The sequence below is a fragment of the Camelus bactrianus genome, chromosome 2 (assembly GCF_048773025.1).
Source record: "Camelus bactrianus isolate YW-2024 breed Bactrian camel chromosome 2, ASM4877302v1, whole genome shotgun sequence".
Taxonomy (NCBI): domain Eukaryota; kingdom Metazoa; phylum Chordata; class Mammalia; order Artiodactyla; family Camelidae; genus Camelus; species Camelus bactrianus.
Genome location: NC_133540.1, coordinates 87,048,992 through 88,202,424, shown reverse-complemented (window position 1 = coordinate 88,202,424; position 1,153,433 = coordinate 87,048,992). Strand labels below are relative to the sequence as shown.

Sequence of the window (1,153,433 nt, the reverse complement as noted above, 5' to 3'; positions counted from 1 at the left end):
CAAACTTTACCTCAGAGCAAGTAAACCCTGGGCTATATGTGAATAGAAAATATTGCGTGCCATTCCAGTAAACAAAGGGTGTTGTGGCCATCAAGTCATCAGCTGCTACAGCCACCCCTGACAGAAAGCAGAGGGAGCTCAGGATGGAGATGAGCAGGCAGCCCGGCTTCTGCTGTCACCCCCAGTGGCGCCCCCTGAGGGAACTCAGGATGGGAAAGAACAGGATACTGGTCCTAGACAGCTAGGTGCTTTTCAAAGGAATGATTTCAGTGAGCCCAGACCCTTGCATACATAGAAAAGTACTGAATTCTTTAAACTGAGATGTCTGGTTTTCTTTAATTAACAGTAATCTTTTGATAATCCAACTACCTGGTCTTTGGGGCAAAACTCCTGTGTATTCTGGCTCCTCCCCCTCCTCTTTGGAACAATATCTTAGCGCTATCTGAGGGGCTGCCTCCTGGGTTTGAGTTCTCAGAAAGTCTGGCAAATAAAACGTAACTCTCAACTTATAAGTTATACACTTTATTTCAGCCAACATATGTATATATCTCAACCCTTACCTAGAGCTGGGAGTAGTAAAATGGCACATCTCAGTGAGAGGGGAGAATGGTAGAAAGGAAGGTGATGGGAAATGGATAAGACTAGGACAGAACTCATGCAGCTGGGTAAGCCATTTCCTGCTAAGGTGGGGCTGAGCTCCTTCAGTTGGGAGAAGGGAGAATTCTGCTTCCCTTGGAAAAGCAGAATCTTTTCCTTCTTGGGTCTCTATTGGTCAGATGAGTGTGAGCAGAGCAACAGAGGCTCAGCTCACTTTGTGAGAGGTTCCATGTGTGGACTGAGAAAAATGCACAGCCTAAAAGTTGAGAGTTATGTGTTATTCGGCAGACATTTCTGAGGACTCGAACCCCTTCAAGCCCGGGATGACAGCCTCCCAGATCACGGGGAGGGACTGCTATGAAGAAGTAGGGGAGGAGCCAGGATATATAGGAGTTTTACAATAAAGACGAGGGAGTCAGAACATTAAAGATTACTGTTAAAGAAAACCAGGCATCTCAAGTTAAAGAATTTAGTGCTTTTCTATGTAAAGGAAGGAGCAAACATTTGGGCTCATTGAAACCATTCCTTTGACAAGCACCTAGCTATCCAGGGCCAACTTCCTGTCCTTTCACATTCTGAGTCCCCTCAGGGTGCACCATTGTGGATGGCTACAGACACCCAGCTGCAGGATTGTCTTCACTGGGGTGGGGGGGGCGGGGAGGATGGCGGCAGCTGCTGATGATTTGATGGCTTCAGCATTCTTTACTTACTGATGTGGCTTGCAGTATGTTTCATTCACATTGCTCCCCCTTGGTCCTAAAGTCGACCAGTATTTTGAGAGACATTTCATGACCAATTTTGTCCCACGGTGCTAGGCTCATTCCTAGATCAGGTGAAGATTCTGTCGACATGCCACTCAAAGTGCCAATTTTTGGATCAGGCCCTGTTGATAACCAAAAATTCTCTGGATCGCCTGCCTTACTAGTCTGTTATGATCCGGGAAATGTTTTTCCCTCATTGCTCATTCCCATACCTAGAATCACACTATTACAATTATTCTTTGCAGGGTTGTAATGTGATCTATTGTTTAGCCATCTTGTCAGAGGCCTAGTTACACACTGGGAAATGTAAGAGACAACAATCTTATAAAATAGAGTAAGTAATACAGTTAGGAACATTAATAAAGCCATACAAAGCATAACAATTTAGAAACAAAGAACAAATTAAAACAATGATTAGTATAACTAGTTGTAATGTAGTTGCAATAACCATCAAGTCCACAGGGGAGCCTGCTGGAGAAGTCAAATTCTGGAAAGATCAGGTAGAGAGAAAAAGATAAATGTTTCCTTCTTGTTTACAAAGGCACACTTTATCAATTTGTTGTATGTCATAGAATAAGAGGAAAGGTTTTATGGAAAATAAAGAATAAAGGCCAGTATGTTCCTCGAAAATCTCCAAAATCATAAGGTTATCAATCATATTTATCAGCTCGTTCAGTTCCATGTAATTAATTTCTGTTTATCTGGATGAAGTCATCAGGTTTCCATTAGAGTTTCATAATTTACCCAGTTTAGAGGTATGATCTAAAAGTTATCAGGAACACATTTGTTTAAAAGTCCCTTTTTTTGTAAATCTTCCTGAAGATCTCCATTTTATAAAAACATCAGACTGAAACAGTGACTGTTTATATAAGTGCCAAGACTTAAAATGGCATGGTTAAAGATTTGATTATGATGCAATTGACAAGCAACTTAGATGTTTCTGACATACAATATTTTAAGATAATAATTAGAATTATGACTGATAATAGTACATATTAGATTTTTAGGAGTTTTATACAAATTTTGGAATAACTATATTAGTGGCTTTTATCTCTACAATATAACCTAAGCTTTATCCCACATAACTTGACAATGTTTTTTTAAATAATTTAACATACCAGATAAATCTAGTTAGTTTAATATGTCTCTTTTGGATGTTTCAGAGGCCCTCTGATGCATCCCAAAAGTAGCTGGAGGTCAAAAGAACTTTAATCAAAGTTTGATATTTGGGAAGCTTGTAAAAAATGTTTCAAAACACTTGGTCAGATAAAAATCATAGGTCACTGTGAAACAATATTTATTTACTCAACCAAAGTGACAATGGTTTTAGAAAGAGATAAAAATCACTTAAAGCACAGACACACAATCTGTTATCAAAAGTAGCACTCTAAGAAACTTTGTTTTCTTAACATAGAGAATTAAAATCCAGTCTTATATCAGCTTGCTTTTAACAAAAACTCATTTACTTAGTCAATCCTGACCATACAAAAACTCTTTTTCTCAGGATTCCTTCTCCATAACCTTCTATCACTTTCTGTATCCATATTATTTTATCACTTAATTCTCCCGACTAGAAACTACCAACTCTATGTAGCAAAATGCAATTTTATCTCTTATACCTTCTTTTGCTGAAAACACACATTTTATTTTTCTACTGTATACCAAAATGTTTTCTTCATTATTTGTAGTAGATATATTTAAATAACAAGTAGTCGACATATTTAAATTAGAACACTGAACTCTTAAAATCCTTACTTTCCAGGCAAAACTAGAAAATAAGCAATTATGAACTGTCTTATATATTAGCATTCTGTAGATTGACAAACATAAACACCAATAATAATTTCTAAACCCATGGGCTCCTTATAGAAAATCTCTCAGGGTGTCACCAAACATATTTATCAATAGTCCCAAATACCTTTAGCTTCTCTGTAACGGGAAGCCAATGTTTAGTAATTAATGTTTTAATTGGGAATGACCTAGTTATTTAATAAACTCCCATCATTTAACTTAATTTAGCACAAGTCTGGAATTTTAAGATACCAAATATTTGTAGCGATTATTTCAAGAAAACATTTCTAAAATATAATTATTTTTAAAGCGTTTTTACAGCAAAAGCTCTTATCTCATTTGTGTTTAATTTACTTATAAGAATTTTATCACACCTCATTACTTTTTTTTTTTTTTTACAAATCTGCAACAGATATAGCAAGGTTTTATTTGACTTTCATTAAACCCAGGTACAGTAAAAGATTATACTTAATATTGATGACTCTAAAGATGTGTCTGTATTAATTAGATCAACAAACTTAAACTAAACTTAATACCAGGTATTAACTTAATATTGCATATTTCCTAGTTCTCATGAACCTGAAAGTCAATTTGGCCAGTTTTTATTTTGGAAAATTTAAGTTGTAAGCACTTACTTCTAAGTCAATTAATTACAGCTATTTTATAAATTTAATTTTGACATTTTTTAGCAGTAGAGACATCTCATATCTATAATGTATACACAGACATATAAACAGATAAAACTAGAGATTTTATAGCTTCACTTCAAAACTTAGTTATGAATTAGGTATTAAAATATAAACTTACTGCTTATAAATAACAGTTGGAATAAATTGAATTTGCTTGCTCAAATCACTAAGGCTTACTATTTATGGAAAAGACTTCTAAGATTTGTATTTGTCCTTGATAAAGTCTGAAGGACTTGTCAGAGTTTTGAGTTTTAAAATGCCAAAAAATTTTTTTTTGGTTTTATAATTAGGCTCAGTCTCAGGTCATTCTTTGTTGTATTTACATTTCTGATCGGTAAGACAAAGATAGTGGCTATTAGTTTCCCAAAGAACTTGTCTGTCACCTGGGTCCAAATGCATCTTTTTAAATTTGATTTTTTTTTTCTGTGAGAAGATTCCTAAATAAACAGTTTTATGTTATAAAATTTTAGGGTTTAAAATATTGTATGTCAGAAACATCTAAGTTGCTTGTCAATTGCATCATAATCAAATCTTTAACCATGCCATTTTAAGTCTTGGCACTTATATAAACAGTCACTGTTTCAGTCTGATGTTTTTATAAAATGGAGATCTTCAGGAAGATTTACAAAAAAAGGGACTTTTAAACAAATGTGTTCCTGATAACTTTTAGATCATACCTCTAAACTGGGTAAATTATGAAACTCTAATGGAAACCTGATGACTTCATCCAGATAAACAGAAATTAATTACATGGAACTGAACGAGCTGATAAATATGATTGATAACCTTATGATTTTGGAGATTTTCGAGGAACATACTGGCCTTTATTCTTTATTTTCCATAAAACCTTTCCTCTTATTCTATGACATACAACAAATTGATAAAGTGTGCCTTTGTAAACAAGAAGGAAACATTTATCTTTTTCTCTCTACCTGATCTTTCCAGAATTTGACTTCTCCAGCAGGCTCCCCTGTGGACTTGATGGTTATTGCAACTACATTACAACTAGTTATACTAATCATTGTTTTAATTTGTTCTTTGTTTCTAAATTGTTATGCTTTGTATGGCTTTATTAATGTTCCTAACTGTATTACTTACTCTATTTTATAAGATTGTTGTCTCTTACATTTCCCAGTGTGTAACTAGGCCTCTGACAAGATGGCTAAACAATAGATCACATTACAACCCTGCAAAGAATAATTGTAATAGTGTGATTCTAGGTATGGGAATGAGCAATGAGGGAAAAACATTTCCCGGATCATAACAGACTAGTAAGGCAGGTGATCCAGAGAATTTTTGGTTATCAACAGGGCCTGATCCAAAAATTGGCACTTTGAGTGGCATGTCGACAGAATCTTCACCTGATCTAGGAATGAGCCTAGCACCGTGGGACAAAATTGGTCATGAAATGTCTCTCAAAATACTGGTCGACTTTAGGACCAAGGGGGAGCAATGTGAATGAAACATACTGCAAGCCACATCAGTAAGTAAAGAATGCTGAAGCCATCAAATCATCAGCAGCTGCCGCCATCCTCCCCGCCCCCCCCACCCCAGTGAAGACAATCCTGCAGCTGGGTGTCTGTAGCCATCCACAATGGTGCACCCTGAGGGGACTCAGAATGTGAAAGGACAGGAAGTTGGCCCTGGATAGCTAGGTGCTTGTCAAAGGAATGGTTTCAATGAGCCCAAATGTTTGCTCCTTCCTTTACATAGAAAAGCACTAAATTTTTAACTTGTGATGTCTGGTTTTCTTTCTTTTATATGTGTTTATATATATATATATTTTTTTTTTTAATTGAAGTATATTCAGTTTATAATGTTGTATAAATTTCTGATGTACAGCATGTTTCAGTCATACATGAACATACATATATTCATTTTCATATTCTGTTTTCACCATAAGTTACTACAAGATATTGAATATAGTTCCCTGTGTTATACAGTATAAACTTATTGCTTATCTATTTTATATGTATTAGTTAGTATCCGAAAATCTAAAACTCCCAATTTATTCCAACCTACCTCCTTCCCCCACCCATAACCATAAGTTTGTTCTCTATTTCTGTGAGTCTGTTTTCTGTTTTACATATGTTTGGTTGTCTTTTTTTTTAGATTCCACATAAAGTGATATCATATGATATTTTTCTTTCTCTTTCTGGCTTATTTCACTTAGAATGACAACCTCCAGTTCTATCCATGTTGCTGTAAATGACATTATTTTATTCTTTTTTATGACTGAGTAGTATTCCACTGTATAAATATACTGAATTTCTTTATCCAGTCATCTGTCCATGGACATTTAGGTCATTTCCTTGTCTTGGCTATTGTATATAGTGCTGCTATAAACATTTGAGTGCATGTGTCTTTTTGAATTAAGTTTCCCTCTGAATATATGCCCAGGAGTGGATTACTGGATCATATAATAAAGTCTATTTTTAGTCTTTTGAAGAATCTCCATACTGTTTTCCATAACAGCTGCACCAAACTCCATTCCCACCAACAGGGTAGGAGGGTTCCCTTTTCTCCACACAGTTTATCCACAGCATTTATCATTCATGGGCTTTTGAATGATGGCCATTCTGACTGGTGTGAGGTGATACCTCATTGAAGTTTTGATCTGCATTTCTCTGATATTAGTGCTACTGAGCATTTTTTCATGGGCCTATTGGCCACTTGTATGTCTTCATTGGAGAATTGCTTCTTTAGGTCTTGTGCCCATTTTTGGATTGGATTGTTTGTTTTTTTTCTTATTAAATTGTATTAGCTGTTTATATATTCTGGAAATAAAGCCCTTCAGTCTAATTTTTTGCAAGTATTTTTCTCCCATTCCATAGGTTGTCTTTTTGTTTTCCTTATGGTTTCCTTTGCTGTGCAAACGCTTATAAGTTTAATAGGTCCTGTTTGTTTATTTTTGCTTTTATTTCTGTTTCCTGGGTAGACTGCCCTAGGAGAACATTGCTGAGATTTATGTCAGATAATGTTTTGCCTATGTTTTCTTCTAAGAGGTTTTTGTATCTTGTCTTATGTTTAAGTCTGACCCATTTTGAGTTTATTTTTGTGTATGGTGTAAGAGAGTGTTCTAGCTTCATTGTTTTACATGCTGCTGTCCAGTTTTCCCAACACCATTTGCTGAAGAGACTGCCTTAATCCATTGTAAGGCCTCCTTTCTTGCCTCCTTTGTCAAAGGTAATTGACCAAAAGTCTGTGGGTTTATTTCTGGGCTTTCTGTTCTGTTCCATTGATATATATGTCTGTTTTTGTACCAGTACCATGCTGTTTTGATTATTTTAGCTCTATAGTATTGTCTGAAGTCTGGGAGGGTTATTCCTCCAGCTTCATTATTTTTCTTCAGTATTGCTTTGGCAATTCTGGGTCTTTTGTGATTTCATATGAATTTTAGTATTATTTGTTCCAATTCTGTGAAAAATGTCCTGGGTAATTTGATAGAAATTGTATTAAATCTATAGATTGCTTTGGGTAGTATGGCCATTTTAACAATACGAGTTCTTCCAGACCAAGAGCATGGGATATCTTTCCTTTTCTTTAAGTCATCTTTAATTTGCTTAGTCAGTGTCTTGTAGTTCTCTGTGTATGTCTTTCACTTCCTTGGTCAGATTTATTCCTAAGTGTTTTGTTTTTTTGGATGCAATTTTAAAAGGAATTGTTTCTTTACATTTCTTTTCAGATATTTCGTTGTTATTGTAAAGAAATGCCACTGATTTTTGTATGTTAATTTTGTATCCTGCTGCTTTGCCAAATTCTTTTATCAGCTCTAGTAGTTTTTTTGTGGAGTCTTAAGGGTTTTCTATATACAGTATCATATCTTCCGCATATAATGACAATTTTACCTCTTCTCTTCCAATTTGGATCCTTTTTATTTCTTTTTCTTATTTAATTGCTATGGCTAGGACTTCCAATACTACATTGAATAGAAGTGGTGAGAGTGGGCATCTTTGACTTCTCCCAGATTTCAGTGAGAAAGCTTTCAGCTTTTCACTATTGAGTATTACATTGGCTATAGGTTTGTCATAAATACCTTTTATTATGTTGAGATATGTTCTCTCTATACCCACTTTGGTTAGAATTTTTATCATAAATGGGTGCTGAATTTCATGAAAAATTTTTTGCATCTATTGAAATGATTATGTGACTTTAGTCCTTTCTCTTGATGTGTGGTGAGTCACATTGATTGATTTGTGTATGTTGAACCATCCTTATGTCCCTGGGATGACCCCAACTTGATCATGGTGTGTAATCTTTTTTATGTTTGTTGGATTCTGTTTGCTAATATTTTTTGAGGATTTTTGCATCTATGTTCATCAACAATATTGGCCTATAGTTCTCTTCTTTGGTAGTGTCTTTGTCTGGCTTTTGTATCAGTGTGATGGTGGCTTCATAGAATTAGTTTGGAAGTATTCCCTCCTCTTCAGTCTTTAGGAAGAGTTGGAGATGGATTGATATGAGCTCTTCTTTGTATGTTTGATAGAATTCCCTGGTGAAGCCATCTGGTCCTGGACTTTTGTTTGCAGGGAAGCTTTTTATTGCTGATTCTATTTCACTTCTAGTGCTTGGTCTGTTCAAATGATCTATTTCTTGTTGATTCAGTTTTGGTGGACTGTATGTTTCTGGAAACATATCCATTTCTTCTAAGTTGTCCAATTTATTGCCATATAGTTCTTTATAGTATTCTCTTCTGATATTTTGTATTTCTGTGGTGTTGGTTGTAATTTCTCTATTTTCCTTTCTTATTTGTTTATTTGTGTCTTCTCTCTTTTCTTCTTGGAGAGCCTGGCAGAGGCTTGTCCATTTTATTTGTTCTTTCAAAAAACCAGCTCTTGGTGTGATAGATTTTTTTTCTATTGTCTTTTTTTTCTAATCTGCATTTTATTTATTTCCTCCCTGATCTTTATTATTTCTTTTCTCCTGATGACTTTAAGCTTTGTTTGCTCTTCTTTTTCTAATTCTTTTAGGTGGTAGATTAGATGGTTTATTTGAGATTATTCTTGTTTTTTGATGGAGGCCTGTATCACTATGAACTTTTCTTTTAGGACTGCTTTTGCTGCATCCCATAGATTTTGTGTGGTTGTGTTTTCATTGTCATTTGTCTGAAGGTATTTTTTAATTTCTTCTATGATTTCATCATTGACCCATTGGCTTTTTAGTAACATGTTTTTTATTCTCCATGTCATTTTTTTTTCTCCTTTGTTTTTCTGTGGTTGATTTCTAGTTTCATGGCATTGTGATCAGAGAAGATGCTTGAAATAACTTCTATCCTCTTAAATTTGTTGGGGCTTCTTTTGTGCCTGAATATGTGGTCTATCCTAGAGAATGTTCTATGAGCACTTGAAAAGAATGTATATTCTGTGTTTTGGAGACATAATATCCTAAAAATATCAACCAAGTCCAACTGTTCTATTGTGTCATTTAGTATCTCCATTGCCTTATTGATTTTCAGTCTGAAAGACCTGTCCAATGATGTTAGTGGGGTGTTAAAGTCTCCTACTATTATTGTATTCACATTAATTTCTCCCTTTGTGTCTGTTAGTATTTGTTTTATATATGTAGATGCTCCTATATTGGGTGCACATATGTTAGTGAGTGTAATATCCTCATCTTGTATTGATCCTTTGATCATTACATAGTGTCCTCTATCTTTCTATATGGCCTTTGTTTTAAAGTCGATTTTGTCTGATATAATTATTGCTACTCCTCCTGCTTTCTTGCCGTTTCTATTTGCATGAAATATATTTTTCCATCCTCTCACTTTCAATGTATGTGTGTCCTTTACTCTAAAGTGGGTCTCTTTTAGGCAGCATATTGTAGGTTTTTATTTTATTATCCAATCTGCCACTCTATGTCTTTTGATTGGAACATTTAGTCCATTGACATTTATAGTAGTTATTGATAGATGTGTGTTTATTCCCATTTTGACCATTGTTTTCCAGTTGATTTGGTATTTCTTCTTTGTTTCTTTCTTTTCCTTTTTTTTTTTTTTTTTTTTTTTTGTGAGTGGTTTGATAATTTTCTTTTGTATTAGCCTGGTTTCTTTTTGTTTTTTGTGACTCTATTGTATGCCTTTGATTTGTGGTTACCCTGTTACGTCAAGTATGTTAACCCCTTACTGTATCTGTTTGCTTTAGACTGGCAGTCATGTAGGCTCAAACACACCCTAAAAAGAACAAGGAAAAAAAAAAAAGAAAGAAAAAGAAAAAAGGAAACAATGAAGAGAGAGAGGAAAAAATCTGTATTTTCTTGCTCCATCTCCCACCCTTTATGATTTTAATGTCTTTTTTTTTTTTTTTTTTTTGAGATATCTGGTTTTCTTTAACAGTAATCTTTAATGTTCTGACTACCTGGTCTTTGTTGTAAAACTCCTATATATTTTGGCTCCTCCCCTATCTCTTCAGAGCAGTCCCTCAGAGCTATCTGAGAGGCTGTCATCCTGGGCTTGAAGGGATTCAAATCCTCAGAAATGTCTTTTGAATAAAACATAACTCAACTTTTAGGCTATGCATTTATTTCAGTTTACAGAATCAATATAATGAGATAGTGAAAATGGGTTTTTGTTAGAGTTTGGGCATTTCTGGAAGAAATCATGATTAGTGTATCAAGGAGAAGAGGCTCTTGGAGGCAAGCATTTCCCTCTGTGTTAATATCAGGAATAACTTCACTTGCCCTTTGCCATGTAATTTAGGTCACAAATTAAAATGTAAGCAGCATGTAAAGAAAAATTAACATGATGAAATCCTACTTTTCATTATGAAGAGTCAGAGAATGACTAAATTTGAGTAAACCCTCTGTTAAGAATGAATTGCTCATAATTAAGTAAAATATTTGTGCACGTTTATTGGATAGCATTAGATTAATATGAAGCATTAAAGAATTGGACACCAGAGACCAAAAAAAAAAAAAAAAAAAGTCTGTGCAAAAGATGTGATTTTTAAAAAAGTTTGTCAAAGCAAATATATAAAAGACTACATCTAAAGATCACCATTTAAATGCTTTTCCTGAATATTCTATGAATTTAAATCTGGGGATCTTTAAATATTATCAGTTTTTATTTGTGACAATAAATCTTATAAAGGAACACTTTAAAAGTAGGACACTGTTCTTCTCAATAGTGAGCTTTTAAATGAAGGATATCTATGATGTGGACCCTCTGTCTCTTGTCAGACTGAAATATCATGGGTATTCAGCTTTTCAAATCTCTTATGGAAGCTTGCTTTTCTTGGGGTGTAAGATGATTGAAACGCATTCCATCATTTCCTCTTTAACTCAAGCCATATGTTCAGATTTGAGTTTTAAAAATTCTCATTCCTTTATTTTCTAGGAAAATTAAGCATTTAACAACAGGTATATTATTGAAAGAAACCTATATGATTTATAACTAAGTATCCTCAAAGGAACTTTCCTGCCTCATGAGTAAGAATGCAAACTCCAAGATGTAAGGTACTATATTCAAAAGAAGCTCAAGATCACCCCGTCAGATTTTTTTTATTTTTACATATATTCTCATGCTTACTTAAATGGGAAAGATTTTTTCCTGGAAAAGATACAACCAAACACAAATCTAAAACCCAGAGCAGGAATGAAGGGGTAGTGCAGGTGTCCTTGGTGGGGATATTGGCATCAGGTAGCCCTTTTCTTAACCACTGGAACTGGTGAAGTTGAGGAAGCATTTCTTCTGTGAAATTAAAACGAGAGAGTCATGGTTAGAGAAAGATGTACCAGAAACTAAGAGATATAGAATAAGGGATACTGTGCAAATTCATTCCAGTTTAGTTTACTGAGCAGCTGCTGGTATGAGTCACCCCAACTCCATCTGATAAGTAATAGTAGTGGAGAATAGGCATTTGTCTCAGGAATATTTCACAAATTTAAAATGGTCCCCATTTTGACTGCCCCTTCAGTACAACTGGAATCTGCAAACTCTTGGTATGCCTGGCTCACCTCTGTAACATTCTCCATATTAGTGTCTGTATCCATTTGGCTTTAGGATCCAAGCAGACAATTGACTTAGACTTTGTCCAGGCTCTGGGGGAGAATAAATCAAAATAAAGTGGTGTTATATTTTGGTCAGTCCTGCACTTAAGGAAAGATTTGAGTAAAAAAAAATAATGATTTCCACATGAAGTGAAATTGGAGGTAGGCAGCTTTGGATCTGGAGTAGGTGATTTATAGCATGAGGTCTGATGAATAAGAGAAACACCATTTTGTGACTGATATGTGTGAGCTAGTGGAACTGAATACGAGTTGACAGAATCTCACAGGTCAGAGGTTAGTATCTAGTTGACAACCTTTATATGAATTGGAAATGGACCAAATAGCTGACTCCAAGGTTGGCTCACTTCTAAAGCTATATCACAATATCTTTAAAATGTGTTTGTCCATTGAGCTTGGGAGAACAAAATAGACTATAGGAAACATTCTCTTAAGGACCTTTTATTTGGGGAAAAAAAAACCAATGAAATTTATCGTGGGAGAGGTTGCAGAGCTGATTACTCTGAGTGACATCTGCATTTGGCTGAACCATCAGTGAATGAGATTTCCGATGCTCTATGTAATTAAGCAACAATAGAAGCAGTACCTATAATTGACAGCTGATATTGATCAAGCACTTACAATGTGCCAGCCACTGTGCTCAGCAGGGAACATGAATTATCTCGATGAATCTCACAAAAATCCAGTGCTAGAGGAACTATTATTTCCACACCTTCAGATGAGGAACTTGAGGCTTAGGGAGTTTAAAAAAGATCGCATAATATTGCACAACAAACGCATGGTAGAGCAGGATTCAAATAATGGTTATGTGTTTCTGGAACCCACACTTTCAGCCACTGCTCTACATGGGCATGATCTGAATGGTCATCAAGTACCAGATATGGTGTGGAATGTTTTACCTGCAGTGGAAGAAGTGAGGTCTCACAGGTGACAGCAAACTGGGAGACTTTACTCACTGTTGGGGTGACCTCGAACAAAACAATTTCTTGATGTGTCATTTATTTTAGCTATAAAATCACAAACAACAAGGACCCATCCATCTAACTTTGAAATTCCACCCTGGGAAGTTGAATCTCAGAGAGGTCAGAGATCATAGAACTGGGGTTCTTCAATAGAGCCTTCCAACTTGGTTTCTGAGTTCATGATAGAAAAAACAGATTTCTGACCATCTGGACTCACAGCACTTTCACTCCTGACTGCCATGAGTTTCTCATAATAATTTGCAGCTTTTGTTTCTATATCTGGTTAAATTCCGAAATGCAGAATTTGATCAGAAGACATGAAATCAAATTTTTGTCACTTCAAGACGATTGAAGTCAAAGTAGAGAAAATTAGGATGCACCGCTTCCCCTGGTTGAGAGATGAGAGACTTAACTCAAGAGAGAGAAAGTGTAATGAAAAGAAAGGAGCCTCGTTTTTCTAGACAGTCACAGAAACTGCTCCCAAATAGGTCATGGCTAGATTTCACATTTCTGAGTTTGAAGGCAATAGTCACGGTTTAGTCAAAACGTTCATTGTCAAAGGCAGTAGTGAAAGTACAATGCCTTTTGAATGAAGAATTTCCATGCTTATTTTTGATACCCCGTATTTCCTGGTTATAAGTGGACCCAAAGCACAGACATCAAAATAAGACAAACAAAAAGTGGCTGTTTCCAAACGCCTCAAAATTCTGAAGCAGCCCAAGGGGAGATCTGCTGATGAACGCCGAGCCCTGTGGGGGTGCCCTGAAAAGGATGCCCTGCCTGTACTCTGAAGTGCTGTGGGGGTGTGGTTCATTCAGGGTGGATCCAGGAAGAAGAAATCACAGTTCTAAGCAGGGACGGGCAAAAGATCTACAGGCCTCATTTCAAATACTCAACGCAACAATTCAACATTTGGTGAGCCTCTTCTCTAGGCCAGGTACAGGATGAAGCACTGGCAATAATGAATATTTACCAATTATTTAACAATTAACTGAATATTTACCACCGTGCCTGGCATGGTACTAGGGGCTTTCCCTGCAATGTGTAAAGTCTCATGTGATGTTCCGTGGAGGCTGCTCTGATAAAGCCATCCACATAGCTCTCTGGGAGTACAGAAAAGGGAGGATCACGGAAGGAAGGGGTCATGCCATTTCAACAAAAGAAAATATCTAAGATCTTGCAGTCACTACTATCCCCTCAGCCTAACTTATAATCAGAGTTATGGGATCAAAGCTGATAGAACCTAAAGCTAAAAGACAGTTCCACAAAATGGACATTCCAATCAAGGGCTGTTGTGGGTACTTATCTGCTTGCTCTTTAACTTCTGGGGAACAAAGTGTCTGCTTCTGCTAGCAACTGGAATTTGGCAGGTAAGAGTCTTGGCTCTGTCCCTTTCTAATGGTGTGCCTCAGGGCAGTTAGTTAACCTCCCTAAGCTTCCGATTCTGCATCTTTAAAGGATTGATAACAGTAGACATACCTTAATAAGGCTGTTGAAGGAATAAAATGTGTGAATGGGCATAAAGCATGTGCATTAGCTCCAGACCCCTGCAAATAAGTACTTAACAAGTATTACTGATTCTCATTATTAGCTTGAGAATGAATTGCTAGCACCACTCAAAATAAATCACTTTGAGGAATCATATATATTTATTATGACTTACATTATTTCTTTTTTTGGACATCCGTTCCCAGGGGGTGAGATTTGAAGCTTTTGGATGAAGCGGATAGGGTAGGATTTAATGGTCTCTCGCATGCATCTACACTTTAAGTCTGTGTTAAGGGTCTCCAAAACACCTATAAACACAGAATTGGTTATTTTAATCTCTTTGGAATATAATTCACAACTAGAACTTAATCAGCAGTCTTTCATACTGTGTATTTAAAGATTTCTAACTACCACATATAAAATAGATAAGCAACAAGGTCCTACTGTGTAGCACAGGGAACTATATTCAATATCTTGTAATAGCCTATAATGGAAAAGAATATGAAAAGGAATATATATTTGTATAACTGAATCACTATGCTGTACACCAGAAATTAACACAACATTGAAAAACAGCTCTACTTCAGTTTTTTTAAAAAATTAAAAATTTCAAGTCGATGCTTCCACCCTATGCCTTTAGTTTCTGTATTTCTGCTTGTCTTGGCTTATTTTCAAATATTTTCTACCAAAACCTTAAAGATAGAACTAGCTTTTTAAAAACACAACACTTACTGAAATTTGTGATAGCGTTATGTTGGTACTCAGGTGGTGGTCCTTATGATAATATTTGAAAATTGCCACTGTGAGTTCTTACAACTGTTATTCTTAATGCAGTTATAAAATTGACTGATCTTCATTCCCCACACATAAAACAGAGGACAGGAACTCATTACTGAGTCCCCGGAGCATGAACCAGCGGTAGCAGAGTTGTCTCTCTCATCACACCCTAGCCCCACCAACCCTCCCTGTCTCTCCAAGGAAATGCCACGAAAGATATTTATTGTTTTTGTTTAATATGTTGGTCCTCCATTTCAGTTGCAAATCAATACCAAACAAAAGCTAATAATAAAAATTCAACTCTTTGTATTCAGCAATAAAAGCTAATAGCACTGGATATTTTTACAGGTAACCCACCTCATGCATATTAACCAATTCTACCTTCTTTAACCCCAGTGCCTACCACTGTGTGTGACGTGTATTTGCAAATAAAAAGGATCCCACTCTTAGGGCATTTACAATTTAGTGGGGGAAACAAATGAACAAAACCTAAAATACCACACAATGCTGTATTTCACCTGCAGTTCAGGCTGCCGGAATGAGAACAGGGGACTTTGACAAGAGCAATGGAAAAGCTTCAGGGAGGAAGAGAGAGATGAGGGTCTTGAAGAATGAAAGTAACATATGAAGCAAAATACAAATTGGAAAAAATCCTGCATTTTAAGAACCAAAATTAGTCATCTATACCTGAACAGAGTGTATCATCCCACACATACATCAGATTCCTTCAGCTGTATAAACATTTACCACACCAACTGGATATTTACCTCTTTACGCAAAGAAGACCTCCCCATTTTGACTTGGAAATTTGCTTCTCTGCAGAAAATGTGTACTTAATATCCCTATTACAATGGTTCACATCAGAGCTAACTGTATAAAATTGCATCAAACGTTCCCTTTGGGAGACCAACAGGTTGAGGACAATAGTTTTTAAACCCTATAAAGGGTTTGGTCAGAACGGGTATCAGTAAAAGACACAATGAAGAAGAGAAACCTGGAAAGAATGAGTTATAGGCAGACCTGAATCTGAAAAAGGCCAGAAATAGGCAAACCAAGGGTAAGTCACATGGACGTTGGACCTCCAGTATCTCTTCCTTCTCTGGGCCACAATCTCAACAATATAAATGTTTCCAGCCCCTAAGGTTAAATCCCTAAGCACCTTACTTTTAGAAATCTAGGAGCAATTGAACAGCTTTTCCTCCTTCATTCTTACTTCCCCACATTTTCTAATTAAAAAAAAAAAAATGAAATGGCTGAAGACCATTCCCATTTAAGCACAGTGACAGCAGAAGTGAAAGTTCTCACCATGGACTGGAGAGAGGCTGCAGACCAGCAGCAGGAGAAGCAGAAATCCCAGGGTGAACCTCATTCTGCCTCAAGGTGGAGTTCAGACTTCAGCTCTGAGTCTCAACTGTGGGTTCTCAGCACGGACACTCCTATTTATTTGTACCAGTAAGGCCCTCCCCCTGCCTTTGTCTCCAGTAGGTCAGCTGCATCATCAGTTTTAAAAGCCCTCAAAATTGCTGAGCTTGCTTTTTTTGAACTCTTCTTGCAAATTTTATGAATTGGCTTCGGAGCACTATTAGTGTAATAAAGTATTTCTTGAAAACGTAGGCGATACATGGCAGGAGTGCTGTAGGAATTTGGGGGTGCTCTGGGATCGAATCAGTGGTTGTGGCTTTGATTGCTTCTCTAAGTGAAGGGTCAGTGGACTCTCTTAGTGGTATTTGAATATATCCTCCAGGAAATCAGGGACTCTGTCAGGCACATCGTTGTGTTCCTAGCACCTGCAAGAGAGTCCAGCCTTTGATAGGTGCTCAGTAAGTAGATTTGTAGATCTAATGAAGGTCCCTATGCTGACTAGGTTACTGTTTCTTTACCAGACTTTCCCACCTCTTATTTGACTGTCTGAAAGATATGATTACATATGTAGTCTCACCATCATGGGAATCCTGGAAGGGGGCAAAGGTGTGTCCCTCCACTGGTGTGGCTGTGTCTTGATGAAACGAGGGAGGCAACAGCTTCATGGAAGAGAATCTTTCTGGCTCCAGTAGGCAAGGTTTTGAGCTTGAGAACCAGGTGTCAGTGGATGGTGTCGTTAGAATTTCATCAGATTCTGAACCCCATACTGCAGATTGTTTAATAAAGCATATGTGCATTTTGATTTTGATCTGGCTAAGTAGCCCATGGGCACAATCAGCCCACAGCCTTAACTCACTTTCTAGGGGCTCTTTGATTAAAAAAAAAAACAAGAAAAATATGTGGATAATGGCTGGCCTGACCTAGAGCACCACTGGGCTCCCCTGGGACATGTGTTCCAAGTGCAGATGTGTGAAACCAGACCCGTGGAGCCGCTGAAAAATCAAAGATTTGGTCTTCCTGGTGTGGCTTCCTAAACAATTTGATTTTTGCTACTCAGTCAGCATTGTGGATGTTGAGCATCTTGGATGCTCCAGTGTGTGTGGGGTGGGGGTTGCAGTAATGTCATACGCCCTTCATGGACCAAGCAGTCCTCCAATTGGCCTGAATGACTGTAGTGCCTGGGAACTTAGTCTTGAGGCAGCCCATTCCACTGCTGGGCAGTTCTGGATGTTAGAAAGTTCTCCCTTCTGTACAGGTGAAAGCCACTTTCCTACTGGTTCAGTCACTTTGTACTAATTCAGCCCTTATCACCATAAGAAAACACTTGCTCTTTCGTGTGGCGGTATTCCAAATATTTAAAGACAGGGTGTGTGAGCTGGGTCCCCCAGGATGCATATGCTGGGGTGCATGTTGTAGTAAAAGAAGTTTCTCTCTCTCTCTTTCTTCCTTCCTTCCTTCCTTCCTTCCTTTCTTTCTTTCTTTCTTTCTTTCTTTCTTTCTTTCTTTCTTTCTTCCTTCCTTCCTTCCTTCCTTCCTTCCTTCCTTCCTTTCTTTCTTTCTTTCTTTCTTTCTTTCTTTCTTTCTTTCTTTCTTTCTTTCTTTCTTTTTCTTTCTTTCTTTCTTTCTTTCTTTCTTTCTTTCTTTCTTTCTTTCTTTCTTTCTTTCTTTCTTTCTTTCTCTTTCTCTCTCTCTTTCTCTTCTTTTCTTCCTTTCCTTTCCTTTCTTTTCCTTTCCTTTCCTCTCTTTCTTCTCTTTCTTCTTTCTCTCTTGTGATAGATCAGTGTAGGGAGGCAACAGTAGTGGGCCTGCCGACTGATGGCAGCACTGCTCTGACAGTCCATGACAACTCAGCAGGATCTCCCAAGAAAAGGCTATGTATCAGAGGAGCTCCATGACCAGCAGTGAAGTCCAGCCCCACCACCCTGCCATGCTCAGTCCTTGGCCGGGGCCCCTCAGAAGCAGCCTGGTCTCTGTAGAAAGTTGAAGCCCAGCCTGATGGTGTCAGCACCTGGAGGCTGTCAGCCAGCTGCACTTCTCCCCACTGGCCAGCCCTGTTTCCTTGAGGGAGATCTGTGCAGTGAACCCCCATGACTATCACACAGAGGCTAAGGGCACAAACTGTGCAGTCTCCTGGTCAATGGCTTTGGACAGGTCACTTACTTTTTCTAGGCCTCAGATTTACCAGTTTTTGTGTAGGGATAATGCTAATTTTAAAGGATTGTTTGGAGAATAAAGGCATCTAGTATATGCAGAGTTCTCATGTGTGCATGGCAGATAGAATGCGTTCAAAAGCTTTATACCTGCCTGCCCCAAGATAAGACTGGAAGATGGGCAGCTCTGTAACAGCCAGATGATTCTAGAAGTTTCAAGTCAGATTCTCTGTGATCTCATTTACAATAGGGATACACATTTCAAAAACTTTGAAGCCAAGAAGAAAAATGTTTTAAATCAATAGATTTAGGGCACAAATGGAAACATTTTATTTTTTAAATAGTTTTTATAGACATCTTTGTTCGGAAACATAAAAACATATCACTTGGTTTATATCAAACCTGATTTTTATGATCAGATATGTAAAAACCTAGAGAAAATGAGAAAATTATGGGGAGGATTTTTTTCCATGACTTTGAAATCAAACCAAATTTTCTCTCAGACCCAAGAAAACCTGGGTAGTTTTGAGTAATTCAGTACTCAAATTGTGGTCCATGGACTAGATCATCTTTATCTGAGAGCTTGTTAAAAATGCAGAATCTTAGGCTCTGCATTCTCATGAGATTCCTAGGTGATTTGAATGTACCTTAAAATGTGAGAAACACTGGTCTAGTATAGCACGAGCCATACACATATTTGAACTGTCTTCAGAGAAGTGTTTGTACCAATCGTCTCATCGGGGTATGATGCACAAATTTGTTAGCGAAAGTGGACAGGACAAACATACTCACTGACTGCTCAGTGCGCAGCAGTGACAGTAACAAGAAGAGAACTCTCTCTCGAGATATCAAAGTGAGGTGTCACTAAACTAGAGAGACAGCCTAATTGACCAAAGCATCTACCCATGCAGCTAGTCAACAGGCATTGAACAGAAGGCCTATGACAGTCTAAAATGATTAAAAGAATCAGAACTTTAATAATTTTACCTTCTTGTAATATAATAGGAGACAAGACAAATGCTGTTGTGACCAAGCTGAGAATATTTTCTTTCTTGCCACTTAAAAAGCAACTCAACTAGAAAAGAAAAACTTGCTCTATTCTGTTAACAAATGTTTTAACCCACTGACCATCTGACATCTACTTCAAACTTTCAGCACAACAGGAAAATATTACAACCTAGCAGGTAAGAGCTCAGGTTCTGAAATCAGACCGTCTGGGTTTGCATCCTCGCTCCAGCACTAACCTGCCTTGCTACCACCCACAAGGCTCCGTTCCTCCATGTCATTGGCACCAATAACAATCATACCTCCTTTGAAAGTCCTGCAGGGAACGTAACGGTGACGGCAGAGGGCTGTGCTCAGTGTTTGAGCAAATAGAAAACACTCAGCCAGTTAGATTTTTTAACCTATGTGAAAACACAAAAACTTATTGCTTATTATTTTTAAAATTTAATTTTATTTTCTTTTATTGTGGTAAGAACACTTAACATGAGATCTACCCTCTTAACCATTTTTAAGTATACAAAACGTCCCTGTTGTTGGCTCTAGTCCAGTGTGGTACAGCAGGTCTCTAGAGCTTAGTCAGCTTTCTTAGGAAGCAACTTTGGCTTAGTTTGTGAGTCAGGCTCCTGACATGGATTAAAATGTCACGCAGGTTTCTACTGGGCATATATGATGCCTTATTTCTAGGTCCTCTGGCCAAGAAGCTGTTCCTCTTTGAGACTGATCACTCACACTCGGTTTTTACCCATTTGGAACAAAAATATTGATCTCCTTTCCCCAAGAATCTACCTGTGGAGTTTTATATTAGTTACAAATGTACTGAAGTTTTACAAAGGGAGTATTTTGCCTTTTGCCATCATTTTCATCTTGACCGAATTGTTTATGACAGCCTGTTGTTTGCTAGACGATGGTTTCAAGACCCGTAGCTGTGGAAAAGGTACTTTTCAAAGTAATGAAGTTCATATTTCAAACGTTACTCAAGTTCATCTCAAATACAGTGAATCCCAGACAAACCTAAAATGTGTTTTATCTAAAACTTCTTTCCTGTGTTAGGGTGGTGATTTTCCTGAAGACTGCTAGGTGGCGGTATTACGTACAAAAACAGCCTGCAGAAAGGAAAAGGCAGGGCCACAGGTAAAGACCCTGCTGACAAGAGGGCTGGGTTGCAAATTATTTCATCGGTCAAATCATTTTTTTAATTTCATTTATTGCTTTTTTAAAAAAAATTAAATATTGTGAGTCTTGAGATTTTTTTCATGAGGCTGAAGTGTTCATCAAAGAGGAAAGAAAAACCCCTAAAAATCTGAAGTAATCCAACAAATTCTGGGCCCAGTCCAACTTCTTGGCCCTGAGGTTACAAAATCAGATTGTGCATCAATTCTTTGGCCTGCAATTACATTAAGCCTCAGCAACAGATGAGTGTGAAGTTTCCATGATTAGAAAGTTTTCTAGCAGTGAGTCTACCGAATACCAATAACAAGGTGATGGTCAAGTTTTCCAGCACAGCACAGTGAGCAGTAACAAAATAGTCACCTTGTTTCTCCTGCTTGGATTCTATAACGTACATATTGTCTCATCATCTGCTTTATTCTCTTTCACATCTTTTCCCATCTTTATGTTATAACCACGTATGGAGTGCTGGATGTTATAAATAAAAGCCAGTGGTTTCATTTTCTGCCAAGAGTACCCTGATTTAATTTTGAAAGTTTTGAGCATATCACTCTGCGCTTTTAATGGCTGCTGATCCTCAAACCTCAGGCGCTCCCGGGTAATCCTCTTGGCCTCGTACTCCTTTGCCAGCGTCTCCACTTTGTCTATCCGGACATTAAGACCCTCTTCTCACTGTGTACTCTCTCCCAAGGCAAGCATGTCTCTTCCCTACTTCAACTTTAGATGTAAGTCCACTCAGTTGGTATCTATCCAGTACCCTAGTGGTCGTTGCTTCATAGAGGTATCTTAAATCCCTTCAACCAGTCATATTCAAAACTGAACTTAGTTTCTCTAAAATCTGCTTTACCTCCAGTATTCCTGGTCTTAGGAAGTGGTCTCATTCACTCAGTTGCTCAGAAACCAGTAAGTCATCTTTAATTCCTTCACTCCCTTAATCCCCATATTTATTTGGTCTCCAAGAGCTGCTACTTGTATCTATTAAAGTGTCTTGGTTTTGTCCACTTTTCTCGCTTTCATCCCCACCTCTGATTCCAAGGCACCTTTGCCTTTTGTTAAAACTCCTGCAATGGCCCATTAACTGCTTTCTTTGTATTCCCTCTCCCATCCATTTCCCACCCCCATCCATTTCCCACCCTGCAGCCAGAGTACTGTTTCCAAAACACAAAGTTGCTCATGTCGTTGCTCTGTTTCAAAGGTTTCTCACCGTCCTTATGTGGATCAGCCCTCTGTGGAGCCTGCTGTTGTTTCCAGTTTCATCTCTTGCCCCACTCCCTTGCTCTCCACCTAACTTTTCAGACAGACTGGAGGACCCTTTGCAATCACTCTGCCTTCCACTAGGGGGCTGAAGTTTACAGGTTGAACACCTCGTATAAGGACTTCAATTTTGTATTCCAAGTGAGGGCTTCCTTCCTCGTTGGCAGCAGCTGGATTTTTAAAAAATGCTTTCCCCGCATAGCTTTATTTCTATGGCTTCATTTATGTTTATTGTCAACAATAGGGGTTGTATCAGGACTAGAAATGGAACGTGGATATTTTTGAAGTTTAGAGTTGGGTAACCCCCTCCCCGCTCCTAAGTAAACCATATTTACCTTGGAGTCTCAACTTGTTCGTGTATAATGAAGAAAAAATTTCTCCCCAAACCCCCAACTCTACCGAATTGATGTTCTCTCCTGCTGTGTGAGGCATCTTGCCCTGATTTGATAACATCTTTTGGCCATTTTTTGTTATTCAAATAATCATTTCTTTGTTTACTGGAAAAAAAAAATCAATACTGCATGATTCAAAGCACTTCTCTTCCCTTCCAGCCAATGCAGATGAAAACTTTGACTAGAGGGTTTGGAGTGTGTGACAGAAGCATATTCTGGATGTCCTATACCTCCCCTTTCTCTTCCAGGCTTGTGTGACTGTCAGAGAAGAGGGAGGGGGGCGGGAATGCTTATCTTCCATGGCAAGCTGGCAGCCCCCACCCAGCCCATTACTCATTACTGCTGCCCTGTTGTGGATGCTTCTATCATTGCGGATGCCTGCTGTGTGGCATGGCTGGCTCTCTCAGGGAATCCTTGAGTAGCCCCCCTAATGTACAGCTCCCTAACGTGGGGGAGCAGACTCTGAACTAACTCCTTCCATAACTCTCCAGCCTCTGCCACAGGGACGTAGTCCACAGCTACTTGTTGCTTGGCTCCCCTCACCCCATGCCAGCCCTTTTGGAGGTGGAATACTGGCGAGATGGCCAAGGCTGGTTGTCTGCTGTGGTATCCACTCAGCCCACAGAAGATTAAAGGTTGTGCTGTGCTAGCCAGGGGAGAAGCAGGCTGCCTCACTGGTACCTCCTCTCTTAGCATCATTGGTCTCTGTTTCCCCTCTCTCCAAGCTCCAACAGCATCAAGTCCTCTGTCCTTTAGTGGCTGGCCACTGTTCAGAAGAGAGAGAAGGAAGAGCTTCTTTTACACACCTGGCAGTCTCCCAAAGACCTCTTATCTCTCCTGGTCTCCCCTTATATTGAGAGGGTGGGATGGTTCTTTGACTGAGTGCCTCTTGGTAGACCTATGAGCAGGTGGTTGGTGCTGGTACCTGTAGTGCCCTGGATGTAGAATGTGGCTACACAGCAGATCCTGCAGCTTGTCCACCCCACATCCACTCCTGTACTTCCACTTTATGAACAGAATTCTATTTACTTTGAATATTCAGCCTCTTCCACACAGCCATGTGCATCCGATGAGCTATTCCAAGACCCTGAGGGGAAATCCTCATTATCTTAAGCCAGTTATGATGATTCCACTTTTCTATACCTGGGATCTGAGAAAGCCATTTTGGTTTAACTCTTTAAATCAAGGTAGTGTAAGAGGTGATTTCTTCCTGCCTGTGGATGCTGTCCTCAGGCTGGGTTCTCTCATTGCTGCGGCAGCTCCGGGGGTCACAGCCAGCTCTCACAAAGGCAACACACGGAGTTCCTTGTCAAAAGAATGGAGATACTCCTACTATTTGAGATAAAGTATTTGTTTACTATTTAAGCCATTTTAGATGCATTTTGGTTACTTAAAAAAATTATCCTAATGGACACATGTTCTTAGAGATTTTGCTCATTGGCTTTAGATCTTAGCACCCATCCAGGACACCAGGAAAATACCCCTATATTTCCTGTTACACTGTCTTCTATCTGTCTCAGTGATATGCTAAGGGTTTTTGATCTATTCATAAAAGGTAGGCAACAATTTTTGGAGTGTGAAAAGGTCAATAGAGGGGTAGCATGTGGTGGTCAATTCCTCATCCCAATCGAGGCTGAGAGACTGGGACCACTAAGAGAGGACTGGAATGCCAAGTTGGGGAGGCTCTGTGTGATAACGATTCTGGACACAAGCATGCTTGTTTGGAGCCCAGGGAACATGGTCTTAGGAAGTGGAACAGAGAACTGGGGAGGGGGCCAGTTCCCCTAAATGCTCTGCAGACATTCATAGAACTCCAGACTCTGAAGGCTCAGGGTGATGGAACAGCATCCTCACAGAGGGCCCTGGTTGGATAGCAGTGATGGATCTTGACACAGAGGCAAGAGAAAAAATCTCAACAGTCCTGTTGCACGTCTCCCAGAAGCCAGTGGGGTGCTCTGTGGGCGTGGGGGGCAGCAGTCCTGCAGACATGCTGGCAGAACTATGGGACAGGGTATCGACACACACATGGTTGTGTTTATAGTCAAAGGTGCTGGTGTTCACACTTTTATGCCGTGCTCTTCTATGGGTGGTGAACAAGAGATGCTTATTCAATCTCCCCCATGACTCAGTTCAATTTAGGGCCCACAAATGAACTCAGTATCATTGCTCTGTTCTTGCCCTCAAATGAGCAAACCGACTCAAGTGTCAGCTCAATGCCAGGCACTGTGCAGTGCGCACAAAAGGAAAGTGGTCCACACCCTGTGAAAACCAGCCTCAAGTTTAGCACCTTTACTGCATGTACTCAGCTCAGTACATCCTGACCCAGTTTAAAAGCACAAACTTGGATTACTTTCACTCAGGCTGTCTCAGCGGGTTGAAAGGTTCTAAAACATGTTTTCTTAATTACAAAGCATAAGCAGTCTTGGTAGAGAACTCAAAAGCAGCCGCTGCCTGTACTGAATTACATGAGCTGAAATTAGGGAGTCACGTCTGTAGACCTTCTATCTGCCTCAGCGATATGCAAAAACAGCTTTGTTTTCTTGGCAGAAAACAACAACAACAACAACAACAACAACAACAAAGAAATGTTCCGGTAAAGGTTTTAAAACAAACATTCTGGAAAATAGTAAGTTCTGATTTGTGGCATTTGCTTGTTTCCATGATGTAAATACTCCCACCATGGTCAATTTCAAGCTACCCAAGTGAGGTCATGGAAGAGGAGTGAGGACAGATGAGCACTGTTAGAGCACCTGCCCAAGTGCCTGTCCACGGAGCCTGGCGCTGTCTTTGGCTCTGTGACATTAAAGGTTTATTCTGTGCCTTGATATTCATCATAGCAGAGGCCTGGGCAGGCAGTGCCACTTTCTACACATGGATGGCCAGAGGGAAGTTTTCTATTTTTTCCCCAGCTTTATTAAGATCTAATTGACATATAACATTGTGTAAGTTTAAGGTATATAAATGTGATGATTTGATACATATTATACATTGCTTTTTTAATTGAAGTATAGTCAGATGACAATGTGCCAATTTCTGGTGTATAGCATCATGTTAAAGATACAAATGAACTTATTTACAAAACAGAAACAGACTCAAGATATAGAAAACAAACTTATGGTTACTAGGGGGGAAAGAGGATGGGAAGAGATAAATTGGGAGTTCGAGATTTGCAGATACTAACTACTATAAATAAGATAGGTAATTAAGTTTCTTCTGTATAATACAGGGAAGTACATTCAACATCTTGTAGTAACCTATAATGAAAAAGAATATGAAAAGGAATATATGTATGTATATGAATGACAGATGGAAGTTTTTGAGCTATGCTACTGCCCATAGCACTAATGATGAAGTTGACAAAATGGATCAGTTGATTCAAGTATCAGTGGAATCCCTGACCAGCTCCCCATCTCAACATTTTTATTGTTGTCCCTGTTTGTGGCAGAGACAAATTGCCCCCCATCATCTTGTTCTCCAGAGAAGTGGTGCTTACCAGGGTCTCTGCCTGGGGCCCGAGACACACAAGGAAGCTCTGTGGACCCAGGTTCCAGGTCAGAGGGAGAAGCTGGATCTCTGCGGACCTGAAGCCAGTTGTCTGGGAGCTCACCCCCTCCTCCTCTTTATGACTCACTCTGGTGAGCTCCTGAGATACTAGAATCTAGCCTTTCTAAATCAAAATCCAATGCTCTTACCGTTAACGCTGAGCTTCACTTGCACTGCAAGCAAGTATTGCCAGGAGGCCACTTAAGGAAAAGCAGACTGGCCTGCTATGATGTGGCTTTTAGTATGAATTCCATTTCACACAGTGGCAATGCTGCCCTTTTGCTGGTACGCAGAGAGTGGCACTGCCCCTCTTTATCCCCTCACCCAGCCCAGTCTCTGGGTTTGGTCCCTGACAAATGTTGGAAGGACCCCTGTCCTCCTCCTTCCAAGCAGCTGTCTGTCTGCTCCCCCCCGTGGGGTAGCACTGGTCCTCCCCTTCCTCTCTGCTGTCTGGGGACAGAGGTGCTTGCCCAGCTGGTAGTCCACTGTGGCATGCATTTGTTTGTCCAAGAACACCTTTTGTCTTCAAACACTGCAAGGTTTTCACTGGAATCAGACTTCGATTTGGGAACTCATTGTTCTTCAACTGACTAGTTAAACTCTGAGCTCCAAATTTTCACAGCTACAAAAAGGGAGAAATACCTATCTACAGAGGGGTGATATAAGAAGTTAATGTATGTGAAAGTACTTCACAAAACATAAAATGATTTGAAATGTAAGGTATTTCACTACCTCTCCATTGCTCTACATATACATTTCCATTAACTTTAATTCCCAAGGTCAGCTTCCACAAAGCCACATGAGTTTATCAGTCTTGCTTTGAAAAGTTAGGTCTCAAGGGACTATCCACTCATTCATCGTGACAGCACGGGTGACAGACCTCTGACTTTGGAGTGACTCCCAGCAGAGGGCACATCTGGGAGATGATATGATGCAACAGTGATTGCTCTTCCTTACTGTAAATTGGAGGTGATTCTCTCTGCTCTTTCAAGCTGAGTTGGCTCTTAAAATGTTTTATTTGTGCTTAGAAACAGTTTTGTTTTATTACCAAATGATTCACAACAGCCACAGTCAGGGAAATGGTGCAACCTTTCAATTTCTCCCGATCTCCTCCAGTCAAGACTTTCTTGCCTTGCTAATTTCAGAGAATGGATGAGGGCAAAGAGTTGCCTGAGACCACCAAAATCCAAGAGAATGATGAAAGACAAGCTCCCAAAGAGAGTGGTCTAGAGAGAAGAAAGGAAGATCTGAGTTAAAATCACGACTCTGCCCACTTGTTGGCACGTTATTAACCTCTCTGGATTCTCCATCTTTAAAGTGGAGCTGACAATACTGTACTGTACATTTAGCTGCTCAGCATCCAAAATTTCTTGTTTTGGAGAAATCTCCTATTGTGTGAGTCTTGGGGACAGTAAGGTCTCATTTCAGCTACGGAGTCTGAAAAGGCCCCTGGTACTCAGGGCACAAGATGCAGGATGGCAACTAGAGTGTTCCCACTCCAAACTTGGAATACTGAGTGATTCAAAGTCAGTGACTTAACTGGAGTGCCCTGTGTGATCTTGGCATAGGTCCTGCTGCCCAGCTCCCCATGGCTTCCCCCTGGTTCTGCAGCCTTTCTTTGGATCCCATGACCTGTACAATGTCCTTTCAAGTATTTCTTTTTGGCTCAAGACAGCCAGAATTGTTTTTGTTGCTGTTGTTCGTCACTGACAACCTAGACCCCTATGTAGACAGACACTATTCTCTTTTTATAGATACGAAAATTTGGAACTCAGAGTTTAACCGATCAGTTAAAGAAGAACAAATCCTCAAATCTAGGTGTTCTGATTCCAAAGTCCATCATAGAGCAGATGTTTTTTGCACCCTGACTCTGTGCCAGGCTTTTGCTGGCATGAGGGACCTGATGGCGATGACATGGATGGAAATCCAGTGCAGGGCTATAGAGTGTGGCCTGCACCCTGCAGGCATCAGGACCATCAGGGCATTTAACATACATGTGACTCCAGGGTCCAACCGATGGGTCAGAATGTCTGGAGGTCAGACTAGGGAAGTGGTATATTTAATAAGCTCCCCAAATAATCCTGGTGCTTGCTGAAATTTGAGACTCTTTCCTCATATGTTGGTACCAGCCATAGATAGTATGAGTGTATATACACAGTAAATAGCATAAGGCAGGTAGCGTTCTTATGGATACACTTTGCAGGGGGGCAAATAGCTCTTAAGATGGACTTTCTAGTCACAAAACAAAAATCCTGGCCCTGTCCTGGAGAGCAGGACTACACATAGGCTAAGCCCCCTGCGTTTACTTGCTATCTTCACCCCACCTCATGGAATTAGCGTATGGCATCTCTAGAGGGGAGGGGATAATTCATGGGCTACTGTCTTGCCAACAGACCTTATCTTGGCCCTTTGGTTTGAAACCCAGGAGTGGGCAGAAAAGAAAGGAACTGCAGTGTAACTTGTGTCCATGGAAAACACATTCTTTAGGCCTTTCGGAGGTAAGTTTATGATCAGTATTTTGATGTTGTGTTGCTTTCTTAAATTATTTTGTCATGTGCAATTCTATTTAGAACCATTTATTTGGGGGGAAAAAAGGAATAACGCTTGTATTGGCTGAAATGAGTGAAGAGTTCAAACTTCCCATAAATTGCCTCTGTGAATCCCCCACGCCATCAGCTTCTTTGAAGTGGGATGGTAACTTGAATGAGCACTTTTGCCCTTGGCCCACACATTGCTCTGCTGGAAGAAAAAGATTATGTTTTACCTTAGACTGCTTCTCCCTCCTATGGAAACTGGTTTCTAAAGATGAAGAAGAGATATTCTCTAAAAGGACATTTCTGACACGTGTGGTAAGTGGTTAGCAACTTATATGTAAACTTGGGAAATTAGTCTCTTCTGATTTAAAATTATATCTTACCATCTCCTGGAGTCACTCAATACAAAGTTCTCTGACTTGGAACTCCCCTGCAAATCCCGACAGACTGTGATCACACTTTAATAAAAACTGTCTTTCTACATACTTCAAACACCAATAAATTTCATTGAGCATTTTCCTACGTCTAATTGATAGAACAGGTTGAACCAGTTGAAAACATGAACAATTTCCAATCTCTATGTTTCCAGAAAAGCAAACAGTCTCTCGCAAACATTTGTCAAATGCCAACTCTAGGCCCAGCACTTGGTGTTCAACCCTGGGGTCAGGAAGTAGAACTTTGATATAACTTTCAACAATTTCCTCTACCCTGCCTATGAGCAAAGTGAGGCCCCTGCAAGTACTTCTGTAAATTACAAAATAGGTATGGTCTATAATCATCCGCAGCCCTTCAAGCCATGAGTCTGAAATAGAAACTTAGACAGACTGAAAATAGAAGTGGCTCAGAGGAAATTGCTTCAACCCGGAGGGGTAATTTTCATTTCTGTTAGTTGTAAAAGGAAACCTTCTAACCTAGTCCTGCTGGTTTGGTTTACCTGTATACACTCCTTTAGTAGTTTTAACAGTAGTGAATAGCGACTGTGATGGGAGTTTTCAGTTTTGTTCTTGTTTATCTATGTCGGAGATGGGAGGGTTGAGGGTGATCAGAGCCTCTGAAGTCAACCCAGGCAAAGAAATAGAGAAAGAGGATCCATGAGAACAGGTGAAGAGAATGAGGATGGAGCCAGATTCACATTCCAGGCTACAGAAAACCCAGAGTTTAGAGGACAGAACTGCCAGGTAGGTAGTTTTGGGGAGAAGCTCCATGGATGACATATGCATGTTCCAAGGACAAAGAAGCAAAGAGTACAGGTTTAAAAATAATTCTGATTTGTTCTGTCAGCTGGCACCAGTATTGTCTGTAATGCATGGGGCTGAACAGCCACAAGGCTGACCTAAGCTGATGGGGGTACGAAGGTACTAATGACACTTAGCGCTAGCAGAACAGAGGTGGGCAGCAAGGATGGTACTAGAATTCCGGGGAATTGGGACCCATCTACTTTCCCACCTACCCCCAATTGTGGTGACCCACTCTTCCAAACTGTAGTTTGTCTTATACCTCCGGGGTGGGGATGGGAGTAAGAAACAGAATAAAGTATGTACCCAAATTCACAGTAACATTTGATTGTTCACTGCGATTGTTTCTATGAAGACTACATGGCGGGAATAGAGGGAGCAGCCTTCTTGAACAATTAATGTAGGAATCATACTATTTAATTACAGAGACATTTTCATTTCTTTCCTGAATCTAACAAGGGTAGAAAGACGAAATGGAGATCATGCAAAGGGAATCAGAGAAAACCCGCTTGGCTATCAATCCTGGTGCCCTACATTATTTTAAAGGCCTTTCAGGAGTGGAGATAAGGCTGCAAAGTTAGACATAGGCATCCTTGAAAGCAGTAGAAAAGGATGGGGAGGTGAAGAAAGCTGGTCAGAGTTTATGCCAGTCCTAATTGAGGGTTGCATCCTCCATCCAGCTCCTCTGCAACCAGGAGCAGTCGTCCTTGGCTCAAGCCCGTCCACACACAGGTTTCATGCTCTCTAGGCCAATGGACTGGGCAGTCCATGCTCATGGTCCGTGCAATCAATCACTTGCTGAGGAGTATCAGAGACCTGAAAAGACAGTCCTAGACTTGAATCCTGGCTCTGCCTCTTACTAGTTTCATGGCCATGGGTGTGTTACCTGCTTTCTTGACACTTTGGTTTTCTAATTTTTAAAATGATAGTCATTGGAGAATGAAGTGAGCTAAAGGAGGTGAAGTATTTGATGCAGTGCCTGGCACAGAGATATCAGCTTTTGTGAAGATTTCAATTAAGCAGATTCCTTGTCTCCCTCCTTTGAGCCCCTGTTCCACCAATTACCCACCCTCATTATTGCATCCAGCCCTGAGGAATGCAGCTATTTATTTTTATACATTCTCCTTAGCTGGACTGTGAGTTCCTACAGGAAGAGATCAAGACCTCATGGCTCTATATTCTTCACACTGTAACTAGCACTGTCACTAGTGCGGGCTCAATGAAAGTTTCTTGGATCCCCACAGTTCCTCTGCTGACTGAATGAGTAAGGGCATGAATAAAAGCGGAATGGTGGTGGGGAGAAATGAAACTAGAGGTCTTCATTAATCAAGGGGAATGTTCCAACATAGCATCCTCTTCTTGTTTTTACTGGTTCAGCAAGTAAGACACCAGACTTACCGGATTTTATTCTGAATCTTGTTGACTAGCTTGTGAGCAACAGAAGTCTAGGCTGTGTTTACTTTTAAAGAAGCATGCAAGGAAGGCTCATTGGAGTTTCCACGCTAGGCTGTTGAATTAGGAATGGCGAAGAAGAAGCAGCCCCACGCTGCCAAGACACAGTGTGGTTTCACACTACCTGTCATCTGCTAGAGCGGATGGAGTCTTCTCGCATTTCACCCGCACCTCCTGCAGCTGGGTCTGTAGTCAGTCTGTATATGGGAGCCGTGGTGTCAAACTTGCCTTCATTTTCACACAATTTTCAATTGCTATCTGGATCTTTTTCTTCCAAGGACTTTAACCCCTGCCATAAAATTTCCCTTAAGCCACAAAACATTCCCTCAAAGCATCTCTGACCAACAACAAGCTTACATGAAGCTAATGTCTCAGCCCTCTATCTACAAATGAAGCCAGGAAAATATGGCTGCTAAGCAATCCAACAAAAAGCCATTCTTTTCTCACTGTCAGAGACCCTGTCCTGAATAGGCACGTCTGGTGAGCCAGTTTATACAGGGAATTATCCACATCTCTTGCCCAGGGCACATTCTGTTTTCCCTTGTGGACACAGGGGAGTTATATTTTATTTTATTTCATTTCATCATTTTTTATTGAAGAATAATTGACTTACAATATTATATTATATTAGTTGGATAATTTCTTCTATCGTGAAAATGCTTTTTATTTTGATATAGTCCCTTTTTTTCATTGTTGCTTTTGTTTCCCTTGCCTGAGGAGATAGATCCAAAAAAAAATATTGTTAAGTGTGATGTCAAAGAGGATACTACCTATGTTTTCTTCAAGAAGATTTATGGTTTCAGGTCTTACATTTAAGTCTTTAATCCATTTTGAGTGTATTTTTGTACATGATGTGGGAAAGTAGTCCAATTTCATTCTTTTGCAAATAGCTGTCAAGTTTTCCCAACATCATTTATTGAAGAGACTGTCTTTTCACTGTTGTATATTCTTGCCTTCTTTGTTGTAGATTAATTGACCATATAAGTGCAGGTTTATTTCTGGGCTCTCTATTCTGTTCCATTGATCTATGTGTTTGCTTTTGTGCTGGCACTATACTCTTTTGATCACTGTAGCTTGGTAATATAGTTGAAATCAGGGAGCATGATACCTTAAGTTTTGTTCTTGTCTTTCAGATTTCTCTGGTTATTCATGGTCTTTTGTATTTCCATACAAATTTTAGAACTATTTGTCCTACTTACGTGAAAAGTGCCACTGGAATTTGGATAGGGATTGCACTGAATATGTAGATTGCTTTGGGTAGTATAGATATTTTAACAATATCGATTATTCTAATCTATGAGCATAGTGTATCCTTCCATTTGTTTGTGTTATCTTTAATTGCACTTTTCAATCTCTTATAGTTTTTAGAGTTCAGGTCTTTCATCTCCTTGGTTAATTTTACTCCTAAGTATTTTTTACTCAACTGTACATAGGGTTTTAAAAATTAATTTCTCTTTCTGATTGTTCATTGAAAGTGTATAGAAATGCAACAGATTTCTGTATGTTACTTTTGTATCCTGCCACTTTACCAAATTCATTGATGAGCTCTAGTAGATTTTTGGTGGCATCTTTAGGATTTTCCTTGTATAGCATCATGCCATCTGCAAACAGTGACAGTTTTGCTTTTTCCTTTCCAGCTTAGATTGGTTTTATTTCTTTTTCTTGTCTGATTGCTGTGGCTAGGACTTCCAATACCATGTTGAATAAAAGTGGCAAGAGTGGGCATGTTTGTCTTGTTTGTGATCTTAGAGGAAATGCTTTCAACATTTTACCATTGAGTATGATGTTGGCTGTAGGTTTGTCATATATGGTCTTTATTATGTTGAAGTATGTTCCCTCTATACCCATTAGCTGAGAGTTTAATCATAAAGGGATGTTGAATTTTGTCAAAAGCTTTTTATGTATCTATTGAGATAATCATGATTTTTATTCCTCAGTTTGTTAACACAGTGTATCACATTGGCTGATTTTCAGATATTGATATCCTTGCATCCCTGGGATAAATCCCATTTAATCACAGTGTATGATCCTTTTAATTTATTGTTACATATGACTTGCTAGTATTTTGTTGAGGATTTTTGTATCTATGTTCATCAGCTATACTGGCCTATAATATTCTTTTTTTTGTGATATCTTTGTCCAGTTTTTGTATCAGGGTGATGCTAACCTTGTAGAAGAAGTTTGGAGGCATCCCTCTCTCTTCAATTTTTTGGAGTAGTTTGAGATGAATAGATGTTAACTCTTCTTTAAATGTTTGGTAGAATTCACCTGTGAAGCCATCTGGTCCTGGACCTTTGTTTCTTAGGAGCTTTTTTAAATTACTGACACAATTTCATTACAGGTAATTGATCAGTCCTATTTTCTTTTTCTTCCTGAACTAGAATCTCTAATCTTGGAAGACTGTATATTTCGATGAATTTATCCATTTTTATAGGTTGTCCAATTTATTGGCTATAATTGTTTGTAGTAATATATTTTGATCCTTTGTGTTTCTATGATGTCAGTTGTAATCTCTCCTTTTTCATTTCTGTTTTATTGATTTGAATCCTCTCTCCTTTTTTCTTGATGAGTCTGGATAAAGGTTTATCTATTTTGCTTATGTTTTTAAAAAATTCTTAGTTTCATTGACATTTTTCATTTTTTAAGTCTCTAGTTCATTTATCTTCATGCTGATCTTCATTATTTTCTTCCTGTAGTAACTTTGGGTATTTTGCTCTTCTTTTTCTGGTTCCTTTAGGTGTAAGGTTAGATTGTATATTGGGATTTTTCTTGTTTCCTGAGGTAGATTTGTATCTGTATAAACTTCTCTCTTAGGATTGCTTTGGTTGAGTCTCATAGATTTGGGGTCATGTTTCTATTTTTATTTGTCTCCAGGTATTTTTTTAAATTTCTTCTTTGATTTCTGCAGTGATCCACTGTTGTTTAGTAGCATATTGTTTAGCTTCTACATGTCTGCATTTTTTCAGTTTTTTCTTGTATTTGATTTCTAGTCTCATACCATTGTGGTTGGAAAAGATGCCTGATATGATTTCAATCTTTTTAAATTTATTGAGAATTGTTTTGTGGCCTAGCATGTGATCTACCCTGGAGAATGTTCCATCTGCACTTGAAAAGAATGAATATTCTGTTGTTTTTGGATGGAATGTTTTATGTATGTGTATATATATATATATACACACACACACACACACACACACACACACGTGTGTGTGTGTGTGTGTGTGTGTGTGTATGTGTGTGTGTATCTCCATCCATTGGTCTAAGGTGTCACTTAAGGCCAATGTTTCCTTATTCATTTTCTGTCTGGATGATCTACCCACTGGTGTAAGTAGGGTGTTAAAGTCCCTTACTATTATTGTGTTAGCATCAACTTCTCTGTTTGTTAATATTTGCTTTATGTATTTAAGTGCTCCTATGTTGAGTGAATATATATTTACAATTGTTACATCTTCTTGTCAGATTGATCCCTTTATTATGTATTTTTTTGTCTCTTGTTACAGTCTTTTTTAATGTCTATTTTTTGATATAACTATTGCTACCCCAAGATTTTTAAAAATTTCTATTTACATGGAATATATTTTTCCATCCTCTCACTTCAGTCTGTTTGTGTCATTAGATCTGAAGTAAGCCTCTTATAGGCAGCATATATATGAGTCTTATTTTCCTAAATTTACTGATCCACTGTACGCTTTTTGACTGGAGCATTTAGTTCATTTACATTTAAAGTAATTGTTGATTGGTATGTATTTATTGGCATTTTGTTAATTGTTTTCAGGTTGTTTTTGTAGTTCTTTTTTGTTTCTTTCTTCTTTTACTCTCTTCCCTTGTGATTTGGTGTTTAACTTTAGTGTTATGTTTGGATTTATTTCTTTTTGTTTGTTTGTTTGTGTATCTATTACAGGTTTTTCATTTGTGGTTATCATGAGATTTATATGTAACAACATATATATATATATATATATATATATATATATATATATATATATATATATATATATATATATATAATCATATATATATGACTTACAAATCACTATTATTACCTGTTTGTTAAATTCCCTTAAGCTCATATTCAGCTGACTTGGCATGAGATAAGCAATAAACCATGAATAAAAACCAGACCATGATATACCATGGTATTGCATGACCAGAGATATTGAAAAGCTTAGCAAAGATGAAAAACCAACATTTTGCTTTTAAGAACAGTACTCTCTCACCAAATTTAATAATCTTGTTCTTTTAAAATAGTTTTGAAATATGATTCCATTGTGTCCCTTTGAGAGGAAGAAGGGTAAAGCCTAGCCCAGGATAACTCATCTAGGAGGCCATTAGAGCTGGCCTAGGCCTCATGTTACAAAATGTGTGTTTTAGACTTCCACCTTAACTTCAAATGAGGTTATACCTATTGTCAGAGAGATCCAGGACAGAAGTAAAAGACTTTTTTTTTCATGCAACTATACAGTTATCTCATCATGATATTACAGAGCCTGAATTAATACTTATAAACTACTTTGTGAACAGTACAATTATATTGTATTAAGTTTATATGTTTTACACATGTTGATTCATTAAATGTAAACACTTAAAATACACTCTGTTTTTGTAACCTTGTTTTGACAGTTCCTGTTAAATATACTAGGGCTCAGCCTCTGGGAAGTGCTTGATGATTAGCATCTAAGTTCTCAAAAGAACCACTAGGTGTTGATTTTGCCTTACATGGCAAAACTCGCTGCATGCCCCGTGGAAGTGAAAAGGTTATCAGCCAACTGTTTGAGGGCTAATTGCAGCTTCTCAAATGATTTAAAGCATTCGAAGCATACATGGCCTGTTATTTTACCACAAATGTCCAGTTCTAGGAAAATATTCTTCAAGTGACTATGGTTACCTAATTATTAGTAAACATTAATCATGGATTAGGTTTGAAAGGCCACAGATTTGGTGTTCACTGAATGGTCCAGCTTCTCTTTCCATGACCCTTTGCACTTGAATGCAAAGGAGATGGAGCTAATGAAAAGTTTCCCTTTTCATTAGGCTATGTTAACTAGACTTCCCAATTATCATTTTTGTGTGTATTGTTGGAAAAGCTTATTATAAAATGTTCCTAAGGATATTTAGGAATAAGTACTACAGCTTCTGGGAAAGTAAATAGCAGCCAATGGCATCAACACTAAACTGCTCTGCAGACCTTGAGATTCATCATGGTTTAAGTAAACATTTTTTTGAAAATTAATTTTTCCTTAAATTCAATATTACTGACTCACATCAACTGAGTCCCCCAGCCCCTGAACATCCACACTTGGAGAGAGATTTTAAATAACCAGAATTCTAAGACTGAGCCTTTTATTAAATAAGAAAGCCAACAGCTTTGGTAAAGCCTCTGCTTTTAGTGGCCCAACAGGGAATTCTGGGATATAGCAGTGCTGCGGGATGGTGCCCCAATGAGTGTGATTCAGGGCACTCTTTTAGAAAAGCTAGTAAGAAGACATGGGATCAATCAGCTGTATGTCTTTTCATTTTGAAGTCTCTGGAGAGGAAGAATTTTTTAGAGCATATACTAGGTTTTGGACAGATGTTAAGTAATAGCTGTCATTAAAGCAGCTTTAGGATTCACGGTGCTTGATTTTGAGATGCTTGGATTATGATGCCTAATATATCTCCTTACTTTTGCTATTAAGTAAAACCTAAACAAAAGAAGGCAGATCAGAGTATCCTATTTGTCCCCTCCCAAAGGTAGAATTCCTTGACTAGATTTTCCATCTCCTTTCAGGCAATTCTTTCCTGTTCACAACTTTCTGAGATAATCAGTACGCTGAATATTCTGGGCCAATAACAATGCTTCTCCTCCTCTCTTTCAGTTGATTCCTTAGCATTCCTGTGCCCCAGAAAGTCAAATTCAGCCATGGCTTCTGTCCAGTAAATTTCTCCATACTGTTAAAAATGTATCTTCTAAAGATAATTCAGATTTTTAGAAGGCTTTGAAATGATCTGGAGTAACTTTGTTTTCTCTCAAATTGTGAGGTTATTTTGATTTCAGATAGCAACTAGGGAAAGAGTATTAATTTCTCTATTTTCTGTAAATTGGAAAAATGTCAGCATAAAATGATAGGCAGCCTGGAATGGCCTTCTTCACTATTTTGAACCCACATCGGTTTCCTCAACTAGCTAATGTAGATGGTATGTTGGTGGATTTAAACAGAGGATGTCGGTGGAATGATTACTAGACCAAAGTGATATCGACAGAACTGTATAGTTAGTGGCGCTGGGAAGGTAATTGTTAATCAGTGGTTGGAGTACAAATCCTGAGTAGCCATCTAATGGCCACACCATCTAGTGGCCACACCATGGTTTTTGAGGAATAATATTTAAAGACTTTTCTAGATCATGGAACAATGCTATTGGTCTGTATGTTGGCCGTAAACTCAAATATGGTATTCTAAATCAATGACATGGGATCACCATCAGGTCACCTCATGCCCCTCCTTTTCAGGACCTACACTAGATCAATCTCAGTAGTATCCTTGGCCCATTTTCCCTGGGTTCTACCGTGGCTACCACTTACTTAAACTTAAAGGCAGAAAGTAAGAATTGAGGAAGGATGTATGTCATGTTTTTTAAGTGAGCTCACTGAAACCCAAAACAATGCAAGAAAAACCAAAACAAAGTTACAAACAAGACAAAACAAATAAACAAAAACAATAAATACCAAACAAACCACCTCACCTTTGAAGAGTACACTTCAGATGGCTGTCCTCAGTGCCTCGCCTTCACTTCTACCAGGTGCTTTTCCATAATGGCCTAAGGAGAGCCTTGATGGGGATGAGCACCTAGTGCTTTCTCCGCCAGTCAGAGGGCCCATCAATGTTTCACCATAATTTGTATGCTTTTTAATCTGGTGAAGTAACAACAAAGCCGTTTGAGTCCTTATTACAACTGCCTCTAGGATCTAAGGAAAGGACAACTCAGTACCATCAGGTGCACAAGAAGTGCTGTACGAAAGGGCCCGAGCTGAAGCACAAAAGGAAGTGCAGGGGAAGAAGTAGTTCACTCTGAAAAGGTTGAGTGGCACATTTAGGAAAATAATTATTTTATCACTTGCTCTCCTATCTTTTCTTCGCTACCTGGGGCTATGGCTTGAATAGTGCAATTTTGAATATTTGTGAAATCATAAGGGTGGCAGGAATAAAGGATGGAAAGGCATCTCTGAGGGATTTTGTATTCCTATCAAGCTGCATTGATCTCTGTTCAATTCCCAAAGGCTGAGGTTTGGGTCTAAACCTAGTCAGGTGGTCCATGTGGACCAAAAGTCAGCCACAATTCAGTTGTCTTTAGTAAATTCACAGACATGTGCAGCAATCACCACAGACAATCCTAAAACACATTCATCATCTCAAAAAGAAACCTTGAACCTTTTAGCTATCGCTTCCCTATCTGTCACTACCCCAGCCCTTAGCAACTACTAGTCTATTTCCTGTCTCTATAGATTTGCCTATTCTGGACATTTCACTTAAGTGGAGCCATATATTTGGTCTTTTGTGACTGGCTTCTTTCACTTAGGGGAGGGTATTTTTTTAAGTGAAAGGAAAAACCAAGTAGTCCCAACACTAAGGCAAGTAGAGGAGAGAAGAATAAGTCAAGGTTGGAAAACTATCCTTCAGAAATGAGGGAAAGGCAAAGGCAGAAATAACTCCTGAAGGCATTCTGCAACCATGGGTACAAGACACTTCAAGCATCAATCTGCATGAAGACTTTCATTTTGACAGTCAGTCTGCACCAGGGCTGAGAGTCTGCTGGTGTGTACAAGTTTGGTTGTATTAGTTGTTTAGACAGCCAAGCTCTGATCTATTTGTGCCTTTGCCCTGTCTGTTACTAAAAATTAAAAATTTCACCCTGGGTTGCAGAGCCATTTTCAGGATGTTATTCTTGAGTAAGTCCTTGCTTCTAGTCACCAACATTGCTCAGAACAGGCAAAAAAAAAAAAAAAGAAAGAAAGAAAAGAAAACGGAGAATAATGTTAGGATCCTGGGCACCTAGCCCCAACTCATTCAAGGTATTTTGCTTGTAATGAAGACAACCATCCAGAAAACATCCTCTGCAAAGAAGCAGAGGACTTCCAGGCAGCTGAGCACACCATTCCTAAGAGGCTGGCAGGTCTCATTTCAAGGGCTTGGCATTCTTCAGAATTTTTTTTAAAAGTTCTTCAGCAGCATCCCAGGGCACAAAACTCTGGAATTTTCAGGAAAACCATAAGAACAGAGGAACATCTTTAAAATATGGAGATGAGTCAGACAGTCGGACACAGAGCTATTACGGACTGCTAGACCACAGGGGGCTCCATTAGCACAATACGTTGGGAAAACATCAACAACTTTCTAGCTGGAGTATAATTACATCTGATGATAATTACTGCATCACAGTGCTGAGGCTGTGGTTGGACTGAGGGGCAGTGTTTGCCAGCCCCACATCCTTGATGGGGTGAACAGCAGCATCCAAACACACCTCCTCAGAAAAAGGGTCCCAGCTCCAGCTTTTCAAAATTCCACCTGGAGGGTGACTCCTTAGGAGCCTTCTGAAAAACTGTTTGGGTAAAACGATATCAGTTACGATTAAATGAGTATAAGTTTCCCCTGCTATCCGAAAATAGAGTGTTCCCAGGAAACCTTTCGTAAGCTGAAATTGTGTAAAGCAAAGAAGCCATTACCTTAGGACACATCTTGCTAACAGATGCTCATAATAAATTGGGATAAAGCACAGATGTTCACAGACACAGTACAAAACTCTGGTGGCTTGCATGCTGAGATGTATATTCCCATGCTTCACGAGTACTCATGGACTTCCAGATGTGGAAGACTTCTCTACTCTGTACCTAAGAGATTTCTCACACCCTAGGTGGCAGGTTCAATAGGATGGCCAGGAGACGCACAAAAAAAGGGGAAAAATTCCTATTTATTATTAGTGTGTCCCTTGGCAGTGCTGGTCTTCTAAGCCAAGTCCTCAAAACCCATAAATTCCCAACACTCCTCTACCTCTGGGCAGCATTCCCAGCAGGTGATCTTGCCTTTGCTTAAATCTCCTCAGTGACAGGGGAGCTACTTTGAGACAGCCCACTCTGATTCATGCTGCTTTAGTTGTTATTAGTTCCTTTAGATGTTATGATATGGAAGAGAAAATATCTCCCCTCCATTTTGTGAAAAGTCCCTGAATGGATTATAAACCTTGCCAAGAAGTGTTTGTGAGGAGAATGGCTACTATTTTTAACTTAATATCAAGATTTGGGACATACCCTGGAATCCTCAAATGTCCTTTAAAATCATAATTTGTTTTTAGTGTTTTTTTATTAAAAATAAACTTACCTTATGATATAGCAGTCCCACTCCTGGGCATATATCTGGAGAAAAATATAATTTGAAAAGACACATGCACCCCAATATTCACAGAAGCACTATTTACAACTGCCAACACATGGAAACAACCTAAATGTTCACTGATAGACAACTGGATAAAGAAGTTATGGTATACATATACAGTGGAATACTACTTGGCCATAAAAAAGAATATAATTATCTCATTTGCAGCAACATGGATGGACATGGATATTGTCATTCTAAGGAAAGTAAGCCAGAAAGAGAAAGAAAAATACCATATGATATCGCTTACATGCGGAATCTAAAACACAGGACACAAATGAACTTATCTACAAAACAGGAAAAAAAACTCAGAGACACACACTTATGGTTACCCAGGGGTAAAGTGAGTGGGAAGGGATAAACTGGGTGTTTGAAATTTGCACCTCTTGGGGAGTGATGGAAGTGTTAGCTATCTTGATTGTGGTGGTGGTTTCATAGGTATATACATCTAACAAAACTGATCAAATTGTACGTCTGAAATATGTGTAGTTTACTGTACAGGAATTATATCACAATAAAAGTGTTTTAAAAAACATAATTTGTAACCTAACTCAAAAGGTACAACTAGTTGGATACCTAAAACCATTCTTACTGATGTGTTGGTAAGTTCACAGGTGACTGATAGGTTTTACTCATTGCTGTTTACGACATTAATTTAGGATAAAAGGGGGGAAAGGAAGCATGCTCTAAAACTGGGAGATGGAGGAATATAAGGTTCCAAAGTATTTTGGTGTTTTATGTACTAGTGGGAAAAACAAAAGCTACAAATTAAAAAAGAACTTTCAAAGATCTTGACTTTCACATTTCACATTCTAAGAACTTATAATTTAAAACAAGGTTATGTGATGGTAAATTTTATGTTATTTTTATTTTATCACAATAATTTTTAAATTGGGGGAAGAGGTATGGTCCAAGAAATAAAAACAGTAATAGTTTCAGAGCTGACATGTCTTAAGTTATACTTGGTCTCTTCTCCAATCCGTATTATTTGAAGGAACATTGCCAATTAGTGAGCCAAAGCTTTGTGTCATGGTTTGCTTTTATAAGAGGTGCACTTTTTAATCCCCTGAATGGACTGGTAAACAAGAGGTAGGAATACACACCAGTAGCCTTGGATGTTTTAGAAAATTTTAAATATATATTTTCTAGTAAATAATTAGATTGTCCCAGATGGCCACACACATTTGACTCTCCATAAACACTGCTTGCTGACACATATTTTAATAGAATTATATTAATAAGGAAGATGTGCTTTCATCATCAAACTTGAGCTGAGCTATACAGAGGTCCATCTGAACCATAAACAAAGGTCTATAAATTTGATGCATAGGCCCAGATGTTGAAGAGCATGTGGAATAAGGGAAAATATGAAAAAACCAAGTTCCCACCCACAAAGGAGGCTTTTCAGGGTTTGTGGGTTTTGTTCACGTTACTGGAACCTCTACATAGCAGTTGTTTCACCTTCCTCTTGGGAAACATACATATCCACCTAGTGGACTGTAATTTCTCTGAGGCCAAACCTGGGTACCGTTCTTTCATCAATTTCCCCACGTCTTACAGCCATCAGCACTCTCTCCTTCTGCAACACGAGTCCGAAAGTGACCGTTGCCATGACTTAGCTCCTTTTACCTACTAGAGTGTGTGTCCCTTGAAGACAGGCTGCGTTGTGTTTTACACATAACAGATGATCAAATAATTGTTGGATGCTGTAGGAAAACGGTGGAAAGGACAATTAATTCCAGCTCCTGCATGAAAGAAGGTCTAGGCCACTTTCTTGTAAAGTCTTCTGAGTTGGCCCTGTAAGGTTTTTTTTTTGTTTTTTTGTTTTTTTGTTTTTTTGCTTTTCCTGGAGAGACCTGGTGCAAACACTTAACTGTTTCTTAAGCTAGGAACAAACAGTTAATGAGCAAGCATTTGGCATAGGAAAGTTTCAAATTTGTTCTGCCCAGGGTTCCAAAATCACCAAATACTCACATTATCTTTTGTCTAATGACCCAGGCTGGGATCCACCTACAGTCAGTTCATTTTCACTCCAATTTGCTTTTAAGTGACAACCCAGCCAGAGCAATGCTTTTTAAACATTTGTTTCTAGCTGCAGAACCTCATCTTTTTGCAAAAGAATTCTTACGCATAATCCTTATATTTAGATTAAAGCAGGTAAAAGTGCAGCGGGGCAGGTGGAAGCAGCAAGAGCCAGAGCTCCTCCACTGAGCCCCTTCTCCCCCTCCAAGAATTTTGCGCCACATCAGCTGAAACGCAGACTTAGTGGGCCAGATTGAAGACCACTGACAACCTGATGCAATTTGGTGACAATCCATGGAAAATGTGCTTGTGAAGCAAAATGGGCGCAGGAAAACCCCACACGGGCTCCGCAAAGTCTGAGGCTGTTTATTTTCTGCTGCCCGCCCCTCCCCCACGCGTCGGGGAATGGGGAACTGCCGCGCTCAAGATTGCTTCACTGCCACACGGCCTCTCTCCTTCCACTTCTCCACTGGGGTCCTTTCTGCGCAGTATCTGCTCATCGCGCCTCTTGGAGTCAAAGCTGTTTCGCTGGGGAGGGGAGCTACATGTTGTAATTAAGAATTTGGGCTCTGAGGCTGACTCCAGGCTCCACGACTTGCTGGGTGCAGGAGTCTGGACATCTCTCATTCTCGTTTTGTCTTAGGTTGTCTCACTGGCGCTATCGGGACAGACTAGCACCTGCCGCATAGGGTTGCTATAAGGATTAAATCAGGTAATGACTGCAAGAACCTTAGAACAGTGCCAGGCACAGAGTAAATGTTTGGTAGACGCTATATGTCATTGGGAATACAGATGGTTTCTGGCCTGATGCAGAAAATGGTGGGTCGCTCCTTTTGCTCCCAGCTTTCTGGGTCTCCTGAACTCCTTGCAGATGTCAAGCCAAACACGCGGTCTCCGCAGTCACACCTCTGCTATTCCTATGCCTATGTCAGTCTGAGGACTGCAGCGCATCCGGGTGCCACAGCTTTCCTCCTGCTCCCTCTGCCGCAAACCTTTAATGACAACTCCCAGGAGACACTAGAAACTCAAGCTTTTGTTGGTTCTAGTTTCCCTAAAGATACTTTGTTATTCAACCCTTAATAGTTCTTTGAGCTGGACTTCTGTTTCCTGTATCATGAAAACCCATATATTAAACAATTTTTAATTGGTACAAGCAGGACTGGCTGTGTAATTTTCAGGACCCAGTGCAAAATGAAAGTGTGGGGTACCTTGTTCACTATTATTAAGAATGTCAAGGCAGTGGCAGTAGAGCATTAAACCAAGTGCAGGGCTGTGAAGCTGGCCCTGAGTACAGACATTAGCATCATTAAGCCTTCATTTATGCCAGTCAGGATGGGATATTCAATTTACACGAGATTTCCCTGATGTTCATGCACAAAGGCTTGAAGGACAGAAAGTATATATAAAAGACACTTGTTTATTCCTCCCACAGAAAATAATTGTAAACAAGAGACAAGAGATTCTGTCTGAAGACCTATATGACAGATTCCTATAGAAGTAAGAACGTGGTATCTTCTCTCTCTCTCTGCTGGGGAGTTACGTCAGTTTTTTTTCTTGGATTCTCCTGACACTTCATTTTGATAAACATCCCAGAATCTCATATTTCAGCTGTTACCAGTCTCATGAAAAGACCTCACTCTTCATAAAGGTGTTGTGCTCATTATTGGCGAAGGAGGTTAACTGTTCATTTTTTAGTACTTCTTTTGTTGCGCTGTGAGGAATCTTCACAGAAACCAAGCTGACTGTTCTGCTAGCTTAATGGTGATTCTCCCCAGAAGCAGAGCCTGAGATAAGGATTTAGTTATCAGTAGGTTATTGGGAGATGCAGGACAGGAGGGAAGGAAAAGCAGCTGAGAGAAGGTGAATTATTAAGCCAGCATTCCCACTGATTGATTGGAAATTAATCATATTGAGAAACTCTGAGATACTGTGTAAAACCTACACCACAGAATTATCTCCCCTACGGGCTCAAGGGACATTTAGTTACCCACTCCCATCAGTCACTGATTGAGAACTGCTGACGGGGGGGGCCGGGCTCCATCCTGCCAGTGCATCCTGGGACAGTAAGGCCTCAGGGACGGGCAGATGCTGGGAGCGTCTGCTACATCTATAATGTTGAACTGGAAAGAGTCTATGCTGCAGAGAAAATTGGAAAGCAGATAGCGCTGGGTTCCAAGATCAGCGCTACTGATTAGAGGCAGAATGATTCGGGTAAGTTAACATGTGAGCGTCAACTTTTCATCTATAAAATAGAAATACCACAACTTACCTACTGTCAGGGCTGTTGGGATGATTAGAACCGTATGAAACATAAGATGTTGCCATTTATATATAGAGCTGCCACAGTTGTTTTTAAACCAGTATGTCTCAAACTTATATATTCATAGCATTCACTTAAAAACCTTGTTAGAATGTAGAATTTTGATTAAGTATACCAGGTTGGGGGCGGGGGGGGTAATGTTCTGCTTTTCTAACAAGCTTTCAGCTTGATAGGATGCTGTTGGTCCATGGACCATACTTACTGCAGCAAGATTTTAAACCATTCTAAGATTTCTTTTAAATCACTATATGCAGTAAATCACAAAATATTTTCCCTGGATCTGTAGAGCTTCATCATAGCCAAAAAAACAAACAAACAAAAAAAAGAGGTTTGATTATATCCATGACAGCTGTTAGCCTTATAGGGAATAGGACAACCAGCTGGGTTAATCACCACTAATAAACTTAACCGACTGGGATTCCCAGAGCAGAGTTACACAAGAGAGGAAGTGCAAAATGAAAAATATATAGGATAGATAAGGATTTCAGCATTATGGGAAGCCTAAGAAAAGAAAAAAATTGCATCATTATTAGGGAATGAGGAAAAGGAAGAGAACCCAAAGGCATATTTCTAAGCAATTCATGACATTAATCCAAAATAAATAGGATGTGCTTTGAGATGTCTCCTATGTGCCATACATTATGTAGGGGCAGTGATGTAAAAGAGTACGTGATGTTTACATTGTGTTGAGGGGAACAGACACATACATGCAGATACCAAGCAGTAAAAATGTGAATATATAGTTCTCCTTAGTGGGAGAGTTTTGGTAGAGGGAGATTATTTTGGTCTGGAATATCTAGGAAAAGTACAGTTTGGAAGGAAGATTTCAACTAAGCCTTCAGAGGACAGATGAGTCTTGGGTTTGAATACAGTGGGAATGTATAGGGAAATGGTCATAACTATAATAAAGTGATTCTATAAAATGTGGTTCAAAAAGGGCATTGTTTTGGAATATGTGTTAGTAACAGGGCTTGGTTATGAACCCCGGACCACAGTGCACTTATAACCTGCTGAGAGAGGTGGAGGTCAAGAGGCAGGTGGCCAGTAGAAGCATCAGCACTAAGAATATGGAATTTGGAGTCAGATCTGGGTTCACACACCGATTTCAATAAGAAATAGCTGTGTGACTTGGAAACACTATTCCCTCTGAATTTCCTTTCTAGTTCATAAAATGATGATTTCATGTTTTCTAAATAGGATTGAAGGGCTGAGTAAATGAGATAATCCATGGAAGTTAATTCGTGTATATTCCTTAGCACGGGGCCTAGTTAATAGATAAGTGTTTGACAAACAGTACCTATTAACATAATCAAAACAGAAAGGAGAAAGGCCAGCAAAATTTCTTTGAAAGAAGAAACCTCATTGTAGTCACAGCAGTGCTTCTGACCAGGGAGTTCTAGGAGGTGAAGGGGGTCACGAAGACTGGAGCCCCAAGATACCTGGGAGCATGTAGCTTCAGGTTATACTGTCAGTAATACACATGCATGTGCTCTTTCATAGAAGAAAAATGTGGGTGGGTGGTTGCTAGATGTGCTGCCCAAATCCCCCCTCAGAATAAAGGAGCTGTAACCCACCACACTGGGAGTTCCTTCTAGCTGAAGAGAGCAACCTGCTCAAAGTCATACCCCTTCTCTGGGTAGTCCATAGCCAGTGACTGTTGACACAGGGATGTCAGTTGAGCCTTCTCACTGCAATTATGAACAGCTCTGAAGGATCAGTCCATCTTCAGAAATCTCCAGAGGTCTACTGAATCATCAGGGTCTATTAAAGCTTCATTTAGACAGCATCCCATCTCAGTTTCTCCTTTTGCTCAATCCTGTTTCTTTCCTTTTCTTCCACAAGTGTTGAACCTAAGGGCACTCCCTAATAAACTTCCTGCATAGTAATTTCTGTCTTAGAGTCTTCTTACTGGAGAATCAACCTGTGACAGGTGCTATTGCAGACAGTAGGCGGAGGACATGTGGCTCTTGGCACAAGGTGGTAGGGTAGGAACTAAAATGATCACAGGTAATGAAGTTGGAGGGTATGCTGGTAGAAGAAAGTATGTTAGCTAGTGCTGGAATATGAGGGAAATACTTTAAAGACAATAGAATTGGGTGAGTTTTTTTTTTTTTAACTCAATTGAGGCTTTGGAAAACAGATAATCTAGAGGGGTGGAAGGCAGAGGTTCTCCTTAGTAGCATATAAACCTCTTATGTCCCTCAGCAGAAGAGCTGAGGAAGTTGAGGACCAGGCCCAGGAACTAGCATAAGAGTAGCAAATTTCAGTGGAGGTTAGACTCTCGGCCTAGGCAGATCTGCTATGCCAAGGGCAGGGCCCTGGTTGAGTAAAAATAAGACCCTGACATGTGGGATGGGGACACCTGGGTTGCTACCCCACACCCCCAAATCTTGAATCTCCAGATTCCCAGGAGCCCTACAGATATACAGAGATAGTATACCCATCTCTATTCAGGGTTAGCAATCCTCTCTTTTTCAGAGACAATTCAGAAGCCTTTTCCTTACAGGACAGCGTGTGTCCATCTCAGGATCTGGCCCTACCTACCCAGTTGGCCACAAGGTCTATAACTGTAAGTTGCATTAAACACAGCCAGAGGAATGCTGGGCATGATAAGGCAGAAAAGGGACCATACCCCAAAGGTATTACCAGACTGAGTCATCTTTTATAAACATGACCAGAAGACTATGGATGGAGTTGGTTTCTGAGCATGCTGGAATATTGCTTGTAAACAGAGTTTATCAATTTGAGAGGCTCTTCTAAGATACGTGATTTAAAAATCAAGGACACCAAGAGATGATGCAAACACACTCCTAGGGTGGCTCTTTAGAGCATGGAAAAAGCAATAGCTCACTCTAAACGGGAAAAGAAGTACCAGGGTTGCCATGGCAGTTGGTAGACAAAAAAAATAAAAGACTGGGAGAAGTACACATGCTAGAGTGGGTACTCCACATAAGACTGGAAAACCCACCAAACATCTGTGTTCCAGAAGATACACTATTTTGTGAAGCAATGGTAAAAGGGTCACTAGCAGCAGTTAGAAGTTCAGTGTTGGCAATCCTTAGCAGACCAGGGTTGACAGTAGCAAATGCCAGTACAAAACTGGGCTCACTAATATTAGGACATCCCTCCAGCTCCACTCCCACCCCCACATGCACACTATAGAGGACAATCATCTGAAGCCAAGTAGGAGCAATTTTAGTAATGTATGGCAGGAACAAAAGGGTAATGGATGGTCTGACCCAGGCTCCTTTCAAACTACTGCCCTGTTCTGTGACTTGGAGTGTATGAGATTTTGCATGCACTCTTTAAGAGTGGTAGCTCTGTTTCCTACAGTTCTCTGGCTCTTCCAAATGTAGGTCCCGATGGTTTTCAGTGCCAGACCTTCTGGGTGTTCATCTGCCCAGTGTAGGACACCTGATCTGGGGAGCCATATCTGGGGCTCAACCCACTCATTTCTTGGAGAGAACCTCTGTAGTTGTGATATTCCTCTTGTTTTGGGGTAACCAACCCTGGGGTGCAGGTCCTGACTATATCACATCTCCGCCCCTCCTATCTATTTTGTTATGTATCCTTCTTTAGATCATTAGTTATGGAAAATCTTATCTGCTAGTCTTCAAATCATTCTCATAGTTGCTCTGTAAATGGCTGTAATTTTGGTGTGCCCATGGAAGGAGGTGGGTACAGGTCTTCTGACTCTGTCATCTTGGGGAAGCTCCATTTCCCATTTTCTTGGATGGTAGACCTAATCTTCTGGATTTATCTTTATATTTTATGTCTTTAAATGGAAGATTTCCTTATATTTTAGTACTTTTATAAGCCTATTTTTGCAAAGATTTAAAAATCAACTTTAATATACATATGATAAAATGCATCCACTTTAAGTTTACAGTTTGATAGGTATTCATCTGTGTACCTACCACCCTAATCAAGTTATTTAGTTATTACAATCAAGTCATTTAGTTATTACAATCAAGGTATGGTATATTTCCATTACCCCCAAAAGTTCCTTCATGCCTCTTTATCATCAATATCCATCCCCACCCCACCAGACACAAATAACTGCTGATCTCTTTTCTGTCACTATAGATTAATTTTCCTCTTCTAAAATTTCACATCAAAGGAATCATACAGTATATATTTTTTGGTGTCTGGCTTCTTTCATTTAGTGTGTTTTTGAAATCCACAGTGTGTGCATTAATAGTCTGTTGATTTTTGTTATCAAGCAGGCTTCTATTATATGGATATGCCATTTGTTTAACCATTCACCTATTAATTGACATTTGGGTTGTCCCCAGTTTTAGGCTGTTATGAGCAAAGCTGCTATGAATACTTATGTACAGTTGTCTTTGTGAGGATATATGTTTTCATTTCTTGTTGTTATATACTTAGGAGTAGATATGGCAAATGTAAATGGCAAATGTAAATTTAACTTTATAAGGAGCTGCCAAACTCTATTGCAAAGTGGTTGTGCCATTTTATATTTGCCCCATCTCTATATGAGAGTTCTAACTGCTCTATATTCTCACCATTTGGTAGTCTCAGATTTTGTTTCTGCTTTTCTTTTTAGCCATTCTATGGATTTATAATAATATGTCGTGATTTAACTTGTATTTCTCTGGTGGCTAAGAATGTTGAGCATCTTTTTGTCTATCTATTGGCCAATCTCATATCTTCTTTATTTTAAGGATCAAATTATCAGCCCAATTTAAAAACTGGGTTATTGTCATCTGATTATCAAGCTGTAAATAAATGTTCTTTATATATTCTGGATGCAAGTCCTTCATCAGATATATGTAAAGAATATATTTTCTACCAGTCTGTTTTGGGTTGTTTTCTCATTTTCTTAAAGTTGATATTTGCCAAAAGTATTTAATTATGATAGAGTCCTTTTATTAATCTTTTTCTTTCATATTTTGTGCTTTCATCTCATATCCAAGAAGTCTTTGTCTTCCCCAAGTTTGTGAAGATATTTTCTTATGTTTTGTTGTAGCAATTATATAATTTTTGTTTTTACATTTCAGTTTATATTCAATTTCGTTACCTTTTACATTTGGTGTGAAGTTGTTGAAGTTCATATTTTTTCATATGGTTATCCAGTTGTTCAAGTGCTATTTGTTGAAAAAACGCTCTTTCTGCAATTGAATTACTTGGACACAATCATTTTCTTTAATAAATACAGAGCTATTAAAATGTTTCTTTTAATGTTAGTTTTGTAGCTGTGTCATACAAGGAATTTGTCTGTTTCATCTAACTTGTCCAATTTATTGCATAAATTTGTTCATAATAGTCCCCTTGTATCCTTTTAATATCTTAGAGTGAAGTTATTTCTTTTATTCCTGATTTTAATCTTTTGTATCTTCTTTTTTCTTGACTAGTCTGATTAGAGGCTTAATAATTTTTCAAAGAACCAGCTTTTGGTTTCATTGATTTTTTTCCCCTGTAACTTGTGTTTTCTGTTTCATGATTCCATTTGTATTTTTATTGTTTCTCACATTCTACTTACTCTCGGCTCAATTTGTTCTTTTTCCTTGCTTTTTCATGTGGAATCTTGCGTTATTGATTTTAAAGTTTTGTTCTTTTCTAATATAAGCACTTGAAGCTCTAAATTTCCCTCTAATCAATGCTTTACATCCTACAAATTATGATGTATTGCATTTTCATTATTTTTCAGATAAAATACATCCTAATATTCCTTGTGATAGACTGTATGATATATGGATTATTTAGAAATGTGTTGTTTAAGTTACAAATATCTGTGCATTTTTCAGTGTCCCTTTGTTACTGATTTCTAATTTACCCTGTTCTCAGAGAACACATTCTATATGACTTCAGTGCTTTAAATTTCTTCAGACTCTATGCAGTCCAGTATATGGTCTGATTTGGTGAATGATCCATGTGCATCTGAAAATAGTATATACATACTCTGTTGTTTTGGGGTGAAGTGTTCTATAAATGTTCTATAAACATCTAGCTCAAGTCAGCTGATATTGCTATTTCATTCTTCTGTTTTCTTAAGGAATTTTCTTTCTATTCTACCAATTACTGAGAAAAGAGAGTTGAACTTTTCCAGGTATTACTGTATTTATCTGTTTCTAGTTTCAGTTCTGTCAGGTTTTGCTTCATGTATTTTTGAAGTAACTAGTTATAAACACATTTATGATTATATTTTCTTGATGAAATGACTCAGTTTCACTATGAGAAGTTTCTCTTTATCTCTAGTCATATTTCTTGTCCTGAGGTGTCACTCTAGTTTTCTGAAAATAAATCTTTGCAAGGTATATTTTTTATCCTTCTACTTTAATTTAATAGGGTTTAAAAAATTATTTATGAAAGGTTTCTTGCAAACAGAAAATAGTTGGATTTTGCTTTACCCTCAGTCATTCTATTGAGTGCTTTGTATCTTGTTATTAAATACATTAAAATTTGCCACATAAATGACACAAAGCTGAGGGAGATAACAATTGCTCTGTAACGTGGAATGCAAGAAATATTATGTGTCTATTTTCTAAAAAGAGTTCTATCAAGCTAGTTTCTTCTCTCATCAGGGTTGATAGAAATGCCAATATGTCTCTGTTTTTATGACCCTTCTGAGCTAATGATCATGGAAAATAGTGGAGACTGTTGGTTCTTAATCACTTTTCGATGTCATTGCCATTGGTCTTTGCCCAGGCCCACATGGCTCAGTGGAAAGCTGCCAGGTTTGGTGAGACTTGGTTGTTCCCTCCCCTACTGCTGAGCTCAGACGTGGGCCCTCCATGGGAGACTGCAAGGCTGAGATGGTTAGAGCTTCCCGTGCGTATCCAGGCAACTGTCTCTGCCAGTGGCTCTGCCCGTCACTAGTGAGCCTCATCAGAGTGAACCAGAATTTCCTCATCTACTCGTAAAGCACAGAGCCCTTACCATCTTTCTCTTCAAATTAACCAACCTAGTCAACTTTGGCTTCTACAGTGCAAGGGAGGAAGTTGGGGATGAGTGCCAAGAAAAGGAAATATTTTCTGATTTCTTTTTCCCAGGAAGAGTCTATACCTACCCACCCCCCACCAAAAAGAAAAAAAAAAAAAGAAAGAAAGAATGAAAGAAAGAAAAAATGTGCAGTACACCAAATAAACCTCTCAGCAATTTACTGTTACACCTTCAAGATAAACAATCATGAGTCATTCTTCACTGAGTGTTAAGAAAATGTTTAATAAGACTGAGAAGGGAAGAGAACTCTATGAAAGCTTCCAGGGCAGCCTAAGTTGGCTATGAACTGAGCCACAGGTGTCCTGCCCAAGAATTGCAAGAGTGACTGTGTGGCTGACCAGGAGGTGGGTGGAATAGTGCTGAGATCTAGAGAAACTCGACCCTTTTTCACACAAGAAAAGTCTGCATGAGTAACTCTCCTGCTCTGCCTGCTTTCCTCTCTAGTGAATAAACTGTGTGTTCAGTGTGTTATTCAAAATTTTTGAGCCCCTGTGCTTAAGACTTTAAATATAGAAGAAAAATAAAGAACATCTCAGCGTTTGTAGAGGATGGAGAGAAACAGCTGCAAAACAAAATGTGCCCTAGTCAGCTGTCTGTCTCCGAGAGGAGATAAAACGAACCAGGGAAGATGACCGTTGATGCTTAGCAATTTTCATTCAAGCAATGCTGAACTTCTGTGTGCGAAAGACTGCACTACAAACCTGCATGTGTGAAGTGCTCAGAGCAGTGTCCAGCTCAGTAAGTGCTAGCTCTATCATTACCATTAGTATTAACAGCAGATTTCTTTTACTCTCTCTCCTATAACCTTTTTGAAAGAAATTGTAGCAAAGGCAAAAATCTTATTTGTGCAAACTTCCTGTCCTCCCTCCTTAGGCTATAAGTTCTGTAGACTAGGAATTATCCTGGGAAGGAGACTGATGTAAAAAAAAAAGAGAGAGAGAGAGAGAGAAAACAGCTTTCCTTTTATAGGTGCTAATTTATTCTCCTTTTTGAAACTGGAGTCAGAATCAGAAAGCTAAACATCATTAGAACTATGCTCACTCCCTAAGAATGAACATGCTGTAAGAGCTTGTTTGAATACTGTGTTTTAACATTGGGTTATTTTAGTATACTGTTCCTGGCAAAAAAAAAAAAAACAACTATATTAAAGACATGAATCAAGAACTGTTTCACAGTTGAAACTGAAAAATACCCATCATTCTGTTTGAATAAAAAAAAAATTTGAATGCTGCTACAAACCACATCCTGGAAGTGAAGAAATATTTTGCATAGCTAGCATCCTCCTTAGGACTGTGTTATATGATGCAGAATGAGGAAATAAAATACCTAATTATAGCTTAAGACCTTTCTTGCCTCCAGTTAGAGGGCTGGTTTTCCCTAAGATATCTGGTAGGCAGTACAGCTAGATGCCATTCTAGGACTCCTCTCACCCTGTGACCCCTGTAGCCCTGGGTAGCTTCTTATCTACTGCAGTCACTGTTTAACTTTTCAAAGGAAAAGTTAAAAAGGAAAAGGAAAAAAATGTTGCTACTTTTTCATCTCCTGTTTCCCCATCACAGTTTGACCCTGTAATCTACCCCTCCTCTGTTACAATACTGTCTAACACTTATAGAGCATTTATTCTCACCCAGCACCATGCTAAGTGCTTTACCCTGACTAGCACATTTAACCTTCACAAGAAACTCATAAAGTGAGCAATATTTTCACTCCCATTTACAGGTGAAGAAACTGAAGCACAGAGAGGCTAAGGGAGTTATCCAAACTTCCACAGCTAATTAACAACAAGCCAGGACTTGAATCCAAGCAGACAGGCTTTTGAGTTTATGCTCTTCCACTCCCCCCAGCTTAATTGAGATATGATTGACCTATAATATTGTGTGAATTTAATCTGTACAATGTGATGATTTGATGTGTTCGTATATTGCATAATGATTACCACCATAGTGTTAGCTTGCACCTCAATCATGTGATATAAATTGCCACTTTTTTGTGGTAACAATATTTAAGATCTACTCTCTCAGCAACTTTCAAGTATATAATACAGTATTGTTAACTATAATCACCATGCTGTACCTTAGACCCCCAGAATTTATTAATCTTATAACTGGAAATTTGTATTCTTTGACCAGCATCTCCCCACTTCTACCACCCTCCCAGTCCATTCTACTTTCTATGAGTTTGGCTTCTTTTAGATTCCACATATAAGTGATATCATACAGTATTTGTCTTTCTGTGGCTGACTTATTTCATCTAGCATAATACCCTCAAGTTTCATCCAAGTTACTGCAAAAGCAAAATTTCCCTTTTTCTCATGGCTGAATGATATTCCGTTGTGTGTGTGTGTTTGTATTTATATATATTTATATATTTACATATACACATATGTATATGTCTTCTTTATCCATTCATACATTGATGGACACTTACGTTTTTTCCACATCTTGGCTATTTTGTATAATCCTGCGATGAATATGGGAGTGCAGATATCTCTTCAAAATCCTGTTTTCATTTCCTTTAGATATATACCCCTAAGGAGAATTGCTAGATTGTATGGTAGTTCTATTTTTAATTTTTTGAGGAACTGCCGTACTATTTTCCATGGTGGCTGTACCAGGTTATGTTCCTACCAACAGTGCACAAGGGTTCCCTTTTCTCAACAACCTCTACAACACTTGTTATCCCTTGATATTTTATGACAGCCATTTAACAGTATGAAGTAATGTCTCACTGTGGTTTTGATTTGCATTTCCCTGGTTAGTGATGTTGAGCACCTTTTCATGTACCTGTTGACATTTGTATATATTCTTAAAAAAAAAAAAGTCTATTCAGGTCCTTTGCCCATTTAAAAATCAGATTATTTGGATTTTGGCCTTAAGCTGTGTGAGTTTTTTATATGCTTTGGATCTTAACCCCTTATCATGATTTGCAGATATTTTTCTCCCATTCCATATGTTGCCTTTTCATTTAGCTGATTGTTTCTTTTGATGTACTTCCATTGATTAATTTCTGCTTCTGTGTGCTTTTGAAGTTACATCCAAAAAATTATTGCCAAGATCAATGTCAAGGAACTTTTTTCCCCATGCTTTCTTCTAGGAATTTTATGGTTTCTGTTCTTATGTTTAAATTTTTAATCCAGTTCAAGTTAATTTTTGTGAATGGTATAAGATAGGGATTGAATTGTATTCTTCTGCGTATGGTTATCCAGTTTCCCAACACCATTTATCCTTTCCTCACTGAGTATTATTGGCAACTTTGTCAAATATTAGTTAACCATGTATGTGAGGGTTTATTTCTAGTCTCTAAATTGTGTTCCATTGGTCTATGTCTCCATTTTTTATGCCAGTATCATATTACTTTGATTATTATAGATTTGTAGTATAGTTTGAAACCAGGAAATGTGATTCCTCCAGTTTTATATGCTTTCTCATAATGGCTTTGACTTCATGGTCTTTTGTGGTCCCATATGAAATTTAGGATTATTGGGGGTTTTTTTATTTCTATGAAAAATCACCTTGGAATTTTGATAGGAATTGTACTGAATCTATAGATGGCTTTGGGTGGTATGGAACCATAGTCCATGCTCTTAATGACTGAGTTCTGGTAGTTTTTCATGATAAATGCCAGAGCTGAAAGGGAGCTTGAAAATTAATTACTTCAAACCCGTCATTTTACAGATTCAACTAAAGGATGGTTAAAGTATTGCTGTTTACTATTTATCCTATTGTAGACCAAATCTAGGCATCCCAACTTTCATCTTGTTTACCTTACATCATCACGGAAATAAGGCAGAATATAAATGAGACTCCCAACCATGCTGGTTATCTGCCGGTCTCTCCAGATGTGCACTCTACTCTGCTTACTGCCCAGGAAGCTGACTTACACAGGCTGCATCAGTGGGCTCCCTTTCTCCCTGGATTCCAGTGGATTTTGACCAGTGGAGGGGCCCCAGCAGAAGATTCAGGGAGGAGAGGGAAACTAGGGTATTTATTCTAATGTGCTGTATAGTTATTTATTGCTGCTTAACAAATTATCTCAAATTTAGTGGTATAAAATTACCATTTTATTGGGCTCACAAATTTTTTGGGTCAGGAATTCAGACAGAGCATAGTGGGGATGGCTTCTCTCTGCTCCACTGTGTTTAGGATCTTATCTGGAACTCAAGGCTAAAGGTGGCTTCACAGCTGGGAGCTTATTATCTTAAGACATGTTCACTCACATGTCTAGCAGCTGATGTTAGTTATTGGCTGGGACTTTAGATGAATATTTGGCCAAAATATCTCCATATGGACTCACTGTTGGCCTCCCCACCTATGCGAGTTTGGGCTTCTTCACAGATAGCATCTGGGTTCCAACAGTGAGTGTCCCCAAGAAAGCAGATTGACATGCTTGACATTTTTATGTTCTAGCCTTGGGGGTTGCACAGTGCCACTTCCATCGAGCTCTTTTGGTCAAAATAGTCACAAAGCTCTGCCCAGATTAAAGGAGAGAGAATATAAATGACAACACTTTATGGCAGAAATGTCAAGGTCACATTGTAAGAAAAGCATGTGGGATGGGAGAGATTTTGCAGTCATCTTTGGAAAGTACACAATGAGTATGGCTCAACCGGAGAGGCATGCCTAGCAGGGAAAGAAGTGTATTAAAAAATTTATGAAAATGTAAAAGAAGCAGCATGTTATACAACTGTTATTCAAGGTACCCTCTAGGCTTAAAAAAAAATGGATTCAGAACCAAGTTCCTAAAATACCCCCAATTCTTCCTGTGAAAATGAATGTTCTTGACCATGCCTTGTATGTCCCCTGAAAGAACTTCTTTCCTCCCTGCTCCTCTCTCTCTCTTTCTTTTTCTTTCTCTCTCGGAAAGAGGATATTGTGAGGACAGTATGGGTGGGAAAGAGCTTTTTATTCAGGAAAGAAATTGCTCAGCGTTTCCCTTTTATAACTTCAGAAATCTTGCCATAGTATGCAAAGCAGTCTTCAGGAGGGTTGGAAGGCCGGCTCTACTTCTGAGGTAATGCTGAAAATACAGTTAGTGCTGGTTTCAAAAAGATTTTCAGAAGGTCTTCGATAAATATGATAACATTGAAAGCAAGGTTCCACAAATGTATATATACTTCACTCTAGTCATGGAATTAAAGAAGCAAAAAGAGACCTTAGTACCTCTTTATGGCCCAACCCCATTATTTTGCAAGCATGGAAACTGGAAATGAGACGTTAAGAGGCACACCTAAGATCTACACTGCTTGGACTTCTGTTATTTATGAAAAATTTGAAATAGATCCTAACTCAAACTCCCCACTTCTCTTAGAGGTATATCTTTTAAATTGAACTTTTTATTTTGAGATAATTGTATATTCACACACAGCTATAAGAATAATAGAGATCTCATGTTTTCCATTTTCCCCAATGATAAGATCTTATAAAACAACATTGTAACCAGCATAATGATGCTGATGCAGTGAAGATACAGAATGTTCTTCTTAACACAAGGATCCCTTATGTTGTCCTGAAATAACCACACATACTTCTTCCTGCCCCACCCCCTTCTTAACCACTGGTAACTACTAATTTGTCCACCATTTCTGTAATTTGTCATTTAAGGAATGTTACCTACGTGGAATCATAACAGTATATAAGCTTCTGGGATCAGCTTTTTCCACTCAGCATAGTTCTCTGGAGATTCAACCAGGTGGTTGAGTGTGTCAATAATTTGTTCTTTTTATTACTAAGTGGTATTCCATGCTGTGGATGTACCACAGTTTCACCGTTTACTTGTTGAAGGACATCTTGTTTGTTTCCAGTTTTGTGCTGTTAGAAATAAAGCTCTTATAAACATCATATTCCAGTTTTTGTGTGTAAACATAATCTTCATTTGTCTGGGATAAATTCCCAGGAGTGCAATTGCTGGGTCATATGGTAGCTGCTTATTAAGTTTTTAAAGAAACTGCCAAACTGTTGTCTCGAGTGGCTGTATCACTTTATGTTCCCACCAGCAATGTATGAGTTATCCACCCAGTCTCTGCTTCTCCCCACCAGCCTTTGGCATCACAGCTGGTTTTCATTTTAGCTGTTCTCACGGGTGTGTCGTGCTCTCTATCAGTGGTTTTGTGTTTCCCTGTAACTAATGATGTTAGGCATCTTTTCACATGCTTATTGACCATCTGTATGTCTTCTTTGGTGAAATGTGTCACAGGCATATTTAAAAATGTTTAATACAAGCAAAGTCTACCTGCCAGCTTGCTCACTCATTCTTAGGGTCTTGTTTGCCAAAGTTCCAGTCCCTGATATTCACAAAAGGAAACCAACTTGCCCACCATTTTCCAGCCCCACTGGCCTCTGTCAGCATCTTCAGCACGTCAAACTCTTCTCGTTTGGCCAGCAAACACAATGGCTCTGTGACCAGTCTGCCTGGATCCCCATGTGGCTGGCTCTTTTCAACTTTGAGTCTCAGCTTAAAGGCCACTGCTTCAGAAAGGTCTCCCTTGACTTCCTTAAGTTGGTCCTCTGTTAGTCTCTCTTGTGGCTCTGGTCTCCCTCTGTTACGTTTACCCAAGTCTGCAGTTTTACTTATCTGTTTCTTGTCACCATCTTCACTTACATCATGTTGTGCAGACTCCATCAGGCCAGGGACCTTGTGTCTTTTCTCACTTGAAGCCTCGGCACCCGGGCTAAGCGCCAAGTATTTAATAAACCAGCAGATTTGGTGAATGAATGGGTCCCTTTCAGTGTCACTTTATCCAGATTTCAAGTTACCCCAGGCTTCTCCCTCTTGAATGTATTTTCTATCATTTTCCTTTTCTATTTACCTACTGTCATCACCATCACCATCCTTAGGATTAAGCTAAGACATACATCATATTTTACCACGTGAAACACTTGATAATATGAAGATCTATTTTAGGTTGAGTTGGCATTTAGTCACTAAACCTATTTCATGAATATTTAACATAGAAAAAATTTTTATTTAGTGTATTAATATATATTATCTAATGCATTATCCAATTTCACAAAGTAAAAATGTTTATGATTCAGATACATAGGAATATATACTAAAGTAGCGTTATAGGCTGCATTGTGTTCCCTCAAAGTTTATATGTTGAAGTCCTAATCCCCAGTACATCAGAATGTGACTGTATTTGGAGAAGGGTCTTTAGAGAGGTACTTAAGGTTAAGTGATATCATTAGGGTGGGCTCTAAACCAATAGGACTGGTGTCTTTATAAGAAGAGGAAATTTACATACAGATACACACAGAGGGAAGACCACATGAAGACCCAGGGATAAGACACCCATTTACAGACCAAGGAGAGAGGCTCTAGAAGAAACCAACCTTGCCAATACCTTGTCTTGGACTTCTAGCCTCCAGGACTGTGAGAAAATCAACTTCTGTTATTCAAGTCACTCAGTCTGTGGTAATTTTTATGACAGCCCTAGCAAACTAATACAAGTTGTTAATAGTAGCAAGATGAGATGGTAGAATTGTGGAAATTCACTGTTTGATCCTCTGCATTTTTAAATTTCTATAAAATTATCTACAAATCTTGTTACTAAAATTATTTTAATGCTACCCCACCCTAAGCTGGTAGATGGAGATAATTTGAGATGAAATTAATGAGAAAATGATAAATGAAGAAGGAACAAGCTGGCTAATTAATCCCCCCTCTTGTCATTGAATACATTGAAAATGAATTTGTAGCTGAAGTTGAATGAGCTTTTAAAGTCTTGACTGAAGGAAAGTGTGCTGAGTGGTCGGTCCTCTGAACAGACCATGATCACCCAGGCAAGATGGCCTGTATTCTTCACCTGGAATCAGATCTTCAGTGTGGTCCACGGCCCAGTGCTCCAGGGACTATGCGTGCAGCTTCTAAAGCCTTGATCTGAGACTCACAGAACAAACTAACCGCATACATTCCTTTTTAGTTACTTGGAAATAAATTCCGGACTGGGCTGCCCATACCAAGACGAATGATGGACATTGGCTCTGGAAGTCAATCAGGCAGTAGAGTGTGTGGTGCTGGTACACTCAACCTCTCACCTCATTAGCAGGGTCAGTTTGTTCATACGTCATCTTCTTTCACTCCCTTGAAAAAATGTAATTGGCCAAGAGTAGCCAAAGATGATCAGATAAAATCTATTGGACCCAAGGACCTCTATCGACTGGGCCAATCCTCGTTTCGCAGGGGAGAAAACTGGGACCCCAAAATACTCAGAGTATTCACAGTGCTCACATTTGTGCATAGAGAATATTTATAGCAGTCTACCTCAGTCTGAAGTTAGAGATAAAGGCTCCTTGGAGACGTACGAAGCCTAAAATTTCTCATGCTATGAACAGCACTTTGGATTCCCTTGTTAGGCCTTGTCTTATATCTCAGAGGGAAATACATTTAAGGGATGTTCCAAAATTAATTTCTTATCTTACAACATTGGGCTAGAAGTTAAAATCCCATCAGTACTACATCTGGAAAATATAAAGAGATTGATTAACTGTTGGAGAAAGCTGTACTATCGCTGAAGAGTAATTCCGTCTCACCAGTGAATATTGTTCAATAATTACTCTTTTGATAAATTATGTCCTCTCTTCAGCATGCCCAGGTACAGGTATTTGTTTTATAGCACTTTGGAACTGATTAAGTAGGGAGCAGATTCATCTGAGAACCAGAACCAAAGGATTAAATATGTACTAAATTATTATATATTTCTACCATATATACTTTAACTCTCAGAAGTTAATTGAACTCCTGTACAGTTAAAAACTTTTTAAGAAATAGAATTCAATGGGACAGTCTGTCTTCAAGGAGAGCTCAGTCTAGTAGAAGAATCACACACATGAGACATTGAGTTGAACAAGCATAACAGAAAATGTCATTCTGCTCTCCCCACTACCTGTTCTGAAGAACAAATACTTCCTTGTGCCTTAAAAGAAACCTAGGACAGGTCTCAGGACTTTTCTGGTAAATCCCAAGAAACAAAGTCCCTGGTTACTTCTCGAGGTAAAAAAAAAAAAGGCTTGTTTCAGTAATTCATACCCTGTAAAAACTCCAGATTTCATTTTAAGGTAAAGTTTCCCCCTCCCGGTGGCTTCTCCATCACCCTCCCAGGGCCCAGCTACTCCTCTGCCACTTGCTAGGCTGCCTCTGGCTCCTGGAAGGCCGGAGCCTAGGATAGGGGCCAGAGGTGTGCTCAGAGGCAGGGACAGGCTTGGCTGGCCCCCCAGTGATCTCGGGCCAAGACAGGTGTTTGGTTGACAGCATCTCCTCTGGGTTGGTCAGAGGGACCCGCTGGGAACAGCAAAGGAACTTCCTCTGACATGGGTGATGCACTTTCTCCCGGGTGGCTGTTTGTATCTCCTCCCTCACTCCCTGAGAATTGGAGGGTCCATCTCTCTGTTGGGGTAACCACACTGCAGGGGAGTCCTTTTCAGCAGAGTTTGAACTAGCTGTCAGCTGGCTCTCTCTGCCATGGACCCACAGGACCCCTGAGCTGGAAAGGGATGTGCCACTGGCTTTCGGGGCAACCTGGTTGAGCTCTCTGCTCTCCTGCCCTGACTCGTCACCACGGCTTCTTGCCTTTAGATCCTTCAGCAGTGTTTTACTCTGTTCCTCAAACTTCAGGGGCTATAGGTCAAACGCTCTTAGTTCATCAAAGCCCTGACAACTAAGCCTGAGGAAGAGGAAAGCACCCTTCATGCCTCTTCCATGAGGTGGGGAGGCCCACAGCACTAGTGACCCCCTCCAAAGTAATCTTTTTTTCTCTCTCTGTTCCAATTTCTTGACGGAATTCTTTTTTTATTATATATTTATCTTTAAAAAAATTGAAGTATAGTTGATTTACAATGTTTCAGGTGTGCAGCAAAGTGATTCAGTTATCTATACATACTCATATTCTTTTTCAGATTCTTTCCCATTATATTTTATTACAAGATATTGAATATTGTTCCCTGTGCTATACAGTACTCTTTGTTATCTATTTTATATATAGTTCCCTGTGCTATACTATATTCTTTATTGTTTATTTTATATATAGTAGTGTATATCTGTTAAGCCCAAACTCCTAATTTATCCTACCCTCACTTCACTTTCCCCTTTGGCAACCATAGTCTGTTTTCTATGTCTGTGTTTGACTGAATTCTTTACTCTCGCTTATGTGGACTGGATAGAGCTGGGGGATAAAACTTGTTTCTAACCAGCTCTGTTGGAAGTTCTGCGTAGGCAATACAGCTCCTCACTGTGGATTGCGGAGTGGGTTGCTTTTTGGCTCTCAGCAAAAAATAAGACAGAGTCCCATCTTGTCATATTAGCAATTATGTCATTAATGTGAGATAAGTGAATGCAAGGATAGAAACACACAAAAGCTTTTGGAGCAAATGATATTAGTGCAGACTAAGAAAGGGGAGGTGTTAACAAGTTTCTCACGAAGCTCAGGAACTCTCCTGAGCTGAGTTCCTAGAGATAGGAATCCAGGAAAGAGGAAAGAGGAGACATTCCAAGTTAGTTTGTTTTCAGCTGCATGGTTCATTTGGATTACTTAGGACTGTTTGCTACAATAGCTAATATCACTCTAATACTCTGCATTTTTATCAAACAAAACAACATTTAACATTACAAAGTATTCTTTCTGGGAAAAGTTGAACCTGAGTCTAGAGGATCTAGTCCGATCATTTATTCATAGAAAGTATGAAGACAGAGGAATAAGTGACACCAACACAAGGAAACAGATGAATCCAGAATGGGGAACATTGAGGAACTGACACATTTTCTGCAATGAGACAATGAAAGGGGGAAAAGTTGGGAAAAGAGACAACTGAGTATGCAAGAGACAGAACAATGAAATGTGACATGTGGACTTTGTAGATGATGTCAAAGAATTATTAATAATCGTATTAGGTACCATCTGGTATTGTGGTCAAGTTTTTAAGCACTGCATACTTAAGTATGCAAGGGAGAAATGACACAATGTACTGTACCCTGTACTTTGAACTACTTTAGAAAAAAAAGACAAAAGGGATAGTTAAGCTAAGATGGAAAATCTTGATCACTGTGCACTTTGGGTGATGGGTAAATGTGATTCATTATTCTTTTCAATTTTGTTAATGTTTAAAATTTTTATAATGACCTTTGTTCGAAGTTCATTTCTTGTGTTTTTCTAGTATCCCTAGTGGGGTACTTTCCTTCTGATGATGTTGCTTTCATCTTGGGGTTCTCTTTTGCTGAAAAAGATTTCTCTGAGTTTTCTGCATCCAAATGGGCTGTGGAAAGAGAGAAGAGTGAAATTCACACACTGGCTTCCGCTGACATCCCCTTAGCAAAAACGTGTCCTCTGGCTTCACCTAGACACAAAGTCGCTCCTGAATGCACAGCCACTTCTAGCCTCTACTGCACACTGGGAAGGCAGAGCAAAGCTCTTCAGTGATGGCTCATTGTCTCTGCTGCATGCAGATTTCTGGGCTCTGACAGCAGGGATTCTGGTTTAGCAGGCACAGGCGGCCTCAGCAATCTGCTTCCTTAACAAGTCCCACAGGTGACTCTATGACACAGGGCACACTAAATATCTTCCATTTACTCTCCCAGGCAACACTCCACCCTTCACCACCACGTGTCCTGTACGGCTGACCACCATGGACTATGTCAAGGAGTTCCTTTGCCCTGTGGCTTCCAGTGGGGTTCAGCCAAAGCTGAGCACTGAGACTAGAGGGAAGGAGGGGATGGAAAGGAGGAGACTGAGGAGAGGAGACTTTGTTCCCAACCCCTACTCACCACAGAATGGCCACCCTGAGGTTTTTCTTCCCCCTCCAACAGTCACAGTTCATTCAGCTGGCTCTCTCCATAGCCCTTTCTGTCTCCAGGTTCTGATAAGTGTTCCCTCCCCTCACCCCTTCCAGCCTAGGGCCAGTACCAATGTCCCACCAGAATATTACTTTATCCACATGGCTTCTCTATACCTGCCCACACCCTAATAAACAGTGCTTTTATTCAATTTGCCTCAAATTCCCATCTGTTTCTGCTGGAACCCTGGCTGATACACAGGGGCTCCATGAACAACATCGAGAAATACTAGGTCAAAGCAGGATATGCCACAGCCCCGAGGGAACCTGAATAACACATCTGAACCTCAAGATATCCAATGCAACTGGAGCATATGTGAAGAGTGAGAGTTGGCAATGAGGAAGCGGAAGACATCCGCACCATTGAAGGGTCTTTCTCCCATGCTGGATCACTCTGACAGTTGCAGGAAGAGTCTTCAAGGGGGCTTTGCAGTAACTGAGGTGAGAAATGAGAGTTTCAGCTAAAAGACGGTAGATAAATAATGAGACCAGAGAAGGAGAAAATCGAGGTCCTGTTGTTGGAATCTACCTGCAGTGTTACCAGAGCTGCACTTGTGGACCAATGAATTCACAAGCACAGAAAAACATTGCCCCTCGAGACAAAAACAGAGGCAGTAGGTAAAGGAAGATCCTGGTTTTAGGGAAAGTACAAGTAGAAAAGCACTACCAGGATCGTAATGTCCCTTATGCCACAAATCAAGCCTCGACATTAACCTCTACATCTATCACCAAAAAGTTATACTCCAACTTGGCAGGTTCTTTTCCTCCCTCACGGGAAGATTTCCCATCGTAGGATCATTTGTTATAGCAAAGAAAATGGATATTTTTTGTACAATCAGCTTTGCTAGGCTACATTTATTATGTGAAGAGAGAAATATCTCAGACTGGAAAGACTAAAAACTGTGAAGAGAAATATTATTTGAAAAACAGCATTGGTGACTTAAGAGACTATAGAGAGCTCTTCTAATGTATTCCTAAAGACACATAATTTATATATACTAAGTTGGAAGGACTTCAAGACAGAGATTTTATTTCTTCACTTTCTCTCATTCTCTGCCTAGGAACTGACATTATTATCTCAAGGTAAAAGAACTTTGTATTGTTACACATTTGCATAATTATTTTCAACCAGTTGCTTTAGGATATGTTTTGCTCTTTCCAACTTCTTTCTTACGATTTTTTAAAACAGAAGTCAAGCAGCTGATATGTGAATTTTAAGTAATATTTTACCATCAGTTTTGACCCTGATCATAGAGCATTAGAGAATATTCTGGCTTCCCTCATTAGTGCAGTGTGGATTGTTTTGCGATAAGGGAAGTAAAAGCCTGTTTGCCTACTTCCCTTTGTGCGGTGGATATCATGAGTTCAATGAGATCTTCTAAGTTTCTATGGCTCCAAACACTAAAGAAGGTCTTGCCCACTTCTCCCTTCTAAATTATTTTGGCACTAAACTGGGGAGAGAGATGAGTCAGGGTACCAGCCTCATCTTTCACTGGAATAATGCTTGGTATATTTTTAAACATGCTACATTTCTCATTTGAAGGTGTCTTTAAAATCTTCAATTTGGCCATTGTATGTAGCTAAATGATTGGATGCTTTTAAAATTCAGGCAGTGTTCCAAGTTGGAACTTAATTAGGATTAGAGTGAAAATTGAAACCAGGTACCGGATTCACCCACTGGAAATGTCAATCAGTACCTGTCCTACTTACAGTCCACAGTGAACGGGCGGCTTTAGGTGATCACACTTAATATCACCTGACCAGCTGATGAGACAAAGATGGACACCCAAAGAAAGGGCTGCCGAAAACTGAACATACTAATAATCCTTATAGTCTTCCGTTTGAAGCCTAGACCATGGACCACTGTGCAATTTGGGTTCCTTGAGAAGCAAATACAGAGATGGAGCTTAACATCAAGGATATTTATTAAGATGTGCCCTTGGCTGCAAAAGTATGAAAGGGAGGGAGAGGAAGCAAGATTGAGAGGAGGGAAAGGTCTGGCTGTGATACAGTTATTAGGAACAGCCTCAGCTGGCCCCACAGGGAAGCTCTGGAGCTGGAATGTTCTTCAGACATGTCCTGAGTTGGGGCCAGATGGCCAGGACTACATATTCCCTCACATTTCAGTCATAGGATGTAAGCCATGCTGGGAAGGGACATCCTTATGCTAGATGGCTCCCTCCCTGAGACAATTGCTGAAGGTCCTGACAGCTAAAGACTGTCTCATAAGATGACCAACTCCCCCAGATTTCCCAGGACTATCCTTATTTCTAGCACTGCAAAATCCCAGGCAAACCAGAATAGCTGGTCACCCTACTGTCTGACAACAGCACTTTGGCAGCTGAGATAATAAATCTTTCATTATACGCACGTGTGTCCATCACAACAGCTTTACTATTCCCTAGGAATTCAGGGACCTCATGTTGGAGTCCAGTACCTGCCAAAGTTCTTAAAAGCTACAAGTGTTAAAGGTAATTGCTGTGTTTCAATGATCATAGCAACTAGACTTGCTTAGAAGCAAGGAATGACCATGAAATCTCCTTTCCTATCTCCCAAACATTAGTGGTCACATAAATTCAGATCACTTTGGAAAGGTCTCACTGGACCAAAGAGACAGTACAATATGGAAGTCTAGCACTCTTATCAAGTTACTCTGCAGGTACCTTTCCCTATGGCAAAGTCCCCTTGCAGTGTATTTCCTGTTCTCTGCTGGGCATGGCCTATCCCTCTAAGACCAGGCAGCCTGATAAATAGCAAATATGCCTGGAAACAATTATTCTATGTCAAAATCTAGAAGAAAACAGCCTGTTTCAATGTCAATAGAGGACAGAATTTCTAAAATTTGTCATATACCATAGAATTGGTGATAATTCAGTAAGTAGTAATGTTCCTCACCGAGTTCACACTATCGACGTTGAGGTTATAAGAATGACCAGATATACAGGATGATAAAAAGAACATAAAACAAAAACTAAAGGAATAGTTGGTTGGTTGAAATGGAAAGAAAACAGCTTTGGCCATAGAGGTGGGAATGCAGAACAGAGCTTGACTCCCTTTCCTACCAAACCATCTTGGCATGACCCCTTCCCCTGTGGTCTCCACCTAGCCTCTCATACCTCAACCCAAGAAACCACTTTTTTATTCAATGTATCTTCCTGGCCGACTGTCTACAAGAGCAGATCTGGGAAACTTAAGGAAGCAACACTCATTTACTAGTGAATAGCTAAGTGGCATCCAAGGTAGATTTTTTAAAAATTTTTTATTGATTTATAATCATTTTACAATGTTGTGTCAAATTCCAGCGTAGAGCACAATTTTTCAGTCATACATGAACATATATATATATTCATTGTCACATTTCAAGGTAGAATTTAAAACAATGTGCCTCCAAGTAAACTAACAAACACAGATGCTCAAAGATGTTCAAAAACATTTCGTTGATGGTTCCTTAGATTCAAGCTTAATTGGCTACCAATACGTGAAACACTTTTATAGCTGTGAGAAGACATTTTCAACATATTCCTCTAAATAGGATTTTTGGAAATGAAAGTTTACAGGAACGCTGTTATCAGTTTTGGGAACTGTGTGCAAAAAAGTAAACATATTTGCCCTATTTGTCTTCTCAATCTTAAGATGATAGACACCCAAATAATCTCCTGCTGACATACTGTATGAGTGCAACTCAAAACCATAAGTATACCTGCAAGGATGAATCTACAACTTTCATTCGGTTAATGGGTTTTTGTTGTTATTTTAGCCATAGCTTCTCTTTTTCAGACCTGTGGCTCAAATATCAAAATTAATTCTAGGGCATAAATCCTTTTAAACAAATGTTACCCTACTGGTCATTCTAACTATATAAGTAATTCATCATAATCCCTTCTGTGAAAATTGAGCCTTCCCATAACTTGGATCATTTTCAGAGATGGAAAATGAGTTGTAATTCAATGAATTTAGGAAGCAATCATTGCTTTTAAAAAGAAAACTAAGTTCTGATATTACAATTATAGACAGAGGAAAAAAATACAGAATTGAAACATTACAAATTTGTATTTTTGGGGTCAGATTATGAGAAATTTAGGAGAATATTAAAAACATAATTTCTAACAAGAAAAGTAGAGAATAATCTTGTCTGATGTCAGTACTTTTATTCATTGATATTTTAAAAATTTAAGTATAATTCATTTCTTAGGTGTTAAAACTGATAAAAATTGAATTTTCTAAAAAGTTGATTTTATTGATTGGTGTCAATTACATGTTGGGAAGTTTTTCTTTTTTAATGTGGTAAAATACACGTAACAAAATTTGCCACCTTAACCATTTCAATGGCTTGGTGGTATTAAATACATTCACATATATATATATATAGCCATCACTACCATCCAACCCATAATTCTTTTGATTTTGTGAAACTGAAACTATACCTCTTAAATCATAACTCCCCATACTGCACCCACCAGTCCCTGCAAACCACCATTATACTTTGTCTTTATGAATTTGACTATTCCAGATACTTCATATAAGTAGATATAAGTAGAATCATAATGTAATTTTTTGTGTGTAACTGGCTTATTTCCCTTAGCATGAAGTCCTCAAGTTCATGTTATAGTATGTTTCAGAATTTCCTTCCTTTTTAAGACTGAATAATATTCCATACAATGTATATACTACATTTTATTTATCTATTCACTCGTCAGTGAACACTGGGTTTGTTTCCATGTTTTAGCCATAGTGAATAATGCTGCTATGAACATGGGTGTACAAATATCTCGTTGAGACATTGCTTTCAATTCATTTGAATATATGCCCAGAAGTGAAATTGCTAAATCATATGATGATTCTATTTTAATTTTTTGAAATACTATCATTTTACTTTCTATAGTACCATTTTACATTTCCACCAATGGTGCACAAGTGTTCTAGTTTCCTCATATTCTCACCAACACTTGATATTTTCTGGTTTTTTTTTTCATAATAGCCATCTTAAGGGATGGATATAATTCTCAGATGTAGGGATTCATTTAAAAGAAAACAGAGAAGAAAAACAATGAAAAAAATCAGTACCACATTTGGACAGTATAGGGGAGAAAATGTAACTATAAAATGATGCAATTAAAATTCCTCAGCTCATTTTAGTTTTACAGTTGTCAAAGTAATGTGTGATGTCAATGAAGAAATATTTGTAGCATGCAGACAATTCTGTTTCTTGAAAAAGCTATTGTCATGGGGCTTGTAAAAAAAAACTCGTATTTTTTTGAATGGGAGAAAATTTTTGCAAATGAAACCGACAAAGACTTGATCTCCAGAATATATAAGCAGCTAATACGACTCAGAAAGAAAAAAATAAACAACCCAATCCAAAAATGGGCAGAAGACCTAAACAAGCAATTCTCCAAGGAAGACATACAAATGATCAAAAGGCACAAGAAAAGATGCTCAATATCACTAATTATCAGAGAAATGCAAATCAAAACTACAATGAGGTATCACCTCACACCAGTCAGAATGGCCATCATTCAAAAATCCACAAATAACAAATGTTGGAGAGGCTGTGGAGTAAGGGGAACCCTCCTACACTGCTGGTGGGAATGCAGTTTGGTGCAGCCACTATGGAAAACAGTGTGGAGATTCCTCAAAAGACTAGGAATAGACTTACCATATGACCCAGGAATCCCACTCCTGGGCTTGTATCCAGAAGGAAATCTACTTCGGGATGACACCTGCACCCCAATGTTCATAGCAGCACTATTTACAATAGCCAAGACATGGAAACAGCCTAAATGTCCATCAACAGGTGACTGGATAAAGAAGAAGTGGTATATTTATACAATGGAATACTACTCAGCCATAAAAACCAACAACATAATGCCATTTGCAGCAACATGGATGCTCCTGGAGAATGTCATTCTAAGTGAAGTAAGCCAGAAAGAGAAAGAAAAATACCATATGAGATCGCTCATATGTGGAATCTAAAAAACAAAAACAAAAACAAACAAACAAAAACAAAGCGTAAATACAGGACAGAAATAGACTCATAGACAGAGAATACAGACTTGTGGTTGCCAGGGGGGCAGAGGGTGGGAAGGGATAGACTGGGATTTCAAAATTGTAGTTTAGATAAACAAGATTATACTGTATAGCACAGGGAAATATACACAAAATGTTATGGTAGCTCACAGAGAAAAAAATGTGACAATGACTGTGTATATGTCCATGTATGACTGAAAAATTGTGCTGAACACTGGAATTTGACACAACATTGTAAAATGATTATAAATCAATAAAAAATGTTAAAAAAAAAACTCATATTTTTTTAATTCAAAAAAATACTGGTATCTCATTGTAGTTTTGATTTGCATTTCCATAGTTCCTTGTGATGTAGGGCATCTTCTCATGAGCTTATTGCCATTTGTATGTCTTCTTTGGAGAAATGTCTATTCAAGTCCTTTGCCCACTTTAGATTGGGTGGGGTTTTTTTTTTGTAGTTGAGTTTTACTGGATATGAATCATTTATAAGATATGGGATTTGCAAATATTTTCTCCTATTCTGTGGATTGCTTTTTTATTCTGTTGATAGTGTTCTCTTATGCACAAAAGCTTTTTAATTTGATAAAGTCCAATTTATCTAGTCTATGCTTTTGGTGTCATAGCCAAGAAATCATTAACCAATCCAATGTCATGAAACTTTTACTGCATGTTTTTTCCTAAGAGTTTTATAGTTTTAGGTCTTACATTGATGTGTTTGATCCATTTTGAGTTAGTTTTTGTATATGGTTTAAGTAAAGATCAAAACTCATTCTTTGTATGTGGATATCCTGTGATCCCGGCACTATTTGTTGAAAAGACTATTCTTTCTCCATTGAATGGTCTTGGCACTCTTGTCAAAAATAATTTGCTCATATATGCATTTCTTATTTCTAGGATCTCTGTTCTATTCCATTGGGCTATATGTGTGTCTTTATACCAGCATCACAGTATTTTGATTACTGTAGCTTTGTAATAAATTTTGAAATCAGAAAGTATGGGTCCTCCAGTTTTGTTCTTTTCAAGATTATTTTGGCTATTCAGGGTCCCTTGAGATTCCTTATGAATTTTAAGATGGGTTTCCTATTTCTTCAAAAAGCATCATTGGGATATTGATAGGGATTGGATTGAATCTGTAGATTGCTTTGGGTATTATTGAAATTTTATAATTTAAGACTTCTAATCCATGAACATGGGATGTATTTTCATTTATTTACATCTTTATTTTTTCCAGCAATGTTTTATAATTTTCATTGTACAAGCCTTTCACTCCTTGATTAACTTAATTTTTAGGCATTTTATTCTTTTTGATGCTATTATTATAACTGGAATTGTTTTTGTAATTCCCTTTCAGATTTTTCATTGTTCATGTATAGAAACGCAGTTGATTTTTGATGTTGGTTTTGTATCCTGCTACTTTGATTAATTGATCTACCAGCCCTAAGAGCATTTTGTGGAATCTTTAGGATTTTCTACATATAAGATTGTATCATCTGCAAACAGATAGATTCACTTCTTCCTTTCCAAAATTTGGACGTCTTTTTATTTATTTTTCTTGCCTAATTTCTCTGACTAGAACTTCCAGTACTATGATGAACAGAAGTGGTGAAAGTAGGCATCCTTGCCTTGTTCCTGATTTTAAAGAAAAAGCTTTCAGTCTGTCCCCTTTGAGTATGTTTTCTGTGGATCTTTCACACATGGCTTTTGTTACATGGAGGTAATTTCCTTCTTTTCCTATTTTATTGAGTGTTTTGATCATGAAAGTGTATGAATTTTCTCAAATGGTTTTTCTGCATCAATTGAGATGATCATGTTGTTTTTTCCCTTTCATTGCATTGATGCAGTCTATTATATTGATCAATTTTCGTATGTTAAACCATCTCTGCATTTCAGGAATATATCCCACTTGGTCATGTTATATAATCTTTTAAATATGCTGCTGAATTCTGTTTGCTAGTATTTTGTTGAGTATTTTTGCATCAAAGTTCATAAGGAATATTAATCTGTAGTCTTCTTGTCGTGTCCTTCTCTGGCTTTGGTATCAGCTTATGCTGGCCTTATAAAATACGCTAGGATGTGTTCCCTCCTCTTCAGTTTTTTGGAAAAGTTAGTGAAGGATTAGTTCAGTTCTTTAAATGTTCGGCAGAGTTCACCAGTGAGGCCATCAAGTCCAGGGCTTTTCTTTGTCAGGAGAGTTTTGATTACTGATTCAGTCTCCTTACTAACTATAGGTCTATTTCGATTTCTAGTGTTGTTAGGTTTTGTATTTCTATTAACTTGTCCATTTTATCTAGGTGATCTTTTTTTTTTTTATGTAGAATTGTTCTTAGTACTCTTACAATCCTTTTTATTTTTGTAGAGTTGATAGTAGTGTCCCCACTTTCATTTCTGACTTTAGTGTTTTTGTCTTCCCTCTTTTTTTCTTAGTTGATGTAGCTAAAGATTTGTCAATCTTGTTTATCTTTTAAAAGAACCAACTTTTGGCGGCTTCATTAATTTTCTTCATTACTTTTCTACTCTCTCTATTTTTTTTATCTCTGCTATAGTCTTTTTATTTGCTTCCTTTTTGCTAGCTTTGAGTTTAGTTTGTTCTTCTTTATCTAGTTCCTTAAGTTTAAACTTAGTTTGTTGACTTGAGATCTTTTTAACTTATTTAATGCCTTTTTAATGACTCACCTACTGGAGTATTGGAGAATTTAATTAAAAACATACATGAATGCAAAAAAAAATTTATAGCTATAAATTTCCCTCTAAACACCACTTTTGTTGTGTCCCATAAGTTTTGGTATGTTGTGTTTTCATTTTTCATTTGTCTCTAAGTATTTTCTAATTTCCCTTATGATTTCTTCTTTGATCCGTTGGTTGTATAAAATGTGTTTTTTAATTTGCACAATTTTGTGTATTTTCCAGTTTTCTTTATGGTATTGATGTCTAACTTCATTCCATTGTGGTAGGAGGAGATATTTTGTATGATATCTATCTTTTTAAATCTACTGAGACTTAATTTATGGCCTAACTTATGATTTATCCTGAAAAATGTCCCATGTGCATTTAAGAAGAATGTGTATGCTGTTGTTTTGGGGTTGAATGTTCTATTCTATACATATCTGTTACATCTAGTTGGTTTATTGTGTCAAGTCCTCTTTTCCTTACTTACTTTCTATCTCTCATTATTGTGAGAGGGATATTGAAGTCTCCAACTACTATTGTAGAACTCTCTCTCTCCTTTAAATTCTGTCAGTTTTTGCTTCATATATTTTGTTGGTCTGTCATTAGACATGTATATGTTTATAATTGTTGTATCTACTTGCTGTATTAAAACTTTTATTAATATATAATGTCCTTCTTCGTCTCTTGTAAACATTTTTTATTTGAAGTCTGTTTTGTCTGATTTTAGTATAGCCATTCCTTCTCTCTTTTGGTTATGTTTCCATCCTTCTATTTTCAACCTGTTTGTATCTTTCAATCTCAAGTGAGTCTCTTGTAGATGGCATATAGTTGAGTCATGTATTTTTACCCATTCTGTCCATCTCTGTCTTTTGATTGGAGAGTTTAATCCATTCACATTTAAAGTAATTACTTATAAGGAGAGATGTTGTCTGAACTTCCGTGATCTGAAGCAGCAATCATCAGTCAAAGCACAAATTTTCAATATTTAGAGGACAATGGTCTTTTTGCTCATCCTGGCTCCTGCAAGCTATGTGAAAGCTACTCCAGGAACATATGCACAGCTGTCTGTACTGTGGCTGTTGGTAGAAGGTGGACAGCTGCTACTGTGTTAAAGAGCTAAAATTGACCAAAACTAATCACAATTTACTGTCTAAGTCTTCCCGTGGAAGTGTAAGCCTTTTACAGACCCCAGAGTTCTAAGATAGTTACATCAGACAAATTCTGCCAGTGCAGTTGTGGTCTAAGTAGAAGACAGATTCCTAGTGCCCCCTACTCTGCTATGTTTCCAGAATTCTTTCTCCTGGATAAAGTTATTTTTAACTAAAATATTTTTCCTCTCCATTCAGACAGAAATACTCTTCACTTGGCACCAAGAGAAAAAAAAATGTAAAATTTATTTGTCATGCAAAAGTCCAAGCAAATTGAGAAGACTTATGTATACACACACAGTTAACATGACTCACTGTAATCATACCAAATTACAGTTCACTTCTTATTATCAATGAGGTTGGTATTCAGTTACGAAGCATAGAGAAAGCCAAGTGGAACCTCTGATTTGAAACAGCATGGATGTCCAAAGAACTCACTGGACTGGAATCAATTACTGCAATTTGCATTCTAGGAAAAGATGATGGAGAAAATAAAAGTGGAAATAGTCCAACCAATTATTTGCACTCTGCCATTTAAAATTTGTTGCTTAATAGGTATTTGATGATGGAAGCTAAACAACTTATATAAACAAATGTTTAGGCAATAAGAGTTGTTTATATCTCCTTAACCAACAAATAAGAACATCCACTATGTGGTAGACACTGGAGATACAGAGAAAAGAAGAGTTTCTGACCTCAGAGAACTAATTGGAGAGGTAAACCCATGAGAAGAACCCAAAAGAAGGGACCTCTACAAGTGAAAATGGGTTATAAGGGAGAACTAGTCAGGAAAGTTTTACTTTTTGAAAATAATAACACTCAATCAGAGTATAATTAAGTGAAATACTCCAAAATTAAGGCACTGGAAGAAGGGCAGCATTTTAGGCTAAGGAAATGCATATTTGGGAAAATAGTAAGCCTTTTGGTATGGCAGGAGCAAATGGTACAAATGGAGGTATGACAAGAAGTGATGCTGAAGAGGCCAATGAGCTCAGACCCCAAAGGCCTTGTAGGGCATGCTGTGGAGTTTGGGCATGATGCCACAGACATAGGTCAGATAGGCTGTGGTTTATGTGCAACTCAAGGCAAGCTAGCTATTATTCACCCTCTCTCTTCTAGCCAAGAATTTGTCTGAAACAGGGAAGAATGTGATTCTGTTCAAAGTTCTTGTTAACGTTATTAACCAGGCAAGAGTAATTGGCTAAAGATTTTAATTAAACTAGTAGATTTGAGTAGTTTGATATTATTCCCCATCCTCAGTCTCCTAAATCATGGTTCCCAGATGAAGCTGAGCAAAGTGGCGAAGGTGGAACTGGTCATGGGTCTTTTATTCTGACACTCAACAGGGTGACTGAGGAATTTCACTCCACTTCCCACCCCAGGGCTGTCTTTCCATGCTCTCAATTTTCTCCTTCCCTTTCTCACCCAGCATCACTTAGATTTTTCATCTACTTGCGCTCTGACAATGCACAGTGCATTGAATGAATAAAAGAGTCCAATCCCAATAGATCCACCGAGCAATAGCAGTAACCTCTACCCTGCAGAAGCCCTCCACCTTGAAAAGGACAATTCTTGAATTCAAAGAAGGCATCTCTGATATTATGATATCAGTTACCAAGGCTGCCTAGTCAAGCAATACTGTGTTGTAGGAGTTGGGTTGGTGTAGCTGGGAGGAAGGGGTGCTCTTTCTTTGCAGCCTCAGCATTACTAACATAGTAATCATCACTAGCATGAGCCTCCGGTCTGGGAGCTGTTAAGTGTTCATGTATTCAAGCAGTTTCTCTTCCTTCTGCAGCCTCTGGGCCTGTTGGCCATCCTCTGTGCATGAGTAGTAGGCTTTGAGCCAGTGGAGTGCTGAAGAGTGCTATTTAGGCATTCACATATGTCTGATGATGTGCTTTTATGCTTTGTGAACAATCAATCTGATAAACTGTCCTCCAAAAGCATCCAGAAAGGGCCAGGATTGGACCAAGCAGTGGGCAGACAGGAAATGTGGAGGCAGTAGCTGTATAGAATGAGATAAATGATAAACACTAAAAGCGCTGATAAAAATATCCCCGTGGGAATGGGCATTTGATCATCTACTTCTATTCTTTGCTATTTAAGATGTGGGTTGGCAGATGGTGAGGGTAAACTATATTTAGAATCTTGATCATCAAAGATGGTATGAACTAAAGAGAAATAGAATGGTGGTTGATCGGCATTCTTGAAGGAGTCCTAACTTCTATGTCACTGTATTTTAAGGAGCCAATCATTTTTTAAAAGTTTTATCTGCTTAAGGTAAGACAATACATAGCTACCTGGAATCCTAGATCCATTAAAAGCTTATTGCCTTATGTAGGTGCCACATTCTGAACTCTAGATGAAAAAAAGCCTTGAAATTCTGATGTATTGTGACATTTGGGGATTTTTGAACTCTGTTTCTAAGTTACACAATATAGCACTATTAAGAACCATCCATCAAAGATGCCCCAGGGACCACCAAGTAAACAGTGAGCTGTCTCTTGACTGTTAATCGTGACTGCTAGTATTTGTTCTGTTGGGCTTTTTTTAACCACTTTTAAAATCCAATAATGTTCTAAGTAGTACCAGTCATCATAGGACTCAAAAAATAAGAAACTAAAGGAAAATGATAACAGTTTTTCTGTTTTTTTGGCAACAAATAAGCTTCAAACTATTTATAAGCAAGGTTATCTTCTAATGCATTAAGTAAAGTAGGGTGGCTTTTGAACAGGGGATGCAAAGATGGCTGTATTGGTTAGGCTATTGGTTCATCTTAGGCTGCTTGGCTCTGTGTTTTTTCAATAACTGGAAAATGCCTAGATATAAAATGTTGTACAAATTGTAGTCACTGTATTCTCAAATTCCAGATACATGCACAAACTGACTTTTTAGTCAAGTGGTATTTATGCCAGGCTTAGTTTATGCATCTTCTTGGATTTGCTCAGCTCCACTCCCAACCTTGTTCAGTGGTCACTGCTGCTATAGCCTCAACTCAGATACCACGGGTGGTCTCATCTTCTCCCAGGGTACAGCTTCCATGGTGCTCCACTGCCAAGGTTTAACTTAACCAGACTGTGAAGGCTCTGGCTCACCTGGCAGGTGCTTGGAGTGGCCGAGTAACATACTCTGGGTAAGCTGTTGTTCTGTGAGAAAATCTTGACCAATGGAGAACAGAAGGGAGCTAACAAATCCTTCATCTTTTCTCGTGATCCCCCACCAGGGGTCTCCAAGACCCGGTGGTACCTTTCATATGGCCTTTTCAGAGATGTCTCCTGTGTCCCAGCAACCCCTCTATGAGTTTTTGTGATGCTGTAGCTTGCTTGATGATGTATCACTTGGTCATTTCTTTCCTATTTCCCTTCACTTTCTTTCACTCTTGTTGCCCTGGGATCTCTTACCTTAAGTTTGCATGTCAGCTTTGCCTCAGCCTCTGTTTTGTAGGGCTAAGGCATTTATGCTTTCTGTGTCCACCTTAAGTTTAAATACGATTTTTGTATGTATGTATGTTGGTTATCAACTTTTTATCCCTGGATTTTTCCAGGATGGGAATGGAGAGGGAACCCAGTCCATGGACATGCCTAGCTAGATATAAAATGTTGTACAAATTGTGGCCACTGCATTCTCATTTTTTTTCTAACTTTCATACAAGGGTAACTTTATTAAAGCAAGGAACCGAACACAATTTTAAAGGACATTTTTCAAAGGACTCCAGCTCCATCATCTCTTCTCCTAACTTTTATCTTCATTGAGATATTGTGCAAGGTTAAGTTTACTTTTCCTAGTGCTGCTGTTTTGGCTTATCTTGGTAATCTCATCTTCATGTCTGATTCTGGCTCTGGAACTGCATGATCACTTTCAGAGTCAGCCTCAGCCTCAGTTGATGGTTTTGGGAAGAGATAATTTAAGTCCATTGGGTATTTAGACCTTTGCTTAAGCTATTGCACCACCAAAGGCACCGCTTTTCAAATCTTGGAACTGATGTGGTAGCTCGAGGAAAAACACACATGGTGATCCCTTCCAGCATGCAATAGAATCCTTCCTTCTGAGATACAGTCGGTGTTGGTTTCCTCCCCCTATATGCCTTTGTTTGTTTTTTTTTTCATTGAAGTATAGTCGGTTACAACTCATCAATTTCTAGTGTACAGCATAATGTCCCAGTCATGCATACACATACATATATCTGTTTTCATATTCTTTTTCATTAAAGGTTAATGTAAGATACTGAATATAGTTCCCTGTGATATACAGAAGAAATTTGTTTTTTATCTAATCCCTTTATATACCAAGAGCAGAAGTCCCAAGGTAGGGATACCCTGCAGGAGGCTGATGAATTTAGATGGAAGAAAGTATAACCTTGTCTGCCCATCTTTCTTAAGTGCATGTGCTTTATCCAGAAATAGTTTCAACACCAGTAAAGGAAATACTAATAGATCAACCCACATAAGAAGAAGTTCTTTGGAGCCCTCAGTAATTTTCACAAGCGTAAAGGAATCCTGAGACCAGCAAGTTAATAGATATCCCAGGACCGAGTGTAATACGTGGAGCAAAGAAAAGTCTTGTAGCAGAGACTCCTGGTGCCCATGTCACAGCCCCCTGGCCTGCCCCAGTTACCACTGTTTTATGGTGCTTTGCAATTTGCGAATAGCTAGTAAGGAGGCAGAAATGCTAAGTTACCGTGCATTGCTATGCTTCTGTGTCTTCTTGCTAATAAAATTAGGGAAACTATTACTTTGAGATCATAGTACTTCAACATTTGTGTTTCTAACCTTCTCTACTGTAGGACTTCAGTGTTTTTGATGCTATTTTTCTTCTTCCTAAAGTGCTGGCAACATCAGTGTGCCACAGTTGTGCTTCGTGGCACACTGAGCTCAAAGAGCATATGTCTTACATCTAGAGTGAAAATTTGGCATTTGGGGAGCAATGAAGGAAGCTGTTAATCAGACTGGAATGTGAGACTCCAGTTCCATTTATGGATGTGATACAATTTTTAAAACTTAGATATCTTCCCTATAATAATTTTTTCCCCTTAAGATTGGGTGAAAAGAGTGGTGCTTCAGTGTTTGGTGTGAATAATACCAAATTCTTACTTCTCCTTTTTAAAAGTTTGATTCAACACATTAGTATAAGTGAAGTCAAACAGCACTGAAAGTACCAAATGATAATAAATCTAGCTAAGTTGTGGGATTCTAAGAATATTTGGTATTAATTTGATTTAACTTGATATTTTTTAGAAGTTGTCAGTAAAATGTGGTACTTTTATTTAATTCAAAGTTTATGCTGGAAATGCTAGTGTTTGTAACACATAATCTTGTAAGATGAGTTGATGACATGGCCTGATTTCCAACTGGAAAATTGAATCACATCTAGAAAACCAGAGTTTCATTCAGTGAAAATTGGTCACTGGGTCTCTGTCTCTCTCTTACTCATACACACATACATAGACACACACACACCCATCTTCCTTACAGTAACCAAAAAACCAGAGGTCTAGTCTAGAAGACTGATTCCTCCTAATTGTATACGCCCCCCCATTTAAAATGAGTCAGAAAGTCAACAATCCTTCTTAAGTTTTTGCAACCTTAGAAACACACAGGAATTGAGATTTCACTTCCTGTCACCGTTTCTTCAGTTCTTTTGAGCATTCACCATATTTTTGGTGCCAGAGTAGGCTTTAGGGATACAACAAACAAAGCAGACACCAACTCTGTCATGTCAAAAATTAATGGTCCACACCTGGAGCTAACACATACCAACTATGCTACAATTACAAAAGGTCATTTTTTTAAGTATATACATTTAAAAAGAGGAAAGGGTAGAGGGCACATAGGTTTGTGATATACTATTTTTCCCCTTCCTCCCAATTTTTAAATTTAAAAGTTTATTGTCTGAGAATCTGTAGAATTAGGCCCTGTCTTTTATTTAGTAATGTTGTTGAACTAAAAAAAAAAAAAAAAAAAAGCATAACCAGTTAAAAAAAAAAAAAACTTAACGGTCTAGTTTACCACTAGTCTAGCAAATATAATGCACTTCTACTTTGCATGACTACCTCCTCACTAAAGTATATTCTTTAAGGGCAAGGACTCATCCTGTGCCTTATTTCCTAATAAGCTTCTTGGTGTCCTAGTAGTGTACCTAATTTGCTTTCAGCTACAAGTATCAGAGGTACTGATCTAAAGGTGACAAACGTTTGGAGTGTACTTTTCTCAAGTAACAGGAAATCCAGAAGTAGGTGGTTGCAGTGTTGGATTGGAAGCTCCACCGTGTCACTGAGAACTACAGAGTTTTCTGTCTTTTCTACAACCTCAGGTGTTGGTCAGAACTATCAGTCAGAGCTATAAGATGACTGCAGTAGCTCCAAACATCATAACCTCACATGACAAAGTCCAGAAGTAGAAAAGGAGATTTGGAGTCTCTTCCAAGCTTCCCTCCTTTTATCAATTAAGGAAACATTTCAAAAGTTTTCCTTAATGTTTCCTTGATCATAATGGGTCACTTAGCCACCAACAGCTAGTTGCCAAGGAGGCTGAGTGGTAACCAAGAATCAGCTGCCGTTGAGTAAAGAAACTGAGTGCGCACAAGGCAGGCAATCCACAGTATTTGCCACAAAGCCATATTCATATTTGTTAAATGAAGGTCAGGGGAATAGACGACCAAAAAGCAGACTAGAATAAAGGATGAGACGATGACATAGATGATGACTAGTCTTAGGATGACAAGAGTTAAATCAAGGAGTATTATCATTTCCAGGTTCCCAAATCCTCAATGAATCTGTGTGCATTTGGGAATTGGGGATGGGGAGGTTTCATAAGATGATAGCAGTAATGACAGGCATAACCAGTACCTGAGGAAGGTTGTCAGAATAACTGAAGATCCACGACCTATCTGTGGACAGGGTAGAACCAGGACACTGATACTGAGTTCCATGCCAGATTTTAAGGTCGTCTGGAGAATGCGCAGATTCTTTTCTAGTGAGTGACCAAGAAATCAGCATGTCCAGGTTTCAATTAGAGGCAAAAAAGTGTAGAGGTAGTCTATTTTGCTGTGATGTATATAGGAAAGTTTATTTATAGGACAAATGGGAGTTGCAGTCAGCAGTGGACGTGTTTGAAAGAACAATATCAAAAAGAAGTTGTGGTTTGGAGGGTGGGGAGAGAAGCAGGCAGGAAGGAAACTGGGATAAATACATGGGCACAAATAAATTTCCTGCAAGGTTTCTACTCCAGATCCTGGCAGGAATTCAAGAGGATGAGAAGTCAAGATAAAGAGGAAGCTTATGGATAAATTTAACCAGCTCTATAAGTTATGACTCTCTAGTGTCAAGTAAACCAACTTTATTTAAAAAAAAGAGAGAGAGAGAGAGAGGATTTTGAACAGACTCTAAAGTTAAGAAGTCAGCTGGGCCTCAGAAAGTGACAAGAAGCTAAGTCTGATAAACTGCCAGAACTCTCCCATCTCTGTTTCTACATATTCAGATAATTTTTCTCTGCTCTCCTAGGCTATTGATAGAATACAGCAACCCCACACTTCTTAAGTTTACATGTTTTATTTCCAGCCACCCATTAACATGCTGACTTAATTCCACATCCTTGGACAAGATCTGATTGTGTCTCTTTTGATTAGATGGGATCTATCCAGCCTCTGCTAATGCCAGGGACACAATTATGTAATAGATTCTATGAGCCTACTCCTAAAATGAGAAGAAGGGACAGTTTAAGAGAAGAGGATTATTATGTGTTGTGCAGACATGCCAGCTATCTGTTATGGTGCTGAAACCAGAGATATTTGGTGTGGTATGACTTGGTACAGCTCTGGTCTTCAGGAGTCTCTGGTGGTTACTGAGGTTAGCAGTAGGATCTGAGTCTATCCTATCCTCACATTGGATTTCACGTTTCATTCAGTGGGTGATCTAGAAGGAGAAGTAGAACATGGAAAAGTAAGACCAAGTCCCAAAGGTGTGACACCTATGTCACGTAGAAGAGGTGTTTGGGTAAGAGAGGTGAGGCGGGGGTTGGAAGGAAGGGAAGAACCACACAAACATTAAGAACAGAGCTGATACTGATTCCTTCACCAACAGAGATCTCTAACTGGGCAGTCTTGCTACCACAGAAAAAGAATGTATGAATCTCACCTTAAGGTGAGGGATCACAAAATATGCTAAAGGCAGAAAATGCTACTTTGAAAGTAGTCAATAGCTGACTCCATAATTTTGAAGACATCTTTTAGTAAATACCATAGAGGAAACATCTTTTAGCTTTAATTTAAAAAAATATATATTTAAACACCTAGGAAGAAGTCATCTAGTAAGATGGCATGAAGTGGTGGGAAGAACCCTGGACTTGAAATGAATAAGCCAGACTTGAAATTCTGGCTGCACACCCTGAGTTACCTTGAGCAAATACTTATTCTTCTTTTTAATAAGTAAGGAAGCTAATAGCAGAGAGATTAAGACCTTTTTGACTTAGGACTTGACATGGCTGTGAGGATCAACTGAACTGGCTTAACAGCAGGTGGGAAACAGCTGAACTCTATGCAAATATTAGTAATGACCCAGAAATCAGAGGAGAGATGTTCATCTATGGATGACAGGGGACGACTCTCAGTTTAGCTAATAGTCACTCCTATAGCAATTGAATGCCTTGGGGGCTGAGGGAAAGGATGGTGAGTCCTGAGAGTGCAGGGCCAGTCTTACTCAGGGCAGGTATCAACTCTAAAACTTTCCTTTATAAGAAGTGTATTCCTTAATCACCAAGCAAGCCTCCTTGTAGGATTTTTGGAGGCACATATCCAGGTGGAAACACTTGCAAACTTGAGTGGCACAGATGGGACCCACTTGGTCAATAGTACAGTTGACCCTTGAACAGCTGTGGATTAAGAATCCTGACCCTCCTTGCAACTGAAAATCCACACTTAGCTGTATAGTCAGCCTTCTGTATCTGTGGTTCTGCACTCTGGATTCAACCAATGGCAGATTGTATGGTACTGTAGTACTATTTAATGAAAAAGAAAAGAAATCTGTAGATTAGTGGACCCACACAGTTCAAACCTGTGTTGTCCAAGGGTCAACTCTCTAAGGACCTCACAGAGCAGCCTGTTGGTTTGGATATAAAGAATTCTGTCCCAAAGACTGGACTTTTGGGCGTAGAGGAAAGTGGAAGGGGGGGATGGAAAAGACCTTACTCAGTGTCCCTGGACCCGTTGTGCTCGGAAGCCTGTGGGTGGGATGATGTCCTAGAAATAAGTGCATGGGGATTTTTGTTTGGGCATACATCTGTTTGATCTGGAGGTCAGCTGGGCCACAACAGGAACATACAAACATGAACAAGCTTGCAGTCCACAAGAAAGAACATTGCATAGGGAGGGAAATCTGCTGGCTGGTTTCAGCTCTGCCAGGAGCTGGCTGGGTTTCTTCAGGCAAACCCCTTGAGCCCTCTCAGGATCAAGCCACCCACATTTATTAACTTTTTATAGTATGTTTATAGTTAAGAATCTTAGGATCCTTGCTTAAAAGATAAGACAGTTGGAGCAGATAGAGCTTGAAATGTCCAGGCCCACAGAGTATTCTGTGATTTTCTGAATAGTCTACTGGCCAGAAATATGGTCCTCTCTGACAGTATTGATTTCAAGAGATGCTATAGGACCACAGACGTCTTCTAGGAAAACTCCTCAGGATTCTCTGACCCCCCACCCGATCTTAGCTCCCTTCTGACACCCCAAGCAATGGGGACATTAGTGGTAGATATTGTACATACCAAGATGGTTGGTGGATGATCTAATCACCGGACAGGGATGGGCCCATAAGTGCCTTGTTTATTTTAAAAGAGGGAAAAGACAGGAAGGATTGAAACAGGAGGAGAGCTGGGGAAGAAAGAATATTATGTTTAGAATAAAGGCTTAAAAATCCACTGTGAGCCAAAAGGGGAATCCCACTCTTTTTGCATGAGCCTGGTTCCTCTTTTACATATTTGGGAGGACAGTATAATTAGCTGAGGACACTGAGCAACCTCAAGGCATTTGGAAGTCCCCTCTGGCCCCCATTTCAAAAGGAGGCTCTTAATTTTATTCAAAATCCTGACCACAAATGTGCTGAATCAGACCCTGGATGCCTTCTGTCTGCCAGCAGGAATGGGGACTCTTGGAGGTACCCATTAGCTGGAAGCCTTATGTACTTTCTGGTAAGGAAAATAAAGGGAATGACCCTAAATTTTGGATTATACAACCATGCTCTGATGATAGTCTGTCAACTGTTGGTTGTACAGTTGAACTTCTGCTTCAATCATTGCCAACTCTCTGCCAATCAAGGGGCTATATCCTCATTTAAAAAATGTTGATGCAATGAGAGATGCAATGAGAGTCAGACCTAATGCTCTTAAAGGTAGCCTTGCTCAAATCACTAAACATTCGAAATTACATTAACATAACATAACCTTTGTTTCTACACAATATCATACTCTGAATATTGTCTATATGCCCAAAGACTTATATAGAGTAGCAAAGAAGTAAATGTGCTTCCAATCCATTATGAAATTATAATTCATTTTACAGAGTAGGAAAGTCTGTGAGGGGAAATTGATTGGTAGCTCCAAGGCAGCCTGGAAAGGACCCCAGTGGACCATATAAACATGGCAGTAGGCACATGGACTCATCCAAACAAGAAAGGGTTCAGCTAACTGAATAAAGAAGTTATAGTGTATATGTATGTATGTGTGTACACACACACACACACACACACACACACACACACACACACACACAGTGGAATACTACTCAGCCATGAAAAGGGATAAAAATGCCACTTGTGGCAACATAGATGAACCTAAAGGTTGTCATACTTAGTGAAGTAAGCCAGAAAGAGAAAGAAAAATACCATATGATATCACTTATATGAGGAATCTAAAAAAGAAAAAAAAGACACAAATGAACTTATTTATAAAACAGAGACAGACTCAGAGACATAGAAAACAAACTTATGTTTACTGGGGGACAAGGAGGTGGGAAGGGATAAACTGGGAGACTGAGATTTGGAGATACAAACTACTGTATGTAAAATAAGTAAAACAGCAAGGTCCTACTGTATAGTACAGGGAAATATATTCAATACCTTGTAATGGCCTATAATGAAAAAGAATATGAAAAGGAATATATATATATATGAATCACTATGCTGTGCACTAGAAATTAACATAATATTGTAAATCAATTATACTTGAATAAAAACAAACAAGCAAAAAACAACAAAAAGAAAGCAAGTGTATATCCCTAGATGTAAAAGCAGAAACCCAACATATTCTTGGAAGTCCTAGTCACAGCAATCAGGCAAGAGAGAGAAATAAAAGGGATCCAAATTGGAAAAGAAGAGGTAAAAGTGTCACTATATGCAGATGGCATGATATTGTATATAGAAAACCCTAAAAGTTCCACACAAAAACTACTAGAACTAAGCAAAGAATTCAGCAAGGTAGCAGGTTACAAGATTAGCATACAAAAATCAGTTGCATTTCTTTACACTAATGATGAATCAACAGGAAAAGAAAGTAAAGAAACAATCCCCTTTAAAATGGCACCCAAAGTAATAAAGTACCTAGGAATAAATCTAACCAAAGAGGTGAAAGACTTATACATGGAGAACTATAAAACACTGATTAAGGAAATTAAAGAAGACTTTAAAAAATGGAAAGATATCCCATGCTCCTGGATTGGAAGAATCAATATTGTTAAAGTGGTCACACTGCCCAAAGCAATCTACAGATTTAATGCAATCCCTATCAAATTACCCAGGACATATTTCACAGAACTAGAACAAATCATAATAAAATTTATATGGAACCATCAAAGACCTAGAATTGCCAAGACATTACTGAAGAAAAAGAAAGAGGCTGGAGGAATAACTCTTCCAGACTTCAGACAAAACTATACAGCTACAGTAATCAAGACAGCATGGTATTGGTACAAAAACAGACATATGGACCAACAGAACAGAATAGAGAGCCCAGAAATGAACCCACAAACTTTTGGTCAACTAATCTTCGACAAAGGAGGCAAGAATATACAATGGAACAAAGACAGTCCCTTCAGCAAATGGTGTTGGGAAAACTGGACAGCAGCATGTAAAACAATGAAGCCAGAACACTCCCTACACCATACACAAAAATCAACTCAAAATGGATCAAAGACTTAAACATAAGACAAAATACAATAAACCTCCTAGAAGAAAATATAGGCAAAACATTATCTGACATACATCTCAAAAATGTTCTCCTAGGGCAGTCTACCCAAGCAATAGAAATAAAGCAAGAATAAACAAATGGGACCTAGTTAAACTTACAAGCTTCTGCACAGCAAAGGAAACCATAAGTAAAACAAAACAACAACCTACGGAATGGGAGAAAGTTTTTGCAAAAGATGAAACTGACAAAGGTTTGATCTGCAGAATATATAAGCAGCTCATACAAATTAATAAGAAACAAACAACCCAATCCAAAAATGGGCAGAAGACCTAAACAAGCAATTCTCCAAGGCACATGAAAAAGTGCTCAATATCACTAATTATCAGGGAAATGCAAATCAAACCTATGATGAGGTATCACCTCACACCAGCCAAAATGGCCATCATTCAGAAGTCCACAAATGACAAATGCTGGAGAGGCTGTGGAGAAAAGGGAACCCTTCTACGCTGCTGGTGGGAATGCAGTTTGGTGCAGCCACTGTGGAAAACAGTATGGAGATTCTTCAAAAGACTAGGAATAGACTTACCATATGACCCAGGAATCCTGCTCCTGGGCATATATCCAGAAGGAACCCTACTTCAAAAAGACAGCTGCACCCCAATGTTCATAGCAGCAGTATTTAAAATAGCCAAGACATGGAAACAGCCTAAATGTCCATCTACAGATGACTGGATAAAGAAGAAGTGGTATATTTATACAATGGAATACTATTCAGCCATAAAAATGACAACATAATGCCATTTGCAGCAACATGGATGTCCCTGGAGAATGTCATTCTAAGTGAAGTAAGCCAGAAAGAGAAAGAAAAATACCATATGAGATTGCTCATACGTGGAGTTAAAAAAAATGAACATAAATACAAAACAGAAACAGACTCATAGTCATAGAATCCAAACTTGTGATTGTCAGGGGGGTGGGGGGTGGGAAGGGACAGACTGGGATTTCAAAATTTGTAGATACTGACAGGCATATATAAAATAGATAAACAAGATTATAGTGTATAGCACAGGGAAATATATACAAGATCTTGTGGTAGCTCATAGCAAAAAAAAATGTGACAATGAATATACGTATGTTCACATATAACTGAAAAATTGTGCTCTACACTGGAAATTGACACAACATTGTAAACTGACTATAACTCAATAAAAATATGTTAAAAAACAAACAAACAAAAAGCAGAAACCACTGTCCTATCTGGAAGAAAAATATAGTATCACTTAGGGTAACAAATGCAATTCCTAAGTTAACTAGGGCTCCAGAATATTAAATCGTGAAAAGGATAGCAAGAGATTATGATTTCCTGCTGGGACAACTGACATCACACTTTTGCTCATGTGTTCTTGATTGCCCTTTATATAAAGACTAATCTTGTGGGCTGTTCTAGGAATGCCGTTCTATACAAATCATCTCCATAGATGACTGTGGGTCAGGCCTCCCTGAGGGTCATTCCAGCCTTTTTGTTCATTGTGGTCATTCTTTCCATCTTGTTCAGAGGGTTAAGTGTGGTCATTTGATCTCTGCTCTTCCGAGGTTCTATCATCCCCATTGCTTCCAGGAGCCCAGGTCCATAACAGCTTCTCTTATTGTCAGTTTCAGCTCATAGAGGATAGCTTTTCATCAAGGTTGGTGCAGCATTTAAAGTGGTCAGTATCTGCAGCTTGAGGACAGCCTGTGATGAAATTCAGGCCCAATACCTGACTACAGAATAGCAGAATTATAAATAAGGCTGAACTCATAGTCCCAGAACATCTTCTATGCTAAAGTCTGGCCCTATAAGAAAGGAGTGAGTAAAACCTATGATAGGGATGCACTTAAGAACTCTAAATGCCCACATTCCCCTAAACACTCTGGGGACAATAGAATTGCCCCATGGCCCCTTACTAGAGCATACGGGCCCCCACTACCTGGTAACATGCAAGGTCTCACCTGAGGCATATGTCTTGCAAGATGATGTTGTCCTAAATTTTGACTCCATCTCTCCTCATGACCTCTAGGCCAATAGTGAGGATCAAGAGCCAGCATGGCCCAATTAAGGAAGTGCCATCTATGCTTTAGGAGCCAGAGCAAGAGAAGACTCTGCAGCAAATTCAGGCTATGGCTCTTCATCCTGTTTCCATGGGAACAAGATTGGCTGTAATATGGGGATGCGTAAAACTACCAGGGAGTCAACATTCCCAGTTGTGATCCTCAATCAATGAGGAACGGGAGTGGATGGGTGAATACCTGTTTCCTTGCCCATCAATAGACAATGCAAAGTGTATTTCACATTGTTCTTTAAGAGTCCCAGTGGGAACAAGCCCCAGTTGCCCACAGGAGTAACCCACTTCTTAAAGTACCGTTTTTGGGGTTTTTTTGGATTTACTGTCTTCCCTGTCTCATCTCTCCTCTCTACTGCTCCCCTCCAAAATAAACTAGCACATACAAATCCTTGTCTCAGGCTCTGCTTTCAGGAGCACCCAATCCAAGACAAAGCTTGAAGTGTCTGGAATTCAATGAGGAAGTGGAGATGAATTGAGGTGAAGTGAAGAAGCATGTAGAGGCCAGATCATGTGGAGTTTTATAGCACCTCAAAGGCTTGAATTTAATTCTAAGAGCAATGGGAAGTCAAGACATGTTTTAAATAGAAGGATAATGAATAAGTCTAAGTTTCTATGAAAAAATTATGCTGATTTCTTTGGAGAGGATTATTTTAATGGTATAATGGATGCAGGTAGGCCAGCTATAGGGAGATGAGGGTACTTTGTTGAGAAAGGTGGCAGTGGAGAGGAAAGAACAAGCTGATTCCAAATGTTTTAGAGTTAAATTCTACAGAACTTGCTGATGGATTGATTGGTTATGAGGGCCAAGGGAAAATGATTGTGCCATTCACTGAAATGGAGAGGACGGGTTAGGGCATGCTTCAAATTTCAGATTAAATATTTCTTCTCCCTTATTCTTTAATCTTTCTGCCTATGAGGTCCAGGATCCAGATACTTCTGGACAGATTGAGTTGGATGGGGTGTCAGAGCTCAGTGGATGATGACAGATTTCCCTTCACAAGTTGGGGAGGTACATGGGCTGGGGATACATGTGTTAGTATTTTTGTTTCTGTCATACTCACTTTTTAGGTATAATGAAAAGACACTATTTCATTCCCCAAGCTCTTTGTATTATATAATTACAATTTTGTAAGGACAAGTTGCAACTGCAAATAGTTGCAAATTTTAACTTGACTCTTAGCCAAGTTACGCCACCCAGACTGCTGGAAGTGCATCTACTAAAAAGTGAAAAGTAATTACAAATTGAGCCATGTTCCCTTCATGAAGGAGGAGGAATAGTCAGCTTCCTGGACAGCACAGGCTATGGGAAGGAGATAGCTTCCTAGGCAGCACAGATGGCTTGTGCATTATTATCCCCACAGGGCAGAGGGACACTGAAAAATGGTCTAGAAGCCATTGCTCTCTAGAGAAAACACAGAAGTGCTTTAAGCAGTCTGCCTCTCAGACAGCTCTTTAAGCCTCCCTCTCCACTGGATCCATGGTGTCCTGATTTCACCCAAGAAAGGAATAACTCCCTTTTAAACACTAGGGAAGACAACAGTCCCGTTGGCATCAGCTGTAGACCAACGATCACTAAAGACTTGAATTCCAATCAGTAGAGACTTGATTAAATAGGGGTAGAAATTCTAGAGGTTTAGACTTAGAAGTTGTGGGTCATACAAGAAGCTCAGCTTCTAGAAATCTGTCTGCAGGCATTCACACATGTACCTTTCATTTTGGCAGATCACACCACATATGGAGAGGCTGGGGAGGGGTGGGCTTCCACAGGACAACCCCCAAGAAAGTAGGGCACTTCAGGTCCAGTCCTTTTCAAGGCTTCTTCTCTATGCGTGGTGCAGAATGGTTAATACTGAACTACCAGATGACTAGGAAGAGACTCAAACACTTCCCACACCAAACCTTTGTTTCCACATAGTAGACTCTACATCCCTACTGAAAGCCAAAGACTGTTCTAAATAAAATCTGAATTGCACTGGCTCCTGCCCTCAATGGGATCGATGCCTCACATCACCCATAGCCCTATCAGTCATCATTCACACTCTTCATTCTCTGCGACTAGGATGAAAGTCAGAACTCACATATTCTGGAACTGGATCAATCACAGAATCAGATACTCACTGGTTAAAACCCCAATGCAGCAGAAACTCAGAATTGCCCCTTATCTTTACCATAAAACAGATGACATTGTTAGATATATTCAAGTATGGCAGATGCTGTTTGTCGACCTCATTCTACATGACCCTGGTCACTTTCAAGCTGGTCTGCAACTGCCACTGGACAGCCTCCCACCTCAAGCATCTATCTGAGCTGCTCTGCCTGAGGGTTTTCTCTGGTGCTAAAGGTGCTTGTCTGGAAGTGCCAAGGACTAGAATGCCCTTTGGGGTATCTCTCAACCAATGACAGGTGGAAGTCACTGGAAAAATACTCTAGCCTCCTCATCCCATAGTAGGACAATCCTGAGGTATATTCTCAGCAGATACCCAGAGAGTCCCCAGGGAAATTGAACCACAGTTGCCTACAGCAGTATCCTGCTCAACCATATTGGTTTTCTTCCTGTGACAGACAAAGAGATGCACTGCGTGATCCAGAGAGTGTGGCCAGCAGCCGCAGATGTCAGGTCCTGTGGTGTCTGCCTTAATCACAGAGTTGTCTCACGTGAGGCCATGCCCTTCTTGGGAAACTCACATCTGATGTGAGATGAGGGTACAAAGGTGTGGGCATTTTGGCCCCATGCAGGAATGATGCTATGGGCAATATTTGCTCCAGAGCTCCCTGCCCCAATGACAAAGTCTTGTCAGGCCTGCAACACAATGTAACTGCCCAATCCTGCTTCTTCATCCCTCCTTTCACAGACACCGATTCTTAAGAAGTATCTTGCACCCCAAACTCTGCCTAGAACCTGCATCTAGGAAAAATAATCTATGACATTTTCCCCATCTCTCTCCCCACTCCTCACTTTTGCTCCAGATACTACAGATAAACCTCCTGCACTCAAGTCTTTGGCTGTCTGGAGGGAACTCAAACTAGAATCAGACAGAAAGAGGAGAACAGTCTTTCCTGGTTTCTGAACTTTCCTTGCACGTAGAGGCTCCTGCAGCTAAAACACTCTTGGATTTTCTCTCACTACTCCTGTCCTCCTCCACTCCTCCTTGAAAGGCTAGACTGGGTATGTGTAGTCCAGCTAGTTCCTCTTTCCTTCTGGAGTGAGGCTTCCCACAGGAAACATGTGTTCTCTCCCATTCCTGCCTGTCTGTTTTCTAGAGGCAACTCGTGACTTAGAGTCCTGTAGTGGTCAGTGTTGCTGGAATGGCGAAGTGTCTAACTCTGGGCTTAGTTTTGAGAAGCCCACTGCCCTGCAGATATAAGCCATTTTATCCAACATCTGGCTACTCAGTAGAAAAGACGGTATTTTGGCTACCATCTGCTGGCTTTTGTGCTGGGTCTATATTTAAGAATTCAAGCAGGAAAGAAAAAGATAATCTATTAGTTTCCACCAGGCCCCTTCACTCATCTAGAGAGCAAACTGCAGCTCTGTTTTGAGTCACCTGGGTTGTATCCAGGCAAGGAGAGTGTTGTGGCCATGGAGGTGCCCTATGCTGATGTTCCATCAAGAAACCAGCTGCAGAAAACCTAGCTGACTGGCAACCTCAGATGCTGCTTTCTGGACCCGCCCTTGTGTTCACTAAGATGCCAAGGGGACTGAGGTTCTCAAAACCAATGACGGAGCACATTAGGAGTTCTGAAGCCGGCCAGCCCTTCTGGATGTGCGTTTCATCTCACAGGCAATTTTGGCTCCAGAACTGCCTGGTCGCCCCTTTCTCAGAACCACACTGCAGACTGAGGCTCTTCGTAACCAACCCTTGCTTCCCTCTCTCCTGTTACAGGCGTCAGTCCTGCAAGATGGTCTGAAATTTCTCCCCGCGTATTTCTGCTTCTTTCTCCTTTACACTTCACAGGTATTGCCCTGTATCTTGCATGTCTAATCCATCCTGGTTTTGACTCTTGGAGGATCTGAACCAACTCTGGGAGTAATTCTCAAAATGAAGGATCACTGGGGGTGGTGCTTGCTTCTTTCATGTTAGAATCCCACTTTGGGTGACCCATTTGTAAAGCAGTACCAGAATCTGGGCATTCCCTGTCTTAACTTCAGAACTTTTCCATTCAATTGTTGCACATGTGATGAAAAAAAAATTAAATACTGTTTCAAAGGCTTAAATCGCCCACTTGCTGAGGACCGCCAGAGACATCTGGATCAGGCCTTGAAAAAGGTAATTGCCATGTTGAGCCATTTTTATAGGGCTAGTTAATTGAGAGTCTAAACTTTCTTCTCCTAGAGATTCTTCTCCAAAAGGCATCCCCCAAAAGAGAAGCCCTAAAGATTTTCTTCTATAGGACCTCTTGCAACCATTTCTAACTGGAGTAGTACTGAAGTCGGTCCCTTTGGAAAGCAATGCTAAACTTTCAGCATATTATCCTTGGCTCACTAGAAGGGAAGAGGGCACTGTGTGATTGAAAGTACAGGACTCATTTGGAAAGAAAGATGGGCTTCAGTGCAAGCTGTTTCATCCACATCTGAGTGATGATGAGGGGACCACTGCTAAAAGCCTTAACGTCCTCATCTGGAAAACGGAAAGACTTTTGCTTCTTGTGAAAGTTAGAGAAGAATGTGAATATACTGTATAAACTGTAGAAAAGAGGTTGTACAGTTATGGTCAGTGGGACAGATCTGGTCTACAGATGTGCTGGGGTTTTCCCACACAATTTTTTTTTTTATCATAAAATTGTATAGAAAATCTGGCTTTCTGGCTTCTTTTGAAAAATCCCACATGGCAACAATCCAATGGCAGGGAATAACAGCTGGCCCCTCGTACTGGGTGTGTTTTCTCCAGTTCACTCCTGTCTCCAGAGCTGCCCACAGGCTTACTGAGAAATCGCTCATTTATACCGCTTGCCTGGCCCCTGTAGGCATCTGAGTTTGGGACCTGAGGTAGAGCATAACGAAAGTATTCACATCTGTGAGGGGACAGTCAGGTACTAACGAAGGAGGCCCAAGAGAGAAGACAGTCTGTCAGCACTCAAGAGAGGCAGTTTTCTTTTGATGGGCTTTTCCTTGCCTTAACAATGAGATAGTAAACTCATGATTCACTTTTCAAACCTTAAATAGTGCCTTTTAAATGGAGAAGGCCAAGCATAGGCAATAGCTCATCTAATCCTCACAACACCCCCACAGAGATAGACAGTATGATTATCTCCACTTCCAGGCAAGTAAAATGCTGAGAAATTAAGTAATTTGCATAAGGTCACACAGTAGGAAAGACTGATGCAGGGTTTTGAGCTCTTGCAACCTGAATCAGGAGCTCCTGCTTTTGCCCACTGTTATGCAATACTGCCTCTCAAGACACTTGAGTGTGTGCTTAAGGAAAAAGAAAGCTGCTTAGGTCGAGCTGAGGCAAAAATAATTCTGACTGGTCCAGACCATCTTGGGTGTGGAGAATGCTGATTTGCCTTGATCCACAAGTAGAAGAGATGGTGGGCAGTCCCTTCTGGGAGTTGTGTGCAAATCATGAAGTCCTGCCACAACGTTCTTTACCAGCTGCTCTTATATGATCCTGCAAAGCATGCTCCTGGAAGCTTAAGTCCCCTAGGCCAGTTTCACAGTGGATGCCAGAAGGTAACTTTTTTTAAATTGAGATAACATTGGTTTGTAACATTATATGTTTCACGTGTACAATAGTATATTTCAATTTCGATGTACACTACAGCATGCTCACCGCCAAAAGTTTCATATCCATCCTTCACCATACAGTTGATCCCCTTTACCCATTTCTCTCTCCCCTGGTCACCAGAGACTAGGTTCTTGTCTCATGCAGGGAAGAATTAGAGTGAGCCATAGTAAAGTGAAAGCAAGTTTATTTACAGAGATACGCATTCCATAGACAGAATGTGGTCTGTCTCAGAGGGAGAGCAGCCCCGAGGTGTGGGGTTGTTGGTGTTTATGGGCTGGGAAATTTCGTACTCTAACAAGTGGGAGGATTATTCCAACTGTTTTGGGGGAGGGGCAGGGATTTCCAGGAATTGGCCCAGGGCCCACTTTTTGGCCTTTTATGGTGAGCCTGGGAACTGTCACGGCACCTGTGGGTGTGTCATGTATTATGCTAATGGATTAGAGTGTGCGTATCACGAGGCTCAAGGTCTACAGAGAAATTGAACCTTCCATCATCTTGGGCCTAGTTGGTTCTAACCAGTTTATGTCGTAGCCTCAAAGGCTATGTCATTCTTTTACTGGTTGTGCCCTGGCCCTTTCCCTCCTGTCTCACCCCACCCAACTTCCCCTCTAGTAACCACTACTCTATTCTCTCTATCTATGTGTTTGTTTTTGTTTGGTTTGGTTTGTTCATCTGTTTTGTTTTGGTTTGGTTTGGTTTTTTTCATGAGGTCTCTTTATATACACCCACATCCTGCTTGGAAAAACAGCAACTTTGGTCTGTTGTGGGGCTTCTGCCAATTTCTCCAATGGACAAGGAACCAGGGAGAGTGAAGTAGGAGAAGGCAGTGTTGCACAGTGGAGCACTGAGCATCAGCTGCCCTTAGCAGATTCTCCTTCTCCAAGTACCCGAGTAGGCAGAGGTCTGTACCTGTGGGCAAGAGATGCCTTTAGGACAGTGAGCTTCTGTGGCCTCTGCCTATGGGACAGTGGCAAAAGATCATTTCAGGCAAAGGTGCTCATCTCTGAAGACATGGTTCAAATGCTGCTTTTGCTGTTTCTCAATCTCCTTCAGGAAGAGTGTCCCTTCTGTCATATGAGAGTAGATTCAAGGGGGACTGGCAGGGTAGAATGCTGGCTCTTTCACTGAAATGGGAAACCTGAGTAGAGCAGTCCATGTAATAATTAATTAGCCTATTCTAATAATGAACTTGGTTGAGGCAGCATCCTGTGAGCATTAACCCTGTTCCCATATGACTGGTGTCCTGTAGCTTTAATCTTTTCACAGTATTCCCCTTAATTTCTCTGGCTTTATTAAAATTTTACACCATTCAGTCTCTGCTTATGAGGGTTGCAATTGAGATGGTCTCTCTCTCCCTTGCCCATGCCATGCACAAAAATTGAAAGAGAATAAACATTCTTCTTGCTCCAAGAAGGTGCTACCTTCCCCATCTAAAGTCTTGGCCACATGTCTCTTGGTCCCTGATCATGACCTGTGTAAAATTCAAATGCCTTGAGTTTGAATCTTCTCTGTTCCTTGTATACCATTTATGTTCTTGGATCAATGGAATAATTTATGGAGAGGCAGGATCGTCAGGCACTTGAATGTCATCTTAGTGTGACGACTGCACATTAGTGTTCCAAAGGAGAACAACTATAAATAGAATATCTAGGGAGTCTTATTTCAGAGTTCCTGGAGTATAGATTTACTAGATTTGTTTAGATTTTGAATGCTTTTAGTCAAACAGAACACTACTTCTAAAAAGGAACAAGAATTATTGCAGTATCTCTCAGATTCCTTAGGCCTGTGCCTTAGTTTGGGGTTCCCCAAAAGCAGACTATGAGGCTAGAATGCAAGGCGTTTATTTGAGAGGTCGAGGGAACACTAGTAGGAGAGTGGGGAAGGGAAACAGGGAAGCAAAGTAGAGCCAATAAATTGTATGTTATCAAGCCAGCTACCACTGTGAGCAACTGGAGAGTAACTCCAAGGATAAGTTCTGTGCCCTGGTGGCCATCATAGTTTACAGTTCCCTGGGACCCTTTCTGTATTACCAGGCAAGAGTGCTCCTACTTTGGAGACCAGAACTTCTAACACAGAAGAGCCCAGATTTGTGGGGATGAGAAGCATGAGGTTCCCTAGTGAGATATTGAGCATAATGATGAGTAAAGACATTCCTGCTTCCAACTCTTGGCTCCTTGTCCATATGTGCTCCCTGTTGGCATTCCTGTGCCATCTAGAAATCTCTTGATAATGCACGTAATGTATTCTGGAGAAAGGTACATCTTCTGAGCTGGAACCTCAGTTCTGCTATCACCAGGCCTTTCCAGAGCTCTCTGAGCTGATTCCGGATGATGCAGGATCTATGACTAGGGAACCCCATGGTCATGGCTCACTCTCATCATACCTCCTTCACTGTAGTAGGAGACCTTGGTCAGACACTGTGTTGTGTGGATCGGGGACTCTCTAATAATCTGGACAGTGATGCTGAATGAGGTGCTGAAAGCAAGAAATGCAAACCCATATCAGGAGTGTCTATTCCTGTGAGAATGATTCAATAGCTTTTCTGGGATGGAAGAGTTGAAAGGTAATTAATTTCCCTCCTAATGGCTAGTTGGTCTCCTTGAAAAGAGCTCAATATCAGGGGCTCAGCATTGGTCTATGTGGCTGGCAGGCTGAACATTCAGAAGCAGCAGTAGCTAGATTGACCTCAGTGATTGAAAGTCCACATGGCTGGGTCCACTCATAACCTCCATCTCTGCGACTGTGGACCCTCTGTATGTCTGCATGTCCATCATGCCATTTCTGGGGTGGCAGATGACAAAGGCTGACAAATACCAACTGGCAGTCATTCTGGCTCAATCTGGGCACAAGGCAAGAGAATATAGCTATTTATTGGGGTAAACATTCTCAGCCTTCTCATTCGTTTGTTTGTTCTTCTCATTATAGGTTTTAATCGGTGCCTTCATTGACTTCTCATGTATATTGTTTCTATGAATGTTGTGTTCTGTTACACATCTCAGAACTCTCTGGAGATCATTTCCACTTGGCTGCCATTCCAATCTTTCCTGGCTTTGTAATTATTATTATAATCATCTCACCCTCGCCTTTGCTGGTTGAGGGCTGCCACCTGGCCTCTTTTGCTTCAGGAGCCCCACCATTCCATTATTAGAAATGAGCCAAGACCTTTAAAGGCACATCCTACTGCTGGTAACTGGCCTTCAGAAGGGAGCTGAACTATTGAACTTTTTACTACTATTAGTGCCCCTCTTGTCAGTGCATTCCTAATGGCCTTGGTGAACGGGTGTCTTTTGTGCTGTCCCATGGAACATAATTCTGTGGTAGGTCTTTTATCATCACAAAATATATTTAACCCAGTATGCATATGTCCTTGGGCTTTTTAGTTCCATCCTCTACTGTCTTATTGCAATTAATGTGTTTCAGTTTGGCTCAGCATGGACACTTGCAATTTCCAAGCTCCTAGAAGCCAACATAGCAGTAAGCTCGCTACATCCCTTGAAGCCCTTAACAGGATGTTAAATCCACTACCAGAGGTCAACAAACTCTCCCTTATCTAGTCTGATGTCCTGGTTCCCTATGTCAAGCACACTCAAATTTAAACCCAAATCCAAATCCCTGGGTGTTCTCCAGACCCCTGCCAGTTTATGTTGGCCAGTTCTTGCAGATTCCTTTCTCTCCTTGTCAGGCACATTATCTACCTAGCTGTGCTATGCTTAACCCCAGGTATCAGCTGGATGCCAGAGAAAATGGGGCCGATCGTATGGTGGAGCCTCTGTTGCCTTGCAAAGTGTCAGGTGGGGGCTGAGGTAGGAGGTAACTCTCTTTATAGGAAAGGACAGGATGGACCAGCCACATCTGCAGTCTTTAAGGTCTCAGAGGAGCATGAGGGGTAACATAGTTCCATCCCATACCTTGGTCCCAGGTTGTCCAATCAGACCCCAGCCTTGTCATAAGAGACCTGCCTCAGTTGAGCATCAGTCAACTTTGCTTCTCAGCAACTTTAACCATTAAATCCAGAGTTTGGCCTTCCACTTCTTTTGCTGTTTCACTTCAGGCAATACGGGCTTTTTGGAAGCTTCTAAAGAAGTTCTGTGGCCTTTACACTTGATTTTAATGGTTTGTTAATTGCCTCAGCTTTTCGCTCTCTCTCTGGTGGATCAATATGATTTAGTACCAGCCTGCCAACTCTGTTGTCTTTGTTTTTCATTTTCTTCCGTACCTACCCATGCCTGCTTTTCAAATGACTGAATGATTACTCTGGCCAAGCTGTTATCTTCTACTAGAACATTCCACTAAGTCAACAAGGAGAGAATTTTAACAATTGGGCTGCCACCTTGTGCCATAGAACAGGGGTCAGCAAACTCCCTGTAAAGGGTTAGACAGTAAGTCCTTTTGGCTTTGAGGACAAAACAGTCTCTGTGGCAACTACTCAGCTCCCTTGTTGTAGTGCAAAAGAAGCAAACACAGAAAATATTGTGCCTATTATTATTAGTATTGAGTTATTGTAGCAACTACTCAACTCTCTTGCTGTAGTGCAAAAGTAGACAATAAGTAAATGAATGCACATGGCTGAGATCCAATAAAACTTAAAAAAAAAAAAAAGGTAGTTGTATCATTCCAACTATACGACTCTGATACAGGCAAAACTATGGAGACTAAAAAGCTCAGTTCTTGCCAGGGATTTGGGGATGAATAGATGAAGCACAGGGAATTCTTAGAGCAGTGGAACTATTCTGTATGATACTATAATGGTGGCTATGTGTCATTATACATTAGTCAAAAGCCATAGAATGCACAAAAAAAGTAAATCATAATGTGAACTATGGCCTTTAGTTAGTAATATTGTACCAATATTGACTCATCAGTTGTAACAACTGTGCTATATTAATGCAAGATGTTAACAATAGGGCTAACTTGGGGGTAGGTGAGGGGATTTCTGCTCAATTTTTCTGTATATCTAAAACTGCACACACACAAGAAAATCTATTGATTTAAAAAAAACTGAAGGTAAAATAAAGACTTTCCTATACAAACTAAAACAAAAACAAAATAGGTGGCAGGCAGAATTTGGCTCTTGGGCTGTGGTTTGTCCATCCCCCTGCCCCTACCTCTGACATATCCATAGATTATCCATCTATCCCATAACAGCCAGGATGGAGTCTGCATTGCCAGCTGGGAAATGAGTGACCCAGTCCCCAAAACCTATCTTGCTTTCTCAGACCATACTTGGTACCAATTGTGTCAGTTCAGATCCTCTAGGAAAGAGATGCTGAGATGGAATTAGGAGTGTAAGAGGCTTATGGTGGGGTATGAAAATAAAGGAGGAGGAAGCAGTATTGGACAGGGGAGATTTTTGTACCACATTATATATCCAATGATATCTTGGGCAACTCAAGGGGGCCCTGGAGCAAAGATTACCCCCAAAGGAGTTGGTCAGAAACGGCCAGGCAGGCCTTTGTATTTTCATTGTACTAACTCTTTGGCTGGGAACTGCTCCAATATTGGGTTAGATCCCAAAGGCACTGCAGAGAGGCTGTCAGCAACTGCTCTCCTCAGAGCTCTGGGGTAAGTTATTTCTTGAAAGGAAATCTAAGGGGGCATCCCCAGGGCTGCACATTGTGCCAATTTCCTTTTTTTTTTTTTTTTTCCAATTTCATTGAGATATAATTGACATATAACATTGTACCAGTTTAAGGTATACAACATAATGATTTGATATATGTATATATTGCAAAATGATTACCACAATCAGTTCACATAACATCCACCATCTCACAGTTATAAATTTTTTTCTTGTTATGAGAACTTTTAAGATCTACTCTCTCAGCAACTTCCAAACATATAGTACAGCAATGTTAACTATAGTCACCATTGCTGTACATTACATCACCAGGAATTATGTATCTTATAACTGAAAGTTTATGCCTTTTGACAAATTTCACACATTTTTCCCATGTCCCACCCCCACCTTTGGCAACTGCCAATCTGTTCTTTGTTTCTATTAGGGTTTTTTTGTTTTTGTTTTTGTTTTACATTCCACGTATAAATGAGATCATACAGTTTTGTCTTTCTGTCTGACTTTTTCACTTAGTATAATGCCCTCAGGTCCATGCATGTTGTCACAAAAAGCAAGATTTCCTTATGGCTGAATAATAGTTGACCCTTGAACAATACAATTTGAACCGTGCTGGTTCACTTTTATGTGAATTTTTTTCAATAAATGTGTACTATAGTACTATATGATCCATAAGTTGGTTGAATTCATGAGTGCAAAACCGTGGATACAGAAGGCTGACCATAAAGTTATACACAGATTTTTGACTGCAGGGGATTGGCTCCCTAACCCGCGTGTTGTTCAAGGGTCAACTGTATTCCATACGTATACACCACATCCTCTTTATTCATTCATCTGTTGATGAACACTTAGGTTATTTCCATGTCTTGGCTGTTATAAATAGTGCTACAGTGAACACGGGAGTGCAGATGTCTCTTTGACATAGCGATATCATTTTCTTCACATTTATACCCAGAAGTCAAATTGCTGGATCATATGGTAGGTCTATTTTTAATTTTTGAGTAGTCTTCATAGAGTTGTCCATAGTGACTGCACCAATGTACATTCCCACCAACAGTGCACAAGGGTTCCCTTTTCTCCACATCCCCACCAACACTTTTTTTCTCTTGTCCTTTTGATGATAGCCCTTCTAACAAGTGTAAGGTTATATCTCATTATAGTTTTGATTTGCTTTTCCTTGAATATTAGTGACGTTGAACACCTTTTCACAAACCCATTGGCCATTTGGATGTGTTCTTTGGAAAAATGCCTATTCAGTTCCTCTGCTCATTTTTCAATCAAATTAGTTATTTTTTGCCATTTAGTTTTATGAGTTCTTTATATATTTTTGGATATTAACCTCTTCTCAGATATAATTGCCAGTATTTTCTCCCATTCCCTAGGTTGTCTTTTCATTTTTTGATTGTTTCCTTTGCTGTGCAGAGGTTCTCAGTTTGATGTAGTCCCACTTGTTTATTTTTGCTTTTGTTGCCTTTGCTTTTGGTGTCAAGTCCAAAAAATCATTGCCAAGACCAATGTCAAGGAGTTTACTGCCTATGTTTTCTCTAGGAGTTTTATGGTTAGGTCTTACATTCAAGTCATTAATCCATTTTCAGTTAATTTTTGTGTCTGGTGTAAAACAGTGATCTGGCTTCATTCTTCTGCATGTAACTGTTTGTTGAAGAGACTGTCCTTTCTCCATTGTGTATACTTGGCTCCTTTGTCATAAACTCTTAATGACCATACATGAGTGGGTTTATTTCTAGGTGCTCTATTCTGTCTAATGATCTATGTGTCTGTTTTTAGGACAATATCATACTGTTTTTATTACTGTAGCTTTGTAGTATGGTTTGAAATCAGAGAGCATAATGCCTCCAGCTTTGTTCTTTCTCAATATTGCTTTGGCTATTATGGGTCTTCAGTGGTTCCATACAAATTTTAAGGATTTTTTGTTCTATTTCTGTGGGGAAAAAAACACCATTGAAGTTTTGATAGACATTGCATTGGATTTGTGGATGGCTTTGTATAGTATGGACATTTTAACAATGTTACTTCTTCCAATCCATGAGCATGAAATATCTTTCCATATATTTGTGTCTTCTTCAGGTTCTTTCATCAGTGTCATACAGTTTTCAGCGTACAGATCTTTCACCTCCTTGGTTAAATTTCTTCCCATGTATTTCATTCTTTTTGATGCAATTATAAATGAGGTTATTTTCTTTTTGTTTGTTTTGGCTTTTTAATTTTATTTTTTATTGACGTATAGTTGCAGTACAATATTATGTAAGTTAAGATGTATAATACAGTGATTCATAATTTTTAAATGTTATACTCCACTTATAGTTATTATAAAAGATTAGCCTTATTCTCCATATTGTATACTATCTTTGTAGCTTATTTCATACCTAATAGTGCTTTCTTAATTTCTCATTCTGATAGTTTGTTGTCAATATATGAAACACAAGTGGTTTTTACATATTGAATTTGTACCCTGCAACTTTACTATATTTGCTTATTAGTCTTAACATTTTTTTGTGAATTCTTTAGGGTTTTTATATAAAATATCATGTCATCTGCAAATAGAGACAATTTTACCTCTTCCATTCTTATTTGGATGCTTTTTATTTCTTTTTTTGCCTGATTGCTCTGGCTAGGAGCTCTGGATTAATATTGCAAGAGTTCAAATTCCACCATCACCCTTTCCTACTGTGTGACTTCCAGTGTTGAATGAAAGTGGTAAGAATGATTTTTCCTGATTTTAGAGGAAACTCTTTTAGCTTTTCACCATTAGGTACAATGTTAGGCATAGGTTGTCATATATGACCTTTATTATGTTGAGGTACATTCCTGCTATATGTAGTTTGTTGAGAATTTTTAGTCATAAGTGGATGTTGAATTCTTCAAATGCTTTTTTGCATCTACTGAGATGATCGTATGATTTTTATCCTTCATTTTGTTAACATGTGTTGCATTAACTGATTTACAAATGTTGAGCCATCTTTGAAGTTCTGGAATGAATTCAGCTTGATCATGGTGTATAATCCTTTTAATGTGCTGTTGAATTAGGTTTGCTGACATTTTGTTGAGGATTTTTGCTTCTGTGTTCATGAAGGATACTGGCCTGTAGTTTTCTTTTCTTGTAGTGCTCTTGTCTGGTTTTGGTATTGGAGTAGGGTAATGTTGATCTCATAAAATGAATTTGGAAGCACTCCCTTCTCTTCTGTTTTTTTGAACAGTTTGATAAGATTTGGTATTAATTACATTAATACCTTTAAAATAATAATTTATTATATTATTTATTATATATTATATAATATATATAATATAATAAATTATATGTAGTTATATGTTATATTACATAAGATGTAATAAAGAATATATATATTATATAATATATAATAAATAACATGTAATAAAAGTAAAAAATTTATTAATTAAATCTTCCTTGTGTCTTAATGTAGGCTTTTATTGCTATGAACTTCCCTTTTAGGACTGCCTTTGCTGAATTCTGGAAGTATTTCTATTTTCATTTATCTCAAGGTTTTTAAAAATTTCTCTTTTGTTTCTTCTTTGATCCACTGGTTGTTCAGCAGCATGTGTTTAATCTCCACATATTTGCAAACTTTCACTAGCATATCAGCTTATTATGCTTGATATGACTTCAGTCTTCTTAAATTAATTAAGACTTGTTTTGTGGCCTAACATATGATCTTTGCTAGAGAATATTCCATGTGTACTTAAGAAGAATGTGTATTCTGCTGCTTTTGGATGGAATCTTCTGTTAATGTCTATTAAGTCCATCAAGTTAAGTGTTGTTTAAATCTAATGTTTCCTTATTGATTTTCTGTCTCAATGATTTAGTCATCTTTGCAAGTAAGAAATTGAAGTCTCCTAATATTACAGTTTGCTGTTTTTCCCTTTTGATCTATTAATATTTGCACTATATATTTAGATACTCTAATGTTTGGTGCATAAATATTTATAAATATTATACCCTCTTGTTGGATCGACCCTTTTATCATCATAAAAGGACTTTGTCTTTTAATTCAGTCTTTGTCATAAAGTCTATTTCATCTGAAAAAAGTAGAGCTACCTCTACTTTCTTTTGGTCTCCATTTACATGGAGTAGCTTTTTCCATCTTTTCACTGTAAGTCTTTGTGTGTCCTTACATCTGAAGTGAGTCTCCTGTAGGCAGCATAGTTGAGTCTTTTTAAAAAAACTGATGTAGCCACTCTATGTCATTTGATTGGAGAATTTACTTCATTTAAATTTAAAGTAATTATCAATAAGTATGAACTTACTATTGCCATTTTTGTTAATTATTCTGATTATTTGTAATGCTTTTGTTCCTACCTCTTTGTCTCCTTCTAATTTGATGATTTTTCTGTAGTAGTATGCTTATACTCCTTTATCTTTTGTGTATTTACTATAAATTTTTGTTTGTGGTTACCATATATATATATATATGCTTATATATTTATAAGTCTATTTAAAGCTGATAACAACTTAAGGCCATAAAGTATTAGTGTTTTTAATAAGTAAAAGTATATTTAATATGTGTTTAAAATCACTATTTCATAATTATAAGCCATGATTCTAGTAAGTAATTTTCTTATATAGTTTAGTTTCTAGGCAAATCACTAAAATTCACTAGGTTTATATTTTAGAATCAGAGTTGCTATGGTATAGTAAGTTATTTTCTTCCTGTGACACCCAGTATCTCTTATCTTGTAAAAGCCCCCCCCCCACCACTATCATTTCCATTTTAGTAGACCCCAAAACAAATCATATAAGCCAGGCCCCATCACGCTTTGGCAAGATAGCAGCATCCAAACAGGAGGGACCCATCCAGGTGGGACTGCTGAACCACTGTAAGGAACACCCCTCCCAAGGCAGGTAAAAGAGGTCAGATGCCTTAACCAGAAAACAGATCCAAGAGAGACGAGATCATCTGTGTCTTGCCCACCTGTTGCCAGCTATGCTAGCTCAGTATATGTTTGGGGCATAATCTACTTTGTGAGAGAGGAGAGGTCAACAGAGCCATGAGCACTGGTGCTTTGAAATGCATTCCCATAACTTCCCCACTGACAGAACCAGTCTTTTCTCTGGCCTCCCTGGGACTGGCTCTCTCCTGAGACCTACACCTGTTGGTCAGACTCTTGCTTCTTCTCTGGTTTGTCTTTGCTCTACTTTAGCCTTTCAGCATCTCCTTTCCTTCTTGGGGTCCTCTTTCTGCTAATCAGCCTCTGATTAGGTCAATTAGCTTAACCTGGACATTCTACTCCCAAGAACTACATATCTTTACCCATAGTTGTAGAACCCTAGGTGTTCTAAGACTGCTTGAGTCAGCCATCACTGGTCGTTTCTTCCCAGGAAGCCCTCTTAGAAGCGACCCAGTTGTGGCTCCATCCAGCCAAGCGGCCACAGGGCTGCTGTGTGATTAGACACTGTCATCTGCTGGTCAGAGCACCAAACTTGAGCCCAGCTGTTGTGCCCCCTACAGTTCACCCTTGGGCTTAGCTGTGTACACTCCCCATCTGATCTGCCAGCAAGGATTGGAGAGACACTCCTTACTCCCACTCCCCGCCCACACACACACCTTATAAGGCCTAGAACTTTGAGAAATAACTGCTAGTACTGCCCTGTGGACCCATCTAAAGACTACACCTCCCTTAGAGTCCAAATACATCTTCCCTATAGAGGATCAATTTTGGATCCTAGACCTCGTTATTTTGTCTTCAACTTAGCTGATCAAATAAGTCATCTGAAAGGGATCTTGAAAAATACTGTCTTAATTTGGATGCATACTTGTATTCATGTGGACTTCCAAGCAGTCTCTCCTAGTAACCAGGGTTAGGCTGGGTTTTTATACTGTAGCTTTTGGACTTAGATTTCACATGTATGGCTCCATGCATATACAAAACAGTCTCTTGTTGAGTTGTTAATCTGTTCAGTAGATAAACTCTAGCAGGCATAGAAAGGCTACTTTCCCAAAAGAGAAACTGGCTGAATGACATAGTCAACATCTCTATCAAAGCTAAGGAGCTGAGACCAAACATGCTAAATACCCATTCTAGTCTAAACTCTAAGCCAGCTGAAACTATAGATATTATTCTCTCTCATTCTTCATTCCAAAACCCTAGTGGCTCAGGGGACCCCTCTTGGGTGGAGCTGGCTCTTGCCTGCAACATTTGCCAAAATCCACGGAATCATCGGCACTGCTTGAGGAATTCCCTCTGTGTCACAAAGGGAAAAGTTTTCTGTTCCTCTGGCCAGAAACACCCAGATACCAAAGGGCAGGTATAGTCCCTGAAACCAAGGAGGCATTCCGGAGTTGAAAGAAACTGCCAGACATAGGTTTATAGTTGTGGAAAGAGCCTATAGCCTAAAAGTCTAAATATGTAGGAAACTGGGTCCATCTTATAATTGAATATTCATTAGACCTGGAATTTTAAAAACTTCTGGCTTTGCCTATGTAGACTTCCAAGGCTATCTCAAACAAGAGATGGAGATTCATCTGGATCAGAGGCCTTAATTAAGCTGTTTAATTACTATAATGTTGGATAGTAACTTTACTCCAGGGTTGTTTGATTTTTTTAAAGCTTTGGATAAATTTTGAACAAGCAAAACACTTCTTATCTACACCCTTAGTAGAGGTTAATTTCAAATCATCTGCTGCCTCTTTCCAAAAGACTAATTGAGAAAAGTGATGTTTGTGAAGAATTGATTGGAGGTCAGGCAGAACATCCAATTCTTGTTATTCTACATTCCATTCTCAGATTGAACCAGACCCTCATGTACTTGGACAATATTTTCTTGGCCTCATACACAATCACGTTTGCTGTGTTATATTTTGGTGTTACGCCTTCAGCTTTCATCAAGGGATGCTATGAAAAAAAGAAAGAAAGAAAGAAAGAAAGAAAAAACAGGCTAATGAAATCCATTATTCTCTTTGTTCCAGGAACATGGAAGTCATTGCTCACTACATCCCTTAGCTCTTGCTCTAGAAAGCCCTTATGAAAATTGTCTGACAAAGTTGCCTGCTAGGAGAGGCTTTGCATCCCTTGAGTAACAGGCATAATTTTTCCTCAGTTGATAAGAGTATAGTAACTGTCTCTTCTGGTACTTTGCCTATCAGAAACGTAGGGCCTAATTCAAAGTTCAGGGATTCAAGCTCCAGTGGGAGGACACGGCTCATCTAGCACTGATGGAGTTATTTCCTATATGGGGTTGGAGACCCCAGATTCAGAAGGCTGAAATATCTTGCTCTGGGCTGCCCAGAATGGGATCTCAGTCCATGGAGCTTCTGAACTAAGTTACCAGCAGAAATGGTTTTAGATGAAGCTTTCCCTGCTAGCCTATGAAGTTACTAAACTTGGGGCTTATACAGGGTAATCCGTCAAGGTCCCCTGCTCATAGCTATAATGATACTTCTTTAAAGGCCAGCTTATTGGCCTAGTCCCCACAGGCTGGGTTGTTTTGTTTTATTTTCAAATAGGGTAGGGAAGGGGACACTGACTTCTAGCTATTTGTGAATGTACTATCGCCTGTATACCCCAGAATAACCATCACAGATTTTCCCCCTCCAACCTCCTCTCCTGGCCATTGCAATCTGCTTCTTTCTGTTATTGATCATGATGAGCTCATCACTTGTTACTCTGCTGGACACAGCTCTCCCTAGTGGTGACCCCCACTGATGTCCCCTCTCAAATTCAGGAGGGCAAAACAATAATTGTATGTCCAAAATGTCAGCCTTGCCACTCAGGAGCAGGACCAGAACTCAGACCTGTCCCCTTGAGTCTGGAGGCGCATCGTAGAGGCTGCTGCCCTGGATCCCAGCTGCTCAAGAAGGAGTGTTTCCACAAGGAAGTTGTTGACATCAAGGGGAGATGGGTGTTCCCTCTCATTTTTTGTCTGTCTCCACATGGAACTCAGCCCCACCAGCAGAACTACTCCAAGCCTCCTCACTCTTCCTTGTCTGAAAACACATCTCATTTCTTACCCCAGAGTTCAGGTGGAAATGTCTTTCTGCATTCTCCAGGACTCATGGTGTGGCCTCATAACATGACTGTGGTGTGGTGTGTTCTCGTGGTGTTAGTGGTACTTTGGTATATTTCCCCAAACCTGGGTCATTCCACATTGGCTATGGTCAGGGTGTTATACTAGAAAGGGTCTCCTAGGAATGGGTAAGGGTTTTAACAAAACAGAACCTGTAGTATGTACATATGTTCTTATGTAAATCCAATATTTCCTACGTTAAGTATATCATAGTATCAAAATACTATGTGATTTTTAAAGTGATAATCGTACCAACTATAATTTATAGCTTTGATTTTTATTGTAATTTTTAAATTCGTACATTGATTTAGGAAACAAATTCTAACACAAGAACGAACATTATTGATCTCCTTCATAATCTTGACTGCCATGACCCCTCAACAGAGGGTATCCTTCCAAAGATATTCAATGTCTATACAATTTGATTAATGAGTTTTTATTAAAATCCTATAAATTTGTGATGAAATTAATAGATTTTCTGTAGTAAAGTCTAACTTTAATATCATGGAATGAGATATTTCCTTAGCAGGAGTAACTGACATAATTATTGGCAACCAGCCTATAAAAATCATACAAGTATTATTTATGAACTGACCAATTGTGGTAGCCCCATTATTTTAGGTATCCTTTGCCTTTTATAGCAGTCTTCTTGATTTAATACTTTGGCATACATTTCCCAGAAAATTAAAATCTTCAACTTACCCTCAGGACTTGATGATCAAATAAACAATAATTATAAAATACACTTGATTAATAGAGTTCATCCAAAAGAAGAATGCTGCTTAACTTTAATTTATCTGGCATCACTCTAACGTCTCAAGTTATGTAATATAAAACAATGACCTGGGCTGTGATTTTTATTAACATTTTGTTTTTGCCTGATTAAATCCCAAGCAATCTGCTAGATTTAAAGAGATGCCAGATGATGATTAAAAGCAACCCCACTGCCTGATGACTTCCACAACCAGGTTAATTTGCCCTTGAAATATAAGGGCATGGAATTGAAATTCCCCAAAAGCCAAGTCAATAGTGGAGCTGCCATCTTGCCCCCACTACCTGGGACAAATAACCCTTGGTCTTCCTCACTTGGGCACTCTGGCAGGACAAGCAGGGAAGTAAAGTGGCTCAAGGACTCTGCAATGGCCTTGCCAAACTTTCCTTAGAGCTACACTCAGTCTCAGAAGCTTCCGTGCAACCTTACTTTTTTCTAGAGCAGATTAGAATGCATTGCAGCCTAATGGCTCTCTCAGCCTCACCTGGCTCCCTCCCCATTTTTTTTCTAATAAATTTCTTTCCTATTACTGTCTATGTAGTAGACCTCTGTTTCATTCTGCAGGGTGTCTTCATGGTTCAGATCTCTTTGAACCAGACTGCAACCCTCTTACTGCCAATCTGACCATGCTGCTGATTATAATGATTGTGTCCACTAGGTTTTTGATGGTTATACACTATTTCAGAATCTGATCATCCCCTTTGCTCTCAGTAGTGCAAGTCTTATAATGGCATCTCCTACTGTCAGCTCTGGGGCAGCCACCACTGAACTTCCTAGTGATACTGATGCCCTTCTCATTAGCACATACTCACTGCTTGGTAGACAGTGTCTCCACAATGCCATCCTGTGAAGCAGTTTAGGCCAGCTGAAACTCTTCAAAGAAGTGACATCTTTTTTCTCCCACTTCCATATCTGGTCCAAAGGGACCCTGATGCTGCCTTGGGTGTGACCTTAGGGAAAGACACAAGTGCAATGACCTGGAGGTCTGGGCTGTTTGCTTTGCTGCTTTGTCTTCCAGTCCTGCTCATGGTTGATCCTGAATGTACCATTGCATCCACCCAGTGTAAAGATTTGTGGGTTCTAATTTAACCCAATTTATGAAAGGCAATGTTGGTTGCATAGTTGTTTGGCAATCAGATGCTCCATCTACACCAAGGCCCAGTAGCAAGCCAAGAGCTGTTTTTCAAACAGTATATAATTCTCTGCTGCAAAAGACCTTGTCCAGAACCCTAGCATTCTGCATGTGATCCTCCCATTAAGACTTAATATGAATTCCACCTGGCATCCTTCTCCCCCCAAAAACCTCCTTTGGAGTAGAGTCCCTTTTCTCCCTAATCAGCCTTGCACATCTCCAGCTAGGTTATGTTGTAATTGAAATCTAGTTTTGGACTGACTATAGATATGGAGGAGAGCTTGGGGTTCTGTACCATCATGAACTCCATTAATCTTTCATAGGGAAGACTGGATAAGTTCAGTAGGTTCATAGGTCCCAGGAATTTGGGGATTTGAAAGTGACCCCATTCTGTCCCAACTAGGACCCTGACCTTGGCATTGCCTACTTGCCTAACTAAGAATTGAACCTTCTTTGGAGCTCTGCTACATTTATGGTTAAGTCCAAGTCCTGGTCCTCCATTCTCTCTGCCTTCTGGTGAAGGAGACAAGAGCCTCTGTAAATGTTATCAAGAAGGCCCCTGGCTTTCACACTTAGCTTTTATTTTATTATTTATTTATTTTTTAAATTGTAGTACGGTCAGTTTACAATGTTGTATCAATTCTGGTGTACAGCAAAATGTTGCAGTCAGATACATATATATACATATATTTGTTTCATATTCTTTTTCATCATAGGTTACTACAAGATATTGAATATAGTTCCCTGTGTTATACAGAAGAAACTGGTTATCTACTGTATATATAGTAGTTAGTATCTGCAAATCTCAAACTCACACTTAGTTTTTAGTTTCCTGATTAAACGCTCAACTTTTTGTTATTTTTTCCAGAGTACAACTGCATTTAGCAAGAGCCCCCTAATTCCACCATACTTATGATTAGTACTTCCCGCATACTTCTCAAATGCCTGACACAGCACACTTGCTTGTTCATTTCCTTCCACATCAACCTTTTAACAATTCAACTTTGAGAAGCCAAGAGTTATCAGTACTCTACCTGTCATCAGTGATGGGGTCTGTACTAGATTCCCAGGGCTGCTGTAACAATTACCACAAACTGGTGGCTTAAAAAACACAAATTTATTGTTTCATTATTATGGAGTCTAGAAGTCCAAAATCAAGGTGTCAGCAGGGCTAAATTCCCTCTGAAGTCTTCAGGAAAGAATGCTTCCTTGCCTTTTTAAGCTTCGAGTGGCTCCAGATGTCCCTTGGCTTGTGGCCACATCACTCCAATCTCTGATCTCATCTTCATGTGGCCTTCTTTGTGTCTTCTCTTCTTATGAAGACACCAGTCATTGGATTTAGGGCCCACCCTAATCCGCTATGATTTCAGCTCAATCCTTAACTAGTTACATCTGCTAAGACCCTATTTCCAATTAAGATCACATCCTGAGGTTCTGAATGAACATGAATTTTTTGGTAGGGGGGAAGAGGGGGGAGGTGACACTATTTAACTCACTACAGGGTCCTCACTGCCAGCCAGCTAGTGACAATCCAGCTTCAGGATCCTTTCTTAGCGCTGACTCTCTTGGATCATTACTGGCACTAACTGTTGCAGGTTGGGTCCCCAGGAAGCCACCTTTGAAACAGATACAGGAAGTTCATTAAAGGTTGCTCTTAAATTGAACACATGGGGAAGGGACAGATAGAATGGAAGATTCAGCAAAAGGGGAATTTGGACAACCACATGGTAATACAGAGAACTTGCCAGATTCCACAGGAGTCTCTGAAGCTAAGATGACCCCTTACTGTTGTTTTACGTGAGATCAAGGGGGCAGAGGTGCCAATGAGTAGGATAATCAGACATTGAATGTGGATTGTCTTGGGAAGGGGCTGTGCCCTTAGGCACAGTGTCTCTCTTTAGGCAAACCGTGAAGACTGATAGCTAAGTACTCTCAGGAATGGAAGAAAAGTACTTCCCTCCTGAAGAAATGTCTAGGTGACACAGGACACCATCCACTATAGCTATCACTGATTAAAACAGAAAATTAACTTATTTTTATAAAACTGAAATATTTTAGGCTACTATTTTCATTCCTAGAAATAGAAATCAGAGTAGGGGAAAGAAGCAGAAAAATCTTGAAAAGAAAGAAATCTTAGTTGGATGAGATGACTGAATCGGTTTTGAGACACACTTTGAAAGATGGACATACACTCACGCAAGTGGATGCTCTGCCACTGAAAGCGAAATTGCACTCTGGTGATTGATGAGTTTAGGGGAGGGATGTGGGAGGTGCTTCAGCTTCTCTCTCTCTCTCATCTCTCTTCTCTCTCTCTCTCTCTCCCCCCCTCCCCCTCTCCCCTCTCACATCCCAACTGCTCATCTGTAAGGAAAGTATATGTTCTCATCTGTTCTGCACCTGTATACCATAAACTTTTCAGGGCTGGACCTTGTTAGGGAGATTTGCCAGTGTCCAGCTCAGCCTGTGCTGAGGGGATACCTTTAATTTGGGTGCAGTATTTACCAGTCTTTTTGACCAGAAACCTAAATTGCATTTCCCACAACAGCTTTATCAGCTGAAAAAGGAAATATTTTGATCTCCACATCAACTACTCCATGTCCCAATCTGTTCTGAACTCAAGTGAAGAAGAGTGGTTACTACTCATAGAGCCCTCTTTTCAAACTCCAGCATGGTCATCAGTATTAGTGAAGTTAAACACTTTTCACTATAGCAATATTTTTGAGCTTTGGAAGTGAAAAGGAAAAGGAAGTCGCATCTCAGTCCAATAATAACCATGTATATACATTCAGAGTGCAGACACAGACAATTGAGACTACTGCTCAGAAAGCAGAAAGGGACTTAAAAGGGTGTCAAATGATTTATAGAATTGAGAGAAACTGACTCTAGAGTAAGCTTCTAGATATGACTCCAAAAGCCACACCCCAGAATTTTTTGAGATATAATTGACATAACATTATAATTAGTTTCAGGTGTACAATGTAATGATTCAATGTTTGTATATGTTGCAAAATGATCACCACAGTAGTCCAGGTAACATCCTTTGCTATACATAGTTACAAAAAATTTTTTTCTTGTGATGAGAACCTTCAAGATCCACTTTCCTACTTACTTTCAAATATGCAATACAGTATTATTAACTCTAATAACCATTGCTGTACATTAGATCTCCATGACTTATTCACTTTATAACTGGAAATTTGTACTTTTTAACCCCCTTCACCCATCTTACCCACCCACCTCTGGAAACCAGCAATCTGTTTTCTATTTCCATGAGCTCAGGTTTTTTGTTTGTTCGGATGGCTTTTTTACATATCATATATAAGTGATAACATACAGTATTAGTCTTTCTCTGTCTGACTTATTTCACTGGACATAGTACCCTCCAGATCCACCCATATTGTTGCAAATGGCAAAATTTCATTCTTTGTTTAAGGCTGAGTAGTATTCTGTTGTGTTCACGCACACATACCCACACACCCCACATCTTCTTTATCCATTCATCTGTTGATGGACACTTAGTTTGCTCTCATATCTTGGCAGTTGTACATGATGCTATGAACACTGTGGCACATGAATCTTTTCAAATTAATGTTTTCCTTTTGGTGGCTATATGCCCAGGGGTAGAATTGCTGGATCATATGGTAGTTCTGTTTTTAGTTTTTCAAGGAAACTCCATACCATTTTCCACAGTGTCTACACCAATTTACATTCCCACCAACAGTGTACAAGGGTTCCCATTTCTCCACATCCTTGCCAACATTTGTTATTTGCAGTCTTTTTCATGATAGCCATTCTGACACATGTCAGATGATATCTCATTGTGGCTTTGGTTTGTATTTCTCTGATGATTACCAGTGTTGAGCAATTTTCATGTATTTTTTGGTCATCTGTATGTCTATATAGGTCTTCTGCCCATTTTTAAATTGGGTTGTTTGATTTTTTGATATTGAGTTGTATGAGCTGTTTATATATTTTGGATATCAACCCTTTAACAGTAATATCATTGGCAAAGATTTTTCTCCCATTCCATAGGTTGTCTTTTCATTTTGTCAATGGTTTTCTTTGCTGTGTAAAAGCTTTTAAGTTTAATTAGATCCAATTTGCTTATTTCTATTTTTGTTTCATTTGCCTTGGGAGAAAGAATCTTCCAAAAATTTATTGCTATGATTTATGTCGAAGAGTGTTCCATCTACATTTTCTTCTAGGACTTCTGTGGTTTCCCATCTTACATTTAGGTCTTTAATCCATTGTGAGGTTTTTTTTTTTTTTTTTTTTTTTAATGTAGTGCGAGAAAATGTTCTAATTTCATTCTTTTACATGTAGCTGCCTAGTTTTTCCAGCACTACTTATTGAAGAGGCTGTCTTTCCCTCATTGTATATTCTTGAATTCTTTTGTAGATAAATTGACCATAAGTGTGTGAGTTTTTATTTCTGAGCTCTCTATTCTGTTCCATTGATTTATGTGTCTGTTTTTGTGCCAGTACCATACTGTTTTGATGACTGTAGCTTTATAATATAGTCTGGGGCCAGGGAGTGTGATATATCCTGCTGTGTTCTTCTTTCTCATGATTGTTTTGGCTATTTGGGGTCTTCTGTATTTCCATACAAATCTGAAAATTATTTGTCCCAGTTCTGTGAAAAACGACCTTTTGATGGGGATTGCATTGAATCTACAGATTGCCTTGGGTAGTATGTTCATTTAAAAAATATTCTTCCAATCAATGAACACAGTATATTTTCCATCTGTTTTGTGTTGATTTCAATTTCTTTCATCTGTGTCATATAGCTTTCTGAACCCAGGTCTTTTAGCTCCTTAGATTTATTCCTAGGTAATTTATTCCTTTGGATGCACTTGTAAATGGGATTGTTTCCTTAATTTCTCTCTCTTGTTAGTGATAGAAATGCAACGGATTTCTTTATATTAATTTTGTATCCTAAACTTTATTGAATCCCTTGATGAGCTCTAATAGTTTTTTGGTGGCATTTTTAGGATTTTCTATGTATAGTATCATGTCATCTACAAACAATGACAACTTTATTCTTCCTTTGCAACTTGGATTCCTTTTACTTTTTTTTTTTTTTTTTGTCTGATTGCTGTGGCTAGGGTTAACCACAATTAACCCTAAAACTATGTTGAGTAAAAGTGGTGAGAGTTGATATCATCATCTTATTCCTGACCTTAGGGGAAATGTTTTCTGCTTTTTACATTTGAGTATGTTGCTAGCTGTGGGCTGGTCATATATGGCTTTTATCATATGGAGGTACATTCCCTCTATACCCACTTTTTGGAGAGTTTTTATCATGAATCCATGTTGAATTTTGTCAAAAGCTTATTCTGTATCTGTTTATGACCATATAATTTTTATTCTTCAATTAGTTAATGTGATGTGTCATATTAATTGATCTGCAGATATTGAAAAATCCTTGCATCTCTGGATAAATCCCATTTGATCATGGTGTATGACTCTTATAAGGTATTGTTGGATTCATCTTGCTAATATTTTAAACATTTTTGCATTTATGTTCATCAGTGATATTAGCCTGTAATTTTCTGTTTTGTGTGTCTAGTCTTGGTGTCAGGGTGATGTGGCCTTGTAGAATGAGTTCAGAAGCATTCCTTCCTCTTCAATTTTTTGGAATATTCTGAGAAGGATAGGTGTTACCTCTTCTCTAAATATTTAATAGAATTCACATGGGAAGCCATCTGGTCCTGGACTTTTTGGGAGATTGTACAGTTCTAGGAATTTGTCCATTTCTTCTAGATTGTCCTGTTTGGGGGGTTTTGGTATATAGTTGTTCACAGTAATGTCTTATGATCCTTTGTATTTCAGTAGGTTTTGTTGTAACTTCTTTTTTAATTCTGATTTTTTAAACTTGGTCTCCCTCTCTTTTTTAACCTGCAAAATAAAAGCAAAGGACTACAACATTTTTTAAAAAAAAAGTGTAGGCAAGCTCTCTTTTTTTCTTTGAATCTGGCTCAATTTTATCTTTTCAAAGAACCAGCCCTTAGTTTCATTAATTTTTTCTATTTTTTTAGTCTCTTTTATTTCTGCTCTTATCTTTATGATTTCTTTTCTTCTATTAACTTTAGGGTTTGTTCCTTCTTATTTTTCTAGTTTCTCTAGGTATAAGGTTGAGTTGTTTGAGATTTTTTTGTTTCCTGAGGTAGGCTTGTACTACCATAAACTTTCCTCTTAAAACTGCTTTTGTAGTTTCCCATAGATTTTAGGATCATTGTGTTTTCATGTTCATTTGTCTCTAGATTTTATTTCTTCTTTGATTTATTCAATGATCCATTTGTTGTTTAGTAGCATATTGTTTAGCCTCCACTCTGCTCATTTTTAAGTTAGATTTTTTTTGCTGTTTAGTCATATCAGTTCTGTTTGTTTTAGATATTAAACACTTTTCAGATACATGATTTGCAAATAGTTTTCACACTCAGTATGTTGCCTTTGATTTTGTTGGTTTCCTTTGCTGTGTAAAACCTTTTTAGTTTGATGTAGTCCCACTTGTTTTTCTTTTAATGTCAAATCCAAAATATCATTGCCAAGACCACTGTCAAGGAGCTTACTGTCTATGTTTTCTTCTAGGAGTTTTATGATCAGGTCTTACATTCAAGTTATTAATCCATTTTTAGTTAACTATTGTGTATGGTGTAAAATAGTGATCTGGTTTCATTCTTCTGCGTGTTGCTGGTTTGTTTTCCCAATGCCATTTATTGAAGAGATTGTCCTTCCCCCAATGTATATTCTTGGCTCTTTAGTCATAAATTAATGACCATATATGAGTGGGTTTATTTCTAGGCACTCTGTTCTGTTCCATTTAGCTATGTGTCTAAATACCATACTATTTCCTTTACTATAACTTGGTAGTACAGTTTGAAATCAGAGAATGTGATGCCCCTAGCTTTATTCTTCTTTCTTAGTATTACTTTGACTATTATGGGTCCTCTGTGGTTCCATACAAATTTTAGGATTGTTCTGGTTCTGTGAAACATGCCATTGGAATTTTAATAGGGATTGCATTGAATCTGTAGATTTGCTTTGGGTAGTATGGACTTTTTGATTTGACATATAGGTTACATACAATATTATGTAACTTTCAGGTGTACTACATAGTGATTTGACAATTACATTCATTATGAAATGATCACTAAGATAAGTCTAACAACCATCAGTTCCCATACAAAATTGTTACAGTATTATACAGCATAAAGAATATGGTCAATATTATATTCCTGAGATTGATTTATTTTGTAAATGGAAGTTTATACCTTTTAATCACGTTTACCTATTTTGCTTAATCATCCAACCCATACCCCTTTGGCAACCCTCATTTGTTGTCTGTATCTATGAGTCTCTTTTCATTTTGTTTTGTTTTTTAGATTCCACACATAAGTGAGATCATATGGTATTTATCTTCATCTGTCTGACTTATTTCACTTAGCATTATACCCTCTAGATCCATCCATGGGGTGTCAAATTACAAGATTTCATTCTTATGACTATGTGCTATATATATATGGATATGAATATTTTGTATTCATTCATCTATCAGTGAACACTTAGGTTACTTCCATACCTTGGCTATCATAAAATAATGCCACAATGAACACTGGGTCACATATCTTTCTGAATTAGTGTTTTTGTTTTTTGGAGGTAAATACCCAGAAGTAAAATTTCTGTGTCATATGGTAGTTCTGTTTTTAATTTTGAGGAATCTTTATACTGTTTTCCACAGTCATTGTACCAACATATAAATCCCACCAACAGTGAATAAGGGTTCCCTTTTCTCCACATCCTTGCCAATACTTTTTATTTCTTGTTATTTTGATGATAGCCATTCTGAGAGGTGTGAAGTTGTATCTCTTTTTGGTTTTGACTCGCATTTCCCTGATGATTAGTGATGCTGAGTGTCTTTTCATATGTCTGGTGGTCACTGGTATGTCTTCTTTGGGGAAAAAATGTCTATCCAGTTTAGTTTGGTGTAGTCCCCGTTTGTTCACATTTGCTTGTTTTCCTTGCCTGAGGAGATGGAAAAATATTACTAAGCCAGTGTCAAAGTGTTCTGCCTGTGTTCTCTTCTAGGAGTTACATGGTTTCAGGTCTTACATTTAAGTCTTGAGTTCATTATGAGTATATTCTCTCTCATATCATACGCAGTCTTTCAATTTGATTCTTTTGCATATAGCTATCCAATGTTCCCAACACCATTATTGAAGAGGCTGTCTTTTCCTCATTATATAGTCTTGCCTACTTTGTTGTAGGTTAATTGAGCATATAAGTGTGGGTTTATTTCTGGGCTCTCTATTCTGTTCCATTGATCTATGTGTCTGTTTTTGTGCCAGTACAATACTCTTTATTACTATAGCTTTATAGTATAGTTAGAAATCAGAAGTGTGATACTTCCAGCTGCATTCTTTTTTCTCAAGATTGCTTTGGCAATTCAGGGTATTTCTTGGTTCCATACAAGTTTTAGAATTATTTATTCTTTTCCTGTGAAAAATGCCATGGGTACTTGGGTAGAAATTGCATTCAAGCTGTAGATTGCCTTGGGAAGCAGTCATTTTAATATTAATTCCTCCAGTCTATTTGTATGTGTTATCTTTAATTTCCATCACTGGCGTGTTATCGCTTTTAGTATACAGGTCTTTCACCTCATTGCTTAAATGTATTCCTGTATATGTTGTTCTTCCTGATGAAATTATAAATGAGATGGTTTTCTTAATCTTTCTGGTACTTGTTATCAGCATACAGAATTCATCAGATATTTGTATGTTGATTTTGTACCCTGCAACTTGACTGAATTTTAGTTCAAACAGTTTTTGGTGGAGCCTTTAGGATTTTCTCTATATAAATATCATATCATCTGCAAAAAGAGTGACAATTTTACTTTCTCCTTTCCAATTTGCTTAAAGAAAAAGAAATAAAACATTCAAAGTATATGAACTGGCAGCAAGAGAAAAACAAAGAGTGAGTTACAAGGGAAGCCCCATAATGCTCTCAGCTGATTTCTCTACACAAATACTACAGGCCAGAAGGGAGTGGCAAGATATATTCAAAGTCCTGAATGAAAAAAAAGATGCAGCCTAGGATACTCTATTCAGCAAGGCTATCCTTTAGAATAGAAGGAGAGATAAAGAACTTCACAGACAAGCAAAAACTAAGAATTTAGCAACACTAAACCCATGCTAAAAGAAATATTGGCAGGTCTATTCTAAACAGAAAAGAAGCAAGATGCTACAAAAATGAGAAACTCATAACTGGAAAGGAGATAACTGCCATGAATTACAAAAAGAATAAACACAAAATTGTAAAAGAAGACATCTAAATCATTAAGAGTGGGAGAGGGAAGCAAGGAAAGCCACTGTGGAAAACAGTATGGAGATTCCTCAAAAGACTAGGTATAGACTTACCATATGACCCAGGAATCCCGCTCCTGGGCTTGTATCCAGAAGGAACCCTACTTCAGGATGACACCTGCACCCCAATGTTCATAGCAGCACTATTTACAATAGCCAAGACATGGAAACAGCCTAAATGTCCATCAACAGATGACTGAATAAAGAAGCTGTGGTGTATTTATACGATGGAATACTATTCAGCCATAAAAACCGACAACATAACACCATTTGCAGCAACATGGATGCTACTGGAGAATGTAACTGAGTGAAGTAAGCCAGAAAGAGAAAGAAAAATACCATATGAGATCACTCATATGTGGAATCCAAAAAAAAAAAACAAACAAACAAAATACAAAACAGAAACAGACTCATAGACATAGAATACAAACTTGTGGTTGCCAAGAGGGCAGGAGGTGGGAATGGACAGACTGGGATTTTAAAATGCAGAATAGATAAACAAGATTATACTGTATAGCACAGGGAAATATATACAAGATCTTGTGGTAGCTCATAGTGAAAAAAAATGTGACAATGAATATATGTTCATGTATAACTGAAAAATTGTGCTCTACGCTAGAATTTGACACATTGTAAAATGACTATTACTCAATTTAAAAAATGTGAAATAAAAAAAGGTATATGAACTGACAGTAATCCAGTACAAAAACTGGGCAATGTATATGAACATATAATTCACAAAAAGCAATGGCTCCTAACCACATGAGAAGATGATCACCCTCACTTAAAATATAAGTGCAGATTAAAATTACACTGAGCTTATTCCCTGGAGTTGGAAAATATGGGAATGAGGAAGTAATGGGAACAAGGAGGTATGGCTGGAAAGCCAGCATGGAGCCAAGAAGGTGCCCATCATGGTCAGGAGATTGGCTGACTGTTGGCTATTCTAGAATGGTCTTGGCTGAGGTTACTGGCTCTATTCTATGTATATATTGCTCAGTCTCTCTGTATGTAACCAATTACCAGTGGGAGCACAGCCAGGACCAAATGAATTGTCCAACTAAACCCAGCAGAACCACCCAGTAGACCTATACTGTTGTGAGCATAATGAACGGCTGTTTTAAGCCACTAAGTCTTGGGTGATTTTTAATGCAGCATTAGTAATGCAGCAATAGATAATATATACTCAGCATGAACCCCTTCTTATTAGGTCCTATGTGAGTCTTGGTGTCTAACAGAGCTTACCTCTTGCAACAAACCTAGAAGTCCAAAAGTATATTCAACTTTTCCTTGTCATCTTGGCAACTGGGCATGTGTACATGACCTGGGCTCTGTTAATCAAATGCTTGCATATGAAACTTTAATTAGTGGACACAGCAGCATTCAAAGTGTCACAATTCTCCAGTGTCCTCTTGGTGTTCCTTGTTGCAGATTTATTGATGGTGAAATCAGTCAGCTGCATGAGGTCCTAGCACAGATGCCTGTATCTTCAGTTGATTCTTGTGGAGAATTTTCAGTTTCCTATTTACACATCTTCTAAACTGGATTCCCCTGCTCCTGAAAACAAGAAGGTATTGGGCAGCTCATGGAACTGAGTTTATTTCCCATTTACAGGGGCAAGTGGGCCATTTTGTTTTTAAGTGGAACATTATTCATTTAGACTTTTGAAATTGGGCAGTCCACACCAATACGTTCTTCATTAATCAAACTGTAACCCTGGTGAAGTTACAGGGAAAGAAGGCAGGGGAGAATTTTAGGAGTGGGAATGATATTAATAATGTGCCTCTACACTATTCTTCTTTGAAACATAAGCAAAAAGATTAGCTCAGTATATCTCAATTATTGTGATATAGTACAATCAAAATAGAGATTGTGTGCCTTTGCACTGGAAATAAATTGCACCAAGACTCAAGTCCTAGCAACCTTTTACATTAGGAATAACCAGGATTCAAGCTTTGAACTCTATTCCAACTCGTTACTAGCTCAGGTTTGCGGTTTGTGTAAGTTTTGACTGCTCTCACACTGTCCTGAAAAAAATGTAGAATCACAAGTATTAATAGTGTACTTAACTGCCTTTGATCGTCCCTGAAAAAAATGTGCCTTAGATATGGATATCAAGTAACTCAGAAAGTCTTGGATCAGACAAGAAATTGGATAACTACCAATTTTCCCATCTCTTGGCTGTCCATTGTCTCCCAATTAGTTTGAGGTTCAACAGAACTAGGACCCTGGCTAAGTTTCAGCTGGCATCAATTTAATCTTTAAATCTCTCAAATCTATCATGTCTCATTCCATAGTTAGGCCCTCATCTCTCATCCATATGATTACTGCAACTTGAGACAAGATTGGAGGCAGAGAGACCGAGCTTTTAACAAGGGGACAGGCCTTCTGTGATTTGGTTTTTGTTCACTTCCCACTGAAACTCCTGGCAGTCTCAGGATAGAAAAATAGACATTTGCCTGATCAATTATTTTCAGAACACCAAGCACTTATACATGCTGTTCCCTGTTATTAGAATGTCCTCCCTACTTGAATTAAAGTGAAGGTGATGCTCATCCTTCAGTTCTTACCACTTTATCAAGCATCACCCACTATGTCAGCCTCTAAGCAATGCCGACTGTTCACTTTCTCTTGCAGTCATGTTATCTATTTAACCCTATCTCAACTATGGAGCATTGATTTCCTTGTTGTCTTTCCTGTTGTTCAGAGTTCTTTTATATCCCCCCATGTCACAGGCTGTTATACCAGAGTACCCAAATTTTGTCTATGGAGAAGGAAGGAAGGACGGAGGGAGGGAAGGAAAAGTCCCAAGGGCTCAATTTTCTATTCTAAAAAAAAAAAAAGCAAATCTTCATCCTGCCAACAAAAATGTCCCTGACATTTAAGAACCATACTTAGAAAATGAGTGACAAGATGAAAATGCCTTGGATTTTTTAAATTATTCTCAAGAAGTCTGTCAATCACATTAATAAGAGTCCTTTCTTCCTTATTAACTATATAAGCTGAAAGGCTGGCAGGGTTTCATGGAAATTTTATAATCACTGGCGTCAGTTTGGTTTAAATGGTTTAAATCTGGCCTTAGATAAAGTTCTTGCCCTCTGAATCTCAGTTCCTTGAATTGAAAGGATTGCACTGCACTGCAAGGAATCTTATACAAACATTTAAATATATATCCTTACACAGTTTTGTAATTTTTCGAATGAACAGAGCCCAAAACTGGGCACAACCAAGATTACATGGAAAAAGTTTTTTAACAAATCACATGATGTCCATACTACCCATTTTTATACAGCATTTTTAAAATGCTGAAGCATAACTGTATGTACTGACTTAGAAGCCTGTCCATGTCCTGTTCAATGGGAAAAATGTTGGACATGTCCAATTATGACCCTATTGATCATTTTGGGAAAATGTCTGTATACAAAGAGATACATATATGTGCATAAAAATATTTAGCGAAACAATCACCAAAGCCAAAGTGTGTAAGGTATGAAGTAGGTGAGGGGAGACATTACAAGAGAAAAAGTGTTTCAACAAACAATTCTATTTTGATTGAAATACTCTTTTGAGGACACTTAGTCCATTCAGTCTGCTATAACAAAACACCACAAACTGGGGAGCTAATAGAAGTTATTTCTTATAGTTCTAGAAGCTGGAAGGTCCAAGATCAAGGCATCAGCATGATCACGTAGAAACTGCTGACCAAGAATAGTTTACCCAGCAAAGTTGTCTTTCAGAAATGAAGGTGAGATAAAGCTTTTCACAAAAACTGAAAGCTGAGGGAGTTCATCACCACTATAACTGCCTTATAAGAAAGGCTGAAAGGAGTTCAAGTTAGTATATAAAAGGATGCTAACTACTGATATGTAAGCTTATGAATATATACAACGCACTTTTAAAGGTAAGTATATATACAGTCAGATTAAGAATACTCTAATTCTGTAACATGATGATGTGTACCCACATAACTCTAAAGGTTAAAGGACAGATTCTGCCTGCCAGGCAGTTGGTGCCTGTCACCACATGCTCTGGCCATGGCTAGGGCCCTTGGGTTGTAAATTGGCAACCAAAATTCCTGAGGTGGCCCTGGCGGCAGCTAACCCACCTCCATCTCGAGATGCCGCAGGCAGCAGGAGTCTGAGGGCCCACCGCAGGCAGAGACTTCTCCTGGCTGTGCTCCTTCCTGGACAGAGGTATTGCTGGATTCTGTGCCAAAACAGTTGCTCTTTTGGATTGAGCAAAGGTTTTATTATAAGCTCACAATCACCATTACAAACATTTGGGAATATTTCCTGCATTATGTGCTGTTCCCCTAAGGAGGAATACCTTGGGTTGTAGAAAAAGAATGATGCAATGATGATCCAAATCTTTCCCTATGGTGCAATCCAGTTTATAGCATTTGAGCATTGTAGAACATTAATTACTATGAAGCTGGGAATTTCTGGTCTGTGCACAGATTAATGGCTGGATCCATGGTACATTTAAACAGCAGTTTTCTGTACTTACCATTTTCACATGGTTATAGTGTGCCTAATGTTCCAGGTGAAAGGGGGACATACTTAAACAGGAATCATTCATGCATTCAGAAAAATTTATGCACAGGAAGGTGGTCTCTCTGCATTTTACAGAGGCCTGATGCTGCTCTAGTGGGAATGGTTCTCTATCGAGTTGTCTCGTTTTATACTGTTGGGCTTTCCCATGTTCCCACCCTTCTTGGCAGACCTTCAGGCAACACTAATGTCTTTGTTTTGAAAACTTACATAAACTTACTTTGTGGTGGTATTGCTGGAGCAATAACACAGACAATATCCTACCCATTTAATGTAACTCACTCGTGAATGTAATTAGGAACAGTTCTTCCAGAATCTGAAAAGTGCCTCACCATGGAGGTGACTATGAAGTATGTCTTTGGACACCATTCAGTTCAAAAAGGATTATATCATGGTGTATCTCTTAATTACACTTACTGTGTTCTTTCCCAAGTGGTGGCTTTTACACTATGAAGTTTTGAAGCAGTTTTTTCACCTTGACTAAAAAAGTTTTGTGATTTCTTTTCCTTAATAAACTCTGAGGGAGAAATAAAATGTTAATTTTGAGGGAGAACATTACTTGAAGGGGCATCTTTACCCCATCACAGGAACCATTGGTATTTTAGTGCTTGACTTTTTTATTCATCACAAGGCAAAAGTGCTTATTATACTTTTTGATGCCAAAAGTTACACCTTAGAACACTGCAAAAATATTCATAAGCTGATGCTGGCTAATCAGTAAGGTTAACTGAAACCATTTTAAAGTGTTATTTGGGAGTAGAACTGACTTAAAATGGGATTTAAGAAGTTGCCATTAAGGGTCCTTAAAAAAAATAATTCAGCATCCATCTATGATAAAAACTCTCAAGAAAGTGGACATAGAGGGAACATATCTCAACATAACAAAGGCCATATATGACAAACCCAACAGATAACATCATACTCAGTGGTGAAATGCTGGGAATGCCCACTCTTGCCACTTTTACTCAATATCGTTTTGGAAGTCCTCACCATAGCAGCCAGAGAAGAAAAAGAAAAGGAATCCAAATTAGAAAAGAAGTAAAACTGTCACTGTTTGCAGATGACGTGATACTATACATAGAAAATCCTAAGGAGGCTGCCAGAAAACTACTAGAGTTCATTGATGAATTCAGTAAGGTTGCAGGGTACAAAAGTCATATACAGGAATCAGCTGCATTTCTATAAACTAACAAAATATCAGAAATAAATTAAGGACACAATCTGATTTACCATTGCATCAAAAAGAATAAAATACCTAGGAGTAAACCTGCCTAAGGAGGCAAAAACCTATACTCTGAAAACTATAAGACACTGATGAAACAAATTGAAGACACAAACAGACAGAAAAATATATTCTTGGATTGGAAGAATCAACATTATTAAAATGGCCCTGCTACCCAAGGCAATATACAGATTCAATGCAATCCTTATCAAATTGCCAATGACATTTTTAACAAAACTGGAACAAAAAAAAATTTTTTTTAATTTGTATGGAAACACAAAAGACCCTGAATAGCCAAAACAATCTTGCGGAAGAAGAACAGAGCTGGAGGAATTACACATCCTGACCTCAGACTATACTACAAAACTACAGGAATCAAAACAGTATGGTACTGGCACAAAAACAGACACATAGATCAATGGAACAGGAAAGAAAGCTCAGAAATAAACACATGAACTTTTGGTCAGTTAGACTATGACCAAGGAGGCAAGAATATACAATTTAAAAAAAGACAATATCTTCAGTAAGTGGTGCTGGGAAAACTGGACAGTTATATGTAAAAGAGTGAAATTAGAACATTTTCTAACACCATATACAAAAATAAACTCAAAATGGATTAAAGACCTAAATGTAAGACCATATACTCTAAGACTCCCAGAGGAAAACATGGGCAGAAAATTTGACATACTTTGCAGGAATATTTTTTATGATCCATCTCCCAGAGTAATGGAAGTAGAAGAAAAATAAGCAAATGGGTCCTAGTTAAACTTAAAAGCTTTTGCACAGCAAAGGAAACCATAAATAAAATGAAAAGACAACCTAAGAAATGGAAGAAAATATTAGCAAATGATGTGATTGACAAGGGATTAATTTCCAAAATATACATACATCTTAATATCAAAAAACAAACAACTCAAATGGGCAGAAGACCTAACTAGACATTTTTCTGAAGAAGACATACAGATGCCCAACAGGCACATGAGAAGATTCTCAGTATTGCTAATTATTAGAGAAATGAAAATCAAAATTGCAATGAAATATCACCTCACACTAGTCAGAATGGCCATCATTAAAAAGTCTACAAATAATAAATGCTGGAGATGGTAGGGAGAAAAAGGAACCGTCCTACACTGCTGGTGGGAATGTAAATTGGTGCAGCCACTGTGGAAAACAGTATGGAAGTTCCTCACAAAGCTAAAAATAGAACCACTATATGATCCAGCAATTTCATTTCTAGATGTGTATCCAAATAAAATGAAAATACTTACTCCAAAAGACACATGAACCCCAATGTTCATAGCAGCACTATTTACAATAGCAAAGAAATGGAAGCAACCTAAATGTCCAACAGATGAATGGATAAAAATGTAGTATATATACACAATGGCATTTTTAAAAATGAAATAATGCCATTTTCAGCAGTGCAGATGGACCTAGAGATTATTATAGTAAGTAAAGTAAGTCAGATAAAGACAAATGTCATATGATATCATTTATATGTGGAATCTTAAAAAAATGATAAATGAACTTAATAACAAACCACAAATAGACTCAGATGGAGAAAACAAACTATGGTTACCAAAGGGGAAAGGGGTATTGGCCAGCAGGGGTGAGGGCAGGATAAATTAGGAGTTTGGGATTAACAGATACACATTACTATATATAAAATAGATAAACAACAAGGACCTACTGTATAGCACAGGGAACTATATTCAATATCTTGTAATAGCCTAAAATGGAAAAGAATCTGCAAAAGAATATATATGTCTATGTATAATTGAATCACTTTGCTGTACAACTAAAACTAACACAACATTGTAAATCAACTATACTTCACTTTTTAAAAAGTTCCTTCAACTGAAAATAGAGCTACCATACAATCCAGCAATCACACACCTGGGTATGTATCCAGAAAAGATGAAAACTCTAATAAGATACATGCACCCTAATGTTCAGTGGCACTATTTACAATAGCCAAGACATGGAAACACCCCAAGTACCACTAATAAATGGCTTAGGAAAACGTGGTATATATACATTGAATATTATGCAGCCATAAAAAAGAATGAAATATTTGAAGCAACATTGATGGGCCAAGAGAATATTATACTTAATGAAGTAAGTCAGACATAGAAAGACAAATACTGTATGATATCACTTATATGTGGAATCTAAAAAATAATACAAATGAGTCTATATACAAAACAGAAGCAGACTCACTCACAGACATAGAAAACTTATGGTTATCAAAGGGGAAAGGGAGGAGGGAAAGAGATAAATTAGGAATATGGAACCAACAGATACAAACTACTGTACATAACATAGATAAGCAACAAGGATTTACTGTATAACATGGGGAACTATGTATGTAATACATACTATGTAGTATGTAAATGAAGTAATAACCTATAATGGAAAAGAATCTGAAAAATGTATATATGCACAACTGAATCACTTTGCTGTATATACACCTGAAACTAACAATATTGTAAATCAACTATACTTCAATAAAAAAAAGAGGTTGTCATTACCTTTATAGTGCTATTCTAAACTTTTCATTGTAATTATGATTTTCAAAGACTCTGACCTCAGTTATTATTATAAACAGGCTCGGTTATATTGCAGCAGAATGATGAGAAATGAAAATTTAAGTTATATAAAACATAGTTTAGAAGCCAGCATTGAAGTATTATTCTTATTATCATTCTTCTCATAATTCTGCTCTACTGGATAAAAGGACACTTTCTTAATTTTTTAATAAAAGTATTTAAAAAGTAGCCATGTAGAGATTCAACAAAAGAATTTTTAGGTATTGCTCAAATATTATTTCCAGTTTTTATGTGTGATTTAAATGTTTTTAAAAGTCAGTGTATTTTCCAAATGCAGTAACAATACTGAGTATCTTTGCTCCCAAAACAGATTAGCATTATAGATATGTTTTTGTTAGATGACTTGGTATATAGTAGAAATTTTAAGTAGACTGAAATATCCATTAATATAGATGTGAACAAAAAATGTTTCTAAGTTATTATGTCATGATACATTAACTAGTTCTTCCCTATAAAATAATTTTAGTGCAATATAAACTTAAGTAGAAATGTAAAAATTGCTTTAATATAATAAATAGCGATTCAAGCTATTTAAAAATGTAAGAATTCCATTTATTGTGTTTAGAGTACTTTTTTATGTTTTATAAGCAAGACAAATGTGAAGGAACAGTTATGGTTCTGTCCTCATAAATAGCAATTTGGCGAGCATAGTTTTCTAATGTCTTAGAAATAAGACTTCTGATTTTTGCTTCAATATTTTTTGCATAAAAAATTTGTCATACTTTGGTTTAAAAAATTATGTAAGCTGGTTTCATTTTCCAAAGTCTTTATTTTAAAATAAATATGTGTATTTATATGATTTATAAGTATACTCACAGGTAAAAATACATGTGTTCCTAGAACTAGTTTGTATATTTTCATTTCTGGGTTACACTGTATCTAAATACTGTTATCAAATCTCAAGGTAATTGAGATTCGATAAATGTATAAAATAAGTACCTCAGTTATGCTACCAATAAGAGAGGACTGCAAATTGTTTTTAAAAATTTTGCATTCTATATCTGTTACAGAATACATAGGATATTAAAAAAATTTTTATTCAAAAAAGATTAAAGGACAAAAGTATTAAAATAGCTATAGATACATAATTTTAATAAACATACAATATAAAAAGATGGAAATTGTGACATTTAAAAAAATGTATTTGGGGGAAATAAAAGGGTATAGTTGTAGAATGCAATCAAAGTTGTTATCAGCCTAAAATAGACATTTCTATAAAATGTTTCAAGGGAGTCACAGGGTAGCCACAAAACAAAAACCTACAGTAGATATACACAAGAGAAGAGAATCCAAGTATGCCACTATGGCAAATTATCATTCAAAAGGAAGACAGCAAGAGAGGAAGAAAGGAACTACTTAAAGCACAGAAAATAGTTAACAAGATGGCAATAGTAAGTCCCTACCTGCCAATAATTACATTAGATGTAATGGATTATTCTCCAATCACAAGGCACAAAGTGACCAGATGGATTAAAAAAAAGACCCAAATATATACTGCCTACAAGAGTCACTTCAGCTTCAAGGACATAGGCTCAAAGTGAAGAGATGGATAAAAAGCATTCCATGAAAGTGGAAACCAAAAGAGCAGGGGTAGCTAAACTTACATCAGACAAAACAGACTAAGTCCAAACTGTAACAGGAGACAAAGGAGGTCGTTGTATAATGATAAAAGGTTCAACCCATCAAGAGGCTATAATAATCATAAATACATATACATCCAACATCAGAGAACCTACAATGCAATAAGCAAACACTAACAGATAGGAAGGAAAAAATAAATATAATAATAGTAAGGGACATCAATACCCTACTGTCAACAATGCATAGATCATCCCAACAGAAAGTCAGTTAAAAAAAAAACAAAAAAACACACATTGGAATTGAAGTATACTTTAGACCAATGGTCCTAACAGACATTTACAGAACATTTCATCCAATGGCAGCAGAATATGCCAAAAAACTGGGTAACCTAGAAAAACTGGATAAATTCTTAGAAACTTACAAACTACCAAGACTAAATAAGGAAGAAACAAAATATAAACAAGCCAATAGCAAGGAGAGCGAATCAGCAATCAAAAACCTGCCGACAGAGAAAAGCCCAGGACCAGATGGCTTCACAAGTGATTTCTACCAAACATTTTAAGAATGAACACCAATCCTTCTCAAGCTGTTTGGGAAAAATGAAGGAAAGGGAATACTCTCAAACTCATTTTAAGAGGTTAAAATTACCCTGATACCATAGCCAGATAAGGACACTACAATAAGAGAAAATCACAGATCAGTATCTCTGATGAATATAGATGCAAAAATTCTCAACAAAATATTCGCAAGCCAAATTCAACAGCACATTAATAAAAAGGACCATTTGCCATGACCAAGTGGGATTTATCTCTGGGATGCAAGGATGGTTTAACCTATGTAAATCAGTAAATGTGATACAGCATATTAATAAGTGAGAGATAAAAATCATATTCTCATCTAAATAAATTCAGAAAAGGCATTTATCAAAATACAACATCCTTTCAAGATAAAAACACCCCACAAATTGGGTATAGAGGAACATATCTCAATACAATAAAGGCCACATATGACAAATCCATAGCTAACCTCATACCCAACTTCATAGCCAACAATGAAAGGCATTTTAATGCCCAGGTAAGGAAGATCTGCTATGCTCAAGTCAGGGCCCTGTTTGGGAAACCTCTGGATGGGGACATCTGGATAAAGTCCCCTGAGAGTGGTGGCTCTGCAGACCCCTGAACCCTTGGAGTTTACAGAGGTGACCCACTCTTCCCTAGCAAGAACTGAGACTTGACACTAACATACTGTGTCACCAAGGCCATCAGGAATATGTGGATGCATGGGACACCACTGATAAGTTCCTTTTCCTGCAATATGTGATTTTGTTTGAGAGTCTGTAGTGGCTCGTTTCAGGCCAGAGCTGATGGTAGAAGCAGTGACAGGGCTAGGATCATATATATCCATAGGGGCAGTTGCCCCTTCTGGTAATCAGAGACTCAGGCCTCTCCTGGATAAAGGTCTGGGCCATCAGCAAAAATACTAGCCAACAGGGCAGGTTATCTAGAATGGTTAGTAAAGGAAGAAAAATGATGAAAGTTATTTATGGTCTCAGGACCCAGTGCAAAAATGGGGGCCATAGCTAATCTACTCGACCTGTTTTATAGGTTTCCCCCAGAAATCGTGACCACCTCATACACTTCTCACATTTTTTAAGTCTCACTTTAAGTTTATTCTTACCTGTCACAGCTTCAAGGTGGTGGTTGGAGTACAGCAGACACTACTGGTTCTCCATGCAGATTCAGTTGGATCCTTTTTACCATTTCAGTTGGTCTCTCCCAACTTTAGTATACATTGGCTTCCAACAGCCTACACTTGTCTCTTCTTCAGAGGCCTGTCACTGGACTCTGGAACTACCTGGGTGTTTGTGTTCCCTGTGTTTGCCCTGTTCATCATGGTCCCACAGAAAGAGGGCCAACTCTATGTGTGTGTGTGTATATATATACACACACACATATATGCATACACATATACATACATATACACACACACATATATACATACACACACATATACATACACACACACATACATACACACTGTATAAAATGAGAACTATGGCCTGGGACACAGCATTTCACACAGCTCTGAGGAACTGCTCTGGAGAGGTGGGGGGAAATGTCAGTATTCTACATGATTTTCATGGAAGCAGGTACATGCAGTCAAGCACACATTTAGGCAGAACCTTGCTAAGTCAGGAGGAGCAGATGTCACTGTTAATGATTTTAGTGCTTTTCTAGATATGAGGAGATGTAAGAATTTGGGCTCATAAAATCTCCCAAAAATGTCTATCTGAAGTCCTGTACTGCCAGTTTTCCCCAAAGCACAGAGTACCTCATTCCTGATCTCCACCCTGAACTCCTTTCAGGGAGTGTTAATGGTCAGTGGCTGCAGCAGCTCATGATTTAACCCAATGTAGATGGCAACTGCCAATGTGATTTAATTTTTATACAGACAGACGGCAAGTGACAATTTTTAGTTGGAAATACGGTGGAAAAAAATTTTGACTTTGCTACAGATATTCACATTCTAAAGTATGTTGTTTTCAGCTAGGATGGTAGCATATTGTGTTTAGGTACTCAACACCCATTATTGGCAAAATAGAGAAATGTAATTCACCTGATTGTAATCTTGGCATCATTCTCTATTTTCTTATGAGATGGTGACTTAAGCATTCTCAGGAGCATTTCTTGAGCAGTCATCACTGTAAACTTTCAGGTATCACCACAAGATGGCAGAAGAGGATTAATCATGGAACAGCTGACATCGAAGGCTCATCTTGTAAGATTTTATTAAGTCATTTTCACTCTCCTCCTATGTGGTTAGAATTACTGTTGGTAATTTTTTTAATCTTAAAACTTATATACTTAACAAGACGATATGTGTTAATCAGGGTTCAACCAGAGAAACAGAACAAGTAGGAGATATATATTAAGATCTTGATTCCAAGGAATTGAGTTATACAGTTGTGGTAAGGCAAATCCAAAATCTGCAGGACAGGCTGTCAGGAAGAGTAGGCTGGAACTGTTAGGTAGGGCTGAAACTTGTCCACAGAGTTTCATCTTCAGAGAAGCCTTAACTCTGCTCTCAACTCCTTTAAACTAGTTGAATCCAGCCCATATGATTATCTAAAATAATCTCCCTTACTTAACAACAATTGATCATGGAATTTAATTACACTTACCAAACAGCTCCACAGAAACACTAGACTAATATTTGACTGTAAAACTGGGGACTGTATCCTGGCCAAGTTGACACTTCAAAAGACCACCACAGTCCACCCCTTGTCAGTTTGGCACACATATAGTTGACCTTTGAACAACGTGGGGGTTAGGAACATCAATACTCCCCACAGTCAAAAATTCACACATAACTTTACAATTGGCCCTCTGTACTGCAGCTCTGCATCTGCAGATTCAACCAATGCAGATTGTGTAGTACTGTAGTATGTATTTAGTGAAAGAAATCTGCACATAAGTGTACCTGTGCAGTTCAAACCTCTGTTGTTCAAGGGTCAACTCTACATCACTTTAAACTATACTTAATCCTGAGTGACACCACCAAAATGGAAACATAGGAAACTCCTCTCTGTCCCCAAAAAGATCAACAATTATATAGTTATCCATGAACAGAAACACTCCAGGAGAGTTCTGGAGTCCACTTAATAAACTTTAGTAATACAGTAGAACAAAAAATCTGAGAACCACCATACAAGACAAGGATGCCTCTATCATCCCACCCCCAAAACAGGCATTGCTCAGCACTAAGAGGGAATTCCTCAGCTAGAAAGAGTTCCCCATGCTGGGAAAGGAAAGCAGGGTAAGCAATCAGCTTCTTCAGCCTTTGGGGCACTGCATGAAGGTCCTGCTTCAGTTCTACTCCACTCAGAGACTAGCAAAACTGAGATGTAGAGATAAACAAAAGATGTAGAGAATCAAAGTACACCACTATGGAAAGCCATCAGTTTATAAAAGAAGGCAGAAAGAAAGGAAGAAAAGAAAAATGAAACTATAATACAGCCAGAAAACAGTAAGATGAAATTAATACATCCTTACCTATCAATGACTACTCTAAATGGGCTGAAATCTCCAATCAAAACACAAAGAGTGGCTAGATGGATTTTTAAAAAAAAAAAAGACCCATCTATATGCTGCCTACAAGAGACTTCAACTTTAAGGACACACATAGGCTCAAAGTGAAGGGATGACAAAATATATTCCATGCAAGTAAAACATAAAAAAGAGCAGGAGTATCTATACTTACCAGAAAAAGCTATACTTTAAGCCAAAAAATGGGAACCACAGACAAAGACAGTCATTATGTAGAGATCAGGGGGTCATTTCATCAAGACATCATAAATATATATGCAACCAACATTGGAGCATGTAATGTATGGAGCAAATACTAACAGATCAGAAGGAAGATACAGCAAAGGACTGCAATACCTCCACTTTCAACAACAGACATCCAGAAGAATATCAACAAGGAAATATTGGACTTGAACCATACTTTAGAACAAAAGAACTAATGCATTCACATAGACAGAAACTTCCATCCAAGAGCAACAGCATATTCTCAAGTGCACATGGAACGTTCTCCAGGATAGAGCACATCATAGGCCATAAAACGAGTCAACAAATTTAAGAAGATTTCAACTATATCAAGCAGCACAAGGATCTCTATTCAATGTCTTGTAATAACCTATAATGAAAAAGAATCTGAAAATTTATATATATAGATATATGAAACTAAATCATCTTGCTGTACACCTGAAACATTATAAATCAACTATGCTTCAATAAAAAATTAAAAAGCATACACAAAAAAACTATTATCACACATCCTTAGAGACCACAACAGTATGAAACTAGAAAGCAATTACAAAAGGAAAACTGGATAAAAGACAAACACGTGGAGACTAAACATGTTACTAAACCACCAGTGAGTCAATGAAGAAATCAGAGAGGAAGTCAAAAATATCTTGAGACAAATGAAAATGGAAATGCAGCCTTCCAAAATCTATGGGATGCAGCAAAAGCAGTTCTAAGAAAGAAGTTCATAATGATACAAAACTACCTCAAGAAATAAGAAAAATCTCAATCTAAACTTACACATAAAGGAACTAGAAAAAGAACAAAGCAAGCCCAAAATTAGAAGGAAGGAAATAATCAGAGTGGATATAAAATGAAAGAGACTTAAATAGAAAAAATAAAACCAATGAAACTTAGAGATGATTCTTTGAAAAGAGAAAGAAAGTTGATAAACCTTTAGCCAGACTCATCGAGAAAAACTGAGAAAGCCCAAATAAGTAAAACAGAAATGAAAGAGAAGTTACAACTAATACCAGAAAATACAAAGAATAGTAAGAGACTACTACACCAACAAACTGGACAATCTAAAAGAAATGGATAAATTCTTAAAAACATATGATCTTCCAAGACTGTACAAGGAGGAAATAAAAATCTGAACAGATTGATTACTAGTAATGAAATTGAATCAATACTCAAAAACCTTTCAACAAACCTAAGTCCCATTCCAGATGGCTTCACAGGTGAATTCTACCACTTAAAAAAGTTAATGCTTATCATTCTCAAATTTCCAAAAAAATTGAAGAGGAAGGAACACTTTCATACTCATGAGTCCAGCATTACCTTGATACCAAAACCAGACAAAGGCAATACCTAAAAAAAAAAAAGTAATAGGTAAAATTCCCTAATGAACATAGATAGGAAAATCCTCAACAAAATATTAGCAAACAAAAGCCAACAATACATTTGAAGGATCATACACCATGATAAAGTAGGATTTGTTCCAGGGATGCAAAGATGGTTCAATATCTGCAACCTCAATGTGATGAAATGAACAAATGAGAGATAAAAATCACACAACTATCTCAATAGATGCAGAAAAAAAAAAAAACTTGACAAAATGCAACATCCATTTATGATAAAAATTCTCAGCAAAGTGGGTATAGAGGGAACATACCTCAACATAATAAAAACCCTATATAATCAACCCACAGCTAACATCATATTCAATGGTGAAAAGCTGAAAGCTTTTCCTCTAAAATCAGGAACAGGACAAAGATGCCCACTCTCACCACTCTTATTCAACATAAGAAGTTTTGCTTCTGCGCCATCTTGGATGCCTTTTATTTATTTTCTGACTGCTGTGGCTAGGATTGCCCATACAGTCACTATTTTCAAATCACATGATACTATACATAGAGACTCCACCAAAAAAAGAAAAACTGTCAGGACTAAATGAAATCAGTAAAGTTTCAGGATACAAAGTCAATAAATAGAAATCTACATTTCTATACATTAATAATGAACTATTAGAAAGAAATTAAGACAATAATCCCATTTACAACTGCATAAAAAATACCTACAAATAAATTTAACCAAGGAAGTAAATGACTTGTATACTGAAAATTATAAGACACTGATGAGAGAAATTGAAGACAAGACAAATAAGTGGAAGTATATACCAGGCTGATGGATTTAACGTTAAATTTAATAATGTTAAATTTATTAATGTTAAAATGTCCATACTACCCAAAGCAATCTACAGTTTCCATGTAATCTCTATCATAATACCAATGGCATTTTTCACAGAACTGGAACAAATTATCTTAAAAGTTGTATGGAAACACAAAACACCTGAAATAGCCAAAACAATCTTGAGAAAGAACAGAGCTGGAGGTTTCACACTCCCCAACTTCAGACTACAAGCCTACAGTAATCAGAAAACTCTGGTACTGGCACAAAAACAGACACATAGCTCGATGCAACAGAATAGAAATCCCAGAAATAAACCCACACTTATAGGGTCAATTAATCTATGACAAAGGAGTCAAGAATATACAATGGGGGAAAGACAGCCTCTTCAATAAATAGTTTTGGGAAAATAGGACAGCTAAATACAAGAGAATAAAACTAGACCACTTTATTACACCATGTACAAAAATAAACTCAAACAATTTAGATAAATGGATTAAAAACTTGAATGTAAGATCTGAAACCATCAAACTCTTAGAAAACATAAGAAATAAGCTCCTTGACATGATTTGGTGTCATATCAAAATATCATTGCCAAAAAAAGTACAAGCAACAAAAGCAGAAAAACAAGTGGGACTGTATCAAACTCAAAAGCTTCTGCACAGAAAAAGAAACAAAATGAAAAAGCAACCTACCAAATAGGAAAACATATTTGCAAACCATGTGTCTGATAAGGGATTAGTACCCAAAATATATTTTGAAATTCATACTACTCAATAGCCAAAAGCAAACAATCCAAATAATGGTCGGAGGAAATGAGTAGACATTTTTCCATAGAAGACATCTAAATGGACAACAGTTATATGAAAAGATGCTCAACCTCACCAATTAGAGAAATGCAAATCAAAACCATGAGATTATCACCTCACACCTGTTGGAATGGCTGTCATCAAGACAAGACATAACATCTGTTGGTAAAGATGAGAGGAAAGAGAACCCTCATACACTGTTGGCGGGAATGTAAATCAGTATATCACTATGGAAAACATGGAGATTCCTCAAAAAGTTAAAAATAGAACTACAATATGATCCAGTAATCCCACTTCTGGATATATATTCAAGGAAATGAAAGCAGGATCTTGAAGAGGTCTCTACACTCCCATATTCATTATTCATTGCAGCATTATTTACACTAGCCAAATGTGGAAACAACCTGTGTGCCCATCAACAGATGAGTGGATAAGAATATGTGATACACACACACACACACAGTATAAGGTATTATTCAGTCATGAAAAAGAAGGAAATCTTGCCTTTTTCAACGTGAATAAAACTTGAGGCCATCATGCTGAGTGAAATAAGTCAGAGAAACACAAATACCATCCATATGATATCACTCCAGTGTAGAATCTAAAAAAGCTGAACTCGTGAGAAACAGAGTATAGTAGTGGTAATCAGAGGCTTGGAGGCAGGGGAAATGAGATGTTTGTCAAAGGATACAGACGGCCAGTTATAAGAAGAATATATTTTGGGATATAATGTACATGATGATTAGAGGTAATACTGTATTATATACTAGAAAGTTAAGAAAGTTATCACCACACACACAAAAATGCCTATTAGGTAACACAGTGGAGGGGTTAGCTAAATATGAAAGTGATCCTTTTGCAATACATATGTGTAACAAATCAGCATGTTGCACACATTAAACTTACACAATGTTACATGTGAATGATCTCTCAATAAATCCAGAAAAATAATGTAGAGATTCAAAGAAATAATGAACACAGCTTCTGGTAAGCAGTTGCCTTCCATACCCTCTCTTGTCTGACTCTGGTTACACCATTCCTTAACTCTGCACATGCAGCTCTGCTGTGGCAATGGCTCCACCTCCACTAGCCCCTCAATGCATTAACATCCTTAAAGTAACCCTACTCCCATCTCTGCAAATATTCCCTTCAAACTCTAAGCTTTGCAGAGTGTGCTTGTTTCCTTCTGAGACCCTGATCATCCTCATGAAGTCCTTATGAACAGGATTTGTGAACTTTCAGTTGCTGTATATGATTATATTCAAAGTAATCATCAATACATACATTGACTTATAAGCATCTTACCTGAACAGCTAGAAGATAAAGATAAGACACTATTAACATCTCAGCAGATACATGAAATGTGTCAAAATGTCTTTTGGGGGAGAAATAATTTACAACTCTCTTTCCTCCTTCATATTTTCTGCCCTGGGACTTTCGTTCAATAGTGAACAATCACTACCAATCACATAACATTCACTGAAATTTGACCCAACTGAAGATGTAGATTAATTCCTGCAGCCAGTTTTAAATGTCACAGTATATCAAGGAAATTCTTTGGGAAAAAAATAATGATTTTCCAAAGAACATTTCTTTATACATTTCTTCCTTAAAGAGCCAGTATTTGTTTCCAGAAGTCATCATTCATATGCTGCTTTATTTTTCTCACTGCTTATTCTAATTAACTCATGAGACTTCACTGCAATCAATATGTCTTTGATTGTGGTGACATTTTTAGTGATGGGAAAATAAACAGTGATTTGCCTTGATGTAGTTGTGGTTATTTTTTAATGTTAAGCTAATATCATAATTATACCTACATATGATATTTAATATGAAAGAATGTTTTAATATGCTAATATTGAAAAGACTGAGTAAGTTTGTTTTTGTTTTGTTTAAGAGAAGTGGCCTACAATAACATCAGTTGTAGCCATTAGTGTATATACTACCTAAACATTGGCTTTCAAATCTGTCTTGGGAAGGGCTTGCTTCTAAGCTGGGGAATTATTATTAGCAGACAGCCCTCAAGTGACAGCTGCAGAGAACTCATCTTCCCAAGGTCATACCCTCCCAGGGCAGCCTGCATCTCCTGTCTGACCAGCATAGCCTGATGTAGGACACTGATGAGCTAGCTCCCTGCCTGAATTGATCAAGGCTTTGTCCAGCCTGCACATTTCAACTTCTGTCTAGTCCTGCCTCTTTCCCCCTCCTTTCACAAGTGGACATCCCTTATAGACACCTTGTACCCCAAACTCCAACTGAGCAATGACTTCAAGAGAGCCCAAGTTGTGAGAGAGGTCCTACATGGTCAACAAGAACATGACCAGTTTGGTAACATAGGACAATTTTACATTTTCTGAAACTCAGGGAAAGCAGAGTTAAAGCAGAAAGGCAGAAAAGAAAGCACCAGATTAGATGGTACATGGACTCATGATTTCTAAGATTTCTAGTTACAAAACAAGATTATCAGTCCTGGATTTTTTAAATGCCTGCATGTGATAGTTAAACATCTGATCCCTTGTTTTAAGTATGTCATTTTTACAGTAAAAAGATGGAAAAATAGATACTAGGAATGTATCAACAAAATAGCTAGTGTAGTTAAAAATGAAGACATTATGATTACGTGAAATTAGGTCATTACCTAATGTTAACAAGTCTTCACCAAAAATAAAATTTAAGATTCATAGAAACTTAAAGTTTACAACTTAACTTGAGAAGCTGAGCATTCCATCACTACAATCAGAAATTTTAAATACTCCCACACACAAAATGTTTCAATACAGTGTTTTTATTTGGCCTGCATGAAAATGTAAGCAGCAATGTACAGTCTCAAAGCTGTGATCAGCTCAAATCGCCTAACACTTCATACTGGCATTCCTTCTTTTTATCCCCTCACTCTTGCTGCCCTAGGGTTGCACACATCTCCTCCCCAATAAAGTAACATATTTAAGTTTTGTTTCAGTATGTCTTTTCTAGGGAACCTAGGTAAAGAACTTCAGAAGCACAAGAGATTCTAAGATTCTAGGCAATGACAAAAAAGCTGTAATAGTCCAAGTAATAGTCTATATCTTCCTGCTGCATCCAAAAAGCTATGTTTCAAGCATCTACTGTGTGTCAGGCAAGTATGATGCTAGGCACGTAGGGGTGCAGCAGCAAACAGTAAGTCCCTGCCCCGTGGAGCTTGCATTCCAGTCAGGGAGACCAACGGTCAGGTAGGGTTTAGTACTATGAAGAAAGCAAAGCAGGATATGGAGTGGGCAGTGTGATGGAGAAGGAAGCAGTATTATTTTAAATAATGTTGCCTAATAAAGGAGATTTTTGGTTCACTCTAGTATAGAGTGAGATTATTAACTGAGATTATTGAATGACCGCATTTTGCAACATTTATTGTCATTTTCCTTTTCTCCTTATTTTACTTGGCACACTCAAATAGCTTTTGTGCACATGTCCGGTATTTGTATGACTTCTGTGTCTGGATTTATCTTTAAACGAAAAGAAAAAGGTAGTGGCTTTTCACTACTATTTCAGTACAGAAGGCCAGTGATAAAACACATACTGTAGTATGAGAATGTGGGTGGTTTGACACTAGTAGCTGTTTAAGGTTTTCCAGCATGTACTAGGGACCTGCCTCACTTTGAGATTTTGTTCAGCCATAGGGTTAGGAGAATCCCAAGTTCACTGAAGGAATTTAGGAAGTTTTGGTCTATAAAAAGTTATAATTTTTCTTCCATTCTTCCTTTAAAATTATATCCACTTTTGAAAAGTGAATACAGTTCATTGTATTTGAAGTGCTTTCTTATACATTCCATGGCTCTTTGTGACTATCTCGTAGATTAGGTATAATACCTGATAGATTAGGAAAGTTTAAGAAAACTCCCTCAAAGAAACTCCCTCAAAGTCATATGACTTTATGGTAAAGGTAGGACCCATTTATATCCAAATAGTCACTGTATTACATGGGTCCAAACTAAAGTTACTGTTACAGAAGACTTCTGAATTGCTTCAGTTTATAGAAAGAGTGATAAATTTCTTATTCGACATAAGTTTTCAAACTCTAAACCAGTTGCCTTTATTATGTAACCTTATTTGGATAATTGGTTTAAACAGGGAATATAATTACTTCATTTATACCATAGAATTATGAGACTTAGGGGTTCAAGATTTTTGGACCCTTAACTTCAGATGTGTGATTGAACTTGGTTTAATAGTAAAGGCACATAATTAACTCTGAAGTCACATCTGGACAGATGCAAGGAAGATTTACACCTGTAGAAGTAGATGACCAAGTAAACTAAACTCTTATTAACAGTGTTAAACAAAGGAAAGTCTCCAGTTATACTAGAAGACAGGGGGGCTACAGCCAACAGGCTAGATGTTTGTGTTGTCAAATGATCCACCAAGGACCCAACTATTCCTTTATCACATATTAATTAACATCAACTATAAAGAACCCACCATGGATAAGGTACTAAACCCCTGATTTCAGGTTCTGCTTTTAGAGAATCCAAGGTGAGACTGGTAGCTTTGTATGTACTGATGAGGGGGGTCCTACAAGATATAAGAGAATTGTAAACTATTTTTAAATGCTAAGGTGTAAAACAGTGTACTATGATTCTACTTTGTGGAAAATTAAGTAGATAGATAGATAGATATAGAGAAACTCTGAAAGAAACGTTTCTTTTACAAAAAAAAATCATAATTGCTAGGGGAAGAACAGGAAGGAGACAATTTTTTTTAAGTGAGCAAATGAACATGTAAAAAAAAACAAAATTCAAGAGAAAATACAGTGAGTATTAAGAGTTCAAGGAAAGCTGATGAAGAAAAAAATGGTAACAGACTGATGTCTTATATCGCCAATATTCAGAAATCTTAAATCTCAAATAAAGTCTCAAAATGCTTTAAGTTAAGGATTATAGGACAGGCATAAGTAATTCATGGGGAAACAAGTAGCCATTAAGCATATGAACTGTCCTCAAATTAATAAACAACCAAAGAAAATATGCTCTCATTTTTCAACTTTCAGCTGAACAAGGATTAGAGAATGCCACCTGGAATTGAGAGGATGCAGGACGATGCCAATTCCTGTTGCTAATGCAGTTATAGGGGCCATTAGATCAAGGTTTGGAAAGTAAACCTAGACTTTGACCCTGCTACTCTAATTCCTTAGGATAATCTCCATAAATAGACAAATACAAGGCATTCAGAGTTTGCACAATATACCAGTGACCACTCTGCTAGATGATAAAAAAGGTCCTAAACTCCAGAGACCGCTCCAAGAAAATGAGGAGCCAACCCCATTAAAGAGTTGAGGAAGGCTTCCCTGAGGAACTGAATGAAATACTTGCAAATTAATCAATAGTTCAGTTAGGTTTGTGACTTTAGATAAAGGAATACACAGCTAATCTCTCACCCTAGACAGTCTCCATTCTCAGGTGACTTCACTTTTGAGAATAGCTGTCTTTAGACAAAGACCACATCACTTACATCATGCCCTGTCCTGGTATCCCCACTCAGAACCCCAGGAGTTCTAGGAACTAACTTTTCCCACATCCAGCCAACGATTCCTCTTGATTACACCTCATAAATATTCTTCTAGCTAGTTTGTTTTCTCCATTTCCAATCCTGCCATGCTGGTCCAAGCTACCACCTGTTCATACCAGGCAGGACTCAGTTAAAAAAGGCATCCCTTGCCCACACTTACTCCATTTTTATTTTCTATGGAAAAAAAAAGTAATTTATAAAATGAAGTTTGATCACCAACATACCTCCCATCACCCAATTATACTTAACATCCTTGCTGGTCCTGGTAAGGATTTTGAACATTATCATATATGTAACTAGGAAGCTATTAAAAAGTTATCTAATGCCCAGCTTCCTCTCTGCTAGTTCAGCAAGTGAATGCTTCAGACATGGAGCTACACATCACAAAATTTGAGCATCCTTCAGAATTGTTATCTGTCCTCACGATGATCAGTCTGGTGGGGGAAAGTTATAAATGAATATGTGGTCATAAATAGACCAAGTAAATGAGGGCTAGCACATAGGGTTGTGAGCAAGGAATGAAGTAGAGGCACTTAAGCTGAGACAACAACATTTCAGCTGAAATCTAAAGGGTAACTAATAGCCTCAACCTTGGGGCAAGGAAGGGTGGATGCACAGGAACCAAATCTGTAAATGTCCATTGGCCTCATTTCTTTGCTCTTGACCCAATATGAATGAAGTAACTTGAGGAAGACTGGCAAAGCCAAAGGGCAAATGTGGCAAGTCTAGAGGAGTCCCTGGGAAGGACAGAAAAGGTTGGAGGAGGTAAAGAGGTAACTAAGCCATAATAGTATTTTCTGAATTGTTAATTATCTGGTATAGATAATCTGCCAAGACTCAGAGTAAGTTGGTGGTAAACACTGCACTAGCACCCAATTGTCCTAAAACCTCCCAGTATCCAAGAGATGTCTTGGCTCTAGGACATATTACTAAAGGCGAAAATGCAAGGCTCCAGATTCACGTGTGCCCTCCATCCAGTAAGGAGACTTGTCTCTCCATCACACATGGCCCCTGGGGCCCAGGAGGACATGTATCTCAGGTGGTCTCATGCCTCTCGAGGCAGAGAATATAAGGGACTGGTCAAGGGCCTAGTCCTTGGAGTGCTTCTGCTCCCACTCGACTAGGACTACTCCACTCTGACCTGTTGCTACTAGGTCTAGCAGTGTTTAAACAAAAAATGCAAAAACCTGAGTCTGGTTTTAGCTCTACTCCAGCAAAGGCATAAGTACTTCTAGCAGTAAAATGGAAGTTGAGAGCAGCAAAAGAATCTTAACATCTAGAACTCTCACTGTAGGCACACAGGTGTCTAGCCTTCATACCTGCAGCTCACAGCTGACATGAGAGTCTAGGTGTTGTGGGGTGGGCCTATTTTAAGACAGTTCACCATGAGCTTTCAACTCAATGTCTCATTCAAAAATCTCCCAACCAACGTGAGGCAGATAATAACCAGCTTGGGTCATCCAGCAATTAACCATTCGTCAAATGTATCTCCATTCTACTCCAAAGCCATGTAAGTCCTAAAACTCCAGAACAGTAGGATTTCCCTGAGTCCACTCTGCACAGACCCCACACCTGGTGAGACCAGCACTTTATGACCACCATATCCACCCTCATCCTCTGAGGGTTTGCTTTTTTCACTCTTTCTCCTTGGAGGTGGGATAGTGAAGAACACGCCTTTCCAGGGTACTTTCCTACAGGGTGGGGAACTAAGTGGTCCTCACATCTGTGAATACTGACAATATTTTGGCTGTAGTCACAATTTGGACACTGGTTGCCACCATAACTGAACCAGCCCCTACTGTCACCTCTAAAACACATTCTTTCAAGAGTCATTATTTTTCCTCCACTAGTGGCATAAGAATACACAGTTGTCAACTCTCAGCCAATTTGAAATGAATGCTACCTCTTCTGGCCCAAAAAACTAAGCCACTGAAAATGGGCACACTTTAAGTTCACAGTGTGCTTTAGAACATTTACTAAATTCCCTAAAAGCTGGAAAATTGTAGGAGGCATAGTAGATTATCAGCTGATCCGCAGAAAGCCTACAGGTCAGTTCCCTTATAAGTATACAGGAATTGCTACCCAGGAGAAGCTTCTGAATGAATTTCACAGTTACAACTAGCAAGGGGGAGTGGCCGAGACTTGAATGCAAATAGAAACACAACCAAAATTTTAAACTTCATTCAATTTTTTAAAATTGTGGCTACTAGACTACTTAAAATGGTGACATGTGGCACCCAGTATCTCTCTGTTGGACAGTGCTGCCCTCTAGGCAATTAGGAGGTGGATCCTTGTGCTGAGAGAAGAACAGTTCAGAAGTATCAGAAGGACAATCCCTATCTGGGGTTGTGGATGCTCTAGCAAGGCCATGGGATGCCTGCAACCTTGTCATTCTGGTCTGCTCCCTGGAAGGCTCAGCATATTATACCCCTTCTCCCCATTCCATTTCCAAGAGACAGTGCCTAGATTTCTCAGCTGATTAGACCCAGATAGAATGGTTGTCTTCAACAGGCTTTATTCTGCTGGACTAAAATGAGAGTTAAGTAATTGAAAGTAAAAGACAGTGTAGATAAAGATGTGGGCTGGTTCTACTCAGGATATAAGCCATCAGTTAGTTTTTCTACATCACATTAACACAGCCTCCCAGAATTCCACTTTAATATGTCACCAATTTTCATATCCACAAGGCTGCTACCATAGACAATCAATGGCTTAGGTGATCCTCCATTAAGAGATCACTGGTACCTACACACAGCTCACATGGCCTCATGGTTACACTACGGCTGTCATCCTGTGCAATAGGAGCCCTTGCAGGCTTATCCTCCTACTCTTACACTGAGCTCAGGTTCGAGTGACTCATCTCAAGGCAAGCAAAGAGTTAAAGTCTTGGTTCCCCTCATAGTTAGAGCCTCCCTGACCTAGGACTACACTGGCCTGTGAATAACCCAACCTGACGACCTACAAGTGGCCTAAAAAGCCTGTCTCCAGACACAAATTCGGCTTTGTTTTGCTTCATTTGACAGGCTTTTCAAAGAGGCTAACCATTTCAGAGGGTAACCATTGCATATTGTTTTCTGTCAAAGGCCTTAGGACTTTGAACTACTTGACCAGGGCAGAGAAAACAAGTCTTTCACAGGGTCTAGACCATCCAGGACTTGGAAATATCATGCTGAGCTATTTTGTACAAGTTATAGAAGTCACATGTAGAGACAGACTATCCCTAATATGTGTGCTTTAAAATGGTCCTCAGAGTTAGACTCCTGGGAGCTAGGTTCTCCTGCCTTAGTTTCTAGGTAGCATGAGAGTTGGAAGAGCAGCTGTTCCTCTGCACAGCTTCACACCCTGCTTAGAACAGAGCCCTAGTTCCCCATGGCTTCTCTCTCACCTGCCAACCACCTAGTAATTAAGCTCAGATCCATCTTGGGAACAGAGTCTGTAGGAAAAGTGGTCACCCTCAAGAGGAAACCTGTGCTGAGCAGATCCATGTGTAAGAGCAGGAAAGACACTAGAAAAGATAGTCAAGTTCAAGAATTCACTGGATATGGAGGACTTAAAGGCATCAATGTCCCCACAAGAAAGGGTTTGTTGCTCCAGATGCTGAGAGGGCTGTCAGCAGCCTCCAGCCACCCTTCCTGCTGTCTCTGCTGTGGGGACATGACCTCCTCCTGACAGTAACATTCAATTATTGACTGCAGAAGGCATATGACAGCCAGCCATTTCAAACCACTGTAGACGCCACCCTAGATGGCCATACATATGCAGATGCTCCCGTGGGCCTAGGCAAGGCACTGCTGTGCCTACACTGCACTGTTGTGCAACTGTTCCCCAATCCCACTTCCTTTCCCATCCCTTTCACAGGATTTCAGCTCTAATAAGGGCCTTCATGCCAAAGTCCACCTCAATCTCTAATTCCCAACAACCCAACCTACAACATCAAACAAAAGGGACACAGAAACATTCTATGCCTTTTTGCCCAGTTGTCTGGTCATCATCATGACAAAGTCCTTCGCAATCTACACCCTCCCAAATGAGGGGACTTACCCAGTTCTGGTACCTCTAGAACACGCCGTGGTTTCCAGGCTCCTCTAGTTTCTAGTTACATGCCAACTCTTACAACTTTTAATGGCCCTGGAGTCTGGTTTTATCCTCTGACATGTTAGCCTGCCTAGTGTTAGATGAGAGAAGGCCTCGGTGAGGAGCTATCATCTGTGTCTAAACATAGATGTCTAAAAAGCTAAGTTGTTCTTTCTCCTAGAGTTAGAGGATGGTACCATAAAAGGTGATCAAATTGTCTGGATAGTTTAAGAACTGGCTGTATATATTCTTTAACTCCAGAGAGGGTCCCAACACAGAGTAACCACTAGTAGAGGGAGGCAAGTTATCAAATATCCATGTTCCCACCACTGGAACACTCAGAGAAATTGAAACTCTGTACTGCTACCTCTTCTGTGAGACCCGAAAACAATGTAGATGCATCCTCTGCTCATGTAAACCCAATGGTGTCTATAAAATATGCTAGACTGAGTCAGAACTGGTTTTTAAACCCAGTTAAAAACCCAAGCTGAATTACCTTAAGATGTCGACATGTAACTTCCCAATGTGATAACAGACTATAGCCCCAAGGTGGTTAAAAATTTAAAAAAAAAAAGGATTCTATAAGAACTGTCTTGACTAAGAGCACTTTACAGTGTTCTATCTGAAAATTTTCAGCTTCTCTGGAAAACCAGAGTTCAAAGAATTTTGAACCCAAGTTAAATAGCTGTAAATCCAGATTGCAAGGGATATAATCTGTAATTTGATCTAATGATTGGCAAATTGTTGATACCCTTCAGTCAGTGTACCAATACACATTACGCCACAATGAACCTGTGGGTGACACCAGCAAGTTCAGCTGCACACAAGTGCAGGGGTGTACACAGTGATGAGCTGTGGTCTTCTCTGCTGTTTCCCTACCAAATCCATATCCTTTCATTTACTGTGCTTCATCCTTATCTTCCCCACCTAAGAAAAATTACATGAACCCTAGAGGCCAAGAAAAGTTCCTATGTTCAGTCCCTACCATCAATATCCCAAAAATGAACCCAGAATATACACTTAGTCATATTTACCCCTAATCATGCATTCTCTCCATCCACAGGAGGAAATGCAAAAGTTTACTTGTAGAAAAGGAAGCAGGCTGCTCAACTACAGGTCCTCTGGCTACTTTTGAAAACATGATATCCTTCACTCCTGTGACACCATCCCATCACCTAGGTGTGTGCCATTGATACATAACAAGAGCTACCTCTTGCTTCACTGGGACATCTGGCTCTGCTTTAGCCTTCTGAGTCCATTTCCCCACTGAGGGTCTCTGTCTACGTTCTGCCGAACAGTTTTTGTTTCACATCACATGCTTGAGAAATATTTTCCTGTTACTTAACCTATTCTCTTTCCCCCAAACCACCTCCGTCCAAGGCTATATACGTAGGATATCCCTTTGGACCATCTAGTCAGTCACAGCTGGTTTCTTCCCCCAAGAAAGCCTTCTCAAAACATTCCTGGTGAGCCTCCAACTCACCTGAGGCTTCCAAGCAACACAGAGCTCTGCTGCACGATCATGGGCTACCATCTCCTGGCTGCAACACTGACCTAGTCCCAGCATGTCTGCCCCACAGGTCAGCCTTGGACTTGTCTGATTCCCCTACCTGCACTTCCACCAGGAAGGGAGAGGAACACTCACATCTTATAAGGCATAGATATGAGGGAATTATCCAATAGCAATGTCCTAGGGAGTTAGATGCCTCACTGAGTCTCGACTCTACAAGATCTCTACTCACAGACAGCCGGCTCATACACCCTTGTCTGTTTTTTTGACCCATCTATTCAAAAAAGCCAGATGAGAATATCTGCTTAGCTCTCTGTAGACCCCAAGTGCAGATTTGCCTTAACAGAGAATTCTAGGCTTGATTGTTGCTGCTGGTTGGGGTAAGGTTGGTCCCTGAGTGACAGCATATGGAAGGCAGACCTCAATATGAAAGATTTCATACGAAAAGAGAGCAGGCCCTTACTGATTGAACGGGTACATCAATTATTCCTTTTCCATGCGTCCCCCAAAGAAACTGGCAAAGTTTCTATCAAGAATCCAAGGATTTCCTCCCAAGGATTTGTAACCAAGGCTATGTCTTCAGCCTGGCTCACAGTACAACAATTGATCAGTTTGAAATGTAGATGAAAAACACAGTGCTACCACAATAATGATATCAATGGTACAGGTTACGGAGTATCGGAACACCAACACTGGCTCAACAGAAGCTCCCCTTGGATGTCCGCGTGCCCACTACAGTGAGTGGCCCCAGGCCCCGTCACAGCTCAGAATCACAGGCCTGCCTGTGATCTAGAATTCCTCCACACATGTAGCATTCCCAGCTCTGGAAACAGTTTAACACATTGACCCACGAGGCTAGTAAAGGATGTTATATGTCCACTAATCCCTGACATGTCTGTATGTATCTGAGATATTCTTACCTACCTGTTAGAAAATATGGAAGCTAAGCCTTAATACTGAATATAGTTTCCTAAAACAAGGAATTAAACATTTGACATTTCTCACGTCCGAGTTCCATCCCACTCTGCAGACCAAGAACAATGGCAGGTGACTCATCACACTTGTTCACAAAAGGGACAGGGCTTGGTGTCAGTGTGTACCACCTGGACAAGAAACCCATCTCCACCACCACCACCCTCTGCCCCAAACTGACTAATGTCACTCAGTTCTCATGGCCAAACCTTTAAGTACATGAGATCCTCTATCAGGCCTAGCTAGTACTGACCTACAGTACCTCAGGGCCAGATCATGGTTTACAACTGGCAAAAGCTGAAAGATAAGAAGTTTTTTAAAGGAAAAAGAAAAACTTCTGTCAGTATCACTATAGTGGTTTGGCATTAGGGAAGAGAGTTACATTGCACTTAGTAGCTGAATACTAATTCTAATATCAAAGCACCTCAGCTATGCACTGATTTTGTCAGCCTTGAAAAAATATGCCTCTGGGACTGCCTGCTTAACGGAGAGTGGTTGATCAATAGCTCCATGATGCATGACAAACCACCTTCAAGTGGAAAGATGTGGAAAACATACACTGACTCCTGGGCAGTGGCCGGTGGCCCTGCCATCTCATCAGGGTCTGGATGGAGAAGGTCTGGAGATTAGACAAGATCTAGAAGAGGGCATATGGATATCCAAGATGTGCAGATTTTCATATCTCGTGTAAACACTCACTACAAAGCACCCACCACCGAAGAGGCATAGTACAACCAGACAGACAAAATGGCTCTACCAGTTGACATCAGCCAGCCTTCACCAGCTAATGGGCAAGAGAACACAGTGGTCACGATTGTAGACGTGGAGGCTACGTAAGTGCCCAACTAAGTAGCCAGACTTTTCTTTGGAAAGTGGCACTCTGCTGCTCATTCTGAAAGCCAAACCTGTCAGTTAACAGTCGAGTCCCCAGTAGGATGGTATCCATGGAGACCACCACTTGCAACTTGGTAGCAAGCGAGCGAACTACCTCAACTCCATGGAGCCCCTTCCCTTACAGAAAAGCCATATATTAAGCCTCCCATGAATGGATACATTATCTTACTATGGGCTTTTATTTCCTGCTCATAGAGCCTCAAAAGAGTACCACTTCCTGGGGGGTCTGCAATGCACCAGCCACAGGCATGTAATTCGAAAGAGCAACGCACCTAACGAGTGGATCACCTTACAAAAAAGGTGCAGGGTGAGCCCCTGATCAGGGCGTGCAAGATTGCATCACAAGACATTAATACCACTCAGAAGCAGCTAGACTTTCAGCAGAAAGTTGAAAGAAGCTTCAGAAAGCATAGCAGATGCACTAACTCAGTTAACTTGCTGTAAATTAGGATACCTTTTATCATGATGGAGTGTTTACACCAAAGAGCCATCAGTATGCTGCTATATCCCTAGTGGGAAGACTTTTTGGGTCCAGGTATCAGGAGATAAAAGCTTGATCTGTTCTACTTACCATCACTCCAAATGACACACTGGGTCGTTTCACGAGTCATCATCATTGCAGGCATAACTGAATGATCAGCAAAAGGTTGGGCTACTTTTACATGATGAGAGCGGGGAAGGATGTGTACTGAACACAAGTCATCTGCTTGACTATCTCCTCACACTTACTTTCCTTGCCTCCCTGTAACTCAGGGACAGTCAGCAGCCCAGGCTTGAAAATGATTAGTGAGGGTTCAGGCCCCTTGGATGATGGTTAGTTTCACACCACCAAACTTCAAATGAGGCAATAGCCAAGACTGAAGAGAATGTAGAGTGGAGAAGGGAGAAGGTAGGTATCAGTTGTGACCCAAGATCAGCTCTGGTAAGGGGAGCTGTATTTTATCCCACTTCTATCCTCTGAAAGAGAGGGCTATGGGAGCCATGATGTTGCTGCTCTTTGGACCTAGGTAGAGAAGCAGATATGTGAGCACAAGGGGCAGACTGTGATGCCCATTAGAATGCCACACCTCCCACCATTGTTTTCAAACAATGACTGAGTGCAGCAGGGACTCTGGGGAAAGCCCATTCCTGCAAGAGCTGGGCTTCCTCTGAGGGGTGATTTCTGGTCTGTTAGTTGCCACTGACCATGCCAAACACTATTGCACCACAGTATAATTCATTCCCTATCTGACATTTATTTCTTCTTTCCTTCAGAAGGTTAGGCCAGAATTGTGATTGATGGCTTCTCCAAATACTCCAGTGCCTTCTAAACTCCTTTTGCAGGTCTGTTTCCCACTACAAAAGAAATTCTCAACATTTATACCTTTTTGTCATATGCATCTCAGACAATGCAAACAACAGTATAAATTTTTAGATCCCACTTAAAATCTTAAGCACCATAATATATTCAGATATAAAAGTATCTTATATATGCCTAGAGATACCTCCAGAGCTACTCCATTCAGAGGGTGACAACCATCCAAAACAGAGGGGGCAGCAGGTTCAGCTCCTAAGTTGCCTCAACACTGTGGATATTCATTTTATTCCATATTGATGGGATGCCTAAGTAGAAACTTTCAGATCCTTTCTAAAATCTTAAGCACCATATATAAGAAATCTCTATACCTGAATATATTATGCCTGAAGATACACACAAAGCTACTCCATTCAGAGGGTGACAACCCTCCAAGGCAGAGGAGGTAGCAGGTGCAGCTCCTGAATTACCTCATCACTATGGATTTTCATTCTTCCAATACTGATCGGATGCCTGAGATAAGGATACTCCTTGCCCTAAGTTACTCAAGGATAAGGATTAGGAGACATGGGAACTATTTGCCAAGTTTCCACCTGCGTCCAAGTATTTGGATTCCTCTGTTCTTGTCTTATGTTCCACCATATGCCATTCCATTTTCCTACTGACTCATGAACTCAACAACCATCCCAGATATAGCTATGGACTTGTGACAGCCATCAATATCTTCATCCTGCCTCAAAAAGAGGAAGATCACCGAGCATCTGAAGTTTAAATGGCTAGAGGGACCCAACATGACCAGGGACACCAGGGCTCAGATCTATTTCTTTGGATGGGATACTCACTGAATCCAGGATAACTGATACCTAGGCAACTTTATCCTACCAATGCTCACACAAGGGCTGGTGTTAATAACCAGGACATCACTCAGCTGATCATCTGTCATTTCTTGTTTCTATGATTTCCCCTTCCTTGTTTTAAATTTAGTCACTTATAGACAGAAGTCCCAGAAGTGGTGGTAGCGTCCTAAGTTTTCTAGACCTGTATTATTCATCACAGGCTGTTTTCAAAGCACTACTTTGTGCCTTTATAAAAATGGCATCTAAGAGGTAAACTAAATTATAAGCAGGATAGCCATATATATATATAGGATTTTTTACATTGACCATGGAATAGACTTTCCAGCCCCCTTTTGGGGCCTTTTCTTTCTTGCCCCATTAGTCTGAAGGCTTTCAACATATTTCTACTACAAAATCCCTAAGTTTCTTAAGTTGCAAGTTGGTTTTATTATTGCAAGTGATGGATGAAACCAGTTTACTCGAATACCCACGTCTCCATGGTGTTCTATTGAGCTGTATCACTTAGGATTGTTTTAATTCCAAGTGACAAAAAAAAAAAACAAAAAAAAACCCCAGCTGTAACTTCTTTGAGACAGGAACACACTGGCTTACAAAATGAAGAGTCAAGGTGTTTTGTGCCCAGGTGTGTGTGTGTGCTTGGCTCAAGAGGTGGGTTTTACCAAGAACCAGACAGATTTATTTCCTCGTATCTTTTCTACTCTCAAAGATATTTCACATTCATTGCTCAGGATCCACACATGTCCCACAAAGACCCCAGCTCCCACCATCTAGGAATGCTGTCCCTTCATGACAGCAAATCCTCTAGCTTTCATTATCACTCAAGTATTTCTTCCACAAGATCTTCTCTTTAAAAGGCACTTTTCCAGCAGCATCTCCTGGAGTGGTAATGGCTGATGATATAGCATGTCCATACCTGAATTAGTCACTGTAGACACCAGTAACTGGGTAGGGAAATGGGCTACTCTAATAAGCTAAAGTCAGACAGATCTATGACCGAGATTGACTGAGACTAGTGGGAAGCTAGGCAACAGATGATTTCCTCAAAGTCAAGGGTATGTGTGACTGATGATACGGGAATAAATTTTGAGGAAGGATCTGACATGTTTCTCCTCTGAAACAAGCTCAGAGCAGGATGGCTAGCTAGGCTTTGGGGCTCACGACTCTCGTCTCACTGAGAAATTCCACTCTGAAAATCCCAGGTCTCGCTTTGACAGTAACTTTTTTTCCATTTGAGATCTTTCAGTTAGCCTCCATGATTAAGGGCAAGGAGACAAAAATCCTAAATCCCATTTAGTATTGGTTTGCCTACTCAAAGACACAAAGTTCAGTTGTATGATTTTTTTTCTAACTATAACATCCCCATCCAAAGTCATCTTAAGCCAACAGCTCCTGAGACAACTAAGGAAGCTGAGTATACTACAATAGTTACTGTAGGTGTTCTCATTCACATGGCCCCAGAGATGACCCATTAATAAAATCTATAATACATCTAAGGCAAAACAGTGGTTGCATTGCATTTCCAATAGATTTCCCAAATAGACATCCAGCCAGTTGACCGATTTTACAGAAGACTTTGAGTTGAAACCTATGACACAGGGAACCCAGGCATATGGGTAATAAGTAAAAATTTTCAATTCTGAGGACAGCTGGAATCACAAATCATTAAGCCAACAGGTAACTCTTGATCCCATAGGGTGAAGGTAACTTGAAGATTCAAACCCTCCCTCAGAGGTAAGTAGGTTTTCAGCTCTTTGGGGGACTCAGTGGTTGACAATACAACCTAGACTTCTTATATTTCATGCCCAATTCCAATGTCTGTAGACCCATGTCCAACCCAAGAGAGCCCAAGTAAAAGACATAAGGGCCAAGACAAGCCTGGCAAGTAGTATAGCTCAGGCAGAAGTAAAGAGAACTGCTAAACAGATACAGCTCATAGCCAAGGCCTCTTCACTCTCATATCTGTAATGGTACCAAGGAATCTCCTCTAAACCCTCTGAGGACAGAGCCTAGTGTTGCATCTCCAGTCCACTAGGAATAGGGACAGAAAACTTCTCCTAGACCGTGAGGCAGAATCACATCCCATATGTACCCATCACATGGTGGTGATGTCTGAGATTCTCTAACCTTCAGAGAAAGAGCTGCCTCATTTCATATGATGTCATCGTATTTTGCACACAACGTGAATATGCCTTCAAAGCAGAGCTCCTGACTTGTCCCACAAAATCTAGCCTTCCTCTCAGTCCCTGACCAGAGTGAACAAGGGCATTTAGTCATATCATAACTGACAGTGCTCTTCCCATAATAGCTTCTGATATGTAAAATCAAATATTTTAAAAGACAACTGAATATTGCCTCTCTAATTCCTCTCATTTCTTCTATGTGAAGGCTTAATTCTTCCTGAGGAACACAGATCAGACTTTTGGCTATGGAGAGTAAGCAAGTAGTATTCAAAATGGTGAAAGGGTAGACTCCCACTTTGTAGTGCCACATGCATGGAGATTGGAGGTGGCCACTCAGTCCTAACAACCCTTAAGATGCTGAGGCTAAAAAAATAATTCTTCCTCCGTGAACTCAAGAGGCCAAGTACAGGGCAAACTCTCACCCCTAAACTGGAGAGAGAAATGGGTAAACACAGAGAGTCCCTGCTTACAAGTGCAGGGACTCAATGGGAAACCACAGGGGGAACCAGCAGGAGGGGAGGAAAACCTGAACTATACTTAACTAGTTTCTGGAAAGTCAGTGCAGATATACTTGGGATTTAAAAACTCCAGGGGAACACAGCCACAGGGAGCCCTCACAATATCATGAGATTTCCCTATAGGAGCTCAACTGGGATCCCACAGCAGTAGTTAGAAAAATCTGCTCTTGTGTCTGACAGTGAAAGGGAAAGAGGTACCATTTAAGAGACTAGAGGACTCTGTTCTGACAAGGTCTTCCCTCAGGGGAAATAGTACCCAGAGCCTAATTTTCTGGCATATCAGAACCTAACTGATCCAGAAGGGAAATACACAATTCCAACTCAAATTATTTACTCTACCTACAGGGGGAGAAGAACAACTGATCAACCCTTGTGACGTTCATAGTTTCAAGGCACAGAGACTCACTGAAAGCCATAAACCTAATCATGTGATCAAGGAATGCTTTTCGCTTTTCCTGTTCATCACCACATTACCAAAGTCCTATTTGCAACACTTTTACCTAGTCCATCGTGTCTAGCTGTCACAGAAAAAAATTACAAGGCATACCAAAAGGCAAAATAGAAGAAAAAAACACATTACCTCTTCTATTATGTCTACCACACTCCCCTTTTCTATCGATTCCCTGCACAGCATGGTTTCTATCACATGGGCAGAACCCAAGATGACAATGATTCCTCAGTTGGAACAAAATTTTTAGAGAAAAATCTACTCATAATGGGCAAGACAGGGCACTTCAGTGACAAAACCAAGTAACTTGTAATTTCAACAGCAACACTAAGCCAGAAGACAGTGTAGAAACCTTAAATATGATCAAGAAAATGTTAGGTGAATCTTGATTGTGGTAGTGGTTTCATTGGTGTATACATCTATCAAAAAAATAAATAAATAAAAGAAAATACAACCCAAAGTGATTAAAAGAAAAACAGAACTGACTCTCAAGAATAATACTACAGTTATTAACATAGACTCAGAATGCTGCTCCAACAAGCCCTTCCTTTGGAATCTACTACAGAAGAAGCTTCAGAGCAACCAACATGACTGGTGATGTGCAAATATTTAGTTATAATGATTGCATTTAAACAGTTTTGACTTTATAATGGTAACAAAACAATATGCATTCAGTAGAAACCATCCCCTTAGAGGGTCTGAACAACTTTCTGTGAGACCTAGCAGAAGTGATGAAGACACTCAGCATACCCTGAAGTTGCTGAGTCACTCCACTAGCTGCACCCTCTTCCTAGAGGGTGAGGTCACACCCTAGTTACATGGACAAACATCTGAACCTGCCCTGCCAGATCTATATACCCTTGGCACTACAAACCATGAATATGCCCATCCCTGTAATGACCTGCAGAACCACTTCCTGAAGGGGAAAAGCCTTAAGAGGAGTGGCTTCCTGACCACTTGTGCGGATAAGAAGAGCCCTAGACTAGTTGGAAGGGATCTTTCTGAGGTGTTCAAACTCAAGCATGACGGGGACCTCCTGAGCTCAGCACACTTCAATACTGTCAGTCTTTGGATGACTGTTATTCAAGATCATAGGGGTTCTGACTCATATCCATCGGGGATATGATTCAGCTGGTTTCATAACAATCTTTCAATATCCCCAATGTCATCATAGCCTTCAAGTTATATTCTAAGTTAAAGAATAGCCATTATTTGATATTTTAACCCTGAAAATTACAATACTGTATTCCTATCCAAGAGGTAGACATAGGATGGCTCCTGTCACCATTATACCCTGTGATCCTCTAGGAGATGAGGTGCTTCCTGTCTCCAAAATGTCAGATCCTACAGGATTAGTGGATCTGATCCCCAGAGAGGAAGACTTCCACTAGGAGGTATAGAATAGATTCCAGAGACCTAAAGCAACAATTGGTCATGCTAGGCATCTTATACCAGTAGGCCAGTAGACAAAGGGAGCATGTAATGATACTTCAGAGATTGCTGACCCTGAAAATCATGAATAGACTTCTGCTGCAGTAGGGAAATGATTTATAGACTTGTTGGGTTGACTAGAAGCCTCTTAGTGACACTGAGTGGTGATAAGCGCACTTATTGCCGCAACCTAGATTCAGGTAGCTCAGATGCTTTATGGATGTGTAGCATCTGTATCCCCATATGAATAAGCATCTGGAGCAGCAGAGGAACTGGCAGAGGATGAAGAGGAATGAAGAATAGTAGGCAAATAGGCAGATGAGTACCTACTGCAGTCTAGGGACTTGTTGCAGCTGTGGGGATAGTACCTTGTAACACTAGTCACCTTATTGTAAGTTTCTTTGTAAAGGCTGATTCTTCAGGATGGGGAACGCTCAAGACAAGAAATGTGAACTCAATATGGGACACAAGTGGTTCCAATTGTGTACCAAGCAGGCTGAGCAGACACTAGCTCCTCTTGCTCAATTACTCAGGCCACCCAGAGGAAACCTACAGATATTTCCACATGCCAATATTTGCATCTGTTCTCCTGCCACAGGTCCATGCTGCACAAGGCAGGCCAAGAGTCCTGGAGTAAGTGGCCTTCCCTGAGGCTGCCTAGATCATCCCTCAGAATTATCCCACCAGAGGGTCCTCAGACAAGCTGGCCCAAGTGGCCATTACCCACTAACATATTTTGAGTGGTTTACCTGCCTTCTCACTTCCCTCTCACTGCTTCCTGGCATCATCTTACCATTGCACCGAATTCTTTCTCTTCTGGTTTTTTAAGAAACCCAAACTAAAGTGGGGAGGGTATAGCTCAAATGGCAGAGCACATGCTTAGCACGTACAAGGTTCTGAGTTCAATTCCCAGTACCCCTTTTAAGAAAAACTAATAAATAGACCTACTGACCTCCCCCACAAAAATTTTTTTAAAAAACCCAAACTAAGCAGGAATGAATCTGAGTAGACTCATTTTAACTAAAAATAAGTCTTAACTCCAAAGTGACTCAAGTAATTGATACATTTATCTGGGGCTCATAGGTAGTGTGATTTTAGGTAGAAATCAAGGACGTTATTTATGCTTTTTCTATCCTAGTATGAGATGTATAGGCATGCCACGTCTGACCTGCCTGTTTCTTGCCTCTCACATCCAAGATCAGTCTTGCAGCTTCATTAAACATAGAAAAGCAACTTGAACACTGAAGCTCAAGATGACCAAACTGACATAAGGAGAAATACCATTCAATTTATAAGTCATGAGTCCTAAAGTATAGAAAACTAAGGAGAGAGACATGGTCAGCCCACAGGGGAAGAATTTAAGCATCTATCCTTAAGTCTTAATGTTCCATATCTAGACTCAAGAGGTGGAAAGCAACCTAAAATTCTAATAGCACCTCAAGCTGCAACCAGACATTAGAAGGGGAGGGAAACATATACAAACCCCAGGAAAAGCTCACAGGTCAAAGTAAAGGAAGATCAGAGGAAAATCATGTCCTTCTTCCAAGAGTAACCACAGACTCTCTGGTACACAGACCTGTCCCTTTCAGTCTCTACAGGAAACAAGCACACAGTCCTTCTGGAGTCAATCTGTACTATAGTGGGAGTCCCAGGATAATTGTGTGGGCAGAGTCAACACAGTGGACCTCAGTGACTTCTTTCACAAGCACCCGTCATTCACCAGGTAGAAACTGCTTCCCACTCCCTTCTGTGGTAGGCAGAATGGCCCCTAAAGAGGTCTGCATCCTAATTCCCAGAAGCTGTTAACAGATTAGGTAACATGGCAAGGGAGAACTAAGATGCCTGATGGAATTAAGGTTGTTATTCAGCAGACCACAGAATAAGGAGATGATCCTAGCTGATCCCAGTTGGATGGTATAGTTGGAGACTTGACACTGGAAGAGAGAGGCAGAAGACTCAGAGTGCTGGGATTAAAAGACACTCAACTAGCCATCACTGGTGTGAAGATGGAAGGAGGCAATGAACCAAGAAACTTAAAAAGCCATGTAGCTGGAGAAGTCAAGAGAATGGATTCAATATCCCATCTAGAGCCTCTGGAAAAGAATGCAGGCCTGCCTACACCTCCACTTTAGCAAAGTGAGATCATTTCAGACTGTTAAAGGGGGTTATGCACAAAATACTGTTTGTAGTTTGGTTCTGTTTTGTGGAAATTGAAGTATATGCATAGATCCTTTAGAAGGAAAGAAAGTTTCTTCTAGGTAGGAGAATTGGCTTGCTTGCAGAAAGGATGAGGAGAGACTAAATTGTTTCGGTGATTAATTTATATACATGATAAACACAAAATTTTAAAAAGTACAAGAAAGTATCCAGCAAAATTAAGAGATCAAAGCAAATGAGTTGAGGTATTAGACACACATGTCTAATATTCCTAATATTCAAAAGTCATACAAATAAAATACACAAGGTAAGAAGTCAAAGGCCTAGCATAGGTAATTTTTAAGTACCTATTACGCACAAAAAGTTCTCAATTACCTAATAGGCAGAATTCTCTCATTTCAAATTGAAGGACGGCAAAAACTAGAGAACGCTTAGTTCTAGCTGGATTGCAGAATATTTAACTTCATTAGCAATAGGAGTACATGAGCAGTTGCTAGAAGGAAATGCAAGCTGTACCTACATTTTGAACATTCAGCTCTAATTTCTTAAAATAGGCACCTAGATATAAAGGCAGATCAGATACAGTCTCTCAGAGACAAACACGAGGACATTCATTCACAGGTTACACAAACATACAAGCAGTAATGTAGGAAAAGCTCTCTCAACTCCAGAGAACTATTCCAGGAAAGAAGAGGACCTAGTGACATTAAGGAGTTGGGGAATGAGAATCCAGTATTGGCAAATACCCAATAGCCATTCAGTTTACACCTCATTCAATCAAGGACTGTACAATGAAATCATTCTCCCTATAGGAGTCTCCATCTTCAACTGGTTTTACTTTTGAAAATAGATGTCTTTGCACAGAGAACAGAACCCCTCCTGGTATATAACACCATCGTTCACCAAGATTCCCTGCTCAGAGACCCAGGAATTGGGTCAGTGAGTTATCCCACACTTGGCACACCCACCACCAAATACTGCTGATTACACCACCTACTCAGCAGGAACTAATGGCTACAACCTCCGTGGATGCTGCTGGCATTCTGCTGCGGTCCCTATTTGGGCACTTAATGCTGCAACAGCTCAAACCATCCCTGCTGTCACCTCTAAAACATTCTCCAAAGAGCCACTATTTTTCTTCAACCAAGATACATAACCAACAGTTGTCAACTTTCTGCCAATCTAAAATAAATGCTATTATCTTGGCAAAACAACAACAACAACAACAACAAACCTCTATGCCTCTAGAATGAGTGCACTTAGAATGCACTCTGCCTTTTAGAACACTTGCCAAGTTCCCTAAGACTTACAAAGTTGTAGGAAGGCATGGATCCTTTATGAGCCGCTTGTCAACAAGCCTATAAGGTGGTTCTATCAGTAAGCAGGGAAACAGTACCCAGGCCACAGGATTCTCAGTGAATCTCAGCTATAACTAGCAAGTGGAAGTAGCTAAGACTTGATTCTAAGTCTAAACCAAGAATTTGTAAATTTGATTCCATTATTTCTTGCAGCCACTGGAGTATTTAATACATGTCTCCCATAATCTATTGGACAACGTTGCCATCAGGGCTAATAGGAAGTAGCTCCCTGTGCTAAGAACAGTTCCCAGGTTTTAGGAGGATGACCTCTATGGAAGTACAGAGCATGGCCATCTCAGGCCGCGAATGTTCTAGCAAGGCCCTGGCCTGCCTGCAGCTTTGTCATAGTGCTCTGCTCTCTGGAAGGCTCTCTACATTACCTGCCCTTTCCCCATCCCATTTTCAAAAGACAATGTCAAGATTTCTCAGCTGATTAAGGCAACCATTCTATCTGGGTCCAAACAGGCTTTATCCTGTGTTGATAGAACACAAGGAAGTTAATTCAAGTCAGGAACACTGGAAGATGTGGGCTGGCACAATTGAGGACATGGGTCAGGACTTGTTTCTCCAGCTTGCATTAACATGCAGCTTCTCAGAATGTCACGTACCTTTACAATGTCATTATAAATGAAAAGCAGATTTGTGTCCATGGGGGTGCTACCACTAAGGATCATCAGCTTTGTGTAGGTTATCCACCCTTAAGAGATAACTGGTACCTATGCACAACTCACTTGGGCCCCGTGCTTACTCTAGAACTGTTGTTCCAGGCAGTCAGAGCCCTTATAAACCTCCCAATACTCTGTTAAACAGTTCAGACTATCACTTGAAGACTTGTTATCACAAGGCAAGCAATTCTTAAAGTCCTGGCCCCTCATGGCTAGACCCACTTTGGATTCTCGCCCCTTGTGCCTATGAGAACATTGACTGAGGACAGCAAGCCTTCCAACCTGAGGACCTGGACAAGGGGCCTAAAAAGTTCAACTCCAGGCACTGGGACAAATCCTGCCTGGCTTTTCTTCATTGGAAAGTCTCTTCAAGTGACCAATACAGAGAGTAACCATCCCACACTGCCTTCTACCAAAGGCCCTAGGACTTGGATGCATTTGGCCTGGGCAGGAAAACAAACCTATGTGGTATGAACAACAAACAAACCTATGAGTCCATATAGGACTCAGAAAATAGCAGGTTTAACTCTTATTTTGGACAAGTTACACACGTATCGCTTGAGGCACACAGACTAGTCCAAATTACCTGCTCTGAAACAGTGCTGAGAGTTACACCCCCATGAACTAGATCCTCCTATCTTAGTTTCTAGGAAAGAAAGAAGTTCAAAGACTAGTTGTCCCTCAGTTCTATTCCAAATAGGATGTGAAACTGCACAAAGTCCAGTCCCCAATGTCTTCTGCCTCACTTGCCAAGAACCCACTGCCTAAATCTCAGATTCCATTTAGGAGGCTCTGAGAGATATGTGGTCACCGTCAGGAGGAATCTGTGCTGAGCACGTCCATGGGCATTAGCAAGCCAGACACAGGAAATAGTCAAGTTCAAAGTCACTGGATATGAATGACCTGGTGTGGCTCTTCCAACACTCACTTCTAGGGAGGTCATTTTACTCCAGCTCTTGGGAATGCTGTCAGCTGTCTCCTCCTTCAGGATCTGTCTATGCTTCAAGGACATGGCCTTCCATGGCAGGTCACACCCACTGACTGACTGCAGAAGGCACACAACAGCCAGCCATTCCAGGCCACTGTGGAGGATGGCCATAAACCAACTGATGCCCCCTGGTCTGGACAAGGCACTGCTGTGCCTACACTGCACTTAACTGCAAACTGCTTTCCCATCCCACTTCCTTTCCCATCCCTTTCACAGGATTTCATCTCTAATAAAGGCCTTCATGCCAAACTCCACCTCAATATCTAATTCCAAACAACCCAATCTACACCACCAGACAGAAGGGACACAAACATGATTCTCCTCTTCCTTGCCTGGTTGTCTGGTTGTCATCATGACAGTTCTTCTCAATCTACACCCTCTCAAATGAGGGGACCGCCCAGTTCTGGCACCTCTAGAACATGCCATGGTTTCCAGACTCCTCTAGTTCCTAGATACATGAGAAATCTTAATACTTTTAATGGCCCTAGAGTCCAGTTTTATCTTCTGACATGTTAGTGCCTCACCTAGATTTCTTAAATTTGTATAGTGTCTATTCTGTGTGTCTAAACATATGTCTAAAAAATTAGTCTTCCTCCTGGAGTTAGAGGGTAGTACTGCAAAGCTACATCAAATCGTCTGGACAGAGCTCAAGAACTGGCTGTATAAGTTCTTTATTTCCAGGGAGGATCTCAACAGAGTCAACTAGTAGAGGGAAGTGTGTTACCAAGTATTCATGTTCCCATCGCTGGAATACTCATGGAAACTCCATACTGCTACCTCTTCCAGGAGATCTGAAAACAATGTAGACGCATTCTCTGCTTATGTAAACATAATGGTGTCTATAAAACATACTAGACTGTGTCAGAACAGGGTTTTAAACCCAGTCCAAAACCCAAGCTGAATTGTCTACCTGTAACTTCCAGATATGATAAGACTAGCCCCAAGATGGTCAGAAACAGGATTCTCTAAGAACTGTCTTGACTAAAATAGAGCACCTTAACTAGTATTCTATCAAAAAATTTTCAGCTTATCCTGAAGACCCCAAAATTCAAAGAATTTTGAACCTAAGTTAAATAATACCCTTGCAATCTGAACTTATTGTTTGAAATTCGTGATAATGATTGGCAACATGTTGCTATCCAAGGGTCAGTGTGAAAATTGAAATCTCACTGCAAAAACCTGCTGGTGACACCAGCAAGTTCAGCTGCACACGTGTGCAGGGGAGGATGGCGATGAGCTGCATCTGCTCTGCTGTTTCCCCATCAGGTCTAATCCTTTCACTGACTGTGCTTCATCCCTTGTCTTTCCCACCTGAGAAAAATTACACGAACCCTAGAGGCCGAGAAAAGCTCCTGTGTTCAGGGAGTTGTCTGCCCTCAACATCCCAAAACATGAAGCCACAGAACATACACTTAGTCACATATTTATCCCAGTGATGCATTCTCTCTACACACAGGAGGGAAATAAGTTTGTTCTTAGAAAAGTAAATACCTGTGCTCGAGCAGCCTGACTACTTTTGGAAACATGGTATCCTTCACTCCTGTGACACCATCCACTCCCCTAGGTACGTGCCGCTTACATGTGGCAAAAGCTACCTCTTGCTTCTCTGGGATATTTATTTGGATTTGCCTTGGCCTTCAGAGTCCATACCCCCACTAGGGTCCCTGTCTTCTTTCAGCTGAACAACTTTTGTATCACATCATCTGCTTGAGATCCATTTTCCTGTTTGCTTAACACATTCTCTATCCCAAAAGCCACCTCCATCCAGTACTGTATACTCAGGATATCCCTTAGGATCATCTAGTCCATTATGTCTGGTTTCTTTCCCCAAGAAAACCTTCTCAAAACAGCCCCAGTGAGCCTCCAACTCACCTGAGGGTTCTCAAGGAACACAGAGCTCTGCTGCACGATCATGGGTTGCCATCTCCTGGCCACAATACTGACCTCAGTCCCAGCATGTCTGCCCACAGGTCAGCCTTGGACTTGTCTGATTCCCTGACCTGCACTTCCACCAGGAATGGAGAAGAACTCAGGAGCACCCACGTCCTATAAGGCACAGATCAAAGGGAATTATCCAATAGCAATGTCCTAAGGAGTAGAATCCTCATCAAGTCAAGACTCCCCAAGACCTCTACTCAAAGATGACTGGCTCATATACCTTAACCTGTTTTTTTTTGAGCCATCTATTCAAATAAGCCGGGTGAGGGGTGTCTACAGAAGAGCTAAGCAGACCCCAAGTGCAGACTTGCCTTCACATGGAATTCCAGGCTTAATTGTTGCTGCTGGTTGGGGTAAGGTTGGTCCCTGAGTGATGGCTCCTGAAAGGCAGACCTCCATATGGAAGATTTCATATGAATACAGAGCAGACCCTCTGACTGGATGGGTACATCAGTTCTCCTTCTCCACGTGTTCCCCAAGGACCCACTGACAAAGGCAAGGCAACACTTCTACCAAGAATCCAAGGACCTGTAGCCAAGGCTTTGTCATCAGCTTGGTTCACAATAAAATTATTGAGCAGTTTGAAATGTAGATGAAAAATGTGGAGTTACCACAAAAGTAATGCCAATGATACAATACTCTGTAAACTGTAACACCAACACTGGACAGATAGAAGCTCCACACGCCAGTGTTTCCTGTGTGTCTCATTTCTCCAGCCACAGGTCCATGCTGTGCAGGGCAGGCCAAGAATCCTGGAGCAAGTGCCCAAGCAACAACCCTCAGCCAGTGAGGGGCAGTAGTAGGCGGCCTTCCCTTTCAGAGTCTGCCTAGGTCATTCCTCAGAATCGTCTCACCAGAGGGTCCTTAGCAGAGCTGGCCCAAGCAGCCCCCAGTGGTCACTACCCACGAGTATATTTTAGTGACTTACCTGCCTTCCCTGTCTCGTCACTAATTCTCACTGTTTCCTGACATCACCTTCCCAGTAATTTACTTGCACCCAAATCCTTGTCTCATGATTTCTTTTTAGGGAATCCAAACTAAGCAGGAGTTAATCTGAATTGACTTATTTAAAAGCTTTAAGCCAGATATGATGCAGGTAATTGGCATTTAGCTGTGGTTCAAGGGTGTAGGTCCATTTGAGATATCAGGGGATGTCTTCTTCCTACCCTTTTACGAAAAACATTTAGGCAGGCTACGTCTGCTTCTTGCCTCTCATATCAAAGTGATCTTTCAACTTCATTAAATAGAGAAAGGCTTTTGAACACTGAAGTTCAAGTATAGAAAGCTAAGGAGAGAGACATGGTCAGGCCACAGGGACGACCTGAGTACTTGTCCTGAAGTCCTGTTAGTCTGTATCCAGACAGAAGTGGTAGGAAGCAACAAGTCCAGTGGCACCTCAAGCTGCACCCTGACATAATAGGTAGGCGGCTTATGTAAACTCCAGGGGAAGCTCATAGGTCAGAGAAAGGAAAGATCAGTGGAAAAACACTACCTTTCCCCAAAAGTAACCATCAGCTCACTGGTTCTCAGATCTGCCCCTTTCAGTCTCTATCTAGTGAGCACTCGGTTCCTTTAGGCTTTGCATCTATTGAGGTGTGAGTGTCCAGTGTATATCCCATGGGCAGTGTCAACGTAGTGGACCACGCTCAAGGACTCCTTTCATGAGCACCTGCCCTTTTCCAGGTGAACATTGCTTTCCATTCCTTTCTGTGGTACCCAGAATAACAGCTCCCAAGATGCCTACATCTTGCTTTGTGGAAGCTGTGACTACGTTAGGTTACACGTGAAGGGGTTAAGATTGCTGATACAGTTAAGGTTGCTAGTCATCTGACCATAGAATAGAGAGATTATCCTAGATGTTCCCGGTCAGAATGTGTCATTAGAAATCCAAACATGAAAGAGGGAGGCAGAAGAGTCAATGTCAGAGCGAGGAGATGTAAGAAAGGCTCGACTAGCTATCACTGGTTTTAAAGATGGAAAGGGGCCATGAGCCAAGGAGGTCAGGAGGCCATCATAGCTGGAGAAATCAAGAAAAACAGATTCAATCTCCCATCGAGATGCTCCAGAAAACAATGCAGCCCTGCCTTCACCTCTATTTTAGTAAAGTGAGACTCATTTCAGGTTTTCTAAAGGGTAACACACAAAATAGTGCCTGTGATATGATTCTGCTTCGCTGAAAGCAGATGCATAGGATCTCTGCAAAGAAAAGACAGTTTCTTCCACGGAGAAGCATCAGGTCGCTTAGGGAAAAAAGACTAAGTTTCACTGAGTAATCGTTCATGATGAATATAAAATTCAAAAAGATTCATGATGGCACAGAGCAAGAATTGAGAGATCAAAGCAATGTTGTTTAGAATAAAGTATGTTATAAACTGAGGTCCAATATCCCTAATACTGAAAAATCTTATGAACAAAATACTAAAAAAGGTAAGAAGTCAAAGACCTGGCATGGGTTACTTAATAAGCACCCACTAAGCATTTAAATACTCAATTTATGAGTAAGCAGTAATATGCTCTCATTTCTAATTAAAGTGTGCCAAGGATTGGCGAACACTTCTCAGCTCTGGCTAGGTTGCAGGAAGATATACACGCCTTTGCTATTTCAATTATATGGAAAGTTACGAAGAAGCATTAGAAAGTGTACCTACCATTTTACCATTACACTCCAATTCCTTCAAATAGTCTCCCAGATACCAGAGAGATCAGATACAGTCTCTCAGAGACCAACACAAGGACATCCAAAGGTTGCACAATCATGTGACAGTCACTGTGCAATTATAGTGGTAAAGTGAAGTCCAACTCCAGAGAACTAGTCCAGCAAAGAGGACCTAGTAACATTAAGGAGTCAGAGGGGTTTCCCTCAGGAAGAGAATCCAGTATTGGCCGATTAACTGATGGTTCAGTCAGGTTTACGTCTCATTCAATCAAGGACTGCAGGCGAATCTCTCACCTTATAGAAATGTCCATCATCAAGTGGTTGGGGATAGTTTTTTTGTTTTGTTTTGTTTTTTTTTGCAGAGACTAGATCCCCTCCATTATGCCTTCTCCTGGTGTATAACACCATCATTCACCAAGATTTCCTGCTCAGAAACCCAGAAGTTCCATCAATGGCTTTTCCCACACCTGCCACATCTACCCTCAAATTCTGTTGACTGTCAACCAAACTTAGACATTCCTGTAATTAGTGTAGCCTCCATTTCCTATCCTGTCACCCTGATCCAAGCCACTCCTTATTCCTGCCAGCACTGAGTAGTCAGTTTCCCTGGCCCACAACCCCAACTATTTTCAATTGCTACAAAATGAAGAATAGTTTAGAGGAAGTCTGATTATGTCACATACCTTCACGTCACCCCACCACACTTAAAGTCCTTGGTGTCCAAGTTTGTTAGCAAGACCAATATCTTACATGTAACAGGGAAGCTGTTAAAGAATTTTATCTAGTGTTCAACTTCCTATTAGTTCAGCAAGTTAATATCTGTTTCAAACCTGGAGCTACATGTTAAAAAGTTGACTATCTTAAGAGATCTGGTCTGTCTCATGTTGTCAACTGAACTTATCAATGAACATATGGTCACAAATTATGACAGCTAGTAAGTGGGTATACATACAGAGATAAAGCAAGGAATGAAGTCAAGCCACTTAAGCTGGAGGAGCAACATTTCAGCTGAAATCTTGATGGTAAGTAGCCTCAACCTTCAGACAAATAGGATGAAGATATAGATCAAAGTTGTCTACAAATATCCAGGGTAGGGGAGGTAAAGAGGTAACTGGACCACAGCTGTTTCCAGTCTGTGGATTAGTATGCAAACATCCTACCAGAGACTCAGATTAGTTGATATGGATTGTACTAGAACCAACTACCTAAAATCTTAGCACCAAGTTATACCTTATAGAAGCCTAAGAGCATTTATCTTAAATAGGAAAAAGCAAAATTAATCTATGCCCTTCATCCAGTAAGGAGATTCCCTCACAGATGGTCCCTGGGGACCAGGAACACCTATGGCTCAGATGATCCTAAGCCTCCTGGGGCAGAGAAAATCGGGGAATGGTCGAGGACTGCAAGTAGTAGCCCCTTCTGTGCCTCTGAGACAACTCCTCTGCAACCACGCCAACCTGATCTGGTGCTACAGGCTCTTTTAATCAGAAGGGGTAAAAGACTGCCCAGCTGGGATGAGCTCTACCCCAGCAAGGTCTTCAGCAGTACAACACAAGTTGAGGGTAGTATAAGGATCTCGGCTTCTAGAACTGTCACGTGGTAGGCACACAAACGTATAAACTTCCTGTCTGTCTGTAGCTCACACCTGACAGGTGTGGGCAGAGGACGAGGGTTATGGGGCAGGTCCACCTGAGCTCAGCTCATCGTGAGCTCTGAACTCTAGATCAGATCTATTTCTCATCTCTTCACCATGAGGCTGAGAATCAGGTTCCTTCTGTTCAGAATCCAGCAATTAACCACTAGTTAACATACCTCTCTTCTACTTCAAATCCATGTAATTCCCAAGAACTCTAGATCTGGAATAAAAGGGTAAGGTTTCCCTGAATATATTCTACATAGACCCCCCCCCATGTTGGGACCTGTACTTCATGGCTAGTATGTCCAGCATCCTCCTCTGCAGGCTGGCTTTTGTCATTCTTCCCCTCATAGAGACATTTACAGTCAAGAAACTGCCCTTCCAGGTCCTTCCTACCTCAGTGAACACTAAGGGGCCCTCACATCTGGAAATGCTGCCGGCATTCTGTCTCTTCTCCCTGTTTGTATGCTGGCTGCCTACATAGCTGAATCAGCCCCTGCTGTCACCTCTCAAACATGTTCCCAGGATAAGCTGCTATTTTTCTTCAGCCAAGTGACATAAGTAACAATTGTCAACACCCAGCCAGTCAACGCTACCCCTTCAGGGCCAAAAAGCCTCTAAGCCAAAGGGATTGAAAAGTACAAGCCTCCAGTTGTTAATCAGACCACAGGGATATGACAGACAGCTTAAGGAACATGGTCGATATTAAATTAATTCTGAATGGGAACAGGCGGTTTCTAGACTTATTGTGATCATTTCACAATGTCTGCAAAAGTCAAATCACTATGTAATACACCTGTAGCTAGTATTTTACAGCAAGTATCTCAATTTTCAAAAGCCTCTAAGCCACTTAACAAGCGCCTTTGGAGTTCGTTGTGCCTTGTAGAACATTAACCAAGTTCCCGAAGAGCTGGAAAATTTTCAGAAGGCAAGGGTCATTCATGATCGGATCCTCAGCAAGCCTACAGGGCAGTTCCCTTGTCGGTAGACAGGAACTGGGTCCCAGGCCACAAGATTCTAAATGAACATTAGAATTCCAACCAGCAAGTGAGAGTAGCTGGAACTTGAATACAAGTCTAATGAAATCCAAGAGCTTCTGAATTTCATCCAGTTCTTTATTGTGGCTGCTAGACAATTTTAAATAGAGAACATGAGCCATGTGTGTTATTTGCCAGCACTGCCCTCATGCCTAATAGGAGGTAGCTCCCATGCTGAGAGAAGGAAAAATCACAAATCACAAATATCAGGAGGGCTGTCTATTGCGGTACAGGAAGGTGAACATCTCAGGCTGTTGATGCCCTGGCAAGGCCCTGGCATGCCTGCTACCTTTGACATCCTGGTCTGTTTTCTGGAAGGTTCTATTATACCAACTTCCTACCTCCCAACCCATTTTCAGAAGGCAGTGCCAAGACTTCTTTGCTGACTCAGGCCACCATTCTATTTTGGTCCAAGTAGACTTTACCTTCTTCATAGACTAGGAGTGAGGTAATTGAAAATAAAAAGACCATAGTCAAAAATACGTGGGCTGGTATTCCAGCAGTCTCATTCTGAGCAAGTTGTGGGTCTTAATGTTGTCACCTGACCTCCCACAGTAGGTAGAAGCCTAAGAACATAGAACTGGTTTGTTAAAGATGCTAAATGGGTCAAACAAATCACGTCTGAAGACTACACCTGGCCTACTAACACGTGACCCCTACGATTTAAAGTTTCACACAAAACCCCACAATTCCAGCTTTTGGTTAGAGCTATTATGGGCCAACAGGATGGCTGTCATTCCCACATGGCAAGGACCCCCCGTGCTGGGTAGCAGCAGCCGACCTTCAAATGCAGTCCTTTTCTATTGCTGTTTACCAAACAAGCCCAAACTTAGCAGCATAGAAACTGAGGTAATACTTGTTGGCTGTCAAAAGGGTTAGGACGGGAGGCCAGCTTAGCCACATGGCTTTGAGGGCTTCTCGTGAGGTCACCATCAAGGTAGTCAGGGATGCATTTTCACTTGATGTCTCAACAGGTGAGGAGGGATCTGCTTTCAAGTTTGCTCATGTGGATGCTGGCAACCTCAAGATGCCTGCTTCCAAACTTGCATGGTTGGTAGTAAGCTTTAGTTCCTCACAGCTCAAGAGAAGATTTTGAAAAAGAGCAGGGGATGACTCCGGGGCTTGGCTCCCAGGAGCGAGGATCATTTGGGCCATCTCACCGGCTGTCTGTGCCACTTAGGCAATGCTTTCTCACTCGCCAGGTCCCATCACTTGTCTTGCACATTGTCTCTTGGCTTATTTACTCAGTGCCATACCTTAGAGACCCAAGTTTGGACATCGTTGAATGGTGTCAAAGTATTCATCTGTGAGGAGGGACAAAGCCTCAAGGAGGTGATGCTTGGGATAGAGGGGTTTTACACGATTCAGGATGTGCGGTCTAGAAGCTGGTTTTCCTACATTATATGAACACGGAGCTTCCCAGAACCCCATGGCCTACTACAACATTAAACTCAGGAGCCGATTTCACTGTCTGGGAGGTTGCTACTATTGAAAAATCAGACTTCATTTGGGAGAGTCTTTCCCTTAGGAGACGCCCAGCCCACACCGCCCCTGGCCGGCCTCCATGCTTCCCCGAGCCCCGGTTCCAGGCAGCAGGAGCAATAGCAGCTCTTGTAGGCTCTTCCCTGCTGAAGGCTCAGGCTCACACATGATGACTTGTAACAAGGTAAGCACAGGTTAAAATCCCACCCCACGGCAGGCAGAGCCACTTTGAGTCCTCTCCGCCCTGTGCCTGAGAGAGTGCTGCACAGAACTGCTCGTGCCTGGACAGCGTCCCACCAAACTGAGGAGCCTCAGACCAGGGGCCAGGAAAAGCTCAGCTCCAGGATCGGGGGGAAATCCTGGTTTGGCTGTACTTCCTTAGAGAGGCTTTTCATCCAGGTGGAAAAATATACAGAGTGTAAATTTGAGTGGCCAAAGGCATACAGTCCTAGAGTCTGGACCTATCTTTGGCCAAAGACAGAGGGAAAAAAACATCTTCCATGTAGTCCAAACCACCTGCCAATAAGAATAGCATGTCGATCTTAGCTTGTACAAGCTGCAGAAGTGACATTTGAGAGGAATACAGACCATTCCGGGTGTGTGTGTGTTCTAAAATGGTCCCAAAAATTGGAACCCTACGGATTCGTTTCTCCTGCCATAGTTTCTTGATTCCCTAACATTAAGTAGGTCACAAGAATGGAAATTTACAACATCCTGCTCTTCTGTGAGTCTCCATATTCCAACTTGGATTAGAACTAACACTAGTTCCCCTGTGGCTTCTTTCTCACTCACCAGCATCTAGTAACTAATGCTCAGATTCCATCGCGGGGGCTCTGTAGGCAGGGCAGTGGCCCTCGGGAGGAAGGCTGTGCTGAGCACATGCATGTGTCGAGCAGGACCGAGACTAAGGAGAACAGGCGCGTTCACCAAGTCACCGGACATGGAGGGCTTGGAAATGCACCGCCAGATCCCACTTCAAGGAAGGGCTTTTTGGTCCCACTGCTGAGAGCGCTGCCAGCAGCCTCCAGCTGTGACCTCCTTCAGGATTTGCTTCAGCTGCAAGGACATGCTCTTCCCCTGACAGCCCCCACCCCATTACTGACTGTAGAGTCATGCAAAAGCCAGCCATTTCAGGTCACCATGGGGCAACTCTGACAGGTCACTTACATGCCAGTGCCCCTGTGGGCCCAATGCCACGGAGGACCCAACACAGAGCCACCATGAGGAGAGAGAGTGGAGTTTCTAGATAACCACATTCCTACCACTAGAACACTCAGAAACTGACATTCTAAACCTCTGTATCTTCCGTAAGACCTGAAAAAATGTAGATCCACTTTCTGCTCATATAAATGGTGCTATAAAATACACTAGACAAGTTAGAACTGGGGTTTACACCTAGTCCAACACCCAAGCTGAATTACCTTAAGATGGTTACCCATAACTTCCAGATTTAGTAACATTTAGACCATAATTCCCAAGCAGTAAAAAAAAAAAATCATAGGATTCTGTAAGAACTTCTCTAACTTATATAGAGCACTTAAACTAGCATTCTTAAGTTTCCACCTTCTCAAGAAGAGCTAAAGATTTTCTTTTGAATCAAAGGTCAATGGAGATAGTCCTTATAATATGTACTCACTATTTGCGGTCTGTTTTAATGATTGGCAGTACATTTTACCCAAGAGTCACTATGCAAACTAAAAATGCACTAGAAGGAGCCTGTGGGAGACACCAGTAAGTTCAGCTGCACACAGTTGCAGAGGTGGATGGCGCTGAGCTGTTGTCTCTGTTTCCCCACAAGGTTGACTCTCATGTTCGCATTGCTTAATTTGCTGTGCTTTATCCAAAATGCTCCCCATGTGAGGAAATTGGAGGAGCCCTAGAAGTCAAGAAAAACTCCCATGTTTGAAGAGTTGTATGCAACAAACATGCTGAAAAGTAGACCATGAAAGACATGTAGCCACATATTAATTCCTTCTGGTGTCACATTTTTTTCTGCATTTAAGAGGAAACCGTCCAAGTGTCAGTTTTTGGAAGAATCAGGCTGCTCAAGCACATACTTTGGAAAATGTGATATCCTCCACTACCATGAACTCCATCCACTCATCACAGGTGCCCCACTGCTGCATGGTAAGTGCTAGCTCCTGCTTCTCTCGAGTGCCCTGCTCTGGCCTTCAGAGTCTATTCCCTCAGAGAGGTATTCGTCCTGCTAAAGACCTTCAGCTTTGCATTATCTGCTTGAGATCCATTTTCCTTTTAGCTTAATCCATTCTTTTCCTCCAAAACTGCCCCCATCCAGGGTTGTATAGACAGAATATCCTTTAGCATTTTCATGGTCTATCAATGCTGGATCTTTCTCCCAAGCCCTCTGTGAAGCTGCCCGGCTGAACTAACCCAAAACATCTCAGGGACCAGAGCTCCGCTGTGTGATCAAGTGCTGCCATCTCCTGGCCAATCCAGAGAACTGAATCCCAGTAAGTTTATGCCACACGACCCTTGGGCTTTATCGGACTCCCCTGCCTGCACTGACCACCAGGATGTGAAAGGAACTCAGGACCACCCTCGTCTCATAAAGCATAAAACATCTTACAGTAAATTAATAGCAACATCCTATGAACTCAGAAACCTCATTGTTTCTTAATTCCTAAAACCTTTTCTGAGAAAAATCAGCACAAGTTTTAACATGCTTTTTTAATTCTCTGGTCAAATGAGGCAGGTGACGGCATCTACAGAAGTGCTGTCCAGCTTTTAGGTGCAGGCTTGCTTTCATATGGAGTATAAGCTCGATTCTTTGTCAGCTGGGGTAAAGATGGTTCCTGAGTGACTGCACATGGAAAGTAGACATTCTGATACAAGACTTGTTATAAATACAGAGCATCTTATTGATCTGAATGGGTAGATGAACTCTGCTCCCTCCAGACATGCCTCACAGACCTCCTACTTAGGGGAGGGTAGTTGACAGTCCCAGCTGCCATGCTACACGTCAACGTAAGTGGAAATAAGTGGCCCAAGGTGAGTCTATACTGAGCCCCAGGCAGCGGCCCATGCCTGGCCATCTAGTCCAGGTCCAGATGAAAAGGGACTGAGGAATCAAAGGAGGAGGTCTAGGAAGAGGCATATGGACGTGTAAGATATGCAGATTTTTCAAGTCACATGTTAACACCCACAGGCCCTGAGCACAGGCTTGGCACTGAGCAACAGAACAAAGTAGCTCTGCCAGTTAGCAGCCGGCCTTCATCAGCCCATGGGCAAGTAAACGCAGTGGCCGTGGCTGCAGGGATGGAGGCTGCATACATGTCCAACTACACTGAATGCCAGTTTTGAAAGAATCTAGCCACTGCTGCCTCTGAATGGCCAACCTTCAGAGATGACTGTTGAATCCCATATGTGGCACTGTTTGTTAAGGAGACCAACTTGCTACTTGCTACCAAGTTGACCATTTTGACCACATTAAGCCCCTTCCATTCTAGAAAAGCCAGAAATTCAACCTCGTAGGAATAGATACCTAATGTTATTATGGGTTTGTCTTTCCCGCTTGCAGAGCCTCAAACATTACCACTCTGGTGACTTCTGCCATATTCCATCTATAGGCCTGGGAACCATGGAACAAAGCACTTGGCCAGTGGACTCACATCACAGAAAGGAGGTGTGGAATGGGCCCTCTGATCCTGGGGTCCCACTCTTCACATCACATCTCATACAGCCTTTCAGAAGCATCTAGCTTCTCAGAAAGCTGGAATAACATTCAGAAAGCATGGCAGAAGCACTAAATCAATTAGGCTATGAAGTTTAGGTTGTCTTCTTTCAGGACATAGCCTTTACACTGAAAAGATATCAGTATACTCTACCCCTAAGAGGAGGACTCCTTGGGTCCAAGAATCAGGAGGTGGAGGCTAGAATTGTCCCATTCTCGATCACTCCAGTTGGCCTACTGAATCACATTTAGTCATAGTTGCAGGGAAAACTGATTCTGATCAGCAGGTGATCAGGCTACTTTTACATGAAGGGAGCAGGTAAGCAAGAGTGTGGAACATAGGTCATCCACTTGGCCATATCCTTACACTTCTTTCCTTGCCCCATCATACTTGATACATTCACAGCAGCCCAGGCTTGAAAGGGTATGAATAGTAAAGATTCAGACCTTTTAGGATGATGGTTCTGGTCACACCAGATAAGCCACCAACCTTCAGATAAGGTGAAACCAAGAGTGAAGAGAACTTACAGTGCAGAGGGGAGGAGGGAGAAGATGGGCATCAGCTGTGACCCAAGATCAGCTCCAGCAACGGGAGCTTTATTTCCTCCCAGGCACATCCTCTGAAACAGAGGCCTGTGGGAACCATGATGTTGCTGCTCTGTGGACCGGGGTAGAGAAGCAGGATCTGTGAGCACAAGGGGCAGACTGCAGTGGCCATCAGAATGCCACACCTCCCATGGGCTGTTTCCAACCAGCAGCCGAGTGCAGCAGGGACACTGGAGAAGGCCCGTCCCTGGGAGACTTAAGGCTCCTCGGAGGAGTGATTTCTCAGCTGTTACTTGTTCTTGACCTTGCCAAGGCACTTAGTATCGAGCCATTGTCTAAGCCACTTCCTACCCAACATTTCTTCCTTCTTTCCTTCAGTGTCGAGCTTACATTTTTCTAGTGGCTCTCCTAGAATCCTCCAGCTCCTTCTCAGTTTCCTTTTTTTCCGAAAAATTTTCTTATCGAATCTCACTTTGACACATGCATTTTATACGATGAAAACACTATAGAATTTCAGGGTCCCAAGGAAAGACTAAAGCAGTACAATACACTCAGCTGTGAAAATAAGCTTGTACGTGCCTACAGTTGTTACCAGGCTATTCCATTCAGAGTGAAGGTGACCATTCATCTAAGGCAGAAGAGGGGAGGGGGCACAGCTCCTAAGTTACCTTAACACTATGGATATTGACTTTACTCCATACTGATGTCACATCTGAGGTGTGTGGCTCCTCCTTTTCAAAAGTTAGTGCAATATTAGGATTGGAAGACGTAGAGACTATTGGCCATGTTACCACCTCATATTTGCTCATGACCAATTATTTTGGATTCTTTGGTTCCAGTCTACTCATTCTACCATATGCCATTTCTCTCTGCCATTGACCCAGATCAACTTGTGACTTTCCTGGGTGTAATTATCTACTTGTGGCCCCCAATGGGATCCTCATTCTGCCTCAAGAAGCTAATCAATAAGTATCAAAAAAGTGGCTAGAGGAACTCAGACTGACCAGAGAGGCCAGGATTCAGATCTGTTCCCTTTAGCTGGAGGCTCACTGGGTCCAGGCTACAGGACCCTGGGCTACTCTGTGCCCCCAATGCTAGCACAAGGGCTGGTGTTACTAACGATGACATCACTCAGCTAATCCTCCATTTCTGGCTGTGTTTCCACTTCATTTTAAACTTCTTTCTTCCTTGCAAACTTTAATCATTTTTGGATAGAAATCCCAGAAGTGGTGGTCACTTCCTAACTTTTCTTGACTTGTGTTACTCATGACAAACTCTTTGAGAGCACCACCTTGCCTTTAGAAAAGTGGCGTATATGCTGGTCAAGTCAGTTACAAGCAGGACCTCCATTTGGATAAGGGATCATTTCCATTTTATATTGACCTTGGCAGAGCCTTTCTGTTAGGCAGTTAGAAATGAGCACTGGGCAGGGGGACAGGAAGTGGAAAGGAACAACTCAGAAAATAACAGTATGTCTGCATTCAGGATAAGGGACTCCAGAAACTCACTTTCTCTAAATGAGGGCCAGCAAAAGCAGCCAGCTAAAATCAAAACGCTGCAGCTGCACATAAGAGAAGGACCTGGCATAACTTGATCCAGTGAACCTGCCCAAAAGGGGATGAGTGTGCCAGAGCACGAGGAACCTGAGCTGTCAGTCAGCCCGATCAAAGAAACTGAGCCATTAATCAATCGCAAAAACGCCCCTAAGCCAGGATAGAAGACAGAAAAACAAAGGAGCAGCGCCATTTTTCCTCTTGGATTGGCCCGCTCCCAGGTCTCAGGAGTGGACTATGTTTTACCACCTTTTTACTTTACTAATAAAAATCTTGCTTATATCATGCTTTCTGTCTCTCATTAAAAATTCTGAACCTAGATAATTATTTCCCTTTTCCCCATAACATTAAATTTTGGTGCCATGACTTGGATCGCGTGCTTAAACCTAATCTTTCCCCCTTCATTTTCCTCTCCCTCCCCGAGGCCAGTGGAGGCTGGAGTGAGGATACAGGGCATAAGTGAGCGATGGCTGGGTGCACACGTGGCTGCTCCAAGCGCCAGTGGGGCAGTTTGTGGCCTATCTGGGACCCCATGCCAGCCGGTTGGCACAGCACAATCCCACCTCCCTCCTGCCCCACTCCAGGAGCCCCAGGTGGTGCTGGGCTGGTCAAGCAGCGAGTGGCCCATCTGGGCCGCTGCGCCAGGCTGGTTGCTGCATGAGGGTACTGAGGCCAGAGGCCGCCTCCCCCATGCTCAGCCAAATGCATGCCTGCCCTAGCGCGCTCTGCCCCCACCAGCCCCACCCACCATGGAGCTCCAAGTGGAGATAACCAGGCTTACTCCAGAACCACAGTAAACTAATCTCTTCTGGCCCTTACACTGGACTGGCCTATATAGAAGACTACTGACCACCTTAAAACAATGCTCAAACGAAGGCAACGCTACCAAACCAGGAAGAGAAGATGGCGTTTGAGGTAGACAGCTGACCCAAGACACCAGATGAGGCCTGTATACCAATTACTTTAGCACTCACACCTTTATATACTGTTATTTAAGCCATTCTCTCTGGTAGAGCTGAGACAAATTAAGAACAACTTGGTAAGCTACTCAAATAACCCAGATAAATACATACGGGCATTCCATCACCTCACTCTGGCATATGATTTCACCTGAAAGGATGTTATTATCCTTGGCCAGACCCTATCTGACACAGAAAAGGAAAAGGGTCCTCAGAGAAGCCAGAAAATATACAGAAAGCCTACAGGTCAAATGACAAGGGCCCATAGGGAAAATATCCATTCCCCCAATGGGCCCCGGATGGGACTATAATGACCCTAAGCAAAAGTGGGAAAGAGATCATTTTTCAGTCTGTGTTAAGACAGGACTCTGGGCAGCCTAACAGAAGGTTATCAGCTATTCTAAGGTGTCAGCTGTTAGTCAGGAGCCCAGAGAAAACCCCACTGCCTTTTTAGAGTGGCTCCACGAGGCACTTACTAAGTACACTAACTCAGACCTCAGCTCATATGAGGGACAAATTATCCTAAAGGATAAATTTCTCACTCAGTCTGCCCCTTATATTAGACGAAAACTCCAAAAGGGGATCCGGGAACCTGGACTAACTCTTGAAATGCTAACCATTGCTGCCACAGTTTTTTATAATCGAGATCAGGAGCAAGAGGCCAAGGCTCAGGAGCAGGAAAGAAGGAAGGAGGCCAGGCCTGCCCAGATGATTGCAGCCCTTCAAGGGCAGCCACCCTCCTGACGCACCCGGCCCCCAACAGCCCGAGCAAGTCCAACAAGTGCAGCATCTGCCACTGACCTGGTCCCTGGGCCAAAGAATATCCCTACAGGGACAAACCTCCAAGGTCTGCCTGCTTTCGGTGTAGCCAACAGGGTCATTGGGTGGCCCTCTGTCCTTCAAGCCAAATGGCTTGTTGGGAAAAACCGGCCCAAGACCTGCAGATGGTTGTCTGGAACTAAAGGAGCCCCCTTCAGTCAGCCCCAGTGCAAGAGATCCCATCACTGGGCGGGAGCCGTGGGTACAGATGGATGTGGCAGGTAGGACAGTAACTTTTCTTTTGGATACTGGAGCCACCTACTGTCCTAACTTCCTTCTCCAGACCCTTCTCCTCTAGATTCTGTACTGTCATGGGAGTCACAGGTAAACCGACCTTAAGATTCTTTACTCACCCCCTTTGTTGTTTATGGGATGAATGCTCCTTTGCACATTCTTCCTTATGCATGCCAGAATGTCTTAGCCCCCTTTAAGGCCAAGGTCTTCTTTACAAGTTTGTAACCCGAGTTATCCTGGGAGAAAATCCCCAAACTTTCACCTCTTTACAACTCTTACTGCTCTCTCAGGAAGGAGAAAAACCTCTGCACCCAGAGGCCTGGGAGAATAAAATTAATCCTGCTGCCTGGGATCAAGGCATCGCGGTGCGAGCAAAGACGGCTGCTCCCGTTGTCATCTCCCTCAAAGATCCCACCTGGTTCCCTAATCGACAATAATATCCTTTAAAACCTGAGGCAATGAAGGGCCTTCAGCCAATAATTTCTAATTTCTTACAGTGTGGACTCTTATTTCCTGTTAACTCCCCCTGCAACACACCTATCCTTCTGGTCATTAAAAAAGATGGGACCTACAGACTGATCTGGGATTCACGAATCATAAATGAGGCAGTGGTACCTCTTCATCTAGTTATTCCAAACCCCTGTGTGTTACTGGGAAACGTACCTCCAGGATCCCAGGGGTACACGACCTTAGACCTAAAAGATGCTTTTTTCTTTTTTTTTGGACCCCTTAGTCCCCAGTCCCAGTATTTATTTGCCTCTCAGTGGGACTCACCCAATGGGTATCAACGCCAGCTAACCTGGACAGCGCTACTACCACAGGGGTTTAGAGACCGTCCTCACCTCTTTGGGCAAGCTTTGGCCCAAGATTTACAGGACTTACAGCCTGAAAAAGGAACTATTCCCCAATATGTAGATGACCTACTTATCTGCTCCCTTACTGGAGAACAGGCCATCCAGCATGCAATCCAGTTTCCAGGTCCAAGGCCAAATGGTCAAACAAGAGGTAACTTATCTAGGAGTCGTTCTGATTCCTGGAAACTGTAGCCTTTCCCCTGAATGAATTCAGGGAATCTTACAACTCCCTAGCCCCACTTCTCAAAAACAGCTCAGCACATTTCTCAGACTAACAGGTTACTGTAGGCTTTGGATCCCTAACTATGGGTCTGCAGCCCAACCTCTGTATGACAGTTTAAAGGGTAAGGACGACTCAAGTACCTCGCCAGTGGGGTCCTTTCCAATAGGAAGCAATGGAAGAATTTTAAAACTCTCCTAGTAAGATCCCCAGCCTTGGGGCCAGATCCCTTCCAGTTCTCTGTTCATGAGAGAGGAGGAATAGCCTTGGGGGTCCTCACCCAAAGGCTGGGTCCTACACAACAGCCTATGGGATACCTCTCTAAGCAGCTAGATCCCACTGCTCGAGGCTGGCCTTCCTGTCTAATAGTGCTGGGAGCCCTCTCCACTCTCCTGGAGGAAGCTTTCAAGCTAACTCTGGGGGTCCCTATATAAGCATACGCTAACCATCAACTTTCTGATCTTTTAAAAGGCAAGGGACATTTCTGCCTCTCAGATGCTCAGCTTCTTAAATGTCAGGCATTATTATTGGAAAACCCAGATGTCACTGTCTCCGTTTGTGGGACACTCAATCCTGTTACACTATTACCATCACCAGATGAGTCTCTTCTCTTTCACATAAGTCATGAGACCCTATCTGTTTCTCTAGGAGCTAGAACAGATCTCACGGACCAAACCCTGGAAAACCCTGATGAGATCTGTTTCACCGATGGGAGCAGCTTTATCACAGAGGGAAAACAGAGCTGGATATTCATTTGTGTCCCTCCATGAGGTTACAGACACTAAGCCACTGCCTACAGGTACCTCAGCACAATTGGCTGAACTAATTGCCTTAAAACGAGCCTTAGAGCTCGTACAAGGGGAAAGGATCACCATTTATACAGACTCAAAATATGCCTTCCTGGCTTTACATGCTCATGCAGCCATTTGGAAGGAAAAGGGACTTTTAACTGCCAAAGATAGTCCCATAAAATATGGATTCCAAATCCTTGGCCTTCTTGCGGCCCTCCAGCTTCCCCGACAAGTGGCTGTGGTTCACTGTAAGGGCCATCGAAAAGGGGATTCAGAAACAGCAAAAGGAAACAGCACAGCTGATGCTGCAGCCAGGAGTGCTGCCACTCAGGAGCCTCCCCTGCAAGGGGCGCTGGTTCCTACCCTGCCTTTACCAAGTACCAAGCAATCTCCTCTGAACCCCTTCAGGGCAGAGCCTAGAGTTGCACTGAGGCCTCAGACCTCAACGTCCACTGTGAGCAGGGAAGAATTCATCCCTGACCACTAGGCAGTCATGTCCCACACCTGCACCATCATGTTGTAATATGAAATTCTCTAACATGCCTCAGGGAAAGAGGCCTGATCTAATGTAACACTGTCACAAATTTTGTACAAATTGTGGATATACCTTCAAAGCAGAGCTCCTTGACTTTTTCCCCTAAGACGACCAACTTTTTAGGTCGACAGAACAGGAACATTTAGTCCTGTGTCACAGCAGACACTGCCCTGCCCAGATTAACTTCTTTTTCTATAAATATTTTATTGGCATATAGTCAGTTTAGTGTTGTGTCAATTTCTGGTGTACAGATTAGCTTCTGATATGCAAAAATTAAATGTTTTAAAGAGAACTACCACCTTCTTCATTCTTACATTCGTTCTATGCCAAGGTTTAATTTCTTCAGAGGACCCAGATCTCAGACTGTTTTTGTTGTAGAGGACAAGCAGGTGGTATTCAAAATGGCAGAAGAGGCTTCCGGTTTCCAGTTCCATTTGTATTGCTTGGAAATCACAACTCTACCCTAACAAGGGGAAATCTAAACAGACAAGAAAAAACCCAGTTCTTCTAGGATTCACACAAGAGGGAAGACAAGGCAAACCACTGCCCTCTAGACTGAGTGACAAGAACAGGCAAATACAGGGAGTCCTGGATTTTAAAAGTAGAGACTCAAGGGGAAACTGTAGTGGGGAGAAAAATCTAAACTGTTCCTGATCAATTTCTGGAAGTTGAGTACACATAAGGCTGAGTAAAACAACAGAGGAGACCCAGCCGTAGGAAGCCCCCACAGTATCATGAGGTTTACTACCAGCAACTGGACTAGGTTCCCACAGGTAGTATATGAAATAAATCCCCTCTTGTTTCTGGGAGGGGGAGAGGAAAAAGGACCATCTAAAATATGCCACAGCACCCTGTCTTAACAAGGGCCTCAGGGGAAACTAGTATATCAGAGTCCATTGAAACAATGGACTCATGACCTTAATATTCACTGGTCCTTATATATAAGTTACATGTTGTATCAAGCTGCTGATCTTACAGACAGGTTGTAGGAATGCCTTCCTGAAGATTCAAGTTGCCAGCTTTTACATGTGTTAAGCCTGTGGATCTGTAACACTGTCCTCCATAGTACCCTCCACAGGTTGAGCCAGTGACTACTATATGGTGCTTTGTTCCTCAGACCCGTGTGTTCTATGTATTGGTGACAAAGTGGTAGAAATTGTTTATAGCTCCTCTCACCATTACTCCCAATGATACACTTGAAGTTCTGACTGATTTTATGACGTCTTTTTGAGGGATTGGGAAGAGCTTACAGGAGACACAGAGCTCCAATAAACCTAGAGTTAGTCTACTTTTTGGTTATTTGGGGCTCAAGCCGGTAGCCTAGCAGGGAAGGTATGGGTTTGCTTTACTGACAAGGGTCATCATGATGGTCATCACAACTTTAGGTAACTGCTACTGAGTGGTGATTGAGATTACTATGCCTAGGACTCAAGGGAATCACAGGGGAGTGTCTTGGAGGTCACTGAGAGTAGATGAATTGCAGCAACCATGGCCAAGGTAACCAGGGGCTCAGGTCTCCAATGCATGAAGGTCTGAGTTATTCCACTGAGCTAGAAATCTAGTCCAGCAGAAATGCTGGCCAAGGATAAGAATTGCTCATGATTGCTAGGAGAAAAACAGTTACAACCCTGGGCCCAACTGCAGAAGCACAGAATATAACTGGCAACCAATCCTGACTTTTACAGGAATTGTGGCCAGCATCTACCTTGACAGAACAGTGACTATACTCAAAGGCCAGGCCAGGAAGGGCGTGGGTGATTGGCTTTGATACTTCATCCCATGTATCCTTGACCTTGAGTTCACCTGCAGCTGATATACAGTTCCACCACTAGTCATCAGCTTCCTAACTCAGGCACCCACATCTGATGATTCTCTACCCAAGGGTTTTCTGCTGCAGCACATGAGCTTTCTCAGCCTGCTGACTGGATTGTCTGCTTGCAGAGAACCAACCTATGATCAATAGGAAGCTGTAACTGGGTGATCAATACTTTAGCTTCCCTATCCCTCTGAGAGCAGTTCTGAACCATGTATTTCATGGTTTCTTAGTCCCCACGGAAATTGCACCCCAGTTGTCTATAGCAGTTATTCTTTCATTAGGATGCCCTGAGGGGCTTTACTCGATTCACTGTCTCACTTTCTAGACTCCATTTCCTGTGACCATCTCCCAAGTAAGCCGCTTAAACCCTCATCTCAGTCTGCTTTTAGAGAAAGCCAGACTAAGATATTAAAAATTGCAATACAGAAGTCCAGTTGTTCTTAAGTTACTGTAGAATCTTATAGTTACCTTCAAAATTTGGGGGGGACAGGAAAAAATTCAAAACATTACTAAGGGTACAAACTGAAGGATGGGCAAAGTGGGAGAAAAAGCACTGTGAAATCTCCAAGCTGGATTTTTTCAGTCCTATTCATAACTCTTGCCTTGAACAAGTCACTCACTTTGGAAGCTTTTCATTTAGAGAGACATTTTATTCTATTATTCCCTCTTCCATTATCTGCAACAAGCTTGAGAACTTTAAGTCTCTTATTTAATATTTTGGGAAGACTAAACATTCAAATTTATTAACGAGGGAGTTACATATATGATTGCTTCCATCGCTAGTAATAATGGTTTAGATTAGCATGTGTAGACTCATAGTTCTGTGCCGGTACCTCATGACCTTGCTACGCAGGCCAAGCTTGAACTACAGCTAATATGAGTCTCTGCAGAACACCCCTTGTGAACTGCATGGAGCAGGAGACCAGTAAGGGGCTTATGAGGAGCTACTGGAGGCTCTCACTCACTTCCTTATTAAGGGAGGCTGTCGTGAGACAGTTTTCCATTGCCTGCAGGAATTTAATGAAGTATAAACAGTGTCCATGGAGATTAGTAGACATCACATCAACTAGCTCTGAGAACAGCTGGCCTCAAATTGTCAGGTTCACCTCTATCTCACAGGCTGGAGTCAAGCTTACACCAAGAACCAAGAAGCAGGATCAAGATTACAAAGAGCCATCAACACCGGCCTAGGCTTCTCATGGGAGCTATGGCTGCTAAGAGTAGGAAGACAAGTGGGTTAAGCCTTGAATCCCATGCTGAAAGTAGGTGGAGCCACTGTGGAGGTGAGTCTTCGTATTGGAGCCACTGCAGGTGTATATCTTGGTAACGCTTAACAGAGAAATGGTGGTTAAAGTTGAGTTCCTTGTTCCCTAGCCACTGAACATAACCCACTAAAGGTAGAACCATGTTATGTTGTCCTTTTCTGATTGAGGTTGGGCGGACAGCATACACAATTGGATGTGCTACATCAATTTGCCAAGCAACTTGAAAGCTTTGAGTCCAAGAGAAAGCTTCGCAGCAGGTCCAGCTTAGTCTAGCCCACCTGCATGTTCTGAAGAATAGCTCCTGAACGATTTTAGTCTCCAATTCAGAAAGTCACCTTCCCTGATAAGGGCAGGTTCACATGTCAGCTACCTCACAACAAAGTTGAGGATTCTTCAATTCTCCCTGTAGATAATAGAAACAGTATGACTAGTAGGCCATCTTTTTTCTTCTAGGGTCTTGCCGAGAAAAAAACAATGACTAGCTGGTGGTTTCAGCACTATATCCAAATTATGTTCATATCTAGTTGAAGAGTGAAGAACAGCAAAGACAAAAGCTCCTGCAGTAGAGATGAGCACAGGATGTATATGGCAAGGCAACAGCATAAGCGGCTTTAAGTAGAATTTCCCAATGCTGTGCTTGGAATGGAAGAGTGTCCTGGCATAGTCTCCTTTGGTTTTACCAATATTTCTATGCCTATGTCAGCCAAAATAATAGTGGTCATCCATGGCTTTATGGAGATGTTTGTTTGTGACTAGAGCTCACCTGAACTTTCACTGGTTTTTAGATGTGCCCCTGTTTATATTTAATAAGGTTGTCAAGGCCATTTAGTTTCAGGATAGTGCTCACGTGACATCTCAGGTATTGGGAAGGAAGCCTCAGGCATTCCTTTGTGCCTGTAAAGTCTCTAGGTGGCCTTACTGACCCGTTTTTTCTTTCAGCTTTTGACACCTTTGAAATTGCTAACTATTGACAAGTTCCTTCTGCTGAACTCCGTAGAATGGTATCCATTTTGCTCACTGGATTCTGTCTGATAGTCATGAAAGCCACTCATGGACCATCATAGCCCAGAATGCTGGTGGGAAGGAGCCTCTCCTCAAAGTGGTGTCTCTGAAGTTGCAAGGAACTTAAACCACTTACTGATCATGAAGGATCACTCCCCCCCTTGGCTCTGGCCATAGCCAAGGCACTTAGGAAATGGACCATTGTCATTCTTGCTTTCATCCTAACCTACTCTACCCTGGCATTCCCCCTTCTGGGACAGCTGGGTACTCCTAAGACCATGAAGGTAGCCATACCTTCAGTAGTTCCCTAAACTATGCCCTGATGCCTTGAACTTAGTGAACCCAACTCTTCAACATGATAGAAAGGGCTAAGAGTGATGACTAGCTTCATCCTGGAGTAGCCCGTGCCTAGAACCATCTCACCAGCCTACTGGAGCTTTAAGGAGGAGAGCACAATGAGTTCACAGCAAACACTGCAGGCCTTGTTCCCTATATATCCTGGCCAGACAGGTTCAATATGCAAAAATCAGCACATCAGGTGTCCCCCACCATAGCCTGGGAGATATTCTTCCAGCAAACACAGGGGAAGAGACGACTTATTTGTGACTATTTAGCAGAACCAGAAGTTTACAATCTTGATAGTGCCTGGTTAGGTTCTAGGGCAGCCTGACAGTGCCTTTTGAAAAACAGCTTGGAAGAGTTTCCCCTACACTATGTAGGGGAAAGGTCTGTCTCAGCAGTCTTACTGGGACAGGTCCAGTCTATAGCATGTTTCTACAGTGCTAGCTGTAAACATTGACAAGTCAGGATGCGGTCTGCTGGGTCTGTTTGCTTAGAGCAGAGTCCCTGGTGTAGGCTCTGTATCAGTGTAGAGCAAGGAGACCCTAGGCAGGACACAGCTCAGAGAGGCAGGAGTATAAAGATACTCTGTACTGGTTTCACTGTCACAACCAGTTTTTAAATACTGATCTGCTACTTTATCAGGATAATCCAGGATGAGTTGCCAGCAGGTAGTTCATAGGGAAAAGTAAGTAGGGCCAGCATAAAGGGATTGGAGGGAGGGAAGGCCTAAGGTCTAGAGATCAGAGGCCTAAACACATGAGTTTTTGGTAATAAGGACACTATCTGAAAGGTCCATCGATGTGTGGATTTAAGGTGATATCAGGTCTTTCAAGATAAGATTTGCAATGGGGCTACGAGTATGGAAGGCAAAAAGATGCAGCTCAGCCAGGCAAACAGTCAACACTAGAAATCTAAGGCAGTTTTATAACAAGGGCAGTTTTGCTCGCTGGGGTACATCAGGCAATGCCTACATATATTCTTGCTTTTCAGTGGAGAGAGGGGGATTCTGCTGGCATCCAATGGGTAGACACCATGGATGCTGCTAAAACATTCTATAATGCACAGGACAGCTCCCCACCCTAACAGTTATGTAGCCCAAATTATCCAATATTCAACCTCAAATTTCAGTTTGAGAAACTGATGTGAATTGTTGGTTGCATCTCCCGATGGGTGTTAAAAGTAGTCCAAGAAGTGATGAGACCTTGGGGAAGAGAGGATTCATTTAGTGGCTCAAGTTGTCACCTTGTCCCCCGGCCTCTCTAGCATGTTGGCTGTTAACGACGACAAGTTGTAAGTGAAGGCAAGAGTTTCATTAAAGCTTACGATGTTGGAAAACACTAGGCTCAAGTTCGAACTTCTGAGGCGCTGTTGGTGAGCCTAAGAGACTACTAAGCTCCTGTCCCCAGCTCTGAGGCGTAAAGATCACGTGAACAAGCAGCCCCCTCCGTGAGTTTCACGGGTGGTATGTTTAGGTGTGCAAGTGACCGGAAGAATCTTAGCAGTTCAGGGTAGCTGGTTGGGGTTCCTGAAGGCATCCTGAAGGAAATATGAGGAAGGGAAACAAATTGCAGTGGAAGTACAAGACAGACGACTGGAGGCATTTCCATACTTGTTATTGGCTTAGCTAATACAGGTGAAACCTCTAGTCAGTTAACTGTCTCAAAGTTCTGGGGAACTCTGGAGTCATGTTACAACATACTTAGGTATGTTGTAGTGTTCCAGAGAACCTCTGGGATAGCCATTAAGCCTCAAATTCCTTAGTGAAGTTAGCAAAGTTCATTTTAGAAGTTTCTCTTAACACAGCTTATGTGTAGCTGCTCAGAATTTCAGCCTCTCAGGCACACAGAAACACATTGCTGAAACACATTAGAGCTAGATTCTTCCTAAAGGCCTAGACGGTTTCAACATCTGAAATCTCCCAACCCTGTGTGCAGTCTCTAGTTTCTTCCACCACTCCAGGAGAAAGCACCCTGCCACTGGGCATGGGGTCAGGTATCTTCAACTGCTGAAGTGTTCCATGTGATTAGCAACTGGACATGAACTTATCACCCATGAGAACTTGCCAGAGCATACCAACCCAAAAGCAGGTCTCCATGGCCTTAAGCCCATCAAAATGAATCACATTCATGTCTCTGAATCTGGTATAGGGAGAACCATACTTTGAGATGTCCAATGTTGGAAAGGCACAACAAGAAACTAAAATGAAGTTCTTATGTGTTCATTAAAGGCAAGGCACCCTACAATGGGTTCATCCTGAGACAACTGTCAATGCCTAGAGAAGTACCATGGTTCTAGAAGCATTTAGTGAGCTTACTGTCCCAAGGAAAAAGGGTATCTTTTGGACCTATGATCTGAGTTGACACTAATACCTGGAGACCCAAAACATCATGACCGAAAACATCATTACAGATATATGGGGGTAATAATAAACAGAGTCCTGACCAATGTTTGGCTGACAACTGACCTGGGGACCCATCCAGAACTCATTACTCTTGTCTAAATAGAATTGAGATTAACACACTTGATTGGCATTTGGAATAACCCCTACATAGGATCCTTGGCATATGAAATAAGAGCTATCCCTGTGGGTAAAGCAAGTGACTCATTTTCTGAAACTGGTGTAATATCTCAACTGGGTTTAGGGGCAAACATATTGCCTGAGGTATGGCCAAGATTAGTGTTTTCCTTAGGAATCAAGCAAAAGGGTTGGTGGTCCTTGTATCTCAGTTTAATTCTATACTCCTAGCCCAGGATTAAACTAAATAGGTACTGGAGAGTGACTGGACTACTTCAAGTTCGGCCAACTATTAGCCTTGACTCCCAGAAGATGAGGTTTCAAGCAGTACATCTGACCATCTGTATGAAGGGGCCTGAGGTGAGAACGTGCAGGAACACATGGGCAACAGCCTAGCTATCCAGTTAGCAGCCTGCAAGGAAGACAACTGAAGATCAAAGACAAGGAGATACTGGGTAGAGGAATGTGGATGGACATATGGGAGTGGGCATGAAGCATGATTTTTTTCTCATGTTAACACTCACCAGAAAAGATCCACAGGGAAGGCACTAAATAACCAAGTAGATACAGAGACTGCCCCTGACATCAGCCAAACTTTCAGTTGAACTGTATGAATGAATCAAGTGGCCACAGTGACAGAGATAGAACCTACAGATGGGCCCAAGTTTACACATTTGCTCTTACCATAGCAACCTAGCTACTGCCTATGGATGTCCAATCTGCCAGCAACAGAGATCAGCACTGAAGCCTAAGATGCTAAGATGGACAGTATTCATTTACTCTTCAATTCCAAAATGCTTTGTGGCAAGCCAACTACACTGAGCACCTTGCATCCTAGGGCCTGAAGTTGCTTCCCACAGTAATAACCATCTGTTCTGGGCATGGGTTTGCCTTCTCAGCCTCTAAGACTCAATCAGCACCACTATTTGTGTGTACATGGGATCTACAAAAAATTGCACTTCATAGCTTGTAACCAGGGGACCCAACTCAAAGCAAAGAGTTTGGGATGGACCATGAGATCCACTGGTCACTTCACATATTGTACCACCCAGAAGCTTCTGGCCTCAGTGTTTGTATCCTGCTGAAAGAAAACATAATTATCAGCTGCTAGACAATACATTGCATAATGTGATGCCATCCTCCAGGAAACAATTCATATACAAGTCAGACGTCTATATACTTTGTCCCCAGTAAGACAACTACATGGGTCCTAGAACCAGGGAGTACCCGACCTACCATCACTCCTAGTGACCCACTGGGGAACTCTGATTCTCATCCCTGCAACTCCTGGCTTGACAGAGTTAAAGATGATTGTCCACAAAAGGTATGCAGTCTTAGCAAAGGACCCACAATGGGTTTCACTGAACCACAAGCTATAACCTGCTACCATGGTATTTGATTCTGTGCCCAAGAACCAGTCAAGAAAAAGTCACCGTTACAGAAAGATTAATTAACCTTGATCAAGAGGAGGTGATGTTGCTGTTACAATAATGGCGAAATAATGTCTATGCAACTAGGGTGATCTAACTGGGTACTTCTCTGCATACCCTTGGCCCAATTATAACTGAGTAGATAAACGTGGAAACCCTGGCCTGTGAAGAGAATGGCCTCTATCACAGTAGGTCCTTCAGGCATGAGAGATTCAGTCTCTACAATCATGACATGCAAGGGTGATAACTGAGGGTGAGAATATTTAGAATGGTTAGTGGAGGGGGGAGGTAAGTACCCGTCCAGCCTAGAGAGTAGTTACAGCAGTGGGAGCTGTAATTCCCACTCATCTCCCTCTTATGAGACTTCTCAGGAAGAGGAGCCCACAAACCATAAAGGAGTTTCCCAGAAGAGCATGGAGAAGTGTGTCTGTACAGCACAGGGGATGAACTGCTGTAGCCAGGGGACCATGCCCCTCAAATCTCCCCTCAGGGCAGAACCTGCTAGAAACATTGGAGTCAGCTGACAGCTTTCTGCCATAGTGCTTCAGGATCTGCTATACTAATCAAGCCTAGAATATCTTCTTCCCAGGAAGCGATTAGTCAAACACTGAGCACAGGGCAGTACTCATCATTTCTACCCAATCTGAGAGTCCTCTACTGGCCATCTTAGTACTAGAACTCCCTCTCAGGATGGCCAAGACTAGACTGCAGAGCTGGACTGCAGTCCCAGGCTCTTCCTAGTCTTCCCCTTCTTTCTCAGGTGCTGCAATGAAGTGTCAAGGTTTTCTCAGCCTGCTCCTGTTCCATCTCTCCTTCCCAACCCCAGCTTCATCCTCCTGCTAGGACTGCCTGCCTGTGAATGCATGCCCTCTAGACCTGCACTCAGTTACAACCAAATATGTTAAAATGCAAAATCAAATCCAAAGGACACTTTTGTCCTCATAACTCAAGTCAAGAAACTGGCCATAATCCATAACTGAAAGTTCACATGCTTGTTTGTGAATGAGTTTTAGGAAATGCAAAATGCCATTAAAAGGACACTGTATCTGTAGAACCTGGGACTTTTTTCCTGTGACTGGAGACTAAAATATCTCAACACTATGGGCTTGAAGACAAACATGCTCTGTAGCAGATAACTATTTGTGCCTTACTGAAACAGCCTCACAGGATAATTAAAAACTTCCTTCCCCTGCCACCACCACCTCAAGAGGTGCTAGAGCTCTTGCCAAAAGCTTCTCAAAGCTTGTCCTAGGAAGTCCCTCTTGACTCTCAACCCTTACCACAATGGGAGAGTCCTCCAACAGTATGTCAGGTATCTTACCACTGTAATCCCTCCTGCCTAGACTTGACCACAGCAGAGGTATTCTTCGAAGTGTTTCATTTTTACCCTCAGTTTAACCCACCCAATCTGACATTCCCTCTTAGGCAAAAACCCCAGCCTCTAAGACCTTAGTGATGTCTTTCATCTAGACAACGCCTGATGTAGACACTTGTGAATTTACTTCTGACAAAAGTTAAGAACTAAGTATAGCATGGGAAGTGGAGTGTGAACACCATCTTCAATCCTCACTGTGGCACTGGAAGCTTTTCAATAACCCCAAGACCTTCTGAATAGACCAGACCCAACAGATAAGTCTGTTATCCCAGGAGGTTAGAGTTAGACCCTTTCCTGGGAAGCCAAGCTCATTGTGTGCCCAAACCAGCTTATCTGGGAAGAAATGCTTACCTAGAATTTCTCTGATAGAGAACCATGGAAGTTCTGATATACTCCATTGCCCAAGAACCCTACACTCATTTCCATGTGCAGTAGGACCTGGCTGAGTTTCAGGTCTGACTGCACCTTTAGAGTAACTGCCTAGGAGAGTGGTATTCCCTCACCAGGAAGGAGAGCCTCACCCTGCTACTCTGCTGGTGTCACACATCATTGGAAGCAACTGGGAGACTTGAAAACCCTTAGCCCGGCCTCAACTCTTTTGTATCCTGACATGGAGCCATGGATGTAGGACCAGCAGCAGAGTGTAGCTGTTGCCTCTCTAGGCTATCTTGTCATGGCACTGCAGCAATTCAGATTCCAGGTCAGGATTTGAGGTGCCATTTATCTCACTTTCCCCACGTGATTCTGAAACAATTGAAAACTAGATCACAAGTCATAGGTTCAGACTACCTCGGTTACACTGGATCAGAACCAAGCTTGGAAGAAATAGTCCCCCTAAGCCAGGTTGAGTGAACTTTCCATCCTAAGGTGGAGAAACCCCACTTATAGAGCAGTTTCCCACACAAACTGGAGAGCGCTCTACTCTGAAAAAAGTAAAGAAAAGGGTTCAGCTAGGTATGCCCCATGAACTGTTCCTCATCTCATTAACCCAGTTCCTCTTCTTCCCTTGGATAAGACTGAAGGGATAGGGAGGAAAGTAGCTACAAAAGAACTTCCTAGTATTTTATAAAGAACAGGAATTCTGTATCACAAGGACAGCAGAATCACACTGTGGGCCAGTTTAAGCAGTTTTCCAACTCACTTGCCCAACCCCACTTCCCATTCCAAAGGACCTCTAACTACTTTAGGTGCACATCCCAGTGCATACTGGGGAAGCAAATCTGACATTACCCACCCACAGAAGACACAATTTGAACTTAGAGCAGCCAGCCGTGTCTAGCCCTAATCTCCAGAACAGACAAAGCCCCAAGCCTTTTTTTTTTTTTTTGTAACTCACCAATTCCCTAGCAAAGGTTTTAAAGCTATCAACAACTACAGGTAAGAACCCTGTAGATTTGTTATATGGGCCAAGACTGATTTCCTATTTTTTTTAGCTTTATGTATTTTATAATATCATATTTCTTAAATTGAAGTATAGTTCATATACAATATTATATGTATACAATATAGTGATTCACAATTTCTAAAGGTTATAGTCCATTTATAGTTAGTATAAAATGTTAGCTATATTCCCCATGTTGTACAATACATCCTTGTAGCTTATTTTATACCCGATAGTTTGTACCTCTTAATCCTCCACCTCCATCTTGCCCCTCCTCCTTCCCTCCCCCCGCTGGTAACCACTACTTCCTTCTCTACATCTGTGAGTCTGTTTCTTTTTTGTTATATTCACTCATTTGTTGTAATTGTTTTAGGTTCCACATGTAAGTGATATCTTACAGTATGTCTTTCTGTCTGACTTACTTCACTTAACATAATGCCCTCCAAGTCCATCCATGCTGTACACCAAAAACTCGTACATTTTAAATCAAATGTATTTCAATTAAAAAGCAGATAAACAACCCATTTTAAATATGGGCAGAAGAACTGAACATTTTTCCAAAAGAGGAAGTGCAGATGGCCAACAGGAGCATGAAAAGTTGCTCAACATCAAATATCAGGGTAATGCAAATCAAAATCACAATAAGACACCATCTCACACCTGTCAGAATGGCCATCATCAAAAAGAACACAAATAACAAATGTTTATCTGTGTTTAGCCTTTGATTTCTCCGTCAAATCTAAAGGAGAGCTTTGCTGGATAGAGTATTCTTGGTTGTAAATTTTTCCCTTTCACCACTTTAAATATATGGTGCCACTCCCTTCTGGCCTATAGAGTTTCTGCTGAAAAATCAGCTGATAACCTTATGGGACTCCCCTTGTATGTTACTTGTTGTTTTTCTCTTGCTGATTTTAATATCTTGTCCTTATCCTTGATTTTTGTCAGTTTGATTACTATGTGCCTTGTTGTGTTCCTCTTTGGGTTGATCCTGTGTGGAACTCTCCATGCTTCCTGGACTTGGGTAATTTCCTTTCCCAAGCTGGGGAAGTTTTCAGTTATCTCTCCAAAATCTCTCAGGTCCTTTCTCTCTTCTCTTTCGGGGATCCTTATAATGTGAATATTAGTGCACTTCATGTTGTCCCAGAGTTCTCTTAAACTATCCTCGTTTTTCATTCTTTTCCTGTTCTGCAGTAGTGATTTCCACTAATCTGTCTTCTAGCTCATTGATCCACCTTCTGCCTCATTTAGTCTATTCTTGGTTCCTTGTAGTGTGTTATTTATTTCAGTAATTTTATTCAACTCTGGGTATTCTTTGTATTTTCCAACTTTCTGCTAAAAACTTCATTCTGTGCATCTACACTCCTCTTGGTTCTCTAAACATCTTCACCATCATTACTCTAAACTCCTTTTTCTCAGATAAATTGCCTATCTCCTCACTTATTTCTTCTTCTGGGATTTTATCTTGTGCCTTGGCCTGGGAAATATCCCTCTGCTGTGTCATATTGTCTTTCTATTTGTATTTTTAGGTAGGTTAGTTTTGACCTTGGAGAAGTGGCCTGCTGTGGGAGGTGACCTATGTGTCCTAGCAGTACACTCATCTCTTGTCACCTAGGGGCCAGTGGCCTGCTGGTCCCAGTGTAGAGTCTGGTCTGTGTTTGTGGATTTCTTCCACAGGCTTTGGGATTGTTGTTTTCTTATTTCTGGTATCTGCCCACTGGTGAATGAGGCTGGACTAGAGGCTTATGCAAGTTTCCTAGAAGGAGGAGCCAGTGCCTGCCCACTGCTGAGTGAATCTTGGTCCTGGATCTCTCGTGGGTAGGGCCATGTCTAAAGGCATTTATGGCTCAGGAAGTCAGCAGGTGGGTGTGGCTGTGTTCCCACTCAGTATGTTGTTTGGCCTGAGGCTTCCCTACAGGCTGTTGGGCAGGGCTGGGTCTTGGTGCTGATGATCCAATCAAGATGTCAGCCTCTAGGAAAGCTCATGTAGATGAACACTCCTGGAATGTCCACCAACAGCTTTTATGTCCCCTGGGTGAGCCACAGCTGTCCCCTATGTCCCCAAGAGAACTTCCAAAACCAGCAGGCAGGTCTGGCCCAGATTCCTATGAGGTCTGCCGTTGGACCTGGCACACGCAAGATTCTGTGTATCCTTCCTAAGAGAATAAAGTCTGTTTCCCCTAGTCCTGTAGGGATCCTAGAGTTAAGCTGCACTGGCCTTCAAAACCAGATGTCCTGGCATCTCCTCCTCTCAATGCCAGAACCCTGGGCTGAGGAGCCTGACGTGGGGCTCAGAACTCTCTCCTGTGGGAGGCCCTCTGTGACTTAGTTAGTCTTCAGCTTGTGGGTCGCCCACCCAGGGGGTAAGGGGTCTGATTATATCGTGAGCAAGCCCATCCTACCATCCTGCTGTGGTTCCCCCTTTATGTTTCCAGTTGAAGGATCTTTTTTGCTAGGTTCCAGTCCTTTTTTTTCTGATGGTTGTTTAGCAGTCAGTTGTGGTTTTGCTGTAGTCACAAGGAGAGGCGAGCCCATGGTCCTACTAATCTGCCATCTTGACCACAAATCCTCTCCTTTCTATTTTTGATAGATTAATTGTAAACTTGGTAACTTACTGGTTTTCTCCTTGAATCTGTCATTTATTCAAGGAAACAGCTGACTCTTTACAAAATATAGCAAGGAAACAAGACTTAAGTCTTCAGAGTGCTTAAATGCTAGAAATTCTTCTATATGATATACCCCCCAACTCTATTTCCTTTCCCTTAGTATAAACCTTGATAATGTCAATGGGAATTTTGTACCTATAGTACAATTTGGTCATCTCATGGCTTCTAGGGATATGACAAGACTATTCAGTCAGCACTGCAGGAATGCATGGCCAAGTAGGTGTGCAGTAGGCTTCTCCCTGCCATCCACTGCACAGTCAATTCTATGTGGCCTCTGGACCACCTAAACCAGTGATCATGGCCTCAGTCCTCTCCAGCTCCTATATATCCAATGTTTCACTGTTCCCCTTCCCAGTTAGAGTAGGACTCCCAGCCTTTCTTTCTCCATAAAAGCAAAGGAAGAATTTATTCAGGGAGTCCTCAAATCCTTGCCCTTTGGAAGCCAGCCAGAGTGAGACAGACCCTTTGAGGACAACTGTAATTCCATGTCCTTCTCTAGCCCCAGACTTGATTACAAGACAACCCTTTACCAGAAGGACCAAGGGAACTCTTGTCAGCTTAGTCTCAGGTTCCCAATTCTGATATTGGACTGTGTGCAGGACTTTCCTCCCCAACTTCAACATTTCAATTGTCATTTGAAGTCAGGTTTCAAGAAAATTCAGAAGTCCAGTCACAGCAGTTCCTGTACAGACAGGCGTGGGGAAGGTCCCAGGGCCATGTCTGGGTATGCCTTCATTACAACTCGTAACTACTATTTGATCAAAGACCTCTGAGCAAGGTAGGATTACTAAGACATGACTCATCAAAAGGGTACATTACAATGTCAAGACTTTGTGGTGGGGGTGGGGGAATGGAAAAGGAGTTTATTAGGGGCACACTGCCATAGACAATGGCAAGCCAGACAGATGAGAGGAGGCTACATGAGCACCAAGGGCCAGTTGGAGTCTTTTTATAAGGTAGAGTCACAAGGTGCCTGATCAGCTTGTGCACAAGTCTGATTGGCTGTGGTTGAGGTAAGAGGTTTAGGGTCTGAAGGGCTGTGAGGCTTATGACTGATAAGATGGCCTAAAATGAGCCAGCCTGAGCTATTGGGAGATTAGGCATTACCTAGGGCTTTTAGCTTGTTAGGGCAAACATTCCCAGTAAAGAATGTACTTTATCTGTTGAGGGATTGCAGGCAGATATCTGAGAGCCCAGGAGTGAGGTCTCTGGACCTTGAAGGATATCAGTTGGCCCAACATTCCCCACTGACAGATTGGCAGTGACAAATCTTTCAAACAGGGGCAAAGGTCTCATCTTCGGTATCTACTTCCTGCTGAACTGTGGGCATCAACCGTCCCTGCCTCTCCTGCCAATCTGTACAGGATTATGGGGCCCCGACATCCCTGCAGCCTTAAAGGTGGAAGCGGAAGGAGACCCCAGTGGCACCAAGGGCTGCATCACCAGGTTGTTGGCTTGGTTCATGGTGGCAATCTTGGTAGGAAGGGTGTATTTGTTCCAAAGTTCAAGGATCTTGGACCCACCAGCGACTTCTACGGCACAGTGATTGAAGGCAGAAGGCATGGCCAATCTGGAGGTGTGATCTGCAAAAAGTGGAGAGAAGGTGTAGAGGTACACCACGTGGTAGGACATGAGAACCAAGGAGTGTCTCAAGGGCCAGAGTCAGAGGAAGGGAGAGATGGAGGGAAGGGTATTTAGAAAAGACAGCTTTTCCATGTGCATTCACCACTAAGGGCCAGGAGTCATTTCCGTCTGTCAGACCGAGTTTCAGAGCCTGCTGAGAGTAGCCCAGCCTGGGTTCCTCAGTCCTCAGGAACACTTCGGGGAATTCCCGAATGCTAGGGAAGAGCAGAAAAGTATGACAGCAAAGGAAAGCAGAAAAGAGAAGGCTGCCCTAGCGATTCTCAGACCACTTATCTGTTTCTATTTAACTTCTTTCCCTAATTTTTTTTTTAATTGAGGCATAGTCATTTACAAAGTTGTGTTAGTTTCTAGTACAGCATAGTGATTCAGTTATATACATATATAAATATTCCTTTTCATATTCTTTTTCATTATAGGCTATTACAAGATATTGAATATGGTTCCCTGTGCTATATGTAGTAGGATCTAGTTGCTTATTTTGGATATAGCAATTTGAATCTGCTAATCCCAAACTCCTAATTTATCCCTGCCCCTATTCCTTTCCCCTTTGGTAACCATAAATTTTCTATGTCTGTGAGTCTTTTGTAAATAAGTTCATTTGTGTCATGTTTTAGATTCCACATAAGTGAACCATATGGTATTTTTCTCTCATTCTGGCTTAGTGTAACAATCTCCAGGTCCATCCATGTTGCTGCAAATGGCATCATTTCATTCTTTTTTATGGCTGAGAAATATTCCATTGCATATATATATGTATACACACACACACACACCACTTTTATCCAGTTATCTGTTGATAGACATTTAGGTTGCTTCCATGTCTTGGCTATTATATGTAGTGCTACTATGAACATTGGGGTGCATGTATCTTTTTGAATTAAGTTTCCTCTGACTATATGCCCAGGAGTGGGATTGCTGGATCATATGGTAAATCTATTTTTAGCTTATGGAATCTCTATACTGTTTTCCATAGTGGCTGCACCAAACTACATTCCCACCAACACTGTAGGAGGGTTCCCTTTTCTCCACAACCTCTCCAGCATTTATAGCTTGTGGACTTTTTAATAATGGCCATTCTGACTGGTGTGAGGTAATACCTCATTGTAGTTTTGATCTTCATTTCTCCCATAACTAGCAATATTGAGCATTTTTTCATGTGCTTATTGGCCATTTGTATGTCTTCATTGGAGAATTGCTTGTTTAGGTCTTCTGCCCGTTTTTGGATTGGGTTGTTTGTTTTTATTATTAAGTTGCATGAGCTGTTTATATATTCCCTTAACAGTCCCAACATTTGCATGTATCTTCTCCCAGGCTGGAGGTTGTCTTTGTTTTGTTTATAGTTTCCTTTGCTCTTCAAAAGCTTGTAAGTTTAATCAGGTCCCATTTAATTTTTGCTTCTATTTCTGTTGCCTAGGTAGGCTGCCTAAGAGAACATTGCTGGATTTGTCAGATAATGTTTTGCCTATGTTTTCTTCTAGGGGATTTATAGTGTCTTATGTTTAAGTATTTAAGCCATTTTGAGTTTATTTTTGTGTATGGTGTAAGGGAGTGTTTTAAATTTGTTAATTTATATGTGGCTGTCCAGTTTTCAACACCACTTGCCAAAAAGACTTGTTTTTCCTCCATTGTATATTCTTGCCTTTCAAATATTGACCATAGGTGTGTGGGTTTACTTCTGGGCTCTATTCTGTTCCATTGATCCATGTCTGTTTTTATGCCAATACCATGCCATTTTGATTACTATAGCTCTGTAGTATTGTCTGAAGTCTGAGGGTTATTCCTCCAGCTTTGTTCTTTTTCCTCAGTATTGGTTTGGCAATTCTTGGTCTCTCATGATTCCATGTACGTTTTAGGATTATTTGTTCTAGTTCTGTGAAAAAGTGTCCTGGGTAATGTGATAGGGATTGTATTAAATCTGTAGATTGCTTTGGGTAGTATGGCCATCTTTCCATTTCTTTAAATCTCCATCTTTGATTTCCTTAATGTTTTATGGTTCTCCACATATGTCTCTCACTTCCTTGGTCAGGTTTATGCCTATAGTGGGTTTTTTTTGTTTTTTGTGGGTTTTTTTTTTTTTTTTTTTTTGATGCAATTTTAAAAGGGTTTTTTTTTTTTTTGTTTGGTTTTTTTTTTTTTTTAACTTTCATTTTCTGGTATTTCATTGTTAGTGTAAAGAATTGCAACAGATTTCTGTATGTTAATTTTGTATCCTGCCACCTCACTGAGTTCATTTATCAGCTCTAGTAGGTTGTGTGGGGTCTTTAGGGTTTTCTACATATAGTATCATGTCATCTGCATGTAGTGACAATTTTACCACTTCTCTTCTAATGTGGATCCCTTTTATTTCTTTTTCTTATCTGATTTCAATGGCTACTTTCCCTGATTTTCAATCCCATCAAGAGAAATTAAGATCAGCGCAATATGAGTAGTTGAGAATATATTTAATCCCACCTTTATTCTTCTTTTTGTAGACAACTGAAATGAACCTCAGAAGTAGCCACCTACCCAGATCATAACTGATTCATGGTAGAGTTCAGTGGCAGAACAAACTACATACACCAGGGTTGGTCAGGACACAATGAAGCCATGCCTCAGGAACAGCCACTGTTCCTGAGTAGATTGCATAGGCCACTGGCACAATCCTGGAAGACTTGGGAATCTAAGCAGGCATTTAGTTCTTGGGACTGCTGTTTAACATGGGAGCTTAGAAATTGGGAAGAACAAAGGATCAGTCACTGAAATTTGGTAGCATCAGCATAGGACCAAAAACAGATCTGACTTAATGCAAGTGACTATTGCTGGCCTATTACACCATAAGAACTAGCCCTAACTCAGGATCTAGAGCCAATTCTAAGATTTACCTGTGAAGATGGGACGCTCTGGACAAAGCCAAGCATGTCACCTTTCCTGCCGACCCCACCCCTACCTATACACTATCAATTATTCATGTTTAAGAATGACTGACCTCCGAATTTCCTCAGGAGGCAGAATGTAACTTGAAAAGTATTTTCTAGCATAAGTTCTCTCCTTCAGGGACATTTTCTCCAAGCAGGCCAGTACCCTTGAGCAGAGCTTCTTACCTAATGAGTCACAGGATAGTGGGTTATGTTGATAGATGTATGATATGGATCTCATTCCTCAGGAGGGCTGGGGCTTTCAGCCACAAGCACCGTCATCTAGCTTCCCAGTACCCTCCAGTATGTGTTATACAAGTGAAACTTGTTATTAAATCCATTCCATCTGTAACCTGCCTTCACTGATCAAGTTTGTTTTAACTATTGCTAAAAAGACTTACATGTCCTCCAAGTGGCATGTAGCCTAAATAAGATGTTTGTCCCAATTTTTTCCCCAGCAACTTAGAGTCAGCTGTGTCCAGTTCAAGCTGAGCCAGCTAAGACTGGATGGGACCACTGACACTCCAACTGGGCATGCACAGGTGTCCGTCCACTTAGTGATTTTTTGATGTCAGAGGGCCGAAAACTACCCTCAGATCATGATAAGCACCTCTTTTTTTTTTTTTTTTTAACATGCAGAAAGCCTGTAGTTTAGTTACTCCTGCTCAGAATTATCGTTACTGTACCTTTCCCCACATTCCTCATGCTCTCCCCAGGCCTCAGACCTTCCTGCTTCTTTATTCTTTATCCCATAAATATGCTAATCCCCTTGCCTTCAGGGAGGGGATCTGAGATTTGCTCTCTTATCTCCAACTCAGCTGCCTTGGTACCAAAGCCTCTTTTGCTGCAAATCCAGGCATCTCAGCATTTTTGGCTTGCTGCATGCACGTCTGGCAGGATAAACCTGGTTCAGTAATACCAGTATTTTGCATTTGGGCCATAATGGGAAATTATTTGAAAGTGTTGTGCTAGAATACTCTGCTCCACAGTTGTGTGAACAGCATGCTTTAAACATCTCCTGTGCAGGCTCTGGACTTTAGCCATTGTTTCTGACCTCCATCCCCTTTGCTATCAGAAGAACCTCATCTTAGACACCTAGAGCTGCAAAATAAAAGTCTTGTCTCAGGCCAAAAATAACTGTACCAGCTTCTGAAGTCAACTGTTTTGTCCTCTTATGCAAAATATCGTCTATATTTAATCCCAACAACCCTAGTATTTATTTCTAACCAGACAACTGGGGCTTGATGAAGGTAACTGATTTGCCAAGGAGTTACACAGAAGATAGAAGATCTGGAACTCCAGGTCAGGCCAGGGTGCCAAGTCTGTTCTAATCAATCGATTACATCACCTCCCTGCAAAGCTCAGACTATTCCTATGGAAAAACAACACCTCAAGAATTACTATGTAGGAAGGTTTTAGGGACTGATAGCCAGGTTTGCAGGGAAATGCACTTATGACTTGAAACCAAGTTTACAGAAAGCCATCTTAAGTAAGGACCAGTTACCAAACAAGTGAGGTATCACGGGAGAAAGAGGCTAAGACTCAAGCCACCTCTTGGCATAGTCACTTAGAGGAACAGAGACATGGCATCCCAAGTGTAGCTATTTCTAGGATTTAGCTGCTTCTGAAACGTTTCCATAGCAAAATCTTGGCAACTTCAGGTCTCTGATTTTAAAGTCCACCTCAAATTTAAGTCCTTCCTCAGCTACATGAGACTCCTAAAGCTATAGCTCCAATAGTCATCATTTATTCATAACCTACCTTCTTCCAATGGTGTTTTGAGAAAACCTAGTTGACAAAATGATCTCAGTCTGTGAACAGATAAGGGGTTGTCTACACTCTCCCTGGTCTCCAAACCATACTAACAATCTCTGAAAGCTCCCAGGTAACAAAATGGTTATGCAGTTACAGGTAAGAGGAGCAAAAACAAAAGTTAACTTTAGTCTTTCAAGAGTCTATTACATGTTACATAATTTGATCAGTGAAGTAGGGGTTCTTGATGTTGCCCATCTGCAAAATCGCCAGATACCTTTTGAATGAGGACATACTGAATTTAGCTGTTTATCAAGAGATCCACACAGGAAAATTCAGAGCTGGGTTCTATCTTGAAGATAACCATCGCTTTACAGGATAAGCTTTTAAATGGTTAGTGGTGAAGGATTGAAAGTGAGTTGTTTTTTTTTTAAAATAATTCAGCACTACTTTCATTTTATGTTGCTTTATTTTATAAGCATTACACATATTATACATACATACTTGTTATACAGAAGTCTACACAAAAATCCAGGTAATTGAATATCTAAAAAGGGAAGGGGGAGATACTGCATTTAATTTCTGCTACTATTGTTTTAAAATTCAGATTTTAAGGAGACACAAATCAAAAGCAGTTTTTCAGAAAGCTTTGTGTTCACACAAATTCATCATTCAAGTATATTTTTATTGAAACAAACCATCTGACTGGTTGCAAAGTCAAACTGAATAAGCTAGGATGTTGAGCAAAAGGAGGGCTTTCTCTATCATCAGCCTAGAATCAGCTTCTAACATATGAATTGCAGAGAACAGTGACTTGAAACCATACACTATTAAATGACATATTATAGGGCTGACAAGGCACAGCACACCCCAACACTGTCCAGATTCTCATTAAAAATGTAATACTAAAAATTAGAAATTTTACATTTCCTAATTTCTTTATTCAATTTGAAAAATAGTACATCTTTTTCATTGTGCTTGGCAACTTGACATCACAGCTGAAGAAATAATTTAAACATCCAATGGACAAAATACAAACTTCTAAAAGATCCTGGTATCATTTGAGTTATAATTTTGGTTCTAGAGTTATCAATTGCAGCAAATATAAATAACAATATTCCTCAACGTATTAACATGTTTTTAAAAAGTGAATTGCTTAGACAAAAACCATTGTGATTTGCCCAAGGTCATGAAAGGAATGAGGGGTAGATGAGAGCATTTTTTCCTAACTTAAGCTTCTGTACTAAACTCTAGGTTATGCCATCTTGCAAAACTCGCTCAGTGCTAGAGATACAGAAATTAGATGCATTGTTTAGGAATGTTTGTTTAACCTAAATTGCTGTTAATAAACTTAAAGAATCTGTTTCATACATTATTAGGAAATTATAAAGAGAAACATGATTATTTTCTGAGTGATTAGATATTTAGTGAGTTATTGTTTCAATCTGACAGAGTTGATTGCAGAAATGAAATTGAGAACTTTTTTTTTTTAACAAGTTCAGCAAAAGATGCTTGTAAACATGATGTATTAAAGTCTTCTAGTTGATCTTTCGTTTTCAATGAAAACGTTCTAGGAAAGCATTCGCGTTTCCCAGTATTCTTTGGTGCTCATTGATCAAATCTTGAACAGCATCCTTCGTCTTTTTGGCTAATTCTTCTGTTATCTTTGGATCATATGGAATGGGGTCACCTAAATAGGTGCTTAACTTCATAGGAAGACCCCCATACATTGGAGCAAATGGATAGCTGAACTTTTCATAAAGCCACCTAAATAACCTTGCTCCTCCAAGTGATCTAAATCTTTCTCGAATATTTTGTGTAAACATAGGAATAATGGGCACTTTCGCATCAATTGCAACCTTAGCAAAGCTTTTCCAATTACCCCAAACGATGCTGTGGTTTTCATGGCTAATTAGGGCTTCTCAAACTCCACCTGGTAAGATAGCAAACAAGTGACCACTCCTCGGGATTTTAACACATATTTCTCTTGGACCATGTAGAGCACAAGATACATCAAGTAATAAACTAAACCCTGGAATTTCAAAGACAAAGTGATCAGCTACTACTCAGCAAGTTCTACCTTTATGGATAAAAGTTTTAGCCATGAAGTAGTAAAAATCTATGGGAACATCTCCATTATAAAAAAAATCAGTGCTAGTCCTTCTGGTATTTTTTCCATCCCATGAACTTCATAACCATGCCAAACTGCTGCATTGTCCATCCCAGAGTTCCCACTGTCTTCCTCGCACCATCCCATAAATTACGAGGATAAGCTTTTAATACAGTCTTCCTCTTATAAATGTGTAAGAAAATAGTAAGGTAGAAGACAGGAAAGTACGGAAGTATTAAAAGTATTAGTGGTGTAAAAACCCACAGGAGGTAGTTTGCAAAATTCAAATAGTCCTCCAATCGCTCCACATCAAGCCATTCAAGTATGTGAATCAGACAGGTCAGAGTCCTGTCCCATACCACACGTTTGATTTTTGTCTATCATTTTTCTCTAGATAAAGATGACAAATTCAGTCTTTCTTCATCGTCATGGCAGGTCTTTAATTTTGCCACAGAAATCAGATAAATATTTTGTCCCTCGCTGCAGTGTATTATTCTCGGGAGGGAGCAGGCAGAGCTCGCCCTCACCCTGAAGCAGCGGCGAGAGCTCCTCTGTGGCTCACAGATGGAAGTGGAGGAGAAGGTGAGTTTTAATACAGCATTTGTTGACAATTTTGGCTAAGTTAACTATCTCCTGAGCCTGCTGTGATGGGTTTAAAGTCCTCCATTCTGATCAACGTGCCTCTATGAGACTAGCCTCCCTACTAGGGGAGTTATTAAAACTTGGTTTAGTGGGGAAGGTATATCTCAAGTGGTAGAGTGCATGCTTAGCATGCATGAGGTCCCCAGGTTCAATCCCCAGTACCTCCTCAAAAAATAATAAACCTAATTACCTCCCCCCACAAAAACTAAAAATAAAATAAAAACTTGGTTTAGTAGTTTAGTTATGTTATCCCTTGTGAGTAGTGTTGCTGTCAATCCAGCCTCAACTGAAGCAAACTCATTTGTCATATTAGAAACTGAGCCCTTGACGTACTGACGCTCAGCATTCCTTCTGCATAACGCTTAGTGCAGTAGGTCATACTTCACTCTCTCGGTAACACCTGTCATTCTGGTTGTAATTTTTGAGTCACTGATTTTAAAATACATTTTAAAAATATAATTGTTATTTCTTCCCTTTTTGATTATGTCTGTCAGAATATAATTTTATGTCCAAGCCTAATAAGATCTGGCTTATTTCCCTGATAACTTTTACTGTATTTTATGAAGTTTGGCCCATAATAGATTAGAAGCAAACTAGTCCTGTGCAGCTGGCCTGAGAGGCACTTGTCTGGGCCGCCCCAGCCTTGTAACTCATGATAACGTTACTGCCTAGAAGGTTAATCATCACACTCCTGTCATCCCATTAGGTCCAGGTTTTAAAACTTCCACTTAAAAATAAGAAAGTTTATTGAGAGAGAGGGGTTTTTCAAGACCAATCAGAAACCAGTGTACAGGGCCCCAAGCCAGCCCCAAATTTCCAGCTCTACCGTCCTCAGATATCTTAAGCAAATGAGAACAGAGCAACTAGCCTTGGGTGGGAGGCAGAGATGGATGGTGTTGATAAATATCAATGCCAACGCTGAGCATCAACCTGGGATAAGAGACCAGACACAGAAAGGCCCAAACCATGAAGACTGTGGCAAATTTGTCTCAAAGTAAGGCCACAGGGAGATGACCTAACAAAGTCTAACCTCAGCCTCACGTTTGTGGAAACTTGGCCTCTGTTCCAGGGTTAAACACAGGGTCTTGCTAGTTAAGATAGGGCACAACCGCCAACTAGAGCTTTAAATACATGCTCCAACAGGGGGCACTTGGCAACCACAGAAAAAGGAAAGCCTGACTAAGTTGTAAAACCCTGACTGCTTTTGCTAATTTGCCTGAAAATTTGGGGCTGAAAGTGTGAATACTCCCACTTTAAAGAGGGAACGCTTTCCAGTAGTGGCATAGATGCAGGGAGACATTTTTAACTGAAGCCAGCCAGAAGATCCTTGTCTTCTGGAAGATTGTATAAAACTGAGGATAAGTAAGCCATGGCTTTCTGCTGAGCTGGTTAGAAACAGTTACCCAAGCCCTCTTAGGACACGAGGTTCATAGCTATGGAACTTTGTAATGTCCAGAGGCCTGATGTCTCTTGACCCACTTCGGAGAGTTTCTCACATTGTTAGTCTCCTCATCCTGAGGGCTCTCTCCTAGTGTCCCTCGTCCTGGGACTGCACCTCTAGCAGTCAGATACCAAAGATTCAGGAAGAAGCAAGTCAGGAGTTCATCTTAGAATACGGCAGCTACTTCAGGTGGTGAGTTTAGTGTGGAAGAATTGGTGAGAACAAGTGACACCGAAACACGAATCTCAACTCATGCTACTTGATGTGTAGTTAATAACGTGTGTCTTAATATCTTGTCTATAATCTTTGAATGCAAGGGAACCACGTTACAAGAGCAAAGCAAGAGTTTTCTGGGTTTTAAGTTTGTTTAAGAGAAATCTAAGCTTAAAATTACCCAACAACCTTGCTTTTCTGGCTTCTCTTCCCCTGATACTTCGCAGTTGGGAGAATCCAAAGTCAGTGATGAGTTGAGAGACACGAATCTCCCTTAGTTTTTTCTTTTTTTATTGAAGTATAGTCAGTGTACAATGTTGTGTCAATTTCTGGTGCACAGCACAATACTTCAGTTACATAGGAACATACATACATTCGTTCTCACATTCTTCACCATAGGTTACTACAAGATACTGAATATGGGTCCCTGTGCTATACAGTATGAACTTGTTCATCTATTATATTAGTATCTTCAAATTTCAAACTCCCAATGTATCCCTTCCCCTACTTCCAGCCCAGTAACCATAAGTTTTTATGTCTGAGTGTTTTGTAAGTAAGTTCATTTTTTTTTAGATTCCACATAAGTGATTATCATGTTGTATTTTTCTCTCTTTCTGGCTTACTTCACTTAGAATGACATTTTCCAGGTTCATCCATGTTGCTGCAAATGGCATTATTTTATTATTTTTTTATGGCTGAGTAGTTTCCATTGTATAAGTATACCACAACTTCTTTATGCAGTCATCTCTCAGTGGGCATTTAGGTTGTTTCCATGTCTTGGCTATTGTAAATAGTGCTGCTATGAACACTGGGGTGTCCCTTAGTCTTTATAAACTTATCCATGCTCTGCCTTTCCAGTATTAGAACAAAGTAGACACTTGATTTATGAAGGGTTGAGATTTATCAGAAAGGCATAGAAATAGAGCTACAAGATTGTTGCCTAGGAGAAAAAAAAGACATCCTGAAAAGGAAATAAAGGAAACAGCTAGAATATTGAAATAAAGGGGTCAAAAGACTAGATAGAGGCCCCTGTGGAGACCCAGAACTATTTTACTAGGACTGAAGTCAGAGGAGTTAAGCAAGCTGGAGAGGAAGACAAGGTCATTAAGTGAAACAACTGAGTTAGTTACTTGGTAAAACAAAGTGCAGGGTATTAACCACCCACTCATAAAGAAGTAGAGTAGAAGGTATTCACAATAAGGTGAGTCAGGGGATGAGGAAGGCATTTCCACAACCATCCCATCACTTCTTCATGCAGTAAAGGTAAGTATCTAGCTTTGGAACAAGACTTGGGGTTCAAGCCCCAGTACTTCTTATATGTGAGGCTTTGGGCAGTTAGCCTCTAAGCGTCCTCTATAGAAATTTTAAACTGCCTAGGGCTGAGTAGTTGAGATTCATTTTATCTGGCAGTGAGCCAGTACTTAAATGCTTTCTCAAATAAGTTGGTGGAAGTAGAAACTGACTGTTGTAATATCTCCAGTAAGATTTCTACATCAGTTCTAGTTTATCAAGTGACAGGTACTACTTGCTTCACTGAATCAGTGGTGTTAAGTGAACCTAAATTTTCCTATTGAGAATTAAATACATGTATGGGTTAATCATGTGTGACAAACAGCAGCCCTTAACTGGTTTATTGAAACAGCCCGGAGATCTTAGACAGAGTTAAGCCCCCCCCCCAAAATAGAGGGAAAGACAGCAAGGTATGTTCCAAGTTATGACAGATTTATTCCACCTTTTGCGTCTATTTGGTTTTTTAGTCTGATGCAGACGTGGACATGACTAAGCTCATGACATTTAACCAGTCATCTGGCCACACCAAGAGCTTCCACTCACATAATGGTAGGAGTGCCACATTACCCACAGTTGACACTTGAGTCAGTGTACACTGGAGCTGGGTAAGCAGATTGAACTTTGGTACAGGAAGTGGCTGTTGTTCCCCTAAGATGTCTAGCTTCCTGCTGAGTGAGACAGGAATGACATCCACCTGACTATGTGTAGTTTTGGTTTGAGATTCAGATCATATTTGTGATGCCTAACCCCTTACTAGGATATTCAGTATTAGATGAAGGGGTTGCTCTATAGGCGGGTTATAGCAAGTCATTCTAAGGGCAGTTTAATTGTATATGTAAAGACACTTAACCTAAGATGAACAGTTTCCTAGGTTGAGATACTGAGGAAGTGACAACTTCTAGGTTGTCTTTTTTCCTTATGAAAATAGCTATCCCATAAGAGTTACTGCTAAGGAATCAACCCGTGCACGTGAAGCGTTCAGAACAATGGTATAAAGGCTTAGCTACTGTTGTTGTTGACACTAGTATTGTTTGCCCACCCATATTCAGTTTATAGTTAGTCAGGACCCTGATCTGCTGTTCAAGTAACCACCATGGCCCCATATATTTGAACAATGAACAGGTATATAAGACTAAAAAAGTTTATGCCTGGAAAACGGGGAACCAGAACCGTCAATACCTACTAGAATTTAAAGCAAAATGGTCAAGATGGGTTAAGGATAGGGATTATAACATGAACATGAGGTCAAGAGACGTGTGGGGAAAGTGGTAAGATTAGGCAAGATCGTAAGTATAAGGACAAGAATGGAGTGGGGGAGGGTATAGCTCAGTGGTAGAGTGCATGCTTAGCATGCACAAGGTCCTGGGTTCAATCCCCAGTACTTCTGTTAAAATAAAACTGGTTACCTTCCTGCCCCCAAAAAGAGTTAAAAGTAAAGAGTTTTTAAAAATAAGCATGAGATTGGAACCAAGAGAACCCTAGAAAGAACCCCAGCAAGAGAGGCCCTATACCACAGATGCAGGCTGTTTCTAAGGAAGATCTCTGCTTTGAACTGACCCCTAAAAAGCAGGATAACTTCGTGTTACATGAAACCTAGTAGAAATGTGAGCAGACCCTGCATTCTGCAAGGAATTCATCAAGTACTGAAGATAAACATGGCCTCCTCAACCTGAAGAGCCTCCCACGTGTTACTGAGAACATTAACATTGCATAGATTTGGGTGATGCACATGGCATTGTGTCAATAGTCCTACTTAAGTTCATCTGGGAATTTGTGTCATCTATCAATCTGATTAATCTAACCCACCCCCTGTGAGAAGTACGGGAACCTTTAAGTAACATTCTAAAATATACCCAATTCCAACAGCGGGGATGGAGAACAAGGCACACAACAGCTATCCCTTCAGGAAGCTTCCAAACTCCGCTTCTGAACAGGTGGATCTGTGAGTTATTAGTAAGTCCCTGTAGAACTGCTGGTTGGACATCCCGGCTATCAACCAAGTTATGAAATTCAGGCGATTCATTTAGTACCTGGTTATAAACAAGACTTTCAGATTTGTAAACATCTAAGAAAAAGCTCTGAATCCTGTATGACTTTCATCATCTGAGGAAACTTATTACCAGACAGGGTCATTACCGATTTACACAGATCTTGTAAATTCTTGGACAAAACAAAATAGCCATTGGACTTCATCTGTTAGCATTACCTGACTGATAACAAACTGGCCACCTGACAGCCATGACTGCAGCAGGTTGTTTCTCGCAGCCTGCTAAGTGCTGAATCAAGTCAGATACCAGGCAGTTTCCCCAAGCCTACAGCCTTGGCCTATTGCTGGGTTTAGGTATTTACATCAACCGGTGGTTTCAAGAGGCAAGGGAAACTACGTAAGGTTACACGTGTAAGAACTGGCTTCAACTGAGTCACATGGCTCCGGCCACTCTTGGATTTCATGTTTGAGAATCACATTATACGGGCTCAAGACCACAACTGGCACTTGCAGACTCATTTTAGACAATTGAGTATTGATGGACTGGTGGCCAAAGTTTAGCTTAAGACAGACTTCCAATGTTTTTCCTAAGACTGGATTGAGGGGACCCACTGTTATTCTATGAAATTTGAACTTTTCCAAATAATTTTTGGAAGGACACATGAAGTGCTGCCTATAAGAACAGTAAGTTCTCAGAGGCTAAGGCAACTTGACAGATTACAGGAACTCTTCAGTTACCACGAACTGTTAGTTGCCTCTCTAAGAGCGTAACTGCTGGTGACCCACAAAGTGAAGGAAACAGCGTTGGCATGCATCACGATCGGCTCCTAGTCACAAGTCGGCCCGGTTGTGGGCCACGCTCACTGGTTAGGAGCTCACTTGGAAAGTGCTTTAAGTATTGTACACAGTTTAAAACTAAGCCAGACAAAGCCACAGGCTGTACTTGAGATTCTTCATTACCTTCACTTCCAGTCACACAAGAAAATCTAGCATCATGGAGAGGCAGTGAGGAGAAAGCACCTTAGCTTCCAGATCAAAAGGAGTTATCAACCCAGCTTCCTCATATGTAGTGGGGTTACAAACACCTCTTATAAGCTTAACATGTAATGTAGGGGGGCTTTTTTTTCTTTTTCAGTTTTATTAGGTAGAATTGTTAGTTTGACTGCACATAAACATTATATTGCATGTAAATACATATATACAATACACTGCAGTTTTTTTAGTTTCCATATGTGTACTGATCATTTCTAAGAACAGATTAGAGCATTAGCTTTTTAAACTATAAGCTTAAGGCATAATTCTTAACTAGGGATATACTCAAGATACTTAGCAACCAAATCAGTGATGTTGTAGTAGTAATAGTGCCACCACATGATGAGTATAGTTATTCCGAAGTGTTTTTGTAACTCCAAGTCATTCGATGAGTTTTATAGTATAGTTACTTGTCACTGAGTCATTCTCTCACCTAGCTATGATTTAAGGACGCTATTACCTCCAGATGAATTCTCCATTGGCCTAATGATCCTTAGATCTCTGAAGATTTATTGCACCTAGAGGGTGGCAGGGCATTCCACACACAAGATGTGACAGTCCCTGTCTGCATGCCAGCAGTCAACATGAGGTCTAGACTTAAGTCTGTACCACCACCCTACCTGAAAATCCCACTAGTCTCTTGTGCCCTTCAGCCTCACCACAGCTCTTTGACCTAGGTCCGAGGAACCAATACCCTTCTCTCCTCCACCTTCTTGCTCCAAAGACAAAAGCTTCCCCTTGGCAAAATGAGATACCACCAGTGAATATAAACATCTTGTGGAAAGCCAGGCCAACTGTACTCAATTCTAATCCAGGTTGGATCAGTTTAACTAGAAAGTGTTGAGTAAATTGTGTTGCCAACAGAAGGATTTCCCCTACTCTCTAAAGGAAACTTAGTTCAGTTTGGTTTTACATTGGTCCTTATACAGACATCATCTCAGGTCTTAAGTCACCTGAGAAGTTCTACATTCCTGTTGGCTTATAAGGAGCCTCAACATAACCCATCACTGAAAAGCACACTGAGCGTAATGTGTCACTCAATAGTAAGAGGTGTAGTTCCTCCACCAAAAGGAGCCTCTAGCATGTTTTGAAGAGGGGAGGAGTGGAGAGGGAGGCCCTGGCAAGGTAGATATTAAGTGCTTAAGTACTTGATCTCTAAGTTACCAATTCAAGCTGGAAAACAGTCAGTTATCAAAGCACTACTTGTGGTATTCTTCCAGTGTCCTGTTCATAGAATAGCCGGGAGTTAGCAAGGTAAGCTGTAGAATGTGCACTTTGGGTACACATGGCATAGAAGATTCCAGGACAAAGTTTGCCAGCCATAATCAAAGTGACAGCTAGGGGTGTGGAAGACATTGCTGATGTAGGATGGTGTTAAACACAAAGGCAGTCATTCTAACAAAGTTCAAGTAAACAATCTAAGTGGTTCCAATGTTCTGGTTCCTGGGAACTTCCCTCTTGAAAGGCTGGCACTCAGTTGACAGCAATACTGAAACTACATTCTACATAAGTCATTTTAGACTAGTGTCTCTAAAACAGATGGCAAATGAAGTTGAACGGTATGCCCCAAAGTTACCTTTTCTTTCATCTAATTCAACATAACTCACCACTAGCCACTGAACATTTGAGAGGGTGCTACACTTATGTGCTCTCAGTTTAAAATGCATACCAAACCTCAAAAAAGTATATAAGCTCATTATTTTACACGTTGAAATGTATTTTATCTACTGGGTTAACGTTAAATTTCACTTTTTTTTTTAAATGGGGCTACAACACTTATTTATGTATGTGGCTTGTACTTGTGTTTTTCATGTCTCTTGAATAGCACCATTCTAAAGTTCCCTATTAATTCTCTATGAAGAATGTGCAGAGAACTTTGATCTAGAACTTTTCCACATACACTAGTTCAGTAGAAGTTGAGGGTTCTTTGAGATGAGAGCACTGTTTCAGAGAAGTAGAGATCACAGTATTGTTCTGTTTCCACATCCCATCTCCTACCTGGAAGCTCCTAACCCCCAAAGATCAAAGAATCTTCAGGTGATTATTGCTTGTCCTTTAACCATGGCTAAACATCCCTCCAAATTCACCAAACTGCTTCAAGACACCTCACAAGCAGTAGTACCTACCAAAAGCCATCCTAGGCTTTTCTACGCTTTCCTCTCTATCACAAAACTTATTTTGCTGAAGTATATTTACAATTTATGATGTGTTAAGTTTCTGGTACATAGCATGGTGAGTCAGTTACATTTTTTCATTATAGGTTAAGTTATTGAATATAGTTCCCTGCGCTATATATACACATATAAATGATATCATGATACTTGTCTGACTTACTTCACTTAGTATGATAATCTCTAGGTACAACCACATTGCTGCAAATGACATTTTATGGCTGAGTAGTATTCCATTGTATATACTACATCTTTATCCAGTCATCTGTCAATGGATATTTGGGTTGTTTCCATGTCTTGCATATTATAAATAGTGCTGCTATGAACACTGGGGTGAAGGTGTCTTTTCAAATTTGGAGTTTTCTCCAGATATATGCCCAGGAATGGGATTGCTGGATCATATGGTAACTATTTTTAGTTTAAGGAACCTAGATTCCACATATGAGTGATATCATATGGTATTTTTCTTTCTCTCTGGCTTACATCACTTAGAATGACATTCCCCAGGGACATCCATGTTGCTGAGAATGGCATTATGTTCTCATTTTTATGACTGAGTAGTATTCCATTGTATAAATATACCACATCTTTATCCAGTCATCTGTCAATGGATATTTAGGTTGTTTCCATGTCTTGGATATTGTAAATAGTGCAGCTATGAACATTGGGGTGCAGGTGTCTTTTTGAATTAGGGTCCCCTGTGTATGCATGCCCAGGATGGGATTGCTGGATCAAATGGTAAGTCTACTTTTAGTCTCGAGGAATCTCCATACTGTTTTTTCCACAATGGCTGCACCAAACTGCATTCCCACCAGCAGTGTAGGATGGATCCCTTTCCTCCACAACCTCTTTTAGCATTTATCATTGAACTTTCAAATGATGGCCATTCTGACTGGTGTGAGGTGATACCTCATTGCAGTTGTGATTTGCATTTCTCTGATAATCAGCAATATTGAGCATCTTTTCATGTGCCTACTGGCCATCTAATGTCTGTATAGGAGAAACGTCTGTTTCATTGGAGAAATATCTATTTGGGTCTTCTGCCCATTTTCTGATTGGGGTTTTTTTTGTTTGTTTTTTGTTTTGTTTTGTTTTTTTGCTATTGAGTTTGTTATATTGAGTTGTATGAGCTGTTTGTATATTCTGCAAGTTAATCCCTTGTCAGTTGTCTCATTTGAAAATATTTTTTCTCAGTCTGTAAGTTGTCTTTTCATTTTGTTTACGGTTTCCTTTGCAAAAGTTTGTAAGTTTAGTTAGGTCTTTTTCATTTATTTTTGCTTTTATTTCTACTGTCTTGATAGACTGGCCTAGGAAAACATTGCTACGACTTATGTCAGAATGTCAAAACTTACTCGTTTCCATGAGGGCATCACATGAGGGAAGTGAGACCACATTTTTGGTCATCTATGGGGCTTTCCTGCTACTGAAAAGCCTCATTCCCCTCCATTCCACTTTCTAGTAGGTTCTGCAAGCCCCTCTATCATCTAAATGAAAAAAGTCACACCCAGATTAGGCACTAAAGTTTAGACACAAGGGCATTGTAATGAAAAGTTAAGGCCAAAGCTGACGGTCTACTCCAGCATGGTTCTCAAAGCTGCTTCAAAGAAAGTAAGCCAGACTTGCAAGTCAATTCTAATTCCCAGCCCGCATGCCCCTACCCTTTTCTGTGGGGAGATGTGCAGCACTGTGACCAGGAGTCACAGCTGGGTCTTTGTTCCTCCTTCAAGCTATGCTGTAAGGCTTCTAGAGGGCAAAGCCACCTCCTTCCCGAGTGCACTCAGCACAGGGGTGTTGACTACAGTCGTCCTCAGACCAATCTCTCCACACAGGCTTTAGCAGAGAATTGCTTGCTGCCAGCCAGACACTCACTCTAGAGCCATGGTCATGAGACCCGGGGGCTAGTGTGCAAGGTGGGGGAAGGGCAACCCACTTGCCTTGGGAAGCCTTTGGCCAACACATCTCTCACCCACAGGCTTCTAAAGGATTCCGGGCAGGAAAAGACCCCAGCCATTCCAAATAAACAATTAGATCCCTGAAAGGGCTGTTGGTAGCAAGTTGCTTTATGGATCAAAGGGTTCAGAACTCTATCAAGACTTAAGTTCCTTCATGAGAGTATTTTCTCCAACTCCACTCCCATCCCATTTAAGACCTCAGATTTCTGATGTCCTGAAACAGACAGCATGGAAGCCATAAGGCCCAGAGTGTGACCAGTTCTTAAGCTTAAGTTGATCATAAGAAACAAGATTAGGCCTAGATAAGGAGTTTCCCTAGGGGCAGCCAGTGAGAAGTTAACACTGACCACAGCTGCAAGCTTGAGGTGTCTCCCTTAATAGGACTTTTTTTTTTTTTTTTTTTTGGTGGGGGGTTGGGTAATTAGGTTTATCTTTAGAGGAAGTAGGGGGATTGAACTCAACACCTCATGCATGCTAAGCACGCGCTCTACCACTTGAGCTATACACCTCCCCCACAGGACTGACGTTTTCTGAGAATGCTAATGGGTGAGCATCTTCCAACAAGCAGAAGTATAGCTAGGCACTTTCAGAAGCTGTTGCCCGGCATCTTGGGGATTCTCTGGGCCAGCTGTGGCAGTAGTCTCGTCAAAAGATTTTGCATACATTTCTCCCCTGCTGCTTCTACAGCAGGCTTGTACTTTGCTATGTATCAGGATTCCACAAAAGGTCAAAACCATTGGCTTTAGTTACAACATCTAATATTGACTCGCCTACATGTAGGTTTATGGGGAACGGGATCTTGATCATAACAGATCTTTAACAAATCCCTCCAAAGAAACTAACTGCTTCTAGAAGCACAGGTTTAAGTTCACCTCTTCCAATTTCTATCATTAAATTCTCTCACTTTTGACCATTTTACTACCCTCTTTTCATTGCTTAGTACTTGTTTGAGTGGCTTATTACAAGATAAAGGTAATTTTCTTCAACTAGAGACAGATTTGGTGATAAGAAATGATACATGGCTACAGCCAACCTCCTGCGACAGTAGCCGTTGCACCCGTGCTGACCAGCTCCAGGTCAACATCGGATGCTAAGCAGAAACCCAGAGAATGAGCTGAACCCAAGATGGTCTTGGCAGAACTGAGAAATTTCGATTAAAGCTAAGGGCTAGTCAGGATTTGAACTTTATAAAAGCTGAATCCCAGATAGGTTAAGAGAAGACATAAGCAGAAGTTCAGGCTGAAGTGAGCACAGTGACCAGAAAGCAGGCAGAATGTGCTTCAGGCCAAAGCTCACGGAGGTGACCACACAGGAGCAACCTGAGTCATGGCCTAGTTTCCATGGGCAGAGGGAAATCCTGCACTATTCCATGTCTTGTTCTGAAAGTTTAGAATTGAGAAACTTGATGTTATTCAACCCCCTTTCTCCCTACTCTAGTTATGGTTAAAATTATGAAGTTGTCTCCTCCTAACCCAACATACGCTAGCTTGGGATCTAGAGCCAGAGGCGTATGCAGTAACACCACCTAGCTGCACAGGACTCATCTGCCATTGAGTCCCTTAAATTGGTTAACTGAGTAAACAAGTAAATTGGCAATTGTTTTGCCCTGCATTTCTAAGGTGGGAAAGGCAAACTTCTCTGAGTCTTGTATTGAGAGGTCGGATTTTTCCTTTGCCTGTAATCCACTGAGGTATTTTATAGATCTGAAGTATATTTGCATATTCATATTGGCTTTTCGTTTTTAGTTTTCCTCGGTTTTTATAGTGGTTAAGGATTACAGAAATGGAGGAGGCTAACAGACAAGGTATCCACACCGTGCACTTCATAACTTAGAATTCACACTGAAATTTCACCCAATTCTTGGTTGACAGAATTAAGTCACTGGTATAGATGCTTTTTCAATTCTTGGAAGCAGAGACATTTCCTAAACATAAATTGACAGTTACAGGTGAGGACACCACAGGCTGAGCAGTCACAAAATTGATTTCAGTGTTAGGCAGCCATAGAGAAACAGCCACCCACCCTTATCCCTGGGCTTCTGCTTACAGGAGGCCCCACATGCCTCAAACCCCTCAGTCCTAGTTGTAACTGTAGTAGCATTGCTTGGAAAGGCTGTGACTCTCAACATCCCTGATCTCATCTGTCAAGAAGTTTGATACCAAGCAGACTGCCGGTGGACTACACAACTCTTGAGCAGTCAGTACCAAAGTCAGTATCTTTGTGCTCCTTGAACTTGGCGTCCTTCATGAGTATAATGGAAGCAAAATAACACACACCCACCACGGACAAGGCTAAGACAAAGGTGTATGTCCTTTACTCTTGTACTTTTTCTGCACTTTTCCAGGTTTTCTTAAAGTAGACCCAGGTGTTTTGGCTATAGCATGGGTTTGAAGAGAAAGACTTACGTAGTTGACATACAGGAATTTCAATACAATTTGCTATGTAGCACCTGTGAAATCACTCAGGATAGTGAGTGAACATAGAATGCTCTCAAGTCCGTCACAAAGACGCCCTCCATTATCCCCTTTCCCTTTGCCAGGGATTCACCCTAAGCTCAAGGAAGCCTCTCAATCCTTAGTGCTCCAGGTAACCGCTATCTTAACCAGGTGAAATTCCCTCACTTTTCCCAACCACAAAAGCTTCCCCAGACCAGTTACCTAGCAGAAAAATGTTCTCAAGTGAGCAGATCTGACACTGAACAGCCCAATGTGAAGTAATACATTGCCCAGCCCCCTCACTCCAACATCCAGGTAGAAGGTAAGGGTCAGCCCACGGGTTTTATATTCAGATCAGACAATGGCTTTCAAAGGCAACGTGGTTAAGATTAACTCCCTGGTAAAAATGCTCAAGAGCCTCATGATGCTTGCTTGAAGTTCACTTGAGTTCTACTCTGCACTAATACATCATGAAGGATATTTCCTTCTCTCAAAGAGGTCTAATTCAATAGTCTACATCTCCCTCCCAGGGCTCTCACCGAAGCTGATCCCACTGTTAGTTTTTAAAGTAGGTAAGAGAGGAGCAAGTTTTTCTTCATTTTCTGCCATTATTCTAAACAGAAGTTTCTCTCCAATAGAGATTTTAGGATTTTAACTAAAGGCTGGTTGAAAGGAATTTAGAAGTTTCATGAAGAAAGCAAGGTTACTGAATTTGCTTTAGAGATAGAAGCTCTAAACCTGTGTATTTCTTTCTAAGGGGGCTTATACACGTGCAATGCGTTAGCTGAAAAAGTAGTTTTGCTGAAGTATTTTTTATGCTAGAGGTTAAGCAGAAATAGACAGAAAAAGCAGATGACTTCTCAAAAAGATTTGAGCAGAAGAAACTTCAGAACTCAAGGTCCTATCTTCAGCTACTCTGAGAACTTTGGAGATCCCAGTAACTAAGTTTCTCAAGTTGCAGATAGAGCAGAAAGAAGATATGCCTGAAAAAGTGAGCTCAGGAGGTTGCCCTCAGCTCCTAAAAGGTATTTTTCTTTGCACACAACAGACTTCCCTTCTTTGCAGTTTCTCTATCTGTTTGCTTAGATTCTCTCACTTTTTTCTTTGTTTTCCTTTACCCTTCACTTCTAAAGTAAGGTAAACCCAAACTTCCCCTGAGCTCTCCGAAGTTTGGCTCTTTCTACCCTCCCCAACCCTTGCTATCAGCGAACTCCTTAGGACACAGCACGCCCGTAAAACTTGAGACTACATTCCCCCATTGACCTCCACCCACACCCAGCAGCAGCAGGAGAACAATCAAGAGCCTCTGTCAGCCTTCCTCATTTTTATACTCAAAGCCCCGCCTACTTCTTGGGTGCAGACCAATAAGAACACGTAGGAGCTACTTTCAGTTCTACAATTGGTCCCTGACCTCCAGCAGGTGAAAACAAGCCTCCGGATGCCCGGATGCTCTTTAGGCTTCCTATTTTAGAGGTACTTCTCCCCTTCCTTGCTTTTTTATTGCGTTGTAAAGGCTACAGAGTTGTTAAAGACGTATTTTGAGGAAATAACTTAGAGTCTTATTCGAAAGGTGGCTGAATCAACTTACCCTCTAGCACTAAATCTTAATATGGAAGATTTTGGGTATGCTGTAAGGAATTTCAAAAGAAGGAGGAATATAAATAGCTCATTGGTCAGACACACGTGTTAAGAGTCAAATATCCTTACCTGCAGACAACGCTTGATTTTCATAGCTCACCTGTATCATCCGTCTATTCTTCCATTCGCAAGTATTATTAAGGCTTATGATTCAAAGGAAGTGAGGAAGTGACCTAGTGGGGCTTGGGTTTGCATGTGCTTCTCAAACTGCATGCTAGGAAGTATGAGAATCCTCAGGATATGCATGTTTCTGGAAAGTCAATTTTATTTGTAGCTTTGGGGGTAAAAAGCATTGTTTTATGTTAAGATAATAGCAACCCAAACCAACATAAGTAAACAATTTAATTAACAAACAAGGGAGGAGAGGCAAATCTTCCTAACAAAAGAATTTCAAGTAACATATGTTCATACTCCCTCACATAGAAGTTGGAGTTTAATTCCCCTCCCTTTGAGTGTGGGCTGAACTTAGTGACTCAATTCCAAAGAACAGAGTAGGGAAAGGGGAAATGATAATTTTACAGTGACGAAACCTGGCAAGCACTACCTCACCCAAGTGACCCAGGTTAGCATCACCAGCGATCAAGTATGTTGCTACTACAGACCCCGTGGTGTGGTGTGACGAGAATGCTTCACCCCTGTGGGAGTCTTCCCCAAAACCCATAACCCTATCTAATCATGGGGAAACAACAAGGGGAACAAAACTGAGAGGCAATCTACAAAACCCTGACCAGTACTTTTTAATCAAGTTAATGAAAAATAAGGAAAGACTGAGAAATGGTCACAGGCTGGAAGAGAGTAAGGAGATACCCTAACTTAATGCAATGTAGTACCCTGGATAGGATCCTGGAACAGAAAAGAAAGAAAAAAAAAAAAGATACTAGTGGAAAAATTGGTGAAATCCAAGTAAAGTTGGAGTTTAGTTCGTTGCAGTATATAAATGTTAATCTCACAATTTTTTACATGTGCCATGGTTGTATAAGATGTTAACATTAGGGGAAACTGGGTGAGGGGTATTTGGAACTCTCTTTACTGTTCCTGAAGCATTTCTGTAAAACCTATGATTATTCCTAAATAAAACATTTATTTAAAAGAAAAATAACAATAAGAAAAGGGAATGCATTGCAAAACTTGTGTGAATTTTTAAAGTTAAAACATAAGTCTTCAAAGAAATCTTACAGTAAGAGCAGAACTACTTTATGCCTCCCCCAAATTTCCCTGAGGGCACTTTTCCATCTTTAGGGTTAATTTAGAGCAAAAATTTGAGAAGTAGCATGTATACCTAGATTAAATCACATAGCTGCACAGAGGATAAATGCAGGGAGGTTAAGCCTGGAGGTGAGAGGTCAGTTGGAATCAAGCTGGGGTACAACCAAGTCTAAGGCAATAGGTCAGTAGACAACTAGTTACAATTGATTTATTTGTTCCTGTGATGGCTACCAGTGCTTTCTGGAAATTTACTAATTCCAACCATTCACTTTTATCTTGAGTTTTCACATGTCTGTAGTCAGCAGAAAGGAGATCCTCTTTCAAGGTAGCCAGATAGCATCAGTCAAATTGCCAAACACGCTTAAGAAGAATGTGTTTTAAAGACAAAATAACAACAACACGAAAGAAAGAAAGAAAGAAAGAAAACCTCCTGTGAGAGAAGGGTAAGCAGTTGTTAAGAACATGGACTTTGGATGTACCAGACAAACCTGGGTTTATTAGCTTTGTGACCTCATGCTAACCTCCCCAAGTTTCAGTTCCTCATATGTGAAATGGCGATAAAATAGCACTTACTGTAAGATTGTTGTGAGGGCTGATTAGTGATAGGAATGACAAGCAACTAGAATAGATCATGGCACAAACACATACAGCACCTTCTATCGCCCAGGTCTGATCTACATGCAATACATAGTGGCTCATTTAATCCCCACAACAATCCTAGTATTAGTATTTATGTTGCACATGAGAAATCTGAGCCACAAGAGGATGACTAATTGGCCCAAAGTAACAACCTCAATTCAAAACCAAGCAGTCTGGCTCTAGAATATTTGCTTTTAGCCAGCACCCTGCATTCCCTCTTCTGTAATCAGAAAGGAAGGGAGATAAGCACACCTGAAACTAATATAATATTGTAAGCTGACTATAGTTCAATAAAACACATTCCTAATAAAAAAATTTTTTAAAAAACAAAGGAAGAAGAAAGGGGACATAACATGCTGAGAGGTCCAAAGAAAAGAGGTTCCTTTATAAAAGGGAAATGGTCAGCCCTATATCACAAATGTATAAATAACGCAGGGATCAACTGGGAATGATACCAAGTTCACATCCAAGAGGCAAGTGGATGAAAGAATCGACTTGCTTCTGCAGGCTCCAAAGTCAGTGAGAACATTCACCTAAAAGTCATGTAATAACATTGCAAAAGTGAAGCTAATCCAGCTGGAGAAGCTACCTCCCCACATGCCTCTCCCAGTGTTTTCTCAGTTGATTTCTTGCACAGAAAGCTCAAACACCAAACAGTCCAGTTCAAAACTAGACACATGACAGTCCTCACTGCAGAAGAGCCAGCCAACATTCCACAGTTAATCATCAGTCTTCTAGGCAAAAGCCAACCCAAGCCTGAGGCAACCTTCTGGAAGGCTCCCACAGCTCCCCAGCCTGAGTGGATGGCAACCACAAAAATGGAGGTACAGCTTCAGCTCCTAATTTGACCACCCGTCTCTAATTTACTATTCAAATAGTAAAAGTTCCTACCCTTTGAGTCACTCCTCTGAGCCAGGCAATCTGCATACTTTGGTTCACTCAGCCCCCTGAACCTCCATGAGATACTCCAGTTTATGAATGAGAAAACTCAGGTTCAGAGGGATCAAGCAACTTTCCCCAAGTTACACAGCTAGTAAGAGGCAGAGGCAGGATTTAAACTCAGGTTGTTCAAATTCCAAGGCCCTGCTCTTAAGCGTTAAGTGTGCCAATTGTGGTTGTCAAGAAAGTGAGTTTGAAGGGCTGTATGCAGTTGGCAGAGCCACTGACTTGTGACCCTATGTGTATTTTTTCCAGTGAGATACCCCTGACCCACAAGAGAAGACAGACAAAATATTCTTCCTGCCCCAGGAGCTCCCCTTAGGGATGCAGGTGCAGAGGGCAAAGGTGCAGGGAAAGGACCCCAATTTTTATTTCAACAGCTTTATTTCAGATCTGTTACTTTTGAACCAAGGCAAACTGCTTCAGAATCCTAGTGCTACCAATCCTTCTGCTTTCCTAGCTCACGCTCCCCTCCCCTGACCAAAAGGTGAACTAGGGCTTGTGCCAAGAGCGATTCTGGTGTCAGTTTTCTTAACTCATATTCTGAACTGGACTAATTCCAATAGGTTATTCATCAGAACTAATTGCCATCTCCCTGCCTTCTGATGCCTGCCTGGATCCTGGGCCTGCTCTTGGAAGAACAAGGCAGCTGGGGGAGCAGGTGGTGGAAGGCAGCCCTCATGCCACACAGCACAGCGGGAAGAACTCTGTGTTGCTGGGCTGCCCTTTGGAAGCTTGGATTTGTTGCTCTCTAACTTGTTACAGGCACACCTCGTTTTATAGCACTTGGCAGATACTGCATTTTCACAAATTGAAGGTTTGTGCCAACCCTGCGTTAAGCAAGTCTATCAGCCCCATTTTTCCAACAGCATTTGCTCATTTCATGTCTCTGTGTCACATTTTGTTAATTCTCACAATATTTCAACTTTTTTCATTATTATTATATTTGTTATGGAGATCTGTGATCAGTGATCTTTGATGTTACTGTTACAAAAAGATTACAACTCCCTGTAGGCTCAGATGATGCTTAGCAATTTTTAGCAATAAAGTATTTTTAAATTAAGGTATGCATATTATTTTTTAGACATAATGAAATTGCACACTTAATAGACTACAGTGTAGTGTAAACATAACTTTTATATGCACTGGGAAACCAACAGATTCTGTGTGATTCACTTTATTGAGCTACTCTATTACAGTGGTCTGGAACCAAACCCACATTATCTCCAAGATGTGCCTATACTTGGATGCAGCTGGTGATGTTACATATACAGATATATCGTAGTATTTATTTGACCTTTTACAACACTAATATGATATTGAACTTCAAAATGTCCAAAGAAGCCTAATTTAGAATATAAACAGATCTAGAACTTCCCAATGCCTTTCCATGCCTGTATTTCTCTATCCCCTGTTTAAAGTGAGAAAGCAGCTGCAAGTGATGTAGTCAAAAGCCCACTCACAGAGACTTTCTCTTGACTCCTCCCACCTCTGCCACCACCCTCAGTAAGCCCTTACTTCTCACTACTTTGCTCTGCCCTCCCAACTGTCTTCACTGTCTTCAGGGTCCCACTCTCCATGTTGCATCCACAGAGATTTTTCTAAAACACAGAAGTCCTTCTCTGGCTCCCCACAATGTTTGAGATAAAGACAAAACTTCTGCCTCAGCAAAAAAGAGAGAGAGAGAGAGAGGTGACTTTATTGACTGACCCAGTCTTCCATTATTCATTCAAGTGCCGTCTGTACGCTGGTCCCCCTCAGTCGGTCCTCCTCCTAGCATTTTTCCAGGGCTGTTTCCTCTAGTACATCTCCTCTCTTTTTCACCCTTTCCATCCACCTGGCTAATTTCCTTGCTTTCTTCGAGGATCAATACATTTTATCTTCTCCAGAAAGCATTTCTCTGCTAGACTCCCCAGAGTGACTTAGGAACCTCCTCGTGTCCTCTCAGAACAAAAATGCTAATAATATCTCTCATCACAACTCCACCTCCACCACTGTTCGCTTCACTGTTCCCTTCACCAGAACTGAGCTTGTGGAAAACAGAATGTCTGATTCTCCTTTGTGTCCCATTCCCTGGAATAGTTCCTGGCCAGAAATGGTTACTCACTCATGATTTGTGAGGCAATGAAAGGGTGAATAAATGGCAGGCTTGCTGTATCTAGAAACAAATGGTGCACTCAAATGCTGTCATTGAGTAGAATTTAACACAGGGGCCATTTATAAAAGTGTAGACAAGGGAAAGGAAACCCATAGGTAAAAAGCATCCCTGGGTTCAGCTTCAACAGGAACTGGGACTATCTCTAGGCCCAAAGGTCCAAGGAAAGAGAGAGTAGTTCCCAGAACCCAGAGAGAATCACTGCAGGGGAGGACCAGCTGATGGGAGGTGTGGCCTTCAGTAGAGGATGTATCCAACATACAGTATGGAATGACCTGACATGATGGAAGCTGAGGGAATATTACCTGAACTCACTCTCCTTCCATCCACCCAGCTCCTGCTGCTGCCTCTCACCGGCCAAACCAACCAGAAGCTAGAGGGCAAGGCATCCAGTGAAGCAATCAAATGGGTCAACTTTTCAGGGCACAGAGCAATGGGTAGGGGTGGGGGAAGAGACCCGAAAGTGCAAATGGGAAATATCCAACACAACTTCTCTCCAAGGAAAGAATTGTTGACTGCATTCTAAAGGTTAAGGGGTTAAGGGCTTCAAGAATAATGATCAGAGAAGAACGTATCTTCTTTACAGCTGATAAGAGTTGGTTCTAAGGAGAAATACTTTGATAAGCCAGTTGTGATAAAGAAGAGCGCAATATAGTATTGCTAATTATCAGAGAAAGGCAAATCAAAACTGCAAGGAGGTATCACCTCACGCAGGTCAGAATGGCCACCATTATAAAGTCCACAAATGATAAATGCTGGAGAGGTCATGGAGAAAAGGGAACCCTCCTACACTGCTGGTGGAAATGTAATTTGGTGCAGCCACTATGGAAAACAGTATGTTGATTCCTTAAAAACCTAAAAATAGAGTTACTATATGATCCAGCAATCCACTCCTGGGCACACATCTGGGGAAAAAAAACTCCAATTTGAAAAGACACCTGCACCCCAATGTTCATAGCAGCACTATTTTCAATAGCTAAGACATGGAAGCAACCTCAATGTCCACTGACAGATGACTGGATAAAGAAGCTTTGGTATATTTATACAATGGAATACTATTCAGCCATAAAAAGAATAAAGTAATGCCATTTGCAGCAACATGGATGGACCTGGAGATTGTCATACTAAGTGAACTAAGTCAGAAGGAGAAAGAAAAATATCGTATGATATCACTTATATGTGGAATCTAGAAAAAAGCAGGGGAGGGCACAAATGAACTTAGTTACAAAACAGAGACAGACTTACAGACATAGAAAACAAATGTATGGTTACCAGATGGGAAATGGGTTGGGGGGGTGCGGTAAGTTGGATTAGCAGATACTAATTACTATATATAAAATAGATAAACAACAAGGTCCTAGTATATAGCACAGGGAACTGTATTCAATACCTTGTAATGACCTGTAATGAAAAATAATATGAAAAAGAATATATATATATATATATATATATATATATATATATATATATATATATATATATATATATAAAACTGAATCACTATACTGTATACCAGAAATTAACACATCGTTGTAAATCAACTATACTTCAATTCAAAAAAGAAGAAGAGCGCAATAGGCTGGCATCCAGTTTTCTTTTCTTCTTTTTTTTTTTTTAACATTTTTTATTGGTTTATAATCATTTTACAATGTTGTAGCATCCAGTTTTCTTGCAGAAGATGCATCTTTCTCTGGAAAACAAAGGAGGAAAAGGGAAGGAGAATGGGGTTGAATGCATTCTGAGGCACACCTAAGAGGAAGAGGAAGACAATGGCTGAGGGCCAGGAAGAAAGATTTGGGAGAAGAGATAAGTTGAATGGAGTTTTCCAAATGAAACTGTGGACACTCTCTGATGAGATATCTTCCTGTAACCACTATGAATCTGCAGTAAGAATGGAAAAAAAAAATTATACAGTGTGAGTGGATTCCTTTTGAAAATTAATGAAGGAACTGAGTTTATTTACTCAATATCGACATTGGTATTGAGCTGCTGAAGACAAGGATCCGAGAAGACACATTTCTTACTTTAACAGACAAGAAACTGGGGTTCACAGAAGTAAAGTGGGTGAATGAAAGAAAGACCCAGTGTTAGAGGAGACAGAACAGGACTCAAAACCTGGTCTGTCTGACTCCAGTTTTTGGGTGTTTGCCTCTTCCATCCATCTCCTTCCATTGTGTGTCTGATGTGGGAGAGGAGAGGCTGGCATTGGAGAAGACAGAGCTTCCTGAATATAGAAACTATGGCCACATAATTATTATAGTTTAAAGACACATCCTAATACAAGGGCTAGAATCTATGAAGAACATACTGTGTGCCAAGGGCTTTCTGTGGGTTATCTTGTCTAATCAAAGTAACCCAAGGAAGCTTGTAATACTGTCCGACTTTACAGATGAGGAAATAGATCAGAAAGAGGAAGTGCATAGTTCGAATTCTGAATGTAAACTCAGACCATCCGTATTTCTAGAGCCTCTCAACAGCTACCCTGAGTACGCTTACTCATTTTAAGCATTTAAAAAGGAAGCATTTATACCTTTTCAAATGACAACTTGCAAATCGAGGTGGTTTTGGACTCTGGGTTGCTACCAGCTCCAAAATATTGAGGATCTGTTATCACAAGTCTCCCTTGATTTTAGCCCCAGCTTCTCTTGTCTTGTGTACCACAGTAGCTGTGGCAGTTGCCTTTTTCACGTTTTCTCTCTGAAATGAGACTAATGGTGGCAGCTTTGGAACCCCACAGAGCTTCCTCAGGGCCCATATGTTAGAAGAGGTCTCCTGCAAGGATCTCAGCAACAGCTCATGTCGGGACCTGAGCCACGCTGCAGGCACCCTTCACATCCGGGACTCGGAAAAGGCAGGCAGGTTCTTTGAAAATAGAATAGGGGAAGCATTATTATTCAGAGATTCATATTCCTAACAGTAGTTTCTCTGAGTATGTAGATTTTGATGGTATTTAATCCCACTGTTACTTCCTCCAGTAGGAGTGGAATCCTGCCTTTATCTGAATGTTCTTGATAAGAACTGTGGTCAAAAATGCTGGTTTGACATGTCTCAGGCTTTTTCTTAAGGCACTTTATTCACAGATATTGAAGCATTTGTTAACATTGTCATCATATTTGACATCATCTGTGAGTTTGGAGAAGGTATTATTATTTCCATTTTAGAGATAATAAAAAAGTGTCCCGTGGAAAAGTAGGTGATTTTTCTGAGTCATAAGTTGGTGGCAAAACTAGGACCAATATCCAGTCTTTCTGACTCTAGATGAGATTAATCTGTCTTCTAAAAATATCCTGTTTTTCCTTCTCCATATGTCCAAAGCCATGATTACCTACAGAATAAACACAAGTCTTTTAATAAGTACCAGTATCTAATAAGTAAGTGCCAGTTCTTTAATGCTGTATGTTAAGGTAAGAAGCCAGCACTAACCCTCCATTACAGCTCTGTAGCGCAGTGGATAAAAGCATTTGCTTTGGAGTCAAAAAGAGCAGAATTTGAATCCCAGCTCCATCACTTAGCTGTGAACTTGGGCGTAAGTTCCTTCACATCTGTGAGTCTTAGTTTTCTGTCAGATGGTAGACACTGCCAGTTGCCTGCCCAGTATCTACTCCCCTTTCTGTCTTGTAGCAGAAACCTGACTTGGATCAGAGAATCAGTGTGCCCAGGTAGAAACACTTGCTTGCCCAGACTCCCTCACAGGTGGGGGTGCCCGTCTCCATGTGACAAATTTCTGGGCAATGAGTCATCAGCTGAGGGTTTCTGGAAAGCTTTACTTCCCTCAATAAATGCCCACCCCCACCTCTTCTTCCTACTCTGTCCCATTTTCCTTTTTCTTCAACACTTGAATATTCATTTCCATATCTTTTTCCATTATGTTATTTCTTGTTAAAGTTAACTAGTCAAAATGAGAATTCTTCTTCCTTTAATACCAGCAAAAGATACATTTCCAAACCCCTCCTCAGCACCTCCCCGCAGAGCCTGCTGAATCCAAGTCTTTGCTGAATCCAAATCTGAAGTTTTTACTGATGTGTTTCAGAATCTCTTGATTTTTGAGGAACATTACACCATCGGCAGATGATCCAGACCCGGTTTCTTTGTCTCTCTCTTCCTTGTCTTAGTCCTAGAGATGTTCGGTGCCACCTCTGCAAGGGGGTAAACAGAGGAAGGGACAGCTGCCTTCTCTTTGGCCTTCAGACCCACGCTCAGCTCTTTACCCTTGTGCTTTCTACCCAGGAAACAGGATTGACAGACTATACCCACAGGGCTCTCGTACTTACCCTCTGGCTTCTGGTTGGGGCAATGGGGAGCCCTTACAGAGACCGGAAGGAGGGAGGAGTGTGAGGCGGGAATATTTATCCCCCTGGCTTCCAGGGGGATATCCCCCAGGTGTGCTGTGTTCCCCTCATCCAAAGCCACAGGTCCTCTCTCAAGCCATCTTTTCTACACAACTCTCTCCTTTGGGTTCCAGAAACCATCTCCTCATTTTATCTCTTCAGGCGCCATGTGGTTACAGCGTTGCTCTTTCCAGCTCTGGCTCACCACCCTGTCCCTTGTGCTTTCCCTGCATCCCACCTTTTACCTTGGACATAGTCATTCGAGTAAACCCTCTTTGAATTAGCCTCATTGGAATGTGTCACCTGTCTCCCCGAGAACACTGACTGATACGGATGAGAAAATCAAAACAGTCTACTTTTGCTTCTAAATAGTGCTCCTCAGATGTCTCAGATGTCCAGGGTCCCCGTGCGGAGGCACAGACACCCAGAATGCCTCTACCACAGCCCAGCAACACAGCAGTCTCCACACTCCATTCTCACCCCATACTTTGTTCAACCATGTTTAAAGCTTAACTACTCTGTATCATTTTCCCATGACTCCATCTTCCAGTATGACAGTTAATGAATTTGCTCATGAATGGTGATACATTAATGAAAGAAGGCTGACACAATGTTTGTCTTTCATTAAAAAAATTACATCCACTACTCATCTTCCTAGACAATGCCCACTGGCCTTCATAGTGTTCATATGCCATTGTCGTCCCACACTCTGTAATTAATCAAACCTGGAGAGTCACCAGAAAAGGGCAGGCTCTGCCTCATTTCTTCACTGTACAAGAGCCAAATAGGTTACAGAAAATGTTTTAGAAAGTGTTGCTGAAACATGGATGGACCTGGAGATCATCATTCTAAGTGAAGTAAGCCAGAAAGGGAAAGAAAAATACCATATGATATCACTCATATGTGGAATCTTAAAAAAAAAAAAAAAAAAGGAGGGGGCATAAATGATCTGATTTACAAAAAAGAAACAGACTCACAGACATAGAAAACAAACTTATGGTTGGTTACCGGTGGAGAGAAAGGTGAGAAGGGATAAATTGGGAGTTCGAGATTTGCAGATACTAACTACTATATAAAATGGATAAACAAGTTCATACTGTATAGCACAGGGAACAATATTCAATATCTTGCAGTAGCCTATAATGAAAAAGCATATGAAAACAAATATATGTATGTATATGTATGACTGAAACACTATGCTGCACATCAGAAATTGACACAACGTTGTAAACTGACTATACTTCAATAAAAGAAAGAACGAAAGAACGAAAGGAAGGAAGGAAGGAAGGAAGAAAGAAAGTGTTGCTGACTGGGACACAATGTTTGTTTATCCTGGGGCTTGAATGAGTGCAAAACCACTTGCTAAGACTGGAAAACACAAGCTCAGGAAGGACACTGAGTGAATACACACTGTAACTCTTTCCCAGGCGTAGTCTTTAGCTTTTCAGACCTCAAAACCATTTTTTCAGTGCACTCAGTGAATACTAACTTCATAAGCACTGTCTCATTCTAACCAAGGGAATAAGAAATTGGTAAGTAAAGCATCCTGCCAACTTACTAATTTAAGTGGGAACCAGGTGATGATTGTGTCAGTCAGCTGCAAGTAACAGGGGAAAAAGTAGATTAAACCATAAGAACATTATTGTTTATTCAACAAGAAGGAGAGGAGGGTATATCTCAGTAGTAGAGTGTGTACTTAGCATGCATGAGGTCCTGGGTTCAATGCCCAGTGCCTCCATTAAAAAAACCAAACAAATAAATAAATAAACCTAATTACCTCCCCCTCCAAATAATGAAGACAGCAATCTTATCAGTGTCATCAAAGAACTATATATTTTAGCATGTTGGTTTATGGCCTCATGGTTACAAGATTGCTGCCACCTCAGACATCAATACTGCACTCTAAATCTGAAAACAAATAGCTGGTTGAGGGAGAGGGAGAAATGGTTTCTTTTCATAAGGCTTTGTCTTTTTGCTCAGTTAGCTTCCCAGAAGCCCCACCAGCCAGAACAGAGTTGCATGGTCATCCCAATTGTCAAGGAAGCTGGCAAAGTCAGCATCTAACCCTCCAGTCACTGTTCTGTAGTAAGAGTCAGCATGAAATAAGAGACTTGGAAATGGCTTTGAAGAGTGTGGCAGCTGTGGTTGTATCACACCGATCTCCCTTCAAGAAAGCTCACTATTATTATTTACGATAGCCAAGACATGGAAGCAACCTTAAAGTCCATCAATAGATGATTGAATAAAGAAGTTGTAGTGTGTGTGTGTGTGTGTGTATATATATACACATACATGCATATATAATATACATATATACAGATATATATATGTGTATATGTACACACATACACACACAATGGAATACTACTCAGCCATAAAAAGAATGAAATAATGCCATTTGCATGGAAGGATCTAGAGATTATCATACTAAGTGAATTAAGTCAGCAAGAGAAAGACAAATATCATATGATATCACTTATATGTGGTATCTTAAAAAATGACACAAATGAACTTATTTACAAAGCAGAAACAGACTCACAGACATAGAAAACAAACTTATGGTTACCAAAGGGGAAAGGGAGAGGGGGGATAAATTAGGAGTTTCAGATTAGCAGATACAAACTATTATATATAAAATAGATAGACAGCAAGGTCCTACTGTACAGCACAGGGAACTATATTCAATATCTTATAATAACCTATAATGAAAAAGAATATGAAAAAGAAGTATAAATGTATAACTGAATCACTATGCTGTATACCAGAAACTAACACAACATTGTAAATCAACTATACTTCAATTAAAAAAAAAATCTCACTCTTCAGCTTAAGGAAGGCAGGTGGCTGACAGCCTCTAGCTGCAGTGCCTTCTGGACCTGTCACAAGTTTGAGCCAAGGCCACGTTCTTCCTGGGTAGCCCCCAGCCAGTACTGTCCAAGTTGGGAGTACCAGGGTCTAGCTGGGTATGGCCAGTACAGGGCTCCTCTAATCTTTGTTCCAGAGCCCCCTGTTGAGTTGGTAGAGGCTTGTTTAGATCAACATCACAATATGAAACTCTCTCTGCCCAGTCTTGCATCCCCCGCCCACCCAGCTCCATTTTTCACGGCCATTCCCACTCGGTAAACCTCCTATACTCCTAACTCCATCTCAGCACCTGCTTCCTAGAGGAGATGAACTGACAGCAAAGGGCAACACCAGCGTATTTGTTCCCTACAAGGAAATCTCCATGGAAATCAAATATTTGTGCTAAGAGAATACAAGATCAGAGCAAGGAGGCTACTCTGACTAATCCATTTTCACTGTGAAGACATTCCGAATGTGAGTAGTTTTCTCTCTTATTTCAGAAAGGACACTCCTGTCCCCGGCCTACACTGATGAACACTGGCAAACTTGGTCTCTGATTCTCCGACTCCCGTTTTTCTGTTTCCATTCAAACCATCCCCATTCTGTTGGCTTTTGCTTTCTTAGCCATGTTGATTCCAGCATGGAATGCTGTAGCCCTGCCCTGTTTCCTCCACTGTAGGGCCCAGAAGACATCCTGTTTTCTTTTTTGATTATTTGTTTGCTGATTTTTTTTTGCTTTAAGGAGAATTCTCCAAGTATCTACTCTCTTCCGTTATACATTGACATCACAGTTTCAATTCTCAGAGTTTTGAAGAAGCATCACTGAAACTCCCTTTTACTTCATAGGTAGCCCTGCTGTAGGCCTTTAAAACAGCATGAATTCTAGAGTACAACTTCCTCTGAGAAACCATCAAGTAGCTTCATTTGTTGATTTGTTCATTTAACCTTCATTTCTTAAACAGCTTCCAAGTAACAGGCACTCTGGTAGGTGCTGGCCAGACCACAATGAGGCCAGACCACAATGAAGAATACACAGGAATTCCTCCAAGAAGCTCCTGGAAGCTGTTTCTAAGTGAAACAAAGCTAGAAAACAAATCAGAAGATGTGAGGTTTAAGCCAAGGGAAGAGTGAATTGCTTATCAGAACTTTCTACAACCTAAATATTTTTAGTTTTCCAGCCTCCATGAGACACAACCTCAGAGACTTTCAGACCAGCACAGCCTCTGTACAACGCACTGAATATTAAATATGGAGGTGGCTTATTTTCTGGCGACCTATGCTGCTTGTCACCGTCTGGCACCAGCCTCAGGTCCCCTCTGTTCAGAGCTGCCCACCTGAGATGGCTTCTCTCTTACCAGGGCCTGGGAAATAATGGTGCTGCCCAAAGGGTGACTACTTTTGTGCTGGGCACATCTGCAGCACATCCCCAGGATGTCTGTGTGAAGGTCTCTATCCTGGTTTTGGTTTCAGATGGTATCTGTGCTGAATGTATTAGCCCCAATTATTACTGCTTATCCTTCCATTTCCCACCATGGTTGTTTATATCATCATTTATCAGTTCTATCCTTCTAAGTGAAAATTAACAGAGATCAAGATAGACTTTGACTGGATGTCATCCAGAGCTTGAAACAGACTTGACTGAATCACAGACTGGGGTGTACACTTAAAAAAAATTACAACCAGAAATCATGATCATCCTCCGGTCTAGAATTTAAGAAGCCCTTTCCCAGAAGACAAAAGCCTTGAGTTGCTTTAGCAGTTCCTTCTCCATTTTGAATGAGAATGACAAAGCTACAGGCAACCACAGGAAGTCACCAAGCCCCATTCCCTCATTTTATAAAGAACGTCAGGTCCAGAGCAACAGAGTAACTAGCTTAGATCAGACAGCTATTGACACTCTGGGACTACAACCCAGGATTCCTTACTCCCAGTCCAGGCTCTTTTTCAACAGCTGTCCCTCACTGAATCTGCCTGGTCTCACTGTCTTCCATAGCAAATCCCTCTCCTTCCACATTTTAATCCCCAAGCATGCCCTTTCTTTCATCTTTCATCATTTGCAGCTTTCTTTTCTTCCCTCTTGCTTCTCCCTGCAAGGATTTTTTAAATTCTTCTTAGTCCTGTGTTGTTCCCTCTTCCTGACTCCTTTGTCTTTTCTGCCTCTGCTATCAGTAAAGAAAGCCAACATGCATATCTATCTTTGTATCTTCTACATTTAGTACTTAAAAAAAAAAAAGCTGGATGTATATGGAAATTCTGAACTATCTTTAAAATTACAATTCTATGAATATACTAGAAAGTCTACTGGAAAAAAATAATACTACCAAATTCCCAAGACAGTACTAAGCACTTCTGGGGTGCAGAGTAGGTTTTGAAATGATTGCATAGGGACCCTCAAGACTTCAAGAAAAGATATCAAGTTTCTACAGGGGAGTTACAGTCTTCTATAATATAATCAGATCAAAATGTCATGCACAATATCAACTCTCTGCAGTAGCCATGGAAATGAATGACTCAGTAGAGCAAAAAAACAAACAACAGCGCTGTCCCATTAGGTTAACTGGAGAAGGCTGCGTGGGGCCAAGCCGATGCATCATATTTCACCAGCTCTGGTTGGGATGATGCTCAAAACCAAACCCACTCTTTGCTCTCCAATCACACTCTCCAAGTATGGACTTTCTGATTACAATTCGTTTCCCACATTCTCTGCTAGCAGGAAGGGCATGTTTTTGATGGCACGCATTAACATTCTAGATCCAGCAAAGGGAAACCCTCTCATGTAAATTAATTCATGGGTATCCCCACTTCCTTTCACTAAAGGCTCTTCTACTCCATGTGTTAGATTCTAGCTCTGGGTCTGCAGAGCTGAGGTCCTGACCTTGGACCTCATGAAACCCCATGAAAGCGTTGTCACCATGAGCTCTGCTTTAATGTCTAGCCAGCTTCCCTTTCTAGCAATCTGGGATCCTCTCTGGCTTCTGGAAGTTGATAAAATAGCAAGTATCTATTGAGCGTAATTGCATGGCTTTGACTATGGTTGGTTAGTTGCCCTTCAAGAGTGGACAATCTTTGTTGATTTAAACAAACCAGGAGGAGTGGGATCTAATGATTTGAGGAAACGGGAAATTAGGTCTGCTTCCCTCTGTGCTGTCTTTTTTCATGTTCTTCTAATAGCATGGAGAAAGGAAGGGGAAGCAGTCTGAGAACCTGCTGCGGTTGGCCCTGGGTGAGCAAACGAAGGAGGAGCACTTCCCGTAGGAACATTTACTTCTCGCTTGAGCAGCCCTGTCTGTTCCTGGAACTCAGAGTCCTGGGAGCTGCATGAAAGAGCTATGTCACTGAGCCTCACACAGGGCCCCAGCCCCAAGTCCCGGCGACAGCTGTTCAGCAGCTGCACCATTGTGCCCTAAAGCTGCTTAGTGTAAGATGGGAAGGGAAAAGGGACTCGCCCTCTGAAGCTCCGTGAAAAACACAACCCCCCATGACAACAGCTGGCAGGTAACGTAGATCATGAAGATATTTGTGGCATTAAAAAGGACACATGATGGATGACCTTTAACTTTGTATTTTAAGTTTTTTTCCCCATAAAATTATGCACTCAAATCCTTTCAGTTTAAGAAAAATGAATAAGAAGGGAAGAAAGGAAAAAGGAAGAACCCTGGCAATGGTTACAACATGGGCACAGAAGCAGGTAAACTGGAACTCCTGTCATCCCTCATCTCCTTCCCCGCCCAGATGCCCCGCCCAAAAATAACTAGCATGAAAGGCTTCCCCCGAGCAACCAAGATAAACGCCTGCTCCCGGAGCCGGGCCCAGTTCAGGCACAGCACCACTTCTGAGAGCTGGCAGCTTATCTAGCCTTTGATCCCCTTTCATTTGTGAGACACGTCAACCTTGCTCCTCTTTAATATACAAGATCGGACAAGAGCTCGGGCCAGGCAGCCATAGCTGCAGGCAGGGCTTTCTCAAACACTGCGCAGGGAGGCTTTTGCCTGCCCAGGCCCAGGGGGAATCTATGCAGGTGCTTGCCTGCCGCATCCTATAAAAAGAAGTCTAGCGCTCTGGTGGCTTAGCATGTGTGATGCCCAACAGCGGGCTAGCTGGGACCCAGGACCCAGTGAAAGGCAGGCAGCAGGTTACTTTCTGAGCCCAGATTTTGGTGTCTTTGCCTCCTCCCCATCCCTTTTAATGATACCTTCCTCTGAGCCCTTTAGAAATCAAATGATCCTATTCACTTTTTCTAAGCTCTCCCCGCCCCCATCCCCCAGCAAAATCCCCTGGGGCAGAAGTAAAGAAACTGTCACTGATGTGCATTATTGCTGGGAGTGTAAACCCATATACCTTTTCAGGAGAGCAGGTCAACAGGATATAAATTTTAAATATGTATTCCCTTAGAACAGACCCAGGAATTTCACTTCTAGAAAGGTATCCTAAAGAAATCACTGTGTGGGTAAGCAGAAATGTATGTACAAGGACGTTTATTGCTGTTTTGATGAAAAACACAGAACAGTTGGAAACAATGTAAATATCCAGTAGAAGAGGATCTTAAACAAATTATCACATATGCATAAAATGAAACACTCTGCAGTCATTAAAAATAAGAAAGTAGATCGATGGTAACTGACGCTGGCATATGCCCTAACATACCGTTAAAGCAGAAAAGTGAGTTCTAGAAGAGTATATAGAGTAGTACCCCACTTATGTTAAAAAAAAAGTTTGCATGTTTATGCTTGCATAAAAAGAATGGAATGATAAATATCATTCTGTTGATAGTGGCATCTCTGAGGGCCAGCATTATAGGCAATATCCACTTCCTCTCTCTATATATATATTTTTAATAGGGGTACTGGGAGTTGACCCAGGATCTCGTGCATGCTAAGCATGCACTCTACCACTGAGCTCCACCCTCCCCTCTATACTATGTACATTCTTAGAAAGGAGATGTGCTAACAGAAAAAAATGTGTGGATGTAATTTTCAAAACCTCTCAGGAAAATATATGCCATGCCCTGACACTGACAACAACTTGTATCTGTAAAGAGCTTTGTGGTTCACAAAATACTTTTACTTTCTCCATTAATTTGTCTGGTCCTCGGAGCACTGGGAGTTAGGAAAGGCAGGTCTTAGCACTGCCAATGATAAGCAAAGCTGGACATTAGTGAAAGCAGTGAAAACAGACTCCAGGAGGAGAAAGAGCTCAATACCATCCATTTTGGGCAGAGGTCATGGGACATTTTAAAGGGAAAAGAGGATGAAGGGAGGGGAAGCGAGTTACATAGAGTTGGTGAGTGTCAGTGTGGTTAGGGCAGCTATGTGGGCTACCTGGCAACTGTGGAAGTTAGGATCCTGCCCTCTCACAGAGACTGGGAGGCAGCGGCCCAATCCTTCCTAAAGATTACACGTCAAAGGAATGGCTTTCAGATCCTTTAGAAAAACTCCCCTGAGTTGCAGGAGATACATACACCTCTCAAAGGGAAAGGAAAAGGATCCACAGTTGTAAGCCCTTTTTAGTAACTGCTCTAGGGAAGGGAGGTCAAGTGTTGGCTAGAACAAACAGTAGATTCTTTTGACACCCCTGAGCTTTTCCAGAGAGGAACTCAAAAGGGGGTGGGGTTAGGATGTGAGGGCAATCTGGCCATGACACCTGTCACCCATTGATCACTGGGCTTGATTTGGCTGATGTGACTGGCGAGGCTGGTGGCCTCTTCCCCCATCACCGCTCCACCTGCATCCCTCCCGAAACAGCACACTCCCGCTCGGTGGAAGAGGATGACCTTCCCCAGGTCATCCCCAGAGGAGAAGCGTTCTTGGGTCAATGGTATAGAGTAGCTGTGCTCCCTGCTAGAATCACCTAACCAGCTCTCAAGATCCATTTGTAGGAGAACATAGGATAGTCAAGCTTCCAAGACTCCAGACACATCCAAATGAGGCTCTGCACGTGGCAGTCTGCCTTTCTTTAAAAAAAAAAAAAAAAAAAAAAAAACTTGGAGGGGTTGCCCCAGGGACACGGTCTTAGGCTGCTAGAAGCCAGTTAAAGTCTGGTCAAGCCTCTCAGCGCAGGGATTTGAATGGAGTGTTCTTGACAAGAGTTTTTGCAGTTTTAGGTGTCTCTTCTCCCCAGATTAAAAACCCAGTTCTCAAAGAAGTTATGTGGTTGCCCCTTGGAGATTTGCCTTCCAGAAGAACTTGCCGTTCTGCTGCAAGAACAGCCTCCAGCTGCTGCCCCTTCAGGAGCCACCTCAGCGTTCCAGCTGAAGCGACACTCTTCTGGAAGAGTCCTCAGCCAGCGACTGAGCACTGGGGGTGCCAGGCCTGGCCATTTCCAGCCAACATGGGGCCCTTCTAATGGGCCCTTCGTCTTGTGTCCCAGGTACCAGGTTGTCTGAATCTTGTCTGATCTGCATCACAGTCTGTTTCTCCCCGCCTAACCCTTCTTCCTCCCTCTTCTCATTCACATCCCCCAACAAACCTACTGCACTTCTGACTTCATCTCAGTATCTACTTCCTAGGATCCCAAAATAACACACATGGCTTGTCTAAAACCACACAAATAGGTGCTCAACCCCCAACTCAGCCCGTAATTTGTGAATCCCATTAAGGTGAAAACTCTGTTGGAGATAGCTGCATTTTAACCAGACTCAAAATCTTTAGCTAAAGGAAAGACTTTCTAAAATTGGAAATAAGAGGATGAGCTAGAGGTAAACAGGAATGTGAAGGGCACTGGAAGAGGATGGACCATCAGAGCCTCCCTGGAATGACAGAAATCACACCAAATGGTCTTTTCTTTCCATCCAGAAGACTAGAGAACCCATGCAGAGGCAGTGCCAGGATGCTAACGCTGTGCCTGGTACATATTTCAAATACCGTATTTCTCACATTGCATGATACTTCGTATGTCTACCTCTCTACCTCTCCCTTTAGAGGGTGAGCTTCTCAATGGTAAGACCTGCACTTTTTTTTTTTAATTATTGAAATATAGTCAGTTTACAATGTTGTGTCAATTTCTAGTGTACAGCTTAATGTTTCAGTCATATATATTCCTTTTCATATTCTTTTTCATTATAGGTTACTACATGATATTGAATATAGTTCCCTGTGCTTTACAGTACAGACTTATTTTATATATCATAGTTAGTATCTGCAAACCTTGAACTCCCAATTTATCCCTTCCCACCCCCTTTCCCTCCTTCAATAGTAAGACCTGTGCTTTGATTCTATTTTGTATCCTCCATGCCTAGAACAAAACTCAATATATCATTGTAGCTCAATAATGGTTAAATAAATATTGAGTCTTATCTCAGCAGGGAAATAAGAGGGTAGGGACAAAAGTAGGAGTAATAATTATTAAAACCAATATTTACTTAAGCGCATACTAGGCCCTGTTTTACATTTTTTATTATGTATCATCATGTCATTCAATCCACACAGTAACCCCACGAGGCAGTGTTGCAAGTGGTGGTGTCCAGGGAGCAGACTCTGAGATGAAGTTTAGGGTGCAGGATGTTCATTAGGAAGAACCACTGAGATCACTGCCCATGGCAGGAGCAGAAGCAACCATGTTTGGGTGGAGGGAACTGAGCCACAATGCCCCACCAGAAGCAGCCTCAGTTAACCCTGTGGGGAGCCCTGGGACCAAAACGATCCATCTGGGTTGTCCTGTGTTGGACCAAAGTGACCAATCCTTCATCCATTCTCTCACCCCATCAGTCATTAGATGTGTTGCCAGAGATTAGATTCTTATCTCGTCACAGAAAGAATTCAGAGACATGGAGGTGAAGAAAGTAAAGTGAGGATTTATTAAGGAATAGTACGCACTCAAGGGGAGAGTGGGCAGGCTTAGGTGAGCAGCTGCCCTGAGTTTCTTTGGCAAGGTGGTTACATAGAGTGTAAAATGAATAGGTGGAATATTCATTGGGGTCGTATTTCCTGATTTTGATCCCAGCTCCACCTTCCAGAGGGGAGGAGGGATTTCTGTCTTTATTTAGTCTTGATTGGAAGTGTCATGGCGTTTGTGCACTACGGGAACTTCTAATCTGCAAGGTTAGTTTTATTGTAATGAGGGTATAATGAGCAAAAGCTTACATTCAGAAACTGGAGATTCCTGCTTTTTCCCCTCTTTTTTTGTCAGCCTCCAGGACACTTGTCACCTAAATGTGTGATTTCTTATCAGCCTGCTTCTCTTTCTCTGCCCAAGGAACCCCGTTGTTCACAAGATGTATGGTTTCCTGCCATTTAGCCCATGCCTCTTTTTCTGCCCAGTTTTTGCCATTTGGCCTGCGTTCTCCTTTCTCTGCTCATATCTAGCTCTCTGCCTGCTCTAACAGATGCAAGCCCTCCTGGGCAGGGCATGACCTTGGATGAGGCTGCTCTCTGGGTGAGTTATCCCAAAGGGGCCATCAGCTGAATGCTGTGTGCCAAAAGACTTCCCAACAGCTGGGGCATCTAGGCAGCACATTTCTGTGTCCATCACAGGTTGATTCATTATTGACCCCTCTATCTAGATGAAGAAACTGAGGCACACTTTAGTTAACAGCTAATCAGTTCAGATAGTGAGTGGTCAAACTAGGATCAAACCCTGATAGTTCAGCGGGAGACTGTGTTCCTGATAACTACATCTTACTCTCGAATAAGGTGCATGTAATTGTAGCAGTGGGCTATGGCCCTCGGCACGTCCCAGTAATGATTTGAAATCCTAAATCCTTGCCTGCATGGAAGTTCACCTTTAGGAACTATGAACTGCTGCAGTCAGGAATGGGAATGGCACCATCAGGAGTGATACACTTAGAAAAATGTTGACACATGTTTTTATCCAGCACCTTGAAGGCTATAAAGGAAGCAAAATACACAGTCTCTTCTCACAAGAAGCTTAGAGTTTAGGCAAGAGGATAGACCACAGACACGTGAAACAATTATTGGAAAAAATCCCAGAAGAGTAAATGAGTAAGTGGGAGATGATTGCTATGTTGGTTAATAGTAAAACAGGCAAAGGGCAAGCAAGCCTTTAACAAAACAGTCCTCTTTTGTTACAAAGTCCCACCCCCATGAACATGGAGTGACTATGGGCCTTGGAACCCTAGTGAGTAAAATATCAGCTATAACCTACGTGTAAAAGGAACTAGACTTTGGGCTTTGGGAAGGGCCCACCAGCCTGAGCACAAAGACGTTTCCAGCTTTTGGTGAGGCCTCATCTTCTCTGCCACGATCCTGCCTTGGGTTTCACATTACCCTCTGTGGTTCCTGGGTAATTAAAGACATTTTAACTCTGAATCTTAGCCACGTTCCTTTACATGGGTGAGAGCACTTAAAACCTGAACAACAGGAGGATGCTGTGGTTTATTTTACCGGTATTATGAGGGGGATTGTCTTTATAAGACCTTTTCTTTTTTTATTATTTCATTCATTCAACCACTGTTTAATGAGTACCATCCACATTAGGGCAGTGGTTTAGCATTGTGGTTAAAGGCCCAGGGTTTGACAGACAAACTTGGTTTGAGTTATACCCCTGCCACTTACCAGATTTGTGTTGAAGTCCGTCTCTAATCCTCAGTTTCTTCATATGAAAAATGGGACTAATAGCAGTGCTTGTCTAATAGCATTGTGGGAAGGACAAAATAATTCATGTAAGGTGCCTGGGACATACTACGAGAAGAGTGAGGTTATTTTTTACCAGTAACAGCCAGAGTAGGAAGAGTTTGGCCCAGATACTATGCTGGTTGCTGGAGATTCAACAATGAGCCAGAAAGACAGCCTCTGCCTTCCCAGATCAGAAGGTTAGGTGAGCAGACAAGCAAGGAAGGTATTAACTGCTAGGATAAGAAACATATAGAGAATTATGGAAATATGCAGCACTGACGACAAGAACAAAGTGAGGGAGTTCCACAAAGATTTCCTGGAAGAAAATACATTCCGACCTTTAAAAGTTGTATCATTTGCTGTAAATTGTTTGGTTCTGGATTAGACTGTAAGTTGCATGAGGGTAGTAGGGACACTGCATGCTATGTTTGGTTTTATTTATCAAGCACTTAGTGTAGTCCCTGACACACAGAGGCACTCAAAACTAGTGGGCGAATGAGTGAATGAAGCAACTCTTAAGGTGATAGGTAGGAGTTTTCCAGATGAGGATGACAGGAAAGGTGTTCCAAGCAGATGAAAGTGTATATGAAGTCACTAGAGGGAAAGAAAGCATGATGAGTGGGAGGAGCTGAGATGCAGTCAAGCTGGAAAGCATGTGGATGTGGATGCCCTGAGAGACAAAGCAAAGAAGACCAAATCAAGTAGGGTCTTGTAAGCTGTGCTGAGTTTGAACTTGATGCTAAGGAGCCATGGGAAACCATTAAGGAGTTTAATCAAAGAAAGGATATAATTAGTGTGTGTGTTTTTAGAGTCCACTCCTTATCCTGTCAATACACGAATAACTCAAATACATTTAAAAAAAAAAAAGAAAAGTACAGATAAGCATAATTAGAAAAAAAAGTTGTCTGTAATCTCACCATTCAGAGATAACCACCATTTGATAAGAAATAACAAGCAACCTGTCTTGGTTATCTACTGCTGTATAATAAACCACCCAAAACCTAGTGGCCTAAAACAATGATTTATTATTTTTCAAGAGTCTATGGGTTAATTGGGATCAGCTGGGTGGTTCCTCTGCCCAGTGTGGTTTAGCTGAAGATGCTCATGCAAGCTGCATTTAGCGGGGTGCTTAGCTGAGGCTGGAACATCCAAGATGGCTCCTCCTCCTCAAGAACGTCTCTCTGCACAGGCTCTTCTCTTTCGGTAATCCAACCTGCTGCCTTGCAGCATGGTGGCTGGCTTCCAAGAGGGATGAAAGGGAAACTGCCAGTCCTCTTGAAGCTTAGGCTTGGACACGCACTGAACTTTTCCACTGCACATTAGCAGGCAAAACCAGGCACAAGGTCAGCTGAAGTTCAAGGGGGAGAGACTCCACTTCTAGATGGGAAGAGAAGCACGTGTGTACAGGGATGGGAGGACGTGTGGCTATTGGGAAACTACCACACAATCTGATTTGCTAATCACAAAGTCAGTAGTTGTTGACCATTTCTGGTACAAATAATCAGACAAACTCAGCTGAAAAGGGACAAATGCAAAGTACAGAGGTTTTGGCCATATAAGAATCTGCTAAGTGGATGGCTTAAGTAAGCCGACCCATGGCACACTTGCAGGGGAAAGTGGGAAGCAGGCAGGGAACATCAGTAAAACCTAGTGTGAAATGAAAGGAATTGAAGGAAAAACGCAGACCCTAGACAAAGAAAATGGTTAAAATTGTCATGAGAAGTGTTCTACAACCAATGCCTCTATACTTAACCTAAGTATTAACTGGTGATCAAGACACGTTGTTTGTCCAGTCTCACTTCCTGAGGGTCGGATGGGCAGGGACCACGGGATCAGGGAGAGCCACACTTCAGCATGCACATGGCACATGGCAGAAGCAGCAAAGCATGCACACCACATCCTAGGAAATGACAGAATCAAAGCCTGAAGAGCCAAATCAAGGAGCAAGTATGAGACCAAAATGTAGCCTTCTCCTCACCGCTGCTGTGAATGGGGCAGGAGGCTTGATTCTCAATTTTATTTATCACAGTTATGGGAAAGCCATGTGGTTGAATGGCCCAAGGGCAAAATCAGGCTCTTGGACTTGTCTGTGAGTTTACTAATAATGCCTAAAGAGAAAGGACAGTGCCTCTCAATTCCCACCTGTCTTCCTCATCCCCACTGCCATTGCCTTGGTTCAGTCCTTCATTATCTCTTGGATTTTTGCAGGACTCCTGACTGGTCTCCCCATTCCGTTATTCATCTCCACCTGCTCCATTCCACCTTCCACAGAGCTGCCAGTTACTTTCTTAACACACGTTTTCCAGCTCTGGGAAAAGGTAAGGAAAAAAAAAAAAAAAAGAAGACCAGAGAAAGGTGCAGTGTTCTGATTAGGAAGAGATTTCTAGGTCCTGATATACTCTCTTGAGAGGTACTTAATGAACAATTTTTCAGGAGGGATATAATCAAATTTGCATATTTTAACGGATTTGCATATTTTAGAAGGATACCCAAGAGGATCGGGGTAAGCCTGGAGACTGAGAGATTATTAGGACATTGCAGTGACCCTGCTGATAAGAGTACAGGTCCGACCGAAGCCAGTGGCACAGAGTAGACATACAGTGTGAATGATAATTGGTGACCTCCAGACAGGAGACAGCAGGCAAGAGGCAATGAGGGTATCACCTAAGCTTCCACCTTGAGTAGACGGAATGCCTATTCACCAAAATAACAAACGAAGAGCAGGTTTGGGAATATTCAGAACTTTGAGAATAATCAGTGAGATGGCTAGCTGTGAATACACAGGTTGGGAGCTCAGTAAAGAGCTCTAAATATATGGAAAACCAGAAAGGGGAACAGATCAAGTCACGTGTGGACAGATTCACACAAAAAATCATCTAGTAAGAAAAGCAATAAAATCCTAGAACTGAAGAGGGTTCAAGACTTGGAAAGCCACAAATAGCTTGTGCATCTCAACAAATCAAAATCTGAAAGCAGAATATATTGTCTACCGTTTGCCAATATTACTCAGTAAGAGAGGGAGGACCGTTTGGATTCTCCACTAGGAGGGTAGGAAAACACCCTTATCTCCGGGGAGAAGAGGAGTTACATGAAAACCATATTCAGTGTATCTTATTTTCTACCTAACTAGAGAAAATAAAGGTCTCCAAAAACCAAACTAGATGGAGAAACCATGCCAAAAAAAAAAAAAAAAGTCACTACTTGCAAAACAAGCCTGAGGCTGGCAAGGTCCAGAGCTCACTGCCCGAGTGCCTGGTCAGTAAGCAACCTTCTGAGAATTTGGCTTGTCTGCAGAGACTGTGCTAACCTACCAGCCTGACTATTCTGGTCTACTTGACACCTGCTGGCTTTCACCATAAACTAACAGGCATTTGGGTTAATATGACACTCTTCTGTTTCATTTGAGTCCAGAGAGAGGTCAACTCTCAAGTGACAGATTCACTTTCAGTATCTTCAAGGCTAAGGGCCAAACTGGTGAGGAAATATTACCTAGGGGACTTCTGCAACCAAAGAGAGGGCTTATCCTGGAGACACTCCAGCCTCACTTCAAGCCTTCTCACTGAAATATATATAACAAGCACTTTTTCTTTTTCACCAAAAAAATTAAAAATTAAGAAGTAATTGCAAACAAGGAGTACAATTCATTAGTATTTTTATTTTGAGCTGTATCTATTATTATCTCAAAAAGATCCACTTCAGAAAACATCCAATGGCTGTTGACTTACCAGAGAAAAAGTAAGTCATCACTACGATTTATAATACAGAATACACAATAAGTTATATTTACATGCAATGACTAGACTATCACACATAGTAAAAAAATAACAGTATTTTTATGTACATTTTTAAAGATTTACATTTTCATATACAGTTTATAAAGTTAAAAAAAATTCTCTGTACAAAATCTCATGTGCACAGAGTTTATAAATCCCTATTCCTATGGCTGTACCACCACACAGATATGCTTAAAACTATAACACTACAAACACTTAAGTTTTTTTTTTTACACTTCATATTCAGTCTTGGCACCCATATACTAATACCATTATTTCTGAAATGTGAATTACAAAGGAAATAAACTGTAATCATGCAGACCTTTTTAATATAAGAAAATGAGATAAAATGTGCTACCAGACCAACATTTATCAATTTCATAGTTACCTAATTCTGTTCAGCCTCCTGCACTGCTCTCATACAGGTACATGCAAAACCAGCAGATCATGGACTGTTTTTAAAACATTAAAATAATACTATAGTCTGACAACACTTAGGCATTAGGAATGCAACTGTCTAACAACCTTATTAGCCTGTTGCTTATTTCCGCTTTGGCAGAAACCTCAAAGTTAAGACATTACATACTAAAAGTCACAGAAATGTCAATATTGTAATTCCTAAGTTTATAAAGTCTGCGTCAGAGAGTACATTGATCACTTAAAAAACAAAAAAATCACCAAAAAGGTGTTTGACATTTTAAGAGTATATTCTCTGTTCTGAGAGTGGGGGGAGGGGGAGATCTAAGATAAACCAGTAAAGGATTACCCATTGTCCCTGCTAAGGAAGCACCTGCACACTCCCCGTCTGTTTAAAGACACCTGAAGGCTTTATAAAAAGTTTAACTACATTATTCATCTTTAAAAATCTTCTCAAAAAGTAGTAAGTTGAAGGTATCAGCACCTTCCCTCCTCCCCCAAGTAGCTAAAGATCAATGAGAAAAATAAAGTGCCAATGTCTAAAGTACTGTTAACTGTTTAAGAGGCACTAACCCATTTGATGGCTTAGGATTAAATATGAAAATAGGCCAGATCCAATCTGAGTAATAAATAGAAGGTAGGTATTCCAGGCTATGCAATTCCTGCCTAGATGGGAGCTGGACCAGGAAACCACCGACTACCCCATTTATTGCTTTGAAACTGGTACACACACTTTAAATTCGGACCCAGAATGGTTAGATCTCTAAGACGGAAAGCCCAGAGTCTGAGCCACTTTGAGGCTGAAGAAGAAAGCGCACTCCTGCTCCCGTTGAGGGGAGCTGCCGAGGCTCTCCTCCCCACAACTCATATCTTCACAGGAGTCCTCACTAAAGGGAAAAAGAAAAAGAAGAGGACCCCGTTATCTAAAATACACTTACATGTTGTACAGGCAGAATAAAACTGCTCAACAAGTATCTCCAGTCTCAGGATTTTTACATTCAAAATTTAAGCTTTACAGAGATAATATTTAACTTACAAAGACTTCCTAAAGTGAAGTCTATTGTCATCTCCTTAGAAAATAGACTTAAGAGGTTTAAACAAATTACCATTTACCAAACTATTATTCTTGTACCAATTAATGACTATCAGCAGCTAACTGTAGAAGTCTAAGTATTTTAAATTCAATAAATGCAGACTAATGACAAAGATCTCCTACCATATGGTTTTGATGTCTTTCTTGCATCAGTTCAATAACTATATCACTGATATTCTCAAATAACAGACCAAGAAACCAACAAGCTATGAAAATGGAACTTCTACTCCCTTATCCCTATAGCATAGAACAAATTTAATAAAAATAAATAATTAATTTTACTCAACAAAATAAACTCTGAATAAGACAATGGCATTTGGCAAACCTAAACATATCTATAAAAGTCTACCAAGATGGTGGTAGTAGTTCCCTTTATTTTCCAGTCATTTAACCTGCAGCCTCTTGCCACAGTAACATAATAGGAATTCATACTGTTTAAAAGCCCAGAATGCTGTTTCAGTTGATGTTGTTTTTAACTAAACTGTATTTCAAAGACCAAAGGAGATGGCAAATAACCAGTTTTTAAAGGGGGGAGGAGTGAAGTGAGTCAGAGAAAGACAAACACTGTATCTCATACTGTATGTGGAATCAAAAACCAAAAAAACAGAACCCATAGATGCACAGAACAGACGGGTGGTTGCAGGGGGCAAGGGTGCAGGGGGAGGTGGCCAAAAGGACAAACTTCCAGTTATAAGCCCTGGGGAGGAAATGATGTACAGGATGCTGGGCTTTGTTTGTTTGTTTTTAATAAAGAAAAACAGTGGGGAAGTACACTTCCAAATTATTAAGTATTTTAATAAAACTACTTCTGGTTAATTCTGTCACCTGAAGAAATAATGCTGTTAGAGGTAGGGGCTCTGATATACAAAAATCAGTAACATTTAGTCTGGCTGAGTCTAAGTAGTCAAGGAGCCTTCTTACCTTTCACTTTCATCAAAACAACCCCCCTCCGGGATGGTCGGCAGCTCAGGAACACTGTAGTAGCTATTGTGGAGGTTCTGGGCTGTGCGCCTTGAGACTATCCAAACCAACTTCTTAAGATCTGGTTTGCAACATTCAGGAGAAGAATATTCGGCTAGGCATTTAGAAACTAACTCCCTCCAGTAAATGAACTCAGAGTCATTAACCTGAAAAAAACATTTAAATGAACAGGTTATGACAGTGGTTCCTAAAACTTGCTGTACCTTTCAATCACCCTGTGAGCATTAAAAATAGTGATGCTTGGCTCCCACCCCGAGATAGTCTTACTTAATTGATATGGGGTGTGATCTGGGCATCAAGAATTTTTAAAGCTCCCCAGGTAAGTCTGATGTGCAGTCAAAATTTGGTAACCACTACCTTAGGGGAGGAGCAACATAGGTAATAAAAAATGTACGTAGGATTCAATACATAGAATGCTCTGCCTATTTTAAGAAAACACACGGACCTAAAAACACTAGGTCTGTTAATGAATCAGTTATCAAGTATATTCTCTGATAGTCTCAATGCAAAGGAATTCAACACAATTTAGGTTTCTGTAACAGTATTATTCAGATGGCTACGTATTTACATTAAGACACCAGATATCTGCAAATGGAGAAGTTAGCAACATGAGAGAAGAGGAATTTCCCCAGAAGGGCACAGTTCCTCCACCACTGGGGAGTACCCAAATTTATTTCAAGGAATCGTCACTGAAGATGTTTCCAAGTAACGTTATTATAAAGGTTTATATTCAAATTAATAAACTCATGGTTAAACAAAAGTTGGAAGTTACCTGTTAAAACCAAATGCTTCACAATGCATGTACCTGCACCACAAACAGATGATTTTATATCATTTGGCCTCCATTTCCACCTAATCCAGCTACGTATTAATTCCCGTGCGATCTGGCTTCTACCACTCCTTATTCTCCGGACATCACCTACCAGTTCTCATTATACCGGGCCTTTCATCAAAATTCAATACTCCTGACCACCTCCTTCTAGAAAACTTCTTTCCAACCTGACAGTGCTTGTATATCTGTCTAGTGTACCTTCCTTTAGTTGGGTCCTCATGGGGAAACTGCCAATGCTGAAAACACAGAGATTTAACTGACCCCTAAGCAAAGGACTCTCACAAATCTCTTATGGCTTCAACTATTATTTCCTCATCAGAAATTTCTAATCTCAATCTCCAACTATGATTTGCCTTCTGAGTTTTTATTCCAGATTGCCAAATATCTGCTAGACATCTCCCTATCTGAAAGGTACACAAGGACCTAACATCATACTTTTTTGATCACAAATTAATTTCTCTCAAATCTCCCTCCATCATTAGGTCCAAATCTGGTCATTCGTAACTCCTTGCCTCATTTTCACGCTTGGCTTCCAAACCCACTGAGCTGGATATCCTTAACCCTGCCTGCGATTTCACCTAGACATTCTATCTTCAAACCTACTCTCAATGACTCTCCCAACTTCCTGCTCGTAAGCCTTTGCTGCCCAAACTTTCACTTTTGGTACAACCAGGCTCCCAGTCATCGTGCCTCTCGCGTTCTATCCTACTTTTCTGCTAGCAAAACCCTGAAGTACTCCCTATGTTCAGAGACAAAGACCATACAGCACTGCCACACAGAATTAATAAATGACAGAACTCCCTGCCTCATATTAAGTTCCATACTTCTCCAACTGGACTATTAGCTTAAGAAAAAGAACTATGCTTTCGTTTGTTTTACACCTCGTTACAACTGAAAAAAAAATTTATTGGGCTGGCCTGATGAAGGAGTTTAAAAAGAAAAACATAACTGATGTTATTTTGGTAACACTACTAATGGGACGATGACTCAGTCCTACAGATGCAATAGGGTGCCATTAGTGTTATTTACTAAGTCTACCTCTTAGTACGCATTTTAGAACAATGTGCACGGGGCAATGTAGACCGCTGTCATTATCAACTAGCAAGAATACTACACAAGGGACACCTGAATGTAAAAAGAAGCCAGGCTGTGACTAATTCCCTTCCAGCTTAATACTGTCTGGATCAAAGCTGCATTTTGAGAACATCAACACTTAAGAACCTCACAAAGTGTTACTTAATGTTTAAGGGACCACAGAAAAAAATAAAACAACACTAGGAAGAAATTTGCTTTAAAGATTAAGAACTGAAGATACTTACCTTGGAATGTTTTTTAACAAGCAAGAGAATTTCCAATAATTCAATGGATTTCAAAGATTCTACTTCCAAATTGAGAAGGCACAAAGCTAATATAGATGGCTACAAAAAAAAGTTAAGAAAAGTAAGTATTTTTTTTAATTCAAAACAGAAACTGAGTGAGATAAGCAAGGAACTGACTTACTTTTGCTTTTGAAAAGGTAAGTCGGCAGCTGCAAGCTTTCAGCTGAGCTTCCAGTTTGTCAAGACTCAGTATTTCTTTCCTATATGATGAAAAGAAAGGATGAATATTTATTTATTAAACTTCTAAAGATTTAAACAATTTTAAATACTTGTCAAAGAAAAAAAAATTTGTCACCAAAAGTCCAAGTTTAAGGTCGGGAGGGTATAAAAATGTAAATTTCATCAGCATTCTAAGTCTTTGTTACTTATGGCAATGCAAAAATACATAATTTTAATTTATAACCCCACTGACCTTTCTGAAGTATGACAAAGTACTATAGTATGGTATAAGTGCAAAAAGTGTAAGGCAGTAGTAGCTTCCATTTCATAGTGCAATTTTTCCGAAATTATTTTTTCCATCCGTTTTATGTCAGAAGCAGTACATTTACACTGACTAATCCGGATTACATCATGAGTGGATGGGACATTGCATTCTTCTTCAACTATTCTAGCAGCCAGCAGAAAACAACAGACTCCAATGCAAGACAAATGTTTAGGTTTCACCTGGAAAACAAAGAACAAAAGGCTTCTTCCAACAATTGTCCCTTTGATTTGGCAAAGCAGATACTTGAAAGAATATTGTAATGAGCCCCTACTCCTAAAACAGAATACAATCAAGCTGCTTCCCTGCTTTTACCTTTACACACAATACTTAATTGCTTTTACATTTTAAACTGTCTTAACCTACCTTTAGAAAAACAAAAGACATTTTGAGCATTTACATTATTTAATTTTAAATGCAGGTAAAAAATTTAAATGCAAGTTCAAAAGCTAGGTTTCTAATACTGCATTATATACTCTGTATTTCAAACTTATGAAATACAAAATAGTACAACCCCCCCCCCCAGAATAAATCAAGCCTTTGAACACCAAGAAAATATACTTCTTTGGATATAAAAATAATACATTCTACTTATCTTTTTATCTTATCTATTTAAGAATCATCCCCTACTTCAATGCAAATTTCCCCAAAGAGATATTGCATCAGATGTGCAGAGTGGAGCATATGTAAAAGCTACCATGGACAGATGGCTGCCCTTTTCTTTTCAGTGCCCTGAAAACTGACCCAGCAGCTGACAGCAATCCTACTGGCAGAAGAATCACCACATTTTTCTAACAGTTGCTGATAACTGTGGTCCCCTGCTTTGAAAAGGCTCCTCATAGGGAAGGCAATAGGTCACCTTGAATACAGTGCTATACTTCCATTTGTCATATAAAACAAAAACACCTAGGTTTAAAAACACCTAGGTTCAACAGAAACATAATGGGAGATGAAAATGGAAAACCTTATTTTGAGAACTGCATATATAGAGAATACCTAAAAAACAGGAATCTTTTTTGCTGCAGCTTCAACAAGAAGGGATATAAAGAGGTTCAGCAAAACCTAATTTAAGATACAACAATACACTTAACTTTTGTGGTCTCTTAATCTGGACTAAAGCTCACAATTCCAATTATTAAAAATGTTCATGTATGGTGACATTGTTACATTCATTTGCCAAATATTTTTTGAAGCTTTGTATGCTAGGCATTGTGCTAGGCACTGGATATAAAAAAAAATCATTTTATATAAAAATGATCAAATACCTTCATAAGAGCCAAGAATCTGTCCAAAATATTGACAGCCAGGACAAAAGTTTCAGTGCAAGATCCAAAAAAGTTGGTTAAACTCCTTAAATCTTCTACTTTGGCATTTCTCAATCTTGGACACAAAGTGTTACCATTCTGCAATAAAAACCAAGAGCCAATGATTATGACTGTCTTAGAACTAGATGAATAATACACACAGATTCAAGTAAGGTAGTATTTTTCCTTTAATCTTCAAGAAAACGGGAGAAAAGGGGGAGAGGATAGAGTATGTGCTGAGCTCAGTGGTAGAGTGTGTCCTGAGCATGCATGAGGTCCTGGGTTCAATCCCTGGTACCTCCATTAAAAAACAATAATGATAAATAAACCTAATTATCTCCCCCTCCAAAAAACCAAAAAATTTTAAAGTAAATTTTAAAAAAGAAAATGGAAAAAATGTGTTACCATTTCAACCAAAGCACTACACTTTATCAGATACAAAATGTGTATATATCATTGCTTTTTGAAAAACATACATTGTAAAAGACATTCAGCAATTCAATATAAAGTTAACTGTTGCCACACTTCCATAGGGTTATAGCAAATATAATTCAATTCCCCTGTAATGGATATACAGAAGGTTCCTTGCTTGTTTTCTTTTTTTAAAAATAGCATTTAAGAGCTGACTATACAGAAGTATTGCATAGGCAGAGGGTATTTCCACAAATGAACTGCTCAATTCCCAGGGAATGTCCCACAGAGAAGCTGCAGGCTGGGGGTGCCACACATGAAAAACACTTCCCTAGAGTTAGTACCATTCTCATTCTTGCTAAGAAACAAAAGAATGACCCTGACTTAAGATTTATCTTAGTACTCTAGGAAGACCAATTTTGGTTTTAAGAAACTTTGCAACCTTTAGTCTTGATTAAAAAAAAAACAAACTGTTTTTAAAGTTATCTCCCCAAGCCCTATCAGCTGCTGGAGCAAGTTATCCTTCCTGGGAACTCACCTCTGGGGTGGCCTCGATCAAGCTCAGTCCTTTTTCTCGAGGTTGGAATCTCTGTTCCTGTTCTAAGTAGAGGTTCAACAATCCAAAGAGCTGGACCCCTTCACGACCGGCCAAGTACTCTGCCCCCAAATCCTTCATCTGCAGCAAATACATCACACAGTTAGAGTGTATCCCGGGGGTGGCTGGGGGAAGGGGGAGGGGACAAAGAGATGGTGCCAGTACCTCCAGCGAGGGGCACCCCAGCACACCCAGGCGCGGAGCGGGTGAGGGGACCAGTCACGTCCAGCCAAACCCCAATGCAATCCTCCCCCACCGCCAGGGAGGTGTGGCAGGGGGAGGGCCTGTGGTCACGTCCGCCGGCCAGCGCTGGGTCAGACCGGCCAGCTCCGGCCTCCCCGCCGTTTCACAAACAGGAAACTGTCCCCGAGTGGCGGTGTCCGGACGGTCTGCCCCAGCTGAAGTCGTGGGGGGGGGGAAGGCTTCTGCCCAGTGGAATGCACTGGGGACACCGATCGCAGTGGATCCGGTGGGCTGGGGCTTTGCACAATGGGGTGGGGGGGAAGGGAGAGAAAGTCTCGCGACTGAACAAAGAACCGGAGGGAGGAGACTCCCGAGCCCCGCCCCTCCCGCGGAGCCCAGCTCCAGAAACCCCACTCGCTGGAGTCCAGCCCGCAAGCCTTCCCCAGCCGCTTCGGCAGCGCCTACTCGGTACACAACCCGAGAGGCAGACCCCGATCCCAGAAAGAGCTAAGGTGGCGCGGCCCACCGGGTCGGCGTCTGGGAACAATTCCAGCCCTCCCCGTTCCCAGAGGTCGCCCGTCCATCCACTGATGCCCGGGATTCCGCAACTATGCGGAGACCCAAGGCTGTGTCAATCCAAGAAGAACCACCCCAGCGAGGCCCCGTGGTTAAATGAAGGGGAGGAGGGGGTACACCAAAGAACTGTCTTCAGCCTCCTCGACCCCTCCATCCATCCCACCAGCATATCTCCGCCTCCAGGCGCCCACTGCCCAGGGCTGAGGGCAGGACGGGAATCGCTTCCCAGGCTGAGGGATGGGCACTCTGACTCGACCCCTGTGGTCCAGTTCGCGAACAAAGAAACTCCGCGATCCCGGGTGGGCCCACTCACCGTGCTGGAGATGCGCCTCCACCGGGCCGCGGCGCCGCGGTCGGAGCCGACTGGGCGCAGCGGGGGCGTCCGGACCTGTCTCCGAGGTCAAGGACCCGCCGCTTCAGCAGTGCCCCTGGACCAGCATCCGACCCTTCTTCCCTGCCACCGCCCCCTCGGCCTCACAGCCCCGGCTTCATCCCGCTCCCCGCGCGCCCACTCTCCGGCTGGGGCGCAGCGCTAGCCCCTCTAGCCCTGCCCCTCAACGGGCTCTACCGCCGCCGCCGCCACCACCGCGGAGACCCAGGCAAACCCCTTGTTTTTGTTTTGAGTCTCCGACGCCCCCAAGGGGGCGGGCCACGTGACTCCCCGCGGAGGGATCCGCCGCTTCCTCAACAGTCTTTGAAAAAGAGTCCCGCCCCTAAGTCTCTGTCTCCAGCCAGCTTTGTGGCGTCCCCAGCCAGCTTTGTGGCCTCCTCAGCTCGCCTTTGCTTTAGTGAGCCACTCCTCCCTCTCGGTTCCTGGGCGAAGGGTGGAATCTGGGCGTCGGCTTTATTCTGGGGTTGATCCATAAGGGGAAGAAAAGGGGAGTGATAGGAGTGAGAGGCGGAAGGAGATAGTTTCTGGTCTCATTGCACCTTTTAAAGGTCCCTGATTTGTTTTGTTTTCGCTGTTTTGAAAAGTCCGCCCAAAGTAGCTGGCTCCCCGATTGGATGTTGGTGGGGCGAGCAGACTGCTGAGGCTGATTCACTCTCGAATCCGGATTGGCTAATTGATTAGCCTTGGAGTCCTGTGATTGGTTGTCACTGTATCCGGAGCCTCTGTCTTCCATGGGGCCTTAGCAACTCTGGGGTCTGGATTGCGCATGCCTGGGTGGCCAGCTCCTGAGGAACGCATTCAGTTGTCCCTAGGGTCAGTCCCTTCCCTCTGCCACCTCCGCCCCTCCCAGAGGAATACCACGCTCGGCTCTCACCTCCAAAGAACCAGAACAGCTAGATAACGTTTGTGACAAGTCTTTCCACCACGGGAGGGTTTTCAATGTTCCTTTTGTATTTTTTTGTGCAGGTCCATTTTGCAATAATCAATCAAGTTACTGTAAAATTTTGGGGATGCTTACTGACATATTTACGAATAAAATGCTGTCATCTTTAATATTTGCTTTAAAGTTTTCCGACCAAGAGGGGAAAATGGAAAGGACAGCTGAAACAGGATTGGCAAAAAGTCGAGTTGTTGAAACTGGGTGATGGATACAGAGGGTTCGTTATACTATTCTTTCTACTTTTGTGTACCTTGAAATTTTTCTGTAATAAAAATGAATATTCAATGATGGGGCTTAAAAAAAAACTTACCTGTGCACATTGACGATGGTACATAAACATCTAATAATAGCATACCTCCTGAGGTTGTAATTGTGCTGTTGTTTTAATGAAGGTTCTGAGAGGGTTCTTGATCCTTGGTCACCCACAAATTATCATTTATTGTCTATTATATATTAGCGTTGTCATTAAGAGGTGACACCTCTCCTGGGGCGGGGCAAAAAATTCAAAGCAAAGGGTGCATTTGGCGGGAGAAAGTTTCACAAGGAGTATTTTGGGGGGTGTAAGAGGCTCCCCTCCAGTATTTTTAGTTACTGTCTTTACTTTCCTTGCAGTTCCTCGCTGGCCGTCTGCTAAACACACAAATCGGTAAATAGCACATTCTTGAGTTCTACTCTTAATAATCAATTAGCCCCTGGGAAATCATTTCTCTTTTCTACCCTTCTGTATGTTTTCTATGAATTGTTCTGTTACTTGTATATGGGAAGGCACATAACATAGCTTTCCAAACAGCTTTCTCTTTTTTCCAGAGCACCTAAGGAATTTTAGAAATAGATCCCTTAGCATATTAGCTGGGACTGGACATAAGCGTCTGGAGCACAGAGCAGCTATGGGGAGGGGAGCTCAAAGAGCTAATCCTCCTATTTCAGAGAGGTGTGGCCCTGTTTGGGATTTTGGAAAATTAATAAAACTACATTAACAGACTACTTTTAAGTGATTTACAGTTTCCATAATTTTATTCAGTGTTTGATCTTTGAGACATTGTTAAAAGTATTACTTTTATTTGACATAAACATCATGCTGGAAATCTATGCTGAAAAACATAAAAGAAGGCATTAACTAACATGGAAAATCTAGCTGAGATTAGAATCTCCTACATACATGACAGCTCATTGTACAGTGTATAAGAGGCCCAGTGGACAAAGTCCAGAGAGAGAGACAGAAAACAGCTAGATGGAAAATACGTACAATGAGAGAAAGGAGAGCTGTGACCAAAATGTCAAAGAGGTTGGGGCCTTTTTTTCAAGGAGGAGAGCAGAGATAGAAAAGGAACATAAGATACAGAATAAGTGGTGTGACAGGAAATGTGGAATTATGTGGTAGAAGATTTTGTAAATAATAGAGAAGACAGAAGACAAAAAGGAAGAGATGGAGAAATTGGTCTTTGCCTAGATCACTAACTGTTATAAAGTTCTACAAAGTGTAAACTCTACACTGCATAATTGTCATTGTATGTCTCTTCTAAGAGGCAGCTTCTTGAATGATGAGCAGTTCTCATGAGACAGCTTTGTAAATGGTGTTGGATTTCCTGCTCTTTACAGGCCCTGTTCAGTATAGAAAAAACTGATCAAGTTGTCCAATATGAAGCCCTCTGTACATTTTAGTCCACCTATCTTTCTAAGACAAAGGAAAGCAATCATTAAAAAAGTAATTGCTCCAGTAATTACATCATACTTTAAAAAAAAAAAAAACACCTCCTCTTAACAATGATTATCTTCTGGGGCAGAAAATGATGCAAGGTTTTTCTTTGTACTCTCCTGAGTTTTTTGGTTGCTTGTTAATTTTTTTTTTAATTTTTTTTTTTCCTTAAAGACAGCCTTTCTCCTGTTTTTTGTCCTTATCACTGTGGCTTACTTTGCTGCAGCTGTAGGTGTTAGGTATTAAAAAGACATCCTCCCTGGGCTAATCAGCCCTCACCTGTTAGCTGCCTTTCAGTCTTCCTTAAGCTTCCTTAAGGGCGAATTTCCTGCATCATGTGCACAGACAGAACAGGGAATCAGAAATCTGGCAGTCCCTAAGAAGGGCTTTGAGGGGATCTATCTCATTATAAGATGTTTGGTCTTCCACGAATGAACTTATCTACAGAAACTTAAAACAGAAACAGACTCATAAACATAGTAAACAAACTTATGGTTACGGGGAGGAAAGAGGGTGAGAAGGGATAAATTGGGAGTTTGAGATTTGCAAATATTAACTGCTATGTATAAGATAAATAAACAACCAGTTTCTTCTGTATAGCACAGGGAACTATATTCAATATCTTGTAGTAATCTAAAATGAAAAAAGAATATGAAAACAAATACATGATGTATATGTATGACTGAAACATTATGCTGTACACCAGAAATTGACAGCATAACTGACTATACTTCAATAGAAAATTAAAAAATAAAGTCCCTTCCACAGTGGAAAAAAAAAGATATTTGATCTATAGTACAGTGATGGGGTGCAGTGGGGTTGGGTGATACCCTACCACCCATCACCCCATGAAGGCCTGACAGGAAACCAGCTGTCCTCAGTGACATCTGAGACTGAAAATAGAAGGTGGGCACAGAGCAGGAGATAAGCTGTGGCCCATGCACACAGAAACGTGACTCCATTCAGCGGGTCCTTGACTCGTGAGGCGTGTCCTACCCACACTGAAGTGTCTACCTTGAAAAGAAAACAGAATATTCCCACATGGCTGCTGTGGCACTTTCCCCAAGGGCTTTAAACTCCATTTCCCTGAACTCTGCAAGGCATAAAAATTCCCAAACAGCTTTCCAGATAGCATCTTCCTCCTCACAAATGATAGTTTTAGACAATAAATCCCAGTTTTGTATTCAACAGACATTTAATGAATACACACTAGATGCCAGACATGGTACTAGGCAGGGATACAAAAACAGATAAATAAAACACAGTCCCAGAATATGCCCTGGTACCTCTGAGGGGTAGGGCAGAAGCTCTAGCAAGGGCTCAAAACGCCTGACTTTGAATCCCAGCTTTCCTACTCACCAGAGATAGTACCTTGATTATCTTGAATAATTAGATTTGTCCAGAGCCTCAGCTTTCTAATCTGAAAAAGCAAACATGTGAGCAAACAAATGGGGCAGGGGTGGGGGGGTGGGGGTGGGCGGTGAAGACCCCAGGGAGTAGTTGTTCTACTTCCTGTGTAAACACAAACATTTATAAAAGCACTTTTGCTATATACACCTAGGCTGTTAGGACTTTCACAGTGCTGTGCCTTCAAGAAGGGAAGAGAAAGATCATCCCTAAACTCATCAAAGGAGCCTGGTGGAAAGCAGTCCTGAAAGGAGAGAACCCCAGAATCAGGATGGAGAAAGCTGACCAGAGGTCACACTCCCTCTTCCGCTCTGCTCACTATTTCTAGCTCCCTACCCAGGCTGTTTTCTGTTATTAAGGGTGGTTTGCAGCCCCAGACTTCCAGTGCTTGGATTAACCCTGTAAAGGAGGCAGGAATGCTTGTCACAGGGAAAGGAACAGGAAAGTCATAACCTAACCCGGAGTGCCTTCTTGAAGCAATTCAGATTTTTCAACCAAGAACTCATATTTGAATCTGAACTTAAAAGAATGAGACAATTTATAGGCAGACCATTAATCTCTTTTTTCAAGCCACCAGAGAATAAATCAGTGAACATCTCATATATTCTGCTTTCTGACTATCTCATGGACAAGACTTCAAATCTGAAAGTAGCAAATCCAACATTTAAATCTGTTTACTGCGCAGATATTTTGTTGCTGTTGTTGGTAGTGATAGAAGCATGCGGCATCTTTCCGAGGGAATGTTTATTTATCTATACAAGGGTTAGGGATAGTCACTCCCACGTGTTGATGTGCTCAGCTTTGGAACTGGGAGAATTACCTACGCTGTAGAGGCCCTCTGAATGACCCCAGCAGGGCTTTTCCCAGCCGGCCCAGTTAGCCCTTCACAGTCCCACTAGCCTGTGGGTGAGTGAGCCTCCCGCAGACTCTCTGAAACCAGAGAACTCAATGCTCATTTGCCTCTGGGGCAGACACTTTAGTATCCAGAGCTCTTTCTGTTGTGCTAAAAGTCAGCTGGAATAAATGGAGTAGCCCTGACATGGTGTTGAAAGACTGACAAAGGTAGGTGCAACTGAGAATATGGCGATTCCTGAAATCAGAGCTGATTATCTCGAAATGGTGGGGTGGTCTCAAAGCAAGCATATTTTAATTGGCCCAGGCTGCACTCTGGAACATTGTATATCATTTACATAACACATTCCTCTTTTACAACATGTCCCAAGAAACATAACCTAAATCAGATACTTCCTGCCTTGCCTTGACATCATAGTGCTATGGGAAGTTGACATTGTCGGCAGAGTCATTTTGGAGACATCTGTTGAATGTGTCATTTTATTCCTAAAGGAAGTTTTTATTTTCTGTGAAAGTAATTATCCCTTATGTTGATCTCAGATGAATAGGCAATTGACATTTAATGTGATATGAACGAATACATAACCTTAAATTTTGCTTTTGTGAACATTTCTAAGTGTCTTCAAAATGAGAGCTTTTTTCTTTAAACTTCTAGAAGGAAAGATTGCTTTATTTCAAGATTCTCAGATCTGTTTAATTATATGTATTATTATATTTTTCAACCACGCTCTGAAAAAGAAATTATAGCTACATGCAGGAGCAGAACTAAGTTTTTTTGTTGTTTTTGTTTGTTTTTAATTGGTGGAGAATGGGGAGGGGGTTGAATTTTTATCACCTGGAGGGGTTCTCTCTAGGAAAAGGAGAATTAGAAATACAAATTAGATATGGAAGTTAATATTTATTTTAAATGAGATATTTTATTTTAAATGAGATATTTAAATTTTAAATATTTTAAATGAGATAAATCTAGAAAAATTGTAAATTTTTAGAAGTTGACATCTACTCACTGTTCCAGTTATCTATTGTATAATGAATTACCCAAAACTTACTGGCTTAACCAACAACAATACATTTATTATCATCTCTCACAGTTCTGAGGTTGGCTGAGCGCAGCTTGCAGTCCTTGCTCGGGGTTTTCCTTGAAGTTGCATTCAGATGATGGCTGGAGCTGGAGTCACCTTGTGGCTAACTTCTCATGTATCTGCAGGGGATGTTGACTGTGGGCTGGGATCTCAGCTGAGGCTGGTGGCTGGAACACCCACATATGTGGCCTCTCCACATGATCTGTCCACCTCCTCATAGCATGGGGACAAAGCTCAGAAAAAACCACGTGAACACTATTTCCTTTTATGAACCAGCCTTGGCAGTCACATAGCTTCCATACGAGTTCCATATTGCTACTATGACAAGCTACTGTAGACTTAGTGGCTTAAAACAACACATTTACTGTCATAGCTCTGGAGGTCAGAAATTTGAAATGGGTCTAACTGAGCTAAAACCAAAGTGTTGGCAGGGCTGCATTCTTTCTGGAGGCTTTATGGAAAATATATTCCCTTGCCTTTTCCAGCTTCTAGAGACCACTGCATGCCTTGGCTCAAAGCCAACATTGTAGCATCTTCAAATCTTTCTCAATTCTGACTCTTCTGCCTTCCTTTTACACTTGTAAAGGTCCTTGTAATTACACTGGATTCACCTGGAAAACCTAGGATAATGTCTCCAACTCAAGGTCAGTTGATTAGCAACCCTTCTTCCATCTGCACCCTTAATTCCCCACATTTGTCATGTAAAGTGACATGTTCTCAGGTTCTGGGGATTAGGACATGGACATCTTTGGTGGGGGCCATTATTCTGCCTTAACCAGCATTTCTTCAGCCACAGTCACAAGTCTGCTCTTGTTCAAAGTTCAAGAGGAGGGAACAAACTCCACCTCTTGAGAGGTGTGTTGATTACATTGTAAGAAGAGCATATGGGATGGGAGATATTGTGGGGACCATCTCTAGAAAGCAAAATCTTTCTCATTCATAAACATCAAAAATCGAAGAAATGCTGTAATAATTTTTATTAATAAATTACCTGACACACAACTAAAAAGCTTTTTGTCAACATTTTTGGCTGCCAATCTCTGATCACATCTTTATAAGATAGCAATATTGTAATATCATTTTCTATGGCAAAAAAAAATTTTTTTAGTCCTTAGCGTGGTGGACCAATTTTTTATATTGAAATTTTAAAATATTTTTCAGTTTTATAACTCATTATTAATAGCTTATATTTTAGAATTGACATCTGATTTGAGAAAAACTTTATCACAGTTTTTTCATGTATGAGCTGTAAAAGGTCAGGGCATCAGTGAAGACTGGCCATACTCATTAATTATCTTGTTGTCTGTTTCCTTATTGCAGAAAACGTATTTTGAGTTTTATGTTATCTTTGTCAGCATCAGTATGTTGTAGCAAATCAGCAAGAAGTTTCAGTATTTTTCAAAATGACATTATGATTCCTTCCTCTTCATTAATGAATCAAACAATCCAAGAGCTTATCTATTACTTCTACTAGAAAATTCTCTCTTCCTTTTAGGGAAGTACTGCTTTTGGAACGATCTGGGGAAAAAAAAATCTGTTCAAATTATTGTCTTAGTCTTCAAGTACATTCCATTGATTTTTATCATGCATTTTTATCACTTTTATGTCCTACCTCATTAATTTTTATCAGAATTTTATCTTAGTTCTTTAATAAGAACACTTACAGATAATCAAAGAAGGCATCTTTCTTTTATGTCCAAATTAGAGGTTTGTAATTTCTCAATTGTTTTATTGACTCATTCCAAAATGTGTTTCCAAATTTCAGTTAAAATGATATGTCTCCAACTCAACTTCCCCTTAGCTAGATCCCCAAAATACTGGTGGACCCTAAGCACCTCCAAACACAAAGGAAAATCATACGCTGGAATTTGCCATGGAGAGAGACAGCAGTCTTAACTCTCCACAATTAAAATGTCTTACTTTTGGAAAACTCCAGAGAAAAAAGAGGCTCTTTTCTGCCGTCCGTTAGACATCGCAGGGAGATGTCTAAAGCCTTCTGAACATCATGTGCGTGTGTCATATCAGTAGTTTGCAAATGTTTAGAAGCCAGAGGGGAATTGCTGCTGTGTTCCTATTGGTTCCAATAGGCGCTCTGTTGCAGATGTTTGAGCCATTTTCTGTCTTAGGGCATGGAAGCATTGTGGGTTTGTTTGGTGTTGTTTTGTTTTGTTTTTTATCTTTATAACCCAAGATTGTAATCAGCAAATACTTTGCCTTACCATGGCTGGTTCTGCTCTTATTTTCTCACCTGCACACCTCATCCTCAGTGGAAGTCAAGGCCCTCTGATCACTCATTGCTAAAAATAGCAGATTTGAGCTTTACAGCCTGTGCTGGACAGAAGGAGGGTGGAGATGGGGAGGGGTGGCACAGACACAATGTGTGGACCCAGAAGTCACCCATTTATTATTTATTTATTATGTTTACAGTGTTGTGCAGTGTTTGTAAGTTTTTAATGATGGACATAATAATATTATCTCTAGAGCTTGTATTTAAACCTTATAGAAACTTACTGGCTCCTTCTGCATGAAGATTAGCTTCCTAGAATATTCAGGTTTCCGTGGTCATGTGTTTTATAAGTGCAGCCTATACTGAGTTTTAGAATTTTTGCTGCTGCTTTTGTTTGGTTTAACAAACATGTTCCGGGCAGCTACTCTATGGAGGCAGAGTGGTGGAAATTGGAGATACAAAGTGACTGTGCTTAGACCCTGCCCACAGGGAGCTGAGAGCCTAGTGTGGGAGAACCTGGTTGGCAAATAATAATATTACTTTGTGGTCTGTGCAACCATAGGGGTGTGTACGAAGTATAGCAGCAAGATAGGGAGAGAATAGTTATCTCAGGAAGGGGGAAGGATTAGGTAAGTCCTAATCTTTGGAGGTTCTTGGCTGCTTCTCAAAAAAATTGCCTCTCCTATGTGACTATGTCTTCCCCCTTCAACTCAGGATGTGATATTCACTTTTAAAATTAAGCAGTACTGTCTTGAGTAGCTCAGATGCTGCTAATCTGTTCTCAGAGCTTCCACCTTCAGAATGTTCTTTTAAGGCTGGTGTTTCTCAGATATTTGTGAAATTCATTACCCTAACTAAAACTACATCAAGTTACATTTTGTGACTTATTTTGGCTAAGTCAGCATATTGCCATTTCCCTATAAGTGGATTATTTAATGTATTTTGTTTATGAAAATAATTAAAACATACTACAGAAAATGGGGTGGGGGGGAATTACCTGTAGCCAAGGTAATACCACTAATATTATTGTGGTGATGGAAAATCTTCTGGTCTCTTTTCTGATACCTATCTATGTACATATAAGAGAGCATATGTGGTATATGCACGATTTAAGGACCATTGATGAAACAAGTGATGGTATCTCCACCATCCAAGCTAATAAACAGAAGGTAATCTGTACCTTGAAACCTCTGGATTCCTTACTCAGATCACATCCCTGACTCTCTCTCCCTAAAAGTAGCCCTAGTAACATTTTCAGTTAATAATTCCCTTCCTTCTAAAAATAGATTTGTTTATATGTATCACCCAATAATATATTGGTTAGTGTGTCAACTTGGTATAAGTGGAATCACATTGAATATATTTTCCTGTGAGTTTTTTTTTCCTTCAACATTAATGTTTTTGTTGTTTGTTTGCTTGGGAGAGGACCTGAGTGGGAGTCCACCTGAGACTTCCAGGCACTCACCTTTTGCCACCCTCCTCCGCTCAACATTATGTTTTTGACCTTCATCTATGTTTGCCTATAGCCATAGAAATGTTTATTGTTATAAAATGTTCCATTGTACGAGGATACCACACTCTATCCATTCCTACTGTGTATGGACTTTGGAAATCTTTCCAGTTTATCACTATTACAAAAACTGCTGTAATTCATGTTTCCCTTGCATCTCCTTGGGCACACATCCAAGAGTTTTTCCATAAAAGATACCTAGAAATGAAATTTCTGAGTCCCAGGACAGGTGCATCTTCAGCTGGGCTGAGCTGAGAAGCATCAATTGTTTCTAGTGGTTCTCTGTGAGTTTCTGCTGTGGCACATTCTCACCAAAATGTGTTACCTGTTTTCATAATACTTAAAAACAAGGGCCAGAGTGACTTATACCTCTGTATATAAAAAGCTAAGTACAGAGTAGATGCTCATTAAAAATTCTCTGGTTGTTTAATTTTGGAAAATATATTCTATAAAGTTAAAGACAACTGTATTTAAACATACAATTATTATTTTCATATATAGAAGAAAGCTTGCTTTTATTGTTAAATTAATATACACATACATAAACATATATTCAGACACATGCACACACAGAAACACAAAAATACATAATGCTTGTTTATTAACACAAAACATGGTAGCAAAAGAAATAGTAACTCTTCAGCTAAAAAGAGATATTCTGAAAATTTTCTACCTTACATACGCACATGTATGTGCATTGTGTGTGGGCACGTGTGTGCATGTATCTGTGAGTGTGTGTACTGCCTTAGACATGTGCATCTGTGAATAAAATGGGTTTTAAAACACTGTCACTTGAACATAGTAATCCACTTCATAAGCTCATCATTTGGAACCAGTGATTAGAAGTTCTCAATTGTCAATTTGTGTAGAACTCCAATTAAAAATACATGGTTTGAAGTGAGCTTAACTCTGCACCTATCCAAGCAGAAACAGGGCTTTGGTGAATTACTTTAAGCTCTCAATTTACTTCTTCCCTGGCTTTAACAGATTTTCCTCCCTCTACCATTCCCAGCCATTTAAACCAGTTTTGCCTTAAAGTAGAAACCTTTTATTCATTTGCCAAGGGAATCAATTACAAAAAAGCACTTCAGATTTTAAAGCTAAAAATGGTGTTTGTACCACTTCAACATATTTCAAAATCAACAAAATATAAACACTTAAGTTATAGTTCTAAAGAAGGAATGAAAGAAGTTATTTCTTACTAGTCAAATATGATTTTTATCTAAACTGTAAATGATTGCTAAATAATGCATTAAAATAAGACAAATACATTTATTATCTAAAAATTTTGAGAATTATTAGGAAAACAATTCTTTTCAGATAATCCAACTACAGAGAAGTTGTGTTCCACCAGTCAGGACGCGTAATGAAATACGTAGTGGAGAATGTAAGCTTTCTAGTATTGCACCGATACTCTGTTGGATTGAATATAATATTACATCTGCTTATAACACTTCATTCATTAATTTCATTAAGCAAAGATGAAGTGGCTGGGCCCTGTAGGCTCTGAATAATCTGGATAATTATGAAATCTACATTGCATTTTATACTATACAGACCTTAACTTCACAATAAATGCACATATGCCTGATCTCAGCTGTCTAAGAGTTGAAAGATTCTGAAACCTGAAAGCCGCAGACTCAGCTTTGAATAGTGACCCTGACACTGACTAGCTTAGTGACTTCTCAAAGCCTCCAGTCCCGTATTTGTAAAAATAGGATAATAACACCTGGCTATTTCACAAGACTGTCTGGGAAGATTAAGTGAATGCATATTTGTAAATTTCCATTAGTAAGTCATAAAATGCTTGACAAACATAAATTATTATTTTGGGGGAAGGGTTCAAATTCCGGCTTAATTGTTTAATATCTGAATGATTTACATTGCAAGCTACTTAACTTTTTAGTCTATTTTCTTACATGAGAATAGCAGTTTGATGAGGGTTAAATGATACATATAAAGAGTTTAAGTATAGTGCATTTGGTAAGGGCTCAGTAAGGTTAACTATTATTTCTTTTTTATTTATTTTTTTAATGGAGGCACTGGGGATTGAACCCAGGACCTTGTGGGTGCTAAGTACACACCCTACCACTCAGCTACACCCCCACTCCCTATTATTTCTTATTGTTATTTATCTTATTATACATACCAGGGGGAAAACTGCTTTGAGTTGTTCTTTCAAAAGTTGTAACAGATTATACTGAACTAGCCACATGCTCAATGACCTGTACTTTGGAGAGACTTGCATGTGATAGCACACAAGCTATAGCAAGAAACAGATCTTTTCTCTCTATAGAGTTAACTGGCCAGCTAACCCTTGTCCTTATTAGGTAACTGGGTGAACCAACCTGGACACAAACTATGCAAACAAATTTCACATGCCAAGACTATCGTTGCAACACCTGAGAATCAACATCAGTATAATTTGATGAATATTATACTCATAAAATGTTTAAATGAGAATTACCATTGCTTATTTATTTCATACAAGAGCACTTCCATTAACGTCCTATTTCTTTCTCTTTGCTTTTCTTTTTATATCGCTGTTCTTGCAAATCTGTACTCTGTCTTTCCTTATCGCCCATTTCTACAACCAAATGGCTTTGGCTGTCTCCACCCAGCTGTCTTTTTTCCATGTTTTTCTGAGAAGGGAACAAAGTGGGTCACCCAGGAAAAGAGCTATGTGCTGCTTCTCGCAGGCTTAATTCACTTTCCCCTACAGGTCTAGAGGTCAGACATTTCCGAGATATTTATGACCCAAATGCAGATCAGCAACATGCCAGGGAAACCAGACAGCTGTATGGGACAATTCTGGCTCCGAATTATGCTAATCCTTTACATGATGCCATTAGGAAAACAAAAAACAAAAACCCTAAAGTGACGCACAACTGAAAAGTATAAAATTGTTGGTGTATTGTAGCATGTGACATATAGAACAAGAGTAATACTATTGTCTTATTTCTCCATAGGTATACAATAGCACTGTGTGTTCCCAGAAGCCACTGGATCATGGTAACTTTTGAGCTTATCCCAACCAGTCGCACAAGTACTAGGAATCAAACACCTGTTGATTTGTTAATGCAACTGAGGGAACTCGACCGTTGGGTTCCAATGACTCTAAAATATACAAGGACGTTCTATTTCAGACCAAATGCACTTCCTTTCATACGTGGGTTTTGAGCGGGTGATAATTTCCTATTTGCAAAAATCAATGTGATTCATATACTACTGATAATTCTTTTTTTGTTACTGTTCTCAGGAGACAAAGTTCTATATGAATATTATCAGCCAGTTTTTAAATTTTAGGAAATGTATATGGTTTCAATAAATGACAGCATTCCTTTGGGGTGCAAGAAGGTCAATTAAATGCATTTATATCACATAATATCCTAATAGAGGAAATATAATATTAGCACGCACACTCTAAATTAATTGTAGACTCTGACCTCTCCAATTTTCCCTTGGGAGAAGGTTTTCCCCACTGCCCACACAGAGCTTGACTGGGATACGCGAGGCATGGTGCCAGCCTCCAAGATGCAGCTGACACTCTCTTGGTTATCTGTCAGCTCTCCCTGCACCAGTTCTGGAAGAGTTGTCTAAAACAGCACAAAAACATTGATGAGTAGAACACTCACTTTGGCTCAATGAACATTTAATGAACAGTTACCGTGTGCCAGGCACCACAATGAACAATGAAAAAAAAAAAGATGCAGCCCTTTACAGTTTGGTCAAAAGGAAGCACATAAATATAGGTCATTAAAATCAAACAGGAAATGCTGTGATAGAGGTGAGAGCAGGGCCATGGGGGTATAGAGGAGGAGCTAGATCTTCTTTCCTGAAGTTCAGACTCACTAATTCAACAGTCCACCAGATATCAGTAGCTTCTCAATGTGTTCAAAGCAGAACTCAGAAACTCCTGTTCAAATAACTTTGTAGCAAATGCCCTGTTCATTTTCTCTGGCCTCCAGTTCAACTCTGCCTGTATGTGAGAACTGCTCTCAACCAATGACTGCGTGGGTGGATACATAACCCAGCTCTCGCCTAACTCGGTTGGGATGATTCTGTTACATTCTCTGCAGTCCCATTGAGTCTCCACCCACTGAGGACCGTGATGGTAAAAATAGGTCAAGTGAAAGGCCCCAGAAGTTCCTGTCCTTACTTGGATCATAAACCAAAAGCAATATCTCCTCCTTGATGGGACCTAGAGATTAGCACCACCATCAAAGACTTGACAAAAAGCAGGGGTAGTGACACCTGCTGCAGCTGCATTTCATTTGCCTGTTTGGCCTGCAGGCGAGTTGGACGGACCCTGGGAAAGACTGGGCAGTATAGGTGCTTCCAACTGCAGCTGCTGTTTAGATGGAGCCTCTTTTCTGGAATAAATCAAGAGTCTCCAGCACTTGGTGTGCAGGTGTTGATCCAAAGATGCCTCTTTCTGTGCCAATTCGCAAGGGCTAGCAGAGCCATTTGCTTTTGCCTGATGTGGCCTCATTACTACATCACTCTCCTGCTCTCTGCCATCGTATAGTCTGCAGAGTTGATGATCATCTTGTCAGTCCACATCAAGTCACACACCCGCCCACCACATTGATGACATTATATGGATTGGAACTGATCAGGACCTGAACAGGAAGTAGCAAGTATTTCCTATGACTTAGTAAGACATATGTGAACCAGAGAATAGTAGATAAAACCTTACAAAAATTCAGGGACTTATTACCTATGTGAGAATCCTGGAAGTCAAATGGTATGGAACATCTCAAGATCTCTCCTCCAAAGTGGAAGGTACATCACTGCGCCTCACACGGTCTACCACTAAAGAAGAGGCACTAGGTGGGCCTTCTGGGATTTTTAAGGTAATATATACCACACGTGAGTGTGCTGCTTAGATCCCACTTACGAGTAATCGGTAAAGCCGTCTGTTTTGAAAGAGACCAGAGCAAGTGTAGGCTGAGTGCAGCTTGCTCTTTGTGACCCAATGATAAGACACTTGGAGCATCTGCAGGAAGTCTCCGGCAAGCAGCAATCAGAGAATCAAGTGTGGAACTCAGGGTTTTGAAGCAAATCTGTGCCTCCTCTGCAGATAACAATTCTCCCTTTTCAGAAACAGCTCCTAGCTTGATACTGATACTGAATACCTTACATGTAAACTGTGTTTCCCACCCATGCACTGGGGGACCTTCCTCACCTCCTGAGGTTGGGTGTGCACAGAAACAATCTATCATCAAGGAAAATGGTCCATATAAGATTGAGCTCAAGCTCAAGCAGGTCCAGAAGGTGCAATTAAGTGGCCTAAGCAGGTGACTTATGCTCCTCCCCTTCTTCTGTATCTGTAGCCTCACAGGGGAGTTCCTTATTACCAGTAGAATGAGGAGGGAGAAGCTCAGTCTTGATTTACAGATAGTAAAACAATGTGCTGCCAAACTGGAGTGGACACTACTTGCAGCATTGTAGTCCTACTTGGGAGTGTCTCTGGACAGCAGTAAAGGAAAATACACCCCAGGTGGGAACTTCCAGTAATACATTTTGCTGTCCACTTTTTCTGAGCTGGGAGATGGCCAGAAGTATGGATTTTTACCCTGATTCATGGGTGGTGGCTAACAGTTTTGCTGGAGGTTCAGGGACTTGGTAAAGACAGGATTGAAATATTGGTGAGAAGGAGTCTGGGGAAAATGTGAGTGGCTGGATCACTCATAGTGGGCACAGAGTGTGAAGATATTCGTGAATATTCTTCAAAGAGTATCCATTGCAGTGGAGGCTTTCAATGACCAGGTAGGTAGAAAAAAATGACATATTTTGTATATGTCAGCTTCTCTCACCAGCTACTTGCTCAATGGGCCTATGTATAAAGTGGTCACAGTGGCAAGAAAGGAGGTTACTCCATTCTTTTTTTTTATAATTCTTATTTTTTATTGAAGTGTAGTCAATTTACAATGTTAGTTTCAGGTGTACAACATAGCAATTCACCTATACATATACATACACATATATTTTTTTTCTCATATTCTTTTCCATTACAGCTCATTACAAGAAATTGAATATAATTCCCTGTGCTTATTGTTTACCTATTTTACATATAGTAATGTGTGTCTGTTAATCTCAAACTCCCAATCTATCCCTCCCCCTCCCAAGGTTATTCCATTCTTAACAGCATGGACTGACCTAGCTACTGTTGAGACAAGCGGGAAAAGGCAGGGCACAACCACTAAAAGAAAGACACAGCAATTGAGTGTAGTACATAAACTGGCTAGAGCCAAGATGGTAGAATATTCAACTTCCAGTAGACCTTGAGCCTCATTATCTGCTCATTTCCTCATTGTACTACATTAGTCTGCTAAATGACACACCCCCAGGTGTCATGACAGTTCTGAGGCTGGCCATAAAAGGCCAAAAAGTGGGCTGTGGCCCAATTCCTGGAAATCCCCACCCCTTCCCCAAAAAAGTTGGAATAATCCTCCTACTTGTAGCATATGACATTACCCAGCCCATAAAAACTCACCACTCCTACACCTCATGGCCAATCTCACTTTCCTAGATGACCCCATGCTCTGGGGCTGCCTCTCTTGTCTCTGAGATGGCCCACACTCTGTCTGTGGAGTGTGTATCTCCCTGAATAAATCTACTTTCACTTCACTATGGCTGGCTCTTGATTTCTTTCCTGGGTTAGACAAGAACCGATTCTCCAGCAACCTTGTTACTGATGAGTGCCTACCTGGCCAACAGCAGAGACCAACACTTAGTCTTCAATAAAGCTCTCTTCCCCAGGGGACCAGTCAGCTACCAGGTGCAGACTGATCACAGTGAGTCCTTACATCATGGAGAAGGCAGAGATTTGTCCCCACTGAAACTGATGTGTATTTTGGATATGGATTTGTCGTCCCTGTTTGTAAATGTTTTTGCAAGTAGCACCATTTTTAGACTTTCAGAATGCTTTATTGACCATCGTTGGCATTCCCCACACAATGTTGCTCTGGGTCAGAGAACTCATTTCACAGCTGAAGAAGTGCAGTGTAGAAATCACTGCTCTTTTCACACAGACCATCACCCAGAAGCAGTTGGCTAAATAGAATGATGGACTAGCCTCCAGAACTCGCTTACAATGACCGTTGAGGGATGGGGTTCTAGCATACAAGAAATACTCTGAATCAGCAACCAGTATATGGTGCTATCTCCTCTGTAACCAAAATAATGGTTCAGGAATCAAAGGGGAAGTGAATGGATCCTTTCAGTGTTACACTTACAATGTTACAACTCACAGAAATTTTGCTTCCATACTTGCAATTTTCAGTTCTGTTGATGTGGAGATTTTGGTTCTGAAGGGCAGAATATTTTTGCCAGGAGTTACAGCAATGGCTCCATTGAATTAGAAGTTGAAACTGACACCTGACCCTTTGGGGCTTTTTTGTACCTCTGGCTGTATACTTTACACGACTGGAATGATGGATCCAGGTTCCTGAGAGAAAATTGAGTCGCTTCTACACAGTGGGGGCAGGGAAGGCTACATCCAGGAACCAGAGGGTTCTCTGAGGAGGCTCTCAGTATGCCAATGTACAATAATGAAGCATAATGGAAAACTACAGCCATAAAGTAAAGTCTGGACAACTGAACATTCAGATGCTTTAGTATGAAAAGTTTAGATTATGCTACCAAAGAACCCCTTCGGCTAAGGTTCTATCTGACGACAAATGAAAAATAGAAAGGAAGAGAGAAGTTATAAATACCACCTATGGTCTTATGACCAGGTACAGAAATAAATACTGTAGCAGCTTTATTATATATGTGCGCTTGTGTACGTACAAGTAGGCAGAGAGAGAGAGAAATAATTTTATTCTTTCATTTCCCCTTATTATTTTACTGGAGTTTAGCGTTACAGTTTAGTCTTTAGTAGAAGAATATTCAGGCAAGACTATGACTGAATTTGCTGAGTAACTGACATGGGCCAGAGACAGGTGGCATGACTGACTCCCAGTAATTGATTCAATGATCATTAGCGTGAAGGTAAAAATGTCTTCATTTATGTAAAGGTGAGTTGAATCTTGGGTGGAGTTCTTATTGTTGGTGACTAGAACATCGGATATGTGTAGTAGGGTGAGTATGGCTGCTGGGTAGCCAGGGATACACTGTATCAGTTTCTAAGCTATTATCTCGCAGCTGCAAATGCACCTTTCTGTACTCTGCTTAATGATGCTGGTACAGAATCTCCCCAAATCATAGTTATGCTTTGCCAGCTGGCTTCCTTTGGGCACTGCTAATAGGGTGCTCTACAAGGGTACTGCAAAGCTGGAGGATGATAAACGGACTTGCTGCGTGTTTCTGCCTGCTTTCTGAGCCCGTAAACTTTACCCTAGCACCATTTCTTTACCTTGGTAGCACCATTTTTCCCCCTCCATCACTGCAAACTCAGTTTGCAGTTTTTCCTATACCTGTAAAACCATCCTCATTTTGTTCCAGTTTAGAAACAATGGCACCAGCTGGTAGGCACCCGCTTCTCAGAGATCAGGCTCCAGGCCCAAAAGTCTCCTCTTCCAAACTCAGAGACACCAGCACCAACTGAGCAGTACCTCAAGCTCTGATGGCTCAGTTTCAGGTCCATGGGTCCCTACCCAGGTTTCCAAGTTTTAAACTAATTCCAGCCTCTTCTTATTTCACCAGCCTCAGAGTGGTAGCTGCTTCCTACAATTGCTGCTTCCCTAATAATTCAGCATTTTCCTTTTGTTTTTTTTCTGTTACCTAGTTAACAACCTTGTACCTGATTAACAATTCCTTGTGTTAAGTGCTGGTGCAGTTTCTATCTCCTGACAGTTTTCTGGCTGGTACACACACCTTCCTAGGATTCCCGCACCTGTTCCCATCCCTCAGTCTAGGTTGGAAATTTTTCTCCCATTTTACTGTCATTAACAACTTCCTAACACAACAAGCATTACAGAATTCTGTGATTGTCTGCTTTCTAATATCCCTGCTAAATGGAGACCTTTCCATTTCTAAACTGTTTAACTGGGCCTTTTCCAGCATAATGCTAGGAAAATAGAGATACTCAGTGAATATTTATTGAATGAATGGAAGAACAACTCAGGAAGAGTCCCCAAGGGAAGGCAACAGAGGAGAGAGTTAGAAGTAGCCCCTAGACCAGTGGCTCACCCGTATTTTGATCTCAAGGTTCCTTTACAGAGTAATATACTGGTAAGTGTTTAATAAACAGTTTTTAATTCTCTGTACTTTTGCCGGTTTCTGTTTTGTAAATACTTTCTCCATGTCTAATTTTAAGCCATCAATATGATGTCATTGCGCACAGTTGGAAAGAGATGCTCACCTTGGCTGTCACAAGCCTGTGCCACACAGCTCCTGCACACCATTGCTTTACACTCCTAAACATTATTGAGGACCTCAAAGAATTTATTTTAGGTGGATTAGAGCAATAAATACTTAAAGCATTAGAAATTAGAACTGAAAAATTCTTTAAATTTCTCTGTATAGATTCTATCAAAAATAAATAATAATCCCACTACTTGTTGGCATAAATACCATTTTTATAAAACATAACTATATTTTACAAAACAAAAAAAAGTAGTGTGAAAAGGAGGCAATGTTTTACATTTTAGCAAATCTCAATGTTTGGGTTGTTAGAAGACAACTGGCTTCTAACATCTCCTTTACATTCATTCTGTTGCAATACGTTGTTTTAAGAATATGAAGAAAATCTGACCCACACAGATTATATTATTAGAAAATGGAGGAGTATGCAGACAAAAAACATAATGAAATAACGCCATTTGCAGCAACATGGATGGACCTAGAGATTATTGTACTAAGTCAGTCAGACAAAGACAAATATTGTATGACATCACTTATATGTGGGATCTAAAAAAAATGATAAAAATGAACTTATTTACAAACCGGAAATAGACTCACAGACATAGAAAACAAACCAAGGCAAAAAAAGGGGTAAGAGGTAGGGGGAAGGGATAAACTAGGAGTTGCATATTAACACATATACACTACTACATATAAAATAGGCAACAAGGACCTACTGTAGAACACAGGGAACTATATTCAATATCTTGTAATAACCTATAATGGAAACAATTCTGAAAGAGAATACATATGTATATGTATAACTGAATCACTTTGCTGTACACTTGAAACTAACACAACATTGTAAATCAACTATACGTCAAAATTAATAAATAAATAAATAAATAAATTTTTAAAAAAAGAAAGAAAGTGGAGGAGTACACACATTTTAATAATCCTTTTAGGTAGTTGTGGGTATTTTTCTTTGATGCTACACTAAAACTCAAAAAGTGGTAATTTCCTAAAGGTTAGTTATAACGTGGAATCTGAAACCATATAATGAAATTTTAAACTCTATTATGATAAACTCCTGTAGTCTATCTTGCATTTAGAGTGGGTCTTTTACCCAGCATGATTTTGTAACATAAAGCTTTGGTCATTTTGGAAAGGACTGCATCACTGAATTAGGCAAATCTTCAAAATATTAACATATTTCAACATACAATATCAAAAATTATATTCACTAATATCACCACCAATCTCATAGTGGTCTTTGAGTATTGGGAAACTATCAAGCTCACAGTAGTGTATACACTTCCCAAAATTCTAATTTTCATTCCAATTTTTTCTCATTGGCAATAAACACTGTCAGCTGTTTTCCTTGAAGTGACAGATTCACTTCATGCATTTTTAATGAAATATCTGCCCAATGCCCAAGTCTAAATAACCATAGTTTTTCTGTCAGTCATTTTTTTCGAAGTGAAAATGATGTCCCACAAGAAAAGCAGCTAGTCCAGCTCATATCTCAAGCAATCGCACAAGTTCTTTTACTTAAGACAACTATTACACTTTTCTGTGTGCAGAAGTGCTTTATGCATATTTCTCATTTTTTAAACACAGAATATTAAAAATGTATAACCAAGCTTCAAGATTTAGTGAAATAAATCATTTTACTGCTTCATCAAGGACAAATATTTAAAAATGTATAACCAAGCGTCAGGATTTAATAAAATAATTTCCTGCTCCATCAAGGACATTCTTAAGGGAAACTGGCTTTGTGTGTGTGGGTGTGGGTGGGTGTGGGTGTGATTTGGTTTTTACTGGGAGCGCGTGACAATGATAAAACAATGACCCCTAGTACAATTTGGTGACACTGCTTTGGGTCATACAGAGATACCAGCAATTTTAACCGCCATTGCTTTACACCATTAGTGCATATATCCACACGGAGAAACAAGATTATAAGACTGTACCATCCTAGCACTATAATGAAAGTAATTTTGACCTTGCAGACCCCAGAGAGGATTTCCCCAGGAGTCCATTGACCACATTTTGAGAAGTACTGTACCACGAGAAAGTTGAAAAATCTCTAGGCACAAGTCATTTTCTGGGGAGTTTGCAAATACATAAGGACCATACAAACGTGAAAGATGGAACAGTTCGAGAAAGGTGTTTTCTCAGGTCACTATGCTGGAAGGAAACGAAGACAGGAAAGAAAGGAAAGGAAGAAAAGAAAGGAGGGAGGGAGGGAAAAAAAGAAAGAAAGAAAAAGAAAGAAAGAAAGAGAAAGAAAGAAAGAAAGAAAGAAAGAAAGAAAGAAAGAAAGAAAGAAAGAAAGAAAGAAAGAAAGAAAGAAAGAAAGAAAGAGAAAGAAAGAAAGAAAGAAAGAAAGAAAGAAAGAAAGAGAGAAAGAAAGAAAGAGAAAGAAAGGGAGGAAGGAAGAGAGGAAGGAAGGAAGGAAGGAAGGAAGGAAGGAAGGAAGAAAGAAAGAAAGAAAGAAAGAAAGAAAGAAAGAAAGAAAGAAAGAAAGAAAGAAAGGAAAGAAAGAAAGGAAAGAAAGAAAGGAAAGAAAGAGGGAGGGAGGAAGAAAGAAAGAGAAGGGAAGAAGAAAAGAAAGAAAAGAGAAGGGAAGAAAGAATGAAAAGAAAGACTAATTGAGAGCTGTCTTAAACAAGTGACTCCTGTCCACAGTCTCTCCTGAGGAGGCAGCTCTGGGCTGCCAGATCTACCGTGAGACCTCGCAGCTCTTTCGTAACACCTGTCATCACTAATTCCATCCAGCTCTGACTTTGGACTGAGGACCTCCCACACAGAGGCTCAAGGAAACCAAGACATTCTGAGAAGAGTAATACAAGTGCTCCTCTGAAACAGATTAACTAGCGAAATCAGACTCCCTCTTTCCAAAATGTTAAAGGGAGGAAAAAAGAGAGAGAATCAGCCAGGTGTAGGTGACATAAAAGCTGGGAGGAATAAAAACACCCTGATAAGAAATGGTAGTCAGGGCTATAATGGGTCACCAGCATCCAAAACTTATATAAGAAACTGAAACTACAAGAAAGGAGACGTGATGAGTGAGGAGAACCAATGAGGTAGAGAAAGGGGGCTGAAAGAAAGGGGAATAATTGTGTCAGCAGAGGCAGGAGCAGTAAATGTGGAGACAAAGAGAAATTTAGCCACCTTAATGGTGTAAGGTCAACAAATTCCTGCTCCTGAGAGGCTAACTAGAAAGTCCAGTTCGTAGAGTTGCCAAGCCAGACCTCAGCTGTTAGCAGAGATTCCTTTTCTATTGATATCCTTCCAAAACCTCACTGTTTAAAAAAAATAAAATAAAATAAAATAAAATAATAATAATAATAATAATAAATAATAATAATAACATAGTGAGTCTCTTCCTTGTATCCAGTGGAACCTAATTACCTCCTAACTACTGGGAAGGCTTCATGCTAAGTGCTTTCACATTATTATCTCAATTTTAAACCATATTTCTCAGTTTAAATACCAACAATGCTCCCATACATCAGGTGCAAGGGGAACTAATAAAGTTGAAGTGATTTTCATGTTCCATGAGCTATAAAATACGGAAGTCACAGCCAGAAGGAACTGTGTAGTGGAAGAATTTGCTGCTTTTCCCACCTGGTTCACAAAGAGAAAAACAATCTAACTAAATAGCATTATGGTAATGAGAGAAAAGGGTGTATCCAGTTGAGATTCTTTTAGTCATTAACAAAAAAAAAATCCCAGCAAATTAAATTAAACGAACAAGGAGAATTTATTATAATGATACAGAGGTAACTCACAAAAGCATAAAGGGATGTTCAGTCTCAGAAAAGAGCCACACCTGGGTTTCCTCTGTATCTCTGTGTCTGTCTCCTTCTTCTGTCCACGTCCCCTAGCTTTCTCTATTTCCCCGTCTGCCTGGCAGAAAGTCTCCCCACAACTGAGTAACCACTCTGCCTAACAGGGAAACTGAATCAATCTCCTCCTTGCCTCTCTTTTTTCCTTCCTGCTACTCTGCACCCACCTCAATTCCATATTCGCAGGGAAGTTGCTCTGACTGGTCCAGCTTGGGTCAAATATTCATGGTGGGTACAGTGCACTGCAGCTGAGAGACAGAATGAAGGAACCACCTTATATGAAGTGGGAGTGATGGTGGAGACACGTGGAGGTTGGGGGGGTGGTTGGCCTGGTCTTTTCACCCGGGATCACCAGACTGGGGCAGTTAGGTGGAAGGTGAGTGTTTATTTTCAGTTGACTCACTTCAAAAGATGTCCACTGCAAAGGGTGAACCAATTATCTCTACCACATTAAGCAAAACAACTCTTCAATGATCCCAAATACATAAGACTCCATCTCATGACCTTGCAAAAGGACATTCCAGATCCCTCAAAAAAAAGCTTCCTGATCATCAGCAACGTCAAAATGCGTTCTGAGAAACCTCGTCCTTTGCAGATTGCCTCCTACGATGTGCCTTATAACTCAGAGCCACTGTGTCCTTCAACCTGAATAGGCCATCCTCCATGCAATACCCAACATGCCAGACCTGCTCATTTTCTTTCCTTTCACTCAAGCAAAATCTGTTCTATATTATAATCTTTTGCTCCATGCTAACACCTGGAAAGTAACCTACGTTAGAGCTTTAAAGGTGTGATACTGTTAAGCATTCCAAAAAACAGAAATATTTTTGAGAGATCATTTCTTACTTTAGAGGAGTGGTTCTGATGATAGCAACAACCTTGGGCCAATGTGGGGTGGGGGGAGATACATTAAGAAAGGAGATGCTACTTACAATGCAACTCACTTCTAAAATGTGGGACTTGGCGTTTCCTTCTGTTTCCATTCCGAACTGGTAATCTTGTTTCTGAGACCTACTTTGTAACTGCTGTCTCTGTGTTTTCAGATTATGGCCATAATGCTGTGTTCTTTGCATAATAAATGACATTATAAACCAGAGGCACTAAATACAAAATCCTAATGAGGCTACATACATGCAGCACCTTCTAATGCCCTAGACAATGAACAAATTCCACTTTTAATGAGCCCTCAGAGAGTTTTCAAAGATGAGAATTTTCCAAGATTTGCAGTTTCTTTCCTCTTAAAATGCAAATATACCAATGTCCAATAAGAACTGTTTTTTTTTAAAAGGAAACATTGGCATTTTCATGCATTTTAATAAGTATTACCCATACTTTCAGCTCTCTCTTCATTTAAGGGGCTGCAGCTCATCTTAGAAACTGACCTACTTAATCTAAAATTCTGTCTGTAACTATGGTACAGTAACCAGTGAGATGAGATTATAAATTATTCTATTAGACCTTCCAGCTCACTCCGTCAGCTGTAAAGCCTGTCTCCAGCTCTTAGGTTTTAATTCTTCTCTCTCACACAAAAAGGCAGTATGTCTTACTGGTTAGACAATGGATTCAGTAACCAGACTTCCTAGGTTTAAATCCTTCAGCTAACAGTTGGGAGGCTTTGGGAAAGTTGCTTAAGTTTGCTGGGTCTCATTTTTCTCACCTATAAAATGGGGGTAATAAGTATCTATGCATATGATTATTGTGAAGATTAAACAAATTAATATTGCAAAGCTCTTAGAACAGTAACAAGACACGCTAAGGGTTAGTGATTGTTGCACTAACTTTATAACCTCCGTCAACTCTTGGTTATGGCTGACAGCCTCCCTTCTTGACCTGATTTTCACCAGGCTTCTGAATCCTCCTCTGGACTCGGCCAGCCCTTGGGCTTTCCCCTCTGTTCTCCTAGACTCTGTCTGAGCAAGAATGCTGCTAAATCGGCTTATTGAAAATCCCCCCCCCCAATATCTTATCACTCTGGCCTGCCATTAGCAAGAATTCTGTTGAGTCTTCTAGCATGAATCCTCCTTACCCCTGATGATTTCTTTAATTAATTTTCTATCCACTGACCCCTACCCTCCTCCTTGGCTGTAAATCCGCACTTATCCTTGTTGGAGTTGAAATTGGACCAGATCTCTACCTGCTACACGAAACCTCACTGAGGTTGCCTCCCTTGAATAAAGTCTGCCTGAATGTCTCTAACAAGTGTCATGAATAATTTTTTTCTTTAACACTGCCCTGTCCTTGTCTTTAAATAATCAATCATCTCTTGTGCGGAGTCGGAGGAGAGGCATATTTTGGAGATGGCTCTGATATTTTAATCTCATTTCTAATAATTTAACCTCATTGATTAATATTTAAGGTGTTGGTGGGTGGAATGTTTATGCATTAACTACACAGGAGAGTCAAAAAGGAGAATTTGATTGTTTAGAGGGACCAGACTGTGAGGGCTAGGGGTATATCAGCAGGAGTTACCTCTACCATAAATACTAGTATTATAGTAAAAATATGTTTAATTTTAATAGGGTTTGCATTGACAGTGTTCTTTATCATGCAGTCACAGTTTATTGTTAAAACGCATGAATAAGGCACACAATAGCCAAAATCTCCCATCCAACACCTGGTTACAGGTTTGTTAAGGGTGATTGCCTCAACAGTAAGACCACCAGTTTCCCCCAGATAGGTTTCTCTTTTTTTTTTTTTAAAGTATAGTTGATTTACAGTGTTGTATTAGTTTCTGGTGTATAGCACGGAGATTCAGTTATACGTATATATATTCTTTTTTCATATTCTTTTTCATTATAGGTTGTTATAAGATATTGAAAACAGATCCCTGTGCTGTACAGTAGGACCTTGTTGTTTGTCTATTTTATATATAGTAGTTTGTATCTGCTAATCCCAAACTCCTAATTTATCCCTCCCCCACACTCTTTTCCCCTTTGGTAACCATAAGTTTGTTTTCTGTATCTGTGAGTCTGTTTGTTTTATATATAAAATTTGTATTCATTTGTATTATTTTTATAATAAGTGATATCATATAATATTCGTCTTTGTCTGACTTACTTCACTTAGTCTGATAATCTCTAAGGCTATCCAGGTTGCTGCAAATGGCATTCTTTTATTCTTTTTTATGGCTGAGTAGTATTCCATTGTATAAATATACCAAAGCTTCTTTATCCAGTCATCTGTTGATGGACATTCAGGTTGCTTCCATGTCTTAGCTATTGTAAATAGTGCTTCTATGAACATTGGGGTGCATGTATCTTTTTGAATTAAGCTTCCATCTGGATGTATGCCCAGGGTTGGAGTGCTGGATCATATAGTAACTATTTTTAGTGCTTTAAGGAATCTCCCAACTACTTTCCATAGCAGTTGCAGCAAGTTATATTCCCACCATCAGTGTAGGAGGGTTCCCTTTTCTCCACACCCTCTCCAGCATTTATCATTTGTGAATTTTTTAATGATGGCCATTCTGACCAATGTGAGGTGAAACCTCATTGTAGTTCCCGTTTGCATTTCTCTGATAATTAGCAATATTGAGCATCTCTCCCTAGATAGTTTTTATTCTATTGTTCTATAATGAGTATGAAAAAACTTTTTTTTTTTTACTGAAATGGCTTGTAATGACCACCCAATTGTGGGAAAGTGCTAAAACACATAGCCTTCATGTAGATACATACATATTTACTGTTCTATATTAGTCTATTCCCCAAAGAATATCTTTTTTTTTTTTTTTTTTTTGAGTAAAGGTAGAATTTATTTGGAGAGATATATACTCCACAGAGTGCAGGCTATTTCAGAAGGCAAGAGAAAGGCCATGAGGTGTGGGGGTTGGGTGCTCAGGTTAAAGTAAAAGTAGGTACACACTCCATAGGCAGAGTGCAGGCCATATCCGAAGGCGAGGGAGTGAAAGAGGTGGCAAGAATATCTGTTAAGTACCAAAAATATTAACTGAAAGGTCACATTGAAAAATAGTATTGTTTAGTCTTTAGAAGGAAAATGGAGGGGACATGGGGTATCATATTAAATGTCCTATAGATGGTTGAAAATGTTGGGGTCTTTTAAAACTTGTATGGAACTGCATAATGTTACCAGTCTTACCCTAGAAAATGCATCTAGGAAACTACTCTGTAACTTAAAGAAACACCTATTGTTTAAGGTTGGATTCTGTAGATGCAGAGCCTGAGAAAGGGGTTCTGGTGTGTGTACTTTATTGAGTGAATGCTCTTTAGGACAAGCTGGAGGAGGGGAAGAAGCAGAATAGGAAAGGGCTGAGTGAGGAGCTGAGCTAGGTAGAGTCTGGGAAGGAATGTGGAAGAGTGGAAATGAGTCATTCCTTGGTTACCCTTGGACAGGGGAGAAGTAGAACCTCTCAGGACTCTCCAGTGAAGTGGCTCCACTTAGCCAAGGTCAAGACTCTGGAGAAAGTCACAGGTATGAGCTGTTAGCCACAGCCCTCGCAGCAACTGGAGGGTGGCTGCCCCAGCCTATAAAGGGAATCTGGGCCGGGCTACAATGTCTACCATGCTGCTCTTCGTTGTTTAGTGATGATTTCAAACGCATGACAGTAGGAACTTCATTTTGTGCAGTCTTTGTATCCCTGGTACTTACCAGGGTGCCTAGCATATGGCAGGTTTTTAATAAGTTGTTTCATTCATTTAAATTGCATATTGAGAGCTTCCTATTGAATTTATAAAGCAATTTCTTAAAAGAGCCATCTAAATTCAGCTTTTATTTTGTACTCTTGCTCAGTAACACTGTGTTGTTTTCTTTCATGCACTTGTCACCACTCTGGCTGCTTACATTTTACATTCTTCTCTGCATATCAGCAGGAGAGGAAGGAAGTGTGGTCTTGTGGTCAGAAGAGTAGCTTGAGAACCCAGAGATCTAGCCGCACCTCTTACTGCATGCCCAAGAGAAGTCACTGAACCTCTCAAAGCATCCAGTTTGGGGAAAGGAGATCTTAAAATGGTCGGTTTTACCTCTGTTTAGCTACATCTTTCATACTTCTCTTTTTATGTGAAAACTTTTTATGTTACACATTGTGAATAAAAACTCTCTAAAGCACTTTCCTGATGGAGACAGGAATCTGGGAGTTCTGATGTTTAGAGAACACATCCCTGGAATCTCAGAATTCTGAGATGCTGGACTTGCATTCTCCACTTTGGGAAGTTTAAAAGAGCTAAGGTGAAATTGTCTTTGCCCATCCAGCTTAATGCACAAGGGCTATTGGACCTCATCCTATAGACACATCTGCATAGGCTTGGGCAGAGAGGGACCTGAGTGGTGGATTCTGATATGCTTACTACCAAAGGGACATTGCTCCCTCAATAGAGAGGTCACCGCACTTCTTCAAATGCCTCTTTAACTCTCCTTTAGATTTCAACCAACCTCCTCACAGATGTGGAGAAATTGTCTATAACCACTTTCTCCCTATCTACAAATCTAACAATGCATGCTCACAGAGTAAGGGGCTGGATCATGTTTAAGAAAGCCCTAACTTTTCTAAGGGATGGAGATAGATTGCCAAAAATCATGGTATTAAAACTATGTAACAGAGGGCATTAAATCACAGAAAATTAGAGAATGAGGACCAATGAAGAAAGTAGAAAATTTTTATTGCAGAGGATATATAAACTCAAACACGCTAATAGAATTAATAGCCTAATTAAAATGTTTGCCCATAAATGACATCTAGATTAAATTGTGAATTAATAAAGGCTTTTATAACCAAAAATTGTACCTGGTATTTACATCATGAATAATTATCTGGCTCCACTAGAGCTGAGAAAGGTTGGACGACTTGGGGAGGGAAAAAAAAGGGACTTTGGAAACTGATTTAGGGAGAGAATTTCTGAAGCTGACTTGTGTGTGTGTGTTTTCACTGAGTGTAGGTAACTAAATGTGTGAAGTGGGAAGGAAAGCTGGAGTTGGGAGGCAGAATAAAGAGGCATGGGATACTTTAGAAGCATAAACAGGAAGTTCATAGGCCTCTAAGGGTAAATCTCGAGTATTTCAAAAATTTTCTTCCATTATTGTCTATGCTCAAGGGCTAAGTGAAAATCAGATTCTCCCCTCTAGAAACTGAAGTTCATGGGAGAAAACTGCACAACCCCCATCATTACAGAGTAGCGGGATCAGATGGAAAACTACCATACCACCTATCATACTGGGTAGGGCCAGAGGGTAAGTATGTTTAGGGAAAGGGAAGTTAGTCTCTTCTGGTGGCTTGTCCCTTCTCAAGCCTGGGAACTCACCCGTCAAGGGATTTAGTTCCCTTCCGCATGCCACACCTACTCTGCGAACCTCCTCCTTTCTTAGCCTCTGAGGTTCCTCAGAGAGCTCAGAGCTCAGAGCTCAGGAATGGGTATAGCGATACCTACAAACAAATTGAGGACATTTGGGATCATCACTGCTGAGTGCCTGGGCGCTGAGGTAGACAGAACATTAGGGTGGGAGGGAGTATGGTAGAAATTTAGCAGTGCTCATCATAATTATTTTTCCTCTCATTCCTGGGCACACAGGAACACTTTCCAGGCTCCCTTGAAGTTAATTTGGGGCCATACACAGGCTCTGGCCAATGAACTGGAAACAAGTGATGTGTGCCATTTCCAGTCTACAGCAATTCTCTCTCATGTCCTATTTCAGTGTTGCTAGAAGTCTTGTGTTCCAGGTAGAGTCACTGTAAGGTGAAAGCAACCTGGATTCCCAAGTCATCACTTGGAACAGAGCTTCCCTGTAAACTGCCGAACCTATAGTAGACCCTGCCTGAGTGAGCTGTGTGTGGTTTCAGGGTCTGCTTATCACTACCGCACAACAGAGCCTCTTCTGACTAATACAGGGAAGGATGCAGAAAGAGATGTGAGGAGGTGCCCTGCTCTTCTCACCACTTCCCAGAGCCACAAAGAAAGAGCTTCTATTCCAGAAAAGGAGGTATTAAAATCTCTTCAGAGAAGATGGATTTTAATATCTGTATGCTTCATGTTGTCTTTTACAATGAGAATGTAGTTCTCATGTCATTTTAAAAAATTCAGAAAGTTAGAAAACAGGCTTTGGGCAACTTTGAGAGGAAGGCTATAGAATGAGGAACTTGGAAGACCTCCACATCCCTCAAAGATGTTTCTTCCATTTATAGAAAGACTTATTTGGGTTACCAAGTACCCTTTTAAAAAATGACTCAGTGAGGCAGTGCAAAGTGAATTCCTGCGTTGGTATGATTTCAATCACAAAATCTGATTGTTGCTGCCTGAAGACACCTCGCTGGGTCAGCGTCGTTTGGCGGGTTGATGGTGTGGATCACCAGCTTCCTCCAGCTGGTCACACCAGACTTCCTGTTCCCTCCCAGTGATGAGCAAAATGGAATGGTTAATGTTGAAGTGTTCTTGCAAGTAGCCTGAAAGGCTTTGTAGAGGGAGAATATGAAGTGAAATAATATAATACCTAATAAGTAACTGCTGCTGACTTGTAAAAAAAAATGAGAGATGACCGCTCATTTGAATCAATCACAATAAATTAGGGAAGTTGGTTTGCATGCATTCATGAGACATCGGTTCACTGTACTCTGAGAAAATGAGCTTCTGTATGAATACTGTTGGGAGCACTAGGAATTGAATAAGACAACAGCAAAATCAGCTTCATAAATTCTGCTTCACAACCCAGGCGGCACCGTGGGCTTAGATGCACCATCGAGCCTCCCACATGAAAATACCTTCACAGAATCTATTTGTCACCAAACACTGAAGAGAAAGAAGCGCAGGTAGACAAGAGAAACTTGAGCTCTCCTCTCTCCCCACTCCTCTACGCCAGCTGCCTGCAGTTCCCAAAACTATGAAAACCTCTCATATCGGTCAGTGATTCTCCTCGGTTGATTGTCTGTTCCCAAAAGGGTAGGAATGAGTTTTTACTCAGTGTATTTTCCCCATAAGCCTTTTATCTCTCATTGTGGAGCCATGGCTCTTTGACCCATTGAAGGGATTTCACAGATCAACACTCAGACAGAATGTCTGGGGGATAAGGGGCCTACGAAAGGCCTACTAAGGATTATTAGTAGATTGTTCCAGAAATAGAACCTGATCAAGAGCATTTCACGCCACTGGGGTGAAGTGAAAAAATCACAACTCTGCCAAAAGGCACTCTGCTCTCCTAAATGAAGATCTAGAAGGCGTCCGGGAGGCCTGTCCCACGAGCCTTCAGTGGCAGCCGAGTTCTCCCCGCCCCAGACTCTGCCTTGCCCTTGCATGGATTTCTCCAGAACACTCTTCTTCTAGCTCCTGGCCCTCCCCTCTCTCGCTGCCTGAGCAGAAGTCTGGGCTCCTCTCCCTACTTCCAAGTGGAACATTCCTCTTCCTATGTTCTTAAGGATCAAGATGGATACTTTACTTTTCCAGGAAACTTGATTTTATTTTCATTATGGAACTATATTTTTATTCCATCCCTTTTCTGAAATTTTGCAATGCTCTGGTTTAATAAGGAAATGCCCTAAGTTACTCAATATAAGAAAATAAGTTCTTTTCCTTTTTAAAGCCTCATTTTAGCATAATTCATTATTAGAGGCCCCCAGAATTCCAAAACTCTCCAGACAGATGCATACACAGATCACGACACTTTCTCCACACATTGTGAGGACACTTTCATTAAATCTGAGTTATTATACTGAAGTTAAATTGGTCTGAAAGAACAGAAACTGTGACTCACTTGGTACTTAGAACTAATGCCACTTACTTTGATAAAACAAGTATTTGTTTTCGATTCTCCATCTATTTCTGTGTTACATCTTATTATCTCCAAAAATAATTCGAAATTTTTAGAAAAGCCTTCATAAGATTTCCACTGAAAAAAATTGATTCATTGCCCATGTTGTACATTTTGAATTCATTGAAGCAACAAATAATGATTCCTTCAAGTTTTTCAAGGATTTATTTTTAGAACTAAATGTCCAAAAATTAGATGGACTAATGAGGGGTTTCTTAAATTTAAAATATCTTAATAATATAATTACTAAATATAACCACCCTGATGTTATCCCAATTGCAACTTTAAGCTGCTCTGTTATTCGAGTAGCTTGAAACCTTCATGAGTCTTGGGCAAAATGCAATGCATTGTTGGTTGAACCACTGATCAATGTAGCATTATTTAGAACCTATACAACAAGAGGCTGTATTATTAAAATATTTGGAGTCATACAGAATAATACACGGAAACAGCAGGAGAAAAGTTAGAAAAAGCATAGAAGTTGCAAAAAAAATACAAATTGAATAGCCGGTCCTTTAATAAATTGGTATTAATGGTACTTTCAACTACTGATTAACCAAACAAAGGAGTGGGGAGAGGGTTCCATATTAGTTTGCCAGGGCTGCCATGCAAAGTACCACAGACCGGGTGGCTTAAACAACAGAAAATTACTTTCTCACAGTCCTGGAGGCTAGAAGTTTGAGATCAAAGTGTTGGCAGGATTGGTTTCTCTTGAGGTCCCTCCCTTGGCTTGTAGATGTCTGTCTTCTGCCTCTGTCTTCACATCGTTTTCCCTCTGTACACGTCTATGTCCTAATTTCCTCTTCTTAAAAGGACACTAGCCATATTGAGTTAGAGCCCACTCTAATGGCTGCATTTTGTCTTAGTCACCTAGTTAGAGACCCTATGTTTGAAAACAGTCCCATTTGATGTAGTGGAGTTTAGGACTTCAGTATATAAATTTTGGGATGGGGGACACAATTCAACCCACAACAAGGTCCCGACCAAACCATCTGCTGAAAACCACCAGAAATTCCATTTTTCATATGCAAAGAATTAAAGAGCTAGGGGAAGGGGTGGAAATAGACACATAGACCAAAACCCAAGTTAAAATGGGAACCTAGGTAAAAAAAAAGCAGTGAAACCAGTTTCACTTTGAGGGCACTTGTCAAACCTGGTAATCTTAAGCACCTTAAGTTTTGTTTTTCTTTTTCTTTTTCTTGAATTTGCAGGGAGCAGAAAACAGATGAAACCCAAAACCTACCCAGAGTGAGGAATATAATTATAGCTCCCCTGAATGAAAGGGATAAACACTCAGTTTACGTAAGAGTGAGCTAGAAAATGCCTGTTCCCAACTCCTACCACCTAACCATGGGGCCACAAGGAAAATGGTCACTCTTGAACCATGGCATTGTGTAGAGGGACAAAATATCCCTCCTAATAATTCACAGTTACAAACAGCCTCGAGCGGGGGGGGGGGGGTAGCCTGAATTTATAATACTTTTGTTGCCCTCAAAACCCCTAAAGCCTAGTTTCATCTCAAGTAGCCTTAAGTTGGTCTTGCCCTCAGGTATCTGGCGAAGTGTTCTGGTTATTGACTGCTGAACAAAAATCTGTGCTTCCCCAAACTCAGTATCATAAAACAACAGGAATGTTATCATACTCATGGATTCTGTGGGTCAAGAATTTGGAAAGTTCATGACAGGGACAACTTATCTCTGGTCCATGGTATCTGGCGCCTATCTGAGAAGACTCGAAGACCAGGAGGTGACTTGGGCTGGAAGCTGTAATTATCTGTAAGCTTGCTTCCCTGCATGGCTGGTGGCTGACATAGGCTGTTGGCTAGGACTTCAGCCGAGGCTATTGGTAAGAAGACTTACATATGACCTTTCTATGTGGCTGCATTGGCTTTCTCACAGCCTGGTGGCTGGTTCCAAGTGCAAAACATCTGAAGAGAAATAGGGGTTAAACTCTGTTGCCTTTTATCTCCCAGCCTTGGAAGTCACATAGAATCACTTCCACTCTACAATCCCTCCCAGATTCAAGGAGCAGGAGGACAGACCCCACTTCCCAATGGGAAGAGTGTCAAAGCCACACTGTAAGAAGAGCACATGGGATGGGAGATGCTGTCACGATCTTTGGATCCTACAATTCACCAACCAGAAGCACAGGCAAACTCTTTCTGGAAGAGCTTGTTTTTCAACTCAGGTCTCAAACTTTCACCCCAGATAAAGTTTCAAAGAATAGCAGCACAAGAATCACAAGATGCATAAAATTCATAAAGAAATAAGGTATTTTATTATTGCAAGAGCCAGCAAAAACAACCAACAGAAGCGTAAGACCCACAAACCTTCAGATATTTGAATTGTTAGATACAGAAAATAAAATGCCTATGCTTAAGATGTCCAAAGGAATAAAAGAAAGGTTTGAAAATATGAATATGGAATAAAAGACTTTAAAATTGACTAAGCAGATTTGAAAAAGAACCAGCAAGAATTTCTAATAATAAAATATATAAGAATTAAAATTTAAAACTCAGTGGACAAGCCAAACAGCAGATTAGCCACATTACATAAAAAAAAAAAATCATAAACTGGACTATAGATCTGAGGAAATTATGTAGAACCCAGCACAGAGAGTCAAGTTGATAGAAAATAGAAAGGAGTGGTCAAACAACACGAGGATAGAAGAAAAGGTCTAATATATACCTATTCAGAGTTCAAAAAGGAGAGGAGAGAATGAGGTAGAAGCAATATTTGAAAAGATAAGATCTGACAATTTTAACAAACCAATGAAAAAGAAAAAAAAAAAAAAAGCTGTTTTATAATTATCCATGAATCCCAAGCAGGATATTTAAGAAGAAATCCACACCTACACATAATCACAGTGCAGCAACCCAGAAACAAAGAGAAAGTCTATCCTTTAAAAGTCTATCCTTTCAAGGAGTAACAATTGCAGACGTCAGACTTCTCAACAAATATATGAAAGTCCTATGGCAGTAGAATCATCTCTTCAAAGATGTCATCCTAAAATTATATACCTGGTAAAAATATAATTCAATAATGAAGATGAAATAAAGACATTTGCAAAAACAAGAATGCCAAGTTTATTACCAATAGATCTCAACAGAGGATGTTCCAAGAGATTGAAAGAAGGAAAGTGACTTGAGATGAAAAGTCCTAGATGCAGGAATGAGTGATAAGCAAAGAAAGTAGGTAGATCTAAATAAATACTGACTAAATATTACAAATATATATTTATAGTGTATATAAATATAATATATTTACATATAAAACAATAATATCTTAATGGGTTAAAAATACCCAACAATTGCACAAAAGTCAGAAGACAGGTAATCAGAGCAAAAGTATTACAAAATCCAACTCTTGTTTAGGAGGAAGTTAAAGGTACTGATGATAAATTTCTAAAGTAATGCTAAAATAATAGAAATGGAATGATTAGAATGAGAAAAATTGCTCAAGTAATCAAAATGCAGTCATGACAAGAGAAAAGTCATAGCTAATGTGAGACATAAAATAATGTCTTAGAACTAAATTATGCTAGTAATCTCAACAAATGTAAGTAAATGGGCTAAATGTGCCATTAAAAAAAAAAAAAAGTATCAGACTGGATAATAGCAACAAAATCCAGCTCTGAGCTGTTTACATGTGTGCTGGCTCTTCTCCACCCTTCTCTGCCTGGCTCTGGGCCCAGCTCATGCTCTGCATCCCCTGAGATCCTTTGCTCTCTAACTTCTGGTTGGGTTTACCCAATAGCAGAAAGTGACAGTAGATTACAGGGCTGGAGGGGAAGAAGTAGGGATATTAATCCCCCTAGTTTCCCTCCCTGCTGGACCAGAATTTTTCAGTGGTTGTGTTATCTCTACTTAAGACCACAGATCCTGCAGGTGCCCCCTCTCCCGACAGCAGCTTACGTTGGGTATCAGTAACACCACTCCTTCTCTTTGACACTTCAGGGCTGGGGGATAAACATTTTTCTCTGTTTCTGGTGCTTAAGTATTTCACCATCTTTTATTGGTTACTCTAATGCTGTCCACACCTCTCTAAAGAATTTCTTCATTAAACTCTCTTCAATTACCATTTGGAGTGCACTGCCTGCTTATTTCCTGCCAGGATCCTGACTCACAACAGGAGACACACCTAAAACATAGGGGTACGAAAAGATTGAAAATGAAACGTTCAAAGTGTTATAGCATGCAAATACTAACCTTCAAAAAACTGATGTCACAGCATTAAAGTAGACTGTAAGATTTAAAAACAATATTAGGGATAAAAGAGATACATGATGAAAAATTTGTTTCACCAGCAATAAAACATTAAATTGAGGTGTAGCCTCAAATTATATAAAGTGGAAAAATTGAGAGAAGAATTAGATAAATCTATCAAATTAACAGAGAGTAAAAAAGATAAAACTGATCTACAAATAGTTTGTTTTTTAAAAGTACGCCATATATTTGAATGGCTTTGTAACAGGCCATTTATTTCCCTAATGTTATGTTTTCTTAGAGTAATATAATCCTTAGTTTGTATTTACCTGAGAAGAAATTGATTGGCATAGAGAAAAGCACATACAAATGTAGAAAGTGGCCAGGGGAAGCTAGCTAATCTTTCTTGCAATGAATATGACTAAGTGTTATTATCATTAACATACCGACCTAAGAAAAATACTAAAATTCTATGTAAATGGACAAGAAAATGAACATTTATGAAAGAGAAGCTAAAAATGGCTAAATGAACAAATAGAAAAATGTTCAACCTAACTAGCAACCAAAGAAATAGAAAATAAAATAATATATTATTTTCATCTACAAAATTAACAAAAAACTCTTTAAAAATTAGATATGATACTCAAAGCTGTCTAGGATAAAATAGACACTGTCATGTACTGCTGGCAGGTGTAAAAATTAAGACAAGTTATTTAGTTTATAACATTTGACCCAGTAATTGAATTTGGGGGAACATATCTCAGAGAATAATTTGAATTAGTGATAAAGACTCAAGTACAAAAATATTTTTTTAACTAGAAATGTCCTTCTTCTCTTTCTCTTTCCATTTCATTCTGTGTCTCTCTTCCATTCAATTGTTTACTTCTTGAACAATTCAATCCAAAGCACATGAGACTGGGTGGGCCTCTGCAAGGTGGGTGTCCCCGTGGGTGAGTGCGAGAAGAGCCTCGGCACGTGGGACAGCAGAGTCTGCAGGGAACTGACCCAGCTCAGGATGCAGGAGCCCCAGCAGTAAGAGGAGAGCATCTGGGAGGGCAGAGGGGCAGCCCAGTGTGGGGTGTCACAGCCCAGTCCAGGTGACAAGGGTATTTGCAGTGGTGAGATGGTGGTGGCAGTTAGGGGAAACAGTTATGAATAGAAGATTAATCAGATAAGTAAATACATTGAAGATAAGGGAGCCACGCTTCTCATTTCTTTTTCCTTTCCTTTTTTAAAAATATCTTTTATTTATTTGTTATTGTATTATGTAATTCTTTTATTTTGGTGGGGGTCAGGGGAGGTAATTAGATTTATTTATTCTTAGAGGAGGTACTGGGGATTGAACCCAGGACCTGGGGCATGCTAAGCATGCGCTCTATCACTTAAGCTACCCACCCCCCACCCCCCAGGCTTCTCATTTCTAGAGAAATAAGTTACAATTATATAAAAGGAGAAAATAAGAATGAGATGTTGGCTTAGAAATGGGACTATTGGTGTGAACTCAAGGCTTTCAATATCAAAAATGATATGGAAAATAAACATAGATATAACCACATATATGTGCATGTATACATGTCTGTTCTGAGGGTTTGGGAGCAGTGTCACCCCTATAGCAATAAGCCTACTAGTGCCTGGATGTTGGTTTCTCAATATTCTTCTTCTTTATTAAAAGGAACCAGAGAAATAGATGAGTCCAATTGCTGGGGCAGGAAATGTACAATAAGGCTGGAGCATCTTGGTCCAGAAAGTAAGGTTGGGTTCGGAGAGTAATGGGAAAATTTCCAAAGAACACATAAGTCTTGACTAAAATAGAATAACATGAGTCCATACTCATCCACATGATATAAACAAATGAATTAACTGACCATTTGAAAAGGAACAATAATTTAAATAGTCTCTAAGTATCTCCCCATAAAATATTTATTTATTATAAGGGGGAAAAAAAAGCAATCATGCAGTGGAAAAGCCTGGCAGACACAAATTTAATAAAGTGATCAAAGTTAAAATCACCAGTGATGGGGCTAATTAAAGTCATTTGTCATGTGATGGGGTACCATGAGAAAAATACCACATTGCCTCTGGAATACACCTACCAAAGATGCATGACTTGAACCCAGTCATGAGGAAACATCTAACAACCCCACAGTGTGGGGTAATCTTCAAAAGGATCAAGGAAATGAAAATCGAGGGAAGGGTGAGGAACTGTTCCAGGCTGATGGAAACTAAAGAGAAATGACAGCTAAGCACAGTGCTTTATTCTGGACTGGATCCTTTTACTATAAAAAAAATTATTGGAACAACTAGTGAAACATGAGATGGTAGTAATAGGCCAACGTTCCTTTCCTAGTTTCGGCAGTTGTGTTATGGTTATATAGGAAAATGTCCCTATTTGTATAACACACACTAAGGCATTTGGGACAAGGAGATGATTAAGTATCTTAAATGATTCCGGGGGAAAAAAAGTTATTTGTTCTGTTCTTTCAACTTTTCTCTAAATTTGAGATTGTTTCCAAATAAAAAGTTTTTAAATATGGAAATATTCCAAATATCAAAGAGCTTGGAAGACCTTCCATAAGCTGGGTCCAACTTTTCTAACTTCATCTGTCACCAACCTCACCAGGCACCCATCCCGACACTCAACTGCTCCGTCAGTGTCCTCACACCTTACATGGAGTGCAATCAGCTAGACCATAGTTCGGCCCTTTGCTCACCTGAATAAGTTTTATTTTCCTTCACGATTTGATTCAGAAGATTTCCCCTAGAATATAGTTGTTTCCTCCCAGTGTGATTAGCTGTCCCTCCAGCTCTCACAGCATCCGTGGCTTCTCTAGATCTGTACAGAACGCACTCCTTATCATCATTAACGTACTCAACTCTCTTCCTCTCTGTGCTTCTTAAGACAGGGACTGTCTTCTTTATCCAGCTATCCATATTGCCTGACATTGAGTAGGTTCTCATAAATCTTGGTTAAATCAAAAGATAAATAAGCAAATGAATTGGTCTTCCTGCGAATGCAGTCAATTCTTCCTCCATATCCATTCTCAATGGAATAGCCAGAGTGATTCCTGCCCCTTTCTCTTGAAATGTCTCTCTAGGGCTCTCCACAAAGGGTAACGTTATGCGAGCTGCAAAGGGAAAATATTTAAGAGATTCAGATCCATTTTTGGGGAGCAGGCTATGAAGGGTGAGTTTGGAGCTGAGAGGCAATAAATTCATAACTAGCACAGGACGCATGGTAATTCTTTTAGAATTCATTAACTAACAGACTGTAAAGTGCCAAAAAGTCACTATAACTTCAGAAACACCTTCAAATGCGTTGCTATTTTATTAATGAGAACAGTATCTACAAGAATCATAACGTGTGTCTGTGCTTTTTGTAATAAGCAGATATTATTTGGTGGGCCTATGATTGTGGAAATCTCTGGCACAACACAACAAAGCCTTTGGGAACTACTAATAGAGAAGCTGGTATACAGGCACCTTTGCACAGACACAAAGCCCTTTACCATTTGCCTGTGTTATCTTTCCAGATTCCTTTCACAAGAATTTCCTAGACTCTTTTCACCAGAGTTTCTCCGCATTTTTCCTATAGCCTAACCAAATTAGAATAACCTCGGACATTTCTTCTCATCCTTCAAGACCCTATTGAAATTATTTTTTATTTTTGTTTATTTGGGGGGGAGGCAGAGGGGGTTGAATAAATAGCAATTGTACATGTATGGTTCAATAAAAATTCAAAGTACCACATGATTGAATGTGAAAGCAATGGTACAGACAGTAAGTAGTCTCAGAGGCTCTGAGAAAAGAAAGATCCATGCATAGTATAGCATGTGTGAAGACTTCACTGTGGTCTGGGGCCAGACCTTAACTCAGAAAGAGAATTTGATCTGACAGCAGAAGAAAAGATAAAGGTACAAAGGTAAAGGCAGAAAACCCTGGAATAAAAGAAAAAAAAATCTGGAATAAATATTGGGTGTTTATGGTGCATTAATGAACACACCCTCAGTATAATGTAGAGAGAAACAAAAGCTGGTATTGGATCAGAAGGGTAGGGGCAATTCGTGGAGTGCTTTGGAAGTCATGTTGACGGATTTGGAGAGTAGAGAAAAAAGATGAAGAGCACGACTTCTGGTTTCACGTTGAGTTTGCATCCCAGAATCACCAGTAGCTGTTCTCAAATTCTTCTGGCCCTGCAGATGCCACCACCCCAGAGCTGATGGCCCTGGATGGTGGGCCCTTGGATCACATCGCCTATGAGCTGTATGCAGCCACAGTTCTAAAGACAGAAGAAAACTTTTGCGCTCCGAGCACTGGGGAGAAAGGATTTGGTTATAAAGGTTTCTGTTTTCACAGAATTATTCCAAGATTTATGTGCCTGGGTGGTGACTTGACACACCATAACAGCACTGGCAGCAAGTCCATCTCTGGGGAGAAATTTGATGAGAGTTTCATCCTGAGTCATACTAGTCCTGGCTTCTTGGCAAACACTGGACCCAACACAAACGGTCCCCAGGTTTGGATCTGCGCTGCCAAGACTGAGGGGTTGGATGGCAAGTATGTGGTCTTTGGCAAGGTGGGAGAGGACAAGAATATTGTGGGAGCCACAGAGGGCTTGGGGTCCACAAATGGTCCACAAAGACCAGCAAGAAGATCGTCATTGCTGACTGTGAACAAATCTAATAAGTCTGACTTGTAGAAACAAAAAAATTCTCCCACTTGTAGAATTGGATACTTACAGGAGTCTTCTGAGGACTAAAATAATTAATCCACGTAAAAAAGAACTTAGTGTAGCAGCCAGCACAGAGAAGGTACTCAAAGAATCTTAGTCGATGTTGTAATTATTATTAATTAGAGTCACATTCTAAAACCACATGATATTAGTAACATTCTAGAAATATTGATCCTTGTTAGGAATGGGGGAACCTGGAATTTGAAAACAAGTTAGGTGACTATTGCAACAATCTTGGCTTATAGTTAAACACACACACACACACACACATTGATTACAACAGTGAGAATGGAAAGGGAGAACTCTGAGATATGAGTTTAAGAAAAAAATTATAGAATTTAGAAAGTAATTGCAGTTGAGGGGCACAGAAAATGAAAGCATTAAAAAATAACTCCAATGTCTTAAACTCTTGAACTCAATAAATTTAGATTCCATTGGAAAAAACACAGACAACAGGAAAAAATCCAACTGAGGGGAATGAAATGATATTAGATTTGAGGAGATGATTAGAAATCCACGTTAAATATTTAGAGTCTGATTGGAGAGATAAAGGAGTGAAGTTGAGTTAAATGACAGCAAGTATATATTTGAAAAATTATCTGAATATAAGTAATAAATAAAGTAGTAAAAAAAAAAAGAGAGAGAGAAGATAAACTTTCTTCTTTAAAAAAAATTGTCATGGGGCAAAATTAAGGTTTGACACATTGGGAACATCGAGAGTTAAATTATGGGAGAAGGTAGAAGAGACAATGAAAGAAAAATGATGCTCTCAGAGGTAAGAGGAAAACGGGGTAGAGCCCTGCTATGAGCAAGATGTGTTCTGTCCTCTGAGCAGCGCGATGAGACGTGAGAGCCGGCCAGTATATAGACTGCTTTTAGTAAAGTGATGACGCGTGGCCATCTGAGGGATGCGAGGACAGCTGACACAAGACCTCAGTGAAAAATAAAGAACAAGGCAGGTCGTTTGCTGAGAGTGAGAGAGGAGGATGAGGTTGAGTGCTTTCTTGGGACCTTTGGAGAAAAGGTATGGAACATTTGAACTGGGAACTGGAGGAGAGTTTATAGAGTTGTGAGCCGGGATTAGGAAGAACAAGGGATGATGTGTTACCCCAGGGCTAGTGATTGGGGGTGGGGGGGACCATCACCATTCTTAGGCCTAAAGAAGCCTAGGAGGGAACTCTTACGGGACCCAGAAAAAGCTGGAGAGGACCACTGGCAGGAGCTGTGGCCTTTAGGTCAAAGGACAAAGCCAACCTGCAGGGATTGGCAAGGAATGAGCTGGGGGACTAAGTAATCCCCTGGCTCCCCTCTTGCCCCCTAGATTTCAGCTAATGCCATTAGCTGAACCCAACTGGAGGCCAGAGAGCAAGGGAGCCAGATTGTTGCAACATCCTGAAGCAGCTTCCTGCAGCACAGACCCAGGTAGACACCAGGGAAACTGATGCAGCACGAGTCCTTAAAAAGACTGGGAAAGGTTTGGCAATGCCACAGTCAGAGAGTGACAGGAAGCCAAGGGATGGAAGAGAACTTTCAGGCTTCTCCAGAAGATCTGGTGGATGCCAGTCAGTACTTTAAATTAAAGGTACTTATTTTTATCTTATTACAAGGGACATATGCAGTCATTTAGAAAATCTCAGAAGTATTAAAATCAAAAAAAGAAAATTCAACTTACCCCAAATCTCACTCTCCAATGGTAATTGCTTCTAACATTTTTGAGTATACTTCCATTCTTTTTTGTACGCACACAGACACACACACAAAAAAACTTTAAAAAATGAGATTACATTGTACCCACTTGAAATCATCTAAGTTCTTTGGAAATAAGCAACAGAAACCAAATCAGATTAACTTAAGTATTAATTAATTAAATATTTTTGACCATCTAAAATGTGTAAGAAATTTTAAAAAATAGATTAAGTTTGTGATTTAATGGAATTTACATTCTAGTGGAGAGAGAGAGACAATAAGCAAATAAACAAACCATATGTAATATTTTTAGAGGGTCATAAGTACTGTAAAAAAAATAAAGTTGTGTTAAGGGATAGAGGTGGGAGGCTAATGCTGTTGTCCAGGTGAGAAACAGTGGCTGGAACTAAGAAGGTAACAAGGGAGGTAGTGAGTGAGAGTTCGATTCTGGATTGATTTCAAGGCAGAGCTTTGCTGCTGAGGGTGCACAGGGATTCTCCAATTGCTTCTTCAGATCCACCCTCCACCCTTTCCCAGAGCCTGAATAACCTCCACGGACCACACACCTGGATTCACCAGTCCTCCTTTGGATAGGTTCAGACAATGAAATGACCTGAAAGGAGACTGGAGGGCAGAAGAACAGGACTGGGATCTTCCTTTTTCTGGCTCCTGTCCTCCTTGGCTCTAGGTCAGCAATGGCTGTCCCTCTCTCCTGTCAGGCAGTCATTCTTGCTAGGTTTGGTGAACGCTTCCCACCCCTGACTCCTTCCAGCCTGGGGGTAGTAATGGCTTCACACTGTGACTACCCCTTGGGAGCTTCATTGTTTCTTGTTCGTTTCCCTGAGCCTGACCACACATTTGTAAAGCATCCATTTAGGGTGCTATCTGTATCTGCCGGGACACTGAGTGACACAGGATGTGAGGAAAGAAAGAGTCAAAGATGAATACATAGTTTCTGTTCTGAGCAACTGGAAGAATGGAGTTGCTATTTACTGAATTGGGGGGGAAAAACATCAATAGTATAAAACAAATTCATTAGAAGGATATGGAGTGTCTCACAGAATAGGATAAAAAGTAGAAATGTAAAGGAGTGGGTTGAAGCTCCTGGCCTGCTGAGAGCTCAGGATGGAAGTTGGCAGTGATGAGTTAGAGCTCAGAAGGGAAAATGGGCTCAAAGCCCTCCACTGAGGGGAGGGGCCAGAGATCAGCTCTTACTTACTGCTTGAAGGTGGAAAAAAACAAAGTATTGTTGACTGCTGGGCTACAGCATTTAGCACACTGGAGACCCCAAGGAAACCAGGTACTGCTAAACATCCTTCAGTGCACGAGGCACCTCTCTCATACAGAATTAGTCAGCCCAAAACAACAGTGGTGCTGAGGTTGAGAAACTCTGCTCGGTGTGAAGGCTGCCTCGTGCTTCATCCAGTTTATGTCTTAGAAGACAAATCAGATTACTCTAGATCTAGAGCCTCAAACTCTCTTGGAAACCAACTTTAAAAGTGATAGTGGCAAATATGTGGGTACTGCCACACAAGATCTGCAGACGTAGGCACAATTGGAAATTTTTGAGAGCCTAGAGTTTAACTGGATAACGCTGTCGATACAGGAAAATGGGGCGCGAGAGGATGGTTGTGTCCCAGGAGAGTCCCTGGGGGCACCTGCCGAGTGAGGGTCCTTGGCTTTGTGCAGGAAAGAATTCAAGAAGGAGCCTTAGTTGAGTAAAACTAGAATTATTCAGAGAGATGCACACACCATTGGCTGAGCGTAGGCCATCTCAGAAGGCCAGAGAGACAACGAGGCATGGTGGTGGGGGTGGAGGGGGTGTGTTTAGTTTAAAGTAAAAGTAGATACACAATCCATAGCCAGAGCTCGGGCCATCTCTGAAAGTGAGAGAGTGCGAGAGGCCTGGGGTGTGGTGCTGTTAGTTTTTCGGGGTTCGGTAATGTCATATGCTAACAAGTGGGAGATTATTCCAACTGCTTTTGGGTTAGGGGCTGGGATTCCCAGGAACTGAGCCACCACCAACTTTTTGACCTAAAGTCAGCCTTGGAACTGTCATGGCACCTGTGGGTGTGTCATTCACCATGCTAGTATATTACAGTGAGTGTATAATGAAGCTCAAGGTCCACTGGAAGTCAAATCTTCCACCATCTTGGCCTCAAGGGCTCCAGGGAATCAAATCTTCAATTGCTGTGTCATTCCTTCAATGGCTGTGCCCTGCCCTCTTCCCTCCCATCTCACTATGGTAAAGTGCAACTGTGCAAATGAACACGACCCCATTCGGTGTAGCACAGGCTTATTCATGGTCTAAATACAGCATTCTGTATGTGCTCAAGTTTGCAACTGAAATTAATAAGGTTGTAAATCATGTTACAGCTTCAAGACTCACGCAGAAAGCTTTCCAGGCAGCAAAGCACTATGGCATATTGTCTAATGACAGGTTTTGAAGCAGGCCTGCAACAGAGCTGCATTCATGTGGCACATAATAAGTTTTTGTGCTCCAAGGATTCTCCCAGGACACACTGACTTACCTGGAGCAGAAAGACTCACTAGAGAAGGCAGCCTAGGCTGCAGACAAGCTTTTGTCCTTAGCACAATGGCAGGACTGAGAAGCTGGGTCTTGTTCCGAGCCAGGAAGGCACTGAAAGCAGAAGAAGGTGGACTTTGCAGATGGGCCACAGAGCCTCAGGACTTGGATGGCTCAGAGGTTTCCTAACATTCTGGCAGAGAGAAACATTTTTTTATAAAATAAGAACAATTTTTTTTTTCTTTTTTCCATTTGGAGCTAGAAAGTTTTCTGTCTAAAATTAACATGATTCATGTCCCAAGAAAGCTCTGTTCTAGAGAACTCTGTATCCTTGGCTGACATAACACCTCCCCAACCCCTTAGAATCTGATGTCTGATTCCCAACTCCGATGTGATAGCTCTGCCCCTTATTTTCAAGGTCCAGAAAGACTTGAACTCTCAGCAGGAACCAGTTTTCAGGGTAGAAATTTTGCTGCTCTGTCCCAAGAATGTGAGCTCCAGTTATCAGTAAAATATAATAGTTCTATGGTTTTCCCCACCTCATTTTGCTACCTCTGGAAGTCCCCTAAATTTACTTAACAGTATTTCCCTGAAGCTATAAAGTCAGGCTATTTTTTTCCCCTTAACTCAGGAATGTTTTCATTGGAAGTATGAATTCTACAGAGATTGTGCTTGAGTACTACAATTTAGACTGTCAGATTAGTTCTGTAATTTAATTCAGTAACTCCATTAACTGCTATTTTTCTTTCGCAAATATGTAGGTGATCTCTTCAGATATGTATGTTTTGAACTTTATGCATATTAGCAATCAGTTAATGTGATAAGACCATTAATTCACTCACAAAGTGTTCTTAACTCATAAAACTAACCAGTTTATTTATACTATGATTAATCATTGTGTGTGTGTGTGTATGCATTATACATGTGTCATAAACACTCTGAAACAAATATAGAATATGTTATAAAATACAATCATTGTAGTGTTTGGAGTAATTAAAAAATTAATCTCTTTTTTTATTAAGTTACATTTAGTATTCACAACTTTATATCTTATTTTATGATGTGGAAAAATGACATCCTTGTGGCATTTTCTTCTTCAAATACTGTAAATATCCTGTGAAATATTATGATATTCATTATTATCTTTTTCAGCTTCTGATTTTCGTCCTCTTCATTGGCTTATTCTTTCTGGTTATAAAACAGCTAAATAAAAATATAAGTTTCTGACAAATTCCCCTTAAACTTTGTATACAAAATTTGTATTCTTTCTTTCATACAGTGATAATAATTGAAATTCCAAGTCAATCACAAAAAAAGAAAATATATCATTAAAATCTTATTAATTCACTATAGTGGTCACTTAGTTCATCTAAAATGTGGTCTTCATGAGGGTGCAGGTGCTAACATGCAGATTCAGGACCTCACCTCAGAAATTCTGATTTAGTAGATTGGAAATGGACCCAAGAATCTATTTTCTGGGGTTTTTTCTCAATGTAACAAGTGAGCTCTTACAACATCTTCTTTATGTGTGTGGGTTTTTTCCCAGCTTAACTGTGGTATAATTGATGAATAAAATTGTAATATATTAAGTGTATAATGTGATTTGATATATGTATACATTGTGAAAGAATTGCTACACTCAAGTTAATCAACACATCCATCGCCTCACATAGTTACTTTTTCTGGAGAGGAGGGGTGAGAACACTTAGGTAGGTTCTACTCTCTTAGCAAATTTTAATTACATAACACAGTACTATCAACTATAGTGACCATGTTACACATTAGATCTTCAGGCTTCATTCATCTTATAACTGAAAGTTTGTAGCTTTCTACAAACCACACCACATTTCCCCTACACTGCAGCCCCTGGCAACCACCACACTACTCTGTTTCTATGGGTTTGACTTTCTTTTTTCCCCTTGGATTCCACAAATAAGTGACACCATGTAGTATTTGGCTTTTCGTTTTATTTTTTTAAGTTTTTGTTTGTTTGTTTGCTTTTCTTGTTAATGGAAGTACTGGGGATTGAACCCAGGACATCATGCACGCTAGGCAGGCACTCTACCACTGAGCTATATCACCCTCCTCTGTCTAGTTTATATCACTTAGCATAATTTTCTCCAGATTCATCCATGTTATCACAAAACAAGATTTCCTTCTTTTTTTAAGACTGAATAGTATTCCATTGAGATACAAAATACAAACATAAATACTTTTTTTTTTGTATTTTGTATTTTTGTATTTCCTCATGATACCCATAGATCATGCAATTTAAAGGAACATGATGCAAAGCATCAAAAATTTCAAAAGGAGATGTGAATGTCCAAAATAAGAAATAATCCAGGGGTTTAGCTGCACCACATTTCCAGAAGCAGATACTACTTTAGACGAGACTGCAGTTGCCAATTCTTAAATACGTGAGCATGAAGGCAACAGGCAGCAAGTTATCTGGCCAGGGGAGCTGGGGGTCCCTTTGAGGGATCACCTCTGGTACCAGATATGGTATTTGGTCAGATAATATTCTGCAGCTAACCAGATTTTTAACTCTCACATCATTCTAGGAATAACTGTTCAGCCAAAATTTGGACTTAGTTTAAAATATTTTAAAGATTATGTCTTTTCTAGATATATCTGTCATCTTCCCACTCACAATCCATTCTCAGAGAATCTGCCTTCTGTGCTTGGGTCATGCTTGTTTCAGGTCATTCCACTTCCCTGGCTAGAACTGATTGAACCGGGAGTAAACATCTGATTCAGGCTGAGTCCATTAGATGTTCTAATTTCAGAAGTTGAATCAAAATACAGATTAAGGCTGTTCATATTGTGCAGAGGAGCTCTCAGCTTTGGGAGCATTGGAGCAAACATGACACCATAGCAAAATCAATGCCTCAGGTGAGAATTGTGGGGACTGAACCTCAAAAAACCTTGGAAAAATCAGAAATGGATGGGAGAGAGAAGAAGGAACAAATGCATACACCCAGAGAAGCAGAGATGAGTGATCATCTGATCCCAGAAAGAGTAACTGTTGGATGACCTTTACCTCCTGTGAAATAGGACTCTGTATTCTGAAATTAGATTCCCTGATATCCTCTGACTCCCTTCAATAAATATCCTTTCCATCTACTTTTCCACCCTGTTTCTATCCTCAACACAGTGCTGAGTTGAGGGACTTTCTGTTCCCATCAGCAGAGATCCCTAACAGAGACAATGGTGTACTTACCAGCCACAGTAGTTAAGGAAGGAAGCACACATCCGGTGGAATGAGCTAAAGACTGCAGGGCTTCCTGTGGGATGCAAGTAGAGTGCTGAAGCTCAGCCTGGGAGGCGACAAAGAAGCAGGAGGCTGAGAGTCAACAGGGCATGCAGCTAGGATGATAAGGACCCCAAACAGGAAGACTCCCTACCCACAAAAAGTGGCAAAATCCACTGACACCAGCATCAGTCTGTACTACACAATGCACCAAGTTGTGTTTAAAGTGCCTTTGAGAACTGATTGTACTCTGAGTCTTAAAGAATTTGAAAGATACTTAAAATTCACTCATTAAAATGCCTACTCTTGGAAAAAGAAGAAACAAAGACTCTACTGAAAAAGGTATAATTTCATCGACTTACTGGCCAATTCAACATATAATGATGTTGCTCTGGCCAGGATACTTCATCCCAGGAAGTCATTCTCCCCAGGAACTTCTTGGAGGGTCCTACTTAGAAAAGAAGCTTGACCAGAAAAGCCAGTGAATGATAGTAAATAACAGTTTATAAAAACCCAGTTAACTCTGAAGAATTGAGTTGGTCAATCTAGCTAAATACAAAAATGTTTCTGATGAGAGAAATAAACCTTGGAAAACTGAATAATAAAGACTGATTTCAAATGTAATCTTCAGATATGATGCTTTTTCCTCATCTCTTTCTCAACTAACCATGATTTTAAGTGAAGAGTCATAGTATTATTTATATTACTAATTCTATGAATGAATTATTATATCTATTGTAAATATAATTTTAGGTTTCTACTTCTTTGTTGACAGAAAGTGAATTTTTCTTTTAAAAAGTAAGATTTATATTTAACATGGGGCTTTCTTTCTTTTTTTTTTTAATTATAAGCTAGCATTTATTAGCTCTTTTTTTTTTATGATAGTCATTCTAACAGGCATGAAATTATGTCTCATTCTGGTTTTGATTTGCAACATGGGGCTTTCTTTACCTACTCACATTAGAAAGTAGGACCACCAGAGGCACTCCCAGGCCTTCAGAGAGAGAGAGAACTTTGGAACTTAGAGTAGTCCTCTAGGAAGGGAGCAGAGGGACAGAGGACGCCCCCTATTTTCTTTGGAGTGACCTAGAGTAGGTAGGGAATTCACTTGGAATAGCTACAAGTTAAAGTGACTAGATACTTTAGGCATTGATTACATAATGTCACATTAAATGTTACCTGATTCAGTACCACAGAAGTTAATGAGAGTCTAAGAGCTAAGAAGCATAATGAAATAAAATGTAACACTGTGAGCTCGCTAAAAAATGGAAAGCAACATCATCCTATTTCAAAATTCATTGAAAGGACTGTAGCACCAGCAGAGACAGGATCCCTACTTCACTACTTCACGCCCCTCTTTACCTAGAACAACACAGACGTTGACCACAGGGGACCTAATCCAAAATCAATCAGCAACGGGGCAGTGATGATCTGGAAGCACAAACTGTGAGGCAGTGACCCTCAAGTATCTTGCCAAGGTCAGAAAACATCTGAAGAGAGCCAGCAGGGCATCTGTGCCAAAGCAGAGATCAGAGAGATGGGATTTTTTTGACTGTCAAAGATATCAAGCCAACTCTTCTAGGACCTGCCAAGGGAAAAGAGGATCTTGGAGTGCTGGGAGAATGGGGATGCCAGCATTTACACAGAGAGCACTCAGAGCCAGAAATTCCTGTTATCATAACACTTACCCCTTGGGTTATACCCCTCTCAGGCTGCTGTGGAAGATGAGGATATGTACTGATTGCAGCATATTTGACTGAATTTTTTTAAGGTAAAATGGTTGACTCAATACAAAAAAGACCCTCTACTCAAAAAAAATTTTTTTGAAAATCTTTCCTATTGTTGGCTTTTACCTTAATTTAACTCCTAACATTAGTGATAATACTTTAGTATTATGATAAAAGTTCTTGGCATTGTTAGCATAGGAAATTACATTTTGTCTTGTTTCCTCTGTTTAATATATGTCAACCTTATAAAAGCCAGCGTATACTTTTTGACATTATCACTTTAATAAGTTCAGTTTGAATTCAGTGACTAATGAGAGCTTAGTGCATAACTCCTTGGCTTTTGAAGAGTTTAAAAACTAAGCAGTAATATATTTTAAAGGCAAAGGCGAATAGCAAGATACTTATACATACAAGATATATGTATAAATATAAAAGCGGTATTATTGGTAACACAAATAGCCTTGTTTTTTTTCATATGGACAAGATTTAGCTTCCATGACCTTAACTGTAACTTTCTATAGTAAGGAATATATTGTAATATTTGTGGGGGTAGCTGTCAAAGGAAGTCTGCTCTATTCAACAATTCTCTGGGTGAAAAAAAAAACCAACTGACTTGGCATTTAAATCAACCTTTTAATATTTCTTACCTATTTATATGTATACTGTAAATTCCCGATGGTGGTCAGGAGGCCGAGTTTCAATGAACCGATAAAAATTGGTCAGTGAGCCTGTCTGAGAGGCTTGATGGAGATCTGATATTGTGGGAAGAAAGGAAGATCTTATAGAATACTGCAGTTTCTTTAGTGTAAAGCTTGATTTCCCTCACCATATTTCTCCAGCATTATTTTTCCTCCCTATGCAACATTATGCTTAAGCATTCAGAAGACATTTTGGATTCAGGAATGGAAATAACCTTAAACTTTACTATAGTGGATTTCGCGTATGAATTTTTTCACTTTAAAAAGCAAGTAGTTGCAATTATAAATAAGATTTCAGTCAAAATTAGCTGATTATTTTCTACATAGGTTGATCCAAAGAGTATTTTGTAAGGTTAGATCTTTGGGTCTTGGTTTCTGCTATCACACAGTTCAAATGAGTAACATACGAAGATCAGCTTTCTGAAACATGCAAAGGAACACAACTAAAAGGAGATTATTCCTTTGGGAATGGATTTCTTAGAGAATTTATAAATATACTGTCACTGGCAATCTTTCAAGGTAAAATAGGAAAAAGATTTTTCCAAGATGGTTTAATTTTAATTTTATTAAAGGCAGAAAGATAAACTATTGAAATCTCTGCTATATCATTGACATAATATTTGTGTTGTTATGTTAAAAAATAAAAGAAAGTGATTTTGGAAAAACCCTTATTTATTCTTTCATACCGTTTAGGAAGCCCCCTTTTTTATAGTGCTAAAGATGGAAACCACACTTGATTGAGCTTGTAGGATGATCAGTATAGCAACAGGAGATGGGGAGAGAAAGGAACACAGAAGAGCACTGATGCATTAAATGTTCCTTTTTTTTAGGAAACTAGCTTCTCCTTTGAATGGTGTTGATGTCTTCTTTGTCATACAAAATCTGCTTATCTGCTAGAACTCACCAAACCACTTTGTGGTGTTATCCACCCCCTGGGTGTTTTGAAACTCACAAATTTTACCACGCTGTTCTTAAGAAGGAAAGCTGAAAATGGTGATATCCACAGTCCAAGACTCTCTAACCTTGTTTTACGCTTTCCCAGCACGTCTCAGTCCCCATTTATTCTGCAAGTCCAGTTCTGCCTCCCTTTCCAGCTTGTTGCATCTTTTGCTCTACCTGTTTTCTAGAGTTTGCTCCCTGTTCTCTCCTGGTAGGGTGTATCCATAGATTTACATTCCAGATCACTTTCAGGTGGCCTCACAACACTCTCCAGCCCACCTCTTATCTGTGTCATGTCCTCAAAGGGGACCCAGAGTGGAATGGGTCAAAAGAATAGGCTGGGACCATTGCAATTTTAAATCCTGAAGTTAAGAGTTTCCTGTTCTATGTCAGCTACAAAGAGAAATAGTCCTGGCAGCTAGGTTGAAACAACTTTTCTTATGCACCATCTGCAAAGAAATGATGCTTGAACAGTATTTATACCTTTGGAATCACTAAGTCCAGCTAGTCTACAAACTGGGTTCTTTAGTTCCCACCTACATATTTGTCTTCCTTCCTAATTTCACATTTCACTCTGGTAGGAGAAATAATTAAAAGGAAGCCTTGAAAAAAGGCATCAAAGTGAAAGAAAAGTTCAGAGAAAAAGGTCCAAGTACGTGAGAATAAATAATAGAGAAAAATATTTTTAAAATGAATGTCATCATTTTGAAATATGTGAAAGGCTAATTAATAAAAATATGTGTACTAAAAGGAAAAATATTGAAAGGAAAAAAATAATGTTAATAAAAACCATACTTCTCATTTATCAAAACAAGACTGAAGGTTAAGCATGATAGACAAATAGTCCAAGACACACTTTCTAAAGGAATCACAACATTCTGCGGGAACACCACAGCATTTATCACTTGCTCAAGGTCAAATCTCTCAGAGAGAGCCACCAGTTAATTTTCATAAGTCCAATAAGCTGCTTAGTATGACATTCAGGCCCCTTTGCAATCTGGACCCCAAAATGTCACTATTGTAGAGGGTAGTATAATTTCATGTGTTAATTTCATGTGTCATCTTGGCTGAGCCACAGCACCCAGATAGTTGGTCAACAATTATTTTGGATATTTCTGGGAAGGAGGGTTTTTGGGGGGGAGGGGGGATGAGATTTAACATTTAAATTGGTGGACTCTAAGTAAAGCAGATTACCCTCTGTACTGTGGGTGGGCCTTATCCATTCAGTTGAAGGTCTTAATAGAACAAAGACTAAGCAAGAAGATATTCTGCCAGCAGACTGCATTTGGACTTGAACTGCAATACTTCCATAGGTCTACAGTATGCCAGCCTCTGCAGAATTTGGACTTACCAAGCCTCTACAATCTTAAATCTCTCTCAACCTCTCTGCATATAGATACAGAGATAGAGATGTAAATAGAGACCTAGATGTATCCTCTTCGCTCTGTATCTCTGGAGAACCTTGCCTAATACAGGTGGTGATAAGATCATGGATTCTATCATCAGAATTATTATGGATTTAGGACCTGGTTCTGCCATCTACTAATTGTATAATGTATACTGGGAAAGTTACTTCACCTCTCTAAACTCAGTTTCCTTATGTTAAAAATAGGAATAACAATAACCCCCTCAATTCTCTAGCCATATATCTCATATAATCTGGTATCTGTATTCCTCTGTTTCTGCTGCCCTCTTGCCTGTCATAAATTTGTTCCTGTCTACCTAGCTGAGCCTCACTTGTCCTTCCATACCTGTAGTAGTTTCAAAAATATGTTCATAAATTCTTTAATACTCTATCCTACAAGTTTAAGTCCCCTTCCCTTTGGTATAGGCTGGATTTAGAGAGCAGCTTCTGTTACCGAAACAACAGGCCAGTCAAGAAACAAGCACCACTCGGAGGGTTGGAGTACTCAGATGTATTACGCCGGCGGGCTCAGAGGGGCTTCTGCTCCGAAGCTCTGAGCACCTCCAAGACGTGCGCATGAGGTTTTATAGGGTAAAGTACAAGCTTGGGGTATTTGGCCAATAGGCATGGAACAGCTTTAGCAGCATTATCATCACAAAAGTGGAGGCAGGGAGGCAGCAAACCAACATTCCAAAGCCAGATATGTATCTTTGAAAATCCAGCTGGCTAGCAAAAAACATAAACAGCAAACCAACACTGATAAACTTAGATTTACAAGTTAGTCCAGCAGAACTCAGATCAGTATTCCAATACTTAGACTTGTGAGTTATCTTGTTAGCCCAGCCCAGCCTCTCCTTCACATTCCTAGACCTATGAGTTATCTTGTTAGACCAGCCCAGTTTTTCCTTCACACTTCTAATAAATAGAAAATGGCAGAAGTGACAGCAGAACATTTCCCAGATTAAGTGGTAGAATGACTGCGGCTTCCATCTAGGTCTCCCTCTCCCTCTCCCTCTCGCTCTCATCCCTTGCAATGGAGGAGCCAGTTGCCTGGTCATGAGCAGCTCTATGGAGAGGCCCAGTGGCAAAGAATTGAAGCCTCCTGCCTCTAGCCACCTGACTGAACTTGAAACAGATTCTCCATTCTCCAGGCCCTTCATGACTTCAGCTCCAGTCAACAACTTCACTGTAACTTTATGACAGACCCTGAACCAGAACCACCCAGCTAAGGTACCCACAGTTCTCGAGCCTCAGAAACTGTGAGATACAATAAATACATGTTTTATGCAGATGCGTTTTGAAGTAATTTCATCAATAGCAAATAATTGATGCCACATTCAAGTCTATAAAAGCCTTCCCTGACCAACACACAGAATTTCTCCTGTCTATTTCTTCCCTCACGCAAGACTGAGAACTGCTTGAGGATAGGCCATTTTTAACTGCATTAAGTGGAAAAAAAAAAAAAAAGTCAAACTAGCCTGGCACGTAAAGGACTCTTAGAATAGTTAAGCTAACAGTTAGTGTTTCCTATGTGTCATATGTTGTTCTAAGCCTTTTGTAAATATTATCCCATTTAATCCTCATACAAACCTAGGAGATATATTATTATCCCCCATTTCACAGCTGATGAAACTGAGGTCACATTATAGAGAAGCTGGTTAACTTGCTCATGGTCTCACAGCCAGTACATTGCTGCTGAATTAAGAAATGAATGAATGAAAAAGTTTCTTATAGAGAGGACCATGTATGACTCATCTTAGAATCTCGTCTAGTGTCTCGCGCAGTATGCAATTGGACTCAAATATTTACTAAATCATCATCTGGTAATAAAAGCAGCTTATGTTTGTGAGAAAGAAGTCTTGGAAACCCTGATCATGGATAATTCGAATTGATTCCCCAAACATAATTCTTTTCCTTCAGTGAGAAGAAATAAGGATTACAGTAAACATATGTTGTGATGAGACTAAGAATACATTTTGGAAGATGTTTTCCCCACACCTTCTGCATAAATGCTTGACAAGAAATAAACTGTATTGGTAGTTTGATTATGTAAAATGCATAAAAAATTTTTTCCCTAAATTTTCTAAATTTGATAGTTCAGAACTCAAAACAGTTTGTGAGAGTAAAATGGTGTTATTTTAATGGTGTATTTTTCTCCCAACTGGCTGGAGGGAGAGGTTGGGAATGAAAGGATGCTTCTACTGAAGTCTTTTTGATTTACAAATTTCAAATAGTGGCTGTTACTTGATTTCTGGGGCTTCTCTTAATAAAGCATGCAACGGGTGGGTAGTGGGGAGAGGGTAGCTCAAGTGGTAGAGTGAATGCGTAGCATGTGTGAAGTCCTGGGTTCAATCCCCAGTACCTCCACCAAATGAATAAATTACTTCCCCACTGCAAGAAAAAAAAAAAAAAAAAAAAAAGCATGCAGCCAATGATCCCACCCAGTGAAGTCCTTCTAAATAAGTACCAAAGTATGAGAAACCTAAAGCCAGTTTACATTTGGAGTTAGTCAAAGCCTGGAAAACTTGTGGCCTTCTATTTTAGAATTTTTGACTTGTTTTATCTGAGCACTTTCTTCCTACTTAATAGTAAGTAGGGGGTATAAAACAGATAAACAACAAGGACCCACTATATAGCACAGAGAACTATATTCAATATCTTGTAATGACCTATAATGGAAAAGAATATATATATATAAACTGAAACACTGTTGTACACCTGAAACTAACACAACATTGTAAATCAATTATACTCTAAAAAAATAGTAAGCAGGAGATCTTTATGTTATTTGGTGAATGTGGACTCCTTTTCTCTTCCTGTCTATTTGATGGGTTTACTCCCCTTACATCCTGTCTCTGTAGAGATTAAAGAAAATCAGTATTTTGGAAGCTGTAAAAAAGATTCTTAAATGCAGATAAATGCTAAAGATAAGTGATTATAATGACAGTAAATCACTTCCTTTGTCCCTGTAGGTCTTAGTATTTCTTCAAGATAGTACCTTCATAAATTGTCTGCTGGGAACATTACCCTAAAAATTTCATTTAAGACAAAGGAGACTAGAAATTTCTGTCACTAAAGATTAAGTAGCCTTGTCTTCTATACTCATAAAAATGTAAGCAGTCAGGGTCTAATTATTTTTCTTAAAAGATTACAGCAAAGCCTCTTGTTTGTCAACTTGATTCTGCTCAGCTGTCCTAGACTTCTGAAGAGGTTTCACCTGACACTATATTGCATTTCAGAACAGAGCTTTTATTATGAGAGCACACTGTTTCTTCTTCCTTACTCTACCACTCTGCATTTGAAGCAAGGCATGTTTCTATTTTAAGATTCAGTATTCCAGTCATGAAATAAAACAAGTGTAAGAAAATTTGAATCACCCCTTTTCAAGCAAAAATTAACTCTCTAGAAACATAAATATAAACTGCTCTCTAAAAATTCTTTTTGAATATTTGTTCTAAGATTAAAGGCAGGCCAAAAATAACCATAGGGTGAGTATTTTTTGTTTGAAGACGTCAATGCAAGCCAGAAATACCCACAGGGTAAGGTAGTAAAGGGTAGGCGCTGGAGTCAGACAAGTTGTGTGAACAGTCTTGAAGAGATTTATTTTACTTCTTTATCTTCTGAAAAATGGGGATGACAAAATACCTACGGTAGAGGAGTGCTGTAGGAATACACACAAGGGAATGTAATACAAGTGTTTAGTGCAATGCCTGGTACACAGTGATTAATCAACGTATTTTAGTTACTATTGCTGTCAAATACCATGTAGAAAGGTAGTTTATTTTTACTGTTTTGAACAAATTCTTCCTAAAAAATATTTTAAAAAATGAAAAAGCAGAATTCCTTACTAATACAAGGATTTCTTTTAGGGTTTTATTTTATTTTTATTGAAGTATAGTCAATTACAATGTATCAATTTCTGGTGTACAACAATGTTTCAGTCATACATATACATATATATTCGTTTTCATATGCTTTTTCATTATAGGTTACTATAAGATATTGCAATTCAAGGATATTAATGTCTTCTTTATATGCCTTATTTATTTTCTCAGGGAAGTTCAAAGACTTTCCATTTGTTACAACTACAATTCATTTTAAAAAACAATTTTACAATTATCAAGAAAAGAGAGATGATAAAAGTAAGGTCTTGTGAATGAATAGTGAAGAAAAAGAATATCCATATTTTTTGTTAGGACAAAATTTTCAGTTATCCTAACAAATTACTTGTCACCTACTAATTACTTGTTATTATATTTATAGAATTCTAGATTAAATTGTCACAGACAGTAAGACAGTTTTAATAAAACTAAGCTTCAAAAAGGGTAAGTATATAATGACGTGAGAGCTCTTAAATACTCCTGGTTACATTTTAATTGGTTCAATTCTTCTTCCAAGCAATTTGCCAAATTGGTTTCCATTAAAAGCCATGAAAATGTAAACACTGTCAGAATAACCCAGAAAAGGTTATACATGAATATGCTAATTATATTCTTTTTGGTTTGTTCCTTCTCTCTCTCTCTCTCTCTCTTTTTTTTTTTTGGTAACAGCTTTATTGATATATAATTTACATCTAGACAATTCACGTATTTAATGTGTACAATTCAATAGTTTTAGTATATTCAGTTGCAACTATCACCATAATCAACGGTAAAATATTCTCATCAAAAAGAAACCCCCAAACTTTTCTCTATGGTCCCTCAATCCCACCTCCATTTTCAGTCTTAAGCAACCATGAATCTACTTTCTGCCTATAGATTTCCCTATTCTGGACATTTCATATAAATGGAATCATTATGTTATGTGACAGAAGCCAGCCACAAAAGACTGCACATTGTTTTCAAGGGTCAACCATATTATACCATATATCAGTACCTCCTTATTATGGCCAAGTAACATTCCACTGCATACATAAACCACATGTGACTTACGCATTCATCGGTTGGTGGACATCCGTGTTGTTTCACCTGTGGCCATTAAGAATAATGCTGTTGTGAACATTCATGTCCAAGTTTTTGTGTGGATATGTTTACATTTCTCTTGACTACATATCTGGGAATGGAATTGGTATTAGTCTTACAGTACTGAAGATCAGAAGCAATTTCATGGTCCAACAATGGAATTATGCAAAAAAAAAAAAAGTTGCCTATGTAGAAGGAAGACCACGTAGCAGTGTAGACTACTCAGGAAAAAGGCTACATGAAGTGAAAAAAGCAAAATACAACCCACTTAAAATCCTTCCTGGGCTTCCGTTCCCTATTCTGTCCCCTGCCCCTGGCCTCAGCTCTCTCCCTCTCAATTCTCTGAGGACCAGCCTTACTACATTTCAGAGAGTTTTAGAATGAATGTCTCAGCTCCAGAGCCTTTGAACATTGTTTCCTCTGCCTGTATCACTTTGTCTCCACTTCTTTGCCCAGTGGTTTCAAGTCTCATCTTAAATGTTTCTTCCTCACAGAAATCTTCTCTGATATCCCTAACTAGGCTAGGATTAAGTGTTTCCATGGCAGCCTGCAATTTTCCACCTTAATACTTATGATACTGGTAACTGTTTATTCAGTCAGTAATCAAATATTGACAGCCCTTTACTTGCAGGGATACAGGGTGAAATAAAAAACATGCAAGATCCCTATCACTCTAGACCGTATATTCTAGAGAGAGAATGCAGTGTACAAGTAACAAATCAACAGTCCTGGGTGATTTTAAGGTAGTGCTAATTAGCGCAACGGTTAGCTTCTGTGTTTGGATTGTAAACTCCATGAAGGTGGAAGCTATTTGTCTCAGTTACTTAGTTTGCTAGAGCTCAGCAGCTAGTCTAGCTCGTTGAATAAGCTCAACACAAATTTAAGTGATTGTTAAAATAGGCATAAAAAGACAAATGGAAAACACAAATGTGACTATTTCTGTAAACGGTTGAGTTTGGGGATTTTTTTTTCTCTTTCAAAAGTTTTCCGTAATTCTACATATTCTTTTTACAACTAAAACAATTATATGAGCAAAAATTTACCATGGTTCAGTAAAGGAAACCCAAATACAACACATTTATATGTCACCACACACTCCTTAAAGACCTGGTATCTCTGAAATACTCAGATGTGTTGCTTAAGTGGACAGAATTCCCTTGGCGCATTACCAAGCTGATTCCCGGCCACCAGAAGTACAATTCACGGTTTAAAAAGAGAAGGTGCTCAAGAATGTGATCCCCAAAATCTTCCGACTTCTAACGCGCTTTAGAATCTCCCTCCACCCACGACCTGGCAGCGAAAAATCCGCAATTCTATTTACACGTCAATGGTAAGAAGAGAACACAGAACTTTCTGCGAGATCAACAAAGAATGCAAGATCTTTACACAACAGATGGCCGGCCCTTTCCCAAAAGACGCTTTTGCATGCCCCAGAGACAAACACAGCCTGCATAAAATCAGGTAGCACTAGGTTCGGCGCACCCCTACAGAACCCCACCCCCAAGAGGCGAGCTCAGCCGCTCCTGTCTTCCCCGGGGCGCATGCGCAGCGCACTCTCCGGCCACCGCACGCCTCTTCCAGCCAGCCCAGGAGGTGCTGACGTCACGGTGGAACCGAAAAGGAACCCTTCCGCTCCTCCGCGGAAAACGAGTCCACGTACCTTTAGCTTTTCTTAGCTTCCCCACCCCCTCAAAAAATATTCCCTCCTCTCGCCCCAATACCAGTGACTTCCCTAACCCGTTTCCAATAGCCCAGCTTTTTGCCAGACTTCTCTGTGCGTTCGTTGGACGCAGAAGGCGGCGGAGAGGGAAAAGGGGGAGGGTGAGACCATTTCGGTGTTGTTTACAAGAAGTGAGACCGTCTAGAAATCGGTCCGCGAGGGCGGAGCCGAGGAAGCCAGCACTTCTTTCTCTCCTCCCCTCCCTCCCCAGCCTTCCCCGCGAGCGGACGCGGCAGCGCCTCTGTCTCGCTTTTTCTTATTTTTTCCCCCCCTTTCCCCTTCCTTTTTTTTTTTTTTTTTTTTCCTTTTTCTCCTTTCCCCTCCCTTTCACCATTTCCCCTCGGAGGCGCTTCCCCCGGGCAGGGGCAGAGCCGGTCTCACCCCCCGCCTCTCCCCGGCCCCCGCCGCCCTATGGCGAGAGGGAACCCCCTCCCCACCTGGGCTCAAGCGGCGGCGGTTGGAGGAGCGGGACCGGCGGCGGCCTCAGGTCCGGGGGCGTCATGGAACTAATACGCTGACCGACCCACCGGCCGCAGCCGTGCATCCCGCTCCAGCGCGAGCGCCCGCGCCCTCCGGCCCGGTTCCCCCTCTTCTCCCTCCTCAGTCGGCCCCATCCTTGTCCCGCACGCCCCGCCGCTGCGCGCTGAGGATAATGAGGTGGTAACGGGCCCCTGGATGACCCCGCGTCACCCCTGTGAGGCCTACAGCTCTGCCGGGGAGGAGGAGGAGGAGGAAGAGGAGGAAGAGGAGGAGAAGGTGAGGGGGCGGGGGGGCTCGACGCGTCCCCGCGATCCGCGCGCGCACCCCCCTCCACTCCGCGCGGCCGCCGCACGCTCCTCGGCCGAGCCCCGCCCCCCGCCGACCCGCTAGCCTCTCCAGGCACCGACTTCTCGGCACCTGCCCAGTTTGGAAATGGCTCCACTGGGTTCCCTGTTCGGGCCTTTTTTTTTTTTTTTTTTTTGTCAGCGAGTAACTTTTTTTGTAGCAGTAGCAAATTGCCTACTAGTGCGTGTTCTAGGCTCCGCGAGCCTGTGTGATACACAAAGAAGGGGACACACCCCCGCCCCTAGACCTCGGCGCTCCAGTGGGAGCTGGGGGAAGATCACTTACATTGCAAAGCCGAGGGAAGGCCAGATGGATGAATGGGTGAATCGCCAGCGCAGCGGGAACTCTGGGGAGGGGAACGTTATCTTGGGTGTGGGTGAGTAGGTGGGGAAATCTGGAGGGGAGACGAGCCTTGAGTTGCAATCTGAAGGGACAGATGAGAATACTGAAAATCTGCCAGAAAGAAAAAGGAAAATACCATATGATATCTTTAAAAAAAAAAAAAAGACACAAACGGATTATTCTGTTAAATGCCGAAAATTTGAGAAGAAAGCAGAAGGCCCTCTGCTGAGCTGGGGGTTCCACTGCAGATTATTTTGGCAGGAGTTGAGAATTGGGTAGCAAAATAGTGGAAGTTATCTCTCGGGAGGTAGAATGGTATCAGACTGAAGATCTTTTGAATGCCAAGCTAATCTTCAGCTTTTAGTCTGTCAGTGGAAGCCACTCAACGTTTGAGCAGCAGCTATGTGACGTTATGATGCTAATAACACTTGTTGAGGCTTATTGTCGAGCAGGCATCATTCTAAGTGGTTTCCAACTCATTGAATCTTCACAAGGGCAGGTAGTTCAGGAGCATGTTACACATGACGGAAACTGAGGCTCCATAAGTTAATTTTCCCATTAGATGACAGAACCTGGTGCCAGAATTCAAACCCGAGCCATCTGACTATGCTATATAGTTTCTGTCCCCGAAGAGATTAAAGTAGCGTTATCTGTTTCTAGCCCCTCCAGATCGTTTGTGGCAGACGAAATAGGGAATGAACAAATAGGTTAAGAGAGAACGGACAGGATTTAGACTTGCTAGTCAGGACTCAGGCGCATCAGCAATTTTGAGCTTCTGGACTAGAAGAAGTTTCTTAATACTGATGTAGAGCAGACTAGAAGAGTCAGTGTGTGTTGGAAAGATGCAATAGGGATGATATGCAGTTAAACCGAAATAAGTAAGCTTATGTGGCAATGTGACATCCTAGTAGTTTAGAATGAACTCGAAATGTTTTTGATCAAGATTGGAAGCTGAGAGTGTGTGTACATGTTTTATTCTGATTGTATAATACTTTTAAAATGAAAAGTATTTGCTTTTCTGTGCATATTTCTTCATCTTTAAAAGGGGCTTAATAATACCTTCATGATAATACTGGTTTTTGTTTTTTGAGGATTAAATGAGTTAATATGGCATAGTACTTTGAACAATACCTGGCCAAGTAGTGAACACTCAGATTTTTTATTGTTAAACGCTTAAGAAGTGTAAACTATTATTATTTATTTGCCACAGTGCTAACTCTGGAGAGTGCTCACCATCAAGAAACTTATGATTAGTAGGAGAGACTGGCTTACAAATAATCAGTTATCACGGAGCAATTAAATGCAAAAGTGTAATAATGACTAAGTACATATGCAAATGGCAACTCTGTAAGGAGGGAGTAAGCTAGAGAAAGATGATTCAAGTTGAAAGAACAGTGTGTGGAAAGGCATGGAGATTGGGAAAGCAGGCTGTTTTGGAATACAAGTGACTGTAGTCTCTTATTAAGGAGGTAATAGTAGAACATGAGGTTTTTGTATGGTCACATTAATAAATCCCCTTTTTTTTTTAGAAGAGAAACTAATATCCTGAAATCAACACCAGTACAGAATTATTAATGGAGTTGGCATTACAATTATAATAAAAATAATACTTTCACATTAATAAAGTTGTTTGTTATATACCCAGCACTGTGCAGCACTTTTCCTTGGAAGAGCAGGAGGCCCTATATGTAGATTTGTAATAAATTTTATACTGTACGATAAGCACTTTATAAACTGTTCATTCAGACATGAAGCTATTTGATAAGCAGAGAAAGAAGCAAGTAGCAACTGAAAGAATGGGTGAAGTGTGAAATGCATCAAGTTAGAAATGTGTGGAACATGCCAAGCAAAATACAGTCGTCTTGGTTTTTTAGTTCCTAGAGACTTTCCCCAGCACTCAAAATTCTAGATGTGACCAATAATGGGCATAAAGTAACAAGATACAACTATAAAGTTTTGCTATTTAGAACAGTAATGTTTTTAGTGTTTGTGTTGTATTCCTTACCAGGATTCATTATTCATCTAACTCAAATCTGTTCTACACATTAGAAAACATGTTTGTGGACTATCAGTAAAAGAAGTCAAACTCTAGCCAGTGCTTTCTCCACTGTATCATATTATCTGTCTTACAAAAAGGAATGTAAAAAAGAAAAAAACCTGGTAATATAAGCACTTTCTCATAAATTATGGGTTTTGTTTTTCTTCTTCTGTGTTCTTAAATTTACTTGTAAATAATTTTAAAAAGAAACTACCAGAATTCACCTGTTGTTAACCTTTTACTCCATTTGTTTTATCATGTCTTTCCTCCCCCATCCTCCACCCCCTCTCTGCAGCATTCATTATGACCCTGTACACCTGAACTTTTCAGTGTGTATTTTCTGAGAATTAGGGATATTGTTTTACAGAGTCATAGTAAACTTACTAATTTTAGTAGGTTTAACATTGATACATTTACTTTGATGAAGTTCATCTAAATTCTCATTATGTCAATTGACCTGAAAATGACCTTTATAACATTTTTCTCTCTCCAGTACAGGATCCAGTCTAGGGTCAGATATTGCATTTTCATTTTTCTGTAGCCTGGAAAATCTAGAACATCCCCACGTGTCCTCCATCCTTTTTGTCTCTCACTTGTATTATTTATACTCCATTTTTTAAAGTTTAAGGAAGTTTGAACTTTCCCCCCCTTTGTTACATTTCTCTATTGTATGCAAAGAATGATTCCTATGTTTCTTTGGTTGATACTGTGTATGAAATTGATTTATCAGTGTTAAGCCAACTTTGCATTCCTGGGCTAAATCCCACTTGGCTATGGTGTATAATCCCTTTTTTATGTTGCCAGATTCAGCTTGCTAGTATTTTGTTGAGGAATTCTGCATCCTTATTTAAAAGAGATACTGGTCTATAGTTTTCTAGTGCTTTTGTCTTTGGTTTTGGTAGCAGGATAATAACTGGCTTTATATAATGAAAAGTGCTCCTCCTTCATATTTTTTGGAAGAGTGTGTAGAATTTGTACTTATTTTTCTGTAAATGTTTGGTAGAATTCTCCAGTGAAGCCATTTGGGCATGGGCTTTTCTTTGACGACCTTTGTTTACTGATTCAATCTCTTTATGGCTATTTAAGCTTTTTAAAATTTCTTAAGTCAGTCTTGATAGTTTGTTTCTAAGTGCTTGTCTGTTTCATCCAAATTGTCCAATTTATTTGTGTAGAATGGTTAATAAAATTTCTTTATAATCCTTTTTTTATTTCTGTAACATAGTTAGTAATGTCCCCTCTTTATTCCTGATTTTAGTACTTTATCCTTGTTTTTTTCTTGGTCAGTGCAGCTAAAGGTTTGCCAGTTTTGGTCTTTTCAAAGAACCAACTTTTGGTTTCATTGATTTTTCTCTATTTTTCTGTTCTCTATTTCACTAATTTCTACTCTGATATTAATTTTCTTTCTTCTGACTTGCTTTAGGTATAGCTTCATTTACTTTTTCCAGTGTCTTAAGGTGGAAGGTTAGGGTATTGACTTGATATCTTTTTTAATGTAGATATTTAAAGGTATTTCATTGTTTCCTGTAAGTTTTGGTATATGTTAGATCTTTTAAAATTTATCTCAGAGTATTTTTTAACTTCCTTTATGATTTCCTCTTTGACCTGCATTCCTTTGTTTTCAAAAAGTTGTTATTGCATTTAAATATTTGAAAGTCTTATTAAGGGCCTGAATTACAGGAGATTGAAGAACAGGAATCCCTTGAACTTGATCTTATACTTCTTTGCATGATTCTATCCTACATGTCCCTCTCTGTCCCCCACATCCATCCTCCCCTAAAAATAATCTTCAAAGGGAGCATTGTAAAAGAAAAATAATTATTAGGGGCAGCCAACCATTGGGGTATGTTGAGAAGGCTAGCAGATCCTGGTGAGCCACCCTGTTGAGTGTAGCTAAGGGAATAAAATAATAAAGTAAGTTTAAAGTTTTGAAAAGAATTAATTATAACTAAAATTAGATTTAGAAGAGATCTTTGAACATATTAAGTACAATTTTCAACCAGTACAGGTGTTTCTTCTAAATACCTCTTGACAGGTGATCATCTACTTTATGCTCTATTTCTGAGGTTGATATTTATGTCTGCTTTAGATGAAATTATAGTGTGTCTGTTTTTCTAATTGTGGAGAATCTGAGAAAAGTACCAAGTCAACAAAATTGGCATCTCAGAACATCTCAGCAGAATATAACAGTAGATGGGATTTAATGACTTTTTGGAAAGGATATATATTTAAGGTTCTGAACAACGATGTACCCACCCCCCAACAACCTCCCCCCCAAAAGGGCACCAAAACCCCACACACAATGGGGTGGGGGTAGGTTAGGGAAGTTTGCCTGTGAGTGTATCTTAGAAAGTCTTACAAGTTTTAATTGAGCATAAGTTCTATCTGAATTGATAATATGGTGTAGCCTTCAAAAAAAATAGCTAATGATCTTAGTGTTAACAATTAAACTGGTGCTAATTTAGAAGAGCAAAAATCATGTCATGTGAGGAACTCTTGAACAGTTTTTCAGCTATGCAAAAAATGAACTGATGAGCATGATGGCAGCCTTCAGACATTTGAAGGATTGGCCTGTGAAAGAGATTACACTTGGGCTTGTTTGTTTTGGTTATGGTTTTTTGCTTTTAGCTCCAAGGCCTGAAATGAGTCTTTGGTTGAGTCCTTGTTTCATCTGGATACTGTGCTGTGGGCACTGTGAGTAATAACAACATGATTGGTAGATATGACTGCAAAGGAATTTATAATTTATTAGGGAAGATGGTGAGAAACTGCTTTCAGAAGGGAGAGAAATCATGCCAGATGAGAGAATCAAAAGTTCTTAGAAGAAATTACTTTTGAGATGGACCTTTCAGAATAGTTACTATTTTCTCTATCTAAATTATTTACCTTTTTTTCTTAGTATGAAAAGTACTTCATGTTTGTTATAGAAAATTTTCAAAAACTCGGAAATTTAAAGAAACAAAAAGAAGAAATCACAATCCAGTTAACCAGAGGCAGTCTGCAATAGGTTGAGTAGCAAGTGAAGTATGTGGGGTGATTAATAGGAAAGAGGATAGTGGCAGGGATGTGGAAATGTAGAAATTGAAAAAAAAAGGTTTGTGGTTGTTTTTTTTTTATTTCAAATTTTAAGTTTTTGTCCGAAATTAGAAACTTTTTATGCTAATTCTAGACATTAAATTTAAAAAAAAAAAGATTCCCAGGAATCTGAAGCACATGATAATGCAGGCACATAGTTGAAAAAAGGAAATAGTTATATGAGGTCTGCAATGAAAAACAGTATTCTCCTGCTGCAGGGCTTTCCCACCATTTTCTCACTCCCCAGAGGTTAACAACTCTTAGCTCTTACCTGTTTCTCTTGTTATTTAAGATCATATTTTAAAATAATTTGACCTACTGCTATTTTTGGTATTTCCATTTTAGATATTATTTATGGTTTTTCTCTATGAAATGCAAATATGAGGCTCTTGTTCTGCTTTCTCCCAATACCCCCTATCCTCCCAAGTGTAGTTTTGTCACAATGTTTGTGTTGAAATTTCTATTCAGTATTTCCATTATATTGCTATGTAAATATTATGGTATGTTATTATATTTACCTTCTTGCAAAATCTCTTTTTATGAATTTAACCATAGTTCCTTAGCTTTCATCAAATCTATTTAAGTCTTTTCACATTCTAAAGCAGCTTCTCAATCCAATTTTCTATACACAGTCAAACCTCTATAGTTTCCTTTTTTTTTTTTTTAAACCTAGAAACATCTCTTGGACTCTCAGTTGCCCTGCATTGATCTAGACTGTTGCTCTTTGGACTTGCTGCTCATTTTAAAGTATGGGTTACCTTCTTTTTGAGTTTTATAGATCAGCATTGTCCAGTGGAACTTACTGCATTAATAGAAGTGTTCCTTTTCTGCACTGTCCAGTGCAGTATCCACTAGCCACATGTGGCAGTTAAGCACTTGAAATGGGACTAGTGTGACTGAGGAATTATATTTCAACTTTATTAAATTCTAACTTAATAGCTGTATGTATAGCTAGTGGACACTGTATTGTAAGCACAATTCAAGATAGTTTCATACTTAAGGAGATGGTTTCATACTTGTTAAATGGGAATGGGTGGGATTTGATGTAATTGATGTAACTTTAAATGAAGAGAGAGGTTAGCCCTTATTTGGTTAGATTTTTAAGAGGAATATTTGGGACAACTACTTCTAAGAATTTGTAGTCTTAAAAAGCCTGGGACTTAACAATTTTTTGACACAGTAATAATATGTTTTGATCAAGTCCAAAGGTCCTATTAATTATTTGATCATATTTTTATTCTCTTTATAACTGAATTTCAAATGTAAAGTGAGAATGTTTTAGATAACTGATGATTATTGTAACATTTTAATATATGCTATTTTAAAGAGCGATAAAATCCAGTATTGCCTCCTAACGTTTTTATTTTGTTTTATGAATGCTTCATATGTACCAACATATTTGTACAATACTATTCTTAATCTATAATTAAATGTAGAGCATTGTTTTATATTTGATTTTATAGGTAGCTACATCAAGCTGGGTGGCAGGCAGATCCAAAGGATATCATGAAGTTTCCAGGGCCTTTGGAAAACCAGAAATTGTCTTTCCTGTTGGGAAAGGCAATCTCTAGGGAAGCCCAGATGTGGAAGGTGAATGTGCCGAAAATGCCTACAAATCAGGTAATGATTTCTCTCTTTACTCTAAATAGATGACTTTTATTAGAAATAAGTGTACTACTTGATATGTAATAGTACCTTGAGACTGCATTGGAGAAATGTGTACCATTAAAGGATATGCTCTATTTTTTATTTGAGAAACATCTCTTTGTTTCATTCTGAAACAAAACAAAAATGAACTGTTCTTGTTTGTGTATGTGTTATCTAAGTTACAGCTTTAGGAAGATAAGTATGACTCTTCTTTTTCCTCATAGTCCGATACTGACAGTAGTAAGCCTTCTTTATTTCTATATATAGTTAACCATAGAGCCTGGACTTAGTCAAATCCTTGTCTTTAGTGAGCGAAAAATTGCTCTGTCTTTCATGAATGTTTATAAGGAATTCAAATTAACTACTAAGGTATTTCCAGTGTTGAAAGCTGCCAGGGAGATAACCAGCTGACCTCTCAATTACTGTTGACTATATGCCGTTTTTTAGAAATTTCATATAATTACATCAGAGCTGTTTTTCACAAATAACTTATTCACTTCAATAGCTTACTGTATAAGATATCTTACTTATCTCTTTATCCTTAGTGCCTGACACTGCAAATGAAAGTATCTAAGTTCCTCCTGTGTTAGTTTTGGTTAACCTTTGTTCATAGGTTATTGAAATCTATATGCTTTTTCTAATTCCAGCCTACTTCTGTCATTCTTCCCACAAGCTGAAGCATTATGTTTTGTATTTACTATTATTTGTCTTTTAGTGAGTAGAAGATTAGGTAACCTAAATGATTGCCTTTTTTTACTAGGAGCATTTGCATGCCATCATATTTAATATATCATTTAATCTTTTGACGTAGGCAGTAGTCCCAGTTTGCTCCAGACTTCAGCTAATAAGTAGTAGTGTTATAATTTTGAACCTGGGGCCATTCTCTTCCCATTTTACTTTGTTTTTTCATTTTTTATTTTTGTATACTTGTGTGATTTTTAGATAACTTGGGGATTCAGTCATTCAGTAAATGTTAACATTAAATATCTGTTGTATTCGGAGAACTATTCTAGGCATTGGGGATATAACAGTGAGAAAAACAGAAGTTTTTGCCCCATGTTCTGACATTCTAGTAAGCCCCAAAGCTTTCTTAGAGTTGCCTTTAGAACTATTTCTTTTTTCTTCTGCTATCTCCTCCTGTCAGCATGAAACCAACAATGATAGATTTTTACAACATGGTCTTCGCAGGTGATACTCTACCCAGATTATATCATATTGCTCTATTATCACTGAATCTGGCTCATTTTAATGGGTGTTTTAATAGATATTACTGTTCTGTTCTCTGGTATTACACATGAGTATCAGAACTTCTAAGAGCGATCTATTTAAGGTTTTGCCTTTGGTAATGCCAAGTAAAAGCATACTTATTTCTTATAAAATGTGTGTGGGCTTGGTCTGGTGATAGAAGGTAAGATAGAGATGGCAGTAAAGAGCTATAGGGGCTTGAGCCACTTGACACAGAATAACCTTCAAGGACACAGTTGTCCGAGTTCTAATTCTTCTGTTTTCTTCTGCAGCTCTTATGGACTGGCTTTTCTACTTCCCTTTCTGCTGTTGCTTCTAACTATGATTTCCCTCCTTGACTCCTTTTTGCAGAAGAGAAAAATAGTCTTATCTCTAAAGTATATATCTATCTTTTCCAACTTCTCTAATTTTTTTTTTTCTGTGCTGGTAAAATGGAAAAATAAAGTATTTTTAACCTTTTTTCCCTCCAGTTTTTTTCTTCTTTCCTGTTTCTCTCTTCACCTAAATCCTACCTCAATGTCTTTCTCAGTTCTCTTGTAAATTGCATCTCCTATCTTGCAGTTTAGGTCAAGAATATTATACACTTATCACTCCCTTTCTTTATGCTCTCACAGCACTCTGTACTTCCCATATGATAGCACACAATATTATAATTTCTTGATGGTTTGACTGAGTTCTGTTGGGGTAGAGTTCTGTCACTTTTGTTTCCTGGCATGTAATAATAGGCTCACAGTAAACACTTGTTAAATGAGCGATGATAATTATTTCTTTGTAATTCGTCCAGGTTAGAGAAGTTCTTTTATGTAATAGTAGTACTTCCGAGTACATGGTGATTTTGTTATGAATTTGGGGGAAAAATTGAAGAATGGTTAAAGTGACATGTACTTTCAGGTATTCTCAATTTATTTTGATATACCAAGATAAAACTGTTTATATAGAGATGATTTTCATTAGAATTTTGAAACTAAGGAACGTTAAAGGCCATTTGATTATGTGATATGCAAATACAGGATCTTGAACCTCTGGGCTACTAAGTGTATCAGAATCACTCAGGAGGTGTCTTATAGATTCCAGGCCCCACCCAGACCTACTGGGCTTGTGGCAAATTTGGAAATTCGTATTTTAAAAAGCTTTGTAGTTTTATTAATAAGTGTTTGGTTTGGGAAGCAATGATTTAGTCTAACCACACAGTTAAAAAAAAAAAAGTTCTCCTAACATCTCTGATAAGTGACCCTCTGCTTTGGATACTTTGTCCGTTCCACTGTGGAAAGGCTTGGTGAATTATTGAGAAATTTCTCCTAAATTGAACCTGAAAACTGCTTCTTTCTAGTGGCCACTTAGTGTTTCTAGTTCTGTCCACTGGAGCAATACAGAATAAATTCATTTCATATTTTAAATGACAGTCCTTTACCTAAAGACAGGTGTTAAGCCCACAAAGTCATCTCTTCTCCTGATTGAGTATCTCGTATTCTTCAACCATTTTTCATTTGACAGGATTTCCCCTTTTACCATCCCAGTTTTTCTTTCTCTATATACACTCTTTTTTTAAAACTGTTTCTTAAATTGTGATATTTGAGTTGTGGTAATTAATGAGCTAATAAAATAGGACTATCACCTCACTTTATCTTGGCTTGATAATTTCATTAATATAGCCCTACATTTAAAAAAATTTTTGTTTTGGCAGCAATGTCATGTTGTTGGCTTAATCTAAACTTGCTTTTAAAACCTTGTTGTTTTGTCTCTCTACTTTTAAGCAGGAGTTTCCCTTATCCTAGATGTACTTACAAAATTTTTAACTTAGGTGCACTGTTTCTTATTTATCCTTACTAAGTTTAGAATTGTTGACACTGGCCCATTTTTCTATCTTTAATATCATGATTGTTATCTAATATATTGACTTCCTGTCATTTTTATACCATCTGTGGATTTGATAAATAAATAAATAAATCTATTCCTCCCCCCTGTTTGTTTTTTTCTTTTCCATAAGTAAACAGTTTCTTAAAGTGTATACTGTTCATAAGTGTACAACCGTAAATTTTCACAAAATAACACTTGTGTAACCACCACATTACCAACACCTTCAGAAGCCTTTCTTGTGTCCTCTTAGAGTTACTACCATCTATCTCCTCCCCACAAAGAAACCATTATCCTAATATCACAGGTAAGTTTTTCCTGGTTTTGAATTTTGTGTGTGTGTGTGTGTGTGTGTGTGTGTTTAAAGTATGTACTGGCCTCTTTTGCTCAGCCTTTTTTTTTTCTTTTTTTTTTTTTTTTTAGTGTAAGATTCATCCATATTATGTCATGTAGTCATAATTAATTTATTCTCACTGCCACGTATTATTCCATCAAAGGATTTTATTTATCCATTCTGCTATTGATGGTCATTAGAGTCATTTTCTTGTGTATGTCTTTGGTGACATATGTGTACATTTCTGTTGGGTATGTTCCTAGGGGTGGAATTGCTAGAACTAGACTATGTTTATACTCAGGTTTAGCAAATAACACCAATTGTATTACTTACCAAAGTTATTCCTCTTTTATAGCACATTTTTTTTTAACCCCTTACATCAGAGTATGAAAGTCTCAAGTTGCTGTACATCCTCGTCAGCGCTTGGTATTGTCTGTCTTTTTCATTTTAGTTATTCTGGTGAGTGTGTTACAGTATCACAACACATTGGGTTTTAATTTGCATTTCCTTGATAACTAATGAAATTCAACAGTTTGTCATGTGCTTATTGGCTATTAGATATTCTCTTTTGGTGACTTATCTGTTAAAATCTTTCACCTGGGTTTCTATTGAGTTGCTAAGTTGTTTCCTTAGGAGTTCTTTCTTTTTCAGGCTCTGTGTTACATATTTTCAGCTGTTTGCTTGTTGACTTTTGATGAATAGAAGTTCTTAATTTTTAATGATCTAATTATCAAAATTCTTTTCCTTTTTGCTTAATCCTTTAAAGAAATGTTTGCCTAAACCAGGGTAATGAAGATAGGATTTTTTTTCCATTTTGGTATGGTATGAATTGTAGGAGTCAAGAATAATTTTTCTCTATATAGGAAACCAGTACCATTTATTAAAAAAAAAAGACATTTTCTGCTACTGCCCTGTGATGTACTTTTGTTTTAAATTAAGTGAGTGCTGTATATGAGTAGATACATTTGTGGGTCAGTTTCTTGCCTCTTTTCTCATCATTGGTCTGTTTGCCTCTCTGTATACCTCACTGCCTCAGTTATTATAGCGTTGTAGTAACTCTTTGGTGTCATAAACTTTGTTCTTTTTTTTTTTTTTTTAAGATTGTCTTGGCTATTCTTAGCTCTTTGCTCTTGCATATGTATTTTTAGATATACTTGTCAATGCTCAAAAAAAATTATGGGGGTTTTGGCTTATTGAATGTATAGATTGATTTGGGGAGAGAATCGACGTATTTATGAGTCTTCCAATCCATGAACATGACTATTTCTCCATTTTTCTTTAAAGGTGGTCTTCAGTTTCTTTTAATAGTATTTGGTAATTTAGGTTTATTTCTGGGTGGTATTTGAGTCTTATTGAGGCTATTACAAATGGTAACATTTTAATTTAATTTTTTTATATACTTGCCTTCTGTATGTTGGTCTATAGAAGTAAAGTAGATTTTTATATAGACCATACTAAATTAACTTACTAATAGTTTAGTCTTTTGGAAGATTTTCTGTATATTATATACAGTCATGTCAAATGTGAATAATAATGGTTTCATTTCGTTCTTTCTAGTTCTTACACTTTCATTTTTCTTGTTTTGCAGAATTAGCTAGGGTCTCCAGAACCCTGCTGGAATCTCTGTGAGGAGAAATCTTTCAGTCTTTCACCATTGACTGTGATGTTTGCTATGTATGTCTTAGTCATAACCAGACTAAGAAACTCATTTCTTCTGCCTTAGTTTGCTAAGAGATTTTTCATGAACAGGTGTTGAATTTTTATACGTAATTGGATTTTGTTAACATTTTGGTTAGGATTTTTGTGTCTATGTTTATGGGTGACTGTTTAGCAGTCCCCCTTTTTCCTGAAGAGTGCTAAACTCTCCCCTGAACTTACTCTTGCTTTTCAGAGGCTTTTGCTTAGCCTCTTAGAGCTTTGTCCTTCCTAACTTCAGAATCTGATTTAGAAAATAAGGGGAAAATCAGCTGTCACATTCACATCTCGGACCCTCTTCTACTAGGTTCTTGGTTCCTCAAGTTTCCAAATTTTGTCTCTTGCCTTGTAAGACTCCCAAAAGCTCTGTTGGTTTCTTTGCTCATACTTTCTGCCTCTTGCCATACTCACAGGATGGGCAAATGCCCGAAAAGGATAGTTAATGCAGAATGTTGACTCATCTCTTACTATTACTACCTGCTCTCTGGAATCTTGGCTCCTCAAGGCCCAGTTGTCTTAGAAGTTCTGATACCTTTCTGTTGTTAATAGCTTTTCTAGTTGTTCTCAGCTAGAGTGTAGGTTTGCTGCTACCTACTCAGTCATAGCCAAAAGCAGAAAGGTAATTTTTTGAAGAGTGACAAGAGATGCTGTGGGAGCACAGGAAGGTACTTAGCCCAACTTGAATTACCAGGAAAAGTGTCTAGTGGGGAGTGACCATTGAAATAGCTCTTAAAGGGTAAATAAGAGGTAAAAGAGAGAGGAGTATGTTCCAACCAGAGGGAACAGTATTAGCAAAGGAGCAGTGATGTGAAATAGCATGGCAGGAACAAGGAAAAGCCATAAATACAAGTACTCCCTCTTATAGTATGAATTTTAAGCAGGAAGTGATGGAAGGTGAGTGAGGCTGGAGAGGCAGGTCATAGAGGGATTTGTATGCCATGCCTGAGGGATTATGCTTAATATTTAGGTAATGGTAAACCTTACAGAGTTTAAAGCTGGGGAGGATTTGTGTTTAATGATTAGAATAGCAGCATGTGGAATATAAAGCCCTGTGTTTTGCCATGTTGAATCAAACCATTATAAATTCTCTTTGGGATTAGTCATTCAACCAATTTACTGAACTCTTTTAATGCTGTTTGAGCAATCCACATAAGAGAAAACAGATCCCTTGATCAGGAAATACTATCTGGGGTACTGCCTGCCTGCTTTCCTCCCTCCTTTCCTCCCTCAAATGGGATTACTTAGGCATGGAGCTTTATTTTTTAAAGCTATTCTGATGATATCACTGTTGAGTACATGTTTTAACTGACTTGAAAAAAGAGATCTTAGAATCAGTATCACTTAAGAGTGAGTCAAACTGTAATTTTTTTGTGGGGTTTTTTGGTTATTGTTAGTTTTGGCTAGTGATGATAGTACTAGCCATGCAAGAATGTTTTCTTGGCCCTGTTCTGAAATTTTTTAATATAAGGTATGTTAAAGTCAAAGATACTGTCATGATCTCTTTCATATCTAATTGTATTATAATCGGTTTAAAAGAATTATTTATATATGTAATATTTTGTAAATTTGTTTTTTCTGGCATCTTAAAGCATCAAGTATATTTAAAGGTGAGAAAGGACAAAACTAATATTTAAGTGCTTTCACATTCTGTGTGCTTTACATAAGTTGTGTCATTTAGTTATAACTATGATATGGAAATCTCTGTATAACTGTTCCCTTGTGTTATACCTATACTTATAGCACATTATGTCCATCTTTTGTGGGACTTCTTACAGTTACATGTTGGCTATTTGTTTAATGTCAAACACCAAATAGTCACTTTATGTAATCTATCATCTAAGGGTATTTTTTTCTCCTATATCTCTGACCTGAACGGAGAATAAACAGTGTTCTTATTCCTCATTGCTGTTCTAGATCATTGTTCTTCCACCTCCCTAAAAGCCTCCCCAGTTTCCTCAGGTGGTATCACTGTCTGCCTCTCTCTCTGTGAATTTTATTTCCTTGTCATTGAATTGTTTGGATGGCTGCCTTAACATTACTTTTTAAATTTGTTTTGGCATTTTTAGATAGAAGCTCATCTTGGTAGAAATTTAGTTTCTCTTGAATGCTTAACTTCCATCTAAAAGTTTTGTGACTGCCTTCACTTTTGGTCCCCAGGGACCTTTAGTGGCCCCTAGTCCAGCTCTTAAAGAGCACCTCAGGGCTCTGTGGAAAATAGAATACTGTAGAACCAGTGACCATGTTAAGAGCTTTCTGACCCAGGGTCTAGCTATAGGGCTGTTTCTGCTTCCTCTCACCTCTGGAGAAGCCATAACTTCAGGTAGTATTTTGCCCGCTTTTGCAGACTGCTTTTGTGAAAGAGAGAATCTTAACTCCTGGCTTTAATAGCTTAACACTAGTTTCCTCTGTCAAGTTGGTTAATAGTCTCTGCAAGACATACATTCTGCTCCTAATCTATACACTCAAAACCTGTCGAGCCCTTAGCTTCAGTCCCATGAACTATTTTGTTTCTTTTTGATTCATTGAATTGTATCACTGATTCTCCAGAGCATCTGTTTCTAGCAGTCTTTTCCATCCACTTGGATTTTTATTTGCAAGTCTGAGGAGCTTAACAAGTTCCTGCCTCCAGGTTGACATCATTCTTATCCTTCAGAGTAAAGTTCACAGGCTTTAAATACTTGTTTCTTTTCCTTGTCTTACAAATGATCACCCCCTTCCCTCACTTTTTAACTCTTAAGATACAAGTTACTTGCTGTCTCCTCTAAGAACGTTTTACTCTCCTCCCGCACTGGGCCAGGTACCCTTCCTGTGTGCTCCCCTAGTGCCCTGTGCATAACTCTATTTTAATGCTTACCATATTTTATTGACATTTTCTTATTATTTGCCTCACCATGAGACTTTTAAGTTTTGAAGTTTAAACAGGGAGTGTTTCATTCATCATTGCATTCCCATGACCTATCATATGTTCAACACTTAATATTTATTAATATGAATTGAATTAAATGTCTTGATTGTCAGATTTTTCACATTACTGTTCATAGTCTTAACACCAGCTTGGTGGTAATATGTAAATATAAGAGGTTATAAACCATCTTTATCTAATTTTCTTGTCAGTATTTCTTATGCGGTATTCTAGGGTCAATCTTTTTTTTTTTTTAAGAAAGGAATTCACCAGCAGGTGAATATATGGCACTTAACCTTCTAAAATACCAGTTATAACTGAGTTTAGAGTTAAATGTAAAAATTAGATGTGTGATTAGTTGATTTGACCAACACAGAGAAACACTTTACTTTCCTGTGCCAAAGCTGAAAATTGAAAGAAAGAGAAGCTGGAATAAAATAAGGGAAACTAGTCAATGCAATGGCAGAGGTAATAATGAGCACCAAGTCATGTATTTCTCACAACACTAAAGGAAGCCAAGACGAAGGAGAGAAGAAATTCCAACTGAAATACCTGTTTAAGGCAATGTATTGCCAAAGATGTACAACCCTTCATGGTTTAATAGTTCTTACTGCATCTCTCTGTGATATAGAAATTAATTTCATAAAGTTGACCCTGAGTGATCAGGGAAGAGGTTTAAGCTGTGATCTCTATACTTTCTGAGAAATGAGGTAAGTAATATATTTTTAAGAGATTTCCATCAAAAATGGTTATGATGATAAAGTCTGCAGTACATAGATTAAGCCTTTACTTGTCTGGAACCCTCATATTGAAAATAGTCTTTTCCACTAATCATAGAGTCATTTCTGTACTTGTTGTCTTTACCTGGCAGAAGAGTACTTACATGGATCTGTTTTGTATATTAGTGGTAGATTAAATATTACTAGGTTGGTTTTGTTTTGTTTTTTTATGGTACCTGCAAAACTCAGGAGTAAAGGTATCTAAATCATTCATTATTGCTTTGAAGTGTGTATCTTTTGAAAATTAAGCCTATACTCAGTAGTTAAAAATAATATATAGGAAGATTAAAACACCAATAATGTTCAGTGTTTGTGTAGTAATCTCTCCAGTGGTAAGTTAGTTCAGGTTAATTTCCCCTTCAGTATTCTTTCATCATTTTTAAATATGTAATTTGTCCATTTTCCCTGGTATCTTTCATTCATTCCTGTTGACTTTAGTTTTGTTTTTAATAGGCTAGCATTTTGTTACCATAGCCTGTTTGTATTTCTAAAGATAGTTTAATGGCTGTTTGCTGCCTTAGAAAAAAGTTCACTATATTTTCTTATTCTCAAGAATTGGGGAAACTTAATTCCAAAATTACTATAGTTGATAATAGTGTTAGCTAAACTTTAAAGGGGGAGGGTATAGCTCAAGTGGTAGAGCACATGCTTAGGATGCATGAGGTCCTGGGTCCAGTCCCCAGTACCTCCTCTAAGAATTAATAAATAAATAAATCTGATTTACTCCCCCTACCTCCACCTACCTACCTACCTACCTACCTACCTACCTACCTACCTACCTACCTACCTAAATAAATAAATAAATAAATAAATAAATAAATAAATAAATAAATAAATAAATATTATTCCCTGAAAACCCCAGTTTAAATAAAGTATAGATACATGGTGAGATGACATATTGGATGTTGATATTAAATGCTGTAACTAGTTCATAAAATTTTATCTTCATTTATCTCAAGTTTGATAGATTTTGAGTAAACTTAAAAACATTTTTTTAACATATAAATACATATTCCATAGCATTTGCTAACCTTTTATAAGCAAGAATTGGAAACATATCCTTGATGATATTTGTTCTCTCATATCCTTGTTTACTTGTTCTCTTTTATTTTTGTTTTTTGTTTCCTTATAGAATGTTTCTCCATCCCAGAGAGATGAAGTGATTCAGTGGCTGGCCAAACTCAAGTACCAATTCAATCTTTACCCAGAAACATTTGCACTGGCTAGTAGTCTTTTGGACAGGTTCTTAGCTACTGTAAAGGTAAATATTGTAGAATACAATTACATACAACTTCTTGTTTGAGGACTTATATGTTACACCAGAGGCTATTAGTAAAACATTCTACAAAGTGGAAGGGAGTGGAAAACCTTCCTGGAGATGATATACTTACAAGTGTATATATACTTATAATATATCTATACTTAAATATATATGTATATACTTATAAGAAGACATGTCTTCTGCTTCTGCTTTAAGTTTTTGAAATGTATCTAATTATATTCTGTAATTTTCTTTTGGCTACAAGTATTCATAACTTAACCTATGAAATTTTTGATCTCTTGATTTTAATACAAACCCTGTAGCATTGGCAGAATGTTCAGTCTTTTTTTTTTTAAATGAAAGAGTTGTCATCTTTTTAACACATTGGATACTAGTTGTGAATAGTGAATCAGATTAGAAAAGTATAAGCCTATTGCATATTTTTCTCTGTCACTACTTATTTTTTGAATCCCTTTTGTGTAGCTTTCTTAATATATAAATTCTTTGTAGAGGCATACATTTGGAGCACAGGATGAATTGAACTGTTATAAATAACTGGTATATTTTTGTTAAATGGCAGCATTACGAATAAATTTTATGTTGTCCCTGTTGGTATATATCATTGGTTATATTATGCGAAATCTGTCATAGTAGGCCTTCAACAGATTTAAAGCAGGAAGTCAGAATTTATTTAATGGCAAGGCATGAAAAGGTAGAAAAGCAATTCAGTTGTCATTTGTATGCCTAGGAATATGTAAGCTGCAGGAACTATGAGTTCAGTGCTGAGTGTACTGTATTCTTTGTTATTAGGTCTAAAAAAATAGAAGCCATAGAATTATGGAGTGGAGGACTTTGGCTGGCCACTCAGTTACCTTTTTGTTTCAAACTTCTACTCTTGAGGGACTTGAAACTTTAATTATAATGATACTAATTTTATAATGATATTAATTGCCTGAAGTCTGGGTTATCTGAGATGCCTATATTTATCTCTGCATCAAGTCCTCCCTCCCTTCTCCCCATTCCCCTACTATATCTAGACTCCCTTTCACAGAAGATGCATTTAAAGTTAGTGTCCTTTCTTGAGTTTTATATTCTTTAAAAATTTTGATGGACTTGTAGCTTTTATCATAGAAAAGATTTTTACTGGCATTATTAAGCATTTTAAACAGATTTGTGGAAGTTTCTGAAACAATTAGAGAATTTTGCCAAGTGAAATCTCATTTTTTTTCATATTTCTTACTTAATGGGCCTTCTGTTAGTTACTAGCATCAGATACTCTTACTTAGAGATGGTTAATCTACATTGAAACAATTCATCTAAAATGTATTCATAGTTTAAAGGTGCTTAAAGCAGACCATAGAAGTGCTGCACAGTGAGTGGAGCCTCAATCCCAGCTGTGCGGAAGAAGGTGCTATGAAATTCTTTAAAAGTGTAGACCCTGAGCCCTATCCCAGACCTCCTGGATCTGAATCCAGGTGAGATCTGGATATCTGTATTTAAAGAAACAAAAACTACATAGATGATTCTGATGTACATATGGGATTGAGAACTACTGTTTGTTTAAAACAGACATATTTGCTGTTGGGAGTCTTTTTAGCACTAAATTTAGTATTGGTGTCCTTGATTTAGGGGCTGTATTGCCTACCCAAAGTTGTTAACTGTTGGACTTCTTTCTTTGTAATGGACTCTGATTACCTCAGGGATATGGTTTTGATATGTTGTATACACAGGGAAATAAGGGAGCCTGGAAAACTGTCTTAACAACAGGATCTGACTTCACTTCTGTTTTCTCACCTATAAAAGAAGATATAACACGTGGTACTTATGGGAGTGCTTTCTAAACCACAATATTCTGATTAATATTAATGATTATTTTAAAATATTGATAGTATTGAACTAGCTTTTATTTCTCATACAGGCAGGCAATTGAAAGATACCTAGATAGTATGCCAGTTATACTAAGGCAGTCGTTATTGGTTGGCATGTTTATTAAATAATTAATCAAGGCTGTACTCTGGTCATCAGAAGCCTTCCCCAATTTCACAGAAATACAATATTTAAGTATAAAATAAATGTTGAAACAGCTTTACCTCTGTATCATTCAATATAATTGGACTAAATTGTTTTAATTATTTAAAACTGTATTCTGATTCTAGGTTCCAAACCTTTATTCTACCAATAAGGTAGAAAGTGGACCTACTTTATTATAGATAAGGAAAATAGGCAAATTAAAGTCGCACATGGGTGTCAAACCCAAGGAAGGAGGTTTTTTCACCCATAAATTGATTCTAGGTGTATTTAGGAGCCTTTCATTCTTGTCATGGAACTTGAATATATAATTTTTGGGGTAAACAATTAATTAGAATATTTCATCTGCTAGCATCCTGTAATTTTTTAAAGCATTTGGAATATATTAATAGCCCTCTTGTTATAGTCCTGTCTTTTTAATTCCTCTAATGCCATTTATTAATTGTACTGATACGGCAGATAAAGAGAATAAAACTAGCTTAAAAAATACACATATAAATACATTTTTAATTTGGGGAATTTTATTAAATTAAAGAGTTCTTCTAAAATCAAGCTCCTCTGCTGTTGAACTTCCAGCAATGAAATAGTCTTAGTTTGCATAGAGTATAATATGGCTAGGGTTGTGAAGTTAAACGTTGGCTTTGATCTTAGAAAGCATTGAGTAGGAATCAGATTAATTGAATTCCATACAATTGTGTGCATACTTCTCTCATCTGCATATCTAGTTTAAAAAAAATAAACTGTCTTATCTTTTTGCAGAATCACTGAAGTTGCTTTTTCCCTGTTCCCCATTTTAGGCCCACCCAAAATACTTGAGTTGTATTGCAATCAGCTGTTTTTTCCTAGCTGCCAAGACTGTTGAGGAGGACGAGGTAAATATTTTGCATTAAAGATTAGTCGTGTCTCTTTTGAAATTTTTGTCCATTTATTAACTTGCTTTCTGTTTACCAAAACAAAAACTGAAAAAATGAGTTTATTTTTTTCTGTCCTATTCTCCCTGCCTTATTCCCCTTTTCTTTGGATAGAGAATTCCAGGACTGAAGGTGTTGGCAAGAGATAGTTTCTGTGGATGTTCTTCATCCGAAATTCTGAGGATGGAGAGAATTATTCTGGATAAGTTGAATTGGGATCTTCATACAGCCACACCATTGGATTTTCTTCACATTGTAAATATACCTGAAGTCTTTTAATTTCCTATTTGACTATGTAGTCCTATTTCAGTAACTTGAAAAGTAGATTGCCCACTCATGTATTCTGATTTTTAAGGAAAAGAAAATTATTGTACTTAGCCAAGGAAAAATTAGAAACTATGATATATGTCAAATCACTGAAGCAAAAATTGCAAATAGTAATTGAGTAGTACTTTAGGAGGTTACATCAGTTTCTGTACATAGCTTACCTAGACATTTAAGTAAAACTAGAATGATGCTCTTGTGATTTTTAAAATTTTTTAATTTTTAATTTTTTTAGTTCCATGCCATTGCAGTGTCAACTAGGCCTCAGTTACTTTTTAGTCTGCCCAAACTGAGCCCATCTCAACATTTGGCTGTCCTTACCAAGCAACTACTTCACTGTATGGCCTGCAACCAACTTCTGCAATTCAAAGGATCCATGCTTGCTCTGGCCATGATTAGTTTGGAAATGGAGAAACTCATTCCTGATTGGCTTCCTCTTACAATTGAACTGCTTCAGAAAGCACAGGTAGGTGTCAGTCTAATTAAATAGTGTTCATTTCTAGTTTTTTATCTTACTGGGATACATAGGATAAACAGATGGTTATAAAAGTAAGAGACATTTTAATCTTTTAATGGCAGCCCATTTGTAAGAGTAGATAAGAGCATAATACACACTTTAAATTTATGGGATAAATGCCTTTTTTTCTTTTAAAAGCTTAGATAAAATACTAAGAAAATACTCTTCATTCTTTTCACCTCTTCTAGATTACTTAAAAATCTTAGTCTTGAAAAATTAATAAGACTCTGGATAATATATTCTCCATTCATTTTGTATGAAGAACCTTCCTAGCTGTATTTTTAGATTTCACTATAGTACTTCTATACTTTACTCATTTTGTAAAAGATACATCAAAAACATAAATTGCAAGAAGTTGCTTTTTAGACAAACAAGTATTTTATTGTTGGCTAGAGAGGGAAGTATTTAGCATATAGAAACTGTTTTTCTGAAGTTTCAGGACTTTCTGAAGTCCTGGTGGTTTCCATTCTTGCATAAGGTTGGTTCATAACATATCTGCAAATTGATATAAAGTCTTATAGGTCAGTTAAATTTTTATCAACCATCTGTATAAAATTTAAGCATTTAGTGGAGAAAATTCTCATTCAAATGAGAAGTTAGTAATGGTGCTGTATGTTAGCACTACTTTGAGAGAATCCTCATTGGTTCTATTCATGTCACCAAATAGAACTTAGAAGTTTAGGTCTGCTGCAAACCATACCTTCCCTGCCAACTGAGTCCATAAAAGACTTATGAACATACTTTTCCCTTTATAGGTCCCTACTTATTCTCATTTGGCAGTTACTCGGTTTCTTTTATTGAATGTTATTAAGAGACTTAAATTCTGAGCTGAAAAACATTTTGTAACATAAAAAGAACTAATTTTGGCTAAGAGCTAGTGTTGTTGAGCTAGTAAAACTTAAAAGAAAAACAGGAGAATAATACTTGAATTTAGTGTTTTGTAAGATAGTTATAATTGATGATCTTATAGATGTGAGCTATAAAAGTTAGCAGATATTAAAGGTATACTTCAGTGCAACCTCAGCTCTGAAAATTTCAGGCCCTGGTTTGTGAGCAGAGGGGGACTGAGAGGCTTTTCATAAAAGAATGATGATGGTCAGAACAGTATATCAACTAGAGCCCCATCCCTCATATGTGTTTTGCTCCACTGTTCTTAACATGGCTTAGCTTGTCTGCATCCCTGGGACACATGATGTTGGTTAATACAGGCTGATTCTCCTCTACAAGGGAGATACGTTCTTTTAATAGCATATCTTAGATTAAAATAATTAAGAAGTGTTTCTTTCCATTGAAATAAATACTATAATGAAAGTAAGTCCTAGGAGAGAGAGAGTTTCTACTTAGTGAGAATTTTTAGAAGCTAACATAAAGCACCACATAAGCGTGGCACAGAAAATTTTCTTTGCCTACCTAGAACGTTGGAGGATGAAGTGAATATTAATCATTTACATTAGACTATGGAAATGAGGGAAGGGGCATTAATACAACCTCTGCCTCTTATATTTTTCATTTTTTATTGGAACAAATGACATATCTCTAAATGCCTCCCTGACTTGGCGTCTGTGCCTATTTCCAAGCTACTACAGAGAAAATTTGCTATATGAAAGGTTGCTATCACAGAGAAAGGACAGACTTTGATGCATAAATAATAAGAATTTTATAAATAGCATTATATTCTGCAGCTTTGACACTGGAGAATCTGCTTATTCTTCATAAGTCTTCTCGTGCTAGAGGAAAATGTTCACTGAAACTTGTTTCTCCCTTTACTGAAGGAGTATTATAAACTTGGAATTTGAAGGAATCTTAAAAATCACATTATTCATCTCCTTTATTATAGCTTCAGTCCAGGAAACTTGGGACTTTTCTCAGAGACACACAGAACTTAATAGTAAAGAAGACTTAAAAAAAAAACAAAAAACAACCCAGTGCTTTTTCCATATGACACAAACCTTAAAGATTCTAGCCCAGTGGTTTTCAGAGGTTCCTTTAGAACTGGAACCCTTCCCTTGTCCCCTCAAAAATCTTGTACGTACACAATCCCAGAATACTAAGTAGTAAAGTATTACTTTGCAATCAGTTTGTTTGGGACAGAGGCCTATCAGATGCAGTCCTACTCAACGTGGCTCCTTCCCTTTCATAAGCTGTTTGGACATAGTTTGAAAACCACTGTTCTGTTCTCTTGTATAGGTATATAGTTCTATTCCACAAACATTTATTGAGAAATCTTTTATCTAGGCACTGGACGTACAGTGATTCTTTAAAAAAAAAAAAGAGTCTCTCCATGAAGTTAGTAGTCAGGTTATAATGAGGAAGATAGTTAAAAACAAGTAAGGTCAAAACTTTAGACAGTTTGTGACTTGGTAGTAGCAATTCTCTGAAACCCTATAGCCCAAATCTGTGTGGCTCCTGATTCTTCAAAACTCAGTTGTCTTTGCTAAGTTCACCTGAGTTTAGGTAGGAACACCAGGTCTAATATCTTTGTAATTAGACCTGTGACAAAGCGATAGTAATACCAGCTAATTCTCCTGGATTTCTGTTTCTAGCATAGGAAATTCTTGCATCAGATTGGTGAGATCATGCCAGAATCACTCCTGACCTGTTTCCTAGGGTCCTGGTTTGAGGGTACTGCTAATGATCCATCATAGACAGCTACCACCAGCTTTATGTTCCCTCTGAACTTCAGAGTACAGTGAGTGTTCCCTGGTTTGAAAGGCAAGCTTCCTCTGTCCCTCCTAGTCCCACTCCCCCGTTGCTTCCCTCCCCAACACCCGCATCTCTTGTGCTGCCCATTGGTCACCATGTTAGGATGGCTAACCCTCTTTTTCTTCTATGGCTATACTCATGTTCTTTTCTGAGTGATGTGGCCCACTCGATTATCTCTGGATGTTAACTCTACCTGGATTAGTGTGATGGTCTTCCTAGTCCTAGCCAGGCACTAGTCAAAGTAGGTATTTCCTGCTGTGATGTAGTTTAACATCAGAGTACAGAGTTAAAGAAGCAGGCCCTCCCCTTTGGGGTCTTCTAGTTCTTGAAGGTGCCTAAAGTCAGTCTACTTACTGCACTAGGTATTTTCAATGCTTTATGCTGTCCTGAACCTGATGGGTCCATCTGAACCAATTACATCGTGCTATTCTGATCCCCTTTCCCATCAGTAACCTATTTGGATGTTTGCTTTGTAAACTTTCCGTACTATTTACCTCAACTCCTTGGTAAGCTAAATTATACTTGTTTTTGTTTTTCTAGCAAGGGATACTTTAAAATGGTTACTATATTTGAATTTGGGGAGGTAGTCATGAAAAATAACAATAAATGTTCTCAACACTCTGCAATTAGATCAAGTTCATTTTAAATCTTTTTATAATTGTTTCATTAGAGGATTTGTCTGGTGTCTAAAGTTGTAGTAATCCCAGTATACTTGGCTTATTTTGTTTCCTCCACTGTATCTCAACGAGGGCCATTTTTTGTTTTTTTTAAGAACAAATTTAGGTTGTAGTAGATTAGAAAGAATTTATTTGATGCATTGTTTTGGACAAAGAGCTTAACTTGGGTGGAAGTAGAGTTCATTAGATGATTGGTTTGAATAATCTGCGATGTCTTTCTAGCCCCATTTTCTGCCGGTTTTCACCTCTAAAATATAACTCCCTGTTTACTTATTACCTTCACAGAGAAAGATTATATTGACATAAATAGTCTTCCTTTCACTTGCAATACATGTCTTTTTTCAGGACTCTGCTACAGTACTGTGCCCAGTGACCAAGACGTTAGAGTATTTGTGGTACTTTTACTTTGCTAGGCCACTGAGTATCATTCATTTGTTAAAGAACAGTTCATTAAATTAGGTACTTACTTACTTTTTAGAAATAGTTTTTACATTGTAGCCTTCTTTTCACTTCTCAATTTCTGTCTTTCATTTCTGTTACCCTTCTTTTGTTGGCTTTTTGAAGAAGCCCCAATACTTGACTAGGGTACCAGTTGCCTTAAAGAACTTTGAGGACCCATCTCTCTCCAGGGTGCTCTGTTCCACTGTGTTTAGCATGACTTAGCTTGTTCCACATCTCTGGGACATGAGAAGCACTAGCCTACAGTCGGAAGCTTAATAGTTGGGGGCCATCTTAAGTATTATGTAATTCTTCTTTCCTTTACGAGAAGAAAAGAATTATATATGTATATGTGTGTGTGTGTGTGTGTGTGTGTGTGTGTGTGTGTGTGTGTGTGTGTGTATGTATACATACACACTGATTAATAGTATCTTACCCATAGAGTGTTACCTAGTGCCTTTCAAACTAGGGGAAAAAATCAGTGAACAAGATAGAAGATACTAGAAATGGTCATTTTCATGTATAGTTTCTGCCAGTTCCAGACATTTTCATATTTGGACTATATGATAACTAACACTAGCCTTTCATCTTTTTCCACTGATACTTTCCTGGGTTACAAGTACTGAGTATATTTAGAGATAAAGTAGTTTTTTCACCATGTATGTTCTTGCAGAGCATGTTATTTTCCTTCGTTTTCTCTGTGGTATTGCAGACAGTCATGCTGTGTGCTAGGTTTTATAGGTATAAATTAGAATTGGTTAAGAAATGTCCCAAAATACCTATAGAATACATAAGACTGGAAAGTGATCCCTGATAGTTAAATAGTCAAGAGAGGCTTCCTGGAGGTGGTGGCAGTTACCCAGACCTGGAAGGAACAGGTAATACAATTTCAACAGGTAGAAACAGGATGTGCAAGGGTAAAGTAAGAAAGGCAAGATTTGTGCAGAGTAGAGAGCAGGCCTGTTTGGCAGGAATGTAGAGCACAAATTGGGATATGCTAGGAAATCAGGCTGGAAAAGAAAGTTGGGTCAAATTGTGGAGAGCCTTCTTAATACCAAGCTAAATAGGTTACTTATTTCTGGTAGGCACTTCGGGTGCCACTAGAGAAATTTAAATAGGGAGAAATACATGTTGGTAGAGGAAGTTTGAGAGCTATAATTGCAGGGAAGGTAAGGCAGAGAGAAACTAATTAGGCTCTTTACCACAGGTAAGATTTTGAAGGCCTTCCATGTACAGTCGTCGGTGCTAGAACTTAGGGAATAAAAAGGATTATGATACAATGCCTACCTCTTGGGGTCTTGGAGTCTGTAGTGGAAAGGCATAAATGGTTAAATAGATTATTCTAATACAGTGTGGTCAGTATGATGACAGGTTGATACAAAAATAGATGACCCTAGAATTTAGGTTTCTAGGGAGTTTGGGGGTGGGGGGAGTCATGGGTAGCTTCAGAAAGGACTGATACCTGAATTACCCTGAAGGTTAAGAAGGAATTAGTGAAACTCCCAAATTAAACAAAAACATTTTTCCTTGTGCTGTCAAGCCTGCTGTTTTCTACAAATATATAACTTGTCAAATGTTCTCATTTACTATTTTAAAAACAAAATACTTAAATTGTTCTGAATTCTTAACCAGACAGCCTTCCCCATCCCTTATTTAAACTTTTTCTTGTCTCTGGTGGCTTCTTTAAATTCTTAACAGATTTTATGTTTATCTGTACCTTGGTCTTCACTAAAGAGACTGGAAGAGGCAAAGAGGGTGGGGTGGAAGGCCTTCTAGACTGAACAAAAACAGATGTTGGATATATAGCTGTGAACAAAAGAATAATTTCCGCTCTCATGAAGATGTGCAGCATACAATTAGAAATACAGAATTCAAGTTCCAAAGAGATTTATATTTGAAATACAGATTTGGACACAGTTTCTAAGATGATGGGTAGGCTGGAGGAATAGATGAGTATGCAATGAAAGATGTGCGGAGAGAAAAAGTTTGGGGGACAGAGGGCACAGGGAGAAAAAGTGGCCAGCAGGGATGACATAGAGGCCTACATTAATGATCAACTTTGTGGTTTCTTCCCCCCGGCCCAGATGGATAGCTCCCAGTTGATCCACTGTCGGGAGCTTGTGGCACATCACCTTTCTACTCTGCAGTCTTCCCTGCCTCTAAATTCCGTTTATGTCTACCGTCCCCTCAAGCACACCCTGGTGACCTGTGACAAAGGAGTGTTCAGATTACATCCCTCCTCTGCCCCAGGCCCAGATTTCTCCAAGGACAACAGCAAACCAGAAGTGCCAGTCAGAGGTACAGCAGCCTTCTGCCATCATCTCCCAGCTGCCAATGGGTGCAAGCATACCTCTGCTAAACGCAAAGTAGAGGAAATGGAAGTGGACGACTTCTACGATGGGATCAAACGGCTCTATAATGAAGATAATGCTTCAGAAAATGTGGGTTCTGTGTGTGGCACTGATTTATCAAGGCAAGAGGGACATGCTTCCCCTTGTCCACCTTTGCAGCCTGTTTCTGTCATGTAGCTTCAGGGGTTACCTTCGAGTGCAAACTAAGGTAGACTACTCTGGGAATGGGAATGTGGAAAACCAGGAGAGGCTATAGAAAGGTGTATACCTTATTAGGCTGATTTGAAATGAGCCAGAAAAAAGCCCCGTTTATTTGTATGGCTAATTATAATTCAACATTATTTAAGCACTTAAAGACCAAAAACAGTGTAAAATTCAAGATCAAAAAAATTTTTTTAACTAAAAAATTTCTTTGTAGTGTGTCAGTTCCACCCTTTACTCTGCTAAAATGTAACATAGATTACCCTGTGTCAGAAATTCAGTGTTTTTTTAAAAAGTTCCAAAATTCCTAGCTAGCAAACCTTGTCCCAGAATCCTGATTTAAATTTCGTCTTGCTTTTGCTTGCTTCTTTGAATACTTAATGAATTTTATGCATGTTGAGTCTTCGCCTGACTTCCACTGATAAGGAAACCCTCAAATTTTTTTTAGCAATTTAGTGAACAAATTATTTGTGTAACAGCCATGTTTAATCCATGATTCAAATTTAAATTAATCTGGAAAAGGTACTTCAGAATTGCCTCATGAATCAGAGGTGGTTATAGAAAAAGGACTCCCATTACCGTGTTGATTTGTTTGTCTCCTTTCAATTTCTAGAGTTTGGAAACAAAATTTTCATTTTTGTTTATTTTAAATTGAAGCTTAAAATTGGCATGTGATTAGGACACTTAGATTTGTTGAAAGCATCTTTGACATTTGTATAAAAGAATTTGGTAAAGTTAATATATCCAGGTGCTCACCAAAGAAACATGTTCTGTAACAACTAAAATTTTTTTTTTTTTCTTTTTTTTTTTTTTTTGCTAACTGATCAGTTCACTCATTTATAATCAGTAGGAGAGACTGTCTAGATGTTGGGGCAGCTCTATGATTTGGGTCTGTAACATGTAATAACTGAATTCAGTGCCCTAGTTTTATGTTAAGCTATTAGGATTTTCTTGATAAAAGTTAATCCCCCTGCCTCCCCAGCCTACCTGTATTTCTTAATGACTTACGGATCCTGAGCTCCCTGTGCAGTCTGAAGAAGGTATTGCAGTGAGAACCATGTACTGATGATAAAAGCCTCTGGTAGCAATAAAGGTTGTCCTTAACCTTTTTATCTCTTTTTTCTGCTTGTGAAGAGGTACAAGTTCCTGATTGGTTACATTGGTATTTCAACTATGGAAGATGATAAAAATCCTAATATATTTGCAGAAATAAAACATGAAGAAACGGGGGTTTAAATGTGACTGTATTTAGGTTTTGACATAAGAATTTTTCCTTTATTATTTTCTAACTGGTGGTCTGTGACATTCCAAACAGGAAATTCTCATCTTAAGGAACTGTGGTGGTAGGCATAGTCCCATATCTAGGTAACCTATCATTTTTAGCTCACTGATTTTGTTCTGATTTAGCAAAGCAAGAGTATTCTCAGGTCAGCATTTGAAAAATTCTTATTGTGGGATTGGTTACCTACTACTTGTGACCTTACAATCCAGTCAAAGATGAAACTTTTACTTACGTCCGAGTACAGGAAGTGTGAAGGAATATAAAAGAATGAACTGGTTTCCGGTGAGGATAGCATGAGGCTAACTTTTTTTAAAACATAAAAAAAAATTCCAGTTATCCTAATCTTCATGTGGCTCTGTTTCTTAATTCTCCTGAATTGTGGAAGCTCCAAGTCTACAACTACAAATGTTCATCATTAAAATGAATGGCACTTAATTGTTACGTAGAAAGCTAGGGATAAAATTGAGTCTAGAGTCAGACTATTTCATTTGTAGTCCAGTTGCTACAGATTGTACAGAGGTTAGAAATAATTTTAATTTCTTGAGGTTTTCTAATCTTATGAAAAATTGATGGTAGATCAGTTTGGAAAATAGCATTGTTTTCATGGGAAACTGAATTGGGATGGTTGGGCAGCTAGGTCTAATGCTTCAAAGCATGTTTAACCTATAGTTCAGTTAAATAATAGTACTTTGGAGGCCAGACCCTCCTGAGCACCCTCTCAGTTATATCTCCCTGCCACCGGCCCAGAGATCTGAGCTACCTTGGACTCCGTGAGGCCTGAACCCATGGTTTGAGGCAGAAAAAAGCAAATTATTCTTAAACAGTGTGGAACTTTTCATTAAGAATGTTCTTACGGTTAAAATTTAGCCTGTCCCAAGATAATTTGTCTTAAATCTTGGCATCAGATCACAAACTATTCTCTTTCAAGATTTGGAAACTTGAGGTTCATAGATCACAATTGCCTAATGCCCCTTGGTGTTTAGAAAACCTGTCATCCCCTGAAAGCTGTGCAAAGGCAAAGAATAAACTCGATGGGCATAAATTAGCTATTCTCTAATCCTCCATTCAATAGGAATAGGTTCAAGGGCATGGTACAGTTTTTGAAGATCACAGTAGTAGCAGCCAAATATTTACTTCCATTCTCTTTGCAGGATTGGTATGAAATTGGTTATTTGTTAAGAACTGAATGTTTTCTTCTACAGACGATGTCTTATATTAAGGTGGAGAGGAGGGCTGGGAAAGGAGAATGCTCTCAAATGCCAGTTAAAAAGACATGTAACTGATTTGTCAGAAATGTTTCTGACACTACGCCTTTGGCTCTGAAGAAAGCTGTAGCGTAGCTCCTCCCTCAGCCAAGCTGATGAGAACCTGAGCCTACATTCCTGCTGTTGAGAGAGTGTTAAGACATGGGTGTCTGTACGCCAAAAAGCATTATTTCTTTTCTCCTGTGTTGGTTCTAACAATGCATATGTGTGTCCTCTCTACTCTCTTTACATACCTGGATTTTGAAGATTTTTAATTCACTCATTCTGGAGTTCCTGAAACAAAGTAAGTTGTTTTTGAGCATTACTGCCGAAAGTAGCACAATATCCTTTCACTTAAAATGTGATTAAGCCACTGATGCTCAGCTAACGTAATGGTGAGGCATGCTATCTTTATCCTTAGGTAATTTGTACATTTTCAACTAGAAAGGGAAGAGTCTGTGACAAACATCCCCACAATCATCCTGGGAGATGGCTTCCCTGGTGTACATTCACAGGTTGCAGATTAGAGAATTGTCTGATGCCACATAGCTAAAATTTTTAACAAGGCTCAACTTTTAACTTATCAAATACAAGGATAAAGCTTTGAGATATCATGAAGTTCTGTGTAACATGTAAGTATTACTTCTAAAGCCTTCAAAATGGTTGAAATTAGCCCTTATACAGCAGTAACAGAATGTCTCCTATGCCCATTGTTCTGTGCTTTGGCCAGTAGGTGGCGCTTTTAGAAAAACAGCATCTTTTTAAGTTTCTGGGAGAAATTGGGCTTACTATCTGGGAATGAGCAGTTGAGCAGTTACTTCTTGTTGCTAAGAAATATACATCAGCAACATTTAGAGTTACAAGTTCACATCACTCAAGGCAGCGGAGGCCTGTGCATGCAGGACTGGGAAAATTAGCAAAATCTGCCGTAGTTTGGGACAGAGAGGCTAGATATGTCTTACATCAAAAAAATGTTTGTACAAATTAAAAATCCTAATATTTGCAAGTTGTTTGGTCCTGTAAAATAACCTAGAAGTACAATTAGAGTACTTGAAAATGGCCAAGTCCCAAAAGCTTGCTGCTTTCATTTTGAGTTAGATGTGACCAGTCATTAGGGCAGAAAAGATGAAGCACAGGCTTAGGAAGCACGGCTTGCATCAAGGAGTTAAAATGAAAGCTTTCTCTCACCATATTGATGAGTTTACAGACCTTCCTCTACTTATGACCAGTTTGCATCCTGATAAACTCATTAAGTTGAAAATACCTTAAGTCGAAAATGCGTTTAATGGACCTAAATCTTCCAAACATAGCTTAGCCTAATAGACCTTAAACATGCTCAGAACACTTGAGTTAACCCAGTGTTGGGCAAAGTCATCTTAAAGCCTATAACAAAGTGTTAACTATCTTACGGAATTTATTGAATACTGAGGTGAAAACAATGGTTCTAAGTATCCGTTGTTTACTTTCATGGTTGCATGGCTGACTGGGAGCTACCACTGCCCACCGAAATGGGAATATTCATAGCACATTAGCCCAGGAAAAGATCCAAATTCAGAACGGCCGTTTCTATTGAATATGTATCGTTTTAACACCATCATAAAGTTTAAAAATCGTTAAGTCAAACCATCTTAAGTCAGGGACTATCTGCAGTGGTTTTTATGATGTAAGACCTGTGTGTTATACAGACGTAACTCTCCCTGTGCCATCTCTTGGTTATTGAAAAGGTGTCATAAGAGGTAACCAAGAGTATCTTATTGGAGAAATTTGAGACGAGCACACAACTCTTAGTATTTTAGTTTCCAGGAGCTTTCAAGTTAAGGCTGAAGCTCTCCCTTTCTCTTGACTCTTAAAGTACAACCTTCATAGCAAATCAAGTTCCAAAATTGTTGACCTATTTTGTGTTACACAACAGGAGGGCGCTAGAACAGCATGGGCCCAGTGGTTTCTCATTTCTCAAAAGCAGCTTAATTTATTAGGCAAGAGGACACTCCAGAAGGAAGGACAACCTAAAGAAACCACTAAAAAGCAACTTAGTGGGGGTGGGTTTTGCTTTCCAGACTATCTGCAACAATTTGGCATGGAAAGGGCTTACCTTTTCTTTCACTCCCCAAATTTGCTGTATGAGGCATACAGAGAGATGAGTGCAACTCTGCACAGCTGCATCCCCAGCACCTAAATTAGGTCTGGTGCAGTATGTAGAATAAAAAAGTATGGAGGGGGGTGGTGGGGAAGATGGAAGGATGGATGGGGATAAGGGGCAAGGAGAGCTAGAACTCAGCCCTTCAGAGTTCTAAAAGCATTGTGCAGGAAAGACATAGTAGCAGACTTTGTAGAATGTTATTGTGCACCCTCCCCCCTAGACACATTTTTGTTTTTTTGACAGGAACCAACCTTAGCCTCTGTTCTGTGTGCCATGATTTTGAAAGAAAGTTTCCATGGTAGACTGAAATGCCAATCAACTCATAGCACTGCAAGTAACCTTTGAGGCAGATGTGAAATCCACTTGTACCTCCCACGATGTTCCGCTAACAACCAAAAGATCTCATTTATATACAGCTACTTGTCAGAAAAGGTTGGAAGGGGAGGTGAGTGCATACTGAGGCTCACAATTAGTCTTTTCAGATTAACACATGCCATCTCTACACCAGCTCTGAGGATGCCAGCTGCTTGCTAGGGACTGATCTGAAAGCCAGATGGTATCAGACACAAGGACTAGGGACTCAAGTACAAGGATCTTCAAAGTGAGCCACACTGCCAACACTGTCAGGCCCCAGGGTGGAAGGATGACAGTCATCTGCAAAGCAAAAGGTTTTGCATAGAAATGTCATTTAAAATAAATTCAGAGCAAATTATGTACTTAATTTTTCAGATATCTAGAACTATTTACCTGAATGTTGGGCCTATGGTAGGCAGAAAGTTAACCCCAGTAACTAAGAAGAAAGTTTAGGCACAGTTAATGGGAAGAGTGTGGCCAAGCATATTGGGAAGGTGACCTAATTTTATCTGCCCCAGCTCAGCGCATACTAATGCAGAAGATCAGATCTCTCCTTTATACATGTGCTGTGCCAATTTCAAATAGACTATCTAGACTACACTTTCAGCAATAAGGCAGTCTGTATCTGAAGTCAAGTAAGATTTTTTTTTTCAGACTGTAAGAAGGAAAAAAAAAGCCTGTTACCATGGAAATAGGTTCAGATGACTCAATTCTTGCTTTTCAACAATCTAGCTTGGGATAAACGAATAATTTTTACTATTGACAATTAGCCCTGGGATGGTTTCATATCACTTAGTTGGTTAGCCAGGAGAACTTGAGAATCTACCAGTTTTATCAACACTTGAGAAAAGGAACCACCTGAAGCCAAATGCCAAATCACCAGAGGATAGCTGTGCACTTGACCAGTGATGTCCGTGATCCGCTTTCCCTAGATAACTGAACAGAAGCCAACCTACACATAATAGCCAGTTCCCCCACCCCCTCCCATTCAGATGATTACTGTTACACTTCCTCCAACCTGAGGACTAAAAAGGGAATAGCAGCAATAGACTACACGTATCTTTAAAAAGACAACTGCCTAATTTGATTTTTAAATACTGCTCAAAAAATGTCTATAATCTGCAGAATGTTTTTAAAATGATAGGGTAAAGTTGATATTAAAATATTAAAAGAAAAAAAAAGTTTAAAAATAAATCCAATGACTGTACTTAGTAATTGCAGTGGTTTCACACAATAGAACGTTTGTATTTAACTTACAAAACTGATAGTGTGTCATGCTGTAGCATCAGCTAAGGAGTTGGTACCCAGCCATCCACCCCACCAAATCACTGGTCACGTCACTAGCAGATTTCTGTCCTTACAGATTGTGGTGTAGTATGGAGGGGATGGCTCTTGATTCCTATATTTTAATTATTTAATGGCTCAGATGAATCTAACTTTATTGTATTTAATTATAGTGTCTAAGTAAAGAAAGCTTCCTGCCAGCATGCTCATCCAATTGCTGTATATAACCTCTTCCCAAGAATCAAATAATTCAAGAGGCAGGGACTGCTGCTTCATTATTCCACCTTTCAACAGAAGCTTGTTCCCATTCTTAAATAGAGGGGAACATTCCAAATGCAACGCATGCCATCAGTATCCACCTACTGTGGGGCTGAAAAAGGGTAGAAAGAAGCAAAGACTATTGACAAGTAAGGAAATTAAAAGGTAACTTAATTGCATGTCCATGCTCTAATAAAATAGAAATAGATCTGAAAATTGTCCCTTGACTATGAAAACTGCCCCAAAGAGGTGACTGCTAATAAAGTCATCTAGACCTGAACCTCGCCTATCACAAACAGGTCAGCATTAGAAATCAGACTCATCTGGCAGAAAGAAGTGTGTGTTTGCATGTGGGTGTTGTAAGTGATTTCCAGCAGATTTTTTTTGCAGACACTGGAGAAAGCCACCTGAGTAACTGGTAAATGTGGGTCAGAACCACTGTCAATGCTGCTGTTTGGGACAGGATATGTACTTGCTCGGGATTTGTGTCCCATGGTCCAGGACACAAAAACTCTGGACACAAGGTAAAGAAGAGCTTCACAATAAATAAAAAGGCAGGGATGGGCCAGAAAGTTGTTTTAAGGTACCTTTAAATATAAATTGAGTCCCAGAGGCAGAAAAGTCATCTACCCAACACTGGCACATTTTAAAAACATGATTAAGACTTGTAGGTCAAACCCCAGTGACAACACAGGGATTTTTTTGTGTCAGAGAGGAGGAGACAGCATCTTGAACAGAATTCTGACTTAAACGTCACTTAAATTTCCCCTTGAGCTTAAAACTGGCATAATTTTGATACCAAAACTAAGTTTGAATAACCAATACATAAACCAGAACTGGCTACGTAGAAAAAAAATTTTTTTTCCAAAACAGAATCCCAAACCAAAAAAAACTTATATAAGGGGTGCAGATAACAGAAAAAGAGTCAAATAAAACAACAGTGGTTCCTGAATTTAAAGGAAGGATGCCCACTTCTCTCTCTCAAGAGGCAGACGGTCAGCTGAAAAATAAAAACATTGTATCAATAGAACACTCCAAATTTAAAAATTGCAGCCATCTTTGTTCATGCAATATCAAATGTTTAAAAGAAAAAATCCCAAACCTCAAAACAACCCATAAAACTAACAAAAGGAAAGAGAACTGTTGCCCAGATCTCATGACCTGATTGATGGTTGAGGGTCCTGATGGGGCTGTTGAGAATGTCGCTCATGGGACAGAGAGGTCTGGAGTTAACATGAGATCAAGTTTGTGGACCCTCAGATTGGGGTACGTGCTGTCTTCAGTCCGTGAGTTCTTGGGTCAGCAGCTTCAAGAACATGACAGCTAAGCAAGAGGATCCCAGCACATGGCTACCTCGGGTTTTAGCCCAAGTTCTCTGTTTCACTCAATTTCCTTTTAAGTAGTATTATTAGGTATTACTGGTTTTGGTGGTGAAAAGTCACTTTAGTAACCACTATGGGCAGTGGTTTGTAAACAGACATTGACAAATACAAACAGCAGTGCAATATTTGACCCAGACTTTAAAAGAATAGGAGGCGATGGTGGAAATGAGGTAACTCTTCCCCAACACGTGTGAACAGACAGCTCCTGCTCTTCTAATGCTCTATGTCCATTAGGAGAGAGTAGGGCTTGTCAACAGGATGGTTACATAAAGAAGAAGCTACAGAAGAGAAAAAAGAGAGGTTCAGATTCAAATTTGTTTCTTAAAAGACTTAAAAAAAAAAAAAGGAGCTTCTCTACAACGAACTGTGGAAGGACAGCAGTGTGTCAATTAAAGGGATGACTTCCTCGAGTGCGGCTGAGGGGAGAGCAGCAGCAGCAACGCTGGCAGCAGAGGCTGGGGAAGAAGAGGATGCCTCAGCTGGGCCTGGGGGCAGTGGGGCGCCAGGGGACACTGATCAGAGCAGAAGGGGATGGGAATGAGGGGGGGAAGGGGGTAGAGAAGGTGGCAGAGACTCTGTGCGAAGTACAGGACACCACATGGCAAGCATCTTGGAGTTGCTGCTGCCCAGATGGTAGCGTTTGAAGTCCAGACAAGGCAGGAAAGCACGAGACTCTCATCCCTATTTTATCCATTATAATAAGCACGTGTACATTTGCATATCAAACAGTGACTAAAAAGAACTCACAAAAGGGCACACAATGTTTGGGTAAAAATATATTTTCCCCTACTTTATGTCTTGGCACTAGTGATATATGCATAGATTACCTGTCCACTCTCCTACCTTAACAGACACCAAGTTACTGAGCACGTTTGCTAAGTGATTACTTTCATACTTGAAAAAAAAATGATATACTTCACAACAGTACAATTATTTTAGTTTTTTAAAAAAGACAAGTGTCTAACATGCGGTTTACATATATGACAATTCTGCATTAACACTGAAAGTAGATTACACAACAGTTTTAAAAACACATTGGTTATTTTCAAACAGCAAAATGACAATGATCTACAGCTACAATTTAAGGCAAATCAGGATATTTTAAAATTAAGAAATAGACAAACGTTCTAATGCTGTTCACAGCTTAATTTTCAATTTATTTAAAAAATTCCCTTCATACCTACATACAATCTAGACTTTGTAGGTCATCATTTCCCCTAAAGAGTCATCACACATGTATCCTATCGATGGAACCAAGACTTCTGGAAGCTGAGACCTGACAGCTTGAGACACTTGAAAATGGCAAAGCAAAGGGATCTGAATGGACAGTTTTGGTAGGACCACACAGAGACAGTATGACATGGGCTGGAAACAGTTGAAAAACTTGATTCAACAGTTAGTATATGAGACACTCATGGATATGTCAAGAAAGTGAGGAAACCAAGTCTATTTGAGGTGCACAAGATAGGAAGAGTAAGAGTTAGTGCTGGTGAGATCACAAAGCAGAGAAGGAAAAGAAGTAACCTGTGCCCAGCCTTACGTTAAATGTTCCCCTGGTTGAGGTGCCCTTTCAGGACAAAACCTTGGTTAATTAAAAAAGAGCCTAAGCTAGGAAAACATAGTCTCTCAACTGCCAGTAAATTCTCATAAATGCTCTTCCATCACCTCCTACTGCACTTACAACAGTTAAGGGCATCTGAAGTCCAGAAGAAGCAAACAGATGGTCATTATGGTTGAACAAAAGATGGGAGAGGCCAGCTAGTGTTGTCTGGCCAAAAAAAAAAAAAAAGAGGTGATCATTGCTGGTAGTTAGCTCCAGGGAAAGACCATTAAACAAGATCACCAAAAAATGAAGCAGTCATCAAGGCAACCTAGCATAAAATAATTTTTCCTCTTGATTTTCCCCAGCGGAAGCTTTCTCATTCTATTCTAGCTTTATTTACACAGTGAGACCAAGGACCCTCTGTAGTATCCAATGAACCCACAATGCTGTGTAGAACACAGACTGGGACTAATAATTTCTGACTTCCATACTGATATCAAGGAAAAGTTGAATCTACGTGTTTCTTGTGAAAAAGATATAAATGTAGGCTGTTTTGAATATATTTAGTTTTTTTTTTTTTAAACAAAGGCTACTCAAACCAATACCTCCCTTTCCCCACTCTGGGGGAAAAAATCCACCTATCCCATTTGTTTCTCTAATTTAAAAAGGTCAGAAAGATCTCAAAGGTTTCTTACTACCGTACTTACATGCAAAGGCGAAAGCACATCCAGTTAGATTTGAGGGTATCATTTATTCCGTGCAGAGCCAAGGACTACTGTGAAAAAAGGCACAGATACAGAAAAAGAGAGGGCAGCAATAACAAACCAAACAGGGCCAGGGAGCGGGGGGAGAAAAAGTTCAGAAGCAATGAATTTTTAAAAAAAGCTGCTATCTGTCTCCTTTGACCTTTTATTCCCTGACTCTCCATATGATATATTTTGCTGTGAAAAATTTAATGGGAAAAAAAGGAATCAATCCAATCAACAATCTTGGAATCAAAAAGTCAGCTGGATGCCTTTCATGGCGAGGCTCACTGTGAAAAGGCTGTAGTGATGCGTGTAAAATGATCATTTTTCAAGTGATGCATGTTTAGAATTTAGAAGTGTATTTTCTGTGACAAGACACAAAAATGCTCACGCAAGCAGTGGTTGGAACAAGCGTACAGCACACGGATTCAAGCTTCGGTCTGGTGCACAGCATCTGAGCAAATTCAGCCCCTGGTTAGACCCAGCATGCCATCTCAGCTTTGGCCGCGCCACAGCTAGCTTCAGACTGGAACCAGTAAGAAACAAAAGCAAAAACAAAAACATTGCCCCAGTAGCTCCTAAGTCTGTCTTTACACCACTATTGCTGCTTCTGGTTTGCGGTTTCTGCAACAGCTTAGTTTCGCTTCAATGAAATTGATTTCTGACTTTGCCTAATTAAGCCTAAATCAGTTCATGGAAGACCAGTCCTTCTTTCCCTAAGAGTGTGGTTGAGGATAAAGAGAAGTGGAGAAGGGGGATCTTTACTGGAATCAACTAGAGACTTAGTAATTAAAAAAAAAAAAAAAAGGTGTACATATGTGTGCACAGGTACAGCGTATTCTGTCCTACTTGCTTAACGTATGACTCATGAAGGCCAAAAGGAAAACGCAGAGGTGAAATACCAGGTTCATGAGAAGCGTTCTGCTTTCAAGAACGCAACAGGAGACGACGGAGTCAGAGAGAAAACGGAGAGTATCCCATTATTACAGGGGAAAAAAATCAAGATGATGACAGGTTAAACCTCACAAATGAAAAGTACAGAAAAGAGATCAGATATGCCCTTTTCCGTACAAACTTGGCGTGCAGTCTGTGCCCTGGCACATGGCTAAGTCCCCATCCTCGGTGATGGGGCGACAGGACTTAGACATGAACAGCAGGGGGTCCTGGAGAGGGAAAAGGGGAGGCCATTCCTTTGAGACAACTGGGTTGGAAAGACCAGTGGTTCTGTTCCTCCCTCTCTTTGTTGCCAAACATCAGAAGGAGACTAGGCAAGGAGGCTGGACGTGAAGTCGGATGTCTGCCGTCTCGACTCATGGCTTTGGGTACGTGTTTCTTTCCACTTGTACCTCACGGTCCCCTCAAATTGTGCTGCAGGTGATGCCGTTCATCACAGATTTGCTATTTTAAGTATTTCTGGAAAATTTCTCCTCATAATTATTGAAAAATGTTCTTAGAAGCACTGTCACCCTGGAATCAGTCATGAGACCCTCCCCCTCAGCCTACTGAGAGCAAATTGAGGTGTGTTTATGAAAGACCGGATTTTGTAAAGTAATAAGTAGGTCGTGGAAAGGCCATCATCCTTGGTGGAATATTCTCTGGCTAAGCCACGTTGTCTGATCTGACCCTGGAGATGGCTCTCTGTGAGAGGGTCAAGGGCACCCCAATAAAGCTGTACGTCATCCTGGTTTCCTTATTACAACCAGCTTGGCCAGGATTTGAGAGACGGGGGTTCAGACACATTTCTAAAGCCATTAAGAGGAGACAGTCAGTCTGAACAGACCCACAACCCAGGCCAAATAATGTTACCATGGTAATAAAAAATCCACGCAAGGGTCAAGGTCAGGTAAGGCTTACCCACCGTTCTGCCTGCAGACAGAGCTACCTTGTTTGTGGCAGGTATGTTGGAGAGACAGAGGGCGTTCAGGGCCTTGGCCATCATGGAGATGAGTGATCAAGAAAAGCAAGAGGTTGTCATGGCTATCCAGGTTTATAGTTCAGCTGCTGAGGTGGTGAGAGGTTTTTCCTGCCAGACGTACATGGAGCAATTTAGCCTCCTCCCCTCAGTCCAAAGCCACACACGAGTAACAGGACAGGCGTGCTTCCTGCCGCCACTCTGAACAGGCAGACAAGGCAAACCATCGGCTTTCCAGAAACCCAGTCAGCGGCACATAGCTTTTGCTGCCGTTCCCTTGTTCTATCATTTCCCACAACCCAACAACATTCAGCACAATGAGTTAATAGTTATATGGTGTCTGGGGAAGGGTAAAAAAAAATAAAAAATAAAAACAAAACAAAAGGACACAGATGGCAGAGATACAATATTACTGCAAAAGCAGGTGAATGCGGACCATCCTTGGCTTGCCAGGCTTTATGTGAAGCTTGCACTGCAAGTTAAAAAACAAAACAAAAAAGTTAGAAATAATAATAAATTAAAAAGAAGGAAAATTAGGAGCGCCAGCACCAGCATTCGGTGATGGTGACTGCTCATGCAATGATTATGGGATTGACAGAAATTAAAACCAAACACTTGAGTAAGCTATTCTACATGACAAGCAAAAGCAAAATTTTAATACCAAATTAAAGAACACATGGTTAGTTTCCATCTGCATGTAACTGCAAATTCATGGGTGACTTCTTGAAACCACTATATATTCCAGTGGAAGGATTTGTGGTTCGATTTTCATCTTCTCAAGTAACACAAAACCATTATCGGTTAGATTTGGGCACCACATTGGTACTGAATAGGAGCTGCATCTTCTATGTCTGAGCTGCTGGAGTCAGAGAATAAATACACAATAAATGTCTTTGAACAATTAACTTGGGGATTGGAATAGAGTGGATGGAGGGCATGCTACTCATCTACTTGGGGTGGCAGGAAAAAGGACGATCGTTATGTGGTTACAGCAAGAGCAATGCCAGGAGACGCCCCCTCTTAGGTATAAAGCAACGCAAAATCCAACATCCACATGTCTAAGATTAGGCAAGTCCAAAACATGCAACTTCATTCCTTAGCAAGAATCAAAATATTTTTTTAAAAAAGAAAAGATGAGTGGATGGTTGTGTAAAGTATAGTTATCAGATGCCAAGTACAGTTTTAAAATGACAGATTTTAAAACTCTCTTTTGGAATGGATGCAACTTGCCTGCTGGCCACTGTGCAGCGTTTTCAGCAAAGATGAACACTGTCTACTGAACAACTTACCCTCGGGCAGTCCCACCACTGAGGTGTAGCCGCAAACAAGGAAAGTGACTTGGTGGCCAGAGATGGCAGGAGGTGGGGTCCAGCTAATGGCAGTGCCAGGGTTAGCCCTAGCTTGTCTGTAATCTTAGGAAATGTTATATGCTCTCATGCCACTAGAGGTCAAGGAGAAGTACAAAGCCTTACCTACGTTACAGAGGGAGCATGTCAGTAGAATAGAAAAAACAGAATTTAAAACTATTAGAAAAACTCAGTTCAGCTCTGAGGTGGATACAAGCAGGTGAAGGAATAAACATCTTTTAAAAAATTTTCTCCCTCAAACAGAGCCAGCTCCTAAGTGGCAGGTGTGGCCACCCCAGCATCTCCTCCAGCTGCGGGCGGAGGAAAGGGCCTCCCATTTATTTTCAAAATACTGCTCTGGGTACCCTGGTAACTGTCTTTCTGTGGTACTCTCTGACCAAAACTCCCCCCTGGTAGGAAGAGGAGAGTTGCAGTTGCTTTCACTGTTCAAATGGGAAAGTCTGAAGGTTAAGAACCTCGGAGAAGTTGCCAAAAAATACTTGCTGTCATCAGGCCCAAAATCTGGTGATTACTGTGCGCCAAATTAAGTCTAATTCCATTCATTGAAATTGAGAATGTATAAATAAGGCTAAAATACAATTCACACATACTTCACTTAAACTTGAAAAGCACTGTACATTGCTAAGGCCAGAGGTTGGCAAGAAAATAACCAAAAACATTCAAAAGGACAAGAAAAACCTCCCTACACGGGGAAGTCTGCTACTAGATAGACTTTTTTTGTAGTGGAGGCACAATACTGCTCAGCTCTTGGAATTTTTATTGCTTAAAGGCACATCCAGTATACATGAAATATCCTTGGAACATTGCTGGTCTTTGATAAACATTTTTAGTTCTAAAACATGTACCTTTACGCACTTTAGTGCTTCAGGGTAAGAAAAACTTGACCTTGGGTTTCCTAAACCGAGTCAGCAGCTTTTTCTGTTTCATTCATGCCTATAGATACACACACACACACACACACACACACACACACACACACACACCTATTTTTATCTTGGGTTAGTCTGGATCAACAAGGGTAGGATGCCAAATGGCTTTCATTCTGTCTTCACTGGAAGAGTCACTAATCTCTGAACCTGCATGGGGAACATCACCATGAGTGACCGACGCTCTCTCAACATGCGTAGCTACAAAGTGCTTTCTTGAACCGGATTATCTAGGCAACTGCTACTCTCAGAATTAATCCAGTATAACTAAATTTTCAGCCTCTGGAGTCCTTTGATCACTTGGGTCTAGATCAACCCTATTCAAATCACAGCTCACCTCCACCACCTACTTTCTATTGCTTAGGAAAGCTGCTGGCTCCCCTGCACCCTTCACCCAGCTTCTGCTGTCTCAGGGCTTGGAAAGTCAAAGTTTGTAAAGCAGAATTTCAAGCTCCGTGTGTCACTGTGGCAGTGCATTTTGGCTCAGGGGCGAGAGCCTGCGTGTTCACCGAGACCACGTGAACACCACCATCATGCTCGCTCCCCCGTGAGTGGACTCAACTACTGTGCAGGCTCAATCCTGTCTGCTATATATGTTTAAGAATGTAATTCTTTGCCTACTCAAGTACCAACAGTTTTACTCAGTTGTCAGTCTTTCCCCTAGAACCTTAGCATCTAAGGATGAAGAGCGAGAATCCTAAAACACGCTCTGAGCTGCCTTCTCGCTGCCCTCAGAGGACTGCACGTTAAACACAAGAGGGCGGCCTCTGTGGGTTCCCCACCTGGCTACCACCAAGGTTTTCCTCAAAGGTGTCTTATTGACCATTGAGCCTACTGTCAAATCAATAGAATAATTGCCGTCAAATTATTGGCCCTTTCTGGCCTTTAACGTGATTTGATGTAAAGTTTCAAATCACAAGATTTCCAGGAAGGTGCAAGTCTCCCACTGGATTCAGACTGCTGCTGATGAAGTATCATAGGGAGTGGCAACTCAAGAGCAGAATCTGACCCTTTCACATTCAATCAAGGCCATATTTTAAAATGGTTTTTTGGGTGGGTGTAAGTGTATCTTGGGAGTTCATGGAGGTGACTTAATTAGATGGGCATTTTGAGCTCATTTTCACAATAAAATAATTCATAATCTTGAATCTAGAGGAAAACTAGTGGCCACTAGCATTTCATCTGAATTGTTCATTCTGAGAACAAGACTTCCAACGACTGGCTTATCAAGCCTTATGACAGAGACTAGAAAAATAATCCTATCAATCATAATTTTAGGGTGCTCTTTATCAAGAGCCATGAGGATTGTCTCCAGAGAGTAGTGGAGAGAAATGCGCTGTCTTCTCAAGAGTCCTAGTGTTGGTGCAGAAGATGCTACTGGAGACGACAGGTTCCTGCAGTCCTGATTGCTTGGTCGTGTGGTCAAGTTTTACCAATTAACATCTGTGTACCCTTTAGAAATATTTTAAAAACCTTTATCGTCTTCCCTGCACTGTAGAGAAAATACTTGCTTTGATTTTTCTAGTAACAGACCAGTTTCCAGTCTGTAAATGGGAAAAGTAGAGACATGCAAGAGGAATCAACTGTTAGAAGGCCCCGCTGCCTGGGGGCGACACCTGCTTACTTTTTCTTATCCTTGTCTTTCTTGGTTTGCTGGGCCCCAGCCTGCTGGGCCTGGGACTGAAGCAGCTGAGCTGCCGCCTTCTTCTTCTGGAAATTGTTCACCTCCTCCTCCAGCTCCTTCTTCTTGTCTTCCACTTTCTTCTTCTCTTCTTGGTGTGTCCGTTTTAGGAGGTCGAACTTCTCGTGGAGCTGGGGAGAAGAGGAGGACACGCTTGGTGGCGGGAACGGGACGCTCACTGGTATAAGGCTGTCTGGGTCTCTTCTGAGCCAGAACACGGGCGGCGCCACGTTTAATTACACGAGTGAGGTGCCGTCCGCGCTGAGCCAGGCTGAGATGGTGACCAGCAGCCCTCGGAGCCCTGTGCTCCTTTGGGACTTGGATGCCTTAGGACTTAGGGGAATTCTGGTGCACTTTTTCTGATAATACATGTTCAGGGGAGAGTATAGCTCAAGTGGTAGAGCACATGCTTAGCATACAGAAGGTCCTGGGTTCAATCCCCACTCCCTCCTCTAAAAGTAAATAAACCTAATTACCCCCTCCCATTAAAAAAAAAAAAAAAAGAAGAGGAGGAAGAAAGGAGAAGAAGAAACATATTCATCATAAAAAACATAAAGAAGAAAATAAAAATTCTCCTTGCTTCTAGTAAGAAACTCACCCTAGTGGTAAAAGTTCTTTCCTTCTGGTCCTTTTTTGAAATATATAATCTACATTTACTGAGAGACTTAACACAGTGACTACAGATTTACATGTATGTGCAACATACATACATACTATTCAAATTAAGAAGAATATGTGAAGTTTCTGGCCCTAGACAAATTGAATTTAGAAAATTATCACAATGCAGAAACAAAAACTGGAAGGAAAGAAGGACGGGAGGGAGGGAGGGAGGGAAGGAGGGAGGTCATTCTCACTAGATAATTCTAGATTTTTACCCAGCATCTGCTTGGTACTTAAAGCCAACAGCAAATAAGGCTCAACTTTCCTCTCTCCGCAGCAAAACTATGTTGAGTGCTTAGCTATTTAAATAACGTCTGAGTTTCAGGAGTCTTTACAAAGATAAATCGAAAGGGGATGATGATGAAATGACTGAGACAATTCCACTTGGAAGTGCACCAAGCAGCAGGTCAAGCACTTGAGATGCTCAGCATCCACCATCAAAGGCAAACACACTTCTCGCCCTCTCAGTGGCGTGAGCGCTACAGCAGACTTCCGCGTGAGCCTCTAGGAAGCAGTTACCCTGGCCTGGGAGTCAGCGGGACACCAGAGCAGGGAGTGTGCGCCCCAAAGGGACGCGTGGGCACAAACGTGGCAGCCGGAGCCCAGCCCCGTCAGACAGTGGCCCAGGGCCCTCGCCGCTTAGTTCACCAAGTTGGCTGATAGGCTGAGACAATAATAATAGTCCTAGAATCCCAGAGCTTGCATTTCAGCACCTGTAAATGGAGGGAACACAGAGCTACAAGGAGGCGGGGTCAGGTCTGGAGATGCAGGGTCTAGTGTCAGTCTTGGCTGCGCTGCTAACTCGGTATGTGACTGCATACATCGCGTAACCTTTATGACTCTCAGTTTTAGCAGCTGTAAAATGGGGACAAGACTAGCTGACCTACTCCTCTTACAGGTTAGTAGGCCATGCCCGGGACGAAATACACGCAGAAAGCATTTAGAATGGCATGGAGTCCTGGCTGTCTCTCTCCCTGGACGGAGGACGGATGGCTCACCTCTTTCTCCGCCTCTTTCAGTTCAGCTTCTTTCTCCTTCACTCTCATAACAAACATCTGTCTCATTTCTTCTTCTTTCTTCTGAAGTTCTCCCAGAAATTCATTCCTTTTGGCTTCATATGTCTCCTGAAGACTATTTAAAAGCCACAAACCAAGGACAGTGTCATGAAGTTGCAGAACAAGACATTTTGGTTTATACCATTTCTACCCAATCACTTCCCTGGAACAGATAAAACTGCCACTCACCGGGTTTAAGGACACACAAAATGGCACCATCTTCTTTTCAGTTACGTGACAAACAGAAAGACAAGCGCATCAGGAACCAGAGAGGAGGCAATGAGCACAGCGCAGCACTAATGGGGTGTCTCCTCCCGGCCAAGCTGTAGCCCACATATTGTCACAAAGGGGAAGCCCAGGCTGGCCAGCGACTCCCGGATCAGTACCAGGTAGACACTGAAGATGGGATTCAGAATTTCAGAAGATGGAGGGGGCACAGGGAGAGGAATGCATCAGCCAGGGAACCAGGCAGATCCCACCTTGGATTCTGGCCACAGCAACTTACTGATCTGGGGAAGGGCGTGGCCTCTCAGCCTCAGGGTTCTTTGTAGGAGATGTGGATACAATGCCTTCTGGGGAGATGATTATAGGAGTGAAATGTGGGCAGAGTGAGTAAAGCATGCGACACAGCCTAAGGGCTGAATAAATGTCACCTCCCCCATTCATCTCCTTCCAGAACTCAATTTAGAACATAGCCTCAGGGATCCATCTAAAGAGACAATAGTGTATCTAAAGATACTACAGAAAATTGCTACTCTCCCAGCCAGAGTACCAATGGTAAACAGAGCAGGGAGGAATTTTATTTTTATTTTAAACCTCATCCTCCTCCTGACTGTCTACAGAACCCAGGGCCCAATATTTTAAAGCAAATGCCATGACTCAGTTTTATCTCCAAGTCAGAACAAATATATTTACAAAAAAAAATCCCCTTCGGTAACACAACTTAGAGAAACAGACACCCAAACCTGCACTCGCACAAACAGAGAAACATCTGCGGGTAAGTGCCACTTCTCTCTCTCCCTTGCACTTCCCTAGAACAAGAGTTGTTAACAGTAATACAAGCCTGCAGGATTAGCCACCTTTCCCTGGGCACCAAGTTCATCCCAAGTGCTCACTCCAAAGCGGACAGCACCTGTGGATGACCCCAGGCTCCATGCAGAGCCAGCCCAGCATTCACACTTGTCCATTCAGAAGGAGAAAAAGGACATTCAGCTGTGGGGAAGCATGTGCATGTAGACATACATTCACAAAGAGCTAAACACTTACAAACTGTATTAATTAGGATTGTTTAGACTTCTTTCATCAACACTTTTACTGGTGGATGAAAAAATAAGTTCTCCTGCCCTCAGGAATGTCAACATTACCTGTTCATGGACAAACACGAGTTTAGAGTTTCTGGAGGTGTCTTTAGCTCTTTCATTATCTTATGAGACAAAAGCACATTTGGCCAGCGTTACTGTTGGCCAATATAAATAGTAATAATTGGACTTGAAATTTAAGCTACGTAGCCACAGAGATATAGAAATGTATTGATAATAAAAATATAGAAAATTGTTCGCTCCTCACTCGGAAAAGGGTGTTAATAACTACAATAAAAATTGAGTTGTAAGGGCTAAAAATTGGAAGGTGTCATCACTTTAGGTATCTGAGAGGATGACACAGAACCAGTTCATGAGTTTGATTTTGCTCTTCAGCTTCTAATAAGCTCTTCATCACTATTATTTGGGTCAGAACTGCCAAAGGCAGAGGATGACTTGTCCCTGCTATGAAATTTGGGGGAAAAGCCCGTTTTTGTCGATTTTAAGATAATAAATACACCCCCCTCTTCTTTCCACCAAGCAATGGAATACCGATTCTAGAAACACTACCAAGAAACATGACCCAAAATGTGTTCCAGAGATTGCTTGTTTCAAGAAATCTTCAAAGGAGGGATTCCTAAGTCAAAAAAATAAAAGGGAAAAGCCACGCGTGACCCCCTTTCAGTGAGTCATAGTGCGTGGTGGCTCCCACGTCCAGCAGCAGGTCAGGACCACCTGGGCACGTTTAACTGGACTTCTCTAAATGCAGTTTCCTAACTCCACTCCTGGAGATGCTAATTCAGGATGTCAGGCGAAGGCAAAGTAATCTGTATTTTTCAAGTGCTTCCAGGTGACTTGATGTAACTAGCCTGCCAACCATTGTTTGTCTTAAATGCTCAGAGAAGTCCTTCAATTTTATAAAAACAAAAAACAAACAAACCTGTTTTAGTTGACTCACTTGGACCTCCCCAAATTTGTTTAATCATGGAAACTTCTGCTAAGTCACCTACAGAGAGAATGTCCTTTGGGGAAAGCTACCGGGGGATTCTAAGAACTCGTGGGATAACTCTGCCTACTCCAGTCCCAGCCACTACCTAGTTCGGGCTCCAGTTTCTGGAGACACGTTTTTCAAACTATGGGTCACAACCCAGTTGAGAGTCTTAGCCTAAATGTAAAAAGAAAAAGTTTAGAGAACAGGATAGAAGAAACCCGAATGCAATGCAAACAATAAGAGCAGGTATTACTTCATGGAATGCATACATTGGATCAGGACACACAACATGTTTCGTAGTGAAGGTTGCAGCCCAAAGTTGGAAAGCACGTGTCCTCGAGAAAGATTAAGGAACAAGATGGTCTCAGCAAACGCAGCTTATTAGACGGCACCCAGGCATGTGAATCAGCTCGGGAACTCTGCATTAGAAATAAGCCCCCTATGAGAAAGAAATCATAACACCTCCCTCCAAGGAGTCCACTGCAGTGCGTTTCTGAGAAGTGACTTGCAGCAGCCACGGCCTTCCCAGGTCCTACTCCCCAGGTGCCGCAGAAATCCTTGCATCAACGAGAGACACCAGACACCCTCCCCAACGCTTCCAGCCAGTAAAAACCAGCCCAGAAGGAACTGGTCCTGTATCATCCTCTCAGAGACCTGAAGTGATGATACCTTTTGCAATTTTGAGCCCTTCTAACTTAATTTTTAATTGTAGTTATTAACAACCTTTTCCAAGTGAGAAGTGAACAATTTTCTCATGAGGTTTTAGGATGGTTTAAAATAGGCTTTTATCTTCTCATTTCCGCTTAGCCTTCAGTACAGGCAGGTTTTACTCCTGGAGGTCCATGGAAGAGGGAGCGAATTCACACAGCACAACTCTCTCCCTGTCACGTCTCCCGGAACCAGACCATGGAGGACAGGCCGGAGCATCACACGTCACTGGTGTCCATGGAGGAACTTACACACGCGAAAGCACTGTCCTTACAACAACCCAATCAGGTAGACCTTATGATCACCTCCCATTTTACAGATGGAGAAACATGGACACAGAGGCATTTAGTAACCTGTCCAGGTCACACAATGAAGCAACAGAGCCAGGATCTGCGCCCGGACCACCTAGCTCAGACAGGGGCTCCGTCTCCCGCACCGCTGGGGAAGCGAGGCCTACAGCCTCCTAGAAATGAACAGGTCTCATGGGCCTGAGAATGCTGTGATCTCCTGAGACAGTGGTGCGGAAGGAGCACATTTTGTGATCTGACAGGTAGAGTCAAGCTGAAGGTGGCATTTGAGACGAGGAAGGGGTGTGAGGATAGGCAAGGCTGGGAAGAAGGCAGTGGCGTCCCAGGAGACAAGCAGCAGGGACAAGACCAGTCCTCGTCCATGGGCTACATCCCTCCTTCTACCCCAAATGCCAGGTCTGGGGGACCGGGGTCCAGGGAAGGCCTGGGTGCTCTGGCTGGGCTGAACCGTGAGCTCCAAGGCTGCAGGGGTCCTGCCTCAAGACAAGAGACACACAACCCTGCACCCAGACAAGGGGAAGGACACCACCGGGGGCGGCTGGGCTCTGGTGCCAAGGACGCACTCCCAAGGCTTGAATGCGGCCAGTCACTGTGCTCACCCAGCTCCTGGTTTTGTGTCACTCAGTGTCACTTATTCAGGGGAGCTGCCACTTACTAAGCCTTGGCTTTAGAGGCCACCCTCTGCTTTATAAACACAAGTGAGGCCCCAGTGGAAAACGGTGAATGCTGGGTGCCCAGAGGGGAGGATGGACTTCCCTGTACCCTCATGAAGGACACCTCTACTCTGAGAATATAAAAACCCTTAAGTCCTGCATTGAGACTCCTCCAAGCTCACCCTAAGTTTACAGGAAAAGCAAGTCGTGTATGAGCATCCAGGAGAGGTGAAAATTCTGGGAAATCCCTCAAACCAACTGTGGCTTTCGCTTTTCCTTAATTGAGTGATCCTTCATGCAGGTCCCCTCCTGCACCCTCAGCCAGGCTCACAGGAAGGGCTGGGGAGGCCGGAAACTCCTCCAAGGGAAAGGCCGGACCCTTTGTGAAGCAGTGGTTTCCAAGGAAAGGAACACCAAGTTCATTTCACTTTGCTCTCTGCCAAGACCTGGGACTCAAAGCCAATGTTTATGTTCCAAATCACCCTGCCTGCACCAAGAGGGCTGCCTGTGGCGGAGCGAGTGGATTTCTAAGCAGAGAAACTACCTGCAGGGTTCCAGCAATTGAGATGATGGAAGGTATTTATTTTTAGAAAGTCCACTTTTCTCTACTTATTTTTTTATGCAGGGAAAAGTGTAAAGGCCTTGGTTCTGCATTTATGTATATGTTTTATATATATACACACATATAGATACATAAATTCCCTCCTTTTCATCATCAAAAAGAAACCCCCAGGCCAGCAGAACCAAATGCAAATGGGGGGGGGAGGCTCCTCCCTTTTCAGGGAATGAAGTACCGTTCTCCACAAGTCAGACCTCAGCGGCACCTCCCGCCCGTCCTGAAGGACCTGGAGACAGGAAGACCAGAGCAGTGGGCTGGACCCCGCTCTGCTAGGCCTTGCAGAACCTGCTGGATGTACCTAGCAACGCTCCTCCGTGTGGGCAGTGACCGTGGCCTCAGAGGAGATGTTGCAATTCAAAGGCAGAGACAGAGGCAGCAGAGGAGGCTGCCCCACTGCAGCAGCAGGAAATCCTCACATCCTGGTTTCCAGGGACCCAAGCAGCCTATCGGTCGAGAGGGTGGAAGGGAATGCAGGGGACAGAGCTGTGCTGACTGGCTCTTGACATTCTGGAGGTAAATTACCTCTAACGGATTTAAGAAACAGTCCCATGCATTCGAACTTCTGCAGGCAGCGTATGGGCTCCAAGTTATGACCTAGTCCTGGGTTGGCAAATTACAGCCTAAGGGTGAAATCTGGCCCCTCTTTGCCTGTTTTTGAAAATACAGTTTTATTGGAACACAGCCCCGTCCATTTACTTAGGTTAAGATCTCCAGCAGCTCTCACGTGAGAGTGGACTGAATAGTTGGGACAGAGATCACATGGTCCACAGAGCCTAAAACATCTCCCACGTGGCACTAGGTCTGACTGTGCCCTGATCTAGCCCATGTAAGCTATGTGGCGAATAAAGACGGCGTCTGCCACACAAAACCCATTTTCATCAGGTTTAATAACCAGAGTAGGCCTGATGTTGCAGGGACTATTTTTCAGTCATTGCATTTCAAGGTTCAGTGAGCTGGACTTGTGTGCACAAAAGGCATCCTCCACCCTGCCTCGGAAAGCACACTTCATGTGGTTGAGGAGGGTCAGTTTTACCAGCCCTTGGGGCAGGACTAAATGATGCAAACTTGGCTACAAGTTAACTTCTTGGTTAGAAGCCTTTTGTCTGGGGTCTCCAATTGTTCTCACCAAATACATGCATGCTCACAGGGCTCCACAGGCACTGTCCCAGGAGACCAGCCTGGAGTTCACCAAACTATCTCTAAAGTGATTCTAAGAAAGTAACCCCCTCCAACCCTGATGACAGCTGAGATCCAGGGGATGGAGTCCACCGGCACTGCACACAGCCTCCTACACATCTGAGCATGAGTTACAGGGCCAGCCACAAAAGAGGAGGAAAACCATCTTTTCCAAGGAAGTGTGGTCCCCGATCAGTTTAGGCACCAAGCACAGACACACCTCACATCACCTCAATGCAAATCCCCATTAAGAAATTACACAGCTCAGCGGAGACAAAGCAATCCACTTCTGTACCAGGAGGCGGCAAACCCGGCCCAGCAGCCTCGCCCTCCTCTGACGACTCACCCAGCCTGTGCGGCCCGGCACTCCGCCCCCGCTGACCCCTCCCCGTCACTGGGCTCTGCCATGGCCTGGCCTTTGCTGGGCCACTAATTCTACATTAATTTCGATATTCTCCCCTTCACATTTTGCCTCTTCATCTGCATCCATCCATGGTGTGGGGAAACACGTAACAAATGTTCTGGAAGTTATTCCTTCTCCTACTCACTCGTATTGTTAGAATCGTACCGATTCACCTAAAGCTGATACGAGTGCTTCAAAAAGTAGGAGCTTTGGCAAGTTAAACCTGTTTGGCAAAGATGAACTGGGCAAACTGTAATGAGCGTCCACATCTTTGTAAATGCCTGGACCGGGTCCTGGGGCCTCTGTGAGTATAATGGTTAAGAACACGCCCGTCACTTCCTACTTGGGCAGCCTGTTTACACTTTTCAGTGCCATCAATACCTAGACTGTTTAAAATGAGGATGTGACAGTGACACCAGCTATGTCAGCTACCTGAGATGATGCAAATGAAGTGGTTATCGCAATGCCTGGCAATACGTGCTATCAATCTACCCCCAAAGCCCCCACCCCTGATATCTGAATCCAACTGGCATTTCTGTGACGCACCAGCACACACCCCCGCTCCACTGCTGTCTGGGGGCCCCGACTGCTAGGTGCCTTTGTACCTGAAGGGCTTGCTGTCAGGGTCAGTGTCCTTGAACCCCATCTCTTCGAGTTTACAGCGCCGATACAATTCATAATGGCGGGTGTGAGTCTGTTCTCGCAAATCTTCCATGTTCACGCGGATCAGCATCTCCCGAAGCTTCACAAAATCACAATGGTTTTCATTCTCGACTGCAAGAGATGGAGGAGAAAGCAGCGGGGCTGTCACTAAAATCAGAAGGGATGTTTCTATGGCATTACCATCACTCCTGACATCTCCGAGGTCTCAAGGCTCCTTGAAGGTCCTTTACTGGATCCTCCTCACATCCAAAAGGACACAAGATTTCTGACCACAGTGACCATGAATGCGATGACGATGGCGACTGCTGAGTGCCTACTCCGTGCGGGCACTACGGGAGGGGCTTTACAAGCACTGCCTTGACCCTTCGTCACAATTTGCCAAGCAGGCACTGTGACTCCTGCTTCGCGCATGCGAAGCCCGGCTTGGAGGAGCAAGCTGACCTGCCAGAGGGCGGCAGCATGGTCTGTACTCACTCACCATCACACCTGGCTCCAAGGCCAGGCCAATTTCTACCACGCCATGCCGTCTGGCCCTCTACGAGGCAGTTTTTATGTACCACCTCCTTTCATTTTATCAACAACACACTGAAAAAAGATTTCTTATTGGAGAGAAATTGGGAAGATTCATAAAAATTACAATTTTCCTACACGTCTCCAAGGTACTGTGTTTTCTCATTTCTCACAGATGTACTGTCTTTATTCAGAACAAAAAAAGGACTGACATATCTTAAACCAATGAAGGAACTTTCTGCAGCCACCCTACTTAATCCAGAGCATTGGATATCCTCCTTCAAACACACAGGGACAAGCAACGAAGTCCTTGCCCATCAAAGTGACACATGGGAAGTGTCTTCAGGTTAGAGACCGTGGTCCTGTCCCACAATGCCAAATGTAGATCACTTCTCATAATTCTCGGATTTTTACTGAGATAACACTGAACTGGAAGACAATTTTTCCAGAAATAATGGAGAAATTTTCTGCAGCTTTCTTAGACTTTGCTGATGAAACCAGATGGAATTCCCAGGGAGGAACTCTTTTCTACCAGGAATTTCTATTAAATTTCCCACACAACCCGGGGCCTTGAGGGACCACCTCATTGGCACTAGGGCTTGGCAGCCATTCTTCCTACCATTGACCAGCCTGGTCACCATTTCTTTCCTTCTTTCTTTTGGTGGGGGGAGGGGGAGGTAATTAGGTCTACCACTTGAGCTATACCCTCTCCCACCATCTCTTTCTTGTCTCCACGACCACCAGGTGTGAAACCCTGCTGCTCCCTCCCACTCTCCCCAGACCCAGTGGGGAGGGTCCCACATGGGGAACCCCTCCCCGCAATGCATACATACCCTGCACCACGCCCCAGGGGTACTGCCTGGCCTTTGCCATCTTGTTGCCGATCTTCACCTCTTCAGTGCTGCCAACCACGGCGAAGGGGAGGTGGACCTGCCGGGCAACACGAGGAGAGAGTGGTCACCCTCCCTGTGCTGACGAAGATGGGCTCCCCCCCCCCACACCTGCAGCCTCCACACGGGGGCAGGTGGAGAGAGGGCAGGAGAGTGAGGAGGCCCTACAGCTCAGCGTGGGTGGGCTTCGTGGATCCGACCCCCCTGCAACCAGATACTGAATATTTGACAGGAGTCAGACTCAAGGAGAAACTAGAGTCTCTGATTATACACCAAGTGTGTGCTGCCCATGGTCTGAGAGTAGCCACTACTTCATGTGCTATTGAGCACCTGAAATGAGGCCTGTAAGATCCAGAAATTTCTAATTATATTTCCTTTGAATTAATTTACATTTAAATTTTAAAGGGAAGCAGTGTGAAATATTTTTCCATTGAATATAACTATTGTTTTGATAGGACTGTATTTCATTTTGCATTACACTCAAATCTTCGGGAAAAAAAAAAAAGAACCAGTTTTGTCAATATGTATGCAAACATACTGGAAAATGATCTTTTGGGTACTTATTTCATCTTGAAAAACTTTAAAGTTTGTTAGGAGTAAGTGGGGTATGCGTCCAAGTCGGGATGTGCTGTAACTGTAAAACATACATTGAATGTCAAAGCCCTACTATGAAAACATCTCAAGAATTTTAATATTGATTCCATGTTAGAATGATAATATTTTTGATATATTGTGTTAAACAAGTTCTTAAAATTAATCTCATGTTTCTTTCTACTTTTTTAAATGTGGCTGCTAAAAAATTTTAAATCACTTGTGTCGTTCATATTATATTTCTACTGAACAGCATTGCTTTAGACAGTTGATCATGGCACAAAATTCAAGTAAGAAATACACTTTAGCCCAAATTATTGCTCCAGCCTTGCCCAGACTGATCTTGAGCAGAGACAGTGTTCAAGAACCCTAACTGTGCCACACTGGTTTATTCTGTAGCTATGGCTACATTCTGTTTTCTCTCAAGTCATTTTGGTTTTTTTTCTATTAGCATGTAAGAATAACATTTGAGATGGCTGCTCTGAGAATTATTATTTAGGGTTCCCGGAGATGTGTTCCTCCACTTCAGACAAATTGAGAAAGACAAGAATGTATTAAAGCCAAATCCCCTCCCACAAAGAGCTTGGCATAACCCTCAGCCCAGGCTGCCCAAGTGGTATTTTGTCTGATGCTCAAGATATTTATATTTTCTAGTTCATCTCACACTCTGCAGGCAGGAAAGAAAGCACATTCTCTCTCTCCAAGTTGGGAACTGAAAAGCTGAGGAGCAGCAGGACCCTCCCAGCCAACATTCTGATGTAGTGACCAAGGAACCTGCTTTCTCCACTTGAATGGAGTGACAAGAGTAACCACCAATGAAATCTGTTTCCCACATACCATACAGGATTTTGTCACCAGGAACGGTTTGCCTACAAAAAAACTTCTTGATAGAGCAAGGTTAATTGGGGAATATCAGTTCCATGAATCTGATAGAGAGAAAGTAGCAAAGGTTCATGGATATTTTCTTTCCAAGAAATTTAACACAGACTTAGTTTTATGACCATGCAAAAGGATTTAAAAGGAAGGGAAGGGATATACAGAGGAAAACTGGATGGTATTCATTCATGTTACTTCCTGATTCCCACAATGAGCTCAGATTGCAGTTTGACAGCAGAATAAACAAGCGCCATCACAGCCTAAGCCCTGGACGATGCTCTAACCAAGTATGGTCCTCTGCTTGGGTGGCCGTTAGGATAAAGGGTGAGAGTGTCGGCTTCAGCCAAAGCACCTGGGTTCACATCCTGCTCCATCACTGACAGCTGTTCACTCTTAGCTGTGGGCTGCCATCTCCTGACATGTGAGGTGGGAGTAATAATCACCTCCCCATGGGACTATTGTAAGCATTAAATGTGGAGCCTCAAACAGTGCCTGATGTATCAGAAATGCTCCATAAATGTCAATAAGTCAGGCACTGTTATTGTGAAGCTCTCAATACCCATTTATGTAGAGAATTTTAGGGCTGGGACCCCATGTAGGAATTCCCTCCACAGTATCTCTTCCAAGTGAGTTGAAACAGAATCTGTGGTCCACTAACCACTTGTGAAAGCTACACATACACTTCACATAGGCCAAAACCCCTGTCGGCTTTGGTTCCTCCTTTTGACTAAGTCTAGTCACTCTCCCTGCGACAGCCTTCCTCTCACATGTCCTCATGGCCATGTCCCAGGAAGAAGCTGCTCTCCAGTTTCTTCCAGGGATTCCACATCCTTCACTCTCCTGGCCACAGGAGCATGACAGCCAGAGGGGCTCACATGACTCAGAGTGTGACCAGACTGGGGCAGAGCAGAGCCGAGCCATCTCTGCATTATTAATGAGATCCCTAAATTGTAAATTTGGTGATTTCTCAGAGAAGGGAAATGTTATATTCCTTCCCAAAGTCCTAGTCATGTTGGGAATGATTTAAGGGAGAAATTCCTCCTTAAATGATTAAGAGCCCCATATAGAACAGTCCACGTGTGAACTGAAAAAGGAAGCAGTTCTGTCATCATCTCCTAATAATCATGGTAGACAACACAGGACTGGAGACCAGGCTGGCTGGGCTGAAATCTCGGTGCTGCTATTAACTGGATGGCTTTGATCAAGTCATTTAATTCTCCAGAAGAGCTTCAGTATGACTTTCTTTGTCCAGAACAGGCAAATCTACAGCGATAAGGAGACAGATTAGTGGTTGCCGATGTCTGGGGTGGTTAGAGGGCTGACTGCTAAAAGGCACATAGTTTCTTTCTGGGGTGATGAAAATGTTCTCAAATTGACTGTGGCGATGGTCGCACAACTCTGTGATCATACTAAAAGCTACTGAATTGTATCATTTAAATGGGTGAGTTGTACAGTATATCAATTAGACCTCAATAAAGTGACTTTAGTGCCTTTAATAAGGACTCGATTAGATATTTTTCATGATCAGATCTAAGGAAAACAGAACATATCTCAACGAACCACAAATTAAAAAACCTGGACTGACTTCTGCTGCCACCAGCATACTTCCAAATCAGTGTTGAGCACATATTCAGGGAAGGCCAAGCCATTTAACAGCTTCGAATTACGTTTCACTGAGGCTAGCCTACAAGAATTCTGAGAACCATCAACTATGTGTGAAGAAGGCTACTTCTACAGAAGTTATGCATCCTCAAATGGTAGGAGATCTGGACCATCACGTGGCTCAGAAATGAGCCAGGACAGTGGGAGGGACGGGTCTCAGCTGCAGGAGAGAGGCTCGCCGAGGGAGATGCTCCCACAGGCACACTTAGACCGCCGAAGCTCTCATCATCTGTCTCCTGACCACTCATTCCTCCCTGTGATATGGAAATGGTACCCTCCCCTGCCAGTTTACTGAATGATTCAGGAAAGGGTGGGAAACACAGAAAGGAAGAAAAGACAAAAACAAATCACAGAAGCGAAAGCGAGCAGGTGGATGTGTTTCTGCCAACATCAGTGGAAGCAAGCAGAGCAAGCTATTTCCTCTAAGCAGCTTTGTGAGAAACAGCGCTGGGCTGGCAGTCCCTTCCCACGAGATTTGCTGTAGAAATCATAACTTAGAACAGGCAGGAAACTTGAGATCTTGTCTACCTCTCCCATCTGACAGATGGAGAAACTGAGAAGCAGGTGATTAAATGACATGAAGGACAGGCAGAGTTGGACCAGACTGAGGACATCCAATTCCTGGTCCAGTGCTGCAGCCACTGCACAAAGTTGCCACTAAGACAAGCATTCAGAAACATCACTAGCTGTCTTTCCTTACTTGGGGACTTACACTCATCGTCGCATTGATCTCTGCCACTGTTTCTTCGTCTGTGGGGAACTGATATATCTGGACTCCATTGCTGACTAGTTCACTCATGATCTTACTCTTGAATTTGTGCAATTCGTTCTTGGCAATGGTGTCAGCTTTTGCAATTATTGGGATGATGTTCACCTATAAACCAAACACATCCGTTTTTATACAACTCCAACATAAGAGAAGTAATTAGACAAATAAATAAAAGAGAAAAAACAAATAAATGAAAATTGTAAAACTTCATTTAGAAAACAGAGATGATATTAAACATCAGACTTTCTACCTAGATGCAAAATTAAGAAGATACGGGATAATTTTTAGTTCCGTCTCTGAACCCCTTTACTTCCTCCCATCTGGCACTGGAAGAAAGCACCCTCGTCATTTCCTCTTCTGTGCAACCTCGTTCTCTTTACAGCATAAAAGGAAGTGTTACTCTGTGACACATAGCAATAACAAAGAAGCTTATTCTTTGAATAACCAACCACTCCTTTCAGACCCCTCCCAGCCACTCTAGGAGCTTGATTTTTGTATGCTCCTAAGAGTGATACCAAAGTTTTCATTCGTTAGAAGACTGGAACAGTCAGCTCTATGCAGGATAGCATCCTTTCTTTCTTCTGATGAGCTGGAAACTGCTAGGAGCAGAGAACCCAAGTATTCACCAAAACAAAAATGGTTTCACCTACTTTTACATTTTTAAAAATCACACCAATTCTCTTGAAAATCAGCTTCTATCACATTATGCCAGGATGCGACCTGATGCCAAAGACAAGTCTCACTTTCAGAGCGTTGGTTCCAAAGACCAGGAGAGAACATGGTGTTTGACAGCAAAGGCAGAAACCATCTCTATTTTTTTAATGGAGGTGCTGGGGATTAGAACCCAGGACCTTGTGCATGATAAGTATGTGCTCTACCGCTGAGCTATTACCTTCCCCGCCAAGAAAGCATCTTTTAAACAGTGTTGTTTGGACAGAAAATAACACCAAAAAGAGACTTCTAAAGTGATAAGCCTTTTTACTGAACTCGAAAGAAGGTAAGAGTCTAGGAGGAAACACCATAGCTTAATTTCGTGGTTGTTCTACTGTCATTTGCTTCTTCTTTATTTCAGAATGTGTCGTCTTCCATTTATTTCAAAATGGAAACTCAAATTAATCATCAAGTAAATCATCAAACGTTGTCAGGCTTATCAGTCCCTTCCTTCAAATGCTGTGAAAGAGAGAGGTTATAAATGTGCAAAGATTAGCAGTCAAACTCAATCTAAAACTATCCTTTTGATAGTTGGTGCAGTTCAGTTTTAAAATTTAAGAAGTTGGACCATCCTTGTCACATAGATAAAAAAATTAACACTTAACACTTTTTTTTTTCATTCTTAACTTCAAATTAAAGCCAAACCTGTAAAAACCTTTTGAGGAGCGATAAAGTTTTTAAGAAAATAAACAAGTCATGAATTACAGTTCATTCTCCCTAAATCTACCTCTTCCTATGATCCATCAGGTATCTCCACAGTATTAATTCCCCAACCCTCAACAGAGCATATACTGGTGGTAATTCAAGACCTAAAAATACTTTGTAATAGGCTACAGGGTTTTGTTTGTTTGTTTTGTTTAATCCTAATATCCAGAGAGGTTTTGAGCCATTTTTTTTCACATTGTTAAACCCTATGGTTTTGTAAACCACAAAAAAATGAAACCAGGGCTAGGAATCAGGAGAGGGATGAACAGTGGAACACAGAGGATTTCTAGGGCAGTGGAACTACTTTGTATGACACTGTAGTGATGAAAAAAATGTCATTATAAATTTATCTAACTCCATAGAATGTACCAGACCGAGACTGAACCCTCATGTAAGCCACAGACTTTAGGTGACAGTGATGTGTCAGTGTAGGTTCTTCAACTGTAATGAGGGAGGCTCTGCACGTGGGGTGGTAGGGAGTATATGGAAAAACCTCTGCACCTTCCTTTCAATTTTGCTGTGAACCTAAAACTGTTCTTTAAAACAAAACACCAAATTACACTGAAAGCAGAGAAGAAGTTGGGGCCTTCGGATAAAGGTGATCTTACAGGAGGGTGGGCAGTCCCCAGGGCAGCAGTGAGTACCTTACTGTCCAGCTTCTTCATGGTGACCAGGTCCAGGGACTTCAGCGAATGTCCCGTAGGGGCGATGAAGTAGAGGCACGCGTGGATCCTGGTGTCGTGGTAGTTGAAGAGAGAACGTTTGATCTTCAGTTCCTCTTGCAGGTAGGCCTCGAACTGGGCATCAATATATTCCACTATCGGCTTATAGCTAGAATGCAGAAGAAGGTTTTTTAAGACACATTGTCAAACCAGCATGTTGCTAGTCTCAAACCTCTTGTGCAGTTCAGCGTGGTACAATCCTCCAGGAAAGTCTTCCATGGTCCCCTCTTCCCTAAGAGCTAACGCCCAAGTTCCTGACCTTGGCACCTCAGGCCTTCCATCATCTGGCCTCAGGACATTGCCCCAAGCTCCTCTCTTCCACCCCACTCCCTGGCTTACCCTTTCTGTCCTATACATCAAGATTTCACCTGCCTCCCTGCACCTCTGCTCATGCTGTTCCTACATGGAACAGTCTTTTTCCTGTTGTTCCCCTGGCTAACATTCATCCTTTAAATCAAAGATTATACACATGGGGGACACACCTTTACTTCCCCCATGGCACCCATGAAGATAGTGCTAAGAGACTGTGGCATGCTTTCCTGCTGAGCCAAAACTGAACCTCATAATCTGTCAAGAAAGTGATTTTGACAGGCTCTCCCAACTGACTGGCCTCGGCGCACAAAATGAAGCTGGTCTGAGGTTTCAGGGTGCGGCACCGCCTCCTGCTGGCAGCCCCTCCCTGCTCCTCTGCCCTGTCCCCCGGGGAGGAGGGCACCTCTGTGCTCTCACAGAGCCCTGTGCACCTGCCATGACGTCATCTATCAGCTGAAGTGCCTGGTCTGTTATGATCGAGATTCCTTCCAACTCTCAAGCTTTCTGATTTGAAGGTGAACTTTGTAACCCTCATTTCTCACCAAATCATAATTCAAGTCTGTTTTGGATAATTGCAAATGACTCTATTCACTGACCACAACACAGGCATTAACAGCATGTTGGGAATACATGTTCAATAAACCACACGTTCTCCAGGGATTAAGCAGTGCATTAGGTCAGTGAGGAAAAGCCATGAACCCTTCCAGGTCTCCAGGGGGACTGCCCAGAAGTTAGCGTCAGCAGCAGTGAGACAGGATGACCAGGAACAAAATGGGTTAATTCTTCCCCAAGCTTACCACCTTGCTGAGGAATGACTTAAGCTTTAAGAAAAATAAAAAAACCTTTCAACACTCAACTCTCAGATCCGTAAATTCAACTGAAATCCCTCAAAGGAAACTACAAATCTTTTTATAATGAGGATGACAGCAGTTGCCCTGAAAGAAAAAACAAACAAACAAAAAACAAAGCAAATAAAAAATAAAAATAAAAATTTATGACCAAAAGTGAAAACAGAAGAAAGCTTTCTTATGTTTTCCCTCGGTGATTTATCAAGATTCATTGATTCAATTTGAGCAGACTCCCGAGAGGTTTAAAGAAAAAGTAGAATGTGTCTCAATATAACTCTAAACATGACAACAGAAATCCCAGTTAATTCCAGCGGAAAGGATGAACAAGCAGTAAGATTCACCTACATTTTCCAATTTTAAAATATAGGCAGGTATTACATGACAATAGCACTAATCATTACGATAGGGTAGTTACATGCAGTGGTGGTTACATACACGGATTCAAGCCAGATCGCCTAAGACCAAACTCCAACTCTACAATTTACTAGCTGTGTGACTTTGGGCAAGTTACTAAACCTCTCTGGGGCTCAATCTCCTCATAGGCAACATCAAGGACAAAAATAGGACCTATATCAGAGAGCTAATGTGACAAATAAGTGGGCTAATATATGTAAAGAACTAGCACAGAAGTGAGCTATAACTATCTCACAGTAATATGATAAACAATAAATAAGAGAAAAGCAAGCCTGACTTTTCAAAAAGACAGCGGGGAAAGAAAGGAACTTTACACTGACCTGGTTCCATAGTAACCGTTCTACTACTGAGCTCCTGCCCTGTGGGGCAGTGGACCAGGCCGCTCCAACGAGGCCCATTTGTGCCCTGTCAATCCAGCGCCTGATCTTTCGGCCTCCTGATCCTGAGGCATGTGTTTGGGGGGAATCAGTGTCCTCCCCTGGGCCCTCTCATCCCCAAGGAGAGGACAAGCAGCTCAAAGTGGTTGCTCCTTCCTGCCTCCCCAGTTCTTGATTTGCAGCTTCATAACACCTCCCCCCCATCAGTGGTCCAAGTATGTTTCTTTTTTCTATCAGTTTTCTTTTGCCTTTGGTTTTGATCCTAATACTCCAAGATGATGGGAGGCCTAACACCTCTCCTTTTCCAGCGAGGAATGCTTTCTGCCCTGGATTCAGTATATCCAAAGAAATCCTTCCGCCTTCCCCTGTTAAGGAGTTCTGGCCAACATTTCCAATCTCCTTTTCCCTGTATGTGGTTTCCTTAGAAAATCACATTAATTCTCATGTTTCACTTAACCAACTCTTTCACCCAAGTTTCAGACCAGTCCATCCAACTGCTTACCATATATTTCCATTTGCTTGTCTAACTAAATGTGTCCAGAAGCAAACTCTTCATCTTGTCCGCAACCCCCACTCCCCTGTACTCCTCAGCTCAGCGGACAGCACCTCCATCCACACCACTGGCCACGTCAGATGCTGGGATCCGACTCGGAGACCTCCACTCCCACCTCCCACACACAATCGAGCACGAAATCCTATGCACTTACCCTGTATATTATCATAAACAAATACACGTGCTTCAGGAGAACTATGTGCCCAAACCACTATCCCTGGGTTCAAGATTTAATTACCCTGATGAAATGGTTTCTTCTCGATGAGTAATGAATCGGCCAAGTGGCTCTGTACTCCCCGTCACATCCTTTCAACAAACCCTCTGCCCTCTCTCCTGCTCCTGTCCACTCATTATCTACATCCAAAGTTATAAAGATAAGGAAACTTAATCCTTATTTTGCTAGTTTCCATCCTTACAGCAAGGATACCTATTCATATTCTGTGTGGCCAATGCAAACTTCTTTGGAGTGTAGCCGTATCAAGCAGGGGTGAGTGTGGGGTGGTTAGGGCAAATCAAACCAAGTCCTTATGTTTTCACATAATTTTCTTAAGGCATGGGGATATTCCTTTTTACCTGCCACTTTTTCTCCCCGCCCCCATAAATCTCCAGCCATAAAACACACACACACACACACACACACACACAATTGACAGAAGTTGACCCTAAAAATTGATGGGAAAAAAATTTTATATAACGTTTTCTACCCACCCAAGCTACCCACTGATCATTCTTGCAAAACAGCCAATGCCACTGTTCAGGGACAGACTCTCCATGTTATATATGACCAGATACCTACCATATATATTTTTTTCTCTCTCTTGCTATCCATTAGCCAAAGTTAATTTTCCTTATCTTTCAACCGCCTTTACCAGAACATGTGACAGAACAGAATTTGAAGACCACACAGTCGCTTTCACAACTCCGATAAAGATTTCATGAGTTTGAGGATTCTCTCACAGTGGATTCTGATTATCCGTGCTTTTTAGAGCTGATTATCATTACAGTTTGTAATGTGTGGTTGACGGTCTATCATCTCCCAAATGTGGGAGAAGTGAATTCTTCTCTTTCCAGTGCTACAGAAAACTTGGTTTCCCTTCTTCTCTAGACCTCTTTCCTTCTTCACTAAAGAGCACAGGCAGCAAAACAAGGAGGCCCTTGGACCACGAAGAGTTAATCGTGCTGTTAAACAAAACAGGAAACCTTACCAGATCTCTTTTCCTGCCTCCTTCTAGCTAGCCTGGTCCCAGGCAGATAATGATGCAGGAATGCTGACATGTCCGAAGCCTACATAAACAAACTGGGGCATTCTTGAAGTCTTGCATCGATGGCAAAAAAGCTTGCCTAATCCTCAAAGTAGTAAAAATAATCACAGGTTTAGAGAAACAGCATATCCCTTCCCACATGTTTACATATTGATACAAAAATGCATATCCCACTTCTAATTTTCTGGTGGAAGAGACCCTGTCTGACTATTTTTTAAACAACAGTCATTTGCGTTGTAGTCAGGAGTGTTCTCTTGGGGCACAGAGTTCTAAATGCCACTTAAAGAGGTTATGCAACAGCTGTCAAGAAATTTCACAAGAAAAAAAATATTTGGTATCTAGGTTAGGTTAATATCATACTTCCTCTCTTCTGAGTCTCCTTGGAAACTATCATTTGGCCCAAATGAGTCAGATAATTTCTTAAAGAGGCCTCCAGCTGCAAATGTGTGGATGGGCGATGCACTGGCCACCTGCTGCTCAGGGCTGGCGAGTGAAAACCAAGCAGACTGAGGGCAAGTCCCCGTGTCGGGGAGAAGTCCAACGTAGAGGCAGTACTGAGGCAGCGACTCTGAGCTGGAATCGTTCATGGAATCTTAGCAGCAAAATGCCAGAGACCAGTTCTTATTCCTGCAGGAAGGGATCTTGAAAAGGTCCAGCCGCTGTCTTCCCACTGGAGAGTGCACAAGCATGGCATTCCCCAACTCCAGGGAGAAATCTGCACAGGCCAGAGGTGCAGACCTGCCTTGCTCTAATGGTGCATGGTGACTGCACAAGGACCCAGAGCCCCGGGCTCTCTCCTTGGCTCCAAGAATGTCCTTGTGCTCTTTGGCTTGTCACCAGGTTTTTCTCTTCATCTGTTTCACTGGGCATTACTAACAGCCTTCAGGCAGGAACCTCTCCATCGTTCCACAGCACTGAGGTCATAAATTAAGAGCAACTGCTCAGCTGCAGGGGCTGAGCTTAGCTATCCCCCACTCCAACACAATGTATGGATAGTCCATTTTGACAGACGCAAAATACAATCTTTCTTATTGTGTCTAACAATTGCTCCTGTTATTGAGGCCAATGTTTACTGAAGAGCATTTAAATTGCTCTACAGATAAAACAGAGCTCAGTGCTCCGCTAGAGCATGAGTTAAATATTTCTCTGTCATTACTATGTGCTCACATTCATATCACAGACAGAGTATAGCTAGACAATACACAGCTCTAGATGAAAATAGTTCAAATTCCTCTTTTAAAAACACACACAAATAACATACACTGTTTTGAGTAAAATGAAAACAAACAAACAAACAAAAACCTGGTACTAATGAAGTTTCTGAGCCAGAAGCAAACATAATGTAACTTCATGATTTGGTGTCTTATTCCTATTAAGCTGTCACTACAGAAAAATGTCTCTGGAAGCCTCCTTCTGGAATTATCTTTGGGCCTGGGACAGTTCTCCTTTTTTTTTTTTTTCCATTTGAAGTATAGTCAGTTTACAATGTTGTGTCAATTTCTGGTGTACAGCATAATGTTTCCGTCATACCTATACATACATATGTTCCTTTTCATATTCTTTTTCATTATAGGTTACCACAAAATATTGAATATACCCTGTGCTATACAGTAGAAACTTGTTTATCGCTTTTATGTGGAATAGTTACTATCTGCAAATCCCAAACTCCCAATTTATTCCTTCCCACTCCCCACCCCTGTAACCCTAAGTTTTTCTATGTCTGTGAGTCTGATTCTGTCTTGTAAATAAATTCATTTGTGCCTTTTTTTTTAGATTCCACACATAAATGATATTGTATGGTATTTTTCCTTCTTTTTCTGGCTTACTTCACTTAGAATGACAGTCTCCAGGTCCATCCATGTTGCTACAAATGTGGGCCTGGGACAGTTTAATTTTAACTTTCTTAAACTTCTTTTGAAGGTGAATGTAAATATTTAAAATGATCATAAGGCATTTAAAGTTAGGATCAGTGAACAGGACGAGTGACCTTGTAGAGCGTGAACAATCTACAGGGACTGAGATGAACACGTAGGTATACACCAGGAAGTTTTAGGGATTAACAGCTTCCTTCAAATAAGGGCTTCCAGCAACTCAGAGAAAAGAGCCAAGCGTGCTCGGCTTTATAAACTGAGCGTGTGTGTTTTATAAAAGTAAAACCTCACTGTGTTATTTTATAATTAGATCGTCAAGTTTATATAAACCAGTTTTAGTGAATGAGTACACAAGACTGACTTACAGCTAACAGCTTCTGTCTACATACAAACTATTAGACCAAAATCCTGAAAAAAATATTTTATTTCTTAAGCAGGTTAAATATGTCTTTCTTCTACGTGGACATAAAAATTTGTTGTATATATTATCTAATTAGCTTATTTAGCAAACCCTGGCTAGAGAGAGGGTGACCTGAATTCCCCACTAGACTCCACTGAAATCACCATCATTATTCAGACTCAATACAGCCATTCTGCACCCAGCGGGCCACCCAACTCCAAGCAGCCTACAGGAAGACCTAGCCAACGTACAAAGACTCACAGGGCCTCACATCGCGGCACTAGCATCGATATTAAGATCCTGTGCCAGCTGGAAATTACAATTTCTCCAACTGATCTTTCATTAAAAATGCTTTCTTCACTTTGGGGTTTTAGGAACTGATACTACTGTTGCCAAAGCCACCAAAACACAGGATAACCTCCTATTATTACCACATCCCTCCTCCAGGCTTAGCCTTTCACAACGCCCTTCCTTAGATCCCCCACCTCAGAAGAGACTGAATGCAGTATCCCCTCGGAAGAGATCTGAGAGTATCTAGAGTAATTCCCTAAGAGTGAGATAAACTGCCGACGGCCCAAAGCTGGTCATCGGCAGAATCTAGACTAAAACCCGGGTCTCTTAAATCTGTGGCTTCTTGGACAGAATCATGTTGACTCTGAGTTTTCACTCAGATCTATAAGAATTTGGGGATTAAGTCAAATATCCCAATCTGCCTAAGAGACTAGGAAAGCATGACAGATGCTCATTCCAAACTCCTCTTACTTTGTAATGCCTTTTTTTGGGGAGGAGGAGGGCAGAGTTAAAAACAACAACAACAACAAAAACAAAACCAGAAAGTACATTTTCCAGACTCTCTTGCAGCTAGTGTTCTGGATATGGTCTACTTTCTGCCAAGCGGATGCAACCATACAAGGCCTGGAAGCAGAGAGAGAGCAACACAAGGCAGAGGCCACATGCAGGGAGAGAGGTTCTTCTTGGAAATGATGGTGAGGCATTTGGTTACCTGGGACCCCAGGTAGAGGTTGTAGAGACCTCTCCCCAGTGTCACAGGTATATATAAGGTCGTTGGTGGCAGGGGTTCTGCTAACTGTCCTGTCAAGTGGGTGATTCTCTGGATTGCTTTTCCAGGTGGGAAAGCCCCCAACCTGGTTCCATGACTCTTCTGGAAAAATGCCCTAAGCTTATTCCTTGTAACAAATCCCTTTTCTGCTTATAGTACCTGGAATCAATTATACTAGCTGATTCTGACTCTAGGAAGAACATTAGAAGAAAATTTCTCAAAGGACAAGAATGTCTTATCTTTTAGGTGATAGGAGACCAAGCCCCATAACTAGCGAACATTTTGTCTTTGCATTTACCCGGGATGGATCCTGCTAGCTCCCCACCCATTTATATCCCCACAAAATCCCAAGAGGTACCTGTCATCTTTATTTATCTGGTCTCCAAATCCCACGGTGTCAACGATGGTTAACTTCAGCCGTACATTGCTTTCCTGAAGCTCATAACTTCTGGCTTTTAACCGGACACCCGGTTCATTGTGAGTGGCTGGATCATTTTCAAATTTGGTGTTGAACAAAGTGTCCATTAACGTGGATTTGCCGATGCCTGTCTCACCTAGATGACCACGAGGAGGAAATCAGAGAACGTGTCAGTGTCTCTGAGACACCAGCTCACCAAGTTTTTCATAATCATGTTAGTAAAAAGTTTTTGAAAAGTCAGTATCCCCAGATATCAAAAGACAGTTCTTTCCATGGGTGATTTATGGGATACCTCCCTAGAAATGCCTTAATGAATCTGAAAAACCCTTTAGCCGAAAAAATCTTGAACTTATAGATGAAGATGCTCTTCCTCACCTCTGAATAGAGAAATGGAACCCATGTAAGCTTGCTTGCAGTCAGTTTGTGGTCATTACAAAGATATAAACGCTGGTGTGTAAAACTCTTACTTTAAAATAAAAAACAACTATATTGCTGAGTTTCTGTTACCAGGAAAATTAAAAAGACTGATTCCATTTACGCTGAATTATCTGATACCCTCTAACGTTGTAGAAAAGAATTACATTTTTCAAAACAACAATCTTGACAAGCAGCAGCAGTGACAACTAACCCAGCTACAGCTGCGGAGCCCTGACTTTATGTCAGGTCTAGGGTGGGCACGACCTCATCTAAACCCTGCTAGTTCTCCCTGTGAAGTAGGTCCTACTGTCTCCTCTCTTTTACAGATATGGCACTAAGGCTTACATAAGGTGCAAGTAACTTGCCTAAAGTCACGACTGTTGAGTGGCAGAGCCAGGGTTCTAACCCAAGTATGTGTGGCTCTAATACCCACATTCAACCAACACAGCAGTCTGACTTCACTATTACAGAGAAGGCTGACTGCCTGATATTTTCAGTTATGGTTATGAATCTGTGAGAATCCTCCCGATTATCTCCATTTTTATTTCCCGATTCAGCAGATGGCAAGCATCTGTTATATTTCCCAGTTTCAGGCTGATGTTTGTGACGATGAAACTGAATGATGTTAAATGACCTGCACTGATGGCCTTGTTAATTCACACTGCTCAGTCAAGTCGGTAAGTGTTCACTGAGCCCCTAATATATGCAAAGCAGAGTGGCAGGTACCTGGTACCACTCTTTCCAATCAAACTGTAAGACCCAAACGTGGAGGCATGGAGAACTTTAGCCTGACCATCAAAATAAGACCAAGAAAAATCTTTTCTTAATACCAATTCTTATGTTGAGTCAGAAATAGTTGGCAGTGAGAAAGAACCCACCCTTGTTGGTGATGGTGATGGTGGTAGTGGTTGAGTGTGTGATGGTAGAAAGCGGGGGTAGAAATCAAGAAACATTATCCATAGGAATACATTTTTTTTAAATCTGGAAAATTTCCCAATTAGATTTTCAGCTCAGTTTAAACATACCAATATATTGCAGCCCTTTTAACAAATCCCAATCCTACGATGTTCCTAGGAACAGTACCTCTCTTCTGAAGGATTTCCATAATGACTTTTAGGATGTGATGATTCCATTGTTGTGGGGGAGGGGCAGCTCTGGGATTTGTAGCCATAGGGCAACTCTCCCACTGTAATGACAAAATCCACTTACTAATCCGGAGTCCTATATTACTCATTGCTTTCCAATGAAAGTGAAGTAGGTTGGAATCTTTCTGGATTTGATCTTTCCCTAATTAGAAGCCTTATGTGGTTCGCCACTCACTGGCTGGAGAGAGGGTGACCTGAATTCCCCACTAGACTCCACTGAAACCACTATCATTATTCAGACTCAACACAGCCATTCTGCACCCAGCGGGCCACCCAACTCCAAGCAGTCTACAGGAAGACCCAGCTGACGTACAAGTACCTTTGCCTGACTCTTTAGCTTTTCCCATTGGTCCCAATACATCTAAGATCAAAGAATTTCCTCCTTTATCAGTCTTCGTTCAGCCAGTATTTTCTTCCAGCTCTGTGCCAAGTTCTGGGAATACAACAATGAACTGGCCTGATACAGTGTGCTCCCATAGCTTAGACTCTGACCTGGAATATGACTGAATACCAGCCAGACTCTAATTTATTATTATGGGAATGATATTGTAAATGTCTGTCATAACCACATTTCTCTTCCTGGACTTTGCTAGTGACTACAGGTAATTGGACCAGGGCTATCCCCCTTCCCAGAGGCACCCATGAGAGCCCCATCATTATGCTGTGACAGTGCTCCAACCTGAACAATGACCTGCCTATCCAATCAGAATTTCTCTCTTTGGGAGTTCAAACCTGCAAACAGCACAATGGCATGAAAAAGAAAAGATATACTGAAAAAAGTGAATAAGCAAATGCCAGGAGGCAGCAAAGACTGTAAATAGAGGACATGTTGGCAGATCATTAGCTGGGAATATAAGAGAAAGAGAGCAGATAGATAGAGTAGACATTAGTATCTGAAATTCATTCACTAATAATACTTGAGTATTTACTATGTGACAAGCATAGGTGCTGGGGAGAAAATGGGTAAAAAACAGCAAGTGATGCTTCTTGAACTCCTGTAAAACCCTGCGTGTCATTCCAGATCTCCAGGAAGTCTGGTGGTGTAGCAGTTGAGACTTTTCCAGTCTTCCTTACTTTCTTTAATCTGCTTACAAAAAGGCCCGTCAATAAGAGAAACCTAAACTAGTCTTGGCTCCCTAACATGTCACAGCTCAGCAAGCACATATCCACGACTCGCGGCTTAACAAAGTAACTCTGAGCAAAACGAAGTTATTACGCACTGGCTGCAGAAACAAAACAGTGTTCTCACACACACGATCTGTAGACCCTGGTGCGCAAGTCAATCCCGACAGGACGCCAGTCACTTCAAGTACTTGCTCTATGGGTATCTTTCTCAAATACAGCAAATTTCTTCCTAGGATTTACCTATTTTCTGAACAAGGAACAATAGCAGAACTACCTTATAAAGGTTTCTCCATAAGATAAAGGTTCTATCAGTAGAAAGTGACTCATTTAACGTCCCTCTCTTTCCCTAAGAACCACAATAAAGACTTCAATTTACATGGCAAGGATTCCAGACTACCTGGACACACCTGAAGTTACCATCTCATTTTACTAAGCTGCGAATTAGTTCAGCATCTGTGAATGAAGAACACTATGCTTTCTTCTTTTTCTTTTTTTTTTTTAAGGCAAGGTAATTTTAATTATTATTTGCATTAAGGTGGAAATTATGAACAATTAGCATTCCAGGCCCTACTTATAGCACAGGGTTAATCAGTGGGTTGGAAAAACCACTGCTCCTCTAAATTTCAGACTGCTTTGCTTTCCATTTCTATGCTCTGCGCTTTTAAGAGCCTTAATTAGACACAGCTCCTCCAGCGGCAGTGCGAGTCACCAAAAGCAGTTCAGTAAGAAATGACAGCTTTTGGAATAAAAGGAATTCTAGGACTAGGACAAGTTTCCAATGCATTAGTTGTTGAGCTCAATCTCTACCCTCAGAAAAGAAAGCACTTTCTATACTTTTGAGGACACACAAGAGCAAAGAGACTTCTTTCGAATTGAGTAACTGAAAGTCTGCTGGGCATAGGTTCCAACTGAAACCAAACAACCATAGAGATATTTTGAGAAAAATAATGACTAACAGCAACTTTGAAACATTTCAGAACTCCCTAGCAGAGCACCGGGCCCAGAGCAGGCATTTAGCAAAAGTTAACTGAGAAAGAAAATGATCACGGTGATCATTTATACTGAGATGTGCCACGGTGGTAGATTTTACAGTGTTGTTTCTCCTGTTAAAATTCATCTTCCTAAACAGCTGTTCGAATCATTGGAGATTTACTCCTGAAGTGCTGTCTGGGGCTTCTGCTTCTCCTTCTCCTGCCAAGGCCAGTGAACGTGACACCCACAGCCCAGGGGAAAGAAGGCAGGCCTGCCTCTTCCACTCTGTTCTCCAGCTTAGTTCAATCACAAGCTCTTCGTTGGATATTATTAAAAACAAAAGCAAAACAGGACAAAAAAATTAGAGGATTGCATTATTAATTAGAAGGTAACTGTAAACTGATCAAATCATTGATCTATGACTCAGCATTTTTTCCTCTGATTGCCAAGACTAGCTACTTGGCTGTTGATTTACATAGTTGAGCATGAAGGTCTGTCTACCTCCTCTAAATATTTTAGATTTTATTCTTGGATGGAGCCAGATAATCAGAGAGCTATGTCATGTTGTTTTAACTCCTCACGGAATCGCCTTTGATGAAATGTGCTTTGGCAAATACCACCAGCTGGTGTGAGGGACTTGAAAGACCAGCACGTGACACACAGCATCACGTGACTCGATGGCACTGATTAGGGGACATTCAGGACCCTAGACATACATGGAGGGACATCCATTGCATGACTCTTCTGAAAACTCATGGGAGAGATTTTTCCAGGTGAACTGTATTTTCATCTAAAGCAACAGATTTGTTTTCACTTGATAGCTACTACAAAGCTGTCATCATTAAACGTTTAACTTTTTTCTGGCACATAATATGTGTTCAGTAAATATCTATTGAATGAATGGGTCCCTGCATGCTCTGACCACTGGCTGAGAGGCAAATGTGTTCCTGAGAGAATGAGCTGCTACAGGCAGGCCTGATGGCTTTGAGTTCTGACTCTAACCTTTGCTTTGCTTTAGTTTCTGGGATTAATTTTATCTGTACCACTTCATAGCCTTTCCTGGAAAAGCAAGATGGAATAAAAATGTTCAAGATCTGACTGTAAAATTCCACAGTTGATGCTGACACTATAGCTTTGGCTAAAGTGATTTTAAACTTGTCTGTTTTCTATTCTTCTTCTGCCCATCCCCTCAAAACAATTATAGTGAAATAATTTTGTTTTTAATTTTATTTTCAAAATGTGTTACTATTTACTTTAACCCTTCTAGTGAACTGGTTCCTTTTCAAAAGCAGGGCTATCACAATATTTTATCCAGCTGTTGAGGGAGGTGCATAAAGAACCAGCTGGACCAATGCTGGAGCTTCTCCTAGAACTGGGGTCATTTTGGAGACTGAACAAGAAAGATCTATACATTTAAAATTGTGGAGAAAGGCTGACTGAGAATTCAGATTCTTTGGAGAAATACAGCGTGAAATAAAGGGTGAAAAAGGCTTTATTTAAACCAAAGTGCAGGTTTGGGTGTGAATTAGTGTGTTGTACGTAGGATGGAAAGTAGGGGAACTATGAACTCTTGGGTGTCTTGTCCCCAGTTTAGCATCAAGAATTCTCTTCCTGGCCAGGTGAACATTACTCTCCTGCTCTTTATGACGTTTCTTTCCAGGATTCAGCAGAGGTAGGGTCTAACACCAGACATTAAATTCAGTGCCTCTACAATTAGACTAAGCTGTCAGGAGGATTCGTTTCTGCCCTGGTTTATTTCCTCTGTTTACAACTTAGATGCTCTCACCACAAAATACACGATTCTAAGACCTCTTTGAAAAACGTCATCAGTTTCCTTACTAGGCTCATAATTCTTTTTGTTAAATCCTCAATTCCCTTCCATACTGATCGCATGAAAAGAAAGTCATGATGCTGTAAACACCACACATGTGCATACTGTGTAAAAAATACAAACAGGAGGGCGACAAGGAGAAAAGAAAGTACTGGGGAGACTCTTAAGTTAAATATGACACCTAGTCCTCTAAGTGGCTGTCAAAATATTTTGGTGAACTAGAATGCTTTCTCATAGGTGCTTACTTTAAAAACAGACAGACAGTGAGAGTTGTTTTCTTATACAGATATTTTGCTGTAAAATATTTGGGAAGGGATTTGATGTGTCCTACCTTATGAGGATAAGCTTAATACTTAATGCTGACACCCTCTCTCCCCAAGAGCTAAAGTTGGCTCAAACCAGAGGTCTCCAGCCAAACCAAAGTGCCACAGAAAAGAACCTGGACAGCTGGATATACTGAAATGGAAGGATAGGCAGAACTTATGGAGTGGGAAAAAAAAATACAGAAGAATAGGAACAGCATGACCTCATTTGTGTAAAACCAAAACAAAAAAAGTGCTTATGTAACCGTGAGAGACCTGTTTATGTCTGTCTAGCGTGCGCCTCTCCCATGCCCATTCTCCTTTCTCCATGTCTTCTTTCCTATGGGAACCTCATGTGTCCCGGGGTGGACGAACCCCGTCTCCCGCACTGGGTGGGCATGACTCAGGCCTGGCTGAGCAGGAAGCCTGGTCAGGCGTGGCTGAGTCTCTCCTCGGGAGCTGCCGAGCTGGGAACACCACTAGAGGCCATACCACCTCCGCAAAGAAAAAGCCCAAACGCGAAGCCAGGCAGAAGCCAGCAGGATCCAGAACCAGAGACGGAGCCCTGAAAGCACTCTGACTCCCTGGAGCCAGCTGTTTTTAATTACACAATTCAGTCTGTTACCTCTTTAGTGTGTTTTGGGGTTGCAGCAGAGCCTTAACTGAGTTTAAACTAGCTTTTTTTCAATTCTCGGTGGAAAACCTCCAACTACAAGAACAGTTGGAGAGAGATGTATCATTGCTGGCTTCAAAGATGGAGGAAAGGGTCCCACAGTTAGGAGGGTGGGCTATCTGTGGCAGACGGAAAAGGCAAGGAAATGTCTTCTCCCCTTGAGGTTCCAGAAAGGAACACAGCCTTGGCAGATGCCTCAATTTTAGCCCAGAGAGACACATGTGGGACTTCTACAGAACTGTAAGATAATAAAGTGGTGGTGTTTTCAGCCTCCAAAAATAATTTCCAAGTACAGAAAAAAAATGTAGAAAGTTCCTAAGATTCCAGTGTTACCTCTGTAGAATGGAAATAAGGGTGGGACAGGAAAAGGGGAAATATTTTATAATATTTTAACAATATATATGTATTGTTTTCAAGAGTTTGAAAAACTAATTTAAAAATGGTTAAGAATGGAACCAGTATAGCTCGGTGGTAGAGTGCAGGCTTAGCATGCATGAGGTCCTGGGTTCAATTTTGTTAAAAAAGAAAGAAAGGAAGGAAAGAAGGAAGGAAGGAAGGAAGGAAGAAAGAAAGAAAGAAACCAGAATAAAAATCTAAAAATCTTAGGTATTATCACCCATCCAGGAGGGTCAGAATAGCTGCTGCTTGACAAACCCAACAGCACAGCATGGATGGAATTCCAACTAGTATGGTGATTGTGCTAGTAACATAAGGGTCAGTCAATGAGCCAGCACAGCCCACTGCACACCACACACCCAGTCAAACCAGGCCCTTCCAGCCCAACCCCACTGGAAGGCTTTATCCTACTTGCAGGGGCTGGGACAGAGCTCTCACATGGATTCCTGAGGCTGATTTTGACGACAGGGCTGGGGGAAGACAGCAGAGAAGCCGGAATCGTAATTGGCCTACCATTTAGCACACTTTTCAATAGAAAATCAACAAATTGCCAACAAATTGCTATGCTAATCCAGAACAGCCAGCTCTGCAGTGAGCATTTATCAGAAGAGAAAAGACAACTCATTTATGCCACTCTGGAGAACTAGCTGCCATTCAGGAGGTCCCCTGCTGAATTTTAATCGGCTTCATGGAGGGAAAAGGGGAAAGCGGGAGAGCTGGCGGCTGTGGTCAGGTTTCTCTCCAGTCAGTCTCTACCCAGTGCTGGAGACACAAGGCCAGACAGCGAGCTGTCTGTAGCGCGAGTCAGCCATGGCTTTCAGTGCAGGGGCTATATTCAGTGTGTTCCTTGCGGAGATTTTCAAAAAGGAAACTATTTGCCCCTCCCCCAACAACTAACCAAGTAAAAAATGGTGGTTCTTACACTGAACACACACCTTTTCTGAATTCACTTCATTTTAGACAAGAGAAGCCAAGCCAGGTCCACTCTGCCAAGCTTGGGGGAAGGATACATCCAGAAAGCATACTGGCGACATGCAGAATTCCTTTTTTTGTTTGACCTGAAGTCAATGCCCAGAGGACCAGGGCATCCAAACAGTGCAGCCTGAGCCACCTCACTGCTGTTTAGCCTGGTCACTCATCAGAAGGGACGGGGAGGGCAAAGGAAAGGCCATTATCTGTTCCAGGGTCATATCTGCTTCAGAGCAGCAGGAGATTCCTGTTTCTGTTTTCCCTTCTTTCCTCACCTTCTTTTTTACCTTCTTTCTCTTAATTTAAAAAAGATACGGCTAGAGAAGATGATGACAATACCAAGGCCAGAGGCCTAGGCTGACGCATGACATTTAAAGGGTATGAATAAAACACACTGAGGATGAACTGCGTAAGTCAGATCTCTTGGCCTTTTCCATACATCTCCTGGGAATAAAGTGAGGTCAATTTCAGATTCTGATTTAAGGACAAAAGGTTAATTTAATAATTCAGGCAGAAATTTATTTCAAATATAAAATAGAATTTTAAGTTGTCTTTTGCACTAAACGCAAAATTTTTTAACATTGTAAGCTTACTAAAGTAGTTAGAGCAGTTTCAGATTTCACTCACTATAGGTAGCATATCTTTAAAAAGACTTTAATGGAGGTGACTACTGCACATAGTCAGAGAAACAGAAACAAATTCTTAAAATGCTTTTCAATGATCCTCCTATGTATGTACATTTCTGTTCCTTCTTCCAACTTCCTTTAGTCTAGTTAGGGCCTAAGTCCTTCCATCCACCAAAAATTCAAATAAGTGGCTAAATAACAATATTAAACTACTTGCTTGACTGTATGATGCAAATAAAAATAATAATTTAAGTAACACCACAAAGCTCACAAAGCATCTACCTAAATATAATCTCAATCTTTGTAACTATGTGACCTACACGGAATGGGTATTATTGCCCTGCTTTACTAATAATAAAAGAGTAAAAATACCATTTCCCGAAACACACCCCTCTGACAGTCACGTGCCAACACTTAAGAGTCAGACTCCTTGCTTGGAGCAAGGGATGAGTCACTCACCAACACACAGGATGTTGAAACAGAATCCTTGAGAAGTGGACTTGTTGACCAGCTGGTCGGGAAGACTGTCAAATCCAACATGGCCAGAAAGGGACAAGTTTCGAAGGTCTTCATTCTGGAATTTCAGAGGGAAAGGTTTGAGAACCTGTGATGATGCCACCTGGGGACCCCTCCCTCTCCCATCCTTTCTCCTTGACATGCATGAAAACAGTGACCCCCCTGTGTCCACACCCTCCCTGGCTTCTACACAACCGAAACTGCCAACAACTCCAGACCACGCTCTCCCCACAAAATCACACCGACTCCCAGAGCAGACCATCTCCCACGCAGCTCAGGTCCTGCTACAGGTGCCCTGGTCCCATGGAAATGAGCTTCTAGAGGTGGCTGCTGTTTCAGATACATGTTAAGTGACAAAAACTCCAACCACTTCCATTTACTTCCCAATCCATGAGGGAAAAATAAATGACACTCTCCCAGATACAGGAAGGAGATTTAAGAAGCTCACAGCGGAGGACGCAAACCATTATGGAAATTCTGTAACCACCGTAATGAACATATTGAAAAGAATGCAATGTAGGACTTGATCCCTTCTCCTCCGTGAGCTGTACGGGCTTCCTGGGGGCCCCTCTGCTCTCCCCGACAGCTCCAAGCACAGGTTCTGCATTCCCTGCACCTTCTGACTCTACTGAAGGAGACTGGGCTAAGGTAGTTATCATATATTTAAAAAGTGGGGTGATTTATGCGGTTTTGTAAGATGGTGCTGACTGCCTGCGCAACACACCTGTGGGTATTGGAGATCTGCGAAATCTTTCTTTCCCAAGAAAACAGAGGTCAGCTGTGGTTCTTCAATTAAATACCACAGTGATGGTCTGGAATTCTAGAAACTAGATATTGAAAACCTCCCTAAAAACAAGACTCTCGGTGTCTGGCTGTGCTGTCAGTGAACTTTAAATTCAAGACACTAAATTTGGGGTGAGAATCAGCCTCAAATTCCCATTTTTAATTAAAAAATAAAAGGGCTTTAGATAAACAGCAAGGTCCTAATGTACAACACAGGGAAATACACTCAACACCTTGTAATAGACTATAATAGAAAATAATATGGAAAGGAATACATGTATGTATAAATGAATCATTACGCTGTACACCAGAAATTAGCACAACATTGTAAACCAACCATACTTCAATTTTTTTTAATTTAAAATTTAAAAATAAAAAGCCTTATGCAGGATCGCTTAGTCAATATTTTTAACAAGACTGATTTCATGATCCTCCTGTGTGTTATGAAATGAGTGATTTCTCTTTTTTAATTTCTTATAAAAAATTAAAAAAGATTTAAGAGTAGCTGATTTACAATGTTAGTTGCAGGTATACATATATACACATATATATTTTTTTCTTTTCAGATTCTTTTCCATTATATGTTATTACAAGAAACTGAATACTGGAGAGTGATTTCTTTTAATAATGCAAGACTCAGACTCCATTTCTAAATTACCATGATCACTACACAGGCAGAGAAATGACTCCCCAAATGCAGTGATTTTAATGGAAGTTTTATGAATAATATGTCTAAGGGCCTTGCTAGCTCTACAATTCCGATTCTGTGAAATAAGATAACCCCCACCCCCGCACTGCCTGGGTACCACGGTGGCAGCTGCAGGTTTGAGGTCAATGGGACAGGGAACAGATGCCCTGTCTATGAATAGTTCCCTTGAAACCTGCCAACAGTGAATATGAGACTCGAGAGTGGGCTCTTATCCTTGAGCAGGATGGCATGGCTGACCGCTCGCCAAGCAGCTTTGGGAGCAGGGCCCGTGGGCAGCAGCCCTGGGAGCTGGCCGGGCCTCCCAACACCACCCCGCGGCCCTAATTCTACCACCTGCCCCTTCCTCTTCAGATACCTCAAAGGTTCAGACAGCAGGTATTTTTAGGGTGTTTACCACATCCGCCAAGACGGGGAGGAAGATTTGAAATGGGTCTGGGTTATATTTAGAACTCTTTCCATCGCAGCTGTGCAGGGGCTGCTGTGTTGCAGGCGAGGAGAAACCACCATCCCAGCCTTCTCTGATGCAGCGCTGACTGGAACAGTCAGCAAAAACATGAAAGGAGACAAGGCAAGGAAGAACCATCCTCCTCCATTCCCTTTCCTCTTTGCCATAATAATTCTAATTTTTTTTTGGTGTGTCGGGGGCGGTGTGCAGGAAAGAGTGGTTTATTGCTGTGGATTCTGGACCGTTGTTGGGTTTTCAGATTCAGATATGCACCCAGGAGCCAATCCTGGGAAAGAATCAGAGTTAGTGATTACAGCTCTCAGCCCAGAATCCACTGCTCAGCATCTCATATTCTCACCATTTCCAAAACACGAGAAACCACCCACACACCCACTGAGTATTTTTACACCCCCTGGAAACCACACACAAAATGAAGGGTTATAAAACAGTTTGGTCTAAAAGTTTTGTTTTTTAATTTAAGTTTATGTCTTCAGAGTCTCTGTCTTCTAACTTTGTCATACAAAATATGTACATTGTATAATGCCATTTTAAAATTCCATCATGTGAGCCTGTTTCTCTGCCTGGTATTAAAAACGACTCCTGAGGGCTACTGCCCACCAGTATGTGATGGGGAAATGGAAAATACGAAGTTCCTCCTTTGGTTCATGAACAGGCTTCAAAACTGAAAAGCGCTGTAGGACAGACATGTGAGGGGAGGCTCTAACTCACCCACAGCAGCTGAAATGAATTCCTACACACCAGCATTTCATGGTACCACACTTACGGCCTAATGCCTTAGCTGTCTCTATCCAAAGAATGTGGGCTGTCTTTGGGGTCTACAGCCATGATCTCAGGGAATCTGAGATCCTCATGTCTTTACCACTATCACACACCTAGAAATGACCCTCAGAATTTCATCTCTAGTACTGAACTCTGCCTGCAGTCCAGTTCTGAATTTCTACCAAAAGGGCGGTTCTCCTGGGTCGTCCTCTCTGTACCTCAAACTGGTCTTCACAAAACTGAAATCATATCCCTCCATCGCAAACTCACCCCAACTCCCAAGTTCCCTATTTCTGTTAACAGTGTGTATCTGTGCTCAAGACCCACCTGCCTGCATCAATCCCAAAATGTTATCAATGCCACATCCTCCTCCTCTTTGTTTGTAATATTTTTTTAAATAGATTATTTTTTTAGAGCAGTTTCAGGTTTACAGTAGAGTTGAGCAAAAAATACAGAGTTCCCACAAAGCACTCCCCACTCACAAAATATACTCCCCTACTCTCAATATCCCTTATCAGTGTGGCGTATTTGGTACAATCAATGAACCAACATGGACACATTATTATCAACCAAGTTCCACAGTTCACGTTAGGGTTCACTCTTAATGTTGTATGTCTGTACTAATTTAACAGCTTTCCAACAGGTCTCCTTGCCTTGATCCCACTCCCTCTAACCCTTCCCCTCTCTGCCTTGCTGCCAAAGGGATCCTAGTACTCAAAGGCCCTCAACCCAAACTCCCCGGCCTGCCATCTCAGGGCCTTCGTGTGCTAAATTCAAATCTCTTTTCCTATCGAATACCCTACGCCTCCCCAGGGAGCACCTTCCACTGCAGTTAAACAGAATTACTAACAGTTCCTGGGACAACCCCAGGGCTCTCCCCATCAGACTTGACTCATACTATTTCCTCTATCTGGAAGGGCCTTAGACCCAATGTGTACACAGCCAAACATTCAAGATCCCACAGAAATTTTATCTCCAGCATTGTCTTTATTATGAAATCTCAGGAATGTTTACTCAGGAAAATTTCAGGAAATACTCCCCTTATCAAGAAAAGGAAAATAATGATTGGATAAAAGTGGCTCAAGCTATTTGGTATCCATGATCATCATCAGAACAGCTAACATTTGTTGACCCATGTTCCAGAAAAGCCCTAAACATCAATGAACTAGTTAGTTCATCTTAACACTTCCGTGAGGTAATTACTATTGTTATTTGACCTTAACTGACAGTTGAGAAAACAGAGGCACAGAAGTTCAGTAACTTGCTCAAGGTAACACAGCCAAAAAAGACCTGTAATGAGAGCCTGAAATGTGAACCCAGGAGGTCAGGTTCCAGAGTCCAGAGTCCTCCCACTTAGTCACTGTTGTCGCATGGTGATCTAAGTTCCCACATAGCCCCAAACAACACAAGGACTTTAGCTGCTTTTGAAATCCAATATACTAAAATAGAAAGGAAAAAAAAGTTCTCTAAAATCATAATTCTATGGCAACCATAAGAGTGGAAGTTGAGAATTAGAATTGGCACAGTAGCCATAAATACATATTTTCACTGGTCCTGGCGATGCTGAGAGCAGACTTTGATTTTTGCATCCATGGCACATGAAGTCAATAATAAAAAACTTGGTTTGGACCATTTTTGAGATGAAAGTGCCAACTTGGAGGCACTGAGTAATAACTGTAAGACCGTAATTGATTTAGTCCTCCACTTGCTAATCTACCTAGGGAGGGGTTGTACTCACATGGTTTCTATGCCCACTCCATCCTGAAATGGGTTATGACTAAATTCTACGGTATAAAATAAAGCAACCAGTCTTTAACTTGACAATCTCATTTTTTCTCTTTTCAGATCGTCTTGACATGAACACAATTACTTATTTGTTCATTCAAAAAAAACCTCATTGCTCAAAGCTCTAAGAGGGCAAAATACGTTATTTTGTTATTCACTGATAAACACTCTTCCTGCCCTTCAGAGATTTACAATGGAGCAGTAGAAGCAGGACATAAATAAATGTAATATTATTAAGGATAAAAGTGATTAATACCATCACTTTAACTCTGGGATGACAAAGGGGAAACAGGTAGCTTTTGGCTACGGAAATTCAGAGGGGCTTCTTTTAGGAAGGTTGGCGCTCTCCTAATCTACCAGGAAAACAAAAGTCTAGCTTGCAGGAGCCTTCCAAATAAATGCTATCTATGCTCAAAGGGTCACTTTATCAGGAATGTGAACTCTGAAGATTATAATTAACACATTTTTCAGAAGATGCCTAGCTGACTTCACTACTGAAATAATTATAAAACAAATGATAGAAGAATGTGTGCCAACACCTACATTCTGAGTGCTGCTTTAAAGTATGTTCCACAATTTCCAATCTTGATTAGCCAGAAGCAGGACGGCAAAAGGCTTGGATATAGACAGCCATGGTTTTGAATCCCTACTTGTTTTAGTCTCTGTTGCTCCACCAGTAAAGATGGAGGACTTGGCAGGGTGGCTGGGAGGAACTAAGGAAATGGTATGTGTGAGAGTGCCAGCATTGAAGAGGTCCTCAGCAAACTGGGGTTTCCTTCCCCTAAATTAGGTGGGAGGAAGAAACAGATGTAATGTTATTTCATTTATTTTTTAATTGAAGTATAGTCAATTTACAATGTTGTATTAGTTTCTGGTGTACAGCATACTGATTCAGGTATACATATATATTCCTTTTCATATTCTTTTTCATTCTAGTTTATTACAAGATAGTGAATGTATTTCCCTGTGCTATACAGTAGGACCTTGTTGTTTATCTATCTTATACATAGTAGTTAATATCTGCAAATCCCGAACTCCCAATTTATCCCTCCCACCCCCTCTCTCTGCTGGTAACCATAATTTTTTTTTTTTCTATGAGACAGTTTTAACTTTAAAATCAGGAGCTCTCCTATGGGTGCACTGGGAGAAGCTGCAGATGGGCAAAGCCCGCCAACTAACCAGGGAAGAAGCATCACTAACAGAGGAACAAAGTGGGAAAAAGAACTAGGCAAGAGAATGGGGACTCTAGTGTGAAGAAAATCCACCCTCAACAGGAAGCTCACTTACACAGCTTGGGGGGGGGGGCGGTCAGGGAGGCCACAGCGTCCCTTCCCGTTTGCAGGCAGCAACATCCTCCACAGCTGGAGACCATGAAGGGGCCCCCATCTTCACTCTTCCTTCTCTCTTAACCCGGTCTAGAGCCTCTTGAAATTAACAAACTGGATGTGCCCCGATGGATTCTATTCACTCATACTCAAGGTGATGACCCATTTCTTTCCTTTTAAAACCAAAGGCCTCAGAAGCCACGGTTAGTAGGTGGTCTACAGCTGCTGATCCTTATCAGTCAACGGAAGCAGGAGCGTGTGTTACCAAGGTGACATGTTTTCCTGTACGCTGAAAACAGTTAGAATTATTACCTTTAAAATTAGCTATTACAATTAAAATTTAAAAAGACTTTTCTCCTTTAATATTTAAATTATTATCTTTAAAATTAACAGATAACTTCTTTTATTACTAGAAAGCTAGAAATTACATTCTTCTCAAAGCCTCATTTTGTAGATAATGAATTATATTGATCCAAGGCATTTAATCTCTGGGCTTATGTTTCCTCATCTGCAAAATGAGATTTAACAAAATGACCTCTAAGCAAAGTCTTTGGTTCTAACGCTAATTCTAAGATTTCCTAAGTCTGGAAATCAGAGATGCATAAATCTAAATCGGTCATTTTGCCTAAGGAAAGTCAACACAGGGCAAAAACTTGGTAGTATTTTTTCTCGTCAGATCAAGATGACTCAATTTTTGCATGATGCTTGCAAGGGAATTACTGTCAGTTATCCTGGTTAACTCCAAATGTAATAGAAATCTTTGTGTGTACCTCTGTGTTTTCCACATGAACTTCGCATTTTTGCTTGCTTAACTCTAATAATTTGACTTAGTTTTAAAGCAAAAGTTACTCACCCACTCCCTACAACTGTCCTGCTTAAAAACTTTTTTTCCTTCAGCAATATCTGCAGTCTTCCAGCACTTTTTGAAAAGTGGGTTTATAGCCTCAAAACAAAATATAGAAAATAACTCTTCTGTGTAAGTTAATCATCTGTCTTCAAGAAGAAAAGCAAATCTTTATTCATGCTTTCACTCACAGAAGAAATATTTATTGAGTACAAACGTGTGAGATACAGTACTGAATGCTAAGGAGATGATGACATTGAGAAAACAAAGCATTAACTCATGGAACATACAGTCTAGTGGGACACAGATGTTAATCCAATAGTCACAGATGTATAATCATAATCTATCCAAAGTACAGGATGTGATGCAACCTTTACAACTCATGTGATGAACTAGTCTTTCTTCCAATGAATTCACCAGCTTACAGTGTGTAGAAACACGTGTTATTCTGCAGCATTTTTCGATATTAATTTAGTAGACAGCTCCTATATACAGCTGATGTGCAGGTTTTCTGTATTCAGATGAAAACAAAAAGTCTTTTGACCAGAATTGCCTGATGGGAGGAGGCAGAAATAATTAAGACTCAAGTCTTAAGAAAATGAATCTCCAATCTTAAATAGAGCTGAGAGGGAACCATGGGGCATACTCCCTCCCTTTACTCTCTTTTCCCATAAAGATGCCCACTTAGAGAAGAGAAGAGATACGTACTCCTTCATCGCCTTAGATAGAGTCTTTTTTGAGGCTCTGTTTCGGTACTACAGATGACATCCAGGTGGAGAGAGGCAAAGACTAGAACATCCTTTTTCTCATATGAAATCACTGACCGATCACCAGCCACTTCCCAGTATTTGGAGAAATCCTGGCCTCACAAACTGTCCAAGAAGTAAGTTCTACCCAAGTATCCGATTGATCAGTTTTGTAAATACATACACTTCTAGAGAGTACTGAACTGGTTTCATATTCTCTTTTAAAGAAAGGAAAGTTGGTGGGAAGATAGGAAACGCCCTTAGTTCTCATGCAGAAGGGAAAACACTGGAATGCAAAGTCTCAACCCAAACCACAACTATGAAGCCTGCACTGGGATGTTTTCAGGGCTCAGCAATGCTGGGGTCACTTCCATAACATAAAATGTCGGCGGCATCTCATTACCAATGAGGAGCGCGTTCTTTAAGGATGACTTGGACAACATTTGCTACCTGGCTTGTCATCTATACCATGAAATCCCCAGAATGGAGCCAAGAAAGCCCTCAAGGAAACTGTCTCTCACAGCAGCAGAAGAGAGCGAGCCAGGAAGGAGAGGGGATTGTGAGGAGGAAAACCATATGAGGAAAGAACTTGGGTGCAGCCCAGCTGGAAGCTAGGATTGAGGGGGAAAAAAAAAAAAAAGCAGCCAGGGGCCAGTCCCCAAGCCACAGAGCTGAAGATGTCAGCTCTGACTATCAAACCGAGAGCCATCCCTGACACAGCACCAAGTAACCAGAAAAGATCTTGGTTACTAAATACCCAGTAACTGCCCTAATATCAATGCCATCTTTAAGCAACTCTATCCGAGAGACTCCCAGTGGAGGAACAAATTTTGCTTTTCCAGATCCTTGCAGAAATAATATGGTATAGGGGTTTTCTTTGGGGACAGTAGAATTATAGGGAATTTTTACTTTCTAATTGTTATGTTTCTATAATATTTGAATTATTACCAAAAAAAAAACCTTCACACTTTTATAATAGAAAAGAAGAAATTTTAAAAATCAGGAAATGCAAGTAACAATAATAATAAATAAATACTAAAAAATTTTCATTGCAACTAATGGGTAGGTTATAAGATAAAATAAATGAGTAGTTATTTCTTCTAAAAACAGAACCAAGTCATGTAGAAAGTGATGAGAATAAGCAAAAAAGCAGAATGGTGCAGTGGAAGGCATTTGACACCTGAGGTCAGGGGACTCGGGACAACTCTGCCACTGTTTAGCTCTTTAGTGTGATCTGGGGTAAGTCGTTTAACTTCTCAGCCTCAGTTTTGTCAGCTTTAAAATAAACTAGCTCACCAAGCTGTGGCAAGAATTAATATAATCCTCCCCATCCTCTCAGCTCTTTTGACACACTTTTCTTGGACAACTTCATCCCTGCCCATGTGGTTAGTGACCAACCACAGGCTAACAAATTCCAAGTCATGACCGGCAGCCCTGTCTCCCTCCTGTGCATCCAATGCCCAGGCACCTCTAAGCCAACCTCTTTTAAGTGGAAAGCACTCTATCCCTCATTCTCAATTCAAATCTGCCCTTCCTCCCATTTTCTTATGTCAAATGGAGGCAACATTTACTTCAAAGAATTAGAGGCCCCGAGAATAATATCAATTCGTAAGCATGCCAAAAATCTGCATAAATTTATAGGCCTCTACCCTCTTGCAGAAGAAAAAAGTCTACTGTTTCATCATCTTAAACCCTCGCTCTCCTCCAAATTGGACAGCGAAGATTCCTGAAGCTGTCAGTCTCAGGTTAGATTTTCTCCTCTGCACCCGGACGTAATAACCACCCATCACCCCTTTTTGGGCCAAACCTTTCCCACCCACCCCTCTTAGCTGACATAAGTGCATCACCAGCTGATTTCTATTTCTGAGCCTGCAGACCCATGACTTGGACGACCCTCTTTTCCTAACACCACCCCCACCAGACCTCACCCCACTTTGTATCTAGTGCGATGTTTCACAGAAATTGTATTTTCCAACCTCCTCATTCTCAGATAAGGGGGCAGGTACAGCGGCTGGTTGGTCCTCCCTACACACACGGCCAGGCGGAGAGAGGCGGAACCTCGGCGAGCTCCCAGGGCGAGCCTGGCGCCGGGCGCCCTGCCCTCCGTCCTCCTGGGCCGGCCTGGGACAAGAACGGGCAGGGTAGCGGGTGAAGCCTGGGCGAGAGGCCTGGGGACAGCGTGCTTCCGCTCTTCTTCCACCCGGGCTCCTGTTCCTCTGGCTTCTCCACGTCCCCCTCACAGAGAACAGCCAGGATCCTGCTCCTTTGTCTGTGGTGAGTGTCACCTTTGTCCCATTCGACATCAGATTTCTCACACAGCAGTTAGGTGGAATGTAAAAAAATGACACAAACCAACTTATTTACGAAACAGAAACGGACTCACAGACACAGAAAACAAACTTATGGCTACGGAGCGGGGCGGAGGGATAAATTTAGGAGTTTGGAATTAGCAAATACAAACTACTATGTACAGAACAGATAGACAACAAGGTCCTACTGTATAGCACAGGGCACTACAGTCAATATCTTGTAAGAATCTATAATGAAAAAGAATACGAAGAAAGTATATATATGTGTGTATGACTGAATCACTATGCTGTTCATCACAGACCAACACAACACTGTAAATCGATTACACTTCAATTAAAAAAAAAAGTCTCCAAAAATGGATATAGGAAGTGAACAGAGCCCATGTTGCTCACAACCCTGGATCCTCGGGAGGAGAGGGGAGGGCCGGGAAGGAGGAGGTACTGGCTTATTAGTAAAACAGACTTGCAGCAAAGAGCTACGAAGTGTGACAATCCAAAATCTGTAAAAAGTGGTAGCACGTTTTTTCTTACAGTCAGAATGTTTTCTTTTTTCTGAAAGCCTGTGTAAATTCTGAAAGGTTACATCTAACTGGATGCCAAGAACCAACAGCAACAACAAAGAAGACATTTTCTTAAGTTTCCAAAGACCAGTCTTTCTGTTTGAGTCAAAGTGATGAACGCCTATAAGGGCCTAACGTTGCAAAGTGCTGATCAGCAGAAAGTCTCATGTTTGGGAATGACAAGGCCCACGTGTGCATTCCAGGGACTCTTACAAATTTTGCAGGGCTCAGAGGAAGACGGGGGTGGGAGGGAAGCAATGTGACAAATAGGCAAGAGGTATTTAGAAAGGCACGATCCAATTGGAAACAGATGCTACAGCTGTTCCCTCATACCACTCTATAGACATCACGGAGAGAGAAAAGCCCTTCGCTCAGCAAGCACCAAGGAGAGCTAATGAGAAAACCATGGCGGAGAGTCACTAATCATTTCAAAACCCTCCACTTTCCAAGGGGATCCCAAATAACCCAATGTTATCCCCAACATATCACCTTTCTTGCAGAGGAGGAACCCACCCAAATTCTCACCATTGCTGGTCTGGGTCATTTTTGTCCTTTCTGCCCTGCCTTTACAGGATGGTAGACCTTCCAGACAAGCTTTCTCAAAACAGTGATGAACAGGAGGTCAAAGACAATCAAGGGCCCGCAGCAGTTAGAAGCCTTGTCCTCAACTGTTTTACGGTTCCACACATTTCCACTCCTCATGTTCACACATCAGTTCCTCAGTGCTTCCTAGCTGAGAAATCCTATGGCAGAGCTCATTTATCTCTGTTCCCTGAAGGCATTCATCAGCAAAGAATGAAATATGGAGGGGACACTTCCTGCCCTATGCCACCATGTCTGTCACCGGATATAAATTAGCCACTTCCTTTTTGAAAGATATCATTTATTTCTGTCCCTTTCTGAAAATGGAAGGGGTTTTCAGTTACTGTCATGACCATGTAATGGCAGTCTCTGAGAAAGAAGAAAAAAAATCCAGCCCAGCTCTATGGCAGTCACAAGCAAGGGCACCAGGGACTTCTCCTCCTAAAGCATCTCCAGCTCCTCAGCCAGGCTGATCTAGAACATCTCTGAGTGCAGGGATACATTTCTAGTGCCTGGAAGTTGAGGAATGATACCCAAAATGACCAAAGACACGGTAAATACATTCTTATGAAATAAACATGCAAATGAATATCTGATATCACTCTGTAAATATTACTAAACATCCTGACCAAAATCCTCAACGATCTTCCTGCGATAACAGTTGCACTGCATCTTCACCTCAGCCCTAGATCAAACATGATCAGGATGGAATAGAGGTTGTCCGCATACAGCTAGGGCATGTCTTGGGTCCCTACTGCCCTACAACAAATGACCACAAACTTGGTGGTTGGAAACAACACTTATTCATTAGTTCTTGTTTCTGCAAGTCAGAAGTCTGGGCGGGGCATGGCTGGGTTCTCTGCTCAGGGTATCACAAGGCTGAAGAAGTCAAGGTGCTAGCCAGGCTCAGAAGCTCTGAGGGAAATTCCACTTCCAAGTTCGCTCAGGATGTTGGCAGAATTTAGTTCCTTGCACCATAGGAGTGAGGTCCTTCTCTCCTTGCTGTCAACTGGGGGCTGTGCTCAGCTCCAAAATGTTCCCCACAGTTACTCACCACATGGCCACCTCATCTTCAAAGGCAGCAACAGAAGATCCCTCATGTCCCTCTCATATCTCAAATCTCCTTCAGAAAGAGTCCAGTCCCTTTTAAGGGACTGACTGAGTCACATCCCCTCAGGATAATCTTCACATCTTACAGTCAACTGTGCCATAAGACAACCTAGTGTGTGTGACTATCGCATCATAATCACTAGTCCTGGGGCAGCACGGGGCATGTGTACCAGGGGGCTGGGTCGGCGGGGCCACCTAGGATTCTGCCAACCACACGTGTGTTATAATATTCCTCTGTTCTCCTGGGTGGCTTTAGGATAGACTAAAATAATGAACATTAGCATTTCCCTAACTCAAAACAAAACACAACTAAGTCTCTGGGGAGGAGGAAGGGGCAGAAATTAGTAAAAATATAGTAAACTAGATCTCTATCAGTTTACCAAGGCATTTCCACACTCTTTTACACCAAACATGGTAAGCAGCTAACAACAAACTAGCTGGAGGGTCACTTTGCCTTCAGAGGAAATCTTCCAACAACGAAAGTCAACTTTGCAAACACTTAGGTGACTGTCACACGCAAGAATTCTAGGAAATGCAAAAGCTTCTTAAGGAACTTATGCATTAATAGGGAGAAAAGTCAGTGGGAGAAAATAGAAAACAACTGCAAAGTGTCTGATGATGAAATATAGTACAAATGTTATCAGGGTGAGACAATGGAGAATAACATGGACCACAGCAAAAAAGGGAAGGTTTTCTTAGAGGGGGCCAGATCTGATCCAGCTCATGATAAGGTGAAACAGATCTGCATAGCTGCAGAGAAGGGATGGAGATGAGAGGAGAGAAAGAAAGAAGCAGAGTCTATCGAGGGAGACAGCAGGAAAAGAAAGAGGTCCAAAGGGCATGGAAATCAATGAACTAGAGAAACTGAAGAATAACTCAGAGTAGAGGATATAAGAGCCGAAATAAAACTCATTAACATTTCAATTTACTGGACATACCCCTTAAAGTGACGCACTGCAAAGGCACATATAAGCAACGCATAACTAAACACGTGCCCAGGATCTGTCACTAGCTGTCCCAGTGTTGCGTGAGGGAAACGATCTAGGGACAATCACTGATGGTCACATCATGAAAGATTTTTCTGCTTCCTACAGCCCAGGGCACTTAGGAACAGATCTTCCCACTGGAGCAGCAGCCCAGGGGATCTTGGGAATAGAATTTCCTTCTAGCCAAGGTTTTAACCCAGATTACCAGCCTGGGCAACCATCCAAATGGTAAGCTATTGGATGCAAATGTCCTTCAGAGCATTAAAAAAAAAGGGGGGGGGGGATTCTATCTTGCAAAGAACCTAATAGATTGACTCCAATATTTATGGCTACAATTTCTGCTATTCTAATCAAATTAAGGCTTTCTTATTCCTTCCTGACTCTGTTCTCCTTCTCAAAAACATAGGACCAATTAACCCCTAAAACAATAAATAAATATTCCCACTAGCAGAACATACAGCTTTCTGCATTATAGAAGGTTAACTGCACATCACAGAAGCATCTGCCCTGCTCTCAGAGAAAGCTGGACTAGGGATTTTCTCACACATACTGACGTGCTTAGGAAAGCAGACCCAAGAGGCTCTATTATAATTTTCCTCTCCTCCCAAAAGTTTCCCATTGTTGGATGATTTTAGATGCTGGCTTTCTTGTCTTGATCAGCTAATGCAAAACATATCTTCTTTTCACATGCTGTTACAGAAGAATGTTCCCACAGTCCCCTCCACCACCTCCACTGTCTCTTAAAGAGGCATTTTCATTATCATTATCATCATGTTATTTCTGAAGAATCAGGTAGAACCCAAGTAGGATTCTGGGAAACCCCTACTACATACAACAGTCTATTACCAAATCCTATCAGTTTTCAAAAAGAGATGATAAAATATATGCAACCGTAGAGGTTCCATTTCCATGTGTGTTGTTCCCACAAACCACAAAGGGTCAGCAGCCCAGACCTCTCACTGAGATGGGGTCCTGTCCCAGCTCAATGCTCCTAGATTAATAGATTAAGAGTTATGGGATATGTGAATGGGAGTATGTTTCTGACAGTCTTTGATAGGATGATTACAGGGTAGCATTAAACTGAAATCGAAACTTGAAAGATTATAGCTTGGCAAGAGATCCTTGCTATAATTCACACATTCTCTAGGAAGGAGAAACAGAAAGTTAAATGAGACCCAGGGTGAAAGAAAGAACAGAATTAGAAGTCTTAGGCACTGATCCAAGGAGCTGCCATTAAACCCTTCCAAAGCCTCAATGGTTCATTAGAATAATTATTATTCACGTAGTGAAAATGAAAGGCAGGCAGGGAAAAATAAGTGATAACTACACTGGCAAAAACAAGAAGAGTAACTTTGGCCATTTGGATTTGAGAAGGATCCAAGCCTCAAATCCCTCCCACATAGCGAGGGTCAGACCATATATCTTACTGTAATCATGGCTACACAGAGTTAAACCCCTTTTGCCACAATTGCACCAACTGTACATTCTTAGGTTGGTTATTACCAGGAGTGGGTTTTGTGCACTGTGGCAGCTGAAACCACCAGTGTAAGGAAATCAGGCTTGGCAGCTATCCCCCAGGATTCCTCCTCAGTCCAACTTCCTGCCCATTCTTTAGACCAGATATTAATAATTCGGAAGACATTGTGACAGCCATAAGGCATCTGGCTGCTCGCATGCCCAAATACTCAAGGGACAATCACTATAAAACCAGCTATATCTGGACAGAGGAATTCATGAAGCTTCATGGAATTGAGATGGAAAAGTAGATTGGTATCTTTTTAAAGTATCAATTCAAAGTTGCCTAGAATACCTGAATAATGAAGGTTAAAATATTTAGAGTCGGGAAAAGAGGAAACAGGCTCTACCACTTTTTTAGCCAGGGGTCTAACGGTTCCCTTGATCAATCAACCAAAAAGCAGTAATTGAACATTTATGTAAAGACTACAGTGTTAAGTGCAGTTTAGTAACACGAACACACCCCGAGGCCACCACACTTGGTCTCCCCTTCCAGCTTTTCAATCAGTACTAGTTTACTGAGTGCTTTTGTGCCACCCACCACACCTGGACCTTTAGAACATCTGCCTATTTAATCCTCATAAACTCCGTGAAGCAGATTTTTTTTGGCTCTGTTTTATAGATGAGGAAACCAAAGCCCAATTAAATGGCAGAGGTATCATTCAAACCAGTTTTGCCAGATTCCAAGTCCACCACCATGTAGACTTTAAGCTGGACAGTTGACTCTTTTCAAAGCACACCTACCTCTACACAGAGAATGCTTCCATCCTCAATCTCCCCTGGCATATCCTACCCATCCTTAAAATTCCAGGCAAAAATGCCACCTTTGTTCATTAAGCCTTCCCTAGTTCCTTGAATTATATACCACTGCTCTCTACTTAACAAACATTTACCGTATTTGGGCCACTCTTAATTTTCTCTGGTCAGCCTATAAAGACCAGTTGCAGAGAAAAATCAACCAAAGCTCACACAGAAAATGCAAAGAAAATGCATCAGAGCTAGAGAAGAAAGACAGGGTGCAGTTAGCAGTCCTGACTGATGAAAGCCACATGGCTGACACACCAGAAATTTCCATCACTTCTTCTCCTTAGCTTCTCAGTGACCACTGAGGCGCACACACACGACTGCATGGCCAAAAAACTTTCAGCAGTAGGAGACAGAGAAGAACGCCTATTTTCTGTCCCCCTACCTACCATGTGCAAGGAACTGGCAAGACATCATATCAAATTAATTACCCCCCCCCCAAAAAAAGAGAGACGCACCTTTTGGGATGAGAGGATGTCTCCAGATTCATTCCCTCACCCTGTCTAAAGGTGAGGGCTCATTGCCTAGGTATTTACGATTACAATGAAGAGATGAACATCTATTGATTTACTGATGGAACACCATTATCCATTTCTGAGCTTATACGAAGAAATAAAACTTTTACAGTGGTAGAGCACATGCTTAGCATGCACAAGGTCCTGGGTTCAATCTCCAGTACCTCCATTAAATAAATAAATGAACAACTTAATTACTACCCCCCCCAAATAATAAACATTTAAAATTAGTAATATGTTTGCCCTTAGGGAAATTAACATTCATAATTCTAAAGCCTACCCTGAGCTGGTCGGCTCATTCACTTAGTTGGCAATTTCACTTTTGTTTCACTTAACGTAAGGCATTTTCATTGCACCCACATTCCTTTCCACGCACTCATCTGCAGCTCACAAGTTGGGAAAAAAAACGTCCAAACCATCAGCCACTGTGGCACCAACACAAAATACCTGCTTTTCAATTTCCTAACAATCCACAAGGTAATTATCAATAGCTTACTCAGATCCATGGAAACCATATTCAGATGCCATCTGTTTAGGCAATAATATTTCTAAATGCAACAAATGGCAAAGCATTCTAAAGTCAAACTTTAATAAAGTCACATATTATTTAATGCCATTTTCTCCCTTGCCAATAAAAATTGGTAGTTGCTTCCTCTTGAGCTTTTCCTATGGTCTAAATTGCTCTCCCACCAAATATGCTTTCTTTAGGATACCATACTCTTTTCTCTCCACTTCATTCCACAGTGCATTATGAAGCTGGACTTACGTACCTGAAAACAACTAACACACACGCATACAGAGCTACTCTGCCCAGCTAAAAATCCTCTAGGGCTTCCCACCATGTGCCAGCTCGGGTCGGCTTTAAATGACAGCAAATACCGTTTCTCTGGGCTTCACTCTCTCCTCTGTAACACAGATGAGGGGAGAGGGGTTGTTGAGGAAGGGTACGTGAATACTCTCTAATTCTTCAATTACAGGCTTCTGTTGCTCACGTGGGGTTAAGAGAAGAAAAGATGCCAGTGTCTACATTAAAGCAGGTATCAGGCCTCAAATAAAACCTTACCAGAGGTATCCAGTCATCCAAGCAGAATTATAAAATATGAGGCCAAATGAGAAGACACAACAGAGGAACAGATCCAAATGCAAGTCAAACAGTACATTATCCCGTCCAAGAAGCACAACTTGAGTCTAGTTCCTGACACCACAAAGCCAGCCTATTATCTAGCCGAAAGCAAAACAACCAACCAGCCCTCGTGGGCCAAGGTCAACGTGACCCAGCAGGCTCAGAGTGGTGGGGGGCCACAGTCAGCAGACCATTCCCACACCAGGAGCTCTCGGGATTCTAGCCCCATATTTGGGCTTGGGAGTCTCTGGTTTTCTTTAACCTTACAACAAGGAGAGACTCACAAGCCCTAGATATTATGTTAACACAAGTACAGGGGGTGAAAAATAACTGTGATGGATATAGTTGTAACTCCTGTGTCCAAACAGGTGTTTTTTTAAGACTGGAAAGATTCAAGAGCTCCAAAAAAAAGCAGGATAAATGAGGAAAAGAACAGATTCATTGTTTCCCCAAATGCTAGAAACCAGAGCTCTCTTTAAACCCGAGCGCCCATCACATACCCTTATCACACAGAGAGAACAAACACCCACAGACCCAGTGGCCAGCCCAAGAGACGGAGCACTATCACAAGCTCTGAAGCCGGAGTCCGCCATGTGACAGCATCCCTCTCCGTCCCGCCCACCACCAGAGACAAACGCTATTCTGAACTGGCATTAAATCATTTTCTTGGTTTTATAAAACAGCGTTACCTTATATACCTCTATCAGCACATAGTCACTAAGAGTCCTAACTTCAGAATAACAGAAGTGCCCGCCTCCTTCTCCATGCCACTCATCAGCAAACTCAGTGCCCCTTCCTAGAGGGGATGAGTGCGGATGCGGAGCTGGGAGAGTTACTTTAAAGGAACGGATCTCCAAGTGTGGTCAGAGGTTCCCTGGGGCCTTTCCAGGAAACTTTCGGGGGGAGCAAGTTCCTCTTTTCCAGCCACATATCTGTGAGGCTAGATCTTCTTTATGCACTTCAACCCACACAACGTATTGCATCAGAGTAAATGAAAAGCGGCTCTGAAGACCCGGCGGTCTTCAATTCAGCCAGACATTAAAAAGAATGACAAAAATGTGAAATGATGTATCTCATCTCACTCATCTGTTGGCTTGAAAAAGTCACGTTTCATAAAACTTATGATGCTTATGGTCACAAGTAATAAAATTATTGCTATTTAAAATGAATTAAGAAATATTTTTAAAACATAAAAAAATAATAGAATCACAAAACCCCATGGGAACCGCTACAAGGTGTGCTCTGTGTTGGCATAAAGTACACAGCTAATAAAAAAGGTCCCCACCTGACACTGTCACAGAGAGCACTCTGGGACAGTAGAGAGCTTTCAAATGGTGCTCCGTGTTGTCTGTAAGGCATCAGTTACTCTCTAGTCCCCAGGCGGGAGGAGCACACACTTGAGCGGCACCAACAGTAACCCGAGCTGAGTTATGTAAGCCTTTTACAAGGACTCACATTTTTTACAAAGGATGACTCACCATAAATATCCGACTGCATTGAGAACCCAAGTTAAACTTGATTCATTCCATCTGCAGCTTCAAAACTGTTTTGCTTTTTTTTTCTTTTTTCCCATCACCAATTAGTCACCGACCAGAGTCCCAACCATGAGATCAGTGATTGGAAAGGGATTTGGGGTTTTCTCCACAGGGCAGTGGGAAACCACCAGAGAATTTGCAGACGAACTGCTTATCTAGAGCACCTCGTCTCTGTCCTTGGGTTGGTAGGTAGCATGAGCACAAGGCGGAGGATTGGGCTCCAGTTCTGAATCTGTGGGCCTTAAACAGGTCACTAACTCCCCTGGGTCTTGGCTTCCTTCTCTGTAAAATGAAAAAGCTGGATGAGACGATTTCTTTAAAAGTCATTCTTGCTCGAACACTCGATGAAAACCCAAGCCACGAAAACCTGACACGCTGTTCCCTTTGCCTCCACAGCATCTGCTTGGCGGTGTCATCAGTCCTGTAAACAGTCAACATGTACCACAGTTGCAGGGCAACTTCAAGGAGGAAGAGGGCAACAGGAAGAGGAAGTAAAGAAAGTCCACAAGGACGTCCAGGATGTTTTGGCTGATTTCAGCTGCTAGAGGCAGAACTCACGAACACACCACCAATCCTAAAGAACCCATTCTTTAGTGAACAAAGGAACATAGCCATAGTGAGGAAGGATGACCCAGCGTCACCAGCAGTATTCCTGCGGCTCAAATAAACCCCACTCTTCTAGAATCCACAGAAATGCCTTCATCGACAAGGGGAGGTAAAAGTAATACCAATTCACCGAATCTGTCAGAGATAAGAATATAAGATGAAATGCACTGACATAGTCCCAGGACCACCACTCGGGGAATCGTGACTTACTGCTTTAAACCCATAAGGCAGCCAACATTCACAAGGTACCACTTATCATTATCACTTATCACTTATCAGTAACTATTCTAAGTGCTTGATACGCAAGAAAGTTTACATCCTCACAACCCGGTAAGATATTTTCCTCCTCATTCTCCAGAGGTAGAAATTAAGTCACAGAGATACAGAGCAGCTTGCCCAAGGTCTCAGAGGAAGGAAGTAACAGCACCTGGATTTTTAACCTGTTTTAACACCATGAAATTTTATCAGCGATTCCCCCTCAGCCTTTGTTCCATATAAACAGATTTTAGTTTCTGTCCTGTTGGCTTGATAGGTGTCACATGTTCACGGAGGTGGGAGGTCATGTCTGGGACAGCCCGAGGAAACCGGTGCTGGGCAGGGGACTGGGCCTGCGGGTCAGGAGCCCCGGGGAGCTGGCCAGGCTCTGAGTGTCCCCCTCACACGTGTGTGTCTCACGTACACACGCCGGCCAGGTCCATCCAGTCCCCACGCACCGCAGCGCCATGTGGGTTTACCTGAGACCCCAATGGGTGAAGGGCTGCTGGAGAGATTCCAGAGCTTGGAAGGAGAGAATGACCCACGGGTCACCTTGGCAGAAGGCAGCAAAGCCTGCACAGGCAAGCAGGGAGGGGGATTTGATTTTTTTTTTAAGGCTTTCAAGTGGTAAAGACCTTCAGCAACTTCTCACTTCCCTTAAGAGCAAGTCACTCAGGCCACGTCAGCAGATGCTTGATAGAGCCTGATTTCACAGCAGAACAGACATCGATGTCGAGGACACGGCATTCAGAATCTTCACAAATACTTTTAAAAGAAACAGTATTTTAAAAGATGGGTAACCATTATCTGTGGATGGCTGTGAGGTCAGAAGAAATTGAATTCAAATCCTCGCACCATTTACTTACTGGCTATGTGACTCTGGGCAAGTTCTTTAACCTCTTTGAGACTGTTTCATCATCTGGAAAATGGCATAATAACAATGCCACTCTTCAGTTTGTTTACTGGCTCAATGAGATACTGCATATAAACTGCTTAGGCACAGTGCCTGCTGCACAGTGAGTGTTCAGTACTGTTACTCATCACTTTCCACAAGGAACTTTCCTTTGATCTATAAACTTGGAAATCCCCCAGTTGAAAGGACTGTTAAAATGGGATCTCTCCCCATAGAAACAACACACTTCGAATTCAGTTAAAGACCCAATCGCTGACGCAAGGGCTCCCTTGCTTCTCCTGTGTCTAGCTCAGCGTGTATGCAACTGCTAATTACAAGTCAGGTATTAATTATCTCCTAAGTTTCTTCAAATCACAGAGCATTAAATGCCCGTGCCCCTCTGAGAGGGCTGGATTCTTGAGCCCCTTTTCATGTCTTGGGTTCCACACTCTTCCTTTTCTGTCTCCTCTTTGAGTAGTTTCAAATTTATTAATTCAGGACATCTCTCACTGGATGAATGGACTGTTTCTTAACAGCTGCTACATTCTTGTCCCCTCTAAACTACTGAGCAAAAGACAAAACAGTTGTTAAACGTAATTAAATGAACTTCAGTGAAAAGTGAACTAGACTTCTGAAACAAGACACCAAAATACAAACCCAAAAGAAGATAGTACATTTAAGGCTTCTATATCACAAGACACCAAAAACAGAAGACACATGGCAGACTGGGAGAAGAATAAGTGGCACATATAAAAAGGATGAATGTCAACAAGATAGAGAAAAATAGCCCAATTAGAGGGCAAAGGAGAAGAAAGGCAAGGATGTGAATAGATTACTCACAGAGAAATAAATACAAGTGGCCAATAGCCACAGGAAGAGATGTCCCACCGCAGCACACGCATGGCAGCCGGAGATCACAACCACTTAGAGGTTGCTGTTATCTTGTGGAGCCATTGGCCGTCCTTACTAAGGAATTACTTTAGAGGAGTAATTTATGTCCCATATTTTAAAAGTTTATATACTTTTTTACAGGACCACATGAAGCAGAACACAAAAGAGGCACTGTGGCAACCACCTGGCACTTCATTCCCAGACTCTCACTAGCTCATTCCGATCTTCTTTTAAGATGAGCAGTGTATTACCACATAGCCCCAAAGTTGTGTCCGTTTCAACATGGCTTTCTTTTTCCCAAGTGAATACCACCCTTCTAAGAAGCTCATAAAAGTCTTGGCATATTCATGTGTTGTGCTGCTCCCAGCCAACATTAAAGAATCCTGACAAGAAGTTTTTAGCTGAAACAAATACTTCAATATTCTGTTCGAGAACAATGCTTAAAATCATTTAAAGTTTAAAAGTAATTAAGTGTGACCTTTCACCAACACACTTTTGAGGAAGGTCTTCATGAAGTTGGTGGTGCCATTTTTAATTTAATATTTAAATATAAATGTTGTAAATGATAGGCTTGGGGAAAAAACTCCCTGTAATTAATACAAAAAATAAAGCGGCATGGAATCGTGTCATAAGCATTGACTGCAAGTTGGTTAAAGAGTAATATTTCCGGCTCTGCCACTTGTGAGCTGAATGACTTTGGGGCAGGTGACTTCTAAGTCTCTTTCTTTCACTGAAATGTCCAGATGATATCTAGATCATCGGTTTGTGATAGTTTCAACAGAGATGATAGGAAACACCTGGTATGTTGTCTTGCCACTTCAGGTAATTTCACAGCAAACAATATTTCAAATGTTTTTCTCTATCAGTTCCATGTCAATGCTGCTAGCCACTTAAGGGCACCTAAGAAACACATGTAGATTTCATATATAAACTTTTAACTACTTACTCCTCTGATGAACCCCGTATTCTCACTTCCACAAGACAACTATGAATAACCACTTCTCATGCTATTATTTCTAGAACTTTCACCATGAAACTTGTTGGCAGCTCTCTGGAAGGCAGTAAGTAATGAAAGTGACAATGCTGAGAGCAGCCCACTAATTTCCACCCAGAATAGCTTCAGGGACCATTGCTATACATATAATTTCAAATAATTAGGAAAAAATACACCCAGGGGAAGCCCTGAATACAGCCTCAAAGAGACCTGTACCATCCACTGCCACTGCCTTGCCCAGTCAGTCTGCAGTCTTTTCTGATGGGCAGGAGTGAAGTGTATTACACTTGGTCAACTCCAGTTGGTATGGCCTGAGCCACCCGGGGGTGAGAAAATTGGGCTGAGACAAGAAATAGGTGAAATTAAAATTCAAATCTTCAGCCCACTGCACGTGTGTTCCCTTCTCAGCCTCCATAGCTCCCTGCCATCAGGTGCTCGACCATCAGATAACGGTAAGTCAGACTTCCTGGGGGAAACTGAGCAGTGCATTAAATTCTGTGTTCCGTAACGTCCTTCGAGGATGTTCTGCACAGTAATTTTTACTGCCTGAGTCCTACATCAGGCAGAAACCTGGGCCTGGTACTGCCGAGTTATTTTTGAAGCATTTATTGAGGAACTCCTTTGTGCCGGGCACTATTCTATGCTGTATTTAAGATAAGAAAGGAGGCATGAAAACTATCATGGTACAATAAGACATCTGCTTATTACCGGAGCCTAAGATGGGGGGACTTCAGAAAACGAGTCCCCCGCCACTCTGCCTGGGCGAGGGGGAAGCTAAGACGCCTGGGGAGTCTTGCAGGACAAGTAGGTGTAGAGGGTAGGCAGAGGCCAGAGAAAGGCATTTTTGTGATGTGCAAAGACAGAGGAGGGACGTGCACAGGACCCTGCAGAGGCTCACAGGAAGGAAAGGCATCCAGTCATGAAGAGCGTGCCACCCTAGGGAGGCAAGCCTGCATCCCAGACAGCAGAGCATGGAAAGGGATCTTTGCAGAAATAAATTAGGACTCAGCCTCTCCAATACCTTTTTCCTTTGGAAAACCTTTTACACTAATCCAAGGGCCCTTTATGTCTCCAGTCGTAACGGAATGCTTTTGAAGAGCTGGGTTAAAGCCCTCGGATTTTTAACTCACAGTCAAAAACGGCTGAAGCGTCAGAAGTGAATTTCTAACTAATCCTCTGGCTCAGAGTGGTAGGGAGAAGTCTCATTTCCAAGTTGCTGTTTGTGGTGGCTCTTCTGTTGTATTTATTCAGCTGTGGTGCACTCTGAGCTTTACGAACCATGAAGTTGGTAGAGTTTGGCTTTCTCATATTGATTGGATCTCGGGTGGATTTCTTTAATTTCTCAAGAAAAATGAGCGTGTATACGTTATTAATTCCCTTGACGCCTAAAATCAAAAGATTTATTCTACTTGTTCGGGGATCTGAAATACGATTCAGAGATCACAGTTATCTCTCAAAGAAAAATTTCCTTAACGAAATTAGGCTTTTGAGCCAGTTAGGCTTGAACATCCCTGATACTTACTTTTGTAATCTCTGAGATGCTAAAATGCCACTTCTTTTACAAAAGTTGGTTCGACAAAGCCAATCCTCAGTGCATTCAGTTTAGAAAACTAGCGGAAGAAATGGTCTAAAGGGTTTAACATTGCCTTCTGTGGGCCCACTCGTTCCCCCACCCACCACCACGACCAAATCAGAATTAGGATTCAATTACAATAACAGGGCGATGTTTCCAAAAGTCTCAGATCCTCAAGATAAATTGTAACATTAATATAACTGCATATCAAACTATTGTACTGTTGACCAAGACTTCCATTCCAACTGGCTCCTGTTGGCCTGAAAACCTAGAAACAAATCCAGCATCTCCCTTTGCTGGGTAGTCTTTTCTCCAAGGCAAGGGAGGCTTTTTAAGCCAAACATAACATGTGGAAGAAAGACTGTTCCACATGTGCACATGCAGCTTCCAATGCCACATTCCTCAGTAAAAATGCCCCAGCAGAATGGCGTCTCAGTGGAATAATCTGAGAAGGGCTGGATGGTCCGTGACCATGTAAAATGCTAGGGATGTTTTGAGAGGACAAGGAAGATACGATACCCCAGTACAGCTGACCCTTGAACAACGCAGGGGTTAATCCTCGTATAATTTATAGTCGGCCCTCCGCATCAGTGGTTTCTCTGCATCCTCGGATAACCACAGATGTGCAGCGTGGTAGTATTTACTATTGAAAAATACCCACCTCTAAGTGGACCTGTACAGTCGAAACCCGTGTTGTTCAAGGGTCAACTGTACTTATTATTACTCTTATGCTCGAGGTATCTTGAATCTCATGAAACTGCCATTTTCATAGTTCAGAAACAGCTGAAACCAACTATTTCATATGGCTGAATCCACCACTAGGAAATTCTGCAGAATTAACGGTTATGGCCACATTTTTCTGCTGATGATCTAACTGGTTTTCTGCTTCTTGTGAACATTATATTATGAAAAAATAGACTTTGGGGAAGAAAGGTATCAAAACTCATACAAAAACAACCACAGAAATTTTCCCAATAAAAATCTTCCAACAATCAGAAAGAAGCTAACTCAACCTCCTCAGAAGGTATTTTGTTCACTCAACATCTAATTTTTTTTTTTTCCCAAGACTCTCTAATTGTCACAAACAGTTCCTGGAAAACACGTTTTCCTACAGGCAGGAAGAAGAGAGGCAAAGATGGGGAGTGCGGGCTTCCTGCTGGACAGGGAAGGGTCAGTGAGGAATGTAAGTCTCCACTGAACTCCACAGCCTCGGTTTCCTCATCTCAAAGGTAGGCCCTGGATGAGGTGACCTCTAAAGTCCCTCCTGGCTCGAGCAATAACAGTTTGTTGGAATTTGATAGCAGAACTTCTTCTACCTACATTCACTTGCATTTTACATTGTCCTACTGCCAAACTCATAAATAATTTCACAGCCTGTAAGGAACAGCCATTAACTGTCATTGGACCTTAACCAAAAAGAAAAACCATCCAACTCCCATTCACTAAATATAGCACATCTTTTTGCAGAGGGATATTTGCATTGGGTACCACACACTCAAGAATCCCTCCTGCTCTGTCTGCTGTGGGTCCTTGTCACACTGCATTTTGACTTCAGTTCTACTTCTCCCAGTTTGATCAAACCTGTTTAGAAATATCCTGCTAAGGAAACAATTTAAAAGTTTTAATGCTGCCCGCAAACAATCTAGATGCTTTCATATCAGAGTTCAAGTTATTGCTTCTGTTTTAAGAACCAGCAAGCATATTTTCCGCAAAAAGTGCTTTAATTGCTCAAATGTTAAAGCATTCTAAAAGGCATACCGAAGCCAAACCAAACACAAAACTTTAATGATTTCTTTATTCAAATATAAGAAAAATAAATGAACTATTTCCAATGGAAGTCGGATTGCAAATTGGCAGACTTGGCCCACGAACATGTGTCTGTGGCCCACATGGTATTTTTAAAATATTTGATTTAGCTGCCAACATTTTCAGAAGGGGAAATTTCACTTCAAACTCTATATGTCCGTCTTCTCTTGAAAAACTAAAAATTGGCACCACTAGCGCCCTCATTTCAACAGCCAGAGTCGAGATGTCACGTGCTTTCCCATTTACAGCAGTTTAACTGAAGAATCTGAGCCTTGTCCCTTTTTGTACTTTTTTCCCCTGAAATAAATGAGCCAAATAATGAAGTTCACCTCAGTCAAAGATGGTCTGATGTACTTCTCTGCCTTATTGTCTTACCGTGGCCTAGATAATTTATTCCAGATCTAAGCTGAGGCCTATCAAAGATTGCTAATAAACCATCGCTCATTAACTATTTTAAAGAGAACACGTAAGGCAGACTTCTATTTCTTATTAATGTTATGGTTCCATCAAGTTTAGAATTTTTCTAACTAATCAAGTGTAAGATTGCTTAATGGAGAGCTAGATTATGTGAATTTATTTTCTTTTTCAAAATGTGTCACTGCTAGATTTAAATTTAGTCTAAAATAAAAGCTTTCCAAAAATCTGTCGATATTAAAAAAAAAAAAAACCTGCTACCCATACTAATCTTGTGCCCTCCTTACTGAAAATAGTTGCTATATTTTCCTAATCAGGTCACGGTCATTTTAAAGGCCTTAATAGTTTCTTGTCTCTATCCTGCATGGAAAGGACAGAGCAACTGACTTAACAAAACATTTCCCTGAATCTTCTTGCACTACCATGGATTCAAATATCTCTTGTTAAGTGGAGATAAGAAGGCTTCTTCCATGAGAGGATTATTTGCAAAAATGGCATAAATCTTGAGTCGTGGTAACACTTATATGTAGGGTGTTAACCAAGTATTCACGATATCCACAAACCATGGAATAAAAGCAAACTGGACTAAGCCACAATGCAGATGGTGAGATTACACATAGCTCTTCCCTCTCCCCCAGGAATATGGTTAGCAAAAGACCAAAGGAACACAAAGGGCAGACTCTACTGGACACTTGACCATAGAAGAGGAACAGCATTGTGCTGCAGCTCCAGGCTTGCAGTTGTTCAGAATGCTGCTGAAATGTTTAATAGCCCCTTTTCTAATGCATATTATCTTTATCCATCAATAGGACAGCAGAGCCAAAGCCTGGGAGAATTTCTGATGATACAAGATCCTTTTACCATCACAAATTCATTCCTCTTAAATCCTAAGATCCTAAGTATAGGGCTCCAAATTTAGAATGCACATATTCTGCACTCTATCATAAGGAAGAAAATCATTATTACCCGCTAAATTAAACTACAAAAGCACAGCAACAATGCTTGCTTTCTGTTGGGAAGGAAAAATGCGCTTCTAAATATCACTGATGCAAACACTATTTCCTTTGATGTGTCCACATGACCAAAACAGGCTTGCCACAAGGGTTTCTCTTATAAACAGAAATACAAAAAACCAAACAGGCATTTCCTATAATACTCTCCACCCAAAACAGGCATAAATTCTCAGCTCCAAAGATAAAAATTTCATAAATGACTTCTTTATACTGTGAATTAGAAAAACATTTCCCTCCAACAAGAGTATCTACAAAACTGCAAGGAGATTTAGAAGTAACATATCTGCTCTAAAAAGAGAACATAAGAATCTGCCATTTTAAAAAGTAGGTAGGAGCAACTTAGTGCTGCCAGTTTTAACTCCGCCAATCAGTCGGTGTGACTGAAAGCACTGGATTCAGTGTGAGCTCAAACCAAGCTACCACCCCCTGATACCAAGTGTCGTGAGGAGACTGGGCTTTAAAAAATAAGATCTTTAGCTTGCTTTCCACCTTTTTACAGATCCTATGATTCTACATAGCACTGCTGGCATTCAACTAAGCTCAGTGATAAACACTGCATATGAATGATGTTTAAATGTTAAAATTACCCATGAAGTCAAAGTTCACTATAAGTTCAGGTAAGTGAGGCCTGGTCCAGTGACTCTTCCATCTCTGGGCTCACGCTTGGCTTCTTCTGATGATGGTGGTAATGAAATATTTCAAGCATACAGAATAGGACACATCTATATACTCATTACCTATCTTTGTCAAGCCATAACTTTTCCTATTCATCTTTGTTTTTTTTTTTTTTAAATCACAAATATACCTGAAGATCCCCAAGTACCTCTCCCTGAAAACATTTCCCTCCTTCCCCCAGATCACCAACTTAGCTCTAAAAATGAGATCAGATTGGGCCTGGAATTTACTTCAAAATAATTTGGGGGGTTGTGGGATGGGAGAGAAAAGGTTAGATACAAGGGGAAATAGATGACGTAGACTAACCTGGGTGACGGGATGGAAGGGTTCATTACAACCTTCCCCTACTTTTGTGTATGTCTGAGATGTTCCTTAATAAAAAAGTTTTCCAGAGGGGAGGGTATAGGTCAGTGGTAGAGTGCATACCTAGCATGCAAGAGGTCCTGGGCTCAATCCCTAGCACCTCCATTAAAAATAAATAAATAAATCGAATTACCTCTCCCCCTCCAAAAAAAAATTTTTAAAAAAAGTTTTCTAAAAAATGAGAGCAATAACAGATTATAAATACTTCAAGACTATACTCCTAAAGCTTCAGTATTCAATGATAGCCACCAGCCACATGTAGCTATTTAATCTTAAATGCAAATTAAATATAATTAAACAAGATAAAATATTTAATTCTATAGCTGTACAGCCACATTTCAAGTGTTCAAAAGCCACGTACAGCTAGTGGCTTCCATACTGAACAATGCAGTGGCAGGACATTTTCCTCATCACACAGCGTTCTATCTGACAATGCTGTTCTGCAGCCTAGGGTGGCAGCTCCATTTGGTAAAAAGAGGGTACAAACCATTAGACAGAAGACCTGGTCTGAAGATCATCAAATGAATCCTGATCCATCAAATAGGGACCGAAGGGGTTGGGTCAAGAACAGTATCTAATCAAATGACCTCACAAAGTTATTGCAAAGTCAACTTCTACCCACTGAAATCTAATCACAGGAAAAATGTGTGGAATTGCACAACTTCAATTAGGACATCACTGCTGTATGTGCAGTGAGTTTTGTGGCAAAGTCATTGTGTAAATTAGCAACAACATTTCAAATGTATATTTAAAAAAAATTCTGAAAAATGATTCCAGTTTTAGTTTAAGAAATGGAGAAATCACACATTTCAGCTTCCAATTTGTTAAACTTCTCCTCCCACTACTTATATTTTGGAATAGAAAAACAACTTTCTACTTTTTTTTTTTAACCACTTAATTTTCTCATGGTTGGGATTAAAAATTAAATCAAATTGCTGATGGAAGATTATCCAGGAATAGGTGGAAGGAATGAATGCAAAAATCCAGGCTAACTACTAAGACTGTGGTCCAAGCTTTTATCTACCTCTAGTGACAAAATGTCTTCTTCCCAGGCAGACTGAGTGAATCTTTGAGTAATCCATCCCTTTCCTGTGTGCATGTATCTCCAAGAGAGAATTCAGAAGATCTCTAAAATAACCTCACTTTCCAAACTGAGATTATTTTGCTCCCCAAATCACATTTCCCTTTATTCTGGACTAATTTAAGAGAAACCGATGAAATAGGTAAATTTTCTAGTGGCCTTTCAAATCAGGAAAAAAAAAAAAAGCCACAAAACACTGATAACATTTACATCAGGTGTAAAAGAAGTTAAATAATGTCAAGTGAGTTAACTCACCCAGAGACATTTGCATCTCAACCCAGGAAAAACCAGTAATTCTCAACTTTTCCCCATCCATTCATATGTGTTAGAACACGGGAATGGGGAAGCTGGGAGGAGTGGCTGTTCTTTACAAATCCCCTCAGTCCAAAGCTATTAGGAGCAGGACTGCAAAGTCTATCTTAAAACACATTTAAATATTAGGATTTTAAAAACAATAGCTAAGCCTAGATATTTTATTTTTACCTTAAAACATATAAACATACAGTTATGCACAAATTTTTTGACAAAGGGTCAAGGTTTTTCCAACATCATGAGTTAGAGAAATTCCAATTAGAGGTGTCTCTCTAGCACAAAGCTATAGGCATCACCTACGATTTCCAGTTTCTCTCCAGTGGAGCCAGAATTATAAAATCTTTTCAATGCAACCTGAATGCAGACTGTGAGATTCTTACAATTTTTTTCCTCCTACTTTTTACCATTATCTTAATCATATTAACTTCACAGTTTTATTTTAGCAAAATTCTCGCTTTATCTAAATCTTTCAAAAAGCATCTAATTTAGAAGCAACTCTGTTTTTGCACTTATAGTCTCTAAATTTATATAACATTAAATTAAAGTTATACAATTATGACAATTACAACAACTGGCATAACCAGGTCTGAAAACAAATAACTGACCTAGTAAGCATGGGTACTGGCTTACTGATCCAGCAGGCATGGTGGGTACAGAAATGCCTATGTGTCCTTGAATAGAATACTAGTCCACTAGTCAAAGTGTTTGGCATGCTGTGGGCAGCTGGTATGCTTTGAAGGAGGAATGAAGCATACAAATTAATCTGGTAGAGATTCTGAAAACAAGCCCTTAGATTCGGATACAATTTTTCAATTCCCTTTGTTGTGTCTTTTTTTTTTTAATCCCTGCTTCAAACCAAAAGAAAAAATGTCTAATGGTAGCCCAGGAGGAAAGAAAGATGGGGTTATCTTTCTAGCACTCCTCAAATTACATTATAAATGAAAAGAGAGGGGAAATGGACCCTACTCTTTCCGAATTCTGAACCAAGTTCCTCATGTTCACCATCAAAGAGAAAGAAGAGAGCTAAATAGTAGTCAGGGGAGCCTGGCAAGACCCCCTCCACTGCCCCAAGTCATGGAAGTTGAGCATTATCAGAGTCTTTTTTCCTCAACTAATTTGCAGGCTTCTTGAGAGCATGAGCCAAATCTTATATTCACATATTTCCAAAACCATGGAGCACAAGGCTAGAAATATAGAAGGTCCTCAAATATACAGCTGGTTGATGATAAACCATTATGAATGAGGCTGCTAGTGGCTGAGACACAAGGTAAAAAGGAGAAACACAACCTGGTGATTCACCCCTGAATTCAAGCCTTATCCCAAGATTTTGAACCTTAGTAACAGGGAGCTTCATTTACTAGAAAAGATTTTTGGTTCTGGCTTGGTTTGGTGGGATAATGAGAAGGAATAAGATTTTGACCTCTTCACTCATGCTTGATGCTAGCCAGGGCTCAATGTTTGTTGACTGAATGAACGGGAAATAGGAAAAGCCTTCGAAGAGTAAGAATACAGATTCTTCAAGAAAGAAGATTTGGCAATCTTTAGCAGTACCCCTAACTCCCCAATATACCTATATAAATGTTTGTTACAGAAAGTCTCTGAGAGAGTCCTCAACACCCTCAGCTCTGATTGGGTTATAATTTAGACTCAGGTTCTCTTCAGCTGTAAAAGCCACCTTTGGAAGGGCAGATAGTGAAACTGAATTAATTATCGGTCATTTCAATGGCTGAAACCTTGTCTTAATTAAATTGATTTTCAGCCTTAGAATTTTGGTTTCTGAATGAGACAAATTTGATTACCAGCAACGAAGAGACTTCTTTAGAGGGCTCAATTGTGCGTCAGGATCATCCAACTTTTCCCCAGGGGAGACGTGATTAAGAGGTTGACTAAGAATTGCAAAACGCTTTGAAAACAAAGAGGTATGTAATAGACAAATCATTCCAACCAGTGGAGGTATAGTCTTAGATTGCCCACCCACACAAAAAGTCAGACCAAATCTCAGAGTGGGAGCAAAGATGACAACTTTGGGGAAAACTGGAGAATGAATCAGTCTGGCTTACGCTGTTTCCAAGGACCTATACTACAGGATCAGAAACTGTCTCTGGGCTAGGCTCCTACAAAGTGAAGGAGTGATTTAAGCAATTATCCTAAGAACTCCCAGGCAGATACATAAATTAATCTGGGCCCATAAAATTGCTCAACATTAGTTGACTAAAAGTTGTTTCCAGAACTGTTGCCTCATTTGTCCAATCTTTGTGGGCAGAGTAAGCCTCCAAATTTCTCTTTTTCAAAAAGTTTTAAGCTTTGTTTGGCCCAAGTTCACAGCCCATGTACCAAGAACACATCTTCCACCATATACTCCGTATCTAGTTCCTAGATTACAAAATACGTAATTGACTTGAAACTGATACATTAAACCAGTTACTGAACAAACTAGACACTACACACTCAGAAACATGCCCTTCCAAACTGAGAGTGTGACAGTGCCATTCTGAGGAACTAGAATTGAAAATTATAGAAAAGTTTAGGGGATGCATCCAGCCTTTTTTTTTTTTTTTTGAGTCCAGTTTTTACAGTGGTTTGAAGTCTGTCCTCCAGTAAATAGTAAAAACCTGGTAAAAGATCAGTTTGTTCTCAACATACTTTTTTTTAATGTCCAGAGTAATTTGGTATGTTTCAAAAGCAACATTCATGCTCCCTCATCTGCATAAGGCAAAAGAAGGGCCACAAACCAGGAAACAAGGTGTCTTCACCTAGGTTTTCCCAAAATGCAGGGGCCTGAGACAAGGCCTTGCATGCATGCAGCTGCTCTGAAAAGTGATCCAGAGGAACAGGCGTGGGACTGGAAATAGTTTCGCCAAGAAAGAGGAAAGCTATCCTAAAGGGTATACATATGTGTGTGTGTGTGGAGAGAGAGAGAGAGAGAGAGAGAGAGAGAGAGAAGGAGAGAGAGAGAGCGAGAGCGCTAATCATCCCTGTGGGCTGGGGTTCATGTGGACCCTCCGAGGAGCCATACTGATTGTGCCTCAGAATTGTCCAATTTAGTGATAAAAAAGAGAAATATTATCCACCAGCTACCATCTCCCAACAGTCAATAGTGGGCCCTTGGAATAAGTCCCTTGGAGATGCAGATATATACATTTGTTAGAATAGCTAAGCAGAACCCAAGCAGCTACAGCAGAGAAGCCTCGGAAAGAAAGCAGGAGAGATGAGGTCTGTGCCTGCCAGAGGTTAGCACAGCACAGCTGGAATAAACAGGTGGACTGAGAGGAGGTGGGCGGGCATGAATCTCATCCAACTGATCCAAAGGACCAGTTTTCCCTCCTCCAGTCAAATGTCAGTGGGGGAGGGGTGCAGTCCCTTCCTTTAATTCTGGAAACATGGCTAAGAATGCAGGAATGTGGTCAAAGCTATCAGAACTTACTGCTTACAGGAAACTCTGTTCAATATCTTGTAACAACCTTTAATGAAAAAGAATATGAAAATGGATATATGTACGTATATGTATCACTGGGACATTGTGCTGTATGTCAGAAATTGACACATTGTAATTGACTGTACTTCAGTTAAAAAAAAGAACATACTGCTTATGATAATAAGGGTTTTTTTTTTAAAGTGTTCACAACTATATTTGATCATTCTTCTTTCTTAAAAAAAAGTAACTTAAAGAAAAGGTGGAGGTGGCAGGGGGTGGGGACCAGAACATATGTGGGTGGCACGTAAGTGTCATAGGCATCACTGCTATAGAAATTCAAAGAGAAAAGTTACCAAAACCTGGGCTGGCAAGTGGAGCGTTCAAGGAGGATTTGATCGGTGCCCCAAAGGTGTGCCCTGACTAGAGAAAAGGGAGGAGTGTGTATTTCGGGTGTGTGTGAGAGGGAGAGGAGGGGGCAAGCGCTCCCCTCCCGCTGGGTGGGGGTGGCAGTTCTGGTGAGAGCCCAGTCTTCAGTATAAAGCCGTCACCACTTTAGTATTCGTGTCCCTTTTATCGAGGACAATTATTTTCTGCATCATTGTAAGCACCTGGCGTACTAACGCATTTAACCCTGTAAACCTTCGAGGAAGATACTGTAATTATTTGACAAATGAGGCATGTGAGGTACACAAGGCAAGTCACTCACTCAAGATCACAAATGTTCAATGGCAGAGCTGATACCTTAGAACCTCAGCAGTCTGGCTCCAGTGCCCACACCCTCAATCACAATGCTACTACATACAGTCCTCCACCCCTGTCTGTGGGGACCACATCAGCAGCTGATTGAACTGGACTGTGGAGGGCCAACTATACTAGGCCATTTTATACAAGGGACTTGAGCATCTGCAGATTTTGGTATCCACAGGGATCCTGGAACCAATCCCTGTGGATACTGACTGACGACTGCACCACTACCCCTCAGCAGAGAGAAAACAAAGCATAGAAAAGAAGGGTGTCATAGACGCTTCTGCATTTAGGAACAGACGGGCTGTGCAAGGACTGATTTGGAAGCATCCTAAGGGAAATCATTCTATCAAGCAGCTCGAAGTCCTAATGGCCTCAAAACCATTTCCCAAAGAGTACAGTGCCAGAGCTGAAGCCTCCAGAGAGCAGCACGGAAGGTCTTTCAGAAGGTCACCCCCCATCCCTATCTGGTGACGATGCTATCGGATGCTCATTGTGAAAGAACAGGAATCGTCACACCCTTGCCTTCGATTCATTCTGGCTGCTTAACACACACGCACTGTCTCCCTCTCTCTTCATCCTACCATGTCCAGTTGGAATCAGAGTAGGACAGACAGAGAAAAACCATTACACACGGGGACAATTTTATAAAATAATAAAGGCCCTTGGCTCTATAGCAGATTCCCTGACTAGGAAGGTATGGTGAACTCTTAACTATTCAACACAGTCACTGCCCCTTCCTAGGGGATGGTTTACTTCCCCATCTATCAAGCTTGGCCAAGTGACCCACAGAGCCACTCTCTGCAGGAGGATTATCCATCTGTTGAATTCAGAAGTGACCATGTATTTTGGCCAGTGAAGCCCATGTGGGAGTGACCCTTCCAAGAGCTTGAAAAGTCACTTCAGGGTTCAGCATGCCTCTTTTTCCTGCTGCCACCAGACTAGCAAAGTCCAGAGAGAAGACAGGATGTTCCCTCAGCTTGGGTCCTAGGGTCAACTCAGCATGGAGTAGATCTCAGAGGATGGAGCAGACAAGGACCCTGAGTGAGAAGTAAACCTTTGCTGCGTAAGCCACCAAATCTGGGGACCAATTTGATACTTCAACATAATTTAGTCTAACTGACCCATACAAATGGTAGGTCTGTACATATGTTGATCTAAGAGCCATTGGTTCTAAAGCCTAGCTCTCCCACTATCAGATTAGGTAAGCTCTGAAGATTTTCAGTGTCTTCCATCAACCAAGTCCAAGAATCTGGGATATCCTAAGTTGTGGGTCGGGGTGGATAGCATGTAAAATATTCTAAGAGCTGTGTAGTAAGTACTCACACGTCTTGAAGAATGCACTGAGTGATCTAGTCTCTTCCCACCTTCCCAGCTTCATGTCTGTCCACTCAACCCCACCCTGAGTGCTGATGTCCCATTCCCAAACTGGGTTTCCTTAAGGGGCTTGCTTCACCTCAGAGCTCTGCACATGCTGTTCCCTTGGCCTGGAAGACTTTTCCCCCAGCTGCTGCCCCACTTCTCTTTCCTTGCTAAGTCCTAGTGCTTACTCATCCTTCAGAAAAAATTGATGAGAACAGTGGGGACAGCATCTCAAGTACTCACATCATAACCTCAGCACCTGCACAAGGAAAGTATGCAAGAAATAGCTGATAAAGCAGATGGATTAGGAAGCTAAGAATGACTACTGACATGTTAGGGTGCAAGGGTTGTTTTGTTTGTCAATGTCTAGCCTACCCATACTGCGATTCTGCTTCTACAAGAAACAAATTAGAAAGTAAGAAAATCACAAATTCTTCTCAAAGGAGTGTTTAATTATTAAAAACAGGCACAGCTTACGTTATGTATATTTTCACAACAATTTTTAAAGTGTTTAAAAAAAAAAGGGGCAGAAAACTTGTCGGATACCAAAGAAGTTCTTTTGGAGCATTGCCCACCTCTCCACCCTAGTCTGCCCCTCCATCAACACATCACACTCTGTGCCACTTGGTCCTAGCTCAGCAGGTGGACAGAATGCACCCACCCAGCTCTCTTCCTGCATCCTTCGACTTGAGTGATGCGCTCACAGTCACCGGCACGGATCCTGAACAGGTGGCTCTCGTGCCTTAGCTCTGGTCCCCTCAGGAAACAGACTCCTGATGTCTACCTCGGGCCAGGCCTGAGACAACACAAATTTGATTTTTAGATCACCAGCAAATTCTTTTTAGAACCCTGTCTTTTTCACCTCAGCCCAAGTCTTGTTTTTTTGTTCAACAGCAGCCACGCTGACAGGCTGCCAGCGGGCCTGAGTGGGTAGGAGAGGTATTGTCCAGCTGGAAGGAGTTTTCTGTCACTCTGGATTAAAACACACAAGCTAAAAAAAACAAAACAAAGAGGATATCAATTATATTGCAAAGTAGTTCTCCTTGGGAAAAAGGATAGAAGCTTTAGATCTACCGGGTCTTTGTTTAGATAATGGTTCAGCTTCGCTGACCCTGGTTAAGACAGTCTGTGAAAGACAGTTCCCAATAAATGATAAAATCCAAGAGTAGCTCCAACCCCCACACTCCCCCCAAGCCAAGTTTAAGGTTCTAGAAAGAGAAACACAGGCACAGAGAACTCTGATTATAGCCTGCCCCACAGGGAGTCTAAACCTGAAGATCCTTCTCAGCTGTGGCATCACCAGTAAGGATAAGCACTGAGTCTTTCGGTAATCAGTCAAAGCAGGCCACCCAAATCACGCATTCCTTTGTCTGCACACAGACATAGGGTAGCCCCTGTGAAAGCACTAAGCTTCTGTTCCCTCCATTGTATGAATGTCCAAGTAGTCAGACAGGGTCCACCCAGGCACACAGTTTGGTTTCTTAGTAGCAGTTTATATGAGATGGATTATGCTTGCTGGATGAAAATAACTACCAGTCTAAGAACTGTCATATCAGGGTGGTGGGATATAGCTAGTTTGTCTTTTAATCAATTCCTTGGGTCAACTTTTCATTGTGATGTAGACACATCATTTTTAAAGAAGGTATTCTAAAAGATAAAAAAAATCTACAGCTCTCAAAAGATTTAAAAAGGAGGAATTACTGCACCTCAAACACTTCTTGCATTCCTTAATAACTGCTTATAGAGCCTCAATGTGTATAATTTATATCACTGACTAAAGAGTTTTAATTTTTAAAAACCGCCCCCTGGATGGCAGCCCTTTATCACTGAGAGAGCCATTCTCTGGACATTTTTCAGCTCCATTAATCTTTCTCCGGGTCCAGCAGCCAGAGGCCTCCATGTGGGGGCCATATCCTCAAGTCACAGAAATGGCAATTTTATAACAAGGGAAAATAACACTTCATTGTCAGTCCCCACTCTCCTTCCTGCTGAAGATAGACTTTAGACAGTTCTTTAGGAACTGCCTGTAATGATCCTCAAACAGATAGGATCCTTTACCTGCATCATAACCATTGAGTCAGCAATAGGCACATAATTTCCTTTCTCCCTAAATGGCTTACATACTCCGCCGAAATTTGTCACTGTGATACATACGGACACTAAATCTCTCAGACAATAAAAGCTCCAGGTAAGAAGGAGTTCTGTGTTGTCCACTACTGTGTCCCTGACACCAAGAACAGTACCTAGGCACACAGGAGGTGTCAATAAAGAGTGTTAAATGAGCTCGACTGAACTTGATTTGCCATTCCTTTTGGCACAACAGATAAAAGGACAATTAAACTTGTTTCTTGAACAGTATCATAGGGGAATCTCCACCACTGGAAAAGGTTGAACACAGACCTTCTGTTAGGGATAAAGTGGGAAATATTTCTTTCTGCGCTGGGGAGGAGGCTGACCCAAATGACCTCTAAAGTCCCTTTGAACTCCTAGACCCTATAACCTCATGAACACCACTCCTTAAGAGAGTGTTTCAGCCGCCTAAAGCCTGTTCCCAGGTAGAGTAAATTACCACGCTCTGATTAAAATAAAGATAATAGCTGCCCTGGGACTTGGATGCCTAAATACTAACTCATCCAAAATGTGGACACATCCCTAGGGGAGAAAGGCTCTTGCTAGTCATCAGACACTCTGGAAAGAGCAGATGTGCTTCAGGGTCTTCTCAGAGCCAAGATTTAAAACCATTCCTGGGAAAATGGAGAAGCTAGGGGTCAAGATTAAAATGGAAATAAACAGTACGACACTAAACTGAAGCTTCTGTTTCCCAGCCAACAACAAATCCATTTAAGAAACGTCTGAATTTAGCCTTGAAGCTAAAATGGTTATAACTGAATATAACCATGCCATAAGCTAGAAAATACTGCATTTGATATATAAGGATAATATCAAATAACTAACGTCGTATTTACCTAGGATGTCACACTAAGATGTTCAAGTTCAAGAATGTCTGCCTAATGTGGAGGGCAAGTTATTCTGACTGAACTTTTCTTCAATCTGAACAGGAGAGGCAGTTTATAGGGAAAAAATCTAATTCCAAAGGAGTAACTAGGGAAACTTTTCACACATAAATCAACTCTGGAGTGATTCTTTTCTCTCAACACACTCTTCTTTTGTTAAAATCATACAGGGAAAAGGAGGAGCAGCAAATTCTACCATGAAGGAGTCAGTGTGGAGACTTTGGGGCTAGGTTTGGAGAATCTTCTGCATTCACTGTGGTTGTTTTAAAGACATAACTGCAAACACTACACTTCAAATATTAACTGAATGAACAAAGTGAAACAGTTGAACAATTCCTTGGAAACTGTATGAAAAGACTTTTTAACTTTGTAATCAACTCCTGATCGCCCTACCACAGCTTCTTCTTCAAAAAAAAAGTCTCCTGTTTTCAAACTGTAAGTAATTTAATCTTAATTTTAGTGACAAGGGGGAATGTGCAGAGAAAGCAGTTATCTCCTCCTTACACATTCACTTTGTAAAAGTCTCCTCTATTTTTTGAATGAGAGAGGTCTTAGACACAAGAATTCTGTGGGACTAAGCTCACATCTGGTTGGCAGACCTGGTGTTGGATATGATTATGGCCACACAACTAAATCTTAAATTCACATACTGTTCCTATTTAACTGACATATATGAACTAACTAATTTATAGAAAATGTGCAGCAAATTATTTCTTCCACCTCCCCCATGCATCAAGAATGCACCAACGACAAGTGTTATTGAAAAAGACAACTCTCCCCCAGAACATTTGCATTCCTAGCCACTCTCCAATTATTTAAAGCAGATATTGTTATTTTAGTTATTTGAATCAGTATCTGGATATAAGTGTGCTTGTGTGTGTGTTGGGGAAGGGGGAGGGGGAGTAATGTAACCATATAAACTTGTAAACTTGACCTCTCTGAACCTCAGTTTCCTCACCAGAAAAACAAAGGGATAACTCCAGAGACTATGCAAATTCCCTCAGTAACAACAATCTATGACCACTAATCACCAAGAGGAGACGTGAATTCTTAAGAGTACGTCATTAAATATTCAAGTTTAAAATGACTAGAAGACCCACAGTTACACTTCAACATGACCGCGGCACATTTTCTGGAGGTGGAGAACGTCTTTGAAAGCACTTCGGCAGCTGAACCACCAAACCTGGTTAGAACATGCAGAGAGGCCCTGAGAAATACTGTGGGAGCGGGTGTAAAAAGCGAGTGTATCTGGGGGAGGAGCTGGGAGAAAAGTTGGGGGTTCTGAGAGCACAGTCTTGCATTTTGCATTTCTGGGCTTCCAGAATCTCCGTTAAGACTTTCGTCTGTACCTGCAAAATGTCTCAAGCCACCACCTGCAGCCACACAGTTGTGGGAAGGAGAAGATAAAAGGAAAAGGAGGTGTTAGAGCGGGAAGAACCTCGTTCGAGGCGCCCACAAAGCCCGTGGGGCGAAAGTGGACTCTGAGCAGCGACAAAGAAAAGCGGAAAGAGAAAGAAGAGAACTCCGCCTTTCCCACCCGGCTCTGCTCCTTTCAGTAAAAAGGAAAGGCTGCCGCCGCCCCTTCCCTCCGCCTATCACCCGGGGATGCGGAGCCAGGACTGAAACCGCACCCTGGAAGTCCCGCTGCCCTCGGACGCGGTCGGGTCGCGGACTGAGCCTTGCACCCTCAGAGGCGCTGCCCTGGCCAGGCCCGCAAACTCGGGGCCGGAGCATCACCCCGCCTCCATCCCTCGCTCCTTCGCCCCAGGCCGGTGGCACCCGATTCTCCACGCACCGCCCTCCCTTCCTCTTCCTTGCATCCCCGGCCCTCCGCCCCGGGCCTTCCAACCGCAGAGCATTTTAAGACTTCTACCCACCCTGACAAGGGGGCCCTTTGAAAACTTTGTGTGTGTGTGTCTAGGGCTTTTGTCCACATCCTGGGCAGGGCCCGGTCACCGACGTGGGTGCCTGAGGGTGTCCGGGATCTCACAATAAGCTGAGGAAGCCACCACGGTCATCCCATCCCTTTATTTCTGACCTGCTTCTACAACCGTGCGACACAAGTGCTTGGGCTAACGATTCCCACGCCCTGGTCGCCACTCGGCGCGGGGGAGCCGGGAGGAAACCTCCGCACCCGGCGCCTTTCTCCACTGTCACGAGGGAAAAGGTGTGCGCTGGGAGAGGGAGGCAGCCAAGAAACAACCGTGGCTAAAAGGATCCTTTAAAAGAAAAAACAGGAAAAGGGTCCTTTTTCTCCCACATCCCCGGAATCGAGAGGATACACTGTTGCATCACGTAGTAACCGAACCTCTGGGCTCCTCGCCCTCCCCTCAGCCCCAGACGCGCGCCCAAATTCATGCACACACCCACAGCCGCAGCAGCCGCCGCCGCCGCCGTACACAGCCCCCGCCCCGGCTCCCAGTATTCCCCGCTAGCACCCTCCCGAAAGCAGGGACCCCCACCCCACCTCACCCCGGCGCCAAAGGCGCAGCGGACGGGGATTGCGAGGCCCCAGCACTCACAGACGGTCTCCCAACGGCCACGGCCATCGCGGCTGCGGCTCCAGCTGCGCCTGGGTGCTGTCTGCCAACACTGGCTGCTGCTTGGGCTCCGGCTCCGGCTCGCCTCCCCCGCGCCTCCCTTGCGGCTGCGCTCTGCTAGCGCCCGGCTCCCGCGCGCCACCAGCGGCATCTGCTCCCCCCACGCCGCCGCCCCTCCCGCTTTATTAGAGCAACATGGCCACCCGCCTGGAAGGGACCATTTGCTTCCCCAGGAAGGGGTGTGAGCCTGCGCACCCGGGCTGAGGCGGTGGGAGGGAGGATGGTGGGCCAGCCTTCTGCCCGGGTCAGCCGGCTAGGGTCGTAGGGCTCGCCCTCCCCGAATATAGCAGCCAGCCCCAAAATGACCTTCTTGGGTGCCACCGAGATGCCCCCAGCCTGTGCTCCGGCCGCCACCCCCCCTTCCATCACATGCTGGAGTCCGAGTAAAAGCCTGGGCGCGGAGGTCCCCGTCTCGAGTCCCGCCACGCGTTTCGCCAAGCGCGTGGCTGGAGCGGCTGAGGAGAGATGGGACACTTGGGCGAGACAGGTCCACGGGGACAGCATCTCGCGGAAAGTTAGCCCCAGGCAAGCACGCCCAACCCGGAGGAACTGGCTTGGAAGGGGTGCGGGCCGCTAGGGAGAGCGGTAGGCGACCGAGGTGGGGCTGGGCAGGTCCCCGCCAAGGGAAGAGTTGTCCCTCCACAGGTCTCTTCCTAAGGGAGAGACTAAAAGGCCGGCAGCTGGAAGCTGTCACTGTAGCGTGCGGCCGGGTAGGCGACCAGAGCAGATAGGAAGAGGCCGTAGTAGTTGCTGCCGCAGACGGCTAACCGCCTGCTGGAGAGAAAGAAAAGGACGCCTCCGCTGGAGAATTAAAGCAGCTGTTGACTGCCCTAGAGCGTGGGGGCCGAGGCCTCCCCCGGGTGTAACGAGAGAGCTGGGCACACGTGAGAGCTCAGCCGACTTTTTTGATCGCTGGAGACCCGACGACCCGGAGGCAGGCGCGCGGGGCTGCGGCTGGAGGGCGCGGCGACGGCGCCAGGCGGGTGACCCTGGAGTCGGTGCGACTCCGAGCGCGTGGGACTGAGAAATTGCTTTATGATGGGGAAGGATTTTTCCAGCAGATGTTGGGGCGTTCCTGCGTGTCTGGATGTCGGGCTAATGGCAGGGTCCTGGTGCGTCCCGGTAGCGCGGTACCGGTGCAAGGTCTGGGCGGTGAGGCGTGCCGGAGGTGCTGTAGGTTCCCCCAGCCTCTCACGGGGCAGGGGAAGGGGGCCACGGCGACAGGTGATTGAGCGTAGCGTCTGTTGAGGGCAGGGAACCAACTGGATCCAAGCGCAAGGAAAATGTGGGGTGGCGATGAAGGGCTGTGATCAGCCCACGGGATTGCGCCCTCAGGGAAAACCCGGCCTATTCAATTAGGTGAAAGACAAACCACCTCTTTAGACTGGGGCGCCTCAGAGTCTGACCTGAGACCTGAAGCACCCAGGTTTCTCCGGGCATTGCCTCTGCCTTTCCCGCGATATCTGCCCACGATGGGCCCCAGGATTCAAACGCGCCTCTCAGCCTTTGGCTATGGATGAGTGGGCTCCGAGCGCGCGTCCCAGTGCTGAGAGGCAGACACTGGCTTGTCCCCGGACGGGTCGAGAGGCTAAATTCGACCGGCTGGACGCCGGTGGGACAGCCAGGAATGAAAGTCTCCATGAAAGATGAGGATCTCTGAATGGGGGACTCTTCAGTCTGTGGGCGGGCCCAGACCGGCAGAACACTAACCTCTTCAGTTCTGATCAGTTTCTACCCCTAGACTTCAAATCTTCTGAAGACAAGGACCACCATTTTATATCGAGCATATTTTGGGCACGCTGTAAGTGTTGTGTTAGGATTACGACTTGCATGGATGCTAGGCAAAGGGAGGGGGAAGAAATGCTTCTCTCTGCCGCTTTCTGTGTATAGATACTTTGCTCCTTGTCCCAGAGGGAAGATTAGACAGCGGCACTGCCCATGGACAAGAGGTCTTAGGTAAACGCTATGAAAAGAGCTCCGCAGGCTGCCAACCGGATGTAAGGGCAATTTCAAACCAACTCTCCACCTTGTGTGTTGTTGACCATACCACACTGCAGGATTTTGTTGATTGTTTTTAATTTTGTTTACTTATTTTGCTGGCAAATGCTTATGTTGAAAATATCTGATTAGAATGTGAACTCCTTACCTTTGTTGGTAGGTTAGTTTATTCTCATCACAAATGCAGGAAACATAATTCACATACCATACAATTTACCAATTTAAAGTACACAATTCAGTAGTTTTTTAAATATATTCACCAATTCCAGTCTCACAATTTCCTCCCTTTGTTCCTTCAGTCCTAGGAGTGGTAACAACTTAACATTATTTGTCTTTCAGGGACTTGCCATTCCTTATTTATTCTACTTTATTGCTTCTCAAATTTTAGTACATACAAATCACCTGAGAACCCTGTTAAAATGCAAATTCTAAAATCAGTAGGTCTTGGGTGGCACCTGATAGTCTTTAGTTCCATCAAGCTCCCAGGTGATGCTCATATTGCTGATCAGCTGAAAATTCCAGACTAACAAGTGTTTACAGTTCTAAAGTAATCCCTTTATGTAAGATTCTTTTTTCATTTGAAACATCTGCAGTAATTTTTTTCCACTAAGACTTTGATATATATGGAAATGAAAAAAAAAATCAGAATTGTCACTCATAAACTCAATCTCCTTCTTTCCCTGTTGTTAAAACAGTTGTTTAAAAACTCATTCTAGCCAATGTTAAATTTACCAATAATTCTCAAACTCTACCCTGCTCATGATACTTTTTATTCTATTTGAAAATCAGGATAATATTTGCCCTTCTTCAATCTTTGGCATTTCTTATTTTTCTCTGGTTTCCCAAAGCTGGCTAATATTGATTCTACAATCACTTACACAAAGTCTTTCATGGATAATTCATTTTAGTCCTAGAAAGTTTAACTCACTTAAAACAATCGGTTGTTCATTTACCACATTGGATTTCAGTAGCCTTTTAATCATGTTTACACTACATTTTTAATTTTTGAAAGATTACTCTCTTTGAGAGAGGAGACAAATAAAAGTTAAGGAGGTTTGACTTTTCTTTGCCATCTGATAGCATATCATCAGTACCACATGGTGACTTTCATCCTTTCTTTTCATCCTCTTGTGGCAAGTCTTACTTGACAAGCAATACATTTTGAAAATTTCGTGGTATTATTTGTAAAAGCAAAAATTATCTAAACCTACAAGAAAGTATCAATCCTTGTAGGCTTGTGCTACTCTTTAATACATGCTCTTTTTAAAATCTGATCTCATTAAGGAGCATCCTGTGAAGTGACATTCTCCCTGGAGTAAGATGACTTGGCCTGATGGTCACTCTCCTTGGCAGCCAGCCCTGGAGCTGAGTCAGTTCCCATAATACTGGCATCTCTAATTCTCAGATAATTCCTTTCTTGCCATAGCCAGTTATTGTGGTATCTGGCTATACCACAATACCTTTTTCTATGTATGTAGTTGTATGTAGAAAATGTATGTAGTTGAAGTCCCTTCAACTACTAGATACATTGCCTCTAAGTTGGAGTAGAATTATACATACATACCTGTATATTCTGACAGCAATATCACTTCTATATTCTCACATTTTATCTCAGCCCATTTGCTCCCCATCATTCTACCATCAACAATGTCCACCAGCTGAATAATTCTCTAGTGCATGGGGTTACATTGCACCCTCATCATTCTTCTTGTGAACTTGTTCCTTTTGAATGAGATAAAACTTTCTTATTTCAGTCATAAGTTCCTTGCTACCTCATCTATCAATATCTATTGGATTGCATTCATCTCCTTTTGCTACTTTTTTTCAAGTTCAGATTGCTTTGCCATTAATTCTCTCTTTCCAACGTAAGATTTCAAAATTCACTGGCACTATACTTCTATCTGTTTCATTTAGTTCCACTTGGATAAACAGAAGTGGATATTGGTTGGTTGGTATAACAAATTTTGGCAGGTTATGCTCCATGCTTCATTATTATAATCTGTTATAATATATGTAACATTGTTACACCCTATTATATTCTGTTATAACAGAATTAGCCATTGCAAAGCTGCCTCTTTATTCATCCACAGTGAAAAACATAGCCTTGGGATTCAGGACAATTGGATTCATGTCCTTCACTGCCAAATATCATAAGCTATGCAGTTTTTTTAATTGATGTATTTGTTTGAATATAGGCTAAGTTGCTGTAATAGAGATACTCCAAAACTCAGTGGCCCAAAAAAGATACTCATTTCTCTCTTATGAAATAGTCCAGGAGGTGGTGGTGAGCAGTCCAGAGAGACTGGCAGATATGCTTCTTGAGATCATCCAGGGATCCATGGTCCTTCATTGCTGCTTCTTGCTCCATCAACTTCTGATTGTTATCTCACCTGCTGTGATCTAAGCTGGTTCACCAAAACCATATTCATAGTCTAGCCCATGGGAAGGGTGAAGAAGAGGAAGTGGAAGGAAAGCAATATCCTTTTAAGGAAATGACATGGTTGTAGCCATGTCACCTCTGCTCACAGTCCACTGCAAAAACTCAGTCACATGAACATTCTTTGTAGGGTGGCTAGGATATGTAATCTCTTATATAGCACCAATATGCCCTCTAAAACATGGGAGAAGGATCCTATTTATAAAAGGAAGAAATGAGAAATGGATACTGGGAGAAAATTGCAATTTCAGAGGTAATATATTTACATAGTTAAAAAATAAAATAATAGAATGAAGTATTATAGATTGAATATTCCACAGAATGAATTAGTATAGAATGATGTCTCCTACCTTATTCACCATCTGTCTAGGCCTTACCCCTCTCCTCAAGAAGGAAATACTTCATTAGTGTCCCATGTATCTTTCCAGAGTTTTCTTAAGCAACTTCAAGCAAATATAAATATATGTTCTTGTCTTTGTATTTTCTGCTCAATTCTGCTGTGAACTTGAAACTGCTCTAAAAAATAAAATCTATTAATTAAAAAATATATATGTTCTTATTTCTTACCCTGTTCCCTGTTTTACATTTTTTAAAAAACCCTATACTGTGTGTATCATTCTGCACCCTGTTTTATTTAACAATGTGTTTTGCATATTCTTTTATGTAAGTGTCTAGTTATCATCCTCAATCTTTTATACTACTGCCTGTTATTTTTAATGTTGTACTGTTATCTATTTAACAGTCCCATTGATAAATTCAGAGTTGTTTCTAATCTTTTGCCATTACAAACACTGCTACAATAATAACCTTGTGCTTGTCATTTTGAACATATGAAAGCGTATCTGTAAGATACATATCCAGAAGTGAGATTAGCCAAACATGATACTGAGCCAGCTGTTGATCTCTTTGAGTCCCATTTTCTTATAAAATGAAGCTCATATTCACCTCATGGATATGGTTATTGTGATAATGAAAAAAATATAAAATTACTGTTACACAGTAACAAAAACATAAAAGAGTTACATTTATCAAAATATGTACAAGATTGATACTGTAAAAAATACAAAACACTGTTGAAAGAAAACAAGAGAAACCTAAATGAAGGGATATACCATGTTCATGGATTAGAAGACAATATTTTTCAAATGCAATTTTCCCCAAATCAATCTATATACACAAATGTAATCCCAACTGAAATCCCAGGGAAATTTTTTATAGAAATTGACAACCCAAAATTTATGCAGAAACATGAAAGACCTAGGATAGCTAAAACAACTTTGAAGAAGAACAAAGTTGGGGAACTTGACCTGATTTCAAGACTTACTAAAAAGATATAATAATCAAGACATTGTTTAATTGGCCAAAGTACAGTCGCACAGTCCTTTGAAAGAGTCCAGATGTAGACCCATACGTGTATGGTCAGTTAATTTTTAACAAAGGTGCCAAGGCAGTTTCATGGGAAATGATGGCCTTTTCAACAAATCATGCCAGAACCATTGGATATCTATATAGAAAAAAAGATAGAGAACCTCAACCCTTATTTCATTTATACACAAATACTGAATCCAAATGGATAATAAACCTAAATGCAAACACTGAAAGAGTGACACTTCCAGAAAAAAAATAAGAAAAATCTTAATGACTGAGCTAGACAATAATTTCTTAGAGGGGACAGAGAAAGCATTAACTGACAGGACATCATCAAAATTCAAACCTTTGCTCCTCAAAAGGCACTCTTAAGAAAAGGAAAAGGCAAACCACAGACTGGGGAAAAAATATCTGTAATACTTGCAAAAAGGTTTTTTTTAATGAGTAAAATACGTGAACATACATATCTGTTAGGAGGCAAAGATATCAAATAACATCCTCTGAACTGAGAAGGAAGTTTGAGACTAAAAAATGAAGTAGGCAACTCCATAAAGTGAAATTAATGAAATTTATTGTGGGTAACTTACACACAGGCGAGATCAGGCAGACAACGATCCAATCCAGAGGCATTCACAGCTGCACTCTGCCACGCTGAATGGGGTGCAAGAGAATTTATAGGGGCCAGAGCTAAAAATAGAATCTGACTCCAAGGGAGAAGCACATCTGCACTGGTGGGAACTGGGGCTTTTCCTCCCCCCTGGGGGTCTCATGACAATTAACTATCTGCATCAGCAAAAGGCATTCTTCCCATTTTCACATCAGATGAAGGCAAGGATAAAAGTTGATAGGGAACTTATCTAGCTTGAGCACATTCCTTGAGAGTAGGCTAAAGGTCAATCATGCAGAGAGGGGAGGGGTAAGACTGTGGGCCCAAGATGGAGCTAACAACATGGATTCAGTATGGTTCAGCCAGATAACATTGTGAAAGAGATGTATATTTGGGCAAATGCACATGAAATGATACTCAACATCACCAGTCTTTACGGAAATGCAAATTAAACAATTACATACCACCTACTAAAATGGTGAAAGTTATAAAAACTGGCAATACCAATTGTTAGGAAGGATGTGGAGTAACTGGAATTCTGACGCACTGTTAGTGAGAATGTAAAATATTCAATCACTTTGGAAAACAGCTTGGCAGTTTCTTATAAAGTTAAACATATAATTATCATATAATTCAATAATTCCAATCAGAGGTTTTTACACAAGAGAGATAAGAAAATGTATCCACAAAAAGAATATTTATAGCAGCTTTATTCATAATAGCCAAAAAAATGGAAACAATCCAAGAGTCCTCAACAGGTTATTATGGAATTATGGAAAATCTATACAATTGACACTACTCAACAATAAAATAAACTACAGATACATGCAAAATGTGGATAGGTCTCAAAAGCATTACGTCAAGTGAAACAAACCAGACACAAAAAAAGTACACAGAAATGATCCATTTATATGAAAGTCTAAAAACACAAAACTGTAGTTACAGAGGACAGTACAGTACGGTGGTAGAGTGCATGCCTAGCATGCATGAGGTCCTGGGTTCAAACCCCAGTACCTCCATTAAAAATAAATCTAATTACCTCCCCCCAACAAAAAATAGATAAATAATTTAAAAGATAACATTTTTTTAAAAACCTGTAGTAACAGAAAGCAAAATAATGGTGGCCTGGGTTCTCAGGAAGGGAGGATTGACTTGAAAGGGCACAAGAGTTGAAAGTGGGCACACCAGTTTTTGGAGTGATGAAACTATTCTAAATTGTGATTGTGGTGATGACTACATGGGTGAATTAATTTGTTAAACCTTATTGATCTGTATACTTAAATTGGGTGTATATTACTGTATATCAGTTATACATCAATAACATTTATTTTTAAAATTACTGTACTAGTGTAGCTGTTGTTATGTTAAAACCTGTAAGAGTAGGTCTCTTTCTCTAGAAGTCATCACATACCATCAAACTTCTGTTGAGATTTATTGAATGGCTACTCTGTCAGGCATCATGCATATTTCATTTAGTCATCACAGCAGCCCTGTGATTTCTCCCTGTTTTACAGATGAAGATGGTGAAGCACAGAGACATTAAGGAAATTGTCTAATGTCCAATTATCATTGTGATACTAGTAAACAGCAGAGCCAGGATTCAAACCCAGGTTTGTTAGACTTCATCCCCTCCTTACACTCGCACCTTTCTTCATGCGGCTCTTACCAAGTCTAAGGAGAATCACCTCTGTCACTAAGTCACTAAGAAACATAAGGTTTGGCATTTGAAGGAGAATCTTTAGATGTGAGGAAACAGCTGATCAAGCAGCCCTACTCAGTTCTTACTGAGTATATGTTTAGCACAACCTGGAACATCTCCTGTATGTATGCACTCAACATATATTCACTGTTGTTGTTTTGCTATAGTATTTCACCTGACGCTTCCTTCCTGCTGCCACTACCATACTGACACCCAGGGTCTGCTGATCCCGTTTAATGCTCTGGTCCCAACCCAGGTAAAACACCTCCCTATTTCCCCCTCAGCCCAAAGTAAAATTGACTGGAATATTGAAGAAGAAAAAAAAAAAAAGACTTTCATTCTAGTGGCGTATAAAAGGGAAATAAGCAAAGTGCACAATCAGAATGAAAACCACGTGACTTACAAGATATTTACCGTCTATTCATTAAATGTTTATCAATCATACACTATGGAAAAAAGCAAAGTGTAAGACAATGTGTATATTATGCCCCATTTCCATAAAAAGAAGAAAGAGAAAGGCTTCTAAGTGAACATGTATAGAATATCTTCAGAAGAACGCACAGGAAACTGCTAATAGTGTTTCCCTCTGTGAAAGGGCATATAGGGCCGGTGTGGGACAAAATAATAAACACTATGGGTGCCTCAACCATAGCCATTTTACCCAAATGCTTTTGGAAAACTGATTTTTTCTCCAGGGAAGCCTCTGATTGATATAAGTATGGTTCCATTTCCCTTGACAGTGACCTGTTCTGTGTGACCCAGTTCTGTCTGGTGAAATGAGAGGAGAGGTTTGCTGAAAGCTTCTGGGATTGTGCTTTCTCACTCTTAGGAGAAATTCAGAGGAGGTCAGCGTTTCTCTCAACTGTTGGACACAAACAAGGAAGCATGAAGCCCAGCTGTTTCCATTTCACAACTATGAAAGAAATCAGCCTCAGGCTGAAGCCCACAGACTGGAGAACAGAGAAGAAACACAGAAAAAATCTGGTCCTTGATTATACCGTTAAGCTGCTAAATCAACTAACTCTTGAACCCTATCTCACTTTGATAAGTGAACTAATACATTTACCTATCACTTAAGTCAGTTTTAGTCAATTGTCAGGTTTCTGTTACTTTCAGCTGAAAATAATGCAGATGGAGACTAACTTTCTTCTTTTATATACTTTCTATCTTTTCCTTTTTAAATCGTGTGTATGTGTGTGTGTGTGTGTGTGTATACACACACATATATATAACTATTTTAAAAGATTTTAAGAAACTGTGTTCCAAGCATTGAGAAATAGAGTATTCAAGAAAAATCCCCTTCAGTCTTAAGGGTTGTTTTTTTTTTAGGAGACTAGCTTTTTTCCCCCTCAATGAGTTCATCTTTTCCAACTCCTTTACAAGGAAGACATGGGTTTGACCTTTACAGAGTTCATATAAGTTGAGCTACATGAAACTGACATTTTGTAGGTCAAAATGGTCAAATTTTGGCAATTTTACAGTATGAATCACTAACCATAGTGTTTATGTAGAAGAAATTACGCACGGTATTACTAGGGGCATCAGTCTTCTGTTCCAATGCCCTGAATACCCTTGGCCATTGATGAACTTTCCCTTGGGCTTTCCTTGGTTGCTGGCTATTTTCATCATTTCTACCCCTAGGTCACAGAGAATTGATGGAGAAAGACCAGAACCCCATAGATCAGATCAATACACATTCATACTGTCTACACCTGTTTTTCTGTTTTTGTTTTGTTTTTTATATTTTCTAATGCCTGTCATTCTCTCTAGCAGCTATGCCATGCTTTCTATGTACAGAGAAAACCAAATCATCCCAGCAGGAATGTCCTATTCCCCCTCCTGTACAAACTGACATCTGTATCTACAGCCCTCAGCATCCCTTTTCCTTTCCAAAGATGCTGCCCCCAGACTCTGCCCTCCCAAATGTCTGATGTTGGAGCAGAAGGTAAAGAAAACAAAAAGACACTAATATATCATGGCATAGAGTATTGGTTAGCTATTGCTGCATAACAAGTTACCCCAAAATATAGTGACTTAAAATGATAAACACATATTATTTCACAGTTTCTGTGGGTCAGGAAATCAGAGGTGGCTTGTCTGTGTAGTTCTGGCTCAGAGTCTCCTATGACACTGCAGTCATGATGTGGGCTGTGGCTGCAGTTGTCTGAAGGCTTGGCAAAGGTTGAAAGATCTGCTCCCAAGGTGGCTCACTCAGATGCCTGGCAAGTTGGCATTGATTGTTGGTGAAAGGTTGCAGTTCTCCCCATGTAGACTTCTCCACAGGGCTGACTGAATGTCCTTATGACATGGAAACTGACTTTCCCAAAATAAGTGATCCACAACAGAGAAAAGAGCAAGGTGAAAGTCACAACATCTTTTACAAGCTAACGTTAGAAAAATTACTCTGTATCATCCCTGAAACATCCTATTGGTTATCAAATTATCTCTATTCAATACAGGATATGACTACACAGCAGTTACCAAGAGGCAAGAATCAAGGGTTACCAAGAAGCAAGAATCACTAGGGAGTATCTTGGTAGCTGACTACCACATTTAGCTATTACCTTCTCCATTTTACAGGTGAGAAAATTGATGCTCATAGGGTCTACAGGTTATGCTGAATAAGAAGGTGGTCGAGGCTGATGGGAAGCCAATGCAGTCTGACTCTTAAGCCCATGCACTCGCTACTGCGTCATCCTGGCTCCAACATGGAGACACACTGTTCTGGAATGACTTTGAATTGTTTGGTCACTGTTAGATTATTTAATTTTTTAGACTAACAATATTTTATTTTTCATTTTTCGTATAAGGCTGTACCTATGGTGGACATTCAGTGAATAGTTATTTATGCATCCAGCCAATAAAGCAACTTTAAAAAATGTAAGGGCTAATACTCTTATTACAGTTTTGACATGACTACTGTGCATGTCTGTTTGATATTCCAGTTTCAGTAGCAAATTATGTTAATAATATATAAAAATAGTATAATAATAAATATTATTATCATTATTGTTGTTGTTGTTGTTGTTGTTATTGTTATTATTATATCTGGAAGGTGATTGGACATGAATCAAAGTGACCCTGAGAGGACTGAGTTGAAAAAAGAGGCCAAGTCCATCAGTTTTTGGGGGGGTTAATTCCAAACAGAGCTTGATCACCTGTCTCTTTCTCTCCCTGATCCTTCTTATCATCAGTCTTCCCAGTTAGATGAAACAGAATAACCAGAAAGGGATTGAATTTAAATGTGTAATCAACTCTTTCTCTGGTCCTATGCAATAACAAGGTTTATATTTGTGTCTGGATTAAAAACATTTTTTTACTTTTAATTTTTGTTTAGATAAATTATATGTGTGTGTGTACCATACATACATGTATTTATTTGCTTGTTTGTTTATTTATTTATAAGAATCTTACAATCGAATAATCTAACCTCTCAAAGTTTATTAACATGCTGGTATATTTTCTTCTAAAACAGTGAATTTTTAAAATAATTAAATGATGCTAAAAATAGTCTTTATATCTTTTTTCTACTTAACATTTTTATATTGTTGAAGATTCTTCAAAAACATTACTTGTTAATAGTTCATTGATTATTTCTGATTATAGGTGTACTATGACCTCTTTGCAAAAAAATTGGAAATTTCTGAAAAATATAAGAACAAAGATCTCTAATACCCTACCATTGAGATAGCAAATGTCAATGTTTATGTATATTCATTTCTAGCTTTTTTCTATACATATTTATATAGAGAGATAAATATATATTTGTAAAAACAGAAGGGGTATTTCTTTTATAGTCACTTTTTCCACTTAAAAGTATATCAGAACATTTCTCCATATTAATGCATACAAGCCTTCATTACATTTTTTTTTAATGTTTTTCCTTTTTTTCCCCCCTTAATGGTGGTACTGGGGAATGAACCTCATGCACACCAAGCACACTCTATGCACCCCCAACCCCCTTCATTACATTTGTAATGACCACAACTACCCACTGATATCTAGATAATTTATATATTTTCTTTTTTTAAATAACTCTGTGGTCAACAGCCTAGCATATACACCTTTCACTGCTTATTTAGTTATTTCCTTAAACTCCTGTAAGTGGGATTGGTAGGTATTAAAGGAACTTGAGAAAACCCCTCATCTTTAGCCACCTCTCTCTTACTGCCCTCAGTACTTTGTAATAGCTCCCTCTACATTTCAGGAGTGTTGCAGAAATATTCTTTATTTAATGCTGTGTATAAAGATTATAAAGTAGAAATATATCCAATAGCGTCTTTTTTTTTTTTCCTTCTGGTGGTGTTACTGTTTTCGGTTTTGGTTCAAGCAACAGAAATAGACACTGGCGAAAGTTACCAAAATAGACATTCATTGTAAGGATCTGGGTAGCTCATATATGAGTGAACAGTCAGGCCTTACATAGGAGAGGAACCACCCTCCAGGTATTACTAATGGCAGGACTCAGCTTTATTTTCCAACCTTCTGTCACTCTGCCCAAGACTCAAATGCCCAGGTGAAAATCTGGCTGGTCTGGCTTGGATTGGGTGCCCACCCCTTAGCCCCTATGTGTGTGTGCACCTGCACCTTAATGGATCCCACCAAAATCCCAAGGCAGAGACATATGTAGCCCCCAAAATAAAAATGGAAATACTCTTTTCAAAAGAAGGGGAAAGGGCTGCTGGACAGGCAAAAGCAACCGTGAGTGTATCAGGATGCCATTTGTATTCAGATATGCCTATGAAATTCCAGGGTACAAGTTCATGTCTGTAGACTTCTTTAAATGATGATAGAGAAGGCATTAAGTAAACATGTTTCAATATTTAAGCATAAGTTGGGGATCCAGGTAAGTCTCAGAGGGAAATGATCTTTAATACGACATAAAATTCATCTGTTAAGAGAGGAGGCCCATGATGGGCAGATCGTGACCTGCCAGCAAAGGCTAAAGTAGAGTTTGGGGTGCAAGATGCTTATTAGGGATGTGGAAAGAAACAGGATGAAGCCAGACTGGGCACAGGGAGAATTTGAAACATAATGTAGACCAAATAAGAGTTGTCCCTCTTTGGGCCAAGATGGTGGGCCTTATATCCGCCTTGCTCAGACCCTATATGGGCTGCTTCTGGACACTGTGCCCTTAGGAAGGGTCTTTCTCTACAGCTGAGGCAGACCCTAAAGCACCTAATAGTTGAGACTGTTTGCTAACTGCACTCCCAGTGGCTGGGAAGCAAATCCTTCCTTGAAAGGGATTGATGTTGTGTATTTGTTTACGACAAGCCACAGGTCCCTTTAATTTTTTCCAGTTTCAAAGCTATTTTTTACAGGCTATCATTTTTTAATAACCCTTCTGTTTAAAAATGTTTTTACATTGCAGAAAAGTTGTGAAGATAGTATACAGAACATGGGTAGACCTAGAGATTATCACATTAAGTGAAGTCAGACAGAGAAAGACAAAGATCATGTGATGTCGCTTATGTGGACTCTAAAAAAAGATACAGATTTTACTTACAAACCAGAAACAGACCCACAGACATAGAAAACAAACTGTGGTTGCCAGAGGGGAAAGGGGGAGTGGAGGGATAGATTAGGAGTTTGGATTAACAGATACACATTACTATATGCAAAATAGGTAAACAACAAGGACCTACTGTATAGCACAGGGAACCATATTCAATGTCTTATAATGAGCTGTAATGGAAAAGAATCTGAAAAAAATATATATATATGTATAACTGAATCGCTTTGCTGTATACCTGAAACTAATGTATATCAATCACACGTCAATAAAAAAAAAAGAATTTAAAAAAAATGGTATATAGAGTTCTCACATAACCCATACTCAGTTTCTGCTATTATTAACATCTTATAGGAGTACAGTGCATTTATTACAATCAAGGAGCCAATATTGATAAATTATTATTCATTTAAATCTATGATTTATTCAGATTTCCTTAGTTTCTACCTAATGTCCTTTTCCTGTTCCAGGATCCTGTACAGGATACCCCATTACTTTTAGCTGTCATGTCTCTTTGGGCTCCTCTTGGCTGTGACAGTTTCTCAGACTTTCCTTGCTTTTGATGACCTGGAAGGTTTTGAGGAGAACTAGTCAGGAATTTTGTAGGATGTCTTTCAATGTAGATTTGTCTGACATTTTCCTCATGACTATACTGAGGTTAAGAGTCTGTGGTAAGAAGATCAAAGAGGTAAAGTGCCATTGTCCTTACATCACGCAGTGGAGAAAACTGACGAACACTACTCAGCCAGACGATTAACAATATCAACAATGGGGGGGAAGGGATAGCTCAGTGGAAGAGCACGTGCCCACCAAGCATGAGGTCCTGGGTTCAATCCCCAGTACCTCCACTAAAAATAAGTAAATAAATAAAATCCCAATTACCTCCCCCCCCATATAAAAAATAATAAGTAAAATGAGGGGTCATGTTGGCATAGAGTCCCTGATACGATGTAATGAGAATGGCACAGGGAGCTCCTTCAGCTACTGTGTCCCTTACACATACCCCCATCATTGCTTCTGTTGGTTGCTTTTGAGTACTTCCTTACTTTCTGGCAATGCAAAGTGCTCCAGGCATATATTGTGTATTTCCTGACCCAGATCTGGAATCTGCCATTTCTCTAAAGGCTCTGGGTCCTTTCATTTGAGAATTATATTAGAAACCAAGATCTGGGGACTGGGTGTGCTCATTGCCAAATGGAGTGTAATTGCTTCTTGGCCTTCCTGGCTGCCAGATTAAGGGAATATGTGTGTATACCAACCAGTGTATATGTATAAATCTATAAATATTTTTATTTGTATCTATACTAAGATTATCAAGAGTTCATATTGATGTTTCCAACTCAATCCATTACCACAATCTTACCTGAACCCCTTGCAACCACTCATCTGTTTACAGATTTTATAGATTTGCCTTTCCAGAACATCATAGAAATAGAATCGTGCATTATGTAGCCTTTTCAGACTGGCTTCTTTCAGATGGTAATATGCATCATACTTCTCTTTTTCTTTTCATTCAACATCTAACTAACTTGGTGTTGAAAAAAGTTACTACAAAGAAAATTTAAGAAATTCTCATTAGGCTATGAATATATATATACACACACACAGACACACATACACATATATATATATTTTTTGCATGTTTTGAAGCTTTGATACATATTTACAGAAAGGTCCTGTGCCCTCTTGGCAGCACTGGGTACCATTTTTTTTTTTGCCACTTTTATAGTAAAGAATGATAGCTTGTAGCTTTTTAAATTTAAATTTATGTAACAATTAGTGATTAAATTTTTTAAAATATTTTACTAGCCATTTTTTTCTTTCTTTGTAAATTTCCTATTTATATCTTTGCCTATCATTTCCATAAGGAGTGTTTAACTTTTTTTCTTGAGCTAGTGTAACATTTTTTTCTAGCTTTAATGCATAAAAATATCAACCCTTGTTATAAATAGAATTCTCTTTCTGGCTGCAAAATAGTCCATCATATGAGCACATTGAAATTTATGTAATCACTACCTGGTTATTGAATATTAGGTTGTTTTCAATTTCTGGGTTTTTTCTCTCTTTTTCTTCCCTCCCTTCCTTTCTCCTTCCTTCTTTCCTCCTTTCCTTTCATTCTTCCATCCTGCTATTATAGAAAGCACAATAAACATCTTTGCACACATGTCTAAATTTCTAATTATTTCCTTAAGAAATGCTCCTGAAAGTGAAATTACTGAATCTATCAGTATGAATATTTTAAAACACTTGATACATAGAGTTGGGTTATTTTTCAGAAAGAATCAACCAATTTATATTCCCACTACCAATATATTGGGGTCCCCAGGTAACCATACCTTCATAAAGAAAAATAATTACTTAAAAATAGAACTACCATATGATCCAGCAATTCCAGTCCTGGATATGTACCCAAAAGAAATAAAAACAGGATCTCAAGGAGATAGCTGCACTCCCATTTCTACTGCAGCATTATTCACAATAGCCAAGGTATGGAAAAAACCTAAGTATCTATCAACAGATGAACGAATAAAGAATATATAGATAGATATGTAGGTAGACGGATATATATATATATATATATAAAATATACACACACAATGAAAGATTACTCAGCAATGAGAAAGAAGGAAATCCTGCCATTTGCAACAACACGGATAGTGTTATTCTAAATAAGAAAAGTCAGAAAAAGACAACAGCCTAAATGTCCATCAATGGATGACTGGATAAAGAAGATGTGGTACATTTATACAATGGAATACTACTCAGCCATAAAAACCGACAACATAACGCCATTTGCAGCAACATGGATGCTCCTGGAGAATGTCATTCTAAGTGAAATAAGCCAAAAAGAGAAAGAAAAATACCATATGAGATCGCTCATATGTGGAATCTAAAACAAAACAAAACAAAACAAAACAAAACAAAACGCATAAATACAAAACAGAAATACACTCATAGACATAGAATATAAACTTGTGGTTGCCAAGGGGGCAGAGGGTGGGAAGGGATAGACTGGGGTTTCAAAATTGTAGAATAGATAAACAAGATTATACTGTATAGCACAGGGAAACATACACAAGATCTTATGGTAGCTCACAGAGAAAAAACTGTAACAATGAATATATATGTTCATGTATAACTGAAAAATTGTGCTCTACACTGGAATTTGACACAACATTGTAAAATGATTATAAATCAATAAAAAATGTTAAAAAAAAGAAAAAGAAAAAGACAAATACTGTATAATATCACTTTTTGTGGAATCTAAAAAAACTGAAGTCATATAAACAGGGAGTAGATTGGTGGTTATCAGAAGCTGCAATATATACATGTGTCAAATCAACACATTGTGTACCTTAAACTTATGCGATGTTATAGATCAATTAAATCCCAATAATTTTTTAAAAAATAAAAGAAAAATTATTCCTTTTCGATGTACCTGGCACTGCTCAAAGGATGCCTTTCTGGTCCTGGAGTGAGCCCAGAGGGTTCAAGATTGTGCAGGCAGATACAGAAGTCTTTGAGAGGTCTTTTCAGTGAGCACATACAAATAAGAACTGGTAGTGTTGACATGCCTACAGCTGCTTGCTACAAGATTCATTCTACTCCAGTTCATCATTTTTTAGAACTTCCACATAAGCTGTGTGTTTGTTCATGGAATTTCTTACAAGCTAAGAATGCATTTTAAATTGAACAGAGATAAATTAATAGGAAACCATGGCATATGTATTAAATACACTTGCCTAGGAAAGACATAGACTAAGAAATAATTAAAGGATTCAATCTTGGCACTGAAGGAAATACAAGTATCTAGCATTCTTCTGCAGAATTGTCGTATTAGATAAAGTCAAATAAATGGCTTTTTCACCATTAAACACTTATGGAAACATTGAATACTAATCAAAAGATGTACATTTATATACAAGCTGTTTCTTATATTATTAATGCTCTTCTACTGATCTTGTCAAGGAAATAGTGCTCAATTTATGATATTTCATATAGAAGTGGAATAATGACCTCAGTCCAGAAACAATAAAAAAGAGAAATGAAAAAGAGGAGAGAAAAAGCTGAAAACCCTTAGCAAATATTATTTTCCTACACCAACTTTTTAATCATACCTAAACTTTCCTCACTTACTAAATTTTCTGTGCATTTTAGATACCTCATAAAATTATGTAAATACACTTTAACAGGGTGTAAACATCACTTAAGTATAGAAACACAATCTAAACATTGCCTAGAACCATGAAATTGTCTCAATTGTCAGATATAATAATTATTACTATTTGCTGGGGTCTTACTATAGGATCTAGCAAGATGCTTTCCACATGTTCTCAATTAATCAGCACAGCAGTTGTAAAATGCAGTTTTACCTAAAGCAAAACCTGAGACAAAAAATTGTGTGCCAGTAGATTATTCGGGAGGTGATCCCAGGAAGCATGAAGGAGATAATGGGAAAAATGAAACGGGTAGGAGAGAAAAGCTAATAAAGGGCTTGTCAATGAGCTGGTTACCACTGTTGGGAAGAGGGACTCCATCCGACTGGGGACCCAGTGAGGAACTGTGTTAATGTGCCTCGGAGTTGTCCCACAGAGAGTCTGGAAGGCTGTCTCTCACTGGTGGAAGTTTGCATGTGGGGACATTAAATTCCTGGTACTTAGCTGTACAAGTCCCCATGCATCATAAAAAGTGCAGGGACAGAGAAGGAGGTGGAGGCAGGCACAGAGGTGGACAGCTGCTTGGGCATGGGCTGAGGGACTCTGGGGCACAGCATTGACAGTGTCTGCTATAGAATTACCAATCTGGTTTTAAAGTCGAATAAACTGGAATTCAGAAAGGTTGCCTGCCCCAAGTTACATTGCAAGTGAATGGCAGAACTGGGGATGAATTTAGTGTGATTGCAATCCCATGCTCACTACTCCTCCTAAAACATGTTAATGTTGTAGGCACACCTTGAAGATTAAGGAATGAATCACAGAAATTTGGAGGTACATTAGAGATTTTTGAGTCTGTTCCCCAGGATAAGGAATCAGGAGTCAGGAGGGCTATATTAACTTGTAAGTCTGAGATCGTAGAGCTGGATGGTTACAGAGTAGGACCAACACCACAGATTGCCACACAGTGCTCCTTCCACTCCAGTACACAGCTCGTTTTGTAAATATAATTAACCCAATAAGAAAATTAAAAGATACATATTTATTTTTACTACAAATCTAATGTATATTATATTTGGAAGTTATAAAATTATAGAATGGCTTCATTTCTTCTAAATAGTATTATGAGCCCTGTGTCTAATGGAATCTTAAAGATTATTTTATGTTTGATTATTTCTCTTCTTGCTGCCTAATACTTTCTCCTAGGAAGTAATTTCCTAAATAAAATGTTACAGCTGAAATTAAGTTAGCAATTAAAAACAAATGAACTACTTGTTACAGTCTCTAGGAAACACTTTGGATGAACTAAAGTGTTACTCATTTAGCAAATTAAATATTGCCTGCACAATTGTATTCATGTTCACCGTTTCCTTACAGTGATATGAACAGGGACTTTTGCAGTTTTAAAAGATGAAGAAGGTAATATAAGATGTTTTATCTAGATCAAAAGGTAATCTATTAAGACCTGTCATAAGACTGCAATGACAATCGTTTAAAATGAGGGAAAAAAAGTCATTACACCATTTTTTTAATCATGATTTGATGAACTAATTCAAGGAAGCACACTAAATATTCTCTAATGTTATACTAAAACTGGACACATTGCTTGTGTCTAGGGGGAAACAAATCTTTTATTAAAATTTTAACTTGCAAATTAATGCCACATATGGGGATTCTGACCTAGTAAGATCAAAGTCACACATCTGATGATATAGTTCTTCACAAGGAAGACCCTATAGCCATACATATTGACTAGTTATTTTCTTTATTATTTTTGCAGTTGTTTAAAAAAAATCTTCGTGTTATTTATATTCATTTTATAAATATTTAGTTTATATTATGCCACATGAATTGCTTTGAAGCTTTGTCCTTGACCAAATCTGAAAGTATGGTTCCTTCTTTTCCCCTCCTCACTGCCATAAAGACCAGGAAGTAACAGCCATTATTTCCAACTTATTGATGTAATTTTTCTCATAATGGACTGTTTCTTTTCCCTGTACAGTCTTGAGTATTTCTGCCATTGCATATGTGAATTTCCAAGACTGCCCTTCTTCCTACCTGGGAGAAGAGGGAACAAAAGTATGGAAATAATCAACGTTTCCAAAAGAATCAATGTAATAAAAATATCTATTGAAAGAAATATAATGTGTTGCATTCATGCATATTTGAATAGTAGCAGCTGTTTTATTTCAAGAGCCAGGGAGATTTTCCCTTAATGGAAACAGATAGAATCATAGGGCTAAAATAGAGCCTCAAGTTTCATCCTTTTGCCTTAAGACAGATCTATCCCTAAATAATTTGGGGTAGACAGGCCTCATTATCTTTGAAAAGATTGATAAGAAGAGAAAGTGTCTTTTGAAAAGTACCCTTAGTAAACACTTGTATTGTAAAGTACAATTCAACTCTTAAGAATGTCATTTTTTTTTTATCTCCCACTTTAAGAAGTGTTTCAAAGTAGAACAGTTACTACTTTCTATCTGTATTCAAGATTTGTACTAAGTACCCTTCTGTAGTGTTCTCAGACTTCTTAGATAATGGTGCTTGTAGCAAATGTTACCTTCCCCAGTGCTCACCAACAAATCTCCAACACCAGATGGGTGTCCATTCAAATCTGACACTACACAGACCCCATCGATTAAGGGTCAGTCCCAAAAGACTGCCCTCACTTCAGATGCCAGTTACAAGTCCAAGGGCCATCTGCACTTCTAAGGACCAATATGACTACAAATTTAGGGGTTCCTATCTATGACCCCTCTTCAGGTTTGATAATTCAATAAAATGACTCAGAGAACTCAGGAAAGCACTATAGCTAGAATTACTGTTTTATTATAAAGGTTACAACTCAGGAACGGCCATATGGAAGAGATATATAAGTCAAGGTCTGGGGTGGGAAGGCCTGAAAATTTGTGCCCTTCCAGGTACATCAATATATTCACCAACCAGGAAAGTCAATGAACCTCCTTAGAGTTTTTATCAAGGTTTCATTATACAGGCATGATTGATTAAATCATTGGCCATGTGATGGGACTCAATCTCCCCAAAACATGAGCATGAGCAGTCATTCCCCATTCTCATCTATCACCAATACTTTCTGTCTCTTTGGGCTTGCCCATACTGCCCATTTCATATAAATGGAATCATACAACATGTGGTTATTTGTGATTGGCATCTTTTCCCTTGCACAATATTCTCATAGTTCATCCATGTTGCAGCATGTATCAGTAATCCATTCATTTTTTATTGCCAAGTAATATTCTATTGTAAGGATAGAACACATTTTGTTTCTCCATTATTAGTTGATAGACACTTGGGAAGTTTCCACTTTTTGACTATTATGAATAATGTTCCTACGAACATTTGCATATAAGCTTTTATGTGAATTGTGTTTTCATTTCTTTTGCATATATACCTGGGAGTAGAACTGCTGTGTTATATCTCTATATTCAACCTTTCAAAGAGTCGACAGACCGTTCTCCAAAGCAAGGGTGGCACCATTTGACATTCTCACCAGTCGTGTCTGAAGAGCACAGGATCTTCTATCTCCACCCACGAGAAAAGTAAAACTCTTGTTGTAGGTCTAATTTTTTAAAACCTGGGGAAAGATTTTATTTGGCCTGGCCTGGGTCAGATGCTGACCTGTTTTCTCATCTCTGTTGTTAGAAAATAGTCATGTAAAAAGATGGTTATTCAACACACGGCTACGGGAAGGACTGTTTCCCTGGAAAGGGATATCCTGCTATACTGGGCAGACAAAACGTCTGCCACGGAACCGGAAATGTAAGGACAGTGCTACCCCTAAGTAATTGTAAATACATAGGAGCAGTGGGTTGACACAATGACTGGGAGGATGCCTCTGTAGCATCTGGGACCTGGAGGTATAAATGTCCTGAAATGTACAGAATGGTCTTATTCAATAAAGATTTGTTCTGCCCAAAGGCCAATAATGTTCCAGTTTATAAACCCAATTCTGTGATAATAAACTCTTCCTTTTACTAATTTGGAACATATCTATTCAAAATAAAGATTTTTATTTGCCAGCCTGCCTTTGTAGCTAGAAGTGGCCGTGCCGTCAAGTTCTGGTCAGTGCTGTGTGTGACTTCTGAGAAGTGTCCCTAGAGAGAGGGGTTGTGCCCTCACTTTTCCACTCTTAATTCCTGCTAGCTGGGATGCAGAGATGATGGCTGGTGCTGGAACAGCCATCCAGACCATGAAATGGAAATCCCATTTTGAGATATGGTAGAACAAGATGGGAGGAATAGGATGATCACAGACTGCCATACCCACTCTGCACTGCCCATGGTTACATGTGAAGAAATCAACTTCTATCTCAATAAATCCTTGTTGTTTTAGTTTTCTGTCACTCTTAGCTGAACCAGATATAACCATGTTCTACATGCCAGGCACCTTCTCTATGTGCCAAATACCATCCTGTGAAAATACTTTCCATGTATTAACTCAATTACACCATATATCAAATCAACTTGATAAGTACTTCTATCTACATCCCACATTTTGAGATGGAAAAACTGAGGCTCAGGAAAATTAAATAGCTTGCCCAAATTCATCACAGATTTTTCATAGAAGATGCTACTTCCAGAGCCCATGTCTGAAACTATCTCACTGAGACACCAACAAATTAACAAAGCCCAGAATAAACTGATCATGACAAAACCAACAGTAATGTATAATTAATAGGCAGGATGAACTATAAACAGAACCTCATCTCCCTCAATATAAAAGTGATGATGCACAGTAAGTAATCAGCCTTTTGGGGGAAATCCAGCTATTTGCATATGTGCCTTTGCCAAGCATTTTTGTGGCTGCCAGACTTTTGAGTAGGGTGCTAAATTAGAATCCTTAGTACTCTTTAGACATGTGCCAATTGTAGCTTATAAATATCAAATTTTAATAATTCATTTAGTAGACTACTAAGTGGCCCTTAGCTGCAAGACAAAAATGAAAATCTGTGAAATTACATATCCTTCATATGTAATGAATGAAGACTGTGCATTTGTTAAATTTACAATCTGTCAAGAGGACCTACATTCCATACCTTGAGAATCATTCTTATAAAATGCTGTGTGTGAAATTAAGGCTCTTGCTCGAAATTCGTAGCCCTCTGTTTCTTGTTTCTTTATATCTCATATTTTCTCACACATTTGTGTGTCTCTCAAATTGGTTTGAAATTTAGGACACTGAATGTTCTGAGATGATTAAATTCAATTAACACTTGCAATACCCACTACTTGCAAATGCAGGCACTGGGGACAAAATGATGACTAACAATGAGCCTTACCCTCTGGAAACTCACAATCCACTAGGGAGACACTAACAAGACAAGTATAATGCAAGTGAGATGGACAAAACGGAGGTGTTCTATAAGAAGAGGGAGGAAAGTGATCATTTGTGCCTCTGGATATTGAGGAAGGCTCGAACAATCCTTAGGATTCTGTCAAATGGAGAAGAGAGAAACCAGACTGAGAAAAAATGGCACAAAACTGTAGAAAAAATGAAACAGGATTAGGGAGTCACAAGAAGCCCAGGGCAATTTATTTATTTAAAGTTATATTATGTACTACTACTCTAATGTACATTGTAAAAACAAATATAAATAGAACTTACAAGGAAAAAACAAGCAATTATAAAAATACTGCTAATCATGAACATGGTAAAATTAAGCAGTTTTAAAGCAGAACTAAAAGCTCATTAATTCGTTTTCTAACTTTGTGATGTTTAATAGTATGAAACTGAGCACTTTATACTTGTCTGGGTGCTTTATTTTTTTCCAGGAGAGAGATATTAGGGAAAGTTATGAGACCCAGTAAAAGCATGATACTCTACTGGGGAATTTTTATGAATCATCCTTTCTATAAATACAAAAATCACAGTCACATCATACTATACTTACACTTTGCACACTGACACACAAAAAGATATTGCTAGTTGTGATAGCTTTTTACACTATTATTAGCTAATACTTCAAACCCCAAATTACACCTAAGGAAGAGACCATCATTAAAGATGGAGAAGGTAAATCTCCATTTCAAATTTTCTTTACCATAATTTTAAAATTGGGGACCAATTCTTGTCACATGTGGTTAGATGGTTATTGTTTTAAGTCGAAGGTTGCTGAAGACACCTACTGGGTATAGCCCCAGTCCCTTGGGCTTACAGTTTTACTGTTTTAATTCCTTGATTTAAAGTTTAGTATTACCTTTAATTCATAGTTTCTTTGATTTAAAAATATTTGCCTTCTTGGTGAAGATTAATTTGAAACCAGATAAACAATCTGTAAATCCACCCAATAGGCACACAAACAGCATTAAAGTTACAGTACATTCTGAATGCAAACAGTGAGGCTGCCACTGTCAGCCTCTTCCAGTTGTGGTTCCTTCCTTAGGGTACTTCCCTTCCTGCCTGTGACCTGAGGTAGCCCAAGTGAGAACAGCTACATCCATCTGTGTAAGTGTGGGCATCTCCCTGACGAGAACATAAACACAATGAACGCAGTACTGGATACACAGCAGGCATTCAATACATGTGTTGCATAAATGAAGAGGGAGGAAAGGTAGATCTTTGTAGGTAATCTTGAAGATCTTGATTGTACATGCAATGAAAAACCATTACAAAGCTGTCTCGGAGTTTTGTTTGCATGTTGTTTTCACAAGAAAGGGAATGATCAGATCTGGGTTTTAGGCTTATAAAATGAGCAGCAGAGTGGAGGATGGACTGGAGTCAGAGAGGGAAGGCTAGGAGACAGGAGATTGGTAAGGAGGCTAGTACCACAGTCCAGGTGAAAGATGCAAGAGCCTGAAATGGGACAGCAGCCAAGGGAATGGACATGAGATCAAGTTTAGGAGACACAGTTAATAGCACCTGATGACTAATTGGCAATGGGAATGAGGAAGGTGTTTGGGGTTAATTCAAGTTGTCCAGTTTGGACGCCTGTGAACTCAATGACTCAGAAGAGTGACTTTGTGGGAAGGATGGTGAAGAGTCTGGACAAGCTGATTCTGAGCCTAGAGAGCCCCAGCCCCAGCAAGAAGCTGGCAGTGTGAGACTGGAGCTCAGGAGGAAGGCCCCAGGGTGGGGGTGGGGGTGGGGGTGGTACATATTTAGAGGTGATAATTAAAACAATATGTGATAAGGTTTCTCCCAAGGGGAGGATATATTTGAAAGAGAAGTCCATCCTATCACTTCTCAGCTTTAAAACTGTTGGCCATCTGTGATCTAAAAAGATAAAAATCCCAACGTCTTAATCTGATCCTCAAAACCCTGCCCAGTCTAGTACCAGCCTATCTCTTGTTCATTTATTCAACCCATCAGCCTTCGTAGAGAGCCTGGATGTGCCGTGGTGTGTGATGGGGACAGAGAGACGATAAGTCTTGGTTGTTGCCCTACAGGGAGGTCTAATGGGGAAGACAGACAACAAAACAGACTATTAGCTTTCAGTCAGGAGAGTAACAGGGACAATCTCGTAGGAAGATTTGAGGGAGTTCATACATACAAAGCCCTTAAAACGGTGCTAAATATGCAATAGCTATCATTATTATAGGAGAGGCATGTACTGGGTGTGTTTCCCTTGAATGGGGGACCACTGAGCTGAATCTCGAAGGAAATTTAAGTTAGCCAGAATAAACGAAGGGGTGGGATTGGAAAGACCTTCCTGAACTTCTTCCTATTCCCTTGTGTAGTGGGTTGAATAGTGCCCCCCCCAAATATATGTTCACATCCAAATCTCTGGAACATTCATTTATTTGTAAAAAGGTAAAGATCTGCAAATGTAATTCAATTAAGGTTCTTACGATTCCAATCATCCTGGATTATCTGAGTGGGCCCTAAATCCAATGACAAATTTCCTTATAAGAGATGTAAGAGGAGATGGAAGAAAAGATGGCCATGTGGAGATGAAGCCAGGGATGGGAGTGATGTGGCCACAAGCTAAGGAAGCCAAAGAATGCAGGGTTTCCAGGAGCTCCAAGAGGAAAAGGAGGATCCTCTCCTAGAGTCTCCGGAGGGAGTGTGGTCCCACCAACACCTAATTTCCAACGTTACCTACTGAAGTGTGAGAGGACACATTTCCATTATTTTAAGCCCCCCCCCCGCCCCCAGTTGGTGACAATTCATTACAGCAGTCCCAGGAAACGCACAGGCCTTGTTCTACTGAGATGTCTCCACAACTAACTCAGGACACAGTGGAGGGTCAGGTGCTGTGAAAGCTAAGCTCTAGAATTGTATATCCAATTGCCCACTTGCCATCTCTACTTAAAGGACTAATGGGCATCTCAAAGTCAATTTTCCTCAAAAAGAAGTGCCTGGAGGTACCTAGAAGTGGAAGGTGATTTACCCAAATGGTCAGAAAAGGCCTCTGGGAGGAGGTGACACGCGCAGTACTAACGAGAATGAACTAAGGCAGCGACTAAAGGAGGGTGGTTCAGAGCAAGGTGCTCTTTTTTGTTTTTGTTTTGTTTTGTTTTGTTTTAGGAAGGAAAACAGCTCTTGGGGATGAAGACACAAGGGAGAGGGGTAACAGCAGGAGAAAGCATCCGAGGAGGCAGAAGTGATGGGGGCTAAGGTGAGAAAGCAGAATGGGGATCGGGGTCTTTGAAGGGAAACAGTAAGAACAGAGCAGGGCTAAATGATGCTGACTCCAGACTCAAAGTGTTAGGATTTGAATCCTGGCTCTGCTGCTTACTGGTTACAAAATAGGAGGAAATGACATTACTTGGATCTTGGTATCCTCCACTATAAAGTAAGGCTACTAATAGCTCCTATCTCATAGGAATTTGCTAGGAGAATTAAATATATTAATATGTGTGAAGTACTTGGCTCCACATCCATATATGTAATCCATGTCATTGTTATTATAGGGATCTGAGAAGGAGCATCAAGTTTAGAATCAGAATGTGATCACTGGAAGGAACTTCAGAATCATCTAGTCTAATTCCCTCATTGCACAAATGAAGACACTGAGGGCCAGAGTGCTTGCAAATTGGCCGGATTTAAAGAGCTAGTTATGGGCAGAGTCAAGACTAGACTAACTGCTTGAAAGTCTGAGCTTTTTCTAGGTAAGCATCACATACAGACTTGGGAATCATAAGAACGCAGGCGGTAATTCAATGTGGGAAAACAGCATCACTCAGGTGGGACCCACCATCTCTTACTTGGCCCTCTGGTCTCCCAGTTGGATTTTCTGTTTCTACTTTGGCCTCCCCTATAATCTATCCTCCACGCGCAGCCAGATGTTGTTATACATAAATCACATGCTACTCTCTCGATTGTAGACCTTCAGTAGATTCCCATCACGCTTAAACTAAGACCCAACCCCCATTAGGCTTTCCAGGATCCAGACCCAGCTCCCTGTTTTCACTTCTCACTCCACGCTTCCCTCTCTCACGGCGCTCCAGCTTGGTCCCTGGTCTGCTTTCTATTCCTCAAACGCACCACACTCATTTCATGAAGTAACGCTAGCTATTCCCTCTGTGTGGAAGGCTCTCTCCATCCCTCTCCTCTCTCCTCCATCTTCACGTGGCTGTCTCCTCCTCTGTTTATTGATATCTTTTGTTGTTGTTGGAGGGGAGGTAATTAGGTGTATTTATTTATGTGATTTTTTTTAATGGAGGTACTGGGACTGAACCCAGCTAGGCACGTGCTCTACCACTGAGCTATACCCTCCCCCGTTATTGACAGCTTCTAAGAGAGGCCTTCAGTGTGCATCCTTGCCAGAGCAGCTCTTCAGTCAACCTCTATCACATCAATTGGCTTTTGTATCTGATCACTTATCTAGTGATATTTTCTTATTTATTGTTACGTTTATTGTCTGTCTCTTCCCTATGGGAATGGAAGTTTCCTGAAAGAGATTTTGTCTGGTTTACCACTGTGTTCCCAGTGTTAGGGAAAAGCACATACACATGGTAGACCCTCAATAAATACTGACAAATAAATAAGTGATTAAAGGCTCAGGACACATGAAGGGAAATAAAGGCAGAGAGCCTCATATCATTAGATTATCTGGCTTGTAAGTTAGAGCCCTCAACCTCAGCTTGTTGTCCGCATAAAAATGCTTTCTCCTTGGTGCTTCAGGGTCCCTGGGGAGTACCCAGACTTGTGGAAATCTAAATGTGAGAGAAAGAGAGGAGGAGGAGAAAGAGGAAGGGCAGGGGGAAAAAGTGGGATAGAGAGAAAGAGGAGGGGGTGAGGGAAGGAGAAAGAGCGGCAAAGGGGTGGGGGGAGAAAGAGGGCAGGCGGGGCGAGCACCCTGGTTTCCTCTCCTGCCTTTCTACAGCGCACCTTAGCCCCAGCTTCACCTGGGGAGCTGTCCGCCTACCTGGAGGTGGTCATGGGCAGTTCCACCTTCCTGGGCGGAGATTCCACTCTACATCCACAATCGAGGTTTGAACTGAAGGGAAAGAATAAGCGCATCAGAATACACCCTACAAAACATACATACATATAAATAGCAAGGAGCACTACTTCCTGCAAGACAACAACCTCTGTTCTACACACTTCCCATACTTGTTCTGAGGATCAGATAAAGGAGAGTAATCTGGAATGTGTCACGCACGCGTAAGTCACTATATTACACTGTTTGCTGAGTGTATCAGTTGATGAGGAACAGAGTGATTGCTCCTGGCAAAATGCCATTTGTGTTACTCACACTGCAAGACTAAAGTCTTATGTGAATGATTCATGATGTCCTCTCCATCCTCGATGACTTCAGTATCCTCAAGGAAGACTCATTCAACACCCAGTCTCACAGTTCCGTGATGTTATCTCCTCCAATGCCTCTCACATCCTCTATGCTTCATTCATATGGTCACACTCTGAATCTACTGCAAAGAATTCCACTTTGGAAACCTAAAACCCCCAAACTTAAGAATATTTGATGTTCTACTATAACTCAATAAAAAAAGTTAAAAAAAATATTTGATGTTCTGCTTACAGTAACCTAGGCTTCTCACTCCTATATTCATTTATTGCCTTTGAGCCTACTTTTTAACCTCACCAAGACTTCCTTGAATCTTTTCTCCCTGTGTCTTAGCCCCCTAATTAATGCAGTAGCCTTTTTTTTTTTTTTTTTTTTTTTCTGTTCTCAATGGGAAAAGTGACTTTCCCTGTCCTGTCCCGGGGAATCTCTTCACCTGAACTCTGGACTCCAGCCCCACCCTCACACCCCGTTTCATCAATTATTTACACTCTCCTCTAGATCTTTCAACTTATCCTTTCCTGGCTTTTTTCCTCCAGCACATAGACATGATCATATCTCTCTCCTTGTTTTTTTTTTTTCAGTTTAATCATTCAGCAAGAATTTATTGAGTGTTACTTAAGCACCATGTATCTCTTCTAACAACTACCAAAAACCAAACAAATAAAAAATTTAAGTTACACAATCCGATATTCTCCTTATCTAGAATTCTCTTTGTCCTTCCTTTCACAGTCAAGTCTTTCTCACCTGACTCGAACCCTACTCTCTCCTCACCCCTCTGTAACCTGACTTCTGTCCCCATCACTCTTTTGAGACTGCTCCTAGCTCAGCCTCAGGGACCTACCAGGCAATGGTCACATTTCACTTCTTATCTAAGTTGGCATCAACTCCAGAAAGCTGTTCCCCTTCTGCTCCTGGGCCTCTGTGACACCACACTCAGTCATGTTCTTCCTCCCTCTCCAGCCGCTCCTTCTAAGTCTCCTAACGGGTTTCTTTTCCTCTTTCTCTTTGGTAACTGTGGATTCACCCGCTCCCTCCTTCCCTTCCCTTGGCAGGCATACTCTTTGTAAGCAATTTTATCATCATCTGTGGTTTAAATGACCATTTATATATGCTAATGTCATACATTGTTACAGCCTCCAATCTATATGGTCAACTGCCTTCTAGGCATTCCTGTTTTTAATGGCCCAAAGGCACCTCAAACTTAATATGTCTCAAACTGAATTTATCTTCTTTGTTTCTAGAACTGACTGTTCATTCTGCATTTCTATCCATATATATGGTAACATCCATCCATCTAGGGACTCAGGCCAGATGCATGACAGAAGGCAGGTTGTTCCTCACGTCCAGACTCCTGTGGCTGCAAATCCTATTGACTTGCCACCCCTCTCCCATCCATCCATTCATCTGCCTTTTTCTGACACTGCTGAACTTGGACCTTTTGGCTCCCTTATCTGGATCATCTCAATAATTTCTGGACTGGTTTTCCTATTGGCCTTTATCTCCTTTCTCCCACCTAGAGATTTGATATTGTTTTTTCTTCATCATTGTTGTTGATTTACATCTTTTTTTCTTTAGTGTCTTTTTCAGACTAAAAAGGAATATACTCTTATCATAAAATAGCCAATAGTTTATAAGGCTGTAAAGAAAAAGGTAAAGTTACCCCTGATCCAGTCCTCAAATCTTACTCCCAAAAACTTTTTTTTTCTAAAAATAGGAATTTATTAATCATGCTTTACTTCTTCCACTTTAAGAGGCACCTTCCCCCCCCCCACATTTTAACATCTCTGAAATCAAACTATCATACAATCAATAGTGTCTTAGATTTGGTTAGATACATTATTGTTCTGCAATGTCCTATTTTTACTCGTTAATATGGGTCACAATTCCAAACTGGCACTTACCTCCAGGATAATGTTTCTAAAGTACAAATCTGGTCAGGTCACTAACCCTCCTAAAAATTCTTCAAAGGCTCCCCTCCCCACCCCAACCCCTTCATCTTCTGACTCCCTCCTAATTTTGCGAGTCTTGTTTCTAGCACATCCACATAGATCCTCTTCCTTAAAGCCAAGTAGACCTATTTGCAGTTAGTTCCCCAAATATGCTCTGCTGAGCCAGATCTTGGGCTTTTGCACCAACGTTTCCTCTGCCTCTTCCTCACCAATTCTACTCCAAGTTGCCTTTTATTGGAGAATTGTCCTGATCCTCCAAGCTGAGCCTGGGTTCTTTCTTTATGTACTGCCTCTCAATTTCTCCAGGATCTGACCTTTGTTAAATCACTTCACACACAGGTTTAAGCCATTTCTCTTGTTTGTTGCTCCCAATAAAGAGTGAGTTCTTGAGCATGCGTTCTTTATACTTGTTTCCAGCAGTGCTACAGCCACGTAGGTGCCACATTAATATTCCTGGAAATAAAGAAGTCTCTGTGAGGGACGTATAAAAATGTTCCCTGAGATAAGGTGAAGAATATTCTAATTAACCATCGCCTTAGCCTGGGACAAGACAGAGAAAAAGGAGGAAAGAAGGTCTTAATACTAAGCCACCTGGGCTCCCGGAAAGCTAAAGCAATGGGGTTTTTTTTCCTTCCCCTCCCCTGCTTTATATTCCTCCGGACCTACTCTTCCCACTCTCAACTAAAGAGAATCTGATTTTAACAACTATGACCTTGGTGACCCCTTCCTTTCTTTCTAGTCCTAAGTGCTTCAAGTTCAAACCTCTATGTTGTCACCTCTTGCCACAAGCTCCCTTTTTGGTAACCAGTTCTGACAAGTACCAAAGGGGGATTCTTTCCACTTGCCGCTCTACAGCGCCCAGCTGCATTTTGTTTGGCCTCCCTTCCACCCCAGGTATAGACACACCTCACAGTCCCACCAAGACTCCACCAGGAAATAAACACAGAAGGAAGCTAAAGTTTAATACAAAACTTGTATTCTAATAACTAGCCTAAAGGCTTGGTGGGGTAGGGTATAGCTCAAGTGATAGAGCGCATGCTCAGCATACATGAGCTCCCAGGGTTCAATTCCCAGTACCTCCATTAAATAAACAAACAAACAAACCTAATTACCTCCCCAGACAAAAAACAAATACAAAAAAAACTAAAGGCTGGAAGTTACTGTAAAGACCTCAGTGGGAAACATTTGCCCCCTCTTAACTCAATATTGGGTTTAGGTTCAAAAAAATGCCAAAAATAGACAAAAAGGTTTCCCAGTTTTTCTTTCTGACCTAGATAATTTAAAGCCAAGGATTCCAATTCATTCATGGAAAAGTACCAGGGTATGCTGAGGACTTAGAACGAAGCTCACCTAATGTGGCCTGTGTGGCATTCAGTAAAACTGGCCCATGCTGAAACACGCTGACAACTGTGGGACCAACATACTTTCAATGCCTTCCCTTGGCACAAAGGACAGGGACTCATGAAACAATCAGAAATAGTAGAGCCAAAGGAGAAAAAACGGAAAGATGAAGGTCATACAGGAAGGAAGACTGGCAAAAGACAGGACAGGAGAAAATAGGCACTTTATAATGGGAAATATAGCCAACAGGGGATTCCAAAAATAAGCAAATTTGCTGTCACAGTAGGGGCTGAGGGCAACTAGTCACAACTGAAAGAAATGGGAAGACAGCTAAAGAAAGAATGGGAGAGGGTGCGGAGCCAGATAGGCAAATAGATAAAGCCAGGAAAGTATCTCTGGCATGTAAACAGGATTGATTTTTTTTTTTTTAAGTCTCAACTCAGAGACCAGATGGATTATTACAGAAGGGACAAGGTCAGCCTGTGGTTAAATAAAATGAAGGGGGAAAGCAGCTGTTAGGAGAAGGACTGTGATTCTACTGTCTTCAAGAGACCAGCGTTTTGAAACTAGAGTTTTGGAATTCGATATTTGGAATTAGGAAATTCACAGCCCCTCAGTGGAGAATTAGAGTCAAACAGACATTCTAACATTGAGAGCAGCCACGTCAAATCAAGCTAGACTGCAATGCTGAACATTCTGAACGTGTGAAGGAAATCTTACCTTTAGAGGGAAAAGACTTCACCACTTAAGCCAACACAAAAGAGACTGTACAAATCTGTTCACAAATTTTGGAGTAAATAAAAACAAAGTAACACTAGACATCAAATACCTTAACTGCTGAGAAGTAATTTCTGTTCATTTCCGCTACCAGGGGATCATTTCATAATTCCTGTTCAGTTCAACCACCAAATTTGATTTTCCTGGCATTTTAACGTTAGACAATTAGGAAGGAAAAAGGCCGAAATCAACCTGTAACCTTCAGAGTGATTTCTCTTTTCAGTACAGACTTTGGTGTATTTGGACTCCTTGGAGCCAGCGTTCGGAGGGCAGGATCACCAGATCAAGACAGGCTTGTTTTAGATGCAAAATGAGCCCCCCCCCCCATCTGGACACTGCCTCAGGGAATCTGAAATTACTACCCTACAGCGTTAATAAAAGTATCTATCTGTTGGCGAGACCGCAGGGTGCTGGTTAATTTGCACCTTTTCCTCCAGCCTTCGACTTCAGCCGTGACTTAACGCAGAGAAAGGAGAGAGCGGGAACAGATCTTCTATTGTTTTCGTTTCCTACGTGGCTGAGACCCAAAGGAGCGGCGGGTCGCCTACCTGCTTTCCATTCCCCCGGCCGGGAGCAGCTGCGCGTCCTGCAGAGAGGTTCGTTGCCGGCTCCGGCTCGCTGACGACCTCACCTACGGCATTCTCCCGGGTTCGGACCAGTCTGACTCATCTGGGATGGGTGGCAGGGGTGGGGGAGACCTCGGAGGGCGGAGGGACAGGAGGAGGCGGGCCGGGCCCTTCCCCCAGAGTCGGGGAGGAGGCGTCGCCAGGGCGCAGGTGAAACCGACTCCGACCTATCCCGGGAACTTTCGCTGCGGGGACTGGCTGCGAGAGGCGAGCGTCGCACAGGGGCGGCCCCGGAGCCGCCTTCTCCCACCCGGGCCGCGCGCGGGGACTCAGCCCCGGGTCACCCGCGGCCCTCTTGGCATGTTCGGGGGCTGCGAGCAGGCCGCGGCTGATGGAGGCGGGTGGCGCCGCCCCGAGCGCAGGTGACACAAGCCAGGTCAGGGTTTCTGCTGGCGGGGGAGAGCGTAGGGAGGGCGGCACGCAGACACCCCGGGGCCGGGGGACGGCAGGGCAGCGATGGCCCGAGAGTTGAGCCAGGAGGCACTACTGGACTTTCTGTGCCAGGCCGGAGGCCGAGTGACCAACGCCGCCTTGCTGAGCCACTTCAAGAGCTTCCTCCGAGACCCCGACGCGCCCCCCAGCCAGCACCAGCGCCGCCGCGAGCTTTTCAAGGGCTTCGTCAACTCGGTCGCCGCAGTGCGCCAGGACCCCGACGGCACCAAGTACGTGGTGCTCAAGAGGAGGTACAGGGACCTTTTGGGGGAGGAGGGGCTGCAGCGACCCAGCGACCCGCCCGCGGCCGCCGCCCCTGCAGGGGGAGCTGCGTCCAGCGCCCCGCGAAGCGTGCGCGGGGGGGAACCGCGGCCGCCGCCGCAGCAGCAGCCCCGGCGGCGGCGGCGCGAGAAGGAGCCGGAGGAGGAGCCAGCAGGTGCCGCAGCGCCAGCCGCCGACGCAGGTTGCAATGGACTCCCGGCCAGCGGCGCCCGAGAGGCGGCCCGCGGAGGCGGCGGGCAGAGGGGCAGCTCCCGCCACCGGGCGCCGGTGCCCGCGGCTGCAGCGGCGGCTCCTCGGGAGGGAACGAGGTGCGCGGCGGCCGAGACGCAGGGCCACTGCTGCTGGGAATGTCTCCAGAACGGCCAGGGGGGACTCCAGGGCGAGCCGCTGCTCAGCGGCCTCCCCGACCCCGCCATCACAGCCACCGCCACCGTCAGCGCCGAGGAGAAGCCGGCACCGGCTCCGCCTGCTCGGGAAGACCGCGGGGCTCCCAGGCCGCATCGAGAAAGTGTGCCCGAGGAGCCCCGGCCCGAGCCCGCCGCGCCCCTCTCGTCTCCTCCAACCGTCGAGGCTGCTGGGAGCCGGGTTTCCTCTCTTGCTTTGCAGTCTGCTCCCGCTTCCCCCAGAGACCCGCCGGAGCTGGTGACCCCGGGCTCTCTGCGTTATTCGACCCTGCAGCAGCAGCAGCAGCAGCGCATTCGGGAGTGGGTGGCCAGACACCCCCAGACACCGGAGGCCCGGGACCATGGCCCCATCCGAGCCTGGTCGGTGCTGCCAGACAACTTCCCCCAGCTACCCTCAGAGCCAGGCTGGTGGGTGCTGGAACCTAACTCAGCGCCATCTGACCCTCCTCTTTCCTCTCATTCTCGCTTTCCCGCTGTTCCGGAATCCTGTCCTGGGAATTCGCCACTGGCAGTCTTTCGTAGCATTCGTTGTCAGCTGTCCCTACAGGATCTGGATGACTTTGTGGACCAGGAGAGCCACGGCAGTGAGGAGAGCAGCAGTGGACCCAAAGAGTCCCCTGGGGGTTCTGAAGAAGGGCTGCACGTTGCTCTTGGAGCCTCAGATTGGAGAAGGCTCAGGAATCCAGCTGGAGACCCTTTTCCAAAGGAGGGCAGTTCCAACAGGGACCCTCAGGGCCTCAGAAATAGAGGGGAGGGTCACACCTCTCAGCCCATCCCAACAGGAGCTGATGGCCTTGCAGGCCACCCCCAGCCTTTGCCCTGGCCAGCTCCCAAATTAAGGAGATCCCTAAGGAGGAGCTCTAGGGCAGGGAGAGCCAAAGTGTCCTCCTCAGATGAGGAGTGCCTTGAGGAAGATTTGCTGAAAAGGAACCGTCGCCCACCCCGGTCCAGGAAACCCTCCAAGGCAGGAACAGTGTCCAACCCATGGGTGGATGCCGCTTTGACACCAAAACCTGCAGACATTAAGGCTGCTTTTGCCGATCGTGGGTGTCCACATAGCCCATGGGCCCCTGGAGGGGAGAGGCCTGCAGCCTTGGTCCCCCACAGATCTTCTGATCACAAGTCATCCCTGGTTCCCCTCGATGCCAGGGAGCATGAATGGATTGTGAAGCTCGCCAGTGGCTCTTGGATTCAGGTGTTGACTTTGTTCTGGGAGGATCCCCAGCTGGCTTTGCACAAAGACTTTTTGACTGGGTACACTGCCTTGCACTGGATAGCCAAACATGGTGACCTGAGGGCCCTTCAGGACTTGGTGTCGGGTGCACAGAAGGCAGGGATTGCTCTTGATGTAAATGTGAAGTCCAGTTGTGGGTATACCCCACTCCACCTTGCAGCCATTCATGGCCACCAGGGCATCATCAAATTGCTAGTGCAAAGGCTGGCGTCTCGTGTGAATATCCGGGACAGCAGTGGGAAGAAGCCGTGGCAGTATCTGACCAGTAATACCTCTGGGGAAATATGGCAGCTCCTGGAAGCCCCACGGGGCAAGCCCATTTTCCCTGCCTATCCTTTGGTTCGAAACTCTTCCCCCATCAGGAAGGCCAGGAACAGGGATGTATCTAGACATGTCACCCGAAAGACTTCCCTTGCTGCACTACTCAAAAGTCAGCACAACAAATGGAAGTTGGCCAACCAGTATGAGAAATTCTCCTCTCCAAGGGAGAGAGAAGAGTACAGTGACTGAGTGGGCCCCTCTCTCCAACATGCTACCACCACCGCCCATCCTTGAGCTAGTCAGTGAGCATTCAGTGGGGAGTGGAAAACTTGGCAAGGAGTTGGTCAAGAGAGAGGTCAAGTGAGATGGCCTACCTAGTGTTTACCTCCCTAGATTGTGTCACACATTCAGGACCTCAGCGGTCTTCCAAGCTTTCTGACGGCTCAAGTCCTTGGGCCAGTGAAACCTTAACAAGGAGCAGAGGCAGGTGCTTACAACCCAGGTGTCCTTCCTCTTCCCTGGCCACCAGAGAACTGGGCACAGCAGGCCACGCTGTTCTCCCAAGCAGCGATCCCAGGCCTTGGCTAGAGAGGGAACAGGTGTCTAACAAGAAGAGAGACAATTCAAGGAATTGATGAAGCTCAAACAAAATCCTCTCTCTGGCTAGGAGCTCTCTGGCTCCCATTCATTTGGAGAATAAATCTTGGCTCAGAGTGAAAAGCACCAGGTTGGAAATCAGATGGCTCCTCTTCTTTTCCTTTTATTTTGGCGTTCATATCTGAAATAAAATTGTTGCTGGAGAGTAGAACTTGATTTAAGAGATTCCTCAGCCCTGTCCTCAGGTCTTTCTTTGAATGCAACCTATGGTGGCCAATGCCAGGAATGGTTAGTGCATTGTTTCAGAGAAGCATTTGGGTAAGATCCAGTTATGACTGACATTCAGGCCCTACTTAAAAAAAAAAAAGATCAACCTGAGGGGAACTTTCCAAATGTAAAAACTGCATGTCTCATTTGCAGAATGACTGAAACATCTTTCATGGAAACTGCCTGTGTAACAAAGAGCAGAATTAGCATTAGCAGTTTTCACTAAGTTTGAATGGCCCACGTTCATACTCTTGAAAAGAGAGAGATGGTTTGTTCCGAGGGAAGCAGTAAGGGTTAAGAAGTGAATGCCTCCCCACTAGGAATCTTCTAAGCTGCTAAATATAATTTTATTTGCACTAAACTTGTTGCCAATTAAGATTAAATACTAGCCTTGAAGTGCTGTATCTCTAGCAGGAAGTTGGTCCTTCTAATTGCTTGTGATGGGACTGATCTTTGTGAGTCCATGGAATGAGAGAATGAATGGCTAATTTATAAACTACAGTAGAACATCAAGATTTCAGAATGTAAATTCAAAGAGGACTGAAAAATTAAGTGTCCAAGTGGAAATAGTTAATTTTTTATGGAAATGTTTTCATGTGCTGTGGCGAAGATGCTGTATTTTTAAAGTATTTTTGTGTTTCTTTTGGCTATTTTCCCCCATTAAAATATCAGCATATCTTTGTAACTTACTGTACTTATGCTGATTACTGTTAATTTTCTTCTTTACAAAATTGTGTCTCAGTGAGTGGCAAATATTTTTGTTTCTTTGGAGTTTTACGTAATGATTTTGCTGTTGTAAATATATCTCTGCTCTATTAGAAAACAACAAAAAATAGGCATAATAAATCAAACTGCGGGTTGTTTTTCTCAAAAAAAAGAGAGGAAACTTTTGCAAATCAAATCAAGGAAAAAAGTGACAAGCATAGACGAGGGTAATGGTTAAGAGAGTTGAAATTTTTAAAAATAAAAGTTAAATATCTAGGCAAATACTCGTAGGAAAGGGAGTGATTTTCCAAGGGAAAAAAAATCACCAAAATGTCAACTTCTTTTAGAAGCCAAAGAATGTTTTTACTTTACATATTGTTATCATGACATGAATTTATTCAACAAATGTTTTACTTGGTAAAATTTTATAAAGATGAGTGGGACATGACTTCCCCCTCCTGAAACTTAAAATCTAACAAGACATGTTTTTAATTGATTTATACTCTACCTTGCCCCCAAGCTGTCTTTTGAAACCGCCCTGTATCAGGTATAAGCTTTTAAAATGAGGCAAAGGATAAAAAGGTGGTACCAGGAATGAAGAGAAAACAACTGCAATGCAAGAAAAAAAATGTTTTTCCAAGTGTCTTAAGTACAAAATCAAGTGCTCCAGTGTATTTCAGAGAGAGTCCTTTGGGCTAAGAAAATCAGGGTGGGCTTTTGGGAGGCCAGGCATCTTTTTAAGTGAATGATGCTGGCTTTCCGAAGAAACCAGCTTTGTTAGAAACCAGCTGTGTTGGTTCTACCACATTCTTTCCTTCTGCTTCAGTGCGTGATTTCCAGAGCACAAGGTTGGCTGATTACTCAATGGTTAGAACACCATCCTGAGTCCCAGGTTCATTCTCACAAGAATCTATCAGGTCCCTCTGACCTTTGTCCACACATCCTATCTATGATGGCAGTCACGTTTCTTATATGGTCCACGTGTATGTTGGAAGGGGGTAGCAAAGAAGAGGCTGTTGAGAGCAGATTAAAACACAAACCTGATGACATGACCCTTTGGCTCACGTCACAAAGCACAGGCTGGGAGCACTGCCAGGCCCAGCCTCCTGCCGGCCACTCCCTGCCACCAACCCCACACTGAGGCCTCACCTGACCCACTGGGGACGAATGCCCTTACCCTCCCAGTTTCTGTCTTGGTGCTGAATTCCTTTACCTTCGAATCCCTTTCGCTATTTTCTTGGTGAACTGGCTCTTATTTTTCAAGGGACAGCTCAAGTGTCTCAGCCTCTATGAAGATTCCAGAGTAAGCACCTCCAGTCCAGAAGACTGATAGCCCCTTCGTCAGAATCTCGTAATGCTAGGTCCACGCCTCACTTAGAGTTGTTGCCACGTAGTATTTTAGACTGTTTTCTTTTTCCTTGAGACTTTGAATGTCTGAGTATCAGAGAATGTATTTTTCAATTCACCTAAATGTAGCAGATACTTACAGAGCATCTACTCTGTGACAGACGTAACTCCTGCCTTCGAGAACTCATCGTCTGCTATGAAGGAGAACGTGAGGATGAGGTCACAGAAAAATAACTTCAGCACAGGAGGTGAGTGGGGAGACTCGGGCATGAAGACCCTGAGGGTGCAGAGAAGGGGATATTTCTGGGGCACTTTCTCTAGACCAGCCCCTATGTTTATGTTGGAGACACAACATTCAGGAGGACACACATGTTTCCTGCTCTTGTGGTACTTTCTTGGACTGCGGAAGTCGGGAAGGTAACATGGAACTTAGATAGTCAAGTGGAGAAAGGAGGAAAGAATATTCCAAGAGGAGGAGGAGCAGGAGCAAAGCTGCAGGGTGTGTTTGCAGGATGCTTAGCCGCTCATGGTGGTGGGGGATATGTGGCTACTGCTGTGTGGCAGCCTTGAGGTGGTGTGGAGCAAGGTGAAGAAGGAAAGAGACTTTTTAAGGTCAGGTTGGAAAAAGGGTCTTTTGTGATATCAAGAGAAATAGGCATTTTCTAGGAAGCCAGGGATTGTCATATCTCCTCCAGAAAACCTTAGTGTTATTCCAAATATAGAAACTCCTGGTCTTAATCTGAAGGCAAGAAAATACATAAATAAATCAAAGAACTACACAGGATGTACTCCATTTTAAAGTTTCCCTTTCAGATTTTCCTTGTCTTTGATGTCAATGCTTGTTTGCTAGCTTGTAGGCAATAAAATGATTTAATAAATGACAATTTAATATTAAAGGCAAACATTAGAAACTGGTGATAATCTTAGCTCAACCCCTTGCTTTACTGTAGATATAGTTGTAAAGTAGTGGGTTTTCATCTTATAATTATATGTAGTATCTACCATAGCCTTTTTTTCTGCTAATAAAATTGCTTCTGGTTCAACATTTCAGGATGTTGCCCATAGCATGCCATGACTTCCAGATGCTTTGAATCCTCCATAAATTTTTTAAAGTAACAACTTTATGGAGATAGAGCTCACATCCCATGCAATTCACCTACTTAAAGTGTACAGTTCAATGGTTTTGAGTATATTCACAGAGTTGCACGACCATCACCACAATAAATTCCTATACGCATCTGAGAACTACTGACGTAGGCAATGGGGAGCCATTGACGGTTTAATGCAGGGGAGTGACACATATAGGCTGGGGTAGAGCAAAGATTCCTCTTGCTACAGTAAAGGAGGCAAACTAGAAGCAGAGATCAGTTAAGTTATTGTAGTGTCTTAGTGTCATATTGGAAATTGGGATGTTGACTCAATCAGCTGGGTAAGGTGAATAAGATCAGATATTTACAATGAGGAAAGAAAATTTTAGTTGGAGAGTTGATAAGGATCAGAAGGGATTAGGTAAGATCCCAAAGGATCTCTGTATTTCCTCTCATCTCTAATGCCCTGGTTCAGCAATTAGACCACTTCATGACTGTGATGACAGTCTAGGTTCAGGTGACACTGATCTAAGAGAATAAATTCAGTCTCTGTGCAGGCTGTTTAGCACAGCACTGTAAGTGTGTGTGCTTCTGTTTGCTGACATCAAACAAATGATTAAAAATATGTAATGAAAGGGTAAGATAGTAGCATATAAAGGCTCATGACAATGAGCTAATCTCCCTGGGTTCCTGTCATGGCTGGGACAACTTTCAGTTTCTTGATTTTCTCATTTTTAAGATTTTTTTTTTAAAGATCAAATGAACTCACACAAAGTCCTTAGAAAATGCATGGTACGTAGTGAATCCTCAACAAATGTTAGCTATTATTTTTTTTTTTAATTGAAGTATAGTTGATTTACCATGTTGTGTTAGTTTCTGGCTCACAGCACGGTTATACGTATATACTTTTTCATATTCTTTTTCATTATGGGTTATTACAAGATATTGAATGTATAGCTATTATTATTTTAAATACCATTCAAAATATACAGTTCACTTTAAATTTCCATCTATGCTGAAGACAAAGAAATTCTCTAGTTGACTTAAAAGGTGCTACAAGACTGAGATTTGCTGATAAAGCCTAACATTTCTCCTTATGCTTCTACATAAAAAGATGCTCGTATTTCTCATTTCAATTGAAAAAGACCATCCAACTATCTCTTGTGTGTAACAATCATGAGCCATCGTGGTATGTCATTAAACAGAATTAGGTTTAATTGAAGTCATGTAAACTATTATCAGTCAAGTTAGCAGCTCTGGCGTAGCCTGGAATTGAAACCCAGGCAGAACTCTGAAGGGGTGGAGGCTTACAGGGAGTTCAGTGTGTGTGTATGTAAAGCTACCATCACTCATGAAATCTGCAGTATCTAAGTTCAGCCATGCAGTAACATTACCAAAATTCCACTAACTCGATCAAGATGAAGTCTCACTAGACTGGATTAAACATTATTGATAAATTGAAATGTTATTCCTCTTTGGCACAGTACTTCTTGGTTTCTAGCTCCTGTCATGAAATCTTGTGAAAACTGAGTCTGGAACTATTTTGCATCCCCTTCTAGGATTTTTGTTTTATTTTGTTTTGGGAGGGGTAATTAGGTTTATTTATTTATTTATTAATGGAGGTGCCAGGACTTGGTGTGTGCTAAGCACACATTCTGCCACTGCACTGTACCCTCCCCCACTGGAACCACTTTTCAGCTGTGAGGTATACGCATCATTTACAGGAGCAGTATCCAATGGGGATGATCTTTCACACCTATTTTCCCTTCTGATCTTTGTTCTTGACCAACTGCCACTTTCCGTCAGGACTTGACAGAGGGGTTGAAACTCAAGACTACTTGCTACTTGTTAAGGTTTTTGAATTATTTGAAATTTTCAAAGATCAGTATTATTGATAGTCTATGTCACTCCAAAACACCCCTCTCCACCACATATGTTCAAGCATAGATAATGGGGAATTGAATTGGTTATATTTATATTCTTACTCCACAAGATTTATTGTGTTTAGTTAAGATGTCTCCCAGAGTCCTAATAAAGGAAGGTATCTGCATGAAGCAACTTGACCGAGTGAGCATGAAAACTCCTAATCTTGAGAGCAGCCTGTGATTCTTTGAGAAAGAGATTATTTCTCTAAACATAGGGCACAGACAAACACCTACAGGCAGGAGCTATATTAAGTGCCGCCTGACCATAACCCTATGTCCCTTATATGTGTGTCACCTTACACGTTCTGTGGTCTCTTGGCTTCAGGTGTTTTCCTTCTAAAAGCTCTTTCAAGACCACCTGGAAAAGGAGAATGACAGACAGGTGGACAAGTATCACCTGTCAATCCCAGCACTGTGGGCACAGGACAGCTCTTATTCTATCAGAGTTAACGTTTTCTCTTTATTGTGGTACACATCTGACTCAGATTCCATTTTGGAGGTCTTTGTGTGGTATTTCCTGAGGTTCAAAACTCTTTATGTCTTTATTCATTTCCTGTGAGTTGAAAAAAGAAAATCCTTATCCTTTATAAATTTAAAGCCACAGCATCCCGACACTGGCTTATGATGGAAATTGACTTTGAAGTAACGAACTATTTGGTGTTCCTAAAAAAAAAAGAAGGAAGTTTATATAGAAGTTAAGCAGTGTTTTGTTATGTAGGATGGTACCACAATAAATAGTTCCATTACCTGGTAGGTTTGTGAAATGGATTTCTCTGGATAATAAATTATTCTAATTAATAGGAATTTCTCACATGTACTTCACATGATTAATAGTTTAAGAAAACTGAACTACAATTAAAAATACTCAGCACTAAAACTAAACACAAAGTAATTTATGATTTTGAAAAACCATACAAGATCCTTAAGTGCTTTGTGCTTATTATAAATATCAATTATCTTTGCATTTAGATAAAGAACTAAAGTCAGTTGATGAAAAGTTAGGTTCTATAAATTTTATATTTATTTTCACATTTTAAAGAATTTGGTGGGGGAGCTCAGTGGTAGAGTGCTTGCTTAGCATGCACCAGGTCCTGGGTTTAATCCTCAGTACCACCATGAAGGAAGGAAGAAAGGGGAAGGAAGGAAAGAAGGGAGGAAAGAAAGAATTTTTAAATTATACAAATGATACATGTTTATTGTAAAAAAAAAAAATAGATAATGCTGATAAAGAAATACAGAAGAAGAAAATAAAATTGCCCTAATTTCAGTACCTTAGGGTAATCACTGGTAATATTTTAGTGTGTATCATTCCAGAATTTATATCAAAATGAAATCATACTGTGCATCGTAATTTCCAACCTATTTTATTGTTAAGTATATTGTAATTTTTGCATTTGAATTGGGTATTGTTATTGAGTTCAAGATTAAAAAAAGTTTAGCTCTTCAGGTGGTTGAATGTGTGGCAGTTCAGAATTCATTTGCAGACCAGACTTTGCTTCATTGTCACGTCCTTTCCATACAGGGCTAGATCCTAAATGTATTAAGTTTTAAATTATTTTAAAAATCATTTTTTGCATTCATTTGACTTGAAGCAATGATGTTCTTTTGTTTTTAATCAGCTTTTTTTTTTTTTTTGCCCAGTGTTCTGGGTGCATAACCTTTCAGGCAGGAGGCCCCTCCTCCAGAAAACTGGTTGCCTGCTCCTGCTTGTAGGAAAACAAGAGAGAATTCCCAGCTGTGACTGCCCATCTCACACCTGTAGCTGTTCTGTTTGCTTGTGGGGCAGTGAAGATGTGAGACAGGTGTGGGCCAGATATGATTACGACTTAAAATGAGCTGATCTACCAGTATCGTTGGTCTGGTTTTTCTCTTTATTTATTTATTTTGATAGCTAGAACTTCTTTATCATTCAACATAAGAATGAGGAAGGAGAGATAGGAATCTCAAAGTTTTTTTTCTGATCATATTAACTCTTTTATTTAAAGTATTTCCTGAAGATGAAAATTGCTGCTAGTTTTTTTAAATAATACTTTTTAAAAATCAATTCAAACATAGTTACAAAAGATATAACCTAGGGAGTAATCAGTTCTAATAATTTCCAATGCCATAAATCCCTTTTAACTTTGGATTGACTAGTTATAGCCAGCCTACATATTTTATTTTGCCTTCCATTATGTTCATTAACAGCATACTCCATATATTAAAACAATTTTCCCAGTTTACATTTTTAATAGCCAGCAGGCATATCACTATGTTAACATATAATAGTTTGCTTAGCCATTTCTCTCCTCTTTGACATTTGGGTCATTCTCACTATAACAAATAGTAGTGATATATCTTTTTAAAATAATTGTAAGGTCCTTGATTTTTTGCCGATTTTCCCAGGTGCAGTTTTATAGCTGACATTTATATTTACCGCCTTGTACTTCAGAAGGATTGAGTCAAATTAAAGTGACACGAGCAAGGGGGTAAAAGAGAAGGAAATCTGAATAAGTGATAGACTTTAGATAATAATAAATCAATGGTGGTTCATAATTGTAACAAATGTATTATACTTACGTAAGATATTACTAATAGGGGAAACTGTGTGTGGGTGTGTGTGTGTGTGTGAGTATAAGGGGTCATTTTAACTCTGTGAACTATTTGCTCAGTGTTTCTGTAAATCAAAAGCTGTTCTTAAAAAGTCTATTAATTAAAAAAAAAGAAGGGGAGTACAGAGCAAAGATGGGAAAACATTTACAAGGGACAGGAGTAGAGGGTAAATAGAGTTTGTACAGTTTTTCAAATTTCTTTAAGTTTGATTTATTTCAAACTAGAAATTTTTAAAAAATACGTAACTGATTATCCCTTTCTTAAACCACATCTATCCTAAATGCCCACCAATAATTAATCCTGCAATTTCATAAGGGGATGTTATCATTATATAAAAGATTGGTTCCCGCCAATGGGAATTTCAAATGGCCTGTTACTAGGCAGAATCCAAGCTCTCCACAACTGGGAAGGGGTTAGGGCTGACCAAGGACAACCAGAGGCTGTTTCCCAGCCAGGTAAATAAAGGTGTGTCATCCAACAGGTATGTCCCAGCAGCCATTTGAGTTTTAAAGGGGTATCTTGAGCCTCTGTCCCTCTGGCAGTGGTTTTCAAAGGACCCCACATTCCCGATAGTCTGTTGCCCAGGGCCTCCTTCCTAACCACTCCCCAGCCCCACCAATTTCTTAGAAGTGGCCTTGGGGGCTAGGAAGAGGTGGGCGTGCACACAGGGACCAACACCTTAGCCTGCAGTTAAAAAAAATTATCAGCAACAGCAGCACAGAACAGTTAACAGCTTTTTTTTTCTTACAAGCTCGATTTTGTGGCTCTGACTCCTGACCAATTATTGCATCTTAATTACGTGACTGCTAGAGAAGTAAGAACTCAGGCTGGTTACAAATAGAATGAAATTCCCTTTAGAACTAGGTGAAAGCTTCCAGCATAGATTTCCTTTACTTTTCATTGCCGACTCCAAGCAGTTGGACATGTACTTGGCAAGGGCTGGGACTGTGAGCACATGGAGTATGTGGATGTCCCACTTTCTCGCCTCCAGGGCATCTCTGGGAGAGAGGAATCTGTGCCAGCCAGCCAGATTCTCACTGCACTCTCCAAGTTTTAAGATGATAAAATTACATTGACATGCAGATGAGACGTTATCATTGTTTGTCCATGTCCAAACAGTGACTGAATAGCAAAGTTTCTTGGAATTAGGAAAGGTTTTAAGTAGTTCTTTAGCTTGACTTTTATGTTTAACATACCATCAAAGGGGCCAGTTTAGAAATGATAAAGGTTCACCTACTGTGTTACTGTCCCAAGGCGGCAAGAGACAAGACATTTGTTAAAATTAAAAGCATAGGCGTTTTCTCTATTTTTCTATTTTCTATTTTTCCCTCAGAGCAAGCAAACCAAGGTGAAGTGCTCTGTAAAACTCCCAGCTTGGCATCACTGGAGTCCGCTGTGCTGTAGGTTGGCGAACTTTGCGGCATTCATCTTCCAGAGCAGAGCTCATTACATTTGGCCACTTCTGAATTAGAAATAGGTCAAGACCTTAGAAAATATTAGAAAACATGTTTTCTCACGTGTGGTCTATGGCTCATTTGCATCATTATTTTGCTTGTTAGATAAAAGTGGCTGATGCCTGAACTCCATCCCAGATTTAGCAAATGTGAATCTCTGGGGCCAGAATTGGGGAATCTCTCTTAACCCAGAGGCTCTGGTAATTATTCTGCTCACTGAAGTTTGAGGATGGGCTTTGCTCTACATTCCTCAGGCATTATGTAATAATTATAAATGTGGAAAATTATAGATAAGAGTCTCAGTATTTCCATGAGTGTTAGAGTTAATTTTCTTAGTTAATTTGGGCTATTTTCTGAATTTCTGAACAGCATTTCATAAAGCATTATAAATCTCTATCCCTATGCTCTCAAAGTGAAAGTCCTAAACAAAAACATCATCAGAGCTATCCCTTTTAGTCATGTGGGCTTTTAACATTTTTTTTCATGTTATTTGCTTCAATGATTATTGTACTTAAAAATGATTATGATAATAAAATCATATTTAGAATTTGGAAAATAAAATAGAAGAGAAAACCCGTGCACTGCCCCACTGCACAAACCATACAGTGTTAGCCGTTTGATATATGTCTTATCGTAGGTTTGGGACTTTTTCCTCCTCTTTAGATAGTTGCAGTCATAGCATATTACAGTTTTTACTACATTATTCTAGATTCTTCTTGAACATTATTTTTAATATCTGTAGAATTTATGTAGCCATTCCTCTATTACCTATTGAGGGAGATTGTTTCCAATTTTTAATTTTTTATGATTAATTCTTCAGGTAAACATTTATGCATAAAACATTTCTGCATTTAGAATTATTTCCTTAGGATTTGCAGAAGTGGAATTACTTGGTCAAAATGTAGCAGTTGCTTTTTGAAACATTTGTACAGATTAATGCAATTTCAATCTGGGCATAATAGGTGGTCCCTAAATTTTATACTTAAAAAAATCAGTCACTAAAATAATCATGAATGTTAATGATATATGTATATGTATGTATATAGAGAGAATATTAGTGATATATATATATGTGTGTGTATATATATATATATATATATAAACAATTCACTAAGAATCATCCTTCAGTGACAACTTCATAAATCGATTTATGTAGACTTCTAATAGTGGAAGAATTATGCAGCAAGTCTTTTGTTGCTTTGAATAGAATATATGCTGTAACTATTGATTCTAACAGGTGCTCACTGCATGCCTCCCAGATGCCAGGCACTGTGCAAGAGAATAAGGTACACATATTCCCTCTTAACACCCGTGGAATTCACAGACTAGGGTGTGCTGGTGGAAAGAGAAATAAACAAGTACAAAATAATATGGTGAATGATGAGATAATATTCTTTATCTCATATTTCAGGGGCTTCTAATTTCATATCAAGCAGTCAGGGAAGGCTTCTTCAAGGAACAATGTCTAAGCTGGGACCTGAAAAGATGAATGTACCATGCTAAGGCCTGGCACATTCAAAATATCCCAGGGGCCAATGAAAACATCCTGGAGAGAAAATAGTTGGGCAGTTTTTTCAAAAAAGTTTAACATAGAGTCACCATATGAATTACCAAACCAATTCTACTCCTAGGTATATACCCCCCAAAATTGAAAATATATGTTCACACAAAAACTTGTACACAAATATTCATAGCAGCATTATCCATTACAGCTGAAGAAATGGAAATAACCCTACAAGTGAACTTATTTACAAAACAGAAACAGACTCACTGACATAGGAAAGAAACTTATGGTTACCAGAGGGGAAAGGGTGTGGGAAGGGGTAAATTGGGAGTTCGAGATTTGCAGATACTAACTACTATATATAAAATAGATAAACAACAAAGTCCTACTGTGTTGCACAGGGAACTATAGTCAATATCTTGTTACAGACCATAATGGAAAACAATATGAAAAAGAATATATATATATGTATAACTAAATCACTTTGCTATACACCAGAAACTAACACAACATTATAAATTAACTAACTTAAAAAAAAGAAGAAATGGAAATAACCCAAATGTTGAATTGATAAACAAAATGTGGTCTATTCATACAATGGAATGTTATTTAGTCATGAAAAGGAAACAAGTACTATTCCACACTACAACATGGATGAACGTTGAAAACATTATGCTAAGCAAAAGAATCCAGGCACAAAAGACCACATGTTTCATTTAATGAAATGTCTAGAGCAGGTAAATCCATAGAGACCGTGTAGATTAGCAGTGGTTGGGGGGTGGGTGTGGGGGGTATTTTGAATGACTGCTAATGGGTATGGGGTTTCTCTTATGGGTGATGGAAATGTTAGATAGTGAAGATGGTTGCGTGACATTATGAATCATTCACTTTAAAATGCTTAAAATGGTGAATTTTATGTTATATGAATTTTATCTCATGTTTTAAAATTGAAAAACAATGACAACAAAACTGGAGCAAGAGCTCAGCACTTTTGAGAAACTGAAAGAAACTCTGAATTACAGGAAAGCCTGAAGCAGAGAGAGTGAATGGGGAATGGTCAGCTATGAGCTGAAAAAATAACTGGGCCAGAGTTTGAAGGCCCTAAAACTATATTAGGGAGTTTGGCTTTACCCTGAGGCAAAGAGATGCTACTGGAGGAGATTCAGTAGGTTGGTGCCCTGACCTGATAATGTGTGTTTTCCGGTGTCTTCTGATGACAAAAGAAAGGGACAGAGAGGTTATTTTACCCGCGAGTTGTCAGTCAGGACTATTGCAAACTGACCTGAGGTCACTTGGTGATGCACAACACTTAGCTTCTTCTCAGAAGATGACAGTAACTGCTCAAGAAGTTTAAGGTACCAGTTACCTATCCGCCCACCCAACTCAATTGTGATACATAAATAACTCATTATAATAAAGGTAAGTCTCAGCCCAAATTCTGCTGCATGTTTTTCAAAAGAAGAATCCATTAGAAAGCTGAGTACAGTTTGTAACACCTGTTCTGTAAGCTCAGTGAGGTTCCCAGGTCTCTAGTTTTTCTAGGTGCTTCAACCCCACTCTGCATGAAAGGTTCCCACACACACAGTCTCCTCCAGTGGTTAACACCTTACATAACTACAGTATGAAATGTTTTAAATTACAAGAATACATCAGTAGTTTTCAGGAGACGTACATGATGTCTCTCCTGCTAATGCCATTACTGCAATTTTTTGTTTTGTTTGCTTTTTGGGGGGAGGTAATTAGATATATTTATTTTTTTCTTAATGGAGGTACTCGGAGTTGAACCCAGTACACATGCATGCTAAGCATGCTCTCTACCACTGAGATATACCCTCCCCACCCAATTACTGCAATTTTAAATGTATCACTAGTGCATTTTACAGTTGACGTTCAATAAAATATTCTCAACAGCATCACTGTAATTTAAATTCTTCATGGCATTATTGTTATTAGTTATCTGATAAATCCTAGCGATAAAATTTACTCCTCTCTATGGTATTATAATTTTTGTGTTCTTAAAACTCGTCATACATTAAAAATGTAACAAAATGCAAACACACATGTAGTGTTGTTTTTGGAACACAATGGGCTTTTGTTTCTATCTTAGAGGAGCTCAGATTCTTTAGGAGTGGCTGGTGATTTGTTAGATGGGAAAATCTGAGTATCCTGATAATCCAACTCCTTTACTTTATAAATGAAGAAAAATGCCTAATTCGAGGTCACCCACCCCAGAAATTGACCCATCTTCTGAATTCCAAGCCATCTCTCCATCAACAAGTCCCCTAGCCATGGCTGAACTACCTGGCTCACTCTTGTCAGTTCACCTGTTAGATGCTTATATATATATCTCAATATATATCAATCACCATTCCAGACATTGGAGACACAGTGGTGAACCCAACACAGAAAAATGCCTGTCATCATGAAGTTTTTATTCTATTTTGGGGAAAAGGCAACAAACAAAAAGACAGATAAAATACCCAGTATGTCAGATTTTTCCAAGAAAAAAGAAATGGTATGGATGAGGATAAAGAGTGTCAGGGCAGTGTGGAGATTCAAACTTTTCCATGGGATGACCAGGAAAGATCTCACCCAAGACTATAATGTTCTTGATGCCAAGGTCTACTATGTCCTTATCATATTTATATATATCTTACAATACTTAGCACAGTGCTTTAAACATAGAAGACATTCAACATATATATTGAATTCAATATTTTCATAAATTGATTCTTGAAATAAAAACAAGCTAAGAGTAGGGGAAGGTATAGCTCAGTAGTACATGCTTACTGTACACAAGGTCCTGGGTTCAAGCCCCAGCCAGTACCTCTATTAAATAAATAAATAAATTTATTTATTTATTTAAAAAAACAAGCTAAGAAACCCCTTTTCTTTCAACAGAATGCAAAGAGTCATATAATTTCCATAAAGAAACTCCTTAATTATGAAGTAAACATTGTTAGTTATTGTTTTCCTATTTTTATTTTTTGTTAGGAATTTCATTTAAACAAATATGGTACATTGGATATATGTATTATTTGCCCACAATTAAAATTAAAAAAAGAAGCATATTTTAATAATCGGCAGAGTAGCTCTTCACACAACCGTAGCTTAGGCTGAGTTTCTCCTCTGACACTGAAATCAGTTGATGCGTCATGCCTGGAAGTAAGGGAAGAACTTTTCTCAGAAATTAGTTTACAATAAACCAGACAAACCACACACATGGGCAGATTTCCAATCCAATTTCTTTCCAGTATAAGAACTGGAAATATACCCTGATTCCCTGGTGCTTTTCTCGTTTTTACCTAACCATTCCTAGGCTGGGAGGGATGACAATTACCAAAAAAGAATTTGTTAAACATATCCTGCCAACAAGTTTTTTTCTGGTACAGAATGAAAGACCTAGTTCAGATATGCAATTAGCAGGTATTTATTAAGAGCTGACCACATGCAAGTCCCAGCGAGGGCTGTGAGGGTGCAAGAGGGCCCTGTGAGGGCTCTTAACTGGCAACTACTCATGCCCGTCATCCAAGAAAAAGAACAATCCCCTTTCTTTTTTGTGTCTTCATTAAACAATAGTTCATGATGGCTAACGTACTTCATTTGCTGTAGTGTCATTGAGAGCTTTCAGCCTTACTGTTGGAATACCTGCTTCTTGGCTCCACCTCTTTCATTGTTTTAATTTCAAAAAATTATTGAGATGTAATTCACATAGCACAGTTCATTGACACACGCACACACAGAAGAAACTACAAAAAATTATACACACATGAGTGTAATTGCTGTGCTCATTGTTAGGGAGGACATAAGTTCTTCTATTTCATGTCGATCCTAGTCCTATAACCTTTCTTGGTGTGTGAATCCATTTCATTATTTTTGATTGTTCAAATAATTGACCACTTTAGATAGTACTGATTATTGAGAATTGTTCCTCTCACCCTAGAGTCCAGACTAGAGGTACTTGGGAAAGCTCCTTTGTCTCTTTTGTTGTAGAATGAGGAATAAATCAAGAATTTTTGAAGCAAAGAATAGTAAAGTGATTTATCTAAGGTTACACAGCTAATAGTTCGTAGACTATTAGCTGGCCTGACTGACTTGCTGTTTCTATTATGTCATTTGCTCTCCCAAAACACTAGGGAGTGGGAATCACAGAGTTATTTTGGTACAATTTGTTCTCCATCAAATGTATTATTTTGGGGGACAGTGGGGAAAGATAGATAATCTGATCCAAGGCCATAGGATAAAAATAATATTTTATTTAGAATTGATGCATTATTAGCCCCAGCTTAGTAAATGTAAGTGAGACACTTATTTGACTTCTTACAATTCCTGATTAACTAGTTTATTGTCAATTGCAGACAAGATTTACAAAGTGGACCAAGAAATTTTCCCAGAAGTCTGTGGCTGCTACGCTAAGCTTCCAAGGAGCACTATTACTTCTTCCTTTCAATCTATAAATTGCAAATCATTGCACAAGCAACCCAAATAATTAGTGCCGAGTTACCTTTTGACCTAGTATGCCACTGATTTGCCTTTAATTCACTGGTCTCAATGTTCATCCCAAGCAGTTTTTATGCCACAATTTTTTCATTATTAAGTTTACCTTATTCCTCAGTTTGCTGAGTATAATTTTTCAGAAATGGTATAAAAGTGGTGGGTTTTCTGAGCCCTTGAATAACTGAGAACATATTTCTGTTGGCTTCCCATATGAGCAACACCTCAGCTGGGCATAGGTGCTTGGATCACAGGCCTTTCCCCTTTCAAGGTGTGGATACACATACAGACACTCCACTTATTAATGTAGAGCTGCAACATTTCACAAGTTCTAGTGAAAGAATCTATATAGATTACAAGAGGGACAGCACAGAAAGCCTTAAACAGGAAGTTTAAGTGTTTTATATGCTTCCAAGGGTATCCACTGGTGTCTTTAAAAGTCTACTAAGGAGTCGTGGCTCTGGACTGGAGAGTGTGGGCTGAAGGTTGGAAAAGCGGTCAATTTCCATGGCAACATGAGTAAAACCTCCCCAGATAAACTGCCCTCCCTCCCTTCATTGCAATTTCAGGTTCAAAGTACAAAGATCTGAGGTCAAGTCTACTGCCAATAATGGAAAGGCATGGAGGCTGGGGCATAGTCAGATCCAGTGGAAGACAGTACTCAAAGTTCATTAATCCTTGCAGTGGACACTCCAAGGCCAATAAATGCCAGGATAATTTAATAATCCAATTCATTTCCATGACATAACTGTTGCATATGGCTTAGCATACCATGCTGTAATTGTAATAATAGTTAACATATTTAATGTTTAATTCTCACAACAACCTTCAGAGGCCACAGCTCTTAGACCATTCCCATTTTATAGATGAAAAGACTAAGACAAAGAAAGGGCAAATCATTTGCCCAAGGTTACACCCTTAGCAAGTAGTAAAGCCTGCGATAAAACTTGTTGAGGCTGATGTCAAAGAATTTGCTTCTCTCCACCACATTATATTGATATAATGACATAGTAAAACCTTACCAGTGTAAATGTCTTTTTTAAAAACACCTTCATTGTGGTCTACTTCCTGCACAGTAAACTACACATATTTCAGATGTACAATTTGATGAATTTTGATAGATGTACACACAATGAAATCACCACCACAATCAAGATAGCTAACATTTCCATTACTCCCCAAGGGGTGCAAATTTCAAACTGCAATTTCAAGTTACTATTGCATTATCTGTAAAAAAGAGAGTTTACTGTTTCTAATTATAAAGAATATTGTGGGGAAATGTTTAATGAACACATTCATGACTACAAACAGACTTATCATGACTACAAACAGACTTACCTTTTTATTTTAATTGAAGTATAGTCAGTTTGCAATGTTGTGTCAATTTCTGGTGTACAGCATAATGTTTCAGTCATATATATACATACATATATTCCTTTTCTTATTCTTTTTCATTATAGGTTACTACAAGATATTGAATATAGATATAGTTCCCTTTGCTATACAGAAGAAAGTTGTTGTTTATCTATTTTGTGTATACTAGTTAATATCTGCAAATCTGGAATTCCCAATTTATCTCTTCCAACCCCCTTTCCCCACTGGTAACCATAAGTTTATTTTCTATGCTGTAAGTCTGTTTCTATTTTGTAAATAAGTTCATTTCTGTCTTTTTTTTTTTTTTTAGATTCCACATGTAAGTGATATCATATGGTATTTTTCTTTCTCTTTCTGACTTGTTTCACTTAGAATGATGATCTCCAGTTCCATCCATGTTGTTGCAAATGGTATTATTTTATTCTTTTTTTATGGGTGAGTAGTACTTTTTTATTCAGTCATCTGTCGATGGACATTTGGGTTGTTTCTGTGTCTTTGTTATTAAGAGTGCTTCTGTGAACATTGGGGTGTGTGTATCTTTTCAAATTAGAGTTCCCTCCAGATATACAGCCAGGAATGGGATTGCTGGATCGTATGGTAAGGACTAACTTACCTTTGACATCATTGAAGTACCTTTACTGAGTTCATCTGCTTCTGCTGCCTGCTGTTACATCATCCTGTCCCCTTTTGTGACTACTTCTGTTACTTCTCAACACATTTCTTAAAATTGAACATACTGTGAAGGGTTTTTAGATGAGATAGTCACTCAGTTTTCTTCTGAAGTTCTGTGATCCTGTGAGATTTGTTGCTAAAGAAAGGTGTTATGCCTATTAAAGTCATCCAAATAAATTTCAGTAATGAAATATGTTAGAAATGCCGAGGGGAAGCAGGTGCACCCACATACTACATAGTTCATTCGTTCAATTTTTTTAAGAGCAGTTTGAATGTATGTGTGTGCGCGTGTGCATAGATATAAAAAGCTGGGTTTTTTTCCACTTTTAGAGGATTGTATCAGTTAGGAATGTTTTGGCCATAAATAACAAAAATCTTGACTTGGCTGACAGTGGCTTAAACACATAGGGATTTATGTTTCTGGCCTGGCAAGAGATCTGGAGGTAGGCGGTTGCTGGCACGGGGTCAACAGTCCAACCCTGTTCAGGGTGGACCTCTGGGATGCTCGTAGCCTTTTTCATTTGGTCACAAGAAGACTGCCTTTGGCAGCCACAAAAGTTCACCACCCAGATCTCTTGGTGCAGGAGGGAAGAGAGTTCACTGACAGCCCCAGCTCTCCAGATCTCCCGCAGTGTTTGCTCTGAGCAGCTCACAGCCAGTGACTGACACAGCGGTGGGTTATAGTGCAGGCCCGTTCCTGCAAGATGCTAAACAGGACATTAGTGGGATAACTGGCAACATCTGAATAAGGTCCATAGGTTAGAAAATAGTAGTGAATCAACATTAATTTCTTGAGTTTGATCATTGTTCTGTCAAAAAAAGTCCTTGTTTTTAGGAAGTATATACAGAAATGTTTAGAGCCAGAGGAACATTGTATCTACATCTTACTCGCAAGTGGTTCAGAAAGAAGTATACAGCAGGAAGGAATGGTAAACATGGTAAATGTTAACATTTGGGGAATCTGGTATACAGAAATTCTTTTTTCTTTTTGCAACTTTTTGGGAGGTCTGGAGTTGTTTCAAACTAAAAAGTGAAACATTAAAAAAAAAAACCCTCTGAGATTCAAACTAGATCTCACAACAGTTATGAATTTGTCAGGTTTTACAGTAAAATAATCGGGGGAAACATGATATGTTGTTACCAGTTTACCCTTTCTTGTATTGTATTTCTCTATCACTTAGAAGAAATAATAACCAATAATAACTTGCAACTTCTCAATGTAAATTAAAAAACAAAAACCAGTTTTTAAAGCCCTACTTTTGCAAGGGGAAACCAGTAGGAAGCAGAATTTGGTTGTTCAGGTGTAACCGTGCTGGTGTACCTGCCCCTTCCTTTCCTTCTACTCCCTGCTGACCTATGTCCATCTCTGGGCTTTGTGGTCCCAACCTTAGTTCTTGTCCACTGGCCCTTTGGGCTTAGTACTTTGTGTTCACCCAGGATTGGGGCCTTGAAGCTCCTCTACATTAACTTTCGGTTCCAACTGTCTCTTTGCCATGGTATCTCTTATTTCTTTAAATAATATTCCTTGTCTAACCCTGGACCCTAGTTCCCACCCCTCTCTCCTATCCATTGACTCAGCAAAGCTTCAGTGATTCCCCTCTTTCCTCCCCCAAATGGACAGAAATAAAACTCATTTATTCATCCCTTCAGCAAATATTTCCCAAGGGTCTACTAAGAACCAGGCAGTGTTTTAGGCTCAGAGAACAAAACAGACCAAAACTATGCCCTCATGTAGAAACTACATTCTAGTAGATGGAGGCAGAAAACAAAATAAATAGGCTGATACATAGTTTGATAGATGCAGATAGATTGCTACCCAGAAAAATAAAGCTTGTCTTGTGGAGCCGTGGGTCCAGACCCAAGAGGCAGGGACTGAGATTGAGAGAAACCAGGAGGAAGATGTTCATTGTGAATCCTGAGAGATGAGCAGAGAATGCTTTTCTAGTAGGATAAACAAATGTCTATTATACAAGTCAAGCTGGCACAAGTGATTAAGTTCTTTCTAGGAAGGAGAATAAGCAAAGTGTAATTGGACCTTCTTGGAAAATAAGTGATGTGATCGTCTGATAGTAAAGATAAGAACTCTCTGAGAACTGGCATCCTGATTTCCAGCTGGGGTGGCCTGTGTGCTGCTACTAATTAGATTCCAGGGCCTGGGAACCTCAGGGTGTAATCTGCTATCTTCTCCAAGATGGAATCTGTGCTGCGGTTTACAAAGACATTAACAATGTCACATGGCTCTTCCAACTGGGTCTGATTGGTCAGGTACAAGCTCAGTGTCAGTCGGTGATCATGTTTCATAGAGTTTGGATGGAGCAGCTGCCACAAGGGAGGAAAGGAATGGAACTTCTCTGTCTGTGCCCCTGCCCTTGCCCCAGCCTCAGGCCCTAAATATCCCAGAGCCGTCTTTAAGTTCCTCCCAGCCCCTCATCCTGCTCAATCCTCCCCCATAACAGGGATAGCAAAATCTACTCCAAAATTATCCTCACTCCATTATTTACCTTGTATTTTTAAAAAATTCCATTCTTTCATGATAGGGACTGGCAGAAACAAAATGATCTGATGAAACTACCTCATTACTGGCTGTTCTCAAAGTCGAGTGTACACATCTGAGGGAATAAAATGGTGATTCCTGGGCCCCAGTCTAAATCTACTTAATCAGAATCTATGTGGTGGATCCAAGCAGCTGGTATGGTCACTAAACACTGAAAATTCCTGCTCTTTTCCATATCTGGGACTTCCCAATGCCTTTATAAAACAGGCACCTGTTTTCTAAGCATCCCTGATGATAAGACACACCTGGAACCTTGTTGAACAAACTCACTCAACAGGCCCTATCCAAACATCTGAATCAGAATCTCCAAGACAGAAGAGGTCTGGGAATCTGTTTTTTAAATCAGCCCCTTGTATTTTTTTTTTTTAATAATCAGAGAAATCTGAGCATGCTTCTAGGTGATTAAAAAAAAAAAAAAAAAAGGACAGGGAGGTTACCGTCAGACTACCAGAGAACACACATCATAGACAAGCCACAAATGGCTATCTTTGGATTAAGTGTACGGTTCAATCTGCTGTGGTCAGTTAAGATGGGGTCACATGGCATAAAATATGACCATGTCTATCATGGAAAGAAATGTCAGGGGTTCTAGAACCATAACAAAGACAACAAAAAGCAAAGGTGTGATCTAACTTCTGAGTAAAGTCTTAAGTGGTTTCAATTTATTGCTAATGAAATTGGTGACTCCAGTATGAATGAAGAAAGGATGTGAAATAAGGGGCATTTAAGCTGGACACTGAGAGCATGAATCGATGTCACAGTCTGAGTTTTCAGTGGTGGACTTTTTGTTCTTTGCTTGAACTATCCTGAGGGGATCGCTGATTTTTGCAGCTAAGGAGCTCAGAAGCAAAGGAAATGGATATATCATAGAAGCTTTGATTCCACATTGCTTTCCGCATAAAATTCCTAAAAATCATGCCAGTGAGATAATAATCCCTAAATGTAAACCTGGAGCCCACTTCTATCCAGTGATTGCCTGGCACATTGCAAAGCTATGGGGCCCTGAGGCATGTTGTATGTTCCTCTAGACCACAGATTTCCAACTTTTCAGTTTTAGGACACTTTTGCACTATTAATTAAAAATTACCGAGAATTCCAAAGAGCTTTTATGTAGGTTGTATCTATTGATATTTACTGTATCTGAAATTAAAGCAGAAATTTTTAACATTTTAATTTCTTTATTTTAAAATAGCAATAATAAATGTATATGTCAGCATAACTTTTTAAAATTCTGTGATAGAAGTGTCATTGTTTTACATTTTTGCTGGCATCTTTAATGTCTGGCTTAATAAAAGACAGCTGGATTCTCATATCTGCTTTTGCGTTCGATCAGGTGTGACATCACAGGTCATGAAGCATCTAGGAAACTCCATAGCACCCTCATGAGGGAACGAGAGTGAAAAAGGACTTATAGACTCCAAAGGGTTTTGGGAATTCCCAGATGTCCCCAAACCACATTCTAGATATTGCAGTTAGTAGGAATATAGGCCAGGCCCTGGAAAGCATAAATTACTTTTTCTTCTTAAAATGTAAACATTCTCTTGCTCAGCTCTTAAAATATGCTCTTGGTCTCTAGCTTCATAACTCTCTCCTCATCAGATTTATTCTCCACTGCTATCAGCATCTTAAAATAATGAGTTGACATTTATTGAGCAGTTTCCACATGACAGGTCCTAAACTAAGTACTCTATATGCGTTATCTCTTCATCTTTATACCAATCTGTGAGATAATAGAAACTATATATATATTGGCTCTGTCCCTGGATCCTGGCAGGGAACTCCTAAAACTACAGACATTTCCTAAGTGACAAGAGGACTAGGAGCATCTTTTGTTCTGACCTTTGGTCTTTGACCCTGTTTCTAAGTCCCTTGGAATTTCCTGGGAGATAGCAGTGTCTTTTGTCCTAATGAGGTGACTCTGGGTGGGTTCTTGGGTGGGGGCTGGTCACTGGAAAGACCAAGCCTGATTAGAAGCTTAGAATTTTTAGCCCCACTCTCCATTCTCCAGAGAAGGGAGAGGGTCTGGCAATAGGTTGATGACTGATCATGCCTACATGATGAAGCCTCCATAAAAATCCCAAAAGGACGGGGTTCATTCGGATACCTTCCAGGTTGGTGAACACATTGTGGTGCTGGGGGAGGGGCACACCCACAGAGAGCATGGAAGCTCCAGCACACCTTGCCCTACGCATCTCTTCCATCTGGATGTTCATCTGTATCCCTTATCATTTCTTTTTATAATATACTGGTCAACAGGAGGTGAACTGTTTCCCTGAGTTCCCTGAGCTGCTCTAGCAAATAAATTAATCCTGAGGAGGGGGTCGTGGGAACCTCCAATGTATAAAGCCCATCTGTCAGACACACAGATGACAGCCTGGACTTGTGACTGGCATCTGATGTGGGATGGGAACAGTCCTGTAGGACTGAGCCCTTAACCTGTGAGATCTAAAGCTATCTCCAGGTAGATAGTACCGGGACTGAGTTAAATTGTAAGACACACAGCTGATGTCACCAAGTGTTGCTCAGTGTGGGAACCCCCTCTCCCCATCTGTTTATCTGAGTGTGATACTAGTTTGATAGGAAAGGAGAAAACACAGGAGGAAAACTGAGGTTTTCTTTACACAATCCCAGAAGGCAGGCAGTATTGTTAACTCTAATTTACAGATAAGGAAAAGGAGAAGGGTGGTAATAGGCCCCAAATCCCAGAGCAGGTAAGTTAAGAAACCAAGAATCTAACCCAGACTTCATGGTTTTAATTGTTCAATCTTTCTAAATAGTAAGTAGCTCATTTCAAGCTCATATATAATTTTGAAGCTGTATTTCTCATTTTATGCTTTCTATGTGTGTTTTAAATTGTTTTCAGTTTTTGGGAATTCACTTCAGAAGATCACATGTATATTGGGAACCCTACAATGTGAAGTTTTCTATTTTCCTATGTATTCATCAGGGGTTGTTCTGTAGTCTGGCTTCAGAAAATTTTGAGTCTTTGGCCAAATATTGGTTTGGAGGAATCTTGGTCTCAAATAAATACTTTCCTTCTCTCTTTCTCTCTTTCTCTCTTTCTCTCTCTCTCTCTCTCTCTCTCTCTCTCTCTCTCTTCCTTCCTTCCTTCCTTCCTTCCTTCTTCCTTCCTTCCTTCCTTCCTTCCTTCCTTCCTTTCTTTCTTTCTTCCTTTCTTCCTTTCTTTCTTCCTTTCTTTCTTCCTTCCTTTCTTTCTTCCTTCCTTTCTTCCTTCCTTCCTTTCTTCCTTTCTTTCTTTCTTTCTCTTTCTTTCTTCCTTTCTTTCTTTCTCTCTCTTTCTTTCTTTCTTTCTTTCTTTCTTTCTTTCTTTCTTTCTTTCTTTCTTTCTTTCTTTCTTTCTTTCTTTCTTTCTTTCTTTCTTTCTTTCTTTCTTTCTTTCTTTCTTTCTTTCTTTCTTTCTTTCTTTCTTTCTTTCTTTCTTTCTTTCTTTCTTTCTTTCTTTCATCATTACTGTTGTTCCACTCATTTGCAGTGGGCTGAATAGTGTCACCCAAAAATTAAAATCATGGAACCTGGGGATGTGACCTTATTTGGAATTAGAGTCTTTGCAGATGTAATTAAGATCAGGCTTGAAATGAGATCCTGTTGGCTTAGCGTGGGCCCTAAATCCAAGGAGAGTATCCTTATAAAAGACAGGGAAAGACACAGTAACACAGGGAAGGAGTCCATGTGAAGATGGAGGCAGAGATTGGGTTTAACTGCCACAGCTGAGGAGCCACCAGGACCAGAAAGGGGCAAGGAAGGATTCTCTTTCAGACTTCTAGACTCCAGACTGTGAGAGAGTAAATTTCTGTTGTGTTAAGCCTCCCAGTTTGTGCTAATTTGTCCTAGCAGCCCTAGGAAACTAATACATCATCTTTTATATATATATAATTTTGGGGGGTGGATAATTAGGTTTATTTATCTATTTATTATTATTTTTTTAATGGAGGTACTGGGGATTGAACCTAGGACCTTGGGCATGCTAAGCACATGCTCTACCACCCCCTCTCCTGGTTTGTCTTTTAATCCTTCTTTGAGTCTGCTCAGCTCCTAACTCAATGATATACATATATTAAGTTTTTAATACATAGTTGTTGAATGTATGGTTTTCCCAATTCTTTCTTCTCATTTAATGAATCCATTCAGTAAGTATTTATTAAGTGCCTACAGTGTGTCAGGTGTTTTTTCTTACCTTTGGGATAAATCTGTGAACCAAAAAGACAAAATTCTGTCCTTATGAAGCTTATTTTCTATAACTCTATCTTCCAGATCCCTTATTTGTTCTTCTGCATTATTTAGTCTGCTGTTTATTGCCTTTAGCTCAGCTTTCATCTCAGCAATTGAGTTTTCTTATTTTAACTGGCTCCTCTTTATAGTTTCTGAAACTTACATTCTAGTGAGAACGTAAGTTGTTGGATTGAAATTCGCATGCCCTGGCCTCATGTTTTAGACCAGTTTCTGCAGCTTTCCCTGTCCCTTTATTGTCCAGAGCCCAGTTTCCAGTGCTGGGACTCTCTGGCATCCTTTCAGATCTCTCTCTTGCTTGCCAAGGCCAGAGGAGGGGGTGAAGTGATTTGAGGGGCATCTCCGTTCTTTTAGAATAGTTTTCTCTCGTAAGCCATCCTTGTGTCCTGAATTTCCCTCTGCCCATTGAAACGTGTTTGTAAGCTGTGTTGGAACAGACTTCTGGAGATTTGATTTGTAAGTCTGGATGCAGGCCGAGAGAACAAGAAGGCACGTGCAAATCTGAGCACAGTGTTAGCCAGGACCCGATGCTTTGCTCCAGTCCTAGACAGGTGGCTGGTGCCACTTTTGCCAGGATCTGTGGCTCATCAGCTGTCCTCCATTGCTGCCAAAATAAAGAATTCTTGCTCTTCTAAGTGGGTACAGATGCCAGGCACCAGGACCACATGTATGGGATAAATAGGGTGTATTTTTTGATAGGGGAAATATGTAGAACAAAGAATAGTATTTTTCTCTAGTCTTATTTTGATTTCAGCCCCAAGTAAATCTGATTGATATGAGAACCAGTCTCTCTGTAGCTAATTTGAGGGATGGGGGTTGGTGGTCACCGAGAGAGAATACCAATGTGTCAGTCAACCTGTCCAACAGGAAAATGCAGGTTTAAAGATTAATACTTAGTTATTTGAGAGTGTGGTGAAATAGCACGCATAAACTTACTGGGAGGAAGTAAGGTAATTAGCACAAACTTTCTAATATGCATTTTGGCAACAGGTTTCAAAAGCCTTAAAAAGTTCCTCCTCTTTAATTAAGTAATTTTATTTTCAGGAATTTATCCCGAGGAAATTATCTTATTTGCATAAAGTCTTATTCAGCAAGATATTTGCAGTGTTTTTTTTATAATAATGAAAAACAACACGAATGTTCAACAACAGAATTGGTTAAATTAACAATGCTACATCTATGTGTTAGAATATAAGGTAGCCATTAAAATTATATTCAAAGATCGAAAAATGTTAGTAATTTTAAAGTTAAGTGAGGGTCACATGTACATGGAGGTTAACTATGGTATTCTGTATGCCTTGGGGTATGATTGAAATTTGCAACAATAATTAAAAACTCTTGTTCTCAAAGAATGTTTACATCTAACGGAAAACACTTGTAAGGTATTATTAAGTGGAAAGTAAATTATTAAGCAATATGTATTGATGTATGATAGGATTCCATGGGATTCTAGTTTTGTAAAACAAACCTTTCTGTTCATTTTTTTTTATACTGAAAATGCATATATAATGTTAACAGTGGCTGTCTCTGGGTGGTGCAAATATAGGAACTTTAGATGTTTCCTCTTATATTTATTTATATCTTCCAACATCCATTTAATAAGCCAGCAATACTTTTGGTCAGTAAGATGAACTATTAATGGAGATAACTAGAAAGTTCATGTATACAGTTCAAAAGTCTATTGGTAGTTTGTTTAAATTCAACATAGGAAATCAATCAACTTCAAAGGAAAAGAAAATCTGATGAAACATAGTCCCCTTTGCCACGACCCTCCTGGCCCCGACATGATTTCCTTCCCCACATCATTCTGAAAGAGCATTAACAGTATGAGCTCATGGTGTGTTGGGAGAGGGATGTAAAAGTGGCTGTTGGAAACAGGAGGGCTTCCTAGGTCAGCTGGCAGATGGGAGGAAATGCAGCTTATCTTCCACAGTTTCCAATCAATTAGGAAGAGAGCTTCTCATCCCAGTTCTGAAACCCTGGAAATGTCTTGCCCATCCAATGTCCTTCTTCCTGTGGGTCCATGCCTTGCACGGTCGTAGGTCACGGCTGTGCAGGGGGCCCGCCAGCCTGCCGCCATCCGTCATGCTGAAAGTCCTGGCGCGAGGCGTGGGCGCTCAGCCGGCAAGGCGGGCAGCCAGTGACACTCCGGTGGCCGAGGCTGGCTTCTCCTGCTGCCTGGGGGAGCCAGCGGTGGTCTCCTCACATCCTGCTCCGAAGCCTGTTGTCCTCTTTGCTTTGTTGGGACTCAGTCCCCACCAAGTATCAGCCAGGCGGCCGTACCACAGGCAGAGAAGTGAGCCAAGAAATTAGTCTCCACAAAAGAACATGAACCCAAGCTGAATTTGAACATCTGTTTCCTATGTAACACCCTTCAGAAAGCATGGCATTGTTTGCTTTCCAAATCACTTCCCAGCAATCCAAGAGGGAAAAAAAAAAGCCATTAGTGCTTGAGGTGAGGCAAGGTCTTCTCCAAGAGGACAATAGACCTTCTCTTTAAATCTTGGGGTTCTGAGGGGTCCCCAAATTGTCAGCATTTAAAGATCATGCAGACGGGTGTCCTGGAGGAGTCTGATGTTGTTCTTCATAAGAAACCTGAATTCTCCAAGGAGGGGAGAGAAAAGGGCATGCATTTAAATCCTCAGAATTAGGGCAGGAATTGATTAACTCCATGGGGCAGAGCAAAGCAGTTGATCTAGAGTCTAGACCTTCTGGTGAACCTCCCACAGCCAGAGATTCCACAACCTTAATGACCAGGGCGTGGACGTGGGGTTACACCGGCCCTGGAATTTATGAGCCATGTGACCTTGGTCAAGTAATGTAACTTCTTGGAATTTTCAATGGTCAAACAGAAATAATAATGCTACCTTTACGGGGATACCGTGTGAAACAATGACCTAGCACTTACAAAGCACTTGGATAGTGCCTGGTGTTAGTAGACGCTTAATAGTATTAGCTACTTTTATTATTATCATTATTAGGCTCACATCATCAGCAGTCAGTCCTCATGAAACACATCCTGTTTTGGCACATTGGGTTTTACACAATACTATACAAATAGTCTGTGATATAGTCAGCCCTCCATGGAACCCATAGATTTAACCAATGACAGATCAAAAATACTTGAAAAAAAATTCCAGAAAGTTCCAAAAAACAAAACTTAAATTTACGTTGAGTTGCCAAGTATTTACATAGCATCAACATTGTACTGAAAACTATTTACACAACATTTACACTGTATCAAGTGTTATAAATAATCTAGGGATTTAAAGCTTACAGGAGGATGTGTGTAGGTTATATGCAAATACCACACTGTCTTATATAAGAGACTTAAGCATGTGTGGATTTTGGTATTGGGTGGGGGTAGGTCCTGGAACCAATTTTCCATGGATATCAAGGGATAACTGTGTATAATGTTATAGAAATACTCAGAAGTACTCTATAATATTCAGAATATAAAGATGGCACATTGGGTTTTATACAGAATACAGAAAACATAATTTCTGCCTTTGAAGACTTTATATCCCAAGAGATTTAAGATGATCCAACCTAAAGGGTAAACTTCACTCATTTATAATGGTGGGAGCAGATTAGGAGGGGAAAGCTTTATGAAGAAAGTTGGAGAGTAGGGCCTCAGTACCTGCAATGATCATTCTAGACTACTTTCCAGGTCCATCCATTCACTCACTTAAATCTTCTATTCCTTGATTTACTCATCAGATGTATTAACCAGTATTTGCTAAGGACCTTTCTGTGTACCAGCCATTAACTTGTACTACGAAAGGCCCAGGGTATTGTAGTCGTTGTGTGGAGTGGGAATTGTAGCCTGGTGGTGAGATCTGAATAAGACACTTTGGTCAACTTTGAGGTTCTCGATGGTAGACACTAGTAGCCCCCATAGAGGTTTTGAGGAAGGTAAAGATGGGCTACTTCCCCATACTTCACTACCAGGTTATAATGAAAGCCAGGGTCAGACCAAATCCTGCCCCATATACAGACATTATTAGATAAGTATTCAGTAGTCTGCAGGCACAACATAGTTCATACAATTGTTTTGGGAGTTTAAGTCCCAGATCACAGTGATTTGAGGGGCTTCCACCAGACTCCACATGAAAGGTTTCTTCCAGGAAGGGTTCTGTGGTTTCTAGTGGGCATCAGACAATCAGAAATCTTATAAATCAATGGCTTGTCATGGGAACTGTTTAGCAAGCAATCCTCAGGCACTATCACTAAAGATTCGGGCTCAGGCCTGGCTGGATTTTTAGACCTTGTTCATGTAAGGGTAGGGATTACCTTTACAATATTGTCAAGCCACTTCACCTACCTTGAATTCCTTTAATTCACCCCTGAAAGCCTATTTCTAACAGTAATGTGCATTTAAATATCACTCGCTTACCAATAAAAGCCCACCTCTGACACTGAGTATACTTGTTGTAAACCTATTGGTTATTGGTTGCGGTGTGATAATGCAAAAGCACGCAAAGGTTCCAGAGCAGGGCACTTTCTGATGAGATGCTAGCTGCCTGTTTCTTCACTGCACTTTCTTGATTAGTCCCAGGGTATTAACTAAGAAACACAGATGTAACATCAAATGGTAAACACTGAAATGTTTTAAAATAAATTACATGGTGCATCCATTATGGAAAACAGTAACGGAGAGTCCTTAAAAAACTAAAAATAGGCTTACCCTATGATCCAGCAATCCCACTACTGGTCATATATCTGGAGGGAACTCTAATTTGAAAATATAAATGCATCCCAATGTTCATAGCAGCACCTATTTACAATAGCCAAGACATGGAAGCAACCTAAATATCCATTGACTGATGATTGGATAAAGAAAATGTTTTATATACATACACACACACACATACATACACACACAAATGGAACACTACTCAGCCATAAAAAAGAATAACATTATGCTATTTGCTGCAACATGGATGGACCTGGAGATTTTCACACTAAGTGAAATAAGCTAGAAAGAGAAAGAAAAATACCATATGATATCACATATGTGGAATCTAAAAAAAATTACACAAATGAACTTATTTACAAAGCAGAAACAGACTCACAGACATAGAAAATAAACTTACGGTTACCAGTGGGGAAAGAGGGGCTAGAGGGATAAATTGAGAGTTTGGGATTAGCAGATACTATAACTACTATATATAAAATAGGTAAACAACAAGGTCCTACTATACAGCACAGGGAACTATATTCAATAACTTGTAATAGCCTATAATGAAAAAATATGAAAATGAATATATATATATATAAAAAACTGAATCACTATGCTATACACCAGAAATTAACACAACATTGTAAACCAACTATATGTCAACAAAAAATAAAATAAAATAAATTAACAGACACTAAAACACCTATGTCCAAAGAGAACTCACAGGATGAAGTCAGCATCATCTGGGATCTGACCATCAGTTTCCTGGGCCAGAAATTTAATTCTGTCCTCACAGCACAAGAGGAAAGCTCAGATTAGCCAAGTTTAGGGAGTTTGGTATATAAAACCAAAAAGTCAATTTATTTGTTTAGAGTGAGATCTCAACCCATTGTGCACCTTTGATATTGATGGAATAAACAGGTTTTCTCCCTGGATACTGTTTTAAGGGGGCGTTATCATCACAAAGTTGTTGGCTGAACATTGAAATTTGAACTTGAAGCTGTGGTTGGCTGATCCACCCCAGGTAAAAATCTGCTAGAAGAACTTGAGTCTGTAAGCCAGGGTTCCTTTTCTCCTTATCTGAGCTTAAAAGGGCAAAGCTGATTTCTGACTTTTAGTCTTCATGCTCCAGGCTGCCTGCCTTTCTTCTGTTCACACAATAGACCACAATTTGGGCTACTATATAATTCATTATGTTTCTGCCTCTTCCTAAATTACCATGATATTCTAGTCCCAACTCCCTAGAAATAGGCACCTTTCCTTGATTGAAGTTGGGAGTAGAATCAAATTCTTCCATCACCTTTTGGTGTAAGACATCTAATCACATTCACTTTGTGCATGGATTATACTGATTGAAATTTCAAAGGGTGCATTAGGCAGTGTTCTTTTAATTATAAGGAAGGGAAAACCCAACTCAGAGTTTGTTGGTTTATATAATTTCAAAGTTTCTGGCACATCTGGATCCAAGGGTTCAAACAATGTCATCAGCCTAGTTCTTTGGATCCGCCCTACGCCATATTGGCTTCACCTTCAAGTAGGTTCTTGCCAGATGGTGGCCCCTAAAAACAGCTCCAGACACACATCCTCCCAGTTTTAAGTCTAGTTGGAAAAGAGCTTCTCTTTTTGTCAGTAGTTCAGCAAGAACTCCAGTTAAATCACATAGGCCTGGCTTGGGGTATGTGCCCATCACTGAACCAATTATGGTATCTGGAGATAGAATACATGGATGGTCTAGACCTTGGTGACACAACCATTCCTGAGGTCTGGTTTTTGTGCATGGATTGAGAGGGAATGTAAAATGATGCATGGTCTTACCAGAAGAAGGCAGATGAATTTCACTTAGGCAAAACCAATAGATCCACTGAAGAGGCAGCCTGATTTGCCTTACCTCCAAGTTCTAGGGTGTTACCTTCCTCTGAGCCGCGTGTGTCCATGGAGTATGGATGATACCATGTATGGCCTCTGCCCCACACCCAGGATCTCATTCTAACAGGGAGAATAGATATGTGCGCAAATGACCATAAGGAACAAGCAAACAACGTAAGTATCATATGAATAGTACCGAGGGGGAATGGAAATAATGTACAATGAGAGGAAAGAGGAATTATGTAGTTTGACAAGTTAGGGACGACTTCTTGGAAGAAGTGGCACTTGAGTCCTGAGGAGAGGTAGGGTTTTGACCTAGGGGCTGACGCTGCTGGGGGAGGGAACTGCATAAGCAGCACACTGTGATTGGAAAAATGAGAGAGGGTCCATCTTTCGGGGCCCAGCAGAATCTCTCCAGCTTGTGTGGGAAAGGTCTGTGTACTGTCAGGTTGAACAGGGGGTACCTGGCAGCCCATCCAGGAGGAAGGCCCTCTGCAGAGGATAAAGGTGGGTGAGTTTCAGGAGTTGTAAATGTGTCCCATAGCTTCTGTTTCAGTGTTTCTGAAAGTGTGGTCCAGGATGCTTTTTCAACATGCCGATTTCTGCACTGATCCCAGACCTGACAGAATCAGTCTTGGAGGGAGTAGGACCTTATGCCTTTTGTCTGAGGCTGAGCCTGAGTGGCTTTCTGGACAGCCTCCCAGCCCACATTCAGTCCTGCCTACCATTTTGACAGGGAGACTCACTTCCAGTCACACTGTAATACTCCATAGCCTTTTCAGACGAAGATTCCTCTGCCCTGCCCTCCCTTTATGACTTGGGATGGAACCAGAGTCACAGCCTCTGGGCTAAAGGGCAGAGCTGAGCTTGATCCAGAAAGGGGGCAGGGTACAGGCCCCTCTTGACCTGAAGGAAGAAAGCAAGAGCCTTATCAGATCTACGGGGCTGGCCAAGCGATGCCTCCTGTGACTGCTCTTTGTGGGTACCTGGGCATAGACCAAGAAGAGAGGGTTTCCGATTTGGCTTGGAAACCTGCATGACGTCTGTCAGCACTTAGTCTCTAGGGGCAGGGAGCACCAACAGGCAGTTTGTGGCCTCGAACCCTTTGCAGCAGTGGGTGGGTCTACCCTTCAGGGAAATAAACACTGCCATTTAGCTCATTTTGCCGATGGCTAACATGTTTTGCCTGCCACCCCGCCTGCACTGAGCAGCCAGGGCACTATTCTAAATCAAAGGCCCTTTTCTCTAAGGAAGAAGGCCTGGGCACACTCTCGGCCCTCTACAGCAGCTTTTCTGAGTTCCTGGTCCTCTGTCCATCTTGGGAAATGTGTCAACATTTTGGAGAAGGATAAGAGTTAGTTTTGCTGTTTATATTATTTAAATTGAGTAATCGGCTCCCTTGAAACCTGCGAAAGCTCTCCCAGAAACAAAGAGATAAGCTGAAGGGCAGACAGACCCAGGTGGGCCTCTCCTCTGCTTATTAATACTATGCCTGCGGGGCCTTCCCAGCACAAGCCCCTTCCCCCATATCCTTTGTGGTAACTCCTCTCTGAAGTGCCCAGATAATAGTGCCCAGATAATAGTATCTCATGCATATTTCCTGAGTTTTTCAGATGCTAAAAAAAACACCACCAATGGAAGCCCCCAGACTTTCTTGCACCTAGGGATTGATCACCATCAACCCATCAGAGTCGTGCACAGCGATCACATACCCTGGGCCGCGCCTCCCTCAGCTGGTCTTTAAAAATGCTCAGCTGAAACCCCTCAGGGAGTTCAGGGTTTTGGGGGCACGAGCGACTCATTCTTGCTTGGCTTAGCAAGAAATCTTTCTCTGCTCCAAACTCCAATGTTGCGGTTATTTTGGGGCCTCACTGTGCGTCAGGCACACCTCTTGCCTAAAGCCCCAGGTACAGGCACACCCACTTGGGGTTCCGGGCTGCTCTGCCTTCTGCAGTCTCCCCCCATCTCTTCTCACACCTCCACCTCCCTCTTTGGAGCTGGACTGAATAGCAGAGATGCCTGGAGGCCCCTTCCCAGAAACAGGGGCAGAAAGGAGGCACCCAGGACTACTCCCTCCCCGCAGAGCTCAAGGGAATTGCCCAGCGAGCCTGCCTTTCCAAGCTGGTCTGTGCCTCCTCTGTACCCTGGTGTCCTCCATGGCCCCAGGCTTCATTCAGACTTCTGCTCCCAGACAGCAGTACTGGAGCCCAGGAGCTCCTGCTTCAATTAGCAGGCTCTGCTTAGCTGGGGATACCAATGGTTTTCTTCCCCTTACCTCTGCACCCTTCCTCCTCCCCATTTCATTCTGTTCTCAGTTTTCAGTCTTTTAGGAAGAGAAGGGAAATTCTAATTCTTCCTCCTAGAATGTATGACTCCTAGCCCAGTGATGACTTCTTGCTTTCGGCTTCCTGGCTCTGCTGAAGCAGACTTTGGAATTTCACGGCTCCCTGCCAGAACCCCCGGTTCTTCCCAGCATCTGTTTAAACACAGCACTTCCGGGGCAATGCCCTGCCCTTTGCCTTTCTAACCTGGCTGTCATCTGGCTTCAAATTCCAAAAGGGATTTTACTGCCTGTCAGGTCAGTAACAGTGCCCCATGGTTAGAAAAAAAGCCTTAACAGTACATTCTCTTTGGGTGTGGGGTTGCCCAAGCTTTAAAGGTTGGCACTTGGGGAAAATTTCAAGGCTTCTCTTTACAAGTTGAAAAAACCTCAGCCTGGTAGCCCATTCAATGCCCTTTCTCGTGAGGGCCAGCCTGCCTGTGAGCCCTTCCTTCACCCACGACTCCTTTTCTTCAGCTTCTACTTGTACTTTATCCAGTACCTTGGCCTCCTGGACTTTGCTTAAGGTGTTAGCTCTGTCTGAATCACCTTCCTCCACGCCATTTTCTATTTCTGCACGGCACAGTTCCGACCTATGTTCTGTGTCAATGCCCACGACTAAAACTTCCCTAGATCCCCTCCCATCCAACTTAATCTCTCCCCCCAGCCCCTGCCCTCCCATTGTGCTATTTTGAGATATAGCTATATTGATGGTTATATTGAGATATAATTCACATACCATCAATTCATCCATTTAAAGTATACAATTCAATGGCTTTTAGCATAGTCACAGAATTATGCGACCATCCCCACAATCAATTCTAGAATATTTTCATCACCTTACCACCACCACCACCACTCAATACTCTTTAGCCATCACTCATCAGTCCACACCACCACCCACCTTCCCAAATCTCCATCCCTAAGCAACCACTAATCTACTTTCTGTCTCTATAAAGTTGCATTTTCTGGACATTTCCTATAAGTAGAATCATATAGTAAGTGGTCTTTTGTGACTAGCTTCTTTTAATTGGGATAGTGTTTTCAAGGTTGATCCATGCTGTTACTTGTATCAACAATACTTCATTTAAGAGGGACATTTGAAAAACATTTTAACATCTCTGAAATAAGGCTGCATCTTCAAATCAATGGTGTGCATGGGTTAATTAGCAGCTTTTCTTTCTTAGTAATACTTAAAATAAGGATGCATCTTCCAATCAATGGCGTCCAATTCAGTGAAATGTTATGTTTATGTCTCTGCTTTATCTCCTATCACAGTTAGCTTTGCAGCCAACTCATTTGTTTATGTGTCTGTCTTGTCTTGTAAACTTAGGCCCCGGAAGGATAGCAGCTATGTCTGAATTATCTTTGTATCCTTCCAAGGACCTAGCACAGTGCTTGGCTTTCAGGAAGTGCTCAGTAAATAGGAAAAAGAGCTAACGTTATATTCAGAGACATATTCTTCAACAATAACATGGCAGAGCAGGAGAAAGGTGCAAAATCGTCTTGCACGCTGGGTGAGTCTGCAGTGTGCTTATGATTGTTAAGTTTCTGGTGATTGATAACATTCATTAACTAAACATTTGAGCGCCTGTGTGCTAGGTCCTATGTTCTGAGCAGAGAGCATTACAAGGATGCTCAGGACATATTCTCTCTTCCAAGGAACTCATATTTTGGAAAGACAGTTATATAAGTGGTTCTACAACAAGAAGGGTGGATGAGTGTGGTGTAGGGGCTACCAGTGCTATAAGACGGAGAGGTAGGAGAAGTTAGAGGGTGCTCCTGGACTTAACTCGTAGGCATTTAGGGTACAGTATACATAGCCCGACAGTCCTGGGTTCTGCCACTTTTCTGTGAACTTGGCCATGATATTGAACTCTCCATGGATCTGTTTCTTTATCTGTACAATGGATGTAATAAAAGCATGTATCTCTTGTAGTTGTAAGAATCAAAGGAGATAATGACTGTAAAATATGACATGTTAGGAACTACTCAAATAAACAATAGTTATTCTTGTGAATCTTAGATCATTAAACCTTCAGAGATTTTAGAAATTATTTAATCAATCCTCCCTCCTGTACACCTAACGTTATGCTTGAGGATCAAAGCTGCAAGTGGCTTACCCTCTGGGTGGAGGAGGTGGGGGCCGGCTTCCCTGAGGGGAGATGTTGGAAGAATGAGAGACGTTAAATTGGCTGAGAAGTTTCAGCAAGTAAGATGGGCACTTTGGAGGTGAGGTTGAGGATTTCTGTTTCTCCAGCCCAGCCCACTGGCCCTCCATTCTCTCTCCCCATGGGCAGCCACTTCGTTTATTCTAATGGAGACTTCATATTTATATATGTAATCTATGCCTGTATTTGAACAGCTCTTAGCAGGAATGTCTCAGCCCCGTCTGGGTCAGAAGCTCTGCTTCCTTCCTATGTATTATTTTTCTTTTCTCAACAAACCTGTACTTTTTCTGGACTGTCAGGGGCTGAGGTTTCTGCATTTTTATTCCTCAAGTATCTAGCATGATGGGCAAGGAGTTCTATGGAAGTGTTTTGTTTTTTTAACTTTTTCCTTTGAAACATTAACAAGGGTGGTTGAATGAAAGATGAATAACTATATTTGGAATGAATAATGAATACATTAACAAACACATAGTTACAGGATAGGCTATAACAATAGGTACCTCAAAAACATTGTGTTTATTTTCCAAGGAGAAAAATCAGGTCTAGATTAAAGCTAACAGAATTGTTACTCACTTATTAACTTTTTCTTAGTTTTATGAATAATATTTTACTTGTCAGTGTTCAATCAACAGAGCTAGAATGATTGGGTTTAAATAGTTGGACTCTTTTCTAATAGGCATGGCACCTGGGAAACAATTCTTTTCTTTTTCTCCTAGGTAGACAGGCTAATAAAGTTGCTAACCCCATGGCTACCAACTTATGTCTACAAGAAGATGATGACAGATACATAAGGCCAAAAGCATTTTTGGACACTGAGTCTAAATTCTTCTCTCCCCACCCAACCCCTAACAGCAAGAGGTGGGACTCCAATTTCAGGGCATTGGTCTCTCAGACCTGGGTCTGAGCATAGGAAGCCAGTGTGCACATCCCAGAAGCAGGGTTCTGTGACTCAGTGAACAGAGTATGTGAAGGAAGATCAAAACTAATAGGGGCTTAAGGAAGGTAAGGTCGTTGCCCTCCCACTTAAGAGTTTCAGAGGAAGATGGTCCAAGGTAAGAACGACTCCATTGTGTAGGCTCCTTTTTCTGCTCCACTATTCATAGGGCGTGGTCCTCCAGTTCCCAAGGTAGCAGCTAGAACCCCAGCCAAATGTCTGGAGGGGACAAAGAAGGAGGCAGAGAGCCCATACTACTTCCTTTTAAAAAAATTTCTGGAAGTTAGCAAACAACTCTCACTAATACTGCCTTGATCAGAACATAATCATGGCGACACCAGGCCCCAAAGGAGGCTGGGACATATAATCTATTCTAGGTGACCATGTGCCCAGATCAAAACCACAGTTCAATTACAAAGAAGGAGGGAAGAAAGACTATAGGGGTAGCAAGTAGCTACCACAAGGGTGTGCGGCCCCAGTACTGGTCCCTGCGTGTTAGGGTAGGTGTGGACTGGGGTGGGGGAGTAATCATTGTCCCCCAGGAAAGCTCTATCAGATAACAGGCCCATGTAAAGAGCTGTCCTGGGAGTAGCAACTCCCCTTCCCGCTAATAAGAGCGGGTCACAAGGCTTTGCCCCCTCCTCTTGCAAGAGCCCACACTTACCTAGGATCTCTTCTGAATGCCGCTGGAATGTTCTGTCCCTCTACTTCACCCCTTGACCACTTTCCTTTGAGATTAGATTTGAAACTGGGCTCAGACACCTGATAAACCTGTAATCTTGGGCAAGTTATTGAATATCCCTGCACCTCATTCCCCACAACTCTGAAATGTTAATCATCCATAATAATAATATATAATAATAATAATCAGGCCCAACACAAAGTAGGTGCTTTAAAAAATGTTAACTTACTTTCCCAACCAAGTGGGCTGTGTGAAAGCGGATGCCCTCACCCCCTGTAAAATTGGCATTTTCTTGAGCTATTCCAAACATAACCCATACTCTAACCTTTATCCAATTCTGATTTTTAAAAGAATGCTAGAATATATGGAGTATAGCCTATGTGCCAGGCACTGTTCTAAGTGTTCTGTGTGTGTGAACTCATTTAAACCTCCCCCAAACCCAATGAACTAATCGCTACTGTCCCCACTTTACACAGAAAGGTTGAGCGATGTGCTGACGCTCTTAAAGCCAGAAAGTGGCAGAGCTAGGCCGTGGATCCAAGCAGTCTGGCTCCAAAGCCTGTGCGCTTAACCGTGAGCAGTAAAGCCTCCCTGGGAGCCCCCCACCTGCCCCCTCATCTGTTTTAAGAGCTTGATCAAAGCTCCGTAAATTTCACCAGGATCTGAGGCTTCCCTCCTGCCCTCCCCATCCTTTATCTTTGTAACTCTCAGTCTCTTACAAAATCCTTTTTACTCGGGTTAATGATCAGTTATTCAACAAATATTTGTTTCAAGATTCAGCCTTTGTCTTTTAAGAGTTTACCGTCTTGGGGAGATAAGAAGTTAAAAGACAATTGTACCATATGATTCAGCAATGGTACTTCTGAGTATATACCCAGAAGAATTGAAAGCACAGACTTGAACAGATATTTGTACACTAATGTTGATAGCAGCATTATTTTCAATAGCCAAAGAGTGGAAACAACCCAAGCATCCATTGATGGATGAGAGGATAAACAAAATGTGGTAGTACATACAATGAAACACTATTCAACCTTAAAAAGGGAGGACATTCTCATACATGATACAACATGGATGAATCTTAGAGGCATTATTCTCAGTGAAATAAGCCAAAAAAGAAAAGGACAAATTTTACATGATTCCACTTATATGAAGGATGTAGAGTCGTCAAATCCATTGAGACAGATTGTAGAATAGTGGTTGCTAGGGTCTGGGGGGATGGAGAATGGGGAGCTAGTGTTTAATGGGCATGTAGTTTCCACTGGGGAAGAGTGAAAAGTTCTGAAGATGGATGGTGGTGATGGTTGCACAAGTATGTGAATGTATTAAAGTCACTGAACTGTGCACTTAAAAATGGCTATCATGGCTAAGAGGCTGCAGAGTAGGGGCACCTGACCTGGGAAACTCCACTTGCTCATCTATCCTGTCACTGATACAAGAGGTCACTTTGCCTGTCTCCTCATTTCCTTTTCCTTGGCCGGTAGGAAGCATTCCCTTCTCTTGGCCCTCAGCCTTGATCTGTGGGGACCATTGTGGGGGTCAGGAGCAGCCTGGTAGAGTAGCTCATTGCTCTTGGTGCTGTCGGAATCCTGCAGGCACTGTGTAGGCTCCTGGGGTCAGGACTGGGGCAAAGCGCAGGGAGCCCAGGGCACAGCAGCTGAAGCTTGAAACCCTTATGGCTGTGGCTTAGCAATCCAGGTGAGTGAAGATGGAAGCCTGGACCAGACAGGGGTGAGAAGAGATGGACGGAAGTGTTGAGATTTGAGAATGGCTGATAGAGCTTGGTGGCCAATGGGAAGAGCGGCATGAGGAGAAAGAACACCCAAGGAGGGACCCCCAGGTTTCTGGTTTGAGCAACAGGGTGAACGGGGGTGATACTGCTGCGAGGTGAAATACGGAGGGATGGTTGTGTTTGTTGGGGGAGGAAATAAGGTCTGTTTTCTATTTTTGGACATGCTGAGTTTCAGGGACTTGCAATATAGCCAAGTAGCCAGTTACCCTAAAGGAAATACTAGTTTTAATTTTATACAAAGAAGACTCAGAAGGATCCATTAGGGAGAGCAGATTAAGGTTTGAAAAAGAAAAGAAAAGAAAAGAAAAAAGTAGTGTTTAGAAAGCTTCCAAAGAGAATAGAGGACCAGGCGTGCAGCTTGCATAATTTTGGCATCTTCCAGTGCAAGTCTGATTTCTGATTTATGTTTAGTTTCAGCAAGTAACCCACAATGAGTTTGCTTTTCTTGGTTCTCATTAGCAAAATCACTGATTGGAATCCAGAACCAGTTCTGTGGTCTTCCTGATTGAAATCCAAGCCATCATTTCCAGGGCTTGAAAGGGAAGAATAAGACCCTTTAGTTTCTCAGTGCCGTAAAATGCAGCCCCTTAATTTTACATCATAGGGAATGGTTTCTTTGCTTGACTTGCCTTCAAAAGAGTTTTCACTGGGGAGAGATTTCTATGATTTAATTTGCTTTGTCTTTAGATTATGTTTACCTCCCATTTGGCATCTATTATCACTGCGGTTGCAAAATTCAAACATTACTGCTGGGAACCCTGACTGGCCTTGACCTTTCCTGCCTGTCCTCGCTTTCTTATGGCCCCCAGAGCTCGAGGCTACCACCATGTAAATCATCAAGTTTATACCTGAGACCCTCCTCCCTCTGCTTAAACTTGGCGCAGTTTCTCTTCACATCTTAGCCTAGTTTTCCTTCCTCTTTTGAGATCCAGTGCAGAGAACACCAAAGATGGACTTGGGGCACTTGGGTCTGGGGCACTGTCCTACTGCTTGTCAGTTTGTGTGACAACAGAAAAAACAAGAAAGAGCCTGTTGTGATACAGCGGGTACTTTTACACTCGTTATTCTTATCATGGCCTCCTGGGCCTCAATGTCTTCATCTGTGAAGTGGGTATAAACATAAACCCATCTTTCATACGTCACAACACTTGAAAAGACTGACTGCTAAGAGATACGAGAGTCTGTGGGAAACTTCCAGATCTGATTAAAAATATATACAATATTAAGCTTACAGCTTATGTTTCTGAAGCTCCTGAATTGCTACTCTCCTGGTTTTCTTTCCATCAAAAATACCTACCAGCTCCGATTCCAATGCTCTTTTTACCTGAATGATATTAAATTATACAAAAGCTACCATTTATCAAGCTCTTACCAAGGTAGATAATAATTGTATTAAGAATCCCCATTTAGTTTGGAGTCTTGAAAGCAGGTACAAATACACCCATTTTACAGGGGAGGAGAAAGAGGCTCGGAGAGGTTAAAATAGCCAACCCTCCTTTGCACAGTGAATACATAGGTGAGATAGGATTATCAACCAGGTTAGCTGTGAATCTGGACCTCTGGCCTTAACCATGATAATTTACTGATCCACTTAGCTCTTCACTTTTCAAAGCAACCTCTTCTTCTTCCTCCTCTGCTTCCCACTCTCTCTTTCCTAAAAGCATCTTTACTTCCAGGCCTTGAAAATGCGTATTTTGGAAACCACGAGCAAATGAAAGAAATCTGGTTGGATGTTCTCCACTGGGGGCCAGTCATGAGTGTGGGGTGGGGAGGAGAGGGATGGAGGGAAGGGAGGGGGTTAACTGGCTGAAGGAAAATACATGTGACTGTTTGCTGCACCGCATCATCTTTACCCAGACAAGAGATGCTGGGGCCGTGGAACAGTTCTCCAGAAGAGGAGAGGCTCGTTGTTGGCGTTTCAGCTGCCTGGTCCCTAACTCTTCCCTTTTGACAATAATGCTTTCCACCCAAAATCTTGTATGACTTGGGGGTTGGCCAGAGGAGGGAGGGACTGGGGGGCCCAGCCGGAAAGGCGGATGGGGAGAGAAGGAAGATTAAGAAAAGAAAAGCAGCTGGAACGCATCTCCTGGGAACTGGCCAAGAAGGAGGCCTGGGCCCTGGGAAATCTGCTTGTCTCCTTTTAGATCACCCCTCCCAGCTGCCTTCTCAGTCTGTGTGACACAAGGACTTGGCCCACTTGTGGCCGCTTCCAACAGAAGGCGTTGCAGATGTCCTGGAGGACATGGAGACCCCACTGGGGGAGGAGAAGTACTCCAAGCTGCAAGGAGCCCTTTGCCAAAACAGAGAGATGTCCTTCCAAGGGTCAACATTGCAAAACAGAAAATTAAAAAAAAAAAAAAAATCCCTGGTAGAACGAGACTCCAGCCAGCAGGGCAATGAGGTCGACAAATACATGACTATTTAGTGACTGACAGACAACAGAGGGACTGATCTTGCTAGAAGAATTTTTAAACTTAAGTATTTCTGCAAGACTGAGCTCCTGCAGAGCTCAGCATGGGGTAGGAGCCCATGTGGAAGGAAAGGAACCAGGAAATGAGTTTGATAGAATGAATGTGGGGAGAGTGAGAGAATCCCCTGTGGAGGATCTTAAAGTCATTCCAGGCTTGTTTTAAATTTAGAGAAAATTAGGTCATTCCAGAACCATCTTTGGTCTGTGCATGAGGTCAGGAGAAACTATGTTAGAAGATAGATTATATCATGTCACTTCCCTGCTTAAAATCATTGGGAGCTTCCATTAGAATATGAGTAAGTCTCAAACTTCCTGCTGCCGGCTGCAGACTTCACGACAGGTCCCTGCCGATGTTTCCCACTTCATTTCCCACCCAGTAGGCTCCAGCCGTGCCGGCCTTCTTAGGTTCTGAGAGCTCCAAACTCTGGGCCTTGGCATCTGCTACTCCCTTTGCCTAGAAAAATGTTGTTCCTGGCCTCAGCTTATGATAGTACTTCTCAAACTACAGGTCATGACCCATTAGTGCATGGTGAAATTGACTTAGTGGGTCATAACCAACTTAAAAAAAAAGTTAAGTATAATAGAAAATGTATTAGATGTATTAAATTTAATAGAAAATATACTATATAAGGGGAGAGGGTATAGCTCAGTGGTAGAGTACATGCTTAGCATGCATGTGGTCCTGGGTTCAATCCCCAGTACCTACATTAAAAAATAAATAAAAATAAACCTAATTACCTCCTCCCCCAAAACAAAAAAAAGAAAAACAAAAGAAAATATACCGCAAAGACAGATATTGTTTTATGAAATATGTATTGTGTATGTGTATTCTGGATTATGATATAATATAAAACTCTTACTAATGAGTCTCAGTCCATAAACTTTGACAGTCACTGGCTTAGGAGTTGGTGATGTATAATTCACGCTTTTTTTTCTTTCCTAACAGTATAACCTAGCAAGACCCTATAGGACCTTCCTGGGACAGACTTCTCCCCATATAGGACCTTCCTGGGACAGACTTCTCCCCATATCCTCTTCAGTAGCTCCTCTCTTAAGTACCAAGATAACAGTATCTCATGCATAGTTCCTGAGTTTTTTCAGATGTTAAAAACCACCACCAAATGGAAGAAATTAACCACTTGATGATCACCAGCACGCAGCCCCCAGACCTTCTGGTGCCCAAGGACTGAACACCATCAACCAATCAGAATCTTGCACAGCTGATCACATACCCTGGGCCGCTCCCCCCACCCCCCACCCCATCAGCTGGCCTTTAAAGATGCTCAGCTGAAACCCTTCAGGGAGTTCAGGGATTTTTTTTTTTGGGCACGAGCCACGTGTTCTCCTTGCTCGGCCCAGTAATAAACCTTTCTTTCTCTGCTCCACACTCTGAGGTTTTGGTTTGTTTGGCCTCACGGTGCCTCGGGCACATGACCTTGCGTTCGGTAACAGCAGGTAACAACTTTGATTTACAAGAAGCTTTCTGATCTCTTTGTAGAGGCACTATTATAAATGTTCGATAGAAATGAATTGAGCCTGGCCTCAAAGATCATTAACCAGCTTTAAAAAGTTTTCACATCTGCTTGAAAGCTGGTTAGTGTCTTCCTGCTTCCAGGCTCCAAGCCTTTGTGGTGTTAATAGGCGAAAGATAGCATGTGGGAGCCATGATTAAAAGTTCTATAGCAGACATTGCTGTTTAGCCAACCCAACAGCCTTTCCCAGACTCCTATTTGCTTGCCATATTTTACTGCAGAGCCTGGAAAAGCTAAATATCCCACTCTTCAGATGCCCTTGCAGCTAAGGATGGCCATGTGACACCGATCTGGTCGGTGAGACGTAAATGAAAGTCTGCTTGAATATTGTTGGACATTTTTTTTTTTTTTGCTTTTCTAATAAAAGAAGCTCTGGTTGGCATTGCCTACACCTCTCCTTCCTACTCTGAATGAGGACTTGACGCCTAGAGCTGTTTTGAATCAGCAGCAGCCATATTTTGATGATGAGGGAAAGTCCTAGAAAATCAGAGATGCTGGCTCTGATAACTGGGAATTCTGTAAGCTCTACTCATGTCACATTTGCTGATGTCCCAGTGGCTAATGCCAAGCTCAGAGTCAATATGGCAGAGAACCACACAAGGGTGTGGATACCAAGAAACGTGATTCACTCGAGTCCTTAGTATAACAATCTACCATTCCCTTCCTCAGGACACTGTATTTCCATCTATTGGAAAATTGTTATAGTATACTTATTTTATTAGAACAAGTCACTTGGCTGTCATCTGCTTAAAAATTATTGTAATAAATATGCAAATTTGTGATGTCTAAAATGTGAATGGTACCCTTTTAGATTTAGCATCATGGTGCAGTGCACAACCCACACAACCATATCTAGTGGCCCTAATAAGTCTTCTCAGCTCACTTTGTGTGTGAGGATCAGGCTCAAGCTTTATGTGTCTTTGGTGCTTCACACCTAATACCATGCCTGATATTTTATAAATACATGATTCTTCTGTCACTTTCTCCAAATTCCATTTGCCTACCACAGAGCTGCCAGGGTTAACTTTTTAAACAAAATAAAAATAGCAACTAATATATTTTGAGCCCTTCTAATTTAATGTTCCAGGCACTGGGCTAAGTATCTCATTTAATACTCATGACAACTTTAGGAAGCAAGCATCTTTATTATTCCCATTTTATAGGTGAGAAAATTGACATTTAGACATATTTTGTAACCTGCCACAAATCACACAGCTAGTTCAAGGCAGAGTAAAACAAGTTTGCCTCCAAAGCAATATTTCTCACAGCGAGATCTCTGTACCATCTGCAGCAAAATCACTGAAGGTACTTGTTAAAAATCCAAAGTCCTGGGCCCCACCCCAGACTTATGAAGGCTTCAGCCTCTGTGCATGGTTTACCAGGTTCTTCATAATTTCATCATTGCCTTCCTTTCTTCCTTCATCTTGGCTTGGCCGTCTCCACTGCCTCCCAGTACCTGCACGCAAATGTACACACAGCAGATACACGCAGAACTCAACATACTGGGATATGCTGGTTCCTCACCTTCGAACCTGCACTCACATAGTTCCTTCCTGGGATAACTTCACTTCCATTTCTTCCCACTTAGGCCGCAGTCTGCTGAAATTCCTTTTATCCTGCAAGGCTCAGTTTAAAAGCTAACTTCTCTGAGCAGCCCTTCCTATTGCCTCTCCCACCAAATGGCTGATGCTTCTGAGCTTTTCTCAGTATTCACCGTAAGCTCTACACCACACTTACCAAGCAGCCTGCTGGTTTTTTCCCTCACGTCTTTATTCTTATCATATTTCTCACGTCTCACTTGCTCTGACCTCAGTGGGGCATTCAGTGAGTTTCAATTTTTTTCCTTTTCGATGCAACTGACACATAACACATTAGTTTGAAGTGTATAACATAATGATTCAATATTTGTATTCATTGTGAAATGATCATCTCGATAAGTCTAGTTAACATCCATCACTGCACAGATCCAAAACTTTTCTTGTGATGAGGACTTTTAAGATATACTCTGTTAGCAACTTTCAAATATGCAATACAGTATTATTAACTATAGTCACCATGTTGTACATTGCATACCCATGACTTGTTTTATAACAGAAGTTTATACCTTAATAATTTTTAATGTTTTTTAATAAAGTCAAATGCTTTAAAACAATACTTCTAATGTAAAAATCATAACTTCTTAATAAACTAGGTCTCATATCTCAAATGAAACTAAAAAAACAAACACAACCACAAAGCAAGACATCATTTAAAAAAAGCAGGAATAGGAAGAAATGCTAGTATTTAGAGTAAGTATAGATTCAAGGATATTTCCTTGTTTTTATTTCATTTTTATTACAGAAAATTCAAATATACACCAAAGTAGAGACCAGCACACTGTTTCCTGGAGTACCTATCACCCAGCAGTTACCACCATGCTGCTGTTCTTTCAAATGGTGCAAATTCTAAAATGCTATTATTAATTCAAAAACAGAAAGCTAAAAGCAATTTAGTTAATTTTAAAACACCCTTGTGTGTAATACTGAAAAAACCAGCCATAGTTTAAAAAGAATGACATTAACAGTTAGTATCTAGTCATTGGTGATGAAAACCTACAGGAGGGAATGGGAATCAACAGTTTCCTACTCTAAGCAGCTTTTGGGGAGGAGTGAAAAGAAGATGGGGTCTCAGACTGCCCTGGCCTGGGGGCTGGGCTGACAGGTGGGGGTGTCAAATACTTTTTGCTTTCCTGCTCAGATTCATTAGTGGCTGGTTGAAAGCTAGATGAGAAAGTGATGATAACTGGGCCAGAAGTTTCTTTGAAGGGAAATGGATATCTAAGGTTTTGACTTCCGCCATGAATTCACAGTGAATCTTATTTTTAGATGTCAGATGATGTCTTTTGGAAACAGTCCAATTATAGTGTTTTGTGAGTGCGTGTTATACATTCATTTGTTTACTGTAAACATTTAAATTATCCTACAATTTGTGACTTTATCAATTTTTAAAAAAAGCATTCTGGGAGCCTCAGCAAATGGCAGTGGCCTGGGATGCTCCTGACCTCCGTAAGACTCTGGTGGAGGTTAGAAGGATTCAGAAAACCTTGTGCCCTTCAGTGTTGCCCCTGGTTTTCTTCACAGGTGGCTCCTGTCTGAAACTGATGGAAATAGTGCCAAAGTTAGAACGGTGTCCACGAATGGCAAAAAGACCAAGAAACCATCGGGTAAGGAGGCTGAAGATACACGGTTGGAGAAGCAGCAAGGAAAAAATAAGAGAGAGAGAGATGGGGTGGACATAGTAAGTCTGGACCTGCGAGACAGGGGAGACCCTCCGTGGACTCGTGGGGGCCACAATAGGAAATCTGGACTTTTATTTAGTACAAATGTTTTTGCCTCTCTTACAGAGGAGAAATCTTTCATATCCTCTCAGGGTACAAAAAAGCCAGGGTCTTAATAATTAGTTTTTTTAAAACTTGAAAGCAAATCCCAGGGTGCCTTCCGTAGACGGACACTCAGGGAGAGCCTGAATTCCCTTGTCTTAGAAGAAAAGGAACGCTAGGAGGCTTCCAACCCCCGCACCCTGGGCAGGCAGCTCTGACAGAGCCCTCTCAGATCCCTGGGAGGGCTTCCTGGCTTGTCGCGCAGGCGGACAAGAAGAGGAATTCAGGGTTTCCTTGTAGGTGTGCCGACCCGAGAAGGGGAGCAGCCCTTAGCAAAGCAAGGAGTAAGAATTGCTGACAAGCTTCACCCCCCACCCCCCGCAAAGAACGCGGGAAGTCTCCGTAGAGTTGATGGTGTCCTGGAGAAAGGGTGGCCTTGGTGAAAACTGCAGGGTCAGCTCGATGCTTGGAATGACCGCTCCCGACTGCCCTGCCCTTTCTAGGCTCTCCTCCTGAAGGGGAAGGATGTACAAGGGGAGGGAAGGCTCCCCCACACAGGGAAGGCTGTTGGGCGGGGAAAGAGAGCTAGCGTCTGGGAGAACCGCCAATAGACATGGTCCCCGGGGCGGCCCGCTAATGAGCTCATCCATCCAGGCAGGTTAAATGACAGGTAAGTGTCGCCCGAAATGCAGTTCACACAGCTGAAAGTCACAGAGGGAAAGATACGCAATCGCGATCCTTTCCTTTGCATGCGATTCACGGCGGAGGGGTTGCAGGAGAGGGCGGAAGGATAGACTAAAAGAGAGAATGCATTTTTTCCCCCTCTCCTTTTCTTTTCTAGTAGCAAGGGTGTAGAGCGTAAGCGTGGCATTTCTCAGAAATCTAAAAATAAAAGTGATTTTTTGTCACAGATTTAATTAATATTTCCCAAGTATTTTTGACTTGCAGCGCCAAATTAATTTGATTGTAAGCTGTTTAGGGCTCTTGCTAGTGAATGAACACATGCTCTTGGGCGTCTCCCCCCAGTCCCCAGTAGAAGAACACAATGCTAGGCTTTTGCAGTCCAAGTATATGCAACAAGCTGCTGCTGTTTTATGTCTATATATAAAGAGAAGCCACATGGAAATGTGAATGAGGCATGAGAGTCCAAGATTTTAATAAATACCAAACAGGAAAAACTAAAAGTACTTGCTTGGGATGAATGGTGTTCTTTGCCAACTGTCTGTTAAAGCATTTTGATTCCAATTCAGGAAGGAGGGCAGGAAGGGAGTGAGAGGCAGGAAGGAAACCTCTTCGGGTGCATGGGGTAATGCTAATACATTCATTCCTGCTTCCCACGCCCATGGCATCTTTCTCCTTTAGAACTCTATTTTTATCTGTGCTCTCTTTATAGCTTCTTTCAACAGTTTTCAGCTTACAGATGGGTGATGAGGCATGAAGAAGGTGAAGTATCCAAACTGGATCCCAATATGAACCTGGTTTCAAGTAGAGTTTCTTTAAGACCTGCCACAAGCTTAACCCCCAGCAAGCTACTTCATCTCCCATTCCTGGGCATTTGCAAGCACCGAGCCGGAGCCCACGGGAGCAGGAGAGGAGCAGAAGGGCCATTATTTGGTTGTGGCCTCCTGGTTATCAAGGGCCTCACATACGGCCTTTTGGCATTATCTCCAGATAAGCCTATGCATGCAGTCATTATATTAGTGCATGCATGTCAAGAGCTTTGGTTTATTAAAAGATCTTTAAAACACACCACAATTAAAGTTTTTGTAACTGTTCTGGCATGTCTCCATTTCAAAACATATGTTCAGAGCGTCAAATGAAGTAGCCCAGGCCTCTATCACCTTCTAAGACTTGAGTACACTGTGATCAAACGCACACAAGCAGGGAGTAATCTTTCCTGCGTCCAGCGTCATCCTTGATGAAGTGGAGGGTAGAAGTTCCCCTCAAGTGGTCTCCCCCACTAAGAAGCCAAGGGGCGATGACAGAGTCTACATCGTATGGGAACCCTTGGTCTCCGGGAATATTTTTTTTTGCTGTTTTCACAGCTTTTTCCGGAGCCGCGAGTGGAACCCGTGGAGGTAACAGACGCAGAAAGTCGCGCAGCTTCTCCCGCTCTTGGCCCCGCCGGGCTCCGTCCTCCCGGCGCCCAGCGCCCCGGATGTGGGGTTTCCTCACACGGCTCCTTCCTCCTCCAAGGAGCGCCGGGCGGCAGATGTTCATTGTTAGAAGGAAACGTAATCAACCGCGGCTGTTTCTCGTCTGAGATAATGCCAACGCCCCGGGGAGGTGCCAAACCTGGCGGGGGGATCGCAGCGGGGGCCGGGAGGACCGGCCGGCAAGTTAAAAGGGAAAACGAGGTTGGAGATCTTCATTAGCGGCTTTTCATTTTTCGGGTGGAGCCGGGAGGAGAGGGGAAGCGGTCAGGGAGGGAGCGGACGCTTGGCTGCTGACTGTAGGGGACGCGGCGGGGAGACCGAGGCTGCGAAGAGGTAAGTAGGGCCGCCGCCCTCCCTCCCTCCCTCCTGCGGTCCCCGAGAACATCGCGACGGCCTGGGGGACCGCGGATGCGAAGGCAAGGAATTCGGGGTCTCGGTGCCCAGGGAGGAGATGGCCGTGGGGAGAGGATTACACCACAGAATGGAGTGGCGGGTGCTCATGTAGACGTTCAGACCTATTCACGGAGGGCAGTCAAAGCACAGGGGAGTTAAGTCAATGTGGTAACCATTATTTAATGTTTATTATTCTTTTGGAAGCTTGTAAGCACCTGGAGGAGGGCAGGGGCCAACTGTGTCTGTTTTGCTCACTGCTCTATCACTCCCACCTGGAGTAACTCCTGGGAAGTAGAATGAGGCGTCCACTAACCAAGTGCCTATGAAATATATAACGTATATATGTATGATATATATGTGAAGTGTGCATGTATATACTTTATATTTGTGAAGTCATCTGATCCTCGGCATAATCCTATGAGATGTTAGCCCCATTTTACAGATGATCAAACTAAGGCATGGGATGATCAAGGAGCTAGCACAAATAAGAACCGAGTGGAGTTTGTTTTTGCTTCCCCTGAGTTGTCTACATTTTCCCACTAGATCTTTATCTCTAAGATCCTTAACTGCTTTCTTGGAAATCTGTACTTGGAAAAAGAACTGTAACTCGCTCATACTAAGGTTCATGCTAAGCTAATAGCATTTCATCTTCAACCAGTATTCAATGAGGCTACCCAGCAAGATAAGTAGATGGATAGAATGGATTAATTCATGAGAAAGCAAGAATAGTAAAATGCTAGCAGTAAAATCTAGGTAGTGAGCATATGTGTTTTCACTGTAAAATTATTTATTTTTTGCTATATGTTTCAAAAATTTCAAGGCCTTGATTCCTATATGGGAAAGGGGAGGAGTACTGATTTTAAAAAAAAAAGTAAGACAAATTTTTGTCTATAAAGAGCTTTTAGTCATTAGAGAAAATAAAGCACATATACAAATAACTGATTTCTAACTCTGGGATAACATTTTGAGATCATAAATCAGGACTTTTTTTTTTTTTCTTTCTGTATGTTCTTTTCCTTCCCCACATCCAAGACAAGGGATATGGCTGACTGGGGAAACTAGAAGGAGGCTGTAGCTCTTTTTGGCTTTTATGTCAAAAAGTCTGGATTTTCAGAAGAGCAGAGGAGTATTGCTTCCTAACCCCTTCGATTAGAAAGAGATTCTGGAAACGGAGTGGCTCTGCTGACCTGCTGGCTCATGTTAAGAAGTAGTAAGTGCTCAGATTAGAAATGGCTGTGTGTCCTTTAGAATGGTAACCACCTTATTCTAATTTATTTAAACTAGGACACATTTGACAGCGAAGGGCGCACTATTGATAATTACACTGGGGCAGTAAGCATAAACCAGGATTGTCCCAGGTAAACTGGGATTTATAAACTGGGAACAGAGGCTGCCTCAGAAAAGACTTGAATGCTTATGTTTACTTACTGACTAAGGTGGCCCATTCCCTTCCATTCCACCTTCCCTGAGAGTTAAATTCCATCCTTAGAGAGTCATTCCTTTAACTTAAATTTGACCCTTGTTGAATTTCAGTTAGCTAGGTTGCTCCTTATTACCTCCTTTGGCTCTGTTTCCTGCACGTCCACAATCCCCAGTGCTCCGTATTTTTCTTTTCTCTCCTAAGTGATCGAATTCATTCCGTGACACTCACTACCAACATGCATCTGGCTCCCACACCCAGTACTGACCTCTGTCTTAAAGCTCCAGAAGCATCAGAAGCAGGGCACAGAACCATCAAGCCACTGGGCCTGAAGGAGCCCTGCAAATAGGAGTGATGGATGGAGAGCCAGGGTAACCTAGGTGACTGTTAATTGATGGTGCCTTCCTCCTTCCTCCTTCCTTCATGGCTCTGCACTGCCAAAGCCCCCTGGAGCCCTGGCACAGCTCAGGGTGATAGTGGGGGAGCGGAGTGGGCCTAGAAGTCATCAAGATAAAATGAATATTACTTATCTATTCATTCAACTTGGAAAGGGAAGAGAGAAGGAACAACTAACTATTTGGTAATACAAGAGCAGGGATCATATCTGTTTTGTTCAACACCTTCTAACAAAAGCATTTCAAAGTAAACCTTAAAAATTATTTGTTGAATAAATGAATGAATGAGTCAGGGAGGTAAATCTGCTCTAGGAAGAATGGTAGTGCTAATAACAGAAATAGAGACAGGAAGTGAAGTGGGTTTAGGAGGGAAGATAGTTTTGGTTTTGGTTTCAAATACTGTCTTTGAGGTGGCAGCAGCATAGTCCCAGTACCGAAGTGTGAATCAGCTGGTTATGTGTGGATAGAGCTTTAAGACAGAGGGCAGTGCTGGCTTTCAGAGCTAGGTACATGTTGGCAGCGAGTGTCATGGAATGGATTTGATCACTTAGGAGAGAACAGAGTAACACTGAGCGCTGGGGATTGGGGGTAAGCAGGAAATAAAGCTAAAAGAGATAATAAGGAACAATCAAGCTATTTGAATTTTAACAAGGGTTAAATTCAAGTTAAAGGAATGACTCTCTAAGGATGGAATTTAACTTTCAGGGAAGGTGATATGGAAGGGATGGGCCACCTCAGTCAGCAAGTAAACGCAAGCCACTAACGTGTGATTTTTGTTTGTTTGTTTCCAATATCTATTTTTAATTTCTTTGTTTTGTAATAGAGGACCTTTGCTCTCACTAAGTTTTTCCCCCCAACAATTTATTTTGAAAAATTTCAAACATACAACAAAAAGAATTTTACATTGAAAACACATAGACCCACAGCCTAGATTCTACCACTAACATTTTACTCCTCCTGCATTATCACTAATCTATCAATGCTCTCTCTCTACTCATCCATCAGTCCATTTTAATTTTTGATACATTTCAAAGAAAATTGCAGACACCCCCTAAATTCTTCAGCAGACCTATTATTAATCAGAATTCAGTATTTGCTTAGTTTTTTCTTTTGATGTAATAACTAAATATAATAAAATGAACTAATCTTAAGAGTATATGCAATGAGTTTGTCCCAAACATTTATTGTAACAGTTTTCCAAATATACAGCAATGCTGAAAGAATTTTATCCTTTACTTACCACCTAGATTTTACCATTAACATTTTCCTATACTTGCTTTTTCATAATCTACCCATTCATCTGTTTCTCTGTCCATTAATCCACCTAATTTCAAATACTTTCTCTCCAATACTTCAACATGTAATGTATATCATAAATCAGAGATTGATATGTATACAGTTTTCTTTCTTTTAATGAAGATTTTACATCTAGTAAAATGCATAAATCTTAGGTGTACATTCACTAAATTTTAACAAGCAGACACCTGTGTAACTCAAATCTCTATAAGATATAGAACATTACTATCAGCCAAGAAAGTTTCTACGTGCTCCTTCCCCACCCAAGCCCTGCCCTTGTTTGCCCCAGAAACAATCACAGTTCTAATTTTTTTTCCACCAGAGATTTGACTTGCAGTATGTACATGAAAGGCTTCTATCACACAGTGTAATTATTTTTGAGATCGTTTATATTGTTGCTTATATCAGTAGTTCATATCTTTTTATTACCGAGTAGAATTCCATTGAATGAATATACCAAATTGTTTGTGAGCTCTCTTATTGGTGGATACCTGGGCTGTTTGCAATTTTGGGGTATGCTGCTATAAACTCCTTCTACAAGTCTTTTTGTGTTTTCATTTCTCATGGGTAAATACCTAAGATTGGAATTGCTGGGTCATAAGGGTAAGTATATGTTCAGTTTTAAAAGAAACTGCCAGGTATTTTTCCTAATGTGGTTGTACCATTTCTCACTCCCATTAACAGTGTATTAGAGTTCTGTGCTCCACATACAGACATCTGAAATTGTCAGTCTTTCTCATTTTAGCTATTCTGATGGGTGTGTAATGATAACTCACGGTGCTTTAAATTGGCATTTCTCTGATGTTTAATGATGGTGAACACTTTTTCATATGATGATTGTATATAGGTTCTTTAGTGAAATATTTGTTCAAATACTTTGCCCATTTAAAAAATTGGTTGTTTATCTTTTTCTTATGTTGTAGAAATTCTTTATATATTCTGGATACCTGTCTTTGGTTAGATATATGATTTGTGAATATTTTCTTCCAGTCTGTGGCTTGCATATTCATTATCTTAATGATAGTATGTGATGAGCAGAACTTTTAAATTTTGATGAAGTTAAATTTATCTTTATTGCTTTTTGTGACCAATTTGACAAAACTCAGCCTACCCTCAAGTCACAAAGATGTTTTCTTAGGTTTTCCTCGAAAAACTTAGGATTTTAGCCTTTGTGTTTAGACCTGCAATTCATTGAAAAATAACTTTTGTGTATGGTGAAGAAGGGGCTGGATTCATTTTTTCCTATATGGACATCTAGTTATTATTGCATTATTTGTTGAAAGGAGTTTTTCCCCTATTTACGTGTTTTGGTGACTTTCCCCTCCAAATGACCATATAAATGCCTGCTGTTTCTGAACTCTGTTTTGTTCCATAGATCTATTTGTTGATCCTTAAGTCAGGATCACACTTGCTTGATTAATCTAGTCTTATAGCAAATCTTGGAGTCAGATAATGGAAATACTACAAATTTGTTATTTTCCAAAATTCTTTAGGTATCCTTTAGGTATCTTTGAATTTCCAGAAAAAATTTAAAGCAAGTTTGTCAATTAAAAAAAATGTTTCCTGGGATTATGATTGGATTATATTGAATCTATGATCAGTTTGGGGAGAATTGACATTTCTCCGTTTATTTAAACTTCTTTAATTTCTCTCAACAATGTTTTATAGTTATTAGTGTAGAAGTCTTGCATGTCTTTGGCTAAATTTATTCCTAGTTTGGTTTTTTAATACAATTATAAATTATAATTATCAATTAAATTTCCAGTTCAATTTTCTTTTTTTTTTTTTGAAAGATAATTGACATGTAACACTGTAAGTTTAAGGTTTACAGCATGTTAATTTTATACGTTTACATACTAGGTTACAGTTGCCATTGTAGTATTAGCTAACACCTCTATCACATCACATAATTATTTTTTTGTGATGTGAACTATTAAGGTCAGCTAGTTTGATGTTTGTAATACAGTATTGTTGTCTATAATCACTAGACTGTGTCTTAGATCTCCAGGACTTATTTATTTACTAGTTTTAGTTCAATTTTCAATTGTTTGCTGCTAGTATATAAGAATACAATCATTTTAGTATATTTACCATGTATCCTGAAACCTCATTAAATACACTTAATAGTTCTCACATTTTTTTGTAGATTGCTTGGGATTTTTTTTTTTTTTTTTTGTCAACAACTTTGTCACAGGCAAAGAGAGATGATTTTACTTCTTTCTTTGCAAATGTTTACCTTTTATTACTTTTGCTTTATGGCAAAGACTAGGACCTCCAGTATGATCTAAGAGGTGGTTACAGTGGGTATCCTTGCCTCGATTCCAGTTTTAGGAGGGAACACTTACTATTTCACCATTAAGTACGATGTTAGTTGTGGATATTTGGGTGAGTTGTATTTTTCAAGGAAGTGTTCATTTCATCTATATTGTTAAATTTTGGTGCATAAAGTTGTTCGTAATATTCTCTTATTATCCTTTTAATATTTATAGGATCTGTAGATCTTTCCTGACATAAGTAATTTGTATTCTGACTTTTTTCTGGATCAGATTCCTAGGGCATTAACAGTTTTGTTGCCTTTTGCCATTGTTAGTTTCCTTGATTTTGTCTGTTTTCTTTTTTGTTGATTTCTACTTTTCCCTTATTATTTCCTTATTTCTCCTTACTTTTGTTTTACGTTGCTATTTCTTTAGCTTTTTAAAGTGGAAAAAAAAGGTATTTATTTTTAAGTATTTTAGACCATTCTTCTTTTCTAACATAAGTGTTTAAAACTATCAGTTTTCCCCATTCACTTCTTTCAATATATCACACTATTTTGGGGGGCTGGGGGAAGGTATTTAGGTTATTTATTTTTTTAAATGGATGTACTGGGGATTGAACCCAGGACCTTATGCACGCTAAGCACACACTCTACCACTGAGCTACACCTTACCCCCATCACACTATTTTTTACTGTGTTTCATTAATATTCAGCCTAAAATATTTTTAAATTTTTCTTATGATTTCTTTTTTGACCAAGATATAATATTAAAGTGTATTGTTTAATTTACAAATATTGGGGGGATTCATAATTATCTTACTGTTATTAATTTCTAATTTAATTCCATTGTCAAAGAACATAATCTGTATGGTTTTAATCCTTTTAATTTTGTTGAAACTTGCTTTATGGCCATATATATTCTATCCTGGTGTATATACTATATGTAATTGAAAAGAATTGTATTCTTCTATTGTTAGGTGTAATGCTGTATAAATAGCAGTTAGGTCAAGGTGATTGGTAGTATTCAAATTACCTATGTTCTTACTGAGATTTTTTTTTCTGTCTAGTTTTTCTTTCAGTTGATGATGGAGAGATGGTGATTATGGATTTGTATTCTCTCTTTAATTTTGTCTATTTTTGCTTCATGTATTTTGATGTTCTTCTATTAGACACATATGTATTTATAATTATATCTTTCTAATGAATTGACACTTTTATTATGAAATGTCCCTCTTTATCTCTGATAATACTTTTAATCTTGAGGTCTATTTTATCTGATATTAATATAGTCACTCTAGTTTTATGATTAGTTTTTGCATGGTTTCTCTTTTTTCATCTAATTACTTTTAAATTGTTAATTTCTTTATATATTTAAATGTGTCTTGTAGAAAACATAAAGTTGGGTCTTGATTTTTATAATTTTTTTGAAGTTTCTACCTTTAAATTGGAACATTTAGGGCATTAAAATGTATTGTAATTATTTGTAAGTAACATATAGGGCTACCACATTTTCTCTTTCTCTCCTCTGTTTTTTATTTCTGAGTATTTTAAAAATTCCACTTTAACTTATAAATTGGCTATATAGTTATGGCTTTTTAAAAAATTGACAGTCCAGGGACTGCAGTTATAGATCCTGATGCTTTGTAATTTATTAAAGTCCTTATTTTTTTCTTTCATTCAAATTGGATAATTTCTGTTGATCTGTTTTCAGGTTTACTGACTGTTTCCTTCATCATCTTTATTTTGCTTTTAAATCCATTCGGTATATTTTTAAATTTTAGATGTTTTATATTTTAGTTTTATCATTTATGTATGTTTCCTTTTTATAGTTTTTATTTATCAGCTGAGATTTCCTATCTTTTTGTTAATTATGAGCTTTCATTAATGAGCGCTTTCTTTTACTTCACTGAGCATAGTTAAAGTAGCTGGCATAATGTGTGTGTGTGTGTGTTAATTCCAACTTCTGAGTCATTGCAGGATTGTTCTTTGCTGATTGTCTCTTCTCTTGAGATTGGGTCACAAATTCCTGTTTCTGACTGTGTCAAGCAGTTTTATATTGTAACCTGAATGATGTGAACATTATATCCTGGAAACTGTCTATTCTGCTATAGATTTCTCCAAAAGGTGTTGATATTTTTGACAAGCAGTTAACGTTTTTTCTTTTCTTTTTTCATTTGTTTTGGTTTGTTTTTGTTTTCTGTTGATTTGGGTTTTGGGGGAGTAATTAGGTTTAATTAGGTTTACTTATTTATGTATATTTTTTAATGGAGGTACTGGGGGTTGAACCCAGGACCTCGTGCATGCTAAGCATGCACTCTACCAATAAGCTCTACCCTCCCCCCGACCTTCATTATATTGAGTCATGAATGGTTGTTGATTATGTCAAGTGCTTTTTCTGCATCTATAGATCATATGATTTTTATCCTTCATTTTGTGCACGTGATATATCACATTGATTTGTGGATGTTGAATCCCTGGAATAAATCCCACTTGATCATGATGTATGATCCTTTTCATGTATTATTGAATTCAGTTTGCTAATAGTTTGTTGAGAATATTTGCATCTGCGTTCATCAGGGATATTGACCTGTGATTTTCTTTTCCTGTAGTGTCCTTGTCTGGTTTTGGTATCAGGATAATGGTGGCCTCACAAAATTGAGTGTGGAGGTATCCCCTCCTCATCTATTTTTTTGGAAGAGTTTGAGAAAGATTGGTATTTGTCTTTAAATGTTTGGCAGAATTCACTTGTGAAGGCATCTGGTCCTGGTCTTTTGTTTATTGGGAGTTTTTGTTTGTTTGTTTGTTTAATTACTGATTCAATCTTACTAGTAATTGCTCTGCTCAGATTTTCCATTTCTTCATGATCCAGTCTTGGTAAGTTACATGTTTCTAGGAAGGTATTCATTTCTTCTAGGTTTTGCAATTTGTTAGCATATAATGGTTCATGGTAGTCTCTTGATCCTTTGTATTTCTGTGGTATCAGTTTTAATGTATCCTTTTTCATTTATAATTTTATTTTAGTCTTCTCTTTTTGTTCTTGGTGAGTCTAAAGTCTTGTCTATTTTGTTTGTTTTCAAATCACCAGCTCTTAGTTTCATTGATCTTTCTATTGTCTTTTTAGTCTCTATTTCATTTATACTGTCTGATTTTATTTCCTTTCTTCTAATAATTTGAGCTTAGTTTGTTCTTTTTCTGATTCATGGAGGTATAAAAGTAGGTTGTTTGAGATCTTTCTTGATTCTTAATGTAGGCATTTATCAGTATGAATTCTATACATTCTGTTGCTTTTGGATGATTTTCTGTCTGGATGAGCTATCCATTGATGAATGTTGGGTATTGAAGTCCCCTACTATTATTGTACTGCTGTCTTTTTCTCCCTTTAGGTCTGTTAATATTTGCTTTCTATATTTAGGTGCTCCTATGTTGGGTTATAAACACTTACAAATGTTATTATATCCTCTTGTTGGATTGACCCCTTTATCATTATATAATGGCCTTGTCTCTTATTACAGTCTGTGTCTTAAAGTCCGTTTTGTCTGAAATAAGCGTAACTGCTCTAGCTTTCTTATTGGTTTCCATTGAAATGGAATATCTTTTTCCATCTCTCCACTTTCAGTCTGTGTTCTTGAAGCTGGAGTGAGTGTCTTGCAGGCAGCATATAGTTGGGTCAGGTTTTTTAAATTCATTCAGTCCCTCAATGTCTTGATCAGAGAATTTCGTCAGTTTACATTTAAAGTACTTATCGATAGATACGGACTTACTCTTACCATTTTGCTTTCTGACTGTTTTGTAATTCTGTTCCTTTCTCCTCTTGCTCTCTTCCTTTGTGATTTGATTTTCTGTAGTGGTAGGGTTAGATTGCTTTCTCACCTTTTATGTGTCTACTGTAGATTTTTGCTTTGTGGTTACCATGAGGCTTACATAAAACATCTTAGACTTATAATAGTCTATTTTAAGGTGATAACTTAAGTTCAAATGCATTCTAAAGTTGTATGTTTTATTCACCTCAACATTTTATGTTTTTGATGTCATGGTTTACATCTTTTTATCTTGTATATTGATTGACACATTATTGTAGTTGTAGTTATTCTTACTGCTTTTTTCTTCTAAACTTTGTAATAGATTTATAAATGATTAGCCCACCACCATTACAACATTTTACTGTATATTTACCAGGGAGAGTTATACTTTTAATATGTTTCCTAATTACTGTTTAGCACCCTTTTGTTTCAGCTTAAAGATGTTCCTTTAACACTTCTTGTAAGGCCAGTCTAGTGGTGAGGAGCTCCTTTAGCTTTTGTCTGGGAAACTCTTTTTTCCTTTCTTTCTGTTTTTTTTTCTTTCTTTTTTTCTTTCTTTACTTCTTTCTCTCTCTCTTTCTCTCTCTCTCTTTCTCTTTTTCTCTCTTTCTCTCTCTCTCTTTCTCTCTTTTTCAATTCTGAAGGACAGCTTTGCTGGGTAGAGTCTTCCTGGTTGGCAGTTTTTTTTTTTCTTTCAGCACTCTGAATGTGTTATATCACTCTTCTACCCTGCAAAGTTTCTGCCAAAAAATCTGCTGATCGTTGCTATATGTAACGAGTTCTTTTTTTTTCTTGCTGCTTTTAAGAGTCTCTCCTTGTCTTTCACTTTGGACAATTCAATTGACAATTCAATTATTCTGTCTCTCAGTGTGGGTCTCTTTTCTATTTTAGAACTCTCTGGACTTCCTGGTTCTGGATGCTTGTTTCCTTCCTCAGGTTAGGAAAGTTTTCAGCCATTATTTTTTCAAAAAGCTTTCTATCCCTTTCTTTCTCCCTTCTCCTTCTGGGACCTTTACAATGTGAATATTTGTTCTTTTGATGTTGTCCCATAAATCCTTTAAGCTATCTGTACTCTTTGTCATTCTTTTTTCTTTTTGCTCCTTTGGATGAATTCTACTGCCTTGTCCTTTAGTTTGCCAATCCTCTCTTGCACTTCCTTTAGTCTGCTGTTGAACAGACTCTACTGAATTTTTCAGTTCAGTTATTGTATCCTCAGCTATGTGATTTCTGTTTGATATTTTCTTATATTTATATCTCCTTTTTAAAATTCTCACTTTGTTCACACATTGTTCTCCTGACCTCTTTATGGCCATTATTTTTAACTCTTTATCAGGTAAATCATTTATCTCCATTTCATGAAGGTCTTTTTCTGGAGTTTTATCTTTTTCTTTCATTTAGAACATATTCCTCTGTTTCTCGTTTTTTGTTTTTTTTTTTTAAACTGTGTTGGTTTGTGTACATTAGAAAAAACAGCCACCTCTCCCAGTCTTTAAGTGCTGGCCTTGTGTAGGAGACGCAACACATCATTCAGCCCTGCCCTGGCCCTTGGTTGCTTCTCAAACTTTTGTGATTGTTCAAGCTGTTTTCTTTGTTTGTTAGTGGCCCCTAGTAGTGAAGGGTGTGCCCAGACCTGTCAGTGTCCCAAAGCGGGGAGAATCTCAGCCAGCACCCAGATGCAGGCTGATTGGAGCCAGGCCCTGAGGCAGTGGCTTTCAAAGTATACAGAGTACCTCTTTCAGGGGAAGACTAGGAGATGGACATTCTGTCTCTTCCCTCTGCACTGAGCTGTCGGGTGACAGCCAGTTAAAAACTGTTTCTTGTTTGCTACCATCCTGTTGAACCCATGAACAGGAGCCCTGCTGGCTACCAGAGCCAGACTTTCACGGGATGTGTGTCCTCCGGGCAGCAGCCACAAAAGCCGGGATGCCAGGTGTGTGTACAAGCTCCTTTCATGGAGACACTGGCAACCTGGGGCAGGGCAGATGGAGAGTGTGCAAATGGTACCCACTGGCCTCCCTGGTTTCTGGAGGAGACTGCAGTTGGTCCCTACATATGTGTTAAATTAGAAGCCTGACCCTCAGGCCACAGCTTTTAAGATCTGCAGACAGGCCTCTTTCACAGAAAGACTGGGCTTTTCTGCCTGCTGCCTCTGCGCCATACCCCGGGAGGGATGGCCACGGTGAGCCTGTGCGAGCCCCTTCAAGAACCGATTGTTAGTTCACTACAGCCTAATGAGTCTTACAGATGGAAGCCCCATTGGCTTTCAGAGCTGGATGCTTTTGAGGAGCCACCTCTCAGGTGGAAGTCTTAAAAGTCAGGGCACCAGGTGTGTATTCCAAACTCTTTGCTTCTTTAGGGAGAAGCTGGGAGTTTCGAGTTCCCTCCCAGGGGTTGTCAACTATACCCAGGGTGGGGTTTGGTGCGATTGTCTCCACCTCTCCTACCTGTTTTAATGTGGTTTTCTTCTTGTTCACCCAATGTAGAGGAGTTGCTCAGCTAGTTTCTGGATGTTTTTTCAGAGCGAATTGTTCTATGTGCAGCTGTAGGTTCGGTGAGGGGAGGTGATCAGGAGCCTCCTATGTTAGCATTTTGAACTGGACTCTATTTTTTGTTTTCAATCTAGTTGTTACAGCAGCTTGGGCTACACCCTAACCATGAGAAAAAAAAAATCCCTGGGATTGTCTATCATGATCTCCAATTATTGGATGAAGGCTAAAACCCAGTTACCTATTTAGTCGATATCAAATAACTAATTTGCTCTAGTTTCTCACTTTTTCTCATCACTATTTTTTAAATTGAGGTATAATTAATAATCAGAATTAGGCACAGATTTAAATGTTCAGTTGGATGAATTTTGACAGTTTCATTCACCCATGTAACCACAACTCGAAGCACGTACAGAATATACTTGTCCCCTCAGAAAGTTCTCTTTTGTTCATTTTGAATCAATTAGCTTCCCTCCCTCCCCAGGCCACCACTTTGTCATTTCTACCATTACAAGTTAGTTTTGCCTGTTCTAGAACTTGATATAAATGGAATCATACAGTATATATATTTTTGTGTGTGTAACTCCATTTGCTTAATGTAATGGTTTCCATTCACGTGGTTACATTTACCAATAGTTTATTCTTTTTTAAAAAAAACTGATTGATAGTGTTCCATTGTATTAATCTACTACAATTTGGTTATCTGTTGATTGGAGATTTCAGTTGTTTTCAGTTTTTGACTACTGTGATTCAAGCTGCGAAAACATCTTGTACAAGTCTTTTTGCAGAGATAGATTTTAATTTCTTTAGAGTAACTACTTAAAAGTGGAAGCGATAGATTATAGGGTAAATACACATTTCATTTTGTAAAGAACTATCAGTTCTCCGAAGTGGGTTACTTGCCGACCAGGATGTGTAATAACTCCATTTGCCCCACATACTCACCAACACTTGATTTTAGTCACTCCAGTGAGTGAGTAATAGAATTTCCTTGTGGTTTAAATTTGTATTTCTCTAATAATTTAAAGACGTCTATCACCTTCCCATGTGCTTATTGGTCATTAATATATCTTCCTTTGTGAAATGTCTCTTTAATTCTTTTGCCAAGCTTTTAAAATTGGGTTGTCTTTTTATTGCTGATTTGTATTTGTGCATCATGCATATTTGTATTGGTGCCTAATGGATAAAATTCCTTTTGTTAGCTCCCTCCCACTGATTTCTGATCAATTTGACCTGAAGAGCGGTGGTTCTACTTTTGTTAGTGGACATATGATATACCCTCTCAACCAGCCACGCCGACGTAGTATCCAGAGTCACAGTGACACATGCATGTCTCCTGTTGTGCTTCCCAAAGATGCTGCCCTTCTGTCTGCCTGGGGAGGCACGTTATTTAACTGCATCTTGAAATTATTTCCTCAGTTCCTTATTCCTCAGCACGTTATTCCTTAGCTTTTAAGTGACATTTCCAAGAAGCCCTTACTATTTGTTCTTAAACTCTGCTATAGAACCTTCAAAATTTGTTGTTGGAAAACAAGAAGTCTTTGATAAGATTTGTAGAACAAGTCAGGAAAAAATGGAAGACGAAAAGGATTTGCAGTCTCACTGTAAAAAAAAAAAATATATATATATATATACACATAGATATATATATACACACACATATATGTGTATATTTTTTCAGGGTTTCACATGTGGATTAAGGCAGTTATTCTTTGATTTGGGGGAAGTTTCCCTTGAGTATTAAATAATATCAAAACACATCTAGTGATGCATTATTAAACTGAGTTTATTATTGAACTCATTATTAAATTTTTGGAGTGAACTTGATTGAAAATGTCTGTTTATGTCCTAAGCTGAAATTCACTTTCTGCCCATCTGCACAGAACCCTAGCCCTGGAAGGGATATCAGACTATCTTCCTGCCTTTTAATAAATCTGCTTCCAAATCATTTCATACCAGGGGGATCTGTAATCTTTTTTTTTTCCTTTTAATTGTCAGGAAGGAAGGTTAATGTTCTTCTCAGTCCAGGGCCCGTGAGTCCTCTTTCTTGGGTTGCTCCTTCTTATCTACTTGGTTCCTATTACTGAAAATTGAAGCCAACTCCTATATTCTGTTCTAATTAGAGAAGAGAAATAGCTTTCAGTCACTCATACATATTTATACACATTGCAAAGTTTGCAAAATCTCCTTTTACCTGTCTTTCTCTTTTAGCTTGAATGAGGTGAAATTTTTTCCCGACATTGAAAATAGCACATTCTTGACTTTACACACAGGTTGTCTTCCCTTCCAGCTCTTTACTCATTCCCACTTTATCCTTTCTAAGTTGCCTCCCCCCAAAAAGGAAAAACATAACTGGAATCATTTGGGACAGGAAAGAAAAGAAAGGTGACAACTGCACAGACAGAAACACACAGAGACAGAAAGTACTCATGTGGCGACACAGCAAGAGACAGACAGGTGTACAGAGGCAGAGCTAGACAGACAGAGGTCGACAGATAGAAAACTTATACGTGCTCTTGAATAGGCATTATTCTAAACCTCTTGCTTTAGAGACTTTGAGGAGTATCAATGTATGAAGCACATTTAAAGAAGACATAAATGAGAAACTGCCTTCCCTTTGACACCTCCTTTAAGAGATAGAAATTGCCCGTTTGATACAGTTTTTTTCCTTTATTGTCAGAGAAATAGTTCTTACAGAATCGGCAACTACAGAATTCTATGCTACCAGAAAATAATGCTAAGGTAATAATCTAGAAGAATAAATTTGTGCCAGTTATCAAGTTACTGCCTCTTAGCTCTACGTTCACCCTTCAATATATGCTGTGACAATGGACAGAGTCCCTTTAAAAATCTCTTTACAGTGAGTGAGATGTTAAGCTTTCCCAGTAGAGGGCGCTGGAGGGGCAGCAGGGAAGGAAAGGGCTTACCTTGCTGTTTGGACTGCTGTCTGGTGCAGCAGTGGGGTGAGTGTGAGGATATCTGATAGAGTTCCGCCCCAACGACGGGTTGCCTTGGTGACCTTGCAGCCTCAGCAGGTGATAACCTTCTCCCAGCCCTGTGGACTAGAAACCCACACCCTGAAGGATTCCTGCTTGCATTCACGCCCAAGGCATTCTGCCTGTGCAGATAACCTGAGACTCAGAGAGTTTGCACTGGGCAGCCACCCCCTCTATGACCCCGCTAACTGTGCACCTCTACACTGTGTTTTGCTAACTGACCATACCCACCTGCGCTCTGAAGGGTTGCTTCCTGCTTGCCCAAGAACTGCAGACTAGCCTTTGGCCTGGGCAAACCAGCAAGCTTCTCTGCTATCTGCCGGGCTGCATTCTCCAAGGAGTTCTGAACCCCAGCGTTGGCAAGGGGGGGGGGGGGCTTTCCAAGTGTCTCTTTCCTTGGATATTCTTCCTTAGATGGAGGGTATCATGTAGAATCCCTTATATTCTATAGGCACTGGTTTAATCAGAATTTAATCATTTGTTATATTAAACTTCCACTGTGTAAAGCAATAGCAATACTGATGTTTTAGCAAGAAATGCAGCTGCTTTTCCACTTAGGGAAGATCTGAGAGCAGTGTACAGAACGAAGTAGGAATAAATGAACTAGTTTCTTCATTCAGTTTTTTTCTTGCCTAATTTTGATTTTAGGCTTTTGAACTTGGGTAATGGCTCCTTTCACTTCTCAGACGAAATGAACACATTTTTGTTTCATTAGCTAGACTGTCCATTCCAAGCTGAGAGAAATTCTAACTCGTATATGACATGAGTCTTGTGTTGAAGCAATGGAAATATAAGGTCCCCACTGAAAAGGTCAGTGGTGATTTCAGGTTAGTACAGATGTCATGGCAGACTTTAGATTACTCATTTCTTTTGGGGAGAAAGAATTAGTGCAGTTGAGCCTGAATAAGTTCTGAGCTTGTTTAAATTTAAGAGATCTAGGAGAGAGTGAGCAGGGGGAAAAAAACCCATATCACAACCTTGGGAATTGTATAATAGTGGTGACAATATTAACTCATAATAATGCAATTAATAAGGGTAAATGGGACAGGGCTTTGAATTTCTGGGATTACTGTGACATAAATTCATGCTCGTCTAATCATGATCCTAACAACAGAAATGGACAAATGATTGGTGTAAGAGGCCCCCAAGTGCCAGAGAACATCAGAATAAGCTGGGGAACCTGTTAAGATGCAGATTCCCAGCCTACTTGGTTGTGTCCCAGCAACTGGCATTTTTCACAAGCACTCTGATTCTGATGCAGATACTGCACTTTGAGAGACCATGAGTTAGTGTCTGAATGAGCTCCCTTAAGAAAAGGGAGGTTTTATTTCAAAATAAGAGTAAACTAGAATACTGTTCATGTGTCCCTTTCTGATATTAAAATGGCCTTTGTCATTTCATTCCATGCTTCACCCCAAAGAGTTCAGGCAGCAATGAATAACTTGTCCCCAGTAACCTATTTCTGTGTAGAAAGGTCCCTTCACGTTCACCTGGCCATCTCTTGCTGGAGATGGAGAAGTTATTTTTGGCTGAAGTTCTTCCTTTTTCCTCCCAGCAGAAAGGTGAATAAAACTCATTTTGTTCTAAGAAAGGAAAAATAATTCTAACCTAACAGAATAAAGCCAATAATATCATGGAAAATTAAACTAAAGAGAAAAATTTGGAATCATATTAGAATTTAAAAAAGCCAGCATTTTCCAGGGTATCCAAAACAACAAAAAAAATCCTAGTATCTTAATAAAAGCTGTTTGAATAAAATACAAGCTTAAAAGTAGAACTCCTATTAGGGCTGTGATCTACTTTTTAAACTCAGAAGTGATCTTAGATCAGGTAATAATGGAATAATAGGGAAGCTTGTATGTCCCAGGCTGGTTTCTGCTTCTGCACCCCAAAGGACCTCAGTGAAGCCCTCACTCCTCACCTGAACAGACTCTTGAGAGCTGCCCCAAACGTGCTGATCTTCAAGTCGGAAGATAGTTGTGCAAAACAAAATCTAAAATGATCCCCTGGAGCAAAGGGAAAAACTGGTTTCCACAGTGCCTCTGGGAGAAACTCAGCAACATTCACTGTGGATCCTCCCTGCATTGTTGGGGTTAAGCAGCCACCACAAGAAGCAGAATAGCAGGGAAAAGGCTGAGTCAGCCAGCATGTTGCAACGAGCCCAGGAACTGCCCTAGGGGCCCAGGAATCTGGAGGTTCCCAGTTTTGTCGCAGGACATTGTCCTTTCTCAGAACTTCGAAGGTTTCCTGAGGATCAGCAGCAAGGCCATCCTCCCACTCCCACCTGACTTCTCATGAGACATGGGATCTCTGAAATGGTCACATCCACAGGGACAATTATTGATGGAACAAACATTCCTGAGGATGTCATGTGTGTCCTGAAATCCCGAGACCAACAGCTTGCTCGTGGTTGCTGTGTTCATGATTGGCTGAGGATACTGTTTGGAGGCAAAAGGTGGCTTCTACTGTAGATGATTTTTTAGTCGTGGGAAAGAATGCAAAATAGGTAAAGGGATAAAGAATGGCTTATTTTCTAGTTAAAGTTAATGAAAATTCGGTTAGTGGTTTCTTCTCATCAGAGCACAAAGGTCAAGTCCTGTGATAACTGTCACAGCCACCTGAGAATTAGATTCCAGTCCCCCTTGGGATGTCACTCATTTCACGTAACAACAGAGCATTTCAGTGCAGCAGAACAAGGGACAGGACCCTAAAAGTGTCACAGCTTCCAGGTGCTTGTGGTGTGGAGTATCACCTGCTGCTCTTCTGTTGGAGTCACTTACTTTGACATGTAAAAATTAGAAAAGTGACTGAAAAAGCCTAAATATATAAAATGTTCCAAGTCAAATCCTTAAGAATAATTTAGAAGAGTGTTGGGAATTGGGAGTCCCAGAACCCTGAGGAATTTCAGAGACCTGCTGAAGTCACCTGCTGACTAGCTTCAACCTGGTCTGACCCCAAGGAACCACCCAGTATCATCAGCAAGACACACAGTTAATTACCGATTGGAGTGGATCTCAAGCTCCTGTGAGTTTTTCTTTACTTTGAAATGACCTACAGTGTGGCTATTGAATGTTGTCCCTGGTTCTGCTGACTCCCTGGGGGATGGAATCTCTAGGTGTCCTAAGAGATCAGCTTTGGAAAACATTCCTGGAAAACCAAGGTGCAGTCTTACTGTATCATTGCGGTCAGACAGTGTAAAACCTCCAAAGAAATGATGCAGTGGCTTTTGCTGATGGCTCACAAGAAATTTCTGGGTGGCCTATTGGTTCTAAGTTCATCAAATGACATCTGTATTAGGGACCAAAACTATGCTTCTGTAGCTCTTAACTGGAAGATAAACTTCATAAAGTAATTAAAGCATATTAAGGAAATGGGCATCTGGTACCCTCCTATGAATGTTCCTCTCCCAGTTCTCCAGGACTGGCTCTACAGTACTGTAGCCCAAATCAGCACAGGGGGCCACCAGCCATGGATTAAACACATGTGAAAACAACAACAGAACTAAAACATAGCCTGGGATGCACCACCTGCTCAAAGTATCAGGCTGCTGCCAACTCTGGTAGCTGCCAACACAGCCTGGTTACCGGCCCAGCCCCTCCTTCCTGTCTGCTTGAATAGACTGACAGCTCGGGCTCCGAAGTACCCTCTTAGATGTTGTTATGGAAGCATAACAGTGCAAAATCAGTCTTCAGGTGTGCAGGGTAGAGTTTTTAACAGAAATGTGCTTGGTAAGTTTGACACTGTAGGAAAAGGAACTTTTTAAAAAAGCATCAGTAAAATAGCCTGATAATGTCTCACTTAAGCTGTATTCAGCTCAAATCTTGCCTAGGAGGACAGGGAGCATTCAGCTGTGAACTGACTTGGGTCCTGGCCGCCTTCTTGTCAACAGGTTGGAGAGTTGGCCCTATTAGTAAAATTTAGCTCTCTCTCCACAGCAGTGATAATGACTGGAGCACGAGGAAATGACGTGGTCGCTGTGCTGCGCACAGCTGTCTTCCTGGGGAGGTGCGTGTGCTCCTGCGAGCTGTGGGGGGTGAAGGGCCAGGGGCAGTGGCAGCTGGGAATCCCCCATCCTCAGCTGAAAACAAGGGCAGAAGGTCCACTTGTGGTGAGAGTTTAAGAAAAAAATTCTCCACACTCAATGTGACTATCTTTGGAATTCTTCATTAATTAAGGTTTTCACAAAATACAAAGCTCAAACGTAGCTGTCTATGGTCACCACACAACAGAATCAAATAAAGGGTTAGCACACAAATGATGATCTTTTTCATTTTTAAAAATATAAATAGCAGAGTTCAAGGTCTGACAGTTTCTTCTCTGTGTGTTTCTTTTTAAGGCTTTATGCTGCAGGCCCTTCCGTAATAAGCACTTGTCCCTGCTGTAGGGACACGCTGCCCCCAAGCAAGGAAGGCCACTGCGGGTGCATTCCCAGGGCGACACACACCGACCCAGGTTGCCTCAGCCTGTGAAAAGCTCAACGATCAACCGAACACCCTCCAATCAGTTCTCAGTTTCATTAATCTTCTTTCTACTACGAAGTAACAATAGAAAGGAGTAAGTTCCCAGCAGCATTCAAGCTCTTAGAAGATCAATCATGAAGGGCGAGAGGGAAAACACAGGCTTTTTCCCGGATAGAATGCTTTCCTTTTATCCAGAAAACCCCCAATAACCCATACAGTTGAAAGGGTGGCTTGTACTGAAACGCTTTTCGGATTAAATAGTGTTGAGAGAAGGGGTGATCTTTAGTGGGGGGGGACTGCAGGAGAGGTTAAAGCGGAGAGGCTACTGTTGGCAAAGTACCACTAGCAGGACACCCCCCCCACAGGAGTCAGGTCGCTGGCGAGGTCCGGGGGCAGAGCCAGGGCGCCTGCCTTGGGGACGAAGTCCGCCGGGAGGCTCTCCAGCAGACACTTGACCTGCTCCTGGCCCAGCTTGATCCTGTCGTCCAGCTTTCGCTGCTCGATGAGGAGCGTGGACTTCATTTTCACAAAATGCTGGTAATCCTGGAGCTGCTCCTCTGAGAGGTAATTGGCCAGGATGTCCAACACCACGCGCTCCCGTCGGTCCAGGTTCTCCTTGAGCTCCCGGGCGTCCTCGTGCTGCCCAGCCAGGACCTTCCTCTTCTCATTAAGAGAGCTCTGCCAAGAAGAGATGAGCAGGTCAGTGGAGGGCGGGGAAGTGGGGGTGAGGAAGGGGGAGGGAAAGAGCCAAACTGCCCGCAAGGAGGCCTCCTATATAGGACGATGAAATATCCAAGTTTCTATTTCGATTGTCACTCTAAAGTAAGGAGACTCAGTTTTTTGAAAGGTTGCATATAGATGGTTCTCTAAGTCATAAAGTCACGTGGCAGCTTATATTTGAGAGAGATCGCATTAAATTGGCTGGGCTAATGGCTTTACTCTAGGCTTCTAGACTTAAAGGGGCAACCAAGGACGCCACTTATATTAGGTACTTGGAGTAGTTAAGGTCATAGAGACACAAAGTAGAACGGGTGGCTGCCAGGGCCTGGGGGGAGGGGGGAACGGAGGGGGAATTGTTTCAATGGTTAGAGTTTCAGGTTCGCAAGATGCAAAAGTTTTGGAGATCTGTCGCACAACAGTGTAAATATACTTAACACTGCAGAACTATACATTTAAACATGGTTAAGATGGCAAATTTCATGTTATGTGCAGTTTACCATATTAAAAAAAAATTGAAGGGAAAGAAAGCCAATCTTCAAGGTACCTTGAGTGTTTACAAGCATTTACATTTATAGCGATTCTCAAAGTGTGGGCCAGTAGCACTGCCTGGGAACTTGTTAGAAATGCAGAATTTCAGGCCCTCTTCCACCCGCTGTATCAGAAGCTCTGGAGGTAGGGCCCAGAGATCTGTGGTTGAAGAAGCCTCCCAGGTGAGTCTTTTGCAGCTGAAGTTTCAGAACCTCTATTGTAATCCGCAGTCAACAATGGGAACACATTTACCACCTCTGAACAAAATCAGTTTCCATTTTCCAGGCCCTGAATCTAACATGAGGGAAATTCTATTAACAATGATGGCAATTTCATATTCTGAGAGTTTCTTATACAGACCCAATGGTAAGACAGTGTTAGCATCCTTACAGCTGACATTTCAAAAAACTTCATTGCAGCTTTTTACCCAACATGCTGACATATAGTTAATGTCATTAAAATTTTTTTAAAAATTTTATATTTAACCAGAATTTTCAGGCCAAAGTGACTGAAAATTTTAAACTTTAAAGTGGAAATTAATCAAGAAATAAGATTATTTAAATATATGCTTCAATACCAATTAGCTTATGTAGGGTTATGAAAGCCTCATGTGTCTTTGCCCTAACTGCCCTTGAACTAGCTTGTCAGGTCTTACACAGCAATGCCTGAGGAAAAGTGCAAAGTTAAAAGTTTATCTTACAAATATCTCCATTTTCATAGGCTTCCTTTCCCTAATCAGAACACACCTAAAAAACAACCTGAGGGACTGAATTTGCATGAAGACACCTTTCAAAATACTGTAGAGAAATTTTCAAGTTAAAGTGAGAACCTCTTCCTCACCTTTAAAAAATTATGAAATATTTTAAACATCACAATTATATAGAGAACGGTTTAATACCTGTGCACGCATCATTAAGAGTGCCAAATCTTAGCATGAACATTTTTCCATATTTGCTTCAGATTGAAAACAAAAAAATCAGCTTCAGTCGAAGCCTTACATATACTTCTCCCGAACCTCATCTTCCCCCTCCTCCCCTTACTGGTAACTGTAATCCTGAGTTTGGCACTTATTGAACCATTTATTCTTCTTTTCCTTTAAGAAACTTTTAAGTTTCCTAAGAGACTAGTCATTATAAAAACTAATACTGATGTGTTTTGCAGGTGAGCAAGCACTTACTCGTATGTAAGAGTGTGTGTGTGTGCATTTAAGCGTTAAGCTGAATTCAATTCTGGAACAACTCTTCTTCCCCAAACTAAGAACTGCTCCTTATCTCAGATGCCTGCAGCCTCCATCCAAGGGACCAAGCAGGAAACGTGGAACTACCTTCAGCTCCGTCCTTCCCCTCCTCTAACGTGCTCTGCTAATTCAAACTCATTCTCTCACACCCTATTCTCTAGCCCCATGACAACTGCCTAAATTAATAGCCTAAACCCTGCTTGCTAGACTATTACAGTAAGTCTCCCAGCTGTAAGCATTAGTTAACATGGCTGATTATGTCATGAAATTAGTTCATGGCTCTCCAGGCCCACAGGCTAACATATGACCCACAGGTCTTTGTGATTCTTATCCGCACTAGATCCCACTCCAGATCCACACTCCTCAGCCCTGCTCTGTGTCTATGGAAGCTGAACCCCTCTGGATGCGGCATCCACTGGGCTCCTTTGCCCCCTGGGTTTGGTCACTGGGGGTCATGGGCAGGAAACTGGAAGGTGGGAGGAAGAAGAAACTGGGGACTTTATCCCGGGCTCCCTCCTTGCCAGGCAGTGGTGGCCACATCCTATCCCCCCAGGCCTCAGTGCTGTAGGACTCAGTGTTCCGATAAGGTGTTCTGATAGGCCTGCATTCTGATAAGGCCCCTTCCTCCTGCTCCTGCCAGTCCAGAGGCAGTAATGGCATCCCCTGGGGGACAGAGGGGCCTTGTTATACCTTTATAGTGTCCCATAATCCCTCCCACACCTTTCCGGAACTTTCTTCCCTTACCCCTTTTGATTGAGCCATCTACTGCCTGTTAGTTCCCTGACAACACACTTTTCTAATATTTCCTACAAGTCGCTGTTTTTAAAAACACCAAGCAGTCACTCTGTGCTCTAGACATACCAAGCACATGTATATCAGTTCTTGGACATGCCGTGGTCTGTCTTGATTTCTTCCATGGCATTCCTTCTAAATGAAGACGCCCTTCCCCTCTTAGACCACTTGGATTTGAGAAATTCTTCTAGACTCCATTCAAGCGCCACTTGTGTGCAGTCCTTCCTGACCTCACCTGTCCTCACGGCTCTGCGTGTACGGCTGTGCTGCAGCACGCTGGATGCAGTCGCTGCTTCTGCACTGGTTCTGCTCATTACCTGGCAAGTTCCTGGAGGGAGGGCCCGTTTCCAGCCAGCGTTCAGCCCTAGCTCAGGTAGTGCCTAGTATTTGACAGGTTCTTGTTAGCTGTTTACTGAGTGGAACCAGGAAGGTGGAAAGGACAGCACATTTGAGACAAGTACAGTTAGACAGTTTCTAAGTGAGGAAGCGATGGCTCAGTGCATTTACACAAAGAGGGCACTCGCCAGAGAGGGGCTGCCGAAAGTTCCTGGATGCTCAGAGTCACATGCCTAAAGCTTACCATCTAGATGTCTCATCCTTTTAAAATCTACTCGAAAAAAGCCATCTTTCCTTTGCATGCAGTACATTAGGAGAGATAATTGGGAACCCCCAGAGAGCACTGAGAGGGAGAGCTGAGGCCAGGAGCCAGAGCCCCTGGTTGGCCAGAGCACCCAGTTTTTGGGCATGGATATGAAAACCAGTGAGAGCTAGTTTACTGTCTGACCTCCCTTGGTACGTTTGTTCCATGAGGGTGGGGGTCTATCTGCTTTGTTCACAGAGTATCCCCAGTGTCTGGACCAGTAAGTGGCACATACTGGACACGAGGTAAACTTCTGCTGTGCAGATGAGCAGATGAAGAATGCTCTGTACCTATGGACTTAAGTCCAACGAGGTGCATAATACCGGGGGCGGCAGCTGGACTCCTCCTACCCTGGCTCCACTGCCCACTGGTCTGTGGTGAGGACTCAACAGGACTCACCTCAGGCGTGTAAGCCCACAGCGCCTGGTGCGGGGGGAGCGCTTGGATTCACCCCGGCAGCACCACCGCTCACTCCAGGAAGGGGTGCAGTGCCCTGCAGCCGGAGCTCATGCTCCTGCACCCCCTCTGCGTCCCCAGCAGCTTTGTTGTCCCTCTCTCTTGTTTTTTAATGTCATCATGCTTTTATCTTTCCTTTTTCTGGGATAGAAAGGAAGGAAGGGAACTCTGGCACCCATGTTTCTACTTCCCTAAGTGTTCCCCGAGGCTGAAGTGTCAGCACGACATCCTGGGGTGGAAGATGCCTTCTTCTCTGCTCCCTGCTTATCTGTACGTTGCGCTCTCTCCCTGCCCCAAAGAGATGGTGACCTTCTCCAGGAGGGCTCCTGCCTAATCGTACTTCTCTGTGTACACAGGCTCAGAGGCTAGGCCACCTACCCTTTCCTCGTCACTGGCATCTTCACCAAGGCCGCTGAGGACATTCTCCACGCGGGCCAGGCGCCCCGAGAGGGAGAGCAGCAGGTTCACGACCTTGTCCAAGTCCCCAATGAACATCTTGTACTTGTCAATCTCGTTGGGCTTGCAGAGCTCGCCGATCCAGGCCCCCACCTCCTCCCCCAGGGCATTGTTGAGCTTGATGTCCATGAGCAGGCTCCCCTTCGCCTCCTGGAGGGTCTCCAGCTTGTGGGTGAGGCTCGCAATGAGCTCTGCCTGTAACGAGACACAGCAAGAATGAGCCAGCTTGAGTGGTCAGTGGAAGGCGGATCCACTTCTCCCAGCTGCATCCTTCCTGTCTTGTCTTTGAGGCTCAGCTGAAGGCCCCCCTCTATTCCTTACAGACTGCCCCCCTCAACATTAAGCCACGATCTTTCCTTTCCCTGAATGTCTACCACTGCCTTTCCCTGAACCTGTTCTACTCTGTCCTCGCAGGCCCATGCTCCATGACACATCGTCTCGGAATGTTTTCCAACTGTGTCCGGCCGGGCACAGCTCTGCCTTCCCAACTGGTTTGTTAACTACTCACCTTTAAAAGTCTTCTCAAGACATGTTCTCGTTTGAACCTCACCACAATACCAGAGCCCAGCAGGGTAAATATTCTTGTTTTACAAATAGAGAAACCCAGAGTCAAAAGAATTAAGGGACTTGCCCAAGAGCACAGAGCTGAGTTGAGTATTAATCACAGATACCATCTGTAGAGCAATTACTATGTGCCAGACACTGTACGAGAACCTGTGGATCATGTCATGTAGTCTTCCCAGCAGTCTCGTAGTAGATACTGCTTTAACCAAATCGGACAACAGGCGAGGAAACTAAGACTTAGTGAGGTGAAGTGAGGCTAAGACACGTGCACCCCAGGGGGGCTGCCGTGAACTCAGGTCAGCAGGACTCCGGGGGCCGCCCTTGTACAGTCACTGTAAATATCCACGCCAAGACTGCTGTCAGAACTCAGCCCCTCGTCCTGTCCACTGCACCCACAGTCTCCAGTTCCCAGAGCCATGTAATTTGCCACCTTACTTACAAATTTCTATACATATAAAACAATTACACAAACACCCACTATATTTAGCTGAAGGGGTGAAGTAGAGGTCTTAGTTTGACTTCATTGATAGGAAGTGTCCACTACTACCTCGCTGCAGGAGAAATAAGACTCCATGGCTTTTTAGATTAGTCCTTCATTTTTCTCTTCACCTAAGGTAGCCGGATGGAAAAGGAACATAATCTTTTTTTGGTTAAAACCTATTTCTTTACCACTAAGAAGGTTCCAGCTCAAAACTGATATGTGTGTTTGTGTGTGTAAACCTAAGCTGTGTGGCTTCAGTTGGAAACTTGGTAAACAAGGGTCACAATTTCTATGTTAGAGTAAATCTTCATTTTAAAGGAAGGGAAAAATAGAAACATTTTTGACAAACAGAATTGAAGGGTACTGATGCCTTTGTCTACTATTTCTTCAACATGAGCACCACAGAATACAATCATCACAATGATACAGGAAAATATTTCTCCATGATCTGCCCATCTTTAAGCTGGAACACCAGAGCCACTTCAGTCTAGGTGAGGTTCATAACGTCCTTGACATGTCCAAGTTCTGGCTAAAATGGGGACATCTCATTGTCTTCTCTACTCGTCTAATCCCAGAGACCGAAGGGGGACTAAGCACTTCCATCTGCTGCACTGACTGGCTGTGGGCTATACTCTTTGGCTCTCTACAGGCAGTTTAGTTAAGACAAGGTCGATGTAAAAGACAATTTTGGTAGTGGAAAAAAATGTGTAATGTATATTAGTTGTCCACTGAAGAAAAATGCAGGTGGGAGAGAATATTGTTTAATGTCATTTGTTTAATTCTCCTTATATTCCCCTGGAAAATATCATTTTCTGAAAAAACAATTCTGGCTGGAAGTTACGTTATTCGCCTACAAGATGATCTGCTAGGGACCTGCAGCAAAACGCCCGGTGGGACGTGACGATCTTGCACTGTGGAAGAGGGCACAAGGATACCAGAACGGAGAGCAAGAGGGAAAACCAAGATGTCTGCCATCACGTCTCCCAACATCCCTGCAGGGCAGGGGCAGGACGAGTCAAATGTCACCATTCCTGTCTTTCAGACAGATAATGAGAGAGACTGACGTCTACGTGAAGTCAGCCTGGGAGCTGTTCGCCTCACAGCTTCATTTCCTAGGCTCTCCACTCTGTCACCAGATGGCACTGCCTTATAGAAAACCAGGTTAGAGAGAATTCAAAGAGGTAGTTCACTGAGCAACAACACTCTCATCACCTCAACCCCAGGAAAAAGCCTTCCTCTTATTCAGGTGCTTTGGGATCCATTTCAATCTCACCTCTCCAGAAGTACAGCTTCTAGAAGCAGCTTAAAAAAAAAAACAAGAGTAGAAAAGAATAGAAGGGAACAGTTGTATGGTTTCCATTATTCCTATAAACATGACTTCTTTTGAAACTAATATTGTGTGTCATTTCTGGAAGGAACTCAAAGAACTTAATAATGCAATTGATATCATTTAAAAAATGCCCATTACGGCTCTCAGTAGCTGGCATTTTAAGGGACAGGTGTGATGATTTTTAATTTGCAAACGAGTAGAAAGCAGTGTGGCTATGTCTGTCCTCACACGTTGGGGTGGGTGGTGAAGGGAGGGGAGAACTCTGCCCCTGAGTTTCCACTGAACTCGGCTCACTAACTTTCTCAGGCTCCTTCAATCTAAGTAGGGCTTATAATGTCCTTGACATGTCCAAGTTCTGGCTCTAATTAAAGGTGACGGGGCAGCCGTGCTAGAAGGGCAGGCGCCACGTGAGCGTGGTTCAGTGGGGAAGGACGGGTCAAAGAATGTGACACAGCTGAAGCGCCGTCAGGGTTCAGCTCGAACCCACTCAGTCTTTCCCCTGCAGACCTTGTTTTGGTTTTCAGAGACATCACTGCAGGCAGAACTGTAAACCTATCTGCACAGGAGCTGGTGTGTACCCTGGGCTTCATGGGACAAGGAAGAACAGAATGAGAGGAAGATGCCTAGGAGTGGTCCAGGGAGGCTTCTGTGAGAAGAAGCAACATACATGTTGTGGCATTTTGACATCTAAAAGTTGTTGGCTGGGCTGTCACGGGACACATCACAGCTCAACCATATCTGCTAATATTAGTGTTACCAGGAGTAGTCACTCCTGGCCCAAAGGTTGCACATTTGGATGGTATTTGAATTTTTTAATTTTACCAAGCCCTTAAAATATGGGGACTTGGATTTTAAAATGCAGTTAAGAGGGATCTGAGTAACTGAAGGCAACAAGAGAAAGTTGGCTGTACCAGACAGCCATTTCTCTGCCAGGCAGATCTCTCCAAAAAAACAGCCAACTTACACCCGATAGAATTCAATGGGGAAGAGAGAAGAGGTGTTTTGATTTTTTTTTTTTTAACAACATGCTAGTCTTTCAGGAGCTAGTTAATTTGCAAAATCACTGACATTTATTCACTTCTCATCTGGCATAAACTGTTAACTTGCCTCGCATGAGATGCTATTTATAAGGGTTTTTTCTCCAAACATAGCTTAACAGATCCTCCCGCCCACCTCACCATCTGCGCACAGAAACTTTGCTGGGCCCCTTCCCACCTCCTCACTGCTCCAGCTCTGGCTCTGGCTCTGGCTCGCACACTGACCAGGAGTCAGGAGACCTGGCTCTGACAGAACACTCACCATCAGGCTGTTGTCTGTTTTTTCATCCACAGCAAGGGCATCCGAATACCTGCCTAAAACTAACAGTTATGTTTAATCACTGAGCACTTTCTCCACACCAGGCACCATTTAGGAGTTTTCCTATTCAATGACTACTCACAACCACGCTATGGGATGGGTGCTGTCACTAGTCCCCTTTTACTGACGAGGAAAGTGAGGCGACGGAGGCTATTTGACTTGCCCAAGCTCAGGCAGTGCCAGGCTAAAATCCAAGTCGTCCGGCTGCAGGGTTCAGGTTTCACCACTACATTAAAGCAGCTCAGAGGAACACTGTGAGGCTCAAATAAAACAAAGTGTGTGCAGGCACTTTGGAAAATGTCAAAGTACTACACACATTCACGTTACTGTTTTGTGCTATTATTAAGGTCAGGCAATACTTGAGGAACACACCCCAGTCATTTAGGCAGACGCGCTGAGGGGAACACACCCGACTTCTCCCCACACCAAACCACGCTGCTTCGCCGTCTGCTCTGAGGACCTTGCCGACAGCATTGCCAATAACATCGCTACAAACACACCACTGGCCTCTACTGCTGCCTGTCTTCGTCTAAACAAGAATAATCCAGGACTCCTAGCTGCCTGGCTGAGCTGGTAAAAACTAGGACTAGATAAAGGTGTTCAATGCACAGGCTTTGCTGCTGTTTCTTTGATTTGAAACGGGAGGATCCAGGCAGCAGTGTACGACTGTGTGCTTTAGCTGCACTGCAGTTTCTCTCCTGAACAAACCTCCATCCCTGCTGTGTGACCTGATCAAAGCAGAAAGGTCATGGGAACTCGACCGCCACTTCAGATATTCTCTACTACACTCTCTGTCAAGGGTGGTTCTCTGCCATTTCCTCCTGGGAAGACCCGTGACCAGAAAGTTGTCATATTTACTTAGTGTGGTCTCTTAGTTCAGGTATCAGGAATCTTTGACATACAAGAAAGAATATTACCTTTCTATACATTCAACTCAACTCATCCCTCCCTTTCCAAACGACCTCCCTGCTGTCCCCATTCCTGTTAGGCCGGTCACCCAGGCCAGGAACGCCGGTGTCAACTACTTCCTCTCTTCCATGCTCCACGCCTGATCTGCTACCAGGTTCTGTCTGTTTTACTTCCTTTATATAAACGTAAGCCCATCTGTTTTCACTGCTCCGGCTGCCCCTCCCTGAGACCCGTAGGGTCACTTCCCTGGATGGCTGCCACACCCTCCCAACTGCCCTCTCTTCCTCCTGTCTGACTCCACACACAGCTGCCAGAGAGACTTTCCTGAAACGTGAATCCACCATGGCTCCCTCCCTGCTGATGAACCCAGGGGTGGGGGCACACCTGACCTCGGCCAGATGGCTTAAGCCCACTGCAGCCTCTCCCCTACTGACTGCAACGACCCTCCCAGGACCCCGAGGAGGGCTCTGTGAGGTTAAGTGTGGCAGGGTGCTGGGGAGGGGAGCCTGACCTGAATACCACCCAGAATGGGGTGAGTGTCCTGTGTTCTCCCCTTTGTGTTCTAGCTCTGACCACAGAATAGCCCCTGTGCTGAACTGCACAGAGGCAGGGCAGCAGAAGCACTGAAAAAAGCACCGCCTTCTCTGAGATAAAGCATGTGGGGAAATCCTGTTCTTCCCTCATCTTGCTCCCGCCCACCCCGGTGGCTCTACTCTCAGAGCTGCATGGCACAGACACTTAAAACCCCAAGGACAACCCTTCTTTCTTTCACAGGAACTGAGAAAAGGAACCCCTGTCCAGAGACTGGGAGGCGAAGGCCCACAATTTTTTCTCTTGTATCGAGGATAGTCCTAGCCACGCAGGCTGTTGTTAACATCATGAGAACTTGTCTGTTTCCAGTCAGAGACCCAGGAAAAGGGGCCACTGGGAGCCAGAGAGTGTGGGGGATACTGGACAGGAGAGAGCGGGAAAAAAGATCCCATAATTCTACTGCCCTAGGTCCTGGCTCACCCTCAAGCCACATGTGTACGGGACAGACCCAAAGCAGCACAGCAAAGGCTCTGAGACCTGAACTGAAAGGTGCCTGGATGGGTCAGACACATACAGCACAGCAAAGGCTCTGAACACTGAACTGACACTGGAACCACCACCTAAAGGTAAGGTGGCCTGAACCTAACTACGCTGACTGCCTTCTAAAACAATACACTGACATTCTTCAGAGGATTCCAACAGAACCCAGAGTCTTACAGTATAATACTCAAAACGTTCAGAATACAGTATTACCCAATATGAAAAGAACCAGTAAAACGTGAGCAATCTCAGGGGGAGAAGGGTGCTAACCCTGAGATAATCCCAATGTTGGGACTATCAAAGCCTTTAAAATGGCTTTTATAACTATTCTCCATGGTAAAAGTAAACACTCTTGAATAGAAAGGTAGGAGATCTTAGTAAAGAAATAGACACTACAAAAAACTAACTGAATGGAAATTTTAGAACAGAAAACTATAATATTTGAAATTTAAAAAAAATCACTGGCAGAAGGGAGACAGGAAAGTCAGTGAAACTGAAGATCATTAGAAAATCTGAACTGACAAAACATTTAAAAAAAAAATGAACAAAGCTTGAGAGACTTGCAGGGCCATATCAAAAGGTCTAATACTTGTCCCAAAAGGAGAAGGAAAAGATTAATGCATAAAAAATACTTGAAGACACAATGGCTAAGAACTTCCTGAATTTGGCGAAAGACATAAATTTACAGAATCAAGAAGCTTTGCAAACCCCAATAAGATAAACCAAAGAAAGTCAGGCCCAAATGCATCATAACCAAACTGCTGAAAATCAAAGAAAAAAAATCTGAAAGCAGTCAGAGAAAAACAACACATTGCATATAGGAAGAACAAGTATTTAAATGGCTTTCCCATCGGAAACCATGGAAGCAAGAAGGAATGGGACATTTTTAACTTGCTGACAGGAAAAAAATAGTCAGCTTAGAATTCCATATCCAGTACTAATTCTTCAGGAATGATAGCAAAATATAGACATTCTTAGATGAAGAAAAACTAAAAGAATTTGTCACCACTAGACAAATGCCAAAAAAAATAAAATAAAAAGAGAAATGCTAAAGGAAGTTTTTCAGGCTGAAAGGAAGACAGACCAGAGGGAAACTTGGAACTTCAAGAATGAAGCAAGAGCAACAGTACTGAGCAGCTGAGAACCATCTGGGTCACTGGTGGTCTCTTGGCAAAGCCAGTTTGGGGGAACAACAGATTCTTTCTGCCTTTTGAAATATTCCACTAAGTCTCTAAGCTAAAGCCTTTTGGGCCTTCAGAAGAGAGAATCACGGGATCTGGTTAAGCAGACTTTTGCCTAATAGATACGGCAGAGCTTAACCAAAGAACTGAAAGCTCTGATTATTAAATTGTCTTTAGAGTTTGTGTATGTCAGAAGTTCAGAAAACAAGTGTTTTATATTTTAAGTAATATTTATATTTACTTAGAATACTGTAATTCATCATCTAGGATATATAAGTAGAAAATAAAGTAGAACTGATTTAAAATGCTAGTTTCAAGTTTTCAAATATTAATAAATCAGGACTCTAGTTTCCACTGTTAGTGAGTTTCATGCCTAGAAATACATCTTAGGTTATTAATCACTTTAAATATTAGGCAATAAATTACTATTTTGCAAAAGTTAATGGAAGGCTATGCTCTTGCCTTAGAACAATCATGATCAAGTATCATGTTTTAAAACCATCCTTGGAAAAGCTTGTTGTATACCAGGAAGATAACTGCATTTTCAATTTCAAGCTAAATGTATTCATAGGTGCCTTCAACAACATCATTTAAAGCCTACACATTTTTTCTGTTTCCAGGTGAAATATGTAAATGCAAGTGACACGAACACAAATTCTATGACACATCAATAAACTTGTAGTTCATTAAGACAAACAGAAAATCCCACCGGGATCTTTACTGCTACAGGGTAAAACGCGAGCTCTTCAGCGCTTCACACAAAGCCCGGGTGACTTCCGTGACAGCCTGCCCCCGTGGATCCTCCCAGCCTCGTCTCCTGCCATTCAAGACCTTTCTTCTTGGTCTCTAAATTTGGTAATTTCTAATTTAATCATGACTCTTTTTGTTTTACATTCCAAAATATCAAACCGCCTGGAAGCATTCCTTCTCAACACACGCGCGCAAGCGCACACGCTCCTCTTAGTTTCTCACACCTCTGCGTCTTCTCCCGCGCTGTCCCCTTTGTCTTGAACATCCCCTTCTCTTCCTGTCCTGACTCATTCTGATTACTTCAGCTTAAAATGTGACAATACAGGCGTCAGAGCAGTTTTATATAAATAAAGGAGACAATACAGCACTATGTTAAAAAAAAAAAAAAAAAACAGCACCATAGCCCACATCTGGGACTAAGGCGTGCTAAACAAATGGTACCCAGTGTCATTTCCTGTGCGGACTAATCCTCTCTTCCTTCAGGTTCGCAGTCTAAAAATACTTCTTGCCACATAATCCCCAGACTGAGAGGGTGATAATACAGTGATGAAAAAGCAATTAAAAAGTAAAATCAGGATGGGGAGGAAAGAGCAACAAGTAATTTGCCACACTGCTACTGCAGTATGTCTACATGCCAAAAAACAGAACGATAAAAACTCTGTAAAATGTTCAGTTAAAGATATCATGGCAGCTTGGTACTTTTAGAGTGTTTATATAGCTCTCTTTGGGATAAATACAGGCAGACTTGAGCAAGGTGGTTTTCCCCCCAACCCCATGAAATGGGAGTGTTCAGCTGTGCTGAGGTGGGGATGGGCCAGGAGCTGTGCTAAAGCAGGCGTGCACAGGGGGAGACCTTGCGCTGGGAGGGTGTGCGTTCCTACAGCAGCTGCACCACGTCAGCATGTTAGGCATGCGCTGTGAGCCCAACGGAGCTGGGGCGGCAGAGGGGAGAAGCAATACCACTGATAGAGGTGCTTCTAAAATCCCTAAATCCTCCTGCCCCACTGCTCCCTGCTCCCATGGTCTATATCCTGTGGTCTCATTCCAACACATAAACCAGAGTGCTTAGGACACATTATAGAATAGATGAAACGGAATCACAGAAGAGAATTTCTCCTGGGATTGGTATCACTGAGAATCTCTTACATTCCAGGCTCAGCACGACGCAAGCTTTAACAAAAGAGTCCTTTCAGCAGGCAGGCCTGAGCTGCGCGGAGAGCTGTGAGCACAGGGGCAGGCAGCCCCTCTAGGGCTGGAAAGAAAGCAGCCAGGCAAGAACTGTCTCCCCTGCAGGCACAGCTGGGCTTAGGTCTCCATGGCATGTGGGAAGACAGCAGCATCAGGGTCATTCTTAACATGCTGTACATTTAAAATTTCTGTAGGAGCAGCAAATGCTAACAACTAAATTCCCATACTGTGCTTTCAAGCTGTTCACTGGGGTATGTACGGCAAAGAGAGCTGGGGAGTCTGAAGAGCAACACTGCCTCTTCTCAGAATTGTCTTTGGGTAATTGGTCTCTCTTTCCTTAAAGTTTCTTGATTTTTTGGTTTCCCTTTGACCATGATACATGAAATGAAATTTACAGACTACTGGCATTGGCTGCAGCTGCCGAGAACAGTGTCGGGGTCCCTGTGTTGGTCCAGAAAGCAAGGGCCTGAGTTCTCGTCCCAGCCATGTGACTTTTAGGAAATATCTCAATCCCCCTAACCTTCACTTTGGGCATTTGTAAAAACGAAAATGACAGGAGAGCTGTGAGGCCAGTGCTCCAAGTGCTTTGCAAATTGAGCAAGGTCAGTGATGTGACAGGCCCCTTGCACTCCTGCTGGAAGAGGCCCGTAACCCTGCTAGGACCTCAACTGTCTTTCCAAGGGCAGCAGAGCAAAGGTCCCCATTCTCTCCTTACCTTCTTTTCATTGACATCTGCCTGCTCCTCTTCCTCATTCACTTCCTCTGGCATATCTTTGATTTTATTCAGAAGCTCAGCCTTGGGAGCAGACACACTGTAGTAGGCAGGGCAGTTGACCAACCTGCCCACCGCTTCCTTGTCTTCACTCCTGGGTCAGAAAGAACAAAAAGTACAGCCACACACAGCACACAACAGAAGCTTCATTCCACTACGAGCCTGTCCATTCAGAAATGTGTAAACAAGTTCTATTCAATATCTTCCCAGAAGTTAGGATGAACTAGCTAAGAAATATTCACTAGTCATTGATGACTACATGTAGGGCTACTGAAGGCAGGCAAACTCGGGATGGAAAACCACTGAGGGCAGTATTGGGAAGGGGAGTGGGAGTCAGGACTGTGGAGACTTGCCAGATGACATTTACCCTCTCTGCATGTTTCTCCTTGTGTGATAAATATCAGAATGAAGCCGACTCCCTGTTTCACAGAATAACAAGGAGGAACCATTACTTAGTCAATGCGAAACTATTTTCAAGGTGCTACACAAATCTCAGGTCTGAGGTTAATTATTTTCTACTCCTCCATGGTTACCCACAATCTTTCGGATGCCTACTGTAATTGTTGCTTGGACACCCACCAACTTTCCTTCTCACGTAAGCCTGAGGCTCCATGTATGCCTGGGAAACCTGGAGCTTGCCAATCAACAACGATTGAATACAAGATGTAAACTCTACTCGCTGATTACACAGCAAGGGGGTTTCAAGTCTGGAGAGCAAACTGGAAGTTGATAACCTGATAACTAGTGTTCTTTGTTTTACTATAACCAAGCTTCCTTTCAGACTCTATAGGTCAGATCCTATTCACTGGATAATTCTATAGATGTAATTAGGTTCTCTTGGAGAGGTAACCTTATGACGTTATTTAACATCTAGACCATCATTTTAATAAGGAATAAAGAACCACCAAAAAGTCATTCTGACTAGTTTCCTATTTGATGAGGTTATTCCTCTAAACAATATAGTTACATTAATTCAGTTCATTGAAAAAAATGGGGAAAAGGCCTTCTGATAAATGATTTCCCCCCAGATACATTCACTGCCTAACAAATGGGCTTCTTGGGCATCTGATTAACTAAAACTCGCAGTGGCTTTCTGCGCAATCTCATGCACAACAGGACAATGCTCATTTTTACCAGAAGGTGGCACCACCTGCCATCCTTTTGAAATTCCTCAGGAAATTCTCGGTGCTACAAAAGCTACATGACCATCGGTTCTAAACTTCTGTTCTCAATGATAATGCTAGGAAACACTTTTCTAAGGACGTACTTGTAAATGACTTTGGTCTTCCTATGGCAAGTGGTCGGAGAACCACCACCCCTAGTGAACTGACTGGCACATCCATAGAGACTCCTCTGGGGGTCCCACCTGGACCCACTGGACTGCTTTGCACATGGCAGCTGCTCAGGAAATGTTTGCTAAACACATGACACTCGATAAGCCACTTCTCCTCAATTAGCCTCTGCCAAATCTGAAAAAGGAGGGGCTGGACAAGGGGACTGCTGAGGCCTTGTATCAGGAGAGCTTCCAGTAACATAACAGACAGCTTGTAAGTACTACACAGCTCTTTCCTTTCTCCCCTCCCCTCAACCCAAAACATGGTGTTCCTGTTAGTCATTTAGTTAGGATCAGCTGGAAATTTCTAAAATGCAAGCCCGAATTTAGATGAAATGCTCCCTGATTTTGTTTAGTCTAAAAGCCACTAACTGTGGACTTCTAGTCTGTTGATCCATATAGTTTTCACTGAAAATTTAAGAGAAAATAAAAAGCACTCTACATCTCTCCCATAGTTGTCCTTTAAGGGAATCAATCATGCAAGAAGATACTGCAATACCCCAGGGGAAATTGAAAGCAAGAAAACTACAGACCACTCGGGGCCCTCCCACTGGACGTGGCTGGGCGCTGGGACACTGCCGGGGGAGCTTCAGGCACGAGGCCCACGGCTGAACAAAACCACGACAGCACTGCAGTTCAGACCTTTCCTGATTTTCAGGATTTGAGCAAACGTTCACCCTACCTCCTCAGAGTGAATGTCAGTGGAGTACCTCAACCTGTCTCTCTAGGCTCTCACCCTTTCTACAAGACCGCCCTCACACCTCGGCCTTGGGGAGGCCTCGGCCGTGCTGACTCCCACCTGGTCGTCCCTCAGCACTGCCCCGGGTGGGGCTCTCTGCGGGGCAGCCCTGGCAGAGAGCAGGCAGCTGCACCTGTGCTGGGTTAGGGGCACTGTGTAAGCACTGAGAGCACACAGATGCCTTTGCTCACAGGTTCTGTGACTTTGGTTGGGTACAGTCTTAATTTCTCCGTGTTTCAGTTTCCTCATTTATAAAATGGAGATAAAATGGGTTGCTATCTCAGAAGGTTCTTGTGAAGATTAAATGAGAATGTTTATATAAAGAAATTAATACAATGCTTGACACAGAGAACATAAGCAACAGGTATCAATAGCAATTATAATTATTATTACTATTATTGTTGGGCAAATAACTCTAGGGAGATCAGACCCACTCCTCTAAGGCTGAGCTGGACTGTCACTCTGGGGTCAGGATCTTTGGAAGGAGAAAGATCTCAGATAAGCAGTCCTAGACTTATCACCCCCACAGAAGGAGTTCAGTTTTAAGTCTCTTTGGTGACATTACCAGGGACTTACCTCTTGGCTTCACATCCTGGGAAGCTGACAATTTTCTGCATGGCCTTCTTCTTTATGCTGTTTTCCTGCATCAAGTTAGTATCTCGGGGAAACAAACCTTCCATCAGGTCCATAGTTGTCTTCATTCTGGAGTCTGGATCTAAAATGTCTGCCAGAGATTTGTCTTGGTGGACAATTTCCTTGGCCAGAGCCTCTGTTCTGATGTCTTCTGAGGTCTTTTGAGGACCAGAACTGACATTCTTTTCTAAACCCTGAGGCCCACTGACTGGGTCATGGACGAGGCGTTGCGTCTGGATGGGAGGTGGCTGCCCTGGGCTTGGCTGCTTGCTGAGAGACCCAGCAGGCTGAGGCAGAGCACCGGTGGCGGAGAGCGAGTTGGGCTCACTGGCCTCTGAACTCTTGATAGAAGTTTGGGATCTGGAAGCCAAAGCCAGTATCTGACTATCAACCAAATGGGCTGCACCAGGCATGGGCCTTTCCTTGGCAACTGTCACCTTGGCAAGTTTGCTGGAGCTGCTAGAGATATTAAAAAAGAGATGGAAGAGGAGTCAGCAGAGGGGTGAAGGAAGCCAGGGAGACATCTGCACACAAGGCCTGCAGCTTCCTACAAGCGTCAGGAGCTTCTGGGTTGTTATTCCCGAGAAACTGCAGGGTTCAAAAGGACCTTCAACCAAGTCCACCGGTTGGTCACAGGGAGGTTGCGTGACTTTTTAAGGGGGATGGATCTAGTAGGAATTCAGTTTTGGTGGGTGTGGCTCTCAGAATCTAGAGCTTTCTGAAAGTGAACAGAGGGTAGTGGTGGTGTTTAGAGGAAGTTACCACAAAGGTGCTACCAGGCAATGTGTTTTTAGTGCTGTCCTGGGGAGTGTGTGTTGGGAAATGCTTCCTCCCCATTCCCCTGTCCAAGAAGAGGTCTTCTCTACACATGACTGACTGCTAGCCCTACTCTTTATTCCTTCCTATGGGCATGGAGTGACTCTGCAAAGAGAAGCTGACCACAGCCCATGCCTGGTCCAACCTCTTCTCTTTCTTTAAAAAGTGAGGCTGCCTCCAGGCTCCCTCCTGCATGCTCACACGTGTCCCCGCTCTGCATGTATGTGTGTCTAGCACAGCCTGTGATGAGGCAGGTAAACTTGCTTCATCATTTCAGGGCTCAGTATCAGGAGGCCCGCTTACACTCATATTCTCCACTACCAGCTCTCTGGATAATGCAAGTGATATTCTTCTCTTCTCTTTTACTTTATATCTTAACTGATTCAGAACTCAGGCAGGGAAGAGGAATGCTGTTTATTTGGACCCCTTGAACCTGCCACATCCAGAATGACCTTTATACCTCTTGGGTTCTGGCTTCCATTTTCACTACTCTCACCCTTGGCTGCCCAATGAGCACCAAGGTCAACAAGTGAACCGTTCTGCACGTTTCAGGAGCTGGGCTCCTCTAAAAATCCCCCACAGGGCTGTCCTGTGGCCGGCAGAAGCAGCTCCGTGAAGCCTGAAGCATGGAAACCTCTTACTGGTGAGGGAGATCCTTCTCCTCGGGGGCGTAGTCTGCAGTCTCACCTGGCGTGGGGCTCACAGTAGCCCTCACTGTCCCACTGGGCCTGGAACATAGCTTGGGGAGGAGGCGGAGGGAAGTCGTCCAGGCTGTCGGCCGGGGCTTCGTCGCTGGGTCTGGGCGGAGGAGGCGGGGGTGGGAGAGGCGCTGGTTGGCAGGTGGGGCGCAGGTCCCTCACGAACACCTCGTCGTTGTCATAGTCCTCCGGAGGCAGCGGGGAGGCCAGCAACGCAGATTCAGATATCCGGAGGGAGACCCTACCCGGGGAGCTGGGGGCCCTGAGAGGCGTGTCTGGGTCGGAAGTGCTGCTGGGGCTCGGGAGGTCCTGCGGCTTCGTGCGGGGCTTCAGATCGGCGCAGGCGGGCGCCGCGGGCTCCCCGGGGAGGCTGTCCTCTCTGTCCTCTCTGACCGCGTGGGCCCGCGTCAGCCAGGGCGGTGAGGCCCGCTTCCCTGCTCCCGCTTCCCGCCCGCGCTCCGGGCTGCTGGGCCTGCTGCTTCTGGGGGTCCCTGCTGGGGTGCTGGGTGGCGGAGGCTGCTGCCCGTCACTGCCAGTGCTCAAGGGGCCAGGAGCAGGCGGGGCTGAGCCGAGCGGGCTCAGGGGCGCAGCCTGGGGGTCTGGGAGATGCCCCTGCGCTCCACTGGGCAGCGGCTGGGGGCAAGGCGTTCGGCCAGCAGGCCTCGGAGGGTCCGGAGCTCCAGGACCCTCGCTGGCCACGGAAGCACTGCCACCTGCTTTGCAGCCTGAACTCCCCCAACGAGGGCTGGGATGGTGTCTGAGCGATGGCATCTCTTCAAGGCCTCTTTCGAAACAGCTGAATGACCTGGAGCAGGATACAGACAGGAGGGTTAGCTTTGAAGACAGGGCAAACACTGAGCCCAACGTGCATTACACAGACGGGAAAAACATTTGATGGGGAGAAGGGCCCCCAGGGGGCTGCAAAGCCTTCCCCTGGCTGCTTATACAAAGAACCAACTTTAAATGAAATCCCAGGTAGGCATACACCTTACAGGAAAATGTCACAAGCCATTTCCTTTTAACTACCCTCCCTCATTGTCCCTCCCTCACCCAGGGTGGCTTTTGAGGACAGGCTTCAGGATATGAAAGGAAACGAGCAGGTACATTTCTTCAGCTCCTTTTAGACTAGTTTGGGAACCAGCTCCTGACTCTGGGGAAGAGTGTCACCTCACCCTCATCCTCTCTGGGTCTGAGCCCCACGGGGGAGGTCTGTTTGGAAAACATTTGCATGGGCTGCTGAATCTAAAGGTGTCATTTACAACTTTCTCTTAGTCTCCCAGTGTTTTCCACTTCTTAAAATAGAAAGTTAAAAGAAAAGGAGAGTCACATCTAAGGAGCTAATAAGCAACTACCTCTGGAGAAAGAGCCCGACAATAATGAGCAAATAGGGTGCATGTTGATTTAAACAGCTGTCCTCCAGGCACCAAGGAAAACCCAACAACATCCAACACTTTTGTTATTGTGTTCAGAAGAAAAAAAGAACAAAACAAACACATCTATAGCACTTCCTGCCATGCACCAGTTAATGTGAGGATAAAAAAAAAAAATCTCCAGCTATCCACCATAATTTGCAAATCCCACATTTGTAGCTCCCAACTAGCATGCAAGTGAATCTGGAGAGCAGATGGCACATTTCATTTTATAGACCCGAGTCCCAAAGGAGCTATGGCTCAGTCCCAAGTAAGAGCCCAGGCACAGGCCTGCCACCAAATTGTCTAAGTGCCGGATGGGGGGGTAACGCGGCACCCAGAAGGAAGAGACCCCAAAGAACCAAACTGGCTCCTCTTGCGCCCTTACTTTGTCTTTATTATAAACGCAGATGGCTGAGTAAGAGGCCCTTTTCCCTCTCAGATGCAAACCCTCCCCTCCCATCACAGACCCTTTTTATTTAGAGGCAGTTTCTTCATCGGGAACCTCCCAATACCCAAGACTGGCTATTCTGTACTTCCTGGTGGTTCTCAGATGGGTCCACTAGAACCCCAGGGGCAGGAGGCTCACCGCGGGTGCTCTTTACTCCTGTGTCTTGTTCTTTCAGTATCCCCAGCACCTGGCGCAATGTACCCTCTCAGTAAAAGTCTGCTGAAGAAACGATGTCTGTCCTGCCCAACTGCTGTTTAGACTATAGGCCGTGAACTATTTTTAAACTTAGCATTCTCTAATAGGACACAGAACAACTGGAATCTGATGTCTTAAGGACGAATTCAGGTACCTTCATTTTATTTTATTATATTTATATCTTGAGGCTTTTTAAAAAGGGGAGACATCACTAAAACACACAATAAAATAATATTTATCCTCTAAAAATCCAGCCCAAATAAACCTTGATAGGATGTTTTTAGTTTATGTTTAATCATCTTAGTTTACAGGAACTATACTTAAACTATCAATTTTTAAAGGTAATATTTGAGTTAAATGCTTGATTTGGTTGAGTATACTTCTTCCTGGTGATTGTTTTCCAAGAATAAAGAATAGAGTCAAAAAGCTTTTGTTTCAGTCTCTATAAAAGAGTGTGAGAGGCAAACATCGGTTGATAGTATCCAGGAATCTTAATATTCAAGAATGAAGTGATTAGTCTCATTTTTTCCCTTCATAGCATTTTTAAAAAGTGGTTAAAAAACCCCACATAACATTTACTGCTTTAAGAGTTTTAAATGTTCAGTTTAGTAGTGTTAAAGCACCTCCACATTGCTGCAAAACAGATCTCCAAAACTTTTCCATCTTGCAAATCTGAAATTCTATACCTTTAAGCGACGACTCTTCTGTCTCCCTCTGGCCCTTATGATCACTATTCTACTTTCTATGAATTTGACTCCTTTAGATAGCTCCTGTAAGTGGAATCATAAAGTATTTGTGACTGGCTTATTTCACTTAGCACAATGTTCTCAAGGCTCATCCCTTTTGTAGCATGTGAGAGTATTTCCTTCCCTTTAAAGTTTGAATAATATTCCACTGCATGCATACGTCACATTTGGTTTATCTTATTCATCCACAGGTGGACATCTGGGTTGCTTCCACTTGTTTGCTATTGTGAATAGTGCTGCTATGAACATGGGTATGAAAATATCTCTTCAAGACACTGCTTTCCATTCTTTTGGATTTATACTCAGAAGTGGGATTGTTGAGTCATATGATAGATTTTAATTTTTTGAGGAATCTCCATACATTTTCCCATAGCAGTTTTTTTGGGGGGGGGGGTAATTAGGTTCATTCATTTATTTATTTTTAAAGGAGGTACTGGGGACTGAACCCAGGACCTTGTGCATGCTAGGCACGTACTCTACCACTTGAGCTGTATCTTCCTCCTTCCCATAGCAGTTGTACCATTTAACAACAAGGGTTCCAGTTTCACCACATCCTCACTAGCACTTTTCTTTTTCTTTTTTTGCACTTTTATATTTTTTTGATAGTAGCCACCCTAATGAGTGTGGTTTGGATCTGTACTTCTCTGATCATTAGTGATGTGCCTGGTGGCCATTTGGAGAAATGTCTATTCAAGTCCTTTTTGTAATTGAGCTATTTGATTCTTTTTGTGGTTGAGTTTAGTTTCACCTTAGCCTTCAGACTAATTCTCTTTTGGCAGAGTTCTTGTTCACTGTTAGTCTTCCCTTGTCTGTAGCTTTTAATTAGTGCATCCACACCAAAGTCCTCAGCCTCACCTTGACTACTTTCTTCACTACAGGCACACCTACAGGAGCAAGAGCACATAACTACAGAAGGCTGCTCTTGGCAGTGAAGGAGGTAACTTAACACCAACTTCCTGATCATGCTGGTAGTATTAGGTTGAGTTATCGAGAAGGTGAATACAGAAAAAGAGAGAAACAATGATTGAATGAAATACTATAAAAATTAAGTAACTGGCTTGAAAAAACATGGGGGGTAGTAGAGAGGGTTTAAATGTACTGCATTAGCAATAACAAAGTACAGTGGTAGTGCCTAAATGCTGCATTAAAACTACATACAGGCACGTGGTTCAGGGGGAACTCTATTTGGAAATTTCTACTTATTAGGCTACAAATGAACAGTTCAAAAATTCAAATCCTAAAAACTTGTCCATTAAATTTTTCTACCAAAGGGAAATTATTTTGATGGCAATTAAAAAAAAAAAAAAAGATTTTCCTGCTATTTTCCATCTAAGTGCCTAAATTTTTGATTTTGGGGCTTTGTTTTTTTACTCCAAGTGCTTCCTGCACATTTGTCTTGCTCTGTGAAGCTGTTCGTGAAATGCTCATTCTTCCCCTAGTGCTTTGTTCTGCAGACCCGATCCTCCGGCACAGAGTGGAAGGGATCAGCCACACAAGGAGGCCCTGTGTGTGAGAGCTGGAGGATGTACCTGAGAAGAGCACAACCACAACGATTCTGAGGCTCAGCTTACAAGAAGTCAACCACTGCCTCAACAGAGCACGTTCAAAACCTATTATGTATAGTATTCTTAGAGAAAGGCATGTATAAGTAAAAAATGAAGTTCCCCATGGCCAAGACAAACTGAAAAGGCAGCACATGACACTAGGAAACATCGTAACATCACGTTTCAGTTTCTGGTAGAGAGGAACAGAAACATTTAACTCCAGCAGCATTCATAAGGTAGAAGGCATCATAAACACATACGTACCTGGGTCCTGGCTCAGGCAAATAACATGGATCCTTCACACGACCAAAGCCACTGCTGTCCCCCAAAAGCACATCCTTAAAACACAAGAAAGGCAAAGCGTTATTACCAACTAACAGGTGTTTAAATTCACACGTGGGTGGAGGTAGAAAGGAGAAGGAGCATTTACTGGACGTCTACTACTTATTGTCAGGCACCATGGTGGCGCTTTTACATACTAACCCATTCCACCCTCAAAGCTCCAGGAAGTACTGTTAACCCCACTGCACCAATGAGGACACAGGCCCAAAGAGGTTAACTTTCCCAAGGTCACAAGTTGTAGAACCTCAGCGTATCTCACCAGGTGCCTCTCCAAACAAAGGCATTTTCTAAGCAAGAGGCATCTGATGACAATTATCTCCAGAGTTCAAAACAACTGCTAAACTTGAAATATAATGTTAAAAAAAAATTCAAAGGGCCAAGCTGTTGAAACAGCAATAAGGAGATATGAAAGATGACAGGAAAAGGACAGTTTATTGAATTTAGCAAAAATCTCAAGAATTAGATATGAATCTGGCTTGTAATCAGGTTGAAATATATTCTCTCTGGGAAAAACATCTCACCCACATGTAATATCAGAGACTCTGGGGACACTTCAAGGGTAGTCATTATTTGTTTGTTTTTGTTTTTAATAAGGGTATGTATTGGTTTCCTGAGAGGGTTGTAGGTCAGTTTTTCATCATGTAAAATTCACTTCATTTGATGAGGCCCCTCCCGGATGAAGACAATGATGTTGCTACTGATACAACTCTCACTTACTTATGATAATAGGAGACAGACAGAAAACAGAAAAATTAAATCTGTATATAATCCCTAAACTTAATTTCAGCAATTTATTTCACCACTTCCTCTGTCTAAAGGGCTAATTGCTTTCACCCCCTTTCTCTCTATTTCCCTCCTAGTCAGTGGTAGAGGTACTAATAAACAAACAAAAAGAGCCAAAGGTGGGAGTAGGCTCGGAGAAGAAACAACCCCGAATGCCATTAGTGACTGCCACTGTCCCTCACTGGGCACCTACTGTGTGCCAGACACTGCCACGTTCCTTACGCTCCTCAGATTGTGTGCCTGGAGCTGCGTTAGGCGCCTGACATTTCTCCTGTAATTTAATCCATAACAGTGGGGAGAGGGGAGGTAACTGCAGCTCAGAGAGGGTAAGTATCTCACCCACAGTTAAATGAGTAAGTGGAGGAGCTAGGATTCAAACCATCATGTCCTCAAAGCCTCAGATCAATCTTTGGAATCTTAAGTTGGATGCTGGCTGAGCTGGATGTAATCAGATGTCTGTGCTTTGAGAAAAGGGAATTCCATGTGTTTCTGATTTGCTCAAATATCACCAGAGGGAATGGGACTTCCCACTCTCCACGAAACCTTATGGGCCTTTTAGAGTCTTTCCCCGCTCCACCTACTCTGTTGACATGAATGTTCAGCTTTGCCAGTAATTAACTGAAACAGCCTCTCGATCCCCTTAAAGCTCCTAACCTAGTAATGTTTAAATATATATTTCCATTCTATTATTTCCTTTGAATTACAGTATGAGCTTAATATTTATGTGAGTATGCATAAAATAAAGGAAGTTAGACCCAATAATAGGCCATTAAGGGAATCTCCCATCAAAGGAAATACCATTTGGACAAAGGAAAATGCCGTTCCAACCTAGTAAAAAGCCCTAGGGGGATATATTCCAGTTGCACGTATTCACTTTGACTGGGCACATATGTACTGTCAAAGAAGACTTGATTTTCTGCAAACTGGCAAGAAGTATAAACTATTATGGCAATTCAGGAAAAAGCAGCGGCTATGGGAGACACACCAGTTATAGAGCTATAGAACAGACACTTGTTAAGCATGTATTTGTCTCTGTTAATTTGTTAAGTGTTTTGTTTTTGTCTCTAACTTCTGACGACTGACTTAAAAATACACCAGTTCTTATTCTTCATTAGGCACAGTATACTTAAAACTATGAACCTAAGTCCTACTGAATCCCACTTCTCACTCTTGCTTTGGGTACTGAGTTAGATATCCTAACGTCTCTGTGACCAATGAAATATGAAGACAATAGTCATCTACTTTGGAATATCAGTTTCAAGTATCTGCTACAATGAATATAGAAATTAATTTTTAAAAATCTTAAAATGTTATTTAAATGTAAATCAACAGCAATTGATAAATGTTAAAATGAAATCAATTCATTGGCTGGAGTTTTCGGATGTAAGATGTTGAACTCCCACCTCCCTTCCCCCATCCCCAGTCTTTTTGAATTCCAGGATGCAGCATGGTAGAGTGACTTAAAACCTCTAGAGTCAGACAGGACCGGGTCAAAACCTTGCTCCCACTACCTCGGGCAAATTTCTCACCCTTTCTGTGCCTCAGTTCTCTCATCTATAATATAGGGAAAACAATACTATCTCCTCCTTTGCACAGATGTAGGGTTAATTTTATGCTTATAAAACACAGTACGATGACTGGCACAGAGTACACATTTGACTATTAGTAGCTATTTGTAACTTTGCCTCTTGTGGAAAGTTGATTCTGTTATTTATCCCCAGGCTTCAATGGGTGCTAAAAATGATTACAAGCTGCATCTTACAGAATCAAGCCTACATCCAACATTGTGGAGTTTCATGCATTGAGCAATTTCCTCAGCAATTAAATGTTTGTCACATCATCACATGGTGAATGTGTTACATACCAGAAATGAAGGTCTCTGAAAATATAATGAGAACCAGAGAAGACTCTAACTCAGCATCTGGGGTGGGGGAAATACTCTACCAGGAAGCATTTCCAAAAGGTTTCTTGGGGCTAGGGTATAGCTCAAGTGGTAGAGCGCATGCTTAGCATGCACAAGGTCCTAGGACCTTCTCTAAATAAATAAATGAATAAACCTAATTACCTCCCCCCTCAAAAAGAAAAAAAAAAGGTTTCTTTTTATAGCCTCTGCTATATTTTATCATTTTAACTATTTATTTATTTATTTATTTTGCTATATTTTAGATCTATGCAATGAATAGGTGTTTAAGTTTCTACCTCCAAGGCAGAAATGTTTGGATTTTTTTTTTCCATGCAGCTTTGCAGGGCTCATCTGTTTTAAAAAGGTTCAGTTTTCCAAAGTCTCTTACTAGGAAATAGCCAGGAATTTGATGTGCCCTTTAGCTCCATCACTAATATCCACTTGTTCTGCAATTACATCTTTCAAATTAAGAGAAACTGAAGGAGCAGTAAGGGAGGCTGCTTGCTCAGAGAGGATCACAGCTGGCTACAGAGAGCCCAGGCCTGCTGAGTGTGTGAGCAGGTCTCAGGCTTCAAATGGTGGCAGCCTTCTGCAGTTGTCATTTCAGGCCCAAGAATGAAGAATTTTTATAAACAGAGAAGTTGATGTCTATGCTGACCTTGTTTTGGAAGCAGACACTATCCTCACTAATGGACTTTTGAAAAGGAGCTGAATCCTTGTCAAAAGCTGGTAAAATCCTGCTCTATTAGCATCTGGTTGGCAGGAGCAAGCAGCATTTGTTCCAGATGCTGTGGACTGAGCCAGCACCAGAAACAGACTCCACATTTTGGGTTTAACTCAGGCAGATGGTGTAGTTTCTACAGGGTCACTTAATTTCTTGGAGTTCTCTAAAGCTGGGATGAGAAAAATTCTTATTTAATAGCTTCACCAAAGCTTAACGATAATGGTATTTGTTCAAATTAAAAAAAAAAAAAATCTTGAAATAATAACCACAATAATTATGTGGAGACTAGTTTAAATCTTGTTTTTAACTAGTTCTATAACTAAGGTAGATAATGGATGTATGAAGATGTGAGGGCCAGACCTTGCCAGGGACCAGCTCTCAGGGCAGCAAGGTGTGGTTGCTGAGCGCAGAAGTGAAGGAGGAAGCCCAAGGACAGAGCTGCGATCGGGGGATGATAACCTGTTTTCAGAAGTGGTAGGAGCAAAGCAGCACAGATAAAGTATTTCACTTTGAAATATTTCCCCCGTTTGGCGTAAGGGGGAATAAACAACAGATGCTTTGGTTTTCACCCAAACATTTCTATTTTCTTTAGAATACAGGAAAAGAAATGAAGAAAATGTTTGTTTCGTTAGGCAGTAAGCTTCTGAGGCCCATCTAGCTGAGATGGCATGTTATGTACATGGATTTTAAAGGCGTTTTAGGGGTAGGATGAGGACTGGAAATTAGCTATGTTCTTCATTCTGAGGGGAGAAAAAAATAGCTATTGGACACCTATCGAGGATGGCCTCTGTAGGGGTGTGTGTGTGTGTGTGTGTGTTTGTGTATTTATACGGGGGAGAAAGTACTTCTGAATAGAAAATACTTGGCAGGGAGCACTATTTTCTCCCAGAAGGCTGTGTGTATGTGTGTTTCAGAAGCAGGGCAGCAAACATATTTCTCAGGCAGCAATGGGTGAATCTTCATCTGAAGCTGTTTCCTCCAACTCAATGCCTCCCACACTCAACCCCCAATCCTTTGCCAATATCCTGCCCATCCTTTACAGCCTGGGTCAAATCCTATCTCCTTCATGAGATGCTCTCTCAGATTCCCTCAGAGTTAATCACTGTCCCTCCCATAACATGTTATGTATGACCACTCCCAGAGCATTCACCATTCATGTCATTTATATATAAGTTCATGTTTCTTGTTCAGTTCAGTGAACCCCAGAAAGGCATAAGACTTATTTTGTGTTTCCTTCAACCCTGTAATACAGTCCTTTTCATAAAGCATATTCTTTACAAATGGTTGCTGAATGATTAAGTTCTCTGCTGGGGAAAACAGAATCTGAGACGGCACAAAGGAAGGAGGGGTGTTCTCCCATGTGCTAACATATATGTGAATTCCTAGTACCTTCTCACCTGGGAAGGGAACCACGCACGGGGCAGGCCACTGATCTGCAGTGCAAGTACAGCCTGAGGATGGGCCAAGAATAAGGGAAATTAATAGACACCTGGGAGTCAGTGTGCTGGGGTTTTTCCCTAGCTCTGCCTAAAATTTTCAGTGGAAAGCACTTCATGATCTTTGCACGGTTCGGGAGACTTTCTTAGAAAATCCTTTTCTGTGACGATGTAAAAGTCTGAGAGTCTCCTATCTTGCCAAGATAATGCACAGAAAGAGCTCAGATGAAAGTTAGAGAGACATGGATTTGATGTTGATAAAATATTCTACTACACAGAATTAATGTGAGGATTAATGATATAGTAAATGTAAAAGCATACTTAGTTGAGGGTCTGGAACTCAATAACCAAGGATTAGCAAAGTCAATAACTACCTATTTTGTAAATGCTGAAGTCCAACAGAAACAAAGAAGGTACAAAGCTAAAATCTTTAAAATACTGAGGCAGCCTCTATTCATGAATTTAAAAATAGACCAAAAAAAAAAAAAAAAAAAAAGCCTCCAAAAAAGCCAAAAAAGGGAATCCCTAACTTTTCCTAACCCAATTCTTGCACTGAGAGGTGGGTGACACTAAAATGAAGTTATTACATACCCTATATAATATTATATACTATATATGTGTATGTGTGTATATATTATATCCAGTCTTCTCTTGGAATCCCCAGGGTATTGTTTCCAGGACCTCCAGGGACGGACACCAAAATCTGTCTGATGCTTATTATATAAAATGGCATAGTATTAGCATATAATCTACACACATTCTTCTGTATGTTTTAAATCATCTCTAGATTACTTACAATGCATATACTATGGATACTGTTGCCAGCGTGCTGGCAAATTCAAGTTTTGCTTTTTGGAACTTTCTGAAATTTTTCTGAATACTTTCCATTCCAGTGCAGAACCGATATAGGGCCTACTGTGTGTGTCTGTAGATACACGTATCTAGATATCAATATGTATATCTACATACAATATATGTATTTGCATAAAATTTCTATACAGCCATATGTATCTCTGTAAGGATCTCAACAGACAGGGGCACTGAGAAAGACGTGTCACCTCATGAAAACAAATGCTATTCTCCTGCAAGTAAAAGGAAAATAAAGTGGGGAGAAGGGTTCGAGAAGCTGCACTACAGCTTCCGGGACGGAAGAGGCAGCCCTAGGACCCACTGGCTGCACATACCTGGCGCTTGTCTGCGATGGGAGATGACCGTGACCTCATGTGGACAGGGACGGCACGGACGTCTGAGCGCTCCAGCAGATCCTCGGCCGACATGGACTTCCCAGCCCTCCCGGCCACGGCCCCCCACGAGGAGGGCTCCCCAGGGGTCCGGTCCAGCCTCTGGGGGCCCTTTGGCCCGCCGTTAGCTCCACCGAGCAGCTCTCTTGGGGCTTGGTCCCCACGGCGCCGGTCCCCAAGGAGGCGGCCACCGGCGAAGGAGCTGCTGCGATCTCGAGGGACCCGCGAGGGCTCCCCGCCACCCCCCACTGCGGCGGCCGGCAGGTGGGTGGCCTCCCTGCAGGGCGGCAGGCTGGGCTCCCGCAGCGAGGAGAGGCTGGAGGCCGCAGCGAGGCCGGGGCCCTCGGGCGTCGCGGGCGAGGACTGGAGGTAGGCGCTCTGGGCGCGCTCCCGCAGCGGCCAGGGCTCCTGGAGGCCGGCGGCGGGCCTCTTGCCGGTCTTGCGCTGAATGTAGTCGGCCAGGGCGCTCTGCTGGAACTGCTTCAGCTCGGGCCCGGACAGGCTGAGTGTCGAGCACGCCCTGCCGTCGCGCTCGAAGATACGGCGCCGGTCAGCCACCGAGTTCTCGGCGAAATGCGGCCCCTTCCTCGGAGGGCCCGGGGTCGCCGGATCGGCCTCCTCCAAGACCCCCACCTCGTGCATCTTCTCGGGTTCCGAGTAAGAGCGTTTCTTCTGCTCAGGGGTCAGGCGCCGGCGTGCCCCTCTCCGCGCGGCGGGGGGCGCAAGCCGGGCTGGGTCGCCCTCGGCCGGGGTCACGCTGTGCCGCTCCCGCGGGGTGTGCGGGGAGGTGGAAACACGCGCCTCGGGGCTCCGCAGCGCCACATGGGCCGATGCAGGTCGCGGCTGCCAGGGCCTGGAAGCCACGGGCGTCCCCAACTCGAGGTCCCGGCGTCGAAAGGAGGTGGCCCCCAGGACACGGGACTGTGCATCCTTGATGCTATTCCGATAGGCGCGGCTGAAGGGGGCGTCTGGCACTGGCGACTCAGGCGACTTGGGCGTGCCAGGCCTCTCGTCCCGCCAGACAGCCTCCTTGTCGGCCTCGCTGAAGAGCTGGAAGGTGCTCTGGCTGCGGAGTAGGCGAGTGTCCCGCCTGGTGGGTTCTCCGGCCCGTAGTTGGGGGCCCCGGCCGCCTTCAGGACCCCGCCTCGGCTGTTGACCACACGGCTGCCAGGAAGCCTCTCCTGACTTTGGCTCCTCGTTTTTGAAGTGCTGCTCCCCACTGCCTAGGGGTTCAGTGGATTCGGAAAAACGGATGTGGGCTTTTGTCTCCTCCAAAGGATTGGAAGTTGGAAATGTCCTGTTGGGCCTGTGGTTATAGGCATAACTCGAGCTGCTGCCCGCACTTGGGGGTCTCTGGCTCCCTTGCTCTCGCTGCTCGATCTTGGAAACCTTCTCCAGCACTGAGCAGTGGGGCTTCCCGTACTGAAAGCCCTGCAAAGTCGAGGCGCTGCTGGAGCTGAGCCTCCTTCGGCCCAGGCTCCATGTCTCCTGGGGGCGTGGGGAGAGCGGCTCTTCATACCCTGGGTCTGAACTGTGGAAAGAAGCCAAGGCACTAGTTCTCCCCTCAGGCCTTGGACAAGAAATTGACCTGTCCAGGTGGCTCCTGTGATCAGGAACAACTTTCCTTCCAGAGTCCTCTGCCTTGGCATTGACTGCACAAGTCGGCCGGCCATCCAGGTAGACATCCTGGGCTCCCCCTCCTAAATCTAGGCTGCTCTGCCTTCTTAGACTCTCAGGAATGTTCTGGAGGGAGGAGAAGGCAGATTTGGTCTTGCCAAAGTTGCTTGGCATGCTCTGGCCTAGGCTGCCTCTCTCGAGCCTCCGCTGGATGTTGGCATTATGGTCTTCATGAAAATCCCCCTCCCAAGGCTCTGAGGGCGTGAAAGATCGCTTGTCTTCACCCACGTGCCAGGCCTGAGCCTGAGGGGACTGGAGGCCATGGTAATGAGAGTACTTGTTGCCGTGGGAGCTCTTTCTCTCACTGGGAAGTGGGCTGTCACACTGGAGAGGTGTGAGGTGTCTCTTCAGGGAGGTCTCCTCCTCGTTTTCAGGCACTGAAGGGAAATGGACTTTGTAGGGGACACATTTGGCTGAAGTCTCGGGTCTCCTCTCTACTGGGGACACGGAGTCATGTTCTAGGGGCTGGCAGAAGGCAAAGCCAGGCCTGCTAGAGCCATTTTGGTTCCCATTCTCGTCAAGGGCAGCCATCTTGTCGCAAACTCCCTGGGGAGTGGTGTACCCGCCCTCCTTGGCCAGTGCAGGGTAGAGCGTGCCATTACTACTTACGGAAGACTGGGGCACCTGGGCAAAGTGTGGCTCCAGGGCAGGTACCGGGTAGATGCCAGTTGGCAGCAGAGGTTGGCCAGGCTGGGCCTTCTGCGTGTAATTATGCTTGGGCCTCACGGGGGGGCTGTTTTCTGGACTCTTCTCTAGCACCGTATGCAGCTGTTCCTCCATGAAGGGAGATTTCAGGGCGCCTGCAGAGTTGGCCTGAGGCCGACAGGACCGTTTCTGATCGAGGTTGGACCAAGAGCCGGGCCGTTCCCGCTGCCGAAAGGCGGCATAACTGTCACTCCGAGCCGGGGGCAGAGGTGCGCCCACTTTAGGAGGCAAGTGGTCAGCGGCGGTCTCCAAAGAACTGGGGCACTGCTGGCTCCAGGAAGCAGGTGGCGCTCCCTTGCCCCGAGGAACATTATGCCATTTATCATAGCCCTGACCATCTGTGGATGCTCGGGTGTCCCTAGCTTGGAGAAGGAGGGCTGAAGAGTTCACCTCATACTCGGCCGAGACTCCCCTCCGGGGGTCATAGACTGTCTTGACATAGCGAATGTCTGCCTGCCTCATCCCTTCTAGGAGGCCACCTCGAGCAGAAATGGTGTCCAGGGAGCCTGAGCGCTCCCGGCCAGAGACGCCCGGGGGTGGATACTCAAGGATGCTAGAACTGGTGGAGAAGGAGCTGTAAGCCGAGTCTCTCTTGTTATGGAGGTGGCTGAGCTGGTCGATGCTGCTGGTGGACTTGGCCGGGGAGAGAAGGTGGCAGGGCGGATATCCCCCGCTGGGCTCCAGGCTCTCCATGCTCCCCTGGGAGCTGCACTGGTCAGGGCTCCGCCTCAGATAAGCATGGTCATAGTTGGAGAGGTCACTGGTAGAGGAGCTGGAAGAGAGGGAGGCAAAGCAGTCAGCACTGAGCTGCTAGCATTCAGCAGGCTTACAGGCACAGGACCCAGCTTATAAATGTACTCTTGTGCAAGATGTTTGGTTTCTGGAAGGGTCAGGGAAAGGGCCATATTTGGGCCTGACTCGGCCTCCCTACGTGTCGTCACTAGGAGTAATTGCCCAACACCGTAACCTGTGTGCCTCTAATTAATCACCCAGGCTCACCAGGGGAGAAGTGGGGAGAACGAGGAAGCCAGGCGGCCTTTGAGCACAGGCAGCAACATTGATGTGATTTGTTATGTGCCAGGAGTAACATTCTGCATAGACCAAGAAATGCGAGAGGTGGGCGAGGAAAGAGGCGAGGGACGGAGACTGCATTTTGCGTCCCTTGGGGCGGGCTGTGGGAAGAAAGGGGAAAGCTTAGTAAGAGACCAGGCACACGCCTGGGTGAGGGAGACTCTGCACATGTACATGGTTTTAGTTAATATCTTTCCTTTTTATGGAATTGAAGGGCTACTCTCTGGCAATCTTCCTGGAATCCCAACTGTACAAGAGACAATTTGTTTGTGGTGAGAAAGCCAAACACGAAACTGAATGAGAGAAGGACAGAGAGGGAGATGAAGAGTCAGAAAGAGCAGACGAGAGAGAACGAGAGGGAGGCCCAGTCACAGGAGGCTCCTGGGTGCTGGGCATCCATCACCCGTGGACGACTTCCAGAGTCTGGGCACAGTCTCAAACACTCGGACGGTAACACTTTCTCTATCACAGGCTCCTCCAGGTGATTTTCAGAGCCTGCCTGGGGGAGGCGGAATGACTCTGACTCCTGGCATCATACACCCCAGAAAGCTGCCTGGAACAGAATTACTTGTAATTAGCTTTAATTACAATTTCAAAATATACTTCCCCAACATGCTGGGGGAGGAGGGACATAGATACAGGAAGGAATCAGTAGTTCAAAAATCAAATAGCAGTCTCCACAGTTCACACGTTTGTGGCTCACTATTCCCTAAAGAAGAGTAAAGAAGAATTAAGAGCTCTTGCCTAAGGTTTTCCATTTTTAAATGACTAGGCAGCCAGGCACGATTAAAATTCATAGAGCTATTATTATATTTCTAGATCTCCTGTAAGTAAATGTGGTGTCTCACTGGCCCAGGATGTGGCAGTGCTGAATGGCTGGACTGTCTCCAGAGTATGTGGGAAGAGACTAGAAGGATCATATTCTGAGTCAAAACTGGTACAGGAATTCAAGGAAAAGAAGACTACATTTTCATCAACTCACCCCAAGAAGGTAATTTTTCTCTATCAGAGGAAGTGAACTCACTTTCTGGAACATCCTGCTTTGGGAGGGACAGGTGTTAAATTCAAGGGAGAAAGGAAGGGGACAGCTCCCGAGCCAACCAGATGAGGGAAATCAGTCCTGGCACTCAGTGGCACGGCAGATGTCACTGCCAGCTTTTACCCGCCACGCTCCCCTCTACGTGAAGAGGCTGTGTTGAAAATGCACATGACAAGGCTCAGTTGAGGATAATCCCATATGACCCACTTCTGCTTCCCTTTATCTCCTCAAACAGAAGATTCAGAGCTAATACTTCGAGGGGACCTGGAAGCAGTCGATCCCACAAGGGCTGTATCGCTTACCAGTTCCATGCAGGTGGTAGACACCACTAAATCCTCCTCCCAACTGCTAAGAATTTTAGCAGTCTTTCATTGAAAGGATAATTCAAATTTGACTTTTTCTTGCACGTTCCTAAATTAAAGTGTATTAACTGACGGGTTAACGGAAGCACTACTAAGTGGGAGGAAACGTCGTCACCAACTTACTTCAAAATACAGATGGTGTCTGGAAACACGAAGTCACTGGCGTACATGTCTCTAGCCAGGCAGCGCAAGGGTAGAGTGGGCTCCATCCCATAGCCAAAGGAAACTGAACCCACCAATCCTCAGATGGAATGCATCACCTGAGGACTGTGACATGCTCTTCCCTGCTTTTCAGGGAATTCCCATTCCTGAGTTGACTGGGGACCATGATGAATGCCTTGTGCCATGCCATGGAGTGCCCTGACATCACCCTCTAGGAATAAGGTCTTCTACCACATCCTGGGAGCAGCCACTCTGATTACCCTCACCATTCCTGCTTCCAAGATGGCACTCTCAGTGATGCTTAAAAAGAACATAGCATGAAGGTCTTCAGTCCCTGCAACAGTCCCAGCCCACACAGAGATAGCCTTACTATCAAGATGAGTGTGTCGAGTGTGTCAGAGTTCCTGCTGTGTGTGGCGACCTCTCCAACCTCATTTTCTATTGCCCTCCTTCTTGCTCACTGACAGCCTACTCACAGTCCCTCAAACCCATGAGATATATTCCCATGTCAGGGTCTCAGGGCCTCTGTATTCGCTGTTCCCACCACAAGGAATGCTCTTCACCTGGCTCACTCCTTTCCTCTAGTCAAGTCTCTGCATCACAGAAGACTTCCTGGAACTCACTATCTAAAAAGTACCTCCTCTCTCCTTACTCCCTATTACTCTGCTTTATTACCTCATAGCACTTACCGCTACTTGATATTACATCACATCCCTCTGCTTGTATGAAAGAGACTTCCATTGTATCTATAATGTTTAAGATCTGAAGCAAATATAACTAAATGTTAATTCTGTGGTAGAGCCAAGCATCCTTAGAATGTTACTCTATTTTATGTTTAAAAGTATTTTCTACATACTTAAAATACAGCAAAGAGCACAAAGCAAGTATATGAAAACATTTCCTAAAGTGTATTCCCAAAACATTAATTCCTTGGATGATCAAATATGTTTGGAAGACACTGGGATAAATAAGTTAAATAACTGTAGTTACTTTAAGACTTCTGAGTCCTTAATAAACTATTGTTCACATGATGTTTTTAAGGGAAAATATACTAAGCAGAGTTTTCTAAATGTATATGACCCTAGAAATTTTTTCTAAGGCACATCTAATGGATTATTATTCTATAGAACCCCCCACCTGGGGAAACAATAAATATTACAGGGTGGGGGCTTTTTATGTCTTGTTCAGTCTTGTACCCTCAATAACTAGAAATCATCTGAGACATAGTAGGTACTCCACATCTATTTGTCAAAGAAAAGAATCAATGAACACATACTGGTTCTTTAGAATTTTGATACTGTTAATTCAGCCTCTTAGGAGGGGACTAGACTACATGACTTTAAGGTTTCTTCTTTAATACTTGAGGACCATTGTGAGATCTCTGTAGGACAGCAAAAACTCAGCGACAAGGGTCTGACAGAAAGCGGCTGAAATACAATTTCTGTGAAATCCCAGATGCAAGCCAGTTTGCAGACAGTGAAAATTACATGTGTTCAGTCTCTCTGAACACCTGTCCCTCTCTCCTCACTCCTGCCTCTCCCCACCCCTCGAGCTCCCTCCTCCTCCCGCTTTTTAATGAGAAACAGATCCACACATTTAGGACTGAGATGGGGTTTCTGGAACTAAATGAAGGCTGTCAGAGGAATGCCAATCCCCAGACCACTAGCTGCCACTGTGCTCCCCAGAAATGTGCCAGCAGAGCTTCCCCATCTACAGTTGCCAAGGGCAGACTCTCCAAGCAGGCTCTGAGCTGCTGGAGCTGGAAGCCCGAGGCACGGAGTGAACAGACCACAGGGTGCTTTGTGCCAGCGTCGAGGAGAATCCACACGTCAGTCACTTTGGGTGCTCTGAGCTCTCCAGTCTCCCTCTGTACCCTCTACAGAGCTTTTGTGCTGACAGTCACTGTGTCAGAGGGAGGCTGTTCTGAAGCTTGAACTGGATGACAGACTGGTAGGTACAGTACAAGATCCACCTGCCTAAACCCCTCTGGAGCTTGGGCCGAGAAGGAAACGGCGAGTGGAGAAGCTTCAGGATACCACAGTTCCGAGTCCGCCTCCGCCGTCCTCCTGGGGCCTCCTGGCGCTCACCAGGGCTCCTGCAAGCAGTTATTCTAAGCACTGGTTACAGTTGCCTTATTTCTGCCTTTGGACTAGCATATTTTTTAGGTCACAGCATGACTTCAGATTTCAGGCCTCCTAAGGTGAGGGGTTAGGAGGCTTCAAAGGGCCCCACTGCGTAGGGGTCTTCTGTTAACATGCACCTGCATTCTATAAATATGAGCCGGTTTATGCCATTTCTCTAGTTCATTACTAGGTTTCACTGTGCATCTGATAAGTCTTCAGCCTAATTATTATAATAAGTTTTCATAATTATTGAGTGTCTACTACATTCCAGGGACTACACTGAATGTTTTGCACATTATTTTGCTTAGTCCTCATTATGATCCAGTGAGATATATATTATTAATTTCATTTTACAGACAAGGAAATCAAGATCAAAGAGGTTAAGTGGTTTGCTCAAGCTCATGCAGTAGGTGGTGAAGCTGAGATTTAACCCGAGGTCTGACTTAGAAGCCCAAGTACCTCACCATCACGCTGTGCTTCCTTCACACTGTTAGGCTCCCAAAGCGAATTCTCTGAAGGTCTTCAACACCTCCGCGCCCACAGAGCAAACGCTCTCTGCCTGTGTGGTGTGGGCCCTGCCAGGGTCTCTGGTCCCGGAGCACACATGGCTCAGATGGTGAGAATAAACTCTCTCAGGGTTACTGGGAGGGCCAAGGGAGAGGAGTGTCTGTAACAAGGAGGGCAGCCAGGGAAGTATCGTAATATGCTGGGCGCCATGCCCACCCTTGAGAGATCTGGGATTTGGCCATTGATTTGGGCAGACATGAGTGTTAGGGGTTCTGAGTCCTGGCCAAATGCATAGCCACCATCTGTTAGTTAAGTAATCCTTCCAGAAGCCAACTCCCCGCTCCCTGATATGCAGCAGCACCTACATCTCATTCACGTAGGACCCACGTTACCCTGAGCCTCCAGCCTTCCTACCACCACCCGTATCCAAGTACTTTCAAAAAGTGGTGAGTGGCAGAGCCTGCCTCCCTGGAATCAGAAGATGGATGCAAATTCGCATGGCTCCAAGTCTGCAGTAAGTGTAGGGGCATCCTGACTTAGTTCTGTAATATGTCTGGGTGATCAGGCTCGGCCCCCTTCTCCCCAGTCCCCTTCAACTGTGTAAGCTCTAATTACTATAATAAATCTCTCCTCCCATAACCTGCTTTTTCCTGACAGACCTTGACTGATAGAGTGACTAGAAAAGCAGAGGATGTACAACTAGTTTAACTAGTACAGAGGAAGTATAGCCAGTGGCTATGGGCAGTGGTGCTGAAACCTGGCTTGGATGTGAGTCTTGACTAGGTTACTGATCAGACACTTGACCTTGGACAAACTCATCTCTCCAGCTTCTGCTTCCTGTCCTGTGAAACAGGGTTAAGAACACTGTATCTGTTTCAAAGGCATGTATGAAGGACCACATGAGATGACGTACACGCTGAACAGTTCTCAGTGTGTTAACTGCTTCAGTTGGAGCCAAACTGGGTAACTGGCCTGAACGGAGGGAGAAAAACCAAGGGGGAGTTCAAATACTGAATACAATCATTGGGATAAAAAACAGATACATATCTGACTATAGAAGGAAGGACGTGAAGCATTGAGGGAGGGAGTCGTCAGTTTTTCTAGCACAGGTTATAATGTGTATGTGAGAAGGGTCTGACCGAGACTCGACAGACCCCATAAATATCTCAAATGGCCGGTCAGTGCTCGTAATAATCCTGGCCTCCCTCTACACCAGTTCTAGCCCAGGATGCAAGGATGACACGTACACATGTTAGGGGTTTGAAGATGAGGATGGTGGGGAGAGAGATTTAACACTCGGCGTGAGTTTAAGAAAACAATCTTTTCTGGGAACAGGATATTTCAAAGTAAGAACCCCCTGGGCCTCAGGTGTGGCCACTTACCTGGAATGGTAGCTTTGGGGCCAAGGAGTGCCAATCATGCCCTGAGATATCTGCATCATGCTGGCATCGGGTTGGCTGTCTCCAAATTTGGTTGAATGCCAGGAGTGAGGTCGGCCCACAGGTTCACTGCGCCTGGGGAGACACAGGAGAGGGGCCCCCACATTAGGAGCATTCTCAGCCCATCTCTTTGCCCACCGGATTTACGTATTTGGAAGCAGACACTACTATGTCCTCAGAGAGCAAAAACAATCAGGTAAATACTGGCAAGTAGACCTTACTCATCATTGTTCTTCTCTGCTTTATTAATATTTTCATTTTCCTTTTAATTTTAACATGATTTCAGTTACATACAAATATTGCAAACTTAGTTTAAACAATTCCCGCATAAGCCCTAGTGCATTGTTGGTGAGAGTGCAAATTGGTGCAGCCACTATGGAAAACAGCCTGGAGTTTCCTTTAAAAAATTAAAAATAGAACTACCAATATGATCCAGCAATCCCACTTCTGGGTATATATCCAAAGACACTGAAATAAGGATCTCACAGAGACATCTGCTTTCCTATGTTCACTGTAGCACTACTCACAATAGCTAAGATATGGAAACAACCTAAGTATTAGTGGATAAATAGATAAAGAAGATGTGACTTATGTATACAACGGAATATTATTCAGTCATGGGGAAGAAAAAAATCCTGTCATTTGCAACAACTTGGATGCATTATGCTAAGTGAATGAAGCCAGGTAGAGAAAGACAAATACTGCATAATTTCACTTATATGAAGACTCTAAAAAGAACAACCCAGAAAAACAGAGTAGAGGGGTGGTTACCAGGGGTTGGAGAGAATGGGGAGATTTTGGTCAAAGGGTACAAACTTCAAGTTATAAGATTAACAAGTTCTAGGGATCTAATGTACAGAGTGATTATAGTTAATAATACTGTACATATACATACTCGAATGTTGCTAAGGGAATAGATTTTAAATGTTCTCACTGCAAAAAAAGAAAGAAAGAAAGAAGTGGTAACTATGTGACTGGATGGAGGTGGTAACTAATACTATGGTGGTAATCATTTTGCAATTTATAAATGTACCAGATCAAGATGTTGAATACCTTAAACTTATACAATGATTGAAATATTAATTATATTTCAATAAAGATGGGAAACAATCCCACATGACCTTCACCAGGCTTTCCTACATGTTAACATTTTATGTTTTATTTAAAGCACATGGAGTTGCCTTGGTCTTTCTTTGCACTACTTACCCATGTATAAATACGGGAGCAGTAATTCTTGCCCACCTCCCAAGGGACTTCGGGTGGAAATATGGTTAAAAGCTTTCTGGGGACTTTAAAGTCCTGTCATATCCTGATGCTGGAAATGCTATTATTTTAATATCTTGGTAAGAACTACATAAAAATTAGCAGCTACCTTGGTATTAACACTGCTCCAGGCTGCACAGCATAAACAAGATACTCTACAAAACAGTTTCTCATTTTGCAACTCAATGACTTCATTTTTAAACATTCTGCCCTTAGAACACAAAGAACTGACAAAGCCAAAGGGAAAAGTGGGTGTCTTTCAAACTGCAATCCTGAAGGGGAATTGGTAAGGAGGATTACACTACTATTGAAGGTCAGGGTCAGGAGAGAGTGGCTATGCTTTATTTTTGGCAAAAAAAAAAAAAAAAAAAAAATTGAGGTAAGCGATCAAGCATTTTATGCTAAAAACTTTTGAATGGTAAGAATGTAAGGAAATCTTTCTGCAATTTAGAAGCACTTTTATGAGATCCAGGAATCCACCTTGATTTGCTGAAGGTGAAGCTGTAAATATCTATTCCTTTTCTATCCAGCACCAACCAATAAAATTTGAAGAGTGTTAAGTGTATCAGAATAATATTAGCCCAGGTGTCAGGAGATTTGGGTTCCTACCCTGACGTTATTAACTTGCTCTACGACCCTGTGTAGGTCACTCCCCAGCTCGAAGCTTCTAAAATGAAGACATTAACCAAAGAGGCTGGATTAACCTCATTTTAATCTGAAATAACTTTTAAAATGTGTAAGAGAGACACTGAAGGACTTGCCAAGAGATAATGATTTCCAAAACATACATATATTTCAATTTTCTGAAGAGCAGATATGGTGATGGGAAAATGGTCTTGTGTGAAGCAAATGATCATTGGAGGCAAACAAGATTTTCAGCCGTCAGTCAATAAATACTGAATCAAAGGCACCTAAAGGCAGGTGGACTAATGTCTGGGTTGCTAGACAGGCCAGGCCAAGAGAGAAAAGTTGAAATCTCTTTTGATCGAATTCTGGAGTTGGAAAGAGGCTGGAATGTGTGGCTAAAGGTACCAGCTCCAATGTCAGAGAAATTCTAATCCTAATACCCATTACCGGTTTCTTGGCTTTTGGATTTTAGTTAAGTTTCTTAACTGCTCTGAGTTTCCTCATCTGTAAACAGCAGACTATAATAGAACCTACTCATAGGGGTTTATGTGAGATTAAAAATGAGATTATATACCCAGCACACAGTAAGAGCTCAATACCTGTTAAGTATAATTATCATCAACCATTCATTATTAATGAATTGATAAGGAGTCGAGGTAAGCCCGTTAGAGAGCTCTGAGAGGAAGGGCAGAAAGGGGGAGCAAGAGGCTGGATGAATGAAAGCGGGGAGGGGAATGGACAGGAACTCTTGGTGGCGCAGTGGCCCAGCTCTGAGCATCCCAGTAAGGTATCAAGAGTTAAGAATTAGGGCAGAACCTGTGCTGAGACCTACTGTGGTCACAGCCTGAAGGACCTTGGCCATTCTGGTGAGGCCAGGGCAGTGGCTGGGACCTCTAGTCAGGGAAGTAAACACAGGCCAAGGAGGAACAAGCCTTGCCCACCTGGGTACAAGGACAGAACTCAAGGAAACAGCAGCACTGCCCTGGGCCAGAGAGATGCAGCAGGATGCGAAATTAAGAGGCCCACTGCGGAAGCCAATAGATGACAACTTGCCTGGCTTCCTGCTCCCATACCTCTCTAATCCTCACAGAAGGCCCCAGGTGCCCCACTCCTCCGGTAAGTTCAATCCGCCCTTGCTCAGGGAGGCATTCAGGGAGCCCTGGGTTCACGGCTCAGGATCTGAGTGGCTTGGCATTCTTGCTGCTAGCTCCACTCTGGCCCTGCACACCCTGCTTCTCAGAAACTAGGCTGATGCCTCTTCGACCAGTTCCTCGAAGCCAGGCTACCCCCTTGAACCCCAATTCCTCACTGACTTAGATTCCCACCTTATCACCCAGTTCCATCCAGTGATGAGAAATCCTTCCCAGTGCTCCAAGCCCCTTAAGGACAGGCCAAATCACACAGTCCGTTAAGTCCCAGGGTCAGTGCTCAAACCAAGCTACATATGACTTCAGACTCAATAAATGTTACTGGTTAATCATACAGCAAAACCCCAGAACTTAATGGAAAAAAATATAAAGTCTCTTTAGCATAAGGCACCTGGAAACATTTCATATACGTATCATTCTGGACCCAAATGGGTCCAAAATACCTAAGGAGAAAAAGCAAACTGTCTTGGTGGTGGAGCGGCCCAGCTCTGAGCATCACTCATGTTCTGGCTGCCAAGTGAAGAGTTCTCAGTGGTAGGACTCGGGAAGCAACGGGCACAGGTGAAGAGTGAAGGCAGCCCAGCACCTGAGGATGGTAATGCTGAGAACGGCTCTTTGGCATCTTTATACCCCAACAGTATCCGTCCATGCTCAGCTAAATACGCCGGGGCTGAGCAGCTTTTCCCACCCAAGGGAAATGGACAGGGCTGGAAAATTCAACAGGCTCTGTAGAGAGAAGAGAAGGTCCCTCTTCTCATCAAGGAGCTGAGGCATGAGACAATGTTTACCAATAACCTCAGGGATTCCAGAGAAGCCCTCCAGCCTGAAATCTCAGTGGGAAGAAGTGAGGGGGCGCCCTGTAGCAGAACACAGCGACCCAGTCTTAAAATCAGTTGGTACACCTCCCTCATGAAGGATCAGACACTGCGCAAAGTTCTGAATCAGACGCTGAAGTGTAAAACGAGGCTGTGCAGAGTACGACGATGATAAATGGAGCACTTTCATCTAGGTAAGGTGAAGAAAATTTCTCTTTGTGCTTTGAATACAAGAGCAAGGCTTTCTTTTAAATGTAAGCTATCTGGACTTTTCTACAATTTCCTTCCCATTCATTCAAGGACATTCATAGAGATTTTCTACATGTCAGCCACTGTGCTGGCCCTGGTGATACAAAGATGAACAAAGTATCATTAGACCCAAATAATTCACAGTACAGTAATTCTACAGCCAAGTAGAGGACCATTAGAACATGGCACGATGGGCTCCGTGACAGAGACCTGGACAAGGTGCTCGGTGAACTCAGAACAGGGGGTTTCACTTTTAACTAAACCATGAACGATTTCTCCACATGGAAGGGGCAAGAAATGGAAAAGGACATCCAGGTAGAAGAAATAGCATGACAAATGTGTGGAAAGGCACAAGAAAAAGGACAAGCAACTCAAGTGGCTGGAGAGATGATGCAGCAGAGGACGGTGGAGAGGCGGGGTGGGGGGGGTGTCCAGATCTTCATGTCCCTCACCGAGGGTGTGGACAGCACCCTGTAGAACTGGGAGCCACCAACGAACCTTAGCCAAGGAGGGGTATGTTCAAATATGAGCTTCGGGAAGCTGTTGCCAATAATGAGAATAAATTTGAGAGAGATAAGACTGGAAGCTATTGTATTGCCCAGGGTAAGAGACAATAAAGGCCCGGCACTAAGGCAATGACCATGAAGTTAAGGTTGATGAGAGATCTAAGAGCCACTAAGGTGGCAGAACGCTCAGCCTAGTAACTACTTGGATGGAGCTGGTGTAGACAGAGTATAGTCAAAGTGGAAGGATGGCTTTTATGTTTATAGCTTGTATGAGAATGGTAATATTATTAACCTATGTAAAGAACTATGAGATGGGGGTGGAGAGAGGAAGAGGAGGGAACTGGAGCAGGGCAGCTGATGGCTCACTCAGGGCATGCAAATGTGAGGTGCTGCGGGCTTGTCAGTGGGGGTATACGGGAGGCAGTGGGGTCTACAGGACTGGGGTCTGGGCTGCACACAGAAATGTAGGGGTCACAAAACACATGGCCCTTGAGAAAAGACAAGCTGCTTGGGGAGGAGCACAGGGAGCCCAACAAAAAGTGCTTTAAGGATGGGTCTCCGAGAACTATCACAATTTGGTGGGGGAGTGGGGGGTGGGCGGGGGGAGTCTAACAGGAAGTGTCCAGAGAAGTAGGAGAGGCTTCTACAGACTCCTAGGGGGAGAACGAGGAGGAGGAGCTGTCAACCATTCCAACCGCTACAGAGAGGCTAGTCTGATGTGGACAGATGCATGGCCACTGGATTTGAAGAGTGGGAAGTCTTTGCAATGGAATGACAGGGGCAGAGGCCTGATTATGATGGGCCAAAAGGTAAATGAGAGAGAAAATGGAGACAGCAAGGGCAGAGAAATTTTTCAAGAACTTGGTTCTAAAGGGGAGAAAGAGGGAGGTAACTAGAAGACTTGAGGGGGCCAGGGAGTAAAAAGGATCTGTTCTTGCTGTTTAGTTTTAAATAATGAGAAGGGTGAGCAAATCTGTATGAGACAGGGAAAGCATGCATGCACAGCTGAAGGCAGAGGATGAAGAGAGGCTGACACTCCTTAAGACTCGGGAGGAAGTAGGAAAGGATGGCATTCTATCTAGGGCACAGGAGGACGGCATGACCACATGCAGAAGTCAAGCCAATTACACTGAGATGAGAAGAAAGGAGGAGGTAAGATGTTCATACTTATGTATGAAAGGAAGCGGTGGGAGGATGGTTAAAGGATGTTACACCCACTGTCCTCTATTTTCATTAGGAAGCCACAAAGAGGGAAAAGGGAGGGGCTTGATGTAGGTGGGGCTCCAGGGGCATGGCGGATAGGGACTGAAGAGTTGGAACTGATTAGAGATATTTAAAAGATTTAATAACGAAGATGTGGTCTCTGCCCTTACGGAACTTACATTCTGGTAGTGAGACCAAATGAAGTAATCCTATAGTAAATGATAAACCATTTAGAAATAATTCCTACATAAATCAATAAATCATACAGAAATCATAAAGAAATAATTCCTGCAAGATAAAGTAAGTGCCCAAGACCTGCAATGCCAAGACAGGAAACCCAGCTTGGGGAGCTGCTTCTCTGGAGTAGCCTGGAGAGGTAACCATGTGCCCTGGGGTGGGCAGATTTCACACAGGTGCAATACATTAAGAACAGGGTGATTTTGAAACAAACAAACAAATCATAAGGTTCTGAAAAATATGCCCCTTTCTTTTGGACGCAGAGCATATGCTAGGAGAAGGTTTCAGAGATAAATCTTTGTTTTGTAAGATTCTTCCAGTATGTACAGCTAAGTGATGAAATCAGGGAAAAGAACAATGAAAAAGGCGACTAAAATATAGCCCACCAACACGCATACCTTGCTGGAGAGGGGTGTAAATGAGTACAACCTGAATCAGGAGCACCTTGGCAACGTTTAGCAAAAGATTTTTAAATATATGCCTCAAAAGTCTGAAAAGCAACCTAAATGCTCATCAGCAGGAGATCAGTTAAGTCAATGTGGTACCTCTATGTGAGGAAATACTCATGTGGTCATTGAAAGAAATGAGTAGTTCTATACACAGACATGGAAATATCTCATAAATATACGGTTAAAGGGTGATACTAAGATTCAGGAACTGTGCATGCAGTATGTGGGGAAAAGACCTACATAATCACTTATGTTTATTACTGTAAAGAATATAATGGGAAGAACACCTGAGAAACTAGAACCAGTGCCTGCCTCTGGGGAGAAAAACTTATTTTTCACTGTGTTTCCTTTTGTAAGTTTTGAATTGTGTACCATGTACATGTGTTACCTATTAAAAAGCAAAGTATTTTAAGAATAGCCTCCCATTTTAAAAATATAATTCACTGTACCTTGAGATAACCAAAAAAGTCAAACAGCTGTTTAGTGACTTTTTCAATGATGCAAATAATTTAATAAGCATTCCTAAAGAGCACAGCACGCTTTTAAATTTTAGGATCACTTTGATCTTTAAGAGGATAAGGAAATATTTTCCTAAAGCACATTACATCATGAGCATATCAGGAAGAGTCAGAAGACCATTTAATTTTAAAATCAAGCAAACTAAGTTTTGTGTGTGGGCGTAATTCAAACAAAGCCCTTTTGTTGCATTCCTAACCACAAACAAGGAAGCTCAGTCGCGTGGGATGGGTAGGCTGATGAAACTGGAACTAGCAAGTGACACGATGTCCTTCTTAGATGATTTTGCCCGGAACAGAGAGAGATTCAGGAATGCAAAGCATATTTTGGAGATATCTACACTAAAGCAGTTCAGGTCTTTCAAACAGTATTCACTGATCACCTACAATGTGCCTTCTACTTTGCAGAAGTACAGCTGAAGCTCTGGGAGGTCCCAGATGGCCTCAAGGAGTTTATCATCTTGTTGGGGAGTCTCAAATACAAGAAGAAATATTCAACAGCATCACAGTATTACTCATTCACTCAAAAAACATTTCAGTGCCTCCCGAGTGCCAAGCACCATTCTAGGTCCTTGATATATACGTATTTTCTCACTTACCCTTTACATTGTATCTTTATAAGACCATTAAGGAGAAAATGAGGTCATCACGAGAGACTAAGCAACTCGTCCACAGTCACAAGGGCAGTGGGGAGCAGAGCTGATGTTTAAACCAGAGCCCGTGCTCTTAACCTCCGAGCAACAAGCGGTATAAATGACAACGAGGTGAGGTTGACAGAGGAGGGAGACAATAGGCAAGTAAGCAAAGAAACAGGATATTTTCATGTAGTTGTGAAGGGCTCTGAAGGAAGCAGTACTGGGTGATGTGAGAGTGTGACTGAGGATCCTGGTCTGGGTCAGGGACAGTCTCTCTGAGAGGGTAACATTCGAACCAGATCTAAATGATGAGAAAGAGTCAACCATGCAGAGCAGCGAGCAGAGTGTTTAGCACAGAAGCAACAAAGAAATGCAAAGGCCTTGAGGCAGGAATAAAGGTGAGGTTTCCAAGCAGCAGAACAGAGGGTAGCCAGAGCCTTGTGAGTGGAGAGCAGATGGTAGGAAGGTCAACCAGTTATAAGGGGCCATCTAGGCTCTCGAGGATTTTGGCATAAGCCCCAAAATGCTCACGTCTGACATTGGCTAGCAAGGCCTGGTAGTAGAGCGGGAATTTAGATAACCCAGAAGGGTTGGATAAATGGAGAAGGTGACAACCATAACTTGGAAAATAAGAAATTCTAAGAGTTGGAGTCAATTTTTTTGTTGATATTGTTCTCTGATGAGCTGTTATGACAGACTTGCTTGGGCTCTTCTGGGCCCACTAACATCATATACCATGCCAGTCATCAACTGGACGTGAACTGAATGTGTACGAATATCAAATACACTCGGACTACCAGCACTACCGGATACAATATCATGTTTCTCAATCGACTTACTAACACCCTACCTGCCGTCATTTGCTAGGTGCACAACGCTATCACAGACAACAAAGTCCATCGTAACAAGGTTCTAGTCTTACCCACCCCCCACGAGAAAAAAAGAAAGAAAAAGGAGAAACAATTATACCAATATATTCTGTAAATTAGGTCTATTAGAATGAACATGTCATGGATTTGGGTTGAGAGTCTTCATGATACACTTACTGAACACCATGAGCTTAGCAGGGGATTAAAGTATGCTTCTTTTCTTTTTTTAAATTTGATTTTTTTTAAATTAAAGTATCCTTGATTTATAATGTTTCAGGTGTACAGCAAAGTGATTCAGTTATACTATATGTATATATATATATATATATATATATATATATACATATAAAAAGTCTTTTTCAGATTTTTTTCTGTTATAGGCTATTATAAGATACTGAATATAGTTCCCTGTGCTACACTGTAGGTCCTTGTTGCTTATCTATTTTATATACAGCAGTGTGTATCTGTTAATCCCAAATCCCTAATTTATCCCTCCCACCCCTTCCCTTCGGTAACCATAGGTTGTTTTCCATGTCTATGAGTCTATTTCTGTTCTGTAAATAAGTTCATTTGTGTCATTTTTTTTTTTAGATTCCACATATAAGTGATATCATATGATATTTATCTTTCTCTGTCTGACTCACTTCACTTAGTATGATAATCTCTAGGTCCATCCACGTTGGTGCAAGTAGCATTATTTCATTCTTTTTTATGGCTGAGTAATATTTCTTCGTATATATGTACCATATCCTCTTTATCCATTCATCTGTTGACGGACTTTAGGTTTAAAGTATGTTTCCTAAGGTTCTTTTTGTGTGTTGCTGTGATTTTTTCCCTATTTTCCCCCATCATTTAAAAAAATCATGAAACACTTCAGACATACATAAATACATTCAAATTAATAAAAAAAAACACTCATGTACTCATTACTAAAATTTATCAAATCTTAGTATTTTCCCCATATTTATTTTAGGTATTATTTTGAATAGGTAATTAATTAATGCAGGGTTTTTTTTTTTTTTAATTGGAAGCCGTTGAGAAGTCTTACTCTCCTCATATTCCAGCCCCTCCACCCATTTCTCTTCCCCCAACAGGGAACCTCTGTGGGTTAATTTCTTACGTACCTTTTCCAGTACTTTGTTATGATGAAGTACAAACAAATAAAAACATATCTCATTTTGGTCCCTTCACAAAAGGAAAGAGACCTCTTGTTTTTTTTTAAATTCTATATCAGTACTTACAGAGCTTCCTCATAGCTTTCTTTTTTCCTTTTAGCTGCCTAGTATTCCATTGTGTGCATACAATATACTTATTTAACCAGACCCTTTCTGTAGACACTTTTCGATTTCCAGTCTTTTGTCATTAAAAATAATGCTTCAGGGAATAACTACATCCACACACTGTTTTCTATCTTGCCGACATATCTGCAGAAATTCCTCGAAGTGGAATAGCTGGCTTAAAATAAAATGCACTTGCAATTTTGGTAGTTATTGTTAAATTGCCCCTTTCATGCTTTAAAGAAGAAACAAACAATATGAATAATTAAATGTCGCTGTGCAAATAATTCTTTAGGGAATTACAATTATATCTTCTTTGGTATAGAAGAATAGATGATTTGTATTTGAACAATGCCTTTTTAGGCATTTCCTGTTTACAGGAAAATGATGCTCCCCAAATACTGATGATAAAAATATACAGTCACTGATAACTACAAGCAAGTCAAGCTGCACTAGGCTGCACTTGTAACACTGTTCCATTCATAAATCCAAATGGAACACTTTCTGGAATAAAAAAGAAAATTACCCTATACTGAGATATGTTTTCTACATATTCACAGGAGACAGACAAGCTCTTAAGAATTTTTAGAGTTGAAAAAATGCATCAACTTCCAAAATGTGAAAAAAAGGTGGTAACTGTTCCTTAACACACAGTTGGCAAAGACATTGCTTTTGAGAAATCCTTTAGCCCTTTTCAGCATCCCTAACCTCTAGTTTCCATGACAACTGGGCTCCTCAATGCTATGCTTCAGACTTTTGGAATTTATAGAAAAGTCTAACAAGCAAACTTTCCCAAAGCTTTTATAATTGCCTCACTAACATCTGTGTCTTTAATAAACAACAAGTTTATACTATACAGTACAGGGAACTATATTCAATATCTTGTAGTAACCTATAATGAAAAAGAATATGAAAACCAATACATGTGTGTATATGTATGACTGAACTATCATGCTGTACACCAGAAATTGACACAACATTGTAAACTGACTCTACTTCAGTAAAATTCAAAAAAATCGAATAAAAAAAGGAAGGAAGCCCATCAACAGCAGTAAAATAATAAATAAATAAGTAAATAAATAAATATTTAAAAATCTGTGTCTTTAAAAAGTGGTTCAGTGGGCAGAAAGGTATGCATTAGGTAATACAACCCGATAGCAACACACAGTTCTTTCTGGAAAGAGAAGTTCTTTTTAAATGTCACATCCTGATAATATGCCCTGAGGACTTTGGCTTTGGCAACTAAATCACAACTAAGAGTAAAGTATGCTAAAAGACACACACATAAGATTCCAACATCTAAAATTTGCATAATTAAAAAAACCTCTTTTTTTGGTTTGTTTGTTTGGGGTTTTTTTTGGTTGAGGAAGGTAATCAGGTCAGTTTCTTGGTTTGTTTGTTTGTTTATTTTAATGGCGGTACTGGGGGTGAACCCAGGACCTCATGCATGCTAGGCACACGGTCTACCAGTGAGCTATACCCTCCCCTCCTTTTCTTATAAGAGACTTTATCCAACTCCTCCACACCTGTTCCAACATCCTTTCACTACTAGTTTATCTCCTCCTTATTCTCCATTTTGAAACATTTTTTTAAGTTGAAATTTTATTGATGATCACACAAAACTATTACCATAAAAAAGAAGGTCTAGCCATGGGGGTCAGTGTTTTTCAGTTAGTCACCAATGAATGGGTGGTGATGCTGAAATATCTTTTCCTCAATATTCCCCTCCTCCCCTCGACTGACACATACAGAGGAATCAGAATAGTCAACTCTCCTCCCCACACTCCAACGTTTGCCTGTAAGTCATGGCAGAAGTTGACGCCAACACATCTCTCGTCTATAATAGCATGCATCTTTGTTTTTCTTCAAATTCCAAATTCAATTACAATGGAATAGAATGCATAGCATACATAGACTAGCATGAGCTCTAATTATTAACACTTTCTTCTTCTCAGTTCTCAGTTTGGAACCAGACATTTCATTTGTTTGAGGAAGGAAGGAGGGACTGGCTTTTACTGATTTCTTCAAATACTGAATATTATGATTTAAGTGTCTTTGCCACTACTTCTCTGTGCCACAGACTAGGTTGCTAGGGCTTAGAGAGGAGAAATCACTTCTGTGCTGTATTCATCTTCCACACACTAACACACAGGCAGACACCCACAAATACATGCTCATGGATCTCAGAGAGGATCAGATAGATGCAGAGAACTAGAAACATTGTGTGTGCCCCTGAACTTCCCGGAGGCTCTCCCAGGGGACCCCTGTTGGACAAATTAGGACACAATGAACGCTATGCAGGGCTCTCCCCTTCCACTCGGGGCTGCAGGGCTGAGGGCAGGAGGCAGGACACCCACCACGACAGCTGGACACCCTCCTCCGTGTGTAAACCCACAGAAGACTGCCCTTTGAAGTTTTAAAGGACACTCCTCAAACCAAATACCAACCAAGATATTTCAAAATCAAGCTAATTAATTTTTATACAAGGCCAAAGTGTAAATTATATTTCATTTGTCAAAACCAGTAAAGAAAGGCTGTTTTTTGGGTGAGGTAGAAGCCTTGCCTTTTGGTAGTGATTTTTTTCTACACATTATTCCATTCAACAAAAACAGATAAGTGCTCCCCAAACTTCCAACACTAAAGACACAGCATTCTCTTCTGGAGTAAGTTTGATGCATTGTATTGTGATTTTTTTGTCCCTATTTCACTTTCTTCTCATTTAGAGGAAGAGGCCACAAGTGAGAAATTAAAGACAAGAAAACAACAGAAAGGACAAAAAACACTAATGTCAGATAAGAACCTCAGGCAATGGCCAAAAGAATCTATATTTTAAAATCATACTGGAAAAGAACTGTTCATTAAAATAAAGTTTTCAAATATTACTGAAACCAGAATGAAAAGAATAGTGAAGGTTTAAGGCAGAGAGGCTGCCAACGTTAAGAATGTTTGCTCCGGCCTCTCAGTTCCCATCTGCCAACATTTCCATAATAAATTTTACAGCAAGGAGGAGTTTAACCACCGCCGTCACTCACACATAACCTGACACTGTTGAGGAGAAAATAATAAAACTCAGAAGAATGTTCTCTCTTATTCACCTTCAGGTGAAAGAACGCCAAATAAAACTTGAAAAACCAGCCCTGGATCCCTCTCTCCATATGTGTTTTGTAATCTAAGCAGTTCATATTTTCTTTTTTACCTTTTACATGGTATAATAATAAAATGAATGCCCAGAATAATAAAATAAATATTCAAGTCACCTTGGGATCCAGAACATTACCACGACCATTGCAGCCACCTGCTCTTTTCCACCTCATATTTCCATTTAAGTAAAAGCATCTCTAGGTGTACGCATTGACATTAGGCACAACTCCGGACAAAAGTTTCAATTCAAAGATCATACAAAGATAAAAGCTGAATTCAAATTATCGTGAATAAGGGAAAAGATAATTAAGTATTTAAACCTTTGACTGTGATGGGGTGAAATAATGTACAATCGGCACTCTCAGTAAACACTTCTTTTCATGTAAACTCAAAGCTAAATGGGAAGACCACACCTTTTCTTGAAAACTGAGACGATAGTCACAGGTTCCCTTTCTTTCTACAAATGCTGGCAATGAGAATAGAGAACTTGGCTACCAGTTCCTAGGTAAGTGGCCATTCCTCGTGAGAAACAGAAACTGTTACCCTGAGATTCCCTGGGGAAATGGGGAAGCAAAACCATGAAGCACACAACACAAAGCAACTGCTAACCTGAATGAGATAAAAACCCACTCTAAACACATTCATCAGAAGAAATATGGTGACTGTATATATAGGAGAGAGAATGATTGAAAATCCCCACACAGAAATATTGATAGTACACTGCATTCCACGAGGTCCTCAAATTATGAGAATTTTCATGACAATTTAGAGAAATGGGCTTAAACTTAATATGTGGTTGGTTACTAATATTTCTTTATAAACAGATACATACAACATAACATGAAAAAGACACCAGCGAAAGGCTTGTCAGTTGAGAATCCTGCAATTCGAGATTCTAAATCTCATTCTAACATAACAGTGAGCTTACCTTGGGGCAAAGATAAATAGCCTAGATAGCAACCCTCTGGGCAACTGCGTGTCACACTCAGGAGTGGCATAAAAAGCCATTTCACCCTGCTCCTGCTCTTTCTGCTCCTCCTCCCAGAGCTGCAAATTCTTCCCAACAATTCCACGCTCCTCCGTCACACAGCCGGAACCGCCTAGAACTCACTAAGCTTCATGCAAATGGGAGGGACTCATTCCCAGCCACCTCTGTAAATTGCCAATTAAAATTTAATTTTAATTGCTCTCTAAGAGGGAAGAAAAGTGAACCTTAGTGACTCTTCCTGAGAAGAACCAGCACCTTAGACAATAGCACATGGCTTGGAAATGCCAGAATTCTATTCTGTGCACAGGAGGAGGAGGGAAAGAAGGAAAACCATTTGCTGATAAAATGCATCAGACTGCGATCAGGACATTTCCTTTCTAATTGATCTTCTCTGCCAAACCTGCACCCTCCTCCACATGCAAAAAATGCCACTGTCTGCAAAAATGCATGTTAATTGCTTGAAACTTCCCCCAGTTTGGAAGACCACTACAGCAAGGGGGCAATACCAACATCCACTGAGGCCTCCCGAGGCACGCTGTTCTGAGCGTGCTAAGTGAGCAGCACGGGGACAGAACTCACTGCCAGCAGGAGTGCAAGTGCCAGCTGAGCTCACCTTGCTGCCCAAATGAGAACGGATTCAGAGTCAAACCCTGAGCTTCCATTACCCATTCATCTCCATTTAACTTTACAGAGCACATAACACGAGGTATGGCTTAATGGTTAGAGGAGTCGGTCATCATAGTGACGGTGGTGACTGGTGGTGGAAGGTAAGGGAGGGGTGAGAGTTCATGGAGGAAAGCAATGGCTTGGAAAATCTTGAGTTTTAAGCTGGAACATTCTGTCTCTTTAACTCACTCATTGAACCACCCTAGCCTAAGGCTTGACAGATTTTAGGGAGAAGTTTTTGCCGAGATAAGTTAGATCATAGGGCTCTTACTGACAAGTTAGACAAGAGAGAATTCAGGGATCTAAGCAGGAAAGGAAGGATGAGATTGGATGTGTGAGAATATTAAGCCCTGGACCACTAAGAGCATCACTCTCTCTCTCTCTCTTTAACTTGGTGGTTTGGCTGGTCCCTGAATACACCTGGAGGGAGGGAGTGTCTTCTTTTTTCTTATAAATAAGTGAGAAAATCCTTTCTGGCTATTTTTTCTCGATGAAAAAGGAGCTACATATACCCATGACCCACTGGACTTGGAGTTGGCTCATAAGGTGATCCCAGTCCTTTTCAATTCCAAAATCAGTGTAGGCTTCTGTGACCTGTCATGAATTAGACTTGCTCCCTGCCCACTACTAACCTTCTACCTCAATACTTGTAAGACTCCTAAGATGATAAGCACATCATGTCTGCTCTCCTTAAAGACAGCACCTCACCCCTTTCCATATTTCAAAACAGGATTTAGACCACAGTCAGCTTCAAAGAACTCTGAGCAATAAAATAAATGAGAGTATTGGATTATAACCTACAGAAAAAGGTAACATGAAGGAATCCTTACTGATAGAAATAGTTGGATAAATAAATAAGTGGAGGGAAGAGACAGCTCTTCCTTACAGAAGACTTCCAATTAATAAACGTGGAAGGAATGAAGGAAATACAATTCATCTTTAGAACATTACAGTAATAACTTGCAGCAAATATCCATCGATAAATGCTAAACTCAATGGGAGAAAGTTTGAGGAGAAACAGAATATTCGCATAGCCTAAAGATCTCTCCCCCGAAGATATGTATCAATTACAAGGAGACAAATAATAACTCTACAGTGAAGAAACCTGGCAGACTTCACCTTAACCAGTTATCAAGGTTAACAGCACCAGTAAACACCACGTAACCCCGGAGAGGACGCACCAAGCACACAGCCCTTCGGTGGTATTCTTGCCAAAAATACATAACCTCAAACCAACCATGAGACAGTATCAGACAAACTGAAACAGAAGGCATTCTACAAAATGACTGGCCCATACTCTTCAAAAGTGTCAAGGTCACAAAAAACAAGGAAAGACTGAGGAAACACGATTAAAGGAGACTAAGGAAACATGACAATTAAACACAACGTAGGATCCTGGAATGGAAACAGGACACTGGCAGTGGAAAAAAAAAAGGTGAAATCTGAATAAAGCCTATAGTTTAAAAAGTCTTATAGTCTGTACTTAATAGTATTGACACCCATGCTAATTTCTTAGTTTTAATATTTATACTATGGTTTTAAAAGATGTTAACATTAGGGAAAGCTGGGTGATGAGTGGATGGGAAATCTCTGTACTATTTTCACAACTTTTCTATGAGTCTAAAGATATTTCAAAATAAAAAGTAAAAAACAAAACAGACAGGATTTGGGATCTGAGTATAACTGGATGAGAACCACACCAGCTTCCAAGTTTACTGCTACATCAGTAACACTTGGGTTGCAGAGACCTCAGAGGATACGAAGGAATTATGAGGTGGACTATTGTAGGGGCTTATGATATAATTGTGGCAAGACACATGCATGTAAAATTCTTCGAGTGTAAAATAGAGGAAAAATTACAGCCAATAGGACATGAGCAGGCGTCATGTATGCAACATCCAGGTCATGACTTCTTCAAAAGGAAACTGCTTGCCTATCTGCTCCCTTGCAGCCTCCCATCATTTAGACAGACCGCAAGGGGCCAGCCTGGGCCATGCTGAGGGCAATCCCAATGTGTTTTAGAGACAATCTCTTTGTGGTTATAAAGACAATCTCTGCTTGGTTAGGACACCAACTGGATATACACTTAGGTTCATTTGTTTTATCCAACTGTTAAGGATTGCTCTGTAAAATATTTCAATTGCTTCAAGCTCAAAACCAGGTCTGTGTGATTTCACTGTTCACCCTCTTGGCTCCAACTTAAGTCTCACCTCTTCTGGCCTTCATCATCCTGACTAATGGTCCCCAAATTACCCCCAAGTGCCCCGAGGCAGAAACTTAGGAGTCACACTCTTTAACCTCTCTTCTTCCACTCTCATCTGCTCTTGATCTGCCTCCTGAGTTCATCCCAGATCTGTCTCATCTCTTGTCCCATCACCACTTGCTTAGTTCATGTCTTGGGCATTGTCCTCCGAGGCTGGAGCAGTAACTTCCTAACTACAGCTTTCCGGCCTCAAGTAGTTTGGCACTGACTTTGTTAACCTACACAGCTCGGTGGAGTCTGGTTAAATATAAGGCTCTGATCCTCTACGTTTTAAAGATCCTAAGAGGCCGCAGGGAACAGCAACAACCTTGGGGTTTCAGCTTCTTCAGGCTGATCCTGAAGCCACCTTTCGCCAGCTGCCTCTCCGATAGAGGGAGCCCTCTGCAAATCTCAGCCTGCCCTCAACCACTATGTTCGAACTTCTTTTCAATCCTTTTTTCAAGTGAAATCTTACCAAGAACTTAACTGTAGACACCAGATACAAATGTAGTTTTGATTATATAAAATGTAACAAATATTTTAATGTGTATTTGCATATCCACAGACATGGGTAACTGCATAAATCTAAATGTATAATGTTTATTTATTTATCACCCAAGCCCATGTGTCTACATGCAAGAACCCTCCCAAGCTGAAATCAGGGTAACTGGTAACAACGATGTGCTAATGATGTGCTTATGATGTGCTGGGCACAGCTCTAAATGCTTTAGGTGTACTAACACTTTCAATCCTTTCAGCAACCTTAGGAGGTAGAATAGTTAAACTCGTTTTACAGATTGGAAACAGAGCTTAAATAATGTGCCTGCAGTTATACAGTAAGCAGCAAAACCAAGATTTGGATTCTAGGCAGTCTGATTCCACAGACTGCATCTTACCCACTGCATTATACTGTCTCTCAGGCTGGCACACAGACTCGTGTCACAGTGATGAAAGGATGATGAGAATAATAACCACGACACCATTATGCCACCACCTAATATTTACTTCACCTGACATTTATTTCTCACTCCCCACAAGCAGGCTCTGTTCTAAATGCTTTGAATACCGGCTCACATTGAATTCCCACAGTCGCCCTATGGAGGAGGTTCTGTTATGTTGATTGTTGCGGGGATAGAGTTGGGTGGCTATGAGCTCAAATAGCCTGAATTTGAATCCACCACCTCCTACCTAGATGCCTTTACACTATCCGCTCTGGTGTGAGAATCTGATGAGGTATGCAAAGCCCTAGCACAGAGGAAGCACAGGCAAGTAGTTGCAAATTTTTATTAGGCTAACTTTGTAATCTCAGGACATCCCTCAATTAGAGATGAGATGTTTTAAATGAGTTATCAGTTCAGAAACAAATCAATCTCATACAAGTGAAGGTATTAGTCATTTATCAAGTGTAAGACCCTGGTATCTCTTTAAGAGTTTTTAATTATAGTTTTAAAGACAGCTGTGAATGTATATTTTTAAAAAGATATTTGCATCAGACACGAACTATTTACAAAACAGAAACAGACTCACAGACATAGAAAACAAACTTATGGTTGGTTACCAGTGGGAAAGGGGGGTGGGAAGGAACAAGTAGGGAGTTCCAGATTTGCAGATACTAATTACTACATATAAATTAGATAAACAAGTTTCTTCTGTGTAGCACAGGGGACTATATTCAATATCTTGTAGTAACTTATAATGAGAAAGAATATGAAAAGAAATATATCTTTGTGTATGTATGACTGAAACATCATGCTGTACACCAGAAACTGACACACTGTAAGCTGACTATACTTCAATTAAAAATTTCTTATAATAAAAGAAAAAAAAAGATATTCGTATCAAATGATTTAAGGGACACCTGGATTACCTCCCAGGAAGGTTATGCTTCTTCAGAATCTGGCTTGAAAACGGTCATTAAGGTGGTATCCTCCTGATCTCTGAGTTTCCATCTGACCTCCTCGTCTGGTCCCTTCTCAGCTCTCTAACTAGCCTGAATCCTGACCAGCCTTGCCCCCAGGTCCCTCTTCTTTGGAACCGCTCAGCACAGACCTCTGTGCCTCTTACCTGTGCTTCAGCCGCAGTTTAACTCCTCCTGACCATGCTGCTCTCCTGTGTGGGGTATCAGAGGTGAGGTGCTCCGGGCTGAAGGAGTCAGAGGTGCCAGTATCTACAGGGCCTGGGTCTGCACACGCATCTCTGGAAAAAGAGGAAAACAGGAAGTTGAGTGTGATGGTATTCACGGGCAGGGGGCATGAAGGATTTTGACACAGAAAAATGAATGAGAAAGAAGCCCGGGGCCAGAGCAGCACAGCTAAGTGCAGAGGGCGAAGCCTGCACCCACCCCGGTGCTCTGCCCCAAGGAAGGTGAATGAAGGTCTCCATCCTCTCCTGTGTTTCTGTGAAACAATAATGTATACTTCCCAATCAGAGAAGACCAGATTTTTCCAGCCAAGAGAGAAGAAAGATTATTAACTATGATGAAGGTGAACCCTCCTATATTTCAGTATCTATTGTAAGTGAAAAACTGGACTCACGAAGGCAAATTGTCAAAAGAAGTGGCTCCCTGAGGCAAGTCCCCGCTGGTTTCGCCGTACAGAGAGCGATCTCCGAGTGCAGCGGTCCTCGCTCTGTGCAGTGGGTGGCAGCTCAGAAGCACATGCCAACTCTTGAGCCCGAGCTATTTCAGATGGTTTAGATTCCGCTGCGCTGGAGGCAAGCCTTTTGTGTGTCCGTTTCAATCCACCCTCCACCCCCGGCCCCCCACACCATTCCCATAAATCTTGTCCTCCATACTCCCAGGGAGTCTGAGAAAAATGTTAAGCCCCGAGTGGCCAATGCGGTCCGCCACAGGAACAGATGCATTTCTTCTCCTTAGGAGGGTCCTGGCTCCTGAAAGTCCAAACACCCCGACTGCACCTTCAGGGCCTCCTCTTGAGCAGACTGTCCCCTGCGTCAGGCTCAGAGCGGGTTTGCCATGCTGGGTACCAGTGGTGTGTTTTCAATGTCTGTCTTTGAGGATCTTTCTAAGCCTTGGAGAACCGACCGGTAGCCCTTGCACCCCATCCTAGAAGCAGGAATCTGTAGACGGTACCATGCCTTCTGTCTCTCCTCTGCACAAGCCTTGGCTGAGACTGGTGGGATAACAAATGGTGTTGATTTCTTTGTATTTCAGGGAGGGAGATGATCATGGAGTCAGCAGGGACTAAAACTTTACCTTAGTTTTACCTGAGTGCCATCACTTCCTTTGTTACATTACTTTGCTCACCAAATTTAAGATTCCTGGTTTGAATATATTCAGTATTACCCTGGAATGAAGTTTGAAAACCTGGTTGAGGTTCTGTCACTTGTGAGCTGAATGACACTGGGCAAGTGAACACTGAGCCTCAGGCTCTCCTTGTCAGTAATGTGAAAATAAGAGGCAGAGCACACAATGCTGGGAGCCTGGCCCTGGCCCTACCACTGACCAGCTCTGTGACCTTGACCTCTCTGTGCCTCAGTTCTCTCATCTCTGAAATGGGTACAAAGGCACAATGGCTTTCAGAGGGTCATTGAGAAACTTAAAGTAACTCCGGTAAAGCACTTACAATAGAGTCTGCAACATATTCAGCACTCAGCAAATGAGCCACTATTATTATACGTATCCTACAGAGTTGCTATAAAGTTTCTAGATAATGTCTATTAACTGTCTGGCATACTTCCTCCACATGGGGTATGAGCTTAATTAACAAATTATTTCCATTATTGTCTTCAACAGTACCTTCATTTTAGAGTTCCTTTCAGCTAAGATGTCATGTGAAACAGACACAACTAAAGAGACCTAATTTATGCTGGAAATAATAGTGGGGAGAGCCTTGTCCAGAGTTAACACATCAAAGCCTTTTGCAGAATTCATCATGTGGTCTCCATTTAGGATTTCTCCTACAACCCTCAGCACACGAACCCCAAAGGCCATCTGGCTTAAGCTGAAGTAGAAAATATATTCAAAGGCATCTCATCATCAAACCCATGAACATAAAGATGACACAAACATAAACAGCACATCTAAGACCGCCATTGGTAGAATCCATCCTGACAGACAGCTTGCCTTTCCAGCTCTGCTCCAGACCCTGATGTTGTCTGCTGGGGGAACACTAACGGCCAGGTCTGGGCTTTCACAACAGCTTTGTGGCATTTAATAACTTCCTTTTTTTTTTTTTTTTTTTTGCATAAACCACAATTGTTGGCTCCCTCCTTTCTGCACAATGGCTGAGCCCTTTTCTTTTTCCTTGCCCCTGTGCCCTCTCTGGTAGGCCCGAAGGGACAGAAAGTCTGGGGTACAGGCTGTTGGAGGGAAGGGCTGGTGGGAAGACCAGGCAAATAGGAAAGAGATGGAAGGAGGAGGAACATGAGACTGTCTCTTCTTTTTAAGGCTTTTCAATGCATGATTCTTTTCAGCCCTAGCAGAGATGAGTGCCAGCACTGCCCTCCAGGGCCATCTACCAACCTCCAGGGGACCAGCTGAGATTAACTACTAGGTGTGAGGGTTCATAAAACCTGTGTTGCATGTTTCTGACTGCAGTCCCCAGGCTAAGTCACAGAATAGCCTCCCTGGATGGGCTGGCTCCTGAGGCTCCTGAGTGGGCTGTCTGGGAGCCCTACACCAAGGAGGAAACAGGCTAGAAGGAATGCAGGAAGAATCACCAGCACCCAGTACACACCTTTTCTGCCTTTAACGCTTTCTGGAATAACCTGGACAACAAATAAACATTTTTAAATGCACACATTCTAATGAAAAAATTTCCATTGTCACTCTTGCTGCCAAAACTTATGGGATGTTTTGGAGGGCTTTAAAAAATAGTTTCCTGCTGTTCTCCAAGAGATCACGAACTCTCAACATCACAAACTCTGAGTGAGGAAACAGGAATCACAGCTGATTTGAGAAGATTCAGCAGGGGCTAAAACAATGATTGATCCACATCCCAGTATCATCTTTCCTTGCCAGAGAGTTAAGAAACAAGAAATCCAGGCCAACCACCTACCTATTTCTACTTCCTCTGATAAGTACATACGTATCTCCTCCCCAGTTTTCATAACTCCTGAATATACATGCTGATTGCTTTACTATTTGGTATTTTAATACAGTCCTTAACTGCTTTCTGAGCTGAGTTGCAGCCAACATTGAAGAAAAGGTTCCAGATTGTCCTGTTCCTGTAGTTCTCTTGAACACTGTGAAAAATGGGGGAGGACGGGGGAAAGCAGAGTGAAAGATGTCCGGAGCTGGGCTGGGCCTGATAACCTGGTCCCTCCAGATCCCTTGAGCTGCTGGTTTCTACTGAGTTTAAATGGGGCTGGGGGGACAGGGGCTCCTATCTCCTCAGCATGGACAGTTACAACCTTGGTTCTGAGAATCAGCAATTTCGTCCTTTCTATTGTGTTCTGCCCAGGAGGGAACAGCATTCTCACCAGCCATATCCACTCCTGTCCCCACTCCAACCCAGCACCTACCCAGCAGCCAGCACTGGTGACCTTTAAAAAATGTAAGTGGATTACTGCCATCTTCTAGTAAGACTTGTGTAGCTTCCTGTGCATTTTGGAGGAAACCCAAATTCCTTAACCTGGCTGCGAGGCCTCGAGTGCCCCGGCTGCTCCCCACTTTCAACATCTCCCCTCTCACTCGGCCTGTCCTCAGTGGCCTGCCCTGAGTGCCCCAAGGCCACCAAGCTCTTCACTCTCACAATGCGGTTCCCTCCACCTGGAAGAGTCTTCCTCCTAATTCTTCACTTGGCTGTGTTGACTGAAAAAAAAAATGCACAACCTAAAAGTTGAGTTATATTTTACTCAGCGGACATGTCTGAGGACTTAAGCCTGGGGTGACAGCCTCTAGGACTGCTCTGAGAGACCACTCCAAAGAGGCAGGGAGGAGTCAGGGTATGTAGGAGCTTTTGGAGTAAAGACCAGGTGGTCAGAACATCAAAAGATTATTGTTAATCAAAGAAAGTGAGACATGTCAAGTTAGGGAATTTGGTGCTTTTCTATGTATGGGCAGGTGCCAAAGTCTGGGCTCACTGAAATCATTCCTCTGATGTGCACCTAGCTATCTGGGGCCAGTCTCCTGTTCTTTCCATCCTGAGTTCCCTCCAGCTCACCCTGGGGGGAAGGGGGTAGTGGTCCTGGCTGATGACTTGATGTCAGCAGCATCCTTTGTTTACAGAGGTGGCAGGCACTTTCTCGTTCACAGCTGGCTCCTCCTCAGCCTGCTGGTCCCAGGTGGAACATCACCTCCTCAGAGACCGCCTCTTCTACCACAAACAGTCTTCCCGGCACCAGGTCTCCCCTTCGTCGCACTGAGGGCCACGTGTAAATGGTCACTTCTGCACGGTCTGCTTCCTCTACAGGCCAGTAAGCTCTACAAGGTCAGGACCCACGGCTGGCTTTTCTTCATTTTGTGGTTTTAAACCCCTCCATACCCAGGGCCTCGGACAGCGAGTGGCTCACAGTAGGCACACAATACAGATTTATAGAATGAATCGTGGTTGACTGTAAAGGGAACAATTGTGTGATGCATCCCAAGTGGAGCTCTAGGCCCTTAAACTTGTAAAGCCATTGCATGTTTACAATACACATTTGGGGAAGGTGGGATCTCTTTTCTTTCAGTCACTCTCTATACAAGGTTGTGAGCCAGTTTCTTTGTGAAAGTAGAATTCACTTCTAACTTTTGGTCCGTGTCAGCAGCCGCTGGCTTTCGTGGAGTAGAGAGGACCAGTGTTGGGGGACTGTGGCCAAGCCTTTGGACAAAGCGCTGGCACAGCTCCCCGCAGTTTTGCCGCCTTATATTTTGAAGCAGCTAGAATGCTTTTTGAGATTAAGCAGACAGAAGCACATTTATACAGGACTAAAGTGTCCTCAGAGCCCTTTTGAGAAATGCCTCTGGATTTAGGCCGGGTGCTTACAAGTAATCATTTTCATAATTTGCTTCGTGAAAAGTCCTGTTTGTGGTTTCCTGTGTTTCTGTTTTCTTTTTGTCCTGCTCCGCGTCCATCACGCAGGAAGCTGGCCCTAGCTTCCCTCCACCCCATGAGCAGGCTCTCGAGTCGTCACCTTCGGCTCCCCAGCAATTTCCCCTTCAGTCTCCTGGAGGCGGGGAGGGCTTGAATTTTTTATTTTTCCAGTGTCTGGAGGAAGATTTTAAGAACTGACCCCCTTAGGCTCAGGTTTCTGTTCTTTGCCTAACCTGTTCTTCATTTTCTGATGACTGGGCATTAATCGAAGGTTTCACAGACATTCTCAATGAACTGCCCTTTCTTTAAAAGCCCCTTGTTCCTACTCCTGACCTTTTGGTACCTACATATTTATTTAGACTTAACCTTCTGGGTCACTGTCCCTTCATTACTCTCTTTTCTTGTTTTATAAATCATTATTTACCATCTGAGAATCTTGCTCTGTATTCCCTCAGGCCTGTATCCTGTCAGGTGCTTTCCATCATAGGCATGCCATTTACCTGTCCTTAAAACCTCTTCCTTTGCTCACCCACCTCAGTCGGCAGCTTGGTTATTACAGGAGGGCCGTACACAACCCTTCTGCCATGCAGGGATGTGCTTTGTATGTCTCACTCCTGTGCCCAGCTGTTCCTCCGGCTCCTCTTGCCGACGCCTTTTCTCACTTGATTTCCCTTGAACCCTCCCAAATGGATCCATGTGTACAATTTACACCACTGACATCCAGCATGTTTCTGATTCTTTCTGAAACCATAAACCTAACTATCTCCAGATCTGAGCCAATGATCTCTATGTCAACCTTGCATGAATTCTGGAAAAGGGTGGATAGAAGAGAAAGCCTAATGACTAGCAGATCTTTTCACTTACCTATTAAAGATTTCATCTGCTCCAGATTTACTTCTGATTTCAATCCCTCCGCTCACTGGGCCCTATGACATAGCTCGCCCAGGGCAAGTGCATAAGAAAACCAAGGGCCCTCATGCAAGGGCTTATGGTTAAAGTGGGGCGGACAGCCCTAGCTACAAACACTCAGAGCCTGAGCTTAAAGCACCTCCAGTAAGTGGCCGGCTGGAGAACTTGAATGAACAATGCAGATTCTCAGCCAGCTGCTCAAGTTCCTAAGTCTGGCTCTGTCATCCAGTAGGTGTTTGGCTTAGGGCAGGTCACTTAACCTTCCGTGCCCCGGTTTCCTCCTCTATAAAGTAAGGATAATCATAGTACTCACATCAAAGAGTAGTTGTGAGGCTTGCGTGAATTAACATGTGCAAAGCACTCAGTGCCTGGCAATAAGGGTTTGCTTCTTCCCAATAGAAGAGAAATGTACATTTACTGGGCACGTGGTATGTACCCAGATACTGTGCTTTCAAAAGCTATTGTTATCTTATCATCTAAGACAGTGATGATCCTCGTTTTACAGCTAAAGAAAGCAAAATGCAACAAAATAAACAGAAAGAGGTCTGGCCAGAGACCACGCCACCCCTCATTAAGTGCCTCTGAGGATCCCTGGGCTTTGCATACGTTTTTCTTAGGCGTCAGCCACAGCCCAAGCCACACATGCCTGGCATTTCTGCCACAGGACTCTTCTGCCCTTTATGTGAGACAAAGAGATACGCATGAAGACAAAAGACCAGCAAAGGTACCAAACTGCCACTGTTGGGCGAAAGGACTATGGATAATCTTTTCCTTCTCTTTTTCTCTATCTTGCAAATTGTTTGCAGTTAACATTTATTATTTTAATTATCAGAAAAGGTAAAATAAGCTTTATTTTTTTTCCTTATGAGAATGAGTCTGAGTCTAATTTCTCCATATTTTTCAAGGAAAATCTCTGTCGGGAAATGGCAGTGGATGTATCTGTCCTGGGAGCACATTTGGGCAGTGGAAAGACTTCACGCTGGTGGTGGAGTTTACTTTGGGAGCTTGGAGGAAGTAGGGTTTCTGGGAAACCAGTATCAGTAGAGGGAGATGAATCTGTCTTAAGAAAGTGAGGACTCTGTCTTTCTTCCCTCCCACCCTCTCTCTCCCTAGTGTTCCCCAAGAATCATAATAATTCCTTACTTTAATATCATTCATTATAGTATGAAAGTACCTTCGGTGCATTAGCCCATTTGGTCCTCATAACAACCCTAAAGGGCACGTAGAGCAGTTTTATTTATCCCCATTAACAGGTGTAGAGACAGCCTTGTAGAGGGACAGTCACTTGCTTGAGTTCAGGACTCGTAAGCGCCACGACGGGCACATGAAGCCAGGGTCCCCAAATCTAACTTTCACATTCCCCCTCTCTCATTTCCAATTGTCTTTGGAGTCTACAATCCTAAAAGTCCTCTGACACACGTGACAAACAATACCAAAGCTTCTTTAAAGGGAAAGCTTCTTCAGAAGAAAGTGGAAAGTAACTGAAGTTCAGACAGGTCCCCTCTGTCTCTAACCCAAATGTCCCTCAGCCTAGAGAAACGTTGAGCCCAGATTCTGAAAGGCTCCCCAAATCCTTGCCGTCTAGCCTGCATACCTGCTCTTGACCTGGAACTTCCTAACACTGGTCACACTGCTGAAATGATAGAGGACATGCTTCGTGCTGAGACTCAAGAGCACACTTCTGTACCCAGCCCAATCATTCACTCACTCCATCAACCATCGCTAAGTATCAACCATGGACCACACAATGGATTAGGCACTAGGCTTGCAAAGCTGGTAAAAGAGACATGAAGATGTCCTGGTCCAAATTTCTATGACCTTCCTCTCCTAACCACACTGCATGGTGTAGTACCAGTGATGACCTTCAGGAAAGCAAACTGGAGAGGATCTACTAGAGGCGAGACTAGCAAGAGAGAAAGAGGACAAGAAGCGACACTGTGGGGATCCTAGCAGCTCTGGTGGCAGTGGGAGGAGCGGCAGCGCCCAGGCAGCCCTGCTTGATGAAGGCACCAGGCAGGCGCCCGCCCTGCAGCCACGATGCCCGGCAACAAGATCAGCTTGGTGGTGGCGACGGAGCCCAAGAGGAGATCGGTGAGGTTGTCAGCTAAACCCGTTTCTGCAAAACTGGAAATGAAGCCAAAAAGGGTGGCAGGAAAGGATAAGTCTTCAGACAAAAAAGTGCAAACAAAAGGAAAAGGGGAGCAAAAGGAAAACATGCCACAGTGGCTAACCAAGAGACTAAAGAAGCTTTACCTGAAGGAAACAGGAAACTGAAAACGAGGCGGGCACAGCCTCTGATGAAGCAGGAGAGAAAGCCGCCAAGTCTGATTAATATCACACACTGGGTTTTATCACTGGCCCCTGTCTCCCTTCTTGTACAATCCAGAGGAACATTTTTATCAACTATTTTGTAAATGCAAGTTTTTAAGCAGAAACATTTTTAAGAAGGAGGGAATCCCACTCATTCATTTTTTAAAGTGTAAATGCCTTTTTTTTTTTGTTAAAGAGGTGAGATCATTGGCTGGTTGTTTATTTTTTTGGTATAACCAGAAAACAGTGGGATATTAAATATGGGGGGGGATTTGATTGTCTTAGGTGTCAGCTTAACATCCATATAGTAGTTTTTATATCTTATAATACAAAGCATACTACACGGCAATTTAGAGTCAGCTGTGCATTTACTATGTCTTGAACACTTCTGATTACTTCTCTTTCCATGTTGTTTTTGGTGAATTGTTTCCTAAAGCCAACCACTCCTTGATCCTGGCTCTCCTTGTCAGAATCCTGTGCACTCTGTAACATCTCTGGTAGTGGTAGTCCAGTTTTCTTAGTAACTTTCTTAATATGCTGTTAACAGTTGAAATTTGAGTGTGTAGGGTCTATGGTATTAAACTGTGAATTAGTGGGACTTATATATAACAGCGTATCAACATTTAAAGATACTGGTACCTAATATTCTGTTAAGGAAAATGTGCCTCCAAATTTTAAGCTGGGAAGTCACAGGAATAACTGTTCAGAAAAGAATCACAACCTCATGACTTTTTATTTTTTTGTTATATATGTTAAGAATTGTGTACAAATTGAAACATCTGTGAACTGATCCTCAAAACAACCAATAAAATGTCAATTATGAAAAAAAAAGAAGCGACAAGGTGGAAGTAAGACAGGAAAATAGATCTGGTAATACACCCTGCCTTAACTACCACAAAACATTAGGAAAAAAGAGTTTGGATGGCTACATAGACACCAAAAATGGCCATATACACATGCACTCTTATAGAGGGAAATAGCACTGGACCAAGAGCCTGGAGGCCTGCACTGGGGTGGTACAGGTGAACTTTTGAGTTTTTAAGGCTCCTTTTACCTTTAACTGTCTATGAGCCAAGGTGAAAAAAGGGCATCAGTGACAAATCCCAAGTGAGAAAAGTTTCTTGGGTATCTCCATCCACCAGTGACGAGCACTTTCTACACGCAGCCTCCAAGTTGGAATCTGTGTGGAATAAAAGACAATTTCTGACTTCTGGTCTTGACGGAGAGACACACGCAGAATTTGGAGCCAGACCAACCTGGTTCCAGTCTGTGCTCCGCCAGTCCCTGGCCACGATTCCATGTAAGCCTCAGGACCTCAACTGGAAACAGGGAACAGAGTACTGTCTGCCTGGTGACATTGCTGTGGGACCTAGGGAGCCTGGCATGTGATACCAATTACCATTCAACCCAAGTGGTCTCTGTGAGATGGATGTGGGGAGTCACCCAAGGGGTGTGACGGGATGCTGGTGTAATGATGAGCTCTAGAATTCCTTACAAAACTGCAAATGTCTAAAGCATTTGGGGAGGGGTATACATATTTAACTCCACAGTGGAGGTTTTTTGCATAAAAGCAGGAAATATGGGGCACTACTTAGGCCCGTTAGGAACAGACAGGCATAGAGGACCCAGCAACTGGTGCAAAAGAAATGGTTCCTGGAGCATCAAAGCTGACAGAATTAGCCTGAGGAATTCTCCTGGGGGCCTTTTCTCACCAGAGGAAGCCTCAGGCACTGGGCAGGGGCCATGATCAGTGAATGTATCTGCCTGGCTGTTTGAAAAACACAGTAATGAGTCTGGACCCAGTTTTTTTTGAACCACCAGAGTCCTCTCATCTCAGGCTCTGGGGAGAGAGACCCCTGCCCTCCTGCAGGCGGGAGTGGGTGGAGAAGCTCTGGCTCTGGAAGGTCCCTGGGATCGCAAGGGTGTCTCGGGGAACAGAGTTTCTCTCTCCCATCTACATGCAAATAAGCTGCTCCTGTCCTAGACCTGCCTAGAGAAGAGGGGTGGACACGAAAAATGTAAATGGAGATGGTCATTCATCGGGAGAAAATAGGTCCCTTGCTAAATTTGGCATCAGCCGAGGAATCTTAGCAAAAATGAACTCACCCCCTTGTTTGTGAGAGAAGCCTAATCCTTACTTTGCCCGAGAGGATTATTGGGTCTTAGAAAGAAGCTCACATGCACTTTTTTTAAGCTCGTGCCAACTGCATTTGTGTCCACAATATCCGAGATTCGTTCTGCTTTTTAGGGTAGATAATAGACATTCCATGCTATTTAAATGCCTCCAAATCTCAAACCTAGATGTTTCCAACCTTTGCTATCACCCAAAGTGGGACTCTGTCTCCCAAGCTTTCCCCTGGTTGTTGCTTTAAATTCTTCAGAAGCACAGTTTAACTGGAAGGGAAGGTACTGAACTGCACTCAATTTGTGGAAAAGTCATCGTTTGTGGTTTACAATGTACCTTTACAAGGTGTCTGTAACTATGGCTCCATTGGCTAAGTTTCTACTCAGCTCCATCATTGTTCCCTTGGTTCCTATAGGGTTAGTGTAATACAATCCAGAGTTCTTTTCCTTTTCTTCTTCTTTTTCTTAATCCTGTATGTCCCTACTTACCCTAACACTATCTTATCCTCTCCAGGGAATTGTGGACCCACTGATATATGTAACAGAAAAGCGGAACAAAAATCTGTCTTTCGCTTAGCATGGCACCCTCAAAACATCACTTCATAATATTACAAATTGGCACCTGTGTTGGGCTTTACAAAGTATTTTTACATTACAAGTTCAATCCTCACAACAACCGTATGAAGTGTTCGCCCTCTTTTACAGAAAAGGAAACTGAGGCATGGAGTAATTCAAATAAGCTGCTCAAGATCACAAAGAAAGTGGTCAAGCCAGGACTCGATGTATTATAAAAGCTCCAAAGCATGCCCTTAACCTTGTTCACAACCGTGAAAACCGAGCTGCCGGATCCCAGGAAGAGCACCATTCCCCCAGCACTGGCTTCCTCAGGAGTGACGGCTTGGGGCCATTTCTACTGGTTACTGCTGCTCCCTGCTCTCACCACCGGGCCTGCTTCATTTTCCCCCGGGTTTACAATTCCTGTTTTAGTGCTGGAGCCAATGGCAGCCCAAATGAGAAGAAATTTAGGCCTTAAACAGTACCTGAAGGATCAGCTTCTTGACAAACTCTGAGCTAGCTGTGTTCTCACACTGCTCTCTTGAACCTCAGGTCTCCCCACTGTCCCCCAGTTTCCTGTGCCTGCCTGCTCTTCCAGGCTGGAGGAAAACCTGCCTTGGGTACCAGATCCTTCCAGACCACAGCCTTGTTCGCATCAACTATGCATCAACAGATGGTATTGGGCATAAAAGCTGATGGGAAAGCAGGTGGGGAAGTGAGTGGTCATTTTTATCTGACTGGGTGGAGCAGGTCCTGCCCTGGGTATCAACATCCAAAGGAAGCGGCAGCGGGCAGGTCACAGGGCAGCCAGGCCAGCTGAGGGCAGGAGATACCCTGTGCACTGGACAACAGCCCTGGTCTCCCCTGCCACTCTCTCACCAGCATGCCAAGCCTGGGAAGGGTACAGAATCCATGACAAAGAGAAGGTACTGGACTGTGACCCCAGCGGCAGATTGGTGGCCTCCGCCCCAGCCAGACCTGGCTCAGTGGGGAGGCAGCCTCCTCTCACTATGGAATTCCAGCTGCTAGTGGTGAAGAGGTAACCATGGCAACCAACACAAAGGGCTTAAAGTTGAGGGAAAGAGGCTGGAGGCGATGGTGAAGAGGCAGAGAGGGACTTCAAGCGACAGTCCTGCGATTCTCCGGACTTTAGCGGAGCTATTGTAGATCAGACTAAAAGGCTGTGGAGCTTGCATGCAGCCAAGCAGCCTTGAGGAGTCAGGGAAAACCAAGGAGCCAAGATCCCTGCAGGTTTCTTTTCTCCCCCTCAGAGAGCAGAACCCCAAAAATTTCATCCGCCAGGGATTTTGCTCCGAGATGAGGTTACTTGGATGAACAAAACTGGTACATGGTGACATTCCTTCAAATACAAGCAGCACTTTGCAAAGGGACTCCTCCCATGACCCCTGGCTTCAGCACATCTCCTCCAGAGGCCCCCACTCTGCAGGCTGGGGGACTTCTTGTGGGGGGGGGGTGTTCCTTAAACAGACCTGGAACCACTGGGTGGTTGAGGAAACGGTCCTGAAGTTCTGTCTGTCTAGCCTCGCTGCAGAGGAGAGGCGTGGTTGTTGAGAACATTAATACAGAGCCTCCGCACAAAAACCAGTACTTGGGCGGGGCGGGGTGGGTATGAAGTGAAAAGGCTCATATCTAAACAGGAAAGCTGTTATTTAACTACGTACCCCCTCTCCGAGGTATCTGCACATTATTTTAATAAATTGGCCAGCGTGACTTTGTATGTCTTCATGAATTCAGTCGGGTTCTTGGGATTTATTCTTAAACTTCTAACTCAGGGTTCTCTAGAACCCAGGCAGTTGAGGAAACACCACGGAAATGGAGAATACAAAATCTTCCAGGGTAACAGTTTCCTGGTCCTCTTACTTTCAGGGGTCTGGGGCACACATCTCACTCTGCCTTCCTGGTGGAGACCACGATAATATCACATTCATGTCAATCCCTACACGGCTTCCACAAAACCTAGGCAAACCCTAACAAGTGCTTGTTGCCCACATTTTTTGTTCACACATTGACTTCTTAATTGGAGTCACTGGGGTAGGGGATGATGGGCAATGTTGGAGGGAGGGCTGACAGGAAGACTTCTGAGGGGCAGGGGAAAGACCCTGACATGTACATCAGCACCTCTCCTGCAAGCCCCCCTCCACAAGGTAGAAAGTAGACCCATTAACCATTTAAAGATGCACCAACTCTCCATCACCAGTGTTCACATGCACGCAGCCCATAATGGTGGTCCTAGCCCCCCTCACTGGTGTCCCTTTCTCCCTGTGGTAATTAAATCTCAAAAATAATTTTACCTAAAAGGGAAAAGTAACTGACATCATGAACATTCTCGGTTGAGATGCAAGATCTTGGGGGGGTTCCTGTCCTGGCACTTCCATGCCCTCAGCAAGCTATTTAAATCTCTTCTGTGTTTTGGGTTTCCTTGAAAAGGGGTAATAAAAGTGCCGACTTCACAGGAGTGTCAGGAAGATACAAGTTTCAGACAGCGCTTGACTCTTAGCAAGTACTTGATAAATATTAGAAATTAATTAACTAGCCAGGTGCCAGGCTAGTTATTTTTATGTGTATTTTATCATTTAATCCTTATAACAGCCTGATCTGATACAGATTAATACCTCTTTCAAAGTATTACTTATTCACCTTTTTGTGGATGAGAAAATTCAGGCTTAAAGAATTTAAGAACCCTAAATTACTAGGAGGTAGCAGAGCTCAGATGCAAACCCAGGGGTTCTGTCCCCACAGGCTAAGACCATTCCCTGACACTACACTGCCTTTATAGAAGACAGTTTTGTTGTTGTTACTTTAAAGTATAGACAGAAAGAAGAAATTCTGATATTTAAGAAAATAGCACCAACAAAGAGGGAAAAACCCAGGATTTTAAACCTCCATCTTACGCAAGAGGATTTTTAAAAAACCAACAAGACTAGCCTAAGACAGAGCCCTCTGCTCTGAAAAAATTTCCAGGAGAAGTAGACACACATTCACACTCACAGTTAGGGCACCTATGAACCCTTGAGTGTAAAATGTCTTATTCATCACTGAATTCCCGGAGGCTGATATGTTCTCAGTTAATGTTTGATAAATATTTACTGAATGAATTAAACCAACCCAACAACAAAATGCCTCTGCTAGAGTTGGCAAACTATGTATTGTCTTTCCCAAACACTTTGTTGAATGTAAATAATTGAAGCTTAAAAGATTAACTATTTATGTTTACCATTCTGTGCAAGGTATTTTACTGAAAATTAGAGTTCCATGTGTCCCTTAAAAAAAAAAAAGCACAATATTAATTAGACACAGAGATCAACGGTTTTTCTCTTCCATCTACATCTTTGGAAAGAGGATGTAATATGTAAACCCTTCGCCTGAATTCTGTGAATGCTGTGCGCCTAGTCTGGGAGTTAGCCTTAACTACCATCATTTAATCAGTCCTCAAAAAAAGAGGGCTTCCCTTGCAGGTATTTCTTCTTGCTGAGGTTTACCTCTGTTGGCAAAGCAAAGCCCCAGCGGTATTTTGAACAGGTAGGCAAGAACTTTAAATTCCCTACCACCTCGAGAAAGGACCCATTAAAATGAAGATACATATAATGCTAAGGATATCAGTTAATATGTTACAAGATCCTTGATAATCTTAAATAAGTGAAGTGGCTTTCCCAAAAAGTGTCACCAACACCAACACCACATATTTATTACAGTACATGGGATTATTAGCTGACATTTATTGAGTACTTACCAAGCAGAATACTTTCATTATCTAACTTGATCCTTACAACAACCCTATGAAGGAGCTGTTTTATTATTGTCCAGTGTTTCCGGGTTCACAGGCATTTAATAACTTGCCCAAGGTAACACATACCTAGAGGCAGAGATGGGATGTATACCTTCATTCATCTCTAGAACTTAAATTCTTCTTCTTCTTCTAATTGAGCTAATGCTTTGCATACAAGAAAATACATGTGTCTTAACTGTTCAGTTTGATGTAGTTTGATCATTGTATAACCATCACACAGATCAAGACATGGAACATTTCCCAGAGACCAGAAAGTCTCTTTTTATCTCTTTCCAGTCAAACTCCCTGGCTCCCAGAAGCAACCACTAACTTCTGCTGTCATAGATTAGTTCTGCCTGTAGTACTTCAAAAACAGAACTGCTTGTCTAGTCTTTGGTGTCTGGCTTCTTTCAGTTTAACAGAATGGTTCTGAGATTCGCGCAGGCTGTTGTGTATATCACAAGTCCATCCCTTTTGATTGCTGAGTAGTATTCCGTCAGCATGGATGTACCACAATTTATCCATTTTCTTGTTGATGGACAGAGGGTTGTTCTCAGTGGTTGGCAACTGTGAATAAGGCTGCTGGGGCTGCTCTGTAAAAATCATTTTGTGGACCTTTGTTTTCATCAACTTGGGTTAACAGCTAGGCGTGGATGTGTTGAGTCACAGGGTTGATGTATATTTAACTTTACAACAAAACTAAATTCCTAACCCCTGTACTCTTCTCCCTCAAAGTAGCACTAGCTTATTAACATGTTTGATTGCTCCCCTTATATGACAAGTTCCCAGAGGGCAGAGAACCCATCTCCAGTTGCTGGGCTACCTCCCACAGAGCAAATGTTTGTTGAACAAACGAGCCACCATTGCTCCTACTCCTATCCCTTCTCTGGGCGTTACCATGGCATAAGAAGACCTGCTGGGCATGCGTGGAGAAATATGACAAGCTGAAGGATGTGAGGTAGAGGTAAAAAAACCACCCAGCCCAGAGACTCCTGACTTCCCCATTTTCTTTCTGACATGACCTTTCCTAGAAAGTGAACCCCTCCCAGTGATCCTGCAGGGAGAACAAGGGGTTGGCTTTCTTGATCAAGTGACACTACAGAAAGGGAGGAAGGTGTGACTGCAATTGAGGTCACACAGTGGTTAGAATTACAGGATACTTCTGTCACACAGGAAGGCAGAGGAAGCAGCAACCCATGAAATCCCCCCCTTCTGAAAGTCCCCAGGAAAACAGCACCACAGCTGTAGTTCAGGGGAACAGCCTCCAACAGATGTTATAGGAATTGGTTTGGGTAAAAGGACTACCTGGGTTTCTATACTAGTTTCTACATGGAAAGTTAAGAATAAATATTGAGGAGGAAGTAAAATGTGCATGTAAAAATGTAACCAGATTTAACACACAGGATGCGAGACTGAAAAGAAGGCTGGGTCCCCAGTGTAGACAGCTCTCAGGGACACCAACCTAAGCTCCAGGGTTTATTACACACACATCCCTCTTTCTGCCTTCTTACGAGGCAGAACTTTGAATTTCCATGAATCAATTCATTCATTTACTGTAAGTTACGGAACTTATACTGTATTCAACCTAGAACTTCTTAGAAGGTAAAGAAATCATTATTGATTTGCTCTCTATCAATAGAAAAGGATTGGCAAGTCCCAGGGATCATTTAAAATCTCTTACCAAAGGAGACTATTTGTTGTACATAAATCAGAACAGGGATTCACCACATCCTGGGCTTAGGAGCAATCTGTATTTCTGTTGGTCCTAGGTTACTGAGAACTGAAATTTGTTTAGAATTCCTCATTTTGGGGGTTCAGAGAGGTGGCTTAGCCTTCCTTTATCCAGATGGTACTGCACTGAAGCCATCCTAGGCAGATGGATGTTTATCCTATTCTTAAAATCTCCAGGGAAGTAAATTCTCTGCAACATCCCTTGGTAACCTTCTCCAGGGTTTTATCAAGTGGACGGTGAGGAAGTTCTGATGCAGAAACCAATAAAAATATTAACTCGATGAGCCTAAGCTACCAGCACGGGAAAGGAGTATGTGTTTGGGCACTTTGCCTTAGTGGTAGAAATGTATTTACAAAACAGACTATACAAACAGAAACCATTTGTCAGGAGCAGATGTGGGAAGCTGACTCAAGAGAAATTGCCACAATAAATTCTGTCCCATGAACCGTGTGAAAAAGTTATTGTTGTTTATCACATTTTTTAAGGTACAATTTTATTTCCTGGTCAATTCCTAGTTTTAGCTCCTAAACCAAGTTTGTCAGCAATTTTTAAAAGTCCCTAGCTGCAAAGTTTTCAAATGACTAGGCTTCTATGAAAAACTAGGCCTTAGCATATAGAATGTAAATGTTATTGTTATATAGAATGTAAATGCTACTGTTATAAACAGTTTACATCTTTCTTAGTTTTGTATATTCCACCTTTTCTGCAATGATCATTCATACTTTGGTGATCAGGGAAAAAAGATTTTTAAAAGACAAAAATAACCATCAAAATTAAGATGTAAACCACGGTAGGGTGAGATGATTTGAGGGACGATTTAGCCATATGTCTGACCCGAGCGCTTCTAATCAGAAATGATAATTTAACTAGCCTTTAAATATTAACTAATTAGAAATAGAACTATCTTTAGACGCCACTGTGCTAAGATTTCCTGTTGCACCCCGATGTCTGGCAGCAATCTCTCCATGGAGATTATACGTCATGGGCGCCCATTCCTCCCAGTCCAAAAGGCTCCATGCACAGAAGCGTACCACAACGACACTACGATTAAATTAAAAACAAACAAAAGTAATGCCAAAATACATCAGAGAGAGAGGCGGACACACCCCACCCCCACCGGATGCTGAATGTATTTAAATTTTATAACCGCTCCCCAACCCCTCAGCAATGCACTTTCTCTCTCTGGCAACTCAGTAAAGCATGTGTCAGGTATACGTTCATTTTCATTATTTAATTTTTCTACACGACAGCGGCACACACCTTTTTCAAAAATTGCGTTAAGTTCTTTAACAAGTGTAAGGGGGGAGGGGCAGGCATGCCCCTGAAAATGGGATATTTCCTACAGAAACAAATGTAGTAAAATTAAGAAAGGCAAGTGGTTCTACACTCAGTAGGAGCCCTCGGAGAAAGTAATTTATCAAAATTAAAATATTTCACAGATCATTTCTTCTGAAAAGTTTTCACGCTGTCAATAAACTGCAGTTCTTTTCCTTTTGAAGTGGCAGTTTCTGCTTCCTTAATATTAAAAAAAAAAAAAAAAAAAAAAGGCCGAGACCCAGGAATTTCTGGAGACCCTCGGAGCGCGCCACCTACCCACTCCGCCGCCCCCCACCAGGCCGGCTGCGGGCAGAGAAAGCCCGCCAGCGGGCCCATCCGCACTGACCGGGTTTTCCAGAGTCGCCGCAGGGACCGAAATAGACACCCTTTAGAAAGCAGACGGCGGGCACCCGCCCTCCCTCGTCAAAGGAAGCAGTGCGCCCCGCCGCCCCGGCCGCGGGCCAGGGGAAGCGGACCCGGGCACCGAACTCACCATCGCCGCTCGCGGGGCCGCCGCTGCCCCCCTACCGCGGGGCCGCGCTGGGCTCGGGCCGACGCCAAGTTCAAATCTCGCCGCAGCTGCGAGGAGGCGGCGCCGGGCATCGTCGGCGGGGCTCGGCCGCGCTCAACAATGGGCGGCTCGGCCGCGCCCTGCACCGCGGCGTCCGGGCTACTGCAGCTGCGGCGCGGCGGGCCTGTGGCGCGCGGCCGGAGGGGCCGAATCCCCGCGCCGGGCCCGGAGGGTGCGGGGGTGCCCGACCACCACGCCACCCCGGCCGCGGGGTCCGCGCCGGAGGGACCGCGCTCGCGGGGCGCTCGCCACCAGGTAATCCCACAGGAAGCCTCCCGGATTGGCCCGGGCGCTCAGGACGGGATTTGCATGTCAATGGCAGAGCTGGCTCCCGAAGGTTTGAAAACGGATTCCGGGCTGCGAGAGTCGGGCTCCGCTCGCCCCTCCGCAGTCCGCGTCCTCGGTCGTTGTGGTGTTCAGGGGACCGACACACACTCCCAGGCTCTGCTTCATCGGTTCGTACTCACAAAGGTGTCTTAACTCCACCTCCCCGCCCATTCTGAAACGAAGAGGGATCCAAAAGCAAGGTATCAACTTCAAGAAGCCCGCGCTCTCGCTTTTTAGGGGCTATACAGTTAGTAATTGATCAAATGAAGCATGAATGAAGCAAGGTAAAAAGTTCACAGCTTTTAAAAAAAAAAAAAGAAAGAAAGGAAGGAAGAAAAAAAGCTCACATTACCAGGAAACTAGCCATCGTTTTTCTCCGTGTATCCTTTTTCAGTATAAATCAACCGGACAGATTCAGGTTGTTGATGATCAGCTAAATGCTGTTGAAACCTCCCTTCCCAGTCCTTTTGTTTCCAGGAGCATCATCTCTAGATGAAGGACAGGTGATCATTTCAGTGGTTATGAACTGTGGTCCTTCAGGAGATTTTGGAACCAGCTTTGCAGACTTTAGGGTCTTGGGCAATGTACACGTTAGCATTTGTTTTGCATTATGATAGGACGGGGTGCCTATTTAATACTCTTAAGGAAGGTATGGTGCTATTTTCAGTTTAATCTTTCTTTAAAGGCTCTTCCAGACTGTTTCAATGGAGGGAAGATTTTTTTTTCCCGTAGAGAGCACCCTTCTTAATTGCTTTCACATGTCACTGCCAGAGATTAAAATAACAGGTTTGAAATTGGCTTTTATTACTTCTCATTCAAGCAGAATCGCTGTTAAAATGTCATGTTCTCTATTTCAGGCAATAAATACACATATAGACACAAAAAAGAGAATGCCTAATGAAGTAGGAACCAGAAGGCTTCTCATAGAGTTAATAGTATTTGCCTTTACTCTTTGTGATATCCTGGAAGAATGCAGAAACATTAGGGGCTACAGCAACCACTAAATAAAGCTCTTTACTGATACCGTTATGGACAGGATCCCCCCTCCCCAAGGTATTCCCCACCTGAGAACTGTATTTTGTTTTCAATATGGTATCACAAGCATGTACAAATACACACACACAATCAGTGGGGTACCCACACACACTAGTTGTTGGAAGCAGGGAGGCTAAAGTTGCCTGTCCTGTGTCCTAATGTCTTGTGGGAAATCTGGTTTTGGGTGGAAGCTGGAGATTTTCCAGAACTTAAATTTTAAAGACGTGGTCAGTCCTTGCAGTTTAGAAAGCACATTGCCACTGCCACCATGATTAGGAAATAAGTATTAGTTGAGGACACATCCAGGAGCTCTGGAGGAAGAAGAGATAAGACCTCCCTGCTGCTTTGTCTTGTTTTCTAAGTCCTCAGAGTCGGGTGAAATCTCTTAATGGTGGACCAGATCCCTCTATTCCTGTGTGAAACATCACTTTAAATTGATGATTAAGAACAGACTTTGGATCCAAATTTTACCTCCCACACAGCCTGAATCATACCTGTGAAATCCATCACTATGACGGGAGGTCCCTGGGCTTCCATTGCATCACAGATTCTGGAAGAATACTTTTTACTTGTATCTGTAATTTACAGGCATTGTCAGATATTTGTAGATGAAAGGAAAACAAACTGTCTCATGGGATCAAAGGCAAGGCTGGAAACAAAGAACTCTCCACAGCAAGACAAAATTATGCTACCATCTCCCTGCATCTCTCTGAGCTAGGGGGCAAGTTCCCTCCCCTGGTGCCTCAGTTCTCCTTCTGCAAAATGGTTCATCCCTTCCTCATAGAGTATAAATGAGAAATGTCTGTGAAATAGTTCCATGTATCAAGTGTATGTAGGGATAAATGCCAAGGTGGTTTCTGTCAAGTCATTCTGCCCTTTAGTTCCTATATCAAGCTTACTCTCAGAAACAGCATATCATACTGGAACCCAAAGCCTTTTATTTTTTTCAAACGAAAACAGATATAGGGATCAAGAGATGATGCCTTAAAAAATGCTAAGATATCTTATTTGGAGGTAACAAATAGGAAAAGTATACAGCCTGATCTTAGAGAAAGGGTGTGCATGGTCAGGCAACAACCTCCTGTTTGCATACTTTTTCTTTTGTTTAAAGTCATGATTCTTTTTAAAAACGTCTTTCTTGGGATATAATTCATTTACCATAAAATTTACACTTGGAAAGAGGCACACTTTTTTCCAATACCCCTTTTCGCAAGACTTTTATGATGCTGGAGCAGGTGGTGGGAGGAAAAGACCAGAGGGCCTGGGATGAATCCCTGACAGCGTGGGGGACCACAGAACCCACCTACACAGAGACATGCCAGACAGAGGTGTGGAAGCTGCACCCAGGCAGTGATGGGGGAGGGGTCATGAGTCAGGAGCAGGGGTGGGGACAGGCCCGGCACTGTATGCACTCACCGGCCAAATCCTTTTCCTCTCTCCTTTCTTAAATATTTCAACCTACTAACCCAAAATTCAGTTCGAGTTCAATACGGTAACCCAGAAATATTTAAAATCATGTAATATTAGACTATGCTAACTGAGGATCTAGCATAATGCAGAATGTTCTGCTTCATACTATATATACATTTAGTAGCTTGTTTTTCCACTACAATTGTCAGGTCTTATTACTAAGGAGAAACCTGCAAGAATGAATATCTTTTTCAAACAAAAGCTTCAGAAATTTAGGATTACTTCCAAATATCTCTAAATTCCAGCTTCAGCAATTATTATTTGAATTATTTAATTTTAACCAGTCTAATATATTTAAAGAATTATATCTTCAAAGAAATTACATATAGAAATCATGCATGTGATTTTCTTCAGAATTTATTCTTTCACAAATTTCTTTTCTATATTTTATGGTAGTAAATTTTGTAATATACATTGTACTTTATTAAATTTCACTTAGAAATAGTCTACCATTACTTTCATACTTCAGAATATGAAACTAAATTTCCCTTGGAAATAGTTAACCATTACTTCTTACCAATACCATTTGGCATTCTTTCCATTATTCCAAATAAACAAAGTTTTAATGTGAAAAGCATAACTATTTGAAACATAAGAGTCTTTGCTAAAGAATAACAACAACACAGCAACACAACATCTGGCTCCTGCCACAGCTACACAGGAAATTCCCTGGTTCATCTGGACTCTTGGATGTTGATGCCTTAGGAAACCAATGCCAATATCTGTTGAATATTGAAAATTATTTCTAAGGACTGTTCAATGGTCAGTCTAAACACAACCAAGAAAGAATACATGGGTTGTTTGCTTCAGAGAGAAAATAGGAAGAATATATGGTGTGCTCCCTTCTCCAATGGGGATTTGGGTTTAGTGCGAACATTTTTAAACTTCTAATGTGATACTCACTTTGACAAATATTTTAATTTTTTGAACCACTCACAGCAAAATGTGAAAAACAAATGAATAACTATCCTGATGAATAAAATGTTAAAATGGACATTTAAAGTAAGGAAATGCATTTAAGACTGCTCCAAACCTGGGCAATAGTTTATTTCATGAAGTGGTGATGGTTAGCATGAAAGGGGAAAACCCCATTATCTCTTTCAGCTTCTCAGAGTTAGTTACTCCTGATCACAGTCCTTTCCCCCAAACAGCCCCGTGAGCCCCCAAGTCCTCTACGCGGACACCTTCCTCACCCTCTCTCCTTATTTAAGGCATCTGCTGCTGCCTGCAGCTGATTCGTATTGACAAAGACACCTGTGTTTCCTGTTGCTCTTTGTAGCCTCAGGACCAGGGCTCCAAGGAAAGGCCTTTATGCAACCTGGCTTTTACCTAGAAAGCTCCTTAGGATCTTGCAGAGGTCAGAACCCAAGGAATGGAGAGGGGAGGACTAGGTAGGCAAAAGTTCACTCACTATTTGTGGCACCACAAATGGAGATTGGTACAGCACTCTGTGGCAGCGCACATGGGTGGCTTTGTGGATCCTGCATCAAACCTGCACAGGTCTAAATAGAAGCAAAAAGGAAAACGAGAACAACAGCAGAACTAGCAGAATAAGGCTCGAAGGGGTGGCTGCCGATGGTGAAGGGAGTCAGCAAGTTTTTGTCCTTATTGAAACAAAGACCATTTTCAATGTTATGGGGGTCACTGATTAAGTAACAGCAGCCTCAAGTCATTTAGGAGACAAGGATTGACAGCCCTCTCTTTGGAAAGTCTTGGTTGAAAGACTAGAACTGTATCCTGGAGATTGGAAGCAACCTAAGTGTTCATAAAGAAAGTGGTTAAATTAATTCTGAAGCACATCGTGCAGCATTTGAAAGTAAGAGTTCTTTATATATTCTGGATACAAGTCTCTTATCAGATATGTGATTTATAAGTATTTTCTCCCATTCTGTGGGTTGTCTTTTCAGTTTCTTTTTTTTTTTTTTAATTTTGTGTGGGAGGAGGTAATTAGGTTTATTGATTAATTGATTTTATTATTTTTTTAATGGAGGTACTAGAGATTGAACCCAGGACCTCGTGCATGCTAAGCGTGTGCTCTACCACTGAGCTATGTCCTCCCCTGCAATAAGGGCAGAAGAGAGAACAGAAAAAGAAACATCCAACTCCTAAAAACATGAAGATGTGATTGAACATGTTTGTGAAACACACAATGAAGAATATTCACTAGGCTGTTAACTGAAGTTACTTGGGAGATGTGGGATGGGGGAAATGTTAACTTTCTCATTTTACTTCTTTTGCGTTGTACAAGACCAAGTAATGAAAATGAAAACTATAAAACTGATTGTAGATAGACAATTATGAAGAAGGACAAGAAGGTTCAGCAAACCCGCCTTTGACTGGAACTTGGGCATGCCTAAAACGTTTACCCTTCACCTAGATGCATGGTCTAATAAATATGATATTTGTTATCAGAGGGGTTTATGTAATGTGAAATAACAAGAGCTTTCAGAGGAAAATTTCATAAAAAGGTGTGAAATTCCAGAAGTTATCAGATTTATATACCACCAGCATCCCAGATGGCCATGTCTAGAAAGTAAAGAAAAATCCACTGGGACTGCATTGGCTGTGATAACTGTCCACAGTTCTGGTCACTGCTCATTTATGCATGTGGTCCCCACTTGTTGTTGCTGTGTCACTGATGCCATTACACCTTTTCTTAGACACCTTTTCCAAGGAATTAATTTTTATGCCTAGAATAATCTGACAGTATAAGGTAAGGAGAATTCAGTTCTGGATGTGATTTAGTTAATACCATTAAGTTTTCAACTTCCCTTATATTTTAGTTGACAGAATATCATTCAGGAAGTTTCAGAAGAGCTTAGATAAGGGAATTATCCCATTCACCCTTTCCCCTCCTCCTTTCTCCTTCTCTCTCCTTGACCCATTTCAATTCAAGTACTACTTAATGAGCACCTGTACAGGGTTGTGGCTATCAGGATAGATGAGGTCTTCGGGGGAGGGGTTGGCTCAGTTGGTAGCGTGCGTGCCTAGCATACACAAGGTCCTGGGTTCAACCCCCAGCACCTCCATCAAAGAAGAAGAAGGATGGATGAAGCCCTAGCACTGACTTCAAGGAGCTCAGTTTAAGTGGGAAACTCAGATATCTAAAGAAATTATTTCCATAACATAAGGATAGTTAGGTGTGGTGGCCAAGAGCTTGCCAGCAGTGTGCAGAGTTAATTGATCTCACTAAGCCTCAGTTTTTCCTCTATAAAATAATAATTACACCTCCCACAGGTTTTTGCAAAGATTATATGAACTAATCATTGAGCGTTTGTGTCTGTTGGGCATGACTAAAACTGAGATATTAATGGTTCTCATTCCCACCACTGAGTTTCTTCATAGTCCTGTCTTTCCTCCCAGTTGGCGTCATTCATTAACCAAGGAAGGGATGACTTAGCAGAACTCACATAACAAAAAAATCCAGGTTTAAGATTTGAAAGACAACTCAGGGCCAGTTTTTCTCCAGTAGACATTACAGCTTTCTCAGACAAACAAAGGGTAAGGTGAGTCAGAAGGGAACTGAAGGGGAATCAGAAGCGGGAGCAACTCTGAGGCTTTTATGGGAAGCTCCACATAGGTGTAGGGATTTGAGAGCAGAAAGTATGTGGGTCCTGACTTCAAGCAAGAGTCTGGAGAACTGGCTCAGTCCCAGAGAGGCTGGGAACTCAGCACAGAGTAGGAGTTAAAGAAATGTCTGTGTGGTGCACCCAGGTGGGAGAGAGATGCTTTCACCAATCCTCCTCACCCAGAGTGGTCTAGGAGAGACAGAATGTTTCTGGTGAAGTCAAGAGGGCATAGATGCCTGCTGGATCTGAGGAGGCTGCAGACACCACCATCTCAGCTTGGATGGTGACCAGACACGTCTGATACCAGTATGGGGAGATGGTGACATAGAGACCAAAGTTGCAACTTTACCTGACTTCCCAGCAACACACACACACCCCTGGACTCTGCATGAGCTGCTCACAATGCAGCTGCAACCCTAGGAACTGGAGGAGACTCTGAATGGGCTGATATTAAGTTTGTCTCCTTGCTGAATGAGGTCTCAAAACAGAAATTATAGTCCACTATTTTTAAAAAGAAACTGATACATTTCTCAGATCATTGTGTTTGCAGCTCCAGATGTGAAGCCACCAACCATGCAAAATGCTCAGCACTGTGCCTAGAACATGAGAGCTCAAATATGGTAGCTATTTTCACTTCGATTAACAGATCTATGAGCTGGCAGCAAATAGAGGAGAGGACTTTCATGTCAGGGAAGGGTATAGAGAAGATGTTTTAGAGAGATCCTGAAGGATGTGCATGAGCTGACTGGGGTAGGAGGAGGGGAAATAAAGGTCAGGGCAGAAAGTTTGAAGGTCCCAAAGTATCAAAAAGCACAGGCCAACTGGGGAACAGGAAGTGACACGGCCAAGGGATGGGCAGGTGGCAAACAACACAGTCAGAGAGTTAGATGATGGAAGGGAGCCTTTTGGGTCATCTTCAGGATTTAGACTTTATCTGGTAGGCAATGAGAAATCACTAAAAGTTTTACACCAGTGTCATGATCGAATATGCACCTTCGAGAAATCACGCTGGTGGCAGGTGGAGGATGAAGTGAACAGGAGGAGGTGGGCTCGCTGATTGCGACCATCATGCCTTTGTCACTAAGGTGAAATCCCACTGCTGTGGGGCCAGCATTGCACCAGAGTTAAGAGTGCAGCCTCTGGGGTGGAACACTTAGATTTGAATCCTGGCTGCAGCACCTACTGTGTGACCTCAGGCTGGTCATTACCAGCTCCACTGAAGCAGCTTCCTCATCTGTAAAATGAGAGCTAAAAATTGGACCTGCGTCATAGGGTTGGAGGAGTTTTAGATGTAATACTTCACATGACGCACTTAGAACGTAAAATGCTTATTCAATGTTGGTGCTCATTAATTAGGCTGCCCTTAAAATCATGATTAACGTTGTATGGAGGAGAATAATGATTATGTTGGAGAACTATGGTAAAAGTCTTCAAACTCATGGTATTCATTTCAATTTTGGTCACCAAACAAAATTTCAGAGAAGAAAACCCACTTTGCAAATTCACGTGTAACAAGTCCAGGTCAAGCACAATTCAAACAACAAAATCTCACTAGCTTAAAAGTGACTGTAGTTGTTTGTGCTGGAGAAAGGGTTTTTCCTTTTCAACCCTGAAGCTCTGAACAGGGTTGATGTAAACTACTAACAGCGCAACCTTCCGGAAGGAGGCGAAGTGTGCTTGCTGCATGAAGGGCATTAGACTCTTGGAAAAAAGACACGTGATCTAAGTGACAATGAGTACTGACAGCCCAGAATCCTGACAGGTAAGACTCTAGAAGTGACAGGTCCTTAAGAGCATGGGTTCAGCTGGAGTGCATTCAAATACTGGTGTGTCCTTGACACCGGGGAGAACGTACACAGGGAAAGTGGGGAGGCGGCGTGCACCAGGGCGTGCAGGGCTGAGCCCACCAGCATCCTCAACCTAACCTGTGCCTGGAAGACGTGTGAACATTATTTTCTGTCAAGGGGGGGTGAATGTCTTAATTGATGGTGTCCAAGGAGCGTAAGTACTGAGGACTGAAGTTGTTTCTGGGACATAATTGAAACTGTAAGCTGGAAAACTTTTTTTCTTCCCAGAAAAATATTCCTAAGTTCCTGAAGATACAGATGAAGATAAATAAGGACGGGAGCGGGGAGGTGTGACGAGGGGGAAGCAAAACCAATTTAGGGCCGGAATTCAGTACAGTTTCTGTCATTGGCTTGCAGCTTGTATTTTGGGAATACAGGAACTGCTTCCTTGTCTGAGAGCCCGCCTGGGGACTGGGTGGGGAGAAGGAGTCACTGAGACAGTGCAGGAGATGAGAGATGGAAAGGGAGAAAGACTGGGCAGAGTAGACGTGGGATGAAAACACCTGCACGCCTGGACAGCAGTAGGTGGTGGGTTTTACGGCTGAGTAGAGGTATCTGAATCTAATCACATGTAATATCTAAGGAGAAAGCAGAACTGGAAATGGAGGCAGGTAACACTGCTATGAAATGTCATACAAACAGAACAAATGGTCCATAGAAATTTATCTCAGTGACTAAAACCATCATGTTATTCCACTGCTTACAAACCTATGACTTATTTATTGTAAAGAACCACTTCCTTGACCAAGAGAATTCATCAGACGCCAACGATGAATTCTTCATACGGATACAAAACATCAACAAAACCAAAATTAGTTCTTTTTTGAAATTGCTCATTGATTTGGCACTTCTGGTTTTTCCATTAGATCAGAACCTTAGGCCTTTCAAAAAGGACACCTTATTAGTGTTACTCATACCATCAAGACATCTATTCTACTGACTAGGTTTTCTCCCTAAGATTGTGTTATATGAAGTCTTACATACACATAAATATTTTAAATACTTAAATGATATCAACATTGACATACACTGCTTTAAGAACAATCCAAAGTGCTACAGAAGTGTAACGTCAAGGGATAAAAACAGGAAAAGTTGCTAGGGTAAAAACCAAGTGGAATTTCTGAAATGTAGATGACTCGCTTTGACGATTTTCTGCCACTGAGGTTTAGACAACAAGTAATTTAATGTTTACATATTTTTCTAAAGGAGTTCAATCCTATTTGGTGCTTCAGGTTTAAAAAAATCACCTTCATTTGTAAACTTATTTTTGAAAATAAAATTTTCCACTAGCTAGTTGGCAGCTTCCTTGGTCTGGAAGTATTAGCGTCTCTGGCTCGTAAAAGAAAAACAGAGAAATTAAATGTAGCTCTTGTTTACTTTTTTGGCAGTCTCACTCTAACTATTTGACTTACAGAAGCCAATTTGCCTCTACTTTTTTTTAAAAAAAACCCACAAACAATGCGCTTAAAAAAAGCTTCTAGCCACCAAGCACCATGATAATAGGTCATTTTCTAGGATCTTTTTCATCTGCCTCAAGTCAAACAGGTTCATTTTATACTTTCACATGTAGATTCCAGCAAGAGGAAAATTTTTCTTGACTTTCCGGCTTATTTGCTTTTAAGCACAAGTTTCTCCCAGGAGGTGTTCAGGAAGCTATTCTACTCCAAGCCGGATGTCAGTGTTATTCCACATACTTTAGTGCCTTTGCCTGGGAACCAGAAGATAAGATGGGAGAGAGAATTTCTTTTTAAAGTTCTTGTAATCAGCACCTTTGGGAGGTGTCCAAAGTGTGGTTGTATTGGCCAAAGGCAATAAGATAGCAGGGTCCTGGGCAGATTGTGGCAGGCTGTTGGCCACCATTTCTCGGTGGTAGACCAGAAAGAGCTGAGCTGTAGCCTCTCAGTCACAGTAACAGCCACCAATTATTTTGTATCCACTATTAATTTTTCTTAATATAATTCTTATTTTTAATTGAAGTGTAGTCAATTTACAATGTTAGTTTCATGTGTAAGCAAAGTGATTCAGTTATTCATATACATACTTTTCAGATTCTTTTCCATTATAGCTCATTGCAAGAAATTGAATATAGTTCCCTGTGCTACGCAGTAGGTCCTTGTTGTTTATCTGTTTTATATACAGTAATGTGTATCTATTAATCCCGAACTCCTAATCTATCCCTCCCCCCTTCTCCCCCCTGGTAACCATAGTTTGTTTTCTATGTCCATGAGTCTATTTCTGGTTTGTAAATAAAAATTGTATCTTTTTTTAGAGTCCACATATAAGTGCCATCATGTGATCTTTGTCATTCTCTAACTTACTTCACTTAATATGATAATCTCTAGGCCCATCCATGTTGCTGCAAATGGCATTATTTCATTCTTTTTAATGGATGAGTAATATTCCATTATATATAGAGAGAGACACACACATATATGTGTGTGTGTGTGTGTGTGTGTGTGTGTGTGTATATATATAGCCACACCTTCTTCATCCAGTCATCTGTCAATGGACATTTAGGTTGTTTCTACATCTTGGCTATTGTAAGTAGTGCTACTATGAACACTGGGGTGCAGGTGTCTTTTTGAATTATACTTTTATCCAGATGTATATCCAGGAGTAGGATTGCTGGATCATATGATAGTTCTATTTTTAGTTTTTTGAGGAACCTCCATACCATTCTCCATAGTGTCTGCACCAAACTACATTCCCACCAACAGTGTAGGAGGGTTCCTTGTCCACTACTAGTTTTACACATGCCTCAGGATTCATATACCTTATTTCTAATTTTTACAGTAATACCTCAAGGTAGCCTTGTTACTAGTCCCATTTTACCGAAGAGAAAATGAAGCTCAGATTTTATGTAACTTGCCAAAGCCAACAGTGGAGAAGGGGCAGAAGGAAGAATCCAAGAGGCCTGTCTGACTCCAAAGCCCAGGACTTGTTCTCGCACCATCCTAGATGAGCAGGAGAACATGGCAGGTTAAACCACTTTAATAAGAAGATGAGGTTTTGCTGTCTCCTAGGGGGTGAAGGAAAGTGGACACATCCATTCTCTGTAGACAAAGACCTTATTGCCATTCAGAGCACCCAGAAAAAGAAAGCTACTGAAAACAACTTTTTGCCTCATAGGTCTAGTGGAGGAAGAGCAAAGCCCCAGATCTCTCCAGAATGATCTTCTTTTTCCTCAGTAAATGAAATTACTATATTTTTCCCTTAAAAATTGTGCTTTTTCCCTAAATGAAGAGCACTTTAACTTTGCCTGATTCCATCCGTACCTGACTTGGCTGTAAGGGACAGAGTTTTTCTAACTACATTTAATGAGTCCAATAATTACCATTTTGCAAGCATTAATGGTTTCCCTCCTTAACCAAGAGGATACCAATTTATTCACCAAATGTGCCTTGGCACGTTATTCATATTTTCCTTTGTCTGGGTTGAGCTTCCTTCCTCAACCCCAGTTTCTACTAAGGAAATTCTAGACAACCTCCCAGGACCTGCAAAATGTATTCCTTTCTCAATGCAACTTCTCTCTGATCCTTAACTAAAAGCAATTTCTCCCTCCTCTGAATGTTCAAAAGTACATCATTCAATCGTCTGGTAACCCTTACCACATTTTCCCTTGAATAGAGCTATTGGTGCCATTAAAACAAAAAATTTCCCATCCTAGACTAGGTGTTTCAGGATCAGGGGTTATGCCTTATGCCTCCTTTATCTCTGATGCCCAAGGTGCCCAGCACATGTTAGTACTGGGTGAATTAATGTTTCCAGACCATTAAACCCATGCTCGTCAGCTAATTTTTCCGAGTCCAGGTCGTTTTTGTCCCCCTTTGTTGATGTAAGTCCTATTCTTTCAAGACCTCTCCAACCACTCTGACCACCCCCAGAATAGATGAACTAAGTTTCTAGTGCTTATATGCGGCTTTTGAAGCACTGTTTGTTTTATTGTGCGTGTGCCCTGTGTTTCCTGTATTACATCTACTCCTGGGGCTAATGTCCATCTGGATGATGCTATTATTCTTGCTATTAACAACAGTGTTCATTTAACGAACACTGTGTCCCAGGCACTCTACTGAGTGCTTCATTTACCTTATCTTCTCCCTTACAGAACTTTAGGGCCCCCAACTTCTTCCCTCAGCCTGTATCAGCCCTCAGCCTTCTCTACTGTAATATATTTCAGGGTTCTGATAACCAGAAGGTAAGATTCTAGAAGGCAGGGAACACATCTCTCCTACTCATGTATCTATTGCAGTGTATGGTAGAGAACAGATCCTCAGTAAATGTTCCATCAGAGTTTTGCAACTACACTGAGTTCACAGAACAAGTAGTGCTTTAAAACTTGTTTCCAGAAATACCAATGGAAATTTCATATTACTAATTATCAAGTGAGAACCCGTCCCCTATCGGTATTGGAACTGCCCGAGTAAGAATTCTGCTGTTTTAAAAAAAAAAATCCAGCATGAGATGCCCACTCTTCATTAAATGGATGTGTTTTAAGCAAAAGAGTGAAAGCCTGTGCTAAGCATTTTGACTTCAAGCTTCCCTTCTGCTCCCTGCCTGCACCCCGCCTTGCTTATCTCTAGTCCATATTCATATTTGTGTCTAAAGAGAGGACTGGTCTCCTCTTCATGAGCCGGAATGAAAAGATCTGATGGGAACTTAAAAGCTCCCTCACAGGAAACTGTCTGAGTCCGTGATTTACATCCCTGGTTTTCTTATTAACTAAGTGCCAGGCTTCAGAAAACTGGAGCCAACCCAAGTGGGGACCCTGGCAGCTGGTGTGAAATGTGAGACCAAAGACCAGCCAGTCACAGTTGCTGGAGAGTGGGAGGAACAGAGAGGCTACGTGGGCAGGAGGGAGGAAATGGCTTCTGGAAATTTACGTGTGCTCCTGGTAAGGAGGATGGTTCTATGTGATCAGAGGACAACTCACCCTCGATCCCCACGATAGGGGGAGAGTCAGAGAGGCCAGTCCGCAGAGGGCTCCAGGAGGGTTTGTTTCCTCCTTCATTTACATTAGAATGGGTAGGAGAGAGGAAAAGATACGTCACCTAGAGAAATGCAAGCAACTGATCACTGTTCACAGAAAACAGGTATCTTTTCCATTACAGAAGAAACATTTTAAAGTTTTGACTTCCTGACATATGAGGTAAAGAGGACATCCTATAGAATCAGAAGAGTCCATATTTTTAATTCCAATTTTAAAACAACAGTAAAGAGGAACGATAGGAAGTTGTCATTTAATGAGTATAGAGTTTCAGTTTTGCAAAAAGTTCTGGAGATCTGTTGTAGAACAATGTGAATATACTTAACGCTACTGAACTGTACACTTTATAATAGTTAAGATGGCAAATTTTATGTTATGTGTTTTTTACTACAATTCTAACATTTTCAAAGCTTTTTTTTTTTTTAATGAAAGAACAAAAAAGAAAAAAAAAAAACCCAAATATATTCTGAAGAGGAAAATATATCACTGCTCCTGTGGCTGCCCCCTCCCCTCTTTTTTTCTGTTCGCAAGCTGCCTCGCAGTTACACATAAATATCCTTTCTCTTTATGTGGACCAAAGAGGGAAAAAGAGAAATATGTAAGAGTCTGCAGAAGCAGAGAGGAAAACTGTGGGTCTTTCTCTTCCTTTGGACGAACATCTCTTTTTGAACCACTGGCCAATAGGTTATTTTAAAAATTATATATGGGTAATGGATAATGGCAAAGAAGCTTTTGAAGTCCAAAGAAGTCAAAAGTCTGATAGAGATTCATACAGCTAACTGTTGAGGACAGTCAAGCCAAGAGGCAAAATAACGAATCCAACTCAATTCCCTTCTAATTCTTTTTCCTATCCCCCCAACCCCATCTTGTTTTTTCTTTCTTATCCAGTCAGGAAGCTAAGCTGTTTATATTGACTGGTTTAATTCAGGGAAGGGGCTGTTTTTGAATCTGGCCTTGTTTGCAGTTTTTTTTCCTTTGGAGATGGGTGTTTGTTTTTCAAAGCAACAAACAACAAATGTTGTTTTAATTTATGCTTCCTTTAGTTCTGCAAATTTGGGGGGGGTGAGGGCTTTTTTATAAGAGGTAATGAAGCAGAATCCTCTTAATGGCAAGGATAGTTTTCTCACCAAATTAAAACCCATGTATGTTTTTTAAAAAAATGAAAAAAAAGAGTAGCTTTTCTTTGGGGAGTAAATAAATTTTAAACTAGGAAACTTCTCACACAGTTTGAGCTTACAATTCCTATCAATACAGGCTAGGGGAGGGGATAAAAAGGATATTTTCTTTTCTTATCTTTTTTTGTCCTTAACTTGAAATAACAGAATAATTTACAGCAAGAGGTGTCTGATCAAAACATTTAAGACATATGCCTGCTAAAGCAATACACTTAAATGCCAACAGCAGGGATAGAATTTTTTCTATTTTATTTCTCTCTGAAAATATACTACCTTCATTTATTTTAGCCAAATGAGCTCAGAGCTTTGTAAGAATATCACTTCATTTACATTAGTCTTATGTGTGTACAATGAGACTGGAAAATTTTGCCGTGTTTTATTTTTTTAAGAGGGATAAATCATAGATAAACAACAAGGTCCTACCGTATAGCACAGGGAACTGTATTTAATACCTTGTAATGGCCCATAATGAAAAGGAATATGAAAAGGAATATGTATATATGTATAAATGAATCACTATGCTGTACACCAGAAATTAACACAATATTGTAAAACAGCTATACTTCAGTTGAAAAAAAAAGAGGGATAAATCGTCTTGACTTTCCCATGGTATCTTTAATGGAAATAGTAGGGAAAGCTTTTGTTTCCTAGCTCAGAACACTGAGAAACACTCTTTCCCTTAAGTGTGGAGGCCGTGGCATCACATAGATAACAAAGTCAATATTAGTTAAACCTGTCTCTGCTTGGATGTTTCTTTCTGGGTGTTCATTCATCTAAAATGCATGTTTTATTGAGCAACTACTATGCCGCGGGCACTGTGTGATGGAATCTGTCTGTCAGGCTGGAGGACAGGAAGGCATCCTACACAAACTGGGGGCCTATGAAAAGATTCTAAACTGAGGTCTAGGGAGTGGGTGGGATTTCACTGGGCAAAGAGACTGGAGAGAAGAGAGCCCAGCAAGACCCAGGAATGGAAAGAAAGCAGTACAGCTGGAGTAGAGCCCAAAAAAGGAGCAGCAAAGGGGACTGGACGCAGCCTGGACACAAAGGTCTGGGCAGGCAGCTCTGGTCAGGTCCCGGTTAGGAGTCTGAAAGTTTATCCAAGAAGCAGTGGGAAGGCATTGGAAGTTTTAAGCAGAGGGATGGGATCAGATTTGCATTTGAGAAGGATCACTTTGCCTGCAGTGGCCACTGGTGGGAGGGGAGCAAGGCCAGAGACTAGTTTAGAACGTGGCCCCAGGAGTACAGTCTGAAGGTGATGCGTCCTTCCACCCCGACTGTGAGCTCTGTGAGAGCAGGGCTTTCTGCTTGGTTTACTTACTCTCTCTCAAGCACAGAGAACAGCATGTGGGACATGGTGGGTGCTCAGATATCTGTTGAACAAACAAATAAACAGCCTGAAGTAGGGTAATGCCAGAGAGGATTAAAGGGGAAGATGGGGATAAAAATTAGGAAGTGGAATGGATAAGGCCTTGTTAATCTTTTGTGAAACTTTCTTTAAAATGTTTCTTTATACAGTCATGCTTCTTTGCATCCTTTCCATAATCAATCTACTTGATTCAATATCAATTAAGTTACTTTCCAAATAAGATGCTAACTTTTTTGAAGTGTGTAAATCAATGATTTTTAGTACATTTACAGAGCTGTGCAACAATTACCGTCATCCGGTTTTAGGACATTTCCATCGCCTTAAAAAGTTCCCTTATGCCTTATCCTTGCTCTCACTCCCAACCTCAGGCAACTCATGATCTGCTGTTTGTTTCTACAGATTTGCCTTGTTCTAGATATTTCAAATAAACGGACCCATACGATATGTAATCTTTTAGGCCTGGCTTCTTTCACTTAGCAGCATGTTTTTGAGGTTCATCCTCATGTTGTAACATGTTTCAGTACTATAGTTCATTCCTTTTTATTGTTGAATAGTACCCATTATACACCATATTTTGTTTACCCTTTGAGCAGTTGATAGGCATTTGGACTGTCTCCACATTTTGTCTGTTATGAATAACGCTGCCACGAACAGTGAACAGTTGTGTACAAGACTTTGAATGGTCAGACAGAGGCCCTGTTAAGTTGGATTAAATGTAGGAGGTGGTGAAAAAAATGGAGGGGTCAAGGAAGATGCCTAGACTTCAAGCTTGGGCAACTGGATGGATGATGATACAATTCACTGAAAGAGGGAAGAACAGGTGAAGAGTAGCTTTGATGGGAAAGATGACCTTAGTTTTGGGCAAGTGTCTGGGAGACAGAAGTGGGCAGATCCATAGGTCTGGAAGATTAGGTTTCTCAAAATGTCTAACAAAGGCCTTTTTTTTCCCTCTCTTTTGAGCAGTCTGTTTCATGTTTAAGACTTACTTCTCAAGCATAATAAAAGCAATTCTTTGCAACTTTGGCTCTTCTCTATATAAATCTGACCACAAAAGAAATGCATAAAACATCATATCAAATAATTCACTTTGGTTTGCATAATAATTATAATAACATCTCTTATTTGTTCAGCATTTCTTTTTAAAAAAATTATGGTAGAATACGCATACAGTTTACCATCTTAACCATTTGAAGTGTACAGTTAAGTGGCATTAAGTACATTCACATTACTGTGTTGCCATCACCACCAGCCATCTCCAGAACTCATGCATCTTTTCAAACTGAAACTCTGTTCCCATTAAACACTAACTCCCCATTCCCCTGCCCTGCTAGCCGCCACCAACCATCATTCTACTTTCTGTCTCTATGAACTGACTACTCTAGATACCTCATCTCAGTGGAATCATACAGCATTTGTTCTTTTTGTGACTGGCTTACTTCACACTTAGCATCATGTCAAGTCTCACCCATGCTGTAGCATGTGACAGGGTTTCTTTCCTTATAAAGGCTGAACAATGTTCTGTTATGTGTAGATACCACATTTTGCTTACCCATTCATCTGTCAACGGACACTTGCTTGAGTTGCTTCTACCTTTGGCTACTGTAAATAATACCACTATGGACGTGCATATCCACATAGCTCTTCAAGTCCCTGCTTGTTCTGCATTTACTTTCAAGAAATTACAAAATGTAAGAGTTGGAAGACCTTTGTCACACTTTCATACGTCATTGTCTGAATAATGCATTCACATGAACAGTTTAAGACTTTTTTTAAAGAAAGTAAAGCGAGGATGTATTAAGGGATAAACCGTACACTCTCAGGGGGAGAGTGGGCAGGCTCCAGAGAGCAGCTCAGGATTGTCATTACAAACATCTGTCTGCACTGAGGGAGACCAGAATTTTCTCCAGCTTTAAGAGACACTGGGTATCACTGGACATTTCTTAAACTCTAGACCTACAGTGTGGCAAACTGCCCTTTTTTCCTTTTTTAGGATTTTGATGATACCACCTTCAATCAACCAAAACTTGAGACTCCAATCCCCAGTAAAATTCTTTCTTTTCCCGATAATCTGTAAGGGCCTGAAAGTGACCCAGTTCTGCTTGCTTCTGTGATCAAAGTGTTCAGCGGGAGCGCCTAGTGCACTCGGAGTCTTCTGTGGTTTGCCAGGTCAGGTGGGTCGGCCCTGACACAGTAGAAGTTGCCAGGACAGCACTTATCAGGGAATGAAGTTACAACACGATTTCAGTCTACCAGGCTCAGGAGAGACTGCTGAGAACTGCCACGAATTAAGTTAAGAAAATTGTTGAGTTTACATAGATACATAAACGTCAGAAAACACCACTGTAATCGTAAGAGATGTGGCAAAAAGCAGCCACATCCACAGAACCGTCCAGAACCCGAGGGAAGGCCCTGGGTCTCACCAGTGCTGGGGGAGGAAAGCCACACACATGGGTCTGGGCCTCAGAAGCACGCCCCTCCTCTGAGGGGCTCTGTCTTCTGTGGGACTTCAAGCTCTATGGCCAAGGTGCAGATGGGAAGCCACAGCTTCCTGGAACACCCTCCCAGAGGCCTCACCCTCAACTGGTATGAAAGGTGGGACAAGAAATTAAACACAGGATATCAGTGGCAGGGAGATAAGAGATTAAAAAAAAAAAAGAAAAGAAAAGAAACATGGATCCCAGCCAGGCCACGCTGCGTGAGTGAGTGTCTCACACGGGCAGCTGCGACCACCTGCAGACTTAAGGCTGTTCCACTAATAATGAGGCCCAAGGGCAGAGGCTCATTTTTACCCAAGGCCCTGAGAGGTAAAAGATAGGCAGTACACCTATTCCCCCTATTTCTGGAGGGCCTGGGCAGCTGTGGAATCCCCAGTGAGAACTGTGGAAGCCTTGGGCCCTCCTTAGGGCGTGGGGTCGGCGGTGGGGGGGGGGGCGTCCTTCCCTCTGAGTTAAGAATTCTCACCCCAGGCTGCACCTGCAAACCATTTGGGAGCCTTTTAAAACCGGAAGCCCAGGGCCAACCCCAAACCAACTGAGTCAGAATCTTGGGGGATGATCCCATTGTCATTTTAAAATTTCTGCAGATGAATTCTCATGTGCAGCAAAGAATTGCAGCTGTCAGTCAACTAGGGAGTCTGGCTGCATAAACTCAAGAATGATCAATTACCTTACTGCATACATTTCATCAGACGACACAGGCATTCCTCCAAAGAGAGACATCTTAGGAAGCTGTATTAGTTAGCTAGGGCTGCCACAGCAAAACACCTGGCTGAAACGATGGAAATTAATTCTCTCACAGTTCTGGAGGCTGGAAGTTCAAGATCAAGATATCAGCGGGTTGGTCTTCTTCAGAGGCCTCTCTCCTTGGCTTGCACGTGGCCATCTTTTCACTGTGTTCTCACTGTCTTTTCACTGTGTCCTTCCTCTGTGTGCATCCCTCGTGCCTCTGTGTGTGTCCGAATTTCTTCTTAAAAGGACAGGAGTCAGACTGGATTAGAGCCCACCCTAAGGGCTCATTTTAACTGATTATTTAAATATTTAAATGTCTCTAAATATAGTCACATTCTGAGGTATTGGGGGGTCAGAGCATCAACATATGAAATTGGGGTCGGGGGGCGGGACACAATTCAGTCATAAGTTCTTTAGATGGCAAGGTGGCTTTCCTAAATAAATTCTTTGACTTCACAAATACCAAATGTTTTGTTTACTTAAAGTCAGAATTTCCTGATGACTAAGCAAGCCCCTTAGAAAAAGAACTGTTTAAAATTATGTGAATGCTGAGCACGTGGTAACTGATGAAGGGCCTACGGAGAAAACGCTCTTTTTAAATGGCCAGAATTAATGCCAGGAAGCAGCTCACCTAGGCTGAAAATCTGGCTCATTATCTTCAACTGCTAGGGGACAAGAGCCAAACATACTTGTATGTACAGCGCAGATAAGAAATTGTTTGAGCAGTCAGACAAGGTGTCTCAAAACAGCAGCTTGGGGTAAGGCCGGTGTCATGACTCAGATTCCTATGGAAACGGAGAAGGTAAATGCATGAAGCGAACCAGGGGGACTGGGGGTGCCTGGAACACTCGTGCCCCATCTCCAGGGCCTTGCAGAAAATAGGTCCACCGTTACCTGAGCTCCCAACTTCTAAGAAAAAAGCTGGACAGGTTTTTATGTGAAAATTTCCAGTTTTTACATGTTGGAAATTAATTAAAAAAAAAAAAAAACACCACCATTCTGGGGGCCAAATAAAACACTTTTTCAGGAGAGACTGGGCTGGTTGGCAGCCGGTCATCGCCTCTGGTGTAAAGCCACAGGATGACCCAGGTTCTAGTCTTGACTTGGCAAGTTGGGTGACTTTGCCACCAGCTTGTCTGGAATTCATCTTGAAATATAAGGGGGATTTATGAGAGTTTTGTGAAAGTCAGGTACACAATTCTTTTGTTCTCTATTGGAGGAAATGCAAAATCCTCAAGTCCAATGAGAGTTTAAGGCTCAAGGACCCCTAAAACACCGGCATCTAAACGGGAACAGGTCAACTCCACCAGCTCCCTCCCTCCCTCAGCTAGTTTCAAGCTGACAGAAGATAACTTTTCTTGGAATGGATTTAGCTAGTTTAAATTTTTTTCTTTGGAACTAAGGAAAATGCTGTAATCTAGGCATGATTTTCAATAAATGTTTTCCAGATTGCCAGAGATTTATATGGTGGCTTAAACCAATAAACCTCAACGTCTCCCGGCAGGATCCGACACCTCTGGAGAAGCAAGGAGGCAGCAGAGTGTAGAGAACAGTGCTCTACCCAGGAATCCAGGGACCCGGCTCTGAGCTCACCCCTGAGGAACCAACTCTGTGAATCCATTTCTCTGATCTTCAGTTGGCCTGTAAAGATCTTGGGACTTCTCAATGCTAAATTCTATTATTCTAGTTACCAAAATTAAAGTATTAGTTCTCAATTCTGCAACCAGTTATAAAGGCACCAGGAAATGACAAAAATCAACTTGGTCAAATCACTTGAACCTGTGTCTGAGTTTTCCAGTCTTAATACTGCGAGCTAGGGAACTCGATCATGTTGGATGGGCTGTCAAACTCAATGTTGGGGAAGCACTTAGATGTTTTCAAAGGAGTTTTTGTAAATGCATAGAACACAAGTAGGAAGGGAGAATTACTGAAACCACTGTAAGTGGGAGTCTTTAGGAAGAAAATACTTTTGAAACCTCAAGCTTTGAAAGCAACTGGATAATGAAAAGTGATGCTGGTTTGAAAGTTTCACCATGGACTGCTGTGGTAGGCAGAATTCTAAAGATGGCCCCATGATTCCTGTCTCCTGGTTACTCAACCAGACATTAATTTACTGTGAGGGGAGTTTGTAGATGCAATTACAGTTCCAAGACGATGGACCTTAAGATACAGAGATTATGCAGGTAAGTCTGACCCAACCAGGTGAGTCTTTTTAAAAGCAGTAAGGAAGACAGATATTTACAGCACAGGGCATGGGGGGAAAGAATCGATGTGTTTTGCAGGCTTAAAGATAGAGGGGTCCATATGACAAAAAGGTGCAGGCTGCCTCTAGGAGCAGAGAGCTGTTCTAAGTGACATCCAGTAAGGAAACCACAGGAACTAAACTGAACCAACAATTTTAATGAGCTTGAAAGTGGATTCTTCCTGAGAGCCTCCAGATAAGAACCCAGCCTAGGTGACAGACATTTCATTTCAGCCCTGTGACCCTAAGCACAGAACTCAACTGAGTCATACGGGACTTCTGACCTGCAGAACTGTGAGCTAATACATTTGTGTTGCTTTAAGGTGCTATGTTTGTGGTAATTTGTTACACAGCAATAGAAAACTAACACAGCTGCCAGCAAATGTCGAGAAGGCTGGAATTGGATTGTAAGATGTTACAACCACTTTGGAACATGGTATGGAAGTTTCTTATTAGGCAAACACACATCTACTCTGTGATCAAGCATCTCACTCAGGTATTCACCCAAGAGAAATGAAAACATATGTCTCCAAAAAGACTTGCACTCTAATAGCCATAGTAGCTTTATTCATAATAGCCCCACACAGGACACAGCCCCAGTGTCCATCAGCAGGAGGATGGATAAACAATGAATACAAGCAACAACAAGGATGAAGTTCAAAAACATTATGCTGAGTTAAAAAATACCACATAAAAAGTACATACTGTGTTATTTCATTTATAAGAAGTTCTAGAATAAGCAAAACTAATCTATAGTGAAATATACCAGAACACTGGATACCTGGGGGCAGGGGTGGGGATGGACTAGGAAGGGGCACAGAACTTTGGGGGATGATTAAAATGGTCTGTATCTTTTTTCCTTTCTTTTTTTTCAAATATAAGTATAGTCAATTTACCATGTTGTGTTAATTTCTGGTGTACAGCACAATGATTCAGTTAAATGTGTGTGTGTGTGTGTGTATATGTATATATATATATATATATATATATATAAATTCCTTCTCATATTCTTTTTTATTATAGGCTATTACAAGGTATAGAATATAGTTCCCTGTGCTATACAGTAGGACTTTGATGTTTATCTATTTTATATAGAGTAGTTAGTATCTGCAAATCCCAAACTCCCAATTTATCCCTCCCTCCCCTCCCCCTCCATAACCACATACAAAAGTTTGTTTTCTATGTCTGTGAATCTGCTTCTATTTTGTAAATAAGTTCATTTGTTTCAAAAATGGTCTATATCTTGATAGAGGTGTAGTTTACACAGGTGTAGATATTTGTCAGGACTCACTCATGTAATACTTAAGCATACATTTCAGTTTGTAAATGATCTCTCCATAAAAATATATTGAAAAACAAATTAGAAAATAATTCAAACCTATATGTTGCAGACTAGTTATCACTAAGGTGTTAATGACTCTCTCTTAGGAGTATCCATTTAAAAGCAGACAGGGCAAGAATTAACCCAGAGACTCGGACATATGAGTGCCTGAGCAGCTGGATGGAAAATTGATGGGCAGTGAGGCCCATCTAGAGAATCTCAAACCCCTGCACAGACTTCCTCAAATAGTCTTGCAAAAAATTGCTACCAAAAAAAACAAAAAAACAAAAAAACCCTACTACAAGTTTATTTGATGCCCAAGTCCAAAATGCTCAAAGGTGAATGGCAAAGATGCTGGGAGGCTGCAGCTACCCAAGCAAGAAGGCTCTGGACAGGAGTTGGGTGCACAGGACAAGGGGAATTGCCCTGAGACTCCCATGTGAGGGAGATGGGGCGGGAGCTTCAAATGCTCAGATCTGATGGCCAAGGGACAGCAACCCACAGAGGTGGCCTCCAGGTGACACCTGGCACACTGAGCACTGAAGGGGTCACTGCTGTGCAGCTACACTCCTGGTTTCTTAACATGAACACACTGGGGAATGTGTAATACACTGGGGATGAGCTGCTTCAGTTAAAATAAACTCATCTTTTCTTTTTTTTAATTGTAATATAGTTGACATACAATTATTATGTGAGTTACAGGTGTACAACACAGTGATTCACAGTTTTGAAAGATTATACTCCATTTAGAGTTACTGTTAAATATTGGCTATATTCCCCATGTTGTACAATATATCCATGTAGCTTATTTTGTCCCTAATAGTTTATACCTCTTAGTCTCCCACCCCCACATAGCCCCTCCCCCCTCCCTCACCCCACTGGTGACCACTAGTTTGTTCTCTGTATCTGTGTAAACTCATCTTTTCTTACTTGGTGGAAGAAGCTTCTCAAAGCCCATAGAAATTTCACTGGATTCCACAGAGTTATATACTCTGGTGCTTGTGAAAGGACTCTAAACAGAGCCAACAATTGTAAGCTAAAGTTTTCTCAGTTTGACTAACGTGGCTGTAAATGAAAATGACCAGTATGAGAAGTGCTGCTTTACGTATGACTGAACTATTGTGCCGTACACCAGAAATTGACAGAACATTGTAAACTGACTATATCTAAATTTTTAAAATTCTAAATAAATTAAAAAATTTAAAAAGAAATGCTTTAGAAAGAGGGAAAGAAAGGTGGGCTGTAATTTTTCTAAGAAGCTCTAGTGGTTAGAATGGGGGGAGGTGGGAAAGGCAGTGAGAAGCAGCGAGGCCACCTGTTTGGCAAGATGTCTTGGGTCTGTTGGCCTCTGTCTTTAGGAAGTTCCACTGGTAAATAGAAAGTGATAGGCACTCAGCCTCTCTGGAGGGAAAGAGTCAGTAAGTTCACCTGGGGAAGTTGTTGCTAGGGAGACGAGAGGAGCGGAGGGCTGAAGAATGAGCCTCAAGTACTTACAATGAGAGTTAAACTGAGACGATTTAATAAGAGGGGCACTGGAACCAAACTTTCCTGTTAGGGAGCCAACCAGAGAAGACAGAATGGACTCTCAATGAGATACTTTCTTAGGTGAGTCTTTGTTTTTGGTTTGTTTAATCATAACAATGATTTGAAAAAGCTGTACTAATGAGTCAGAAATGGGTTTGGCTACATACACTAGAAACTAGTTACAAATTCTCTAATTATTACCCCCCCCAATTTTTTTTTTACTAGGAAATGATACAATGTGCCACTGAATCCATAGGTTTTGTTCTTTTATGTAAGTGGTATGTATCTGACTGGTCAGTTTTTCAATCTGCTTGATTTTGATATTGAGAAATGTTTGATATTTTTGGCTTTGAGTGGAACTGAGACTATTCACCCATTTTTCCATCCAAAGGTGCCCACATTAGCCATTACTTGGATCCTACCAATCATGTACACTGGGGGTGAGGGGGTTGGAAGAGGTTCCCATTGTACCCTGCAGGAATCCTTAACATAACTCCTAGTACACTGTTATAATTCACTATGCCTGGATTGTACCCCTCACTTGAAAACGAGGTTTTGAGGGGCATGCAATGGTTTGTCTTATTTATCCTTTATTCTTAATGCCTGAGTATCTGACACACAGTAGGCGGAAATAAATATTTTTAGTCTTGCTATTTCCTGTTCCATTCCCTATGGAGATGAAAACCAGTCCTGATTTTCTTTTTCTACATGAAGGCATGCACTCATTGCTCAATCTCAGATCCAGCCACATAAACTTTCCTTTGCTTTTCTATCTTTAGAACCCCTCCCCAGGGTTCTTTCCGAAATGAAGCAAGAATTTCTGAATGACCTGTGAATGCCAACAAGGGCAGTGAACACAAATCACTCACCAAAAACCGAGGCTGGAGGTTGGAAAACCTGTGATCTGGTGGTCAGCTCCCCAACCTCACAGTCTGGTGGGCACTAAACAGATATGTCAGTGTCAGCGTGTGCCCTCATGTTCACAACTGTGGGATTGTGGGGATTTATTATAAATTGTATGGAAAAGTCCTTGGCAACTGCAAAACAGGTATTGTTATCAACTTCATTTTATCTGTGTGGAAAAGGTCCAGAGGTGAAGGGAGCTGCCCTGGCGGATGCATTCAGTGGAATATTTGAACCCCAAGCCAGTGGTTTCCCCACAGCCTCATGAATGTACTGAACTCTACGAAGACAGGACCAATTCCAGGATCGCCCTACATGACCATAAAGGAAGACACAGGTGGCACTGGCCTGAGAACATGTGTCCTTGGAAAGGGTCCTGAAATCAGCCCAGTCCGCAGGGAACCAGGTACTGACCACTACTAGCCTGACTGACTCGTTGGGCCTCCGAGATGGTCTGTTCTCTTCGTATGTCTCTATCAGGAAACCCAATAGTCACAGAGCCGAGAAGCAGGTTTTCTCTATAATTAGTGCAACAGGCCAATGGATGTCACTGTTGCACCATAGAAACAGAATCTCAACCCCAAGGGGACTTTGAACAGCAACACACTCACTGCTTGGTTACTTTAACAGAGCAGAGGGCAACTGAAACCAAAGGAGACTGTTTTAAGTGGATGGTATGCTATTGTAATTTATAAGAAATATATATCTATTCAGTCTTCCAGATCTTTCCCCAGTTTCTGGCTCACAGTTCCCAGACCTCACAATTTCCTAAGGGATGGAAGCTTCACAGTGTCTTTTCTTATGTTAATGAGATGACTTTTGGAAGGCACCTCAGGTTGTTGCCAGTTGCCAGTGGAGCTAATCTTAAAATGAGAGGGTTGGAACTTTCAGTCCTAACCCCAGACCCAGACGGCAGAGGGACAGGAGGTCAACTTCAATCACCAATGGCCAGTGATCTTATCAGTTGTGCCTATGCAATAAAGCCTCCACAAAACCCCAAAAGGACAGAGTTCAGAAAGCTTCCAGGCTGGTGAACACGTGGAGGCTGGGGAGGTGGAGCACCTGGAGAGAGGATGGAAGCCCTACTCCCTCCCGCTGTACCTTGCCCAAGGCATCTTTTCCATTGGGCTGTTCCCAAGTTACATTCTTTCACAATAAACTGGTGGTCATTTTTTTTGAGTTCTGTGAGCTGCTCTAGCAAATTAAGTGAACCCAAGGAGGAAGTCGTGGGAACTTCTGATGTATAGCCAGTTGGCCAGAAGTCCAGGTAACAGCCCGGACTTGTGACTGGCATCCCAAGTTGGAGGGGGTCTTTGGAACCTCCAGTTTGTGGTCTGTATATCAGAAGCACAAGTAACCTGGGCTGCGTCTCATTCTGAAGTGTGTTGTGTTCAGTCTTGTAGGACTGAACCCTTAACCTATGGAATCTGATGCTATCTCTGGGCAGACTGTCTCAGAACTGAGTTGAATTCTCAAACACCCTGCTGGTGACAGAGCACTGCTTGTCAGTGTGGGGACATCCCACTGGAATTGGGGGCAGATGCCAATCCCCCACTGGAATTGGGAGCAGAGGCCAAAAGAGATTGTAATTAATATCCCATTTTTAATTTTTAGAGCTAGTAATGAGCAGGGATGTTCAGGATAAGTGAAGGCAACTCAAGTTATGGCAAATAGCTTTGAACAGAGTGGGGAGCTACAGATGAATGTGTGGGTCACTTCTCAGGGGAAAAGTTGACAAAATGAATCAAACCAATTCCTTTGACTTCAAATATTGTATGTCTTCTACTCTGCATGACTGTCTCTCACAATCAGACAAAATGCAAAACTATTTTAAAAATACATATGCTGATACTTATGAGTGAAACCTCTCACCATATCAATGACCTAACATAAATGTTTTGGGAGGAACTTCTAATCCTCAACCTGTATGATGATCAAAGGGATAAACACATTTATTAAGTACCCACAAGTGCCAGGAACTGTGTTAGACTTTTCACAACTCTTTAAGGTAAGTACTATTTCAATTTTTCATCTGGGGAAATTGGGGCCAAGCAGGAGTTAAGTGATGTTCCCAGTTCACAGCTGGTAAGTGACTATATGGTTGAGTCCACTGGCCTGCAAAGCCCCTGCGCTTTGTAACAGCCCAAGAGAGACACAGCAGTGACATTCCCCAGCGAAACTTAAAAGCCTTTTAGAGCGGTCACAGGTCATAGGCTGTAATCATTCTTGGATTTTTCTGATGATGAGATCTGTCACTGCTGTCAGACAGACTTAACTGGCCTTTGGGGACACTTTCTTAAAATATAAGTAAATTGGGCAACTAATCCTACACTTCTGTGTCTTGGTTCTTCCAGGAGCTTTGAAGTCTAGATCTGGAGAAGGAAAGGTTAAGGGAGCGATCCTAGAGAGAAGGAACACAGGAACTTCTTTGTGTTTATCTTAGTGACATCTATAAGATTCAGCACTTAGCCTAGTGGCCATCATCCCCGTTTCCTTCCCAGCAGTCATTCCTGGTCTTGGTCACATTTAATACTTTCAGATAACTGATAGTAGAACTGGAGGTCCTCTTACTGGCCCAGAACTTCATGGTGATGCTTATATATACATCCAACTCATTCAACAAGCATCTGTTATACAAATGTCCCTGGCTATGTGTCTGAAGAGACGTGGTGTTTAAAAAAGAGGCAGAACCATGCACTCCTGGCCCCAGGACTTGAAGATGCCCAGAACCTGACAAGAGACTAAGGTTGTAGCCTAGGTAGGTGCTATTTGCATGGAATCATTAGTGAGCAACTTCATTTTCCCCTCAACAGTTTGGAATGCATACACATGATACATAGATATTGGTTTAATTTTCATGCACAACAATCACTCCTCCGTTCAGTAAACACTGAGCACCTACCTAGCATAAAAGCCAGTGGAAACCGAGTCCACTTCTTTCTGAGTGAAGTCATTTTCACCACTTAGCCAAAGGCACGCAGCAGACTGGGATAGAAGTTAGAGAGTCAAACAGGGCTCAAGTCACTAGCTGTGTGATGGGACTAACCACTTTTTCCCTCTGAGCTTCGATTTGCAAAATGGGGATGAGAAGAAGTTGGTATGACAGCATAATACAGAGGTTCCCTCCTCTGAATACTTCCCACATGCTAGTCCCAGAGAGGGGCACCTGAGAACAAGTGTGACAGGCAGTCCCCTGGGGTTGCTCTCACCTGAATTATTGTCTCTTGGCCTCCTCAGTTGGTCTCCCTGCTTTCACTCTTGTGCCTCTCAAATCCATTCTCTGCATACGACGGAAGCAATTGGTATAAACAACAAAAACATGCCACTCCCTGCCTTCAACCTCCCAATGACTCCCCACCTCCTAGGATAAAGCACAAGTTCTTAGAGCTGCAAGCAAGGCCGTCCTGTGGACGCCTCCAGACTTGCAGCATCCCCTGCCCAACACAGTCACTCTCTAGGCTTCTTTTCACCTCTGCACCTTGTCTTGTGCCTCAACATTACAGCACTGAATTATGCCTCTGTCCAGTGCTCTCACCTCCTCCCTTCACTTACCTTTTAAAACTCAGCTCAGACTCAGCAACTCAGGAAAGCCTTCCTTGATGCCTCCAGCTTTCTTGGGATGCCTCCCAGGCCGGGCTGGGAGCTCTCTCTCCCCGCCGACTGCTATCATGTGCTTCCAGCTCCTGAGCATGTCTGTTTCACTGCATTCACCCCACAGACTGGCAATTTATTTATTTATGAGTATTTCTCCTTTCCTAGACTCTTCTCCTTACAGGAAAGACCATGTCTTCTTCATCCTTCTATCCCTACCACCTGGCACACAGCAAGGGCTTGGTCAACAAGGTGAATGCTGGAATGAGGACAGCAGTGTGACAGCCAGCTCATGCTCTTTGCATACACCACACCCCAGCTCAAACAGGTCCTGTGTCTAGGACACTGGTTCACAACCAGGGGCCATTTTGCTCCCGGGGGACATTTCACAATGTCTGGAGACATTCAGGTTATCACAGTCGGTAGCGGAGGGAGTGTCCTTCTACTAGCTGGTGGGTAGAGGCCAAGGATGCTGCTTAAGTGCCTAGGGGAGCCCCACCTCACACCCCACAACAAAGAGTCATCCAGCCCCACATGTTAATAAGAGCCAAGTGTGAAAAGTCCTGATCCAAGACGGGGTCTGGCACGTGGAAGACCACAATATGGGATTCCTACTGCCGGCAGCTTAGTGGCCCTAGGGGCAGAAATGATAATCATGCTTGAGATACATCAAATAATTGTACAGTATCCTGCTTTCAGTTTATTGAGCAGTTCTGCATGAATTCACTCATTTCACAGCATCAGATCTGCAGGAGCTCAGTTCTATGTTTACAATCGTACTTTACATAAAGCAAAGGTCCTACTCAGGGTCCATGGAGTGGGATGCATGGCCCTCTTCCCCCACTTCTCTCCCAATGCACCCACATGATCTACCTGCTCTAGGACTTCATCCCTGAAAAACCAGCTAGAATGCCTGGGCCATATGGGTGAATCTATTAGCTTACCAGCTATGGTGTTGTTGAAATACACACACACACACACACACACACACACACACACACTCAAATGTATTTCATACCTTGCGAAAACTCGTAACTTGAACACCCTTTCCAGGAAGGCCTGGCCTCCTTCCTGGGATCACAGGGGAAATGTAACTAGTAAAACGTTTAAGCTATCAAGTGAGTTTTTTATTAGCCATTTGACATAGCACAGCTGAAGCAGTAGCCTGTGACATGGGACACAGGCTGACCCACATTTCAGGGAACTCATAGTCCCATCAACAATGCATAATCTGATCAACTTTGCACCAATAAAACATTTTTTAAAATTATGCATAATCTAGAATACTGGGCAATTATTATCACCCATATATATTCCACCACCTAATGTTTGGAGACGAGCCACATGGTAAAGGAGGCTGCCTAGAGGTATGGAAACCAGGACTTTTAAGTGCTAATCCACCCCAGTGACCCCTGCCTATAATTCAGCTGCGTGACCCCCTGTCTGAACCTTGAGGCAAATTTATGATCAGTTTCTCCCGGTTATCTTTAGCTCCTCTTTCAGTTGCCCTCTTATCAGTCCAGATGTCTTTTTGTTTTTGAGAAGAGCCACCTTCCTTGTCTCAGCAACTCTTTTTTTTCTTTATCTAGCTCCAGTTATTAAACTGCTAAAACTGATCGCCAACACTGGATATGTTCACCTCTGCTTCATATACACTGGCACCCAAGTGGCTGTGTCCTTCTTTTTAGTCACCAAATTTAGCACTTAATTCATACTAGATAAGGCATTCCCCCTCCCAATCCAATTTGTATGCTGAAATCCTAACCCCACAATAAAGTATCTTTGAGTCTTAGTATAAGGAGGAGTGACCTGCTTTATTCTAGAAAACCTTTTTAATTCTAAAATAATGGTTTTATCCAGCATGAAAACCATACCCAGGTAAAAGTTCAGGGGTAGTGAAGTTGGACTCCGTGAAGCTTACTTTGCCAATGCCCTGATTCGCTGGATAGATAAATAATGTCCCAAAATGATGGCTTATGATAGAGAATTTCCCATTGGCTACAGTGCCATTAAACATATCTCATGGGAGGTCATGTAAATGTGTAATGAAGAGGCTTCTCTTCAAGGATGTGGTGCTCCTTGGCTTGGGCAATTAGTTCATTTATAATTTGAACGAACAGAAAATGCAGCACTAGCCTGCTTTTAGGTTTCCTGATGGCTTGCCAGCTACCCACCCAACTATCTTCTAAGCGGCAAAGGCATTACCCAGTGATGTGCACATGTGGTAGGAAGCCTGGGCCCTTTTCAAGGCCAGGAGTTCCCTGACCTCTTAGTTATTGTTGCATGGTGTTATAGACTGAATATTTGTGCCCCACCCTCCCAATTCATATGTTGAAATCCTAACCCCCAATATGGCTGTATTTGGAGATAGGAGCCTGTAAGAAAGGTTAAATGAGGTCATAAAGGTGAGGCCCTAATTTAAGAAGATTAGTGTCCTTATAAGAGACACCAAAGAGCTCCTTTTTCCCTTCTCTTTTGGCTGCACTTCTTTAAAAAATTTTTTTAACCTTTTTTCTTCAATAGGGGATAATTAGGTTTATTTATTTGTTTTTCTTAATGTAGGTACTGGGGATTGAACCCAAGACCTAATGCATGCTAAGCGTGCACTCTACCACTGAGCTGTACCCATCACCCCTTTCTGCTGCACTTTTGCATGCACCCAGGAAAGGCCCTGTGAGGATATAGCAAGAAGGTGGCCAGCTGTAAGCCAGGCAGTGAGCTCTCACCAGAAGCCAAGCCCTGCTGGAACCTTGATCTTGATCTTGGACTTTCCAGCCTCCAGATCTGTGAGAAAATAAATTTCTATTGTTTAAGCCACCCAGGCTGTGGTATTGTGTTATGGCAGACTGAGCAGACTAATACAGATGGTTACTAAACTGTATTAAGAAGTGAACAACCTACCAAGGTTGTAATAATTACTATCCACGGCAATCACCTAATGACTGTTACTGTGTAGTTTACAGGTCATCAAAATGCTAGATTTTAGAAATTAAGAAAATAACCCATTAACAATGGCATCAAAAAGAATAAAATACCTAGCAATAAATTTAACCAAGGAGGTGAAAGTCCTGTACACTGAAAACTATATAGACACTGATGACAGAAATTGCAGAAGATGCAAATAAATGGTAAGATATTCTGTACTCATGGATTGGAAGAATTAATATTGTTAAAATGTCCATATTGTTCAAAGCAATCTACAGATTCAATGCAATCCTTTCAAAATTGAATTGGCATTTTTCATAGAAATTGAACAAACAATCCTAAAATTTATATGGAACCACAAACAACCCCAAATAGACAAAGCAATCTTGAGAACAAAGCTGGAGGCATCACACTTCCTGATTTCAAACTACATTATAAATCTACTACTATAACATATAATATATGAGCTAGTACGGTATGAGCACAAACACAGACACGTTAATCAAAGGAACAGGATGGAGGACCCAGAAATAGACCCACACATATATGGCCAATTAATTTATGAAAAAAAGCCATGAATATACAATGGGGGAAGGATAGTTTCTTTATTAAATGGCATTGGGAAAACTGGACAGGCACATGCAAAAGATTAAAATGACCACTATCTTATACCATACACAAAAATCAACTCAAAATGGATTAAAGACTTGAACATGATGCCTGAAACCGTAAAACTCCCAGAATAAAACATGGAGGGTAGGCTCCTTAACATCAGTCTTGACAATGATTTTCGGACTTGACACTAAAAGCAGAAATAAACAAGTGGAACTACATCAAACTAAAAACCTTCTGTGCAGCAAAGAAAATCATCAACAAAGTTAAATGGCAACCTACAGAATGGGAGAACATATTTGCAAATCATATATCCAGTAAGTGGTTAACATCCAAAATATATAAAGAACTTATACAATTCAATAGCAAAACCCAAAACAATCCATTTTAAAAAGGGGCAGAGAAACTGAAGACGTCTTTCTAAAGAAGACATACAGATGGCCAATAGGTACATGAAAAAGTGCTCGGCATCACTAACCATCAGGGAAATGCAAATCAGAACCACAGTGAGGCATCACTTCATACCTGTTAGAATGGCTATTATCAAAAAGACAAGAAATAACAAGTGTTGGTGAGGATGTAGAGAAAAGGGAACCCTTGTGCAGTGTTGGTGGGAATGTAAATTGATGCAGCCACTATGGAAAACAGTGTGTTAAAATTTTTAACATAGAACTACCATGAGATCCAGCAATCCCACTTCTGGGTATTAGCTGAAGGAAATAAAGACACCTACTTAAATAGATATCTGCACTTCCATGTTGATGGCAGCATTATTTACAATAGCCAAAACATGGGAACAACCTAAGTGTCCATCAGTAGACGAATGGGTGAATGGGGTGAGCAAAATGTGTGAAGGTGGCCAAAGGTACAAAGGTCCAGTTATAAGGTAAGTAAGTCCTGGGGATGTCATGTACAGCATGGTGACTACAGTTACTAATACTGTATTGTATGTTTGAAAGATGCTAAGAGAATAAATCTTAGAAATTCTCATCACAAGAAGAAAATTATAACAGTGTGTGGTGATGAATATCAAGTAAACTTACTGAGGTGATCGTTTCACAGCATATATACAATTCAAATCATTATGTTGTACACCTAAAACTAGCACACTGTTATACATCTATTATATCTCAACTTTTTAAAATGCTAAATTTTTAGCCAGGATTTATTTTAGGTCAGATGGGGAATCAGTTATAAATTAATCCTATATATACACTCCTTTCTATTGTTAGTGTTTGAATATCTTCCTGGATCATTTTATCTAATTTGAGAGAAAAGCTAGTTTATCTTTTATGACAGTATCTTAATTTATGTAGCATATTTTCCCCAAGAAGTTCAAAGGATTTTACTCAAAACTTCTCACTGGTTTTGACTGAAGCCCCAGGATCTAGACAACAGGCTGGTTCCATGGCCCCATTTTTCATTAAAAATGATTTTGCTTTCTCTTGGTATTTAATGAGAGAAGCAGCTCTTTGATTTGGGGATCTTTTTAAAATTGACTTTGTTCTTTTTTAATCCCAACTGCTCCAGGCATCATTAGCTCCTTTTCACATACGTTTCAATTTCCTTTCATCCCTTTGAGCATGGGTTCCAATGTCCTCAAAGCAGCACCTTTTAATTGGCCTGGAAAAGGTCACCTCTTTAAGAGGAAACCATATCATACATTTTACAGAGTCAATGTGGGTTTTTGAGATCAGGAGGGGATGGGGCAGGGGATGGATTCATCCCTCAGAAAATGTTTAGGTGGCATGTGATTACCTCCTAAACATTTTCAACAGAATGTTCCACAAAATTACATATACCCACGCATATCCACACAATTCCTGCTATAATCAGTTGGCCTTTAGTTAAAATTCATTTGTCTTTAAGATTTTGTCCTTTTATAATTTAGTCAATGGCTGAGGGGCAGTGTTAATTCTGCCAGTGGTTTCCTGATATGTAAAAACCTTCGGTGACACTCTCCTATACAAATGCCCCAATCATGCTTTTTAGAAAAATGATACAAGGGCATCTAATGTATTCTCCCACCTTTGGGTACCCGCCACCACATGTTGTCTTGTATATTATAGCAGTAATTTCTCCAAAGACATCTAAAGTGTAATCAAATCTTACATATACATGGACACAGTTTAAAATCAAAGAAAGCTTTTTGAGGGAAACCTACTCCATTACTTTACTTTCTTCTAGTGTTACAAAAACTAATCTGCATCTGGAGTGGGTACCTAAATCCTGTGGTAGAGGCGGGAAGTAGTAAACCTTTCAAGGATCTGAAAGAATTCACAGAAACTTGACTCCATCAAGGCAGCAGTAAGGAGGGGAGGGAGAGCTGTTAAAAAAAAATCCTAGTCTTTAAGGGGCTAGCCATCCACTTCAAAGAATCACTGATATAAAGAAATACTCTAAAACATTTAATCTCTTTAATTTTTAAGACACTTTTAAGAAACCTCAGTATTTGGTACTGCAGTAGTCATTACTCAGGCACTTAGGAAAAGTTAAGCATTGTTACCTCCACACAATTCCTATCCATGGATAAATATTACAACAAAAAATGGCATATCAGAAAGATGTTACAATACACAAAATTTAAAATTCTGGGTCCACAGGTTTCTTTTCTCTATGTAATTGCTTGAAGAAAAATAAAGTGATGAAGTGATTTTTCCTTTAACAAACTTTCCAGAATAAAGTTCCTTGGTTTCCCCTTCTTTTGAATAATTGGATGAAATCCTACATTTAATGCACCTTACAGAAGTAAATTGTGAAAAAGAAAGTAAGCTACTTCAATAAAAATTAGTAAAAATTTTTTAAAAAAGGTAAGTTATTGTCCTCATCAGGTCTTCCCTGAAGCACTGTGTTCTGTGTTAGATGTCACCCATGCGAGAGTGACGTGGACAATTTAGAACACAGTCAAGGAAAAGGGACCTTAACAGCCCAGGATGTGACATTATGACTTGGAAATAACAGATGAAGGAATGAAAGACTGACTAACCCGGAAAAGAGAAGACTTAGCAGAAAAATGTAACTGTCCTCAAAAGGCTGGAAGGTGATCAAGTAGAAAAAACATCCAATATCTTCTGTTTGGTCTAAGAAGGATGAAAGGATTGAAGTTAGAAGAATTAGTATAAAGAAGAACATCATTGTGATTTGAAATGATCTGAAAATGAAATAGTCTGCCTTTGTACTTGGCGAGTTCAAGTTCCCTGATGGTGCTCAAATGGCAGCTGGCGGACTACTCTAGGAAAATGTTGTAAAGCATGTGAGACAAGGAACTGAACTGCTTGGATTTTTCAGTTCCTTTCTAACTCTGAAATTCTATGAAAATGCCTGCTTTGGGGAGAAATCATTTGATGCAACAAAATTAAGCACCACCAAAGAATTCAAACATTAATGGTCCCAGGGATCCAGGACATGGATTTATCATGTCTTGTCTTTGTGCAGGCTCTCACAGCACGGCGCTAAGGGAGGAGTTACTTTATTCCACGAAAAGAGGCAGTCTAGTTCACCCAGACAAAAAATAAAACAAAACAGCAAAGTCCTTTTAAGGATGTTCCACCGAGATGGCTTATCTACACTCATCTCCTTAAATTGGCTCTTTGGAAATTTCTGTGTGGGTTGTGCTGGGCAGATGGATGTGGGCTTTCTGCAGCCATCCTGTCACCGAGTTGGGATGTGGAGAAGGTTCCTCCACCCTCTCTGAAGGAACCTTCAGGATCTGTCCCCTCATGGCCCCCATCAGCAGGGGAGATACCAAATGAGGTTCGAGCCCTGGGAGGCATTGTCTGGGACTGTTGAGAGGCAGTGGGTCAAACTCCAGACTAATGAGTGCCCTGTAGGGAAGGGATGGAGAGAGAAACAGCAGAAAGGATGGTGCTTCTTCTGACAACTCCATTTGTATGCTGGTATTTGCACAGTGTGCCATAAAGAGAAGGAGCAGAGCTCATCTTAATGACTAACTTTGACTCCACAGTTGACCTCAACATGATGCTATGGGGACCACTTCCTATGTAGGTAAAAGACTTGTAAGAGAGAGAAAGAGACAGTGTGGTGCTAAATACACAGGCTTTGGAGTCAAAGAGCCAGGGTTCAAGTTCTGACTTTCTAATTTCTAATTTTATGACCTTGAGCAAGTGAGTTACTTAACCCCTCTAGGCCTCAGTTTCCTCATCTACAGAATGGGGCTAGGAATGGTTGATGGCCCTTCGAGAGCAGTAGAGAAAGGCTAGCTTCTGTTACGGTCACAGAAACAGAGAACTGAAACCTGCTTGAGCTTGTTTCTCCTTGAGTCCTGTCCAAGACACAAAAGCAACAAAAGCAGCATTGAGGTAAGAATCTAGGTCACATCAGACCTGCAGCTCTACTGATTGGAAAAGAACATGAACCCAGACTGGGGCGTGCTGAAAGCAAAAGCAAACTCTATACAGCTTTCAAAGGAAATAAAATAAAACTGTGTATTCTGACACGGAGAGATGTCCCAAATATATTAAATGAAAAAGCATGACCACCTTTGGGAAAAAGCATTAGTATTAACATGCATGATAATATGTCAGCATTTATAAAAGAGAAGAGCTAGAAAAATTTCCACCCAACAGTGGATAAGGATTTGGGCAGGAATTAGGGTTGCATGGGACATTCACTCTGCATCTGTTATTTCTGTAATATTTGGATTTTTATAAAGAATATTATTCATTTTTAAATTAGGAAAATCAATATTTAAAAAGAAAAAGCATATTATTACAGGTTTTCATTTGTACTATACACTGATCACCTTAAACTGGAGTACGCAGTTAATAATGATGGGTGATAAACTGATGCAGGAAATGCCTCTCTACTCTTTCAAGACGATAATGAATGTTGCATTTTAGAACATCTTTCATCATACCATCAGTCCTCCCATGAGCCTCCTGAAGTAGGTACAGTGGTTAACACTTTGAGCTGTGCAGCCTTACATCCTGGTTTGAATCCTGACTCTACCTCTTATTAACCTTGGGCAAGCTTCTTAATTACTGTGCCTCAGTTAACTGACCTGTCAAATGGGGCCAATAATAGTTCTTCCCAGGGGTGTTGTGAGGATGAATTGAGATACTCTGTAAGATGCTTACAAGAGTGACTGGCAGATAGTAAGCACTAAATAGAGAGTTTAGCCATCATTATTATAATCCTCATTTAGAGGAAACTGTGGATCCAAATAATACCTTTATCTTAAAACAAACAACAACCCCCTCTACGCCCACCTACCCCGGAATCTTGAAATTCATTCCCACTTTCACCTAAGACACAATTCTATCACATGACTTGCAGGTTGTTGCTGTAACCCTCCTACGCAGGCTCCTTGCTCCCACCTATCTTGCCAGTCAATGCTGAATTCAGTTTTTTTTTTAATTAAAATTAAAATTAAATTAAATTAAATTTTTTACTGAAGTATAGTTGGCTTAGAATGTTACGTTAGTTTCTGGTATACAGCACAGTGATTCATATATATATGTATACACACACACACACACACACACACACATATATATATGTATACACATATACACACATTCCTCTCCATATTCTTTTTTATTATAGGCATTGCAAGGTATTCAGTATAGTTCTCTGTGCTATAATACATAAAACAAATATTAACAGAATTCAGCTCTTTTGAGCTCTCCTTTTCTTTTTTTTCTTTCTTTTTTTTTTTTTTTTTTGGTGGCAGATGGTTTCAATTTTCATTTCAGTCTTTCCCTACTCCATGAAACATTTGCCCTAAATATACAGCAAAATGGACTGATTCTCTTTTGTCTCTTGATTGAGATCTCCCTTTCTCTCTTACAGTTTGGCTTAAATGGCTTCAGTGGTTTCCCACTGCTGAAAGTTTAAATTTCAAACACCTTCATCTGTCCCTTCATACACTGTCTTCATCCTCCCTTTCAGATATGTGACACAGTATTTCAAACACAAACCGTCTGCTTCAGCCACACTGTTCCCCGAAAACCAGAAGAGCACCCCTGAGTCTGAGCCTTTGCCTCAGGTGACTGCTCACCCCCCACTCTTAATCCCCTCCTCTCAAGATCGCAGTCAGTAATACTGTACTCAGGAGAGCTGTCTGACCATCCAACCCACAGTTACCTCTATTCTGGATCCTAGAGCATCTGACATCCTGGTCCAAGCTCTCATTTGAAGCTCAATTATAGTCACTGAGGTGGGTATCAGTACCCATCCATATACTGAAGTGGGTATCATATGTAAATTCAACAAGCATTTATTGATCAGGCTTTGCGAATTCAGAGATGAAGCACACGAAGCCCCTATCCTCGCTGAGCCCACGTTCTACTAGAGAAGAGAGAAAGTAAACAAATGATTGCTTGGCCATGGCTGGCCATGTGCTTTGTCAGATGCACACACCAGGTACAGTGGTGGCCCAAAGACAGAAACAAAAGAATGAATCAAGGTTAATGGCTTGAAGTCTGTGGTTTATCTTTCTCCCCACCAAATTTGCCCTCCTTCTGGCTGATCAAAAACACAGAGCTGGATCTGAACTATTTTAAGATCAGGTCCTACTTAAGGTCTTGCAACGACAGGCTCTGACCGGTTTCCCCTATCTGGCACCAGCCTCTCCCTGGAGTATATTTCCACCTTCTCTTCTACTTAGTTCACCTCTATCTGCCTATTTATTTGTTTAAAATGTGAACCACCTGGTCAGGTACAGTAATCTAATTCTGCATTTGGTCTGAGGCCAATGCATTGAGGGCATTCAATAAATAATGGTGCCTGGTGTGGCTTTCCTAGATCCTGGCTGCAGAGGCCTGAGAGGTGAAGCTGAGACCCCAGAAGGCAAGCCCAAGAGACAGTGGGTGAAGAGTGGTGGAGCTCTGGAGACCCGGAGGCAAATTTGCTCAGATTGCCTGACGCAGAGATTATACACCTGTTGGGCTTGCTGCAGTGAAACCTACAACATGCAAATACTACTCCACTGAGTCGATGAGGGTGTGACTGTCTTCCTGCGACGATTTTCCCAGGCTCAGTCTGGGTAAAAGTACATAAAGGCTTCCTCCTTGTGAGCACACAGGCCTGTGTTTACTTGCCTTCATTAAGTAAATTCTCCTTCCTGTGAGTGGGTGGTTCTGGGAGGGGTGAGGCGGGAGTCTCTGCTGGAGTATAGGGGCGGTCCCAAGGGATGAAGAGCAGGGAGAAGACAGGAAGTCCTTAAAATAAGGTTTGTTGGACAACATGTGTCCACTTATCCATCAATCCATCCATTCATCTTATTGATCTACCCCAGGATAGGCAGAGAGGCTACAAAGATGAATATCATCAGACCTGACTCATGGGAGATACTCAATAAATAACTGTGGAATTAGTGATTTAAGTGTGTGCAGTGGTTTTACTTTGATTACCATTTCCGACTGGAAAACATTCTGTACTTTCTGTATGACAGATGCTGTCTAGCATATTTCAGCCCACAGTGAACAGAGGTATCATGGTCTGCATAAAATTGACCTTCCAGAATGTTCCCTACATTCTTGAACTTAGAGCCCAAGTTGGCTCATTTTTAACCTTGTTCTCTGCAGTGCTCCCCCAATCTCCATTTATGAATCCACTGTTTGACCCCCTGTTTGGTTTCTCTTGGCTTCTGAATGAGAATTCAAATAGAGATTGCTCTCAGGACACACTGGCAGTTTCAACTTAGCCTCTAGCCCTCTCTTCTAAGCTCCGTTGTCTCAGACAGCAAGGGGCTGGAGAGAAGTCAGGGGGTTGGCTCCCAATTCTAGCTACATCACCTGGCTTGGGGGCAATTTGGCTGATTCAGCTGCATCTCCCATTCTCGGGCAGCAGAATGGCGATGATGCCAACTGGCCCAGAGATCGAGCAAGGGCTGGTGAGCTCATGGCTGGAAGGGATGATGTATCTAAGAACAAAGCAATATCATGAGGTGAAATTTTGATTTTATGGTCCATCAATACCAGGCCTCATACTGTTTCTGGCTTTCCTGCTTCTGTGATTTTGGCACATTACTTCTAAGGAAGAGGTCTGGATAACGAGCATGACTTGTCTTCTCAAGCACAGACTCCCATAAATAGAATGGACTTGGCACAAATCAGAACACCCGGGTGGAGCTGGCTGCTAATCAAACACTGCCAGCAGGTGAGCATGAAGAGCACCTGGTTTGGAGAAGCACTTCTGATGCAGGAGAGCATTTTCTAAAGTGTCACTCAAAGCTGGATGCAATTAAAATTCAAGTTTGCAAAGAACTGATGTTACAAAATGAGAAGCTGATCTTTATGCTTAAAGATGCAGAAATTCCACAGATTACAGCTACTAAAAACAAAGAAACCACACACACATACACAAAGACACTGATGAATTATTTTTTCCCCCTACAGAGTATACAAAACAAATTCTGTGCGCATGAACTGTGGAAGCCCCTCTAGCAGAAAACTTCCCTTTAGATCTGCTTATAATAGTTTGGCAGCTGACAAATATGTTAGCAATGTACACAAAAAAGCAGCTAAAATCCAAAACAAACACTACTCCTATAAGTGGAATAAAAAATGGCAAAATCAATGTCCAGTAAAATATGAATAACCATAATTCTTCTTATATTGTAATGTTCAAACATAAGAATAAACAAGCAGCTGTTATTTCTATTTAAAAAAAAAAGAAAATTTGCCAGAAATAGGATTCTCTGAGAGAAAAGGCCATCTAACATAATATCAGAGCCAAAGTCGATGGAAGATGCATTCAATACCCATGTCGTTTGTGCGTGCCAAGCACACTTTCGATTTACCTAATGGAGGAAGTAAGAGTATCGAATGCTGGATTACTGCCTCCACCTTTACCACTTCTCCCCAGGAGCCCTCAAGCAGAAATATCGGCTAATAGGAAGCACAGGCCAAGGCTGCCCTCACTTACGGGTTTTGCTGCCTTCTTGAGTTTTGGGTCCTGAGTCTGGGGAACATCAGAGCCAGGCAGCCGCCCTTGCTTAGCACCATATCCAAAACAGGTCAGCCACAAGATAGGTACAGGAGGGGAGGACAGCCCAGAGGGAAGAGGAAGAGGCTCTTACTCATCATCCACTCAGAGCTGGCACTGGTTATAAAAACAACAGAACTCCCGCGTGCAGAAGCACCTCCCCGCCACCTTGCCGCATCACCCATTTGCAGTAATAGGCTCTGCTCTGGGCGTGAGAGGGAAGAGAGCTGGGCGAGGGGAAGTGGCCAGCGGGCAGGAAGCAAACAAGACCCCAGGTACTTTCAGAAACATTCATTTTGTGGAGGTGGGGAGTGGGGTTGGTGTTTCCAGGGGCTCTTCAACAAAATACACCTCCCTCAAGAGTAGGGACCATGGAGTTTACACATGGATTTATTAGGTACTCAGTAAATGGCCACGGGCTTCTGTTTAGAATGTCTCCCTATAACCAGAACCTCCTGCCAAAGGCGTGAGAAGTTCTTTGAGACCCAAGTTAAGGGAGTTTCTGAGACCCCCTCCAAGATCTGGCTTCTGGCTGCTTCAACAGTCCCGCCTTAAAAATGTGTGTGTGTGGGAGGGGGGGCAGGGGGTGCTGATTCTCCCTCTCTTCCCCCAAAGCCCCTTTTTAGTTTCTACAGAGTGCAAGGGCTCTGAGGTCATTGGAGTTCTGGGTTGGCCTGTGTCACTCATGAGCTAATGCCCCTCCCTCCCCAAGAGGTTAGGTCACTTTTCGGGTTAACGAAACCTGTAGAGTCTTCGGAAGCAGTAACCACACCACTTCTCTTGATCTGATCCTGGAGGCCCACTCCTAGGGTCAGACTGCAGGGGAAGATTTGAAGGGGCCATTCCATCACTATCTTTTTGAATTTGCTTTAAAAACAAAAACAGCTGTATCACCTTATTCCTCAAGGTAATTTTAAAGCTTCGCAGAAGAAGACTCAGAAGAGGAGAAGGGATGGTCTTCACAGATGATTCATGCTATTTGAAGTGTTGGACCCACCTGGCTGGACCTACTGCGTGCGCAAACAATAAACCTGTAACTAGGTTCTCTGAAAGGAGATTTTGACTATATATATTTTTTATTTCTTTAACTTAACATTTATGCCCAGGGGATAAAGGCAACCCATGAACTGAAAATATCCTGTAACCAATCAACTGACCAACCTCTCTTTCTAGGCGTAAATATAAACATACAATATCAGACAATTAATTTCTGAAGTTTCAATATGATCAGTGCTATTAAAAAAATTAGGATGGATCAAAGTAGAGGTTGAAGTCTCTTGTTGACTCACCTAGCAGGCTTGGCAAAAGCTTTCTTTGACGTTCCCAAGACAACCTCTTAGGCATCTAGCTCCCGGTCATTCCACCCAACCTCCAATTCCAGGGTGGGTGGGTGGTATCACTGAGTTCCCCTGGGCTATCTAGATGCCACTCATTGCAGAGATTCAGTCATTAAATCCTGCCAGACCTGACCTGGAGACCTGGGAGGGGAAATGCATTACAGAAGAGGTGCTGAACTCAGAACCTGGCATACTCCTTTCAAGTCCTCAGCTTTGACTCAGGATCCCTAGGTCTCGTAACAAGGGTGTTTCCTCAACTGCAAAGGATTGAAAGAGTTTCATCTCACTTCTGACCGAGGATGTTCCCACCACCTCTAAAGCCTGGAATCAACCTTAAAAGACATAGATTTGTCATCGGGGGCAGAATTTTCCACCTTCATAGTTTGTTTCTCATTTAGCAAGTCTCTCATTGGCCAAAGGGGACAGTGACTGTGAGGCTGACATCAGCTCCTAAAGCCCCTGAGCATCTATCTTTGCAAAATAACATCACCCTCTGTAGAGGCTACAAGAAGAAAAGAAACATTGAATTTCACACAAGAAAAAGAAAAAAGGAGCCTGATTTACTCAGACTAGTCTCTTTTTTGAAACTTTTCCGTTCCCTAAACATAATGATTTTTCTGTTGTACGCTATTTTTGCTACCAAGGTTCCATTCCTGATTATATTACGAGGTCAAGCCCTCAATCCTTATGTTTTCATTAGACCTAGAAAAATAATGCATAACAGAGGAGCTTCCTCTAGTGCATGTGCAAGTGTTTGGGTTCGACCCCTCCAGACCCATCTTTCCATGACATAGGATGCTCATGCAGAAAAGCACTGTAATATTTTCTTTCTTTTGAAAACTACCGGTTACTTAAAGAAAATTGCATATTTTATGGAATTATCTCTTCTCCCATCCAGGAGTGGATTCAAAGACTATAATTCTTGGGAAATTATAGGCAAATGGGATTGCTAGGCACATTAGGAAAAGTGACTTTAAATTGGCAGTAATTTCAGGAATGAAGTAAAAGCCTGCTTCTGAGTCTCTACTTGCACCTTATGAGAAAAAAGCTACAAGGGATGTCCATTAAATCACTATCAGCTTGTTTCCCCTTGGGTTCCTAATGGTTGGAGTATTTGTGAAACAGGTAGAGAGTAATGAATTCCCCTCAAAATCAAAAATACAATGTCGTACATCCTCACTTTCCTTTTGGAAAGCTTTTTGGAATTTTGGTATCTGACAGCTAGTTAATTCAATGAGTGATTCGTTGCTTTTATTATCTTTAAGACAGCCTCTCATTTTGGGTGTGGTCAGAGCGAAAAGATCAGCATTTCTGGAGGAGTAATCAGCCTTAGGAGGAGTCCTTATCCTCTAAGTTAGAAGAGCCCAGCTGGTCACTGGAAGTGCCCTAGACTGGAATTGTTTTTGTTGTCCTAATCTGAAAAATGACAACATAGAACACAGCCAACGGCATGTGGCATTTTATTATGGGTGATGCAGCTTTAATTGGTATGTCAAAGGCGTGCCTGTGGAATTAGTCCTTGGGATATTGGCCAATCAGAGCACTCTCAACATTTCTCAATGTTCAGTTTCATCTTATAATTAAGTAACAATGATCACTTCCTGGCAGCTAATGACTGGCTGGAGGAGTTAGAAGACTCATTATGTTTAAATTTATCAAATTTTAAGCTCTTCAGCTGCAGGGTTGCAAAAGAGAAAGCATCCTAAAATTCCAAAGATTAAAGACAATCTCCAACCATATTTCACATGTGTGAGCATTAACTTGCTCTTCAAAGGCTGACTTCGTTATTTTCTGAGTTTTTAAAAAGGCAACCACATACTGTTACATAAGCAGGAAAATGTGACTTTGATAGAAACGTGTTCAACTATGTTAATACACAAACACGCCCACACACTAAAATAGAGTTGAGAGCCCATGTTTCCTTTAAGGCTCTTTTTGTGACAGTTCCACACCCCTGACTATTAATTCCAGCAATAGCATCTTCTACATTTCTAGCCCAATGCATTACAACTTTTATGCAATTTTGTACCAGCACTGGTCATCAAATGTCAATTGTTTTTCCTTCCTGGAATCTCCTTTCCACATGCCTTGAGATTAAAGGATGTTGGTTAACGAGCAGGATTCTGGAGCTCCCGGGCTGCCTGGGTTACCATCCTAAACTGCCATGTAAACATGGTTTTTGGTATTTGGGTGAGAAGAAAAGGAGTGAGATAAAATTTCAAATTTTGCTGATATACAAGCATTTCCTAACTTAAGTACAAACTGTGTTGCAAGATTTCAATTATAAATTAGTTACTTAGGGGTGGAGTGGGGAGTATAGCTCAGTGGTAGAGTGCGTGCTTAGCATGCACAAGGTCCCAGGTTCAATTCCCAGTACCTCCACTGAAATAAAATAAAATAAATTTTAAAAACAAATTAGCTACCTGGATTTTAGAGAAGGCAGTGTGACTTGATTGAAAGGGATGATGATGGCCCCTACCACAGGAGGGAAGGATTGAGGTATTACAGCTCTAGCAGCACATGAAGAGCTCCATAAATGCTGGGTTTTAATTGTTATCACCTTATGTTCTACTTGGGTTTTGCTGCAGGAAACAGACCTGAGAAACTAGTGTCAAAGAATGATTAGGAGCAATGTCGGTAAACACCAGGGTGACTCCATGAAAGTTTAATCCCCCCAGGTAGACACAGTGGATCAAATTTCCTAGGAATGTATATTCGTTTTAATTCACCATTCTAAAACCTTCGATTAGGAGCCTCTTCAGCAATCCCGGTTATAGTCCTACCTCATTACCGAACCCCTTGCTGCAAGGGTGATAGAAGCCACACATGTTCATAAATTGTCTGCACTTGCCTCCATCTCATCATCACCCGTTGTCTCCTGAACCCACTGCAGTCCAGCTCTCACCCTTATTGCTCCCTGGCAACCACTCCTGTCAAAGTCCCATCATCCTCTGCTTGCCAAAGTCAGTGCTTTTTGATCGTCTCCTGGGGTCCCTGAGCAGCAGCATTCACCACAGGTGACTGTCCCCTCCTAAAGAAACACTTTCGTTTCTTGACTTCCACACCAGGCCCTTCTGGATTTTGTCTCCTTCCCCAGCTCACTGACAGTGGCTTCTCAGTGGGCTTTGCCGGGTTGTCCTCCTCTCAAGGTTGATGCACCCAGGGTTTGGTCGTCCCATCTTTCCCGTATCTACAGTCCCTCTGGTGAGTGAATCAGGTCCCTTGAGCTCAAATATGGTTTAGATGTTGTTGACACTCAACTTTCTCTCCCTAGCTCGGATCTCTCCCCTGGACTCCAAACTCATTTATACAGCTCCCCGCCCAGATATCTGGTTGGTTTATCAAACGTAAGATGTTCGAAACAGAACTCTTGCTTCTGCTATTCCCTAGCACCCTCCACCCCCACCCTCCAAACTTGCTGTTCTCCAGTTTTCCCCATCTTAACTAATGGTCCCCTTATCCCAATTGTACAGTCCAAACCCAGCACTCATCTTCATTCTTCTTGCCCTTAAACTTGTATTCAATCTGTCAGTAGGTCAGTTGACACTATCTCAGAAATCTATCTCAAATCTCATCGCCTCTGCCACCCCCTAGCTACTGTCCTAGAACAAACGACTATCACATCCTCAGGTTGGTACGAAGCTTCTTCCCCGCTCCTGCTCTTGCCCTTACATACTCTATTCCTCAAAAAGGATTCTCAGTGTTACTTCAAAGAAATAAATTTGATAATATTGTTCCCTTGCCTGAAGTCCTGCCATGGCTTCACATTACACTGCAACTACAATTCAGTTCCTTGCTGTGGCCTGTGAGGCCCTGTGTGATGGGAACCTGGCCTACCTTGGTCATGATGCGTCAGCCATGCTGACTTCCTTTCACTCCCTTCAACATCCCAAGATTGTTCCCAACTCAAGGCCCTGCTCTTGACTTCTCCCTCTGCCTGGAATGCCCCATACCTCCGTGTGGCAGGCTCCTTATTTATGTTTCAGTTCAAAAGTCACCTGAACTTCTCTGACCCTCCTACCCAAAGTAGCCCGCCAACCTCTATCTCATGACCCTGTTTTCTTTACTTCACAGCACATATTACTATCTGCAATTATCTTCTTCATTTATTTACTTGTTTATTATCTATGTGACCCCATGAGAAAGTAAACAAGTAACTCACCTATCTTAGTTACCACTGCATCTCCCATATAGAAGGAACTGCCTGCCGTTTGGTGGGTACTCTATAAATAGCTATTGAATGAATGAATGATCTCTAAGTGTGATAGCAATTTGCAAATTATATATAATGACCCATTGGAACTCAACAGCCAATCCAAATAATTCACCAATAGCTAAGAAAGGGCAGGAATCAGGGGTAAATTGAAGTGGAGTAGATGTCTTACTGCAGTCCACAATCAAATAATGATTATGTTCAATTCTGTTCTTTTGGCCCTTTCCAGGCTTCTCCAGTTCATCATCAAGAATCATCAAAAGCTGATAGCACAGTAACCCACAGTCTCTTTCTTTTCCTTCCTCCTCTAGTTTCCAGACTAGATTAGATGAAAAAAAAAAAAAAAAAGATTCCTTCTACACCCCAGCTCCCTATAATCCAAAAACCATGCCCCGTTTTGGGTTGTCTTGTTGTTGTTTTTGGCTTTTTTCCCCCCCAAACCTGGCCTGAATAACTCAGAAGGTGCTTTCCAACTCTCCCTTGGAGAGCAGGTCGGCTGAACTTTACACTGTGGCTTCTTACAAGCAAGGATGCAGGTGCTGCTAGAGCGAACGCATAGGCGAGCTCTGCTCCCTGCTTCTGCTTTAAAGGAAAGAGTTAGTGGCAGAAATGATCTTTGACTTTCCCTCTCTGCCTTTCCTGTTCTGTCTAATGAAACTGTAAGTGATCCAGATGGTGTAAAGAATAATACTGAGCTAGAAGGAGACGTACTCCTGGCTCTGCTGTAACCATTTACTGTAGTTTGGGGCAAATCATTTACCTTCTCTGAGCTTCCCTTCTTTACCTGTAAAATGAGAAATTTTAGTAGATGACCTCTAGCTGTAACTGTGTACGGGGTGGAAATGTTCTGCCTCCAGTAAATACAAAACAATGAAACTAACTGATGTACCTGGCTATGATTCGTGCTGTCCTACTACAGTCAAAAGACAACAGAAGGTGGGTCAACTTGGCCCAGAGGATTGGAAGGAGTCCTGTATCATGGCTGCAGCTTCTAGAGATGGAATTTCCAGGAATTAGTGACTTCCCATGGGGATTTTTTTTAATGGGTTTAAGACCCATAATGCACCAAAGACCCCCAACTTTCTATCCAGCCCAGTTCCCAATTCTAAACACCAGATTCATATACCCATCTACCTAGTCAGCACCTTCACCTGAGTCAGTATGTATACTTAATTTAAAAAGTTTAAAATCTCTCCATTCATCTATTGATGTGCACTTAGGATGCTTCTGTATCTGGGCAATTATAAATAATGTTGCTGTTAGTAGTGGAGTGTATGTATCTTTTTGAATTAATTCTTATTTTGTGGTTGGCTTTATTCCTTTGATAACTATGGAAGTTTAAAAAGCTAAAGCTCTAAACGTTCTTAGAAACAATGAACAGTACATATATATAAATTTCAAAAAATATGTGCAGTATATTGTGTATATGTATTTCCATGCAATATATTATAAATGTGCAGTCAAATCATAACAATTCTACCTAATAAAATTGAAAATGCGAACAAAGAAAAAAAAGTTTAAAATCTCTCCCCAAAGCCCATTCAACTTGTCATCTTCTCCATCTCGGTGGATGGCTCAAGCCTAAAACCTTTACCCCTTTCTTTCTCTTGATCCACATTTAATCTTCCAGAAGATCCTGTTTTCCAACCTGCAAAATAAATCCAGAATCCAACAGTGTCTCACCCTTCCCACTGCTGTCATCCAGGCCCCATTATCATCTTGTTCCCGGATTACTGCCTGAGGTTCCCCATGGGAATTCCTTTTGCCCTTGCCTCCCATCCCCAGTCTTTTCACAACCAGAGCGATGCTTTTGAAACACTACTCAAGCCATGTCAGTCCCCTGCTCAGAACCCTGCAAGGTTTCCTCTTTTCCCTCAGAACAAAAGCTGAAGTCCCTACGATGGTCTGCAAGTTCTCATGTGCTCTACTCCTCCCCACCCACCCATCACTGCTTCACCTGATCTGCTGCTATCCACCCCTCGACCCCCAACTCTGCTCCAGCCACAGTGGCCACCTTGCTGTTTTTAAACACACCAAGCATGCTCCTGCCTTAGGGCCTTTACACAGAAAATTTCCTCTGTTCAGCATCCCCACAACTACCTCCCCTACTTTCTTCAAATATCACTTTTGCATTGAGGCCCACCCTGATCTCCCCTTTCATGTATACATATATTTTTACTGAAGTATAGTCAGTTTACAATGCTGTGTCAATTTCTGGTGTACAGCATCATGCTTCAGTCATATATGAACATACACATATTTGTTTTCATATTATTTTCACCCTAAGTTACTATGAGATATTGAATATAGTTCCCTGTGCTAAACAGTATGAACTAGTTGTTTATCTATTTTATATATATTAGTTAGTATCTGCAAATCTTGAACTCTGATCTCCTCCTTTAAAATTACAACCCACTCCCTTCCCTTCCTCCCTACCCCAGGCAATAATTTCTGATCCACTCTCTGCCCAGGCATTAATCATTTAATATTCTTTGTAATGTAGTTATGTACTGTGAGTAATATTTATTGTCTATTCTCCTGCCCTAAATATTATCTCAGTAAAGGCATGAGTTCTGGTATGCTTTGTGCCTGGCACAAATCGACACTCAGTAAATATATGCTGAGTGAAATGAAGGAGTATCACCATGGGTTAGGAGCATCTCAATGTCTGTGCCCCTGCTGCACCACTTCCTAGAAAAGCTTGTCTAAGGTTTACTCAACACTGTCCAAATCCCCTCTTAGTTGATCCCATCCTACTATCAGGAATCTCATGAGAGCCAACCTATTCACTGAACGCCAACGGTGCATAATGACAATCATTCCCTTCTTTGATTTTAAGGCTATTTCCTCCACTAGCCATGGATTTCAGAAACAGGGAAAAACCCAGTGATCTACAATCAGTTAGGGAAGGAGGGGTGAGGGTATTGCTCAGTGATAGAGAGCATGCTTATTTAGAATGCGCAAGGTCCTCGGTTCAATTCCCAGTACCTCTCTAAAAATAAATAAATAAACAAACCCAATTACCTCCCTGCTCCAAACAAAACAAAACAAAACAAAATGTACTTACAATCAATTAATTTGCTAGTAGTGAAAAAAGTCACCAAATATTGTGCTAATATACGATCTAGGCTCCCCTCCTCCCTTCCCTTTCTCCTAACATCAACCTTAACTCAACATTTAAAATTTTTATTTTTTTTTAAATTGAAGTATAGTCAATTTACAGTGCTGTGGGGTTTTTTTAATTATTGAAGTACAGATGATTTACAGTGTTGTGTCTACATTTTTTTTACATCTCACTGTCTAAAAATTTTAAAGCTGTTTTTACATTTCTTTGAGAAAATCATACCTATATTTTTAATGCCTTTTCATATAGACCTGTTAGTCTGCCCAACCGTCATAAAGCAAGAGTTGTAATTCCAAAAGGCCCGTCTGGTAATCCAATACAGAAGAACGGAGTGGAGTCACTTGAAAGGAGATTCCCATCAAAGGGGAGTTGCTAGTGTCAAGTTACAGTAATTCACTTGGTTCTGATATTTACAGCTGCTACAGGTCAGAGTCAATACCCCATCTTCCGAGTTTCCTTTGCTAATGAAAAGCAGTAAGACTTTTGCAAAACAGAGGAATGTATGTGCCCTAAATTTATGATAATCACAGGCCCTGATAATTTAGTAAGATTGCTGATTTTGTTGGCAATAGACATACAGAGAGCTTAAGACAGGTATTCTCCCTAAATCCTGGTTCCCTCCATCATCGTGTACAGAAAACAAGTAATAGAGCCCACTACACCGGAGGGAATCTCTACCCAGTGGACACCTCACTGGCATGACTGTAAGACCTAAAACAGGTTTCTGAACAGGCTAGAGCTAATTCAGCCACAAGTCCCCAAAGACACGGCTGATGGGCTGCATCTCATTCTGGAGTGTCTGACTCAGGCCCAGGTTTCAGACTGTTCTTAAGCTTTACATGAACCCTAGGATCTGCCCCCTGCAGGCTGCTCTCCAGAAGCTCCTTGATTTACCTCCTAGGACTATTCAGGAAGTTGGGAGAAAGTATAAGATGGGCGAGCATGGCCTGTGTACTGTGACATGTCTACAGAATTCTGGGAAACACAATCACAGACACAACAGCCTGCCAATGACTGATCATTTTTTTGGACAGACTCCCAACAGTTTGAATTAAAATCCCAAAGTTCTGCAAACACTGTCTGTGATTACAAATTCAAGAATGATAAGACAGTGATGCTGTAGGTAGCCACCATCAGCCACTGTGGCATCCTGGTAGGTACAAAGGACAGTATTCTACAATGATGTGTGCAGACATCCAAGGCCTGGGAAAACAATGGCGCTTTTATCATAAAGGAAAGATATTTAGTAGAGAATAGGGGCTTTGGGACAGACCAAATTTCAAAACCCAGATCTGCCACGTACCATGTGATCTTGGTCAAGGCATTTCACCTCTGTGAGCTTTAATTTCTTCATCTGTAAAGAGGGACAATACCACCCATCTATCAGGGTTGTTGAGATGATCAAAGATTATGCAGATAAAATGCTTGGCATCAACTATGCATAAATGGAAGCTACTTTAGGCTACCCAGGCTAAACAAGATTACATTTCTAAACTCCAGCAATTTCCTAATTACCATTTCTTAACTGCCAAGAGTGTTACTGGAAATTTTTATTATTAGTACAACTTGGAGATAAATGGGAAGCAGTATTTGAGATAGACAGTGGGTATGTATATTTAAGAAAGAATAGTTAAAGGAAGAACAGTTTTGTCACTTTTTTAGTGGAAATGCAGAAATGTGCAGAATTTGTGAAATTCAACTTATTTAAATGCCAACAATTACTGTTCAAACAAGTAGGATTACTTTTAATGTAGCAGATGATCCTTTCTCACTAAAGAGGCAAATTTTAAAATAATCTCAACTAGAAATGAAGAATCCCACAACCATTTTTATCACTAGAAGCATAGCTCACTGGCAGGGAGTGACTTTTCTTTCCTTGGATTTCCTAGCATTGCAGGTTACATGAGTGAGGGTTAGCCCGATGAAATGATCCTACACGTCCTCATCACAGCTCTTCCATGCTTCAGTCTGAAGTCTATATGATGCCACTCCTACTCTCAAACCACGAAGAGCTGACTCCTGCACAGATATGAAACACCCCAGGGTACCTTCTGCCCCTCTGCTCACCTCCTTCACTAATAAAATGAAAGATCAAGGGATTTTTCTGTAGGTGAAGCAAGCTGAGTGGCACTCAGACTCAACAGTCTTCAACAAAGATTTAGTGCCCACCTCCTCTATGCCAGGCATTGTGCTAGGCTCTGAGCGGTACAGCGGTGAACGAAACAGTCCTTGCTCCCAAGATGATTAGAGTCTAAAGGGGAAGACAAAGAAGTTTACAACACCATGTAGTTGGTCAGTGGGTTAACAAAGATATGATATGATAAAGATACTCACCAGCTTTAGGGAGGGGAAGACAAGCATTCTAGAGAAGTAGACTTGGCCAAGGGAGGAGGAAAAAGCCAAGTATGCTCAGGCACTGGAAGTGGATGGCATGCGGAGCAGGAAAGAAAGCAGGGCTTCTCTGGTCAGATTTGAGGCTGGAGAGGAAAATCCTGCACACTGTGTATAAATCTTGCCTTTTATCTTGAAGGCAATGTGCAGCAATTAGGGCTTTCAGTAATTCAAGAGGGAAGACAGAGGGAGAGGGAGAGGGAGGGTGGGGAGAGAGAGTTATCATGGATGAAAGTGGTCCCCCCAAGAAGAAAGTCCTTTTGTGTTTCATTTTGGCATAGCTGCATAATCAAGTAGCTAGCTATTGGGGGTTAGGTAAAATTTTCAAAACCGAAAAATCAAAGGCCTATAGTTTTTCTATCAGGAAATTTTAAACCATATGTTCGATAGCACCTATTAGAACTACTTGGAGGCAGGGATGAAGCTGAAACTGTAGCCACACTGCCACTGTAGTTTGGAAAGTATTTTGGCCTCCTGGGGAGGCAGAGATTTGGCTGAGCATCTCACTCAGTACATGAAGTGCAGCTCAAAGGCACCGGATAAACGAGGAGTGTGACACTAAACTCTCTGCTCTGCTCACACAGTTGAAGGATGCCTGAATTGTGAGCAAGGCTTACCTATCGGTTTTGCACACAGGGATCATTTCCAACAATAATGACTATGCAATGTCATTTCACTGAGGTTAATGCGGGGACAACAGGTCAGAGAGGGAAAAATTGTAAATCATATGCTATTTTTCCTTTCAAATCAGAAAGCTATTAAAATCCATTACAGACTACCTCAAATCTTTTCGCAAATATGTCAACTCTCACCTGGCTTTCATTCAAACAACCTTTCCAACGTTCAATATTATTATCAAATCCAAAAACACGTTGAAGCAGCTCTGAATCACGCAGTGTATACAATGACCCCGTATTAGTCCCGATGTGCTTCTAACACTCTGATTCACGTCAGTCACTTTTTCCTCACTTCTGTCTGGCTTCTTCAAGCAAAACCCAACTTAAGAAAGAAACACCACAGTAACCACTCTTTACAAAAATGTGACCGAGGAGGGACGCAGGGCACCAGATTTGAATGTGCAGTGGTAACTGCCTTTGCTGGGAATTCTCATGCCCCACACCCACTCTGGGAAACCTGAATAACAAAACAGACTCAAGGCTTCCAAAATTACTCAGGCTGCGGCAAACGCTGTCTGCTCACGCTGCTCACGCCTCATCTCCCTGGAAACCCAGAAACTTCCCAAGAATGACATTACGGCGGCAAAGCAGGCAGCCGAGTGAACCCTGGAGCTGGAATATACTGTCTTTTGCAGACAACAGGGCTTCAGTGTCAAAGCCACAAGACCAAGGGCAGGCACAGCATCCAGAATAAAGCCTCCAGCAGGATGCACAGAATGGACCACAGACATGTGGATCCAGACAGAAGCACACCCGCTGAAATGGCTGATTGCAGAGCAGGTGTTTATTGCCCTGGCATCTTAAGGAGAAATAAAAGGGGGAGGTGAAGGTTTTATGATGATTTTATTTATGTTTAAAAATACCGGGTAACTCTTTTAGCATGTCTGTTTCTCTCCTACATAAATAGATATTTTAAAAATATTTGATAAGGGAATCTGAAATAACCTACATTGAAAATCCGTGTACATGAATTACAAATATTAACCTGCTGGGAATGAAAAATGAAACAAGAGTTTCTCTGAGAACTGGACCCAAACTCTCTCCACTTGAGAAAGAAACCGCAGACACCTCGGTCACGGTCCATCCGAGTGTGTGGGGAATTTATTTGCTCCCTCTCCCCTGCCCCCGAAGGTCTCTTGCTCCAAATCCTGCGTGTTTTTTCAGGATCACACTCCCAGCTCCCACTGCTGAAAAACACTATGGTGTTCCGTGCAAATCCAAAGCTAAACAGGAAAGAGGCAGAAAGAGATTTTTGAAGCATAAGCATCTAGTAAGACCGTAGTTCTGTATCCTGTTTGTCAGCTAGCAGGGAAAAAGCCTTTATTTAAGCAACATTCAACTGAAAAATGATTTTTTAAAATACCATCTTTCTTAAAAGAAATATTCGTGTCAGTTGGATGAGAAAATATAGAATGTTCTTGCTACGTCCTTGAAAAGGTCCAGGTCATCGTTTGGGCTACATCGTACATGAAAAGTTCTGAGTGGGAGCCCAGTGCTTCCTCCCACCCCCTCCACCCTGCCCACCACAATTAGCTCTCTAGCTAGAAGTCAAGTTTTATAATCTGCTAAGTGACCAGACAGACAGACTGGCTCTGCAAGGTAATGTTTCCAATTTGACTCACACTTGTGGTCTTTGACCTGAACAGTCATTTGTGGTCCAAGTGCCATAGACATTCTGAAGGGTGGTGTACTCGGTGATAAGCTTAGACATTCAGGCTTGGGTTGACTTTTTGCCTTGCTGTCCACAGACTTGGAACAGCAGGAGATACGTGTTGTAGAAAAGGAAGGAGGGAAATGGAAAGGAAAAGAAAAAACCAAAATATATTTCTTGAGGCAAAATATCCCAAACTTGAGCCATAAACGAAGTCAAAAGCATAAAATATATCTTCGGGGAGTTCTTCCCCCTAAAATAAACACACACAGCAATAAAAGAGTAAACAGAGGCAAGCTGTAAATCAAAATCTTCCGCCTAATGCATTCCTGGAGTTTCTTCCTGAGAGCGAATGCCAGTGAGAAATGGGTGAGCGCAGACAGACAACGAGAGGTTAGGGCAAGCTGACTCAGTCATTTTCATTAGAGATAAGATCGCCTGGCCCCCTTCAGTGGCTTTGATAGCTAATGTCCCTCCATCTGATTCTGATCCTCAAAACCATAAACTAGGAAGGAAAATCCCCTTTGCTTTTAGACATCACTACCCACAACTTAAGCAAAGACAGCCCAGGGAATAATAAAAATATTCAGAGCCATCAAGTAAGAGCTATTATTACATCCATTCTTTGCTGGCAGACTCAGCTCCCCACGGCCTCCTTTTCTCCACCCAGGGAAAATGTGGCTTTCAGATCCCATTTTTTGTTCCTCCTCAAACCAAACTCCCTGGAATATGATCTCTATTTGCTTAAAGAGGGTCCTGGAAAGAGAGAGAAACTTTATCTGCCTGTGAGAAATGGAATTAGCTGAAAACCTACTGGAAACTTGGGTAGGAATACTACAGTGAATGGTTAAATATTTACAACATAAGAACCAGTTCATTGGAAAACAAATATACAAGTGCCTGGCTTCGTTCCCTGCCTCAGGAATCAAGAATGTTCCCTTGCTGAGAGCCTGCCATTTTACTGACATTCAAGTAAGAACTGACTCCAGGAAAAGACGGTAGGAGTGAGTACAGGAACTACAGCTCTGCAAAGCGGTGTTGCATTAGATGAGTTCACTATGACATAGCCACCCTTTAAACAACAAATTCACAAAGAGAATATGTCTAGGAAAAATGAAGGATAATTTTAACATCAAGCATAGGAGTGCCCATGTAAACTCATCCATCTATTCATCCAAATGCTCAACACTAACAGGATATAAAGAATGTTAGAAGATCTAAATTAAATCAGACCTATATTCTGTGGGCAACTGGGACCTGCATCCCACCTAAGATGGAAGGAAAAAAGAAAGAATCAGGAGAAAAAAATGAAGCTCCACTCAAACCACTGTATAAATAAATAACCTCCAAGGCTCTACGTGCCCAGTAGGCTTTGGTGCAAAGGTGGTGGATCAGGAATTAGGAAAGTGTACAAAGTAATTCTTATTAGGAATCCTTTGCACTGCTTGTGTTTTGTCTCATTCAGTGTAAGTCAGTTCAGCGTCTCTGAAGTAAGCTTGTGGGAGTGTCAGCTGACGTCCTCAGGTAACTTGGTCTGCAACAGTCAGATCACATGAGCTGGTATTTGTGGTGCCTAGCTTCCTGGTGACAGGTGTGGGCCAAGTGTCAGGCTCTCCGTGGCGCTGACTCTGCCCTTGATTGATAGGATAGAAGCTTTAAAAAAACAAACGAACAACAACAAAAGTTGGGGGCAATAGGAGGCTCTTGGAGATGGAAAAGGAAAAACAAAGGAGAAAATCACAAAAATCCCACTGAAGTCAAATTCACTTTTCTGGACTCTTTCCATTGTAAGGGGTTTTGCATTCCCTTTCCAGGGCCTAACACTTGAGGATTTTCATTTGGGTCATCCTAGTTCCTGCAGATCGCAGAAGGGTGCAGATAAGGTGTCGTCCACCGGCAGAACCTCAGCCAGGAGGCCAGAGGACTGACCCCAGGAAGAGCAGCTTCCCAACCCTCACGCTTTCATCTGCTTCTGCGATAGAAGGGACTGCTACATGATTTAAAAGATTCATTAAAGGCTGGGGAAATGCCTCTACACTATGATGAAAGGCAGAGTTGTACAGGAAAACAGTTGTGAGGTCCCTCAGCCTGGTGACCCTGAGATCCCATCTTCTCACTGCCTCTAACGCTGGACATCCCCAGAGTCCTCTGCCCTTTCAGCCCCTGTCGCCTTCTCCACTTACATTTATTACCTGCTGCAGGCAGGCTGTGGAGTTTACGGTTGTCCAAACTGCCAAACCTGGCTGCCTCTTCCGTGTCCACCCCTGTCATTTTCAATCTTGGCATTGCCAACCACTCCCTCCCCTTCAAACTCTCCCCCTTGCCTTCCAGAACAGCATTCTCCTTATCCCCACCCCATGTTAGTTTTGCTGTATTGCTTCTTCCTCTAAGTACCAAGGCCCACTGCCCTCCTCTCTCTGCTTCTGCCCTCTTGCTCAGGAATCTCATCGCTGTCATCTCTCAGGATCACCTTTATGTGGATAATTCCCAAATCCACTGCATTGCTTCAGACACTTTCCTGGGCTTTGTCCTCCATTTCCAGCTGCCTGTTGGACACCTTCACTAGCAGAGCCTAAGGCCAGAGACCAAAATCATCATCTGTTTCTAAACAAAAAAGTCCCAGATCCCTTCCCGAATGGCCTATTTCCACAAATAACCTCACAATTCCACAAGCCAATGGGTTTCCAACATCCCTCACAATTAGGAATCAAATCCAGGGCCCATTCTCCCCACCCTGTGCCCTTCCTTCCTGGTAGCACTGCCCTAATTCAGGTTTCCTAAACTGCATACATCTTTCTCTGACAGTAAACATGCCAGTTCTCCCTCTCGCCCCCATTCCGCAGCAGCACAGGTCCCCGTTTCCAATGAACTGCCCTCTACACACTTCAGGCCTTTCACCACTTGCTCTCATACATCGCTGAAAATAATGAACAAGAGACCAGTAGCAAAGAAGTATTAGGTATTTTGGAAAATTTTTAAATAGGTGAATGCTTATATGCTTACGAATGTCACTAAGATGTGAGGACATCTGGTCGGTGGCTTCATTAAAGCTCTTTAAGGGCAGGCTGCTCTCCTGAGATTGGATTGGTCCATATAGAAAAGTCACGTACCAGGTCCAAGACAGGGGGTTCCCCACGTGATCGCAGGGCTCGGCCCGAGAACTCATCAGAGTAAATCATCCTTCCTTCAAACACACTGTAGGTCGCAAGTTCAAATAAAGGGTCCTACATATTCTATTGGAAAAAAAAAGAGGAAGATTATATTCTTCAAAAATGATAATTGCATTAAAGACAAAGAAAGGCTGTGCACATGTTCCAGATAAAAAGACACGATAACTAACTGCCACACCTGGCCCATGACTGGATCCAGTACTGGGAGGAAAACATATGCTGCAAAGGACATTACTGTGTCAGTTGCTAAAACTGAAGTATAAATAGTAGATTAGAGTTTTGTATCCGCGTTCCAATGACTAGAGTTGGTGATTGTACTGTGGTTATCAAATAGACCATCCCTATTCTTAGCAAACACACACTGAGGTGTTTAGAAGTAAAAGCACCACCTGTAAGTATCCCTCAAGTGGTTCAAAATATATTAGCGATGGCACATGTGATAAAGCAAGAGGGAAAAAGGTCAGGAATGTGTGAGTCTGGGTAAAGGATACAGGACTGTTCCGTGAGCTATCCTTAGTCTTGCAAGTTTTCTATGATTTGGAAATTATTTTCAAATAAAAAGTTAAAAGATCTTAAAGAATTAAGTCCTCATATCTGTATTCATGAAGAGCAGGGGAGCCCTGCACATTGCAAAGAATCAAACAATATTTGAGGCATGAATGTCTAATGCATAAACCTTCTGTAATACAGTTATAGTATCTGCTTAGGTAACGTTTATGTCCATGACACTCACATTTCCATGCTAGTTTGTAACATTCTGTTCCTAAGTTCATCTCAAATTACACTAATGTGAAGATAAATTTAAGGATTACATAATACAATGTGCATGTATACAAATATGTATACTATAAGCAAAATACAATCTATGTGTACAAACACATATGTGCTTGTTAGTGTCAAACTGTCATTCTAACATTTCATACTTTAGTGCTAAGAAAATCAGCGTTCTACAGGACTACCCAGGAATCTTAAACTTAGCTATCATTTTAAATTAAGATTCTACATGTTAACCGATGGTCAAACAAGTAGAATAAACCTGGGCCAATTCCTATAACTCAGAACAAGCCATTAGGCTGAGACTACATCTTAGAGAATGAAATTCCTTGACAATGAACAAATAAAAGACCCCAAATGAGTTGAATTCCATTTCTGTAATGCAATGAGGTAGTCAAACATATTACTACAGATCTACAAGGTTAAAGTCTGAAAAATATCTGTGGTCAAAGGTAAATTTCCTTAGATAACAAAAACTTTCTTTAATCCTCTTATCAGTGGATCATTATTCTGACAAAGAGTCCTCATCACGTCACTAGCTTGGACAGAAAAATGTTCAGTTAAAATATTTAAATAACGTTCAAACACCAACATGGGCTATTACTTGAAGCAAATAAATTCTTTAGGGGAAAAAGTAAAATTGAGTCCATGAGGTCAGCTCTATAAACACAGCCTACCATTCTGCTGTGTAACAGCAGCGGCGGCTGGCACCCCTGATCTCACACAACATGTGCTTCTCCGTTCTCCGTGTTTTATACGCCCTCAATGCTCTACTCGTCCCATAAATTCTGTGAGATAGGTACTCTCATTAACGCCATTTCCCGGATGATGAAACTGAGGCACCAGAGGGTCTTGTCTGCAGCAGAACTAGGTTCTGAACACTGGGATCGGGCTCCAGAGTCTGTGTCCTTCTCCATTAGTTGTATTTATTTAGATAAAACACAAACAACTCTGATGCAGCTTTCAACTAGAAAGCTGATTTTTGAATACACACTCACCTAACTTTTACTTCCTGAGATTCATATTGCTTCGATTACCTACTGAACTTCAATATCACTTATATGTTAATTTCTGCATTTGGGAAACTCAAATGGTAGTCCAAGAAATTGGACTATTGTTTTCAAAACATGATTTATGATCCAGGAAGCAGGAAACACAGGAGGGTTGATCCTTTCAGGATTCCAAGCCAGATTATTAGCATTAGAGAATCTCAAGTTTAGACAAGAACACAGACTTTGTCTTCCCAAGGCCCCCTAGGATGCCTGGATCTCTTTTAGAACACCGCCACCACCGAGCCATTGACTGACCCTGACTCAAGGCCTCTTCTATTTTCAAACAACTCTAGCTGTTAGAAAATTCTTCCTAATGTCAAACCTGATTTCTGCCTGCCTTTAGCTTCCACCCACTGGTCCCAATTCTTTCCTCTGGAGTCTAATCCTGCTTTTGCATGATGATCTGTGACATATCGCAAGGCAGACACAACCCCTCTCGGTCTTCTTTAAGCTAAATATGCCCACCTGTGACAACCACAAAGCCGGAGCGTTCGATTAGTGTGAGGTTCATGAAGTGCAGGCTTCATCTTCCTCACCTGCTGCACAACTCACATTTTATATTTATATTTGAAACTGAGGAAGCAGACTCTTCTCTGATTCTATCACCTGATCAAAACTCCAACCCACAGCTAACCCTGCATTTTACAGATTCAGCTCAGTTCATTTTATATATTAAATACCATTCAACTAGCTCGATAATTATTGGAAGAAGGCCTCCCCCTCTTTCGGGACTTGGCCATCGGCACCTTTCCGCGGTTAAGGATCATACATGCCAGGCTGCCTCCCCACGGCCCCCTTCCCTTCACTCCCACACGTGATTCCACCAATGGATTCGTGCTCCATCACCTCTAAAATTCTTAGCTGTAAAACAGCCACAAAGCCGCCCAATGATGATTTACTTTCAACTTCAAGCAGGATTTGTAAACACCATGATAAATGAGGAGAGGCCCCAAAGCCGCATTCCTCCAGCGGGTCTTCTTAAGTGGAAACATACTGCATTTCAGCATCAATTGGCATAAATCATTTCAAATCAGGGCTGAACTTCCCCAGCGTTCCTGCCAGGCGCCTTTCTCATCTGAGCCCCAGCAGCACATGTCAGTCAAAACTGCAGGTAACTGACCTGCCGCCGTGTTCCAGAAGACTGGAGAGCACTGATTTCAAGTCCATTACTTACTACACTTTTGGTTGAAAGTAATACTTGCAATATGCACTAAGTAAAGGGACCTTTTTTAGGAATGAGAGAAGTTGAGACATATCTTCAAATGTGCTTGACCTTTCTTAGTCTCTGTGTTCCTGCTCTTTTCTTCCTTATTGCATTTCCATTCCCCACACTGCTCCAGTTCTCAGCCAGTATCTTCCTTCACACCCTGATAAGGTCAACTGATCTCAGAGAACAGCCAGGCATTTCTCTACGGGTGACCCAGAGCTTAACACAGTCTTCTCTGGAGAAGGGGAGGGACTGGCAAAGGTCGACAGCAGAAAACCACCTGGATCCACTCACAGCCCCACTCCCTGATGCCCTTAACTCAGGATGCAACCCATCCATGAGTTTCCCATACCCTGGACCAGCATCTGCAAACAGAATCTGGCTCAGAGGCTTGTTTGAGTTGACCTGCACTGTGTTAGTGCATGTGGCGCTTTCCATGTGAACATTTAATCACTTGGGATCTTTCACATAAAAACCCAGATTTCTGGCAACACTGAGTCTGCATTCCTTCATCATAATAACCCAGTAGAGTTGAGCATCTGCTGATTCCTTTAGCTAGGAGATATCTGGCCTAGTACTTGTTATTGCCCACTGTGTTCTTAGAAAAAGGGCTATCTACACTGTGTACCTTGCCCACTTCATTTGTGTTTCTTCCTTGGTCCTATAGCCGTTTAAGTTTGCAAGCCTGGTAGATATTCTGTCAAAGACTACTAAATCTGTTTTCCTATCTGTAAAATACTGGGGAGGACTGTAAATCAACTACACTTCAATAAAAATAAATAAAATAAATTCCATGTAAATAAAATAAAATACTGGGGATGGCCTTCCACCTCCATGATTATATAGTTTAGTAGTTTGCTGAGCAAAAGTGGTATTGTGCTGTTCTTTTTTGTTTGGTTGTTTTTTTGGTGAGTGTGGGTAATTAGGTTTATTTATTTATTTTTTGATGGAGGTCCTGGGGATTGAACCCAGGACCTCATGCATGCTAGGCATGCACTCTACCACTGAGCTATAGCCTCCCCCGGTATTATGCTGTTCTTGATCACACTTCCTCAGTAGTAAGGAAGAGGACACGGCATGACCAATGTCAGCTGTGACTGAGTGACTAGCTACTCCCCGCAGCCCTCCTCTTCGATGTGGCCTTCACTTGAACCTAGGTGCGGACCCCTCTTCCTCACCATCACCATCATAACAAGAGGAGCCAAATGGAAGTCGAAGATAAAGTTCAGGTTTGAAAGGTGACTTCCCTCAAAATCCTATCTGATTTTTCTAACATCCATGCCAACCTGCCCATCTATAGTAGGTTCTCAGGACCACTCGAGGGCTTTGCAGCAAAGTTAAGGGTGAAGACATCAGTGAAACAGATGACATTTCTCATGTAATGATGCTGCGTGACTCTTTGCAAGGTTACAACGTGCTGAAATAGTAACAGTCTATGGTAAATGCTTTGTGTGAGTTACACACATGTGTTCAAAAAACAGCATTAAATAACACCTTACCTTGGCAAGGAGTATGATCAGTGGTCACTTAAGGTAGAGCTGAGGACTCAGAGTTTCAACTTTCTAAAAGTGAGAGCCATGCAAACGAGAAATGAGCTGACTTGTCAGGTACTGACTTCCTCAACCCTGAAACTATGCAGCAAGAGGCTGGATGAGCCTCTGTCCCTAATATTGTAGGAGCTTCCTGCACTGGACACAGTGGTGGGGTGGGGCTTCGGAAGTGTGGGGGGAACACTGGGCTACCTGTCTTACAAGTCCCCTCTAACTCCATATGCTGGGAATACTCCCTGTGGTTTTTTGTTTTGTTTTTTTTTCTTTTCTTTTCTATAACTGAGAAGCCCACTGATTTAGTGTTTACCCACCTTGCAAGATGCTAGGATAACTATTATTCCAGGGGTTGGGCTCAAACTTGGTTATTCAACACTGTTTGTTTTAAGAAGAACCTAAATTTGTAACTTTCTACTTTTCAGAGTATTTGCAACATGTGACTAAATCTTGCCTGTCATTACTGTACTGAATTATTTTTCAGGATAGAAAATTAATAATAACAGCTACTGGTATAAAATATGAAGTGCACTAAAGTTCTGTCAAAAGGAAAACATTTTAAAGCCTGACTATAACCCCTTTAGAGGCTACTTAGCATCTCACAGATTGTGTCCTGGGATTGATTAGCAATCATAAAGGAAATTAAAACTCACTGGCTAACACACCATTAGGTTTTCAGTTTGTCTCCACAAAGCTTTAAGTTTCCTATAGCATGAGCACTGCTTCTACTCAGATTTTTCTTGTTTGGCTAAATGAACTAGGTTCATACCTAAGGTTATCATCTTAATTAGCCAGAGATTAAACTAGAAAATCCTGCCTTAGGAGACAAGCTGTGCATGTGTAAGAAGTCACAGAGATTAAAATTCTGTTGCTTGCTTCTGATATAATATCCCCGGACACTGCTGTACCTGGAAGGAAAAAAAAAATAACTGCAAAACAAAATGCAGAATTCCCTCAGAGAGGATTTAGAGCAGAGGAACAGAAACACGCAGGGCAAACAGCAATGCAGGGTGGGGTCGGGGGAGTGGAGGAGGGCAAGGGATTTGGATCAAAAAGAAATGTGTCTGAGCAGGTTTCTCTTTGGGCAAAACACAATTAAGTTGTTCCAAGAATATTCCAGGAAGCCAGTGTATCTTATTCAACACGTGACTGGTTCAGGCTGTATTGTACAAACATATGTCCACAGCCAATATCTCAGGCACTGGGTGAGGAAGGTAATCATTCCTCCAGGTGTCCCTCAAAACTCCAGAAGGTGGAAGCAGCAGAGGGGTGCCTGCAAGGAAGTCCTCCCTCATCAGGTTGAGCTAGAGGCCAGGCATGTCCCGTCTATCTCCTGGAGAGTGCCTGGTATGCTGTGCATGCTAAGTAAATAAAGAACTTCCCTCTACCTGGCTTAATGGGAACCCAAGGGCACCATGACCTTAAGCAGCATTTATCAATGCAGAGCAAATATGGAAACACTAAGGAGGTTGCCCAAAGGTACAGCCAGAAGGCTCCCTCGGTGAAAGCTGGGAGTCTTGGCTCTTTGAGAGTGCCAACATACCCCTTTAGCACCCAGAATACCCTTCCAAGAATGATTTAACATCACCTCACCATTTCCTCTCTTTTGCTAAATTGACTCCCAGAAAAGGTGCCTCCCTCTTGCCCCTTCACCTCTGCCATCATTCTTAGAAAAAAATTCAGCCTTCCCGATAAGAAATAACCCAAACAACAAGATCGTTTGAATTCCACTGAAACCAATTCATCACATAGTGTTAAAAAAGAAATCCTTCCTCCTCTCTGAGGAAAATAATCAGGACAGGAACACAGACTTTAAAAGAGAGAGAGAGAGAACGAAGTTACTGGAATTCCGGAGCCGAGGTCATAAAGGACTTTAAAAAATCACCTTGACGTTCTGGAGATGGATAGTGGTGGTGGCACAGGAATGCAAAAGTGCTTAATGACAATGAAGTGTACACTTCAAAGTGGTTAAAATGGCCGATTTTATGTTATGTGAATGTCTTTGTCTGTTTGGACTGCTCTAACAAAATACCATAGATTGGATGGCTTATAAACAAGAGAAATTTATTTCTCACACTTTTGGAGGCTGGGAAGTCCAAGATGAAGGTGCAGGCAGATTCTGCTCTGATGAGAGCTTCCTGGATCACAGGTGCCTATAACCTCACATGGAAGAAGGGCTGAGAGCTCTCTGGGGTGTCTTTTATAAGGACACTAAGCCCATCCATGAGAGCTCCACCCTCACGACCCCATGCCTCCCAAAGGCCCCACCTCCTAATACCATCACACTGGAGATTAGATTTCAACCTATGAATTTGGGGGGACACATATTCGGTCTATGCCAGTATACTTTACCACAATTTTTTTAATAGGGGAGAAAAAATCAGCCTCCAGCAAGTCCTTCTCCCTTCCCCCCCACAGTGGAGGACAAACAGGTTGAGATGGTGAAACCGCTTAACGGTTTCTCACTTGGACAAGGGCTACTGAACCACGGCGGGAGCACCACCTCACATCACCAGTCAGCAGAGTCAGCCCCACCATAGATGGATCTGGAGAGAGCTCATTCACTGGTGATAAGTTGCTCAAAGCACCCCTGACCTACCTTAAAACCTGGATCTCTCAGCCAACAAACAGGGAGATAATCTTGTGATTTGGCTTCGAGGGGAGTAACACCAGGATCCCTCTGCAGGGACACCAAGAGCATTTTAAAATAAAACCCCACATTATAGATGAAAACATGGAAAAGTTAGGGATGGGTTGGAATTGGGGGCAGATCTCACTGGAGAAAATACACAAACAAAACAAGAGTCAAGTGTATCAAGATGCACGGTATTTGGAAAACATACAAAAGTGGATGAGACAAAACGAACGGTGCAGTTATTTCTGCAAAAGAGGATGTTTAGACTCCAAATTTCACATTAACACACGTAACACATAACACTAACCATTCTTTTTTTTTTTCTTGGTGCTTCAATTTCCTTATCTTCAAAGCAGAATAACCCTCAGAACCTACTCACCTTTTCAGAAAGCCAAAATTACTAAAACGAACACCTGAGAGATTACTAAACAAATTAAACCTTTCCACAAAATGCTGTAACTTAACTCATACAGGATGCACATCACTCAATGAGAGCAGAAAAGTACACATTTTCTGGAATGAGGGTGGTTTTCTTTGGCTAGACCACCACCATCCAGCTGCTATTTTCTGTCCTCATTTTACAATAACGGAAGACTGCACCAGCTTATTTGCTTTGCTTTGACAGATGATGGGCAAGTGTATCATTGAGATTATATCCTCGGTGCCCTTTGCAAAGGAAAACAACGCACCATTAATTTTCCTTGCAGAAAATGCTTCTCTTTGCTTGCCTGAGGAATTCTTCAAAGCCCTTTGCCCTCTGCCCTCCAAAAGATAAATAAAAATAAAGCAAGATGGGTACCAGGTGGCAAAAGCTGCCTGAAACAAGTTTGAGAGTCCAAACTCAAGGCTAGTAAGATGTTTACAGATCAGTAGAATCTACTGAAAAAGTAAATTAATGGTGTCTCTTCTGTTGTTAACTTCAGCCAGCCTCTTTAATGGTGTAGGTTTATGATAATTCCAGGCTCAGTCTATTTAGTTCAGGGTTAGAAAGTCATAGATGGGTACAAAAGCTCACTTACCTGCTAACACTGCTCCTCCCATCTAGTCTAATCCTGATGGGGACATTTGAAAGGAGAGGAAAAGTTTACAGCACAATTTGGCTTTGCCCATGTTGGAAAAAAAAGAAAAGAGGTAGGCCTGTGATCCTGAGGACAGTGATGGTCAGAACCAGACCCTACACCGGCTGTGTTTGGACTATGCGGTCCCAAGAGCCTGGAAAAATGGTTACTTGGCCCCCAAGGCTGAATGTGTCCTCCAGAAATTAAATGACTGCCCTTCTCCAGTCAGCTCTCAGGAAACTACCAACACAGACAGCTTCCCAAATGTAAAATGGTGAGGGAAGAGGCGTGTTCTTGTTAATTGCCTATCCCGATTCACTTTGAAAGATTTTCCAAAGACAACTCACTGGAAGCGTGTTTTAAATCAAGCTGTATTGGACGTCATTTATATTTCACTGATAAATACATAATGATGATGATAATAACAATAACTCCTGCTGTAATTATAGCAGCCACCATTTATTCAATGTTTGCTCGACGTCAGTGGTTCTCAAACTTGAGCAAGCATCAGAATTCCCTGGAGGGCCTGTTCAAATTCAGACTGCTGGGCTCCACCCCCGAGTTATTTTTTTCAACTGTCGTAAAATACGCGTAAAATAGTATTCACCATCTTAACCATTTATAAGTGTACGGTTCAGCAGCGTTAAGTTCGTTTACACCGTTGTGTAACCGATCTCCAGAACTACTTTCATCTTGCAAGAGTGAAACTCTATACCCATGAAACAAGAGCTCCACATCTTCCCTGCCCTCAGCCCCTGGCAACCACCTATCTACTTCCTGTCTCTGTAAGTTAGACTACTCTAGGTACCTCATATAAGTGCACTCATATAATGTTTGTCTTTTTGTGACTAGATTATTTCACTTAACATAATGTCCTCAAGGTTCACCTGTGATGTAGCACGTGTCAGAATCTCCTTCATTTTAAAGGCAGAATGATATTCCATGGCATATATAGACCACATTCTGTTTATCCATTTACCCATGGATGAACATCTGGGTTGCTTCCATCTTTTGGCTATTGTTAATAATGCTGCCATGAGCATGGGTGTACAAATGCCTCTTCAAGAACTTGCTTTCAATTGTTTTGGGGCATATACCATGCAGTGGAATTTCTGGATCATATGGTAATCTGATGCTTAATTTTTTGAGGAACTGTTTTCTGTAGCAGCTACACTATTTTACATTCTCACCAACAGTGCACAAAGGTTCCAATCCCATATCCTCTTATTTTCTGTGTTTTTGATAGGAGCCATCCTAATGGATGTGAGGTGACATCTCATTGTGATTTTGATTTGCATTCCCCTAATGATTAGTGATGTTGAGCATCTTTTCATGTGCTTACTGATCGTTTGTATATCATATTTGGAGAAGTGACTATTCAAATCCTTTGCCTTTTTAAAAAATCAGATTTTTTGTTGCTGAGTTTTACAAGCTATATATATATATATATGTTCTGGATATTAACTCCTTATCAGATATATGATTTGCAAATATTTTCTTCCATGTCTCAGAGCTTTTTATTTGGTGCCTGAGAATTTGCATTTCTAACAGGTGACACTGATGGTCCAGGGCCCACACTTTGAGAACCATTACTCTGGCAATATTGTTTAGCATTTTATATATATATTATCTCACCGAAGCCTCATATTATCGTTCTTGTTTTACAGAAGGTGAAATGATTGCTCAATATGGTAAAACATGCTCATGATTATTCTACTAACAAGTGGTAAAGCAGGGACTTTCACCTGGTCCTCATGACCTGACACTACGCTCACCATCTCTGCCGAGCTAAGTCGAGTAAGGCTCACAGAGAATACACTCCGATGACCAAAACAAGGGACCTGAGAGAACAAGTGATGCTTTGCAAGCTCCTTCTCTCTTTGTTTAAGTCAGGACTAAAATCCTGGACCCCTTTCCTTGGGTGTTATGTTCTGGCCTCATTAAGAAGAGTCAACAGCAAAAGGAATCTGCTTTAAGGAAAATGAGGAAAATGGCGGTGGTGGGAGGCGGGGGTGGGACATGCCACCGAGGTACATCAAGACCAGACTGACCTGATGAATGAACTCACTCCAGAGCCAAATGTTCAGCCTTGGTAGATTAGGCAAGCGCTGCGCCTTCCTCCCAAAGCTGTCGGTGTTAAGCCATTTCCCTGATCACAGCCTTCAGTCGGGACCACAACTAGCCCATAAGGGCCTTTCTTTATGTGCATGGGGGAAAGGCACCCCTCAGGACCTGGGCAACCTGGCCAGGCCGCAAGGGTGGTGACTTTCAGTCCCTGCCTCCTTGCCTGGTGAGCAACCAGAGATCACTGTGACAAGGTTAAAAGAGACGATCCTGATAAAGGTTAGTGTTACTATTGGCTAAAAGCGAGTACGTGTGTGTGTGTGTGTGTGTGTGTGGGTGTGTGTGTGTGTGTGTGTGTGTGTGTGTAGAGAGAGAGGGAGAGGTTGAGAGTGACGGGATATATGGCCCCCTGATTACTCATTTCCATGGATAACCAAGAGCTGGTGGTAACATAATATTCACAACAGTTTTAAGGATTGAGAGTAAAAACAACTCGTAGTTTAGTGCATTCATGACTTTGGTATGTACTTCAAGTCATTATACCCAAATCAGTGACCTATTCTGATGGAAAGCTGGCTATTTAAGGCCAGCCTTGAAACTCTCAGCCTTGTTAGCCAAGAAAAAAAAAAACCCACCCCTCATAGACACCAAGCCCCACAGTGTTCTTGCAGAACCTGGTGCTTTGTGTCGGACTTCACAGCTGCAAAGCAAAAGCGCGGTGCTTTGCAGGCACTTCTAAAGAGAAAACATGGAGGTCCCTGGATGAAGACGTGGGCTTTATTTGTCTTCAGATGTTGACATTCCCCAGAGCCACCACAACAAAAACAGAATTAAGACGCGAAAGGAATTCAGAACCTTCCTTTGCTATCCCAAGCCTGGGAATCTTTTCAAATTTAAATGAATATCTGTCAAACTAATTAAGAGAAGATGCAATGCTCTCATTCTGTGCCCATCAGAGAACAACTTACTGGTCATAAATTCCTCAGGCAGTGGGAGTGAATAGCTCTCTACCATCTTGCTTAAGATTTCTGGCTTTGTTTATTTCCAGTTCAGCCTGTTCATCTTCTAGACCCAGAAAAACCACAAAACATGCCTAGAATCAACTTTTAATTCCATAAGACAGAACTGGATAAGATTATGATGAGATGTTGCAACTGATGTTTTTGAGTCAACAAAACTGGGGGGGATGACAAGTAATCATTTATGTCTGAGTGGCATCTTTTTTTCCCCAAGATGTTTTATGTTTATGAGCAGACTGCAAATCTCAAATATTTCATACACACACACACAAAGTATTCCCACCATTTTTGCAGATTCTGAAATTGAGACTCAGTTAACTGGTTTGGTAAAATATATACACATTGTGTCCAAGTCTGGGTAGAATTTAACATACGGAAATCACTACCTGCATGCCCCACCAGCATCTATTGGCCTCCCACCTGCTACCCAGTCCAATGCTATGTATTTAATCTAATATATACATATGTAATTAATAATAAGGGTCACTCCAAAGGCAGAGATTTTTACCCCCATTTTACAGACAAGAAAGCTGAGTTTCAGAGCAGTTATCTTGCACCACACTGGGAAGCAGCAAAGTCAGAAGTAAGCATGACACTTAAAGATATTTGCCTATTTAAAATATGTAGTATTGTGCCTTTGACAAATTTGGGGAAATCTGAAATGATGAAGGAGTCTGTATCTGAAATTTTATTATTAGGAAGAAATTTAACTGTAGCTATTAGAATTTCCACCAAATGTCTTGAAAGATATATTTGAGAAAACAAGGAATTTCCATCTATTGAAAGGCCTGCAGCTTTTTCTAACATTTTTCAGTGCTCTGAGATTTCTGCCACTGAAAATACATTTTTTCAAATTAAAAAAAAAAAAAAGAAAGAGAGAAAGAAAATATATTTTTCCTTCTTGAGCGATTCCATTAGGTTTTCCCATGGGTGTCACTGAGCTGAGTTGCACAGTTCCTCAACCACATGGGCAGTTCTATTTGACCATTTTCTTATTATTTCTCCCTTTTGCTATTTACATCTTAAATAGGATTATTACAATTCCTACTTGCCCAAGTTACAGAGATGGGATATACTTACTTGCTCTCTGACACATACTAACAGTTTAAAGGGATACACTACAGCTAAAGGGATACAGAATTTGAGGCTACAATGCCAGTCAAATTCAAATCAAATTTATGGTGTTCACTCTTTTTCCAATTCTTCCTAGAATGTCTATAATGAGAACTATCCTCTCCCACTAACATGCTATAAAATGGGGCTTTAAAACCTCTCTCCTGAGCTGAATGTCATTGACACATCTCCTGGGTAAATCTGGGCCCTTGATCTATCCCCACTCATGTTTTTAATTCAGGTTTACTCTGACGATGCTGTCCAGGCCATTAGCCCACACTGTTGCAGACAGCATGAAACGGGGCCAACTTACTTTCCTACAGTGATCTTTCCACACATACCCCCATACTGACCCTCTTATCACCATGGGGACATTACTTTTAAAGCCCACGTTTAAACTGTAGAAGAGGGTATTTAAATCCACATCAGTTTAATGTTTACTAGTAAGGCTTTGTTTAGCACTGAATCAAACGCTCATCTCCTCTGCCTCTTGAGGAATTCAACCCAAAAGCCACATTACACTGATTTTGACATTTATAGACAATATACAATATGCACCTGAGACATCCACTAGTTCATGTTCTTTAATTTACAGACGAGTAAATCCTTAGCTTTGTATATTCAAGGACTCAGTCATTTACGCGAAATTCAACCTAGAATGAATGGAACAGAATTCCCAGATCTCTTGTTTTTTTCACTGTAGTCAGTTTACAATGTTGTGTTACTTTCTGGTGTACAGCACAGTGATTCAGTGATTCAATATTATTTTTCATATTCTTTTTCACTAGAGCCTGTTACAGGGCATTAAAATTCCCTGCCACTTCAGATCTCTTGTTCTGAATGCAGTATCACTTTTGTCTTATGAAACATACAATCTTAGTGTTTCTGCGTCCTTATTCTTCTTCCCCACTACTGCTCCAGGCAGCTATGATTTTTAAAGTTTCAGACACTGTCTAACAATTACTGACATTAATTTTTGAAAAACAATGATTTCTAATATTTTCAAAGCATTCCTTAGACGGATAGTTCTCATTTTAACATTTTAAGAAGAAAATTTAGGCTTTCCCGAGAGACCATTTTGACCAAGTGCCTTTGTTTACTGGAATAACACACAGGCAACTTAGATACCACACTAAGGAGGAGGCACATACCTGAATGATATAGTTAAGCTCAAAAGCAATCACATGTCTTTACTTGGGTGCACAAATGAGATACGTTTCTAGGAAATCAATTGCAAAACCCAAGCTATGAAATCATCTCCACCTATTCATGAGCAGCATTTTGATTCTAACCTGCTTTAGGGACAATAAATAGAACATGTCAGCAACTTGGCATAAATAGAGCCAAAATATATTTGATCTCAACATCCCTTAAAGCACAGGCATCCAAACCCCCAAGTATCCCACAGGCTAAGAGAGTTGAAAGCATCCTCTTTCAAGGGAAGCAGAAGCTCAAATTCTACTATGTGTCCCCTGTTACCTGAAGACTAGGAGGCATTTGAGGCTTGGGAAGCCGAGACGCTGATCTTAATCCAGTGTTTCCTATGGTCACCCTGCATACTAAGCCAGAGGATTTCGCTATAAATCAATAAATCTCTGTCCTGTTCTTTCCAAAGTATATGCTTCTAAAAGATGACTGTCCCAAGGAAGACGACGTGATTAAGATTAGGTATATTTACACCGAATTAGGTGTAGGCAAGCTACAGTCACCCCATCCATCAGTCTCCCATGTATCACAAATACAGAATAATAGAATGCAGCAGGGATAATGAGGACAATAAAAATAACTAACCTTTATCGAGCACTTACTTTGTGCTAGTTACCTGCATTAGCCCATTTAACCCTCACAATCACCCTCTGAGGAAAATATGACCATCCTCATTTGGAAGATAAGGAAACTGAGGCCCAGGGAGAGAAACCATCCATCCAAAGTTCCATAGTCCCAGAGTCAGTGACAGACCCAGGATCCGAATCCAGGTCGTCTACCTCAAGAGTCTCTTCTCCAAATTCACGTCATCCTTGCATAGTGAGGTCCACTGATGGATCCAAAGGTGTCCTAACATTCATCACAATGAAAAGTAACTTGTTTTCCTGTAGGCTGACCAAGAGGGATTCAACTTAAAAAACCATTTCATAACATTGATTGAGTTTACTATTGCAATTCAATTTACTTTTGCCTACTATTTATCAATCTACCTCCACTAGTGAGCCTGGGTACTCTTTCAAAGACAAAGCAAAAGCTTTCTATAGAGAACAAAAACAGGGAAATTGACACAGGGCTGCAGCAGTCATTGATCATGAATTTATATAATTTTACAGCTTTTGATAAAGACCAATTAAGTGCATAGCAAAATGTGGATTAACTTTACACCTTATAAGATAGGAATGCATAAAATCCAGGAGGAAAGCCCTTTGTCCAACTTTTCATTTAGAGATGATATGATTACCCATAGATAGGACTTTGTAATTTTCTTTCAGCTATTCTTGGATTCATTGAGGTTTTTGGTATCATAAGCAACATTTATCATAGGGGTTGGCATGGAAAGTATTCAACCAACAATTTCTGAAATAAAGATAATTCCAGGATATATGCTCAGGAGTGGGATAGATACATGTACCCCAATATTCATAGCAGCACTATATACAATAGCCAAGACATGGAAGCAACCTAATTGTCCATCAACAGATGACTGGATAAAGAAGTTGTGGTGTATTCATACAATGGAATACTACTCAGCCATAAAAAGAATGAAATAATACCATTTGCAGCAATATGAATGGATCTGGAAATCATCATTCTAAGTGAAATAAGCCAGAAAGAGAAAAATACCATATGATATCACTGATATGTGGAACCTAAAGAAAAAAGAGGACACTAATGAACTCATCTACAAAACAGAAACAGACTCACAGACATAGTAAACAAATCTTACGGTTACCAGGGGAAAGGGGGTGGGAAGGGACAAATTTAGGAGTTTGAGATTTGCAAATGTTAGCCACTATATATAAAAGTAGATTTTAAAAGAACAAATTTCTTCTGTATGGCACAGAGAGCTATATTCAATATCTTGTAATAACCTTTAATGAAAAAGAATATGAAAACAAATATATGTATGTATATGCATGACTGAGACATTGTGCTGTACACCAGAAATTGACACATTATAACTCACTGTACTTCAATTAAAAAAAAAAATCCAGGAGAACAGAGAAGAAAGGTCAAAAGGAAGGTTCCGTGATTGCTCCTGGATGGGTTCACACTTGGCCAGTGTTGGAAAAGCCAGCTTCCCCTTTCCTGGAAGGAGAGTGTTGAAATGTGAAGGCATTTCCTCACCCAGCCTCTCTCTCCAGCCCCTCACTCCAGCACCATGGATCAGCCATGTGGCCACAGAGGGCTAACCCTCACTGGCTGAAATGTGAACACCAAGTCAACTTGGTTGCTGCTTTTTCCCACTCACCATCTCCCAAGCAACTGGCCTGATGGTTTTTTAGACTGAAGTGTCTGATAATTTGAGACTTATGTAGAAAGAAGAGAGCCCTGACTAAACCTGTAAGAAGGATGAGCAGTTGTTTCCCTCTACAGACAGAAGAAAATAATGGCAATTCTCAGAAAACAACTGGAAGGCTAATTTCTTGCTGAAAGAGACAGTCTAGTATCCGGTAACAATCACCTGTTGCTCCCAACAGCTGTTATTAAACTTGGGATTTCTCAACTTTGCACCACCACTTGGGCTAGATAATTGTCTGTTGTGGGGGGCTGTCCTGGGCACTGTAGGATCTGACCTCTACCCATGAGACTTAGGTAGCACAACCTCTCCAGCTGTGACAACGAAAAAGAAAGGTCTTCAGACATTGTTAAAGCTCCCCCGGGGACAAGACCACCTCCAGTGGAGAGCCTCTCATTTAAATAGTTAACAATCACCGAATGTTCTTTCATAGCAAACAAATTATGGATGGTTAATATTGTGTGCATTGGAGGGAGAGGGAGGTAATTAGGTTTACTTATTTATTTTTAGAGGAGGTACTGGGGATTAAACCCAGGACCTCATGCATGTTTACAAGCATGTGCTCTACCACTTGAGCTATACCTGCCCCCCATGGATGGTTAATTTTAAACATTATGAAAAAGCTTTTTTCTTTCTTTCTCAAAGGCATAATCGATTTCAGAGTAGTATAAAGAAACAGACTTTCCACTTTTCCTAGTCTCTGGCTGATTCTCACGTTCAATTTACAAGGATTCAGTGACCGTCAAGAACAACCATCACAGACACAGAAACCAAACTTACGGTTACCAAAGGGGAAGAGGGAGGAGGGACAAATTAGAAGTTTGGGATTAGCAGATACAAACTACTGTTGTAGTAAATAAGGTCTTAGGTACAGCACAGGGAACTATATTCAATATCTTATAACAACCTATAATGAAAAAAGTATGTATATACATATATATATATAACTGAATCAGTATGCTGTATACAGGAACACAACATTGTAAATCAACTATACTTCAATTAAAAAATAAAAAGAACAATCATACTTCATGTTTAAACATGTATTTCTTATCCCAGGCACTTTAACAATATCCACTCCTGAATTCTCACCGCTCCCTTTTTTACAGGTGAGATAGAAGCACACTAGTTGTTTGTTTTCAGTCACAGCTCAGCATAACACATTTTTAATTTATGGAAGCATAATATGGGGGCATTGACAAAAATATCACACCTATGGCCAATGAAAACTGGCAGGACCATCAGGGACATTCCAGAGCAATGACCAGAGTTACAGTCTCTGAGGATCTTATCAGGACCGTTTCTTGATAAGGAGAGTTATGCACACCTTCTTTGGGTGCAGCTGGCTGGTGAAACCACATGCTGGTAGTGAACAAGAAATAATTATTAAATGTAAAATAGCAAATGGAGCTTCAGCGGTCAATTGTATCCTAGAAACACATCTCAGTCATGTGAAAACCAAGAGCACCATAGTTCTCTGCCTTCTTTCCCATGGTTTTTATAGTCCAAGGGTAGCATAACCAGCCTAAACTCCCACAGCACCCCAGGAAGGACAGTCCGTGTATGGAAGCTACCCTCTGATGCAAGCAGCCTGAGCCTCTTTGTCCTTGGGCCAATCCAGCAAGAAGGCAACATTACATATATGTACCATCTAATAGATGCCAGTGCAGGAATAATCAAGGTTTGCAAAAGCAAGCTATATCTTTTCTTAATGTCTGGACACCAGCATTAATAACAAACATAATAGTGGCAGCAGGGGCCACCCCTCCCAGTGCCGCTCGTGACCAGCCTGCCCCTGCCAGGCCCTACACCAAGCATTTCCCTCTCATCACCCCTTAACCCTCACAACGGCTCTGTGAGCTGGGTCATATCTCCCCCATTTTACAGATGAGGGTCATCAAGGTGAGTACCCTGTCCAAAGTGACAGAAGGGACTAAACTTGGTATTCAAACCCAGGACCATTCAACTCCAAAGCTTGAGCTCTTAGCCCATCCAGACGCACACAGGGAGACAGGAAGAACCCTGCTGCATGCCACTATCAGGACAAAACAAAAAATGCTTTCTCCAAAAGAATGGGAAAGGGTTTGGTTTATATCATTTTACTCCTGAAAGAAAGAAAGAATAAGGGTGATGAACTAGCTGTCAGCGGTGGGGCATTACTATCTTGTCAAGACTGATTATCCACTGCAGCCTGTTCTGCTGTGCCTGAAAGGGGGACGAACAGTTTCCTTTAATATCAGTTGGTCATTCTCTGAAGGGACACAGCTCAAGAGAGAGTGTTTTCCCTCCATCTCGAAAGCAATTATTGAAGCCTTCCTTTTAATCTTTAACCACAAGGCTTATATAAGGAACTTTTTATTGTTATTCAGCAGTTAACACCTTACTACACTGTATCAAAGTTCCCAGGTTTATCAGTCTTTGCTGGGAAGCCAGAACCTTCTGCTGAGCTGCTGAAATTAAAAACCCAGGAGTCATCCTAATCACCTCCTTCTCCCTCACACAGAGAGCCAGCCTGTCATCAAGTCTGCCTGGTCTACCTTCTAGACATCAAAGCCACCACTTCCTCTCCTTCCCCTGCCGGAGCCTTACTGCCAGCCTTCATTATCTCTCACCTGCACCAGTGCCCGCTCACTGGTTTCTGTTCCTCTAGACTTTCCATCTTCAAAACCACCCTCCAACATGTAGCCAGGATGGGCTCTCCCAAACAAAAATCTCATTTTGCACTGATCTGTTTTTTAAAAAAATTTTTTAAACTATAGTTGATTTACAATGTTTCAAGCATATAGCAAAGTGATTCAGTTTTATACACATATATAAGATACATAATACAATAACATTACATGTAATAATAGTAAATATTTTATAATAATAATACATATGTAATATAATAATATATAAGTATTCTTTTCACAGATTCTTTTCCATTATAGGTTATTATAAGATATTGAATATAGTTTCCTGTGCTATACAGTAGTTCCTTGTTGTTTCTCTATTTTATATATAGTAGTGTGTATATATTAATCCCAAACTCTTAATTTATCCCCCTCTTCACTTTTCCGTTTGGTAACCATAGTTTGTTTTCTGTGTCTGCAAGCCTATTTCCAGTTTGCAAATAAGTTCATTTGTACAACTTTTTTCAGATTCCACATATAAATGATGACATATGATATTTATCTTTCTCTGACTTACTTCACTTAGTATGATAATCTCTAGGTCCACCCAAGTTGCTGCAAATGGCATTACTTCATTCACCCCTGCTCCGCCTTTTCAATTCTTCATTAGCTCCTTATCACCATAAGTTTGAACACCTTTTGTTACTGGCAAAGCCTCACATATGCCCGCTAGTCAAAAAATACCAAACACATTTAGACAAGGCTACCCGCACCCACCAACCCTGCCCACATGGCACCCCGTGCAGATTAGACAAAGGCACCTGCTACTCCAGTGGGTGCAGCTGCTCCAGGGAGCAAAGCCTGGGCTGGATTTCAGCTCTGCTCCCACCCCAACTCTGGCCATCCTTTTTGTAGGTCACAATTGCACAATCAGCCCTGCAACCTGACTTAAGGCTCTCTTCAAGCACCTCTTTGTTTGCTTTGTCTAGAACACCTTTCCTACTAAATCTCTCTACCTAACTGCTATTCACCCTTCTAAAAATCAAGACAATCCTCCTTCTCCTCCAAGAAGCATTCACCTAGTCAAGGCTACCAGAAAAGCTTTGCCATAGCATGCCTGCTGTAAATCTTCCTGTCCATCTCCCCCGCCGCTAGACGCTGCATTCTGCGAAAGCAAGGACCCGGTCTCTCTGGTCTGCGAGCCTATAAAGCCTAGCCCAGTGGCTGGGAGACTGCAGACCAGTCACAGCTGCATGTCAAACAAATCACACCTCTTGCTTTCTTGTGTCTTAGTCTTGTCACTGTGTAAGACCCCCAGCAATGCGGGGATCAGGCCACAGGGAATTGGGAGGGAGGGGAGGAGCCTGCTTCCTCAAATTACAAATCCTGACTCAAATAACAAGCAGCCAGATCTCACTCAGTAATCATTTCATTCACCTAGGATTGAGAAGAACATATTGGATTTCCACTTCCTGTCCCCTCTGTCAAGTTTGCTAATACATCTGTCATTGACTGTTTTGTCTTTCACTGGACCTCGCTCTCTTCTCTTTTCTCTTCCTCCCAGACTTGTTCTACTTAACAAGGCCATCCAACTGGATGGGGGCTGCGCGGGAATCCGTGGCACTCTCTCCTTTCACTGGTGTTTGGGATGTTTTCATAAGAAAGAAGTGAAAATATGTGAGTTTATGTTGTCTCTACTAGATGTTTAGGATCGTAAATTTTTAAATTCAATTGAAAATCAAGTCATACAATAAAAATAAATTGCTTGATGTATGTCAAACACAGCAGTACATAAAATAAGTTGGAGAAAATCAAAAAAAAAAAAGAAAAAGAAAGAAGTGAAAATAAACATTTACAAAAATTAAGTTGGCCATATTTACTGAACCAGAAGCTCAACTTCTTCTATCTCTTCCTTTCCTGGGATTTTCCTCGTTAGTCCTTCGTGGCTCTCCCGGCTGGCCTGTGCCCGATGGCCACACTGATTTCATTTATGACTTGACTCAGCTCTCCTACTCACTCCTTCCTCAGATCCCTCACTGATTCCCTCCTGAAACAAATCTGGAATTCTCTTCTCCATTCAAGTCAGGTCAAAGCAGGCAGAGCCACCAGACTCTAAGCCCCTGTCAGAAGCACTTGTATTTCTGAAATCTAGCTATTCTACCTGTGAAACATGTACTTTTCAACTGGGTGCAGAACCATTTTAGGAGGGGCTGGGTGGTTTTCATCAGAGGTGCTATCTTCTCCTGCTCACAGCTGCTGTGAGGGAACATAGCGCTGACCAAGCCCATGCTGAAGGAGTGACACTGGACCAGCTCTTGGCTACAAGCAGAGCTGTTGAGGTTGTTGCCCACAGTATGGAACTGGGGCCCAGGGGCTGAGTTAATAAGGTGATGAAAGCTTCAGAGTTGGGAGTACACAAGGCAGAGAAGCCAACGACAGCTGTGTGGTGGGCCAGCGCCACACACAAGTGGATGTGGGAGGAGAGAAACCCAGAAGTTTGGGGGAATTGCAGCAGACAGGGTTCTGTTCCGGTTGTTGCAAATGACACAAGTGACATTGAACCCACAAAGAAATTTAAGCTGAAATGATAATTTCTTGGAAAGCCAAGGATGGAGATGGCCTTGGGGATTGAAAACATTGTCAGGTTCCTCCTCATCCTCATCCTACCACGCACCATCTGTTTGGATGTGTGTGTGCGTGTGTGGTAAGGGGGCGGGCGGGGATGCAGAAAACAACCTCAGAGCAGAGGTTTACTTCACCCCACATTAGCCACTTCGAACTAAGAAAGCTCTGCCTTCTCTTAGACTGTATATAAAACCTCAGGGGAGGGCTCTGATTTGCCTGGCTTGGACACATGCTTATCTAAGACAGGTCCTTACGACTGTTTACTCAATGGTCACTGTCCCCTTCTTCCTCACAAATGTAGTCCTGACTCCACTGCAGTATCAGAAGACTATGTGCTCAGGAAGGTGGAACCTTCCACACCCCAAGAGATACATCATTCTTCACCTACACCAACCACGGTCCTCTGACTCCCCTGCCAGTAACTAGTCTAGGCGTGGGTATAGGACAACCCTAGCTAATGAGGTCTGATCCGAAGGAAAGTTTGCAGGACAGTTTCTGGAAGTGTTCCTCATTCTGGATAAAATACACCAAACTGGGACTCTTTCCTGTCTTTGGACAAAGTTTTGTGGACACGTGATGTCTTGAGTTGAAGCAGCCATCTTCCAATTATGAAGGACAAATCTGGAGATTAAAATCATCATGCTAAGGATGGAAATCGATAAACCTGGAACCTTGGTGACATCACTATACCACTGAATCAACTCTGGAACCAGGTCCTTCAGGAAGCCAGTCTGAGGGAGAGTAATGGGACTTATGTTCGAAGTCGACTGAAACGAGGGACCTGCACTCTGAGGAGAGAGTGAATTGTTGCCTACCTGCTAAATCATAGAAAGGCCTGTGGTTGCTGATCTCTTACTATGTGTCAGGCTCTGTTCCAAGTGCTTTATATGTATTATCTCATTTAATCTACACAACAACCCAACAAGGTTTACACTTTCATTATTCCCTACTTTTCAGATGGGTAAACAAGGTCCAGAAACACTGAGTAATCTATCCAAGGTCACAAACTCAGCAAGGCCAAGGGAATTCACTCGCACTTCTGACACCTGACTTATCATTAAGTCAAACTTGGAAGTGTTCCTGGCTTGCTGTGGTTGGAATCCTCAAGCTTCCCTCCTATCTTTTCAAAGAACCCTCTTTTTATTTGAGGGGTCTGAGTGGGTTTACTTTCATTGCCAGACTCAGGCTTTCTTTCTCAGCCCCTCAATAAATCTGTGAGTCTTGGCATAAAAAAGAATGAAATAATGTCATTTGCAGCAACATGGATGGGCCTAGAGATTATCATACTACGTGAAGTAAGTCAGACAGAGAAAGACAAATATCATATGATATCACTTATATGTGGAATCTAAAAACGTGATTTGAATAAACTTATTTACAAAACAGAAACAGACTCACAGGCATAGAAAACAAGCATGGTTACCAAAGGGGAAGGAAGGCAGGGATAAATTAGGAGTTTAGGATTTGCAGATACTAACTACTGTACACAAAACAGATACTGTATAGCCCAGGGAACTATATTCAATAGCTTATAATAACCTACAATGAAAAAGAATATATATGTATAACTGAATCACTATGCTGTATACCTGAAACTAACACAACAGTGTAAATCAACTACACTTCAATGGGAAAAAAAAAAAATCTGTGAGCCTCAGTGCCCACTGTTAAATGCACTGAGTCCAAATCCCACAGTAAAACCCTCATTTAGTGGAATTCACGTTCCCTGGCTTGCTCCTTCTGCAGCTGTCACGTGGTCAGTGTTTGGGTCTTTTAGGGGCACGATTTCTAATGTGATATGACTCATTAATTAAAATATTAATAAGCATCTAACAAGAGATGAAGCTGTTGACACTGCCTCATTATATCCTCCCCTCTAATTTCACCTAGTTTTTAACTTTTCAAAGGTTTTACATGGAGCGATACCCTGCATTCACATATATCTCTGTGGCTCTGTGAGATCAGGAAGGCACTTCTATGGCCTTACTACTGTTTATTCATGTCCCACCCTTACTCCCTCACTCATTCAACAAATATTTGAGTATCTGCCATGCCCCAGGCACTGTGCTAGGCACTGGGTATCACAGAGGGCAGTGAAGTCTAATGATATGCCAGATCACTTTTCCCTCTAAGTCAACAGGAGAGCTACAGCAAATAAATGCAAAAAAAAAAAAAAAAAAAAAAAAAGTTCACCGGACTAGACACAGCAGTTTGTGGGTACAACCAAGTAGAAGTTAAAGGCACAGATCCTGCTGGCTGACTGCCTGGGTTCAGATCCCAGCTCTCTCACTGGGAGAGTGTAGTTAAGTTACTGAACTGGTGTCTCAATTGTTTAAACTGTTAAATGAGAATTAAAATTGTAGCTTTGTCAGGAGGCTTTCCATGAGAGCATTTTTATAAATTGTTTAGAGTAGAATACATACAAGTATTTGTTCAAAAGGAAGCACAAGCTATAGTCTCTTCTACCCACTGACCATACCTAGGCAACTTTGCAGCAAGGAGGATCTTGCAATCTGCAAACGGCAGCACAGCACTGTCGGCGTCAGTGTCAGTGTCGGGAGGACTGGGGCTCCAGGCACAAGGACCAGGGTCACCACTGCAGGGGGATGACCCATGTGACCATCCCCCTAAGTAAACAGAGCCTCCACATTGGTTGTTTCTTGCTCTCAGAATCCCCAAATTACGATGCTGCTTAAAGAAAATTTAAGGTGACATCTCCTGCAGAATTTAGTTTTCAATAAGCATATCTCGGAAGAAAGCAGAACCAACCACCAATTTGGAAGAGATATGAGAAGCTAAGCTGTCATCTAAATGTTGGATAACCCCTCTGCCCGCCAGTCACCCAGCCTCTGCTGGAACATTCCTACTGATGAGGGTGCACATTTTTAGTCAGCCTTTTCCTTCATTGATCATCTCTAGTATCATCAAGCCCTTCCTTTTATTGTTCCCAAGTGACTTTTCCTAGTTCCTGAGTAAGGATAACCCCGGTTCTAAATAATGATCTTCAAATGCTTGGAGATTCCCTGTCTTCTAGTTTCTGAGCTAGTCATGACTTGACATGAATTCTGACCAAAATCCTTCAAGCTCAAAGAAGGAGACTCAGAGGGGTAGCCACAAAGATCATTTGGAGAGAGGGTTCTTGAAGCGCCCAGGAAAGCCAATCTTGCTTCTGGGCTCTGCAGAGAAAGAAAAGACATGGATTCTTTGTTTTCATTATATCTGCAGAAGGCCCTTCCCTACCTGGAATCCTGTTGCCTGCAGAATGGATCAAAACTCAAACAAGAGTGTGTTGCGATAGCATGTGAATTCAGTGAATTCAACAGGACTTTTGGAGCTGAAATTTAAACCAAATGTCTCAAAATACACCTGTCCCTAGAGAGTATGGACTTAGTACTTTCATTATAGAGAAAATGGTGTAGCTTTAAAGAGGCCAGTTTTTAAAAAGTAAGTTTTCCCCTCTTATGTGTGAAGATACAGAGGTGGGACCTTCTTAGGCGATAGAATGGAACAGCCAAGGTCAGAGTTTAATTCTCATAAGAACAATCAGCTTTAATCAGAACAGAAGCTCTCTTCTGTAAGCTCACATTGTTCTATCTTTAAATCCTTAGTAGTGGTAATAATAAACAAATGAACAATACTAGCAATTATAGAAGATTTTTTATGTGGTAGGAACTATGCTAAAAGCTTTCAGCAAATTATTTCATTTAATCCTTGCAAAAGCTCTTTGAAATACGTTCTCATAGGGTTCAGTCAGAGTAAAATTTAAATGCCTTCCCATGGCCCAGAAGGCCCTGACTTTCTCTGCACTCACCTGGTTCTTCCGCACACATGCCATCTGTCCCCTCTCCAACTCCAGCCCCAGGGCCTTTGCACTCACTGTTCTTTCTACTTCCAGCCTCTTCCCCAGCTACCCCAAGGCTTAGTCTCTCACCTCCTTCAAGTTTTAGTCTTCCTTCAAATATCACCTCCTTAGTGGGGCCTTCTCCCATTACCCTTTAGAAAATTGTAATATCCCCTCTGCCATCATATTTTCTGCTTTATGTTTTTCCCCAGAAGCTATCATTTTACAACCTGCAACACAACTGACTTATTTGAGGCTTTGTTATCTGTTTTCCTTGACCTGAATGCATGCAAAGATTTTTGTCTACTTTTGTTCACAACCCTAAACCCAGCATGTAGAAAACAGCTGGCACGTGGAAGGCACTCCATAAATATTTATTGGTTAAATTTTATCCATGAGACAGTAGGTGCACAGAGATGGTAAGTGGTCATGCTTTTCATAGAAAGAAAGACTCCATGAGGAGCCCACGTTCCAGAAGTCAAACTTGGAGTATACCTCCTTTACCTGAGACTTGGTGACATTATTTTTGACCATCAGGGCAATACGTTAGATCTGAATAATACTTCTGAAAAACACTAGCAATCAAAAATGTAAAAAGTATTCTACATTTGTTCTACATTCAAGAATTGTATATGTGTAGGCACAATCATTTGTTGGAAAATTTTTTGACTCAACTAGAACATTTTGTTGGATTTGAAGATTTGAGGATATATATTTATATCCTCTTCAGTTCCTTAAAAATGAAACTATATTCAAATAGATAAAATTTATATATATTTCTTTTTTTCTCATGAAAGCATTTTCCCAGGGTCATACAAGAGCAAGAATGACAGCTTTTAACACTCATTTATAGATGCCACTAAGATTTCAGGATCATTCCCGAGTTCCTTTCATATAATTATATTTCACCTTCCTAATAATGCAGAAATCCAATTCGCAGATGAGGAACTATGTTCCAAGAGGATGTGGACCTTCCTAAAATAGCCCAGTCCAGGGTAGAATTTGGAACAGAATATAATTCTTTTGTCTCCCCGCCCAGACCTGTACACACAGCTGCTGGTTAGGCTTCAGGTGTTTATCATTTTACAGAAGCTTCTCTCCTGGGGAAGGAACCCAGTTTTTATTAACGGCTAACATAATCCCCTTTCAACTGAAAAATTAAAAACTACAAATATTACTTTGCCTCTCTCTTTTTCTAAGTTCTACTCTTACAGAGATTCAAGAGACTGATATCAGAGCACCTACATTCTCACAGTAAAATTAGCGTCTCTGTCTGAAGTTCATTTCACTAACTAAACAGCCGGGTTTACAAAGCTCACATTATTACCGAGGAAAAAATGCAGCTGCGCACAGGATCACTAAGAGCAACAAAATTCCAGGAAAATCTCAAAACTCTGACCACTTTTTTCTTAATCAGAATTTTGCCAATGATTTCTCCACAGCTCTGGAAACTCGTTTTCCCCTCTACCCTTTTCCATAAAAGAATTCTACCCCAGGGGAAAAAAATTAAGACCTCAAAACCAAGTACAAATTGCTCATTTAAAGAACAGGAATTAAGGATGTGGGGGCTTTTCTTCCTTAAAAGCTCATTACTCTGTAGAAAGAATCCGAACCCTGTCCTGATTCTTTCTGGGCAGCGGAGCAGTTTTGGGTTTTGTGTTAGTTAATTTTAATTAAAAAAAAAAAAAAGGCATCATTCTTGAGAGGCTGTTGCTATGAGACCTTCTGGGCCTCAACAGATGGCCACAGAGCAGTTCTCAGCCCCAGCTCGGGCTCTGAAGCCCTCCACTCAGGCATACCATTAACATTCCTGAAATACTTTTGGAGGCAAACGCGGGCCGCCGCCTTCCGACTAGCTCACCCGCAGCTCCTGGACTGGTCTCCCCCGTCAAGGGGCCTGGGTTGAAATTTGTTATAAATGAACAATCAGGCCTCTCTAAGAAAAGGCACAGAGGTTGCCATCCTTCTCAGTTTAGGCTTTGGACAAACTTTACCAACACATGCGTGGGGTTTTGAGTCTACCATGCGAGCAGATGGGTGCACATCTGTGTATAGACACACAAACACACGTGCACACACACTCATGCATACGCACTTCACTCCACATCCAGCTTATTGCATTGTCTGTACGCCTTGGACCCTCTGCCAGTTACAGGGTGATCCAGGTAAGAGAGCAGCAGACTTTTAGACTGAAGCCTTTTGAGTGCCCAGAGTTGCTGAGGGAGAAGTTTCAGAATTCCTGATTTCTCTTTTGACAGAAAGACATAAAGGAAAGGCAAAAAGTAAAGTGTATGAGACTTTACTTTCTTACTAACCTCTTGGTACTTTGGACAAATCATTCCACGTCATCACCTTTCTCACTCTTCCACACAGGGATAATAATAATACTGACCTATATGCATCAGATAGAGGAATTCATGAACCATGATGAATAAACAACTGTGAAAGGACTGTGTAAGTATCAGGTCCCAGGACCAGCCTCCACCGCCGCCAGGGCAGAGATATAGGTGGAACGTGGAGATGTGCACTCAGGGTTGAATTGCTGGGACCACCACCCCTGGAGGGCTGGTCTTGATTGCTGACCACGGGTTTTGGTGGGAAGGGTCTACTGGTAGCTTTACTGGTCACTAAGGAGCTTTGGAACTTGGGGAAAAAAAACAAATGATTCTAAACAGCCAAAGTGTTTCAGGGTGGGGCTCATTTAAATTCCATCCCTAGAGTTGTCGTTTCAAAACCAGGCCCAGAGTGCACAAGCGAAGTCCTACTTAAGTGTCTGACGCCAGTGCTCACTTGATCACTTGACGGGACATCAGAGCAATTCTACCAGTTTCAGTTCACAGACGTCGGTTAAGAGCTTTCCTCCAAGTGATATCAGATGATACGCCACAAATACCGCACTGCCATCACCATTTGACGTACTTTTTTAATCCAATCTGTCCGAGTAGAAGCAAAATGACTTGAGACTGCTTAGGTTCCCCTCCTCCAAAATCATCCATTTGTTTTGACGTAAAGCTTCTTTCTAGTCTCCAAAATGCAAACATTATGATTGCTGGACGTTTTTTTTTGTTTGTTTAAAAAAAACAAAGCATGTCTTTTAGAGGTTTGGCCTAACAAGATGTGCCAACTTTTCTCTATTAAGCAGGGACATTTTAATGAAGCCATCTATGGAGTTGGGGGAAGATGAGGAAGCCACTTCTTTTTCCATTTGTCTAGGGCTGCGGACCCCCAGCTTGCTAGACCCAGTCCCTATGGCCACAGCACATCCAGCAAAGGGAGGTTTTGCTCAGTGGCTCCGCGTCTGAGCTCACAGCGCCCCCACCCCCACACTCAGAAAAGTATAGGGTAAAGGCCGGAATTGGGGCTGTTTTGAGGGAGGAAGAGACGAGGGGGAGAGGTAAGGGGAGGGGAGTGTCTGACATGTACAGCTTCATTTGCATAGCTGAACCTTTCAAGCAGAGCCATTGGGGCACACAGTGTGTGTCTGGGAGGGCGAGGCTGCGGGTGCTGTATTGTGCCCCATTGTGTGTGCTCCACGACACCGGAGGGGACCTCACCACGCCCCAGACGAGGGAGCCTGGCAGGCATTCCACAGCTCCAGAAGGGAGGCTTTTAAAAATTGTCACTGGGGAAGAAATAAATTTAAGACACTTAATCCTCTGCCCCAATCTAACTCTAATGATCCTGTTCTTGGGATGGAATACAGTGTGTATGTTAGCTATTAACAATTTGTTAAATTACACACTGCGGGTCCCCTCATATTCTGCAGATATGTGCAAAGGTTCTCACACTCCATATGAGATGTGGGGTTTTCGTGACTTTATTTCCTTTTTAACTAGAGATAGAGGTTTTTCAACTAGCTCTCTCTTCCCTTCTGCACCTTTTTAGGACACTAAGGTTTTTATGGAGAGTGACTTTTTTTTAAGATAGTGATTAGGGCTGAGGTAGTACTTGTCCCTCTTCCATACAACAACGACTTCTCCTTAACCCAGGAAATCATCTTTGAAGTGTACATTCTCTAGGCTGGAATTCATAAGTGAAGGTAGAATTTTGAAATGTAAATCAATGCCAAATATTCAATATTTATTCAGCTCTCCAACATTCATTTCTCCTTTAACTCCCTCAACATTTATAAATTCACTTAGCATCTACTTACCAATGGATCTAATTTTTCAATTACCACCAACCATCTGTACTATTTGTACACACATTATATCTAAAATGATTTCTGTAGACTTGTGTGGTGATCACATTTCACCACATGCACGGGCAATATTATTTCCGATGCTTTATATTCATCAAAGCAGTCATTTTTAGGATTTATATTTAGTTTCACTAACACGTTGATCTTATAACAGGAAAATGTCTTTATAAAGAAGAGTTAGCTAACAGCTGAGTAAGATGGAGATTTCCAACTGGCTATAAATATTGGAAGAAAAAAACATATTTCAGGATGATTAACATAGATCGTGAGTGTATGATTTCTGAATGCTTACCACCTCTTTTTCACCACCTCTGTCTCTTCATTATCGTTACTACTTGAATAGAACCATTTAGAATTGGGGAACACCTTCCTATTCCATCTTTGGAATTAATAGGGTGGGAAGAGCAGTCTCAGAACCTCTTCGGATGAATAAATGGATCTTCACCAGTTTACAGAAAGTTTTCATTAAAAAAATAAAAATCATTTCCCCCCTATCATGACAAACAGGCAAGAGTGTAAGCACTAGTCCAAACCACTAGTCTTTTTTACCACCCTTGGATTACTAAACCCCAGAATGAAAGTATGCCTACAGCAATCCAAGAGGAGGTCCCCAGAGGAAGGCAGAAGGGTTCCCAAAGTGTTTATCAATCAACTTAAAAGTCCATAAAATGAAAACCGAGCAGAGCTTAAGCTTAGTCATGGCTCAATATCCCTAAGCATCTCACTGCCGCTCGAATTTAGGTGTTTCCATCTAGAATCTGACTTTCTCTCGAACATAAGGGTGAGCGAAGCAGTGAGCCAGGACACTCGACCCCCGTGCTGCAGTGAAAGTCACCAATTGTCCTGTGCCGAGCAAACCTTGAAAAGAAAAACTGCTTTCCTACCACAAGAGAAAGAGTTAAAGATAGCTTTAAAAATAAGTGGTAATGAGAATCAGATGATAAATCCCGGGGGTCTCACGGTTGGAACGCACAGACGTGTATTTGTTGGCCTCAATGAAATGTTACTTTATTCTCTCATCACTCAAGCTTCTCATCAAAGATGAAGGAGTACACAGTGAGGTACCACCACCTGCAAGGATGACAGTCATGTGTCAGGTACCCCTCTCCCCGCTGACATCCTTGTTTATGCCTTGGTATCATTTGCCAGCACATCTGACAGCCAAATCACTTAGGAATTTCACCATAAAAGCCTAAACTAAACAATTTCCCTACCTCTCTTTAGTTTACCTTCCTGATACTGGCATTTCTGTTGAGATAAATGTAGAAATCAAGTCGAGAAATATCTGGTTTAAAATGGACTTACCTTAAGGAAGTCTAAGCCAGCATTTCCACTGTCCTTAATTCTCTCTCAGACATCTCTGTCCAGCATTGACACTGAGCCAAGCCGGCCCGCTGAGGGGGCTCAGTGGCTTGGGGAAGGCAGCAGAGAGGCACAATTCTGGCCCAGAAAGAATCCCCGGGAGGCAGCCCCAGGAAGGCAAGAGCTAAGACACAGGTGTCAGACACCAGCAAGGCACCTCTGCCCAGAACCTGCAATCAAACGGCTGCCCTGATTAGCCACGTACAATAGGCAGTTCAGATTACTGCCCTCCTCCCAGCCAATCGCCGGCCGGCCTGCCTGACAGCAGCAGGCCCCCTGATGTAAGGGGAAGTGCACCCGGCCAGAACCCGGGAACCGGTTTCTGCGGTGGCCGCGGGCACGCCGCCCTGGTGCACACCAGCCCACACTCCGCAGGAGCTGCTGGTCAGGCTGTTGCAAGCAGAGCCTGTGGCCAGGGGTAAGCCCTCTCCTGCCCTTTCCCAAAGGTCGCTCTAGGGTCTCTGACTCACAATAACACGATGCACCAGTGATGACAGGGAAGGAGACAGAATGGATGGCAGCAACAGTTCCCCCATGTAGGGTACCTCCCGCCCGCCCCCCGCCAGCTCTTCCTCTCTCCCCTCGCTGCTCAGGCTTCTGTGCAGCTGAAAAAGTTCAATTTTTAATTAGCTATGGGTTTTTTTGCAAGCAACAGTTGCTCACAGAAACTAGAAGAGGAGGGAGAATCAAATAAAAGGGAATATCTCTACGGTCATGGTTTCCAAGGATCACGTTCAATAGTGTAACAATCTCCTCAGACACAAAAATTTATAGAAGTCATGATTGTGAAATCCAAGACAAAACAGCAGCAAGACATCACATTTGAAAATTCAGCCCAGTGGAGGGCTGCGGAGCTCACCTTTTTGCACGGAATCCTGACAGGTTTCCTGAGCTGCAATCGGCAAAGGCATTTCACTGAAAACTCAGCTGAGCCCCTGAGACCTTGGGCCTTTGCAGCTGTATGGCTAAGCAGTGCTTGATTCAAGTTTTGGTATTTGCCCCAGACTGTAGGGGTCAGCTTAACAGTAACCAGAGACACAAAGAGAAAAGGAACAGCTCACAGAGAGAAAACGACTCCAAGAGTGTCTGAGTTCAATGGTCTGCAAATGCATGGTTTACAGCCGCCACTGTGGGAAAAAGCTAATCATGGGATCCAAGCATAATTTATAAACCTCCTTGCAAAGAAGCTTTAAAAGATTTCCAGATTTTTTTTAGATGTGGAAAGAAAGAAGGGGAGAAAGTGCGCACTCACACACACACACACACACACACACACACACACACACACAGACACACACGGCAGAATTCCACCATCACAGGGGGCATTATACTCTAAATACAGTAGTAATCTCCACTCTGGACACCAAGAATGTCTAAAGCATCCTTGAAGATGTCAGTGCATTTTTCAGAGGTGAAACTAATTTTATTTAGACTGTTTCTGTCCCTCCAGAACGCTCCACTTGAATTCCAGAGCTATTTCTTTTCTCTAATATGAATTCTAAGGAAAGAGGATTAGGCAACTGTGAGATGGGAACAGTTTGGGGCAGGGGTGTGAGAGAATCCTCTTTCAGACGAGAAACCCCCCAACTAGATCTTGCACCACAGATGTGTTCTTTCCAAGTAGCCTTCTTTCCTTTGAGGAAGGCAAAGTTCTTATCCCCATTTTCTGTTTTCTGCTCCCACACTAGAACCTCCCCAGACACCACAATTGAGTTGCCTGTCCTTCCATCCCAGGCTACTCCCACCAAACCAGAGTTCAAGGGCAGCCAGACCACAGAATTCATTTTGAATGTGTCAAATTTAACAACCTCCTGCCACTGACCAGGAGGTGGTCTCCACAGCACACAATAACAAAGGGTTCTGCTGGCAGGCAAGGAAAGAAAAAAATTGTATTGCCACAATCAAATCACCTGTGCTTCCTAGATTAGGTCATCAGTGCTTCTTCAGACAAATTAAGAGATGAATAAGGGAACCATTGTTATATTTACAAAGAATAAATGCCTGCATATCAGACAGAACCACGTGAAATTGTCAGTATTTGACAATTTTTTGGTCTATGACAAAAGCGATTTCATGTGATTCAACTTGTAGTTGGACTATAGTTAACTACTGTGCAACTAATAATTAACTATGTGTCAATAGATACTATGTTATATTCTCTAATCACCACAGTGCTATAAGGTAAATATTATAATTAGTGTTACAACTTTACCCATAAGGAAAGGGAGGCTTGGGGTGGTTAAGTAACGTGCTGAACCCTTCACAGCTAGCAAGCTGAGCTGGGATTGCCAGCAATCTGACCCCAGAGCTCATGCTCTGAACCACCCCCCTCTACAAAGGAGAATTTGAATTCTGACTTTGGCATTCACTAGCTATGTGATCCTGGGCCGATTCCTAAACTTCTCCAAACCTCAATTTTCTCTCCTCTGAAATGGGACTCATAAGAGAACCTATCTGATGTGAGGACAGAATGTGATGTGATGATGTGAGCAAAGCACTTAGCATAGCACCCAGTCCAGGGGAAGCGCTCAAATGTCCCCTGGTGGTACGGGCAGGACGGTCGCTCTCCCACCAGCACCTGAATAGCACGTGACATGTCCCCATCAGCCTCTGTGGTCCAGCAGCCACTCCTGGGCAGAAGGACAGTGCAGTCTGCCCTCAAGTCTGGAAGTGACACCCTTCAGAATCAGTGATGCTTACTTCGGCACATGCTGGAACGTGCAGCAGCTCCCTCGCATCTAGAAAAGACCCTTCACACCATGCTGTCCCCCAAGCCCTCCCCTCAGCCACACCTTCTATTTCCTGCTGGCTCTACTGGAGATTTCTACCACAGACCTGGAACACTTTCACAAGCATCTTCAACTTCTCGTTCATTACCTGCCTAGCTTCTCTGGCAATCAGCTGTAGGAGGTTAGGCAGTCCACGTCTGAAGAAGCAGTGATGATCTGATCTAGAAGCAGCGCTATGGAACCCACAGTGCGCTGGGCCAGGAGGTGGGGGCTTAGCTTCCTTCTGGTTCTGCCACTGAACTGCTAAGTGACCCTGAACAAGTCACTCATGGTCTCTGGGCTGTAGTCCTCACTCTAATCCAGAATATCACTAGGTTTCTTCCCAGTACTAATATCTGTGTGAAGAGGGGGGAAAAAAGAATATTCTACATGAGTTTTTGAAGAACTATGGGGTTTTTCTTTTTCCTTTTCTCTATAAGCCAAGTAGCTCATCAACTTAGGCACATCCTGTTTTCTTCTGATGACCTTTTAAAAAACAAGTCCACGGGCAGGAGAGTTTTACGTTACTCTGCTGATAAACTGCAGACCAAGATAGACAGCCTCGATTTTAGAACACCAGACTACCACTAGTATTTTTCCTTAATGATCTGCACATGTCCTTGTAGGGTGCTTGTCTGTGGTTAGAGATGGGGGTGGTCTATGGAGAGAAAGCCTCACACGATAATGTAGAAAATGTGGTGTCCTTACTCATTTTCAATTTTTTTTTGTGTCTGTGCATAACACTTACACTGTCCTCTGGCACTGGGAAGGTAGACCTCTATTACGTAAGGTAGATTGGGATAGCTGTAGGGCGCTTGCTTGCCAGGCCTTGTATTTTTATGGCATGCTGCAGAAGCTCAAAGTACTTTCACATAGTATGTTTTTTTAAATGAAAAGTCTGTCCTCAATACTCCCAGTAGGAACAAAAACAATTTTATGAATGGAGGAGACAGAAAGAACCTCATGGCCTCTGGTCACTTTCTTTCCATAGAGCACCCACCCCCTTCTAGCATACTGTGTAATTTACACACGTATTGGGCCCCCTATTCATTTCCTCCACTTACAAGGGCGTCGACTCCATGAGGACAGAGATGTGTCCCCAGCACCTAGAGCAATGACTGGCATATGTTAGATGCTCGATGAATAAATTAAACTTTATAAAATTATGGAAACCATGCAGGTAGAATTATACCCTGCATATCTCACTTTTAGAAATCACACTGTGTCATTAAAAAGAAGAGCCATTGTAGAAAAGATCACACTGGCAAGGACCAAGGTGACAATGACGTGTAAGATGAGAAAAGTAAACAAATGTGTGGGTTCATTTGGTGCAGCTATTATGGAAAACAGTATGGAGATTCCTCAAAAAACTAAAGATAGACTTACCATATGACCCAGCAATCCCACTCCTGGGCATATATCTGGAGGGAATTCTAATTTGAAAAGATACATGCACCCCAATGTTCATAGAAGCACTATTTACAATAGTCAAGACATGGAAACAAACTAAATGTCCATCAACAGATGAATGGATAAAGAAGTTGGGGGGTGTGTGTATGTATATATATATGTATATACACATATAAATACACATACACACACGATGGAACACTACTCAGTCATAAAAAAGAATGTAATAATGCCATTTGCAGCAACATGGATGGATCTGGAGATCACCATTCTAAGTGAAGTAAAGCAGAAAGAGAAAGAAAAATACCATAAGACATCACTTATATGTGGAATCTTAAAAAAAAAAAAAAGACACACAATGAAATTATCTACAAAACAGAAACAGACTCACAGATATAAAAAACAAACTTATGGTTACCAGGAGGTAAAGGAGTTGGGAAGGGATATATTGGAAGTTCAAGATTTGCAGATACTAACTACTATATACAAAATAGATAAACAACAAGTTCGTCCTGTACAGCACAGGGAACTATATTCAACATCTTATAGTAACCTATAATGAAAAAGAATATGAAAATGAATATATGTATGTATGTGTATGACTAAAACATTATGCTGTAAACCAGAAATTGACACAACATTGTAAACTGATTATACTTCAATTAAAAACACAGACAAAAAATCCCTTGTGTGGGTTCAGAAGTTATATAGCCCAGATCTGCAAATTTCCACAAAGAGGTTTCACGCTGAAAGAAAACTCGACAGCGAGCCTAGAGAGACACTTACTAAGCTCAGTTTCTCTTTTCTAGTCCATTTTCTTTTAATTTCATGGGAAGTTGTATCTGGTGGAGAACTCCAAGTGTGTCTGAAGGAGTCAGATCCTTGAGGACACACCAAGGGAAGTGGAGACACAGCAGAGAGCCATGCTCACTTTGTATTCAAGTGAACATTTTTTTATCCTGGATCTGACCACACATTGACATCAAGGTTGATGAGATAATGCCTTTAGGCCTCTTAATGTCATAAAAGACGTTAGTCAAGTCCACAGTATTATTACACAGTACTTTTCCTGTATAATAATTGCAGGACATAAAGCATTTACAATACAGAAATCAGAAAGCATATTTTCTCATTGCTAACACTACTGATGAAAATCATACATTTTCAATTTAAACTCTGTTGCCTCTAATCACAAAGACCAACAGACCTAAAGTAATCATATCACTCCCGTTCTTTTTCTCTCTTTGAATTCTCTAATTCTTTGGGGAAACCAAGATATTTCTTCACAAGAATGTTAGTGGCTAGAAGGTAGCATGTTGAGTTCAGCCATCTCTTCAAAGTCCCCACATGCCAGAGGGGGAACCCCAAGTTACCATTTAGTGCTAAGAATAATAGGAACTATGTTTGGGTTCACATTTTAGCCTTGGGGACAAAAAGAAAACTCTGGAGAAAGAGCACTGTGGAACACAAATTACAGCGTTATTAATGACATTTCAATCTCTAGGAAAATTACACAGCTAACATAAAAAATGAATAAGGTGTGAAGGTAACAACAAATACCAGTTACATTTATAGACATATACGTCCTCATTTATAGACATATATGTCCTTAGTGTCTTAGCAGGGTGCTTACTCTGTATCAGGTAAAATATTAAGTACTTTACATGTCTTGTTTTAACTCGTCCAACAGCTCTACTAGGGAGGTACTATTAGTATACCCTCTTCACAGCTAAAGCATCAGGCACAGAGAGATTAAAAACTTGCCCAAGATCACGAAAGTAGCAAGTAGTGGTATGAACCCGGGCAGCCTGATTTCAAAGAATATGCTCTCCAACACTACTGTAAATGTTAGATTTGTTGTGACTTAGAAATGGGGTGTGTATACAGGTCAGAATGGCCATCATCAAATAATCTACAAATAATAAATCCTGGAGAGGGTGTGGAGAAAAGGGAACCCTCCTACACTGTTGGTGGGAGTGTAAATTGGTACAGCCATTATGGAAAACAGTATGGAGTTTCCTCAAAAAACTAAAAATAGACTTACCATATGATCCAGCAATCCCACTCCTGGGCATATATCCAGAGAAAACTCTAATTCAAAAAGATACATGCATCCCAATGCTCATAGCAGCACTATTTACAACAGCCAAGACATGAAAATAACCTAAATGTCCATCAACAGATGACTAGATAAAGATGTGGTACACACACACACACAAACACACACACACACACACAATGGAATACTACTTGGCCATAAAAAAGAATGAAATAATGGCATATGCAGCAACATGGATGGACCTAGAAATTATCACACTAAGTGAAATAAGTCAGACAAAGACAAATATCATATGATATCACTTATAAGTGGAATCTAAAAAAATGACACTAATTAACTTATTTACAAAACACAGACAGACTCACATAGAAAACAAACTTATGGTTACCAGGGAGGAAAGAGGCTAGGGGAGGGCTGTATTAGGAGCTTGAGATTAACATATAAAATAGATAACCAACAAGGGCCTACTGTATAGCACAGGGAACTATATTCAATATCCTATAATAACCTAGAATGGAAAATAACCTGAAAAAGAATAGATTTATATATATAACTGAATCACTTTGCTGTATTCCTGAAACAAATACAACATTGCAAATCAACTATACTTCAATTAAAAAAATAAATAATTTTTTTTAAAAAAGAAAGAAATGGGGTGTGAATGGCATGTACAATATTGAGGAGTCTGGGGTATCTTTCCAGCTAGCAGATTTCTCCTTAGGGAGAACATGCCACACCATCCCCAGCCACATATCAGCCGAGCAGATCAGTTGAATGGCGCCAGCCAGCAGTAACGAGAGAGGCTGTCAAGCAATTAGCCTGATGATGATTTGGTATAATAAAGCCTGCCTCAAATCATAATTTAAACAGACTGTGTGGAGAACATTCTTCCTTTGGCTTTCCTAACCCTCTATCTTGTCTATGGTCAAAAGAGGCAGTTTGAAAGGCTAGCAAACCCACGTTCTTTGAAAAAAATGATGACAGGAGACATACATGACAGGAGACAGCACATTATGTGGGATTTGCACTCAGTCAGCAAACATTTCACGAGTGCTTGCTACAGTAGGCACTGGAGAGACCCAAGAGGGTAAGATACAGTGATTTCCTGCCCTGGTTTGATATTGGAAATGGTCAACCATTCCTCTACAGGAAAAGACAGTCTGGACAGTTGGTTGGACATGAGAAAGATAACCTGGCAGCCACTGTTTGGGCTACTAGGCTGGCAGACTCGAATGCCCAGTGAGCCAGGCAGGCAGGGTAAACTGCAGAGTGGCAGGTGTAAGGTCACAGGAAGCAGCGGAGCCTCAGAGCAAACTGGAGGGGCTACGCCTCGCCTGACATGGGTACACACGGCTCCAAGCCATATGCCTGATTTTTCCAGAAGCCAGATTCTTGTGTAAAACTTCCAGATTTTTAATGAGGATTAAACAAAGGTCTGCAGCCAAATGTGAAATGTAGTTTTCAAATTCTGCCAATCAAAGAACTTAATTAAATTAACCAAGTTGACCTTTTAAAAATAAAATCAATTAGCTTTAACAGTGGATTTGGTATATGTCAACCTTCAGATTCTTATGTACACCTTGTTCAAATCATTTTCAATTTTTTATTAAGATGTAACATACAAGTGTGTACGGTGCACTAATCTTCTGTAAACAGCAAAAATAATATAAAATATTTCTAGCATCCATGTAAGGCTCCTTCCAGACTTTTCCAGACTATTCCAGACTTCTCACCCCCACTTTTGACCTCCATCATCAGTTAGCTTTGCCTGTTATTACCTAGTTCAGATATTAATCGCGAGAAATGGATACCAGATGTTGTTGCTTCAGGTCTGAGAGAAATAAAATTGGGTTTAAATAAGTAAGAGGACAACCGAAAAGAGTCACAGTAAACCCATCGCCACTACAGAGCCACACACTTAGCCCAGGGCTTCTGCGAGTTCTGATGCTTGTAACTTTCACATACCTATTCTTTCTGATAACAATCATTTCCTGTGCAAATAACATATGTCAAGTATGGACCTGTCACTCTGCATAAAGTATCTAATTTAAGCACCACAAACCCCTCTGAGATACAAATTTAGATAAGATGTATTCCCACTGTACAGCTAAAGAGAACCAGACCAGTGGTGGTTAGATCTACACGGACAATACATACAACATCTAGGTTCAAAGGAAGGGCTATGACACAGCCCAGGTACTTTTCCATTGGGCTACATGGCCTCCCCATAAAATGAGTAAATGGTGTGTTTTCTTAAGTCTTCCACAAGAATATGATAAATTTCAGTTCTTAACCAGGAGCATAATAAACCTTATGGAATTTAGAATCTCACTAGAAATTCATGCCTCACATTATAAGGATTGGTGGTGGTAGGAGAGGTATTAAGAGCTGATCTTTATTATCTAGCTACTTTTCTTTTAAAAACAACTTAATGGGTAAAAATGTATTATATTTAACATCGATCTTACCTATCTTCTTTACCTAATGTCCTGGGGCTTACTGTCTTGTATGAATATAGTTCTGAGACAGGAGGCAGATTTGGATGTCTAAAGGTTTTCTCTCCCCCAGGAAATTTATGCAGCATGGCAATGGGATTAGAACAGTGGTGGCTACAGAATTTCCTATAAGAGGGGCTCCCTGGTGGCAAGTGGATTGTGCAAGAGTTACAGGGAGCAGGTCTTGAAGCTGCGCTCTGCCTAGCAAGTTCACTGTTTTGACTTAGACCAGAGCCGTTTTGAAAGATGCTTTCATTCATGCTTTAACAAGATTGAGGAAACATCAACTGTTTATAGTATAAGAATATTATCTTATTGGGTAGGCAACTTGTGCATATTATTGGGAGGCGGAGAGGGGGATTTAAAGCCCCACTGTCTGCCAATACCACCCCCATGTTTCTGCCTCTAGGGAGGAAGGGCTCACTCACCCGATACCAAATGACTGGAAGAGCAGCAACAGCAAAGGGACCTAGAAGACGGCCTATTCAAACCAAGGCACAGAGCTCTCCCCGTGGCTCATCCTTTCTGCAGATGGGGAGAAGCTGATGGCTTGCCAATACTTTTTACGTAGAATGATGTAAATCATTAGGAATTCATTCATGCCCAAGGCTTTTTAATCTGACATATGCAAAAATTCCAAGTACATATATATTATCTTTTACCTCAATAGCCACACTGAGACCAACTATCCTATTTGAATTCGAATCAAATCTATTGGACCAGTTTCTTCTTATACTTAATATATTCTTATATTCCTATACTTCTTATAGCTCAGAAACGCAGATGAGATCTGGTGAAATACCCAAGTTTACCAGGAGCATCTGTTTCAAAAGTTAGACCTGAGCTCTGACGTCCCGGATCACGTTGCTCGGATGACCAGTGAGTTAGCCATGCAACCTTTCTTCAAATCAATACCCGTTGCTTAAGAACTTAAGCCATTTTTTACTTACAACTTAATCTTTGCTATAGTCGTCAAATTTCTTTTTTTTTAGTTTACTTTTTATTAAAATTTTTTTAATTGTGGTAAAATACACATAATGTAAAATTTACCATCTTAACCATTTTAAATGCACGGTTCAGTGGTATTAAGTACATTCACATTGCGCAACCATCACCACCATCCATGTCCAGAACTCCTTTCATCTTATGAGACTGAAACTCTGTACCCATAAAACAATAACTCCCCATTCCGCACCCCCACCCCCACCCCCGGGGCCTGGCAACCACCATTCTACTTTACATATCTATGAATTTGACTGCTCTAGGTATCTCGCATAAATGGAATCATACAGTATTTGTCTTTTTGTGACTGCCTTATTTCACTTAGTGTAGCATCCTCAAGATTCCTCAATGTATTATGTGTCAGAATTTCCTTCCTTTTTAAAGCGGCAAATTCCTTTTCTTAACTATCAAATGTTTCAAGTTTATCTACCAAGTTAATCAATCAACTAGATTGAGGGGGCATATTTGGTCTGTTTAATAAGACTTTAGGCTTGGAAATAATAATGGGGGAATGAGATAATTTGCTAAAATCTTTACAGCTGTGGTTCTTCAGGGTGCATCAGAATCACCTGGAAGGCCTGATAAACCATCAATTACTAGGCCAAAATCCCAGAGTTTCTGATACAGTAGGTCCATAGGAGGGCCCCAGAATTTGCATTTATAGAAGGTCCTACCCAGTGATCGCACTTTTGAGAACCCTGTAATCTACCCTGGGTTAAGCCTGGAGGAATCCAATTACCAAAGATTTCCCATCATACCAAGAACATAACCTCCCACCTAAGACAAGGGGCTTGCAGTTAGAGAAGAAGGGAAGCATACAGCATAGTAAGAAATAGCAAGAGAGCCCAGAGTTCTCCATTCCAGGCTATGGTGGGAATGAGGGTAAGAAGGGTGGCAAGTCACACTGTCAGAACCAAGTTCTGGTTTTGCCTCTCTGGCCTCAGGGAGAGCAGGGCAAGCATGTGAGGTAAGTGAGGGGACTGTCCAGGGTATCAGGGAATCTTGGCTCCATTGTTCTGCTGGAGACTCCAGGAGAAGGTCACTGGGCAGAGGGCCTGGCCCAGCTCAGTTTAGATGGACATCAGGTGCCAGCCAGTCAACTTGGACGAGGCAACTATGATGGAGTGAGACGATCCTGGGTTGGACCCCAGGGCCAGGGGTTGCTGAGATGGAGAAGTTGGCAGATGCTAAGGTGTCTGAGCTCATGATGCTGAGCAAAGGCTGAGTCAGTCAGTGGGAGGTTGCCAGGGGATCCCCAAGGGCATTGGTCAGGCCAACACTGACCATGCTGCAGAATTCTGCAGTAGAGGCCAGCAGTGACAGGGAAGATCACGAACAGAGCCTAGGGACCAGGGGACAGTGTGTCTGAAGACCTGTACTCACCCCTGCCTGAAAACTCAAGATAGTATTTTGGTGAAGCAGCTGGGCAGCGAAGACAAAAGATGACATCTGAGAAAGGGGGCATTTTGTGTTAGGGACTGAGTCCCTTAACGGACTATTCAAACAATCAGACCAGGCTAGCTTTTAACTTGGCTAGAACTAAAATTTGATTTGTTTCCTTGCTAACCAGCAAGTGTGAGTTTGTGAGGAAGACCAGATAAAGTTTCAACAGAATAAAAGGGAACCCTCATATACTGCTGGTGGGAATGTAAATTGGTACAGCCACTATGGAAAACAGTGTGGAGGTTCCTTAAAAACCTAAAAATAGAACTACCATATGATCCAGCAATTCCACTCCTGGGTATATGTGTGGAAAACATGAAAACACTAATTTAAAAAGATACGTGCACCCCAATGTTCACAGCAGCACTATTTACAATGGCCAAGACAGAAGCAACTCAAAACCCATCAACACATAAATAGATTAAGATGATGTGACATACATATATTATTACTAGGCCACAAAAAAGAATGAAATTCTGCCATTTGCAGCAACTTGGATGGACCCCAAGAATATTATGCTTAGTGAAGTAAGAAAGATAGAGAAAGACAAATACTGTATGATATCACTTACATGTGGAATCTAAAAAATAATACAAACGAATGTACATACAAAACAGAAACAGACTCACAGACAGAGAAAACAAACCTGTGGTTACCAAAGGGGAGAGGAGAGGGGAGGGGTAAATTAGGAATTTAGGATTAGTAGATACAAACTACTATATATAATAGATTAACAACAAGATCCTATTGTATAGCACAGGGAACTATATTCAATATATTATAATAGCCTATAATGGAAAATAATCTGCAAAAATACTGAATCACTATGCTATACACCTGAAACTAGCACAATATTGTAAATCCACTATACTGCAATTTTAAAAAAGTTTAGACAGAATAAAGAACCTGCATTTCCCCCCCTGTACTTCTAAGTTGTTATGTAACTAGGGATGTTAGATAAAATCAGGGATAAACTTTCAGTAAAAAATTATTTACTGTCTGAAATTCAGAAATAACTGGGCATCTGTATTTTGATGTGCTCAGTCTGGCACCCTTCACGGGACCTATTGATACACGTGTACATGTGGTGATGGAGTTATTAGAGGGTCCCATCATTTCACTGCCTATTTCAGCCCACAAATCTCAGTCATTAACAGTCTCGTCACCGTGTCAGTGGAGGGCCATTGACAGAGCTAAACTCCAATTTGCACATATTGGGTTTCAAGTTTGTGTTAATATTCCAGAAACAGTCAAGCAGTAGAGGAAACTAGCTCAGGATAAAACCCTGCAAATAGTTCTACAAAGGGGCAAACCCATACCTGAAACACACTGATCACTTTCTTTTCACCACATTCAAACGTGGCTATTCACATTCTAATTATCACAATACACCTTGTGGGTGATTTCCAAAATTGTGAAATGAGCCTTTTAATTATAATGTCAAGATATCTGATGTATCTTCTAATCCTCGTCCCCAGCACCCACCATCACTGGCCACTAAGGCTCCCTGATGGTACTGGGAGGGGTCGTCCGGGGGGCTGTGTCAGCCACACAGGCTGGAAGGCCAATGTCAGCCTTATGAGGCTGAGGTCACCTTCAGCCCACAACTTGAAAGCTTCTAATGACAAGACCCACCTATCCACAGAGAGCTGCAACCAATTTGTCCGGGAGATAACACCACTGGAAACACATTCCTTACTGGTGAGATACTGATAACCTGCAAAATCATTTTAAAAACATGGATAATTGCTTTATCACTGCCATTTTATCTTAGTGTAACGTTGTATTGTTCTCAAAGGACTTCACCTATTCCTAGCCATGTCTCTGAAGCTTTGCAAGTCATCCCCCAGAAAGGTTCTTAAGGAACAAGAAAAGGAAAGGCAAGTTTGAATACGGAGCCAGGAAAGAGACAGGTGTGGAGGAAGAATTCCTGGAAGGTGAGAGAGATGGGGTGGGGTGTGCAGAAAGCAGCGGGTACTGATGCGGAGAAGCCAGGAGGTTTCATTTGGGTGCTGGCTAGGACAGAGCACAAAGACAAAGTGCCTCTTCTTCAGAAGTTGGATTAGTCCACCCTGCAATGGACAAAGGGTCTTCTAGGGCTACAGGTAAGTACTCGTAAGTACTCGTAAGTTAAGTACCTTAAACTCAATAGCATTTATTAAGCATCTACTATCTGGGAGAGAAGTGATTTCTCTTATAAAAATAATCAACGTTCCAACATCTCAATATTAAACAGGTATTTCAACCATTAAAAATTATAAAATAGGGAAGGTATAGCTCAGAGGCAGAATACATGATTAGCATGCCCAAGGCCCTGGGTTTAATCCCCAGCACCTCCACTAAAATAAGATAAAATAAATGATAGAACAAACTATGACTGATTTTTTGTTTTGTTTTGGGGGACAGTAGAAAATGATCGGCCTATATTCATACCGTAATAACCACAAAACCCGCGGTCTCTTCTCCCTTCTTACTGTGTTGTTTCTCCTATTTCTATTTTTATTGGCACGTGAACTTGCTCTCATCAAAGGAGTTAGACAAGATGGGAGGGTTAATTTATTTAAGAGAAGGTGAGTCAACATGGCTGGGAAAACGAAGGGCACCAGTGAGTTTTGTCTTTATTGGGGGGGCAGGTAGGTAATCTATTTTACTTCTTTATTTTTGGAGGAGATACCGGGGATTGAACCCAGGATCTTGTTCTTGCTGAACACACTTGAGCTATACCCTTCCCCACTCCAGTTCTGTCTTTAAAGCAAAACAAATAAAAGCATTGATGGACCCAAATTGTGGTTTTCCAGGGGCTGAAGAACCCTTGCTGGGCTGGGTCGGGATTTTGAGCAACCACAGAAAACCAACTCATCTGAACACCTATTGACTTAAAAACAAGCCTGGGCTTTTGTGTAAGATAGACTGGAGTTCAAATCCACACTTAATAGATGTGTCCCCTTGGCCAGGCTGCCCTATTAAGTCTGTTTCCTCATCTGTAAAATAGAGTAATAATAATAATAATACCTATCTCCTGGAGTCGTGAGAATTAAATGAGAATGAATGCTTAGAACACCTAGAGCTACAGGTGAGAGCTTACTAGAATTACTTCTCTAGAGGTGGCAGGCTAACTCATAATTGATTCCTAGAGGTAATATTCTACATTTGACCCCAAGTAATCCACTTCTTCAGAACCTACTACAAATCTTATGAATGTGAATGCCCGGTGGGCCAGTTCAATCACCTCGTGGATATTCAATGTTAAAAGCTCCCCTTTTACCCCTGTCCTTAATTTTAGAACGTCAGTCCCAAGAAACTGTCATTCTAATTCCACCTACATCATCTGCATTTAGGGGACAGGTCCGGGGTGCCATGAACTGTCACACAAAAAGAGAAGACCTCTCACTATCGGAGGGCGGTTCCTAAGAAAATCAAAGACAAGTAAGCCTTTTCTGAACATTTTATGAAAAGGTCTCAAAGTTACATTAGCAACTGTATGATGCAAGCTTGCAAAGAGGGAGAACACAAGCTAGATTAAATAAAACAAAATAAAACCTTGGAGGTCTTGTATCCCTGAACCTGGGCTTATTCTTCTGTTCATTAGAATCTCGTGGAGTGACTCGGAGCTTCTGACCTCTGCCCTGACTTTGTGACAGTGATGGAAAAGGGGGTGAGGGATCCTGAAGCAAAGGTTGAAAGGGCCTTGAATCTAAATACCGCTGGCCTCGTGGGGCTGCAGCCGCAGGTCACGCTCCCCCAGATTTCCCACAGCCCGACACGGGCCCCCAGGCCTCATCAAGTCAGCGTGGTTGTTGTGAAGGTGTCAGATGAGAAACTGTGTAAACAGAGTGACAGGGAGGCCATTCCTGCTTCGTGACCTGCACAGAAAGGTCTATTTTTAGAAACCGCTGCAAGCTGTTACGCCTGTGGAAAGAAGGCCAGCCCCACACTGTTGCTATTTTTGAACATTTCAGTGCATTGGGGTTGTGGTTCTACAATGTTTGTGAAGGAGCTCAGGGAAGCTAAGAACCATCCCCAAACTCTATTTTAAGTTGAAAACCTGAATTTTGAATTTGACGTATACATCATGGCCAAGAAGAGACGTGGAGTGATTCTTTCATTTTGAGGAATAACCATGGAGTTTCTCAAATTGACACTGATCCCATCATGTGAGGTCCCACGTGGGTCAAAGAGATAAGGAAGGTCCACAGGAATGACCTCCCCAGCCAGAGGATGGCTCTGGTGCCTTCCTAGTGCTGCAGGCCGCCTGCCTCGGTGGGCACTGGATCACTTGGCCAGTTTGCTGCAAAGCAGGCTCCCCCATGGAGAGACTGATGTAGGGAAGAGCACAGGGCTGTGCATGTTAAACACACACCACCGCTGATTGTGATGGACATGTGTCTAAAGTCTACGTGTTGAGGAACACCGTTGTATGAAGAAGATAATGTGAAAAGTGAAAGATGCTGAAGAGGGAGGAGGGAGAATCATCAAATAAAACATGAACATACCAAATCATCAGTTCCTGCCGCCAACGAGAAAGGACAAGCCACAAGAGGAAAGGAAAGAAGAGCACGGCCCTGGGGTGGCCACGGATGTCCTGACGCAGCCAGCTCGCCATAGCAAACCTGGCTTCTCTTCCTAATTCTGTGTTCCTGGTCCTGGGATCTGTGACTGGACCTTCCATTCCGGGTGCTTCCACTTCCATAAAGCAGGCAGCAGCTTCTCCAGAACGACCTCTCAGGGATCAGGAGAAGGGCTTGGCCAGTGACCTCTGATCCCCTCCACCCTAATACTAAAGTTCTTTTACATCTATGGTCACCAGTGGGTCACCTTTTCCCATGGATTTTTTTTCCCTTATGACAAATTTGATTTCTTTTTTTTTAAATTAAATTATAGTCAATTTACAATGTTGTGTTAATTTCTGGTGTATAGCATAGTAATTCAGATATATATATATATATATATTCTTTTTCATATTCTTTTCCATTATGGTTTATTACAAGATATTTAATATAGTCCCCTGTGCTATACAGTATGACCTTGCTGTTTATCTATTTTATGTATAGTAGTATGTATCTGCAAATCCCAGACTCCCAATTTATTCCTCCCCATCTGCAGTCCCCCTTGGTAACCATAACTTTGTTTTCTATGTCTGAGTCTGTCTCTGTTTTATAAATAAGTTCCTTTGTGTCCTTTTTGTTTTTTTAAGATCCCACATGTAAGTGATATCAAATGGTATTTTTTCTTTCTCTCTCTGGCTTACTTCACTTAGAATGATGATTTTCAGGTCCATTCACGTTGCTGCAAATGGCATTATTTCATTCTTTTTTAGGACTGAGTAGTATTCCATTGTATAAATATACATTTTCTTTATCCAGTCATCTGTCAATGGACATTTAGGTTGTTTCCTTGTCTTGGCTATTGTCAATAGTGCTGCTATGAACACTGGAATGCATGCACATTTTCCAATTAGAGTTTCCTCTAGATAAATGCCCAGGAGTGGGATTGCTGGATCACAGGATGTCTATTTTCAGTTTTTTAAGGACTCTCCATACTATTTTCCATAATGGGTGCACCAAATTACATTCCCAACAGTGTAGGAAGGTTCCATTTTTACCACACCCTCTCCAGCATTTATTGTTTGTGGACTTTTTAATGATGGCCATTCTGACAAATTTGATTTCTGTCCCATTTGGGTCTGACTTTGACTAGCAGGAAACATAAGCCTCATCCTCCTTGAATCTTGCTCTCTCACCATGTCTTCTGGCTTTGAGGCAGTAAAACTGGGCCAGACATAGGGAAGAAACCACTTATCTTAGGAAGGATGGAAACACCTCTGCCCAGTGGCATCTGCTAGACAGCTGGTCACTGAGTGAAGGGAAGTGCGTGAAACCCAGGGCCCAGGTTTTTGCTTCACACTTGTTGTCTTTATTGTCACAACCTTCATACAAAGTGGGGATGACTGTCTTCACTTCCCAGAGGAATAAAAATAGTAAAGCACGGGTGAAGGCAGTGGGCCCCACCCTCCCAGTAAGGGGCAGGGTTGCAGACCAAGTCCTGTCCAATTGCAAACCAGTGCCCATTACCACCAAACAGCACTGCTGCTGGAGTGGGGATCAGAAAGGAACCCCAAGCTCCAAGTGACAGGGGACTGCAGAGGCCCTGACTCCAGTGAAGCTTGCAGGAGCTGAGGGCACAGTGAAGGGCGGGCCCTGCCACGAGGAGCATCCTGAAAGTCAGGCTCCCAGGACCTAACCCCCAAGGGAGGGCTGGAGAAAAGACCTCACTGAGGGAGGACTGGGCACAAAGTGTGGAGGGCGTCCGGTCTATCTCATTTCACAGCAGGGAGAAACCCTTCCAGAAGGAGCCTTCTTCAGTGGGGGATGCAGGTGAAAAGAGCGGTCCAGTCTGGCAAGGAGACTCTTGACCATAAGGGCAGTGAAGAGGAGCCCAGCCTGTCCACCCCAATGAACTCTTTTTTCTTTAAGCATAAAGGAGGTTTATTGGCTCACACAACCAAAAAGAGTAGGGTCTCACTGGATCTGACTGGATCCAGGGGCTCAAACAATGTCCTCAGGAATCTGCCTCCATCCTTGGTCCGGTGTCCCTCTGAATTGCCTTGACTCCCAGAAAGGGGGTCAAGGCAACTTGATGCTAATGGTGGTTTATGGCTGCCCAGATTGCATCGAATCAGCTTTAAAACCTCAGCTGACAGACAGTGCCCCTCCACGAGCTCTTAATGCAGGACAAAGGACTAATGCTGTCCAGTGACATCATTCATAACAGCTGACATTTATACAGCAACTTACTACACCAGGGAGAGATACTGTTAACACATCCGTTTTACGGATGATAAAACTATGTTAGCGGTTAAGGCACTTGACTAGCAAATGCTAAAGCTGGGATTCAAAGTCAGGCAACCTGGCTCAGGGCGTGTGTGCCCATCCACCGCACCACACAGCTTCCCTTGTTTTCACTGGGTATGTTCTGCTTCACAAATATTCAGTGTGTACATACCATGTGCCAAGAATCATTCTAGGCACGGGGGATACCACACTGAACAAAATCCCTGTCATCGAGGAGTTTATAATCTAATGAGAGGGAACAGAATGAAAAATGAAAAATAAGAGGTGTTGGGGCTACAGCAGGAAGGGGGTTCCAACAGTGACTGGCTGTGCAAGGAAGGCTGACGTTTGAGCAAATACCTAAAGGGAACCAGGGGCAAGTCAAAAGGGTAAATCAACCATTTCAACTTACTTTAAAAAAAAAAAAAAAAGTAAGTAGTATGCAGCCACTAGTGAAAAACAATGATTCTCGTTCATCTTTTGCTCCTTTAAGTTATGAGGGGGAAGGACAGACGGTTAGGAAAACATCTCACTCCCGTGACAAATCCATGAAAGACGGTTTCAGGTGTCCAGGGTCTGCAGGTCCTGCTCATTTACCATCAATAAATAACAACGGCTGATTCCTAAGAGACCCCTTTAAAGAAACATTCCAAAGAATCCTTTTAAAATCCTCCTTAGAATCACAGTCTTCATGAAAACAGCACAGCAACCTTCCCACATAAACAATAAACACACTAACCAAGCAAGCATCCTCAAGAATAATTTCACACCTCCCACCCACTATGTAAACAGCATCAGACAGGAGTTTGACAGCAGAATAAGGATGAAGTGGGAAAACTGCATTTTTCAAATGCACTGACAAACTGTACAGGCGATCCAGCAGCTAGTGGAGACAGAGCGACGTGGGACTCGAGACCAGGCAGGCAGTGGAACAGACATTTTAGTGACAGAGGGAAAAGCATAAAAAGGCTGGTTTTAGAGGTATAATTTTACCAAGGACACATAAGACTTCAAATCTGCAACATGTAATCCCACTCTTGGGCATATATCTGGAGGAAACTCTAGTTCAAAAAGATACATGCACCCCAGTGCTCATAGCAGCACTACTGACAATAGCCAAGACAGGGAAGCAACCTAAGTCATTCTAAGTGAGGTAGGCCAGAAAGAGAAAGGAAAATACCATATAAGATCACTTACATGTGGCACAACAACAACAAAAGGACATAAATGAACTTATTTAGAAAACAGAAACAGACTCACAGACAGAGAATAAAACTTATGGTTACCAGGTGGGTAAGAGGGGGAGGGGGAGAGATAAATTGGGAGTTCGGGATTGCAGACACTAACTACTATATATGAAATAGATAAACCACAAGGTCTCACCGTAGAGCACAGGGAACTATATTCAGTATCTTGTAACAGCCTATAATGAAAAAGAATATGAAAAGGTATATATATGTGTATAACTAAATCACTATGCTGTACACCAGAAATTAACATAACATTGTAAACTATCTACACTTCAATAAAAAAATAAATTTTTTTAAAAAATAAAAAATAAGAAATTGCCACACACTAGGATGCCAGAGGTAACAGAACCATGAGAAGACAGGTAGCAACAAACACATATTTGAGGTCACCGCTTTAATTGGCAATGGTCAAAGGGAAAAGAACCTTAAGGGTCACGTCAAGTCACACAGACCAGGGGTTTCTCTGCCTTTGGAAGGGTAAGCACTGCATAGGATTCTTAGTGTTCCCAGACATATACTTTATTATTTTTTTTTTGCCTTTTTTTAAACATTTTTTCCCTGTGCTATACAGTATAATCTTGTTTATCTATTCTACATTTTGAAATCCCAGTCTGTCCCGCCACCAAACATATACTTTTAAGTCTCCCGCCAGGACCTTGCTAGGATACCTGTGATTTTGGAGCATTTATAATTAAATAAGACGTAAAAATATATAATCCAGAAGGAAAGGGGTCAGCAAAATGTGGAATTACCCAGAACAGGACAAAACAGCCTCAAAGCTCTGATGTAGCATTAAGGAGATGTGTGGTGGGTGGTACTTAACAACCTTTCCAAAAACCATTTCTCTATCCCTGGGTCCCAAGAAATGGGGGACTGACACTAAAGCTATCCAAAGTGTGACTTTTCAAAACCAGGGGCAGATGAGTAGATGAATATTCCATGAAGATGTTCACGCCTTGTTTCACTCCAGGACCTCTTGACATTGTCTTCACAGACAACGTCCCATGAGACTGAATAAGTTCAATGGCATCAAGCCATCCTTCTTTCATGGTTTGTTTCATGGCACCATCCAGGAATGGCATGCAGAGTGAACATGGCAACTGCAGTGTGATGGGGATGGTTCCACCCGCTCAGAACGGCTGGACGGTCCCAACACCTGCTGGTAAAAATGAACTCCTGGAGCAGCAGCGTGTGACAACGGCTCAAGTCACAGGTGTTTTCAGGGAGGGCCAGACAAGTGCTCCCCTGCCCACGCCCATCTGTCAGTGGAAACATCACTTGATGAGCTTTTTAAAAACGACACCTCCATATAGCAGTAATGAGAAACAGAGCTCACAGAAATGCACAAGCAGAAGCCAATGCTGGGAGCAGCCAGTCCCCACAGGCGGTCCTGAGACCTCAGCAGGGGCTCTGTTTTTGCACTTTAGTTGCCCCCAGTCATAAGGCTCTGCTCCACTCGCTGCCTGTCTTGACTGGCTTTTGATTCTCTTCCCGCTGCTATCCTCATGCCCCTTTCCATTCTGCGTGTCTTTCTTTCCCCTCTTAGTTTCTACCTACTTGTTGTTTCTCTATATCACTCAACTCACAGCTTAAACCAGTGGTTCTCAACCATCACTGCACATTAGAATCACCTGAGCAAGTATAAAAATGTGCAATGCCAGGCTACACCCTACCCCAGTTATAACAGAATCTTTGCAGGGTGGGAGCATCAGTTTGTTTGTTATTAACTCCTTAGGGAATTCCAAAGTGTAGTCAAGCTTGAGTCGAACCAGCTTTAAGCCACTTTGATGCAAGGATGCAGAATTACAAATGTTTGACTCATATCCTAACTCAGAATTATCCATCCAAACTTATTTATTTTAGCTAATACGCCCACATTTAGAACTAGGGGAAAGGATTCCACATAATTTTTGTGTGATCTCAGAACTCAGACTTCATATCCTCCACAAAGGCTCAGGCAGATATGTGAGTGCCATTCCTTAATGACTGGGCATGGACTGGTGACTCCTGCTTGGAATACATTTGTCTGAAGTAAAACCATGTTATCCCAGGAATGAAACCAGGTCTTTTATCATCAAACCTCCTTCCTGGGGAACAATACGGCATTCCTTTGTAGGGCCAGTGTTAACTGCGTAGCCAGTGAGCATATGTAACCCAATGAATAAAAATAGCAGTTATCATTATGTGTTGTAGGAAAAATGTCCCTTTTCTCATTACAGTAAGGGAGTCTTATTGCATACCTCTTAGGAAACCTAATAACGTGTTACATGAATTTTCCACGGGAAGGAACAACTGGTTAGGAAATCAGATACTATACTTCTAGACAGTGACATTCAAACCTAAGACTCCAGGAAAGCCCAGAACTGCTCTGAGTATGATCTCAGCAGGATTGAAATGCCTCCTCAAAGCCTCCTGAGCGAATTCCCATGATGCCAGGCCTCCTGGAAACGTTCCTGGGGGTCGAAGGCCACTGCAGCTGCCTCCTTCCCCTCCTCTCAACCACTTGCTCAAGTGGAAAAAATGTTGAAAGGGTAAGTTACCACAGTTCTCAGATAGCCTGATTCCCCTCTGGGAAAGTCTAATCCTGGGTCCTCAGATGGGATGCAGACTGTACTGCAGTTTGGGATTTGTATTCATGTCCCAGGTATCAGCCAGTCTTTGCTCAAAGGAAGAATCGCAGAGAGCAGAAGAGTGAGGGACAAGTGAGGTAATGGTGGAGGGCAGTAGCGGCTGAGAGGGTCATCCCAAGCATTAGGGAGGTATGTGGAGAAAGGAAGTATCACTCGAGATGTCAAAAGCTCCCAACACATGAGTCAGAGTCACACTGCCGCCATATTGGCTGCCACCACTGCTCAGTGATCTCCTTGGAGGACACCGGTACTCACACGCCCCTACCTGCACCTCCACAGAGGGCTTAGCCATAGAGCACAGCATGGAGCTCCTTTTTATATCTTGAGAGGCAATTCTTGGAACTTACAGGGGACAAAAATCTTCCAAATTTGGATTCTGTGTCCAGGTGAGGTGGAGGAGGCCACATCTATGTGCACATAGTGAGTACCTGGAGCTTCAGGAACAGTTTTAGGGGGTAGGGGGCAGAGCTCAGTGGTAGAGCGCACTTGGCCTGCATGAGGTCCTGGATTCAATCCCTAGTGTCTACGTTAAGGGAAAATAACAACAACAACAACAATAACAATAACAATAAATAAATTAATTAAGCATTTAAAAAAGAAGATAGTTAAAAAAAGAAAAAAAAAAAAAGAATGGTTTTGCAATTGCCTATCAAAAGTTTATTGTTCCTTTTCTATTTGTCCTCAACTCCTGCCTGCCCACAAGAGAGTTGTTTTTTGACATCATAATTTTCCCAAAGGCCAAATGTTGTGCTGTCTAAAGAACTGACCTTTTCAAATCACTCAGCCTGTGTTACATGTGCCCACATAACTAACCACTTAATTCAATGGGACAAAAATGCAACAGGAAATGAAAGACACTTGCTTTGAGAGCCCCCTTCTGCAGTTGGAGGGTCCTTTTCCTTAGCTCAGCCTCTCACCAAGGTGCTCTGATGTGTTTCAGAATCAGAACCCTTCCTACTCAAGTTCTCCAGAAAACATGGTCTTTTTTTTTCTTTAAATCTCCATTCTGAACTTGGGCCTAGTTGGCACTGTCTTTAAAACATTTCCTCTTAGCAAAAAGGTTATAATCAGAACTTTAAAACCCTATGTTCTCATTTACAGAAACAAGTCAAATTAGCACATTAAATAGAACCATCATAAGAGAATGCAGTCGGGTGAATTTTCATAAGCTGAGACTGTATGGTAGAAGCTTCTCATGGAATAAGGGCTCTATTTTATTCCAATGAACCATTTTCATATACACTATCTTATTTCACTCTTACAGCAACTCGGCAGGGAAGATATTATTACTATTCTCTACTTTAAGAAGAAACTTAGTCTCAGAGAGACTGAGTTGTGCTCGTGGCACCACGGCCAGAACACAGCCCCACTGCGATTGGAATCCTAACAACACAGACTTCTCTTCCCATGCTGTTCACCACCTCACAGCTGAGCACTGGCAACTTGGTGCCACGCAGCCTTGTTTAGAGGTTGCAAATTTATAAGGGGGAAAAAACTAGATGCTTTTTATGTTCTAGAAAAGTTTCAACCCTCCCTTCAAACTTCATTGCTTTAAAAACGGGGAGTTCTGCTCAATTTACTTTTTAAAGCTCTTAATGAACTGTTTCTTTAAGCTGCTTTAAAATAGTTAAAAAGAGACATTAGGTGGTTAATCAGAGTAAGATGCTTTAAGAATATAAATGCTTTTTAAGGGAATAGAATCTGTCAGGTGGTGGGAAGGTAGGTGGCAAAAAAGTGTGAAGGATGTGGGGAGGGGATAGTGATAATATCGAAGGAATTGTGTTCTTTCATAAACTGTAACCCTGAGTTGGAAAAGGAACTGGTTTGCAAAATCCTTCTTTTTAATTCATAATATTAAAAGCATTCCGCCCAGAACCAGATACTTCTTTCAAGATCACTAACTTGCAAATCCTTGGCGAGTTACAGTCTCACAACTCAATCTAGACGTGAAAAGGTCACAGAAACCTGAGACGGAGGTAGCACATGTGTGAGCACCCATTCCATTCCATTCCAATAATGTCATCTCACCCTGTTATAAAAAGAACGATTCTGCTAACCCTCAGAAATGTGGGACGGTCTATTCATGGGCCCAAGGGTGGTGGTGAACTTAATTTCATCATCACTTGTGTTAGGAGGGAGGCAGCAGCTGTAAGGCAACAAGTAGTTTTATTTCCAGAGGCTGATGGAGAGCCTCGAGTAAGCTGGGGGCACAAAGCAGTGAAATGCACTTCTTCTCAACTCCCCAGGAAGTTCAAGGTCAGTGGGGAATCGGGGAATCGCCTCTCATTTAAGTTTTTCCTGGGTGAATTAAAACTCAGTTTATTTGGGTTTTCTTTTTTTTTTTTTTTTTTCTGTTTTTTAAGAATCACAAATATTTCTGTTTAGTGAGAATATGTCCATTTCTCCTTCTAAATGAAGGAGGCAGCCGGATGGAAAGCACTAGCTCACTGCTTGAAATGTCAAGAGGCTCCAAGACCTACTTCTCAGAGACCTCCTTTCTCACGTTGGCTCCATTAGCACGTGGCCTTGGGGGAGCCACTACACATCTCTGGATGCTGGTCCCTCATTTCTACCTCCAGGCAGAGCCATGGGCTGAAAGTGACAAGACTTAGATTCTCACTCTGGCCCCCACTAATTCTGATTATTCAATTCAGGACAGGAATCTGAGTTCCAACACAAGGCAAGTCAAAGAGCCTGGGAATACACATATTTTAGGCAAATGCTTATTCAGTGTTGCATTTTTTTGTTTTGTTTTGTTTTTTAATTAATTTAACCCTCCTCTCTCATCAATCTCACTTTTCCCAATAAAATGTGATCTACTTTTACTTCTCCTTTTCCTTTTCACACACACACACATATTCATTCAATCAAATAAAAAATAAAAGTTCCCTTACAACACATCAACTCATAGACAAATTGAATGGGAAGGAGAGAAGCTATATTAAATTTGCAGGGATGGTGGAAAGGTTCAAGAGTAAGATTTCATTTTAAAAAGGGGTTTTCCCACCCTCTGTTTAGTGTTCTGAATCAGACATGGTGCCTCCTGTACCCAGAAAGACCATTTCCCTATCCAGCCTTCCCATTCACCAGGACCTCCTATTGTATGCTATGTTCTAGAGATTAAGATGGGCTTCTTTCAAGAAGTAATTTACTCACAAATATGCAATTTATTTTCAGGACAGTTCATGCTTTAATTACCACACTTTACATATTGAACGTACATCTTTCTCATTTAATCCTCACAACAATCCTTTGAGGCAAGAATCAAATAGATCAAATCACTTGCTTTCCAGGCAGGTCAAACCTGCCTCACCATCTCATGCATCCTTTCTCCTTGGAAGAATGAATCAGACTTTCAAATGGCTTCCATGAGCCTTGCAAAAAAACAAAAAAAAAAATAATAATAATTACCATGAAATATACCCCAAAACTTTTCTTTGTCAAGCCAACCATTGATACCAAACTTAGGAGTAGGATAGTATTTGACAAAAACAGCACCTTGATGCAGTAGGCTGAGAGGTTGGATTTGCCAGGAAAAATGGGGGTTGCAGGCATCCTTATGGGGATTACAGATCCATTGGTTACAGTGCCTTTCTGAGGATCTGATTCAGGACAGGAATCTGAGTCCCAACTCCTGGCAAAAACGTGAGGTTAGACGCATACACAGCAATTAATCTCAACAACCTGTTCTGAAGGAGAAATGTAGCCTCTGATTTTTAAAATTTAAATTGTAGGTTATCTCTGAACAGCAGTGCGTACTCTTTGGACTAAAAGCACCTTACATAACCATCAGGGATTTAAATTAAATCTGAAGACCTTTTCCTTTGTCTTTAGTTTCCATTCTAAAGGTTACTGGTTCTAGGACGCGCATTTTACACCTATCTAAATAAAGTCTCTGCTGATTTTAGAGAGGGTTCAGAGTATTTCAGAGTATTGACTCTTATTTGTGTACATGTCTGCTTTCCTAATATACATACTTTATACCTTTGCATTCACAAAGGTTTCTCCTCCAACTGGAAGATGTTTGTTTTTCTTTTTGAAGGTCTTTTCTTTGGCTTCCTTCTTATTTTATCATTTCCTCCCCGTTTATCCCCCACTAGCTGCAGACCTTCCCTCCCTGTGCACTCGGCAGCAGACACATTCTCTGTTCTTGCAGCACCCAAATCACCCCTCACTCCCTCCCCCCAGAGGACTAAACTTTGCCTTCTTTGTGGGTCAGCAGACCTTCTAAGGTCACTGACCCACAACTCACTTGAGACTTTGCATTTCTCTTGTCACTGTAGCCTTTTAAGAAGGTGTTTTTACTTTTGATTGTTTTTGGTCACTGGGTAAGATACCCTCAAAACTTATGTAAACACCTCCACTCTGCTCCGCATTCTTGGCATATTTATGTTGGATGTGGAAGCTGCCGACATGAGGTGTCACCCTCACCCACCCAAAACCAGCTTTAAGAGAAAAAGAGGCAGGTACAGATGGAGTTCCTGGTATACACATATTTACTACACAAATGATTTCTCCAGGGAACAGATCCCCCCAATTACGTTTCCTGGAATCCACCTCCATCTTTTTTAAAAGACAGAGATAATTTAGGGGAAAAAAAGGAAAGCTAGTAAATGAACTATCACAAGTCACCCTGTCAGAATCAAATGGAAGGAGATGAAATCTCTGGACATGACAAGTGCCAAGGTATAAAGGTAAGACTTCTCCGGAAAGTGACAGACAGCTCTATTAAATACAAAGTCAGATCAATCCAGAGTAAAAGGGCTTCTACCCAGTTCTGTGAAAGGTAAGGGAGGAATGTCAATCCATGTCCACCAAGGCATGTTCATGAATCCTCATTGCTAAGTATGTGTGAGAAGTAAAGACTGCCTCCTTGTCCTCAAACTCGGGGAGTTCAACTATAAAAATCAACACATAATCGATGAGATAAGACATATTCAAAAGGCATCTTAGAGACAAAATGTTTCCCACAGCAGCCGCATAGACAGCAAGGACTCTTCAGTAACCTTATCGATCACATTAGCATCTCTAAAGAAAGAATGTGTCAATCACAAAGGGATTTGGTGTGGACGCAGAGAAGAAATGAGATTGGAGAGGAGCGCTTTGGCAGAAGGATTCCCTGCCGTCCAGAGGGGAAAGGGCCCCGATTCAGCAGTGCCAGTGTCTGGCCCGCTTGGCAGACACGTCTCTAATGGAAAGATGGGCCATCTGGCCATCCGCGCGGATGCCCGCACACTCTGGAGCCTCAAACCACTCCTCACCCTGAGTCTGAGAGCACCATGCAGCCTCCTGACCTAATTATGGTCAGACTTCCTATTTCATTTTCCTGTGGGGATAACATAGTATACTGAGTTTTCGTCCACGTGGGATACTTGTTTCACTTAGAGCTGTCTTTTCCAAAATGAGTTAATGCTTTGACATTGTGGTGTATAGCCTTCAATTTCCTGTGAGTTTAGATAATGTGAATTAACATTCCTAAATTCCATGAGATCCTGGGCACTGTTATGATCAGTTCTGCACCTGTAAGTCTGGGGACTAGCCCTTTAATAGTGGTAAATTCACCAACGGAATAAAGTTGGGGGACACTTCTCAATAACCAGACATCCAGCATGTTTGGCAATATGGCAATATTCCATTTGTCACATGCCTTTCTAACCCAATCCAGGATAATTATGCTCAAATATTGCACATTTCCTATGTACTTATACTTTACACATTAAATCCTCATACTGCCCTTTTGAGGCAGGAATTATTATTTCCTATTATTATTTTATAAATGAGAAAAATTGAGGCTTAAAGGGGCCCAAAGTCACATAATTTGCAAGTGACAAGGCCAGTTTTCAACCCCAGGACTGTCTGTTTCCTGTTCTGCTAGAAGAAGTAATTCAACTCTCATGTCACTATCAACTAGAAGGCATAACCAGAACCCAGCATGACTACTTTTCATGGCAGGAAACAGGACAGCCCTCTCCAGAGGTTAATCGATCACCAGAGTCCCAGCAAAACACATCGGGAGCGTAGATTCTGCTGTCAGTCCTCAACAGATAAATGCCAGTGTTCTCAGGCTGGGCTTTGAGTTTCAATATCAAAGTGAGTCCACAACTCTCAGCACTTTTCTGGACACATGGAACAGGTCGAATGGTTCTCAGCCTTCCTACCCATCTGTGTGAGCAACTGGCCACCATGCTTGGGATGACTTCTTGCTTTACTCAAATCTTGACTCACAAAGAATGGGCTTATGTCTAGAGTTGGCCAATAATAACATAAATAATAGCAGCAGCATCTGTGGTTACCACGAGTTACCACTAGAATATTTCACTTAACCATTCTATTCACCTTGTAAAGTGGGTATTCTAATCCCCATTTTAAAATATGTAAACTGAGTACAACAAGGCTAAGTAACTTGCCCAAGATCACACAGCTGGAAGATGGCAGCCCTAGAATTTGAACCCAGGTCTGATCTGACTCTGGTGCCTATGCTTTGAGCCACTCTGCTTCACTGGCCACCAGAGAAGCAAGGTCTGGTTAGATGGCCCTGAAGGGAAACCAGACACAGTCCAGCACACTGAGGAGAGTCACTAGAGCCTGGGGACATGGTGGGACCACACCCATGGCTGTTTTTATGCTTGGGAGGAGGGGTAGTTCCCCTGAGCAAGGGCTCACTCAGTAGACTTTGAGGAATGAATGAATGCAGAAGTGAATGGTCCCCTAAGAGACTGTCTGAGGCATGATGAGAAGACTAGCTTGTTTTTCACATCTTGCAAATGGAGTGGCTTGATTAAAGACTCTTAAAGTTTCAGCCAACTAGAACATTCTCAAATATGATAACATGTAGTTGCCATGGGAGGCAGCCCAAACCTGATTAATGAAGAACTATCCCAATAAGCAAAATGTGTAGGCCCAACACTTAGTAGGTCAACACAGTAACACTCCAGTGGCTGGTGAAGGAACCAGGGGCATCTAGATGAACTCTTTTCTGGCTCTTCCACTTACCAGCCCTGCTACCTTCAGCAACTCACTTAACCTCTCGCCTATAAAATGGAGTTAGAGATAGCTGTCTCACCAGATTCTTGTTAGTGCTTATGAACTAACACACATAAAACATCTCCAGCAATGCTTGGTTTGTGTGATTTTAAAAAAAAAATTTAATTCCCTCCCTCCTTTCATAAGAAATTCCCTTCGCCATGAGCTGTTTTCCCAGGACTAGGCAACTTCTTACTTTAAGGCATTAAAACGCATCACAATCCAAACCTTTCCCCGCAGAGGAACCACCACTATCACAACAAGAAAGACAAAACAAAACAAAACAAAACAAAACAAAGAAGGAATTCACTTGTTCTGATGATCCCCCTGGGGGAGGTGAGGCTAGTGGAATGCCATCTAACCTCCAAGCCCATCGCTTTTTCCAGTCCCACAAGGAGAGGACACTTCACGGAGCTCTGACCTCATCGGGATCAGGGCCACTTTACATCAGTCCCGGAAATGTAGGAAGTACAGTGAGAGGGGAATCCCGTCAGCCCAATACCTGCTGGGGAAGCCAGTGTTTCACCAGACAGTCATGTCTGAAATGTCTTCACATGGCACAAGAAGGGCAAGGAAAAAAGGAAAATTGAGGGATAGGGGGCAGCAGAAGGATCACCACGGCGAGGTTTAAAGAACACGCTCTTTCCAGGAGCGGATGGGGAGGAACCTGGGCGCACGCCCCGCCTACCTGCGCACCACCAGCCTCAGGGTCTTGTAGGATCCTTTCACCAGGGAAACGGCCTCCCTTCTGGAGCTGCTCAGCGCCACCTCGTTGATGTGCACCACCTCATCCCCGGCCCGAAGTTTGGAGCTCACCAGGTCCGCTTTGCCCCCTTCTTCGATCTGCTCAGAAAGACGAGACAGCCACAGGGTGAGTCCCCGGAGCCCTGCCTGGGATCCCGCGGAGCCGGCCCAACAGGCTGCGGCCACACCCCACTCCCACGATAAACTCCCAGAAGGCAGGGGCCGCCTCCTGTTTCCGTAGCCTCGGGCATCCAGCCCCTAGCCTGCCCACAGAGGGCGCTCGGAAACACTAGCCCAAGGGATGAAGGAACTCGGTTTCCATCGGAAAGCCACTCAGGATCCCCTGCGTGCTCACCACCACCACCCCTTTAATCGTCAACTCCCAAAGTCCTTCAAAGCAACAATTTTATTCTTTTAGAAGTTGCGTTCTTCTTATCTCCTTGTTTTTGGTCTAAAATTATAACTCATTGGGTAAATAAACTGTGGTACATCCAGACAATGGAATATTATTCAGCACTAAAAGGAAATGAACTAACAAGCCATGAAAAGGCATGGAAGACCTTTAAATTAAATGTGTGTTATGAAGTGAAAGAGGCCAATCTGGAAAGGTTACATACTATATGAATCTAACTCTGTGGTATTCTGGAAGAGACAAAATTATGGAAACAACAGAAAGGTCAGTGGTTGCCAGGGTTAGGCAGGAGGGATGAATAGGCACAGCAGAGAGGCTGTTTAGGACAGTGAAACTGCTCTGTATGATACTACAAGGTTGGATACATGACATTATTCCATGGAGTGTCCAACACCAAGAGTAAACCCTAAGGTCAACTATGAACTTTGGGTGATGATGTGTCGGTGTAGGTTCATCAGTTGTAACAAAGGTACCACTCGGGTGGGGATGTTGACAATTAGAGAGGCTTTGCAAGGGAGTGAGGAGCAGGGGATATATGGAAACTCTCCACTTTCTGCTCAGTTTTGCTGAGAACTTAAAGCTGCTTTAAAAAATAAAGTCTATTAAAAATTGTAATTCATTCAATAAACTGACTCAACACTTGTTTTATGCTGGAAATTGTTCTAGATGCTAAGGCTGTAACAGTCAACAAAACAGACAGAAATCCTTGCTCTTCTGGTGCTGAGTGGGGAGGCAGGAAACAAACACTAAACGTGATAAACAAGTAACTGATATATTATGTGAGAAGTTGATGAAATGCTTTGGAAACCAACAGAGCAAAATAATGCTCTATCCAGTGCTGTATGCCAGTGGATGCCTGCGGCATGACAATGATGATGAAGGGGAATAAAAAGGGAAAAAAATAAAACAAAAACAAAAAACAAGTAAACAGAGCCTAACCCATATCTTCTCTTTTTTCAATAATTACTCTCCAGAATTATACACATGTCCAATAACCTTCAATAGATCTAAATATATATAAAATGAACCAAATTCCTATAATAAATTTATAAATTTTGTCCTTACCAGCTTTTAATTTTATTTTTAATTATTGAAATAGTATATGCTAAAATCCATTAATTATAAAGGATGAAAAAAATAAAGAAAGTGTATAAAGGGAAAGGGAAAAGTGAGTCTTACCCCTGCTCCCTCCATGTTACTCTCTAAAGTAACCATTGTTTACAGTTTAGATTATGAAATTGATACACAGATGGTCCCTGATCTACCAGGGTTCAACTTAACAATTTTTCAACTTTACAGTGCTGTGAAAGTGATACTCATTCAGTAGAAACTGTACTTTGAATTTTGAATTTGGATCTTTTCCCGGGCAAGTGATATGCAGAACGATACTCTGTCATGATGCTGGGCAGTGGCAGCAGTGGGTAGCTCCCGGTCAGCCACATGATCACCAGAATTAATGACTGATAACTTTATAACCATTCTGGACCCACACAACCATCCTGTTTTCACTTTCAGTACAGTATTCAGTAAGTTACATGAGATATTCAACGCTATTATAAAATAGGCTTTGTGTTAGACGATTCTGTCCAACTGTAGGCTAAGGTCAGTGTTCTGAGCACGTTTAAGGTAGGCTAGGCTAAGCAATGATGTTCGGCTGGTTAGATGTACTAAATGCATTTTCAACTTATGATATTGTCAACTTCCAATGGGTTTATTGGGATGTAACCCCATCGTTAAGTCAAGGAAGACCTGTATATATGTTTTCTTTTTACAAAAATGAGATCACACTATATACACCTCCTCAACCATCTTTTGGCATGTAACAAAGAGGCATTAAAGTGAGGTGACCAAGAGTTTGAGGAGTCAAACAGATAAACTAAGTAAGAGGAAGTCACTTACTCTCTCTAGGCTTCAGATTTCTCCTCCATGAAACAGGGCTAATAATGGCACCTGCCTCACAGTGCTGCAGTGAGAATTAATGAGATAAGCCACATGAATTGGTAAACAGGGTTCCTGACTTAAGGCAAGATTTCAAAAGTGGTAGCTATTGTTTTGAAAAATCATATATCATGAAGTTACTTTCACTCATACCTAACTCTACTATAACATCTTGGTATGAATAAAACATGGTGTTTCATTCATTCATTGAGCCATTCCCTATTGTTGGTCATTTTCTCCTGCCTTTATACCCTTTTCATCCACCTCAACTTCCCTACCAGCCTTCTGTAAATTCACTTTTTCCCAAACACAGAATAAAATGAGACCTAGGAAATTACCAGTTTCTTTTATAAAAAAGGGAAGTCAAGAAAAGCTCATTTGTATAGTTTATATCATGTTCTTCTCGTGACTGATTTAATGTGAAAGCAAACATTAGGAGGAAGCATGTTATAAAGAGCTTCATTGTTCTGATAAACTATTTCTATAAACCTTTCCTTGTATTTACAGAGTCTCTCATAATCTCTTCACTTTGAACAGAACTTTTAGGCTTAAAATTCTTACTTTAAAGAATTAATTAATTAATTATTCATTAATGTAATTATTAATGTAATTATTTATAAAACAGAAAAAAAGTGGGGGCTGGGCTGATTTTGTGAAATAGTTTTTATTTATCAACCATTAGTTGGGCACCTGCTCTGTTTTGATTCTCAAATATTTCCAAACTCTCTCATATTGATTCATGCTCTTCTTAGGGTTTTAATGCTTACCAGAGATGACTTTTCAACCTTCCCTCTAACACTCGTCTTTTGCATAAGCCCTTATCCTATATTTTCAGTTTCTGTTTTCCACTTCCTCCTTTTTCCTCCAAATACCTCTCCTCCATCATGAAACTTCTATCAGCCCAGATAGAATCTCTCTCTTTCCCCTCTAAATGATTTCTGCCTGTCTGGAGACAAGCCACAGCACTACCTTTGTCATGGGTATTCCTGACCATGCCCTATCCCCTCATCTTGGTTTTAAATCCCTCGAGGTCAGAAACTCTCTTGTCCAAAATATCTTCTGAGCATCTACCATGTGTCAGGCACTGTTCTAGGCCTGGGGAAATGCCAAGGAAGAAAACAAACTCTATGCTCTCCTTTTTGGAGTTTACATTCTAGAATATTTTTAATATATTTCCTATCTTTGTACTAAAAAACTTGCCCATTCACAGAAGCAGTCCAGAGAGCCTACAGTGATCAAAACAAGCCTGAGTACTTTCTGTTCTTAGGGTGCTTAAATTCATCCACATATAAAACTCTCCCTGGGAGGTCAGGCAATTTCTAATGAATCAAAGGAGTCCTGGGAGACCACTTGGTGCTAGGATTCATCCAGGGGTTCTACTCACAAAGGTCGAGTCCCAGTAAACCCAAGTGAGGCTTGAATTGAGCCACTGGGCACGAAGTGTAGACCCCTCATCTAAGTCCTTTCAGCCAACCAGATTATGGGCTGCTGTATCAGCTTGTGGATTACTTGGGACCCCCACATTCCCCTCCTCCTCTGCTGCTGCTGGCCCTTTGGTCACCTTCCTATTTGGTAGCATCAGTGTCAGTGGGTCACTCAGGTAGTAACCTTGGTCACCAAGAAAGTTGAAGCTATTAGCTAAAACAAGGCAGTGAATTACCTTAATCTATATTGCTGTTTGCATTTATTATCACAAATGATGAATTGAGATATTGAGATGATTTGTCTGATGCACTAGTAACAACATAATTGATTTCAATCTACTGAGGCTAACTAGATGCATAAATCTTAAGTTTACAACGATTATTTGCACTGTTTCTCTAAAATTGTTATTATGACTTTAAAAAAAAAAAGTATGTTTACCAAAGGTTTAACAGTAATTCTCTTGAACTATTCATCAAGAGGATTACACTTCTTCTAACCCCACATTCTGCTGATACTGTCGGTCAACAGGACTCAGTGAAAACTGACGTTTATTATTTTAAACCTTTGGACCAATACTTGAGTAGCTAAAGAGGTCACTGGCATTGTTTGTCCAATTTCACCTGCATATTTCAAGAACGTGATTGTCAGCAGGTTAAATGACTTCAGATAATGTACCGTGTACAGTTGGGTGGGAAATCTCTAAGCTAACAAACTAGGGAGCAGGTGATTATACTCCCTCCCTTCCCTTTTTTTTTTTTGGTGGAGGGAGGTAATTAGGTTTTATTTATTTTTAGAGGAGGTGCTGGGGATTGAACCCAGGACCTCGTGCATGCTAAGCATGTGCTCTACTGCTTGAGCTATACCCTTCCCTGATTCCCCTTCTCAAATCTTAAATGTATCCACATCTACAGGATTAAAGTGATTTTGCTCTGATGACCATGTGAAGGGTTGGTTTTTGCATCGTTTATAGTCTTTTACATTGCAATTCATTTAACACCTAATGGTGTACCTACACATAATAAATGATCAAAAAACATTTATTGAGCAAATCTAGGGAAGCTGACTCTAAAGAAATACAGTACTGGGTGATACATGTTCTGATAGAAATATATTCAAAATATTGATAAAATATAGGTAAAGGGGAGGGTTGGATGCCCATGTCAGAAGCTGGATGTGGTGTGTGGAGGGGCAAGAAGTCAGGCCCGTCTCCTGCCCTCTCGCTTAACCCTTGCAGCCCAATCAACATGAGGGAGTGTGAAGCTGCCATTTTGCGATGAGTCCTGTGTTCTGCTTCTCTAGGCTTTGTATCCTTCAAACCCCAATGCCTCAACTCTGCCTCTCCAGCCCTGTTCTCTGTCTTACTTCATCATAACAGCCTTCCCTCAGCATCACCTCAATCAGAAGCACGTCATTGGCAGCAACCTAGGGATCCTGTTACAACTCCGCTCCTCCACATGTCCCTCCTCCCCACACTCAGAGCAGAAACCAAAGTCCTCTCTATGCACCAAGGACCCGGCTGGATTGGGCCTCCTCACCTTTCCATTGGCTTCTACTCTCCTCCTTGCTTACTCAGCCCCAGCGCTGCACCCACCCCTGCCCCCGGCCCCTGGCCTCCGGCTGCAGGTGGAGGATGCCAGGTGCGCTCTCGCCTCAGGCAGGCCCCATTACCTGCTGTTCCCTGAGTCTGGAATGCCTTTCCCTCAGGTAATCATTTGCCCTTCTCCCTCACCTCCTCCAGGTCTTTACACAAATCCGGCTTCTCCAGGAGTCCTTTCCTGACCACCTGTCTAGAATTTCAACCTCTTCTCTTTGCTCTCATCTTAAATTTTTTTCTTTAGCATTTCAGTTGTCATCTAACTCACTATATTTTTACTTACGTGTCTTATAGTTTATTACCTATGTCCCTACTAGAATGTCAGTCCCGTGGGGGCAGGGACTTGGATCTGTTTTGTTCACTGTTGTGTCCTCAGTGCCCAGGACAGCATGGGGCCCCCAGAGCTGCTCAATATTTATTGTATGAGCGAACGAATCCTTATCATCATTGCTGTCACTTGCTGAGTTCCCTGTGTGTTTCAGTAACTCTACTGCATCATCTGAGAAGTCACAGACTCTGTAAGATATTATAATCTCCTTTTTCTGTAAATGTGAACCATAATGGTTCATAAAGGTCACATGACCTGCTCAAGGTTGCAGAGTCAGTAAAACAATGCAGCTAGGGCTGGAATTCAAAGTCCATGCTCTCCAGTCTGCTGCCTTGAGAATTCCCCAGGCCTTTGCTCCCAAACGAACACTTCTTCATTTGTCTGCCTGATCCTTCAAGTGCTCAAGAACCTGACATCTGACACTCCTGTGTTCTGAACCTTCTCTTTCAGGGGCCCTAAGAACTCTGGAGCTATTTTATGGGCTCACAGGTTCAATGGAATTCACAGCTTACACATGAAAAAGACTTGGCATTGCAGGGCCACTGGGGCAGGGAGATGGCCTGGCCAAGTAAAACTGGACATGTAATGGTTTCCATTCACAACTCTGTCTGAAGTTTTAATTAAAAACAAACTCATCCTATAGACATCTACCACAATTGAATTTCACCTACATTCTATGTCTGAATTCTTGAGTGATCTCTTTTCATTTCCTGACTATGTTCATTCCTGGCTGATGCCAAGGGAGGAGTATGGGGAGGAAAGGGTAATTCAAGGGCTCACAGTCAATCCAACAACACATACAATTTATTTGCTGTTTTGTGCAGTTGGTGATTTGAGGAGAAATATACTCTTTATGAGTGTAAAAATTATATTGAAGGAATAAGAAAATACAGAAAGATTTAAAAAATAAATAGATAAAGAAATACATTAAGAATCTTTCGACCAAAGCTGTTGGAGTGCTGCTTTTTATTCACTTGGAATTGTCACTACAGCCTAGTGGGCATTCTTGGTTTTAAACTGTGTATAGCAACCTAAATGTCCATCAACAGTTGAATGGGTAAAGAAGATGTGGTATATATATACAATGGAATACTACTGAGCCATAAAAAGAATAAAATAATGCCATTTGCAGCTACATGGATGGACCCAGGGATTGTCATACTAACAGCAGTAAGTCAGAGAAAGAGAAATATCATATGATATTACTTACATGTGGAATCTAAAAAAAATAAATAACACAAATGAACTTATTTACAAAACAGAAATAGACTCACAGACATAGAAAACAAACTTATGTTTACCAGAGGGGAAGAAGGGGTGGAGAGTGATAAATTGGGAGTTTGGGATTTGTAGATACTAACTACTGTATATAAGATAGATAAACAACAGGACCTACTGTATAGCACAGGGGATGATATTCAATACCTTATAATAGCCTATAATGAAAAAGAATATGAAAAGGAATATATATGTGTACGTATAAATGAATCACTATGCTATGCACCAGAAACTAACACAACATTGTAAACTATACTTCAATTTAAAAAACCAAATAAAGAAATTTTTTAATTATACATAAAGTAGGGACAATGAAATAAAGTAAAATTAGTAAAAGTTCGTCCCAGGAACTATATGTGGCTCTCAGTTTCTATGAAATGAATAAGCATTTCTTGGACCCCAGAACTAACTACTGGAATTGAAACAAAACAGAGAAATACCCCCATGATTTGCGTTGAGTGACATGAGAGTACAGATATGACACCTCCCTTTCTCATCAACTGCTTCTCACCTAACTCCAAATTGCTAGGTTCATACTGTGAAAAACTCCTTTTTCAGGTCATAAGACGATGTGTGCATTGTAGTAGAAGAAAGAACACTGGATGAAGAGTCAGGAATCCTGTGCCCTAATCTGGACTCTGGCCCTTTCTATCTGTAGGGCCTGGATGAGTCTCTCCAGTATAACATGTCCTGTGGGTCATCTTTTCTCGCTTAAGATGACCAACAAGGAAAATTCCATAGTTTTAGTCTAAATTGGAATGCATACACAACAGTTACTATTTAAAATTATATAATCACTTTCTTTTATTATTTTCTAAATAGAAGATATATTATTTCTTTTCCAAGGTTCATAACCTGGATGAAAAGCCCAAGAACAGAGGTGGAAGCAGTGTGGTGTATAAAAACTGGGAGCTCTAGGGTCAACCCAATGTAGGTAGAGTCTCACTTCCAATACTGGGTGATCTCAGGCAAAATACACGTCATCTCTGAGTATCCATCTCTTTCACCTAAATACAGGAACAAGAAGAGTAGCCACACAGAGTTAGTGTGAGGATGATAGCAGCTGACACATTGATGTTTCCTTGCACATAGCATAAAAGTGTTTCCTGAATTATGAGGCTCTGTGGTTTTATGGAATAAGTTTAATGTGTTTCTGACTGTTTCCACCACAAGAATAAATGTGTTAGCCACTGCAGAGACCAAGGGGAAGAAATTTGCTAGAAGGAGAGAGGTTATTTACTTAAAGTCAAAGAACAGGAGTTAACTTGATTTAAAGTGAAATAGGAGACATTCTCTCCTTTGGATGGAAGTTTTTATTTCAGAGAGTGGTCTCCAGGCAGGAAGTTACACAGTGGCACCTTATGGACCATCCAAATGAGCTGCAAGCCCCTGCAAACCTAGATGTGATCACAGTTTTTGATTTACTGCTCAATGGATAAAAGGAACTGATCTCAAAGGTAGGATAAAAGTCAAGCTTCACTGAAGCCACCTTCAGTCACTCAACAAATTATTATCTTGCAGTTGTAGAGGTCAGAAGTCTAAAATGCTCTCACTGGGCTAACACCAAGGTGTTATCATAGCTGTGTTCTTTCAGGCGACTCTAGGGAAGAATCCATTTCTTCCCTTTTCTAGCTTCTGGAGGCTGCCCATGGCTCATGGCCCCTTTCCTTCATCTTCAAATCCAGCATTGGCCAGTTGAGTCTTTCCCATGCTGCTCCAATCTGACATTGATTCTCCTGACTCCTTTCATTTATGAGGACCCTTGTGATTACACTGGGCCCACCCAGACAATCTAGGAGAATCTCCCCAAAGTCAACTGATTAGTAACCTTAATTCCATCTGCAATCTTAATTCCCCTTTGCCATGTAACATATTTCCTGGTTTCAAGGATTAAGATGTAGACAACTTTGAGGAAGAGGGTGTTAGCCTACCTACCATAACCACTAACTAGCTGTGTGATGTTAGGCAAAGTTATTCCTTTCCTCTGAACCACAGTTTACTTTCCAGAAAAATAGGGAAGGTGATGATAATAGCACCTACCCCTGGGGATTATTGAGAGAATGAAAGTAAATTATGATAATGAATGAAAAGCTTAGCACAGTACCTGACACAAAGTAAGGGATCAATAAATGTTAGCATTTGTCATCATCACCACCACCACCACCATCATCATTGTTTACGGGGGGAAGCAGGTAAAGAGGTTATACACACTCAGTCCTCCACTCCTTACTGCAGGCAGTAGAATGAGTTTCATCACAGAGAACCTCCTGCTTTTCCCCATCCTTCCTTTGCCCCCCTCACCCCCCATTTCAGGACACTGAAGCAGGAGCAAGCACAGCAAACACGACTGACAGACAAGGGACCACTGCACTCCAAGTTGAGTCCTTTGAGCTTCTGGTGTTTGAACTCCGTAGGGTAGCTCTTCCATCTTAGAAAGAGATTTATGAGGTAGTTCTAGCCCCAGATCAGTTTCCCAGAGTCCTCTGAACGCATGGAGGAGCCCTGGGACCCCTAGGCTGTAACAAGGGCAAAACTCCCCAGTTCCTGGAGTGTGTGTCCGTGTGCTCGTGTGTGCCCACTGTGTGAATCCTTGCCTTCTCAGACAGTGCGCTGGGATTGTTCTCCCTCTCCATGGAGCCCCGGAGCCCCTTCGGTCATGATGTGCTGCACCCCAGTGAACTACACTGAACTTCAAAGAGGGGAGGGGCCAGGCCCGTTCAGGGAACAAGAGGTCGAGGCTACTAGACCCCAGCTAGGCTTCAATCCCCTGTTTCTGCGCCATTCAAATCAAAGACTTTGGCAACCCCTTTATTTAGACTTTAAGGCATTTATTTATATTTTACTCCATTCCTTAAATAATTTTAGTCATCTTAGTTGGCATGGTTATTCCAAGTTCCTAAGACAGACTCTTTCAATGGCCCCATTTGTTTACATTCAAGTCATAGTGTTTTCATTCATTAGACTGGTTCTATTATATTTATTCATGGAAATATAACATATTATGTGTAACATATATATATGTATAGAACATCTATTAAAATATACATGTACAGAATGTGTATCTAAACCATTTTACAAATGAGAGAAAGAGAACTTCTTTTCATTAACCACATCAATGGAGAGCTTGGATCTTGGGAAAATAAATAAAATCTACAAATCACATGTAGATTTCATGTATTTCATAAGTATATGGAGTAAGTTCACTTCCTGTTACCAATAAACTAGGACTAGGAGTCATAGGACAATAAATTTGTACACATAGGCATGTACATGCTTTATCTCATTTTAGCAATTTCCGACTCTTCCTTTTTCAAATGGGTATCACAGTTTCTGACACACTAACATGATCAGGCTTTAGTTTCATCTTCTCCTATTTTCCCTACTCTTCATCTGTGAGAAATTTCAGTGATTAAAAATTAAAAACATTGTAAATCAACTATACTTCAATTAAAGAAACAACAAACTAAAATCAGTGGCAGCAAGAAGAAAAATGACAAATCTCTAGATGTTTTGAATGTTTGATCATCCATTCCAAAAAAAAAAAAAAAAAGCCTTAGCTATCATATCTCTAGCACTTAGTAAATATGCCCTAGTTCTGCTGTTCTAGGACGAGTTTCATGGGTGCCTAATGGTTCAATCTTAGGCCAGATATTCTTTTGCTTCCCAAGGAAAAGTCCACTTGAGCCAGAGAAACATTATGGAATAATTTATTTTAACCTCATGAACTATTTGTTCTCCAAAGTTTTCTAAAGTTTCCCCTAGGTTTTTTGATTTATGATATTAAGAAAGCTTTGACTTGCAACCAGCAGAACTGTAGTGTGACAGGGTGGCTATTCTCATTGCTGTGATCTTAGAGGGACTGACTATTTGTCTCTGTGAAGGAATCCTTAGGGGTGGCTGAGCTAGAAGGACACCAGGTAATAAAACTCACACAGGCTGACCTCCTGTAGGAGATAACAATAGCATTCAATTAGGCTACCATTGTGAACTACCAACATTTTCAAGCTGCATAACATTCCGAGGCCAGAAAGATACCTGAGCAAGAACCGGTAAAAAGATTTCTTCACTCAGGAGTTCTGAACAATGATTTATTGACTTACCTTCCGCCGCAGCCATATCATGGTTAAGCTCTGGAAGCAGACTGCTCGGGTTCAAATCCTGCCCCCAAGCTTAGAAGCTATGTGACCTTCAACCAGCTATTTGACCTCTCTATGCTTGTCTCCCACTCTGTGAGATAAGGTTAATAATACCTTTCATAGGATGGTTTTGAGGATTAAGTTAATGCATGTAAAGTGTTTAGAAAGATGCCATTTGGTAAATACCCAGTAATTGTTAGTTTCTCTCAGTACCTTATACTCTCTTACAAAAATTAAGAATACTAATACCTCTTTTCTATACCTCACAGGTTCTTTTAAAGGGTAAGATTAGAAAAATTTTGTAAAGCACTTTGAGACACATAACCTGGTACATTAAAGTAAACTATTAGAATGATTCTACACCAATCCAGAAGACAGCTTGATAATTTCAACCATCCCTAGTCAGAAGCTTCTGATCAGAAGTCAGACATTAAAACTGCTAGAAGCTGGAAATAAAACATTAGAAGCAATATTAGCATAAAGGCAAAAGAAGGAAAAACAGAAAGAGGGAAAAGAACATCGCTGGTCCGCCTACTCTCTGTTAGGGGCGTGACATGTATAATATCGTCTAATTCTCACCAACACTAATGAGGTAGGTATTTTGTTGACAACAAAACTAAGACCCAGAAGATTAAATAAGCTGCCCAAGGTCACAAAGTAATAAATAGCAGAGCCAAAGTCCAAACCCAGATCTGTCCAAAGACAAAACCCATCAACATTCTCCCACCCAACTATAAAACAGGTAGCACCTTACCTCATCAAAAAACTAAAGCCATTTCCTGTGCTCATGTAACTAAACAACAGAAAGGCCAATGTGATGACAGTGAACAAGGAACACAGCATACTGGTCGCTATGGCCCTCCCCTCCACTAGTGGGCAACAGATTCTGGGGAAACTCACTGAGAGGAGACCCTCATACAGTGCCAGGGACTCCTCCCGAGTCAGCTCTCCACTGCCTGGCTGCACCCGCAGAGATGGCCAAGTGAACAGACAATGTTGCCAGGAAAAGAATAAATATGTGTTGCATGAATGAAGGAAAAGTACAGCAGACCCTTAATAATTAAGGATATTTTGTCCTTCACAAGTACTCAAATTCCATACGGTCTTTCTAACTGACTCCCCTAGCCAACCTCAGCTTTGAACTGCCTGCTACCAGACTCCCACCTGCTCTGATGCTTCCTTGTTGCAGTCATCTGCAAACCCTCAGGTCACTCCTCCTCATTCCCTGAAGAGTCTCACCCACTGGCTAACTGCCAGCCTCTCACCAACATTACTCCTGCCGGCACCAGCATTACTCGTACCGGCAGGAGTAATGATAACCTCAGATGACCCTCCATCCTCCTTCACTCCCTCCTCCATGCCCTTGTGGCTCCTCATTTCCAAAGTCAGACCCTAGCTGTGTCATTACCTACATGCACACCCTCCATAATCCCAATTTCAAGCATCCCACTCTCTCACCACCACCTCGTATCTTTTTTTTTTTTTTTTTTTGGTAACAGCTTTATTGACATGTAATTCATATACCATAAAATTCAGCCTTTTAAAGTGATCAATTCAATGGTTGTAGTGTATTCACAGAATTGTGCCACCATTACCACAATCAACTATAGAATATTTTAGTCATCTCCCCTCAAAAAACACCATACCTATTAGCCTTCACCACCCTTCCCAGTTCACCCATTGCTCCCAGTCTAGGCAACCACCAATCTACTTGATGTCTCTATGTATTCATCTATTTTGAATATTTTATAGCACACAACACCTGGTCTTTTGTGCCTAGTGTCTTTCCCTTAGTATGTTTTCAAGGTTTATTCAAATTGTAGCAAGATGAAGTATCAGAACTTCATTCCTTTTTATTGCCAAATACTACTCTATTTTATTTATCTTCATCAGTTGATGGACATTTGGGTTATTTCCACTTTGGTGCTATTAGGAATAATGCTGCAATAAACATTTGTGTGAGACTTTTTATGTGATGTATGCTTTCACTTCTCTTGGATCTATGCCTAGAAGTGGAATTGCTGGGTCATATGGTAACTCCGTGTTGAAAATTTTGAGAAATTGCCAGACTGTTTTCCAAAGTCACTGTACCCTTCTATAATCTCAGCAGCTGTTCGAATTTCTCTACATCCTCCTCAACACTTATTATCTGTCTCTGTTATTACAGACATCCTGGTGGATATGAACTGATATCTCCTTGTGGTTTGAATTTGCATTTCCCCCTCCTCTCTTTTCAGTTTATTTGTTCTAATACTCTGACTCCAACAAATTTTTATTCCATTTATTGGTCCTCTGGCTCCTTCAGTGCTTCTTACACATTGCAAAGACATGCTCACCTTCCTTTTTTATCCTTCTTCCATGTCCAGGGACTACCGTCATAATCAGTTATTTGCATAAACCCTCAGCTCTTTTGCTCTTCACTTTATTCTGTATACTCAGTCGGCAAAAACCCCAGGCTTGGATGAATCAAGCTCTCGTCCACCTACTCTGCACTCTTATCTGCACAGATGAAAGTAGCTGGTCTCAGTTTAAATCCATGACATTTAACCTTAAGTCAGCCCTTAATGCTACTTGGCAATTCTAAATCCATCCATTTGGCAATCCCAAAGTCATTCTTTCTTCCACTTCCCTGGTCAATTTCATAGCTTTGTCAACTTCAATCCTTCACCATTATCTTCACGCTGACTTTGCTTCTTGTGTCACCAAGAAAAGAAATGCAATCAGAAGGCAACTCCCTAAACTCAAACCACCATATGGGCCTCTCTATTTATATATACTTTATTCGAGGTCCTGGGTTCAATGCCCAGTACTTCCTTTAAAAATAGATTAATTAAATACATGCATACATACATGCACTTTATCATCTTTTCTGTTATTAGGGACAGACAAGCTATAGTGATGGTCCCATTTATGTACAAGATCCCATCCTTCACTACACTACTCCTATGCTCTCTCTATTCCAGGGATTTTCCCCTCTCAGGCTTTATCACATTTTCCCACTCTTTTGGATTATTCTCATTACTGAAAACCATTCTATTATTACTCCCATCTTAAAAAAAAAGCAAACCTTCTAATCCTACACCTTCCTTTCCTTTCTCTCTATACCCTGAATCTCAGGTTCCAGACTCATATATTTAATTGCCTGCTGTTGGATGTTTATCTAGCATCTTAAACTTTACAAGGCTAAAATTAAACTCCTGGTGTTCCCCCGAACTTGCTTTTTTATGGCAAATAGCATCACTATCTTCCAACTTCTCAGACCAAAAACCTTAAGACGTCTCTCATACATTACACACTGAATCTATCAGCAAAGCCTAAACTGCCACCCCAAGAATGCGTTCACACTCTGACCACTTCTCACCACCTACACTGAGAAAAGAAAAAGGATATTTAAACTTTGAGGTTCTCCTAAAGGCCGGGGTCTAGTTGCTCATTATTTGGTTTAATCTTCATAACCTATGGGATGAGAGTGATTACATATACATTTTACAGATGAGATAACAGAGGCACTGAGGGACTAACCAATCTCTAGTAAACAGTGGAGTTTGATGTCTAATAAAAAATCTAGCCTCCAAAGCCATCCTTGGCCCACTACATCACAGATTCCAGCTCCCTATTTAGTTGAGAGCAAGTTGGGAATGGATGCCATTACAAAATTTAAATATTTACAATAGTAGATAACTCAATATGGCTTATTTTTATAAATTCTTCACCTTGACTCTCCCTTAAGATGAAATTTCCGTGTGCTCAATTGCTTGTTAATTAGATTCCAGGGATTCCTGGCAATCTCTCAATTAATCATCTGGGATCACTTTTGCATGATAAAAATTCCATCAAGTGGCCCACTGCACACAGACGCTTGTCAGCAAATTCACTCCTTCCAGCTGCTGCTAAGGAGGCATAAACAGAAGTTCCCGCCAGTGAAGGAAATGCAAGAAAGGTAATTTGTTAATGGCTTTACTCAACAGTGCCATTTCCAAAAGTCCACGCTGGGTGGCCCAAATAGTTAGAAGTCCATGTTCTGTAGACCTTTTAAGATGAATTGTAACCCTGGGCTTTGGGCAGATGCCTGAGAGAGCCCGGGGTGTCCAGCTCCCCCTGTTGCTATGCTGCTGTAACCCACCCCCACGTTCACGATCTTTCAATTATCAGCTCGGTCTGTCTTCCTCCCCCGCTGGCCTGTTCTTCTCCCCTGACCTCTGACTTACGTATTTGCTTTTCCCTGTCTGGAATCCTTGCTCAAACTAACATCAATCACTCAAAAATGGTGCAGTGAGGAGGGAGATGAATGTAGGGGAACAGTGACAACCCAGGGACATATACGGAACTGTTTGCACCCTGCCTCCCGGCCAGCCTCTCCCTCCTTATTTCATAGTGGTGGGTTATTCATTAAATGACCATGAGCCAGCAGGGAGAGGCTGGTTTCTGTTATAGGTTGGTTTTCTACAAACATTCAATCAGCTTAATAAAATAGCCGACTTAAAGTGTCTACTCCATTCTGGTTTCTACTTCCTACAGTTGAAGTGTAGGAATTAATTACATGGTGGTCAGGATACTGTGGAGCAGTCCCCTAAGTCTTATTAATTGCCATCAGTATAACTAGAACTTCCAGTTGGACATGTTCCCCAAGTGCTAATTAGTTTTCAGTTAATCAACTTCATACAAATAATAATCTTGAGAGATCAGTTAGCATTGTACCCATTTTACAAAGGAGGAGTGTGAACTCACTTGCCCGAAGTCCAATATTCACTGTGGGGAATTCAGACTCAGTTTAACTCCAAAGTCCACTAGGCAATAACCCTCCCCTACAATGGCTAGCAACACCCAATGGAAATATTAATTTCTTTCTATATGTACTGGTTTATATGTATATATAGAGAGAGACAGACAGACAGACAGACAGAGAACCTCCTCTGTCCTGGGCTCAGAAGATACAAAAACATTTGATTTTCACTCCCTTGTAATCTAGTTGAAATGAAAGCCTATAGAAAAGGAAGACAACTAGCATAGCAAGGTGGCATACCCAAGTGGCAAACATGAATTAGAAACAGGAAATTCAGTGTGTGTTCAGACCAGAGAGAAACCACTGAGGCCAGGCAGGATGAGGATGGTCCTTTGTGGGGAAGGGGTGTTGACCTGGACCTGGAAACCTCTTAGGCCATTTGCTGTTGGGTCTTAAATTATATAAAACTTAGGCCAGAGAGGAAATCTTCTCCATGGTTCCTAAGGAGGATATTAAAACAGGGACAATGGAGTATGCGTCATGTTGAGGGCCATGATTTTCCTTGCAGAAGCATGCTGATGGGTCATGGGCTCTGTGTGCTTTGCACGAGCTACAAAACTGCCTTAGTGTCTAGATAGTACTTGTTGTTCATCTGAAATTCACATTTAACTCAATGTATTTTTATTTGCTAAATCTGGCACCCCTAGTCTCTCTACCTCATTCTAGGCTGCCTTCCTTGAATGTTTTTTTTTATTGACTTTGAAAAGAAGAACCTTCGGAAAGGGGAAGGTGACAGTTCAACTTTGGAGGCCAGGACCTTGATTTGGTCGTTGCAGCCAGAGGTGAGTTCAAGGGGGAAAACCTCACAGGAATCAAACTCATACAAGACTGTCACGCATATCCAAAGCAATCAGACTCGTGGTGTTCCAAACCACCACACCTTTGCCCGGTTCCCAGGATGCCCTTCTTCCCACTTCTCACTGTTTGCTTAGTAAACTCATCCGTTTATTTTTTATTCAGCTGATTCATTCAGTGAGTCAGTCCATATCTGTTAAGCAGCTGCTGTGTGCCAGGGGCTGTTTTGGGAGCTGATCACCTATACTTTCCCTGCTGTTCGAGCAACAAAATCATGATAATTGCCAATATTTTTAGGATTTTCCATGAGCTAGGCACTGGATTAAGTGCTTTATATCTATTAAGTCATTTAATCTTCACATCACACTATGATGTGTTTATTATTATTATTCAACTTTGACCAATAAGGACATTGAGACATAATGAGGTTAAAAAAAAGAACTAACAAACAAAAAAACCCCACTTGTTTCCATTAACAGTTAATTAATGTTGGAGTCAGGATTTGAATCTGGTTTCCAGAGCCTGTATATTGTCTTAACATAATATTAAACTACCTTCTCTTTAAAATCTTCCCCTCTGGGACAGAGAGACGGAGAAGATGGCGGAGTAGAAGAACGCTCGCAGGTCACCCTCTCCCACAAATACACCAAGACCCACATCTACAGACCCACTCAGCCAACCAGAGCACCTGCGGAACTCTGAGAGAACATCGCCCTCTTCAAAAGATAAAGACGCCAAAAATCTGGTAGGAGAAAAGGAAAAAAGAAAGAACAAAAGCAAAGCAAGATGGCTGGTGTGCCCTGGGTGGAGGAGCGCTGTAGCCCTTGTCTCCTCAGACCTGCGCCGTCATTACTGGTGCTTCTCCCGAGACGAGAGGCGGGGCGCAGCCACAGCTGCCATCTCCTCCTGTGTGCAGCACCTGGGTGGGGGCGGGGGCTGTGGCGGGGCCAAGCCCTGAATCCGCACCCGGGGGCTCTGCAACCTCCTAGGCAGGACTGACACTTGTTTACAGCCCGAGGCAGATAGGATCTTTCTGCCCTGGCACCTCAGAGAACTCGCGCTGCCAAGACAAACAAGGAGTTGATTTGACACAGAGCGGGACTGGGCCGTTTTGCGGTCTTCCCTGATCCCGCCTTCAGAGCACTGACCGGAGGCGGAGTGGGTAGCTGCACAGAGCAGCAGGCAGCAACTGCTTTCCTGGCAGGTGAGGAGGGGCAGCAACCCGCTTTCCTGGCAGGAACGCAGCACCTGACCACCATGCTGGGAGGGGGCACGATCCACCCACCTGCCTCGCCTGAGCCCAGCATCTGACTGTGGCATCGGGAGGGGGAGTGACCCGCCCACCCACCAGGTAAGACCTCAGCACCTGACCCAGTGTTGGGAGGGGGCGCGATCTGCTAGCCAGCAGCCACTGGGAGCAGCACAGATGAGGGCGCCAACCAAGGGCCTCTGGAAATGGCAAGCTGAGTTTGCGAAAAAGAGCAAAGACACAAAGACCTCTCAATAAAATCATTAGGAGCACACTGTCTCCAGGAGAACTAGAAAACTGATACTCCTTAAGCCACAGTGCCAGAGAGATATGAGCGATATGAAGAAGCAGAGGAACCACTCCCAATTAAAAGATTCAGAGAAATCCCCAGAAAGCACGATCAAGGAAATAGACACTGATGGCCTACTAGATCAAGATTTCAAAAAAGGAGTGATAAAAGTATTGAAGGAACTAAAAGAAATAGTGTTTAGAGATACAAAATATGTCAAAAATGAAATAGAAGCTATAAAGAAGAACCAAGTAGAATTAGTAAACTCATTTGCTGAGATGAGAGCTGACCTAAAGACTACAGAGAGATGGAGAAGATGGCGGAGTCGAAGGACGCTCACAGGTCACCCTCTCCCACAAATACACCAAGACCCACATCTACAGACCCACTCAGCCAACCAGAGCACCTGTGGAACTCCGACAGAACATCACCCTCTTCAAAAGATAAAGATGCCAAAAATCTGGTAGGAGAAAAGGAAAAAAGAAAGAACAAAAGGCAAAGCAGCACGGGATGGGTCCCGCGGGGAGGGAGCGGCAAAGGAGGACTGGCGCTCGCTCACTGGGTCTCCCCTCTCCAACTGAGAGGCCAGCGGGACGGAGGGGGAGCCTCCGAGGCTCGGATCTACAGAGCAGCCCTTGACTAACAGAACTAAGTTAAACGGGCACAGTGCGTCCCCCAGACACCCAGCCTGAGACGCGGGCCGGCAGGCGCGGGCAGGGCCAGGCTGCACAAGCCGGGCGGAGGACGGAAGTGGCTGCACGGAGGCAGCCCCGGGGGAACGCAAGGGGCTGCACGCCGTGGCTGTGGGTGCACAGGGCAGAACAACCTGGGCCCTCCATAAAACAGCAAGGTTGATGTGCTCTCGGGGGAAGGGTGCACACCCCCATCTCTGAAAACCCGCGGAAAGTTTTCGGGGGAAGAGAGGCGGGTCTCATGCACAGCCGCCATATCCTCCGCGCTGAGCACCCAGGCAGGGGCGGGGGTGAAACCTGCGTCCGCACCGAAGGGCTTAGCAGCCTCAAAGGCCAGACTGAGACTGGCCTGCAGCCCGGGGCAGGTAGGATCCTTCCATCCTGGTCCCTCAGAGAACTTGCTCCACAAAGACAAACAAGGAGCTGGGTTTTGGCTCGGAGCAGGGACAAGGCTGTCCCTCGGTCTTCCCCCAGCCCACCCGCGGAGCGCCGACCAGGAAGGGGCGCCGACCCTGGTGGGGCGCGCAGCCGCACAGAGCAGCGGAGCTACCGGCGGCGCAGGTAGAGCGAGAGCGCCCCCCCCACCCCGGCCTTTCGGGCAGGAACACAGCCCCTGACCAAAGTGCTGGGAGGGGGCACGACCCGCCCTCCTACCCGGCCAGTTTGCAACATCTGACTGCGGCATCCGGAGGGGCAGCGACCTGCCCACCCACAGCAGAGGAGAGCTGAACCTGACCCAGTGTTAGGAGGAGGCGCGATCGGCTTGCCGACAGGTGCTGGGAGCAGCACAGAAGAGGGCGCCAACGGAGGGCCTCTGAAAACAGCAAGCTGAGCTTCCAAAACAGGACGAAGACAGAAAGACTTCACATTAAAAGCACACAGACTCCAGGAGAACACCGACAAACCCACCCCCCCCCCTTTTTTTTTTAAATCTGTTTTTACCTGTTCTATTTTCTATTACTCTCTTAATTTTTACTTCTTAATTCATTTCTATTTCTCTGGGGTTTTGATGTCCTGTTATTGATTAGACACAGGTTTCAAATACATCTATTAATCTCCCCCCCTTTTTTTTTGTAAAGGTTTTAAAAGGACGTCTCAACCCGATTAATACTCTGCTTCAACTCGCTCTTCTATTATTCATTATACACTGTTTTCAAACCCTCTTTCTCCCTTCTTTTAAAATTCTTTCTCTCTCTCTTATTTTTTTTTCTTTTTTTCCTAAGTTTTATTCCTAAATAGGTATTAGATAGATAAAATCCTTAAGGACCAAAATAAACAACTGATACTTCATAAACCACAGTGCCAGAGAGGTATGAGCAAGATGAAGAAGCAGAAAAACCTTTCCCAATTAAAAGAACAAGAGAAATCCCCTGAAAGAAAGATCAACGAAATAGACATCGATAGCCTACTAGATCAAGATTTCAAAAAAGGAGTGATCGAATTGCTGAAGGAATTAAAAGAGATAGTGTTTAGAGATATAAAATATGTCAAAAAAGAAATTGAAGCTATAAAGAAGAGCCAAGTAGAATGGGTAAACTCATTGACAGAGATGAGGAATGATCTAATAGCTGTGCAAAGCCGACTAGATAATGCAGAGGAAGAATTAGTGATCTAGAAGACAGGGCAATAGAAAGCACCCATTCAGAAGAACTACAAGATAAGCAAATAAAAAATAATGAAAATAGCATAAGGGACCTATGGGATAACATAAAGCGTCCCAATCTTCGCATAATAGGGGTCCCAGAAGGAGAAGAAAGATCAAAGGGGATTGAAAAGGTTTTTGAAGAAATCATGACTGAAAACTTCCCAAACTTAAAGAAGGAATCAGATATCCAAGTACAGGAAGCTCAGAGGGTCCCAAACAGGTAGAACCCAAATAGACCCACACCAAGACATATCATAATCAAGATGGCCAGAGTCAAGGATAAAGAAAGGATTCTAAAGGCAGCAAAAGAAAAGCAAAGAGTAAGTTACAAGGGAACCCCCATAAGGCTCTCAGCTGATTTCTCTACACAAACACTACAGGCCAGAAGGGAGTGGCAAGATATATTCAAAGCCCTGAATGAAAAAAAAGATGCAGCCTAGGATCCTTTATCCAGCAAGGCTATCCTTTAGGATAGAAGGAGAAATAAAGAGTTTCACAGACAAAAAAAAAAAAAGCTGCAGGAGTTTAGCAACACTAAACCCATGCTAAAAGAAATATTGAAAGGGCTATTCTAAATAGAAAAGCAGCAGGATGCTACAGAAATGAGAAACTCACAACTGGAAAGGTGATAACTCATGAATTACAAATAAAGTAAACATGAAATTATAAAAGAAGACATACAAATCACTGAGAGTGGGAGAGGGAGGCAGGGAAATATAGAATATTTTTTTCTTTCTTTTTAAAATTTTTTTTAACAGTAGGATGGGTTTGAGATCATGTTACTATCAGTTTAATAAAAACAGTTATAGTAATGGGTTAATAGATTTACAAAAAAGGGTAACCACAAGCCAAAAATTTACAAAGGAGTCACAAAAATTAAATAAAATCCATGAAAATACAAAGGAAAATTACCAAACCACAAAAGGAAGAAGAAAGGAACAAAGAGGATATGCCAATTCAACTGCAAAGATAAGTTCAAAATGGCAATAAACACACATCTATCATTAATTACTGTAAATGTTAATGGACTAAATGCTCCAGTCAAAAGACATAGAGTGGCAGACTGGATAATAAAGCAAGAACCTTCAATATGCTGCATACAAGAGACCCACTTTAGGGAGAAGGACACATATAGATTGAGAGTGAAAGGATGGAAAAGGATATTCCATGCAAATGGAAAAGCCAAAAAAGCAGGTGTTGCAGTACTGATTTCAGACAAAATAGACTTTAAAACAAAGGCCATAAAGAAAGATAAAGAAGGACATTTTATAATGATTAAAGGAGTGATACAAGATGAGGATATTACACTCGTTAATATATATGCACCCAATATAGGAGCACCTAAGTACATACAAGAATTACTAACAGAGATAAAGGGGGATATTGATGGGAATACAATCATAGTTGGAGATTTTAACACTGCATTAACATGACTAGACAGATCTTCCAGACAGAAAATAAACAAGGCAACAGAGAAATTAAATACTACAATAGAAAAACTAGATTTGGTGGATATTTTCAGAGCATTACACCCCCCAAAAATAGGATATACATTCTTTTCAAGTGCACATGGAACATTTTCCAGGATCAATCATGTACTTGGGCACAAAAGAAACCTCAACAATTTTAAGAAGATAGAAATTATCTCGAGCATCTTTACTGACCACAATGCCATGAAACTGGAAATCAACAACAGAGAAACAAAGGAGAAAAAAAGGAAAGCATGGAGATTAAACAATATGTTATTGAAAAAACAATGGATCAATGAGGAAATCAAAGCTGAAATTAAAAAATACCTTGAGACAAATGATAATGAAAGCACAACCACTCAAAACCTATGGGACACAGCAAAGGCAGTGCTAAGAGGGAAGTTTATAGCGATACAGGCCTTCCTCAAAAAAGAACAATCTCAAAGAAACAATTTAACCCACCACCTGAATGAATTAGAAAAAGAAGAACAAAAAGCCCCAAAAAGCAGCAGAAGGAAGGAAATAATAAAGATCAGAGAGGAATTAAATACAATAGAGATTAACAAGACCATAGAAAAAATCAACCAAACCAAAAGCTGGTTTTTTGAAAAAGTAAATAAAATCGACAAACCTCTGGCCAAACTCACAAAGAAGAAAAAAGAGAGAGCACAAATTAGCAAAATAAGAAAGGAAAATGGAGAAATTACAACAAACAAAATAGAAATACAGAATATCATACGAGAATATTATGAAAAACTATATGGAACCAAACTGGATAACCTAGAGGAGATGGACAAGTTTCTGGAAACATACTGTCCACCAAAACTGAATCAAGAAGAATCTGAACACTTGAACAATCCGATCACTAGAAAGGAAATAGAAATAGCAATTAAAAACCTCCCTACAAATAGAAGTCCAGGACCGGACGGCTTCACCGGGGAATTCTACCAAACATACAAAGAAGAACTCATACCAGTCCTTCTCAAACTCTTCCAGACAATTGAAAAGGAGGGAATACTCCCAAACTCATTCTATGAAGCCACCATCACCCTGATACCAAAACCAGGCAAAGACACTACAAAAAAAGAGAATTATAGGCCAATATCACTGATGAACATAGACGCCAAAATCCTCACCAAAATTTTAGCAAATAGAATCCAACAACACATAAAAAAGATTATACATCATGACCAAGTGGGGTTCATCCCAGGGACACAAGGCTGGTTCAACATACGCAAATCAATCAGTGTAATACATCACATCAACAAGAGAAAGGACAAAAACCACATGATCATCTCAATCGATGCAGAAAAAGCATTTGATAAAATTCAACACCCAATTATGATAAAAACTCTCGCCAAAGTGGGTATAGAGGGAACATATCTCAACATAATAAAAGCTATATATGACAAACCTACAGCCAGCATAGTACTCAACGGTGAAAAACTCAAAAGCTTCCCACTAAGATCTGGGACAAGACAAGGATGCCCACTATCACCACTCCTATTCAACATAGTCCTGGAAGTCCTAGCCACAGCAGTCAGGCAAGAGAAAGAAATAAAAGGGATCCAAATTGGAAAAGAAGAGGTAAAAGTGTCATTATATGCTGATGACATGTTACTATATATAGAAGACCCTAAAAGGTCCACACAAAAGCTACTAGAGCTGATTGAAGAATTCAGCAAGGTAGCAGGTTACAAAATTAACGTTCAAAAATCAGTTGCATTTCTTTACACTAACGATAAATCAACAGAAGAAGAAAGTAAAGAAACAATCCCCTTTAAAATAGCACCCAAAGTAATAAAATATCTGGGAATAAATCTAACCAAGGAGGTGAAAGAATTATACACAGAAAACTATAAATGATTGATGAAGGAAATTAAAGAAGACTTTAAAAAATGGAAAGATATTCCATGCTCTTGGATTGGAAAAATCAATATTATTAAAATGGTCACACTGCCCAAGGCAATCTACAGATTTAATGCAATCCCTATCCAATTACCCAGGACATATTTCACAGAACTAGAACAAATCATAATAAAATTTATATGGAACCATCAAAGACCTAGAATTGCCAAAGCATTACTGAAGAGAAAGAAAGAGGCTGGAGGAATAACTCTCCCAGACTTCAGACAATACTATAGAGCTACAGTCATCAAGACAGCATGGTATTGGTACCAAAACAGACATATAGACCAATGGAACAGAATAGAGAGCCCAGAAATGAACCCACAAACTTTTGGTCAACTCATCTTCGACAAAGGAGGCAAGAATATACAATGGAACAAAGACAGTCTCTTCAGCAAATGGTGTTGGGAAAACTGGACAGTAGCATGTAAAACAATGAAGCTAGAACACTCCCTTACACCATATACAAAAATCAACTCAAAATGGATTAAAGACTTAAACATAAGACAAGATACAATAAACCTCCTAGAGGAAAACATAGGCAAAACATTATCTGACATACATCTCAAAAATTTTCTCCTAGAAGAAATAAAAGCAAGAATAAACAAATGGGACCTAATGAAACTTACAAGCTTCTGCACAGCAAAGGAAACCAGAAGTAAAACAAGAAGAAAACCTACGGAATGGGAGAAAATTTTTGCAAGTGAAACCGACAAAGGCTTGATCTCCAGAATATATAAGCAGCTCATACGACTCAATAAGAAAAAAACAAGCAACCGATTCCAAAAATGGGCAGAAGACCTAAACAAGCAATTCTCCAAGGAAGACATACAAATGATCAAAAAGCACATGAAAAAATGCTCAATATCACTAATTATCAGAGAAATGCAAATCAAAACTACAATGAGGTATCACCTCACACCAGTCAGAATGGCCATCATTCAAAAATCCACAAATGACAAATGCTGGAGAGGCTGTGGAGAAAGGGGAACCCTCCTACACTGCTGTTGGGAATGCAGTTTGGTGCAGCCACTATGGAAAACAGTGTGGAGATTCCTCAAAACCACTAGGAATAGACTTACCATATGACCCAGGAATCCCACTCCTGGGCTTGTATCCAGAAGGAAATCTACTTCAGGATGACACCTGCACCCCAATGTTCATAGCAGCACTATTTACAATAGCCAAAACATGGAAAAAGCCTTAATGTCCATCAACAGGTGACTGGATAAAGAAGATGTGGTATATTTATACAATGGAATACTACTCAGCCATAAAAACCGACAACATAATGCCATTTGCAGCAACATGGATGCTCCTGGAGAATGTCATTCTAAGTGAAGTAAGCCAGAAAGAGAAAGAAAAATACCATATGAGATCGCTCATATGTGGAATCTAAAAAACAAAAACAAAAACAAAAACAAACAAAAACAAAGCGTAAATAAAGGACAGAAATAGACTCACAGACAGAGAATACAGACTTGTGGTTACCAGGGGGTGGAGGGTGGGAAGGGATAGCCTGGGATTTCAAAATTGTAGAATAGATAAACAAGATTACACTGTATAGCACAGGGAAATATACACAAAATGTTATGATAACTCACAGAGAAAAAAATGTGACAATGAGTGTGTATATGTCCATGAATGACTGAAAAATTGTGCTGAACACTGGAATTTGACACATTGTAAAATGATTATAAATCAATAAAAAATGTTTAAAAAAAAATCTTCCCCTCTTGATTCTCCCCTCCTATAAGTTAGTCGTGTCTCCCTCCAGCCTCATGTACTGCTGTGAACTTCGTAAATATCATTAATAAATGTGTTTCACTGCCTCGCAGATTCTTTGCTTACATGTCTGTCTCCTCAATCAGACTGTAAAGCTCCTCCAGGGCAGGGATGATGCCTTATTCATTTTTGTGTCCTCAGCACCCAGCACAGTTTGTGGCATAAAATAAATGTTCAATATATATTGCTGGATGGATTTCTTGCCAGTTGTGGTAAGGTAGAATGGTTCAGGTATCAGTCTGAGTCAATCCAGGGAAACAGAAATCACTATAAGTGTTTAAAACTGAGGGAATGGAACAGAGAGATCTGGTCATGTAGACAAAGGATGAGCTCCCCAGGCATGGCAGGAAGCCACTGCCCCTGCCCACACCCCCAGGGAGTGGGAGGTCTGCCCAGTGCAGCCAAGGCAGGCAGGGTCCAGTGGAAAAAATAAAGCATTGTCATGGACTCTGAGATGAAGGGACAGGAGAAAAACCCTGGCTCTGCCTTCTTCCCACCCTCCAATCATCCATCTCCCATTGGCTAAACCCTGCCAGCAGCCAGTTGACTGGGGAGACTGAGAAATGAAGCTTTCAGGAGTCAGCCTCTTTGGGGAGTGGCCAGGACTGACTTTAGGGACACGAAGACCCAAGACAATGGGCAGAGAACCCATCAGAGATTGAGCTTCTCCTGTGACCATTATGAAAAACTGCAGGCTGTACCTAAGTACATAAAACAAATACTAACAGACATAAAAGGAGAAATTGATGGGAATACGATTATAGTAGGAGACTCTAATACCCCACTAACATCAATGGACAGATCTTTCAGACAGCAAATCAATAAGGCAACAGAGATCCTAAATGACACAATAGAACAGTTAGACTTAATTGGTATTTTCAGGACATTACACACCACAAAAGCCCAGAATATACATTCTTTTCCAGTGCACATGGAACAGTCTCTAGGATAGATTACATACTCAACACAAAACAAGCCTCAACAAATTTAAGAGGATAGAAATTATTTCAAGCATCTTTTCTGACCACAATGGCATGAAACTAGAAATCAACCACAGAAATGAAATGAGAAAAAAAAAAAAAAAAAAAAAAGACTGCATGGAGACTAAACAACATACTACTAAAAAACCAATGGGTCAACGATGAAATCAAAGAGGAACTTCAAAAAATATCTTGAGACAAATGACAGTGAAAACACAACCATACAAAATCTATGGGATGCAAAAAAAAAGCAATCCTGAGAGGGAATTTCACAGCAACACAGGCCTTCCTCCCCAGGAAACTGCAGGCTAACAATGCTGACCATCCCTGCAGTGCCAGGTAACAGTGACAAGTGCCCTTTGGTGTCCCACCATTGCCTAGGCTCTGTGAGGACACAACTCTTCCACCAACTTTCTATGTCTCCGGGTAAGTCTAAATTCAAATGGATTGGGCTACATCTTTCTTTATGTTTCATCTGGCAATGACAATAATAAACATTCATTGAGCATCTGCTTTGCATCAGACGTTGTGCTAAGTCCTAGGGAGATAGAGCTCCAAAAGTGAGACACCCCGTACGGCAACGAATTCTCAGTCAAGGGGAAACAGACAACTAAACAAACAATTTACCTGCCGTGCGGTAAGTGCTGTGACCAAAGTAAGCACATAGATTTGAAATTGAGAGCTCCAGTGAGTATCACATCTTACCCCTAGTAGCTTGGAAATGCAAGAAATAGATTATTTTATAAGAATTTAATTTGTAGAAATCAGTGCACAGTGGATCAGAGTAGAGACAAGTAAGACAAATGGAGGAGATGGAATAACTCAGCCACCCAGCTCTGAAAGCTGGGGTTCTATGCTCTGCGCACACTCCAGAAGGCCACCTTATGGTGCACCTACAACTGCATACCATGCACGGGTTCACGTCATTCCGTGCATAATCCCCTTTATTGGATCCCTAGGTCTCTGAATTTCCCTCCATGGACACTTAAACCTTATAAATAATAATTTTACAGGTGGAGAATGATGTAAGATGTCCTTTATCCTGCCCAGGGTCATAGAGCTGAAGAGTTACAGAGCAGGCACTGGAAATGCAGTCTCCAGACTCCCGTCTCTGCCCTAAGACAGTAACTACCCCAGACACAGCAGTGTGTTCTGCAGTTGCAAAAATAAAACTTGGCTAAAGTAAGACTCCCTTCACTTCTGCTTAATTGATAGCTTCCCAGATTGTGTGCAAACTTCTTAACAATTAAGTACATATATTTGGTTATTATTTCTTACATCCAAACAGCCGATTGGGTTAAGAAGAGAGGATGAGGGTTTCATATGCGTATCACTTTACAGGGTGTGTTACTTTTAAACATCCTGCCCCAGTTCTCAGCTCATTCTTGGCTTTTCCACAGCAGTATTCTCTAAGCTGATGCCCAGAGACTCTTCACCTCTGTCTTCTGTCCACAGCCATCTATCTGCTGAGATACTGGAGCAGAAGGCCCCTTGGCGACAAATGGGAACAGCCTGGAAACAGGCTCTAGAGTGATGGGAACAATGGTTTCTGACTCCAGTGACACCCGCCATTGGGTTTCTCTGGGAAATCACTAAACCTCCCTTGGGTTTTTTGAGTGTTCTTTTCAAGTTAACGAGGCTTCTACCTTTTATAGACAGTCTTGCCACTTTACTGACCCTAATAATACCCCAACAGTAAGCACAGAATAGTGAAGTAAATTATAAGTTGTCCATAAGAAAAACCAAACAAAACGATAGCTCATCAAAATCTGCTATGTGAGGAAAGATAAAGCCTAACCCTAGTTCGTCCTATATATTGAAAATCAACCACAGAAGGCTCTCCTATGTGAGGGAATTATTTTATTCCCAGTGGAACAGGAGGCTGAAGTGTGCATATTTTCCAGTTACTTATTGTAAAAGAAGGAAGCATTCCAGAGCAAGTTGGCAGAAGAGAGCAGGGGTTGGTTCCAATGGCCATCAACACTGACCTTCCTGGAAAGGAATGACTACTTTGATGGCCTTGCTCCTGGCTTTCAGGATTCTTTTTTGTGCAATGGAGTGGGAGGGAATTGCCTTTTAGACATTTTTCAAATGCTGGCTAAATTGGACGGCTGGCGGACTGCACGCTGCTGTTTGGTAATCGCTTACTAAGTGCTCTACTGAACGCTTCGAGGGGGTCTGCATTTCATCCTGAAACCAGCTCCGTGAGGATGATACAGTTATGACTGATAGATGTGGAAGCTCAGATTATGGTAATGTTTCTAATCTTTTCCCCATCCCAGCACCTCCTCAAGGGCTGGGAGGACCAGTCTTTCAGCACACGTGGACACCATTCATGGCACACTGGAGCTCGAGCTCGAGTTTGGACAGGGGTAAGTATCTTGCCTGGGGTAAGAAAGTGGCTGAGCTGAGTTTTAAATCCAAGGCTGTGACTACAAAAACCGTGCTCTTAGCCACTATATTACATGTCAGTGTACCATCAAATTATATATGTGGTGTTGTAAAGTTTTCACAAATATCTCCAAAGGATGAATTATATTTTTGTTTTTATTTTAAGAGGGAAAGTAGCTGAGTCCCTCTGTGATGCTGGTGTTGGACATTGGCCAAACCCTCGCTTTACTGGGTTATCCACTTAGTTGTATTTTCAGTACCCAGTGCTTTCACGGTTATCATTTGACTACCGTTTTAATGGAAATTCTGTCATCTGATTGTGCAAAAAGATCTTACTATACGGTCACTCTGAGTGGGAGGGTTCTGGAGGTGGAAACTGCAAAGCCAAGCAAACAGCACACCTCCTACTACACTAGAAACATGGGGATCAGTCTTTGAGGCTAATCTAATGTACCCCAGGGCAATCTGGGAAAGCAAGTACAATCCTTGGCAATTTTTCCTCTCTATACATCTGAGCACACTGAGAAGCTGGTAGGAGCTAGCTATTCTTTCAAAGACTAGCTAGTCAGTATGGAGCCTCCGATGTGTGACCATCCCCGTCCACAAGATACAGAAGCAAAAGGTGAGCAGGGCTTCTCATCTGAGTGTTACTTGTTAATCTGGTCCTTGCTGCTCCGTGTTCAGTTTAGTAGAAGCTTTTACAGGTGTGAGAGTTAAAGATCTTATGTGCTTCATCTCTCTCCCTGGAAACAAAATCTTTCCCTGAATTTTCTTCCTCCAAGTTATATTTTTCATCCTGTGAGTGTTTACTGCTTACTCACCTAGAAGGTTAGATTCAAAGTCAACTGAGAAAAGAGGAAAAACAACTGAATATATTAAAGATAACAGACCTATACACAAGTTTTAATCCTAAGGAACCCCCCACCATTTCAGTGGTATTTACTCTCAGTTGAGCACCGAAGGAACCAAGAGGTGTGTATCTATTTACAAGACTGTGGAGGATGGAGAGTCAGGCTGTGGCTGTGAGCTGCCCATCACAGCATCTGGTCTAGGTCTTGTTCTGGGAGCCTAGAACTTGTAGGTGCCTCTTCATGAAGCAGATTCCCCAATAGAAAAAGGGAAATGAACACAAAGTTGTGGCACAACACACTAAAAGAATTCAGTCAGATTTCATTCAGTGTTTACCCAATACCTAGTCAATCTGCACCTTGGAAAACCAGCCTATTAATGATGTAGCAGAAACAGTTCCCTTTTACTCCTAGCCTTCCCATTTCCCTTGCAAGCAGTGGCTTTTTCAGACAAGACCATTTTGTTTTTCAGTGTTAAAAATGAGAATCTCTGAAGAAAAAAGTGAGTATCAGGTCTCTATAGCACAGTATTCACCTTAAGAGAACAGGACCAAAAGCCCCAGAAAAGGTGAAATTGTGCCAAATGTGTTTCCAACAACAAAATCAGTAAGAAATAAACCTGAGGGAGTGTGGGGACGGGTGATTAGCTCAGTGGTAGGGCGTGTGCTTGGCATGCATGAGGTCCTATTAAGGGGGGAAAAATGAAATAAAAAATTTTAAAACTGAAATAACTTGAGTGTATCATTCTGTTCAATTTCTGAGGAAGTTCTTTTGCTTTGCTAAAGCTGAGTAAAATGGTTCCAAATCACATGACTGCAGTCAAGGTCCAGATCTAGAGCAAAACTACTAAGTAGCAGGGTTTATGCCATAACCAAGAGAGTTTAAGAGTGAAAGTCGTGTAAGCCTCCCTCCTCCCTCCAAACCAGACACAGATGATTAAAAAAAATCTTTGCTGGGCTGGAAGGAAAATAAAGAAGAGAGCAAGAGAGTGAGTTGTTGGTCAAGATGGAGAGACCAACCCCAGGGGAAGGAGGGAGAGAAAAGAGATCTGAGGATCTGGGAGCAGGAGGACTTGTGTCTCCGCTCCCCATCGGGAGTCCTGCGAGGAAACGTTCTCCAAAGAGCCCTGTGCCAACACGCAGGGCTGCAGCAGAGTAGCAAGGCCGCAGGGCAGCAACCTCCCAACCTCCACATCTACGTTTCCTAGGGCAGCAGAGCAGCGCAGAAGAGCCACCGCCATCCTCCCGTGACTTCCCTCCTTCCCACCTCTGCCCCTGAGACGGGGCAGGAGTATGGCTGAGAGAAAGGCCACAGACTGAGAATACCCTGACAGTGTACCACAGGGCAGAGGCCAACTATGGATATCAGCAGCGGCTGGAGTGAGGGCAGATGCCAAAAGCCAAAGCTAGCTCAGAAGAGGCTCCTCACGAGGAAGACCTCTTAGCTGCCCACACTTAAATGTCAAGGTCATACATAAGAACGCCAGGAACCAAGATCACTCTTAGGGAGAAAGTTTAAAAAAAAAAAAAAGAGCGAGAGGTGAAGGAAAATCTTAACTTCACTAAGAATTTACTGAAGCACCGAGTTTCCTGCATCGAGTCAGATCCTGACACTGCTCCTGCCCTCTGTGCTGAGAGTCCTCGGAGAATCTGCTGGTCTAGAGTCCCTGGCGACGGCCATCAGTAGTGCCCAGATCAGAGACACGCCCTTGTGGGCTCCTAGATGGAGTGGTTGGCAGACATCTTTCCTCACACTCCTCAGGGAGATAGTACCTGCCATGGTGTATCATACACCCTTTTCTCTTTCTTCTATGACTGCTACAAAAGTTCTGTGGAAGGAAAAGCTCCCAACGCAGACCGTCCTGGCAAAGGGCAAATTCTCCAGCAGAAGACGGTGAGAAGATTAAGGGAGTATGTGGGGGCAGGGAGGGAGGTTCATTTAAATACTAACCTGTGCTTTTCTTTTTTTTTTTAAATTTTGTTTACTTTTTTTTTTTTAGGGGGGAGGTAATTAGGTTTGTTTGTTTGTTTATTTAATGGAGGTACTGGGGATTGAACCCAGGACCTTGTGTACACTAAGCAGGCACTCTACCACTGAGCTATAACCTCCCCTCTGTGCTTTTCTTAAAAAAACAAGCAAAAAACCCCTAAGTTTTAAACCAGAAGTAACTGAATTTATCTTGAACTAGAAAGATTTAGTTTTCTATTACCAAATAGAAATAGGGCTCATGAGTTAGTTTAATTCAGTTATAGAGAAATAACTTCTCACTTGATATTTGCATTAGTAAAAATGTACTCTCTGAATACATTTTAATGTAAATTCACTGTTACTCGTTCAATTTTATCTCAAATTTCAGAGTGAGAGCCTTGACAACCTCTTAAAGGAGTTTTAATCCTCAGTGCAGGAATTAGAGGGACCCTTTTAGGGGATGGAGTGATGTCCCTTGCGGCTGTCACCCTCGCATCCGCTCCAGCTTCCCTCATTGGGAAGTAGCTGAGGTGACTGGGCTGATCCTGGGGAGCCCACCCCCATCGCCACAGGGACCACGTCAGGGAAGCCAAGGCCTCGGCCAGTCAGCACATGACATTTCCCAGGTCAGAGGGGCTGCTCACGGGCGATCAGCCAGCACTAAGGACTAACCTCCTCTCTCTAGAGGTGGACACTGAAACATGGAGCTGGCCTTAGCTTGAAATTGACAACACGGAAGGTAAAGAAAAACCATCTGGCAAGTTACTAAATCAAATCGACTTTGAGACCACTGCTTCTGACCTTTCTGAGTCAGTCCATCTCTTTTTTTGTTTAACCTAGTTTGAGTGGGTTGTGTTACAGGCAACCCAAAACCCCAGCAATGTTGCAGCTGGAGAGGGGGACTCTCTCAGCTCTGAAATCTCAATGTATGAGTAAGGCAGGGCCTCAAAATAGCTCACACTTTAATGTTTTTTTTTTCTAGAAGAGTATTCAATGAGAAAAACCAACAAAGAAAAGAAAACAAATTCTATGAAGTGAAAAAAAACCCCCCAAAACCCAAGGTGTCCCTAGTTTCCCATGTTTATCTTCACCCCAACCTGCGGCATTGTTCTCCCGGTGACCTCTGCGCAATTGATCGCTCTTGCTTTCCGCTTTTCTTCTTATTTTTTTCCTTAAAGATGGACGGGAGGATAAGGAGGAGGAGGAGGAGAAAGCTGGAGGAGGGAGGCAGGGAAGCAGGCAGTCAGGCACCAGCTTCCTGCTTCTGATCAGGTGGAGGGAGCATTCCTTGCTAGCTCTTACATAAAACTGGGAATGTGTGCGCCCCTTGTTCAGGGGTATCGGGTGACTCGAGAGAACAATCCATTCTGCAAATTCCACCAACAGCGCGTGACCAGGTGATGCAAGCAGTGGATCACAACGCACGGAGGTTGTTTGATCTGTCGTGGATATCAGGTCTGGCGGCTACAGGATTATTATATTTCACTCACTCCATTTCTTTCTCACAGACCACTCCCAGACTCTTCCAGTCACCTCCCAGGCCAGAGTTTAGAACAAGCCACTGGACAGGACACTTATCAAAGTGCAAACATTGACTTTACAATGTGGCAGTTAAAAATAACCTGTCAGAGGCTCCGAGTGCGTCAGGGAAGGCCATCAATCCGTGTGGTGTACGGTGGACCCAGGACTTCCTCCCTGAGGCCTCCTCTCCCACATTCCTTTATTTCCTTTCTGTGGCTACAAACCATGTTCAAAGGGGGCCACTGTCTGTAGGACATCAGATTTTTATGTTTCTGCCCTTTACCATTTACTCTTTGCCTTTGGGGACAGCAGACAAATCTCAAACAGGCTGGTGCACAGAAGAGCAGGGCACAGGAGCCAACTAACTCCTCCTCCTCCTTCTCGTCTTCCTTCCCTTTCTCCTTCTTCTTTTTTGCATCCAGAAGCTTGTGGATCCAGCAAAAGAAGTACAATTTCCCAGGTGTGGTTTCAGCTCACAAAGCTGACCATGAGGTCAGGAGGGAGTCTGAGACTAAAAAGTCCAGACAGCACAAAGGTAGACTCATGGCACGGCCACAGAAGAGCAGAGGATGTCACGGACGATTTTCGAATGGGATATAGGGGGAAATGCCCCTGTTGAATAATAAAGGATTGGATCCTTGCAACCATGTTGAAGCAGAGTCAAGACCCTGCTGGTTAGGGCTAAATTAGAACAGGCTCTGTGCTTAGAAGAATGAGATTTAAGAACCTTGAAAAACCATACTGAAAGAACACTCGAAACTATGCATTAAAAAAACCAAACAATACAAATGGGAACATGGGCCAAAGACATGAAGAGATCCTCAGACAAAGAGGATATATGACAGTAAATACGGACATGAAAAGGTGATCAACATTACTAGCCTTTAGGGAGGTGTAAATTATTAAGACCACAGTGAGATGCTATTATACACCTAACTAAAATAAAAAATAGTAATAATACCAAATGCTGACGAAGATATGGAGAAACTTGACCTCTCATACATTGCTGAGGGGAATGGAAAATGCTGCAGCCACTCTGGAAAATAGTTTGGTAATCTCTTTTAAAACCAAACACACTTACCACATGACCCAGCAACTGCACTCCTGGGCATCTGTTCCAGAGAAATGAAAACTTACATCCACATAGTAACCTGTACACACAATTGCTCTTGGCAGCTTTATTTGTAATAGCCCGTAAGTGGGAACAACCAAAACGTCCCTCAGTAGCTGAGTGGTTCAACTGCGGTGCATCTTGTAAAAACATGAGGAAGCAGAAATCTCAATTACACAGAGTCCGGAAGGGGGAGCCCTCGCACCCTGGGAGGACAGCCAAGCTCAAAAGGAAGGAGAAAACAACTCTCCACACGCCTACCCCAGGGTAAGGTCTCAGCCAATGAAAAGCCAGGGACTCTTTGTTGACTATAGTCCTCCCAGCTTCCTCTTCCTTGTATAAAAGTGTTCGCCTGCCCTTGCCCTGTGGAGAGCTGCGCGTGACTCACCTTGACCCTACACTGCAGTTCTCTGCTAACCTCTGCCCTATCTCTCTACTCTTCTCGGCCAAGGTTTGAGAAAGAATATTCTGCCCAGATTGGCTCCATGCTTCCTTCCCTTTAATTAAACGCCTGGTCCTTGGCCATCTGACCTCCGCCTCATTAAAACCGGGAAGACTTCCCGGTTGTAAAAGGGAAAGGACTCGTGTCAGCCCCTGTGTGCTGTCTGACCTTGCTGTCCTCTCCCTCCCCACGAACACCCTCCTCTTGGACTTCCTGACGGCAGGCTCCTGGCCTTCCTCCCACCCCTCTGTCCAATTCTCCTTTTACCCTGCTTTTCAGGATCTATGCCCAGCCTTCTTCTTGTCCCTACGTCCTTCTTCTCCTCTCTACACTCTAAATGGGAAATCTCAAAATCCATGATTTCACTTAACACCAGTATATGCACGATGTGGGCCAGGTCCCTTTGCCGGGCTTCCAGCAGCTCCCGGAGGCCTCCGCCTGGGCCTTCAAGTTCAGCACACCGGGACTGAGAACAGCCTTTACCCTCTCCACCGCCCTCTGCCTCCGGCCCTTCCTTCTCTTCCTCCTGTACCCTCTGCAGGGAAGGGCTGCACCAACCGGCCAGTCACCCCGCCTCCCTCTTCCGCAACTTCCGTCCACCCCGCAGCCACACCCTCCGGGTTTCAGCTTTCATGCACCCTGCACCCTCCCCTACTCTGACGCCCCTTGTTTGTTATCCGGCATGTCCCACCAGTCTCCCAGTTGGTTTGCCTCCAGGCTTCTCCACACCTCTCGCCCCCAAACGAAAATGTGCTCGGGTCATACATTGCTCAAAATCTGGCCTTGGCAGCACCCGGTCTTCCTGGTGAGGGCCGGCACCCTCATGCAGCATCCTCTGGAACAGGCTTCCCGCCTCCCTCCCTGCTCCACTCCTACCGCTTTTACGCGAATGCCCTTTGCGGCAACCATTCTGGCCCACTGGTCGTCCCCCAAGTGCACCCTTACTCTGCCGCTGACTCCTACCCTGTCCTTCAAACCCTGTTCATTTGGGTGTCACTTCTCATGGAGACGCTTCCCAAGGAGCCCCAGCTGAGTTAGCACCATCGCCTCCACTCCTGTCGCACGTGCACTGAGGTCGTCATGCATGGCCTCCACTGTGTCCTCTGTAACTTCGAGATAGACTACGGGCAAGGGCAGTGTCCCCTCCTCCCCCACCTTTGTGTGTGTGTGTGTGGGGGGTGTAACATATTTCCCCAAGTTTTATTTTATTTTGAAAACTTCAAACCTTTAGCAAATATGAAAGAGTGGCAGATAAACATTTATATACCTTCTACCAAATTTCACCATTTGTTAACATTTTGCCCTATTGTTCACCCTTTCTTCCTCAACTCTATAAAATCTTTGACGGCACTGGGTTGAAGAGCGTCCCCCAAGAACTCATGTCTACCCAGTACCTGTGAATACAGCCTTATTTGGAAATAGGGTCTTTGCAGATAGACTCAAGATAAGATGAAGACACACTGGATTAGGATGGGCCTTAATCCAATGACTAGTGTCCTTAGAAGAAGGAAATTTGGACAAAGATGCACAAAGAGAATATCACATGGAGACAGAGGCAAAGATGTGGCTGCAAAGCAAGGAATGCCAAGGAAGGCTGGCAACCACGAGAAGCTGGAATAGGTGAGGAAGGATCCTCTTGTACTGGCTTTGGCAGAAGCATGGTCCCATAACCACCCTGAGCTCAGATTTCTCCCCTCCAAATCAATGAGAAAGTAAATTTCTGTTGTATTAGGCCGCCCAGTTCATGTTAATTTGTTATGGCAACCCTGGGAAACTAAGACAATAATCTTACATGTTTATACATATACATACAATGTATCTAATGAATATATCTATTAGTATAAATATAAAACCAATGTATAGTAGAAAATAAATATTAATATATCTATTAACATTGGTATAAAAATTTTTTTTACTGAACCCTTTGAAAGTAAGCTTTAGGCATCATGATATGGGCCTCCAATACTTTAGTAATATGTGTCTCCTAGGAATAAAGACATTCTCTTATATAATTACAATATCATTATCATACTCCAAAAATATAACATTAATACAATAATATAATGCAAAGTTTATGTAATACAGAGTATATTTAATATGAAGTATATATATAACACAGAGTATGTATATATAATATAGGGTATATATAATATATAATGCAATATAGAGTAGATATTCAAACTTCCTAACAATGACATTTATAGCTTTTTTAAAAAAAATTCAAGATCCAATCAGGGTTCAGTCATTGTATTTAATTATCATGTTTCTATAAGCCCCTAATCCTGCAACAATTCCATCTTTTTTCTTGACACTGACATTGTTAAAGAGTCCAGGTCAGTTTTGCACATAGCCCCCAGATTTGGATTAGTCTGATTGTTTCCAAGTGATTAGATTCAGGTTAAAACAAGTTTGGCAGGGTGATAGCGTACCCTTCTTTGTGCACCACATCAGGAGGCAAACTGTGACATTTGATTTGAACACCAGTGCTCATTATTGGTAATGGTAAGTTTGGTCATGTGGTTAAGGTGGGGGTCTTATTGTACTCCCAATACTTATCAATAGGCCTGTGAGCCCTTAATTATTCATTGAATGAGGCTCAGGAAGTACAGTGGTCTGTACTGAAACTAAAAAATTTGAACATTTGGCAACATGCAGAATTTCTTATTATCCATCTACATCACATCACCTCTTATTAACCATGGACACCACTGGGGCACAGTGACTCTGCCATCCCCACTTCTACAGTGTTAATGCTCTGCACTTAACTGTGAAATCTTTTGTGCAGGCTGAGTGGTATTGGTTTACACAGAACTCAACTGTGAGCTGAGGAGGCTTGGAACACAGTCTTAGGATGGCTGCTGTAATGCTCAAAAATAAAGTGAATGATGTCTTATGACTTGAACATCATTATTTTCTTCCAAGATATTTTACTTAGGTTCCAGCAATTTAGGCTGATTTCCAGAGTTTGATAATATGTTTGTAATAGCAACATTATAAAGTGTTAATTCTGAAAACTGTGTATTTTATCTTTCAATACACACATCGCCTTCAGGTGGCTTAAAACCCCAGGGCTTATTGCCTATAAATCAGCGTCTGTCCATCATATTTAATCACTGGTCACTATTTTTACAAAGATATTTAACTTTAATCAAATCTTTAAAGGGAATGTTGGAGATTAGATCAAGAACAATTAAAAAAAATAAAAGGCTCTTGTTATGGAACCAAACACTAATAATGAAGTCATGTGATTTAGCGAAGTCTCCTGAGTTGAACAGCAGTGACACAAACCTACCCCCGACCCAAAGATGAAAATGATGGACCCTGAGTGCTGTAACAGCAGTGGTCCCTTCTCACACACAATGAGGATGCTCTTCTATGATTTGTGGTTTCTAGTTTTAGGTGCCCAGATATTGGGGGAAAGCTGTAGTAATTGTTCCAATTGGCTTGGTTTGAGTTAACATCACATGTTGAATGAGACACAGGCAAAACCACACCAATAAAGTTGGTGAGCTCTCCTTTGCTTCAGTGTTTACAAGGTACTGCGTGCAGCTAATGGAAACTTGGGTGGCGCTGACAGAAATTTACTGAGTAGAAAAACACAGTCCATAGACAGCACCGGTAGCACTATAGCCACTCCTGGACATCATTCTAACAGAAAATGGGGACCACCTGGATCACAGCAGGGGCGAGTCATCTAGCAATGGTGTTAAGAGGGAAGTCTTAGGAGCAAAATTACCTGGTTCAAAGTCAGGCTCTGTTACTAGCTGTATAACTTTGAGCACATTGCTTTACCTCTCTGTGACTGTTTTATAAGATGGGGATAATACTTTGTAGGGTTGTTGTAAGATTTCTATGAGTCAATATATATAAACTGTTTAAAATGACACCTGGCATATAATATGTAACCAATACATTTGATTATTTATTATTTCTGGTGTCATCATTGTCATCAACATCATTATCAGGAACAAGTGGTGGAACAAAAGCAGGGGACGGTGAAAAGGAGATGTGTAGGGACATGATTGGTCTCTTCAAAGGCTTGGAATGCTGCCAAAAACAAGAGGGATTACATGATTTCCACATGTCTCTGGGAACACATATACTATATCAAAGGGTATAAATTACAGGAATTTGGAATTAGGCTCAATATAGGAGGAACATCTTTTTCGTGGTTAGAGCTATCTGAAGATCACGGGCTTGCTCTACGTGAGAGGTGTCCTAGGTTACTGGGCTAGTCAGTCTGACCCTGGATGATTCTTTGGGATTTAAGAATTAGTTGGAAGACTGAATCAGGTAATCCAAGAGAACCTAGCCTTGTGACTCTATTGTCAAATGCACCACTAGAGCATCAAGCAGAATTTTAATGAATAATTAACATATAAGAAGCTCTGCACAAATAAAAACTACTATGTTGCAATACTGTCACACCTTACATCTCCCAGATCTACTCATCAGTCTTTCTTCCCTTTTCTACCAGAGACATAAACAGGAAAGAGATGTAGTAAAGAGATGTCCACCGAATAATACACTCAGATGCACCTTCAAAACATAAGAAACCCCTTATCTTATAGGAGTTTAATGTCTAAACTCAGTCAGTATATATGATAAAAATCACATAGAGACAAAATTGCCCTGAGAAATCTAGGAAGGCATCACCTTGATAACTGCCTCTTTGTGAGCCCAGCACAGTCATTTTCCCTCCAGTGTTGGAACTGATCTCTGCTTTTCTGGTTCAGCACTAAATAGAGGAGGAGTTGGCTTGAATTTAAGTGCCAAGTTCTAAGACAAATATATATGTTTAAACAGTACACTTAGTCAGGAGGAAGAAATATTTGTTCTGTGGGGAGGTGAGACCAAATGAGACCAATGAGATTCATGTCACCTACTCATTCTCATTTTAGGATATATATTCAGTGATGGAATTCATTGCACCATTTAAATTGCAATTATTCTCTTTTGTCTATTTCTTTTCTTTTTTTTTTTCTATTTTTCCAAGTGCACAGAGTTGAAGCTGCTGGAGTTAAATGCATTCCTCTGAACCTTTAGGAGCAAGCCAGGGCTTCATAGACAGCAATCACTCTCTTTCAGTCCACAGTTTCTATGACTACTCCCTGGCCCCAGGAGACATGCTCGGTTGCTTATCCAGCATCCTTCTTTCTTCCGGGAAAGGCACCCCTTCTTTGAGGGGGACTGCCCCTTCCCCACTGCAGTAAGTGATTCTAGGGTGCCACCAACCGCGGCGCCTCATTGGCCGCACAAGAAGGCATGTGACCTAAGCCTCCCCTGGGATTTCTGCAGTTGCAACCAGAGACAAGTTCTCAGCCTATGGGTTTTAGGTAGACAAAAAGCAGAGAGAGGCAATGTTAGGAGATGGAGAGAGGGTTCCTGGCTCCATTCTTGTCCTGGTTCCAATAATCGCTAAGGTCCAGCATGTGCCTGCCCTTCCCATGATGACCCAATAAAAATCTTCTTTATACTTAATTGGGTTACACCACTTCTAATAAAGAGAATTTTAATACAGCCCTCAAGAATTTGATTTCTTGACCTGTACCAATCTCAATATTCCCTAGGTAAATGAGGGAGTACTCAGAAATAGGCTTGGATACCTCATCCCATACTTCTTACAGCACACGTGGGAATATGTTCATTTTTAGGAGGCTACATAGAGCCCTACCAAATATGGAGCTTCTTCTTAAATCCTTTCAAATTAATTAGATTATTTCATACATGGAAGGAAGAGAGGAAGGAAGGAAGGAAAAGAGGAAGAAGGAGGGAGGGAGGAGGGAGGAAGGAAACCTGTGCTTTAATGAGAACCTACTCTGCCTTTGCCTCTGTCTTTCAAAGTCTTCAGAGAAGGGGCTCTTATTTAACCACAGCAAACGTCTCCTGAGTGCCTGTTCTGTGCAGATGCTGGTGTGGGACAGAGGAGACTGCACAAACAACAGACGCAGTTCCTGCCCTCAGGAGGCTCCACACCCAAAGGATTCTTGAATTTGAGTCTCCCCAGAATACCTCTAACAGGTTCATTCTTTTTTTTCTATTTATCAGAAACAGAGATCATTTGGTATTTAGTATGATTCTTAAGAATCTAGCTCTCACTCTTCAGTAGGAACACACCTACACACAGTATCAAAATAACCATCTTGCAATTTCTGAGAATTATTTGAGTAGACATTTCTCTATAGCTTAAATAAATCTCTCATTTTCAAAGTTGTCTTGGATTAAAAAAAAAAAACTGAATTAAGGAAATTCACCACAACTGCTAGCATTTACTTTGGAAGGAAAAAGGCTGTGCATCCCATTCCTACATGCATAGTAGTAGACCATTCAGTTCTGTTTCGTTTACGGGGGTGGGGCTAGGAGACCTTGGTTCAATGAGTGGTCCAAGGTCACATGGTGACAAATTCCGGCCCCGGGTCCTACTTTGCAAATGCCTGGTCTTTCCTCCCTCTGCTAGTAAACACAAGCCCTCATTGACCTGAGAATTAGATCAGATCCCAGGATGTTTAAGAAATTTCCAAGTTGACCTCAGCCACTGACTGGAGACTTAATGTCCAAAAATAAACCCTAAGAATTCTCTAGTAAATCAGCAACTCAGCGGAGAGAAATACTTTAAATTTCATTTACATGGACAAGAATCCAAAATCTTATTTCTCTATCTAACACATCATCTGAAAAAATGACAAGCTAGCCAGAGAGGAATTCTGAGAAGCTGCCCAGTCAGAGCCGAGAGCAGCACAGCCGAGAGCAGTCCACCAGGCACGCAGCGTTAGGAGTGCTCTGTTCTTGGGATGCAGCTTGACTGCTGGGGGCGGAGATGGGAGAGGAAGGGAGGGGACCTCTCTGGATGTTCTGTCTTCAATAGTCCAGCTAATTTGCCTACACCTATTCAATGTCCACCATGGGTAAACTGGGGTGACTCGCCAGTTCCTAGACAATAAAAGTGTGCAGGACAGGCAAACACACTAACTCTTCCCCACCTGTGCCCATGGCAGGCATTTTCCACTCATCAAAGCTCAGACTCCTTTTATAACAGGGAAGACCAGGCAGTTGACACTTAGAAGAAAACTTATCACTATCCTTGGTCCTTTGGGCACTAAGTGTCTAATCCCTTTTTGTAACACGGGGAGTGAGAAAGTCACCAAATCTGTTGTGCAGCACCAAGAAACCTATTTGAAGACAGTTTTGATGATAATAAAATGAATGGAAGTCTCATGGGGTAGGAGAGGCTTTCCTCAAGTGAGAACATCAGTAACTCATCACTGAATTCCAGGTATGATGAGAGTTTGGCTGGAAATAAAACTCTGCGTTGGCTAGCCCGAGGAGGTGCTCAAGCCTCCCTGTAAAATTTTCTTTTCACAGATCTCCCCTGCATTTGCGGGACTGGGGCTGGAATTGGAGAGAGCAGGTGTGATTCATGAAATGACCAGGACCAGCAACTCAGAGAACCAGGACTGGAGACCAAACTCAAGTGCACTTATGGACTGGATTTCCCCAGGGATGGGCACTGGGACTCTTCTTTCTGTGATGTGCTTATTGATAATATCTATTAGCCAATGGTTTTGGTTTCCTTTATTTAAATAAATCATACTCCTTTTTTCATTCAGCGTGATCAAAGTGCTGCTACCAGAGAGTGTCAGCTGATTCAGGCCATGCCATGCAGGGATTTCTCCCGCTGCCCGGCGGGGAGGCTGAGGTAATATAAAGTCTGATGGCCTTGCAAAGGAACCCCAGTTCTTCACAGCATAAGCATTTCAGCTTATAGCTTCATCTGCTCTCAACACAGGGAACTAATAGGGCAGGGACATGGCACAATTTGGACTTTAGAATCATCATTTTTGTAAAATGAAGGATGGATTTTAGGGGAGCATGATTTGAGACTGTTACAAAACCTGTTACAAAGCTATTGTAATTGACCAGGCTAGAGATGAAGAGAGATTGAGTGAGAGAAAAGACGGAGGAAGGGGAATAAACTTGAGTGACTGCAGGAGGTAAAACCAGCAGCCTTGGTGATTGATTGACTGTAGTGGGTGACAGAGAGGGAAGACTCCATGGTGGCTTCTAAGAAGGACCAGAACCCACATCCCCCTTAGTCTATTGCTAGTTTCCCTTGTTTTCCACTAACTTGACTCTCCCAACCTCTCTCATTGCCTTTGGTTTACTATGAAATATCATGTCTGATGATCAGAAGTGACTTACTTACATGTAACCATATTCCTTGCCAGGCCCAATGTCAACAAGCTGAGCTTCCTACCCACCTGATATTTGAGAAAAGGTCAAGACCAATTCACGTCTAATTCTTCATAAAGGTATTTAACAGTTGGGTGAGAGTGATAAGTCTATCCTAGGTCGGAAGAAAGACCACCTATTGGACGTCTTAATATGACCATAAATAATCAAATTAAATTCGGCAGTGGAAAACCTTTACCCAGACAAGTCTCAGCTTGAGTTTATATGCTTTTCAGATGTAATATCCAGCTCTGGTCATTGACCAATACTGCAAAAACCAAGGCAAATTTTATATCCTCAGTTCATTAATTCCGTTGGAATAAAAGCCAAGCCACTGAAGAGTTTAAAGGCAGAAGACAATTAGAAGAGCTGGAAACAGTGGTCAATTTGTTAATTAGAAGCTCAAAAGGCAGTAATAAACAGGTAATAACAATTTGAAGACCACAGCCCTGGTTGTGAAGACCACAGGCTGGCCTGAGGGGTGTGGCATGTTGCAAAGCATTAAAGCATTTTATAGGATTTGTTCACACAGGTGTAGGTGTGCTTACTGTTTGGGTACTTTTATGAAATTGCCAGTGAAGTCAATTGTGATCAATCCCCCTTCTTTGTTCCATGTATTTTAGCAAAGTATTAACCATTTTCGACCTTAGCCCCTGCATAAAGCTCCCGCCAGTTAGTAACTACTTTGGCCTGGGAGAAGGTCTGGATGGAATTTTTCCAATTCTCCCTCTCTGGAAATACTTCACCAAGTTATAAGAGAAACGCGTGACTCAGTGACCACGGCGGGGGACCCCCCAACTCCCAGCCCCTTAGAGCCACATTAGGTTCTCTTTCCCTTCCCCACCCTACTCAATGTGGGTAGTGGCTCCCCAAAAGGCCACCAAATTCCAAGGTTAAATGTTTTCCCGCTTTGTCCCTTGATCCCAGGCACCCTGCAAAGGGTACAGCCTCTAAAGCAGGCCGGTGAGGATGGAAAACAAGGAAATTTTGAGAAAATAGTCCATGTTCCAAATCTACCAGTTTCCTGCTATGCTTTCTTTGATTATTCTGCTCTTACCACTTAGCAGGAAGAGTAGAAAAGAAGGAAAAGGATTTTCTCTGAAAATCAAAACTCGGTTCATGGCCTGCCCTTCTTTCTCTCGTCAGCAGGTGCCCTCCCCAGGGAGAGCTGGAGCATCCCAAGAATCTGTACAAGTTCACAACCAATCGCTCTTTACCATCATGGGAGCGAATCTCAGGAAATGAGCTGAGTGCCCCCAAGGGGGATGAAAGCATAGTCTCAGGTTGTGTGAATCACACAGCATAGGTTTAAACCACGGAACAAGCTCATCCTGGTACTTAAGTGTCCATTTCCACGGAGTCTGCGTGCCAGCCCTTCAACCTGACCCTGGACCCTATCTTTTTAGCCCTTCATCCTATATCCACCTGCCACACTTAGGCCAACCTCTGTCTTGTTGTCCTCTAGGTCCTTGGAGAAGGGGATCTTCCTATTTAGGCCTCATGCCCCTTCCTTTGGCTTCTGGTCGAAATTCCTCTGCTAAAGGTCACCCAACCCATCCCTGAAGCCGCCCCTGGCCTCTGCCCCTAGGCATCCTTGGAAGCACCTTATCTCCATCCTGAGGAGAGGCCCCTTATTCTGTTTCTGCAACAGGTTGCCAATCTCACTTTATGGTCTGCCTCCCATCTTCTCCCCACCCCTTCCCAGCCCATCTAGCCACGGGTCACCAGCCAACCAAGGATCACAGTGTCCCAATCCCCAGCCCTGCCTCTCCTGCCACCCTCTGTAACAGGGACAGACAAGGGTGAAGAGTAACACAAGGGTATTCTGTTTGAAATATATTTTCCTGAGTGAGCACTGCCAGGCTCTCGTACCTCAAATCCTCCGCAATCCTGGAAGAAAGAAGTTTTTGTTTTCACCTTGTAGAGCACACAGCTGCCACCCGGCCATGCAGCCCCCAGCTTATCACAGGTGAGGACTTGGCAGGTATTTTTCTGAGAAGCAGCAGACATGATGGAAAAGGCCTTGGGGAAGGGTGGTGTGTGTGTGTGTGTGTGTGTGTGTGTGTGTGTGTGTGGGCAGGCGGTGCTGAGTGGTGGCGTCAAACCTGTGGATATATCGGAGGAAAAGGAAAATCTTGAAAACAGTGGCATAAGCATCATTCTAGGGACATTAAACCTTGGCCTCCTAGAAACCACTAGGAGCAGGTGATGATCTTAAGCCATGTGCATCGTTTATTTTGTAACACAGTGTAAATTGGGGAGTATCAGCCCATCCTGCTGGTCGAAGCAGATGGCAGCCAAGTCTTGGCTTCTGCTGCCACCTTGTGTTTTAGAGAAGGAAGTCTAAATTCACGGCATTGCTCTGGCACCAAGAAATCAGCCAACATTTTAGAGCTGGAAGAGATCTTAGAAATCTCTAGCCTAGCTCCCTTCAACTCACAGATAAGGAAACCGAGACTCCGACTGGAACCCAGAGCCCCTAGCTCCTTCCTCTGCACCACCCACTTCTCTGGATAATTACATTCACAGCACATGCACTCAGGTCAGATCCTCAATAACTCAGGCCACCGATGTGCATGGCAGAAAAACCAACATGTCCAAATCTATACGCGTCTCATCCAGTAAAAACATTTCCAAGAGACTGCGGTTCTGTGCAACAGGGCCAAGTAAGCACTAACGAGAATTAACATTTATAGAGCATTCGCTATTGATCGGGTACTGTGTGAAGCACTGTAACAATTATCTCACTTAATTTTCCTGTCACCCTATAAAGCAACAACTATTTTATCCCCACCTTGCACTGAAGGAAACTCAGAGTGGCTAAGTCACTTGCCCAAAGTCACCCAGCCACATCTGGCAGAGAGAGAATTCAAATTCAGGTCAGTACGGTATCAAATCAATGCTGTTAACTCTTTATCATCATTCATCACCTGGATGGAAACCCTATAAAGCTTCACTTAACAAGACAGTTTCAAACTAGGAGGGATCCCTTCAGGGCCCGTTCACGTTCTTTGTCTGCATCCTGTGAGCTCTCCTTCTTTGGCTCTCCTACACTGTGGTCCTCAGACCAGCAGCTTCCCCGTCACTCGTAGACGTTAGAAGTGCAAAATTTCAGCCAGCACCCCAGCGCAACTGAATCAGAAACTCTAGAGGTTGGGTCTGCCTATCTGAGCTTTAACAAACCCTCAGGGCATTCTGATGCCACTCAAGATTGTGACCGCCTGCTATGGAACATCTAGGGACTTCAACAATGGGTTGACATTAAAGAAAGAATAGACCTAGTAATTTAGGTCTCTGTCTAATAACAGAAAACAGAGAGAAAGTATTTAATTTAGCTGAGACCAAACTCCAATCTTATTTAACTAGAGGGAAAAGGCTCCTGGAATTTTTGCGGTTTCCTCCAAATCCCCCATGACTCCTTGCCTTTGATCTTGAGAGATAAGAGTCTACCACCCACCAAGGGAAGCAGAAAAGGAAGAGCTGCCTCTGGGCACAGGTGGAACCAACAGAAGAGGAGCCAAACCCCCATCCTCCGTCCACCATCATAACGCCCCCACTTGGGGTGAGGGTGTGAGGGAGACACTGGCAAATTGCTCTATCAGTAAAGCTCCCAAGTCTTTTGAACAGTGTTCTAAAAGTCTCAAACCACTTTTTAATAATATATTTTTCTGGTGATAAAAGTAATTCCTGTTAATAATTCTAAAACTTTAGAAAAATAAGAAAACTATAAAGAAAGTTAAAATCACCATTTCCCTATTCGTCGGGGATAACATTATGAACAATTTGGTATATATTCTGCCAGCCTTTTTCTATACATAAACACTTTTTATGGCATATTTAAATTGATTTCAACAATTTCGTACTATTAAATAATACTGATAAGGTCTTTATATGCAAGTCTTTTTCTGGATATTAGAATTTTTTTTTATGATAGATTTCCAAAAGGGGAATTATAAGGTTAAAGACTACAACCTTTCTTGAGGCTTTCATTATTGGCAAACTGATTTTAAGAGAATATATACCATTTTACAGTCTCATCGATAGCACATGAAAATAACCGTTTTAGCCCTTCCTCATCAACATCGGACATATTCACATTTTCTCAACTTTGCTGAGAGCAACCTGAATTTTGGCAATATTCACGTCCCATAATCTTTCTCTATCTGAGAATTCCAGACCTAAGGGAACCTAAACGATCTGATAGGAACCAGTTCACTTTTGGATATATTCAAATCTACATGGAAAAATTAGGCAAATGTCCCAAAACTCCCAATGGGGTATTTAAAGAGCCTAAGAAGTACCAGCTAAATATTCTTACTAACCCATCTACATAGAAATACCTTTACATGCTTTAAATCAGGATTCAAATACGGCGTCCTCAGGAGTCAGGCAGGTAAACAAATTAGTAAAACAGATCAGAGAAACAAAATGGGCAGCAGTTTGCAGTAAATGTAGACTGTATATACCAGAGGAAAGGCATTCAAATTCATATTTAGAAAATAATCTATATACAATTGCAATGGGCAATCTGAAAATGAAATTTAAAAAATAATTCCATTTATAATGGCATCAAAAAGAAAATACTTAGGAATAAATTTTAAAAAAGAAGTGCAAAACATATACCCTGAAAACTACAAAACCTTGTTGAAAGAAATTAAAGACCTAAATAAATGGAAGGAAACCCATGTTCATGGATTGGAACACGTAATATTGTTAAGATGGCAATATTCCCCAAGTTGACCTATAGATTCAGTGCAACCCCTATCAAAATCCCATTTCACTTCTTTGCAGAAACTGACAAGCTGATTCTAAAGTTCATATATAAATTAAAGGAATCCAGAATACTCAAAATAATCTTGAAAAAGAAGAACACAGTTGGAGGACTAACACTTTCTGATTCAAAACTTACCATATGGTCATTAAGACAGCATAGTACTGGCAGAAGGACAGGCATAAATAGAATGGAATAGAATTGAGAGTCCAGAAATAAACCCTCACATTTATGGTCAATTGCTTTTTGACAAGGGCATCAAGATAACTAAATGAGGACAGAATAATCGTTTCAACAAATAGTGCTGGGACAACTAGATATCCATAGGTGAAAGAAGAAGTTGGACCCTTATCTCATACCATATTCAAAAATTAACTCAAAATATCAAAGACCTAAATATAAGAACTGAAACTATAAAGCTTTTAGAAGAAAATATAGGCATAAATCTTCACAATCCTGAATTAAACAGTCGTTTCCTGGATACAATAGCAAAAGCACAAGTAATAAAAGAAGAAAAATGATAAATTGAATCGTAACAAAATTTAAAACTTTTGTGTTTCAAATGACACCATCAAGAAAGTGTAAAGACAATTCTCAGAATGGGAGAACATTTTTATAAGTCATATATTTGATAAGGGATTTGTATCTAGAATATATATATGTGTGTGTGTGTGTATATGAATATGAAATTTATATATATATATATATATAAAGAATTCTTAGAACTCAGTAATAAAAAGACAACCTAATGTTTTAAATGGGCAAAGGATTTATATAAACATCTCTCTGAAGAAGACATACAAGTGGCAAATAAGTACAAGGAAAGATGTATAACATTGTTAACTGTCAGGGAAATGCCAACCAAAACTACAATGACGTATCATTTCATATCCACTAGGATCACTATAATCGAAAGATAGATAATAAGAGGAAAGACTGCCACCATGTCCTGCTTGCTGTGTGCTGTCCATGGCAGGGTGTCGCGCCAGGACCTTTGTTTCGGACATGCAAGATACCCTCTGTTGGATAAGCCATTGATGTCTCTGTCGCTGTCTCTGGGTTCCTCCTTTGGTCTCAAGGCTGGGCAACTACAAGACTTGCAGGGTGTAGGGTGCAGCCCAACATTTTGTATGGAGCTGTTGGTCCTGCTCGGTTCATAAGGACAAGCAAGACTTAATGCAGCAACTCGGCAAGTGCACCACTTCCTGCTGACATTTCTCACCCACTACCATAAGGGGGAGAAACAGCACTTTAAAAGGAGAAGAGGGATTGAAAAAAATTTTAAAAGCAGGTAATAACAAGTGTTGGTGAGAATGTGGAGAAATTTGAGCCCTCATACCCTGCTGGTGGGAATATGAAACGGTGCTGTTTAGAGAACAGTTTTCGTAACCTAATATAAGGTCAGGTTTTGCATTGTTACTCATACTTGGTGATACGAGCCTATGTGGAAGCACATTTGGATTTACCTTCATGACATTATTCAAATCTTCCACACCCTTCTTAGTTTTCCTCTGTTGGATCAGATATGGATTAACAGAGGTGACAAAAATCTTCTCCTTTTATTCTTCCTGAGTGTTGTTGCATAAAGTTATTTTAAAAACTCTATTGTCTTTGTAAATTTCAATCTTTTTCACTCTAAATTTCATTTTAAACTATATATATTATTTATTCATTAAAAATTTATCTCTGACCCATTTAACACTTCAGTCTTGTCCAGCGTTTATAATGTGAATCTAGGCTTCTTTTGTTAGTATTTATCTTTCTATGCCTTTGCTCATCCTTTTAGTTATTGTGGAGAAGGCAAATTATACAAATATATTATTAAATTATTTTTACAAAAATGAGATCGTAAATGGGGAAGGGTAGGGAGGGTGGGGAGTCTGAGGGGAGTATTATAAGAAAGCTAAATTTTTATCTTCCATAATAGAAAGTCAATAGATAACATCTACAATTGGATAAAAATCAAGAAAAAGCCATATAGGCATACCATTAAAAATATGATCACAAATATAAAAAGAAATAGTTAAGAGTTGAGTGCTTTCCTCAAGGAATCGAGAATGAGGTAGGATAGGATTGGGGGAAGAGAGGGTACCAGGAATAACCAAGTTGTTTCAGGATACTGTACTCTACATACCTTTCCTGCCCTCTAGGATCACTGTTAAGATTTTTGATACTATTCATAGATGACATTTATTGAGAACCTACTATGTGCCAGCCTAAGTATTATATAAATATAAAGTGAAGGTAAAGCCAAGCTCTGGGAAAGGGCTGTAGTACTGGTTCCTAGAGTCAAAGCAGAAGTATATACCTTTTGTATTTTTTTTCTTGAAGTATAGTCAGTTACAATGTGTCAGTTTCTGGTGTACAGCACAATGTTTGTCATACATATACATACATATATTTGTTTTCATATTCTTTTTCATTATAGGTTACTACAAGATATTGAATATAGTTCCCTGTGCTGTAACAAATAAACTTGTTGTTTATCTATTTTATATAGTGTTAGTATTTGCAAATCTTGAACACCCAATTTATCCTTTCCCACCCCCTTTCCCCACTGGTAACCATAAATTTGTTTACTATGTCTGTGAGTCTGTTTCTGTTTTGTAGATAAGTTCACTTGTGTCTTCTTTTTTCTTCTCTTTTCTTTTCCTTTTCTTTTCTTTTTAAGATTCCACACATGAGTGATATCATATGATATTTTTCTTTCTTTTTCTGGCTTACTTCAAGAAGTGGACATCTTAAAACATCCAGAAAAAGCATTTGATGAAATTCAACACCCATTCATACTTTCAAACAAAATCTTAGAAAACTAAGAATGGAACTTCCTTAAACCACCATTAATATGCTCAAGAACCTTAATAAGGTGAGCCCTAATAGTATTGCCATTTATCAGCTAAGGAATCTTAAGTTCACAAGGCTTGTAAGTGGCAACACACTGCCTGCCTCCTGGGCAAGGTCTTTCTACCATCAGGTTCACTTTAGATTCACGGGACACAGAAACATGAAGTAGTCCTTAGAGTGAAAAGAAAACTGTTAATATGCTTTGTACATTCTCTCATGTCCACCAGAGGGCACTAGGGCTCATTTAAATTCAACCCCAGTGTTCAAAGAATACAGTAATTGTATAGTAACAAATCGTTTAAATATTAGTAAAATTGGAAATTCATAATTGTGTTTTCTACAGGGTCTATTTGCAACTTGAGCCAGAATTGACCAGCTCTGTACCTTTCAGTGATAAAATCTCATTGCTAATAGTCTTCATATAGTTCTCCCCACCCCAACCATCCAGGGATACTCAGGCCATGCTGGGGACAGACTGCATAACCAGCTGATCGGCACCTCCTCCAAGCAGTCATGTTTTACTGATGCTATTCCAATGTTTTTTCAAGAGGAAGAGAGTGCTGAGGAAGAGTACTCTTCTAGGGAGAATGGATCAGACTTTGGGTATGGGGGAATACTGGGTATGAAATTTGAAAAAAAATCATAAATATTAAACTTTATAGATGGAAAATAGCTTATTGTTTCTATGGTACAAATATTAAACAAAGATGTGAGGTTTTTTTCATGTTTATCAAAAGGAGTTTAATAAATAGAGAAGTCTGGCTCTATCTCATTTAAACACATTTGTGACTGTACAAAATATTTTATACTATGGAGCAACAAGGATGCTATCTATCGCTCATCTCCTCCTTTCCATGTTTACTGCTACTTCCCTGGTTCAAGTCCTTGTTTGTCCAGTTTATATTTGTCAGGTTTTGTGAATGTTGGGGTAGAGCCAAGCTCAGGGAAAGGACTTTAGTACTGAGTTCTAGAGCTGAATCAGAACAGAAGTGGACAACTTAAAAGATCCAGAAAAAGCATTTGATAAAAGCCAGCACACTCTTGGTTTTAAATAAAAGTTTAGGAAACCAGGAATAGAAAAAAAGTTACTTCCTTAAATTAATAAACGATATCTACAAAAAGCCTACTGTAAATACCATACTTCATTGATTTACAAGATTACTAGATACAGAATCAATATATAAAAATCAATCATATGTCTATAAATTAGCAACAAACAAATAGAAAACAAATTTTTTAAAAAACCAATACTGTTTATTATAACAAATCAAACACCCAGAAATAAATCTAACAAAATATGTATAAGACCTCTACACTGATTACTACAAAATATTATTGGGCAAAACTAAAGAAGACCTAAATAAATGGAGAGCTATACCGTATTCATGGACTGAAAGACTCAATAATGCCAAAATGTTAATTTTCCATGAATTAATCTACAGATTTACCACAATGCTAATCAAAGTTCAAGCACATTTTCTTGTGGAAATTGGCAAGCTGATTTTAACATATATATGAAAATACAAAGGACCAAGAATAGCTGAGGCAGTCTTAAAGAAGAACGAAGCTGGAAGACTTCCACTTTCAGATATTAAGACTCATTATAAAGCTATAACCATCAAGATTGTGTAATACTGGCACAAGGAAGCTGACCAGTGGAGCAGAATACTATAGAGTCCAAAAATAAAACTACACATATACAGTCACTTGATTTATTAAAAGAGTGACATTGCAGTGAACTAAGGAAGAAGGTTCTGGGTCCGCTGCACAGCCATAGAGAAGAAAAGTATCAGGTTTCCCATCTTATATCGCACACAAACACCAATTCCAGATAAACTGCAGATCCCAGTGTTAAAGATGAAACCTTTAAGTATTTAAAAGAAAGCAGAGAAAAACACCCTTATGATACTGATGTAGCAAACATATCTTTAAAAATTATAAACAGTGGTAAGCATAAAGAATACAAATTTATAAATTAGAGTATATTAAAAGACCTCTACACTGGACACTTCACTACAGAAGATATCCAAATGACCCCAAAACACATGAAAAGGTATCTAATTTCTGTAGTTCAGAGAAATGCAAATTTAAACTACAGTTAGATACTACTATATATCCACTAAAATGGCTAAAATGAAAGGGCAGAAAATACCAAGAACTGACAAGGATGTGGAACAACAGGAAATCTCATACACCGTTAGTAGGAATATAAATTGGTACAACCACTTTGAAAAACTACCTGGCAGTATTTATTAAAAATGAACATATGATTACCCTATGACACCCACCCCCCAATTCTACTTTTCACAAACACAGGGACAGAGTTAAAGGGACCAACAAGGGACGACAGAACTCCCTGGGGTCAGCAACAGCTGTCCAGGGACAAGAAGAGGGAATGGCTTTGGAAACTGTTAGGAGAAACAAGCAAACGGGAGCTGCAATCTTCAATTGAGGAATGCAGGTCCAACAAACCTGAGGCTTGCTCTGCAATTTCCCTTCCATTATTGTAACTGGAAACCAGAGGACAAAGGAGCTGGTTGATAGAGTCCACACAGCTCAGCCTCCTGGGGCGCAAAGCAGAGTGAAGGGCAGTGCATGGGTCTGAAGGAACAGGAGGAGAAAGTTGAGCACACTGTCTAACATCAAGACTGAAGCACGGACTCTGGAATCAGATGACCTGGGTCCAAGTTTTGCTCTGTCATACACCAGCTGTGAGGACTCTGGGCAATACATTTAACCCCTTTATGCCTCAGTTTCCTCATCTTTAACATGGAAATAATAATAATCTACCTCATAGAGTTGTATAACAAGCAATAGAATGAATACGTGAGAAAAATTCAGCATGTAACAAGTGTTCCAAAAGTGGTAACTGCTATTATTTTAAGCTCTCCCTTTACGCATTCTCTGCTCATTTAAACAGGGAAACTTATTAAATCTAAATATATCCTGTATTGTGTCTATGCTTAAGAAGCTCCTTTCAAACAGGAATGTTCCCCAATCTCTTTTCCAGAATCTCCCAAGTCCTTCAAATGCAACTTTGTCCATGGAGGCTTCCCTGAGCCCCTCACCCAGAAGGATCCTCTTCTGTGTATCCAGAGACCCGTGTCCACTCCTCTCTAGTGGCACTTACCACAGGTCTCAGCAAAATACAGCCCAGTGCACACACAGCTATTCTCATTTCCTTAAAAGCAGGAAACATACCTTTTCTTATTTATTTTTGAGCCCAACAAATGTACTTTATATACAAATGTTTGTTACCCTGAATTATATTGAAATTTCAAGTGTACTGAATGTGGCTTGAAACAAATTCACCATTGGTTGACAAAATCCTGTAGTTACAATGAGTATCTGCTGAGATGGTTTTTCTGTGTCATCACTGGCAGCAAAAGGGGATTGAACGAGGGGGAAGGGATAGCTCAGTGGTAGAGTGCCTGCCTAGCATTTACAAGGTTCTGGGTTCAATCCCCAGTACCTCCACTTAAAAAATAAGTAAATAAATAAACCTAATTACCTCCTCCCCTAAAAAAAAAAAAAAGGCATTCAAAAGGGGGTTGAGTGAGTTGGTCATAATCAGTGTTCCCTAAGCATCCACTCTGTGCCAGGGCTTTACGTCTTCGGTCGTGTCATTCTCTCAACCAGCTCACAAAGTAGGGACAGATGAGGGAAGTAAGTCTCACAGAGATAATGCAATTTTCCCAAGGCCACCCCAGCTAGTAAGTGGCAGAGCTATGACCCCTACCCAGACCTCCGCAAAGCCTGTGCTATTTCCATGATGCCACGTGGCTTCCCACAAACTGACGTCAGGTGTGAAAGGGAATTTCTGGGCTTTACTTTCCTTTGTACAACGAGGGAGGCTGGGATGTTTGCTTAGATTGCTTCCAGTTCTAAACTGTATGATTTTAAAGAAGCAGCTTTGTCTGCTCATATCATGTGCCTGTGCTGATTACTGCTGGGGACATTCCTTCCTTCATAAAATCGCTTAGAAAATACAGGTGTTCTTAGTTTCCATCACACAAATGCAAGAGGCAGGTTTGGGGAAACTGCTTTCTATGGGACTCAAATTTCCCCTTCTTCAGTTTCGTGGGTTACAACACTGAAGTCAACAAGAATGTAATTTGTGTTTGCATAAAACCAGAACACAAAAGAAGAGATCCAGGCATTATTCATTACTCCCATAACAAAAGGGCAAAGTTGTTTTGTTAGTTACTCTTATTATTCAGCAAATATGCCGCTCAACCACTGGTAATATCCCAGTGCCATATCTCTCTAATGTTCCCACTGCCTCCAGGAGGTAAGCGGAAGCCTAATTACTATTTGGTTAAACTGGAATATATTTGATGATTAAGGAGGTAGAATTAAGGTAACATTAATTCAACCATGCAGCTTCTGAACTCTGTGTTTGTAATTCACAAAGGAAGAAAAAAATTCACCAGTCCTCCTGATATACTGCCTTAAAGAGGAAGATTTCTCCATCCTCTTCCTTTCTACTATCTATGTCTGTCTGTCTGGTGATCTGTTCATCCATCTACCCATCCATCCACCCATCCATTCATCCATCCATCCATTTCTGCATCCATCCATCTGTCTATCTGTCTATCTATCTTCCTTGAGCTGTCTATCCATTTGAGACTCAGTCCAGCTCAAAAAAGACAGACATATAGCAGGATAATTGCAATTAAGACAAAGCGGTCACCCTTGTCTGTGGAACTCCCTGGGAACTGGAAGTGCAAACTCTATCTATAAACATGAAATAAAAACCTGCCCAAAGAAGCAGCCTATCTCTGATCATATAAAATTAGATTGTTCTGTCTCACGACCCAGAAAAATATATACCTACGTGACTAGAGTCAAGAGAACAAAGTAGAATTCACACAAAGGGAAAAGACTGAAGACTGCCAATCACGCCACTTTGCTCAATAGTCCAGTGGCTCCCAATCTCACTCAGAGGAAAAGCCAGAGTCCTTGAGTTGGCCAAGGGCGCCAGAGTGACCTGGCTGCCCACTACCATGCTCCCTGCTTGCTCTGCTCAGGCCACTCAGGCCTCTTTCCTGATCTTCTAGCATGTCTGGCAAGCAGGATCCTTGGAATATCAGTGCCTCTGCCTTGAATATTCTTTCCTCAAACATCCCCATGGTCCATTGCCTTATCTCCTTATCTTTCTATTTCTATTTCATTGGGATTTTTTTTTTTTTTTTACTCTGATCTCTATTATTACCTTTTTTCTCCTTACTTTGAGATAATAGAATAAAAAAATAGATAAACCTCTCTGGCCAGGCTCACCAAGAAGAAAAGAGAGAGAACACAAATAAACAAAATAAGAAATGAAAAGGGAGAAATTACAACCAACGCCACAGAAATACAAAAAATCACGAGATAATAAATTATTGTTTAAGCCACTAAATATGGGTATTATTTGTTACTTAGCAAAGTTACTGAAAACGCAAAGGATCATCATTTCCCTACAAATAAGCTACTTTAAGAAGTTCCAGAAGTGTTAGTTAACCCAGCATAGTGTTGGGGTTAGGAGTTGTTAAGGTGTTAGACTAATATGCTGTGCAATCAGAAATCAAACAATGTTAAAATAAGTAAAAACGTACTTTGCTCAGGAAGCTGAAATGACTTGTCTAAGATGGCACAGGAAGTAGGAACAGATCTAGGAATAGAACTGGAGCTTTCCTAACTCTCAGCTCATCACACATTTATTTGCTCTACAAATATTTATTCAGCACATTCTCTATGTAAGGCGCTACGCCAGGATGTAGAGATGGTCCTTGTCCTTAGAGAGGTTACATTCCATCAGGTGACACAGATCTTAAGCAACGAATTACTTAATTTTTTGTTTGCTTAATTACAACTGTGGTAAGAGTCACAAAGGGGAATAGGGTTCTTGGGAGTATATCACAGGGGAAGGGGGTTCTGAAATAGCCTGGGGAGAACAGAAAGACAGTTAAGCTACACCCGAAGGACAAGTAAAAATTAACTGAATGAAGAAGGGAACGGAACATTCCAGGCAGAGCTAAAGGCATGTATCCTTTTCTACTGCAACAACTGCTTGTCCTATACCATGATGTTCCTTATTTTTGAGTGCCTGCGTCAGCAAGATAATTAGGAGATAAGAAGAGCAAGGGAAAATACACAGAAAAGAAAAGAGAGGCGACAGAGAGAGAGCTCAAACAAGAGTGCAGTTCTCCTGCATGGGAAATTTAACAGGAAGCCCAACTAGTCCAAGAGAACGTGGGGCACCATGAAAACTGAAAGATGGGAATTATTTAAGCTGCTAACAAATGGTTTGGGTTATAAACCACCAAGAAAAGGGGTCTCACTAGGAAATCCTGTACCTCCAATAACTTATCTGCACCCAGTGCCTTCATTCAGGACGCCTACTACACAAGGGCTCGGGCATAAGAAGTAATGGCATCTCTAGGGCTTGGTAGGAACTGTGCATTCAGTGTGAATTTCTGGGGTCACAACCACACCTCAGTGCTGACAACGTCCACGAGGATGGCTCACCCAACTCCCCAACACTGCAGTGCTTTGACATCTTTCCCCGACACTTCCTCTCCACTTGATTCAGACCCCTGTGCCCATGGCAGAAATGCTTTAAGCCTCAAATCTTAAATTCTTGCATTTTGAACTCTGGACACATCCTCCTAGCTTCCTCTTCTTGCCACGTGTTCTCTGTGCTCATCACACATACTCTTCAGTCTTAACAATATCTTTGGCCCACTGACACCCCCATTTTCTCCCCAACTATTTGCTCCTTCCTACCTTTAAGTCCTTTCTTATTGTGCCCAGTCCATTGTCTTCCAATGACATCCATTAGTCAGCACCGCAACCGTGTGCCACCTGCTTCTGTTTTTGTATCTAGGCTGCTGAGTGCTGAAGAAAATGATACCACAATATAGACCAGTGCCACAAAAATATCACAGTCGCTCCCCTAAGTTAGCAATCAGTACTGCTCCTGTTCCCACATTAGCCACACGCTCCCCCATCCACGTTCACCCATCTTCTCAACACCCATGTCTGCTATGTCTCCCACATCACAGGAAATGAGAACCTACAACGCCAGAACCACAGCAGCTTCCTGCTCCTCTACTATGCAGTAGGGTTTCCTAGAAGCAGAGCCAGAGATGAATTCACGTGCAAGTGATTTATTGAGACATGTTTTCAAGAGAAACCTGTAAGGAAGTGAGGGAGACAGGCAGGCACACAAGTTAAGAAGTGGTTCCAGCTAAAGTCTGTTCTCAGCCTGATCCCACGGGATCTCTGGGGCATGACTAGCATCACAGAGTTTTCCAGTTTGAGGCAAGAAGGCCAGATTGTTTTTACTCTCGCATCGATCAGTCATTGGCTGTAGGCCATCCCTGGGGAAGGGTACATGACCCCTGGGTGTTTTCTGCTCCTTTCAGCAGAGGGCAACTTACCATGGGAGAGTGTAGCCGGGAACCTGACAGCCGAGGCTCCCAGCAGTTCAGGGCTGGGGACAGAAGTCCAGTCAAGGGGACCTGGGCACGGCCCCAAGAGCAGCTCCTACAGCATCCAAGCCCGCAGCCTCACCTACATCCACAGTCTTCCTCCCGTTGCTGAACTCCTCAGTGCCCCCACCCTCCAACACAGCCCTAACCCCGTGCAAACGATGACCGAGGCACTCCTTCCACTCTAGCTGAACCATCAGCTTCCTTTACTTCATAAGCTCCCAGACAGTGGGGGCCATTCATCCTTCTCAGGATCCCTGGTGCCTAGTGCACAGAAGAAAGCTGTCCTGAACAAATCTTCCGGACTCATTAGTGGTTCTAGTAGCAGGACTTTCAATCAGGCAGGTGAGAGTTTTTTTTTTTTTTTTTAAAGAAGAGCCTTTTACCCTTTGAATCAGAGTACACAGGTGACAAACTTGAGCGGCCCCTTCAGAAGTGGCCTTGATCCATGACCTCCATTTGCCAACTTTCATACCTGGCATGTTGCGTACCAAAGGCCACAACACCAGGACCACTGAGAGCACCACACAGAGGGCGCCACAAAGAGTCCCTCCCATGACCAGCCTTAGGATAAAGGACTGAAAAGCCAGGGTTTGTGGCTGCTCTCAATTTGCCAATATTTGGGGGTTGGGGGGACATCCCCTTACCATTAGACACCCACCCCAGTCACTTCTGGCACCACGTGTGCGGCAGCCCCAGCGTGTCCGGTCTTTCCCGTTCATTCTCTTGCCACTTTTAACATATGGGCCCTAAAATGCTTACCATCTGGGAGAGGTCTCCATTTCTGCAGCTCAGCAGGCCTCTCGCTTCGTGGGAAAGCACAGGTGCCCAACCCAGAGGTGTTAAGTGGTCCTGTTTGACAAACAGGAACCAGCTAGCAGCGCACAATGTTGGTTCTGCCTCTGCGGGGCTGCGGGCAGCTAGCTACACACAGGCGCAACACCAAGGGCAACTCTATCTGCTGTAAAGACTCATGCCTTTTGCTTCCTTAAAGACACAAGATGCGGGTAATGAGTATATAGACAACTGAATGATGAGTTATAAACAAATCCCAAAAAGGCCCAGAAATGTGGAAAAGGACTGGAGAAATCTGGCAATCATTTCTCTATTGAGAAACAGCTAGACCACAGTGGGGGAAAGAAATCAATCTAGGGCACACACCACAGAAATCAATTGAATTAGGGAGGGGGGCCGTGAGCACTGAGAATGCAAAAAATAAACCAAGGCCCACCCACTCATTTCAAAATTCAGAACAAGGACCATTAAAAGGATGGCATAACAGCCCAGCCTAAAAAATTAATATTTTCATTAAAACCACTTCAGGGTGGAGAAGGGAGGTGGGGTTGAAGAGATGTTCAAGGGTAAGTGAGGCAGCAGGAGAGGGAGGGCTCTCTGTCGCTGGTTCTTGACGTGCACCTCAGTCTTCTCGCTCCTCACCTTTGGCTGAACCCACTCAGCCCCCTGGCAGGACAGCAGATCTGTCAAACCTACAGAGTCCTGCTGGAGCCCTTCCTTTATCCTCTCCTGAGTAATTTAGGCTGATGTCATTACTATCGCCGAGTTCTCGCAGAATTTGAGTGGCCAGATGCAGCAAATCCAAATACAGGACTGCTGGTTCAATTTTAATTTCAAATACGATAATGACTATTTTTTTATTATAAGTATGCCCATGTAGTATTTGGGATATACTTACAGTAAAAAAAACCAAAATGAAAATTCTTGTTTACCTGAAATTTAAATTTAATTACATGTCCTGTATGTTATCCAGCACGGCTACCCAGAATCCCAACATGAGAACCAAATTTTTAAAATATGTATTTTTATTCCAGTTAAAAAAAAATTTTTTTTTTATTTCGGAGGAAGAGGTAATTAGGTATTTATTTTTTCATTTAAATGGATGTACTGGGAATTGAACCCAGGACCTCGTGCATGCTAGGCACGTGCTCTACCACTGAGCTATATCCTTCCCCCTAGAACCCAATTTTTCTGACATTATACTTCAGCCAAGATTCTTATCTGACCTCAGGCAGGCTCTCTCAGAGATGTGTAGGGGAGACCCACACCCCGCCCTACCCTCCACATAGAACACAGGACTCTGGGCCTAAGTAGTAGAAACTCTAAGCTCAGGTGGACAGATTTAGTCAAATGTTTTCATTGACAAATACGGAAGCTTGGAAAGATTTAACGATTTTCCCTCCTAGGTGGCAGAATCAGGACTAGAATCTCCGGGGCGTGGTCTCCCCAGTTCCCCACGACCTCCTCTCTGACAAGAATTTTCTTATCGTAAACTTTATGTATAACACACAAAGCTTAAGGAGCCAAATGTGAAGTGGGTACTAAATTCTAACATACTTTTGTAAACTTAAAAAGAATAAAATAAGTACAAAGAAGAGTATAATAAAGAAAGTGCGGGCCTTTGTGAACTCTAACTTTGTAATGCACCTTTTGAATCTCATCTTGAAATTCTGCAATCAAATCCTTTTCAATCAATCTGTCATCCAGACCTTCCCAATGGATACCTGCTCCAATTCAAAAGCTCCACAAGGCGGGCTAATGCTCGTTAGCACATCCATCACTGCCAGCAGACACCAGAAAGGCCAGGAAGGTGGGAGGAAGGGAATGAAGGGAGCAGCAGCCCTGAAAGAAGAAAATGTGTATCTAGGGGCTCTGGGAATGCTTCAATTTACTAATCAGCCCTGTTGTCAATTGAGAAGCACGTTGCAACACTGAAACCTAACAGGGACGCTGGCCTAGCAGCAAAGGGTCTAAGATCTGGGCCAGGCGGTTTGACTTATAGAGGCTTTTGTTAAAATGCCCTCATTTTCTAGAAATGGGATCCAAAGTGTGGTCTCCTTTGTAGGAACTCCTACTATTTTAAGTGCTTCAGTGGACAGTTCTGATGTTCACTCCCCATATGGTGTTTCCCCAAAATTAATGTCCAAAAGAGAAAATACAGCCAGGCTTGGATCCTAAGGTAATTTGGGATCCACATAAAATCCGTATCATTTTGGATGCTCTGGCTACAAATAACAAAATGCCCATCTAAAAGTGGATTGAACAGTGGGGTTTTTTTTCCCCTCACATGATAAGTCAAGAGATGGATGGTCCTGGTATTGTTTCAGGAGCTACCCAATGTCAGGGCTCTGAGTCAAGTTCCCACCTGTTTTCTCGGCCTGTGCCTCAAGACCACAATATGGCTGCAGCAGCTCCCTGGATGATAAACTTGCATTTGAAAGCCAAAGCAGAAAGAGATTTTTCTTACTAGATTTTTTATCATCAAAGAGAAAAGTCTTTCGTAGCAACCCCCAGCAGGTATCCATTTTTGTCTCATGACCAAAGCTGGGTCACATGCAAGAGATTACAGGGAAGCAAGAATCTAGAATTTTTCACTTCTGTGTAGGTGAAGGCTCTGACATCAAGGAAAGACTAACTGCTATACATCGCATATTGCTGTCCTGCCATCACTGCAGGCCCGAAACATCACCACAAGCCTAAAAGCCTTTGCAAACTGCTTCATCTCCTGATTTGCCTATTTCTATTCATGACACCAGCAATCTTTCTGTCACTACTCTGGACACCTCAGATTCATTTGGACTCCTTCCTTTTCCCAATTCTCACAACTCATCAGTGCCCATGTCTCAAGGATCATCCGTCCCTTCTCAGGGAGTCTTCCATCTCTCCTCTCTTTTTGGTTCTAACCTAGCATATTAACTCAGATGCTTACTACTTCACAGCCAGACTAAAGTGCAAAAGCCACAAAAGCATTCTGCCCTCATCCCAGATACCACTTTTTCGTAAGTCTCCCGTCCAGAGAATCTTCGACTCCCCTATTAACTGCAAAAGATATTCCAAAACCCGTAGCCTAAACCTTAAGGTCAGCCAGGATGGGCTGCAGAGGTTTAAGAAAATGTTATGACTTTGTAGCTAAATGACTTGGCTATTGACTTAACTCTCCAGGACTCAGCTTATTCATTCATAAAAGGGAGGTGATAATAATACAGAGCACACGTGGTTAAGTGTAGTAAATGGTAGTTGTTTTTTGCTGTTGTTCTTGTTATGAAATAGCAGGTACTCTAGTGTGCATCAGGAGCTATGGGTGAGTGATGTGCACCCTGCCCCCAGTGCGCTGATCCCCATCGCTGAAACAAAATCCAGCCATTCCGTTGGCTGAACGCACCTCTATTCCACCAGTCAATATCCATTTTATAAACTGACTCTTTTGTCTTTCCTTACTTGACTAAGGAGCGTCTCAAGGGTCGCACGATTTGGGGCTGGGCTCATTCTTCAAGAAAGCTTCTTCTAAAATTCCCCAGACGCATTTTGTCCTGAAGGAGACCTTCATTTGCTCTAAGTCTGTGAAGCCTGGCTCCTGCCTTGACTCATTCTTCCAAAGCACATTTTGTTTCCCCAGAAGCTGTTAACCGTATTTATTTATCTTCATCTGACATCTGTGCAACTTCAAAAAGCAGAAATGAAAAGACAGGGTGGCTCTTTATTTCATTAGGCCACAGTTAGACTGTTTCTGTACATTTTAAGTACCGGAGATGAAAAGTCACCCTAGGGATTGAATAGACACACAAATTACATTCTTCTCACTTTGCTCTGGTCTTGTGACTTGGCTTTTTCAACTTTAAATTTCAACTCTTCTTAATTTGACTCGTTTGCCAGTGCCCACAAACCAGCCATAATAAAAGACAGTTTGCATACAATAGCACTCATTCTCTATTTAAAAAAAAAGAAAGGGTATATCTTTAAAGATAGGCTAGATCTATACCAGGCTGGTACCTTCTGGCCACAAAAGAATTCTGTAAAACTGATGTTTCTTTTGCCCTCTGAAATTATCCAAGATGTGAAAGGCCAGGAGAAGGCCTCAGTTCACCAGGTCATTTAGGCAAAGTGCTGGCAGGAAACTGAGCCCTGCCTTCTCTCCTTCCTCCAGAGGCAGACGTGAGGCTTTTTCCGTGTTTCCACGCTGTGCGGGAACACTTAGTGGTTAAGGACGCTGCCTCTGGAACTAGACCACCCGGGTTCAATTCATGGCTGTGGATGTTGGGCAGTTCTTTAATGTATTTGTCCCTGAGTTCCTGCATCCAAATGGAGGATAAAAACCAACTGACCTCATGGGATTGCTGTGAGAATCACATGCGTTAATACACGTAACGTGCTTAGGGCACCGCCTGACACACGATGGAGAGCTCTGTAAGTGTGAGCTGTTGTTGTTGCTAACACTCTTTCCCGTGGCTTGGCCACCTGTCAACAGTCTTGATGGCTTGCTGGAACACTTCCTAAACATTCCCCCAAAGCTCACTATTCAAAAACCTCAGGCCAACCTATGAATCTACCGACTTCATTCTCTGGAAAAGAGTCCAAGAAGAATAAATGGGGAATGCTGGATACGGTGGAGGTTATGCTTTATCAAGTTCTTAAGAAATCTGGACAACAGAAATGCAAACTGCTTTGCCTAAAAGGAGTCCACATTTTATTTCTCTCCAATGAAACAACGTTCTCCTTAAGAGTCAAACAGCATCCCTCTCATTACCCACTCTTAATAACCTCCTACTCAGATATACATGCCACAAGAAAACTGTTAATGTCGGCACAGTTCAAACAGCTTTGGCTCGTTAAAAACCAGACTTTTGACAAGTCCATTAATCCTAGGATTTCAGTTCTAAGATAATGTTCACTTTGCAAAGTCATAACCGGAGCACCTATGCATGAAGTTACCATGATGATGAAAATACAGTCTATTTTTAAAAATCATATTGGTGGTCCTTCTTCTCACTTAGAGACCATTTTTTAAAAAATAAATACTGTAATTTATACACTAAACAATTTGCCTCCATTACCGCAAGTTCTTTTTACCATCTTTAATAATAACTCTAACAGCACAATGCCAGAAACTAAGAATAGGCTGAAAGAAGCAGATTGTAACTCCTTCGTAGTTTCAGAATAAACAACACAATTTACAAGGCACAGAAAAACCATGATGACAAACCTATTAAAGGTTCTTTTCACCTAGAGACTATAAAAATACTTTGGCTAAGTTATCTGTGTTTCAGGTCTCTTAGTTTGGTGAGTGGCACTATTGAAAAGCAAAAAGGCCAAAAGAAAGAAGGATGGCAAGGAAATAAGTGCGAAGGCCCTAGAATAATCTGGTTGGCTCCATCCATCCTTTGAGAGTTGACTGATGGAAACAGGGAACCTCTGTTTCCACTCTATAGATCCAATTCTTAATGAATACTGTCTGTGTGCCAAGTGCAGTAGCAAAATAATAAATCAGAGTGAATTCTGTGTAAGTCTGACCCTGTTCAAAGAGACTAAACCATTAGTACAATTCAGTTTTCTGTGGTTCACCTGCTGGTTCACAGCAAGGGTGAGGGTCGGGCATTGAAGGCTGGTGTAGGACCAAGACGTACTAGCCAAGCCAGACCCATACCCTTAAGAAGATGACTTTTAATATAACAGTTAGTAGTGGAGAGGTTTCTAAACTAAATAGTGCCTTTTCCCCAGCAGTTCTACTCCTAGTTATATATCCAAGAGAACTGAAAATACATGTCCACACAATCTGTACATGTATGTTCACAACAGTGTTATTCATGATAGCCAAAAAGTGGAAGTAACTCAGATATCCACTAACTGATGAATGAAAAAATAAAATGTGGCATATCCATACAATAGAATATAATTTAGCAAGAAAAAGAAATGAAGTACCGATACATAATAAAACATGGGAGAACCCTGAAAACATCACACTAAGTGAAAGAAGCCAGTCACAAAAGGCCTTATAATGTATGATTCTCTTTATAAGATATGTCCAGAGTGGGCAAACCTATAGGGACAGAAGGTAGACCAGTGGCTGCTAGGAGCTAAGAGAAGGTGGGAACAGGAGTGACTGTCAATGGGTATGAGATTTTGTGGGGCAATGAGAGTAATGAGATGCTTTAAAATTGATTATGGTGGTGGTTGTACTACACCATACATATATGAAAAATTATTGAATTGTACACTTTAAAGGGGTGAATTTATGATATGCAAATTATATTTCAATTAAGCTATTCTCTTTAAAGTTACTTTTCTCTTGTTTCTTCACCAAATAGATATTTATTAATTAGTCTGTGCAAGTTACAGGGTTAATCATGAAGTATGTAAGATACACAGTGGACCTTTGTCCTTCACAAGGGATACTCTGGAAACATTTCCAAATCGCCAAATAAATGATTACCGCTGGGGCTGAGACATTGCACAACTACAGGGGGGTGTCATTCATTTTGGAATCTATGTGAATGGGGACCCCAGGCGTCGTGCAGAGCAAAATCTGCATGGCCATACTTGGTGGTCCTGGCTATCACTAAGACACTAGCATGTGGCTTTTTTTCCTGGAACTGCCCCTCCCAACACCACCAAAGACCCAGTTCTTTTTTTTTTTTTTCTTTTCACTTTACACGAATTATTGAATATATGCCAATGGAGTGGGAGCCAGATAGTGGTTGGTCAGCCAGGCCATAGGTTTATTCCCAACAGGCATTGCCAGCACTCATGAGGATCTTAAAGTTCCATGATCAGTCTTCCTGTCCTGACCCCATCTCATTCAAATGTTTATGAAAGAGGTTTTAACTATGCGGTTATGAACTGTCAGTCCTATTTATAGACAAATAATCTTTTCTGCATATTTTAAACATCCTTTTCAAAATATACTAGCCATCCATTGTCTGCTCCTGCCTTTTTGAATTTCCAATTAAGTACACAGCTTGCTGTGCTCTTTGCAGTAGATAGAGTTAGCATTACAAATACTTATGCTTACTGACCAAACACACTTGTGCTCACCTCCAGCCCAGCCAGCAGTGATGGAAACTGCTGATCTTGAAGAAACAGCAGGGAACACAGTTTCTTCCGCAAGTCCCAGGGAGTGGGAAGCAACTAGTCACAACTGTAAAATTCCATTCGTGTCTGTTTAAGGGGCAGGAAAGTAGAAAAAATAAAAATGGCCAAACTGCTCCCATATTTTAGTATCTATGCAAATGAATCACATGATGATGTAGGACTAATTTCCCCAAACGATTTGTTCTATTTAGTCTTTACAGACATTTAGTGATTATGATACATTCCAGGCACATAAGGCACAAAGAATAATGAAGCATCCCCTTGCCTCCTAGCACCCTACATAAGCAATAAATACAATCAGAACCCCCGATCACATTATTCTCTCTGCTATTTATTTTCAAATGACTTGGGAAAGGACAGAAAGGTGACGCATAAACCTTTTCAGGTACTCCGGGGCAAAACACTGGTCACAGTCAAGCCAACATTCTGTGAAGATATTGCCTTTTATAGCTGACACAAAGGGATGACTGGACAAAGCTAACCTGCTCTCCCAATGCCATACCATCAGGATGTCTCAAATATTCACCACTATTTCCTCTTTTATGCCAAAGCAACAAAGCCTCAAAGCCTCAATATGGAGATGAAGGAAACTCCCTTACCTGGTCATAGCCAGGTAAACACACCATGAATGGCTCCAGCTCTGAACATTCATTTCTGAAACAAAATGTTCCAAACATGTAACACTTCTGTCATCAATGGCCTATCAAATCTATTTATATTTAGGGAAAAAATACTCATTTAGGGGCTTACCTACTTTGCAATCTGTCTTATCAACTCTAGCCAAAGAGAGCTTTAAATCTTCCTTTTCATGTGAGAAAACAAAACAAGAAACCCAGAGACCAGGCTGTTTGCAGGCAGTGAGAGGCAGGAAGGTGAGGACGTAAGGTAGGGGAAACAAACAATGGTTGACTGCTAATTCGACAGAACTCCAAAATCCAGAGAACACACGGGACGTTGAAACAACATGGAAAGGTGACTACATTGGGTTTCCTATGTGATCTGACAGCTCTTCTATTATCTCATACCCACCGTGAATTTGTTTATCACATTAGATTCTCTCTCCTAACAGACTTGAGGGAACAGGACACTGGACGGTTAGATTATGGTTGGCAGAATAGAGAGTAAAGGGTCAACAGCTTCAGGCCGGGTTGGGGGCATGAGAACTTGGTCCCAGAGAAGGAAGTGGGGAGCAAGAGATGGAGACAGAGGGCTGGCCCTCCATTTTCTCAATGTCAGGCCCACCGCCCAGGCTCTGAAACTTCAGTTGTAATCAGAGCCCTTGCACTTTCTGCTGACAGATGTTGGGCCTCTGGGTCACTAATGCTCAACCACATTTTTGCAATCTGAGTAAAATCCCTAGTATTAGAAAGAAAGGAAAGTTGAAAGGCTGCTTCTGTTGAACCATAGTCAACTCTCCTAAGACCTGATCTTTTTATTTGCTTTTTGTTTTGTGTCATCTGTCTATGTGCCCTATTCTAATGAATAGGGTTCCCTTGATATAAAAGGTTCCCTTGATATAAAAGAAAATGCCAATGAAAGGTTATGGACAGAAAAAGAACCATTCCGAACACCTCAGGTGTTCTTTACCACGCATTTGTTTCTCACTTCTTTGCAAAAACAATTATAGATGACTTTATAAGAAAGAAAAAGGATGTATACACATATGTGTGTGTTTGTGTGTATATATACACACACATATACACTCACCAATACGCCAATTATACAAATGACATACACTACATAGGATAAAGTGGAAAGGAAAAAATCATGACAACGATTTAAAATTTTTAAACTTAATACAATCACTGTAACTGAGCACTAAGAATGGTTTTAAGCCTCCAGACAATTCAGTACAAAAGCAGGAAAAGGTCAGGTCATGCATAGTCTTGCAGCAAGGGGCAACAGTCCAAGCTTCCCTAGGGGCTGTCCTTTCCTCTTTCCACATATTAAGTTAAACCAAATCTTACTCAGTCTAGAAAATGTTGCTTCCAGTCTCTGTCTTATTTCAGCCATGTGAATTAGTCAAAATATATCTTATAAACATTCTCTTGTATCTTTAATCCTTACTTATTTTTCCAAACACATAGGAACTCCAGACTCAGAAACTGTAGCCAAGCCTACCCCGGCTCACCAGCAGTCGGACACATCTCCCAAAACCCATAGCACATTCCCAGAAGCATTATCTTAATGCAATAGGTTCTATACGGGGAATTAAGAGATGAAAGGAGAGCTACATATCCTAATTCTTAATCTTCTGCCATTTCTGCTTAAGAAAAAGAAAGACACATCAGTAGAACAAAACCAAAAAAAAATTACAGACAGCAAGTATGACAAAGGGTTATATGACAAGACAAAGGCTTATGTGATCAGATCTTTCGAAAGTAAGCAAAGTTGATAACGAAATGTGTCCATGGACTTATTTACATACAGCTCTTCTTTAACCAAGAAACAAACAAACAAAAGAGCTAAGCCAAAAAAAAAAACAAAAAAACAAAAAAAAAAAACCAGTGTCTAGAGATGAATTGGATTTTGTTGCCCTTAAGCTGGTTTACAAGAAATGCAGTAATCTGATGCGCAGGGGCCAAGTCTCTTTAATAATAGATGGATCAGCACTTAGAAAACTATAGGAAACAGATCCCAGGCCAGACCTTCAGTCTGTAAAGGAGGTCAGATAATTGAAGCAGATGACTTTGGGAGTCTAGGAAAAGAGTAAAGAGATCCTCTCCTTGTGTATAAATCACACAAGCTTCTCTAACCTAATTAGGTAACTGACTCCTTCAAAAACCAAGAGTTTTCAAACTACTCTAAAAAAATTGCTAACTCCAGATCCCAGAGTCCCCACCAAAGTCTCATTTTCCTCCACGTACTTGTCCTCAGCATACCGCCTGACTCGTAGAAATATTCTTCCGGCACAACTGCTCTAAGTGTTTTGTATGCCCATGCAGTTCAACAGGTTTCAATAAAATAAAATATAATTGTAATACAGGCAAGATTGTCTCACGTGATTTCTAGAATGACGCTTTAAAAAAAAAAAAACAGCATTGTTTTGTGTTGATTAAACCACATGGATCCCAGGGAATACTGTAGAAAATGCTAGGAGAATTCACTACTGAATGATTTCTCATTTATTGCAATTTTTTTCCCCATTGTGGAACATTAGATTAAATAAAAGTGGTGTGAACAATGAATCTGCAGTTAATATATACTGAATCCATCCTTCTGAAAAACTTCATTGAGAAAGTTAAGTGTAATGTATAAGTTCAAGCAATTTGCTTTGGATTCCTTAAAATCTATTTCAGCTTGTAATTTTCAATCCAAAAAGCCAACTTTATAAGATTTGCTTTATAAGATTTCAAAATGTCCAGTAAGCATATATTCAAAAAGCCATGTAGGAAACAGATTTTATACATCTTCATTTAACATTTTATTTTACACTACATTTTTTTAGAGCTTCCAAAAACTAATTTCATCATATTTTTTACGTAAATTGTCAACTCTTCCACTAAAGTCAAAACTGATCGTGGTAAAATGCAAAATAAAATAGTCCGTCTCTGACTCAGGAGTCTTGTGTCTTCTACCAACATTTATTAGGTTAGCTTGTTCATAGGGTAAATACTCAGATCCCTCACAATTCTTGACAACTCTCATCAATTAATCATAATGTAAATGTAATAGAGACCTGGACTAATACATTAATATATTTTCCTTTTCCTAGTCTTCAAATCAGGGATGTGTATTAGTGAACATGACAGAAATGTTGCTTTCATCTTCTATCGGTCACTCCTTTCCTATGAAAGAAAATCATACTGTATAATATATATATCCATGTATATAGATCCATAATGCTTTATATTATTATAAAGGTTTATATAATTGAATTTACTAGGCTAATGTGATCAAGTCCTTTGGGGGGAAATTTCTAAAATCATATATGTTCCCCAACACAAAACTAAATTACCAAGTACAAAATTACTTGTACCCTCCAGTGCAAAGCCTAGGACAGATGCAGAGATGATGGTGAAAATGATGCAGGACTAAACTTCCCAAACCACATTCTAATCACATTATTTACCCTGTAAATAACCTTTAATGGTTCTCCATGGCCAGCTTCCCAGCAAAGGAAGTCCATTAAAATTTGATCCCATTTTGTATTTTCAAATTTATTTCCTATTATTTTCTTCATACACTCCATAATTCAGTCAAATATAACCATTACAAAGCATGAAATTGTCCCATACTTTGTATTTTGTTTATTTTATTGAGATATAATTCACCTACCATGATACTCAACTTATTAGAGTATATGAGTCAGTGGTTTTTAGTATATTCACAGTGTTTTGCAACCATTACCACTATCTAATTCCGTAACATTGTTTATTACCCTTCAGAGCAATTCTGTACTCATCAGTAATCACCCCCTAGTCTCCTCCCTGCATCACCTGGCAACCACCAATCTGCTTTTCGTTTTTATTCTGGACATCCTATACAAATGGAATCACACAATGTGTGGTCCTTTATTACTGTCTTCTTTCACTTAGCATAATGTTTTCAAGGTTCGTCCATGTTGTAGCTGAAATCAGTACTTCATTCTTTTACATGATTGAATAATAATCAGTTGTATGAATATACCATGTTTCATTTATCCATCAGTTGATGAACAGTTGAGCTTTTCCCCCCCATGTTTTGACCATTCTGAATAGTGCTGCTATAAACATTTATGTACAAGATCTTGTGTGGACTTACGTTTTCATTTCTCTTGAGTAAATATTGAGGGGAGGGGGTCATGTGGTAACTCTGTTTAACTATTTGAGGAACTATCCAATGGTTTTCCAAAGTGGCTACACCTTTTTACATACCCACCAGCAATGTATGGCTGTTCCAATTTCTCCACATCCTTGTCAACACTTGCTATTGTCTGCTTTTTTCATTATAGCCATCCTAAGTGGGTGTGAAGGGGTACTTTGTGGTTTTGATTTGCATTTCTCTGATGACTAATGACATTGGGCATCTTTTCATGTGTTTGTTCTCCATTTGTATATCCTTTTTTGGAGAAATACCTTCAAATCTTTTGCTCATTTTTAATGGAGTTATTTGTCTCTTTTCATTGTTGTTTTCAAGTAGTTCTTTTTTTTCTTCTTTTGTTTTTTAATTTCAGCTTCATTGAGGAATTGATAAATGTAATAGTTTTCTATATATTCTAGATACTAGACCTTTATCAGATAAATGATTTCAAAATATGTTTCTCCTACTCTCTGGGTTGTCTTTCACATTTGTTTTTGTTTTTGGTTTTGGTTTTTTAGACAATTGACTACATGTTTTCCACACTTCCAATACTTTCTCTTCCTTCTGTTATATTACGAGAGATAACTACATGAAAATAAAATTTCATATGAACTGGAAATATGTTTCTTAACTTTCTCTTCTGGGGACATAATGATCTCTACAGCTGCGAGGTTCCAAACAGAGGACAGTTTCTTCAAGTTGATAACAACACAATAAAATTTCTCTGCAAATGTTCACCCTAATACTGAAAGAAAGGATGGTTGTGTGGAGTTGTTACCGAATTAGTCATATAGCCCCAGCTTGGGCCCTAGCCTGGCCCAGCCCCCTGCCTCAATGGGGAAAGTTCTTTTTCCATTTGAATTCACACAGCCAATAACAAAACCAATCTCTTTTCATGCTCTTGATACTTCCCTTTGAAGCAAAAGTTTTAAATTTTGATTAAACAAATTTACATATATATTTTTCCTTTGCTTGCTTGTGTTTTGGGTATCCATCTTAGAAACCACTCCCTAATCCAAGGTCAGGAGTATCTCATAACATTTTTATTAAAATGTAATTCACATACCATTCTTAAAAACTTTTTTTATTGTGAATATAACATATACACCAAAAAGTTGAAACATAAATGTATAACTTAATTATTATAGACCCATCACCCAGGTCAAGAAATAGACTATTGCCAGAGCCCCAGCAGGCTCCCTCAGTGCCCCCCCCCAACTGCTTCCCAATCATAACCATGGCAAGATTGTGGTTCTTGAAGGCAAATCTTAAATTAGACCCATCTTTATGTTCAAGCAGAATTTATTACAGTACTTGATAATAAAAATTGTTGAGTGAATTAGCAAAGAATGGAAAATCAGCTAATTTTACTATCTAATAGCATCACCTATAAATTTTTGATTGGTGAAGAGATTTGCATAATTACACAAAGCTGTGTTTCTCAATCTGCTTTTGTGTTTTATTTGTTTGTTTTGCCCCAGTTCATCTTGGGTACACGACACATTTTGATCAAGTAATGGCTCATTCCAGGTAGAGGGAGGAAAATAATAATCTCAGTAATAAAATTGCTAATAATTATTTACTGCATGCTTACCATATGCCTGAAACTGTGCCTAGAATTATGTCAGTCTTTACAACACCCTTAATGAGATGTATATTTTTATCCCTCCCCTTCTACCTTCCGTAGCCCTTCAACTCCCATTCTTTTATTTTTAACCAAGGCTTACCAAAATGAAGTAACCTGCCCCAGGTCACACAGCTATCAAACGGCAGACAAAGAATGCAGAATCAGGCAATCTGACTCCAGAGCCTACATGATACAGTCCTCAACTCTTCTCAGGTAATTCTGAGGCCCAAAGTGCCTGAGAGCTGCCCTTAAATGCTCACTGGATCCCTGGTGTCTTTCTCAGGTGTTCATTTAGATGTACAGAGCCTTGAAACAAGAAGTGTTCAGTAAATGGTATTTATGATAACACATTTTCTTATTGCCATCTTGGACCCATTCTTGATGCAGTCATGTGTCACTTTCCACCTGGGATAGCAGGCTCTGTGGGTGTTACAATTGAATACAGCCCTTCCCACTTTGGGTAACATTCCAACTGTTCCTACATTCATATTTGCTATAAAAATGGAAGCATGTGGCCATAAAGAAAGAAGAAACTCGTACTTAGAAGAGAGAACAATCTTCAGGTAACCTTAAGAGCTGCATGATTTTGTTAAAATTTACCCATAGCAGATTAAGGGTCACTCAGAGTTGCTTTCTTTGGTCAAGACATTTAGTTGTTCTTTTTTTGGTATAAAGGTGAGTGATGTTTCATAACAAAGCAGTGTATATACACACACACAACCTTTTACCTCTTCCTCTTAAAAAGGCACAGACACAAAGCAAGATAGGAACATGATCTCCTTGGCAAATTTTTGGACCAGCTTTTAAAGGGAGTATAACCAAGACTTGACTGAGGAATTCTCTGTGAACATCACCACTTTCTGTTTACAGCATTATTAACAGGCTGTCACCTGATCATAGGGTATTCGTTTCATTTGTGGCGCACAAAGCAAATGTATTAGATGAATTAAATTCTGCTTGAAATGTGGCATGCTAAATTGACCATGGTTGGCTTGGTGGCAGTACTCTAACAAAATAATGAATTCAGTCTGGGCCTAGAGAACACATCCTTGGCAAACAGCTTTTTGGCATTTTCAGCCACATTCGTTAAGTGGGGATACATTTTCCAAGAGCTTCATTAGCAATTGAAGGTGGGAGCAAACCATTAGGCCATGCAATTATCCTCTCATAGTCAGGTCAGCCCTGTTGCAGAGACCGTTCCATACAACGTGGCAATGCAATCGCACTTTTCAGCTCTGTGGAAAACTCTCACCCCACCAAAAAGACTATTTTTTGGTTACAACTTATCTTGATTATATGTCACTTTTTCTTTTTATCCTTGTGTTTTTCTTAATACTTAATCTGCCGTCCAAAAGTGTTCCTCTAATATGTGGTTAATTTTATTTTAGTTTTGACAGTAACTTGCTTTCCAAGTACTATATTAAAAGGGTTGCTTAATTGAGTAGGGTGAATAACAGTTTCTATCTCTTGAGAACTGGGTTTCAAGTATCTACTGCTTTGTGGTTTTCAAAGTACTTTCACACTCAGAAACTCACTTGATTCTCATAGAAACTCTATGAAGTAGAGAGACAGAGTATAGTGAGTAACTCTGAGTCTAGGGTCAAATTGCTTAGTCTAACTTTCTTTCCTTTACTGCAAAATGGGGTTTGTAATAGGACCTATTGCATAGATGTGCTGTAAAGAATAAACAAGTTAATATAGAGCAGTAAGTTTGGGTATACATTAAGTATTAATTACAAGTTAGCTGTAATTTTTGTTTTAAAGAATGTTTTAAAATCTGTTTGTGTCAAGGAAGAGTGAAGCTTAAATAAGATCTTTTAAGAATTGTATCAGAAGATAAAACTTGGTTGGGTGATGCAGGCCTCATAGAGTGAGTTAGGAAGTATTCCTTCCTCTGCAATTTTTTGGGATAGTTTGAGAAGGATAGATGTTAACTCTTCTCTACATGTTTGGTAGAATTCACCTGTGAAGTCACCTGGTTCTGACCTTTTGTTGGGAGTTTTAAAATTATTGATTCAATTTCATTAGTGGTAATTGGTCTGTTCATATTTTCTATTTCTTCCTGGTTCAGTCTTGGGGAGATTACACCTTTCTAGGAGTTCGTCCATTTCTTCTAGGTTGTCCATTTTATTGGCATGTAGTTGTTCATTGCAGTCTCTTATGATCTTTTCTATCTCTGTGGTGTCGCTTATAACGTCTCCCTTTTCATTTCTGATTTTACTGATTTGGGCCCTCTCCTTTTTTTCTTGATAAATATGGCTAAAGTTTTATTAATTTTGTTTATCTTTTCAAAGAAACAGCTTTTAGTTGATCTTTTCTATTTTTTATTTTTTTTTAGTCTCTATTTCATTTATTTCTGCCTTGATCTTTATGATTTCTTTCCGTCTACTAACTTAGGGTTTTGTGTGTTCTTCTTTTTCTAGTTCCTTTAGGCATAAGGTTAGGTTGTTTATCACTGGTCACAGCAGCATTATTTAGAATTACCAACATACGATGTAGTAGTAAAATACTACTCAGCTTCAAAAAGTAATGAAGTTTTGTCATTTGCAGCAACACGGATGAACTTGGAGGGCCTTATGCTAAGTGAAATATCAGACAGGGAAAGACCAATACTGTATGATATCACTGATGTGAGGAATCTAAAAAATACAGCAAACAAGTGAATATAACAAAAAAGTAAGCAGACTCAGAGATACAGAGAATAAGCCAGTGGTTACCAGTGGGAAGAGGGAATAGGGAGGGGCAAGACATGGGGATGAGAGTAAGAGGTACAAACTATTAGGCTTAAAATAAGCTACAAGGACATATTATACAACACAGGGAATAAAGCCAATATTTTATAATAACTGTAAGTGGAATATAACTTTTAAAACTGTGAACCACTATATTGTACACCTGTAACATAGACTATTGTACAGCAACTATAATTCAATAAAAATATAAATAAATAAATAAAACTTGGCTGATCCATTCTTGTCATTTTTCGTCTTAAATCTCAATCTTCCTTCCTATAAAGCTCTGTATCTTCAACTGTCCATTGTCTTGTCTCCTCAAATTAAACCCAGTTTCTACTTTGACCTACTGGAATCTTTTCTAACCCCAGTCCTCTCACTCATCCAGAGTACTAGGTTAACAGGTTAGGGGCAAAAGAGAAGAGAGCAAAAGGAGATGACTGGGAATTTAAATGGGAGACCTGGGTCAACTTGCTTCTGATAGCTTATTACGCAGCCTCAGATGAGCAGCCCTTTCTCACTCCTCATCCTCCACACCCACCAGACTCTGCAAGGGTTGGTCTTGCCACTTCCAGAAGGAGTGGAACATGACCTATAGGCACAACCAAAATTTCTTTTATTATATGTTGCAAATCACATACTACTCCCTACAATGAATCATCATGAACAAAACACTGACCCACTTTAAATTAGAAATAGCTTTAACAGCATTGGTTAATCTAACATGTGCAATTAGTTTATATATGTGTTTATTATTTTTTACATATGTATATATACATATAAAATTGTTTTGGCTTTATCATAATAACTATGAACTAATCTCACAATTTTTAAATGAACCCAAGTTCATTACAGAAATTAATAGCTAAGTGATAGCAACTGAAAGCCCTAAGAGGGAATTATAAAAATGGTGTAAAAAATCCAAGTTAAGTGACAAGAAATTCTACCATTTGTTTGCTCTTTCCAAGAATGCTGCAGTGAATGTCCTTGTACGTACAACCACTGTGCACATGAGTGAGTATTTCTGCTTTAAGTTCAAATCCTAGAAATGGTATTGCTGGGTTAGAGAGAATGTGAATTTGTACTTCCCATAGATGCTGCCAAAATGCGCTCTCTGTGGATGTTGTATCAATTTACATTTCCACTAGCAATGTATAGGAGGGGTGTCTCCTGTGCAGAATGTTCCCCTCAACTCTTGCCAAATCTTGGCCAATAGGATAGGTTAAAAATTAATCCCAGCCCTTCTGCTGGAGCCCAATCACTCTGCCCTGTAGTTGAGAGCACACTCTTCCAGGGGGCTGAATCTGGTCCTCTAAGCGGTCAAGGGGGTCTCTTCATGCTCCTTCATGTTAATCCAGATATTGTCCATTATCTGTCCTTCCTCACGTCCCACCTTTTAGAACAATGGAGACAGCCCAAATCAAGCCTGAACTCCTCATTTCCATTTTTAATATTAGTTACTGGGAAGTAGGGTATCGTCCGTGGAAGTCAGCCTTACAACCAAGTCACTTCCCTAAGTTCTGGTTCTAACTTCCTCAAGCCAGTGCAAATGAGGGTTCAGTGTGCCTCAGAGCTAATCTTAGTCAAATTACAACTAGGTTTAGGCAAGTGGGGACTACATCTCTTCATCTCATGTCTTTCTACACTTCCCCTTTCTCCTCAGTTCCTTGAAGATCACTGGTGGAAGTTTCAGTGTCTTCATTTGCAAGGTCTCTCAGACCCTGATTAGATTCACAAAGCACATTAGGGGTGATCACCAGGAGCGCAAACCCATTGCTTAGCTGCCTTGGGTGTTAGCCCCTCTTACTAGCATTTGCTCTGTCTTTTAGAGTTCCATGATCATTCACTTTCATTCATAATTTAAAGTCAGACAGACCTGGGTTTGAATCCCAGAGGGACCACTAACAAGCCATGTGATCTCGGGTTAACTTAACATCTCTAAACTTCAGTTTACTCATCAATAAAATGGAGATGACACGCTTCCCTTTCGGGCTTCTAGAGAGGACACAGATAATACATATACATAAAAATCATTTAGTACAAGGGTTGGCACAAAGCATAAATGCAACAGATAATTATTTCCTTCTATTACTCCTCTGGCAGAGAAACAAAATACTATTTTAGCAGTATTTTACTTTCTCTTAAGCCTATATTGTCATTGCATCCTCAGCCCCCAAACTAGGCATTTCATCCTTGTCTCTTATTATTGCTAAGATGTAAAATTAAGAAAGGAAACAAACAAACAAAAAGAGGCCTTGGTTTTGTTGTTTTAGTTTGATCATTTTTTGCAAGACTTCTGCTGGTTCTAGACTTAGACTTATTGTTACTATTACAAGGTGAATGTTTTAGATTCTCCCAAGATTAAATGCATCATTACTATTGAATGAAAGCCTAAAGCATCCAGGAAATAGCAGGGTCCCCCTTCTGCATCAGATAAAAAAATATTACAGACTTGGTGGTGGCTCAGTGGCCAAGGCTTCCTGGCATTGCTCTGTCCCTGAGGAAGTCAGTCTACAAGGCAGAAGACTTGATTCCTACAACTGCTCTGTAACCAAAATCTCTCTCTCACTATTAACAATGAATAGTACTGCACCTTGAAAATTCACAAGGCGAGTTAGACGAGAACACGAAAGGGGAAGAGCGCGAAGGAGCAGATGCCGTGGGAGAAGAGAAGAACAATTTTGCTTTCAGTCTACCTGATTAGGCTGTGATAATGCCCTCTGCAGAACTGTCCATCACGGCCTCACTTAGGTCAGACAAGAGTCTGACCCTAATGCCTGGGTGACAAAGGGCAAACAAAGCCAAATTCAATTTTAGCTGATCCTTGACAGAAGGAAAAAACATTCTTCAAGGAGCCTGTTGAGAGCACCACATGATACCCACATTTTTCATTTTTGACACATTAGATCCTGTGTTAACACTTCATGATATAAAATAGAAAGCAAAATATAGAGCAGAGACAGACAAACGTTTAAATGCTGCCCAGGTTCCCAGCGTCTGCTCCCAATCTCAGGAATTTCATCTTGTCCCTGGATCCACTTTAAAAATGTATGTCCAGAAGCAACACTTTGTCACCTAGACATTTTTCTAGGGGAAAGAAACCAACTCTATTCAGGACTTATTTGTATGGCATATTTAATTAATTTTTTAAACGTTCAGTTATTGGGAGAAAATAAAATTAGGCTCCCTAAGGCCCAGAAATCTCAGACTTGTCAACAATCTACTATTCAATGGACTTCAAGCTTTTTTGCATGATGAGTTGATTTCTGTGTTAGCTCAGGTGCTCTGAGAAATAAATGCCAAAGTGGAACAAGTTGTGAAAGACATGTAGTGGGGGGAACACCTGTGGAATTTAAAGGGGTGAAGGACTGGGGATAGGAGGAGAGAGCCTTCTGATTGCTGTGCAGGTCTGACACCTGTGAAAGGAGAGGGAGGGAAGGAGTCCTGAGTGGGAGGAGCTTCAGCCTGTGATGTGATTCTGAGAAAGTCTTGGCCAGGCTTCTGGGGAGCCCCCATAGCAAAGGATGCCTGTCATAGCAGGTATCAAGCATCAGTCAGTATATACACATACACTAGCTTGGATAAGCAAGTGATGTGGATCAACTTTTTTAATAAGATTCAAGTGAAGTCTTGGGTTTTTAATTGAGGGAAATTAAAGAGTCTATAGATCTTTGAAATTTTCTAGATACTTGTTCTGAGTGGATGCTAATTCCTGGGGACCCAAAACACCACTGGAGATCAGTATTCAAAGAGAAGACTATGGTACTTGGGTGATACATGAGATCTGAGCTCAAGTCTATTTTATAGGACCCACCCTGTAGTTATTTCCTTAGTTCTTGAGTATATAATTGATGTATACACGTTGGAAACTGGTCTGATCTCCATGCTGGAAGGTGGCAAAATGCTGTTGGAAGGCCAAGTAGAAGCTCTTGAAACTCCTTCCACCCTACCCTCAACAGTCAACTAAAAGCAACATCACATTCCCAGGAGAATTGAAAGATTAATGCCACCACCAAAGACTGAGAAGATGCAGGAATGGCAACTCCTAACATTCCCATTTAATTTACCAGCTTGGCCTGTGCAGAAGATGTATTCAACCTGGATGGTGATTATGGATTATTGTAAACGTAATCAGGCGATGCCAGTTGTAGCTGCTATTTCCAATGTGATGACTTTACTTGAGCAAATTAACACAAGTATCTGGCATCTGGTACCCAGCTATTGATATTAATTTTTCTTCCCTGAAAACAATTCTCAAGGATCACAAGTCTTCTGCTTTCCACTAACAGGACAACAGTACACTCTCACTGTCTTACCTCAGGGCTAGGTCAACCCTTCTGCTCTCTGTCATGGTCTCCGTCAGAGTCCCCAGAGGACCATCTTCACGTCCCACAGAACATCACATGTGTCCCTCATTGATGATATCATGCTAAATTGCTCCTTGTGAGCAGATGGTACTAAATAGATTCATGTTTATTCCCTATATTAAATTTCCTCTGCTGACATAACTAGTGTAGATTCTACTTTCCTCTCTGACATAACTTCAAACCCACTTTCCAAACCCAAAATCTTATGTATCAAATGTCTAAACCAAACCAAAAATTATTGCCAAATGTCTATCATTTTTCCATGAAAGTCTAATTTTCTCCATAAACATCAGATATCTTTCATACAACTGATAGAAGTATCACATGAGATATTCAAACAAACTTCATTACTGGCTTCACAACTCCTTTTGACTCCTTTATATGATACTGGAGTAAATTCTGGTTCTGTGGCTAATTTCTCATTGTCTATGAAGCAAAAAGCCTATATGGGCTGAACCGTATTCCCCCAGCCTCCATTCATATGTTGAAGTCCTAAGTCCCAGTATCTCAAAGTATGACAGTATTTGGAATAGGAACTTTACACAGAGGTGCTTAAGTTAAAATGAGGCTGTTAGAATGGGTCCTAATCCAATATGACTGGTGTCTTCTAAGAGGAAATTTGGACACAGAGACAGCAGGGATGTGCACACACAGAGAGACCACATGAGGGCACAGAAAGTAGGTGCCATCTGCAAACCAAGGGGGGAGGCCTCAAAGAAACCAAACCTGTTGACACCTTGATGTTAGACTTTCAGCCTCCAGAACTGTAAGAAAAATTTCTGCTGTGTAAGCCACCTACTTTGTGTGTGGTATTTTGTTATGGCAGCCCTAGCAAACTAACACACAGCCTACAGTGTAAAGACGTAGCATGGCTTCTAAACCTTTCAGTGGTAAGAGACAGAAAGGTCACAAGACAAGGATGAAAGTGTCTTTGTGTCTGTTTTGCTGTGTTTGTGCATCTGTGTCTTTATCTGGGTCCCTGCCTTCCCCACTGACTTTCCCTCTCTTGATGACTCTTTGGTTTGGTTTGGTTTGACTGGGGGCAGGAGGGTTTTATTTGACTCCCTCTTTCTTTTTCCTCTCTCCAACTCTCTTCCAATTAACTAGATAATAGTAATGATACTCACTCTGCTCTAAGAGTTTTACTTCTATTAACTCATTAAAACCTCACAATGCTCTTATGAAGTAATTATCCCCTTTTATCCCAGTTTTATAAATGAGGAAATCAAGGGACAGAGAGCTTAAATAACTTGTCCAAGGCACAGGGTTAGCAAGTGACAGGGCTCAGATTAGAGGCCCCAGATTCTAACGGGTGCTTAATCACTATGCTATGCCAGTGGATATGTCCATTCCTGAAATGCTAATTTTAACTTATACAGCCCTCAACACTTTCCCTTGGGTAATATTAAACAGTTGTCCCTTTGGGTAATGGCTGACATCCATACACACATAATCCAGAAGAGGCATATACACACAACTTCTAAATTCAAATATAGAAGTTCTAATGATAATGAATTAGAAGTATACCTCAATATGTAACAAACATATGTGTTAACCCTCTTTATCCTCGTACTTAACAGATGAGGAAATTGAGGCCAGGAGACATTGAGGACAAGCTAGACTGTAAGGCCATGAGGAGGAACCTTCGGTACCAACTGCAGGGCCCCAGCTCCATTACACCAGCCTCAATGCTGCTCAGAAGACGTCAAGTAAGCTGCCACACTAATGTTAGCGTTTGTTCAACTGTAGCCACATTTGTTCAACTGTAGCGACATCACTTCAGCCAAAGCACAGAGAAGACGCAGTGTACTTAAGAGGAGGATTTTAGTCTTCCGTGCTTTGGCTTAGACGGCACCGTGACTCAGCATCAGTGAAAGGGAAAAGCGGATCATGGCGCCGTATCTGGCTGCGTGGATTTTCCTTCATTCATTTTTTTTTCCCCTCCATCCCCTGCTCCAACTTGATCCTGTTTAGTGAATGAGGCCTGACGGCAATCCGAAGCCGGCACAAAGAGCTCCCTGCTGACCCGCTGTCACAGCCGCTCAGCCTAGGCTCCCGGGAACTTGGGCAGGCGGAAGAATCCTTTGTCTTCAGACTATGACAAGAGTGGAAAAAAATCCCAACTATTCGGCTGTGTAGCATCATTCAAGCATGCCTTAATGGGGAAGGTCTAATGAGGAATGCAGTCTTTGAAAAAATCGAGCTTTAAAAACTCCCAAAGCATTCTCACTGTACAATTCTACACCATTATCATTAATAGGATTCAAACTACAAACCAGAGATTATGTTACTATTTTACCCGGTTTGATGGCCACGGGTGTTTCTTTTCTTTGCTGGTTATGTTCAAAGAGATCTGGGCCTGTTATTATCATCGGATGTGCAGGAGAAAACATCCCTATTCTTCGTGGATTCTATGGGGGTAGCAGGAATAAGAGAATAAAAGAAAAGCCAATTTTAAACTACCGAATGGACCGCAGCTGCTCCAGGCCCCTTCCAGTCCCCGCTTCTCTCCTGCTGTTGACCTATTAATGGATTCCTGCTCTTGAGCTTAACTCAACTTTCAGAGGGGAGCTGGACCTAACTAACACCATTTTAAATAGTTTCTGAAAGTACCCGGAGGCAGTTTCCAAAGACTGTGTATGGGTTTCTGGCAGGTAGAATTCACTTATAATTTTTCCTCTAGAATTTCTTCCAAAGCAATTCAAGAGCTTTCACCTCCAATGTTGTACTTCATGCATGGTTAAAATGGTTCCAATTAAAAAAGAAAGACAAAGAGTGCTAAAATACTTCAAAAGTGTATGTGTGATGGAAGATTTGTATGTGAATTACATCTCAATAAAACTGTAATTTTTTTTAAGTATATGTGTAGTTGGGAGGGAGAAAGAATGGATAAACATGATTGAATACAGAATACTCCTGATTTTAAGAGACATCACTAGGGGGCAGAGAATGGGAAGTTACAGCTTAATGGGTACAGTTTCAGTCTAGGAAGATGAAAAGTTCTGGAAATGGACAGTGGTGATGGCTGCACAACAACATAAATGTACTTAATGCCACTGAATTGTACACTTAAAAATAGTTAAAATGGTAAATATTATGTGTTGTGTATTTTACCACGATAAAAAGTCGCCACTATTTTTAATAAACAAAAACGATTACTATAAACAAGACTACGTTTGTTTGTTGTAGAAACCTTAGAAAAGGAAATGAAAAAAAGAGGAAAATATAAATCATTTAAAATACCACTATCTGACACAACGATTTTTAATACTTTTGTATATAAAGTGTCCTCAATTTTGTCAAAAAACATATAAATAAATAAAACTGGGGTTGTACTAGGTATATTATTTAGCAATCTGCTTCTCCCTCATATATATATATATATCATCTTTCCATGCTTACATAGCTAGATAAACAGGTACAGTCAGCCTATCATATCTCAGGGTCAACCAATCATGGATCAAAAATGTTTGAAAAAATGATTCCAGAAAGTTCCAAAAAGCAAAACTTGAATTTTCTGCATGCTGGCAGCTATTTGCAGAGCATTTACATTGTATCAACTATTTATATATCATTTACATTGTATTAGGTGTTACAAATAAATTAGAGGTACTTTAAAGTATATGAGCGGTACTAGGAGGAAGGTATAGCTCAAGTGGTAGAGCACATGCGTAGCATGCACAAGGTCCTGAGTTTAATCCCCAGTACCTCCTCTAAAAATAAATAAATAAATAGACCTAATTATCACCTCCCCCCCCGAAAAAAAAAATATGAGAGGTATTAATACAAAATTGTAAATCACCTATACTTCAGTTAAAAAAACAATATAAATGGTTAACACATAAAAAAGAAAATAAAGTATAAAAGAGAATGTACCTAGGTTCTATGCAAATATAAGAAACTTGAACTTTCAAGGATTTCAGTATCCAAGGGAAGGTCTGCATCAGCATTTTTAGTGGCCCCATAGTTGTTAGACATTTTTAGGTTATTTCCCACTTTTTGCTCTTTTCGATAATGTATCAGTGAACATTCTTGTACATGCATCTTGGATGATTTTTTCCTGTAGGATAAACCCAGAGTTATATAATTTCTGAGTATGCACATTTTTAAGAGTTAATACTTGGTGCCTTCCTGGAAAGACTGAACCAATCTGTATTCCCAAAGAAAATGTATGGAATTACTACTACCAAGTGCATGTTATTACTCTTCCTCATCTTTGTCAGTCTTAGAGGTTTAAAAAGAAAGCTTTTGGTGAAATAAGCCAGACAGAGAAAGACAAATACTGTATGTTTTCACATAGAAGAGGAATCTAAAAAGTAAAACAAATGAACAAATGTAACAAAACAAAAACAGACTCACAGATATAGAGAACAAACTAGTTACCAGAGGGTAGTATGGTGAGGAGACAAGCAAGATAGGTGAGGGGGATTTTTACAAACTATTAGTTATAAAATAAATTAGCTACAAGGAGGTAATATACAGCCCAGAGAACATAGTCAATCTTTTATAATAATTTTGTATAAAATGTAATTTATAAACATATTGAATTACTGTTTTGTGCACCTGAAATTAATATAATATTGTGAATCAACTATACTTCAATCAAAAAAAAAAATTCTATCTCATATAAATTTTTATTTCTTTAAATACTAGGGAGGATAAACCCTTTTCCTAGATATTCTCCGGCTCCCTGTTATTCTCTTCCTGTGTTTTGTACATTCATGTCCTTTGCCAAATTCAGCTTTTGTAGCATTTTTTTCTTATTTATATGTGAGAGTTCTTTTATATTAAGGATCTTACAGCTATTTATCATATCATTTCAGTTTATAGAGCTTCTTCCATATAAATATTTTCATTTTTTACATAATCAAATCTATTATCTTTTCTTTCTCTTGTAATTTTTGCTTTTAGTTACCATGCTTTCCTTCCTCAAAATGATATAAATATCTGTATTTTATTTTAGTCCTTTTATAAATTTAAGTGTGACATAATAAAGGCCATATATGAAAAACTTACACCTAACATCATACTCAATGGTAAAAGACTGAAAGTTTTTTCTCTAAGATCAGGAATCAAACAAAGATGCCCATTTTCACTTCTCCTGTTCAGCATAACATTGGAAGTTCAAGCCAGAGCAAATAGGAAAAAAAAGAAAGAAAGACAAGGCATCCAAACTGGAAATGAGGAAGTAAAATTATCTCTATTTGCACATGACTTGATCTTAGATATAGAAAACCCCAAAGGGCACACACACACACACACACACACACAAAACTAATAAGTGAATTCATCAAACTTACCAGATACAAAATCAACATACAAAAAATAGTTTCTATACCTAACAACAATCTGAAAAGGAATTTAAGAAAACAATTCCATTTACAACAACATTAAAAAGAAAAAATACTTAGGAATAAACTTAACCAAGGAGGCTAACAACTTGTACATTAAAAACTATAAAACACTGTTGAAAGATTAAAGAAGATGTAAGTAAATAGAAAGACAGCCCATATTTGTGCATTGGAAGACTTAATATTGTTAAAATGTCAACACTACCCAAAGAGATCTATGCATCGAATATAATCCATATCAAAATCCCAATGACATTTATTGCAGAAATAGAAAACTCCAACCTAAAATTCATATGGAATCCCAAGGGACCCAAAATAGCCAAAAAAATCTTTAAAAAGAACAAAATTATAGGTCTCATACTTCTGGATTTCAAAACTTACTACAAAGCTATAGTAATCAAAACAGTGTTGTAGTGGAAAACATATAGACCAATGGAATACAATAGACAGCCTAGAAATAAATTCTTACATGTAAGTCAAATAATTTTCTGCAAGGGTGCCAAGGCCATTCAGTGTTCAATTAAAAGACAGTCTTTTTGATATACAGTGTTGATAAAACTGGATATCCATGTGCAAAAGTATGAAGTTGGACCCTTACTTTACACTATATACAAAAATTAACTCAAAATGGGTCAAATAATTAAATGTAAGAGCTAAAACTATAAAACTCTTAAAATAATATACAAAGGAAAATCCTCATGACATTAATTTTGGTAATATTTCTTGGCTATGACACCAGAAGCATCAGCAACAAAAGAAAAAATAGTGTGCTTCATCAAAATTAAAACTTTTGTGCATCAAAGAATGCTATCAACAGGGTGAAAAGGCAACCACAGGATTGGAGAAAATATTTGCAAATCATATATCTGATAAGGAATTAATATCCAGAATATATAAAAAACTATAAAATAACAGCAACTAAACAATCCAATTTAAAAATGAGCAAAGAACTTGAATAGGCAATTCTCCAAAGAATGTATATAGATGGCCAAAAAGCTCATGAAAATATACTCAACATTGCTACTCATTAGGGGATGCAATCAAAACCACAATGAGATACCACTTCACACCAGCTAGGTGGGCTATTATCTAAAAGAAGAAGGAGGAGGAGGAGGAAAGGAAGAAGAAGGAGGAGGAAGAGGAGGAGGAAGGAGAGGAGGAAGAAAAGAAGAAGAACAGTAGGTCTTGGCAAGGATGTGGAGAAACTGGAATCATTTGTGCATTACTGATGGATAATGCAACTGTGGAAAACAGTATGACAATTCCTTCAACAAACAATTAAACATAGAACTACCATGTGATCCATCAATTCCACTTCTAGACATATATCCCCCAAAATTGGAAGAAGGTATAATGGCCTAATTGTTTGTGTCCCCCTAAAATTCATATCTATGGCTGTATTTGGAGTAAGGAAGTGATTAAGGTTAAATGAGGTCATAAGGGTGGAAACCTGGTCTGATAGAATCAGTGTGCTAATAAGAAGAGAAACCAGACAGCTCCACCCCAAACCCACCCTACTCCATCCCTTTCTGTAAGCCAAGGAGAGAGCTCTCACCAGAAACCGAATCAGCCAGAAACTTGATCTTGGATTTCTAGCCTTCAAGAACTGTGAGAAAATACATTTCTGCAGTTTAGGACAGAAAGAACTCAAGCAATATTTGTACACCTATGTTCATAGCAGCATTATTTACAATAGCCAAAAGGTGGAAACAACCCCACACATGTCTATCAATAAATGAATGGATAAACAAACTACAGTGGAATATTACTCAGCCTTAAAAAGGGAAATTCTGACACATGCTACACCATGGATGGACCTTAAAGACATTAATGCTAAATGAAATAAGCCACAGAAGGACAAATACTGTATATATTTCCATTTTCCTTGGAGACCCATACTTTTAAATTACTATAGCTTTATAATAAGCATTAATATTTACTAGAGAAATTCTTCACTCATTATTTTTACACTTTCTTTTTTTAATGGGCTATTTTTACACTTTGCTGCCAAAAAATATGCCTTTGGGAATTTTTGGAATTTGATAGATTAATCTGAGAAAAACTAATATCTTGATAACATTCCATCTTCCCATCCCAAAACATGTTACATTTTCCCATTTAGTCAGGTCTTCTTTTATGTTCCTCAGAAAAGTTTGTAGCGTTTATCAAAAACTGCTGCACATTTCTAGCTAAGTTAATTCCTAGGTGGTTTTATTTCTTATTACTATTGAAAATTGTACCTACCTCCTTCCCCCTACCCATTATTTTTTCTCATTGTTACTGCTTTTCCACAGGGGAGAGCTTGGCTTTTTTTTTTTAAATTATCTTGTACCCAGTAGCCTCACTAAATTATTTTTCTAGTTATTCTATTATGAACAAGTTTAAACATTTACTTTGTGGAGGATTTTCTTCTCAGAAGAGAATAGAAAGAAAATTGTATTTTTCTAAAGCCCCGCTGGATTGCTTTCCAATTCTGCTTTCACTATCATACTCCCTTATGAATGATTTGCCCTACCAGCAACCCCAACCACCATCTCCTTTACTCTGTGTCAGTCAGAAGACTTTAGAGAAGACACCTGTCAATAGGAAAGTGTGACTTCTACCATTCAAGAACACATATTGAATTAAGTCTGGTGCATGAAAGAGCTAGAGACTATGACAAAAAAAGATTGTTATTGATTAGTTAATTACACAAATATCCATCATCCTTTTCCACAATGTAGCAGCCACTACACCTCAGCAGCAAGCATGTAAACATGCACTGTAGGTCCCTTGGATCTGAGAAAGGCTTGATCAGCAGATACTAGAATGGAGGACAGCGAGGAATTCTGTAGACACTTGAGAAACTCTTCTCCCTCCCCCTGCCCCTGTGCCCCACGTCAGGGGTTCCCGCTAGAAGTCGGAGAGGACAGCCAGCATAGATACCATGGGGCAGAGGGAGCAAATGGGCATCATCAGCGTCGGGAGGCTCCTGCTCTCAGGTGGCTCACGCTCCCCACATGGCTTCGCAAAGATGGCCCCTGTGAAATGTTTCCTCACCCCTCACTCCAAAGTGCGCCTTTTCCTTCTTTATAACCTAACCAGTTCAGCAACTTATCCACTTCTATCACCTCTAAAGTGCTGAGACTTCACTGATTTCCATATCTCAATGAACAAAACTTCCTCAAACCTGAATTGCCAGCACCCCTGTGCTTCCCTGGTATTAACATTTTTCCCGTTGTAACGTTAAATGCCTACTTGCCTCCAAACTCTACTGAAGAATGAAATTCTATCCTTTGCAATTTAGCAAAAAAATTGCCATACTTTACATTATTTTTTTGTCCCAGGACACTGTACCCTCATTTCTCAAAATATGGGCAGAATTAACCATAGAGAGTTGAGATCCTGATATCTGACAAGGGAGGCACTCCTCCTTCAGAGAAAATCCTAGAATCCACTGCCAAAGTCCTCTGAACGTCCCATATTCTGTCTCATTTCCTAAGTTGTCTTATGAACAATTTCTTAGATTGTCCTGATTCCTAAAATAATTAGGGCTCTGTAATGTTTTTTGAGCTTCATTTTGGTCATCTTCCTCTACTACTTTAAATTTCAGTTAATTAAATCAATACCGAATACTTAACACGGTGAGGAATAGCTCCTTTGTGACTCTTTTTTACTTTCTATCTTTCTCTTTTTTTGTTTCTTCTACTTTTTATTACCAGAATAAAAGTGGGGGTTATTTCCTTTATAATTCAACAATTTTTAATATAAATTTGTGCACCCATCACTGCAATGTACTTTCAGAACATGTCCATCACCTCAGAAACAATCTTTGTGCCATCTATAGTTACTCTCCATTCCCATCCCTAGCCTTAGGCGACCATTAACCTGCTTTCTGTTTCTATAGATCTGCCTGTTCTGGACATCTCACATAAATGGAATTATATAATATGTGTTTTATTGTGTCTGGCTTCTTTAACTGAGCTCAATATTTTTAAGGTTAATCTATGTTGTTACGTGTATTAGTATTCAGTTCCTTTTTACTGCTAAATAGTACTCTGTCATACGGCTATACCATGTTTCGTTTAAGCAGTTGACAGGACTTTAGATTTTTTTCCACTTCATGGCTATTGTGAACAATGCGGCTATGAACATCTGAGTTTGTCTTTGTATAGACATATGTTTTCATTTCTCCTGGGTATATCCTTAGAAGTATAATTGTTGGGTGATATTGTCACTCCATGTTTAGCATTTTAAGGAACTGCCATCTGTTTTTCCAAAGTGGCTGCACCATTTTACATTCCTACCAGCAATGTATGGAAAGGTATATTTTTAACCTCCATGAAATGACAGCATAAATAGGACAAACCAAGGAATTTTGACCAAGAAGAATGCATCTTTCCCCCTGCTTGAGAGATGGAAGGTTAGGAGACGGTTTTCTTCTGTGTGACTTTCTGAGTCTTTTCTGTTCCACAGGCTCCCTGGAGCTAGAGTGGGCATATATGTGCTCAGCAACCAATGCCATGAGAGTAAAATGAACACTGACTTGCCAAGACCTCCTTCGTTATGATTAAATGCCCCTCCCTGGGCTCACACACACAAACACAAGTTTTTTAAATGCTTGTTAATTCCCACTAATACGAAGAAGAAAACACTTATCTTCTTTACCTTCTCCTTTTTTGATAGAATGTATGTTTATTGCTCTATGATTCAGAGTTCAGACTGCTATAAAAGTGCTTTAATTGAAGGAAGGAACGATGCTTTCTGCATTATTATATTCAAATAGGAACATAGAAAAGAGAAGACTAGAAGCATATTTAGTCTCTCTTGAGCTGCCAATTTCATATAGCTGACAACATGAATTATATTACATAAAACCTATTCATTATTCTATCTATTCAAGATCAAGCTGAGGTTTAAGGCCGACTAATGGCTGTCACATGAGGCTACCGGTTGTCAATCTTCAGTGAACTCAAGCAAAAAACAAGGAAATTGGGAATGGACAACAGAGGGAGTCAAAGAATATTCATACTGTGGGGACACAGCTCCAAAAGAAAAGAAGCTTCTTGTATTGAAATTGGCGGCGGTACAAGTTATACCGGGAAACTGCCGTTCAGTATTGGAAACTTATTCTGTTATTTTGGGGTTTGCTATGGGTTGGAAATTATGTTATATTTTATTGCTTGCTTAGGTGCTGAACTTCAAGCCACTGCCAGGTTAAACTGTCACACATTTTATGCTAAAAAAAATAGTATGTTGTTCACTTTTTTTCTTGTGCTATGTTAATAGCATGAATTGAGAAAGAAAAGAAGCAATGTAAATTAAATTCTAGAAAAGAAACAAGGCTCAGTGAGCCCCGCTCCCCCCAAATCAGATATAATTTTCGCTGTCTGTTCTGCTCAGGGGGTCACATTTTCCTTAAGCACTAACCTACAGAACCTGTAGAATAAAAGAACCTATGGAACAAAAGAAAGAGTGGATCCTCCCCTCAGGGGAAGGGAAGTCTCTTGGTGCTGGATTGGTAACAGAAAAAAGAAGTGAGGGTAAAAACTGTGATGCTCATCAATCCATTCAATGGAGAAGAAAGCAAAAGGCAGGCTCATGTGTGATAGGGAGAAGATGAGGGAGAGAACTGCAGAACATCACGCCTAGGAATGAATTTCTCCTTTTCTTAGCACCCAAGGAAATGTTAGGTCTAAGAAACCATAGGATTCCTCCATAGCCAAGTGGAAGGAGCATAGGCTTTGGAAACAGATCTAGGTTAGATTTTAGGATCCAGCTTTCACTTGGTAAGCAGTCCATAGATGATGGTTATCTGGGTTTGGGTTTTCCCGGAAGCAGACTCTGCAATGAGAACTCAAATGTGAGGAGTTTCTCTGGGAAGTGAAGAAAACTGGCAAGGAAGTGGGCAAAGGAGGCAGGGAGAGGCGGGCAGTCCTATTATCAAGTCAGCTGCAACCGTGGGCCCCCTAGGAGTTAGTGGAAACTGGCGCCTCAGCTAGCCCCTGCAGGGGATGAGAGCTGGGCTCTTCCTCCTCACTGTCATGGGTTGAGGGGTGCTCCAGTGTTGCTAATCCAAGCAGAGGCAAAATAAAGTCCTTAAGCAAAGAAATGCAGATGCTGACAGTGGGAAGTCAAGCCTTTGTGCACAGCCAAGGAAGGCGAGGGAATGTGGGCTGGCCGTGCCAGGGTCAGCTCCAGTGGTATAAAAAGAAATAGGAACCCATTCCTTCTCTAGGTGCAGGACCTTGCAGGGACCTTGTTTGCTGTTGTTTCCCCAATTCTATCATATTTTAGACACTCAATAAATAATGTGTTAACTGAATGTGTGAGTGGATGCATGAAATAACTTAACTTTCATACTGGCTCCATCATTTGCGAAAAACCTCTTTTCTCAAATCTGAAGACAAATTGTGTTCTCCAAAAAAAGAATAAAGAACCTAACATAGCATATTACTATATATAAAATAGATAAATAACAAGGACCTATTGTATAGCACAGGGAACTATATTCAATTTCTTGTAATAATATATAATGGAAAAGAATCTGAAAGGAAAATATATGTATATGTATAACTAAATCACTTTGCTGTACACCTGAAACTAATATTTTAAATCAACTACACTTCAATAAAAAATTTTAAAAAATAATAATAAGTCATGTTGCTATGACAAAAGCAACCCAGGAAATCTTGTTGTCTTGAAGTGAAAAATAACCCAAGAGATCAACAGGTATAGGGTGAAGGGGAAGAATCTCCTCCCAACTAATAAAAAAAAGAATATTTACTGTTTATTTGTGCATCATTACGTAAATCACAATGAATTTCGACAGCTGTCTTTTGGAAGGTGGTGTCCTCTTGTAGAGCCAAGAAGTGCCTTAGAAATGTCTGAGGGAAAGAAGAGAAGATGGCTTTAAGGGTCAGCACAATAGTGGTGTGGGGAAAGCTGGACAGCCGCATGTAAATCAGTGAAATTAGAACACTCCCTCACACCATACACAAAAATGCACTCAAAATGGCTTAAAGATCTAAATATAAGACAGGACACCATCAAACTCCTAAGAGAGAAGACAGATGAAACATAAATCTCTGACATAAATTGTACCAATGTTTTATTAGATCAGTCTCCTGAGGCAATAGAAATAAAAGCAAAAATAAATTAATGGGACCTAATTAAACTTACAAGCTTTTTTTTTTTTTTTTTTTGAAGAGTGATTTATTTAGGGTTTTTTTGGAGGAGGAGGTAATTAGGTTTATTTCTTTCTTTATTATGAGAGGAGGGACTGGGGATTGAATCCAGGACCTCGTGCACGCTAAGCATGCACTCTACCACTTGAGCTACACCGTCCCCCCTTAACTTACAAGCTTTTGCACAGCAAAGGAAACCATAAACAAAACAAAAAGACAACTGATGGACTGGGAGAAAATATTTGCAAACAATTCCAGTGACAAGAACTTAATTTCCAAAATATACAAACAGCTCATAAAGTCAATAACAGAAAAACAAGCAACCCAATCAAAAAATGAGCAGACGACCTAAATAGACATTCTCCAAAGAAGACATACAGATGGCCAATAGGCACATGAAAAGATGCTCAACATCACTAATTATCAGAGAAATGCAAATCAAAATTACAATGAGGTATCACCTCACCAGTCAGAATGGCCATAATTTAAAAGTCCAAAATGATAAATTCTGGACAGGATGTGGAGAAAAGGGAACCCTCCTACACTATTGGTGGAAATGTAAATTGGTGCAGCCACTGTGGAAATCAGCATGGAGGTTCCTTAAAAAACTAAAAATAGACTTACCCTACGATCCAGCTATCCCACTCCTGGGCATACATCCAGAGAAAACTCTAGTAATTCAAAAAGATACATGCATCCCAATTCATAGCAGCATTATTTACAATAGCTAAGGCATGGAAGCAACAGATGAATGGATAAAGAAGATGAGAGAGAGAGATACACACACACACACACACACACACACACACACACACACACACACACACACACACTATGGAATACTACTCAGCCATAAAAAAGAATGAAATAATGCCATTTGCAGCAACATGGATGGACCTAGAGATTATCATACTAAGGGAAGTAAGTCAGAGAAAGACAAATATTATATATCACTCACATGTGGAATCTAAGATATACAAATGAACTTATTTACAAAACTGAAGCAGACTCACAGACATAGAAGACAAATTTATGGTTACCGAAGGCGAAAGGGAGAGTTTGGGATTGGCAGATACAAACTACTATATACAAAATAGATAAACAACTAGGTACTACTGTATAGCACAGGGAGCTATATTCAATATCTTGTAATAGCCTATAATTTAAAAGAATATATATATATATATTTTTTTTTTTAAACAGTCAGCACTAAAAATCTCCCACAGTTTAATTACATGCAATCAGCCCATCCCACCATAAGTAGTCGTGTGATACATCCTCCCTCACATCCTGTACTTAAATCCAGTCCAAGGTCCTTTCCACAGCCTACAAGGTCCTATATGATCTGACCTCTGCCTATCTTACCATTTTGCTGCCATACCACTCCCTCTCCTGCTTAATGTTATATACTGAGAATATGTCCCTCTCAAATTCATATGTTGAAACCTATCCCCCAGTGTGATGGTATTTGGAGGTGGGGACTTTGGGTGGTGATTAGGTCATGAGGGTGGAGCCCTCATTAACAGGATTCATGCCCTTATAGACAAGATCTCACAGAGCTCCCCTGTCCCTCCACTGTGTGAGGACACAGTGAGAAAATGTTATCTATGGACCAGGAAGTGGGCCCTCGCTGGATACTGAATCTGCCAGCGACCTGACCTTGGACTTCCCAGCCTTGAGAACTGGGAGAAATAAGTTTCTGTTGTTTATAAGCCACCCAGTCCATGGGATTCTGTTATAGCAGTCCAGACAGACTAAGATACCTACTATACTCCAACCACACTGTCTTTCTTCATGTTTCTGAAACACTCCAAGACTTTCCTGCCTCAGCCTAACTTACAGACCTCTTGTATGTCTGATTTCTTATTTCTCATCCTTCAGGTCTTAGCTCAGATGTCATCTTATCGGAAAACTCTTTTCCAACCACACTATTTAAAGTCAACCCTGCTCCCCATACTTCACAGACAATGCCACCCTGGAACCTACCTTTTTTTCTCTTAATAACACTTACCAACCCTGAAATTATCATTAACAATGTATTTACTGCCAGTTTATTTCTACTGGACTATCAGCTCCATGAGGGTCAGGGTATTATCTGTTCAAGTAGCAACTGTTGCTCATGATACAGAAAATCAGCCAAACATCACCTCTGTTATGTGAGTTGCTAACTTCTATTCAGTAGTCTGTAACATCATATCATGACTAAGTTCTGAATGTGTTTTGTCATTTCAAAACACGGTCGTATAACTTAATCCACTGGATACTATAACATCTCCATCAGACAAGAATGCTCCATTTTTAAAGGCGAGGACACAGATTCAGGAAAGCCAAGTTACCTGCCCGTGGTCGCACAGCCACTTAACACTACGGTAGAAATGAAACTCATTTATTTTCACTCCAATCTCTACAGTGTTTGGGATATATGTTTTGCTACACTGGACAGCCTGGTCTAAAATGAAGGCAAAAAAAGATAACATGGAAAAGAAAAAAGATAAATCAATACAGACATACTAAAGAGCATTTAAAAATAAAGAGATTTAAAAATAAAATAAAGATAGATCTCATTAATCTCTAAGGTAAGATGCAGTTCAAAATGGAGAAGGAGATAATGAGTAGATGCATTAAAGGCTGAGAAATGAAAATTGCAGTTGACTTAAAAGCAAATTCAGGCTCAGATGCCCAGGACAGAGAACTCTGCACCTCAGTCTGCCAAGTTAGAAAAGCCTCCTCTGAAGGCAGGAGATGGAGATACACAAGTTCTCTTTTGTGGGGGTAGTCATTAGAAGAGGGGAAGAAACAGTGCTCAGGTTTAGCAGAGGGTCTTTGCCTTATTTCGTTTCACTGAGAAGAGCCGGGGATGTCAGAGCATGAGAGATGGGTGGACTCCTGGGATGGTCCAACTAGGAGAACAATGACTCTGTAGTTCTTTAGATGAAGATGTTCACTGTTTGGAAGTACATCAAAGGGACAGACGTGGAAGAATCTGTGGGTTAGGTAAGATCCAGAATGTCCTTTGGGGCTTTATTTTTTCAAAGATTGATAGAAAGTCTCTTATGATGTGTCTCCAATCACATTGTGGGCTCAATGAGACAAACATTTCTTATATCATGCTCTCTGTATAGGAGGCAGTGCCTTGGGACTATATTAGCTTTAAAAGAAAGCATGCTACTTGAATGAAAGTTATTACTGACAACATTGATAGGATCACATGCTTAGGTTTTGTCTAAAAACAGAGAACACTTTAAGCAAAGTTTAGATAATTTCTTAAAGTTTAAATTAAAAACATGAATTGCCATTTTTCCAATCAGTTCAATTCAACAGACATTTACCAAACATTAAATATGTGCATGCCATCACTAAATTGAAGGTCAAACTCAACCTACTTACTTTCATTTTTTAAACAGGGTTTTCTAGTATCATGGCCTTGACATCTTTCTAACAAAGACTTTAAAGAAGATCCTCCTTAATATTCATTTGCCTTTCTCTTCATTAATATGTTTTCATTTTCATCATTGTTAAGCACAGTTTAAGCACTGTGGACAAGAGACAGAAAAGAAGGAAGGAAAGGAGGGAGGGAGGAAAGAAAGGTCCTTAGCTTCTAGACCAGCCTAACAGGGAGCTAGGATTCATACAAAAGTGTGAATGGCACAACTAGAAAGCAATCATTTCCTCACCAGCTGAGCTTTACACACACACATGCGTGCACACACACACACACACACATTTGTTTTTTATGGTAGAAACCATCTTGACAAGTAAATGAACTTTATCATGCTTAAGTTTCCTCTCTGTGTAATAAGGAAGTTGGATTTGACGATGGCTCAGATTCTTTACAGCTCTAACATCCTATAACTCATTCAACATTTACTGAGCATTTGTTGTGTGTGGAATGAGAAGTATATTGCCAGGAGAAACAAGTTATATAGCCTCAGTAAAGCTCATTTCAAAGTGATTACCATTTATTGGCCAAACGCAAACCACTCCCTGTACCAGAAGACGGCATGAATAAAGGGGAGATGAGAGGAAGAAAGACTAAGTGCAAATGCAGGACAGAGGGGGATGGAACAATGAGGGACCAAACAAATTAGTTTGAGGACAGCAGAGAGATGAGGCTAGCCTGGTATGAAGGGCAAAGAATGTTACAGGAAAGAGTAAGAGAAGTAGGGAGAGAAACTTAGAAGGACAGGCTATTTTAAAAGGTCAGTAACAAGCTAGTCTAGCTTGGTTTTGGGAAGGAGATGAAAAAGATGACTTTGGGATGAACGAAATCAACCAACCCATGGTTTTGGGAGAACTGCCTAAAATTCAATTTCATATTGTACTCAGGGACCGTGGCTCATAACCTTGTAAGATAACCTTTGTTTTAGTGCAGAAGAAATGGGCCAAGAAAGACTGTGCGGCTGCTGTTGGTGTGTTGCAATCAAGGATCACTGAGGAAGCTAGAAGGCTGTAAGGTGCTCAGGTTGGACAGATGGATATCGAAAATCCAGAATCTCAACACGGTCATCCAGACAATTTAAGTATGTTCCAAGTGAGTAATCTAACCTGTGGACTGTTCCTACTTCCAAGGCTGCTCACATGCAGTAAAGCAGTTCATTTCACCCTGAAATGGCAGGTTGATTGAGATGTTTTGGATGATTCTCTTCAGAGGAGGAATCATGAGGAGGACTCAGGGACTAGCTCCTATCACTAAGGCTAGAAGAACCCAATGAAAGAATCCATTTTAAAATCAGTAGTGTCAGACAACAAGAAGCCAGGGGACATATGTTTGAGGTTATCTCTGATGTCACCTTGCAAACGCACCCCCTTATGGATAAAGAATGGAAAGGTGTGGCTGGGATAGGGATTGGTAGGGGAAGGCTGTAGTTCAGACTGACAGGAAGAGGATGATGGTGTTATAGGTGGCAAGAGCAGTTTCAGAGAGGGAGGTGTAATGGTGTGGAAGACAGAACCAACAGAATTTATACATGAGATGGCACAGAAGAGAGTCCAGCCAGAGCAAAGATACCTCTCAGGAGGGCAGAAATCAGTAATATGTGCTCTGAGTGTTGATGATGTAAGAGACCTAAGAGACAATGACTTACCTTGAATTCCGAAGCCCAGATTTTTTTTTTAAACATGTAAGAGAAAATGTCCTTGTTTCCTACAAATGACATCAGAGGCTAAAAAACACAGGACCCAGAGACCAGCTGTGTAGCACCAAGATTCCTGTTGTTGCCAGTACTTCTTAAATACCTTGTCTTCCAACCCAGCCCTCTGACACATTGAATTTTTTTTGGACAAGTGCAATCATTTCCAACAACCGGGCCATTCACAAACACTTCATTTCTCTAAAAGCTCTTCCAAGAATTTCTCTGCTTGACCGCTTCAAGGAGGTCTCTGCTGGTGATAGCTTTTCTGTGGCTGTCGAAGAGCAATCTAGCTGCAGGCTGATCTGTCCCAGTCACCAGTGGTCCAGAGAGCCCAGTGCGCCCAGGACCCAGGAGCATCCATGACGTCTGGGCGGGTTTGCTTTAGGATTTCCCCCATATAAGTAAAATCAGCCTCCTTTTTCCTCCTCTTCTTCCCAAAGGCTGAACTGGCCCACTCACACTTCTTTTTGGCTGGGCTGCACTTTTTAGTCTTCTTCTTAGGGAGCCTTAGGCCATGTAGGCATATGAAGTACATGTGGAGGCTTTACTCCTTTTAAGTGCACGAAAATGATGCCTCCTCCAGTGAAGGCAACACAACAACACTAATTAACAAATGTTAAGCAGTCCCTCCTTTGATGGGACTTGAACAACTTAAAGGAGTTCTTACACCTATTTTAGGGGAACTTATAGGACTAAGATTTTAAAATATCCTTTCCCTCTAATAAATTTAGAAACATATGTAACAAAATATTAATCCCGTATTTCCCCCAGATAACAGCTCTGGAATCTAGACAGAGACAAATATCTGGTAGGCAACAATGACCGAGTGGCATAGCCTGTTAAGTGCACGGGCTCTGGAGAACCAGAATGCCTGGACTCAAACTCCAGCTCCAGCATTTACTGCTAGCTGTGAGGACTTCAGAAAGCTACTCAGATTCCGTGTCTCGGTTTCTCATGTATAAAGTTGGCATAATAATGCTGCCTTCCTCACGAAGTTGTGGAAATTTAATGCGTTAACACGTGCGGATCTCTTGGCACTGAGCTTGGCGGAGTAAGCACTTAGCAAGTGCCAGCATTTACTAGTGATTGCTACCTGTTGTTGTTTGTTGGTGTTGTAGTCGTTACTTGATTTATGAATCCTAGGGGCAGGTGCATCCCCACAACAGGTGAAACTGCTTTTCTCAGTCACAATACAGAGTGAGTCATAATAAAGTCATGCTGCCAACTTCCTGAACTATTGAATTACTTGAGCTTCTGCAGACAATCCCTGTTAAAAAGATAGTTACCCTTTCTTTTTGAAGTTCACAGATTATAGAGGCTCTTTTCTTAACTCCACCTTTCCTTTTCAAGGACATTAAATCCCAAAGAAAATGATCTGGAAATGATTTCCTTTATGGCCACCCTTTTGTAGCTCCTTTTCCCCCATTCATTCTCCTGCCTCATTTGTACCTAAAGAAAAATGATATTTCATTCATTATATTGTCATCCATGACTGGCAGCTTATAACTGCTTTGTATAAGTGTACGTGCCTTTCAGAGGTACGACTCAGTGTGTTCTGTCCCTTCCCTTCACTTACAGTGGGGGTTACCCTACATTAGGGGAATAGTGAACATTTGGTTAGCAGTGTATGAGCTCTTGTGCACTTTTTCCATAGAAATAAGATCTGGGATTCACACAATCAGCCACTTAATTTCACTTGCCTCATCCCTGGTACTGTCTTAATTATGTGGACTTTCATCAATGTTCAAATGCCCTCTCTCCCCAAAGACATCCACGTTCTAATCTCTGGAAACTGTGCATATATTAGGTTACATAGTAAAGAGGAATTAAGGCCACAGACAGAAATAAGGTTTTACTCAACTGATCTTAAAACAGGGAGATAGATTATCCTGGTGGGCCCAATGTAATCTCACGGGTACTTTAAAATGGGAAGAGGGAGGCAAGAGTTAGAGATCAGAATAATGCAATGTGAGAGGGACTCAACTTGCGTTGCTGGGTTAGAAGATGGAGGAACGGGGCCAGGAGCCAGGGAATGTGGGCAGCTTCTAGAAGGTGGGAAGAGTAAGGAAATAGATTTTTTTCCCTCTACAGCCTCCAAAAAGGAACACAGCCTTGTTGACACTTTGATTTTAGCCCAGTGAGACCTGTGTTAGACTTGTGACCTAGAGAACTGTAAGACACTAAGTTTGTGTTGTTTAAGTGGTAATTTTTACAGCAGCAATGGGAAACTGATACACACTCCACCTGTGGAGATCTGCCTGGCAACCTCATCTCCTGGGACTCTGCCTCCCTGCCTACACTGCCTCCTGCTCTGTTTCGTCTTGGCTTATTAATTCAACAGAAGTTACTGAGCACCTACTCTGTGCTAGGCACTCTGCTGGATCTCAGAAATGCAAGATGAGTAAGACATAGCCCATGATTTTTCATTTACTCAACAAATATTTGTGTACCCGGGGTCTGAGTTAGATATGGTAGAGATGAAAAGGAAATAGTCCCAGCCCTTCAGGAGGCTCATAAACTTCTGAGAAGACAGTCAAAATTTTTAAAAAAATAATGACTTGGCGTAATAAATGCAAGCTAAGGGGTATAGAAGAGAGACCACCCAACCCACCTTGATGTCAGGAAAACCACAGAAAGAGGAAGAAATGGAGCTTGGATTTATATGAGTTTGCCAGACAGGGTGGGGAGAGATATTCAAGAACTCTGAAGCCATATGGCACTTGAAATCTAGCTAGTGGATATGAGAAACAGAATCTAAAATTGAATTACACTTTAATTACTTTTAATTGAAATGGAAATAGCCACATGTGGCTGGTGGCTACCATACTGGACAGAGCAGACCACACCAGATTATACCCTTGGAAGGAAGGAGATGGCCTTCTCTTTGCTCTTTTTCCACTTCTTACTGACTGGAAAGCAGATGTTGTGGCAAGTCACCTCAGACCATGCAGACGGGGCATCCCCCCAGAGATGGAAGTAAGAAAGTAGAAGGGACTTGGGTCCCTGACCCCATGCAGCCATCTTTCAGTTTGGCTTATGCTCAGGTTATCATGTGAGACATATATAAATTCCTACATTGTTTAAGCTATTGTTAGTTTGGATTTCTGTACAGCAGCCAAATCTGTATCCTAATACAAATGTCTCCTCGAATAATGGAAAATTGTCACAACCTTTGCTAAGTTTTTTTTTTTTAGCTCTTTCTGCATACCAGCCCCTATGCTAACTATTCTAAATGTATGGTTTCATTTAATCCCCCCTACACAGTCTGATGAAGGAGATAATCGTTTACTCCCATTCTGCAGATAAAATGGAGCCTTAGCAGAGTGGCTCATTGGTAGTAGGATTAGGGCTGTTTGACAGCAAACTATATTCTAGTGAACAGATACATATCTTATCATTAAAGACCAGGCAAAATGAGTGTACAACCAGAGTTTTAAAATGCAGAGATGATACTTGTGTCTGTGGCAGACATTCTCAGCTATATACTCAGCACCCATTCCCTCCTTCTTCCTGAAAACAGAAACTCAATTTGTTCAAATAGTAGACAGAGATTCCTCGACAACAGGAAGGTTAGGTTTCTACTGCAAACCAGAAGAGAAATCTTGACTGGTCTAAACTAGTTACAGAAACCTCATTGCCCTTGGCCATAACTGGTCTAAGGATAGCTTTGTGGCACAGTTCTGGTCAATGAGATGCAAACAAAAGTCAAATAGGGAGCTTGTCCCTTTCCAAGTAAAAAGCCAAATCCCTACCCAGAATGAAGCTGCAATGCTGGAGGTATGGCATCCACCTTGCAACCATGAAGACAAAAGCCAACATCATGAGGAAGGCAGAGTGGAGAGATAAGTGAAGTTACTGATGACATTAGGAGCTGGGGCTCCTAGCCTGCACAGCCTAACTCCAGACTTCATGTAATATGAGAAAAACTAACCCCAATTTACCTAGACCATTATCAATTGGGTTTTCAGTAACATAGCTGGAATCTTTGCTAACTGATACATATATATGTACACATATCTTTTGTTTTCTTATGAAGGTAAGGAAATGTTACACAACTTACAGTGACATTCTGCACACTCTTGGCTGACTGCTGGAAACCAGTTCCCACTGGCTTATCCACAGTAAAAATCATTTCAGTCCCTCTCAAAACACAGATTTCGGTGGGATATGAAAACTAACCTTAAATAAGTAACAGAGCTCAGGCAAAATGTATATTTACCTCTTTCCCATCCTCAGACTAAAAATAAATTTTCCCCCTCAATTACATATGTTTCTTGAGTAATGTTTATGTGTGAAAAGCACTTATACTCTCTTGTTTTAGACTGCTAGTATTCTGAAATTTTAAAAGAAATCTCTGTATTCTTTCTTAATCTCTGTAGTTTAAGAGAAAAGCAAAACTACAAGCCTAATGCATAAAAAGGGTTCATTCTACCTACTCACACCAAAGATAAATGAAGAATTGAGGAGTGTTGCAGGAGGACTAAAGTTTAAAAATTGGCTTAAATACGCAGATAAATAGAAGAGGCAGAAATGCTGTTTTGCCCTTGAATTATACTAAAAGCTGATTTAATTCTCTGTGAGTGTGCAAAAAGCAATAAATAATATTTATGCAGTCAATTATCCAGAATTACAAATTCTAAAATATTTTGGAATGCTAGATATTTTCCACTGAAAGGAGAAAGCGGGTATTTTCCTAGCCACATGCTAAATAAATGCGCACGTACACAGATATACACCATGCCACCACCTTAACCAAGCTGTTAACCTTTAATCCGATTTATAACTGAAGAGATCATGTGGTAGCTGGTTTTACACTATTTCATTCACAAAAAGAGATTATCGATCAAACAAGCACATTTTTCCCTGGGATTTCACAGAATAAACGAGCTAGACACATTTTTCTTTCAAACTCCAAGCTATGCAAAGTATTTCCAGATATAATCAGAAAGGTATGAAACAGCAAATTAAGCAATATCCAGGCAATCCCCAGCATTATCTTTGTGTTTTTGACAGATCTGACAAAAGTTGAAAGGTTGAAAAAGCAACTGGAATAAAGACAAGATTGGAAAAATAAACATACCTTAGAGATGATTAATGGTTCTCCGTGCTCCAGGCCACCTTTCAAAGTAAAACCCCAGGGAGCTCCTCCCTGCAGGAACGCTTCCAGATAAATGTACCTTCCCCTGGGGGTCCTGTTAGGGTTTAGTGTGGCACTAGGCTCCTCGACGTTCTCTGTGGTCCTCATCATGCCAAATACATGATCCCTCGAGTTAAAGTTTAAATGCCTGGAGCAGATTCAGGAAAGCAGTGGCTCTACCGCACATTATTCCACCCTTCAGGATGCACGCCAGTCAAAAGGGAAGTTTTCAGAAAATAATTCTTTCAGTTGTAAAATGTCCTTCCAAGCTTAACTGCAAGATCCTGAACCAGGAGGATTTTCCAATTCAACATCTCTGAATGTAAATTCTCATCCTGGAATTTCCAATCCTCGTGGAAGCTCCCTAAGTGGTGTCTGTCTATCCACTCTGTTCAAAAAAAAAAAAAAAACTTCTTTCAATGTCACTCTTAAGATGGCTTTTATTTCACAGACACACACACCAAAACTTTTCCTGTAGATTTTACAGAGAAACTTAAAGCCATCTTACGATGTAGAAAGGAAATTGCAGCAACTTGAACGAATACCTCAGTTTTGATTATCAACCCTTTCTTCCTCTCCGAGTGAAATTTACCATTACAATAGCCTCCCCTCTCCCCAGTAGTTTTAAAAGAAAGAAAGCACTTACTATGCTTCTGCTTGCTTCAGAATTTTCTAACTTGTCCCAAAGAGACAGAGAAGCTTTGATAAAACTTTTGGTCTGCATTTTTCAGCAATAAGTTCATAGTTTGTTTCTTGAAGAAAAAAAAAAGTTTTTGCAGGATGGAGAGAAAAATGGAAAAAAAAAAAAAAAAGCATTGGTAAATTCACATTCAGTGGAAAAATTATCCAGGAGGCAGCTTAGTTCTTTCTTTGGTATTTTCAGGGATGACCAGACACTGCTGCTGCCGCGGTAGCCACTTGCCTCATCTGAAAGAAAGAGTAAGGAAGGGAGAGGAAATGGATTAGGGCAAACAGAGGCACCGCAACCTTTCTGCACAATAAGCACTGCTATGCGGAATTCAGTTCACCACAGAGACCCAGCCAATCAAAACAGTCTTACAGTTGATAAAACGTAGACAGTTAGAAATACCTTACAGATGGCTAATTTGCAAGGAGTAGAAAAATAGTTGATAGAATAGCCCCACCTTGTTCCAATTAAAGCAGAATCTCTGGGGGTGAAACTCAGGCATTGACATTTTTTTTAAAAAACGCCGGGCGATTCCGCTGTGCAGCCAAGTTTGAGAAGCAGTGCCCTGAGCGGTTTTGGTAAACATTTAAGTCAGTGTTAAGGTGACAGCGCAAGGGCTTTATTTTGTTCACTAGAAGAAAATGCCAAGTAAAATATATGACCAGCCTCTCATCCTGAAATAGGACTCTCCAACCAAATTTCTGCTTGTTTGATTCAATACAAACAGGACGCAGACTTTTTTCTGTCTTTTAATTGTTATCTACTCCAAGACTGTTACCCATTCTTTAAATGTAAAGAAATGTCTGGCAAGTAATGGGCACTCAAGGTGGAATGTTGTCCTGATTTCAGGTTAGCAGTGGAATTTTGTAATAATGCTATATAAAATTTAACATTAATACTGTTACTGAAGGCAAGTTTGTGTGCCCCCTGCACCACGAGGCCAAACAAACTGAAACATCGAAGTTTTGCAGGACCAAGCAAGGAGGACGCAGAGGTTCATGCCCAAGAAAACCCTGAATTCCCCAAAGGGTTTCAGCAAAGCATACTTAAAAGCCAGGTAAGGGTGGGGTCGCAGGGTACGTGATCAGCTCGTGCACAGTTCTCTGATTGGTTGATGTGGAGGTAACCAGGCGGTCAACGCTATCAACCCCTAGGTGCCAGAAGGTCTGGGGGCCACGTTCTCTTGCTCATTAAGTAATTTCTTCCCTTTGGTGGTGGTATTAAGCATCTGGAAAACTCAGGAAATATTCAGAGAAGAGCTATGGCAGAGAATATGGGGGAGGGGTCTGACCCAGGAAGGCCCCACAGGGTCCTGCTCGGTAACAAACTTTCTTTTATCCAGAAGCCTCAGCTGTCAAGTTATTGAAACAATTTAGAATTATTTCCAAGGGATATTTTGCTAAAACTTTTTCTGTTTAAAAGTATGTGATAATGGGAGGAGAGGGTATTGCTCAGTGGTAGAGCGCATACTTAGCATGCACGAGGTCCTGGGTTCAATCCCTAGTACCTCCATTAAAAAAAAAATAATAATAAATAAATAAACCTAATTGCCCCGCCCCCCAAAAACGTATGTGATAATGTCAGACATAGAAAGCAAACTTCTGGTTACCAAAGGGAAAAGAATAAATTAGGAGTTTGAAATTAGCAGATGCACACTACTATATGTAAAATAGATAAACAGCAAGGTCCTACTATGTAGCACACGATGTATTCAATATCTTGTGATAACCTATAATGGAAAAGAATCTGAAAAAGAATATATATATATATATATATAACTAAATCACTTTGCTGTATACTTGAAATTAGCACAACACTGTAAATCAACTATACTTGAATTTTTTAAAAAGTATGTGATAATATGAATTATGTTGGAAACTGAGGTTTTGATATCAGTTTAATTTTGGTGTTTGTACCTATAGTTAATGAAAAGTTAATATAACAGAGAAGCAGACATAATATACAAATAAGTCTAGATAATATTTAATGTATAACAACACATGACAAGTATTATTTGCTTTTCAGTGGTGACTTCCTCTGTAGGGCTCAAAGACAAAAAAAGTAAAATCTCATTTTTATGTAATGATGCTATTTTAGTGGAAACAAAAGGTTTCATATACAAAATGAAAATATATGGTAAACACTGTCAGATTCTTAAGAGTAATTTATGCAATTTTCACTGGGTTTCCTTTTGCAGATTAATTTATAAATTAAGAATAAATGGTGAAATTTTGGCTTTTCTTTCACTGAGTTTTCAAATATGTATATTTATTTAAATAAGACCCTAAGTAAATAGTTTTTCTGGATATTTTTTGTGGCAATTATGACCTTGGTCCTAATTCATTTTGCAAAAACTGGAATTTCACAGAATCAACATTTAATTTTAAAAGTAATGAAGCTAACAACAAAAGGCAAAGGAAATTAAGAACAAGGTAAGCAGTGAAGAACAGAACTCAGTGCTTGTAGACTGATGAAACCTCTCATTTACATTATCACCAAAAATATTTAAGTCATAAATATCTAATGAAAATCAAGATACAATCTAAAAAAAAGAACATGCAGAACTTCATTTGATGGATATTCAGTGTAGCAACTGATAGGCCAGGATTGGAATAACATTTCTCCGCATCTTCCATTGCTCAGAATCAAAGAATGCATCCTTATTTTTAGAAGTAAGGACATAGAGGCCATGAAAAGGTTAAATAATCTGACCAGATGACTCCTGCAAGCAGCATAAGTGGGCATTAAGTTAAAATCTTCAGACACTTAGGAATGGATTCTCAGTTTAAGGTAGGTCTTTTGCATAATTCTGGCAAAAAGACAACTTTCTATGTAACTGACATTGCTAATTCATAAGGATAACTTCCGTTTGGGCATGTGATTTGGACCCAAACTCTAATTAGAGAATGAAATTGGACTCTCTTTCCTCTCCAGGGAGAGAAAAACAACCCTGTTTCCTCAAGCTGCTGACAGTGGAAGGGACTAAGACTATGTCTTAGTATTATTATGAAAATGGATTTGATCTTGTAGACCCAAAAGGGTCTCAGGGACTCCCCAAGATCCCCAGACTACACTTTGAGAATTGCTGCCTTTACCAGATACAGCCATACCTGAAGCTATCCCACTCTTACCAGCATGGTAAGCCTATAAACACATATGTATTTTTTCCTTAAACAGCTGGAGTTGGGTTTCTGTTACTTGCAACTACAAGCGTTCAGAGTAAACACAATGAAACCCTTCATGGATCTTCCTGGTTTAGGAAAAAGTTTAGGGAAGCTTAGTGTCGTCTCACAGAGGGGGCTTCGAAACTTGTTTTCTCTCTTTCTACTTCTTCCCGCCTTCTATCTGCCTCTGACTTAGAATTACTTCTACTCTTTTTTATCAAGTACTTCCTTCAAGACAAATAGATCCAACACAGCTCACAACTTTACTTTCTGTCTTTATATGAAAAATTCCCATTGTTGTAATTAAGTTCATGTTACTCTGTTTCTGTGTTCTGTGGCGCCAGGGTAGAAAAATCTCTCAATCATGTTGCCTCTCCTCTTTGTCTGGCGTGCCTGTACCAAACACTCTTTTAAATGTCATTTGCCTAATCACTCTTTTGACTTAGGAATTATGCATCATTCTATTTGTTAAGGCCACTTAAGGGAAAATTAATCTGTTCATTTTCAAAATTCTCATTTCTTGATTTTAATTTTTCACAGTAACCCATATCTTTATCTCTTTTAGAATCTTAAATGCTAAAATGTGATTTTTTAACTTATTGGATTTTTTGAATGCCTTTAAATTTAATATTTCAAAGATTGAAAATGTCACAGCTCTGAAAATAAAAACTAAAGTCAGAGTGACATCTAGTGGTTCTTCTGGCTCATTAAATAACCATGAAAGTAACTGTAGACAACGTGTTGTTAAACTGTAGGTTTGGAAGGTTAGTCTTTTTCAGAAAGAGCGTCTTAGAACCACTCAAATAGGCAGAAATCAACCTTATTTTAAAGTTTGCACAATCTCTCTAGGCAACCTTTCAGAAGCAAAAAGAATCATCTCCACATTTGTCTCTTTCTTAGGACCGAGAAAAACTTCCCCAGCTGACCTTCCCTCACTGCTAAATACTAAGAAACCTCACCTGAAAACAGCCACTTGAAAGAGAACTGAAAGCCCAAAGATTAGTTTAAAATCATCAGGATGCACCTGCTAGAACTTCGCCTGCAGCAATGTCATGGCTCTGCAGAATGTTGTGTTGAATACACAAAGTGGGATTCTCTGAGAAAGGAGGAAAGAGAAATGGATGCTGGGCATGCAGATTACAGCATCTGCTTCACCAACTGTCCTAAGGACTGTCACAAACTATGAGAGCACAAACAATTCAAATCTTTCAGGAATGATGGAAACGTTGTGTCCTGATTGACACAGTAGCTTCACAGGTGTATACAGTTGACCCTTGAGCAGCATGAAGGTTAGGGGCACAGATCCCCCCTCCACCCCACAGTTGAGAATCTGTATGTAAGTTTACAGTCAACCCTCTGTTTCTTCGATTTTGCATCAAGGATTTAACCGACCACAGATCATGTAGCACTATAGTTTATTACTGAAAAAAAAATGTGTAGAAGTGGACCTGCACAGTTCAAACACTTACTGTTCAAGGGTCAAACGTATCCATCAAAACTCATCAAATGGTATGCTTTTTATTAAACAAATGCAGTTTATTAAACAGAAATTATACCTCGATAAAGTTAGTTTAAAAAAAACTCAAGGATTCCATCGACAGATGAATTTATAATACATAATGGAATTACTATAATATATATAATAATAATGGGATATTATTCAACCTTAAAAAGGAAGGCAATTCTGACACACACTACAACATGGGTTAAACTTGAGGATACTCTGCTATGTGAAATAAGCCAGTCACTGAGGACAAATACCGTATGATTCCATTTATATGAGGTACCTTGAATAGTCAAATTTATAGAGACAGAAAGTAGAATGGTGGTTGCCAGGGCATGGGGGAATGGTGAATAGAGAGTTAGAGTTTATTGGGTACAGAGTTTAGTTTGGGAAGATGAAAAAGTTCTGGAGGCAGATGGTGGCAACAGTTGTAAAACAAGGTGAATATATTTATCTGAACTATACACTTAAAAATGATTAAAATGGTAAATTTTCTTTTGTATATTTTGCCACAATAAGTTTTTAAAAAGTATTTGTAAAAGGTAAAGAAACACTGAAAAGTATGACACTATGATTAATCAGTACATCACTTCACCACGCTGAGCGTGGTTGTGGGTGAGTGTCACAAAAACTGCAGGAGGCATAAAGAACCAAATAATAGTAATATCTGATAGCAGAAACTAAATATTACATGTCTGGCAAACGTTGTAACTGTTATGGGAGTTATCATAGTAAGTTATTGTGTTTAAAAACTGGTAGAAACATATCCACAAATTTATTGTTTATTTCCTAGATGAGACATAAAGAATCTTCTTAATAAGAACATAGCTCAGCAGAAATAGCAGTGTTAAGATCTCAAACAATAGATTGCTATGATAAAGAACATAAGTGTTCTTTATTTTGGAAGAGCCAGAGCCAGCTTCAAAGATGCTAGTGACAAAGGTAACTGGCCTTTATGGCAGACATAGCCTAGAGGAGAAAAGGCAATCTGCCTTATTTTATTAGTTATTTGGCTTCGATCTCTTACTTCTATCCCTTTTTTTTTTTCATTCTTCTGTAAAAGAATCTATCCTCAAAAAAACCAAACAAACTCAACATCTTGAATTTTTTAAAAGCTCAACTCCTATCAGTGTCGGGGGTGGGGTGCGGGGAAGACAAAGGGATACAACATTCTGGGGAGACGGAAATGTTCTACATCTTGATTGGAGTGCTGGTTACTCAGTGTGTATATTTCTTGAAACTTAACAATCTGTACACTTAATATGAATGAACTTCATTGTAAGTGAAGGGTACATCAATAAAGTTGATTTTAAAAACCTCAACTCTAAAGATTAAAAATATTCCTATACTTAGGATGGTATAGGAAAGTCTTTTAAAACTCGTTTCAAAAGTAACCCCAAATTAGAAATTGCTCATGTCCTCAGCTCCCCCTGTCAGGAAATGCTTCTAGAAATCCAATCACAAAGGCCCCGGGGAATCAGGTGGGTCCTTCCCTGGTCTATTTAAATGTCCATATATCCCACACTTCCTTCTCTTCCCTGCTTCACTTGTCTCCACAGCACTCACCATGGCCTAATATCTTAATTAGCACAGTGATTATTTGTGATCTGTCTCTCCCAACTAGGATGAGTTCCACGAGGGCAGGGTTTGGTCTGTTTTGTTCACTGATATTCCTGGCATGTAGTTGGTGTTTAATAAATATTTGTTGAAATGACAAGAAAAGAAAAAGGAACTTTCTTGGTTCTCAGGGCCCACCATACAAATATTAAGACACCAAAGGATATCACATATTAGGTAACTAAAAACTTTCCTTGCCATAGGAACACACTCAGGCTTTGATAGAATAAAACTTTAAAACAGAATAATTAAAAATTGCTTTCTGTCTAGCCACAAAACTTAAACCATTCACCTTTCCATTTAGTACTTACATTTCATTGCCTATAGAAGTGCTTGATTCTATAGGTAATATTAGATCTCTCCGAATTAATAAATGGAATAATTTAAATTATAAATACGATAAACAGCAATCTTTAGTGGTACTTAATACTAATTTGATTAAAACTTATAACTGTATTATATAACAGGATTTATTAATATTTCCAATCAATTTACACATTAAAAAGTTATTTGTAGGTGTCTGTACAACGTGACGGCTGACAATATTAACGCGACAGGTAGCATCTATCACACTAGGCGGTTCTGGATTCCTTCCATTTGAGCACTAATTTGGACAGCACCGGGAGGTTTGAGTGTGTAATCACATAATCTGATAAATTCTGTATTAGAGATGACGACAGAGAGCAACCGAAGCACAGAGGAGGAAACAACTCTCCGGAGGCAAAACGGTCAGCTACCCCGAGAATATATCTGAACCTTGGAAAACATTCCGGACAGAGGATCGGCATAACCATAACCGAAGGCAGAGGTGTAAAATGTGAATTATGTTAAATGAGATAGTCAAAGGGGAACTGAGGGTGGGGTGGGGATGGAGGCAGCGTCAGGAGGCGGGGCAGGGGGGCTGGGGAGAGGCCTGACTGGCACCGCTAAGATTGGGCTTGACTCTCGGGGAATGGCTAAGAACTGGGGAAGATCATTGGAGGAATAACTTCAAGAATAGCCCGGGGCGTTCGGGTGCGGGGCAAGAGTAGGACTTGGAGACCGATGAAGAGGCCGTAGAAAGAGAGGCCTTGAGGGGCAGAGAGAGCAAGTAGAGGCCAGAATTAGGGTTGTTTCCGGGGTAGGGTTGGCGGGACTTGGTGCCTGCTGCGTGCACGCCGTCCCCTTAGGGCTCCTGGGGTGGGGGAGGGAGACGGGGGGTAAAGGGCGCTCGGTTGCCCCGGCGACCGCGTCTGAGGGAGGAGTCGGGGGCAACCCCGGGGGTATCCAGCACCCCTCCCCCTCCCCACGCCTCACAGAGGTGCCCAACCGTTGCCCGCGCGGCTCGCGAGGAGCCGGCGGTGTCGGGAGCGCGCGGGAAGCGGGCGCGGGGGTGGGCGGGGCAGCGTCCAGCGCCGCCGCCACCGAGGAGGAGCCGCCCCCGCCGCCGCCGACGCCGCCGACGCTGCCGCCGCCTGGTCGACGCAGGTGCGGCCGCCGCGCCCGCCGGCGCTCCCACGGGGATGGGGCTGGTCTCTTAGGATGAGGCGTAGGTCGCAGGTACATGGGCGGGCGCGACCCGGGGACCGGGTGAGGGGTAGTGGGTCGTTCTTCGCAGGACCTGGGGCAGCGCGTCTTCATTTCTGGAACCTTCCAGACTTTTGTGTTTGTTTTGCACATGGTAGATGCCTAATACATGTGTCTTTACCAGAACGGGCTGCTGTTTTCGGGGACGGTGGCCGAACTCTGGGACCAAAGGGCCCTGTGCACAGTATCCATTTCTGTATAAATAACTGGGGATCCTGTCCCAACAGTACTAACTCTTGTTCCTACTCCTGGCGGCCAGGGAGGAGGGATGGGGAAGACAGAGAGATAAAGAGGACGGGTAGCCTTGGACAGGCTCGTCCAAGATGAGGTGATAGTAAATGCTGTGCGAGGGCCCGTTCAGCTGGAGCCCGCCCTGGAAGTGACTCCAGGAGCCTGGCTCTGTACGGTTATCGGCATCAGTCAGAAACAGTGAGTTCTCAGATGAGTCCAGCCTCTTCTGCAAAACTCTGTTCCAAGTCCCCACCGTGGTTCTTTTGTTCGTGCATATTGTTGTACTTTAAATCAAAGGAAAATGTAAGAAGAGTGAAGTCGGCGATTTCATAGGGGGCTTCTTGCTTTATCAGCAGTTGATTCGGGAAGGAAAGTGCCAGTGCCTTCCACTATCTCAGAGATTAGCTGGGTGAGACTGTTTCTCTGTGTGTAAAGTCGTGGGGTGTGGGTAGGGGAGTGGTGGGAGAGGTCTGGTCCTCCCACCTCTGTACCACGTTTATTGTTTTTTAATCTTGTACAGTTATCTTTATTTGTGTCATGGGTAAAATGGCTTTTATGCCATAGAGATATTATTACACAACTAAATAGAGGGTAGAAATTGACAGTTTATTTGGTATGTGCAAAGCCCTTACTGTTGTGTTTTACGAAGAGGATTCCGTGTTGACTATCTACTATGTTAGGGCCACTTACTGTAATAATCCACAATTCATTAAATAGGGCTTCTGTGAGCCACCTGTTCCCAAGCTAAATGGCCCCAAATTATATGGTATAGTAGGCTGAATAAGGGCCACTCCGAAATACCAGGTCCTAATCCCTGAAACCTGTAAATGTGATAAGGAAAAAGGGTCTTTTCTTACAGGATTAAGTCAAAGATCTTAAATGAGCAGATTATCTGGGTGGGACCTAAATGCAAACGTAAGTGTCCTTATAAGAGGAAGGCAGAGAGGAGGAGGCAGTGTGACCACAGAGACAGATTGTAGTAATGCCAACAGCCACCAGAAGCTGGAAGAGGCCAAGAATGGATTCTTTCCTACAGCCTCGAAAGGGAGCACAGCCCCTGTGACACTGACTTTAAATTTCTGGCGCTGGAGATTTGAAAGAATAAATGGCTCTGGTTTTAAGCCACTAAGCTTGTGGTAATTTGTTATGGTGACTGTAGGAAACTATATGGTTATGCTTATAAGTCACATAGACTCAATCCTGTATTGATGAGTATTTTAAAGTTCTCTAGCTGGGACAGTGGCAAGTATAGTAGCAGAGACCATTAAATATTTTCCTGAGCCCTGTAAATCCTAAGGAAGAGATTTGAACAAAGGGTTTGGTGAGAAGAGAAAATAAATTAGGTGCGTAAGAAAGAGGTAGTCTAGCACTTAAAACAATTTTAAAACTTTCATTGTATTCCTATAAATATATCACTGTGTTTGCTCTAGTTAAGAGAATAAAGGTACGAAGTGACTTAAGCTTGGTCCTTAGCTAAGATGTTATTGAGTATCTACCATGTGTATATCAAATAAGAGTTGCAGACACCTGGGGATTGAGTTCCAGGCTCAATCCAGGGGAAAAGAGACCATGCAAAGGTGCTTCCATGTGAGGGGATGTTAATATCTGGCCCAAAATAGCCTCTCATCATCTTGAAATGAAGACACTTTGGAATTTTCAGTGTTCAGGAAAAAACCAGGGGTTCAGATTTAATTGGTTAACTTCTGGGTACCAGGCAGCTAATTTGCACCCCCATTCTTACCCCACAAAGTATCACAAAAATGTACATAGACTAGCCAATCAGCTTTCTTTTTGAACTGTTTTTTGAAGCATAATTTGCACACTGTAAAATTCACCAATGTTAAGTGTAGAATCCAGTGATTTTTAGTAAATTTTGAATTGTGCAGTCATCACCACAATTTAGTTTGAGAACATTTCCATCATCCCGTGAAGATCCCTGGCACCCATTTGTAGCCAATCCCCATTCCCAATCCATTTATGATCTCTGGCCTACTTTAGAGTTAGGTTTTAGTCCCTCTACTGCTACTGCAGTGGCCTCACAGCTGGTCCCTGCTTCTACTCAGTGTATTTCCCATCCTCCAATGGCTTTCCATTGCAATTAGAATAAACCCCAAAGTCTTTAGTATGGCCTTTTCAAGGTCCTGTGAGCTCTACCTCCTGCCAACCTCACCAGCAGCTTTTCAGGATAATTTAGGGAAGGAATTGGCAATAAGCACGGGGTTCCTTTGGGCATAGTACCCAGTGGGCTGTCCATAAGCAGACCTCTCATCCTCCCAAGACTATATGCAGCCTCACCAGCCTCCTGCCTGTCAGTCAGTGAACACTGAGCCCTTCTCATCTCAGGACCCATGCACGTGGTACTTCCTCTTAGGATCTTCACCAGTCCTCTGCGGGGCTGACTGCTGTTTGTCATCCAGCTCACGTGTCACCTTAGAAAGTCCTTCCCTGACCTCCCCTAGCTAAGTATCCTCAACTCCTTTTCATCATTGCACTTGACCACTCTCCAGAATTGTATTTTTGATTTGTTTCTTTATTGTCTCTCTTTCTCTGTTAGAATATAAGATCTGTGAGGGTAGAAACTGGGTTGGTTTTGATCTTAGATAGCTCCAGCTCTAGTACTTATAGAAGTACTATTCATAGCAGCAATACATTGTAAACAGCAGTAATTAATGATTACCAGATGCCTACTGTGTGCCAGGCCCTGTGCACAGCGCTTTGTATGCATGAATGATTTAATTGAAACTTAACTACTTTTGATGAGGGAAGAGTTAGGGGAACATTTCCTCCAAATATAGTCCCTACATTAAATTATATTTTTCAGAGGCATTGGGCAGTTTTCTTTCTCTTGTTATTGAAATGTTAATTTTTAAAGACTGGATCAATGTACATTCCTACCAGCTAGCTAGTATTGAACCTCTTTCTCCACATCCCTAAAAACTAAACTAGGGAAGTTTTTGCTAGGAAGAAAGGAGGAAGGAAAAGAAGGGTACAAATAAAAGCAGAGCCCTAAAAGAGCAGGACATGCTCAGGACACAGCAAGTAGACTTGGACTGGGGCACAGTATGTGTCAGGGAGTGAAAATGGAGATGAAGCTGGGAGGCTGGGTACACATGGTAGAGAGCTTTGAGTGCCAGTCTTAGTTCAAACCTTCGGCTTTGTGCAAAGTTAAGGCAAATGGCTCTGATTTTAAAGAAAGATTATACGAAACTGAAACTAGAAGAATCATTTTGAGGTATTTTGTAGCAGTCTAGCAAGAGTTCATTAAAGCATGAAAGAATACAATAGGGCTAACATTAACAAAATTGCATATTCAAAGATTCTTCCTTATGATTGCATTGAAGTCTCTTTCACTGAGTTAAAAGATATTACAGAGATAGACTCAGCATAGTGTGGAGTGTGAATGGATGAAGAACAAATAAAGACTCTGAAATGTCTAACTTGGGAAGTTGAGTTTATTGACGTCTCTGAACACACCCTAGAAAACAAGTTAGGTGGGAATGTGAAGGGACCAGATTCAGGGTAAGATGAATTTAAGGTGACTGTAAACATACACGCAGAGGTGTTAAAGAACAGATGCTCATTAAAATTTATCTAGAGCCCCATTTTTTTTAGCAAAAGAGCATGAAATTTGCTGGAAGATGGAATTGTCCCTATCTGGCTTGCTGGTGACTGAAATCACTTGTGAGAAGTCATTGTGGTTTTGGTCATCTTTTTGCTGAATGTTCTCCATACAAAATCACAGAATGTCCAGGTTGGAGATGATTTTAGAGATCTTCTAGTCCAGCACTGTGCCCAAGAGAGGCCAGCCAGTGGCGGTTGTCATCCCAACAAATGCTCATCTACTCTCAGCTTGAACAGCTCACAAGGAAGTCCAACAAGTATATATTCAACATGCTCTAGTTTTTGGAATGTCCATCTCCACCCTCAGCTAGAACCTACCTCCCTTTACTTCTGCTCATTAGTCCTAATTCTGCATATAGAGTATTGTCATTCTATTTTTTTCAGTTGAGATATAATTGATATATAACATTATATCAGTTTCAGGTGTATTACATAATGTTTTCATGTTTGTATTGTCATTCATTTTTCTAGTGAGGCATCTGCTCATGTAGAGTCCCCTGAGATATTCCAAAAATCCTAGTTGTTTATCTTAGTTCCATTACTTAAAATTTATAGACCTATATCTGAAGTTCCTCTACCCAGTAACTTTTCTGACCAAGCACAAGATCTGTTTTCTGGTCAAAGCATCTCTAAGAAGGGTAAAACAGTTTAAATGGTCAGAGACATTCAGGGATCTATTTAAGTCAGTGTGAGCTGTACCTGGAGAAAGGTCAGATCTGGGAATGTAGATATGGGGGGCTTGTAGGTTTACTTGCTACGTTATCTTGATAATGTCTGTGAGACCTGTACCAACAAGATTGGCATTGGACCAGCAGGGAGCATATAATTGAACATGTTCTGATGTACAAACATAGCCTAGATTAAGTGCCATAGGCTATTAATTAAAATAAATTTTCATATGCAAGATAAGCTAAAGAAAAAAGATTTAAAGTTGTTGCTGTTGCTGTGGTGTTTTAGGTGTTGTCAAGATCTTAAGTGATGAAAATGAACTTGTGACTTGATTGAACTTTTTAAAAATAATAAATTTCAGGTAATGAAGTATTATATTTTAAAAAGCAGATTTTAAAATATTTTATGTTTTTCAGGTGTTAATAGGATAAGTGAAAATAAGAATATCCAGATATTAAGGTATTTCTTATTTTACTTTTGGATTATATTTAAGAATTGTGAATATATACAGCTGATACACTAATCTGTATCTAATTTTAGAGCTTGAAGTCTTGAACTTGATGAATGCCTAGGCTGGAATATCTGAAATGATAAAATTACAAGGGGTTTATCTCTGTGTTTTTTCAAACTCTGCTCAGTGGAGCCTTCTGCAATCTATAAAGGTGTTTCGAGGGCAGAGAGGAGGGTGTGCAGTCTGGGATTTGAAGATTCAAAGAAAGGCTTCCACTGCTTAAAAAAAGTTTGGAATGCAACAATAAATATATGTATGCTCATGTATAACTGAAAAATTGTGCTCTACCCTGGAAATTGACACAACATTGTAAACTGATTATAACTCAATAAAATAAAATTTTTTAAAAAAAGAAAAAAAAGTTTGGAAAGCACAACTGTAATCTCATTTAGTAATGGTAGAAATTGAGGCTCAGAGATGTGAAAAGATTGCCCCTGCTTTCACAGGTAACCAATAACAAAATTAGGTTCCCTGATTCTGAGTGATGTGCTGCTTCTGTACTGCCTCCCTTCGAGATGGTATTATGTGCTGATGAAGATTATCTTAAATAGAGTAATTCTATATTGCATTGTAATGGTCCCTGTATTTACTCAATGCAGTTTCAATCTACTTTGCTGTTAGTGGACCTTTATGAAACTTACATCTTCTTCCTAGATAAATAAAAAGATAGAGCTATTTATTATGAGAAAGTGAGCTGGTATACACTACTTAAATTATAAAGACAGCATTGTTATTTTCATGTTTTACTATCCCATTGTGTGGCACTGTGTACCGATAGATTGAGGCAAATACTGTATGGTGAGACTGAGTGACTTATCTCAGTTAACTCTTACTCTTTTAAGGTATATATTCTATCTCCATCTTATAGTCTTACAGAGGTTAAATATTGTCCTCAAGGTCACAGAGATGGTAGATCACAGAGCTAGGATTTGAACCCTAACAGTCAATGACAACATCTAGAGAGAAGGAATGTGATTGAGAAAGCAGACACCGGAGTGATGTGAAGTTAATAGTAACAGTTAGCAATAACTCAGGCAGTAAAGGGTTGCTCAGCAATAACTCCTCATTGCATTTCTGAGATTGTACCAGCCCAGATATGTGGTGTTTGGATCAATCTTGGGGTACCTGAGAATTTCCTAGGAAAACATACCTGCAGACTGGTTCTACGAGAGTACGAACCAGTTTTACAAAATCACTAGTCTCAGACTTCTGTGAAAGGTAGAGTGGTTCAGCATCCTAGGGGCTTCAGTCATTTGTTGATGAATCCAGGAACCTAAGTATAACACACATTATAAAGGAATCTTTCCTGATCAAAATAGAGCATAGATTCTAAATCGACTTACTACAGAGATTGTCACATTCTACCCCAGTCACAGGAGAGATCCACCTTAAGTAGCCACAAGGAAAGAAGGCAAGGTGAGGACTGTTCACATCAGGGAAAGTACAGGCGCACAGTCACTACGGCCTTTTGGGAGCCAAGGAGAAGGGATAAGAACCCAGGAAATACTTCTAAGCCCTGTAGGTGAACTGTGTAACAAAAAGTAAAGCCCATAAATTATTTTCCTCCAAAAGTCCTCTTTTTGTGGTCTGTGGTTTCTAAAGCCTTTCCTGCAACATTTCAATTAAATAACCAGAGTAGAATCTTTTCCTTAGCTACTACCTGTCAGAAATTTAAGGCTCCTTTCAGTGTGAACCTGTCCATAATGTTAAATCAGGCAGAATTGTTCTTAATAATCTTGGGCATACTAGAAGAGGCCAAGATCTCATCTGTGTACTTCACTCAGAGATTTAAATCAAACACATGTAAGTTCATGTTATGATCCCCAAATCAAAAAGTGCAGCATTTTCACAATTTTTAACTTACTGAGGCAAAAAGACCTTCCTTTTTCCAGGAATCCTTAGTAATTTAGTAAGTTTTATGCCTGAGAATAGGAATAATGTTTCAGTTCTTATGGTGTAATGAAAGTAGAGAAACACAGAAAGATTTGACCATATATTCAGTCTAAAATAGTGAAAAATCTAGATTGCAAATACTTCTAAAGACAGGCTTCATTACCCTAAGGTACATAAAGGAACTGGCAGCATTGGCAAATAGAGGTGCTAAGCCTCTTTACGAATAAATGGTGGTTTTAAATTCTTGTTTAAGTAAATAAGCCTATGCTGTCTTCTTTAAACTGTTAACTTTCCAAGAAAAAGATTTCCCTCTGAAGACTGCAGCTCTTCAATGGCCTACCACCAGTCATTGGATACTGAATTAATGAGTTTATCGTCATTATCTTACGCCAAAGGAAAACATGGTTTTCATATGGAATATTCCAAAGTCAGACCTTTTCCTTTCTTCTCTTTTCTCTTCTCCAACTTCTAGTTCCCACTCAGCTTACCTTGCTTGTAGGTTCTGTTTTCTTCCTGATACGACTCTGGTATCAAGCAGAGGGCGTTAGTGTATGGTCCCCCAGCGCTGGGCTATGATTCTGCCTGTCCTGCTCATTCCTTCATGCTTTTGATCTTTCTGTAATTTATGGTAATAACATTATTTAGTAATTTACATTTTCTTAGTGTCTTTCATCACCCTGAAGAATCTCGAAATGCATCATTTTAGTGTTTAAGTTACTTAGCAAACATTCATGATAAAACTTGTTTAAATGAGAGTTTTTTTTTCCAAACAGCAGTTTCTTCTATTTAGAATGTTTAAGTTGCCTAGCAATCTTGAGTTAACATTCCATTTGTTATAATTCTTTATGGAATGTCTCCCTACCTAGTACTTATTTCCTAAAAATGATAGCACGAAACATATTAAGGTAGAATTTATCTAATTGTAGTTTTGACAGATGGCACCTCAGTAATCTAAAGAGAAAAACTGTGAGTGAAATAAAAAGGAATTCTATTCCAAAAAAATCTTTTTAGCTCACAGGTTTTTTTAAAAAAAATTTAACACTGTGCTTACATTGTGAATTAATGTAAAAATGATAAGCAGTATGTTATATGTGATCTTTTTTCCATCATTTTGATGATCCTTGCCTATATCTAGTTTTTTAAAGAATCAGGATTCTGATTCATTAATTTGATGTATTGTTTTTCTGTTTTCTTCATTAAGAAGAAAACCATGTGCTTTCTTTTGTTATACTCTTTTCCCCTACCTTTTTGTGTTAAAAATCATTCACTTATTTTCATTCTTCTTTTAAAATAGAAATAGGTGTTTAAATATCTTGAGGTTAGAAATTTTCCTCTTTGCATTGCTTTAATGTATCTCAGATTCTGATATATGGTGTTTTCCTTGTCATTATTTTTCAGAGATTTAAAAATTTATATTTTTATTTCTCTTATTACACAAGGGTTATTTAATTGAAGGCCCTTTAATTTCCAAGTGGAGAGAGCTTTTTGCTTTTGAGTTTTAATTTCTAGTTTTATTACATTGTGACTAGAAGGGGGGGGGTTGTAACATTTCTACTTTATGGAACCTACTGATCTTTTATTTGTGCCCTAGAATATGATTGGTTTTTATGAATATTCCATGTGCAATTGAAAGGAAGGTATATTCTCTGTTACCCAAGTGTAGTGTTCAATATATATCTAAAAAGTCTACTTTAGTGATTATTTCATTTAAATCTTTTATATCCTTATTTAATTTTTTGGCCACTTGACTTACTGAATGGCCTGTTAAAGTCTCATTATTACTGTGTTTCCAGTTCTTACTGCATCTAAGTGGTTGTTGTGTTAAATGGTACATAGGGTCAGAAGTAGTGTATCTTTATTGTGGATTGTGGCTTTTAACTTTCAGTGCCCTTTGTCTTATTTAATACCCTTTGGCTTGAAGACTACTTGGTTTGGTGTCAGGATTTTTAAAAAAAAATGTTATTGAAGTGTAGTTGATTTGCAATGTTGGTTTCAGGTGTATAGCATGATGTCAGGATTTTAACCGGTGCTTTCTTACTGTTTTTATTTGCCTGGCAGATGTTTGCCCATCACTTTATTTGTAATCTTTTTGAATCATTGCCTTTTAGTGTCCTCTGTGTACAGCAGAGTTGAATTTTTTTAAGAGCCAATTTGAAAATCCTATTCTTTAAATAGGCGAGTTAAGTCCCTTTGGGTTTATTGATATGACTGCGTAAATTCTGTCACATTATTATTACATTATTATCTTATGGTGTAATTACTGCATGTATTATATTTACTATGTCTATTTAGTATTTCTTCTTTATTTTTTCTAGTAGTTACATTTGCCTTAATGCTGTCTATGCTGCACTTATAAACCCTTTTTCTTAAAGTAAGAAACCCCTTTTGCTTTTTGTCAAATTTAAATGGCGTTCTTTACAACCAGTGGTCTTCTACCTTCCCTTTTGTTCTCTCTTCCCATCTTTAGTTACTTCTGCTCTCCTTTGTCACATATATAATATTGATATGTTATTCTTCAGTGCCATTGCCCCACCCATGTTTTAGTCTCAGCTCTGCAGCTGAATATTTAAGTGATCATCATCAGTCTTTTTTCAAAGTTTTCCCAGTCATCATTTAAAAAAAATACTCATCCTTACCTGTTTTCCAAATTTTGCTTTGAAAAATTTAAAACCTACGGAAAAACCAGAGATTTTCACCAGTTGTTACCACCTTGCCACGTTTGCTGCTCATCTACTGGTTGGAGGAAGCTTCACCACCTAGTAGGTTCCCTGGAGGGGCACATGTGTACCGTGTTCTGGCACATTCAGAACTGCTTTTCTGTGGCTTTGAATCTTTTGAAGGAGGTGTTGGCTGGATATAATGTCCTTAATTGTACTCTCTTTCCTTATATTTCTTGAAAACACTGTTTTACTGTTGTCCTGCTTTGTATATTGTTTTTGAATAATCTGATACCATTCTAATCTTCTTGCCTTTGTAAATTATTTCATCCTTTTTTGCCTGAAGACCCTGAGAATTTTTTCATAATCTTTAAAGTCTTAATATTGTTTTATTAGGATGTATTTCAGAGTTGATCATTCTTGGTTGATTTTTCCCTAGTATGAAAAATGTGTAGATTTGAGTCTTTTGCTTTATTTTAGGAAACTTCCTTGGTTTATAGTTTTAAACAATAGTTCTGTTTCATTGCTTTGATTTTTTTTCTTCAGGGACACCAGCTGTGTTCAACCTCCTTTGCCTGTTTCCATCTCATTCATTTGCTCTCTCACCCTTTTTTCTTCTGTATCTCAGTTTTCATCTTCTTGGTTGTTTTCCTGACTTTCTTCAGTGTCTTTGTTAAGTTTACATCATGTCTATCCTCCCTTGTACTTTGTAATTTGGTTTTCATTTCTGATATAATTTTGTCTTTTTTTTCTCTTTCTTTCATTTAATCAACTCTCATTTTGTTTGCTTGTTTTGTTTCTTGTCCATTTCTGTTTTTAGGTTTTATAATTCTGATTCAAGGGTGACTTTACTTTATCCCCAAGTGCTTGTTTGGGAATATTTGGTAAAGTTTGGAGTGTGTGTTACAGTTTTCTTTGACTTCGTGTTTGTTGGTGGGGAGGGGTTGGGAGGGACTTCTCATGAGCAGAAAAGATTTTATCACATTTCCTGACATTTTGCGGTAGTTTTGTATGGATGTGGTCTATGGTCTACGCTTATCTATTCCTATTTCTTTCATGGACAGGACTCCTCGTCTGACAGAGCCATCTTCTGCGCTTCCTCTTGTATGGATGATGGTGATGCTGGGTGGGAGAGGTAGGAGCACTGTCGGCCTATCTTGCTTCTTTTTGTTTCTGCTGGTTCCTGACTTTTCCCTTCTCATTTCCTTCTTGCCTTTACTGCCATGTCTTCAGGGGAGACCACCTCTTCTCTCTGTATCTGATTCTCCCCCAACACTCTTCTCTGAGGCTGACACTCTCAAGCCCTTTCTGCACAGCCGCGGCTTTGGACTGTCAAGTTCCAACCTGTGCTTGGTGTCCTGGCTTTTCTTGTTCACTTTCTGGAGGTGACTTTGTGCTTCCTCTCAGCCCTCTGCTCCTTGTAGTCTTTTCAACCTCTCCTCTCCTGTCGTCTGTACCCACAGGCCTGTGGTGCTGGTAGGTAGAGTGTGGGAGCACTTCTGGAAAAAATTCCCCTCTGCTGACAGGTGATTTGAAGATTGTGGTATTCTCTGTCTTCTGGGAATGCCGAAGGCTTGGAGCCCATGTGGTTTTATGTATTTGTTCTTCTTGTTGATTTTATGTTTTTTTCAGAGGATGAGGGGGGAGATTTGAAACCAGGTCACCACACATATTCTCCAAACCAGAAGTCCTCTCTTGGCATAATCTAAAATTCTGAGCACTACGTGATAGCAAAGTAGTTTTTAAACTTTTATTAATGATTTCCAATTTGCTGATTTGTGATTTCCCCCCTAATTTGTGGATTTTTACTGAGAAGTGTTTTCTTCTATTATTTGACAATACAACTTTATGAGAGAGACAGACATAAGAAGAGAAAATGTCTTCCCCAAATCAGAGTGTTGATACTCATAATAATTAAAGTGTTAGTTTTTGATTTTCAGGTTGTCTTCAGTCAGCTACTTGGCCATTAAAATAAGCAAATTTTACAGTAAGATTCTGTTCACTTGTTAATTTTAGATAATAAAATTTTTCTGTGTAAATATTTTCCTGTTGAAAAATTATTACTAAATTTCAAATATGAACAAAGTCATTTCCTCCTCTGTGAACTTTTTTCATAATACCTTATTAAAGATTGCATCCCTGTCTTTATAGATAAGAACTAAAAGAACTAAGTAGGGAAGCATTCATACTTCAAGATCTCTAAGAAGACGTAGCAGATACTTAATATGGAACAAAAACCTTGTGAATCAAATAATGAAGATCTTTTATCAGGTAGTGGCATTACATCCAATGCAGGTATGTGTTTTTTATAAAACTAAATGGGGACAGACTGGGAGTTTGAAATTTGTAGATCCTGACAGGCATATATAGAATAGATAAACAAGATTACACTGTATAGCACACAGAAATACATACAAGATCTTGTGGTAACTCACAGCGAAAAAAATGCGACAATAAATATGTGTATGTTCATGTATAACTGAAAAATTGTGCTCTACACTGGAATTCGGCACAGCATTGTAAATTGACTATAACTCAATTAAAAAAAGAAAAAAATACAAAAAAAAAACCTAAATGGGGAAAAATTAGAACTAAGCAGTCTTCATAATATTCATACAAACTGCTATTTTTTTCAGTACGTTTTGGTTTTAACTGCAGGGCACAGACCTCAGTCATGAATGTTTACCAGATGATTTATAATTCTGCTTTTTGAGGAAGAAGTTTTTTAGTCCTTTAAAAATAGCATATCTGTTATATTACTTTTCTGGTATGAGGATTCTTTCATATTGAGGCACTGAAGCATGTTCTGTGTTTATCTACATGCCTCCTCTTCCTCGGTCTGCTCTAAGCCTGCACTCTGCATCATTTGGCTTCTTTTCCCTTACTGCACCCCTGCCCTCCTCCAGTCAGGTACCAGGTCCTGCTCCCTCTGTTGTCAGAAATCTCTTGAATGCATTTTCTTTTTCATTCCCGTGATTACTGTCCTAGTTCAGGCCCCCATCAACTCTAAAGAAAATTATTTCAATCAGAAGATAGCAGGCAGGAAAACTAACAGGTAGAGTAAGTAAGTGGCATTTCACACAGGGAACTGACAACACAGGTGTTGAAAGAGCTGAGAAGCCTCATGGAGAATGACACAACCCAGAGATGAGCCGCTGCAGGGAGCTGCCCCAGCCTGTGGGCTAGCAGGGCCCTGAGAACAGGAACTGCTCTACAGCCTAGAAGCCGGAGCTGGAACCACGGGACGGCCGCCTGCGGGAGCTGAAGCCACACTCACTGCCCGAAGCCCATCTGAGGCCAGAGAGAGGAGCAGTCCCTTAGCTTCTCCCCACCTCCTGCCTCCTCATCTTTCCCAGCACCTCCCTCTGCTAACCCACCAAGAAACGTTTGGGCAGGGGCCTGGGAAAAGCAGTTCTCTACAACACACAGCAGGACAGAGATGGGACAGAGAATGGGTTTTCTGGCAGTCAGGCAGATGACCTGACAGCCCTGCCTGCTTTCCTTGTCTTGTCGCTGTCATCTGAAAGAATGCATCTAGAATTTACGGGTCTGTTGTAAGTTTGTTTTTTCAGTTACAGTTCCGCTGTTTCACTGGTTGGCCTTAAAAACCTTTCTTTTAGCACCCTTATTTTGTAAAAGCTTCTGCTTCCTAGGTTGCTCATGCCATCACCACCTCCACCCAACTGTGCCCCTTAACCTGCTGGTTCCCCTCACTCACCTCCCCACCTGCACTGGGTCCCTCATCTCCATCAGGGGTGCTGGTCCTTAGCACATGGGCTGTGGCTCCATCCTCAGACACATCACGTCCCGTAATGTCGTTGTCCTCGTGGATGACTGTCTCAGACGTAGACTCGCAGCTTCCAGGCCTTTTTAGTTCTAATCGTTTTGACCTGTACTTGAGCTACTCGCTTCCCTGTCTTGGATCTTATGACCGAGAAGGGCTGGACCTGTGTAGTCCAGCCTCCTATCTCCCAGCACTCTCACTCCCTTCTTCCTACAGCACTGATTTCTCTGCCTCATGAAGGTAGTGGTTCTCAACCATGGTCCCCTGTCAGAATCACTTTCTGAGATTTTTGAACTGTTAGATGACTTAGACCCTCACCTGAAGATCCTGAGTCAGTGCTGTGGAGGGGGACTGGAGCACCACTGCGTGTGTGTTTAAGCTCTGCAGATGACCCTGATTCACAGCCGAGGTGGAGCACAGCTGCTGTGGTTCCCGTTGTTTTCCCTTAAACTATCAGCCTCTTCCTGTCTTCACTTTGTTTTGCGTCATTCATTGTTCCAGCCAGTTATTTGCCAGGATCCTCACCTCCTTTTTTTCCTCTTATTCTTCTTTGCACTCTTACAGGAAAACCCCAGTCCTTATCAGGCTGACTGCCATCTCCATTTTTGTACTGGGCTGCTGGAAGAAAATACACAAATGTCGATTTTCCACCAATTTGCCGTTTCAGAGTCATAGCCTCCCATCCCGACTGGGCCCTTGAAGCTGCTGAGGATATCTTTCTCATGATCTTAGCCAGTTCTCTCTCTAAATTCCCACAGTACTTATTTCAAAATTATACCATTCTCTAGTCCCTTACCCTCCCACCTTCTTTCTCACTCTCAGATAACGTCATTTCCTAATGTCCAGAGAAAATGTCACTGTTTTTCACAGCCACGACTCTTCATAGTTCGGTGGGGGAGGGACCTTCTTAATTTGCTCTCCATGCCTTAATTCCCACTCCCACTCTCACCATCTCAGCCTCCTCAGAGATTTGGCTCCAGAATCTCTGCAGAATCTTGGGCCCCTCTGACTCTGATTTCTTCCATCCCTTTCCATTTGCACTTATCCATCAAAGTGAACATGCTAAATCGCTCCCAGTCTAAAAATACTAACAAGTAAATATACCACATCAAAACAACAAAAAATAAAACCTTCTCCTCAACCTGTGCTTCCTTATTTCTTCTTCCTTCATAGCTGTGCCTTCTGCAAGACAAGTCTGCGTTCACTGCCTTCACATCCTCACCATCCATTCACTCTGTGAACTACTGCCGTAGGACTTTTGAACCTAGTGTTCCAATGAAATCACTCTGGCTGCAGTGACTAGATTTTCTCTTTTTTGCTAAGTCCAGTGAGCTTGTTCCCCTTGACCAACATTTTCTTTTAATTAAGAGTCCAGACCAGTTGTATTATGGAATGTCCCACATTCTAGATTTTTCTGACTGTTTCTCATGTTTAGATTCAGATTAAACTCATTTGGCAAGAGTTTTATATAGGTGACATTGTATACTTCTACATCATACTTCAGGGAGCGCATAATGCCAGATCTCACTAATTTAAAGTTATAATTCCCCTTTATAATTAATAAGTCACCTATAGGAGGCCCTTTGAGACCTTGTGAATATCCTAGTACTAAATAACCTTTCATCCAATGGTTTTAGAATTGAAGATCCTCACCTGAATCAATTATTACATTGATGATTTTCTAATTTTAGGAATAGTTATCAGCTTACATTTTTCAGGAAATAAAACCTTTCTTTTCATTATTATCACTATAGATCCATAGATTGTTTTCGATTCAAAGTGCTGGAATGCATTGCTGTCACTGTTGTTTTTGATGCTCAATTGTATCAAATTTGGCCAGCCCCTTTAGGCCAGTTTCTGTGTTGTCTTAAAACATGACCCACTTCATTGCTTCCTGGCACATCAAAATGTTCCAGGCTCACATTGTACTTTGCCTGTTCCACCAGACCTAGAATCAGCCGTTTGCTAAGGAGCCCTGGTTTCTTTTAGTAGAAAGCAGTGTTCAGACACCAAGATGTCATGTGCATATTGCTACTGACATGTCATTGTGTCTAGGAGCGGTCAGTTTCTAAAGCTTGGAATTAGATTTTTTTTATTGTATGTTCAAATTCAAATTCAGTACCATAGGGTTCTTCCTCATCTTCCCCCATTCCATATCTGTAATCTCCCTTACTGTGAAAACTCAAGTTTCAAAAACCTTCAGAATATTTACTCATTTTTTTCTTTCTACAGTACACACAAAATCATTTCAGAATTATAACAATACTTCATTAACAGCTTATCTACTAAGTTCACATATAGTTAGGTGCTGTGTTCTAAAGTTACTAGAAGGAACTGTTTTCTCTGTGAGGTTATGTTATCAACTTACTGTGCACCTAGGTTTATTTGTTCCTGTTAGTATTCAAGTTCATTTTATTTTTTGAACGTGTATAACATGTATTTGGCTGAAAGGTGAAAGCTTTATAAAAAGGTATGTTCAGTAGTCTTCCTACCATCTCTTATCTCTTCCATTCTGTTTCCACCCATCCCTATACCCCATAGATAGCTGCTTTAGTGAGATTCTGTCTTATTCTTACGTTGTTTCCTTTTTGCAAAATTAAGCAAATGCCACACATACACATACACATACATATACACTCTTGTTTCTCCTTTCTTACAAATAGAAGGGAAATTAACCTCCACCTATTAAAGGAGGGCATATCAAAGAATTTGTGGACATATTTTAAAACCACTACAGTTTTCTTTCTGGTCACAAATTATTTACATTTCTCTCACATGCCAAGTACATTCACTCCCCTAAAAAGTCCCCGAACAGTCTGATCCCACTGTAGCTTTCACTCAAACGCCAGAATCACTGAATCTAAATTAGATTCAAGTATGGATGAAACTCCTCAATTGTAGTCCTTTAAATATAGCTCCTTGAGTAGAGGTCCTCTTTATCTGAAGGCTTGAGACACCCAACATCCAGTGGGAGCCAGGCATAAGATAACCACTACCCACACTCCTATTGGAAAAGCAGTAAACATAAGCACATGTGTCTGTCACAGTTCTAAAAGCCAGCTGGGCACGAGGTGACCATTGCCTGATTAGGACTCAGGCCTGGGAGTAGTTCTCCGCGGTTCTTGGCTCTATCTACTGGACGCTTGGGTCTGACTTGGAGTGCTCCTTCCTTTTGCATGAAAGGTAGCATATGTTTTCAGCTGAGTGGCTTTTCTCAGCCTGCTTGTGGAAAAGCCTCATTCCATCTCACACTGCCTCTGTCCCTCAGTCCAAGCCAGGGGTGGTTCTTGAGTATAATACTCTAAAATCTTCATGCGTCTTCTGAAAATCTTACTAGGTTTTACTCCCTCTGTCTTCTGTTTAAATATCAGTATTTCTTCAGAGCGCTCTTCTTGCTCTTGTCTCTTCACTCTGTTCACCGACCCTAGGTGATCCCACTGGCTCCAGGGGTTCACTAGCACTCACATCTCACATGAGGATGATTCACAAATCCTGAGCTCTAAAGCAAAACACTCTCCCACACGCCAAGTCCATGTACAGTATTTGCAAGTCAACATCATTACTTGAATGTTGCTGAAACCCCAAACTGAAGAGAAGTCTTTGACGTCTCCTTCTCTCTTACTTACTTACCATACCTCTTAAATCCACGCCCTTGTTTCTGTCACCACTGCCTCTGCTTTAGGGCAGAGCCTTGCTGTGTCTTGCCTGCACTGTGGAAAGCCGCCTTCTACTTGGGTTCTCTACCTCATTCTGTCCCCATCCAGCCACTCTCCACACGGAAGCCAGAGAGTCTAGTTAGGTTACCCTCTACTTCCAAGTCCTTTAATGATTCCCTAGAGCTTTCAAGATGAAATCCAGACTCCTTGCTTGGCGTGACCAAAGGCCCTTCATGATTTGTCCTATGTTTTAATTCTCATATCTGGCCACGACTTTCCTTTCACCTAGAATGTGCCATGGCACCTCAAGACTCTCGGCCAATAAGGATGGTGCTCCCAGGGCCCGGAGTACCCTTCCTCTTCTCCTGCCTCCCAGACTAGTTTAGTCTTATCAGAGATGCTTCAAGGCTCATTTCCGTCAAGTGTCCCTTGGTCACTATCAGGTGAAAACACCCTTCCTCCTTCCTGACCTGCTCCTCCTCTTTGCCTTGTGCTCTGCTCTCTGAGAGATTTCCCCTGGTCTGTTACCCCATGAGACCTCGAGCTCCTTCAGGGTTCAGTAAAGGAATCACCAGGGACGATGTTTCCCACAAAATTATCTTATTATTGTTAATTAATTAATTCTTTAATATTTAGGTTCTTCGAGTCCATTTTTTGTGTCCTCTATTCGTGGAACAGTAATTGAAAACACGTCTTCAACTGGGACTTTGACACAGATTCCTTTTTTCCCTAAATATGAAGTGGAACTTGATTCTCACAGAAAAGCCATTCCTTACCCTGGAAAGGAGCACATTGAACGTGTTTTGGAAGAATATTCACATCAAGTCAAAGATTTGCAGAGAAGACTAAATGAGGTGAGTTGCATTCTTTTCCTCCAGTACCTGATGCTGTTTTGGGAAGACAGTGAGACACAGTGATTTGGAACAGAGCCTAAACTTCCTGGAAGAAAAACTTAATAATGGACTTATTGGTTAAACTGGTTAATTTGGCCTATGTGTTCTATTTCAGTATTAAAAATAGGGCTGATGAAAAGTCTACATGGCTATTTATTTTTTGTTAATAACTAGTCATAATCTCTTGACCTAATTGTATATTTTTTCCAGTTTTATTAAGAAAAAATCAACATATAGCACTGTGGAATTTTAAGGTGTACAGCATAATAATTTGACTTATATATACCATGAGATGACTACTGCAGTAAATTTAGTTAACATCTATCATCTCATATAGATTTTAAAAAAAGAAGCAGAAAATATTATTTTCCTTGTCATGAGCACGCAGGATTTAATCTCTTAACAGTTTTTGCATGTGCTGTACAATGGTGTTAACTGTAGTCATTATGTTGTGCATGACATCCCCAGTACTTAGGTATCTTATAACTGGAGGTTTGTACCTTTTGACCACTTCATCCAGTTCCCCTTCTTCCCACCACCCTTCTCTGGAAACTACAAATCTGATCTTTTTTTCTATGAGTTCTTTTTTGTTTTTTTCAATTGCACATATAAGCAAGATCATTTGGTATTTGTGTTCCTCTGTCTGACTTACTTCACTTAGCATAATGCCCTCAGTGTCCATCCATGTGGTCACAAATATCAGGATCTCCTCCTTTTTATGGCTGAATAATATTCATATATATATAAGCACACACACATCACAACTTCTTTATCCATTCATCTGTCAGTGGACACAGGTTGTCGCCATGTCTCGGCAATTATAAATAATGCTGCTATGAACATGGGGGTCCAGATAGCTCTTCAACATAGTGTTTTTCTTTCCTTTGAATATATTCCCAGAAGTGGTATTGCTGCATCATATGGGAGTTCTGTTTTTGGCTTTTTGAGGATCCTCCACACTGTTTTCCATAGTGGCTGTACCAATTTACAATCCCATCAACAGTGCACAGGGTTCCCTTTTCTCTACATCCTTGCCAGCATTTGTTGTTGCTTGTCTTTTTGGTGATGGCCATTCTAAAAGGTGTGAGGTGACATCTCACTGTAGTGTTGATACGCATTTCCCTAATGATTAGTGATATTGAGCATCTTTTCGTGTACCTGTTGGTCATTTGTATATCTTCTTTGGAAAAATCTCTATTCAGGTCCTTTACCCATTTATAATTGGATTGTTTTTCTGTGATTGATTTGTATGAGTTCTTTATATATTTTGGATATTAACCCCTTATCAGATGTGTGATGTGCAGATACTATTTTTCCCCACTTCATAGATTGTCTTTTCATGTTGTTAATGTTTCTTTTGCTGTGCTCATGGTATAATCTTAATGAAACTTGAATAGCTCAAAATATTATAACTAATGACATATATTATAGCCTAGAAGTCAAACTTATCTCATACAGAAGCCTTTGTGATCTGATTTCTCCCTGTGCATTTTAGCCTCTTCTGCTACCTGTTCCCTGTGTGTACCCTCCATTCCAGCAATGTCAAGCTACTTGCTCTTCCCTGGATGTACTGCACTGTCCTAGACCTTCATGCCTTTGCCCAGGTTCTTTCCTCTTCTCTACCTGTCTGCCTGGCAACTTACGATCCATCAAGACTCAGCTCAAGCATTTCCTTCTCTGAAGCCTTCCTTCTAGACACAAGTAGGTCTGTCCTCCTGTACACAGTTATTACTCTTTGTGTGCACATCTGCTGTAGTATTTAATACACTTTATTGTAGTCATTAATACACTGTCCTGCCTCATAAGACTGTGAGCCCTTAAAAAAACTACAACTTTAAGTGCTAAAAGTGATGTGCCACTGTATTAAGTACAGAGGATACAAAGACGAATATGATAGGACTCACAAGGAGTTCATAGTCTTGAAAGGGAGCTGGCATATAAATATTGACAATACTTTGTGATAAGTACACTAATAAAGATGGACAGATGATACATAGATAGATAGCTAGATGAAACACAGAGGTAGCAATGAGAGAAGAAACAGTGTCTTAATTAATTTTTCATGTTTATCCTCTAGCAGTGTGTGTAACACTTGATTGGTCCCAATAAATTTGTTAAACCAGTAAATGTTAGGGCTTTTTGGGTACTTGTAATGTTTAGCACAAACCTCCTATTAACAGCTATTATACCAGCATGGATATATAAAGGTGGAAAAGGTGTGGTCCTTTTTATGTACACACCTACAGTCTTATGGCTGAGATACTTAAAACAGAAAATGATAGTAGCAGGACATTGGTGCTACAGTAGGGTTAAGCAATGATGCTAAATCCAGTCGATGCTCTACATTCCTCATCTTACTTGACTTTTCAACGACATTAGATACACATGACAATTGTTTTTCTCTTGAAACTCTCTTTTCTCTTAGGTGTCTTGGAAACACCTCTCTTGATTTTCCTCTTGCTCGTTCTTTTCCAGTTTCTTATTCCAGCAAAACCCTCTGTAACAGACATAGTGTTTCCCATGGCTTCTGTTCCCACTTTTATGCCAGTGAATGTTTGCTTTGTATTTTAAGTCAAACCTTTTAACTGATCTCCACACAAGTTAGTATATCTATATGTTCCTACATGACAGTTCTACATGAAATGTTTCTCAACATTTCCAAATGCATACATGATCTTTCCCCCAAACCTTTCTTCTAGCTATACACACAAGGTAAAAACCTGATTCATCCTTGATATCTCTTCCTTTAACCTGATATCCACTTTACTACCAGATTTGACCAACATACCTCATATATATTTCTTAAATCTGCTTTCATTTCCACTGTTACTGTCCAAGGTTCAGACTACTCTAGTCATTCACTTGCACTATTGGAGAAGAAGGTAAGGGACCTCCCTTACAGTGACTATCTAAACAGTGTCAGCTGCAGAATCAGGTAGTGTCCTATTACATTTCCTTCCTTGTGTAGTTTTTGTTTTTCCTGTGGTTCCTAATTGCCTTTCTTTTTCCGTATACTATTTACCTTTTTCATACCCTCATTTAAAAAATTATCATATAGGTTTTCTATCAAACCCTCCTTTGACCCAGGACACTAGGAGTTTTCTGTTCTTTAGTCTAGATGAGTTTCTTCTTAGGTCTGTTGTATAACTATTTTCTTGAAACTCCTATCACTAATTTCCTGGTTGGATTCATAATTTCCAGGATTCACTGTTTTTTCTCTTTCTCTTTCTTGGTTTATTTCTTCATTTAGTCAAAACACATCTTTAGAAACTTCCTAAGAAAGAGTATATGGTACATACATTTCATGAATTTTTTCATTCTGAGAATGACTTAAGCTGGGTAAAGTTGAAAGCCATTTTCTCTCAGCCCTTTGAAAGCATTGCTGCTGATGGGCAGATGTCTATCTGATTCTTATTCCTTTGTAGGTGATTTTTTTTACTTGAGGTTCATCTTTGGAAACTTTAGGGTCTTCTCTTTTTTTTAACTTTTTTTTATTGAGTTACAGTCAGTTTACAATGTTGTGTCAATTTTCAGTGTAGAGCACAATATTTCAGTTATAATGAACATACATATATTCATTGCCACATTTTTTTCGCTGTGAGCTACCACAAGATCTTATGTATATTTCCCTGTGCTATACAGTATAATCTTGTTTATCTATTCTACATATGCCCGTCACTGTCTACAGATTTCGAACTCCCAGTCTGTCCCTTCCCACCCTCCTCCCCCTTGGCAACCACAACTTTATATTCTATATCTATGAGTCTGTTTCTGTTTTGTATTTATGTGTTTTGTTTTTTTTTAGATTCCACATATATATGAGAATTCTCATATGGCATTTTTCTTTCTCTTTCTGGCTTACTTCACTTAGAATGACATTCTCCAGGGACATCCATGTTGCTGCAAATGGCGTTATGTTGTTGGTTTTTATGGCTGAATAGTATTCCATTGTGTAAATATACCACATCTTCTTTATCCAGTCATCTGTTGATGGACATTTAGGCTGTTTCCATGTCTTGGCTATTGTAAATAGTGCTGCTATGAACATTGGGGTGCAGGTGTCGTCCTGAAGTAGGGTTCCTTCTGGATATATGCCCAGGAGCAGGAGTCCTGGGTCATACAGTAAGTCTATTCCTAGTCTTTTGAGGAATCTCCATACCGTTTTCCACAGTGGCTGCACCAAACTGCATTCCCACCAACAGTGTAGGAGGGTTCCCTTTTCTCCACAGCCTCTCCAGCATTTGTCATTTGTGGGTCTTCTCTTTCTCTCTCAAATTCCACTACAATGTGCTTAGGTGTGGATTTTTGTTTTTTCGTTCACTGTGCCAGGGACTCAGCAGACCCTTTTGGTCTGCAGATTTGTGCCTTTCAGCTTTGAGGAATTCAGTTGTTTTTTTTTTTCCTTTGATAGTTTCTCTCCCTCTGTTTCTTAGCTCTCTTTTTCTGAAGCCCCTGTTAGTCAGATATTATCTCCTAGGTTGAACCTCTAAATCTCTTACCTTTTCTTTCAAAATTTGTGTCTTTTTTTCTACTATTGTGGGGCATTTTTTGACTTTCAGTATTTCTATTGTAACTTTTTAGTTTGCAACCATATTTTTAATTTCCAGGAACTCTTTTTTCTCCTCTGATCAGTTCTTTGGCATGGTGTCCTGCTCTTACTTTATAGCTAAAATGTCTCTCAGATTTCTCCGCAATGCAGGTTTTTGGAAGTATTCTTCCATTGCTGCAATGTCTACCTTCGTTTCTTTAAATGTTTTCTTCTTGGTATTTGCTCATTTGTTTATCTTGATTTCTTTTTTATTTTGTGATCTTCCTTCAAGTGTTCAGTGGGTTTTGGCTTTTTGTTCTTACTCTAGCATGAACAGTAAAACAAAAACAGAAACAAACAAAAAAACTGATGGCGTCTCTCTATGTATGGGCAGAACTTGATGCCTTTACTTTAGGGTAATTAGGTAGAGCATCAGCTGTTATGCTGGGAGATCTCTCAGTGCCTGATTTTAGAGATCTTGGTGAGTTTTTTTGCAGTAGAACACCTGGGTTGTTGAATGGCGGTTGTCAGCTGCCAAGTATTTTAAGTCAGTTGGAGGTAGGGGGTGACTTTTCTATGTATAGAATTTCAACCAGTTCTCCTGTTCTCAGGAGTGGAGCTTGTTCCTATCTCTGTCATGAGCCAGAAGTCAGATTTGTTCTAGACACAGTATTTCGGTTGTAAAGTAGAGAGTGAATTGAAAGGGGGCAAGGCTGAGACAGTGAGACTAAAGTATTACAGAAATCTAGGTGAGAAATAATTAATTAGGCATGAAACAGTGGTAAAAGGGGAAGGGGGTACACACAACAATAAATCACTGATATATAGATTTTGGGAAATTATTAGCTATGAGAAAATATGTCCCTCTAATGAAGACTAATTTGCAGGACATTTTTTTTCAGAGCAATGAATTGCATGAGAAACAGAAGTTTTACCTAAGACAGTCAGTCATCGATTTGCAAACAAAACTTCAAGAGATGCAGATGGAGAGAGATGCCGTGGCTGACATCAGGTTGGGTTTCGTTACCTGAAATTATCTTAAAGTTTTACTCTTTGTAGTTTGAAACCACTTGTGTGAATTTGAGTTTTATCAATATTATTTCTTCTCTTTTATTTATTTCATAGACGAAGGGAGAGTCAGTCCCAGGAGGATTTAAGAAATCAGCTTCAAAATACCGTTCATGAACTTGAAGCTGCCAAATGCCTTAAGGAGGATATGCTGAAAGACAGCAACACACAGATAGAGCAGCTAAGAAAGATGATGCTTAGTCATGAGGGAGTGCTTCAAGAAATCCGAGCAATCCTAGCTGACTTTGAAGAAGCCTCAGGCAAGAAAATATATGAACACGACAGCATGTCTACCATCCACTTCCGCAGCATGGGCCCAGCTATTAGTAAAATCCTAAGAGAATTAGACACAGAGATTTCTTTTCTTAAAGGGAGGATATTTCCAGTAAGTGGTGAGAACACTACGTCAATTTTATATTAAAATTCATTAAGACAATAGTATGAAGCATATAATTTTTTAAATTCTTAAAAGTAAGCCAGTATCTCATTCTTGATCTCTAAAATAACAGAAGTTACTTCCACAGTGCTCTCTCTTAATAAAGGGAACTAACTTCACTTACTTGTATAGTTTCATGAGAGTTTAGCTAAAGTGAAAGATTTAATAAAATACAGCAATAGAATGTATCCAGTTCTAGTATTTGCATCTTTCTAAAGCATTCCTTTAGTTAGGAAATCTGTAAATTTTCCAAGCTTTAGATTTACCAGTTCCTAAATCAATGTCTCTTTTTTTTATAACCAGGTAGAGGATCAGCTTGAAGCACTGAAATCTGACTCACAAAATAAAATGGAACTACTTCTTCAACAACATCAAGATAGGTAGGTTTCTGACTGAGATATAGAAAACCATAGTGAACCTGTATCATAAGTCTACAGTCTCTCATTAACAATTCCAAAATCTAAAAAGCTTTAAAACAGAATTTTTTTCATAGGTTTCTGGCAGGCTCATGATAAGAAAAAATTATTCTGACACTTAAAAAGGAGAGAAGACTTTATTCGAGGCTATTGCTATTGTAATAGGAGTTTGCATTAGAAACTAGTCAGACTTAACTCCCAGTACAAGGACAATGGGATTCATAGCCAAGAAGCAGGGTGAGGAGGTTAGCAGATGGAAAATTACTAGAAGAGAAGGCATCAAGGGTTGGGGGATTCTCACTAAACTGACTTAGCAAAGTTTTTACTAAGCCTAGGCTTCTTACTAACACGGGTAGGGGTGTGGACTGCCAAGAGGAGTCTGACTAAAGTTTGGTCAAGGTGATAATCTTTGTCACTCATTTGTTGACAAAACCTGGTCTGAGCTAATATAAAGCTCTGTATAGTCTTTATGATTCAGTGTGAATACTTAAAAACCTATTATTGCATTAGTAATATGTCTGTCTTCTAGAAAACTTCCCTAGATCTCTCTGGGGGTGTCAATTTGTATTTAGTACAGTTATTTATTACAATTGTAAAAATTTTTTTTAAAATTCTGAATTCTCTAACTGAACTGGCCCCCCAAAGGATTTGAATAAAGGATTCTGGATCTAACTTATATTCTTGTCATAAAAAGAATAGCATATTTAAAGCTAAAACAAAATACGAAAGTTGAGAGTGTTGAAGTTATTAATTTTTGGAATAAATTCATTGTCGGGAAAATCTGTATCGAATAACAATTAGCACATTATTTTTATAGGATTGAGCAGTTAATAAGTGAACATGAAGTTGAAATAGCAGGACTTACTGAGAAAGCTAGCAGTGCTCGGAGCCAAGCCAATAGTATCCAGAGTCAACTGGAAATCATTCAGTATGTGTGTCCTGGTGGTTTGAAATTGAGTCTTTTATTTCACTTTATTTTTATTAATTTTTTGTTCTAAGATCTTAAAAATTGCTTCATAATTGATTCTACAAGAAAGTAAAACTTAGTTCTAGCATTCAAATGAATAGAAAAAATTAATTAATGTATAGATAATGCTGTCTGACCCTACCAGAAGTATTATTGCAAGTATTTGGACCTTTGGGGATTAGATATTTTAAATATTGTCTGTATTTCAACTGAAAGGATAAAACACCCAGTATATATATGTGTGTGTGTGTGTGTGTGTGTGTGTATGTATATATATATATGTGTGTGTGTATGTATAAATATATAAAAATAAATACATATGTATCATTAATTTCATAATTTGAGCTCCTATGTTGAAACTTTGTATATGGATATTTTCGGTTATACACAAAAGTAGAGAGAAGATTGTGTAATGAACTCCTGTGTACACATCACCTACCTTTAATAGTTAATATTTTTGAACTTAAGCTTTTAAGAAGCAGTTTTGGAAAGTAAGAGACTACTGGTCTAATAATGCCATATAAAACAATTAGTGGAAGTATCTAAAAGCTAGAATACCCTTAAGTATCACACTTATTCTTAGTTTGCTCTTTGCTTTTATTCCCCCTTTAAACACTTCTTAGAGAACAAGCAAGAAACCAGAATTCAATGTATATGCGTCAACTCAGTGACCTGGAATCTACTGTTTCTCAACTACGTTCTGAATTAAGGGAAACCAAAAGGATGTACGAGGACAAGGTGAGCTTAGGCTTTGCTGCTCTGCTTCCAGCGGCTGTTATACACAGAATCAATTACATAATCTTTAGTAGTTTATTTGCAAATGAGGAATTGAAGCAATCAAGATTAAAAGCAGTTTATAGAGTGGATGCTAAATATCTACATGTTAAATTGGATGCTAAATATCTACATGTTAAATTTTAGATAAAGAATTTTTAAGTTAGCTCAAATTAATTCATTCTTAGAAAAGTTTTTTGCAGACTTCAAGTAAGTTTCTAAAAAATAAATAATGAGGCCATTTTAATTTGTTTTCAAGGCTTAGTTAGCTTCAGCAAGTGCTTGGTACCAGCTGGTCTCCCTCTACCACTGAATATTTCAGGGGCTTACCTCCTCTCTTACTTCAGCTCCTACATGTTAATCATTGTACGACGAGCAAACTGAATTCACTTTAAGATTAGTCTAAATAAAAAACAATTAGGAAGCTAAATCTTCATATCTCATCACACAGTTCCTATTAAAACCCAGTATTAATTAATATTTGTTACAGTATTCTGTTCTCTCACTCTCCATAGCTAAAGAGAAGCTGTTCATTATTATTGTCAACCATTTTTCCAGACCTTAGGTTTTTGTTAATTTCAAGGACACAAAACAGTGTTCTGTTTTGTGAATACCACCTTTCATCTTCAAAATGTTCTAGTTTGGAAGGTAAATTCCATATATAATTGTCCTACCTGTAAGACAACCACTAACCACTAAGTTCTAACCACTTGTAGCCAATTTCTTATACCTTAGTTAATTGGGAAGAAATAGAGTATAAGGAAGCTGTCAGATTTTCTTTATAAAAATAACTCAAATCTACAAGGTAACAGTACGAGAAAAAAGCTCCCTATGGGAAGAGGCAGTTGGAGCACTAATTCTTCCAGATATTTTCCTGCTGTTGGGCAACCCTTTCTGTAATTGCCACTGTCATCCCTGTGCTGGCCACAGGAGGGGGCTCTTTCTTCTGCATGGACTGTAAGACCTGGACTTTGAATTCCTTGTGGCACAGCTAGAAGAAGAATGGAAAATCTAGACATGACTTTACTATAAAAGTCTAAATAATAAAGAGTAACATGAAACTATATAATCTCAGTTATGAGATTTGGGTCCTCTACAGGGGCTTTCAGACATTTTTGATCACTACCCACAGCAAGAAATACAGTTTACCATATGATCTAGTACACACGTACAACTTGAAGCATGTTTCACTGAACAATATTACTATTACTTAGATGCTGGTTCCTTTCTGTTCTCGTCAGATGCTGATTTGATGCTCACTAAGTTGATTTCATGTTTCACTGGTGGGTTGCAGCGTGAATAACACTGCTCTCCCAAACCTCTTCCTTAGCTCTTGGCCTGGCTAAATCCTCGTGTCAAGGTCATTTCAACCCCTGCCACCTGGAAGCAGCCATAAGGAACTTTAGACTTCTTAAGGGCTAAAACCCAAGAAACAAAAGCCCAGAGAGAAACATTTATTCCTTCCTGCTTCTCTGAGGCCTGCTTTTTGTGTTGTGGTTTCTTTCCTCAGGATGAGCTTTTCCCTTGAAGATTAACAGCAGGAATATCCACCCCATTTTTGGCAGATCAAGCCTACACAGAAGGTCTTGGTCTCACCCTGTAGGATGGCCATGATTTCAGTACAGCATGGGGTGAAAAGGTGCTTTATCACTCAGGTCTAGCGCAGGTAGGCACTTTGGGAGACCTGAGCACTGACAATTTGACAACGAGAGAGGAAATAGGAGAGCTGTTGTATTATAGTTCAGTACAATAACTGTTAATTCAGCACTACTCAAACCATTTTGAAAAGACTAAATATTCATTGTTTATTGACAAATTAAGTCCTTTGAAAAGCCAAGAAACACTAAATAAAACTCAGCTCACCTGTTTGTCTTACATAATTTGAAATTGTTACAACTTTCCATTGTAATGTTGCTTGGAAAAATTGCCCCTTCATAAACTATCACCCATTGTTTGCTAATCTGCATACAGTCTGATATATAGCATCATGCTGATCAATTCTGAATTTGGCCATGGTGGGAAATTTTGACAAATACTAACACCTAAACAGTAGAAAAATAGCTTTTGTGCTTGTAAACATCTATCTCTTTAGCAGTGTAGAAGCATAAGCATCCAGATAAATGACTGCACACGTTTTAGATAAGTGTTTCTTGAGGTCACAGAGATACAAACATAATACTATACTCATTGTTTTGTTTTGCTGTGATGTAAACAATGGATCACCAAGAATTTTGAGTCTCAAAGTCAATATTTAATGGAAATAAAGGGGACATATTAGTTTAATTAATTTTAATCCAGATCACTGAGACTTACAATAAAGCATATTGAATCTAACTGAGTTGGCACCTAGTTGATGGTTAACTAGGCTCTCTTAATAGTAACTCCTTTTAGTCAGGGGACACTGAGAGATGATTATCCTGCCATATTAATACAGATTTGAGTATACACCATCCTGAAAGACATTAATATACGATGTAACTGAGCAAGTTTAAAAAATTTTGCATTTTGGGTTCATGAAAAATTCTATTGTTACGAAAAGTTTTTGTTGTATTAAATTGAATATAGAATCTAAGGAAACACAGATTCTGTTTAATTTCTTTCATTTTCATGTACTTTGACTTTACATTGCTAAAGCCTATTAAAACTTTAAAGTCTATTTTATTTTCCACTGCTTCAGTGCACATTTTAGTATATACTGTCCAAATAACAATAAGGAAAAAAATATTTAAAAGCTATGATAAAAAATGAGATTTGTGAGAAAAGAAACTTATAGGGGTATTTTGATATTATACATAAACGTATTTTATGAGAGGCAGGCCATATTTCTCCAGAGGTCAGATTCCATAAGAAAAAAGTGTTTACTATTTTTAAAATTGGTGGCATGACAGGTCTGAACAAAACTTTTCCAACTAGAATGCATGAATTAAGAGAAAACTTACTTAGGACAGTGTTTCTTTTCATATAAAAATATGTTCATATTGATGAAAATAGAAATTGTGTTTCAAAGATTTTAGACATAGCTTTTGGATGTACAAAAGTGTTTTACTGTAATGTATTTTTTTTTCTATTCTTCTCTTTCCATTTTAGGAGAACCTCCAGAATTCCCCTATACGAATTTGGACCAGTAGAAGCTGTCACTATTGGCTCTGTAGATTTGGCTTTACTCTTAACTTTCGCTTTTTGACAACAAAAATATCTCATGATCTTGATTCTAAGTTTATTTTTCATACTTTGAAAGCATTTGGGGCTGAATTTCGTACTCATAAAGTGAAGATTTAGTAGCACTGGCTGGAGCTATATACGGTACGGGAAGATTCTGTGCAAACCTCTTTGCATAGTTCTGCCAACGCACCTCCATGCCTACCTGCAGCATCCCTTGTTATCCCATAACTGTGTCTTTTTGCACACAGAAAACAAAAGATACAATTTGGCATGATTGGTAATATCTAAAATGACCGTAATTTTAGAATGAGATCCCAGTACTTATTTGTCCAGTGATCCAAAACAAACAGTAGATTCATAGATGGTGAAAGGGAAAACCAGTGCTGCTACTTAAAAAGAAAAGAGAAAGAAAAAATTTTTACTATATCTCAGATGTCGGTATTTATTCTGGACATTTTAAAAGGCTTTTCTTCATAGTGCTTTTTACAGCTGTTTGTATCAGCTCAGCTGCTACTTCAATGGTTTTCCCTTTCACTCTCCATTTATCTTTTGATTGATTAATCAATATAAATATTTTTACTCTAAAAAGTGAAAGGTAAAAGCAGAGCGATAGCAGTTGAGTCAGTACTGACAACTACAAACATGTTCCTGCAGGGGTCTGGAGGAACTTCTGATATTAAGCTTAGACGGAAAGACAAGAGTTGGCTCTTTTTCTTTTTTTTTTCTTTTTTTCTTCTTTTCAAAATTTTGGTATTATAGATTTTAACATCAAATGGTTATCCAGAATTTTTTAAAAAGTGAAAACAGACATAAAATCGCGAGTCTTAATTTAAGGTTTTAAAGCACATTTACAAATACTTTGGTCAAAGACAGAAATGGTTTTGTGCCAGAGTAGGAGTAGAAAATGTTTGTTTTAGTCATATGAGCAACTTTTCAAATTGAAAGTGTTCTTGTTAAATTTATAGCTCAAAATGTGGCTCCTTTGACCATATTTTGTTTCCAAAGACAATGGAAAACAGAATTTCAGCCTTATTAATACTGATCTTGTGTGAAAAAGTATTAGAAGCAGAAATGAAAGGAATTTGAAAGATCATCTAGAACACTCTTCAAATTATAGATGAAAAATTATAATTTAGACTCAAATTACAGACTTAGAGAGCTTATGTGACAGAAGCTGGTTCAGAATCCAAGGTGTTGCCTCTCTGATCACATTTGTCTACTCAAAGTAAAAGTTTGTGGCTTTTTTCCTAAGTATTCCTAATGTATTTGCGAAGTGGGCTAACTTAGGCTCTCCTAATAACATAGCTGAGAAGGTTGTATCAACTGATATTATTCACTCATTTTTCTTATGAAGCTTCTTGTGCTGCAGAGGTTGAACTGTTATAGGGCTTTTCTCTGTATATGTCCCCCAAGGAGCATAAGAATGAAACTACTTCTTTGTAGGATTATTAGAATCTCTGAGCACATTTCTGTCGGTCACAGATTATTTTACCTAATTCCTGTGAAACTTTTTTTTTATATATAACATGCAATCAAAAGCAAAGTCAGTTTTAAAATACATCCAATGTAAATATTAAAATTTATATTCTGATCCCTGTAGGCTGTGATACTCCTCTGTTAGTAGATGTGAAACTGTTTGATAGTCCTATATTAGTATTTTCTTAAGTCATGTGTGTATGTGTAGATTAGGAGATATATATATATGATGTATAACTTCTATGTATTCATACTTATACCATTTATCAAAGAGATAGTTGCAGATATGGCTGTGTATAATATGATTAATAAGTATGTGCTGAATTAATAAATGAAGATCTTAAATGAACTTAGTCCACTTTAAAATAGTCTTCAAGAAAAGTTAGTCTCATCCATATGTTCTCTAAGAAGATTTAATCACAGTTTATCACCCAAACCAATCAGTAAGTTTTATTGTTGACAGTAGATTTGGAAGCCTGTTGACAGATCCCTTAGACGTAAGAAGGAATATGTAGCATTTGTGCAGACATGAGAGGTTTCTTATTATTGGAAAGTGGATGATGGAATATTACCGTGGGTATGATATTAAAGATCAGTTATCACTACATAGCAATAGTCTCACTTATCCTTTTAAAGTAGAGTGACTATAAAATACTGACAGTGGCTATAAACTTGTTATCACCCTTCATTCTCTTATATTCAATGCCTTTTATTATTGAAACTGATATTCTGAAACAGCATAGCTCTGCTAAGTATAATATAGTTCATTTGTGTGGGCTCTGCAGAGTGTTATTTATGCCACATCAAGCTTCCTTAAATACCACATTATAGAACACATATTCACAGAAAATGAACCTTGAATGAAACGAGAGCCGTGCATTACAGATGACGGCTAAATCTAAGAGTACCAAGTATTTCATTTTGGTCAATTTCTCTGGTTAAATTCTACATAGATCTTAAGTTTAGAAAACTTTGCAAAACACTTCACAATAAACTTTTATTTTTGCCCCCAAAATAATACCATTTGTTTTCCAAAGACTGTATTTATTTTATATTACCCATTGACATAGTCAGACAGATTTGTACTTTCCTTTTAGATAGAAGAGCTGGAGAAGCAGTTAGTTCTTGCCAACTCAGAGTTAACAGAAGCACGGACGGAACGTGATCAGTTCAGTCAGGAATCTGGAAATCTGGACGATCAACTTCAAAAGCTCTTGGTAAGATGATGCTCTAAAATATGAATGGGATTGATTCTGGGAAGTTTTTACCATAATACTTCCCAAAACTAGTTTCATTGGTAATGTTACAAATTTTACAACATATTTGTTCAAATATACATAGCACGGTATCCTAGACACCACTCAAGTTTTACATGTAAAAATATAATACTCTATACCTCTTTTTCCTCAAGCGGAACAGTAATGACTTAAAAGTTAGGTGAAGCTGATCTTGGGACAGCCATAGTCTTTCAGTTAGGTACTTCATGCTTCTAAATTGAAGTTTGTTGAGTGTTCATTTTAAAGCCAAACAACATTCAAGACACATACAAATTATGTATAAAGGAAATTTGAGTGCAAGTTTAGGTAAAAAAAAAAATGTTCTGAAAAAAAGAAAATAGGATTCTGATAGTAGTGAACCAGCCTCTGCCCTCTGTTAGAGGCACCCCAGGCTGAGAAATGTGGGAAAGGACATGTTTGGTACCCCTTTATGTGATATTTATTAGAGGTACTGCAGAGTAAGTTCCTCTTCCCCAGCAAACCCCACTCTAGGTAGGGCCATCCTTCACAGGCTGACGAGGGGCTTCCCAAGTGTGCACTAAAGGTAGAGCTGGCAACGGTGTGCGAGAAGCTCTAAACCTCGGATGATCTTTCAGATCTTTCTCTCCTACTGTGTGCTTCCCAATGTCCTCGTATCTATTTTGAAAATCTTGGAGATTCACTGTCTGGAAGATCCTCAGACCCATCCGCTCCTTTTCATTCTTGCTGTGGCTACTGCTTCATCCAGGCCCCTCATTATACCTGCATCAGGACGGCATCTCCTTACTTGGTTCCTAACTCCAGTTTCTCCCCTCTTCAGTCCAGCCTATATTCATCTTTCTGAAATACAGCTCCCAGTGCGTCTCCCACCCCCAAATTACTCATCCTATAAAGTCAGACTCTCTGCTTTTCAAAACTGCTCATGGTCCAGCTCCAGCTTACCTTTCCAGTCCTTTCTCTCTCTACATACACCCAGTGCTCCGAGCAAACCTCATGCGTTCCTTTCTAGTCCCTCCTTCCTCATCTTTGCATCTCCAAGCTGTTCTCAAGGTCCAGCTCAAATGCCTTCTTGAAGCATTTTGAGCTCCTTAGAGATTTTTCTCTGCTGTCCCTCTGTCTCTTTAATGAAAAAACACCTCCAGTTATTTGTGTCTGTGTCTTCTCTCTCTCGGGTGATAAGTCCTCTAAAGATCTGTGTCTTTGTTTCTCCTTCTCTGACCATGGAGTTTTTGCCAACAGTAAACACTCACTATGTATTTTTTGAGTGATTGAAGAGGGAGGTCATTCTATTCACAGCCCAGTTGCTAATCCAATCCCAGTACTGAACGCTATCCTGCCATTTCTTAAGCAGTAAACCAAATTACTATTGATATTCCTTCAAGCTTTTGAGCATTTCTTTGTTAAAGGAATACAATTGACGTGAAATATAATGCCTTTGTTAGAAAATTGAAAACAAGATGACTTCAGAAATCTACAGTATTTTCCACTTCATTATATGTTATTTGGGGTCTAGTCTGTTGAGATTTACTTATAATGCTAGAAATTATAAGTGAATAAAATGTTATTTTTCTAAGAAATCATTGTTCTTAACCAAGCCATTAAAAAGGAATCAGATTCCAAAATCAAAGGCTTCTCAAATCACATAAAAACTCCAAAGATGATGTAAGGGAAACTGGGTTTTATTTTAACTATTTAATACTAGGGGGAAAAGCTTACCTCATTTCTTGTAGGCTGATCTCCATAAACGAGAGAAGGAGCTGAGTCTGGAGAAGGAGCAGAACAAGCGTCTGTGGGACCGAGACACGGGCAACAGCATCACCATCGACCACCTGCGGCGGGAGCTGGATGACAGGAACATGGAGGTGCAGCGCCTGGAAGCCCTCCTCAAGGCCATGAAGAGCGAGTGTCAGGGCCAGATGGAGCGGCAGGTCAGCAGGGCTGGGCGGCCCCTCCAGGGTCTCTCCCGGGAAAAATGCACTCTGTGTCTTACTGGTAGAGCTTTTGTTTAAAACGCGTGCGCCTAAAATAGCTCTAAAGTAGAGCTGTGGATTCTGTGAGCAAGTGATAAAGACCTGTTGTTTATTTCTATATTGTTAACCACTTGTTACATTAAAAACGTTAAGCTTTATCTCATTTTTGTACATTGTTGAGTAATGAAGCTCCCATCCAATTGCCTTTTCACTTTGGTCTAGAAATTGGAAACCTAATAATTGCTTATTTCAGAAAAGCATCAAACCATGGGGAGATCTGGGGAACAGCAGGGTTGACGGTTTCCAACAGATGTTTTTTTTTTGTTTGTTTTTGTTTTTCCCTCAAAAGAAACTTTCCTCTCCTTTTCCCCCAGACTGACTAGGACTGATACCCATGCAGGATGGGTGGCCTCCATTTCAGTGCACCAGTGGTGAGATGTGGGATGCTTTATGAACAGCAGGGGACCTTCAGTACTGGAAGGGCATGGTTCCAGTGTCAGTAGTTACCACAGAGACCATGTGTAAAAACCAAAGAGTAAGATTCCCCAGCTGAGAGAGCAAACCAAAGGGCCTTGGCTTAGCCCCTGGCAAAGCCCTTTCTTTATTCTCTGGCCCAACCTGGCCAAGAATAAAGACGGAAGGAGTGATTGGAAGTTGGAATCTTACTCTTTTCCGCACAAGGACCAGAGAATGTATGTTGGATAAAAGCCATTATTCACTTTTCCCTCAGAAGCAGAATTAATGGGCAGGTTGCAGGGAAATAGAGCTGTTGTCTTCAATCCCACACTTCCCCCTATTGCCTGTTGTCCAAACTTAAATTGGTACAGAAAACATCCTCCGAGGAAACTTGCCAGACTCCTCCCCACCCTAGAAAACTTTTCTGGAGGAGCGTTATTACTTAATCAAGGCCTCTCCACGTTGGTCTAATTAACTCGTCAGTCTGTGATCTGTATGAAGTCTGATAGCAAAACCACCTGAAGCATTATCAGATTCATGATTTCATGTTTTTGAACTAATTTGTCGTATCTCTCAAGGCCTCTACCTCTGCCAAATCCATGAAATTTCTCTTCTTTAACAATCAGATGGCAGCAATTCAGGGAAAGAATGAAAGTCTAGAAAAAGTGTCCTCCTTGACTGCTCAGCTTGAATCCACCAAAGAGATGCTCCGCAAGGTAGTGGAAGAGTTGACAGCCAAGAAGATGACCCTGGAGAGCTCGGAGAGGACCGTGTCGGACCTGACGGCTTCCCTACAGGAGAAGGAGAGGGCCATCGAAGCCACCAATGCAGAGATCACGAAGCTGCGCTCCCGCGTGGACTTGAAGCTGCAGGAGCTGCAGCACCTGAAGAATGAAGGGGACCACCTCAGGAACGTGCAGACGGAGTGCGAGGCCCTCAGGCTGCAGATGGCAGAGAAGGACAGAGTGATCGAGATCCTGCGCCAGCAGATCGAAAACATCACGCAGCTGGTGGGCCAGCACGGCCGGACGGCAGGCGCCATGCAGGTGGAGAAAGCCCAGCTGGAGAAGGAGATCAACGACCGGAGGCTGGAGCTGCAGGAGGTCAAGGTCTGTGCGGGGTTCCGGGGTTTCCGGACTTGGCTGCTGGAATACCTTTTTCCCCTGGGTGAGGTTGACCTCATTTCCTGGAAGGAGGTTCTGTTGGACAGTTGTGGACACTCCAAAAGTGTTTGTGTCAGGGTGCAAATGTGTGTTTTTGTTAGAAAGGATCCATTCTTTTGTTAGACTTCAAAAGGAGTGGCCTCCAAATGGTGCAGAATTCCAGATTCAGAGAAAAATCAGAAAATGCAGCTTCTTTATGAAGCCTTTCCCAATCCCACAGTTTGAAGAAGTATCTTCTCCCTCTTCAGACAGACCTAAATTTGACCCCATCTCTCACCACTCAGTAACTGTAAAACACTGGACTGTTTGCTGAATGTTGGCTTCTATGTCTGTATACCAAACCAAAACCAAAAAACAAAACAAAAAACCCCAGAAGTTTATGGGGTTACTTGAGGCTTAAATGAGAAAATGTATATCAAGGACTTAGCTTGGTTCCTGGTCTGTAGAAGATGTTTAGATAATATTAGTTCCTTTCCCTGATTCCACACTTTGTTTATACCTGTTATAACCTGGATCACATTCTGTATTGCACTCTGTGTGTGTGTGTGTGTGTGTGTGTGTGTGTGTGTGTGTGTGTAAATAGTAGTGGCTCCTCTTCCCTGTAAGACTGCAGACTTCTTCAAGCAGGATACATATCTTATTCATCTTTGTATCTCTGCCCCATGACTTTGTGCCTTGCACCCAGCAGATGCTCAATGAATACTTATCAAAATTTAAAGCTACTGAAGGAATTTTTAAAAATTTGATTTCCTAAGCTTTATGTTACCTGTATCTGCCTGGTAACTAGTAGGAGACAAATCACATACAGCTTATTTTTTTCTTTCAACTTCTAACGTTTATTCAAAATTTGTGGTTTTCAGAGGCGGGGGAGGGAGGGGGAGGGGAAGTTGCTCCACTGCTTTGAGGTTTCTGCTCATCGGAGAGGCCTTTCCTGACCAGCTGTGTCTGGGTCCCCAAGACCACTTCCAGGTTCATCATTTACTAGGAGGACTCACAGGACTCAGCAGACAGTCATGCTCATGGATAGGATTTATTACGTTGGAAGCATCTAAAACAAAATTAGCAAAAGGAAAAAGCACGTGCAGGGTTTTTATATTGGGGGCTGGTCATATAGGCAAGGGAGCAGTCTCCCAAAAGGAAAGCAGGCCTTGAGCGTAAATCATTTTGTTTGCAGAACAGTTTAGGCACAGCGGGCCACTCTTACCCATTAGACTGGTGGGAACCCTCTCCAAATCCAGGCTTCCTGACCGGCCTGCAGGCTTTCAGAAGGGTAGCAGTCAGGCTGTCTTCCACATTCCAGCTTGGCTCAAGTAGCAACTCCTCCCCGTGTCATTCTCTACCCCCTCACCTTTTTATTCTTTTTTTTTGTTTGTTTGTCTGTTATTATTATCTGGCTGTTAAGTATTTGTTGTTGTCAGTCTGTCTTTCACTAGAATGTGAAAGCCCCAAGAGGACAGGGACATTGTTTTGTTTAAGGCTAGAGACGGCCAGGGCAGGGGAAGGACAGGGAGGCGCCTGAGCGCAGAGCTCAAGCAGGCACTCTAGGGCCTCGCCAGCCTCGCCCACTACGCTGTCACCACATGTAGAGCAGGCCTGGCGCAAAACAGGTGCTCAGTGCATTTTTTTGAATGAATGAATATATAGAACAGGAATAATGAAGGGTTGTGGCCAGTGATACTGGGAAATGACATCTAAGGTTAAAAGAAAGGTAAACTATTCCTTTTGTGTTTCCACTTAACTATTGCTGCTTTATAATAAAATATAAATTCGATATCCTGGAAAATAGTGAAAAAATATTAAATATTGGTAGGATATTAATATGATGCCAGTTCTAACTATATACATTTTTTTGTTTCTTACTCTGTTTTTTGTTTTTATACTTATATTTAGATTTTGAAAGATAAAAAAGATGCAAAGATACGGGAGCTGGAGGCCAGAGTGAGTGACTTGGAGCTGGAAAAAGTGAAACTGGTGAATGCAGGCTCTGAGCGGCTCCGTGCAGTGAAGGACATCAAACAAGAGAGAGATCATTTACTAAGTGAGGTGAAAACTAGTAGGAATGAGTTAAACAGTCTTACAGGTATGTTACTCTCGTTCAAATTCTGCTAAAGAATAGGAGTGCTCTCAGTGAGGTTCAGGGTGGATACTAGGACTGTTGCAAAAAAAATGATTCCTCTTCCCACATTACAAACATGGAAAATCGTGCTGCCCCAGTGGAGATATTTCATCACCAAATCCTGATTCTTCTCCTTGAAGTGCTTCTGTTTCTTGCACTTAGTAACCATTCACTTCAATCAGCCCTCAGAGTCTGTGAAATTCTCTACTGAGTTTCCAAGAGAAGGGTGAGGGAAATGAAAACTTTGAGTCTTTTGAGTCAAATAGCTTTGATTAGAAGTTTGATAATGAAGCAGCACGTGTGAATACTTATGCAAATTTATGCAAATGTATTAAAACAGAGAAACCCAAGGCCTTACATTTTAAAATGAAACACTCCTAGTTCACCATCAGTGTGGTATAGGTATCGTTTACGTCACACACACACCCCCAAGTGGTTCGTGGGCATTTACGTTGCCAGATGTTGGCAGGCCCGGAGACAACAGTGAGGCCCCGGGCTAGGTGGGAGCAGACCTGTGTAAACGGGTTATAGTACAGTGGGTGAGGCACAGTGGACGTGTGCTGGGTGCAGATGTAGCAGAGGGTGGAGAATCAGCCTCCGGTAGGAGGTGACATCTGTACTAAGTTTGATGGAGGAAAAGGAATTTGGCAGGTGAAAAAGAGGTAGAAGGGCAGTCCAGGCAGAGAGAACATTATGAGCAGAAGTGTGAAGGCATGAAATAATATAATGCGACCTCAGAAGTATTTGTGGGAGTAAAAGTGAAAGGAATGAGGACTAAGAAATGAGGCGGAATAGATAGGTAGAGCCAGACAGTGTGGGGCCAGCAAAGGTGTTAAATGAGAGATTGTTGTCATAAAATTTACGTTTTAGAAGGACAGTGTCAGCAGGTAAAAAGAAAGGCAAGCCTTAAGGGACAGAGGCCAGCCAGTTAAGGATTTTGCAGTGGTCCCAGGCAAAGATGATGAGAACTTGAACTGAGGCAGTGGCAGTGAGAATGAGAGGCGAGAAAAGAATTAAGGATATTTTTGGAGATTGAATCAATGGTACTTAATTATCATAGGGGCTGTATGTGTTTCAGGTTTTAAATTTGCAGTACAGGGAAAACAATGATACTAGCACCTGAGAGAAGGAAACCAGGAGGTGGGGGGGGGCTTGCAGGCAGGAGGGCGAGACATGTAGTCAGTGGAGACCTTTGATTTGGGGGCACCAGGACATCCATGTGGAAATATCTGGATAGACAGAGTCAGATCTCAGCAGAGAGGTCTTGGTTCTTTTTGTTTCCTTTATATGTAAATCTGTCGATGACATATAAAAATATAAATATAAATAAATAGATAATTGAATAAGTGTGTGTGTATTCTTGTATATGAATGACGAATATCAGGTATTTTGATAGTTACTGGAGATGAAAAATCAGATAAGACACAAGGCAGCCTCAGGTTACTCATCATGTCATGGAGATTCCTCTACCTACAGATAGAGGTTCATCCACCTACTGTTGTGGTGGATATGACTATCTAAAAAGGCTCAAGATGAAATAGATGTGAGCCAATTACACCGGCTGGAAAAAAAGCAGTTATTGGTAAGAAAGGAAAAGAAGACCCACCCAAGCAAATTAAAAAAAGTTAGATCCCTAGAAATGTGTATGTACATCTAATTTCTGTAACAAATGATGATGTAACTAAATGGAGTTTCTTTCAGCTCTAAAATTCTGATCATTAATTACAAATAAAATACACTTTATAACAATGGCTTAGAAAAAAGTAACTGTCTATGATTGATTATTATGTTGTACAGAGGACTATGAAGTCTTAAAAAGGAATTTTCGAAACAAAAGTGAAGAAATGGAAACTACTACAAATAAGCTGAAGATGCAGTTAAAATCTGCACAGTCTGAGCTAGAACAAACAAGAAATACGTTAAAGTCAATGGAAGGATCTGATGGTCACGGTACGCTTTAGCAGATGTTTCTCCTTTTGTTTTTAATTCCCTAGGTCTGAATTTATTACAACACAAGCCCAGATACACTGTCTTTCACCTCTTCAGTGACATCAATGTGACATGATGTGAGAGACATACAAGAGTTGTCAGTGATGGGTGTTACGTAGCAAAAGTTCTCAGTTTTGTGGGGGGGATTGTCATGTGCTTAATTTAATCCTAAAGTATCTGAATCTTTCCTTTTCTGTAGCTATTTCAGTAATTTCTAACAGACCTCAACGTCCATAAATGCCAATTAATTGCTTTTAAGGAAGTGTTGATATAAATATAGGTTACAGATAATTTTCATTCAACCCCTTATTTTTCACGTGTTCATTATTTACATAAACTATGTATCTGTGGCTAATTGTCAGTTCCTTATTCCTTCTCTGAGATAAAAATGGAAAGGAGCCCTGGGACTTGAACTAATAGGATGAAGGGTCCCTTCTCACCACTTACACCTGTTCCCTTTTACCTTACTGCCCATATTAATTCAGAGAGAAAAGGTTAGTTGCTGTTTTGTATTATTCATATAATATTAAACTAAAGGCTACATTTTTCTATCTTAATGTTATATTTGTACTTGCTTCAGCAGCCTATGTACCAAAATTGGAATGATACTGAAAAGATTATCATGGCCCCTGCACCAAGGTGGCACACAGACTCTTAGAGCATCCATATTTTGTGTGGTTCTTAGAGGTTCAGCTCTTTCTTTTCTGGTTAACACCAAGAAAATGATGGGGCTTGGCAAGGGCACTCAGGAGGCCCTTTGGAGTCTGCTCCCTCCTCCCTCCTCCACCAGAAAGAGTCCTTTCCTCAGTGCCCTCCAGGCATCTCCAAAACTGCCCCAGTCACATTACAATTATTAAACTAAGCAGGTAATCCTGTATTTGCTGTTGAATATGTATTTTCATTGTTAAAATCATCTTAAAATTAAAAAGATTATCAAGAAAATTACCTTTGAAGGCCAGCTATGATCCACTTAATCAGACCAGAATTCTTCAGAGTGGTGAGCAAATGATGCCAGGCTTTTGATGTAATAAGTCAATGCACTGCGCCTGTACTAACCCTGTTTCTGACAGTTTAGCTATAGGAACTGCATCTTGTTACCAAGAAGTCAGACCTTTCATCCTTCAGTGGTTTGTTTTTAAAGAGTGGCAAGTTTGCTTTTTCTTCTTAACCTCTAAGCTGGACCTGGACCTGACTCAAAGTAGTGGCATTTTCAAACCTCTTTCTCAGCTGACTGTAAGAAACAACATAGGATCATCTGACTCTCCAAGCAAGGTTGAGCTTTATTTATCCTTCCAGTGGCCTGCCATGTCTTAAGTATTCAGTGTCTACTACCTGTCTAGAATATTCACCAGTTTTAATAAAATAATCACATATATGCTTATATTGTCAATTTGACCATTGAAACACTGAGTTCCAAGCACATGACAATATCCATGAGACTGGAAATTGAATGGTTTGTGATATCACTGGAATCTTTCAGAAGATCACTAATAGTAGTTTTGTGTGGTATTTTATACATGAATTTCTAGAAAAATTACTTCAGTAAAAATATTATATACATTATTTATTATATGACTATATATTTTTGTGTGTATATTTCCTATATGTGTAAGTGTGAATTTGGTCAGTGTTATTTACGTTGGATTTATGGCAAATTACGATGGTCAATGAAATTAATTACAGCAAGAAATCACGAAACATCATCTCATATATACATTTCTTGGCTCAAAATCTCTGAGTAATTGCTGAAAATTGTTATATCCCAAAATTGTGAAATCTGAAGGCCGTTTTAATGAACACTTCCTTGAAACTGGCCAGGTGCCTTGGTGGAATCTCACTTGTCACTTTCTCATAATGTTTGACCATCATATTATAGTCACCTTTCAAAATTTGGAAACTTTAAAAACTAAGGCACAGTTTGCTTCCTTTTTTTCCAGCTATGAAAGTGGCAATGGGGATGCAAAAGCAAATCACAGCTAAAAGAGGTCAGATAGATGCCCTTCAGAGCAAGATACAATTTTTGGAAGAGGCAATGACAAATGCAAACAAGGTAACTTTTTTAGAATGAGGCTAAATATTAACAAATATGTACGTACATTTGTGCATACCCGTCATCATATGGACTTATTTATTTCCTTTGTTTTTGCTCTTTCCTATTTTTTTCTCCCCTCCTTTTCTTTTATCCTAAATTTGCTCTTTTCTTGTTTTTCCATTATTTGCCTATTTGGAACCTAAAGCAGGGCTGACCCTCATCCTCCATGAGTGTACTTACGTTAAGAGGTCGCTGCTGCTATAATTAGAGACGCCTGCCCCCACTAAAGGAAGGCACTCATCAAAGCTCAATGACATTCCCTCAGACAGGAAGGAGGCAGCTTGAAAAGTTAATCCTTCTTTCCTTGTGCACCCTCTTCTACCTAACTAAGCAGAAAAGGAAAAATTATTGGCATCCAAAATGTGTTATTACAGTTGTGATACCCTATTTCCTTATTTATATTAAGCATTTTCTTTCTGAAATAATATATATTTAAAGAAATGTAGACTCAGTAAGTTCAGGTCTATATTTTAACTTGGCTGCTATGCATTTGTTTTTTCCTCCCTATTTCATGATGTTTTTTTAAAGGAATGAACTTGTATTAATGAAATTTTGTTGAACACCAAAGATTCTTCATAAGTTTATCAGCAAGTTCATTCTCATCACTGGACCATAGTGACTTTGAGGGTGGGAACTGTGAGTCCTATTTCTTTTTATGACAAAGGGTCTATAGTAGGCATTTGTGACATGAATATTCATCCTGGAAACAAAATAGAAAGCCCACAAAGCTTTTAAATAAATGCATTTTTTTTAAATCTCCTGTGTCATTTAAACAAGTTTCAATAGATTTGGTATATGGTTACCCAATCTCAGTTCACCATAACACTGTCTCTTTTTACTACAACATAGTTATTACGTATTTTGTAGGTTTTTTTCAAAGATCTATTAAGCCTAGAAAGAAGTAATAATACTAGTACAGATTAAAATGAGATAGTACATGGTAACAGTTCTAGCAGCTCCCAACTTCAACTCAGAAGCAATTAAATGGCATATGAATTAAACTATAGTTCAGATATTTATGTAATAGTTTTATATTTCCATCACACCTCAGCATCTACATCAGCATATTATTTCTGATATTTGCTTCTCTATAATTGTAGGAAAAGCATTTTCTAAAAGAAGAGAAGACAAAATTAAGCCAGGAATTGAGTACTGTTGTAACAGAGAAAAACAAGATGGCTGGAGAGCTAGAAGTCCTGAAATCTCAGGAACGCCGTTTGAAAGAAAAGGTTGCTAATATGGAAGTTGCTCTTGATAAGGTGGTTATTAGCTAAATATATTAAGTAGTTATCAACTAAATAGTTATTAACTAAGTAGAATCATTCTGGATGAAAGCCCTATGTTAATAGGAGCCAAATCTGTCAAATTATATTGTATCCCAGTCATGTCCTACAAGGAAAAACTTTATCTTATAGAGAAGGCTGAGCTTTAAAAACACAGTCGCGATGCATACTTTTTACAAAATTGTCTTTTTTCAGGCTAACACAGTCACAAGAACAGTGAGATATAAGAAGTCATATGCTCCTGGTATCCTTCATGGTCTGAATAATTAAAAATGCCACCAATCTAACTTACCATCAGGAAGGACTTGAATGCTAGGTAGAATACAGTCTATTAATATTATCAATGAAAAGATAAAGTGATGCTAATGTCTGGCACTTTGTGGGGTCCAGAAAGTACAGGCAGAAAACACAGCTTAAATCATGAGAAGGATATTTTTGTCATTGCCATTAGCTGTAGAGGAGTAAATCTCTTTTTGTGTCACCTGAAAACGCTGGAAGCCTAAAAATATACCAGAACTAGTCCTTTATTCTTGAAAAATCAGAGCCTTCATAGTGACAGAAAACAATCTGTGATTCCACCTATGCAAACTTAGATCTTAGAACATGATATACTGACTTGAATTTGAGTTATGGTTATCTTTATGCAGATGTGTTTACATTGCTGAAACTGTTTGCTCATTTCATCCTTAATTTTTCATTCTTTCGAGTGCTCTCCACATACTAAATGCCATGTAGATGCTGGGGATGCAGAGGATAAAGACATGGCCTCCACTTACTCTTTGTTTCCTGAATAAAACAGATAAATCAATAGATAAATGTAGTAAGAGTGTGCCAAGAATGGGGGATCTTTCCTTGAAGAGATCGTGACTGCATTTATAGGTTAATAAAATAAAACTGCATAAAGAATGGAGGACAAACCATATGTGGTTGCTTGATTGTAGGCATCTTTGCAGTTTGCAGAATGCCAAGACATAATACAACGTCAGGAACAAGAATCTGTGCACCTAAAACTGCAACACACTTTGGATGTAAAAGTAAGGTCTTTTTTTTTTTTTTTCATCATAAATAGTAGCTTAAGCAAAAATTATGCCTTTGTTTGATATACCTTTATATTTTCTTCATGTATTAGATACATTCAGGTGTACTTTTAACATTATCTGAGGTTAGCAATTAGAAAATCTGTACAAACATTGTTATACACTATACCTATCCTTTTCATATATAGTAACAAATTGAAGTACCATGCTTTATGTTAAGTTATAATGAGTGAGGGAAACACAGAAGTACCTACCTTGGGGAACTGGAGGTTTGCATACAGAAGGGGGTCAAGCAAGGCCTGAAGTGAGAGTATGTTTGGCTTGTTTGGAGCATAACAACCATGATGTAATTTGCATGACAAAACACATCTTCTTTAAAAATTGTACATTTACCACTGAAATATATGTTTGTTTTTTTGAGTGTATTTTAAAGTTGCATACATACTTTGAAGTCTCAATACTGGATACTTTCACAGGCAACAGCACTCCTTAGGTGGGTGGATCTCATTCAGTAGTATGCCAGAACTAGGGTGGAATCTTGGCAAAGTTAGAATCCAGTGCATCCCATCCGAGACCTGTTTTCACATCTGAAGTACTTTTATCGATCAGAAGTGTGAAGGCATCTTCCTAAGGTCATGATTCTTCCCCAAAGAGTAACATACATCCAGAATCATCTTGCTTAATACTTTGGCTTAAAACTTTGTAGAAGTTCAATATGTAAGACTGAAATGATGTTTATAAAAGTACATTTTGATTTCACAGTTCTAAGTGTAGGTTGACAGTTATTTTGCTCACATATATATTGTCTTCCAGGAACTTCAGGGCCCTGGATACACTTCAAATTCTTCTGTGAAACCACGCCTTCTACAGTCGTCATCTGCTGCCCGTTCCCATTCTAATGTACCATCTTCCCAGTCTACAGCCAGCTTCCTGTCTCATGTAAGTACCTAGTCGTGTAGTCCATGATGCAAATGGGATACTATGTAAATAATTTTAAGTTGAGAAGAATATCATTTAAAAATACATCTATAGTTGTGACATTCTCAGTTTCTCAATTTTAGATTTAAATAGACGAGATGAACAAAAAAGTTTTCTTCCCTGTTTGGTGTTTTCTCTGGAAAAACGAACATGAAATACTCAGGATTAATGTTAACAATAGTTGTTAAAGTAAATTATTTAATAGCCTATATTCATTATTTTCCATCATAAGCATTTTCAGATTACAAAGCAAATGTTGAGATGGCTAAAATAAACATCACTTCAAATGCCAAAGGCAAATTATTGGGACATTTAGTACTCTACCAGGATGAAAATGATTTGCTATATATTGTCTCTTCATGAACTATATGTGAACTTGTTTATAGTATAAAGATTATTACTCTTAAAACATTTTTACTCTCTTTAGTTGAAATATTAGAGGCTTTGGTGTGTGATAACTCCATTATCTGAATCTCCTATGGACTTGTGATCATTGTTTCTCTTTGTTTGTAGCCATATTTTTGTCTAGTCTTTTTGGTTTCTGTTTTTCAAGACCTTATTTTTTAGAGGAGTTTCAAATTCACACCAAAATTGAGAGGAAGGTACAGAGATTTCCCGTATACTCCCTGTCCCTATGTGAGCACAGTCTCCCCATTATTAACATCACTCACCAGAATGATACATGTGTTATCGAGGATGAACCTACATTGACACATCATAATTGCCTGAAGTCCATAGTTTGCCTTGGGGTTTGCTCTTGGTGTACATTCAGTGAGTTTGGACAAATGTTTATACATATGTCATTATTGACATTATCCATCATTATCGTATGCTACAGGGTGTTTTCACAGCCCTAAAAATCCTCTGTGCTCTGCCTGTTGATCCTTCCCCCCATTCTACCCCTGGCAACCGCTGACCTTTTTATTGTCTCCTACTTTTACCTTTTTCAAAATGTTGTTGAGTTGGAATGATACAGTATGTAGCCTTTTCAGATTGACTTCTTTCACTTAAGTAAATATGCATTTAAGTTTCCTCCATGTCTTTTCATGGCTTGATAGTTCATTTCTTTTTAGCACTGAATAGTAGTTTATTGTCTGGATGTACCATGGCTTATATGTTCATCTACTGAGGGCATCTCAGCTGCTTCCAAGTTTTGGTAATTGTGAATAAAGCTGCTGTAAACATCTATGTGCAGGTTTTTGTGTGGACATGTTTTCAACTCCCTTGGGGTAAATATCAAGAGCATGCAACCCATGCTTGCTGGGTCATATAGTAAGAATGTGTTTAATTTTGTCAGAAACTACCAAACTGTCTTCCCAAGTGGCTGTACCACTTTGCACGCCCACCAGCAATGAATGAGAGTTCCTATTGTTACAGAGCTCGCCAGCATTTGATGTTGTCAGTGTTTTGGATTTTGGCGATTCTAATAAAGGTAGTGGTATCTCATTGTTGTTTTAATTTTGCATTTCCCTGATGGCATATGCCGTAGAGCATCTTTCCATATGCTGTTTAGTATCTGTATATGTTTGGTAAGGTGTCTGTTAAGGTGTTTGGACCATTCTTTAATCATTTGCTTCCTTTTTAAATAATTGACTTCTGAACATTGGCTGTGAAAAATTACAGAGATAATTTTGGATTCTAGATGATATTTTTTTTCTTCATAGAAAGAAGGATTTGTATTTGCTTCTCAATGGTAGCTAAATTAAGAACACTAACAGTCCCGTGTCACCTTAATTCATCTGAGGATTGAGATTATTTGGATTAAGGCTTTTATCCCAAAGCCTGAGGTTTACCTATTATTCTCCACTTCTTTGATACAGCTCCAGTTTTTATCCCTCTAACTTTTTGATTCTGCTAAAAGTTCATTTCACCCATTCAGCCTTTCAACTGCTTCTTTTAGAATTGACAAATGCTTCAGCAGAAAATGGCCCCAAATGCCTCCAATCTCTGGATTTGCTTTTGTTCCAGGTGTTGGCTCCATAATTCTTTACTGCATTAGTAACTCTCTAATGTTGTCAGGAAGACTTAAAAATTTTGTGTACTTTTCTAGTGAATTCTGAGCAGAAGGGTTGGTCTACCAGTACCAGAAGAAGAACTCTACTCATATTCCTTGCTCATACAATTTTAGATAGCACCTTGAACTTCTACAGAACATTAAAATGTAGCTTTCTTTTTATCACACACACATACACGTACACATTTCTTTTCCCTATTTAATTCCCTCTACATAATCGTATCATAAATTTTGGTTAAGTCACACTGAGTGTTCAAATTATTATGACTAAATGAATATTATTCACTAGCTGAACTATACAGTGAATTGTGACTATATTTACTTTTTGCCTTCAATTTAATAATTGTTTTACTCTGTTTAGTTTTCTAGATATCTAGAAATAATTATCCTTCAAAATCCTCTGGAAAAAAACTATATAACTTGTTGTATGAGCCAAGTGTAGGGGCAGAAAAGTTTTCTTTCTTTCCTTCTAAGTTCTTTGGCTGGTCTAATAATTAAATTGGCCTAAGAAGGATGAACAGAAGAAAAGCAAACTTAATTTGTATGTATGGGAGTTCCACAAAGACAGGGAGACTCGAGGCGAGTCAAGCACTTGGGGATTGTATGCCATCTTCAGCTAAGGAACGGGATGGGGCCTGGGCTTCAGAGGGGGAGGAAGGTCATTCACATGATGATAAGAAGATCTGGTGTTTGGTCATCAGATGTTTTCCCTGCCACGCAGGTAAGTCTTTCAGATAAAAATGTTATCTCTGGTAATAGCTCTCTTTCTGGTATAGCCTCCCTAACTAAATTCTTTAAGGCAGTTAAGGGGACAGTGAAAGTTTTTCCTGAGTCTGCTGGGTCTTTGTGAATGAGGATTATACCATTTCAGAGGTCCAAAGGCGTTAAAAATTATCCAATTGATTGCCCTAGTATTAATAGGTGAGAAAATGGTAGAACCAGAAAAATTGTATCATGTGATTTGATCCAAGCTTAAACACCTAAGACACACACATATAATTGACAGCTTGACATAGAAGAAGTATTTCAGATTAGTGTTTCAGATAAAGGCTATTTTAGCACATAAAAATAAAATAGTTTCCGGATGATATATTATATTTATATATCGGATTCCATACACATGCACTGTAATTTGTACTAGCTGTGTTTGATCTTTGTCACTGAAGTACCCATGATGTGAGCAGGATTTTCAGCAAGACTTTATAGCTTTCATCTTGCTTTTTACTCACCCATTGTTAATATACAATATAAATAATATATTTATATTCTAAATAGTTTATTTATATTACATTTTTATTATAATCTTCTGACAGGAATATAAGTATTATAGGAGATGGATATGGTTAGCCATTCTCAAAATAGAGTAGTCTAATTCAAACTGAATGAGATCAAGCTTTTATTTTTAGCTTTTACATTTATCTTCTTTCTGTCTTTGGAGAATGGCAGCAGGACTAGTTGAGAAGCGCACACTCTCCTGAGACATTACTTATCTTACATCGTAACTCATAAGTTTGCCTGTAATGGACTCAAAGCCATTAGAGAGAACATTATTTGGAGAAGATAATGGTGCATTAGAGATATAATTTGTGATTTATGTTGAAAAGGAATCTAACTTAAAATGACTTCAGAGTCAAATGTAATAGGAAGCTAACCAAATCACAAAATAAACCTAAAATTTAACAACAGTATAAGCTTATATTCTTTCCCTGAAACCAAAAAGCTTGTAGAAGTTTTACTTGAAAATGTATGTCCCCTAGAAATAGCCTGTAAGTGTATCCTAAGAGTCAAAGATTAGAGTCAGGGAGAGCAGGGTCCTTGGTGGGCTCCAGTGACCTCAGGTGGAGCTTGTGTGTAGCTGTTTCTTTATCAGTCAAGGGTCATATGTAAAGAATGTTTCTAAATTGTTCATTTCCCAATTTCTGAAAGTGTATCTTGATCATGTTATAAATCAAAATATGTTCCATATGAATCAAACAGTAAAGCATTAAAAATGAATCAGTAAAAGTATTACAAGATTTATAAACATTTAAAGGAATGATTGATAATTTTGACTAAATGAAACTTCTTAAATCACAAAACTACCATAAACAAAAAATTAAAATTACAAACTGGAAAAATACTCCCAATAAATAAATGGTTAACGTATATAATATAGAGAGTTTTTACATTCCAGATGAAAATAGCATATACTCTGAAAGAAAAGTATACTAAAGATATGGATACAAAATTCACATAAATGCATATAGCCAATAAACATGAAAAATATTCATATTCTTTATAAACAAATAATAGTAACTATGTATTAAAGCAAAAACAAACTACCAATTTTGCCTATAAAATGGTCAGATGATAATGGGAAGGGCACAGCATAATGACCACTCTTGTATCATACCCTACTAATAAACATTGATATGACTTTTTGTTTTCATTTTTGCTTCTTAAGTTCACAATTTCCTTTTTTTCTTTTTAAATTAATAGACCTTAGTTTTAGAGAAGTTTTAGCCTTACATGAATTTGAGAAGAAAATATAGAGTGCTCCCATAGGTTCCTTTGCCATGCCCTCCAGACCCCAGCTTCCCCTATTACCAACGTCTTGCATTAATGTGGTACATTTGTTACGATTGATGAGCCGATACTGAAACATTATTATTAACTAAAGTCTGTGGTTTACATTGGGGTTCATTCCTTGTGTTGTACATTCTATGGGTTTTGACATATGTATAATGACATGTATCTATCATCACAGTGTTATACAAAATAGTTTCACTGCTCTAAAAATACCCTGTGCTTCACCTGTTCATCCCTCCCTCCCTTCCCCTGAACCTTTGGTAACCAGTGATCATTATCCTGTCTTTGTAGTTTTGTCTTTTCCAGAATGTCATATAATTGGAATCCTACAGTATGTGGTCTTTTCAGATTGGCTTCTTTCACTTAGCAATATGCTTGCAAGATTCCTTCATATCTTTTCATTCCTTAATAACTAATTTCTTTTTCAGTGAATAATAATAATAGTATGAATGTACCACAGTTTATCTATTCACCTATTGGAAGCCAGCTGATTGCTTCCAAGTTTTAGCAAATTAATGCAGCTGCTGTAAACATCTGTGTGCAGGTTTTGCATGGACATACGTTTTCAGCTCTTTTGGGTAAATACTACAGAGCATGATTGCTGCATTATATAGTAAGGGCATGTTTAGTTTTATAAGGAACTACCAAACTGTCCTCCAAAGCGGCTGTGCCATCTTGCAGTCTCACCAGCAGTGAATGAGAGTTCTTGTTGCTCCTCATCCTTGTTACCATTTGGTATTGTCAGTGTTTGGATTTTAGCCATTCTAATAGAAGTGTAATGTGATATCTTACCATTTTAGTTTGAAATTCTTTAATGAAATATGGTCTTGAACATATATTCATATGCTGATTTACCATCTACATATTTTCTGTGGGGAGGTGTCTGTTCCAAATTTTTACCCACTTTTAAAATTGTTTTCTTGTTGTTGAATTTTGAGAGGTTGGTTTTTTTGTTTTGGGGGTTTTTTTTTTGGTATATTTTGGATACCAGTCCTTTATCAGATACATGTTTTGAAAAGATTTTCTGCCAGTCTGTAGTTTATATTTCCATTTTTTAAATGTTATCTTTCACAGAGAAAAGTTTTTAAAGTTAATAAAGTCCAACTTATTGATTTTGTTCTTTCATGGATTATGCTTTTGATGTATCTAAAAAGGTCATCTAAATTTTCTCCTATATTACCTTCTAGGAGTTTTATAGTCTTGAATTTTACATTTAGGTCTGTGATCCACTTTGAGTTAATTCTTATGAAAGATGTAAGGTCTGCATCTAGATTTATTTTTTTTTCTGCATGTGGATGTCCAGTTGTTCTAGCACCACTTGTTGAAAATATTGCCCTTTCTCTATTGAATTACTTTTGCTCTTTTGTTGAAGATCAGTTGACTGTATTTGTATGGGACTATTTCTGGGCTCTTTATTTTATTCTGTTCCATTGTTCTATTTGTCTCTTCTTTTACCAGTGCTACACTGTCTTATTACAGTAAATCTTGAACTTGGGTACTGTCAGTTCTCCAACTTTGCTCTACTTCAATATTGTCTTAACTATTCTGGAGTTTTGCCTTCCCATATAAACTTTAGAATCAATTTGTCAATATCCACAAAATAAAGATTATTGGGGTTTTGATTGAGATTGCATTTAATTCGTAAATCAGATTGGAAAAAACTGACACCTCAGCAATATTGAGTCTTCTTATCCATGAACATGGAATATCTCTCCATTTATTTAGGTCTTCTTTGCTTTCTTACATCAGAATTTTGTAGTGTTATTCATGTAGATCTTGTACATATTTTGTTAGATTTATACCTAAATATTTTATGTCTTTGGTACTAATGTGAATGGTATTGTGTTTTTTATTTTAAAATCCAATTGTTCATTGCTGGTATGTAGGAAAGCAATTGACTTTTGTACATTAACCTTGTCTCCTGACACCTTGTTAGAATCTCTTATTTGTTCCAGAAGTTTTTTTGTTACTGTTGTTGTTTGGGATTTTGCACATAAAGAATCATGTCATTTGTGAAGAAAGACAGTTTTCTTTTTTTCTTTGCAAATCTGTACACCTTTTGTTTCCTTCTACACGTGCTTTTTTTTTTAATTAAAGTCAATTACAATGTGTCAGTCTCTGGTGTACAGCACAATGTCCCAGTCTCTACATGTGTTTTTATATTTAAAGTGGGGTTTTTTTAGACAACATATGTTTAGGTCTTGTTTTTGATGGATGCTGACAATCTCTGTTTTTTAAGTTGGTTAATTTAGACCATTAACATTTAAAAAGATTATTCGTATAGCTGAATTAATATCTATCATATTTGTTACTATTTTTGTTATTGCCTTTGTTTTTGCTCCTGTTTTTGTCCTTCAGCCTTTTCCTGCTTTTTTTTGAATTGAACATCTTGTATGATTTAATTTTCTCTCCTTTTGTAGCATATGTTATTTTTTCTTTCTTTTTTTCTTTCCTTTTTTTTTTTTTTTTTTTAGAGATTGCAATATACATTTACAACTAATTCACATTCACTTTCAGATAACACTATACCATGTCATGGATAGTGAAGGTATCTTCTAACAAAATAATTCTAATTCCTCTCTCCTGTCCCTTGAATTGTTGTTACTCATTTCACTTGTACGTAAGCATATATGCATAGTATTACATACCATAATATGTATAAATTTTCTTATATATTATAGATAATACATGTACTGTATTAAATATATTATTTCTATTGTTATTTGAACAAACTGCTAGTAGAGCAATTATGAAAAAGGTTTTATTTTACTTTTACTTATTCCTCCTTTAATGTTCTTCCTTTCTTTATATAGATCTAAGTTTCTGACCTTATCATTTTCCTTCTTTTTGAAGAACTTTTAACATTTCTTGCAAAGCAGGTCTGTCTGTTGGCAACAAATTTCTTCAATTTTTGTTTGAAAAAGTATTTCTTCTTCACTTTTGAAGGATAATTTTGCAGGGTACATAATTCTAGATCGGTGGGGTTTTTTTCCCCTTGATACTTTAAATATTTAACTCAGCTGTCTTCTGCGTGGCTTGAAGAGAAATCTTATGTTATTTTTATCCTTGCTATTCTATAGGTAAGGTGTTTTTTTCCTATGGCTTCTTTAAAATTTTTCTCTTTGTTTTTGATTTTCTGTAGTTGGAATATAATATACCTATGTGTAGTTTTTTGTTTTTGTTTTGTTTTGTTTTGGTTTTTCTGGTGTTTATACAGCTTGATATGTTCTCTGAGCTTCCTGGATTTGTGGCTTGGTGTCTGTCATTAATCTTGGAAAATTCTCAGCCATTATTACTTTAAATATTTCTTCTGTTTCTTTCTTTTCCTTCTGATATCTCCATTATGCTTATGTTACACCTTTATAATTAATCCACAGTTCTACATTCCACACTATCTTTCTCATCCTTTTCTCTTTGCGTCTCAGTTTTAGAAGTTTCCAGTGACTTATCTTCAAGCTCACTATGTCTTTTATTGGGTATGTCTAGCCTACTGATGAGTCCAACAAAGGCCTTCTTCATTTCTTTACAGTGTTTTTTTTTTCTTTTTAACATTTCCTTTTGAGTCTATCTTAGAATTTCAATGTTTCTGCTTAAATTACCCATCTGTTCTTGCATGTTATTCACTTTTTCCATTAGACCCCTTAGCATATTAATAATAGTTATTTTAAATCCCTAGTTTGGTCATTCTAAAATCTCTGCCATATTTGAGTCTGGTTCTGATTCTTGCTCTGTCTCTTCAAACTATGTTTTTTGTCTTTTAATATGTCTTGTGATTTTTTTTGTTGAAAGCTAGACATGGTGTACTGGGTAGAAAGAACTGAGAAAAAATAGACCTTTAGTGTGAGATTTTATGTTTTTGTCTAGGAGTTGGGCTGTGTTTACTCTTTACTGTAGTTGTAGGTGTCTGAGGCTAAAATTTCCTCAGGTGTCCTTGTTTGTGTCTCCCCTGTTGTCTTTGGGTTTCCTTAGAGACTTTTTCTTAAGGTCTTTGACATGTACTTCTTTTGTTGTAATCTCATTATTATACAGAAGCCCTACTGATATCATGGTAAGATGTGTGTGTTGGCAGGGCTGGGAGGGTGGGCAGGGAAGCACTGTATAGTCTTATAATTAGGTCTGGTTTTTAGTGAGCCTGTGCCCCTTGGGTGGAACCTTCCTAAGTTCTCAGTTTTGTTACCTCACCGCCACTACCACCTTTAGGTGAGACAGGAAGACTAGAGGGAGTTGAGTTGGTCAGGCTTTAGTAAAACCCAAGTTATTTAGGCTCTGGTTTGATACTATCCCTGGATGGCTGGATTTATTAAGAAGAACAGAAGGCTCTGAGCATATTTCAGAATAGTTACTTTTCCCTTACTCTTGTCAGGAAACACAAGGGGATTTTTCTCCAATCTTCACTCTGAGAATCTGATGAGGCTCCTGGAGGTAAAACAAAGATGTGGTGGCCCTAACCTGGAGTTTTTAATTCTTAAGCTTGTTCTCACTGAGCCTCTAGCAAATTCATTAAAGTTTTCAGTGGAGGATTTCTGCTCTTGGACTTCTGCTCCAGTAAGTTGTAATTCTGTGTATTTGCCTCCAGTTTTGAGAGCAGCAGTTTGCCCTGTGTCCTCAGTTCTCTGATGGATCTAAGGAGAGTTGATGATTATCAGTTAGTTATGACTTTTCTAGAAAATAGCTACCAGATGTCCTAAAATGCTCTGATTCAGTAATATCATCTCTAGAATTTGATCTTGATAAAATAATTAGAGATAGGTATAAAGGTAAGTGCATGAAGATATTCATTTGATGCATTATTTATAATAGTGGAAAATGGAAATAATACAACTGTCAAGAAAGGAGCCAGTTCTCTCTTCTGCTCTGGTCAGACTCTCCCTAAATTCTCTGTTTCATTTTTGGGCATGAGCATTTAAGAGAACCACTGATTAACCAGAGTCTATCGAAAAGAAGCACAAAGTGGTGAGAAATCATGAACTCATGCCATTTAAAGAATAGAAGAATTGAGATCTAGCTTAGGGTGTGTGTTAGAAAGTGTAGATGGGGGAGGGGATGTTGGAATGATAAGTAAGTTTCTAAAAAGTTATCATGTTAGACTTGTTCCCTCATGACCTTAGAGGATAATACTATGACCAGGGATGGAAGTTGTGTGGAGGAGACTCAGTTTAAGGCTTTCTTGCAAAGGATTAAGCTATATAAAAATTAAACTGCCTACCTTGGTTTTTGGCGATCAAGCAAAAGCAAGATAATATATTACTGGGGGGGAGGGCCATGGAGAAAATTCATCATCACTTCTGACTGGAGATTGGACTAGAGCTTCACTGATCTTCAAGATCCCTCCAACTTGATACTTCTGTGATTTCATACACAGGCAAAGTATGGGCTATTTGAAATGCAGTATATGAATACAGTGATGATCAAACCAGTCTTTGATTCTATGAAACTTACATTTTAATTGGAGGAGCAACACAAATTTTAAAAGTTTTAAAGAGTATTAGGGTGAAATCACAATAAGAGAATATGACTAATTGCTAAGTAAATGTTAGAGCTGAATGCTTTTCAACCTTTTTTGTCTTGCAAAGCACCAGTTACTCTCAAAGAACCTGAGTGTCATGATCCTGAGGGTGAGAAGGAGCATATTTGTATGTTTGTAGGTTATTATATTGATAATTTTTAATAAATATCAAGGGATTAAAATTTTTAATAATTGACAAAGCTTATTAAGTAAACTTTCTAACGGGCAGAAGATACGAAGGTCTAGGTGTTATATTGAGATTTCAAGGTTAGAACTAAAGTGACTGAATATTGCAGTAGGATAAGGTTATTGAAGTTTTATTCCACAACAGGTATTATGTCCACCAGGGCCAGGGCAAGAACAAAGCCAGTGTTTGGTGAAATTGGATCTGCTTAGAGACAAATGTCTTATTCATGATTAAGAAACTGGTTCAGCATGTGTGGAATTAGCAGGTATATGGGAAATCTCTGTACCTTATACTCATTTTTGCTGTGAACCTAAGACTGCTCTAAAAATTAAAGTCTATTTAAAAAAACGGTTCACATCTTCATATATGTTAAATTAATGAAGTCAAACTTAATAAGTTAATGGAGTTTAATTTATGAAACTCTGAACTCATCATGGTAATTTCCATCAGTAAACTGGAAAGACCTTACTTGCCACACATTCAATTAGGTAAAACTCTTGACATCTTTAGCTGGATATTTCATGTGGCTTATCAGTGGGAGTAGGAAGAGGAGGGGAATGTGAAAGTTATACCAGTAATATCAACACTTGGTTGGCATGGGCTCTCTAAAAGGAAAGCCCAAAAACAGAAATCTTGCAGTGTTCATCCCTCAGCAACCAATCTGTGTAGCAGGTACAACTCTACATTGGGACAGATACTTCTGCCTAAGACTGCTTGATGATGCTTGATGCCTCTCTAGCCATGAACATCCTTGAAGTCCACCTGCTCAACAGGACAACTTCTGACTATCATTTGATTCCCCTCGATACATGTTATTACATTATAAATATTCATTAAGGAATATTATATATCTGAAAATTGAAAAATATACAATTTTAATACTGTTCTCAAATACCAGCTAACACAGTTTGAAAATATTGGTTGTCTCTTTCCTAATCAGTAAAATGTGGGGGTAGATTAACTCATCTCTAGAGAGTTCCTTACTTCTAAAGTTTTGTACTTTTATAAAATTAGTTCAGCCCTAAGCGAAATATTGAAATTATTTGGCCTGAATGTAGTTGTTAATATTTAACAGCATGGTAAGATGTCCATACCTCATTGTTAAAGTGAAAAAATAAACTAACATTTAAAAATAGTTGTGTATAGTTTGATCCTGTGTTTGCATACTCTATAAATATGCTTACATATAAGTATGCAAACATTTATAAATTAGATATAGCACTGTATTTATTGGTTATTATTGATCATCTCTGAGTAGTAAGAATTATAGGTGGTTTTGTATTTCCTCTTGTTTTTCCTCTATAAATTAATTTTATAATATGAAATGGCATTTGAATATGAAAAAACAAAGTGTCCTTTTTTTGTAAATTGTTTTAATTCAGCACTCTATGAAACACAACACAATGAAGGAAGATCCAACAAGGGACTTGAAACAGCTTCTCCAAGAATTGAGAAGTGTGATCAACGAGGAGCCAGCCGTGCCTCTGGGCAAGACCGAGGAAGATGGGAGAACGCCGTCCCTGGGGGTCTCCTATGTGGCTGTGTAAGACTGAGTGTAATTCAGAGGGGGAAGGCTTCTCTCACCCGTGGTTTGCCGCTGTGTCGTCTGCGTGAGACAACCTCTGGGAGGCTGAGGTTTCAGTAACTTGGAGGGCTCTCTGATGCCACTGGGGAAAACAGTATGAAAGTAGAGAAGTTAAGCAAAAGTAAAACAACTTGACATCAAGAGAAAATAATAGTTGTTCTATTCAGAAGTTAGGGCGAAGTGTTACCCAAAGTTAGTCATGGAGTAATTTATGGTTCCCAACAGATTTCACATCCGTAATCTTATTCGATTATCACAACTGTTTGGGACAAGACAGAGCAGGATTTATTTACCTATCCCACTTTAAAACTGAGAAAAACACAAGTTCCAAAAGGACTTACCTGAAGCCACATATGGTAGAGCTAAAACTAGAACCCTGAGAACTACGTAACTCTCCAGGTATAAGCTAATAAGAGAGTCCTTGTTCTATAGGCATTCATGCCAGTGACTTATATTAAGTTAATAAAAGGTCAAATCCAAAAAGGATTCAACAAGTCCACCAGCCACTCCCTGTACATACCTGCAAAATCAGTGAGATTCTCATGTTCTTTTCAAATAGTGTTTTAAATGTTTATTATGTGCTGTTATTAGATTAACTTAGAGCATTTTAATATGGTGTATACTATATTCTTAGCATTATAATGCTAGTTGTATGCAATTGTTAGTATTACAACAACCCATTGTTGTAATATTTATTTTCTAGTTATACGACAAATATCTCAAAATAATACTTTCTCTCATAATACTTATAGATAAACAATGTCCAGTTTCTTAAGATGTTCAATTAGTGTTTATTAATCTGAGGTAGAAAAATATTAGCTTGATTTATCTATTTTTATTAATAATAGTAGTAAAATATTAGTAACAGTTTCCTAGCATAACATTTCAGTCTCTGAATCACATGTCAGGAACATTCCATTGTCACTGCATCCAAGAATACTTATATGTACAGAGCACTTTCATTTTTGTCATAACTCTATATATACCTTCTAAGCCAGGACAGTATTATTAAGCTCATTTGACAGATGATTAAATTTAGACATAGATTGAGTCACCTCCTCCTATGAGGCAAAGAGGCAAAGCCAGAAGTAGACATTAGAGTCTTCGGCTCCAGCTCTAATCATTCCAGATTACCATGACTTCCTTGATCAAATTTCCATCACTTCAACCACTAATGATGGGCTTGACTATATTGGACTGTATTGAAGATGAATATATTTGGTCCCTAGCTTTGGAGAATTTATGTTAATTCATTGTCATCTTACAAGTGACCTTCTGACCAAAGTCAAAATTCAGCCTAAAGCTTTTAAGAGTTCAGGAACAAAAGCATTTCTAAGTTGATGAACTCCAGGAGTAACCCATAGCCCTTTGCAAAATTTGCTTGGGGGCCTAAAATCTACTGTTGTGAGTTAAAGAAGAGTTAAATACATGTGAGCAATTGATTATTCTAAAAATACGTGGAATCTGGAAATTGTCCTTTGACATTACCTTCATTACCCATATGAAGATATTTATATAGTATGCCATTCCAAAAATGGAAGACTTTTTTTTTACATTTACATATATTTACAGTAGCTTATATAACTTTTGAGAGGAAGGTGGTCCTGTAGGAAGTTATAACAACCTCAATATAGCATGTAAGAACCTCACTGAAAATAATCCTATTTTTATTAATAATTGAATAGCTGAAGTTTTAAATAAAATCATAAAATGAGCATAAAGAAATGAAATCTATAGCCCATAAACAAAGCAACTTCTGAGAACTGACTTTAGCAAAAAAGGAAAAAAGTTGATATTAATTTGTTTCTCATGTCAGACACAGAAGCCACTGCTTACAGATCTTCAGTAGCTCCTGACTGTCTGCTGCATTCAATACAAGGTTCCCAGGCTGCACTGAAGAATCTCCCTAACTTGTCACCACCCTGCTTTCCTCCTGCATTGTGCTCTAATCAAAACAAACTACCCCTGATTCCCCAGAAGTTCCTTTCCTTCTGTCTTCAAGCTTTTCTCCATACTGTTTCCTCCACCTGGAAGAGCCAGTGCCCCAATCTCACTCTTTTGAATCTGCATTTGTCTAAAATCAATAGTCAGAAGAATAGTTTTGTTTTATCACTGAGTTAAAATAACATCACGTAGTCTTTAACTTCTCCCACCCTCTGCCAACAGAAGCAACAACTCATTAAGGGAATCCACTGAAGGCAGCAAATCAAGTGAAACTCTTAGCAGGTAAGAAATGATCTGACCAGCCCCAAACTTTTAAAACATCCCCTTTGCTACTGTTCGTTCTTTAATTCAGAACATTGTTAGTTGCCCTTGATGTACAGTACACTGTGCTAGGCCCTTAGAACGTAACAGTGAGCAAGACAAACATGGGCCCTGTCCTCAAGTTGCTTACAGTCGTAGAGTCTATTCACTGATTGACTGCCTGGAAAAAGATTTACTTTTATCTTTTCTATTTTTACCACCTATAAATAATAAAGATATCACAGCCCTCTTAATATCATAAGAATATGAAAATGAATTCTACTGTTTAAATTCCAGTTAGGCAAAGACTTCTTCATTCCTGTATCTTCAGTACCGAGCATATCCCCTGTCACATAATAGCTGTTCAGTAAATATTTGTTTAGTGTATGAATTAAGACAGATTATAAATATTGTCTTACTCTCCCTGCTGTTTGATCAATATTCAGTGAACTTGAATCTTTCTAAATACTACTTTCTCTTTGCCTAAAAGAAACAAGTTTTGATTTTCTTCTCACTTGGGTGTATAACACTACATTTTTCCTGTTAATAATATCTGCAGCTATCTACTGCTGTTTTTATTTTTACTATTATCTGGGTGTTTTAGTCTAATCTCATTTAGTCTGTCTAATTGAATCTATGATGTAGGCACTATTATCCCTGTTATAGGATAGAGATGAAGACTCAGATTGCCAAGCTATTTGCTAAGGTTATACAGCTTGTAAACAGTGGAGCCAGATTTGAACTCAGGTCTAGCTGGTTCCTGAGTTCAGGCTTGTAACCACTCCTGTGCTCTGCCTCTGTGTACCTGGACTGAGCTACCTGAAAAAGAGCCCAATCAAGATGTTGGCAAAGGCTATACTGCCTCCAGAAGCCCTTGGGATTAATCCATTTCCTTACCTTTTTCTTCTAGAGCTTCTAGGCTTCTAGAGCTTCATTCTTTCTGCTCTTTGGCTTGTGGCTACTTCCTCCATCTTCACAGCCCATGACATAGCAACCTCAAATCTTTCTGCTGAAATTGTCACGTCACATTCTCTGCTCTGTGTAAAATCTCGCCCTGCCTTCCTCTTATAAAGAGATACACAAATCTCTTTATATGATGGCATTTAAGAAATGCAGGTATATCTCCAGACAACCCAGGGTAATCTCCTTATTGCAAGATCCCTGATTTAATCAGATCTGCAACATTTCTAGTGCCATTTAAGTAACATTCATAGGTTCCTGGCATTTAGACGCAGATATGTTTGACAGACATTATTCATCCTATCACACTGCTTTATAGGCCTTTGAGACATCCTCATGGTCCACTGTGGTGGCCTCTATAGTGTTTAGTGTGGATATTTTAAATCCCCAATCTCTTGCAAGTTCCAATTGCTTTCATGCATCAGTTTCAAATTGATCTGCCTAAGGCACATATCAGACTATGTTCCCCGCCCCTAAACCTTCAAAGGCTCCCTGTTGCCTACTGTAGCAAGAACAAACTCCTCGCCCAATATAGCATGACCTTCCTTTCCAGGGCTTTTCTCCTAATAGTCTCAGACTTTTTGGTCTCAGGACCCATTTTCACCCAAAAATATCACTGAGGATTCCAAAGAGCTTTTTTCAATATAGGTCATTTTTATTTGTAGTATTGGAAAATTAATTTTAAGCATTAAAAAAAAAAGTAAAACATTTTGATATTTATTCACTTAAAAATAACAGTATATTACATGTTACAATAATAACATGAAAAATAACTATGAAAAATATGAAAAATAACTACTTTTCAGATGAAAAATCACTGAGAAGACATTGTTTTCTTCTTTAATTTTTTTTTAATATAATGCGTGGCTTAATAAAAGATAGCTGGATTCTCATATCCGCCTCTGCATTAGTCTGTTGTGATATCAGATATTATGGAGCCTTTGAGAAACTCCAGTGTACACTTGTGAGAGACTGAGAGTTAAGAAGAAAATAATATCTTAGTATTATAATAAAAATAGTGTTGACCTCACAAACCCTCTTTGAAAGGGTACCACTTTGAGAACTGCTGTCATAATATTTTCATACTAGTACCCCAACCCACAGAGAGCTCTGTGGTTTATTTCAACTTACTGATTTCAATGGGCCTGACAGTTTTGTAAAGCAATACTTATTATTGCTAAGAGAGGTTCTTTTTCTTTGTTTTTTTCATTTTTAAATGAGTCATTAGGATTGCATCTCTTACTATAAAACATCGATAAAGGAAATTGAAGATGATTCAGAGAAATGGAAAGCTATCCCATGCTCTTAGAATGGAAGAATTAATATTGTTAAAATGGCCATATACCCAAAGCAATCAACAGATTTAATGTGATCCCTATCAAATTACCCAGGACATTTTTCACAGAACTGGGAAAAATAATCCTGAAGTTTATATGGAATCACAAAAGACCCAGAATTGCCAAAGCAATCCTGAAGAAAAAGAGCAAAGCTGGAGGCATAACCTCCCAGACTTCAGACAATACTACAGTGCTACAGTAATCAAAACACAATACTACAGTGCTACAGTAATCAAAACATCATGGTATTGGGGGGAAAACAAACATATGGATCGATGGAACAAAATAGAGAGACCAGAAATGAACCCACACATCTATAGTCAGTTAATCTTTGACAAAGGAGGCAAGAATATACAATGGAGAAAAGACAGTCTCTTCAGCAAGTGGTATTGGAAAAGCTGGACAGCTGCATGTAAATCAATGAGTTAGAACACTCCCTCATACCATACACAAAAATAAATTCCAAATGGCTTAAAAATTTGAATATAAGATAGGACACCATAAAAGTCCTAGAAGAGAACATAGGCAAAACATTCTCTGACATAAATCTTAGCAGTGTTCTCCTAGGGCAGTCTACCCAGGCAATAGAAATAAAAGCAAAAATAAACAGATGGGACCTAATTAAACTTACAAGCTTTTGCACAACAAAGGAAACCATAAACAAAAAGACAACCTATGGACTGGGAGACAATATTTGCAAACAGTGCGACTAACAAGGGCTTAATTTCCGGAATATGTAAATGGCTCATAGAACTCATTAACATATAAACAAACAACCCAACCAAAAAATGGGCAGAAGACCTAAACAGACATTTCTCCAAAGAAGACATACAGATGGTCAGTAGGCACATGAAAGGATGCTCAGCATTGCTAATTATTAGAGAAATGCAAATCAAAACTGCAATGAAGTATCACCTCACACTAATCAGAATGGCCATCATTATTAAGTCTACAAATAACAAATGCAGATGAGGGTGTGGAGAAAAGGGAACCCTCCTACATTGTTGGTTGGGAATGTAATTTGGTGCAGCCACTATGGAGAACAGTATGGAGGTTCCTTAAAAACCTAAAAATATAGTTATCCAATGATCCGGTAATCCCACTCCTGGGTATGTATCTAGAGAAAACTAATTTAAAAAGATACATGCACCTCAGTGTCCAAAGCAGCACTATTTACAATAGCCAAGATTTGGAAGCAACCTAAATGTCTATTGACAGATAAATGGATAAAGAAATTATAGTAGATATATATATATATATATATATATATATATATATATATATATATATATATATATATATATATATATATATATATATTATTACGTATATAATACTACTCAGCCATAGAAAAGAATGAAATAGTGCAGCAACATGGATGGACCTAGAGATGATCATACTAAGTGAAGTAAGGCAGACAAAGACAAATATAATATGATATCACTTACAGATAGAGAAAACAAATTTATGGTTACCATACGGGAAAGGGGGTTGCAGAGGGATAAATTAGGAGTTTGGGATTAGCAGATACAAACTATTATATACAAAATAGGTAAACAACAAGGTCTTACTTTATAGCACAGGGAACTATATTCAATATCCTGTAACAAACCATAATGGAAAAAAATATGAAGAAGAATATATATATATGTATGTGTATATATGTATAACTGAATCACTTTGCTGTACTCCAGAAACTAACACAATATTGTGAATCAACTATACTTCAATTAAAAAAAAAAAAGGTTACCTCTCTTAGAATCCATGAGAGAAATTTTGGGTTTTATAGCTATTATTATGCAAACATGTATTTTCTAACCAAGATTACATATTATTATATTTTCATTTTGCAAAATGTTTGTGGGCACTGAATACTTAAGGATGATGAAATTTTGGATCTCCTTCATAGGGTATTTTAGGACTTCTGCAGTTTAGGGTTATAACTGCCATCTTGGGTTTATGTTCTCAGCCATCACTTTTGCCTTCATTATCTTGTTTCTGTCCATAAATTTAGCACTGTGTTTTGAAATGGAATGTTTGCATGACCATTCTTATGCTTCCAGAGAGCCAGTCACATTACACACAGGAGACTTGGAAGACCCACCTGGTTGCTTCACATTCCCATCTGCAGGTGAGTTTTCAATGAAAGCACAGAAATGAGACCTTCTGAAAACCCTGTAGTGGCTCCTCGTTTCCATGAGAGTAAAAGCCAGTCATGACAGTGGCCTGTAAGTCCTGTAACTCTCTGGTCTCACTTCCTGCTACTCCCCATGCATTCACTTTGCTTTGTCCTCCTTTGAAGTGTTCCTCCAACATGCTGGGCAGCTTCTATAATAGGGCCCTTATACCCACTGTTCCCTCCACTTTGCTAATCCCACCACCTCCTTTAAAGTCTTTGCTCAGATGTCACTTACCCTGTAAGACTTACCTCTCACCAACTTATATAAAAATTGTAACCCTCCCACAATTCCAGTCCCCCTTATCTTTTTCTTTTTTTCAATTACACTTAGCATTTTTTCTACTGTGTAACTTACTAATTTATGTTGTTCATTGTGTGTCACCTCCTGCTAGACAAAAGCTGCACAAGGGCAGGTGTCTTTAATTGTTTGGCTCACTGATATATCCCAGGACCTAGAACCTTCCTGGCATGTAGCAGGTGCTCATTAAATACTTATTGAATGAATGGAAAGAAAAGAAAAAGAAATGAGACAGATGGTTCTCCATATACTTTCCAAGGACTATAAGTAGGCAAAATGCTCTATAAAATGAGAAGGTCAAGGAGGGGATTGAAAGATAACAGAATTTGTGGAAAAGCCAAATGGGATAACTCAGACTAGAAATGCAGAAGAAAAAATAAAAACATTACAGGAAAAGCCTTAGAAAAATTTTAAAAAATAGGATAGACATGACTGAAATCATACTCAAGAACATGATGGGCCCTAGAGATAATATAGAAAAGGAATTTTTAAAACTAAGAAAGATGAAAGATAACAATAGAGAGGATCTGTTAGATTTGGAGAGCAAAGGCAAACCAGCAGGCAAGCAATCAAGCCTTCCTATGGAAGAGAATGAAATAATAGGAAAGAATGAAACTGTGAGAATGATGGTTATTCAACAAAAGTTTAGCTATAAATTTGGACAGTAATAACATAATTAGGGAAAATCCAGTTGTGAGGTGAAAGAGATAGAAGAGAAATTTCCAAATTTTCTTGTCTTTTGTAGAAGAGTATTAGTATATAAAATCAAAACATGACATTCATAAAATAAATGCAAATTCTTAATTTTTAGATAACCTTTAACTTACGAGAAATCTTTTAAGAACTAATATTTTGTGAAGAAAAAAAAGCATTTATTTGAAGTCAAACAATTCCTTCAGGTTTTACTTCACTTACATGTTATTTTAATGATTACCCAAGAGAATACAACATATATCCTTGCTTTGTTAGAGTCATATAAATGAGTCCCTTTACCTTTCCTCATACATTGTGAGTGCCTTGGAACGTGTTAACTCCATTCACTTTCCTTCCAACTTACATACAGTTGTTGTCACATTTTAATCATAAATGTAAATATCACAGTGGATCATTTGCATTGTGTTGTACAGTTGATATCCATTTAGATACACCCACCTCTTCACACTTTACCTTCTCTCTGGTAACATTTTACTTATGCCTTTAGTGTGTTCTCCTAGTTTTTGTTTTTCTGAACTTGTCTTTATTTTATCCCCATTTTTGAGGAATATTTTTGCTAAGCATAGAATTCTAGATTAACATTTTTCCTTCACTTTGAAAATGTATCATTGTTTTTTTTGCTTCCATTGTCTCTACTAACAAGTCAGCTCTAAAATTAATTGTTACTCATTTACATGTAATCTGTCCTTTTTGCCTTTCTGGCAGCTATAAGATTGTTTTTGTCTTTGAGTTTCATTTATTTACTGCAGTTTTTGTTGATGTGTCTAGGTGTGGTTTTCTTTATGTAAGAAGAACTGGTTTGGGGTTTAGAGTAATGCTTTTGAGTCTGTGGTAGGCTGTGCCTCCATTATCCAGATCTTGTGGGTCTATATCTATTACCTGTATTTTTTCTCTTGGTTTTTTCTGCCATGTTATTTTTGTCTCCTCATATGCCTGGTTGTTGGATGACAGATGTGTGAAAAATTGTACAGATGGTTTGCGACTTAGAATAAGGTCACCTTCCTCCAGACAGCATTCATGCTTGCTTCTGGTACACAACCAAGGACACCAGCAATCCCAGATCAATTTAATGCAATCAGGAATGAAGATAATTTGAAGATAGACCTCAGGATCCCTAAGGGCAGATCTTGTTCCTTATTCATAAAACATAGCCCTTTTCAGTTCCAACTCGAAGCCTTGGGTATTTACTAGAACACCCACCCCCACCCCCATCATTGGGAACATTTTCTCATGAAAGTTTGATTTTTCAAGAGGTGCAGTATACTATTTTTAATTAATTTTGTCCTTTTACTTTTGTTCTTGTCAACTTTTAGGAAGTCCATCTGTGAAAAATCCTGCTTCTCGTTCATTCCATTCCTCTCCTAAGAAGTCTCCAGTTCACTCACTCCTAACTAGTTCAGTTGAAGATTCTATAGGTTCCACATCACAGTATAGATCCACCAAGCCTGTCCATTCGTCTGATTCTGTTAAAGGTAAGAATGATCTGACATCATTGATGAGATTAATCAATTTCCTACTCTGATGAATTAACAGTTGTTTTCCATAATCGGAATTAATAAGGTTTTACACGGTGTTCTTATGTGTATGCTCTAATTGATGTTGTGTGGTGGGTGTGTGCTTATGTGGGTCTTATTTAAATAGAATAGCTGTTGTATACACACATACACACACATCCCTTAGTAAATGTACATAGATGTTATAGGTAAATATTATCTTTTTCTTTCTCTGATATGAATAATGAACTTTTTTCTCCATTTTATAATAAGATTTTGGGTCTTTTTTAAATGCTGAGAATGACTTTTTTTCTTATTTACATTCTCTGAAATTATGACTCTCTTCAGTCTTTGCCTTTGAAAGTGCAAGTATCTATCATACAAATTTGTCAAAATGTTCTCATTTTTTAAATTTTAAGTTCATTTGTTATTCACTAAGATGGATGGGAAAAATGTTTGATTTTGAATAAGTGCCTGATAAATAAGTGGACTTCTATATTGAATTGAATTTGAAATGTTTTTCACCATATATGACTCACACTGCCCTAGTGCCCTATGGCATCATTCCCTTTGATAAGGAATAAACTAGGCAAGTTGTTGCATCATTGTTAAGTCAGTTTCTGGTCTTTTGAAATTTTACACCCAATATATTTTAGATCCTAAAAAAAAAAGAAAAGAAAATCAGAATCTAATCATAGATTTTAATACATTTTCTTTTTTACTATCTTTTTTCTGCATTTGTATCCTCCTTCATCTCTTATATTTCTAAGTTATTCTTTAATATTTAAAAAACAGAGTAACAAGTTACTTCATTATTAGAGCAGTGATTATTGCAGGAGTAGAACAGTGCTGCTGGTCACCTCATTATTAGTTTGTGGTTACGTTATAGCATGGCATTTTCTTTTTTATCCCCCTATTGTTAGATAGTCATCAAACATCAAATTTTATATTATTTATGTTAAAAATCTCTCTGAGAAATTGTTTTTTTTTCTCTTGAACTAAAATAAGTCCCAGATGATTGCCTTTTAGACTTAATATATTTAATTAAAAGGGCATTTTTTGATAGGAAAATGAGCCATCAAAACTATTTTCAAGATTATACAGCAAGTCAGAGACTAAGCTCAAAATTAAAATCTTGAGATTGACAACTAGTTTTTAGAGGTTGACAAAACTTCGCATACCTACCTATTAGAGACTAGCCAAGATGCCTCTGGGCCCTCCTCAGTTGCTGCTGCCACGTTTATTCTAGGTTCCATGTTCACTGTGGCCATGTCTGTACTGCCTTCTCCCATCATACAATACTGTCCTCATTCACGTGACAGCAACTGAAATGGGTGCTTGGCCTCACACACATTCAAAAATGTTGCCAGTTTCAGTATTGAATCTTGCTCTTCCAAACCCCAAGTTACTGGAACTACTCAGATTTGGTATGAAAAGTTGTCATTTACAATGCAGAATGTATCATTAAACTTGAAGTGTTCCTCCCACTCATCCCATTTAATGCTATGTAGTTAAATAATACTAAATCAGACTGGTTTGAAACAATCAGATAAGCTAGTATTGCAATATTTAGATTTGACGTTTCTTTATTTTAAAATAGTGCTTTAAAGATTCCATTATTTTAAAGCAGAGACTGTTTAACCTGTAATTGGAAGATTTCTAAAAAGAAATATTGAATAGACTTTTAATACCACATCTAAGCAATTTTCTAATAGCTTCACAGTCTCAGCCAATAGAAACAACCGGAAAAACATGCAGGAAGCTTCAGAACAGACTGGAAAGCTTGCAGACTCTGGTAGAAGATTTACAGATGAAGAACCAAGGTATGGTGAACATTTTTGGAGCAATCTTCCTTGCTGAAAAGAATACCCACCTTCCCTTCAGGTTAGGCCTCCTATCTGTGGACCAACCGAAAAGGATATTGAATAAGCAATTCATAATCCTTGGTCAAAATATGAGGGTCTTAAGCATGACTAACCCTTGGATTAATACTGAGCACTTATCAGCTATGTGCCAGGCCCTGTACTCAGTGCCTTAACTTATGAGCTTCACAACACCAGGAGGTGGGCACTAGGATCACGTCATTTGGTAATAAGGTAGCTAAGAGTCACTGGCAGCAAGTTCTAAGTCACACAATGAGTAGTAGAGCTGAGGCTTGATCTCTGCAATTTCTGAGTCCAGAATCCACACTTTTTAATATACTAAAGCTATACCAAATTGTTATTAAAGAAAATTACAAATTCTTTATGGTAATTCCAGATCTCTGTGTATATAAACATAAAGGAAAACATTTCATTTTAAGTCTATTGTAAGCTTTTTAAGGAGGATGCATTATCTTACTGACACCATTTTTATTCACACTTTGACTTATATTTCTGACTTTATCTGAGTAATCCTATCATGTAATAATCCAAATGGAAGATGTGTTGTATTTGTTTAAAATTTTTTTAAAAAACTTTTTGTTGGTTGCATTGTCTGGATGGAATATCTCTTGGAAATTATAAAACAAATATTTTGGAGAGAACTTTTGGAGCATTTATCAAAATTTAAAGTGGCACATATTCTTTGACCCAGAAACTCCACTTCAAGCAATATATTCTGCAAGAAAAATTGCACACACACATAAAAGTCTGTTTACAGACATATGTCCTATAGCATTATTTATAAACAAGAATAAGAAAGCAACTTTTAAAAATGTATTTACTAACATGTTGGTACATCCACATAATGAAATACTGTGCAGTCATAACAAAACATGAGCTGAACTGGAAAGATGTTGACATTTTGTTGAGTAAAACAAGCTACAGAACAATTTATACCACATATTTCCATTTGTGTAAAGAAGACTTATGTGTGTGTGTACATGTGAATATGCCGAAGGGTTTACAGTGATGACCTGGGGAGGGGAGGTTCAACAGGTTGGGGGAACAGAGGCATAGAATGACCTTTATCTCTCTTTGTACCCTCCTGAGGTGTTCAGATTATTTACAATTAGTGTGTATTACTTCTGTAATAATGATAATCATGCTCATTTAAAACAGCTGAAAGAGCAAAGATCTGCCCTTATCTCTGTTTCATGACTTCAGTCTTTTAAAAAATACGCTACTTTACAATTGGTAAGAACTTCTTAAGCTCAGAATGTGTTTATTCTATAGTAGCAAGCTGACCTTTTAAGAGGCACATTATGGAATTTAAAGCCTGAGTAAATGTTGTTTTCTAACTGTTTTATCAACATTTTCAGCAATGTCTTCAATGATCAGAAATCAAGAAAAGAGGATACAGAAAGTGAAAGACCAGGAAAAAATGTTACTAAAATGATACATTGCTTGCCTATTTACAGAGAGGTGATGCCCAATTAATTGTGGTGTTACGTATAATTAGTGCCCTGTGTACTTTTTTCTTTTTATGTGAAAATTTAATAAAAGATACCCTATCCTGTAAACTATTTTGAAACAAACTATTCTTGAATGCTCTCACAGTAAAACTTCAAGCAGTACTAGCCAGATGTGAAAGTGTTCATACCTTGTAGGTGTTAATTTGTGCTAATACCAGTGTGTTGGAATAACTACGTGTTTTACGTTATCTTTACTGGTGCTGAGGCAATAGTCCTTTTCTTTTTTTTCAGCTTAAAAACTGCTTTCACATGAAAGTGAAAGATGGGGTATCATGCCCAGAAGGACAAACTCCAAGGTACTGACAGGGATTCCTTTTGTGACCCTGAACTCACTGTTCTGTCAATATCAGTGAATGTAATCACACAACAAAACATTGGGGCCCCTGATGAAAACTTTTGGAAAAGTTTCTTTTTTTACATATTAATAACTATAAAGAAAGAAAGAAAAAGTTTATTATTCTTTAGCCAGTTGGTATCTTCTGCAGATTGAATGGATTCAGTCTGCCTTAATTAGATTTTAATAAATTAGTGGCATTTGTATGTGGTGTGTTTTCCAGCACCAATAACCAATTCTCTGTGGACACCAACTGGGTGTCTGTGAGTCAGTTCAGTTCTGACACTGCCTGGAGTTAGTGTCAGAGTCTCCAGACTTAAGGGCTCAGTCCCACAAGACTGCCCCCAGGTCCCAGGCCACCTGTACTTTTTGACTGGCTACAAACTGGGGGTTCCCACACCCCCCTCTAAAGTTTCAATAACTTGCTAGAAATGATCACAGAACTCAGGAAAGTGCTTTACTTACTATTACAGTTTATTATAAAGGCTATAACTCAGGACCAGCCAAATGGAAGAGATGCACAGAGCAAGGTAAGGGGTGGTGCTGTGGAGCTTCCATGCCCTTGATTTGCTCTCCAACTGGAAGCTCATTAAATCTCATCATTTAAGGGTCTTTGTGGAGCTTCATCTCCAGGCCCCGCCCCATCCCGGAGCTCAGCCTGTGGAGCTGAAAGTCACAAGCTTCCAACCACTTGGTCTTTCTGGTGACCAGTCCTAGCCGGAGGCTATCTAGGGGCCCACCTAAGTCACCTCACTGGCAGAAACTCAGGGTGACCTAAAGGGCTTTATTATGAATAACAAAAGGCACTCCTGTCTCTCAGGAAATGCCAAGGGTTTGAGGAGCTCTGTGCCAGGAACCAAGGACAGAAACGAAATATATTTATTATACTACAGGATGTCAACCAAATAAAAGGAGACCAGAAGAACAGATACAGAAATGTTTCAGTTGTGCCAAAGACAACAGGAACAATGTCACAGAAGCCAGCCTGCCCCCAGAAGTCTGTACTTCTGTTCTGTAGTACAGATGTCACTGAGAAACTGCTGCCCAGCCAGAGGCTGTTCCCCAGCCCCCCTCGCCTCCACCTGCATGTGGCCACCTGACCAGGTCTCACTAGAGGCACATGAACACAGCAGTACTTGGAACTTTCTGGCCTAAAGTTTTAGTAAGCGTGGTGTCTTTCCTTACTTTATTTCTCCTTCCACCAGCTGGTTACAGAGGACAGCGATGGCTAGGGGGACAGGAGAGCCATGGGACAGGAGCCTGGGTGGCAATGGGCAAGGAAAACCGCCCTCCTGCCAGGAACAGCCCTGCTGCTGTTGCCACCGCGTGACACGGAGGTGTCTGTGACAGCAGGTAGCGTTCGGCCTAACCACTGCAGGTAATAAGCTAAGTAGGACCCAAGTCCTCCCCCAGCCCTCCTATTCCTCACTCTAAGCACGTCCAATTTTAAATAATGAGTTTTTAAAATATGAAGTTTAGTATTATATGTATCTCTTAAATCAATTGGCTTTACTGAAAGATTTTTATTTCATCAGGTAATGATAAAATGACTAGTGAGAACTTTAAACAGATTTCTATTGTGAATTGCTTTACCTAACAGATATGCTTGGGCATTCTGTGCAGCAGTGGTAAATGTCTTCTGGAGACCTCACTGGCAGAATATAAAATTCATTATGAAGTAGGTAAGAAGTATATGTGAATTTAACATTAAAAATACGATGAGCCAAAAACAGTTCTTTACGCACTTTCTAACACTTTTCCAGTTGGGTTTATGCTCTTTTCAACAAAGACCATCTGTCACCAGGACTAAACATTGTTTTGCCAATAAATGTTACACTTATTAAAAGGTTTTTTTAAATGTAGAATTAATTTTCAAGTACAGGCATCCCTCCACAGGTAAAGTTTTAAAATAAATACTCAAACTTTTTCTCTAAAAGAAGGAGAAAAGCAGACTTCTATGCCTCTTAATGTCTGCTTTTTTTCTGTGTCTTTAGTGGAGAAAATTTTATTTTACATCTAACTGTTATGGTACTAAGATTTATACAAATAATTCAGACATTTAATAAAGATATTAAAACTCAGGTTTTATTATTTTTTCAGTTATAATGGCAAAGTTTAAATGTTTATTTCTTCCTAGAGCAAAGATGTACTTCTGTATCACTGTTCTGTTACAATTTTGTTACTCAAGACAGCTTCTGGCATGAAAGGAGAAGGAGGAGGGTGAAACAATCGCTATAGAACAGCCGTGTGTCAGCCCAGATCTAGTGTGAGAGAGGGGCAGTGGGAGAGGTGGTCCTACGAGGCCCCACGAGTACATGACGGTGCATCCCACCCTGCAGTCAGGCTGGCCTGTACCTCCCAGCCCTCGAAGAGGTGTCATTCAGGCCGCCTTGCTTAGCCTACACCTTAACCCCCGTCCTTTTCTCTTTCTCTTGGGCTGCTCCCTCTGGCACATTCTGATTAGGCCCCTTGTCTCTACACCAGCCTTCGATCATTAAGACAAGAATATACTTGCTACCTTCAAACCATCTGTGGCAGGTAAAATCAAGCAAAAACATTGGGAAGTCTTAATACATTACCTCATATCCTTACTAATTACATCTAGTGACCAGATATTTTCTAATAACGGTTCCATATGGTGTTAACTACTTTTAAATATAAAATGTGTATGCAGCAGAGAGTGTTTCTCCAGCTGTATCAATAGGAAATCAGCTCTTTTTGAATGAGGCTTGTTTCACTTCCCTAGTTTAAGGATCTCCCAAAAGCTCAAGCCTAAATCCTGTGCAGCTGGTTAGTTTCTGTGGTTCCTGACCAGTGCACATCTGAAGCTTAGCCAGCCACTCCCCGAGACGACCAAGCCCTAAAGAAATGATGGATCAGCATAAACCCATCCATCGATACCACAGGGAAAAAAAGTCCAGGCTCACTGGAAGCATTATCTACACATGAGACAAAAGCCACTAGCAAATTTGAAACAACTCTGATGGCTAGGTTTGGAGCTACATTTCCTTTATTTTAAATTATTCAGGGTGCTCCACAACCTTAGCCTCTTCCACTTTCTGCAACAGCCTCTTCAGTACTTCGCAGACTGCATCAGTGAATCCCCCACCACTTGTGAAGCACTTTATCCTCATGGCCAGTCTCTAATAATCTATTGTTGCATTCTTCCCAACGACTAACTTCCCCATTCTCTACCACCACGAACTTCCATTCTACCACTGTGTCTGCTGGCAGGGACACAGAACGAGACCAGAGCCCATCCTTGCTACCCTGGAGTGGGATGTAAGCCTTCCACCTCCCAAGACTCTCATGGTCTCCAGTTATTGCAATGAACTGCACACCAGCATTTGTGATATAATGGACCTGGAACCTGATGCTAACCTGCCGAGACTCTGCAGACACTGCTACTGCCCTTTTTGGTTTCACACCCACTTCCTGACCTCTCGCTTCCATAAGAGTGCTTCTGCCATAGTCCTTTCCCTGGTTAGAGCTTAACACTGGAGCCTCAGGACTGCCTCCCAGACCAACATCTCCCCAAGATGAGTGCCGGGACATCATCTCCCAGTCCTCATGGTCAGCCCGGGCCTGACTGTCCAGCTGTGCAAGGTTCATGTCTTCTTTTGCTCTGTCCAGGAACAGGTTGCTAGAAGGCAGCTTCTCTGCCGAATGTGGAGCTGCTTTAGCAGGTGTCTTTTGGCCTTCTTGGAATCCCTGTTCTCCTGTGGGAGATCCAAGGCTTTTATGTCTTGATACATTAGAGTGACTTTGAGCATTACCAGTCCCTGAGGTAGCTAGAGATTCTGAGTCTGGAAACTGTCCAGAAGGAACATGCGCTCTTGACTTGTCCCAGTTACCACCTTCTCCAGAAGGACTCTGCAGTCTCCATGCTGCTGCTTGCAGGTCACCAGGGCCTTTGGTCTCAGAAACCAAACGTCCATTGCTTTCTTGAAGATGCTCTAAAAAAAAAAAAATAATAATAATAATAATGAAAAATATAATAATGTTAGGCAGTTCATGTGAGAAAGAATCAAGTTAGGCTGAGAAAATATGTTTAGTTATTAAAGACTTTGCTACTAACTTATCTGCAGTTCACAGACTGTCTCTATTAAAATCAAGTACTTAACTACCTAGTATGGCCACAACACTGTGCTCTAAGAATACACATGCATATCCCATAATAAAATGCACGTCCAAGAGTGTCAGTATACCAGCACAAGAGTGTAAATGAGGTGGCAAGCTGGAGAAGCGGAAGTGTAACCCTGTCACGGTCCTGGATCTCCGCAGTCCAGGCCACACTGGCGTGCAACCAAGTCAAGTTTGGCTCCTATCATCAAAAAATGTTGTCCAGCCTGTGTGGCGAAGAGCTGATGGTTACTCTGTAAACCAGAAGAGTACACTCGTACCCCCAGGAACTACATGCAGGTCAGGGACTGGCTCTCACAGGTGCGGGCAGATTAGCTGCAGCTGTCACTGTGGGAGAATTCAAAGGACAGCAGTGCGTCCCTGGGCCAGAAATGGCGGTGAGGGTCAGGGAGAGGGCTGGATTCTCCCTGCCAATCCCATGTGCATCAGAAACTTCTTCAGCTTTTTATATCCCCTCCCATTGTATACTTTAAAAATACATATTCTTAAGAGTACACAATCCAAGCTCCCTAAAGACTCAGTTTCCTTTTTGGCCACCTCCTTGATGGTCCAAATAGCTCTCTGTAAGATGGAAATCTCCACAACCATACAATCAGTATAGATGGGGGTTTGGGGTGGGAACAGGGACGTTTTGTTTAATTTTGTCTCTTTCTAATGGTGGAGTTGGAAGTAAGACATAAAAATTACTGAGTTTCCCATCTTTCAACCTACAACATGAGGCTGGCTTTCACAAAAAAGAAGATAAATGGGATCTGTGCTCATCCAAAACCAGTCGCAGGAAAGGCACACATGAACACCACTCCACTAAAAGTTTGCAGATGTCATTTTCACCACTGGACTAGCATTCAGGCATGGGCAGCTCGCCCAGGGAGGGCACTGGAAAGTAAGGTTTTCTGTCAGTGCACTTTGCCCAGCATGCAGGGTCTAAAATATAGAGATGAAAACCTAGATATCAGTTCTACTCATCGGAGTCGGGTCCTCTATTAAGCACCCCTATTAAGTGTGCCTCTTCCCTGGGGTTTCAGACAACCCTGCACCGTCCGGGGTGAGCATGGGGGAGGCCCGACGGCTCTGATACGGGCGGCCAGCGCGCAGCCCCAGGGCCTCAGCCGAGGCCTTCATGGCCAGAGTCCAACCTGAACTTTGCCTCCCTGACAGAAGCGTCCAGATAGTGGGAGGTGCTCACTGCTCCAGTGTTCCCGAACGTGGCTCTTCCATGGGGTGAGGGATGGGAAGACATGAGGCTGTGGGACTGGGACTGAGACAGGGTCCCTGTCGGGCCAGAAATTGGAGAGGGTCGTAGGTCCCCTAGACCTAAGCACTCCTTTCCAAAGGCCCTGAAGGGGTGCTGCCGCTGCAGCTGCCCGCACTGCACCAAGCGCCGCCAAGCGGAGGAGCCCATCCCCGCTGGAGGGGCCGGTGCAAGTCCTCAGGGGCGGGCGCCGAGGGCAGCGACTCAGCGGGGCGCGGCCCTTGGACGCAGCGCCAGGGCATCTCCAGGGCCTCGATGGAGGGCGAGAACCCCGCCCGGCGCGTGCGCACCAGCCAGGGGAAATGCGGGCCGCGGAGAGGAAGCTAGTCCTTGGGAATGGGCCGCTAGGAAAGCTCCAGGTGTGCCTTTTCCTCCCTCAGTGAACTTCACAGCCCCCCTGGCAGATCTGCCCCTCGAGACACGGGGAGGAAGAATACCTGGTTTGGTGACCAGCTCCCGCCTAGAAGGTCCAGGGCTCAGACCGCCGCCGCCACCCTTATCGCCTCCCGGAGCCGCAGCCTCCCCTGGAGAGGCGTCCTTCCCCCGCTCCGCGTCCCCCTCCTTTCCCGTGTCCCGCAGCAGCCAAACGAAAAGCGCTCCGGCCAGACCCCCTCCAACCAGCAGGGCGGACCAGACGGCGCCCATGGCTGAGAGGCCGCAGCTGCGGGAGACGACGGCGACCGAGACGGGGGCTCAGGTCACGCAGGCGGAGCCACACCTACCCAGCCCGCTCCAGCCTTTTACGGTCCCGGGCGGCGGGGGCTCCTGCTCGGAGCCCAGCCCTCCGCGACTAGGACTCAACTTTCCCAGCCCCGCCCAGCTTCCCGCCCCGAGGCTGCAGCCTCAGGCTCCAGCTGGGCGGACGCGCGAGCGCCCTCCTTCTCCAATATTTTCCTTCCCGATTCTGCCAGTCGCCGGCGGCCTGGAGTATCGGGCGCCCTGTTTCAGGTGCGTCCCGCGAGCGGAAAGAACCCAAGGGCGCAACGGCTCCGCCGCGCAAACCCGCACCTGCCCCGCTGCCTTACCCCTTCCCGCTCCAGCTGCCCGTCAGGTAGTCCCTGCCTGGGACTGCGCCAGGCACCTCGGCGCCTCCTCCTCTTCATAGACACTTAGATGTGGCGCGGTCGGATAGAGACCGAAGCTTCCAGAAACTTAGCGCAGAAGGGGCCGATATGTGTCGACCACATGGGGCTGCGGCTGGAGCTGGAGCTGGAGAGGCAGCCGGGCTGGATGGGATGGGGTAGACCAGGAGCACAGCGGGCGAAGTGGAGGCTGCGTTTGGCCTTCGGTTAGCTGCGCTTAGCTTCTACAAGCTTCCGCCTCCTGCTGTAAAAGGAAAAGAATCAGACTAGGATCCTTCCATCTCTAAATGCCAGTCACCTCAGCCACATCCAGTCGACCTCTTTTGGGATGCGTGGTTGTCACAAAATGCGCGCCCTCCTGACTGGACTGGATGTTACACAGAGGCAAGCTACTACGGATGGGTTTATCAATAAAAACTGCAACCATCTTTGCTAAGCGCTGTCAGTGTGCCAGGTGTTTAATGGTTGCGTTTAATTTGATCCCCACAAAACAACCCTGGAAACTAAGAATTATACACATTTCTTTCTTAATTCACTCCTCTGCTGATCTGAAGGCTTCACACTCCAACGTCAAGCTAATGGTTCCCATATTTGTATCAGCAGAGTGAGACTTTTCCTTGACCTACACACTCCTACATCCAACTGCTACGGCCACAGCTGGCAAATATCCGCCTTGGAATAACAGCTAAAATAGCTCCTCTGGTAAGACAAATCGTTTAAATGTGCCCCATGCTCGACGGTACAGCAGCCCCTAAGGGGTGCAAGACCGGCCAGTAGACTTACTGGTGCTGGCGCCTTGGTGCAGGTCGCAGTCCCTACCATCAAGAGGCGGGGAGAGGGAAGATGGGAGAGGAGACCGCGCCAACTCAGCACCTCCTCCTGGTTGCTAATAGATGTCTCAAATCCAATTCACTCAAATCTGATGTCCCCAGACGGGCTACTTGCTCCGACTTCTTCATCTCGGAAAGTGGCAACCACATCCTTTCCCGTTCCTAAAAAAGTTGGAGTCGTTCTTGACTCTTCTTTTTACCCCCTCTCACAGTAGTCAGTAGCAAATTCTGCCACTCTTCAAAATATATTCAGAATTCTACTTCTCTCCACAGCGAGTGTCACCCTGGGCCTGCCACCATCATTTCTTACCTGGATTACTGCCGTCACCTTGCACAGCTCTCCCTGCTTCCACCTTTGAGCCCTTACATAGTTTCAAATAGCAATCTAAATAATCCTGTTGAAACACGCCCATTTTCTGGGCCTCTGCTCAAGACCCTTTAATTGCTCCACAACTCCTGGCAAAAACCTTTTAAGACTACAGGATCTGCCCCCAGGGTGTCTCTGAGCTCATCTCTCTCTCTCCCTTCTTCAGCCACCCTGGCTTCCTGCATAGAGTCATCCTTGCTGCCAAAATCCATCCATATACCTAACATCTCTGCTTCAGATCTTTACACAATGTCATCTGTCCTGTAAACCCTTCCCTGATAATCCCCATTTTAATTACAACCCCTACTCCCTATGCTTTACTTTCTCCTTAGAATTTAGGGCATCAATTCTAATACATTCTACTAATCTAATTCCACCACAGGTTTGTTCTACTTAATTTCTCTTTCCTCTCTTTGGAATGTAAACTACATGAAAGCAGAGTTTATTGTCCTTTGTTCTCTGCTGAATTTCTGGCACCTAGAACATTCCCAGAGTGGTCCCTCAAAAAGTACTGGTTGAGTAATTGAATTAAAAGCTTCATATATTCCCAGTCTGCAGCATTATTATCATCTTCTTTGTATAGATTCTACCTGCTTTTTTTTTAAGCACAATGTAGATGTTGCTTTTTTGTCAAGTAGATTTCATGTCTTACACTAATTAGGGAGTCAATGATGGGCTTTTTAAAAGACCGGTAGTTACTGACAACCACACATAGATCTCAATTCAAGCAGCCTTAAGATAACAAAACAAATCTTGAGATGAACATGAAAACAATGAAAAGTAATAGCAAAACTATCTTTAAGAAAATGAATGTCAGTATATAAAATAGCATTTCCTTTATGGACTCTGTCTTACTAATTGGTTCTTGTAAGACTACTGTAGATCTAATATTTTAACAGTCAAAATTTCGTTGAAAAATTTAGAATTATTCCATTTCCTTTTGTCAAAGTAAAACTTGATGTCATACATAGGCTGTCCTTAAATTTTACAAACTCTCAAGCCAATAGAGTGATTTTATATGAAAATCCTTGAACATTTTATTTCCTCACTGATAACTTCAGCTACTGCTTCATCCATCAAAATTTTTATCAATGTGCTAATGAATGAAATTCCAGAAGATGTATAAAGTCCTAGGATGCAAGTTCCACTACTCATTTCTGATACCTAGAAGGCTCTTAATGAAGGTTTATTATTGTTATCAATTGCTATTTCATTTATTAAAAATATAATTTAAAAAGACAATTCTTCCCAACTCTTCAGAATTCTTTTTGCATTGTATCAGATGTATCATGCAACATTTTTAAGGAACATTATTTATTTGGCTTTTCTAAACTTAAACGTCGACTCTGATTACTATGTTGCTGCTTTCAAAGGAAACTCCACTCACTGCCATATTTGTTAAAAGTCTACAGTCACACATTCTAAAAATATACTTATAGCATTAACAATACTGTGTTTATCACTATACAGTTGCAAAATAATGTTTTTGCCTCCGTGTGGAAGACCTTTGAGCCTAGGAAGGTGGGAACAACAACAACCAAAAAAAGCAGATTCAATAGGGACGAGGGAGGAAGATGGTAAGTCGGCTGAGATGGGTTCAATTTGAGATACTAGCAGGAAGTTGGGACTGGGGGTCTATACTTTAAGAAGAATATCAGGGCTGGAGATATTGGAAATCCCTCACAGGGAGGTTGCAGTTAAATCGTGGTAGAAATTAATATTCTGAGAGGAAATCAAGAATGAGCTTAACTTCAGCCCCTGGTATAATTTCAATAAAGATTGAAAGGCTGCCTCCATATTGCTGCTTATTCACAATTATGTCTTGGTGTTATATTTTAGGGGCCATAATATAATGGCTATTTTCTAATTGATTATTATTCTATTAAATAGAGTATAAATAGGTAGATACAGCTATGGATGGATATTTTAAAAATCTAAGCCCACAGGGGTCCCCAGGAAAAATAAGATGAATCTAGGTGATAAGGTATAACCTCTTCTTTTGTGCTTCGTCTGATTTCACTAGGCTTTGCACCCACATGTCAGATCAGCGTTCCCAGCACAGAAGCGCTGCACAGGACACCTCAGCTCAGACACCCTGTTCAGAAGCACTGAGCAGAACATCTCAAGACGGTGGTGGCACGGGCCATGCGCAGAGACGCTGGGCGGGCCCTGCGCTGTGGGGCGGCAGCAGTCCAGCTGCGCCTGCGCCGCACGAGAACTCCACCCCCTCCCCGCTGACTGACGGGATCCCTATAAAGCAGCCCCCCCTTGGACGGTCACGAATGAGAGCTTGTGCTCTAGAGCGGGAGCTCGTAGGCCTCTGTCTTCTGGTGGAAGAAGAACGCTTTCCTTTGCTGCTGAACTGGGCTGTTGGCTGGAGCGCACTGGGCAGGAGGACCCTCCCTGGGAGCCGACACTGCAGAGTGGGTAACATATATATTTATATAAACATTTTCCCCCTTTACCTTACACAAGAAGATTGCACACTCCTGGTGCGTTGTTTGCAGGGCTGGGGTGGGAGAGGATTAGAGCGAGAGGGAACGAAGAGTTGGGAAAAGAGAGACTCGGGAGACTTGTTTCCAAAGTCAGGTACAGAAAACCATGCGAGCGGGTGGTGGGGCGGCGGAACGGGGGTGTCGCCCAGCGGAGTTGGTGGGTAGAGGGCTGAGAAGAAAATGGCTGGATTCGGCCCGTATGCGGTCAGGGTGGCTCTGCGGCGTCTGTGGGGGTGGGCGCTCGATTTCAGAAGGCTGAGATGTGGACATGGTGAAGGCCAACGTTGAGTGAGCCCTCCCCTAAGAAATTTGGAGGCAAAAGGTAGGAGAGAAATTGTAGTGCCCCTTGAGAAGAGACAAGCCCAGGGGAAGCTCTTTCAGACCAAGAGCGGATGTGAGGAGACAGGAGGCCCCTCGTGGGGATTCCACGGGGAGGAGGAAGTGGAGGCGGTGAGGCTGAACACCAGCGGGAGGGGCGGCCTGGGATGAAAGGAGGGGAGGGGACAGGCATGAAGAAAAAAGAGGATGCCGTTAAGAAACACTTGGAGGTATAAATGGGGAGGAGTCAGGTTATCTACTGGCTAAGTGAGAGAGAGGAAATCCGGTTGAGGTTTTGAGGACAGCAGAGCAGGTAGGAAGGAAATGGCCTCGGGGAGAAAAGGTTGCCCTTGGGAGTCCTGTTGGTTCTTCCGTCAAAGGCCTGTTGCGTTCCTCCCTTCGTGTCATTCACAGTGTCCTTGCCCCCTATTCAGATGCCACTATCATCTTTGCACCTCCCTTGGCTCTGGCTGTGACCCTCTCTGCAACCACTCCTGGTTTAACCCTCCTCAAGTACAGCCCCGAGCAGGGCATCTCCTCCCTCTGCCCGATTAAATTCAACCCCATTTTAGCCTTCAGGGTCTCCAGGACACAGCCCAGCAACCTCTCCAGGCCTTTCTCTTCCACTTATCAGCACTCCAGCCAAACTGGGACTCCCGCGCTAGAGCCTTCACTTATTGGTCTAGACATTTTCCAAAAGGCACTTCCTTCCATGAGACTTTTCCCCAGCCCCCAATCCCATCCCCCCAACCCCCAAATTGATATGTCATTCTTCTCTTTGAACTCCGATTGCATTTTGTAACTCTCTTAGAGCAAACTATGAGGTTTTCTCTTATGGTATAATTATTTTTGTAGTGTATCCTTGCCCATATTAGATCATAAATCCCTTAAGGGCCAGAGTTTGTTTATTCTTTGTATTCCCCAGAATGCAAAGTCTGTTATGCAATAGGCCTTTTTATTGTCTTTGTTCATTGAATGCCTAATATACACAGGCCCTAAGCTAAGTGGTGTATAAGGATTATCTCATAAATTCCTGAGAGAACTGATTTGCCCAAGGTCATACAGCTGGTGAGTGACCAAACTGGGATTTGAACCCAGTGTGCTGACCTCCCAGGACTCATGGTTGAAACTCTAGCTACGCTGAATCCTAATGGCTATTAATCCAAATTTCAAAGCATGTATTTTAGAAGTGAGCATGCAAATTGATGTATGTGACACCAGAGAACCTCTGTGGTAGTATTCCAGCATTTACGGTGAATTACCGCCTTGCTCTTGGTTTGTAATTCCTCTCCACAAGCCCACACCTCATTTGGGAGATGTACTCACCAGCACCTGTCCGTTGCTGTCAAGCCTCTGGCTCCTGCTGCTCCACATAACATTAACCACAAGTCAAACCTTTCTGCAAAGCAGTCACATTGGAACTGCCCAGCTTCAGATTTCACAGAGACATTTTCTAATTGCAACCGTTTGCAAACCTCTGACTCATCTTAGTTCCAGAATAGACTCAAGGCTGAGATCTCTTACACTGAATGATGAAACCTTTACAGCAAAGGAAAATCTGTGTTAGGAGAAAGAGCTAACTGTACAGAGAAAAATAAAGTTAGATTACTACTTTGTACCATGTAAATTGATGGACTCCAGATGTAATGAAGTCCTAAATGTAAACGGTAAAAGTACAGAGCTAATAGAGCAAAATCCAGGAGACTATCACTGTGATATTGCATAACACAGGAGGCCAAAACACTTCTTGACCTCGTCAAAACAAGGCTATCTGGTGAATGAGGTTGCTGTAGACAAAGTTAGCAGATAGATCCATAGCGGGAGCAGATTTTTGTGTTGTTAAAACCGACAAGGCATTAATATGTAGATATAAGATGAACTCACACAAATTGATCAAAAAAAAAAAAAAGACATGAAGTCCAATATAAAATGAAGATGAGATGCTTTTCCCAGGTGCCTAGAACAATGCCTGGAACATAATAGGCACTCAGGATTGTTTTTTCTTTAATATATGAATGGCTAGTAAAAAGGAGCAGAAATGTTCAAATTCACTGGTAGTCAGATAAATGCAGATTAAAACAATGATACTACACCATTTTACATCCACCAGAAAGGCAAATATGAGAAAGATCTGATGCTGCTGATGGGAGAGTAAGGAGGTACAATCTGGAGAACAATCTGAAAGAATTTTGTGAAATTAAGTTATGCATATACCCCAGGACCCAGCAGTCCCACTCCTGAACGTGTAGAGCCCAGAGAAAATTTTGCACAAGACTGTAAGCAGACACGTGGTGTTATTTGGGGCAACAGTACATTCAAGGCCACCAAACTGCCCATCATGAAATAGTATGTAAAATGTGATGGATGCCTATGAAATACTGTGAGGTAGATAGAGCAATGAACTGGATCTACACACAGTAATGTAATTAAATCTTAAATACATGTTGGTAATTAAAAGGTAAGAAACAAGATTTCTAGTACAATAACATTTATATACATTGAAAATACATATACATTCATAATAACACTACTTAGGTTTCAAGGGTACATGATTAAGACCAGTTCTTAAACAGATTAAAGAGAATGTCTTTGTTGGGCACAAGGGTAGGAATGGGCTTTGGAATAAGGGGGAAACGAGTGAATGAGTAAATAACCAGAGGAGGGAGGGCCTTCCACAGACCAGTGAGGGTAATAGCTCTGAACTAGGACTTCTCAGACCGAGGTGTGCAGAGGAAGCATTGCCAACATTCCCAAGGGGAGATTCCTACTCAGCAGGTCTGGGGTGGGGCCTGGGATTCTGCTTTTTCTAAGAAGCTGCCAGTTAATACTGATGCTGCTGGTATGTAGACCTCACTTTAAGCGGCAAGGAGACTAAGGAGTAAGGTTAGCTCAGATCTGGAAGCTTTAAAGAGAACAGGAGGAAGGAAGGAGGTGATCAGGAAGGGAAAAAGGGAAATCGTTTTTAAGAGTGGTGTTGGGGGCATCCAGAGCCGGGCAGCAGGTCTGCAGCACACAGAGGGGAAGAGGCAGGAGGCACTGTCTTCTTCTCCTGGTCAGTCATGCCAGGCCATGCCGCACACACCGGTGGTGTTTCCCTCACTAGAGTGCAAGCTCACGAGGGCAGAGGGTGTACAGGTTCCTCCTAGTGTCCTGCATAGTCAGGTACTGAATGAATGAATGAATATCAGGAATGGTGAAGCACCAAGAGTGTATTACCAAAACATAAGTGGTAAATGTCCAGAACATAATTTGTTTAAGAATTGGCAGTTATCTTCTTGAGGGAGAGTGAGGTAGATTATAAAAGGACATACCTAAGCAAAACCAGGGTGAGGGCAAAATTTGAGGTGACCTTTATTCCTTGTTTCTTGTCTTTTTCCTCTTTTCAGTATTATTCTTTTTTGTTGTGGAAGCATAGTTCATTTTAAATGTTGTGTTAGTTTCTGGTGTACAGCATAATGGTCAGTTATACATATATATTCCTTTTCATATTCTTTTCCATTATAGGTTATTACAAGATATTGAATATAGTTCCCTGTGCTGTACAGTAGGACTTTGTTGTTTATCAATTTTATATATAGTAGTGTGTATCTGCAAATCTCGGAATCCCAATTTACCCCTCCCTCCATTTTCCCTTTGGTAACCCTAAGTTTCTTTTCTATGTCTGAGTCTATTTCTATTTTGTAAATAAAAATTCATTTGTGTCATTTTTTTAGATTCCACATATAAGTGATATCATATGACATTTGTCTTTCTCTGTCTGACTTACTTTACTTAGTATGGTAATCTCAGTATTATTCTTTAATTGCTCCCTGATCACACCTACCACCCGACCATGGCATTATAAGTATTGTTATCCGTTCAAATGTGTCAGAAAAAAAGCTGATGTGTCACCAATACCTTAGGGTTAATTTACTTGATATTTTAAAATCTAGAGGGGAAACGAACTAAAAGAATGGATTTCAAATGGAAGCATTTCGTACACTGGGCACCTGCGTGGGAATGGCTTTGAGGAAGCAGGGCTCCTCCAGCCCTCCATACCAGAGTGTGCAGGACCCCCTGTTGTGCTCATAGACAGTGGGTCCTATACATGCACCATTGCTCGTGCCCTGGAGCAAAGTGGGCTACGTCACAAAGAAGTACAACAGACCAGAATCACTTCTTAAATGGGCAAGGTCACCTGTAATAAAAAAAAAAAATACAAATTAAGATACCAGTTTTTGTCTATCAAGTTGGCAAATTTTTTTTAAGAGAAAACTAATATTGGCAAAAATGCTAAGAAAAAGTACACATATTGAACTTGTGAATGTGGGAAAAGATACAGACTTTTTGGATGGCAATTTGGCTATCCAAAACCTTAAAAAATAAATAAATAAACAACTTCGTGTGTGTGTGTGTGTGTGTGTGTGTGTTTACATACGTACATACATAAATACTTTTTGACAAGAATTTCAAAGTCTGGGAATTTTGAGTGAATAGAGGTCAGGGATGCTGCTAAACATTCTATAATGCGCAGACAGCCCCTCACAACAAAGAATAATTCTGTCCAAAATATCAATAGTGCTGAGGTTGAAAAACTGCCGTATAGCGTGTGATCCAAGAAAAGGCAAGGAGGAAGCCAAATGCCTTTTATAACCTAGTCTTGGCAATCACACATCACCTCTTCTGCCACATTCTATTCATAAGAAGGAAGCAACTAAGTGCAGACGACCTTCAAGAAGAGGAGAGCTAAACTCCTCCAAATTTCCTTTGAAGGAAAGGGTATCAAATTATTTGTGGACATAGTTGAAGACCAGCACAGTCTGTCCTCCAGACGCAAATTATTTACATTGCTCTTATGTGCAAAGTACTATCTTTTGAAAAGAGGTTATATCAGATAAGTTGTGGACCTTTTCTTAAACAAACACAAACCTCCCAAATCAGGGAGTCCTTGGGATTGTCTAAAGGAATCTCATGTCTTGCAGCTGTTGAACTGAGAGAAAAAAAGAAAAAAAGTGACCCTTTAATTTGCTGGATTAAAACATCATTTTAATTCACAGCTTTGCAAGATCTCTTATGTGAAGATAGTGTATCGATTGGGAAAGAGTGAGACCCGGAATGCTGACGTGTACTTATGGGAAGATTCAGATAGCAACAAGTTGCCTAAATCCCAACCTTCTGGAAATAAACTACTCACACCTCCTGGTGCAGGGAGTACAGTTGACTGATGGACTCAGCTGCGTCCCCTCTGGATCTTTTACCCTCTCACTGAGGCCACGCTCCCTTAGGCTCTTCCCTGCCAGTGACTGAGGATGCAGAAGTACCAAGGCAGGTCTGTTTTAGCAAAGTGTGAGACGCCTCCTCTTGGCAGCTTTGACTTGAGGTCTCCCTATTGGCCTGACCAGACCTTTATTCGAATTGTGCTTCAGTTCAAGATTCTTCCTACCCAAATCTTCCTTCGTTCTCCCCTTCCTTCCACAGGGATCACACATGCATTATAAGCTAAAGGCTCTCCCTATTTACCGCTCCCACCCCAGTAAATTTCTTGATTATTTAACCCCGTTTTGCCATCTGCTCTTTGGCAGACCGAAACGAATGCAGAACTCCTTGTTAGATAAGTTCTCCTTACTCCTCTGGGTGACGAGGATTCTCCCACCTTGCATGAAGATTCTGTAATGACCTTTGTGGAAATAACCTGGCAGGAGGCTGGGGTAGCCAACTCTCTTCATTCTTCACCCCCAACATCCCTCATTGCCTTGAATCCTAGCACCAGTCATATGCTAGAGACAGTCTGTCCCAGCTCACAAAAGCCAATTGTCAAATTTTCAGGAACTTAGTGAGCTGATGGACATTATTAAAACCAAAAGATAATAAAACTCAAAAACTCAACACTTCCCAGTTATTAACACCTTTTTGTTAGTATCTAAGATCTTGAGGTTATTTACATCTACTGTATCTGAGTGTTGGAAATAATATATAATGATGTACTCCTTGCACTTCTCTTTGGATTGCGGAGGCCAGATTTAGATATGCTGTTTCAGCTCATTTCTTCAGTAAGCTGACAGATTGCCAACTTTGAGGGCAGCCTGAAGCAGGAGAAGACCATTTAGCTGGTGCAGAAATCTCTGCCCTCTGATCCAGTGAATCCAGTGTGCTTGAAGCACCTGTGGCACAGAGAGCTGCTGAATGGAGCTTCGGCACATCCAAAGGCAAATCAGAGGGCAAGCCCCCAGCTTTGCAGCCGAGCCATGAGCTCTGTGGCCTGTAACTGTTCTCCTCTAGGGAAACCAGACTTGGGTTGTTGCTTGTCACTAGTTCATACAGCAGCCTGATCATGAGACTTTGGGTGCCCATCTTCCACAGGAGTCATCTGATCCACTAAGCCATAAGGTCAGCAAACAGTGTGCGTGCACAGTGTGCCAGGCTCTCTTCTGCACACTTTACTGGTAACATTTCCTTCAATCTCCACCACAGTTCTGGGTGATCGTGCTGTTGTTGTTGCTACTGTCCCTACTTTAAATGAGAAAACTGACACAGAGAGGGGATAGGCAATTTGCCCCGTAATCATATAGCTCATAAGTAGCAGAGCTTGGGTTAAACCCAGACCCTCTGGCTCCAAAGTCCACATGTTTAATTACCAAATTATATTGCTTCTTGTAATCAAGTGGAAGTTTTCTATTTAGGGCTGTGCTTGACCAGAAATTGAAGACAGAACAAACTGCATGGTGAGCCCACTCCTACCTCATGGCCATTCCTCTTCGGCCTACTCGGCCAGCCTGGGGATGTTCTCTAAGTCCAGGTGACGGAGCAGACAACCTCCACAATGTGATGGCACCAGCCACAAGCGGACGGCCACAACACTGTGGCCCAACTCACGAGTGGCCCTGAGGAATAGCTGAGAAGGGGAATTTTCCAGTAGACAAAAAAGTGAGCATGTCATCCTACTGACCACTTTGTCTGAAAGGAGAATTGGCCTGAGGTTAATGGTCAGCAGCTTATGGTTTAGCTTAGCAGCCAGAGACTTGGAAGGATCAAGAATGCAGGGCTGGTGACAAGGAGGTTTGGGAGAAGAGGTGTATGGGGGTCACTCAGAATGGATCCAGGGTATAAGGCTATTTGGTTCTTTGTGAATACCCACCCAAAGGCTTCCACTGTAGGGGAAGTGCTCAGTAATCACATGGAAAGTCTGACCTGTCCTCTGCATGCCAGCCCACTTCTTTCTCCAGGAGTGCCAGTGTTGCCCAGTGATCTCATGAACACAGTAGCCACAGAGGCAGAAAGGCAGGCTCTCCATGTGCTCAGCTACTTGGATTTCCCCTTGCCCAGGCTGACCTGGCTACTGCTTCTGTTGAATATTCAGTTGTCCAGCAATTAAAACCAAACTTGAGTCCCTGATGCGAATTAGGCTTGAGTGTAACACAGCCAGGAACAATGTGGCAGTGTGGCCAGGGAAAGAAATGAATTCTCTCCAGACCACCGCTGACACCGTCTTGGCTCAGCATTTGAATGTCAGAATCCTGGGACTGAATACCAAACTCCTGCTCCAGCTTGCCTAGCAGAACTGGATGCCTCCTCCCCTGGGCTTGCGGGCTGAGCAGTTCTCCCTCTGGCTCCTGTGGGCTACCGTGTGGGCGTGCGTAATGAGTTGAAACAGCAAGGGAGTCTGGGAAGAGTGGCCTTACTAGAATAGCAACTTATTCTGGTTTTGGATTTGTTTTCCTGCTTAACAAACTTCTGCCCACATCAATATTCATAGACTTGCTGAGTGCTTATTCACCACCATGGTATGCCACTCAGCACTGAAGCTAATTTCAGCAATGGGCTTACACCATAGGTTCACTGCTTCTGTCCTGTACCCCCTCACCCTAACGTTTCCAGCCTCGTAGGGTGACTCGTTTCTGCCTCCAGATTACTGAAATGGGATCATGACAGACCCAGAGGATGAAAGGTCATTCATCACCCAGAGATTCTGGATATGAAGACAGATACAGTAACTGATAAAACTTTGGGAGCCAATATCCTTTTAATAAATTCCTTTTTTTTTTTTTTTGGTGGGGGAGGTAATTAGGTTTATTTATTTATTTTTTTAGTGGAAGTACTGGGGATTGAACCCAGGACCTCATGCATGCTAGGCATGCAGTCTACCACTGAGCTATATTCTCCCCTCCAATAAATTTCTTTTGATTAAATTATACAGAGGGTATTTCAAAGAGAATGCTTCTAGAAGGATGCAGTCCAGTGAGTGAAGAGTTGTTGTCACTGACTCTACAGGAATTATTTGTATTTTCCATGTTCTTTTTTGTTCGTCTGTATTTTCTAATTTTCCTAACATGAGCATTAACATTTTTAATAAAAATTATTTCAAAAAATATGTCACCTTGAGTTTCTATTAAACTTTATGACCCATGACCCTATAGGTACACATTTATTGTCAAGATTAACATGCCAAAAAAGGAGGAAAAGACTCAATAAGCTTAATTTAAAATGGAAGAAAATTATATTCTAAAGAGTAAAGGACGTATTCACTCAAAACTGGGGAAAATGCAATAGAGTAATTCTTTATGGTTTTATTTATTTTTACAAATAGTTGATACACCTATGTAATATTGACAATGCTACAAACATGTTAGACTACCAAATATGAATATTGATCTCAGAGTTGATAAAACATATAAAATATTGATTAACTGAGCAGAAGACCATTCTGAAATGTTTGTAAGTATTAGTTTTAAATTTTATGGATGTTGCCAAGTCAGAGTTGTACATCTGTGGTGGGACATTCATCATAAATTGTGTTTAATGTTTAATGAGAGAAATAGCCAAGTACATAGTAAGTGAAATCTGTGTAATCATCTTCCCAAGATTCTTCTATGCTTGAATTATTTTATGGGAGTCTTACTACATTCACATCTACATTCCTTCCTGATTTACAGCTTCTCAAGGAACTAAAGAAAAAAGAGAGAGAGAGAGAAATTTCACTAGATTGGCAACAAAAGTTATACAGTCCTGCCGCAACCACTACCATACCCCAAATTCACAATCTCACACTTTGACATACTTCCTTATAGAACTCATAATCTTATGTCAATAGTTAGACCATGCTAGATGTTAGACTTTGGAAGGTAGTTAGACAGCATCAGAAATAGCCTAGATCTACGCTCATGTGTGGAATCTAAAAAAAAAGAACATAAATACAAAACAGAAACAGACTTGTGGTTGCCAAGGGGGTGGGGGGTGGGAAGGGATAGACTGGGAGTTCCAAATTTGAAGATACTGACAGGCATATGTAGAATAGATAAACAAGATTATACTGTATAGCACAGGGAAATATATACAAGATCTTGTAGTGGCTCACAGCGAAAAAAAAATGTGACAGTGAATATATGTATGTTCGTGTATAACTGAAAAATTGTGCTCTACACTGGAATTTGACACAACATTGTAAAATGACTATAACTCAATAAAAAAAATGTTTTTTTAAAAAAATAAATACCTAGATCTAATTCACCCTTGTTCTGTGGCCAAGTCCAGCCCAGCTCAGCACAGCTTTGTGCTGTTCATCCCTGTTAGTAAAGGCCTAGGACCTCTTGTGTAATGGAGGGAATGAAGCTGTGGGTAATGCGTAGAGCAGTTAATCCAGCAGCAGATACTGGAATGTGTATGTAAGGACATATGCTCGTGTAACACGTATGAATGTGTGTGTACACAGTACACAGAAATTAGGGGAGTAAAGATAATGAAAGTTCACCAATAAATGTAAGTAAGTAATGACTGTGTGTGTATGTGTATATATATATATATATATATAAAATTTACTATATATATATATAAAATTTACTATAATAGATTCCCTCCTCTCTTTTAGTTGAAATCTTATTGATAAAATAGAGGATTCAGGATGTAAGAATAAAGGGAGAAAATATTCCAGGGTTCTGAGTGACAGTGTTCTCAGAGCACTTAGCTGTAGCCAGAGGCATTAGCTCCCTTTAGTCAATGCAGCTAAAAGAGTATAGCCAGTCATCAGGCATGCTTCCTTTTGCCCAAAGTTGAACTAAATGTTCATCAACAGAATGGATTAAACCAAAGAGGACAAATCAAAATTTTAAAAATGTGTATTGCCACTAAAAATATTAAGAAAAAACATTGAGTCATAATATCAAGAGCAAAGAAGGAATATATATATGTGTGTGTGTATATATATATATATATATGGACAAGAAGAATATATGTGTGTATATATGTACATTTATATATGCACACATATCACATATTATTTTAAGTATAATTTTATATATAAATATGTGACAAATACAATTATTTAATCATAAAGTATATAAGCATATTTTATAATTATACTTACATAATAGATATAAATACACTTGTGTGGCATTTGTATATACATGAGGCAGTTATTAAAAGTATGTAAATGTGTGTAAGTATATTAACTATCAGGCTTATTATTTTTTTAATTGAAGTATAGTCAGTTACAATGTGTCAACTTCTGATATACTGCATAATGTCCAGTCATGCATACATATATATATATATATATATATACACATACTCATTTTCATATTCTTTTTCATTAAGGGTTATTACAAGATACTGAATATAGTTCCCTGTGCTATACAGTAGGAGTTTGTTGTTTATCTGTTTTTATATATAGTGGTTAACAATTGCAAATCTCGAAGTCCCAAATTTATCTCTCCCCACCCCCTTCCCCTTTCCCCCAGTAACCATAAGATTGTTTATTGTGTCTGTGAGTCTGTTTCTGTTTTGTAGATGAGTTCATTAGTGTCCTTTTTATTTGTTTGTTTCCACATGAGTGATATCATATGGTATTTTTCTTTCTCTTTCTGGCTTACTTCACTTAGAATGACAATCTCCAGGTCCATCCACGTTGCTGCAAGTGGCGTTATTTTATTCTTTTTTATGGCTGAGTAGTATTCCATCATATAAATATACCACAACTTCTTTATCCAGTCATCTGTTGATGGACACTTAGGTTGTTTCCATGTCTTGACTATTGTATATAGTGCTGCTATGGACATTGGGGTACATGTATCTTTCTGAATTAGAGTTCCCTCTGGATATATGCACAGGAGTGGGATTGCTGAATCATATGGTAAGTCTATTTTTAGTTTTTTGAGGAATCTCCACACTGTTTTCCATAATAGTTGCACCAAACTATGTTCCTACCAGCAGTGTAGGAGAGTTCCCTTTTCTCCACACCTTCTCCAGCATTTATCGTTTGTGGACTTTTGCATGTTGGCCATTCTGACTGGTATGAGGTGATACCTCATTATAGTTTTGATTTGCATTTCTCTGATAGTGATATTGAGCTTTTTTTTTCATGTGCGTATTGGCCATTATGTCTTCGTTAGAGAATTGCTTGTTTAGGTCTTCTACCCACTTTTGGATTAGGTTGTTTTTTGTTGTTGTTGTTGTTATTAACTTGTATGAGCTGCTTATATATTCTGGAGATCAAGCCTTTGTCGGTTTCATTTGCAAAAATTTTTTCCCATTTCATAGGTTGTCATTTTGTTTTACTTATGGTTTCCTTTGCTGTGCAAAAGCTTGTAAGTTTAATTATGTCCCATTTGTTTATTTTTGCTTTTATTTCTATTGCCTGAGTAGGCTGCCCTAGGAGAACATTGCTAAGATTTATGTCGGACAATGTTTTGCTTATGTTTTCATCTAGGAGGTTTATAGTGTCTTGTCTTATATTTAAGTCTTTAAGCCATTTTAAGTTTATTTTTGTGTATAGTGTGAAGAGAGTGTTCTAACTTCACAGATTTACATGCTGCTGTCCAGTTTTCCCAACACAACTTGCTGAAGAGACTGTCTTTTCTCCACTGTGTATTCTTGCCTCCTTTGTGGAAGATTAACTGACCATAGGTGTCGGGGTTAATTTCTGATCTCTCTATTCTGTTCCACTGATCCATATGTCTGTCTTTGTGTCAATACCATACTGTTATGATTATTGTAGCTCTGTAGTATTGTCTGACATCTGGGAGGTTTTTCCTCCAGCTTCGTTCTTATTCTTCAGGATTGCTTTGGCAATTCTGAGTCTTTTCTGATTCTATATACATTTTAGGATTATTTGTTCTAGTTCTGTGAAAAATGTCCTGGGTAATTTGGTAGGGATCACATTAAACCTGTAGGTTGTCTATCAGGCTTATTATTGACGCTCAGAGCTAAAGGAGAGATTTCATCCTAGTTCTGTAATGGAGTCTTTTGGCCCCATGTCTACTTCACACTCTAGACTTCCCCTCACATCGCCTGATGTAACTTTGAAAGCAGTCTGGATCTGAGCTTGGTCAGTATATCTGAATGCCAGTAAGTATAAGCTATTGTTAGTTCTATCATTCTTGGAAAAAAAGAAATCCAGTATCCTATTTCCACGAACTTCTACCATCTTGGCTGCACGGCCTCCTAAAAGCTTCATGGGACATGTGCACAGAGGACACTGGACAAATGCATAACTTATCAGCCATGACTCTGGCCCCATGCCTAGCTGGCTTCCTACTGCAACAACAGGGCTGATCTTGGTACAGAGCTCCAGGCTGCAGGCCCTCCTGCTAAATGATCTGCTCTGCCAGCCTCCCAGGTAACCCAACTCTTGTTACCTGTGGTCTCGGGGAGGTGGGAGGAGGGCCCTCCATGTGGGAGGCAGCTGGGGTCAGCTGTACAAACCAAGGGAGGGGAGACTAGAAAGAGGAAAAGACAAAGTGGGAAAAATACAGAAGACCCTGGAGGGCCTCCTGGAAAGTGAACTTTTGCCCTAGTCTGCATCCTCCTATACCTCACATACGGCACAATGATAGTACTGTGACCCCAACTCCACTTTGTCCTGACCCCAGCACAGCTCCTTGTCCTTAGATGTGGAAATGATGGTGACGTCATACTTCCTGGAGGACTCAGTGTTTTAGGAGCAGGCACACACCCTGCACATAGACCCCTTTCACTTTGGTCCCATTAAGGCCAAACCTTACTGGGTGATGGGTGAGGGAGGTGAGTCAGCAGGGAGAAAATGAACAGCAGAATGAAAAGAGCAGAATGATAAATCCCATCCCTGGGCCCCTGTCTGGGGAAGGCAAGTCCTTCCTCCCAGGGCTGAGTCCTGGCATGCTCCTGTAAGAGAAGGATTTTGATTTTGTCACGGTGCTGACCCCTTCCCATGCTGACCCCTTCCCATCAACAGTTGTGAGCCCCTCAGCAGGCCTTTCCAAACTGACTCTTTACTCACAGTCGGCATCCTGTAGCCCCTGCTCAGAATGAAATCCTTAAAGGCACCTGTTCCATGAAGGTCTGCAAGTAACTCCTGAAAAAGGGTCCACACTTTAAAAAACCAGTCAACTGTCAGAAGCTTGATTTCATACTTGTCCTAATTAAAAGCACTTAGCTCTTTATCAAGTACCTCATTTTAAAGCACTTCCCTCTCATTTGGGAATGTGTGTAAGTAACATTCAAAAGTGATGACTATAAAGGCTTTCAAAAGATATCCAACATTCTCTCTTTTCCTATCCTTTTTCTTACCTTTGTATTAAGGATAAGAAACACAATTTATCAATTAGACAATTATTGACTGAGGATGTCTGGAATCTAATATATTTGAGATTAACAATTGTGACACTGTGATTTACAATAAGAAACACATATTTAGTCTTTTCTCATTCCTGGCACAGAGCTCCTAAAACCCTTGGAATTTCCTAAGTGATAAGAGCCATGAAGGTGAGAGTCTTTCCATATTCATAACAAGCCCCCTTCAGCCACACCAGAGTTTAATGAGGTGATTTTTGGAAAGCCCCTAGATAGCCACAAGATGGGGGCTGGTTATCAGGGAAACAGCCATGTGGGCAGAGGGTTGGCGCTTTCAGCTCTACCCCCAGCCTCCAGGGAGGAGCTGGAGGTTGAATTAATCGCCAACACCCAGTGAGTTAATCCATCATGCCTATACAATGGAGCCTCCATACAAACCCAAAGGAGGGGGTTTGGAGGGCTTCCAGGTTGCTGAACATGCAGAAGTTCTGGGAGGGTGGTGTACTTGGGAGAGGGCAAGGAAGCTCTGTGCCCCTTCCCACATACCTTGCCCTATGCATCTCTTCCATCTGGCTGTTCCTGTTTGTACCCTTGTATAATAAGCCAGTAATCTAGTAAGTAAACTCTTCTCCTAAGTTCTGTGAGCTGTTCTAGCAGATGATCAAACCCAAGGAGGGGGTTGTGGGAGCCTGTGATTTATAGCCAGTCAGCTAGAAGCTCAGGTGACAAGCTGGACTTGTCACTGGCCTCTGCAGTGGGGACAGTCCTGTGGGACTGAGCCCTTAACCTGTGGAAACTGGTGCTATCTCCAGGCAGGCAGTGTCAGAATTGAGTTAAATTGTAGAATTGAGAGCAGTAGAGGAAGGATCAGGAGTGTTTTCCTACTCAAGTATATTCTCAAATATATATATTCTCAAATTCTAGATCTCTAGATCATATATATATATATATATATATATATATACACACACACACACACACACACACACACAAATTTTATATATATACATTGTATATATATAAAATTTTAGATCTTAACTCCAAAGGGCATGATGATCAAAAAAGACTCGGTATTTTTAGGGTATTCATGCATTCATTTGGTTTTTTACTTTCACTTACTTGAATTTAAAATTTAGATGTGTAAGTTTACATGTATCACTGTAATTCAGTTCTTTAAGACCATTTCACCTTCCAAATGAACTCAGTCAAGAACAGTCAAAACTTATGTGTCCCCAGCAAAACAGCCATGTCATCTTAGTAACTGCCTCTTACCAGCCCCTTACAAGCACACCACTGTGACTGTGCCTTGTGAATTGGGGTGCACAGCCAAGGGGCACCACCTGAACTACACAAGACAATCAATCTCAGGATTACAAAAGTGTGATCATTAGAGAACAATTCCATTGTTTTAAATCCTAGCTGAGTCTAAATTGCCTGATAAATAATCTTTTACTGTAATAGTTTTATCAACCATAGTTCCAAAATTTAAATATTACTTCTTATTGATGAACTGACTATAACCATTTTGGCAAACATCTTAACTAGCTTTCACCATCAAGAGAAATATTTTTGTAAAATTCTTTAAGTATTAAAGAATTAGTTTTAAAAATGTATTTCTACACATCTTTTAAAAAACAACATAAAATAATAAAAATAAAAATTTAAATTCTAAAAAGAGAACTTCTGAGGGAGAGGAAGAGCTCATGCTTAGCATGCATGAGGTCCTGGGTTCAATCCCCAGTACCTCAATTAAAATAAAAAAATTTTAAAATAAATACATAAATAAAACTTCTGGACACCTTAAAACAAAAGTTTTGCAAATATTTTTATTTTTAAGTATTTAATTCATTGAGAATGATTATTTTTTAAAAGTGCAACTGGAATAGTTTCATGTTATGTATTAAACTCACATAGATAGGCAGCTACAAAAACCATACTCCAAGAAATTCTGCCTAATATGACTTAGTTATTTTGAAGCTTATATATAAGCATTTTGGGCTCATAAATTTGTGTCATGTCTCACATCGGAAAATAAGAATTTCATACCCAGTACTGGAAAAGATAAAAATGACCATCCTTCCTGTGTCAGCTTTCCAAACTAAAGGAGGCAGTTGGTGTATGATTTCTGACTGAATGAGGAGTCAGATTTTTATAGCATCTTTTGAAAATGCTATAACTTTTATAAAATGCAGAAAAACACTTATTTGAAGTGTTTTCACAATTTTATCTGGGAGAAGTTTTGGATCTGCTTATCCAGAGAACAGGTTCACAAATATTCTCAGCAGAGTCCTGTACAAGAATTGCGTCAACATTTCCTAATTTCCGGGACTACAGTGAGTATCTTCTTTCCATTAGATACTTGTAAACAAGAGATGGGCAGGCACAAAGCTTATCTGCAGTAAAATTAGAGCACATCCTTGTTTGTGTTTGTTGCTTTGTCATTTCAAACAGTGCTTACTTAACCTTTGTCCCTTCCCTCTCAGACAGATCCTGCAACTCTGCTGAACTGCATAAAAGTAGTTTCTTGATTGCAGTTTTGAATTCTTTAACATCCATTGCTGATGAAAAACAAATAAACAAAAAACCCGAGTTTCACATTTAGTTACTCAAAAAGAAACCATGACGTTATATCCATTTCCTACTGAGGTGGTCCAGAACCCTTTGAACAACCAATTTATCCATGGAATCAAGAATGATAGTACAATGAGTAGTTGCCCCATCTTTAGAGATCCTGTGTCTACCATGAAGGCAGGAGATTTCAGGTCTTGCTTATTACACATTCCACATAAAATGACTTGGCTTTCTCATTACTGAATTCAGTATGCAAGCTACAAGACCTTCAGGAGCCCCGGAGACTCTGACTTCAGTGTGAGGTGGCAGTTGCCCTGTGATCATCTTTAGCTCAGATGATCAAATCTCAGCATATGTACATACCTGTTCCTGTAGCTTCTTTTTGAAATTCCCATCCTGAGCTTGACGTAAGACCTTGGGGTCAACCAAAGGCTCATAGGCTCTTAGCTTTTTCCACAACTTGGTGTTCAGATACCATGCTCCATACCTCATCTTCACCCATTTCGGTTTATAAGGATTCTGTAGCAATAACATAATTCCCAATGTCATTAGTTTTTCTGGTCATTTCAATAAATCTAAGATTTAGCTTATGAAAGTGGTATAATTTATTTTTAATTTATGGTTACTCCTTGCCAAAATATTTTATGAATTTTCAGTATGCTTGGATTTACGAAGGTAACATGAAAAGCTCATGACTGAGAAAATAATGTGGTAGTGTAGCCTTTGGATGCAGACAAACCTGGGCTCAAATCCATCCTCCCCCACTTAGTAGCAATGAGTCCATGGACAAGTTACTTAAATTCTTCATTTGTAAAATGGAGATAATAATATCTACCCCATTAAGGAGACTAAAGGAGAGAATTACGTAAAGCAGCTAGAAATCATGTAAGAAGCACATATATCAGTGAAGGGTAATGAGCTTAAACAATACTCAGTCAACCAAAATGACAAGTTATTAGCCACACTATGAGCCCAGCTCTGTGCTCAGCCTTGTAGGTGGTACACTACTTTTGATCTGAATGCTATCTAACACCAGTCTCTTGCCTCTTTAATTGAAAGAAAGAGGGGGAAGAACAAGTGTCATTCCTTTCTTTGTCCCATTTCTCAGGAGTGCATCTGTTGGTTCGTAGCCCGGTGCCATGGACGCAATACCCACTCATCATGAAAGGAGGTCTAATGCTTGGGAAGGACAAAGAAACACGAAACACAGTGATCCTGCTCCTCTTTCTCATCACTCATGTTTAAACTATGAGGTAGAATGTGTGGGACCTTCTAGAGTCAAGCCAGATACACCTGCCTGAAGTAGAGAGGATGGGACAGAGCAGAGGTGAGGGAAATCCCTTCTCAGAGCTGGATTCAGCCTTACGATCCCTCCATTCCAAGCATACTGACCTCCTTGCTGTTTCTAGAGCACACCCCCCATTGCACTGCTTCCTCAGTGCCTTTGCACTCACCGGCCCCTCTGCCATAACACTCTTCCTCAAGATGCCCACGTGGCTCACTCTCTTATCTGTTTCATGTCATCTTTTGAGTAGTATCTTCCCTGACCACCCAATGCAAAACCTGTAACCGCCTCACAACACTGCTTGTCTTCTTTCTCTGCCTTGTTTTTCTTCTCAGCACCTATCATCATTTGATATGCTGTATATTTTTACGATTGTTTGCTCTCTTGCCTCTCACCCTCGAAAATGTAAGCTTCTGAGATTCTGCCCTGCTATGTCCCCCTGGCATCTAGAACAATACTTGGGACACAATAGGTGCTTAATAAAGATTTGCTGGATTAAAGTCAGGTTTCTTTTTTTAATTTTTATTTATTTTTTATTGAAGTATAATTGATTTAAAATGTGTTAGTTTCTGGTGTACAGCATAGTGACTCAGCTATAGAAATTTGTATATTCTTTTCATTATAGGTTATTACAAGATATTGAATATAGTTCCCTGTGCTATATATATGGTAGGACTTTGTTGTTTATCTATTTTATATATAGTAGTTTGTATCTGCTAGTCCCAAACTCCTAATTTATCCCACCCCTTCCCCCTTTGGTAACCATAAGTTTGTTTTCTATGTCTGTGAGTCTGTTTCTGTTTTGTAAATAAGTTCATTTGTATCATTTTTAGATTTCCACATGTAAATGATATCATATATTTGTCTTTGTCTGTAGAGTCAGGTTTCTTAACTTTGGCACTATTGACATTGGAGCTGGATAATTCTTTGTTGAGGGTGGAGGGAGGGATCTGTCCTATGCACTGTAGGATGTTTAGCAGCATTCCTCGTCTCTATCCACTAGATGCCAGTAGCTCCCCCCAAATTATGACAACCAAAAATGTCATCTCCAACATTAGGAGATATTAAAAAAAGACCCAAGTCAGACTTCTTGAGATGAAAATTATAATGTGTGAGATGAAAAATACACTGGCTGGAATTAGCAGCTGCTTAAACACTGCAGGAAAAAAAATTAGAGAATTTAAAGACATAGCAATAGAAACAGAGAAAAGAGAATCAAAAAACTGAACAGAGCAGCAATGAGCTGAGACAACTTCATGCAGCCTAATCACATGTAATTAGAGTCCTGGGAGGGGTCTGAGAGACAAAAAAAATTTTGAAGAAAACTTTTCCCTAATTTGTTGAAAACTATAAACCCACATATCAAAGAGGTTTAGCAAACCCCAAGCACAACATGAAGAAATAGCCACCGATGAGTGTAATAATCACACTAAATCAGTGACGAAGAGAAAATCTTAAAAGTATCCAAGAAAAAGCCAAAGATAAGAACAACGTACAGTATCCTATCAAAAACAACACAATCAAGAAGACAGTGGAGCAACATCTTTAAACAAACAGAACACTTTGAACTTAGAATTCTGTACCCACAAAAATACCTTTAAAAGTGAAGGCAGAATAAGAATATTTTCAGACATAGAAAACTGGGAGAATTCTTCACCAGCAGATCTACACTAGAAGTGTTAAAGGAAGTCCTTCAGGCGGAAGGAAAATGATACTATGTGGAAACCTATTTGAACTTTTGCATAGTGATCTTCTGTCTACCAGTCAAAAGTTCAATTTTGGCAATAACCACCATGCTTTATAAAGCAGCATTTGTGCAAGTGTTGGTAAATACAGGGAACTGAGCAATTTCATTTAGCCTAGATTCAGAGCCAGCAATGGTTCAGGCCCCATGTGCTTGAATCTCATGGGCATAATTTGCCTGTCCAGCACCATTTTGCATTTTACCCTTTAGAAAGGTGAGAGGAAAATGGAAAATTTAAAGTGCTGATATTAGTAATGGAATGCATAGCTTTCATAAACCTTATGCAACAGAGTCAAAGAAGGAAAACATCATAAGTGTAAGAAAGGTCAATTGATTATGTTCAATCATAAAGGACAAAGTTAATATGTCAAAAATATTGGAAATACAGTATCAAAGATGATGTGTAAAAGAGAGGGTAATTATTATCTTGAGTTGCAGAGAAATAAACTCTATAACCTCCCTTACCCCCAACCTCCCGCTTAGGCACTGAAGTCTGTTGTTGGACTGGCATGATTTGACTTTGTACATATATTTGCAGTAACACATTGTGTAGAAAAATACTTAGAGGCCCATAGTACTTCCCTTTGGAACACAGCATGTCTTTTCTCTTCTGTTTCCTTATTCTGTCTTCACAGGAAATTGGTACTGGGAGACAGAGCAATTTGTTAACTATCAGGCAAGCATGTGGTCAGAAATGATGGTTTGTGGCCAAAAAGACTTCTGTAAAAATTCAAGAATTCTTTGGACATAAAATAAACAGTGTTCATAACCATTAACTGCAGCATTTTACTCTTGCAATAATAAACTTTCATGCGTATTTCCACTGACCATTAAAATTTCAACCTAAAAACATAGATGTGTTTCAATATATAAAACACTTAAAGAGATTGTCTCAATACATAAAACACATGAAGAGAGAAATGATGACTATTTTTTTTTTCCTCACAAGCAAATTGTTGATATGAATGCAGTTTTTTTTTTTGTCTCAATACATAAAACACATAAAGAGAGAAATGATGACTATTTTTTTTTTCCTCACAAGCAAATTGTTGATATGAATGCAGTTTTTTTTTTTTAATGGAGGTACTGGGGATTGAGCCCCAGGACCCTGTGCATACTAAGTATGTGCTCTACCACTGAGGTATACCCCACCCCCCAAATGATGACTCTTTAGATATTAACAATAATGCTGAGTACCATATGCCTCATTTGTATAACTGATTTTGTTAGATGCATTAAATATTAATTCATGTAACAAATGTTTATTTATCTATTTTCTTATGAATATCTATTAAACATCAAAAAAATTCAAGAATTTTACTGAAAAAGGCCAGTGCCTTCTGAAGTACCAGAATTCAAGAAAATTTCAAACTTTAATACAATTTAATTTTCTTTGATTCTCAGTCTTCTCCCCTTTTCCAATTACCTGTGGTTTCTGAAGTCTCTGCTCATAGTCTAGTTTCTGGAAAAACTGTGGCTTCTGCAGTTTATTTAGCCCAATCCCTTTCTTTAGCTCCACAGGAACCTGGTTTGGTCTCATGGTGTGGAGCACATTATAGCTTGGTTTGCTCTGATAGTCAATGTCGAACTGTTTTAGGATGAACTCTTCATCAATGTTTGGGCTTCCCTGGAAGAATATCAAGGGCATGAGTCAAGGATAAGTGGCAAAATGCTCCTTGTTGCCTTCTTTAATCTAAGAGAAGTATTTGACCATGGCTGGAGGAGAGGTAGTTTAGAGGAGAGGTAGAAAATGCTCAGTCACCATTCATTGGAGGCAAGAAGTATTTGGAGTCTGGAGAGCTTTGTCGGTGCATTAAGAGACAGCACAGGACCTGCAAGAAGCTGTGAGTCCTGAGGGAAATAATGGGGCTGAGGAAAATTTAGTCTGTTCTATCAAAAGCAAACTTCTCCAACACTGTATAGCAGTGACACCTCTAGAGGTATTTTCCAGAAATGTCTAGAAATGTTAGTGTTTGTTCTGGCTACAGCCCCTTATAAAGGAAGATGCCACTAAGGAGAGTTACTCATTTTTCCCTGGGTTTCTCCCATGTATACTTGTTAATAAACTTCTGCTTGTTTTCTTCTTGTTATTCTGTCTTCTGTTATAGGGACCACAGAGAGAACTTAAAAGAGTAGAAGGGAAATTATTTTTCCCTCCTCTACAAACTAAACACAATCCCGCTTTGGAATATATAAGTCAGGGAACACAGAGAATGAGGCCATTAGCAACTGAAGCTGATGTTGGGGTGAAGTTTATAGAGCAGGGTCATGAAATAGAGTCAAGAGTATAAACTAGGATGATACAATAATGGAGCAGAAGTAGAGCAAGCAGAATCAATGAGGAAGAAAATAAACAGCATGGAATTACAGTATAAGCTAGTACTATAGAGAAAATACTGCAGGGTGATGTGATAGGGGCTGAGTTAGAATGACAGGTGAAGATGGGACCTTGGTCATAAGAGATTGAAAACAAAGCTGGTCGCCAGAGCAGCTAAACTATTATCCTAGGGTTCCTTAAATTTCCTGCCTCAAAAGAGGAACAGTCTCTAGCAGTAGGAATGAGAGAAGTAGGAAGACCGGGAATCAGGCAGTCCAGTCCAGCCAGATTGTAGGCAGGCAATGGTAGGACGAGCATCATCTACCTTGTCCAGCATCCCTTCTCCATCATCCTCTGGGGAGCCTCCCTCCCCTACTCTCAGTCAATCTGTTGCAGATGGGCTTGACACGCCCACCTCTTGGCCTCAGGTTAGACATGTGACCTGGACTAGCCAATGAGCATATTCCATCTCCTTACTCATAGTGGATAATTCAGGCACAGGTGTGACCAAGGTTAGTCCGGTAAGAGTAAGACCTGGACTTCTCCCTGTGGGAAAAAGGATTGCACTTTTCCCACCTCAGGTTGCTGCCTGGTGGAACATAAGCTTGGAAAGTTTTGTGGATACTTTTTGAATCTCTTAGGGAAAGACTACAGGAAAGTGTAGTCAGATAGAGGAGAGCAGCCAAGTGATAGGGTGAGCACCTAAAAACATTTTAGCACCCAGATCCAACTATACCTGGAGCTCCTAATACCTCTGGATAGTTCCCTTTTCTCCTTTCATTCAGTCTGAATTATATTTGAGTCACTGGTCAATGAAGTAGTCCTAAATAATACATTGACTAAAACTGACTAATGCATTCAAAAAGTGAGGGAGGGGCATTGAAAATTCTAGAACATCTTAAATCCAGGAAAAAGCATCAGGAATCTAGACTTCTACAAGGACTCAGGAACAGGAATAGGTAACTTAAAAAGTTCTTGGAAAGAGGGCAAGAAAAGAACTTGATAACCGAGTCATAAGTCTCTTCATGTCAGATACTTTTTGTAAAGGCTGTAGTCAAGCACAGCTGCCCAAGTCCTTATCGATAAATATAACAGAAAAATGAGTTAAGGAAGGAGTGAAGGACAGAGAGAAAAGAAGGTCCAGACACTGAAATGAAAAATTAAACTATGAAACAGTGGGGTGGGAGAGATGGAGAGATGGCACCTGAAGGGTACACATTCCCACTTATAAGATGAATAAGTTCTGGGAATCTAATGTCCAGTATAATGACTATAGTTAATAATACTGTATTATATACTTGAAAGTTGCTAAGAGAGTAAATCTTCAATGTTCCCAACACACACACACACACACACACACACACACACACACACACACACACACAGAGGTAATTATGTGAGGTGATGGATTTGTTAACTAACCTTTTTGTGGTAATCATTTTGCAATAATACATGTATCAAATCATCACACTATACCTTAAACTTACACAATGTTACATGTCAATTAGATCTCAGTAAAGCTAGGGGAGGAAAAGAGAGTCACTTAAAAAATACATGAAACAACAGCAATGTGACATATGAGCAATAAACATTCAAACACTGGCTGCAAGCTTCGAACTTTGCAGAAATTTCATCTGCAAAAAAAAAAATCTATTTTAAATGATGGGAAAGTCAAAATATTCCTTTATGACTTTTTGACTTAGTTTATATTCAAACACTGTTTTTAACAAAAGCAATTTTAATCTTGACTTTAAAAAGTAGATTGTAAGTATTACTACTAACTTACAAAAGTAGTAGCCCAGTTGCAGAAATCACTAACTCCTTTACGCACATTTTCGTGGAGAAGCGGACCATCTTTGTGGAGCAAATCTGTTTCACTTGGCTTCTTTTCTTCATAAAGCCATTGGCCTGAATGTGACATAGGAGTCTTCTTGGGACTAAAAATAATGAGATCATCAAAGAATTACAATATAAGACACTATGAATCCAAGTGGATTATAAATAGCGTCTTGGAGAAAGGAGATCATAATGCAAGTATTTCTAGCAGTCTCTTGCAAGCTCATCCAAGTTATTTAATTTTTCAAAGATCATATTCTCATTATCAATATCATAAGGACAAGTATAGGGAGAAGGTATAGCTCAGTGGTAGAGCACATGCTTAGCATCCACAAGGTCCTGGGTTCAATCCCTGGTACCTCCATTAAAAAAAACAGACAATTATATCAAAATTATTTAGAACAATTAAAACCTATACAGCTCTTTATCATGGTAAGTTGATTTTTTTAAAACTTATGAGTACCATTTACTAATATGCCAGGTAAAAACCCAAATTACAGCTCTTGGAATCTGCTGAAACCTTAGACAATCTTGACAAATAGACATGCTTGACTTCTTTCTCCCTCAGCCCTAGAATCCATCCCATGAATAAATCTGGTAGATTTTAAACTCTCCTCTGAACTGTTGCAAAAGGCTCCTTGCTGGTGTCTCTGCATCTTCTCTTAAGGCCCTGACAGCCCATCCCTAATCCATTCTCTACACTGTGACCTAAAATGTTATTTCAAAATGTAAATCTGGTCTTCTCAAATGCCACTACGCTTCATCCTGGATTAAGCCTCTTCAATAGCTTCTCTTCAAAAATTGAGGTAAAATTCACATACCATAATATTTACCATTTCAAAGTATACAATGCAGTGGCTTTCATACATTTACAGAGTTGTGCAACCATCACCACTACCTAATTCTGGAACATCTTCATCACCAACAAAAAAGCCCCATCACCAGTAACAGTCACTTATCATCCCCCACATTCTCTCTTCTCCTGAAAACCACTAATCTACTTTCTGTTTCTAAGGATTTGCCTATTCTGGACATTTTATCTGAATGGAACCATATAATATATGATCTTCTGTATTTGGCTTCTTTCACTTAGCATAATATTTTCAAGTTTCACACATACTGTAGCATGTGTCAGTAGTGTATTCCTTTTTTATGGCTGAATAATATTCCATTGTGTGGCTAGACTGCATTTTGTTTATCCATCATCAGTTGATGGACACTGGAGTGTTGCCACTTTTCGGCTATTGTAAATAATGCTGCTATGGACATTCAGGTATAAATTCTTGTGTTCAATAGCTTCTTGTTACTCCTCCAGGTAACTAACTCCAAGTAACTCCTCCAAGATCTAAGTCTTAGTTTTCAAGGCTCTTCATCACCTGTTCCTTGCCTGTCTTTCCAGATGCTTCTGGAACTTCCACTCTTCCTTACTCTCTGAGTTCCAGCTGTAGTGGCCCTCTCTCAGTTCCATGAATTTATCACGCTCCCATCCAGCCACAGGGCCTCTGCCCATGTACATGTTCCATCTGACTGCAGCGCCTTCTCCAATCCCTCATCGCCCTTATGTCGCCCACATACCTCCCTTCCTCAGGGAGCCTGTCCCCAGAGCACACACATTACACAGAGCACACAGTGCCTTTTATTCATAACACCCATATATTAACTCATCCATCCATCGATTCAAACATTTATTAGGCAATAACTATGTATCAGGGACTATTCTAGGCATTAGGAGTCAGTTGTGAATAAAATTAAGACCCTGCCCTCATAGAGCTTACAATTGAGTGGGGAGAAACAGATAGGAAAGAGGTACACAAATAAATACTAGGTGATTATAAGTGATATAAAGAAAAATAAAATGGGGCAGGAAGAATATAGAGTGATGACAGGAGGCTTTTTATTTATACAGAAAACACCTCTCTACTAAAGTGATATTTGAGCAGACCCAAAAGAAGAAAGGGAACAAACCATGTAGATATCAAACAACACAGATACTGGGAAGACAAGAACAGCACATGCAAAGGCCCTGAGGTAGGTGCCAAGTGTGTACAAGAAACACAAAGAGGCCAGTGTGACTGAAGAGGAGTGTGACTGATAGAGTAGTAGAGAATGAGGCTTGAGATGTAACAGGAACCTGATCATAAGGGACTTCAGAGGAAAGTGTAAGGACTTTGGATTTTACTCCAAGTAAGCAATTGGAAAGTTTGACATAGGACTGACACTATCTGACTTAAATGTTTTACAGAATCACTTTAGCTACTGTGCAACACATAGATTGAAGTAGAGGGTGAAGGCTGGGTGGAGGCCGAGACAGTCAGTAAACTATTCCAATAGTGCAGGCAAGAGATGATAGAATCTTGGAATAGACTGACAGTAGTAGAAGAGGTGAAATTCTACATCTATTTCAAAGGTAAAGCCATTAGGATTTGTTGGCAGGTCACAACTATTGTTTCAAAAGCCACAGAATGAGGTACCACCTCACACCAGTCAGAATGGCCATCATTCAAAAGTCCACAAATGATAAACGTTGAAGAGGGTGTGGAGAACAGGGAACCCTCCTACACTGTTGGTGGGAATGTAGTTTGGTACAACCATTATGGAAAACAGTATGGAGATTCCTTTAAAAACTAAAATTAGACTTGCTATATGATCCAGCAATCCCAGTCCTGGGCATATATCTGGAGAAAACTCTAACTGGAAAAGATACATGCACCCCAGTATTCAAAGCAGCACTATTTGCAATAGCCAAGACATGGAAACAACCCAAATGTTACATCGATAGATGAATAGATAAAGAAGTATATGTATGTACGTACACACACACACACACACAATGGAATACTACTTAGCCATAAAAAAGAATGAAATAATGCCACTTGCTGCAACATGGATGGACCTGGAGACTGTCATTCTAAGTGAAGAAAGTCAGAAAGAGAAAGAAAAATACCTTATGATATCACTTATATGTGGAATCTAAAAAAGGACACAAATGAACTTATTTATAAAACAGAAACAGACTCACAGACATAGAAAACAAACTTATGGTTACCAGGAGGAAAAGTGTGGGTGGGGGGATAAATTGAGAGCTTGAGATTTGCAGATACTAACTACTCTATATAAAATAGATACACAACAAGTTTCTTCTGTATAGCTCAGGGAACTATATTCAATATCTTGTAGTAACCTATAATGAAAAAGAATATGAAAAGGAATATGTATATATATGTATGACTGAAACACTATGCTGTACACCAGAAATTGACACAACATTGTAAATTGACTATACTTCAATTTAAAAAAAAAATTTTTTTAAGCCAGGGAAAAATGGAGTTACTATTTACTGATCTGAAGAAGACAGAGTAGGTTTGGGGAAGAAATCAAGAGTTCAATTTGGACTTGTCGAGTCTGAGATGCCAATTCAAGTGCAAATGTTAAACATCTACACATAGATGGACTGGATGAGGTCACTTAGGTGTGTGTAAACATGCAGAAAAGAAGATGTCAGAGACTGATGCGCTCCAAGGTTAAATGGAAGGTGAGGGAGGACCAGCAAAGAAAACTAGGGAGAGAGCCATGAAGCAGAAGGAGAACCAAGAAAGAGGATGCTCCAGAGGCCAAGTGGAAAAGTGTTTCAAGAAAGAAGACATCACCAACTGTGTCCACTGCTACTGATACACCAAATGGTGATCACTGAGAACTGATTAGGTAGCATAGAGGTCAGTGGTGATCTTGACCAAGGGGAGATCCAGTGGAGTGCTGATTGCTGTGAGTTCAGGGAAAGAATGAAAAGAGGAAGTGAGTGCACATACCTCTTTCAAGGAGCTTTGCTCTAAAGTGAAGAAAAGACTGAATAGTCAAAGACAGTTTGTTTTTTTTTAAGATGGGAGATATTACCTCATATCAGTGAGAGGCTGATAGTAGCTCCCAAAGAGATCATGTGCTGATCCTTGGAACCTGTAAATGTTACTTTATTCGGAAAAAGAGTCTTTATAGGTATGATCACATTAAGGAGCTTCTGATGGGAATATCCTGGATTATCAGTGTGGGACCTAAGTGCCATTGCAGTGTCCTTATAAGAGAGAGGCAGAGGAAGAATGACAGGCACACCAAGGAGAAGGTGATGACAGAGCAGCGAGAGACTTGAAGATGCTTCCCTTGAAGATGGGAGTGATACAGCCACACTCCAAGTAATGCCAGCAGCCACCAGGAGGGGAACATGGCCCTGCCAATACTTTATTTCTGCACAGTATTGCTGATTTCAGATTTCAGGCCTCCAAAACTGTACGATAATAAATTTATGTGGTTTAAGCCATTCAGTTTGTGTTACTTTGTACAGGAGCCATAGGAACCTAAGAAGACGACTGATAGAAAAACTCACCGTTATATAATTATACATTGATTTTTGTGGTACAATCATTTATTAACACATTAATTTTGTTCATTTCTTCTATACGTTTACCTTCTTTCCTTTTAAGTAGATGACCCATTAGTTTGAAATTTCTTGCCCTGGAGATTTTTGCTAGATTGACTTCACTGCCTAAGTTAAAGGCAGATCCTATATTGTATAGAAACCCAAGGTCATTGAAGTAATTATGTAGGTGTTGTGGATGGGATGGGAAGAGAGGGGTAGGGTATAGAGTGCAGCAAAAGCAGCAAGAATTGAGGGAAAGAAGAGTCCCAAAGACCAGAAAGAAGTTAAATATCATTCCCATAATTACTGGAGACCTATCCCACTTTCTTACGCTAAAATAATGACCATGATTGAATGTTTGCTGTTCAGAGGGATGAGGGCTTCAGGTCAGCTATAAGTAGAAATAAAAGAAAAGTAGTATTTTACAAACATATGGCTTTGTGAACAAAGACTCATGCCCCTGGTATTTCATGCTTTCTTCCACACCAGTCTATGATCGGCACGAGGACAGGGGTCCTAACCTGTTTATCACTGTGTCCTCAGAACATAGCATTACCCATGACCCACAGTAGGTGCTTAGAAAGTACTGTTGGTCTTTTCACATAGAGAGAACTAGCCAATGGTTCCCTGAGGGTCAAGAATTCAAAGATGCTCACAGGACCACACTGACTCACACTGTTGGAGTCTCCAAGGGGACCCCCTACTTATAACACTCCTTCCTCTTCCCCACCCACGTTCTGAGCACTGAAAAATAATACAAAGAGCAAAGACAAAAGCCAAAATGTTACCTTTATTACTGGCAGCAGCCATATTGGAGTACCTGGGCTCAGGTCCAAGAGGACTTGCTAACAGAAACCCAGAAATAGGCAGACTGTCCTACCCAGGTCCCAGCGGGGTGGACCAGGGTGGGGCTCCCCTCAAGAAGGAAGGAGCAGAGGAGAATTTGTGCTTCTCTGGGCCATCTTGCTTCCCAGTAGAAGGGCACTGAGATGGGTGTGCCCAGTTGTTCTCCCCAGATTTACCAGGGGTACACTGAGGGGCCAGAACAGTGGGGTTCCTGCCACCTTGGGGCTCACCCTAACCAACATGTATAATTTAATCAGTGGATCCTCTCTCCGTCCACCTCCATGAAGGTAACTCTTGTGGCTAGCAAATCTCTGATAAGTTGTCTGGGTGCTGAGGATGGGCTGGTCTCCAGTTCACCCACACTCTTCAGTGCCCGCCCGTGACGCCATTAATTTCAAAAGTCAAGTGCATAGCTCAAATCTGTTTGTATTGAGTATACTTATCATTGCCTTTACATTTTAAATTAAACGTGAATGGGGGAAATGAGAGTATGATACAAAAGGGTTGTTTCGATGAAAATTAAGCTTGGTTCTTTGGAAAGGTTCAATGAAGGTGGCATTACTGATGTAGTTTATGCAAAAAAATGATGACTGGGAACTCCAAGCAGCAGACCCACACTGCAGAAAAAAAAGGATTTATAGTAAAAGACCAGCAAGGTAAAATAAAGGTAAGACCAGGGTAAAATAAAAATGTGTCAAGTACTTAAATATCATCTTCCATAATTCCCTCTATTAATTTTTTTTTTGGTTATTCAACTGACTACTGATTCCAATCATGCTAAATAGGCTTCTGCTACAGATAATTCAAAATGCCCCTGGGGGTCAATCAATCGGGTTTCCTGCAGTTTTTCTCTTTTCTCAACTGTTCTAGAGTCACATGGACACAGCCATTTTTGCTGCATTGTCGGATAATTCATATCCATTTCCGAAATAAACACTATTCAGGGTGGGACCCAAGGCTCTTTCCCTCCTCCTTGAGAACTTAGTCAATTTGCTCCTCTTAGTCATTTTAAAGATTCTTAATTATTCCCAAAATAGTCTAAAGATGAGAAGCTTTGAGATGATAAACGTAGTCACTGACTTACATTGGTTCAACTTAATGATTTTTTGACTTCACAATGGTGCAAAAGCAACATTCATCCAACAGAAAATGTACTTCGAATTCTGAATCTGGATCTTTTCCCAGGCTAGCAATACGCAGTAATGGTACTCCTTCCTGATGCTGGGCAGAGGCAGTGAACTGCAGCTCCAGGTCAGCCATATGATCACGAGGGGAAACAGCCAACATACTTCCAACCATTCTGGATCCTCACAACCGTCCCGTTTCTCACCTTCAGTCCAGTATTCAATAAATTACTTGAGATATTCAACACTTTATTATACAGTAGGCTTCATGTTAGATGACTGTGCCCAACTGTAGGCTAATGTAAGTGTTCTGAGCATGTTTAAGGTTTGCCAGGCTAAGCTATGTGGTTTGGTAGGTTAGGTGTGTTAAATGCATTTTCGACTTAGGATGTTTTCCATTTACCATGGCTTTATCAGGATATAACCCACTGTAAGTCAAGGAAGATCTCTACTAGAATGTTTCATTAGAGGACAGGAATGAGTGAGAGGTTACGAACGATACTTACGGTTCCAGGGTAGAACGTTTTTTAAAAAGTTTTGTAGGTTCCTTCACTCTTTTCGTGATGCCTTGACAATAAGCCCATGTGTCCTCCAGCTTCTGTTCAGGATCCAGCATGTCCAGCACCTTTAATAGGAGCTGCAAACAGAAAACAGCGTTGGAGGGGAGAAAGATGTGTTGAAAATGGGGTCCCTTGATTCTGACACAGAACAGGTCTACTCGCTCCTTTGCTTTTCCTTTCCAGTTGGTCAAAGCCATTCAACAATTTCAGTGCAAGTACCATGCTGATTGCTGCTGGTAAACGTCCATCACTTAGACATTGGCTTTGCAGCCGTTTACTGAAGTTCTATCTCCTCTTGATGGAACACTGCCTCTGGGCCCCCTCGACCCCAGCTGAGGAAGGTGCCTCAAGAGGATTTCTGAGTCTTGACTGCCCGCCATCCGTTCTTCCTCTTACGAGTAACAGTATCTAGATTTTTTCTTTGGAGAATCTCCTCTCCTTCCACTCTCAGCCCTTGTGGTCTGAAGTGGCCTGACTGCTCCACAGGTCAGTCCACAGGTTGGCCAAGCCAGTCAGGCCCACAGTGACTGGCTTAGGAATAGGTACAAGACCTAAGTGATACCCAGGGAAATTGGGTTACGGAATTTTGCTGGAATCATGAAAAAAGAGGTGTTGTTTTTCTGGGTGAAATTTGCATCTACAGCTGCTGTTGGCATCATAGCACCACAAGAAGAGATCCTGCTTCAGAAGGAAGCCAACACGTCTATTTGAGGGGGTCAGACGTGGGCATAAGAGCCACAATCCCACGTACCCTCTAAGGATGAGAGCTAACAATCCCTTTGTCACGGACTCAAAAGCTCTGGCCTGAATGAGGCAGTGAAGGAAAGCCCCAGGGGGCAAATCATTGACTAGAAATTCCAGTTGTCCTTTCTATAGGCTTCCCTGACACTGATCATTCATTCATTCATTCATTCATTCATTATCCATAAATATTTACTGAGTGTCTACCATATGCCAGGTTTTGGTGGCACACAGTGAAAGACACAGTTAAATCCCTGCCCTGGAAAGGCCCTGCCCTTATAGAACTTTTATTCTAGCGAGGAGCCCAGTGCTGGCAACGGCTCTGATGGAAATAGATCATGGTAAGGGATAGAGGACGAAGGGAGAAGGGAAATGTTGTTTTATACAGGCCTCTCCAATTAGGAAATATTTGAGGAAAGAGCTGAAGGCAGTGACGGTGAGCCAGGCAGACTTCTGGGGGCAAGTGCTCCAGACACAGGAACTGAGACCTGAACTGGACAAGCTTGTTCATGTCTGCAGAGCAGCCAGGAGGCCAGAGTGGCTGCCCCAGGGTGAGCGACGGCAGAGGAGTGGGCAGTGAGGTTGGTGAGGCAGCAAAGCAGGGGCTGGGTAGAGTGCAGGACACGCAGGGCATTTCAGACCACGGCAACGACTTCACTCGGAGTGAGAAGCTTTGAGCAGAGGAGTTGACCTTCCCAACAACTGTCACGCTCGCTGACATGGAACTGACTGTGGAAGTGGGGCCGGGGGAGGGTAGAAGGCACCATTAGTTCCCTGCCCAATATCCATTCTGTCCACTTTACTTAAATCTAACAAAATTTTGTTTAGATTTTGTTCAGTGCTGCAATGCCCAACCAGGAAACTCCATTTTCTAGACTCCCTAGCAGCTGGGAGTAGTCCGCTGAATGAGATGTTTACTGGGAAAGCTATTCTTTGCCTAATTAAAAGACAGCATCAGCCGGCTTTAACCTTTGCCCCTTCCCCTTCTTGTTTGAAAAAGAGACCAAAACACCCCCAGATGCCTACAGGTGTGGAAGCCATTTTGAGCTATAAGGACAAGAGACACATGCTAAGGATATTGGAACTGAAAGTTAAAAAATGCCTGGGACGTTGGTGACATAATGGAGCTGCTGCTGCCCAGCCCTAGTCCTGACAGTTTGGTGAATTTCCTGGTAACATTTCAGGTGCTCATGTGCCTTCTGTCCATCAGTTAATAATTTCTATGGACACCTCCTAAGACCAGGCTGAAGTGACAGAAGCAAGACTGAACAATTCCTAAGCAGACCAGTTGAACTTCAGGGGTAAAGAAGTCAAACATGTCTGGTTTGCTGGGACTTTATGAGTCGGACAGCATCACAGGAAGCACAGGGAACCGCGGGTGTGTTGCTGCCATTTGTATTTCCTGGGGGCAGAGAGAGGAAGGCTGCTCCAAACCCCAGGAGAACCCTCACCCCCGGGAGACATTCATCATCCTCTCCACCCTATAAATATGATCCCCCAGGAGGGAACTCCTCAGGCATCTAAGGAGCAATGTTCTCCAGGCCCCACTGAAGCCTGCCCACAACCCTGGGACAGGTCACCTCTGCAGGCATGTCTTCTTCCAGATCTGGGTAGAGAGCCAAGGGGTGTGGGGTCAGCTGGGCCTCCACGTCCACCAGGAATGCCTTCCGTGCCTGCTGGGCTGGCGAGAGCTTGGAACACAGGGCTGCATCCCTGGGCAGCATGTTGTGCCTCCTCTTTGGGGTAGGTCGGGGAGCTCTGTGGTAAATCTTGGGGAGAAAGCCCTCCGCCAGGCCCCGGGTGATCGGATCTTCGCAAGGCGGGCAGCCTTTCCTGAAGTCATCCAGCCCCGTTCTCACAAACCTCCACTGCCGGCTGTTCAGGGAGGTGGGACACGTCAGCCCGCTCTTGTGCTTCATGAAGCTCTTAGAAGGCAGATTCTCTTTGTACCTGAAAGGCAACATGCCCTGAGGTATGGACCACAAGGGTCAGGTGGGAGGAGATTGTGAGGAGGCTGGCCTTCACCTGTTTTGAGGAGGAGAGGTGGGGGAAGAGGGTCATGAGGAGAAGGTTGATTCATGGCACATTATAACTAGTCTCCTGTTTTATTTCTTTGTTGTGTTAGCTTCAGGTGTACAGCAAAGTGATTGAGTTATATAAATACATAGGTCTATTCTCTTTCAGATTCTTTTCCATTATAGGTTATTATAAGATACTGAATATAGTTCCCTGTGTTATAAAGTAGGACCCTGTTCTCTACCTATTTTATATACAGTAGTGTGTATATGTTAAAATTTATCCCTCCCTCCTTTCCCTTTTGGTAACCATAGTTTTCTATGTCTGTGAATCTATTTCTGGTTTGTGAATATGTTCATTTGTGTCATTTTTTTTAAGATTCCACATGTAAGTGATATCATATGCTATTTCTTTCTCTGGCTTACTTCACTTAGAATGACAGTCTCCAGATCCATCCATGTTGCTGCAAATGGCATTATTTCATTCTTTTTTATGGCTGAGTAGTATTCCATTGTATATGTACATACCATATTTTCTTTATCCAGTCGTAGACAGTTAGGTTGCTTCCATGTCTTGGCTACTGTAAATACTGCTGCTATGAACATGCTATGAACATTGGGGTGCATGTATCTTTTCAAAGTAGAGTTTTCTCTGACGTGTATTCTTAATTTATGTAAATGGCACTACTCTGTTACTTGTTTACCAAGCATGATATTATAAAGGACCATCTGTGTCACTATGTGTAAATCTAATCCATTATTATCAACTACTATCTCCACCGTCCATCTATCCATTCTCTTTGTGAAGGATACTCACAAGCTGGGGCCCCTCCTAGGATGCTTTCTTATCTTTTAAAGGGACACAGTGCAGTGGGAAGAAGCTGGTTCCTGGTGACAATTCAACCCTAACTAACTGAATGACCTTCACACGTCATTTAACCTCTGTGGGCCTCAGTTTCTCCTCTAAACTCAGGGTGGGTCATAGGGTGCATACTAGCTGTTTGTGGGCTGCATCAGGCCCAGAAGCCTGTTGTTTGTCCCCTTTGTGTTTTAAGAAGAATCATAATAGTTAATATGTATTGAGAACTTTCTAACAGGCACCATTCTAAGTGTTTTACATATATTAACTTATTTAAATCTCAAAACAATCTGACAAAGTAGGTACCGGTATTATCCCCATTTACAGATAAGAAAATGGAGGCACAAAGAAGCTCAAAAACAAAGCAAACACTTGTCAAAGGTCTGACAGCTAAGAAATGGGAGAGCTGGGATTTTAATGCAGGTAGTGTGATTCTGGAGAATGGTGTTTAACCACTACACTAGAATTTCTGACATATAAAAAAGTTCACATAAACAGTCTGGAACAAAAATCAGGAACTCTGGGAACACTGAGTCTACCTTTCTATGGAGCCACAATTGGTATCATGACTGCCATCTTTAGACAAGTCCTGTCCTCTCTTAGTCACAGTCTCCACCACTCCCTATTGCCTGCTTCATCATTTCTTTACTCATCAGGCCCCTGATTGCACTGAATAGTTAGCATTAAGACAAGATGGAAGAGGTAGCTGGGAATATAGGAAAGAAAATGAGAGCAGTTCCTAGATAATCTAATATATCCAGCCATTGCCAAGGTCAGGACTTGGAAACTGAGCACCTTAATGGCAGGTCACTCATTGTCCTAATACATCACACTGCCCTAGTCAGATATTACTATAGTATTGGTGTCTTTCCTTGAAGTCTTTTCCACTTCCAGGCCCCTTTCATCTATAATGACTCGTTACACCAAATCTGCGCCTTGCTGTATTCATCCTTAGAGGCACAAAACATTTTTAAGAGATTCCAGCTTGATCCCTATTCTTTTCTTGTGAGTCCTAGAAACTTCTTGCTTGTTGTGCATACACATGTGTGTTTTAAGGGCTTAATCCATCTCTACTGTGAAGATCTGGATGAAAGGACACAAAAACATGAATTTATGAAAAGTTCCTCTTTGCAATTAACAAATCACTCTTAAGTAGCTAAGTGGTGGGGATGTTGAAATTCCATCTAACCTTGAGATTTGATGACCCACTCAGCATGACCTATTAGCAAGTTACCCTCCACAGTATTAAATACTTTTACAAAGTCTGTTTTCCACACATTTACAACTAATTCAAACATCCAAGCACTTCATAAAATCAAATCTGATAACCAATAGTTTTACTTAAGCAGAGTCATACAACTCAAAATGGGGACAGTGTGGCAGGTAACTCAAGCCTCATAGAATGTTAGATTTGGTAGAAACACTGAAAGAAATCTAGTCCACCTTCCTCACTTTGCAGTGAGAAAACTGAGTTCCAAAGAAGTGAATAAAGCAATAGTCTGGCTGGAGGGCTTCCCACTACCCCACTTTGCCTCTCACAGCTGATAAACTTACCTCTCTGCATTCTGTTAAGTTCATGAAAAATTTTGCTTGACCTAGAAAATAAAACTCAAACATTTTTTTCTAAACATTGACTATTTTCACAGTCACTATATGATACATCAATACTGCCATCTTTAAGAATAGCAAAAGAGTACTGGGCATTTATCCTGAACAAATGCAAACTTATGTTCACCCAAAAACCTGTACACAAATGTTAATAGTAGCATTATGTGTAATAAACTAGAAACAACCTGAATGTCCTTCAACAGATGAATAGATAAACAAACTGTGGTACATCCATACCATGAAATACTACTCAGTTGTAAAAATGAACTATTGATGCACACAATGTCTTGGATGGCTCTCAAGGGCTTTATGCTGAATGAAAAAGAGCCTATCTCAAGAAGTTTTATACTGTATTACTCTATTTATCTAACATTCTCAAAAGAACAAAATTACAGAAATGGAGAACAAATTAGTGGTTGCCAAGTGTTGTGGGGAGGAAAATGAGTGATGGTGAGGTGTAGCATGAAGTGGTTCCCTTGTGGTGAGGAAACAGTTTTATATCTCGATGTTATACATATGACAGTATTTTGCAGAACTACACGCGCGCACATGCACACACACACACACATACACACACACACACAACACACACACACACGTACAAGTAAAAACTGGTGAAATTCAAGTAAAATCTATAGTCTTCCATATGTGCCAGGAAATCTGCTTTGGTAATGTGCTATCCTTATGCAAGATGGTACCACTGGAAGCAACTGGAGGAAAGGTACATGGGACCTCTGCACTAATTCTGCACTTTCTTGTGAATCTATACTTATTTCAAAACAAAAAGTTTGAAAATGGGGTGGGGAGGTTTTCAAAGAGTTCACAATTGCTAACATGTATATGTGCATGTGCATATATGTGGCAGTAACTGCTTTACATGTGCTGTGCTGGTTAAGGTTCACAACAATCCTATAAAGCTGATTTCTTTTATTGTCCGCATTTTACAGTTAAGAAAACTGAGCCCAGAAAGCGCAACTAACTTGCCTAGAGTCACCAGGCAAACAAGAGGAGAACTGGCCATCAACTCCTGCCTTTCTGATCTAGACTTTGGAATCTGAACCACCATATCGTGCTCCCTCCAAGAGAGCCGAATTCCGTTCTCATAAATAGCTCAAGGAATCAGCAAAGACAAAAAGCCTCGAATTCTTTCCCTGTGGCGCTGCCACTAACCATTCAGAACGGCAGCAGACCACCCCAGTACTCAGGCACTCCCTAGACACGGGCTCGACTCGGCCACAGTCACCAACTAGGTGGCCAAAGGCTTCAAGCGCAGCAGACCCCTCACACTGGATGGAGGATCCCGCTGTCTAACCGAAGAAGGCTGGGTCGCCGGCTAAACTAGCCTCCGCAGAGGACTGTGACCATCACTTTCCCATCCGGAATAGGTATGTTAATCTACATCCCCTGGCGGGGGTGGGGGGTGGGTGGGGGGGTGTGAGGATAACAGAAAAAAATTGTCCTTGGCAGCGAGGAGGGTCGCGAGCTGGTTATTTTATATTATGATCATTTAAGTGCGGGGACCCGGAGGAGGAAAGGCCGCCAGGCCCTCCATGACCACCCCTCAGCCCCCAACCCCCGCGAGCACAGGGTGCTGGCGCCCCCACGCGGCACGGGCAGGATGCACCTTCCCCCGGGCGCGCGCTTACCAGGGCCTGCAGTCCACCGCCACCGGCACCCGGGCCCGCGGCGCGGGCGGGAATAGCCGCCCGCGGTCAGCCATGGTGCCCCGGCTGCCCACCCGGTCCCCGGTGGTGCGTGTTCCCCGCCCTCGGGTCGCTAGGAGACCGCGGAGCTGTGCTCTGCCCAGACTCGCCTGGAGCGCGGAGCAGCCCAGGCGCCCCCCCCCCCCCCCCGCGCAATCTGGCTGATCCCGGAGAACACGCGGCCCCTGGGCGCCCCTGCGCCCTGCAACCGCGGCGCACCCTAGCCTTCTAACCAGCGCCCGGGGCGTGGATCGTGGTAGGGGAAGCGCGAAGGATCAGGTTCTTGGTTTAATTCTGTTTTAATCTGTTGGAAAGGCTTGTTCATTGTTTTTTCTGCTCACTACTGTTTCAAAAAATGTGTTGTTGAAGAAAGGATGAAAGCCGCTGGAGAAAGAGCAAGAGTGGAAAGGGAGGGAGAGGAATAGCCTGATTTCTAATGTTGGGAAGGCCTTTTAGTCCGGATTTTTTTTCTGGAAATCCTGGCACTCCGTGAGCCTCACCGCCTCTGTAAATCGAGCGCTGCTTAGTGGTGTCTAGCTCGTCACCAGCTGCTTTCCAGAGTCCCTTCCAGCCCTTGTGTTGATTCTTTTGCCTCGACACTCACCAGCCCTTGTGTTGATTCTTTTGCCTCGACACCTCAGCCATGAAATTGCCATCTTGTTGGCTCTGATAGGCAGATGCCCACGTAAATATGGATTGCATGGGGATGTACTTTGGGTTTGCTGAGTTCTCTTGCTACTTCTGGTGTTCTTGATTGAAATAGGAAGCGTTGCTTCTAAAGGAAGTGAAGCAAAAACATCCCTCCCCAAATTATTGCAGTTAAATTGTGTGTGTCATGGTGGGATACTTTTTGTAGTCATTTGAAGATGAATCTTCTCTTCGAAGTCTCTGGGAATAAATTAGCTTCACCTTTGGGCACCTGTTAAGTATCTGGATTGTCGTAAAGGTGCCTTGGCTGGTACTAGTTCCCGCATCTTCACTTGCTGTGGGGGTTCAGCTGCCTTTTCTGGGCACAATGGAAAGCCCTGGAGTCCCACTACCTTAAATAAATCACAGTTATGCCTCTTCATAATTATTCACCCCCAGGCACAGTTGCTTAAATTTGTTTCAGGTTCATTATTTCCTAGTCTGAAAATGGGGGAAATAATAGTATCTGCCTATAGGGTTATTGGGAAATTCAATAAGATAATGAATGTAAAGCATTTAATGCAGTGCTGGCAAGTAAGAATCCCTCAGTAACTGTTGAGTATTGTTATTATCTCAGCTGTGAACTGGGGATGGTAATATTTGCCTGACTACTTCACAGAGCTGTTGTAGAAGAGTCAGTTAAAGGAGAAAGCTATGGATATAGTCATGATAAAGAGCGCGATTAGTTGTTTTTATTATCTTTGATAATATCTTTAATATTAGTTTGTTTGACTGCAAATTCAGGCTTTTATGACTTTGAGGAAGGAAGATTTCTCGATAGGACTGAGGGTAAGGGTCATGTCCACCTTGCTGCTAGTACTGTGCCTGGCACACAGTAGGTACTCTGTGGTTGCCATGCTAGGCACTGGCGATGCAATAGGGAATAAAACAGACTTGTCTTTGTCATCTTGTTACTTAGTTTCTAGTGTTTGTTGCCTGGATTAATAAGAAACCACCTATTTTCATGATTCTTGCATCCTCATAAGTTGATATTTGCTCCATATAGTAATTTTGATTTCATATCTGGTAGAAAATAAGTAAGATTCTTTTTATTTCACCACATTCCGTACCTTAATTACAGTCATTATTCAGAGGATCTCTCATTCATTCTCTTCTCTCCCCTCTTCTTTCTCTGTTGCAACACAAAGGTAAAATGCATTGCATAGAGTAATCTGTGAGTAGGTGTTATTTAAGAGTGAGGATGAGGAGTTCCAGCTGCTTTTTCTAGCCTTATTGGCAGGTAGTGTGATCATTTTATTTCCAAATAGGATTACTTAAATATGCATAACAGTGTTGTCAAACATTACTGGATTTTTCCCACTCAAGGACTAATTACTATCTCTGAAACACTTTACTGCAATGAGACTTAGTTCACATACTTTCCAGGAAAAAAAAAAGCATTTGAACAACAAAAACAACAGAACTTTAAGCTGAGATGTTATAAAACGGTCTTGGATTGGTAAAGACCCTTGGCATCTGGACCAAGTGCTATAAATCATCCCTTCTGGACTGCAGTGAGCCTAGACAACCATACACTCAGCCCAGTTCTCACAGAATTTTTGCTACAGATAAATTCACAATGGACATGAGCTCACCAACAAAAATGACAAAATCCATGAGGAAATAAGGCACAATGACTGAGGGACAACAGAAACAACAAAGAATCAGATCTCTAGAAATTGTATGCATCGAATGTTTAGATGCAGAATATAAATAAATATGACTAGTTATGTATAAATGTATATATTTACATGCATAAAATAAACATTTACAGTATGTTTAGGAAATAATAGAGGAAATTGGAAATATGAGCAAAATATAAAAACTATTTTTTAAAGTAGATGTGAAAAAGAACCAAATAGAGCTGATATAAATGAAAAATATAATCATTGCAATTAAAACCTCTATGGACTGGTTAAATAGATTAGACCAGCTCAAGAGAGAATTAGTAAACTAGAAATAGTTCTGAATAAATGCCAAAGTACACTACAAAAATGTAAACATATAGAAAATATGAAAGAGAAGAGATATGAAGATATGGAGGAAAAGAGTAAGACCTAACATAGTTCTAAGGAGATTTCCTTAAGAAGATGGTAGAATTGGAGAGAGGCAATATTTTATTTTTATTTATTTTTTAAATTGAGATATAGTTGATTTACAATATTATATTAAGATGTACAAAATAGCAATTCAAAAAATTTATAGATTATATCACTTTAAAATTATTATAAAATATTGGCTTTATTCCCTGTGCTGTACAATATATCATTGTAGCTTATTTTTATACACAGTAGTTTGTACTTCTTAATCCCCTACCCCTATCATGCGCCTTCCCTCTCCCTACTGGTAACCACTAGTTTGTTCTCCATATCTGTGAGTTTGTTTCTTTTTTGTTATATTCACTAGTTTTTTTATTTTTTTAAGCTCCACATATAAGTGATATCATACAGAATTTGTCGTTTTCTATCTGACTTACTTCACTAAGCATAATACCCTCCAGGTCCATCCATGTTGTTACAAATGGCACAATTTCATTCTTTTTAATGGTTGAGTGGTATTCCATTGTGTGTGTGGAATCTTCTTTATTCATTCATCTGTTGATGGACACTTAGGCTACTTCCATATTTTGGCTATTATAGATAATACTGCTATGAACATTGGAGTGCATGTATCTTTTTAAATTAGTGTTTTGTTTTCTTTAGATATATATCAAGGAGTGGAGTTGCTGGATCATATGGTAGTTCTATTTTTAGGTTTTTGAGGACCCTCCATTCTGTTTCACACAGTGGCTGCACCAATTTATATTCTCACCAACAGTGTACAAGGGTGCCTCTTTCTCCACATCCTAATCAATATTTGTCATTTGTAGTCTTTTTGATGATGGCCATTCTTACAGGTGTGAGGTGATATCTTATTTGATTTGCATTTTTCTGATAGTCAGTGATGTTGAACAACCATCTTCTTATGGAAATCTGCTTAGAAGTATGTTGGCCATCTATATGTCTTCTTTGGGAAAATGTCTATTGAGAGGCGATATTTTAAAAGATAATGGTTAAGAATTTTCCAGACTTGATTGAAAAAACAAATCCCCAATATCAGGAAGAACAATGGACCCTGAATAAGATAAATAAGAATAAAATCTCACTTAACATTTCACCATAAATGCAAAAGACAAATAGTTGACATTAAAAGTAGCCAGATAGAAAAGGTGGATTAATTACAAAGGAACAAAAAGAACAGACTAAAAGCTAACATATAAACCAGTGAAAGAAGACAAAGACATTAAATAATCAAGGTTTCAGTGAGAACAACGGTTGATTTAGAATTGAATAGTTAGTAAAACTATCTTTCAATAATATGGATCAAAAACATTTTTAGACAAAAACTGGTAGAATTTATCATCAAAAGACAATAACTAAAGAAAATTCTAAAGGTTGCACTTCAGATAAAAGAGAAATGATCCCAACATGAATATTAATATCAGATGAAATGTTGAACAAGGAAAATTATAAATCTGTAGGTATTCTTTTAAAAAGTAGGTTGTATAAAATCATAATAAATTCTAATTAGTGAAGATTAATAAAAAGACATCTAAAATACTGAATTATTTTATTTAATTAAGAAGAGGATACATATATTGATTAAAGAAATATAAAGAAATATATATTAGGCAGATATTAACCAAAAGAAATCTGATATAACCATATTAATATCAGGCAGAATAAACTTTAAGACAAAAAAGATCATTAGAGATATAAAAATATTAAAAGTATCATTATGCAAAAATGATAGAATGCATACACAGTAAACAGAGATATACAATTCTAAACTTGTGTGCACCTAATAACACAAGTTAAAGTATAAAAAGGAAAACTGATAGAGCTATAAAGAGAAATTAATACACTATCCTAATGGGAAGACTTTAGTACAACTCTCAGTAATAAATCAAACAGACCAAAAAAATCAGTGAGGACAAAGGATTTAAAGCTTGATCTAATGAATGTATGTGGAACTTTGCATCCAACAATCACAGAAAACACATTCTTTTCAGAAGGATATAGAACATTATATATACAAGTTCATAAAGCAAGTTTTAACACATCTCTGACTTAGTATCATTTAACCCACAACCCTGATCAGACTGCAGTTAAGTTAGATATCAGTAATAAAATCATATTTAAAAGCATTTATTTGAAAATAAAACCACACAAATAAGGAAGATACCAAAGTGGAAATTAAAGAATAAATGTAGGAATACCAAAAATTGTAGGATAAAGCTAAAGTGATACTTAGAATGAAATCACCTTAAATTATTAAACTGAAAATGAAGAAAAATTAAGACCTAAATAAATGGAAATATATCTCATGTTTATGAATTGGAAGACTTAATATAAAGAAGACAGTACTACCCGCAGTGATATACTAATCCAATGCAATCCTTATCAAAGCCCCAGTGATGTTTTTGGAAGAAATGGAAAAACTCATCCTAAAATTTATATAGAATTTTGGGTCAATGGACCCAAAATAGTCAAAACAATCTTGAAAAAGAAGAGTGAAGTTGGAAGACTCACATTTCCTTATTTCAAAACATACAAAAAGCTACGATGATCAAAACCATCTATATAGACAAATGAAATAGAATTGAGAGCCCAGAAATAAACTCTCACATCTATGGTCAATTGATTTTTGACAAGAGTGGCAAGACCAATGAGGAGAGAATTATCTCCTCAATAAATGATACTGGAGCACCCCAATGTTCATAACAGCACAATTTATGATAGCCAAGACATGGAAACAACCGAAATGTCCATCAACAGATGACTGGATAAAGATGTGGTACATATATACAATGTAACACTACCCAGCCATAAAAAAAGAATAAAATAATGCCATTTGCAGCAATATGGATGGACCTAAAGATTATCATTCTAAGTGAAGTGGGCGGGAAGGAGAAAGAATAAATGCCATATGACATCATTTATATGAGGAATCTAAAAAATAGTAACAATAATAGTAAGGACACAAATGAACTATTATTTTGATTTCTTGAATATGTGTAAGCACATTTGACTGTCCTTTATGATTGGGTTACTGCATTCTGTTGATTATTATTTGATAGTTGGCTTTATTCCTTTGATAACTATATAAGTTTAAAAAGCTAAAGATCTAATCTGTTCTTAGAAACAATAATTAGTACATATATGTAAACTAAAAAATATGCAGTATACTGTATATATGTATTTACATGCAATATAATATGTATGTGCAGTCAAACTGTAATAATTCTACCTAATAAAACTGAAAAAGGAAAAAAATTAAATCATACTGGGAAAAATGGAGAGCCACATGCAAAAGTATGAAGCTGGACCCCTAACTTATAGAATATACAAAAATCAACTCAAACATGGATTAAAAACAAATTTAAGAGCTAAAACTATAACTTTCTTAGAAGAAAATATAGGAGCATATTTGCATAACCTTGGATTTGACAATGGTTTCTTATATATGATATCAAAGGCAGGAGCAAAAAAGAAAAAAAATAGACTAACTGGACTTCATAAAAATCACAAACCATCATTGTGTTGTGCATCAAACGGCACTATCAAGAGAGTGAAAAAACAATCCACAGAATGGGAGAAAATATTTGTGACTCAAATATCTGATAAGAGTATAGTATCCAGAATATATTTTTAAAAATTCCTATCACTTAACAACAAAAAAACAAACAGTCCAGTTAAAAAACAGATGAAGGACTTGAATAGATACTCCTCCAAAAAAGATATACAAGTGGCCAATCAACATGTTAAAAGATGCTCAACATCATTAGTCATTAGTGAGATGCAAATCAAAACCACAATAAGATACTACTTCACACCAACTAGGATGGTTATAAAAAGAAACAAACAAATAAATACAAAAAATTACAAAGGTTGGAAATGATGTGGAGAAATTGGAACCCTTGTGCATTGTTGGTGGAATGTAAAATGGTGCAGCTGCTGTGAAAAACAGTTTGGCAGTTCCTCAAAAAGCTAAACATAGGCTTACCCTATGACTCAGCAACTCCAGTCTTGGTATAAAACCCTCAGAACTGGAAAACAGGGACTTAGATATTTGTACAGAATATTCACAGCAGCATTATTCACAATAACCAAGAGGCAGAAACATCTCAGATTTCCATCAGCAAATAAATGGATAAACAAAATGTGATTTATACACACAATGGAATACTGCTTAACCATAAAAGAAATGAAGTTCTCATACATGCTACAACATGCATGAATTGAAAATATTATGTTAAATGAAAAGAGCCAAATGCAAAAGGACAGATATTGTATGACTCTACTTATATGAAATGTCTAGAATAAGCAAATTCGTTAGGACAGGAAGTAAGTTAGAGGTTACTAGGGACTAGTGGGAGGAAGAATAGGGAGTTACTCCTTACTGAGTAGAGAATTTCTGTTTGAGTTGGTGAAAATTTTTGGAAATAGATAGTCGTGATGCTTGCAGAGCATTGTGAATGTATTAATGCCACCGAGTTGTACACTTAGAATGGTTAAAATGGCAAATTTTATGTCATATTTATTTTGCCACAATTTTTTTAAATTGTTAAAAAATGCAAAAAAAAAGAAAGAAGAAGAAAGTTTGCAAATTAATGAGCTAAGAACCCAAATGAACAAATTGGAAAAATAGCCAAATAAACCCCAAAGGAAGAATACTGTTCATGTTGAACAAAAGAAAGACAGACTGAAAAGAGTATGGACTTAATGCTTCCATTTACATGAAGTTTTGAAACAGGCAAAACTGTGGTTATTTAAGGTAATTGATGGCAAAGAGGCAGAATGGAGCCAGCTGGGATGCTGGCAATGTCCTATATCTTGATCTCAGTGGTGGATATGGGGGTGCACACATATAAAAATTCAGTGAGCTGTACACTTCAGATTTGCGCACTTTGCTGTGTATGCTATACGTGAATAGAAAAACAAGAAACATATGGAACATTTTCTATCAGGAAAGTAATCCTGGAGAATTCTGTCTGCCATCATCACACATAGAAATGTGGCTTCTGGGAGTCATAGGACACCCAAAAGTCTGCAGACTTCCCCGTATATGTCTTTTGTGATACTCCTCCAGGGGAAGGATATTTAAAATATTTAACAGCCAGTATGACATATGCAAGAACCGATCCGGAGACTGGCCAGCCAGATTAAAGCAGCAGGGTTCTGGAGTCCCCTGGCCATTGCTGGGATCACCTCTTTAGCTGCTGATCTTGGCAGGAGGGTTGGGTCCAAGGAGGTGGCTGAGGCAGTCAGGGCACAGTGGTCACTCGGCATTGCTCAGAGGAGAGCCTATTTACCAGCCAACACAGTGTTTTGACAACCATTATGGTCTTAAACTGTGCTTGTTGGCTGAGTGTCAACTCTCTCCCTCACCCACAGACTCTCCCTAGAGACTTCTCTCCACAGTGCCACAAGTGGCTTCTTGAAAACTGCCATCTATGAAAGCCAAATAATAACAATAAAGGGTAAGGCATGACACTAGTAATCAGCAAGTCAGTGTATTTATCACTTGGTCAGTACCATGGAGCAAAATGACAAGTAGGGGCTTACAAATAAAACTGAAGAGGTTGCTGCCCTCAAGAGGTTATGGCCTGATGGATGATTGGGTCCTCGAGCTCCAGCAGGCTGCTAGATTTGAGAGATACCCGAGGCATTTGCAATAAGCTAGGCACATTCAAAGGAAGATGGAAGAGATCTCTACTGCTACTTTTTGGAGTGGTGGACAGTAAAGAGTAGATGGAATGTGGGGATATACTGCTGGTAGGATGTAGCTGGTGCAGGTTAATATGGAGAGCAATCTAGCAGGACTCAGTCAAATCAACTATTCAGTGTGTTACAACCGTCTGCTCTCTGATTTATTCCTCACCTGTCCCTGCTCTGCCTTGGCACCTGCAGGCTGCATTTGGGGTAGTTTAACTAGCAGAACTTACTGAAAGGAGACTGGGGGTAGGGGAAGGAAAAGTCAGGGTGTTTTTCTCTTTTCCCCTGTCTCCAGGGGGTACCTATATTTCTTCCTTTTCTTCCAGCTTCCCCCAGGTACCCTGACATGGCTCCAGCTCCCATCAGACCCAGGCTTCTATGACAAGTAATTCCTGCAGTTTGGATGTGCTGGGCGCATTCCTGCTATTGCTAACCTTTCGGATACCTTGTATCCCTTGTTTGGCTCTTAGCACTTCCATCACCTCTGTAATCTGTTCTTTGCATTAAAGTCCCTTGGTTTTACATGCTCAGAGTGACTTCTGTTATCCTAGTAGGACCCAGACTGATGTATATGTTACTTCTACCCCAGCATTTCTGCTCAGGGGTGTGATGTAGGAATCCAGAGGGATTCCCACCCATAAGGGAAGATGTATGAGGATGTTCATCACAGCATTGTTAGCAGTATCGGTGAGTTGAGGGCAGAGTGCTTGTCCATTTCTGTGGTGTGGATGGATGAAATGGATGGACAAGTAGGCATCAGTTAGACACAGCAGTCTAGATTTTACTTGACAACATGGTTCAGACTTTTTAAAAAATGTAGCACTAGGTGAAGAAAGAAAGAATGAGATTTTTACTACAACATGATTTATGTATATTAAAAATGCCTCCACACAAAACAAAAATATACATTTTACAGAACTCATACAGAGAGAAGGATATACTTACTTCATACACTTAAGAATGATTGCTAATAGGGAGGACAGAGGAATAAAAGTGGAAAATGGAGAAGAAAAGGAGTATATGAATGAATGACTAAGAGAGGGCCTTACACACCCAACTGCTAATGGAGCACCATGAATTAAAGAATAAGATTTAATCAGCGTGCTGTACCTGTAGTTGAAAGAAAAAAACATTGCCAGAAAATAGTTACTAGGTGTCACTGAGACATAATTTCCAAGAACACATTGTGGCTTGTGGAATGCTGAAACAACATCTGCTCCAAAGCCAAGTTAGATGCAATAATAAGAACAACATGGGACAGATGGTGAGGCAAGGGCCAAACCGAGTGACCAGTACTGGAGAAAGCAGGGGTGCTGTCGAAATTCTGTGGCAAATTTACATGAGCCTCATTTGCAGGGGATTCTAGGTCTGATATTCTTGTCAGTTGCACTCAAGCACGAGCAGAGATTATGACTTGGAGTCTCACCACTGAATATAAGTGATACCAAGGATTACTCCTTCGTGCTTTTAAGGGTCAACTGTGGCCTTGAAGGGTGGGCTGCTTTTTCAAGTGGAGCTCAGGTTATGATCAATATATGCACTAAAAGACTAGAAGCAAGAAGCATTTGGAGTGTGTTACGGAGGACTTGAATTCTCACCAGAGTAATTAAATCAAAATATGACAATAATAGAAGTTAAATACTTCACCATCACACTAGACTTTCCTTTTCCTTGATTTTTATGTTTAGAGTTGGTATGATTTCCTTGGTCCAAAATCATTCAAGTTCTGGAAGATTCTTTGTGTAAGAGGTTGTAAGAATACTTAAAAAAGGATCATATGTAGAACCTGCAATATAGTCAATATCAATTCAAAACCATGTTGTATCTGTAATTCATTAAACTTAAAGTGAGCATTGCTCTTCTCTTTTTACCACTGGAAAAGCTAAATGTGTTTTGTTCATTCATTGTGGTGTTACTCCAAACATAATTAACTCCCTTTCAGGAATTAACATATTTGATGGTGTTTATTTGGGCTTTTTCAATTTGTACATAATGATATTAAAGAGATATTTATTAAGTTGAACTGAATCTTTGTTTCCATAGATTGTGAAGGCAAAGAAGTGGTTCAAATAAAACAAGATTCATTATTGACTTATTAGATTTATTAGGTCATGTCTAATGACATGAAAAGATTAAGATAATCACTCAAGTTCATGCAGGCAATTAGTGGGGGAACCACATCCTACTGGGAGTTCTACACTTAAATGTTGACTCATAAAGCAAGCTGAAGAGGCAATATAATATAGTGGTTGAGACCAACCTGGATTTGAATCACAGCCCCACCACTTACTAATGATGGGCAAGTCCCTTGCAGTCTCTACACATAAGCAGTTTCTTCTTCAATAAACAGACCTAATAACAGTATGTTATACGGTTGTTATAGGGATGCAGAATGGAGATTATCTGAAGCTGTACTCTCCAATAGAAATACCATGCAAACTGCAAATGTGAGCCATTTATGCAATTTTAAATTTTCTAGTAGTCATTTTAGGAAGTAAAAAGAATAAAATTACCTTTAATAACATATCATTCAATCCAATATATCGAAAATATTATTTTAACATGCAATCGATGTAAAAATATTAATGAGGTATTTTATATTCTTTTTTTCATACTAAGTCTTCAAAATTTAAGCACATCTTGGTTTGGACTAGCCACATTTCAGGTGCTTAGTGGCCACATGTGGCTGGTGGCTACCATACTGGCCAATCAAGTATGAAGTATTTAGCCAAGTGCCTATCACCAAGAAAGCATTCAAGGAATTCTGACTCAAAAGCATTCCCTGGGTTTAGCCCCAGGTTGGTTGCACCCCTTCCTCTGTTATAAGCATAGAAAAGATTTGTTAGCAGCACAAGCTTGAAGTCTCGCACTTCCTCCATTTCAGTTATTCTTGGCCTGTTTGCTCCAGGGAATAGGAGGTTGCCCTTTTTTCCCTTCTGACAGGAGCAGAGCGTTGTTAGCCCTGGAGCTTTTTCAGATGAGAGTTTCCCTGAAAATCAAGATAAAGAGTGTAACCTCCATAAAGGATTTCACGGGACTTGAACAGATTGCATCTGGCCGGGTGAATATTTAATGTGCTTTTATTACTACTGGAATACACCTGGAGTCAAAATTATATCATAAAAGATTATTTCTACCCCTGACGTGGGTAAACACCTTCCTTTTATCCTTCCCATCGCATTCCTCCTAGGTTTCCTTGGGAATCTAGCCCCAAGCAGTACAATTAATTCATTCGAATTGTCTCTTTTTTTCTGAGGGGAAGGTAATTAGGTTTACTCACTTATTTATTTTAATGGCGGTACTGGGGATTGAACCCAGGACCTCAGGCATGCTAAGCACCCACTCTACCACTAAGCTCTTCCCTCCCTCCCCTACCTGAATTACCTCTTTTACATCTGCTTGTGGCATCGCAGTTGCCTTTACCTGCTGAATTCTTGGGGATTGACAGGCTGAGCTAGGAACACTGCCTTCTGCTGGTGGCTATGTTAAAAGTAAGTGTGGATTGAGGAGTCAGACTCCCCAGGGGCCCTGGCAGGACCCCCCAGAAAGCCCACAGGGCAGTGTCCAACTGTCTTGGAAAGATAACACTTATATTTGTAGAATGGTAGAAACAGGTTCCCCAAGTTAGATCAAAATCAGACAGGCAGAGGAAACTCTGTTCCTAGTCCCTGAAGCTTGAGTCAGACTTGGAAACACCAGCCTAACCCAGGGTGACCTGGAAACATTCAGCCTGACCTGGGTCAACCCTGATGCAAAAGAATCTTTAGAATCTTGGCGAGCAGAGACTAATAATGCCATAACCTTCCTTAAAACCTTGCACAGCTCCCCGTTAGATAGAGAATACATTCAGGCTCCTCGGACTGACATTCAGAACCTCCCAAGGCTGGCCTGCTCACACAGTTCCCTTACTTCCCACTCATTCTCCTCTCTAATTGTATTATTCTACTTTCTGTTTTTCCCTTCCATGCTCTTTCTTTCTGAATGTTGTTCATGTTGTACCATTCACCTAAAAATCGCTTAATAGTTAGTCTTCACTACTATCTTTGAAGTCTCGACGCTAACCACACACCTTTCCAGAGATGAAATTTTTCCTTCCCTTTCTTTTACCTCCAATAGAGCACCCTTCTAAGTATCAAGCATTTAGCATTTTTAGTGGGCATTATAGATGCTTCAATAATTATCTTACCATTTCCCCATTATGTAGTAGTCACTCATTTGGGGAGAATGACTGCATGCAGCTATAATGATTGACTCTGGTAGAAACCACTATAATCGAATTCTACTCATGATTGGTTCAGGTATGGACAATAACCCAGCCTGAGTCAATCAGTGCATGGCACTCCCTAGGGGTCTGGTTCAGAGTGGTCCAGTTCTCAATGCAAATTCAATGGCTTGAGGAAGGGAAGACTTTTCTCATGCCCTCAATGGTATTTATCACTATAATTTTTTATTGAAGTATAGTTGATTTACAATTTTGTGTTAGTTTAAACTGTACATCCAAGTGATCCAGGTATATATTTCAGATTATTTTCCATTATAGGTTCTTACAAGATATTGCATATAATTCCCTGTGTTATATAGTAAATCTTTGTTGCTTACCTCATGATAATTTATGATTAATTCTTTTATTCACCAAAAATATTTGGGATGGTTGACTTTACCATTGAATTTGAGCTTCTGGAGGCTGTAAACCATTTACTGTTCTTCCTAGCTCCTAGCATAGTGGCTTACAAGGGGCTCTAAAAATGTTGGTTGAATTTGTATTCAGTCTCTGTGGACTTGGAGGACACACACCAAACTCATCCATGGGCCCAGACTCCTGGGTTTGTCCTTAGAATCTCTGGACTTTATTTTCCATGATACTGACAATATATGGAACAGGACTGGGACAGACTGACTAAATGTAAAGGATTAAATTAATCCTGAGTCATACATATACTCACTGTTCTTTGTACCAAGTCAAGCCAACTTTTCCCTAAATGTGGACTCTACCAGACTATAGCAGTTTCTAACCTGTGTTATCACATACCACCTTTGATCATCTCATTACGTGAAATAAAGATAATATGGAAAAGTTCCAGACTTGGTCAAGGTCACAAGACATCTAGATTACTTCTGAAATGCAGGAACATAGATAATTGGGCTTCTACTGGGGTGAATCATCTAATGTCTGTTTGTTTTCATTATTTTCCTGGAAAATTCTTGTGCTAACTAGAGAGTGACTTAACCTGAATAGCCAGCCTGACAGGCTTCTGTTGGTTTGGGACAGTAATTAAAATGTTTTTTAATCTCTCCAAACCACTTCACACATATGCAAAATTCAAACTGATTATTCCATTTTGTTTTGGTGTCAGAGCTTACAGAACAGTGGTAAGAGTGTGACCGCTGGTGCCAGACTGCCTAGATTTGAACCCTGGCTTTACTACTTACTAGCCGTACAATCTCGGAAAAGTTATCTGAACTCTCAGTGTCCTCATCTGTAAATGAGAATAATGCTGGTACTTACCTCATTGGATTTTGTGAAGTTTAAATGAGTTATCATATGTAAAGTGCCTAGAACTGTATAGTTAAGGTTGCAGTAAATATTAGAGCTGTAATTCAGAGGATTTCTAATGGGCCTCCAAATAAAACTAGTCAATGAATTTCAGTGATCTGTGCCTCTGGAGACCCCCATGCCAGCTCTGTAAGAGAGGAGGACATGGTAATGAGGTGGTAATAAGAAAACCACTTTCCTTTCCCTCAGCAGGCTGACAGTCTCTTGAGCCCTTAACTGGGAATCCGAACCCCTAGTTACTAGCTTCTTGATCTTGGGCAAGTTATTCAATCTCTCTGAGGTTCTTCTAGTTTTTGTTGTTGTTTGTTTGGGTGGGGAGATAATTAGATTTATTATTTACTTATTTATTTTAATGGAGGTACTGGGGATTGAACCCAGGACCTCATGCATGATAAACATGCACTCTGCCACTGAGCTATAGCTTCCTCCCATCTAGTATTTTTTCAGATGTAAAATGGGCATATAACCCCTACCTCACAGGATTACTGAAAAGGAGGAAAATATTTCAAGTGCCGACCAGTGTTCCTGACAAACAATAGAGGCTTCTCTCCTCAAAGCCCACCTTGAGTTTATTAAGGAGAGATAGCTTGAAATTATATTTAATAAACTATTTCCCTAAAATGAAATTTATCTTAATTTAATTATACTATTTGAATCAGCCACAAGACAAGTTTAAAGAAAGACTAACATTCTCCAAAAAGACATAAAGAAGGGGCATCATTTCAAACTATTCATTTAAACAAATTCCACTGGTCCACTATATATAAAAGAAAACTGTTTACACACATAAAGATTTTAACTATTGTTTAATTGTCTTTATAATTTAGCATTTAAAAAAGTTTTCTGAGTTATTTTGTTGTGTATATATTCAGCATTTCTATGTGTCAACTTTTTAGGGAGGCATGAAACCAATCTGTCTTATCTGAATAAAGCTTCTGGCCTTCTGTAAAGTTTCACATGAGTGCACCAGCAAGTTTTGTCCATCTTTGTAAATCTAATTTCTGTCCTATACAGAATACTTAAGAATGTTAATAATACTTATTGAACTCATATATAGTGCCAGGCACTTTTTTTGCTTCATCTCATTTAATCCTTAAAACATCTCCATCAGGTAAGTACTACATATTATTCCCATCTTATAGATGAAGAGTCTGACACACAGAGAGGTTAAGTAATTTGCCTAAGGTCACACAGCTACAAAATGATGGAAGTAGGATTCAAACACAAATGGGCTTTCGTGTCCACTGACAATGTTGAACTTTATCTGAGCCCTGTGCTCCCAAAAACAATTGAGATACCTCGTGGCCTTTTTGCATTCCAGCTAAAAGGACCGCCCCGCCTATGGGAAATAAGACCTGTCGTCATCCTAACTCAGGACTCTCTTGATTACATGCCTCTATAAAACTCCAGACTGTCTATCTTCCTTTAAGACATTCATTCCTCCTTAATGAACATTTTTCCCATAGCAGTAGCCTGAATAAGATGATTTCTTTAATTTTCCAGTGTGTTTTTTGTCTTCACACCAAAAACTTACCCACTCAGGAAAAAGTCCTCAGTATCTAAGAAAATAAAATCCAATTCAGAGAGCCCTAAACTGCTGTCCGGTACATAATGCCTTTTTTGGTAGAATGGCCCACACCCATTTCATCCGACCTCTCATAAGCACGTCAGAAGTTTTTACCAACAGGGACAGAAGGCAGATAGATCCCTAAGAAGATATGAGGTAAGGTGACTATAGAAAATGAAGACTGCTAAAGCTGCTAGCTGTTGCTAAACAAAGTGTAAACAGATTTGAGGCTTTAAAAACAGAACTCCTTTCCCCAAATCAATCTCTCCTACTTTCCGTGCGTCCTTCCCGCCCTCTCTCTTCCTAAATTTCACCCACATGCAAAGGTTCTTAATAGAAACCTTTAGCAAAATTCTTAACCAGCTCCACTGTGTACCACTGCACTACTTTCTAGGGTCTGGCAAAGCTCTCCATCTCACTCTCATATGTCCACCATATCTGGTACTGTTGGTATCCAAGATTTTACTTTTTTTCTCAAGATCCAGAGAAAAGCTTTCCTTTTTCTTCTAATATTTTGTTTTACCATAGATGGTAAACAAAACAAACTGTTTTTACAGTGTTCTTTTGGGGCAATTTTAATAAAGCTCTTAGTTAAAATAAATTTGGGAAATGTCTAGAAGATGGGAACAAATATTGGTAAGGTCATTAATCAGAGTAGTTATATTATCAACAATAACTATCTAGGCTTCTGTTGTCATTGTCTCTTCTTTATTACAGAAATTATGGCCCATTCACAGGACACATCATTTCTTAGCAAGGGCTTTAGCTACACCTGGCATTTTTATAGTCATGATAGCAGGTAATATTTAACTTTGGATGACAGAGTGAATAGAGAATTGGAGAGGTGTTCACCATTAGCAAGGAAAGAATGGGTTGGTTTATGCTGTCAACCCCGTAGAAAATCTGGTGATTACACAGGACCCGAGGGGTCCCTTCAGGACAGAGCTGGGGGGCGGTGGGACAGGGGGAAAGGGGAAAATTACAGAGATGATCAGAGAGACATCCCCTGAGGCCCAGGAACTGGATGCTGTTTGGAAGGACTGGAACTCAATTTAAGAAGTAATTATTTTGTACCATCAAATTTTAAGATTTTATTTCAGAGGATTGGGCCTGCTCAGCCTCCTTAAGTTCTATATAAAACTCAGGCATTATATTTGACTGGGACCCTCATTCCTTTTTTCAAAAGCACTTATTGAGGTATGATGCACATATAAAAAGCTGCACATATTTAATGTACACAAGTTGGTAAGTTTGGAGATAAGTGTATACCCACCATCACCATGATCAGTGCCATAAACATCCCTCTTTATTATTATTTTGTGTGTGTGAGATAAGAATACTTAACATAAGATCTACTCTGTTAGCAAATTTCTAAGTATCCAATACAGTATTGTTAACTATAGGCTCTCTACTGGACAGTAAACCTCTAGGACTTACTCATCTTGCATGACTGACACTTTGTACGCTCTGACTAAGACGACTCCGTTTCCCCCCTCCTCAGCTCTTGGTAACCACCATTCGACTTTCTTCTTCTATAAGTTTGACAGTTTTAGATTCTTCACATAAGTGGTATCATGTAGTATTTGTCCTTCTGTGACTGGCATGTTTCCCTTAGCAGAATGCCCTCCAGGTCCAGCCATGTTGTCTCAAACGTCAGGATTTCCTTCTTTTTTAAGGCTGAGTAACAATATATCCACTGTATGGCCACGCAGCAGCCACTCCCTGTATGTAGAGATGGAGGCGCATCTGTCGGGGGAGATGAGTCAACAGCACAAAGAGAGGACGTAATAATGCCAGTGTGCAGAGGAGGCAACACGTCCTACAGGACAGATAGGAGGAGGGGGTCCCAAGGGGCTTTGGAAGCTTGTGTGAGAATTCTCGGGGCTTTGGGCTAAGTCCCTGTCAGTAGCTGCCATGGGATGAAGAAGCTGAAACTGAGCAGAAAGCCAGCCAGGACAGGTGCTAAAAAGTCGCCAGCACTTTATGATTAGAAAGAAATTGCTGTGGGATCACAGATCGCTGTTTTGGGAACATGAGGTTTTTGTTTTTTTTTTTTTTTAAGCTGTTTATATTTTCTGTAATTTAGATCCTTTTTGTTCTCTCTTAGTGTTTTGTATGGTTTTAAAATGCTAGTCTGGTCAGCTGTGCTAAGAGGAACCAAGAAAGAGGTTTTTGTCCAGTTTGGACCAGAGTTTTAAAGGGAAAGCGGCTTACCAACCGCCTGACATGGTGGAAACAACGGATGCTGTTGCATCAGGGAGAGAGCCTCAAAGGGAAGGTAAATTTAGGGCAGCAGAGTTAGAAACCCTTGTTAGGACATTCCCCCAACACTGAGATGTGTTTATCAAATATGGGTCCATCTTTTCATCCCCACAGTCTGTTACTCCCCTAGCGGCCCAGACAAGAGGCAAGAAGGGACCTCAATGAACAATGAGAAGGAACAGTGCATGGGATTGGTGGCCCAGGGCTGGAGTGGGTGAGTAACTATGGAGTTTGCTCTCCAGAATGGAGCCAACAAACAGAAAATCTGGTCTTTGTCAGGAGATGGGGGAGGGGAGTTCAATGTGAGCATGAACCACTGGGTGCCAAATATTCTAGCATGCAGGTTACCAAATCTTTTTTTTTCAGTCAGTGAAGGAGAAGACACACGTAGGCTGCAGAGGACCCTAGCCAATGCCTAGGAAGGGGACAAGTGAGGGTTCCTGGGCTAACACAGCCCCTGAAGCAAACTGGACCACAGGACAGAACTTGGGTAGAGAGCTGGAATCTAAAGCAGAGATGGGAGCAGAAAAGACCATAGTCGTGACAGAATTGGGGGTGCCATGAGGACTGGGGACCACCCGGGCACTGTGGCCCTGAGGCATGGAAGAGTTAAATACTTTCAGACCCCACCCAGGCCTGGTACTCTAGGCCTGCTGCTAGAAGACCTTTGGTAGCTACAGATCAGTAGAGCTGGGAATGGGCAGCCACTGTCACTGTCAAAGTCCCAGGCTCTGTCCTGCCCTCACAATCTGTTCTGGTTATCTAAAACTGAGTAACACGCCAACACGTAGTGGCTTAAGACAACAACAGTCCTTTATTTTGCATTTCAGACAGGGCAAGGGAGGGACCACTCTGCTCCATGTGTCTGGGCCCCATGACTCCAATGGCTGGGACAGCACAGGGCTGGCAGGGCATCTCCCGTGGTCTCTCCTTTGTTCTCTCCAGCATAGGGCCTCAGGGTATCTGGGCATAGTGGTGGCTCAGGGTTCCAAGAGCAGTAATTTCCAGAGACCCAGGCAGAAGCTGCAAGATGTTTATGATCTATCTACAGAAGTTCCAGGATATGGTGATTTAGTGATTTCTAAATCCAGCCCAAGTTCGAGGGAAATGGTATAGATCCCACCTCTCAATAGAAGGAGTGTCAAAGAATTTGCCACCAGTTTTAATGCACCCCAACATCTCACCAAATCCTCAGCAGGATCTCCCAGCTGAACTCCCTGTTCCCAGATTTTCAGTGATGGCGGCCAGGAGGCAGTAATGCAAAGAGTAGAAACAGTGAGGGCTTTGGAAGCCACCAGGCCAGCATTCTGGTCCAGGCAGGATCCACCACTCAGCAACTGTTTGAGCGTGTTAGGTTACTTATTACTTCTCAGAGCCATGGTTTCCTTGTGTGTAAAATGGGAATTGTACTACCATAGTGGCCAAGAAAATGTACTTCTCTGATCTTCCAGTGCAGAGCCTAACTGACCAACAGCCCTCAGCTGCTGAACCCTAAAATCTAGCCTCAGATTCTCATCCACAGCTTGGTATGGAGGTCAGTTTCCTGGGGCTGTTTCCAGTCCGTGCCTAAGTACAAGAAGCCTATTTCTGAGGGATGCTGGACTCCTGGGACACGCCAGTTACACTTGAGGGCCCCTCGTGGCCTTGCTGAACTGTCTTAGAGCTACACTGTCCTATAAGATGCTTCCTTCCACTCAACCTTTCTTGCCTCTCTCCTTCACAAAAGTCACACCTGTATCCCAGGTGCAGCTCCCTGTCCGCTTTCCCTTATAAGTCTCTTACATGGTGCTCCTGTCTGGCACTGCTGTGGGGGGACTGAGATGAACAGCCATCTCCTCACAAGGCTGCTGTGGGTATGAAATAGGTGTGTATAAGCACCTAGCCAAGGCCTGGTATACAGTTGACGTTCATTCAGCATTTATTGAGCTCCTGCTGAGTGCAGACTTTGGCCTGGCTGCCTGGCACATACTGGTGCGCAAAGCAGGTTCCTTAACTGCTTGAAGCCTCTTGCCCACTGAGGCAGAATAAAGTCCCAACTCTCCTACGGGACACAAGAGCTCTTTAAGGTCTGATTCCAAGGGTCCTCCACACCTCCCACCCCACACTGTACACAGCTGAGCCTAGAGTAAAAAGGCACTTACTTCTTTTTCCCTACAATTTTGCTCTTTCTCCCACAATGTCTTAACACAGCTCTTTCTTCTCGCTTGTACACATCCTTCACGTGACAAACCCTTACACATCCTCCAAGACCCAGTTCAACTGTGGGGTCCTCGGTCCCCCGGGCAGAGGTGCTTGCACAGATCTGAGCACGCATTTCGTAAACGCACTGGTTACACGGTGCCTTAATCGCTCTAACAGTGTCCCCGCGAACATGAGCTCATCTAGAGCCGGGGCAATGTCGCATCCATCCTGAATCCCCCGCGCTTGGCACTCGGTAGGCCTGCAGCTCGTATCTGAGGAGGGGGTGGAACAAGCCGAGGAAGCCGGGCGATTTTCCAGGGTGACCGCGGGGCCCGCGGCGAGCGGGCGGAGGCGTGGCCGGGGTCAGGGAGCCGCGGGCGCTGGGGGCCGCCCGGCCTGGCCGCGGGTCGCGCGGGCCGAATCGCGGCGGCCGACGCTGGGCACATGACTGCGGGCTCAGCCTCCGCCCCGCCCGCTTCCCCGCGCAGTTGCGGCCTGTCGTCTCCCGGGGCTGCGGCGAGCCCGGCCGGCCAGCATCCCCGCCCTGCGCGCTCCCTCTCCCTCGCGAGCTGCGTCAGGCGCCGCGGCTGCCCCGGCCCGGGAAAGCGAAACCAAAGCGGGCCCTTCCACTCCCCGCCTGCCGGCCGGGTGCAGGGCGGCTGCGCTCGCCCAGCCGCGGAGCCGGGAGCCTCGCGCACCGGCCGGGCCGCGGGCGTCCGACGGTCCCCGGTCTACCGGCCGCTACTGCGGCGGCCGCTCCTCCCTCCTTCCTTCCCGTCCCGTGGCCGGCCAGGCCCGTGAGCCGCGCGCAGAATGGGCAGGTGCTGCTTCTACGCGGTGGGGACGCTGTCCCTGCTCCTGCTGGTGACCAGCGTCACGCTGCTGGTGGCCAGAGTCTTCCAGAAGGCCGTGGACCAGACGATCGAGAAGGTGAGGCGTGGCGGGCTGTGTGTGTTTGTGTGTGTGCACGCGCGCTCGCGGGTTGTTGGGGGGACACTTACAACCCCCTCGCCCCCCGCCAACCCCGACTGCTGAACCTTGTGCAGGGAGGATCTGGACCCTGGCGAACCCTCCGGACTACAGCCTTCCTTTCTTCCTTGTCTTCTTGGGGTTGGTTGGTTAAAGAAGAATGGAGAGGAATGAGAATGACTGTGTACCCTTTATAGTAATAGAAGAGACTACAGATCTAGATATTTTTAAGGCTTTCACTTATATTCTGTCATACTCCCTCTGCATCCCCGCTACGTCCCCGTCTCTGTTGGACTCAAACTCATTTCCCTTCCACTTCGTGAGGAAACAAAACTAAATGAAAGACATCACAGCCGCAGGTTGTTAGCTGCTTGCTGAGGCCTTTGAAGTGGTGTGTGGTCAATCGTGTTCTTGCCTTCTGGGCTGAGCAGCGCGCAGTCGGTAGCTAGGGCCAGGCCTCTGGGCTGGGTGACATTTCAGGCCATCAGAGTCTGTGCTTACTGGCTGACTTAGCTTGGTATCTTGCACCAATAGTCTGCATTGCTTTGTCTCACAGTGGATTCTTGCTCTTCTCAAAAAGCCATAAATTCCAGGCAAAGATGCATTTAGATTCTTAAAATAATCTGAGCCTGTGTCTTCCCCCTAGGTAAGAGAGCTGGAGAACTGGTCATTTCAAAAGACTTCTCTATCCTATGACTGCAGTGATGGTCATTTCTTCTGCCCTTTCACCCACATCCAGCAATCTGTATGGAAGGGGGAACAAGGGAGAGTTACTGAGATCACTTTTTCCTTAAAAAAAGATGATTGGAGCAGCCTGTCTTGTTAGCACCCACAATCCCATGCTAACAAGAAAGCCATGGTTTACAGTTGCTATGGGCCAGATAAAAACACCCAGGCCTGGTCCAGTTTGATCACTGCACTTCCAGTTAGCAAAGTTGTCTCGCTCCAGGTGGCAACAGACATACACCTTTTAAAAGAGATTTTTAAAAGCCATCAATGACTTGAAATCTGACAGTTAAAGGCAGCTTTTTAAAAAAATGTCATGGCAAAGTATAGTTGAATTTTTTAAAAGTTCACGTTGCCAAGAGGAGACGAGGCCCCAGTCTAAGCTTCTCAGAGGCCATGTTTTCCCTGAACACCCATATTCAAGGGGGAAAAAAAAAACTAAACTGAATCTCTCCACTCCCATACACCTGCACATCCATGGCAAGATTGTTTAAGGATGTAGCCTCTTACTTGAGTGACTAGACTTAAGCAATCCAGTTATAGACAATTGGATTTTCTTGTGTGGCTTTGAAAGGCTGTTTCAGGAGAGCCCTGTGAGATGAGTGATCTCCCCAGTGCCTCAGATATTACCAGCCTTCAGATGCTCTGTGGGTCTACATTTCATGAGGGGCAGGGCAGGGGGGCAGGGACAGTGGTTGTAAGGCAGCTTGGGGCTTGAGTTTTGTTGACATTTGATGATTGGCTTTTCAAGATGGTTTTTTCCATGACGAATGGACTCTGATCCCTAATACATTATAGTACAGGGGAAGTAGACTTTCAGAATTGCCTAACCACAATAAGGAATAATGTGGTGTGTGAAACTTACAGGGCTAGTTTCAGTGAACAGGTGTGGGAATATTGTGAGTCAACCAGAAGTCATACATTACTATCATTACCGTTCTGCTCTCTCACCTGTAGGATAGTGGGAAAGAGTAAGGACCGCATGTCAACCCGTGGGCATGAATCCTGGCTCCACCATGTGCTAGCCAGGTAACCGTAGGCTAGTGCTTAACCTTTCTTAATTCTAGATTTCCCCATCTGCAAATGCGGATAATAACAACCCATGTAAATAAAGGGATTATAAGAGTAGAGAAAATGGACTTACTTTTCATGGGATAGAGTTAGTGCTTTGTAAATGATAACAGTTTTATTTCTGTTAGAGGCCACATAAGCAAAGAAAAAATACACGAGATTTGAAGTCAGACACCCTATGTTCAAATCCTAGCCCTGACATTTCCAAGCTTTTTGACTTTGGCCAAGTTACTTAACTGCTCTGAGCCTCAGTTTCATTACTCGGAGAAACGAGGATGTGAGCTATCTTTGTCTCAGTGGTGCCTTTATCGCAAAGCTTACAAAGCTTAAGCTTTGGGTCCCTCACTTGGACAGGCCCTTCCAAGGCCCTCTACCTACCTGTATCCAAAAGTTTCTTTTTCTTAGGAAGGGCCTTGGCACATTGTATAAGCTTCACACATACCCAGGATCTGCCTGTGTGTGTGCTGAGACTGAGTAAGGTGGTCTCTGTAAAGCACTGAGCACAGTCAGGCACAGTATAGGAGGGCAGTTATCGCCGCCATCATTATTTGCATTAGTCTTGTTATGGAAAATTTCATTCAAAACTTTAACACACTTGTAATATACTCCACCCTGATACTCCCAGTTCTTAATTTTTTTGCTTGAAGATTGTCCATGTCCTGGCTTGTCTACATTGAAAAGAGAAGAGAGAAGAGGGATGAAATTCAACTGAGTAGGTTGGGCTACAAGTGAGATGCTAAGTGACATAATTCCTACTAGAAGAATCTGTCTTGTAATAATTGTCCCTGAGCCCTGCAGTGACTAGCAGTGATTCAAGGGAGATTTTAATTTTGACTGTTGGATAGAGTAGGGGGAACTGAGACAATGTGGTTCCATTCTTGGCTTGTTATGGTTATGCCTTGCATTGAGAAAGCCCTGTAATTATTTCTCTGTACTGTTCTCAGTTGCAGAAGAGGCAGAGTGATGTCTCTGTTCTTGTCTGCCCACACTCCAGTCCTGGGGGACACGCTGAGCATTAACCATGCCTTTTCTGTGGAACCATTTTGACCTCCCTGAAGACAGAGCTTTGCAGAGACCCAGCAACCTCTTTTCCTCCCTAGAGCCTGGAAGGGTGGGATTTTATACTTCATTTCTTTTGGTAACCCCACTAATTGTCCTGGCACCTAGTGTAGTACCTGGTACATGGTAGGTAGCTAAATGCCTACTGCCTCACCTTTGATCGTTTTAGTTGAATGAACAGTGTCCTGAGAGTCAGCAGAACTTGGTTGAAATTTCTTTTTCTGTCACTGACAGATTCTTGGATTAAGTTAGACAAGACAAGTTGCAAAATTAAAACCTCAAAACCTCAGGTTCCTCACTTTGAAAATGAGGGTAATGAGAACACCTACCTTAGGGTTGCTGCAAGAATGACGTAAAATGATGGACGTAAAGCATCTAGCACAATCCCTCCCAAGTGCCTAAATTCGTTACTATTATTTGTATAGGCAACATATTTGTAGAGCCAACAATCAACATTGGTTATTGCTTCTAGATATTCTTTTCTCATCTAGGAACTGAAGCATGTATAGTAAATCAAGTTCCTTGTAACTCCAAATTTTGGAGATTCTGTGACACAGGCTTGTGATCTTTGCTTGAGAAAAACTCTGCAGCTCAGAGTATTACGTTTCCCTTTAGACTTGCAGACAGTTTGAACATTTCTCAGAAATGGGGACACAGAACTGGCCAAAGTCAGAGCTGGCTAATAAGAGATGGGCTGGCAAGGGAAACAGTGAGAGGGCAAGGGGCTGTTCACACTTTGCTTCCTATTCACAGACCAAGGAAGGACCCTAGCATTAGGTCTCAGGGATGAGATGAACAGTCAGATTCACTTACCCTTTGCCTGAACCTGAGGCTCTGGGCAAGTACCAACCGGCCTCTTTGGGGAGCCAGAGCAATTTTGGAGCTGCTCTAATGCTACCAGAAATATATTTAACAAAATAACATTGATTGGTGAATATGTGTGGTCTTCTTTCTTAAAGTCAAATGAGTAAAATAGCTTCATTGTTGTTTATGTGAAGACAAGCAACTACATATAATCTTAAAGGACTCCTTCTTGTCTATCTGCCTCATCTTCTGAGTTGCCTTTTTTCAGAATTATGAAGATGTAATCTTAGATTAAGAAAAAACCATAAGCATAACTTAATTTGTTATTTTATAGTCAAGGAAACAGACTTTGTCACTTTTAAAATGAATGTGGTAGGTATAGAATTATCATTATAGCTACGTGACACTGGAAACGTAGATAAGTGACTTATCAAAGACCAAGTGGAGAGGTTAGGCGGGCAAGCTTCTAATTCACTTTTCCTGTCCTGAGGATGACCAAATGTCCCATTGCCTGAAGTGTCCTAGTTTATTTACACCTGTTTTCCTGGAATAATTGCTAGCACCTTCTTTCCTTTCAAAAGTTTCCTGGTGACAATAAACTCTACCCTCACACACCACATTGTCTTCTACTTCTTGGCACTAAAGAGGAGCAGTGCTCTCTGAGGAAATGAGGAGAATACTCAAGTTAGCTCAAGAAAGGGAAGTTTTTTTACCTTTTTGTGAAGCTAGAAGAGGAAGCTTGTAGAAATCAAAGGGTGAGGAGCACAGCACAGTGTGGCCTCCCACAAGAACAGTAGAAACTGGAAAGTCAGCAGGAGCCAGGCACACTCTGTGTCTCCCACTCCTTCCTCTGCTTTCCCCTCCAGCCAGTGTTTCCACGGGCCCCAGCTGTTTACTCATCTGGGGCTTCCCCAGCCCCAACCGCCAGTCAGCCCTCAGCTGCTGAGCCTCCTATGAATAGGCTTCATCCCTCAGTTTCTCCTTTCCAGATTCGTGGCAGAGTAATGAGATTGGCTCAGTACAAGCAGAAATCACAGATGGATAAACAGAGGCTGTATCCTTGCAGGAAGATTCTTCAGCTCCTAAGCCATATTTCCAGCTCCTCCCTGGCTTTTAGAAATGTGATCTGGTGATATCAAAATCACATTATGTACCATTTGCAGCAACATGGATGGTCCTAGAGATGATCATATTAGGTGAAGTAAGTCAGACAGAGAAGGACAAATACCATATGATATCACTCATTTGTGGAATCTTAAAAAATGATACAAATGAACTTATTTGCAAACCAGAAGTAGGCTCACAGACATGGAAAACACACTATGGTTACCAAAGGAAAAAGGGGTGAGAGGAGGGATAAATTAGGGGGTTGGGATTAACATATATGCACTATTATGTATAAAATAGATAAACAACAAGAACCTACTATATAGCATAGGGAACTATATTCAGTACCTTGTATTAACCTATAATGGAAACGAACCTGAAAAAGAATGTATATATGTATATAATTGAATATCTTTGTGTACCTGAAACTAACACAACATTGTAAATCAACTATACTTCAGTTTAAAAAATTGTATTGTGTTTCTTCCAACATCTCACTAATTCATGGGGCCTGTGAGTGCATTCATTATTAATGGTTAAGACAATGGAGTAGAACAGTAGTTCTCAGTGTAGTCCCTAGACTCTAGGAACCATAGCAGAATCACTTATGGAGATTTAAAAAACACAGATCCCACCAGCCCTGCAGAATCAGACTCCTTAGGAATGGCACCCAGGTTAGGGAGCTAACCATGAAGTTCATGACTGGTTTGGATGGTGATTATGTTAGCCTATGTTTTCACTCCTTAAGATGGCAGTTTTTTTTTTTTTTTTTTGAAGCCTTTGTATTTTATTCTTTTTTTGTTTATTTATCTGATAAAAAGCACATGCCATTATAAAAAGGCAGATCGAACAAAAATTAATAAAACAGAGATAACTACTGTTATACATATTGTTCATTATTCTGTATGTTTTACTTATGCATATATAGTGGCATATACTTTACAGAAATGGAGTTCTATTCTTACACTTTATTTTTTATTTCAGCTGGTATAATTGACATATAAAAGAGATGGTCATTCTGATTGGGGCTATTACTACTAGTAGTTACTATTATTCTGCAAGTTTAAAGGAAAGATTTTTTTTTTTGTAGAGAGGGGAATTTTCTTGCTTGTTAGAATTGTTTTTGCTTCCTTGCTTAATAATGTGCAAGATTGCATTGTCAGGCCAAAGCAAAGCGGCCATCTGTTCTGCCAGACACTTGCTTGTTTCCCAGGGAGGAATCAGCAGGTGGGATTATAAGATCATTAATGAAAACATAGGATGTTGGCCAAGTGACTAGGCATTTATGGCCTACATCCTCAAGATATATCCTATATACACATGATGCTCTAAATGAAGGGACCGTTTTTATCAAAGCTGGTAACTAGTCAAAAGCAACCAAGGAGGATAAATCTGCTTTCAGTGTCTGCTCTCTGTGTCTAAGAGCATGTTTAGGTATATACTTTGTCAGTCATCCATTTATTTAGCAGATATTTACTGAGCAGGGACCATTTGTGAGGCAGAGTGCTAAGAGCTATGGATACAGCAGTAAACCAGACAGTCCCTACCCTTATGGAATTTATAATCTAATTCAAAACTTTTGGGGCTCAGGCCCCTTTATTCTCTTAACAATTATTGAAAACCCCAAAGAACTTATGTTTCTGTAGGTTTATCTGTTGATATTTATAGTATTAGAAATTAAAACCGATACATTTTTAAAACACAAGCATACACAAGCACATATTCCATTAGCTGTCAGAGCGGTGACGCCATTACAAGCTGTGTAGCCTCTGGAAAACTCCACCACACGCTCATGAGAGAATGAGAGTGATAAAGGCAGATGATGCATCATTATGGAAATAGTTTTTACCTTGAGGACTCCCTAAAAGGGTCTTTCCTGGGGACCCCCAAAGGTCCTCAGATCACACTTTTGAGACCTACTGATCTGGTGTATATTTCATTAATTACATCGATTTTTAGAATAAATTTTAAAATTGCACAATATCCCTGTTTTGTTTCTGTAAGGCCAGTTTGGAAACTATATTATTAATGTTTTCAAACCATCAGGATTTTGTTTAGTTTGCTATACATTTTATATATGTCTTTTTAGTTTCCCCACGAGTCCAGCATGAAAGACAGTAGTTTGGGCCATCAGTGATGCAGTTTCAGTGAACCTGTCTTTTCCTGCGTTTTGACCAAGCTAGACTAGAACGTTAGCATCTCTGTAACTGAATGACTCAATAATTCCCCTCTAGCCTCAGCCCTGCCAGGGGTTTTCAATCCACATGATGTAATTTAGTATTTAAAGCTAGCCTGAAAGCTCTCTTTGAAGGTAGGGGTTCTGCCATAGGTAGCGTTATAGCACCTTCCCATTCTGCTGAATGGCTGTCATACAGAATAGATGGCCGTTAGCATCGCTTGGATGAATGGAAGGGTGAAACATTCATCTCTGGGACGATTTTGTTTGTGTGTCGTTACTCAGCTTCACATTTTTGTTCCGCTGTGTAGGTCAGTGGTCATATCTGATGCCTTTCCAGTCTGGACACTTCACCTGATAATCCACTTTCCGGCTTCCCTTGAAACACGTGGCTGCTTTGCAGTGCTGGTCCCACCACAGTCCTGTGTGGCAGCAGCCTGGGCAGAGTAGAGGCCACTCTGCAGACGGGACCTCCCCCCTGCTCCCACCACCGCCACACTCCTCTTGTCTCCTGACTCCAAGGCCCAGTGAAGGTGCCCTTCATCATGGTGCCTGCTCTGCTGTCTTAACAGAGTAGAGAAATACTGTTTCTGATGCTCTTTACCAAGAGAAGGAAAATGAAAGCCTGATGAAGGGGTCATGTGTTTAAAATAATGGGAGACGGCACATTTCTGTGTAGAAGTGACCGTTATTACTAGGGTTTGGCCTGCAAACATGTACAAAACTGCACCTGCTTCGTCACTGACCTTCGCCACCTGGCCCCTTCGGCATCCGAGTTTTACACTAAATAAGGCAGGATGCTATCATTATAGGAATGTAATCATTACTCTTGCAAGTGCCATTTTAAAAGGATGTGGCTTTTAATAATATACATCTGATAATGCACAGTAATGGAAGGCAGAGGAGACGTAGATATAAATAGGTGATGAAAACATCACTTATTTCATCTGTGAGATATAATCACAACCAAACAGGTTGTTAAAATATGAATCCTGGCTCCACAAGGTACACACAGGACCAGGCATTGTTGTCATGGCCACGCTTCTTATTTATCCACATCCTAAAAATCCTTTTTCTCATCCACTCCTTGACCACTTCCCCAGCCCCCTCCAACCTCCACATATATGTCCCCAATTTTCACCGGATCGTTTTGATAAAGCTTCCATCTGGCTGCTGCTTTTTCTCCCTTTAGGCTGGTAATTCTCAACCATGGTTTCACATTTGCAGTTACCTGGAAACATTTAAAAAATAACTCTTGCGGGTGTTCCATGGCAGGAGCTTTTTTTGGGATAGCTGTTCCACCCTCTTGTCCTCTATGTAATTTATAGATAGAGTAGCAGCTTACACATCAGCTAACATTTGAGCCTCAACTGTCAGATCTCATTAGCTGAAATTATTACAGTTGCCATTAGAGCAAAATGAGTTCAACAACTGTGACTTTTTTTTTTTTTTAAAGGCCAGTGCATTTGTTCCAGAGTTAAAATAAGGTCAGAGAATAAGGGTAGGATGTTAATGGCAGCTTATTTCTTTTACCTCCACAGAGAATTTTAAAAGGTAAGTAGTGCAAATTACTTACGTTACTACAAGAGTCAGCGTTGGGTTTGGTTAATTACAGGGAGACTTTTTTTAAATGATACAGCCAAACTGGCGTTTTGATATTTGGTGAATTTTATTAATCTGGAGCCCACCGAGAATTATCTACATGCTTTTAGATCAGGTTCTCAAAGTTGGTCTGCATTATCTCTGGGTAAATTTAAACTGTGTAGATGACAACATGGATGCTGAATTTGTGTTTAATTATTAAGTAGCACTTTGTTGAACTAAAAAAACAACCAGCAGTGCTCTTGAGGCCTGGAAGTTTCCTTAAAAGTATGACTTACTCCCATCAAAGCCTTACGCAACTCCCTGAGTGCTTATTTTTATCATTTGGACGTGGCTTAGGCCAGGACAGCTGGTTCAGCAGCCCTCCTCGTGCTGCCTTCCTGGAAGATCTCTGCCAGGCTGGCTTGGAGGGGTTGTGTCTTGCAGCTATACCAAGTCGTGTCAGCCCCCAGCAGACGCAGATAATCCAGCCCATACCTGCGGAAAGGTGGGCTGTTGGTGTTGCTGGTGCATAAAGGGCCTGCCGGGGAATGACACATGATGGCAGGTGACAGCTGCATCAGATCACTGCAGGGCTTACCACACATGTCAAGGGCCTCACACTTTATCCTGCAAGCAGTGAGGAGTGTCTGCCCTGATAGGCACTGTTAATAGAACTCTCTAGAAGCTGAGGTGGATCATGACTTTGAAAGGAGCATGGCTGGAGAGAAGGAGGCCAGTTAGGAAACTATCTATCACCTAGTTACCTGTTAGGAGCTTGCCTAACACTGAACAGTATTGCCACAGTCCATGCTGGTGATGAAATGGGCACAGGAACAGAAGCAGCGAAGAGGAGGTAAAAGCATTAAGACTGAGTGACTGGTTAGGGGAGAAACTCATGAGTCCCTTTTTTGGTCACACTGATGTTGAGCAGCCTGGGAGGTTTCTAGATGGGGACTACAGGATGGGTCCATGCAGCTGGAATGATCCTAGTAACTGCAGGCAAAGCCTTCTTTGGGCCGTGCATGTAAGTGTCCACGGTCACATGCATGCTGATTGTGTGTCCTTGGTTACATGTCTTCTTGGGAACAGGGTCTATGCTTGTCAGGCATAGAGAAAGCTCCCACTATATACATATTGGCTAATTAACTGAAAAGTAAGTTTTTCGGTCCAAAGATGATTTGACTGTTGACAGTGCAGATTAACCACATAACTTGATCATCTTTCCAAGATTTCTTTTGATGGTACTGCCCCATTATTATGCCTGGAAAAACTCATAATATTCTGCTTGGCTAACATTAATAAACAATATCCAAAGTCTCATTGTAAAACCGACTTAGGACCTTACGTGATTTTTAATTTAGTGTAAGTGGAAAACTTGCTGGTTGCAGGGCTGTCTGGTGACCCTCACCACCACAGCAGACACCTCAGTGAGGAGGATCAGTTGTTCCCAAGCCACGGCTTTATGTTTAGACTAAGCAATGGGCACCTTGTGACCAGGGACACAGGCATATTATATCATGTGGAATGGATGACTTCTGTACCAAACATCCTCCTGGCCTGAGGTTAGGGTTATTACTTGTTAGTTTCTGAGTCCTTCCTTTGCAGAGCAAGCTCCAGGGAATGCCCTGAGGATCCGGGGCAGAAACTGGAGTTCAAGGTTAAAACAGAGGCATAATGGCAGGCATAATGAGGTAGAGGAGCCACCTGGACACTCGAGAGCTCAGTTCTCCCTTTCTTAGGTCCCCAAGGGTCCGTTCCGGCCCAGGAGTTCACCGTGACCTCACATAGCTGCCCTAGTTCCCTTTCTTTCTTCCAGAGGTAAGGGCTGACTCCCCAGGAAGGTCACAGCCCAGGTGATGACTTCTCCATAGTTTTCATGATCTTTCTGGAGTAATGTTGCCAAATAAAATGCAGGACGCCTAGTTAAAGTTGAATTTCAGATAAACAATGAGGAATATTTAGTGAATCTGTGCAATATTTTGATTCACTTCAGTTTATCAGTTCTTAATGTCCTACTATATTCATTGCTCTCTAGTGCACTTTTTCTTGAATTGTCTGATGATAAGGTGCAGACATTACAACACTTTGCCCCTGAATCCTTCAGCATTTAATCCTAAGAATGAAAGCATTTCTGACATAGCCCATGCAACAGTTGGGACATCCTTGGGCATCTTGTGTTTTTACTCACTAAATCCGGAGGCTCTGCTTTGGGGCTGCGGTGGACTGGCAGCAGCTACCATGGCTGAGCATGGGCTTTGCAAACCCACAGACCTGAACGTGGGGGGATTTGACGTGACCTACTGGCTCTGTGGGTTTGGGAAGGCCGGTGCCACCATTTCCTTATTTGCAAAAGTGAGAATTCATACCCTGCAGCATCAGCGCAAGGCTTAGAGTTAGTGGACATAAGGCCCTAGCACAGGACCTGACCCCTGGAGACTTTCAGTAAATAGCCGCTGGCCATGGGAGTAATGGTAATTGTCCTCTGAGTTGAATGTCAGGGGAAGGAGATAAAAATAAAGAAGCAACTATTTTAGAAGTGTTGGCAGCTGTATTTATAAACTCCCCTCTGTTCTCACATTCCCTTCCCTACTTAGTGTGTACGCACGCACGTACGCACGCACGCCCGTACGCATGCACGCACCCACGCACACGCACCATGCCATCTACTCTGGAATTTACAGTGAGTTCCTTGACAAACATCTAGCCATTTGGGGTGGAGAAAGAGACATATTAAAGGTGCAAGAAAAGCCAGTGCTCTTGAGAGCAAGATCTGAATGGGATCAAAGGTGCTGTGAGACACGTCTGGGGGTTGACTCAGCTGATAGTGACCAGGGAGAGGCCGGTGACTGGGGTGGAGGCAGGCAGTGAGGGGAAGCCCAGGTTGTAACAGCATCTGCAGTCAGCGTGGCTCTGGCAAGCTGTCAGGGATCGATTTTGTTGTTAGGTTTTTTTCGTTTGCTTTGTTTAGCAAAGGACTCCAGTAGGCCAGATGTTGATTTCGAGTCTAAAACTTCGTCATCAACTTGAAGCTTGGAGGAACTAGTTCAAGTCAGACTGTTGTGAGAACAGCCAGTGTTACCCTTCCTTCTGGAAAGGATTTTGCCCTCCTTCCTGGAAACGGTTCCCCTTCTTCCGACTTTTTTTTTTTTTTTTTTTTTTTTTTTGTCTGAAAGCTGGATGCAAATCAGGCAGATAAACTCAAGCAGTTAACCATCTGTTCACTCACCCTGACTGGCTCTTTTGGGGCTCATAATTCTAGGGTGATTTTCTTTACTTTAATAGGTAAATGAGGTTGCAAGTCCTTTCCTACACTAAGTTCCCCACACACCGTGATGCTTGTCAGGAGAAGTATGGAGGAACACTGGGTGTTCAATCAGCCATCCTGACTGTAAGAAGAAAAGAAACACTGCAAAGCCTGGGGTGGGAGGTGGGGGCCCTTGGAGCCTGCGAGGGAGAGCTGACCACAGCTGACGGCGGTGTCAGCCTCGCCGTTGTTTCGCAGGGCCCCAGGAAAAGCTTAGATGAAGTTATTCTCTGTATCCATTTCTTCTGCTTTCCCTTCGGGTCTATTAACACTTTTAGAGAATCTGAGTCTCTTTCTTAGATTTTCACTTAAAAAAATCAAAAGTGAATAATTATTTTTTCTGCTTACAGAAGTAATTTATTTTTCTTATAAAAAATCCAAACAATGTAGAGAAACTTCACAGAGAGAATGGAAGACCCCCTCATAATCCTGTTCCACAGAGATAAGTGCTATTAAAGATTTAATGTGGAGGCTTAGAGATTTTGAGGGTAACTAAAAGATCACAATCATAAAATTATCTCTATGTCACCCGCCTTAACGTTTTCACGTTTGCATTTTATCCACTGGTCTCGCCCAGACTTATTTTACACTGTCTGCTTTTTCCTTTTAGCATACAATATGGGTAGGTTTCTTATTTATACGTAGTTTTTATTGGTTGCTTTCTACTCCAGCCTGTGAATTATCATAATTTACTAAGTCATTCTTGTCCTGTTCAACATTTTGGTTATTTCTTATTTTATGCTAATTCCTTCTTGTTTCAACCTAAATGTTATGTAGGCCTGGAGGAGAGGATTATGACTAAAGACTTTTTTTCCCCTCTTTCTCTTTTATCATTTAACATTTGCTGGGTTGTCTATGGTTGAGCAGACTCAAGAAAGTGACAAGATTCCTTTTTTGCTTCAGACCAAGCCCTGGAATCCTCTCATCCTCCAGCTGAAGACGGAAATAGTCAAGATCACAGGCACCGTGTGTGGGGTATTTTGAGCATGGCCTGAGATAAGCGCTCTCACGTAGCCCTTACAATAATCCTTGCCAAGCTCTCCTTCCCACTTGTGCCAGTGTAACCTTCTCAAATGCCTCTTGCCTGTGTCAAGGGTTAGCCAGAAGGGCTTTTCTTTTATAGAGAGGAGTTAACAGGGCTGCGAAGGAAAGAAACTTAACCAAAGTTTAGTTAACAAGCATTTTCCCCCAGCTTTATTGAGGTATGATTGACAAATGAAAATTGTAGGTATTTAAGGAGGACAGTGGGGTACCTGATGTGCATTGTGAAATGATTACTACAGTCAAGCTGATTAACGTATCCATCACCTCACAGAGTTACTTTTTATGTGTGCGCTGAGAACACCTGAGATCTACTGTTAGCCACTTTCAAGTGTCCAACATGGTGTCATTAACCATAGTCACTGTGCTGTACATGAGCAAGCATTTTGTTCCCATTGATCAGTGGGAACAAGCTGTTCAGCTAATCAGTTACGAGGCAAAAGATGGGAATCTGGAGGGTCCGTGTCTGACCTTGTCTTAGGTAAACAGAGAGCCGTCTGTGAATCTAAGTCACGTGGGGAGGGTGTTTCTTTGCCACCATCCATTTCCTGGAACACGGAGGAGGAGATTCCTGAACCACTGCTGCCATCCAGGAGCTTGGGGCCCCTTGGAGCACAGGTTTGCAGTGAGTCCTGGGATGGGACGCTGGCTTCACCACTAGCAAACCTCAGGCATTCCCCCAACCTCTTTGAGCTTTGGTCTCCTGAAGTGTAAAATGGGGAAGATGATTTTCATCTTGTAGACTATTATGGGATTAGATGAGATGAATTGGCAACATAATGCCTGGCTCTTGATAGTTTTCTGCATCTCAAAAACCTTCCATAGCACAAAGCCCCACCTTGTATATTGGATAAAATCTTGAGTCTTGTGACCCCAACCTACCTCTCCAAATGAATCTCCCTACTCCCTATAAAGCCCACACCTAGACACACCTCATACTGTCCCTCCTCTGTATCTTTTATTTTCTCATTCTCCACATACACTCTTTCTGTTTAAGCAGAGGTCTCTAGGAGAGATGGATGTGGAGCAGACAGGGAGGAAGGGCTCACTCTGTCCAGCCAGGCAGGGTAGTTGAATCAACCCTAGCTGTCCATAAGGCGTGCACCCCCTTGACCTCCTCTGCTTGCCAAATTTTTATTCATTCTTCCTAGCTCACTTCAAGCACTACCTTTCCATTTCAGTTCATAGAATCCATTGTCTGAACACTATAGAGACCATTGCCTGGTATACTCATTGGCCACTTATTACAATGTACTTTATATTGTTGACTATCTTGCATGTGTGTATCACTGTCCCCCTAAATAGAGGGTAAACTCCTGGAACACAGAAACCATATCTGTGTTGCTGGGTATCTCCTACCTACTATGCTGGGCACGGACATAGTGTTCAGATGATTTGCATGCATAGATCTATACTTTGCAAGAAAACCATGAGTATAGCACTACTGTATTATTTTTTAACATTTTTTATTGATTTATAATCACTTTACAATGTTGTGTCGAATTCCAGTGTTCAGCACAATTTTTCAGTCATTCATTGACATATACACACTCATTGTCACATTTTTTTCTCTGTGAGTTATCATAACATTTTGTGTATATTTCCCTGTGCTATACAGTGTAGTCTATTCTACAATTTTGAAATCCCAGTCTATCCCTTCCCACCCTCCACCCCCCTGGCAACCACAAGTCTGTATTCTCTGTCTATGAGTCTATTTCTGTCCTGTATTTACCTGTATTTACGCTTTGTTTTTGTTTGTTTGTTTGTTTTTGTTTTTCAGATTCCACATATGAGCGATCTCATATGGTATAGCACTACTTTAAATAGTTGTTAGAATAAAGGAACATAGATTTTTCTTTCCACCCACAAAAGAAACGGGCTTCAGTTAGCTCTTTAGGGTGCTTGGATTACTGATAAGATACACAACCTAATAGGTGCTAGATCTATGTGTTTCTGATTCTATTCTCAAGCTATTGTTCTCTCCGTATCTGAATGTGGCTGAACCGGTCCGGGGACAACCACTTTCCCTAGGTATGCTTTAAAGGCTCCTTGGGCGTGTAGCGATCAAGCTGCTGTTACAGGGCCTGGGCTGCGGCTTTGCCTTTAACCGTTTGTGCCTTTCCTCTGCTCTCGCTGGTTGCCTGGCATCAAGTTCTTCTCTCCCGGCACCTTGTAAAAACAGTCAAGGGAAAATATAGTTTTCTAGTACTCTTTTGTTGATTGAACCAATGTGTCTCTAAAACCTGCATTGTCACTGTGGGGAGAGTTTAAGGAAAAACAAAAAACTTCCACTTTTTTTTTGTAGGTCAGCACCTTCTGTTTGAAGAAGCCAGCAGTTAACCTAATATAGCTGTACTTTCCTTCTCATTTTCTGTTGCTAATCTCACCTGCTTTATGTTGATTCCTGTTAACTTCAATTTTTAGAAGATGTTTTCTGTCCTGAACCCTTTTTTCCCTAAGAAATTCCTATGTAATGTGTTACGGGGTCCAAAGGAAGGGCTGATCCATCCAGGTAAGGGGGGGAGGGGAAGTTACTACCTTGCCCCTTTCTGGAAATTCCTGGACAAGAAAAAGTTCTTAGTTTAATGAAATCAAATGACTTTAAAGGTATATACTGGCCTTCAAAATCCTCTAGAAGACAATGATTATCATTGACATGTTAGACTTGTGGTAGCTAACATATCTGTTGTAGGTGGGTTATGTTTGTGTCACTGAGCTGTTTCTAGGTGCTGTATGTATACTTTACAGCAGAGAAACTACCATGTAACTTCTATCATTAAATGTCCTCTCTCTCTGGGCCTGACTCTCCCTCGCTTCTCCTCAGATAGCTAGGATTCCTGTTTAGGAGATAAGATAAAAGACCGCAAAGCCTAAAAAACTACCTGAAATGACCGATTAGGCTGTTCTATGACTGGCGCAAGGAGAGGTGAATGTGTGCTGTTGGGGAGGGGGGCGCTTTACCAAGGAGGGAGTCTGAGCTGGATCCAGAGCTTGGAGGAAAGGGGGTTCATGATTTGTCTTTAAATTTTTCCATCTCATCAATCTGACCTCAACTCAGCAAATCAGTACTGATAGTAAAAGCCAAGGAGATTTCAATAATGTGTTGCTTGGTTAAAAATCTGATGATTAGACATTCTGAGCTGATGCCAAACCACAAGCATCCCCAGTTCTATGACGTGGCCAACTCATGGGTGGGAGTTTACTTCCAGCCCTCCAGATGACTGCCTTTGCTTTGACAAGCTTAGGTTTTCTGTACTCTGTTTTCCCCCTGCAGAGGTTCTTGGGATATTTTCCATTGAGTAATAGAGCTGTATCATTAAGCTCCCTTGCAACATTGCTTCTATTAAATTGGAAGCCTGGACTACTAAAAATTGGCATCCCATTGTGTGCTGCATCACAGGACATTTTCAGCATGTGGTTTCTATTATGTTTTGAAGCTGGTCTCTCTGTTTGATGTCTCTGAAATCCTCTCCAGTAGAGGAGTGACAGGTGATATCAGGGGATGCTTCTCTTGCAATCTAGTTATTGTGTCACTACTGGTCTTACATTGTGTTTATCAGTAGATCTCATTTTCCTCTTTTAAAAAATTTTCCCCATGTTAGTGTTTTTTTTAGTTTATGGATTTATTTTACAATATCATATTTTTAAAAATTGAAGTATAGATGATGTACAATGTTATATGTTGTAAGTATGCAATATAGTGATTCACAATTTTTATAGGTTATTTTCCATTTATAGTTATAAAATATTGGCTATATTCCCCATATTGTACAGTACACCCTTGTAGCTTATTTTATACCTGATAGTTTGTACCTTAGTCCTCTAGCTCCATCTTGCCCCTCCCCCTTCCCTCTCCCCACTGGTAGCCACTAGTTCCTTCTCTACATCTGTGAGTCTGTTTCTGTTCTGTTATATTCACTAGTTTGTTGTATTTTTTTTGATTCCACATATAAGTGATATCTTACAGTATTTGTCTTTCTCTGTCTGACTTATTTCACTTAGCATAGTGTCCTCCAAGGCCATCCATGCTCTACACCAGAAACTAATACAACATTTTAAATCAGTTGTACTTCAATTAAATAGCAAAGAACAAACAAACAACCCACTTAAAATATGGGCAGAAGAACTGAAGAGACATTTTTCCGAAAGAGGAAATGCAGATAGCCTACAGGAGCATGAAAATTTGCTCAACATCAAATATCAGGGAAATGCAAATCAAAATCACAATGAGATGCCATCTCTCACCGGTCAGAATGACCATCAAAAAGAACACCAATAGCAAATGTTGGCAAGGATGTGGAGAAAAGGGAATCCTTGTACACTGTTGGTGGTAATGCAAATTGGTGCAGCCACCATGGAAAACAATATGGAGGTTTCTCAAAAACCCAAAACAGAACCACCATATGGCCCAGCAATTCTACTCCTGGGCATATACTGAGAAAAATAAAAATATTAATTCAAAAAGATACATTCGCCCCACTACTTAACAGCAGCATCATTTATAATTGTCAAGACATGGAAGCATCCCAAGTGCACATCAACAGATGAATGGATAAAGAAGATGTAGCATATATGTGCATTGGAATACAGCTCACCCATAAAAAGGATATTTTGCCATTTGTGGCCCTTCATTAACTTTTTTTTTTTGCACTGCAAAAACCAGAATTTTGTAACTGCCATAAACATTTCCATTGCATCAAAAACAAAAACATACCTAGAAATAAACTTAACCGAAGAGGTTACCTATACTCTAAAAACTGTAAAAACATTGATGAAGGAAATTGATGATACAAAGATATGGAAAGATATCTTGTGCTCTTGGATTGGAAGAATCATTATCAAAATGGCCATACTACCCAAAGCAACCTGCAGATTCAATGCAACCCTGTCAAAATGTGATATTTTTCATAGAGCTAGAGCAAACAGTTCCAAAATTCATATCAAACCATAAAAGACCCTGTGTTGCCAGAACAGTCTTTTGTAGGTCTTTTTTTTTCCCTCTTTCTTCTTTTTCTTCTCTTTTTTTGTGGTTTGATGACTAGAGAAGTTCCGTTAACATTTGTTGTAAAGCTGGGTTGGTGGTGCTGAATTCTTTTAGGTTTTGTTTATCTGTGAAGCTTTTGATTTCTCCATCAAATCTGAATGAGAGCCTTGCTGGATAGAGTATTCTTGGTTGTGAGTTTTCCCCTTGCATCACTTTAAATATATTATGCCACTCACTTCTGGCCTATAGAGTTTCTGCTGAAAAATCAGCTGATAACCTTATGGGAGTTCCCTTTTATATTATTTGTTGCTTTTCTCTTGCTAATTTTAATATTTTCTCCTTATCCTTAATTGTTGTCAATTTGATGACTATGTGCCTTGGTGTGTTCCTCTTTGGGTTGATTCTGTGTGGAACTCTTTGCACTTCCTGGACTTGAGTGACTTTCCTTTCCCAAGTTGGGGAAGTTTTTGGTTATCTCTTCAAAAATTTTATCAGGTCTTTTCTCTCTCTGTCTTCCTTTTCTGGGACCCCTGTCATGTGAACATTAGTGCACTTCATGTTGTCCCAGAGTTCTTTTAAACTACCCTCATTTCTTTTCATTCTTTTTTCTTTTTTCTGTTCTGCAGTACTGATTTCCACTAATCTGTCTTCTAGCTCACTGATTCGTTCTTCTGCCTCATTTAGTCTATTCTTGGTTCCTTTTAGTGTGTTATTCATTTCAGTAATTTTATTCTTCAACTCTGGGCATTCTTTATATTTTCCAGCTGTGCTAAAAACTTTACTCTGTGCATCTGTACTCCTCTTGAGTTCTCTGAACATCTTGGCCATCATTACTTTAAACTCTTACTCAGATAAATTGCCTTTCACCTTATCACTTATTTCTTCTGGGATTTTATCTTGTGCCTTAGCCTGGGACATATTCCTTTGTCGTCTCGTATCGTCTATCTTTCTATTTTTATTTTAGGTAAGCTAGTTATGTTTCTCCACCTTGGAGAGGAGGCCCTATGTGGGAGATGTCCTATGCGTCCCAGCAGTACACTCCTCTCTTGTCACCCAATGGCCAGGGCCCAGCCAGTCCCAGTGTAGAGTCTGGCCTGTTTTTGTGGATTCCTTCCACAGGCTTTGGGATTGTTGTTTTCTTATTTCTAGTATCTGCACATGGTGGATGAGGTTAGACTAGAGGCTTATGCAGGGTCCTGGCAGCAGGAGCTGGTGCCTGCCCACTGCTGGTGAAGCTTGGTCTTGGACCTCTGATGGGTAGGGCCATGTCTAGAGGCATTTGTGGCTCAGGAAGTCTGCAGATGGGAGGGGCTGTGTTCCCACCCAGTATGTTGTTTGGCCTGAGGCTCCCTAGCCCTTGAGCCTATAAGCTGTTGGGTGGGGCTAGGTCTTGGTGCTAATGACCCAAACAAGATGTCAGCCTCCAGGAAAGCTCATATAGATGAACACTCCTGGAATGTCCACTGCCAGCTTTTATGTCCCCTGGGTGAGCCACAACTGTCCCCTACCTTCCCAGGAGAACTTCTAAAACCAGCAGGCAGGTCTGGCCCAGGTTCCTATGAGATCACTGCCTCTACCCTTGGACCTGGCACATGCAAGATTCTGTGTATCCTTACCAAGAGAATGAAGTCTGTTTCCCCCAGTCCCATGGTGCTCCTGGAGCTAAGCCACACTGGCCTTCGAAACCAGATGTCCTGGGATCTCCTCCTCCCAATGCCAGAACCCTGGGCTGGGGAGCCTGATGTGGGGCTCAGAACTCTCCTGTGGGAGCACCTCTGTGATTTAGTTATTCTTCAGCTTGTGGGTCACCCACCCTGGGGGTATGGAGCCCGATTATATCGCAGGCACCACCCCTCCTACTGTCCCACTGTGGTTCCCTTTTTATGTTTCCAGTAGGAGATCTTTTTTGCTAGGTTCTAGTCTTTTTATTCAATGGTTGTTTAGCAGTCAGTTGTGGTTTTGTTGTAGTCGCGAGGAGAGGTGAGCTCGTGGTCCTACTACTCTGTCATCTTGACCAGAAATCTCCCTGTTAATTTTTTTTAAATTCATTAGAAAAAACTTGGAAAATACAGACTCTCATCAAGTAGAAAATAACAACAATCTAGATTCCAACATGCAGAGTTAATCACTCTTCACATTCTGGCTTGTTTTCTTTTAGTCTGTGCTTTTATCTTTCTTGTAGTCTTAACTTTAAAAATGCGGTTTTTCATAATGGAAAAGAAACTGAAAAAATATATATGAATGTATGCATATGTATAATTGAGTCACTTTGCTGCACACCTGAAACTAACATTGTAAATTGACTACACTTCAATTAAAAAATAAGAATTTAAAAAATGCAGTTTTTGTTTATTAACAAGTTAAAGACTATTAGGACTACTGGATATTAGGTTTCTCTCTATTAACCTTGGGTGCTGTGTTAATCAGGCTTCTCTTGCAATGCTGGGTAACAAACACTCCCAAATCTCAGTGGCTTGCAGCAGTAACATTTATTTCCCACTTGTTGTGGCCAGGTTGGCTGCAATTTGAGCTTAGCTGGGTCAGCTGACCTAGGCTGGACTCCCAGCTTCATGTCTGGTCTGTGCATCACCATTTTAGGACCTTGGCTGAAGGATCACCAGCTACCTGGGACAGGGCATGCTCTTTTGGCAGAGGGTGGCTGGTGGAAACTTGCTTTGCCTCTTGAGGCCTCAAAGGTGGGGCATTGCCATCCACCCACGTTCTGTTGATCAGATCAAGGCACTTGGCCACACCTGAAGTCTGTAGGGTGGGTAGAACACTCCCATAGGGGTTACCTAACGAATCCCGTAGACTGGGTATTTGAACAACAGAAATTTACGGTCTCACAGTTCTGGAGGCTGGAAGTCTGAGATCAAGGTGTCAGCAGGGTTGATTTCTTCTGAGGCCTCTCTCCTTGGCTTGTAGATGGCTGTCTTCTTCCTGTGTCTTCATATGACCTTTCTTTTGTGTGTATTTGTGTCCTAATCTCTTCTTATAAGGATATCAATCATACTGGATTACAGCCCACCCTAATAACTTCATTTAACCTTTAATTTCTCTGTCTCCAAATACACATTCTGAGGTACTAGGGCTAGGACTTCAACATATGAATTTTAGGGCACACAGTTTAGCCCATAATATGTGATAAGGGTGGGAAACAAAGGAAGAATTGTAGACAAAGAATACCCTAAGCACAGCCCCAGTGCGACTCAGCTTTCTCATCTTTAAACAGGGATAGGCATCTCTACGTTATGGGTTTGTTGGAGATTGAATGAGAAAATGCATGTGAAACATGGTGGTTGAGGTAGTAGGGATGGGTGTGGTTCTACCTCAGATGGAAGGACCAAAGTAGCCTTCTTGGCCTCTCCCCCTATTCTCTCACGTGGGTGAGCTGGGATCGCATGATGGTCCTCAAAATGGCCTGACTTCCACAGCAGCTGTCCGATTAGTAGACTGTTCATAACAAAGTGAAAAAGGCCTTTCGGGTACTCAAGCTGTGGCCTTGGTTTTGGTAATCTATGGTTTTCCAGCCATGAGCTATGACTCTAGCATCCTTCCTTTACCACAAATATTTATTGAAGTCCTTTTATGGCTTATTAGAGCTGTGGGATTCATATTGACATAAGGCATGGCATTGATCTTGACGAACTGTAGTTGAATGCCTATGAAAAAAAATAAGAGAGCCAGGAGGTTAAAGGGCAGGGTGTCCCTCTCTCGGCCTCGGTGTTCAAAACCAACTGCCTTACACTTTGTAAATCTCCTTTTGGTTTTCTCCCCTAGAATATCGTGTTAAGGAATGGTTCTGAGACTTTTGACTCCTGGAGGAAGCCCCCTCTGCCTGTGTACTCCCAGTTCTATTTCTTCAATGTCACCAATCCAGAGGAGATCCTCAGAGGGGAGATTCCTCGATTGGAAGAAGTGGGGCCATACACCTACAGGTGAGTCCTGACCACCTCCCTGCCGTAGCAACCAGAAGTATGGAGTGTCCCCCTTTCCCCCCAGGTTGGGTCCTTGTCTCTTCCCATGAGCATCCTCTGTGTGCTGTGTGGGAAGCACAGGTTTTGGCTGCCTCTGTCTGAAATGTTGCTGGTGTGATACCACAGCAAAGAATGGCTTTGTGGACGGGGCCAGTCTCAGCCTGTGTTGTTTAGAAATGCAGCTGCTTCCTCCTGAGTTGGCAGAATGTGGTTACTGAGTGCTGAAGAGCTACTCCCCACTGTCTGACCTTTTAAGGTCGCCCTTTGATTTTCTTTGATGTCTTTTAGGGTCTTTTCCTAATTCCCTTCCCCACTTAGCTAGTTTTAGACCAGCTCCTAGGATTCATTGTTTGTCTGCAGACAGGCTTTCTGTCTCCTTTTCTTTTTTTCGTTGAGGTATAGTTAGTTTACAATGTTGTGTCAATTTCTGGTGTACAGTACAATGCTTCAGTCATACATGAATATAAATATATTCATTTTCATATTCTTTTTCACCATAAGCTACTACAAGGTATTGAATATATCTCCCTGTGCTGTACAGTATAAACTTGTTTATCTATTTTATATGTATCAGTCGGTATCTGCAAATCTCGAACTCCCAGTTTATCCCTTCCCACCCTCCTCCCCCTGGCAACCACAAGTCTGTATTCTATGTGAGTCTGTTTCTGTTTTATATATAAGTTCATTTGTCTTTTTTCTGTCTCTTCTTATTCACTCCTTTCCCCACCCATCCTGAGTACAAGAGATAACCAGGTGGCAGCGTGAGTTAGAGTCTTTGGCAGTGACCACCAATTCCAAATGCTGGTGAGTTAGGAGAATTGCTTTAATCATTTTTTAAAAAAGATTAGAAGGAAGCTGTTGGGGATCTTATGGTCAGAGTATTTTTTCTACTGTTGCCCTACCCCCTAGGGCAATAACCTCTCCCACACCTCTTGCAATAATCTTTCCAACAAAGTTTCTCCTTAACAGATTTTTTTGGGGGGCAGGGTAATTAGGTTTATTTATATATCTATTTATCTATTCATTTTTTAATGGAGGTACTAGGAATTGAACTCAGGACCTAGTGCATGCTAAGTACACACTCTACCACTGAGCTATACCTCCCCACCCCTCTCTTTACCAAGTTTAAAAAAAAAAATAGTAGAGGAAGCAGACAGCAAGATCTTTCTTCTTCAGAGCTGCCACATGCTAAAAATACCTCACAATTCTGTCCTAACTGGTTACTCAATAAATGGTTGCCCACTGACTCATTCATTGTGAATTAATGCTATCTCAGAGCTGGAATTCTGAGATAAAAATCCTGGCTCCTGCCTCAGGTGTTCATGATCTGACTCTGGAGTTGAATGGCCTGTGGTGACTCTCACCTCTGCCACTTACTAGTTCTCTGTGCTTCAGTTCCTCGGTTCCCTTATCTATAAAGTGGGGATAAAAATAGGACCTCTATCCTGTAATTGTTATGAGGACTGAGTGAGTCAGTGGGTCAGTATTTATAAAGTGATTAGGCTAGTGCCCAGCACATATTTAGTGCTAATTAGTGTCTGATGTTATTATTAGTGGATTGTCTTAGCCTCTGCAAATCAAGACCCAGAATCGTGAAGATGAGCTTTGTTGCTGTATGGTAGAATTAAAAAAAAAAAAACTTGGGTCCTCATTTTAAAAAGCATTTTTGTATGTTTAATGCCTAAAGAAACACTGTGTACTGGGTAGAGCAGGTCTGCATTAGAGGCTGTCCAGCACAGGGACAGTTAGAAGTTGAACCAGAATTAGGATCTGAGTGCCCTGTTTGTTGGTTTGTTCTGCAATTTTAACCACATTTTATGGTGATTTTCAAAAACTCCACATATAAAATGTACCATTTTTACCATTTTTAAGTGCAGTTCAGTAGTGTTAAGTATATTCACAGTGTTGTAAAACAGACCTCCAGGATTTTTTCATCTTTCAGATCTGAAACTGTATAGCCATTAAATAACTCCATTTTTATCCCTCCCCGCTGCCCCTAGTAACCACCATTTTACTTTGTTTCTATGAATTTGACTGCTGTAGAGTTCTCATATAAGTGGAATCATACACAGTATCTGTCTTTTTGCTGGTTTTGTTTTTTAACTGAATTCCTTCTGGTAAGTGGGATGGCTGCCTCCTTTCAAGAATGAACTCACCTGAGAACTAAAGAAAAACCCCAGCAAACAGTTTTCCTCCTGGGTCTCCTGGGCCTGTTCCTGTGGTCATTATCCTCATCTCAGAAAAAGGCCTGGGTTCTAATCAGAACCCAAGGAAACATAGTATTCCATTAAGACACCTTCTGGGCCATTGTGTCTGCTGGCTTAATGCGCTGTCATAATGTGGTTATGGGAATAATTCAATCCTAGGAATAAAACAGTATCTGACTCTTACCCCACTCCCTGCATGTCCCATCTTAGAAGGACCTCAACTGACTCCTGAGGAAAGCCTGGGAACACCTCACAGGGATTCTTAAGCCTTGAACCATCCATGATCCTAAGGGGTCCACTGATAGAATTCAAGGTTCTCTGTGACTTCGGGAAAAAAATTACAGTTCATCTTCATTAGCCACATACTAAAATTTAACATTTCCTTTGAGTGTGAAAATAGGCAACAGATCACAGCAGTGTTAGCAGTACGGTGGATTCACCACTAAAGGAAACAGATACTGTGTCTCTTGATAGCTGTTGCTTGAAGTATCATTCATGTTCATTAATATTTCAAAATTACAGTCATTGTTAGACCTGCTGCTGCGTCTCATTTAAAGAATCAATAAAGAAGCATACATATTGCCATATCACAGATTTTTACAATGGCACCTGAAGTTTAGTAATTGTTTTCCTTTGTAACCCTAGGTATTTTATTTTCTGTGTGTAAAAACATTTATGTAAGAAAGAATCCATCAGATTGACACAGGGGCTCATGGCAGAGGGAAGGTAAAAACCCTGAGAGCAGATCCTGTAGGTTGGAAGACAGGTTGGTCACTCACTGACTGTTTCATTTTTGCCTCCATGAGTTTTCCTGCCTCCGGTTTCCTCCCTGCCCTGGTCTCTCCCATTCTGCTGCCACTGTGGTATTCCAAAGCATATATCTGACATTTCCTTTCTTCCCTGCTCAGGGTTCTAGTGCCTCTCCCAGTGTGATGTCCAGGGCCTGAGCAATCTGGCTCCTTCTGTATGTCTAGCCTCTGTTTTATTTTAATTTTAATTTAATTTTTTGGCACTCTCAACCTAGAATTTTATTCTCTAACCAAAGCCAATTTCATACTCTAACCACAATTATCCAATAGAAATTTAATATGAATGTCAACTTAAAACATACACACACACACACACGCACACACACACACACCGTAAAAACTGAAGCAAGTTTATTCAGTGTCTTACTGAGAACTGTAGCCCAAGAGAGGGCCTCTTAGACAGCTCTGAGAAATTGTTCCAAAGAAATAAGGGAGGAGCCAGAATATACATGAATTTTTTTGTGGGAAAAAGAAACATGTAGTCAAAGATCAAAAAATTACTGCTACTCACAAGAACAGACATCTCAAATTAATAATCTTAGTGCTTTTCCATGTATGGAAAGATGCAAGAATCTGGGATCACTGAACTATTTACTTAAATATACATCTTAACTATCTAAGGGCTGGTATCCAAAGCACAGACTGCTTCCTGTTTTTCTGCATCCTGAATTCCCCTCAGGCTCACTGTCAGTAGGCACATTCATGTGCTATAACTGGATTTGTCCCATATGATCCAGCAATCCCACTCCTGGGCTTATATCCAGAAAAGATGAAAATTCTAATTCAAAAAGATACATGCACCCAATGTTCATAGCAGCACTATATATAATAGCCAAGACATGGAAACAACCTAAATGTCCATCAACAGATGAACAGATAAAGAAGATGTGCCATATATATATACACGCACAGTGGAATATTACTCAGCCATAAAAATGAAATATTGCCATTTGCAGCAACATGGATGGACCTAGAGATTATCATAATAAGTGAACTAAGTCAGACAAAGACAAATATCATCTGCTATCACTTATATCTGGAATCTAAAAAAGTAATACTAATGAACTTATTTACAAAACAGAAAAAGACTCAGACATAGAAAACAAACTTATGGTTGTCAAACGGGAAAGGGAGTGGGGGAAGGATAAATTAGGAGTATGGAATTAACATAGTACTACATATAAAATAGGTAAATAACAAGGACTTACTGTATAGCACAGGGAACTATACTTAATATCTTATAAAACCTATAATGGATAAAAATCTGAAAAAGTATATATATCTATATATATATAGATATCTGAATCACTTTGCATATACCTGAAATTAACACAATATTTTGAAGCAACTATATTTCAAAAAAATAAAAAATTTTAAAAACCTTTAATTTCTAGTGAAAACTAGATAGTAAGCTATTATGAACTTTTACATTAGCATTCTGTAGATTGGCAAAGTTACAAGTACCATTGATGATTTTTTTAAACATGTGCCTTTTTATGGAAAATTTTTCAATGTGTACCAAATATATTTATTAATGATCCTAAATATCTTTAATTTCTCTGTAAAAGAAAGCCTATTTTCAGTAATTAATGCTTCAGTATCTTACTTTACTTGGGATGATTTAGATATTTAATACATTTCTATCATTTAACTTAGCAAAACTATAAAGTTTCAAGTTACCAAAAATCTGGAGAAACTAATCTTGAGTAGACATACCATGAAACATAGTAATTCTTAAGGAGTTCACTGAAAGGCTCTTACCCCCAGTTTTATCTATTTAATTCATTTGTTCCTAACAGTTATGTTTAGATTACCCATGAAAACTTGAGGAGACATTAGACCAAATCAACCATCATCCCAGGCTATTTTTCTTGCTCATAAATTTTATAACAGAAATAATATGATCATATTTGATGGGGGGCAATAAAAGTAAGACATGTCTATTAATTAAACCAACAAACTTAAACTTTAAATCAAATATTAATTTAATATTAAATACTTTCCAGATCACATGAACTTGAAATTATTTTTGGTTAGTTTCTGTTTCATTTAGACATGTTTAATTTATAAGTGCTTACTTTTTTTTTATATATATGTATTTTTTAAAGTATAGTCAGTTTACAATGTGTCAATTTTTGGTGTACAGCATAATCTTCAGTTATACATGAATATACATATATTCATTTTCATGTTCTTTTTCACTGTAAGTTACTATAAGATACTGAATATAGTTCCTTGTGCTATACAGTATGAACTTGTTGTTTATCTATTTTAGATATATTAGTATCTGTATAAGTGCTTACTTTTAAGAGCTCTTTTATAAATTAATATTGATGGTACAATCTGGAAGCAGAGACATATCTTATCTATAATGTACACATAAATATAACCAGAAGTCTCATAGCTTCATTTTATAACTTAGTCTTGAATCAGGTAGTACAATAAAAACTTACTAGTTTATAAATAATAGTTGGAATAAGTTAACATTTATTTGCTCAGATGACTAAGCCTTTTTACTATTTGTGGAAAAGACTTTTAAGATTGTTTTGGTTCTTGATAAATCCTAAGGAGGCTGTGAATTAGGTTTTGGGTGAGGGAACTGTTCCAGCAGTTTGAGTTTAAAAAGTCCTCTTCCTTCCCCCCACCCCCTTTTTTGGTTACAGACTCTACCTAATTGAGTTAATTAGGCTCAGTCTCATGTCATTATGGACTGTATTTACATTTCTGGTCTGTAGAGATTTACAATCAAAGACAATTGCTTTTAATTCCCCAAAGAACTGGTCTGCTGCCTAAATGATATCAAAAGATTGATTTGCCCAACTACATTTTCTTTGTTTTTTTGTATCAGTGAGATTTCTAACTAGACTGGAAATAAAGAGTTCTATGTTCTAGAACTTTAGGGTATATTCTATCATGCCTTCAAAAGTTTGCACAAGGTATTCAACAAAGGTCCTCTTTCTGCACAAGTCAAACCCTGAACACTTTACCCTAGTGGCAAAAAAGAATCTCAACTTTTACTTTATTAACCCCTGAATGTTAGCCCCCAGTTTTTACTTCATATTTTGTGGGCTCAGGTAACTCTGTTGGTTTCCTCTAGAATGTTTAGTATTGTATTCTTGGGGCAGATTTGTATGCCCTGTTAATAGGTTATACCAGGAAGGGAAAACATTCACCAGTGAGACATAATGTCTATCCCACAGTATAATCAGGCAAAAGAGATGTAACCATCTTACATAAATCCTCTTCAAATACACTAATTTTTAAAAATAAATTTTTATCTCAGTTCTACCAACTCTTGTACTTTTAACTTTAGCCAAGAGACCCAGGCCCTTTTGTGAATCTTTAACTTGATTAGTTGGCTTAACTGTTGCCCCAAGCTATTTCTGGTCAAGTATCTCAGTGTAATTTTCTTCTAGCCTTAAAAAATTTTTTTTTTTAGCTGGAGTAAATAAAGCAGACTTTTGGGGGGCCCTTTACTGTTAGGGGTACCAATGGGGTCCTATTCCCAGTTGGTCCCATGGGCCAATAGGTCTTTGGCCCATTCAACTTCAGGTAGTGTTGTATCAAAGCCTTTGTGTTAATCTCATCAGTGTCCATTTTATTTATCCCAGTTTTAATCACCATCTAAAGATTTCCATCCTGTTGGGATGAGTCCCTTTAAAATTTCCACCTTATTGGGAAGAAGTCAGTTGAGTTTTGCCTCATCTTCTTTCTATTCCCTTTTTAATCAACCTAATTAACATTAATTAACGTAATGTTTTTATTAGCATCCTAAGACCCATTGAAGGAAAGCCAAGACCACAAATAAGTTTTCCCAAACCATTTTGTTTTGTTTTAAACTAAGGAAGTTCTTAAGGCTAGCTGTTACATTTTTTGTATCTACCTTTTAATTTGGTCTTTTTGTAGGTAGGTATCAGTAAAGCAGCTATTTATAATGAGAGCACTCTAAAAATTTACCAATTAGGAAGTTTCTGCCATTTAAAGGATCCATCATCTGGTATTGATGAATAGTGTCTTAATAGTGATAACCAGGAAGATGCCACAGGCACCCCCAACAGGAGAGTGCAAAGGATGCAGCCTTCACAAGATCCAGAAAGTTTACTCCCAAAAATAATCTAAGATAGTAAAGGCCTTTGTTGTATGGGTGGATGAAATGAAGATTAAGAAGAAAAAGGCCCCTTATGGGCTAGCACCCCTTATGCAAATTTTCCTGAGAGCTGGCACAGTCAGACAAAAAGACTGTTCATAATCCCAGTCTACTTGACTGGCTATCGCATCTACACTGTATGTGTACCTTACTCATGACAGAGACTGCGTTCTCAAAACACAGGACAAAATGCCTAAGAAGATCACATAGAACATTTATATCTTAAAGGCATAGGGAAAGAAATACAAGTTCCTCCTAGGAAGGCTTTTGTTTTTGTAAGATGTAAAGATGTTTTATCAAGCTGGCTTTTGCTAACTCGGTATGCAAAAACTAGTTTTGGAATGTCAGAAAGAGCCCCATCCTGGCTGTTTTTAGGGCAAGATTTCAATTAGGTAATTACTTGCAAGTATAAATTCTGTACATACCTAAACCTGGCTGGATTTTAGTTGTTAGTTGGTGATTGGCTTTTCTGATGTCCCTCTTTTCTCTGAGAAACTCTTTCCCATTTTAAAGTTGAATTTGTCAGGGATAACATTTACTAATGAAATGGTGTGATAGGCCAATGTGCTGCCTGTGAGCTTAGCTCCTCTAGGTCATTTCCCTAGAGTCATTTCCACTCTTTCACGTGTCTTGGTATCTCCCTCTGTCAGTCTAAAACCACCATGGGTGTTGGGATCAACGAGTGGCCGATTGTCATACATGGTCCCCAAATGAGCAAGGTTTTAATTAATGAGTGAATTTCCCTATGGGACCATAGTGAGGTATGAGGACTCTGCTTCCAACACTCCCATAAAATTTTCAGTTGCCTGAGAAAGCCGTAAACACCTGGGAGTAGCCTTGTCCCTCTTCCTCAGAGCAGAGCTCTCATGTGATATCTCCACTTCTATCCCCACAGAGTCTGTTAAGGTAGCCCAACTAAGAAAAGACATCTGGTTAGTCTCCTACCTAGTCACACAATCCAAGTCGCCTTAGTACCTTTCAGCTTAGCAAAATCATCCCAGTGTTTCTCAACTGGGAGTAACCTCAGTGTCTTTCAACTGAACAAATATAGGCACCTCCTCTTGAACCTAAGCTTGAGGATAACCTACAGCACATAGCAAGGAGTTTAACAACCTCTGAATAAACAGAATCTTCAGCCAAGAGTGGGAGATCCAGTACCAGGAGAGACTCACTTAAATTTGTCTGCACTCACTGAGGAGGCAGACTGACACAAGGGGCCCTGCTCGTGCCAAGGCTCTGGATCCTTGTAGAATTCAGGCAAAGGAGAAACGTCTGCTCTGGGTCCTTTTGTGGTTGCCAGAACTGCTGACTTAAAAAAAAAAAAAGGCACAACATAAAGAGCTGTGAGTTGAGTTTATTCAGTGTCTTACTGAGGACTATAGCCAGGAGACAGTGTCTCAGATAGCTCTGAGACACTGTCCCAGAGAGTTAAGAGAGGAGCCAGGATATATATGAACTTTTTTTGCTTGGGAAAAAAAAACACCTAGTTGAACACCGTAAGACTACTGCTAATCACAAAGGACAGACATTTCAAGTTGATGATATTAGTGCTTTTCTATGTATGGGAAGATGCAAGAATCTGAGGTCACTGAAATATTTCCTTAGATTTGAGCCTTAGCTATCTAGGGGCTGGTATCCTGAGCACAGAATGCTACCCGTTTTTCTCCATGAATTTCCCCTCAAGCGCACTGTCAGGGGCTTATGGCTTGATCCTTGTAGAACTGGAATTGCAGGCAATATTTTTTTTCTTTACATAAGCCACATGTGCAATTTAGAGTTTTCTAGGAGTCACATTAAAAAAGAGCAAAAAGAAACAGGAGAAATTAGTTTTAATATTTTATTTACCCCAATACAATTTAAAATAGTATAATTTCAACATGTAATCAATATTCAGAATTATTAATGAGACACTCTACAGTCTTTTTCTTATGAAGTCTTTGAAATCCATGTGTATTTCACATTTATAGCACGCTGAATTTCAGACTAACCATTTTTCAAGTGTGTAATAGCCACATGTGCCTAGTGGCTACTATATTGGACAGCACAGTTCTAACCGAACTCCAAGTATTTGCATGGCCCCAAACACCCTACCCTGTCAGTATGCGTGCTGTTCCTCAGCCAAGAATGAACTCCTCAGGTCCTAATCTACTGCCACTTCAGTTCTGCCACTTTATTATGATTCTTTGTTTTGCTACCTGTAAAATTAGGATAATAGAGTGCCCGAGGAAGAAACTAAGAGGAGACCCAGCAGTTGGTGGCCTGGAGAGACATTTGGGAGAAGCAACCTGCCCTTCTTAGGGATTATTTCCAGTGGAATGTGCAGCCCTAGAAATTTCCATAGTAAATTGTACAAGACTCACTGTGTTATAGGAGTGCAGTTTTGTTTTTGGAAACTTGAAGGAAAGAGTTGAGGATAACTGAAGTATGAGTTCATAAGGGGACATATAATCATGATTAACAGAAAATCAGTTTCTTGCTTTCTTCGAACAACTGTAGAAAAATGATAAAGAATATTTGATTGGAAAAAAAAAAAAAAAGAATGAACTTCTCACCACCTCTCTCGGCTCTTCCTGAGATTTTCCCTGACTTTGAACATACTCTCTCCAGTATGGGACAAAGTGAAATGAAAGAACCAAATCCTTTCATCTCTGAATATCCAGTGTCCAGTGAATATTTATAGAATAAGTGAATGAGACATCCTTAGCCATGGTTTACCTGCACAGGACACAAAAGGAGAAGCTGTTTAAATCCACAGGACACAAGTAGCTCACCTGGAACCCCAGGACTCAATCAGGGAAACCCAGGAGCCAAGGAGAGGGTCAAGAAAGGGGAATAGGGTCCTGAGAATGAATGACTTTGTTTAGGTAGGGACACTCACATGTGCAGTGCAAACTGTAGAGTGTTCCTAACAGGGTTGAGTGGATTGTGAGCTGGGATTTGTAGAAAAACTTGGCTGTTTAGGGAGACCTACAGCCCCTCTAGTGCGCCTTTCGTAGTCGTTTGATCTTTGTCACTTGTGACTTGATTATGCTGTTGTTTAGCTACACAGGAAAGACAGAACACTCCAGTAGCTCTGCCCCAGCATTCGATAGTCCTGTGAGTTCCCTCCCAACTGAGTCCACTGACACTGTTGATTGTGTGCAGAGAAGGGGAGGACATGCGGCCCCTCACTGGTCCATGTGGACGGGTCTGAGACTGGGAGCGTCTGAGCTGGGGGAGGCCACGCTGGGCTGTACAGGGTCTGATTGATTTGACACACAAAACTGTCACATATTGGTAAGTTCAGAATGTTAATGTTTTTGGGAAAAGATGATGGCAGTTCCACATGTAGGTAAAAACCAGTCCGTCTGGTTTAAGGAATGCAGCGCATCAGTTACATTCCTATAAAGCTGTGGATTGAGCAGTCCTGGAACAGGTCTGTTGACACAAAGCTAATTTGCCTCATGAACCTGTTGCCTAGTGACGTATTTGCCTAAAATTGTGTATCCAGTGGCTTCTGCAGCCTTTTTGAGATTTTTCATTTCATCAGGTTTCTTTTTCTGTTTTGCCTACTATTTAACGTGTCAAGAATTTTTTAAAAATTAATTTGTCCAAGGGCTCTGTCAGCTGACTTTCATGTTACTAAGACACATTTGTTAAATTTACAACATCCCATTAAATATCTCCTCTTTGAGTTTCTTAGCTTTGCTGTTTGGACTGTTAATATAGGGTCATTTTACTGCTTTGATGGTAAGGAAAAAGATGTGAGGGATAAATACCTCATAAGTGTTTTCTTTATTATTCACTGACCATTAAGTAATACTGGATTATAAAATAATCAGGATTTACAGTATCATATATAGCATTACCTTTAAAAGTGTAAACTTTATTTTATATTATAAAATAATATATGTAAGCAGCAAAGGTCAAGTTGAAAGTGCAGTAAACTAAGAAGAAGTACTGCTACTTTCCATGGTTTCACTGTCTCAAAGGCAACCAGCGCTAATTTTTTTTTTAACATTTTTTATTGATTTATAATCATTTTACAATGTTGTGTCAAATCCCAGTGTAGAGCACAATTTTTGTTATACATGAACATACATATGTTCATTGTCACATTTTTTTCTCTGTGGCACTAATATTTTAGTGGGTATCTTCGCAGCCACCTTTCCGTGGGTGAGTTTTACTTTTACACGGTTATCCTGGATATACTGGTGCATGTACATACATGTGTATTCTAGTCACTTAGTGTTACATCATAGGTATTTTCCCGTGTATGTCTGGTCTTTCTACAAATACATGTTTGTGACGATAATATTCAATAGATAGAGGGACTACATTACTACACTTTCCTTAACCACCCCCTTCCTGGACGTGCAGGTCAGTTCTTGTTCCTTCCTTTGATCACCATGTGGACTGAGTGTTCTCCTCATGTTTGCTGACAGATTGTGTTTCCACATTCTTAGCTTTTATCCTTTGCCAATTTGCCCATCTGGGTTCTGGTGTGTTCATGCCACTTGGTAAACTTTTTTATATATTAATGAGGTTAACCCTTTGCCACAGTTGTGGCACCTGTTTCTCTATTGTTTGTCTTTTTAATTTTTAAAATTTATATATAATCAAATCCATTCTTTTATGAATTTTTCTATCATTTCTGAGCTTAAAAAGTCCTACTTCCTTCAAAGGTTTGATATCCAAGTCTATTTTCTTGTAGTTCAATTTGTTTTTACGTTTAATTTTTTATAGATCTGATTGTCTCCTTGCAATTTAGCCAAGGTAGGAACTTTGTTTAAACTTTAAAATCCTGTCCCATTATCCCTTTGGGCCTTTACTCAACTCTGAGCCAAGTGGTATCATTTTTTTTTTTTAACCAAAAAGAAGATAGAAAAATTTTAAATGCAGTAGTTATTTTTACCATTATTGTAAGAGAATGCTTATCTTTTTCCCTGAACCTGAATCAGTCTTTCTGACATGACCTTTTTTCTCAAAATAAAAACAGCTTTAGATAATATTAGTTTTTAAAAAAATCAGAAGTAAAAAAAAAAAATAGAAAAAGATCACCTTCTTGCCCTGTGCAAGAAAGTGGTGACCCGGTGGGTTTTAAATGCACATGGTGATCCTGGGTGACTCGCCTGTGAGGGCCAGTGGGGTCAGGGTCCTGCTTTGAGGACAGGGGACCATTTCCAGCTTCAGGAGTGAAGTTGTTTCTTGCACACCCCCAACAAACGTGGGCCATGCTTCCCCTGTGCTTTTTCTCAGAGTCCTCCTTTGGGCTGTCAGTTTTCCGTCTTTCACCTAGTTGACAAGGCAGTGGTGATGGAAAGTTAAAGGCAGGTGTGCTCAGACCCCCGCCTTTGGCCCTCTTCCCTCGCTCTGCCCTCTCTTCCTGGTCCTCTTGTCTCATGCACCCTGTGACTTCACTTCTCCATTGGCTTGTCTGTTCAGCACAGTCTTGCCCTGAGCTGCAGGCTGCTCTTTCTAAACCACCTCTGCCATGAGCCATCTTCTGTCCAAACAGTTTTCTCACTCTCTACTTAGGAAACACATCCTGTGCTGTCGTGTGCTGCTGCCTGCCTGGCTCTCTCTCTGCCTGCCTGGAAGCCCCTCCACTCTCCCACCCCTGGGAAGCTTACTCCTTCCAGAACCAAGTGTGCTCCTGCCCAGTGATGCCCACTCTAGCTGCCTTCCCTCCCACTATGTGAATGAAAAATACTGCATGCCATTTCAGTAAACAAAGGATGCTGTGGCTATCAAGTCATCAGCTGCTACCACTGCCCCCACCGCCACCCCACCCCCAACAGTGAGCTGGAGGGAACTCAGGATGGAGACAAGCAGGCAGCCTGTCCTCTGCTACCACCCCCAGCAGTGCACCGAGGAAACTCAGGATGGGAAAGAACAGGATACTGGCCCTAGATAGCTAGGTGCATATGAAAGGAATGATTTCAGTGAGCCCAGAGCCTTGTACTTTCCCATACATAGAAAAATGCTAGATTCCTTAACTTGAGATACCTGATTTTCTTTAATTAACAGTAATCTTTTGATGTTCTGACTACCTGATCTTTGTTGTCAAAACTCCTGTGTATTCTGGCTCCTCCCTCACCTCTTCAGAGCATTCCTTTAGAGCTATCTGAGAGGCGGTCTCTCGGGCTTAAGTCCTCAGAAATATCCACAGAATAAAACATATTCTCAACTTTTAGATTGTTTATTTTTTTCAGTTGACACTTAGCAATGTGGAGCCAGATTCAGAGCTCTTTCTGTGTGTGAGGCTGCCATTTAAATGGCAGCTTGCTGTGCTCTGCCATGTATTCTTTGAGGACAGGGACCAGGTCTTAGCACCTCGCCATATGGAGAACTTAGCACAAGCCCCCTTTCGCATGATATTAGCAGCTGCTGTTTCCTAAAGCACTTAGTATGTGCCAGGTAATTTTCTAACTGGATGACAAGCTTATGTGGGTTTAATTCTTACAGCAACCCTACAAGGAAGGGAACACTATTATCTCTGTTTTACAGATGAGGAAACTGGGGCACAGAAGCTACTAATGATGAAGCCAGGGTTGAATGCAAAGCCTGGCTGTCAGATCTCAACCCACACTCTACCCACTGTGCTCCATCAGTTCTTACAGGAATCCTCAACAGAGAGTGCTGGGTGAAAAGAGAACAGAGATGACTTGGAAGATAGGATTATATGGTGGTATTGAATGTATCAAATTTATCCAGCACCTCTGAGGAATTCGATATTGCAGAGATGTTAGTTTTCCAGCTGATTAAAATGATTTCTTTTGGTTTCCTTATCTTGGGTGTATTGTTTGCCTTCTGTGATGGTGAGATTTTTTTTTTTCTAAATGTTCAGAAGTTTAAAAATTCTTTTTTGTTTTAAAAAGTAAGAATTCTTTAAAAAAAAAAGGTCTAAAATGAAATATCTCTAAAATCAATATGTATTTCCCTGCCAGATTAAATAGTTCATGGGGTATAACTCAACCTTTTCTTAGTGACTATGGCCATCATTGTGATTAACAAATAGTAAACAGTAGCCTGAGCCTCTGATGACCTGGGCCCTTTGACATCAGGAGGACTTATTAGCATCTACTAAGTACCAGGGACAATACCAGGCACCTTCAAGTATGGTTCCTTAATTAATTGTCAAGGCCTACAATTTTGCTTTGCCTTTTTGTTTTTGCATTCGGTTTCTATTTCTCGAAGCTTCCTTCGTCTTCTCCAATACCACAGAGCAGTAATCCATCACTTCTTGCTCTCAGTCTGCTGTTCACCAGGAAAGCGCCCCGCTTCTAGTTGACTACTGTTGATTAGCGGTCGGGGAGATATGTGTAACTAGACTTGTTGGTTTTATTACTAAAACGTCTTCTCCTTTTGCTGTAGCCTCCCTAGGGTCATTGCCAGAGGGACAGGAGTGCTTGGAAGGGGAAGCATTTGGGGCTTCCTCTGACTGTCACATTTTGCTTTGAGACAGAGGTCCCTCGCCATCCTTCCTTTTGGTTTTCCTGGCCTCTGCAGAGCTGGAGCCACTCCTAACAGTCCGGTGACACTGATCTCCTTCAATTAGATTGCTCAGCAAATGCTGTGTGTCGGTCATGCCTGAGGGCGGCTGGTGGCTTGGGGGAAGTCACGTGGTTAAGCTGCAAGTGACCTGCCGTGGACCCTTCGTGTCTGTCAAGGGAATTAAATATTTTTGTGGTTTGGGAACACTTGGCTTTGACCTGTTGAAGTTTATTTTGAAACCAAGGCAACATACAAGGCTGAAAGCAACTGGAGCCTCCATGCTCAATTTCCCTTTAAAGCATCAGGTTCTTACAGGGTAAGCGATAAAGAAAATATTTAAAAAGTCATCTTCAGAGTCAGTAAACATGCATAGACATAAATGGCTCTAGATTTGGAATTATACAGGTTTCTAGGTGTATGACCTAAGGCTCACTTAAAAAAAAGAAAAAGCATTGGTAAGGTCATTGATTTTTGTCATGAGCTAGAACTCTTGGCTGCATTGATCCCTGGTTTCTGGACCTATGTTGAACCTTACCTCTTGGCTGCCTGGCCTGACTTTCTCTGAGTGCAAACTGGTGTTCATGCTGGGGGCGCTTCTTCTAGTTCCTTGGTGGTCAGCTGGGCCAAGGTCCTCGGTCCTGATTATACACAGCTCGACCTGGAAAAGTCTGTCCTGGTCACTGCTGGGAGGCTCTGGAACTAGAGTCGGGGGCGGGACACCCCTCTCTGCAGGCACCAGGCTTGGCTGAGGCAGGGATTTGCCTTAAAAATTTCTTCCTCTCCTTCAGCTTCTAACAAAGCCCTTTACATTCCCGTAGGTGTAGACTCAAGAAAAACCTAGGACATGAAGTCAGGTGACCAAGATTCTAAACCTAGTTGTGAGCCTTCCTAGTTAGTCCTGGGCTGTTTCCTTTAGCTGGATCTCTGTTTTCTCATGGGTTATGATTTCTCTATGAGGGATTTTTGGTTGCAAGCAAGAGAAACTACCTCTGGCTGATTTAAGTAAAAAGAGTGTGTATTAGAAGGCTATAAAGTGGGTTACAGATGCCAAAGAGTGCTTGGAAGAAAGGGGCCGGGGCTGGGGCAGCTTTATGGATGCAAGTCGCAGGAGCCCACGGCTCCTCGTCTGTGTGTCCTGGAAGGAAGCTTCTGTCTACTGTGTTTTCCATCTTGAGGTTCTGTGCTCAGAATTCAGGGTCTGAGGGAAAGGAACTGCGTCCCACACCACTGCCCGGTGCAGGAGAGGAAAGGAAGTGAGGCTCCTGACCAGCAGAAAGGGGAGAGTGTCCAACAACCAAATGGCCACTGCAAACGTCCCAAACTGCAAACCGCACAAGGGTTTTGACACGACACACTTTGTCAGATTTTGTCCATGTTCCTCGTGAACTGGAAGGGCATGGATTTTTTTCTCTCTTATAATTAGATTAAGCATTTGTTAGAGGCATTCATTGGTTTCATCCTACTAACATCTATTAAATGCCTATTAGACAATTCTTCTTTCTTGTTTTGAAATTAGGAAAGACCATATGATACAGAGGAGAGAGTTCTAAGCAAGAGTTAGGAGACTTGGGCTTAAGTTCTGACTCTTCCACTGGCCTGTGTCCCCATCTGTAAGACTGGGGTGAAAATACTCGCTCTGTCTGTGCCACAGGCTTGTTGTGAGGATTAAATGAAATCAAAGGACCTAGTGTAGTTAACCTCTTTGGAGAGCTGTAAAGTGTCAGATATTTATATTCCTGTGCATAAGCTTGGTGCTTAGCACTAGAGAAGAACCACCTGCTTTTATACATCTATAGATATGCATTTGTTTGTTTGCTAGTGTGTTTTCATTTTAAAATCTAGAAAAGATTTAAGAGGCATGCACATTTCTTAAGCTTGCTTGCAATCTCCCTGAGGCTTCAGGATAATTCCCTCATAGTCTAAAGAATGTCACTAAGCAGTTTATAACTGAGTGCCAGAGACGTGGTACAGACAGCAGGCTCCACAGGTGTTCGGGGGTGAGAAATGCCACTTGTGGCTGTGGTTGGCCTTCAGAGGAGGTGGTGGGTAGTCCCATCACCTGATGCCTTCGTACCTGTGTCAGAATTGTAAACTCTAGATTAGTGTTGTCTAATGGAAACATAATGTGAATCACATGTCATTTCAGATTTTTCTAGTAGCCACATTTAAAAAAGTTTTTTTTAAAAAGGTGCAATTAGTTTTATTAATATATTTTTATTTTACTCATTCTATCTAAAAATGGTAGCATATTTAAATAGATAAAAAAGATATATATGGTGTGTGTGTGTGTGTGTGTGTGTGTGTGTGTGTGTGTGTATAAACAATGGAATACTAAGCCATAAAAAAGGACATTTTGCCATTTGCAGCAACATAGATGGATTTGGAGGGCATTGTTCTAAGTGAAATAAGTCAGAGAGAGAAAGGCAAATACTATATGATATCTCTTATATGTGGAATTTAAAAAATACAACAAACTAAGAAAGTAGCAGGCTCATAGATACACAGAACAAACTAGTGGTTACCAGTGGGGAGAGGGAAGTGGGGAGAGGCAATATAGGGGTAGGGGGGTAAGAGGTATGAACTATTAAATATAAAATAAGCTACAAGGACATATTGTACAACATGGGGAATATAGCCAACATTTTATAATAACTATAAATGGAGTATGACCTTTAAAAATTGTGAATCGCTATATTTTACCCCTGTAACTTATATATTGTACATCAACTATACTTCAATTAAAAATAAAATAAAATAGTATCATTTCAACGTGTAATTGATATAAAAAGATAAGAAGATATTTACTTTTTTTTGATACTGTTTTTGAAATCTGGTGTGTATTTTACCCTCACAACACATCTCAATTCTGACTAGCCGCAGTTCAAGGTTTCTGTACACACAGGGCTGCCAGGTGAGACAGCACAGCCCTAGATGGAACAGGAAGAACAGGTAACAGGAGAGGGAGAGAAGGAATAGACATGGGAATTTAGTGACCATCTGCTATGGACCAGGCAGGGTCAGGGCTGGTGTGAGGTGTTCGATGAACAAAAAAACCAAAATGTTTTTGTATAAAATTTTGATATTCTGTTCATCATGAATTTTTTGCATTAATTTTGATTTCTTAAAAATTGCATTAAAATATTACTTATTTTAATTACTCAGTGTTTAGGCATCTCTTACATTTTACACCCAAGGCAAATGCCTCACTTCCCTCACCCTAGTCCCAGCCCCAGCTCCAGGCACTTCCTGCCAGTTTTGCTAATACCTCATTAGGGGCACTGAACCAGGTTGAACTGGATATCAAAAACAGGAGTGAGTGTTCACAGCAGCACTGTTGACAATAGCCAAGACATGGAAGCAACCTAAATGTCCATCAACAGATGACTGGACAAAGAAGTTGTGGTATATATAACACAATTCTACTCAGCCATAAAAAAGAATGAAATAATGCCATTTGCAGCAACATGGATGGACTTAGAGATGATCATATAAGTCAGACAGAGAAAGACAAATATCATATGATATTACTTACATGTGGAACCTAAAAAATATACAATTGGACTTACCTGCAAAACAGAAAGAGACTCACAGACATAGAAAACAAACTTATGATTACCAAAGGGGACAGAGAGGGGGGAGAGACAAATTAGGAGTTTGGGATTAGCAGATACAAACTACTATAGGTCAAATAGATAAACAACAAGGTCCTACTGTATAGCACAGGGAACTATATTTCAGTATCCTATAATAAACCATAATGCAAAAGAATATGAAAAAGAATATATATATGTAAAACTGAATCACTTTGCTGTATGCCAGAAACTAACACAACATTGTAAACCAACTATCCTCCAATAAAAGATTAAAAGAAAAAAGAGTGAACTCCTCTAATTTACTACTAGGTCTTGGGCATTCATTTTGTTAAATGAATTTTCAACTGAATTCACATTTGAAAAAAAAAAAAAGACATTGGTAAACACACTGAATTCAAACTGAATCTATGAACTGAAACATTTGAAAATATTTCAGGACCAAACCGTAGCCCAAGAGAGAATTCATTTGTTTTGATTCCCTGGTCAAGGTGACTCTTGACCATTGCATTTCCCAAATTATGGGGGAAAGAATGCAAACAACAGTGTTTGTTTTTTTTTTCAATTGAAGTAGAGTCAGTTTACAATGCTGTGTCAATTTCTGGTGTACAGCATAATGTTTCAATCATACATACCTGTGTTTTTAAATGAGACATACATACTATATTCATTTTCATCATATGTTACTACAGATATTGTATGTTGTTCCCTGTGCTATACAATGTAAACTTCTTTATCTCTTTTATATATAGTAGTCAGTTGCTGCAAATTTTGAACTTCCAATTTTACAAACGACAGTTTTTTGACTCTAAGGGCTTATTTCCTTCCTGCATTATGGCTTAAATCTCCAGGATTTAAGGGGTTAGTATCTGCAGTCTCTCTGCATAAGGGTTATATTGGGAGTGTTATACTGAAAATAACTTTGATGCTAAAAAAGGAAAAGTATTACTTAGTAAAATGGTGCCTATTTTCAAAAAAAAAAAAATCCTTTTCTTTTAGGGAACTCAGGAACAAAGCAGATATTCAATTTGGAGATAATGGAACAACAATATCTGCTGTTAGCAACAAGGCCTATGTTTTTGAACGAGCCAAGTCTGTTGGAGACCCTAAAATTGACTTACTTAGAACATTAAATATTCCTGCATTGGTAAGTAGGCACGTTAAGTCTCATTATTAGAAGAAAGGAAAAAGATAAGGCCATTATAGTTTTACTTTTAGACACTGTTAAGTTATATAAAAATATATATTAAAATTATATATGTATTATTTCCCCTCCCCTTCTTTAAAGTTCATCTTTAACTTTTCTTGAAGTCTTTCAATGTGGTCTTTTCAGATGATGACAAAACACAAATTTTAGAGTTTTTTTCACAGTTTCTTCCTATGTGTTCAGGATTAGCACTTGAGCAAATAATTTTGTCTCTAGGATTTTGGAGGGTGGCTGATAATTTAAAAAATATTTGCCCCTTGTTTTGATTCAGAAACACTAGCAATGGAGTTTATCTCCCACTTCTTAATTTAGCTTTCTATCTTGGGTTTTTTTTAATTCTCAAACTACATATTGAATTTCTTCCTCCTTTCCAAATAGCAGAGACTGACTGGGCTGTTGATTACAGCCTAGCATGATTTCACTGAACTCTGTTTATAATGGCATTTCCAGCTAATAAAAATACACGAGACCCAGAAAACTTCTACTCATCTGCACCAGTCCCCTCTGAGGCCACCACTCTAACTCCTAGGTGACCACTACATATGCAGCAGGGCACTTACAGTGGACCCAAGACCTAGAAAATATTAGATCCCAGATCTGGCCCTGCCCAGCTGCCTAGTGGAGCAGTTTCTGAGGGCCCAGCCTCTGGCCCTGATCAGGGGGAAGATTCCGCCACCTTGTGGCGAAAGATGCCAAGGTATTTGCAATAGTTTTTCCCTTCAGCAGTGTCAGGAAAACGAGTTGCAAGTGAGGATGCTAAGGTCACGCTTACAAAATGTAATACTGAGAAAGAACAATATCTGAAGAGTCTTATTTTTCACACACAGCCAGAAACGAGCTCACTGGCTGATTTTTCAGCTATTTGATCTCAGTATTTGCATTTAAGTTTGCATCCCCCCTTTGCTGAAGAGGCAGTGGGAGAGTGGGGTGGGGTCGCTGCTGTCTGAATTTGCCTGTGCTCCACAGACGGCCATGGAATGGGCCCGGCTCCCGCTCCTCCGCGAGGTCATCGAAGCCTTGTTGAAGGCCTATCAGCAGAAGCTCTTTGTGACGCGCACGGTCCATGAATTGCTCTGGGGCTACAAAGATGAGATCTTATCCCTCATCAACGTTTTCAAACCTGATATCTCTCCCTATTTTGGCCTGTTCTATGGGGTAAGTTGATTTTTCTTTTCAGAGATTCTTTGTTCAGCTGAGGTGGGGGAGAACCCCAAGCCAGATTTTAGTTTCACTTTGAGTTTCTTCTAGGAAAAGACCAAAATTGCCTGGAATTCTAGACGTCTGGTAGAGTACGTGAAAAATAAGAAAGTATTTCAGTAGGGGGGAAAACCTTCTCCCACAATTTCAACATGCTACCAGCACTGACTTTGATTGAGTGTAGCTATGAAAAAATACAAACTGGCTGTGTCATTACTCGGGTGCAGTGTTTCAAAGTATCATAAATTTCAGTGGTCAATGCCAGGTCTTATTTTGATGACTATGGATCAGCCAGGCAGAGGCAAATAAGAAACTAAACAGGGATGTGGTAGTCTATTATGGATGGGAGCTAAGTGTTAGATTTGAGACATCTCATACTGAAAGAAGCTGGATAATTTGAAACTCTGTGCATCGCTCATGTATGATTTCTTATAAGTGGAATTTTGTATCATTCCTGCCTGATTTTATTTACTTTGGTTTGAAACCAAAAATATCAGCATTCAGGTAATTATTCAAAATATATGTTATTGCTGCCTGAATATCAGATGAATTAAAAGTAATTAAAAAAAACTATACCCCCCCACAAAAAAAAACTTGAGTAAAATGAATAATTGGTAGTTCGGTAAATGACAAACTTAAACTCAGAAAGTGAGGATAGATTCGGGGCAGGATATGGAATTGTGATGTGTTTCCTCATCTTTATATTTGTTGTTATTCTCTGGCTCTAACTACTCAAGAATCTTACCCTCACCACATAAGCTCTTAGCATTTCAGTTCCTAAATGGCAAATGGTGATAATACTGCCCCTGTACCTTCAAGAATATACAAAACTTAGAAACCATCAAATAAAATGGTAAACAACTTTTAATATTATCTTCACAAGAGGTGCAAAGACTTAGCATCAGAGGGCCTAGATTTGTGTTCTGACTTTTTCATTTAATAGCTATGTGACTTTTCTAACCTCACTTTCATTTGTCACTTGAGACTTAAAATATCCACACTTCAAACGTTGTTTTGACCGGCTGAGAGAGTCCACAAATGTACTTTGCAAACTATAAATTGTAACACACATTCCAGGAACCATTATTCGTTTTCCCCTCCATAAATTGCTCAAAAAATGACCCTGAATTAATGTGAATGACTGGTATGTGTTTCCATTTTGTAGTCCAATAAACTCTCTGTAGTGTTGTTGGCAAAAGGCAAAGGTGTTTTTGGTTTGGTTTTTCATCTGCTCTGGCCAAATCCTATCTATAGCCCACAGCCCAGAAGTTCACACTTATCCTGTCATTCACTCAAACTGGGACAGGCTGTGGGGTTTTGCGCCTTCACTGGCATCACCTGCTCTGCACCTGCCTGAGCCGTGCCTCCAATCTTTCCTTAATCCTAGTGGCATTCTGCCACATTCCCCTCTGATTCCGTGTGTGCCTGTTCCACCTGCTCCACTGCACGTTGTGATGAAAAAAGAAAACCTTAGTTAATGCCATCAAACACTTTCCTTCAAAGACTTTAATGATGAAACAGCCAAACAATTAATGGGGCGGGACAGGATGTGAGAGTGACTAGGATGAGGTAATACAGACAGTGTGTTGTCACAGAGCTCCCGGGAAAAAGGGACCTGGTTGAGTATCAGATGCTGCTATTTGCTTGTTGGAAAGTCAGTCGGCATTTCTGTACCTGTTGATTTCAGGGGCCCTCTATTCTACTTGGCATAAGAGAGTTCAAGCACCTCCCAGTGAGTGTGGTTCTCGGATGTATATAGTTACAGTGGCTGAGAAGTATCTTTGAGGGGTCAGCCAGTGCAGCCCGTCCTGCTGGGAGAATGGATTATGCTTGTCTTATGCTACTGGTGTGACTGTTGTAGTCTTATTCTCAGGACACTTCTCAACCTCTTGCAGTAATATATTCCTTATTTCCAACCCATGTCCCTACTGCAAGAACACGAAACCTATTTATTCCTACTTGTCTGCAAATAACAAAAGTTTCACATTCAGAGTCTGACATTTGGGCTGGTAACAGCTGAGGAGACCTCTTTTTGAGTTACTCTGAAGTATTTAAATACCTACCACTTAGCTTAACCCACATCTGAGTTAAGCAGAGGACTTCAAGAAGCAACACACATGCTTTCCTGCACTTAAAGAGAAGTCCTCTCTCGTGTCTTAAAGTCACGTAAAATTTCCTGTATGGAAAACACAACGTGACCCTTACGTATGTGGACCACGTTTGATATATTGATATAGTTGGTGAAATAATGTGAAGTGACAAAAAAAAAGAACCCAAGTAGGCAAAAAAATTGAAAAGAGAATTCAGAGTATATGAATGTTTTTTAAGGCAAGTGGCTGAATGAAAAAACGAGTGCCACCTCAATGAGTACAGAAAAGCAAAAAGAGATAAGAAGCCCTTTTTTTTGTTGATCCGATAAGCAGTGTTTAATGAAAGGCATTTGAGGAATGTAAGCTAATTCATCTTGCTTCTTGCATTGGATGACCTTGAGCATATGATAATATGTATCAAAAGTTTAAAAAATGTTCATGTTCTTTTATCTGGTAATTTCACTTTTAGTGGTCTATTTAGAAATTAAAAGTACAGGAAGGATTTTTAGTCGTAAAGATATTTATTCATTATTTATAGTAGGAAAAATTTCAAAAGTAAATATTCAATAATAAGAAAATGGTTAAGTAAATTATTTCCACATAATATTACAGACTCATTAAATTAGGCCTACAAAGAACTTTTGTTAACACTGGAAATATGTTACACACATAAGTAAAGAAACTATATATATGTGTATGTGTATATATGTATATACACAATTGTATATGTGTATAAAAATTGTGTATAGCATATACTATATATTATATTATATATATCTTAGTTCTGTAAACAAATTTTTTATAGAAAAATGACTAAAAGGAAACAGACCAAACTACTAAAAAAAAAAAAAGTATTTTGCTTCTTGAAGTCTTCCACTTAACTCAGATGTGAGCTAGGCCAAGTGGTTAAGCATTTAAATGTTTCAGAGTAACCCATGCTATTTCCTCAAAATCAAAGCTCCTTCCTCAGGTAAAGAATTTGTAAGAATATGGATTGTCTATCTGAGCCCTTAAGAAGTGTAACTTCGAAAGAATATACAAGAAGAAAAACCTTTAATTGGAAATGTGATTGTATTAATACTGCTTTCTTCTGGTGCAGCTACTCATGTATACTTGGGTTCCTGGCCCTAGGTTTATGTTTTTAAATCTTTTTATTGAAATATAATTAACTTAACATTAAAAGTCACCATTTAAAGGTTTACAATTCAGTGGTTTTTAGTATATTCGCAAGGTTATGCAACCACCACTGCTATCTAATTCCAGGACATTTTCATCACCTCTCCCTCCCCAAAAACTACAACCTATTAGCAATCACTTCCATTCCCCCCTCCCACCAGCTCCTGGTAACCACTAATCTACTTTCTGTCTCTGTGGATTTGCCTATTCTGGACAACCACATAAATGGAATGGATTTTACATGAACTTGTACAATATATGACTTTTGTGCCTGCCTTCTTTCACTTGGCATACTGATCACAAGATTCATCCATGTCATAGCATGTGTCAGCACTTAATTCCTTTTCATGGCTTAGTAATATTCCATTGTATGGATATACACTTTGTTTATCCATTGTTCAGTTGATGAATATTTGGGTTGTCTCTACTTTTTGGCTATTGTGAATAATGCTGCTATGAACATTTGTGCACAAGTTTTTGTATGAACATTGGATACATACCTTGGAGTGGAATTCTCTTGGGTATATACATAGGGGTGGAATTTTGGAGTCATATGGCAATGCTATGTTTAACTTTTTGAGAAACTGCCAAACTATTTTCCACAGCAGCTGCAACATTTTACATTCCTACCAGCAAAGTAAGAAGGCTCCGGTTTCCCCATATCTTCATCAGTGCTGGTTATTTTCCTGTTTTTTAATTGCCATCCTCGTAGGTATAAAGTTGTATCTCATTGTGAGTTTTACTTGTATTGTTTGTTTTATGAGGGAGAGGTAGTTAGGTTTATTCCTTGACTTTTGCTTGGAGAAAGTACTGGGGATTGAACCCAGGACCTCTTGGGTGCTGAGCATGCGCTCTACCACTGAGCTATACCCTTCGCCCTCCTTGTGGTTTTGATTTGCGTTTTCTAATGACTAATAGTGTTGAGCATCTTTTCATGTACTTACTGGCTGTTTGTATATGTACTTGTATATTTTCTTTGGAGAAAAGTCTCTTCAGATCCTTTGTCCATTATTTAATGGGACTTATAGTTTTTAAAACCATAAAGTAATAATATGGTTAATATAGGATTTAGCAAAATAGTCGCTCTGTTCTCTATTTCTGGCTCAATTGCATGTAGCCATTAGGCCCAATCAGGACAGTTTCATAAAGATTAAATGTGTTAGTTACTGTATCAGTTAGGGTTCTCTAGAAAAGCAGAATCCATGGAGATCTGTGTATCTATATCAAGAGATTCGTATTAAGAAACTGGCTTATGTGATTGTGGGGCTGGCAGGTGGCAAGTCTGAAACCCATAGGACAAGTTGGCTGGAAACACAGGCAAGATTTCTATGTTACAGTCTTGAGGAGAGTTCCTTTTCTCCAGGGAACCTCAGGTTTTGCTTTTAAAGCCTTCAGCTGATTGAATGAGCCCACATTTTCCATAGTAATCTTCGCTTAAAGTAAGCTGATCACATCTACAAAATACAGCAACATCTAGAATATTGTTTAACCAGACAACTGGGTACCATAAGCCTAGGCAAGTTAATACACGTAACTGTCATAGTTACTTTAATGACCGTATTCACTTATTTTTAGAAAAATGGGACTAATGATGGAGACTATGTCTTTCTAACCGGAGAGGACAATTACCTTAATTTTTCCAAGATTGTGGAATGGAATGGGAAAACGTAAGTCTAATGATTTATTGGTGTAATTATTTTTTTAATTTTTATTTAAACTGAATATCCACTTCTGCATTATTTCAGAAAAATTTTAGCACCGTCATTTTTTGGATAAAAAAATCGATAAACTAAAAAATATCTATAAACATGTAAAATACTGTAACATATAATATGTAGAATTATTTTATAAATCAGGGTTGGGGCAAGGTACTCCATGAGTTAAATATGAATGATCTGTAGATTTAGCTTATCCAGTTGTGACTTACAAGCCAGTGGGGAATTTCACTCTTCCACTTAGTCGTCATTGAGTGACGCGCAGCTGCAGCACAAATCCTTCTCCAATCATTCCTTGTTTTGGGGGGAAGAAAGAGGCTCTCTTTTTAATTTAATTTAGTGATTCTGCATTGTTCATGTATTTTTCTTTTAAGATGAAATACATTTGAGTTCAGTATTATAGCATTTCAAAATATTTTATTTTAATATTTATGACTTACAAACTACTTCCAAAAAGGGACTGAGGCAGTTTGCAATAAAGCCACACATAAAGCAAAATGATTTTTTTTTAAGTCATAGAAATTAAAAATCTTTGAGAGAAAAGGAAGCTGATTCTTCAGGGACTATGGTAAGAGGAATTCTATTCTTGAACATTAAATTTACTTCGAAGCTTCCCAGAATACAGGCAAAAAACTAGTATGGAGTATTATTTCATAACTTTTCTGTGAAGCTAAAATTGTTTTTAAATGAAAAGTTTATTTAAATTTTTCTTTGGAGAGGGAACTACATGACTGGGTACTGGGCTGGGAGGGAAATTTACTTGTAAACAGGATATAGCTGGATTTTGTTTTAAACCTAATTTGTTATTTTCTTTCCAGTCTTTTAATGGGAGAGTTTAATCCTTTTATATACGTATTGTAATTACTGATACATTTATGATATAATAATGTATTACTTGATATATTTAGACTTATTTCTACGTTCTTTTTCACCCTTAGCTGGTTTATGTCTATTCTACCCTTAGTTTACATTTAATAGTATTTTCCTAACAGAATCGAAAGCTATCTATTATCTCCCTTTTTTAAACAAGACAATATCTTTACCCATTTCTTAACACACACACACATCCTCTGTGTTATTCTTGTCTGCCACTTGTTCCACCTTCTTAGGAAGCCAAATATAAGTACAAAGTTCATTATTTTTATAGTAAATATTTATTATTATTTTGCCTTCTCACATCTTCCCCTTGGGTTTAGTTTTCTTCTTGCTGAAGATCCTTAGTACGTTGATTCTCAAATAGAGGCAGTTTTGCCCCCCCCCACCCCCCTAGAGGACATTTGGTGATGTCTGGACACATCTTTGGTTGTCACAACTGGAGGGGGCTACTGGCATCTACTGGATGGAGACTTGGGATGCTGCTAACTGTCCTGTAGTGTACAGCCCCCCACAAAGAATTATCGGGCTCGAAGTGTTAACAGGTTGAGGAGCCTTGCATTACTAGTTCCTTCAGGAAGGATCTGTGGGTAGTGAACTGTCTTAGATTTTGCATATTTAAAAATATCTATTTCACTCTCAGTTTGTAACAATTTTAGTTAGGTACAGTCTAGAGTTTATCCCTATATTGAGTTTTTCTTTCAGAAATTATTTTTATTCCCAAGATTTCTTTTTCATTCTTTAGATCTCTCTACTCTTACTTCATTCTTTCTTTTTTATTTTTTTTGAGAATTTACCATTCTTTTCTAAGGATGGTGTTCTTTCATTTGTCTCTTTGAGGATACTAAACAACATATTTATTTAAAGTATTAGCCAGATTGTTCAGTTATTTTAATTTCTTTTAAAGTGAATTCATCTCCTCATTGTTGATTTTGTTGCCTGTCTCTTAGCACAAGTTTCTTTCATTTAAAAGACAAATGTTGATTAGCAGAATTATTGCAGTCGGGAAGTCTGTCTGTTATCTATCCATCCATCCATCCTCTCACCTTGCCCTGGGCAGCACTTTTGCAGTTGCCCCCATGTAGCCCACCCAGGAGCCCCCCAAACAGGACACATGGTGGGCCTCTACCTCATAATTACGCAGAGGTCATCACAGACCTAGCCAAAGAGTCAGCAGGCGGCTTGACTCGGATTCAGGTTGTGAGGCTGTGTGTGGGGCTTCCTGCCCGCCAGTGACTCGGCTTTGCTTTCTTTGCCTCTCTTAGTGAGCAGAGGATCCCTGGCCCCAGACCCTGATTTCAGGCCTGCAGCTCATTAACCTAGGAACTGGCCTTGCAGATCTGTCTCCTGGCTTCCAGACCTGCAGCCTGGTGGACCAGCAGCTTTAGCCCTACTCACCACGTGGCTTTTATCACCTTTCATTGTCTAGGGAGATTTTGTTTGAGTGTAGACCTTTTAAATGTTATCTCTCTTGTGTTTTATCAACCACTGCTGTATGTTTTCACTTGGAAGAGACCCTCAGTACATGAACTTAGAGTGCCACCTTGACCAGAAGTTGGAAGAATTACTATTTATTACCCATCCTTTCCTGTCTTTTGCATTTTGTACCATTATTCAAGGAATTAATTTTTAAAAACCCACTATCTCAACTGTGCTTTTAGTGTGTATAAAGTCGATTCAATATTAAGCTTTCTTGTGGCCCAAGAGAAGTCCTCTGCTAATTTTGTAATAGAGAGCTGTTTATGGGGGAGTTAATGCTGTCATGAGTATTATCTATCTGAACATATCTGTTTAGAGCTTGTCTGTCAACAAGGCTATTGTGAATGCCAAATTAGATCACTGCTTTAAGTAAATGGATATTCCTAAACCTCTGTGTAAGATACTCTTATTTTTGAGGAAGGAAAGAGATTTTTGGCTGTTGCCTCTGTCAGAATTGATTTGGGGTCAGGGGCCTGCTTTTCCCCTCTTGATCCCATCCCCAACCAATATCACCCCATGTGTCCGCATGTGAGTAAGATTCTGTGGATAGCCAGCGCCCAGTTAAGTCTTGAAAAGTCCCGACCATTATAAAAAGCCTGAAATCCAGTGTGATCATCTAGACCCTTTCTTGTGCTCCCAACAACAGGTCACTTGACTGGTGGACAGCTGACGAATGCAATATGATCAATGGAACTGATGGAGATTCTTTTCACCCATTAATCACCAAAGACGAAGTCCTTTATGTCTTCCCATCTGACTTTTGCAGGTAAGAACTTGAAAAATTAGTTCTTTGACTGCAGGACCACTAAAGCTGCGAGGAATGCGTGTAGCTGTACTTATTTGATAAGGATGTGTATGCATAATCGGTGATCAGTGATCTTGGCTCATTGAGAGACAGCACAGTGTAGTGTGGTGGTTCACTCCAGAGCCAGGCTGCGTTGGTTTGAATACCAGCTTCACCACTTACAGCTGTGTGACCTTGGGAGAGTTATTTAACCACTCTGTGCCTCACTTTCCTCATTTGTAAAATAAAGATAGAAATAGTTGCCTACCTTGGAAATTGTTTTAAAGATAAATGAGTTACTTTAGTAACATACTTAACCCAGAGCTTGTCACATGGTAAATATTAAATGCTGGCTCTTAGTTATTATAATATGCTCTGTCAAGCATGAAATTTGATCTGGTCTGCTTCCAGTCAACAGGTAATCACTACATAAGAGATAAAGAAATCACACCGTTGTCCACATTTCAGAGTTGATAAGTCTGCTGAGCTCTGACCTTCCCACTGATGATATATCTTGTGCCTGCCCTGCATCTCTCCCTCTCTCCTGCCTGCTCCTTCTCTGCAGACGAGTGTCATTCAGTCCCTTCTGTGGGAAGAAGGGTCCTGCCCTGCACCTTGATGCCCAACTCCCCGTCACCACTGCGCCTTCTCCCGCCCTTCAGCCTCAAACTGCTCCAATGAGGGGCTGACTCACGCAGCCTCCCTTTCCTCTCCTGCTCGCTCCTGCAAGGCTGTTTGTGAAACTTCTCCTCAGTCAGAAGTAACTTCATTGCCTTTGACGCTGTAGAGTCAGCATTCTCAAGAACGGCTGTTCTTCTGGACTTTCATATCTCACACAATTGCAACACCGCCCAGTCAGCCTTGCCAGAGTCATTGGCAACACCATAAACCTCGCTCCTCTCTTGCATTAAGTCAGCCACCAAGTGGTATCATCCTCCTCAGAAATAGCACTTTTTAAAAAAGATTAAATTACTGGGGATCCAACCCAGGACCTCATGCATGCTAAGCACACACTCTGCCACTGGGCTCTACCCTCCCCCCAGAAACAGCCCTTCTTTCACTGCCCTCTGCATCCCTGCTCTTTGTGCCGCGGTGCAGCTGCTCTGCTCAGTCAGTATTTGTGGCAGGACTGAAGGCAGAGGAAATTTGCTTGAGTGCAGTGAATGAGACAAGGACACCTAGGAGGGCAAGAGGGGACTTACTGAAAATTTGACACAGAGGAGACTCATTCTTACCCCGGTATCACCACTTCTGAAGAGCCGCTTGGCAATGCTTAGTAAAGCCAAAGGTGTGCAAACCCCATGATTCCACACTTCCCTCCTACCTAGGTTCCCTGGCCTGAAGAACTTTGTGTATATATGAAGGAGACTTATACAGAAATGGTCATTGCAACGTTGATTGTGGTTTGGAAAAACTGGAAGTGTCCTTGGAAACAATCAGTAAACAATCTACAATAGGAATGGAAAAGAGTTTTATTTAAGCCCAACTGAGGGTTATAGCCTGGGAGACACAGATTCAGTAAGCACTCGAATTGTGTTTTGCTGGACTGCAAGATGAGGTAAGCTTCTAAAAGCAAAAAACCTCAAAGTTACAGTTAGTTATATGAGTTTTTTTATCAAAAATTATAATTGGAGCCGGCGAGAAGTAAGGGTGCTTGTTAAGCCAGGATTGGTTGGCATCTGAAATTGTTGCATAGTTACAAGGGGCGACCTTGAGACCATGCGGCTGCAGCTGGCAGCTGCCAGCAGATACTGTTTTGAGAACAGCTGGTGGTGTCCTTGAGTCTGATACAGTTCGGGAAGTTTAAGTTCTCAGTGATACAGGGACATGTCTAAAACCACATCCACAGTGGCCACCTGGCTCCGTCCTAAATGGCTGAACCACAGTTGCTCCATTTTGATTGTTAAAGGCGTTCTTTTCTTTAATGGTTAAAGCAGATGTACGATACATGTTTGATAGGCCAAAAGACAGGCCATTCTAGTTAGCATAAAGTTTAACTTAAATCAATACATAAGCCGTAATGACTTCCCCATTTCGCAATATATGAAAATTTCTTACATCAGAAGCAATATAAGTACCTGAAAGAAGGAGAATATAAATGACGGTGTATGCATATGCTAAAATATCATATAGGAAATAAAATGTAAGAACCAGAGCCATGCACATTAATATAATAAATCTTAAAAATATAATGTTGAATGAAAGATTAAATTATAGAAAGAGAATGTTGTATACTGTTTATATAACATTTAAAAATAGCAAATAGTGCCACATGTTGTTTATGACCATGCACATAGGTAATGCTATAAAGGCCTGCGTGGAATTGATAAACCCAAATTCAGGACAGCAGTTACCTCTAGGGACCAGAGAAGGACTAGATTCAGGAGTGCTGCACAGAGAGCTTCAGTTGTATCCATAAATACATGTTTTATTTATCTGAGTGGTATTTGTTATAAAAGATATTACATTTTCTCTGTTTTCCTGTTTGCCTAAGAATTTTCATTGAAAAATGCTGTAGTGGTGGTATGTGCAGTGAAAGGCAACTCCCGTGTAAGTCACAACGCAGCAAGAGACAGGTCCCACCTCTGGTTCAGAGATGGAAAAGTGAGGCCCCCAAAGCAACTCCCCTCAGCCTTCAGATGCCTTCAGAGGCAGGGCTGGGGGGTCAGTTAAGACAGCGATGTGAACGTGCTTGGCGGTCACTCAGGTGCTGTGCAGGTGTAAGGGTGGTTAGTAGGATACTTGACACTGTCTGAAACTGTGACCACTGAAGGCAGAATGATGTTGGACTCCATTGAAATAAGTGACTTGGGCAGATATGGAAACTATTTTTATTTAGTGGAAATGGGTATCAAAGTATATCTTCTAGTCAAGCATCTGTCTACTGTGGCACTTTTCCAGGCCTTCAGAACCTGCCAGGCCACACCATTCTCTGCCTCTTCTGCTTCTGCTTTGCCTCACCCCTGGCTTCCCTTCCTTTGCCTCTGCTTTATCCACACTGGCATGTGTCCCTGCTGGTCTAGACCACTCATTTCTTTCTGCGTGAGTCTCCATTCAAACTGACATCTTGATTTTCGATCACACATTATGTTTTTTCTTGGCCTTGTTGGGGTGTCAGCATAGTTACTGCCTCTTAAACATCTTTCATTACAGTCCGTCTCTTACTTTATTGGACACTGAGGGGATTGAGCTTCTCTCAGGCTTTTTTTTTTTTGCCTCTTCATTTTCTATTCATCCTGTAAGCTCTTAGCCGTGTTATACCCAAGAACGGTTGGCTACCTTTACTGATTCCGGCAGATCACACCGACTAGTACCCACATTGGCTTTTTGTTCTTACTTCCTAACAGGTCAGTTCATATAATTTTCAGTGACTATGAGCGCGTACAGGGACTTCCTGCCTTGCGGTATAAGGTGCCTGCAGAAATATTAGCCAATACCTCAGACAATGCTGGCTTCTGTATCCCTAAAGGAAACTGCCTGGGCTCAGGAGTTTTGAATGTCAGCGTCTGCAAGAATGGTAAGAACTCGGAGAGGGCACATGGGCAGGAGTGGCTGGATGCGGGATTGGTGCTAGTCAACAAAGAATGTTGTCAGCCCAACAGAAACAGCCACTCTGACCTCTCAAGCATAATGTTTTGTAACATGGCTATAGCATGGTTTAAAAAAAAAAAGCATTGGCTTTTTTGTAATGACTTATTGCTAGAATGCCATGTGCTTTTTCTGGGCAGTGTTTTAGGAGTCTTCATAGTAATAATAGTTCACGTTTACTAGCACTTACTAGTGGCAGTCACTGTGTTCAGTGCTTTACATGTTTACATATAGGTAATACACGTAAAGCATTAACTGATTTCATGTCAAAACGGCTAAGAGAGAAAGCGGAGAACTCGGTAATAGGGAAGTACATATCTTGGTAATGATTCTCAGTGATTTCGAAGCAGAGTTAGTTTTAGACTCTGCCCACAAAGTTCCTGGTGCTTCTTAATGTTGGAGCTACTCGGATCCTTTCTGGGCATGAGGCAGAATGAGCAGGGTACAGCTGACGAAGGCGTTTTCTTTATCACGAGGGCTAGTTTTTGCAATCATCTGTCACACGATTATTGACACTAGCCTTGCCAGATAGACAGCCAATGGCCTCTTTTTATAATTGTGGAAACCAGTGCTCAGAGAAAGAACAGGATTTTTATAAAATCCTCATCTTCAAGCAAATTCCTGCTAGAACTTAGGGTCTTCTCATATTCGTACTGTGATTTTTCTTAGGCTACAATTCTTCTCAAGAGAAACTATGTAACCTCTTTCACCTGATTAAAGTTGTACTTTTTGCTTGAATAATGTACTAACTTTTGCCCCCTTCTCCATTTGGTTTGAAAATCTTTTGAGATAAGCCTCCCTGTCTTCCCAAGGGAGGTCCTGCATAAGAATTATCTGTAGAATCATTAATAACATCTGTCCCAAGGCCCACATACTAGGGCCTCAGAATCTGTATTTTTAATGAGCTTCAATTCATTCTCGTGAAGGTGGTGCCTATGCGATTGGGAACCACTGTGCTGGGGAGCACACACCCCTGCCCTGGAGATGAGCCCAGAGGAGGATAGGAACAGGTATCTGCTTCTCCCTCTCCTGCAGGCTCACTGGGCCTGAAACAGCGCCTGCCTGCTCAGCCCCGGTGCCTGTGGCTCAATGCACAAATATAGACGTATTTTTCTTATTGTTTTATTAACAGTCTGTTTTCTCAAGAAGTTGCTGGCAGAATCAACAGTAGGCATCCACTCTGCAATAGTCATATCTCTTGCTATAACCCTTTTCCTCTTGCCTCTTACATATTCCCAGATGTGGACTAAAAGGTTACCCTCCAGGATTGTCCCCAAGTGTTTTGCATTCCCAGGGGAACATTTTGGCTAGTGTGATGAGTGAGCAGTCTGGAGTCAGGTGGATCTGGATTTGAATATTATTCTATTTGTTAGCAAATTGGCCAAGTTGAAGAAGGAGGGTTCCAGACAGCAGTTTTCTCATCTGTAAAATGGGGATGCTTATAACTTCCTTGGAAGGTTGAGTGGAGGTTAGAGATAAAATGTATGAAAGATACTCAGGGCAGTGTCTGGCCCTTATTAAGTCCTCAACAGATCTTTAAAAATACATTTTAAAGGTCATTGTAGGTCACAAAGAAGGAAATTATGTCTTTGTGGAACTGTGTACCAATAGAGAGCAAAACTGTGTGTATGACAGATGTGGTGTTTGAGCCCTGGACTGGTGGATAGGTGAGCAGACTTAAATTATTTGCCAATAGGCTAATTCCTCCAAAAATGTATTTCCATGGCAGCAATTATTGGGTCTCGCTCTCCTTTTCAAGAGCAAAATCTAGAATGGGTTACCTTTAATAACTTGCTTCTCTATTTATTTCTCAAAATAAAATGAGATTAAAAAAACAAAACAAAACTAGTGTCTTCCTGTGGGCAGGCCCTGATCTAGTCAGAGGCTGGACAGATGGCAGGACCAGGCAGTCTTAAAAAATTCTGCATCAGCATATGCAGTAGAACAAAGCCTATCTTGGGTAAAACAAAAACAGAAAAACAGAAAAGAAAAGGGGGAAAGTCCATTCACTGGTGAGAATCATAATTGAAACAAGTGCTTTGAGATGAGCAGTCCCTCACTTGGTCAGAATTCTGCCTCCATTACCTGATAGCTGGATGTCCTGGGGAAATTTTTAACTTCTCTGAACCTCAAATGCAAAATGAAGCTAATAGTTTCAACTTTGGAGGGCTGCTGGTAATGTTAATTAAAATAATGTGTATAAAGCATTTACATTTTATAGGTTCAGAGTAAGTGTTGAAGAATAAAAAGTTCAGCTAGAATTTCAGTGTATGTTGTGGTATAAAATAATGCGAGGGTTAGGCTTAGAAGAGATGTCAGAAAATGAAGTATAAATCCCAAGCTAAGAGATGTAGAATAGAGTTTTCGCCTGCCCCTCTCCCTGACCCAAGTTTTCTTATGTGCGGCCTCCCCACCCTCCACTGAGGGACCAGGTTTGTGCTCAGGAATTTTGTATTCATCTTAGACTTTTAAGAACCATGTCATTCATTTTTGTTTTCCTTAAAATGCAGGTGCACCTATTATCATGTCTTTCCCACACTTCTACCAAGCAGATGAGAAGTTTGTTTCTGCCATAGAAGGCATGCATCCAAATAAGGACTATCATGAGACATTTGTGGACATTAATCCTGTGAGTATGCACATCTTCCAGGTTCAGAAACATCCCTTTTATTCTGTCTATACAGTGTTCACCAGTTTGGTCCTCAGCCCTCTCAAGAAATACATTATCTTCCTTTCATATACATATTCAAGTGGAGGAAACTCAGCTCAGCGCAGTGAGATGCATAGTTTCATAGCCCCATAATTCGAAGGCTGAGTTCCGTGGAACTCAGATGCAGAAATATCAGCAAACCTACTTTAACAGAAAAGCAACAGGGAAAGCCCATCATAGGAAACAACTGGGATCGGATCGGGGTAACCTGGTCAGTCTTCTGTTGCCAGGAGATTGGACCTGAACATGTACACATCCCTCCCACAGGGCCTCAGGTCGGCAGGGGGAAGACATGCCTCTGTTACTCGCTGCCTGGAATGTGCTGGTTGAAATTTAAATATATATCTTTGCTTCAGTCACTTTTGGCAAAACTCTTTATACAAGTGCCTTTGAGAGTTATTATATGACATTATTAATTTAAAAGGCATCAAATAGACATAGACTCTAATCTCATATTCCCAGAGGAGAAGAACTAAAAACCATGTCAAAAGGATGTGAATATCATTTCACAGTGTGAGAGCCTCTCACTGTAGGGACCGAATTAAAGGTGAGATATCATCATTCTTGGGATTTTGAATACATGCCTGGAACAATCAAAGAAAAGCAGACACATTTTTTGAGCACAGCCATTTATGGGCACTTCCCTCTTAACCAACTCATTGCATTTGTATCTGAGAAATCAGTGCTCTTATCCTTTTGTGAATTGGGTCAGGTGTGGCTTTCTCCCTTTTCTCTCTTAGCCATCAGTCAGTTCCTTTTCAGCAGCTCAGCTCTTCTCAGGTGCCTGTCCCCAGGGCAAGGCACAGCCCCACAGTGTTGGTGCAAAGATGGGGCTGCCGTCGGGGAGATGCTGCACCTGTCCTCTGGGCTCTGCTGGGTGGGCCTGGCCATGTGTGGGCACCATTCACTGGCCGTGCCCACATCCATCCACCTGGATTCCCAGACCCGACAGGAGGGGATATATTGGATCCCCCTCCTGCTAGGGTCCCCTAGGGCTTTGCTGTTCAAAGTGACAGCATTCTGGGAGCTTGTTAGAAATGCCCAGTCTCAGCCCCTGCTCCAGACCTACTGAATCAGAATCTGCATTTTAACAAGGTCTCCAAGAACTCACATGTGTAATAAACTGTGAGGAACATTGGTCTACCAGACACGTAACACAATCCACAGTTCTCAGTCTGTCCCAGGGAACAGTTGTCCCTTGTTCCGCTCTGCCTAGTAAGCGTGGCAGCAGCCACCCTGTTTATCAGAACCACACAGAAACCATGCTCTTGAAAAAAACCTCTGTGTGATTTTCATAAGTCCTAATGTTTTTATTTTCTGCTTCTCTGATTTGCAGTTGACTGGAATTATCCTAAGAGCAGCCAAGAGGTTCCAAATCAACGTTTATGTCAAGAAGTTAGATGACTTTATGTAAGTTTTGCTTCTTTCTAGAGGCAAAGAGTTGTTTTGCTACATTGATTTCTTGGTAGGGTTGATGTCGGGAGGAGTATAGCCCGCTTCTAACTCTGCTCACCTCTAAGCTTCAGGGATGAGGTATGATCCACATTTTCATGGACTGCCTTGGTGTTGGAATGTACTTATTTTATATAATCAAACACATATGGAACACTTCCCATGAGTCAGGCCTTGTTCTGAGTACTTTATGTATATTAACTCATTTATTCCTCACAATAACCCTGTATTATCCCCATTTTGCAGATGAGGAAACAGAGGCAAATCGAGGTTTAATAACCTGCTAGAACTTACACAGCTAGTAAGGCTGCAGAGTCTGCTCTGACCTGTCCTGCTAAGCATTTCCTCCTGCACCATGACTCTGGCTGCCTCCCCTCCTTTCTTTCCACTGCTCTCACCCAGCCAGTCACAGGCTCTCCCATGGAGGGTTAAATACTCTCTTGGGTCCAGTCTCCCCACACTCCATCTAAAAACCACTACTTAATTAGGACTCCTAAGTATGATCTGCTCAGACTTTTCAGTGGAAATTGAGAAAATGCTTATGATTTAATGTTGAATGAAAAAACTGGATGCAAAACTATGATACATATCCAAAATATCATCTATCTATCTATCTATCTATCTATCTATCTATCTATCTATCTAACCTTTCTGTCTGCGTATCTATCAACCAAACTTGGTTGGTTTCCCCCATGGAATTTGCCAGATTTAAGCCCACATTATGGATCTTTGTAGAAAGCAAATGTGGTTTGTAAGAATGCATTTTGCCACTTGTGTGTGTATTTCTGAGGGAAGATAATTTACAATCTAGAGCTGTTGAATCAAAATGGAATTAGAATTCTGGCTCCACCACTTATGCGTGGTGGTCCTGGGCAGATTACTCCGAGCCATCATTTCCTTGTCTTAAACCTGGGACAGCCATACCTACTGCATGGGACTACTAAATGAGGTAATGTTCCCAAGATACCCGGTGCACAGCTGGTGCATAGTAAATGCTCAGTAAGTGATTGCTCCAGGAGCTTATGAAGATAGTACTTAGCAACCTGGTTATAAAACATTCCGAGAAATGACAGCGTTGTTCTGCTGCAGCCTCCCCTCATAACTCTTGGCAGTACAGTAATCATTTTGATGAATTTGCTTTTCTGGCATCCTGTGTTTTGGTAAAAACACTTCACATAAATATGCACCACTTCAAATTGCTAGACTGACAGTTTGTAATAGAACTTCTGGTTGATATATGTTTGCAAAGATGATTAAGAAGACTGCATAAATTCCAGGTAATTTAATGAACTACGTGTGCTGGAACTTTCGTATACAAACTTGTCTCACCAGACCAGTGTACTATCATAATGAGGATGTCTATAAAATAATCTCATTTTTTGTCTTTGTAGTGAAACAGGAAACATTAGAACCCTGGTTTTCCCAGTGATGTATATCAATGAGGTGAGTCCTGGGAGGGAAATGGGTGTGTTTTACCTGTGGAAGCTTGGGAAACTTCCCATAGGGTGTCTGCATGTGACTGTGTAATTTAAGATGTGAGAAAGGGACAAACATGATTTTTTAAAATCTGTTTGTCTTCAGGAAATTTCTGTTTATATGTTTACATGAAGCTGCCTGTGTCTGAGGTTTGAAAATGACAGAAAGAAACTCCTTTCTGGGAAGCAAGTTATATAAGAAACAAAATGCAAAGGTAAATGAAGCAAGGTCAGACACTGTTGAAAAAGAACCAAGAGCCAGCACTCAGATAGATGTCCAGTTAAACTTTTCTTAGCCTCTCCTCCATCGTCAAGAATTTGCCAGTTTGTTTAAAAAGGGAAAAAAAGGTTATCAGTTTACCAATCATTAGTTAAGGAGAAAAAGAAAGTAAAAATTTTCATTACATGAAAATTTCATGTAAGGTGGTTGAAGAAACAGTTAAATAAAGTGTAACACATGCCCATTAATTGCAGTGATATGTGGTTGCTTTGTCTTTCATCACAGCCTAGAGTTTTTTCTACTTTCTGGTAAGCATGCATACATCATAAATTACAGAAACAGATCCTAAGTCCAAACAAAAGGAGTTTCTCTGAAGAAATATTTCTTACTTAGTGTACCTACAGAAATGCTATCCCTAATTCTTAGGCATAAATTGAAGTTTTATAAATAAAACATATTCTGAAAGTTCAGAAAACACTATTTGATACCTGTGATAAATTCTTTTCTGAATCACGTATTATAGTTACTGTAGTTATATCTCCTCAATTTCCCTTTTCTTTTTTACCCAGTTTTGAAGGGAAAACTACAGGATTTTTCACCCTCAATAAGTTCTTGGTCAGCTGGCTTCTGTTGTTAACAGCAGCATTTTAAAAAGTTTTTATTGGTGGGGAGGGTAATAGCTCAGTGGTAGAGTGCATGCTTAGCAATCCCCAGTGCCTCCATTAAAAAAAAAAGTTTTTATTATTTTTCTCTCTTCCCTAAAAATACTTGTTCTTTGCAGAAAATTTGGGAAGAAAGATTAGCAAGAAAAGGGAAAATTTGAATGACTTCACAAACCTGAGCCAGAGTAGCATGTTATTTTTAACTTGCTTTATTTTCCTCAACAGTGTGTTGTAAAATTTTTTCCAATAACAGCTTTGTAAAAAAAAAAAAAGTTGATGCTTTGCATTTTGTAAAAGTGACATGTTTTTCATAGAACTCTTGGGAAATTAAAAATAGTATTTAAGAAGTAAATCGCTTGGTGAGCAAGCCCATCCCTCAGAGAAAATGCAGTTGATACCTGCTCATGTCACCTCGGTATTTTTCTGGTTTTGATATTACATAGTTGAGACCACATTGTAGGTACAATTCTATGTCTTTCTTTTTCTCATTTAGCATTGCATTGGTAGCCACATTGATAAACTATTGAAGGGTTTGGGGTTACAGTTCTAAGACAAGGCTTTTATTGTTTCAAAGGACAAATTCAGGCAATATTTACCACTTTATAGGACCTATTTGCAATGGCTCCTTGGTCATCACTGTTATTTGTGGGGCAGGCCATGGAAGTAGGGCTTTTCGAAAATGTGGACAGGCCCTGTTCTGCCAGCTTATGGCCATAGCTGTGGCTTATCTGAAGTCCCCTCTACCTGAACTTTTGCCTTGAGTTTTTGTTAAAGACTAGACTGAGTCCAGGGAATGAGGGAGTGAAACCTCATGCTTTTGCTCCCTCCCAGAAAGAACTTGATTTTTCTCTTCTCTAGAAAAATAAAACATTAGACTTGGAAGTGAGCTGGGAGACTGCTATCTCACCCCCTTTTTCCAGAGGTGGAAACTCTGACCCTGATGGGCCTTTCCCTGCATATTGAACTAAAGTTAAGCCCAAAGTCCCAATTGTTGCTAATAATTTTTATGGAATTAAGCTCTTCAGATACCTCACCCATGACAGTTTAAGATGTTAATGCCTTTGCCATTCATACAGAAAGTGTTATTGTAGAATATTTCCTTAGTTATCAGCACCCTCTGTAACTCTGGTTAACCTCAAGTCTTCCCTAACACTTTCTGTCGAAAATTCTGGTCCTGATTAGTATAGATCTGGCCAAGAGAGAAATGATGCTTTCCATATGCCATTGTTGGAAAATTTCATTCATTCATTCATCTAATCAACTGACATTAACTGAGCACCTCCTATGTTGGGTGGTGTTATACCCGGTATTGAGTTGACTGAAATAAAAGTCTTGCCTTCAGGAACCTCACAGTCAGGAAGAGACAAACAGGTAAAGAGACACAACGCAGAATGTGAAGACAGTGATGGAGGATTTTAGAATGTGAGATGGACAAACTTCTGAAAGGAAGTTGTACTGAGCTGGATTTTGAAGGATGAGTTAGAGTTGTCTGATAGTAAACAAAAGCTGATATTCTCTCAATATTTCTGAATTCTTTTCCCCTCCTTTTTCCCACCAATTCTGGGAGTAAAACATATCTTCAGGAGAAAAGGGAAGATGTTAATGAATAAATGCCCCCTCTAGTTACTCTAATTTATAAATGGATTTTCAGTATCTCTGGTTTGCTAAACAGGAGGACAGACCCAAATTGTATTTAATGATTTGGAAGAAAGATACCACAAAAAAGTTATACTGTGAATATTCGGTAATCAAGGGAATACTGTTTTCTTGTTCCCCTCCCAGAGTGTTCTCATTGACCAAGAGACTGCAAGTCGACTGAAGTCTGTGATTAACACGACTTCCATCATCATCAACATCCCCTACATTGTCATGGCGCTGGGTGTGTTCTTTGGTCTGGTCTTCACCTGGCTTGCGTGCAGAGGACAGGGATCCATGGATGAGGTCAGCAGTGGCTGGAAGAACATCTCCCTTACGGGATAACCTTCCCTGAGGACTTCAGCTGTGCTTCACTGATGGGTTGTCAGCAGGCTCACTAGGGTGGATTCTGTGGTTTTTATACTGGGTGTGGTAATTTCATGGTTATATTACTGCTGGGCCGAACGAGAGGCAAGGGAAGTATGTCAAAGAAGGAGGGGTGATAGAAGGGTACTGTCCAGGATTTCGGGTGCTCTTGGTGGGAATGGAATTGCTGGGAGTAAGCATTATGTCTTTGAAAATAATCTGAAAGAAGAGGGAGATTGTATACCAGCTAAGCACCTGGCCTTTGGTGTTGGACTGCCCAGGTTCAAATGCAAGTTCTGCCACGTAATAGCCATGTGACCGGTTATGATAGAGCTTCCCTTAGGAGTTTTTAGTGAGGATTTGATGATATAGTAAATACAAAGCACGTGGCCAAGTGCTGGCATTTAGTAAGAGCTCAAGAAATATTAGTTATCTGATGAAACAGCTCCCTAATTATAGAGCAGTCAGAGATCTGCTTGGAAAGAATCCCTGGTGTATCAGAAGGTACTTACTACTGAGTCATCATTGCATAATAAATGACGGGTGCAGGGGAGTAGTTACCTTCGTGGAGGGATGGTAACTTCCTCCTTCCACCAAATGGATGGGATAAACAGGTTGGCCTCCCTGAGTGACCAGCAGGCCAACCCAGGGGTCTCAACATCTTCAATGAGACTTTCTTAAATTCTCAAAAAGATTCTTTTTGCAACAAAGGCTTTTTCCCTTCCTCACGGCCACAATTAAGTGTCTGAGGTAAAGGTGAAGCCGGAAATAACACAGGCTGAAACCATCTAACTCATACTAGCTCAGATTTCCCTGTTTCTGCGTTCTTCTGTGGTTCCTCTCAACCCATGCCCATTACATTGGTGTGAATTAGGTGGGAGGCAACTATTTTGCCACTCTGTCTGTGGCTGTTACAGTCACTGCAAGGTGGACGTACTGTCGCTGAGATTTGCATCAGCACAGGTGAGAGCCCGTATCAACATGATGACTGCTCCTGCGGTAACTGTCTTCACGTGTTCAACAAGCGCGTGGTGACTGACCACCCACCACTTCTGAGACATTGTTCTTTGATGGATTTCCAACTAGGAAGGAGGCCAATTCAATAGAGTGCAATGAGGGTTATGGTCCAGGTCAACACAGGGAAGGGTACTGCCCTGGTGGGGGAGGGGGTGTCAGAGGATTAGGGTTGAATGATAAAGAAAGAGCCAGAGGAAGCAGGTCAGGAGAAGGTGAGTGGATGATGTTCTTCCTCCTTCCACCTTCCTCCACCCCTTCCCAAAACTCTGCACATCCAGGGGGAAGTTGGTGATGTGACCATTCAGCCTCACTGTCCTCTTTCTTCTGAGTCTCAGGGAACTGCAGACGAAAGAGCGCCCCTCATACGAACCTAACGGTCGGCTGCACTTGGTGAAGGAAGCAAGGGAGCTGTCGTGACCTGGACCACAGCGTGGGCCAACTGTCTGCGTCCTCACCGGCATGTCACCTGGTGTGAGAGGAGAGAGGAGACCCTGTGCTGGCGTGTGATGAGGGCCGTCGGGCAGAGGGCCAAGAGCAGGCTGACATGGTTGGCCGTTAGGCTTTACAAGATCCTGTGGTCCCTGACAAACTATTTTGTTCTTCACGTGTCTAGCAAGTATTTAATAAATTCTTGTATAGTAATTTTTCCATTGTTGGGTGCTGGTAGCTCCAGAATTTTGTGACCACTGTCGTGGTTATAATGTCTCCACATCCCTTGTTAATGCTACCTGATCTAACCTTATTCAGTATGTTTCACTCACCAGACTTTGTGCTCAAAATGCATAAGTACTATTTCAAGTTGTTTTCCTCCATGCACTGCATCCTCAAGAGACAAAAAGAGTTCGGAATGCAGGGTAAAATACTAAAACTCATTCAGTACCATTCAAATGCACCTAATTTCCTCTTTTGAAAAGGGACATTAGTGTTTCTTACTAATCTTTAGTTCATAATTCCTCCAGGAAATAATTTAGTCTTCTGATGACTTTCATATAGGTTAGGAATTAAGCAGGGAAGGGGTTGGGTGGGGTGAGATGTGCAGTGGGGTGGTACCTGTGAGTTGATAGTGATAAACACCTGAGGATATTTTTACTATTCTTTTGTGAATTGAGAGAATGCATAAATAATGTTGGTGAGGACAAGTACAGATATTTCATATATAGAATAGAATGCTAATTATGACATTTGTGAATAGTTTGTTATTTTTTCAGTCAAACTGATCTTGACGTGGAAAGGCATTTCTGGGAGAATGTAATCAGTGACTGGTATTTTTTCTTCCCTCAATCACCCTTACCAAATATGACTGTATTAATTAGAATACTCTTGAGTGATTATTTGTAAAGTTACTTATGAACATAGGAAATTCATCTATCCACAGCGTAAGTTACAATTAAATTTCAGGAAGTCTGACTACACTAAAGAGACATTTCTTCCAGGACACTCTTCTTGGTAACTTTGGAGTTGTTTTTATAAGTTGTTATTCTTTCCTCAGATTCAGTTTGTTCTGATATTTTGTGGCTCACTGAATAGAAAAAAAAATGTGCCCTGTACTTCCTGTGACAGTCATTCTGCTGACAGAGTGACAGTGTTGTTTTAAAATACTGCACAGGAAGTGCTTTTAAGAAAAGTTCCGTGGGACCAGAAGCAGAGCCACCTCTCTTTAGACCTCTTAGCTTTCAGTGTAACCCAAATCAGAGGATTGGGAACCATGATGTCACAGAATTCAAGCATATTTAAGGGCATTGTATTTGATTCTTAATGTTCATTATTCATTTTTGATTGAGAAGCCTGTACAGTTATCTGGCAAAGAGCACAGAGAATTTCTTAACCACTGAATCATTCTACAGGATTTTTTGTTTAAAAATTGGATTTCAGTACAAGCAAATGAATGAAAAAGGCCACAGATTTTACAAACATAGCTTCTGATCCCTCTGGGGAGGTAATAAATCACTTTAGTTTCCTTGCCTCAATTTTCCCACTCTCTACACTAAGGCAATATGTAATATGTTTCCCTTTTTGAAGGGACAATTCAGTAAAGTCTCAATTTCTCTATAAATTAAGATAAAACCTATAGATATCCGAAATCACCAAAGAGTGAAAAACTAAATTGAAAATATTTTATCTTCAATAATGCCAAATATCTGTATTTTTAAAATTTATCAATATTTAATGAGATAATTGGCATATCTTATTCTTGTTTATATCCACTTATTAACACTAATGAAACTAGTAAGTCAGTGCATTCTCATTGGTTCATTCCATTACCAGGATATAATCATCTGTGAGGTGGTCATTTTTAAATACTATGAATGATAATGTAGCAGTTAGTGATGTACACCTTTAGAATGAATCTGCATGGCCAGGGAGACTGAAAACATTGTTTCCATGTGATTCTTAATAGTTACTTGGCTTAAAATATCACTTTTGATATTTTCCTTCTGAAAAGTCTGTGGCAAAAGCATACACTGCAGTCAAGATTATAGGTTGCTTAAGAAGAATGAATGTACCTATTTGGTTTTAGTTTAAAAATAACAAACTGTTCCTCATGCTAGTTTTCTTAGAGCTGTTATCCTGGAAAGGCCCCCAAAGTTTTTGAGATTGTCACAGTCATTGAATACAGCGTCCTCTACTGTGATACTCAATTTAGGGAGAAACCAAACTGAGAGAGGTCGCCTCGCTTCTCTCAAGGAAACTAGGGAGCTGACACAGGACAGGAAATGGGCTTTTCCCACTAGACTTTACTTCCTCATGTTCTAGAAAGATCACTCATGGTCAGGGGGAGCAAGTGCTATATGACTAACTTTTATTGGGGTTTTTACTTACAGGAGGCTAACTTTTTAATTTCAATTGCTTAAGATAAAAGTTCTGCAAAAGGTGACCTTCATCCTCAGCCTTCTGGGCATTGTCACTGGGATTAATTGCTTGTGGCTGTTAAAGAGAATACTCACCAGAATATTCTTCATGTAGTTTATATGGCTGGTCCTTTCATGTGATTCTTGATATGTTTATTTCTATCCTTAATGCAATGAAATACTTCACTAATAAAAAAGCGGTTTCTATGAAATTGTACTGGAAATTGTATGTTATGTCATCAGATGTTCAGTTGTCTATGGAGTTCCATTTGAAAGGTGCTCTCTGCCCTCCTGATGGATGTAGTCCTGAGTTACACCTCTTGGGCCACCTCTGATTTCAGCTCAGCTGTGGTGGACAGTTATTGGTAGCCTGACAAGCCCCAGACTTTTCTTTTCTGCCTCCGGGTTTTCTCCAGGGCCCTGGAAGCCCCTCAGGAGCACTGAGGGGTTAATACTCCCAGGAACTGATGCTCAACCAAAGCGGGCAGAAGTTGGCCAGTAAGTGTTCCAGTCTTCAGAGGGACAGTTCTCAGGCTCATTCTACTTGGTGCCTCAGGTGCAGTTGCCCACAGTGGGAACTGCTTCCTGTTATCGTTTCTTCATTCTCTGTCTCAGTCTCCCCACGCCCTCACTGCTGCTTCCTCCCAAATAATCTACCTGCACTAACATCCTTATTCAGGTCTGCTTCCAGGTAAACACAAGCTAAAAGGCAGACAAGTCCACCCAGAGGGCTCGGCAGGATCAGAGAACTGTTGGAGAAGTTCTGGACCTATGTTTCTGCGGACGTTTGGACTGAAGTCATTAGTCCAACAATTTAGATTACCTTTAAAACATTTCCCATCCCAATAATATTGCATTTTACTTCTAAAATCAGCAAATCCAGATCAATCATCGAAGATTTAGCTCAGTGTTACAAATGTCCTTATGTGTTAAGGGCACTTGACCCTTTGGGCTTCCTAGGAATGCCAAATCTGATTTTAGCTGGCTTATGGCACAGGGGAAGCTCCTAATGCCTATTTCTGCTTACTCAAAGGTGTATAGAGACACCTTTTGTAACATATCAAACCCAATCATTTCAAATCAAGGAGTAAGAAAGTTCCAGAAAATATATTTCAAAGAGTACTAATAAGGGGTGACATGTTCCACCACGTATTAAAACATATACCCATGAACAGTAATTAAGAAAGTGTACATATGGTAAGTGATATAGAATACAAAGTCCAGGAACATGGATACACATTTAAGACAAGATAAAGGTCCCATTTCCAATAATAACTAGTCTTTTATTTATTCAGCTAATATATTTAAAAAATATTTTAACCTTTTTTGAGGTGTAATTTACATAACAAAAAACTCATCCATTTAAAATGTACAATGATTGTTAGTGAATTTACTGACTTGTGCAGTGTTAGAACATTATCACCTTAGTAAAATCCCTCATGTAAGTTTACAGTTAATCCCCATAACCACCCCAGCGCTAGGCAACCACTAACCTACTTTCTGTCTCTACAGATTTGCTGATCCCCGGTCTAGGCAAGAGGTTATGGTAATTTGAATCAGGGAGATGGCAGTGGAAATGAAGTATTTTAGAAATACTTAAAAGATAAAAATCCATAGGACTTGAGAGACAACTCTGGGAAAGGAAAGGGAGAGGGACATGTCAAGTAGCTCATTCGTTCCACAGTCCTGAACAAAGCCCACCATGAGGGCAGGCATTCTGCTAGCACTAGGGAGACAACCAGTAAATACAGTAAATAAAGTTTTCTGCTCTCATGGAGCTAATGTTAAATGGGGGAGGGGAGGCAGTAAATAGGTGGTGGTAAGTGCTAAGAATATTAAAGTAGCCAGAGTGACAAAAGTGGAATGTTCTCTTAGAAATGGTGATAAGGGAAAGCTTCCTATCGAAGAACTACTCAGCCATTCTTTTGCACCTGAGATCGTTCTTCCTTCCATCCATGATTTCTGTGCTTTGGCTCAGCTGGTTCTCTCTCGGGCCACTCTCAAACTCTCTTGAGGGCTATCTGCTCTGGGCTTAACATTGGTGCTCAGCTGCAGCCTCTTCTCACTTGACACTCTCTCCCTGACAATCCCATTGACTCCATCCATCTCCTTGCCACTCAAGTCATCTTCTCAGAGACAACCAGTGTTATTCATTTTTTAAAAATTTATCCTTCCAGGAATATTTTATATAAATATGTGTAATTATATATTCCACCCCTCTTTTTTTCCCATTCAAATTATATCATACCATATACCATATAGTTCTAAATTGTTTATATAACTTATCTTTGAGATCTTTCTTTTCAGAACACAGAGCGTTACTGTTCCCATTGCACGGCTGATTAGTATTCCTTTGTATAAATGCAGCTTTTTAAGCAATCTGCTGTTTTTTTCAAATCATCTGTTATTATACATAATGCTGTAACAGATAACCTTGTATTCTATTAATTTTGCCAAGTCATTTACAAGATAAATTCCTAGAAGGAGCATTGCTGGGTCCAAGGACAATTGTAATTTTGATAGACACAATGGCTTTTTTGTTCTTATTTTTATCAGTCATACAAGCACATAGATTTAAGAATCAAAAAACTCTACAAAGTTTCTACAAAAAAAAAAAAAAAAACACTAAATATACATCAGTCTCAGAGGCGCTTCTTTTAGCCTTCTTTTTAATTTCTCTCTCTTTTTTTCCTTTTCACTTTACTCCCACGACTCTTAAGTATGCTGCTTCGGGAATTTTCAGTTTTAGTATTATCCGTTGACTCTCCGCTATGGAGAATGAGGATTTAGCTTGCTTTCTTACCCAGTCTTCATTGTACACTGCTATTCAGCTTCCTGCCCACCTTTTCCAAGGGGGCTCCCTAAAGCAGTTTTTAAGGGCTCTCTGGAGGCACGCCGTGGAGAGTTTCCCAGCATCTCACCTCGGTTGTGACGCTCTAAGCCACGCGAAGCCACAAGGCCCCGGAAGCAAGCTGGATCGGGGGCGTTCCCTCTCCTCCCTCCACCCACTACGCTTTTCTAGCATTCCGGCCTCTTAGCCTAGGCCAGAAAAGGGGCGGAACTCCGTGATCCGGGAGCGGCTTCCCCGCCGGATCGAAAACCGGAGTGCACCGAGTGTCGCGGGAGCGGTACCTCAGTCCCCTCCTCCCGCGACATGGCCTTCAACTTTGGGGCTCCCTCGGCCACCTCGGGTACTGCTGCAGCCACCGCGGCCCCCACGGGTGAGTTATACCCCAGACCTTCTCCCGGAGAGGAGGGAAAACCTTTGGTCCGGCCCTTCGGTCCGAGACTTTAGGGCTTGGAGTCCTGGGGTCTCCTGCCCGCGCGGAGACTAGGGGCTTGGGAAAAGGGCGGGCGGCTGCAGAGCGGGCCGAGGCGGCTCCTGAGGAGGCCGCGGGGGGAATGGAGGTCCAACAGGGAACTCGCGCGCCGCGGGTGGGTACCCGCAGGGCCCCTTTCCTTCTAGGGTTCGCTTCCCGCTGCCACGGAATCGGAGTCGGAGAGCCTGGAGGCGGCTCCTCTCTCCCTTTGCCGGAGACCCACCCTCCCCTCCCCTCCCCACCTCAGACTCCGGGACTGGCGGGAACGCTCGCCTGGTTCCTGCGCTGGGCTCCGCGAGGGTAGGGCTGTGGAGCCTTCGGCGCAGCTCTGAGGCTCCCTCGGCCCTGGCCTTTTTGGTTCTAGCTGCGGGACTATGCGCTCCTGCTCCCTCCTCCGTCCCCCGCCTCCTCTGCTGTCTTTGGAGCAAAGTCAGGGTTTGTCTTTGTTCACTTCTGTGAAGCCTCGTGCTGACTCTTCTAATCCGTATGTTGCTTTCTTTTCTTTTTCTTATTTCTTCTTTTCCCTCTCCTCTTTTAAAACTTTGTTTGTTTCTTTGCCTACACGCCTATCAGGATTTGGTGGGCTTGAGACTGCCAACTCCACCGCCAGTGGGTTTAATTTTGGGGGTTTCGGATTAACTGCTAATCCTGCAGTGAACTTTAATATTGGGAGTTTCGGTGTTTCTACTACCTCGGCGACTCCATTCAATTTTGGTAACAGTCTGGCAAGTGCAGGTAGATATGCGGGTCGTCTGTGTAACGAATGTTGGGAGCTGGAGTCCAAGAATATTTTGTGGTTCCTAGAGTTTGGGAAAGAACAGTGACTTTTCTAATAAGGAAAGGAGATTTATTTCCTAATGTCTAATCAAAAACAGTTATATCAAGTTTTGACTGCCTTTAAAAAATTGCTTTGGGGAAATCTTGCAAATTATAATGTTCCTTTGTTAAATTTGCATTCAATTGAACAGAATATGCCTTCCAAGTGATAAGAATTTGGAATGGATTATTATTTTTGAGTAGAATGTATCTTCCAAATGATTAGATATCTCCTTCAAAGTATAAGCTCAACAGTCAGGCCCATTTTCCTGGAATTCTTGGACTCCTGCAGTCATTTTTTCATTTTTCCTGCATCTTTCATTGGAATTTCATTTGACTGTCCTTGTGTTTCCTGAGAGAAACAAGTCTTATACGAACAGCGGCAACCTGTCTTGTTTTTTAACCTGTATAATAATAATGTGTTTCTTTGGTCAACTCAGCAGATTAGGATACATTTCTATAAGGTAATGTGATTATGGAAAGAATCCCCAATTCTTTACTGGATTTTTTTTGAGAAATGGTCAGAGAGAGCAATTTAGTTTATTGTCAGATAGTATTGGGTTCTAAAAGGTAGGCCAGACATCTTTGTACTCAAAATAATTATGAAGATTTTGGTATCTATATGGATTGTTTGAAGTTCACTGGAAATTTGCAAAACACAAACTATAATGTGTGTATACATTTAGATATAAATTTAAAATAGGTCTGTGTGTACCTTGCGTACAGTGACCGTATGGAAAAATCTTGTTCCTCAGCTGCTCGTATATGAATTTATTGTTCATATTCTCTTACATTATGCCACTTAATGCCCATGCCAATTATATGCATTTGATAAGCATGAATTATTCCCTAAGACTTATTTGGGAAGTCTGGCATTTTGTGCAGTTACTTGTTACTGCTGTGTGGCTATTACCTTGGCATCTAATTTGAAAACATTTTGAAGAATACTTAAAAATTCCAAAGATTAAATAATCCATTATCATTAAGGTATATTTGAAGTGATCACATATTACTGTTTGGATGTTTGCTTTTTCTCTGTTTGCTTAAAATTGGCACTGGGTAAAACAGAAACATTTTGAAATTTGTGTTTCCAAACAAACCCACCCAGCTCGTAATTCAACAACAATAAACCAACCTGTTGGTATTTGCTTGATTTCATGTTCATTTGGAGTTATCACTGTTAAGCTTTGAGTTGTGGTAATATAACTGTGTTTTAACTACTTTTATGTATGTTCATTAACTTAGTCTTCAGCAAAGGGCTGATAGAAATTCTTGTCTACTTTTTAATTTTATTCCCTTGCAGATCCATTATTACAAAAAAAAATTTGTTATTATGGAGCATGTTAAAGATATTAATGTTTTTATTGTGTAGCCAGTTCAGAATATAGCTTAGATTTTCTATGAAAGTTAGAAGTAAGAAAAGATTAGGAACAATGTTCAGTACTTTAGGTGATTTTTATCAAAATGTTTACAGTTTGCAGTACTGCAGTAGAACCCACAAGTAAAATAAGAGTATTTGGTTATATCTGCATGCAACATGTAGTCGATTGTTGAGTAATTTTCCAAGTCAAAATTATATGATGATTATAATGGGTTGTTTTTTTTTTTGTCCTTGTATCTTTTATGTTACAATATTGATGAATCTCTGTCTCTTATGCCAGAAATACATGAGATTAAAAGTTAGAGGATTTGTCTTAAAAGTTTTTCTTGGCACCACATTGGTAATCAGGTAAAGACTGACAGAAAGGAAAGTCCATTTCATTCATATGTCAGGTTAGATATGGTTTAGATTAATTTTGATTCTAGATTTAGCTAAAAATGAAATTTCTGTATCTGTCAGTTACCAAACTGTGGTGCAGTGCCCTGTGGTAGCTTTGCTCTCCTTCCTGGCCACTGCCTTCTTCTTGTGGGTTTTTTACCCTTAACTCTTCCTTAAAGAAACACATTCTTGTTGTATAGAAGTCAGTATATTGGTATGTTTCATTTGAAAAGTTGCTTAGCCTTGTTGGGAGATTCAGTAGAAATATAAGCTAAAGTAAAATATACATGAATTCACTGAAGCCAAAGTTGCAAACACAGTCTGCTGATATGCTCTGTTTGTCACACTGTTTTAAAAACATTCGAGTTAGTTGCAGAAAATCAATTGAATTAGACTTTAAATTCTGTAAATTTCACATAGAAAATCTGTATCTTCTATTTCTCTTGGGAGAAAATGGAAATATATAACACTATTAACCTACCATTCTTCTGTAGCAGTAATCTGCTGGAATTTAGGAACTGCTGCCTTTTTAAAAAACTGTTCACATTGGTAAGTTCTACCAGTCAGTAAACACCTAGAGTATTTCACTCTTTAATGTTAGCCTAAATCTTGTAGGTGTTTGAATTTGCAACCCCTACTCTAAAAGTACACTCAGTCATTTTAGAGTGTGTTAAACCTTAGGCAGTAGGCTTAATATGTTTTCTCAGCTGTAACTGTTAATCACCTCTTCAGTTGAAAGGTATATATTGCATTGTGGTGTTTCTACTTTACTTAGTCGCTCATTTCTGCAATGTATTGACTTCTTGATTAGTATAGTTTTTAAAAAATTGATGTTGAAAGTAGAGAAAGGAAAAATCACACCAATATATTTCATCTTTATATAGAGCAATTACTTATATAATTTGGAAAAGAAATTACCTCATATGTATACAAAAGATTCTTCCTTTCTATTTATTTATCCTTTTTTTAATTAGGTGGGTTTGGAGGATTTGGGACAACATCTACAACAGCAGGTTCTGCATTCAGCTTTTCTACTCCAGCTAACACAGGTGCTACTGGTAAGAAGATATCAAACTATTTGTAGAAGCAAATGAGCTAGAGGTCAATTCTTTTTTAACTTATACAATTTTAATTTTTTTATTCAAAGGACTCTTTGGTGGTACTCAGAACAAAGGTTTTGGATTTGGTACTGGTTTTGGCACAACAGCTGGAACTAGTACTGGTTTAGGTACTGGTTTGGGAACTGGACTTGGATTTGGAGGATTTAATACACAGCAGCAGCAACAGCAACAAACTAGTAAGTATGAGATTTTCATTTTAAAATATAAAGCCACAATATAGGTAACATTACTGAGTACACTATTCAAAACATTTTAGTGGGTATCTTTTTTTTTTTTTAAGAATGATAAATATATTATATTCCACAGGATTCCAAAAGCTACTTCTCATGTTTATATATGATGGCAGCTGGGGAGAAGACAGATTGGCATGATTAGGATTAAAAGACCTCTGTGTTTAGTATCATTCCATTAAAATTTTTTTGTTGTTGCTAAAAATAACACGAGAATAGAAAACGACAAAATTACAGCTCAAAGAATTATATATAAGGTGAATGCCTTTGTCACTTGCCCATCAGAGAAAATATATGTTGATTACTTTCTTATTTTTCTTTATCATTTTGTCACTTAGGTGTGTAAACAATACTATTTAGTTTCATTTATCTTTAACCTCTGTAGGTTCCTCTTTTAGCTCTCTTTTTAAAAATTTTTCAATTTGTTGAAGAAATCAGATCATTTGTCCTGGAGAGGTCATCAGTCAGGACTTTAGTGATTGCATTCCTGTTGTATAGTTTTCATATCCCTTTGCCCTCTGTATTTCTTGCAAGTTGGGTTGGATCTAGGGGGTTAATTATGTTGATAGTTAAGTTTTTTGTTTGCAAGACTACTTTATAGATAGTGTTGTATTTTTTATCAAGAGGCATATCATGTCTGATTGTCTCTACATTTTGTCATGTTAGCAGCAGCCATTGGTTATCATTACCTAGATCCATTAATTCATTAGGGGTTGCAAAATGGTGTTATTCCAACACTATGACTCCTTTTTCATTTATTTTTTGGAATACTTCAATAAAGAGAAACTTTACCTCATCCACTATAGATGATTCTTCCCCTTTATTCTTAGTTTTCAAAGTAAAGAATTGGTTCCTAATCATTCTCCAAAGGGAACTTTTTTTTTTTTTTTTTTTTTTTTTGATGTCAGGAACTCAAGTATTTAAATTATTTGGTGTTTTTTAATCCATTGTAGTTTTACTTATTGATGCTTAAATTGTTCCAACTTTGGCTAGCGTAAGCCTCAGGTTGGTTCCCAAATCCCTTTAGACACAAGTGTAGAATTAGTCTTTGATAGCTTCCTTACTAGCTGGTATGGCAGTATGTTCCAGGGTTATCTTATATGGATTAATCTATTTAATTATCACAAGAACTTTATGAAGTAGAACTCTTTGGTATCTCCATTTTATAGGTGAAGAGAGGAAACTGAGAGAATTGTGACTTTTCCATATACCTCCTAAGAAGTAGTATAAGAACATAAATTCCAGTTCTGTGACTTCTTTTGTAATTCTTTTTCTTTTCCATAGTCTGCGACCTCTTAAAATCACTTTTGTTTCATCTTTCTTAGATAACTTGATTGATTGTCTAAAATTCACTTTACTTAGACATTGAAGATTAGTAATTTATTAAATATCAATTTCAAGAATTATCTAACCAATAGGATAAAAATAATAGAATTATTCCTCCAGAATAATTCCAGAATTTTTTTTTCTAGAGTTACAATTGTATCTTTCCTACTATCCTCCTGCAAAAATACACATAGTTTGATGGAAATCCAGGTAGTTAAGGAGAAGAAAAGAAAAGTGAAGTTTTTTCTTTGTTTCTTGACATAAAGCCTCTCCAACTGTAAGTTATTATAGTTGCATTTACTTTTGTTAGGAAAAGTGGGAATTTGAATCTGGTGCTATTCATTTTCAGAATGAAAAGGACTCATTCAGTTAGATAGCAGCCATTTGCTGAGTATATGTTGTATGTCAGGCACTGGGTATATAAGGTTGAAGACCATAACCCCTGTTTATAGCCTGCAAGGAGATAGATTAGCAATTAGATAGAATAATATACATTAAACTATAAAAAATATGTATGTGTGGGAGCACTAAAACAGACCCACACAAGTTGCTATGGAATACAGAGGGAGAGTTGAATCTTAAAGGAATTAGCCAGTTGGATAAAGTCAGAAAAGGGTATTCCAGACAGAGGGAATAACATTGACAAAGATATGACTACATGGCACAGCATAATGGATTTGGGGCCTGCTGTTGTAAGGAGTTTGAGTTTAATCTGCAAAAATTGTGGAGGTTTTGCCTCATTTTATAAAACTCCTGCTTGTGTGCAGCACTTGCAGTCTGGTTACACCATCTCTGATGTGTCTAATTTCAGTTACCTGCTGACTTCCTGGACAGTACTTCTTATTCACTGAAAACTTTGGCAGCTGGCTCTGAGTCTTGCTTTTCTTTCCAACTTGTGCTTTCAGTCTGGTTTATTTTTGTACTCAAACAGCTATGCCATCTACCTTTTTATTACAAAGAACTCCATTTCACTTTAGCCACAATTCTTACCTTGGACTTTGGCAACATCTGAAACTGTTCTAATTCCATGATCACTAATGTAAACATCCCACAACCTATTGCTCTTTTAGCCTCCCTTTTCAACTTCCAGTATAGCTGTTCTTAGATCTCATTAGAATCTTTAGACCCATGACACTTTCTGCTTTTCCATCAGCTCCTTCCTGTCTTCTATTTTCTCTAATTAGCTTAGATTCCTTGTCCTTCCATTTCGGTCACTCTCACTATATGCTAAACTTCCTTATCCTTGTAGCATGTCTACCTGAATAAACCACCCAAGCCTGTGTAAGCCCAACTGTCTCTAGATACTGCTTGAGAAAATCACACAGTATAAAAGATTGAATAGTACCTCTAAATTCTTAATCACCAACCCAAGTTGGGGCCTCAACATTGCCCGGCAATCCTGAGAATTTTCTGTTTTCCAATTATTCTTCCACTTTCTATAAATTATTTTAAACCTTTATTCTCTTCACATCTCAGATTTCCCTGTTCTCACTTTCAGCAGATGGCCTTGACTTCTACTGCACAGAGAAAATAGAATCCCTCATTGTAATCCCTTCAGCTGCCCACTACTGGATCTGTCTACCTCCCTCTGAACCCATCCTTTTCTCTTTTCACCGGTGCCCTGGATCTCATATCCTCCCACCTTCTGGTGACCTTTGTGTTGTTGATTATTCTGCCCAGCAAACACCCACCCCATTCCACCTCCCACCCTCCACCAAAAGAAAAAGTCTCCAGCTTCTCTATCCAAGGATTCTTCTCATCCACACTTAAATAATCTGAAGTTTCTTATTTCTTAAAACAGTAACAACAAAACAAAACTACTTTAATCTCCCATTTCACTTCGGCTGTCATTCTCTTCCTTCGTAAACTACTTGGAACAGATGTAGAAGAATGGGATTGTCTGTTACCTCTTAGTCTGCACTAGTCTGGTTTCTCCTTTCTTTACCCAATCAAATAGTTAAGGTTATGAATCATCTCAAATCCAATGAACATTTACTGTTCTTTAATTGAGAAAAATTCTAACACAGAAAAATAGAATAATAAAACAATCCCACATTCTACCAAATAGATTCAACAAAAGTCAAAACTTGCCATATTTGCTTTACCTCCTCCTTCCTCCCTTCCTTTTTTTTTTCTTTTGAATTGCTGAAATACTTTAAAGCAAATCCCAAACATGTCATTTCACCCTTACTTTACTGTGTTACTCTTAAAAACATGGAATCATTTCAACTTACAAGTAATAACTCCTTGGTGTCATCTAATACCCAGTCCTTAATCAAATGTCCTCTTATGTCTCAGTAAAGTTTCCTTCAGACAAGGACCACACATTCACTTTCTTGTTATGTCTCTTAAGTTTCCATTTAGTATAGAGAATTCCCCACTCTGGTTTTTCCTTACTCATGAATTACTGCAGAAATTAGGCCATTTGTCCTGTGAAATGCCCCATTCTAGATATGTTTGTTTCCTTATAGAATCATTTAGCTTTATCCCCCATATTTGTGGTAAATGAAGTTAGCTTTAGATACTTTATTAGATTTGACTTTGACTTTTTGGCATGAATACTTTGCAGGTGGTGCTGTGTGCTTCATGTTGCATCATATTAAGTGGCTGTCTCTCTCTTAGAGATGCTCAGTGGTTGATCAGTGGTTCAGGTGGTGAGAGCCAATCTGTCTTAGAAAGTTCCCCATCACTCTTTAACCTAGTGGTTTCATTCATTGATGGTCATTGCCTCAATCAATTATTTTATTAGGAGTTGCAAAATGGTGATTTTCTAATTCTGCCCTCTCTTCTACACTGAAATTCTTCTGTAAAAGGAGTTTTTCTTCATCCCACCAAGATTGCTTAGTCAGCCTGAAATACAATTTGTATAGGAAAGGCATGGTAAGTTCTTTCTTAATTGACAGTTTTTGTAAGAAGTTGTTGGTGGCCTGATTATTTCCAGTGGTGTCTAAGGGGTTGAGATTTTATAAATTTTTAATTTTTACTTTAAAAAATCATTTTGAATGCATGAGCTTTAATAAATTGAATGTGTTTTGAGTTGGTTGCATTCGTTATTCTTTTTGATGCTCAAATTGTCACATTTTTGGCCAGTGTAAGCCTTTACCGTCAATGATAGCCTGGTCTGTTTTTTTTTTTTTTCCTTCCTTATTGTTTAGTGCTCCTTACTGCTTTTGCCAGCTTGTCTTCCCCTCTTTGCCACAGGAATTTTGCACATACTGTTCTTCTTTGCCACTGCCCCATGATCTGACTATGTCCTTTAGACCTTAGCTGAAGTTCTAATGGAACAGCTTTCTCTTGACCCTCCTGCCCCAGGCTTGATTAGCTACCTCATTTAAGACTCTCATAGCCTCTGTACTTCTCCCAGGCACTTACCACAACTGTTAATATTTGTTTTATGTGCTCAGTTTGTTTAAAGAACCAGTCTTGTTTACTGCCATATATCCTTAGTGTTTGCCTCTATCTCTGACACTTAGTAGGTGCTCAGTAAGTATTTGTTGAATGAATGAAAGTATGCATGTATGTAAATATGTATGATATGTAAAACCAGGAGAGACTGTATTATCCTGAAATCTAAGGAAGGAGAGTTTTTCAAGGAGGATGTGTATTCAGTGAAAGTAGATTTTCTTTGGGAGCTGAAAGAATAATCAATAGCATGAGACCCCTGAAAAGGTAGAAAGGTATAGATGTCTAACATGCTAAGGCTTTAAAAGAGACTATTGGATTTTGTTATTTGAGTTTCTCAAATGCCTTCTAGTTAGTGAGCTCTGAGTAGACTAGTGTGGTGGAATCCAGTGTGAAGTGTCAAGGGGGAGGCTGAATGTAAATTAGTATAGATGATAGTTTGTTTATCTTATTTAAAAGTTGAAGAAGGTAAAGCCTAGGAATTTCTTGACCAAGACTGCAAAGTGAGCTTATAGTAAACCAGTATTCAAGTCTTCTGGCTTCTAGTCCAGTTCTTTAGCATTTTCATATATGCCCACTTGGGAATTAGTAATATTCATGTGGAAGGTTACAGCAGCCCCTCTCTAGCCCTTAGAAGCCCCATTGGCCTTGTGGTACTTACAGTCTTTAGAGCTGAAAGAAAACTTAAATATCATCTAATACAGTAGTCCTAAAACTCAGGTCATTTTGGTATTATCTTCATGATTTTTCTTTTATCTACATACCGTTTGTATTGTTAAAGGATTTTCTTTAAATCAATTTACTTTTAAACATTATGTTTATTTGAAAAGAAAGATTCAAACTACTGCTATAAGTGGAAAATCAGTATAAAGAAAAGATAACTGAAAATAAGTACACAGAAAATATAATAGTGTTAATAAATTCTAGCTAGATACTTTGCTTTGAGCCCTGAGCCTTAGATTTGTTCTCCCCTTTGTTGACAAGTGAGATAAGCAGATGACATGAGGCATTAAAAGCATACGAGCACCAAACAGACTTTAAAAAAAAAAATGTATTCAGTAATCAAAAGAGAAATTTTTACATAATTCAGTCTATTTAGTGACTTGGCTGTTGCTTGACGGCTGTAATTTCATGTACCGGGGGTACTTATCTACTAACACTTTGGAAATAACTGATCTGATACAACTTAGCCCTTTCCTCTATTGGAGAAATTGTAGCATAGAGAAGATAAGTGACTTGCCCCAACTTATGCAGCCAGCTAAGCTTTAGCTTAGAATTTGTCCATTTGTTGTCTTTTTCACTGTATCTTTCTTTATAATAAGAGAAGGAAATTGTTTATTAAGCTGACATTGACATAACATTGATATAATGACTCTTTTTGCTTATTTTGTATCCTAATTTGTATTTATTATACAAATAAATATAACAACAGTAAACGTTGTTTAAAAAAAATTCTGCAACTTCACAAACTTTACTCTTTTGGTGTGGATCTAATATTAATATCATGGATCTAATTTGTGTTCTGATAATGGAATTAGTTATATTAAGATGATATTAGAAAGGCAGGTTTAACATTCTGAGGATTGACTTAGCATATTAGTTTCCTATTATTGCTGTAACAAAGTGTCACAAACTTAGTGGTTTAAAACATACTATCTTACAGTTCTGGAAATCAGAAATCCAGAAATGAGTTTCCCTGAACTAAAATCAAGGTGTTGACAGGACTGTGTTACTTCTTGGAGCCTCTAAGGGAGAATCCGTTACTCTGCCTTATCCAGTTTAGATCCAGAGTCTCTGCATTCCTTGGCTTAGCTCCTTCTCCATCCTCAAAGCCAGCAGCATAGCATCTCCACATCTCACTTTGACTCTGACTTCCCTCTTCTCTTTTAAAAACCCTTATATTATGTTGAACCCACCCTGATAATCCAGGATAATCTTGATTGATTTAATCACACCCTTGAAGTGCCTTTTGCTGTGAATGGTAACATAATTTATAGGTTCTGGGGATTAGGACATGGACCTTTTTTTGGGGGTGGAGGGCATTATTCTGCCTACCATATCTAAGATATGAATTGATTGATTTTTTTTTGGAAAAACTAATTTTGGGGTATGTTTTTAGCATTAGGTGGTCTCTTCAGTCAGCCTACACAAGCTCCTGCCCAGTCCAACCAACTGATAAATACTGCAAGTGCTCTTTCTGCTCCTACGCTACTGGGAGATGAGAGAGATGCTATTTTGGCAAAATGGAATCAACTACAGGCCTTTTGGGGAACAGGAAAAGGATATTTCAACAATAACATTCCACCAGTGGAGTTCACACAAGAAAATCCCTTTTGCCGATTTAAGGTATTAATACTACTTTTGATCTTTACTTGAAGATTGTATAAGAAAATATGATATTTGGATTAAAATTATACAAAAAAACCAGTTGTTTGGTTTTTTAGTACTCCTTGAACATGTATAATAACATTTTTGTTTAAAAGTACAGAAATTATAAAATTGAAGTGATTTCTTACATACGTGTGATTGAGATAACTAGAATACAACTGAAGGAAGGTGTGATTAGAATGTAACTTCTAGCAAGAAAAAACTTTAACAGAGGGGAAATGGTCTGCTTGGCACCTATGAAGGGGTGGCCTAAAACTAGAATTCAGTGGTAGCTATCTAACGTTGTCCAAGAAAGTGCACCTAACCAGCAGGTGGGAGTAACTGCTTGGCATGTGTAATCCTATTGTCACTATAATAGCTGGATGCCAAAGTTGCTTTCTTTGTTCTCATTCTGTGCTTACTGAACAAGTTTCTCGGTTGCATTTGGCTTCTCAGAGATTCTGTTCGTTAGCCAGTGAGAGTATATAGCTCAACTTGGTGATCTCTTTTTCATAAAAAATTAATGTATTGTAATCCAATTTATATGTCAGCCTCTTTTGCGTTTTATTGGCCTATGTCAGTCTCTTAAACTTAATCAATGTCTGTATAAGCTGGTGTTTGGAGTTGCAGGGCTGAGGCTTTATAATTGTGTGACCTCCTAGGGCATAAAGTGGTAGGAGGAATCATTACATACTCCCTGCATTACCAGACATTAAGCTGTTTTCCCTGTTTTAACACAGATACTAAGCTATTAATATTAAACATCTGATTTAAGATCTGTACATATTTTTGATACTGTTTATTTTGTCATTCCACAGGCAGTAGGTTATAGTTGTATGCCCAATAATAAAGATGAAGATGGGCTAGTGGTTTTAGTTTTCAACAAAAAAGAAACAGATATTCGAAGCCAGCAACAGCAGTTGGTAGAATCACTGCATAAAGTTTTGGGAGGAAACCAGACCCTTACTGTAAATGTAGAGGGTATTAAAACATTGCCAGATGATCAGTAAGTATACATTAAATACACTGTATATTTCTGTGTGCTTTCCTCCAAAGAGAGTGATCAACAGTGTTTTTACTGCTAAAGCACAAATTAAACCTCAAAGCAAAATACTATTTCTCAGCTAGTGATTCTTCAGTATTTATAGAAAAATTTGTTTAAAAGCTTTTTTCTTAATGTTAGATTTCTTAACTTATTAGATGCTAATAATTTCTCAGATTTTTCATTCAGAAACAGGAAGAAACACTAATCATGGCTATGTGCAAATCAAGGGCCACAGAGACTTTCTGAAATGTTTTAACTGATTACTGTTCATGTTCGTTCATGGATAAATATGACTAACTTCCCTCGTCCTGTGTATAACTGTCATACTTAGTGACAAGACATTTGCTTTGGGATATTTTGGGTTAGGAGAATTTTTGTTGTTAGATATAATAACTGAAATCAGATTGCACTTTTTGGTCTTAATTGCAGTGAAGCAACCCATAAGCTTCAACAGAATCTCCACAAAGTGTTTCTTGATTTGGGGAAAAAATAACATTTACATAGGACTTTGCAGCTAAGCATACTTTTTGCAGTCTATTTTGTCTCATTTTAACTTTATTTCTGAATTCAGCTAGCACTCTTCTAAAATCACATGCTGCATTGATACTTGTGACTGTGAGTTATGTGCTCCATATTTTATAACTTGGTTATTTTTCCCCAGGACAGAAGTTGTCATTTATGTTGTTGAGCGTTCTCCAAATGGTACTTCAAGAAGAGTTCCAGCTACAACGCTATATGCCTATTTTGAACAAACCAATATAAAAACACAATTGCAGCAACTTGGTGTAACCCTTTCTATGACTAGAACAGAACTTTCTCCTGCACAGATTAAACAGCTTTTACAGAATCCTCCTGCTGGTATGTTTCCAAAGTCATGGAGTTAAGGAAATGAAAGATTTAGAAATACATGCTTCCTCTGTTTTGGGAGATGTTGGCACAGGTCATTAATGTTAATAAAACCAGTGTCAGCTTATCACATGCCTTCTTATTTGGAACATAGTATTGAATGTTTATTCATTCATTTAGTTTTTTCTATTATATAGCTAATATGTTTGTTAGAAATTTTGGTAAATGATGAACTAAAGAAAAATAGTCCATAATCCATCTACCCAAAGGTAATTCAGTCTTGATATTTTATTTTTATCTACCTTATGTCTTGTTTTAACTGAGTATTCAAGTAAAACCTGGATGTGTTCTCACTATAAAGATTCTAGATGGCATAACTAGATTGACTATGTTAACAGATCTTCTTTACGTCTCTTTCCACAGAAGTAGCTACTATTAATAATTTATTGTACTTTATTAGTCCTTTATCTGTGATTTTAGTATAAGCATGTTAAGTCATTAAAAAAAGGATTCTATATTGTACATTTACTGCAGCCTGCCTTTTTACTTACGGTATTTCTTAGTACTTTCTATGTCAGTGAATGAAGATAAATCTTACTTTTTAAAAACTGTGTGGAATACTGTCGGTGTACTTTACTGTATGTAACCTCCAGGTTGTTTCTACCTTTTCACTATTATATACTGTGCAACAATTAACATCTTTGTAAATATGTCTTAGAACACATGAGCATGCATTTTTTTAGAACAGACCTCTAGTAGTGAAATTTTTGAGTAAAGATTATCTATACAGTCAGCCCTCTGCATCTGAGGGTTCTACAGCCCCAGGTTCTACATCCACACATTCAACTAACTGCAGCTCCAAAATAGGGGAAGAAATTCTATAAAGTACCAAAAAGCAAAACTTGAATTGCTGTGCCCTGGCAACTATTTACATAACATTTACATTGTGTCAGGTATTATAAGTAACCTACAAATGATTTAAAGTATATGGGAGGGTGGGCATAGGTTATTTGCAAATACTACACTGTTTTTTCACAATGGACTTGAACATCCCCAGGAAAGTGGGGTTGATCCTGCATCGGATCCTCTCTGGATACCAGAGGGATGACTGTACTTTATGTATTGTTACATACTGCCAGACTGCTCTTCAGAGGAAGTTCTGCCATTTACATTCATAACAGGAATGTGTTATTTTTCTCATATTTTAAATTTTTCTAATGTTTTCTCATTTTGCTCTATTTTTGCCAACAGTGGAGATTATTAGTCTTTTAAATTTTGCCACTGATTGCAAAAAATTAACACTTATTTTCATTTGCATTTCCCTGATTACTACTAAAGTGGACCATATTTTTTGTTTATTAATCACTTGATTATAATTTTTGTGAGTTACTTATTGATATCATTTGCCCAGTTTCTATTAAATTTTTTGTCTTTCTGATTTATAGGCGCTCTTCCTATATTCTGGACGTTAATCTATTATCCTGTAGGTTATAGATATTTGTTTTCAAGCTACCCTTTTTTTATAAGCTTTATCCTACAATTTTTTTTTGTAGTGGTCATATTTGACAGTCATTTTTCATTACAGCTTCTAGGTTTTGTATCTTTAGGAAGGCCCTTCCCATACAAATATTATAAAAATGGGAAATATTTCCTTTTAGAAAAATGATTTCTTTTTTGTGGTAGGTGTTGATCCTATTATCTGGGAACAAGCCAAAGTGGATAACCCTGATTCTGAAAAGTAAGTGTATCTTCATCTTGTTTCCATATAAGAATTATTTACTACTAGGGAAGCAAACAAATGCAAGCTGTTAACTATAATTCTTATATTTGATGTGAGTTTATTTCCATTTTCATTGCTTTTTAAAGAATGTCGATTATGGTAAGGCAGCATAGCATGGTGAAAACATTAAAATCTGAGGATCAGTCCGTGATTATTTACTTGCATTTAATAATGCAGTTTTTGACCAAACTATATTTCCTCATTCATAAAATAAGGAGGTTGAGTGAAATCTCTGTGGTGTAACATTATTGATTTCATAGTCATAGATCTGCCTTTGAACCCTGGAAATGTAATATGAAATTACATGAATGTTATTATGAAAACCTTACTTTGTATTTTGTAATATAGGCTTAGGTATGAAAATTGACCACTTGCATTTCTTCAGGTTAATTCCTGTACCAATGGTGGGTTTCAAAGAACTTCTTCGAAGACTGAAGGTTCAAGATCAGATGACTAAGCAGCATCAGACCAGACTGGATGTAAGAACTCATCCTCCGGCCCTGGGAATGGTGTAGGGGTTACACACACTTCTTTCTATACTATGTGATAGAGTGTATACTGCTAATTAATAATTAAAGTTTTATACAACTTCTTTCTTTATTATAGAGCCTCCAGAATGATGTGTATCTGACTTGACATATTTTAACAATGAATTTAGAATTGTTGACTTAACAAATTAGACTTATTTTCAATTCCAGCCAGAGAATGCATATTATTTTATTAAACACTTATTTATGGGGCCTTATGAAAATGAAGGCCACAATTATGATATGTTGTCATAATATATTACGATTTTAGGTTAATGAAACAGATTTAAGTTATTGTATGCTTAAATCTACTTAATATTTTCTATATTTTTTTATTGAAGTATAGTCAACTTACAATGTTGTGTCAATTTTTCTATGTCTGAGTCTGTTTCTGTTTTGTAAATAAGTTCATTTGTGTCTTTTTATAGATTCCACTTATAAGTGGTACTGTATGGTATTTTTCTTCCTCTTTCTGCCTTACTTCACTTAGTATAATAATCACCAGGTCCGCCCATGTTGCAGCAAATGGCATTATTTTATTCTTTTTTAAAATAGACTTTTGTAATCAAATGCCTAAAGGTTCTTAAAGGTCACTTCCAGATTCTCTTACATGGAATTCCTAATTATTCATTCAGACTCTGAGTAATGAAAAGCTTACTATTTATGAAGCAATGCATTTCACCATCGGCTAGCTCTAATTGATACAAATTCCCTTCCTGTATTGACTCAGAATCTGCCTTGCTGTAATTCATACACATTTTCTCTGGCATGCTTTGTGGGTAATCACTGTGTTCCTATGACAGCCCTACAGATACTTGAACATCATAATCGTTCTTCCTTTTTAGTATTATTTTCTCTGGCTGAAATTTCCAGCATGGTTTTTGAATGTGACATGATTTCCAGGCCCTCACTGTCTTAGGCAGGATACATTGAATTTATAGGCATCACTTTTAAAATGAGTTGTTCATGGTACTATACATGAGGTATGTCCAGAGTTCTTCAGAATAAGGCCAAAGAAGCTATTACTTGTCTTTGTTTTTATCAGTCTTGCTAGGGGTTTGTCAATTTTATCAATCTTTTCAAAGAACAAGTTTTGTTTTCAATTTTTTTCTAGCTTTCTGTTTACAGTTTCATAAACTTTCACTCCTGTTTCCTTTATTCTGCTTGCTTTGGGTTTTCTCTTTTTCTAGTGTCTTAAAGTCGCAGCTTAGGTTATTGAGACATCTCTTATTTTCTAATAAAGGCATTTAATGCTGTTAATTTCCTTCTAAGCACCGCTTTACCTGAATTCCGTAAATTTTGATGTATTTTCATCTTTGATTCATTCAAAATATTTTCAGATTTCTGTTGAGAATCCTATTTGACTTGAATTTTTTGACTAGTGGATAACTTAGAAGTATGTTTCATTTTCAAGTGTTTGGATATTTTGCTGTTACTCTGTTGTTGCCATCTAGTCTAATTCTGTTATGGTCAGAGAACTCTGTATGATTTTAGTTCTTCTAACTTTGTAAAGGTTTTTTAACCCACATGCCTATGAAAAGAAAATGGATTCTGCTGTTCTTGGAGTTTTCTGTTAGTGTCATTGAGATCCATTTGGTAAGTGGTTCAGTTCTTCTATATTCTTGTTGATTTTTCTGTCTACTAGTTACAGTGTAAAAGGAGAGTTGAAGTCTCCAGCTGCAATTGTGGATTTGTCTTTTTCTCTTTTCAGTTCTATCAGTTTTCCTTCATGTATTTTGAAGGTTTGCTGTTAAGTACATATGTATCTAGGATTGCTAAATTTTCTTGGCACATAGACTTTTAGTATTCTATAATGTTCCTCTTTACCCCTGGCAATTATCTTTACTCCAAAGTCTGCTTTCTCTGATATTAATATAAATAAAGCCACTCTAGCTTTCTTTTCATCAGTGTTTTTATCGTGGTATCTTTTCCCATCCTTTTACTTCTAATGTACCTTTTTTTTTGGTATTTATCTATTTATTGGTAAAGGACATTTCTGTTGTTTTGTATGGAGTACTGATAATGATCAATCAAAATTACTGAATCTATATCTTGGTGCACATATAGAAGAATTTCTTTAAGATATATCTAAAAATGGATTTTTAGGTCATACCTTCATCATATTTTAAGTAAGTTTTTTGTAGACAGCATAAAGTTTAGATTTAGGCCTCCAGCTTATTAACTGTTCCCTCTTTTTTTCCTGTTTCCTCTTTTCTACTTTCTTCTCGGTTATTTGGACAGTTTTTAGTATTCTGTTTTTAATTTATTGTTATTTCTACTGTCAGTGTTTTTAGTGGTTGCCCTAGGGCAGTAGTTCTCATTGGGGGTTGGTGGTGGTGATTTTGTCCCCCAGGGCGCATTTGGTAACATCTGGAGACTTGTTTGGTTGTTACAGCTAGGGTGGGAGGCGGTGCTCCAGGCATCTAGTGGGTAGAGGCCAGGATGCTGATAAACATCCTACAGTGTACAGAACAGTACCACTGCAGCAAAGAATTATCTGGCCCATATTGGTAGTGTTAAAAGTGAGAAACCCTTCTCTAAATATTACAATGTTATGTCCTTACACCACAGCATATAGGCTTTTCTTGGAGTTGTCGGCACGATGCTCACTTCCAGATTTTGGGCTGTGTTGAAACCAGACTAGGGGACTACCTGACAGGAAAATAATGGTAAACTCACCACCAGTTCAGTGGTCCTTCAAATTCATGTCTTCTTCCTCTTGCCACTATTTATTTTTCAAAGTCCTCAGGTACGAATGTGCATTCTGTTCAAGTTTTACAGCTGTCTTCAATGGGAGAGATACAGTGGCATGTACATAGTCCATCTTGTCCAGAATCAAAATTGTTCATATCTTTTGCCAATTTTTCTCTTGGGCTTTATATCTTTTCTTTTTGAATTTCAGGAGTTCATCATTTATTTTAGATTTTAATCCCTAGTCTGTTTATAACATGTCTCCTACTTTTCTCATCTTTCTGCTAACTCTGTCTTTAGTATCATTAGTTGAACAGAAAAACCTTAATTTTAATGTAATGATATCCATTGATTTTTTTTTTCTCATGTTTTCCTTTATGGGAATTTGCTTAAGAAATCATTCCTCACCCACAGTCTGAGTCTCCTACATTTTTTTCTAATAATTTAGTTTATCCTTTCACATTTGAGTCTTTTGTCCACATGGAGCTCACTTTATATATACTAAGTGGTATGAACCCAACTTTCTCTAAAGAGTGGGTCAGTTTTTCCAATGTCATACACAAAAAACTGATATTTTCCTCAGTGACTTATCAAAGCATTTATCAAACAAAGTTCCCATATGTATGTGAGGTAGTCTGTTCTTATATTAGTTTCGTATTTTTTTACTCTTATGGCTTTGTAGTATATCTTAAAGATATGTGGTAGAATGAATCTCCAATCTTTGTTCTTTTCAAATTTTTAAGCTCTTATGGATCTTCAGTCTTCTGTAATAGATTTAAAATGAGTTTGTCAGAATGGTAAATTTTAGTTAGAATTACATTAAATATATAATTTGTAGATAATTGAATCTTGACAATATTAAATGTTTCCATCATAAACATATTTCTTTACTCATTGAGGTCCTTTACTCATTGAAGACATACTCAAGATTCGACCTTTGGAACAGTTTTAAAATAAACTATATAAAAATTATATGCATTTTTTTTTCTTGGTTAATTTGTAGATTGTTTTAGTGTCTGTCAGTAAATACTGTGAATGGTAACATTTCTGTTTTTTGTTAGTATTGCTCGTATCCAGTAGTAGTTAACTCTTGTTGTCTAGAAACCCTGCCGAATTTTCAAAACTGCAATTGAGGGGTGGGGGTGGAGGTGCCTGGGTTACATAATAAATAATGAGGATGGCCACCTAATTTTGTGCCTGCCAACATGCCTGGCATTGGAAAATTTCCTTAAAAGGTGACATGTGTAGACAGACACGCTAAAATGTGTCTTGTACAATCTTCTTACCCTTTTACTTATAACATCTCAACATAAGCCAGTGACACAGAATGATTAAGTATGATAGGAAAAATTATGGGCTTAATTCCGATTGGGAAGCTTTAATGAAATGAGATTTTAACTTGCTCTGTAAGGTTAAGATTTTCATAAGGCAAAACAGTAGGATTTCAGCCCAGGCAAAGAGCAAATCAAAGACCCAGGGGAATAAAAATGTCTTCAGTTGTGTGATTAACAGCCATCCTTTCCCTCTCCACTCCAAGCATCTCCCCCCATAGTATTTTGTAACAGTTAATATTGGACTATACTTTCAGCATGTAGTTATATTTAATTATCTATTAAGGTCCCTTCTGCATATCACTTTATAGATCTTTTTCCATTCATGGCCTGGTTGTTGGCTCTGTTCCATAGTATTACTTCAAATTCCTTAATTATTTCTGAAGTGTATGTTTTACTTTTCTGTATACCTTGCCTCATCACTAAATTTCCTGGAGCTTAAAGAAATCTTTGAATGATACTTTTTAACTTTTAGGTGTACAAAAGGGGAAGAAATATAAAAGCAGATTTAAAGGGAAAGAGTTTATATTTTGAGAGAGAAATCTCAGGCTTATCTTAGAATTAGACTTTGCTTGTAAGTGAACCTGATAAAACAGTTGTGATATCAATACTTGATTTACCTTTATTTATTTTAAAACAGATCATATCTGAAGATATTAGTGAATTACAGAAGAATCAAACTACGACTATGGCCAAAATTGCACAGTACAAGAGGAAGCTCATGGACCTTTCCCATAGAACCTTACAGGTAGTAATTTGGATTTTTTCCCCCAATACTTATAAGACTATATGCATTATGGAAGTGTTAAATGTGGATTTTTACAATAGAAGAAAAAAAACAGACTAAAAAAAATAAGAGTAAAACTGAAAGTACCAGACTTTCTCAATAAAACCTAGAAGTTGGAGGAGAGGTCCCACAAGATGGGTGAAGAAAGTGAAAATATTCTAAAATGCACATTTTATTGAGAGGGTGGGGGAAAAGCAGTGGAAAAATAAATCATCTTAGTGTAAAAAGAGCATGCATCAGATCATTAATAGTTTTCAGAAAAACAAAAATACAGTTTTGATTTTGAGTGTTAGAAAAGGGAGTGCAGCCATTAATGAATGAAAGCAACAATAGAACTTGCAAGTTAACAAGAGGGAATAAAAGAATGAATAGCAACACAAATTCAAATTATCATGAAAACAAGTATTATATACCAGAATCAGTGGGATATACAGCAAAAGCTGTACTCAGAGTAAAACTTACAGCCTTAGAAAATCTTCATTTTTTTTTAAGTGCAAATGAAAAAAAATAAAGAACTTAGTATTCATCTTGTTATAAAAATTCTATCAAGAGCTAAAAGAAACCAGTAAGAGAAAAATAAAGAAAATGAGTGAAGCAGAAAAAAAAATCATATATAAAAAGTAAATTGCGAAGCTGTTACTTTGAAAAGACTGTTAAAATGGCTACACATAAGTGAAGAAGGAAGGAAAAGAAGACTCATCTCATGAGCCTGAAGAATGAAAAGAAAAATCAAAAGTGAGAAAGGAGACATTACCACAGATATACACAACAGAGTAAGAAGATACTGTGTGCAGTTCAGGGCAGTAAGTTTGGAAGTTAGAACATGATTTTCTAGCAAAATTGAAATTACTAAACTTGATCTACAGAGAAGAATCTTACATAGGCAACTACCATAGAAACAATTGGGAAAGTTACTAAAAGTCAACCATGGAAAAAGCACCAAGGCCAGATAGTTTCATTGCTGAATTTTGTCTAACCATTAAAGAGCTAATTCTAAAGTTACTTTATTTCAGACAAAAGGAAAAATAAAGACAACTGCTTTGTTTTTTTTAAACAGCTTTACTGAGATATAATTCACATACCATACAATTCACCTATTTAAAGTGTATAACCCAATGATTTTTATTATATTCACAGTTTGGTACAACCATCACTACAATTTTAGAACATTCTCAGTATCCTAAAATGAAACTCCATACCCATTAGCAGCCACTCCCCATTTCATCTCAAACCCCCTAGCCCTAGGCAACGACTTTGTTTCTACATATTTGCCTATTTTGGACACTTCCTATAAATAAAGTCATATGATATGTGGTATTTTTTTGACTGGCTTTCTTTCATATAGCATATTTTCAAGGTTCATTTGTGTTGTGGCATGTAACAGTACTTGATTCCTTTTTAGGGCTGAATAATATTTCATTGTATGAATATACCACATTTTAATTTATTCATCAATTGATGAACACTTTGGTTGTTTCTACTTTTTGGCTATTATGAATAATGCTTCTATCAACCCTCATGTACAAGAGTTTGTGTGGATGTATGCTTTCATTTTTCTTGGGTATATAAACCTAGGATGGGAATTGCTTGGTCATGTGGTAACTCTATATGTTCAACTTTTAAAGAACTACCAAACTGTCTTCTGGAGCAACCTGACCATTTTACATCTCTGTTTTTAGTACCCCAAAATAAAAATCTATAAACAGCTAATTCTAATAGGGATGCAAATTACGCTAAGTGAAAGAAGTCAGACTGAAATGCTACATGCGGTATTATTCCATTTATATGACATTATGCAAAAAGGCAAAACTAGAGATGGGTAACAGCAGTAGTTGCTAGCAGCAGGAGGTAAGGGGAGAGTGACTACCAGGGCAGGAGGTAACTTTCTAGTGTGCTAGAAATGTTCTGTATCTTGATTGTGTTGATGGTTACCTGTGTTTGTCCAAATGCATATAACTGTACACCTGAATTTTGAATTTTGTTGTATGTGGATTATACCTCAGTAAACCTAACCAAAGGAAGCAAATGCAGAAATTCTAAATAAAATATAAGCAAAGAGAATCCAGGTATTTATCAAATTCTAAAGGAATGCACTTAGACTCAGCAAGGTTTACTTCAGGAATGGAGGGTTGGTTCTCTAACAGGGTATCTATCAACATAATTTATCATGTCAACACATGAAGGGAAAATGTATGATAAAGACTAGTTGCCAAAAATGTACAGCAAATTTTCTAAGAAGCAAAGCAGTAGAATCACATTAAGAAACTAAACCCTGATACCCAATATTATTATTCACTGTTATTATGAAGGTTTTCATAAATAGAATGAGCAAGGTAGTTAATTAGTATAAACATTGAAAAGAGATCATCTTTTTGCTGATCACTTGGTTGTACATCTAGAAAACCCAAGGAAATAAACTATATATTTCATGCGGTAAGATAGCTCAATATGAGGTAAATGTACAAAAATCAGTGTGTCTTTATATTATTAATGGAAATAGGAAAGTACTCCATTCAGTATTATGAAACAACTATAAAATGCTTAGGAATAAATTTATGAGGAAAGTACACAGTCTGAATTAAAGTTTTCACAACTAGATAAATCATATTCTTAAATAAGAAGAAAATAGCTACTTTATAAAATTTAAAAATGATTTACAACTTCTAAAAAATTGATTAAAATCATTCAGTTCATAAATAAGGAAAAGTGTTTTGAGAATAGCTTCTGGGGGAACAAAAAATAGTGAAAAGGACTTGCTCTATCAAATTTTAGAACCTATTTTAAAGCTCTTGTAATCAAGTCAATATGAGATTGGAGTAGGATTGGAAATAAAGGCCCACAGAATAGAATGGAGAATCCAGAAATAGGTGCTCATGTATCTTAATATGACAGAAGTGGTAATTCAATTCAGTGGGTTTATTTAATAATTAACGCTAGAGTAACTGGCTATCCATCTGGAAAGTAGAATAGAATTAGACCACTGTATCACACCATGTCCAAAAAAGGTGGATTATAGACCAAGAAATTTATGAGGCTACATGTACAACCTAGAGGTTGGAGAGACTTTTGGCCAGAAAGCCACAAACTATAAAATAAAATTGACTATATAAGAATTAGAAAATTTTGTGGAAGAAAAAGATACCAGAAGCCATTTGTCAATAGTCAAGTGATTTCAGAAAAAATGCTGAATTTTCAAAGTGTTGATTTTAGTCATAGTGTTAATATTTATATTACATGAGAAGATCCTATAATTTGGCCCCCCCCCAAAAAAAATGCAACTGAAATATGAGCAAAGAATGTGTAAAGGCAGTTCACAGAAGAGCAAATGCAAAGTAGTTCTTAACCATTAAAAGATGGTCCTTTAACATTTAAGGGAATGCAGGTTTTAAAAAATTTTTGTGTGTGAGATGCCTTTTTACTCATCAGGCTGAGAAAAGTTTAAACATCATCACCTGTTGCTGACAAGAATGTGTGGAAAAGGGTAGTCTTACATGTGGATTATGAATAGAAGATCTTTCAGGAGAGCAATCTAACAGCTTCTGAAGACTGAAAACGTATTTTTAGACCCAGCAATCTCATTCTTGAGGGTCTATACCAGTAAATATATATATCTTTATGTATTTTTATATATATACTTATATATAAATGTTTATTACAACATTGTTCAGTGTCAAAACTAGAAACAAAATATATGCTTCTCAATATAAGAATACTTTAATAAATTATTAATACATGAAAATTATGTAGTCATTAAAAGTAACATTACTGTAACTTGCCTAATAAAAATGGGCAAACATTCAAATCTTGAACTGTTATGGTTCTTACTATTGTTAGTGTATTCAGCTGATTTCTTTCAATAATAGATGTGTAATAAAATTACTTGCATAACTGCAAAGAGATGGCTTCTGTTGATATTGGTGGGTTTTCTTTGTATAGGTGCTAATCAAACAGGAAATTCAGAGGAAGAGTGGGTATGCCATCCAAGCTGATGAAGAGCAGCTGCGAGTTCAGCTAGATACAATTCAATGTGAACTGAATGCGCCTACTCAGTTTAAGGTAAGCACTTGTAAGACCATGAAGCTAGAATTTGTTTTGGGTGGATCTACAGAGAAATGTTACTTAGTCTTCAAAAAGAGGAATTTTGTATACTTGTTTTTATTGAGTATTTGTTCTCTTTAATCAAAACCTCCTTTCTAAAGTAGACTCTTAATCGTGATGTTTGGGACTTGTCTTAATGTTTTAAATAATGTAGAGGGAGAATTAAAACATCTGATTAGAGTAGTGCCCATCCTTTTAAAATAAAACATTCTCTTTTAGAAATGCTTGCTGTTGTGAGCAGTTGTAATTCAATTCGGTATTATTTTAGGGCCGACTAAATGAACTGATGTCCCAAATCAGGATGCAGAATCATTTTGGAGCAGTCAAATCTGAAGAAAGATATTACATAGATGCAGATCTGTTACGAGAAATCAAACAGGTAAGTGTTGCACTAGAGTGCACTTTTAAAAAGGTGAGTGCACTTTTAAAAAGGTGAATTCACCACTTCACAACCATTAGGGTGTGTATTATCAACCCCCCCCCAAAAAAACCCCAACAGAAAATAAGTGTTGAGAGGATGTGAAGAAATAGAACCCTCGTGCACTGCTGGTGGCAGTGTAAAATGGTGCACACAGCTACTTTGGAAAACAGCTTCTCAGATAATAGACATAGGATCACCACATAGGCCAAGATCGAAAGCAGGGACTCAAGTATTTGTGCACCTGTGTCCATAGCAGCGTTACTCACAGTAGCCAAAACATGGACACAGTCTGCATGTCTGTAGATGGACGAATAAACAAAATACGGTATTTATATACAGTGGAATGTTAGCATTAAAAAGGAAGGAAATTCTGACACACACACAACAGCCATGGATGGACCTTGAAGGCATTATATCATGTGAAGTCAGTCAATTTAAAAGGACAAAAGTTGTACGGTTCTACTTTATGGGGCACCTGGAGTAATCCAATTCACAGAGAATGGAATAGTGGCTGCCAGGGGCTGAAGGGAAGGGGAACAGAGACAGTATTTCATGGGTGCAGAGTTTCAGGTTGGGGAGGTGAAAAAGTTCTACAGATAGACGGTAGTGATTGTTGCACATGACTTACTCAGTACCACTGTACATTTAAAAATGGTTAAAATGGACATTTTTACGTGATGTATGTTACCACACAAAAACAGTGTTATCATTTTCTCCCCCCACCCCCTAAAAAGATGAATTCAGAGGTAATACAGATACCAAAGTTCCCTTGACCCTGCTGCTCAATGCAGAGGCGGCAGCAGCTCTGAGGTCATTAGAAATGCAGACTTGGTCCTTACTCCAGACCTCCTTAATCTACATTTTTCAAGATTGTAGAGTGATTTGTATACATGGTAAAGTTTAAAAAGTTAATTCCTCTATATCTTTCCGACTTGTATGATGCCACATATAAACATGCAATTATTGATCTTGTCAGCCCTTGGGGACCTTGATGGAGGTTGGGGTAATCAAAGCTTCCAACCACCTGTCTAAGGCTCATTTTGTATGAAAAAGTTGGGAAGTACCTCTCTAGTTTATTTTCATTAGTAAATACAGATTGTTTTAATAAAACCTGTCTAGCCATTGACTGTATCTAAAAAATATATATTAGGATGGTAAACTTTGTAGAACATATTAGGTAGGATTAACTGGCATGGCAGGTTGGCAAGGCCCTGAAGATTATAGGGTTATAAACGTCATCAACAAATCTGATTTTATTATGTTCTGTAGAGTGGATATTGCTGTTTTATGCAACTAAAAGCTAGTTTGGCTCCTAGGTTCTCAGAAAGTATATATACACTAGATTATATTCCATTGTACCAATATTTACAATAAACTGAGAAAAATTCCAGCACATTGGAATAAAGAACTATATGAACGAGATTCTGTATGCAGTAAAATTGGGAATAATATAAACACCTACCTAAAACGATGAAAAGCAGTATATTGTTTTTGGGGTTGAATCATGGCTCATCACCTAGTTTATGACCTTGGGCAGGTTACTTACCTGTATCTCAATTTCTTTATCATAGAGAAGAGGTAATAATGGTACCCTGAAAAGGTATGTGCTCAAAGGGATTTTAAATGAGTTAAGTTAGTTAATACCCATAAAGCTCTTAAAGCTGCCTTAACACCAGAGAAGTTCTTTTTAAAATGTTAGCAATTGTAGTTCTCACCATTATCATCACTTTATACTTCGTACTTCAAGATACGGAAATCCTGTTTTCAGAATGATTATTTTGCTAGTCATGTATATTTGAGTACATTCTTGCATTGTTTTCATGTCATACCTTTTGTTTTTTTATCAGAGATTGATAAAAAGAATCTAAAAAAACCTGCATCTTTTGTAAAATTTGTAGATACTTTTATTGCTTTTTATAGTAGTATTTTACTGTAGATCATGTAAGTGTTAGCAAAGATACAGTACAATGTTTAAATATGCATATATTTAGAAAAGCTACTAACTGCTATATTGCTAGAAAAAGCCCTTTTTGCTGTGAGTAGCTTCCAATTTAATGGAGGAATGCATTAATATTTTTTTAATTCCTTCTAGCATTTGAAACAACAACAGGAAGGCCTTAGCCACTTGATTAGCATCATAAAAGATGACCTAGAAGATATCAAGTTGGTAGAACATGGATTGAATGAAACCATCCACATCAGAGGTGGTGTCTTTAGTTGACAGTTCACAAACTTGTGTTAAAGGTTTGTGAAATATATCCTCTTGTTATCAGACGCTCCTTAAGAATGAAACTGACCGTGTGGAGGGGAAAAAAAAGAAAACACTCTTCTCTCCTGGCTTGGTTTTTGAGATCACTGACCAATTATTAATCAAATCTGAAAAAAGTCACTTCACAGCTCTTTAAAGACAGCCTTTGAAAGATTTACATCTAAAAGCTGTAATTACTTTAAAAGTACATAATTACCAAAAATATGTACTATTGTACATTTTTACAGCAGCATTGTTCTTAACAATAATCAGTGTTTAATGATTATTCTTCACTGAGCCTGTGCTTTGCTTTCCATAGCAAGTAAACATGAAATATCTACTTTGCACATAACAAAATAAACCATATAATGACTTGGCTGTTGGAGATTTGTACTTCAGAATGTAAATGTACATCAGTTTTTATATTTGTGAATTCATCTGTGAGGAGAGTCAAGAAAATCCAAGAGTATTTAATGATTAATGTGGTTTTCTCATTCTATAAAGATTTGAAAATATATTTTTATATTATTTTACTTATTTGGAATTTACAGAACACACAAGCATTTAGGACATAACAAAACTACATTTTCTCATTTTTGCAACTTTTTTTGTTTTTTAAACCTTTTTATTTCTAAAAAAGATGAAAACTTATAAATAAATGCTTGATTATAATTTTATATACTTCTGTCTGATGCTTTATTTGGCTCTGGGAGAATGACCATTCATGTCCACGTAAGTACTGAATCATAATCACAACTTAAGAATTTTAGTCTTAACATGGTTTTAAGTCTGACTTCCCTCCTAAGGAAAGTGTATCAATACTGATACATTTTGACTGAGGTATGGCAAGTGAAACTTACTTCAGATATCATCTAGCATAAAGAATTCTCTAATACATCATTAGTATCTGAAAAGACTGGAAAATCTGAATTAGACATGATAACGTGCAGTAGTGATTCTTTAACAACTAGGTAATTTTAAAATTTTTCTGACTACTGAACTGCACACCTGGGCTGCATCCTGTCGGCCCTTCTTGGAATGTTTCAATTTTGCATTTCTGCATAATGCTTTAGCTTATGATGAGCAGTGTTCTAAAAAACAGCCCCGTGAACTTTGCTGCTGTTTATTATGAGGATGTTGAGTGTGATGCACTGTATATCCAGAGGCCATCCTCTGAGATCCCACTGAAGGAATTTCTTGTTCAGATGCAGACAAGGTTAATAGTTGTATAGGAGACTGGGTACTTTGAAACTTACTCTATTTCTTTCCATGTTAGCATCTAGAGGTTTGTAGCCACTTTTACAAGTTTATAACATGCAAACTTGTTACACTATTCTCTGTATCACCCTTTTGTCATACTTTCCTACGCTTTGCAATTCCAACAGCGTTGGGGGAGGATTTTTTTCTCTCCTTGTCTGTTTTCTCCTTGGCCCAGAAGATAAGCACTTCCAGCCTTCTTACTCACGGAGCTGAATGTGGAAGGAGTTTGTCCCTCTGCACATCCTCTTACTGTATAGAGTTGTTGATGTAACAGGTGAGAATTGTTACTCATTGAACCACATTCTCTACTGGACAGATGGCTAATCATGCAGACCATAGTCACTTCTCTAGCCTTTCACTTTCTGTGCTCTGATATTGTTAGGTTTCTAATTTCACCAGCCCTAGCTTATGCTCGGGATCTGCCTTTTAAAGGCAGGCCCAATTTGCCTCCTAAGTGTTGATCCTTCTGGTGACTACATGTGTAAGTCAGGCCTGTGGTCCTTGTTCATGTAGCTGGTTAGATAACTGGACTTGGTCTATACCTGAAGTATGTTCCAAGGAAATGGTAACAAGTTCTACACTTGGGTGGACAGAAGGAAAGACCCACCACTTTGGCCTCAGGACTAAGTTGTGTTCTCCAGCAAAATTTACATCATAAATAATTCTGTGAACTGGCTAATGGTTCTTGTGGGTAGTCCACTGAAAGTTCTGAATTCATGAAGAGATGTAATTGGTAGAATTAAAGCACACTGAACCCCCTAAGACCTAGTTTAGATTTTATGTAGCTCTTCTGTACCTTTGAAGGTCACCCTAAGTCCTTTTTGAAACACTGGCAGTGTAAAACAAGTACTAGTTACCAAAGCCCATGCCTAAATCAGTTAACTATTCAACCACAATGCCTTGGGGAAAGAGTACTATACTGTATAACCTCATTTTTTCCTTGCTTATTGAGCATACATATTCATTCAGTACTGTCTGCCTTCCTGGGTTAACATGAGGTTCAAGTTGGGAACTATGTATGTGAAATACTTGGTAAACTGTTGTGTTTGTAGAAATATAAAGCGTTCATATATTGAAGGAAAATGAAGACACTGAAAGAATACACTATTTGAAGACAAAGTGATCCTTTAAAGGTGAGTGGAACACCTTTAAAAATTCAGCAGTTCATATTGGCCATCATTAAAAAGTCTATAAATGATAAATGCTGGAGAGGGTGTGCAAAAAAGGGGAACCCTTCTACACTGCTGGTAGGAATGTAAATTGGTGCAGCCACTATGGCGCTTCCTTAAAAAACTAAAAACAAACTTACCAAATGATCCAGCAGTCTCACTCCCAGAGAAAAATATAATTCAAAAAGACACATGCACCCCAGTGTTCACAGCAGCACTACTTACAATAGCCAAAACATGGAAACAACCCAAATGTCCATCAATAGATGACTGGATGGAGGTGTAGTATATGTATGCAATGGAATACTACTCAGCCATAAAAAGAATGAAATAATGCCCTCTACAGCAACATGGATGGACTTGGAGACACTCATTCTAAGTAAAGAAAGCCAGAAAGAAAAATACCATATGATAACACTTACATGTGGAATCTAAAAAAGAAAAAAGACAGAAATGAACTAATTATAACTTAGATGACTGATTTCTTATATATGTGTAAGCACATCTGACTGTCCTTTATGACTGGATTACTGCATTCTGTTGATACTTATTTTGCGGTTGGCTTAATTCCTTTGATAACTATGTAAGTTTAAAAAGCTAAAGCTCTAAACTGTTCTTAGAAACAAACAGTACAGATATGTAAAGTTGAAAAAAATGATTTTAAAAAAGCTGTAAAAATCATATGAACCACCAATATTGATATTTTAATATCTGGTAATTCTAAAATTATATCAGTAATTTAAAAGTTTTTATTGATATTGAATTAAAAGTACACAGTTTTTTTGTAATCATAATATAGAAATAAGTGAAAAATGAATTCTATGACATTTGGATTAACTTTCTGAATTTGAAAGGTGAATAACAAATATGCAATTCTCGTTTTATCAGCTGACTTGCCCAACAATTGTAAAATACATCATTCTTTCTGATGATTGCTGCGGGATGCCTGTAGTGTATTTCAGGAAATAAAGAAATGTATCAGACTACAGAGCAACAAAGAGATTTATAGCAGAACCACTGATTAAAGTGATGAATGTTCCAAATATTGGAAGGAGCATTTTGCCAGAAGATGCAGAGGGATGGGTTTTGGGACCTGGAACTGGAGCTGGAGCTGGAGCTGGAGCTGTTAATGAGAACAGTCATTGACATATGTCACTTTTAATACCAAGTTTCATCCACCTATGCCATACATCCTGAATATGTAAACAGACATACAAGTTGAGTTAGAAACTTACATGAAATACTTCTAACCAGGAACAATTTTAAAATAAACATAGTTCATTACAGATTTTTGGGCTATATTTTCATATATCATCAAAGTGTGCTAATCTGGGTTTTATCTAGGACTCCAAAGGCTTTTTAAGTATGTAGACAGATAATTTTTTGTTGCACAAGTTGTCTAGAATTTCTTAACCTATGTTAAATTTTCATTATATACATGTAAGATAAAGTTTACTCCAGTGTCTTCTATTTCAAGTAAGATAGTGCATTTCATCTGCATATTCTACCAATATACAATGGAATATAGCTGCATTTTTAAACACTAAGCCCTCCAAGCTGATAAATTAATTTTTTCTCTCTATACATAAAACACTGCTCTGGAGAAAACTACTTCCCTTTCATCTGAACTAGTGGAGAGGAACAGTGGAATCCAGCCATCTCAGGATGGTCTGTTTCACACTGCCCTTAAATGCACACATCTGACTTCTGGCTATGTTTTGGTTTCAGACTGTACAAGGGAAGAGTGACTGGAAATATATAAATGATCACCACTCAGATTTCATAAGTGAAGTTGAGAGAAACAGCCAGTATATGTTATAAAAACCTTCAATTCATTATGAATTTACTTGCCATAATCATAAACATGCAGTTAGGTATACATATACAGATGGGGAAAACAGACTAGCAGATGCACTCATTACTTTGTTACTCGAGAGCAGTGGTTCTCAAGGGGGCGGTCCTGCCTCTTAAAAGGCAGTTTGGAAATTTGTCAAGGTATTCTTTGATTGTCACAACAGTGAGGTGGAAGTAGAGAGCTAGTATCCTGCAATGCTCTGGACAGTCTTGCACAATGAAAAACTGACTCATTTCCATATAAATTTCAAATGCACTGCTAGACACACATTAAGTCAAAAAGCTATAATGCTCAAACCCAGAACCTAAGTCAGTTTCACATATAAGCAAAATATTTTTGGACAGTTCTAACAGTTTCTATCTAGTGCCCACGGTATTTCTTCACTTTCATTTTCTTACACTTTCATGAATAGCTTCCAGTCCTCTCTTCAATCCAAATTTATTTGTGTAAGTAAATACAATCATCTGATGACTTCATTATGTCTTCTGGAATAATCTAGGCATTTACATATTGAAATGTATATAACTTTTATTATAAATTATAGTTGGGACATTATATTGATTTTTTATGGGTGCAAGTGGGTCTTATCTATTAATCTTATTTCAGGATAGCTTTATAAAATATTTCTTCTAAAAATGGAGAACTGGGTTGACAGGGTTGAGAACCATTGCTCTAAAAAGCAGTCTCTCTACACAGTTCAAAGTGACTGACTCAGAGGCGAAGTCAGGCTGCCCCCAGCCATTCGCACAGACAAGCATTTGGTGTGACAGTATATTCTGTTATGATGCTTTCAACTCTTGAGATTTTGTTCCTTTTATTGAGAAAAAATTAGTTTCTCAGTTTTTCTATATTGCAGAAACAGACATTTATCAACTAAGGAAAAGAGAGATTTCTTACTAGGATTGTTGATAGCTTGACTTTCATCTTCTAAAATACAAACAGATTTTGAGTTAATTGCATTGTATACCTATTTATCCCAAAGAGAAAAATCTGATTAAATGATTAAGCAAACGTGGTTATCTCTCAGTGTGGGATGAGGGGCAGGGTATTAGGTTTAGAGGTATGTGTGGGATTGCGGGGAGGGTTTAGCTTTTACTCCTTTAGCGCTTTGGAATTTTTTTTCTTTTCTACCATGTATGTGTTTCCATTAAAATAAAGGTTAAATTTTTGTTTACAGAAAAGTATTTTTCCTACATATTGAACTCAGATTCCCAAGCACAACCATAATACCTACCACTTACTGAGTGCTTACTATGTGTCACACATTGTCCAAATGCTTTATGCACACTGTCACCTGTACTTCTTATAGTCCTCGTAGGTAGCAGAGTTATCCATATTAAACAGATGTTCCCCAAAACTTGCATAAAGTCACAAAGGTAATCAGTGGTAGCAATGCCTGATTTCAAAATGTCTGCTTAATTACTATGCTATTCTACCTCCAAGTGTGTGCTTAGCATTGAAATATTACAATATTGCCATATTTTGATGGATGTGAGGCCAAATGCCACTTCTGGGAGCCCAGATTAGAAGTGTATTTTTATAACTAAATCTGGCTGGAAGACTGGTGTCATGGGACAAAAAAATAAACAAAACTTGAAAAGCTTGAGTCCTGACTGTCTCATTCTAGCCTTTTACAGGTTCTTTAACATTGCTATATTCCATGTCTTCATTTCTGAAATGGTGATAACAGTATTTCTCTCATTGGATTGTATGAGATCCTGTGTAAATGTTTTGACACCACCTTTAAAAAAGCCTGCACTACACACAGCTTTCTAGGAGAGGGCACCATACAGAATAGTCTCAGCAAAACTGAGTGGCCCTTTTGCTGGAGGACATGGAGAGTGCAGCGAGGAGCACAGAACGGATGGTCCACGCTGCATGGTTCTCACACACACCTCTCTCATGATGCTATTTCTGCCCCATTCTGGAGGAATCAGATGCAGCTGGAAGCCAACTGCTCCAGTTTCAGGTCAAGTGCCTTCTCTGTTTGGCCCAAAGAGCCATAATAGCAATCTACTGCTCACACTGAAAGGAGTTCTCAAGTTTTCCGCCTCTGGCTTGCAGACTGGGATGTTAGAAGCTGTACAGCTCAAGTGTCCTCTCCCCAGACCTCTTAAGACTGAACTAAATGATTATGGTAAAGGACTCAGTACCCGACGGTGCCTCCACCCCTAGTAAAGAATTTATTACCAGGTTTTTCATCCGGTTGTAACATTTTTGTTCCTAAATGAGAAAGAGATTTTCAGATAGTAATAAAGGCAGCTAACATTTACTACTATTTTAAAGCACCATTCATTTTGCAAGTACTTTATCTCATTAGGACTTTAATCAGCCCTGCAAGACAGAAGTTTTCTTCATTTTCAGACATGGAAGCAGAGGTGCAGAAAACTGAGGTAACTTATACAAAGTAACCCAGAAGAAATGGCAGAGGAGAGAAGAAGCTGGGTCTGTCTGTCTACACAGCCCATGCTCATCCCCCATACTCCACAGCAGCTGCCTTTCAGACAACCTGTGTGCCTAGTAAGGTGTCAAACTCAGGTCCAGCGAGCTAGAGATGTGGTACACACAAATTGTCATGGGTGTCATTAGAGGTTCACTTCAAAGCTGTGGCCACATCAGTCCGTCAGTTCACAGTATCTGGGTGAATATAAAAGTGTTGCTGGAACCTCTTCTGGGCCTGTCAGGGCTTTAGATAATAAACTGGGAACTGCTGTTTCTGCACACACCATGCAGGATCCAAAGACAGCAATGTGAGGCAAAGCTCAGCACTATATGAATGGATGTAATTTAGCAGATGCCAAAAATCTAAATTACTTAACAGATGATGATTGCAAAATAACAAAACCTACCAAAAATTATTTCAAAACACTACATGAACTGGGGAGAAAGGATTTAAGCACTGGATGGGGGACTGCACCCTGAGATTCTGTGTTTTTATAATCCTTAAGATATTTCCATAAGGTAAGGGTAACATGCGTTAGCCACGTTTAAAGGATGACAATTCTGAGGCACAGAGAAGTGTTATTACTTATTACTGTCCATAGCTCTCTGGTAAAATGTTGGATCATGTCCACTTTTTTTTTTAAACTTCTTGTCTCAGGAAAAAAAATTAAGTTTGAGGGCCTTTTTTTTCCATCTCCTGTAAGCGTAAGTTCTGAGGCTCTTGAGGAACTTGACGGGAGTCACACTGTTCAGTTTCTCTGACCATAGACACTCATGGCCCCTCAAAGGCCTTGCCCTCAGTGACACTTTTTAAAATACCTGTTTTCATGGTTATCTCTTAAAGGTAGATTACATCTACCATGATAAATATCCTGGAAAAACAGTTGAGGAACCACAAGTCTTAAGGAATAGGTATTTGGTCCTAAGTTAAGAGACTTGGGTCCTTCACTCACTTATGTGATCTTGTGCAAAGTACTTAGCCGCCCCTGTGTATCTAATGGTGACAACTATGTCTGTACTCCCCAAACTGGCAGCTTCCTTTCTCACACGCCTAACACTGCTTACCAGGTAATGAAAAAGTTTCTGGAATTTTCACTCCTAAACGAGAAAGAAATTTTTAGTGACTTGAACTTTGCTCCAGTGAGTACAATTTCCAAACTCTTTCTTGTCTGATGAGCTCAAGTGATGTAAATGCCAAGGGTCCCACTGTACTGTAGTTTTTGGCTTTTTACTTAAAAGTTCTGGCTACATGAACCCTCACTGTGCAAATCCACAGCAAGCTCAGGAGCCTTCTGCCATGGCGCCTCACTGAGTCTGCCTCTAAGCAGGAGAATACTATGTTTAATTACCTGGAGATCCTAGATGCCGCGATGTTAGCCAATGCTAACAGCTTCTGCACGAAGCTGAAGTTTCTATTGAGAACCTTTAGCTGTGGAATCTAAGGCTGGACTGCATTCATCCAGGTCCCAGCAGCCTTGCCTTCAGCCATGCCCCCAATAAAGCTAACTTTCCTGCTCCAGAAACACATAAACACTAGGGAGGAACGGCACTTTTTCTACTCTCTTCCCCAGCTAAATCTTTGTAAAACGACTGGCAGGCAGCTGTAAAGGAAATACTACTGAATAACAGTCTCATGACAATATTCTCTTTAATACCTGGAAGAATCTTTCTCATCTCACACTTGAGCCCACAGAGTAAATAAAACTGTCTTACCAGGTATTTGGGTGGCTTCTTGGCCCTTCATACCTAAAGACAGAAATGAATTACTGGTTAGTGTTAATCAATTATCTTGCATTGTTAATACTCCCTTTTGTCTATACCTCTCCCATCTTTAACTCTTAAAAAAAAAAAAAAAGGAAAAAGAAAGCAGTAACAACAAAAACACCTTTCAATTGCTCTTCATTCTCTAACTGGACAAAACCCAAACTCCTTATGCTGGATTTCAAAAACTTCATGATGTGGCCTACATCTCTCCAACCTTATTTTCCTAAGGCAGTCCTAGTACACTGGATTTTAAATGAAACAGTATTGGGTCTAAGACTCTGCTTGGTTTAGTTCTAGTGTCATTATAGTTACGAGCTCTATGATTGGGAAGGCTTAATCCCGCTGACCTTCATTTCCTTATTTATGCAAAAGAAACACCTTGTAGGTTTGTAGTAAGTGATGATTAAAGGTGATACATCATAAAAGCGCTTGGCACATTACTGCATGGGATACAATAAGGTCTCAACAGCTAGAGTCCCTCTGTTTTGGCTTAACCCATTCCTCGACCTCTCCATGCCAGTTATGTCCCTCGTTCTAGGAGTCCTTGTGTGTCCTTCTAACCTTGCAGCTGGTCTCAGAGAGTGAGTAAAAGATCACTTACCAGGTAAGTCGGTGGACTCCTGGTTTTTCATTCCTAAAGATAAAAAAAAAGAATTATTTAGTGATGAATGCAATCAGCTTGAAATTTTAAGTTTATATTTATATGGCTATTTACAGTGCAAAACTCTGAAAGCTTTGAGAAATGGCAGGGAACAGGGTAAAAGAGAAGATGATTTAACCCATTGGTAGCTGAATTATGGTGAGAATTATGACTAGTGACCCAGGATCTCTCCTAGCTTAAGCAAAATAAGCTCTTGTTTTTGTTTTGTTTTAATATTCAGCCCAAAGACTAGGATCTACATTTGTCATGATTTATTTTTTAAAAATAAAACTTCTTGATTATGTAAGTAATATAATTACAGTAAATTAGAGGAAACACAGGATATTATTAAAAATTACTCATAATCTCAGATATCAGAGCTACTCATTCTTAATATTTTGGTATATTTCCTTTCAGCCTCTTTGCTATATGTATATGCACATATACATTTTTTAGCATTTCCCCATTTTATTGAGATATAACTGACATACAACACTGTATAATTCAAGGTGTACAGCATAATAACTTGATTTACATATATTGTGAAATAATTATCACAATAAGTTTAGTTAACATCCAGCATCTCACAGAGATTAAAAAAAAAGAAAGAAAAAAAATTTTTCCCCTTGCGGTAAGAACTCTTAGGATCTATTCTCTTAACAATAACCATACAGCAATGGTAACTATAGTCATGTTGTACATTATATCCCCTGTACTTATTTATAACTGGAAGTTTGTACCTTTTGACATTTTAAAATAAAGTTGATATTATACTCCATATGCTATTTTATATTCTATTTTCATTGCCATTGTATTATAACTGCTTTCTCATATGTTTTTTAGTGTTTTTGGGGGGGAGGAGGAGGTAATTAGGTTTATTTATTTATGTTTACAGGCAGTACTGGGGATTGAACCCAGGACCTTGTGCATGCTAAGCATGTGCTCTACCACTTGAACTATACCCTCCCCCCTCTCATATCTTTAAATACTTTTCAAAAACATGGCTTTTAAGTTGGTTGGTGTTTCATAATACGAATGTAATTTATTTAACAATACTCAACTGTTGAACACTAACATTGTTTATCAATTTTGGCTACCATAACACTGCATAAACATTTCTGTACATATTTCATACACAAATTTTTATGTTTATTTCCTTAGGACAAATATTTAAAAGTGTTGCTAGGTTACAAGGTATGGATTTTTTTTTAATTGAAGTACAGTCAGTTATAATGTGTCAATTTCTGGTGTAGAGCACAATGTCCCAGTCATGCATGGTATGGATATTTTTAAGGCTACTGATACATACTATAGAAACTGTCCTCCAAAAAAGTTCCAGCTTATAGTCTCACAAGTAATTTATGAGTGTTTCCGTCCCAGCACCCTTGAAGAATGTAATTTTTAAAAGACAAAAAAACCTTGGGAATGCATCATACTTTGGAACATACTAAATAATCAAATAGATATAGCTAATAGCATCCGTTACTCAGATTGTTAGAAACAGAAATACATATACATATATAAAGTCATTATAACTTAGAAAAAAATACCATTTTTTATGCCTCTGAGGGACATCCTAGGTTACTATTGTTTGTGGAATAATCAGTTACACCTTCTATCCATGTAACACGTAGCAGCATAAAGCAGAAAATAACAGGTTTTTCGGAACGTTCCTCATGTCTTGTCTAACTGCTTTGCTGGGTGACCTATGGATCGTTAGACGGAGACTCAGAGAGAGCTACTATGTTGTCCTTATGAAGAGGTCTATCTGGAACTCAGGAGGGTCTCTGATATACCAAAATATACCAAGCTGGTAAGCTAAGGTGCGTCTTGCCTTCTTCCCACTTGGTATTACCATGCCCTGCCCAATTGCTCTCGCCCCTAAGGGAGCAGCCTGGCAAATGTTAAGCCCCAAGAGTTTATGAAAATGTCTTACCAGGGTCTTCAAGCTTCTGGTTTTTCTCATCTAAGTTAAAAAAAGAAACTTACCAGTTTCAACAATAGAATAAAGTAATTGGGGGTTACCACAGTTATAGCAAAACTATTTTCAGGTAATATGGCATAAATATCCACTTGATACATCCAGTAAAATATGCTACTAAATTTAAGTGTCAGCCACAGTCTAAATGCACTTTGGCTAATTGGGCTGAACACTCCTCTGGCTCCTCCTACTAAGAAAAACTATCACGTATAACGAGTTTCGCAGGGGTCTCCACAAGCTAGAAAAATGTCTGTCTTGAAGGACTAGTTGAAGTCCTTGTAAAGTGACTAGTAAAACTTGTGGCTGCACTGGGTCAGTAAGAAGTGTTACTAAGCAAGTCCTCAGGGGCATGAAATGTTTCACATCAGGACAGGAAATATCTTCCAAACATCAAATAAACTGCATGCTTAAGGAAAGGCCAGACTCTTTTCTCTCTTCAATAAGGAAAAACCTATTGTAACTACATGGGCCAAATACAAAATAAGGAACTTAAATGCAAAGAAATGATTTGGGCCATATTACTGTAAGTGGAAACTTATTGTAAGGGGAAAAAAGCATCTAATCACCCAGATGTTTTAGTTAAATGATACCAAACATCAGGTTATTTCAGAGAGGCAAATGACCAATTCTACTTTCATCTGAATGTTTGGTGTCACACAGGCTAATCTCAATAACTGAATACAGAACTATATATAAGAGGCTTCAAACCTGTCAAGAACAACTAGCTCTTCAAGTCTGACTAACTTTATTTCTCAGAATGTTTCCATGTTGTTCAGTTCTCCAGAGAGCCAACTCTCTCATTTGCAGGGAGGTAAATTTCCCCAGAATAGATTCTTTTTCCCCCTCTTACATCTGCCATGTTACTCCTTCATTTGTACAAAGTACTCTTTTTCTTCAGCTAAGAATTGATTTGCTGAGCAGGAAAGAGCTATTAAATATCCACATAAGGATTATTTTTAAAAATTAGAGCATTCTTACCAGGATTGTAGACATAGATAGGTTGAAAATATTCTGAAATACAAATATGTTTTCATTACATAGTACTATACACAGATGTGAATGTCAGGTTCAGGCTATTTTAAAGTGCTTATTAATAATAAAGATTTGAGTTAGCTTACATTCAGGATACATGCAAAATATGGCAATATGAGAAATATAAAATTTCCATCTCAAAAACAAATGGATGTAGATTCATTTTAATTATCTGAAGAAGAATTCATAGAAAAACTAGCCAGGAAGACAGCTAGAAATGGACCCTTATTTTCAAACTTTTTAATAAGGAAATCTTCAAAAGGATCCACCCAAAGCATGTATCATGCCAAGCCGTTTTCTGTCAACTCTGGTTGAAATCTGTTGGGTCTAATTTGATAATGCTGCTCCTTAATAGTCGGAGAATTCTTGTTTATCGTCCCAAGTCTTCCCCGTGGTCCTCTGAGAGAGACTATTTTCAGTTACACCCTCCTGTTTTCCCTGAGAAAGCCAAGACAGGCCATGTTACCATTCCTTCCCCTTGAGCCCTATTTACTCTATTCCTTCATCAGTCTCCCAAATACTACTTCCCAACATGTCCAAACACAGGAATGAGAGTCTAGTTCTGTACACAGGGGTCAAGTAAGGGTACTCAGGAGTCCTTAAGCTCCTGTAATGATAAGCTAGGGCCAGACTGGCATGGCCCCTGCATGCCCAAGACAATTGTACTGTTTTAGAGGACAGCCACAGGCAAGGCTGGGGTGGGAGGCTCCTGCACCCTCACCTGAAAAGGTAGTAGCAGAGGCATAACTCAGCCTTGAGAAAATTTTGGCAGACAGTATGACAGTGTGGTGGAGTGGCCCCGACCTATACCTGTGAGAAATAACACTGATAAAGTTCCCATTACAGAGACAGAACGTGAAAGCATATCTTACCCATGTTCTCAACACAATTTGCAGTTTTCAGTCCTGAAACATAAAGATAAAGCTTTATTAGTTAGACACAATCTACCCTACTAAAGATTTCAAATTAGTCTATGGCTGTTGGTAATCTAATCTGTCAGCTCCTAGTCTGTCAGACTTATAATTTAGTGGGAAGCAAATTACATTTTTGTTGGGAGGGTACAGCTCAGTGGTAGCGTAGGTGCTAGCCTGCACAAGGTCCTGGGTTCAATCCCCAGTACTTCCAGTAAAAATAAATAAATACATACACAAAATACATTTTTATATTCATAGTACAGTCACCAAACAGTAGTAGATCTAAATAAAACATCTAACATTTCTGGAATTCAGTTTCCTTATCTGTATCTTTTACTGAGAGACTGCTTCAAATGACCTTCAAATTTCCATCCAAAAGCTAACATGGTATGATCCTATTCTATGATTAGTCTGCAAAAATTAGGAGAAAATTTATCTGTCTGTTTAATTAATCCTCTCTCCAGATATGAAATGTCCTTCTCAACAGCTAACCTATCCCTTTACCATGACAATTGCTATCTACGAGGAACAAAGAATCTCAATCAGATCTTCAAGAATCTTGAATATATGAACAAATATCTTTTACATTCATACAGAGAAATAAAGTTGTTCTGCCCCAGAACACGGATCTGTATGTAAGGAAATTCACAATTCTTGGAGAAGAGGAACAGGTCATCAAATGGTATACCTCTATAAGGCCCTAGGAGGTCTTCTTGCTTGTGATGCCCTAGAAAAAAGTCGTGAGTGCTGCAGTGACACCCCTGAGACCTGACATACATAAGGGAATCTGCTAGCCTGCCCAGCAATGGTTAAGGCAAGAAATTCAGTGAGAGGGTGTTTAGATTTGGTGCCAGCATGAGCCATGAAGGGCTTCCCAGAATGTCACATGAAGGTCTATATATCATATATTCTCTTCTCCAAGCCTGGCTAACTCACTGACCTCATCTGGAAGTTCAGCTATCTGAGGATGAACCTCTCCATCTAAGATGGGGGTGGAGGTCCCTGAGAGGCCTGGCTTCACTATGAAATCTTCCTCTACAACTTGCTCTCAAATCCTGCTCATCCTGTGGAGTTTGAACCAAGAATCCAGGTGACTGGGTCCAGTTTCTACTGGTCCAGGAAATGGCACAAATCTGTAAGAATCTGGATGGTACCCTGAGGCTATCAGGCATTTGGCTACACAAGGAATTTTTAAAAACAGTTCTAGAAACTATTAGTTATCTATCTTCTTCAGCATAGGAACTACTCTCAATTAAAAGAAAAAGAGAAATCCTCTGAAAGAACAAGCAATGAAACAGACTGGCTGTCTTCAGCTTTTTGTAAGTTGTACACGATGATGTTAACTTCCGTCTTGGCTGAGTTCCCAAGCACCATGGATATGCTTGTGTGGGTATACTTGTGACCTCAGTGGATGGATGGATATTCATATAGTATTTTTTACTTCAGTAAATGAATATATATTTCACATGACCTCAGCAAAAAGATAGACATATCATACTGATCAGATCAAAAACACTAGTATATGAAATGGGATGCTGACTTTGCTTCCAGTGGTTCTGTGGCTACTCTCCTCTGCCTGCAGAGGTTATCACAGAGCTTATCATTATGGAAAGAGGACAGCCAATTTGGGTCATCCTCAAGAGGAGGATGACAGACAATAATGGGTTGGGATTATGGTAGGCAGCTTCTGACATGGCTCCCAATGATCCTGCCTCCTAATAGTCACACCCTTATGTAATCCTCTCCTTTTAAGTGTAGACTGAACCTAGCAACCTGCTTCTAGCAAGCAATATAGCAACAATGATGAGATGTCACTTCTGTGATTAGGCTTGCAAAAGACTGTGACTTGTGGTTACTCCCTCTGGCTCTCTCTCTTCCTCACTTTGATGAAGAAAGCTGCCATGCTGCGAGATACTCTACGGAGTGGCCTATGTAGTTAGGAACAAGTGAGGCATCCAGCCAACAGCTCATGAAGAATGAAGGCTTTAGTCAACAACCTATAAGGAACAGATTCCTGCCATCAGCCATGTGAGTAACCGGGAAGCAGATCTTCCCCAGTCAAGTCTTATGATGACTGCTACCTTGGGAGAGATGCAGAGTCAAAAGACTCAGCTACACTGCACCCAGATTCCTGACCCACAGCAACTATGAGACAATAAATGTTGTTTTAGCCACCAAATTTTAGAGTAATTTGTTATACAGTGATGGATAATATAGGTGTGAGGGTCAGTTTTATGTGTCAACTTGTCTAAGATACAGTCCCCAGTTATTCAATCAAACATTAATGTAGTTGTTGCCTTGAAGGCATTTTGTGATGGGATTAAAATCTATAATCAGTTAACTTTACGTAAGGGAGATTATTCAAGAAAATCTGGTGGGCCTGATTCAAGCAGTTGAAAGGCCTTAAGAGCTTAGGCTTCCCAAAAGAAGAAACTCTGCCTGTGGAAAGCAGCTTCAGCTCATTTCCCAGGTGTTCCAACCTGCCCTTCCTGACAGCCTGACCTATGGATTTCAGACTTGTCTTGTCAGACCATACAATCATGCAAGCCAATTCCTTGCAACTGATTCAATTCCTCTGGCCGAACCTTGACTAATACAATCAGCATAAACAAGTCTGGGGGGTGAAAGTCTGGAGGACGTTGGTGATGAAGAGTTCTCCATTTTCCTATAAATATGGAATAAACAGTCTGAATAGCTTTCCAAAGGTTCTGGGCATTGATTCATAATGTGCATTTCTCATGGTGATGGATATGTCACTTCCTATCTGGCCTATCCATACAGAATCCTACTGACTCCCCAGTCCCAGACAACAGCACAGAAACTTCGTTATTTCCCGGGAAGGCTAAAAAAGAGTGTCTATCAGAATCACTGAAGGTACTTAATATTTCATAAGCCCTCAAGTACAAAGGGTGGACTTGTAAGAAATAAATCTGGATAGCCATGTGGGTTCATCTTAGTTATTCCTTTTGATGGCTTGGCAGACAGGCGGCTTAACAGGTGTGAGTTAGCTCAGCAAAACAGGCTCCAGCCACTGGAGCCCAGTGGCTCTGCTCTTCTAACCAGATTACTTTTCCAGCCTGGGAATGTTGACTTTCCCTGCCCCCATGACTCTATTAATATGTAGAATATATTTTACCTGTATACAGTCTGGCCCCTCTCTAGAGAAACACTGTCCAAAATGCCAGATGATCGATACCCAGCCTGTTCAGTAAAACAATCAGAGTTCAGGGGATGATATATGCTCCACTTTTTTTCTGATTGTAAGTTTTCTTCCAACAAACCACATTATATCTGCATTGTAAAGTGTATGGAATCCCAAAGCTAAGGCTTCCTACCAGGTATTTATAATTCATCTACAGCCCTCTCAATCTAAGGGCAGTTTTCTAATGGGATCGTTTTTAACAATAAGGAAAGTAGCTTGATTATATAGCTGACATTCTACTTTTAACAAGCTTTCTAGGAAAACAGTGTAGAAGAAGGTTAACTTGTGGTAATTTTCCCATGAAGAATGATCAAAGGTTTTGTTACCATTTACTAACAGTTCACTCCCATAATCTTGGATTAATATGACTATCTTTGACCACCAGGAATTGTATTATCTAATGGGACACTGATATTCTCTCTACCTCCTAACCAACTGAACTATTTTCTTTAGCTAACTAGCTTTTGTAAGGCCAACACACATTTTTATCTTGGAAATCATAAGCAAGTTTTAAAAAGTAACAAAAAGGACTGTGTTAGTACAACAAAATTAGTATAGTATATTTTTAACACTTTTAGAGATACTGCCTTTTTTCATCTAGAGTTATATTTAGTCACAATGGAATAAAGTTCTGATTATATCCTCTTGGCTTGAATTTTTAAAACTCCTAGTTATTATCCTTCATAGTGTTTCAAACAGCCTAACTTTAATGATCACTTCAGGGAGTGTTTGATCCTGAGTTTCCGTTAGTTATCTACAGATGGCAGCAGAGGACACTGGTTAGACTCCAGTTCCGCATTAAAGCGATACAATCAAGTGCAGGGGCTTGAATTTGTCAGAGCCCTCCTAACAAACAGCACACGTGAGCCTCCACAAAGGTTTTCTCTTGTGGCTGGTTTGAACATTAACCTACTGGGTAGCCTCTACCTGACTTTCTGGGCAAGCTCACAGGAGTGTGGCCATTCTTATCCCCCTTCCTCATGCTGGGCTCATGATGCACGTTCCCACTCAGGTCTGAGCCCTGGCTCATTCTGCATCAACCCAATGGCTCCAGCCTTTTTGTTCATCATAATCCTACTCACAAACATGGACTCTGTGGGTTCCATTGCCCACCTCTGTCCATCAATCAGATACCAGTGATTGATTGGCTTACAGTAGCTACTGCAGCCAGGGCTTGTATATAACCAACGCCTCTACAAATGGCATGTGATTGAAAGAATCAGGAGCACCAAAAGTGGTATCATTTTGTCAGCCTAGCTGCAGCTGGATTCCTGCCTATCATGTGCTGATAAAATTGAGCAGTTTCTGAGCTGGAGAATGAAGGTCCTGATTTGCAGTGTTTGCTGATGTCTATGGTGTAACTCTCAATCATGGCCAATATTAAGCTACTTTGATGTTTGAGGAATAGGGAACAGTATATGCCTACAGTCAGCTACTGTCAGCTACAGTCAACCAGTATGAGCCGGCTCCAAATGGCCTCGCTGGGTGAGGGAAACGGACACTTATCCTCTCAGCACAAATTAACTCACTCCAGTCTTCATCTGCCCCTTCCAGAAGAACATTCTCACTCAAAACTCAGAGCCAGGACTAGGGTGAGGCAAATGAGGTACCTAGAGTACAAAATTTAAGAGTGCACTCACTCTTAGGATCATGCAAGTGCAGATGGTACAAATATACAACCCTAAGCATGAAGATTTCCTTAAATAATAGCTTCTACCATTAAATCAAAAGTGGACCAGCTCCCCTCCCAAACTGCCCCACCCTACCCCCTAAACCCTACGCAGGTATAATGTCCCATTAGTACTTCTCTACCCATTCTTTTTTATCTCATAATCCCTTGGCACACTGAGTCAAGGTCTAAAAGTCTATCCCACTTCTAAGGCCCTATACTGCAATAATCACTCTGACCAGCAACCGTAGTTTTGGGTTCAGCTAGATAATCACACTCTTAAGACCCAGAAAGGCCACCCACTCATCAGTTTACTCAGTTTTGCAAAAGAATGCAAGGCAAGGAACACAGCATACTCTTTACAGGATAGCATGAGATATATACCTTCAATGCAAGTCTTCACAGCAGTCCAGGGCTATTCTTCAGCCCCCAGAACGACATCTCAGGTACAAAGAAACAAGATTACACAGGTGGGTGCAGGATGCATCCTAGCAGTAGTCTCATTCCATATATAGAAGACAACATCTCTTTTACCAATCAGTCCATGAGTGTACTTTCAGGACTCGGCAAGAACACTTTGGTATGTCACATCACATTCAGGAATGTGCAAAACTATGACTTACCTCCAAGTATTAATAGTTCATTCACAACCTCTCAGCCCAGATGCACTTTACCAATCGAGGGTTATGTTTCCCATTAGGCAGTGTTACATGGTTACACAGCTGTCATTCCATCTTTAGTAGATTACAGACAAATAGTGCTAGAAGAAGGTCAACGGGAGGCTATTTTCATAGGATGGAGAAAGGGTTTGTTAACCCTTTACTCATATACACCAAGGCACAATATCATAAAATTTCAGGTTGCTAGGGATAAAGAAAACATCCTGAAGACTTCCAGAGGAAAAAAAAGCAGGTCTCATTCAAAGTTTTAGTAATTAGAATGGCTTCATACTTTTTAACAGTAGCACCAGAAACTAAAAGACAATGGAAGAAAACCTCCAAAATTCCAAGGAAAATAACTTCTGAAACAGAAATATAAATCTATAAACTATTACTCAATCCTAAAGATAGATTTTTCAGATGCAAAATCTCAGAAGATTTGCCTCAGTGTTCTTTTTCTCAGAAAACTTCTGAAGATCTCCTACCTCTAAGGAGTAATTTAAGAAAGAGGAAGAAATCCAAGATATAGGGGATTCTTCACATGAGAGAAGCAAAAGAAAATCTCAGAATAGGAATGAGGAAAGATTTCAGAACATTTTCATAAAGCAAGACGATGGAATCCGGAAGAAATATATCCAGGAAAAAAATAGGGAGTATCTGATATGCCTAAATGTATTAAGAGGAGATTTATAGTTCTAACGATTCAGGGAATAAATTATTACTGGGACATTAAAAATTAAGGAAAGAGAAAATCATACAACTAATAGCTCCGGGATAAAATAAGTACTTAAAAAGTAAAAGGTACCAGTCTTTACTACACTGAGAGAACGGGAAGGGGAGATGCACAAATATTGAGGGGGGTGGTGGTTATCAGATACTTTAAATTTACTGACCTAACAGCCATTTCTAGTTCTCTTCTCCTCTGTTCCCTTACACAATAGAAACTGGAAAAGCTAATTACTCTATTTTCAAGATTTTCTTATAGTAACAGATGACCAAGTAGCTGTTCTGGTCAGTGATACGCAATCAGAAGTCTACTTGGAGTTTCTGGGAAAGCTTTTACTCTCTTGATTAAACAGGCAGATCTGGCTGCCATCCTTCTTTCCTTTTTGTCTTGAACACAGACTGATGCCTACAGCTACCAAAAGTCACATTGCACACATAAATCAACAACCAAAATGCTAAAATTGGTGGACAAGAAAGACAAAAAGAGTCTACATACTGATGATGTTGCTAAGCCTCTGTACCAACTCTGGACAGTTCACCTCTAGATTTCTTATTAGACAAGAGCCACCAGGCAGGTTTTCTGTTACAGCTGAATAGAATAAAAAATTCCTAACTAATGCAGGATATATTAGAGCTAAGTACTCATTCTCTATTGTGGGAAGTAATAAACAATGTCTAAAATTTTTTAAATCAAGAAAGAATGTACTGAAGCATGTTAGTTACTTAGAAACATGACAGTAAGTACCTAAAAAAAAAAAAAAAGAATACATAGCACTGAGGAGTGGGAATCGTGGACAGGAAGCAGTAGGTTGCTACTTTTCACTATAAGCCTTATAAGTAGGGTTTTGAGCCGGGTACCTCTTTGCTGTTGGCGGGGGAGGAGCTATCCTGTGTTGTTTAGCAGTGTTCTCTGGCATATACCCACTAAATGCTAGTAGCAACTAGAGGTAGTTGGGACAATTAAAAATGTTTCCAGCTACTGTCAACTGACCCTACAGGGCAAAACTGCCCCTGGTTGAGAACCACTGCCTTAAGTTACTATTTCATTTTTCTAACTTTCAATAATACTGTAAATGTATTATTTTGACAAAATTAAATTATGGAAAAGGAAACTAACATTATGAAAGAAGCTAGATGGAAGACATCAATATCTGTTCTCCTTTCAAACGCCTCCCAATTTCCTTCCCGATCTCTCCTTGGGCCTACAATACCCACTCCTTCCCTCCCAGACAAGCACAGACCGAACAGAGACACTTACCACCTAGAAATGCACACTCATAATGGCTGCAGGTCTTGTTTGTGCTTTGAAGGATAAGGTTATTGCCAGCCTCATTCTGTGACACGTGAAAAATCTCGTTCAGAGGTATTAAAATAATTCTTTCACTTTCTTTATCAAAAAAATTTTCAATGGCAACTCCAAAGCATGTGTGGATGGTTAACAGAACTTGGTCATTAGCAGCTTGAGGTTTGGCTGAATATGCCAAGGTAAAATGGCCAAATCTGGCTTGGTTCAGCCCTCCAAAAGTAAATGATGTATTCTGGTTTATGCTGTACACCACATTTTTGTAACTGTCCTCACAAGATCTTCTCAGCAACTGCAGGGCTTTTGTCAGGTAAAAATGAAAAGCTTTAAACTGGAAGCCATAGATGTAATCTTTTCGAGATTGGCCAGCCATTTTCACAGCTTCACTGAACAGACGGTAAAAGGAAGTTTGCTCTTGAGCTTCAGAAATATATGCCATCAGGGCTATTCCATGGTTATCCTTAAAACTCACAGGGAGAAAGAGCTGAGTCTTCCGAACTTCCCACTTGGCTTTTGCATTTTCCCACACATCTTCCAAAAGCTGGAGGCTTGTTTTTTCCTCCTTGAGCAGTTGGGGAACATACTTGATTTCCATCCTGTCAGTGCATTTCAGGTATTCGTCATCAAATGCATTATCTGCCATGTCTAATATTTCAGCCTTTACCTTCAAAGGAAAAGGAAATTAATACTCTTGAAATAAAGATATTTAGTATATATTATTTTCTCTCACCCTACTGCACCCATCCTGTCATGCCTTGCCAAGATTCTCTCCCTTGCTTACAGTGAACTTTGGATATGTTTTTTACACAGGAAGTATATTCCACTGCTAGTGATAACTTCTCTCAGCTGTGACCTATTTGTATGAAAGAGTATGTTAGCGGGTGAGAAGTGTACGCATGACCACGCCTGTAGCTCACTCATCTGAACCCTGTACAGATACAAAGGAGAGAATAATGGGTGTGAAACTGAAGACATGGGTGGCAGTCCTGGTTTTTTTTTAAACAATATTCTTAGCTAGATTTCCTCAACCATTCAAGATTGCTGAGTGAATATGAAAAATCTTGTGTGAAATACTGTACATGATGGATATATACATAATGGCAAATATTATGCCTTTTTCTTTGAGGACATCCACTCCCTTGTCTGTGTGGTTTGGCTAGGACTGATTCTGCATCTTCAGCCCGTATGATAAGCAGTGATGAAGGTTTACAAACCAGAGCACTCTCAGAAAAACAAAAGGCTTTCTTTCCCAATAACCATAAGCTCTAACGATAACTATTGCCTTGGATCAGCCAATTGTTACGCTTTTGGTTCCATGGAGAATCCTGTTTGCAAATAAAACCAACAAAGAGGTTTGCAGAGCTGAGGTGGAGAGAGATGAGGCCCTGATAACATTACTTAAGGCCTGAGTCTAGCTGTACCTGAAGACTATATTTTACTTGTTATAAGAATCAATAAATTCCCTATTTACCTGAGCTAGTTTCAATCATCATTCTGTTATACACAACTGGAAAAGGCCTAATGCATCCTTAAACTATACACATAACGTAAGAAGCAGGGTGGTGTAGTGTAATTAACACTAGCTTGGAGCCAGACAGATCTGGGTTCAAATTCCACTTGTTACTAACTAGGTACTAATTACTTATGGGAAAGTTACTTAACATGTCTGAGTTTCAATTCTTTTCATTTAAAAAAATGAGGATTAAGTGAGGAAATAGTACCTTAATTGCAGGATTGCTGTGAGGATTAAATGATACAATGAATATATGCAAAGTCCTTAGCCCCATGCCTGGCACACATCAAGCCTTTAAGAAGCTGTGGTTATTTTTTATCATTTCATAATAGAAATATAATGTACAGCCATCCCTCAGTACCCAGGAGACCCCAATGATATCAAAATCCAAAATGCTCAAGTTTCCTGTAAAAGTGGTGTAGTACAATGAGAACAGTCGGCCCTCCATATCCTTGGGGCCATGCATGTGTGGATATGGAGGACAGACTGTATTCTACCGTAAGTTTCTCAAGGACAGGATATGTATCATATTTACCCTTTGAATGCCAAGCTTCTAGTATAGCAAAATATTCAGGTGAACTAAATAAGAACTCTGTGCTCTGGCCTATGGGTCAAAACACAAGATGAGCAAACCTGCTTGCTCAGAGACACCATCTAAGGGTTTCTACAAATTAAAGGGTGGGAACTTCCGTATCACTGACTCCTTCTGCTGCTCTATACTTGTATGGTATACTGATTGCATAAGCTGCAACCTCAGTTGGAGACTTTATACAAACTCTTAGCCAGGACCTGTTAAAGTTGTAGGCTCCAAGTGAATGATTCTCGAAGTGCGCGGGTATGGTGGGGAGGAAAGCAAGGTGGAGAATCAACTTTAGAAGGAAAGTAAAACTTGATCCCATATCCCACACTATCTCCTTCCCACTATCTCTCTTCTCTCGTCAGAGTCAAACTTCTTCAAAGAGATATCTATCTTTGCCATCTCCATTTCATTTCCACTCCTATCTCAACCCTCTTCAATCTGGTTTCCAACCTCCATTCCTCCATCCAAACAGTGCTCACTAAGGGAACATTTCTTAGACTCCTCTGCAGATCCAGCATATTCTAGTTGGCCATTAAACACTGGAGTTTCTCAAGGCAACTTATTTTCTAACTCTCAATTCTACTGTTAGGCAATTTTATAAATGTCCATAGTTTCAACTATCATCTAACTACCTCTGACTTGTCCTGTAAGTGCAAGAACTGTACATCAACTGCCTACTTAATAACTCCACTTGAATTGCTCAAAGACTTTTCAAACAAAATAGTCTAAGACCAAGACCAAATTTAGAATCTTACTGTCTCCAACTGCCACTAACTTCGTCCTTATATAAAACCATATATTCATTTGTAAGTGAAGTAAGCCAGAAAGAGAAAGAAAAATACCATATGATATCACTTATTTGTGGAGTCTAAGAAAAAAGACACAAATGAACTTAGCTACAAAATAGAAACAGACATAGAAAACAAACTTATGGTTACACCAGGGGATAAATGGCTTGGGAAGGGATAAATTGGGAGTTCGAAATTTGCACCTCTTTGGGAGTGATGGAAATGTGAGGTATCCTGATTGTGGTGGTGGTTTCATAGGTGTATATACCTATCAAAATTCATCAAATTGTACATCTGAACTATATGTCATTTACTGTACAGAAATTATACAATAAGGTTTGTGAAATTTTCTTAGATTTCTCCTTCTCAGTCACCCACTGTGGCCACTCCATCATTAAGTCCTAAAAATTTTTACAGAGTGCTTTCTATATATGAAGCACTAAGTGTTCATATATATTAACTCATTTAATCTTCATGGTAACCCTGTGAGGCAGGTAGTAGGTACTATTATTAGTCTCCTTTTTAGGGATGAGGAAAACTAAGGCACAGAGAGACTGAGTTACTTGTTTAGAACTGAATTTGAACCCAGGAAATCTGGCTCCAGAGTCTGTTGTCTTAACCAAAATGTTGTGTTTCTAATGATGAAGACCACTGACATTTACATACAGCACTTTTAAAAAAATTAGTTGAATTTCAACCTCATAACAACCCTTATAAAAGGTTGGGTAGACAATCCATAACACCATTTTACAAGCATTGGAATTGGGCCAACATCAAAAACTGTCTTGATTATCAGCCACAGAATATTCTGCTGGGGAACTTATTGAGAACCCTGAACTCCTGGGTCTGTAGGTCAGTTTCTTGAAGTGGCAATTTGAGCTTTAGAAGATCAAATCATTGCCATCTCCTAGCCAAGAAATGCACTTTACTCTGCAGCACAGAATGTACCAGGGTGCATCTTGTGCACCAACGCCTAATTTATCTTCAAGACTTCAACATATTATAAGACATCGTACCCTGAAATCACCTCCCACATTCCTCACATCGTATCAAGAGTTGATCCAATATGTCCCTGTCTTTTCCCCTGTGCTTCTAGCCAGTCTCCACACATCTAATTTTAGGCATCAAGCCTTTCTGGCCCAATGCCACGGTTGATTGTGTGTTCTGTACAGTGAGTGCCTTGAACAGTCAAAAAGTTTACAAATGCCACAATCATTTAGGGAAAACTGAATGGACAGTTAAGGACAGGTACAAAGGTGAACACACTGATTATATTTTCTTCCTCTGAGTTATCCACTGAAATAAAAGCCCATATGGATGAAATTTCAATTACCAAAAATTTATTACAAAAATGTGAAAATGACCTAAATGGTTAAAAAATAAATTGGTTAAATTATGAAACATTCATAAAATAAACACATCAAAATTAAGTTGCAAAAGAATATTAAAAAGGCAGATCAAAACTACTGCAAGATATTAACTCACACTCATTAGTTTGGCTATAAAGATAAGGGGAAAAAAGGAAAACAGCAAGCGCTGGCAAGGATGTAAAGAAACTGGACCTTCACACATTTCTGTATAAGTAATGTAAAATGGTGCAGTCACTGTAGAAAACAGTTTGGCAGTTCCTCAAAATGTTAAACATAGAGTCTCCACATGACACAGCAATATCCCTGCTGGGTATATACCCAAGAGAACTGAAAACGTATGTTTGCACAAACAAAAATCCGGATCTGAAAGTTCGTGAAAGGACTATTCATTCCTAAGAACCAAAAAGTGGGGCCAACCCAAATGTCCATCAATTAATGAATGGATAAACAAAATGTGGCATCACCATGCAATGGAATATTATTAATCTATATAAAAAGAATGAAGTACTAATACTACAACTACAACATGGATAAATCTTGAAAATGTTATGCTAAGCAAAAAGAGCCACACAAAAGGCTACATATTGTATGATTCCATTCAGATGAAATGTCCAGAATACCCAAAACCACAGAGACAGAAAACAGATTAGCGGTTACTGGGCAAATGCAGAAGGAGGGAACTGGGACTGACTGCTAACAGCTACAGGTTTTCTTCTTGGGGATGATAAGAATGTCCCATAATGACAATAGTGATGGTTGCACAATATAGTGAATATACAAAACCCACTGAACTGTACACTTTAAAATGGTAAATTTTTATATGTGTATTATACATGAAATGTTTATAAGTCACACTGCAGACCAAGTAACAGAATACACAATGATTCTATAAATAATAGATCAGAATATTAAATTCAAAATGGATAAAATTTTAAGAATTTAACACATTTTAAAGAAGATACACCAAGTCAGTGGACAAATACTCAGTAGTGATGTGACAGCTAACAAGGTGGGGAAAACAAACCAAGTGAGATATCTGGCTTCTATTCTACATAAAAAAATGTTACAGAATGTTTAAATAGTCTATTGCAAAAAATAAAATCATAAAAGTTCTATCAGAAAAAAAGAATACTGAATGTAAGAAAATGGTCATTATACAGTTTAATGGAAAACATGTAAACAAACATTGCAGTGCCATCTTATCTAGAGAAAAATACATATTTTTCAGAATATTTGATGGCACAGACAGATACCTGTAGCACAGTATTAACTTAAAAAGGTTAAAAAAATACTATGTATAGTGTGAATCCATTTTTGTAAATTATAAACACAAACACATAGGAAAAAGCTAAGAAGAATATACACCAACAAATTAGGAGTCTCTCAGGGTCAGAGGGATTGTGGATAATTTTCACTTTCCTCTCTTGGCTTAATTTTAATTTTTCAATGTTCTACAGTTAACATGTATCAATGTATAAAAGAGCTACTTGTAAAACAACTAGTTTACCTATTCCATCTGTTGTCATTTTCATCATTAACCCACACAAATGCCTCAGGCAACATTATATCAAGCGTTCCCATTCCAGTGACCACATGCTTCCCATTCCTAACATTACCTGGAAGATGTCCATTAGAATCATAGGTGCCAGCAGCACGGTAACCACTGCAAAATATCCTGTCTTCATTTTTCTCTTCTAAATTAAAATGAAGGAATTCCAAGTTAGGAGATCTTTACAAAAAGGTTTAGGGAAGTAGAACAGGATGATGTAATATGTATACATACACACACACACACACACACACACACACACACATACTTTTTCATTCTAGATAAGAGTGGATATCATGGTGGTTAGGAAGTTATTATTAATAAATTTCCAATGGCTAAAAGGGCCATTAGGTTTTGTCTGTTGTCTAACACCCTCATTCTACAGATGAGGAAACAAAAAGCTCAGAGGACTTCAGCAATTTGCTCAGGATTAAATCTGTCCATTTCTATTTTCCTCTAGACATGTTGTTTCTCCCACCATAGTCATTAGTAGTCATATTTTCTTCCTATCTCTAAACCTCCTCTCAGCATACACAGGAAATCACTAAAAAACAACCATTTCAAATTGGTCCCCTAGCTCCCAGGTTCCAAGAATTCTCCAGGAGTTAGTATCTACGCACACCATCCATTCTTCTATCCTCTTTGCAAACCAAGTTATGCCCATTTGAGTAGGGTGGAGGCCAGCAGTGGTAAAAACTAGGTTACCCGAGGGGGTCTTCTTCTTCCAAATACTCACATTTAAGAGAAGCCAAAGATAAAACAAGTGTTTCGCATAACATTCTGAAGGCAGGAATGAGAGTAAGAAGGAACTGGGCAGGTAGCAATTCTAGTAAGATTATATAACTCTGTTGGCTGAATGTCCAATATTCATCCCCTTGTTCATGAGATGGAAACAGACAAACAGAAGGGCAAGAGGCCCTCAAGGGCTAAAGCTATCCCAGAGTCATTAACCGATTCAATTTAGGGTTGGTTTATAATTCTTGCCATGCACCTACAACAAGGTTCACATTACTGGAACTGAAATCTCTTTTTTATCCTACCAATCACCATATTCTGGCATCTGAAAGTGGGGATGAACAGCACAGGGGAAAGAAGATAGTCTTCCCTTTGGCCCCAGATTCCCATCTTCTTTTAGGAGCAGTTTATTTCACTAAATGTACTAAAAGATAGTACCAAAATGCCACTTTTGTGTTAAATTACCCTTTATAAAAAAGATTTGGAATTTAATACTTGACAAATAACTGTTACAAGGCAGTATATGCCAAGCAAGCTCCAAATCAGGATTTTCTGGGAAATTCTTCACTTCTGTAGAATGAATGTAAATAAGTCAAAATGTTTACCTGGCTTTCTGCCTGTGGAGAAGGTTTAAATGATGCTAGGTCTCAAACTGTTTCCCCACTCTCTCAGTTGTGGTGAATGTGCCTTCAGGATGGGAGGTTGTTGACACTGAGAGCTGAGAAGGGAATGCTTTTCTTTTTATAAACACCCCCAGCAGTAGCTTGGCAGTGGCACATTACCCCATTTGTGTTCTGCTATTTATATCTGGCCCCCACACTATCCCTTGGAATCACTACTGTTAACACATGAAATCTCTAAGAGGCTTGTAAAGCCACAGAAATTTCCTCTAACCACATAGCATGTTTAGTTCTGAGCCCTCAGTTCTGGGCTTCTCAGAGAGTGATCACTTCCCATTCCTAATCCTTTGACTCTTTGACTCTGAGATGTCAAACTAAAGCAAGGCTTTTACCTTAGCTAGATGGTTCACAGAACAAAGGGGACTAGCTGTGTTAATCACTGCCAATGGTGACGGCTATTACCATTCACTCCATCAGCTTACTGTATTGTAGGTACTGTGCCAGGTGCTGGGATACGCAAGCAAGTAAAATAAAATTGGAAAGCACTCAGTCCAGTGAAAACCATGCATGTGCATACTTAACCAGAATACATGTTAAGAATCTTAAGTATAGGCAAAGTCCAGTGAAACATCTATCGAATGGAAGAACTTGGTTAATACCTGCAACTACAGCTCTCATTCGAATAAGGTACATCTAGTAAATATATTGACCGCAACACTGAAGAATACTTAACAGTTCACTGACTATGGATAAGAAACTATGAAATGTCCTAGGAAATTCATGCATATGTACACCAAGTTAATAGAATGTATCATATATAGTAGCAATATTCATAAAAGCCCCAAATTGCAAACCACCCAAATGCATATAAATAGTAAAATGGATAAGTTGTGGTATATTCAAACCATGGAATTTTGCATAGTATTAAAAATGAATAAATTCTAACCATATATAATAAATGTGCGTAAGTTCCACAAATTTTGAGCAAAAGAAGAGATACAAACAAGTATATACCACATGATTTAATTAATACGGAGTACAAAATCAAGCAAAACACATCTACAGCATTACCCCCATCCCTGGCAACCACCAATCTCTTACTTGTATCTATGAGCTTGATTTTTTGTTTCTGTTTTTAGATTCCACATATCAGTGAGATCATGTTATTTGTCTTTCTGTGTCTGACTTATTTCATTTGGTATGCCCTCAAGGTCCATCCATGTCAGAACAGTAGTACTCTGAATGGGAGGTAGTAACTGGAAGAGACACAAGGCGAGCATCTGGGATGCTCGTTAGGTTGTTTTTGGTTCTGGGTGTTAATTATACTGATGTATTCAGCTTATGAAAATTCACCAAGCTATATACTTACATGTATTTTCTTCTCTCTGTGTGTACATACACAACTACTCAATGAAACATTTTAAACTGTCATGAAGTGAACCCACTTCTACAAAGCCCATCTAAACTCTTCAGACTCTTCCAGACCTCTAGCCTCTGCCCACTTCACTGGCTAAGAAATTTAAGATTAAAAACACTGAACAGACTCTCAGCAACTGCACCATTTTAAAAAACAGAGTTTGGTTAGAAAGGAAAAAGAGTTTTCACATGTTTTCAGGCCTTATGTTCGCACTGACTTGCATTTACGTCCCAGGTATGTGGGCCTACAGGGAATGCAGTAGGGGGATTTACCTGTATTTGGCCCACTAAAGCCTATTAGATTCATCAATATATCACACACAAGACTGAGTCTAACAAACAAACACTGCAAGAAGTTCAAGGTAAGTTTGGCCTTATTTATTCTCAATATGCTTTTGCTCCATTCTTGTTTACTTCCAGAAAAACATAATGACTTGATATTTGTATATATTGTGAAATGATCACCACAATTAAGTCTAGTTAACATCTGTTATTATATCTAGTTACAAATTTTTTTTTCTGATGAGAACTTTTAAGATTTAGTCTCTAGCAACTTTCAGATGTGCACTAGAGTATTATTAATTACAGTTGCCAATTCGATCCTCATAACTTATTTTATAGCTGGGACTTTTGTACCTTTTGACTCTCTTCCCCTTTTTTGCCTAACCCTCATCCCCACCTCTGGCAACCATCAATCTCTTCTTTGTATTTATGAGCTTGATTTTTTGTTTCTGTTTTTAGATTCCACATATAAAATCATATGTTATTTGTCTTTCTCTGTCTGACTTATTTCACTTGGTATAATGCCCTCAAGGTCCATCCATTGTTACTACAAATGGCAAGAATTCATTCTTTTTTATGGCTGAGTAATATTCCACTGTGTACATATGTACCACATTTTCTTTATATATATTCATCCATCAGTAGGCACTTAAGTTGTTTCCATATCTTGGCTACTGTAAATAATGCTATAAAGAACATGGAGTTGCAGAAATATTTTCAACTGAATGTTTTCATTTTCTTTGGATAAACACCCAGAAATGGAAATATTGGCTCATATGGTAGCTCTGTTTTTAATTTTTTGAGGAAGCTGCATACTATTTTCCATAGTGACTGTATCAATTTACATTCCCACCAATAGTGCACAAACATTCCCTTTCCTTCACATCCTCTCCAACATTTGTTCTTTCTTGTTTTTTTGATAATAACCATCGTAACAAGTGTGAGGTGACATCTCATATCTCGTGGGTTTGTTTTGTGTTTTTAATTTTCAGCAAACCACTCAATTCTTTTTCTTCTAATTGAAGTACAGTTGATTTAAAATCTTGTGTTAGTTTCTGTGTTATGTGTTAGCATAGTGATTCAACTTATCCCTCCCCCTCTTTCCCTTTTTGTTACCATAAGTTTGTTTCTATGTCTGTGAGTCTGTTTCTGTTTTGTAAGTAAGTTAATTTGTGTCATACTTTTAGATTACATATAACTAATATCATGTAATACTTGCCTTCTTCTCTCAGACTTACTTCACTTAGTATGATAATCTCTAGGTCCATCCATGTTGTTGCAAATGGCATTATTTCATTCTTTTTATGGCTGAGTAGTATTTCATTATATATATATATATATTATATATATAATTGGAATATATTACATATATACATTATATATATAATGGAATACTACTCTCTCTATATATATATGTGAATGTGTGTGTGTGTGTGTGTGTGTGTGTGTATAGTATATTCTGGAAGTTAAGCCCTTGTCAGCTGCATCATTTGCATCACTGTGGTATATATGTATACCATAACTTCTTTATCCAATCATCTGTCAATGGACATTTAGGTTGCTTCCATGTCTTGACTGCTATAAATAGTGCTGTTATGAACACTGGGGTGCACGTATCTTTTCAACCTGGAGTTTTCTCTGGATATATGCCCAGGAGAGGGATTGCTAGATCATATAGTAACCCTATTTTTAAATTTTTAGGTAATCTCCATACTGTTTTCCATAGTGTCTGCACCAAATTACATTCCTACTAACAGTGTAGAAGGGTTCCCTTTTCTCCACACCCTCTTCAGCATTTACCATTTGCAGACTTTGATGATGGCCATTCTGATTGGTGTGAAGTGATACCTCTTTGTAATTTTGATTTGCATTTCCCTGATGATTAGTGATGTTGATCTTTTCATCTGTCTGTTGGCCACCTGCATGTCTTCGAAAAAATCTCTCTTCAGGCATTCTGCTCATTTTTTATTTGGACAGTTTTTTTTCTTATTGAGTTGATGAGTTCCTTACATATTTTACATATTAACCATTTATCATATGTATGGTTTGCAAATATTTTCTCCCATTCAGGCTGTCTTTTCATTTTTAGATGGTTTTCTTTGCTATGCAGAAATTCTTGATTTGGTATAGTCCCACTTGCTGATTTTTGCTTTTGCTGCCTAGGCTTTTGGTGCCAAATCCAAAAAAAATCACTGCCAAGACCAATGTCAAGGAGCTTACCACCTATGTTTCCTCTAGGAGTTCTATGATTCAGGTCTACAAATTTTAAGTTAATTTTTGTGTATGGTGTAAGATAGTGGCCCAGTTTCATTCTTTTGCATGTGGCTGTCCAATTTTCCCAACAACATTTACTGAAGAGATTGTCCTTTCTCCATTGTATATTGGCTCCTTTGTCAGAAATTAATTGACCATATACACATGGGTTTATTTCTGGGCTTGCCATTCTGTTCCACTAATCTATGTGTCTGTTTTTATGCCAATATGATACTGTTTTAATTACATCTTTATAATACAACTTGTAATCATGGAGTGTGGTGCCTTCAGCTTTGTTCTTCTTTCCCAAGATTTCTTTGGCTATTTGGGGTCTTTTGTGGTTCAATACAAATTTTAGGATTTTTTTGGTATATTTCTGTGAAAAATGCCATTAAAATTTCAAAAGGGATTATACTGAACTGTAGATTGCTTTGGGTAGTATGGACATTTTAACAACATGGATTCTTGCAATCCATGAGTACAGAATATTTTCTTCTTCCTCTGAATCTTCTTCAACTTCTTTCATCAGTGTCTACAGTATTCACCTCCTTGGTTAAATTTATTCACAGATATTTTGTTATTTTTGGTGCAATTACAGATGGGATTATTTTATTTCTCCTTTTGATAGTTTGTTATCAGTGTACAGAAACACAATAGATCTCTGTATTGATGTTGTATCTTGCAAATTTACTGAATTTATTAGTTTTAACTTTTTCTGAGGAGTCTTCAGGGTTTTATCATGTCATTTGCAAACAGTTACAGTTTTACTTCTTCCTTTCCAATTCACTTGCATTAATGTCTTTTTTTCTTGGTGGACTGCTCTGGCTAGGATTTCCAATACTATGTTGAATAAAAGTAACAAGAGTGGACATCCTTGTCTTGTTCCTGATTTTAGAGGAAAAGCTTTCAGCTTTTCACTACTGAGCATGGTATCAACTGTGGGCTCATCGTGTATAGCCTTCATTATGTTAAGGTACATTCCCTCTGTATCAACTCTGTGGAGAATTTTTAGCAAAAATGGGTATTAAGTTTTGTAAAGTGCTTTTACTGCATCTATGACAATGATCACACGATTTTTATCCCTCATTTTGTTAATCTGGTTTATCACACTGATTGATTTGTGGATGCTGAACCATCCTCGCATCCCTGGACTAAACCCAACTTGATCATGGTGTACAATCCTTTTAATGTATCTTGGTTTGCTAACATTTTGTTAAGGATTTGTGTATGTTCATCAGGGACACTAGCCTGTACTTTTCATTCTTTGTTGTGTCTTTGTCTGGTTTTGGTATCAAATTATGCTGGCCTATAAAATGAGTTATGAGCTTGGAAGTGTTCCCTCCTCTTCTATTTCTTGGAAGAGTTTGAGAATGACTGGTGTCCACTCTTTTTCAGATGTCTGGTAGAATTTGCCAGTGAAGCTATCTGGACTTTAATTTTGGGGATGCTTTTAATTACTGATGCAATCTGCTTACTAATAATCAGACTATTCAGATTTTCTATTTCTTCCTGATTCACTCTTAGAAAGTTGTTTGTTTCTTGGAATTTATCCATTTATTCTAGGTTGTCCAATTTGTTGGTGTCTATTTAGTTTGTAGTAGTCTCTTAGGATCCTTTATATTTCTGGGGTATCATTTGTATGTCTCCTCTTTGATTTCTGATTTAATTTATTTGAGTCTTCTCTTTTTTTCTTAGTGAGTCTAGCTAATGGTTTGCCAATTTTTTTTTTTATAAACAGCTCTTGGCTTCATTGATCTTTTCTGTTGTCTTTGTCTCTTTTCATTTATTTCTGCTATGCTATTTCTTTCCTTCTCCTAACTTTGGGCTTTATTTGCTCTTCTCTTTCTAGTTCTTTGAGGTGTTAAGTTAGGTTGTTTATTTGAAACTTTTCTTATTTCTTGCAGTAGGCATTTATTACTATGAACTTTTCTCTTATAACTGCTTTTACTGCATCCTATAAATTTTCATATGCTGTATTTCCACTTTTGTTTCTCTCAGGTTTGCTTTCAACTTCTTTTTTACCTACTGATTTGTACAGGAGCATGCTGTTTAAGCTCCACATATTTATCAATTTTCCAGTTTTCTTCTTATAGTTCCATGCCACTGTGACTGGAAAAGACACTTGACATAATTTCAGTCTTCTTAAATTTGTTAAGACCTGTTTTATGGCCTAACATATGATCTATCCCAGAAAATGTTTCATGTGCACTTGAGAAGGGTGTGTATCCTATTGCTTCTAGATGGAATGTCCTGTATATTTCTGTTAAGTCCATCTGGTCTAATGTGCCATTTAGGCCAATGTTTCCTTGTTTATTTTCTGTCTGGATGACCTATCAATTGATGTAAGTAGGATATTAAAGTCCCCTGCTATTATTATACTGCTGTCTGTTTCTCCCTTTAGGTCTGTTAATATTTATTTTATGCATTTAGTAGGTTAATATATATTTTAACTTAGGTTAATATTTAGGCACTCCTATGCTGGGTGCATAAATATACACAAATGTTATATTCTCTTGTTGGACTGACCCCTTTATCACTATATAATTCCCTTCTTTGTCTCTTATTACAGTCTTTGTTTCACAGCCTATTTTGTCTGACATAAGTACAGCTACACCAGTTTTCTTTCAGTTTCTATTTGCATGGAACATCTTTTCCCATAACTTCACTTCCAGTCTCTGTGTGTCCTTAACTTTTAAGTGTGTTATTTGTAGGCAGCATATTGATAAGTTTGGTTTTGTATTCACTCAACCACTCTATGTCTTTTGATTGGAGAATTTAGTTCATTTACATTTAAAGTAATTACTGAAAGGTATGTACTTATTGCCATTTTGTTCATTGTTTTCTGGTTATTTTGTAGTTCCTCTGTTCCTTTCTTCTTCTGGCTACTCTCTTCCTTTGTGATTGATTACTCTCCTTAGTGGTATGCTTATATTCCTTCTCCTTTTATTTTTTTGTATATAGTATAGGTTTTTGCTCTGTGGCTACCAAGAAACTTACCTATAACAACTTAATATTTATAACAGTCTATTTTAAGTTGGTAACAACTTAACTTTGAATGCATTCTAGAGCTCTACATTTTTATTCTTACCCCCCCAATTTTGTTTTTGATGTTACATTTTACATCTTTTAATTGTGTGTATTCCTTAACTAATTATGATAGTTGCAGCTGTTTTTACTACCTTTGTCTTTTAGCCTTTATACTAGCCTTCTAAGTAATTAATCCACAACCTCTATCATACAGACATACCTCGTTTTCTTGCACTTTGCTTTAATGTGCTTCACAGCTACTGCATTTTTTACAAACCAACAGTCTGTGGCAACTCTGCCTTGAGAAAGTCTGTTGGTGCCATTTTTCCAATAGCATTTACTCACTTCATTTCTGTGTATCACATTTTGGTAATTCTTGCAATATTTCAAACTTTTAAATTATTATTATGTCATGGTAATCTGTGATCAGTGATCTTTGATGTTACAACTTGGAGAAGGTTCAGATAATGGTTAGCAATTTTTAGCAACAAAGTATTTTACATTAAGGTATGCACACTGTTCTTCTAGGCATAATGCCAGTGCAGGCTTAACAGTCTATGATACAGAATAAACATAAATTTTATATGCACTGGGACAACACAAAATTCACTTTGCTTGACTCTCAATGTTGATTTCTATGCGTTAGATAAAATAGCTGCCTCTCCCAGCCTTGAAGGGTTGGCCCTGCGTAGGAGATAAATCTTGTCATTCAACTCTGCCCTAGCTTTTCAAACCTTTGTGATCATTCAGGCAGCCCATTTAATTTTTTAATAGCTCTCAGTAGCTGAGGGTGTGTCAAAACCAGTTAGTGTCCCAAAAGGAAGAATCTCATTCAGCACCTAGTTTCAGGCTGATTAAAAGCCAGACCCCCTTAGGCAACAGCTTCTTAAAAATGCAAATATATACAGTTCTTTGGGACAAGTGCAAGCACTGCTGGTCCCCAGAACCAAGTGATCTGGAGGTATCTCCTGGGCAGAGGTCATAAAAATCAAGGCTCCAGACGAGTGTGTATGCTCCTTTCTAAGAGATGCCAGTAAGCTGTGGCAAGGCAGAGGGAAGGCAGAAAGATAGTATTCTCCAGGTTATACTACCTGAGAGCACCTCTGTAGACTCTGGATGTGTTTCAAACCTGAAGCCTGTTCCTATGGCCAAAGCTCCAGGAGTAACAAGTAGGTGTCTTTCACGGAAAGACTAGGAGAGTGTTTTAGTCCACTTTCTGTGCAGTGTCCTGGGAGTGGCAGCCTTCCAAGAACTGTCTCTGTAATTGTTACAGTCCTGTGGGACCCAGGAACATCAGTCCCCCTAGCCACCAGAGTAAGGCAATCAAGGTGTGTCCCCTGGCAGCATCTGCTAAAGTCAGGGCATCAAAGAAGGGTATAAGCTCCTATATGGAAGATATCAGTGAGCTGGAACAAAGCAGAGGGAAAGCACAAAACCGGAGTCCACCTTGGAAATACTAGTGCAGCAGAGGGAGAGGACAAAGATGGTACCAGCTGGTTGGAGCAAGGCAGAGGAGGTGGGGTACAAAAATGGCACCTGCCAAAAAGAGGAGAAAAAAAGTTGGAGAAGGCATCCACTGGTTTCAGCAAGGCAGAAAGAGATAGTAAACAATGGTGCTCATAGACTGGAGCATACAGATGACTCCCACTGGGAAGGAAAAAAGAAGAAAAGATGACACCCCTGAGCTTTAGCAAGGCAGAAGGAGGGCATGATGACAGTCCCCACTAGCTTCCATCCCAGGAGAATATCCCAGCAAGTTCTTGCCCCTCAGACCAACTGTTTCAAAATTAACAAATGAGTCTTTTACATATAACGTCTGAGTGCTGTTCAAAGGGCTGCTTCTGTGCTGCACTCTAGAGCAGCTGGGTCCGCACACAGACCCTTTAAGAACTATACTGTGGTTTGTCATGGCCCCACAGGTCACATGGATGTGAGCCCCACTGGTCTTTAAACCCAGATATTTTGAGGCCTTGTCTCTCAGTTAATAGTCTTTAAAGTTGGGGTGCCCAATGTGGAGTATAAGCCCTTTACTCCTCATGGAGAAGCTCCAAGTTTCAAGTTCCCTTCCAATTGAGGGTCACAGTGCCAGAGGCAGAATTTATGGCAAGATTGTGCCTCAGCCTTTCATACCCACTTAAATGTGGTTTCCCTCTCATTTGTCTAATGTTAAGAGTTGTGCCATCTGTTTTCAGTTTTTTCCCAGGAGAAACCGTTCCATACATGGCTGCAGATTTGGTATGTGGGAAGAGGTGAATACAGGATCTTCTTATGTCACCACCTTGAACTGGAACCTCTAGTTTTTAACTCTTGATTTCATTCATCCAACCATTCATCAACAAATATCTGAGTCCTCACAATGTTCCAGGAACTGTTTTAGGTACTGGAGATATATCAGGAAACAAAATAGATAAACATTCCGCCCCTTGTCAAATTCACATTCTTGTGGGAGGGGGCAGTCAAATAACAACTAAAATAAATAAATTACACAAGTATGTTAGAATATAGTAAGTATTAGGGTTTTTTTTTAAGTAATACAAGGGAGATTTAGGAGTCCATGGAGAGTTTGCCACCTAAATGGATGGTTGAGGGAATCCCTGAAAAGGTGACATGAGCAAAGACTTGAAGGAGATGAGGGAGATCAGCCATGAAGATTGTGGTGGAAGAGTGGTCAGGCAGAAGAATACAAGAGGCTGATATGGCTGGAAGAGAACAGTCATAGGTAAGGGAAGAGTTAGAGGAGATAAGATCAGCAAGGTAAGTATGGTGGTGGGAAGATAATACAAGTCTTTACAGGCTATTGTAAGAATTTTGGATTTTACTCTAAGAGAAAGGAAACAAATCATAAAGTTTAAACAGAGGTATGACAAGATTTGACTTAAAAATTTTAAGATGATGACTCTGGGTGTTAAGCTGAGAATAGTCTGCAGGGTGAAATTCAACCAGTTTACAGGTTGTCATGATAATGTAAGCAGAGATTATGGCTGCTTGAACCAAGACTGCAGTAATAAAGGTGATAAGATTGTGACTGAGTTCTTAGCATAATGCTTTGAAATCTATCCATGTTATTGCATGTATCTGTAATTCTAAAACTGACTATAGTGATATTTTCACAATTCTGTGAATATACTAAAGACCACTAAATTGTACACTTTAAAAAGGTGAATTGTATGGCACCTGAATTAAATCTCAGTGCTGTTTTTTAAAAGAAGAATTAACTACTGATACAATATGGATGAATCTCAAACGCATTATACTAAGAAGTCAGTCACAAAAATCTACATGCTGTATGATAATATTTAAATGACATTCTAGAAAAGACAAAACGGTAGTGACAGAAAACAGATCAGTGACTTCCAAGGCCTTGGGTGGAGGGAAAAGACTGACTACAAAGGGCATAAAGGAACTTTTCAGGGTGATGAAATGTTTTCTATCATGATTATATTGGTGGTTACATGAGGATACACGTTTAAGAGTCACAGAATTGCACACGTGAAATTGATTGAATCTTATTTATATAAATCATACATAAATACAGTTGATTTTAAAAAATAACAACTTTGCCCACATACTCCTCGGAATGTCTTCATGTACCTCCAGAGTTATATGTACCCCAATTTGAAGACTACTTACTGGAAAGCATCTGTAATGTTGCAACAGCCAAAGGAAGAGGCTTGAAAGGGAGTTGGGAGATCCAAAAGAGCTCACTTGTGATCTGATAATGCAAAGTACATGTATCTTAGAGACAGGAGGCCAAAGCAAGACATTACAGCAGTAAATATAAATTACCATCATCCAGAGACCAGCAGGATCAGACACCTCAGTGAAGGCCAGAGACCACTAGAGGTCAGCACCAGAACAAGTTACCTCCGTACACTGGCAGGACTTAGCTTGCTCTTGGGAAGGAAAAAGGGGAAACGGGGAGAAAAACATTCTGAATTTAACTAAATTTTTACTTAAAGAAGACAGCTTCAACTCAGAAGTAACTAAATTTTAATTGGCAAGATGAATGTTTCCCCAGTAGTGGACATGAAAGCTTGTGAAGTATGCTGATTTCCAATATATAGAAATTCAATTTCCTTTTTGCACATGGTTCCCCATCTACATTGTGACACTCTGCTATTGGGGAAAATTGTAGTCTGTTCTCTGCTGGCTGTTAATCTGGTCTCCAGAAGTGGTGACATTTATTTGCTGGTTTCATGACAGTGTTTTCTACAGGCCCTGAATGCCCTGCTAATAAATTTCCCCACCAGTAAATCCCACTACATCCTCCTGGCATTGGGTATTCTAAAGAATAATTTCTATGTCCTCTCACCTTATTAGGCGGTCCTCCCACAAACCCAAAATGAGCTTCCCTGGCCTTGCTGAGCATCTTCTTACAGAAGACTATAGCTGGTGTGTGCCCCAGTTACCTTCACTCGGCCCAAAGGGAAACCTAGGAATTCCATCACAACAATCTTGATTTGGCAGAAAACCATAAAAAAGGAACTTTTGTCTGCTCTCAATTCATTCTGTTACTTTGCTATTTTCAATTTATTGCTTGGCTGGTCTCATGTTATACATGATGCTTTTCTAATAGAGTGACCCTGAAAATGGCCCAGTTTCCCCAAGGAGAGGCAAGAAAACAATCTCTACCACACTAGGGTTCTTTCAAACTTAGGTTGTTTCTAACCTCCTACATCAACTCTTTCCACAGCTTCAGTCCAGAGGAGCCAGGATACTGGAGTCTAATGTTTTCTCCTTCTTTTCTTTCTGTTCTACTCTCCTACTCCCAATTCCTGTTAGAGGTACTCCTATATGCTATTTACTTCTCCTTCATCCTATGAACCTCCTTTTTCTGCCATTATCTATTTTTTTTCCCCTGGACTACTAATGACTTAATCTTAAAGGTGACTGGAGTACAGACAGAATAGAATTTTAGAGGGAATGAAAGCATACCTACTTAGTATTATCAAAGTAATCCAAAATATTACCCCTGTAATATTAAATATACAACAATTAAAATATATTATTACATTTTTAGACATGTCTCTATTGGTAAATTTTAAGTCTCTAGGCTTTAATTCTCAATTTTTTTTCTACACTACACATTCTCATCAAGGACAATGGATCTCTATGGCAATAATTTCAGTGTTTATGTGTACGTGTGGAGTGAGTTAGAATGCGAGAAGTATGGTATTTCCAAAAGAAAGCCTTCCGAAATTTTTCACATGTCCCTCGTGATATACATCAACTTATCTTCAAATCTCCTAGAATGCTCCTTATCATATGTCTTTTTGCTATGAGTACTCCAAAATTGTTTATGAAATAAGGTAAGAGAGGGAGGAAGAGAGAGAGGAAAGAAAGTCAGTAGTCTTACTAAGCTTATAAGATTCCCAGGATAAACATTAGCAGGAACAGTATCAGAGCATCTTTAGACATTAAGGACTAGAGGCAACAATTTAGCTTTTGCAGCTAGATCTGATGTGCCCATGTCCTTGAAAAGAAGCTTTACTCATAGGGACTTTCCAGTAATAGTGGTAAGATCTTCTGTTTTTGGTCACCTGGACTTTTAATTTTAGCTTCAATGAACACTTAGATCAGCGATGACTTAAAACCATATACCTCTATGCCTCAGCATTCTTGTACTATTTATTGATACCTGTTACACACACAGACACTCAGTTACAGGAAGGATATCACACTCATTATATATTACTAACCCAGTACAAGAGCAGCTAAATATATAAAGCAAATATTAACAGACACAAATAGAGAAACTGACAATAAACAATAAGAGTAGGCAACTTTAACAGCCCACTTACATCTATGGACAGATCCTCCAGACAGAAAATCAATAAGGTAAAAGTGGTCTTAAGTGACACAGTAGAGCAGCTTGACTTAAAATATACCCACAGGATATATTCCATCCAAAAATAGCAGAATACACATTCTTTTCAAGCATACGTAGAACAATCTTCAGGATAGAGGACGTGCTATGCCACAAAATAAATCTCAACAAATTTAAGAGGATAGAAATTATATAAAGCATTTTTTCTGACAACAGTATAACCAGAAATCAATTACAGGAAGAAAAATGGGAGAAGCACAAACACATGAAGACTAAATAACATGCTACTAAAAAAACCAATGGACCAATAAAGATATCAAAGAGGAAATCAGAAAACACCTCAAGACAAATGAAAACAAACATCATTTGGAAACACAACTTTCCAAAATTTATGGAATGCACCAAAAACAGTTCTAAGAGGAACGTTTACAGCATACAGGCTTACCTCAAAAAACAAGAAATATCTCAAATAAAAAAAACCCTAATTCACTATCTAAATGAATCTGAAAAAGAACAACAAAACCTAAATTCAGCAGAAAGAAGGAAATAATAATGATTAGAGAGGAAGTATATAAAATAGAGACAAAAAAAAATCAATGAAATCAAGAACTGGCTTTTGGAAGAGATAAACAAAATTGATAAAGCTTTAGCCAGGCTCATCAAGAAGAAAAGAGAGAGAACCCCAATAAACATATAAGAAATAGAAGGGGAAAAATAACAACTAATACTGCAGAAATAGAAAAAAAATCATAAGAATACTATGAACAGGTATATGCCAACAAATTGTAAAACCTAGAAGAAATGGACAAGTTTCTAGCAATAAAAAGCCTGCCAAATTGAGTCAAGAAGAAACAGATAATTTGAACAGACCAATCATTAGAAATGAAATAGAATCTGTAATTAAAAAACTCTCAGGAAAGGACAGCCTCACTGGGGAACTCTATCAAACATAAAAAACTTATACCTATCCTTCTCAAACTATTACAAAAGATTGAAGAGGAGGGAAGCACTATCACCCTGATACGAAAACCAAAGACATTACAAAAAAGGAAAATTATATGCCAATATCTCTGATGAATATAGATGTAAAAATCCTCAACAAAATGTTAGGAAGCAAAATCCAACAATATATATAAAGGATCATACACCATTCTCAACTAGGGTATTTTCCCAAAGATGCAAGGATGGTTCAATATTTGGAAATCAATCAATGAGATACACCACATTAACCAAAAAGATAAAAATCACACTATCATCTCAACAGACACAGAAAAAAGCATTTGACAAAATTCAACACCCCCTCATGCTAAAAACCCTCATCAAAGTTGGTATAGAAAGGAACATATCTCAACATATTGAAGGCCATTTATAGCAACCCACAGCTAACATCACACTCAATGGTGAAAAGTTGAAAGCCTTGCCTCTAAAATCATGAAGAAGACAAGGTACCTACTCTTGCCACTTCTGTTTAATATAGTATTAGAAGTCCTAGCCACAGCAATCAGATAAGAAAAAAGAAATAAAAGGCAACCAAATTGGAAGGGAAGAAGTAGTACTGTCCCTAGTTGCAGATGACATGATACAATACATAGAAAACCCAAAGTCTCTGCCAAAAAAAGCTCTTAGAATAAATGAATGTAGGTTGCAGGCTACAAGATTAATATACAAAAATATGTTGCTTTTCTATACATTAATAATGAATTAACAGAAAAAGAATTTCAGAAAACAATCCCATTTACAATTGCATCAAAGAGAATAAAATACCTAGGAATAAACTTAACCAAAGAGATGAAAGATCTATACTCTGAAAACTATAAAACATTGATAAAGGAATTTGAAAACGATATAAAGAAATGTAAAGATACTCTGTGTTCCTGGATTGGAAAAATTAATATTATTAAAATGTCCATACAATCTACAGATTTAATGCAACCCCTATCAAAATACTCATGGCATTTTTCACAGACCGAGAAAAAAAAAAATCCTAAAATCTATATGGAATCCCAGAAGACCCCAACTGCCAAACAGTCTGGAGAAAAAAGAACAAAGATGGTGGTATCACCCTTCCCTGACTTCAGACTATACTACAAAGCTACAGAAATCAAAACAGAATGGTGCTGGCACAAAAACAGACACACAGATCAAAGGAACAGAAGAGAGAGGCCAGAAATAAACACATGCACTTCTAGTTAATTAATCCACAACAAAAGAGTCAAAAATACACAATGGATAAAAGACTCTTCAGTAAGTGGTACTGGGCAAACTGGAGAGCTCCATGGATATCAATGAGATTAGAACATTTCCTCACACCACATACAAAAACAAACTCAAAATGGATGAAAGACCTAAATGTAAGACCAGACACCATAAAATTCTTAGAGGAAAACGTAGGCAAAACACTCTTTGACAAAAATCACAGCAATATTTTTTGGATCTGTCTCCTAACGCAAAAGAAAAAAAAAATAAACAAATGGAACTAAATTAAACTTAAAAGTTTTTACACACCAAAGAAAACCACCAACAAAAGAAAAGATAACCTACCAAACAGGAGAAAATATTTGTAAATGCTATGACTTATAAGGGTTAATATTCAAAATAAAAAATAGCTCATACAACTAAGTATCAAAAACAAACAACTTGATTAAAACATGAGCGGAAGACCTGAACAAACATTTCTCTAAAGAAGACATACTGATGGCCAATAGGCACATGAAAAGATGTTTAACACTGCTAATCATCAGAGAAATGCAAATCAAAACCACAATGAGATATCACTTCACACCTGTCAGAAAGGCTGTCATTAAAAAGTCTGCAAATAACAAATGTTGGCCAAGGATGTGGAAAAAAGAGAACCCTTGTACACCGTTGGTGGGAATGTTAAGTTGGTGCAGCCACTGTGGAAAACAGTATGATGGCTCCTCTAAAAGCTAAAAATAGAACTACCATATGACCCAGCAATGCCACTACTAGGTATATATAGGGAAAAAACAAAAACACTAATTCAAAAAGATACATGCACCCCAATTTTCATAGGTACAGTATTCACAATAACCAAGACATGAAAGCAAGCTAAGTGTCTATCAACAGATGAATGGATAAAGAAAATATGGTATACATATAAAATGGAATATTACTTAGTCATAAAAAGAATGAAAATTTGCCATTTACAACAATGTGGATAGACCCAGAGATTATCATCCTTGGTGAAATAAGCCAGATAGAGAAAGAAATAATCTGTTATCACTTAAATGTGGAATATAAAAAAGTAAAACAAATGTATATAACAAACAGAAGCAGATTCACAGATACAAAGAACAAACTAGTGGTTACCAGTGGGGAGAGGCAAGATAGGAGTATGAAATTAAGAGATACAAACTACTGTGTATAAAACAGAAAGCAACAAGGACATATTGTACAGCACAAGGAAGTATAGCTATTATTTTGTAATAACATTAAATGCAGTATAATCTATAAAAATATTAAGTCATTATGTTGTACACTTGAAACTAATTATAAATCAACTATACTTCAAGAAAAACAAAACCCAAAAACATTGTTTATAACACTGCAATCTTGTAAATATTCCTTAGAATAAAGCCATGAAACGCCTAGGGTTGTATTTCCATCTCTGCTGTGCTGTTCCAATGTCATGATCACTATCACACTCAAAGCAAAGCATTCTAGTGTTAAGATCAAATGAAAAATCCTTTCTAGTGGAATATACCCCACTAATCACTTGAAATCATGCACCATTTTGGTCTGTTTCATATTTGGTTCATCAGAATTTTTTATTTTTCCTTAGTTTCTAAGTGACTTTGTTGTTGTTGTTAGAAGAAATAACATCTCCATCATATCTCTAACGTATTTCTTTTTTTATTATTATTGAGTTATAGTCAGTTTACAATGTTGTGTCAATTTCTGGTGTACAGCATGATTTTTCAGTCATACATGAATATACATGTATTTGTTTTCATATTCTTTTTCACCATGAGCTACTACAAGATCTTGATTATATTTCCCTGTGCTACACACAGTATAAACTTATTTATCTATTCTATATATACATCTGTCCGTATCTATAAATCTCGAACTCCCAGTCTGTCCCTACCCACCCCCCTCTAATGTATTTCTATTTCCAATTTTATTGCTTGAAATCCATTTTGTGCTCGTTCTTGAAGCCCAGTTTTAACCTGGACCAACTTGCTTTCTAAGCCAACAGCTACCACACTAGAAAATCTTCTAAATGTATCCCTGGGTACTTTTTCCATTTTTTGTATTATACAGCTTCTTTCTTCAAAATTATCTTTATTTTGTGGGAATACATTCTGAAATGATTTTCTCAGAAAGGAAACATGGAAGATTCAAGTTTTTAGTGCTTACATTTTTGAAACATGAATATGATTAACAGTGTGGCTGGTATATAATTCTAGGTTCAAAATAATTTTCCCTTCCAATTTTGTATAATAAATTAATCTCTAAAAGATTTGTGTAAATTCAACTTTTTAAAAGACTTTTTTGAGGGAGAGCAATTTTAGGCTCACAGCAAAACTGGGAAGAAGATACAGAGATTTTCCTTATAGTGCCTGCCCTCATATGCAGAGACTCCTCCATTGTCAAAATCCCCCACCAGAGTGGTACATTTGTTACAACTGATGATCCTACACTAACACATCACAACTGTCCAAAGTCCACAACAGATATTAGAGTTCACTCTTAGTATTGTATGTACACTGTGTGTTTGGACAAATGTATAATGACACGTATCCATCATCATCATCATATCACACTGAGTAGTTTCACTGCCCTAAGAAACTTCTGTTCTCCACCTATTCATCATTTTCCCTTGCCTCAGCTCACTGATCTTTTTACTGTCTCCATAGTTTTGCCTTTTCCAGAATGTCAGAGTTAGAATCATACAGTATATAGCCTTTTTTTTCCCAGATTGGCTTCTTTTACTCAGTAATATGTATTTAAGCTTCCCCCATGTCTTTTCATGGTTTGATAGCTCATTTATTTTTAGTGCTGAATACTCCATTATCTGGATGTACCCGAGTTTACTTATCCATTCGCCTCTGACAGACATCTTGGTTGCTTCCAAGTTCTGGCAGTTATTATTAAAGCTGTTATAAATATCCATGCACAGGTTTTTCTGTGGACCTGAGTTTTCAATTCCTTTGACTAAATACCAAGGAGTGTAACTGATGAACCACATGGTAAAAGTATATTTAGCCTTGTAAGAAACCTCCACACTGTCTTCCAAATTGGTTGTATAATTTTGCACTCCCACCAGCAATGAATGAGAGTTTGTTGCTCCACATTTTTGCACCAGCATTTGTTGTCATCAGTGTTCCAGACTTGGCTGTTCTAACAGATGTATACTGATATTTCTTAGTTGTGTTAATGTGCATTTCCCTGATGATATATGATGTGGAGCATCTTTTCATATGCTTTATTTGCCATCTGTATATTTTCTTTGGTGAGATGTCTGTTAAGGTCTTTGGACCATTTTTAATCAGGTTTTTTGTTTTATTATTGTTGAGTTTTAAGAGTTCTTTGTATATTTTAGAAAACAGTCCTTTTTCAGATCTGTCTTTGCAAATATGTGGCTTGTCTTCTTATTTTCTTAACATTATCCTTCTCAGAGCAGAAGTTTTTAATAAAGTCCAAAAATTACTTCTTTCATGGATCATGCCTTTAGTGTTATACTTAAAAAATCATTACCATAGTCAAGGCTATCTAGGCTTTTTTTCTTATGTTATCTTCTAGTTTTATAGTTTTGCATTTTACATGCAGGCCTGTAATACATTCTGAGTTAATTTTTGTGAAGGGTGTAAGTAAGGTCTGTGACTAGATTCATTCCTTTGTATGTCCATGTCTCCTTGTTTCAATAATATTTCATTAGAAGATTATCTTTGCTAAATTCAATTTTTAGAATTAAAATTATTCTCTTTGTCATTGTTCTATACTAGTTTTCAGGTGTAGGTTTTATAATACTTTTAAGTTTCCTATTTGTTGTGTTCCTTAAGTCTTGTCAAATAGATAATGATAAACATGTAACTACTTAAATATATATTGAGAAATTCTCAAATGAATATATCTGCATCACAACCAGAGGCACCATATTTTAAGTCAATTCTCTAATGTTTGCAACAGAATGCAGCATTTTTCACATGTTCTCTTTTTGTGACTCCTGCCTTCCTAACTAAACTATAAGTTTCTTTTGTACTCATTTTTCTCCCCACTATTCCTAGATTAAAACAATACAAGGTACAGAGAAAGCATTCAAGATACATTTAAGAAGAATTTGGTCAATGATGCTTTTTAACTCTGAATTATATCTATAATCTAGTATATATTTATTAATAATTTCAACTAGTTTTTATAATGATTACACTCATTCAATAAATTTAATCTAAATGTTTATGGAGTACCTGTTATAGGCCAAGTACTACATTAGGTGCTGGGATTTATCAGTGAACAGAACAAAGATCTCTGCCTTCAGGAAGTTTCCATCCAGCAAGCTGGGAGGAAAGGGAAGGAGGTAACTGACAATGAAAATAATAAATCACCAATTATGCAGTGAAGAGAGATGAAGAGTGAAGTACAGTGGATTACAAGTAGAGAGTGCAGGGAGTTATGAGCAGGTTGTAGTATTAAATAGAATGTCTGTTATGCCTCATTGAGAGGGTGAGATTTGAGGAAAAAAACTTGAATGAAGTAAGGGAGTCAATCAAGTGGTTATCTGCAGGAAAGCATTCTTTACAGACAGAATAGTTAGAACTGCACTGTGCAATAACATCTACGCCTACTGAGTACTTGAAATTTAACTTTGTAACTATGGAACTGAATTTTTTATTGTGTTTCAATTTATTTAATTTAAATTTAAAAGCTGATATTTGAATTATTTGAAAAAATTTAAGTATGTTTAGAAAAATAATTTTTTAAAAAGCCTCACAGCATTGGTTTTCACTAAGAAATGTCCTTATTCCTACAACCTTCTGACCTTATTTGACAGTTATTTTGTTATCAATTCTTTCCAAAATCCATGCCTTCTTAACCCAGTTAGACGGCAAACTCTTTGAAAGTAAAGGTTCTGCACTTATTAGCCAGTCAGTGAATGTGCTCTGATACCGTGCAAATCATTCCTGAAACCTAATAATTCCCTTTATAGAATCAAAAGGTCCACGTTTAAGCAAATCACTGATTTTATTTTTAAGCATTGATTTGCCTGCTCTCAGTTTTCCTATCACTTTTTTTTTTCTCGTGGATCTGAATCTGCACTGTGGATCCATGTATGTAGTCATAATAAATGACAGAACCTGAAATTAAAAAAAAAAAAAAGAGTAACTTGGATATGTGATTCTATGCTTCAACTACAAACTTTATAAAATCTAAATACTGATCAAGTACCTCTGATGAAAATTCAGTGTCCAAATAAAATGTACTGTTAGTGTAAAATACAGATTTCAAACACACAGTAGTAGAAAAAGTTAAGACATCTTATTTAGATACCGTAGGTTAAATAAAATACATTAGTAAAATTAATTTCACTTGCTTCTTTTTATCTTAATGTGGCTGCTAGAAATTTGTAAATTATATGTATGGCTTGCTTTGTATTTCTTTTGGACAACACTGAGCTAGAACAGAGTCTTCCTGCTGTCTGAGGAAAAGCAGGACAGCACAGAGATAATTGTGGCTGGCTGAGATCGAGTGGGTGAAAAGCATAGTAGAAGATGAGGTCAGAGAGGTAAAGGGTCCGTGTCATGTAAGTTCTCATATACCTTTTTAACTTTTCTATGATAATAATGACAATGATTAAAATTGCAAGATGGAATTGACATTTGAAATGACTACCTCTTTTGACAGAAATTTCTAGAAAGCCATTCGATTCTACAATTGTACCCCTATCATGTTGATGCACACTCTACCATGCCACAAAGGATAATGTGGTAAGAAAGGGGTTACAGTTAAAATCTTGGCAGTGAACAGGACTATTAAACACGACCTCAGAGAGCAGGCTAACTCAACTCCCATGATGCCAAGCCCATAGATAAGAGATGCCAGCAGTATGAATTTGCATTCAGTCCATCATTTTTTCATTCATTTATTCTCCACACCTCTCTAGTTCATTACCTCATTCCATCCAAGGGTGTTTCTTCTCAAGTAGTAAGAAAACAGCTTTTTGTATCTCCTTTCTTATATCATGGCTAATATAATTTATCATTATCATCTATGCAACAGCCATATAATTTTTTATTAAGACTTTTAATTAAAAAATTTTTAAAGCAGCTAAAGAAAAAGCTATATTTTCATCTGCATTTTTCTCCATACAATACAAAATTAATAATTTAGAAAGAAAAAAGCTTTTAAATCAGATGGAAAATAAGCTATTTTCATTCATTTATCATCTGTAAGATGTCCAAAATTGCATAAGACCTTGTAGATTGAGGACACAAAACAAGGGTAAACAGGATCTGATTTACTGATTGGAAAACTCTGTCAAAGTTATATATTTCTAAATAAGAAGGGAAAAAAGGAAGAATAATTTTACTTTCAGCCCTATACATTTTTTTAATGCACAGAACACTATTAAAGGGTGAGCATTCTATATAACATGAAGAACAGAGGAAAATTCTGTCCGTGGGCATGGCTAATGTAATCAAAAGTTTAGTTATAAACTTTTTTTCTCAAAGCTGGAAACCCCCATGAAGCAACCACTGTTGGAACATCATTCAAACCTAAAAGAAAACTGAAGATAACCTAATGCTTTTTAATTTAAGCTTACTCCCTCTGGAACAGGAAATCTTTTTTTTTTTTTTAAAGGGGGAAGCAAAACTAAAAGGGGTAGTCCCTTATGGTAATGAGAGGAGTTAATGATTACATAAATAGGTCTGGTAGCCTTCTAACAAGTGTCTCATCATCTGTAACAGCTTCCTCTTCTGAAGTAATTTTTCAGGGAGTTCCTGCCTATTCCTATCAAGTACCAAATTCAAATGTTTTCTTCTCAGCTTTTACATAAAACTGACAAAAGGTTACCATTAAACTAATGTCAAAACATTGCTAATATTGTCCTTAGAATTTCCAAGGAAAGACACTCTAAAAATTCATGCGAAAACCCAGTTCTGTGGCATACAATCCTTATTCTTTAGCATTCTTTTCATTCACTCTTTAAACCAATGTTTACTAAGCCCCTAAGTATTAGACACTGTAATAGGTGCTTAAGACACAAAGAAAAAAATTTCAAGTACCTTGCCCTCAAAGAATTTACAGTTTATAGGGAGAGGTTATCATATAAACAAAAATTACAGTATGTGAGGTAAGTGCTGTTGTCCGAAATATACCTGAGGTGCTATGGGTCCACAAAGGAAGGCAACTACTTCAGCATGGGATGTGAGAGGTGCTGAAAGGAAGTGACAATTCAGTTGAAGACTGGAGGGGAAATAGGAGCTTGTCAGGAAAAGAAAGAGGACAGCATTCCAGACAGATTTAAATGTATGCAAAAGGTAGTGATGGCATAAAAGCATAGCATATGTGTGCAAGAACTTGCAAGATACACAGTATAGGTGGATAACATAATATGTGTTAAAAGAGTAGGGAGTTTCAAGCCTGGGGAGGAAAACAGGGGCCAAGATCATAAAAAAAGTTTCATGTGTAATGTTTAGAAGTTGAGACTTTTCTGAAATGGCTATGCAAAGCCATGAAGTGGGGGAGAAACATGATCCAATTTCAGAAAGGTCCTATTTCTTCAAAGAACAAGATTATGATTTAGCAAGAAGTTTTAACTAGAGGCAAGGAGATATGTTGATAAATTAGAGAAATTCAAGTCAGAAGTGGCAAGAGCCTGACCTAAATCAGTGTAACAAATTTAGAATCAAAAAGGTTTGGTAACAAATTACGTGGGGCAGTGATGTATAAAGGATTAGTGTAAGAGAAACTAAAGAGTTTAAGCCAATTCCCAGATTTCTGACTAAGGCATCTGAATGGATAGGAATAAGATCAATCAACATAAGAGCGAGCTGCAGAAGCTTCATTTCAGGTCCCTATAGGTTATCACAGAAGTCATATCCAGGAAGCAACTGAATTTATGGTTCAGAAAGAAATCTGAGACAGCGATTCAAATTCAAGAGTCCATTAAGTACATTAGTTTTCTATTGTTGCTGTAGCAAATTATCATAGACTTAAAACAACACAAATGTATTATCTTAGAGTTCTTGGGTCAGAAGTTCAACATAGGTTTCCACAGGCTAAAATCAATGTGTTGGCAGGGCTAATTCCTTTCTAGAGTCTCTAGGGGAGAATCCATTTCTTTTCTCATTCAGGTTGTTGGCAGATTTTGGTTCCTTGAAGATGCAGGACTGAGATTCCCTGTTTCCTTGTTGGCTGTCAGCTGAAAGCTATTCCCAGTTTGTAGAGGAAACTACATTCCTTGGTTTGTGGCCCCCTTCCTCCATCTTCAAAGCCAACAGCAGCAGATGGAGTCTCTATCATACTGGAGTCCCCCTCTTCCTCTTCTTTTGTTGTATCTCTCTGACTGACCTGTCTTCCTCTTTTACTCTTAAGTACCCATGTGATTACACTGGGTTCCACTTAATGTATGTATATATCATAAGGTCCATACCCTTAATCCTATTTGCAAGGTTCCTTTTGCCATATAATGTAACATATCCACAGGTTTAAAGGATTAGAGCATGGACACCCAGGGGTGGGGGGAGGGAGGTATGCATTATTCTGCCTATCATATTACCCAAATGGTGTAGGAGACCTGAATGCAGAGGACAGTGCCCGGAAAACACTGGTATTTAGGTACAGCTGGAGATGCATTTATGCAGATGCAGGCGCTGGAGATTAATTCAAGATGGAAATTAAGAAGGAGATTAAGCAGAAGTTTCAAGAAGAAAGATTTTTTAGAGCTACCATATGATTCAGCAATCCCACTCCTGGGCATATATCTGGAAAAAACAAAAACTCTAATTCAAAAAGATGCACGCACCCCAATGTTTGTAGCAACACTATTTACAATAGCCAAGACATGGAAGCAACCTAAATATCCATGACAGTTGAATGGATAAAGATGATGTGGTATATATAATACAATGGAACAATACTGTCATAAAAAAAAGAAATATTGCCACCTGCAGCAACATGGATGCCCTAGAGAATATCATACTAAGTGAAGTCATTCAGTCAGAGAAAGATAACTTTTATATGATATCACTTATATGTGGGATCTAAAAAATAATACAAATGAATCTATTTACAAAACAGAAATAGACTCACAGGCATATAAAACTTATGGTTACCAAAGGGAAAAGGGAGGGGGGAGGGATAAATTGGAGTTTGGGATTAACAGATACACACTACTATATATAAAACAGATAATCAACAAGGGTCTGTTGTATAACACTGAACAATATTCAATGCCTTGTAATAATCCATAATGGAAGATAATTTGAAAAAATATATTTAACTGAATAATTTTGCTATACACCTGAAACTAACACAATATTGTTAAGTCAACTATACTTTCGTTAAAAAAAGATTTTTACAAGGGGGAAAACAGTTGACTGTCAAGGATCACAGAGAAGTCAAGCTATATAAGAAACCAAGAGTCTTTTGAACTTGATTATGTAAGGATAACCAGTAATTTATGATAGGTCTATACTAGAAAAGAGCTGACATCAGTAGGTTAAGAAGAAAATGAGAGAAAGGATGGGATGATGATGAAAGTGGTGGTAGTGGTAGTTTACTAGTGCTGCCATAACAAACAGTACAGATTGGGTGGCTTAAACAACAGAGATTTATTTTCTCACAGTCCTGAACGCTGGAAAGATCAAGGTGCCAATAGGTTTTTTTCTCCCAAGGCCTCTATCCTTGGCTTGCATATGGCCACCTTTTCTCCGTGTCCTCACTGTGCCTTTTTCTCTGTGCACATGCCTCTGGTGTCTCTTCGTCTTCTTTTAAGGGCACTGTTCCTACTGGATTAGGGCCCCCACTCTTATAACCTCATTTAACCTTAATCTTCTTAAAGGCCCTATCTCCAAATACTGTCACAATGGGGTTTAGGGCTTCAAGCTATGAATTATGAGGGATGCAACTCAGCTTGTAACTATGATGATGATAATGATGACAACAATGATCGCTGCTAACATTTATGGAGCACTATGTGCCAGGCACAGTGCTAAACACTTCACATGTATTGTCATTTGATCCTCGAAGCAACCCTAGAAAGAACTAGTATTTCTCTCATTTTATCATTTGAAAAGCTGAAGCAAAATCATATATCTACAAGTGGCATAGCTGAAACTTGAATCCTGGTCTTGTAGCTTGAGCCCATGTTTTCAAACACTATGCTACCTCTACTTTTTAAATAGCTGTAATGGAAAGGAAATAAATAAGACAGCAACCAGGTGAGAATATGAAGATGATGAAGGTTTTTTGTTTTGCCTTTGTCTTATTTTTACTAGTCCAAAGCTAGGAATGGCTTGAACAGGATAATACACTAAATGGAAAAAAGCTCACAGAAAGGAAGAGGTTGAAGATTGGGACAGGGAAGAATCAATCTACTGCTCCACTTTTAGCTTCTGCCCTGATCTTGTTGAAAACTGAAAAATAAAAGTTGCATTGCACAGCTTAAATTATTCTCTCCACAAATAATTCTTAACTACTTATCATGTGATAGGCACTATACAAGAATCTTATATACAAGAGTGAGTAAAACCCAGACACTGTCCTTGCCCTTATAATATTTAGAGTCTAGTGGGAGAGGCAGTACTAATTAAATAATCATAAAGGATTATATAATAATAAATTGAGTTAAGTGCTATGAAAGAAACAAACATTTCTAAAAGAGTATTTAATAAAGGAACCTGATCTAGATCAGAGGGGGTCAGGGAAGACGATTCTAAAAGAAAGTTACTACTGAGCTCAAAGCAGAAGGATGAGTAATATGTGCAATGAGGAAGGGGATGGGAAATATTCTCGGCACAAGGAAGAGCAAAGCAAAGCAAAGGCCCTGTGGGTTGTGTGGGAGAACTATGATATATCTGAGGAACCGAAAAAAGGCTAGTAGGCTGGTGCTGAGATAACAAGGGGCAGAATGATAGAAGGTGAAGCTGGGGAGGCAGGCAGGGCCATAATAATGAATTTGGTCTTAATTTTAAAGATTGTTGGAGTATTTTAAGGGTATCACAGACACACAAGATTGGGTACGCCTTTTTAAAAAATCCCTCTGGCTCCATTGCAGAGACTAGGTTACAGGGAAAACAGAACAGATGCAATGTGATCACTTAAGAGACTACTGCAGATTCTCATGTTTCTGGCTTGCACAACTGGATGTAACTGGTAGGTGATGGTACCATACACTCAGATTAGCTACACTATATAGGGTAAGATTTTATGAGTTTGGTTTTGGGTATGTTGAGTTTGAGATGCCTCTTAACTACTCAAATGGGGATTTGAGTAGTCAGTTTATATACAGGTCCAGAACTCAGAGCAGAGCTCTAGATTAGACATATAACTTGGGAACCATGGGTGTATATACATACACACACACACACACACACACACACATATACAATTATATATATATAAAATTACTGAAGCATGATCATTGACTAGACTGTCTAAGCTAGGGATACAGGAAAGAAAGTGTAATATCTAAGAAAGATAAAAGACTATCTAGGTTAAAATCTTGAAGATAAACACAATATTTAATTAACAGGAAGGGGAAGATGAGTCTGTAAAGATGGAACAGCAAGAGAGGCAGGAGGAAAAGTATGAGTACAATATCATAGAAACAAAAGGAAAGAATTTCAAGAAGAGGTTCAAAAGTATGAAATGTTGCTGATAGACACCAACTCATATACTATCAGAGTTTAAAGAAATCTTACAAATCATCCAATGCCCCATTATTTCCCAAATTATCAGGATTCAGGTAATACCCTGGTTAACTAGTAGAATCTAGATTAAAACTATATAGTTCCCAATGCATAGGCCAGTACTCCTTTCATACACTCATTTGCCTGGTGACTATTATTTGTCTCAGTTTTCCTTTTAAAATTAAATTATCTCTATTACTTTAGTTTTTCACCAAACTTCTGGCTATTTTAATGCCATACTTCTGGAGCTTCTCCAAGTCTTTAAGTCATAATCCATTCTAAGAGAAGTCTTCACTAAACTCAATTAGGCTGTTGATTGATCTGGCTCTGCAACCAGAAAAATAAGTTGCCACCCACTCTCACCATCCCTTCTAAAACTATTATGAATCAGTATCTCAGAATAGCATCCTATACTCTTTGTATTCAAAGGAAAGACTGCTTAACCGGGAAACAATTGGAAGAGAGACCTAGAAAATAACTCTTTGACTGTCAAGTTGACATATTCAGTCATCCTCTCTTGCCCAGGTAAAATTAGAAGTTCAGCCCCAAAGAGATAAAAGGAGGGAGAAATAAAGGAAGGAGAAGAGAAATGACAAGAATGCAGGAAGATGGGACACAGTGTCTTTCCTCTTCTTTTATTCAGTGATTTTACATGACAGAGACATGAGTACCCTGTAGCCAATTCTAAATTGTCTTTTGAATGAAGAGAAACATATTCCACAGATAATCAATCCAATGGTGGATAATTCAAAAATCATTTGTTTTTGAAATATATTTCATTTGTTGGGGCAGTAGTGGTATTTTCAAAGCAATCTTAACATCTGAATTTGGTTTATGACTGATAAACTTATAATACTTTAAAATAAAGAGAAATCCTATCCAAACATATATCAAGACAGGCTGAAAAGACTGCTGCAGTCCCTGTCCCAAACCCTGCTCCTCACTCCATGTTCCCAAAGAATAACATCACCTTTCAAACTGATGCATTGTCTCAACACAGCTGCTGGGGTTTTTTTTGTTTGTTTACATTTAGACACGACATTCTAGTTGTTTCACACTGTCAATACCAGTCTCTGAAATAGATGGTTAATCAAAATTTTTTATTTAAGAGGCTTCCTTTCTACACTTATGTAGGATTAGAATGAATGAAGACCTTTTGTGTATTATTGAAAGCCTTAAGTAGAATATATGACAATGCTAATAAAATTTGGAAGTGGATATTTGATTCTAGTTCAGGATTCCTACATCGTTTAATCCTAATGCACCTAATCAGCATAACTGATTATTATGGTATATCCTTTCATACTATCTCAGCATGAGTAAACTGGTTCACTAACCAGAGAGACTCCCTTTTCCAATCCAGAAGCACAGTACAGGATTCTGAGGTTTCTCACTTCTTCATGCCACTCCTTCTTTATCCGCTGCAAATATTAAGTTTTCCTGAGATTGAAGCTATCCCAATTTACTCTTCCTTGCCCTAAGATAGGTCCAGGCCAGTAACAGGAATTAAGGATAGAGGGAAGTTGTGACAACACTTTATAACAACTCTCAAAGACAATATTATTACATAATACCTAAGTTCTCTAGTACTTGTGGGCTTGAATTTTAGGTACCTTGAAAGTCAAATAGATTTTGCAAGCCAAGATACATAAATATACTTATTGACACTTGATCTCACTTATATATGGAATCTAAAAAAACAAGCTCATAGATACAGAGAACAGACTGGTTGCCAGGGTGGGGGTTGGGGAGTGAGCAAAATGGGTGAAGGGAGTCGACAAAGATACAAACTTCCAGTTATAAAATAAATAAGTCACAGGTATCTACTGTATAGCATGATGACTAGAGTTAATAATAACACTGTATTGCATAGCTGAAAGTTGCTAAGAGAGCAGATCTTAAAAATTCTCATTACAAGGAAAAAAAACCCTGTACATATGGTGGCGGATGGTAACTAGACTTACTGTGGTGATCATTTCACAATATATACAAACATTAAATCATCATGCATATCATGCATATCTCCTATATGCAAGGCAAACAGAAGATCAAAGAAAAATCAGACAAGGTTCCTTCCCAGGAGGAAACCTCTCAAGTTTAAGAATCATCCTCATCATTTAAAATAGGAAAGTATGGTTCTGATTTCCTGACCAATAACTCACAGATTTCTTGAATATCACCCCATCAACAATCCTTTTGCTAATTTTGTAGGTGTTAGTGATATACATTTAACTCATATTTAGCAAATAGTTTATTCTGTGTCCCTCATGTCTCTTTGTAAGGCAAATACAAATGTGGTAGTTCTCCAGCACACATTTACTTCAGAGAATAAACAAGTAGACTGTATAAATTCCCTTGCTCTTAATGCTGTTGAACTTTACACTAATTCAATCCTCTAACCTGTCAAAGCCACTTGGTAGTTTAGTTATTCACACAATTTGGAATGGCCTGAATATGTAATGATAGTACTGAATGGCAAGTAAAAGACATTAATATCTTTCCCTACAAGGGTAAAAATCAATAAAGAATACAAACAAAAAGCCACTTAATTCAAGTTTTTAGAGAAACAAGAAAGGGTCAACTCACAAACTTTTAAATTTAAAACCAAGAAATAACCTTTTAAAAATAAAGTTTATAGATATTTTAAATTCAATTCCATATTATAATCAATTAAACTAAGGATGCAGAAAGATAAGTATGTGAATAAATTTTGAAATAAAAGCAAGAGAAAGGGAAGAGGTGACAGTAAGAAAATTAATAGAACTTTGGCCTTTGGACTTTCCAAAGCAAATCTCTACTATTAGATTCTTCCGCTGAACCATGAATCCAAAGGTAACAGGAAAGAAGTCACTATTGCTGCTGTTCACACATTTTAATTCAAAACACAGGAAAAAAATGCCTTAGCTATGGAAAGAAAGACAAACATAGTTGTTTCTGCAGCAAACACGGTATGCTTGCTATGTCTGCGTGTGTATGTACATAAATAGGTAGGAAATTCCTGCTCTTTTTCTCACCTTTTAAACAACTAGTTTCTTTTCTTTTTGCCCAAGATTAAAGACAGACATGAATTCCTTTAAACATAAGAATCAGCAATGATTGATTTCTAGAATTATGAAGCTTAGTACGTCAGTAACTTAATATATGTACCTTATCAAATCTCTATTTCACTCAAAGATAAACTCTTCCTTCAGAGCAATATGTACCTTGTGGAACCCTCTACCTATAAAGTTATAGGAAGCTTAGGCTCAGTCTCCACATTATCTGGTAACCAGACTCACGTAATGCATTCAGACACTCAAAGGTTCCATCTGCAGTACTCCACTCCATGATAATCTTTACTTCTAAAGAATACAAACAAAGCCATTGTTACAATGGCTAGCAAGTGGTTTTTTCCTAGTATAAGCAAATAATCTTAATACTAAGATGAAAAATACATTTATGCTTATTAAGGCATTCATGAGAAGGAAAGCAGAAGTTCTTGGTTAAATTCTAAGTGAAGTTTGGCTCTACTTAATCTTATTGCACAGAATGCAACTTATAGTTATGAGAAATTAGAACCTTACTCATAAAGGCTTCCTGTCCAACCATCTAGAAGGGATTCCCCAAGTTTCCAAGATAGCTACTATCTACAATAGTCAGCATACCATGAGAAGCTTTTGAAGAGAGAACAAAAACATTGCGACAGCACAGCTTTGATTATTATTGATAAAAACCAAAATGGGCTGCTATCAATGTTTAAGAGTAAATTCTTCTCTGAAGGTTTAAGACAAACAAACAAAAACCAAAAAACTTAGTAACAGAGATTGCCTCAGGGGAGGACAGACCTGTCTTTGGTATGTCAGAATTATTTTAAAACCATGTGTATATACACAGATCACACTGAAAGTCAGTATGATGTAATGGATTTCTGGATCCAGAATGCCTCACTTCAAACCCCAACTCAGCCACTTTCTAGCTATGTGATCACTTAATAACTATGTGACATTGGACATTTTTCTTATTTCTCTGTATCCAATTTCCTCATCTGTCAAATGGTAGTAATAATTGTTCCCCTCACTGGGCTGAGAAGAATCAAAGAATTAACAGAGTCTGGCACACAATAGGCGTTATGTAAGTATTAGATATCACTATTTTTAACTTTTTCTTTTGAGTTAATTTTAGACTTACAGAAAGTCGCAAAAACAGTACAGGTATCCTCATCTCCATCACTTCCCTTCCCCTAATGTTAGTATCTTTTATCACCATAGCATAATTATCAAGAATACGAAATGAACATTGGTATGATATTGCTAACTAAACAACACATTTTATTTAAATTTCACCAATTTTTCCATTAACATTCTTTTTCTAGGATGCTATCCAGGACCTACCTATATTGCATTAAGTTACTTATACTTAGTCTCCAAGATGTGATGGTTCTTCTTTGCAGACACAAACTTAACCAAATGATCAAAGTAAATATCACTAGTCATAAGACGTATCAACAATATAAACTCCCTGATGGTACACTAAAAAGGATATAACAGCATTTGGTTGTTTTCTTGCCAAAAATGCATAACCTCATTCCAATTATGAGAAAATATAAGATAAGCCAAAATTGAAGAAGATTCTATAAAATAACTGACCACTAATCTTCAAAAGTATCACTACTTTTTTAAACTCTTTAAAAATTAAGAGTAAATTATCTTTTTAATGAATATCTGTAAGTAATGATAACACCCCAAAGTTTGGTTTTGTAAAATTCTAATTTCCAGGTAGTTCTCTACCTATCAACGAAGCCTAATTCAAAAGTTTATTTGGATTCCCTTTATTTCCCACCAGGACGATTTTTTTCATGACAGAACCTATATTTCAAGTTCCTTTGTGGTAACTATTTTAGCAGGCTAGCCAAGAAATTTAACTAAACTAATATATATTATTTTTCTAGGAAAAAATGTATTATGAGTCTCAACTTGAGATGTTAGGAATACATTTCTTTCTCTTATTCACTCTTTCCCCAACCTGATGGGCAACAGAACTCTGCCTCTTTCCTGGTCTATCTAAACACATCCAACACCCCAGTACTCTGCAGCTATTAAACAATAATGCTGGTTCTTGGTAATCCCTAGATCTGCTCCCCCCTTACTCTAAAACTACTTCTCTTTTTCCCTAACTCTGGCATTCCTGGAAATCTGAGACCTGTTTCTGGAGCCCTTAGTTTTGGCGATATGCTCACATGCCTCTTTTGAGGCTTTCCAGGCTCAGCTTTGGATTCTGCACATTCTTCAGATTTTGAGAAGACACCACAGATATAAGTAAAAGTCTCCCTCCACTAGTCTAACTCAAGTGGGCTTTTTCATTGCTACTGTCCCATGACTCTAGTACTTAGTATGTTAAATGATTTGGGGAAGAGTTATATAATCTCTTGAAACCTCATTTTCTTCTTTAAAAAGGGGATATCGGTGCCCTTTCTTACAGAATTATTATAAGGACTAGTGAGACACAATATAAAATACTCGGCACATGGCAGGAATCCAACAAACGATGGCAATTATTATGGTCTTCATCACCCATTCTGCTACCATCAACAAGCACAGATGCAAGGTGAGAGTTAGGAAACCAGAGCTGAGGAGTAAGCCACATTTCCCTGACCACATCTCATACTGCTCACCTACCTACACATTAAAATTAAAAGACTAGAGAAGCAAGAAACATGGAAAGTAAGCTAGATTATGTATGCTTCTCAGGTGAAACCAGGAAGTTAGGAAAGTCTTAGAAACAGAAAAATGAGAAGAACATTCTGTTGACTTTTTATTAAAAAGGAAAATAGCATTCAGCATAACCTACAAAACAAAAGTAATACACAGCCTATCTAAATATTTGAAAGAGTTGTTCTTGTTTTGACTCCAAAAGACATTCATTTAGTCTAAGGACCAAGATAAGAAATATAATATTTGTAACAAAAAATGTCCTTCCAGTTTTGTTTTTGTTTTTGTTTTTGTTTTTACATTCCTGACTATATCCCTATTTAAAACATTACATTTAGTTAAAGTTCATTTTGGCAAGCCATGGGTACTAAAATGCTCCTTATAAATCACCATTTTATTTAGCCTATTTTCTAAAAAATATAAATTAATCCAATGCAGCTTCATACCTTACATACATAGCTCCTCTAATATTCACATGCAGGACTCATCTCTCCAGGCAAGATCCTTTTGTGCATTACTCTTTATCCAACTAGCCTTGAAATAATAACTGCCAGATCTATTTTTCCCTCTCCTTCAGCTTCTCTGAGTTGCAGAAAAAATAATAAGGGAAGCTACTGCACAATTTTCCTTCCTCTTACTGAACCAAGCCTCTTTCAATTAGTTGTTTGTAAAATTGCTCATTGCTAATCTCTCACATGTTTCTATCCCCTAACAATAAGCACATTGTTTCCCAACTTGGAAAATTAACATCAACATCCACATTGACCTGGCAGTTGTAGATTGCAGTCATTTTCCAGGCGGCCAATAAAGCCATGCACAGAGCTGCCTTTGTTGTGAGAAAAATGATTTCTCTGAAGTTTATGGTGATGTTGAAGCTGTTTTACACAACCCACTGCTCCTGGCTCAATTACATGCAAATAGCAGCAAACATTCTGTGAGGAGTATAGAGGACACAGAAAAGAGAGTTTAATCTATTCAATGAGAAAAAAGAACTTGACTGTTTTTTCTTCTAAATTTTAACATACGAGGTCTTACAATTTTACCTAAAACTCTAAAGAAAGGTAATTCATTTTCAAACCCAAGTTTTTTTCCCTTATGAATTATTGTGAAAACAAATCAAGTAGCTTCCCTTTGACACCTGTTAATTATGCTCTAATAAAATCAACTTGTCTCAAACTCATTCTATGAAGCCACCATCACCCTGATACCAAAACCAGGCAAAGACACCACCAAAAAAGAGAATTACAGACCGATATCATTGATGAACATAGATACAAAAATCCTTACCAAAGTATTAGCAAATAGAATCCAACAGTACATAAAACAGATTATACATCATGATCAAGTGGGGTCATCCCAGGGACACAAGGATGGTTCAACACATGCAAATCAATCAATGTAATACATCACATCGACAAGAGAAAGGACAAAAACCACATGATCATCTCAACAGATGCACAAAAAGCTTTTGATAAAATTCAACACCCATTTATGATAAAAACTCTCGCCAAAGTGGGTATAGAGGGAACATATTTCAACATAATAAAAGCTATATAAGACAAACCTACAGCCAGAATAGTACTTAACAGTGAAAAACTCAAAAGCTTCCCACTAAAATCTGGGACAAGACAAGGGTGCCTACTATCACCACTCCTATTCAACATAGTCTTGGAAGTCCTAGACACAGCAATCAGGCAAGAGAGAGAAATAAAAGGGATCCAAATTGGAAAAGAAGAAGTAAAAGTGTCACTATATGCAGATGACATGATACTATATACAGAAAACCCTAAAAGGTCCACACAAAAACTACTAGATACAATCAAAGAATTCAGCAAGGTAGCAGCTTACAAGATTAATGTTCAAAAATCAGCTGCATTTCTTTACACTAATGATGAATCAACAGAAAAAGAAACTAAAGAAACAATCCCCTTTAAAATAGCACCCGAAGTAATAAAATACCTAGGAGTAAATCTAACCAAGGAGGTGAAAGAATTATACACAGAAAACTATAAAACACTGATTAAGGAAATTAAAGAAGATTTTAAAAAATGGAAAGATATCCCATGCTTCTGGATTGGAAGAATCAATACTGTTAAAATGGCCATACTGCCCAAGGAAATCCACAGATTTAATGCAATCCCTATCAAATTACCCAGGACATATTTCACAGAACTAGAACAAATCATAGTAAGATTTATATGGAACCACAAAAGACCTAGAATTGCAAAAGCATTACTGAAGAAAAAGAAAGAGGCTGGAGGAATAACTCTCCCAGACTTCAGACAATACTACAGAGCTACAGTCATCAAGACAGCATGGTATTGGTACAAAAACAGACATATGGACCAATGGAACAGAATAGGGAGCCCAGAAATGAACCCACAAACTTTTGGTCAACTGATCCTCGACACAGGAGGCAAGAATATACAATGGAATAAAGACAGTCTCTTCAGCAAATGGTGTTGGGAAAACTGGACAGCAGTATGTAAAGCAATGAAGCTAGAACACTCCCTTACACCATACACAAAAATAAACTCAAAATGGATCAAAGACTTAAACATAAGACAAGATACAATTAACCTCCTAGAAGAAAATAAAGGCAAAACATTAACTCACATACATCTCAAAAATGTTCTCCTAGGACAGTCTACCCAAACAATAGAAATAAAAGCAAGAATAAACAAATGGGACCTAATGAAACTTACAAGCTTCTGCACAGCAAAGGAAACCATAAGTAAAACAAAATGACAACCTACGGAATGGGAAAAAATTTTTGCAAATGAAACCGACAAAGGCTTGATCTCCAGAACATATAAGCAGCTCATACAACTTAATAAGAAAAAAACAAATAACCCAATCCAAAATTGGGCCAAAGACCTAAACAAGCAATTCTCCAAGGAAGAAATACAAATGATCAATAGGCACATGAAAAAATGCTCAATATCACTAATTATCAGAGAAATGCAAATCAAAACTATGATGAGGTATCACCTCACACCAGTCAGAAAGGCCATCATTCAAAAGTCCACAAATGACAAATGCTGGAGAGGCTGTGGAGAAAAGGGAACCCTCCTACACTGCTGGTGGGAATGCAGTTTGGTGCAGCCACTGTGGAAAACAGTATGGAGACTCCTCAAAAGACTAGGAAGAGACGTACCACATGACCCAGGAATCCCGCTCCTGGGCATATATCCAGAAGGAATCCTACTTCAAAATGACATCTGTACCCCAATGTTCATAGCAGCACTATTTACAATAGCCAAGACATGGAAACAGCCTAAATGTCCAACAACAGATGACTGGATAAAGATGTGGTATATTTATACAATGGAATACTATTCAGCCATAAAAACCAACAACATAATGCCATTTGCAGCAACATGGATGCTCCTGGAGAATGTCATTCTAAGTGAAGTAAGCCAGAAAGAGAAAGAAAAATACCATATGAGATCGCTCATATGCAGAATCTAAAAAAACAAACAAACAAACAAACAAACAAAAAAAACATAAATACAAAACAGAAACAGACTCATAGACATAGAATGCAAACTTGTGGTTGCCAGAGGGATGGGGGTGGGAGGAGACAGACTGGGATTTCAAAATGTGAATGGATAGGCAGGATTGTACTGTGTAGCACAGGAAGGCGTATACAGGATCTTGTGGTGGCTCACAGAGAGAGAATGTGACAATGAATGTATGTATGTTCGTGTACAGCTGAAAGATTGTGCTCTACACTGGAATTTGACACAGCATTGTAAAATGACTACAGCTCAATAAAAAAAAATGTTTAAAAAAATCAACTTGGCAAATAGTAATATTCCAAGGCAAGCAAGTTTAATTCTATGTAAAACAAACAGTACTTATATATTGTGCTTTGCCAGGTTAAAAAAAGTAAATAATGATTCTTACTTGATAACTCTCCTCCCAGAAAGGTAAAACATTAAGTTTTTCTTTTCAAAAGAGGAATGATAGACTGAAAATCTTAATCAACTTCCAAGAAAATGGAAGATTTATAGTTCAATAAATCACCTGCAATTTGTCTGTTCCAGGAAACCCTCTCCTTTGCAATAAACTTAATTAAGACAATGGAAAGCTATCCAACTCCAGGAACAAGATACGATAGCCGGTGTCTGACCAGCATGAAAAGGTACAGCTGAAAAGCAAACTAAACTGAACTGTCATTAGCTTTCAAATCTTCAATCACTGGAAGCTAAAAGCTTATTTCTTCTTTTTGTGCTCATCCTTAAGCACGTAACTGTCTCTCCTTTAACATCAGAAATTTGAAGGTTCATATGGTGACAGTGGCCACTGAAATCTGGTCCTTCTTTTGTGCATGCATTTGAGACTGCAATGTTTGGGGTAACACACATCACAGATGAAGCTGTCCTTATGAAATGTGAGCTCTTGTACATCTCATTCTCAAATACCAGACTGCATCAGCCGGGTACAGGTTTTGAAAATGTCTTCTTATGTCAAAGTCCCAGAAAGAGACTAAGTATATGCTCAGAAACATCCTTACTCAAAATTCACTGTCCTTTTGGAATGCTTTTAAATATCAATAAAATATGTACTATTCCTTAATGCCTTAGTGATTTCTTTATTGTTTATGCAATTTTTCCAAAATACAGCCTCACCCAGTGCCTAGTGGCTGCCTTGCATATAGCCTGCAGGATCTGTCTGATTTCTGGGAAGAGTATTTTAATAACATTACAAGAAAATCACAGAGGGAAGGGTATAGCTCAGTGGCAAGAGTGCATACTTAGTACGACGAGGTCCTGGATTCAATCCTAAGTATCTCTACGGAAAAATAAACATAATTACCTCCCCCCTACAAAAATCAAAGAAATAGTATTCTATTAAGAGTTTCTGAAAAAATACACTAGCAGCTCCCTGAATGCCTTAATCCCTTTATAAAAGAGCATCAGGCTCTCTATTACTATACTTTTAAGAGTTAAAGACTCTACATCAATCTATTACTATTCACATTATTTTATGTGCCTTTCACATGTGTGGCAACCCTTTACCTAGGAATGAGTCATATGCCTTCTATAAACTCAAAACAACAGGATTCTACTACATTATACTGATTTATAATAAATAGGAAATGTTCTATTTCTAACCCACTTTTCACTAATTTAACTGGCAAAATATTATTGATTATTTTCTTTGTAAGCAATGTATTATTCAAAGACTTAGTGAATTAGTGGGGTGGGAATTATCTTTAAATGCCTTGCACTAATCTCTTCCCACTAGAAAACATTTCTTTTAACTGTATATCAATTGTATAATTTTGAATAACTAAAACTTCAGACAAATCACAGATTATAGAAGTGTTATGCTGGAAAGGTCTTTGATGGTTAATTATAGAAACTACATTTGTTTCCTAGGATTCTCCTTTAAATTCAAGGGGAAACGAGTGAATGAACTTAGGATAGTCCAATTCCAGAAACAAACAAAGGTAAACACTACTAAAAAGAGAGAGAATGCAGTTTAATCTTTGTCCTGCTTAATCAAGGAGAAAGAATAACGAGATATAAAGACTTAGTGAAGAGGGAAAGAACAAAAGGACTAAGGAGATTTAGAAAATTTTCTAAAACAAATCAAAATAAGCACAGGATCTCTCCTTCCCTCCATCCACATCTTTTATTTAAAATTTAGTATCAAGGTAATACAATATGCTAAACAAATAACTAGACCTGCACTGCTTAATATGGTAGTCACTAACCACTCGTAGCTACTGAGCATCTGAAATGTCGCTAGTCATTTAATGTTTTTACGCTGACTACATTTTGAAATGATACTTTTTTCACGTTTTAGATTAAATAAAATATAAGTAATTTCACCTGTTTCTTTTTACTTTTTCAAAAGTTTTTTTTAATTAAGAAGTATAACTGACCTACAACACTCTTAGTTCCAGGTGCACAACACGGTGATTCGATATTTCTATTCATTACAAAATGATAATCACCACAGCGATATTTATTAAATGTAAAATAAAATATGATCACCTATCTCCTGCTTTAAAAGTCTATAATGCCTTCCTATCACAATAAACATAAAACCCACTTGCTACTGTAGGCTACCAGGGTCAGTAAAGGATCTCAGGATGGCTGGACAAAAACTTGCTCTAAAAGGCACTGACTGGGTAGCTTTTGGAGAGATCATAACAAAAAACCAAAAGGCCAGTGCCAACTCCTTAAAATTCTGGAATGGGACCCTCATCTCCAGGTTGGCTATTCTACCTGAAAATCCACCTGCTATCGACTGAGCTTACTATATGGTGAAGGATGGCTTGGCAGATGACTTTGAAAAAGAACTTTAATCTCTTAGAGGTTTTCATGCCAGAACATATATTGTCCAGGTGGATGCTGAAGAAAAAGATGCGAATGCTGTACTGAGTTTCTGTCTCTCTCAAAGGCCAGGACTGAAGAATACGTGAAAGAATTCATGAAATACTGCTCCAGAATATAGAAATACTCCCAAGTTCAACAGTGAGAGCCCTTCAACCACTCTATTCCAAGAGCTCAGTGGGGACACCACTTCCGCCCGCTCCAAGACGAACTCAGCCAGACTGGAGGGGAACAAGGCTGTCCACATGGTCACAGCCACCACCAGCACCAGGGCCAAAGGAGTTGCCATGAGAGCTGGGGCAGGCGCACAGGTGGGCTCTTTTTACTTTTTAAATGTGGCTACTAGAATATTTAAAATTAAGTATGTGGCTCCCATTATATTTCTTCAGGATAAAGCTAGACAAGACAGTAAGTGCTATAAAGCCAGGAGAAGAAATCACTATGTACTGAAGAGGGCTTCATGAAGATATTAAAACTTAAAGGAAGGAAAGGATTCAGGAAAGCAGAGGAAACTGCATTCCATGCTAGAGGAACCATATTATATGAACAGAAATAAGAGGGATCTCTCCAGCTCACTAGACGAGAGAATATTCTGAAAGAAATTAATCCTCCTCATGTGACATTAGAAAGTAGGTCAGTATACCTGAAATTAACATTGTAAATCGACTACATGTCAATTAAAAAAAAAGGTTTTAAAAAAAAAAAGGTCAGAAGAAGTCATAGTCCTAAAGACACACATCTACAGAACCAGCAGAAATTAGGCAGACTGCCTTCTACAAATAAGTTAGAATGCTGCAAAACTTGAAAGACACAAGAAGGAATTTGGTTGGTTTTGTTCACTGTTCTATCTTCAATACTTAAAAGAGTGCCAGACATGTAACAGACACCTAAAATAAGTATTTTCTGAATAAATGAATGAGCAATGAACTATGTAGAATAGGGTGGTGCTTTCCGTTAAACTTAAAGGCAGGGACTCTGGAAGGAAAAGACAGTAAAGAGGGAAAGGATGTTAAGGAAGGAGAGAGCATCCACAGAACCTTTCTGTATGGTTCAAAAAAGAAGTAAAAAGGTTAAAGCACAAAACCATTTCCTCTTCCAACTCTGCATAATTTTGAATCTACATATTACCTGAGGTCTTGAAGTGAAGAAAAAATAATGGATTAGGATTTATGAGATCCAAGAACATATTCCTTTTACTTTACTTTCCTGTGAGAAAATTTGTCTTGGATTATGCATGCTAAATGAATGAATGAATGAGAAAAAGAAATAATATTCCAGCTACTTTGAGATTAATTAAAATAAAGACTAAGAGATTTTTGGGTTTTTTTAACATTTTTTTTAATTGAGTAATAGTCATTTTGCAATGTTGTGTCAAATTCCAATGTAGAGCACAATTTTTCAGTTATACATGAACATATATATATATTCACTGTCACTTTTTTTTCCACTATGAGCTACCACAAGATCTTGTATATATTTCCCTGTGCTATACAGTATAATCTTGTTTATCAATCCTGCATTTAAAAATCCCAGTCTGTCCCTTCCCATCCCCTGCCCCCTTAGCAACCACAAGTTTATATTCTATGCCTATGAGTCTGTTTCTGTTTTGTATTTATGTTTTTTTTTAAGATTCCTCATATGAGTGATCTCATATGTTATTTTTCTTTCTCTTTCTGGCTTACTTCACTTAGAATGACATTCTCCAGGAACATCCATGTTGCTGCAAATGGCGTTACGTTGTCGGTTTTTGTGGCTGAACAGTATACATCGTATAAACATACCACATCACCTTTATTCAGTCATCTGTTGATGGACATTTAAGCTGTTTCCATGTCTTGGCTATTGTAAATAGTGCTACTATGAACACTGGGGTGCAGATGTCATTTTGAAGTAGTGTTCCTTCTGGATATATGCCCAGGAGCAGGATTCCTGGGTCATATGGTAAGCCTACTCCTAGTCTTTTGAGGAATCTCCATACTGTTTAAAACAGTGGCTTTCCTTGCTTCCCTCTCCCACTCTTAATGATTTAGATGTCTTCTTTTACAATTTTGTGCTTATTCTTTTTGTAATTCACGGCAGTTATCTCCTTTCCAGTTATGAGTTTCTCATTTTTGTAGCATCCTGCTTCTTTTCTATTTAGAGTAGACCTGTCAATATTTCTTTTAGCATGGGTTTAGTGTTGCTAAACTCTTTTAGTTTTTGCTTGTCTGTGAAGTTCTTTATCTCTCCTTCTATTCTAAAGGATAGCCTTGCTCGATAGAGTATCCTAGGCTGCACGTTTTTTTCATTCAGGACTTTGAATATGTCTTGCCACTCCCTTCTGCCCTGTAGTGTTTGTGTAGAGAAATCAGCTGAGAGCCTTATGGGGGTTCCCTTGTAACTCACTCTTTGTTTTTCTTTTGCTGCCTTTAGGATCGTTTCTTTATCCTTGACTCTGGCCATCTTGATTATGATATGTCTTGGTGTGGGTCTGTTTGGGTTCTTCCTGTTTGGGACCCTCTGAGCCTCCTGTACTTGGATATCTGATTCCTTTAGGTTTGGGAAGTTTTCAGTCATGATTTCTTCAAATACATTTTCAGTCCCTTTTGTTCTTTCTTCCCCTTCTGGAACCCGTATTATGCATAGATTGGCATGCTTTATATTATCCCATAGGTCCCTTATATTATTTTCATTGTTTCTCATTTGTTTTTCTCTCAGCTGTTCTGATTGGGTGCTTTCTGTTGTCCTGTCTCCTAGGTCACTTATTCGTTCCTCTGCATTATATAGCCTGCTTTGTACAGTCGGTTTTTTTTTTTTTTTAACATTTTTTATTGATTTATAATCATTTTACAATGTTGTGTCAAATTCCAGTGTTCAGCACAATTTTTCAGTCATTCATGGACATATACACACTCATTGTCACATTTTTTTCTCTGTGAGTTATCATAACATTTTGTGTATATTTCCCTGTGCTATACAGAGTAGTCTATTCTACAATTTTGAAATCCCAGTCTATCCCTTCCCACCCTCCGCCCCCCTGGTAACCACAAGTCTGTATTCTCTGTCTGTGAGTCTATTTCTGTCCTTTATTTATGCTTTGTTTTTGTTTGTTTGTTTTTGTTTTTGTTTTTTAGATTCCACATATGAGCGATCTCATATGGTATTTTTCTTTCTCTTTCTGGCTTACTTCACTTAGAATGACATTCTCCAAGAGCATCCATGTTGCTGCAAATGGCATTATGTTGTCGGTTTTTATGGCTGAGTAGTATTCCATTGTATAAATATACCACTTCTTCTTTATCCAGTCACCTGTTGATGGACATTTAGGCTGTTTCCATGTTTTGGCTATTGTAAATAGTGCTGCTATGAACATTGGGGTGCAGGTGTCATCCTGAAGTAGATTTCCTTCTGGATACAAGCCCAGGAGTGGGATTCCTGGGTCATATGGTAAGTCTATTCCTAGTCTTTTGAGGAATCTCCACACTGTTTTCCATAGTGGCTGCACCAAACTGCATTCCCACCAGCAGTGTAGGAGGGTTCGCCTTTCTCCACAGCCTCTCCAGCATTTGTCATTTGTGGATTTTTGAATGATGGCCATTCTGACTGGTGTGAGGTGATACCTCATTGTAGTTTTGATTTGCATTTCTCTGATAATTAGTGATATTGAGCATTTTTTCATATGCCTTTTGATCATTTGTATGTCTTCCTTGAAGAATTGCTTGTTTAGGTCTTCTGCCCATTTTTGGATTGGGTTGTTTATTTTTTTCTTATTGAGTCGTATGAGCTGCTTATATATTCTGGAGATCAAGCCTTTGTCGGTTTCACTTGCAAAAATTTTCTCCCATTCCGTAGGTTTTCTTCTTGTTTTATTTCTGGTTTCCTTTGCTGTGCAGAAGCTTGTAAGTTACATTAGGTCCCATTTGTTTATTCTTGCTTTTATTTCTTCTAGGAGAAAATTCTTTAAATGTATGTCAGATAATGTTTTGTCTATGTTTTCTTCTAGGAGGTTTATTGTATCTTGTCTTATGTTTAAGTCTTTAATCCATTTTGAGTTGATTTTTGTATATGGTATAAGGGAGTGTTCTAGCTTCATTGTTTTACATGCTGCTGTCCAGTTTTCCCAACACCATTTGCTGAAGAGACTGTCTTTATTCCAATGTATATTCTTGCCTCCTTTGTCAAAGATGAGTTGACCAAAAGTTTGTGGGTTCATTTCTGGGCTCTCTATTCTGTTCCATTGGTCTATATGTCTGTTTTTGTACCAATACCATGCTGTCTTGATGACTGTAGCTCTATAGTATTGTCTGAAGTCTGGGAGAGTTATTCCTCCAGCCTCTTTCTTTCTCTTCAGTAATGCTTTGGCAATTCTAGGTCTTTGATGGTTCCATATGAATTTTATTATGATTTGTTCTAGTTCTGTGAAATATGTCCTGGGTAATTGGATAGGGATTGCATTAAATCTGTAGATTGCCTTGGGCAGTGTGACCATTTTAACAATATTGATTCTTCCAATCCAAGAGCATGGAATATCTTTCCAGTTTTTAAAGTCTTCTTTAATTTCCTTCATCAATGGTTTATAGTTTTCTGTGTATAATTCTTTCACCTCCTTGGCTAGATTTATTCCCAGATATTTTATTACTTTGGGTGCTATTTTAAAGGGGATTGTTTCTTTACTTTCTTCTTCTATTGATTTATCGTTAGTGTAAAGAAATGCAACTGATTTTTGAACGTTAATTTTGTAACCTGCTACCTTGCTGAATTCTTCAATCAGCTCTAGCAGCTTTTGTGTGGATCTTTTAGGGTTTTCTATATATAGTAACATGTCATCAGCATATAATGACACTTTTACCTCTTCTTTTCCAATTTGGATCCCTTTTATTTCTTTCTCTTGCCTGACTGCTGTGGCTAGGACTTCCAGGACTATGTTGAATAGGAGTGGTGATACTGGGCATCCTTGTCTTGTCCCAGATTTTAGTGGGAAGCTTTCGAGTTTTTCACCGTTCAGTACTATGCTGGCTGTAGGTTTGTCATATATAGCTTTTATTATGTTGAGATATGTTCCCTCTATACCCACTTTGGCGAGAGTTTTTATCATAAATGGGTGTTGAATTTTATCAAATGCTTTTTCTGCATCGATTGAGATGATCATGTGGTTTTTGTCCTTTCTCTTGTTGATGTGATGTATTCCACTGATTGATTTGCGTATGTCGAACCATCCTTGTGTCCCTGGGATGAACCCCACTTGGTCATGATGTATAATCTTTTTTATGTGTTGTTGGATTCTATTTGCTAAAATTTTGGTGAGGATTTTGGCGTCTATGTTCATCAGTGATACTGGCCTATAATTCTCTTTTTTTGTAGTGTCTTTGCCTGGTTTTGGTATCAGGGTGATGGTGGCTTCATAGAATGAGTTTGGGAGTATTCCCTCCTTTTCAATCGTCTGGAAGAGTTTGAGAAGGACTGGTATGAGTTCTTCTTTGTATGTTTGGTAGAATTCCCCGGTGAAGCTGTCCGGTCCTGGACTTCTATTTGTAGGGAGGTTTTTAATTGCTATTTCTATTTCCTTTCTAGTGATCAGATTGTTCAAGTGTTCAGATTCTTCTTGATTCAGTGTTGGTGGACAGTATGTTTCCAGAAACTTGTCCATCTCCTCTAGGTTATCCAGTTTGGTTCCATATAGTTTTTCATAATATTCTCGTATGATATTCTGTATTTCTATTTTGTTTGTTGTAATTTCTCCATTTTCCTTTCCTATTTTGCTAATTTGTGCTCTCTCTTTTTTCTTCTTTGTGAGTTTGGCCAGAGGTTTGTCGATTTTATTTACTTTTTCAAAAAACCAGCTTTTGGTTTGGTTGATTTTTTCTATGGTCTTGTTAATCTCTATTGTATTTAATTCCTCTCTGATCTTTATTATTTCCTTCCTTCTGCTGCTTTTTGGGGCTTTTTGTTCTTCTTTTACTAATTCATTCAGGTGGTGGGTTAAATTGTTTATTTGAGATTGTTCTTCTTTTTTGAGGAAGGCCTGTATCGCTATAAACTTCCCTCTTAGCACTGCCTTTGCTGTGTCCCATAGGTTTTGAGTGGTTGTGCTTTCATTATCATTTGTCTCAAGGTATTTTTTAATTTCAGCTTTGATTTCCTCATTGATCCATTGTTTTTTCAATAACATATTGTTTAATCTCCATGCTTTCCTTTTTTTCTCCTTTGTTTCTCTGTTGTTGATTTCCAGTTTCATGGCATTGTGGTCAGTAAAGATGCTTGAGATAATTTCTATCTTCTTAAAATTGTTGAGGTTTCTTTTGTGCCCAAGTACATGATTGATCCTGGAAAATGTTCCATGTGCACTTGAAAAGAATGTATATCCTATTTTTGGGGGGTGTAATGCTCTGAAAATATCCACCAAATCTAGTTTTTCTATTGTAGTATTTAATTTCTCTGTCGCCTTGTTTATTTTCTGTCTGGAAGATCTGTCTAGAGATGTTAATGCAGTGTTAAAATCTCCAACTATGATTGTATTCCCATCAGTATCCCCCTTTATCTCTGTTAGTAATTCTTGTATGTACTTAAGTGCTCCTATATTGGGTGCATATATATTAACGAGTGTAATATCCTCATCTTGTATCACTCCTTTAATCATTATAAAATGTCCTTCTTTATCTTTCTTTATGGCCTTTGTTTTAAAGTCTATTTTGTCTGAAATCAGTACTGCAACACCTGCTTTTTTGGCTTTTCCATTTGCATGGAATATCCTTTTCCATCCTTTCACTCTCAATCTATATGTGTCCTTCTCCCTAAAGTGGGTCTCTTGTATGCAGCATATTGAAGGTTCTTGCTTTATTATCCAGTCTGCCACTCTGTGTCTTTTGACTGGAGCATTTAGTCCATTAACATTTACAGTAATTAATGATAGATGTGTGTTTATTGCCATTTTGAACTTATCTTTGCAGTTGAATTGGTATATCCTCTTTGTTCCTTTCTTCTTCCTTTTGTCGTTTGGTAATTTTCCTTTGTATTTTCATGGATTTTATTTAATTTTTGTGACTCCTTTGTAAATTTTTGGCTTGTGGTTACCCTTTTTTGTAAATCTATCAACCCATTACTATAACTGTTTTTATTAAACTGATAGTAACGTGATCTCAAACCCATCCTACTGTTAAAAAAATTTAAAAAAGAAAGAAAAAAATATTCTATATTTCCCTGCCTCCCTCTCCCACTCTCAGTGATTTGTATGTCTTCTTTTATAATTTCATGTTTACTTTATTTGTAATTCATGAGTTATCACCTTTCCAGTTGTGTGTTTCTCATTTCTGTAGCATCCTGCTGCTTTTCTATTTAGAATAGCCCTTTCAATATTTCTTTTAGCATGGGTTTAGTGTTGCTAAACTCCTGCAGCTTTTTTTTTTTTTTGTCTGTGAAACTCTTTATTTCTCCTTCTATCCTCAAGGATAGCCTTGCTGGATAAAGGATCCTAGGCTGCATCTTTTTTTCATTCAGGGCTTTGAACATATCTTGCCACTCCCTTCTGGCCTGTAGTGTTTGTGTAGAGAAATCAGCTGAGAGCCTTATGGGGGTTCCCTTGTAACTTACTCTTTGCTTTTCTCTTGCTGCCTTTAGAATCATTTCTTTATCCTTGACTCTGGCCATCTTGATTATGATATGTCTTGGTGTGGGTCTATTTGGGTTCTTCCTGTTTGGGACCCTCTGAGCTTCCTGTACTTGGATATCTGATTCCTTCTTTAAGTTTGGGAAGTTTTCAGTCATGATTTCTTCAAAAACCTTTTCAATCCCCTTTGATCTTTCCTCTCCTTCTGGGACCCCTATTATGCGAAGATTGGGACGCTTTATATTATCCCATAGGTCCCTTATGCTATTTTCATTATTTTTTATTTGCTCCTCTTGTAGTTCTTCTGAATGGGTGCTTTCTATTGCCCTGTCTTCTAGATCGCTAATTCGTTCCTCTGCATTATCTGGTCGGCTTTGCACAGCTATTAGATCATTCCTCATCTCTGTCAATGAGTTTACCCATTCTACTTGGCTCTTCTTTATAGCTTCAATTTCATTTTTGACATATTTTATATCTCTAAACACTCTCTCTTTTAATTCCTTCAGCAATTCGATCACTCCTTTTTTGAAATCTTGATCTAGTAGGCTTATCGATGTCTATTTTGTTGATCTTTCTTTCAGGGGATTTCTCTTGTTCTTTTAATTGGGAAAGGTTTTTCTGCTTCTTCATCTTGCTCATACCTCTTTGGCACTGTGGTTTATGGAGTATCAGTTGTTTATTTTGGTCCTTAATGATTTTCTCTCTCTGATGCCTATTTAGGAATAGAACTTAGGAAAAAAAGAAAAAAAATGAGAGAGAGAGAAAGAATTTTAAAAGAAGGGAGAAAGAGGGTTTGAAAACAGTGTATAATGAATAACAGAAGAGTGAGCTGGAGCAGAGTATTAATCGGGTTGAGACGTCCTTTTGAAACCTTTACAAAAAAAGGGGGGGGGGAGATGAATAGATGTATTTGAAACCTGTGTCTAATCAATAGCAGGACATCAAAACCCAAGAGAAATAGAAATGAATTAAGAAGTAAAGATTAACAGAGTAATAGAAAATAGAACAGGTAAAAACAGATTAAAAAAAAAAAAGTGGGGGGTTTGTCAGTGTTCTCCTGGAGTCTGTGTGCTTTTAATGTGAAGTCTTTCTGTCTTCGTCCTGTTTTGGAAGCTCAGCTTGCTGTTTTCAGAGGCCCTCCGTTGGCGCCCTCTTCTGTGCTGCTCCCAGCACCTGTCGGCAAGCAGATCGCGCCTCTTCCTAACACTGGGTCAGGTGCAGCTCTCTGCTGTGGGCGAGCGGGTCGCTGCCCCTCCGGATGCCGCAGTCAGATGTTTCAGACTGGCCGGGTAGGAGGGCAGGTCGTGCCCCCTCCCAGCACCTCGGTCAGGAGCTGTGTTCCTGCCCGAAAGGCGGGGGGCCGCTCTCGCTCTACCTGCGCCGCCGGTAGCTCCGCTGCTCTGTGCGGCTGCGCGCCCCGCCAGGGTCGGCGCCCCTTCCTGGTCGGCGCTCCGCGGGTGGGCTGGGGGAAGACCGAGGGACAGCCTTGTCCCTGCTCCGAGCCAAAACCCAGCTCCTTGTTTGTCTTTGTGGAGCAAGTTCTCTGAGGGACCAGAATGGAAGGATCCTATCTGCCCCGGGCTGCAGGCCAGTCTCAGTCTGGCCTTTGAGGCTGCTAAGCCCTTCGGTGCGGATGCAGGTTTCGCCCCACCCCCGCCTGAGTGCTCAGCACGGAGAATAAGGCGGCTGCGCCTGAGCCCCGCCTCTCTTCCCCCGAAAACCCTCCGCGGGTTCTCAGAGATGGGGGCGTGCACCCTTCCCCCGAGAGCACATCAACCTTGCTGTTTTATGGAGGGCGCAGGTTGTTCTGCCCTGTGCACCCACAGCCACAGCGCGCAGCCCCTTGCGTTCCCCCGGGGCTGCCTCCGTGCAGCCACTTCCGTCCTCCGCCCGGCTTGTGCAGCCTGGCCCTGGCCCTGCCTGCTGATGCCGGCCCACGTCTCAGGCTGGGTGTCTGGCGGACGCTCTGTGCCCGTTTAACTTAGTTCTGTTAGTCAAGGGCTGCTCTGTACAGATCCGAGCCTCGGAGGCTCCCCCTCCGTCCCGCTGGCCTCTCAGTTGGAGAGGGGAGACCCAGCGAGTGAGTGCCAGTCCTCCTTTGCCGCTCCCTCCCCGCGGGACCCATCCCGTGCTGCTTTGCCTTTTGTTCTTTCTTTTTTCCTTTTCTCCTACCAGATTTTTGGCATCTTTATCTTTTGAAGAGGGCGATGTTCTGTCGGAGTTCCACAGGTGCTCTGGTTGGCTGAGTGGGTCTGTAGATGTGGGTCTTGGTGTATTTGTGGGAGAGGGTGACCTGCGAGCGTCCTTCGACTCCGCCATCTTCTCCGTCTCTCTGTACAGTCTTTAGGTCAGCTCTCATCTCAGCAAATGAGTTTACTAATTCTACTTGGTTCTTCTTTATAGCTTCTATTTCGTTTTTGACATATTTTATATCTCTAAACACTATTTCTTTTAGTTCCTTCAATACTTTTATCACTCCTTTTTTGAAATCTTGATCTAGTAGGCCATCAGTGTCTATTTCCTTGATCGTGCTTTCAGGGGATTTCTCTTAATCTTTTAATTGGGAGTGGTTCCTCTGCTTCTTCATATCGCTCATATCTCTCTGGCACTGTGGCTTAAGGAGTATCAGTTTTCTAGTTCTCCTGGAGACAGTGTGCTCCTAATGATTTTATTGAGAGGTCTTTGTGTCTTTGTTCTCTTTCGCAAACTCAGCATGCCATTTCCAGAGGCCCTTGGTTGGCGCCCTCATCTGTGCTGCTCCCAGTGGCTGCTGGCTAGCAGATCGCGCCCCCTCCCAACACTGGGTCAGGTGCTGAGGTCTTACCTGGTGGGTGGGCGGGTCACTCCCCCTCCCGATGCCACAGTCAGATGCTGGGCTCAGGCGAGGCAGGTGGGTGGATCGCGCCCCCTCCCAGCATGGTGGTCAGGTGCTGCATTCCTGCCAGAAAAGCGGGTTGCTGCCCCTCCTCTCCTGCCAGGAAAGCAGTTGCTGCCTGCTGCTCTGTGCAGCTACCCACTCCGCCTCCGGTCAGTGCTCTGAAGGCGGGATCAGGGAAGACCGCAAAACGGCCCAGTCCCGCTCCGTGTCAAATCAACTCCTTGTTTGTCTTGGCGGCGCGAGTTCTCTGAGGTGCCAGGGCAGAAAGATCCTATCTGCCTCGGGCTGTAAACAAGTGTCAGTCCTTCCTAGGAGGTTGCAGAGCCCCCGGGTGCGGATTCAGGGCTTGGCCCCGCCACAGCCCCCGCCCCCACCCAGGTGCTGCACACAGGAGGAGATGGCAGCTGTGGCTGTGCCCCGCCTCTCTTCTCTGGAGAAGCACCAGTAATGACGGCGCAGGTCTGAGGAGACAAGGGCTACAGCACCCCTCCACCCAGGGAACACCAGCCATCTTGCTTTGCTTTTTTTTTGCAATTTATGGGGAACTGAGGTTGTTCTGCTCCGTATCCCCTCCCAGCTACAGCGCGCAGCACCCTGCAGTCCCTCAGGGCTGCCTCAGTGCAGCTGCCCCAGTCCTCCACAGGGCTCAGGCAGCCTGTCCCGGCCCCAACTGCTGGCTCGTGTCTTGGGCTGGGTGTTGCAGGGACCCTTTGTGCCCGTTTAACTCAGTTCTGTCGGTCAAGGGGTGCTCGGGGCAGATCTGAGCCTCAGAGGCTCCCCCTCCGTCTTGCCGGCCTCTCCGTTGGAGAGGGAGACCCAGTGAACAAGCGCCAGTCCTCCTTTGCCGCTCCCTCACCACAGGACTGGTCCCACACTGGTTTGCTTTTTCTTCTTTCTTTTTTCCTTTCCTCTTACCAGATTTTTGGTGTCGTTGTCTTTCGAAAAGGGCGATGTTCTGTCGGAGTTCGGCAGGTGTTCTGGTTGGCTGAGTAGGTCCGTAGATGTGAGTTTTGGTGTATTTGTGGGAGAGGGTGAGCTACAAGCATCCTTCTACTCCACCACCTTGCTTCTCTCCAAGACTAAGAGGTTTTGACAACTTGTACTGGTTGATAAAATAACTTAAACGCAGGATATGTCTAAATAAATAAATGATTTCAAAATAAAATGTAATGATAACTCTCCAGAGAAATGCAAATCAAAACTACAATGAGGTATCACCTCACACTAGTCAGAACGGCCATCATTAAAAAGTCCACAAATGATATATGCTGTGAAAGGTGTGGAGAAAAAGTTACCCTCCTACATAGTTGGTGGGAATGTAGTTTGGTGCAGCCATTATGGAAACAGTATGGAGATTTCTCAAAAAACTAAAAACAGACTTACTATATGATCCAGAAATTCCTTGGGTATATATCTGGAGGGAACTCTAATTCGAAAAGATACAAGCACCCCAATGTTCATAGCAGCACTGTTTACAATAGCCAAGACATGGAAACCTAAATGTCCATCAACAGATGACTGGATAAGGAAGCTGTGGTATATTTATACAATGGAATACTATTAGGTCATAAAAAAGAATAAAATAATGCCATCTGTGGCAACATGAATAGATCTAGAGATTGTCATTCTAAGTGAAGCCAGAAAGAGAAAGAAAAATACCACATGATATCACTCATATGCAGAATCAAAAAAAAAAAAAAGAAAAAAGAAGAGACTAATGAACTCACCTACAAAACAGAAACAGACTCGCAGACATAGTAAACAATCTATGGTTACTAAGGGGAAAAGGAGTGGGAAGGGATAGATTTGGGAGGTTGAGATTTTCAAATATTAACTACTATATATAAAAATAGATTAAAAAAACAATTTTCTTTTGTATAGCATAGGGAACTATATTCAGTATCTTATAATAACCTTTAATGAAAAATATGAAAACAAATATGTATATCTATGACTGGACACTATGCAGAGATTGACACAGTATAACTGACTACACTTCAGTTTTTAAAAATGTAATAATTCTCCCCCAAAAAGTTGAGTAATCCAAAATAATCATCTGAAAATAGTAAACTAGTTATAAATCCCAGGTTATACTAAAAAAAAAAAAAAACTAGGAAATAAGAAATATTTGAAAGAAAGTTACAGTGATTTTTTTTCTCATCTTACAAAGGGAGGAAACAGAAGATTCTATTCATGGTAGATGTAAATAATTAGAAAAAGGCAGGTAAAAACACTTTTAAGGTTACTAGCAAAACATAAAACAAAGTATTTTGTTCAAATCATGTCAGAAAATGTTAAAGAAAATATATTCAAAGTTAGAAAGAAACCAAGGAAAACAAACACAGAAAAGAAACAGCAAGGAAGCATTTTTAAAAGCTTACAGATTATCAATTACACAATAAATAATTAAATTCACCTATTTAAAAGTCCCTTTGATATGATGTTTAAGTGTACGCAAGTGACATATTTAAAGTAGATTTAGAAAACTAAAGAGGAAAAAGTAAAGATACAAAGAAAACAAGAGTTACATCAAAGCAAAATCCAAGAAATAAAAACAACACACGAGAAAAAAAGAATCTTTTATAAAAATCTACAACTTACACAACTTTATGTACTAAAATAAGTGTTTGAGATATACATATATGTAAAAATTGTTAAACATGCAAAAAGAAACGGATATAAATTCAGAAGTACAGTTCTTCAGGAGACTTCATTAGCTGTTATAGTCAGCAAAATAGAAACAAGGTGAAATTAAAAGGTTGTCTGATGTTAAAATAGGCCTCATATATGATTTAAAAACAAGGAAAGAGAAAAAATTAGGTTTTTTAAAAGAATGTTCCTTTGTATAGTTATATGAAGGACAGAGGATGAATTCACAGGACTGAAAACAGGAAGACAATCTTCTTGAATGAAAGAATGAACAGCAATCAGAATTCCACTGCCCCAGGTAATCCAACAATTAAATACATTTCTAGGAAATGCTACCTTAAGGCTAGTTCCCATCTGGGTGTATCCTATTCTAACTTATACAGCTCTTTACTGTCTACAAACTGCTTTCACAGTCGTATCACTTTCAACATTGAACAAAAGGAAAGGACAGTAATACTTAGATGAGAACAAAACAGAAACTCTTGGAAGAAAGGAACATGACACAAGGAGGGAAATTCCTGTGCCATAAGAGGATTGTGTACAGAATGCTTTATATATACCAATTAAGAATTTTCTTCCATGCTCAGCATTCCTACTCCCTCCAAGAAGAGTCTCAAAGTCCAAGCAGCAGCAACAGACAAACATGAGTATGAAGAGCATGGTTATAGTCTTGGCTGTGATATTCTGTGCTACAACTGTGAAAGGTATATGGTACTTTTTACTTCTAAACCTGTAAGTTTCTTTTCTAATGCTTCAAATGTCTTTTCTTCCACTTTTATACTAAAAGATACAGTAAATTTTTATTTAACCTTACACATTAGAAGTTACTACAGCTTTGGTAGAGAATATTGGAAATACTTTAAACATCAGAGATGATTGCTGAAACTAACAGTGATAATTTCATGGAATTTATTTGGCTACAGAATTGGCAGGAGGCTTTAGTAATATTTAAATGTTTGCTAAGAAGATTTTATATGAGATAATGTTATTAGCTTCCTGGAAAAATTTTTGAGCATAAAAGCAAGAGGCAGATAAGCTTGATATCTAATAAACTTCTTTCATGCTTTTCTTTATTCTTTAATGGTTTGCTTACAAATTCAAAGAGGAAATCATCAATTTCTTACTTAAGCTCCTTTTCCAGTAAGAGCAGTGTCGACTGCTGTCTGACAAACTATCTTTATCCTTAATGAAAACTTGGCCCATCTCCTTCAACAAGACGATAAACTACAGCCATCTGTTGCAATCAGATGAATTAGTAACTGATGCTATGATCTGTTCTAGGATTTCCCATGTTTAAAGGGGGACGGTGTCTTTGCACAGGCCGTGGAGTAAAAGCAGTGAAAGTGGCAGACATTGAGAAAGTCTCCATAATTTACCCAACTAATAACTGTGACAAAACAGAAGTGATGTAAGTAACGTACTCAATGAAGATGACATTGGTGGTGGCTTTTTGTTTTGTTTTTATGTTTTTCCATCCAAAATTTAAGACTGTTTGGATCTTCCTTTAACAGTATCACCCTGAAAGCACATAAGGGACAAAGATGCCTAAATTCCAAGTCAAAGCAAGCAAATGTTATAATCAAGGTAGGTTACCAGATTACTTCCATTTTATAATCTGTTTTTTCCAAGAGAAATCTTTTGAAAAAATAAAGACAACTGCAGAATGATTCTGTTATGATCCTGTGTGAAGTGTTCTGATAAGGGGTTTTTGGTTATAACTAGCTTCCCTTTCCTGCCATACGTTTTCTCAAGTCAACTCTTAAATCGCTGGGAAACAAGAACAGATCAAGTTTGTAAAAACTCTCATCTTCTCATTACAGAAAGTTGAAAGAATGAATTTTTTGAAATATCAGAACATATGAAGTCCTGGGAAAGAGGATTTGAAAACCTAGAACAACTTACTGTGACTACTGAAATGATGGGAATTCTTAATAGGAAACTGACTTTCTGCTGCCTGTTGCAATGTACACTCATGCATTTCAAGGTTTAGGAAACTTTCTAGGAGGTTTTATGCTTATAACTATTCTGCTGTGGCTATAAAAACATCTCTGTCTCTAAAAGTTATGTCTGTACTTGATCTATATATTTCATGTTACACTATAACATTATTACTGGAGTCAAGACCATGGCTTGTAAGTCAAAAGCACCCATGTGTGTAATAAACATTCCTGAAGTAATTTTTTATTCAAATCCACATTTCTTTCCCCCCAAATTATATATGCATATAAATGGAAAAAGTTTTTATATATCACCTTGTTTTATTTTTTTTAAGTCTGTAATTCATGAAATATACTATGAAGATAATTATAAGGTAAGGGTAACTAGTAACAGTGCAAATATTTTATAACTGAGTAAGTAGCTCTGATCTTGGGGTTTTTTTTTTTAACAACTTGGCTTTTTTTTCATTGAGATGTTTTGAAGCAATTAGGATATATGTGTTTACCATGAATTTTGGTTTATCTATTCTTATAAATTATAGCAGTATTTTGGACATATTTTAAACATGAAATTCTTTGTCTACCAAAGTAAATGTTGAAAAATAAATATATATGCTCATCTGGCAATCACCTTTACTTTGTGATTCTTTTGCTTAGAAAAATGTCTTTTTTTAAGTCATACCTCTGTGATAAAAGTTAGGGATATCTAAAATAGTTTCACATTGAAAAAAATCAAAATAATTTTTCTCTAATAAACTACCAAAACCCTTCTTAAAACAGAAACAATCATATGTTATCCAGAAATGTAAGATTCTTTAAACAATTTCACCTTGTATTTCAAGAGGCATACAGCCACCTGTCATTACACAGAACTGTTCTGAAAACATA

General features: G+C 40.4%; 14 protein-coding genes, 3 long non-coding RNA genes, 3 other non-coding genes and 4 pseudogenes across 64 annotated transcripts; 13 read left to right on the top strand and 11 right to left on the bottom strand.

Annotated features, from left to right (window-relative positions):
- Window positions 1–11,316: 11,316 nt before the first annotated feature.
- CXCL13 (C-X-C motif chemokine ligand 13) lies at window positions 11,317–16,527 on the bottom strand. The gene is made up of 4 exons (XM_045506194.2): window positions 16,372–16,527; window positions 14,465–14,597; window positions 11,789–11,872; window positions 11,317–11,522 (listed from the first exon to the last, which is right to left on the bottom strand). The coding sequence occupies exons 1-4, from the start codon at window positions 16,433–16,435 to the stop codon at window positions 11,468–11,470; spliced, it is 336 nt and encodes a 111-aa protein (XP_045362150.2). The 5' UTR covers window positions 16,436–16,527; the 3' UTR covers window positions 11,317–11,467.
- Window positions 16,528–122,753: 106,226 nt separating this feature from the next.
- On the top strand, window positions 122,754–123,434 carry LOC105080424 (solute carrier family 25 member 16 pseudogene; annotated as a pseudogene).
- A 77,707-nt stretch (window positions 123,435–201,141) lies between these two features.
- On the bottom strand, window positions 201,142–202,079 carry LOC105080348 (DGAT1/2-independent enzyme synthesizing storage lipids pseudogene; annotated as a pseudogene).
- Window positions 202,080–241,811: 39,732 nt separating this feature from the next.
- On the bottom strand, window positions 241,812–250,873 carry CCNG2 (cyclin G2). 2 transcript variants are annotated; one of them, XM_010969292.3, is made up of 8 exons: window positions 250,515–250,873; window positions 249,386–249,523; window positions 248,398–248,535; window positions 247,064–247,314; window positions 246,773–246,851; window positions 246,592–246,690; window positions 244,381–244,586; window positions 241,812–243,253 (listed from the first exon to the last, which is right to left on the bottom strand). In XM_010969292.3, exons 2-8 carry the CDS (start codon window positions 249,521–249,523, stop codon window positions 243,130–243,132), a joined length of 1,035 nt encoding a protein of 344 aa, XP_010967594.2. In that variant the 5' UTR covers window positions 250,515–250,873; the 3' UTR covers window positions 241,812–243,129. The 2 variants fall into 2 exon arrangements, with proteins under 2 accessions (XP_010967594.2, XP_010967595.2); XM_010969293.3 differs by lacking the exon at window positions 250,515–250,873 and adding an exon at window positions 249,608–250,458.
- Window positions 250,874–287,878: 37,005 nt separating this feature from the next.
- On the top strand, window positions 287,879–291,080 carry LOC105080350 (peptidyl-prolyl cis-trans isomerase A pseudogene; annotated as a pseudogene).
- A 19,174-nt stretch (window positions 291,081–310,254) lies between these two features.
- CCNI (cyclin I) lies at window positions 310,255–339,296 on the top strand. 2 transcript variants are annotated; one of them, XM_074345757.1, is made up of 7 exons: window positions 310,259–310,798; window positions 317,783–317,939; window positions 327,908–328,036; window positions 330,862–330,936; window positions 331,090–331,230; window positions 331,535–331,765; window positions 337,719–339,296. In XM_074345757.1, exons 2-7 carry the CDS (start codon window positions 317,826–317,828, stop codon window positions 338,160–338,162), a joined length of 1,134 nt encoding a protein of 377 aa, XP_074201858.1. In that variant the 5' UTR covers window positions 310,259–310,798; window positions 317,783–317,825; the 3' UTR covers window positions 338,163–339,296. The 2 variants fall into 2 exon arrangements, with proteins under 2 accessions (XP_074201865.1, XP_074201858.1); XM_074345764.1 differs by lacking the exon at window positions 317,783–317,939 and having other exon boundaries at window positions 310,255–310,798.
- Window positions 339,297–345,321: 6,025 nt separating this feature from the next.
- On the bottom strand, window positions 345,322–427,338 carry SEPTIN11 (septin 11). Of its 5 annotated transcripts, none has more exons than XM_074345725.1 (10): window positions 427,101–427,338; window positions 386,706–386,820; window positions 377,731–377,926; window positions 370,198–370,384; window positions 368,069–368,242; window positions 364,183–364,279; window positions 362,782–362,950; window positions 355,964–356,096; window positions 354,249–354,436; window positions 345,322–346,408 (listed from the first exon to the last, which is right to left on the bottom strand). In XM_074345725.1, the coding sequence occupies exons 1-10, from the start codon at window positions 427,317–427,319 to the stop codon at window positions 346,393–346,395; spliced, it is 1,494 nt and encodes a 497-aa protein (XP_074201826.1). In that variant the 5' UTR covers window positions 427,320–427,338; the 3' UTR covers window positions 345,322–346,392. The 5 variants fall into 5 exon arrangements, with proteins under 5 accessions (XP_074201826.1, XP_074201837.1, XP_074201822.1 ...); XM_074345736.1 differs by having other exon boundaries at window positions 345,322–345,748; XM_074345721.1 differs by lacking the exon at window positions 345,322–346,408 and adding an exon at window positions 346,892–350,803.
- Window positions 427,339–434,330: 6,992 nt separating this feature from the next.
- Window positions 434,331–460,481, bottom strand: LOC105080354 (uncharacterized). Of its 4 annotated transcripts, XR_012500254.1 has the most exons (5): window positions 460,327–460,481; window positions 457,613–458,113; window positions 455,331–455,402; window positions 450,300–450,452; window positions 434,331–441,416 (listed from the first exon to the last, which is right to left on the bottom strand). It is a non-coding gene; the product is annotated as an uncharacterized LOC105080354 (long non-coding RNA). The 4 variants fall into 4 exon arrangements; XR_006719887.2 differs by having other exon boundaries at window positions 434,331–450,452; XR_836350.3 differs by having other exon boundaries at window positions 434,331–450,452; window positions 457,870–458,113; window positions 460,327–460,480.
- On the top strand, window positions 441,625–441,697 carry TRNAG-ACC (transfer RNA glycine (anticodon ACC)). The gene has a single exon. It is a non-coding gene; the product is annotated as a tRNA-Gly (tRNA).
- Window positions 460,482–460,542: 61 nt separating the features above from the next.
- On the top strand, window positions 460,543–538,570 carry SOWAHB (sosondowah ankyrin repeat domain family member B). Of its 12 annotated transcripts, none has more exons than XM_074345693.1 (7): window positions 460,543–460,780; window positions 460,909–465,889; window positions 466,095–466,181; window positions 509,406–509,488; window positions 511,038–511,722; window positions 531,180–532,002; window positions 535,419–538,570. In XM_074345693.1, the coding sequence occupies exons 1-2, from the start codon at window positions 460,736–460,738 to the stop codon at window positions 463,264–463,266; spliced, it is 2,403 nt and encodes an 800-aa protein (XP_074201794.1). In that variant the 5' UTR covers window positions 460,543–460,735; the 3' UTR covers window positions 463,267–465,889; window positions 466,095–466,181; window positions 509,406–509,488; window positions 511,038–511,722; window positions 531,180–532,002; window positions 535,419–538,570. The 12 variants fall into 12 exon arrangements, 7 of the variants coding, with proteins under 7 accessions (XP_074201794.1, XP_074201764.1, XP_074201779.1 ...); XM_074345663.1 differs by having other exon boundaries at window positions 460,545–465,889; window positions 535,419–535,946; window positions 536,033–538,570; XM_074345678.1 differs by having other exon boundaries at window positions 460,545–465,889; window positions 535,419–536,704; window positions 538,015–538,570.
- SHROOM3 (shroom family member 3) lies at window positions 530,992–828,101 on the bottom strand. Of its 2 annotated transcripts, none has more exons than XM_074345649.1 (12): window positions 827,951–828,101; window positions 827,248–827,692; window positions 724,768–724,922; window positions 588,707–588,838; window positions 569,756–569,887; window positions 560,671–563,881; window positions 554,563–554,636; window positions 549,943–550,758; window positions 548,383–548,895; window positions 545,678–545,828; window positions 536,055–536,327; window positions 530,992–531,981 (listed from the first exon to the last, which is right to left on the bottom strand). In XM_074345649.1, exons 2-12 carry the CDS (start codon window positions 827,413–827,415, stop codon window positions 531,646–531,648), a joined length of 5,961 nt encoding a protein of 1,986 aa, XP_074201750.1. In that variant the 5' UTR covers window positions 827,416–827,692; window positions 827,951–828,101; the 3' UTR covers window positions 530,992–531,645. The 2 variants fall into 2 exon arrangements, with proteins under 2 accessions (XP_074201750.1, XP_074201741.1); XM_074345640.1 differs by having other exon boundaries at window positions 548,383–548,898; window positions 827,951–828,100.
- LOC141573876 (uncharacterized) lies at window positions 550,768–558,596 on the top strand. Its single transcript, XR_012500259.1, has 4 exons — window positions 550,768–552,158; window positions 552,946–553,005; window positions 553,633–553,691; window positions 554,194–558,596. It is a non-coding gene; the product is annotated as an uncharacterized LOC141573876 (long non-coding RNA).
- On the top strand, window positions 596,566–627,642 carry LOC123612604 (uncharacterized). The gene is made up of 3 exons (XM_074375304.1): window positions 596,566–596,619; window positions 606,652–607,179; window positions 627,432–627,642. Exons 1-3 carry the CDS (start codon window positions 596,566–596,568, stop codon window positions 627,471–627,473), a joined length of 624 nt encoding a protein of 207 aa, XP_074231405.1. The 3' UTR covers window positions 627,474–627,642.
- LOC141573874 (histone H2A.N-like) lies at window positions 822,366–822,702 on the bottom strand (annotated as a pseudogene).
- A 7,391-nt stretch (window positions 828,102–835,492) lies between the features above and the next one.
- Window positions 835,493–905,452, top strand: CCDC158 (coiled-coil domain containing 158). 9 transcript variants are annotated; one of them, XM_074345554.1, is made up of 24 exons: window positions 835,498–835,816; window positions 840,781–840,823; window positions 846,490–846,560; window positions 847,577–847,720; window positions 853,502–853,719; window positions 859,189–859,298; window positions 859,412–859,739; window positions 860,094–860,170; window positions 861,024–861,134; window positions 861,797–861,911; window positions 867,683–867,802; window positions 869,572–869,769; window positions 870,894–871,376; window positions 873,321–873,510; window positions 875,344–875,496; window positions 877,473–877,585; window positions 878,728–878,886; window positions 879,852–879,944; window positions 880,761–880,886; window positions 892,583–892,743; window positions 894,952–895,011; window positions 899,390–899,457; window positions 901,831–901,989; window positions 903,726–905,452. In XM_074345554.1, exons 4-24 carry the CDS (start codon window positions 847,651–847,653, stop codon window positions 904,046–904,048), a joined length of 3,435 nt encoding a protein of 1,144 aa, XP_074201655.1. In that variant the 5' UTR covers window positions 835,498–835,816; window positions 840,781–840,823; window positions 846,490–846,560; window positions 847,577–847,650; the 3' UTR covers window positions 904,049–905,452. The 9 variants fall into 9 exon arrangements, with proteins under 9 accessions (XP_074201676.1, XP_074201716.1, XP_074201706.1 ...); XM_045506157.2 differs by lacking the exon at window positions 846,490–846,560 and having other exon boundaries at window positions 835,500–835,816; window positions 903,734–903,833; window positions 905,252–905,452; XM_074345597.1 differs by lacking the exon at window positions 846,490–846,560 and having other exon boundaries at window positions 835,508–835,816; window positions 903,726–903,833; window positions 905,252–905,452.
- On the top strand, window positions 876,107–876,210 carry LOC123612615 (U6 spliceosomal RNA). The gene has a single exon (XR_006719906.1). It is a non-coding gene; the product is annotated as a U6 spliceosomal RNA (small nuclear RNA).
- Window positions 905,453–907,796: 2,344 nt separating the features above from the next.
- On the bottom strand, window positions 907,797–911,873 carry STBD1 (starch binding domain 1). The gene is made up of 2 exons (XM_010969301.3): window positions 911,571–911,873; window positions 907,797–909,694 (listed from the first exon to the last, which is right to left on the bottom strand). The coding sequence occupies exons 1-2, from the start codon at window positions 911,776–911,778 to the stop codon at window positions 908,832–908,834; spliced, it is 1,071 nt and encodes a 356-aa protein (XP_010967603.2). The 5' UTR covers window positions 911,779–911,873; the 3' UTR covers window positions 907,797–908,831.
- Window positions 911,874–912,359: 486 nt separating this feature from the next.
- Window positions 912,360–916,679, top strand: LOC123612599 (uncharacterized). Its single transcript, XR_006719886.2, has 3 exons — window positions 912,360–912,917; window positions 914,883–914,989; window positions 915,436–916,679. It is a non-coding gene; the product is annotated as an uncharacterized LOC123612599 (long non-coding RNA).
- Window positions 916,680–924,679: 8,000 nt separating this feature from the next.
- Window positions 924,680–953,624, bottom strand: FAM47E (family with sequence similarity 47 member E). Of its 2 annotated transcripts, none has more exons than XM_074345527.1 (9): window positions 953,304–953,624; window positions 948,756–949,125; window positions 946,381–946,511; window positions 939,492–939,597; window positions 936,770–936,970; window positions 932,678–932,833; window positions 929,451–929,525; window positions 929,197–929,335; window positions 924,680–925,146 (listed from the first exon to the last, which is right to left on the bottom strand). In XM_074345527.1, exons 1-9 carry the CDS (start codon window positions 953,375–953,377, stop codon window positions 925,139–925,141), a joined length of 1,260 nt encoding a protein of 419 aa, XP_074201628.1. In that variant the 5' UTR covers window positions 953,378–953,624; the 3' UTR covers window positions 924,680–925,138. The 2 variants fall into 2 exon arrangements, with proteins under 2 accessions (XP_074201628.1, XP_074201633.1); XM_074345532.1 differs by having other exon boundaries at window positions 939,447–939,597; window positions 948,756–949,200; window positions 953,304–953,448.
- Window positions 953,625–967,711: 14,087 nt separating this feature from the next.
- TRNAD-AUC (transfer RNA aspartic acid (anticodon AUC)) lies at window positions 967,712–967,784 on the bottom strand. Its single transcript has one exon. It is a non-coding gene; the product is annotated as a tRNA-Asp (tRNA).
- Window positions 967,785–973,762: 5,978 nt separating this feature from the next.
- On the top strand, window positions 973,763–1,041,106 carry SCARB2 (scavenger receptor class B member 2). Its single transcript, XM_010969304.3, has 12 exons — window positions 973,763–974,298; window positions 995,974–996,131; window positions 1,015,399–1,015,546; window positions 1,016,573–1,016,761; window positions 1,021,645–1,021,736; window positions 1,024,783–1,024,902; window positions 1,028,268–1,028,437; window positions 1,031,019–1,031,137; window positions 1,032,555–1,032,628; window positions 1,034,062–1,034,113; window positions 1,036,810–1,036,968; window positions 1,038,381–1,041,106. Exons 1-12 carry the CDS (start codon window positions 974,182–974,184, stop codon window positions 1,038,417–1,038,419), a joined length of 1,437 nt encoding a protein of 478 aa, XP_010967606.1. The 5' UTR covers window positions 973,763–974,181; the 3' UTR covers window positions 1,038,420–1,041,106.
- Window positions 1,041,107–1,043,960: 2,854 nt separating this feature from the next.
- NUP54 (nucleoporin 54) lies at window positions 1,043,961–1,071,686 on the top strand. The gene is made up of 12 exons (XM_010969305.3): window positions 1,043,961–1,044,115; window positions 1,047,764–1,047,847; window positions 1,047,937–1,048,086; window positions 1,054,988–1,055,214; window positions 1,056,054–1,056,241; window positions 1,056,942–1,057,138; window positions 1,058,810–1,058,864; window positions 1,059,292–1,059,385; window positions 1,064,096–1,064,203; window positions 1,068,179–1,068,298; window positions 1,068,609–1,068,719; window positions 1,070,854–1,071,686. The coding sequence occupies exons 1-12, from the start codon at window positions 1,044,049–1,044,051 to the stop codon at window positions 1,070,980–1,070,982; spliced, it is 1,530 nt and encodes a 509-aa protein (XP_010967607.1). The 5' UTR covers window positions 1,043,961–1,044,048; the 3' UTR covers window positions 1,070,983–1,071,686.
- A 2,486-nt stretch (window positions 1,071,687–1,074,172) lies between these two features.
- On the bottom strand, window positions 1,074,173–1,131,768 carry ART3 (ADP-ribosyltransferase 3 (inactive)). Of its 15 annotated transcripts, XM_045506174.2 has the most exons (13): window positions 1,131,596–1,131,761; window positions 1,109,389–1,109,470; window positions 1,097,493–1,097,570; window positions 1,091,581–1,092,289; window positions 1,084,025–1,084,057; window positions 1,083,099–1,083,131; window positions 1,082,076–1,082,105; window positions 1,080,101–1,080,133; window positions 1,079,449–1,079,481; window positions 1,078,801–1,078,833; window positions 1,077,484–1,077,516; window positions 1,076,191–1,076,220; window positions 1,074,173–1,074,561 (listed from the first exon to the last, which is right to left on the bottom strand). In XM_045506174.2, exons 1-13 carry the CDS (start codon window positions 1,131,604–1,131,606, stop codon window positions 1,074,422–1,074,424), a joined length of 1,278 nt encoding a protein of 425 aa, XP_045362130.1. In that variant the 5' UTR covers window positions 1,131,607–1,131,761; the 3' UTR covers window positions 1,074,173–1,074,421. The 15 variants fall into 15 exon arrangements, with proteins under 15 accessions (XP_045362130.1, XP_045362132.1, XP_045362131.1 ...); XM_045506176.2 differs by lacking the exon at window positions 1,078,801–1,078,833 and having other exon boundaries at window positions 1,131,596–1,131,765; XM_045506175.2 differs by lacking the exon at window positions 1,082,076–1,082,105 and having other exon boundaries at window positions 1,131,596–1,131,765.
- A 19,415-nt stretch (window positions 1,131,769–1,151,183) lies between these two features.
- On the top strand, window positions 1,151,184–1,153,176 carry CXCL11 (C-X-C motif chemokine ligand 11). Its single transcript, XM_010969312.3, has 4 exons — window positions 1,151,184–1,151,312; window positions 1,151,890–1,152,016; window positions 1,152,120–1,152,192; window positions 1,152,429–1,153,176. Exons 1-4 carry the CDS (start codon window positions 1,151,252–1,151,254, stop codon window positions 1,152,468–1,152,470), a joined length of 303 nt encoding a protein of 100 aa, XP_010967614.1. The 5' UTR covers window positions 1,151,184–1,151,251; the 3' UTR covers window positions 1,152,471–1,153,176.
- The last annotated feature ends 257 nt before the right edge of the window (window positions 1,153,177–1,153,433 follow it).

Bases quoted from the DNA above. Each gene is read 5' to 3' on its own strand.
- SOWAHB (XM_074345689.1), top strand. From the start codon at position 460,861: ATGGCCCGAGAGTTGAGCCAGGAGGCACTACTGGACTTTCTGTGCCAG.
- CXCL13 (XM_045506194.2), bottom strand. From the start codon at position 16,435: ATGAGGTTCACCCTGGGATTTCTGCTTCTCCTGCTGCTGGTCTGCAGC. The intron at 11,873-14,464 runs GTAAGTCATAAT...ATTCTCCCCCAG, and splicing joins TGTCCAAAAAAAGAAATAAT to AGCCTGGACAAAGTCTAAGT. The intron at 11,523-11,788 runs GTGAGCCAGGCA...TTAATTTCACAG, and splicing joins ATATGGAGAATGTTACAGAG to AAGAAATGCTTCCTCAACTT.
- FAM47E (XM_074345527.1), bottom strand. From the start codon at position 953,377: ATGGCTGACCGCGGGCGGCTATTCCCGCCCGCGCCGCGGGCCCGGGTG. The intron at 949,126-953,303 runs GTAAGCGCGCGC...GTTGCCTTTCAG, and splicing joins GCGGTGGACTGCAGGCCCTG to GTACAAAGAGAATCTGCCTT. The intron at 939,598-946,380 runs GTAAGTATCGTT...CATTATTTTTAG, and splicing joins AAACGTTCTACCCTGGAACC to TCCCAAGAAGACTCCTATGT.
- CCDC158 (XM_074345545.1), top strand. From the start codon at position 847,651: ATGGAACAAAAACCTTGTGAATCAAATAATGAAGATCTTTTATCAGGT. The intron at 861,912-867,682 runs GTGAGCTTAGGC...CTTTCCTTTTAG, and splicing joins AAAGGATGTACGAGGACAAG to ATAGAAGAGCTGGAGAAGCA. The intron at 867,803-869,571 runs GTAAGATGATGC...CATTTCTTGTAG, and splicing joins ATCAACTTCAAAAGCTCTTG to GCTGATCTCCATAAACGAGA.
- CXCL11 (XM_010969312.3), top strand. From the start codon at position 1,151,252: ATGAGTATGAAGAGCATGGTTATAGTCTTGGCTGTGATATTCTGTGCT. The intron at 1,152,017-1,152,119 runs GTAAGTAACGTA...TTCCTTTAACAG, and splicing joins TGTGACAAAACAGAAGTGAT to TATCACCCTGAAAGCACATA. The intron at 1,152,193-1,152,428 runs GTAGGTTACCAG...TTCTCATTACAG, and splicing joins AAGCAAATGTTATAATCAAG to AAAGTTGAAAGAATGAATTT.
- STBD1 (XM_010969301.3), bottom strand. From the start codon at position 911,778: ATGGGCGCCGTCTGGTCCGCCCTGCTGGTTGGAGGGGGTCTGGCCGGA. The intron at 909,695-911,570 runs GTATTCTTCCTC...TTTTTTTTTTAG, and splicing joins GGAGCTGGTCACCAAACCAG to AGCATCTTCAAGAAAGCAAT.
- SHROOM3 (XM_074345640.1), bottom strand. From the start codon at position 827,415: ATGATGAGGACCACAGAGAACGTCGAGGAGCCTAGTGCCACACTAAAC. The intron at 588,839-724,767 runs GTAGGCGGGGCG...CTCTTTTTCCAG, and splicing joins CTGAGGCTGGTGGTGCGCAG to AGATGCGTGTGCAGACCCAG. The intron at 536,328-545,677 runs GTAAGGAGAGAA...GTCTCGTTACAG, and splicing joins CAGATGTCAATGAAAAGAAG to GCAGAGCTCATTGCGAGCCT.
- NUP54 (XM_010969305.3), top strand. From the start codon at position 1,044,049: ATGGCCTTCAACTTTGGGGCTCCCTCGGCCACCTCGGGTACTGCTGCA. The intron at 1,055,215-1,056,053 runs GTATTAATACTA...GTCATTCCACAG, and splicing joins ATCCCTTTTGCCGATTTAAG to GCAGTAGGTTATAGTTGTAT. The intron at 1,057,139-1,058,809 runs GTATGTTTCCAA...TTTTTGTGGTAG, and splicing joins TTTACAGAATCCTCCTGCTG to GTGTTGATCCTATTATCTGG.
- CCNG2 (XM_010969292.3), bottom strand. From the start codon at position 249,523: ATGAAGGATTTGGGGGCAGAGTACTTGGCCGGTCGTGAAGGGGTCCAG. The intron at 246,691-246,772 runs GTAAGTCAGTTC...TTTTTTTTGTAG, and splicing joins TTACCTTTTCAAAAGCAAAA to CCATCTATATTAGCTTTGTG. The intron at 243,254-244,380 runs GTAAGAAGGCTC...TTTTCCCTTTAG, and splicing joins TGTTTTGATGAAAGTGAAAG to TGAGGACTCCTGTGAAGATA.
- ART3 (XM_045506174.2), bottom strand. The intron at 1,092,290-1,097,492 runs GTAATGTTAGGA...TTTCCTTTGAAG, and splicing joins TTCTAATGGACATCTTCCAG to GTAAAGGCTGAAATATTAGA. The intron at 1,074,562-1,076,190 runs GTAAGAAATCTC...TCTCATTAACAG, and splicing joins TCAAGCTATCAACAATCCTA to CTCCAGCTCCAGCTCCAGCT.
- SEPTIN11 (XM_074345725.1), bottom strand. From the start codon at position 427,319: ATGCCGCTGGTGGCGCGCGGGAGCCGGGCGCTAGCAGAGCGCAGCCGC. The intron at 377,927-386,705 runs GTGAGTGACTCA...GTGGTCATCTAG, and splicing joins TTTCAACATCCTGTGTGTTG to GTGAGACAGGCATCGGCAAA. The intron at 354,437-355,963 runs GTGAGCCATCCG...TCTTCTCCCCAG, and splicing joins TGAAAGAGGCGGAGAAAGAG to CTCCACGAGAAGTTCGACCT.
- CCNI (XM_074345757.1), top strand. From the start codon at position 317,826: ATGAAGTTTCCAGGGCCTTTGGAAAACCAGAAATTGTCTTTCCTGTTG. The intron at 317,940-327,907 runs GTAATGATTTCT...GTTTCCTTATAG, and splicing joins CGAAAATGCCTACAAATCAG to AATGTTTCTCCATCCCAGAG. The intron at 331,766-337,718 runs GTAGGTGTCAGT...CCCCCGGCCCAG, and splicing joins AACTGCTTCAGAAAGCACAG to ATGGATAGCTCCCAGTTGAT.
- SCARB2 (XM_010969304.3), top strand. From the start codon at position 974,182: ATGGGCAGGTGCTGCTTCTACGCGGTGGGGACGCTGTCCCTGCTCCTG. The intron at 974,299-995,973 runs GTGAGGCGTGGC...TTTCTCCCCTAG, and splicing joins TGGACCAGACGATCGAGAAG to AATATCGTGTTAAGGAATGG. The intron at 1,036,969-1,038,380 runs GTCAGCAGTGGC...TCTGAGTCTCAG, and splicing joins GACAGGGATCCATGGATGAG to GGAACTGCAGACGAAAGAGC.
- LOC123612604 (XM_074375304.1), top strand. From the start codon at position 596,566: ATGCCCGGCAACAAGATCAGCTTGGTGGTGGCGACGGAGCCCAAGAGG. The intron at 596,620-606,651 runs GTGAGGTTGTCA...GCCCCCCACCAG, and splicing joins CGGAGCCCAAGAGGAGATCG to GCCGGCTGCGGGCAGAGAAA. The intron at 607,180-627,431 runs GTAATCCCACAG...GTCTCCCGGCAG, and splicing joins CGCGGGGCGCTCGCCACCAG to GATCCGACACCTCTGGAGAA.